The 1,153,433-nt window shown below is 36.5% G+C and overlaps 2 protein-coding genes and 3 pseudogenes across 7 annotated transcripts; 2 read left to right on the top strand and 3 right to left on the bottom strand.

Annotated features, from left to right (window-relative positions):
* The first annotated feature begins 106,123 nt into the window (after window positions 1-106,123).
* On the top strand, window positions 106,124-106,526 carry LOC123808951 (annotated as a pseudogene).
* A 173,066-nt stretch (window positions 106,527-279,592) lies between these two features.
* UNC13C (unc-13 homolog C) lies at window positions 279,593-784,619 on the bottom strand. 5 transcript variants are annotated; one of them, XM_045822765.1, is made up of 36 exons: window positions 784,083-784,619; window positions 774,200-774,328; window positions 770,201-770,297; window positions 769,726-769,862; window positions 750,629-753,873; window positions 654,555-654,577; window positions 653,902-653,966; window positions 588,543-588,621; window positions 587,522-587,527; window positions 586,336-586,407; window positions 577,079-577,298; window positions 564,853-565,080; window positions 563,708-563,849; window positions 528,257-528,426; window positions 525,162-525,277; window positions 523,141-523,304; window positions 513,498-513,654; window positions 503,531-503,599; window positions 501,919-502,008; window positions 495,792-495,920; window positions 466,031-466,164; window positions 436,866-436,951; window positions 391,944-392,070; window positions 388,008-388,104; window positions 387,189-387,332; window positions 377,419-377,496; window positions 372,802-372,879; window positions 363,369-363,457; window positions 356,992-357,141; window positions 352,174-352,297; window positions 349,592-349,648; window positions 344,125-344,205; window positions 330,696-330,843; window positions 285,742-285,834; window positions 284,041-284,200; window positions 279,593-281,407 (listed from the first exon to the last, which is right to left on the bottom strand). In XM_045822765.1, exons 5-36 carry the CDS (start codon window positions 753,618-753,620, stop codon window positions 281,122-281,124), a joined length of 6,654 nt encoding a protein of 2,217 aa, XP_045678721.1. In that variant the 5' UTR covers window positions 753,621-753,873; window positions 769,726-769,862; window positions 770,201-770,297; window positions 774,200-774,328; window positions 784,083-784,619; the 3' UTR covers window positions 279,593-281,121. The 5 variants fall into 5 exon arrangements, with proteins under 5 accessions (XP_045678721.1, XP_045678718.1, XP_045678720.1 ...); XM_045822762.1 differs by lacking the exon at window positions 769,726-769,862; XM_045822764.1 differs by lacking the exon at window positions 769,726-769,862 and having other exon boundaries at window positions 774,216-774,328.
* Window positions 536,046-536,178, bottom strand: LOC123808243 (annotated as a pseudogene).
* On the bottom strand, window positions 627,682-627,794 carry LOC123809093 (annotated as a pseudogene).
* A 166,598-nt stretch (window positions 784,620-951,217) lies between the features above and the next one.
* WDR72 (WD repeat domain 72) lies at window positions 951,218-1,152,909 on the top strand. Of its 2 annotated transcripts, XM_045822909.1 has the most exons (20): window positions 951,218-951,388; window positions 974,769-974,933; window positions 980,859-980,965; window positions 987,396-987,474; window positions 988,521-988,695; window positions 989,402-989,478; window positions 990,492-990,611; window positions 991,563-991,708; window positions 992,092-992,188; window positions 996,706-996,847; window positions 998,755-999,000; window positions 1,001,093-1,001,313; window positions 1,003,691-1,003,886; window positions 1,026,265-1,026,467; window positions 1,063,426-1,064,243; window positions 1,066,812-1,066,903; window positions 1,069,853-1,069,932; window positions 1,075,184-1,075,379; window positions 1,145,773-1,145,877; window positions 1,151,322-1,152,909. In XM_045822909.1, exons 2-20 carry the CDS (start codon window positions 974,781-974,783, stop codon window positions 1,151,375-1,151,377), a joined length of 3,309 nt encoding a protein of 1,102 aa, XP_045678865.1. In that variant the 5' UTR covers window positions 951,218-951,388; window positions 974,769-974,780; the 3' UTR covers window positions 1,151,378-1,152,909. The 2 variants fall into 2 exon arrangements, with proteins under 2 accessions (XP_045678865.1, XP_045678866.1); XM_045822910.1 differs by lacking the exon at window positions 1,145,773-1,145,877.
* Window positions 1,152,910-1,153,433: the final 524 nt, after the last annotated feature.

Below are 1,153,433 nucleotides of genomic sequence, written 5' to 3'. Positions count from 1 at the left end.
GGAATTGGAGAATATTATGCTAAGTGAAGCAAGCCAGTCAGTGAAAGACAAATACCATGTGATCTTACTTATAAGAGGAATCTAATGAACAAAATAAGCTAATGAACAAAATAGAACCACAGGCATGGAAACATGAAACAGACTGACAGTGACCAGAAGGGATGGGGGACAGGGATAATGGTGGAAAGAAGGAGAAGAGACTAGTCAAAGAACATGTATAAATAACTCATGGATGTAGACAACAGTGTGGGAATTGACTGTGGGAGTGGGGAGTGGGATGGGTGCAGGAGGGTAAAGGGGGACAAATTGAGGCAACTAATAGAATAACAATAAAAATGATTAAAAAACAATTTTAAATGCTTGGTTAGTCAAAGAATTGTTTTTAAAAATTTTTTGGAATATTTCATTCTCTGAAGCAACACATTTCCTGACAACACTGTGAATAAGTTGGGAATTATTGTAGTTGCCAGTTTTCACTTTTTCGGAGATTTCTGTGTCATTGAAATAAGCATACCTTTGGTTGTTGAAGAGTTACCACATGAACTGTCTGTAGCCGTCAAAGTCGGCACATGGGTTACCCCTGAGAAAGATGTCCTTCAGGTGGGTATTGTGCTGAAGGGCTTCAATGCTGCTCAGCTCTCCAATGAAATTTACAGTCAAGTTTTATCAGCCCCTCACATCCTGTTGAGAGAAATGAAAACAAAGAAAAAAATCACATTGGTAATAAAATGTGTGCAATAGCATATAACAGAAGTAAAAAAAAAACTTCAACATTTCAGAAAACAAACTCTGAGTTTCTTTAACCATGCGCAGTTACCTTTGATTAGAAAGGTTTGAAGTTGTTTCCAAAGAATTGCATTGATTCAGTAGAATCAATGTATGGTTAGCAATTATTTTCTGGATTTGCAGCATTCTTGAGACTCATAGAATATCAGTTAATTTTATTTTATTGCAATTACTTTTTAATTTTACTCAGATAATGCAATAGAAGTTGACATTGATTTTGAAACCCTTTGGAAACTATAAAAAACTATGCTAATGTTTGTAGTTATTATAATTATGGTTACTATTTTTCTGCAGGTTAACTTGGGGAAGGGAGTAAGGGGTCTGGCAAAACAAACCTTTTTTTCAATGGAATTGACTGGCTTATCTTAGCCTCATGCCTGACTGAAGAACATGGTTGGTTCCTGGATCAGTGGAGGCTGACCCTAGGATTAACACTGAAGTGATTCCTGCAGAGCCTCGGGACTAGAAGCTGTCACAACACCATGGATGACAACCAGGCTGCTGAATCCATTTCAAAGTGACTCTGTGGGGCAGAGAATTATTAATATATTTATCACTGCAGGTATTAGTCACATGTCATTATTGAGAAATTGCTGTGGAGCGTTATTTTTGTTCATTTAACCATATATTACCTATTTTAAAAAATTTTATTTGGACTTATGTGGTTGTATTTTCCATAGGTGCACACTTGCAGCATTTCTGAGATTCCTTCAAATTTATCCAGCTTGTAAAATAGGCAGTAAAATAAACCATTTAGAAAATGGGCAAAAGGCATAAGGAAACATTTCCCCAAAGAGGACACACAGGTGGAACTAAGCAAGTGTGAAGTTGTTTAACATCATTAGCCATTAGGAAAGTGCAAATTAAAGGCATAAGGAGATGTCACTACACACCTATCAGAGTGGCTAAAATGAAAAATAGTGACCACTCCAAAATGCCAGAGAAAATGCATAGAAACTGGATCAGTCTTTGCTGTGGGGATGTAAAATTGTGACAACAATTCTGGAAAATGATTTGGCAGTTTCTTTAAAAAGTAAACATACAGCTACCATATGACTTAACAATGGTACTCGTGGATATTTATCCCAAAGAACTTATATCCATGCAAAAAGCTGTACAGGATATTTATAGCACCAATTGATCAAAACATTTAAAACACTTAAAAATTGTGAGAAAATACATATAAAAATTTATTCTCTGCAATATTGGGATTTATAAGAAATATATTTCTTGTGTATATTTGGTCTTTATCCACAATTCCTGGCTCACAGCTCCAAAAACTCTTGAAATTTCCAAAGTACTGAGTGTGAAAAAAAGTGTCTTTTGTTATTCATGCTTTTTGAAAAGCATCTAGAGATAGGGGCTGGTTGACAGGAGAACCAACTTTGTCATTAGAGGTGTGGAACTTTCAGTTCCATGCCCCTACTCTCACCTATGGGGAGGGGAAATGGGTTGAAGGGTTGAATTAACTGCCAATGGCCAATGATTTAATCTATCATGGTTGTGTAGTGAAGCCTCCATAAAAACCTCCAAAGGACAGGTTTGGAGAGCTTCGGGGTTTATGAACAAGTAGATGCATGGGGAGTGGTGTACCAGTGGAGAGCACGGAAGCTCTTACCCCATTCCCATGTACCTTGTCCTACTCATCTCTTTCCTCGGGCCATTTCTGAGTTATATCCTTTTATAGTAAACCAGTATGTAATATATTTCTCTGAGTTCTGTGAGCCATTTTAGCAAATTAATAAAACCCAAAAAGGAGGACTGGGGGAAGCTCTGATTTATAGCCAGTAGGTGAAAAGTACAAGTGACATTCTGAGTTAAAGAGGGTCATTGGAACCTCCAATCTGTAGCCAGTCAGGAGCACAGGTAGCCTGGGCTTGTGGCTAGCATTGGAAGTGTGTGTGTGTGTGTGTGTGTGTGTTGTAGAACCTTGGGTGGAATCTGATGCTAACTCCGGGTAGACTGTTGAATTTTCAGATACCCTGCTGGTGTCTCAGAATTATTTGTTGGTATGGGACTAACTACCACCCACTCCCCACTCCAACATACATACACACATTGGAATTAGTCTGGGAACCCTTTCTATCATTTTTACCATGTTGTAGTGTGCGGTTCAGTAGTAAGTACACACAATTGTTGTACTACCAGAGTTCTCTAGAACTCTTTTTATCTCACAAGACTGAAACTTTATACCCATTAAATAATAACTTCCCCTTTCCCTTCTGTCCTCGTACTCGGCAAAAACCATTCTACTTTCTGTCTCTATGAATCTGAGTGTTCAAGATACCTCATCTAAGCAGATTCACACAATATTTTCTTTTTTCTGATTGGCTGATTTCATTTAGCATAATGTCCTCAAGGTTCACCCATGTTGTAGCATGTATCAGAGTTTATTTTCTTTTTGAGGCTAAATATATTACATTGTATGTATGTACCACATCTGTTTATTCATTCATCTATTAATGCACACTTGGGTTGCTTCTTCCTTTTAGATGTTATGAATAATACAGCTTTGAACATAAGTGTAGAAATATCTCTCTGAGACTCAGTTGCTAGATCATATGGTAATACTTTTTAATTTTTTGAAGAATTGCCATTCTGATTTCCATAGCAGCTTAACCATTTTCCATTCCCACCAAGAGTGTAGAGTGTTCCATTCTCTACATCTTTGCCAACACTCATTTTCTGAGCTTTTTTTTTGATAGTCATTTTTGTGGTTTTGATTTTAATTTCCTTAATGATTGGTAATATTGAGCCTCTTTTCATGTACTTGTTGGTTATTTGTGTATTATTGAGGAGAAATGAGTAGTCAAATCCTTTGACTGATTTTGAATCTAGTTTTTTCTTTGTTTTGTTGAGTAGGAGGAGTTCTTTATATATTCTGAATATTAGCAGCTTTCACTATATATTTACTAATGTATAATTTACTATACATTTACTAATGTATAATTTACTGTTTTCTCCCATTTTGTAGGTTGCCTTTTTGCTCTGTTGATTGTGTCCTTGATGCACAAAAAGCTTTTAGTTTTGATGTAGTACAACTTACATCAAAGGTACTAGGTAGTACAACTTACCTAGTATCACTTTTGTTGCCTGTGTTTTAGTGCCAGATCCAAGAAATCATTGCCAAATCCAATGTCATGAAGATTTCCCCCTGTGATTTCTTCCATGAGTTTTATAGTCTTAGCATTTTATGTTTAGGTCTTTAACTCATTTTGAGTTAATTTTTATACGTGACATTTTAAAAATTCTTTATTGTGTCTATTTTTTATTTTTTATTGTTGTTCAAGTACAGTTGTCTCCATTTGTATCCATCATGGACTCCCTGCCCCACCCATTCCTACCTCTCACCCTTGAGTCTACCTCTTTTGGCTTTGTCCATGTGTCTTTTATATATGCTCCTTGATTTGGCTCTTCCTCTATTTTTCCTCATTATCCCTCTCACCCCTCCCCTCTGATTACTGTCAGTTTATTTTTTTTTATTTCAATGTCTCTGGTTATATTTTGCTTATTTGTTTGTTTTATTGATTAGCTTCCACTTACAGGTGAGATCTATGGTATTTGCCTTTCACTACCTGGCTTCACTTAGCATAATGCTCTCCAGTTCCATCCATGCTGTTGCAAAGGGTGGGAACTCCTTCTTTCTTTCTGCTGCATAGTATTTTGCTGTGTAAATGTATCATAGGTTTTTGATCTATTTATTTGCTGATGGACACTTAGGTTGCTTCCAGCACTTGTCTATTGTAAATTGTGCTGCTATGAACATTGGGAGCATAGGTTCTTTTGAATTGGTGTTTCAGGATTCTTAGGGTATAATCCCAGCAGTGGTATAGCTGGGTCAAAAGGCAGTTCCATTCTTAGTTTTCTGAGGAAATTCCATACTGTTTTCCACAGTGGCTGCATCAGTCTGCATTCCCACCAACAGTGCTCTAGGCTTCCCTTTTCTCCATATCCTTACCAGCACTTGTTATTTGTTGATTTGTTTATGGTGACCATTCTGACAGGTGTGAAGTGGTATGTCATTGTGGTTTTAATTTGCATCTTTCTGATGGCTAGCCTATTTTTAACAAACAAGAGGATATCTATAAAAGAGTACTTATGTCAATAAAACATTAATACTTGTTTTTCATAAGTAAATTCAAAGAAAGCAATGACAAGATATATGTTGACACCAACATGACAAGTAAGTGGAAATACATTACATTTTCAAAAATAGAAGTGAAAAATGACAATCTAAATTCAAATTAAACAAAGTTATTTCTTGGGATGGGTTGAGGCTCCCAGCTCAAAGAAACGATGCAATTGTCTTCTCAGAAAGCTTGATTTCAGATGGAGAGACTGTGACTGACAAAGGTATGACAGTTGGTAAGCATGGAAATCAATCAAGGATAACTCCACCATAGATTTTGTTCTTTTTTCACTTTTTTGAGGTCTTTGTTAGGGAATTTATTTTATGTAATAGATTGAACCATATAAAATTGCTTGATATTTGGTTTTCTTAAAAAAACTCACAAAATGGTAAGTTTGAATGAAGAAGCCAATTCTTTTGTAGGTGGATATCCAATTTTCCCAAGACCATTTGTGAACTTTCCTTTATTTCTTAAATGGCATTGTTTGCCTATGTTATCTACATGATTTTAAAATAAAAACAACTTAATATGCATTAAAATTCATGAACCAGTAAGCTGCATCTGTAAAACAAATAAGTTTCTTTGGACGCAAAAAGGCTATGGCCAGCCTGTGAGGCAAAAGTACTAAGCAGAAATTGGAACCAGAAAAGGTCAGTTTTTAGGAAAAGTTGCTTGGAACATATTTCAATGACACAGTAGCCTCTCTCTCTATAATATACCATATACTATTCATGTACATTGAAGGTACTATATATGTAACCCTAGAAAGATTGACCTACTAGCTAAATACAGACAAGAAAAAACACACCTTAATAACTAATTACCCTTCAGGACCCCTATGATTCTGAAACCCAGTGAAACATGTCAGGTTAATGTTGGCATAATTTGGTTTTGGCTATAATACTGGGTGCTCCAGTCCCATTGAGTCATTATAATCTGTTACATAATTAAATGGATATCTACTTACAGCTTCTTTTAAAACTGTAGTGAAGTTATCCTCTAAGATTATCTCTAGGATTAAAATTCAGTATGCTTTTAGTTTCATTTGTTTCTACAACATCAACTCTACCTGCATCATAATTGATGTCTCTAACAGAAAATATTAAATTATGCTCAGAATACCATTCAATAAAATAAAATATATTATGCAAAATTTTTAGGAAGGTTTATTTTGAAATTTTACAATAAATATTCAGATACTCAAAAGATTAAACTGCAGTTCTTTAGACATTTTATCATTCCTGAAAACAGCTGAATGAAAGGTCTTAGAATGGATTGGAGCATATACAAACATATACAAACAGACATTATGACTCAGAATACAAGTGAACAGAAATCTATGAATTTGGTTAGCAGACTAGAAAGTTACTAGCTGACCTAATATGCTAACAGTTCATGAAATTAAAATGAATGCTCTATGCAGCCACAATAAAGTGCCGGTCTTTAGGTTATTCTAACATAGACATATAACTAATATCAAAGAAAAATTTTGATCAAGCAAGAGGAGTTTAAGTGTAGAAAATACATGATCAACCCAGTTTCTTCCTTCCTGCACCACAGGGCATAGCTACATGCCATCTGGTGGTTATTAAGCAAGAAAGCTGCCATCTGCCACTTCTGCTAATACATGGGAAAGGGTAGCTCTCCCCATCCTGCAAGCCTCAGAGATGTCCTTATGGCTGTTAGATGCCCCAGCCCATCTCACAGGGCTGCTAGGGAAACCTATAAGACACCCAATGGGAATGGAGCCATGTGCATAAACAAAAGTATTAAATGCTTATCAGCAAGCTGCATAGAATAAGTTGATAAACAAAATAAGGTTTTACCGGGCAATATTTACACAACTTTGCATAAGATGGCAGAGAAGAACTTCTACTTCCAACCAATATAGAGTAACAAGATTGGATTTATGCTATTACCTGGATAACTGAAAAGCTGTACAAAATGTATAAAACAACTCTCAAGACATTGATAATCAGAAAACAAAACAAAACACACAAAATGATCCCAAAGAGACAGAAAACAAATGTGTTAAGATCTAATATTGTCCCATTTATTGCCTAGGGAAAGTTTCTAGGCCAAGACACAAGAAGGGGGAAATCACTCAGAGCCCAGAGGTCTCTTTTAACAAGATATTAGCCAATAGAATTCAGTCACATTTAGAAAAATGTATACATCATGACCAAGTAAAGTTTTTCAAGGGATGCAGGAAGTTGTTCAGTATTTGAAAATTAACCACTGTTATCTACCATATTACCAAGCTAAAGAAAAACTAAATGACCATATCAACATAAAAAAAGAATTTGACAAAACTCAACTCCCATATATGACTAAACTTTTTTTCCCAGAAAAGTAAGAACAGAAAGAACGTCCTCTACTTCATATGAAACAGTGACAGAAAACCTCCAGCTAATATTATACTGAATGGTTAAACACGTCTGTTTTTTTCCTAAGATTGGGAACAAGGACAGGATGCCAGCTCATACTCCTCTTATTGAGTACAGTGTTGAGAGATCTAACTGGAGCAATAAGTCAAGAAAAGGAAGTAAAAGGCACATACCTCAGAAGGGAAGAAATATAACTGTTTCTATTTTCAGGTGATGTGATTTTATAAAAAATGCCAAGGAATCTACAAAAAAACAACAACGAAAATCTCACAGAATTAGTAAATGAGTTTAGCAAGGTTACAAGATAAAAGGTAAACATACAAAAGTTGATTGTATTCTAGAATCTCAAAGGGCCCTGAATAGCCAACATAATATTGAAACCCCCCCCCCAAAACAGTTAAAAGCCTCACAGTACTTAATTTTAAAACTTATTACAAAGCTTCAGTAATTAAGACAATGTAGTACTGATGATTGAAGATGATTTGTAAAAAATAATTAAAAAAATAATGAGACTTCCAGTCAAGATGCGGCATAGGTAAACATGGCTCATCTCCTTGTACAACCACATCAAAATTACAACTAAATTATAGAACAATCATCATTCAGAGCCTGCAGAAATTGAGTTGAATGGGAGTCTGAAAACTACAGAATTAAAGAAACCACATCCATCCAGACTGGTAGGAGGGATGGAGACAAAGAAGGGCTGGTCCCACATCCACATGTGGTGGATAAAAATTTGGTAGGGATATCCTGGGAGTGAGGAATCCCATCCCCACACCAGATCCTCCAGCCCCGTGTGCCAGTGCCAGGAAGACAAGTTCCCATAACTTCTGGCTGCAAAACCCAGCAGGGACTGAGTCAGTGGAAGAAACTTCTAGAGTCCCAAGCAGCTCCTCTTGAAGGACCCACACATGAACTTACTCAGATTCACTCCCTCTGAACTCCAGCAACAGGATAGCACTTCGAAAGGCACCAGTGGCATACAGGGAGAAACTGAAGTGTCTGGCATCAAGGTGAGAGCTGGGGGTGAGCTTTCTCCCAGACAGAAGGGTGGGCAGAGCCACAGAGCTGGCAGGTGGGTGCGTATCTGAGGCTCCACTAACTTGGCTAACATTGTTTGCTTTACCCTGGATATCCCCTGAGGCTTTGTCCCACCCAACTTACTACTGTTAACAGTAGCTTTTCCATATAAATGACTGATCTTGGCTCAAGCTTCAAACTTCCTAAATCCTTTCAAACAAGCAACAGCTGGCCTCAGTGAGCACCCTGGTCTTTACCCCCATACTTCTTGCTAAATGGTCCCAGGCACAAGCACTAGCAGCAGCCAGCCTAGATTCACAGCTTGGTTTGGCCTGGGAATCTCCAAGCCCAGCACGAGTAGCAGCCATCTCAGGTTGCTCTATAGCTCTGGCAGGGTGGTCCAGGGCAAAGCAAAGATGGGGGCTGACCTTGGGCTGTACCACCCAGGAAACCCTAGGGCCTGCACACCCAGTGGACAGCTACAGACCACATCTGAGCACTACCACCTTGCTCCTGCACAGCTGATCCTCCATAGAGGGCAGAAGTTCATGGCCAATGATCATAGCCAATCCTTGAAACTGACTGGCCTGGGTAAATCCCTCCCATTTACCTGACAACAGCAATCAAGGCTCAACTACAAGAGGAGTGTGTACTCAGCACATACAAAGGACATACCTCAAGTACCCAGCTTGGGTGATAGGGGAGTCTGTGCTAAAGGACACCTGCAACATTAGGCTACTCTACCAAGACAGGGAGTCATAGCAGCTCTACTTAATACATAGAAACAAACACAGGGAGGCTGCTAAAATAAGGAGACAAAGAAACATGGCTCAAATGAAAGAACAGATCAAAATTCAAGAAAAAGAACTAAACAAAATGGAGATAAGCAATCTATCCCGTTGCTTATATATAACCTTATTCTTTATGAGGATGCTCAAGGTACTTAATGAGGACCTCAGCAGCATAGAAAAGATCCATCCAGAAATGAAGAATTCATTAATTGAAATAAAGAACAACTTATGGGGAAACAACAATAGAATGGATGAAGCTGAGAATCAAATCAATGATTTGGAACATAAGGCAGCAGAAAACAACCAATCAGAACAACAAGAAGATAAAAGAATCTAAAAAAGTGAGAATAGTATGAACAGCCTCTAGGACAACTTTAAGCATTCCAATATTTGCATTCTAAGGGTGCCATAAGTAGAAGAGGAAGAGTAAGAAATTGGAAATCTATTTTAAAAAGTAACGAAAGAAAACTTCCCTGGTTTGGTGAAGGAAATAGACATGCAAGTCCAAGAAGCACTGAGACTCCCAAACAAGATGGATGCAAAGAGGCCCACTCTAAGACACATCATAATTACAGTGTCAAAGATTAAAGATAAAGATAGACTCTTAAAAGCAGCAAGGAAAAAGAAATTAGTTACTTACAGGAAGTCCCCATAAGACTGTCAACTGATTTCTCAGAAGAAACTTTGCAGACTTAGAAAGGACTGGAAAGAATAATTAAAAATTATGAAAAATGGGGACCTACAGCCAAGATTGCCATACCCAGCAAACTTATCATTTAACATTGAAGGGCAGATAAACAGCTTCCCAGACAAGTAAAAACTAAAGGAGTTCATCATCACCAAAGCATTACATGAAATGTTAAAGGGACTTATTTAAGAAAAGAAGATCAAATCTTTGAACAATAAAATAGCAAAAAATATGAATCTATCAATAATGAATCTAAAAAATAAACTAAGCAAACATGAAGAACAGAGACAGAATCATGGATATGGAGAGCTTTGTGATGTTTGCCAGATTGCAGGTGGCTGTGGAGGAATAGATGAATAAGTGAGGGGATTAAGAAGTACAAATAGGTAGTTACAGAATTGCCATGGGGATGTAAAGTACAGTATAGGACATTCCATAGCCTAAGAACTTATATTCATGACCCATGGACATGATCAATGGGTGGGAATTGTCTAAGAGAGTGGGGGGGGTGTGTTGCTGGGTAGAGGGAGGCAAAGTGGGAAAAACTGGGACAATGGTAATAGCATAATCAATAAAACATAATTTAAAAATAAAATTAAAAAATAGGGGAAATCCCATTTACCAACAAACTGCCTGATATTGTATTAGTTGGGAATTGGATTAACTTTTACCCTTGTGAAGACTAAGGCAAGAGCAGGAGGTGAGGTGGGGGAGGCACATAGTAGATTTAATGACAGAAGTGCAGAGTCCAATGGGAACAAGGGAAAAAAACCTATGCCTGGAGGCATCTGATAGGCCATCATAGACAAGATATTAACATCTGAATTGCTTTAAAGGATGAATGGGAGTGTTACAGGTGGAAAAAGGACAAGAGAGAATAATAGTTGAACAAGGGGACAGAATGAGTACATGGGGTTGTGGAAGACCATGGTTGGGTTGGGGAATGATGGTGGTTAGATCACACCTGTATATTAATACTGGTCATATTCTCATTGACCCAGGGCTAAAGTCCATTAGATGTGCAAATTAATTTTCTCTTCACAATCCATTTTAGATTCTGTATTAGTTTCCTATTGCTACCAGAACAAATCACAACACAGGTAGAGGCTTACAACAACAAAAAATTATGTTATAGTTTCAGAGGTCAGAAATTCAAGGTGTCTGCAGAGCTGTGCTCATTTTAAAGGCTCTATGGCAGAATCCCCATCCCCCACCTTTTTTTTTTTTTTTTTGCTTCTTCCAGCTTCTACAGGATGCCTGAATTTTTTGTCTTTTGACCCCTTCTTCTCCTCATTTTGATCTTTTCCATCATCACATCCTTTCTCTCACGCCGACCCTCCTACCTCTCTTCCATAAGGAGTCTTGTGATGACATTGGGCCTGTCTGGGAAAGCCAGGATAATCTTCCTATCTCAATGTTCCTAATATAATCACATGTACAAAGTCCCTTTTGCCATGTAAGGTAAAATATTTGTAGGTTTTAGGGATTGGACATAAGCATCTTTGGGGTTCCATTATTCTGTCTTCTACAGAGTCTATAGGAGCTACTTCTTAGGTCTCAAAAGGTAAAGGCTGAATAAATTTGTAGATCTAAAGAGTGCATAACCAAATGGTATCTATCTTGCTATTTAAAAATGTTGATTTTCTGCAACACATTATATGAGGTGAGACTCTATGACACCAATTATTGCCATGTCATATGGATTATTTAAAGAGTTCCTATAGCCTTCTTTCCTTTCACCACCAGACTATTTAAAAGAGGAATTGACACTCACTGCTTCTCTGTTTGGTTCCCAATCACACTTCCACCCAGGAAAACTGAGCACCTCTTTGGGCTTCGGTTTCCTCACCTGATCCAGGTATCTTATTATTGAGATGCTCCTCTCCAGCTTTACCTTCTGTGACTCTAGGCTACTTCTTATTCTCAATCATACAGCATCAGGAATGGGCTGGTTCCCCTCAAGTCTCTTAGTCCCTATTCAATTATATTTCTCTCAGGATCTCAAGCTAAGCTGTCAGTCTAATCAGTGTGTTGTGATGAGATTCAGTTCAGAATTCAGCAAAACTTTTTTTGGCATTGTAGATTCCATTAAGAAACAATTCAAGCTGGAAATTAGGCTGCTCCTGCATCCCTGGGTGGCTGCTCTCTCCCGTGCTGGCCACATACTGATGCCTTTCTGGCTAGAGGCTTCTCTGTAAGAAAGGAAAAATAACATCATCTCAAGAAGGAGATAGAAATCCCAGCACAGATGTTCTCAAGGAAGGCTGGCTTCTGAGGGATCCGAGTTACTAACAACTTTCACTTTTAGTTATACATTTACTTTTTACAAAATCAGCTACCTCATTTGGACTGAAGAAAGATAACATAGCATCAAACCAGGAAAAGAGAGTAGTTTCCCTTTGAGAAGAGCTCAGTATTAAATATTTTAAATTGCTTTGTCAGATATATCAAGCCTGGATTTTCTATAATTGAGTTTTTAATGTCACTGAAGATCTGACAAGGGTTGATTAGGCTCCAAAAGCTTCTCTTGATTGTCTTTAGAAAGACCTGATTATCTTCCTGCTTCCAGGGGAAACAGTCTATTGGGAAATTGTCGTAAAACATGTTTTAAAGTGTGAATGAGGAAGGGTTACCTTGAATATTGTGTTAATTTGTAGTAAGTGAAGAGCTAATACAACTTCATTCCTTTGCTCATTCAATGTATTTACTGAAACTTTACCATGTGCTAAGGTTTATGCTGGGCAGTGATATAGATATGAGTTAGACACAAGTTTTCAGGAACTTCCAGACTAGTCAGATAGATAGATAGATATGTAAATATCATATAAACTAAGTGTAACAAAATGTCAAGAATGCCATTGAAGCATTCATACAGTATACAATGAGGCTGAAATGGAGATGGATCCATGATCTTATTATCAGAAAATGGGGGAGCATCACTCCATGTCCCTGGAAGTTCTTGACCAAAGTAGCAGGTATGAGAATGAAAAGACATTCCAAAAGAGGCTTAGAATTTTCCATATATTGACTCAAAACCCTCTAAATATTTATGGCATATCCACCTTAAGCTAAGAACTCCTGATGGTCAAGAATGTATTTGACTGAATGATCAAGTAAAAAGGAAGCTCATATAGGAAATTTGAAGAAGAAGGAGAATCTTTTTTTTTTTGCCAAAAAAATGGGGAACAAGGAAACAAAGAGGTAGTGAAAATTCCAGGGAGTCTACTTGAGTATTAAATATTTACCTGATAAGGGCTGTAAGTTTTTCCATATTCTGGTCAAGCTTATCAAATTTGAAATGGTAACCACATAAATGTAAAAGTAGGAGATTTCTTTTGTGGCCTTCTGGCAGTGGTAAAAACAATATGCTACTTAAAAAAATCATGTAGGCTTTATGAATTCATGAGGAAAATCTTAAACTCTCAAGTGATTCCTATATTCCTTGAGAAAGAAAAGATAGTTTCTCTAATAGCCATTTCAAACCAAAGCAGCACTAGAAGATTTAATAAGAGAAAAAAACCAGGAGGGGTCTCCTGTGACTGTTTAAAAGTCACTTCAGTAGAAATATAGGCAAAGAATAGAAATAGGCAGTTGTTGGGGGAGAACCCCAATATTCTAAATTCAGGAGTGATTCTAAAGAACTGCGAAGTAGCCTTACTCAAATTCATAACAGCTTTAATAGGAGAAATTTACACACACTGACAAAGCAGCTGCACTCCCAGTGGTGGCCACCGGAATTATCCTCACCCCTCCCAGGACAGGGTGTCTTTTTATAAGGGGTAATAGTAAAACAATATGGTGAGCAGTCATGTAGACCACCAGAAAGAACAATGCATTTCTAAGTTAACAGATAACATCAGGCAGTTATCCACACTCTATAAACTCACAACCTCCTTCCTGTGGGCATGACATTTATGGGGCTGAATTCTGGTTTTCTGGCTAGTCAGCCAAGCCTGAGGCTACAGAATTAAACATTCAGAGGTTAAACAGAGTCCAATATTTCCCAGATGCTTGTGCTGCTGGAGCCATGTGGCATCTCTGAGTTCCCTGACAACAGTTCATAGAGAAGGAAATTAGAATTGATTGTATAAATATAATAAAAAATACTCATCTTTCCTTATGAAGACCTGCAAATCAAAACAAGGAGATACCTGATTGCTACCATTTAGATGTTTGGTAATATACAGGGTTGGAGAGTGAAGAAATTGAACCTTGAACATTGTGGGTGACAGAAAAGTAGGTGCAACCATTTTGGATACTATCTAATGAAACTGAAAATGTATGCATATCCCTTGACCTAGTAACTCCACACGTAGAAATTTATCCTAAGATAAGTGCCTGAAATAGTTGTATATGAAAAATGTTGGGGTACCAGTTGTATGGTCCAAACCCTCTGCTTCTCAGGGGGAAGCTGGGAGCTGGGGGAGGAGTTTATGGCAAGAGAATATCTCAGCATCTTTAATATTTCTAATAGCAATGCCAATATATTGATCCATTGGGGGTTGATTAAGTGATGGTTGATTAATAAGTATATTTGTGCTAACATAGAATATCTCTATCATTAAAAAGCAAGATGTAGAGCAGTGTGTATGATGTCGTTAAATAAATGTTTTTAAAATATTTTTTATTTTTTAATTATAGTTGACATACAATATTATACTAGTTTCAGGTGTACAACATAGTGATTAGACATTTATATATCTTGCAAAGTAATTCCCCTGAAAAGTCAAGTACCACCTACCCCCGTACATAGTTATTACAGTATTATTGACTATATTCCCTATGCTGTACTTTACATCCCTGTGACTATTTTTATAACTGGGAAGTTGTACTAACTAGAAGCTGTCTTAATGAGCATACAGGAAACTGCTAACAGTTAATTGGGGCAGTGGACTCGAGATGATTTGGAGTAGGAAGGAGATTTAATTTTTATTGTATACACTGGATTCTGTTTCACTTGTTTTCTTATGTATAACTGTTATTTTGTTTCAATTAAAAGCAAAACCTAGATTAACTAGTAGATAGAGAGTTTAGTGATGGAATGCTATTGTCAGAAGACCATTTGTAGTGCTGAAATAGAGGAAAATTCCTCAGCTTTGTCATCCTGATCTCCAACATCACTTCTAGCTTTTTTTTTTTTTGAGCTTCCAGTGAACCAGGAGGAGTTCAGCAGTTTCTCCTTGATTCTTTGCGTTGGTTTCTGCACATCACATAAAACTGTCCCCTTTTCCAGTCTTGACAAAACTGTCTCATGTGGAGGGTGAACTTTGTCCATTAGCCTAGCCCAATTTCCTGGGTGCCAGAGTGATTGATTGTCTTTGTTCTTAGTGGCTCCCATAGTAGATGAGTGTAGCTCATTAGGGTCTCAAAGAGGGGGACTGTGGTGAGCCTGGCCCTCTGGCAACAGCTGGGAAAATATTCAGTTAAACCCCTGCCAGGGAGAAACTGGAGATGAGCATTTTTGCCTGCTCCCTCTGTGCTGAACCCGTGTCTATCTATAGCTGTAGGGGGTGCTCTGTGCCTGTTTAAAATCTGCTCCTTTGTTTGCTATAGTCTCGTGAAACTCATGAATGCAAGCCCCATTGCTTATCAGAGTTAGGTGATTGGGGGGCTTGTCCCTTGAATGGCAGCTGTAAAAGTTAGAATGCTCGATATGTGGACACGTGCATTCCAGGAAGGTGCTAGTAATTTGATTTTACTGTTGGAAGAAGATGGAGGAAAAAAAGCAGGGAAGCACTACTTCCTTGGGCTTCTGGGAGGACCACAGTGCAGCTGCACCTAGATGTGTGCTAATTAGAGGCCTGATGCTCAGGCAGCAGCTTGCAAAGTATGCAGTCAGACTGGGAGATGGGTGTTTTTGCTTGCGTCCTGCTTCCTCTGTGCTGAACCCTAGGGACATAGGTAAGGCTAGTTCTGTGTACCTGTTAAGAACTGCTTTTTTTTGTTTGCTATATTGCTGTGGACTCATGAATACAAGCCCTTTTGTCTTTCAGAACTTCGTGAGTTGGGGGCCTATCCCTTTGGTGGGTGGGGCACCAGTTGTGTGGACCAAACCCTTTGCCTCTGGGGAGAAACTGGGAGCTGGGGCTTCCCTGCTGACTGTAGGGCACTTGGCTGGGAGAGGAGTTTGTGGTGAGAGTGTGTCTCAGCCTTTTCAATGTTAGTATTTTCTCAGTCGCTCAAAGAGTCAGATTACTTAGCTAGTTTCTGGATTTCTCTCGGAGGGAGTTGCTTCATGTGTAGCTGTTCATTAGGTGCAATCATGGGGAGTGGAAAATTCAGGAGAATCCTATGTTGCCAACCTGGTCCCTGAATCTCAGTTCATCTGAGTCTTTTTGAGATGCCTGTGGGTTCACTAAATTTTTGTGATTGATGAAGTTGTGAATGCCTGTGACTTATATAGCTTTTGTCTTTAACTGATGAGATACTTTGTCAATCTTGCTGGTACTCAATAGCTCTTTTGAGCTATGTGAGCAGTATACACAACTGAGTTTAGAGATTCTTAACATGGGGAGAGGGCCTTCCTGATTCTCTGGGCATAATTCATGCTCCAAAATCTCTATCATCTATCTATCCATCTATCCATCTATCTGTCATCTCATCATCATCATCATCATCATCATCATCATCATCATCATCTATCTACCGTTACTGAACTAAAGGGGTGCATTCACCTGCATTCATCAAAGCCCAATCAAATGTGAATAGGAGTTTGCAGCAAAGAAAGTAAAAGTTTATTAAGGAAAAGGTAACCATGCCTGGAGTCACAGGTGAGCTCATGCTCAAAAACCTGGCTCCCTAATGGCTTCAGGGGATGGGTTACCTAGGGAGAAAATAATTAATCCTGGTGAATTAATGAATTAGGGTTGTGGTCTCTGTTGATATGTTGGTGCTAAGGTAGGGGACAGTTCATCATTGCATCTGGCCCTAATGCCAGTCATGGTGTTATTCTGTCTGGTTTCACAAGGATTTGGTCGGTGGGATTGTTTAGCTTTCCTGGGTCTGGAGCTGAAATGCAACTGAGGCCTAGATGTTATCTTTCTCTGTGGTCCATAGACCCAAGGCTTTGCTTCTAAGTTTAATGCTGACCAGGGATTCATTGTCCTGATTGTTAGTGATCAAGAAGGGGAGGCAGATAAGTCAGGATACTCTTCAGGCTGAATGAGCTAGTCTGACTCAAAAGGAAAGAAGAGAAAAGGTCAAATTAAAGAAACTGAATTTTCTGTGAGGGGTCACTGTCTATCTATCTATCTATCTATCTATCTATCTATTATCTATCTATCTATCTATCTATCTATCTATCTATCTATCTATCTATCTATCTAATCTATCTACCTACCTATGTATCATAAGGTAATATGTTAGCCACCCTGATAATTTTGAATGAATCAAATTTCTGAAATCAGTAAGATCATTTGCCTTTGTTAACTATGAAAAACAGATTTTTAGCTAGTTAGAATTGTTATTTATCAAGTACAGGCATCTCTGATGTTGAATGAGATAATAAATATTAGATGTGCAGCATGGTGCACAGAGGCACTGGGTAAATTCTATTTTTTTCCTTTTTTTATTGTTGTTCAAGTACATTTGTCTCCATTTCTCCCCTAAATTCTAATTTTTTGAAGGGTATTTATAAATAGGGGTTTTAGGAAGACTACAAAATAATTTTTCAAAATTAATAAATTAATATTGTGAAGTGAAAACTTAAAAGTGACAATATGTACAGATATTCAAAAATTAAAATGGATATATAGTGAGTTCTGGTATTAATTTTTAGTCTCTCCTCCTACAAAACTGGAAATAAACTATAAAGAAAAACTAAGGCAATAGTTCTGATTAGGCCTGCATTATTCTTCCTCTATGCTCTCACCACACCATCAGGCAGTATAATACTGTTTTTCTTTTCTTAATAACTTATGCATAATGGCCTGTTTACCACTGAGTAGGAATGACCATTAAGAAGCATAGGTGTGACCCACAGCAGTTTTGGACTGCTGAAAAGATGTTCTGTTGATTTCAAAATAGGAAAATAAAATCACAGCATTGAAATCAATATATATTTGACTACATGTTTACAAAATATAACTTTTGTCAGCTAGTCAATAGCAATGCAACCCAATATTATAAGTGACATACATATTATCTTCAATGAGGGGTATGAGTACACTTTAATATAGTCTATTTACCACGGGTTGAGACTTTTCCAAGTATAGGTAAGAATATACAAATGGCCAATAAGCACATAAAAAGATGCTCAATATCATTAACATTATTAAAATGCAAATGAAAACCACTATGAGATATTACTTCACACCCACTAAAAGGGCCAAGATAAAAAAGATTACAACAGGGGTTGGTGAGGTTGTGGAGAAATCCTACTCTATTTATACATTGCTGGTAAGGTTGAAAGAGGGAGCATTCACTTTGGGAAACTAAGTCTGACAGTTCCTCAAAAAGTTAAACATAAAATTATCATACGAACCAGCAATTTTACTCATAGACATATACTTAAGAGAAATGAAAACTTAAGTCTATGCAAAAGTTGTATACAATTGTTCATAACAGTTTTATTAATAATGGCTCCAAAGTAGAAACCCATATGTCCATTAACTGATCAATCAATAAATAAAATCTAGTATATCCCGTATAACAAAGTATTACTTGGCAGGTGAAAAACAATACTGATATATGCTACAGCATGGATGAGCCTGGAAAATATTAATAAGTGAAAGAAGCCAGTCACAGGGGACTGCATATTTTATGATTTCATTTATATAAAATATCCAGAATAAGCAAATCTATGAAGGAAGAAGGTAGATTAGTGGTTGCCTCAGTTTGGGGAGAGGGGCTTGGGAGATGACTGTTAAGGGGTATGGGTTTCTTTTTGGGGTAATAAATGTGTCAAAAAATTGATTGTGGTGAAGTTTGTACACCTCTGTTAATATACAAAAGGTTGTTGGATTATACACTTTAGTTTTAATTTTTTGAATTGTATGTTATAAATGGGTGAATTGTATGGTATGTGAAGTATATTTCACTGAATCTATATAAAAAAGTAAAGGTGGGGAGAACCTATGGAGGACTGAAGCTGACTCTGGAATGTCCATGTGATGTCTGTCTTTCTCCAGTGTGTTTGTCAATGTGACTGTTCTCTTTTTATCCTTGTTTCCTGGCTTTTTAAATTTATTCTTTCACAAATATTTATTAAACACCCACTCTGTACCAGACACTATGTTGAACATTGGTTATATAGCTGTGAAGAAAATAGAAGTAGGCCTTGCCCACATGGAGCTTATAGTCGACTGGGGGAGAAAGGTGTTAAGTAGATATTTACACAAATGCATATCTGATTATATACTCTGCTTTGTACTATGAAAATAAAAAAGGCCAGGATGCTGGGAGAGTTGTAGAGAAGATAGAATTCAGATTTGTGAGTTATTAAATACTCCTTTCAAAATGAGGTTTAAATTGAGCTCTGAAGGATACATAGGAATTAACTGGATGGTGCTTGGGTAGAAGAGCATTCTGGGTAGTTGGAACTGTCTGTGTAAAAGCTCTGGGGTGTGAACTGGCTTGGTGCTTTTACGGAAGGGCAAGCAGGTCGGAGCATGGTGAGCAAGGGAGGCATGCATTACACATTTGATGAGCAGGGAGAGAAAATATCCTGCAGTATTATAGGTCATATCAAAGATTTTTGAGTATATGAAAGCAATAGGAGCCACTGAGGATTTTATAGTGGAATGATGGCATGATATTTATAATAAAAAATATAGTTTTGGTTGATGAGCTGAGAATCATTCAAAGGGCAGCATAGATGTGGAAGTACAAAAATCAAATTTGGAAGCATTTGCTGTGGTCCAGACAAGATACCGTGATGGCTGGTTGTATCCTGGTAATAATAGAGGTGGCCAGAAGCAGATATATTTTGAAGGTGCAATCACTAAGACTTGATGGATTAGACAAAGGTGATGATGTAGGTGTCAAGGGTGACTCCCAGCTTTAGTGGTCTTCCCAGGGCCCATAGGATGAAAGGCCCTTATGGTAGAGATGTGCCCCATCTTTTAGCTTCATGTTTCACTGATTTCAGTTTCTTAAATATTTCATATTATTTTCTGCTTCAGGTCCTTGCAAATGGTATTGCCTCTGCCTTGAATTTTCTCCTTCATCTAGTTCTTTTAGAGAATTCTTAGCCATCCTTCAGGACTCACCTGACTTCAGATATCCACTTGGAAATTTTCTCTCCCCTTCTCCCACAAACATAATTAAATGTTCCTCCTGTGAGATCCCACAGATCCTGAAATTATTTCTATCATAGCATTTATGAAATTATATTGCATTGTCTGTGTATACCCATTTTCTTTGGCAGACTTTGAAGGCAGGACCTCTGCCTTGCTCATCTCTGGGCTCACTTAACTTCTTACAAGGCATCCAGGAGATGCTCACTGACTATATGCTTAATGAATGAATTGTGGAAATCTGTATTGAACAGGAAATATATACAGTACATTTTCAAACATAGTGGAGGTAATGACTGCTTCTATGTAGTAGGCATCTTCCCAACCTGTCACCTGGGTCCAAGGCTTGGCGCTTTTTTGTTTCATATTAAAAGTAATCTAGATATGTCAGGAGAAGGAGGGGACAGTAAAGGGCAAGTGCTCCTTATATAAAAGAACCAAGATCTGCATATGGTGTGGTCTGGTCAAATCCTTTCAAAAGGAAACAACACATAAATACATAACCAGACTTTTCCTACATGCAGAGGTGTGGGGAGACACCAGAAAGAAATTCACCTTCAGAATTTCATGTACTTTTTGGGTTGTACGTGACTTTGCAGACAAAGTGGTATGATTTTGAACTGTTCTCTGCTACATAGAAACAGCTTTGTTGTGCAGAAATATTGTAATGGGATTTTAGCAGTGTCTCTAAAAAATTGATGAGTGGATTAAAAAATCATTTGTGGCTGTAAAGAAGTTCGTAATGCCGACTGTGGGAGACAGCATGAAGAGAAGGCTCCTAGCTCAGCCTCTGACTAGATTTGTGACCTTAGGTAAGACTCTGAACCTCAGTTTCACTATGCATATGTAATAAATGAATTGGAGTAGACAATCTAAGACATTCCATATAAGCACAAGCAATTGGTGCCTGTATCTATTGGCTATTTTTTTTGAGTTCTCTTCCTTTTAATCTTTCTTTTTTTAACTTTATTTTTTATTGTTGACACTACTGTAGATGTCCTCCTTTTCCCCTCCTGTGCTCACCTCCTCCTAGCTCCTGTCTCCCCCACACTGACCATCACCACCCTGTTATCTGTGTCTATGGGTTATGCATATATGTTCTCTCACTAGTCCCTTCACCTTCTTTCATTCACTCTCCCTCTCTCCCCTCCCCTCTGACAGCTGTCAGTCTGTTCCATGTATCCCTGCCTCTTTTTCTGTTTTGTATGTCAGGTTGTTTTGTTCATTAGATTCCACTTATAAGTAAGATCATATGGTATTTGTCTTTCTCTGACTACCTTATTTTACTTAGCAATAGTGTATTTCACAGATATAGAACAAATATTCCAAAAATGTATATAGAACCAAAAAAGACCTTGAATAGCCTCAGTAATCTTGAGAAAGAAAAACAAAGAGGTATCACAATACTTGATACATTGTAATCAAAACAGCCTGATACTGGCATAAGAATAGGCATATAGATCAATGGATAAAACAGAGAGCCCATAAATCAACCCATACCTTTATGGTCAATTAATATTTGACAAAAGAGGCAAGAGCATACAATGGAGTAAAGACAGTCCCTTCAATAAATGGTGTTGGGAAAACTGGACAGATACATGCAAAAAAGTGAACCTAGACCACCAACTCACACCATACACAAGAATAAACTCAAAATGGATAAAGGACTTAAACGTGAGTCATGAAGCCATGAAAATCCTAGAAGGAAACATAGGTAGTAAAATCTCAGACATCTCTCATAGCAGTTATTGCCAATACTCCTCTTAGGGCAAGAGAAACAAAGGAAAAAAATAAACTAATGGTACTACATCAAACTAAAAAGCTTTCACACAGCAAAAGAAACTATCAATAAAGTGTAAAGGGAACACACTGTATTCAGCCATGTAACATGAAAAAATGGAGACATTTATTGAAGAAGATATGAGATATAAGAAACATCATACATAGGACAATGATGCCTCAGTCCCCATTCAAAGTAGGCACCTTGGGACCTCACACAGCTCTCCCAATTGCCATCAGTTGCCTTTTTGTATTTTCCTGAATGTCACTGATGGTCTGAAATCTCTTCCCTTTCAAAGGTGATTTTAGTTTTGGGAAAACCAGAAGTCACAGGGTATGAAATCTGGGCTGTAGGGTGGCTGAGTTGATTTGATGTTCCGCCAACAAACTCTGCATGAGATATGATGCATGAATGGGTGCATTGTCATGATGAAGTTGCCAATCACCAGTTGACCATAACTCAGCTTTCCGAATCATCCAAATAGTTTCTGTGGAGGAATGTTCAAGCTTAACGCAAAATTTGAGGCAGATTTGTTGCTATACTCACTCAGTCATTTTGAATGTGATGGCTACATAGTACACGCACACTCAACAGTGTCTACTGCCCCCACTGACTAGTACAGTGAAGTTGTCATTGTTCACACATGCACATTCTAGTCCACTCTTTGGGCTGCCAGGTTACATTGATGTTGTACAAACTATTCTTGTTTTATTTACAATGGCTGTACTTTTTTGGGACAGACCTTGTGTTTGCCAATGATACATCTGATAAGGGGTTAATTTCCAAAATATATGGACAAAACGCCAGGAAGACAAAAAATCCAATTGAAAAATGGGCAAAGGACCTGAATAGACACTTTTCCAAAGAGAGCATACAGACGGCCAATAGACATATGAAAAAAAAAGCTCGTTGTTACTAATCATCAGAAAGATGCAAATTAAAACCACAATGAGATATAACCTCATGCCTTTCAGAATGGCTACCATCAATAAGTCAACAAACAATAAGTACTGGTAAAGAAGTGGAGAAAGGGGAACCCTTTGTGCTGTTGGTAGAAATGCAGATGGTTGTAGACGCTATGGAAAGCAGTATGGAATTTCCTCAAAAAATTACAAATGGGTCTGCCTTTTGACCCAGCTATCCCGCTTCTAGGAATATATCCTAAGAATCCTGAAACACTAATTCAAAAGAATATACATATTGCTGTGTTTATTGCAATATTGTTATTTACAATAGCCATGATCTGGAAACAGCCCAAATGCCATCAGTAGATGAGTGGATAAAAAAGCTTTGGCACATTTATGTAACAGAATACCATACAGCTATAAAAAAAGAGGGAAATCTAATGGCCACTTTGATTCTCTGTGAGTGTGTGTGTTTCTGTAATGGAAAATGATCTCTGTAAGGCTCACAGGATTAAGTTTCTGTAAAAACAAAATAGAGTCATAACATATTGATTCAAAACCCAATATTCAAATTCTTAATAATGTGAGCATGGGCAGTACTCAGCAGAACATTTACTTATTTTAGTTTGTAAACATGAAGAGAAATAAAACAATATAGGGGTCTGGAATCAGCTAAATATGGTTTGAACCTGTTGTGCCACTTGCGGGGCCATTTTGGGAGTCTTATTTCATCTCTTTGAATCTAATTCTTCATTTGTAAATATTGTCAATAATAGTATCTGTCTTTGTAGGGACTCAGAAATTAATTGTGACATAATATTTTAAAATACTTAGCATAGTGGCTGGCCTATTGAAAGTGCTAAATAATAATCATATTTCAACTTGGTCTTGTACATATAAACTATGGTTGTAATTGGTCTGCATGACCAAAACCAACATGATTGTGACTGGTTTATATTACTAGAATTTGGGCCAGGAGGGAGTCTTTAGAGGGCACATGAGGAAAGAGCAGCTGCAGAGGGACTGCCAGTCTTCAGACTAAGAGTAAGTAAAATTTTTATTTTTGCAAATGAGGAAGTAATATCCCAGAGTAGCTTTGAAACACCCTAGGTCATATAGGCCAAGTTATAGGAAAAAGCAACAGGGAAGAAAACCATGAGATGATGTTATATGAGGCCACTAATGTTATGTTTAATGACATCACAATAGTTATAGAAAATATCTATGTGGCTGAATTATACACCTGAATACAGTGGGCGTGAGTTTGGGATCTGGGCTGATTTCCATACATGCCTGGTTTGGGAATCTTTAGTTCAAGAGCAGCAGCTGCCAAGAAGTTTCTAGATTATGTTGCTGTTTAGAAGTGGGACCCCAAATGATTGTACCCACCTCATGCTTTGAGGCTATAGCTATATGAAATATTCTTGAACTATGGGGATGTAAAGTACAGCATAGGGAATATAGGTAATAATGCTCTAATAACTCTGTATAGGGTCAGATGAGGTAATCACTTTGTAAGGTATATAAATGTCTAATCACTATGTCATATATCTGAAACATATATTATTATATGCCAACTATAATTGAAAATAAAAAAAATAAAATTAAAAAAGTTATTGAACTAGATGGGCATCAGTATTGCCTGGGAGATTTTAAAAAATATCTGGGTGATTTGGTCCCTGTATAGGCCTTGGATAAGGCCTCTATCTGGGCACTGATGTGTGTGGGACTTCCACCCTGGTGGGCGATAAGAGCTCAGAGTTCAGATCATACAAGCTCGAGCTTGGCTGTACCATGGGTCATGCTCAGAGTCCTGCTGAACTTGCACTCCTCTGGACATGTGCTGTCATTGTAGCCATCTGGTTTGAGACCAACGCCCACCTCTCCATTTACAGACACTGCCAGTGACTGGGACTGCATGCTGGATGACTGCCCTGCTGGTTTCTGTCCTGTAAGCTCCCCCTCTCTGTGTGTAACCTGTGTGTGACTCTATTGACTTACTGGGGAGGTCTCTGCTATTAAACCCAGCATTGTAGACAGACACAAACATGTGTGAAGAACTCCTTTCTGGGATGTCCCCTTGCTCACAACAGCCTTATTACCAGAACTTCTGATGTTGAGGTCTGGAGAGGGGACTGTTTCAGTGTCTATATTTTTTGTCTGATTTTTTCTTAAAAATTTACAAATAATTCCAAATGTAGAAGAATACAAATTAAATAATAGAAGTGCTCTGCTGCTAGAGATAATTTTTAAGATGAGAATTTTCACATACAGTGCATCATGTTGTTTATATTGGACCCATATGTTCTTTTTTTAAATTTTTATTTTAATTGTTGTTCAAGTACAGTTTCTGTCTTTTACTCCCATCCCAGCCCACTCACCCAGCCCTCCCTATCTCCCTCCCATGTCCACTCCCCCTAGTTTTTGTCCATGTGTCCTTTATACTTGTTCCTGTAAACCCTTCCCCTTTTCCCTGAAATTCCCTCCCTTCTCCCCTCTGGTCACTGTCAGTCTGTCTCTAGTTCAGTGTCCTTGGTTATATTTTGCATGTTTGTTTGCATATGTTCTTTTTTATAGTTATTTTATTTCACTTTTTAATTGAAGGCATTCACCTTACATTGGTCAATAAAATTATGCAGAGTTAAGGTGTACAATTCCACAATACAGCATCTGTATATTGTATTGTGTGTTCACCACTCCAGGTCATATCTCTTCCCATCACCATTTATCCTCCCTTTTTCCTCTCTTGCCTCCCCCTCCCCCCATTTCCCTCTGGTAATGACCATACCATTGTCTGTATATGAGATTTTTTTCTTAATCCTTTTACCTTTTCCACCTGCCCCCCACTGACAGCTCTGATTCTACTTTTATTTTGTTTGTTAGTTTATATTCTTCATGAGATTCCTCATATAAGTGAAAAGGAGTTGACAGCCTGGCCTGGGGTGTAGAGGTCTGGGCAGACTCAAGGGGTGTCAGTGACTACAGATTGTGATAACAATGTTGTTCATATTTTAGAGTTATTTTCCCCAGTTGGACAAGACAATGATTGATAAAAACAAAACAAAATAAATCAAAACAAAGATAATGCATTCTTATGTCTTCAGGGATGCTTATATGGTGTAAAATCCCCCAATTTGGAGAATGAACTGTCCTTTATTCCAGCCCCTGTGTTTAACAAATGTCAGTGAGTGACTGGCCAGGGGATGTGATGTAGCATAAAGGGAAGAACTTTAAGTCTGGAGCCTGGAGGTCAGAAGCCCAAGGATGTGGTTCTAAATTTGCTGCCTAATGAGCTCTATGATCTTTGCAAGTTATTTCACCTTCTAGAGTTTTTTTCTGTTATCTCATCAGCAATTGAGGGGCACTTAAACTAGATTATTTCTAAGATCAATCTACCTCCAAATTTCATGGTTTATTTAATAATAAGTTTTAGAAGTTAAAATTGAAAGCTAAGTTCTCAATTTTGCATTTTAGAATAAAGCTCCTGAGTACTTGAGAATAAAAGCTGATCAAATTGATTTAGGGCATGGTGAATCAAGGCAACAAGCATGCTAATTGTGTCAGTCTTGGAACTGACCATGCCCATGGGGTCCAGGATAAGTAGGATAGGTTGTGAATCTAGGAGTTGGTGAGTAGTTGAGGGAAAAAAAACAAACCAGGTAGCTCAAGGCATTAAAGATAGTGGCAAAGTAAAAAAGAAAAAGGTGTGTTGGGGAATAAGGTGGTGAGAGATCTGTAGAGTAGAGGTTTTGGTTAGAAAATGGAATAATAGAGTCTGATTTTGGAGGTAGAACAATTCTACGTGCTGACCAGGAAGGTACGGGCTTGGCGATGGGACTGAGTTCTGTTATGGAGATGAGGTGAAGGTCACTGGTACTGAGGAAGTCAAGGACCTATGTGACCAAGATCTATGTAAGTCGTCTTTACCAATATTGGGATTTACCAGAATGATGGTAGTATCAGGAGTAGTATTAGGAAGAGAGGAAAACTAACCAACTGTCTTAGTGAAGTTAAAGCCATAGTCAGGAGGGTGGTGGATAACTAGGACAGTGATGTTCATTAGGGGAAGAAATGGATGGTTTGAGGGACTTTTGCGTGACAGTAGAAGGGGAAAGTTCTGGAAGTAATAGTGGAAATAAGAGTAATGCTTAAATTATATTCTCACTGGGTGGCAGTTTGGGAGAATAAGCAGCTCCTATTTGAGGGACCATATCAGGCTGTGATGCTGTTCTACCTAGAGATCATCACTTCTAGTTAGGAGGTCTGCCCTTGCAGAAGAAATGGCACTTGAACCTTTCAACAAACTTGGTTGCCCTACTTTTAAGAGTTTTCTTTTTCTCTGTCTAATTTGCCCAACTTTGACTTTCTTTGGGACTTGAATATTCTCCCCAGTCACCAAACTTGTATTGAAAAGTGGTAGACATTTGGTTCCTCAGCCAAAATTGAAACTGATTTCTTTGAATGGAAAATTCAGCAAATCATTGCAGTAGTGTGTATTGATTCCCCCTGCTCTAGCAGCCGGATCAATGTGAGGAGTGAATGTCACTATTTCCTGTGCTGTTTGTAATCTCAAATGTATTCACAGAGAGGCCAGTGGTAAAGACTCTGAGGTTTTATTTGGTGTAATTGTGAAATAGTCTTCTTACCTCAGGAAAATTTAGGGCAGTAATCTGGTTATACCTGCTTGTGACCCAGACATTGTTAAAGGTCAGAAAGTCTAGAATCTTTGATTGTACTTTGGGATCCAGACATGATGACTTTCAGTTCATGTTTCTTCATGCTATAGAATTATGGGACAAACTCCTAGAAATCTAGATCTTGTTGAACTGCTTATCTATGAATATACAGATACATATAGATATCAATACCTATTAATACCAGATAATCAATACCTATTCTTTATCTGAAATTAATATAGCCATTTATCTTCGATTTGGATAGAGGTAAATACAAAGAAAATGCAGTTTTGTGGTAAATATATGATAAAAACTTAATTCTTAGTTTAATTTCCTTATTTTACAACTGAGCAACCAGAGTTCAGACCATAAAGAGACTTTTCCCTAAATTACCATCCACTTAGAGCAGGGCTGGCCTAGGCCCCAGGTAAACAGATCTTTGGTTAATGATTCTCAAAGCGGGCAGTTGTATGTGAATGGAAACTGTAGAGTTTGAAGACCAAACAGTACTTACTTAGTCTCATGTCGGTATCAAATCTATTTTGAATTTTAAATAATATTTAAAGGAGGATAGAAACTGTGTAGAAGACACTGAGTTTTTCTGGGAAAACTTCAACCTACTTCAGTGATTCTGAGCGTGGTCATGGTGTATGTGTAGAAAATGGGGTTGACATGAACGTCAAGGACAAGTCGAGTATTGGTAGGTCACTCGGGAGGCTGTAGTCTGGGGAGCAAAGCAAACATAACCATCTATGGTTATGGTGTTTCCAGGAAAACACTGGAAGATGACATCCAAATAATGCTACACTGAGGGATTAGACCCAGTGTGGGTGAAGGGAATCTTAAGGAGTGGGGTTTCCAAAGTGTCTTGGGCTTTCTTGACATGATGATGGTGTAAAGTCACAAAATTTCCAAATAGTTCTAGAAACTAACAAATGGTACTTTCTTTTTGAGATAGTTTTGGTTCTCAGTGTGGGGAAATGTAATCAGTAGGGCTTAGGCTGTTTTACAGATTTACTGAGCATTTACTGTTCCAGGAACTGTGTGAAATACTTGCCATACAATATCTCATTTAACTCTTACTACAATTCTATGATGTATGGTATATACTATTATCATCATCTCCATTTTACAGATCAGGAAACTGAGTCTCAGAGAGAATGGGTTTAGTCACAGGTGTGTAAGTGACAGATGCAGAACTCGACTTAAAGTCTATCTGATGCTATAGTTGGTACCCTTAACTACTGTGTATGATACACTGTGAAGCTCTTGGAACTCTGTTCACACAAAGGGCTGGTCAGCTCTTGAGTGTATACTGAAGCCCTCAGAATGGTGTTTGGTTCCAGTGAAGACAAGACTCCAATCTGCCCAGCATCTGTGATTTTGTTTATGTGTAAAGGATCAACTTCTTCTTTGACCTTTCCTGTGACTTGATTCTGACTTAGGTTTGTTCTTTTCCCTCTTCCAACTTTTCTTTCTTTCTTTTTTTTCTGACCCATTTTGGTTCCTGTTTTGGGTAAAAATATTCATAATCACATTTCACTCATTTTTGACCTTAGGTATCCTGGGACTTCACTCTTGAAGCAAGTACCAGTACACAATGATTCCATGGCCCTTAAAAACTGAATAAGTGAATGCAGAACCTTTTCTAGTCATAGGAAACATTGTTTACTTCATTGCTTCAAGGACACCATGCTATCCTCTTCTTCCAACTCTATCACTTCTTCCTCAAGGAACGATGAATGCCCTTTTGATTCTATCTCTTCTATGCTCTTACCTTTGGAAAGGAAATCTTATCTATTCCAAGGGCTTCAGCCAGCCCACATGCTGAAGATTTCCAAATCAAGACTTTATTTCAACCTTTTCTCAGCCTCTATTTATATGTTTCCAGTTGGTAAGTAGGTATCTGTTTTCATAACTCTCACTCATAGCATGGCCAGGACAAAACTCTTCATCTTTTCTTTCTTGTCTCATTCCTCCTTTTCTAATTTACTTACAACTATATCCAATATTAGAACTACTAGTGTTGCTATTGGTATCTTAGGAACAGATATTTAAACTTGGATGGTTCATTTCTTTTTCATAAAAAACATAAATTTTTATTTAATAAGATGTATTTCCATCCATCTTTTCTGAACTTCAGTTAACAAGGAAGGTTCACAGTCATGGGTAGTGTTTATCTTGGACACTCAAAGGTTGGTGAAATCAGAAGGTTTGAACCAATAAAACACAACAGAGTGGAACAACCAGGCAACTGGAAAGGCAAAATATTATTATTATTATTATTAATTATTATTTAAGATGTGCTGCTGATATGGGCCCCCTGAAGTGACATCTGGCCAGTGGATTTAGTTCACTTTCATCATCCATGTGAGTAAAGCAGCAGCCTCTTCTTTGGTGTCCCTGGTTCTATTCTTTCATTCTAACACACATTGCATTCTAACAGTAAATAGGATTTTTTTGGGGGAGGGAGGAGGTTGTAGTAGAGGTTATATCAACTTGTTAGCTATAAAAGCTACTGGATTGATCGTTACATTTTAAATGCATTTGTCATCCACCTTGGCAGATTCAAAAGCAGATTTTATGACTTGCCTCAAAATAAAGTTTAACTTAATACTTCATTATATCCCATGGGACTTTTGAATTATTTAGGTCTTGATAACAATCCCATGACATATTATCCCTCAGCGGTGATGGATTGAGACAGGATAGATCTGCTGTTACTGCTGAAGTATCCCCAAGGCACCACTTCAAATCTAGTTTATGAATTATTGTCTCTTCTTTGAGTCTGTCATATTATTAATTACAGTCAAGAATAATTTATATCTACTCTGAAATATGAGTTCCCTTAGTGTTGAGAAGTTATGACATATATATCAAATTACCACATTACATGATATAGGGCTGTAATGCTTATGGTAATACAAATAGCTGGGGACACATTTGTGGTGTTTAGAGCTGGCCAAATTTCTGAAGATACTTGCTAAGTCTAGAAAAGAGTGTTCCCAGTTATCCTTATAGGTAAAAATATATGGGATGCCATATACTTATATGTAATCTAGATGTCTCCTGATATGACGGCAAAATGAGCTCACATTTATATTATAGGTACATAATATAAAATATAATTATTTTTAATTAATTTAAATACACATTTATAATAATCTCCAAATCAAAATGATTTTTGAAAACTTTCCTAGCATTAACTTAGCTCCTTAAAGTTTTCATGGACATTTCTGTGAACCTCCAAGATGTGTCTCTCATGTGTGTACAAACTAGTGTATCAAATGTGGTGACTACCACTATTATTTTTAGTTATTTTTTTATTGTGGTAAAACTACATAACGTAAAATCACCATGATAACTGTTTTTAAGTAAAAGTTCAGTAGTGTTAAAGTATCTTCACATGTTTGTGAAACAGATCTCCAGAAATTTCTTGTATTGCATATCTAAAACTCTACCCCCCTTAAACAACTTCCCTCCCTGCTCTCCCCACTCCCCAGCTTCTGGTAACCATCATTATATTTTGCTTCTATTGATTTGACTGCTGTAGATACCTCATATAAGTGGAATCATGCAGTATTTGTCTTTTTGTGATTGGCTTATTTTTCTTAGCATGTCTTCATGGTTCATCCATGTTATAACTGTGGTAGCATTTCCTTCCTTTTATAAGGCTGAACAATGTTCCATTTATATATATAACACACTTTGTTTATCCAGTCATTCATCCATGGGCATTTGGGTTGCTTCCACCTATGGATTATTGTGAAAAGTGTTGCTATGAATATGGGTGTGCAAATATCTATATGAGATCCTGCTTTTAATTACTTTGGATATACATTCAGAAGTGAGATTTCTGAATCATACAGTTTATTTTTAAATTTTTGTGAAGTTCCATACTGTTTTCCATAATAGTTTCACCATTTTATAATCCCACCAGTAGTTCACAAGGGTTCCATTTCTCTACATCCTCACCAGTACTTATTATTCTGTTATTATTACTGTTTTTGATAACAAAATCTTGACAGGTGTGAGGTGATATCTCATTGGGGTTTTAGTTCTTATTTCTTTAATGATTTGTGATGTTGAGTATCTTTTCATATGCTCATTGGCCATTTGTATGCCATCTTTGGAGAAATATCTATTCAAGTCTTTTGTTCATTTTTAAATAGGATTATTTAATTTTCTTTTTTTTGAGTTGTAATAATTCTTTATGTCTTCTGGATATTAGTCCTTTTTCTGATATATGATTTGCAAATATTTTTTAGGTTGCCTTATTACTTTGTTGATTATGTTCTTTGTTATACAATTTTTTAAAGTTGGGTATAGTTTTGTGTATTTTTGCTATTGTTGCCTGCACTTCTTATGTCCTATACAACATAATTACCAAGTCCAATGTCATGAAACTTGTCCCCTCTGTTTTCTTCTAGAAGTTTTACAGTTTTAGGTCTTTGTATTTTGGGTCATTAATTCATTTGAGTTGATTTTGGTATAGGGTATAAAATATGGTTTCTACTTTATTTTCTTTACATGTGGACATCTAGTTTCATGGTCCTCTTTGTTGAGAGACTATCCTTTCCCCACTGAATTGTCTTAGCATCCTTTTTGAAGATCGTGTGACCCCACAGGCAAGGGCTTATTTTGGGGCTGTCTATTCTATTCCATTAATCTATTTGCCTATTTGCTGCCATCACATTGTTTTGGTTATCATAGCTTAGTAAGATGCATATATTTTGAAATCAGAAAGTGTGAGCCTTCAATTTTGTTCTTTTTCAAAATTGTTTTAGCTATTTGGGGACCCTTGAAGTTTAATTTTTCTATTTCTGCAAAAAATGCCATTGGGATTTTTTTGATAGGGATTACATTGAGTCTGTAGATTGCTTTGGGTAGCATGGACATCTTAACAACATTAAATTTTTCAGTCATGGATGCAGGATGCCTTTCCATTTATTTGTGTCTTCTTTAATTTCTTTCAGCAATGTTTTGTAGTGCTATGTTTATAAGTCTTTCCTCTCCTTGGTTAGGTTATTCCTAAGTATTTTATTCTTTTTGATGCTATTGTTAATGAAATTATTTTGACCACCAGTGTTTACTCCAGTGCTCTCTCCTGACCACACACGCAAAGATGCTTGAGGAAGGCTTCCCACTCTCTGCTGCAAGCACCCATTGTGGACATGCCATTGTCCACTCCAAGGATGTTGTCTCCTTATGTTCCCCCAAATAATATTGCTCAGGGCACCAGCATGTTGGCAGAAGTCAAGTAAATGATAACCTCTCCACAGTGTCCCTTAAGCCCTCAGGCTGATCTGCTTATGTCTCATCTCTCAAAGTCCATTTGATTTTGTTCATCAGCCCTTGCTCACACTTTTATATAGAGTTTTATATATATATATATATATATATGTAATTGATAGCTGCTGGGAAAAGTTTAATTATTTCCAAATTTAAAAATTTCATTGTGGATATTGGTTTGGTACATGTGATTTATATCCCCTATCATTGCCTCAAACACAATTGATTTTGGAAAGAAGATAAAGTAACCATGAATATACAATTATGTGTACATATATTTGCAGTCTCAGTATAACTTGGGTGGACAGGGTGATATTGGGCAGAGGAGAAGGAACCCAAGAAGACTAGCAAGTCCTACTATCTGCCCCAGAGAAGTCCTGAGCCTGAATAAAGTCACTTTAATAGATCCTCAGAGATAACTTCAGCCTCTTGACTGAAAAATTTCTGATGTCTAAGTGTTGAAGATGTTTGTTTGCAGATTTCACTTATCTCTTGGGCAATAAGAGAGTCTAGCATAGGTTGAAATGATCATGCATTTTTCCTTAGTGGCTTTCTACTTCAAATAGAAAGATGAAATCCTACAGGGTCCATGAACTAAGGAGTTCTCATTGGAAACAATATGGCCACTGCATTGGAAGAAAAGCTGGCACTGCAAGAATCAAGACTCCCTCTTTCCCTATGTCCTAGGCATTTCTGATATTCCTCTGGTGGATAGGAAGGAGGCTTGATAGGAAATATGTAGGCTGGAACCAAGGAATGCCAGTGCCTAGACATGCTCCCTGTGTAGGCAATATGGGTCCCAGCAGGGTGAACAAGTGTTTGTTTCTGAAGTTAATGCAGTTAGAGATGACTTGACTTTGCTGACTTGTACCATTTTGTAGCTCCCTTTCTCCTGCCACACACACACTTAGGAAGTAATCCAGACTGTTTTTAGGATAAATAAATATGTGTAACTTCATTGACAAGTGTCGAGATATATAGTTTTTGCCTTTTGTGTAGGTGTGAGACTACATTTTTGGCTGGGAAGCTAGCTTCGATTTTTAATGCATCTAAATATAATGTGGTCTCTAGATGAGTCATGTCCAAAACATTTTTTCTTCCTGAATAACTTATCAAGACTACTTCACATAATTTAATTGAGACAGAAGGGCAATACATTCATTTCAGCAGAAAATTGACACAGTTGGAAGCATGATATATTGCATCTTAGGTCATAAACATGATAGGTATTAGAAAAAGAGATTTAATTCTTCCCAAATTAAAAAAATGTCCCTGTGGATATTGGTTTTGTATATGTGATTCGTTTCCCCTATCATTGGCTCAAGCACAATTGATTTTGAAAAAAGATGAAGTAACCATAAGTATATAACTACTTACCTGATAGAAATAAAGTCTCCAAACTTTATTGCAATTCAGTAAAGCAAAGATTGTTCAGACAGGCTGCAGTGAACCAATATAAAATAAATGATTTCTTTTCCTCTTGAGGATGAGTTCTGAGAATTGTTTTGCATGCTTTCCTTGTACACCATAGATTGGGTGTACCTCAATTATTCTGGATGATTTCACCAGCAATGACTACAGCACCCAACTGACAACACCAGTGAGAGACAGAGCAACTAAAGGTTTAGTTCAAGGTGAATAAGCTTGGAAATGTCAAAGTCAGCATCACGCCCCAGCTTTGGGCATGGCAGTTCCCACTGTCCTGAGAGAACTTAATTCAATGGACATTTTTTAATTTCTGTTGTATGCTACATCCTGTGTCAGGCATTGGGGAAATTAAATAATTGAGACATTGCCCTTGAGAAACACTGAGGCTGATAGGCAAGACTTACACACAAACAATAATAATGCATTAACATTGCTAACTATAATGATAGTTAACATTTATATAATGTTTACCATAGGTATGGCACAAGCAGCATAAGTTAAAAAACTTTGTATATATTAACCAATTTAAATAATAAAATAAAATTCAGTGAGATAAATGGGACATATGATAATAGGAAAATATGTAAACTGCTGTGGGAGTAAAAATGAAAGATAAATTCCTTCTGTCTGTGAAGATGAGAAGATGAGAGAAAGCTACAGAGAAGAGATAATATTTAAGCTGGGACTTGATGAGTGAATAGGAGTTCACCCGGTTGCTAAGAGGTGAAATGGGAGGGAAGGGTTTCCTAAACAGAAGGAAATGCTTAAGCAAAGGCATGAAAGTATACAGTGGGTTCAGGACACAGTGGAAATGTCCTCCAGTACTATAAATGACTGTCAGAAAACCTAGAGGGAGGTTCCATGCATGCCTTATGACACTGGGACTAGGAGTGGGTTGAGAGAACAAGGGAAAGAATGGATCTTTTCCCACCACCCAGTAATACAATAAATATTGATAAGTTGTGGGTCCTGAACAATGTTTCAGAAAGTTAGTTCTCCTTCCCCTACATAAGCCATTCAATGAACAGAGTTTTGGTAGAGAGGGGTTCCCATTTTAGTGTTCCCTTTCTCCTTCCCTCAATTAATGGGTAACATTTAATCTTTTTGTGTAAGAAGCAGGCTGTCTTGCAGCTCTATTTCTTCTGCTCTCTGTAGGTTAATATAGCTTGAAAGACCAAGTCTTTAGAATAGTCTCCCATTTGCTTATTTGCTTTTGTGAGTCAGAACACAGAATGCTGATATATATAATAATTCCACCTGACAATATTAGAACAGAGGGCATAATATCAGATGGTAGGATTTTCCTCAAAGAGGGTGTACATTTGCATCAAAGAGCATACACTCTGCCACACCCTTAGTTTCTCTTAACTGACTAGAAAATAATTTTCCTAACTTATTTATAGTTCCACATATTACCATTTCTTAGAGATAATGAGTTTTCTTAGTTTATCAGACATGTAAAAAGCACTTTAGAGATATATGTTCTTAAGTAAAATTATTTTTGGTGCCCTAGGTGATGCTTTTTAAATCCTATCTTTCAACTCTGATCAAAGGACATCAAGAAGAGCCAAATAATTGGGAAAACAGCATATTTAATGGTTCAATATCTTAACATTATAAAATAACATTATAAAATTCTCATTTTCCACAAAGTAATATACAAATCAAGTTTAATCCTAACATAAAATTTCAGCAGAACTATAGAGAACACAAAAAGCTTATTCTAAAGCTTGCATGTCAATGAACTTGTATACAGTCAATCCTAAAGACTACACCAAAAAAAAAACTGTTAAGTCTAATAAATGATTTTAGTAAAGTTTTAGGGTATAAAATCAACATACAAAAGTCAGTTGCACTTTTATACACTAAAAATGAACTATCCAAAAGAGAAAAAAAGAAAAGAAACCCATTTACAATAGCATCAAAAACAATAAAATACTTAGGAATAAATTCAACCAAAGGTTTATATACCAAAAACTATAAAATACTAGTGAAAGATATTAAAAAAGTCACAAATAAAGGGAACGATATTTCATGCTCATGGATTAGAAGAGTTAATATTGTTAAAATGTTTATTTAACATTACCCAAAGCTATCTATTGATTTGATGCAATTCCTATCAAAATTCCAATGGCACTTTTCAAAGAAATAGGAAAAAATGAGTCTAAAATTTATATGAAATCACAAAAGACACTGAATAGCCAAAGCAATGTTGAGCAATCTTAAGAAAGAGAAAAGCTAGAAGCATCACACTTCCTGGTTTCAAACTATATTACAAAGTTATAGTAATCAAAATGGTATGTAACTGACATGAAAATAGATGTGTAGATCAATGGACCAGAACTGAAAACCTAGAAATAAACCCACGCTTATACAGTCAATTAATAATACTTGACAAGGGAACCAAGAATACTCAGTGGGGAAAGGAGAGTCTTTCTAATAAGTGGTGTTTGGAAAATTGGATATCTACAGGAAAACTGCCTCCCAGAAATCAGATCCCTATCTTATACCACTCACAAGAATGAACTTGAAATGGATTAAAAACTTAAATATAAGACTTAAAACCATAAAACTCCTAAAAGAAAACATTGGGAGAAAGCTCCTTTATATTGGTCTTGATGATAACTTTTTAATAATTTTTTGGTACTTTTGTACCAAAAGTACAGGCAACAAAAGCAAAATTAAAAAGTGGGACTATATCAGACTAAAAAGCTTCAGTATAACAAAAGAAACAATCAACCCAATGAAAAGGTAATCTATGAAATGGGAAAAATTATTTGCATGTCATATATCTGATAAGGGGTTAATTTCCAAAATATATAAGGAACTCATACAAATCAATAACAACACACACACACACACAATTAAAAAATAAGCAGAGGACTTGAATAGATTATTTTTTTCCATATAAGATATACAAATGACCAACATGAAAATGTGTTAAATATCACAAATCATCAGAGAAATGTTAATGAGAACCATAATGAGATATACTTGCTAGAATGACTATTTTAAAAAGAACAAGAGACAAATGTTGGCAAGGATGTGAAGAAAAGGGAGCCTTGGTGCACTGTTGGTGGAAGTACAAATTGGCACAACCACCATGAAAACCAGTATGAAGGTTTCTCAAAAAATTAAAAATGTAACTACTATATAATCAACCAATCCCACTTCTGAGTACCTGTGTGAAGGAGATGAAATCTCTATGTCAAAAAGGTCTCTGAAACCCCATGTTGACTGCAGCATTACTCACAATAGCCAAGACATGGGACAATGTAAATATCCATCAAAGGATGAATAAATAAGAAAAATATGGTATGTGTACATACAATGGAGTATTTCAATCTTAAAAAAGTAGGAAATTCTGCCATTAGTGACAACATGGATGGAACTTGAGGGTACTATGTTAAGTGAAATAAATCGGATAGTGAAAGACAAATACTGTATGATCTCTCACCTATGTGTGAAACCTCACTTATAGGTCTCCCATTCCATTGGTTGCCTTTTTATTTTGTTAATCATTTCCTTCGTTGTACAGAAAATTTTTAGTAGTTGTAGTTACACTTGTTATTTTTGATTTTGTTGTCTTCTTTTGGTGTCATGTCCAAAAAAATCATTGGCAAAGCCGATTTTTTTTTTGTTTTCTTCTAGGAGTTTTACTCTTTTTAAACATTTTTTAAAAATAAAGAATCTTTTTGCCCTGGCTGGTGTGGCTCAGTGGATTGAGTGCGGGCTGTGAACCAAAAGTCACTGGTTTGATTCCCAGTCAGGGCACATGCCTGGGTTGTGGGCCAGCTCCCTAGTACCGGGTGCATGAGAGGCAACCACACATTAAAATTTCTCTCCCTCTCTTCCTGGCTCCCTTCCCATCTCTCTAAAAATATATAAATAAAATCTTTCAAAAAATAAAGATTATTTTTTTATTAGAATTGACTTCATTTCTTCTTTTTTTCTCCCATCAGCATTTATCCCCACTATGCTTTTGGCCTGGCATTTTGTTACCTGGAAGAATGTAATATCTTCTGCAATTTGGCTGTACTATTGCACATTGCCTTTCTAGATCTCTTTTAAAAGTGCTAAATAGAAAGGTCTATAGGGAACTCCACTGTTAATTTTTTTCCTGAGAGAAGTGTTTATACATTTTAAAAAATGTTTTGCTGTAACAGTTTTAGTTGATTAAAAAATATGCCTCCCTTTATCCTGCCTAGTTTCATTATGTTGTTGTTTTAAACACTCTTTGCCAAGGACACCTTTCAGATATTTCTTTAAAACTAAATGTTATACCTTTTGCTTCCTTTGGTGCATATATATATGCTATTCATTCTATACATACATAGTTTTTACAAATAACTATGTTAGTTCTCACCCATCTGCTCCACCATATAGTTTGTATTTGGTTAATAAGCTAATGCTCCATTTCACTTAGCACTAATCAAAATTTCCAATTTAATTTGCTTGTGAAATAGTCTATTTTAAGGACCATGGTCACTTTCACAAATTTCCATATTGCCAGGGCTGATATTTAGACAGTTTACATATATGTTACATCATGACCAGTGTCAGTTCTGGCTGGTCAGTGCCCAAGCCATACTTATTGTTAAATATTTTAAGTATTGCTCAGGAATAATAATAGGTATATATTAATATTAGAAAAACAATAATAATAATATCTAATGTCTAGTGAGTGTTATGTGCCAATCAAGGTATTATGTGCTTTACCAAGCAGTACCTCCTTGAGTCCTCAGAACAACACTTGATCATACCCATTATATAGAATAATGAAGGCAGGGAGGATGGGAGAGTTTCCCAACATCATATAGTTAATAAGTGGTGAAGACTAGAGTTGAATTCAGTCTATTTGGCTCCCAAGTCTGTGCTCCTAAATTATGTGTCATACAGCCATTTATCAAGTTAAGCTCCAGCTAAAGAAATAAAGATGTTAAACAGATGGGATGTGAATGTTCCCTGCCTTTCTTAGAGAGACTAGAACAGGAAAATTCATTCATCTTTGGCTGAGTGGAAAGTCGTATTCTGATTTTCCCCCCAGAAGACAAAACAAAGGGAGAAGAGCTGTGGCCTTAGCCTCTCTTTCAACACATTTCCCACTGCCCAGGGTGCAGTCTGATGTGTCAGCTGAATTGATCTTTTATGTTCCCCATCCACATTCTGTGATTTTCTTCTTATGCACTGTTGCTGATGACTTCTGTCTAGAATTCCCTTTCTGATCTATCAGAATCCTTAATCATCCTTTAAGGTCTAGGTCAAGAGTCTCTTCTGCTATGAGAAGATTTTACATTGCATTGCCCAGCCAGAAGTAATCTGTTCCTTTATTTAACTGCAGCAGAATTTTAGTAGAGCCTCTATTAGTACACATCATTTTTTACCTTGGATCATTGCAATGGATGCTATTTCATGGTCAATGCAACTAAACTACTTATGTTCAAGTCTCAAACCTGCTACTTGCTACCCAGTGACCTTGTAAAAGTTACTTGACCTTTCTGTGCCTCAGTTTGCTTATCTTGAAAATTGCTACATACCTCACAGGCTTGCTGAGAGGATTAAATATGTTTAATACACTGGTATTTAAAGTTCTTAGAGTATTTTCTTGCACATAGTACATTGTCACTGTTGTCATTGTTATTGTATCTTCCTACTAAGTTTTAAGCTCCTTTGGGGGAAGGACCATGCCTGATTTAATTTCGTATCCTCATTTTGCTTAGAACAATGTACAACATGTAAGAAGCATTTGGTAAAATTTTGTTGACTGAAGAGGCAGAGAATACTTTGATTAGAAGCATGGGCTATTGAGCTGCCTTTGAGTCCTGGTGTTACCTTTATTATACTGCGTTACTTTGGGGCACTTAATACCTATGAACCTCAGATTCTTTACTTAGGAAATGGGGAAAATAATAGTATCTAACTTATAGGGTTGTTATGAAGAGTAAATTAAATTTTATATATACTTGCTCAGTAAACTTGTGTGATGAGCATTTAATGCAGTTAGCTAATGTTTTTTACTAAGCTTTTAGTTGAAAGGTAGTGTCAAGAGGGCAGAAGCACGCCTTTCCATTGGTCAGCTTGGACCGGTACAAGCAGCACATTCAAGCCTGCACAGAGAAACGGGCAGACCAGCAGTCTGAAATGTTGGAAGCTGATGGAAAGGATAAGCAAGTCTCTGACCCAAAATCAAGATTCAGTGTGATTTATGAAGTTTAACTTTCTTAATTTCTAAGTATTAGGTCTAGAAAAGTGAAGAAATCTATGTGCTGTGTCTTACATTGTGCTCTGCTGAGATCTGTTTTGATATCTTCTAAAGTTTGGTTACTTTAAAAACATTTCCAGCACAGTATATGCTGAGACACAATGTTGTACCTCATTGGGGTCTTCAGGAAGCAGCACCATCTTAAATCTGAGGGGAAGAGAAATTATATCCATTGGACACCTGCCCCATGCTTTCCATACCTCCTCTTGTTTCATCCTCACAAGCTCTTTTACATACGTTTTACAGACAAGAAAAGTGAACCCAGCCAAAGCCTCAGGGCTGTTAAGAGTGGGAAGGATTTGAACACCATTCATCTCCCTCTCTTTGCTTTACTACATGATTCCTGTGGTACCTGCTCCACAGGACCTGGGCATGTGTTTTATATCTTTGATGCTTCTATTTCTGTCTTCAGAGTCACTTTAGGACCAGGAGGAAGAACCCCCAGATCCTCCTCTGACCTCTTGCTGTGATAATGTGGTTGGGTGTTCTTGCAAAGTCCTTCTTCACCATTGGTCATCTGCCTCTGACCTCTCCTTTCTTTTCCCTGGTTACCAACCTGTCGCACTTGAGTGTCCTTACTACTGTGTGGAGGAAGTGTCATTTCCCATCAAGAAATGATTTAGAAAAACAAACTGGGTTTATCACTGAAAGCAAAATAATCTGGAAGTTTCTAAGTATTAGTGAGCAGACGGGTTGCATGGGAATCACATAGGGAGAGTTCCTTAAATACAATATCCCAGATCTCTTCCCTGGATAGATTAAAAAAGGAGGCCCGTGGTGAGGCCAGAGAATCTAAATTTTTTTAAACATTCATCTCCCCTGATGACTCTCCCACACAGCCAGATATATGACCTTCTGGTCTAAATAAACCTCAAAGATGAAATTTGGGGAGAAACAGATTTTCCCATCCCAGATGCAGAGCAAAAGGACCAGTGTTTCTCCTTAGAATAGACAGCAAGTTGTCTTACACCGGGAGCCAGAGCGTCAGACCTTGAGCCGACAATGTCTGTGGCTGGCTAATGTGGTGGCAGGAGGTATTGTGAGAGCCCCTCTGCATGACCCAGGCTTCGCTCTGAGTAACATAGAGGAATAAATCATGGGCTGTGTCTTGAATGAGTTTGCAATCTCACTACAGGAATATGCCCAGCACACATGATAAAACTGGTGATTTGTAAATCATTTTAAGTCAAACATTACGAAGCCCAGACAGTAGGAGTAGGAGTTCAGAGGACCAAAAGTGATTTAGATTAAATAGTGGAATCCTTGAGACAGCAAAACAGGCTTTGACATTGGTACAGTTTTGGACACACTCTGGATGTCCCACTTTGAGTGGGATAATTTCCAGGGGAGAGCTATAAGGTGAAGGAGTTTGAGGCCTTGTGACTGGAATGTTCAGCATGAAAAGGCAACTGTCGTCTGGGTGGTCATGGGAAGAGGAGTTTACACTTGTTAACTGTGGACCCAGAAGGCTGAGAACTGTACACTCTAGGTAAAGATTCAGGAAGACATGGGTTGGCTTATAAAAGGGAAGGGATTTCTAACCACTGAGGCTGGACACTCAGTTGGAGGAAATTTTACAGAGGGATTCGAAGGTCAGAGAGAGCTTAGGTTAGGTTTCAACTCTGATTCCATGATTCTAAGAAGGAGGTGATGAAAACGACAGAAGGGAGGGAATGAGAGAATGTGGAATAAAAGGGAGATAGCGAACAAAAGACAGAGATGAAGGAGGGATTAAGCAAAAACAAAACAAAACAAAACAAAACATAAACCCCAAAACAAACAGACAAAAACAACTCACAGACACAGACAACAGTATGGTGATTACCAGATGGGGAGGTAGAAGAGGGTAAAGGGGGGATAAATAGTGATGGAAGGAGACTTGACTTTGTGTGGTGAACACACGGTACAACCTACAGATGATATATTATGGACTTGTACACTTGAAATGTGGATAATTTCATTAACCAATGTCACCTAAATAAATTCAATGAAAATTAAAAAACAAGGCAGATGGAAGTACGGAGACTACAGGAGGGAAATGTGCGATTGAGAAGGAAGAGGATTTGTAAGGGACACAGTAAAAGAGAGCAAAGGGAGAGACGGGGAAGTGTTTGGGCAGCTTTGCAGCGGCCATGGGGGTTTAGGTTGAACAATGGAGTTTCAGCTGGAGTGGAATCTTGTGTATCAAAACGTGGGCCCATTGATCAGGGATGTGGGAGGTGCTGCTCCTCTGTGAGAATTTCCTTGAGTGTCAGATTGTATGTTTGTGCTGTCTTCCCTGACCTTGTAATCACAGCTGCTCTTTGTGTCACAAAAGGAATCAATGGCAGAATTTAAATTGGCTGTTTTGGAAAAAAAAAACAACAGCAACAACAGGAAGCACTAACCTAATGGAAGAGAGAATAAGGAGAAAGATTTACAATGAATTGGCCTTTTTTTTCTGTCAACCAGGAGCATTCTTAAGCAAAACCTGAGGGCAGATGAATGTGAGATGTTATTTCAAATGACCAGACATTTAAACACAATTTTTCCCTTAAGTAGAACTGGTGAAAGGGTAAAGTATTGTAAGGTATTTGTGTTGTTAGGTATTTGATTGTGAAAGAGCAGCATGTGATGTAAGTTGCCAGGAATTAACTTCTCAGGTAATGGCTTTGGAGGCTTTCTTCTTTAATTATAGATTAAAGTAGACCCTGGCAGAGTCCTTTTGAATCAATACAAAATACAGAGTATAAATCAATACTCAGTAAAAATAAAATGAAAATTACAAATTGTCTTAAAGAAAAAATGGTATCTACTTGACAATTAATCCATTTTTAAAATAAAAAATTATGCTGTGTGGATTCATCTGTATTTAAGTTCCTATTTGTTCATCAGGTATACTCATTTCTTTCTTTGCTAAAAAGACCCAGGATCAGAAATCACTGTTCAATTCCAGTTCTGCAGTTAATTAGTGGAAAATTACTTTCATTTTGCAGGTCCTGGGTTTCTTACCTTTAAGAAGGTTGGACTAGATGGCCATGAAGAAGACCCCCAGTTTCTCAAATGTATACATTCGAACCTTTGAAATTTACTGATTCCAAAGAGTTTCAGGAAATATTAGCATATGTAAAACCATTGACAAAAGAGTGAAATACTTTTTTTGGTAAAAAAGAGTAAAAGTATTTATTTGCCTAGAGCAGAGGGGAAAAACTAGTGTGGAAGAAAATATCAACTCCATTGTTAATGTTGAATCTTCTACTTATACTGGATTTCATACCATGCAAAATAGTTTTTAGTGTATTGTGTTTGAGAGCCTTGATAAGCAATTTCCAGTTTGAGAGGCACTTGGAAGCACTGCAGTTTTCTGAGGAGGACGCTATGTTTGAAATGCTGCTGCAGCAATGGGTGACTTCTTAAGGTAGAATTTGTTAATCAGTTAGACCAGTACCTGGCAAATCACAAGTGTTGGTGAAACCAAAATGGGTATTTTAGTAGGAATAGAGGAAGGCTGGTCGGGGAGCCACTGCCAATGCCGTCTTTGTGCTGAGACCAAACACTTGACAAATATATACTGAATGAATAAATAGACTTTAAGTTACATAACATACAAAGATATATGTACCAATTTAAAAATAAAGTTTATTATTAATTTAACAGATTCCCTATTACTTGGAGATTCCTGTAGTAGAAGAGCATCTAGGTTTCTACTGTTTCATTCTACCTGCTGCCAGATGCCTGACTTCAGAATGGTGTGAGATACAAGCTTCTATGTAAAATTGCCAGCTGCCTGAAGCAAAATGATAGTAACCAAGCACTAATCTGGAAACAAGAGGAGACAATTAGCTTTGGGAGAAAGGACAGGAGAAAGTAAGTGGAATTTGAGGGTGAAATAGAGTTGCTTGAATTTGAGTCTTGACTCATCCATGCTTTCTTGCTATGGGACGTTAGGCAATCCCTTAAACCTGCATGGTTAGAGTTTCTCACAAACTCTAAGTAATATCTACCTTATATAAGATAATAGTAATATCTACCTTAGTGTCTGTATGATATAAAGTACTTAGCAAAATATAGGATGTCTAGTAAAGGTTCAGTAAATGGTAGATATTTTTATTATTCAAAGGAAGGATAAGCATTGTTATAGACTCAAGATAACAGAATAAAGATGGCTTAGTACCTGTAATTTGAAAGAGGTAGACAAGGAAGGGCTGATCATGGATACCTAAGATGGGGACATTCTAAGTTTGGGGCATGTATATATCTGGAGATGCTTAAGTAGGAGGAGAAGAGTTTAGATTATACAATCAATGAATGATCTGTTTCATATTTTGGGCCTTATTAAATATAGCATAGCTTTGCTCCATAAATCAGCAAACCGATATGGAGAGAACAAAGAGAATGGCATTGGATATGAAATTTTGGATCCTTTTGCATATTGGGATGGTTCAATAGGGGAGATGATTATGAAAGGAAAGCCTGTGAAGAATTAATTATTTTTATTTTTAATTTTGTTCAGTTTAGGGCATGAATGAGACCTAAAGAGCAGCCATGTGACAGAATTTTAAAGCTCTCTTTGTGGGCTATTCTTTCCAATCTTGTCTCAACCCCTAGGAATAAGTAAATATCTTTATCTCATTTATAAATAACATGTTCACTCATTCAACCATTATTAATTAACCAAGTACTATTTATATTGACATTTGGGATATATCAGTAAAAAAACTGTCAAAGATCACTCTTCTTTTAAAGTTAACATTTTAGTGCAGTAGGGAAGACATGGGAGGACAGGCAATAAATAATATCATAATAAAAAGTAAATTATATAGTGTGTTAGAAAATGGTAAGTACTATTGAACAGAGAAATAAACAAAGTAGGGGGGATTGAAAATGTAGAGGCTAATTTTCAGCTTTAATAGGATGGTCAGGGTAGACTTCATTGAGCCATTGACATAATAGAAAAGTCTTCAGGTTATTGAGTTAGCTGTTTGTATATTTGAAAGAAAACCGTTCTAGACAGAGGGAATAGCCAATGCAAAGACGCTGGGGGTGGAGCATGCCTGGTAGGTTTGAGGTAGTCAAAGTGACCAGAGTAGCTGGAGCAGAATTAGTGAGAGGAAGAGTAATAAGCAATAAGGTCAAAGAGTAAAGGGAGGAGGTATTGATCATGGAGAGGCTTGTAAGAATTGGAAGGATTTTAGCTTTAAAACAAGCTAAAATAGGGAGGAATATGATTTGATTTAGGTTACAAAAGGGTACCTCCGGCTGCTCCGTTGTAATAAGTAGTCAAAAAGACAAACAGAAGCAGGTGCTACTATGTGATTTAGGAAAGAGATGATAATGGTATGAAGGGCATCAGCAGTTGGAGGTGGTAAGAAATAGTTGTATTTTAAATATGTTTTGGAGGTACAATCAATAAGATTTCCTGATAGATTAGATGTGGTGTGTAAGAGTGAGGGGCCAAGTATGATTTCAGTTTCTGACCTGAGAAACTGAGGTGGGAAAAATGGAGAATGAAGTGCATTTTGTGGCAGAATGGCAGGAATTCAGTTTTGAACATGCTGAGTTTGAAATGTCAATTAGATAATGTAGTTTATAGAATTCTAAAACTATTCTCCTCCTCTAGATTTCCCACCCCAATTTCTAGGACTATAAAGATAATGAGATATCTTGCTTGTGAATATGGTAAATTACATGGCAAAGAGATTTCACAAGTATAATTAAGGCTACTAATCAGTTAAACTTGAAATAGGGAGATTATCCTGGATTATCTCCCAATGTAATCATATGAGCTCTTGAAAATGAGAGTTTTTTTCTGGCTGATGGTAGAAGAAGAAAGCAGAAGGGGACAGTCAGAAAGATTTGAAGCCTGAAAAGTTTTCTCCATGCTGGTGCTGGCTTGAAGATGGAGGGGGGCCCGCTGATAAGAAATGTTAGTACCCTCTAGAAGCTGAGAGCAGCCCCTGGCTAACAGCCATCAAGGAAACCAGGACATCTGTCCTAAAGCTTCAGGGACTGAAAATTCTGTCAATCACATGAATGAGCTGGAATTCAATCCTACACCAGAATTTAAAAAAAATATTTAATTTATTTATTTACTTTTAGAGAGAGGGAAAGGAAGGGAGCAAGAGAGAGTGAGAGAGAGAAACACGAATGTGTGGCTGTCTTTCTTGCACCCCCTACTGGGAACCTGTCCTGCACCCAGCAACCCAGGCATGTGACCTGACTGGGAATCAAACAGGCAACCTTTTGGTTCACAGGTTGGAGCTCAATCCACTGAGCTACACCAGCCAGGGTTTCACCAGAATCTTTAGATAAGAGTTCAGCCTAGCCAACATTTTGATTTTGGCTTTGTCAGATCCAAAGCAGAGGCCAGTTTAGCCCACCTAGACTTCTGACCTACAGAACTGTGCTATAATAAATGGCTGTTGTTTAATGCTATCAGGGTTGGTAATTTGTTTTACAGCAACAGAAAACTAAGGCAGACATACATAGGAAGGTGTCAAGTAAGCAGCTGGATATATAAAACTGGAGTTCAGGAGAAAGATTTGAATTATAGATATCTATTTGAGTACCACTGGCATAAAGATGGTATTCAAAACCGTATCACTTTAATGATCACCAAAGGAATGAGTAGGGATGGAGTAGACCTGATCAGAGAGTGAGTCTTGGGGCCTCCAGTATATATTTTAAATTTTTTAATTTGTATTTTATTATAGTAGGAACACTTACCATGAGATCTCCCCTCTTAACAAATGATTAAGAATGCAATTTAATATTGTTAACTGTAGGTCCAATGTTGTACAGCATATCTCTTTTAGAGCTTATTCATCCTACATTGCTGAAACTTTAAACCCATTGATTAGCAACTCCCATCTTCCCTTCCATGAAACCCTGGCAGCCACTGTTTTGCTGTCTGGTTTTATGAGTTTGACTATATTAGATACCTCATATAATTGGAATCATACAATATTTGTCCTGTGACTTGCTTATTTCACTTAGCATAATGCCTTAAGATTCATTCATGTTGTTGCATATTGCAGGATTTCCTTCTTTATTAAGGTTGAATAACATTCCCTTGTATATATATGCCACATTTTCTGTATCCATTTATTCATCAATGGACATTTAGATTATTTGTGCATCTTGGTATAGTGCTGTAATAAATATGGGAATGCTAATATCTCTTTGAGATAAGATTTCAATATTTTTTGATAAATATCTAAAAGTGTGATTATTGAATAATATGGTAGTTCTATTAATTCTTTTGGGAGCCGCCATACTGTTTCCCATAGTGACTGTATCAATTTGCATCCCTACCAATAGTGTACGAAGGTTTCAACCTTTTCATATCCTCACCAACATTTTTTTTTTTTTGATAACAGGTACCCTATTATATGTGAGGTGATATCTCATTGTGGTTTTGGTTTGCATTTTCCTGATGATTAATAGTGTTAAATATTTTCTTAATATACTGTTGGCCATTTATATGTCTTCTTTGAAGAAAAATATCTACTCAAGTACTTAGCTCATTTTTAAACCAGTTTTCCTTTTTTCAAGTTGAGTTCCTTATTTGTTAACAAAAAGCAAAGTAATAAAAACAGTAAAAATAAATTAGAAAGCTTCATACTGGCATAAAGGCAGATACATAGACCAATGAAACAGAATAGAAAGCCTGGAAATAAATCCATGCATATATGGTCAACTGATCTTTGGTAAGAGTACCAAGAATACACGATGGGAAAGAATAGTCTCTTCAGTAAATGGTGTTGGGATATCTACATGGAAAAGAATGAAGTTGGATCCTTATCTTACACCAAGTACAAGAATCAACACAAAAATGGATTAAAGACTGAAATTGTATAAGTCCTAGAAGAAAATATAAGGGAAAAGCTTTATGACATAGTCTTGGCAAAGATTTCATGGAATATGGCATAAAAAGTGCAGAAAAAATACCAAAAATAGGCAAGTGGGACTATGTCAAACTAAAAGCTCCTGCCCAACAAAAGAAACAATCAACAGAGTGAAAGTACAACCTATGGAAGAGGAGAAAATACTTTCAAACCATTTATCTGAGTCCCCTTCAATATTAAGAAGTAAGGGAGAAAGGGAGGAGCAAGGAAAGGAGAGTAAGAAGGAGAGAACATTAAGGTAGGAAGGAAATCAAGACATTATGGTGGCCTGGAAGTCATGTGAAGAGAGTATAAAGGAAGACAGAGGGATGAACTGTGTCAAATGCTGGTAAGTCAAGTAAAATGAATTGACCATTAGATTTAGCAGCTTGGAGGTTTTGGTGACTTCTTTAAGAGCAATTCTGGTGGAGTGGTATAGACAAAGAAGAGCTGATTGGAGTGGATTGAAGAGAGAATGGAAGGACAGATAAAATTACAGAGCATTTTTTGGAGGAGATTTACTGCAAAAGGGTGCAAAGAAATTAAGTGATAACTTATGGGGAAAGTGAGTCAATATGGAGCTTTTCTCTTTTCAAGGTAGGAAAAAAATGTCACGTTTGTGTTTTGTTTGGAAAGATTCAATAGAGGTGGAAAATTGATGAGAGAGAAATGTTTGGAGAAGTCTTTGAATAGGTAAAAGGGGTGTAGTTTAGTGTAAAATTGGAGGGGAGAGATTTGCATAGGAATATGTTTGTCTAACTTAACAGATAGAAAGGCAGACTATGCCAGTTGATGCTATTAGGTGGATTGATAAGTTAGTTGTAGCCTGAGTATCCTAGTAGTTGGTAATGACCAGGTTCAGCATATGACCATGGAAATCAGTGGTTGAGGTAGGATGAAGGCTGAGGATGAGGAAGAGGAAGTTGAGGAACATAGTAGCCAGGCTATTAGAAGGATCACTTATATGTGTATTAAGATTGCCAAAAAGTAAAACAGGAGTGGTATTAGGATGATACTGAACCAAGGGCTAAAATCAGTGATAAATGAGGTGAAGTTAGTCTGGGGTTGCTCTACAATAGTAGCAATGAGTGGGGATGAGATGGTATAGTCTGATGAGTTAAATGTCAAAGCTGCAAGTTTTTTTTAGGGAAGAGGGAAGGATAATTAACATGGCAATGGAGAGCATGGATGATGTCCACTGAACCCTTATGAGGATTAAAATGTGGGTAATGAGAGATGATCTTGGAATCTGGGGATTCCTAAAATGACTGACATAATCAGTTATAAAGGGCTTACTTATATTAGTGCTAATGGATTCAAGCAAAGAGCAGCAAGGCCATGAGTGTTGGGGAGTAGGAATGCAGTTATTAACATATTTCTATCCATATTGATATGTCCTATAGTCAAGTTGAACATGATCTAATTTACAATGAACAAGCAACCCTCACTTGCATGTTGGAAATGCCGGCTCCCCAGTGGAGTGTCACTAGTGGCTCAGCTCTCAAGCAAAATGTCAAACACTTGGCCTAATTTTAACTGGGAAAAAAGCAGGACACCAGAGTTTTCTCTCAAGCCATTCATTCCTCAGCCAGGTTATCATTGCCTGTGATGCTTAGGCAAGAGGTGACAGGAGAAAAATAGCTCTTTTGGGTGTGAGTGACACTTCACTTCCTGGGAGGAAGAGGATCATCTCCAAGCAGTGACACCCAGCCATGTGTGAGGGTTCCATAATGAACCCAAATGGATATGTGTATAATTTGCTGAGAAACCTTCAAATTTAATGGTCTTAGGTACCTCCATGAGAAACTTGTAATTACCTCATAGCAAAACCTGAACGTAGAAAACTTTCTTGGGTGTTACACTAAAGAAATGTTGCTGGAAGCACCAAGTATTAGAACTAAGAAGGGTCTTTGAGATCACCAGAGATCATCTACTGGTTTCATGGCTTTTAAAGTTTTACATTTTGCAGGAGAAGCTTTACTATATTTTATTTTTTAGAAATCTTGAGGAACCACAGTACACACAAAACAGTTGAAAATAAAACCGAATTGGGTGATTCTTGAGATGTTTCTAAATTCCTAGTGTTTGGTCTCTACCACTTTATGAGAGCTCATGCATCCTTTGGGGAAACTTAAGGGATTGTGTAACACAAAATTTTTACAAGCATTGATCCAAATGCCTTGTCTTAGCTTGGATTCCCTCTCAAAAGCATGCTCTGTGACAAGGATTTGAAAACAAATTGTTTATTCAGAAGATGATTCTAGGGACCACCAGTAGGGGAGTAGGGGGTCACATGGGAAAGGGAGGCAGCCAATGTGGGATGTATTACTGTGTAGGTTATCACCATGAGCAACTGGGAAGACAGTGTATAACATAAGTCAGAGTCACTCTGCCTGAGGGAAAAAGAAAAACTAGTTTCATTTTTCTGTCAATCATCATGTGACAATGGTCAAGAATTGCTCCTGGGTGTTAACTCCTTGGCACATCTTATCCACTTAGTGTGTGGCAGAGTTCACCCTGTGGCCAGGGAAAACCTTCAGGCTGAGAGTTACATGTGCTTGCAGTAAGGAACAATAGGTGTGCACTGAATGATGAATATGAAGGACAGACGGGGGTGGGGGTGCACCAACAGTGTCTGCTACATCCTTCTTTTGAAAGGCAGAGGAGAGGATATCCTGAAGAGGTAGAGAAATGATGGTAGAGCATGACCTTGGATCTTTGTTCTCTCATGGCTTATGCTATAAGACACAATCCTGTCTGTTGAAAAAGCACACAAGTTAAAATGTATATGAAGTTGTTAAAAATATCCATTAAGCACTTAGGTTATGCCAGGCACTATTTTAGGCACTTGACATATATCAGTGAACAAAACACTCCTGGTCTAATTATGAATGTATTCTCATAAGGAAAATCAGGAAGTAAACAATAAATGTAAGATAAGTGCAACAAGTCATTGAAAAGAGGGAAAAGAGCCAGATTCTGGATGTAGTTGGAAGGTAGAGCCAACAGGGGTTGGAAGTAGGAGGTGGATGAGGGGAGGATTATAATTTTAAACAGGGTTGGTCAAGGGAGACCTCACTCATGGGCACCGTTCATGAAAGGTGACAGAAGTAGGCATGAGGGTTTCTGCAGGAAGAGTATTCCGAGCAGAGGGAGCAGTCAGCACAAAGACTTTAATGAATGGGATCATTTTAGATACAGTGAGGCAATCAGAGTACCTGGAGCAGAGTGAGTGAGCAGAGTGAGGCAAGAAGTAGCATATCAGGTCAGAGATAAAGAAGGAGGCCAGAAAAAGTGAGGCTTTATAAGATTCTAGGTTTACTCTGAGTTGGATCAGAACCCTGGAGAATTTGAGCACAGGAGTAAAATAATATGGTTTTTGTCTTTTTACATGTGACTTAGCAAATCATGGATGGATCTTGAGGGTATTCACTTAGCATAATACCCTCAAGCTCCACTGATGATGTTGCAAACAGCAATATTTCATCTTTTTTAATTGGCTGAGTAGTGTGTTCCAATGCGTAGTGTGTGTGTGTGTGTGTGTGTGTGTGTGTGTGTGTGTATTCATTATCCATGCATCTGTCAATGGACACAGATTTCCATAATGTGGCTATTGTAAATAATACTGCAATGAACATGGGGGCACATATCTTTTTGAGTTAGTGTTTTCATATTCTTCAGAATACCCAGCAGAGGAATTTCTGGATCATATGGTAGTTTTATTCTTAATTTTTTGAGTAATCGCCATACTATTTTTCATAGTGGCTGGACCAATTTACAATCCCACCAACAGGGTACAAGGGTTTCCCTTTCTCCACATGTTCTCCAAAATTTGTTATTTATTGTCTTTTTGATGCTAGCCATTCTAACAGGTGTGAAGCAATATCTAATTGTGGTTTCAATTTGTATTTCCCAGATGACTAATGATGATGAACATCTTTTTATGTGCCTGTTGGCCATTGGTATATCTTCCTTGGAAAATGCCTGTTCAGATCTGAAGATTTTATTAGTGAAGCAGGAATCAAGGTCATAGGTTGAGAATATTTATTGGGGCTATAATATTTAGAGGTTAAAGAGAGGTGGAGGTGTGAAATAATCACCTTGGTTTATATAAGAGCAAATAGACTACGAAATAAAGTATGATTATTGGGCAGCAAGCATTAAGAGCCTATACGAAGTTCTTGCTTATGGCTTTAACGTGAGACCAGTTATCATAGATTGCATGTTTTTCTTCAGTCACATTCAGCTGCACAGAGGCAGCCATAGTGTAGGTAGCAAGTTGTATTTAATTAGAATTGTGGTATTGCCATAGTAAATGTGATGAAGTAAGAGAGAGGTAAGGGAGATGAGAGAATACAAAGGAGTGAATTGATTATAATTATTTACCATAGGATAGGCTGGGTAAGAAGGGAAAAGGAAATATCAGTGGGTGAGGAAGAATGAGAATTTGGTAGGACCAATGAATTGGAGGTCTTATCAGGAGTCTCAGCATTGATGGATTCTGTGTACCAGAGTGTATGAGCTGGAAAGGTGGATGGTGGTCAGGGAGTGAGATGCATAAAAATGAGTTCATGGACAGGTTGCAGTTTTGGGTACTGACAAGGTTTTTATGAACATGGCCACGGAAGTAAGTGACTGAGTTATGGTGGAGAAAAAGATCATATGAGGAGAGGAGCTCCAGAAACTGAAAAGCTAGGATTTTGGAATCATCTACGTGTAAATTGAAATCTCCATGTGTTTGGACTGGAAGAGTGTTGTATAGGAAACAGAGTAGAATAAAATATATCGATATAGGGGAATATCTGGGTGGTGGGTTATAGCTTTAAATTTATTTCTTACACTTTTATATTGCTTTTATACTCAGAAGTAAATGGTTTAAAATGGTAAATTGTTCCAGCTGGGGTTCAGTCAGAAAAATAAGAATTTTATATAATTTTATTCAGATATTGGGGTGTCTAACAAACCACTGGAAAGCCTTAAGGAGTGAAAATAGGGGATCAGACATCAGTTTTCAATTTGCCATTTTTCTGTGGTCCAGAGTTAGATTGCTGTCGCCTGAGAGTCAGGAACCTGCAGGAAATAGCTGCTGCCTCCACAGCTTCTTCACATCCTGAGTGAATGGTGGGAGAATGCAGAGGCTATTGAAAACCTTCTTTGCATAAAACTCATGGGTCAAGGTCCACTGCTGGAGGAGGAAAAAATGGATTCTGTCTCCTTTATTTCTTTCCAATCACGTATGAATTCATCTCACTGGCAAACATAAGTTACATGCATCCCTCTGTAGGCAAGGGATTCTTCAAAATGTAATTCTAGGTATCAGGACCCTGGATACAGGGTAGAGTGTAGGAGAGGAATGTGAATGAATGCTGATTGTAGAACGAAACAAAACAAAAGAAAATAAAGCAAAATAAAACAAAAGTAATATCCAGACTAGCAGACACTGCTTCATAGAGTAAAAATGCTTTTCATGGTTCAGTTTCTACTGAACCCTCTTACGCTTGGGACTATGCCTTCTTAACTTAAATTCTCCCTGTCTTGTATTGTAATGAGCCCAGGAGTGAGGGACCTTTCTCTTTCTAGCACTCATTTTTGAGACTGTAAGATCCAGCATCAATGGAGAGGTCTCTTTAAAACTGTGACCATCCCTGTGATCATCCATTTTTATGAGGTAAACAGGTATATTTACCTCATAAAAATTCCCTACATTTAAAGGAGGGAAGGTTTTGGGCTTCCTTTGAGGACAGCCACCAGTGTTTCCAGATATAGTTTAAGAGCATCAGAGAAGTGAAATACAGGGAGAAGGGCAATGGGCTAGAATAATCAGGGATAGTTTTGTGAAGAAGTTAGGCTTCACCTAGGGCTTGAAGGACAAGGAAATAGAAAAACACATAAACAGGGTGTTGGAAGACTGGAATTCTTGGCTTTGCACTTAACTAGCTCTGCGACTCTGGTTGTCATAGGGCTATTCACAAACATTGCCTCCCTCTTCCTTTTGGCTAGATACTGAAATTACACTTCTTTAGCCCCCTGAAGTCAGGTGTGGCATGTGACCTCCACTGGTACTGAAATGTGAGTGGAAGAGACGTGCCACTTGTGGGTAGAAGCATTGACTTTCTACTGCCTGATGCCAACTGTCTTCCTTGCTAAGGTGATTATGTAACCACATGTGAAGATGGACCCTCTGTCAGTCTGGGTCCTTGAGGAGGGAATAGGAAGGGTTGTGTGGGGCATGCAGCATGAGTAAGAAACAAGCTTTTGCTGTGTTTAGCCATGAGGATTTTTGGAGTTCTTGTCACCATCTCGGCTAGGAGACTGACCTTGATCAAGCCCCTGCATATGTGGCTTGGGGATCTTACCCAGATCTCTATGGGTAAAAGGAAAGATTTAGAATCAGTAGACTGTTTTCAAGAATTTTTCTTTTCCAGCATCATATTTTAAAAGATCTCCTCCAGGAAACCTAAAATGTAGATGGATGCAGAGGGAGCTGGGTGTCTTCTAGGTGAAAAACGTGGGGATAGACAACTAATGTTGTATCCAGCCTAGCACATTAGCGGTCTCTTAGCTAACTCAGAGTCTGGGTCAGCTTGGCTGGCTTCTGTCTCATTGGAGCAAATCTGACCAGTGTGAATTTCCATAGCACAAACCAACACAAATCTGGGATTTCCACACCCGGGTAAGGTGAACATTGTTATTCTGGCTTACAGAACAATCTGTGAGGTCTGACTTCAGTGATCTTCTGGTTTCCCTTTGACACACTGTGACAGAGGCAGCTAAGGTGACCTACCCACTCCTTGCCAGGATGTCAGGCATGTGACTACAGATCATGCTGAATTCCATTACTGGTGCCAGCATAGACTTAGGTGACCTTTGCAGGGGAGATACTGAGGGTCTTGTCAGTGAGCACAAAGGTGTGTCAGAAGCTTGGAAAAGAACTGCTAACATGGACATAATGTGGTCTTTTGAGCTACCAGTGGTTTAATGGGGTGAGGTGGACAATGGATTTGAAGTTTTTCTAAAAGAATGGACCTGTATGACTCCTGATCTCTCTCTCTCCTGGTTCTTCTAGTGGTAAAATAATCGCCAGATTCAGAAAGGTCTGGGTTTGAATCCTTGCTCATCTACTAGTTAACCCTGGGCATATACCCTAAAGACTCTGGGCTTCGATTTCTTCTATTGTAAAATATAATAATAATAACTATTTACTATGTGATCTTGAGGATTAAATGGGACAATACATGCAAAACACTTGACACATACTTCTTTCTCACCTCCATTCTCTTCATCTTTTGTTCTCTGTAGTTTCCCTTTATTTGAAAGTTCTGATGGTGCATCTTTCCTGTTTAACACATTTGTTGTATCTTCAGAAGTGTTAAATGTTTATTTGAAGTTCTGTAAGCATAACTTTTCACTCTTAGGTTCAGAGGCCTTTGGAAAATTCTATCTCTCAATATTTTATGAGGATATGTGTCCAAGATCCATCTTAGCTGTCGCCCAGTGCCTATTTGCATGGCAGAGATGACTAGTTGCATTTTTTAACTAGAAGCAGGTCTTGGAGCACAGTCAAGTGTATTTATCTTAGAAAGGGCTCTTAAAACTCTCTGTGAACTGGACATGTAGGGAAGATGAATGACAGGGCATTCTCAGCCAGGGGGAGAAAAACTTCCAGAGTGTCCTGATTCAATGTTATTCACCCTTTATTTGCTGCATGGGATAAAAATGGCAGCCAGGAATTGGGCACAGAGATCATAAGAGGTCCTAAGTGTGTGCCTTGGAGAGGTCACTTTGATTTAGAGTGGGAGCTGCATCAAATAAGAGGACCTGGAGGTTTGACAAGTAGGATGGATGTCAATGCACTGAAAACAGAACAAGATTTAGAATGAGGGGACCTGGGCTTGGTCCTTGACTCAGTACTGAGTTTGAGGAAATTTTATCATGTTGGCAATCCTTAGTTTACTCATCTGTAAAAGGGATATAACATTGCTTAAAAGCAATGCTGTGTGCAATAAAAAAGATAACATATGTGAAAAATACTGTGACTCTAAACTATTGTATAATGGTTAGGAATTATGATGATCATTCTCACATCTGTTATAGGGTGAACACCTTCATAGGGCAATACCTTACAGGGGGCCCAAGGGCCACAACAAGCAAGAGGCCTCAGGGGCAATGTCTCTGAGGCAGGGCTGTTAACTATGGCTGTGCCACTGTCTAATATACTTGACATGACTCCTGTCTGGTGACTGTGAGACCCAAAGTACAGTTGTGATTAAGTCACTTGATGAATGTTTTGTAGAAAATTGGTAATAGAGTTGAGACTAGAATTTCCACATTAGAATTCATACGGAGTGCATCCTTGTATCCTGGTTAGTCAGCCAGTGATAAGAGAGTGGATTTGAGATTATAGTTGGCATAAACATGCAATAACTCTGTAAGAACATTCATGTGGATTTTTACATGTCTAGATAGTGGCTTTCCAGAGAACATGTACCAGATAAAATACAGTTCACTCACAATGAATATTGACAAGACTCGGAAAATGAATCAGAAGTTATCATTTTTAAAAATCAGGTCTTGTATCATATACCCATTGTTTCAATGCTATTGGGATTTGTGCTATTTCCATATTGGAAATTGTCACCTGTAACTGTATTTTCACCCATTTCTAATCCAACAACCATATACTGAGCATTTCTGTGCTTTTACTGCATTGTTAGGGAGCCATGGATGATTTTTTTCCCTTAGCATCTCATTATGAAAATTTTCAATCATGGAATAAAATTAGAAGAATTTTACAAACAGCAACTTGGCTTATCCAATTTCATATCTAAATACATCTATTCTCTCATTTCATCAAACTGATTCATTGTTCCCCTTAAATACCTGAGCATACATTTCAGAAACCACAGAAGGTTTTTGAGCAGGGGTTTAATAAGACTCAAGCTGCATATTATGCAAATGTCTCCTAAGAAAACATGGATGTGATGATTGGTGCTAGGGATTGGTCCTGGGCACTGTGCCCTTCTCACTGCCTCTGTCCTTTCTTCTTTAATTTTTTGGAGAATTATTCACTGACTAATGTGGTGGGAAGGGCAGAGAGTTTACATAAGGTGAATGGGAGAGTTCAGGATTGTGCTGATCTAAATAGGCATGCTTTCATACTATGACTGGAATGATGACATTGGGATGTGATCATGTGGCATAGGGTTCCTTAAAAAGTTTGTAGGTTTAATTTATCCAGATCTTCATTTTTGAAGGTGGACAGCTACTGTGGTAGTTTTATCTGTATTATCTTTGTCATCTTTGCAACAGCTCTTTGAGTTGTCATTAATATTCCCATCTTTCTGATGCGTATATTAAGTATCAGAAAGCCTAAGTAACTTGCTTGAATTGCTTGGCTGGGTGGTGGTATAACTGGACTCAGCCTCTGTTCTTTCCCTTTCATTGGCTGTTGTCCATTGCTGGCACTAATTTTACTACTTGCAAGTCATAGTGCTTCAGGAGAAAGTGTTTTAAAAGCAAAGGAAATCAGCAAAAATTGTGTTTCTTCTAATACACAAATTGCAGGATCCAACAGTCCCATGGTAGCAATTATCCAATGTTCCTTTCAATCTGTGGACATTGGTTAGGAAAAATTTTCCTCTTGGGCAGTCTGCAGATCTGTTATTGCTGGCAGTGATATGCAGTTCTCTTACGACCTGGCCTCTGCTGATCTAGTTGGCCTGTATTCACCAACAGTATTTTTTCCCACCCATCTAAAGCTCTCACTGCCCTTCCTGACCTAACCTTGAAGATTTTCCAACCTCATCAGAGATTATAGTTCTTTCTCAATGCTCATTTCCTAGTAATATGAGGTCAGATTAGGGACTAGGCTTTTGGGTCCAATGTTCTCAATTTATGAGTCAACTTTATTTGTTTGATGGTAAGAGGTGGCCAGAAATAAAGGGAGCTCATTACACCTGAAAAATTTACATCAGCCTCCTTTTAAAAAAATAGTGATAAAAACCATGTAGCATAAAACTTACCATGTAAACCATTTCAAGTGTATTGTTCAATAAGATTATGTATATATACATTGTTGTTCAACAGATCTCCAGATGTTTTTCACTTTGCAAAACTAAAACTACATACCCCTTAAACAACAGCTCTCTATTTTTCCCTCCCTCTGCCCCCTGGCAGCCTATTCTATGAGTGTGACTGACCTAGATACCTCAGATAAATGGATTCATACAGTATTTGATTTTTTTGTGACTGGCTGATTTTACTTAACATAATGTCTTCACAGTTTGGCCATACAACATATGACAGCATTTTCTTCCTTTTTATGGCTGAATACAGTTCCTAGCAGTGTTATTTACAACAGCAAAGATTTGGAAACAGCTCAAGTGCCCATCAGTAGATGAGTGGATTAAAAAACTGTGGTACTCAGGGTCCTAGAACATACTCAAATCCACCCACTCAGGAATCAGTACAGAAGGTGTAGTGAGGGAAGTGACTGAAAACTGGCAGAGAGTGGAGCAAGCCACATTGTTCTCTCTTGGACCCCTTCCTCACATACAGCATCACAATGCAGCCATGTGGGTTGTCCTGCCCTGGTGAACACCTAAGGTTCTGCCCCTTACTATATAACAGGTGTGCTAAGACAAAAAAAAAGGTTCAAATGAAAGAACAGTTCAAAGCTCCAGAAAAAAATGCAACTAAGCAACAAAAAGATAGCCAATGAGATCCACAGTTCAAAACACTGGTTGTCAAGATGCTCCAGGAACTCACTGGGTACTTCAGCAGCATAAAAGAGATCCAGACAGCAATGAAGGTTGCATTATGTGAAGTTAAGAAAAATCTACAGGGAACCAACAGTGATGGGAAAGAAACCAAGACTCAAATCAATGGTTTGGAGCAGAAGGAAGAAAAAAACATTCAACCAGAACAGAATGAAGAAACAAAAATTAAAAAAAAAATGAGGAGAGGCTTAGGAACCTCCAGGATATCTTTAAATGTCTCAACATCTGAATCATAGGGGTGCCAGAAGGAGAAGAGGAAGACCAAGAAACTGAAAACTTATTTGAACAAATAGTGGAGAACTTCCCCAATCTGGCAAAGGAAATAGACTTTTAGGGAGTCCAGGAAGCTCAGAGAGTACCAAAGAAGTTGGCCCCAAGGAGGAACACACACCAAGGCACATCATAATTACATTAGCCAAGATGAAAGATAAGGAAAGAATCTTAAAAGCAGCAAGAGAAAAGGAGAAAGTTACCTACAAAGGAGTGCCAATAAGACTTTCAGCTGATTTCTCAAAAGAAACCTTGCAGGCAAGAAGGGGCTGGAAAGAAGTATTCCAAGTCATGAAAGGCAAGGACCTACACTCAAGATTACTCTATCCAGCAAAGCTATCATTTAGAATGGAAGGGCAGATAAAGTGCTTCCCAGATAGGGTCAAGTTTAAGGAGTTCATCATCACCAAGCCCTTATTTTATGAAATGTTAAAGGGACTTATCTAAGAAAAAGAAGATCAAAACTATGAATAGTAAAATGACAACAACTGAACCTAAAAACAAAACAAAAATGAACTAAGCAAACAACTAGAACAGGAACAGAGTGACAGAAATGGAGATCATATGGAGGGATATCAAAGGGGCAGTAGGAGGGGGAGTTGGGGGAAAAGTACAGAGAATAGGTAGCATAAGCGGTAGGTAGAGAGTAGACAGGGAGAGGTTAAGAATAGTACAGGAAATGTAGAAGCCAAAGAACTTATATGTATGACCCATGGACATGAACTAAAGGGGGGCTATGCAGGTAGGAGCGGGTGTGCAGGGTGGAGGGGAATGAAGGGAGGGAAATGGGACAACTGTAATAGCATAATCAATAAAATATATTAAAAAACAAAAAAGGAAACTGTGGTACATTTATACAATTGAATACTACAAAGCAGAAAAAGGAAGTAATTCCTACCTTTTGAGACAACATGGATGGAACTGGAGAGTATTATGCTAAGTGGGATAAGCCAGTCAGTGAAAGACAAATACCATATGAGCTCACTTATAAGAGGACTCCAATGAACAAAATAAACTAATTAGTAAAACAGAACCATAGGCATGGAATCATGGAATAGGTGGACAGGTATAAGAGGAGAAGAGGTAGGTGGGGACTGTTTGAGAGAAGATGAAGGCATCAGTCAGAGAACATATGGACTTGGACAACGGTGTGGGGATTGACTATGGAAGTGGAGGATGAGCTGGGTGTAGAGGGGCAAAGGGAGGAAATGTTGGGACGACTATAATAGCATGAACAATAAAATATTAAACATACAAAAATGCTAGTTTCAAAGTAAAAAGGAAGAATAGTATTCCATTGTATGTACATACCACATTTTGTTTATTCACTCATTTGTAAATAGACACTGTGTTTCCTCCATCTCTTGGCAGTTGTGAATAATGATAGTGTAAATATGGGTGTGCAAATATCTTTTTGAGATCCTGGGTAATTCTTGTGATTACCCAGAAGCAGGATTGCTGTATCATATGATATTCTATTTTTAATTTTTTGAGGAACCTCCATACTGTTTTCCACAGTGGCTGTACCATTTTACCATTTTCTCCAACAATACACAAATGTTCTAATTTCTCCACATCCTCTGCACACTTGCTATTTTCTGTTTTCTCTTCCTATGGTAGCCATCCTAATGGGTCTGAGGTGATATCGCATTGTGGCTTTGGTTTGTATTTCTCTAATGATTATTGATATTAAGTATCTCTTCATGTGCTCATTGATTATTTGTATACCAGCTTTGGAGAGGTGTTTACTCAAGTTCTTTGTCCACTTTTACAGGGTTATTTGTTGCTGTTGAGTTGTAGGAGTTCTTTACATATTGTGAACATTAATCCCTTATCAGGTATATGTTTACAAATATTTTCTCCCTTTCCATAAGCTGCCTTTTCACTCCCTTGATTGTGTCCTTTGGTCACATCTGCCTCTATTTTGAAGATCAACTTCTATGCTCATTATCAGAAAAGCTTCTCAGATTAGGATTTATTACCTACCTCTAATACAGCACCTGATACATTTAAGTTTTTATCATTTAATTAAGATCCTTAAAGGCAGGTACTATGTTCTATTAAACTTTGTACTATTTAGTGCCTAGACCAAGAAATGTTTAGAATGAAAATGAGATGAAATTAGTCTCCCCATTACTTCTCACCCATATACTAGGACTTCCTTCACCCAGAGTCAACTCCCTCCGCATGCTGGAGCTATCAGAGCAGGCTAGTCTTTTAGGCCTAAAGTGCTAGAGTTTCAGCAAGGAGGACTCCTAGAAACAGGAACCATCTAGTTTCATTGGGGAAGCAGTTTTCGAAGTCTACAGATTCTGCTGGTTTGACTTCAGCTCCTCATGGAGAATAAGGTGGTCATAGTCTTTCTCTATCTCAGGATAGCCATACTAGCAAGAGTTCTAGTACATTTCTGGTTGGCCATTATTGGGTTTTCATTTTTATGGTTTCTGTAGCACCTAGCATATAGGTCCAGACATAAAACAGCACCAAGATAGTCCAGGAAGTATAAAAAATGTTGGGTAAGAAGTCAAAAGATTTGGATTAATTGAAGAGATGCCGCTCATAAGAGGTAGGACCTTGGGCAAGTCATTCACCTCTCAGAGGATTCATTTCCTTATCTATAAAAGGAGAGTTTTGAGCTCAGGTCTCTTTCAGGTTTCCTGATTAGTCTGTGATACTCACAGGCATTTCCTGATTATTATGCAGTCGAAGTGCAGACTTGCTTTTTCATTTGATTTGGCATTCTTGTAATTCCTAAACTTGTCTGTAATAGCTTTTATGTTTGTTTGTTTGTTTTTACATTTCTGAAGAGGAAATAGATAAAGTTGCTAGGGCAACAAATATCTTAATAATCTTGACATGAATTCTTATAATATCTGTGACAAGCATTCTTTTATAAAGAACACTAATATTACTTAGCAGCTACCTGCCCTATAGCTTTACAGCGGGCCTAGAGACTATTAAATTCATACTAACTACAACACCATTGTCTTTTCTTTATTGCCTCCAGAAAATGCTAATCATGATTTTGCCCTAGGTTGGCATTTGTAGATTTTAAGGTGACTAGAGTGACTGATTCAAAGTTCCCACATAGTGTTTGTGTCAATATATTGAATCACTTCTTCTTTTGCCCCTTAAATTTTGGAAAACGTTATGTAGTATTTGAAATGTCTCAGAAGTATAGAAATACTTTGTGATTTGTTCAAAAGGATTATGGGATGGTGTGATCTGGAAAGCGGAGAGTCCTCAGCTGCAGTTGCTGTTCCCAATGGGATCCTGCTGCTGTCAATTATATTAGGCAAGAGTGCAAAGTCATGGCGTGTCATTGCTAAAAATAGTCCAGGTGCTGGATCATCTCCAAGTCACTGCTTATGCTGCAGCTGCTTACTCGGGCTTGCTTTGCTCAACCTAATCCAGGGATTCTGTCACCCCTTCCCCACCCCCAAACTTACCCAACACACACACACCATACCATACCACACTACACCACCCACACATATGCTTGTATACCACACATACCACACACACACACACACACACACACACACACACACACACACACCACACATACAGAGGAAGATGTGATGCCTCACAGCATCTGTGTGTGAAATAGAAGGTCAATGAGCAAAGGCAGCTAATTAAGACAGCCAAGTTGCTGCCAGGGACCTGTAGGCTTCCTTTTCTCCACCTTTCAGTGTGTACTCTTGCATGTGCTCTCTTTTCAAGGTCTTTGTCTCCTCAGTGGTCAGAGTCTGTGACTGAAGAATTAAAGGCTGGTTGTGCTGTAAAACACTCCACTACAGCCTGGATTCAGTGTGAATTACGATGTGTTCAGGGGCAGCCAGAGGCTAAATAAGTTCACTGCCCTGGGATCCTCTTTGAATGTTGCATCAGGCTATAGCAGTTGCTGCCTGACAAACTATTTAGTTTTTCTTGAGTGGCTGACACTTCTGGTAGTTTCATCACCTGAGTCCTTTTCCTGTATTTGAGGGCAATGTTTTTAGAAGCCTTACATCAGTGGAACCCTTCCTAGAAATTTCAACTCCTTGTTATTTTGATCCAGTGCCCTAGTAATCCATCTTTGTGGGCTTTGCGCTGGCTGTACAGGAGGCACGTGAGAAATTACATATCATCTAGGGCATAAAGAGAATTTTCTTCAGCATCAATTTATTCACCAGACTTTAAGTGAGAGGAGGTGGGGGTGAGACTCAGAGCCCATTGGAAAAATTCTGTAATTTTCTATTTCAACATTTCTGTATCCTGAAGGCAGGGAGGAAGTGTTGGTCTGAAACAGTTTTGGCTGATTTTTCACAGTCCAGCATATATAGTATATTGGTTTCCTAGGGCTTCTGTAACAAATTACCATAAACTGGGTGTCTTAAAGCAGTAGAAACTTATTTTCTCACAGTTATGGGGGCCAGCATTCCAAAATCATGGTATTAGCAGGTCTATGCTCTCTCTGAAGGCTCTAAGGGAGGTTCTGTTCCTTGACGTTCTCTTCGTCTCTGGCATGGCCAGCTATTGTTGGAGTTACTTGGCTTGTATATCCTACACTCCAATTTCTGTTTCTGTCATTACCTGGCATTCTTTTGTGGATCTCTGTCTGAGTTTTTGTTTTATCTTCCTTCTTACAAGAATGCCAGTATTATTGGATCAGGGCCTACCCTAACTGAGTATGACTTCGTTTAAACTTGATTAAATCTGAAAGACCCTATTTCCAAATAAAGGTCATATTCATAGATACTAAGTGTTGGGGCTTCAATATATCTTTTGGGGTGGGGCATAATTCAACTCAAGACAGGTATGGTATCCATAGTCTTGAAGCTTCTCTCAAAACCTATATAGAAATGGTTGCATTTTCTTCATACTGAGATTTATCAAATTTCTTGGATCTGTGGGTTTATAGCTTTCATCAAACATGGAAAAATTTTGGCCTTTCTCTCTTAAAATATTTTTTCTATCCACCCTCCCTCTTCTGTTCTTCAGCTATTCTAGTTACATGCATATTAGGCCACTTGAGTTCCACAGATCACTGATGCTGTGTTGATTATTTTCTGTTTTTTCCTCTGTATTTCATTGTGGATATTCTATTACTATACTTTCTAGTTCATTAATCTTTTGTTTTGCAATAGCTAATCCACTGTTAATATCACACAGTGTATTTTTCATCTTAGATATTATAGTTTTCACATCTAGAAATTCTGTTTGGGTCTTCTTATATTTCTATATCTTCATTTAACACGCTCAATCTTTCTCCTAGTTTCATGAACATATAGAATACAGCTATAATAACTTTTAATATCCTTGTCTATTAAGTTTATTATCTGTTTAATTTCTCCATTGATTTAAATTGACTGATTTTTCTTTCCTTATGGATTCCATTTCCCTGGTTTCTTGCATCCCTTATAATTTTCAATTGGATGCCAGACATGAATTTTAAATGGTTGGATGCTGGATATTTCTGTATTTCTATAAATATTCTGGAGTTTTGTTGGGGAATGCAGCTGTTACTTAGAAATGATGTGATCCTTTCAGGTCTTGCTTTTAAACTTTGTTAGGTGAGACCAGAGCAGCATTTAGTCTAGGGCAGGGTTTCTTAACCTTGTCTCTATTGATATTTTGGATTGGAAAATTTTTGCTTTGTGGAGTGCTGTCCTATATATTATAGGGTGTTTAGCAAAATCACCAGCCTCTATCTCTACTCATTATTTGCCAATAACATCTCCCTAAGATGATGACCAAAAATGTTTGTAGACGTTACCAAATGTCCCTGGGGAGGCAAAAATTGCCTCCAATTGAGAAGTATTGGGCTAGGGCTAATATTTTTTCTACTACCAAGGCCAATCTTTTTTTGAGGTGGCAAATATTATATTTTATTTTTTCTATGGGAATATTTCTTATTCAAGTAGCTACATGTTTTAATCTTTAATACATACATGCAACAGAAATGTTTTAATCTTTTTAATCTTCATCAACTATCAGATACATTTTCTACCCTTTTCTCTTTCTCATTTTCCCTTTATTTTTCATTATACTTTGTTTGAATGATTAACATACACTTTTTTTTAAGATACTTTCAGGTATACTACAAGTGATATCAGAAATAAGTAAAGGAATAGCTTAATTTCTCCCCAGTGTTTGTTAACATAAAAATATGATAATGTATATTTTTTCAGCCTATTTCATGACTTATTTTCCTTAAAATAAATAAATTAAGATGCAAATATGTTTTATTTAGAAAAATATCTGGTGCTAAATCTATTCTGGGGGAAAACTAAAAGTCAGTAAAACCCTATTATTTTTATTTTTTTAATAATTTATTTTATTGTGTTTTTTGCAGTACCATTTATCCCTGTTATACTACCTTCCACCTCCACCAACCCCCACCCCCTACAATCACCACACTGTTGTCTGTGTCCTAGAGTTCTTTTTCTTATTCTCCTCTATCTCTCCACCCCCCAACCCCCCTGCCCCTGCTGGGAGCCTGCTCTGTATCTATGAGTCTGTGTCTATTGTGCTTGTTAGTTCAGTTTGTTCATTGAATTCCACATATGAGTGAAATCATATGGTGTTTGTTTTTCTCTGACAGGCTTATTTCACTTAGCATAATGTTCTCAGGTCCATCCATGCTTAGGCCAATCTTTTCTGAGTACTTAATCCAATGCTCTGGGAATTAGGAGTTTTTTTCACTACGGTGAACAGGAACTATTTCTGGCTCTGTGTGGTCCCAAAGGATTGTTCCCTCTACTCCTTTAGGGTTTTTTTTATCCTGGATTCAGGTGGTTTCTTCACATGCATGTGCTTATTTAAAACCCAATGGGGGCATTTTGCAGGTCTTCAGAGCACTCTTACCCTGTGTCTCTGACTTTGTCTCTTTGAGCAGTTCTGTCCATTCTGGTATTTTGCCCTGTCGATTTTAGGTGCCTTGGCTTTCTGGCTCCCAACTCTGTTTCAGTAACTAAGAGAAGCAGCCCCGGGGCTGCCTGTTTCCCTCTTTTTGCATCATAGCCTGGAGATTTTCTGTAAGCAAAAAGTTTGGGCAATCATAACACTTAACTCGTTTGTTTCTCAGGGCATTTCTGTCCTTTCACTGTTTGAGGTCTAATGTCTTGAAAAGTGTTTTATGTATTCTGTCTTTTTTAGTTGTTACAAGTGGGAGGGTAAATTTGGTATCTGTTACTGCATGTTGGCTGGGGGCAGAAGTTGAAACTCTTCCATTTTAACACAAACGTGTACCCAGAGTACATATATGTGTGTGTACATATGTGTATGTACATATGTGTGTGTACAAGCAATGTATGCTTGACAATGTTTTTTGAGACTACAATCTTGGCTCATTTCTCTTTTCACTTGAGAGCTGTGCTATCCAATATGGGAGCCACTGATTTTTTAAAATTGAATAAATCAAAATTAAACAAGGTGAAAAATTCTGTTTCTTAGTTACACCAACCATATTTCAAGTGCTCAATAGCCACATATGTCTACTGTATTGGACTGGGCAGATACAGAGCTTTTCTGTTACCACAGAAATTCATATTGGATATTGTTGCTCTAGAACCTCTCTGTGAAAGAACTAATTTAAGCTTATGACTTTTATTATTATTTATTCTCTAAGTAACCCCAAATCTTTCTTTTTACTGTAGATTTCTTTCCAGCATTCCAGACTTGTAGATTCAACTTCTGAACATCTCCACATAGTACCTCAGACACATTTTATCTCATATTAAACTCACAAGGTCCTTCTTTGGCTCAATTATGCTCCTCTTAGGTATCTCAGTGAGTGGAATTGTGTCCTCCCACCCAATTACACAGGTCAGAAACTGGACACTTGCTCTTTCTCAATGTCTCATTCCCACAGCACTGAGTTCTATCATCTTATATCTCTAGTAGCCACATGACCTTCTATAGCATCCCTACTTCTTCCTTAGTTAAAGCCCTCTTTGCTTTATGCCTTGATTCCTGGGTAGTCCTGTTGCATGGTCTCCTACTTTCCAGTTTCCTAGGTCCAGTGAAAATGCCAAAGTTCTACCTACATTCAAGAATGTGCAAGAGTGCACTTCTACCAAGCTCCTGGAAGGCAGAGAACCACAGTTGTCGCTAAATATAGCTAATGACATTAAAGAGTTTAAGAAGATACCTACTGATTATTTTTGTTTGTTTGTTTTACCCTGGAATTTGAGTTGATTTTCTTTTTAGATGTGGAGAATGACTTTATTTATCAGTCTTCCTTGTGCCTAATGTCACCCATCCTTGGCCTGACTAGCTAGTTTGTGCAATCAAACTGCCATCACTTTATTAAGTGTGGTGGGACTATTTAACTACCCTGTGAAAAGAAAGAACTGATATTATCTGATATTCACGTATCTGCCTAGAGAATTTTTAGTTGATTTTCAGCACGTAGCACAGTGCTCAAAACACAAAAGTATTCAGATTATTTCTCAAGTGATTGAACATGCTCTGCATATTAAATATTAAGTACTTTATCTTTTAATTATATTATAATAATAGAGTTTTAAAAATAGTCACCCCTGGAGAAAAGTGTGGAAGGACTGACATACTAATACCAATTATTTCAAGTGGTAGGATGTAGTAAGGAGGAGAATCTTAACTTTTTCTTTAAAAAGAGTTTCCTCTGTATTTTTTGATTTGTTACCAAAAGCAATGTTTTTAGTTTAGCAAATCCAATGAAATGAAAATAGTAACAATAAAAATTCTCCAAGCTTCAAAACAAAACTAAATGAATCACTAGTGGTAGCTGGGTTCTGGATTGCCTGGATAGATGGGGATCTGGACATTTTCTGGAGTTAAGATTATGGCTGGATAATAGCCTGAAAAAGGAAAGAAGGGAAGACAAAGAGGAGAAAGGATGTGAGTGATGGAGAAATTGTACTGATGATTGCAACTACTTTACTCTGCCATTATAGTGAGAAAGTAGCCACAGATGATGTGTAGACAAATGGATGTGGCTGTGTTCCAATAAAGCTTTATTTATAAAATCAATAGTTGACTAAATTTGACCTACAGGCCACCATAGTTTGCTGACCAGTTTTAGAGAAAGGGAAGGGTTAAGGTAAAATTGGCAGCACCCTGGGACTCTACTACCAATCGGGCCTGCCCCAAGGCAAGACTTCTCTGCATTCATGTGTTTCCAGTGATATGCTCTCCGGTTTCCTGTGGTGGCTCTAGATACATGGGTGTAAGGTGCTGAGACCAGAGATGTGGGTTTCCATTAGCCATATTAGCAATTATACCTTTTCTTTGGGGAGATGTATGACTAACACATTCAAACAGTTAAATATTTCAGCTAATATACCTTACTTTGGACATGTTATGTACAAAGGTGAATTTATTGTTACCAACATAACCTTCTTATACAGAGAGTTGGTGAGGAGCTGGGGCCAGGCCAGACCAGTGTCAGTCTAGCTGCTTTGGTGTCTACTCATTTGTCACTTTCCAGTGGGTCTTGCAAGAGGTTTATAGTATTCCTTTGTAATGTCTTTGTGTCTCAGTGTTTGAACTTTGTGTTTCAGAAGCAGCTGGCTTCCTTGAAAATACAATCTCTGATTTGATACTCTTGATTATTTCTGGTGATTCTTATGTGTACTGTGCATTTCTAGGAATTCAAAGAGTAAATTCTCCAGGGTCCATACGAGTTTGAACTGGTCCTCGATATGTTCTTTTCTTCTGGGCAGTTTCTTGCCTGCTCTATCTTCACTTGGGGCATTGTCTCTCTTTCTAGCTCACTTTGTCCGTCCTCCTGCTATTGTGACTTTAAGTTGTCAGCCTGTAAATGGCTCTTATCATCCATGCTCTTGATGCTCTTTCTGTTGTTTGGCTGCTTTCTCATGGCAGGTAATCTTTCTGTTCTGCTTCCTAGGACAAGGTAGGTATATGGTGGATGGTCCTGGGGCCTGTTCTTAACAAACTCTACAAAAAAGCAAATGGCCATTTATTTTACTCAGTATAACCCATAATCTTGGAGTAAAATATCTGGATTCCTATTTATGGGCTTTAAGGGAAAAAGGAAGACTTTCTGTATTGTCCTGATCTCTAGGATATTTTTGTGTTTGTATTTCAAAGCAATGTTGAAAGATGAGAAGATCAAAGAGTTCATTAATCCTCTGGTTATGAGCAGTTGCAGAAGAGTTGTTCACTTATAATTCTTTACTACAGTTTCTACAGCAGCTTCTTCTTTCTGAAGCTTCCTTACAGGAGTGGACCTTAGAGATGTTTGACACTGTCATGATGAAGCCTGGTAGAGGGCCCATAGGGCCTTGGTTTGTTTTATCCTAGAATATGTCCTGCTGTTGATTCTGGCTCTGTTAGGGCCCTGAGAGAAGCTTATAACAGAGGCAACAAAAACGTGGTTGTCTGGAATGATGTATCACAAGTTCTTAAAAATGTTCACCTTCCAGGAGAGTTCCCACTGCTGATATTTATGTGGTTATTGGTGTCTTTGTATGCACTGATATCACATGGCATCCTAGTTGCCAACATAAACTAAGAAGAAATAATGGAATATTAACCAACCTTTCCATGCTCGTGTTCTGGATTGTTCTATATTTGGGCAATGTGATAAAAGTCCATGTCATAGTGTTTTAGATTAAACTTAGAGAATATGTTACAAATGGAAAGCATCAGAATATTTAGGAAATGGTCTCTTTGGTACTGTTCCCAGAACATAACCAAAGAGAAGAGTGGCCTAAACTGGAGTCATTCTCTCATCCTAAATGAGCCCCCAAACACCAAGTCCCAGGAGCCCTCAGTCTACTAAGCAGCTAAAATTGTTAAAGAAGAGTGTGAAACTGCCCAAAAGCATTTTCCTCAGTCTTGGGGAAAAAGTAAGTCTATTTCAGGTTTGCAGAGTTGACCATTGAACTCTATGTCACAGGTCTTGACTTTAAAAACTTGAGCACCATGGCAGGAATGTTTAATTTAGTTAGCTTCATTAAGAGTAAAGGTAAAACTAGAAGTCATAGCAGATATTAACAGTGCTACATTTTCTCTGTGCAGGAGCAGCCAGCAATAGGAGGTGAGGACCCATGGGGCCATATAGTTGAGGATTTGGTGAACTAATACTCTCAGGGAATGGAGAGGACCCTTGAGTGGTGGTGGTGGTGGAGGTGGTGGTGGTGGTGGGAAACAAGCTTCTGTTTGTGGGCTTGGATCTACATGAGAGGTGTAGGATGGAGCCTTTTCTCAGAACAGCAGCCTAATCCAACTTTCTGATGGAACTCTGAACATCTACAAAACAGACTAGGTGGAGGGTCTCCACCTAGTGGAGGGAAACAGACCAAATTCTTATAAGAATCATAGGTGAAGCCCATGAGGTTCAGCTACATAGTTCCATATGCTCAAATCTGTCCACTTAAGACATGCCACCAAGTCTAGGTGCAGGACCCAGGGTATGTGTGGAGAGATTCCATGAGGTGAGAGTTTGCCTGAGAAAAGAGCTCCAGGATAAGTTAGTTAAGAAGGGAAGGTCAGTCTCATAGGAGAGTGGAGTGAAAAGAGCGCTGGGCTCTTCTGGTCCTAGCACTTTTAGGGTTGGTTCTGGGACTTAGCAGCTGTGTGACAGTAAACAATTTACCTTTCTGAGGCTCACTTTCCTTCCTTTCCTAGAAAATGAGGCAATTGTATTCCTTAAATTCCAAGATTCCTTTTAGGCCAATAAATACAGAGAATTGGGATTTGAAGGAAAGTTAAAAAACAACCATTAAGGAGGATGGCTTCTTTAGAAATGCCCCAGATGATCACTCGTTAGCATGACTCCTTTGCTTTCTTGGAAGTTGGTTGAATTATGTTTTTTTTTTCTTTGTCTAAGCGAAGCCCTTCAGCTCTTAAAATTGGGAGAATTGATGAACAGAGATGTCTCCTCCCCAGTTTCCCCAAATTATGTTTTTGGGTGAGTTGGGTTCTTACAGTAAAAACTTACCGCTCATCCGTCATGCTACAACCCATGTCAGGATTTGTCATCTAACCAGTGGCAGTCATTTCTTGGCTCCCTGTTGTAGGCCTGGACAGCCTATACTCTGCCAATAGTTCTAACCAAGACATAGAGTCAAAAAGGAGATTTTATATTAGGGATAGTAAATATGCACCCATGTGCTGCTGCTCCCAGCTTCTACACTCATAATAGACACAACCTCAGAACCTTCCTCAGCACAGTGTTCCCATCAATCATTCCCAATTAAAACTGGCTTATAAAGTGAAACTCATGTGTAACTATGTTCTTTATCTTAGAATGGCAATGACATCTCTGACAATTTTGTTTAACTCTGTATTCCTAAAACATACTGGCCACTGACCACAGGGAATTTAGTCCTCTATAATTCTCAGTAGGATTTGCTGTTGTCTCTGTGTGAGAATGGTGCCCAGCCAGTATTCAGTCTGACTGTGAGTCCCTGACACAAGTGGAAACACAATACTCTCACCAGCAAATATCTGTCAAAGTTCAATTAGCACTATTGGTACATAGCTGGTAAAAAAAAAAGAATGTGTTGTTAAATAATTTCTGTGGTATCATGACCCCGAAGGAAATGTTTTATTGTAGAAGATGGTGATTTAAGTCAAACACAGTAACTCTTCTGTTATGCAGTCTGACAATGTTTAGTATTCAGATATACCAATGAAAATGCCTAAAATACTATCTTCCATTTGGGAAAATGTTCAAGTGTCATTTCAATATTATTAAATGGGTCACATCTTTTTTTTCCAAAACACAAATTCAACTTAATGTCAATTCTGACCTTTATTTAGAAACAAGAAAAATAAAAAGCTATTTTAAGAAATTTGAGTCCAATAATAATGAATATAGCATTAAAAATGCTGAGATTGAATAAAGCAGCATTCCCAAACTAAATGTATTACAAGTCTACCTTCTTCCCTATAGACATAAACATTTTAGAATGCCTTTTGCATCCTATCACAAAGTATGTCTGCATGCTAATTTTCAATGACCTATCAGGAAAAGAGTGACTGGTACCTGTTGGAGGAATAGAATAAAAACAGTCTCCCAACCCCAGAAACCTCTTCACAAAAGGGGTAAAGAAAGAAAACACTTTTATTATTAAATTAGAATTAAGACACAATGTGCTACACATCACAGGCAATCCACTAATAGAATGCAGAGATACGAAGGAATCACACCTTATAAAAATTATTATTTTTTTAGAGAGAGGGAGGTGGAGGAGAGAGAGATGCATCCCTAGGTTGCCTCTTATATGCCCTCAACTGGGGACCTAGTCTGCAACCCAGGCATGTGCTCTGGCCAGTAATCAAACCCGCAACCTTTTGGTTCATAGGCTGGTAATCAGTTCACTGAGCCACAACAGCCATGGCTTTCTTATGTAGCCAAGCAAATGCAACCTATCACATACATGTTTTCAGAATAAACAATAACTGGTCCTCAAGTAAGAGGAGCTGACAACACCTTTCATCACACATAATTAATCCTAAACTCACCTGGTAATTGGAGTGACCGTCCATGTTAGCTAAATTGCTTCATTCAGAGGAAAAACAACTTCTCATCTCTTTAGGACAGGAGGTAGTTTTACAAATGGGAGCAAGATGCCAACTAAAATTAGGCTTCTGTCCTTCAATAAAAACCAGGAGATAGGGGTGCTATCTCCTTTGATGTTTGCATTTCAAACAGAGGGCTCCTAGGTCATAAAATAGACAAAAGGCCAGCTGACAAAAGGCCCATCTGGTCTTCAAAAGTATTAATATACATTTCAAAGAGATGAGAAAGTACTGAAATTTTTTTTTAAGGTGAATGCTAAAAAAAAAAGGGGGGAAGAGAAATCTTTTCTATTTTCAACAGGGAAAATTGTCTTATTTTTAATTTGTATTTGTCCTTATTCACCTAAACACTCTAGATTAAGAGGACTCTCAGAAGGTTGAAGAGCTGTAGGAGCTAGAATATAAAAGAGAAGACTCCATCTAAAAAATTGAGAAGGAAGTAGACCATGTGGCTCAACCTTGTACAGATCCAAGTAAACTCTCTGACATAAAGAGCTCTGTAGGACCGAGAAGAAATGGAAACTCAAGAAAGTAAAGGTGCTGCTGTTGGGGATGAGAACCAATTACTGAAGCCCCATACACCCCCTTTCCATTTTCATTCCCTTGCCTATGGGCTGCATTTGATTTATTTAATTTCTTCCTTTTGATATTGAGATTTCATTATGTAGTTTCCTTCTATTCTTTCTATGTTTATTCTTTTTTGTCCCAATTTTTCTTCAAACCTTAGCTTACTATAGTTTTTAGCCAACTTTGCACTATTTTTCTAATTCTAGGACTTCTTTTATATTCATATCTGATTATACATCTTATTTCCAACATTTGTACACTTTAGAAATTCTGAGCTTACCAGAGACCCTTCTGAACATCTATACTAGTCTCTCCTTCTATAGCCATCTCTCTCACCTATTTCCATTTTGGAAAAAATCCCATATAACACCTATTTGATTCTATTTCTTATTTTTTAAATCAGGACTTCATGCTATGTAATAAAAATTATTTTAAAAATTTTCCAAATTTGTGAGTCATTTTTTTTTTTTTTAGGGGGACCAGGGTAAAGAATCAATCATGACTTACTTCTAATGTCTTAGACTTTGTTTCCCAAATAATGTATATGAAGTCTTCCCAGAAGGTAACCAGCCATGTAATATTAAAAATGGAGACATTTATTGAAGAAGATACAAGATACAAGAAACATTGTACATAGAACAATGATGCCTCAGTTCCCTTCAAAGTAGACACCTTGGGACCTCACACAGTTCTCCCAGTCACCATCAGCTGCCCCCACAGTCTAATATCTCTTCCCTTTCAAAGGTGACTTTAGTTTTGGAAAAAAACAGAAGTAGCAGAGTGCCAAGTCTTGGTCGTAGGGGGGCTGAGTCACCTGGGTGATTTGATATTTCGCCAAAGAACTCTGCATGAGATGAGATGCATGAACAGGCATATTGTTGTGATGAAGCTGCTAATCACCAGTTGCCCATAGCTGCAGCTTTCTGAGTCATCCAAGTAGTTTCTGTAGAGTAATGTTCGAGCTTAATGCAAAACTTGATGAAAATTCATTGCTCCACTTGCTCAGTCATTTTGAATGTGATGGCCACACAGTACACATGCTTACTCAAAGGCATCTACCACCCCCACTGACTAGTACAGTGAAGTCGTCATTGTTCATGCATGTGCATTCCAGTCCACTCTCCTTGGCTGACAAGTTAGATTGATGTCACACAAATTGTTCTACTTATATTAACAACGGCTCAACTTTTTTCTGAACAGACCTCGTACTCTTACCTGGGCCAATTCCTACTTTCTCCAGCTACTGCAAAACACAGAGTTATATGGTTACTTTTCCCCAAGGTTTTTGGCATTTTTATTTAACCAACTCTTTATTCTCTGTTAGAGAAGCCATTTCCACAAGTTACTTTCTATACTTTCAGAGAGAAGCATATTTTGGAAGCAAAGTCCAGAATTTCTCAGATAGGATTTGACCCAATGAGATGTCTTGATTGTTGATCTCCTATGTCACTTGTATAATTTGTGCCTATGAAGTTTATAATCTGTATCAAAGCTTAATCAATCATATGGTTTCTCAGTCTGATATGTGCTCGGCTGTACAATTTAGATATCACTCATTTTTCCCTCCAGCCCTGTTTTTCCTAAAATTAAGTGCTCTGCAGGTCCTTGACATTCATGTTCCTTGTAGGTATATATTTTCTTGATGAAATTCACTACATCATCTTTCCTAATGAGCTTTTCCTATTTAATCTGGTCTCTATTTCCTCTGTTGTTTTCTAGATATGTCCCCCAACCAAATGCTAGTGAAATACATGGGGCAGACTTATCATTTTCTACCTCAGATATCACTTGTTTTAATATAGTTCTTACCATTCTGCAACTGACATAATGAGTGAAATCTGTTTTTATTTAAATTTTTCTGTATGGTGCCTAACATAAGGTTTGATACATGGGTGGTTGATTATTATAAATAAACAAGAGAAGGCACAGGTTGTTAGTCCTAATTATAAATTAACATAAGACTAATATTTGAAAATATTCTCTTATTAAGTCATGATACAGTTATCAGGCAAATAAGGAAACAGAATAATTATTCCAGTAGCAAAAAAAGGGCAAGCAGACCAAAATCACTTGACATATCAGAAACAAAGAGGAAACAGGACTAATGTAGGAATGTTTATAGGAATCAGGAGCAAATAAAAAATGGAAGAAAATTCAGGGCCGAATCATTAAAAACCAAACCTAGTTTAGAAAACCTTTTGTAATTGGTTACTTTGTCTATGAATCCATGTTTGAGTAATATATGCAGCAGTAGTGAGTAGAACTTTTATCCTCCACACTCACAATTTTGAAAAGAATGATGTCTAATAGCCTGATACTTTGGGCTCTCTAGTTTCTCAGACTTCAAACACATGTTGTGGATCATTTGGATGGTACACTGGGAAAAGTCCGAAGGTGCTTTTCTGCCTTCTAGAGAAGGAGGAAGTAAAGACATTCCCTGGACTTAAAAGGTAATTTTTAGAAACAACAAAGCCAAACAATTCTTCTTCTGAATATTCCTTTAGTTTAAGGCCTAGATAGTATACCATGTTGACTTTAAACTTCTTACAAGCATGAAAGTCATTGAATAGGGAAGATTTGATAATATATCTTCCAGTAATGGATATGCTTCTCCAGGAACTTGTGCTTGCCTCTTTATTAAAATAATTACTAAAATATTTTAAATTCAACAAGACATGTAAAGAGAGTTATAGAGCATGAACACAACGTAAAGTAAGAATTGGCCACTTTTAAAAGATTTTGTCTTTATTAGGTGAAGATCAATCATGGGCAGTGACTAGGGAAGTATTCTGGGAGTCAAAGGAATTACTTGTCAATGATACATCTTACCTCCTCAGTAGCTGCTGATTCTGCTTACCCATCAGGCCAGCCTGGCCTTGAAAAAGAGGATTTTCCAATTGCAAACATAGGATCAAGCAGAATAAGGGGAGAATCAACTTGTCTGACCCCTGTGATGATGTCCCAGAAGGAGGCAGGGAAGGTGCTTCCTGTAAATTAGTTTAGGGTAGACAATTAATCCAGAGAACAGGGAACTTGCAGGTGCTAGAGGAAGAAACAAATTATCCCACCACCCTGCTGTAGATGCTCCCGAGGGTGCCCTTTGGATGCAGCTGCTTGCTGAAGAACAGTGAGAAGCATGCTTTTCAATACAACCTGGTCCATCTTCCTTTCCCTCTTTCCAGAAACTGACCTAACTTTCTGGGCCAGGTTAAGAGAGTGCTAGTACTTTCCCAACCCTCATTGTGAAACATACAGCACTATTTTAAAAAAATACAAACATGAATTAATCTTTTATCTTGTTAATTACAGGAAGCTCTGTGGGTTGGACACAAGGTTATTTTCTCTGCCCTTGGTAACCTTGACTTTGAAAAGTTGCCACCCTTTCTTTTGTTGACAATGCTGAAGTCTGCTGCATGACTCTATTGGTACTGTGTTTGTGCACCATTATGCATCATTGTGCATCAAGTAACAGTGGCTCTTGATCTCTTACTCAGAATCTAGGTGTATTACATGTAGGTGCAATCAATACATGGTTGTCTTCATGGAGTACTTTCTTTTTCTTTTTTGTTTTTCTTTATTTTTTAATTTTTATTGTATTTTTTCCATTACCATTTATTGTACTTATACTCTCCTTTCCCCCACAGTTGCTGTTCAATATTATATTAATTTCAGGTGTACAACCCTGTGATTAGACATTTATATAACTTATGAATTGATTATCCCAATAAATCTAGTACCTACCTGACACCATACATAGTTAATACAACATTATTGACTATATTCCCTATGCCGTACTTTATATCTTTATTTCTATTCTGTAACTACTAATTGGCACTTTTAAACCCCTTCACCTTTTTCACCCATCCTCACAACACTTTTCTCATCTGGCAACTGTCAAAATGTTCTCTGTATGTATGTATTTATGAGTCTGCTTCTGTTATGCTTTTTTGTTGTTGTTGTTTTGTTTTGTTTTTTCGATTCCACACGTATCTGGCATTTGTCTTTTACTTAGTGTAATACCCTCTAGGTCCAACCATATTGTTGCAGATGGCAAGATTTCATTCTTTTCTTATGGCTGAATCATTTTCCATTGTACATATACACTGCTTTTTCTTTATCCATTCATCTGCTGATGGACACTAAGGTTGCTTCCATCTCTTGGCTATTATAAATAATGCTGCCAGGAACATATGGCTATATTGTCTTTTTATTTAGTATTTTGAGTTTCTTTTAATATATACCCAGAAGTGGAATTTCTGCGTCCTTCTTTGTCTCTTACTATAGCCTTTGTTTTAGAGTCTATTTTGTCTCATCTAAGTATTGCTACCCTGGCTTTGTCTGTTTCCATTTTCAGCAAATATCTTTTTCCATAACTTTGCTTTTAGACGTAGTGTATCTTTTGATCTGAAGTGAGCCTCTTGCAGACAGTGTAAGGGTCTTGTTTTGTTATCCATTCAGCCTCTATATGTCTTTTAATTGGAGCATTTAAAGTAATTGTTGCTAGATATGTACTTATTGCCATTCTATTATTCATATCTTTTATCTTTTTTTTTCAGCTTTTTCTTGTTTGGGGAGTTTTTTTTTTTAAATTTATCTTTCAATTCTAAATGATAGCTTTGCTGGGTAGATTAATCTTGGTTTTAGGTCCTTGCTTTTCATTACTTTGACTATTTCTTTCCAATTCCTTCTGCCCTGCAAAGTTTCTGTTGGGAAATCAGTTGACAGTCTTATAGGAGCTGCCTTGTAAATAACTGCTTTTCTCTTGCTGCTGTTAAATTTTTCTCATTGTATTTATCCTTTGGCACTTTAATTATGATGTATCTTGGTGTGGGCCTTTTTGAGTTCATCTTGTTTGGGACTTTCTGTGCTTCCTGGAGTTGTATATCTATTTTCTTCACCAAGTTATGGAAGTTATCCAGCATTATTCTTTCATATATGTTTTCAGTTTCTTGCTCTCTCTGTTCTGCTTTGGCACCCCCATGGTGGGAATGTTGATACACTTGAAGTTGTCCCAGAGGCTCCTTACACTACTCTCATTTTTAAAGTTCTTTTCATTTTTATTTTGGTGTTCTGATTGAGTGTTTTTGCTTTCTTAAATTCCAAATCATTAATTTTATTCTCAGCTACACCTACTCTACTGTTGATTCCCTTTAATTTATTCTTCATTTCAGTTAGTGTATTTTTCATTTCTGACTTGTTTTGTTTTATAGTTTCCATGTCCTTTAAAAAATTTGTTTAAATTGAATTTATTCAATTTAATAATTTGTTAATAAAATTGTATAGGTTTTGCCCTGGCTGGTGTGGCTCAGTGGATTGAGTGCCAGTCTGCAAACTGAAAGATCACTGAGATGATTCCCAGTCAAGGCACATGCCTGGGGTGTGGGCTGGGTCTCCATTTGGGGACATGTGAGAGGCAATTGATTGATGTATCTCTTGTACATTAATGTTTCTCTCCCTCTCTTTCTCCCTCCCTTCCCCCTCTCTAAAAAGAAATAAAATTCTTTAAAAAGGTTATATAGGTTTCAGTTGTATAATTCTATAATACATCATCTATATATTGTATCTGTGTTTACCACCCCAAGTCAAGTCTCCTTCCACCACAATTTATTACCTCCTATTCTCTTTTACCTCTCCCAACCACCCTTTCCCTCTGGTAATCACCAGGGTGTTGTCTTTGTCTATGAGGTTTTCTTTTTTCTTAGTCCCTTCACCTTTTTTTTTTACCCTCCATGTCCTTTTGTATGCTATTGAAGTTGTCACTAAGTTCATCTACTCTTCCCTTAAGTTCATTGCACAACATTATAACCACTGTTTTCAACTCTGCACCTAGTAGATTACTTATCTCCATTTTGATTAGGTTTTTTTTGGAGTTTTGTTCTTTTCTTGCCTTTGTATTTTCTTTATTTCCTCATTTTGGCAGCCTCCCTGGTTTGTTTCTATGTATTAGGGAGAGCTGGTACATTTCCTGGGTTTGGTAGAGAGGCCTAATGTAGTAGATGTCCTGTGGGGTCTAGTGGCACAGCCTCCCCATTCACCCAAGCAGAGCTCTGCAGGTATACACTCTGATGTAGGCTGTGTCTACCCTCCTGTTGTAGGTAAGCTTTGATTGCTGTTGTCATGTCAATGGGAGGGATTTACCCCCAGGCCAATCACTTGTGAGAAGTGGCTGTGATCACTGTGAAGGATCAGCTGTGCAGAGGCCCACCCCATGGAGAGGAACTTACTTCAGCAGAGTTCTGGTGCCTTCTCAGTTCACTCTTTGAATGTGTCACTTGTGGAGGTGGTTGGGTGGTTTTTTGAATGTGGTCAGGTATGGTTTGAAGCTGTCCACATGGTGTCTGACTCTGGGGCTTCCCTGGAGGTGCAGGCCAAGGTTAGCTACCACCTGTTCTGCCTGCAGCCACCTGGCATGAGCTACAAAGTGATGTGCAGATGGCTGCTACTTGCACTGGGCTTTGAGGTGCCCAGGAGAGGCCAAGCTATGAGCCAAGGTTCTCTGCCACTAAGAGGAACTGCCTGGACTCTAAAAGTCCTTTGTCTCAGTCAGCCACAATACCAACTGGATTTTACAGCAGAAGTTATGGAGACTTCTCTTCCTGGCACTGGAGCCTTGGGATGGGTGCCTAGTGTGGAGCAGGGATCTCTCATTACTCAGGGGGGAACCTCCAAGGCTGAGATATCTCTTCCAATTTTTAACTGTCATATGTGGGTGTGGAAACAGCCTGTTCTGCACCTCTGCCTCTCCAACCAGTCTCAATGTAGCTTTTTCTTTATATTCTTCATTATGGGACTTCTGTTCAGCTAGGTTTCACATATTTCTGAATGATGGTTGCTCTGTACTATAGTGTATTTTTGGTGTGGTTGTGGGAGGATGTGTGTACCATATTTACCTACACCGCCATCTTAACTGGAAGCTCCAAGCCTATAAGTCTGCACATGTCTTAAACTGCAGGGTTATACAAGGATGAGTGTGCTGAAAACATGCAAAAGAAACACAAATGAAATTTAGTTAAATTAAAAACCATCCTGGCTAATGAACTTACTAAGGGACATTACAGAGATTAACCACAACAAAATAGCAGAGCAGCATAAACAAGAAAAGAGATATATTTAAAAAAATCAAGTGACAATTGTAATTGGCTTCTGAAGGAGAGATAACTTGGATGAAATTGAAAGACAGAAAGGGTAGAAGGTTAATTGAAAATGGTTATTTATAGGTTTGTATCTCTTACACTCCTTAGTCTATGAAAATAGAGAATGTGTTAGGTTTGTATATGAAAAAATATACACATTCTGGTGATTTTCCAAAAACACACTGACAGTGCCACTTTTGAACAATTGCACTGTGGCCTTCTAGGACAGGACTGAAAGGTCTATGATGGACAACTTGGACTGAGGGAAGAAAAAGAGCAGGGCAATTACCAGGATGCCACACACATCACTAAAGATATTACACTTCCCCTCCTAATACCTCAGTTCCACCCTGTATGCACACCAGTATTTGTCTTTTAGGACAAGGAAGAGGAAACTATTTTATAGAGGGGTAGTATGGGATGATTGATAATTTGGGCTTTGGGGTTAGATAACCTGTGTTTGAATCTCAGCTTTATTACTCATTACTTAATCTCTTTTCAGTTTTCTCAGCTGTCAAACTACAGGGTGGGGGCTTCCCCGTAGTAGAGGCTTCCTCCACTAGGTGAGTGTTCTGGGTACCCATCTGTATCAGTGTAACAGGTGGCATTGTTGTGAGAGGCTGCGTTCAGCTTCAGTGCATTTTTTAAAAGATTCTTTCAACACATTTGTCCATTTTATGATGGGCGATTTACAGGCACACCAGCCCACACCATGCTGAGTGTTTAGCATTGTTTGACCAAAAACATCATGACTCCTGTGTGTCACCCTCCCTTTTCATTTGATCTTTCCCTAGTGACTTTCTTTTTGTTTCCCAAGATGAAAACACGTCCTCAAAAGGAACCATTTTGCTGCTGTGGAAGAGGTGAAACAAAAATTGTCAGAAGCACTGAAAGGAATCAATATTGTTGAATTCAAAACTGTTTTAAGCAGTGGAAAAATGTCTTGATAGGTGTATTGCATCAAATAGAGAATACTTTGAAGGTGACTGAAGTTTAAACATGTAAGAATAAATACACAATATTTTATAAGTAAATTCCTACCCTATGGGCTTGGTGGTAGGTTTATATCCATAATATCCAGAATTACACTTTTATAAAGAAAATGTGCCCCGCTACCTAAAGAGGAAGCAAATACTATTTAATTACTTACAATGTCTAATGTGCTGTATGTATGCTGCAAAATTTATTGTTCTTATAACTGTTTGAGTTAGTTGGTTTTATTCTCATTTTATGGATGAGGAAACTGAAAATTTTTAAGATTAAGAACTTGTCCCAATACACTCAGCTACTGGGTTAAGCCCAGGTCTGTCTGAATCAAAATCTATGTTACTTCCATTACCTGCTGCTTCAATTCACTCAATTGAATTTAGATTGAAGTAAAAAATGAATTACATATTCATGACTTTAGGGCGAATGTAATTGAGATTTATATTTATTTTAGAATACTATTTATGTAGATGTGTCTACTGCTATGGTCACTACTTATTTTAGAAGTGGTTTACAGTGTTGGCTACAAACTGGGATCATCTGGGCAGATTAACAAACTATTGTTGTGTGGATTCAACCTAGAGATTGAATGAATTGTTCTGTAGGGTTTAGGCACTGAGAATTTTTAAACCTCCCAGATTATTCTAATGTCAGCCAAGATCAAGAAGCACTGCACCAAAGGAAACTACATTCCCCATAGCCTTTCTGAGCAGCAGAAGTTATGCATTGGATCATATAATTCCTCAATACTTACCCTTCCCCCCACAATTGATTGGTTTCAGATTAGTCCATTTATAGAATGATTAAAAGCTCACAGCAGCTTTTGTATAAAAAGATAAAACAGGTAAGTCAAATTATTTTGTTTTGAAATTTAATTGGGAAATACCAAAAACAGAAGGTTGTAAACTAGTAGTTCTCAAACTATTGGCCATTAGAATCACCTGGAACTTTACAAACTTCCAATGGCCTGTGTTGCCTCATACACATCAAGTCAGAATGTCTAGGGTGAGAGCTAGCATTAGTATTTTTTTAAAGATCCCAGGTAGTTACAAGGTACATAAAAATTTGGGGACCACTGCAGTAAGAGGTGGGAGCTTAAGAGGATGTAGATCAGCATTTCTATAACTAAATGATGATTCTCATTCAGTAGGTCTGGGTGGATGAATTTCTGATGGACTTGGAGGTGAAATTGCTGATGTCAGTACATAGACTTTTAGAAGTAATGGGAGAGTCTGAGAAACCCTGGGGAGAGGCTCAAACCAGAACATGGGAATGGAGGTTATGAGATGAATGACAACAAAAGACGGAGAATAGAGGGTGAGAAGGGTGGTCAAAAGGAAGAGGAGAATGGAACAGACCACTTTGTTGTGTTAGTCTATGAAGCAGCACTACAGTAAAGATCCCTGAACTCCTGAGGCTGAGATTCCTGTGGGTTTCTTGGATACTGAAAGTCCTTTAAGTCCCTCTTTTTAAAATCCATTTTGGATTCCCTGAGTTTCTAGGCATATGTGTTTTTATAGTAAACTTTTGCTAACTGAAAAAAGCTGCACTGAGACCGTTAATTACTCAAGATAGCTTCTATTTTTCCTCCTTCCAATTTTATCCACTTATTCTATTAGTTACCTATTGCTGCATAGAAAATTACTTTCAAAATTTAGTGGCTTAAAACAACACACATTTATATGTTTCTGTGGATTAAGAATTCAGGAGCAGCTAATTTGGGGGTTCTGGCTCAGGAAATCTCACCAGTTTGCAGCCAGGATAATGGCAAGGACTACAGTCATCTCATCACTGGAGCTGGAGGGTTTACTTCCAAGAGGGCTCGCTCCCACAGCTGTGGGCAGCAGGCCTCTGCCCTTTACCACGTGTGATTCTCCTCAGTGTCCTCACCACATGGCCATTTGTTTCCTTCAGAGAGAATGATTCAAGAGAGAGGTTGATCAAGATGGAAGCCGCAGTGTCTTTTATGACCTGTCGAAGTCATACACCATCTCTTCTACTTTATTCCCTTTGTTAGAAGTTAAGTCTAACTAAGCTACTAAGTCCAGTCTGCAGTGAGGGGAGCCTACCTTTAGAAAGGAATTTTAGAAAATCTGTGAATCTGTTTTAATGACCTCAGGCATTTACTCTTTCACATAGCCCATGTGCTTTAGGGAGAGCAGTTTACATTCTCAGCAGGTGGTTCTCAAAGTGCATCAAAATCACCATCGATTGGCAACTGAGTGTGTAAATACTTAAGCCTTGCCTTAGAAATACTGAATAAGAGACTCTGGGGATAGGCCTCAGTGATCTGTGGTTTAACAAACTCTGCAGGTGATTCTAATGCATAGTCAAGTTGAGAACTATCAACCTCTTCCAATTCTGGTAATTCAGTTACCATTGGCAGCTTGGAACCCTGTTGTGGCCTATTAGTTGTGAGTGGTTTTATGCTGGGGGCTTCTGGGAAAGACTTAATTTCTGTAAAAAAGCAGCTATTGGCTGTGCTGGGATTATGTGGTGTTGAAATTGTTGCCAACCATCTTGTCACCAGCCTAAAGTGGAAGGCCTCAGTTAGAGCGGAAGTGGTAGAGTTTGCAGGTGTGTGGTTGCAACCTGGATGCACCTTCATGGAAGTCTGTCTGCGTTATGGGCTTGTGACTGGGTGAGCTGACAAATTCCTCTACTGTGTTTGCTAATTTGAGGCAATATTTTCTGTTACTTGCCTTTGATATCCTGATTGACACTCTGAGTGTTTGTACCTTAAAGTGGTCAGCTTAGTGATTTCTCTCAGTACTCCCTGCACATTTGGGTTATATGAGAAGTTTTAAAAAATACCACTCCTGGGTTCACTTCTAAAGATCCAGGGTTAGGTAGCCAGCATGGAGCCTGACATTGGAGATTTTTGATGATCTATTTTGAAACACAGGCAGCATTGAGAACCATTGGTGACTACAACTGCTGAGGATCTTTTTGTCTAAATATTGAAAACAAGTTTTTCCTCTAACATTCCCACGCTGTCCTAGAATGAAAACTACATAAACTAAGAAGTAGGTAGCAGTGTCCATCTGGTAAGTGGGATAAGGCTTTCTTTTTCTTATACAATTGCTAATAAAATAAAATTTACTAGCTTAACATGAACACTTTTCTAAATTTATAAATTAATCCCTTCTAATTCAGTGGCTTGCCCTGAACTGTCTGATGCTTCTAGTTTCTTCTTAGCTCATGGGTTCTCGGTGGGTGCTCACCATAAAAAGGCAATTCCAGCAATAGGTCCTTGAACATTATCTAGAAGTTACTTTCTGCATTTGTTTTGATTTTTTCTGTTTTTTTTTTCCACCTACTATCACTTCTTACTTTGTAGTTATTATCCCAGTGTGAAATACCCATAAGGACATATGTTTCAGAATTTTAATTATAACATTGCTGGAGGTTATTGGGCATTGGTGATAACCTAAGTATCCATCACTTGAGGAATGGAAAAACAAAATATGGTAGATGCACTCCATGGATATTTGGTTGCAGGTAGGAATAATGAACTAGATGCACATTCATTTGCATTGCTAGAGTTTAAAACTATAGCATTGAGTGAAAAAAAGTCTACAGAATAATAATGCAATTTATGGAAGTTAAAAAACACATTGACCTTGAAATAACATGAATACATAAACTTTGAAGGATTATATATAGTTTTTGTATGTTTCTGTAACAGGGTGTAGCCAAGAGGGGAGCTCCAAATAGGGATTTCTAATAGGATCCAGAAGAGCTTGGAGATAATTGGCTCCATACCCCACGGCACACCTGCCCAGAATGCTGGCAGCTGTAGCCAGTTGTGGGAGGAACCGGAAATGGGGCTGCAGAAGAACATTGGTATTGGAATTTAAACCCAGTGAGGCAGCCATTTGACGTCTCTCTTTTTGAGACCATGCATCTGTTTAGGACCCTGCAGCTTTGGTGTCTTGGTTGGGATCATGAAACGTGGGTGAGAGTCAGGACCACGAGGCTTTGGAAGTGCTCCTTTTTGCCACATGCTGGGAGGGTGCTGGGAGGACTGTGTGCATTTGTGGGGAACTTTAGTTTGTGTTATTTTGAATGAATAACAAATTCCTTTCCTTTCATTGAATCTCTGGTATTAAGAGACATCTTTCCTCTGGCGGTGGACATAACGAACCTGGAGGGTTCCTTTCGGGGAATAGTATATTGCCTCGGTTGCCTTTGAGGCCCCCCTTGTTGCTCTGTAACATTTCTTTTCTTTTTTTTTTAAAAGATATAATTTTTGTATTTATTTATTTTATTCATTTATTTTTAGAGAGGGAAGGGAGGGAGATAGAGAGAAACATCAATGTGCGGTTGCTGGGGGTTATGGCCTGCAACCCAGGCATGTACCCTGGCTGGGAATCGAACCTGTGACACCTTGGTTCGCAGCCCGCGCTCTACCCACTGAGCTATGCCAGCCAGGGCTTGTAACATTTCTATAACATACATGTTGGGCTGGCCAAAATGTCTGTTATGTTTTTCCATAAAATAAGACACATTTTTCATTTTTACCAATAACTTTATTGATTTGGGTATTGTGAGTATGTCAGCTATCTCCCACTATTGGCTTCAAGTGGGTAGAGGCCAGGGGTGCTGCTAAACATCTTCCAATGTGTAAGACAGCCCCGCACCAAAGAATTGTTTGGCCAAAATGTCAATAGCATTAAGAAATTTTGCAAACCACTTTTGACATATTCCATCAATCACAGCACATTCTCCATATGCCGCGTAAATCTTTTTTATGTGTTTCAGTTGTGTTTTTATCTTTCTTGAAATAATAAAGCATAATACACCAAAAATGTTGTATATCTTCTTTCATCTTCAATATTAAAATGGCTGCACAAAAATTCACCAGTTTTGATAAGTTTTTAAAAAAATGCATGCTGATATGACATCTGTCACAATACAATCTAACAATATTGTTTTGAATGAAGTTAAAGATAACTAAGCACTACTGGAGCCACCATACAGAAAAAATGTATTGGACTTTTTTGCCAACCCAATGCTTTCTGGGGTTGATGCTTCCCACACTTGTAACAAAAGTCTGGTGGGTTTTAGGAATGTTCTCCAACTTTGCAAGAGTGTTATTGGCATGGAAAACTGGAAGTCCAGTTTCTTTAAGTGGAATATTCAATATCACCTTGATGAATCCTGTTAAAGACTTTCTTCATATATACGCATATAAATGAAATGCATTTTTGGTAGGAAAGATAAACAACTTCATTTTAGTATGCTAGGCAGCATGTTGTAGCAGTCAGGGATTTGGATCCTGTACATGAGCAGGAATAATTTGGACCACCACCACCATAATCACCAGCACCTGGGAACTTGCTACAAGAGTGCTTCTTGGGGTGTTACCCAGGGATATTAAATCAGAACTCTGAAGGTGGGCCCCAGCAATCTGTGATTTAACAGGCTCTCCAGTTGATTCTGATACAGGCTAATGTTTGAGAACTACTAGTTTGAATCATTTATTATGTGTTTTATTCTCTCCACCTCTTCTGCTCCTTTGGTACCTATGCTTTTATTTTAAATTTGTTTGGGGACCAAAGATAATTGCTATATTCTGACTGCAGCTGTTTTTCCATTTGCAGTTAATAGCTAGATAAAAAGTCTTCTGGCATATCATATTGAGGTTGGTTTTGGATTCAGTGGGGGCTGACTATATGCACTGTTCAGTTTGCATCTCAGAGCAGCACATATATGGCCTTGAGACTAAAAGACATATTAGAAAGTGTAATAAGACATATTGCAAAGTGAAATAAAAATTTCAACTTTTCTTTGTAATAGTTTTTTCTACTCTTTTATCTTAGTAGTGTTGTTCAAGTTGGCTATGTGTTTTAAAATGTGTGAAAGTTGGACAAAAACAAGGGTGGTGTGAAAATGGGAGGGAGGTGGGGACAGTTGGGAGGATGGGCTAGGATGGGAGTAAAATGCAGAAAACTACTTGAACAACAATTAAAATAAAAAATAAAATATGTGAAAGTTGAGTTAGAGAGGGAAAATATTTTAATCTAAGGTCTGAAAATCATAATGAGAGGGGAAAAAATAAGCCAATTGCTTGGAATTAAGTAATTATTAAACAGTAATAATAGTAAATCAATAGTGAAATATATGCCAAAGAAGTTACTTGGAGAATAATCTTGTTAAGGAGGGTCATGGTATTGAATTGATTTTTGAGTAAGGAGCGTTGTTTCATCTTAGTTTGCTTTGATAAATGAAAGCAATGACTACAAATTAATGGGCAACAGTTGCCTTTTATTGCTACAGACCTAGAAACTTCTCTGAATTAAAAAATTAATGGTAATGTACCAGTTAACAAGAGATATTATGCATATATTATCACTGGCCCACATAAGACCTTTGTTAGTTTTCCTTTTATATCTCTTCCCTACTCCTCCCTTCTACTTCCCAGGTAACAATTCTGATATATTTATATTCTTTATTTTAAGGGTAAAATTTGTATTTTGTGTAATGCATTTAAGAATTCTTACATAAAAATTTAAGTACACAGAAGCAGAGAGAAAATTAGAAGAAACTTTCTGTACTCATTAATTACTTCAATAATTATAAGCTCATGGCCCAAATTATTTTCCTTTCCTGACTCTCCATCTTGCCCCCACCCTATGTGGATTATTTTGCAGCAAATATCAGATTTTATTTTTATATAATCTCTGTATTTTAAACATGTAAATGATATTTTCATAGTATATTTATTCCTTAACATCCTTTGTTGTTTGTGGGTAGATCTAGTCTAACTCCTTCGTGGTACCCTGTGGTGCATCATATATATATATATAGTGTTCCTTTTTCCCAAGGGAGGCAGGAAGAGATACCTGGATTGCCTTCATCTCTGTCCTATCAGAAACAGAACTGCAATGAACATATTTAAACATGCCCCCTCATGAACCTGTGTGAGAATTTCTTTGTGATAAATGCTCATGAGTAAAATTTTGAGGTCAAAAGTATGCAATTACTTCATTTGATGATTTTTTCACTGGAGTTTTTTTCTTAGTGATTTACAGGGATGCCTTCATGTAGAAAAATATGTTAGGCCCTTTTTAAGTTTGAACATCGGTGAGTTGCATTTCTGATGTGAAGCATCTTTTCATGTATTTGTTCACCATTTGTACGTTGTCTTTGAAGAAATGTCCATTCCTTTGTCCATTTTAAAAGGGAGTTTATTTTCTTTTTTTTTCTGCTAATGAGTTGTGAGAATTCCTTGCATTTTGTATATTAACTCCTTATCACACACATGCATACCTTCTTTCACTGTGCTTAACCTTACTGTGCTTCACAGTGCTTCACAGGTGCTAGTGTTTTACAAGCTGAAGGCAAGACTCTCCACCAGCAACTGGAATAACTGCGACTTTCTTTATTGCAATACCACTTCATTGTTGTGGTCTGGAACAGAGATCTTGTGCAGTATCTCTGAGGTACCTGTGTATAGTTTGCAAATATTTTCTTCTCAGTTGCCTTTCCCATCTGTTCCCCCCACCTGCTGTGCAGAGCTCTTTTGTTCCACTTGTTTATTTTTGCTTTTTGTTCTTTGAGCTTCAGGTGTCATATTGAAGAATCATTACCTAGCCCAATGTCATGAAGCTTTGCCCACATGTTTTCTTTTCTTTTAGGGATTTTATAGATTTTTAACATTACATCTGAATCTTTAATCCATTTTGAGTAGTTTTTGTGTGTGGAGTAAGACAGCAGCCCAATTTTAGTTTTGCATGTAGAAATCCAGTTTTCTAGCAACATTTGTAGGTTTAGTTGTGAAATCCTTATTCTGTTTCACAGGTTTATATGTCTTGTCTTTTTGCCAATACCAGTGTTTTATAATATTGTTTGATATTAGAAAGTCTGATGCCTCCAGCTTTGTTTTCTTTTCTCAATATTTCTTTGGCTATTCAGGGTCTTCTGTGGTTCTGTGTGAATTTTAGGATTGTTTTTTCTATTGCTGTAAAAATGTCACTGGAATTTTGTTAAGAACTGCATTGGATCTGTAGAGCTTATTGGGTAGTATGGACGTTTTAACAATCTTCATGTAATATATATCTGTATCATCTTAAGCAAATTTATCATGCCTATTTGAAATAATCTATAAGATTCAGTAATTCTGTTTCAGTTGGTATATATTTGTCTTAAAGTTCTTTTATCCTCTTTAGTTACATATATAGGCAAAAGTAGGTTTACAATTGTGAGTACATGAACAACAATTTATTATTGTATTAATAATTTATTAATTACTGGATTATTTAGTTTTATTATTTGTCTTCTTGTCCTCCTTTTGTCTTCCTTCTCCTTTTACTTGTTATTATTGTGCCCTTACTTATAATTTATCTTTTAGGTAATGGTTGCTTTTTGTCACCCCTTATTTTTTCACTTAAGTTCTCTTTACCTCCTGTGATTATTAGCTATTATGCATAATCATGTATATGTACTATAGAAGGATCAAAGCCCAGGTTCTTATCTGCATCTCTTCTTTGAATTTAAAGGAGAAAAGAGGGGAGAGGATGAGGTTGAGAATCTAGACAGAGAGCCTGAAGCCTCACAAAACAACTGTTTTCTACCATCCCCATCCAGGCAAAGCTCTGGCCAGACTTTTACCTTTAAACTCAAGACGTTGAAATTAGGATATGGGGGACTGGGATATGACTTGACCCTCTTGGGGTTTTAGAGAAATACTGAGTGATAAATGAATGCTCATGGATGGCTGACCTAGCTCCTTTCATTAATCCCTCATTTCAGGAGGGCTTTACGCTGCTGTAATTGTATTCTGTCCATGCTGGTCCCTGTGACCTAATAACTTTTATGATGAAGAGTCTGGCAATTCTTTTCCTAATGCAATTTGGGGAGAGAAATGAGCAGAATTTAATTTCAATCCATCCTTTCACTGCCACTCTCACCCAAGACACTCATCCTGCAGAGAATTTGGTCCTACAAGTGCACAGCCATTGGAGGGAAAGAAGGGAAGAGTAAGTTCATGATAGTCCAAGGGGAGCAACTTTTTACATGAGGCCAACAGTGCAAATTCAATGTGGCTATGAGTTACCTTTAAAATGAAAAGTATACTTGTTTCCTCACATAATTGTATTTCTATCAGTAATAGACCTTACACATAATTATGGCTTATTTTGGGGGCAAAAAATCAGGAGCAGTATATTTAGAAAACTCTGCAGGATTTGTCCTAATGTTCTGACTGTGAACAGATTTTGGGTGACATAGAATTTGGTAGAATTAATTTGAGGACTGTGATTTATGGATGAGGAAGAGAATTGCCAGGAAGGCTAAATCTTGGACTAGGTAGGAGTCAGCCCGGGGAAATTGCAGGCTGGGGGAGCAGTGTGGGGCACACCTAGTTAGAAGGCCACATGCAATCTAAGAAGAGAACGTGGTTGTGTGAGAAATGACATTGGGGAATGAAGTTGGGGTCAAATCAGGATAGGCTTTGTATAACATGTTAAGGACCAGAGCTTTATCTTAGAGACAATAAAGAATCTTTGTATAATTGATTAAAAGTGAAATATACTATGACAAAGGGCATTTATTTGGTTAATATACATGGGTAATATGTCTTGTAGGCCCTTTAGACTTATAAAAAGACACAATTATTTGTATTGTATTTTTTCTGCAAGTGGGCTATTTTTTTAGTAGGTAGGTATGTTTCAGATATTGCATGGTGTATATTTATATTTAAATATTATTATTTATCTGAAAGGCATATTTAACCTGACATTCTGTTTTTATTTGATCTGGAAATGCTATGAATAGGATGTATTAAATCAATAGAATTGGTGAACATGGGTAAATCAGTAAGAAACATCTTAATCAGGAAGATAGGAGAGATCCTTGTTAAAGAAATGGTTCTAGATATTTTAGACCACAACAGAGGGATGTGCTGGCTTGGAGTTTGGGATGAATTTGTGCAGAAGACAGTGACCAAGTGCCTATGGTGAGGGTGCATTGAAACTGTTGCATTACCTAGCCAGGGAGAATAAAAAAAGCGTTACCTAGTGGATAGTACTGGTTGCAGAGTCTGCACAGGGCTTGAATTTTCAGGTAGGATTTAGATGATACAAACCTCAGATCTAGCACACAAAACTGTGCACATCACTCCAGAGGTGGCTCACCTGCTTATGAATACATTATACCTTTATTAAAGTTATCCAGCAAGACAATATAGCTCCATTAGAAAATTATACCTTTGTTAGCCTAAGTTTGTGTTAGCTTTTTTTAAGCTATTCAACACATGGAGTTATGGAGTTTGTCCTTTTTTGTTTTTTTTGCATCAACTACTATCAAACTTGACTTCATTGAACATTCTTGTATATTTTATTCCCTTGGTCATAAAATCTAGGTTCTTATCTGTTTACTAACTTTGGGAGATTGTTAAAACTCGAATCTTTTGTATAACAAACTATTCCTCTTAGCTTATTTTATTTGCAGAGTTAATAAACATACTTTTCATCTTACCTTTTATATCTTTTCTCAGGATGTTAATAAAATACTACGCTATTGGATTTCCCTACCATCTATGCATTAACTGGCCCTCTCTGGTCTTGTTTTCTGCCAGTCCACATTTCTCCATCTTACCCACAGATGATGTCTGTAACATGTCTACTGTCGATCAATGCCACTAACCTGTGTTTTAGGTAAAGTCATTCATTTGACAGGGTTTGTTCTTAACGAATTTGTACTGCTTTATCGTGGCGACTGCTTTCTGTGCTCACAAATCATGCTTGGTACCCTATTAACAGAATTTCATAGAAACATGAAGTAAACATACTGATATACTGCTCTAAGAAAACATACTGGGCATTTTCTTTAATCTTTTAAAACTGTTTTCATTTTCTGTGATTCACAAGGAACAAAATTAGTATTGGGAACCCACAGGCAAGATCTTGTATTATGAATTAGTAATACAGATTTTTCTGGTGCTGGAAACACAAGAGGTAGTCTTTCCATGTACAGCTTCTTTCTTTAAGTTCAGAAAAAATATAAAGCATAAGGAATAAAGTCACATACAATTTTATTGTATCAGATAATAACTACATTCAGTGGGGAGTCCCAGGAACCTGAAAACCTATGGCTGAAATGTGGACTTTTATGTACTTGGTACAACCTTAAGATGGGCAATCAGAGCAGGAGTGACGTTCCACGAGGCCGTCAGACCCAAGCCGCTTCTATCGTTCTCCTCACTTCGGAGTGGCCAGGTGGCTGCTCTGCCTTCAGCCTTGGGTGCCTGTGGAGGGAATAAATATGAATGGTTTCACCTTGCCCCAGGATTGCATACAACATCACCTCTAGTTCATGAATGAGACAGTGGAGACCCAGACTCCCAAACTACACAACTAGCGAAGCAGAAAGCCGGAGCACACATTTATCTATCTCCCAGGTACATGCTCTTTCTCATATATTTTATTACCATTTTACTATCAATGGCTTCAGTTGTTTTTTAACTTTTAAAATATATCAAAGTTCTTATTTTTGTTATATATTTCATCCAAGAACCAATGTAAACCCTCCCCTCCCACATTCATAACTAGAATTACTAGAATAGTCTCTTCCTGGGAGACAGTGATGCAGTGTGGTGTGGGAGTCATCTCCACTAACTAGGTTGGCCTGGAGCTGGCTGGTTAACACCACTGAGTGCCGGACCCTATCCCAGATTTAGCATATCACATTTTGGGAGCTGGGTCCTCTGAAAATGCATTTTTAATAAGCTGGACAAGCGAATGTCATGACCATTAAACTTTCAGAACCACTGTACTGGAGGATAATTTTTGCTGAACAAATTTATTCTCTGAGTTGCAGCTGCTTCCAGGTCACATAGTACTTTGGGGTAAAATTAAGCTAGAGTATCATTCTGATTTATAGCAAAGGGTTTCTACCTCTGTTCTGGGAAGTGGTCCCACCTCCTAGATGTTATGAGAAAAAGATTTATGCTAGAAAAATATAATTGGTAAGACTGTTGTGTGTGTGTTTTAGGTTGCATAGCATCCTGGTTGAAATTTTAGACTCTGGAGCTAGAATGACCAGGTTCAAATCCTGACTCTACCTCTGAACTAGCTGTAAAAAACTTTGGGCAAATAGCTTCCCTCACTGTGTCTCACTTTCTTTATCTGTAAGGTGGCAGTAATAGTCATACCTACCTCATGATTGCTGTAAGGCTTATGAGAATCAATATATGCAAAGCACTTAGAGCAGTGTCTTGTAGAAATTCTCACTAGGTGTTAGCTGTTAATAATGCTTTTATGTCATAGTCAGAATTTCATTACCTGTGTGGATGGCACATCTTTGCCTTATGTGAGGTCTTTTATCACCCTTGTATCTGATAATCTATTGTTTTTCTAAAAAGAGTATGTGTGTATGCATGTGAGATTAGAAGAGATAGGATGGATCTGCATAATTACATTTATTACTGGCAAACAGCTTATCACAAAGAAACTGTTAATGGCAAAGAACAGAGCTCACTGAGGTTTTCATGTAGAGCCTTCTGTAGCAGAGTTCTATTGAGATCAGTTGGCTGATTCTTTAGCTGACTCCTCAGAGGAAGCAGAGGGTTGGAAGGTAGGTCACGACTTCTCTGAACCTCAACTCTTAACTGAGCAACACTTGAGATAGCATCCCTCATACTTGGAGGAAAGCTGAGACTAATTAAGCTATTTCTGTGGCTCAGCATTTTAGGCTCTTAAGAGAATAAACTATGTTAAAACATTACCATTGCAGCCTGTGATTTATGTAATGATGATGCTTAAAACTCCTACTGCTTCCAGGTTGGAACCTGTATAGTTGTCCAAAATGCATGAAAGAGGGTTCATCATCAGATAGTAAGCCACCTTTGTGCATGGGCAGAAACATGCACTCTAAAATTTGGTTCCAGTGATTTGATTGGCAGATGATGGAATTAGGGGGCTTAGTTCTGAGATTTGTTAAAAGGAGACTTTGTTCTTGGTGTGATTCTGAAGACAGGTGAAGACAAAATGAATGTCGTGATAGCATAGTTACCTTTTTGTGAGGTGGAAAACACCTTTTCAGGTGTTCACCCACTTCATCTATTCTGTACATTAATTCTATAACACCTTCACTCATCATATAGCAGCTGAATAATCCTTCTTGGAATGAATTGCTCTTAATGATTGATTATATATAAACTGTGCTGCTACAAGGGTTATTATCAGAAGCATTATATTGTGATGTGTTGCCCTTAGTGGTGGCTTCCTATTTATTTCCTGTCATACCTCACATATTCTTGGCTTGGAAGTGAGGTGGGTGTTTTGCTTTTTCATTATTGTTGTTTTCCACCCAGAGTTCATCTATCACCTACCTTCCCCCCTTCTCAGGGCTTTTGAAGTATCTTATTGCCCATCACTCCTTGTAGTAATTTATGACTGTAACTTTCCCTTGTATTTTAATGACTTCAGCACCTGAATGATGGTCTCTTACCACCACTTCTGTTATAATTTTTGAATATTAATATCCACAGGGATGACTCATCCTTGTCCTGCCACCTCAGTTCCTTGAAGTCCTCACCTCTGTTACCTCTGTCTTCTGCCCTGCCTCCACCCCTGCTGTCATTGCCATGTCAGTTTACTGAATCCCTCTCTAGCACATGCATTTGGGTATAGCACAGGGTATGTTTGTAAGACAGCAAAAGCTGAGCTAGAAGTCCAGCTGGGGGACAGATGTCAAGTGTGAAGAGCCTTGAATAGCATTCTAAAGGGCCTGGACTTTTCCTCAGACCATTAATTCACTGGCTTATTCATTCATACACTTAAATATTTATGAAACTCCTAACATGTCCTAGATGGGTTAGAACTTGTTTATATAGATATAATAATTTTTTCCTAAAGATCTGGTAGAAGGAACACTTATTTTTGGTAAGTGTTTGAAGGAGTATGAACAGAGTAGTATGGGAGAATGTGGACAAGCTAATTAGTACAAATGGAATCTGGCAAGGTTTCCAAGAGGAGGTGATATGATTTTTTTGGAAGGATGAGTAAACATTAGACAAAGGAAGAGTATGAGTGGATGGTTAGTAGAGAAGCCAGACCAGGCAGAGAGATCAGCATGTAGAAACGCATGGAGTCATGAGCAAAAGCAAGAGCAGCATGTACAAAGATTGGGTGCACTGTCAGTCACTGATCTTTGTTGATTGCAGCCCATACACGTTCAGCATTCTCAGGTGTTCTGCTTGTTGCAGGCCTTCCAGAACATGGATTCCTTTAACAGATTCTTGACCATCTTTGATACATTTGTGTCACACTTTCATTTGCTCTTCACTCTTTGCATTGTCCCCGAAAGCCTTCTGAGTCATCCAAATACTTTCCATGGAGCAATGTTCAAGCTTAACACAAAATCTGATAGATTTATTGCTCTACTTGCTCAGTCATTTTGAATGTGACAGACACACAGTACATACGCTCACTCAATTGTGGCTACTGCCCACCTCCTACTAGTGCAGTAAAGTTGTCATTGTTTATGCATACACATGCCAGTCCACTCTCCTTGGCTGCCAAGATTACCTGTATGTCATGCAACCGTTCTACTTATATTAACAATGGCTGGACTTTTTCTGGACAATGTATACCCTTAACCTTGCAGTTTGGTAACCTCTGGATAGATACTATAATAGAAGCTCTGTAAAGAGACATAAAAGTTTTAATTAATGCAAAGATAATAAAATGGAGAGAAGAGAATGGATTCAAGAGATATATTTAAGGATGGAAAACATAATTTGGCAACTGATTAGGTGTGTGATTATGTGGAGATACAGCTTGGGGTATAAAAGGGAGTTCCATTGTTCAGAATATGTCTTATTGACAGTTGAAGATGTTCTTGTGTCTCTCATTAAGAAATAAAAAGCAACAAAAGCCTTCCCTTGAAACCATATCACCTCCCCGCAATTGTCCTTTATGTCTGTGCTTTGTCTTAGCCTCTCTAATGAGAGTTGTCTATTATCACCCTCGTTTTCCATTTTCAGTCACTCTTCAAGTCAGTCCAGCCTGGATTGCACTCTCAACACTTTACCTAGCTGCCTTTGCTAAAGTCAGAAATTACTTTTGTCGGGCGTTATGAAAAATGTTGAGTCCTTTTCTTAGAGATCTGAAATTTCCAATCTCCTTTTCCTTATTGACACATTGGAGTCAGTCATTTGACTATTACTTTGGATTCTCTACTTTTCATCTTTCTTCTTCCTTGTATTCTATCATTATCTCATTCATCAGTTCTAACTCTCAAATCATCCCTGTTTTCTATTTTCACTGTGACTACCTCTGCAAGCCATGGCATATCCTGCTGACTGCTAAAATGGTCTCCAGGTGGGTCTTGTGGTTTCTACTTTCTCCCCAAGTTCCAACCCATTCTCCCCATACTGTCCAGAGGAATTGAAATGTAAACATCTTTGCATTATGTAAAAACCTCAAGGGCATTGAGGTTTACTGCCTTTAGAAGATAATCCAAAATATTGAACATTGTCTCTAAGACCTGAATAACCTGGCCCTGGTCCTGAACACTTCCCCACTTTCATTCCTGAGTACTTCCCCCGCATTGCTCACTCTGCCATACACTTCTGGTGTTCTTTCCATTCTGCAAATGAATCAATGTCTTTATTGCGTCAAAGCTTTTGGATTTGCTATTCTCTTTGTTGGGCGTACTCTCCACACCTCTGTGTGTGTCTAATGGTGCCATTTTTTTTGACTATGACTCTTGGCAACTCTATGAAAGTGATGTTCACAATGTCCTGTCCTCAACAGCCCTGCTTAGTTCCTGTAGAATCATGTTTATGGCTTCTCTTATAGAGTCAGTTTCATATTTGAACTTCTGTCTTCCTGCTTCCTCTTTTCCCCAGCATTATTCTCTGATCCAAAGAACCCTGCCTTCTCATGATGTGCCCCAAATAGAACACCTTCAGATTTGTTTTTTCCCCTCTTTTTTTGCCTGTGGGTCTAGTCCAGATGTTTCAGGCTTAATTTGCTCTGTGAACCACTTGTTTATCTTTCTGGTGGTCCAGTGTGTCCACAGAGTTTTCTGCGAACACATTTCTTTTTTAATCCTCACCCAAGGATATTATGTTTGTTGATTTTAGAGAGAGAGGAAAAGGGAAGGGGGAGGGGGGAGGGGGGAGGGGGAGAGGGGAGGGAGGGGGAGAGGGGGAGATGGGGAGAGAAACATTGATCAGTTGCCTCCTGTATGTGCCCCAACCAGGATCGAAACTGCAATCTAGGTATGTGCCCTGACAGTGAATTGAACCCATAACCTTTTCATGTACAGGACAATGCTCCAACCAACTGAGCCACCCAGTGAGGACCCAACATCATGTTTGAAATGAATTAATTTTTTCCCTATCAGCTTTCTTCACTGTTCAACTTCTGCATCTATATGTAGTAACCAGAAATATGAGGGTATGTATGATCTTAGCCTTGGTCTCTAATGACACATCTTTGCTCTTGGTGATCTTTTCTAATCCTTCTATTGCTGCGTTTCTCTTGATTTCTTGGCTGCTATCTCCATTTGAATTACTGAACTAAGGGAAGTAAAATCTTTAACAATTTTGATGTCTTCATTGTTTCTGTTAAAGATGTATATTTCTTCTGTAATCATGATTTTTGTCTTCTTGATGTTCAAAGTCAGTCCTACTTTGACATTTTTTTCTTTTACTTTCATCAAAAGTTGTTTTAAATCAGTGCCAATTTCTGCCAGTAAGGTGGCTTTATCTATATATCTTAAGTTATTGATAATTCTTCCACTGATTTTTAATCCTTCTTCCTCTGAGTCTAGCCCAGCCTTTCATGTGATGTGTTTTGCATACAAATTAAATAGGGAGATTAAGTGCACCCTTCTCTGACACCTTTGCCTATAGGAAACCATTCTGTTTCTCTGTATTGTGTTGTGACAGTGGCTTCCTATTCACAATACAGGTTGTACATCAGGACAATGAAGTGCTGAGGCATGCCCATTTCTATCAGAACAACATAACTTTTCATAATTCTCACAGTCAAAGGTCTTAATGCAATCTATAAAATGTACACTAACCTGAATTTTTCTTCCAAAACTTTTACTCTATGTCCCATTTCTTTTAGGTCTGGCCATAAAAGCCTTTCTATAATTACTCTGTTAGTTAGATTAGACTAGATTATGTTATTTTAACAACACTGAGATGTCAGTAACTTAGAACAAAGAATTATTATTTTTTTACATTATGTCCAGGGTGAGTTGGCAAGGGACCTCTTCTTATCTATTACTCAGAAATTGATTCAAAAGAGGCTTCACCATTGACTGTTGCTCCAATTTCAACATGAGGCCTCTTCTTGCTGAGGTGAGGAAGAGCACATGGAGGACCAGTGAACTGATTTTTAAATGCTCCTGCTTAAATATGAAGCTCCTACCCTTTGCAACAGCATGCATGGAACTGGAGAGCATTATGCTAAGTGAAAAAAGCCAGGTAGTGAAAGACAAATACCATATGATCTCACCTATAAGTGGAACCTAATCTACAAAACAAAAACAAGCAATCTATAACCAGAGACATTCAAATAAAGAACAAACTGACAGTAACCAGAGGGGAGGTGGGAGAGGAATAATGGGGAAAGTAGGGGAAGGATCATCAAGGATAATCCTGTACCTTGTATAAATAACACATAGACAAAGCCAAAGGGGGTAGGATTGAGGGTGGAAAGTGGGAGTGGGTAGGGCAGGGGAAAGTGGTTGTGGGGAAATGGAGACAATTGTATTTGAGAACAATCACAAAAAAGATAAATGCTCCTGCTTAGAAATGATGCATCATTTCTGCCTGTATTTCACTGGCCAAAGCACTAGCACATGTACTTTTAAGGAATAGGGAAGTAAAATTCTCCCACAGACCTAGGAGGAGAGCTCTGATATTGTCTACTACTTTTGTTCTTTATATCTCATAGCATCCTGTTGTTTGATTTCTAATTGCATTTATCAGAATTTGAAATTATATTTATTTGTAAGCATTTTCAATGTCTGTCTTCCCATTGGATTCTGAGCTCCATGAAGGTGATGTCCATGCCTGTTTTATTCATCACTATTTACCTAGTGCCTGACACAATGTCTATAACACAGTAGATATTCATTAAATACTTGACAATGTTGATAAATATTCTGAATATGCAGAGCATCTTTTGGTACACAGTAGGAAATTGGAATTTTGGATCTATAGCAAGTGAGAGAGCTTCTTTTCTTACATCTTTGGAGAAATTCAAGGTTTTTTAGTATTCCATTTCTATCTTTAATATTAATGTTTTTTTTGTTTTTAGTTATATCTCTAAGTGGTGGTTCTAAAGAATACAATATACTCCATGAACTTAATCTGCCTTCAAATAGTTCACAATGTGAGAACTTTGTAAAAGTGAAATTCTATTTATTCCAACTTATGATCCTTAGTGCTTATTGTCATATATTTGGCTCAATGTGGTTTATACCTGCTGTGTGGTGTATTTATTTTAGCAGAACTCAAGATAGTGTGGTATTAGTGAAAAGCTAGATATATGGATTGTTGGAACAGAATAGAAAATTCAGAAAATAAGGACCACACAAACATGGTCAATTTTTTTTATCTGACAAAGATGACAAAGTAACTTAATAGGAAAAGGATAGTCTTTTTTAAAAATGGTGCCAGAAAATTTGGACATCTATATGTAAAAGATTAAACTTGATCCATACCTCATGTACAATAATTAACATTAAATGTATTATAGATCTAAATGTAAAACCTAAAACTACAAAACACTGAAAGCAAAGAAGAAAAAAATCTTTGTGGTCTTTAATTAGGCAAAGATTCTTAGAAAGCATAAAGGTTAAGCTATAAACAAAAATAGTGTGAAGTAGAGTCCATCAAAATTAAACATTGTGTTCCTTGGTAGGCACTGGAATAAAAACACAAACTCAAGAAAAATTTTGCAAAACATGTATTTGACCCAAAGAGATCTATCTAGGATATGTATAGAATCCACACAATTCAGTAAAAAGACAGAAACCCCCATAAAAATCACAAAATCTTAACAGACACTTCAGAAGAGATATGGATGACAAATTAAAGGATGCCTAACATCACCAGTCATCAGGGTTTTGCAAATTATCAATAAAACCATAATGAGATGCCACTACATATCTATTATAATAGTTAAAATGCCAAGTGCCAAGAGGATATGGAACAACTGGAAGTCTCAGAGCTCTTGGATTTTGCTGATGGGAATTCAAAATAGCACAGTCACTTTGTAAAACAGTTTGGCAGTGTCTCATAACATCAAACATGCACTTACATAATCCAACAATTTGATTCCTGGATATTTATTCAATATAAATGAAAACGTGTCACTAGAAGGACTTGGCATGCAAATGTTTATAGCAGTCTGATCCATAATTAACAAAAACTAGAAGCAATCTAAATTCTCATCAGCCAGTAAGTGAATAAGTAAATTGTGGTTCATCTATTTAATGAAATACTAGTCAATAATAATTAGTGATATATGCCACAACATGTATGAATATCATATGTGTTATGCTAAAAAGGAACCTGAAAACAAAAGACTACATATTATAAGATTCCATTTACAGGACATTCTGGAAATCAGATCAGATCAGAGCTGGGGTGGGGGTGGGAGTAGTAAATGACTGCAGAGGGGAAAGACGGAATTGGTTACACAAGTATATACGCTTGTCAGTCATCATTTTACACCTAAAATGATGAACTGGTGAGTTTTATTGCATGTAAGAGTTATGCCTTAATAAGTTTAACATTTAAAAGAAACTTTGTGTGCTGATACATAGACTGCATACACATACATATCTGTGTATGCATGTGCATATATGTATATACATATTTTTATTTGGAATGTTTTTCCATTTATTATGCTTCCATTGCTTTCTGGCCTCCATTGTGTCTGATGAAAAGGTAACTTTTGTTCTTAATAATTGTGTCTCTCTATCTCTTTGTCTCTCTATCTATCTATGTATTTTTTAATCCTGTGAATATTTTTGAGAATTTATTTTTCAGCTATTTGACTATTATTTCCAGGTGTAGTTTTCTTTGTACTTAATTAGCTTTGGACTTATGAGCCTTGTTTATTCCCCATCAATCATTTTATCCCTTTGCTTCAATTTGGGTAACTTCTATTGGCCTATAGTAAATCAGCTGATCCATTCTCCTGCTGTGTGTTATCTATTATTGTTATAAATCACCACAAAACTTAGTGACTTAAAACAATAGCAAGTTATTATTTGTCACAGGTATATGCATTTGCAGCATAGTCCTTTACTAGGTGAACGTAAGTTCACATGTGCAGCTGCATTCAGCAGGGAGAGCTGAGATGGTTCATCTCTCCACATGGTGTTTAATCCCAGACTTCTTCATGGCACAGCAGTCTCAAGGTAGCATGCTAAGAGGTTCAATGTCTATTTAGACCTAGCCTTAGAAAAAAAATGCTAACATCACTGCTGATGCATATATATATTTTTTTAGTCAAAGAAAGTTGCAAAGCCAATTTATATTTTAAGATTTTTTTAATTTAGTATTTTTAGAGAGGGAAGGGAGGGAGAAAGAGAGTGAGAGAGCAACATCAATGTGCAGTTGCTGGGGGTTGTGGCCTGCAACCTAGGCATGTGCCCAGACTGGGAATAGAACCTGTGACACTTTGGTTCGTAGCCCACGCTCGATCCACTGAGCTACGCCAGCCAGGCGCCAATTTATATTTAATGGGTAAGGAAATACTCTCTACCTCTGAATGAGAAGAATGGCAAAGTCATATAAAAGGGGGGCATGACTATTGGGTTTGGATTAACTTTTGGCCATTAACATTATACATGCAGTGGTCAACCTAAGTTATCCAATGAGTGTTTTATTTCAGATACTCTATATTTTTAAACTCTAGAATTTCCATTTTTTCAGTTTATATTTCTCTTCTGAAATACCCTCTTTTCATGTGTTATATTTATCTTTTCATATAAATTCTTTAACATTTTAATGATAGTTGATTTAAAGTCCTTGGCTCCTAATTCCAATGACTGGGTCATTGTGGTTTTTACTAATTGTGTTTTTCTGTAACTATGGGTCACATTTATCTATTTCTTTCCATGTCTCCACTTTTTATATTATACATAATATTCAATAGATAACAGTGGAGACTGAATTATAGTGTTTTGGTTTTATTTCCAGAGGATGATGCCCTCTACTCTGTAAAGTATGATGGGTAAAGGACTAATCACTCTGATGCTCCTATTATCTAGATTGAACTGGGGAGGCAGCATCTTGAACTAGACTGAACTCATCTTTTTAACCAAAACCAGAGTTTCCTGTACCACCACCGCTTCTTTGATCTCGCCAGTAGTTCATCTGGGAAGGGTTTGGGCTGTAATACCAGGTATGATTGTTCCATCTTTATATTCCAATCTGGAAGGGGCCTAGAATTGAAGCTCTATGAGAATGTATAGGATTCTAGTTTCTGATTCATAGCTCTCCATCCACCATTGCTTCTCGGATGCAGAGTTACTGGGTAAACTAATTTGTTTTCGCACTTTGGGCTCTTTCAGATTCCAACTCGTACTGCCATCCAGTGCTGTATTTATCTCTCCAACATCTCCCAGTCCACAGCAGGCCTGCTCTCTGATTGCTCCTACCCAACCAGGTATGGAAGCTGCTACAGCTCTCTGCTCACTTATGAAGATATCTTTTCTCTCTATAACTTAGTTCTTCAGTATTTTATTGATCTCACTGCTCTTTGTTGCCCTATACAAAAATAAACAATTTTTTCTATTTTTTCTGGGTTTGTTATCACAGGAGTGAGGTTCTTTGTTATCCTTTTCTATAACTGGAAATAAAAACCAACATTGAGTGATTTTGACATGACTTTATGGGTAGAAATAGCTGCTGAACTACAGAGGCATTGAGATATATCTTAGAGCTTCTCTAGTTTCAGTATTAGTGGCTACTGGATTCATTTCCTGTAGTTTAATGTTGCAACATGTTTGGGTAAAGTTAATAAGGAGATGTTTTTGCTACAACACAGGTTATTTTTTCCTTTATGTGGCCTGTAAAAATCAAAAGGATAATCTGAGAAAGTAAAAGAGATGGGGGAAAAAGAAAGTGAAAATTTATGAATACCTCTGGCTAAATGCCATAGCAACTAAATACCACTTTTTTTTTTTTTGTAAAATTTCCAGGCAGGTAAGTCTAGACAGTGAGTTACAGCTGTGTATTATACCAATGTAAAGTAGTCCCTAATGTTCTCAGAACAGATTTCTTGCCTTTGACATTAGGAGGTAACTCTGAAAGGTATCCTTGTCTAATAAATAAAGATGGGGTCTTTATTTCTATACCTAACACAAGCACTAGACTGCGGGGTCTCCTACTTCTCCATGGTGGCTGTGGGAGTAAAGTACATGTGCACAACTACAAGGGGTGTCTGGAGGAAGAGGGCACTGGGTACCAAAGACTCCATGTGGCAAGATGCTAGCATTGTTACCCAAGTTGTCTTTGGCAATACAGCCTGGAATAAATACTTCCAGAATGTGCAGAGATAATCTTTTAAGCATACATAACAGCTCAATGATGACCTTGAGATTTTTTTTCTCCTAGAGATGTGCTGGGTTCTACAATATATTAGATAAAATGGGCTTAAGTGTGGCTATGCTTAAGCATGCTCTTCTGCAAACAGCATGGCTGCTTTTTCCTTCCAACTCCTTGTTATTACTTGCCATTTACTTATGAAAATGAAGCCTTAATAATATTAGCATTTTTTCTTTCCTATCAGTGGAACATCTCAGATGTTCCTAGTTTTGAGAGGTCCTGTTCTAGGTCTCTTCCTCTTTCTTAAGCAGCAATATTGCTTTTTACCTTTAGAGCAGGGCCAGGTATTTTCTTTTTCTTCCTTGACACCCTTGTAAAGGAAGTGTCACTGTCTAAGGGCTGTTACTGGCCTTTTGTTATGTTAATCATGCCCATAGGTAGAGAGGGTCAGAAACTTGGCCTAAAGCAAGATATTTCAAGCAAGAGGAAGAGCCTCAAAGTGAAAGGGACCAGGAATCAACATTTTAGGAACATTTTTTTATTTGGATCGAGTTAGAGAATTTTGCGGGAAGCCTTATCATCAAAGGAGACTGAGAATGGCTGAGATGGACAAAACATTTTAAAAAAATGTTTGCTGTATATTAAGTAGATAGTACGGGGGAGGAAGAAACTTTCCTCTACCCTCATGGCTCTCCTGGCTGGTTTAATAAGCAAATAAATTCGAGGCCAATTAACAAAAGAAAATAACCAAATTTAATTACATACACATATATGGGAACACAACATAATGAGTTCTGTCCAGAAGGTATCCAGTCATGTAATATGAAAAACAGACATTTATTGAAGGAGATACAAGATACAAGAAACAATTGTACACAGGACAATGTTGCCTCAGTCCCCTTCAAAGTAGTCATACAGTTGTCCCAGTTGCCATTAGCTGCTCTCTGTCATATTTTCCTGAATCTCATAGACAGTCTGAAATCTCTTCCCTTTCAGAGGTGACTTCAATTTTGGGAAAAGACAGAAGTCACAGGGTGCCAAATCTGGGCTATTGGGGGGCTGAGTCACCTGGATGATTTGATGTTTCCCCAAAAAACTCTGCATGAAATGTGATGGATGAGTGGATGCATTGTTGTGATGAAGCTGACAGTCACTGGTTGCCCATAGCTGTGGCCTTTGGAATCATCTGAATAGTTTCTGTAGAGGAATATTCAAGTTTAATGCAAAATTTGGTGGAGATTTGTTGCTCTACTCAGTCATTTTGAATGCAATGGCTGTACAGTACACATGCTCACTCAACAGTGTCTACTGGGCCTACTGACTAATACAGTGAAGTCGTCATTGTTCACACATGCACATTCCAGTCCACCCTCCTTAACTGCCAGGTTATACTGATATTACACTAACCATTCTTGCTATATTAACAATGGTTGGACTTTTTCTGGACAGACCTTGTACATGATAGAAAGATATCACATATGTGAAAGATTCAAAGACAAGAGAGAAAATGAAGTATATATAAAATTGTAAACTAAGGGTCTCTTTGGGGCTTCAGCAGGGAGGAAGGTTGTGTCAGAACAATAAGCAGAGCAGATGTTCAGTAATTGCAAGTTTTCCCTGCCCTATAGATAGCTCAAAAAGTGTTGTTTCTGACAATCTCTTATTACTGGCATAGCCTCTAATTCAAACTCTATGTAGTTGAGTGGGGACAGAGTTTTCTCTTGAGCCCTCAGGGTCTTTGTTGCCTTTAACTCGAAACAACTGGCATACCACAGAGCATATCTCAGGGTGACTGGTTCTAAACCCCTACAGTAGTTACCCCTCTCACCACAGCTTTAAATTTTTCATGTTTTAAAATTATGAGAATCAAAATATTTTTTGACATTGTTACTTAAGGATAACTTTTCAACTGGTACTCTACCTGTGTGCTATAACCAATGAGAAATGATTTATAACTTCTTTTCCATATCTCTCTTTGATAAAACCAAAACCATAACTCCTATAGCCCTTCACCCACGGACAACTGGATTTCCACTATAAGAACTTAATGCCCAGCCGCCCGCTTTCCCTGTAGCCAACGTCTCCGCTATGGCCGACGTGGAAGACAGTGAGGAGCCCTGCGCCCAGTCCTCTCACTCTGGGAGCGCAGGTTCCAAGTCAGGAGGCGGCGAGGAGCCCTGCGCCCAGTCCTCTCACTCTGGGAGCTCAGGTTCCAAGTCGGGAGGCAGCGAGGAGCCTTGTGCCCAGTCCTCTTACTCTGGGAGCGCAGGCTCCAAGGCAGGAGAGGACAAAATGTTCTCTCTCAAGAAGTGGAACGCGGTGGCCTTGTGGAGCTGGGATGTGGAGTGCGATACATGCGCCGTCTGCAGGGTCCGGGTGATAGATGCCTGTCTTAGATGTCAAGCTGAAAAGAAACAAGAGGACTGTGTTGTGGTCTGGGGAGAATGTAATCATTCCTTCCACAACTGCTGCATGTCCCTGTGGGTGAAACAGAACAGTTTCTGCCCTCTCTGTCATCAAGACTGGGTAGTCAAACGAATCGGCAAATGAGAGTGGTGGAAGGCCTTCCAAGTGCAGTTGACCAGAGCCCTGGGGGGGGGGGGGTGGTCCCCTTATCAAGTGCCCTGCAAAGGCGAGGACACTCTGGGGGCTGATTCTTCCAACAGAAGGCGATGGATCTTTGGTCTCTGAGGACTCAACAGAGGCATGAGTTAGCATTTTGTCTGTTTTATTTTCAGAAAGTCTCTACAATTAAGAATTTATTAAAGATGGTTTTTCCTGTCTCTGTGGTGTGTCACACTGCTTTGAAGTGCTATAAAGGAGAGAACTACAAATTGAATGATCTTTATAATTTACTTATTGATATCCAGGGGGTGTGGAAGCGGTTCCCTTCAGAAGAGAACTTTTTGCATGCTTGTGCTTGATCAGTTAAAAAAAGAGACAATTTCAGGGGGGAATGGGTAGGGTTTACAGGAACAAATTTAAAGGACACATGGACAAAAACTAGGGGTTGGGGGTTAATGGAAGGGAAGTAGGGAGGGTTGGGTGGGTGGGCTGAAATGGGAGTAAAAGGGAGAAAACTACTTGAACAATGATTAAAAGAAAAAAAGACAATGTTACAGTAACAAAGTACAGTTTACCGCCCCCCCCCAAAGAACTTAATGCCTTTATTTTAAAGCTTTGTTCTATTTGAAAATGTAGCCCTCACAGAGCTTAAAACTAATATGACATATTTATTCTTCAGAGTGAGGGATGTAATTTATACTGGTGGCTACACAATGCCAGGAAAAAAGGGTCAGAAAAGAGAAGCCAGAAAAAAAATGAGAAATGTGGCCAATTTCACAGCTTTGCCAAGAGCTGGTTATATTGCCTACAGTGTAGATTCTGGCTCTAAGGCCCTGAAGGCTCATTCTATTTTATTTATTTTAGGAAGGACATTTAAGGGCATACAGGAAGTGGAAAGGGAGGGAATGCTTAGGATAGGACAAGGAAAGGAGTTTTCTATCAGGAGTTTGGCCTTTTTGGGGGGAGTCAGTTAGGGAAGAAAACTAACATTGGGCTAATAACAAATAACACCATCAATAACAAATAGTAATTACTATAACTTATAGTAATTTATGTGCCAGGCACTGTGCTTCCCTACAACGAAGTTCAATTGTTTAAAATAAATAGGTTTCTCTGCAGTGCTGGAGAGTGAGTTTAAATGATATGCCTCCTACATTTATATCTCCTCTGCCTTACTGTTTTTCCTCTTAAAAGTTTATTTAAACTTGCTATATTGTGTGAGTCTTTGTAAACTGCCTTAAACCCTTCTTCTGGGTGGGGGTAAGACAAGATATAAATAAACCACCTATATACAAACTAGGGAAGCTACAGTTGGGGATATTTCAGCCACTTGCTATTCTTTCTAATTCCTTTCACTGGCTCTGACCAGAGGTTGCCATGTAGTTAGTTAGGAAGTGGTCTTTCAGTGTGGCCTCCAGGCCAGATTCCTCACTCACACCCATATCCTGAATCACCAGCTGCTATTCTCATGTGAAATGTTCCTTTGGTTATTTTTCATGATTTCTTGATCTCTACTGTCTTTGACTTTAATATCCTATAATTGATTTTCTGAGGCTCTGATAGTGTACTATTGATCCTTTGTGGGCAAGATCTTCTCAATAGTCTTAGGTATTCACTGATCCTAAGATACCTAGGAAGATGGGGATAAAGGGTCAAATGAAAACTGAGTCAAGAATATCTTCTTTTTAACTCTCTACTCTTTTGCAAGAATTCTTATTAGAGTCAACTCCCTGACTTCATCTTTATACTCATCAGTTTTTACAAATTTATAAAATATACACCAAATTTCCATTTGCTTGCATTTTCAGATAGTCAGTGGAAGAGGGCAGTGAAGCACTGAGAAGCAATAGAATTCTTCATGGGATGTGAAAAGTTAGTTACATAGAAATGATCAAGGAAAGTCTCTGCACTTTTAGATAAGTGAACTGACCACTTTGGCATATGATGGGGCCTCAAAGTTCTATGAGGGGCAGGAAACCTGGGATGACCTTGGCCCTGAGTTTTTGCCTTTGCTTTAAGTCATCGCAGTATGTAGTCTTAGGTGGGCCATGTCCTCTTTTGTGAGATCACCAGAGGTAGCCTCTTGGAGTTGTTCTGAAGTCATAAAATTGGTGATAAAGTTTATAATGTGTTTTCCAGCAAACATAACTTCTGCACGAGTGCAGAACATCGTTATTGTGACTCAAGGTACTTGGTAGCACACATGACTGCTCACAAATGCAACCTAAAAATACTCCAGTATGGGGGATGTAACTTTGTAGGTGTCTGTGACAATAAATGCAGAAACAGAAATAAAACTGGAGGTACAGGGTGTTGCTTAGCAATACAAATGAAAATGGGATGAAAATAGAGTTCTTCAGCAGAGAAAAACTTGTTTACTAGAAATAAAGACACAGTGGGGGCTGATTTCTCAATTTTATCTGCAGTCATGTGTATGATATTGGTTCCCTGGAGTTCTGGGTTTATCACTGACACTAGCAAAACCAGAAGAAATCTTTCATCCTTTTATTTTTTTTCTGAGCGAGATACGTATGTGTGGATGGAGTTGGCTATAGGTGATTTGGAAATTTTAGGAGGTTGTTTCCTTTCTTAATGGATGTTTTCATCTAGGGAAGAAGAACAGAGCCAAAATAAATAACACACAAAATTAATGAGATGCGGACTCTTCAGTGACATGAGTGAACACATAAAGAAAATTGAAGTTATAAAAATCTTTATGCTGGTTACATGATCATGTTAATGTTTGTCTCATCATAATTTCACATGCTAAACATTATCTTGCCAGTTTTGCAGATGAGGATACTGAGGCTGAGAGAAACTAATTGGCTTTCCAGCGTTACAAGCTTAGTGGGGGCAGAACCAGGATTCTGATTTATTTATACAAAGCTTTGGCTTTTTGCACTTGACCAAATCACCTCAAGAGGAGTTTTCTGGGCACTGTATTCTGGGGTGCACTGGGAAAGCTTCCTGGAGAAAGTTGTTCTTCAATTGGTTCTTAAAGGACTGCAGAGAAGAGGGAGGGGGCAAAGTTTTTAGACAAAAATTGTGTTTAATGTTCAATCACTTTCTTATTGTCATTAAGGTTTTCAAAAACCACTTAAGTTATAAGCACCTTGGATGTAATGATCTCATCTCAAAATTTTCAGTGTTTACCAAGTGTTCTCCTAGTAGATGCTTGATTTATATTTGTTGACAGAACTTGAGCTGCCATCCAGAATTTTAGGTGAAGGCTGAACACGAATTTGCAGTGATCAATCCTATAGTCAGGAAATGAGTTTGACATAGAGTAAAAGTGGTAGGAATAGCCTTTCATGATCCAGAATGATATGATGTTACAGTGGTAAAAAGGCACATGTCAAAAGTCAGAAGAAAATATTCAAGGGAGAATGAGAGATTCCACTGTGGAAGGTCACTCCTTTGACACTGAAGACAGTATCATCTACAAGTCGTGAGTAAAGTTGTTATTCCCCGGAAACTTGCTCAGGACTCTAACTTTCTATATGGTTTAGAGATGGGTTTATTAGAAAATTTGTTCAGTCTTTCAACTAATAAGTAACACCTGAGTGTCAGCCACTATAGCTATAGAAAAGAGTAAAACATATAGTACACTTCTCAACATACATGTCTTATAAACAACTGGGTGTTGATAGTGTCAGGTGTGCAGTGCAGGATTGGAAGTATGTAGGACATAAAATTAGTTCAGATGTTTCCAGAAGATCCATAGACTATTTTGGTGTTGGGCTGAGAGTCTTTGGGATTTTGTGATTGATAATTTTCCTTCTCTTTGGAAAATTTAAACTATAGTTCCTGAAATGTGGATGACAATGTTCTAAACACTCCATGTCAAGAGAAAATGTGTATTTGTTACTCTAAGTGTAAGGAACTAAAAAGGATGTTGTGTTCTGACATATGCTTAAATGATTATCTCTCTGCTTACAAGTTATGCATGCTTGCCATATTAACATTTTTTCTTATAGAAAACAAGAAAAATACCTCTTAGAGCCTTGCATGAGAAAAAAATCTTACAATTAGATGTCATCTTTATAGATAACTTCTACTCTGGGATAAATAATGAGAATAGATCAGAATGCCTATCCCTTTTGCAATAGACTTTTAGTCAAACCCTTAAATGTTGGCCTTGGGGAAATCTTTCTTGTTTCTGTTCTTGCCAGCTATCCAAAACTGCTTGGACTTTAAAAAAAATGTTATTTATTTTTAGAGAGAAGGGAAGGGAAGGGATGAAGAAAGGGAGAGAAACATTGATTGGGTGCCTCTCACATGCTCCCAGCCAGGGATGTGGCCTGCAACCCAGGCATGTGCCCTACAACCCAGGCATGTGCCCTGACTGGGACTTGAACCAGTGATCCTTTGGTTCTCAGGCCTATATTCAATCCACTGAGCTACACCAGCCAGGGAATTTTGTTGTAGTTCTTGAACTAATACAATTTTATGTTCTTAATCTCAATAAAATAAGAAGGGGGGAAAACACCAGAGAGGAGAGGTGGGACCAAAATGAATGGCTACTGGTAAGCACTAAATATCAATTTAGTTTGGAAAACAAAATAAAGTCCTCAGAAAATGGGTCCTCGTTCCTGGTAGCAGATGGCAACGAATGTCCCAGATTCACATCTTTCTCAAAACCTTTCAATTGGTGAGTTTTTACATTGCAAGATGTGTATTTTTATTTCTAACCTCCCACAAAAGTACTTTTCTCATTAGTTCATCATCATCTCTCCATTATTCACCCTCTATAAATGTTTATTTTCACATCTGTGAATTACAAGAGTTTCAAACTTCACTCATCTCTGTGTCTCTTTGGATTTTATACCCAGCTCTTTACCTAGAGATCTTTAGCCTCATCTGCAACTTTCATGCAGGTTAGTGTGTCCTGATTGTTTTGGTGATACGTGAATTCTGGTAACTCTAAGAACTGGTTTGAAAGAATGTCAGTTTTCCTTTAAGTTCATTATTGGTGTCTGAACTGTTCCAAATAGTTAATTTCCTTTGGATAACCTTTTACTTTCTTAGAATCACCATACACCTTATTAATGGAACTTTGGAAAAAATTTAATGTTTCTTTTCCTGAAGTGAGATGCAGCCTGAGGAAGACTACAAGAGAAGGGCCAGACTTCAAAGATGAACTTGATCCCTCATGCCACTGGAAGGTCTGAAAAAGCAGCAAGAAATCTCTCTTCTAGGAGTGCTTTAATCTTCTTGCCCATTGCTGAGATTGGTGATGTTTTGATACCTTAAATTTCTGGAACCACTTGCATCTCTCACAGTCTGTTTTCAATCATCATTGTTATTCAGCACTGAGAGAAGGCAAAGTCAAGGATCTGCATAATCTCTCTGCTTTGTTTGGGCTCTTCTCCTGGTGTTGCCATAACAGATACAAAGCTAATGAAGCTCTGAAACTTCATTTTTTTGGTTTGGTTTGCTTTGCTTTTTTAATTTTTTAAAAATGTTTACTAGTGATGGGTCAAGAGCACTAGTCACAAATGACTTTTAGAGCTTCCGTGTAGAATCCAAACTGTCCCAGTCATTTGTCTTTTGATCATTCTGTAAGAATACAGAAGATTCATCCTGCTGGAGTTTTTTTCCCCGTGGTATCAACAGAAATCTTTGTGGAAATTCACATTTAAATTTTTACATTAGGTTTAGAAATATATTGCTTTTTAGAAATATATAAAGTTTTTCTTTACCTGGAAGCATTATGCTTATTTTCTAGTTCATGAGAAATAGATGTTTTCTTTCATCATCCTGACATAAGTGGTCACTCTTTGAATCACCCCTTTATCAAGTAAGATGCTGGTGTCTGCCCTGTTTTAGTGAAAACAATGCTGGTCATGTCCTTCTTGTTTCAGTGGCTTTTCAGAGTGGCAGGTTTCTCTAAGGGGTCAATTGCCAGGGGTTTATCCTGGGATGGATAATGATTAATCTGTACCTCGTTTGTGTCATATAACACTCTGAGGACTAGTGTTCAGGATAATTTACTCATTTTTCAAGTCAGTCTTTAGTAAATCCCTTGAAATAATGGAATTCAGTTTGGAGACACTGTTTTAAGTATTACTTTTGGAGGCTACAACAGCAAAATTTTTCTTAAGGACAAAGCTTTGGCATTGAATCCTTCCTTTGACCTTAGGATTCTTCCTACAAAAGACCTTTCTGTGTCCTTGAGTGCAGTATTGCTTTTGTGAGTTTTGCCTGCTTTGGTCTTAACACTTGACTATCCATGGCAATATTCCTTAAAAAATTAAAGCACTTGTTTTTTTTTTTTTCTCATAAAGTCCATATTTCAGGGTGGCTGCTTCACAAATACAGCAAACCAGAGCTTACACATCAGACTGATGATAATATACATTATTTGGGGGAAGTTTCATAAATGATTTCTGCTTAGATTTTCCAGTTTGGAAGATGGCACTGCAGCTGTCTCCCTGTGATGTTGAAGGGCTTCTAGGTCAGCCTGATGCCAACCTAAACACCCTAGAACTGCGGGCTTCCAGAGACCCACATAGATCAATGTCCTGGTTTGGCAGCCACTCTTGTCAAGCTTCAGGTTGCTTGGGGACATCTGGCTTGAAGATGAGCAGATCAGCTCTACATAGCAGCTTTTTACAGGAATCTTTCTTCTTGCACACTAATACAGAACAGCAAGCAGGATAGTAGTTTGGAAGCCAGTGTTCTAGTAGTTTGAATGATCTGTGTTCTGACAGCTTCAGTAAATTGTGCAATCTCTCTAGGCCTCAGCGTAGTTCTTTTAATGAAAGAGTTGTGCTCTATTATTATTTATGGCTGTGAAATTCTGTGAATCTATCATGCCTTTGATATAACATGGAACTGAAGGAATTTGAAGTTGCTTCTGCTCCATTACTTGAATTTTGAAAAAAAGTCCTACCCTTTAGCAAGTTACTAGAGGCTCATTATAGATTTTCACATTGACTGGTTAGTTCAAACTGACCTATAGAGGTCTTGCTTTCACCAAAGCATTTAAGGAGAGTCTGATGAGAAAGGGATACATAATATGCCTTTTGAAGTGTCAAGAGGTAAGCAAGGTGAGTGATATTTTAGATAAAGAATGCACAAAGGATGAGACAGAACAAAGGATTAGTACTGATTCTACTGAAAAGTCTTTTCAGATATAATGTAAGAAACGGTTTTAAAAGTAACTGAATCTTGCCTTTGGGACCTAAAGGAATACCTCTCTCAAGTAATAAGTTGTCAAGACCTGAATTGTCTTATAGACAATGATACCAAAGCTGCCAATTTCTAAAGAAGTCAGAATTTTTTCAGTCCCTGATCTATGTTCCAAAGGTGTCAAAACAATGCTGATTAAGGTCTCTGTCTTAAAGTTGGGTTTTAGGTAGAGAGCACGGGCCTGTGAAAATACATGCTGATGTAACAAATATAGGGTTACCTGTGTGGGGGGAAGGACTGGACTAGGGAAGAAGAGAGTCACTTGTCAATCCATTTCCTCCTCTCATCATTCTACAACAAAACATCTGATATAACAGAACACTGAGCATGGAGCCCAAAAGCGGGTTTATGAGTACAGGGCAGTGCTGATTAGAAGAAAATATGTATCTATTGTGCTGTAAGATCAACATAATTTAGATTTAGGTTTAGAAAGTGATCCAACTTTGAGTAACTTAATAATTATTTCATAACCCCTAGGAGGATTTTATTGTTATTATCCCCATTTTATTGTTATTATCTCCATTTTGCAGATGAGGAAACTGATGCATAAAGAGGTTAAGTAATTTAAAGTTAAACTGCTTCTAAACTGCCAAGTTAGGATTTGAATTCAAGCAGTTTTGCCTCCAGAGCCCCTGATCTTAAGCTCTCTGCTTTTATTTCCTTAACATAAATCCCTGTAGGTGAAGTTGAGGTCACAAAGAGGACATTTCGTTTTAGTAAAGAAGAAAGCACTCCTTATAACTATTTACTAGGCACCTAAGAAGGGAAATGTTAGTGGTGATGTAATCTGAGGTTCTGAGTTTCACAATGAAAATTCCAAAGACTGGCTCAAGAATGGCTCAGAGGGATTCTTGGGGTAAAGAACCCAGCTTTGAGAGTTGAAAGAATCCTATCCACTTATAATTCTGCTGTGGAAAATTGCATTCTCGGCTACTAAAAGTTGATTTTTATCATCTGTGCCCTGTAGGGAGCTTTCTGGTGTCCTGTTTATTTTCTAAAGAGGGAGGGAAAAAATCAGAATAGAAATGAGTTTAGCTGTGGTCTTGCAATTGTACCATGATGAATGGAGCATTTCAAGCACCTTATCAGAGCTCTTACTTGTACATGCCACTTTAAAAGTATAATCTACAGTTTATATGGCTTTGTTAAAAAGTACTAATGTGTTTAGGGAAGTAGAATCCAAGGAAGGGGAAGGGATATTAATGTATAAAAGCCAAAGAGCTGTCAGAACAACCTCACAGCCAACTGATATTTATACCAACATTTTATGGCCATTCAAAGAAGGTTTATTGCTGAAGAGCTGAATTTGCCTTTTTTTATTTTTTAAAAAAGGAGAATGAAGGAGGTTTTGAATAGCTCTTATTTATTCATTAGTTTTTGCTGCCAGCCTTCTGCCTGCCAAGAGGTGAAACTTTCAGAAGCTGATGCTACAAAGAATGTGACAATTATTAAAAATGTTTGCTGCATCTCTTTATTTGACATCATCCAACTGGTAGCAGTAAGAGATTACTAAGGTTGAAGGATAAAGGAGTAGTCATTATAGTGTAGGTAATGAAATAGCCATTTAAAAGTGTTAATGTTTAAAAAAATGTGCAAACAAAGATGCCCAAGAAAACGTATTTCAAAAGAAGTAATCATGACCTAGAATACCATTACTAGTCCCAATTTTTTTCTTAGTTGCTGAGTTTTGTGGGGGCAAAAGATAGTTTTCTGACTACCCTTCTAAATTTTTCTGGCTGGACTAATACTCAAACTAATATGAGACAGATCAACAGGGGAAAATGATCAAATTTATTATATATGTATATGCAGAGGTTCCATAGGGTTATGGGACCCCAGGGCATATTTGGCAGTTGAAGCTTAAATGCCTTTCTGGACAAAGGAGAGGGAGGCAGTGGTCTAGGATTTCAAAGGGGGATTAGGCAATTCACAGGTGTATGAGAAAGAATGAACATTTAAAAAAAATTTGCTGGGACACCCGGAAACAATGGGACACAGAAAGGACACAATGTCCAACAAACAGATTTTGCTAGATTTAAATCTCCCTGTCTGCTACACTTAATTCATGGTGCTAAGGTAAATATACTAAGGTTTTCTCCCTGAAGTGGGATGGGTTCTTTTTTTTTTTTTAAGTTCTTGAGTTTGTTGGGCTTTAATTGTTTTCAGCTGGAAATATCTGTATGTCAGGGTGACATACTTTGGGGAGACTCATTCTGGACATACACGATTTCAACTCAGGTGCATTTTGTATACTAGGTCTGGCACAAATAACACCCATTTTTATTACATAAAAATCTGTTATTACAAAATTGTAAGCATATAATTCAGTAACATAATATCACACTCAAGCATACCATATGACATTTTAGGTGAAATGTTTAAATTGCTGTCCATCTTGTGCGAGACATTCATGTTGCCTACTAACCACACTCCATGGTGTTACTTTTGCTGGACCCTGTATATTGAGCAAAGTTTTTGTTTTGTGATAGTCTTTTCAGAGATGTGTGTAGGAATAGGAGAAGAATGAATTAGGTGTTCATAGAGAATGGTAAAATGGGGATATGCTGTATTCTGCAGGGCCAGACTTATCAAAGTAATTATGAGGGGACAAGGACTATGGACATTCTCAGTATTTTTTCCTTTTAGTGAACTCCTACCTCCATTTCCACTTGTACACACAGTATACTGTTCTCTACCAAAATAATGTCTGATAGAATCATGTTCCCCTCAGTGGTGAAACAAACTTCAATGTATTCTTTCCTTGGGCTATTTTAAACACAGTCACAAAGTATTAATCATGAAACAGTTAAAGACAAGAACACTTTTTGGGGTGAATGGGAGACCTTGTCTACTAGATGTCAAGATTTGTCTATTGTAACTTTATACTGTGGTATTGGTGTAGATAGAGAAAAATAGATCCATGGGATAGAATAAATTAATGAACAGACCTGCACACACAGAAATTTGATATATAACATGATTTGCCAAAGACATGTATACCAAACACAAGAATTAATACATTAAATTTGGAGAATAGAGTTTAGAATAGACCGTCTTTGTGACTTTCGGATAGAGAAGGGTTTTTTTTTATTTTTTTATTTTTAAAGACTTTATTTTTAGAGAGAGGGGAAGGGAGGGGGATAGAGATGGAGAGAAATGTCAATGTGCAGTTATCTCTCGCACACCCCCTACTGGAGACCTGACCCGCAACCCAGGTATGTGCCCTGACTGAGAATCAAACCAGTGACCCTTTGGTTCTCAGGCTGGTGCTCAGTCCACTAAGCCACAACAGCTAGGGTGGGAAGGGTTTCTTAACACACAAAGAAATATGATTCAGAGATAAAAGTATTAGATAACACTAGCTACATTAAAATGAAAAATGACTTTTTATCAGTGTTGTCTTCTTCATGTTATAAAGAAAATCAAAAGACCAGACACAAACTGAGATATGTAATGCATATAATTGAGAAAAGAATAGTATCCAGAGTATGTAAGTAACTCTTACAAATCATTAAGACTTACAATTCAGTAGGAAAGTGGGCAAAAGGTATGAGCAGGTGGTTCTCAGAATCAAAAAACTGAATGACCAATAACTTCTGACCAAAACATTCTCCTCAGCTTGACTAAATTTCAGGTAGACCAGATATCCCTTTCTTAGAGTGTTTACTTAAGAAAACTTCAAGTTATAAATTCTTCTGCACCTTTGAGATGTAAATCTTTTTAAAAGCCTCCTGTCAGTTTTATAAACTAAAATGTCTTAAGAACCTGGGAGCCTGTCTCCCAGGCTCTGTTGGAGGGAAAGCATAAGTAGCCTAGTCACAGAGAAAAATCATTGCCAACTCCAGAACTACTGAATGGGTTTGGCACATGCATTTGATTGACTTCCTAATGTCCTACTAATGTCCTCCAGTATGCTTCTGCTATCTCAACACAGCATTAAAAACTCCTGCTGGCCTTTGTTGCAGCAGATTTAAATTCAAACTGCAGCTTGGTCACTCTCTACCATTGCATACCCCTGAGTGAAGTCACCCTACCTGTTTAAATTTGTTCATGAAACGTTTTCTTGAATACCTCTCAGGAAAATACAAAATTAAAACTGCTAATACATACCATTTACCAGAATGGCAAATGTTAATGAGAATGAAGAGCAATCCCAGAGTAGATATAAATTGGCATAATACTATTGGGTTACAATCTGGCAATCTCAAGAAAAGCTGAAGCTGTGCCAGTCCTCTGACCCAGCAATACCATTTCTAGACACGTACCCTAGAGAAACTCTCCCTTAGGTGCACAGAATGATATATAGAATAGTACTTAGAGCAACTAAGTCTATAATTTAAAAACCTGGAAACAATCTAATTGTCTATCAGTGGCTAAGTGGATAAAAATTATGGTATAAACAAAAACAGGAGACTGTGTAGCCATGTGTAAAAGTCACAAATATAAAGTTGACCAAAGAAATAAACTGCAGAATATCACATCTTGAATGTGAGATTTAAAAACATCAGAAATCATCCTATATTGCCCAGCAATCTGGACATATTACCATGTAATTAAAAGTTTTTTTTTTTTTTGCTATGTGATAAACTTCAAATTCTGAGAGTGGTTACCCCTAAAGACAGGAGTGAGGAGGGAGAGGGTGAAGAACCAGGGAGGAACACACAAAGATTTCACATGGGTTGATAGTGGTTTATTTTTTGAGCTGAGTGTAGAAACACAGAAGATAAAATAGCATTTTATATTTAATATATAACATGTTATAATTACAAAAAAGTGATTTTGGGAAAAACAGTTGGATGCTTCTACTTCATTATGTCAATATCCATATGTCACTTGAATTTTTTTACTGTGTCCTTGAGGTTGAGCACTCTTTGACCTGTAAATGGGATTCAGCCAAGTTTGGGGCAGTGATCGGATGTAATTCTGATCCCACCTCTGACTCTGGAACACTGTGATCTCTGAGTCATCAAAGTATTTTCCAGACAAGCAAGCATTCTTTAGGAAGAGAAGGAAATGCTAATACTTGGCACACACATCTTGGGAATAATATTTGACTCTGTGAGGCCATTAGGCTTCTTGTGCCTCAAAGGCAGGATGGTCAGAGACAATCACTGAAGGTCACTGTGACTGAGATAAGAAGGTAGGCAGAGGCTTAGAGTCCAAGATTTTTAAAATCCCCTTATCCTTCCTCCCCAGCTCAGTTTTCATGATGAGGAACCACTTTTACTGTAAGTTGAGAAGTTCCTGGGATCACAGGTGGGCTTTGGAAACATTACTACTGAAATGTCTGGCTTTTACTAGTCCCTAGGAGTAAGGGACTAGGAAGGGGGCACCTGTGTTAAAGCTCCTGAGTGGAGGTGGGGGGAAATGCCACTGCTGTTTGTTTTCTACTCAGAGCTACAAGATGCAGACAAACCATATAGTGGTATTTGGGAGGAAGAGTGAGACACAGCATCATTACCTAGATGGGAGGCCTATCAGAATGCTTTCAGATATGTAATAAGATCCTAATATAAGGATCTTCATTTTAGGAAAGCCATATAAGTTCCCAAACAAAAAGAAGTACACTGTCATCTGAGTGATCTTAGTTTGTGCCACTTTTCATTTTGTTTTAAATTTGTCTTAGAGAATGGCTTTGGATTTTCAAGAGAAACTCAAGAATGGCTTTCCAAGTCCTCGCTAGCTCACTCATAACCTGAAACTGAATTGAGCAAAACAGCAAGCACTAAATTAGAGACAGCGGCTTACTGGGGGGAGTTTGTGGATGCAGTAGGCAAATGTAAAAGTGGCACCGATTATCCATCTTTGTGTAGTTGGACTGGTGGTCCCACAGCAGAACACTGTTTTGTGTAGTTGTAACAGGTCTTCTTGCACGACACCTTGGATGATTGTTACAGGAGAAGTTGAAGAAATAGGCTTATTCTCCAAGGTCATCTAAGTAAGTTAAGGTGTGCCCTCTAGGAAACATCTTCTGAATGACCTACTAATAGAAGATAGAACTAAAATGAAAAAGAGTGAGACCAGCTTTTTAATGTTTTCATTTGCATGAAATATCTTTTTCTATCTCTTTACTTTCAGTCTGTGTGTGTCTTTTAATCTGAGGTGGGTCTGTTGGAGACAGTATATGTAGCTTTTGTTTTCTATTTCCTTCAGCTACTTGTCTTTTGATTAAAGCATTTAATCAGTTTACATTTAAAGTGATTATTGATAGGTATTTATTTATTGCCATTTTATTCTTTTTTTATAATTCTCTGTTTCTGTATTTCTACTCTTTTTTTAAAGATATTATTTATTTATTTTTAGAGACGGAAGGGAGGGAGAAAGAGAGAGAAACATCAATGTGCAGTTGCTGGGGGCCATGGCCTGCAACCCAGGCATGTGGCCTGATTGGGAATCGAACCTGTGATGCTTTGGTTTGCAGCCCGAGCTCAATCCACTGAGCTACGCCAGCCAGAGCTCCATTTTATTCTTTATAACTATGTATGTTCCAGTTTTTCCCTTCTTAAAGAATATCCTTTAACATTTATTTTAATACTGGTTTGGTGGTGATGATCTTCTTTGGCTTTTCGTTGCCTGTGAAGGTCTTTATTTGCCCTTTGATTCTAAATGATAGCTTTGCTGGGTAGATTGCTCTGGGTAGATTGGCTGTAGTTGCCTGCTTTTCATGACTTTGAATATTTCTTGCCAATCCCTTCTAGCCTGCAAAATTTTTTTTTGAGAAATAAGCTGACAGTCTTATGGGAATTTCCCTGTAGGTAACTGCTTTTTTTTTTTTCCTGCTTTTAAGAGTCTATTTTTATTTTTAACCTCTGGCATTTTAATTATGATGTGTCTTGGAGGGGACCTCTTTGCCTCCATCTTGTTTGGGACTTTCTGCTTCCTGGAATTGCATATTATTTCCTTCACCAAATTAGGGAAGTTTCTTTTCATTATTTTTTCAAATAGATTTCCAATTTCTTTCTCTTTTTCTTCTCCTTCTGGCTTCTCTATGATGCAAATTTTGGAACACTTGAAGTTATCCCAGAGGTTGCTTATACTGTTGTTTCTCTGTAAATTGTTCTATATTTAAATTAGTGTGTCTTTTGTTACTGACTGGATCTTTTTTATGCTGTTGAGGTCTTCACTAAGTTTCTTGAGCATCCTTATAACTAGTATTTTGGACTCTGCATCTGAGAGAGTGCTTATCTCCATTTCATTTAGTTCTTTTTCTGGAGTTTTGATCTGTTCTTTCATCTGGGCCATGTTACTTTGTCTCCTTATTTGGGAAGACTTCCTGTGTTTGTTTCTATTAAGTAGGGCTGCTTTGACTCTGTCTTGGTAGTGTAGTAGGCCTAATCTAGTAGGTGTCCTGTAGAGTCCAGTGGCACAGCCACCCCTATTATTTAAGCTGGGCACTAGAGTTTTGACCTTCATGTTGGCTGAGTATACCCTCCTCTTGCAGTTGAGGCTTGCTTGCTGTTGGTGATCAGTGGGAGGGATTTACCTGACTAGTCAACTGCAATGACTGACTATGACCACTGACTACCAGGATCAGCTATGTAGAGTAGGGTGGTAGTACTGTGATATGGTCTGTAGCTGTCCATGGGGTGCATAGGCTCTGAGGTTTCTTAGGGTGTACAGGCCAAGGTCAGCCCCCACCAGTGTTTTGCCCTGGCTCACCCTGCCTGAGCTGTAAAGCAGTCTGAGAAGCGTGCTGCTTGTGTGGGCTTGGAGATTCCCAGGTGAAGATAAACTGTGAATCTAGGATGCCTGCTGCTAGTGCCAGGCCTGGGGCCACCTAGCAAGTGGAACAGTTTCTTGTGGCTCACTGAGGCTGGCAGTTGCTTGTTTGAGAAGATTTAGGAAGTTGTGAAGCATGAGCCATGACCAGCCATTCATATAGGAAAACACCTTGGATGGGCCCATAAATTGGGTGGGATGGAGACTCTGGGGATCTCCAGGGCAGGTTGATGGAACCTCAGATGTGGTACCAGCCTGCTGGCCCTTTGGTTCTGTGGATGGAGGGTTCACCCACAAAGTGTATGGGAAAAGGGACAGTAGCTTTTGTCCACCTTTCTGTCTGGGAGAAAGCTGTCCTCCAGCTCTTGCCTTGGTGCCAGACACATAAGTTTCTTCCTGTATGCCACTGGTGCCTTCCAAGCTCCTCCTCCAGTACTGGAGCTTAGAGGGAGTGAGTCTGAATAAGTCCTTGTGTGGGTTCTTGAAGAGGAACTGCTCAGGACTTCTCAGTTTCTTCTGCCAACTCAGTCCCTGCTGATTTTTGCAGGCAGATATTATGGGTACCTATCTTTGTGCCACTGGAACCCTGAGCTGGGGGGCCTGGTGTGGGGCTGGGACTCCTGCTCCTGAGATTTCCCACCTGCATTTTTATTCACCACACATGCATGTGGGACTAGTGCTTTCTGCATCTCTGCCCCTCCTACCAGTCTGAATGGATGTGATTTCTTTAACTCCGTAGTTGTTAGACTTCCATTCAACTCCATTTCTGATGGTTCTAGTGATGGTTGTTCTATATTTTAGCTGTAATTTTGATGTGATTGTGTGAGGAGGCAACCTGTGTTTACTTATGCTCCCATGTTGATGGGCAGTGTTCTCTTCCTTTAACCTTTGGTATTTTAATTACGATGTACCTTGGAGTGGGCCTCTCTGAATTGATCTTATTTGGGACTCTCTGTGCTTCCTGGACTTGCGTAATTTTTTTTTTTCCTTCACCAAGTTAGGTTTTCAGGAGAGACAGAGTGAGAAAGGGAGGAAAAATGTGGCATTATGTTAACTTCTGAATCTAAATAGTAGGTACATTTTGGATGTTCATCTTATTATTCCTTCCATATGACTTTATGTATTTTTCTTATTAAAACAATAACAATGTACAAAAAGAAAATAGGTGACAGCACAGTGCTGGCAAGGATGTGGAGCAATTGAAATTCTCATAGCTTGCTGGTGGGAGGGCAAAGTTGGTATAGCCCTTTATAAAAATTTGGTAGTTTTTATAAAATTAAATATACTTTAACCAAATGGCCCAGCACTTTCACTCCCAAAGGAATTGACAATCTATATGCACACAAAGAATTGTATAAAAATATTCTTAGCAGCTCTATTTATAATTACTATTCTACTATTCTTTATTTACCCAAGAGAAATGAAAATGGGTATTCACACTAATACTTGTAAGCAAATGTTAATGGCAGCTTTATTGGGGCAGTTACCCCAAACTGTAAACAACAAGAATGACCATCAATTAGTGAGTAATCACATTGTTGTACAGGGTTGGGCAAAGTATGTTTGCAGTTATTATTATGGAAACAATATAATTATTAATGAATAACACTACAAGAATAAACTGTTTCACATATTCAAAACTGTAAACCTACTTTTGCCCCTTGCTGTATATTTATACCATGGCATATACTATTCAGAAATTTAAAAAATCAATTTATGCAATAATGTAGATGAACATCAGTGACATGATGGGGGAAAGAAACCAGACATAAAGGACAATGTACCACATAATTCCATTAATATTTTTGAGTTGTAATATGTGATTGATAATAAAAAAATACATAATTGGTCTTTGTTATGTTTCTGGCACAGAGCTGAACCCGCTCTGTGCCAGAAACATAACAAAGCCGCTCCCCAAACCCGCTGAAATTTCCTAAGTGGTGAGAATAATAAAGGTGTCTTTTGTCATGTTAATGAGGTGACTTTTAGAAACCACCTATGGATGCAGACTGGATACCAGGAGAACCAAGCACATGATTAGAGGACTTTCAGTTTTATATCCTGACCTCTGTAGGGAAGAGACTCTGGAAGTTGAATCAATGACCAATGGCCAATGATTTAATCAATCATGCCTTTGTAATGATACCTCCATAAAACCCCAAAAGGTTGAGGTTCAGAGAGCTTCTGGATTGGTGAGCTTCTGGATTGGTGAACACATTAAGATTTGGGGAGAATAGTATGTTTTGAGAGGGTATGGAAGCTCTTTGCCCATTCCTTCCTTCCTGCCTTATCCTATGCATCTCTTCCATCTGCCTGTTTCCAAATTATGCCCTTTCATAGTAAAGTGGTGATTTAGAAGTGAAATCTTTCTCTAGAAGTGAGTTCTGTGAGCTGACCTAGCAAATTAATTGAACCCAAGAAGGGGTCTTGGGAACCTCTAATTTATAGCCAGTTGATCAGAGTTCAGATAACAACATGGACCAGTGACTTGTGCCTGAAGTCTAAGGGGTTGTGAGGACCTCCAATCTGTCATTTGTAGAGCCCATTCATCTTGTGTAACTGAAACTTGATATCCATTGATTAGCAACTTCCTATTTCCCCCTCCTTCTGACTCCTGGTAGCCATCATTCTACTCTATTTCTATCAGTGTGACAGTTTAGATAACTCATGGGATCGTGTAAAATTTGCCTTTTGGTAACTGGCTTATGTCACTTAGTATAATGTCCTTTTGTTACAGAACAGACCTGGGGTGGGGGGTGAACCATATACTATTACCAAAAGGACCCCCCCTTTTTCTCCGGGGGTTCCTCCCCTGTACTAAGTTCGCTTTGCCTGCTGCCAGAGGAAAGATGTCTCTCAATGCCAGATAGGTGAAAAGGAAAGGAATTATTTATTTAAAAGTTATACAGACTTAGAATAATGACTTAATGTCTTCATTAAAATACTAAAGTTCTTTAGAATACCCACAAATGCACACAGTCCTTCCTTCTTCCCTTTGCCCAGTCCGGAGTACCGTATCTCAGGAAAAAGAAGTAGAAGTCAGTGGTTCAGGCAGCCCCTTGGTTCCGGCACCATCCATTGTGTTGCTGCAGTGATCTCTGTGTGGTCCCAACCTCTGCCAAAGACACGTGGTTCTTTCCTTGATGGCTGTGGTGTCTGGGTTTAAATTCCCTTGCCAGTCTTCCTCTGCAGCCCCATTTTTGACTCTTCCCACAATCAGCTACACCTGCCAGCATTCCTGTATCTCTCCAGCTTTACTAGGCTGCAGGCATGGCCCCATGGCATGGAGCCAATCATCTCCAAGCTCTCATGCAGGCGCTGTCACCAGGGGGAGTTGCTTTTCAGTTACATCCTAGGTTGAAGTCACTCCCATCCCCCTGGCTTAAAGCATGGCCACAGCTATTTAACATATCAAGGAAACCAGTTAAAGGTTATAAATATGTTAAATGACCATGCCTGAGGTTAGTTGCAAAGCCTTTGCTATGCAAAACAGCTCTCAATGGCTGTTCCATGTGTCCCATCTCCCAGCTCAGACTGGTGGGGGTGAGGACATCATATATATTTTTTTTCTGTAATATTTTCTGGACACTCTGAGTTCTGGACCCCATTACAAATCCCCATTTGCCACCCCAACCCTTGTTATACTTGCACCCTGTTATACTTTAGGGCCTTAACTAATAACTTCCTGAAAAAAATTGAGTGTTTTCCATGTTTTTCTATTATATGAGTATAGGCATAAATAAATTAGAAAAAGATTTTGATGTGATCACAAATACTCATGAAAAACTCTTAAGAGGAAAAGGCAAGGTCGTGAGTAATATGGGAAATATGATTCTATTTTGGTTAAAAAGAGAATCATAAATTTTATAAATTTTATAAATATGTAAATATTTGAGCAACAATAAAGCATTGAAGGACGTACTAGATTGTTACTGTTGGTTACCTCAGAATGTGGGCTAGAATGGGAGAAATAGGATTAGAATTTCCTTTATATGTTTTTCTGATGTTTCATATTATAATACAGATCTTTTGAAAATCAAAGTAAAAAGCCTTAAAAATATTAAATGATGTAATGGATGTAAAGTAGTCAGATTTCTGTTTCATAGATTGTTTGCCCTCATTCTGTATTTTTTATCCTCTGGTGAAATTTTCAGCACTGTCCTTGCACCTTTTCATTCAGCACTGCAGGGCTCTGCAGACTGTGGAGGGATGTGAAGTAGCTCTGTTATAGGGGTTAGGGATCCTTGAACAGCCCCAGCCTGAGGTTTGAGGTTTCATCCTTGTCTGTAGTATGTATGTACATATTTTCCATCCCAGAATTTATTCCACAAATATCTGTGTCCTAGATTCTCTGCTAGGTCCTGGTGGTATAACAGGGGAATAAGCCAGGCCCAGTTTCTGCCCTTAAGCGGCTCGCATTCTGGTGGGTGTACCCAGGAGGGACAGGAACAGTTTCAAGCAGAGACATACAAGGTATTGTGTAACACCTTTGAAGTTCTGAAAATATAATAAAACCAGTCATTGTACAGATGCCTTTATGCTAAGAAAGAACAAAATTCAGTCTTACTGCATTTAGTGCTTGGGTTTAATTTGGTGAGAATGAGGTTAATATTCTATCTATCCTTGGCAATGAATGGCAACCATCATCAGTCAGCTTTGGCACTTAATTGCAGCTTGAAACACCATGAGCTGTGCGTATGGGGTTTTTGCTTCAGCTGAGCAGTATGCAATACAGCATATGCAGTCTCTCTGGGACTCCCTGAACCTGCAAAGGAAGTGACACTTGCTTAAGGAAATCTCCCCCTTCTTGGCAAGTGTGTTGCACAGCAAAAACTTCATTCAGCTTCATGTTAGATCTTCTGCTTCAGCAGAAGTAGTCCCCAAATTACTTCCCTGTTTAATGCTTCCATTAAAAGTCTCTTGTGACCACATACAGTAGTAATCTCCCAATTACTAGAAACACTTCAGGGGCATCTGGTACAATATGCAAATTGGGAACATGTTGAGATGTTAATCTATCTGAAGTTACCCTGCTATTTCAGAGGACTTCAGAAAATAGTCATTTGGGGACAAAAGCAAAACTGAAGCTCAGAGAAACAAGATCTGAGTATGAGTTGGTACTATGCCGTATTTTTAAGAAGGTAAGATGAGGATCTCATCTGCTTTATGTAAGTAAGCCACTCAGAAAGTATGGAAACAATCTGCTCAGATTGAATGATTTGAAGATGATTATAGCCTCCTGTATACTCTTTCCTACTGCCTATTTGTGTTTCCTTCTTTTTGCTTTCCAGAAGTTCTGGATTGGAGAGAAAAATGTCAGGAAAAGTTGTGGAAGATGTTGAACTGGGCAAAGAAAGACAAGTGGGTGTCTTGCCTACCTCATCCATCTCAGGTATTGCTGTCTTTCCTTGTTTTGAGTTACTTTACAACCCTGAAAACTGTAGCAAACTGATAAAATATAAATTATTCTTGTTTGTAGAATTGCAAATTAATTGTGTCCTTTGAATGCAGTTATATATTGCTTCATGGATGGTCCATTTTGCATTATTTGCAAATTCATTTCAGAGTTCCTTATTTTCTGCGTGTGTGTCTGCTTTTTTCAGTGTGCTTTGGAGTTATTGTATCATTTTATAGGCTCCCTCATTAACTAATGATTTAAATACAGCCTATGATGCCTGTTTATTTGATATTTATATGGAAGTCATAATGTAAACTTTAAAAAATAATCTTTTAATACATTTCTGAGAAAGATAAATCATTATGTCCAGCATATCTCAAATTATGTTCTACAAAGTGTTAGTTCCACTGGATGCTAAGAGGGATTATGTGTGAGGATGAGTCAGTGACCTGTGCTATAATCAACTATATTTGAGAAATGTAAGATTGGCAAAATCTTCATTGTAGCATTTCCCAGTCTTAAATATGCCAGAGTTCAATATTAATTTCCAGGAAGAGGATGTAGTTTTCTGAGTTTCATCAAATCATTTGGCCAAGGAATATTCTGGAAAAGGCACTTTTGAGAAATCCTGCAAAGGGAGTTTGCATTGCCAAACCCAGCTTAGCTCTGGTTGGGGAAGATACAGAAAGTACAAAATTGAAAAAAACAAACCAAACAAGCCTTAAAGGTAAGGTAGCAATGAGCTAAAGTAAACCTTACAATTGTGGAATCTTGTGTAGGATTGGCTCGATCAATGTTTAGTCCCAAATGATGTGCCCAACTCTCTGAGACTTTTATGGTCAGAGAAATGTGTGTGTCCTTTAGCACATATCTTAGTACAGGGACTATGGCCAGCCCAGTATCATGAGAGGTTTTTCTTTAGCATTCAAGACAGCTGAAGTCATGCCCAAAGGTTGGATTGGTTTAGAACAGACCTATACAGCTTACAACCAGGTTGGACTGGTGAGGGTATTTGGAGGCGTGAGGAATCTGGTGTAGTTAGCGGAAAGGCAGATCTTTGTCTTTAGCTCTCCTGGTCTTTCCAGAATATCTGGAAGGTTTCCAGGTTCATCAGTTCATCATGCATCTCTGACTGGATTTGGTATCTAGAATTGCTGGGGTGGAACTTGGGGCTAGGGATTCAGGGATTTGAGCTGAGGAGTTCTTTTTTCAAAACCACCTGAAAGGGCTTCCCTAGCCTGTGATTTCATGGCTGTAACATGAGTCCCTAGCATCAGTCTAGGCTAGTGCAGACTTCCTGGCAGGATAGAGATTTATATTCCTAAGCACTTCTCTCTCACCCTGGATTGGGCCAAGAACACATAAATCTAATTGAAGAGTTGTAAGGTAGTTTTCACTGGCGACTTTGTTTGGAACCAGAAATGTATCTTGTGATGCTAGGTGAATACTTATCATCTCTATACTCTTTCTTTGACAATGGAAATGGAAGGTTTGTGTATCACTATTGAATTCTGTTGTTGTGTATGATTATGGATCATTCAAAAAAGGATAAATGCTTAATGCTGTAATGTTCACAGAAGTCTCCTGGAGAATTTATGGATTCCATCAAGCTCTGGTTGATAAAAGAGCTGATGCACACTGGGTTCCATGGTGGGAGGTACTGGTGATATAACCAACATCAGTCACAGCAGCACAGAGTTGGTGAAGCCTTGCTAGGGTAGCTCTTGATGAACTACTTTCCCTTTGTCCCAGCTTTGGGTTTCCCCTTCAAATTCAGAAGAATATGCTGTCTAGGCTCTCAATATACAAACATTGTAGAGAACACAGGACATTTTGGGCTCTGATATTTTTGATTAACATTTTCTTAATTTCTTAAAGTTATTTTTCTATTTAGCTAATGAATATATATTGAAGAGATATACATCTATATTTAAATAAATAAATATATAAGTGTGCCAGCTGTTATTATGCACATACATATACATATATTCAAATAAATATGTATGAATGTGCCACCATATAAATGAATATAAATATGCAAGCTATTATTCATGTTCATTTAAAATGTTTTGGAAAATACTGCAGCTTCTGGACAAGATAGAGGCATAGGTAGATATGCTTCACTTCCTTATACAACCAAAAGGACAATAGCCAATTTAAAAACAAAGTACAACCACAACTGCCAGAAAATCCAACTGTATAGAAGTCCAATAACCCAGGAGTTAAAGAAGAAACATTTATCCAGACTAGAAGGAAGAGCAGAGAAGGGAAGCTGGGGTGGAGAGGATGTGAAGCAAGGTGGCAGCTGGTGGACCAGACAGTCCCCCATTTGTGTGAGGATAAATTGGGAGAAACAACTGGGGAGCTAGACAGACTGTGCAACCCAGGTTTCCAGCACAGGGAAAGAAAGCCTCAAAACATTTGGCTGTAAAAACCTGTGGAGTTTGTGGTGGTTAGAGGAATTCCCAGCCTCACAGGAGAGTCCTTTGGAGGGGCCCATGGGGTCCTAGATCATGCATAGACCCATCCACCCAGGAATCAGCACCAGAGGGCCTAATTTGATTGTGGGTAGCAGGAGAAGTGACTGAAAGTTGGGGGGAAAGTGGACAAGTGACATTGTTTCCTCTGTGACCTCCACTTACAGTGCCATAATACAGCAAAGTGGGTTGTCCCACCATGGTGAATACCTAAGGCTCTTCCCCTTACAATGTAATGGGTGCAGTGAGACAAAGAAATATGGTCCAAATGGAGGAACAGACCAAGACTCTCCCCCCACCCCAAATCTAAGTGATGAGGAGATAGCCAACCTATCAGGTGCAGAGTTCAAAACACTGGTAATCAGGATGCTTACAGAAATGATGAGTATGGATACAAAGTAAAGGAAGAAGTAAAAGCTATGCAAAGAGAAATAAATAAAAATATAGGGAGCCAGCAGTAAAGGGAAATAAACCAGGACTCAAATCAATGATTTGGAACAAAAGGAAGAAAGTAACTTTCAACCAGAACAAAATGAAGAAATAAGAATTCAAGAAAATGAGGAGAGGCTGAGGAACCTCTGGGGCAACTTTAAACATTCCAACATCTGAATTATAGGAGTCCCAGAAGGAGAAAAGGAAGAGCAAAAAATTGAAAACTTATTTAAAAAAATAACGAAGGAAAACTTCCCCAATCTGGTGAAGGAAATAGACTTCTAGGAAGTTCAGGAAGCCCAGAATTCCAAAGAAGTTGGATCCAAGGAGGAACACACCAAGACACATCATAATTAAATCACCCAAGATTGAAGATAAGGAGAGAATCTTAAAAGCTGCAAGAGAAAAGGAGACAGTTACCTACAAAGGAGTTCCCATAAGACTTTCAGCTGATTTCTCAAAAGAAACCTTACAGACAAGAAGGGGCTGAAAAGGAGTATTCAAAGTCATGAAAGGCAAAGACCTACATCCTAGATTACATTGTCCAACAAAGCTATCTTTTAGAATGGAAGGACAGATAAAGTGCTTCCCAGATAAGGTAAGGTTAAAGAAGTTCATCATTACCAAGCCCTTATTATATGAAATGTTAAAGGGACTTATCTAAGGAATAGAAGAAGATCAAAATTATGAAAAGTAAAATAATACAACAAACTCACAACTATCAACAACTGAATCTAAAAAACAAAAACAAAAAACTAAGCAAACAACTAGAACAGGAACAGAATCACAGAAATGGAGATCACATGGAGGGTTATTAGTGGTGGGGGGAGGAGGAAGAATGGGGGAAAAGGTATAGGGAATAAGAAGCATAAGTGGTAGGTACAGAATAGACAGGGGGAGGGTAAGAATAGTATAGGAAATGGAGAAGTCAGGGAACTTATGTGTATGACCCATGGACATGAACTAAGATGGGAGAACGCTGGAGGGAGAGGGGTACAGGGTGGAGAGGGATAACGGGAAGAATGAAAATAGGACAACTGTAATGGCATAATCAATAAAATATACTTAAAAAATAAAATGTTTTGGAAAATATTATAAAAAGCCATAAAACATTGATTAATGCAAAAGTGAAGAATACAAAAAATTTTGTTTCTTCTAGTCTCTTCCTTATGTACACATGCATTTTATATGTGTTTCTTAAAGAATTAATTATACAATATATTGAATTTTTGTATGCTGATTTTTTCATTTGAGTTATGAACATTTCCCCATGAGATTAACTACTGTTCAGAAGTATATTTTGTCATGCTTATTGATACTTAATTTTGTTGATCTAGTACAATGTATTTAATTAAATTACTATTTTGTTTCCAAGTCTTTGCTCTTATAAAAAATAATCCAGTTATCACTCTTCTGCATAGGGCTTAGATCAAATCTCTGTTGATTGCTGAATGATAAATTTCTTACTGTGGAATTACTAAGTTAAAGCTCATGCATCTCCTTCATCTTCTTCAAAAGCTGGGCCAAATAACAGCCCAGTATGAAAAAGCCTTATTCACTGTTACTAATGTTTTCACAGCCCAGTGTAAGAATGTGATTGCAGTATTGGGAAAGCTGAGCATGGAGGCAGAGAGGGCCTTGATAAGCTATTTGTCCTTTTTCTCTGAAATGGGGGTCAGGCCTCTCAGGGAACATGAGAAAGCGCAGCTCTGTCCTACTGTTCTCTGCAGCCTGTCCCCACTGGCTAACAGACAACTGATTCTGGAAGGCATCTGGTGAATGGGAGGCTGTGAGCTGTAGGACACTCTGCGTGTGGGTAACTGAAGCTGGTCACTCTCCGGCCAAACCCTGGGGATTCAGATCAGCACCACTCTGTCCCTGCACTGCTGCTGTAGTTGCTGAGGCCAGATTCCCATTGGCCTCTGGTATTCAAACTGCCTTCTAATCACCACTGTCATAACTCCTTGAGGTGCACTGAGCCTCCAGAAATTCAGGAAAGATGAAGAACCCACAACCAGAAACAGAGCAAAATTAGCCAGTGGAGTGAGGAGGGCCCAGGGCAGATGAAAAATGTGGTTTTCCGTGTCAGCTTGGTTTTAGTTTTTAGATGTGAAACTTTAGCTATGCATTTGTCACCTCTTTGATTCTGAAGCTTTTGAACATGAAATGTTGTAGCATTCCTTTGTGTTCAAGTGTTGGTAATTGGTGTCACTTCTACATTACATTGTTTGGTGCAGATGCCTAAGTAAGCATAAAACCTGGTACAGTACTAAGCATTTAGCAGAAACCCATGAGAATCTTATTTGGCAGATTTGATACAATGTTTCTCTGCATTCTTTTATTAGGAATTTTTTTATAGCCCACTGTTTTGACAAGCTACTGGTACAAATGTTTTGCTAGCAAAGTTCACCTTATAATTGAAATGTTCCACACAGGGAATAGTGTGTGTGTGTGTGTGTGTGTGTGCGCGCGTGCACGCGCTCCTTTTAAAAATAAACTTTTAGGCTCAATTTCTTCAAAATGTTTTTTGAGTCACAAGATTAATTTTATGTTAATTTAGGAAAATTGCCTAATCATCATGTGCAAATATGTGTATAATTTACTAATTCAGTAATTTACCAAATAATCTACTAAAAAACTGCTGTATATTTTATAAATTTGTCAAAATAAAAACCATTTACTCCCCAAATACAGCAAGAGCTTTCATTTTTACTCCTCCTCTCCTTCCCTTCCCCACTGGCCATAAATTCATAATTCTAGGTCCATTTGATAGAAATAAACCAAGGAGAACCAAACAGGTGTTACTGTCACTTTTATTTTCTTCAATATACTTCAAGAGCATTTTCTAATAAAATTAGAAACAAAAACAAAACTTGATTAATTAAGCTTCAATTGTGGTCCCCAACCATAATTGAATTTATTTCTAGTTTTAAATAACTTCAAAAAATTATAGATATAGAATAGTGCATAAATAGACTTATAGAACCAAAGAAAATTTGAGGGGCCTCAGGAATTACCTAGTTTAAATGTTTTTGTTTTGTAGATGTGGGAACTGAGTCATACTGTTATTTTAAAGATGGTATTTGGATAAAGATCGACAGACATTATTTTTTTTCCTCACCTGAGGACAATCCATCACTGCTTCTAGAGAGGAGGAGGAAAGAGAAACATCAACACTAGGAAACATGGATCAACTGATCCATGCTCGGTTGCCTGCTCCTATGTGCCCTGATTGGAAATCAAACCCACAAACTTTTGGTTTACAGGACGATGCTCCAACCAACTGAACCACACCTCAAGTTCTGTTTTTTGGAACATTTCACACAGAAGATCAAAGATTCTTGGTCCTGGCCAGGTAGCTCATTTGGATAGAGTGTTGTCCCGATAGGCTTAGGTTGTGGATTAGATCTCTGGTCAGGGCTCATATAAGAATCAACAAATACATGCATGAGTAAGTGGAACAGCAAATCAATGTTTCTCTCTTTCTCCCTCTCTCTCACTCAGTCTCTCAAATCAATAAATAAAAATTAAAAAGATTCCTTTTCTACTGCACAAAACAAATACCACAGATTTGTTTTGACTCAAACACTCTACAAAGCACTCTCAGTATGTGCATGATGAACTTTGAATGCTTTGTTTTCCCATTAAGTGTCTTTGGGTTATCATTAGCCAGCTCGGTTTCATGCATTTAAAACTCTGAGCATTTGTTCTGGGACTGAAATACGGTATACACAATCAACTGAAGTGACTTCGTTTTTTAAAAATCTATAGTTTTAAATATATACATATGCTAAGCATAGTCATTTAGAGAAAGGTTTTAAAAGACCTTTATTCCTCACGTAGCACAGATCATACCAGTCCCACAAATTCTTGCAGCAGACTGTAGAGATTAGGCACTAGTATCCCAAAGGGCTCCCCTGAAATAGAAGCTTTATAGGTGGACTTTCTTTGATAGAGGTTAGAAATTGATTCTTTTCCCTTTTATTCCAGACCTAGCAGAGAGAAAATGATAGGTCAATTTAGGAGAAGTACTTTTACAGAAAAGCCAAAGCTTTTATCAAAGAATTACTTGTACCTAAATCCCCTTTAGAGTCTCTTCCTGACACAAGCATAAGTTTTTACAGAAGGGAGTTGCATTTTTAAGGAACATGTTAGTATACTTTATTTCCTATAATAGTGATTTTATAAAAGTCATTATCACAGTTCATTACGTAGCTATTTTTAAGTTATGCTTTGTGAAAAGGGATCATAAGACCTTTCAATATATACTGTATGGACTTGTTGATGAGTTAGGGATGGTGGTTAATGAAAGTCTGCGTTTTCCAATAACTGGTCATTAAATAACCATGGAGACATGATTAGTGAAAAAACATTAGAGTTTGAGAGTGTGAAGTATTGGGAGCCACATTCTAATAATGAGGGAAGTAGATGTTGGATTTATAAGTTCTCCAGTTGAGTCTAATGATTAGCGAAATTTAAGAACTTCTGCCTCCTGTACCTGCCCCATCATCTTCCTCTTTTTCAGGTAGTCAATGGAAGAAAAGATGCAGAACTTTTTTGGATTCAGGGAACTAGAAAAAAAAACCCAAAAACAAATTAACCCCCCTTCCCACCCCAAAGTGTTTAGAATGTCAAACCATGGCTTTCTCTAACAAAATCCAAGAAAAGACAGAAAAAAAACTGCTGAGAGTCTAAATGCAAAATATCCATTAATGAAGAACTAGGAAGAAATTCAATTTATGCTTGGAGAAAGAAGTAAGAAAATAATTTAAAGTATGTAACAATTGATATACTCATTAAGAATGAAAAAGGTATGAAAATTAGGTTTTCATATTTTATTTTTACATGTATATCAGCTTTGGCAGGATTGCAAGGAAGTTCATGCTAATTGTTCAGTTAACCTCATCTGATTTTTTTCAGACACAAGCTGATATTGAGGTAGTTGCAATGGCTTCCTCTCTGCAGCATTCTTTCTCTATCCTATCACTGTCCTTCTGAGAGCACCACCTCCCTTCTTTTGAGGAAGTGGTCAGACCTGCTCCAATCACACTACAGCTGTGGCTCCCTCCTCCTTAGACTGAGCTCTTACTATGAGACTTCAGAGTTGTCAGTAGCTTTGTTCTCTGCCTGAGGGAGGGAGACCAGCACACAGAGAAGATGAGGGGGGACATGGAGCCCTAATGCCCTTAGAATCCTTGGACGCAACTGATCTTGCAGCTGATGTTACTGTGTCCTTAGGATTTGATTATGTGAACTATGGTGCTTAAGTTACTTTTAATAACTTTTTGTCCTCTGCAAAAAGAATTCTGATTAATAGCCAGGGATAGCTTATTCTATTTGCACTATTAGAACTAAAACTCTGAATGAAACTTTCAGTATTAGAAGGTGGAATGTGTGCTTATTTCAGGCCAACTCAGCTGTTCCTGTGAACTCTGTGTTGTACATAGAGGTAGGTTTTGGGAAACGTGACTTGACAAACGTACATTTGAATCAGTGCAGTAAATGGGTTATATTTTAAGTAAGTGGCTAGACTAGTCAGGGAACAGAAGGTTGATGACAGAAATACGTGATTTCAAGTGTATGAGAACTCTTTATTTGAGGCAATAGACCAGTTACTTTCAATCTCTTGTTCTTGATTTGTTTTATTTGTCCGTGGCCTACACAACTAGCTGGGACAGCTCTGTTTCACCTCAATTCTTTTTGTCGTTAAGGGAAACGTTCTCTGTATGGCTAACATTGTTTAGGTAAAATTTTCACAAAAGGAAGGGGATACCTTAGACCATAGGTAAAAATGGAGGCTCCAAAGACATTAGTATCTGAGAGCTACTTCTAAAAATCCTAAGGCTAATATATCATAAAGTCAGTATGTCTGATCCTCCACTAAAAAGTCCTCTAGACATGAGGGGAGATAATAAAAGGAATTAGGTGAAAAGTTCAGAAATTACAACCAAATGACCTTCAGTGACATATTCTTCCCCAGTAAGCTGATTTGATTAAAGCCAGAAAATTTTCAGGCAGTCTGAACTTTGCATGGAGTTTAAAAAAAAGTTTCTTCTTGGCACAAAGGTTGATGAAGTAGATTAAAACTTATCTTTGCATTTAAAACCATTCACCCAGGCTTGTGCACTGATGGACTTCGGTTTGTACCTATGGGTTAATGATGAACAGAATTGTATTGACCAATCCGAAGTTAGCAATTGTCCTGTATTACTTCTCTTGATATCAGCTTGAAGACACCTCACACCTGCTGCTCTGCATGCACATCTATTTAACAAACTTGTTCTTTCTGCTTTCAGGAGGCCAACTTGATGTGTTCTGTCCTTGGGGTCTCTGGCCAGGCTGATAACCTGAGGATGCCATTCTATGTGGGTGGTTATGGCAGAAATGGGTTGGAGGGAATTAAATTAGTTACATGAGCATAGAAGTAGAGTAGGATTTAGAAATGCTGAGTAGACTTGAGAGCATGATTGGTTGGTTGCTGGCCATGGCCTTGAGCATCCAGAAAATTATGTGGGCATGGGGTGGGGAAGCTGACTCACAGGGAAACTGATTTGGATGATGAAGTTTGGTACATGTGGAAAAAGTAAGAGAGCCACTGAGCAGCTGGTACAGGGAGTGAAGGAAGATGAGTTAGTAGAGACAGGAAGTTAGGTAGACTTAGGTTGCCTTTGTGGGTGGTGAGGATCATTTAATTTATCAACTAACCTGAATATTTAAAAACAGTAACCTGAGGTCATGAGTGAAGACTTTTGCAGTTTTTGGTAGTGACTGAATGATTTTGTTGCCCACCTCCCTTGGATGTGATAGTGCTTGATTTTATGTTTGGATCACACATATAGTAGGATAGATATTATTAAGCAAATCTTTTAATTCTCAAATTGTATTTATTCCCCATAGTCAATTACTGTTTTATTTGCTTCTTAGTACAACTTGGGCATTTTATGGTCAATATGTATTAGCAAGACACAACTTGCTGGGAGCTGTAACAACTTTAATGGTGCTTTGTAGAAGAAGCTGGTAGAACTACTCCACTCAGGGATAACTGATATGGTATAGGGAATACATAAAATGCAGTGTTTCTCAAAGTGAGCCTCCAACTGCCTACATAAGAATCACCTGTTTAGGTTTATAAAAATGCACAATGTATCTGGGCTTCAACCCAGATGAGGACATATTTGGAGATATAACTTTTGAACAGTATCTACAGGTAAATATGATTCATGTTATAGTTTAAACATCACCAATCTGGAAAATTAATGTATTCTCAATAAAAGAGGGCTCTTTATTAGCATAACATATGCTACTATTTGTGTTGACTCTTCCTACCATAAAAACCTAGAAAAAGAAATATACAATTTTGTTTTTCATGGAGAAATTCCTTCATTATATCTTGTACTACAGTATGAGGTATGTCTAGAATGTATCGAGCCATGTAATATGAAAAAGAGACATTTATTGAAGAAGATTTAAGATTCAAGAAACATCCTACATAGGACAATGATGCCTGAGTCCCTTTCAAAGTGGGCACCTTGGGAGCTCACACAGTTCTCCCAATTGCCATCAGCTGCCCCATTGTATTTTCCTGAATTTCATTGACAGACTGAATCTCTTCCCTTTCAAAGGTGATTTTAGTTTTGGGAAAAGACAGAAGTAGCAGGGTGCCAAACCTGGGCTGTAGAGATGCTGAGTCACCTGGGTGATCTGATGTTTTGCCAAAGATCTCTGCATGAGATGTGATACATGAGCAGGCCAGTTGTCATGATGAAGCTGCCAATCACCGGTTGCCCATAGCTGTGGTCTTCTGAATCATCCAAATAGTTTCTGTGAAGGAATGTTAGAGTTTAATGCAAAATCTGATGCAGATTCATTGCTCTACTTGCTCAGTCATTTTGAGTGCAGCAGCCACACAGTACACATGCTCACTCAATGCAACTACCACCCCCACTGACTAGAACAATGAAGTTGTCATTGTTCATACATGCACATTCCAGCCTACTCTCCTGGTTGCCAGGTTATATTGATGTTGCACAAACTGTTCTCATTAATTAAGAATGGTTGGACTTTTTTCGGACAGACCTTGTATGCTGTGAAAAATTTTCTGCATCTTATTTGTCTGAAAAAGCTTTATTTTGCTTTCATTTAAAAAGAATATTATTGAATTCCAGTCAAAATGGCAATGTAGGTAAACATGGCTTGCCTCCTCACACAACGACTTCAAAATTACAACTAAACTGTAGAACAACCATCATTTAGAAAAGTCAGAAGTTGAGCTGAATGGAAGTACTACAACTATGGAATTAAAAAAGAAACTACATCAAGACTGGTAGGAGAGGCAGAGACTTAGAACAGGCTGATCCCACACCCACGTGTGGTGAATAAAAATTGGGAGGGATATTTTAGGAGCAAAGGGTCCCAGACCCACACCAGGCCTCACAGCCCGGAGTTCAGTGCCAAGAAGAGAAGTCACTATAACTTTTGTCTGTAGAAACCAGTGGGGATTAAGGCTGTGGAAGACAGAAACTGTTGAACGCCCTGGCAGTTGCTCATAAAGGGCCCATGCAGACTTATTCAGAGTCATTCCCTCAGAACTACAGCATGGGGGAAGCAGATTGAAAAGTACCAGAGACATAAGAGGAGGAAATGAATTGTTTGGCATCAGGGTGAGAGCTAGGGGGTAGCTTTCTCCCAGATAGAAGTGCTGGCAGAGGTCACTGTTCCTTTTCTGAGCCCTCCCCTAACAGAGCCAACAGGCAGACCCCATATCTGAGACTCCATCAGTCTGGCTCAGACTGTTTGGCCCACCCTAGTGATTCCCTGAAGCTTCACTCCACCCAACTTTTGGGACCACCCAAGATGTTACCAGTGGCCTTTCCATACAAATGGTTCCATAGGTCTGGCCTATGCTTTTGATTTTCCTAAATTCTCTCAAACAAGCAGCATCTTGTTTCAGTGAGCCCTATACCATTCACTCAGTAGCTTCAGGCTGGCATTAGCAGCAGCTGGCCTTAGTTCACAGCTTGGCCTTGCCTGGGCACCTTCAAGTCCAACACAAGTAGCAGCCATCTGCAGATTGCTTTGTAGCTTATGCTCTGTGACCCTGGACAGAACACAGGTAGTGGCTGACTTTCAACATGTCAATAGCTATCAAGGCTCAACAACAACAGGAGGGTGTACATAGCCCATCTCTAGTACCCAGCTTGGGTAATAGGGGAGACGGTGCTATTGGACTGCATAGGACACCTACTACATTAGGCAACACTACCAAGCCTGAAAGACATAGCAGCTCTACCTGATACATAGAAACAAACAGGGAGGCTGCCAGAATGAGGAGACAAAGAAACATGTCCCAAATGAAAGACCAGAATAAAATTCCAGAAAAAGAACTAAACAAAATGGAGGCAACAAGCTAATAGATGTAGAGTTCAAAACACTGGTGATAAGGATGCTCACAGAACTTAGTGAGAACCTCAATAGCCTAAAAGAGATCCAGTCAGAAACAAAGGATGTACTAATTAAAATAAAGAATAGTTATAGGAAATCAACAGTAGAATGGATGAAGCTGAGAATCTAATCGGACATTTGGAATATAAGGAAACAAAAAAGAAAAATCAACAACCAGTCAGAACAATAAGAAGAGAAAAGAATCCAAAAAAATAAGGATAATGTAAGGAGCCCCTGGGAAAACGTCAAGCATTTCAACATTCCCATCATGGGAGTGCTGGAAGGAGAAGAGAGAGTAAGAAGTTGGAAACATATTTGAAAAAAATAATGAAAGAAAACTTCCCTAATTTGGTGAAGGAACTAGACATACAAGTCCAGGAAGCACAGAGAGTCCCAAACAACATGAACCCAAAGAGGCCCACACCAAGACACATCATAATTAAAATGCCAAAGGTTAAAAACAAAGAGAGAATCTTAAGAGCAGCAAGAGAAAAGCAGTTAGTTATCTACAAGAGAGTTTCCATAAGGCTGTCAGTTGATTTCTCAAAACAGGGACCTACAGCCAAGTTTGCTTTACCCAGCAAAGCTGTCATTTAGAATCAAAGGGCAGATCAAGAGCTTCTCAGACAATAAAAAGCTAAAGGAGTTCATCACCACTAAACCAGTATTACAAGAAATATTATAAGGTCATCTTTAAGAAGAAGGAGAAGATAAAAAATATGAACAACAAAATGACAACAAATACATATCCATCAATAATTGAATTTAAAAAACAAAATAAATAAGCAGAACAGAAACAGAATCATAGATACAGAAAATGTTTTGATGGTTGCCAGATGGGAGAGGGTCAGGAGGATGAGCAAAAGAGGTGATGAAAAAATTAAAAAGTACAAATTGATAGTTACAGAATAGTCGTGGGGATGTAAAGTATACATAGAAAACAGAGTAGCCAAAGAACATATGAACATATGCATGACCCATGGACATGGACAATGGTGGGGGGATTGCCTGAGGGAGTGGGGGGCAATGGGTGCAGGAGGGCAAAAGAGGAAAAACTGGGACAACTGTAATGGCATAATCTATGAAATATAATTTAGAGAAAGAATATTTTTTGTTCAATATAAAAATCTAAGTGTATAATTGTACATTTTCCTTTTAGCACCTTAATGATATTTCATTATGTTCTGGCTTGAATAGGTTTTATTTTGAAATATTTAATATTTCGCTTAGTTTTCATAGTGTGTTCCACCCTATCTGCTTTTATGCTTTTGTCTTTGATTGTGATATGCCTTTGTATTGTGTGTATATGTTGTATGTGTGTCCTACCTGAGTTTCAGTGAGCTTCCTGGATCTGTGGTTTACAGTTTTATAAACATTAGAAATAATAGGCTATTGAAAACTTTTTGTTGCCCTTACCTTTCTTTCCCTTCATTTTCTTCTGCAATCTTTAATATGTTGTTATTCCAATCTGATAAAAATTCATTTTAAGAATTGTAATTTTCATCTCTAGAAATTCATTTTGGGTCTTTTGTATAATTTCCATTTCTTTTCTTGCCATGTTTGTTTTCCACTACATTCTTGATTATCTTTCACTTACATACACCCTTGGTATTTCCTACTTCCCTTTTTATAATATCTAGTACAATTTAATTACTCTTTTTATAAACCTTGTATTTATTAATTTTTAGCATCATGAGGACAGTAACCAAGTCTGTCTTGTTCACCAAGACACCCTCAGATTGTAGCAAGTGTAGCACAGAGTAAATAGGAAGATACAAAATCAACGAATTAGTGAATAAGTGGCTTTAAGAAGTCTTATTTTCTATTTCTCGAATTCTAACAGCACTCACACAGAAAGTGCTATCACATAAAGCTGTAAGAGAATCCGAGAAAGAAGGGCCAAGAGTGGATAAATGATTCATCATAATTATTCAAGTGAAACATTATTTTCTTAGCAGTTGGGGCATAAACTGATACTCTTTGGAAACAGGCTAACAGGAGATAAGGCTGCAAAGGAAGGGCAAATTTTCCTGTGCAGACATGAACTGGAATCTAGCAAGAGTGTAGGGGAAAGGACAGAGACAGAATACAACCAAGCAGCACTTCTGTTGTCTGGAGCTTGGACTGTAAAAAAAGGGAATTTTTACAAACAAAGGTGGCTGATACAGATTTTTTTAAAGTTGTGCAGTTTGCTACAATGTAAATTCCATCTGTTATTCAAACATGAATGACTTGTATAAGTGATCTGTGCACCCAGTCTGTGTGTGTGTGAGTGTGTGGGGAGAGAGAGGGAATGTGAATGACAATAGTACAAATCAATAGAAGGAACTGAGCTTCATGTCTGGCAAGTGCAGGTGGGAGTAGGAATTACATAGGTGGGAGAGAGCAAGACAATTCGTAAACTAAACTAGTTGAGTGATAACTTGGGGCCCAAGATACCAAGAATATAAGCTCTTCCTGCCTTCCTAGGAGTTCTCAGAAATATTGGGAAGTCATAAAGCTTTCTACTAAGAAGTGGGTGTTCGTGCCAATTTTACCTAGATCTTAAGAGACCTGGTAACTCCAGGCAGCACCTGAGTCACATATAATAATAGTTGTCATTAATTGGAAACTTATTACATACCAGGTTAAGTGCTTTATAAATATGTTATCTTTTAATATTTGACCCCCCCCCCCCAGAAAGATGCTATTAAAATCCAATGTTAATGAGGAAGGGATATAGCTTAGGGAGACTGTCACTTATTCAGGTCATACAACTTGATAGAAGGAAATATACTGGCAGGTGAAATCAAGGTCAGATAGTGAAAGGAGTAGAAAAAAGAGGGTAAAATGCAAAATTATAATTTCTTTCTCAGGGGAAAGACCCACTAAGGGGGACTATTTAACAAGCCAATTTTAAAAAACCTTTTAGATATATTCACAGAAGAGTCCCAAGGTTGCTGTCATTTTATTGCACCTGCCGGGCCCCAGTGCAGCTGTCTCAGTCAGGGGGATGGAGTGGGGACTAAGAAGAACAGGTGCTGGAGTTGGAGAGTCTTTGGTTTGATTCTTGGCTCTGACATGTACAGCTATGTAACCTTGTCCCAGCTGTTTAACTTTTGAGCCTCAGGCTCCTTATCTGTAAAACAGAGGACACTAGTACAATGTTGACCCTTCTTGTGAAGATGAAACAAGGTAATGAGTGTAAAGAGCTTAGTATTGTGCCTAGCACCTAGTCAGCATTTAATATCACATAGTTGTTTTCTCCCTATGCTACATTCCTACTTGACTGAGGGATAAAAAAGGTTGGTAAGGGAACAGTACTTAGTCAGGACTTGAATGAGCCAGACATCTTTGTAGACACTTAGTTACATTATTTTATTTGATATTCTCAGAAGCTCTGTGCTACGCTCCCTATAAACCACATTGTGCAGGGAAGAACACTTGAGACTAAAAGAGGTAAAGTAACTTATCTTAAATGACCCATCCATGTGAAGTTGACTATTAACCCAATTTTCAGAGGAGAAAACTAAGATTAAGAGAAGTGAAATGGATGTATTTATGTTGCATTTACATTCATATACTCACTCAACAAGGATATGTTGAGTGTATGTTTGTGCCAGAAGTCCCCTAACTTCAAAGCTAATCCTGTCCCATTTTTGTTTGCCAGTTCCTCTAGGCTGTGTTCATGTTTGAGTGCAGGCAAGTCTGAGCACTTTTGGAAGATTAGCAGGAGGCTAAATAAAAGTTTTCATGAGATATTTTACATGAATGCTTTGTGTTTGAAGGTGGAGGGAGTTCAAACATGCTTTCTTGGGAGGCATGCTTAGGGGAACCATATGCTGTCTGCTTGAAAGCGTAACCCAGGTTGAATCCCCAAGGAAAGACCACCTGTGGGAATGCAGGTACTTCAGTTTCCAGTTGACAAAGCACAACCCAGGGTTGGGGAGAGAACCTACTTGCTATACCTGTGTGTGGAGTACAGGGAAATTTAGATGTAAAGATGACTAAAGAGAGTATAGACTATACCTACTTTAGCAGAATTCTTCTGGAGGATATTGGCAGCTATGGCATTGATGCTGTATTACACATCAGGGCTTTTTGTGCACAGTGAGCTTTAAGAGGAGAGGGCAAGAATCTGGTGAGTCTGGAGGAAATCTTGTTCACCAGCTCCAGGCAGAATGCCCAAGTGTGCAAGAGGGTAGCTGGATGGGTGTAACAGCCATTGTGGTTGATGCCCTAATAGCATTTCCACCTCTTCCCAAATCTCTTCCTGGACATTTGTGCTTAGTGCTAGTGGTGGGCTTGATTGACCTAAAACTGTTTCCATCCCTCTTATCAATGATTGGCTCAGAAAAGGACATGTGACTTAATGAGATGCAAGGAAAAGTACACCAAGATTTCTGGGAAAGTTTTCTTCAGAGAGTCTCATGGGAAACTGGTCTTTATTCCCAAGTTTCTTCTTTATTTATAAATGAGAAACCTCTAATCTTAGCTTGTTACTGACTTATAACTGCAAGGAGAACCAGCATTAAGATGAAGCTGTACATAGCAGTGGAGAAATAGAAAGCATATAGGTTTTAGATGATGTGGTTGAAATGTTAGATGAAGCAGTTTTAAACCTATTCTATTTCTCCTTTTGTGAAAAAAATTTTTTTTGTTGTTGTGCAAGCTGATTTGAGTTGACTTTTTGTTTCAGCTGAAAGCATCCTGATTTGGATCATGAAATCTGACAAAGATTTCCAACCTTGTTTTTTTCAATTTAGCCAGCTTGTGGTCAACCATTGACCTAAAAGTAGAGAAAAATAGTTAAAATATTTCTAGTAGAGGAGTTGAGCTTGGAACTGATTAAAGAAATCTTATTTTCAGACAGAAGTAAAAGGGAAAATTATGCTTGGAATTAAGACTGGAGGCTGAGGGGATGACAACTGATTAAGTTAATGCCTTGGTGAATTTTGAGACTTGGTTATTCACTGAGAATGATGAATGAGGTTTGGAGGACTTTAGGGAGATTGTAAATGTTTTAATAGCTGATATTTGAAATAGGAAAGAAATCAATGAAATGTAGGTATTGAGAAGCATGGAGGCCCGAACCCAGCTGAGGTTGGAGATCATAAATTTATAATATATCTAACCAGTCTCTTTGTGAACTTCTCTCCAGCAGGGCTGTGCAAGTGAGAGGCAGAAGCTGAGGGAGAGTAGAAGGACAGTGGTCTCCATAGTTGGGAACTGGAAGAGCAGGTCTAGTGGAAGGACTGGGGCCAGGAGAAATGAAGGTTGTAAAAATAAAGAAGCATCATCTTTTAAAAATGAACTAACATTCTTTGGCATTTTAACTTTCAACAGTATTGAAAAATATAATCTTATTTGGTTGTTACAATGATAATTGTGAGGCAAGTTATTACCTTATTTTTAGGACTGTAAGATGCACTTTCATCCCACATTTGGGAGGAATAATGGTTGTTAATGCTACTGTTGAGTTCTGTTTACATTTACATTGGTGAAATATTATGTTACTTATGTTATTAAATATTTTACCACATTTTTTGCTTCAAAAATTATTTTCCTATTATCTTCCTCTAAAACCTAGGTGTGTCTTATGTTCCGAAAATATAGTAATTTAAATTTATTGATAAAGATTTGGAGTGTTGAATGTCAAATGCAGTCATTCATCTTACTCATTTTTGAAAAAAATGAGTTAAGTCTGGAAATGCAGGTAGAAGCTGGCTCACAGTCATACCAAGGAGTATGGATTTTATCCTAAAGACACCTCGGGTCCTCTGAAGGACTTTAGGAAGAGCGTGATCATATTTGGTAGTGATGTAAAGGATGAAATGTAGGTGTTATGGATGAGATAGAAAAATCAATTATTAGCTAATTATGTCTGGAAAAAATAATAAATGGTGTTTACAAGACCAGGAGGCCTGAGAGCCATTAAAAAACAACTGACTAAATATGATTAGATGTAGATGGTAAGAGAGGGAGGAGTCTAGTATGACTCTGGAGTTATAGGTGAAGTATAGTGCTTACAAGTCAAGAGGAATTTGGGGGCTGATAATTAATTTGCATGTTCTCTCCATGATACCACACTTGATATCTTAAAGGCATACTTATTGTGTGGTTCTCTCCAAAGAAGCTGCACCAATGTAATTAAAAATGAAGGCAAGACCAACTTTTATAAAGCCTGATATTATAAATGATGATATATTAGTGTCTTTAAGCCATCTGATCATGTGGGACCTTCAGTCCCTGAAAAGTTATTTTGAGGCTTCTGGTAATACCTCTCACAACAGCCTGTCAGCACTAATACCACAGAGACCTTGTATTCTTGCCTTAGCATCCATGTGTCTGCTACCCTCTAATCCAATTGAAGGGGCTTTAGCACTGCCTTACTGAACATAAAGATGCCATTGACTGACTCCAGGGTGCTTTCTCTCGGCTTACTGAGAGCCACTGTCCTTTGCAGGTGGTGGGAGGTCGGGTCTGCATGAAGATAGCTATGTTCTCTGCTCTGTCTCACTTTGTCATCTGGCTCCTGAGCAGCAACAGTGAGTGCAAGTGACTACTCAGTCCTTCAGTCTCTAGTCCTAAACTCTCTTTTTCTTTATGCTTAAAACTGGGCCTGAGAGCTGGATGGGGGAGCATCTCCCTTTCCTGTTCTACCCTAACTTTCCAAATTAGACCACAACCCCAAAGAGCCTTTAAGCATATCAATCCATGTCATGCAAAGAGATCCAAGAAGAGTCTTTAAGTCTTCACTAGTTTAAAAAAGGTACAGATTGTGTTTGGCTTCACTGAGACATCTTGGTACATATCTTTTTCCTTTTTTTAAATCTCCAGCTACCACCCCTTCATGTTTCTTCCCATCCACACTCTTCCACTTGTGTCTTCTCCTTTAGAATGTACTTTTGTACTGCTTGCTGTTATTCCCTGAGGGGGCATGCCTTCTCCACTGCAGATTGGTAGGGAGGGGGAGAGTGTCCTTTGTCGCAGTCTCTTCCAAAGCCTCTCAGAATTATTCTGTAAAGATATTCTTTCTACCTTTTGCCTCCTGGGCATCTGATAAGAAACCATCAGTGGTTTTCTGACATGCTGCTGTTTCTTCATTCTCCATAGTATGGCTGTATTATTATCAGTATGTCTCACTCACTTGTAGTCTATAGAGTATTCATGCTATAAGGAACCCCAGAGAGGGTACCCTATTTACCCCTCCTCTTTATCCTCTCTCAGTTGGGGCCAGAACCAGGATTGGTTTGAACTTTTCTGACCTACCCCCCTTACCAGTGTACTTCCAATACCTGAGAATGTGGTGATGTGAATTAAGCTGGATCCTTATAACAGCACTGTATGTGAGGAGGTTCTTTTTCTGTTTGTAAGCACAAGTACTAAAGATATATGCATTGAGTTTTTGCTTTAGGTTTTTACTTTTATTATTTTGAAATGATTTCAAACTTGAAGTTTCAAGAATCCAAAGAATTTTTATTTACCATTCGCTGAGTCTCCATTGTTAACATTTTACTGCCTTTACTTCTCTCCCTCTCCATATTTTTCTGACCTATGAGAATAAATTGCAGACATGAAGTCCTTGTCCATAAATGCATCATAATGCATTTCCTAAATATCTAACTCACTCATTTTATTAATTTTTAATTTTTTCCTTCCCTTGGCACTTTTTGCAAGAATGAGTAGATATACATATATTTTCCACTTCACCTTCGGTCTTACACAAAAGTTGGCACACTAGAGAAACTCTTTTCACTTTGTTTCACCTAACATCTTGGAAATTGGTCTACATGAGTTCATAGGAATATTCCTCATTCTTTGTATACTCCTGTGATACTCCATTATGTTAATGTACTAGAGATTATGTAATTACCTTCCTATGTGTAGGGGGGATTCAGATTGTTTGTAATATTTTTGATTACACCTAATGCTGTAATGAATGTACTTGGTGCATATGCATTGTACATATATTGCTGTAGGAATATCTTTGGAATGTTTTCCATAAGCAAACTTTCTATATCAAATGTCACATATATAGTTTTCTTAAATGTTATCAAATTGTGCCTCACTAGAGTAGTATAAATTTTTTATTCCCATCAGCCATGTATTAGAGTGCTTGTTTTCCCAGCTCTTTTTCTGTAGTTTGACATTTGAGAGACTAAATATAAAATCTATTGTTTACAGTTTTCTCACTTCCTGAAAATGCTGCTCCATTATTCCCTTGCTTTATTTATTACTTCTGGGAAGTCTACTGTGAATATAATTCTCCTGGCGTTTTGTATTACTTAATCTTCTCTTGCCCTGAACTTTTTTTCCAGGCTCTCCTCAATTTTCTCCAAACCTTATTCTCCCAAAATTCTTCAGCCTCTTTTCTTGTTTTCTACCTCTGTCGGCCTCTTAAGTTTTAAAGCTTACTTCCCAATATGAATCTTATTTATATTTTATTCTGCCTACATACAGGGGGAAAAGAAAGCAAGATAGGAAAAACTTAGAAAAAGGACAAACTTAAATTACAATAAACCACATTCTTGCTAAGTATAAGACTCAAAACTTTTCAAAAATCAAAAATTCAATCTAGGACCTCCAGGTAGCTGAAGACAATGACAACTACTTATCTACCAGTTTCTCAGTATTTCCTCAAAAAAAAAAACCAACAAAACAAAACAAGGAGGGGGAAATACAAGGTCAACACAAATAATGCCCATTTTTTATTATAAAATCTTTTATTACAAAATCATAAGCATATAATTCTATAAATAACAATATCTCACTCAACCACACCATATGACATTTTAGGTGAAATGTTCAAATTAAAACTATAAATTATTATACCCATATTATTACCCTACCAACCACACTCAAGCAGGTCTCACTACTGGTTGACCCTGTATATATCTACAAAAAGCCACTCACTCGGCTTAATTTAAAGAAAGACAATGCTGATATTCAAAGTAACAGAAAAGAGAAATAAATCAATAAATTACAACAATAAAATAAATAATTATAATATTGGATTATATCCCATGGAAAAAATAAATATCCATGAATCCATACCTACATAAATAACTAGTTGAAAAGATAAGTGCGGGAGGGGTGCAGCGACTCCCTACTGAGGAATTCTGATTAGTATATGTAAGCAATGATGGAAACAGATGATCACCGTTAAGCAAACACTACAGTAATAACTATTGCAGGTGAGAACCACCAATGGATATTTATAAAATTAGTAGGCAAACCCCCCACATTTAACCGAAAGTGCTTATACTGATGGAGGAGGACATTCTTGAATCTGGGCATCTTGTAAACCACTCTGAATCTTAGCTCTGTTTATGCAATGCTGGGATGTAAACAATCTTATCTCTACAAACCTATCTAAAACAAAACAAAACACCAGAAAATAATCAAAATTTTTGAGCTGATGAAATAGAAAAGTACCACAATATTCCAAACTGAATTAAATTCCCTCAAATAAACACATGTGAAGTAACAGTTCAAATAAGAAATTCAAAATTAGTAACATAAATGGGTAATGAATAAAAAGAAATGAAATGATTGATTGGGCTCACTAAAGAAGGTAATACAAAATGTCATATGGCTAAATTATAAGTGCCCAAGAGAAAATTGGTATAAATTAAAATTGAACAAGAGGTATTGAATAAAGCCAGCAAAAATAGCAAACAGAATAAAAATGAGATAAAGAAGTAAAATTTATTAGAAAGAAAGTGGTTGAAATGCAAGTTGGGCAAAAGAGATCAAACTTATGTATACTTGGAATCCATAAAGCTGAAAAAAAAGCAAAATAACAAAACAATAAGACTACAAATCAAAGAAACTTCCCAGAAATAATAGACTTGCATCTGAATATTATAAGGACCTATAAGAAACCTTAGAAAATTCATTATGAACAATCAACTCTAAGATATATCTTAGTAAAGCCACTAAACTTTAAAGACTCAGAAAAATTTTCAGGGTCCCCAGAACAAAAGATTAAGTAAGGAACTTATGAATCCATTTTATAAGTGAGAAAATGAAAACTCAGAGATTTCCCTTCTCCAAGTTCATGCAGACAGTTAGCAATAAAGCCATTTGGGATCCATCTTCTTCATAGTGGTTCTCTCTGATTTTATGAAAAATTGATAAACTGTGATTTTTAAATTAAACTCGTAACCTGAGGTTCATGTCATCTAAGCATGTTGTGACAGATACACACATATATATATAAAACCACATTCTTTTTGACCAGTGCATTTCCTGATATTTGAAGCTTTTTCTGTGAATCGGTTGAAAGAGAAGTGAACTGTTAATTTATCTTCAAGCCTCAAAAAATGTCATTGGAGGAAAACCTTATTAAAAATCCATCAACTTGACAGGAGGATATTTTATTTCTGAAAGCTCACTTGTCTGTGCTGGATGAACTTTGAGAATAGACACACTGAAAATATTTAAAGTTTGCCTTTTCTTTCCAAAGATGGCAGGTTTCCTCTCATTTGGTCTGGTTATATCTTCTGTGATAGGCTGATTGACATGCCTACTTATAAGTAAGAATTTTTATAGTTTTTCATTTTCAAGGGAAATTGGACCTGTTCCTCAGAGTGTGGGAATGTGCAAACATTTCCATCAGCCTCTCATATGGTTAGACAATCCAACTAGAATAAGGATCCTGCAAATTTAATCCTGTCTAATGGGAAGGAGAACCTTGACCTTATGCAAATACTGTTTTGCAATAGAATTGACCTCCTTACACCATTAGCTAGGTGTGTGACCTTGGGTGAGCTTGAGGCTCTTAGGGCCTCTGTTTTCTGTTCTCAGAAACTAGGTCAGCTCTGAGTCTCTTTCTGCTGCAGGATATTAAGTCCCTTGCCTTTCTGTGGTGTCACCTGACTGTGAACTCAGAGTAGGTCTATCTTGCCTAGTTAGGAACTGCATAGTTGTTTATTTATTTATTAAATACCTGCATAGTTATTTATTTTGTTATAAAGAATAAATAAGAGAATGGATAAAAAAGCCCCTAGAAAAGCAAAAATCATGCAACAAATGATAGGTATAATTATTACTTAAGGACCCAGACTATTTTAAATTTTTTTCTAAGTAGCTAGTTGTTTAAGCTAGTTCTTCTTTTCTAAGAAGACTTGATATGAAATGTAATTTTCTTCTCTTTTAGGAGAAAAAGCAGTTGTATTCTAATTGGTCTATAAAACTCTAAAGTTTTACTTAAAAATGATTCAGATTATATAATGCACACAAATGAATCCCCCCTTCTACCTATGGGGGGCAGTGTGTTCACTTTTGCCAGTGGTATGAAAATTCAACAAGGCTACATCAGAGACAATATTCCTGTTTTATCAGATAAGATTATTGTTAAGTGAAAGATAACTTCCCTCTGCTTGGAAAAAATAATGACCATTTTCAGTTATGATAATCTTAAATAACTTAAATTGATATGGTGTTTTCTCTATATGTAATCTTAGAAGCCTAAAATGTGTCCATGAATTAGATAGACAGCAATAGAGAATATAGCAGTATCTACATTACATATCTAGTTATAAATTATCAGTTGAATAACCTGTGGGTTGCTTTCTTCTGCCTTACAGGATTATTGATCAATTTTCAATGGTTGTTAAACAGAGTCAAAATTAAACAAAACCAGCATTTCATCTATTTGCATATGTGCTATCCAGTGCAAAAAGATAACTCTGAACTTTATACTTTCAAATGAGAGAAAGAAGATTGGTATGTGTTATTTTAGCCAGTAGATTAATTGCAGCTTATTTCCTTTATTCTCCAGTTTTGTTTTTACTATTATTATTTTATACATTCCACATTTTAATTTACTGATATGTTTACAATATTTTTGCTCATCATTTCTTTTTCTATTTCAGTTCTTCTTTTGAAATTAAATAATTTTATATTTCCTGAAATCTATATTTAATAATTTTTTAAGAGTAAAGATTTATTATTGTTAAACATTTTTAAAGCTTTTGCTTGTCTGAAAAATCTTAATTTTGTTATTATTTATTACCTGTCAACATAGTTACAGAATTTGTGCTTAATAATAATTTTCTCTCAACATTTTGAAGGTGCCATTTTTTCATCATTTTGAAGATCTTATCTAGTATCCTTCTATATTTTATTGCTATCAGTATAATTATGACTTTTTTTGTAGGTCAGTTCTGTTTACCTCTGCTCACTATAATGCTATTCTCTGTCTTTGGTGTTCTGCATTTTCAGTGCGATGCATCCAAATATTGATTTCTTGTTATTTGCTTTAGATTTGCAAATTTTACCAGAACTTTCATGTTTCAACAAATTTTGAAAAGTTTTCAGGGAAAAATTTCTCTTGATATGCTCTGTATGACTGCATTCTCTCTTTCAGGAACACTAACTAGAGGTAAGGAGTCTGTCTCATTCTGTCCATCATTGTCTTTGATGTTTCACGGAGCTATATCTCTGTGCTACATTCTTCAGCTGTGTGTAAACTGGATAATCCAAGTGTGGTCTGCAGACAAGAAGTGGTTCAAGAATTGTTTGTACATGAGATAAATACAGAAAACAAGAGTATGCAATTAGAAATCTTCATGGCCATTTGACATTGTATAACATTACTGTTATTTTAAGTAAAAGTATCATCCTGAAATAGTTTGGAGAATTAAAAAGTGCTGCTTTACCACCTTTTGAAGTCCATAGCTGCTTATACATTTACATTTTTCTTGAAGTGTCATTGCAATTATCTTCTTCAGGGAAGAGATTTAGGTATTGGGTCTTCATTGTATTTATATCTGGTATTTTCTCTATTTTTAACTCTCCCTTCCCATTGCACTTTGTTTATTTTTCTCATTTCTCTTGCCCTGTTTTTAATAATTAATGTCTGCTCGTCCCTCTTTTGTTTGTAATGTGATATTCATCTCGATAATGGTTTTTAGTTTACCCTCCCATACTATTTGTGTTTTTTTTTTCAGAAGAATTTATTTATTTATTTTAGAGAGAGGGGAAGAAATGGAGAAAGAGAGGGAGAGAACCATCAATGCATGATAGAAACATTTATTGGTTGCCTCTTGCACTCCTCACTTGGGACCTGGCCCACAACTCAGGTATGTGCCCTGACGGGGAATTGAGCTGGTGACCTTTTAGTTCACAGGCCAGTGCTCAGTCCATTGAGCCACACCAGCTAGGGTCTTCCCACATTATATCTGACTTCAGCATGTGTTTTTTCTCTTGTTGTTGTCTTTATCACTTATTTCCATAACTGTTATGAATCTTTTGAGCTATTTTCAAGGAGGTAATTATTTCAATACTTTCAATTCAGTTGCTTTGTTGACTTTCATTTTCTCTATGGCAGTATTCTTTTTTTAAAAAAGATTTTATTATTTATTTTTAGAGAGGGAAGGGAGGAAGAGAGAGAGAGAGAGAGAGAGAGAGAAACATCAATGTGCGGTTGCTGGGGGTCATGGCCTGCAACCCAGGCAGGTACCCTGACTGGGAACTGAACCTGCGACACTTTGGTTCGCAACCTGTGCTCAGTCCACTGAGCTACGCAAGCCAGGGATGGCAGTATTCTTTATCATAACTTTTCTTCTACTATTCACTTATTCTTTACCTCCAACATTAAAAAATGTTGTGACAAACTTATATAACTTTAGTTTTGTTTTTTTCCCACTTACTACTCATCTGTGAATGAGGTGAATTTTTTCTGTGTTGTCTATTTACAGGAGGTTCATATAGGGAAAGAACCAAAGTTATGTTTTGGGCTGGCCATCAGAAGTCTTCTTTGTTCACAAAGAAGTCAGTTCTTTTGGTTTTCTCCCTGATTGTCAGGAATCAGAGGCTGTGGAGTCTGCCAGACATTGCACAGATCAGATTTCAATGATTAAACTCCAGATATTGTTGTTTTTGCCTTTGGAGTGTCACCTGTTTGAAGACTTCATCCCCATCCTCTTCCTCTGCACCTGAAGCCTTTAATGTGCTCACAGTATCCTTGTGCATGCTTGTTTGACCTTGGGGCATTTGGAAACTCTTTCATGTATTTTGTTGTTTGAGGCTGACTTACAATCTAGATTGATTAAAGATTGTTTCCATTTGTGTTTTTTGTTACACTTATTTTGGGGTGATTGTTGAAAGGAAATTGACATTATTTTACAATTAGAATCTGGTATTTATTCTGTTTTAAATGTGATTTTTATGATACTTCAGATAAATAACTAGAAACATTCATCTTGTAAAAATGTAAAATATACCACATTTATTAACACCTCAGTTAATACAGCACATGTATTGCTTTTTATTTTTATTTCATTTTTTTTTTATAACTGCCTCTAGGTAGAAGTGGTATCTCTGTAACCTTTTCAGGGATGCTTCATCTCCTAGACAGCTAGAAAAGTGTGTCATTTTCATTATCAAAAGAATTGCACTTACCAGAGAGATTGTAACAAAAAATTTGATTGGTTTGAATGTCTCCCCACTATTGTTAGTTCAGTGTATTAAGTATCAAAGTTCTGTCCGTTTTCCCTTCAATATTTTTATATATTTTCTTCATGTATCAAAATCCTACTTGTGCTGCAGGCATTATGCTAGTGAAGGGCTATGGAAATTACAAAGGAATGAGACTCTGGTTCTCACCTAGTTGTCAACTGGCATAATTACCGCACAGACCAGTGAGGCTTGTCAAGTGAGAAAACGTGGGGTGTGTAAGGGTCCTCCAGAAGGAGTGACACCTTCTTAGGATAACATTCTGTTACTAGAGGGATGACAGGTATCTGACCCTTATATCAATACTAGATTTCACCAAAAGGCTATATCCAGATTCCTAGACATTTATGGGGGTTTTATTATATTCTTGGAGATTTCACATCAATAACCTTATTTAATTCCTATATAACTTTCAAGGTAAATAGTGTTACTCTCACTTTTCAAATATGGCAAATGAAAGTCAGAGAAGTCATATAATTTTCACAAAGTCACACAGGTCAATTCTTGGCAGGACTGGGCCTGAATCCAAATTTTCAGATGTTTATTCCAGAGCTTCTTTCCCTTTCTCGTCCTGATTCTGGGTGCCTGGTTCCCTGCTACATGATTCATACACCAAATGTACTTTCTTGACTTAGTTCAGCTTCCATTAATTTTACATTAAACTTTAATTTTCTGACTCTCAGCTTTTGTCTGATCCTCAGTGGTGGCAGAAACCTCAACACCATGATGAAGTTAAGTGATTGAACCTCACCCAAAGAAGCTATATGGGGCTGGGAAATGACACTTTTTCCCTATTTAATCTTGATGTGCCTGAGGCTGCCTAGATTCTTGTTCTTTTCTCCGGTCCCTTAATATCTTGGAAATTCTGTGCATGAACAAAGAAATCTTTGAGGTACTCAGGTCATTTTTGAGATAAGTGTGAGGCTGTCAAATTTTGAACAGGTAACACGCAGGTCTGAAAGAATGACGACCACTCCGGGGGGCGGGGTGCAGTTGGGACGAATGCACGATTCTTGTTAATAAAGCCCAGGGAAGAAGACCCTGTTGAAGTAAAACCCACAAGTGATAGAGCTTTTGCTCTTTTTTCCCTCTAGTTTTGTAATTTCATAGGCGACTTTTAATTTTAATTGTGTGTATAAGGATGATAGCGCTTTATTACTGTCTCCCGTTTTATTAGCCTATGTGGTTTTTGATATAAAAGGTTGGAAGCACAATATACGGATGTTAAATGTGTAGTGACAGAACACTGCTTTTCCTCCAGGTTCCTGCAAAGGGGTCACTGCCTCACCATGTTCACCTTCCATGAGTCATCAGTGTTTGGGGAGTATGTTTGTGAGTTTGGGTGGCAGTTGTGAGTAGTGAGAAGAAAAGCACATTGCTTTGCTGATTATATTGCACTACACCCTCTTTATCCCAGATGCTTCTATCTGCGCACAGGCAACCAACATCTTCTCCAGCTTCACTTTGAAAAAACAAGCCCTCTAAGAGATTGGAGGTCTCTCATAATTTTTTTTTTTTTGAGACCTAAGAGTTACCAACAAGGAGACATGTTTATAAACAGAAGGCCATGACTTCCATATAACTTCTCTAGGGGAAGGAAAGGATGTTATGGGAGAAAGCAGAGGGGACCTCAGGAGTTGACCTGCCTGCAACAAAGGATTCTGAGACCATGCAGGATGCTTCTCAGGTTTGCACTGCATTTTGTTCTTTGCTTTCTTTTTTTATAGTAAGCCCTTAACTTGGGCCTTTCTATGGCTGCTAAACTGCTTTTTAGGATATTCCTTCTATGGGATGAGGATCACTTATAATTTTTTAAAATTAAACTTTGAGTTATTTACTTTCTACATCACTGATCATGGTTTATTAAGAGTGAATCATCTTGATTTTGAAGGGCCACATCTCTTCAGGAAAACTATTGAGTGACTATGGCATCCTATGGAGAACTTCAGTCTTTGGTCACAGACTTAAGAACTCCTGGTTTTACAGTTCTACAGGTCCTCTTGGAAATGACTTTTATTTATATTTAATTGAAGCCTGTATAAGGCTCTTGGTAAAATCCTTGAACTCTCATGCCAGATGATAATAAGACACAAGACAAATGGCATCCTGGCATCCTTTTCCTGGTATCCTGCTTCGGACTGCTAGTATTGCTCTTTCCTTAACTAGTTGAATAGAGTGGCCCAAAGCCCCCATTCCACACATTGTAAGAAATCCAGTTTCTTCCCAATATCCCTGAAGGGGGTTTGTTTTTTCTGACCACCTTTTGCTCTGGTCTCCATCCAGGGAATCCTTGATCTTTGCTATTTTCTTTCTGCCCTGTCTTGGTTAAGCATTGTGTCTAAATCTTCATTTCTTTACAATACCATGTATCATGAGGCTGCCATGTATGGCTAACTTTCAATAAAACTTTGGGGAATGAGATCACTGATTAATGCACAACACTGATTAATGCATTATCAGATAATATGCTTATTGCCTGGCTGATAGACAACAAGTTAAAATTGGATTAGACAATCCATCACTCCTGGATCTGGAAGGGAGCCCTTGCCCTTCTTAGGTGCTGGGGCTACCCATCATCATTTAGATGCTTCTCTATCTCTCTTTTTTTTAAAGTCACAAAACTTATTACTTTCAGATCCCAGATTTGAGGGAAGGGGAGGGAGAGGAACACGAAGTGCTGGGGGAAAGGCAGCCCTTCATCCCAGATCACAGGCCGACAAGATATATAGAGCAGGGTAGTAAGTATGTATTGCTTCAAAGGTGGTTGGGTGAAGGACATTCACTTTTCTAGGGCTCAACTTTAAGTGGTTATTTTAAAAGGTGCTCCTGGAAAATCAAAGCAAGAACTTGGGGTGGGAATCTTAACCCCAGGTCCTTATCTCACATTCAGACTCTGGGTATGAGCAGGGATGTCATACTGCAAATCACCTAGGCAGCAAGTCCAAAGAGCTATTTCTCATTGCAGGAGTTACATAGCCTTCCTCTCCTGAATCCACAGACGAGGGGATCTCCATAGTGGCGCTTTCCCCTTTTTGGGTTCTGGTTCTGGAGTCAATACATCTTTTACCTGGAATTCTAAAATGGTCTTCAAGGAAAAGGAAGTAGAATGCAATGTAATATATTATTATGGTAAGTAGTGAGGAAAGGGAGCATCAAATATTAAGTATTCCATGCTACACTCACCATGTTACTACAGGCATTCTTTGCTGTGGTTAAGCTCTATTTTTTTACATTAAATTTATTGCGGTCACATTGATTAATAAGATCATATAGGTTTCAAGTGTACATTTTTGTGATACATGATCTGTACATTGCATTGTGTGCCAACCACCCACAATCAAATTGTTTTCTGTCACCATGGATTTGGTCTCCTTTACCAGCCCCACATCTCCTTCCCTCTGGTAACTACCATTCTGTTGTCTGTGTCTGAGTTTCAGTTTTATATCTCACATCTGAGTGAAATAATGTGGTTCTTAGCTTTTCCTTATTGGCTGATATCGCTTAGCATAATCTCAAGGACCATCCATGTTGTCACAAATGGCAGTATTTCATCTTTTATGGCTGAGTAGTATTCCATAGTATATAATACATGTGCCACATCATCTTTATCCAACTCTCTGTTGAAAGACACTTTGGTTGTTTCCATGTCTTGGCTGCCGTGAATAATGCTGCAGTGAAGGTAGGGGGTGCATACATGTATATCTTTGCAAACAAACATTTTCAAGTTTTTTTGGGTAGATACCCAGAAGGATTGCTGGGTCATATGGAAACTCTATTCTTAATTTTTTGAGGAACTTCTATACTGTTTTCCATAGTGACTGTATCAGTTTACATTCCCACCAGCAGTGAGTGAAAGTTCCTTTTTCTCTGTAATCCCTCCAACAGTAGTTATTGCCTATCTTGTTGATAATAGCCATTCTAACAGGTATGAGGTGGTGTCTCATGGTAGTTTTGATTTGCATTTCCCTAATAGCTAGTGAAGTTGAACATCTTTTCATATATGTTGGCCATTTTATTTGTATGTCGTCTTGAGAGAGGTGTCTGTTCAGGTGCTCTGCCCATTTTTTAATTGGATTATTAGTTTGGTATTGAGTTGTATGAATGCTTTATGTATTTTGGATATTAGCCCCTTGTGTGCAAATATCTTCCATTTGGTTGTTGCCTTTTTTTGTTGTTGATGGGTTCTTTTGCTGTTCAGAAGCTTTTTAGTTTAATATAGTTCCATTCATTTATTTTTGCCTTTACTTTCCTTGCCTTTGGGATCATAAGATGTTCTTTAAGACCAAGGTCCATAAGTTTAGTATCTGCACTTTCTTCTATGTAATATATTGTTGCAGATCTCATATTTAGGTGTTTGATTCTCTTTTTCTCTTGATACCATCTTCCTTATCTCATAAGCTGCCAGCTCACTTCCCTGAATTGCTGTTGTTCTTTTGTTTAGAGAAATTTAGATCTTTATACCTCTTTCTCTCCAAACTATGTCCAAAGTTTGCTTTCAAAAATTGCTTATGCTGCTTTGTTTACCAAATGAAAATTTCTCTTATTTTATAAAACTTAGACATTAAGACTTTAATATATGTCCCTCCAAAATTTTTAGAGCTCACACACACTCAATCAGGCAGAGTCCATCTGAGGAACTGGTGTGCAGAGCTCTCATTCAGACAAGATTGGGCACATTCAGGGCGGTATGGCTATAGATGAATAACTATCATTTATTCAATGTCTTGCTTGGCATTGTACATGCTGCTCCATTTATTCTTCTTTTTAACCTTTTCATTGTGAAATAAGACATACACTTAAAATTGCATAAAACTTAAGTGCACAGTCTAATGAATTATTATAAAGTAAGCACCTATGTAATTACTGCTCTGGCCAAGAAATAAAAGTGTCAGCTCCCTCAGTCCTGAATCCTGCTATGTACCAATTTCTAGTCATTTTCTAATTCACTTCTTCATGATCCTGACAGATATGTACAATCTTAAATGTTATACATTAGTTTCAACTGTTTTTGAACTTTATAGAAATAGAATTTCTATTGTATGAAAAATGGATTCTCATACAGTCTCCTCTTTGTGTAGTCTTATTTCTCTAAACATAAATTTTTTTGAGATCTATCCATGTAGTTGAATGGAGCTGCATCTTGTATATTTTCTGACTATAGAGTTGCAATGTGTGAATATACCACAATTGTTCATTCTATTGTTAATTTGTGTGTCATAGTTAATACAGCTGAAGGAATTCTTAGCATATTTTCTGAAATACACAAGCACTAAATTTTATTTTTGTACATGCTAAGAGTAAAATTTCTGTTCATCCAGTTTAGTCTTCTCAATATCTCTGTGAAGTGGGTGAGAAATAGGGCGATATTGTTAAAATACAGATTCTGACTCAGTAGTTCTGGGGTGGACCTGAGATTCTGCATTTGTATGAAGATCACAGGTGATGCTGATGCTGCCTGTCAAAAGATCAGTCTTTCAGTAGGAAGGATTAACACAGTACCATTAACATAAATTAAAAAAAAAACATGAGACAATGGTGATGCATGTTTTTTTGGAACCCTTATGTCATGGTTAACTTTGTGTTAACTTGGCAATGGTATTAAGTTGCTTAGTCAAACACTGGTCTAGATGTTTCTGTGAAGATATTTGTGGATGTTATTGACACAATCAGTTAATTGGAACTGAAGTAGTTTACCCTCCGTAATGTGGGTGGGCACATCCAATCAGTTGAAGGCCTAAGGACAAAGACTGAGGTCTCCTGAAGAAGAAGCTATTCTCCCTCAAGACTGAAATATAGAAACCTTGCCTGAGCTTCCATGTAGATTTTGGATTAAGAATACCTCAACTCTTACCTGAATTCCCAGCTTGCTGGCCTACCTGATTTCAGTCTTGCCAGCTGCCAGAATTGCTTAAGCCAATCCTATAAAATCAATTTCAATGTCTATCTACCTACTACCTACCTACCTATCTATCATCACCTCCTATTGGTTCTGTTTTCCTGAAGAGCTTTGACTAATACAACATAAAAACACAAAGAACATTAAAAATGCAATATTTGCCTGTGGGGTGAGGGGTGGGAAATGGGAATGTGATAAAAGGAGACAGAAAAATTAGGGATTGTGCATAGTCAGTGATGAAATTGTACCATAAACTGGGAGTCATAAAGACAACCTCTAAACCTGAAGGTTTAGCAAAAGAGAGAATCAATAGTGAATGTGTACTCAGAAGCCAAGGGAGATTGAGCCTAAAGCACAGACAGACAGGAGATTGGCTTTAGGTCAAAGTGATTGCTCATCTGTTCTAACAGAAGGCAGAACAGGACAGATGATGCCTCACTTCACTCCCATGGCTCCCATTTTCAGAGTTTCTATAAGATGGAATTTGGAAGCCCATTATTGCCTGGAGACCTGAATTGCCATAAAGAGGGTGAAGAAAGCCGTTACTTGCTGCTGTGCAGTTCCAGATGATATTATAAACAGGAAATAGTGAACAGAAAGAAACGAGACTGGATATAGAGTGACTGATATTCTTTTATGTGCTGAGACAGAACATTGGTGAGGAAAATAAGACAGGGTGCAGGCCAAAAGGCTACCTACCAGGTATCAAAGGAGTGAGGCTCAAGAAGAACCCTTATTTAGACAATTGGTATTTATGCAGTGGTGCTAGAACCAAACCAATGACCTCTATTATTAGGACAAAGAACATATGTCAAGTGCTTTTGATCCAAATGTGAGAGGTGTAAGTGAATTTCTCAGCTTTTCCCTAATTGAGCTAGACAGTTTTATCCAAATTTTATAGGTAAAGATTTTCCAGTTTTATAGAACCAGTGAGAAAACTAGTATTTGACATTATTTCAGCTAATGCCAAGACTTGTTCTCTTAAGAGTGTGAATGGTGAGGTTAAGCAAAGTCTCACCAAGTCCAAGGTTCAAACTCTTGGCCTTGACCCTTACTAGGAATGATCTTGAACAATCTTTCTATGCTTTAGTTTCTTTATAATTGTACATAGAAATAGTTTCTTCCTCATAAAATTGTTGTTTGAGAATTAAATAAGTTAACCCATACAAACTGCATAGCTTTGCTTAGCAGAATGGCTAGCACATAGTAACTGCTTAACATATGCTATTTTTTAATGTTAGATGTTAGAAACAGTGATCACAATATTAAGAAATGTGGAAATTAGTTTCTTTAAGTGTGACCCTTGTGTTCTTGCCTAGTCTTCTAGGGACCAATGGTGAGATTTAGTTTAGTGAGACAAGTAACCCACAATAACAGTTCAGTAAGAACAAAGCTCTTGCAAGATCCAAGATGGCAGAGGGTAAGTACAAGCTTCGGTAACCTCTTCTCAGGACCAATCTGGAATTACAACTAAATCGTAGAGAAATTATCCTGAATAGCCAACTGAACATTAGCTAGAGAGAAGCCTTATAACCAAGGACAGACAGAAGAAAACACCTTACCAACGTGAGACAGAGGAGGCACAAGAGTGTTGGCTGGGCTCCCACAGAAGGCAGCTGAAGTTCCAGAGGGATATTTCATCACTAGAAATCCAATGCACTATCCACCGTACCACAGAGCCCACTTCAGAGGCATATTTTAATGGCCAGAATTCCTCCTGAGGAGTATGGGGTCTAAACCCTATGCTAGGCTCCCCAGTCTACAGCCCAAGAGCCAGAAAGGAACCCAGATAACATCCAGCTGTGAAAAAGTAGGAGGGTTTCTGTCTGCCAGGGAGACACAACTGGAGATGCAGAGAGCCTCTTAAAGTGCCAATGCACAAAATTTTGTCTGTAGACACCAACCCTGGGTCCCCACAGAGGGATGGCAGACAGAGTGGACTAGAGATGCTTGAGGAGATTCTGGGATTGGTGGCTCTGGGGAGAGAACTGAAGGAACAGCCACCAGGATCCCTGTGCTGAGTCATTCCCCATACTGCAGAGAATATCTTTCTCAGGCAGAGCACTCCTCTTCAAGTCACATCAGCCTGAGGGGTAGTAGCAATAGCCCCACCTGTAGGGAGCTGTTCTGCCTGGCATGGGAATGTAGCCCAGTCCCTGCTCCGAAAGGCCAGTGGGGAGGGAGGTCTGGCACACAGGAGCCATGCCCATGGATAGGTTCTTCCGTGGGGAATCAGGCCTGCATTGTACCTAGGCTGCTATGAGACTTGCTTTTGCTAAAACTCCCTCACTCTGGATTGAGGCAGCAAATGCTTACTGCATATCTCTATAGTAACTTCCTAAAGTCTGTGCTAAACCTCCCAAGAATGGAGTGTAATCAGCCAGTTCAATCACTGTTCCCCTTGATCTGTAACATCCTTCTCTTTGAAGTAATTAGCAATATTCTTTCCTTTGTTTTCTGTAAAAGGTAATCACCTACAGCGAACCTGTGTACAGTACATGAGGGCCATCCTTGATGTAATGTGCCCAGAAAAGCAATAAAAGCTTGTCCAGGCAGGGGTTGGGGCCGTCTCTCACTTAGAGAGTGGCCATGCTGTCCCTTTTTCTCCAGAAGACTTCTGTAGTTCATGTGAATTTGTTCAGTGCAGCCCCAACATATGGATCTTTTTCTTTTCTTGTATGTGTTTACTGATGTGATCATATTCTCATTCCAACAGTAAAGTGGGAAATAATATGGATAGTTCAACCTATTTTCAAAGCTGTAGAATTCTGATGAATTCCTATTAGCACTTATAAAAATAAAATAGAATGTGAAGGACGAGAACATAAGGAGAGTTAACAACTGTACATTATCCATCTGTTTCTAAGGACTAATGAAACATTTTTATATTAATGAGTTGAATTGATGAATCTCAATGTTGATTTAACCTAATTTTAAATAACTGTCAAATAAAAGAAAATTCCAGAGAGAGACACAAGAATTTCATATTACTTTCAATATTAGTGGCTGTGAACTCCCTTCTTTTCAATACTAATCTTCAAAATCTTGGTTTTCTATTTACCTATTGATCAGTAGAGAAGATAGATCATTTTCAGATTTTCAAAGACAGGTTTGGCTTCCAACTTCAGGCGCCAATGTTGAACTGACTCCAGCCTTTCCTGAAAGCTACTTAACTGCAGTAATATTTCCCACCCCATCCTTTCACTATGAATGAGAACAAAACCTAACTAGACTTGAGCTAAAGTGTTTTAAAAATGAATTCAAAGACTGTTAAACCCCTTAGACACTTCCTATCCTCAAAGCTTGTTATTTAAAAGTGAGCAGACTGACAGCTGTTGAAGGGGATGGCAGGGGATTGGGTGAAAAATAGAGGAGGGAGAAGCTGAAGAACTATGATGCACATGTGACCTATGGACGCAGACAAAAAGATAAGGGGAGTGACTAAGGAGGGGCGGGGGTGAGGCTGGGTGAAGGTGGGCAAAGGGAGAAAAAGCAGGGACAACTGTAAGAGCATAAACACTACACTAAAAAAAGTGAGTGGAAGGAAAGTGGAGAAAGCAGTCTCCTTAATCATCCACTACACTTTATTTCCTCCAGAATTCTCCCAGATTAAGTGTTTTTTCATCCCTCTTTAGCCTGTTTAGTTTTTTTTTTGGGGGGGAGGACACACAATATTTCATTTATCTAATGTCCTCTACTTGTCCCATGTACTAGGTTTAATGTTTTCTATTTAATGTAGAGAAAATTCTATTAAAGGAAAGTAGAGTTGGGGGAAGATTGAGAACTTGCATGGGCTCACACAGCTCACAAAAGTAGATCTAAGATTTGGGCTCATATATCAGACACCAAGTCCAGCCTTCTTTCTAACAAGACAAGGCTGCTTTCCTGGTGTAAAAACCCTGGAATTGGAACTGGGACCAAGGGTAAATTGGAAGAAGCTCTAGTGTATTTTCTTATACTTTATTCCTCAAGAAGAGCAGCAGAAACAGTGTTCCTGGGGTGACCTCCTGGAAGTCCTTTGTCTATAGAATTAAAATAAATTAAAACAATAATCTAAAAAACAAACAAAAAAGATTAAAAACTTTAATGCATTAGATGTAATTTAGAAACTTTATCTTCAAAATCTAAGTTTAGCCATTCCCTATCCATGAAGGTTGTTTTAAAACTCTTTTTGGTAGGAGGAAATATGGCTAGAAAAACATTGGAATTTATGAGAAAAATAGGGTCAGACCCAAGTCGTAAATAAGCTTACAAAAAAACCTTATCATATGGTTTCATGTGTTTACTAAATTAAAACAATTAGGACAGCAAAGTAAAATGAATATTGCTTCGTGCATCTTAATTTAGTGATAATAAGTTATGTGCATTAAATTCTTCCTACATTTCATTACTTGCTTGCATTGTTTTGGATTCCAGTGTGTTGTTCTGTACATTCGCTGAGTGTTGCTGCAGATTCAATGCAACTCAAATGTTTACAGAATGGAGTCTATTTTGTCTCACTGGGCAAACACTTTTTTATTCTGTGGCAGTTGATCTGTCTCCTGGGTCCCACCTTGACCACAGAAACCAAAGCATTTTTGATGTTTGAGATGGAAAAGGTTTTAGAGACTCTTGTTTTATTTACTCGTTATAGCTATTTCTCAATTTTATTTTTCTTAAAAACAAACCTAAAATGCTTTGAGCATTTATTCTTACTGCATACTGGCATTCAACCCTTTGCAGTAGGTGTTGTCATTATGCCCATTTTGCAGGTGAGGAAAGAGGCACAAAGAGATTAGATGTCTCACCAAAGCTCACACACCCAGTGAAGAGCTGACCCAGGATTCCCTTCTCTGGCCCTTTGACATAAGAGATCGTGCTTCTAAGCATTGCTCATGGAGCCTCTGTGTATTCTGGGCTGTGCTATCTCAGCACTGCCGGGGGGCTTCATGCCTGAATCCAGGCCTCTCACTTTATACTGTTCTGATGGAAGAGGAGGGGCACCTAGACCTGACTGGACAGTCTCTTAGCTTTCTGTCCCTCTCTTAAAGTTTCCTTGCACAAACTCTACTTTTGTCCTCTTTTCTATTTCTAAATTTTAGTTTATTCCTGCCTCCCCACACTCATTTTTTCTAAATATTTTTTTATAGAACTGATCCTTGGATCCTATGCACTATGAATGGAATTGTATTTCATGAAAAGTCTTAGAGGTAAAGCCTCTCTATTAAAGAATTTTATATAAGAGATATTCAAAATTAGAGAGGAATTACTGCCTCCACAATTTTTGCCCACTCAGAGATAACATCCCTAGCCCCATACTCTCATAATACTTAATTTTAAAATAAATATAAACAGCTTCTTATCACATTATAAAATAATGTGTGACTGTATGTAATTTAAAAATAACATGACTGTATTATGAAAATTCAGGCAAGGCATAAAAGTATAAAAAAGATTATTAAAATTGCCCCACATTACTAACCCCCAAAGATAACCAGTGTTATCACCTTTGTATGGAGTCACAGGAAGTACGAATGACGACTGACCCAGCAGCCTCCCTGAGCGCACACTTCTGGTGACAGGCAAACCACATTCCAGGGTATCCCGCACTCTATTTGAATAGCTTTAGTAGTTAGAATTCTCCCTTTGGAAGACAGATGGACACACCTGATAGGCATGCACCTGTCCTTACTCCCACACCTTGGCAGACATCACTAATTGATCACAGCACTTTATTACTGAACCTCTAGACAGCCACTAGCAAGCCTTGGAGATGGAATTCAAGAAGAAACCTCTGGCATTCTTGCTCTATGCTGACATTGGCCCATTAATCTGTCTTGAGGACTTTTATTCAATTTTCTGCTGTTATCTAAGAGTTCTGGGAAAGTACTCCTAAGTTTATAATTTGCTTTGTATCTTTTTATAGCAGAATGGTGACTTACAGGCTTTTTTATAGCAAGATTCATTATATAGAATTTTATCTTTCTTTGTCTTTTGATAACAATGAAAGCCAGCACTTAATAGAACACCTTGGTGAGATAAAGGACTGTTTCTCAATCAGCTATGGCTTTTCTGAGGCGTGTAGACTTTGTGCCTCTGTTAGATGCACTTCAGCTCTGCACGGTGGGAGAATGCTGGGTCCTGCTCTCAGAGCTGACAGTCAAGCCTTTTGAATATAGAGTTCTGCAATGATAGGTGCCCTTGGCAATGAAACTGAATCCCTTGCTAAAGTGGGAAGCTGGTGTGCCCTTTGCTAGATGTCTAGTTTACTTAGAGTTCTCTCTTTTGCTCACAAAGGAAAGGTTAAACAACTGACAGCTGTAACATGGTAGGCGTGTTTTCTTGGGGGCATATCACCCCAAAATAGTATTTGTAGAAATAAGACCAGCATGATTGGAAGAATTGGAGTCATTTATGAATGCTCTTTCATTCCTACATCTAACCCAACAGCGAGCTCAGTTAAACCTACCTGCAAAGTTTACCCTGATTGTGGGCATTTCTCACCACACTCACACTGCCCCTGTTGATATCTTAGCTCTTTCACTCACCAGCTGTGTAACCTTGGGCAAGTTCCTTAAACTCTCTCTGCCTTACTTTTCTATAACATGGAGGTAATAAAGTACAAACTTTGTAAAGTTGTGTGAAGATTAAATGAGTTAAGACAAGTGCTAAAAAATGTTGCTGGCTTATAGTGTAATTATTTCTATAACCCTAGTTCAAACTGCTACTGTTTCTTACCTTTACTCATAGCCTCCTAGCTCATCAACTCCTTCCACTCTCCCCACCTGCAGCCCCCACCTTCTCTCTGAACCAGTCACACCAGCCTTGAATATTCCAAGTATTGTCTCAACCTCCTGATATTTGCACATGTAATTCTCTCTTCTCAGAATGACCTTCCACAAATCTTTACGTAGTTGATTCTCTCACTTTATTCACATTTCTGCTGATGTTATTTTTGCAAAATGTCCTCTTCTGGTTCACTGAAACTAATATAACTACTACCTTTCCCTATTTTACTTTTCTTCATGGCATTTGTCATTACCTGGCATTACATCATTCATGTAATGATTTGTTTTCTGCTTTTCCGACTGGAATAAGAGCTCCATGAGAGCAAGGTCTTTGCCTGTTTTGTTCATTGCTGTGTCATCTGTGTTTAGATTTTCAGAGCAGACTCCTCAAGTGCATTCCTGACATGACTTTTCACGTTCTTACACACACACGTATCAAGTATGGATCATAGCATATCAATGTTAGAAGGGACCTCAGGGATGCACTAGCCTAAACCTCTGGTTTTCAGAAGAGCAACCTGAGGTCCATAGATGTGAAATATCCTTGAGTTAATGCAATGACTTAGGAGGAGTTTGGATTCGGATGAAGGTCTCCATGATATATCGAGAAGGACACTGACTAAGAATCACAAGTCTCCTGTCTGTCTAACGTGCTGTGCTTCTGTAATCACCAGTCCAGGCAAGGTGTTGGCTTGTCCAGCAAGTTTCCTGACCTTCAGTTGTCTGGGAGGTTTTTTGAGCATTTCCCAGGCCTGCACAACTTCACAAGAGCCTGCTCCATTCACATGTCCTGTGGGTGCTTTGGGGCTCACTGTCACACATTTTCTCTTGACAGATAAACTCCTGATCCGATGGACTTTCCACCTCATTTTCTCTATTGCTTTGGTGACAGACCATATTTATACTTCCCTATTATTTTGATTCCCAACTAGGCCCAGAACTTGGAGCCCCTCCACACCTTCAATCACCCAGGACTCTGTTCCTTAGCGTGGCGTGCCTAGCCAGCTTATTCCCAAAATACAGGTAATCTCCTAAGTGTGCCTAGTATTGTGCTAGATGCTGGTAGAGATGAAAAGACCCAGGAAATTTTATCAGTTGACTCAGAAGAAAAGAGCTAAGTTTTTAGCATGGTTTAGAAGGCCCTCTTCCATGCTCTGGGTCTGACCTTAAAGGAACAGTTCATGGTGTTCCCTGGACAAGCTGTTGTCCCTCCAGTTCTAATACCATGATCGTAACTTCCTCTTCCAATAGTAGGAAACTTAGCTCTTTTAATAATTTTTTAAAAACCTTTTGATTTCAAAATACCTTTAGGTATTTTAGAAGTATTTTTAAAAATTGCAGAGATAGTATGGAGAGTTCCTATATACTTCTAATCCTGTTTCCCCTAACATTATCATCTTGAATAGCCCTGGTACATCAGTCAGAATTTTTAAAAATTAACATTGTATGTTACTAGTAACTTAAGTTCAGACTTCCTTCCTATTTTACTGCTTCTCCACTGATGTTCTTTTTCTGTTCTAAAATCAAATCCAGGGTCCTGCCTGGCATTTAGTCCTCAATGTTTTAAAGGTTCTAGTCAAATAGTGCTGGTTCTGCAGTCTGAAAGTGAGGTGTGGGCCTATTTTCTGTGTCCTGTGATATATACAATTGAACCCTGTGGCCTTTCTGAATAAGACTGAATTTTTATCTTAATTTGAAGTAGAGCTATTTAGAGATGTTGAGACACAGTACAAGGAAAAGTCAATGTGAAATAGGCACTTTTTCCCCCCACCAGCAGAAAAACTTTAAGATCACAATATTATTTTCATGAACAATGTGAATGGTGGTTTTATTGTCACTGGGTGTTTTGGGGGCACTCTTCTGAGTCAATTCATGTTTTAAAATTCTAGACACAGAGGAAGTGGGGTTGGCTAAGACTGGCAAAGAGAACTCAGCTCCCAGTAAATTGTAGCTGGCCCTTTACCTTAAAATGAGCCGGAAATCATAGTGGAATTTTTTTTAATTTTATTTTTTACTTACAGTTTACATCTAATATTATTTTGTATTAAAAATTTTATATATAGTACAATAATTGTGAAAAACATGATATAGTTAAATACTTCACTTTTAGAAATGAGAAAATTTAACCGTGAAGTATTTAAGTTCTTCCAACATTACATAACAGGCCAACATCAGAGAGGAGAGACATCAAACCCAGATTTCCCTGATCCCAGAGCTGTGTCCTTCCCACTCTGTCACTTGGTCACTTCCCACAGTGGGACCCACGAGAGCAGCACGTGTGTATGTAAAAAGTACATAGAACTTTCAAAGTGAAACAAAAAATTAGAATTACAGTTATTGCAAGTGTTAATAATTTTTGGATTTATTCTAAAAACCTTCTGAGAGTCTTGCATTTGTGAACTTTAAGTATCAGTAAACCACACTTGATATCATACTTTGAAGAGGTTTTAGGCACATACTCTGTCCTAAACATAAACTTCATTGCCTTGCGTGTAAGCAAAACAGAAAGCCTCTATTTTTAAGTATTATAGATTTGTAGGAGCTTCTGGTAAAAATTTAACAACAAACTTAATATATGAATATTTCTGTTCCCAGAATGCCAAAAATACGAAAATCTCTTACTAATATTTTAACTTTTAGATATCAGAGAATATCATAATAATTTTAATAGCTTTAATTTTGTTTTTTTCTCTGACGAGTGAGTACACAACTAATTGCTTAAATTTGATGAGCCTCCAGGTGAGGATAAAGATACTGGGCTTCCAGCATATTGACTAACATACCTCTTTAATAAATTAGATTTAATGTAATAGGTTGTAACCTATTATCTTCAGGAAGATATCAAACCTCTCTGGCTCTAATGTACTCATCAGGAAAATGGGATATTAATAATCATATCTACTTGATCAGGTTGCTATGGTGATTCAGTACAATAATATTTGTAAAGCTTCTTAAATAGTGCTTGGTATAGAGAGAGGACTACATAAATAATTTGTTAAATAATTCAAAAAGATTAGAGCTACACCAATGGTAATACATTTTCACTGATTTCTTACTACATGCCATATTTTGCCTGAGTACAGTGGAGAAAGTAACTTGTCTCAGCTGTGTAAATAGTGAGTGCTGGAGCTGGGATTTACATCAAGACACTGAATTTTAAACCTCCTCTCCCTCCCTATAAACCTTACACTTGCCTGAGAAGGTAAAACAATTTGACATGCCTCTTCAATTTTTTCTTCTGTCTACCTCAGAATGTTTCTGCAGGTCACTTTCCTTTTCACCTCCGTGTTCCTTTCTCTTGTCTTGGGGGTGCCATATCCCCTTTCCTGTCTGAAGTGAACTGCTTCTCTTTGTAGATAATTCCCTTTTCTGAGACTGTTTTGCCAATCTCTCGTTTGGTCTCTCTGTGTTTTCACCTGCACCTTCACCTTTTCCTTTGTGTCAGGTACCCCATCCTCAGCTTTCTGAGTTCAGCATGGCATAGGAGTCATGTTCTAATTCCAGGTCTGCCCCTGGCCATGTTCGTTTAGACACAGAGGGTCAGAGGTTCTAAAATCTCTCACTTGGACAGCAAAAGACAACTCGAAGTTTGTACTTTATTTTTTGTGTTAAATAGTTTAACTTATGGCAAATCTCTCCCATGTGAGCTATGCCTAATGGTAGGGGCCCCATCATTTGTAACCAAGCAATCCTCCTGCTGTAGTTACCTAGGTGAAGCAGAGGTCCTCTCCCTAAGAGAATTCTGCCCTCCTTCTTTCCTTCCTGGCTGGTTCAAACTGCAACCATCTTATCACTGATTATTTTTTCTTTCTACACATTTTGGGGACACAAAATTACATCACTTGGTGCCTCAAAGTACACATCAGAACATTATTAGATTTAGAATACTATAAAGAAATATGTTCTCTCTTGTTCAAATTAGCATTTCCTGAATGCTTTTTCCACTGATTTTTTTTTTTTGCATTAAACTAGTACAGGGGTGGACAAAAGTAGGTTTACAGTTGTGAGTATGTGAAACAGAGTTTATTCTTGTATTATTATTTATTAATTATTGTATTATTTATTGGTATTACAACTGTAAAACTACTTTTGCCCACCCTTGTATATTAATTAGAGTTGTCAAGAGAAAACAACAACAAAAAACAATGGATTGGGGAGGTAGCCAGAGAGCCAGAGAGAAAGAGAGCTTTTAAGGCACTGGCTCATACAATTAATTGTAAATGTTGTCAAGTTCAAAACCTACAGGGTAGGCTGGCAGGGGAAGAGCTGGTGCTGTAGGTTTAAAGGTAGTCTACTGGAAGAATTCCTTCTTATGCAAAAGATTTGGTCTTTTTTCCCTTAAGGCCTTCAACTGATTGAATGCAACCAACCCATATTATGAAGGATAATCTGCTTCACACAGCCTACTGATTTAAGTGTTAATGTTTGACCAAATATCTGGCTACTGTGACCTAGCCCAATTGATAAAAAAAATTAACCCCAAATTAATTAATCCAAATTAGTATTTTATGGATAACACATTTTAGAAATACAGGGTGTTTTAGTGCTAGGCCAAGAGGATTTGGACTTTATTCTGTAGGTAAAAAATAATTCTAAGTTTTCAGTAGAGCTGCGGCTTGTACCTGGGATGATTATTCCAAAGATATTTAACATGGTTTGGAGAAAGGAGAAACTAAGCAGGGAGAGAAAAATGATCTGTTTTAATGGTCTAGGCAAGATGTGTCACAGAGGAAGTAGAGGAGTGATAGCAGAAGTGGAGAAGTAGAGGAACTTTTGAAAACATTTTGGAGGTGCAGCTAAGAGACTGGGTTAAATAACTAAATTCAGATCCTAGAGAAGGGAAAATTCAACAGTAATGCTAAGGCTTTAAGCCTTGGTCATTGAGAGGATGGCAGTGACATTGAAAGAAGCAGGAACATTAGAGGAAGAACAGGATTTGTAGATGTTGGTGGTACTTCATATCTGGATAAGTAAAGAACATTTTCACTTCTTAATGATTTAACATCATTTTGGTAGTTTATAAGAGAGTTAAGACCTGAGATTAATATAGAACTTCATGGGAACTCCATGAGAAGAGTACAGCTGTGCATATCACTTGATTATGTGTCAGGCCAAACTTTTAAAAAATTTATTCCTAGAGATGAGGAACAGAAAAGAAATTGTCAAGAAAACCAACTGCTCCACTGCTATCAGATTTCTGTTCACAAGTTGTGAATACCGACTACCCAGGTTCTCAGTGATCAGGTGGGGCTTCCTAATTCATCACAGTAAACATCTCAGAGACTGGGAGAATTGGGGTCGAGAGGCTTGTCAGAATGTGATAAAGAAAGCCAGTGGCCCGTAGTAATAATAGTTCTACTTTTCTTTTCAATTTATTTTGCCTCCATTTGTTTTCTTTCTTTGTTGCAATGAGTAATTCCTCGTTATTGGCTTAATCTTTTGGCTGCATCAAAGATACTCATCTTCTCATCTTTGATACTGTTTTTAGTTATTTTATTTTTATAAACTATGACCAACTAAAAATCCTACTAGCGAATTTTCACAAAGGAACTCTACTACTCCTATTTCTAAGACGAGAATCAGAAAGTTATTTGTATAAGCCTGTTACTATCAATGAGCATGGGTGGAAGGAAGTCAGGAGAGCACAAATTCTGAGTTGAAGAGGGCATCTAGGACATTCCCTCCATGCCACAGATGAGTAAGCAGAGGCTGGGAGAAGTTGAAAGGCAGGCCTTAGGGTAAATGCAAGACTTGGAGCAGGAAGTGTGTTGTCTGACTTGGAGTCCAAGAGTCTTTCACTGTGCCGTGACCTAGGCACCAGAATTGCTAGATCCTATGGAGGATGAGAGAAGTACAGGCATGATCTTTTCCCTCTTACAATAATATATTTGAACCAAAGCCAAACAAACAAACTTTCTCTAATGAAATAAAAGGCACTGGCCCTTGTAATACTTCTTTAGATTCATTTTTGCCAGATCATCTCAGTCTAAATTTTTTTACCAAGCTTACAAAACATCATGATCATTTAAAAATCCCTTTCTTATGAAATCCCTAGATTAGGGCCACAGATAGCAACTTCTATTACTTATCTAGCAAAAAAATGAATCACTACATTGACATATGCTTTCTCCAATTTATCACATAAGATGTTGGCAAATCTTTTGACATCTGTGCTGCCTGGGATGTATTGGGTCAAGAATTATATTAACTAGGCAAAGAGTATTGATTCCCCTCTCCTACCATGAATTGTGGCATGTTTTTTGATTCTAGGGCTTGTTTATAGTTGTTGACTTCTATTGACACCTGCTGTTGACCTGGGGGCATGTCTGTAGAATACAGGTGATGAGATGTGTTGTGGGCTGCAGGGAGTTGCTGTGACTGATTACACATGTACATGTGTCCTAGAAACTAGCACAGAAACCCATTTAGATGGGAAGAATATGATCAGAAATGTTTTATTATTTTGATTGGGATTGAAATGTGAATTATTTTCATAGGAAAACATATTGAATGATTAAAATATATCACAGAGGAGTAGATTTGTGTAAGAGCCCACTATGCACATGTATGCATGAAAAAGTTGTATGAAATTTGGAAGTGAAAGGATGCTGAATTCTTTGCAAAGTGTAGTATTTGAAGCTTTAGGCCACCAGGGAAATCACTGCCAGGAGTGAGAGGGGAGGGATCAGTTTTGATGTCTCCTGAGAAGGGTGAAAAACAAAGTCTCAGGAACCAAGGAGAACTTCTAAGATGTCAAAGCATAGATTAGATGAGCAGTGAAGGCTATGCAATTGGCATGAGCAAGACCAAAAGGAGCTGTCCAGGCTGCTGGACCAGCAGGAAGCACACCTGGAGAGAGTAATTTGATGCCTGTGGCTTCATCCCTGACAGAGGAGGGTTTAAAGTGGGATACTAAGGGTATCAACCTGACTGTAATAGTGGGAGCCAAGGTTTTTGGGTTCGAGTAATAGCTCTACTGTGTATAATTTTGTAACTTCAATTTAAAATAAATACAATTCACAGAAATATTTTAATTTCTCTGAAACAGTATTCTCATTGTTAAAAATGAGTATAATGATGCTATTCTAAGTTGTTAATAGAATTAAATGAGATTATGTATGTCAAAGCCCTTTGTGACTAGACAGACTATATGAATGAAAAACATTTCATTTATTATACAGTAAAGGTGAATGATAGCTTTAGGCTACATGTGGCCATTTCATCTTAATTAGACTATTAGAAAATAATTGTAAATTTATGTATGTCCATTTCAAGGTGAGAAAGTGGTATGAGAGACTGGTTACTTGTCCAAAGTCTTCTTACCTAATCAGAAAATAGCTTCTAAATTTTGGAGACCAGCAATCCTCTTGTAACATATTTATTTTACTACCTAAATCAAGAAGACATAGGTATATGATGACAATTCAAAAGGCAGAATTTGCATATTTCTTTAGTGCAGAAATCATCGTACCCCCAAAGCCTCAGTAGTATCTATCATCTATGCATTTTTTATAGACTCATTTGGAAAATGTCATGATTTATCAGAGCCACATAAATCAGAGTTTGCAGGATTTAATTTAACCTTTAAATGTCGCCTGGAGATGAGAGAATAATATTGAGTCAATTTTTTATGTGAGAATAAATAAAAGCAATAAAAGCAGGTAGAGAAATGAACAAAATTTGGAGAAAAAATTACTTGAATGAAGGATGGATATCACTGGCTATAAGAACTTGCAAATTTTTTTTTAAACATAGGCTTCACTTTCTTTTTATATACCTCAAGCCAGTGATTTTCAATTGGTGTGCTTCAAGAGTTGTTAAAACATTCAATACCTGTTTTGTCAGGGACATTGACCTCTTTTCCCTTAGATTGTCAAGTAAAAAAATGACAGTAGCTAACATAGCAATAGATGTCCCATGTGAATGAATCAAAAGTATACCTATTTTTTGGGTCAGATTGGTAAAAATACATTTTTTAGTGTGCCACAGAATTTTAGTAATTAGTTTATGTGTGCCATGTTCCACTAGATTGAAAAGGTAGACAATTGCTGCCTTAAGTGGTAATACTTTTGAATGATTGTTCTTTTTCATAAATGTTTCCAGAGTTCCAGAATTCTCTCCATTTATCTGCCGCCTCTCATTTGACACATCGAAATCCTGCTGAATGAGGCAGGGTAGAGTCAAGTATGCAGCCATCATCAACTGTCTCCAAGTCTCAGTGGTTTGTAACAACAAAGGTTTGTGTCTCCACTGGTATCACACGTTATCCATTATCTTAGCTAGTGAGCAGGAGCCCCCTTCGTTGCAGATTAGGTCTAGGGTCTGCATAGGGCCCAAACTTGGCAAACCCAGTCCTGACAGGAGAAAAATCCTGGCCAATGTGGTCAGCAAACATGAGCTGCTAATGAAGGCAATGAAAACGAGGAGGAAAATTGCTTTATGTGGCCTTGGGAAACCCTCTCTTCATGGGCTGATGACCTTGGCAGAAAGGAGAAGCCAGAAGGGAAGAGGAGAGTCCTCAGTGGATGTCACTCTGATGTGACAGGGGAGCCACCATTTGGACATCTGTAGGTCCCAACCACAATGGGGAAAGAGCCCAAACAAACAGCACACACACTTCCACTTCCAGTAGTGGCAGAGCAAGCCACAGAGAGACTTCTGAATTCAAAATGGCAGGGACATATAATTCTTCCTGTGTGGGAAATTGAGAACAGTTTTAATTGTGGACAATACCCTGATCTGTTCTTCAAGTATTTTCTCAAGTGGCATTGAATCCCTGAAATATTTCCTGGGCCTCAACAAAACTTTACCCTCTTTTCCCTAGACACTTGTAATATTTTCTCCCCCCTTTCATGGCACATGTCATTCTTCATCTTGTGTTATGATTATTTGTAAATGTCTCCTATTTTCCCTGATAGGTGGTGGGTGAGCTATTGAGGGGTATAGATTGTACCTTATTTATTGACCTGTGTCTAGTAATAGACACTGTACTTAGAACAGGGCAGTCTTTAATCTTTTGGTGAATTAATGGGTCTGGGTAAGAAAATAATCTCTTTTGTGTCTCTAAATGTGTATAAGAGAAGGAATCTTAGGTGCATCTCCCCCAGGTATTCTGAATGGGTAAGAGGGTACTTGTTCTAAGAAAGTTGCAAAAAATCACTTCCTCACCCAAAAGCTTTACCTACTGATATATATTTAAGATATATATACTATATAATATAGTATAGTTATATAACTGAAAAATGAAATTATAACATATTTAAAATATACAAAATGATGATATATTTGTATGTATTGTGAAGATTCCCACCATCCAGTTAATTAACATATATATTACTTCACATAACTACTTTCTTTTGTGTGAAAATACTTAACATCTATTTTCTTAAGAAGTTACAATTATATTGTACAGTACAGTTTTATCATCTGTAGTAACCATGCTATACATTGGATACTCAGAACTTGTTCATCTTATAGCTGAGAGCTTGTACCCCTACAAACCTCTCCCCATTTCCTCCACCTCCTAGCCCCTGGCAACCATCATTCTACTCTGCATCTATGAGTTCAACTTTTTTTCAAATGTTTCACATTAAAGTTATACCATGTAGTATTTGTCTCTCTCTACCCGGCTTATATCATTCAGCTTAATGTCCACCAAATTCATCCATTTTAATGTGAATGGCAAGACCTCCTATTTAAAGGCTGAATAATATTTCATCCTATATATGTAGTACATTTTCTTTATCTATCTACCTGTAGAAACTTAGGTTGTTTCCATATCTTGGCTAGTATGAATAATGCTGAAATGAATGTGGAAGTACAGAAATCTCTTTGAGCTAGTGAATTTGTTTCCTTTTGGATGTATTCCTAGAAATGGGATTGCTGGATCATATGGTATTTTCATTATTAATTTCTTGAGGAGACTGTATATTGTTTTTCATAGTGGCTATATCAGTTTATATTCCAAACCAACAGTATATAAGGGTTTCCCTTTCTCCACATTACTGCTAACATGTTATTTCTTGGCTTTTTGATAACAGGTACCCTAACACAGGGGTATCCAACCTTTTGGAGTCTCTGGACCACACTTGAAGAAGAGGAGTTGTCTTGAGGAACACATTAAATACACAAACACTAATGAAAACTGGTGAGGAAAAAAAGTTCCACGCATAATTTTCATTATATCTGCCACCACAATTAATTAAAAAAGTCCTCACATAGTTACCCTAATTATTATTCAGCAGCCCTTTTGATAATCTTTTAAAATAATCAAGCAGGTCCCTAGTTTGTAATCACTAATATAGTAAATGTACATATCTAAGTAATAAAATGTCACTGATTTTTTGAATGTTTTTTTAATATAAAAGAAAATAGGGCAATTTAAACTAGTGGGATGTTTGACTTTGTATTTGAGAAACTAATGCATCCATACCTGGTTTGATAGAAGTAGTTGCATTCTCAGTGAGTTTTCAAAGTGCTCATCAGATATTTTGGTTCTAATTTTACTTTTAATGTGTTTCATTCTTGAAGATAGTTGCTTGCAAATGTAGGTGCTGCCAAATAGTGATGCCATGAATAAGGCGTGATTTGAAGCAAGAGATATTTGTCTGTGAATATAGGGCCTATAAAGTCCAGTAAAGAGACATGATCAAATTTTCCTTTAAGTTGAATATCAGATTGCAACTGTATGCATTCCCTTTGAAAATTGGCAGGTAATATATTTATGTAAAATGAAAATGGAGTCACAAATGTAGCAAAATATTGATTATTTTCCCAGAAATCTTGAAATCTGTTTTCAAATTCTTGTATCAAATTGAAAAGCAAGGTTGCATAGTTTTAGCTGTTCACAGGACTTTGTTTAGCCAATGTGTTGAAATACATAAAATTGTTTGCCTAAATTGGAATGCTGTTATGGTTTTAAATATAGTATTGATAAATTGGTTTTCACTTTGAAGATGTATGTATAACTCATTTAAATGAACATTTAAATCCACTAAAAATGCTAAATCTGTAAGCCAGTTTTCATGGTGAAGTTCTGGCATAAATTTGTTTTTTAGTACCATAAATGACTTGATAACATGTCACAAATCATAAAATCTTTTCAAAATTTGGCCTTGACTTGGACTTCTGATGCTGACTATTTGGCAACATTAAACTTTGATGTTTGGAATTGCTGGAATTAGTGCTGATGGAATCCCTTGGCTCTTATGAAATTCAGTCTTGATAATGATTTGCATGATATTAAACATTTTTAAAGCTTTTGTGTACAAATTTTCTTGATGAACTATGCAATGATACTTCATCAAATGTGAGTTTTGGTCAGCAATTGCATTGTATTCTATTAATTTTACAAGTCCCTCTCTTTTACCTACCATCACTGGGGCACCATCAGTAACTCTGCCAGATATGTGGACAATGGATAAAGAAAATCACTTTAACATATTTTTTACTGTTTCTTGACTTAGTTATGTCTTTTTAAAAATTTTTAAAGATTTTATTTATTTACTTTTAGAAGGGAAGGGAAGGAGAAAGAGGGAGAGAGACATCAATGTGTGGTTGCCTCTTGCATGCCCCCTACTGGGAACCTGGCTCACAATCCTGTACCCTAACTGGGAATCCAATTGGCAACCCTTGGGTTTGCAAGCTGGCACTCAATCCACTTAGCCACACCAGCCAGAGCTAGCTGGGTCTTTTAATGGCACTAAAGAAGCCATTTCTTCAGTGACATTATATTCATCATCAATACCTCTAATAAAAAACAGGAAGTTGAACTATACCTGTAGCATCAGTGCTATCATCCTTTGCCAAAGCATAAAATTTAAAATTAGCAGCTTTACTCTTCAAACTTCTTTTGATAGATTTCCAGTTTCTTCAGTTTGCCTGGCTATAGCCTGGTGAGACAAAGTGATTTCAGAAATATCCCCCCTTTTTCAGAATATTTCTGAATGAAGCATATTCAGAAATATCCAGAGTAAATTATATCTGCCATGCTTTCTATACATTGCTTAATAAACTCATCATCAGTAAGTGCTTTTGATTTTTTTGCTATTAAATATGCTACCACATAACTACCTTTTACAATGGAATCCACCTGAGTTGTAACTTTTTGAAACAATTTTTGTTGAGAAGACAGTTTTTTTTCAGGTCCACCATTTTGTCCTTATGGCACAATTCTTCATATGCACTGAACCTGGCAGCATGTTTTTACATATAATGTCTTTTCAAAGTATAGACTTTGAAAACTTGCACAAATTCCCTGCAAATTAAGCACAGTGCCTTACACTTTGCCTCAACAAAAAAAGTAGTCATCTGTCCACTTTTCACTGGACAATCTTCCTTCATCAGTGATTTTTCTTTTGGGTTCTTTTTTCTTTTGAGACGTTGTAGAAGCCATGCTAGGATTAAAAAAAATAATAATAGATAGGGACTTTATTTACTTTTATTATGAAAATTAATTGACAAAAAAATAGAAAGCAAGGTTTGGGCCCTTCCACAGCCCTCTTGGCTGCCAATGCAGGGTAACACAGAGGGCTGATTGCAAAGTGCAGCAGGAGATGTGTGAAGCATTGCTGAGGTGTGGAAGTACCTTTAATAATCAAATAAGAATGCTTACCCGACTTCTAGATGACATTAAATGCCTAATGTTGCAATGGTAGGTTGAAATATTATTGATAATAACTGCCTCGCCAAGTCACCATAGCGCAGGTAACATCTGATGGTGTTGGTTCTACTGTCTGTGCTTGGAAGGTCACACACTGGAAGCTGCACTCCACCGTAAAACTGAAGCCACACATACACAAATAGTGACAGCATATGTACATTTATTTTACATGACATGGTGACATGTAATCACAAAACAATCTCATAATATTTTAAGCAAATTTACAATTTTGTGTTGGGCTGCATTCATGGCCATCCAGGGCTGCATGTAGCTTGTGGGCTGCTGATTTGACACCCTGCCCTAATGGATAGGAAGGGGAAACTCATTGTGATTTTGATTCACATTTTCCTGATGATTATTGATGTTCTGCATCTTTTCATGTACATATTGATCATTTGTATGTTTTCTTTTGAGAGATGTCTGTTCAGATCCTGTGCCCATTTTTAAATTGAACTCTTTTTTTGTGCCATTGAGTTGTATGAGCTCTTTGCATAATTTGATATTAATCTTCTTTTGGATGTGTGGTTTGAAAATATTGTTTGCCATTCCATAGGTTGTCTTTTTATTTGTGGCTTACTTTGCTGCACAGAAACTTTTTAGTTTAATGTAGTCCCACTGCTTATTTTTGCTTTTATTGTCTTTGTTTTTTGTGTCAAAGTAAAAAAAATTATTGTAAAGATTGATGTCAAATAGCTTATCCTCTGTTTTCTTCTAGTTTTATAGTTTCAGGTCTTATTTAAAGTCCTTAATCCATTTCAAGTTGATTTTTGTATATGTTGTAAGATAGGGGTCCAGTTTTATTCTTTTGTGTGTGAATATACAGTTTTCCCATTACCATTTATTGAAAAGCCTATCCTATCCTTATTTTGTATTTTTTGGTGATTTTGTTGAAAAGTAATTGAACATATAGCATGGATTTATTTCTGGGCTCTCAATTCTGTCCCATTGATTTGTGTGTCTATTTTTATGTCAATGCCATACAGTTTTGATTAGTTTTATAATACAGTTTAAAATCAGAAAGTGTGGTTGCTCCAGGCTGGCTCTTTTTGCTCCAGATTGCTTTGAATATTTGAGGTCTTGTGTGGTTCCAAACAGATTTTAGGATTAATGGCATTTTGACAGGGACCACATTGAATCTATAGATTGTTTTGTGTAGTATGGAAATTTTAATAATATTCACTCTTCTAATCCATAAACATAGGAGATCTTTTGATTTATGTATCTTAAATTTCTCTCATCAATGCCTTAGAGTTTTCAGTGTATAGATCTTATACCTCATTGGTTAAGTTTATTCCTAAGTATTTTATTCTTTTTTGATGCTGTTGTAAATGGATTTGTTTCCTTAAATTATCATTTAGATGGTTGTTTGTATGTGTACTATGTTGAGTGGAAGTGGTGAGAGTGAACATCCTTGTCTTGTGTCCACCTTCAGACTATGTATGATAACTGTGAAATGAATTGTCATATACGGCCTTATTATTCTGAGGTACATTTTATCTATACCTAATTTTTGAGAGTTTTTATAACCATGAAAAGATCTTGAATTTGTCCATTGCTTTTTCTGCATCTGTTAAGATGATCATGTTATTTTTATTCTTCATTTTGTTAATTTGATGTATCACATTGATTGATTTGTATATGTTAAATCATCCAGAATCCCAGGAATAAACCCCAGTTGATCCTTATAATGTGCTGTTGAATTTAGTTTGGCAATATTTTATTGAAAAATTTTGCATAAATCTCAAGGATATTGGCCTACAAGTTTCTTTTTGGTTGTGTCCTTATCTGCTTTTGGTATCAGCATAATTCTGGCTTCATAAAATGAGTTCAGAAGTATTCTCTGCACTTCAGTTTTTTGGAAGAGTTTGAGAAGTACTGGTGTTCATTTTTCTTTAAATATTTGGCAAACATATTTACCAGTGCAGCTTTCTAGTCATGGATTTTATTTTTCTGGGGAGGTTTTTAATTACTAATTCAATTTCTTTACTCAGAATTGGTCTGTTCAGAATTTCTGTATCTTTCTGTGATTTAGTCTTGGTAGGTTGTATGTTTTTAGGAATCTATTAATTTCTTCTAGATTGTCCAGTTTGTTGGCATATAATTGTTCATAAATGTTTCTTACAATCCTTAGTATTTCTTTGTTATTCATTATATGTCTTCTTTATTTTATTTTTATTGTTTATTCTATTATAATTATCCCAGTGTTTTTCCTTTCACCCACAGTCAATCCCCTCTCTGTTGTCCATGTCCATGTGTCACTTATACTTCTTTTTTGACTAGTCCTTTCCCCTTCTGTAGGAGACTGTTCTGCATGGCGTGGGCCCAGCTCCCACTCAGAGATGCACAGGACCCACACCCATGGATAGGTTCTCCTGTGGGGAATCAGGCCCGCAATGTACCTAGGCCACTTTGAGACTTTCTTTTGCTAAAACTCCCTCACCCTGAATTGAGACAGCAAGTGCTTACTGTAACTTCCTAAAATCCAAGCTAAAACTCCTCAGTATGGAGTGTAACTGGTTCAACTACTTTTCCCTTTTCATTTGCAAATATTCTTCTTCTGTGATGTGATTAGCAGCATTGGCTCCTTTGTTTTCTGTAAAAGGTAACCACCTAAAGCAAACCTGTGCATAGTAAATGAGGACCATCATGTAATGTGCTGCATATATAGAAATAAAGGCCTGTCATGGCGGAGGCCACAGCTTTTGGCTCTTCTTGAGGGCAAAGCCGCCTGCCCTTTTCCTCCACAGGACTTGGTAATCCGTATGAATGTCTCATGTCACATCCACAATATGGCGGACCCCACAAGCTGGGGTCTGCATCACCCTTCCTTCCAGCATTCTCCTCCCTCCCCTCCTACAGCTATCAGTCTGTTCCACATTTCCATGTTTCTGGTTCTATTTTTCTCATTAGTTTATTTTGTTCATTAGATTCCAGTTATAAGTGAGGTCATATGATATCTATCTTTGCCGACTGGCTTATTTCACTTATCGTAATATTATTCAGTTCCATCTGTTTCATCACAAAAGGCAGGACTTCTTTCTTTCTGCTTCATGGTATTCCATTATGTAAATGTACCAGAGTTTTTTAATCCACCCATTTACTAATGGGCACTTGGGCTGTTTCCAACACTTAGCTATTATAAATAGTGCTTCTATGAACACAGACATGCATACGTTCTTTTGAATTGGTGTTTCAGGATTCTTAGGGTATATTCCCAGCAGTGGAATCTTTGGGTCATAAAATGGTTCCATTTTTAATTTTTTGAGGAAATTCCATACTGTTTTCCACAGTGGCAGCACCAGTCTGCATTCTCAACAGTGTGCTAGAGTTCCCTTTTCTCCACACCCTTGCCAGCTCTTGTTGTTTGTTGATTTATTAATGATAGCCATTCTGACAGGTGTGAAGTGATATCTCATTGAGGTTTTAATTTGCATCTCTCTGATGGCTAGTGATGTTGAGCATCTTTTCATATGTGAATGGGCCATCTATATGTCCTCCTTGGAGAAGTGTCTATTCAGGTCCTTTGCCCATTTTTTAATTGGATTGTTTGTCTTTCTGATGTGGAGTTGTGTGAGTTCTTTATATATTTTGGAGATCAAACCCTTTTCTGAGTTATTATTGGCAAATATGTTTTTCCATATAGTTGGTTCCCTTTTCATTTTGATGATGCTTTCTTTAGCCATGGAGAAGCTTTTCAGTTTGATGTAGTCCCATTTGTTTATTCTTTCCTTTGTATCCTTTCCGCTAGGAAGTATATCATCAAAAATATCACTGAATGGGATTTCTGAAATCTTCCTGCCTGTTTTCCTCTAGGATTTTTATGGTATCATGACTTAAATTTAAGTCCTTTTTCCATTTTAAATTTATTCTAGTGTATGGTGTAAGTTGGTGGTCTAGTTTCATTTTTTTTTCATGTTCCAGTCCAGTTCTCCCAACACCATTTATCAAAGAGGCTGTTTTTACTCCATTTTATTTATGTTTGTGCCCTCTTTGTTGAATATTACTTGACCATAGAGACTGGGGTTTATTTCTAGGCTCCCTAGTCTGTTCCATTGAGTCTATGTGTCTGTTCTTATGTCAGTACCAGACTGTCTTGATTACAGTGGCATGTAGTATAGTTTAATGTCAGGTATTGTGATCCCTCCAACTTGGTTCTTCTTTCTCAGGATTGCTAAGGCTATTGAGGGTCTTTTTTGGTTCTATATGAATTTTTGAAATATTTGCCTTAGATCTGTGAAGTATGCCATTGATATTTTTGTAGAAATTGTATTTAATCTGTAGGTTGCTTTTGGTAGTATGCACATTTTAATGATGTTATTTTTTTGAATCCATGAACATGATATATACTTCCATTTGTTTGTGTCTTCCTTAATTTCTTTCTTCAGTGGTCTATAGTTTTCCAAGTACAGGTCTTTTGCATTCTTGGTTAAATTTATTCCTAGGTACTTTATTTTCTTGTTTCTATAGTAAATGGGATTTTTTGTCTTAGTTTCTCTTTCTGATAATTCATTGTTGGTGTGCAAGAATGCCATTGATTTCTGAATATTGACTTTGTATTCCACTACTTTGCTGAATTCACTTACTAAGTTAAGTAGTTTTCTGGTGGAAACTATAGGGTTTTCTATGTATACTAACATGTTGTCTGCAAATAATGACAGTTTTACCTCCTCCTTTCCAATCTGGATATTTTTATTTCTTTTTCTTATCTAATTGCTATGGCTTGAACTTCCATACTGTGTTGAATAAGAGTGGTGAAAGTGGGCTCGCTTGTCTTGATCCTGATCTTACAGGAAACACTTTTAGTTTTTGCCCATTAAGTATGATGTTGGCAGTAGGTTTCCCTTGTAAGGCCTTTATTATGTTGAGGTATGCTCCCTCTATTCCCACTTTGCTGAGTGTTTTTATCATAAATGCGTGCTGGACTTTATCAAATGCTGTTTCAGCATCTATTGATATGATCATATGATTGTTGTCTTTCTTTTTGTTTATGTGATGTATTATGTTTATTGATTTGAGAGTGTTATACCATCCTTGCATCCCTGAGATAAATACCACTTGATTGTGTTGTATGATCTGTTTAATGTATTGATAGATCTGGATTGCCAATGTTTTGTTGAAGATTTTAGCACCTATGTTCATCAGAGACATTGGCCTGTAATTTCTTTCTTTGCTGTGTCTTTACCTGGTTTTTGGAATTAGGATGGTATTGGCCATATAAAGAGTTTGAGAGCGTTTCCTCCTCTTGAATTTTTTGAAATAGTTTGAGAAGGATAGGTATTAGTTCTTCTTTCCACGTTTGGTAAAGTTTTCCTATAAAGCCATCTGCTCCAGGGCTTTTGTGTGCTAGGAGTTTTTTTTGATTTCTGCTTCAGTTTTGCTAGTTGTTATTGGAATTGCAGGCTTTCTGCTTCCTCTTGATTCAATTTTCAGAGACTGTATGTTTCCAAAAATTTGTTCATTTTTGCCTAGGTTGTCCAGTTTTTTGACATATAATTGTTCATAGTTATTTCTTACATTCCATTGTATTTATATGGTATCAGTTGTTACTTTTCCTCTTTCATTTCTGATTTTATTTACATGGGTTTTCTCTTTTTCTTGATGAGTCTGGTTAAATGTTTGTCAATTTTGTTTATCTTTTCAAAGAACTGGCTCCTGGATTCATTGATTCTTTGGATTGTTTTTTAGTCTCTGTGTCATTTAATTATGCTCTGATTTTGATTCTTCTTTATCTCTGATTTTGAGTGTTGTTTTATTTTTGTTAATCTAGCTAAAGACTTGTTAGTTTCATTAACATTTTCTATTGTATATTTCTGGTTTCTATTTCAATTTTTCTGCTCTGATATTTATTTCCCTTTTTCTATCTAATTTTGAACTTAGTTTGCTCTTCTCTGTCTAGTTCTTTAAGGTATGAAGTTAAATTGTTTATCTGACACCTTTGTTTTTTCTTCATGTAGGTGTTTTCACTGTAAGCTTCCCTGTAGAACTGCTTTTGCTGCACCCCATAAAATTTCAGTATATTGTGCTTCCATTTTCATTTGTCTCAAGATACTTTTGACTTCCTTTAAAAATTCCTTTTAACCCATTGGTCTTTCAGAATCACCTGATATTCCTGACTTTATATATTAAATGGAAATCAAAGAGTGGGAGAAAATATTGTAAATGAGGAGTCATTAGGGAGGAGAGAAGATGTGTTGTATTTTGTCATATCTTGGCATTGAAGCTATGTAGGGGCTCTGTACTTACAGCAAGTTAGGCACTTCTCATGACCACAGTTAGCAAAGAATCTTCCATTAATTAGGGTCTGAGCAAGTGAAGTTCTCCTTACTTGCTATTACTTTCAGAGTTATTGCTATATTGAGTCCTAATAACTTTTTAGTAGTTTTTTTAGCAGTTTTAGTTTCATAGCAATATTGATTGAGTGGAAAGTACTGCAGTTTCCATATATTCTCCTTTACCATCTTACTAACTTTTACCCTCAGGCTTCTTCACACATATACACTGAACAGGCTGATCCCTTCACAGCAGGTTGGGTCTGAGTTTGGGTTAGGCCTTTACCTGGCTGGCCAAATCTTGACAGAAGAAACACAAAAAAGGATTTGTTAGTAAACATTGCCTACTTGTCAGACAATAAAAACAGGTAGGCAAAATGTCTACTGAGAGAAGAAACTACTAGGCAGAGCTGTGAACAAATTAACTCCACCTTGGCAGTGGGTTTAAGGAAATAGGGATGTGGCAGGGGGAGTGATAGGGGACTCAAGAGTTGGAAGATTTTAGTTTAAGATAAAAAGTTATAAGCCTAGCAAGTAATGTGTATGTTAAAGCTTTTGTTTCAGAAACTACAGATAAGGCCTGTCCTGGCTCCTGGGAAAACAGCTGGGACACTGCTAAAGATTACCACCTGGGGACAAGTAGAGGCATCCAGGCCATTGTTTCAGGGAGAGACAGATGACCACCCATCCCTGGGAATAGCTAGCTAACTGCCCAGGACAGGAATGTTGCAGCTTCTTTTACCTAATCCTCCCTGAATCTCAAAGCCCTCACTGTACCTTGTTTATTCCCTGGTATAAAAATGTTGGCCTGGAAAGAAAAGAAGATGGTCTGTTAGGCTATGAACCCGCCATCTTCTCAGATTGCCAGCCATCTGAATAAAGCCCCCATAAAGGTTTAATTACTGTCATTGCTTATTGGGTTTGGTAGTGACAGGCAGCCCAAAAGCCCATGTCTTTTCCGGTTTCAGGAGTGGGCTGGGAGAGGGCTTAAGTAACCTTAATAAGACTAGAAGTTTTTAAACACTCAATTATAGAACTTTCTTTTTTAGTTATCATATTTGTCTTCATCTTTGCCCTAATCCTTTCTTTGTACCTAGATTTCTTGTCTTGTTTTTCTTTTTGGAAGCCATAATCCCTCTTCATTAAATGAATACGAAAGCTAAATTTGTCATTTGAGACTTTCTCTGCTCTTATGCAGTCTGTCTGTGGACTCTCACTCCATTGGAAACGGTTGACACTTTCTCAAATGTCAAGTCCTCCTTGAGGCCAATGGTCATACTTTAACAATATTGTGCACATTTCTTTTGACTCAGTATAATTATGTGTGTAAAAGCTCAGAATCATTAATTAAAATTGACTTAAAACATATATCATGGAGACCTTAAATGTCTTCCTTCTATATACCTCTTAACATTCTATTAATTTGTCCATATTTTGAAATTGTACTTCCAGTTTCTGAATGCCCATAAACATAGGTTTTTAACTTTTATATATCAGCTCCATGGGAGTCTATATCCAGTACACTTAACACAGAAGTATTTTTGTAGGCTGAGAGGATTTGAAATAATTTAAAAAGTAAAATTATTACAGTTTTGAATGTATATTTATATATATATAAACAAACACTGAATTTGGGAACAGAAAACAATAGTCAGAAGGCACAGTCAAAATTAGTATCTTTGAAAAAAAATGTTCAAAGTGTCTACTGAAAAACAGAAGCTGTTTTAAGACTTCAAAAGACCATTCTGGAAGAGAGTGGATAGAATTAGTGATCACCTATCATAGATGGCTAGTTCAACATATGCCAACTGAAAATCAGCATTAGCACTGTTAATAATTTTTAAAATAAGTTTATTTATATGGCATTTGCCCTCTCCTTATGGTTTTGCTTTAGACTTCAGAATGAAGATACCAATTCTATTTTCACTAAACAGACTGTAGAGCTTTGAAGTACAACAAAGGGCTCTTCCTTTTTGCCTGCAGACATATCTTGCTTTATTGTGTTTCATTTTATTGCATTTTACAAATGTTGTGTTTTTTACAAGGCAACACCTCCGCCAGCAAAAAGACTCACTTTATTGAGGTGCTTACTTCATTGCAGTGGTCTGGAACCGAACTGCAATATCTGTGAGGTGTACCTTTATTGTACCTTTATTCTCCTCCAGTAAGTAGTTGCATCTGATACAGGAATAAATACAGATCTATCTTGGTTACTTGCAAGGGAAAATTTCTTATTTCTTCATTTTTTAACTTTAAAAATGATGTAATCAAATCTGATTTGCTATCTTACAAGTTTTCCATTTGCAAGGGTTCATAGCCTTTGAAATTCTTATTTCAGTGGAGAATGATATATCAGGACAGGTAGCCCTAAATATTGCAACTGTGCATTTGAATGTGTTTGGACACTAGGGCAGAAAGTAAAGCAGGGGAATGAAGGTCCCGGAGATTTCTCTAGAAGCGCAAGGGAAAATATTATTGAGCAGTTCTTTGTTCAAAGCACTGTCCATATACTTTGCAGAAAATATCTTATTTGCTCCTCGTGCAACTTTTTGCATTTTAGAGGAGAGAATGCTGAAGTTGGGTGAGATTAGGAAACTTGATTAACATCATGTAATCAAACAGATCCAAGATACATTCAAAATTCTACTTCTCCTGTAAAGGTGGGCTGTAGGATAGGGGAGGAGATAGGGGATGGGTGCCTTCATTCAGAACCAAACTTTGGGGCTTGTACAGGAAAGGAAAAGATAGTGATAAAATGCCAGGTTAGAGTAGAAATATTCTGAATGTCATATACTGGGAACCCTGTTGAAATAAAACTTATTTAATGAGAGAAGAAGTCTTGGTTAATTGGCCCCATCGATCCAGTTACCTATTAGAAGTCTCAGCATCGTTACCTAATTTTCCCTTTTTCCTCAAGAATAGACTTGGAAAATCATATGAGTTTGTCAAACAATAGATCCTAAAAGTAATTGTTATCAAAAACAATACTAAATATTTTGTTTTTTTTCTAATAAAGTGGCTTTGTAATCAGAAAGCAATTTTATAATACTGACTTTGAAATTTCTTCCTTTATGGTCTTACCACATGATCTATACTTATTAGTATTCTGTGCATCCTTATAAAGAATATGCATCTTCTAGTTATTAAATGTGCCCCAAAATAAAAATGTTAACTATTGCTTATTCTTTAATATTTTTATATTTGATCTTTCAGTTATGGAGAGGTGTTAAGTTGCACACAGTGAAGGTAGATTTATCAGTTTCAGCTATAGTTCTTTACTAAGATGGCTTCAGTTTCACTAGATTTTAGACAGACTCCCCGCCCTCACCCTACTCTAGGTCCCAGGCCACTTTTTTTTCTTAGAGCATTTACTTTAGAAAAGTTGTAACTGTAAATCCTTTCTGTCCCATGACATGTGAATATTTAAAAAGTCTCTTGCCAGTTTTACAATGCAGGGTGTCTTTCTCAAATGACTGGCAGCCCTCCCTTTGAAACGTGATCATCAAGGAAGATGGCTCCCTGTGGGAGGGTAGGAAACCAACTTTGGTGGATGCCTTGCTCCAAGTTGCAAAACTGTCTGAAGATTCAGGAAATTTTACCCAAAGGAAGTACTTTTCCTTTGGGTAAAGCCAGTTAGCAAGCAGAGAGAGTCTACATTCCTCTCACTCTCCTTCCCTGCCCCCACTCCTAAAATTCTCCCATTGTTTGTTTCAATAGAGTAGAATTCAGAATGCATTCTATTCTGTGTCCCCAATTGCAATAGTCTTGAATAAAATCTTATTTATTTAACTTTTTGCATTACAATTCTTGCTCCTGTGAGGTTTGCAGTTAATCTAATTGTAGTTCCTTGTTTGTTATCTGGCTTTTCTATCTAATAGCTTTTAAGACCTTCTCAGGACCACTTTAAGTTTTGAATCAGACATTTCCCTACTGTGCAGATAATGTAAATTCAGACTGCATATCCATTTGAGAGAAGGGTTATGTTCACAGATTCTCAGGGGAGACTATCACTATTGCTGCTATTTCCCCACACAGTGTTAGAGATAAACAGGTTTCCCATTACTGCAGGCAGGTCGCCTTTTTCTAACCTTAATAATGTGGCCCCTTTCAGAGTTTTGCCTGTAGGTGCTAGTCTCAGATTTAGCATCTTTCCCTCACATGTATAATCAACACTTTGGCAAACCCAGATCTAGTTTTCTGTTTTCTTATAAGTGATAAATCCCTAGAGCTCTAGTTTCCAGCATCAGGGTTTTTTCAAGATAGCCCTAGAGTCTGAGATCACTTATTGTTCTTATTTCAGCCCCCTACTTTCCAGTCTTTGCTATTTTTGTCTTTTTGGGAAATTTTCTTTTTCAGGGATTGGCAATGCATTTACAGTCCATTTGATATAATCTATTTACAGACATATATTGGAGATATTGCAGGTTCAGTTCCAGGCCCCTGCCATAAAGTGAATATAGCAATAAAGGGAGTTGTGATCTTTTTGTAAAAAAGTGCAACATTTGTGGAGTGCAATAAAGCAATATATAACCTGAATTACCTATGTACTGAACACAAAATTCCCAAAGTACAAAGAATGGGCATAATGAATGAAAAATTTTGATTTGATCCTATAGATTTTAGAAATTTTATGAATGACTTTCTATGGGGAATGAAATATTTTGGACAAGACTGTGGCCTGGAAAGAGGTTTATAAGAATTTGGGGGTAACAAAAGTTGTAGTGATTCAGCTTTCCTCTGACTATAAAAGAAAGCACATTGGATGAAGGTTTCATGAGGTACTTGGTCCTGTATGCCAGGAGAATGCATGGTGACACCCTCCCAGGGAAAACAGGGCAATTGGTTCCTTTATAATTCGACATTTAGTTAGTAAGAATAATCTATTTATTTTCATTATATTAGCACTAGAATCAAACCCAAAACTGTTCTGCTGTCAAAACACAAAGGAGAAACAGAAGGCCCTTGCACTATTTTACCCCAATTGAGGCACAAACCATTGTGGAGGAGTGAAGTGGTCATTTTAAGACCCATCTTCCCTTTTGGGGGTAATAATGGTCTTGCAGTTCCCATGAACACTGACACAGACTCAGTTAACTGGTAAATGCTTGACTGAAAGGATGTTTCTTCTTCAATCTGAGTGCTACCCCAGAATATTATTTATCAGTGAATAGCATTTCTTAATATTTCTTACAACTAATCAAAACTGGATGATGGAAAAAAATAATTCTAGAGTCTCAAGAGTTATAAAGGACAGAGGTATGAGGCATATTAATTATGTAATTAGTTTAAAATTTTTTGATGTGTACTCATATGATAGGACCTTAGACATTTAGAAATCTAATTGGATTGCTGTAGAATGAAGATAACAGGTAAGTCGATAAAACAAGACTAAAATAAGTCTCGCATGGGTTCACTTTTCTGTAGAAGACTGGCAGCGGCATATATGAATTATTAGTTCAAAGAGTGTATTGCCTTGTTCTCTCTCAGTTGATTGCTTTCTGTGGCTTCATAGAGACACCCAGATTGACATTTTGACCAGTGTTTATATTCGGAGACAGTAAGAGTCCTTTCAGTGCTGGATTGACAACAGTTTGTAAGTGGCTAGAAATGACCATGATTAAAGCATTACTAAGAGCCTTTAGTACATGACAGCTACAAAAATTCTTTGTTATGTAATGAAATAATTCAGGCAAAGCCTGTGATTTTCTTACTAGTCAGTGAGAAACACCACACTAGTCCCTGGTGTTTCCAGGGTATCAAGGGGAGAGGGCCCTTGGCTGTCAACAGCAGGGGCAGTGGCCATGGTGGGGTTGCGGGAATGCCAGGGGCTTGTTCTAAAGCTGCATTTGTTGCACAAGCAGACTCTTTTTTTTAAGATTTTATTTATTTATTTTTAGAGAGGGAGGGGAAGGAGAAAGAGAGAGAAACATCAATGTGCAGTTGCTGGGGGCCATGGCCTGCAACCCAGGCATGTGCCCTGACTGGGAATCGAACCTGCGATGCTTTGGTTCACAGCCCGTGCTCAATCCACTGAGCTATGCCAGCCAGTGCACAAGCAGACTCTTTTAATGTGTTACAGATCAATGTGAATAATAAACATCTAAAGGTATTTTTATTCATGCTTAGCACAAGATGAAACTTTGTTCTATATCAATGTGTTATTTTAATTTGGGAGTCTTGGGGAGATTGGTGGAAATAATGAAGGTGTTGACTCCCAAAATATTCACTGTTATCAACACTGGCTTAGTCATATCATTAACATTAAGAAACTATCTTTAAATGTTCTTCTAAAATACTGGTTTACCCTTCACTCTTACCCATATTTTCTTCTTCTTTTTATGGTGGAACCCTTTGAAATACAAATTTTGGGGGTTAAGATAATTAAAAAATGGTAAGCTAAAGGTATCAAGTTTGGTTTTAGTCATCCAAAACACAATTATTTTCACAATATTAAATAAATAGGGAAGAATTGCAAGGGACCTTAGAGAACTCCTGGTCCAAGCTCTTCATGCTGTAATAAACTGATAGAGAAGTGACTGTGTTGGTATCTGATAGTTTAGGGGCAGAGTCTGCTGAATGCTCCTAACATGCGTTCACTGATTTTATCTCTAGTGATACAACCAAGAATGATAAACACTTGAGGATATGTGGTCACGTCACTAAGTCTTAACCAATAAGCTTAAGTGCCATGTAGCATTTCCAAGATGTCATCCTAAGAGAAATTTGTCCTTCATCCTCTTTTTCCAGTCTACTGCTGAAATATGATAAAATATCAAAGTGATGGCTGGAGCAGTAACTTCCATTTTAAACCATAAGGACAAGAGTGACATTGTAGGGATGATATAGCTGAGAGCTTGAAGGGACTGGAGTTCTAATGACGATGACTGTAGAGCTGCCACATTGGGACCTGGCCCCCTAGCCCTGGACATCTATCTTAAGAGAGAGAAACACTTCTGATTTGTTTAAACCACTGTCATTTTGGGTTTTCTATCATATAAAATTGCACTTATTTTTATATTTTCCTAGCAATTTTTATCACAGCTTCTCTAAAGTAGATTTAATCTATGAAATTATGAGTCATTTTATAATATACTATATTTTGTTCTGTCACTAATTCAATATTTCCTTATTTGATGTTAGGCTCTATGCTATGTATTAGCAGTGCAGAGATAAATTAGGATTAGTACCTACCTTCAAGCAGCTTATGGTCTAGCCATGTCTAGACCACATGTCATGTGGTCTAGAGATTGACATGTGAGCAAATAACTGTGAAATGGAGTTTTAATAGTTCAAGGCATCTACAGGTACTTTGGTGGAATGAAATGAAAAGTGAGCAATTCTGCTTTTTAGGTGATGGAGATGGTCACAGAGGAGGAAGTAGTGGAACTGGTTCTTGAAAGATTGGTAAGAGTTCTATAGTTAAGATAGGGCAGGAAGTAAGTTTTCATAAAAAAACTTTGATAAAGACTTGAAGTTATGGCACAGATTGACACATTAGGGGAACTCTGAGTTTTTTGGGATTGATAAAAATTAGAATTACTGGAAAAGTGACAGTAGATTATGTTATAGTACGTAGGTGGCAAACACAAGGCCTGTGGGCTGAATCTGGCCTTCCACCTTGTTTTATCTGGCCTGGCACCTTGTTGCTACCTGGTGCAGCACTGAGCTGTTGCTTAACTGTTAAGTAGTAGTTATATTTATATGGTCCTAAAATTATGTTTGGCCCTTTGAAGGCAACCTCGAGGCTGACATGGCCCCTGGTAAAAATGAGTTTGATACCCTGTATAGTAGCTAGACCAATTTATATATCTAATGAAAATATTTGTCAGCCTATCAGCACTTCTTCAGTGGTCCATGGAAGGAAAAGAGTGTCATCTGTGTCCTGAGCAACATACATTTTCATAAAGATTTGTATTTTGGAACATTTGATACTGTTTAAAAAGATTTTATTTATTATTTTTTAGAGAGAGGATAAGGTAAGGAAGGGAGAAAAAGAGGGAGAGGAACATTGATATGCGAGATAAACATGAATCAGTTGCCTCTTGCATGGCCCTAACAGGTATGTGCCCTGACCAGGCAAGTGCTCTGACTGAGAATTGAACCAGGGACCTTTTGGTTTGCAGCACGTTGCTGGACCCACTGAGCCACACCAGTCAGGTTGCAATATTTTATACTTTTGATTAAATTAAGGATTTAACCTTTACTGAGCACTTACTATGTGCCAGAATTATGTACTTAATATGCATATCTCATTTAATACAGCACCTTTTGGAGGTATTATTATTATTGTGCTCACTTCACAGATGGGGATGTTAAAGCTTTGAAACAGCAAGTTATTTGTCCAACATTACATGTTTAGCAAGTAACAGAGCAGATTCAAGTTCAAGTCTTGTCTATTTTCAGAGGCCATGCTCTTACCTATTAAAATTTAATCCACTTGTCTTGCTGTTCATCTAATCACATCTATCATCTGTCTCTAATCATCACTCTACTTCAATACAAGGAAATCTTTTATTTTAGTATCAGATACATTCATTATGGATGGTGTTCCTGATATTGAAGTTATTATAAAGAATTCAAATATTTTAGAAGTAGATGATTATTTATATGTTGGTCATTGAGATAGCAATTTTAGAAATAATATTAAACCAAATTTGATTGTTTATGAAGACACATCTGTGTGTGTGTGTATCTATCTAATCACAGAAACCTAGATCTGGAAGGAACCTTAGAAACCAATATAGTAAATGTCTAAAAGCTTCAGAAAAGCAAGTCTTCCAAAACTATTTGAATTTCTGAATTTTTGTCTCTTTGGCAAATGGCTTGCCATTCATAAACACCTGCAGAAATTTTCTGAGTTATAGACATGATTTATTAATTTATTGATGAAGGTAACTCAGAGTCATTTGCAAGAGTAGGAAGCATTTATAAAGGCATAAATAATGCAATTTAATAAAGATGCCAACTAGATGATAATGATTGTTCTAAGGATTGAAGAGCCACTGCCCATAAAATGGCAATTTGGTTTCTTTAGGAGACTTAACTCCTAAACATACTCATTGGGAAATTGTAAGTGGACAGACTGCTTCTGAAAAATGTTAAAATTATTTTGCAAAGGAAATGGGTCTGTAATAAAGAGGCAGACAACCGAAATTCTGAATGTTACAGAATCCTACAGTCAACGGACTCCTGTACTTTTACATTTATATCATTGTAAAATATGTAGCTTTACATTAAATACTGTTTTTTAGTCTTCTCTAGTTATTGTGACATAACTCCTAAAGGATCATAACTTCCTTTAGGGCATAACTTCCTTGATTATGTTGTTTTGTTTGTTCTGTTTTGTCTCTTTATTATTACCTTTTGTATTACCATGTTAGAGCCAAGGTAAGTATTTGTTAAATATTTCTGAATTCAACTACAGAAAACTTGAAACTATCAAGCCTATATACCCCACAGGAAAAAAAAAATCGCACAACAAGGAGATTAAGAGAAAAATGGTGTTGTTTGATTCCCTACTATTGTTTTCATTCATTCATTTCACAAACACATATTGAGAATGTGGTATTGATGTATAAAAGGCACCGTGTTAGGCCCTGAACGAGTTGCAGAGAGCCTCTTCTGAGGAAGCATGAGGCCCAGTAGTAGAAATAAGACATGTATGTTAAAAACTTTAATGCCAGGTAAACAGAGAAATGTGCCGTGACAGCCTATTTAGTGTACCCAGATTGGGTTGTACCAGTTTCAAAATAGTAGAATAGAGTAGTTTCTGTTTCTCTATTTTCTTGAAAATCATCCCAAACAGTAAGCAGAATAAGAAAGCACAAAAAATTTTATTCCAATAGAAAGGCTGATATCTATAAACTTACACTATAATATGTGAAGACAGAGATGAGGAAAGTTAAATGTGAATACCTGTAGCAATTAATCATAGTGTTGTTATCAATGAATGTTCTGACCAGAAGACTGTTCACCCTCAGAAATATGGAGATATGAAAATCTGTATAAGGAGTAGTTATGACCCCACCCTCCAGCCTATGCAGTTATCTATCCCTTCTCCCACTTCCACAGGAGACTGGAGACTTATTTTCTGAGGAGCAGAGCTAGAAAGACTCTGCGTATCAGGAACAGAGGACAGGCAGGTAGATGCCATGCTGAAAAAAAATGGGATTAGGTCTGCATACTGAATGGGAAACCCTGGGCCATTTCTTCCACTCATCTCTGGAATTCCAACAGTCATGTTTATTTAGAGTCTCTCCACTGGTTGTTCAGCTGAAGTACACGGCTAAGGCCTTACTTCCCTGCCTTGCTGACATGACCCCTTTCTTGCCCTTGGCAATTAAAGGGTTGGCAGCTGGCACAGCAGTGGGCATAGCAGCGATCTCTGCTCCAGCTCTTCTGGCTATACCAGTGGCTACATGTTTTGAATATCTCTCTTCCCTCTTCACCCCAACCTCCTAAAGGCTACAGGAGGGATTCTTCTTTGGAGATTCATTTCTATAGAAAATAGTTATAGACATTGTGTGTGTATAGACACACACATAGACATATTTGTGTGTATATATCCCCAGCAACAAGACCAGATGGTCACACAGTCACCCTGTAATAAAGACTGGTCTAAAAGTTCCACCCACCACAACACAGAACTTCTGATTAGCTTTTTAGTCCATAGCACATTAGACAGCTCTCTATTCTGAAAGAAAAACATCACGTCAAACAATCAGTAGAAGATAACAGTGGGGAAGAAAAGAAGAGCTGAAAAAAATTTAAGTCTTATAATTAATATCTATTGAAGGAGAATAGAATTTATTTCTTTAATAAAATATTAAGAGTATTTTATATTAAAGGAATAATTAGAAAATCGGAGGGGACTCCTGGAAATTAAAAATATAAGCTATAAATCATAAAAATTTAGAGGATGTGTTAGAAAACTTTTAGTATTTATACTAGCTAAATGAACATAAAAAGATGTGGTTGATAGATTAAAACAATAAGAATTTTCCTATGAATTCAGGCAGTCAGACATCTACCTAATGAGAGTTTCAGAAAAAGAGATCAGAGAAATTGTTGGGGAGGAAATTATCAAAGAAATAATGGTAGCAATTTTCTAGAACCAGCAAATTCCCAGCCCAGTGTCTCCTCTTATTTGTGAAATTTGAAATATCTAGGATAAAGAAACATTTTTTCCAGTTTTACTGAGATGTAATTGACATACAGTGCTGTGTAAGTTTAGGTTTGTACAGCATAATGGTTTATCTTATATATATGAAATAATGACCACAATAAGTTAACATCCATCTCATGTAGATACAAAAAATTTATATATATGTATTTTTCCTTGTGATTATAACTCATATATATACATATATATGACACAGAAGTGTTAATTATAGATACTATGTTGTGCATTATCAGATATCTTCTCAATATAGTGTTTTTGTTTCTTTTGGATATATTCCCAGAAATGGAATTATTGGGTCCTATTGTGTTTCTATTTTTAATTTTTTGAGTAAGGTTCATACTATATTTCAGTAGTACTTATTTGTCTTATAACTGGATATTTGTGCAATTTTGACCACTTTCCTCTAATTCTCCCTACCCTTTGCCACACCACTAGTAACCACAAATCTGACCCCTATTTCTATGCACTAGATTGGCTGTTGTCATTTTTCATATTCCACATATAAAAGAGATCATCAGTACTTGTCTCTCTCTGACTTACACACTTTGTCAGGGAGAGAAAAGGAGGGCAGTGAGGTTAGGCGAAGGAAAGAGGGATGGGGAAGGGGGAGAAATTGAGTGTTACTCAATGTAGAGTAATTAGGAGAGAGAATATTGGCGGAACATATTTTAGGTACAGGACCCTTTTTTGATAGTTAATGTTGGTAACTCTGGTTTCCACTTTACATGAGATGGGAAGACTTTTATGCTGGTTGTCTGCATTTATGCATCTGGAAATAACCTTTCTCAAATTTTTGATAAAAATTACTCAAGTTCATCAATAGTATGTTAGAAATACCAACGTCAAATGACAGCAGTATGAGAGTGTTAAAATAACTTTTATAATTTGGTATAGTTTTGAATGTATAGCAACAAAGTTATGTATTAACTTTCTATTTTATTTAACTTCTGTTTTAATATCTAAGTCCAAAGTAATGATTTTTTTTTTTGCCTGAAAGAATTCTTGGGTGTTTCAATTAACACCTTAAATTGTGATTAAACATTTACAAATTAAATGTCTCTCCAGGGAGTCTTAACATCTAGGGGACATATCTCTTCTACAGACACCTGTTGTCATATAAACATATTTTATTATTCAAATGAAACAGGATTTTTAAAACCATAATTCTCAAGAAGAAAAACAAGCTATAGAAAAGTTTATTGACTTTTTGTTATGTATTTTAAGTTGCTGAACTGATAAATATAATAATGTAAATATTTGATAAATTCTTCTGGATAATAATATCAGAGGTTTAGCTTAACATGGCTACATAAATCTGAAAAAACAAACAAACAAACTCCAACCTTCCTTAAGCAATAAATGGCAATGGGAAGTTAACTGGAGTAATTGCCATCAGGTTGATATCTGGGGTAAATGAATTAACATATATAAAGTGTTTAGAATAGTACCAGCCACATAGTATGTGTTTAATGAATTTTAGTTACTGTTGTTACTTAAGTTATGTTCAGCTTGCATCACATATTACTTTCATAGGATACATTTTCCTTCATACCACAAAGCTGAAGGATTTTAGATTTCCCAGCAAATGATATAGATACAAAATGATTTATAAATTCAGTTGTATATACATAAAATTAATACTTTTGGTGAGTAGAGATACAGTGTAGTTGAGAAAAATTTCAGGCAAGTCAGGAAACAAACTGGGTTGACCATCAACAAATTACTTTTAAACTTAGTTACCTATTCTCAGAAATGGAAAAATTAACATCAAATTCACATGTTACCTGTGAGAACTGAATAGAGTAACATGTAAAATATTTTATATTTCCAGTTTTCCAGTGCAAGTGGAATTGTTTCATTTTCTTCTGTGATTGTTACAGGGTGCAGCCAAGAGGGGGGACCCAAAATAGGCATTTGAAATGGGGTCCAGAACTCAAGGTGTCCAGGAGATTTTAAGGTGTCTTCACCCCTTCTTCCACAGGTGTGAGTTGGGGGAAGGGGCACACAGAGCAAGAGCATGCAGGGCAGCTTTGCAGCTAATCCATGGCATGGTCATTTAGCATACCTATAGCCTTTGGCTGGTCACTTAGATATGCTAAATAGCTATGGCCATGCTCAAGGCCAGGGGGATGGAAAGGGATCTCCCCCCAAGATGAGACTGGGGAGCAGGTCCCCTGAGTTACAGCGCCTGCGTGGGAGCTGGGAGAAGATTGGCTCCATGACATGGGGTGACACCTGCCCAGACCCACGATGGTGACCAGAAAAGCTGGAGAAGACAGCAGATTGAGGGCAAGTGTGCCCAAGTGTAGGAAGAGTCAGAAATGGGGCTGCAGAAGAAGATTGGCACGGGGGATTTAAACCCAGACACGGCAGCCCTGAGAGGGAGGGAACCACGCGGCCTGGACAGAGTGGGGACTCTCCCTTCCTGCAGCCCTGAGAGAGAGAGAACCATGCGGCCTGGACAGAGTGGGGACTCTCCCTTCCTGCAACCCTGAGAGAGAGAACCACGTGGCCTGGACAGAGTGGAGATTCCTGCAGCCCTGAGAGAAGGAGAACTATGTGGCCTGGACAGAGTGGGGACTCCCGTGGCCCTGGGAGGGAGGACCACATGCCTTTGCCAGAGTGGGGACCCCCGCAGCTTTAGAAGGGAGAACCACCACCTGGTTTTAGCAGAGATCCCAGCGACTCAGCTGAGGGTGCCGGGAACCCAGTCGAGATCGAGTACTAACTGGGAAGAACCAGAAGACTGCCTGAGCCATGGACTTCTATTTCCTTTCCTGAGATACAGTACTCTGGACTGGGCAAAGGGGGAAGGAAGGAAGGACTGTGTCTGTTTGTGGGTGTTTTTAGGGACTTTAGGATTTTTGATAAAGACATTAGGTCACTACTTTAACTTTGTATAGCATTAAATAAACATTTCCTTTTCACAAATCTCTGGCATTAAGAGATGTCTTTCCTCTGGCGGAGGACATAATGGACCTGGGGCCTCCTTTCAATAATAGTATATCGATCCAGGCCCCCCTTGTTTGTTCTGTACCATGATCACGCATCAATGATTTGCCTGTGTATTAGTTTTCTATTGCTGTCATAGCAAATCACCACAAACTCGGTGGCTTCAACTAACAAACATAATCATCTAGTTCTGTAGGTCAAAAGACTAGAATGATCTTATGGGCTAAAATCAAGATGTCAGCAGGTTGGGTTTGTTTCTGGAGGTTCTAAGGGGGACTCCATTTTCCACTCATTTTGTTGTTGGTAGAATCCTGGCTGTTGCAGGACTAAGATCCCATTTCCTTGTTGGGCATCATCTGGAGGCTGTCCCCAGTTGCTTCTAGCAGCCACCTGCACTTTTGGCTCTTGGCCCCCTTCCTCTATCTTCAAAGCCGGAAACGGTAGTTTAATTTCCCTTTATGCTCTGAAACTCTCTCCTACCTCCATATGACTTAACTTTTCCTCCTCTGCTTTTAATGACTTCTGATTAGATTTAGCCCATCTGGATAATGCAAAGTAATCTCCCGAACTGAAGGTCTGTGACAGTGATTACATCTGCAGTGTCCCTTTGTTACAGGGTGCAGCCAAGAGGGGGGACCCCAAATAGACATTTGAAATGGGGTCCAGAACTCAAGGTGTCCAGGGGATTTTTGGATGTCCTCACTCCCACTCCCCAGGTGTGGGTTGGGGGAAGGGACAAATGGAGCAGGGCCATTGAGAGCTGTTTTGCATAGCAACAGCCTTGCAGCTAACCTCTGGTGTGGTCATTTAACATATCTATAGCCTTTGGCTGGTCGCTTAGATATGTTAAATAGCTGTGGCCAGGCTCTGAGCCAGGGGAATGGAAGTAACTTCCCCACCAAAGATGTGACTGGGGGCAGGTCCCCCCCGAGCTACAGCGCCTGCGTGGGAGCTTGGAGATGATTGGCTCCAGGACTTGGGGCCACACCTGCCCAGACTCATGATGGCAGTCCAGTAAAGCTAGAAGGGTATGAGTTCTGGCATGTGAAGCCAAGTGTGGGAGGAGTCGGAAATGGGGCTGCAGGGGAAGATTGGCGTGGGGATTTAAACCCAGATGCAGCAGCCATTGGAGGGAGAACCATGTGGCTGTGGAGGTGCAGAGAGGATCACAGCCATTGTGCAGAGAGGGAGAACCACACAGCTTTAGCAGAGTGAAGACTCCCTCGGCCCTGAGAGGGAGAACCACGCGGCTCTGGCAGAGTGGGGACTCCTGTGGCCTGGGGAGAGAGGACCACCTGCCTTTGCCAGAGTGGAGACTCCCGCAGCTTTAGAAGGGGAACCACCACCTGGTTTTAGCAGAGATCCTGGCGACTCAGCTGAGGGTGCCGGGAACCCAGGGAGGTCTCCCAGTCGAGATTGAGTACTAACTGGGAATAACCAGAGGACTGCCTGAGCCATGGACTTCTATTTCCTTTCCTGAGATATGGTACTCTGGACTGGGCAAAGGGGGAAGGAAGGAAGGACTGTGTCTGTTTGTGGGTGTTTTTAGGGACTTTGGGATTTTGGTGAAGACATTAGGTCACTACTTTAAGTCTGTATAGCATTAAATAAACATTTCCTTTCCTTTTCACAAATTCTCTGGCATTGAGAGACGTCTTTCCTCTGGCGGCGGACATAACAGACCTGGGGGCTTCTTTCAAGAATAGTGTATCATCCCAGGCCCCCCTTTTGTGTTCTGTAACACCTTCTGTCATATAAAGTAACATATACACAGGTTCCTGGAATTAGGGGCCACTATGCTAGCATTACTAGGTATTGCGCTAAGCAATGTGCAAAATAACAATAATGTAATAATAATAATAATAATAATATTTAACAAGCCCTTTGCTAAGGATTCTACATATAAATTTAACAAATCAACCCAATGAGGTAGGTACTAGTATGGGCCTTATTTTGCAATGAGGAAACTGAAGAATAGAAGCACAAATCACTTGCCCAAAGTCACCAAATAAATAATGTTGGGAACCACCCTGTCTGGTTTCAGAAGCTGTAAACCCCCCATAGCTAAGGCTGATAAAGGACCTTGGGACCATAAGCCACTTAGGAGACAAAGCTTATCTTCCTGGTAGAGGTGCCACCTCTGCTACCTTTTACTTTACCCTGCTTGGCCCTGGGCAGATGACTGGTTAGCCAATGACAGGTAAGATGCCTCAAAGGACGGACGACCTACGACAGGCATGGTCATGAAGGGCTCTCAGGGAAGGACTTGGGGGGCTATAGAAAAAGGAAGTGATAGACCCTTGCCCCTCAGCTTTGACATAGCCTGAGTCCTCATTCTGTCTTTGAGAAGTCTCCTAATCTCTTGGTTGCCTTACTTCCCCTGCCTGACTTAAGCCTGAAACAATGCCAGAGGTGGGTGCGGCCTTTCCTGCTGGAAAGGGCAGGTTCCAGAAAGAGATCAGGCTTAAGAAAGAATGCATAAAATCCTGTGAAACCTGCTTTGCTAAGAATACCCTCAATTTAAATGATAAGGGTTCAAACATAGAATGAGTTTGTTTCCCCAAAGTTTTATGGCCCTTTAGCTATCTGACCCTGACTCAGGATAAGCCCTCATAGTTCTTTGAATGGTATCTATTGTTTGATCATTACTGCCTGACAATGATTGATGAACTTTACATATATACCCTGTATTCCTATGCAAATTAAGCCCAATAAAAGCCCATTGAGGAATAGGCTCCTGGCCCCTCCCCTTGGAGAGATTGGCCACCTTTCCTCCCTAAGCAAATCATGTCTTGGTAGACTTATTCTTATCTGTGGCAGATGAGTGGGGGTAGTTCTGTGGGTGGAGCCTGCCCACAAAATAAGGTAGGATTTGAACACAGGCGATCTCATCTTAGAATGAGAAAATAATGTCCCATCCCCACTGAAGTCATTGTCAAATGGGTGCTGGGAAGATGGAGAAAACAATAATGAAATCTCACACATAAAGGTGATGTTATAACTGTGGTAAGTTCTAGAAAGATTGTGCATGGTACTAAAGAAAGTCTAAAGATGAGAGATTGACCTAGCTAGAAAAATGCTTGGATGTGGTGGTTGCCTGTGTTCCTAAGAAGAAAGCACAAGAATTACCTAGGTAAAGTCAGGGTGGAGGCATGTTCTCGTTAGAGGATTTAGTATCTGCCAATGGCCTGTGGCAAGAGGGCACTTAGCCAGAATGGAAAGACCAATAGAGGGCTGTTATGGCCAGATGGGCGAGAATAAAGGGGAGTGGGAGCCTAAAATAAAGCCAGAAAAGAAGGTGGGAGATGTGTTTCAATGCGTTTGAGACTGTGGTAAAGGTTCCTTTTTATTGTAAAAGCTCTGGGAAATATTTCAAGTCCTGAGTGACATGATCAGGTTGATGCTCCAAATGATCATGTTGGCTCTAATGGGGAGAGCAGGCCAGAGGAAGACAAGGGTATTAGGTGGAAAACCCATGGGATGATATCTTACAGTAGTGCTGATACTTGAAGATGTTAGGAGCTTGGCCTACAGTGGCGATGACAGGCCATGGATATAAATAGAGGTATTTAAAAGATTTTCCAGGTCCAATTTAAAAAAAATGGTGATGCGTTGTATGTGGCTGGATGATGAATTAGGAGATTCAAAGGCTCAAAAGTGTATTTATTTCCCTTTTCCTTTCTCATCCTTTTTGGGATCCATTGTAATGTTCTTGCAGTCTTGTGAAGTAGTGTTTCTCAGTCTGAGCCTCTCAATCTTTCTTCCTTCACTGAAACTTCTGTTTCAGGACACTTGGCTTGAAACTCTTGAATTTGGGAATAAAGAGGTTTTTAAAAATGGACTTTATTTTTAGGACAGTTTTAGATTCCCAGCAAACTGCATGGAAGATGCAGATTTCCCATGTTCCCCTTGCCCCAACACACACATAGCCTCCCCCATTGTCAGCATCCCCCGCTGGAATGCTGTATTTGTTACAGTTGATGAACCTACGTGAATATTTCCCAACTACCCAAGGTCCATAGTTTACATTAGGGTTCACTCTGGGTGTTGGACATCCTATGGATTTTGACAAATGTATAATGACATATATCTATCAGTATAGTATCACGCAGATTAGTGTCACTGTCCTAAAACTCCTCTGTGCTTCACCTATTTATCTGTCTCTATTCACTAACTCTTGGCAAACCCCAAACTTTTTATTGTCTCCATAGTTTTGCCTTTTCCAGAGTGTTACACAGTTGGAATAATACAGTATGTAGCCTTTTTAGATTGGCATTTTTCATGTAGCAATCTGCTTTCAAGCTTCCTCCATGTCTTTACATGACTTGATAGCTATGTTCTTTTTTAGTGCTGACTATTCCATTGTACCACTGGATGTACCACTGTTGATTTATCCACTTACCCCCTGAAGGACATCTTGGTTGCTTGCAAGCTTTGGCAATTATGAGTAAAGCTGCTATAAACATCTGTGTGCAAGTTTTTGTGTATATGTAAGTTTTCAGCTCCTTTGGGTGGATACCAAGGACTGTAACTGCTGGATCATATGGTAAGAGTATGTTTAGTTTTATAAGAAATGGCCAAATGATCCTTCATGGTGGTTGTACTATTTTGCCTTCTCATTAGCAGTAAATGAATGAAAGTTCCTTGTTGTTCCATGTCCCAGCATTTTGTATTTAGAGAGTTCGGGATTTTGGCTACTCTAATAGGTTTGTGGTGGTATTTCATTATTGTTTTAATTTGCATTTCCCTGTTGACATTATTATGTGGAACATTTTTCTGTATGCTTGCTTGCTACCTATATATCTTCTCTGGAATGTAGTCTGCTAAGGTTTTTGGCACATTTTCAGATAGAGTTTTTGTTTTCTTATTATTGAATTTAAAGAGTTTTAAAAAATATTTTAGATAAAAGTTACCTATCAGATATGAGGTTTGCAAATATTTTCTCCCAGCCCATGGCTTGTTTCCTCCTTCCCTTGACTGTGTCTTTTTTTTTTTAAGTATCTCATTTGGACATTCTTACATCAAACAAGTTTGAGAAACACAGACATTGAAAGTGTCTGAAGTCAGTGGTTCTTAGCATTGTCTGCACATGAGAATCACTTGAGGGTGTCTTAGAAAATAATTTACCTGAGAAATTAAGTCAGAATCTTTGTGAGTTGGGTCTCGTGTTTTAATAGGTAATTGGACTGTGTAGCCATGCCACACTCTGCATTATACAAGAATTCTAGAGAGCATCTAAAACATAAACCTGGGTAATGTAAAAACAGAAGCAAGCATACTAGGCATATGGTAAAGATAATTTATAACTCCAAATAAAGATAAATTATTTAAAATGAAAACTGCAAAGTAGTAAAGGAACTGATTTATGCTGCATCCACTGGGATGTTTTCAGTCTTTTCCAAATGAGTGTATAAAAATTATATTTGCTTCTTCCAGCAGAATGATTAACTAGTCTATCAAATACTATATACCTGTGTTTTGTTTAAACCAGACACAAAACAAATACTTTAAATTTAGAGTACCTCTTTATCAAAGGAATGAGATCATTCAGACATAGGAAGAGTAACTTGATGTGATCATGGGCACACTCTGAGATCATCTACCAGCTAAGGTAGAACCAGCAGTTCTGGCTTATAAATTTTATATTTTGACTTCCCAAAGTTTATTTTATTTTATTTTTATTTTTTGACCTGAGATGAATTAGTTTATTTCAACTTCATTTTCTTTCTTAAAATTCTTTTTTTTAAAAAATTGTTGTTCAAGTACAGTTGTCTCAACTTTCACTCCACCATGGCCCCCTACTTCACCCATCCCACCTCCCACCCTCGATCCTACCCTCTTTGACTTTGTTCATGTGTCCTTTATAGATGTTCCTTGATGGGCCTTCCCCTATTTTAAAAGGCATTAAAAAACTTGCAGTTTGTTACTGCATATTGGTGTCCAATGTTGAGGAAGTTTTACATTAAAGCCAAAGCATAAATAACTAATAACTAAAAAATGATTTCTGTAATAATTAAATTAAAAAATGGCAATGCCAAACACCTAGAGATTATCATCTCATTCATTAGTGACTTACAGAGGACAAGCTAGGTCTGTGATGATTCAAAATACCAATCTGGATTTTAGAGAGGAGAAGGTCTGGAGAGGATCCTGGCTTTCTACTGTAATCGTTTACTCCATGTTCCCTCCGCCCCCCTAATGTACTCCTCTTCTGTGTAGCATTTTTTCCACTCAGCACCATTATTTTAAGATTCATTCATGTTGCTGCATGCAGCATTAGTACATTTCTTATTGTTGTTGAGTGGTAGTCCATTGACAGATATACCATAGTTTGTTTTTTCTTGATGAAAATCCAGGGTGATTTTAGGTTTTGGCTATTACAAATAAAGCTTCTAGTGAACAATATGCACAAGTTTTTGTTTGGCCATATGCTGCTTTTCTTTTGGGACCCAGGAGCAGAGTGCCTGGACCAAATAAAAGTGTGTGTCTGAGTTTTAAGAGTTGTGACAAACTCTTTCACAAAGTATTTACACATTTGACATTCTGACTAACATTTTGTCCAGAGAGACTAACCCTTCCAAGGCCTAAGTCACAATACTCTAGAATTTGGGTGAGGGGAGGGGACCATATCTAGTACTTTTACTAGATCTTCCTGTTTGTAGCGTGGCACCTCACCTTTAAACCGACTGTGTCTCATTTACCCTGGAATCTGAGACTGTTGGACTCAGTTTCTCCAGAAAACATATGTCATCTCCTGGGGGATTAAAGAAGGGAGAAATCACTTGGTTGCATGAGTCAGGGAAAAGACAGAGAGTCTAACTGCTCCTATGCAGACTGCCAGGCCATCCCTCATTTCCAGTGTTGGGCCTTACGCTCTCCTCCCCAACCCCACGTACCTTCAGAGAGACACAGATGTCTCTAATACTTGACATTTTCCTGGCTTGTAAAAGGTGAGTCAGTATAGTTGTCATTGGCATTTTCCTTAACATTCTCTTAGGCTACACTAATCTTTTCTACAAAGTTAGCTCTCTCTCTGATCATAACTCTATGGTTACAACATCTCATACTATGCTATGTTCATAATATACTATATTAAATAATTGTAATATCAGCCCTGAATGGAGGAACGCTAAACCTACATCATCTGAGAAGGAGTTGAAAGAAATGAAGTATTAGTTTGAAGTAAAACAGATTCAGGAAGAACATTTTAATTATTTTCAAGTACAGTAAGGACTTATTGCCTTGTTTGAGATAAACAACAGATTTAGATCTAAGGCAGCTTTAATCTCAATATAAACATGTTAAACCTTTCCAAATGTTGAGTGAGCTGTTTTATTTATTCTCTAACCTTGGGAACAATTATATATAAATTTATCATCTATAATGTGTTTATATATTGTAATATAGACATATGATTTTAAGTATGTGACATATGTGTTATAGTTATTATAAAAAACTGAAAGATAAATGTTGGTGAGAATGTGGAGAAAAGGAACCCTGTACACTGTTAATAGGATGCAGATACTTTGGAAAACCATGTGGAAATTCCTCAAAAAATTAAAATTAGAACTACCATAACCCTCTTCCAGCAGTCCATCCGCTGGGTATATGCCCAAAGGAAGTGAAATAAATACCTGAAGAGTAACTAAGTGTCTATCCATAAAAAATTGTGATATAAATATATATATGTGTGTGTGTATATAGAGATACACACACACAATGAAATATTATTCAGCCTTTGAAAAGGAGATCCTGCCATTTGTGACAAAATAAGTGATCTTGAAGACACTGTGCTAAGTGAAATAAACTAGACACAGAAAGAACAATACTGCATAATCTCTTTTACATGTGGAATCTAAGGTGAAATACATAGAGGCAGAAAGTAGAACAGTGGTTACCAGGTGCAGGAACATGGGGGAAATGGAAAGATAGTGGCCAAAAAATACAAAGTAGCAGTTATGAGGGATGAATAAGTCTACAGATCTAATGTGTAGCATGGTGACTATCCTTAATAATTCTGTATTATATACTGGAAATTTTCTGAGAGAGTAGGTTTGTACCCTTTATACACACACAAAATGTAACTATGTGAGGAGATGGGTATGTTAATTACCTTGACTATAGTAATCATTTTACTATGTATATGTATGTCCAACATCATGTTGTACACCATATACATATGCACTTTAAAAATAGTATATTTTATGAATATAAGAGCAATATATACTTTTATAGAAATTCATGCTGGAAAACTTGGAAAGCATAGAAAAGTATGAATAAAAAGCTAAAAAATCTATTTTTTAAAAAGATTTTTATTTATCTATTTTTAAACAGAGAGGGGAGGGGAGAGAAAGAGAGAGAGAGAAACACCAATGTGTGGTTGCCTCTCACTCGCCCCCTACTGGGGACCTGGCTGGAAACCCAGGCATATGCCCTGATTGGGAATTGAACTGGTGACCCTTTGGTTGCAGTGCAGCTTTCAATCCACTGAGCCACACCAGCCAGAGCTGAAAACCCTATTTTAAATTCTAGATATAGTAGATATTTTGGTATTATTTCTGTGTGGATTTTTTTCCTAAGGAAGTAAATTTGTCTCTCTGGGCCTTTCTGTGTTATAACTAGCATTTGACCACATCTTTTAAGTTTTTTTAAAGATAATTTATTGTTAAATGAGGGAGTCACAAAGCAAAATGGGATGGGAAAGAGATGCCAAAGATAAATTTAAGAAGTAGTTTTTGTCAAATACTATTCTGGGTTTCCTAAGGTTAGAAACAGGAAAAGTGTCAAATGAAAAGGTAATCATTCTTTTTTAAAAGGTCTGGATTTGAAAACAACATTTTTTTTCAGAAACTACAAATCATCCTCATTATATGAAAGCCATAATTTAAGAGCCTGAGAAAAAGGACTTTTAATTCATAAGTGAACTGTACCTCACAGACACACTTAGGGATGTCTGGTTTTAGTGAGTTTTAAAAATCATTGCTTCCTCCTTGCAAACCAACATGAACCCAGTGTTTGATCACTTCTTTTAAGTATCTATGTTACAGTGGTTTCAGACCCTTTCCTTTGTTTTTATCTCTATTATTGTGTATTGAGGTACATTAACATATTACTTTCAGGTATATGACATAATGATTCGATATTTGTATATATTACAAAATGATCATCACAGTAAGTCTAGTTAAACATCTAGTACCTCATTTTTTCCACTACTCCCACCCACCCCAGCCATCTCAGCCATCCCATGTCCCACCTTTGATCATACCCCTCTTTAGCTTTGTCCATGGGTCCTTTATACATGTTCCTTGACAAACCTTCTCCCTTTCTCCCCCCATTATTCCCTCCCACCTCCCCTTTGGTTACTGTCAGTTTGTTCTTTATTTCAATGTCACTGGTTATATTTTGCTTGCTTGTTTATTTTGTTGATTAGGTTCCACTTATAGGTGAGATCTATGGTATTTGTCTTTTACTGCCTGGCTTATTTCACTTAGCATAATGCTCTCCAACTGTTACGAAGGGTAGGCGCTCCGTCTTTCTTTCTGCTGCATAGTATTCCATTGTGTAAATGTACCATAGTTTTTGATTCACTCATTTACTGATGGGCACTTAGGTTGCTTCCAGTACTTGGCTATTGTAAATTTTATTGCTATTAATGTTGGGGTGCATAAGTTCTTATAAATTGATGATTCAGGATTCTAAGGATATAGTTCCAGCAGTGGAATTGCTGGGTCAAAAGGCACTTCCATTTTTAGTTTTCTGAGGAAATTCCATACTGTTTTCCACAGTGGCTGCACCAGTCTGCATTCCTACCAATAGTGTACTAGGGTTCCCTTTTCTCCGCAACCTCACCAGCACTTGTTTGTTGATTTGTTAATGATGGCCATTCTTACCAGTGTGAAGTGGTATCTCATTGTGGTTTTAATTTGCATCTCTCTGATGGCTAGTGATGCAGAACATCCTTTCATATGTCTCTGAGCCCTCTGTATGTCCTCCTTTGAGAAGTGTCTGTCCAGGTCCTTTGCATATTTTTTAATTGGGTTGTTTGTCTTCCTAGAGTGGAGTCATGTGAGTTCTTTATATATTTTGAAGACCAAACCCTTGTCCAAGGTATCATTTGCAAACATATTTTCCCATATGGTTGGTTCCCTATTCATTTTGCTGATGTTTTCTTTAGCCATGCAGAAGCTTTTTATTTTGACCAAGTCCCACTGGTTTATTCTTTCCTTTATGTCCTTTGCTCTAGGAGACATATTGGTGAAAATATTGCTGTGTGGAATAGCTGAGATTTTCTTATCTCAGGAAAATCCTTTTAAAATTTAACCAGAACTTTTAAAAATGTTCTGTTAGGGTGGCAAAAGTAGACTTGCAGTTGTGAGTACATGAAATTTATTATTGTATTATTATTTATTAATTATTATATATTTTCCATGTGAACAACTGTAAGCCTGCTTTTGCCTAACCCTGTGTATTAAGACTCATGTATGAAATCTGTCCTGAAAGTATCCAGCCACACTATATGGAAAATAGAGACATTTATTGAAGAAGATACAAGAAAATTGTACATAGGGCAATGACACCTCAGTCCACTTCAAAGTAGGCACAGTGGAACTTCACACAGTTCTCCTAGCATTTCTTCTACTGTTCAAAACACTCTGCAAAACACTTGGTTGGGGTCACCATCAGCTGCCTTGTCATATTTTCCTGAATCTCATTGATGGTCTGAAATCTCTTCCCTTTCAAAGGTTATTTCAGTTTCGGGAAAAGCTAGAAGTTGCAGGGTGCCAAATCTGTGCTGTATGGAGGTTGAGTTCAACATTCTCAGGTGTTCTACTTACAGGCTTTCCAAAATGTGGATCCCTTTCAACAGAGTCTTGGCCATCTTTGAAGCAGTTGTGCCACTGTTTTATTTATGCTGCAATCATCGCATGGTCCCTGAAAGCCTTCCAAATCTTCTGAATAGTTTCTGCAGAGGGATGTTCAAGCTTTAATGCAAAATTTGATGTGGATTCGTTGCTCTACTTGCTCAGTCATTTTGACCTTGATGGCCTCACAGTACAGTGAAGTCATCATTGTTCACACATTTTAGTCTACTCTCCTTGGCTGTCAGGCTACATAAAAATTGTACAAACCCTTCTCATAGTAACAATGGCTGAACTTTTTCCAGACAGACCTCATATATGTCTATATATCTATATCTAATCTATATCTATATTTATAATCTATCTCACATCTTCCTGAGCACCTAAAGTTTCTCAAAGCTATAGACATGTGTCACTGCCAAACATGTCACTGCCAGAATCATTCAATCTTTGTTAAAGAGTGGCTGTGTCATCCCTCACCTATGGAGTCCGACAGTCTGCGGGCACTGGGCCATCTCTAGTCACTCATTCTGCAAACATACATTAAACTGCTAGGTATTTGGCACTGTTCTGTGCCCTGTGAGGTAAATGTGAACAAAGCATATTCTCCTCATTTTAGCTGCAGCAAAGATGTGATGGTATCAAAGCTGACAATGATGATAATGACCCAGGATATTTTCCAGCATGAGAACCTCATGACCTTGGGAAGTCTAAACCTCTCTAATATTAGTTTCTTCAAATATTAGAGATGATAATAATATCTGTCTTGATTAACTTGCCTTCAAATGACCAGATAGGCTAATGCATGTGGAATACATTATAATGGGCAGTAGAAATGTAAGATTAAAAACAAAACAAAACACAGCAGCCTAGTGGTCTGTAAAAATGACAGGTGTTCCCCCTCAAGTGTCCAAATTGCTAGAGAACCAGGGTAATTTTTGTTGTCATTGGATTGAATGTGTCTGTGAATTTTAAGCTAGATCCTTCATTAGAACTGTCGTAAAAAAAAAAAGCTCATGGAAAAAATAGACTTCAAGCCTGTCAGAAAAGTATCAGAAAAAATAACTCCTTTTGAATCTTTAATACTACTAGGAACTTTAGTTTTATTTTAAATGTAACATGGTTTTGCATCTTCAGAACTATATAACTTTTAAAGTTATTCAATGTACTCCTGATTTTCACATGATTTGAATTTTCAGGCTGTTCTCGAGTTTTCCATCTATTGCCGGTTTAGAGAAAATATAGAATTCATGAACACAGAGTAATGCTTTCAGATATCCACTTGTTTACTGAGTAACTTTTTCTCTTATTGGTATCATATTGAACTAATGTGATTTAAACTCACACAGCTTTGTAAATTTAGAGGTCATGAATAGATCTGAACCTATGAGATATTTTTACAAATGTCCAAAAAGATAGCCAAAAAAAAAATATTGCTGAGAGGAAAGGATGCTACTGTCATGTATTTGATTATAATTTATTAAAATCATCTTGCCCAGATTAATTACTGAGTGAACAAATTTTAAAATATCATACAAGTAATATGTCAGAATGAACACATATAATTAAAATGTGGTTTACCAATTCTGTTCCTCATGATATACTGAGATTATTGACATTGTGATTGCATTAGTGCAGTTGTATTAATTTCTCTCAGGTTTAAAGTCTGCCCACAGGGATACATTTGCTTAAAACATTAATGAACCAAGAGAAGGATTTTGAGACTTCACCGACAGGTTTGATCTGATTTCTAAAAAGGTAATATGTTTATATAAATTCAGTGTTGTGTTTATTTTTCTCTTCTTCATAATAATCCAGTTGCTAAACAAATCTGAGCCCCTTTGGGGGTTGATACCCATATGGAATAGCAAAGTTGGAAACTGGTCACAGGCTGAGGTTACATTGGAACGGGTGAAATTAAGTACATGGGTAAAAATTAGTGCATGGGAATCTGTACATTGAAATAATCTCAAAGAATTGAATATGTAAACTGAAGCAACCTGAAACAGGTAAAACCAGTTTGGGGACAGGGTGCAGCAAGATGCTGCATTTGCACCAGTGAGATCCTGACAGGGTCTGAGTGAGTTGATCTCCTGGCTATCATCCTCCACATGCTGAACCCATTGGGTCACCTTGTATGTATGCATTTCATTTACAGGAGTCAAATATTTATAATGATCAAAAAAAATGAGCCAACAAAGTGAAAAAAAGGAAGGAAAAATAATCACTTACATTGTGCAGGTGATCACACACCAGTAATTTCTCTTTATGGTGGCAAATGGCCTTTCCTGCAGTGGGTCTGAGGTCTCACCCTTGTAGTGTCTGCATCTTGCCCAGCTTAGTGGAACTTTATTATTTAAACATGATGCTGTTTTAAGGGGATAATGTATCCTTTTAAATGAAAGCCAAACACTTCAAAGAGATTGCTTCAAATGCTGGAATTAAAAACAGCACTGATGCATTTCTTAAGATGGGTATTTTTTCTGTTTTTACTGGATTTTCAAGGGTAATATTGATGATACATTTTTGCCTTGTAGATCAATGTTAGCACCTAACCTCACAGTAAGCTATGACTCCTCTATATTATAGTTAAGAAAAAATATAGTTGGCCAGGAGAAGGTGTCTAATTAAGGCAGGTATTGGACACTGCTGGATATTGCAGATCTAGGCGGTAGGCACTGCAGGTCAGCAGACAGCTATTGGAAGAAGTCTGGCAGGTCCAGGGTGGTTTCAGGGATAAACAGCAGGTTCTTGGGATTCAGGCTTGAAATAGATTTCAGAGATGGGGAGATGAGCAAAGACCAGAAAGAGAAAAACAAGAAAAAAGGGCTAGCAAATGGTATTACAGTGTGATGCTAGTGCAAAAGTCATGTGATTTCTGATATACTGGATCAATTTAATGTCATGTACTAATAATGTACACTAAATATTTTAGCATTTTTTTTTGCCACAAAGACACAAATCTTCTATTCCATAGTTAGATTCTTTTGTTGTATTTGTCTTGGTTCTTTACCTTAGTTAAATATGTGACTGTATTGGAATCAAGGATTATTTAAAAAATAATCTCGTGTAGTCCAGCTCTTTGAAATAGTTTAAGAGGACAGAGAAACAATACTGCAATAATAAAGAAAAAATATGGCCTAAAAGAGTGAGATTAAGTTTTCTTCTTTTAAGTGGGCAGGGGGTACTTAAGGATTTCCTTAAAGGAAGTTTATGGCTGCAGATTGTTTACCCCAGGAAGCAGACTCTGCAATGGAAATGAGTGTGCAGGATGTTTTTTTTTTAGGGCATGGACTTGGGATCACACCCAAGGGAAGCTCGAGGGAAGGGGAGGAAGCAGGTTTAGGCCCAGGAAAGATTGGGGCTGTGATGCTGTCACAAGGATTTGGCTCTGAAGCTGGAATAGCCCCTTCAGGGTTGATTCTTTTGAGGAGAGGCATTGGAATTTCTGTCTCCATGTCAACCAGTCATTGAGTAGGGGCTAACGGGGGAGGAGGGAATCCCCTTCACTGAGGCCATGCTCACCAGGGGCAGCTCTAAAGGGGGTGTGGGGAGATCTGGGCAGTGCAGCATCACAACAATCCATCTCTTGCCCTCAGATCCACTTGCTTCATGTAAATTCTGGAAGCATTTCGTTCAGAACTCTCGAGGGTCTCTTTTGTGGGAAAAACTTAGACAAGAAAAGTTAATGGGGAAAAAGGTAACCTCCGTTGCTAGAGCTGGGCTCATGGCTAAATTCCTTTATGATCCATTACTCTTGGTTAGTTCCTCTGCTGGTTGAGGAGCCTTTTTTTTGTGAGTGACTCAGACCTTCATCCATCTCTGAGGGGACCCAGTTCCTGTTTACCATGCATTTCTCAGGCTGTGGCCGTGGCAATTGTAAATTTATCACCAAAACTAGGTAATGCCAGTCACCTGAATGTCAAACATGTTCCTCCTTACCTTAGTATGTAACAGCAGCTCTGCCTCCTCCTGATCACTAGGGAATTAATTACCCTTGCCAGGATGGCAATCCTTCCTCCTCCTCTCCTTCCTTCCCTCCCCACTCCCTTCCTTTAATTTTTGCTACCCCTGTATGCAAGGTACCCAAAGTGCCCATGTGTTAGCCATATTTTATGTCCAGTAGGATGTTTGCTATATTTGCTGGCAGCAGGGTTCTCTTTAAATCTGAAAAACCTGGAATTTTGGCAATGGGAAGCACACATTCCCCAAGTAAGTCACTGGTGGTGATGGTAAAGGGGGCCATTATCCATTCTGTGCCTTGATTCTGAAACACATATATTCTTTCTTTAGGGGATAATGCAGCATATAATGGTCACTGATTTGGCACACTGGGAGATGGTGTCTCATGCTGGCAGGGTATTGTCTCTAATTTGAGACCTCAGCGGCACTCTTAATAGGCCTTTCCAACACGCTGTTAGACCAGCATCTTCTAGGTAATGAAATAAGTAAGGACCAGTGGATTTCATGCCCATGTGCCCATTGCCTTATTTTCTTTGGTGTACAGTGAGTTTCTTGGTCTGGTGTGAGGATATGCAGGGTGTCCTGCCAGTGGATCAAATGCTCTGTAAGCCCTTGGGTAGTGGTGCTTACTGAAGACATATCTGGAATGTGTGATGATTTTTCCCAAAATACTTGCTGTGCCTTTTGAGGTAGAAAGAGTCCTCTGCAGCCAGCTGAACACCAAGTGGCCAATTGGTCTCCAAGCAATAGTCAAGTATCAGGACTCATTATTGATCTTTGTCACATTTTGACAGGGCCTGTAGCTAGATGATCCTTGGTGAGTGAGATTTTATGCTATTTGGTTCTTTTATGGCTCCATTCCTGCCACAATACCAGAGTGCTTATCTTGAGCATATGGGATTAAAAAAATGTATTTTTAGAGAGTGGGTAAGGGAGAGAGAAACATTGATGTGTGGTTGCCTTTCACATGCCCCCCCAAAGGGAACCTGGCCCTCAACCCAGGCATATGCCCTGACTGGGAATTGAACCAGCAACCCTTTGCTTTGCAGGCCCGTGCTCAATCCATCAAGCTACACCAGCCAGGGTGAGATTTTTTAAAAAAGAAAGTTAAAGTCTTGTGCTGTGGTTCAGTTGGTTCAGCAACTGTCCGCAAAGCTGAAGGTCACCAGTTTGATTCCTCATCAGGGCACATGCCTAGGTTGGGTGTGGTCCCAGGTGGGGCATGTGTGAGAGGCAACCAGTCAATGTTTCTCTCTCACATTGGTGTTTTTCTCCCTCTCTTTCTCCCTTCCTTCCCCTTCTCTAAATATAAATAAATAAAATCTTAAAAAAAATAAAGAGAGATAAAAGCTTAAAATTCTGTTAATTGCATTAGGACATAACCTTGAACATTTTGCAGCATCTTCCTGCCTTAACCTCTGTCCCAAATCCCTGGGGGTAGTGCTTCTGTGAACCATCCCAGGGATACTAGTCTGTTCTTACCAGTTTTCTGTTCATGTGCCATTTCCATTTTTTAAATAAAGAATTTGAGCAAGTTTGTATTTTACTTTCAAGGAAAGAGTAAAAATCAGATAAAAATTCAGAGGCAAATTATCCTTAGCCTGATATTGTGTACATGTTTAGTAATTTTTTTGTTTGCATTACTAGAAATTGATGTCAATGGCATTCAGAGTTTGTGGACACTGCTCTGTGTACACAAAATCCAGGCGAGGAATGCTAGGAGGACCCACCAGACACATGAATGATTTAAACAGAATTTGCCATTGTGTATTAAAAACTCTGTTGATGGATATAACTTCCCAGGGCAAACAATACACTTTATTTGTCCTAAATTTTTCAATCTAAGTTTCCTCCAAATAGAATTAGAATTTACAACACTGTGCCTGGCAATTCAAGGAAGTTAAATTGTGAGTAGAATTTTTCCCAGATTCTTATACTTAAAAAAAATGACTTGTCAGTTGTAAGCTTCAGAAACTTCCTTGAGAATGTGTGGGCAAAGAAATATTGCTCAAATTGCTTTTTTGAAAGAGTGCAGTCATTGCAGGTGATGTGGATGAATATTGATTCACTAGATTTAAAGCAAAATACAGTAAAGTTTTGATTAAATCAAAATTCTCAATTAACTGATTTTTTTGGGGGGGGCACATTCAAATTTCATGAGGAGGCAAAGAGTAAGAAATAATTCACATTCAAGATTTATCTCCTTCCTAAACAGCTTGTTCCAGAGGTGCAGGATCTCTATGTAGATTCAGTCCAATCTCTTTGATCCCTGTGCAGAGGTGTGGATGTCTCAGATAATGACTTGGAAGTACTGCAGGACCTTAAATGATCAAAGGAAGATTCAATAATGTTCAGGGGACTGTTCTTGTTCAGGAAAGAAAACTTGTCTGTGTGCTTTTTCTCTTTTTTAAATACACTTTGAATAGTGAAGAGTTGAGAGACTGATGTTTTCCAAATGAACTGGCAGGGAATCAGATAATCCATTTCTCAGGCATTCTATTTACTTATGGTCTTACTGTTATTGAGTAAACTCGTATCTCACCCAGGGGTATCCATGTCATCAGAAGTTCAGGCAAATTTTCCTTAGAACCCGAATTGCACAGTTTTTGGGCATTTCAGACTTTACTTATTCAGGGTTTACTCTTTTCCCCTTTGTGGGAATTTTGAAAATTTCTGTTGCTTCTTGGTTGCAAAATGTTATTTCTGGAATACATAATAAAAGAAAAATAGCACAGATATAAGGATTTGTGTGGCCCCAGGTAGAGAGGTTATATCAGACAACAAACAGTCAGTGGCCATCTTTCTGGTCCAATCTAATTTCCACCTTCCTCTGGGGCCTTCCGTCAGCCGGAATTTTCGCAGGCTGACTCTCTGGCTAGGTGATCCTAGCCAGGCCCTGGTCTAGAAGGGAGTGACTCCCTCAGACTAATCAGTTTTATGTACATCCTGGCCTCTTCCCCTCTTGACCCATTGGGTTCTAATGGACAATATCTGTATCAGGTTAGATTTTTATTTCTTATAAAATAATCATTTAAAATTGCCTCCTCCTCTCCCATTCCTTGAAAAATAAACAGCCCTTGATTCTGTAGTTTGAACCATCTTAACTCAGTTTATGTGCCTCATTGTACAAACGAAACTGAAGCTCAGAGAAAGGAAGTGCTTTGCCAAAGAATATTGAGCCATTTAGAAGCAGAGCTAAAAGCCAAAACCTCGTTTGTCTGCCAGTGCCCCTTTCTACATGTGTTATTTTTTGTTTTTTGCTCCATTTGAGATTGGGATGATTGTAATGATGATGGATTATAGGATTGCTTATATACCCTGTATACTTGTCTATTGAAAATATCAGCGTGAATGTATGCTTCCTGCAATATTTAATCATGTAATGGAAGGGGATAATGTGATTTCCTGTCCTGTAAATCATGAAAAAATACCTTCTGTATCTTCTTTTATTAATATTTGACATATTGTTATTCTCAGAGTATAAAACATTTCTTACAGTGTCATTGGGCACAAATTCTTCCTGTTTCTCTCTCCCTGTTAGTAGATGCTGACATGGAGCTGTAATGTTGCATTAGGAGAATAGCAAGTTATGGGAATATCACTTGCTAATAAATTTAATGTTGAGTTTTTTTTTCTATTCAGTGGAATACTTGTTTGGCTTCTGCACTGATACCAATACCTTAGTTTTCCTTTTGTGGCTGGGTTTATTGGAGTCATTAGATAGTCAGGTGCTCTAAGCACTAAAGCACAGCAGAAAACCAGAACTAGCAGATAAAGTGAAGACCAGGTTTACTCTGAATAAACAAGTGCCTTTTAAAATCTCCAACTTTTAATACAATTTGAACACAGAAAAGGTGAAATAGTACAATAAGGGTACATGCACCCTTTACCTGTGTAGAATATTCTGGCACTTGCTTTTTCCATCACTCTCTCTGCATACAGACGTGCATGTTGTGGGGGTTTGTACTACTTGAAAGTAAGCTGCAGACATCAAGGCATTTCACCCCCAAGTATTTCAGCTGTTTTTCCTAAGAACTAAGAGGCTGTAGCTACAAAATAATAACAGAAAAGACATTCACCACTGATAATATTATGTAAGGTACAGTCTAAATTTAAATTTTCCCATTTGTTCCCAAATAGTATTTATATTAGTCAGGGATCACACATAGAATTTTTTTGCCGTGTTTCTAATCCCTTTGATTGAAAACATAGCTCACCCCTGCCATTTTTTCCTTTTGTCTTCCAAACATTAACATTTTAGAATCCAGACCACTTGTCTTATGGAACATTTCTCAAACCAGATTTGTCTAATTGTTTTCACTCAGTTAGATTATGGTTAAAATGTCTTGGCAAAATATTATGTATTTCCCATTGCATCATTAGGAAGTTCATAATGACATTTTATCCCCATATTGGTCAAGTTATATGCAATCTCTTAATTCTAAATATAGCTTTTTACCTTTGTCATTAATGTAACTGATGAATAATACTAGGTGAATCTATGAATATCCTCTTTTTTTTTTAGCAATTTTTTAGTCTATGATTTTAGGATTAAATTCTTGCCTGCATCTTGTATTACATTGGTGGTTGCAAAGTGGTGATTAGTTAGCCCCAGCTGGTGTGGCTCAGTGGACTGAGTGCTGGCCTGTGAATCAAAGGGTCACCAGTTCTATTCCCAGTTGAGGGCACATGCCTGGGTTGTGGGCCAGGTCCCCAGTAGGCAGTTCAAGAGAGGCAACCACACATTGATAGTTCTCTCTCTCTCTCTCTCTCCCTCCCTTCCCCTCTCTAAAAATAAATAAATAATTTTAAAAAGTGTTTTAAAAAAATGGTGATTACTTAATACCATCATTTTCTACATCAGAGGTCTGCAATTTTTTTTTAGCAATAAACCAAATAATAAATATTGTAGCTTTGTGGCCCGTATATGGTCTCTCTTGCACATTACCTAAATTTTTTTTTTTAATGTAAAAAACTATACTTAGCTCATGGTCTGCACAAAAACAAGTTGCAGGAGGACTTAGGTAATGGGCAGTAACTTGTAGACATCTGTTCTAGATTATAAAGAAGAGCTTTCCCTTCCCTGTAGCATGTGTGTGTTTGTGTGTGATTGTAGACTCACAGAGTCCTTTTTCATTTAGTGTGATACAATCTGCTATGGCCAGTATTTCTTTTGATGCTCAACTTGTCCCAGTTTTTCCAGTAGGAACAGCAGCTCATGTGATTATGACAGACCTACTGTAGTCTTTGGTCTCCTCCTTCTTTTTTTGAGTAATATATATTTTTTCTATTCAGACTTGGAACAAAACATTTCTTTAAGAAACCCACTTTCATTTTAGTGATGCATGGTATTTAGAAAACCAACTCTAGGAGCCATGTGTGCTCATTTTTACTGAAGTGCCAGTGTCTCTGTGTACTTTCAGTGAACAGAGCTAGGAAGGGTGTGTGTGTACCTTTCTCATTTTTGTTTCTCCATATTGGAAATTTAGGTTCTCAACACCATCATATTTGCTCTCTCCTAAGTACATGCAAAATAGTTTCAGGATTACTACCTCCAGTAATAACAAAACTGCTAAGTAAGTTTCAAGATTTATTTATACCTCTTTTCTTATTATTAAATACAGTACTTAAGGTGTGTAATCAGAGTACATCTTATTTGAATTATTTTTCTGTGGTTGTCAAATTAATGTATAGCAAAGTTAAAGTTATTTCTATTTCTTTTTAATTTTAGTGTTTGTTTTGCTTCATTCTTCTTTTGCTTAATTTTATTTTGGATATGAAAACTATATAGATACAGATTTGGTAGTGCAAATGAGAACTTTAGAGTTTTGAAAGGTGTCATTGCTTCTTTATATATTTAAGATCAAAGGTCAAGATCAAAACAAAAAAATAGTATACTAATGTCCTCTTCTTGAAATATTCTTTGGGTTCCAGGACTCTGAACTTTCCTGATTTTCCTTTTATCTCTCAAACTACTTCTTGACTTCTCTTGCTGGATCATCATTACTTCTCATTGCTAGGCATTCTTTTCTTTTCTCTTTAAACTTTCTGTCTACATGACTTCATCTATGTCAGTGGCTTTAAATGTCATTTACCTGCTGTTCTAATGACTTCTATTCACTCTGCTGGTGAAGGAGGGATCCCAGGTCCTGTACAGTATGAGAGACCTGGACGCATGATACTCAGTAGCAGAGAAGTAATGATCAGTGCAAGTGGGTTCTATTCCAAGTTTTAAACCCAACACAGAATATTACACATGCCTATCTGATAAACTCCTATGGGCCTTAGTTTCTTTCTCTGTATAATGGAGATAATGGCACCTTCCTAAATTCCTCTGTGCTACTGAGACATGTGATATGGCAGAGGTAAAGTACCTGAAAGAAAAATTGGCAGAGGCAGACAATGGAAGAGGTTACTTGCTTCTCACCACTGTCCCCTTTCACCAGCTGTGCCTCACAAAATGAACAGCAGATGCAGGATTTTTTCTTCCTGTTACTTCTTTTCTGGTGCATTTAGTTTTTCATTATGCCCTCAGGGCCTGAGGAAAAGTATTGGACTGAATAATGGTTTGCAATGGACTCTATTTTGATTGGACAGTGGGGAAATAGTTGGGAGAAATCCTGCTGTTTTTTGGAAAATCTATTTTCCATGAAATTCAATTATTTATGTAATGCAAAAAAGTCAGTTTCACCCTATTACATATTGATTCTCTATTCACTGGGAAAAAAAAAGATTAAGTGGCTGTTTCAGCAATTTAACTGCCCTAGCAACAGCTCTTGGCATCAGGAACATCTTTCTAACAAGGTGTTCTCTATACAGAATCAGAAATTAATGTCAGGACAATTTTCTCATCTTACAGTCCCACAATGTTACTGTCCTGTTTTACACAGTCTTGCTTCTGATAAAATGGAAAGGCTTGTGATATGCAGCACACCTGTAAGTCACCAGATTTGGTAGTGCAAATGAGAACTTTAGAGTTTCAAAAGGTAAGTGATGTTGCTTCTTTAGATATTTAATAGACTAGAAAATAAGGACAACAGTTGTGCTAATGTCCCAATCTTCACAATGGTCAGATTATAAACTGGACTTGTTTCCAAACTGTTGGACTTGCAGCAGTCATCAGTGAGTTGTGAAGTTAATAATAATACTGGAGGTCTTTATGATGAGGGAGGGAGATTAGTCAGTGATACCCTCCTGTATCCACACACCCTGACCCACCTAACTGTTCCTTCACATGTGCACACATAGTCATATTAGAGAATTTAAAGAACCTAGAATAATAAGCAGTTATCCTGCCCTTTATTACCCTCTCAAATAATCTGATACTTCATCTCCATTAACTAAAAAATTTTAACTTTATTTTTATTGTTGACACTATGACAGATAGGTGTCTCCCCTTTCCCCACCTTTGCCTGTCCCCAAACCCTCTTCCCTCTAGCTGTCCCATATTGTTGTTTGTGTCTATAGGTCATGCATATATGATCTTTGGCTAATCCCTTCACCTTTCATCCAGTCCTCCCCTCCATGCTCCCCTCTGACAGCTGTTAGCCTGTTTTATATAAACATGGGTTCTCAAAACTTGAGTGTGCCTCAGAATCACTTGTAGGGCTTGTTAAAACAGAGATTGCTAAACACCACCCCGAGAGGGTGGGGTGGATTTGGGGTGGGGGCCAAGAATTTGCATTTCTTACAAATTCACAGGTCCAGGACTGTACTTTGAGAAGTGCATACTAGAGGAGCCTAATAGAACTCATGTTTTCAGATAGGGCTCTCAGCTCAGACACACTATATTTCAAAAACTCACTATATGACCTAAGATAGTTTTATTTCTCTATGCCTCATTTTTTTCCCCTCTAAAAAGCTGGAAAGAACACATTACAAGGCTATTGCAAGCATTACATGAGATAAGGATTTAAGCATGGTGCCTGGACTGGTGAATGTTCTGTTGTTCTTACTGCTTTTAAGAATTGTCTTCAATTCAAAGTTGAATTCTCTCTGTGTCTGCATGTGGATTTTTATGTTGATGATGTAAAATACATAGATAAGATTTAGGTATCAGCCAACAGGTAGGGAGTCTGACCAAGCAATAATAATTGAGACTGGTTTATTTTCTCAGTGCCAGAAATGGCAAACTACCTATTGCATCTTTGTATTTTTCAACCAAAATGATAATGTTAGATTTCCACACACCCTACAATATTTTGGTTCAAAATGAACTGCATAAGTGTCTTAGCAGTTACTGGTTGGATCAAATTTTTTCTGTCTACAGGTATGTGTTTTGTATTACCTCATCAAGTGTGGTCTCTCCCCTAGCCTTTGTGGGGTTGTCAGTAGGAGTGCAGAGGGAATCCCAGGGCTTTACATTCTTGCTAAGAACCTCTCCTCCCTTCTCACCAATGTCCGCTGCCTCATGACTGCATCCCATTTAAAGATCTGAGACTAATTAGATTGTGCCCTTCATTCTTGTTTGACCACTACTCTGTCAGAACTCCAACATTTCCAAGTCGTCCTCCATCATCCAGTTTCATCCCTCATTCCCATAAATCTATTTACTTTTTGTAAAATCTTTCTTAACTCCCCAAACCTTCCAATGAGTACTCTGGGACTGTGTCTATTACTGGCAAAACCTTCTGAATTCTTAACCTAATTGCCTCCACTGTTTTTATGTCCTTGCTCTCTGAAACCTGACCTTCTCTGCAGACACAGCTTCCCATGATATCTCTTAAGGAGGGAATATTTTTCCTTCTGAATTCTTTTGCCACTGGACCTGGAGATATGTAGATATTCCCTGGGTATCTTTTGGACCATTCTCTTTATCCATCTGAAAAAGATCCAGGTTTGAAGTTCAAGCTATCAGATTACGCCAATCCTTACTCCATCTTGTTGCAAGCATCTACAGACCTCTGGTCTCTCTCTTTCCCCACATTTCTTCAAATTCTTAGTATCTAGCAAATTCATTTTCATTCTCTTTCTTTTTATCTCTGGATTATAAACTGGGTTTGTGTATGCAGACAGAAAATAAATATGTTATGTATATATAAAATATGTATAATTATATATTTTTAAAAATATGTATTTTATATATGTCAAAAGACATTGAATTTGCTATATATACATAAAATTTTTAGCTATTTCATTATCCACATATCTGCCATCTAAGGTCCTTGACCTCTTATCCTCCAGTGATCATGCTCCTTACACTGTTTCTGGCCCTCACTTCTATGATTGAAACCTAGACTATAACATTACCAGTAATTGCACTCCTCCATAATTTTCATTTCAAGCATTATACTCTCTAAACGCCACTCCTTTTTTTCTACTCACTTCCAGTGTCTAGTGCTCTGACCCCAAGAATTTAAACCTTCTAGGATCTACAGTTAATTGATTTTATTACTTTTGCAATATTTCCAAACATAACATGTTCTTACTTCACTTTCACACTGAGTTCATGGTCCATCATTATAATTACCCCTTTGCACATGTTTCATGGCCTCTTTATAACTACATTGTATGTTTTCAGAAAATTATCAACCCTAGTTAAACCCAGTTCTCTTCCTACTTCACAGAGCTAAAACAATGCTGACTACTCTTGTACCTATATACAGTGCGTTTGCTCTTGTTATTGGTGAAATGCCTGTGCCTTTATTGAAGGTTAGCCCCCTTGCCTTTACGCTGGATCTCATCCTCTCTCAAGGACATGACCAGTAATTGTCCTGCCTCTCTAGCATCATCAATTTACCCTCTTGCTGGTTTATTCAAATGAGCAGCAATATTCTCAATTAAAACTAAAACTTGCTCAACCTTCTATTTCTTCCCAGTTCTCATTCTATTTCTCTGAGGTTCTGTTAGCAACACCTCTAGAGTTGCCTCAACATGTCATCATCTTTTCCTCATTCATGCTTAAACTCACATGTATCAGGCCTTATATCTACCATGCTGTAGAAGTTTGAAGTTATTACCTAAGTTGGTAAACACAGGGGTCAATTTCTGGTCTTTGTCTTACCTCTACCAAGCACCATTTGGTCACTTTGTTTTCCTTTAAAATTCTTTTTTTTTTTAACTTGGCTTTCTGGAAACCCACCTCTGATCTTCTACTTTACCGGCAGTTAATTTTCAATTTGCTTTTTTTGTCTTTCATTAGACTTCTGAATATTGAGATATTCCAAGGTTCTGTCATCAGACCTCTACTGTTCTGTTTCCATACTTGCTAACTAACTAGGAAATCTTATCCAGTGTAAAGACTTTACATGCTATTAAAAAGCTGGTGACTTTCCTGGCTATTGTGGCTCAGTGGATTGAGTGCTGGCCTACAAACCAAAGGGTTGCTGGTTTGATTCCCAGTCAGGGCACATGCCTAGGTTGTGGACCAGGTCAGGTCCCCAGTAGGGGCTGCATGAGAGGCAACTACACATTGATATTTCTCTCCCTCTCTTTCTCCCTCCCTTCTGCTCTGTCTAAAATAAATAAATAAAATCTTTAAAAAAAGCCCAGTAACTTCAAATTCGTATCTCTACTTTTTATAGAATATAGAATTATACATTTTATGATATGTTCAACATCTCCCTGAAGATGTCTAAAAGCTATTAAAATTTATTATGTCTATAAATGAACCTAGCCACATCACACCTAGCTTTATTCTGCCTTGTCTTTCATATCTCAGTTGATAACATTTTCAACCTTCCACTTGCCTAAGCCCAAAACTATGAAGACATCCATCATCCGCATGTTTCATTTGTCAGCAGATGCTGTCAGCTCTATCTTCAAAAAACACTTAGAATCTGACCACATCTCTCCATTATTTTGCCAACACCCTAATTCAAGCACCATCATCTCTTAGCTGGGCTGATGCAATAACCCCGTATCTGGTCACCTGGCTTTTGCCCACCCCTCACCCTGCTGTTTATTTTCAATATATAAATCTGAGTTGTCCTTTAACAATGTAAGTCAAATCATGTCATTTCTCCGCTTAAAATTTCTTAGTGGCGTCTTATATTTCAGGATAAGGGTCCAAGTTTTTATAATAATCCCCAGGGCCCTAAACAGTGTAACTGCATTCTTCCTACTCTAACCTCATTTATGGCACATGTGTTCTGGCTTCTATGTCTGATCGTACAAACATGCTTCTACTTCACAGGACCTGTGCACTTGGTTTTTCTCTGCCTCCCAGGTATTAGTATAGCTCACTTTCTCAGTCCCTTAAGGTATTTTTAAATGTCACTCTATCATCCTCACAATAAAATAGCATGCTTCCTTGCCCATTCCTGTGCATTCTTTTTACCTTACTTTTCTCCATAGCCTTTGTCACCATTTAAAAATGTGTTTTTTATTGTATTTACTTTTGTGTTTATTTACTGACTGCCTCTCTTAACAAGAATATAAAATCCTTGAGGGTTGAAACTTTAAATTTACTTTTTATCCTCAGTACATTGAGCTGTCCTTCACAGATAAGTGGGTACCTAATAACTGTGGAATGAATTCAATGAAATGGGCAATAGATATAAATAGACAACTCACAAAAAGAAAAATTGGTCTTTAAACTTATAAAAAGATGGTCTATTTCACTCCTACTAAGAGAAATGCTAATTCTAGGGAGAACTTTAGTTGATAAAAAACAGCATATTTGCTTAGTGTTTTTTTAAAAAGATTTTATTCATTTATTTTTAGACAGAGGGAAAGGGAGGTAGAAAGAGAGGGAGAGAAACATCAGTGTGTGGTTGCCTCTCTCATGCCCCTTACCAGGGACTTGGCCTGCAACCCAGGCATGTGCTCTGACTGGGAATCGAACCGATGAGCCTTTGGGTCACAGGCCCATGCTCAATCCATTGAGTCATATCAGCCAGGGTATGCTTATTCTTAAAGTGTCTCCCCCAGAGAATGGTTATTGGTTCCAAGGGAAAAGAGTGATCATACGGTGGTGAATTGGGCCATCACCTTGATTAGGTGATCAATAATCAGTATCACTAATAAACGTGTAGATGGACAGATACAACATCACCTATGTCATACTCTGAGTTAGAATACACTCATGGAGATAAATCAGCCAAAGCAATCATTAGGAACTTGTTATTAAAAGAGGAGGGTACTGTATTTATTTAAAAAGTCAACATTAGAAAAAAGAATCCATGGAAATGTTTCATGTAAATGGAGGTTAACTGAGCCATGAAAATTAGATGCAATTTCTGATCATAGGCTGCATCCTGTATTGGAGGGAAAAATAAGTTGATGGACACAACTGTACTTTGGATGATAAATTATACTACATTTACCAAGGTTGAAAACTGTGTGGTGGTCATTTATTATCTCTCTTTTTAGGGAATGCATGCTTAGCTATTTAGGAGTAAAGGGCCATGATACATGTAACTTATCCTAAAGTGGTCCAGAAAAAAAATACATTTGCCCAGAGCACAAATGCACAAATAGAAAAGCAAATGGAGTAAAATGTTATCAATAGGTAAATTTGCGTAAAAGGTATGCAGGAGTTGTTTCTTATTCTTTCAACTTTTCTGCATTTTGAAATTATTTCTGTATTTGAAATTATTTCCCAATACAGTATTAAAGCATAAAAGTAATTGAATAAATTGAATTATAAGGATATGAGAAAGGACAGTTTTGGTCAATGTTTTCATTTATTCATTCATCCAGTTCCAAATATTTGTTGAGTGATCACTAGAGGTTGGCAATGAGCTTAGGTAGTGAACAAAAGAAGGAATATGATCCCTGTCCTTTGGGAAATGGCATAGTGAGAGGCAGGCATTAAACAGATATTGTAGAAACAGTAAGAACTGGGATAATACTGTAGGGAACAAGTGCAGAATGTTTCAAAAGCATTCTCGAGTCGCTCTTTACTGATTTAACCTCTTGGTCATTACTGATTGAATGGGGAAGAAAGAGGGATCCAAGCCAGTAAATCACTTTGAGTGTGTGCTGGTCACTCTTCTTTTGTCTCTCGCCTATCTCCTGTCCCTGCAGCCTGCATACCTGTTCCTTCTTCATCCTCTGTCCTACTCTGTGCCCATGTGACTGGCTCCTGTATTCTGTATTGCTGAAGATCTCTTGCTCTCTGGCTTCCAGTTGCATTCAGAGTATGAAAGACAGAGGTCTGGATATTTCATTTCTTGGTCTGTTTCAGCCTCATTACTATGGTTCTTACAGTGGTTGTGTCTTTGTTTAACTATACCTTTGCTGAGAAACCCCTGCTCCAAGGCTCCCTCTCCTTCCAGTGTAGCGGTGATAAAGACCTATTGCTAGATCTTGGGTGCCTCAATCTCCCTGATTCATTCCTTTCATTTGTCCTCCATCACTGTGAATACACCCTTCATTAAATTCTGCTGAGAAATAATGGCTAAATCTTCATTTTCTTTCAGGACCTTGATTAATGCAGAGTGCTTCTCCATTAGTTTGAAATTGGAACTAAGGTTCAAGCCTCAGTCCTACATCTGATTTCTTAAATAGAGGTTATATGAACATTTCAATGTTCTGGAGTCACCTTACACTATGTGAATGGAACTAGAAAAAGAAAGTTGGCGTGTAAAAGAGAAATGAAACAAATATCCAGAGACAAGAGACAGAAGGTGAAGACTGTCTGGGTTCTTATGCCTTTTCAGGTGCTGAACCAGTCCTTCTGAGGCCCTGCACATTCCTGCACTTGTGTCCACCAAGACACACCAGCATTATTATCAATAGTTACTCCCCTTTATGTCCTCAGGATAGCCCAAACTGGTTTTATTTTTAGAGCTATACAAATTTTATTTTTGCTTGAACTTTTTCTTCAAAAATTGTCAAAACTATGATATAGCTCTCAATGTTCTTCTATTAATAGTTTCATTTGGAGTAAAAGAGTAAAAATCATAAAGAGTAAATCATAAAGAGTAAAGTAATTTAAGAATAGTTTGGGAGGATATATAACAGCTTTTAACAATATTTTATCTCTGTATATAGGACTAGAACAGAATTTATTTTTCCTTGCATTGTCTTAATTTATTGATAAGAATCCACAGTAGCAGAAAATTAGTATATTTTCATTTTAAAGTTCATTCAGATAATAAACTATAACCATTTGTAGACATACTTTAAATTTTGTTCAAGGATGATTATACAAAATAATATTAGACATAACTTTATTTCATCTGCTAAATTTGCAGATAAGAAACAAGCAGATAGGAGCAAAAATAAGGAATATATTTTACATTTCAAAATGAATAATTCATTATATTGAATTACATTAATTTATTATATTATATTACCAATTAGTATGTAAAATACATATATTCTCCACTTGAAATTTTCCCATAGCTTCAATATTGATGAGAATTTCTTATTGCTAATGATGTGTTTTAAAGCATTTTCTACCTAAACGGTCAGCCCACAGCAAGCCTCATGAATCATAACTTAAATGAGCCTGGGAGTAAGTTTCATCTATTGTAATTATGGAAAGAGAGTTTAGCAAATGCATTTTTAACCTATGCACACTTATGAAGGTTTGTAATAGGTTGTTATAAATCCTCAGATAACCAGCTATAAAATGTGGTGGAAGTTAGAGTGGTGGTGGGAGATGTTGTACTAGGATCAGAGAACTGCCTTCTCTGTGTTTCTGCCAGCAGCTTACAGCTTCAGCTCTCCATCAGGATATTTGGGAGTAGTGACTCCCTTACCTGTCTCATCCAGGAATTTTGAGGCTGTTTGTAATTGCTGGCTGTGTAAGTAAATTAACATGTGTAAAGTTTGCTGTAGCCAAGTTGTTATAATTATAATTGTTCTGTCAGATTACAGTGTATAAACAATCAACCAGGGAGATTTAGATTTATGCAGTCTATTAATATCTCATATTTATATGAGTTTTACTATGTTTAAGATGCCTTCATATGTCCAATTTTATTTGATTCTTGCTAAAGTTCTGGTAAGTGGTGCAACAGAAATTGTTTTTTGCCCTTTTTCCCCAATATGGTGAAACTGAGGTTTGGAGTTTTTTCCTTTTTTATTACTATGGCAGTAATACTGCAAACAGGTAGTATTTCTTGACCTTTACCAAAGGTGGGGCATTGCAGTGTGGTAGATGGTTTGATTGCGGTCATGCAGTCATCCCGTGGGGATAGCTGGACAGTCAACAGGATCTTGTGACAAGTCTCGTGTATTTTCCACTAAGCCATTGTGGATTTGGGGTTTATGCTCAATATTTGATTATTTGTTAGATCTATTCATCGAGATATATTCAGATTCATATTTTAATTCAATAAGTATTTTCTTCTTAGATCCCATTGGAGAAGCAAGAGTTGTTTGTGTTGGGCAGCTGAAGATTGTGGAGGGAGAGATGGAGAAACTGACCTCCAAACAGTAGCTGTGGAGTGGGGAGGATGTTACTGTTTTTCTCGTGCCTCGTCCGGCTGTGAGTAATGGGACACCTGACTGAAAACCACAAGACTTCCACCATCCTTACCTGCTTTCTGTGCTGACTTCTTTGATCAAGGGAAATAAATGATAGTGTAATTCCTGGGAATAAATACTTGTTTTCCAACTTTTCAGGCAAAAGTAGTAGCTATGAAGTCTTGAGGTGTCTCATGGTATTGGGAGACACAGTGAACCCAATGTAAGATGACAAGGGCAATCTATCAATATCCATATTTGTATCGGACTTTACTATGTGAACAGTTCTTTCATATTTGTAATAGTATTTGATTCTTGCAAAAGTTCAAGATCTAAGTATGGTGCAAATAATTCTTATTTGTATGGTGAAAATGAGGCAGATGTTACTACTACTATGTCAGTAGTAATAGTAATAGCTAATATAAATACTAATAACATTTAATGAAACGGAAGTACAAAGCAGGCAGGTAAACTGAGTGCAGTGACTGGTCATCTTAAGGAAGGAAGAGGTAGAAAGAGAGAATTTTTCATTTGTTCTTATAGGTCAGCAGTCTTCAAAATTCTCATTGCACACTCAGATAGAAAGAACGCTTCGACCATGGGCCTCCATATTTCAATGTTAAGTACCAAGTATGCAATTTTTAAAAAAATTATATATAATGGGAAGTTTCCATCTTCCCTTTTGTCAGTTACTGGTTCTCACAAAGTAACCAGAAGTTGCTGCCTTTTTACATTTTTTAACAAGTGAGCCCAGAATCCTCTGAAACTTTTTGAAAGTTATTGAAATCAGAGTCTGTTTTTAAATTTTTTTAACTGAATAGGTATTATGTTTTAAAATGCTCAGCACACTTAGATTATGATTTGAACCTAGAAAAATTTCCAGATATCAGTACTCAAAATATTCTTGTTGAAGTATGACTTTTTTTAAAAAACTACCTTTTCTCATTCATTGTTAAAGCATTACCTTGTCTTCAAAGGATAAAAATAAATGTGTACATATTTTAAAAAATCTGCTTAGGAGCACTGATCATAAAAAAAGATGAAGGCTATTCTCTGAATGAAGAACGTGTGACTCATCTCTCAGGTTTGCAGCTCTCTTCACTGCTTTGCTAGGAGCAATACTCCACGTGGGCAAAACTTTAATGTTTTATTCACATCTCATTGTTAGGTATTTTAAATACTTTACTATATTTTAAAATTCTATTTTTTACACAATTAGCCACAGCATGACAGCCTTTAGTACTTTGAACATTTTTGGGTTCCAACCTTTCTGCTGCAATTGCTTTCTTACACAGTAAAATAATATACTGTTAGCTTGGAATAAACGATTAGATGAAAAACTGAATCTTAATTATGTATTCTTTTTTCTATATCTATATTTAGCATTTATAGATCTGAAAGTACAACTCTATCAGTGGTTCTACTTGTGAGTTTTGTCAAAATCCTTGTATGTTTTTAAATTATAGAATATATCTACTGTTGAGAATGTGTGTGTGTGTGTGTGTGTACTCTAATTTGGTGTTTCACAACAAAATAGTCCATCTGTTCTTTTATTCAACTGTATAACAAACCTCCCATACTCTTTCAGAATTTCAGCAATGCATTATCTGCTGGAAATGCATATTAGTCACTATACTGTGTTCCGTGTGCTATTTCAGCCACTTTTATTGCTTCATTCAGATAGACCAACTGCTGCCCCGCCAAAGCTGTGCTCCTTTCTTGGCTTGCACTGTGAAATGAGAAATGAGAAATCTCAAAAAAGGACTTTTGTGTTTTTTTATATTTCATGAAATATTGCTGTATCTTGAATTAAATATCACATGTCTAACTGTAACATTATAGAGATTTGTCTTCAGATTCTGGATAATTACTCAGTGTGGTGATGGCTTCATTCATCATTAGCTATTATCTCAAGGCACAGTGTGTACTTAGGAAAAGGTTCGCTTGTAACAAGAGTGAATATAGACATAGATCTATACTTAAAATAATCTTGATAAATCTAAGTTTTTGGAGCCTACCTTTTGTCAGATGTGATTAGATTTGTCTTATTATTATTATTATTATTATTTTTTACCTCAAAGCTTACAAAGAGCTTATACTTAGAGATGGAAAAGTGTCAGCTCTGCTTTTATTTGTTGCTCACTTGTGCTTTCTTTCATTAGTTTTATATATATCCAAATTGGGTTTTTTAGCAATTTTAAAAAGTTGTTTTTCTCTTTGTGAGTGTTTGGCCAAATATTCACAACACAAAGTAAAAATTTATTTAACCAGCTCTACATAAAATGAAATATGTTGTGTTATATTAAAAGTAAGCCCATGAGTGGGGGTGCCTCTCTCATCTGCTCTGTGTGGGGGAACTTCCCGTCCTACTTTAGGGAGGGCAATGCTGGGTATGGCACACCTGACACAGCGATGTGGTGTAGATTCATATTAAGTGGAACTTTGTTCTGTGTTCACTTTATACAAGTGTAACTATACCTGTATAAATAAAAGTTCTGATGTTTTACCATGTCCAGTGAATCATCTCCTCATCCTTTAGGATGTGAGATAACCCAATTTTGGACATGGCTGGTCTAGACAGCTTGGTGAGGGAGAGACCGACACTACGTGCATTTCACTGCAGTGAGTCTGCGTCTGAATTTTGAGGTTCCTAAGGCCATTTGGTTTGTCCCCCACTTCTTCCCTCCCTCCCTTCCTCCCTTCCTTCCTTCTTTCCTTTCATCCTTTCTTTTTAGGTAATAATTTTTTAATATTTTTATTGTGATATAATTGGCATATAATAGCATATAAGTTTAAGGTATGCAACACAATGATCTGATATATGTATATATTGTGATCACCACAATAAGTTCACATCCATCACCTCACACAGTTACACTCTTTTGTGTATGATGAGAACTTTTAAGACCTACTCTCTTATCAACCTTCAAATATACAATGTAGTGTTATTAACTGTAGTCACCACCATGCTATATACATTAGATCCTTAGAATTTAGGTTATAACTGGAAGTTTGTACCTTTTGACCACCTTCACCCATTACCCAATCCCTCACCTCCTGCCTCTGGCAACTACTAATCTGTTCTCTGTATGAGTTTGGTGTTTTTTTTTGCGTCCACATGTAAGTGAGAGCACACAGTCTTTTAAGGCACTGTGTATTCCTCAAGGAACAGAGTCCTCTGAAGACAAATAACTGCATCCTTGTTTCAGTTATGAGTATTCTCTGACAGGGGTACGTGCGATTGTGATTTGTAGAAAGTGTCTTACCCCCAAACCTGTCATTCTGGTTTTGACTTTATGGGAGATTCACTCCATGGCCCCAGCAGGAGGCAGGTGTCCCCCAGGGCATAGGAATCACCCCCAACACAAAAACAAACTTATTTTTCTGAATCTATTCTTTTATCAATTTTCATGCATGGATATTTTTCTTTATCTTTTGTTATTTATACCACACCAGTCAGGATATGAAAATAAAGCCACCTATAGCTAATATAAAACCATGTATTTCCTGCTTGGGTCTACCTACTCATCATGAGATTGAGTCTTCTCTCAAAATATTCTGGTAGCCTCTAGACACTGAAGCATCATGACTACTTTTAACCATTGCTATTTTCATTATTTCCTGCTTTCTTAGCTCTAATGGTAACTACTCCTCCATACCACTTATGCTCTTCAGATGCACTCACTGCCATCAGGCCTGAGATTGTTTCTCTGCAGTCTACCAGCCAAGGTGGTCTGTGCCCAGCGTCCAGAGAGCTGATATCTGAAACTTGGGCACTGAAGCTGCAGATTCTCACTGCAGAGGGCTCTGCCTCTGTGGCTATCCCCACCTGCTGGTATCATTAGTGAGGCTGTAGAGACTGATGAGGAGAGGGTGGGGCCCTGTCCATGTTTAAGAAGCTTTGTATTTCAGTTCCCCTGAGGACTATTGCAGTACAATGTCTGAACCCAAGTAGACAACCACAAAGTATTTTTTTGAGCACACAAATGAATCTGTAATGAAATATTACTCCATAGGTTTTAATGGCCCCCATGCTTCTACTTGTAAAATTTATCAAAATTATAATTGGTTGCTATGAAATTGTTTAACCCTTGATTCTAAAATTACCCCTCTTCCAAGTAAGCTTCATGAGCCTAGACACCAAAGCCTATTGTACTAGTGTCACCTGATCTCTCTTCACACAGGCATTTCTTCTAATAAAACCCTTACACATTTAGTCCCGTTGCTGTAGTTTCTTCTTGGAAGGTCATGATTAAAAACTATAGAGTTATCAGAATCTTTCTTCTCAATCTAGTCCACCGTATTTGATCAAATGTGTGTGTCTCAGATTTTTCTTAGGCTGGAATTTTTTTCCCCTTCAGGATGCTGGGTCCTTATGTATGTAAACTCCACAAGTGCCTGCTCCCAAATTTCTTCATACATGCCTTGGCACCCTACATCCATGGCCTGGGTATGCACTAGGACCATAAATGTGAAAGCACAAACTTCTGTGAATACTAATGAGACAGTGAAAGAAGACAGATAATTTATCTTGTACCACTCTGAAAGTAAAGGGGTGAGATACACAAAGCCTGTGCTAAGTGCTAGATGATAATATAGAACTGGAAGGTTGGAGAAATCACGGATTTAAACTTTTCCATAAATTATGAGTAGTAAGGGTGATGTGCTTTCTGTAACCCTTTGCATTTTCTCATCTACTGCTTTGAATAGACATAGGTAGTTTCTTAAGAAGGAAAGGGCAAGACAAATGTGCTGTGTGAGCAGCAAAGTGACAAAACATTAGTGGGTAAAATGAGAATATATGGCAGAGCCAAGGGCAAAGTTATTATGATGGAAAAATCCCGAGTACTGAGGATTTGTGCTGATAATTTTGTTCTGTGAATTAGAACTGTGTGGGATGGTTTTCTAATTTATATTGATTACTGGCCTACAGTGGCCTATTAGAAGTATCTGCTGATGTCATATAAATTGAATTTTGCCATTGAGACCTTATTTCAAAATAAAACTGTAGCATAATAAATTCCAGTTGGATTGGGTGAGAGAGAAATTTAGTCAAGGATCAACACAGAAAATCATGAGTGACAGAACATGGGAATTTAGACAAGGTGAACAACTAGCTTGCAAAACTGTCACTCACTGCCTGAAAATGAAAGTAACCTTACTTAATGAGGCTGAATGATCTGTGTTATAATGCATTTCGAAAATTCTTCAGAAGTGCCCAGATAGGATCAGTGGCTTTCAATGTATTTGTTATTTTGTGTGCTTTGAATGGATGTTCAACAGATGGTGAAACCTTAGACTGTGGAGAGACAGACAGTCTCAGTAGAGATATTGGGAGGATATCCTCTTCAGGCCCAGGAGAAAAGGACTAAGCTATTTTCTGAGCAGAAATAAACCTATCTGGGAGTGATCTGAAGGAACCGAGCCTCACTGGCATTGCAAGAGCTGTGTGTTGCCACAATGTCACTAATCACTTTCTAGATCTAGAAGGGAGCTCTAGCTGGTAAATACTATGTAATTTCTTTGGGAAACCATAGCATCATGCTATGACTGGGACATTTTAACAAGCTCTGCGTGAAGTAAAATGTGGGCACATAATAGGAGATATGGTGATGCCCAGGACCTGAACTCAAAGAACCATGAGCAGGACCAGAAGCTGAGATGTGTGAGTTATAAAATGATGTAATAACTGAGGAACACTAAGTTTTTGTTTGTTCCCTTGTTTTCTGTTAGCCTCCTGGGTTCATCTATTTTCTTTTAGCTAAGTCTAGGTCTTTATTCTTGCAGTCTGAGTGAATGGATCAAGCCAATAGATATATGACCTTTTTGAAAGACCCACTTGTTTCTTAAGGCCATAAAATCCCTACAAAAAGATTAACTTGCAAGTGAAAGCACCTTTTTTTCCCCTGTTGTGTCTGATATGCATTGCTGTGGCTGTAAGAAACAGAGAACTTGACTACTGGTACTGGTACTTGGAGAGTCAAGAGGGCAGTTTTTATTCAGGATCTGCCAGTAATCCAAATGGATGGTTGATTTTTCAAGATAGTAAAAGCTAGAGAAAAAAGAAAAATAGGAAAGAAGAAGAAACAAAAGGAAGGAAAGAAAAGAGAACACAGAGAAAATGAAATAAAAAAGGAGTGGGGGAGGAAAAAAGATCATGTATTCCCTTTAACCCTTAAAAATTTAATTTGTCTTTTACCTTTGAGGATAATTTTTAGTCTTTCTCATAATAAGGATCTGTGTTAAGAAGGTTTTTGTCTACTAAATGCACATAGTTTATGTGACACTATTTCTGTTAGGCTTTTTGAAATATTGAATATAAACCAGCGTCTATCATTTTTACTCAGAAACTCTAGGTGCTAACTGCTATGTTAATATTGGGAAGTTAAGCCTGTTAACTCGGACACCATAGGGCAGGGTGTAGCACTGCCGAAGAGTTCTCTGGACCTGACCGAGTAGCTTGTTGGCCTTTGGGCACTGCCTCACCCTATTGCTCACATGAATTTGCTGATTTGTCTGGTGCGAAGACCCTTCTGGTTCCCTTATCCAAGGAGGTCTGAGGCAGCAATTCTGTCTTCTTTCTCCCCTTTGATTCCCTGAGAGCCTAATTATACTCTCTCTTACTCTTAGAAATTTTCTTTTTAGCATTCAACATTGTGAAAGTAGGATTTAAAAATAGATAGCTATACTATTGTATTATACTCTAAGTAATTATTTTTGGTAAGCCATGAAAGAAAAATGGATATTTGACTTTAAAAACCACATTTTAAAGTTTTATAGTCTCTGAAACACATGACCTATTCTAATTTATGTAGTCCGTCCTGTGTCTGCATGAGATTATTCAGCCTAGTGATCATAGTCCTGTGCGAGGTATAAAGTGGATGCTACTGCATTTTATCACAGGTCTCCAGAATAAAGAGAAAAATGGCCTGAAGTAATTTTCTTCAGGAAAACTATGAACTGTCTTCTCTCTTTAAACTTATTTGATTTTGAAATAAATATTACTTGACCCTCTTTTCCACAGTACAAAATAATGCCTTATATTTAAAAAATCATTTGTGCTTACAAATTTCTTAGAGTAAGATATTGTTTTATTACTTTATTTCAATAGCAAATTGATTTTATTGGTGAAATTGAGCTTATGTAACATTTAAACAAAATATAAAAATTTTTGGCTAAAATTCAGATATTTTCAAATATTTTGATGTTTATTTTTTAGGGAAAAAGTTCTGTATGATAAAAATAATTTTTAACCTATTTCATAATGTTACTTTTCCTATAATTACCTTGAAATTCAGAGGAGTCCTAGTCCAGAGTTTTTGGTAGCTATAATGATGAAGTTGCAAAAAGAATTAAATATTCTTATACCAGCTCTCTGTGGAATATTTTGCTACAGTATTTTCCAGCTCAGCAAGTCTTCTTCCTGTCAACACCAAATGTTTCATGTTGATCCAAGGAGTGATTAACTTCACTTTTATGAATCTGGTCACATGTAGTTCAGGAATAAAGCCAGATGCTGCAGAAATACCATTTAAAGTACAAGGTAAAAACTTTTATAGGTGAAAAACTTCAGTGAAAATTCAGAGATATAGTAGGTGGTGATTGGTTAATAGCCATAGTTCCTCATACAATTTTATAAAAGACAAATTGGTAATTCACATCACAAAAATAACAGAAAATAAACAGAAGTAGAACTTTGAGCAGAAAAGAGAGAAGAAAAGATAGTCACCTGCTATCAGACGAAGTGAGTGTACCTGAGCTCCAGACACTTCATGTGTGTATCAGTCATTCTGGAGATAGAGGCCAGATTTTATTCTCTTTGCTAATTACATTGTATATTAATTTATGAAAGAACTAACAAACATTTTATTTGATTTGCAAAGAAAAATAAACTTCCTTAATTTTATCTCAATCCAAAATTTAAGGACTCCTGTAGGTTTGGAATTACAGAACTGTAGGATTTTGAAAGATTTTACAATAATCTTGCATGGCCATTTCACATTTGAGGAAACCAGGGGCCAGACACCTGATGTGACTCTTCTGATTAAGTTGACATGAATCAAGAACAATTTAGTTCTGACTCTGTTGACAGACATTTTTTGTTTCAGTTATAGATGTCCCAGTGCTCTATAGATTCCAGATCAAATCCCCCTCCCCGTGAAGTGTATGAGAGCTACTGTGAATACAAGTACTAAATTACAAAGATCACAGCCACCATTTATTGGGTATCTTGTATATACTACCCACTTGAAGATATTATTTATAATTTTAACAACTTGTGAGCTGGTAATTATTATGTGTATCATTTTACTAATGAGAAAATTAGAGCCTAGAAGGGCAAATTACCTTGTTCAAATTCACATACACAATAAATAGCTGAGCCAAGGTCTGGTCTGACTATTCCTAGCAGTCTCAGGGGGAGGAGTTGGGAGGGAGAGGAGATATGAGCCTTTCTGTAAATATATAAAATATCACGAGAGTGAGAGTTCACCTAATGCAGACTTAGTGTGACTGAGATAAACACCAATCAGACAAAATGTGCTGGCTTTTGTTTTTTTTAATCTTTATTTTCTCATGATCATTCTTTTTTATTTTTATTATATTTTATTATACTATTACAGTTATCCTGATTTTTCCCCCTTTGCTCCCTTCCACCCAGCACACCCCAACTCCCTCAGGCAATCCCCACACCATTGTTCATGTCCATGGGTCATGCATGTAAGTCCTTTGGCTACTCTATTTCCTATACTGTACATCCCTGTGGCTACTCTGTAACTACCTATTTGTACTTAATCCCCTCACCTTTTCAACCATTCCCCACACACCCTACCACCTGACAGTCATCAAAATATTCTGTATACCCAATGATTCTGTCTCTGTTCTTCTCATTTGCTTAGTTTGCTTTTTAGATTCAATGATTGTTAGATATGTATTTTTGCCATTTTATTATTCATAGTTTTGATCTTCTTTATCTTAAGTCTCTTTAACATTTCATATAATAATGGTTTGGTGATGATGAACTCTTAGTTTTTTCTTGTCTGGGAAGCTCTTTATGTACCCTTTGATTCTAAATGATAGCTTTGTTGGGTAGAGCAATCTTTGTTGTAGGTCTTTGCTTTTCATGACTTTGAATATTTCTTGCCAGTCCCTTCTAACCTGCAAAGTTTCCTTTGAGAAATCAGCTGACAGTCTTATGGGAACTCCCCTGTAGGTAATTAACTTCTTTTCTCTTGCTGCTTTTAAGATTCTCTCTTTATCTTTAACCTTTGGCATTTTAATTATGATGTGTCTTGGAGTGGACCTTTTTGTATGCATTCTCATTGGGACTCTCTGTGCTTCCTGGACTTGCAAGTCTGTTTCCTTCACCAAATTAGGAAGATTTATTTTTTTCATTATTTTTTTCAAACAAATTTCCAATTTCTTGCTCTTTATTTTCTCCTTCTGGCACCCCTGTGATGCTAATGTTGGACCTCTTAAAGTTGTCCCAAAGGGTGCTTACATTATCCTTGTTTTTTTGGATTCTTTTTTCTTGTTGTTGTTCTCATTGGTTGTTTTTTGCTTCCTTATGTACCAAATCATTGATTTGATTCTTGGCTTTATTCACATTCACTCTTCTGTTGTCTCCCTGTAAATTATTCTTTATTTCAAATAGTGTATCCTTTGTTTGTGAGTGGATCTTTTTAATGCTATTGAGATCCTTCCTAAATTCCTTGAGCATCCTTATAACCAGTGTTTTGAACTCTGCATTTGATAGACTGCTTTTCTCCATTTTGTTTAGTTCTTTTTCTGGAGTTTTGATCTGTTCTTTCATTTGGGCCGTGTTTCTTTGTCTTCTCATTTTGTCAGCCTCCCTGTGTCTGTTTCTATATATTAGGTAGAGCTGCTATGACTCCCTGTCTGGGCAGCACGGTCTAATGTAGTACCTCTCCTATAAGGTCAAGTAGCACAATTCTCCTATTACCCAAGCTGGGTGCTCAAGGTGTGCCCTTTGTGTGGGCTGAGTACACCCACTCCTTGTAGTTGAGCCTTGGTTGCTGTTGGCAGGTCAATGGGAAGCATTTACCCAGGTCTGTGAGTTACAAGGATTGGCTGTGGCACTGACCACCAATCTCTGCTCTTTGTGATCTGCCCTCAGCTATTTTCTGCCCCTTTATGGAACCTACCACTCCCCTCCTTGTCATAATAAAGTTTGATAAGAAAAGCGTATATTTTTTGTCCAATCAATTTTTTCTTTACTCACCACAACTTTATTCATTAAGTATGGTCTAACCCATATTCTCTAATTTTCTAGTTTTGTTTGTTCTGTATGTGTAATCTCTTAAATAGGTAGAGAGACTTGTAACATTAATTTTGCCCATGAAGCCTTTGGATTTTCTCCTTTAATTTAGTTTCCCTTAGATTTTTATTCTTGATGTTTTAAATTTTTCTCAAGTCACAGTAATTTGTTTCCTCTGTACACTATAACTCTTTGTGAAATTTCTCATCTTTTGGAAAGAGAAGTCATTGCCATTTCATGGTCAGAAAAGCAATATTTTTCTCACAATCTATTTTTTCCCTACCCATGCTTATTTTCAGTATTACTGGGCCACTTCGCTTTTGAGTAAACATGTTCTGTTTTTGGATTGATATACATATTTGTCTTACTTGGGTCCTTGTATAGTTACTGCTGTTTTCCTTTTTTTTTGAACTTTCTATACCCCAACAACACTTCTTGTTCTAGATGGGAATATCTTATATGCATAAATCATTTTGGGGAGATTAGACACATAATAACCTTCTAATCTAGGTATCATTTATTTATTATTTATTTGTTAAAAATCCACACTGTGTAGAAAATGAGAAGTACCACCACAGCCTGGGATTCTGTGGGTGGGTGTAAAGTGTCCCGATGGCCTGCTATATTTGCCCATTGATGGGTAGCACTGCCCATGTACTAGAATAGCAGGACATTTTTGGTAGAAAAGAGAAAAATTACATTGCCTATTTGTTTTCCTCCTTTGTGATTGCTTTAATCCTTCAAGGTTTTTTACAAGTCCTTTTTCTAGCTACCTTATCTCTTTCTTGATTTCTTCTAAGTCTTTGTAGAAGTCACCCTTCCTATGAATCTTGCAGCTGCAATGGTCTGTTTTTCTCATGCTTATAGAATTTCCTGTCTCTGAATATTTCCTGTCTCTGCCAACTTTCTTTAATTTCTAATTAATTTTAAAGCTAGCTTTCTAGAGGTATAATTTACACATATGAAAATTCTCTAATTTTGAGTGGACAACTTGATGTTTGACAAATATACAGTCCTAGAGCTGCCACAGTGATCACGATAAAACAAAAACATTTCATCACTCACAAAAATTTCTCTTGTATTGCCAGTATTTGATTGAGACCTTTTTTCCTTACCAAAGTATTGGTTCCTCTTTTCCTTTGACATCTACTCTCTTTCTTTTCCAAATGATCTTCATCTTGCTTGTGAAAATGTGTTCCTTTTCCTCATCCCAATGCCATAAACTCATTACTATTTTTAATTCCTTCCATTTCTTTCTGAATTCACCTCTTGAGATTTTCCTTTAGCATAGGACACTATCCTGCATTCATTTGGGAAAATTATACCTACTGTTTTTTATCTCCTCCTGAAGTCTAAGGCCCAAACAGCTATGCCCTCTTGCCTGTATTGTTCCATGGGCTTTACAACTTGGACAGTTTAATACTTTTCTAAAACACAAGTTATACAAGATTTTGCCCCACATTTTCCAGCAACAAAGACAGTGGTAAAGTTGTTTTAAAAAAAGCTGTGATGTTTTCATTTACTACATATTATATTCAGTGTATTTCTAGATCCACAAAACATGGTTTTTTTAATCCTTACATGAGCATAAGTGAAAAGAACCTGTGCAATCTCTCCCATTACCACAATTTTACTTCATCTTTGATTTCCTAGATTCAAAACCTGACAACTTTTCTCAAATTTTTTCTTACACAATAATGTTTCTATTGCCCTTACAACAAACTTTTTCTTCCAAAGAGAATGAAAAAAAAATCTCCTTGACCCCTTTATTTCTATTGCTGTAGTTTCTAAAATTCTCTGTGTGTTTATCACTGACCCAATGCTGTGTCAAAGATTTGATTTCTAAGCATATTCTTGGTGCTATGGTAAGACATTAGATATTAGAGGTAAACAGAAAACAATTCAGATAACTTCTGGGTTCTGATCTGTAAGGCCTTGACACCTAGCTCCTCAAGCTTTAATATCTTTTTTTTTGTAAAATGCAAACAATACCTTTCAAACACTGAAATAATAAAAGTTAGAGACTATATATAAAAGTTGTTTATAAACACATACCCATATAGAGCTGATGTATGTAAAACATCTAACACAAAATCTGGCCTATAGAAAGTATTTATTAAATGATCAGTATTATTATTTTGGTAATAATTATTATTACTGAAATGGTTTACATGCATTACTATTTAAAAAATAACAATGGTTACATAATATCATTTACCTAATATCACAGCTAATTTTTCTCCTCTCTCAGATGTTTTATTAAATTTCCTTTAACCTTGTTTCTGGTGTTATGCTCTTCAATGGAAATTCTAGGATTCTAAAAATCTAAACAGGAAAACCAGATCTTTGCTTCAGATTTTCTTTCTTTTTTTCATTTTTTTTTATTGTTGTCGAAGTACAGTTGTCTCCATTTTCACCTCACCCCATCCATCCCCACCTCCCACCCTTGAACCTACCCCCTTTGGCTTTGTCTGTGTGTCCTTTATACATGTTCCTAGATGGTGCTTTCTCTATTTCCTCCATTGTCTATGGCCATACCACCCTGAATGTGCCAGATTTTCTCTCCTGTGCCTCCCTTGACTTCTTTTTCCTCTTTCCTTTTTACTGTTTTGCTTTGTTTCCAGTGTTCATCTCTATCCTCTTACTGAGTTTCCATCTTTAAGTGACTCTGATCCCTTGCCTTTCACTAACTGGGTTCTGAGAGGACAGGAGAGAGGGACAGACAACGTGAGGTCTGAGTGTAATGCATCCTCACCAATTTGCACCAATTTTTCTATCTCCTTAAGGAAGAAAATCCATAAGCCTCTCTTCCAGCACTGAGGTCTCCCAATCTTCCTCCTCTCATTGATCACATTGGCTTTTCTCAGGTAAAACTCCTTGGTGTAAAAAACTTATACCCTACAAGAGTCAATGTTACCATCTTAAAAATTAGGAAATTAGGACCCACACAAGGTATCTGCAACTGGCAAGTAGAACTGTCAAGCATATCTCAGTCTCAACTGGTTGCATAATATTATAGGACATTTTTCTACCTGGCCAATGCATCTCTCTAATTCAATATTTCTGAAACCTGGCTAAACCTGAGAATCATGTGGGGAGACTTTAAACAGTGCTAAATGCCTGAGATTCACCAGGATTGATTCAGAATTACTGAGGGTAGGGCTCAGGTGTCTCTATTTTTTAAAACCTCCTCACTTGGTTCTGACAGACAGGCAGGGTTGAGAAACATGCTATAATGCATTATCTACTCTCCAAGTTCACTTTTATTTTTAAATTCAATTTCAATGGTTTTAGAATCAAAGAAGTAATTTTCCAAATACTTTTTTTTTAGTGGAATTTTTTCTTTAATAAAACAAGAAGTAGAGCAACTCTGGGATGACTGTGTGGAGGTCTATGTAACCTGGATCCCTCAGTCTTCATGTCAGAACTCATAAGGCCACTCACAGAACTGAGTGAAAACCTTCAGTCTAGCAATAGTGCGTAGCAGCACGAGGTGTGTAGTGAATACATTACAGGGACAGCGAGGTCAACTGGGCAGAATCTGGACAGCAGCACTTCCTGGCCAATTACCTCCAGTAGTCAAGGGCTGTGCAAACATCCCCATTTTCTAGGTATGTTATGAGGTGAAAAATATTGGTAAGCACTGGTATATGAAATTGTCTTTAAGTCAGTTTTGTCACCATCGATATGGCTACAGATTTACTGCACAAGCACCACAACAGCTTACAGTGCAATGAACAATTTTTAGTGTCTTTAAAATTTTTTTGGAAGTTTATCTATTTGCTGCTTTTGCATTCTTTTCTTTTGCTTTCTTTTCAGTGCTTATCAGTAACACTTTTAGAAAAAGTAGGTACTGTAATTAAAAACTAATCCACAACTGGTTATAACAGGTGAAACTAAAACCATAAATCATTTTCCATCCCTGTTTCTCAGGATTTCTCAGGGAGTACTAGCCTGCTTATATGTTGTTTTTTTTTCCTTTTTTTTTTTTTACAATAGAAATCTTTCTACCCAGTGTAGAATAGATTTTTGCTTCTGGCTTGCCGCCTGATTATTGCAGGAGATTCCCAGCAGGCACGCACACTCTGGGTCATTGATTCTCATCTCATTTCATGCATATAATAAATTGCTGTTGGGTATAGTTTGGGGGTATGCACGAATTTCAGCTGTCATCTCTAGGACAGTTCACCCAGAATTAGATCCTGCCATTTCAACTGCTATTTGTCTTCATTAATCTTCACTCTTGCCCCATTTGTCCTCTGTAGGTAATGTGACCTGAATAGCTTAATGGTGTCTGTGTGCAGGCAGGCTGGCCAGGACCGAAACACAGACAGAGCCTCTGGACACTTACCTGGAAATCTAATAATATCAAATCTATTCTTTTTGTAGACTTGGTGTTGTTGTTAACTTAGCTTTTCTTTTATATTATCTTTTTGGTAATTTGGTACCGGGGTTGCTACTGTCCTCTTTTATTTTGTAGCACAAGAAGCATGGCAGACTCTTGAATCTAAACCAGTCTAAAAATTTCCATTTAACTCAATGGATATTTAATGAGTCTCAGCTATCTTGTGGGTGGTTGTTTTTCTAGATCAAAAGTGCTCTGAGGTCAGGGAGCAAAGTCTTAATGTCCTTCATATTTCACCTCTAACATAGTGAATGATACATAGTAGGCCCTTGGGTAAAATTTAATGATAAACTGATGAACTGGGGAATATAAAACAAGTACATATTAATTGCACTTAAGGAGTAGAAAAATTCCTTTGGAGAGCAGATAATCCCCTGAACTAGAAGCTTTACATATATTATCTATTTCAATGCTCTTTAATGGCATTATGAGGTAGGCATTATTATCTTCATTTAAGATGGATAACAAGAGTCAGAGGGGAAGAAATTTATGCAGGTCACATAATGTATTAGTGGAAGATATATTTGTTTGAGCTATAGTTCATACAGAAAGGCAGGGTCAATGTTTGGTTCCTTAACTCTCTGGCTTTCAGATGAATATGTTGACATCCTGGCAGTCTCCAAAGGGGACTAATTGTTTTAATTTTAAAAATATCACTGTTAATTCATAAATTTTAACTAATGTATTTGTTGTTTCAATCAACCATAGTCATTATTCTTTTTGATGCTTAATTTTTGTACTTTTAGCCACAGTGTTTCTGCAAACGGCTTTGGTGTCCTTTTGATATTAGCCCAGTGAGTACTCTGATATTTTTCTTTCTTCCTTTTACAAAAATATGCACCAGGTTCATTTTGTATATTTCCTAAGACCTGGAATTACCTATTTCTCCAAGGAGCCCTGGTTGTTGTTGTTTGGTTTTTGGATACCATTATTTGGGCAGTTATGATGTTTAGCTACTGGATTTTTATTACTTCTCGGCTGTTGCAATGGGAAGAACTAGAAAACACATTTGTTTTTTTAAGAAAGAAGGAAATTATGAGTTAGCATTGATACAAAATTCAGGATTAAAGAATGCAGGTTTAATTCATTAATAATGTTTGCATTTTTCTCTTTCAACTTAATATCTTAGTTCCTAATAATATTGGTATAATTACTTAATTCCCTTATTTTTCATTGTACATAAATAATTGCAAAATAACTTTATTACCAATAATAGGTACACTGTTCCTATACCTTGGTTTTCACTTAACTATATCCTGAAGATGACTCCATATCTATATATGGAGATAGTCCTCATTGCTTTTTGCATAATTTACAATATTTAAACTTTTTCAAACTACATTAAATTTGCAATAATAGTAAAAAGCAAAACAAAAAACCTTTATATTCCATTATTTCCTTCACATAGATACCTTGATTATTGATATTTTACCATTATGCTTCATCACTCATATTCCCTTTCTCTCTTTTTACATGTATTTGCACATATATATACTATACATTTTATGCTTATTATCATTATTCTTGACTGAACCACCTGAGAGCAGATTGCAGGCATGATGCCTAATCATCCCTAAATAGTCCAGTCTATTTCTCCTTTTATCTCATGAGGATAATATAATTATCTGAAGAGGAAATCAGCATTAGCACACTGCCACCATCCAACTCACCAACCCTATTTACATCACTCCAACTATCCCAACAATGTATCTTGTTTTCTGTCTGATCCTGGATCCAGTCCAGCATTATGCACAGATTTTAGGTGTGATGTGCCTTAAATATCTTTTGAATTGTTCCTTGGTCCTTTTTCCTGACTCATGAATTTTATAAATTACAGGCCTCTCAATCTATTAGATGTCATTCAACCTAGGTTTTTTTTTTTTTTTTTTTTTCCCACTGTGTCCTCATGACCATTCTCAGGTCATGCAGTGTTGGCAGGAATGTGATAAGAGTCATGCTATGTTCTTCTCAACTATAACAGGCCAATAGATGCTCTCTTGTCTTTGTAGTTAGATTTTTCATTCTTTTCATTAATTTTGTCTGGGTTGTTGTTTCCTAGTGCAAAAGTCTTTTTCTACACATAGGTATTAGAAAAATTCACCTGTGTTTCTTTTAGTATTTGTAACATTTTATTTTTATTTTTTTAAAAAAAGATTTTATTTATTTATCTTGGAGGGGGAAGGGAGGAGAAAGAGAGGGAAAGAAACATCAATGTGTGGTTGCCACTAGCGCACATACCACTGGGGACCTTGCCCGAAACCCAGGCATGTGCCCTGACTGGGTATCAGACTGGTGACCCTTTGATTTGCAGGCTGGTACTCAATCCACTGAGCCATACCAGCCAGGGCATAACACTTTATTTTAGATTAAAATCCATATCCATTTGGGGTTTATTTTTATGCATAGTGTAAACTGTGGATCTAAGTTTACTTTCTTCCAAATACTAACCAGTTGCCTCAGTGTCATGGATACTGGCCCACAGTACCCACAGCGCTGTGGATGGTTGAGATACGAGAGACATACACACAGCCTACCAAGTCCTATGAAGGAATAGGGATGGCACAGCTACCCTCTCAAGGGAAGGGTGCCTCGGAGTGGCCTGGTCACTCTCTCAAAGGAGAGTGCCCCATGCCACTGCCTGAGCAGGCTTTTATTAGGTAGTTTTGGGTAGAAATACAGATACAGCTTATTAACCATTGTCTGGCAGTGAGGATCAAACAAATATCGTTCAAGGAGCTAAAAAGGGCTCATACTGAGTTGGGGTCTTATCACCTACAAAACTACAGAACTTAAGGGGCTAAATACATTTCCTGCCTGTGTCTTCATAATCTAATTAAGAGCATCCTTAGCAAAGCAGGTTTCACAGGATTTTACATATCCTGTCTCAGGCCTAATTATCCTGGAAAGTCTGCTGTTCCCAGTGTAGGGTTGCACCGTCCCTTGTCATTGTATACAGGCTTGAGTCTGACAGAGGAGACAAGGCAGCTGAGAGGTTTGAGACTTCTCACAGTCAGAATGAGGAATCAGGCTTTGTCAAAGCCAAGGGGCGAGGGTCGATTACTCCCATTTTCCACAGCCCCCAAGTCCTTCCCTGAGGGCCTTCCCATGTGATTGTGCCTGTCTTAGATCCATCCTCCTCTGAGGAATCTTACGTGTCATTGGCTAACCAACCAAGCAATGGGGGCCAGAAGCGGCAGTCCTGTCAGGGAGATAAGCTTGTCTCCTAAGTGTCACCTGGTCCGGAGGTCTCTCATTCAGTCTTAGCCATGGGGGATTACAGCTTCCTGAAACCAGGCAGGGCGGTTCCCAACACCCCAGCTTCATTTATTTAAAAGTCTACCTTTCTCCCAGTGGTATGAGATGGCTTCTTTATTATATTATTTTATTATATACTATTTTATACTAAAATCATGTGTTGAAACTTTTCTTTGTGCTTGATATGTCATCTACTAATAAGTAAATGTTAAAAATCTCTGGCTATGTTAATGTTTTCATTTACTTGTTATTGTATTTCTTTTTTTTTTAAAAGCTGTATTATTAGGAGAAAACAGCTTTAAAATTGTTATAATTTTCTGGTTTGTTAAAGTTTTTTATTATCATCTAATACATCTTTTGATGGGTAATAATGCCTTTTGCTTTAAAGTATGTATGCACTAATATTAACATCAGTTTTTAAGCTTGTTTTCATAGTATTTGCGTGGTGTGCCTTTAACCATACTTTTATTGTTACTCTTTTATGTAGTTATATTTTAGGTGTGTGGCTAGATGACTTTTAAAAATCTAGTCTGATAATCACTATCTTTTTTAAAGTATATTTTATTGATTACACTATTATAGTTGTCCCAATATTTTCTTCCTTTTATGCCCTTCTACCCTGCACCCACCACCTCCAGCATTCCCCTCCTCCTCTCCCACCCTCCTTAGTTCATGTCCATGGATCATACATATAACTTCTTTGGCTTCTCCATTTCCTATACTATTCTTAACCTATTCCTATCTATTTTGTGCCTATTAATTATTGCTTCTTTTCTCCCCATTCTCACCCTCCATCTCCCCACTGATAACCCTCCATGTGATCTCTATTTCTGTGATTCTGTTCCTGTTCTAGTTGTTTGCTTAGTTTTTGTTCTTGTTTTTTTTTTTTAGGTTCAATTGTTGATAGTTGTGAGTTTGTTGTCATTTTACTGTTCATAGTTTTGATCTTGTATTTCTTAGATAAGTCCCTTTAACATTTCATATAATAAGGGCTTGGTAATGATGAACTCCTTTAACTTGACCTTATCTGGGAAGCATTTTATCTGCCCTTCCATTCTAAATGATAGCTTTGCTGGACAGAGTAATAATCTTGGATGTAAGTCCTTGCCTTTCATGACTTTGAATATTTCTTTCTAGCCCCTTCTTGCCTTCAAGATTTCTTCTCAGAAATCAGCTGATAGTCTTATGAACATACCTTTGTAGGTAACTGTCTCATTTTCTATTGCTGCTTTTAAGATTCTCTCCTTATCTTTAATCTTGGGTAACTTAATTATGATGTGTGTTTCTTTTTGGATCCAATTTCTTTCTCTGAGCTTCCTGGACTTCCTGGAAGTCTATTTTCTTCACCAGATTGAGGGAGTTTTTCTTCATTATTTGTTCAAATAAGCTTTCAATTTCTTGCTCTTCCTCTTCTCCTTCTGGCACCCCTATGATTCAGATGTTGGAGTGTTTAAAGTTGTCTCAAAGTTTCCTTAGTCTCTTCTCGTTGTTTTGAATTCTTGTTTCCTCATTCTGTTCTGGTTGGATATTTATTTCTTCCTTTTGTTCCAAATCATTGATTTGAGTCCTGGTTTCCTTCCCTCTGCTGTTGGTTCCCTGTATATTTTTCTTTATTTCATTTTGCATAGCTTTCATTTCTTCCTTCATTTTGCAGACCAAACTCAATCATTTCTTGAGCATCCTGATGATCAGTGTTTTGAACTCTGCATCTGATAGGTTGACTATCTCCTTGCCACTTAGTTCTTTTTCTGCACTTTTGATCTGTTTTTTTTCATTTAGGCCATGTTTCTTTGTCTCAGTCCACCAGCCTAGATGAATATTTCTTTAACTCCTTGGTTGTCAGATTTGTATGCAGTTTGATTTTCCAGCAGTTTCTGTTGTTTTTTGTTTTTAAATTGGTTGTTGTCCTTCTTTTGGTTGTGCAAGGAAGTGAAGCATTTCTGTCTACACCTCCATTTTGGCTGGAACTCCCTGATAATTGCTGTCTTTTAATGGAAAAACTTAAACTGCTTATTTTTATTGTAATTACTAGTACAGTTAGATCCTTTCCTATCAGATGCCAGGTAATGCTATCACCTCAGGACCACTTAAAATTAGTTTATCAAAAATAAGAACATTTACAAGAATGAAACAGTAGCATTTTTTTATGATATGAGTTAATCTAACCTTGCATGAGAGCTTGCCTTTGATTGTAAATGATTTGAGAGCCTTTTTCTCCCCTCCACCCAGAGTCCAGGTGAAGTCAGATAATTTCTCTATCTCTTTCTATTGTAGATTTTCCTAACTGTCTTCCCAACTACTGAGTGCATATCCCCTTCAGGATTTGGATTTATGAAAGGGACTCTGCTAGATCTTGACCAGACATAAGGTTTATTCTTTTCCTCTTCGGTAGTCATGAAAACTTAAGATCCTGTGTTACTCTCATTTAGACTTTCCTCTGAACACCAAGTCCCATGTGGAATCATCTAGTTGTTTCCACTGGAATATCTCACAAATATTTGAAACTGAATGTTTCTTAAACTGAAATTTGCTTTGCTGTCTCACCCTGGACCTTCCTCAGTCTTGCCAGTCTCCATCTCAGTTACTGACACTGCCATATATCCAGTTACTGGAGCTGGCAACTGAGAATTAATCTTGCCCTTCTCCATTTCCATTTCTGCATCCAACCCATCAGCCAGTTGTATTGATTTTACATCCAAGTATATCTCAAATCTAATTCTCTGCATCAGTCAAGACAAAAATCATCATCATTTTCCATAGACTATTTTAATAGCTACCTGATGGGTCTTCTGGGGAGCTCATCTAGTCTATCTATTCCACACACACAGCATACAGGGAGATATTAAAAAAAATCTGATCATGTTACTCCTTTTCAGTGATTTACCATCATAACAAAAATAAAATAGGTCATCAAAGAACATGTATAAAGGACCCATGGACAAAGCCAAAGGGGTGTAGGATTAAGGGTGGGAGGTGGAGATGGCAGGGGATGAGTGGTGGGGGGAGATAAGGAGACAACTATACTTGAACAATAATAAAAAAAAATTGTTGAAAGAAGTTTACCACAGCCTTATATAAAAAACTAAAACCTGTTAACATTTAAATGTTCATCTTCTATAAATATATAAATGCATTATAGTCTGAATAAAAGGAGCCAATTATATTAACTTAAAAAATTAAAACCTAATTTCTATATCCTACATAGCTCTATTATTACCAGTCTCCTACCAACCAAACTCCCTTTCCTACAAACTCCAAAAAATAGACTTTTCCTTCATGTTGTCTTGAGTGCTCTTCTCACAACTCTTCCCATTAGAAAAAAATACCCTAAACAGCTGTGCTAGGAAGGCTATATATTTCTTGTATTTCAGCTTAAATGCTTTATCCAATTTATGAAGTTTTCTTCTCTGATCATCTTATCTAAATTATATTTAGGTCTCTCCCTCTGACTTAACTGTTTATTCTTTCTCATTAATCTTGTTTGTTTTCTTTGTAGCACTTGTATTTTCAAGTTATATGTTGTTTGGGGAGTTTATTTTTTAATTTAAAAATTATTTTAAGCTGTTTTACTCCTCATTAGAGTGTTAACACCACGAGGGCAAAGATTACTGTGTTTTGTTCACTCATGTTCCCAGTATCTAGGATTGTGCCTTGTACATAGTAGTTGTTCAATAAATATTTCTTAAAGAAATTATTGTGACTTCAGATTTCTCTGAATTTTCCTAGACCTCTTTTTAGAAAGATACAGCTTGTGCATTTAATTCAGAATTCATTGTTATGGATTTGAGTCCTATTTCTGCAACCAGCAGCATATAGGATTCCCAACTTTGTCTGTAAACAACAGGCTTGGGTTCTCCATGCACCAGGACTATTCTCCCATTAAACACTGTTTGTAGGGCTTTGGGGTACCACAAAGAGAGAGAAAAATTAAAGTATCTTGTTTTTTTGTCTACATGACCCCAACCACGTAGTAGGAATCAGACTATGTCTTGATTGATCTAAGCCTGTCTTAGAAAGGAGAAATTCCATGATTATTTTATAAGTTCAGTAATATAGTCTTTCTTGTTTCTCATCCAGGTCCCTTTTCTATTTTCATTTAAACCCATATAATGAAGGGTAGAGAAGAGGATCCTGTCTATTTTTTCCTAGAGGCTTGTCTTCTTTGATATTCTATGTTTATGACTTAACTTAGCAGGTCATGAAGAGAGTACTGTGTCTTTATGCCAGGCATCAAAAATCCTAACTTACTTGTACTTTACATGTCATATAGGGCATTGTTCTGTCCATACCTCTGTTCACAGAGCACTGTAATTGGCTCCAGGGGCCACTGGTCACCATGGTATTTGGTAGTAATTAACAGACACTACTGAAAACCTTTCAGCAAATATATGCCCTTTCAACTCTCTAATGATTTGAAGACATAAAATCAAATACCAAGTAGAGACTGGGCCAAGGGTCAGTTTAAAAATTTTTGTGTTTGAGTACACTCCTATTTTATTTTAATACTTGAATTCATAATTAATATTTGGACTTTTCAGTAAGAGGCCTATAAAATTTTTAATTGTTGATACATCTTTAACTTTGAGAGATGTGGCTTTTGATCTAATATTCTTTTATTCTACTTTAAGATATACATATCAATTTTTGCTGAAAATTTATTTTTTGTAATTCTTTAGAATATAAGTTAGGGAATAACCAATTTGTTTATATGCTGACTTGTCAGCTAAACATTTTAGAAACAAGTCAAATTAATGACTTATTATTATTAATAATTATAGAACAGCTCTAGCTGGGTAGTTCAGTTGGTGAGAGTGTTGTTCTGATATGCCAAGGTTGTGGGTTCCACACACACAAGAATCAACCAATGAATGCATAAATAAGTGGAACAACAAATCAATGTCTCTCTCTCTCTCTCCCTCTCTCTCCCCTTCCCTCTCCCTTCCTTACTCTCTCTAATATCAGTAAGTAAAAAAATTTAAGAAAGAATTATAGACAAATATAGGGTACTGTGTTATAGAGTGTAGCAATACATATTTATATTGTGTTATGGTGAAAATATAATTGAAGTAAGAAAAAACTTACATTTCAATGACATTTGTAATATTTATTCACTAAGTGACCTTGAGATACCTAAGTGATATATTGTCTCTACTCCCAGATTTCTAGAGACCTTCCCATTTTATTTTCTCCTGAAAATAAGTACTGATTGCTTTTAGCCCAGGACCAATAATCGTAATAGTCATATACTTAAGGGTTAATGAACAGGTTTTTATCATTCCTTTCATTGTTTGAAAGACTTTGTTAAATGCAGTTCAAATACTCCTGTTAATTTGGAGAAATATTTCCCAAATATATATTGAGTCTGTTAGATTTCCATAAATTGACATTTTAAAGGGGCATTATGAATGGGAACAGGGGTAGAAAACTGCAATTTATATCAAAGATGTACATTTTAGTAACAGCAACACTAATTTGCTTTTAGTTAGTGAAAGCAGCAGAGCATGGATGGCCCTTGGTAGTTGAAGCTGTGCTGTGAATTCCAGCCCTGCCATTTGCTGGTTTATGTATTTGTCTCGGATGAACTTTAGGATATGTAGGATCATGCCAGTGTAGTCTATAAGCTTAACAAGACCATGGTTGTCAACGGCTGCTCTATTATTTTGCTCACACATTAGGTCCTAAGATCTCTGAGAATCTCAGGGCTAATTATCTGTAGCTGAAACCAGTAGTTTCTTATTATCATTGTAAATAGTCCTGCTCTTAAATTATCATTTCAATTTAACTCCATTTTGAAGTCCATGCTTACTCTGCAAGGGTTTGGTCTGATACCCAAAGGTTGACTTTTCTTGTACTTAAGCAGTATTTCTTACTAAACAGAAATGCATTGAGAGAAACATGCTTTGGCATCATCTCTCTGCACACTAACACCCCCTAGGCTGTCCTTTGCAGTTGAGTGGCTGCCAACTGTTTGGGACATCCCTGGTGATGAATTACTGTATCTAAACTGGCCAAAGAAAACCCAAGGAATACCTGGAAGAGAGACACAAAAAACTCAGTTCTCTCATGAGCTCATGTCTCTTATGGAGTTCAGGAATCATGAAAAGTTACTTAAAGCTTTGTCATAAAGAGAGAATAACAATGCCTAATACTTGGCTGCTGTGTTACCACCTGTGTGCATAGTTATACTCTATGTACATGGCTAATCCAGTCCTGTGAATCTAAGAGATTGGTGCTCTGATAGTTTGTTGGGCAAATATGAGGGGGGTGGGAATATGGGCATCAGAATCAGATTAACCTGCATTCTAATCCAGTAGCGTGTACCACTGACTGGATGCTTGACTTTGCTTCTCAGAGTCTCAGCTGATGAAGGATGATAACGCTGTTTATTTGATATATCTGTCATGAGATTTCCCAAGTTCTATGTTTGTTGTAGCTTGCAAAGTAATCAGAGACAATCTTCCATACCAAAAAATTGTTGAAGGAACTCAAAGAAATAAATTCCTTTGCTAGAAATAAATGAGAGATTTATTCAAGGATCTTAGAGTTTGCAGACTGAAAGCACAGCCAGGCAAAAAACCAGAAGTGTTCTAAAGGAAAAAAAACTTGAGTTCTTAGGGTAAAAAGTGCATTTCTGAGAATAATCAGTCCTGCATTCTTAGCCCTTCTATGGGTCCAGGATGATTGTCAGTCAGATGTTAGGCAGTCAGGTGGTCTGGAAGATGGGAGCTAGAAGGTGTGGTCATTTCTAGGGCTCTGGATAATGGATAGCAGGTGGATGTATATAAGTGCTTCAGGGGGCAATCAGTTAGCCTGGATACATGAATCTTTTAGGGGATAGAGGGTTACCAGATGTAAACCCAGGTATTGATGCTAGACTGGAAAGTTTAAAAAAATATGTACATTCCCAGGCTAATTAAAACAAGAATGGAGTCTTTCCTCATGCCTCAGCCTTCATAATGTTAATAATTTTAGTAGCTTGGTTAAAGTGACTTATATATTCCTTATCTTCACTTTTTCTTTCAAATGATGGTTATAGCTATTTTAAAAAACTCACTTTTCAAGACCCAAATATTTATTTTTTCAAAATTACTTAAGTCAGTTGGAGTAGTAAAAATTTTGAAAAGGGACTACCCTAAATATATAGCTGGAGTTGATTCCTGGTGGTCAATTAAGGCCCTTTCTTCTTAAAGAAGAACCAGGATTGATCGACACCATCACTGGACAAGCAATTTACAGCAGCTACAAATAGATCCCTTCTAATTGCAGTTACCCAGTGATTCCCAGAAAGGAATGAACTTATCAGTAGTCAGAATGGATTAGACTAAATACTAGAGCAGTCACTGGTTGAATGATCCTAAAGTAAGTGGTGGGACAGACCACAGACCATATGTGCTGGGTGTGTGCTGGCAGCTGCCTGAGAATTCTTCTCCATTTGGAACACACAAAAGATATAGCGAAGGCCAAATGTTCACTGACATATTCAGTCATGGTTTCCTGGTGTCCTGAAAAACACCTGGATCATTTTCTGGCCTTTTTTTCCCTGAAGTGAGTCGAGAGTGAACTAGTAGCCTTATAGACCAGAGCTAAGCAGCTTTTGAAGGAAGAGTAAATGTCATTTCAGATGACATTTCAGATCCCTGTGTCAATCAGTTTGGCTTAATAGGACCCTAGGAAGAAAGTCAAGCAGGAAAAATAGATGTTATTAGTGCTAGTGGAAAGAGAATATCTTTTTTTCCAAGTACAGTTTATTTTCCATGTTATTTTGTATTGGTTTCAGGTATACAGCACAGTGATTGGACAGTCATATACTTTAGAAACAGAATATCCTTTGTTCGTGGCTTGCATCTTAATGAAAAAGATGCGTTTGTGGAAATTATCTCATCCTGTTCTTTTGAAACTAGCAATTTCAATAATAATGTTTGGAACTTGATGCATAGAAATCGATGACACAGTCTTTGCTGAATATTCTCAATCTGCCTTTTGGGCTTCACTCTCTAGCTTTATTTTGCTCCATGTTTCATGAGGTTGACCTCTGTGAATTGTATAAACCAGGCTCCATTGCCTTTCAGCTTTTGGTTAGAGAGAGGATGGGAATAAAAAGAGGTTGCAGTGTTTATTTCTTTGGCCCTCTCTCTGTGTGTCTTTCTGTCTGAGGCCACAGCCCCTATTTATGACTGTTTCTTGGGACTTTCAGTGCTTTCCAGTAACCATTCTTTCCACTTGCTTCCTGCTGTTGCTTGCCCCAGGGTACCTCACTGTCCTTTGTGATTTCCCTTAACTATGCCCGCCTTTGGTGAACAGTTCCTTTATTTAATAATCTTCATCCATCCCTTTTGAGTGGGCTGTTTCCTGATTTGCTATTATTTCTAAAGGAGCCAAAGATAGAAGAAAGGATGGCTGAGTGTAATCAGGGATTTCTAGCAGCTTTCATTCAATGTCTGTTAGGGAATTCAGCAACATCAGCCTCTATATATTCCTGACTGTTGACTCACAGCCAGAGAGGATTTGAGCAATAAAGTATTTAGCAGTGTGGTGCTGTGAGCAAAATGCAGATAAGGAAAATAATATATATTTGGCAATTAATACATTTTAAATAAACCATAAGACAAAAAGAAAATCATGAAAGATAACTCCATTAAAATGAAAATAAAACAAAATTTATGGCACTAATATTTTTGCAGAACACATTTATTATGTAAAAGATCAATTATATAGTCTAACAAAGAACAATTGAAAAATAAAATAACCATATAAAGTGACATCAAAAAACAAGAAATAATTAGGGAAAATTTTAACAAAATGTATACTTGACCCGTACACTGAAAAGTATAAAACATTGCCGAGAGAAATCAAAGACTTACATACATGTTCATGGGTCAGAAGATTCAAAACTGTTGAGATGTCAGTTTTCCTAAAACTGTTCTACAGATTCACCGCAATGCTAGTTAGAACACTTGTAGTCTTTTTTTGTAAATAAAAATTTAGTGCTTCTAAAATGTACATTGAAAATAGAAGGAAAAAAGAAAATATAAGATAATTAGAATATGCTAAATTATCTCTAAAAGGAAAAACAAACTTGGAAAATATATACTACCAAGGACTTCAATGATTTCTATTATTATGCTAATCAAGACAGTGTATTGTTGATATGGAATAAACATAGATTAAGGAAACAGAAGATCCAGAAATAGACACACACATTATGTGTATGTGTGTATAAACTAAGTGTATACATATGTGTGCATATATACATATTCCAAATTTATTTTTAAAAAGTACCTCAACTTAAACTACACACAAAAATTAATTTAAAATATATCAAAGACTTAAACATAAAAGTTAAAACTGTAAAACTTCTCAAAGAATAGACTAAAAAGGATAACATATTCTTGACCTTGGTATAGAAGATTTGTACGTTATGATACAAAATCATGAACTAAAAGGAAAAATTGATCATAGGACTTGGTTGAATTAAAAACTTTTACTTGTCAAGAAATACTCTTGAGAAAATAGTATTGACACATAAGACTAGGATAAACTTGTATGTATGTGTGTGTTTGCATATATTTTCAACCCATTTGTAAGCTAAATAACACAATTAAAAATGTGCAAAGATTTGAACAGATATTTCACATAAGGAAATATACAAATGGCTAATGTGCACATGTAAATATGCTTACCATCACTGACCATTGGGAAATGCAAATTAAATCTTCAATAAGATATGACTGCACACCCATTAAAATGATTGAAATTAAAAATGCTGATAATAGTGTTGACAAGGATATCGAGCAAATAATATTCTCATACCTCATTTTTAAAAATGTCAAATGATACAATCGCTTTGGAAAACACTCTCAAAACTTTTTATACAATTAAAAAAATGAACATTCATCATAAACTTCAGTAATTCTACTTTTATGGATTTATGCAGGAGAAAGGGAAAAATACACAAAATTGAATCCTAATACTCATAGCAGTGTGATTTATAGTAGCCAAATACTGGAAATAATTTAAGTGTATATCACCAGGAACACAAACAAACCAATTAAAAAATGGGCAAAGACTTGAATAGACCTTCTCCAAGGAGGGCAAACAGAGGACACATAGACATATGAAAGGATGCTCAACATCACTAGCCATTAGAGAGATGCAAATCAAAACCACAATAAGATGCCACTTTATACTGGACAGAATGGCCATCATTAACAAATCAACAAACAAGTGCTGGTGAGGTTGTGGAGAAAAGGGAACCCTAGTATGCTATTGGTGGGAATGCAGACTGGTATAGCCACTGTGGAAAACAGTAAGTAAGGAATTTCCTAAAAAAAACCCCCCTAAAACTGGAACTGCCTTTTGACCTGGCAATTCCACTGCTGGGATTATACCCTAAGAATCCTGAAACACCAGTTCATAAGAACCTATGCACCCCAATGTTCATAGCAGCACAATTTATAACAGCCAAGTGTTGGAAGCAACCTAAGTTCCCATCAGTAAATGAGTGGATCGAAAAACTGTGGTACATTTACGCAATGGAATACTACACAGCAGAAAGAAAGAAGGAGCTCTTTCCTTTCACAATAGCATGGGTGGATCTGGAGAGCATTATGATAAGTGAAATAAGCCAGGCAATGAAAGACAAATACCATATGATCTCACCTATAAGTGGAACCTAATGAACAAAACAAACAATTAGCAAAATAGAACCAGAAACATGCAAATAAGGAACTAACATTTTTTTGAACTGAGAAATAATTTACCCTTCCAAGAAAAATAAAATCTCTTTCCAGCCATGATAGACTTTGCTAATTAATTGAGTTTGCCTTAAAATTTAATTTTTAGTGTTGGGACAGGGATTGAATAGTCAAAAAACAAGGATGTATTTTCTTTTTTTTTTAAGTTTTTTCTTTTAAGATTTTATTTATTTAGCTTTAGAAAGAGGGGAAGAGAAAGGGAAAGAGAGGGAAAGAAACATCAATATGTGTTTGCCTCTCGCGTGCCCCTAAATGGGGACCTGGCCTGCAACCTAGGCATGTGCCCTGACAGGGAATTGAACCAGAGACCCTTTGGTTCAATCAGTGGACTGAGGCCTGTACTCAATCCACTGAGCCACACCAGCTAGGGCAGGGTATATTTTCATGATGTGAAGTTATACCAATAAGTTTAAATAACTAGCTGGTGTTCCTCCATAAGATTTCTGTGGACATTACAACCAGTTATTTAGCCTTATTTTTCTCATATCTTTCTGACACCTAAAATCTTTTGCTTGGCATTTATGTCTCTCACTTGTGATTTAAGACTTTCTCTATAATTATCTGTGTCACTCAAAACTTTCCCTCCTACTAATGCATCATTTTCTCATGAAATAGTTGTTTTTGCATCTATACTTTAAGCACTTTTCTTTGTAAAACCATTCTTTACCTGTTTTATTATAAAATTATGGGGTCTATTATTACAATAAAAAGTAAATACATACAAATTTAAAAGTGATAGTTTTCTCCTTCCTCTTTTTCTTGGTTAGGCAGTTTGCTGTGTACTCTTTGTATGCTTATGGAAATGAACACATATATGAGTTGTACACATAGTAGGCTAATAAGCAATCATACTTTATCTAGTATTCTGAAACTTTTTAAATTTAACGGCATAAGTGAGCATCTCTAATCTGTATGTGTTTATTATGGCTGCAGAGTATTTACAGTGTGTATGAACCACAATTTATTCAATCATTTATTTGCCTGTTAATGAACATTTGGTTTATTTTGTTGTTTTGTCTTCTATTCTCTTATAAACAATTCTGCTTTAAACCTCTTTTGACATATATGGTATATACTCATGCTTTTGTTTCTTTGAGATAGAAATCTAGACAGGCATTGAGTATGAACCTAAACACTTTCAGTTGTTTGCTCATGGCTTTCAACAAGCTCTGTGCATAAGGAAATAGAAATTCTTTTTAAAAATGCAAATTCCTGGATCTTACCCATATTCCATGATTCTGAGATGGAATCCAGTTCTTTCTACCTTTAAACCAGCATCTTTAGTGACTTTAACGCATGTATACCTGGAACCAGACTATAGGAAACACTGTTCTTAATTATCCTGGGTGAGTTGTGTAGTGTTGTTGAGTTTCAGTTTCCTCATTTTCCCACACTGAAATGTGAAACCCACCAGGTTGAGTAATTTTTATCTGTTTAGATTACTAATGTATAGCCTAGACCAATACCTGGCACATCAAACACACACAAGCATTTACTAAGTAAAAACGAATAAATGAATGATGAATTCTGTGAAAAGGAATAATACCTACTGCATAGGGTTACTTAGGTTTCAGTGCAATAATGCATTTCTCAATATCATATACTGTAGCACTTAATAAATATAAACTCTCTTTTTTTCCCTTCAAATTTCAGTCATCTTGTTTCATAAAATGCCAGCTACAATACAACAGTAATTATTATAAAACAAGGAAAATGAACTTGCCAGTTCAATGGCACAAACACGATATGTTTCATTTTTTAATGGAAGGGCTATAGAGATCAATCCGTACTGTGCTTGTTCTTCACCAAATAATCCATCAAGATGAGGATATTAACTTACTTCAATAGCTGTAGGAAAATATGAAAAATGAGTCACAGAGCACTATACTAATGTTGCTACCCATTATAAATCAAACTGAGTATGTGTTTATAGAATGCAGAGGGAAATTACTGAGAGCGCTAAAAGATCTATTTAGTTTTTAGAATTATCTTAACTAGTCAAAATTTAAGGATAAAACATACTCCATATAAACTAATATAAAGGAAATTACCCAGATCTTAGTTGACATTATTTTTGTCCAGGCTGTCAAGACTTCCCACATCATTATTTACTTTGGAAATGTGTTGGTTCATGAAGTAGACAAAACTTTGCAGAATTTTAGGTCTTTTAGGTTTGACCCAGAACTTGCACTTCTCATTAATATCAACTTACAGTTTAATTGGGCATTACACTTCGCACTCGTGTTCTTCAAGAAGTTGTGAATACAATTATACTGCTGGAAAATTACTGGAATGCAAAGTTCCACAAAGAGAAAGTTGAGATGGAGCTTTAAGAGCTTGGAGACAAGATAAACACAGAATTTCAGTGTACCCTATAGCATTGTACTGAAAAGAGTAAAAGAAACTCGTAAGGCCTTTTTATGTTTGTGGGAGTGGAGGGAGGCCAATATGTATTATGTTTTATCGTAAAAATAAAAGACAGTACTTTCAACATGTCAGTTATTTCTTATAAAAATTAGACAAAGGGGACTTAGTTTGCACATGAACATACTGTTAAGATCAGGTTTTTATAAGTAAGATAAAGTGGAATATTATGGAATATCTTCACTAGCCAGACTAGTTAACTCCAGGTAATTGAGGGGGTCTTTTGGGAAGGTGACATGTGGGGAGCTTTCATCATGACTTAGTAAAGATGAGACTTCATAGAGCTGAAGTATAACAGTCTAGTATAACAATATAAAATAAGAGGGAATAAGCAGCATTTTTGCCCCCAAGGGGGCTATCACCATGTTTCATCTCAGAGGTGAAAGTAAAATAGTGCAGAGAAAAGGTAAATAATTTGTCCAAAGTATATAACTTCTAAGACACTGCCAGCACCATAAAAATGTCACTGACAAAAAAAAATCCAAGCCCTGGCTGGTGTAGTTCAGTGGATTGAGCGTGGGCTGCGAACCAAAGTATCGCAGGTTCAATTCCCAGTCAGGGAACATGCCTGGGTTGCAGGCCACGGCTCCCAGCAACCGCGCATTGATGTTTCTCTCTCTCTCTCTTTCTCCCTCCCTTCCCTCTCTAAAAATAAAAAATAAATAAATCTTTAAAAACATCCTTGAAATTTATAACTCCTATTAGATTTATACATGAAAATGGCTGCCACATAATCTCATATTATTCCTTGGGTGGAGAATGTCATGTTGGTCAGCTGGATGTGGTCTCCTGGACACCCTTCCATGGGGAAGGTGGGCTAATCTGAACTTGATCTGACTCCACAGATGGTGATTGCCAGTTCACACAAGTAGGGCTGCCTGGTATATGTGTGGGACCCAGCTGCCCTGACCACACTGCCTCTTCTAAAACCCATTTATGTCAAGCTAACTGTCTACGTCTGCAAACTCTCTTCTGCATTTGTTTTAGACATCCAGTGTTTTGCTCTTTGGAATGGATTGTGACTGTTAGATAAGAATGCCATGTATAGTTTGAAACTGCTATGTAGGAAAGTAAGTTTGATTTCCTCATTTGAAGACTGAAATGAATTCCCACACTCATGCCAGACAAGCCTGTGTGCAGGCAGAATGTTCTCTGGGCCCCGATACATCTTCTCAGAATGTTCTAACTCTAATCTAGTTACCAGTACTATGGAATCTGTACACTCAGTTTAAACATGAGTGGGCCATGCTGAGCCACATGGATGGGAACTTGAACCAGATAAATAGGGTGAGATGATGTTGCCAGCTGAGATAGCACTTTGAACAGATGCTCACAGGTAGTGATCTAAGTATAACTAGGTGTTATATGAGTTACAGGTGGTGGAGAGAAAGTGGGCAGTACAAGGAGGAGGTTAGCCTGGTTAAAGCAAACAATAAATGTAGGAAAGTGGACTTCTGACCATGGTGGTAGCAAATTTCTGTCAGTATTAAATTCTAGGCAAGGACTTCCAGTATGGAGTTGTAGGTAATCCTTCAGAATGAATTGGAAATTCATAGAATATACAGAATATATAGAGAAATTTGGAAATTTCTGGAATTATGGAGATTCAACAGAATATATAGAGACCAATATAATACTTCTATCACATTCTAGGCTGGAAGCAGTGAGAAGAAAAAGCAAATTTCAAAGCCTTCATTAATAAAAATAATGGTTAGTAGTTCACATATTATAAAACTTGTAGTCAGTATGTACTGTGTACCTCAATGTATTCATTGGGTCAGATTAGCCCATCAGTAAAATAGTTACTATTGTGATTTAGAGATTAAAACAACATAAGGAAGCTGTTATTGGAGCAATGGCTAGTCTATGGAGGATGTATTATTTTATCTAATGCAGACCACAGACAGGGTAGCCAACAATAACTTTGGGGAAAAAAAGGGCACATCAGCTTTTCTTTCTGTTCCAGTTTCCTCATTCACCCCAGCTGGACTTCAGGTGCCAAAGGCCTCCTTAGCTGTCATGCTTCTTATCCTGGTGAGAATCATCCTGAAGGTCGCATACTTGGAATCAAATGTTACTACATTGACAACTGAGGATTTAAAAGGATGTGCCTAAAGAACTATGAAAATAATGAGGTAAAACTCTTGAAACATATGACTCATATTAGAGTTTCATATAGCTGGCTGCCAGAGAGTGAGTCTTAGGATGTTTCTCAGAGAAAGGACATTGGTCAGGTCACCTGTGGATACTGGACTTAGATAAGGGAAATTGCAAATATTTGGGGCTTTCTTAGTCTTGTCCTCTGTGCAGATAGATGAGTCTAAGGGGAGCTTCTCATTTGTTAATGTGATATTTGTTTGCTCATACATTCAAGAAGCTTTGAGAGTTATTCCAAGCCCTCAAGATGCAGAAATGAAGTTTTAATGGTGAAAGTGGATAAACAGGTGCACAGGACAGATAAGAGGCAGGTGGATACGTGTGTGTGTGCACAGCCGTGTGTGTAGGGGGAGGACACTAAGGTTCCTACAAACATGTGGGTTCTGGAAGGAACATGTGGGTTCTGGATTAAGTTGAAGGAAGGTCAGTAGGAGCTAGCTTGGTGAGAAAGGAAGAAAGCAAAGACATTCTAGACTGAGGACAGACCTTGTAGTCAGTTCCTACTTGGGCATTTTGTTTTATGAATTCAGAGAGATATTTACAATGTCATCAGTGCAGTTGAAAGGCATTTTGTTTCCTGAAAGCTTGCACTTTCTCTCATTCAGAAACAAATGAGCTGTGGCTCCCTGTGAAAGCCGACAGTGTCAGAAACTGTCTGAAAGAGAAGAGCTCAAAACACCTGGTGTCACAGATCATAGGGTGATGCCTCAAAGAAACTGGAGGAAGTGATGAGCTTGAAGTGTCAGTGGGTTTCCTAATCCTGATGGGAGACTTTCTTGAAGGGGAAGGAAGGGTTTAAAAAGTGCCCCCCTCTTTAGATTTCTTAAACCAACCTGGGTCTATCTGTTTCAAAGGAGACAGCATGTGTTTGGTGAGGATTTGTGGCAGTCCTCACCCAGCAGGGCAGCACGTCTGACACGGAGTTGCTGTCCAGTGGGAAATACACGTGTGTGGATCTATCTCCTAAACAAAGTGTCTTCACTGAGCCCTTACAGAGTCCAGGAAAATAATCTTTGATAAAACAGACATCTATCTCAGGACTTTGGATTCTCTTCCTTCTACGGTGGCAGATATCAGTACATCTTCTCCTCTGAGGAATGCTTACATATGAAAGATCTTTTCAGTCATACAATGACTGGCATTAGGAGCCATTAAAAGTCAAGAAAAAAGAACTTAATATTTCCAGTATGAGGAAACAGGTATATGTTGTATTTATTCAATAAATAGCTTATGAGCAAATTAATTAACTCTAATTAATTCATAGCCATTAATAACATAATTAGCTATTAAAGTTTTGTTAGATTTTGTCCCTGTTTGTTCAATAGTAGAAGACAATAAAACTTTGACGGCAATTGTCTGCATGGTATTATACGAAAGGCCATGACCTTTAGCAAGTGTCATGCTCTGTTCTTTAGAAGTTGTAGCTCTCATTACATCCTTCACACACCCCCAACATCAAACTTCTTATGTTATTTGTGACATATTCCCAATCACAGAATGTTCTTTAAACAATGCTGCTATTCTAACATTTCTATCTTGACATCTCCTGTTACATTTTAACCTACACATTTTTTTCATAAAACAACAGAGTTATTTAAATCTGTATTAAAACACCTTATAAAATCCTTTATATAAATGCTACCCAAAATGTAATGTAGTTTTCTGAAAAGGGGGAAGGGAGCTAATATTTGAGTGCCTACTCTGTGCCAGCGGTATGACTTGTATGTGTCTAATCAATTCTCAAAACAAACTCATGAGGTGGGTATTGTTATTCTCTCTTTCCACTGACTTGTTGTAAGTGGAATTTGAAACTGGAAGGTAAACCAGTTGTTTAAGATCACACAGCTAGTTAATTTTGAGCAAGGATCTGAGTTCAAGTCTACATGGCTCCAGAGTTCATCCTTATTTTCTTACACACTTTCTATCTATAGGAAAAATCCCCAAACTATAGGGTGCATGGACTCTCCAACTGCAAAGAAAAGTGTTACCATATATTTCTGTTTCAGGAAACAACTTGGTACTTAGCATCTCAAAAAACTGACATCAAACAACAACACAAAGCAGCCAACCAAAATAACTCACACCTAACATAAATCCTCATTCCTTCTGACAAAGTAAGAGATGTTTTCTGTACATAGAACTTTTGGTTGGCTTTAAAATACTTGAACTTATCTAATTTCAGAAAAAATTAAAAAATCAAATTATTAAAACAAATAAATTATATTCCCACACAATAGTCAAAGAAGGGAGAGATTTGTTTGAATCAATTAGGTTTTCTCCACCAAGATTCATATAATTATTTTGGATTTTGGTAACATTTTAGTAACTCATATTATGTCAATAATAAGAACCATAAATGCTAAAAAATCTCTATGTAGTTACGGACACACAAGAAACCTAGGCACTGCTGTGGGAAGCTTTTATAATGGATGATAATTAAATATCGTTATATTAAGCACTGAAAAACATTCACTGTGTATCTGACATAGATGCTTTTTTATGGCAAGACTACACTGCAGTTAGTACAAGCAAGAAGGATTAGAACAGAAAAGCAAAGGTCAAAATCAGCAACACAATCTTATCACAAGACTCCCTTATATGGGGAAAAAAACAAGCTATTTGACTTTAAAAGCAAGCTCCCTGGGGAAGGGTTAGGTAAGGGGGTTATTTAAACGGTGTGTATTCAAACAGGATCTCAAAATCCCACTAAGCTGAGGAAGGTTTTGTTTTTCGCAATGATGTTGGATAATGATGTGTGGGACCTGTGCAGACCCTGAAGGTCTTGCTTGAGAATCATTAGAGTTCTCTTATTTCTAGCTCAGGACTAAGCTAACAAATGTTTATTGCCCTGGTAAGAATAAGTTTTCGTGGACTTTTCTGGTCATTCAGTGTTTCTGTGAATGCCTTAACCTTTGCCTCCGCTATCAAGCAAGAAGGGGTAGTGCTATTGGTTCAGTTACAACTTCTTACCTACCTGACAGAATTCAGTTGCCCGTGTTTTTCAAGATTAAAAAAAGATCTTTAAAAATGACTATTAATACTAACTATAGGAAATACAAAACACAGAAGAGTACAATAAAGAAAATATCATCCATAACCCTATCACTTACCAATATTTTAGAATATTTATTCAGTCATTTATTTATTTAACCAATCTATATCTCTACACATACATCTATGTCAGTACCTACTTTGTGCCAAGTACTACATAAAAATGCAATAATAGGCAAAACAGATATAATTTTTGCTCTCAGAGCACCTACTCTGTCTTGGGAGAGAGCATAGATAAATATTAACCAAATAATCATACAAGTAAATAATTGCCACTGGACTTTAGCGCTATGGAGAAAAGCTATGCAAAGACTCTGAGGGGAGTGCAGAAGGTACATTTGATGAACATAAAGAAGATCAGAGAGCCTGGAGCATAGAATATGATGTTGAAGAGGTACCAGGGGCCAGATCATAGATTTTCTTTTAGCTTGTATTATTAATTTTATCTTCATTGTAAAGACAATGGACAACCATTATGTTTTAATCAAAGGACACAATGAGGAGAGCAGCTTTTTAAAAAGTCATACTGGTTGTTAAGTTGCAGAAGAGACTGGAGGAGAGACCAAATGAAATTCTGTAGAAAGGCTTGGAGGTTTTGGTACTAGGATACAAAAGCTATGGCAGTCATGTAGAACTGGGTTGTAATGGAGAGAAAAAAGGGTGGGCAGGTTTGAAAGCTATGTTGGAGCTTAAACAGATGGTACTGGGTCATGGATTGGGTATGGGAGGTTAAGGAACTCACCTTAAACTGACCCCTAAGTTACTGGTTGGCTTAACTCCACAGAAGATAATTACTGGGATAGGAAAAAGTTAAGGTAGTCAGATTTGAAGGGGAGTTTATAATTTCTGCTTTGGGCCTGCTAAGATTGGTGCTTCAAACTTTTATGTTGAAAGATAAGTAAGCAATTGGGTATGCGGAAGTAGTCTATGATAATAAAGTGTTTTTGGGGTCCTGGGGCCAGATAGTAATTGAAAATACAGGTATGGTTAAATGTACACTGCTGGGAATTTACTTTTACCCAGCCCTTTCCCTTCCTCTCCCCCTCCTTCTGCTCTTTCAAAGTCAATTTCTCACTTTAAGTGATGATGCTAAAGATTGTCTAATAAGTTTGTGATCAGATGTGATTTTTAAATATTCTAAAATATTTCTGCCCTATGCTTACACTAACTTACACTAACATCTGATCACCTCACCTATGGTATAGAAGAAATAGCACATATCAGTTAGAATTAGGTCCTATATAACACATATCAGTTATCATTAGATTTTATATAACAGTGACTTTAACACACATGGGATTATTTTTATTTATGTAAATGAAGTCTAGAGATTGCTTTCTGGGGCCAGTGTTGCTGACTCCACAGTCATCAGGGTTTTAACCTTAGAACATGACTTAAGGTTGCCTCATGTTTTAAGATGACTGCTGCACCTCTGGCCATTACCTCCGCATTCCTGGAAGCAAATATAAAACAGAAGAAAAGGGCACTGTCCACTCATAGCTACAAGAGAAGCTGAGAAATGCCATCTTTTCACAGAGCACTTTGCCACATGAAATAATGCTATTCTCCTCTTCTTTTACTGAGAAAGAAGGAGAGAAAGAATATGAGTAGGCAACTAGACTATTCAATCTCTTTGCCGCAGAACACGTGGAGATTAAGTTTAATTCCAGGACTTGCTGTTAATGGGCTTTAAAAACCTGTTTGTAACCTCTTTAAAAACCCCTTGGTGAAGAACAAACACCAGTAAATGAGTGGATAAAAAAATTATGGTACATTTACACAATGAAATGCTACACAGCAAAAAGAAAGAAGCTCCCACCCTTCAAGATGGCATGGCTTAAGTGAAATAAGCTAGGCAGTGAAAGAAAGATGCCATATGATTTCACCTATAAGTGGAACCTAATCAACAAGACAAACAAGTAAGCAAAATATAACCAGAAACATCGAAATAAAGAACAGACTGTTGATAACCAGAGAAGTAGGGGAGAGGGTTAATGGGGGAAAATAGGAGAAGGCCCATCAATGAACATGTATAGAGGACACATGGACAAAACCAAAGTGGTTAGGTTCGAGGGTGAGAGGCAGGGATGGGTAGGGTGGGGTCCATGGTGGGGTAAAAATGGAGACAACTGTACTTGAACAACAATAAAAATAATAAGATATACAGAAAAAATAAATTTCAATCTGATATATGGTATTTAAGGAATTTTGTTCTATAACAATCTTACCTCAGGGCATAACTTTTTGGTTGTGGCCAGTACTACATTGAGTTTTATTTGTTATATAGCAGGGCTTTACAAACTATGGACTGTTCTTTTTTTGTAAATAAAGTTTCATCAGCACACACACACATACACACACAAAGAATAAATGGCATAATACATGTGAAAATGGTGTTTTGTGTCATACAATGTTAGCTATTATTTATTTCCCAAGTGATAAGCTCTGTGGATACTTGAAAAGTAGCTCAGTTTTTGTTATAAATATTGAAAGGTCACTTGGATTTCAAAATTATTGCCCTAGAAATAAGTTATTCTTTTAAATGTGTATTACTTTTTCATAGCTATACTGAAATGTAAGTTTATAAATTATATTCTAGGCCTTGTCCCATGCTTTCACATCATACAGCCATCAATTTTACTAGTGGCTGTATAAAACAACAAAGTCATTATTTTATAAATCTGCTATTCAGTACTTTTTATGAGTTAAGCAGGGAGCGACCTTTTTTTCTTTGATATATGCATTAATGCATTCTTTTAAGATTACAGAAAAGTAATGAATATTGCTGAAAGAAAATTTTGTCTTTTTTCTTATTTAAAAGGAGGCAGTTTCTTATGTTGGGAGCTACTGATTTTCTTATTTTCTGTAAATTTTTAACTAGCATATTTGTGAAATCTCATAGTTTGTATCACATAATAAGATGATCAATTTATTTTATATATCAATGTGTTGCATTTTAATGGATTTTCTAATATTTTATGTTTGTATTTCTAGAAGACATTTACTCTGGTAGATAATTTTCTTACAATGCTATTGAGTACAGTTTGAAACAATTTTACTTAAAATTAAAATTTTTTAAAATTATGATGAGCCTGTTATCTACTTATGGCATGATGATAATTTTAGAAATATATATATATTATTTACCATGTAGCATTCATTATTTAAGAACTTTATAAATTCATTTAATTCTCTCAATAACTCCAAGACTGGGAATATTGTTATCCTCATTTTGCACATGAGATAGCTGAGACATTATTTCTAGTACTGTGGAAATCAGTGTTAAAATAAACTTTAACACTAAGTAGTTTCCTTTTCAAATATTCTGTAACATTTTATAGGGTATGGAGATGAAATCCTTCTTGAATATTTGAATGAACTCACTAATAATGAACTCACCATTTTCAAATGGTCTGTCACAAGAATTTTTAAAACATGCAATACCTATTTAATCAGGGGCACTGACCACTTTTCCCTTAGACTGTTAAATTAAAAAAATGACAACAGCCAACAGAACAAGAGTCTCCTGGTGTGAATGAATCAAAATTATATCTATTATTTTTGTCAGACTATCAAAAATATATTTTTTGGTGTGCTGCAGAATTTTAGTAATTAGCTTTTTGTGCCATTAAATGAAAAGGTTTCAACCTGCTGAATTAAACCAGATTCCTCCAGAACTTTTGGGCACAAGATTCTTTTATAAGAATTTCAGTGTCATTCATAGTAACATGCTTCATCATGGGTCCATTCTGATGCAGCAGAAATTGGCTGCTTGCTCAGTAACACTGAGTTCCTTTCAGGGAGCACAGGACACTGGTTTTGTCAGCCTCCCGTGCGTACTGTGAGGTGGTCTTGCAAGGAGGGCAGCGGAAAGTGGTGGATAATGATCTATGCTACTCCCATGGCTACCTCAGAACAGTCCATATGACTTCCATGGTTATCCTTAATCTTGTCTAGGTGGCTGCAAGTGAAGGAAGGATACTAAAGTTGTTGCTTAAAGAAAAGCTGCCCAGGAGTCAGCCAACCCACATTGGGTTTGTGGTACTTTTACTGTTCATAGTTTTGATCTTCTTTTTCTTAGGTAAGTTCCTTTAACATTTCATATAATAAGGCCTTGGTGATGATGAAAACTTTAGCTTGACCTTTTCTGGGAAGCATTTTATCTGCCCTTCTATTCTAAATGATAGATTTGCTGTATAGAGTAATCTTGGATGTAGGTCCTTGCCTTTTATGACTTGGAATATGTCTTTTCTGCCCCTTCTTGCCTGTAAGGTCTCTTGAGAAATCAGCTGACAGTCTTATGGGAACTCCTTTGTAGGTAACTGTTTCCTTTTCTCTTGCTGCTTTTAAGATTCTCTCCTTCTCTTTAATCTTGGGTAATATAATTATGATGTGTCTTGGTGTGTGCTTCCTTGGGTCCAAGTTCTTTGGGATTCTCTGAGCTTCCTGGACTTCCTGGAAGTCTATTTCCTTTTCCAGATTGGGGAAGTTCTCCTTCAATGTTTTTTCAAATAAGCTTTCAATTTCTTGATATTCTTCTGAGCAAACTGATTACCAGTGTTTTAAACTCTGCATCCGATAAGTTGGCTCTCTCTTCATTGCTTGTTGTTTTTCTGGAGTTTTGGTCTGTTCTTTCACTTGGGCCATATTTCTTTGTTTTGGCACACCTGTTAAGTTGAAATGGGTGGAGCCTTAGGTATTTGCCAGGATGGGACAACTCGCTTTGCTGCCTTTTGGTGCTATATATGGGGGAGGGCTTAGGGATGGGAACAATGCCACTTGCTCAACTCTTGGCTGGGTTTCAGTCACTTTCTTCACTACCAACAAGCAAATTTGGCCCTTCTGGTGCTGATTCCAAGGATGGGTGGGATTGTGTACACTCTAGGACCCTGTGGTTCTCTCCATGGACTCTCTTGTGAGGCTGGGAGTTTCTCCAATTGCCACAATGTCCACAGGTATTTTACAGCCAGAGGCTTTGAGGCTTTCTTTTCCAATGCTAGAACCCTAGGTTGTGTGGTCTGTCTCACTCCCCAGTTGTTCCTCCTGGCTTATCTGCATGTGATTGTGGGATCATCCAGTCTGTCAGCTGCCACCTAACCCACCTTGTCTGTCAGCTACTGCCTTGTCATGCATCCTCAACACCCCATCTTCCTGTCTCCACCCCACCTGCCCAGTCTGGATGAATATTTCTTCTTTAACTCCTTGTTTGTTGGATTTCCATACAGTTTGATTTTCTGGTAGTTCTGGTTCATTTTGTTAAATTGGTTGTTATCCTTCTTTTTGGTTGTGTGAGGAAGTGAAGCATATCTACCTAGGCATCTATCTTGGCCAGAACTCAGAGTCTGTTCTTAATTTTCAAGGAATCTCCGTACTCTTTTCCATCACAGCTGTACCAATTTACATTCCCACTAGCAGTGCACAAAAGTTCCTTTTTGTCTCCACATCTTCTCCAATACTTGTTATTTCTTTTTGATAGTACAAAATTCTAACACAGGGATCCCCAGGATCCTGATTGGGACTGTTAGGAACTAGGCCGCACAGCAGGAGGTGAGCTTTCTGAATGTAATGTGCTCAAATCATCCTGAAACTATCCTCACAACCCTGGCCCATGGAAAAGTTGTCTGCACAAAAAGAGCCAGTGGTGCCAGATAAGTTGGAGACTGCTGTTCTAACAGATGTGAGGTGGTATCTCATTGGGGTTTTGATTTGCATTTCCCTTATAGCTAGTAAAGTTGGGTGTGTTTTCATATATTAGTTGTCCACTTATTTGTCTTTGGGAAAAGTGTTTAGGTCCTCTTCCCATTTTTTTGGTTTTTGTTGTTGGTTAGTTGTATGAGTTCTTTATATATGTTGGATATTAGCCTTTCATCTTACGTATCATTTGAAAATACCCATCTTTTCTCATTCAGTTGGTTGACTTTTTGTTTTGTTCATGGATTACTTTGCTGTGTAGTTTTTTAGTTTGATGTAGTCTTATTTATTTACTTTTGCTTTAACTTCTCTTGCCTTTGGGAACAAGTTCACAAAAAACCCTTTGAGGCTAAGGTCTACGAGGCTAGTATCTATGTTTTCTGCTTTGTATTTTGTTGTTTCAGTTTTTATATTTAATTCTAATCCACTTGAGTTAATTTTTGTGTATGGTTTAGATAACAGGCTGGTTTTATTCTTTTGCATGTGGCTTTCCAATTTTCCCAATACCATTTATTGAAGAGGCTTCCCATTTCCATTGTATGTTTTTGGCTTCCTTGTTGAAAATTAGTTGCACATATATGTGTGGGTTTATTTCTGGGCTCTAAATTCTGTTCCATTGGTCTGCATGTCTTTTCCTGCTGACACTGTACTGTTTTGATTATTGTAGTATAATTCGATACTTTTTTTTTCTTGTTTCTCAGGATTGCTTTGGCTATTTGGGGTCTTTTGTGGTTCCATACAAATTTGATTATTATTTTTTGGTTCTATTTCTTTGAAAAATGCCCTTGGGATTTTGTTGGAGATTATGTTCAATCTGCATATTGCTTTAGGTAACATGGCCATATTAACTATGTTGATTCTTTTAATCCATGTACACCAATATCTTTTCATTTCTTTGTGTCTTTAGTTTCTTTTAACAATGTCTTGCAATTTTCAGTGTATGGGTCCTACACTTCTTTTTTTCCTATGTATTTTACCTTTTCTTTTGCATTTGCAAATAGAATTATTTCATTCACTTTTTCTGATATTTCATCGTTACTATATAGGAATGCAATGGATTTTTCTATGTTGCTTTTGTATCCTGCAGCTTTACAATATTTATAGTTCCTAATGGTCTTTTTGTGGAGTCTACATATACAAGGTTTTCTACATATACAAACACGTCATCTGCAAAAAGTGGCTATTTTACTTCTTCGTTCTCTAGTTTCTGGTAGCTCATTGTGAGTTCATTGAGCTTCCTGATAATCATTGTTTTGAACTCAATATCTGATAGTTGAGTTGCCTCTACTTCATTTAGCATTTTTTCTGAGGCTTCCTCCTTTCCCTTCAATTGGGGATTGTTTCTTTGTTTTCTCATTGTTTGTGGGATTCTTCTTGTTAGCCTCTGTTTCTTAAATTGATCTGTACTGGTTCCCTGTGATTATGGTGTGAACTTCTGTAGTAGAATACCTGTGAGATTCAGTGGTGCAGTCTCCTTCGTGTATACTGGTGTTCAGAACCTCCCCCTACTCTTTTTTGTGATCAGTTGGAGGAGTAAGGCAAAATGGTTTAAGACAGTAAGACAGTATACTATGATATTTACATTAGCAGCCAGTACAGAAGAGATGGGAGATCCTTTGGCTCCTTATAGTGTTAACTGTGATCCTCCACCTCACTATCCACGTTTTAGAAAGGATGGAAAGAAGGTAAGACTCTTATTGGGGACAAAAGGATTGTTGGATTTAGAAAGCTGTGGGGCTGTGGGAGGTCAGATTCTGAGGTAGGGTGGGGATAAAGAATAGTAAATAGGAGTAGTGTGTAAAAGAATAGAGACAACCCCCACAATAATATAGTTCAGGAAATTGCCAAGTGGGCTGAGATCAGGTAGGGGTGTTGAGTAGTATTTACAATAGTATGAACTAGGTATTATTTACAGTAATATTAAAGCAACAATCTTGTGGCAGAATTGATGAGATCTAGATAACAAGAATAAGGAGTATAGAACCTTGAGAGGTGTACTAATGGAACAGAGATGAAGGATAGTAAATTATCAACACACTGTGACTGAGATAACAGGGGGAACCTATCAAATGACAGTATAACTAGCTAAGCAAAGAAGATTATACAGAAAGAAAAAGAATACCAAAATACTATTAAAATTAAAAATTCAGAAAAATGAGAAAAAGATAATACAAATTAGCAGTAACTTGCAAGCTCAAAAAAAAAGGGAAATAAAAGCAGAAGATGTAGTGCAGGAGAGATAGATTTGGAGTGAAAGGAATAATACTAGGATGAATGGAAGCGAAACATAAGGGATTGAGAGATATAAAAATAGTAAGAATTGAAAAATAAAGTCATTTAAAACACAAGATAAAATCAATCAACCAACAACAGCCAAAACAAAACAAAACAAAACAAAACAAAACAAAAAAACCTCTTGTTGGTTTCTAACTGGCCAGACCAGTTTTTCGGGTCTTGCTGGCTTCAGCAGGCTGAGGGGTGTTTGAAATGCTTATCATTCTTCCCAGTCAAATCTCAGTAAGTCTCTCAGGTACTCTCCCCAGGGCCAGCAGGGCGCTCTCCCCAGAGCCAATCTGACTTTCCCCTACAGGACCCTGGGCACTCCCGAGCAGGCTCTCCGGAGCTCACTACCCCAGTCTCCCACGCTCCGGGGCCCCACAGGGCTCCTGTGTCTTTTCGGTTTCATGATGCAAGCTCTGGGGATTGCAAGGAGATGTTCCCTTCCCCCAAATTCCACCGTGGCAGGCACTATGTTCTCAGGAAGCACCCGTGATTTTTTTGGATTCACAGTGCAATCTCTGGGGATTGTAAAAGGGCACGCCTATCCACCAAATTTTTGAGTTTCCGGCTCTAGGAATGCACTAAGCACCGTGTCCCTTCCAGGTTCACAGCATGAGAGTCAGGGTTCCCGAGGCGGTGTGGGCTTGCTTCCACAGTTCAGCACCTAAGGCTCCAGAAACCCAAGAACGCCCGAGCCCTTTCCTTGATCAGGGCTGCGAGGTCTGGGTTTTCCACTCATCCACACACCCACCGGGCTGGGGGTGCGGGAGCACTTCCAGGCTGCCCCTGGTCTTGCCGGCTGGAGGCACTCACTTCTCCCAGGGCTATGGGTGGGTGCTCCCAGCCCCTGGGCGATTGTCTCCCAGTCCGACTGCCCTCTCTGTGCCTTCAAGCCACAAGTTCTCCCCTGGTGTTGTTCAACCACCGTAGTCCAGGGAAGGAGCAGTGACTCGGCTCTCCTGGGTGCCCTGAGGCAGACCCGGGAGCACCAGGCCTGGGGACTGCAACCCCCTGGTCCCCACGATGATCCCTGGGTCCCTGTTGTCCTGAAGTAGTCTCCTTACCATCTGGTTTTTCGATGATCGCTATAATTTTTGATGTCCTGTTTTCAAAAATGTTTCGGTGACCTAGGCCACTTGCTCTGTTCCTCCACCGATCCAAGAGTTTTCCTCCTCACATAAGCCAAGAATCACGCTGTCTGGAGCAAAGCCGCCATCTTTCACCCCTACTTCTTCGTTCTCAATTTGGATGCTTTTTATTTCTTTCTTTTTGCCTGATTACTCTGGAGAGGACTTCCAGTACTATGTTGAAAAACAGTGGCAAGAGTGGACATCCTTGTCTTGTCCTTGATCTTAGAAGAAATAGTTTTTCACCACTGAGTATGACGTTAGCTGAGGGTTTGTGATACATGGCCATCATTATGCTGCAGTACTTTTCTTCTATACCCACTTTATTAAGTGCTCTAATCATAAATGAATGTTATATCTTAGTAAATGCTTTTCCTGCATCTCTTGATATGTTTTTTTAGCCTTTGTTTTGTTAATGTGGTGTATCTGATTGATTTGTGCACAGTAAACCATCCTTGTGTCCTTGGAATGAACACCACTTGATCATGATGTATTATTGTATTTGATTTGCTAGTATTTTGTTTAGCATTTTTGCATCTATGTTCATCAGAGAAATTAGCCAGTAATTTTCTTTTTTTATGTTTTCCCTGTAAGTTTTTGGTATCAAGGTAATGTTGACCTCACAAAATGAGATAGGAAGTTTCTCTTCTTCAGTTTTGGGGGGGAATTTTAAGAAGTATAAGGTTAAATTCCCTTTAACCTTTATGTTCTATTTAAGTGTTTAATACCCCATTTTGAACAAGAGTTGCAATTTCCTGCTTCTGTCTGTTATCTTACAGCTTTGCATACTTTGTTTGTTTCACATAGATAGGCTCCTTTCAACATTTCTTGTCATGCTGGTCTTCTAGAAGTAATTTAGCTCAGCTTTTGTTTGTCTGGAAAAGCCTTTATTTCTTCTTCCTATCTACAGGATGACTTTGCCGGGCATATTACTCTTGGTTGGTAATTTATCTCTATCCATATTTCAAATATTTGATTCTACTCTTTCCTAGCTTGTAAGGTTTCTGCTGAAAATTCTGATGGTAATTTAGAAGATTTCCTTTATAGACTATAATCTTCTTTTCCCTATTTGCCTTGAGAATTCTTTCTTTTTTAAACTTTTGACAGCTTTTATATAGCATGCCTTGGAGAAGTTCTTTGTGAATTGAGATAATTAGGTATTCTCTTAGTTTCTTGGTTTCCAAGGCCCAGATCTTTCCATACACTTGGGAAGTTCTCATCTATTGTTTGTCTAAATAACCTGTTTCCTTTCCTCTCTTCTCTTTCTGGTTTTTGCAATGGAGCCTCATAGTTCTCACAGAGTTCTTTATTTTTTTCACCTCTCAATTCTCTCTCTTCTTCTACGTGTATCATTTCGAGATTTCTACCTTCAATTTCACTAATTCTGTCTTTCACCTTGTTTGGTCTATTTCTTAAAGTCTTTAGTTCACTTCATTTATTGTGTTCCTCAGCTCTAGAATGCTTGTTTCTTTTTTTAGTTTTAATTTCTTGTAAAGTGCTCTTTTTGTTCATTGATTTTATGCCTAAGCTCGCTGACTTTGAGTTTTCTTGTATCTCATTAAATTTTTTCAGAACTGCAATCTTGAGTTTTTGTTATTTAAATCATAATCTTCCATATCTTTGGGGTTATTTTCTGAAGATTTTTCATTTGCTTTTTGAACTACTTTGTTACTTTGGTTGTCCATGGCACTTGATGTAGTATTTCTCTGTTTGGGCATTCAAGGGATTGAAAATTTTTTAAGCACTCGCTGTCTTTAATTGTTTAGTGGGTTGGTGAGTAGAGGTCTTTTTTTTTGTTTTGCAGTACATGGTGCTATAGTGTAAATCTTTGTTTACCTGCACTACTGGGACTTTTGGAATCTTGTAGAGGGGCATGGTATTGCCTATGATGTGGAAAATGACCTATATTCCCTGAAGAGGTGGGTATTTTTTCTATGGCCTAGTCACCTGAGTCTTACAGCACCACCCTCTTGGTGGGGTGTGGTAGGCAAGGGGATCATGGTTTGTGAGTTCCTGCCGTTGTTTTCCTGTAACCAGAAGCTGCCAGCTGTGCTGTGCTATCTAGGTGTCCCAGCTGCCTTTACCTGGCTCTTCCCTGATGGGTGAGAATGGAGTAGGTAAGTGGGGGAATGATGGTTCATGTGTCTATGGCTTTGCTTTTTCCACTGGGTTTAGCTTCAATGAGTATAGGCCACTTAGGCTGAAATGTTGCTTATGCTGTTTTGTGACCTTCCTCCATTACTGCCAGGTCTGCTGTAGCCAGGTGGGCTCTGGGATGGTGAGGGGGGTGGATTCATGTGTCTGCAGGTTTGTTTTTTTTCCCAGGTGATGGCAGCTGCTTGATCCTAGCCACTACCCTTTGCACTGCTTCTCTGCCCCTATCCCTGGGCTCAGCCTGAATGTGTACCAGCCACACAGGCCAGAATGCTGCCTCTGCCCCTTTGATCTTTCTAGGGGGATTGTAACCTAGACCTTCCACTGCTACCATGACCACTGGGGCATGTTAGTGCCAGACTGTGTCTGTGGCTCCTGTCTCTGTCCTTCCCCTGTCCTGCCTGCTCTGTTTACTCTGATACACCCAGCTTCATATGTCTCAGTGCACCAACCTTTCAGACTTGGTTGTGTGTTACACAAGGAATCCTTTGTTGAATTATTGTTGTCCAAATTGTAACTTTAAAGGAAGAGACCACATTGTTTTCTCATGACACCATGATGCTGATGTCCTTTTTCATGAGCAGTTTTGTTTCTAAACTCTTAGGAAGAACCAACACTAGAGGGACATAACCTCCTTGGGTTGTAATTTTTTTAGTACTGAGGGTTTAGAAGGGCGGGAGACAGAGGATTGTTATGCAGTCAACCTGTTTATACCTGGTTTACCAGCACTTTCACAGTGCTGGGAGTTCTTGCCAACTTCTAAGGTGAAAGCCATGATTATCTGGACCCAGGGAAGAGGCCAGTGATGCTGCTAAACATCCTATGATGAATGGGACAGATTCCCACAACAAAGAAATATTCTGCTACAAAGGTAATGATTTCATTATTTACTTCTGTTTGATGTCATCATCATTACAATGTATGCCATTTATTACAGCCAAAACATGTTTTCTTTAGCTTTTGGCTCTCACAGTTTGTGGATGCTATGTGTATTTAATTTTGTTAATGGCTTTGATAAGAAATTGTTCAAAATAGTATGTGGATTTTTGAATTAACTTTTTAACATTTTTGCCAATTTTATGAGAGATATATTTTGAATTTTTATTTCCATTGAGATCTCTAAATATATTTATTGTCATTAGTTTTTAATTTCTGTGAATTGCTTTTCCCTATGTGTCCAATAATTCTGCCCAGTGGTAATGGGGAAATAGGGTACCATTCAAAGATATTTTCTGATTTCTGTATAATTATAATTATTTTTAATTATTTGAGTACAAAAATTAAAGCTACTATATTAGTTCATTAAAGTACTAGTCTAATCATATCTTTATATAATTTAGAGAAATTAAAAGGAGAAACTAAAGCTCACTTCAAATGTTGTTTTAAAAGACCCAATGAAAAACAGTAAGTATAAATTGTCATTTATAAATATGCCTCATTTAAGGGAAATTAAAAATATGAATTATCCTAGAAATAGATTAATTGGAGCAGGTTATGATGGGGACATCTGATTACTTATCTTAAATAATCATTCATTAGGATTCCTTCAAATAGTAAATGTCTCACTATGGCTTTAAATACTTCATTTTACCCATATTTGATTTTTACTTGTTTCTTTAAGGGCCTCTAATGGGAGGTTCATCTGTAGATGAGTAACAGGGCTTTGTCTTTCAGCATTGTCTCTAGAATAAAGTGCCCAACACTTTAATGGAGCCCATAGTTGACAGAGATTTCTGTGAGCCTCACAGTGATTACTAATTAGAGTCTGTAAACACAGCAGGCTTTACTCTGGAGTCAACAGAAGTACTTGTCTGGGGAGAAAAGATGTAGAATTTGTAACTACTCCAGTGTTAGTACCTGTACTTCGTGATATTCATAATTAGACTTAATTCATACTATCATTAGATATGTATTTTTTACAAAAAAGAGAATAAATAGAGATAATTAAATACCAGACAAAATCCTTAGCTTAACATTTTTAAATGATCAGGGCAAATCCAAAATGTCATTTATTGAAGTGTATCATGTTTATGACATTTATGTGCTACTAAAGAGCTCGTCAGTGTTCTGTAGAATCATTATGACATAAATCTAGAGTGAATCCTTTACTAAAATAATGAAACATTTGGTAATGTTGCTTATTTATATGTTGAATGTTGAGTTTTCTCACTAGGCTCAACTGTATTCAGAGACTTATTGTAAGATACATCAGTTCTTATTTTCAGTGTCATTGATTGGTAATATGTAGCTCTTCCCATGAATACAACTCCTGGAAATTTTTTTTCAAATTTTAATAAGCTATTAGAATCAAACAATGTAAAGATTGTTCTAGCCAGTAAAAAACAAAAAACACACAAGGAAACACTTGGAATTTTTATTCCTAAATAATGAAATGATGTTGCATAAATTAAATTAGATGGCAGAAAATACAATATGGTGTTGCATGTGCTCAATATACATCCATTTTTTAATGCATATGCCAGAGGATCACATTGTACTATGCATTTGGATAATTCATTAACAAAGCAATTGCCTAACAATTTAACATGAATTAGTGGATTTCACTGGTCTGTGTTTTCACACCAGTAGTAGAATGGTTTTAAGAATCATGATAATATTAATTTTTGTTCTTAACATACCAGACCAGTTTGTTTGCAAAACACAGTCATTGTAACTAGTTTGTATTTCTGCTTGTTTATGTTGTCCACTAACAGTTATGAGCATACATTTCAAGGAATTGTTCCACAGCCAAGTATTTAGATAGACTCTAAAAAGTCAAACCATAAAAATACAGAAAATGCAAATATTCACAAACTATTTCATATTCAAAATCCAACCTGGTTATGCACCACGCTGCATTTCCTATTTCATTAGATGTATCTTGGTCTTATAAATAACGAATTACAAAATTTTAAGCAATTTCTTCAGACTTTGTTTTACAATTTTCATTAAATAGATGAAGACATGACTTTTTGCTCCAGTGCATTATATTGTAATGTTGTAGTCAGTACAAATCACTGAATATTTTTAAAAGAAAAAAGTATTTAACTAATTATAGCACTAAATAATTAAGCAGTTAATTAAGTAACTGTCAGAGGGAAAACACTCAAAGTATAGTTAGTTACTTATCATAGGTACTTAAAAAAAATCCTTCCATTGCATGACTTTCTAAAGAATAAAGTTTGATGAAGCCAAGACATAATGCTGGATGGAAAATGCATCAAGTTACGTTTTCAACAAATGTAATGTGACCTTGGCAGTTTTGAAGAACAAAGTTTTGTCAATATATCAAACATTGTTAACAAACTCTGTTTAGCCTTGCTTTGTATAAGTTTGCTTTAATAGCATTTCTTCACAGTGTTATTTCAGAAAGGTTGGAAACTGGTCAGCATAAAATATTTCCCACCTTTTCTATTTTAATTTGTATGCAAAACTCTTCACAATATATCTGCAACTATAAAATTACAAATACTCTCTAGTGGTGACTGCATTTCTAATTATGTTATAAAAGGGTATTTGTAAGACATCTACAATGAGGTAAGTCTAAATAAAACAATTTAACAAATCCTTTCTGATCCATGGGCAATATAAACTAATTTAACAACTAATTGACAAACTAAAAGACTAATTGTTTTTCAGTATGCCTTATGGTTGAGAAATTACTAATGAAATTAAATGAACATTGTAAAGGATCTTCTGAATGTTTCCCTTTACATCATGATTTTGGCACTTCATGGAACATTTATTTCCCAAAGACCATAAATGGTATAAAAGTTCAACAGGTTTTCCACATACCTTGTAGACATTGTATGTGAGGACTGGCAAACACCAAAACGTAGTAAAATAAACATTCCCATATATTTGCACACACATGCAGTAGTCAAACAATTATAGTTTATGAATTCTGGAGGATGGAATCTTCGGTATTCTTTTCAAGCACTCTCTTCAGCAGATCTTGTTTCGGATTTAAGTCTTACAAATTCTTTAGCTACATCATCGTTGGTCCTCTGAGAGAGTATTCTGAGAATAGTCAAACCAGTTTCATCCATAGAGACATTTTTCAAAAGGGGATACCATGCCCCATAGCTTCCCTTTTCTGCTATGTTCTGTAGCTGAATCACCGTCATTCCGATAATTCGATCTTCTCGGGCAAAGCAGTAATCTTTAACTGAGAGATGAAGCTCATAGGCCCCTGGGTGGTTTTCATTACTCAGAATGCTGTGTGGATTAAAATGAGGAATTTTAAGCAAAAAGTTTTATTTTACTTAGGGATCAATACAGTTCTAAAAATACTGTTAAAATGTTATAAATTGCTCAGACTAATACATTGACAAATAGTATCATTGTATTTTATTTCTGATGCATGTTTTTTAAATTTTACTTACATTGCCTTTACATAGATATTATGTGCAATCTAACTTTAAAACTCCTTCCTTCCCTAGATAGGAATAGGAAATCCATCTAAACGTGCTTTACTGCCTTGATGTTAAGCCTATCAATAGAATCTGGAATTAGAATATTATGTTGTACTTAATCATTGGAGGCAGGGTTTCCCCTGTGATATAGGGGTAGGGTAGGGTTGCTAGGGATCATGGGAGCTAGCTAGGGGAAGGAGTATGTCTGGGAAGAATTTCTGTGCCATTTCAACATCAGTTATTATAACTTCTTTTCTTTACCTCGGGCTCCTTGGACATGCTGTTATAGGCAGGAGCCTTTTCTCAGGGGAATACACTGCACAGACTATCAAATGCTATTTACAAGATGCTAAATTGGATACAAATGTCCAGGGAAAATTAGTTCCAGTAGAGCCTGGTGCCTCAATACCAATTCTTATGGAAACCAGCTTGTCAAGTGTGGGGCTGAGGATGGCCTTTACTACTAATAACCCAAGACAACTTGTCAGTGCACAACTGAGCATAATGCAGAAGGCTGAGTGGTGATATGTGGAGAATAATTCTCCCTGTCTTTACTTTAAATTTATCCTCAGATATTCCTGACTTTCTGATAAATGCACACCTATTCCTCAGAACAAGCTTCCACATTCCTTCCTTTTCCAAGTGACTTTTTCTAATCAAACATTTTGCAGACTCAGACTTTCATGAGCTTGGTCTTGAGTCTCCCTCTATCTGTGCCTAGATCAGCTCATCTAGATTTATGGAATTAATTACATCTGTATCTGTTTGATATTTCCTCTTGGGTTCCCAATACACATTTCCAAATCAATAGATTTGAAACAAAATCTTTGATCTCCGTATCTCTACTCCCCCATCTCAGTAAATCAGTATCTATCCAAATGATACTGCCCCCAAACCTACGGAGCATCCTTGATTTCATTCAGTGTAGATAACTTCCATTTGCCCCAGCTGAATCTATTTTCCTTGCAAGGACAATAGAGTTTCTCTGTGTTCTGGCTTCCAGTAAGGTCAGAGTCTTTGATGGCTCCTTGCCTGTGCGGCTGCCTCACGTAGGCTATTTCCCTCCATGGAAGGGCACTGCTCCTTTGAGGTGACCAACTGCACATGAAGTTTTTACTCCCCAAATCTTAGTAATAGCTCATTCTCTCCTTCCTCAGGTGTGGCAGGAGCAACAGCCTGGCTACTACTGGCCCCAGATTATATCACTATTTCTTGTTGTCCCTCTACTCTCACATCTTTGTAAATTCCTTTGTAAATAGGTCCATCTTGAAATATCCTACATTTAATGTTCTTGGGAACCTAATTACATACTCTTTCTTTCATGTTCTACCTCCAGTCCGCTGCAAGTTCTATAGAATCTACTTCCAACACATATCCAGAGTCTTTCTACTACTTACTTCTATTTCTCTGTTTCCCTCTAGTCAGTCACCATTACCTCTTACCTGGACTATTGCAGTAGCCTTCTAACCTACCTTTACATATTTGGCCTGGTCTCCCTGTAAGTATTTCCCTCTATAGCAAGCAGGCATTTAAGGATGTAAATCGGATGTAAGGATGTAAGGTCTTCTATTGGACTGAGAATGCAACCTGGTCTCCTTTGCCCTGTCTGCAAAGCCCTGTACCCTGACCACCTCTTCAAATTCAGTTCATCTTACTCTCTTGCCCACTATATATTTCTTAAATATTACCAGGCAGGCTCCTACTGTAGGGTCTCCTTGCACTAGCAATTTTGCTTGGTTTGAAATGCTCTCAACACCCTTCTCTGCATGACTTTTTTTTTAAAAGTTTTTCAGGCTCCTCTTTCAAAGTCACATGCTCAGAGAGGCTTCCATGAATACCCAATCTAAGTAGCTAAATAATCAGTCTACTACACTGCCTTGCTTTAATTCTCTGCATAATGCTATCATGATGCATTTTTGTTTTGTTTGGAATTTTGTTTATAATATGTTCCTCATCTCTAGAAAATAACTTCCATAAGAGATGAGAAATCCTATTCCCAAGGGTCCAGCAGAAGGAATGCTTGCTTAAGTGTGGTTGGTAGAGTAATTACATCGGTGTAATAATTTATAGTTTTAATTTGAACATTTCACCTAAAATATCTTAGGGTGTGCTTGAGTATAATATTGTTATGTTATGGAATTACATACTTATGATTTTGTAATAAAAAAGGGATGTTATTTGTGCCAGACCCTTTATATCTTTAATGCTTATAACAATGACTGACACATGGTAGACATTGAACAGATACTGAGTGAATAGAAGAAAAACATAGCCTACTTCATCTGCTCAAGATCAGTGATGAACAAGGACACTTAAACATAAAGGTTTTGCTTTCCTTAGCAAATCCCGGTGCCATTCCTACCCTGAATCCCTCAGTAGGTTTAGTTTCACAGTGGCTATTGGCTGGTTGGATAAATGAGTTGGGTCATGACTTACAAATGGAACGTTTCATTGTACTTGGGTGACCAGGTGTTGCTTTTTGTCTTTGTGCCCTGTTTTCTCTTCTTGTCTCCAAGGTTGGGCCCCAGCATGCAAACTTCCACGAAGGGGCGGAACATCGCAGTGGTCTGCCAGTTTAGGTTATTAATAGCCATCACTAAAAACCAAAAAAAAGAAGGGACACATAGGGTTAGCAAATGACTGTGTGGAATCTTTGCCTCTCTCTGGTCTTTAGAATAAATATTTATTTTAAAAAATGATGTACGAAGCCATAACTTGCATTTGCTAGTGTCCTAACCCCAATGACAAGAAAATATGCTTGAAGAAAAACAATGAACTCTCTGCAATGCACACTCGATAGGGCCATCAGCCCTTAGCTGTGTGGCATTGGAGTGGCAAAAAGTCAGGTGTAATTGAAATGACATTTGTCATTAACAAAAATTATCATTCCTTTTGTATAGGTAAAAACATGTTTCTCATATTAAAATTATGATTATGTTCACCATGAAGTATTAAGAAAATATACAGAAAATTTAAAATTTATAATTTTAATATTTTAATATAATACTATTTTATTGTATATGCTTTCAATATTTAATATTGAATAATAAAAATATTAAAGTACTTTATATAAAGAACGGGACCATAATATATCACAGTCTTCTAAGTAGCTGTATTTTCTAAGTTCATCATGGATAGTTTTCTAATTCACTATATATTTTCCAACTGCAAATATTCCACTATATGGATATTTCATTCTATATTGAACCAATCCCCTATTGTTAAACACAGTTGTTTCCTAATTTCAGGCATCATAAATAATTCTTAAATGTATCTTTTCATATGTATACTTTGCTCATTCCTTAATGAAGATATCCTTAAGCAATTGTCTTATAACTAAAATTGCTAATGCAAAAGTTTCATAAAACTTTGGGTATTTGCTATACAGTGACAAAATACTTTAGGATACTGACATGTATAGGCCTGCACATTTACCTATATGCTTACCTATATTGCTCCAAATCTATTATAGACTATAGCAGTGTTATTTTTTATGACACAAAGGTGTGTAATGTGATTTAAAAATATATTACAAGGCCATGGTTTTAATTAAAGTAAATATTATTTAAAATGACTAAACCTTTAATATAAAAACAGAGTATGGTTCTGTTGAGCAAAACATTGACCATTAAACTTCATCTTTGAAATGACCCCTGCATTCAGGTGGTGTTTTTACAATGTAAAACCAATAGACTAAAACACTCATTAAAAAAAAAATCAAACCAGTTGTTGGAAATCACATAGTCACACAGAAAAAAAAGAAGGTAGATTATGTGACTATTTAGAACACACTGACTTAACATTTAAAATTTGATTGACAAGTTATAGAGCCAACCACAGCACTAATATTCAATATATATCATAGCATTAATCACAGAGAAAATACTCAATATATAGTTTTGAAATGTAATCACCAATACATTTAAACCATTTAGATATGTCAAATTATATAGGTTATCTTTGCAATTTATTTGTTTTTAAATAAAATCTGGTTCAGGAAGAAATTACTAACCATGCCCTAAAATAATTTAATATACATATTTAAAAATGGATCTAAGAAAAAATTATATCTTAATATTATTTTTGCAGAAATTGAAGTCTAATGAGCTGTTGGATCTATCTGGACCCGAAGTATACCTTTCACAGTGACTTTATGCTCTCCAGTTCCTGGGGTGGTGGTGATGTCCACGTGGACAGATATCTGACCCACTGAATCTTTGGAGGAACGACCTGAAAATAAGCAGAAGTTTACTGCCCAAACTTTCAGGCTACTTAGTAATGGACATGTACGTTCTCTGCATAAGGGACTTTAAAGTGTCCCTTCCTGGAAATAAGTGGTTCTTTTCACTAACAGCACATAATAGATATTGACAAATGTTCACTAAATTAAATTTGCTGTACAGGTTTGAGAGTTGGACACAATCCTATTTTGCCCATTGATTTAAAATTTCATATGGTCCTCAGAAACTGTGTTATTATTGTTAAAAGAACTTGCAGTTGCCTTTCTAGGCACTTAATAAAGCTCTATCCATTGCTTATGTACAAAGATTCATCATTGCCTACCATTCCTTTGTCAAGAGTTTTGCTATGATGTGTCATAGCAGAGCACTGTGGGCATGAAGAAGGCTCTCTAGAGCACCTGTCCTTGTGAAGCTCACAGTAGGCCAGGAGAGACCAACATATAAACATATTGCTATAATACAGTGTGATAATTCCATGATATATTTATAAGGTCTACTGATGGCATAAAAAGTAGTCATTTCTACCCTGGTAAAAGTTAATCTTGTAAAGCATGTTGTATTGGAAAGTACCTATGATTTGGGGTCAGATAAACTTGAATCAAAATTATAGTTATGTTATAAGCCACTTAGTGAAAGACAATTACCATATGATCTCATAAGTGGAATCAAATGAACAAAATAAGCTAAAAAGCAAAAAGTAGAATCAGAGTCATAGGAACATGAAACAGACTGACAGCTGTAAGAGGGGAGGAGGGACTGTTAGAAGGAAGTGAAGGGATTAGTCAAGGAACAGTATATGTATCAGTATATGCATGACCCATGGACATGAGCTATGGTGCCTGAGGTAGTGGGGGTTGGGCTGGGTGGAGGGGGCAAAGGGAGAAAAATTGGGACAACGGTAATAGCAGAAACAATGAAATATTGAAAAAAAACATTTAAAAACACCTTTCACGTTACAAACAAACAAACAAACAAAGAAAACCCCAAACAAATCATAGTTATGCCACTGCTGATTCTGTGATAAGAATTTGCTGTTCTCAAGTCTCCATGTTCTCACTTGTAAAGTAAGGAAAATAACACCAATCCCTTAGTGTTTGTTTATACATAAATGAATAAACATACACACATATCTACTAATGTATCATCTATGAACATATACATTTTTCCCACAATCAGAAGAACATTAACTATCCTTTACCTTACCTTAGTTTTTTTACCTAAAAATATATTATGAAGATTATTCCATTTCAGTATATATAAAGATCTCCCTCATTCTTTAACACAGTCTGGAATATCACAGTACTGACTACAAAGTAAATGTTCAATGAGTATTTGCTTAAAAATAAATTACGGATCTTTTTACAAGTACTTAAAACAGTAAAATATTTAAAACATTTAAAATAACATCTGGCCTTTATTCCATTATATGACTATACAGTAATTTAACCATACTTCAGTTGTTTCCAATCTCTTGCTATTATGAATGAACTATAATGAAAAATTAGTTTTATATTTACACATTTATCTATAGTATAATTTCTAGAAGTAAAATTTGTCAGTTTAGAATTTTAATTTTGCCTGAAAGAGATTTTAACAATTATACTTTTATATGCAACATATGACGTTAACAAGAGTCATACTTTTCTAAAATGGCTAATGACAAAATCTGAAAACAGAAGGTTCCAAGAGACTTTTCATTTTTAACCTCAGAGGATCACTGGATTTGGGCCTGAACCTCTCAGTAGGATCTGCTGAGAAGAGCCAGTTCACTACAAAGATCTCTCTCCCTCCAACCCGGCCACTGGATAGTAAAATGATTGAAAGATAGAAAGTGGTCACTCTGAGCATCAATGAAGGGGCTAGTCTTTGCACCTGAGGAAGGGAAGAGGGGAAATGTTCCCTTTTTTTGAGGTGAAGAAAAGAAAACTCCAAAAGAAATACTCCTACACTCTGGAAGTGCCAGCAAAACGGGCATTTCATTTTTGAATTAGCCACTTACTTAGACAATATGACCTGAGCATGGCCAAGTGGGGGACAACTAGCCACAGAGTGTGCTGGGACTGCCTCCTAAAATTTATGACTGCTGAGAAGTGTGGGGGACGATTTCTAAATGGGCTTGAAGGGCCAGAGGTGGGTTTTGTGACAACATGGATACATCCGGAGAATGTTATGCTAAGTGAAATAAGCTAGGCAATGCAAGACAAATACCATATGATCTCACCTATAAATGGAACCTAATCAACAGAACAAGCAAACAAGCAAAATATAACCAGAGACAATGCAATTAAGAACACATTGACAGTAACCAGAGGGAGGTGGGAGGGGATAATTGGGGGATAAGAGGAAAGGATTTTCAGGAACAACTATAAAGGACACGTGGATAAAACCAAGTGGAGTGGGGTCAGGGGAGGGAGGTGTGGATGGCTGGGGTTGGCAGGGGGGATGGAGACAACTGTACTGGAACAACAATACAAAAATTGAAAAATTAAATAAAAATAAAAAAAAAGTGCCAGAAGTGGGGACAAGAGAGGGAAGATGTGATCATGGACTGTGGTCTTGTCAGGCATTGTGACAGATGGGGCAAAGAGGCAGGCACCTCAGAGACATGGAGCATGCCAGCACCAGCTGAAGTGCAGCAGGAATAAGTGGCCAAGTGCTGCGCCTTGGAAGAGTCCATTGATGTTCCAAGTTGCCATTTGGAAATGAGTCGCACACTAGCAGCTTTACAAGCTTCTACTTCCCCCAAAGACAATAAACTGGAAGAGCCTTAACAATACCCAATGACCCTTAAATAATGCCACTAATGGTCACCACTGACAATTAAATGAAGAGTCATTTGCCTTTTTCCTCTCTTTTCTTCCTTCTCAACACCAGGGAAACCTCCACCAGAAGGAACAGGAAAAGTTCACATGAGAGAAGCCCATGACCTCTTCTTCCTCCTCCTACTGCTTACACTCACCATTTTGCCTGCTTATGGAAAGAGAAGGGCCCTGTGCATCCAGGAAGTGATTACAGATTTAATGTTAACAGGATGAAGTTTTAAAAACTGGAATATCTTTCTCATAGTGCAAGCCACTAATCTGGTATGGGCCTGGATAGTGGTATCAGTGAGGGAGGAGTCTGGGCAGCAGAAAGTGGGTTTCTGCCTAGGTGACAGTGTCTCTTATGGTCTAGTAGCTTTTGCTTCCCCTCACTGCTGTTGCTTAAGGGAGGCTGTTCACTATTCCTTCTGTCTTTTTTTCTAACCTCTCTATTCCTTTGAATATGTTTCTTGTTAAATCCTTATCAAAAAACCTTAATTCGAGTGTTGCCATTTGGTTTCTGCTGGGACCTGGGACATCTTTGATTTGCTCATAACTTGAATGGAAATGCTTCTAGAATTTTCCCAATGCTCATAGGTTTTGTGAAACAATCTGTCATTTGAGGGGAAGTATAAAATATAGATACTACTTCTATCACTATAGATTTCAGAAAGGAGAACATGCTTAAGGAGGATCTTGAGAACTGAGTTAGAATTCATGTTTTAAACAAAGGATGCAGAAGAAACAGCCGGGGCACACGTGTGGATGCATAAAACAGAATACTGAAAACTGCATGTCCTTCAGTGTGGATGGAGCATAGATGAGGGAGTAGCAAAGAGTAAACCTTAGAGAAAATGATGGTACCTTGAATACCATTTAAAAATCTCTAGGCATTATCCTAGTGCTGCTGAAAAGTCTAAGTTTTTGGCAATGAGTGGCATAGTCAGATTTATTTTTAGGAAAAAAATCCTTTCATTTGTATAAAATATGGGTTGCTCCACTCTGTTCCAAGAAGCCTAATATTTGCATCTCATTATACTATGAATCAATTCCTAAAATCCAGCCCTTTACTAGGATGCTTCTGATTACTTGTTACTTCATCTGCACTGCTGGTCCATGCTGTTATCTTTAGCCTGATTCTTCAAAACTTATTTCATATTTTCACTAAGACAAACCACACATTCAGAAGCTTCTTTGTCCATTAGCCTATGAAGCCTTGTCCAAATACCTTTTATTTTACGAAATTCTATACATAATCTGCAATTATGTTCTTGATTTCCTCAATATTACTCAATATAGTATAAAAACCCTAGCAATGGAATTGAACTGCTTTGATTTTGAATATGGTCTCAGTCACTTATTAAGAGATAATTAAAACTCTGAACTTTCATTTCTTTATTGTTACAGCACCTACCTGGTAGCATTGTGGTGAGAATAAAAATAGATACTTTTTAAAAATGTAGAATATTTTGTGCCTTCTTATATAACAGCTGTTATAAAGCATATATAATAGCTGTCTAGCAAATGGATCCAAGTTTATTATAATAAATTATCAAAGTTATTAAATTCCTTCAATATTCATGTGTAATGCCCACATATAAAAAGTATTTAAAAATCTATGGATGTTGTGGTTATTTAGATCAAAGAGTGTGATTAGAAAACCCTGGAGTGACTGGAGTTTTTCCTAACAAATTCAAAATTCCTCCTTTGTTCCCCAAGACTCTTCTAGTCCAATAGAATAGTGATGGCAGATTTTTAGAGCTCTCAACTATTTAAAAGCAAAAACTGTTTCCCTCCCTTAAAAACTTTCATTAACCAATAATCTGGTAAAATGACTTTTCTCAATTAATAAAGGTCTCTGTTTATTTGTTTCATTATTTCTGAAGTCACAGTTTATGAGAAAAGGCTTCTCAGCATCCCTGAAAATGCATCCAGTTTGCATAATTGCCTCTGGTGTTATACTAAGATACAGAAACTGCTTAGTGTCTGGGTTTGTAGTTGAAACTTTCATGGGTGATTTGAATGTATTATTACAAGCACTAGTGTAGCAATAGCTGGTTTCTGCTAGTGTAAACATTAAAAAATGATGGTCAAGCTAGTTCTTTATATACTTTTAAATGAGAAAAGCCTCCAGCAAAGCACACACCAGTTGTCATTTCTTCAGCTGAGTTTCTAATGGTTAAGGCAACTTAAAGGCTTTAGCTGTGTTGTTATAGAATTTGAGAGATTTCTATGGTAGAAAATATGACATTCTAATTGGGAAAATATGTGAGTTTCTGTTTGGTGTCAGTTATGGAGAAAAAATCGTATGTTGTTTTAAACAACTAACTGCTAAAGGAACGTGCCTAAAACCTTTTAGAAGGTCCTCTTTAAATGCACAGATGCAAGTTTTCTCTCCCCTTTCACAAAATGCTTCTTTGTAGTCTTCCACTTCTACATCCTGTGTGTGTATTCTAAAGAGATATGGACAGAGTTTCTAAAGAGTTGCACTGTGAAGAAAAAAAACATTAAAAATTGCACTGATGTGCTCAGCAGTGTCAGAACACTTTGGTGAAACCTGCTGAGTGGAAACATTTACTAGACTCTCAAAATGCACATCTTTTCTAACACAAAGTGTGAAATTCACTGCCCAATCAAGTCAAACATAGTCTTGAGAACTGACTGCTTAGTGTGGCATACCCTAAAAATGTGGAATTAGGAAAGTAATAGAGTAGAAACAACTAGTTTCAAAGGGTTTATCATTATTGCACTTACTGCTTAATAGCCATGCTATCCATAATTATCCCTTTAGAATGCCAGGTTTGTGCTTTTGTGGCTTGGAGTTTATACCACCCCCTAGCACCATGCTATGCCTTATTTTGCATTTAATTATACAGATTATTTCTTCCTCACTACATTCCATAAAAGCAGAAAACCTCTCTTAATATCAATAATCCACACTTCTTATCACTAGTTCATACAATAAACTTGTAATATTCTTTTGACATATATTGAATGCCCGATTTATATTTATTGATTGATTATATATGCAGGCAGTCCTTACTTTGCACGGTGCTGTTATGCCTGTATTCCAGTTCCCGCAGTTTAGTTCAGTAATGCCTGCCTCCCAGTCAGATGTTCAAATTTCAGTTATCATGGTACATTAAATGTCTATCATCACAAAAAGTAAACACTTTGCTGCTAGTATTTTAGTCCACAAATCACTATGTAGATGGCAGAGATGCATCATCAGTTACCAATAACATCACTTCTTTCAAAGTCTGTTGGTGATTGGTCACTGCATCTGTTTAGTTCACATACAACAGAGGATAAAAGGGCCACATTAAGGTACATAGGAAAGGCAGAGAAAAAAACTAAACAAAAACCCATGCCAAACCACCAAACAAAAACAAACAAACAAAACCCCAGAACTTCCTACTTCCCGAGGAGCAAGGTGTCCCCTATATCAGGCACTCCAAACCTCTGGGCTTGCACTAGAAAGACAAGTCCCCCAAACATCTGACCCTAAAGACCAATAGGCCAATGGAACTTACCTCCAGGAGAACCATAGGACTGTAGAAAACATAGATTCTCCTCCTCAAGGGCTCACACACAAACTCATTTACCTGGGACTCAGCACAAAAGCAACAGTTTGAAAAGAACCTAGATCATAGGTGAAAAAGATTTATTTGCTAACCTTAAAGCTTCTTCCAGAAGGACAGGAATCTTTTGAGGTTCTTTCCAAGGATGTAGGTATTGGCGGGAGCCATTTCTACCAAGTAGCCCTACTCCAAGGAACTCTACAGGGACAGTGGGAGTTCTCTGGGGTCCCAGGGGGAGGTGAGCACCATTGATTACATCTTCCCCCACCTCCACAGGCTGGGTGGGAGCTCTATCCAGGTGTGCTGGCCTACCTGCAGGACTACTGCAGCATGTGCTTGGACACATGCCTCAGCCAATTTTGACCTGAACAAAGAGAGCAGTCAGGGTCAACAGGGCATAAATTACTATACAGACTTGGCCTGCCCATCTGGTGCTTCTCTGGCTTGGTAGGCCAGTTCCCCAGGTGCTTAAAGCACCCATTTGGCTTCTATTGGGCCTGCCTAAACCAGACTACACAGAACTTACTTACATATAAGGCTCTTCCAAAACTGGAAGAGAGAGCTCTTTGTCTAACTAATATAAACAAACATAGAAAGTCAAACCAAATGAAAAGACAGAAGACTATCTCTCAAGCGAAGGAAGAAAAATCCTCAGGGGGAAAAAAACAACTAAGGAATTGGAAATAAGCAATTTTCCTGATAAAGAATTCAAAGAACCAGTTATAAGAATATTTAAGAAACTTGAGAATAGAATACAGAAATTTAGGGAGAACTTCAAGAAAGAGTTAGAAAGTACAAGAAAGAAACAAGCAGACATGAAGAATAAAATAACTGAAATGAAAAATGCATTAGAAGGAATCAAAAGTAGATTAACTAACATAGAAAAACAGATTAAACTTGGAATACAGACTAGTGGAAATCAACTTATTAGAGCAGCAAAAATAAAAAAAATAATAATAAAGAAGGGGGAATGGTTAAAGGACCTGTGGTATAAGATCAAGCACTCAAACATTTGTATTATAAGACTATCAGAAGTACAGGAAAGAGGGAAAGGAATGGAAATTTTATTCAATAAAATAATGGCAGGAAACTTTTTTAACCTGGGAAAGGAAACAGACATCTAGGTCCAGGAAACACAGAGTGCTCCAAACAAGATGACCCTGAAGACACCAAGACTTCTTGTAGTTAAAATGGCAAAAGTTAAAGATAAAGAGACAATCTGGAAGAAAGTGAGAGAAAAACAAATTACATACAAAAGAAACCCTTTAATGCTATCAGCTGATTTCTCATTGGCAACTTTACAGGCCTGGAACAAGTGGCAGAACACCTGTAAAAGCATGGAAGGAAAGAAATGTATGATCTAAAATAATTCACCAGAATGTTTATCATTCAGAATTAAAGGAGAAATGAAGTTTCCAAGACAAGCAAAAATTAAAGGACTTCACATCACCATTAAGCTTACAAGAAATGTAAAAAAAATCTTTGTTAAGTAGAAAAGAAAAAGCCATTACCAGAAATAAGAAAACATCATAAATGGAAAAAATCTCATGGGTGAAGCCAAATATTAAGTAAATAAAGAAAATCAGACATTTAAAAAGCTACTATAAAGGTTTAAAAAAATCTAACTCAACTCAAACTACAATAATTAGGAGATATACAACACAAAAATATTTAAAATTTGACATCTATAACACAAAGCTCAGAGGGGAGAATAAAATTGTAGGCCCTGTAGAATTTACTGGAACTTAAATGTCTATCAGTATAAAATAGACTGCATAGAAAAAGAACGAAATACATAAACTTCAAAAACCTACAAATGGTATGAAAAGAACAAAGAGAAAGGAACAAAGGACTATAGAAACAACCTAAAAAATAACGTGACAATAAGTACATACTTGTTAATAACTACTTTAAATGTAAATGGATTAAATGCTCCAATAAAAAGACATAGGGTGGCTGAATGGATTAAAAAACATGACCCACCTATATGCTGTTTACAAGAGACTCACTTTAGAGGAAAAGACATGAAATAGACTGAAAGTGAAAGAATGGAAAAAGAAATTCCATGCAAATAGAAATAAAAAGAAAGCTGGTCTAGTAATACTTATATCAGACAAAATAGACTTTAAAACAAAAGTGTAAAAAAAAGACAAAAAGTCATATTAAATAATTATACAGGAGCCAACCAAGAAGAGAATATAACAATCATAATGTCTACATACCCAATATAGGTAAGTAGATAAAGCAATCATTAATGGACATAAGAGAGAAATCCACAGTAATACAATAATAATAATAAGGGATTTTTAATACCCCACTAACATCAATGGATGAGTTATCCAGACAGAAAATTAATAAATAATGGTTTTACATATCACATTATGTAGAATGGAATATTATTAAGCAATACAAAAGAATGAAATCCTGACAGTTGTTACAACATGGATGGACCTAGAAAACATAATAAGTGAAATAAGACAGAAAAATAAGGTATGATCTTAGTTACATGTAGAATCTAAAACATCTAAATAAATGAATTAACAAAACAAAATAGAAACAGACTCATAAACATAGAGAACAAGCTGATGGTTGCTTAGGTAAAGGGTGGGGAGAGAGAAATGGGAATTTTAAAATTTAAAAACAAAGAATACATACAATACAATTGTATTTATATCAATTTGAAGAACAGGAAAAAGCTAATCTATGGTTTTAGAGGTGAGATTAATTGTTCCTTGGAAGTACTGACTGGGAAAGGCACAGTGATTTTTTTCATGGTGTCAGGAATATATGATATAGTCATAGATGTAAATACAATAACTGAACTAAAAAATACACTGGAGGAATTTAACAGCAGGCTAAAGCCAAAGAAAAAACTAATGATCTAGCAGACAGGAGAAACTCATCAGAGCAGAAAAAGAAATTAAAAAAGTGAAGATAGCTTAAGTGATCTATCAGTTAACATCAAATGAAATAACATTTACATGATAGGGTTCTTAGAGGAGAAGAGAGAAAAAAGGTACAGAGACCTTATTTGAAAAAAGTAATGGCTGGAAACTTCTTTAACCTGGGAAATGAAAGAGACATTCAGATCTAGGAAGCTCAGAGAATTCCAAATAAGATAAAACAAAGTGACCTACACCAAAACACATTATAATTAAAAAATTTTAAGATAAAGAGAGAATCTTAAAAGCAACAAGAGAAAAACAACTTATTACATAAAAGGAAGCACCCATAAGCCTGCAACAGATTTCTTAGCACTAACTTTGCAAGCCATCCCTGGCTAGGTGGCTCAGCTGGTTGGAGCATTGTTCCACACACCACAAAATTGTGAGTTTGATCTCCATTCAGGGCACATATGGGAGTCAACCAATTGATGCTTCTCTCTCATACTGATGTCTGTCTGTCTGTCTCTCTCTTCCTCTATCTCTAAAGTCAATAAATACATCCTCAGGTGAAGATTAAAAAAAAATGAAACTGCAAGCCAGAAGTAACTAAAGAGATAAAACAAACAAAACAACTTTCTACCAAGAATGCTTTATCTAGCGAGGCCAACATTCACATCTTTTTTTTGCCAGTTTTAAAACTTTTTATTGAATTCAGTGGGGTGACATTGGTTAATAAAACTATACAGGTTTCAGGTGTACAAATCTATAATATGCCATTTGTATATTGTATTGTGTTTGCTCTACCCCTAGTCAAGTCTGCTTCTATCACCATTTACACCCATTTACCCTCTTCTAACTTTCCCACCCCCCTTTTCCCTCTGGGAATCACTGTACTGCTGTCTGTGTCTATGGGTTTCTTTGTTTTGCTTAATCCCTTCACCTTCTTCAACCAGACCCCAACCTCTGTCCCCTCTTCCAGCTGTCAAACATTTAGAATTAGTGAGAGATAAAGAGTTTTCCAATCAAGCAAAAGCTAAAGATGTTTATTACCATGAACTGGCATTATAAGAAATGTTAAAGACTTCTTTAAGCTGAAAATAAAGTAAGAATTTATTATAGAGTAACTTACTAGTTAGTTACTCTAACTAGTAAGAATAAATCATATGAAAGTAAAAATCTCATTGATAAAGACACATAATAAACAATATGGAGTACTCACCTATAAAGCTACAATGATGGTGAAAAGACTAAAATAGTAAAAATAAGTATAACTACAATAATTAGTTAAGGGATACACAGAACTAAAGATGTAAAGTGTGACATCAGAAATGTAAAGTGTGGGCTGGAGGAATACAACTGCAGAGTTTTGGAGTACTTCTAAACATAATCTGCTATCAACTTGGACTAGGATATACATATATGTATATGTATATGTATACATGCATATGCACATATACCAGTATACATGACCTTCATGGTAGGCAAAAGGCAAAAACCTATAAGAGTTGCACAAAAGGTAATGAGAAAGGAGCCTATGTGTAACATTATAGAAAGTCATCAAACTACAAGAAAGCAAGAGAAAAAGAAAAGAACAGAGAAAAACTACAAAACAGCCAGAAAATAATGAACAAAATGGCAATAAGTTCATATCCATCAATAATTACTTTAAATGTATATGGAGTAATAATCCAATGAAAAAACATAGAGTGGCTGAATGGATAAAAAACAAAATTCATCTATATGCTGCCTACAAGAGACTCACATCACTCACAGACTGAAAATGAAGGGTTGTAAAAATATGTTTCATGCAAATAGGAATAAAAAGAAAAAAGACAGGGTTCAAATAAGTAAAATCAGAAATGAAAGGAACAATGACAACTGATACCAAAGAAATACAAAACATCACAAGAAACTACTATGAACAATTATAAGCCAACAAATTGGACAACCTAGAGGAAATGGATAAATTACTAGAAATATACAATCTTCCAAGACTGAATCATGAAATAAAATCTGAATAGACCAATTACTAGTAAGGAGATTGAATAAGTAACAAACCCCATCCTCCACCCCCTAAATGGCAGTGAAGCCATTTGGTCCTGGACTTCTACCAGACATTTTACCAGACATTTAAATGAGGCTTAAGACCTGTACTGCTTAAACTCTTCCCAAAAACCGAGGAGGCAATGCTTCCAACCTTATTTTGTGAGGTCAGCATTACCCTGATACAAAAATCAGACAAAGATGAAAAAAAAAAAGAGAGTATATTACAGACCAAAATTTCTGATGGATATATATGCAGAAATATTCAACAAAATATTAACAAATCAAATTAAATAATACATTGAGAGGTTAATATACACAATTAAGTGGGATTTATTCCAGGCATGCAAAGATAGTTAAATGTCTGCAAATGATCAATGTGATGCACCACATTAAAATAGTAAAGGATAGACTGTGGGAGCCAGGGATGGGGGCAAGGGGAGAGCAGAGAAAGGGGAAGAGGAAAATTGGGATAACTGTAGTAGAACAACAATGAAAAAATAAGGGATAAAAATCATATGATCATGTCAATAGATATATAAAAAGCATTGGGTAAAATTCAACATCCATTTATGATAAAAACTCTCAACAGAGTCTGTATAGACAGAGGATACCTCAACATAGTAAAGGCCATATAAGGTACTAAGAAGCACAAATTGGTAGTTACAAAATAGTCATGGGAAAGTAAGTAAAGCATAGGAAATATAGTCAATAATATTGTGATAACTTGTGTATGGCACCAGTTGGAGTACTAGAAATATTGAGGGGAACACTATGTGAAGTGTAGGATTGTCTGACCACTAAGCCATACACCTGAAACAAGCACATAATAAAAAAGAGTCAACTCTTTAAAAATAAAACAAATAAAAATAAATGAGTCCTTATATTAAAATAAAAAAGGCTATATAAGACAAGTCTGCCGCTAAGATCATACTTAATGGTGAAAAGCTGAAAGATTTTCCTTAAGGTCAGAAACAGAACAAGGATGCCCACTTTTATTTAACATAGAAATGTTAAATGTTTTCTTTATTTATGCAGAAAAAAGAAATAAGAGGCACACAAATTAGAAAGTAAGAAATAAAACTGTTACTATTTTCAGGTGACATAATCTATATAGAGAACCTTCAGGCTTCTACAAAAAAATCTATTAAGACTAGTGAATGAATTCAGCAAAGTGGCAGGATACATAATTAGTATTCAGAAATTGATTGCATGTTTATATACCAATAACAAGCTATCAGAAAGAGAAATGAAGAAAACATTCTACTTAATGCTGAAAAGTTTAAAGCTTTTCCCTTAAGATCAGGAACAAGACAAGGAAGCTTATTCTAGCTACTTTGATCCAACATGATATTGAAAGTCCTGGAGCAATGAAGCAGTAAAAAGAAATAAGAAGCATCCAAATTGGAAAGGACAAAGTAAAGCTGTCATAGTTGTGGATGACATGATTTTATATATAGAAAACCCTAGAGGCTCCTCCAAAAAAATTGTTAGAACTAATAAAAAAATTCAGTAAAGTTGCAGAGTACGAAGTCTGTATATAAAAATTAGTCATCTTTCTACGTACTAACAACAAACTCACAGAAAGAGAAATTAAGAAAACAATCTTGAGGACTTTCAGCCAAGATGGAGGTGTAGGTAGATATGGCGTGCTTCCTCGCACAACCAAAAGAAGGACAACAACAAATTTAAAAACAAAAAACAACCAGAACTGACAGAAAGTTGAACTGTATGGAAGTCTGACAACCAAGTAGTTAAAGAGGAAACATTCATCCAGACAGGTAGGAGGGGAGGAGATGGGCAGCCCGATTGGAGAGGACTCAAAGCAAGGTGGTGGCTGGTGGACCGGGAAGCCCAACATTTGATGCAGATAAACCAGAAGGAACAACTAGGGAGTGAGACAGACCATGTAACCCAGTGTTCCACTGCAGTGAAATAAAGCCTCAAAACTTCTGATTGAAAAAACCTGTGAGGGTTGAGGTGGTGAGAGAAACTCCCAGCTTCACAGGAGAGTTCATTGGAGAGATCCACAGGGTTCTAGAACATGCAGAAACCCACCCACCCCAGGAATCAGCACCAGAAGGGCCGAATTTGCTTGTGAGTAGTGGAGGAAGAAATAAACAACCAAAACAGAATGAAGAAATAAGAATTCAAAAAAAAATGAGGAGAGGCTTAGGAACCTCCAGGACAACTTTAAATGTTCCAACATCTGAATCATAGGGGTACTGGAAGGGGAAGAGGAAGAGCAAGAAATTGAAAACATACTTGAAAAAATAATGAAGGAGAACTTCCCCAATCTGGCAAAGGAAATAGACTTCCAGGAAGTCCAGGAAGCTCAGAGAGTCCCAAAGAAGTTGGACCCAAGGAAGCAGACACCAAGACACATCATAATTATATTACCCAAGATTAAAGAGAAGGAAAGAACCTTAAAAGCAGCAAGAGAAAAGTGACAGTTACCTACAAAGGAGTTCCCATAAGACTATCAGCTGATTTCTCAAAAGAAACCTTACAGACAAGAAGGGGCTGGAAAGAAGTATTCTAAGTCATGAAAAGCAAGGACTTCCATCCAAGATGACTCTATCCAGCAAAGCTGTCATTTAGAATGGAAGGCAGGTAAAGTGCTTCCCAGATAAGGTCAAGTTAAAGGAGTTCATCATCACCAAGCCCTTATTATATGAAATGTTAAAGGGACTTACCTAAGAAAAAGAAGAAGATCAAAACTATGAACAGTAAAATGACACCAAACTTACAACTATTAATGATCAAAACATAAAAAAAAAAACAACTAAGCAAACAACTAGAACAGGAGCAGAATTACAGAAATGGAGATCACATGGAGGATTATCAGCAGGGGAGTGGCGGGGGTAGGGGAGAGGGGAAAAAGTTACAGGGAATAAGTAGCATAATGGTAGGTAGAAAATAGACAGGGGGAGGTTAAGAATAGTATGGAAAATGGAGAAGCCAAAGAACTTAATACGTACGACCCATGGACATGAACTAAGATGGGGAATGCAGGGTGGAGCGGGGGACAACTATAATAGCATAATCAATAAAATATATATATTTTAAAAATCCCATTTACAATGCATCAAAGAGAATAAAATACTTAGTGATAAATTTAATCAGGTGAAAAATCTGTACACTGAAAACTAAAAGACATTGATGAAAGAAACTGAAGATAAGACAAATAAATGGAAGGATATGCATTCATAAATAGGAAGAATTAATATGTAAAAATGTCAATATTACCTAAAACAGTCTACAGATTTAATACAATCCCTAACAAAATTTCAATGGCAGTTTAACCAAATCAGGTCCCAAAATTAACTTCTGGTGTTCTCAAACCTCCTCCAGTTTTCAACTTCCCCACTTCCAACCTTGTTCATACCGTTCTGCTATCCAAGCTCAAATCATTGAAAACTTCATGGAACTTTTCCTCTGCTTTATCTGTTGATCCCAAGCAAAGAATAAATCTTGCCTATTACTCTTTACATAGCTAATTTGATGCACTCTCTACTTCAACATTCTACTCTTTTAGTTTAGGATCTTGTCATATGTGGATGTCTATGTTACATTCCAAGAGGTCACTTTGCTTTCATACACTTTTATTACATTTTATATAACGTAGCAGGACTGAGCTTCCCAAGATACAGATGCCATGCTTACTTTTCTCCTCTTAAAGCTTGTTGCTTTGAGGGAAAATTTTAAATTCCCTAAGTAACTCTTGGCTTTAAAAATTCTGCCTCCATTAACTATAATAAAATTTCTCTCTCATGCATTCATCAACATTCTTTTTCACTGGCTTCTTTCCATGTATTCAAATAGTCCCACCTTCCAAGCTCTGCCATCTTTACATGGCTTCCCCAGTCACTCCAGTCTCCCCTCTTCACTGCCACTTGGAGCCACTTCTGTGTTCTTATTCCTACCACCCATTTTGGCACTTAATGATATTCTGCCTCATTATACATTGCTGTGCTTTTTTTCTATTGATCCAAGTTCATTGCATCATGAGGTCACACCAACATTAAAATAGTTACAATGTTAAATTTAGAAAACAATATCCACAAATGACAAAGCTGGTGAGATAGCTAATGTAAAAAATGTCAACTGGGAACTAATTGCAACATAATCACAAGGCAGTAGCATGGAAGGTTAGACCTCAGTCTCTAAGCCATATTGTCTGGATTTGAATTCAGGCTCCACCACATAGTAGCTGAGTGACCTTGGGCAAGTGACTTTGTCTCTCTGTGCTTTAATTCCACCATTTGTAAGACAGGCATTATAGTAGTACCTGACTCATTTAAGTGTTGTAAAGACTAAATGAGTTATAACTTGCAAGGGACTTATTAAAAGTACCTGGCACAGAGACAGTCTTTCATATTATTGTTGTTATTAAAATATTAAACTCTTCATCTCCTTTGACCTATCAGTTTTTCTATGAGTCTATCATACAAAAATACTTGCATAAATATATGAAGGCATATATAATTAAAGATGTAATGGCAACATTTTTAAGTGGTTCACATATTAGCTATAACCTATATATTTGTCAGTAGTAAAATAGTGAGTATGTCATCATATGTTATGAAATATTATAAATCACACTAAAAGAGTGAAGGAAATCTGTATACAAGATTTGAAATGATGTGTATGAAAGATCAAATAGGCCAAAGTATGCACATTATCCAATATTGGAAGGGGAGAAGAATGTAAGTTTTATATGCATATGGTTGAAGGTCGGGGAGAATAAACTTGAAAGTGCACACAGTGGGGGTGGAATCAGCTGAATGTATTAGCTTTTCCATCATACACTTTCATATTATCTGATTTGTTTTTAGTGAGCATCAATGACTTGTTAATTAAAATGTTTAAATACACAAAAAGAACCAGAAGATTAGAGTAGGATAATACAGATTACAAGTTCAGTTCACTGATGTAAAGCCCTGTGCTTTCCCTGTCTCTGAGAATACATAGTGCACTATGTGGCTGTCATTCTGACCAGGATGTTATCCACCCTGCCAAACAGAGACCATGGACAAATTGCTGAATGCAGCATGTGAGCAAGTAATTGAACAGCATTGAGAGGAAACTTGGTAACGTGCACTGATGGGTAGTTGGAGCAGTATCCACGGTGATCTGGTAATAGATACCTAGGTGACAGCAGAACACAGAACTGACTCCCTTAAATAATGAGTCAAGAATGCTCACCCAGCAGAATATTCTCAAGGAGCAGCTAAATGCCCCTTACAAAATTAGCTGTGTTATGGACAACAATGCAAACAGATCCAAGAAACGAATGCAGTTATCAAGAGCAGGAACCGGGGTCAGAGCATATTGCAGAGAGATCATTTAATCCAAAGACTTTATTTCAGGTCAAAAACTGAAGAACTAGAGGCTAGTGTAGAAACAGTCAAATGTAATTCTCACCATCACTTTGAGGCAGCTGCTCTGCAGGGGGCAGATGTACACAAATTAACTCCTCTACAGAAAAGGCCGCAGAACTCAGTAATAATGTATTGCTTTGACCTTTTAATCAAGGATTGGTCTAATCTAAGGTAATTTAGCAAGAACAACATAACAAGATAGAATGGACTGTTGTGGACAGAATGAATAACATTTGTCAGAAGAGAAACAGAGAGTAGAATGCTTTCACTTTCCAGCAGATTTGGGGAACACAGGAGATGTACTGCAAGCAACTCTGCGTTTCCTTTCTTCTTTTCTTGTCTTTTTTTTTAGTCTATTTTGCTTATCGATCATTACACAGTACTGAATAAGACTTTGAAATTTGGAATATGTAAATACTGAGTTACTGTATAGGTTTAAAAATAAATGAAATAAACATAATTTCTTCACTTGGTTATTAATATGTTTAACTTGCCACTTTGCCAGTTGTGGGGGAAAACCCATAAAATGAGTGCTTTGCAATCCGACCTTCAGAAATGTGGAATTATATATATATATATATACACACACACACACACACACAGGGTTCAGTGCAAATAATGCCTCTTTTTTATGACAAAATCATAAGCATATAATTCTTTAACATAGCAACATCACACCCAAACATACCATATGACATTTTAGGTGAATGTTCAAATTAGAACTATAAATTATTACACTCATATCATTATCCTGCCAACCACATTCAAACAGATGTTACTTCTGCTGGACACTATCTACTTGAATATATATTGTTTTGTAATCAGAATCATTTAGGTTGGAATCCCAGCTCTGCCATTTACTAGCTGAGGCCTGGACAATCACTTCACCGTCTCTGAGACCCAACTTCTTTATCTGTGCAACTAAGAAAATCACATGTCCTTTATGATATTATGAAGTCAGAATGAGGTGACACTGGCTGCACTAACTCTCTAACATGTATCAGATCCTTATAAGTGTTAATTCCTTTCTTTATGTCCTTTTACTTTAATTCGGGTAACATGATCTATTAATTTTTGTTTAAAAACTCATTTTATATAGCAAAAACAAATGTTATTTTAAATAAAAATATCTGAAGTATGTTGATTTGTTTTTAGTTTTGATTTAATCTAAGCTTTACATTTGAGTAAGCAGAATAATTTAAATGTCTGCTCATTGGTAATGTTTATTTTCTTCCAACAACCTTGAGTTCTATTTCACAAGAGAAGAGAAATTTGCACATTTTTCTTGAAGAATGAAAATATACTATTCAGGAGACTTTATGTTTTGAAGTAAACACACATAAAAATACAAAATCCACTGTTTGTCTGAAATCTTCAGGAAAAATATCCAAAAGCATCAGAAATAATTCCCAAAGACCATGATTTTTACAACTACTATCACTCTAAGAACTTCATAAGCTCAGACTATGCTGAGGAACTCCTAGGTAGGGTATAACAAAATTATTTTGTTTCTAAAGAAAACATTGAATCTGACTCTGAAAAAGGGGGAAAAACATGCATGGAGGAATACAGATAAAAGTCAGTGTTCTGAAGGGATTTAAATATTGGCTTCTAGTAATTTCCATGGCCAATATAGCCTTTGGCCTTTTGGTCTAAATTGGAGGCTTGCCATTATTCTTACAATTCATTTTCCTCTTCATTGAAACTGGTTAGTATTAGACCTCTGTCAGAGCCAACTGCTGGTTACATTCATGAAACTGGACACCACCTCCCTAAAAAAGGTAAAATTTAATATATGATAATTTTTTAAATAAAGGAAATTTAGGATTTGATGCTGAGTTCAAATGCCATCTTCTACACAAAATCTTCTTTAACTGATCCTTCAGCCAGAAAATGTCCCTCCTTGGATGTAACTTCATTTATTATTTTCTACTTTGATTGTATTTATTTATATTAAACAATGGATGTGTTTCCAACTCAGGAAGTTATTAAGCAAAACAGGGACTTTGATAGATTCCTCTTGTGTAAGCATTACACCCACCCTGGCACCGTGAATTCGGCACGGCCTTAGTAATGGAGCACAGCAGAAGGAACCCAGGCTCTGCAATCAGATGCCTGAGTCTGGAATCCAGCTACTAACTCAGGGTATGACTTTGAGTATTTTCTTAATCTCTTTAACCTTTGGTTATTCGTCTTAGAAATGGGATAATAATGGTGTTTACCTCATACTGTATTGTGAAGACTGAACGATGTAAAGCATAGTATAGTGCCTGATACATAATAAATGCTCAATAAATGCCAGTGGCAAACATTATCTCTAAAGCATGCTCTCTCCAGAAGCAGGTGCATTTGGAACTCTGGTCTGGGACAGGCGCTTATACAACTAAAATTTACCTTTTTAAAAACTAAAGGAACCAAAATAACAAAGAAATAAAATTTAACCCCTAGGATTCCTTAATTTTAATGTGTGATAATTTAATAACTTAAGAAATCCATAAGTGATTCATAGCAGTCACATGGTAATACCTTTCAGTGACATATAACCTTTAGAAATGTTTACTGACCAAATAGGAAGCACATGCATTCTTAAATTTGTTTCTACACAAGGTCTTTCAAATTAGAAATGTTTCTTGTGAAAGACTTGCAAAGCTTATTAAATTCCTCATATCATATTCTCAGTCATTCTGAATAAAACTTCAAGCCTTAAATCCTTGCCCAAATCTGTGCTGGAAATCCAGAAGATTATTCAACCAGACAAAGTGTGTTAAAAAGAGGGAGAATCAGAGAAACATAATCTATGGTTTAGGAAGACCACAATTTCTGTTACAATAACAAATAATGATGTGATATATTTGCTTCATAAATGTACTATTCTTCCAAAATTTAAGAAAATAACAAGCCATTGCCAAAGACAGATTTTTGTTTTATCTACTGAAGTCTTTCTCACAGGGGAGGGCACAGGAAACTCGGCAACAACATGCAGGGTTTCGTGGGCAGATGCCCTTTGCCCCACAAAGAAGGCAGAGACCACACCCTGCCAGGGGTATGGCAACCAGCGTGCTTCATTCCCCTTGTCTGCAAAGACACATTATTGACAGTCATAGGCAACACCAGCCCAGTGTCCATAAATAATGTTTACACTGAGTAGAAATGTTCTTGAATTTTGCCCATTACAAGGAGAAAGAGAAAGAACACATTGCTAGCAAAGCACTGCAGCCATGGGATTACATAAGCCTGACCAGTTCCTGCTCTGTTCTAGCTGAATCCTAGTTGACTGAAACTACCATTGAGTAATTCATTTATTCATTTATTCATTCACTCAGGCATCCATCAACCACTCACTGGGCTCCTATGTCTCAGGCACTAAAAGTGGTTTAAGTCAGTGTTTTCTGCCCTTTGGGTTGTATATTAGAAACACCTGAGGACTTTTAACACCATGTAGATAGGAGCTTTGTTCTAGGTCAATTAAATTAGACTCTGGGGTGGAGCTCCAGCATGTGGACTTTTTAAAGTTCTGCAGGTGTTTGGATATGCTGCCAAGGATAGGAGCTACAAGTATAGTGTCTCTCAGGTAAGACACACACACCTTTGTAGAAGCTCAAAGGCTGATGGAGAGGTAGAGAGGTAGACAGGCACTCACAATCCCAGGGGATCTGTGCTATGATGGGGAAGATAGGGAGCATGGAGAGCACATAGGAGGAACACATGAGGAAGACCAGGGGTGGACTTACTCAGCGTGTCAGGGACAGCTTCCTCTGGGGCCTGGTGCTGGAACTAATCCTCCAAGTCCAATTTCAGTGATCCCATTCTGCATTGCTGAAGCTGCCCTGTTCCTAACAGTACTGCCTCTTGTCAAGCTCTTGCCTCTCAGCCACCTGATCCCATCTAGTATGCTGCTTTGCTGACACGCACTGGATGTGGGTTTTCTGTCGCTTCCCTGGGGCCACTGTGGACCTGTGTGTCTTTTGCTTGCTGACTGCTTCTCCTGATCTAGAAGGTCCTGTGGGCTGTGTCTCAGGCAGTGACTCCCAACCCACAGCTGGGAACAAACCCCTGACAAGTTCCCCTTTTGACACAGCATTCTTTGGAAAGGAGAGGATTACTCATCTTAACATAGAGAACAAAGCTCTTTAAAGTAGGCCTGGGTTCAGATCATTTATTAGGCTTTAGCCTCTACTTTTTCTTAAGCATGTGGAGGACTCCATTTTCTTTGATTTTTCTCATGCCATCTATTATAATGATAGTTCTCTTCAATGACCTTTCAAGATAATAACATCTGTGAGCAACTCAGTGTCTTCCAGGACACAGCTGCCAGAGGGCTGCCCTGTGTGGGCCCTGGAAGATGTTGAATAGAAAGATTATCCCACCAGAAATACCATGGTCTTAAGAGGAATTGCTGACTTCAGAAAGAACACAGAGGAGTCCACCCCCCACAGGAATGACCTCTTATTTTCTGGAATCAGGATTTATAACGGGAGAAGTGTGGAGTCAGGGGAAGCAGAATGCTTTAAGGATAGAGATATCAGTGATCCCCCCAAACTGACACCATCCCAATCAAAATAATGTGTCTGCAAGCAAATCTGCAGCTACACCTGAAGGCATTGCCATTGTGACTTTTTCTGGTTTAAGAAATAAATGCAATTTCAAGCTTTTAGTTGTTTTTTTTTTTAATGAAAATAACCTAGAAGTGTTAGATGCATGGTGAATTACAGTTTAACCCATCTATATGATGAGATTACACATTCTTTAAAGCTCATACTTGCAGAGATTTTTAAAAATGACACATGAAGGTCTTATGCTATATCATGTTATTGGAAAAACTCAGGCCACACTCTGATGGACAATATGGCATACACAACGCCAGGACAGGGATGACAATGGGGCAGCTGGTTTGGTGTAGGATTAAGAAGCTGACTTCATAAAGGGGAGGGCAGGGGTCCAGGTCTGAGATCAACAAGCTAAGAATTAAAGCATCAGAAGCAGATCAAATGCCTGGAATCCTAGGTGTCAGGCATCTTTGGCCAGAGGAGGTCTAAGGACCTGTGAATAGGTGAGAATTAACACAGATTCTGGTAATGAAGACAGTGGAAGTGTTGTGTTCAGGAAGGCAGGTAGAGAAAACTCATGCTTAGGACTGAGCTTTCAACAAGGTCTATTTAAAGAAAGAAGTTCCCTGTATCCCTACAATCTGTATGTGAAAAGGATCGGGGTGGAAATGGTTACAGATCTGGATGGAAATATTAGCAAATGGCTAAGAATGAACACATTACTACAAACAGGGCTCTAACAGCAATTTAACTATAGAATGATAAACAACCAGACAAATCTCTCAATATATAGAGTAAGCATGTTCTCCCAGAGTTGCCTGAATATCAAATAGGTTTCTCATTAAAAATTCAAGAATCTATTCCTTCAAAAATACATATAATATGATAATATAAATCACACAGAATTCTGCAAAAATGGCTGAGGTAGTGGCAGCCTAATTTTTGGATCTTCCTAAATCTACATAAAGGCATGCAGAGCAACTACTTAGTGAAATAAAAAACCTAAGGGAAACATTTACCATGTGTAAAATGTGCCAAGGCAAAAACAGGTGCCAAGGTAGCCCCATGAACCCCTAAATATGAGAATGCAGGCGGTACCACCAACTGCCACAAGGCTTCTGTGTAACTGCTGTCTGTGGGAAAGAGAGCATGGAGACATCTGACAGACTTGAGAACCACAGAACCCCAAGCTAGCCAATGAGAAGGTACTGAGGGCCAGTGTGAGATAACAGCTGGGAACTGGAAGGATCTGCCCAATCAGGAGTAGCCTAGTGAACATGGAACAGAGTGAGGACTGAAGGGGAAGGAGCAACCCAGCCCCTCTGCACTCTCCACACTGACCCTTCCTATTGCTTTCCTAAGGCAGGGTACTTGAGTCCAGTCTGAGAATTTCCAGAAACACAGAAGGACAAGTTGAATCGCACTCTCCATCCTCAATCAGGAAAATCCAGGCTGTGGGAGATTCTCCAATAAAGCAATCCATGTTCTTCAAAAGATAAATTGTAAAGAAGAGAAAGAGATGGAGGAAGAACTTGTAAAAGAGATTTTAAAAACATCAGATTATAAAGACTGAGCAAGATGAAACTCAGGTATAAAACTACAAAGAGGTACAAGGGAGTGATCACTATCAAAGTCAGGACAGTGGTTCTACTGAAGGGAGGGCGAGGGTGTGACTGGGGCAGGGCATGGGGAACAGCTTCTGGGGTGGCTGGCCAAGTTCCACCTGTTGACCTTTGTGAGCCTTGTCTTTGTTTTATGTGTTTCTCTATATCTATTTTACTGAATGTAAAAAATATCAAAAACATAAAATCTGTTGATAATATAATATAAAAATAAAAATATTAAAATATCCTACCTATGTGATATTCCGATGGCGGTAACCACTTAAAGGGCATGCCTATGTCTTGTTTCTATAGAGTTGGCTGGGGTGGGAGGATTCTCTTACTATTAACTTGCTTTCACTCTGTCTCACTTTTGGCCCAGTGGAATTAATCTATTGTTCTTATTGAAAACTAGAAATAATTGTGATTATTACTCTCAGTAGTATGTTAAGAGGCTATTATGGTAATTAAGGTATTTCAGAAATAAAGTTATCCCTTTTGCCTCTAGGCTGCAAAGCTCCATGGAAACCACCAAGAGCTTTGTTTCCTTTGGATGCTTTCTTGGTCCTCTGAGACCAGTAAGGAACTAATCTCTTTCCAATAGCTGTTAATTGATGGAGAAAATGTTGCCTGTTAAGTGTAAGCCAGGCAGAACCAGCCAAGCAAGGAGCTGGTGGGGAAGGCCAGGAAGAGAGGACTAGGGAGCTGGCTGTGGGATTGCAGGAGTGAAGCAGGCAGTTCTCATCTTCACTATTTCCTTATCTTTGTCCGCTTCTTCGTTGTGAGGGGGAACAGGATTTTAGCTAAACAGTGGCAGCCCTAGGTTTGCACCTGGATAATTTTATTTCCTTCTGCCTGTTAAATTCAACAGCAGACAAAACTCATTTAGGATGGGGTGATGGGGAAGTGAGATCATTCAACCATGCCCCGAAAATGAAAGAGAACACAGGTTATAATCAGAGGAAGTCTGTGATCAGCAAAAACTTTTATACTTTTTCCTGATGACAAAGTCAATGAAAGTCAAATTTTATTAGCTGCCTATAAAAGAAATGGATACAAATAAGGCAATTGCTACACCATCTTTTATGTCTACATTTTCTTCCCTGCTTGCTGATAACTATCCAAATCCTACCCATCCTTCAATGCCAAGTTACATCTTGCTCCTGCTATGCCTTCGCAGCTCATTCTCGCCATCAAGTCCTCTTGCCATTCTCTAAACCCATAGCACTGTCTATGATGCTCTTCTAGGTTTAGCTTGGATTATCAAATAATTTGGTTTATGGCCTATTCCCCCAGGACATTATCTCTTTCCTTGATGCTATTATAAACCCTATTACACAGCCCTCTAAATTCCCTGTAGTATCTAGCAGAGTTACTGGCATATAGATTGTCAAAATGTGTTTGTTTCTTGGTTTATTTTACTCATAGCCATTACATGTATGCCACATGTTCTTTGAGACTAAAGAATTGCGAGGAAGAATGCAATAGTTCACTCTAATATGACTTAATCCCTTAGATTGCAGAATACCTGAGAGTAGGCACAGAAGTATTCAATGCTGTGTCACCAATGTGTGGAATAGTGAGTGGTTCATGATAGACACTTAGCTAACTTTAGTACAATGAATGAATAATTGGTCAATCAATCTCTGAAATTCTCTTAAGGTATGTAGGAACTGAGGTGTTTTTTTTTTTTGAAAGAAATAAATACTTCTCTTCCATTAGAAAAAAAAAACTCTGATATAGTGAGAAGGATGCTCCATAATTCAGAAATGTTGTTTATCAATAAACAGCATTTATTGGTGTTTAAAAACCTCTGAAAAAATAAGGCACCAACAAAATACACTATAATGAGTATTCAGGTGTTACAATTATTAAGCATTTGGTCTTATGAAAGTACTATATGCACAAAGAAACCTAATAAGCCTCCTGTTATCTAACTTTATCTACTTGATCTCATCTTGTTTTGAACTAGACCTTCTGTTGCAGCTAATCCGACCCACTGTCCATGGCCTCAGCACAGCCTGCCTATTCCTACCTCTTTGTCTTGGGTGATACCATTCGATGCCCACAAAATCCCTTCTCCTCTAAATCATATGCCTCCTTGAAGACTCTTCCCTGGACTCCTCTTTCCCACCTAGTGTTCCTTGGATAACAATTCTTTTCTTCTGGGGTTTATGGAGGCCTCACTCTAATAATATCAAGGAACAGACTATTTCAGGTTTGTTTTTTGCAGTAGCACAATTGCTGATTTTTTATTCAATAAATGTTTATTGAGCATTAGGCATCAGGAGTACAGAAATGAACAAAGCACAAATAAATTTGCCACCATTTTTGAAGAAAAAGAAACTTTTCAAATTCATAAGTGTGTATATGGGTCTTAGTTTAGTTAATATTTATAAGTGGCGTTATAAATCATCTATACCAGCTAGGTTTTAAATAAGAGATTTCCATGAACAAATATATAGTATGTGGAAATATTGCATACTATGTCCATTAGCAAATTAAAGATTAGGAAAAACTGTTTAACTTTTAATTTTTAGTCAGAGTTCCCAAAATAAATTTGATTATATAACCTATATTTTTGTTTCTCTATTTTTTCATTATATCCCGTGTAATCATTCTAAAGAACAACTAGGAAACACTGAGCTATTTTTTACCTGGTAGCTCTTAAGCAGAGTGATTCAAATAGCCATTTGATTCAGCCTAACAGCCTAATTAAGGACCTGCGTGTCCTCTTAGAGGCCAGCCTCTCTAATACAGCAAACATCCACTGAGTACCTGCTTGTAACAAATGCCTTATGAATGTTGTCATGTAGAATTTAGGATCTGAATTTTTATGCTTAAAGTAGTTATCTGATAGGGGAACAACCAAATTTTTCTAAAAATAGAAGAAAAAGTTTAGGAAATTTAGTAAAAATTATAACATCAAGTCAACCGAAGTGCACTTCATTTTCAGAAGTTAAACTTTATAGTGCCTACACTAAATCAGGATACATTCACTAAATTGTTTTAGGAGAACTTTCATAAACCTTTCCTAGGGCTGCTTCCTCTAGCTTGATTCAAGAGAAGGTAAACCCACCTAAATCACACATCGTGTGCATGGGCATGTCTTTGGAGAGAATAAAGTTGTAGGACTGTACTCAGGACCTGCACAGGTTTTTTTACTCTGAGTTTTTAAAATCCCAAAGCAATCTCATAGAATCTTAGAATTAAAAAAGATCTTAGAGTTTAAAATCTTCCACTCAAGAAAATGAAACTAGAACTACCATATAACCCAGTAGTTCTACTTCTGGATATTTCTTTGAAGAAACCTAAAACAGTAATTCAAAAAGATATGTGAACCTCTATATGCATGACTCCTTTCTACAACATTCCTGGAAAGTTTCGACCAGGTCTATCTTGGCTATAGTCTATCATGTAGATATCACTATCTAAAAAGGTACCTCATTCCTTTACAGGATAGCTTCAATGGTTAGTACTTTTTTCCCTAATGTTAAGCCAAACTCTATCTTGCTGAAATACATCTACTACCTTAATTTAAAAAATCATTCTTGTGCTCCATAAAAGTTAGATATAATTGGAAAATGGCTTACATTATGGCCAGATGTAGCAGTATTTATATAGAGTTAGAGTAAAAATTTTATATAATGTATCTGGTGTCCTAACACCTGATATCATTAATGTTAGCAGTCTCCCGTGAGATTTCTGGTACAATGTATTAATCCATTGTCCACTAGATTATTTACTCAAATAATATCTTGAGTTATCATGTGTCACACAATAGGTTGCCAGAATCTCAGAAGATAAAAATCCAGTTCTTTGTTACAATTATTGTATTTCACACAGCTGGAGCTCTCTTGCCTCCTTCTGCAGTGTTTTAGGACTGAGATAATATATCTGCATACCTAATAGTTTTCTTCCTCCTCCATGTTTTCACCCAGACATGTCCGTGGGATTTATAAGCAGAGCCTTAAACTAAGCCTTGAACTCCAAGCCTTAAACTAAGATAGAACCCCTGCATGGAGGGCCTGAAGCAGCAGGAACTTGGACCTGGAGGTGCTGGGGAATGAATGTCTTTCTTGCAGAGGACCCCGGTCCTAAAGGTGAAGGGCTTTCCTCTAGCCCTTACCTCCTGATGAACTTGGGAGGATTCTCTGGCGCACTGCCTGGGCCCTCGGCTCTCGCCTCTCTCCTGCCTGTGCCACACCTCACAGACGACCACACCACTGACTTCACTCAGCAGGCCTCCTGAGTCACTGTTGTGTTTGTGCACATGCATAGCAGAGGGTGGCTCCTCAGAGAGAGTCTGGGACCTAATGCCATTTGATGTAATCTTTATTTGAATTCCAGTTCTTAAGCGAAAAATAAAGCCCCTCACAAATCTAAACAACAATAAAATTGACTGGTGTCTTGTAGTCACCTTCTTCATGGGGACAAGTGAACTAAAGGTCACAGAGCAGCATGTTTGGCATGTGATAGAGAAAAAAATCTTTTAAATGTAACACTTCTGGTAGAAAGAATGACCATAGTTGGAATTAGCATATTTATAAACCATAAAAATGCAACTTTTCAGTAAATGTTATCTCTAACATAGAAGGTACACATATTTCTGGCTTGAAATTTTAGACCAAGTACCTCGAACCCTGTTCAGTTCAGCTGGACTCAGTCATGTGGGATGTTTGACCAAAAATACCAGGTAGTTCAGTCAAAACACTCAAACCAAACCCTCAATATGCAGTTATAACTGCTATTGAATACATTTCCTTCACTGAAAATTCTTAAAGTCATTTTCATATTTAACATTTGTTTGCTGTGAGGAAATCTATTAGATCCTTCATTTAATTACTTTTAAGAGATTGGGTGATTAATAAAATGAATAGAGGATTATTTTTTAATTTCTACACAATATCAAGTACAAGTCATATGAAAATTGAGTCTGTTTGAATGAGCCAAAGGATAAAACAAATAGAGGCTAGTTAAGAATTTTAAATTATTTCTGGAGAAGATTGTTATGCATTTGCATCACCCAAAGCACTCTTAGCATGAGTACTAAAAGTCTATTTCTGTGTAGTTTTCATGGCAAAATAATAAATAAAAATAGTTGCCCTAATTAATTTAAACAAAAACAATTAAATACCACTAATGTCATAATTAAGAATCCAGTCATAAAGTACCAATGCGTCCTAGTTACTAGACATTGTTCTAAGAACTTTACATTTACTGATTCATTTAATCTTCTCAACAGCCACACTCTGGGGATACGATTATTACCATTTTACGGATGAAGACATCCATGTACAGAGAAAGAAATAAGTGGCAGAGCCAAGATTTGAAGAAATTAGTAATATGACCATATTTGTAAAGGAAAGTTCACTTTACTTGAGAAAATACACAAATTTAAAATATATTAGCATTTTCTTTGTATATCAGCAGGTAATGCTTTGGGGTCTAGGGCTATTAGATGAAACATCTTATCTAGATTATCTCCAATATCTACCCTATAATTTTGCCTGATCCAGCAATTAAAACAAAACCCATCTCCCTGAGACTAAGGACTAAAATGTTCCACCCATGGTGGTCAGTGATCAGGACCAACTGTATTGTCTTCTGACACTTGATACAAATGCACGATGAATCATCATCTTTTTTTTTTCTTAAGAAAAATGACAGTCATTAAAACATGTCCAGCTGGACTCTTCTTCAAATATTTTATTATTGAGTATTGAAGTCATACATGAAGAGGTCTACTTTTTTTTTCTGACTGAAAAAAGATACTTCCATTTGCGTCTAGAGAAGGTGAGCAGGGCAGAGAGGTGGAAGGTGGGGAGCTGGGTGGAGGAGCCTCAGTGCCATCTCGCCTTCATGCACTACTCCCCGCCCCCCTCTCCCTCGCTTGGCTGTCTGAGGAGAGGGGCAGAGTAACATCTGCCTGGTGGGTGAACTCTGCCCAACCAAAAATTCCTGAAAAGGTGGGGGTGGATACAGAGGCCTTGAGGACGAATGCCAAAATACTTGATTGTCAAGTTACAACTTAAATATGGAGGTTATAAAACTATATAATATTTTTAAATATTATAAATCCATACTCTGTCCAGACTGCCTTTTACACTAGTCATTCTGGGTAAGTTGTAGTGTATGTATTGGTTGGTGGTTGTATTTAAGAACTGAGAAAGAAAGTAGAAAGCTTTGTTTTTCAAGATAAATTCTGAGTACCTAGGAAACCTTAGGCCACATAAATGTTTCATGGGCTTTCTGAATCATACTGGTAGGAGTATCTTCTAGCTATGCAGGTGTGTAAAATGAATCTATGAATGATTAAATGGGGAGTGAATAAATAAATGAATTAATGAATGAGTGACTGGGAGGCTGATAAGTTATTATTGTTTGATGGTTTTAACAATCTTAGTTATATCACTGAGTATCTAGATAACTCTGCTTCTACACATTCATCTACTCAGCTCCTTTCTGCCCAAGATTGGAGAAAACACTGTTTTATACTCCCCTATGCCAGGGAAAATATTAGGTATCATATAATCATATGTTGAATTATTATCTGTAGTTCCCCATCTCTGTTACTTTTGTATCCACACAAATAATAAGAGGTTCTATTAGATTTTATTACATCTTAATTCTGCTGCTCACATGAGATAACCAATGGCAGGCTGACAACAACAAACTGTGACTATAGAGCAAAGTTGGCTTTACTCAGGTTTCCATAGCATCACTCTCAATGTTTGGAAAAATAGCTTTCTGATAAAAGCATTGGTTGGTTGGCTGGCTAGTGGAAAGGCCCTGTGTTTGTAGTGGAAGAATTTGGATTTGAGCCCATTTCCACCACTTAATGTCTATGTGGCTCTTGCGAATCATCTAGTCTCACCCTGAAAATGGGTGTAGTCTGGTCTTCCTTAAAGGGTCACTGAGAAGATCAAGTGGAATGCACTGGTGTGCTTTGTACAATAATGTTTGACTATGATTCACTAATCTTGCTGTCTAAATAAGTGTATAAGTAGTACATGCAGCACAATTTAGAGCTAGAATAGATTTAATGTGTTCTAATTCTATCATAAAATTTTTACATTATAAACATATATGTAAAGAGCCAAGCTTTCTACAGAAACTGTCTTTTAAGTCCTTTATGTAATATTATTCACGAAGAAAAAGTAAAGTGAAAGTAATTTAAAATAACCCCTTTTGTTTGGAATAAGAGATAAGAATAAAATTTCTGGGTTCTTCTATTCCAGGTAGAAAAGCAATGTTTTTTAAGGGAAGCTAAAATATGAGGAAGATTGTAGGCCTGAATGTTAACCTTGGCAAGCACAAAGTTGTTTTTGTTTTTCTTTTATATAAGCCTTATTTTATTTTAGCTTTCAGATTTTTTATTGTTTTGTTTTATTTTTGGTGTAGTCTACATGAAGATCTTTCTTTGAGGCTGTAAAAGACAGGCTTTTATTTGGAAAAGAACACTTTTATTGACTCCATATGCTGTTCGAGTGCTCCTTTTATCTAGGTCTTAGCCTGGAAACACATTGCTTAAAAAATGCCTGCAGTTACAGTTTGCAGCCAACAAGCCACCCTGAATTAGCTACTGGTGGCCCTCACAACAGGGAGTACCTCTGTGTAAGAGTCAGCAATGGTTCTCAGAAAGTGGTTCCTGCCCCAGCAGCACCTGGGCTCCTGGGACCTTGTTACAAATGCAAATTCTGACTCCACACGAGACCTAATGAATCCAGAAATGGGTTCTGCAATCTGTATTAACAAACCCTCCAGGTAATTCTGATGTGTACTAAAGTTTGAGGACCAAAAAGTTACTGTTACAGAAACCCAAAATGAGGTGACACATTTCTAAAATACATAATAAATGGCCAACATCCTTGGGTCCTTCAGACGGTGCTGAAGGGCATCATCCTGTCTAACAGTGGGTCAGGCTAATAGCAGTGACGGTCAAAATTCACATCTTTTCTGGGTGGCCCTACTCACAAGCACAATGGTTTATTTAAGAACTCATAATGAGTTACAAATATGTCCCTTCTGAAGTGCTCAGGCTCAATTAGAGACCTTTTGAGGTGCTAGCAGCAAAATGTTTAATTTGCACTGATGTTTACCTTCTATTTCTGGGCAACTCCTTTCTTTTGAATGGTGGCTTGCTCCACAACTTTGCTTTTCCTCCCTTGCTGGGTGCCCCCTCTTAGCGCTTGCACCTACTCCCCAGGATTCAAACTCACCTCCTGAAGGTAGTTTCAGAACCAACTGCTCTCTAACTACATCTCCCATCTGCCCAGGGGACATAGTCACTTGGATGTCCTGCCATTACCACGGACTGAAATAAACAAAACTGAATGCATTATTTGCCTCAAACTCCTTCTCATTTATATGTCCACGTATTGGTTGATGGTAATTTGCACAGATCTACAAGACCAACCTGTGTTCTTTTCTTGCTTTGCTTGTAATGGCCGGTAGGTTATTTCTTCATGATATTTCTCATATTCATCCCTTCTTGTCTGTTCTTGCTATTACTGTATTTAGACAGTAAGTAATTAAACTGTAAAACTGTTTTCCAAAAGGTTTTCCTTCCCCATCCTCCCTCCCTTCCTATGCTAAAGTACACAGCATAGTGCGAGTGCTTCATGCTAACCTGTTTGGCTTCCTCTTTTTTGGGCCTCCTCCTCCTCACTACAGATCAATCTCCACACTCCTGGGCTTGACAGTGAAGCTGTCCATGTTCTGATCACAGCCTACTTCTTTCATCTCCCCACCATGCATTCCTCCTTACAGCTTTTTTACTCTGGTGGTTCTTAAACTTGAGTCACCAGGAGGCCTGGTTAAAACACTGATTTCTGGGCCCTGCTGCTGGAGTTTCTAACTCAGTAAGTCTGAGGGTGAGGCCCCAAATTTTGCATTCCCAAAAATTTCTCAGGTATTAATGGACCAAATGCTTGTGTCCTCCCGAACTCCCAATTCATATATTGCAGCTCTAACTTCCAGTGTGACTATATGTGGAGATGGGGCCTTTAAGGAAGTAAAGTTAAATGAGATAAAAAAGTGGGGTCCAGGCCCAATAGGGTTAGTGTTCTTATAAGAACAGATGCTAGAGAGCTCACTCTCCCTCCCCACCATGCGAGGACACCATGACATGGCAGCCATCTATAACCCAGAAAGAGGACTCTTGTTAGAAGTTGAATCAGCCAGTACCTACAGCCTCCAGAACTGTGGGAAAATAAATTTCTGTTCTCAAAGCCCTCTAGCCTGTGGTATTCCATCATGGCGGTCTGAGTTGACTGACACACTGGGAGATCCTGATGCTGCTGCTCCCAGGACTGCACTGAGAAGCACTTCTCTAGTCGTCCCTAATGGGTCAACTTGGCCTCTCTGCCTTGCTGACATGCCTTCCCCTTCTCCCAGTACTTAAAGCTCATACACCTTTCTAAGCCCACCTTGAGCCATGCTTCTCTGAAGCTTCCCAACTCTCCTATCTGCCATAATTTCTCCCTCTTCTCAAAGCCCTTGGTACTTGTCTTTAGATTTGTCTGGTATTTAGTGTAAGCTGCTTTGTATGATTCTTTTTCCCTTCATATACTTGTTTTCGCTTCATTGTAAGGTGCTTGGAGCAGAAAACTTTCCTGTGTGTCACACTTCATGTAATGCTTTCTGCACAGCAAGAGTTCAATAAATATATGATATGATCATGTGGCAACCATGGCATGCATGGAGTAGTTCATAGGAACTGTGGGGTGAGTTCTTCAGGTGTCAGTGTCATAGCTTTCTCACTTATTTGGAGACACTCTGGGTAGCGTGGAGGGATGCCTCACAGGGGCATGGGATTATCATCTTCCTTGCTTAGTTGCATCCTAAAAGAATTTCTCTTTTTTCATGTTTGGAGAAGAAAGGTCTTTTTTAAGACAGTGCATCTAATAATAATGATGATGATGCAGTAAGAATTAACATGTATTGAGAGATTGCTGTGTTCTAGGTGTTTCATGTATATTCCCACTTGTGATCCTCCAAGCAACCTGTAGGCTTAGGGATTATGGGCTATCATTTTACAGATGAAAAAATTGAGGCTTAGAGAGGTTAAGTGACTTATCCCAAGGTCATATAGCCAGGCAAACTAGAGCAGGTGCCGGGCCACGCCTGCATGGTTCCCCAGTCTTTTGTCTTAGTCAACACACCAGTTTCTTGCCCCCTCTTCTCTTTAAATAAGCAGAAACCTTTATGTCAGAGGTTTATACAAGCTTGATTTTCAACCTTTAAGATTTACTATTTCCTTGTCACTTAATCAAATTCATATTTCTTTTTAAAAGATAAACCAAACACTTGAAAAACAAGCCTTCATTTCTAGTGCTGAAGGATAGCTAAAGGAGAAAACATCCATATCTGTTCTTGGGAGTTAGTTTAAAGGGCATATGGAGGTTGTGATGCAACAGTCTGCAGTTTTCAATTAATGTCACTGACCCCATTGGTCACAAAACCTGTTCTCAGTGAATAAAATAGAAGTTATGGCTCAGTGGGCCCAGAGAATTTGTATTGCATCTTGCTTGCTTGACTCAGTGATTTAGAGAATGTGTTTCTGACATCTCAGTTGGTCAGCATTTCCAAAAAATTCCCACACAACTGATTCTAACCCCATTTTACTTTCCAATAAAATCTAAAGCAAAATTACAGCAATAATAAAATCTTAGAAGAGTACCTGTTACCCATAAGAAAATATTATGCAATTTTGAAAGCAACTGGTTTATCATTGACTTAGCTTTTGCTTAAATTTTATCAATGCATTATAGAATTACTCAACTGGTTAAATGTCTTAAAAATAATATTGATAAATTATTAAATTATATTTATACATATAATGTATATATCTGTGAAAATATAATGTATGTAGATCCCACTCTAGACAATTCTCTTAACCACAGAGCAATTTGGGGATCCTTTGAGTCCTAAGGAAAAAATTTAATTTGGGGTGTTTATTCCACCTCACAAATTTAAATCCAAGGCCTCAAAAGAACTCAAAATCTACCACTTTTAATTAATTATACCTTTGTATTCATTTAAACAAATTTACCTTGCATTGCAAAGTGTGTTCTTCATATTTCTTTTCAAAGGAAAATATGATTTAAAAAGAAATACCTAGATGTTCTTGAATAATTAGAAAGTGCAGAACATAAATGGGCAGGAAAAAAAGCACCATAATTTCACCACACAGAGGTAAATGTTGCTTTATTTTGGAATCTAAAAGAAATTTAGTATCTGAAATCTTGATTAATGGAACAATATTTATTTTACCAGTCTTCATCTATCCTACTGCTCAGCTACATCTAGAATCTGTCCACATCACTCCATCACTATTCCCACCAGCCCAGCCTGCAACCTGTCTGCCCACTTCTGTCTTATGTCTTTTCCCACATTGCCCCTTGCTCAAATCACTTCAATGGCATCTATTGCTCTTAGGTGAAATGAACATCTCCAAAAAGCACCCAGAGGCAGTGTGGAATATCAGATCAATAATCCAAAGACCTTTGAATGACCTTGCTGGGTTGTTCTGAGATTCAAATGAGAAAAAAGTATTTGAAGATGCCTAGAAACTCTAGTAAGCTGTGAGCGTGAATGGTTATTGTTTAGGTCTTTGAATGCAATGCCAAATGTAAGGTGTTTTTTGGTTTTGATTTTAATTTTATTTTTTTTGCTATGTTAAATTTTAGAAATATACACATATAATTTTCAGAATTGTTAGAAACAATGTTAGCCTTTGAGAGGCAACTACAGAGAACAACACTGCAAGTCAGAAAACAGGGTTCCAACACCACTGATACTCTTCCCGGCCTTGGAATGAGATCTAGTTCTTGCCCAGTTGGGATGTACCTCATACACACACAGATGATGATTTAATATGGGCAGTACTATGAAGAAGTTAATCTTTCAACTCTTCATGCAAAAAAATAAACAATAAAAGTATACCTGTTCTGACCTAGATACATACTTAGATTGGTGCACTAAGAATGACAATTTCTCCATTGTATGAGCTATAGCAAACACCTGCTTATTATGTGGTGTGAGGACTCTTAAATTTTGCAAATGATATCACCAATGACTGCCAGTTGTCTCAGCTTGACTCAGTTTTCCAGAGACAATGAGATGCTGTGCAAAGAAAACTTCATTATGAAAAAGTGAGATCTGGGGTTTTGATGCCCTGGTCAGAATGTAATGGAAATATTCCTGTAAGTGAAAAGCTAATATACTCTTTTATTCATTCTAGACAGCTTGGCCATCAAAATATGATATTTTCCCTTACTCCAAACAGAATTATTCTATTGCTTGACTGGATTATTTGAACATGTTAACTTTTGATGACCAAAATGAAAGAGTCAGCATGGAAGAAAAACCCAACAAAAACATGAAGATTTACCTTTATAGCAGTCAGGGCGTCAATAGCAAATAGGTTAAGACTCAAGTAAGGATAATTTGAGGTAAGTTTAAGAAAGAGACAGTTTATGAAGACTTTTGGAGGGGGGTTAGGAAAAACACAAGGGGTAGTGGTGACACCCTTGTCCATAAAATGTGAGGAGCACGATTAGCTACTGGGATCCAGAAAGAGAGAGTTCTCTAAAGAAGGCAGGGTAGAAAGTTCGAGTCAAAGGGCACAGCCTGAATGGACCATCTCAGAGGGAGCCTGCAGAATCGATGCCTGATCTCATTCTCTCCTCCCACAGAGCGCTGGCGGGGCACCCTACTGGCTGAACCCAAATGGGAAACAGGGAGCAAGAGAGCCCATGATTTTTATCCATACAGTCTAGCCTCCTGGGGGAAGAATAGGGTAGTTTAGGAGGGACAAACGAAAGATATTCAGCATAGCCTTTCTTTGTAGTTTACCCAGCATCTAGCACAAAGGCTGACACTTGGTAATGTTCCTAAAAATTAATCCAATAAAAGGATATATGAAATCTGTCAGAAATTACACTGAACACAGTGGCATAAATTATTTTTTCCTTGTTCCTATTGAGTTTCATGTTTTAGATGGACTACAACACCATGATTTCATGAGCTTGAAAAGTTAGTAATTTTTTTCCCCCAGCTAACTTTACATACCCCTTTGTATTTCTCTAGTGGCACTTACAGTTTTCTACTTTGTGTGAAAACTACTGAATAGTATCAGTGAGAAAAATGTAAGCTCTTTTTGTGCCTGGGGGTTCTCTATCTCTCACTCACTCACACATATGCACACTTGGCGTCCTCTAGAGTGTGTAGCACAGGGCTGTGAAAATACTTTCAATAAAGGTTTGTTGAAAGGTTTGTAATTGTGTCAGTTCAAATATGAAGGTTATGTCAAATCACAATTTTTAGTTTTCTGTATTTAATTTTGTTGTATTCATTTGTTCTAAAATTTACTAAGCACCTACTTCCTATCTAGCACTGTACTAAGCACTTAGATTTCAAGGATGAGTAAGGTCCCTGTCCTTGTAGGGCTTACATTGGAGAAGACAGACATACAAATTAGCAATCCTGATATGACTCAGTGTGCTAGGGCAGTGTTACCAAATGACACTTCTGCTGGTGGGGAGTAGGGGGGACAGGGAGGGAAAAACAAGGCAGCAATATCCTATACACAAACACAGGAGACTCTAGAAGAATGAAATCAAACTATGTTAGAAAGAGTTTTCTAAAAGCAGGATGCATTTTCTTGTTTCCAACTTGTATTCCTACAATGTAAATACTTCATTAATATTTGAAAGGTGTCCTGACCACTGACCTTGCCCAGTAACTGGGGCACAGCAAGAAGAAACTAGGAAGCAAAGGATGAAGACAGAAATTTGCAGATGGAGTTTGTTGCAGACATAGAAAAAAAAATAAAAGATGATCTTCTGAACAAAAGGGAGACTTAGCCATAGTAAAATGAAAAGTAAGAAGGATAAAGTGAAACAAGTTATTCAGAACTAAGGAGAGGAAAGCATTAGATGAAGAAAGTAATAATTATACATTGTGATCTCTTTGCTGATTAAAATAAGTGTGAAATTGTAGGGAAGACACTGTCTTTGTCACTTATCTACATGACTTAGAAAATTTCTTAATCTATTTGTGACTCAACTTGAGAAGTACAGGTTTTTAGGAAAAATAGCATGGTGGTAGACAACTCACTTGGATCATGCACAGTATTGCTCAGCATTACTGTAACCTTATCTAACACTCGCCACTTCTCCTTCGGGAAAGAATTCAATGTACTCAGATCCATATCGCATCACCACTCCTATTAGTTATCTGCGCACAGCTTTCTGACAGCACTGAAGAACCTCATCCAGCTTTGAATGTCACCAGACTGACTGCAACACTGAAAGAGCAAAACCTCATAAATTCTCCTCCATTCTTCCACTTGGGCCTCTAAGAAATGTTCACCTCTCATCTTGGAAGGCAATGTTACCTAGTTGCATTCTACCATTCCCAGGGATAAGACAGTGGCATAGATTTGTTGCCAGGAATTCTGGATCTCTGGTTATCTCTGAAAGGCTTGTCAGCTAAAGTGAGAAACTATTTCTGACTGTGCTTTCAAATCAGTAATAAATTGAAGATGGCCAAGTGAATTTTAATATTACTTCCCCATGTAAGCTGAAGATAGTCCTGAGCATTTTTTTCCATAGGTAGCATCCAGTTGAAGTTGTAGCTGTATGTAGACCTTGGCCCCAAAGCTCATTTCTTTATTTTCATGCCAGTTCTCCTGCCACCCAAATATCATTAAGTTCTACATTTCTGGTAACAAGATACCCTTTCCACAGTGAACCATTTCCAATCAGAGATTCTTTTCTACTTGCAGACATAGTTTCTACAGTTTGAGGAACATAATTAGAAATAATGAATGCTTTTGCTTTATATATAATTAATGAATTGAAGTATAATAATAGATTTCAAAATGTGAATCAGTATCTGATTTCCATTTCAAATTAAAATACATTATACTTCACTTCAAAAGAAAACATGTTATTAAAATGACCAAAAGATATGACTTAAATTTTAAACAACTTTAAATAAGCAGGGATTCAAAGATATTACTATATTACTCCTAAAAAGTTAAAAAGAAGATAGATTATAGAATTAAAAAATAATCTCATACATTTTAGTTTTTATAGCCATTAAGTATATATTTTTTCTCTGTGAGCCAATTGAAAATTAGACATAAAATATCCCTTTAGTGCATAAAACTTCTGAGATTTGAGATTTGAGATTTTGAGATTTGAGATAAAACTTTCCTCCACTGTAATAAAAGCTCAGATAAGGCAACAATATGACACGGGATAGCTCAGCAATTAATCATTCTGTGCCTCATTCCAAATTGTGTTATCCGTTGGAAAAAAACTCTACTTAATATGTTTTAGTTTTATACATTTTCCTGTCTACAACTGTATGAAATATTCAAAGAGCTCTTGGTATAATGAAATAGCTGTCAGAAAAGCTTTTTTTATGATGAATATTGTAATCAAGATGCAAGAAATGGATTTTGTACCAGCCTCTAAAACTATAAGTAACACATTCTTGATAAACAACAAAAAAGTGTAATTTTCAAGCTACCCACCCACTTTAAACCATTGAATCAACTTTAAAAGGAATATGTGATAATTATTATAAATATTAAAATAATTTCTACTCATATTACACAAAACTTATGACAATATTTCTGTATATTTCAATGACATTGGGAAACCTAGGTACTTTTAATTATATCTTTTGATCCAAAATAGGAATTGATATGGTGAGTTTTATTTTAAAAGCAAAATAGACCTTTTTCCCTAATGTAAATATACTATGAATATATTTTAACATACTGAAATTTTGAAATTAGGAGTGCAGGCATATACTTTCTTGGACAGTTTGTTCATTCAGAACACCTTTCTCTTTCTACCTCCTCACGACCCAGTTTACCCACTGATCCTCTGCCTTCTCAGGCCAAAACTCCCCCTCTTCTAACATGACCTTTGTTACATAACTTCTTCCTTTTCAGTCAAGTATTATAGCAGGATGTCCCAACCGCAGCACTACTGTCATTTGGAGCAAGATAAACTTTTGTCCTCAGGAGCTGTCCTGTACACCAGACAGGGTTTAGCAGCTTCCCTGGTCTCCACTTACTAGAAGCCAATGACATAGCTCCCACTCCCAGACGTGAGAACAAAAGCTCCTATGGTATTACCAAATGTCCCTGGGTGGGTAAAAGGACCCTGCACTGATTGAGCAACTAGTGCATACAACTTCATGTTCATTTTTGAATATATGCCTCATTGTGTGGGGCAATTTTCATTTTTACTTATATATATATTTTATATATTTTTATTGATTGATTTGAGAGAGAGAATGAAAGAGAAACATTGATTTGTTTTTCCACTTATTTACACATTCATTGGTTGATTCTTGCATGTGTCCTGACCAGGTATCAAACCCACAACCTTGGCATATTAGGATGATGCTCCAACAATCTGAGCAACCCAGCTAGGGTCTGGGATTTTTTCAGAGGTGATGCTCAGTAAATACTAGTTAAGAGAATGCAGAGTAAGATGGTGTCTTACTACTATGGTATGTTGCCAAAATAATAAACATGGTACTCATAAATTGAACTCAGTTTCACTTAAGAACTTAAGCTTCTATATCCATTTTGGACTTGTTTATATTCCAATAACTAGAATAGAAAGAGGAGAGAAGACAGTGTTTTCCATATTGAGAGATTCAATTGGCACATAAATTTCTAATGGGAATCAATCCCTTACAGTTTTTTTCAACTACTAGAAAAAGATGACAATGGGGGAACACTTTTGGACTGTTGGTGGGAATACAGATTGGTGCAGCCACTATGAAAGTAGTATGCAGTTACCTCAAAAAATTAAAGATAAATCTATCTTATGACCCAGTAATTCCTCTTCTGGGAATTATCTGAAGAAACCCAAAACTCTAATTTGAAAGAACAGAAGCACCCCTATGTTCATTGTATCAGTATTTACCATTACCAAGATTTGGTAGCAGCCCAAGTGTCCATCAGTAGATGAGTGAACAACTATGGAACATTTACACAATGAAATACTTTTCAGCTACATAAAAGGAAGAAATTTTACCCTTTGTGACAGCAGGATACACCTAGAGAGTATTATGCTAACTGAAATAAGCCAGTCAGAGAAAGAAAAGTACCATATATTTTACCCATACATGGACTCTAATGAATAAACTGAACTAACAAGCAGAATAGAGGCAGATTCATAGATATAGAGAAGGCTGACAGCTCAGGGTCAGGGGTTAGGGGGTGGAGGGAGTGAGTAAAAAAAAAGGACTCATGGTCATGGACAACAGTGTAGTGACTGTGGTGGGGGAAGGGATGGGTGGAGGTGGAAGAGGGTATAAGGCGCATAAAAGTAATAGAAGCCCTGGCTGGTATAGCTCAGTGGGTTGAGCACAGGCCTGGGAACCAAAGGGTTGCTGGTTCAATTCCCAGGCAGGGCACATACCTGGGTTGCAGGCCAGGTCCCTGGTAGGGGGCGTGTGAGAGGCAACCACACACTGATATTTCTCTCTCTCTCTTTCCCCTTTTCTTCTCCTCTCTCTAAAAATAAATAAAATCTTTAAAAAAAGGTAATGGAAAAATACAGTAAAAATAAATTTAAAAAGAAAAAGATGACATCAATATCTATTGAAAAAGAGAGAAGCTATAAAAGCAAGGTAAGAAGTAGAAAAGATAAAATGAATGAATGAGTGAATAAAATAAATGGAGAAGAAAAAGTGAGCAAGATACAGCAGGTGTTTCTATACTTATTACTCACTTTTAAAATGGGTTTATAAATATGAACTGAAAAAGCTGAATATACCTTTCAATTTAAAAATAGCAAAAAATTACAACAGTAGTTGGTTTAAAAAATTTAATATTATAGTTAATTTTCTAACATAGACATACAAGGGATAAAACAGAACAGAGAAAGAGATGAAAAGAAAATGTAGATGAAAGGTAGACCAAAAAAAATGAAATATAGAAAATTTTATGAGAATAAAAGAAGTAAAATATGAATGCTTTAAAGAGCACGCTTTGATTTCTAATGGATCCCAAAGTCTTTTACATAACATTGAGATCCATTAAATAAGACTTAACTAATGGTTTAATGTAGTTTTGAAAAATTATTTCCCTGTAGAGTATTAGAAATTACAAGAACTAAAACTACTTTGTTTTACTGATCATGAGGTAAATGAAAACATGTAAAATTTTTCCGAATAATGTTTACTTATTTATAGGTTGAATTTCATTTACTTTTATATTTCTGACTTGAGAAATTATGGGGGAAAAATTCAAGTCAGGGAGAAAGATTCATTCAGAGTATTTTCCTTTTATACTTATCATCAAGAAGATGTATGTACAATGGTTAAGAGCATTCAATCTAGAGATCTAGTCTAGTTGAATTAAAATCTAACTCCCCACTTTCTAGTGGTGAGACTTTGGATTTGCATTCCCCCAGAAGCAGATCTGAAACAAGCATTTGATGGTACATGGTCTCTCTGGAAAGGGACCCTAGGACACACTGACAAGGGACTGAGGAAGTGAGAAAAAGTAAGGAAGCCAAAAACGAATATGGCATCAAGCCAGCCTCCAAGGGAGAACAGAGCTCCAAATAGGGGGGAACTCGGGAGTCTATGCAAAACACATATCAGAGTTGTCTCAACAAAATTAGAAGCTGAATTTTAGCTTTTGGTTTTTTAATCTGCCAATTTCTGTCTTTCACTGATGAGGGCTGCTCCCTGGGGTACTAACATTGTGGCACTCCAGTGTATCCTGAATGGGGCGGAGTGTGTCCCTGGGGCCCCTCAGACAGAAAGTGGCAGGGTTGGCAGTCTACAGCACTAGCTTTTACCTCAAATTACTTCAAATGTTGTAATTGAAAATTACCATAACACCAGTATGATCTTCCTAAATAAAATTAATGAAATATGTCTTTAGATTAACAAGCACTAAATATAATAAATATTAGAATAAATATTCGCTCATGGGTACTTGGTACTGTGCTAAGCACTTGAAAATTATTTGCATAATTGCAACAATATTTACACTGTATCTTCATGCTACCAGGATATCAGGTGTAAAAAGGGGATAACTGACCCTGCTGTTAACTGGACATGCTCATCTGCAGGGTGAATACCAAAGGAATGCAGAGACTGGAACCCAAGTTCATCTATTTCAACATGTCCAGTGTCAAATGTCTATAAAAGAGTATAGAAACCCATATAAAGAAGACCCTCGAGAATTCAACTTTTTACATTTTTAAGTCAACAATCCTAGAAACTGAGGTTCCTTTGAAGTCAAAGGGAATATGATCTGAACAGGGGCATTTGGAAATCATAAGTATAAACCATGACTTTAGGGTCAGTTATAGAAATAAAGATTGTATCCTCTACTATATTTTATTTTCAGTTATACTATAAATAATTCTAATATTTGGCAAATATTTATCTTACCTCTCCCATTCCTTACTCTTTTATAAAGGATGTGGTGTTGTTGACCAACTTTATTATTCAATCTATGGTAATAAGTATTGAAATAGGACTGTGATAGAAGAGAGAGTATGAATATAAACTCAGAAATCCTGCATCCATTAATGTATAAGACTGGCTTGCCTCCATTTTTGATTGAACAATGGTTATGTTTATTAGGCAGTAGTATTCTACCCTCCAACCTCCCCCAGTTCGGAAATATAAACATGTTTGAGCAGTGGAGAACTGAAGAGAGGTGGCAGGTGACAGTGGAGAATCCCACATCATCACCAAAGATGTGGAAAGAATGTTGGAATTTTCTATGGCTCAAGTGGACTCCACAGGAGGAAACTGGGCCTCAGCCTTCCTGCTGGAACCCAATTCCAGAAGGCAGGCCACTAGGAGCAGATATTCAAGGAGCAAGGAGCTACCCTATGTGCTGTATGAGACTGTCACTGAGGGGTCCCTGAAGGGAGCTGAAATAAGTTTCCGTCACCAAGGAGCTGAACAAATACAATGGATCCAAACACGACCCCTCAGAAAACCAACATTTGGATGCAACCACACAGAAAACATTGAGGCATTTCCTTCCTCCCCTTCAGTTTCTGCCCCCAAAACTGCTATAGCAGAAAGAGCTCCAGAATAGGGGAGAGGTAGGAAGCAAAGGGCACATCAGGTTCTTTACACTCCAGGTCCTTTGGGTCTGATCATGCCTGGCTGGGGACAGTTGTGGGGTTGATGAGGTAGGTAGGGATAAGTTTCCACAGAGCAGGGCTGAAGGTCTCTATTGGACAAAATGCAAAGCTGTTTCATATCCATGTTTTGCCAATTTCAATTATGCAAAAAAAAAAAAGCATATTCAACAGAGCCAGAAAAGGAGAGTAAAAAAGAAAAAGGAAGACCAAGTCTGAAATAAAGTTATGTTAAATCAAGTGGTTACTGGGATTGGAAATACTTTCATCTGCCACCATATGTTTTTAATGTTGCCATACAATATGGCAACATTATTATATATACTATATACTATACTATATACTATATACTATACTATATAGTATACTATTATATGTACTAATATACTATATACTATAGTATATTAATATATACTATAAAAATTAAATGCATGTACCAAATTCCATATGCCAAAATTGATATATATATGTAGTTTTGTGGTGTGAATCTATGCTAAAATATGGGCTGTATGCATGTATGTGCACATATAAATGTATACCTATAAAAGCAAAACAAAAATGTTATATACTTACATTACCTGGGAATAAAGCTACAACACTATATGATGTGTTAGAATTGAACTGATATTTATGAAGTTCAGGAAACTTTGAAAGTCAAGGATTTAGGGAGTAATGTTCTGAATATTTCTGTATTTCTTGATAGCCCCTCATGGGTTCAGCTTATTTCTCCTTTCTAGAACCATCCCAAGATGTAAGCTGGGTTTGCATATTATATTTTAAAAACTATTTGTAGCATTTAATTGGGCTGGGGTGGCAGGAAAAGGCAGAAAACTGTACTTGAACAACAATTTAAATACATACATACATACATACATACATACATAATAAATAAAGTGATATAGAACAATTAAAAAAGGAAGCTCAAAGTGTTAAAGTTAGGCCAAGCACCTACATAGCACTTACCTTGGTATCATATTTGATGTAGTTAGAAAAGTTAAATATCCATGAAGAAACACAAATACCTAAGTCTCAAGCATTTTCATCACAGGAAAAACAGGAAAAATAATCCCTGTTCTTTCTTTTCTGAGGCTCTCTCATGAATGAAGACCATATCCTCCTATTTATATGTATGATTTCTATGCTTTGATTTATTATGTTTTAAAGTTTGAGCCTGCACTTGGCTCTTTTTGACTCATGCTGACATTTTCAATAATCTCTCAGAAATGGCAGATCATAAATACATATAATTACCAAATTATAACAAATCACAAAGCCACCTGAAAGAAAGGTTATTTAACAATGATATCCTGGAAGCTTATGAGGGGGGAACATTGCCATGTGAAAAAGACCTGAGTTTTAAATAAAATATCTTTTGGCTCACTTCAAAGTAAAAGTTAAAATTTTTTCTCATATAAAATTAGAATAAAATGAGATTTCCCTTAAAAAAAACCCCAAAGCAGGAGATCTTACATTTGAAATCAGGATTTGGGGAATTATTACCACTTTTTTGTAAGTTACCAAGACTAGCAAACAATAAATCTTTTGTACTAAGTTGAAAAGAATATCATAGTCATAGATATTCAAAACTAGGTCTTGCTAAATTTTATGAATTTACAATCACCAATAAGAGTCACCCATTCTATACAGGTTTAATGCTAAACTTCCCCTAGTGTTATTGACATTATAAAATTAAAGTTTATGAATGCTAAAAGTAGATAATTTTCTGTTAACCATACCCTCCCTTATTGCTTTAATGTATAATAGTAAAAATAATAAATACAATTTACAATAATTATGTTGAATTTTAGTTAGGTGTTCAGTTTATTATCACATCCAATGTGTTACTTACTCTGTGAGGTCTGAGTGTCTATGAACTTCTTTATCAAGGCATCAGTTGTTTGGGTATAAAGACTGAGAGCATATCTCAGAGATTGAAGATCTGGGCTTTTCTCCAAGAAATTCTTTTTGAGGCCATTTCCTCCCGCATGAAAGTATTGCTAAAAGGAAAATAAATAATGTAAGCAGAGGCATTTGGAAGTAATACTGGAGGATGGGTTTTATTGCTATAATAGTAAAGCTCAAATGGAATAATACAGTATAGTCAATGTAAGGTTGGTACAAAGAAAGTGCTACCACACGCCCATTGCTAAGTCATCACCATCCAGTTCAGGTTCCCTCAATATCTCTGAAATTATGCTCTGCACCATGGACCTGAGATCCTTGGGGCTTAAGACTTTTTCTCTAATTTAAAACTTTAGTTAAGAATATGAGATTATGAAGATGCAGTAGTAGGCATCCTTTGGAATGACACATTTAGATAATAGTCAACTTGGTTATTGACTTCTATTTCTAGAGGATAAGAAAAGTAGTGTTCATGGCTAGCAAAATTTCACAAAGAAGGGAAATTATGTTTCCAGACACAAGTTGGTGATTTGAGGCCAGATCCCTGCCGGTCCAACTTCCCCATCCTGTGATCACACAATGGTGCAGAAAGGGGACAACCTAAAATCAGAGAGTGGTCCTTAGGAAGTCAGCATCCCCTGAACTTCGTGTCTGATACATGTGATAAATCATATAGGTTTTATTTTTTGCTAATGTCAATCAACAAACTCAAAGCATTATAATAGTTATAGGTAAGATAATAGAGAAGATGTGAACTCTTTGAGAATAAATATAGTCATTGAAGAATGCTAGTATTTTACATGCTGCAAGAATTATGCATGACATCCCTTTGGAAAGTAGAATATGTAGAGATATATGATAGAACAAAATGTTTTCTCCCCCAATCATTTATAGATGATACTATATACTCTTGGTAACATTCTGTTAATGTTCTCTCACTCTCTCTCTGCACCAACAATGCTAAACACTCATTGTGACATGGCTCTCTATGACCCGTGAGCCCACAAAATAACATATTTTGAAAAAGCTCAACAAATAATTTTGATACACGCTCTTAAGTGGGTATGTGTCATTGCTCTATCCCACTCCTTTAAAAATTATGAGCTAAAATAATTCAATGAACTGAGAAATCATAATTACCTCAATTTTCTCCCTTGTTCAAGGGGAGATGTAGAAAGATATCCTGCACATTTGTAGGCATCTCAGTGCACTTTTAAATAGTGTAATGTAGGGAAGATTCAGGGCAGTGGGGATCTAATCAGGAGAAAGATTGCTCCAATTAAAGACACCCTCTCCAAGGGGAAGAAACTGGCCACTTAAAATTCCAATAGAAAAATGGAAAAAGCCTTTTCTTATTTTTTTTTAAAAGAGGACAAAGATACAGCATTTGAAATTGTTTTACACTTTGATCTTCTTGTAAAAATGTTAAAATATTTTCACAGGTAGAAAATGTTTATTGAGAACCATGAGTCCAGAATTGTTTCAGGTATGTTGGTAAATAAAAAAAAAATATGATCATCCCTTTCTTCATGAAACATGATATAATATTTAAGGTGGAAAAATATTAAATAGGTGTACTGAAAGGGAAAGGTTTAGCTTGGTCTTGCCATTTCTCCTAGAGGTGTGGTGGGTGCTCTCTGGAGGTCTGTTTACATAAGAGCCAAGGAGCCATCAGATGCAAAAACCTACACTAACAGGAAAGAGAGTGGGGTGAGTTGAACCAAACATAGGCAGGATCTCTGAAAGAAACATTTTCTCTCTCAGTGTTTCTCAGACAAGCTCCAATCTTATGACACCTAAGTATAAGTGCTAGAGGATTATAATAAAAAGAAGTACAAGAGGAATAAGCAGCAGCTATAATGGTATTTTGCCATGTCTTGGGACTAATGAGAGTTGTCTGGGATGCCTGTGACTTGGAAATGGGCAAAAAAGATTAGTGGGTTATTTTTGCTTTTCATTGTCTTTAAGATATTTTAAACTCTGTAAATTGTAGGAATTGGGTAATAATGTAAATGGCACTCATCCATATAAATGCAAATTAATTATTTCTGGTAGGATAGCACTGATTATTGTTCTGTGGGTAGATCTGTTTTGCCCATATTTGGAAATTTACTTCAAATTTCTTTACTGCTTATCCTTATGTGTGGCTCTTGAAATTCTCCTTCGAGCCTGTTGTAAGAGCTTAGTAGTTCCCTCATAAACAGATGAGGTAAATAATATTTTGGCTTGTTTAATAATGGCACCAATGTCACAATTATACTATGCCCTCTTTTAAAAAGTGTTCCTTAACAGTGTACATACAGCAGCATGGGTGACAGCATTCATACGGTGACCAAAATTTCGCTGTCTGATTTGTGAGAACAGGGCCACGGGCCCATGGCTCACCCTGCAGCATCAGTGTCTGGGTCTGCCTTTCTGCCTGTTCTCTCTCCCTCTGCCCCTTAGCAGATACTTCTTAAAGCTACACCATGAGCCAGACCTTTTGCTGGCTGCCAAAAATATGAAGCTAGAGAGGTCCAGAGGTTGCTGTCAGAGTGATTATAATCTATTAGGAAATGTAACCGAAATGCCAACGTGACTTCAATAATACGTTGCAGGTGTAAGAAAAATGATTTGAAATACAGACAATGGGGAGGCAAACCATTCTGCTGGGGAAGGAGTCAGTAGAGGTTTCTAAAGAGGTGACATCTTTGATGTTTATCATTTTATCAGCATCGCCATTATAAATTCCAGCAGTGCCTAGCTAAGTCACTGTAATTGGACTAGAGAAAGAAGACAATCCCCCTGGGTAACCAACAACACTTAAGAAGAATTGAGGTACTTAAAATTCTCAGAATATATTTCTTTGGTATAGTTTGAACTCTGTTGATTTTCTAATATTATTCTACTCTCACCACTGAAGTTGTGCTGCTTAGAAGATTTAAGTTGCCTCTAGGCAGTGGTGGACCTAGGAAAGTTTAGAGATGGCATTGCAGGTTTTTTTTTAATTGTTGTTCAAGTCCAGTTGTCTGCATTTTCCTCCCACCACTCCCCCACCACCCCACCCCAGGCATTTCCACCTCCCTCCCCTGATTCCACCCTGCCTTGGTTTTGTCCAAGGAGGACATACGGAGGGCCCCGAAGGCCCGGAGACATATGAAAGGATGTTCAGCATTAGTAGCTTTCAGAGAGATGCAAATTAAAACCACAATGAGATACCACTTCACACTGGTCTGAATGGCCAAGATGTGGAGAGATGGCATTGTAGTCTTAAGGATTCATAATGTTTATTAACATATGAAAGGTTCTGTGACCCACTGTGGTAAAGAAATCTGTTTAATCTTTCATTAACACACAGTAGTCCCCCTTACCTGCAGGGGGTATGTTCCAAGACCCCCTGTGAATGCCTGAAGCCAGAATAGCAACAAACCCTGTAGAAACTATTTTTCCCTGTACACACATGCCTATGAGATAATTTACCTTATAAATTAGGTACATAGAGGATTAATGGCAATAACTAGTAATAAAAGGGAGCACTTAATGATAATATAGTGTAACAAAAGTTATGTGAATGTGGCATTATTAAATAAAATAGGGTTACTTGAACATAAGCATTGTGATACCATGACAGTTGATCTGATACCCAAGTTGGCTACTAAGTGGCTAAATGGGCAGGGGGTGTACACAGAGTGGAGACATTGGATGAGAGGATGATTTATATCTGAGGCAAGATGAAGTGAGACGGCTAAGATATCACTATGCTACTAAAAGCAGTGTCCAAGTTAAAATGTATGCATTGTTTATTCCTAAGAATTCCCCTGTAATGTTTTTGTACTGTGGTTGACTGCTGTTAACTGAAACCATAGGAAGTAAAACCTCATTCTTAAAATTATTTGGTTACAGGACACATATCATGTAAGACATTTATTAACACTTGGGGGCACAAATATTCCATGGGATATCATTTAGGAAATCCTTGGAACGTGACTGGATTTCATGTAATGGCGATAGTTTTGAGGGTCTAGAGACTTCCTGAAAGAAGGAAGCTAGAGTTAGGCTATGAAGACACAAACTACGTATTTCTTCTTGAACTCCTTATAATAATTTTATAGGATGACATGTTTTTACTAGGAGGGCATTATTTTGTAGGCTCTGTACATGGGGGACTAATCATGAGAAGAAAACATAAGATATGAGTGTTCCTGAGGAACATCTAAGGGTCTCCCAAGAGTTTTGAGTTGACACTGAACTGACTTCTGCCAAAGGCACTAGCAGGATAGTGAGTGAATGGAAGATTTGTAAGGGCAGAATTTGTGATGATGCTTTTGTCTTTTGGGTGCATTATATAACAGGAGATGTTGCAAGACACACCAGGCACAGAAGGTAGCAATGTTAAAAGAGAAAACAAGAAAGCAAGATGCTGTGAATAAAAGTCTTTGTTCAGTGAACGCAGACAAATAAAACATGGTATTGGCTCATTACTCAAAGAGCAAAGGAAATGACTTCTGTGGTTATGCAAATGAAACCTTGATGGAATGCTGCTTATGGGAAGCCTTTCACATGGTGTTCAGAACCTTGGCCATGGCTCCTAAGAGCAGGGGTCTGTTTATCTCACCAGCACAGATAGGACAAAGGAAGATGCACTCACTGCATGCACGTCACTCAGAGATTTCAATTTAGTTCTGACTCTTTGCAAGAGCCCTGGCTTAAGGGATATAAACGTGAAGCTGATGTGTGGGAGTGAATGTCTTAGCCATGAAAATCCAATATCCACAGCTCAGTGAGGCTGAGCTGCTCTCCATTCATTAATTAAGTATTTTGGAGGGGAACTATGTCCTAGAGGGGAGTTTTCGAATGTGGGATTTTAAGCCTTCTCCAAGTTTCCCTTTTATGTATGTGGAAAAGTGGATTCTTCTTCATTGGTTCTAAATAAAAACAAACAAACAACAACAAAACCCCTATGACTCAGTTTCTTATTGTTCCTCTGCAACCTGCAGCATAATCCCTGAACTGTTTTGATTTGTTTGGATGTTTTACTTAGACAGGTGCAAATTTGCAGAAAATAGTTGGCAAAATAACACATTGGGACAGACCATTTTCTTCTCATTCAAGAAAGGGATTTTCAATCAGAGTGAAACAGGATACTAAGAAGCTAGGAAAATTCCTTGGCAAGTGGCATAGGGAAACTGAGACAGAAAGCTGAAGACAATGGCAGAGCAATTTACAGCCAGGGGCAGATGGTCACCTCCCTAGGGATAGCATCTAGGCCTTAGTTGTATTTCAGCTCCAGGCCCAGAAAAGCAGCAAAACCAGGTGGGCAACACCAGAACCAACTGTAATGACTAAATACCCCTGCCCTACAGATGACCAATCAGTGGAGCCCATGACCCTGAAAAAGCACAACCTGGACAACTTGTGAATATTCTGCTGAAACCCTCCCCTGAGACCTCCCCTAAAATTCCCTCTGGCAAGAGAGAGATAAAAGCCTCCAGACAATGGACCTAGTGTCGGCTCTCACTCTGGCACCATTCCCCTCTTCTTCGCCTAACTTCTTTCTGCATAGGCACAAGTCTCCTAAACTCTAAGGCAATGGGAAGCTGGCAACTTGTCCCAGACTAGTCCCCTGAACCTGTCTCCAAACCCCCCTTTTCTCTGACTTCCCAGTGAGGTAAGGCGGCCCAGCCTAGGTTCTCCTGTTGCTTCTTCCACGCTAAGCCCTTCCTTGTTTCACTGTGTCCAGCTTTAATAAATGGATCTTCATAATGACCTGGAGTCGTGTTGTGAAATCTTTCCTCATGAAGTCAAGAACGCACACACTACAGCTGGCTCTAGGCAGATCCACTCAGGGCCAGGCCCCTATCTGGTAACAAGAGGGCCATAGAGAAGTTGGCTGTTCAGTGCTATGAAGGACAAGGATGTCAGCTGGATGACATTCTTCCTACCCTTGGCTCTTGCCTGGCTGAGGTTTTCACCACAGACTTGGAGAGGCAAAGACAGAAAGCTTGTTTTACAAATGTGTGCAATGGAGCTATAGCTTGAAGTTATTACATTGGATGACGGAATCTGGCTTCAAAGGTCTTGGCAGTCTGGAATGATGGCTCAGCCTATATACTGGATCAGATAACAAAGACAAAAGGGGTCTTTATTTATGACAAAATGTTTTCTGCAGACAACAGAATAGGGATGAGTTAGTGTAAATCAGCAATATTTAAAAGCCATAAAACTTTATTTGCTTTCAAGTTCAACATGATTTTGTAAGTGATGGGGCAGTTATCAAAGCTAATATAATCTTGTCATGTATTAATATAGGTAATCAGGTTGAGAGCAGCAACACTCTCTGCTGGTTAGAACAAACCTGGAATATTAGAGTCATTCCTAATTCATTTCTAGGCTTCATGGTTTATGAGAAATAGGAAAAAGTGAAGAGCATCCGAAGCTGGACAAGCAGGGCTGTGTAAAGTCTGGGGACATGTTGTCTAGTAAACAGCTGCAACAACTTCAGGCAGCATTGACAGTTACTTCTGTCTGAAGGGGCATCATAAGCAAAACAAAATATAAGTTGTCATAATGGTTTCAAAGGACAGAAAGAAGACCAATGCATAGCTACGAGTATCAGGGAAGCAGATTTTTGGTTCAATTTAAAAACCTTTGCAATAATAAGTGCATCTTAAAAATCGGGGCTGTTGCTTATGAGTTAGTGAGGTCCCGTTAACTGGCCATTAGGTGGTGGGCAGTGGCCACAGGCCAACAATGCTGCAGGTGGTGTCTCCCTGTATGAGCAGGAGAAGGGAGATGTTGGTTATGGGCCTGATTCTGAGATTTTAGAATCCTCTTCACCTTTTTGATTCTCTGCCTTTTACTTTAAAATGTGCTAGAAAATCCAATTTTTAAAATCTTTCCTATGTGCAATATGATTTTTGCATAGATTACTTAACCTCACAGAATATCAGTTCATTTATTTGTAGAATGGAAACAGAAATATCCTCTGTGCCTGACTATAGTGTGGTAAAGATGGAATTAATTACTCCATCTGTAGCAGCTTTGTGAACTGTAAAGATCATTTTACTTGTGAGAAAATATACTTAATTGGTAGAATAACTCCCTAAACTCTAGCCCTATTTTCTATCCTGGGCACCAGTCCCTGCCTCCAGCAGTTACCAGGTACTTGTTTTCACATTCCTGCTTCCATATCTTACTCCAAAGTGGCAACAGGAAGATGACCCTCCTGCCTAATTTGCTATTTTTCTCAGTGGAACCATGGTTTCCCAGCCACTCAGTTGAAAACCTCTGAGTCACCCTGGGCTCCTCCCTTACTCTTGCCCCAGTTTCAGTCTCCAGGTTCCAGTGACTCTCCCTCTCTTGTGCCTCGTTCATCTTTCCCTTTCTACTCCTACTGCTACCTCCACGGTGATAGCCCTCATCATCTTATTCATTAAATAACTGTAACTGGTCTTTGTGACTATAATCTTGAGTCATTCAATCCCTTTTGCACATTGCTGTAAAATTTCCATTGCTGAAGTGGTACTTCCGGCGTGCCATATATTTTCAAAATCATCAATGGCTCCTCATTTATAGAATCCACTGAGGGTACAAAAGGACCTCTGTACTTTTAACTTAAACCTAATTTTATAGTTTTTTACTATGCAAATCTCCTGTTAGTCCAGTCTGGTGGGTGGAACAGTCTAGTCACTGACTCCTAACCCTCTGGTCTTGTGTGTTTCTCTGGTGAAATCCTTTCTCCCTGACTATGTTCAAGTCATGAGTCTTCTCCCAAAGAAAACTTGTCTTTCCTATCAAGACTTTTAGTTCCCTTCCATCCCATTAAGACCTCTGCTTCAGCTTTTCCTGATCCCTTCAATTCATAGCAGTTGCCTACTCCTCTAAACCCTCACCACTTTTATCTGTGCCCCTCAACTAGTGTCTGGATCACCCTGTTTCATCTCTTACACTGTCATCTTATAAGTTAACATGTATTACTATCTAATTTTTAATGTGCCTTTTCCATATATCTAGAGTAAAAACTCCTTGAGAGGAGCCGCACTGCTTCCCAGAGGGGTGTCTCAGTAAATAATGAAGAATGTTAGGGGGTTGGTGTCCTGTATAGTGAGAAGTTGCTGTGCAAAGGCAAGGCCTTCAGGACTTGAACTATTGTGTGGGGCAAAGAATCACATTCACTAGGTAGCTTCACTGTGAGAGAATGAAGGGTTTATTACGAAAGGGGGTGAGCAACCTGGCTGCATTAGAGTACGTGGGATCTTGTGTTGAACAGCAGGGAGGGGCTCCTCCAAATTAAACCAGTTCTCAGGCAATATGGTAGTTACATTTACAGAGCTTCTTAAATGATAGGGACTATTTTACTTATTTTACATAAGATAACTTATTTAATCTCTGACAATAATCCCATCAAGCCTATTTTCATTCCCACAGGAAAGGAAAGGAAATTGCACACTGGAGTTTCTCTCTCTTAACCACCCACTATCCTGCTACTCTAATTGCCAGTGGTGTAATTCCCCACATGGTTTTAAATATTTTATTTACATTTAGATTTTTATTCATCTTCTGATAATTGTCAAAGCTTCCATCCTTTATAGTCATAAATTGGCTTCCTTAATGTAAGAGTGCCTGGTGAACAGCACTATTATTACATCTGAAAAAGGAGGTGTCGAAAGAACTATAAAGAAAATATCATTTTCTTTAACTTGAAAAATATCTAGAGATATTTTTTCTGTTTTCTTTTTGTATTCTTCATGAAACTGCAAAAAATAAAGCACTTCAGACCTGATTAAAGTTTGTGAGGGGAAAAAAAGTAATACTACTAAATAAAAAAAAGTCAAGATAAAGATTGCCTGCATGCTTAGCAAGATATTCCTTTTATAATCCCATTTAAAAGCTTTCTAAATTCTTCAACTCTTCATAGTTGTCATATATTTGAAGATCTTGCATAATCTATTTTTACTGACTGATGGGAACATGCTAATGTTTCTTCCTGAATTTGCAGGAAGAATTTACTTTTTGGTTATGTATACTATTTTGGTAGTGATTCTCCACCATCATTTTTTCCTTTCAATATTTGAATCATAATTTTGGTAAATTCATGCAGATAATGTACTTTGAAAACTTAGATATAATAATAACCTGCCTCAAGCAACTGAGATATACTTTAAGAAAATTATTTGGTAGATATTTAAAAAATTATTTTCTACTACACCTGAAGTCCTCTTTTCCATTATCATATCAGATTAAGCAACTCCCTGCCTCTTGTCAACAAACTGAAGTTCAGACTCTTGATCTTGATGTTTAAGCCTCAGCATTTTGGCTCCAATCCAATGTTCCTCTTTTATTCTCTGTAACACATACCAGTCATGATCTGTTCCTCACACTAGACTACGTGAAGATGTCAGGCTGACCCACACCTTCTGGCACTTCATTCCTGCTTTTCTCTAGGCCTGCAACAGCTCTCCCCCTTGCTTTTCTTTAATGTATTCTTTAAATTCCCAATTTTCTTCTCTAGGAAGCTGTTCCCTGGGAACCCACAGAGAAATTTCCACCCTTGCTGCAGTCCCCACAGCTTTGCCCACATCTCTTTTATTTGATCAGTTATAGATGTTTTTGTTCATAAGTTAAGAGCAAAGTCTCTCTCATCTCCAGCCACCTCTTCATTCCTTACCATATTTTCTGTATACAGTAAACCTTCACATAATTTTTGAATTATAATATCCAAACTTGATAAGGTACTGTGTTCTTCCCATGAAAAGCTGAATTTTAAATAATGCAAAACTGATACTTATAATGATAAGAAAAGAGGATGCTGAGAAGCAGCCACCAAAAGTGCCTTGTGAATAATGAATAACAGGATGAAGTTAGACCTTAGTCAGGAGGAGAACCTCAGACATAACATCACATTGTATATCCTGCTCTTTGGAATCCTGAGTACCAGAAATGGTGTTATCTAGAATTAAATTAAAAAGCAATAAGTACATGTCAAATTCTTTCTTGTATACCAAGAAATGTAGATTGCTAGAGGGCCCTGAGCCATATGCTTATTACTTTTAACCCCCTGTGTTCCCACGAAGTTAAACATGCTTGCAGCATACAGTGCAGGGCGTCGTGTTCAGATCTAAAGGATGGGTGTTCCAGGGGAACTGGAAGAGTGGGGCAAACAAAACCAGCCAGCATTTTTTCTAGGTATTTAACACTTCATCGCAAAATAATGAGCACTGTTCAAGATTTAAGAATATTCTTAAGTCTGGGATTCATGTTCAGGTCAAGAGTACTTACTTGCTTTTGGAAAAATGTCTCCTGTTCTTTGAAAGAACCCTCATTGCAGGGAATCCAGCAGTCCTGAGTCTTCCTGGCATGTGGTCTGAGACTTAAAAGCACAACTAGGACCCTTCAAACTAGGGTTTCCCAATTGGCCTCTCTGTTAGTTTTCACAGAATGATTAAGTTGTCAGCTATCTGACTCACTGCTGTTGTCTTTTCTACATTTATTTTCAAGTACTACTGACTTGGCTATGTTGGCAGGTGAATGGAATATCTTGAAGCAACCATGACAGCTGCAGCATATCACTGTAACTGCTGTTCCTTGTACCATATTCCAACCTCATGGCTTATAATTAAAGCTACATGTGACTGGGATAAGAAAATATCCAGTAAAATTTTTATTATTAAGAGAGTCAATATTTTTTATCAATACTTGCATAGAGGTTAAAAGATTTTAAATTACTTTTAAATAATTAGAAAATAATCTAAAAAATTGAAATATAGAATTTTAATTTAAAAAGAATTAATCACTCTGAAGAAATAGTGTCTATTTTGTCATGCCACATTTCATCTACATTTGTTTTTAACATTTAGCGAAGTAATATGACATAGAAGTAAGGGCATTGACTATAGAGTTTGGAGTTTTTTCTCAGTTCTGCCAAGTACTAGCAGGTCTGTGGCCTTAGACAAAGAATTTAACCCCCCTTAGCCTCTGTTTTCTTGTCTAAAAATATGAATAATCATTCTCAATCTATGTAACACCCAGGATATTGATAAGGACCAGGTGAAACAATGTATATACCTGGATGGTATTTAAAAAAATTAAAACAGTATTTCAGCCTATATTCTACAAACTCGTTAGCACTCTCTTTCTCCTTTTCTTACTCTTGTCTTATTTGCTTAAATTGTGCTAACCAGAAATTAAGTCTCATCTCTTTTGCAGCCTTTGGGTGTTAGTATGGTTAGCATCTGCTGCTTCTAAGAACATCTTCCTCATGAGGTCTCTGCTTGTCTTCTAGTGTTCCCTTGCTGGGCTCCAGGCAGACATCCAATATTTCAATTATTTTCAGTAGTATTCTTCTTTCTCTAAATTCCTTTGTAGTCAACATGAGAATTAGTGCTTGGTAAGACAGCCAGTAGGAGCAAATATCAGCCTCAGACAAGATATAGGGAGTCCTAGCTTTGGTAATTGAGGACAGGCCCATTGAAAGCAAATACCAGGAGAATGCCTTGGCAGAAGGGCAGGCCACAGGAACAAGAGAGTCTAATAGCAGGCTGAGCATGGAGACCTCTGAGAAAGAGTTGGCGTCACAGAAGTTAGGAAATAGGGAGCTTGGAGACCCAACCTCAGGCTCTGAGGCTCGTGAGTACCAGGGTCAGGCTCCAGTACTAGAATAATAAGATAATGACAAAGAACCATTTATTGAAGTTTGGACATCAGATAAATTCTAAAGAGCAAGGTGAGTGATTGGTGCCTGAGGCTAAGTTAAAAGATCATCACAGAGGACCCAGACAGGAAGATGGGTTAGTTGAGCTGTCAAGATGTAGATTTGTTTGGAGGTCAGGACTGTCCCAGAGTTTGGGCAGAACTCAGCCTACAGGTGTTGGCCGTGTGTCTTGACCAGGAAGAATTAGAGAAATATTGTGACTGCGGACAGGAGCCAGGTCTGTCACTACTTTGAATGTCATTCCTTATTTTCACAGAACACATTTTTCTTTCTCTCTTATGGTCATACATTCATCTAATAAAATCCATGAAGAGCTGAATTTAGATTTTAAAAATTTTACTTTTTTTCCTCTTCATGCTGCACTTTAGAGTTCTTATTTTTTCTACTAGCATTTCCCTATATTTTGGTCATTTCTTAGTCACATTTTTGAAAGTCATTTTTAAAAATAGCTGTTTTTTTCATTTTCTCCCTATATTTATTTTTCACATTTTTTCATTTTCCCCCTGAAAATTATTTTGTGAAATTTCCATACTTCCAGACAATACTCTTTCAAAAAGTTTTATTCAGATAATAGTCTTGCTGCATATTTTAGCAATTCTATTTCTGTAATCTCACAGCCTAAATTCACACTTCCCATTTCCACTAGGTGTTACAAAACTTATACCTCACAGATTTCATTTTGCAGCTTTTGACACTGAAGAAGTAAAAGATAGCCTCTTATTAAATGCTAACATTGCAAAACAAAAGCCACAAGGCGGTAGTTTCGTGAAGGTGTCCAGTTGTTACACAGGTACAGCTCTGTTCTAATGAATACCATACAAGGTCTGCTTCCATCCAGCAAGACTATTCCTTGCTCTGAAAACTGCTCCTGGTAGCTGATACTTTTTGCTGCACTGTTCACACATCCTGAATAATAGATGCTTCCCATACTGAAGTGTGGAGGCATTGGGCACAGTGTGCATTTAGAAGATAAATTAATTTTTCACTCTTTAATAAACTTTAACATATAAGTACACAACATATATATAGAAAATAAGGCATCTATGAAAACAAAGAAATGCTAAGTTAAATTATGAGATCTGCCCACATTTAGCCCACACTACAACTTTTGTCAACCATTGGCTATGAAAAATCGATGCGCACAACACAATGCCTTTGAGCTTTGTGCAGAAAATCAAATTATTGCACTTAATATGAAAGAGGACAAGACTGATCTTTTGAAAACCATTTCAGGAGGGGGGTTAGTAGAGGTGAAAGGGGGTATAAGGGGGATAAACAGTAATGGGGAAAGTACAGTAAAAGCGAACTGTTAAAACACAAAAATAATAAATAAAAATAAAAACTATTTCAGTAAGCATAGAACATAAAAAGAAATTGTTAATCTCTAATCTCCTGCAGCATCTGTTTAACTGGGCTCTGCGGATAGTACATGTCTTTCTTTGAAAACAGATGTTACAACATTGATTTCGCACATGTTTTCTAGAGATAGACAAAGGAGGCAAGTAAAAGGGCAGAGTAATGTGGATGGAATAAGAAGATAGTATGGGATAAGTTCGGACACACTTCTGGAATGTATCTATGCAACTGTCCATGGATGGCACAGCTCCATGGGTATGCATCTGGGGTACCTTTCTCTGAGGCTGCACGGAGGACTCTGGATGCATATCCAGAGGCACTGGAGCCTTACCTTGATGGTAGCCAGGACCACCTCCATTATAGTGCACTGTCTTAGCGTCAGGCCCTTGGCATCCTCTCGAATCATGTGCTCCTGTTAAACAAATGAACAGTTGCTCATAAAATAACCAGTTCATTTATTTAACAACTAGTTTCAAACAAAATCAATATAATTCCCATGTGCAAACATTTCTATTTGAAACATCTTCTTATCAACACACTTTAGATGATTATTTTGTCATATATTTAATAAAAATCCACTTTGCCAAAAGAAGAAATGCTAAATGCTTACTTAAAGAGTAATGCTTTCATTCATATGTGGCTTTTTTTTCACTCACAAGTTAATATTAAGATAAAAGTGAGAAACCTGAAAAATGTGAGGCAAAGCTTTTTTCACCTCAATTCCTTGCTTTATGTTCTGTAAGCTCAAGAAGGTCAATTATGGGAGGGATTTAAGAAGTGAATTTTAGCTTTTCAATTGCTACTGATAAAGACTACCTTAATTGTAATGCCTCCAATGTATTTTCTGTCTTGTAGCCCCTTAATGCTTAGTCATTACTAGGAAAGTGTTAATTGAATTTAGGTCTAGATATTTTCAATGTTTCAAAATCATTTTCAATATTTTAGAACTGATTTCCATATTTTACAATAGATTTTCCTCATTGTTCAGTGTGAGCTGTCTCAACCCATCATTCAAAGCTTCTTTAGGGAAATGAAGACAATAGTAAAGAAAATAGAAATTTGTCTAAGAGAAAAGCTTAAAAAATCCTGATCTCCTAAATTAATACAGTCTCTCCCAGGCCACCACTATTCTAGTCAGTAAGATCCAACAAATATTGATTGAGTGCTCCTTATGTACCAGTACTGGTCAGGATAATTGAGATATGTTGTTCCATAAAACAAGACTTTTGCCCTCCTGGGACTTACATTCTAACTTCTGTAGGTGCATTTGTGTGAATTAGAGGGAAAACCCACAGCTCTGAGAATGCATGGCTTGATTACAGGATCATTGCCTTTGGTCAGTAATAAAAGGTGCCTCTTTTTCTACGGGGCACAGCTCCATATCAGCACACATCACTTGCCAAGTGGAGCGTGGACTTCATGTTGACCATCATTCGCTACCTTAGCCAGGCATTCCATGCAATTCACAAATTGTGCAATCACAACTACTGGCTTGTGTTTCTGTTCCAGCCCTTACACTGTTACTTAGTGGATGACACAACTTCCAGAAGGTGGTGTCTACGTCTTTTGCAGCCATTCAGTGTCTATTTTGGCAATTATCACCTGCTGGGCACCCAATATAGTTTTGGTAATTGAATTGTACTTCTTTTATCTTATCTTGTAATGTTCGATGTGCTTAAATAGAATCATACTCCTTTGAATATTGTTGAAACCATGGTATAATACTTCATGGATTGGTAGTATACATGTCTGCATCTTGCTGCATCTTTCTCATACAGGGATTTCTGCTCAAACATATGAATCCATTTAATATTTTTAAACAGAATATTAAATGCCCATTGAGACTCAAAGAATAATGGAAAATGTTTGCTGAAATATAGGGGAAATGCTTTAGGACAAGTAAATACAAATATTTTATATTAAACAAATCTCTGGCTTCATCAGTCTTGACTAGCTTTATGAGGTGATCACATTTTTAAAATAGATGCTGATAAATAATATATGTGGTACTGTAGAAAAATATAATTCTTACCAGAAATAATTTCCTGGGAGTTAACATTAGCTCATTCAAATAAAGGAGTCTCTGAAAGAGGCTGACAATGAGTAACTGCCCAGTGAGTTACTGCTTGCTGGTGGTAAATGCATAGTCTCAGACATATTTTTATTAATTGGTTTGATATTGTACCACCTCTGTCCATAAGATGTATTCATTTAAAAAATTATGACAAATCTCATCCTATTAAATAACAAAAACTTGGGTATACACAATATCTATACATTATGAAGTTCCAGAAACATGAGGTAATAAATATATATCAAACTGCTGAATAGATATTTGTTTCATGAATCTATTCAAAATCATAGTTCCCTCATTGTTCTATTTTTCTTGATCATTTGTTCTTTTAAGTAATATTGTTATTTGTTCATATTTCTATATAGGATTTCTAAATTTAGCTACTGGTGAATTACTCTAGATAGCACTTTTCCAGTGGATCAAGTCTGTTTTCAAACTAATGTATAAAAAATATAAATGCCCATAATTAAAAAAATATATACTCGTATATTGGTAGTGATAGGCTAGCAGAATAAATAAGGGAAGTATCTTTGAAAACTTCAAGTTCTTTATTATGGCTAGATTTTAAGTTTTTGTGTATTATTATTGAGGCTTTATTGCTCTGTAATTCAAATAAAAAGTGCACTAGTAATTTAAAAATTAAAAAAATCAAGGGTCAGTAATTGAAAAATATGAAGTTAAGTTATTTTTCATGGACATCCATGGGTACCAAGATTGTATTTTTAGTTCTTCAGATTATTTCGGTGTTGATGAAATAACCCTTTTATGACATATTATTATAATTTGCTATTCAGTTATTATAATCAGAAGAGAATTAATTGAATTGATGAAATTTTGGGACCTTACCTATATTTTCAGTGGACTAGGATTTTATTTTCACCTAACATGTGTATGTTTTCTGGGGAGCCAGTCTCCACCCCCCAAAAAATTTACAAGATTTGGACAGGCGTGACTGCACTGGCAGCTCAGGGGCAGGCATGTGGGTTAAGCCAGATGGCAGGTCACTCCCCAGGCCACAGTGGTTGGCTTGGGAATGTTGATAACACTCCATCAGAGCTGATGATGTGCCTGCCAGTGGATTTTGCTGGAATTCCTTGCATCAGTATGGGTGTTCTTCTCTACAAGATGTCAAGTTCAAAGATGTTGGGTTCAGAACAGAGACAACTATTTTACAAAGAGGGAGGGAGTTTTGTTACAAGCAATATATCAAATAAGGAAAAAGCAGAGCTGAAAGACAGCGACTGATTTCTGTAACATTGTTTGAGTTCCTAATCAAGCAGTGATGGAAGCCGGAGTTATCCTAGGACCACATAGTTTCATGTAGAAATAAAATTCCTCCTTGCTTACGTTAGTATGGCTTTTCATCGCCTGAAACAGAAACATTTCTACCTGATACAATGATTCATTCAGGAAAGTGAAGCTCAGAGAAGTGGAGCAGGTTTTCTAACATCACACAGGTGCTAGAAGCATGGCCTGGGCCGTTTCCTTTATAATGAGACACTATGCTGTTTCCCCTTCCTGGCTGTATCTGAGAAGCTTCAACACCATATGGATCCATTTCATATGGATTTATTAACACCATATAAGTCTATAAGGTAGAAAGTAGAAATCCCAGGAAAGTGATAACAGAGATGAAGAAAGATAGAGATCCAAGGTACAAAATGATAGTTTGGCAGTGACATCTACCTTCCCTTTGAAGCATCAAAATCACTGAATACCTGTAAGAAACAATTTTAGGTGACAGTTACACCTTCTCAATGAATTACTGGCTTTTTTTCTGGGGAAGGGGATAATGTAGGTGATAAAATAGGATTCTGAAATTATAGGGCAGCTATTTTATCACAGTAAGTAATTACACAGTCAAATGGATTATCCTCCTCCATGTTTAACACACAAAACAACCCTGGTGATGCCTAACTTGGAGCTGCCAGCTGGGGGAGGAGGCAAATAGCGCTTTCTGTGAGTGGGAGGTGGCATTCTCTCTGCAGTTACTATGCAAAGATAGTGTATATGTTATCTTACTTATTCCACAACAATCCTATGAACAAAGTGTTAAAATTTTCTGCACTTTACAAATGCCACATCTGAGGGCTAAAAAGATTAAATACTTTGGCTACTGTCACTGAAGGTTACAAAGGTTAGATACTTTGGCTAGTGTCACCATGGTAGGAAGCAGCTGAGATAGAATTGGAGCCAAGGTGGTCTGTGTCTGGAACCCATCCCTGTGCTGCACTATATGCTAATCCACAAAACTGAAACAAAACAACATGCTTTCTGACTATGGGAATCATGTTGTTCTGTATGGTCCACTGACAAATAAATGAATAGATGAAGGAAATGTGGTACATACATACAATGGAATATTATTTGCCCTTTAAAAAGATGGAAATCCTACTATATATGACAACATGGATGAACCCAGAGGGCATTAGGTTAAATGAAATAAGCCAGTCACAGAAGAAAAATATGCATTTTAACCAGTTAAGTTCCTCTTCTGACTAGTCAAGTAACTATCACATCTGCAGTAAGTATTGTAAATCTCAAGCAATAATAAAGGGCAAGGTTATTTAGTCAGCAAATTCTCATTTATAATGGTGTTGAATATACTGACAAGTTTAATGTTTACTTTGATGAGTTTCATTTTCCCAACTAGGTGTTTTGGTATAAGACTTCTTTAGTCTTTACTGGATTTCATTGAAACATTCCAGTTTGCTTTTATTTATACAAAACCAGTTTAGTATATGAAAGGAAATACAAGGTCTGTCCAGCAAAAGTCCAACCATTGTTAATATAACCAGAACAGTTTGTGTGACATTGATATAACCTGGCAGCCAAGGAGAATGGACTGGAATGAGCATGCATGAACAGTGACAAGTTCACTGTACTAGTCAGTGGGAGCAGTTAATGTCAATGAATGAGCATGTGTACTGTGTGGCTATCACATTTAAAATGACTGAATGAGGAAAGCAATCAATCTGCATCCAATTTTGTGTTAAGCCTGAACATTCCTCTGCAGAAACTATTTGGATTCAGAAGGCCACAGCTACGGGCAACTGGTGATGGGCAGCTTTATCATGACAATGCACCCACGTATACATCATGACTGGTGCAGAATTTTTTGGTGAAATATCAAATGACCCAGGTGATTCAGCCCCCCTACAGCCCATATTTGACACCTTGAAACTTCTGGCTTTTCCTGAAACTAGAATCACCTTTGAAAGGGAAAAGATCTCAGATCATCAATGAGATTCAGGAAAATATAATGGGGCAGCTAGTGGCGATTGGAAGAACTGTGTGAGGTCCCAAGGTGCCTACTTCGAAGGGGACTGAGGCATTATTGTCCTAAGTACATTGTTTCTTGAATCTTGTATCTTTAATAAATGTCTCTATTTTTCATATTACATGCCTGGATACCTTTTGGACAGACCACATATGTTCTCTAATTTGCTCCAAAAGTAGTAACATTGAATGCTACAACAGAAAGTCAAAAATTTCCATTTGTTCTACCAACTGGAAAATCTGAGAAACATGGCAGGGAAAACAAAACTCAGTCCCTACATTTTGATCTGACTCATCTCTAAAGCAGACTGTGGGATCCCAGACGCACGCACTCTTGGTCCGGCCATGGTAGATGCCATTGCTGGCAGAAGAGTGGGTCCTTGCTGACCTGTAGTTAGCTCAGAACTTTTCACAGGCAATCCATCATTTTTTAAATTCATATTACCTTCAGTTTGGATAATTGTCCAAGATCTTTAGCAGCAATAAAAATCATCTGGGGTCCCTAGAGATACACATAAAAAAAAGACAGAGAGAGAGAGAAGATTCAGTCTAAGAACCTTAGTAATAGTCACTGTAGCAATGTGGTCAATAGAGAATTTGCTTTATTTCTTTATAATATTTGTGACTTTGATGCCAGATGCCCTTAATAGGTCCATTTTGCAGACAGGGTCAAAGATATTCAGTACTGCCAGCATCGTAACTATCCTCAGAGGGGTCCCACTTCAGGAGGTTTTATGACTGAGCTACTGATTGGGTTGCTGCTTATATAGCCAGTTTAATATACCACATGGATTAAATCTGTGATCTTTAAGTTTCATTAATTTATTTTCAGTAGAGGAAACCCCTTTACTCCATCCTTTCCCCAAATAAATCTACGTGGAATTTTCAGAGGCAGAGCTCAAGAAGGTGGACCTGTTCCTTCTGAATTTTTGTTCAATCTATCAGAGCCATGCCTGTGTAAGTTCTCCCTCAGCTACAGCCTTTTCCTGGAGCCCCAAGGTCCTGGGGAGAGTTTGAAAAACACTGGAATAAACAACCCAACACATTATTAGGATGAAGGAATTTAGTACTTTTCCTGCCACATTTACCAACAGATATACCTGTTGGTAAATTCATTAGTAGCCTAAAACGTTTTCACAGTAAGGAAAGTCAACCACTCAGGAGTAACATTTTACATTTTTTAGTAGAGCCTGTATACTCATTAGGAAATTAAAGAATACAACAATCACAAGAATAGCAACCATGTCTAATTATGCTCATATTTTATCTCCAGCACCCAACACATTGCCTAGTACATAGTAGAAGCTCAATGAGCATGTTTGAATGAATAAATAGGTGATATAGCATCATACTTAGAGATCTCAATGCTACAGAAAGTTGAGGTGATGGTAAGCTTTCCTAGGGAAGGCCTATATCAAAACTGAAATGTAATACAACATGATATAAGTCTTCTGGGTAAACCTCATGCTCTACAAACTTCTGCACTATAAGTAGTAAGGCTCGTGGGAAAAATAGCAGTGGGCAGCACCAGTAAAGCTCATGCAAGTTTGTTACCAAGGAACTGTCAAGAGCAATAAATGCTACTTTAGGAGATAGCTGGAAGGTTGCTCAGTGAGGCTGGTGGCTGCTTCACGGAATATCAAAATTGAAAAAAAAACCCCAACAACAACAACAAAAAACAAACAACAACAAAACCATAGAGTACCATCACGGGCTGAGACAGTACAGGGGAGCACAGGGGAGGGGAGCCTGTTGTGAGCCGTGCAAGGTGCACCTTTCTGGACAGAAGGTCCATGATCAAGTGGACTTTCCCTTGCTTAAAAGTTTTACTTTAATTGGGGATGAAAGGGCTTCTGCCTATGTAGCCAAGCTCAGTGCTTTTCTTTTCTGAAGTTTATAGTTCTTCTATTGTATTCCAGAGCCTCTCCCCTAGGACAATTTTCATATAAACCAACCTAACTTCCAGACTATACAGACATCATTCCTCTTTTGACCAAGTACATGATCACTAACTGGTGTTAAAGAAATGCCTTATGTACCGTGGCAGAACGGGGTATGTGTGGGGCTTGGTGTGTGTGTGTTTATACATATTTGGTTTGGCTACCAATATATGTAAAATGATTATGCTTCACATTAATTGCATGAAGCAAGATTTAAAAGAATTTATATCTTATCACGTACCGTTGGCAGTAAATAAACAAAAACATATGTATCTTCACATCTCAGAACACTTTACAAGAAAACTTTTTCTGTACAATTTCACTGGATAAACCTAGACTGAGTGCACATAATTAATGGCTCAATATTTTAGTTTAATGTATAGTTACTCATTATTTGCATCAACTTGTCTTTCTCATAGAAAAAATACTTCATAACAGATGCATGTTAGGATTTTTTTTCCCCTTACTTGGCTCAAAATATAGGAACCGAGATACCTGGAACTGTGTGTCCATTTGGCCATTGTCTAACTTTGATGTTAACTGATCTTTCTGGCTCTCTTTTTATTTCACTGTGCATGACACAATCATGTACTTCAAATCCTCTGAATGGCATCTTTTCTATTAACCTCCATGTGGGAAGGTAACAGATGAGAGCAAAAGTAAAGATGAAAAAAATCCCATATGGCAGTGCTGGATTTACCTTCTTAAACTGTAAGATTTCAGAAAGAAGCACAGTGGGGATGTTCTATCCTAAATCTATTTCTCTGGAGGTTCACAGTAAAATTCAATTTAAGAACTTATTTTTAATATCTGTAGACCAGATAACCACATAAGTTGAGCTTTGATACATTTTTTCAAGAGATGAAGTTTGACTGCTACTGTTACTATATAAAACTGATTTGTACGGAGTGTATAAAACTGTAGGAAAATGTTACTTGAATGATCATTATTAAGATACTGTATACCAAAAACATTTTCTTGAAATGGATTTAATTAATATTTCATCTGGATCAAATCCATTCACTTAAATGAAAAAAGACTACACAGGTTATTGAAAGTATAATCAAATCTTAGTTTAAATACTTACTGTTTGATCTGTCAGAGGAGGAAGAACAATTTGTTTTTCTATTTTGTTGAGAACTAACTTCCATAGCTCTTTCAAAACTCGCTTCAGAACTGTTTTCTCACAGATTTTTGCTGAGAGACTTAATCTGAAGTAAAATAACACATATAACCACTTATGTATGAATCTCCTATCCAGCTATCATCTTTTATTGATCAGAGGTTCACATTTTTCAATATCGAGGTTAAAATACCCAAGTAGGCCTTTATGGTTTTTAAATGCTAAATTTCAAATGAAAAAATACATGTATCAAAAATCTATTTCATCATACTATACAATAGATAATTCACTAATTGGTAGAAAATGAATTCAGACTATTTCTTTCCTAAACTGACACCAAGGATCCCAGAGTACAAGATTTCCATCCTCATCCCCGACTCGTGTTGACAACACACTCCATGTTCACGGTTCAGGCCAAACACCAAGGGAACATTTTCATCGCTACCTGGCACTGAGCCAGCAGAATACGATGGCAGAGATGCATAGAATTTCACTCAAGAGCCAATCTTTACCAACATTTATTGATTACTTTTTCAGTTTTATTGATGTATCATTGACATATAACACTGTGTAAGTTTCAGGTGTACAGCATGATGATTTGATAAATGTATTATATACTGTGAAATGATGACCACAATAAGTTTAGTTAACATCCATCACCTCACATGGTTATAATTTTTTTCTAGTGACAAGAACTTTTATGATCTACTCTCCTCACAATCCCAAATATGCAACACCGTGTTATTAACTGCAGTCACCACACTGTCCATCACACCCCCAGGACTTATGTCTCTTGCAATTGGAAGCTTGTGCCTTTTCACCCCCTTCACCCCTTCCCTCACTCCCCCATCTCTGGCAACCACCACAGTTGTTCTCTGTTTCTCTGAGTTCAGTTTTTTTTGTTTTGTTTTGTTTTTAAGATTCCAAATCTACCAACTTTAATAGGCTTAAGGTATCTGTTACAAGTTATTCTTTTATTGGTGAGATAATGATGGTGACATCCTCTAGCATTTATGTAACACCTTAGTGTAGTAACCTCTTCTGCAGATAATTCTAATCTATTAGTACACACATACATTTTAGAAGTCAAAGACAGGCTCAGAGAGGTCAGGGAACTTGTCCAAAGAAGCTAAGCTAGTGAGTAAGGGCTGAGAGGCAAAGTCAGGTCCTCTTTCTCTAAATCCACATGCTGTCCCATGTGCCACATTGTCCTTGATACATGTGTTTGTGCATGAAGGCCCAGCAGTGTATGAAGACACACTGCTGCAGAAATATTTACCATATGTACCAAAATATGACAGTGAACTCTGAGACTTTCCTAAGAGCTAACCACACTTGTTTCATAGAAGGCTAGAGGTGGGTCATACATATCACCAAAGCTTCATTGACTCTATGGTGCTGTTAAGAACTCTATATACTTTTGGACTAAGAAATTATAACCCAGGTTCTGGTTCTGAGAGAGACAGAACTGTTTTAAATACTTAAATATATAATTAGTATTTATATAATAAAATTAATAATGAACACTTAAAGGCATGTGACATATGAGAGGCAAAGGGAGAAATTTCAAAAATACATTTTTTTATGTAGAGCATTTCTCCTAACACTATAGTATGTGAATACTTAATATATAAAAATACATTAGAACCACCTCCCCTGGGTAAAGGGAGAGCTGGAGATCTCTGAGGCAAACCCCTGGAACTCTGGGGCCCCAGTAGTTTAGAAACCGTTGTGTAAGGGTTACATTTCTAGCCGGCCAGTGGCTGTTCATTATCTGGCCATGGGGTAGAAGCCAGCAGATGTATCACGGCAGAACAACAGAATTTCCCTACCCTCAGAGAAATTCCGAGGATGATGTGAGGCACAACAAATCTACCATTTTTGCAGATGTGTAAATTCCACTTTCAAAGGGTCTGGGTTTAAGAATTGATCTTGTTTTTCTGGGCAGCTCAGGAGAGCTAAGTAACTCTGCTTAGACTGGAACTGAATGAATGGGTATAAAATCATTGACATGTTTGCAGCTTTGCATGGAATTCCTGCCAGCTGGAAGTTTACAGCTCATTTTACAGAGTGGTGAGGTCGGTCGTGGTGGAGAAAATGAAACATAAAGAAGTAAGATATATTACTTAGAGAGGCTGCACAAAGACAAAGAGAGCGTGTACATTTATAATAGAACACAATTTCTAAGGGGACATTCTCAAAGCTACCTTGAAGAATTTCAGCCCACTCTTGTCAATTTTAAATAACAGGAAACAAAGAGGGGTATCTAGCAACCAATTCCTTAATTTAGTTAGAGATAATCAACTTGATAATGCAAGCCGAAAAGCAGTATTCCGAATCTGAGCTATCTAGTTTCACTGATCACAGAACCAATTAGCCAGAAAAATTTTAAATGTCCTATGTACTTGCTGACCAGGATTTTCATGATAATTTTTCCAGCTTTTCTCTCTGTCACTGGAAATGTCCGTCCCTCATTTTTCTGTGTTCAAACCCACTCTGCTCTTAAAAACCTAACCCAAATTGAATTTATACTGATTGTCTGAACAGAAGAACATTACTTTATTCTTGATTGTATTTATTTATATTTCTTATTTTTATTTGCTAAACTTGAGAACAGAATTAACATCTGACTTAAAACTCTCCCATAACAAGTGGCTTTATGGTTATGCATTCTGAATCAGCTCTGGGAATTTCTGCAACTATTCATGACTCATATAATAATGCTTTCCAAATATTTTAAATCTCTTTCACAAATTTTAAAAGCTCATAGGTGTTTTTCTATCTTTATACACTGTCTCTACCAAGAATTAGAATAAATTATATATATGATGATAAAACAACATATAATTCTAAGTAAAAAATTAAAAGTGAATAAAATAAGAATCTAAATATACTAAAAAGAAGGGCCCACCAATTTATATATTAGCCCCATTTTATAGATGGTGAAGTGATCGAAGATCCTTCAGCTACTAGCTGACAGTATCAGGATACCTCAAAACTTTCTGTATGTTCCACAAGTTTTGGTTAAAGTATATACAAAAGTACATAGTTGGGCTAATGATCAATGACACATCTCCACACTGCTGGTTAGAATTCTGAAAACAGAAGGCATTCCAGCAGGAGTTTTGAGGGGATCAGAATGGCTTTGTTCTGCTTTCCATTCACATCACATACACAACCAACTGGTACTGTGTTCGTGGGATTTAACCCTGTGTTGTCCAAAGAAGAGAACCATACAGTAAGATAAAAATTTTAGGAGTTTTATAAAAAACTAGATGATAAGAGTTAAAGTCTACATTAAGAAACTAAAGAAATGAAAAATCTTTCTCCCTCTCTTTTGTCCCTTTTCTTCCTACTTTCCTTCCTCCCTTCCTCTCTTCTTTCTGCCACCTCTTTCTTCTACACCCATTGGCCTGCCTACCTCCTGCTAAACCATCTAGTCACCCACTCACCTACCTTGTAGATATTTCCTCACAGAGAACAGAAAATAACACTTAATTTGTCTACCAAATATTGAAATTAACTGATGACAATACCAGATTTACTTATGCAGTAAGATTATAAGCAAAGGGAAATGGAATTAAAATGGAAGTTGTAAATATATAGAAGAGTTTTCCCTAGTTTTTCCTTTGTGTAACTTATCTTTAAAGTATTGCAACTATCTTGGTCCCTTTGGTATTAATTAATTTGCTGCAAATAATATTAAATGAAGTAACATATGTAAATTGCCAGATGTAACACTGGTCCCTTGGCAGGCATTCAAATTTATTATTATTATTATTATTATTATTATTTTTGCTTTTCTCTTCTACTTTCAATTCTGATTTCAAGTATCATTGTTTAAGAAATCATGTCTCTTGTTGCTTTAGATTGCTGGTTCCCAAATTTGGACACATTAAAACAAAGGAGCCTTGACCCTACTCTAAACTTATGAAATTAGAACTTTGAAGAATATGGACTGAACAGAAACATTAAAAAAACAGGTAAACAAACAAACACCTTTTTGGTTAAGAACACTATCTTAGCTGGCCTTAAAGGCCTCCATTCCCACCCACTCCTACCAACTAGCCTGTAATCTCTATGAAGGTGGGGACTTTGCTTCTCTTTTTCATCACTACGTAATGTCTAACAGGGGTGTCCAACCTTTTGGCATCTCCGGGGCACAGTGGAAGAAGAAGAGTTGTTTTGTGCCACACACTAAGTACATTGCAACATGTAATCACAAAAGAACCCCTCATAATGTGTTAAGTAACTTTACAATTTTTTGTTGGGCCACGCTGACAGCCATCCTGGGCTGCATGTGGCTCATGGGCCGCAGGTTGGAAACTCCTGGTAGGAGAGGATTTGGTACAGATGGGCACTCAAGACTCTGAGCTGAATTAATTCTAGTCACATTTGTGTTATTCTCTTTCTCAGTAGATTTCTGACACAAAATCAGATATTCTGGGCTCAATTCAGTCTTTTTTTTTTTATGTCCAATAGGTTCCAAAACAATATGCTATCTGAGGAGCATGCAATCACAAAGATCTTTCCCTTCAGCCTAGCAATCTTTCTAGTTACCAATATTTATTTCCTTTCCATTATTCATTTTCTGTAGGAAGTCACCTCTGCTTTTTTGCCATTTGGTAATGGACTAAAAGTGTTTTGCTTTTTAATAAATTAATGTATTTCTATAGAAAAGTTTTAAAGCTGTCCTACATAGAAGAAAACAATTTTCTCCTTAAACTCATATCAGTAAAATTTATGTCAATAAATAAAAAGAAAACTGGGTAGAAAACTTACGTTTTGTCCAAGAAGTCCATGAGAGGCCTTAATACAATCTCTGCATCCATTGCTGCACTGTTTTTATTTGATGCAGTATTTCCGTTTGTTCTCATTTGATTTAGTTCAAAACCCATCTGCTTTATACACTCTTCAATGATAAGCTGGAAACTAAAAATAAGGAATATAAATACTAGAATAAAAGCATTTATACTTTTCTTTGCTCATTTAAAAAAAAAATTCAACCCACAGTAGTTTGATCTGTTTTGATTGGTATGAATTCCCTTGCTCATTAGCTTTCAAACATAATTGTTCGGCTAGAAAAATTTTTGTTGCAATGATATCTTACTTGGAGCTCACATATGTACTGCAGAGAAAAGTAATGCTTTCACGATGAATTAACTTGAGTGGGGGTCCATTTGGCCCCTATCTCTCACCGTATTAACTGAGGTGTTCCTCTGAGAATTGCTTGGGAAAATGACTGTTTTTGGGAGATATTTGCTGTCTGGGTACACATTCTTCTCTCGGCTTTTTGGATTCCACACCTTCTTGTCTTTCCTAACCTCCCTGTTCCTTCTCAATGACCTGACGTTCAACCACTGGAAGAGGGTTCCAGACTTAGCAAATAAAACGCAGGATGCCAAGGTAATTGGAATTTCATATAGTGAGTATTTTTTAGTATAAGTATGTCCCACACAATATTTGGGATTATCTGAAATTCAAATTTAATTGGGCATAGTCTGTATTTTATCTGGCAACCCTACACCGTAATCCTCTAGGCTCAATCCTTGGACCACTCAGTTTCTTCATAAAAAGTCATTTTCTTGGCAATAAAAAGTAGTCTCATGGTTTCATGCCATCAGTATACTGGTAATTCCCAACTATATATCTGTAGACATAACCTCCAATCTGAAATACAGACTGTTTTTTATTAAACTACGTATGTAATGTTTTCACTTAGAAGTCTAAGCTTGAGCAAAAAAGAAAAAAGAGAGAAAGAACTCATGGACATGGATAGCAGTGTGTGGTGACTGTGGTAGGAAGGAGGGGTGGAGGTGGAAGAGGGTTTTGGGGGAAAATGGAAAATACAATAAATAATGTAAAAAATAAAAATAAATAAATTTAAAAAAGAAGTCTGATCCATCTGCAAATCTTCATAAAGTATCCTATATCTGAGAATCCATGACTACTTCCACATAGCTACTATACACCAATCCATCATTATCTTACATTTGAACTTGTGTAATAATTTCCTAAATTGTCCCTCTGTTCACTCTCTACAGACATTCTTTTAAACTAGAAACCAGATCATGTTCCTTTCTTGCTAAAAATCTTCTGTGGCTTCCAGATCCACTTAAAACAAAACCTATAATGTATATTATGACTTAAAGCCAAACATAATCTGGCCATGGAAACCTCTCTGATCTCATTTCTGGAGACTCTTCTCTCTGCTTCATTGCAGGCCAGCCACAAAGGCCTTCTCAGGGTTCTTAGACATCACCGAGGACACTTATATCTTATGTTTCCTCCTCTATCATTTTTCTCATCAGTCTCTTGGTCTCTCATTTATTTCAGGCATATGCCAAATATCATGTTCTTAGGGAAGTCTTCTTTTTTTTAAAAAAAAGTATTTATTTATTTTTAGAGAGAAGGGAAGAGAAGGAGAAAGAGTGGGAGGAAAACATCAATCAGTTGCCTCTCACATGCACCCTATTCAGGGACCAAACCTGCTACCCAGGCATGTGCTCTGACTGAGACCAGTGACCTTTTGCTTTGTGGGCTGACATCCAACAAACTGAGACATAGCAGTCAGGGCTAGGGAAGTCTTCCTGAACTTAATGTGAAATGACATTTCTATTATTCTCCATTCTCTTATAAATCTTTTTTTCTTAAATGTACTCATTATTTGATGTACTGCATATTTTTCATTTATTTATTTATTGTCAGTTGCTCCACCTAAAATGTAAGCTCAGTGAGGGCAGGGATTTTTTTCCCAGTGCTAGATATGCACACTATGGAATAAACTATCACATGTGGTACAAAGAATCTGCTCAAGAAGTAATATGAATATATCATTGGACCCTCTCTTTCCACTCACCCTTACTACTTCACCACTCTAAGAATTTAAATAAGTCTGTGAAGAGTAATTCTTAGCATTATTTTTTGACTCTTTATATCCCTAATACCAGTCTTGGTGGTTCTTGAAAAAGGAACAGCAAATGAGAGATTTAAGTAGTAGGACTTAGCATCACCACCATTCCTCTTGCAAGTCTGTTACCTTCGCATTTTGAACAATAGGAGTAATTATAATGCAAGTGCAGGCAGGCAAGAAAAAAAAACATTTAGGAGGATGTGGATAAATTCAAGCTTGGGAAATGGCCACATCTCTGGAACAGTAATGATTAGAAGGAAAGAGTTCATGTTAGTATAGCAGCCAGGTCAGTCCCATTCCTCTTCTCCCTCATGCAAAATGATCATGGAGTTCATGCTATTTGAGAAGTATCCAAATGCACCAATTCCTCAATTTTGTACAGATGTTTAGGAAATTTAACTATATAATGCTTCCATTATTAAATAGAAAGCATGTAAATATTTATCAATACATGCATGCATTTTACAAATATTTAATAAATACATGTGCCAGTCTAAGTTACTAAGTGCTGCAGATATATCAATGAACAGATAAAATTTGTTTTTGTGGCACATGAGAAATTTTATTTTAAAATTTTTAGTATGAAAATATTTTAGTTAGCCTGATATCAACTATTTCATTTTTCTAGTTTTTGGTTTTGCTACCTAATATTAAAAATCTTTGATAGATTTGAAATGATTTTTACTTGGGTTTTTTCTGTCTCGTGCACATTTCATAGCAGGTTTATAAATACTGGTCCATAATTTTGAGCATATGACCAATGTTTGATTCTACATCTACCATCATGGCGGCCAGCTTCCATCTTTGGCTCCTGACTTCTCTTTGACTTTTTTTACTATTGACAACATTTTCGCCCTCCTGGACTTGGCAATTGTATTTGTTTCTTTGATCCTTGGATGTCAGCCTGGCCCTATGGAAGTTGTCCATTTTTGGCTGTCTGTATATTTATCTAGTTCAAAGGACCACCCTCTTTCAGGCTCAGGTCCAAAGCAATCAAACACATGACCATTTAGCTTTTACCTGGCTAGACCTGCCTTTGTATTTTTATGGGATTCGTGGTTATTGGGGAGCTGGATGGAATGGTGAAGGAGGTGATAAAATGTGTGGCAGTGTGTTTATTTAGTGAGGGTAAAGGTGGAAGCTATTTGGGGTAATGAAAATAGAAGGTAAATAAATGTCGGACATTTTGAACTGTTGATTTACCACTGGGTCATCAGTGCTCTTGCTGAATGTAGTGATGGTCACCTTTGAAATAGTTACTTGCTTTTGCACTGATTCCCAGATCAGTAGGGGACAGACTGAGCAGAGGGCATGATACATTCCTAAAATGTGTAAATAGGTTTCCACAACAGACCCATATGGTCACCCCCACCAGAAACAAGCTCTGTGGGTGGGATCGGGCACATGGAAGAAGGACTAACAGGGTATGAGAGATAATGGCATTCTATTTGGCATTAGTTCAGGGTGAACTAACACCTGCATTTCATTTAAAAATCTTTTGTCTTTATTACTTTGGGGTAAATGCACCTGAAAATCTTTTTTCTATCCATTTATTTGGTTAAAAAGTCTTTATGAAACAGCTTGAATTATTACCAGTTAATAATAATAGACTCTGTATGCACCTAGAAGCCAAACACTCAGTTTATAGAAGAATTCCTATAAAATGTTCATGAATTCTTTACTTAATGCAGCCAGCTATGGGTACCAAATATATCATTAAAAATGTAGTAATTCACACCAAAACCTCCCTGTAAAATATATGTGTAAGCAAAATCTAAGTGGCACAAGTTGTGCCGATCCCTAGGATAGCACTGACATGGTATTACGGACCCTCAGTTCCCAGGGGGGTGCTCTGGGACCCTCTCAGAAACCCAGGAACCCAGGCTTCAGATGTGTGGTTCGGCTCCCCTTGTTTTAGTGCAAAATCATTCCATTAGGTACACACAGTACAACAGAATTATTTAATTGTGGGTTTTAATAACACCAGCTGAAATGGAGTTGGGCAATTAATTATGCACTTAATTTTGAAACTCTAGACCACTAATTTAGACTCTAAGATCCACACTAAAATTATCCAGTTTGACTTCACAACATGATCTCACTGATCATTACGGGCTTCCCACTCACCCTGTGCATGTGTTATAGACTTGGTTACTCGTGTGGGAAACAGAACCATAGCAACAAGGACAGAAGAATTATTCTTTTTGTAAGGAAATTATGATGTCAGTTATTTGTTGCAATATTCTAGCCCAAATTAAGCAAAGTATTAGATTTTTTCCTATATTTCTTCATTAAGAAACAGATACTGGGTAATCAGGAGTTTCAGTATCTAGGTGTTAAAATAGCTGGCTTCATGTGAATGAGTACTTCAAGTGGCTTCCTAAGGACACCACTCCTATCACTGAAGTTTGCTCCAACTTTTTCAAATCGTAATTCACATTTTATCCTTTATAACCTGAATATTCCCTCTATCAAACAAAATAAAACAGCCCAAAACAAAATAAAAAGTACCTGCTCATAAAGATGACTTAGATATATTACAGAAAGTAATTTAAATATACTTTTTCTATTTATAGTCTAGTTTATATTACATTTAGTCATCTTACTTCAGACAAAGTTCCAAATGCTCCTAGCTATTCCTGACCACTTTTTTTCCCCTTAGCTTTGCTAAATAATCTCTATTTTTGCCTTCCTAGCTGAAGGCAACCATCTTTTTGCTAACCATGTATTAATTCACAACTGGAATAAAGAGATATAAGCCTAAGATAGCTAACTGAAGGCACCATTTCTAGGTGTCACCCCAAGTCAGAGCCAGTGAGCCCCTAAACATCTTGGACTATGTCTCTTCGACTCCAGGTAAACAAACTTTAAATTCCTTATTAACATCTAGGTCAAGTAAGCAGGATCATCAAGGCCAGCTAATAACACAAAACAATGCAGAGCAACTACTGTAAGCTCAGTAGAACAAGGCTGCACCTCACTCAGCATCTGAACAGTGAAGACGGGCTCCACAAAGACCGTGAACACACCTCTAGTCCTGATGAGCAGGCCAAGGATGGGATTTTTCTTTGCCTCATTTCTATGTTTGAGTGACAATATGATGCTTTTAGTGTCTTTTACATTTTAATCTCTGATTTTAAAGTAGCATAACAAATCCATAAGCATTTATTAAATAATGTACCTTTCCAAGACCCAGTAATAAATAATGACTGGAGTTCAGAGAGTAAATTTTAGTATCATTTGAAAAGTGAATGTACAGTTTAAAATAGTAAGTCAACATTTATTGAGCTAACATTTAAACCAAATTCTGTATGAAATTAATGAACCTCTTCGAAGACGTGTTTGGTTTCTTATCTATTTTAACGTTTCATGATGAGGTGATAGCTTTTTTTCTAGAGGACCAAAATGAATTTTATATAGGATGAACTTCTTCCTCTTTAGAACAACATCATAGACAAGCAAAGTTAACTTTTTAAAAACAAAGAAAATATGAATGTGTCAGTAATTTCCCACAGAGGAGTTTTATTAAGATTTCTAAGCCTCTAAACCTAGAGCTCTGACTTGATTCAGTCATGGGTTGAAGTTCAGTTATTTGGAAGTACAACCACATTGACATGTATGGCATGAATGCCTCGCATACTTCTTTTTTTAAAAAGATTTTTTAAATGAATTTTTCAACACAAGGGAAAGGAGGAAGAAAGAGAGGGAAACTTCAGTGTGTGGTTGCCTATCACATGCCCCCTACTGGGGACTTGGCCTGCAACCCAGGCATGTGCCCTGACTGAGAATCAACTGACAACCCTTTCTTTGGTTTGCAGGCTGGCACTCAATCCACTGAGCCACACCGGCCAGGGCTGCAACTCATAATTCTTATGTATGTAAAGGTTTTCTTCCTTCTCCCTCCCCCCCTCCATTCTTTCAACAGCCAATTGGTAAAACTCTAAACACTAGAATTGCAAATAGGAATGAGATATGGTTTCTGTCCTTATGAAGCAAAGTGAGGGAATGAAGCAATTAAGCCACCATTCAGTGTTGTAAGTGCCACCCTACTGAAGGATATACAGTTCTGGGGAGACATCACTATAAGACCACTGGGTTATGGAAACTTTACAGAGGAAATGATACTTAGATTATGTCTTGAAGTTAAATGGATTCAGCCAGTTAGAGGAGAGAGACAGCACTGAAAACATAATTATTATTAACTGAAACCTAAAGCACTTGAATAATAACTACTTAGGCCACTTACCTCTCACCGTAAGTGATGCTGAGCTCATCTAGAACCCCATTGAGTTTTACTTGAAGTTCTTTTAGAATATTACTAGCTTCAGGATCTAGCTGCAGAGAGACCATAAACAATATTACTTTGGAATTCTAAGGAAATACATTTTTTCTCTTGCAAGTATTTGGCTTGTTATAAGGCGATGTTAAATAATAAAACACTTTTGTATTTTTTCTTTCCTTTTTATCTTTGAAATCAAATGCAAAAATTTAAAAAATTCTAAATAAATCAGAGGAGTTTTACAGATAAAAAAGAGTTTTATGCATGATCAAAATGCATAGCATGCATATGAAGAAGAGCTGGAGAGCAAGGCCTTCACTGGTCTCAGCAATGGGATGCAAGGCATAACAACACGACTCCATAACTTAGAAAAACTAACAATACCTTCCTTAAATACATGTTTGCTCCAAAATATATGTTCATCTTTAATATTTCTGGAAGTGAATAAGCCCATCGAAAACTTAAAAATGGTGCAAATTAATTTTTAAGTACTCCATTGTGCCTCTCTTAAAGGTGTTTTCATGTATCAAAAGTAAATGTAATAGGATAAACAGATTATACAACCTCTCTAATATTTCTCTGAAAGCAATAGGTCTGACTCCTGTTTTGGGGTATCAGTCTACAACTGAGTGTTCAAAATTCAAAGTTTTACACTGATATAAAGTTTTTCTTTTAATATTTAAGTATTTATAGCTTGGAGCTAAGCTATTGAACAAATTTCGGGGGTAAAAGAAAAGAATAATTAAATAAAATAGCTTTTTAAATGTTTGTTCTTATAGTGCAAACTTTAAAAGCCAACTTTTCTTTTTATTTGGTTTTAGTTCTTAAAATAATGTTAATATTACAAAATATTACACTATAAACAAACACAAACAAATAAACATCAATCTATCAACTTGGCAGAATATTTTTGTCATTAAAGATCAACACAACCTTTGTCAGCATTTAGAAAATTTTATCCTGTTTGTTAGTTATGTCTGAAAATGAGTTGTAAATAGAATGCTAATAGAAATTCATGTAAAGAGAAATCTAGACTGGTCTCTGACATATAAGCCAATTTTCTTTTGAAATTCAGTTTCCTAATATTAGTACCTATGGTTCTTATAGAGGCTGGTCTACTATTGAAAAGAAGAGAATGGGATAAAGACAACTTTGGGGAATTGAACAAATTAAAGTAGGACTTACACCAGTGGAAACTAAGAAGGACACCAAATAGACATGGGACACAACAGCAGCTTAAATTCCTGGAGCCAGACCAGGAACAAAAAGTAGTATACACTGATCCTGTAATACTTCGAGAGCACTTTCTAACATTAAATAACTGTGAGGGAGGAGTTTTATCTATACCCTGCTTGCTGGGTAGCTTTAGGTTGTATCGATGTGCTGAAAACATTGGAATAGAAATAAAAAGTTGCATTTGACATTTGATGCTTTATTGATTATATAAAACTAATCCTTGATGTCATTTTTTTCTGCCTCTTTATTAGAGCCAGGATGATTCATCTGGAGTCTGTGTCTTTTTCCTTTCTCATCGGATAGACTCATAGCTCTTACCTATAGATGCACAGGCCGCCACAACAGATGCAGACTTTTCAAGGAGTAGGAATATTAGCATATCCTTGATCTCATACTTTTTGAGAGTTCCATTCAACAACTAGTTGCAAGTCAATGATTCGGAAAGACAATTGGACACCACCTATTTAAAAAACCGTCACACTAAAGTGCATCTAAGCATAATGAATCTAATAAGCCATAACTTCCCAATCTTTTACCAAAAAATCATTGTCCAACCCAATCCTAAGGAACCATGTAAGCTGAATGTTGTTTATTATATTTTGATGTTGTCCTAAGACCAATTTTAACCCAATTTAATTTAGATGAAAATGCTACGGAATAGGGAATGGGAGAAAAGCCCTTCCATCTTGTTGTCTTCAGGTTCCAAACACCTTGAGTGATAGCTCCCCCCCACACATTTGCCACCTTCAAGGAAATGGCTCAGATAGTAGGGTTCTCTTCAGGAAATGCGGTTGTTTCTTATTTAAATTCTGTATTTTGTTTTCATATTAGTTTTATATATAAATGGGGGTAGTTTGTTCATTTGTTGAGATAATGACTTCAAAATCATACAAAAAGGGTTAGATAGTTTAGTTGGATAAAATTATGCTCATTTCCTAGAAATTATTTATTCCACCTTAGGCATTTCATGAATGGAGATTTCTTATCAAATAATTGGCTGTTACTTGAAAATATACAACTGTCAAACTTTAGCAATTTTAATATCGGTAGACAGTGTTTATTTCCTGATAGAAGCATGGCTGTCTCTGTAGGTGCAAACAGAATACTTGTGACCAGCTTTCACAGTATACCTGCTGCATCATGTCGGCATTCCCCTGTGTCTGCTTTTCCACTTTGATGACTTCAAGCTCAACATATCCAAGAGTCATCTTACTATCTTTAACTTATCTTTATCTGCCTATCTTTAACTTATTTCTCTTCTTATTGTCTCTGATTTGATTGATAGGATACAATTGTTTAAAGCAGAATGTGAGAGTCACCTTTTATTCCTCTTTCTCTTCTTCCTTTCACATTCACTTAGATACCGAGTACAATTGGTAGTGTCTCTGAAGTGTTTTCTCCCTCTGTCCTACCCTTTTCATTTTCCTTCCTAGGGTATTTCTTATTCAGATTATATTGCAGTCATCTCTGGGTCCTTGTTCCTGTTTTCTCTCTTCTATTTCATCCTTACTGCTCCTAGAGTTGTTTTAATAAAGCCCAAATCTCATCATGGCACCTGCTGACCTCAGTAGTGGCTTTTAACCAGGGAACTACTTCAAGAAATTTCGTATAAACATATCTGAGCTCTTGCTATTTCTTTTGTTTTCAAAAAATCACTTCTCTTTAACCCCCCTATTTGATAAAAAATTTATTCATTCTAAAGTGCCTGGCTCACCTTAAAATAGATGACTGAGGAATTGGTAAAAATTCCCTGTGAATCCAGCAGGAAGAGACTTTTTTTGAAATGCCTAAATCACTTTGTAGATCTGTGGTGTTCAGCATGGATCATGTGGTACATTGCTAGAAATAAGGTAATACATGTTTCTTTCTACTGCAGGCAAACATGCCCCAGCTCTACCAAAGTTACCCTGTATTTTTGTTTCTCTCTCTTTTTTTTTTATTATTTGAAGAGAGACCCTCCCAAAGAACTGAGAGATAGACTTTGGCATTTTCCTTATTCAGATTTGAGTTAATTGTTACAGGAGAGGTATCAGTTCTATAAATTCATGCTTCTAACTTCTTGGTTTCAGTAGTTGAAACATATCACTAGCTGTCTCTCGTCCTAATTAAAGAGAGAGTATGCAGTAATTCCAACTGTTGTGCTTCAGATCAACCAAATGCCTTGAGATAGAAGTCCAAATTGTTAACTCTAGTTGGAGGTGGGTGGGAGAAAAGAAACCAGGCCATATCTGCATACTGCTAAGATAAAAGCCAGCACGTCAAACATTTAGTCTTCCTTGTTGTCCACTGCCATGAAACTAACATAACTGTCATTCAGCCAAAGGATATCTCACCTTTGAGCTTTATTTATACAGTGAAAGTTTAAGTTTAAGTTTATAGTTTAAGTTTATTCTTTAAATGACTACAGAATAAGAAGTAACAACTAGGTCTTTCCTTTGGACTTTATTTTTAAATTTAGAAAGTGTTGGGAGTCCTTCCCCCACAAACCTTACCTCTTTAATTGTTCTGACTTCCCATTAACCAACTTGGAGTTCTTTGAGGGTGTGGCCTACATTTTAGTAATTATTGCATCTCTGGTGCCTAGTAAAACCTACAGTTCATAAACATGTGTTGAATGAACTAATAAATTCTGTCTTCATGTTTCATGTGCTGTAACCTCTGTTTTTCATGAGACAATCAGTACCAAGGGGAAGGGATGCTTAAAGTGGTTCTGGCAGAACAGGGAGTCATTTTAAATATCTCTTTCAATGGGTGCTAACAGGGATATCTGCTCTAATTGTTGTTTTACAAGGTCTTACTCTTTGTAAGTTCCTTGAGGCTAATGAATTTGTTTTTAAATCTTTTCATTTCTTATCTCAACTCCTGCCCCACCCCCAATAAATACAGTAAATAAGTAGGTAATAATAAGCACTTCAATAAAATAAGAGGAACTTGGCAAATTGTTTTAGGAGACATTTGAGAACTAAAAGGAAGACAATGCAACTAAAAATTGTCTATTTTATTATCATGTGACATCTAAGACATACTAATTTTATTTTGTAATTGCTATAAAATAGATTAAAACAGACTGATTCTGTTTAATGTATTAATTCTAATGTATTAATTCTAATTAATGTAGTAATGTAATAAAGATTGATTCTCATTAATGTATTAACCAGGAAATTATAATCTCTATTTACATTAAGGAGAAAAGGTGAGCCAGATCAGAAACCCTTACCAGAAACCTGAGCTAAAGCTTAGCCTCTTTACAACAATACCACATCTTATAATAAGATTAAATATAAAATGTAAGTATCCCACATGCTTAAAAAATGCTGGATATTTGTATATGACTGCAAATTGGCCATCTGTATTTTTAGAATATTACATTTTTAATCCAAATATTTGCCTACACTATTGCAAACTGTATCAAATTCCATTCAAACAACTGAATCCCAGGTGTTTTCAAGATTCATTCAAAGCATATTAAATAGGGCAGTCAGGATAAGACTAAGAGGTATTATTCTAAGCCATTTCCTAAATACCTGCCTGGTTGCTGTTCTAAAATCAAAGAGAAGTAATTCTCAAAATGTGGTCCCCCGACCAGTACCATCAGCATCACTGGAAATGTGTTACAAATGCAAACCATCAGGCCCCATGCCAGATCTACTGAATCAAATACTCTGGGGATGGAATTCTGCAGTGTGTGTTTTAATAAGCTCTTCAGGTAGTTCTGATGCATGCTGAAGTTCAAGAACTACTGACATGGAGTGTTATTTCCTTTAAAGCCGTGATCTTCAATCCCCTATTGCCCAGCAAATATTAAGTTGAGAGGACAGTGCTAAGTAAAATATGACAGAAGTTAATTTTTGACTTTTCTGGTCAGGTGTTGCTTTAGCTGAAGACTGAGTCTGTATGGCCAAATATTTTATGATGAATTTCAATCAGCTACATGTACAAGCTTTTGGCCAACCAGATGCAGTTTCTAACCAATACATCAAATTCATCATTAAAAAATATAGATAGATATACATCTCTGAAACAAAAAATAATTAAGTTGCTGTTATTAAAATATACACATTTTTAGAATAGGTGGGGTTTTGTTATAGATTCCTTGGTCCTGTTCAGGAAAGATTCTCACAATGAGATGAGAAAAAAGATTCAATCTCTTCTGAGACATACCAATCAAAATAACATTATTGTTGTACCTAATTGGTTTTCTTTGTGGTCAGCAGAATGAGAGAATTTAGCTAAGCGAACAACCCCCCTTTCTTCCCTTAAATGTCTCAATAATGGCTAACTTCTAGAATTTGAATTGCTATCAATAGGTTAGCAGGCCTAAGGCTAATTATGGATTCTACCATCCAGAAGATTGCACCAGCAAAATATTGTGAAGGAGTAATGCATCTTCTGCTTACACAGCACAGTTATAACTCTTCTAAATCAATTTCTACAAGTTCTGTAGAGTTTAATAACGAATATATTATGACTTCCTAAAATTAAGTTTTGGATTATATGATTTTCTTTTTCATGTACTTATACAAATGAGATTGCAGATCAAGGAAATACAACTAAGCTCTCTCATAGGCTGTAACAGTATGCATGTATGAAAAAATGAACACAGACAGACTAGGTATTTATTTGCACTTGATAAGTACTGAAGTTACACTCATCAAATAATGAAGCTTTTACAACAGTATAAGCCAAAATGTATCTGGTTTATGTTTGAGCTATTTGAGCTTTTATAGGATAATAACACAACCATTCACCAATGAATGAAAATGATTACCTAGCATCCTGATAATCTTTTTATTGTTATTATGTGATAAAGGGACAGGTAATAAAGCTTGGGGATTGTGGTATGAACAATGTAACTTCTACCTCAAGTCAGTCCATATTTCGGGTTGTCTACTTTATCTGTTTTAGTATAGCAATTCCCAAAACTTGTATGCACATAAAGATCACATGAGATGCTTTTTGAAAAAAAGACTCTGGGTCTCATGCTTAGAGGTTACTTTGTTTCAGTGTTTCTGTGACATTTTAAAAAATTCTTTAAAGTAATCAGAGAGTTGTTATGCCAAAACATGCTATTAATTTTAATATTAATTTGTATTAATATTAATTTGTATGCAGAGAAGCATGTTGGGACATCACAATAGGAGAAGAAATTTAGTGGGGTTTTTTTCTTATTTTTTTTTCTAAATAGAGCATTTGAAAGGATGTGTCACAATGGCTGCAGGACACCACTTGCAGTTGCTCATGTGCCTGCTTTGGGAGTCACTGGCAATGGCATCAGCCCAAGACCTTCATCCCGATAGGCAATGTTGTTATTGTGAACTCCATACAGAGAATAACTCTTTCCACCCCAAAAAGTGTTTTAAACATTCTTCCTGTTTGTGGAGGGAAGAGATTCATCCTGCAAAGAAAGAGCAGCTGTCCCAGCCACTCTTGGGGAGAGCGGCCGAGAGCTGCAGCATCATGCAGCCAGCAAGCGGCCAGCACTGCGCAGACAGTATGGGAGGCAAGCAACACTGCTGTTAGAAGCCAACAAATTAATGCATGACACTGAAAACTATTTTGAGCAAGTATGCAAGCAATCATTTGCTAATTAGATTTTTATAGAAAGAAGTACACATCCTCGCACAGATGGTAGGGGACAAAAATAAGAAGAAACTTCTATAAAAGAAGAATGAGATCTAGGTTGCAAAGTTTCTCTTAGTCAAGGTTTTATAACCAGTTCCACTGTGAGGAAAAACTGGGAATTAGCACTAGAACACACTGCATCACACTGAAGGGCTTGAATAAGCCCTTTATAAGTGCTGCACGTACTTTTCATATCAAAGGGTGAATTCTGTCATTCTCAATAAAATCCTTTATTTCATCTTGATCAAAACCATGAGTTAAGGAGCCCACTTGGACACTGCAGTTTATAGGTAACTGCATTGGGGGGGCTCTGCCTATTATTTTGAGATTCTGGTACCTAGAGGAGGCTAGGCATAGCGATGGGCAATTCTAACATAATTCTGTATTCATAATAAAGCTTGTTTCCGTCTGGGAGGCTGCATGTTACACTCAGACTTGGGTTCAGGTCTTGCTTCCTCCTGGCATTTTATCAACCCTTGTGCAATGCTGACTGGGTCTGCTGACAGCTTTTTCTTAGCAGCAGAGATAAGAGATAAAAATGGAAGAGAATGAGAAAAAAGAAACTGCATAGACTGGAGAATATAGAAGAGGGTGAAGAAAAGGAAAGAAGAGATGAACACTATTTAAATGTTGGAAAGAAAGAAGCTAGGGCCCCTGCTGTCCCTCTAACAAATTATATTCTTAGAAGCTAGACATTCATTTATTCAATTTTATTTTTCCTTTAAATTATGTAGGAAGAGTTTAGTAGTTGACATTGCCAGAGTTATGAAAGGAGAAGGCACCAAGCTTAGTATTTCTGTCATTATTTTCTCTAGTAAGAAGGGTTCTGTGATGTAGCCAAAGATTCGCAACTAAGTTTATATGGTGAAACTTGCACAGTTCAAGCTGCAGATTTTACCTGAACAAGCAATCCTTTTTTGGTTAGTGAACAAGCCACTCCATGACTATTCTGATTAGTGAGTGGCTTGGCCCACACAGTTGTTTTTCTAGTACAGGTATGATTTGTCTGGTTAATATGCAGCTTAGCAATATGTCACTCACATTAGAGTTCAACCACAAAGAGTAATAAAATAGTAGTAGTAGCATTAGGAGAAATTTCTAGAAATATGGCATTTTAAATACAACTTCATCCATAAGTGATTTGTGGTCTTTAACATTCACTAAAAGGAGATAGAATTTCCCAGAAAAAAATCAGTAATTTCTTCACTGCTTTTCTAAATAGTAAGTGGACTTAAAATCCGAATATAAAATGTCACTAAAATTACAAAGGGAATCCTCATTTATGGTCCCCAGTTGCTTGTGCTCTTCTAATTCAGCAATGAGATCGATGCTCTCAAACTGTGCAAAACCAGTAGCACACGTTGGGGCACAGAGCTTCATTTCATACAGGTCAGACTGAGTCTGCAGTGGCAGCAAGCGCGACGCATCCGAATTCGATTTTGAAGCATCCTCACACATGTATCGGAGTGCTTCTTGTCTGCAGGATGCTAAATAGCGAGCTTATTTTTTAAAAGAGTGAGGTTCACGGAGGACAAAAAAGACACTGGAGGAGGGGAAATGTAGAAATGTCTCTTTGGAAGGGACAACCTCCCAAGAGGCCCAATCTTAAAAGAAGCATTTTGGGCCTTATAAACTTAGATATAGAAGAGATCTCTGCTTTGAAATCGAACTTAGTTTTATGTAGCTCTCATATACTTACCACAATAAGGAGCGATGTAAATAAAATCTTAACCAGAAATACTCCCACATTCTAACCACCCTTGGGGTATTCTGACAGAGGGGGTGGTGGTGGGAGGAAGCCAGTGGCCCCAACTCCAGCCCTCATTCCCCACATGCTCATTGGTTTGTGAAAGGAAAGACTGCAGCAGCAGGAAGAGGCAGGGGCACAGCTCGTGTTCCACTGTCTGCCTGATCTGAACACGAAAATGAGAGTAAGTAGGAAGTGCAATGGTCTTCAGGCTTAGGGGGTGGATCAGCCAGGTAAAGGGTAAGATGCTTACTATATCACAAACCTCATAAAAGAATCTCTCTCCTTCCTTCTTCTGCTCATGAGGTTGCCAGTCAAAGATGTTGGACAAAGACAGGACATGTTACAACAGCACACAACACATTTCTGACAGAGACTCTTAGATGTGAACAATAAACCACAGATACATCAAAGACACCAGCACCACAAAACACAGTTCAGAATGAACATTGATATCAAGTTGACAAGGCACAACACAGAGAAAACATCTGTGCTTTGTAGAACTTTACAGGTCATTGGCATATGTATTTAATTGTGTATGTGTAGGACGATATACATGTATATTATATATACACATACATATACACTTATCACACTGCTAATATATTTACTAACATATTCTGTTGTGGGCATAATAATCACCTCAGCTATTAATGGAGTTTTAGATTATTATCATTTCCATTCCTTAGCTAAACCATGTAAAATTTTATTATGAATCTTTAAATGGTGAAGAGATATGCTGTTAATGATCTCTAAGTAGGTCTTTGGCAAATGCAGCTATAAAAATGTACTCACCTCTTTTCCTCCCATGGATTCAAACATTTTTTCCAACTGGACCCGCAATTGTTGAATATTGTTCATCAGTATGCAGGGCTTTAAATAAAGCAAATAAAAAAGTAGTGTGAGAATCCTTTATGCACTAAATTAATTGAATGAGGTTACCTTAAATGTAAGAGTATACAACTATCACTGAAGTCCTACCATATTTGGCAAATAATTCTGCTACTTTAAGATTATGCTTTTTAATACTTAAATGGAAGGGAGAAATATAATGACCACTTTAAAGCATGAAATTTGGTAATATGGTTTGATAATAAAGCATTGAAGACTTTCTACTAAAGTGTCTTTTATTGTTAATATCAATGGCGTTTTATAGAGATTAACCAAATTCTGTTTTTAAAAATTTATTTTAAGAAAAACAGATTAGTTTAAGATTTTCTTTTATTTCACTAAAAAAAAGCCCATCTGAATTTTAAAAATTAAAAAAACAAAACAAAACACCACCAACAAAAAACCTTAAATGGATTCCTTTTGGCTACAAAGCCCACACATTGGTGTTCAGGGCCCTTCATTATCTGGCTGTAAAGTATCTTTCCTTCTCATCTCTGTCTACTGCAGCACGATTATCTCCAACTCTCTGCAATCTACTCCCCACAAAACACCTGCACTTTCCAGATGCTGTAACATTGCTTAGCATGCCGCCTCTTCACTTAGTCTCTTTGCCTCGTTGAATCATACACATCATTTAGGTTATAGCCTTCTCTGTCTTAGATTGTATCCCTTTGTCACTTACTTAACATTTGTGTTAATTTACTTTACATTTGAGTTGCTTTTCACTCATAAGCTGACCTTAAATGTACTGTATGTGCCGCTGTGTCTTTTTCTGCCTTTTTTTTTACACGGAGTATTGCACAGAAGCTTACGCTTGCTTACAGCATGTTTCTTAACCTGTTATTTCTGAGAAGGCAGAAATAAAACAATAACACCAAGATGCAAAGCTTTGTGACAGGGCTAGATGTAACCTTTGAATAGTAGGAATTAGTTTATAATTGGAAAAGAGAATTCAGAATAGTTCTAGAGTAATTTAATATTTGCTGCATACTCATCCCCAAAAGCCAGTAGATCAAGGGAAAGAAAGGAAAATGGATGTATCTTCCAAGTTGCTGGGAAATAAGCCAATAATGAATCAGAGAGAGGCATGCAAAGGATTTACAGGACATCAGAGAGGTGTTAGCTCTCTTAAGTGGAAAGATTTTATTATTGCTTTAACCACAGTACTGACCTTTGAAAACTTTCTACTTTACTCTCAAGTGACCACATCCTAACTTCGATTTATGAAAACAATTTTAAACTTCTATTCTGTTCCCTTGATTACAATCACATAAATATTTGATTTTTTGAACACAGATACCTATCTTCCATAGGTGCTGTGCAGTAAACTGAACCACATGTACCACAATTGATTCTGATCTCCTGCCACGATTGAGAGACACTTGGTTTAAGCTTAGTTCTTTCGATAGCCTGGGTGGTCATACTTTCAGGGATTTCAGCATCTGACCCAAACTCAACAAACTGAGACAACAGACTTTTTTTACACTAAGGAGTAAGGTTATTGAGATTTTTATTTTCATTGCAGAGGGTGAAGATTTGACTTGGATTTGGGAAATCCCACCAGGGAGAAAACTAAGATCAAAGTAAGACCATTGCTGTTAACAAGAAGCATGAAGACTACACGGGAGAAACATTTTATCACTCTGCTCCCCATGCGTCTAAGTTAGCGGTGTAGGCTCTTCTATGAATATTTGTTGTTAACCTTCAAACTTATCTTATTTTTTTTTTTGGCACATATAAACAGTACTCTAGTACTGGTTTTATAAATAAAAATTTAACCTCCGAACCATTTTCATATGATTGTTTCTGATGGAACAGAGCTACTAAGAAATGAAATAAACATACACTTGGGCTCACCTGGCATGGATTCTAACGACGGGGGTAAGGTAACAGAGAAAAAGAGATGCAATTATCCAGAGGGGGAGAAAAACAAATATGAGACTTTCCCCTTGGATTCAGCTTTCCCTGACCTTGAAATGTTCAAATGTCGATTTTATTGAGTCAATTTATTAAATCGCTACTAAGAATTTAATTGCTCAGATCTACCTTACACTGAATCATGAAACAGCTTTTACTTTAAAACATCTCCATAGCAAATGGAAAGAACAAAAACAAAGAGCAAAAAATACCTCCCATAGTAAAGGGAACATTAACCTCCTCCGGACGTACCATTTGTTGATGTTTTTAGTAAGATAAAATAACCCATGTTTGAAGTCATATTGTAATCTTTTTATTGGCATAGCTTGGGTTTCCCCCTGAAAATACCATAATGCAATGCATTTATCTAAATCTGGAACAAAGTTAGGAATTTAAGATACAATGACAATGAAAGTTAGTTTTGTTCAGACTATGGCTATTTCTATGTGATTGAAGTGAGGTTTTAAGTTGAAAAAGATTTTTAAAAGGATTCAAAGTCAAGTAATTCTGACATAGATAATGTTGCTTTGCTACATTTTGGAATATGGGAAAAATTGATTAAAAAATGTCTAATTTCCAATTTAAAATGTCACAGTAGAGAAAAAGTTATTCTGCCACATACATTTTATATACCTACTGTCTTTTTAATTCTGACCCCTAAAAAAGCCAATGTTCTGGTTATCTCTTAAAAGATGTCTCTCCTTAAAAGTGTCTAGATCAATTGCGATGATATAGGTATGTTATCACATATATATAATATATATGGTTATATAACCAAATATGTTAGGTATGTTACCATATATATGTGTGGTTAGGTATATATAATCACATATATATGTTAGGCATGTTACCATACATATATATATGGTTACATAAACAGCATCAAAACAGCATCTATATGTTAGGTATGTTACCATATATATGTTAGCTATGTTACCATATATATGTGGTTATATAACCATATATATAACCATATATGGTTATATATATATACTGAGAAAAGAAAAAGTAATAAATTTCAATGTTCTTGATACTGAAAGACATCTGTGATAATAGTTATATGTAAACACACAAATATATCAAAGTACTTCTTCAATCTGCCTCAGCTGAAAGCATAAACTAAGCAGCTAATTGATATTCTTTCATGGAAAAGCTAAAATAATACTTGGCATTTGAGTGAGACTTTCAGATTGATCAGGATACCAGTAACTAAGGGGGGAAAAGCATTGAAGAAAAGAAAAAGTTAAGTTCCTGTGCTATAATGTTTGCAGTGTTGTTTTTTACTTCTTTATAAAAATTTGATTTTGAAAATTATAAAATACTCAGGAACAAACCAGAAAATAATGTAACGAACATTGATATATTATTTTTTCTCAGTTTTTTTAAAAAATAAAATATACTCTGAAATGTTAATACATAAAGTGGAAATCTGCAAGGGCCTTTAAAAAGTAATTTTTCTTTCTGAATGACAGGAATTAGCCTTGGTAATTTCTAGACACATTTCAAAGTCTTCAATTTGTCTATCCTAATAAAATCAGAATTTTTTCTAAAATTATCTGATGCTGTTTTGATTTTGAGCATGTTACTTTTCAAATGTATTATCTTTTAATTAGAAGATATGTACATTCAGTAAATAAATAATCTTTCTTACCCATTAGAGTATTTATAATCAATGGCAATTAGAGATAGCTGCTAAGATACCTAAGTTTGGATAACATTCCTGGACAGCATATTAACTGAAAAGAAAAAAGAACCTTATGGGACCTTCAAGAACAATTAGAACTAACTTACCTTAATGAGCTGTCAGCAAGAGGTCAAGGAATTTTCAGGGAGAAGACTAGAAGCCGTCTTAAAGAATTCTCTTTTAGATATGCCCGACAGTACTGATTTTTTGAAGGGGGGAAATGGCTTTCCTCTTTAAAATGATTGTATTGTTTTTTTTAAATATTTTTTCAGTGCTGATTTTTTATTTCTATAATGCTACCAAAATTTTTCTCCTAATATTACATGTACTGAACAAGAAAGATTCATCTTCCACCACAGAAAACACATTATATTCCAAATCACTTTAGTTTGTCTTACTTCTCTTTATATCTTTTATTAAGCTGCAATATTGGTTTGGTTTTTATAAACATTCTCAATCATCCAAAAAATAAAAAGCTAAATTAATAATTCAGAGTGGAAATCAGCATCATTCTTTACATTAACCATCCTCAATATATTTGAAACTGAAAGAATAAACTATAGTCATTTTAGTAGTGGTATAAAACTAAACTGGTTTGTGCCAACATGGAGTTTTTTAACTCCCCGGCTCTCAGCTTCACTGCCTTACAACAATGTGGGTTTTCAATTCTTTGTCTTGCTTCTTATCATCATGGAACACTGCAAGGCGCCTGGCACTGAGATGCTCCCAACCATCCCCTGAATTCTGTATTGTAACCAGTTCATGATCACTAGGGAAGCTTTCAAACAACTTCTTGGGCTACCTCTTTACTCTCATCCTGTGTGAAAACCCAAAGAAATCAATTTCTCTTGCTTATTGATCAGTTGTAATAAGTGGATCTCAGCTGAGGAATACTTGAGAGTGGAGACATTTTTACTTACCACATTTTCCTTATCACAGTAGGAAGGAAAATCACTTGATACAATTGCAGCATACTGAAGCAGTACTTTATTGATAGTCTAGGAAAAAATAACAAAAATATTGTCAAGTGTATCCAGGTAAGTACATAGTTTTATATATACATGGTAGAGGTTGATGATAACCAGGCAAACTTTTCATGTTTTTTTCAATGTTTTGTAAGCGATGAGTAATTCTACCTCTGGCCAAAAAAAAAAAGGATTTCATTTAACCTATTATATTTAGATGAAAATTTGTTATATTTCTTAGTATATTTGGAAGATATTCCACATGGATTCATTCCATTTTAATACAATATACTCCATCACAAAATTCTTTACTTCTAACTTTACTAACTACTCTGAATATATACTAATGAATTTTGTGGCAAATCTTGAATCTCTGTGCTTGACAACCAGTGACTCCTATTGCTCTCTCTTTTTTTTTTTTGGACTAAATGACACCTTATGCTTTGAATGATCTCTTAGGATTTCTAGTTACCACCCTTGTGCACACATATACCATGCCAAGATTCTTTGGGGTGGTCATTTTCTCAAATTTCTCCACTGTTCCTAAATATCGTATTTTGCCATGTATAATGAGCACTTTTTTTGACCAATTTTTTGAGGGAAAAGTAAGGATGCACATTATACATAGGTAGTACTCATTCTGTATCTATATAAATGTTCTTAATTATTTTATTTATGCTTATGCATTAAAAGTGTAACCCTGGCCCTGGCTGGCATAGCTCAGTGGATTGAGCGCGGGCTGCGAACCAAAGAGTCGCAGGTTCGATTCCCAGTCAGGGTACATTCCTGGGCTGCAGGCCACAGCCCCCAGCACATTGATGTTTCTCTCTCTCTCTCTTTCTCCCTCCCTTCCCTCTCTAAAAATAAAGAAATAAAATCTTTAAAAAAAAGTGTAACTCTAGAACACATTGATGTTTCTCTCTCTCTCTCTTTCTCCCTCCCTTCCCTCTCTAAAAATAAAGAAATAAAATCTTTTAAAAAAAGTGTAACTCTAGAAAGCAATAATGATATCCACATGCAAAATAATACCCTAGAATACAACAATTGGTTTTGTTGAACCTATTTGTATCTAAATGTGAATAAATAAACACTTGAATTAAAAATTTAAGTGAAAGATTCTTTTCCTGAAGGTTTGGGCTGAAAATGTGGGTGCACATTATACATGGCAGAGCATTACTTATGGTAAGATATGGTATCTCATTCTAAGTGGGGTCAGAGTATTCTCATACATGCCACTTAGCAATAAATATTTTCAATAATTTTCTATGATAAGGAGCCTTACTGATTAAAGCAAAGACTACCTCTTAAAACATAAAACTTCGGCTTTTGTTGTATCACAGTATCTCTGTACATTTTCCTTAACTTTCTATGTTATTTATTGATGCATTATTTGCTAAAAATATTGCCTAATCTTTCCACTCTTTCTGTGCTTTTCATCCTAATTCCACATTTTCCTTCTCCATCTAATAACTATTTCTGAGTCTAAGGATGCCCTCTGCTCCTATTAATTATGCAAAGCAAGGGAAACAAACAAACTCTGTTACATTTTATTTTAATTACTTAAAATGTATTAATGAGCTTGCAAGCTACTGCTTTTAATTAAATAGCTTGAATTTACCATAAGTCAAATGTAGATGTGATTTTTCTTAGGAGAGAGAATAACAGTAGATATATGCCATCTCTCTTCATAGAAAAACAAGGACACAAAACACTTTTATCTTCTTTTTGTGAAATATAATCATCTTAATTTTCTTTGTTGCTTAAAATCAACTCAGGGAGACACTCCAAGGAGTTAAACTGAAGGAGACAGGGTGAATCTCCAAAATGAATTCACCATCTGTGTCTATGAACTTGTTTTATAGACTTTTAAGATTAGGATAAAAACCTGAAATTAGGCATAACATGCAGAAGAAAATCAATACTCTGTGGAAGTACAAACTAAAATGATAATATGTGTCAATTTAAACAGAAGATCAGCCATGGAAAATATAAAATCTTATCAAGCGGCAGACAAATAAATCTAGGAAAACAGATGGTTGATCAGACTTGAGTAGCTTTCAAATGCAGCTGTTCAAATTTTACTTTAGACATTATGCTAAACCTTACTTTGTGACTTACCTAAGGAGTGCTAATTTGCACATACATGTGAACACTACTCTCAATTTACAGATTCTAATGACAGTATAAACGGTAGGAATCATTTCACTAAATTGCAAAAACAGAAACAAACAAAAGCCTAACTTTAGGAGCTTATTGCGACAAAGATATTATGAGTTGTTCAAGATGAACTTTGGGCAGGGAATCCAAACCCCCATTTCTGATCATCACCAAGGTATCCCCACAGGGTCTAATGCGAGACTTTACTTCATAGAAAAACCCCAGTCTTTCAGGTTCCTGCTGGGGGAAAACTGAGCCTAAGATCTCACACCTGCTGGCCTACAAATGCCAGTGGTTAGCAAGTCAGAATGGGTTGGGAGTGAGGAAAAGTGCTCAGCCAGGTAGGTTGTGCCCTTGAGAGTTGTGTGTGCACTGGCTGTAATAACATTCATTTCTTTACTGACATACAAAGTAAACCTGAATGAAAACTCACATACACATTTTAGGAGCAACCTCAGATTCATTATAATTTATTCAATAATGTAAATCGCTATATTAGTTCTTTAGTTCATACTAGTGAGTATTTAATATTAGTAAGACATTAATTCTTTAATTAACACTAGTAAGTAGTTAGTTACTTAAGACATGTCTGCCTAAGACATGTCTCCAGCAGCAACACTAGCATTACCTGCAACTTATTGCAAATGCAAATTCTCTGATTTTATTGTAGATTATAGAGTCAGCAATTCTGGGGTTTTGTCTCAGCAATCTATTTTTTAAGAAGTCTCTAGGTGATACTGATGCAAGCTGGTGCTTGAGCACCATTGTCCTAACTAATCATGGCAGGGTGGGGACAACTCTTCAGAGAGAACCTGTTGATGGAAGGGGTACTTAGTAAAGCCCGGAAGGTAGGCCTTCTGAATGTGTGGATTTAAGTCATTATTTCATCTTTAGGAGACTGTTGGGATTCAGAAGTGGTGACAACACAGAGAGAGAGGCAACAGGTAGTCTACTAGGGGCTGTTTGCTTCATGTTCTATAATAAAACAGAGTTTATATGAAGAGATAGTTATGAGGTGGGGACAGTTCTTTTCTGGATGCAGCAAAGGAGCTGCCGTTCAAAGAGCTCCAGATTAAATGAGCTGAAGTATTCTAATAGGATGGTGGCAATGAAGAGAGGGCTTCTGCTGAACTTAAAGGATTAGGTAGAGTGAGTCAGATATCTCCAAGCTTCAATATATCTGATTCGACATGCAGGTTCTGGTACTTTTGAGTTGGATGGCCATCAATTACACAATTGGGAGACTTACACAGTCTCCTAAGCTAATACCACACTAGTAGGAATAAATTAAATAGCCTGTCAACACTCCCAGTAAGTTTATGTAGGGATTTACTCCTATAATCAGTAAGATAAAAGCCCTGGTCCAAAATCCATTTTTGCAGTCACATTTTAGGCATGGAACATCATAGTATTAGAGCAACACAGAGAAGACAAGAATACTCTGTTTGATCTGTTAAGTGACATTACAAATGTCACTTCAGTGCTTTATAACAGTAGATTTTAATGCATCCAACAAAGGTAAACCCCCATAGATACATAGGTTTGGCCCAAAGGGTAAAAATAAAGGGTGAGATTTTGCTGTTTGACTTACCAGTTGATTTCTGATGACACAAGAATGTGAAGGTAGAATAGCTTAGTGGTTAAAAGCATCCCATAGGTACCATTTCTAGGTGGGTGGGTGCCTTGTTGGAGTTATTTAAACTTTCTGAGCATTTTGTGTCATTTGAAAAATTATGGAAAATAACAGTATCTATCCCATGGAGTTGTTGTAAAGAATTAGGGAGATACTGTAGGTAAAGTAAATTAGTACATAGTGGTGCTCAATAAACTATCATTATTTTTTAAAATTAGGATTAGGTTCCTAGAAAATAAGGAATGTGTGTACCTCATTCACCAACGTATCTCCAGCACCTGGCAAACAGCCAGACTTATAGCCAGGAGTCAATTAATAGTTGATTTGTTTTTAAGTAGTACTGAAAATATCGTTATTTCATTTCTCTCTCCTTTTTTAGATTAAACTACCCATACTCATCAAGAGCAACAATACGGCCATAGGAATGTTCACTTCCCATGTGCTATTTCATAACTCATGAATCATAGTTCCTGAAGAACCTGCTATGAAATTTAAAGCATTTGTTTGGTACCTTATTTGGTCTTACATATGCTTCAGTAAGAATGAATCTTCCCTTTAAGTTCCATTTTAGAATGCTAAAAATGTTCTAAAATTTCTTAAGATATATATTATTAATATGTCTTCTCTACAAGGGATGGTTTAGATTGTATAAGTCTAAGATAATATAATTTCAGTATATTTTGATATAAGGAACTCAATCCTAAGAAAGACAGGGTTTTAAAACCATGGTCATATCTAAACTCCGGTTATCTGAAGTTATTGAAAAATACAATGAGGGGTATACAGAAAAAGTCCAGCCACTGTTAATATAACAAGAACAGTTTGCATGACATCAATATACCCTGGCAGCCAAAAGAGTGGACTGGAATGCCCATGTGTGAACAGTGATGACTTCACTGTACTAGTCAGTGGGGTGTTAGATGCCATTGAGTGCACATGTGTACTGTGTGGTCATGGCATTCAAAATGACTGAGTGAGTAAAGCAATGAATCTGCACCAAATTTTATGTTAACCTTGAACATTCCTCCATGGAAAGTATTCAGTTGATTGAGAAGGCCACAGCTACAGGCAACTGGTGATCGGCAGCTTCATCATGACAACATGCCTGCTCAAGTGCAGAGTTTTTCGGTGAAGCATCAGATCACCCAGGTGACTCAGCTCCGCTACAGCCCAGACTTCGCTCCCTGCAACTTCTGTCTTTTCCCAAAACTAAAATCACCTTTGAAAGACAAGAGATTTCAGACCATTGATGAGGTTTAGGAGAATATCATGGGGCAACTGATATCTACTGGAAGAACTGTGTGAGGTCCCAAGATGCCTACTTTGAAGAGGACTGAGTTGTCATTGTCCTATGTACAATGTTTCTTGTATCTTGCTCAATAAATGTTTCTGTTTTTCATATTACATGGCTTGATACTTTCTAGACAGACCTCATAGCTATTTAGATTAACTACAGTCTCATTTTTATGATTATGATTTAAAAAATCATTCCAGTAAAACAGAAGTTATTTTTCAATGAAATTTTCCAATTTCTACTTTCCCAGAAAATGTTCTTCATTATTCTTACATTATTTCCTAGTGACAATGATTGGGTATTATTGAATTCCCATGGATTACAAATATTTTACTTAATCAAAATTATTTTTTTGCATCAATAAAATCTCACATGTCCTCAGTGACATGTGGAGCCTAGTTATTTTCTTTTTGCTTTAGAGAATGAGTTTTCCTGAATGCAATTCTAATACAGCCCTCTTTGCGACCTCCCACTCCTTTTTACTTTCCTCCAGTCCATTTGATTACATCCCCAGAGGTCTCAAATGGCTGCATTCAGCTTTATAGCCAGAGAAAAGTCAGAGCTACCCAGAGGTGGAGGATGGGCTGGAGCCCAGGGCCTAAGAGTCCCACTTCAGCCTTCTTCCTTCTCTCTCTCAGTGCTTCCATGTCTACACCTTACATAACCCACTACCTGAGGGTGAATTACATTTACTTTTCTAATAGCATGTGCAATTATAATAGTAGTTACTAAATATATTAACTCTGAGATTATTAAATTCTCATATGATCCTGCTTCCACTATAAATCCTGCAGTTCCAAGAATAGATGTGACATACTTTATAAGGCAGTATCCCTAATGACCTCATTTTGTCCTTTTCTTGGCAGTCACCCAAAACTTGGCTGCTAATCAAGAAAATTGTTACTTAATTTTTTAGAGTAAGTCTCTTGCAGAATGCTTGCAGATTTCAACATATTGGGAAATTAAAATCAGCTACTACCAAGAAAACTATCATTTTTAAAAGTGGGAGGTTCCTTTAATCTTTATAACTAACAGACATAAAGACTAGAGTTCTACATATTTCATGGCAGATAAATAATGTAATACTGTTTTGACTGACAGATTGTCTCTCTAAAAGTCTTCATTGGCTATTCATTTTCTACTAAAGAAATTTAGCAACTTTGCCTGCTCTTCAAGACTCTTTACAAATGTGGGCCTGACTTTTCGATTATAGTTCCATCTGCCCTCTGTGAATCCTATGCTCTGTTTTCTGTGCGACTTTTCAGGCCAGAACCCCTTAGCCACAAAACCGTAAGGGTGGGGGAGGTGACAAATGTCCTTTCCTTGACCAAACTCTGGCCAGGTTCTTACATGCCCTCTTGTCACCTAGACCTCAACCTTGGCCTGTAAAGACTTGAACGTACACTAACATAAATAGAGGCTGCAACTCCAGGTTGACACTAGCACTCTTCAAGTGTCTGCCTGCAAAGCCCCAAGGCTACCAAAAGAATTGATTGTTTGTTAGAGCCAAGACCTGAAGATAGTCACTGTCTCCCCACCACTGTGGGAAGGATGGGACTTAACTTATGTAACCATCAGGGAGTAAACCTGGATGGGTTTAACATGAACTGACCTGCTTGTTTTTTCGAAATTTTTCCCTACCCTGATTCTGCTGAGCCCCGACTTGTCCCTACTTTTTCTTTCTTCCTTTAAAATGCCCAGTGACCTCTGTATGAAGCAAAATTGAGTCACCAGTTCATTCTGGACTATTCTCTATTATAATAGTATATTATTGATTAAAATCTGTCCTTCCCACTTTAACTAGTATCTGGCATTGCTCATCTTTGATAAAGACTCTTCTACAGGGTCACCCACCCCATATCTGGTATTGTGTGAGCTGAAAGGAAATCTTCGTTTTAAATCACAGAGTTTCTTGGTTGACTTATTACCTCAGCATCAATTGTCCTTCCATAGTTGGTAAAGATATTGTCTTCCACAAGAAACCTTTCTCAATTCATCTATTAGTGAACCAGGTTTAAAGAGCCAGAGCCAAAGACAGAGTCAAGATCAAATCTCCCACTCATAAAAGACTTCAAATTTAGACTTTTTGTGATAATGCAAGATGAAGTTACATCTTGTATTTGTGTTTGTGCTTAAAAGTATATTAAATGTATATCTCTTTTATAGAATGAATTGTGTCCCTTCAAAATTCATATGTTGAAACCCTAACCCCCAGTACCTCAGAATGTGACTGTATTTGGAGACGGAGCCTGTACAGAGGTGACTCTTAAAGCCATCAGTGTGGGCTGTAATCCAATCTGACTAGTATCTTCATAGGGAGAGAAAATTTGGACACACATATAAACACATGGGGTTTATGTGCACAGGGAAAAGACCATGTGAGGACACAGTGAGAGGGCTGCCATCTGTGAGCCTAGAGAAGACTCAGGAAAACAAACCTTGAAATATACATACAGATATAGATATTCTGGGCCTTTTCAACCTCTGAGCTACACTGATTACAGTGTTTAACTTTGTCATAGTTGTTTACTGGTTTGGCCCTCCCACTATAAGTTTTTTCTGAGGTCAGAGATTATGCTTGCTCCTGACTAGTCTCTCAAAGTGGCTTGTAGAGTGTGCAAGTAAGGCAGTGAGTAAGCACCAACTTGAAAGAAAGTCAAGACCTCCACTACCATCGACCCATAGAGCCGGATTTATCCTTAGGGTAGTCAGACACAGGGCTGTAGGTCATTCCCCTACATTATTCTATATGTCATAACACCACTTGCTTAAAAATCTCCAAATGTTCAGTGTTTCTTAAATTGTTTAAAAGTCTAAACTTCTCAACCTGGGAAGCAAAGCTCTTCAAGATCTGAACCCATCTTCACTTCCCCAACCTTTCCCACTGCTTTTCCCATAACAGATGTTTTTGCTCTTTATGTTAATCTCAGCTTTACCTCTTCCTTCATTCTTACTGTTCCCTTAGCTTGGAACACTTTCATAACCTCATCTTTGTAGGCTGAATGAGCCCCATTTTTTCCCATGAAACCTCTGCCTATTTCAGCTCTTATTTTTCTGTCCCTTCAACTTACTGTAAATCCCATTATACTTAAGATCAAATTGCGTCCCTCTTTACGTGAATTTCCAATTAGTTTGTCATGTGGTCCTAATTTTATATGTATGAGGGGGGAACTCCTAAAAAACAGTTGTCTTCTGGAGGGCAGTTCCCTTGTAATGCAGGCTTCCTGAGCTAGGTGATTATTCTAGGAACCCATCTGTATCAGTGTACCTGCTGACATTGAGGCTGCTTTCAGCTTCAGTGAATTTCCTTTGAGGACCCATTCAATGCATGGGCTTTTTTCATGATGGATGATTATGAGCACACCTGCCCATACTGTGCTGAGTGTTCAGCAGTTTTTGACCAAAACAGCAGGACCCTCATGCCCCACACTCCCTATTCACCTGATCTCCCCGCAAACAACTTTTTTTTTGTTTCCTCAGATGAAAAAAGTCCTCAGAGGGAAACATTTCACTGATGTGGAAGAGGTGAAACAAACAAACAAACAAACAAAAAAACATCAGAAACACTAAAAGGCATCAAAATCGATGAGTTCAAAAACTGTTTTGAGCAGTGGAAAAAATGCCTCAATTGATATATTGCATTAAATGGAGAGTACTTTGAAGGTTCCTGAAGTTTAAACATGTAAGAATAAATACACAATTTTGTATGCATAAATTTTTTGGGGGGGGTCCCCTCTGGTATACACGTATATATGTGATTTGAAAGGCATAGATTACGTCTTTTATTCCTTATATTTCTCCTGAAGCTCTTGGCAAAATAGTAAGCAGTTTGTAAGTCTTCTTAAACTCTAAGGAGAGGAAGTGGTCTGAAGAGGAATCTGGTTGACCTAGATCAGTCTGTGAAGTAAGAAAACTAAGTTTTTAAAAACCAGGGGAACTGCTCAGACTTACACCACAGTTACTGGATGATTTGAAATCAGGGCTTTGCTGTCAAGACTCCAAGTTCAATATATTCAATATGCTGAATGTATTGGAGGGTCCAGCATAAATCATGTCCTTTTTATTACAAAATCTTTTATTACAAAATCATAAGCATGTAATTCTGTAACATAATATCACACTTAAGCACACCATATGACACTTCAGGTGAAATGTTCAAATTGCTGTCCATTTCATGATCTCATTCAAGACACTTGTGTACCTTACCAACCACCCTCAGGCAGGCGACACTTCTGCCGCACCATGTACTTTTCACTGCACTGCAGCATTGGCTAGACAATACTTGCAATTTGAATGTGGAATGCCAAGGCTTATTTTCAGCTATAAAGCACTACATTTGAAATGAAAGTAATTTGGCCACCCATGGTAGCATCTTCAGTTAAAAAGGACTGGGTCATTAATGCAAATTAACACATAGATTTTTTAAAGATGATAAATCCATATTTAAAAAACAGGAAGTGAAGAAAGAAAAATGACAAACCTGAAAGAACTGACTCACTTCATACTAGCATTAGAAATCAAATCGGGGCATGTCTGTCAGAGAAGACACACTACAAAACAGCAGCATTATTCAGGTTCTATGCAGGCAAATAATGACATGGTGCAATCCCAGCAAAGAAAGATTCATTTCATTTAACCTACCTTTGCAAATCTTCTCATTAAGTGAGATAATGCTTCAGGGTTAGGGCATTCCAGTTTCTTAATAATCTCAAAGCTCTGATTAAGCTGAGCAAAGACATCAACCACGGAACAAGAGAAGAGGGCATGATCAGATGTCTGCTGGAACTGAAAGGAGAAGGTGAAACCATCCCATTAAACACTTTAGCAGGACTGTAGAAACAGTCTTCATTATTTCACATCAACAACTGAATCTTCTATATCATGGACTTGCATATCATGCGCCTTCATTTTTCAGTAATAAAGTGTCTATTCATTTTAAAATCATTTATCTTCTTTCCTGGAAGATGTAGTGGAACTAATGTCATGGGGCAGGCTGCTATTAATGGTTTCTCCATTGCTGAGTCAGGGAACTGTTTCTGTTTGTTTGCTTCTCATTCCCTGTAGGTATTAGGATAATTTAGCCAGCAGATTGTGGCTCAAGACTTTTGAGTTGCTTCAGAGGCCCTGGGAGTGTGTCTGCTCCTAAGCTTGGCATGCTGGAAAGGTTACAGGGCCACAGAGGAGTTTTATATAAGGCTGCTAAACTTGTAGTTCTGATTAATTGGATGAGTAAAGAATCTTGGGGCAAAATGGTGATTTTTTTTAAATTTATTTTTTGTTTAAGCAATTCCCTAGGGTTCCTATCAGCCCTTTAAAGTTGTGTTTCAAATTTTTTTGATCATTAGAGGATTAAAATAAACCTTAATAAATAACAATGAGCCTAATAATTCCCATTAACTTAAAGGTGAGAAAGGTGAATAAATCTCGGCAACAAATGATCTTAAAGTAATTTAAACTCACTCCGTCTTTTTTGTCTCTTTCCAGTGCTCCGTGAAGAAACTCCATTGACACATCTTCATTTTCATCTAGCCACTGCATGACAAAAGGTTCAAACCACCTAAAAAATTAATGTTACAGACTATAAAAGATGTCATATGCACATAATTAACAGTGAACACAGCTCTATTCTTAAATGGGAGTCATTTAATACCCCCAGTCTCTTCTCATTCACTTTGTCCAAGTCTGTTTTCTCAGAGACTTTTAGCTTACTTTAGTAAATATATCCCCCTTTCTTTAATATCATTCTTTATCTCTTTCTATGTGTATTTTATTCAACAAAATAAATGCTTTATATTCTTTACTACATTACTCCAGTTTTACTTTATGTTATTTTCCTTCATTTGGAAGCATGATTCATAGTATATATTTTTACTAAGGGTCAGCAGGAAATGGGTTCTTTCATCTTCTGAGGTCAATTCTTAATTTTGCTTTATTTTTGAAGGATATTTTTAATACTTGTAGAATTCTAAGTTGATAGCTTTTTTCCCCAGCACTTACAAAAATCAGTGCATTATATTCTGGTTCTGCTCATATTTCTTTTAGTATATTTTGTTGATTATGCTATTATAGTTGTCCCATTTTTCTTCTCCCCTGTAATCCCTTCCCTCTAGTATTCCCCTCCTTAGTTCATGTCCATGGGTCGTACATATAAGTTCTTTGGCTTCTACGTTTCTTGTGTACTATTCTTAACCTAGCCCTGTTTTGTACCTACCAACTATGTTTCTTATTCCCTGTACCATTTCTCCCATCCCCTCCCTCCTCCTCCCTACTGATAACCCTCCATGTGATCTCCATTTCTGTGATTCTGTTCCTGTTCTAGTTGTTTGCTTAGTTTGTTTTTCCTTTTTGTTTTTTGGGGGGAGAAGTTTCAGTTGTTAATAGTTGTGAGTTTGTTTTCATTTTATTGTTCATAGTTTTGGTCTTTTTCTTAGATAAGTCCTTTAACATTTCATATAATAAGGGCTTAGTGATGAGGAGCTCCTTTAACTTGACCTTATCTGGGAAGCACATTATCTGCACTTCCATTTTAAATGATAGGTTTGCTGGAGAGAGTAATCTTGAATGTAGGTCCTTGTCTTTCATGACTTTGAATATTTCTTTCCAGCTCTTTCTTGCCTGCAAGATTGCTTTTGAGAAATCAGTTGATAGTCTTATGGGAACTCCTTTGTAGGTAATTGTCTCCTTTTCTCTTGCTGTTTTTAAGATTCTTTCCTTCTCTTTAATCTTGGGTAATGTAATTATGATGTGCCTTGGCATGTTCCTCTTTGGGTCCAATTTGTTTGGGACTCTCTGAGCTTCCTGGATTTGCACGGCTATTTCCTTCTCCACATTGAGGAAGTTTTTCTTCATTGTTTTTTCAAATAAGTTTTCAATTTCTGGGTCTTCCTCTTCTCCTTTTGGCACCCCTATGACACAGATGTTGGTGTATTTAGAGTTGTCCCAGAGGTTCCTAAGCCTCTTCTCATTTTCTTGAATTCTTGTTTCTTCATTCTGTTCCTATTGAATGTTGATTTCTTCCTTTTGTTCCAAATTGTTTTGAGTCCCAGTTTCCTTACCTTCACTGTTGGTTCCATGTATATTTTGCTTTATTTCACTTTGTATAGCCTTCACTTCTTCCTTTATTTTGTGGCCAGACTCAATAACTTCTGTGAGCATCCTGATTATCAGTGTTTTGAACTCTGCATCTGATAGGTTGTCTATCTCCTTGTTACTTAGCTGTTTTTCTGGAGTTTTGACCTGTTCCTTCATTTAGACCATATTTCTTTGTCTCAGCTCACTTGTTACATTGTAAGGGGTGGAGCTTTAAGTATTTGCCAGAGTGGGGCAACCCACTTTGCTGCATTGTGGTGCTGCCTGAGCGGGAGGGGTCTGAGAGGGAACAGTGTTGCTTGCTCAGCTCTCATCCTGCTTTTGGTCACTTCCCCTTCTACCTATGAGCAAATTGTGCATTTTTGGTGCTGATTCCAAGGTTGGTGGGCTTGTGTAAGTTCTAGGCCCCCATTGGCCCCTCCAACAGGCTTTGCTGGTGAGGCTGGCAATTTTTTCTGCTGCCACAACCCCCATGGTTTTATAGCCTGAGGCTCTGAGGCTTTATTTTCCCATGCTGGAAACTTGGGTTGTGCTGCTTATCTTGTTCCTCAGTTGTTCCTCCTGGTTTACTCACATGCAAACGTGGGAACACCTGATCTACCAGCTGCTCCCTTCCCTGCCTGGTCTGCTAGCAGGTACCTTGTCATGTGTGCTCTCCACTCCAGCTGCACATCTCTGCCTCTCATATCAGTCTGGATGAATGTTTCTTTTTAACTCCATGGTTGTCAGAATTCCATTCAGTTCAATTTTCTGGCAGTTCTGTTTTGTTTTTTTTTTTTAACTTGGTTGTTATACTTCTTTTGGTTGTGGGAGGAAGTGAAGCATATCTACCTATCCCCCCATTTGGACAGAAGTTGATTTTGGTCACTTTTATTGAACAGCCAGCCAATAGTATTGTAGCTCTGGTAGTTTTTTTCACTTTCTTGACCCAATACATTTAAAGGTTTTTGTTCTTTTTGGTTTTAAGCAGTTTTCTATGATGTACCTACAGATAGTTTTCCTTGTGTTTATCCTGCTTAGGATTTATTGAAATTTTTGAACAACTTCATGTTTTTTTATCAGTGTTACAAAATTCATACCTAATATCTTTTAAAACATTGCTCTGGTATTATTTTTCTCTTTTTAGGGAGATCCAATTTTTTTTTGTATGTTGTACTTGTATAATTTATTTTACATATGCCTTGCACTAAACTACTTATACCAAGTTGTTCACTGAAATCACTAAGTTGGGCTACATCCATCTTTCAAGGGACCACATCCTCTTGTACATGTAATTATAGTACATGGTATATGCCATATGGTTACATGTCATCCTTTCTCCTGAAGCTCTGTGTTCATGGGTCCTTCATTTTATACCCCCAGTACATGACCTGGCACAAGATACATGCTCAATAGACATTTTTAGTATTTGATAGAACTGAGTTATCCTTTCCTTCAGGACTCAGTTAATGTTGTACAAACACTCTTGGAAGAGGTAACACAGTAAGCTGAGCTCATCCCTAACATTTTCAAAGGCAAAAACATAAGCAGAGGCCCTTGTGTCATAGACCTAACTATATATGATTTCTAACCAAGCTAATAAACTGTTATACCAAATGTTTTCTGTATTCTATCTCAACCAATAAACGTATTATACTTTGTACAGTGCCTGGTATATGGAAAATCCCACCACCCTCAACAGAATAAAATAGAATTCTGATAAATATCAATGCAGAGTATTAGAAGATTGTGTAATATATTTGATAGAGATATGTTTATAAAAATGTTACTTGTTTAATAATGACTTCAATTTTAGAAATATAATTTCTAAGACTTTTTTTCAGTTTGAATTAGAGAAAAAATCTGATTGTATGGGTCAATATACAGGGTGGGACAAAAGTAGGTTTACAGTTGTGATATGCAAAACACAGTTTATTCTTGAATTATTATTTATTAATTATTGTATTATTTTCTATACAAACAACTGTAAACCTATTTTTGTCCCACCCTGTAAAAATACCCTCATTTTACCAAAAAAATCTGAGTTCAAGCACTTTTACAGAGAATCTCATCCTTTTATCCACTTTCTATCATATATTTTCTCCTTTTTGAGTTGAATATTCAAGTAAGACATACTTGAAAAATGCAACACAATTCTATTAAATATGGTTCCCAAAGAGATGCAAATCATTTAATGTTAATTTTAAAATAGACATGTCTGCATTCAAATGAAGACTACATGGAGCAATTTTAGGGCTGCATAATTCAGGTGTAATTTTATCGGACTTATAATTGAGAATAAACTTGGGGTTGAAAATCACTACTTACAAGGAGTATTCAGGAATGGCATCCTTGAAGGCAGGAAGTTCTCTCACGTATTCATTATAAAACCATTTCACTTTGAAATGCAAATTCATATAATCAGTGCTCTTGCATAACCGCTGCTTTTCATGTTCTATAAGAGATAAAATCAAACATTTAATAAAATTTGGTTTGCCAACAATGTCGTGGTCCAATCTACTTTATCAGTAGAATTTCAACAAGGAAGATAGTAGTGTATTTGCTATAAAGATGAAGGGAATTGCTAAAGACAAACATGAAATTTTATAAAATGTAAAAATCATAAATCCTATGTGGAATAGGTCAACCAATAATGAGAAATAACTTGAATGTCTAATGTGCCATCCTGAAAAAGGTGAGAATTCTGACACATCTTTTTCTATTTATCTGCAAGCTCTCATAGTTTGGCCACTTTTGGCCTGATGAAAGTGCCAGGAAGAATAAAAGCTCCAAGCATGAATAAAATATGAATTAAACTAGGAAACATAATCCCTGATTAATACTGGAAATGTGAATGAGTAGATCACATTTTGACATGAATATTTAACACTTAAAACATTAAGATGGTTGAAAAGGAAAGGAAATATATCTAATTTCTAATCCAGATTATTTCTTCTTCGCCTTTTAAGTTCAGCTAAAATTATTTTATACCCTGTGGCTTTTTAGATATTCTGTTAGCAGAATTTCCTAATATGTGACTTTTTTTCTCTCTTGCTCAAAAAGTGTAGTTTAAAAGTGTTATTTTGATCTGTAAATACAGCATTGGGGATAGAGATATCATATTACTGAACATATTTATCTCTACTTCCTTCTCTCCCCAACCAAACTTAAAATATCCCTAACTATATTCAGGTTGAAAGTGCCCTCTGAGAAGCTCTGGTAGCTAACAACTTTGATTTATAGAAGAAACAACCTATACTTTATATACCAGGCTAAAAATGCTAAATGAAGAAATTAGATTATTATAAACAAATTGAGAATATTCTTGCTTCTCAAAACCTGACTACAGAGACTTAAATTCAAATGATAAACACAAGAAGAAACACAACCCCAAATAGAATATCTTCAGTTTATCTAAACAATGATTATTTCAAAACAACTTATAGAACTAAGAGAGAAAGAGAGAGAACCCATGCAGGAATAAGAGTAATAAACTAGTACTTCTAGAACAAACTCCACGCAAAATTATGAACTGGGTACTGTTTTGCTTTGACTGCCTTCAGATTCATTTTTATCTTTCCGCCTTTCAGTGTTGGCTTTCCCCCTGCCCTTTCCCCTTCTGATGTCTAATGTCTTTCCTTCCACACCTTAACAGGAAACGTTTATCTGATAAACTCACAGGTAAGAATTTAATGCAATACAACACTGAAACCCAGACAAGGGAAGACTCTTGCTTTGGAAACTACACATTAAGAAGGCTCTCTACTTAGCACAAATACAGATTCAAAAAATTAAATAGCTTCTGGGATCCTCTGTCACTCAGGACCCCATACCTAGTGCTGGCACAGAGCAAACCAGAACTTGACACATCTGGTCTTGTAACTCTACCTGCTCTTCTAATTAAAGCTCTCTAAGTCCAGGAGAAGCACTTTGGACTGTCTTTTGTTCTCTGTCCTAGAATCAAAGGGTGACTCTGACCAAATGAGATCAAGGTTTGCAGATTGCCATTGCTGACAACAGAAACAGATACTGCTTTGGATTATGGAAGGAATTTGAACCATGGAAGTAATTAAGTAAGAAAAAGGAAAACTAACTCATCAGGTTCTTTCTCTGAATAGCATACATGAAATAGATTATTGCATATTAATGTATTATATTATAATACCAATATATTGTATTTCAAGTATTTACAACCCCCATTTTGTTTGGCTCTAATTAGTGCATTTGAAGGTACTCATGAATCAATTCAGCATGCAAAACAGGTAGACATGCTGCCTGAGGAATATTTTAAATATTAAATGATTTATATTACTCTCATAGTTTGTATGTACATGATTAGCTCTAGATACAACATACTTGAAGCCTGACATTGATTCTTTCCCAACTAGATGGCAATTGGATGCTAGAATTGCCAATAGTTTTATTTTGAAATTTAGATTAATGAAATTTGACTCATTAGACTTTAACTTTATTCAAAAAATTTACATATGCATTTAAATAAAATATTACTTGCATTTTGTTCTCACTTTAATAACTATTTTTTAATATATTAGAAGGCAATAGCTTTCTGGAAACTATTTATGAAATATACCAGAAAGCACATGGAAGTAATTTAAAAGTTTAATTTTTGCATTTATAGTTTTTTAAAATTACATTTAAAAAATAAAACACATATTCAAATCATGTCCATTTTAAATACAATAACTTTTTTAATCCTTTAAATGTTAAAGATGTATATAAGCTGGGATTGGAAAGAAAAAATAAGTTGTCCTCAGCAAAAAATTTAAAATAGAAAAAAAGTTCAATGACAGGGTGCCCTTACATTTTTTAAAATGAAAAAGATAAAATAGAATAGACATCATGTGACTTGGAAAAGTCTGTATTATTTGTCACACTGTCAGTAGAACACAAAATATTTAGAATGTTTCATTATTATAGCATAATAAGTAATTTTGCTGAAATACAGTTGAAAATATATATTTTCTGAAAAAATATCACATCATATAAAAATAATTTTTCTGTTGTGATAGAACATAGAACACATTTTATATAAGTTTATTAGATTGATTTAGAAATCATATATAGTAAGGTCTATGGCACATGGGCCTCTGCTTGTGTTTTTACCTTTGCAAATGTTAGGGGTGAGCCCAACTTACTGTGTCACCTCTTCCAAGAGTGTTTGTACAACATTAACTGAATCCTGAAGGAAAGGGTAACCCAGTTCCATTGAATACCAAAAATGTTTATTGAGCATGTACTTTGTGCTAGGTCATATGTGAGATAATGGGGCTATAAAAATGAAGCACCCATGTGCATAGAGCTTTAGGAGGAAGAATAATATGTAACTATATGACATGTGCCATGCGCCATGATTTTACAGGTACAGGAGGATGTAGTCCCTCAAAGGAGATGGATGTAGTCCAACTTTGTGCTTTCAGTGAACAGTTCAATATAGAAATGGTTTGCTGTTAGTGGCTTAGTGCATAAGTAGAATTTGAGTAAGAGGACACATGTTACATAAAGTGATACTTAAAATTTATAAGGAATACTACTTAAATATGTATGTATCACTTCATGAAATTGTGTAATTGTGTTTTGATAGTGGGTTTGAAAGAACCTTCACTTGATGCTGTGCCATAAAACAAAAGGTTGGCCAATCTCTGCCCCTTACAGTGAAGGTGCCTCGATACTTTGGGAAGCAAGGAAAAGCCAACTTCAAGCAGTTTTTTAGGCAACACCTGAAGTTTATTTGCTTAACCCATTTCCATTTCACTTTTCCATTATTGCAGATGTCTTTCCTTTTTCTTTATTCAGGCACTCTACTCAGAACATAGACGTCCCCAAACCCATTCTTGAGAACTCTGCAAGATCTCCGCATGTCCACAGTCCAGGAAAGAAACACTTGTAAATACCTAGTGTTCTGTAGCCACACATAGGCCAGGCCACACCGCCTTTCCCCCCAAATCCCAAGTCTCTCCATTGTGGAATGATATGGGGAAGGACATAGGAAGGATGCCAATTATATTCTTAATACACAAAATCTGATTTTGGTTTAATCTAGAGACCATCCATTCTAGTTCCAAAGAATACACCCAATAATGATAACTCAGCAATTTTCAACCAGTGTGCTGCAAGAATTTTTAAGGCATGCCATACCTGACTATTTAGTCAGGGGAACTGACCTCTTCTCCCTTAGAATGTCAAATAAAAAAATGATAACACCCAATACAACCTTAGCACAACAATCCAGTGTAAATGAATAAAAATTATATCTATTTTTGTCAGGTCAACAAAAAATATATATTTTGGTGTGCTGCAGAATTTTAGTAATTACTTTATGTGTGCCATGAGATAAGGTTGAAAATTGCTGTGATAAGTCAAACTATCAGGATTTTACCAGTCCCTTTGATGAGAAAAAAAAATGCTTGGAAGAATCACTAATAGCTTTCTCCTTACAGAATTGCTTTTGCACCCATAGCAATTACTTTCTACCCCATTCAAATCACGTATCTCTCATGCATTGTCAACTGACATTTACTGCTCTATGAAGACAGAAACACTGGAATAGTATCATCTGTTTTCATATTCTGCCAATTCAACAATAGAGTAATTGACACCTTTACATGCATTATGCACTACCGCTGATACAGCAGAGTTTTCAGTTTGTTTAGTTGGTGATGTAGCTTTAATTTTAGGGGAAATGAAAACAAAAATGAAAAGTCTATACTCCTATAATGCTTGTTCTTAAGTAGCAAGTATTAACTATAATTTAAACATTTTTCAGTAGTAATTTGTAATCATCACAAACCTCAGTATTTGTGGCAGGCTAAACTAATGACCAAGTAATGTCCTTTTCCTCCCAGGCACACAACCAGACTACATTTCCCAACCTTCCTAGCAACAGGTATATCCTGTGTGACTGCATTTTGGGCCAAAGTAATGTATGTCACTCCCAGCCTTGCCCTGAAACACCTCTTGTAAATCCTCGGTTTTCCCTCATTTACTGGCCACCTTCCAAAGATCCAGCTGAGGACTGCAAGGAACAAGGGGCTCACAGAGCTACTGGAGGGTAGAAGTCTGGGTCTCTGAGCCACTTCTCAGAGAACAGGTGCCTAATCAGAAATACAGTAATCCTCCCACCTCCAAATCTGCAGTTTTACTTTCCATCAATTCAGTTACCCATAGCCTGAAAATATTAAACATAAAATTCTAGAAATAAACAATTCATACCTTTTAAATTGCATGCAGTTCTGCATAGCTTGATGCCTCACTCTGTCCTGCTCTGTCCCCCCCAGGATGTGGGTCATCCCTTTGGTCCTGCATATTCACACAATATACACTCCCTGCACTAGTTGAAGAGCAGTCAGCTCTGCTATGGGGTCACTGTCAGTGGTATCACAGTGTCAGAGTTTAAGTAACCGTTACTTTACTTACTGTCCCCCAAGTGCCAGAGTGGTGATGCAGACAATTCAAACATGCTAAAGATAAGCTGTGAAGTGCTTCATTTAAGTAAAAAAGTATGTTTAAAAATATATGCTTAAGAAAAAACATAGCATGTATAGGGCTTGGTATTATTTGGGGTTTCAGGTATACACCAAGGGTATTAGAACATATCTCTAGTGGATAAGGGGGAGAGACCAGTGTGCCTACTTTACTTGTACAAATAAGAAATAAACAAAGTGGTACTGTGCTAAATTGTATGGAGTTAGGCTACATGGGATTATATTCTATTACATCACAAAAATATTTTCACATATTGGGACCCACTTATTAATTGATTAATTAACCTCCAAACTACTCTTTCTAATTTTCATATACACACACATTTCCATATATACACACAAAGCAAGGTTGTCCTCTTGCTTTGTGGTACTATATTAGCATAAGTACCTCTGGCAGACCACACTGCGAATTAATTCATCGTCATAGAGAAAATCAGTTAACCAAACTTAAGTTCATGTTAAGAAAATACTATATAGGCTCTGAGAGAAGAAAAACCATAAGAGTAAAATATATACGTGTTGTGGACAGACTAATATAACTTTTCGTCTTCCTGTCAGCTTTGTTTCATACTTGTGGGCTCTCAGCTATATCCTGAATAGTTATTATTATCATTTAAATGATTCTATAAAAAGTGAGCTGTTACTGTTTCAAATCCATATGTCTGCTTTTCTCATGTCCTCATATATCCCTCTCATAATGTATAATTATATAAGGCCACCACTCAAATAAACTACAGTTATATCCTAACTACTGCCTACCAAATATCGATGTAGGAGATTATAATATCAAACTCAAAACTATACTCTAAGTTATCTTTAATTCTACCTAAATTATCTCCTGCTTGGGGCTAGACTACATAGATAAAACTGTGGTTACCTCATAGCATGTGAATGACTCCTGGAGTTTATTCAGCCATTAATTCTCCTACATTTTTAATTTGGCAACAAATTTTTAACTAGTTCATTACTTTTACAAAATAAAGCATTTAATTACTTTTCCAAACAGAAGTATGACAATTTTGTGCAAAATTTAATCTGAAGTTAAATGAGAAATATGAACATTTTACTATCAGAATAAAATGCTTCATTAAAATTGTACAAGAGTCTGTCCTAAGCACTGTTCCTATCTCCAAGTTGTTTAGAAGGGCAGCTAAGGTAACTCCTTATATAATTCTAATACTGTGTAGAAATAATGATGTTTTTTTTCCTTTTGCCTAATTGCTCTGACTAGAACTCTTAATACTATGTTGAACAGAAGTGTTAAAAACAAGCATCCTTATCTTGTTCCCAATCTTAGAAGAAAATCTTTCTGTTTTCACCATTAAGTAAGATATTAGCTTTGGGTTTGTTATATATGACTTTTATTATGATTAGGTAAACTCCTTCTATACCTAGTTTGTTGAGAGATTATATCATAAATCTTAAATTTTGTTAAATGTTTTTATGTATCTATTGAAGTGATCATAGATTTTTATTTTTTATTCTCTTAATTTCGTGTATCGCATTAATTAATTTGTGTATATTCAACCAATTTTGTGTCACTAGAATAAATCCAACTTGACTGTGGAAAAAAAAAAACAAAACCAAATCAGCTGCCATAAATCATCACAGTGTCATTTTCTAGTTCTTAGTTTGTGGCTTCATTTTATTGCATAACCACTAACTATGGGACTCTGTGTTGTCCTATAGTTAGCAGCACACAGTTTGGTAGGACTATCTCAGACATCTGTCTGAGTGTTTGATAGACTATCTCTAAGGGGCAGTGATCTGGAAATTCTGGAAGGAATATCAAATAAAAAAAAAACAGTATTAGAGGCCCAATGCATTGATGATTTGTGAGATATATGCTCACAAACATAAAACTTTATTGCCTAGAACTTTTGGTTCTAAAAATAAATATGCATCAGGCTTTTATATATAATATATACATATAAACAGCTATCAAAGGTAACATAAATTCATATTAACAATATATTGATGAAGCTCATGGGCTTTTTCTAATACACTGAGAATGCTGAGCCATGTAACTAGAAGTAAAAAAAAAAAGAATAAACTATGATTTTCCATTTTAGAGCAACTCTATAAAGGTCTTATATTACCAGCACATCTTTAGAGTGAGAAATCACCTAAAATTCTGGCAGCCAAACTAAGCTATGGCATTAACAAGGTATAAAGCTTGGAGAAATGAAATAAAAATTTAAAGAATAAATGACTATACATAACATGTCAGCAAAAAGGAATTTGGACCAATGTGAAACTTACAGAAAGAAAAATCAGCAAACAAGAAAAAAAACCTATCCATAATATTACACTATTGTACGCAACTTTCTTAAGAATTAATGACTATGAAGGAACAAATACCATGAATTTTTGTAGGGTAAGAAAGGCAATGTTGAAGTTTCTTTTATGACACATTTTTGATAACTAAGTCCTAGCAAAAAACTAGAAAAAAAAGCCAAGAAAATTAATAAAATATTGCCTTACTCCATGACCACTGAATCTGATGCCAGAGCAGCTTTACCCTTGAGAGGAGTAGCTGGCAGTCCTACTCGGAATTACAACTACTCTGTCAGCAGAATCCCAGAATGAATCCAGGCTTCCCAACTTCATTAAACTGGGAGAGAGGGGTCAGGCATACTTCATAGACATACTCCCTGATGTATCTGCTCAGGATTCTGGTGCAGATCTGTAACCCACAAACCTAGGCTGGTGGGTTTAGAGTAAGACCATTTTTTCCCATTGGAACCAAAACTCTCTGAATCCCTTTTTGTGTCACCCAAAACTTAAACTTCTATTTTTGGGTAAAAATATTCATCCACAAATGGGCTGTGCAATTCAATTCTGTTTTATGACTTCAAATGTTTCTTTGCCAAAATTAAACAGTACAATATGAACATTTCCCTGTAATCTTCATCCATGACACCAACTCTTCCATCTGTGAAGGATTTTCTGGCCAAACAAAAAACTGGAGCTACCCTTCCATAACACTCAGAAGACAGAATATACCATTTCATGGTATGACTTGGAAGAATGCTACATAACTTGTCTGAGCCATAGACCTCAGAAAATTAGGAAGCAGTATGGAGGCAGACCCACATAATCTAGTTCTAGAAAACTAGAGATGGATAGTTAATAATGTTTAAAAAAGTGGGATGAAATGGGAACAAATGTTCAACAAGACAGAATGGCCAACAGTCTGGAATATAATGGTGCAATGTAAGTATCCAAAGAAGCTATGGTTATGAACTGACAAGTCCTGAAGCAAAGGTATAAAGAAAGCAATAAAAAACATGATTTACTCACACTGTGTTTTTACCCAGAGTCCTAGCAATAGATGTACTACAGTGTATTTTTGTGAGTGCTAGAACAAAGGACTGAAATGTGGATTTCATTTATTTAGGCAACATATCTATTGACTATCTACTATGAACCAGGCACTATTTTATATAATGAGAGTACAGCAAAGAAGAAAACAGTGTTCCTGTCATGTTGGAATTTATTTGTAGTAAGAACAGGCAGACAATAAAAATCACTTAATATAATATGAGGTAGTAATAAGTGTTAAAGTGGAAAGTAGGAAGAAAAATTAATGCAGAGTAAGGGATTAGATGAGCTGAGAATGCCTTTTTCTATAGGGCATTCAGGAAAGATCTCCAGTGAAGTGACAGGAAACAGAACTGAGTGAAGTTAGAGAGTCAAACATGCAGACAACTCCTGGAAGAGCATTTTGTGAAGAAGATACAGCACGTGAAGTAGCCCTCAAACAACACAGTACGCTTAACAAGTTCAAAGTGATGCAAGGAAGAGAATGAGGCTAAAGCAGAGTCAGTGAGCAAGAGTGGTGAGAATAACTTCAGAGAGAAACCAAGGCCAGGTCACAAATGATCTTGTAGTCTATGATAAGGACTGTTCCCACTAAGAGTTATGATATACCACTGGAGGATTTTGGCCTAATATTCATTATAAAACATCACTTTGGTTGCTGTCTGAAGGAGAGATTATAGGGATGCAAAAGTGGAAGCAGGAGGTACATAGAGGAAGCTACTGCAGAAGAACAAGCAATGGATGGATAGGACAGGTTGGACTTGAGTGGTAATGTGATGACTGTGGTAGAAGTGATGAGGCATGGGCTTTAACCTTGGCTCTGTGTCCTAACATTCCATAACTGTGCCTCTCATTTCTTCCCTGTGTAGATAAGCTCTGTAAGAACAGATGTAACAATTTAATAAAATCTTGATTTCGCACACTACCTTGTTTGGTTAGAACCATAGATGGATAGCAGGATGGATAGACAGATGGATAAGAGAATGTAAACAACTCTTTTGTCATGCTTATTCCTTTATTTTTGCTCACTCTCACTGAAAATAGAGCCAGCCATCAGACAGGTAGAGGACCTGTTCAACACTGGGTTTGGTCTACAAGATCAGACAGGTAGAGGACCTGTTCAACACTGGGTTTGGTCTACAAGTTTGCAGATTTACAGCTTCACATGGAGAAAAGTCCCTGCTGTGTCTTAAAAGATAAGCCTAATTTTCTGCATTAAAATAAATGGCCCTGTTTATGTCAATAAAATCTTTATTAAGTATTATCAATAAAATATAAACATAATTTCCAAGCCCTGGCTGGTGTAGCTCAGTGGATTGAGCGTGGCTGCAACCAAAGTGTCGCAGGTTTGATTCCCAGTCAGTGTACATGCCTGGGTTGCAGGCCATGACCCCCCCAGCAACTGCACATTGATGTTACTATCTCCCTCCCTTCCCTCTCTAAAAATAAATAAGTAAAATCTTTAAAATATATAAATATAAACATAATTTCCTTCCATATACACATAACTCATATAAGCCACTCTCAAGTAATCAGTTTCACATATTTCTCAGAAGTATGTTGTTTTTATGGCTTGTAGCTTTTCCTTAAAAGACTCAAAATTTCATGTCTTATATTTTCCTGTACATTATCTCATTACTTATTTAAATGTAACCAGTAGTTTATATTCTTTTTTTAGATAAAATTGATTTCCATCAATTATTCACAACATACAAAAATAAAACGTAGGGGTTTCTCTTTTTGGTAGATGTGAGCTAAACTTCTTTCCTCAGCTTCCTGAGTTACTATCATCTCTTCATTACTTATGAAGTAAATGGGAAATAATTGATGTCATGAACTAATGTGAAAAAATTGCTTTACTTAATTTTTATTTTAGGTGGAAGTGATCAAAACATCGTAAAGATTTAATTACTTTTAATTTTATTATTGCTGATAATTTTTTTACTTTATTGATAATTTCTTTGGGAATGCTCCTTAATAAAAAGACAATAGTCCTTATACATGTGAAAATGCACATTTTCATTCATAGTGAAAGAAATAAAAATTTAATGAGATGGTATTTATCTATCAGATTGAAAAAATAGAAACTATAACATTTTTCATTTTAGAGAAAATTGGCAAAGTATTTCAAAATTTTAAATGCCAAATCTTTTGATAATTTTACTTCTAAGAATTCCACTTCTAAGTATATGTACACATGAAAACAAAAAGTGTATGTTCAGAGTTATTTATCTTAGCAAAATTCTAAAGATAATTGAATTATTTATTGATATGGAAATAAATGTTTTATATATTAATTCCTTTGAAAATAATAAATTATTCCCTGGCTGGTGCAGCTCTGAGGATTGAGCATGGGCTGAGAACCAAAGGGTTGGCGGTCCGATTCCCAGTCAGGGCACATGCCTGAGTTGTGGGCCAGGTCCCCAGTGGGGGCCACATAAGAAGCAACCGCACATTGATGTTTCTCTTCCTCTCTTTTTCCCTCCTTTTCCCTCTGTTTAAAAATAAATAAATAAAATCCTTAAAAAATAAAATAATAAAATTACAACAAAGAATGAGGTAGGTTTAAATGTTTATGGTTTATGTAGCATGAGCCCCAAATTACACTGTTAAGTAAAATAGCAAGGTACATTGGAGTAGAGATGATACATTACCACTTGTGTAAAAAAAAGATATGTACATATACACATGTGTATGCTTGGAGCATGTATGAAAATACACAAGAACCTGGAAACAGTGATCATATTTGGGGAGGATGATTCATCAGGTATCAATTAAAAATCTACACATAATATTTTTTTGTACTGATTGTTTTAATGATACATATCTATTATGCTTTCAAAAACCAATACCTCATTTTAAAAAATACTGGAAACAGCAAAGAACAAAATAGAAAATTTAGGAAAACAAACCACTAATTTGAAGAATAGCTTAAACATGAAAAAACAAACATATACAATTACAAGAGGCTGGCCTGTGACTTTTCTATTCACTAGAAGCTATGGAATAATGAAACAACACATACAGAGCCATGAGAGAAAAATTTGCTGAGGACTGGTGAATTGTCATATTCAGGCATATTTTGACAGGAAGGCAAGGTACATAAGCCAACTGACTGGCTTCAATAATAAATATGCAAAAATGTGGAGGTATTGGTTCATTCTTTTGTAACAGCATGGAGATAAAGCTTAAAAGCCATACAGTTTATCAGGAATCACTATTCTTCCTCACAGCAATAAATCTATTTATAGGACACAAGGCAGTCCTAGGTTAAAGCCTCTCTCTCCCTCAGATCAGACTTATACTAGATTCAGAAGTCTCATTAAATAGGAACTACAGTTTTTATTAAGGGATGAAACAGTCATGTATATATGCCAAGAAAAAAGATTGAATGAAAAAATCCAAGAGATTGTTGTGGTTATCTCTGGATGACCTTTTTCTTCTATGTATTTGCTTGTATTTTAATATGATTTTTTCATATTTATTTTGAAATTTTCATTACAAAATCTTCATTGGAAAATTCAAACAATATAGAAAAGTTCAAAGAACAAATAAAGATTACTAGAAATTCCACAGTTCACAGATATGCTGTGACTGAATACCCTTTAAGATAACACCCTAAATTTATCTATTTATAAATGTGTGTGTATACAATTTGTGTAAATACTTTATGTTGTATAGCCCGCTCCTTTCACTCAACATTTTTTCAGGTCAACAAAACTAGATTTACATCGCCATTTAAAATTAGATTTACACTATCACTGTTTCTAAGAAACAATGCTCTGTGTATCCTTGGGCATGCACTTTCACATGTGTTATTATATTCTTTAGATCTGTCTGACTTTAGGATCTAAGCTCTTTTTTTACATCATACAACTTCCTCAATGATGGTTTGGTACACAAAAAGTAAGTTTTAGGGGGAATTATAGCCCTAAAATTGAAAGGTAAAACAATAAAGCTGTGGAAAAACATGGGAGACTATTTTCATAATCTTGGGTATACAAAGATCACATAAATAGGACAAAAACATCACTAAAAAGGAAGTTATCAATAAATTACACTGTTAGAATTATAATTAAGAAATTCTATGTATTGAAAGACATTAAGAGAGTAAAACAGCAAGCAATAGATTGAGAGAACATTTCCAATAGAAGTATTCAACAAAAGGGTAACATTTACAATACAGAAAGAATTTTAAAATATTAAGAGAATGTCAGACAACAACTCAATGAAAAATGGGCAAAAGATTGAAAATGCAGTTCTCAAAAGAAATCCAGATGGCCAACAAGCTAATGAAAAGATTCTTCACTTTATTAGCCACAAGGAAAGTAACAACTAAACCACAATTTTATTCAAATCACTATTACATACTGACCAAAATGTCCAGAATAAAAAAGAGACAATATTGAGTTGGTGAAGATGTGGAGTTATTGTAACTTTTATACACTATTGGTGGGGAACGGAATTGGTGTAACTGCTTTGGAAGACTATTTTGCCAGTACCTACTGTACTGAACATATGCATCCCTGGTAAGTCCACTCTTTGAGAATATCCGTCACAGATATATTTACATATCTCACTTAAAGTTGTATATAAGAACATTCAGAGCAGCACTATTCATAATAGCCTAAAAGCAGAAATTACCTAAATAAATCTCAACAGTAAAATCATAAATGCATCATATTTGTGCATTGGAACACAATAGTAACAATAAACAAAATATAATTTGATGCAACAATATGCACCAAACATTTTTGTGTAAAATAATAAAAATAATGCTGAATGTACAAAACAGAATATACCCTACAATTTGATTAGTATAAAGTTTCAGAACAAGCAAAACAATTATACGGCTCAGAATTTGAAGTAGCAAGAGCCTTTATCAGCAAGATTTAGGTAATGACTGGAGAAGAGCATGGCAGGGGCTTCTGTGTTCTCTTAACAGGTAAGTTTAGTGTGTGAAAGTTTATCCAGCTGGATACCTATGACATGCACACTGTTCAAAAATTTTATTTTTATTGTTTATGCTTTTACAGTTGTTCCCACTTATTTTCCCTTTCCTCACCTCTAGCCAGCCCTACCCTCTCCCCTCCCCAAGCCAGTCCCCATATTGTACATGTCCATGGGCTGTGCACAAATGTTTTTTGGTTAATCCCTTCACCATCTTTAATCCCATACTCCTCTCCCACCTCCTTTCCAGCAGCTGTCAGTCTGTCTTATGTATCTAAGCTTCTGTTACTATTTTGTTTATTAGTTTATTGTGCTCATTAGATATCACTTATATTGAGATCATGTGGGATTTGTCTTTCACTGACTGGCTTAATACACTTAGCATATTTTTCTCCAGATCCATCCAAGCTGTTGCAAAATATGAGTTTCTTTTCTTTTTCTTTTTAACTAATGCATACTATTCTGTTGTGTAAATGCAGCACTCATCTGCTGATGAGCACTTGAGCTGAATCCAAATCTTGGCTATTGTAAATAGTGCTGCTATAAACAGAGGTGCATATATTTTTTGTATTGGTGCTTTGGGATCCTTGGGGTATATACCCAGAAATGGTATCACTGGGTCAAAAGGGAGTTTCATTTTTCATTTTTTAGGGATACTTCACATCATTTTCCAGTGGCTGCACCAGCCCGCAGTCCCATCAACAGTGCACTAGGGTTCCCTTTTCTCCACATCCTTGCCAACACTTGTTGGTTGTTGACTTGTTGATGGTAGCCATTCAGACAGATGTAAAGTGATATCTCACTGAGGATTTAATTTGCATTTCTCTAATGATTTGTGATGTTGAACATTTTTTCACATGTCTACAGGTCCTCTGCATGCTTCTGTACAACTAAAGCAACCATCAGCAAGACAAATGTTCTCTATTGTGTGGGAGACCATTTTTTGCCAATGATACATCTGACATAGGTTTGATATACAAAATATATACAAAACTTATACAACTCAATGCCAGGAAGACAAACAACCCAATTAAGAAAAGGGCAAAAGACCTGAATAGACACTTCTCCAAAGAGGACGTACAGAGGGCATGTAGAAATATGAAAAATGCACACTTCATGTATACTATAGTTAATAAAATGTTTGCTTAGTGAAAATTAACCTCATCCTGTAAGCAATAGTCAGCAACTGACAGTACTTTATGTACTTGAAGATTTATGACCAAAAAGTTACATGATGTTAATTAACTACACTGTGTCTAGATAAACATTTATCAAAACAGACTGTAAAAGACATAATAAGCTCCTTGGCATATTTACCCTATTTAGAATTTACCATCAATAGAATTCCCACCTAAAAAAGTAAAAAGCTAGTAATTTTGCATCTTTTAATTACATTTTAAATACTACCTTTGTATAATCAATCTTTTGCACATATTCATTTATCTAACTTTTTCATTGTGTTAGCTAATAAATTTTACTGTTTAGGCAAAAGTTCAGACAAATAGAATCAATACATCCAGAGAACTAATTCAGTGCAGACTATTACTCTTTCTCTTTCCCCATTTATTCACACTACATTGTAATATAACCCAATTCAATAGTCTTGTTGCTTATTATGTGCAAACCAGTATTCCATGTGCTATAGGGATACAAAAGCAGCCTTGGTCATTGTTCCCACATTTAAATAAAAGTATACCAAAAGAATAATCTGTTTTCTGGGTTAAATGGCTACATTGGAGGACAGACTCCAGAAAGCAAGAGAGTCAGAAGACATGGCCTTCAGTCATGGCTGTACCACTTAGAGCAGTCTTGTCACCTTCAAAAAGCCATTTTGTCCTCAGCTGGCTCAGTTTCCTCCAACACAAAATGAGAATGTAACTCCACTTTCCTTCCAGGTTTTGTTTTGTTGGAAAATCCAGTGACATAATAGTATATAAATGCCATCACTGAAATATACCTCATAAACGGCAGTAACAGAGATTGTGTGTGGTTGTTACGAGAACCAGTATGTAAGAACACTAGTACAATAATGTGGTTAAAAAGGATCAAAGGCTTGGACTAGATAACAGCAGTAGAAAATGACATTGTATTCCATCCTTATCTCTATTATTCAGAAATAATAAATTTTATAAGATTTATTATAATGTAAAAATGAAAGTTGTAAGAATAGTATGAAAAACACTCAGACTTTACTCAGACTCAACAATGGTTAAGATTTGCCAGATTTGTAGTATGTCTCTGTTTCATATATATCATATTTCATGTATATACACTTACATATATAGACAAACATAATTCTTTTTATGAAATATGTTAAGGAAATATCCATCAACTTCCACTTTCCTGAATGTTTTTTTTAAGCAATGTGTTTTGAATTTTGTCATATCCTTTTCCCATATCTATGGAGATTATTATATTCTTTTCCTTCTTATACCTATTAATATGTTATATGATATTATTGGATTTCCTAATATTAAATTAGCCTTTTGTCTTAGTCTGTTTGGGCTGCTATAACAAAGTTCCATATAGACTGGGTGACTTGTAAACAACAAACATTTATTTCTCACAGTTCTGCATGATAAGAAGTTCAACATCTAAGCCCTTTCTTGTTTGCAGGCTGGTACCTTGCATTTTCTTGTTGTTGTTTTTTTTTTTTTTTTAAATAAGGGCAATAATCCCATTCATGTGGGGCTTTGCCCTTATGACATAATCACCTTCCAAAAGCCCCATTTCCCAGCACCATCCCATTGAATATTAGCTTTCAACATGTAGAATTTGAGGCAGAAAAATAACCAACACTAAGACCATAGTACCTTTCAACCTTGAACTAAATTCCATTTGACCATGATGAATTAGTTTTTAATATGGGTTTGGATTCTGTCTGCTAATATTTAATTTAATGCCTTTGCATAAATATGTCAAATTTGCCCACTACACAGATAAAGTTTAAACAGATCTATTTCCACAAAGAAATAAAGTTGGCTTATTGTACTTTTCTAGAAAATTATCAATTTTATTTAGTTTTCAAATTTATTTGCATATAGTTTTACATAATAGTCTCATACATTTTAAAAATTCCTTTGTTCCAGTGGCTATTTTTCACTTTTCATTTGGTATTTGATATATTTGTGCTTTCTCCTTTTTTTATTGGTTAAATTAGCTGATAATTTGTCTAATTTATTTATATTTCTCAAAAACTAGGATTTTGACTTTAGTGTCTTTCTATTTTTATTCTTCCTCATTTACTTATGTTTTTATGTTTATGTCTTTGCATTTATTTGGCTTACTTATTTTTTTCTAGATCTTTAAGTTGAGAATACAATTTATTTATTTTCATTTATATATTTTATTGATATAAATGTTTAAAGCTATATATTAATATTTTCCTCTGTTCTGTGCTTAAAATATAATGTATAATATAGGCTGTATTTTTATTATTTTTATAAAATTTTACACTTTGAGTTTTTATTTTTTTTCTTTTATTCAAGAATAAAGGGTTTCTGTTCATTTTATCAGGTAGGATTCATTTAAAAAATAATTTCTATTTCAGTGCATTTTGGTCAGAATATTTTTTACATTTTTGCCTCATGGGATTTACTAATGCTTTTATTGTGATCTGATGAGTGACCACATATATAAGTCGTATATTTTTCTTTGTCAGAACGTATAACATTTATATATATTTTTCTTTTGTCCCCATCTTTATCACCTTTGTTTGTTTTTTTTTAAAGATTTTATTTACCTATTTTTAGAGAGGGAAGGAAGAGAGAAAGAGAGAGAGAGAGAAACATCAATGTGCGGTTGTGGGGGGCCGTGGCCTGCAACCTAGACATGTGCCCTGACTGGGAATCGAACCTGCGACACTTTGGTTTGCAGCCCGCGCTCAATCTACTGAGCTATGGCAGCCAGGGCTATCACCTTTGTTTTAGTCTTAGATTTACAATTAAATTGATTATGTGCTCAGCATAAGTTCTTCAGCTGAGTTTCCTCAGTCATCTCTTGATGGATAAAGTCCTTTTGCTAGTAGTGTCCTCATGAAGGGCTTGTGAATATAAAATCCTTGGTTTACACTTTTCTCTTGAGTTTCTTCGAAATACTACTTTACTAACATTGCCTTGATATATTTCTTGAGAAATCTCAGGAAACATATTTTTTCCCCTTTGTTCTTTATGTCCAAAGACCTTAGGATGTTTTCTTTATCTTTAAAATCTAATAATTTTACTAGGATCAGTTTTAGAGTTAACAATTCCAGGTTGATTTTTCCAATATCAAGTGGTCCTGAGGACTTTTTCTTTGGTGTTCATAAAGTTTTCCTTTATTATTGTTTTAAATATAAGTTCTATTTTTTGTTTTGTTTTCTTCCCTCAGAGACTCCACCTACATATATATTAGATTTCTCTCCCTCCTTTCAATTTCAGCAACGGTGTTTGACCATCTGCACTTCTTCAGAGACCTCAATTACACATACTAGGTGGGGGAAAGGTATGTTTAGAGCTGTTCATATGGCAAATAATACAATAATTAATAAACAACAAAATAAGAGTAAACTGTTTTGTGTACTCACAACTGTAAACCTACTTTTGCCCCACTGTATTAGAAGTTATCACTTGCTAGTTCTGTTTCGTACCAACCTCTTACTCAGCTGGGGAGTCATGCTAATGAGTCTTTGTATTTCCCTATTAACTCTTACCCTAAACAAGCAATAATACTGAGACGCCTCCTTTTATTATCAACCTTAGTGTTTTATATTAGAGCTGAAATTCACCATTCAAAGGCCAAAAGAATTGGCTAAACAAACTACCAATACCACAATATATGATTAATTATCTTCTCATGTATTTTTGGTGACTCAATATGCATATGTTAATTTGAAGATGAGTGGTGCCATGAAATAGTACAATTCTTCGGAAATCTAGGAATTCACCCTATTCTCTTTACTGTCTCATTAGTTGTCTCCTATTGGTTCATTTATTTCTTCCTTCAAAACAAAGTACCACACAGTATTTTCCAAAAGCAGATAGCAATAGCATCAATGCATATTTAAATTTCATGATACTGAATGCTGCCACCAGATAAGTATTATTAATTTAATATACAAAAATTCTGTTGTGTTATATAGCAACTTAGCATCCATTATCCTTGAAGAAAGACAATAAATAAAAATTTTAGCAAAGCATGTTATCATAGAAGTTCTAACACAGGAAAAAATCAATGCACAGATACCTCCTAAATTATTTTTCCCTTAAAAGCATTTCACTTGTGAATCTTTAATATCTTTTTGTCAGTCCAGAAAATAGTCAATAAATTTCCATTTCTCTTAGCATTATATTATTTACTCTCGTTTTCTACTAAAAAAACAACAAATTTATCTGAAGTAGTACTATCTGTAATATGTAAGTGGCTGCTACTGAGAACCTAAGATATTCAAATGAAATTTTTATTAAAAGACTTCTGTACTTAAAAAGTAGAACCTAATCAGCTAAACAAACAAATGAGCAAAATAGAACCAGAGATAATAAAGAACAAACTGACAGTGACCAGAGGGGAGGGAGAAATAGGATAATAGGGGAAAGAAAGGGAAGGGGCAAGCAAAGGGACATGAATGGCAGACTCATGGGCATGGACAATGCAGGGGATTGACTATGGGAGTGGGGGGAAACAAGGTAGGGGGAAATAATGGGAAAAAGGCAGGACAACTGTAACTGAACAACAATTTTTAAAAAAGACTTTTATATTTAAGATACATTTTTTTCTTGAGCTAACTACAGCCACTATAGAATTTTCAAAAATATATTTAACTCATCTATGATGAGTTTTTATCCATTGTGGAAAAGAAAGATTTACTCCAAATAAATATATCAATCTGATGCTTAATTTATAATTAATTAATAAATAACTACATTAAATGTAATGTTTATTTTCAAAAATGGAAAAATTTATTAATACTTCACTAAAATGTCAATATAAAAATAATTGGAAAATACTTGCAAGATAGTTGATAGTTCAGAAAATAGTTCAGAAATAGGAAAATCTCTCTATTCCAGGAGGATTTCTTTCAAATAGCTAATAAAAGGTGAACACATGAGCAGAAAAATGGGCAGGTAATTAATGGAAAAGGAATATTATGTAGGAAAAAATGAACAATTGTATTCATATTATAAAATGAAAATTCAATCCCAAAATATTGTTTTTCACAAAGGAAACAGGTAAAGATTAGGCATGCTGATAATACTTGATATTGGTAAGATATGAAGAAGCAGCCGCTATCAAATAAGCTTAAGGGGAACCTTCTAAAACACAGGCTTACTGGAATGACTATTGATATTTGATTCCACAAAACATTGCTTTTTTTCTCCTTACCATCACTCCAGTCATCATTTCGTGTGTGTCTGTATGACCCTAATAACTATATAGTGGACCCGTTTAGTGCCCTGGATCTCAACCTCTGACCTGCACTTCTCATTTGGACTTGTCCTACATCCCATCACAGCCTTTCCATGGTCTTAGTCTAGATCATGTCATTACCAACAAGGACATTCCCTCCAAAATCTCAGTTTCAAGAATTATGCTCTTTGAAAAGCATCCTACTCTCTGGGTACTACCTTATCTCACTCCCTCTTGTATCCATTGAGATGTACAGTTTCTCTGTAAATGAACTCCATGGCTTTATTCCTCCTTACCTAACTGAGAGACTATGGCCCATGAGTGTGTGTCTTTTACACACACCCTTTATGTAGCCTCTATTTGTCTTGGTCACACTCACCTTGCAAAAGCCAGGCTGGGTAACTCCAATTCCTTATCTATTCTATGCCTGTATCCCAGTGCCTCAGCCTGACTGAAAAAAATACAAGCATGATGACTGTTATGTGAAGTGATGGTCACAAAGCTCAAAAGGGCCCTCAGTCCTGACAGCAATTTTCTACATTTTGCATTTCTACATTTCGCTGAACACTTTGTCCCCTATGCCAAGATTATTATTATTTCATACTAGTGTCCTTTCCTTTCTATGAATATCCAAGAACCTCTCTCCTCTTTTCACTCTTTATGGATCACTTAGATTCCATTTCTCTTACTACCACATTTGTCAACCTGCCTTCTTCTATCCCATGTGCTTTGTTTCCCCTCCTGCTACTATGGCTGAATTATTCATACTACTATCTAAAGCTACCCAGTCCACATGTATGCTGAATAATACCAGATTTCTCCCACTCAAAGACTAAGTCATTGAAATTGTGTGCTATACTTTCTGCCTTACCAATTTTATTCTGTCCAACAGAATTATTCCCAAAGCCATAAAAACATATGACATTTTCTATTATCAAATTAATTTTAATCCTAAAATGAAGACCAAAGGAATAAAAATTAACAGTATACATACAAAAATCAAATAAGAGACCAAGAAAATATTTTGCAGGATAACACTGAAGCTAAAACAAACAGCAAAGTTAGATTATGGTTATATGTATAATAAATCCTTAAAATAAAAATAATGTAACTTAAAGGGAAAATACCTTGAGAAAAACATACACAGCAATCAAAATAAAAAATAAAAGCTATTTTCTAAAAAGAAGCCAGAGATTAAAAGTTAAAACAGTGTTCATTAAATTGAAGAATAATATTTAAAGGGGAGGGACATAAATTAAAAAATATAAGAGGTAGTAAAATTAGCAACAAATAAAAAATGTTTGACTTCTTAGTTATAAAAGAAAATTGAGGTATAGACAAACAATGAGGTAATACTTTATGACTGTTATGACAACAAACTTAAAATCATTGTAGCATTCTGTTCTGTCAATAGCATGCTGAAATGAGAATACTCATCCAGCTTCAGTGACGTGCACAATATTGAAAACAGGCACATAACAGCAATGCATTTGAAGAAATATACAGTGTTAATCATCTTTGACTCAGTAATTCTACTGAAAATTTGCCTCAAGGACATAAAGGAGATAAAGAAAAGCATAACACAATAACATTTTCATTGTAGCATTATTCATAATGTTTTAAAGAATGGTAACAGCCTGATTATCCAAAAGTACAGGGTTGGTTAAAAAATTGAAGTTTACGGATTTGGTGGGACATTATGCAACCATTGAAATGACACAATCTCTGTATCAATATGCCAACCCCCCCACTGGTGAGAAAATACAGAAGTGCATTTATGCTATTATTACAATTATATAAAATTTGTATGCATATGTAGCAGTAGAGAATGGAGTAGTATGATTATGGCTAATTTAAAATTTTATTTCTGTTATAACAATTGAATAAAACTAAGTTAAATAAATTCAAAATTCAAAATTATCAACAAAGGAACCAGTTTTCATGTACCCTGAAACAGAGAAATTCTGTTTCTATTTTATATGTTTTAATTCAAACTTTAGATTACCTAGGCTAATGAAAAGTGGCAAAGGTACTGGGTTCTTAGTCCTATTTCAGGAATAGTAATATACATACTCATAAATGGTGTTTTCATGAAGAGTTAGGTATCTATTCAATGCAAAGTTATGGACTTAGTAAAGTTGTTTATAAAGTCCCACCAAAATGGTTTATATTTATAAGAATTGTAGTTATTGTGGGGGAGGGAAAGGGGGAGGGGCAGGAGAGAGATGTTTTGAGTTTAGACAGATCTCATGTAGCAAGAGAGGCAATTTGAGAAGCCTGGTACCCAGGAAGAGATCCATGGGAAAAAATGTCTGAACAAGTGCAGTCTACTCATACCCTGAGTTCTACTTAACTGCAGGGTGTGAGTAGAAGGGAAAAGAAGATACTTAAATGTGAGAATTGATAGAGCTTAGACTCTGCAATTGAAGAGTAAGGAAAGGGGGAGAACTTAGTTGTATCTGAGGATGTGACTTGGGTTACTGGGCTCAGAGTGAGGCTGTCATGCACAATGAGGAAGGTAGGAAGAAAAAAACAGCTTTGAAAAAAAGATGGGTGGGCTGGAATGGGAGTAAAAGGGAGAAAACTGTACTTGAACAAAGATTAAAATAAAAAAAGAAAAAAGAAAAAAGATAAATTCTTGATTTGGGAATCTAGATATAGTTCCCCACTATCAATCCTCTAGAACAGCTAATTGCAACTCACAGACACATAGATCAAAGCAATTGAAAAAACTTAAAAATTATACCTAGATATTAAATCAGAGATTATGTGCCTTTATGGCAAGGGTATCAACATTAAGGTATATTGTATATATCATTTTAGAGTTGAGAAGAAAAATCTGATTATATGAATCCAGGACCTTAGAAAGAGGACTCCTCATGTTGACTAGAGTAGAGGGATCAACCACACTTAAATCTACATTTTAAAAATAGGCATGCTTACAATCGATGAGCATGAAGCCTTGGAAACAATGGAACTGTTTGTTTAAAGTATACCTCCTCTGTAGACATTCCATTTTCTGCCAGAAGAAAAACAAAGAGATGTGTGTTTGTGTGTCATGTGATCCCTTTCTATCCTTTAGTAGGAGAATTGGGGACATTAGGAGACACACTTTGGGGAATTATAGAATTTGTAAGGATTTAGTTGCTAACTTTACACAGTTTAGCATTTACTGTGGGATCACAGCTGCTCATTGGGTAAGTTAGCCTAAAAAGCTGATCTGAGCTGGCCCAGCAATGGGGCAATTTTTGGGGGGGGTGATGGTGGTGGGGGTGTCTATAGACTTTCTTTAAGAGTAAGCTCCATCAAATATTTTGTTAAAGGACTAAGCTGTTGATTGAGTAAAATTTCCTTTAACCTATGTCCACTTATAAACCTACTCACCTCTTGCTTACTAGAGACATTTATGAATTTTAGACAAAGAACATAAGATAGAATATGTAAGGGCATAAGTGTAATCGCTTTTATCATATACCCACAATGTTACAATGCCTTGAGCAGCTTTGAAGTATCTGTCAAAAACTGTTTTTCACTTCATAAGATTCAAAAGTTGGTTTTAATCAGTGTACTATAACACATACAATATGATCTACACTGGACAGATTCTGGATCAGGAGGGTCATACTTCACAGCTGTGTTCTAACCACCTGTGTGACTTTGAGCCATTTAATGTTCTTTGTCACCAGTGTTCTTGTTGACAATAGACAGAATTGGACTACCTTGTCTCCCTCTGATGTTCCTGAATTTTAACTGGCAATATTCTCCTCATAAAAGCTTCTCTATCACTGAATTTCACCACTGCCTGACTTCTGGGCAAATGGCCCATCTCTGGTGAAATGAAACATATGGAAGCCCAGAAAATACATGAACTATACAGATCCAGGGAGGGAAGGGCTGTAATGTGAACAATCAAATCAATCATCGAGAGACCCAGACTTTATAATAAAAACACCAAATGTTTTGAGAATTACGAGTTTTATAAAATTTGGAGCATCTGAGTGAGTTTCTTTGCAGCTTATGTAATAGATGCAACAACAATATTTAGATGCTGTTGAATATGTATGTCAAGCTTGACAGCTGGGAATTATTTCGTGACTAAAATATCATGAACGTAATCGAATAGCTAAAGATGTACATGAATTTCCTCTTTTGGAACTTTCCGGGGACTTGCCAACACAAAAAATAGTTGAGGCTAAGGGGTAACCAGGGACAGCAATTATCTGAGTGGAAGCTAATTTTACAATGGGGTGGAGGGAAAGCAGGTGGATGCATATGCACATAAACCTAATGCTGTCTTTGCAGGCAGCCAAGAGGGAAATGTAAATTCTACATTACACAAGCTATTGACATAAAGGTTAGTGTAGGTATTTATAATTAGTAGTTTAAAGAAAAAAATTTTGCCATACATTTATTGGTTTTAAAGCTTTTCATTGAAACAGATCTTCCCATCCCTTTTCAACTGGTTAACTCCTGCTTGTTCTTGATATCTCAGCTCAAAAATCACCTCCTTGAGGAACACTTTTCTGAACTGTTTAATAAAAATAAAATGCCCCTCTCAAATATTTTTAAAACACAACATACTCATCTTTAGAGCAGGTATCATAGTCATTTTTACCTAAATATGCATGAATATTTGATCAATACCTGACTCTGAGCTCCAAAAGAGCAGCAATTTCCTCTTTTTGGCCCCAAGTACCTACCACAATGGCTGATGCAGAATAGATATTTAAACATAAATAGCTTATTAAATGGTCAAACAAATGAGTAACTTTTTGTGAATTAAGGAATGCATTTTAATACAAATTTTAGAGCAAATTGCATCTTAAGAATATTTTTGTAGTAGACTTATAAACATGATTTTACAGAATGACTATTTGGTACTTCCTAGTATTATAGCTATGGAGACCATATGGTGTGGATACTTTGAGAGTGTTTCCATTTCAAATATGTTGTTCTACTTTATATAGAAGTATTCTCTTACTTGACAGACCATGTGTCCTGTTATTGTGGTTTGAAGATATAGTCAACAACATAACTATAAGATACTTTGAAGCTCCAGAATGCTACTTTGCTAAAAAAAAGGAATTTGCATAATATAAAATCAACAGTTTTCAAAACTACTTCCTTAGTTGCAATCAACTCATATTATTGAATACCTAGATTGCAGCACATATTTTAACTAGATGTTTTAGGAATAAGAATCTTAAAAAAATGGTGAAACAACAAAATTCATTTTATCAAACTTTAAATAAATAAAACCAGATGGATGTACATTTTAAAGTAGTGGTATGCACTGACAAGATGAGATATTGCATATTTGACAATACATTAGACACTTTAAACATTATAGAAAGAGGAGATAAGTTCTGAAAACTATTCTATAAAGAGAGAGGATAAGTATCGAACTCCAGGTAGGAAAAAAAATTCTTGTGATTCAGAAAAGTAAAACTGGCAAAGGTGGTCCCTCATTATGGTGACACAACATTCAAGGAGATCTGAGACTTACACATTGTAATTATTCCAGGAAATTTGCTCATGTTATGAACCTGAATGGAAATAGCTTTATACGTTACTTTTCTTAAGCATATAAGTTAATAAAATCAAACATTCATCAAAATAAATCCCCAAATTTGGCATTCTGTTTGCAATAATTCTGAATGTTCCTCTGTGAATAGTGAGTTAACAAATCACTTTGCAAAGACAGCGGGAAGTAAAAATGCTAATGTTACTACTTTGGGTGTTGTGTTATCATCTCCTGTGCAGGTTTTCTCTAAAGAGAATTTGCCACATGGTTCATGATATGTGAAATTTCCCATGGGAAGAATTGAATCACTAAGTAGGCAAAATCTGTCCCAGCCCATGCTGCAACTGTTCCCTCAGTTACATTAACTATTGAATATAGTTGCCAAACTCCAGAGCCTCTCAGTGGAATAAATAAATGAAAGACTTCCATTACCCAGCAGGCTCATTTCATTCTGTTTCTTAAAATTCCTGGGATAGTAATTAGTGTAGTTATCAATCTCATAGGCTCCCTCTTCCATGTGGTAGAAAGAAGATGTGATTTAAGTTCACATGCAAACAGTTTTTATTCAGGTAGTACACATTTAAGCAAAATAACTCTTTTAAAAGCAATAGCAGAAGAAATATGGTTTGACAAGTCACATAACCTTTGTGTATTTTAATATCTATTAATAATATTTCATGCTGATTTACTTCATAAGATACTGAGAAGCTTGATAGGCTAATTGAGTCTAAAAATCTGTAAACATACATGAAAGGCATAATTCAATATGAAAACATGCAAAGACTACTAATAATACAATTTTAAGATCTCTTTACATTTTATCACAAGTGACCTAAGAAAATTTTGTAGCTGATTCGAGTTGGGTTTGGTTATCAAATCCTAGCCAAACTATGTAAGATATTATCCTAACATGAACAATAAAAAACTGAATGTAATAATATTTTTCACCCTAAGTGGAATAAGAGTTGATAAATCATAATTTAAAGTATAGAGATAGTTTATTTATTTCTAGTTCACAGAATAAGTGAATATGAAACCTGAAACTTTCACTCATTGAATCTTTTAACATACTGTTAGATTAGACACAGTTTTATGGTTAAATTAATGAAATGTCTAAGGATGAACTATGCTATGAAAGTTGAAGTGACAATCAAGCATGCAATTATTCCTAGGTTTACTCTCTAAAATTGCCTTATTGTTTTAGGGGTAAAAGTGTTTTAGTAATTAGTGTACATTTCAGTATTTCATTTCTTTCTTTAACTATAAGAGATAAAATACTATTAAAATTTATTTTTTATAATCTAAATCAAATCTTTTTCAATTTATCCAGGACAATATTATTCTTTATTTTCTGACACTTATAAAATTACTTGACATATTTCTCTTTAGGCAAATAGAAATAAATTACAGAACAGCAAAACAGTAGCACTGCCAATATACTGACTTCAAAGTTTCAATGTTAATTTCCCATATAAAGAATAAAAATTAGTGGATGATGAAATCTGAAGTTAATGAATTTGTTTTGAATTCAACTGAAGAAATAAATTTCTTATAGTTACAAGTGAATAAATATTCACTACCAGTATTGGTACCTATTTACAATGGAAATTATCCACCTATATTATGCTCTATATGAACAAATTAGATAAGGAGAAACAATGGCAAAATTACATGTTATAGTTCTAATTTGAAGCCTAAATGTAACTACATGCTTCCATATTTACTTACATGAACCATATTTTATGATTCATGAAAAATAACTTACGTTTTGAAATAATGGACAATGTGCTAAAATTATAAATCATTGCATTTTTTTTAGAATTTTTTAAAAAGACTTTATTTATTTTTAGAGAGGGGAAGGGAGGGAGAAAGAGAGAGAGAGAATCAATGTGTGGTTGCCTCTCACATGGCCCCCACTGGGGACCTGGCCTGCAACCCAGGCATGTGCCCTGGACTGGGAATCGAACCTGTGATGCTTTGGTTCACAGCCCATCCTCAGTCCACTGAGCTACACCAGCCAGGGCCAAATCATTGCATTTTTTAAAATATAAAGGTAAAGAGATAGAAATATGGAAGTTTATAAAAGAATCTCCAAGATTTTTCTATTTCTCATTTTATCATAAAAATTAAAAGTATCTATATAACATTGTTATAAATCACTTTGTAAAGCAGCTTTATTGAGATGTAATTTATATAGGATAAAGTTCACCAACTTAATGTGCACAATTCAATGGAGGTAGGGGTACAGGGAGTGGCTGCAAATGGGTATAAAATTTTGCAATGATGAAAATATTTTAGATGATGATAACAGTTGCACAGCCCTGTAAATATACTCAAGCACTTTAAATGTCATCTTCTTTCATGCTTACAAAAGCTCTTACAAACCTAGACTACAGGGAAGAATGGCATTCATATGTAAGAAACTCTAAGAGATTTTAAGACTTGGGATACATGCAGCCAAACAAGAGGAAGGAAGCCTATGACTGAAGAACTGTTAACTGTTACCCACTGAGGACCAGTCAAAATTAACAATGAAAACAATCCTTTGACATTATTTTCAATCTTTGAAATATATTTAAAAATCTAATATGCATCTAGGCTAAAAAACAACATATTGTGTACAAAGAAGAAAAAGCATTCTGGTCTTACATTCCTCTGTTATAATCCTGAATACCACAAGCCAATAGAGAAGTTCTGAAAATAAGTATGACCCTCAAATTATATACATAGCCAAGTTGTCATTCAAGTGCAACAGAGAGATATTTTCAGGCATATTTGGGCTTAGATTATATAACCATGTATACCAAAGTAGTTCCAGAATTTTAATCTCGTGTTCCATAGGGCACCACACAAAGGCAACTGATCCAGACCAACTTCTCAGGTAACGTGGAAATTCTGAATGGTATCTTTAAGAGGGACTACAATTTTTGAGGAAAGAATAACCAAATGTTCTAGGTCTCATTTGTATTTGGGCCTACTGGGATATCTCATACTTGGTTGTACCTGTATGTTTTTCTTATGAGCACAAGATGATACGATACTTCTTCAGTCCTATACCTGAGTTGTGATTCTCCTATACTTGGAATTTTCTTGCTTGCAAATGTCTAACTATTAGTTGCCTCTTCTTGCCTCTGTGGAATCTTCACACATACCTCCACCCCATCACCCTATACCCAGTTTTCATTCTTTTTACTTTCTGCCCTTGGGTTCCTCTGAGCCAGCAGTGATCCTTGGCCTTGGTGTTGTGGACCCTTGCCACCCACACAGTGAGTTGTGTGGAGTGCCACAATGAAGTTTGCAGTCATCATAGTGATGGTACTGATTCTGTAGATGACTTACTTTCTCCTTTTAAAGGAATAAACTGTATGGTAATGCCACCCATACTCTCTCACATGCTGCAGTGATTTCTGCTGGGAAAGAAAGAACTGGGATTTCCTGCAGCTTATCATCCTCTGTTCTAGTTGGACCCATTGCAGTATCAGGATTAGCATTTTGAAGCATCCTTAGAGAACTCTTCCAACGACAAGTAATGCACAGTGCACTGAAGTTTCTTGGGGAAGTGAAGCTTCAGTGAGGGCTGACCGCCCAAAGCACAGCACAATGTACTCAACTTCCCCATTAAAGATTTCTGTTTTCTTTCTTAAGTGTCCCCCAAGCTTCAACATGCTCTGTTCTGTCTGGCAACTGAGAGTCATTAGGTATAATCTCTGTCTTTGTCTTCCATTAAGCTTCTAAAAATTTACACTTCTTATGACTTAATTCAGCTCTTTTTGCTGTCTCAAATATCCCATTGTTATAGGATTGTTATGAGTCTCAGGTTTCACAACAACCCACTCACCGGCAGTTTCTTAATAGGGTAAAGCATATGTGCGTGTTGTCTACCATGCTCACAGTGCTCTGGTCTAAAGCAGAAAAGGATGTTAGATAGTGCCTTTCCCCTTCTCCTCTGGTTATAACCAGGCCACATTTCTACATATCATTCATAGGCTACATGATTGACAGTTACCCTCAAAAGAACCATCTAGAGTCATTCTTTCAGTGCTTTCCTTGGAGGTCTCAAAAAACAAACAAACAAACAAATAAACAAAATGGCAAAAGTATGGTTAACTGGATTCCTTATTAGTAGAAAGTTTCTAGAAAGCTGATTTTATACCAATTGCATCTCCTTCCCAGAGCCCAGAGTTCCTTTGTTGTCAAAACAATTCCACTGGCTGGATATTGACATTCTTCAAAGACAAAGATTCTTGACCAAAATATTGCCCCACCTCAAAAAAGTGATAATATTTGTATTCTTTGGTTCCAACTCTATATCTGCATGCATTGCTGCACTTGTGATTGATTTAATTTGATATAATGAAACTGAATTTACAAGTTCCACAATTAAAGTCAAGTAGTTTAGATAATGTTCATGTACTCAATTAATTCATTTTGTTTTCTTTAATATCTACCAGGGGCAGTGTAGCAATTAGCACCTGAAACCATGATATTTAAATATTTTTATTTCCTGTTTAAATTGAGTTTCTCTAAGCATATTTTAGCAATTACTTTCAATTTGTTATTTTTCAAAACTTTTCCCCAAAAACTCTAATAAGGAAGAAAAATCTAAATAGGGTTTTATAACTTCTTTTTTTTCTTTTCATTTCTTCTTCTATGTTTTCCCAGATGAGACATGGCTGAAAGATTAATACCAGTAAGCCAATAGAGGAAAAAAGAAGAGCTTTGTACTTTTCATGTAAGTGATAATTTACTATGTCATTATATTGATATATGCATAGTCATTTCTTTGTCTTCAGCAAATGCAACTTTATTTTTAATTGCATTCTTACTACCTTTTTTTTTCCTGGCAATTATGACCTACTACAGATTTCCATGTCAAATGCCCCCTTTTAATACCTTGCCCAAGAGATATGATAGTTGGCCAGGAATGTCTTAATTAGTCTTAAGAGAAAAAAATTTATGCTTAAATATAACATTTCCATTATAGCTACTTAAAAATTAAGCACTAGGTATATAAAAACAGTCCCCAAATTGGGTCTAATTTCCAAATATTATTATAGAAATTACATGTATGGTCTGTAGTTATTGGCAAATTTATGAATGTAGAAATACGTCTGTATATTCTTTTGGGTGGTGCCTGAGAATTTGCATTTCTGACACCTTCCCAGTTGATGCTGCTCCAGGAAAAACCAGTTCTCTAGAAAGCCAAGATTGTCAAATCGTAGTTCATGGATCCCTGGGAAAAAATCTAAAATGGGCTCCAGGGTATTTATATATGCATCCCCGGAAGGATATACACAAATGTTTTACACACACTCACACACACACACACACACACACACACACACAAACACATATGCATTTTTCTGGTAATAAAGCTTGCATATTTCATCAGATTCTCAAAAGAAGGCCTTCAAAATTTAATTAAAATTAAGGGTGGTGATACTCAACTATGGATATATATTAGAATTCCCTGGAGATGTGGCTCTTCCACTCATTGTTGTATGATTTTGGGGAATGGTTTCTCAATTTCACCTGTGCCTTAAATTTCATCTATGAAATGGGGATACTAGTAGTACCTGCCTCACAGACTTGTTTTAAGGTTTAAGTAAGTTAATGTTTTCATATCATTTAGAGCAGTACTTAATAAATGCTAATTAGGTGGTGATGAAACAAGATTAAAAGCCTGAAAATGTTTTTTTTTTTTAAAAGTTTAGGTTCTGACCCTGGTGATTCTAATGGACAGCTGGGGTTGAAAACCACTGCTCTGCCATGAAGAGAGAGAGATGAATGATTTTCCTGAGTGGGTGGGGCTAGTTTCCTCCCAGGGAATCAGACTTCCTTTCCCAGAGTGGCTTTGGTAGGAAATGAGGAACAGCTAACAAGAGCTCTAGCATACTATGAATAAAGGTTTCATAAAATTTCAAGAGTTGTTTCATGTTGAACTTCTTTTTTTGTAGTACTGGGAGGGGCTTAAAGAAAGGAATAGAAGGAAGAACATTGGTTTTATCCATGTTGACTGTCACTTTTATTTAAAATCAACACAAACACTAAAAGCCTGTCCTAATATAAAAGTACACTATTATAAAGAAATGACCAGAGAGGTAAATATGGTGTTAGCCAGACTTCAAGATGACACCTGTGATCCTTCCCTCTTGGATTCCATATCCTCTGATACTGCTCATAATGTCCTACTCTGATATACTCATTTCTATCAAAGAAACACAATATATTAGTCAGATTGACATATTATCATTATATACTCCCTTAGACCCTGTATAAGCTGGACTGCATGACCAAGAAGATATTGAAGAAGTGAGAGAGTGTAACTTCCCAGGCTGGGTCATAAAAGACATTGCAGCTTTTGCCTTTTTCTCTTGCATTGCTAACTCTGGAAGAAGCTAGGTACCACATCATGAGGACGGTCAAGCAGTTTGTGGACACGACCACACTGGGAAGAACTGGAGCCTCCCCCACACAGTCCACAAGGATTTGACAGCCTTGTGAGTGAGTCACCTGGGAAGCAGGTCCTCCATCCCTACAATTGCAGCCTCACAAGAGACCCCAACCCAGAACCTGCTATCCATAGAAATACTATATATTTATTTAGGTTTTAATTCATGAAGTTTGGGGATAATTTGTTACACAGTGATAGATAACTAATGCACTATAACCCTAAACCTTACATTTTTTAGAGACCTGAGTTGACAGTTTCCTGTTGCTATCTTAGTGCTACTGCAAATGATCTGCTCATTTTATTCTCTCCTAACCCTTTGAGACTACCTAAAACACAAATAAATCGAGTAGTTTTTATGATGGCCATTCTCTGTGAGGGAGAAAGAAAGAGAACCTAGTGTCCTGCCTTGCATTTTCACAGAGAGAAAAAATGTCACAAGACTCTTAAGCTGTACTAAGCTCAACAGTTAGAGGCCAGCTATGTTCATGACAACAGGCCCCCTGACTGAGTCAACAAAGAATTTAAATTCTGATACTATCTAAGAAAAATGGGAGAAAGCTCAGTGTTTTTAGGGACATGGTTGGCCAGGTTGCCTATCTAAACCCTTGAATAGTCAGGGTCCATTGTTGTCCTTTATTTTAAAACCAAATAAATAACAGACTTATGTGAGATACAACTCGTATTTTTTGTTCAAGCCTGAGTATGGGCAAAGAGAAAATGACCATGAAGACTTTGATGTGCTACTTATGTACTGGTCATACAAAAATTTAAAACGTGTGAATGGACAATACTCCATCTCCTGGTTCTAATTACACTTGTCACTGGCCTTTTAAGAAAATTATTTTCATTTACCTGATATTTTGCTAAAATACATTACTGTGGGAAGAGAGCATTAAGAACCATTGAACTTAACTTTAGAACACACATGGGGTGTGTTTGGCGAATGGATTTGCTTATAGTGCTAGAGAGACCACATTTATAGTCGGAGTTAGCTTAGGCCTGTGTTTGCCAAGCAATTGCTTTGAGTTGGAAATTGGAGGACCCACAGAAAGTGGCTGACCAGTTAATTACATCCTGCTTTAATATACTAATTTCTATCAAAGGAACACAATATATTAGTAGGGTCAACATATTTTAATTGTCTTTTACTGAAATAGATTATAAGGTGAGTTAATGGATGGTTAAGTGTTAAGATGAATAATAACATTACAAACAATCCTAAATGCCCATTTTTCTTTCCTGTTATTTAGAAGCCAAATATTTTAGTTGCCCTGTTCTAGATTAATTGTACACACAACTTATCTTCTCTGTCTGTTCCAAAAACACAAAACAAGTAGTTTCAGGCTAACTCTCCAACTGTGGGAGGGGACAGCCAAAAAAGGAGGAAACAGATACGCATTTATTGCAGGTGTGAAAGGGCTCCTTGCTTCCCATTTAGGTCGTTTAAATTAACACTGATGCTTTCCTTCCGAGTAAAGATGAAAGGAGGTAGGAGTCCCTTAATGTCTGCAAAACAGCATGTTTAGTGGCGGATAATAAGCTTCCTTTTAGTTTCACTTTGTTTCCTTTTATGTTTGTGCCTACATGGCCACTTCCAGCTCACCAGTGTAAACAGGATTAATTTGCCATCCCCACCCCTCTGATTTTTAATTTTAATACTTTTTCTTCCTTATTTTGATTGTAGATATAATCAAAGATATTTGATTATATCTTTTGGATGTAACCAAGATGTCCCAATCACCTTAGTGTGTGCAATCTGCTGTGAAGTCCTGAGAATACCTGGGGTTTAAGAGGATGATAAAGAAGAGAGGGGGAAGGCTAGGAAGCAGGAAGAAAAAAGCAGAACAAGCAGAGGAAAGTGGGGCCAGAACACATCTGTCTGCTTGGTCTTGCCCTGGTTTTCATGATTTACTCTCACTGATCTCTAATTCCCCATTAAATGCTATGGGGGATTTAGGAGAATGTCTTTAGACTTCAGATTATATAGATTGACAAGTTTTGTTTGTTTGTTTGTTTGTTTAACCAGTTTGGAAATTTGTTTGATGGCTAAAATTTGTCACTGTCTTATAAAAGTAGAGTTTCACCATGTGTTTTGTGTGCTGTGCCTGCTAATATAAAATAGGTTGTTACATATTTGGAAGCTTTTGGCTAAGATTGAATCACAGAGGTTTATCTGAGGAAAGGCATCTGATAAACTGAAGCTTTACATGCTGTTATCCAGGTATCAACACAGACAAACTGATGAACAATGTACTGTTGTATAGAATGTACTGGAAAACCTAGAGAAGGTATGCACAGTGTGCAATGCCTGGCTCTCATCAAGATAAGAATCATTCTGAATTGTATAGGTAACCCACACATGTGCATTTATATATGCATTTTTTGTGAGCTTGGATGTTCGTTCAATGATTATTTACTGAGCAACTACACACACCAGGCTTATCTTAAAGAATGAACATGGTCAATGTGGTCAACTCCTGCAAAGAGCCCATGTCATAAAACTGAGCTTGTCACCAGTATGACCATCCATCTTACTTAAAAGGAACAAAAGCTTTCACTTCATAAAACACAGAGTAAGCCAAAGTAGGCTTACAATTGTTCACATGGAGAGTAATACAGTACAAAGCATGCTGAGTAGTTAAATATGGAAAACATTGTTATGCAAAGTTTTACCAAAATCCCCAATTAATGTCACACTGATAAGATCAATAAAACATAAGTAAATGATAAAGCTAATTACCCAACTACTATAATATTTGGCTTCTGTAACACCATGATACAAAAAAAAACATTAACTGTTTCAAAATGCATTGGCTTTTGTTCTATTGAAAATAATAAAGACAATGAAAGATGTGAACATTAGAGGAAATTTATATGCCCCTGTTGGAATTTGACTCCAAGGCAAAAAATGAAAAATGGCTTGACATAAATGCAGTATGTGATTCTATTTTTCTTTTAAATAAAAGATTAAACAAAATAAGCAATTTTTTCATTCTTTTGGAATGGAGGTTTATTTTCCTCTGTGTTAGTGAGTACTCCATGAACTTTTATAATATAAGGCTGGCAATGCCTGCCTGGCTGAGCCATTAACATCTTTCTTGTCATTTTTCTCCCATTGAGTTTCATGTTAATAAACTTAGCCTAGTTCATTCCCTTCCTCTTTATTTTTCCTTGAGAATTATTTTTAATTCCTCTTCTTTTTCTGTATTATTATTTTAATTCTTTGCTTATCCTCTTAACTTTTTAAAAAATTGATAGTCATGATTGATTTGCATCCTTAACTCATTTTTCTTTCATGATTTTATTCCTTTCCTGGGTTGTTCTTACATGGTTAATGCATCCATACCAGCTCCTCCACTTTAACTTTCATTGTAAGGGACATATTTCTGACACTTAAATGTCTTCAAAAATCATTGTATGTCTCAAACAACAATGGAAGAAGGCGCTATTCTGATTACATAGTCTCCAGATTAGTAGTTCTCACACTTCAGCATGTGTTAGAATCACCTGCAGGTCATGTTAAAAAGGATTGCTGGGCTCCAATCTGAGTCAGTAGTTTTGGGGTGAGACCCAAGTATTTCCATTTCTAACACCTTCACAGATGATCTGATGCCACTGGTCTGGGAACCACATTTTGAGAACCATGGGCCTAGTGAATCAGGAAAACTTAAGAAGTACCAGTAAATACATTTTGTTATTGCCTTTATGTGTGGGGAGGGAGCACTAATATAACACACAATTTCTGAAATAAACAGTCTTATCTAAATTGATATATTAATCCAGAGATCATATTTCAGTTTGTGGGTTGATTCATGTGACCCTGCCACTAAACATTTAAATGCATAGAACTGCTTTTCTGGCAGTAATAAGCATTAAGAATTAGTAACCATTGGTTTTAGTTTTGTTTTCTATTGCTGCCCATTGATCTAGACTTGGAATTTTGTGTAAAGATATGTTAATAAAAATTAATGGAATGTTACAAAAAAGAAGGTAGGGGCTGATGAACAGGGTATACCTGGAAGAGCTGTTGCACAGTTTCCCAAGGAAGTATGTGGCTGGCACATCATTGTCAACCTACCGTCTTTTGTTATAGCACCCCAGCAATACACACACAAGTTTCTGTGAGTAAATAAAAGGTGCTTAGGTTTTTTCACATGCATGATTATTAAACACGTCTTAGAGCTGCTACAACCACAACATAATTGTTAAAACTACATACTTAGACTAATTTTCTCTTTTGTATGAATGATTGCCTCAGTTTTCTGTGCTTCTGCTTAATTGTGACTGGAAATTAGAATTTTGGAATGGAACCTATATTTACACTTTTTCTTATTTGTATATATAGGCTTATATTCATGCAGGCAATCATTGCTTTATAACATTTTCTTTTTAAGTGTTGGAAAAAGGGAAGAGAGTAGGGAGATTCATACAAAGATAAGGTATTGTGAGAAATGCATTTTTATTTATGAAGTACAATATTAAAAAATGTCAAAATAGGAAATATTATGGGAGAATAGGGAAGAAATGCTCATTTCTCTCTTTGAAAATCGAAGGAGAAACAACAAATAAGTTACATCTGAATTGGACTCTGAAGAACACATGTCTTTGCTAGGAATGACAAGTAAGGAAAAGTTTGGATGGGGTGGAGGGGATAATGCACAATTTCCTGAGGCAGAAACTTATGTAAGGATTTCAGGGAAATGTTAAATAGCTGGGTGTAGCTAGGACATATTGTATGTGTATGGGAACAGTATTAGCACTAAAATGAGGTACAGAAAGGAGAGTAGGGTACTAGTCCAGGCTGTGCTAAGAAGTTGGGACTCCATTCAGTGGTTAGGGAGACATTGCCAAAGAAAGAACTATGTCACTGAAGATAGAAGAGGAACGGGGACATGTCTGACCAAGGACAACCATAAGAAACGTAGAAAGAAAATTATTTCAAAAAGTTTCAGATACAGATCTTATAGTACAGGTTTGCTAATTGGATGCTGAAGAGAGAAAGAAGTCAACCATGACTTCTTAACTTTTAGCTTAGGCCATTGAATTGATTATGATGCTATTTTATAATATCAGGGATGTGGAAGTTTACTGAAGTCATGTTTAACTATTTCTGTGGTATTCTAATAGTCAAGGCAAAAATACCTAAATCTTAGCAAATAACCTTAAGACTAGGAAAATGACTTTATTATTAATCATGTAACATATAAAATAGTATTTTTTTCAGGTATAAGACATTATTCATTAAAGCTAATATTTCATATATAAGTGTGTTATTTCTTTGAGTCTTTCAATAGTATTTTGTTTTTGGACTAGAGTAATACTGATGATTCTCAACAGGATAAGGGAAAGCCATCTGCCCTCTCTCTTGATTAAGAAACACCAACATCCTTGTTACTCATGGGAGTCTCTGTACCTCTGAAGTGTGTTGAAACAGGGGAGAAACATGAGCAGGTTGAGAAATGCTGCTGTAAGAAAAGGAGGCCAGACAGGTCCACAACACAGTGCTATGAATCTCTGTTCCATCCACCATCTCTGAAGTGAACAGAGGTGTAATTTTAGTATCTATCATTCTGATAAAATGAAAAAAGATTGAACGTAAGAAACAGTAGAAAAGAAATTCATTGTTCCCAGGGAGCTTTTACTCATTATAGATACTAATCAGAATCTGATCTTTTCTACCAAATTATGAGGATCTAGATAAATGACAACCAGTAGTTTATGAGGGTAGACTTAAGTCAGCAGAAAATCACTGATAGGTAGACCAAAAAGAAGAGAGGTGTGAGGTGGAGCAAATATGAAGTAGGCCAGAAAGATGTTAAGTATAAGAGTATGCTAAGTGAGGCTAGAGAAACTCAGGGGACAAAAAGTCAGGTCTTTTGGCACAGCCAAGGCAGTCAGCAAGATCCGGAGAGATGTGATGTGACCATGACTTTGTGTTCCCATTGTCTTTGGGGCTACAAGTCAAGGGCAATGATCTTAAATGCACAGGGTGGCCTGAGACCTGTCTGGGTGAAGGACAATAGAAAGAGAGCACACTGCTTTGAAACAAGTGCCTAAAAATACGTATGAGGAGAGTAATAACTTTCTGAAGGTATTTGATACGTAAATATTCAAATTTGTAAGTCAAGAGAAGATAGTGCATAAAAACTGTGAGGGCAACGTTAATGGCAACAGTCATGCTTATTGGGATGATGAGACGAGGGAATATTACAGGCAGTCTGAGAATCTTCACATACCGGTGAGGTCCAACATCACTAAGCAACAGATGGCAATTTGTGATAAAAAGATAGAATGTCCAGAACTAATACATTGCTTTAACAACAGTGTTAAAGCCTTGCTGCTACTTAGTGTGTAATATGCCAACCAGCTGCCTGAGCATCATCTCATAGTTCCACAGACATGAAGACAGTCATCCCCCTGTACACACACACACACACACACACACACACACACACACACACACACACACACAGATGTACTCATTCAGAATCCGCCTTCTAAGGAGATTCCTGGGTGACCAGTGCACCCACTGAAGTTTCAGGTGCACTGACCTGGGAGACTTTACTGATACCAGGTTTAATATGATTGTGTTTTACATATTATAATTAATTCTATCTCTGCCTAAGTTACTTAAGCAAAATGATTTTTATGTGACTTTTGTTTATGTCTTCAAAATGTATCTGAGAACTTGGAAAATGCCTCAGACACCCCTCTCCCATCACACCTACCCCTGAAGGTAGATGCAATTTCAGAACATGACTTGAAACTCTACCACAAACCCCAAATTAAAAATCAGTGTTTTAAGGATTCTCAAGCACTCTTTTACAGAATTATTAATTAGAAACCATCTGAATCTTTGTGGGTCCAATTCATCATCTGGCTGAAATCTTGAGGCCTAGCAAGGTTTGCTCCTAATAAAGACTGTGAAGACAGTTGTATGTTACACAAGGAGCGCCCTGAACAGGAATGGCCTGATTTAAGAATTGTCAGGCAATGAAGTTCTGTGGATGCCAAGGTGACAAATGTAATACCTGCAGTCAACTGGAATTGACAATTAAATATTTCGGTCACTTATTGGCATCTAGACATCTTGATGGTATTGTAAGTTGCCTCCAAGTTCTTGTTTACTAAATTATAATCCTCAAAATTGCTATAATAAAGGCTCAACAAATACTAGCTACTGTGTGCTAGGAAACTATCTACCCTCACCCTCATATCTGTCTGTCTGTGTCTTTCTCCCTATAATGACTGTGTAGAGTAGGTATTTTTGCACCTCTTTTGCCAATGTTGAAATTGAGGCTTATTGATTATTTCATAAATTCTCCAAAATCATAGCTAAAATGTAAATGGAAATCATCAGAGTCTGAACTTAAACCTAAGTCTAAATTACAGGAGGCCCATGTTTGTACCTGCCAGAGCAGACAATGAAGTCCTGAGAATAAATTTTTCAAAAAAAAACTCTGGAAAACCAACTTTATTTCACTATAAAACATTTTATGTGGGCCTTTTAAAAATTTTTATATTCCCCTTTTCCATATAGTGTACATCTTTAAAAAAATCTATAAAATAATTTATTCTGGTTTCATTCAAGAAGTTTTAACCATAGTGTTCAGATCAATTACTGTTTATTAAACTTGCAAGGTGATTCATGGGAAAAGTGTAAACAAAACAAGCTGTCTCATACAGACAGTGAAGTTGGGGAAATGGTGTTTCATTCTTCAAATTAGATTATTTCTGTTGTAGCAGCTGTTGAGTTTATGAAATAAAGCAAAGAGCTGCATCACGCATCTGCAAGTCCATAAATCCTATCTGGCTGTTGTCCATTGACTTGACTTCATCAGACACTTTAATAACAAGATGAACTTTGTAGCTCAAACTATGGAAAAACACAGGGTCTTTCTAGGTCAATAGCCTGAAGCCCTACTCCACCATCCAGTAATTTTAAGAACATGCTCGAAAACAAATAGAGAGTAAAAACATCACTATTAATGTGCAAAAGAGCCTGCCAGAGGAGTGTTTTTAAGTATACGCCCTCCACTCTGAGGTACTCTCAGTCTTCATTTTCTTTAATAATTATTCATGCCACATTTTTAAAAAGGGTACAGTACATTTACTGAAGCGAACTATTAGATCGAAATGGTGAAAGAGAAGGAGGGAGAAGTAGTGAACAGATTCACATGAATTTGTGAACAGTCTCCTAGGGGGTTAAACTTCAAATGACCTCGAAAGGAGACTGTTTTGAAACTGACAGAATGTTCTTCCCTTACTTAACAATAAAAATGTTCTCCTTCCATTTAGCATAGTGCTTTAGAGTTTGCAAAGTGCAGTAAACATGTGAGGTGATCCTCACACCAACCTGGGAACTTTAGCACTTTTTTATAGGAAAGAAAACCAAAGTTTGCAGAGGTTACACATTCAGTGTCCAAGGCTGTGCACCTCACAGTGACAAAGCTTTCTGAAAGTGGGTTTTCCCCGAGTCAGATCTCTTGCTGCCTCCCAACCTGCAATATTACACATCTTACGTTTGAGCATGACAAGTGTTCAGGCCTTGTCTCCGAGGTTCTTTGTATTGGGTTGTCACATTTGCAATTTGATTCATATAAACAAGCACATACTGAGTTTCTACTAAGAATCGATGAATACAAAGATGACAAATGTAATCCTTGCACTCAAAAGCCCTCTCATCTGTGAAAGAAGATCCATAAACCATGAGCTGCAATCCAAGTTACTCCCTGACATGCCTTCCTGAAAATCTGTGTGAATATGCACAGGTAGGTGAATTGTATGGTATATGAATGAAATATGAAAACTGCTATTAGAAAGTCAAAATAATAAAAAAGTTCTTGTTAAGGAGGAGATTCTTGTCTCCAAAAAAGCTAAGATAGTAACAAAATTATTAATTACCATTGATCTTAGACCAGATTTTTGATGACACAATCTCAGTATTTTGGATGAAATTATATTGCACACAATTATTAATCTATAATCAATAAGCATCTCATCTGTTATAGATTCTTTACGTATAGCATTTCTAATTTCATTGTTTCAAACAAATACTAAATATCTGAGATTTATATTTCTTAACATAAACATTACACTTACATTAATACCTATTTTTACAAGTAAAGGTAGCATAAAATATCCAGTATTTGCATACATGTTACTGTGTAAGCAAAGCTATAGGTCCTGCTCAGACAAAATGAGCACTGGCAAGCAGACCACCTTGCAATAGTTCCAAACAATCAGTTTTCTCAGAATTGTGGGCAGAGCCTAGTCCAATGACACAATGTGAACCTTTAAATTTACAGGTGAGGACAATGACTTCTTGGAAGATTCCCAAGATCACATAACAAAAGAAGACCAAAGCAAAGTCTTCTCCATTGCCTGTTTCACTACTCCACTGAGTTGGAATTACCTGGTAAACTTTTTATTCAACAAATAGTTACTGAGTAGCTTCTGTTTTTTAGGCATCTTTCTAGTCAATATAGATATGGTGGGAAAAATCATAGGCAAAATTTTACATTGTGGTGAGGAAGACAGATTAGAAATATTCAATAAGTAAACATACAAAAGTAAATAAAAATAGTAATCAGTTGCTAAGGATTCAAATAAGGTTATGCTTGGGAATAGCTTTAGATCCTAAGAAGGTGACATGAAGCTGAGCCCTACACAGCTGCTTGTGAAGACTGTTGGGAAGAGAAGTCCAGGCAGTGGACCACCTGGTGTAAAGCTCAGAACTGGAATAAACTTAGTGTGCTGGGGAAAATAAAGGAATCCATAACCCTACATGTTTGACTTAAGTAACTGCATGAATCAGGGTGTCAATAATTGCAAGAGGGAAATGTGGCAGGCAGAGGGAAGAAGCAGGTATTGACAGGGGAGATTTAGACTTCTGTATTGACCCTATAAATTATGAGATGCCTGATAGACATTTGAGGAGGGCAAGGGAGTGTGCTGGGGATAGGACTAAGGGAATAAATGTTCTCTGAAGAAATTCATGGGCTTGGTTGTTCCTATCTGGCTTAAGAGACTTGTTGGATTCTGAAGAAAAAATCAGAGTACAGTGGAATAAAAGGATGTGGTTGGTAGGAGGCCAAGATAGAGATAGAGAAAAAGCAGGACTGGTTCAAACAACAGAAAAGGAACACTTCATTGCAGAATGTGGTGTTTGCCCCTCTGAGAAGTTCTGGTAAAATCTTAAGGATCAGACAAACTTCTCTGTTTGTGGGATGGTAGACTCAGATTTTACCAGAACAGTAGGTATTATAATCTATTGTGTACCTTTCTTTTCAAATAAGGAAAACTTCTGTATGTTCCTTCTGTGTGCCCTAGCAACAAGCTCACATTTTAGCAATGCTAAAAAACAGTGACACGAGGAGCATGAAGTCTGAACCAGTCTCACCCCATTAATCTTTTTTCCATACTGCAGTCAAAATGCTTTTCCGAAATTGCCAATCTGAAAAGACATGTCTCTGATGAAGTCCCTTTATAGTCCCTCATTTCTCTAAGCAGAGACTCACATTCTTCACCGCAGACCACAAGGCCCTGCAATATTGGTCCCTGTCAACTTCCCCAGGATCACCCCTTGCTGCTTCTGGCTGGTCAGGCCTGCCAAGTTCTCTATTTTCAAATTCACCTTTCACTCACTTTAATTGCTAAAGCTCTGTCCTTTACTAGGACAAGACAGAAAGGTTTCTTGCTTATCTCTTCCCCAAACTCACTACTACTTATACTTCAGGTCTTTGTCAAGATAACACTTCCTCAGAGGAAGTTCCTCTTGAAAGCTGCCTTGTCCCCTTGTGTCGAGTCTGATTCAGGTGCCTCTCCTCCAGACATGCCTTTGCTATCAGCTTACTCACCCCCTATTGCAACTGTCTGCATACCTGTGGCTGTTCTCCATAATCTTGTGGCCAGGGACCACGGCTTTCTTGTTTGTTGTTGTATCCTCCACACTGAGTGTAGTTATGTGAATTTAGCTTCTTGGGGCTCAATATATACTGAATAAGTGCAAAGACAATTTTCTACTAGACTATAAGTTCCTAGAGGACAGAAACCATACACTGGTTTATGGTTCTATCTTTAACTGTAAATATGTGAGTGCTCATAGAATATTTATAGACTTTTTAAATTCAGAGCTGTATCTCCTTTGCCTTACAGTATATGATTTGGATTCATTCGAAGTGAAGTTTCTGGTGGAGAGCCTTGCTATTGTCCTTGTGCAAGCTTCAGACAGATTTTAACCTGCCTAGCCTGGGATACCATTTCCAAAGTCATGTGGATGAATATCTGGACTCATAGTCCTCATCCAAACTCTCAATATGACCTGCTTTAGTAAATAAACTACCATAATGTAAACTACCATAAAGTAGTCCTACATTTGAGCATTATCCTACAAGTGAAATATTCCCTGTGATCCTATAACTTTGACCATTTGACACATCTTATTGTTTTTAAATACTTTGAGAAATTTATCTTCCAACAATGTGGAAATGCATTTTAGAACTAAATTGTTCACAACAGTATTTTTCTTTTTTTCTTATGATGATACATCCAATAAAGGCTAAACACCCAAAATACATAAGGAACTTACAGAACTTATTACCAAAAATTTTTGACTTAAAAATGGCCAGAAAATGTGAATAGAAATTTCTTCAATAAGGACACATAGATGGCCAAAAGACGTATGAAAAGATGCTCAGTATCACTAATGGTCAGGAAAACACAAAATAAAACCACACTGAGACACCACCGCATGCCTGTCAGAATGTCTATCATCAATAAGCCCATGAGTGCTGGGCAGCACACGGAGGAGAGGGAGCTCTTATGATGGCTGTTGGGACTGTACACAGGCACAGCTGTTACAGGGTACAGCCAAGAGAGGGGACCCCAAATAGGCATTTGAAATGGGGTCCAGAACTCAAGGTGTCCAGGAGATTTTAGGATGTCCTCACCGCCCCCCCCCCCACCTCCAGAGTGTGGGTTGGGGGAAGGGACAAATGGAGCAGGGCCTTTGAGAGCTATTTAGAATAGCAACAGCCTTGTAGCTAACCTCTGGTGTGGTCATTTAACATATCTATAGCCTTTGGCTGGTCGCTTAGATATGTTAAATAGCTGTGGCCATGCTCTGAGCCAGGGGAATGGAAGTAACTACCCCACCAAGACTTGACTGCGGGAAGGTCCTCCGAGTTAACAGCACCTGTGTGGGAGGTCGGAGAAGATTGGCTCCATGACACGGGGCCACACCTGCCCAGACTCATGATGGGCAGTCCAGTAAAGCTGGAAAGATATGAGTTCTAGCATGTGAAGCCAAGTGTGGGAGGAGTCAGAAATGGGGCTGCAGAGGAAGACTGGCGTGGGGATTTAAACCCAGACACGGCAGCCATTGAGAGGGATAACCATGCGGCTGTGGAAGTGCAGAGAAGATCACAGCTATTGGAGAGAGAGAACCACGTGGCCTTGGCAGAGTGGGGACTCCCGTGGCCCTGGGAGAAAGGACCATGTGCCTTTGCCAGAGTGGGGACCCCCGCAGCTTTAGAAGGGGGAGCTACCACCTGATTTTAGCAGAGATCCCGGCGACTCAGCTGAGGGTGCCGGGAACCCAGGGAGGTCTCCCAGTCGAGATGGAGGACTAACTGGGAATAACCAGAGGACTGCCTGAGCCATGGACTTCTATTTCCTTTCCTGAGATACTGTACTCTGGACTGGGCAAAGGGGGAAGGAAGGAAGGACTGTGTCTGTTTGTGGGTGTTTTAAGGGACTTGAGGATTTTGATAAAGACATTAGGCCACTACTTTAAGTTTGCATCGCATTAAATAAACATTTCCTTTCCTTTTCATGAATCTCTAGCATTGAGAGACGTCTTTCTTCTGGAGGTGGACATAACACACCTGGGGGCTTCCTTTAGTAATAGTATATCGTCCCCCCACTTTTTTGTTCTGTAACACAGCCATTACGGAAAACACTATGAGGGCTCATCACCAAATGAAAAATAGAGATATCATGTGAAACAATAAATGTTTTAATTAATCAATTCCTTACATTTAAAACCAAGAACATGAAATCATTATTTAACTAAAATGGGTGGTCTAGTAAGAACAGGTATTTGTAATTACCTTCTAGTGCATATTTCATGTCCTGAGCAAAAAGGGTCCACATAATTTCAGCACTTATTTTCCCCATGTTCAGTTCTTGAGGAAACCTAAAAACAAACACATATGTATTAGTGTGCCAAAAAGAAGACTGTACCTAACCACCTCCCAAATACCTCACATTACATATATACCCTGTAGTTATTATGTAGATCATAAATATTTTTATTTATGTGATGTCTCTTTATGAACTTTCCTAGGTAGAGAAAAAATGCACACTAAAGCCTGGTTGGCGTAGCTCAGTGGATTGAGCTCAGGCTGTGAACCAAAGTGTCCCAGGTTCGATTCCCAGCCAGGGTACATTCCTGGGTTGCAGGCCATAACCCCCAGCAACTGCACATTGATGTTTCTCTCTCTCTCTCTCTCTATCTCCCTCCCTTCCCTCTCTAAAAATAAATAAATAAAATATTAAAAAAAAAAGAAAAAGAAAAAAATCCACACTAGCATGTGGTGATGTAATGTATTGGGTGTCAGGAAAATAGACTCCAGTAGATCAGATTGGTGCCAACGTCATGAGGCCCATAGCTCCCAATGGATGCCCTAGAACGTGTTTGTTTGTTTGTTTGTGCCTGAAGAGCCTCTCCAGTTTTATTATATGCTCTATCTCCTATGTCTCTATTTTGAAGGCATATCAGACGAATCTGAGTAGGAGATACCATACATTACCAAAAACCACACCTCACACTCATCTGTTAGCAATTTTCTTTGAAGCAAACTTGAGTGCTTTCATTCTCTATTAATGGTACACCACTAATCAGGACTACAGATGCTAGACAGGTCTGTGTTTTAGATTAAACAAGCTTTGGCTAAAGACAAGATTCCTACTGCTGCTGAGTATGTGCACTGCTTATATGTGTTTTAATCTTATAGTAAGGCTCCTTGTAATATGAGGCCAGTGAATATAACAACCAAGTCTTTTCATTGTCAATATGTAAGACTGACAGCATTTTCTTTTCTAACAAATATATACTCTTTATATAATACATGCATATATATATATATACACACACACACACACACACACACACACACACACACATGCACGCACACACACACACTATATATATATAAAGAAAAAAACAGCTCTCAGATTCATTTATATTTTTGGGTACAAAATAGAAAAAGAGTAATACAATTTTGAATGGGATAGAAAGTGTTACCTAAGGAAATATAACCTCAATATGACCTCAAATAAGAAAAGACCATGGACACTGCATGAAACATTCTACTCCAATTTTCTACCAAACACAAGAGATATTTCATCAAATATCCCTACCTGCTATCAATTTATCTAATAATGTTGGTTGATATTTTAAAACTTAATTGAAGATGTACTTTTATCAAGTATTTGCACTCAAATGTTCTATGATCAAAAATTAATATAACCTGAATTATATAAAATTAGTTTCAACAATAAATTCTACTCTGATATAAAAATAACCTTAGGTGAGTGATTAATTTCAAACATTTTATTTGTGGATGGCTACTTATATCACACAATTTATAGTACATTAATTTTTTGTAATATATATGCAATAACAGAATTGTAAGTGAAATGAGAAGAGTTTAAGCTCATAAAATGTATAAATTTATTAATTTAAATTTTTTGAATCAAGAATAAAGTGTGAACATATTCATTCACTTTACAGCTCCCCAATACAAAAAAAAATACAAAAAGAAAAATTAAATGGCAAATTCAATCCTGTAATATATAAAAGAGGATAATATTGGGTTGGCCTAAATGTTCATTTAGTTTTTTCCATATTATGGCTCTAGTAGTGCTTTGTTGTCTTTAACTTCATTTCAAACAATTTTGCTACATTATATAGTAAAAGTTGTCATATCAGCATGCATTTTTTAAAAACTTATCAAAATTGGTGAATTTTTGTGCAGTCATTTTAATACTGCAGATGGAAGAAGATGCACAGCATTTTTGGCGTATTATGCTTTATTATTTCAAGAAAGGTGAAAATGCAACTGAAATGCAAATAAAGATTCATGCAGTGTATGTAGTAGGTGCTATGACTGATTGAGCATGTCAAAAGTGGTTTGTGAAGTTTCTTGGTATCATTGACATTTTGGTCAAATAATTCTTTGCTATGGGGCAGTCTTATGCATCAAAAGATGTTTAGTAGCACCCCTGGCCTCTATCCACTAGAAACCAATAGCGGGAGATAGCCAACATACTCGAAATACCCAAATCAATAAAGTTATTAGTGAAAATAAAAAAGTATGTCTTTTATTTTATGGACAAAACATAAAAGACTTTTTGGTCAGCTCAGTACATCATGACAAAGAGAGTTTTATCACAAAAATGTAATTTTGGTTCAACATTCAAAGTAAATCCATGTCATTTATCATATTGAAAGACTAAAGAGAAAAACTTTACCAGATCAATAGATGCAGAAAGGTATTTTACAAACTTCAACATGCACTTATGATTTTTTTAAAAAGCCCTAAAAATTAGGGACTAAAAGGAAATCTTTTAATCTTACAAAGAGAATTTATAAAAACCTACAGTTTAATTAAAGAAGATACAAATAATGGAAGCATATACCATGCTCATGGACTGGAAGAATTAATATCAAAATGTCCATACTAACCAAAGCAATTTATAGATTCAATGCAATCCCTATTAAGATATGAATGACATATTTCACAGATGTAGGACAAACATTTCAAAAATTTATATGGAGCCATAAACAACCCTGAATAGCCACAGCAATTTTGAGAAAGAAGAACAAAGTAGGAGGGATCACAATATCTGATACCAAACTATATTACAAGGCCATTGTAATCAAAACACTCTGGTACTGGCATAAGCATAGACACATAGATCAATGAACAGAATGGAGAGCCCAGAAATAAACCCAAATCTCTACAGTCAGTGAATATTCAACAAAGGGGGTAGAAGCATAAAATGTAGTAAAAATAACCTCTTCAACAAATGGTGTTGGGACATCTGGAGAGATACATTAAAAAAAAAAAAAAGAAACTCGACCACCAAATTACACCACACAGAAAATAAACTCAAGATGGATAAAAGACTTAGCCCTGGCTGGTGTGGCTCATTGGATTGAGTGCTGGCCTGTGAATCAAAGGGTCACAGGTTGGATTCCCAATCATGGCACATGCCTTGGTTGTGGGCCAGGTCCCCAGTAGGGGACAGGAGGGAGGCAACCACACATTGATGTTTCTCTCCCTCTAAAATAAATAAATAAATAAAATCTTAAAAAGAAAAAGATGGATAAAAGACTTGAATATAAGTTGCAACACCATAGGAGTCCTAGAGGAGAACATAGGCAGGTAAATCTTAGATATTCCACGCAACAATATTTTCACCAATATGTTCCCAAGAGCAAGGGACATAAAGGAAAGAATAAACAAATGGGATCTCATCAAAATAAAAAGCTTCTGCATGGCTAAAGAAAACATCAGCAAAATGAAAAGGGAATCAACTGTATGGGAAAATATATTTGCCAATGATAGCTTGACAAGGTTATGATCTCCAAAATATATAAAGAACTCACATGACTCCACTCCAGGAAGAAAAAGAACCCAATTAAAAAATGGGCAAAGGACCTCAACAGATACTTCTCTAAGGAGGACATAAAGAGGGCTCAGAGACATATGAAAAGATGCTCAGCATCACTAGCCATCAGAGATACAAATTAAAACCACAATGAGATACCACTTTACACCGGTCAGAATGGCCATAATAAACAAATCAACAAACAACAAGTGCTGACGTGGTTGTGGAGAAAAGGGAACCCTAGTACAATGTTGCTGGGAACTCAGACTGATACAGCCACTGTGGCAAACAGTATGGAACTTCCTCAAAAAAACTAAAAATGGAGCTGCCTTTTGATCCTGGAAATTCCACTGCTGAGATTATACCCTTAGAATCTTGAAACACTAGTTCAAAAGAACCTATGCACCCCAATGTTCATAGCAGCACAGTTTACAACAGCCAAGTGCTAGAAGAAACCTAAGTGTCGATCAGTAAATGAATGGATCAAAAAACTGTGGTATAAGACAAACTGACAGTAACCAGAGGGGAAATGGGAGGGGATAATGTGGGGGAAAGGGGAAAGGATTGTCAAAGAACATATATAAAGTACACAAGGACAAAGCCAAAGGGAGGTAGGATTGAGGGTGGGAGGTGGGGATGGCTGGGGTGGGGTGGAATGGTGGGGGGAAAATGGAGAAAACTATACTTGAACATCAATTAAAAAATAAATAAATAAAAAATTTGACATTAAAAAAAAACTGTGGTACATTTACACAATGGAATACTACACAGCAGAAAGAAAGAAGGAGCTCCTATCCTTTGCAACAGCATGGATGGAGCTGGAAAGCTTTATGTTACGTGAAATAAGCCAGGCAGTGAAAGACAAATACCATATGATCTCACCTATAAGTGGAACCTAATCAACAAAACAAATAAGCAAGCAAAATATAACCAGAGACATTGAAATGAAGAACAAACTGACAGTAACCAGAGGGAGGGAGGAAGGGAAAATGGGGCAAAGGAGGAGAAGAGTCATCAAGGAACATGTATAAAGGACCCATGGACAAAGCCAAAGGGTGGTAGGATTGAGGGTGGGAGGTGCAGGTGGGTGGGGCAGAGTGGTAAGGGGAAAATGGAGACAACTGTAGTTGAACAACAATAAAAAACCCTATAGTTTATATCATACTTAATTATCTTATATAAGGACATGATCATGGCAATAATATTTATTCTCCCTATGTCTATTAAACATTGTACTAGAGATCCAAAAGACTGCAAAAGGGCAAGAAAAGGCATATAGATAGCAAAGAAACAAATAACTCTTTTGCAGACAATGTGATAGTCCACAAAGAAAATCTCTAAAAACTCCAAAAAGTACTGAATAAGTTCAAAATTATCACAGACTACAAAGCCAAAAGTAAAAATCCTTGTATTTTGATATATTGGCAATGAACCATTAAAAATTGAAATTAAAATAATAGTATTATTTACAATAGTGCTAAAAGCTATAAAATACTTAGGTATAAATCTAAGAAAATATGTTCAAGATTTACATTAAGAAAACTATAAAATATTAAGGACAGATATCAAATGAAGCCTAAATAAATGTTGAAATAGATTGTATTTCTGCATTGGCATGCTCACTATTGTTAGAATGCCAGTTTCTCCCAAGCTGATTTACACAGGTGGGGCAAAAGTAGGTTTGTAATTATTTTTATGGAAAATAATATAATAATTAGTAAATAATACTACAAGAATAAACTGTTTTGTGTACTCACAACTATAAACCTTTTGCTCTACCCTGTAGATACAACACAAACTCCATCAGAATTCCAGCAGGATTTTGTTTTTGTAGAAATTGACAAACTGATTCTAAAATTTCCATGAGAAAGCAAAGTAACTGGAACAGCAAAGTGATGTTTTATAAAGTTGGAAGATTCACATCATTTGTCTTCATAGATTACTATGAAACTACAGTAATTAAGATGGTGCATCTCCAAATACAAGGTCAATTAACTTAGAATAAGATGTTATAGTAATTCAATGGAGAAAAGATAGTTCTTTCAACAAACTGTGCTAGAGTAATTGGAGATACATGCAAAAAACCAAATAAACCTTGAACCATACTTCACAACATATACAATTTTTACTCAAAATGGATCACAGACCTAAACACAAAACCTAAAACTATAAAACTTCTAAAATAAAACATAGAAAATCTTTACGACCTTGCATTGGGCAATGATTGCCTAAAAGTACAAGCCATGAAATAAACTATTAATAAATTAGAATTTGCTTCTAATAAATACTGTTGAAAAAATAGAAAATAAGCAATAGGCTAATAGAAAACAATTTGTAAAACACATATATGATAAAGGACTTGTATCAAGGATATACAAACTATTCTCTGGGCAAGTGATTTGAATGATCTTTAGCAAAGAAGATAATTAGAAAATATGCACATGAAAATATGTTCAACATTAATTATTAGATACTTTCAAATTTAAATTACAATCTGATACCACTTCATGTCTACTAGAAAAGCTTAAAAACAAAGCAAAGCCTTACTATACCAAGGGCTGAGAGAATGTGAGGATGCAGAGTTGTAATTCTGAAACATTGCTGCTGAGACTGTAATGTGTTACAGTCTCACTGGAAAACATTTTGGTAATTTCTTATAAAGTTATATAAGAAACATTTGGACATTGGACATTTACTAGCAGTCCAACTCTAGGAATTTATCCAATATAAATGAAACTAATATTTATACCAAAAGCTGTTCATGCTGCTTAACTTGTTTTTATTGTTGTTCAATTACAGTTGTCTCTATTTTCCCCCATTACTCTGCCCTGCTCTGCCCACCCCCCACCTCCCACATTGAATTGTTCCCCACAAGTCCCTCCCCCACCCTGCTGTTTTTGTCCATGGGTCCTTGACTTGACCCTTCCCCTTGTTTCCCCCATTATCCCTCTCCCTCCTCCCCTCTGGTTACAGTTGGTTTGTTCTTTATTTCCATGCCTCTGGTTCTATTTTGCTTGCTTGTTTATGTCACTGGAAACTACAATTAATGTCTTTCAGCTGATGAATAAATTAAAAAACTGTAGTAGATTCATGAAATGTAATCTACTAAGCCATTAAAAGGCAGAATATCAATACATGTAACAACGTGAAAGACCATCGAGTGAACTATGCTAAATGAAAAAAAAGCTGATCTCAAAAACCTCTATACCTTATGCTTCCATTTATAAATCATTATTAAAAAGGTAAAAATATGGGAACATAAAACATATAGCAATTGCTAGGACCTTGGGGTTGGGGGAGGGATTGACTATACAGGAGCATGAAGAAACTTTGGGGATAATACAATTTTTTGTATCTTAATTTTGGTGGTAGTTACATTACTATGTTTTCTATTTTATCATTTTTTGCTCTCCTATTTTGTACCTTCTACTTTTTTGAGTTCAATATGTTCCTCCTTTTCTATCTACTCATGCAAGGTATTTAATTTTTTACCTGTTTTCCTTTCTACCACGTATATGTAAGATACAAATTTCTTTAGAAATTGCATTTAGAGGCATCCTAAAATTCATATGTTGTATTTTCATATTTAGCCAGTCAAAATATTTTACATTTTAATGTTGATTTTTTGTAACTTCCAACTATTTGGGGATTTCCTAAGTTGTTCTTTCATGCTTTAGTTAAACAAAGATCAAAAAAATCCTTAAAAAATATCATCTTTTGAAATTTGTTAAGATTTGCTTTACATCCCAGCATATAGTTATTTTGGTAAATAGTCTTTATTTTCAATCTGTTTCCTTGAAGTTCATTCTGCATATTTTTTTCTGGACTCTCCCCATGTTTACTAATTGTCTTTACAGTTGTGTCTAGCATGTGGTTAAATCTATGTACTGGGCCATTAATTCCATTGGTGTAGTTTTCATTTTTAGAATTCCTATTTGGTCCTTTCAGTAGCTTTGAGTTCACTGCTGAACCTTTCCACTTCGCTATTTCATTTCTTAAATATATTAATCATAGCTATTTAACATCTGTTTCTAAATTCCACTACACGTATTAATCTCTTATAACACCTGCTTATTTTTTGATTAAATAAAGAACGTTTTGTATGTGAAAAAATGTGCATATAATTTGAGTGTTTGGATTATGTTAGTATTCTTTCAGAAAAGTGCATTGGGGTTCGGAGAGATGACCTTAATCCATGTAGGGGCGGAGCTCATTCAGAACATTTGGTCCTACTTACTCCTAGGATGTACTCCTTTCACAGCCTCAAATTATGCCTAGGGTCCCATTACTCTAGAAAATGAATTTTAATTATTCAACTATTGTTCTACTATTCAGCTTTCTCAGTTTTTTAGCCTCTACTGTCTGTCTAGCTTCTCACATTCTCCCATTTTGTCTCTAGGCAAATCAGTCAGTGCCTCTAGGGGAGGGAGTTGCCACATATCTAACATGTTTTTCTAGTAAGTACATGCAAATATCATAAAGATGTGAAGAAATTCATGGGAATAAAAAATGTCGAGTCTATTCTAATTATGCTTGGGCAAGAAGTAAAGGGAATTGGATTCAGGGAGACATATGTACACATAAAGCTTCAAATGAATTTGTGATGCTTTATTTAAGGAAAAAATCTAAAAACTATAAATTTGGCTGCTAATGCATTTAGCATTTAATAAATGGCATTCTTTAATAAGTAGCTATTAATTGAAAGCCTAAGATATGTTGTGTACTGTGCTAAGAACCAATTACATACTACTGAATAAAATAGGCCTGGTCCTTGCCTTTCTGAAGTTTACAATGTCACTGTGTATACATGTGTGTGTGTTAGTGTGTATGAACTGTGGTAAGTCCCCTGAAGAAAACCACAGGGTGAAAAGATAGGTATGGTTGTAGGAAACAAAGTTTTTTTGTAAATATTAAGTGTTTGGGATAAACAACTACTCATGCTTGGTTCTCAGGAGCTGTGACAGCTACTTAGTTTCAATGGAGGATCACTTCTGCAACTCTACAGAAATGCAAAGAAGTAACAGGAGCAAGTTTGACACCTGGGGATTCAGAATTTTGGTATCAGGCACCAGCACTGGTAGAAACTTGGTTTTTGCTGTAAGTGACAGTGAGTGCTCTGATATCCCAGGGAAACAGAAAAAGAGCAACATGGGTAACAGCACCAGGGAGAACACATAGAAAAGAAAAATGAAGAAGATTAACTGTGGCTGAGAGGATACCAAGGAACTAGATCAAAACAGGAGCAAAAAGAACCAAAAATAATGACTAAGTGGATATTGTTTTCCTATTTGATTTTTCACCTTAGGGTTGATATTACTTCAAGAAACATGGGTTAAATTAAAAGGAAAATATTACAGTAGTAATTGTAAATTACAGAACATAATAATGATAAGAGGATATGATGCAGAAAAATATACTGGTGCAGTCATTCCTAGAAATTACTTGAAGAAAGTAAGAGTTGTGTGTACCTGTAAAGGAGGATGAAGATTAATTGGTGGAAGAGATAAACCATGCAGCTCAAGTAACTGTTGTAATCTCCATAAAAAAAGACTCAAGGTGACTTCTAAAGTATTGTTTTCTTTAATCTAGAAGCTTCAGTCAGGTAACTTCAAAACCAGGAATCTGAAAGGAAGCTTTTAACCTCAGGATTCTCTCACTTGCATAAGCAATGTCAAGTCTGAGTTTCATTTTTGAAAAACTGGTTTAAGAGTTCTCATTAGTGCTATTAAATCCTCAACATGGCAAAACATAAACCAAAACCAAACTACCATTTAAAATAAAAAATGAGCCCTGGCTGGTGTGGCTCATGGTTGAATGCCAGCCTGTGAACCAAAGGGTCACAGATTCGATTTCTAGTCAGGGCACATGCCTGGGTTGCAGGCCAGGTCCCCAGTAGGGGGCGCATGAGAGGCAGCCACATATTGATGTTTCTCCCTTCCTTTCCCTCTCTCTAAACATAAATAAATAAAATATTTTTTAAAATAACACACTAGAAAAAATACACAAAATATAAATGACAATGAGATAATATTATTCATGTGAAAAGAACTGTTACAAACCTATAGGAAAAAGATGAATATTAGAAAAAATGGTTAATGAGATCAATGGACAGGTTAAAAGAAAAAACACAAAAGCCTAATAACAATAGAAAAAGACATGTTCAACTTCCTTAATAGTCAAAGAAATTGATTATTTTGATTAAAATAGCAGTGAACATTTTTTACTGAAAAGAATTCAAATGAGAAAGCACTAAAAAATTTAGGAGTTGGTTGAACATGATTTCTAAAAGGAGTTGGTTGAACATGATATCTAATGACTATAGGCTCCTGGTGCTCATGCTCTTCAAATACCTGTGTTACTCCCATGCCCACCTCTTCTGCACTCCAGGAGTCCCCTCTATGGGCTGCATCATCCTAATGCTATATAAAAACCACAGAAATAACATACAACTACTAAAAAGAATAAGGCAGATATGTTTGGACTGACATGAAAAGATGTCTACCAGGCAGTATTAATGGAACAAAGCAAATATAGATTAATAGCATGTATAATACTTTCCAATAATTTGCAAAATATATATAAAATAAACATTATTAACTGCATATCTATACTTAATATGTGTGGAAAATATTAGCTGAATTCCTGAAAATTTGTAAGGCTTGGGGGAGGAGAATCAGATTTGCTTTCTGTTTATTTTCTTCATAAAAGTAAAAACCTAAACATTAAAACTTATTTTTTATCCATATAGTCCTATGAAGCTAAATAAGATTATTTTTGTGATAATTTTTTAAAAAATAATATCCCTTTTGAAATAAAATCAATGGGAATTTTACTATATAAGTTTTTTTTGAAAGATAAATTAACCTTCATGTATTTCTCATAAAATTCTTATTTGTTATTATTCTTATTTTACGAATAAAAAATCGGAGGTCAGGATTTGAGCCTTGAACTGTTTTTCAAGCTCATGATCTCAACAATAAAGAATTATATATATATATATAATATGTATACTATACATATTAGATACTTAGAAGAAACAAAGATAACTTTGGTTATCTTTGTTTTAGACTCAGGATATTAGAGATTAAGAAATGTGTCCTAAAACACAAAACAAATCAATGGCAGAATCAGAGATAGAGCTTATGTGACTTGACCATATTTCTTTTTTATAATTTTTAATGACACTAACAATAATTCCCAAGCATTAAAAATATCTTCATAGCCTATGTATTTGTCTTAAAATATTTAGAGCTCAAAATACTAGCTTTGTATTATATTTAATAGTTTTTATTTAAATTTAAATCTCAATCTCTACTACTTGCTAAACTCTATGCTGAGACAATCTTTGTGGTCTGAGATATTTTCTGATAGCTATTTTAGAAGAAGTTTTGCTTATTGCACATTATGACACCCTGGTTTCATATTTGGTTGTGCTTACCATTACCTATGGAGATAACAAATATTCTCTGCTAGAAAAATAGAACTCAATGCTTTTTTATTTGCTTAATAGTTGCACAGGTTCTCCTGAAGTCTGTATTTTTATTTTACTTTGCTACCGTTTTATGGTATTTTTGGGCCATTTGGAAAGACTCTTCTAACTCTTTCTTACATATGTTCTAGTTAAATTTAAAAAAGACAAAAACAAAAATACCATTTTAACTCTAAATGTAAACAGCAAACTGAGTCATCAACTCTGCCACAATCCACAGCATCTTCTCTTTTCTACTCTCTTGTGGATTCCTCCTTTGACATACCTGTGGCATTTACCTGTCCCTGCCCTATTCCTGTTGTCACATTCCTAATTCAAGCCTTTACCTTCAGTTGCCTCAGAACAGCACTAGCCTGTTAGTTTATCTATTTGCCTTCATCTCTACCTCTTCTATTACATCCTCCTTATTACCACCTAATTTACCTTTTAAAAACACAGGTCATAGTACAATATTTTCAGTGAGCCTCAGCTTTAAAACCATCAATTATCACACATTCAGTTACACAGAGAAGTGATTCATTGATGTGTCTTTCCTGGCCAGTGATGATCAGACATTAGCTATATCTTCTATCTCCACTTTCCATCACTTTCAACATTCTAGCTGCACAGATTAATGATAAATTCTCAATATACCAGTGTTCCATGTCTTATGATTGTTTTTCCCTGTCCTCTCTCCTCAATTTTTACTGTGATAGTTAATCACAGATCAACTATCACCTCCCTCTAAAGTCTTCCATTACACTCAAGGCAGAATTGAAAATGATTAATTAGCTGTGAAGGATAAGTGCAAAGAAAAGTTTATAATAATTATAAACTGAGACATATCTCTCTTAATATTAAGAGTTAGTGATGGTATTAGAGCTTTTTCACTATAATTTTTCTGTGACACAAGGTTTAACTTACCTAGTATAATTTTATTGACATTTGTTTTATAGTTCAAAACTGAAGAAAATATTATTGCCTTTAACCAATTTTGTCTAACATTAGAAAAAACTTTTTCTCCTCTTAGTATCTCTTTACCACCAAATAATATGAATTATGCTTACAGAGTCATACACATGAGGGCAGACCCCAAAAAACAGAATTGACTTCTGGAGAGCAGGCCCCTTGTGGTATAGGCTTCCCTCACTAGGTGAGTGTTCTAGGAACCCATCTGCCTTAGTGTACCATCTGGCATTGTTGTGAGAGGCTGTGTTCAGCTTCAGTGAATATTTTTTGAAGACTCTTTCAACACATTTACCAATTTCTTGATGGGTGATTTACAAGTGCACCTTCCCACACCACATTGTGCTGAGTGTTTAGCAGTTTTTTAACAAAAGTGGCATGAACTCCAGGCCCTACCCTTCCTATTCAACCAATCTTGCCTCAAGCAACTTTTCTTAATTTCCTTTGGATGAAAAAAGTCCTCAAAGGGAAATATTTTGCTGATGTGGAAGAGGTGAAACAAAAAACAGCAGAAACACTAAAGGGCATCAAAATCAATGAGTTCAAAAACTGTTTTGAGCAGTGGAAAAAAGTCACAATAGGTGTATTGCATCACATGGAGAGTATTTTGAAGGTGACTGAAATTTAAACATGTAGGAATAAATACACAATTTTATAAATAAATTCTGTTTTTTGGGGGGAGGGGGAGGGTAGGTATCATATATGCTCCCTACAAGGTTTAGACATTTCCAGAATCTAGAGTACAACCTGGAGACATCAGCAAAACTAACACTTTTTAAACAATTTCTTTGCTTCTACCTACTTACTGAAAATAGAGGAGAAAAAATTTACAACTCTAAGCAAAATAATACAAATGAAAGAAGCAAATCAGTACTCGGAGTGAGAGGAAAGGCATCTAATATTTTTTACTATGGATTTTATGAAGCTGGTTAGATTTTGTTCTCAAGTTTTAATGAACCACAAATAACTGTATTTGAAGAAGAGTGTGTTTTGCACTGTGTCTAACTTTCCTTTGTAGATTTGCATACACAATCTCACTTTCACATGAAATTTTATATGTTTTATCTGTGTTGTATATCAATACCAAATTATGATTCAAAAGGCAGAGTTGTTTTTTTCCAACACACTGTATAGTCGAATACTTCTGCTTTTTTAGGGGGGCTGACTAAGAAGTCTATGCCATCTGCATGTTTGCTATAGGCTTATTTGCTGCAGTTTCACACAGTCCTGGCTATATCCTCTGTACAGTCCTCACTAGTATAATGTAGTAGTTAAGCCTCAGTCCAATCCAAATGATAGTGATTTGATTTCTCCTCTGGTATTTACTTAATTTACCCAGTGGAACAGTGAGTAGTCTCTTTAAAACTCTATTTCTTCATCTGTCAAATGGGGACCATAATACAATAATTGTGCAATTTGAGATTATTTCTAGGGCTGTGGCGAGGGTTCAATTAGATTTTACATGTAAATACTTTGTGCAGCCACTGACAAACAGTGAACACCCGATGAATGTTTACTGATAATGATGATAAAACTCTGCCTATAATGTAATATACAGGAAAATATTTAAATTCCACTGGTTTAGAATTTGAAAACTATTATCACAGCAACTGAATGGAAATTTATGCTTGTATTTGCTTGTTTTTTAGTTTCTAGAAAAAAGAAAGTTGCTAATAAAATTAATGGTAATAAACTGATTACAGAGGGAAATTTTATGTACTCACAGGAATAAAGTGGTTTCCGAAACTTCAGAAATCTCTAGCTACACACTAACAATTTATATGCTAATTTCAAAAAAAATTCCAAACTGTGATATATGAGCAGGACAGAAAGAGGTTTTAGCTTTCCACAAGTGTTTCCTAACCTTGTAGAAACTACTATCTATACTTAAACATTAAACAAGTACATATACAGGATCTATCCAGAAGGTATCCAGCCATGTAATATGAGCAAGACATTTATTGAAGAAGACACAAGATATAAGACACACTACATATAGGACAATGACAATTTAGTCCCCTCAAAGTAGGCACTTTGGGACCTCACACAGTTCTCCCAATTGCCATCAGCTGCCCCATTGCATTTTCCTGAATTTCATTGGCAGCCTGGAATCTCTTCTCTTTCAAAGATGAGTTTAGTTTTGGGAAAAGCTGGAAGTCACAGGGCATGAAATCTGTGCTTTTAGGGGGCTGAGTCACCTGGGTGATTTGATGCTTTACCAAGAAACAGCACATGAGCATGCGTATTGTTGTGATAAAGCTGCCAACTACCAGTTGCCCATAGCTGTGGCTTTCTGAATCATCTGAGTATTTTCCACAGAAGAATATTCAAGCTTAATGTAAAATTTGGTGCAGTCACTCTACTCAGTCATTTTGAAGGACACACAGTACATATGCTCACTCAACAGCGTCTACCACCCCCACTGATTAGTACAGTGAACTTGTCCTTGTTCAAGCATGTCCTTCCAATCCACTCTCCTTGGCTGCCACATTACATCAATGTTGTGCAAACCATTCTCATTATATTAACAATGGCTGAACTTTATCCATCTAAATGTGAGCTTCAATGCTGACATCTGATACCTCCTGTAACATGTATACTAATTATTCATACTTTAAAAATAAAACTGACCTCTCCTCATACTGGTCTCAGTTTGTGAGGTTTTGCTACACAGAAATTAAATTTTTTAAAAAGATTTTATTTATTTATTTTTAGAGAGAGAAGGGAGGTAGAAAGAGAGAGAGAGAGAGAAACATGAATGTGCGGTGGCTGGGGGTTATGGCCTGCAACCCAGACATGTACCCTGACTGGGAATTGAACTTGTGACACTTTGGTTCATAGCCCATGCTCAATCCACTGAGCTATACCAGCCAGGGCCAGAAATTAAATTTTTTAATGTATAGTCCCACTTCTTCATTTTCAATGCAGCTGTAACTTAATCTATCATTTATAAAAGGAGGCTTAATGAAATAATTGACCCATTTCAACATTATTTGAATGTCTCCTGTTTTTAATTTGCAGCTATTAATAAAAAGCATTAACATTTTAAACCTTGAATCAACTTAATAACCCAATTTATTGGCTTACAAATCTCTTAGTGAAATAAGGAAAACAATTTACCATTGTCAAAGTTTGATAGTACTGATTAATTATTCACAACATAGATAATCAGAACCCATTAAATTTGAAGTATTATTTTGATATGCAAAGTTTGTCTTTGGAGAAAAGTGTGCTCACTGTTACAATTGGGTAAGCAGTGGTTCTGTTATAGCATCCTCCGTGTCCCACCATGTAGTCTGTCTGTGAAAATGATCCATGTGCATTTGAGAAGAATGTACATTTTGCTTCTTTGGGGTGAAATGTTCTGTAAATATCAAGTCAATTTGATCTGGAATGTTGTTCAATGCTGCAATATCCTTGTTGATTTTTTTGTTTGAAAGAGCTATGCATTTTTGACAATGGGGTGTTCAAATCCCCTACAATCCCTATATTGCTGTCTATCTCTTTCGGAAGTCCTCCAAGATTTTCTTTATACATTTAGGTACTCCTATATAGGTGCATATATGTTTACACAGGTTATATCCTTCTGTTGGACTACTCCATTAAATATTATATAGTGACCTTCTTTGTGTCTTAACATGGCCTTTGTTTTGAAGTCTATTTTCTCTGATAGAAGTATTTCTACCCCAGATTTTTATTTCATGTCCATTTGCATGGAATATTATTTCCATCCCTTCACTTTCAGCCTATGTATACCTTTTGTTCTGAGATTCGGGCACTTGTAGACAGCATATATAAGGGTCATGTTTGTTGTAGTATCTGTACAGCTGAAGGTTCATTATCATAGCCACAATTCAAGAGACATTTAGTTTGTTGGACTCTTTTCACATTATTAAAACAAAAATTAATAACCTTTTGTTATTATGTTCTCCATTTAAGAATACTTGACATACATTTGTGCAATTAACTATCAGTATTATAAAGAGAACAGCTGAGAATAAAGTTTAAGTTAGGACTCTACTAGTAAAGTATCAACTAGCCTTTCAAGTTACAGCTATGTACAAAAGGAAAACTAAAACATATCATAACACTGTGGTTAAGGATGAAAGTCAGCTTAAGCATCTGGAGCATGAACTCATCTAATTGGACATTTTCTGTGGTGATAATTTTTCCTTTTGTGCTTAAGTTTTCTTGTACCCAAACCAAGTGGATCACCAATGCCATTTAAACCCAATTACTGTTTCACCCCCTCACTCTTTTCTTTACGTACATTTACAACCTAAGGAATTATTTTAATGAACTCAGACCTTTCAGAACATATTTAACTTAAATGTAAAAAATAAAATTGGGGATAGATCAAGTTAACTATTAAAATCAGCATTTTGTAAGACAATGAAAATGTCACCTGGCAGTGGCAAGGGACGGGGAGATGGCCAGAAATAGACTACAAGTCTTGGGTGATGTACCTAGAAAGAATAATAATAGGAATTTACTGAATTCCGATAATTATTTCTCAGGTGACTCAAGCACTTCCAGGTTAAAGACCTGGGGAGAACCAGTCCTCAGATTCACATTGCTGGGCAGGAAGGCTGGGCCAGTAGAAGAGAGAAGAGCATGACATCTTCAGGGCTTGTACACAAAGCCAGGCACTGGGCTAGGGGCTTTTACATTTATCACCTCCTCAAATCCTGACAATGATCCCATGTGTCACATTTTTACTTTCCAATTTGTTAAATGTTGAAAACAATCTTAAAGTTGTAAAACTTTTCTAAGGTCTGATGGCTCAGCAGACTGATCTCACTCGGAAATGTTAGATCACTAAGCTACTCAAGCTACCCTTTTCTTTGCATACTTAAAATACAGTCCTCTTTCTTTATTTGTACTTTTTACCTACATGCAATAGTCTCTCCTTATTCATAAGAGAAATGCTCCAAGGCCCCCATTGGATGTCTGAAACTGCAGATAGTACCTAACCCTTTATACACTGTTTCTTTCCTATACATGCATACCTGTGATAAAGTTTAAAATAAATTAGGCACAGTAAGAAACCAAGAAGAATAACCAATAATAAACTAGATGTGATCCCTCAGCAGCTGGACTGATAACCTAAATGTCTACGAAGTGACTAACGGGCAGGTGGCGTAGACAGTGGGGATACTCTGAAGAAGGACAGGGTTCATGTCCAGGGCAGGACTGAATGGGGCACTGTGAGATTTTGCCACACTACTCAAAATGGTGCACAGTCTAAAACTTATACTTTTAAAAAAAATTTTTGGACCTTTCCATTTATGGTTGGACCAGAGGTTACTGCAGGTAACAAACTACCAGTAAAAAGCAACACTGTGGTTAAGGGGAGAGTACTGCATTCATCTCATTAAATATTTTTTAAAATTACTATAATAAAATAAGAATTTGTCTTTAGAAGTAGAGAAATGAAAGGAAAATAAGGATATAAAAATAAGTGAGGGTAGACATAGAAATGCACGCTGCTGAACTCTACAGAGTTATTACATGTAGGTCTCAATGCTGACATCTGGTAACTAATCCACAAAAGAAAACTAATCATTTTTATGTATCCCAATTGCTTGGGAGGCAAAGTTCTTTAAAGAAGTGAATTCTGAGAAAAAAATTATTTCATGGTTTTCCTTAAGGGTGTTAGTGAGTTCACTCTATATATTAACATTTTTCTGCAACAAATAAATTGCATACATATTTTTCTATTGGTTTATATACAACTGCACCCGCTACTATATGATGCACTTGGTACTTGTAACTTCTTGTAGTTATTGGTAAAGATTTATCACGACCAGATCCAGATTAATATTAAAGTGTCAGAAGCCTTTCAGTGGACTACAGGATTGGTGCCTGTCATCTTTCACACGGGGTTTTTTCTTTACAATTAGTCCTTTTTGTTAATTCAAAGGGTTGCTTAGATTTTGATTCTGCCACTTGCTGGATGTGCAACCTTGGGAAAGTGACCTACCCCCACTGTGCTTCAGTTTCGTCATCTGGATTTGGGAATAACAGTACTGATGTCATTAAAATTACATTTAGCGTTAACTTAAGCTTTAAATTGTAAGAATGCTTAGTATAGTGCCTGGCTCCAGTGAATTCCCTATAATTCTCTATAGGGTGATGATAATATTTATAACATATAGACATCTAGGTGTGCCTAAATCATCTTGCAAGCATAATAAATTTCGAAAATCCAAGATGAATCTTTTCTTTCCTCCATGATGTACAATGAAGGAGGTAGAAAACTGAAATCCTCAGAAGTGGTTGACTTATTATAATTCTTAGAAAGCATTCTGTGTTCTTGCACTCTTAGAAAAATATTCTTGTTCTTTCCAGGTAATGTGTTGTTTGGGGAATTTGTAGAGAAAAATTTTATCTGTTTTAAAAATCAAAAATGTTTGTAATTAACATTAAAAACACTTTCAAAATGACTTATCTTCTCTTTTTTTGTACCTTTAGTTAGGTAGTTTTAGCCCATATTTTAGATTTTTAAAGATTTTTTAATTGCTCATTTTCCCCACTATAAACCTGACCTCTGCAGGCTGATTGCTTGTAAAAAATAAGTTTATTCAAATTAAAGCACCCCTTACACTTCAACAGCAACCTGCTGCAGTGGAACACATGCGTTGTTCCATTAATATCATACTGGGTTAGTCATGCTACTCTGGTCACAGGGGTCACAGACTCAAATAACTATGAACAATTAAAAAGTAATTTTTGTAAGCATTACAAAAATTTTTACAGAAATTTTTGTTTCCCCATTACACTAGGACCCATATTTAATTTTGCACATATCTCTTTCCTAATTAAATTTTTGTGGCAATGACTTTGCGTAGTGCCTGACATATATAGAATATTCAATATGAATTTGTTAAATTTGAATGATAATGTTGATGAAAAATAATAAAAATAAATAGAGCAGGAGAAAATATGGAGTAAAAATCTTTAAGAAAGAATTAAATATTTGCCCTATTTTTCCTGTATTAATCCTGCTGCAGGGTAAACAAATAAGTATCCCTAGTAGATAAAGGAAGTTTTTAATAGAAAAAGACTAACAGATAAATTTTGAAGGAATAACATTACAAAACCACAATTTTGCAGTCCCTGATGGAAATAACTGATTCTGGAATGATTTTTAAACAAATAAATGGATTAGAAAAGAGATCAATAGGAAACTTGGGAGTGGAGGGATCAAGCTGCCATAGCTGGTCAATCTTAGCATCACTATAGTGGAAACGATCAGACTTAATGGTGACACTTGATGTGATGAAATATGAAGTATAGAACCACCTGTGACCTATTCTTGAAAAAAACAAAAAGAACTGAAAGTTAGCCTCTAGAGCTAATAATGTTCAACTATGGCAAATATCAAGTGTGGAGAAACAACTTATACATAAAGAGGCAAGCAGAATGATCCAGAAAGCAGAACATTCTAAAGGGCAATGAACATGGCTTCTTTAAGATGTCTGTGGCATGGATCAAAGAAAAGGGACAGGAGCTGAAGTAGAATGAAAGAGACTTATGACACATAACAACCATATGTACTGTGTAGACCTTATTTGAATCCTGATTAAAAGAAACCAACTGTAAAAAGGTAGTTTTAAAGAAAAATACAGGCATTTGACTATGGGACAGGGAGTACACGATACCAAGGAATCAATGTTACTGTCGTTAGCTGTAATAATGACATGGTGATATGCAAGAGAATAGCCACCATTCCTTAGAGATGAATACTGAAGTACATAGGAATAAAATGATAGAATGCCTGAGATTTGCTTAAGACAATACAGCAAAGAAAAGAAAAAGAAAGCTCAAGAGTATAGATGACAAAACTATGACAAAATCTTGGTAATTGTTAAATAACCAATTGCAATGGCATCATTGCATTGTCTTGATAAATTTTAGTGTATGAACACTTTCGTAAAAATTTTTAAATATAAAAATAATTTATGGAAGCCACAATACAAGCAAATAAGTCAATAGCTTTAATACTTTGAACACTGTTAGTTTCAAGACAGAAAGAATAAAATGTAAATTCCCTGATCAAAGTAGTTTCAACCCAATCTCCTCGCTGCAGCAAATGAAACATACTGTCTTCTAAGACATCCATTTCAAAAATAATGTCCTGGTTCATCCTAGAGTCTTGAGAAAATGAATGCATAATATATTATTTTTGCAAATAATATAGCATATTTTGGAAAGTTGGACCCTTTTCTACACAACACATTGGGTCCTCTAATATGTACTCTTAATGGAGAGAGAAAATAAATTCAGCCTTAACTCTATATGTGCCTTTGGAAGAAACTAAAAGAAATCATAGACAATAATAAAACACATGCAAACTCACAAGATCAGAAAATTGATGAAACATATTTCTGCTTATAAATTGGTTAGCATTAGAAAACAGTAATTTACAGTCACTATAATTTAAATAACTTGCCAGTAAAATTTTCAGAATATTAAAAAAATAAGATTTCTTATTTTCAATCATTTATAATGAACCTCCCCTACATTTCATTATATGTTGGGTTGATGCTAGTCTAAAGAACTTTTGCATATAATTATATAATTTCCTACTGTGTGTAAAGAATTCATGAAAGTCACCCAGATAGCCAAATCTCTATATGTCCGAATATAACTCACTATGTACTTCCTTTTTCAAAATTACATACTTTCTTCAACTGATACTTCTTTCTGAATTTATAGTCCCACTTAATAGTGCCCCTATAACTACAGCATCTTCACTGTCTCTACCTTCTCCCTCAATGCTCTATTCGATGCAGTCAGTAAAAAGGAAAACAAACTCCATTTATCTTCTTGATATTTCTGAAATGTGATCTTCTCCATTATTTTTATACAAAGTCCTCATACCTTCCCACTGGATTACCACTGCAGCCTTTTAACAGTTATTTCCACTTCTAAATAAAAAAGCATAGAAAAGAAGACAGTTTAATTTAAAAACAAAAAAACCCCATAGAGTTTTAATGAAAGTAAAATGTTTAATTTTCAGAAGACAAAAAATGTCTAGCCAGTTGGACAGGAAAAAAACAGAGAAGATATAAAATATCAAAGATGAGAAAGGGGAAATGAATTCAGACTTTACAGACATTCAAGGATAATAAGGAACGCCACGATTAACCATATGAGAGCGAATTTGACCACTTAAGTTAAATGGAAAAATTCCATGAAAGACACACATAAAAAAAAAAAACCTCAATTAAGAACAAGTAGGTTTTGGGAAAACCAAAATGGTGACACAGGAAGCTCCTGAACTTCCTTTCATCCATGGATGTACTAAATGCATGATTTTACATGCAGCATTTATCCTTGGAGAGAAATCCAGACACTAGCTGAATGACTCCTACATATTGGCTTAATGAGAACATTTCCACATCAAAATGAGGAGATAAGACTGAGATACAGTCTTGCTATTAATCCCACCCCCCTGCACATTGCCATACAGTTGGGAGGGAAGTCCCAATGGCCAGCTTCTCCCTGAGTAGTGAATTTGTACTGTACACCTAGTACCCCAACTTTTAAGGCTCCCATATGAGGGATGAACTTTTGAAACACCTAGTTCTGAGAGCCAACATGTCTTGTGTGCATAAGACTCACAGGGCCATACGAAAAAAGAAGAAGAAGTAATTGTTAATGTGTGCATGAGCATTCTCTGTGGCTGCCCCCTCAAGGCTCAGCCTAGAAAGAATAGGCAAAAATGCCCATCTTCTATTCTTTCCCTGGAAGGGGTTGGACTGCATATTTTACAAGCTGATGCATGGAAGCCTGGCTTCTAATTTGCACGCATCCAGGGGATGGCTGAAATCCTCCTCAGAGCCCAGTGGAGCAAATGGGCACTTCTGTGTTCTCCCCTTTAGTTGTTCTAACAAGAAAGCTAAACTGTCAGTATCTGCTAAAAGGAGCTTGTTCATACCTTTAATGCTCCAAATTTTATAGCTACTACCAGAGGGACAGGTCCTCAAATCACCTAGCTCTGACACTAAACAGAGCTTGTATTCATAAGTCCCATAGGACTATAGCAAACAAAGAAGCAGCTTTGCAACAGGTGCAGGAGTGTCCCTTTTCCCACCTCCCATCCCTGTGGCTATATACCTGGGCTCAGTGTAGAGGGAACAAACAAAAATGCTCATTTTCCAGTTTCTCTCTGGAAGGAGCTTAATTACATCCTTTTCCAGCTGTTGCTTAAGGGTCTGGCTCTAATTAGCCTCTATCTAGGTGCTGGCTGCATTCCTCCCCTTTGGGACATTGACAGGTCTTGGCATACCCTCAACAATGGAAGCCACTAAGAACAAAGACAGAAGCTTGGACTACCAAAAAATTTAAGAGACAACCAGGAGCTCAGGCTATGCTGATTCATGAGACCATTCTTTTAAGCCTAAGCTGTTTCATCTAAGGTGGAGAAACCAACATAGAGAGTCAAGGAAAATAAAGCAAGGGAATATGTCCTAACAAAAGAACAAGATAATTCATCAGAAAATGATCTTAATGATGGAGACTTCAATATAATACTCATAAAAATGTTCACTGATGTCAGGTAATCATTGCACGAATAGCATGAGAACTTTAACAAAAAGATAGAATATATAAAAGACAATGAGAGACTTTTAAAAGCAGTAAGAGGAAAGCAACTTGTTACAGACAAGAAAATCCCCATAAGGCTATCAGTGGGATTTTCAGCAGAAAATCTGCAGGCAAGAAGTGAGCAAACTGATATATTAAAATTATTGAAAGAAAAAACTCTGCCAACCAAGAATACTCTACTTACCAAAACTGTCCTCCAGAATTGGAGAGATAATGAGATTTCCAGACTAAAACTGAAAATGTTTTTTACTAGCAGACCTAAAGATATGTGAATCAATAGGTTAATGGAACAAAGTACAGAAATATACTCTTACCCACATACTTAAAGTTATTTTTGACAAAGTTGCCACAGTAATTTAAAGGGGAAAGGACAATTTTTCTAACAAGCACAGTTGAAAAGATTAGATAAATATATGAAAAAATCCTAAATACTTAAACTCTATTATCATAGCATATACAAAAAATAACTTGAAATGAATCATAGACTTCAGTGTAAGACATTTAGAAGAAAACTGTGGTGTTACCAGTTGACTTTGGGTGTGGCAAGCATTTCTTAAATAAGACACAAAAAATCCCAAATTATAAAGTAAAACCAGCAATAAATTAGATTACTTCATCCAAAAAATAGCTCTTCAAAGGATACTAAAGAAAGAAAATAGTAAAAGGTCACAAACTAAGAGAAATACCATCAAATTTATATTTGGCAATATAACTTTAGTATACATAAAGAATCATTACAACTCAATAATAAGAAAATAAATATTTCATTTGTGAAATGGCAAAAATATTTGAACAGACACTTTCCCAAAGCAGATATAAGGATTGCAAATAAGCAGATAAAAGATCATCAATATCAGTATTTAGAAAAATGCAAATGAAAACCACAGTGAGCTATCACTTTGCACCTGTTTGAATGACTACAATGAAAAGTCCAATTATACCAAGTGTTGACAAAGTACAACCACTTTGTAAAACACTTTGGCAGTTTTAAGAAATATTACACATGGACCTACCATATGACCCAAGGGAAATAAGAGAATTTGTCAGCCCTGGCTCGTGTAGCTCAGTGGATTGAGCGTGGGCTGCGACCCAAAGCATCGCAGGTTCAGTTCCCAGTCAGGGCACATGCCTGGGTTGCAGGCCACAGCCCCCAGCAACTGCACATTGATGTTTCTCTCTCTCTCTCTTTCTCCCTCTCTTCCCTCTCTAAAAATAAATAAATAAAGTCTTTAAAAAAAGAATGTGTATATGTAAAACTTTGTAAACAAATATTCATAGCAATCTAATTTGGAAAAAAATCCCAGTGGTATGGCCCTAAACCCTACTCTAGCCCTAAACCCTACTCTAGCCTTAAACCCTACTCTAACTAACAGTTGAATGGATACGCATTTTGCGGTATATCTGTATAGTGGAATATCATTCAAAAATAAAAGGAGATGTAGTATTGATATACATACTTGAATGAATCTCTTTTTTTTTGAGATTTTTTTTTATTGTTGTTCAAGTACAGTTGCCTCTATTTTCCTCCCAGAACTCCCTCTCCCACCTCAGCCATCCTCACCTCCCACCCTGGATCCTACCCCACTTTGGCTTTGTCCATGTGTCCTTTATATGTGTTCCTTGACAATCCTCCTCCCTTTCCTCCCTATCATCCCTAAAAATAGTTGTAATGAGTAAAAGAAGACCGAAAGAATAATATATATAAAATAAGATTCCTTTGCAAGAAGGACAAAGTCTCTAAATCTCTAAACTGATTTATAGTGTCATAAAGCAGACCAGTGGTTATCTGGAATGGGTTGCATATGGCACATGGAAACATATTGGCATGATGAATATCTTCAGTATCGTAACTGTGGTGAGGGTTTCACGGCTAGATACATAATGTCAAAATGAATCAAATTGTGTACTTTAGACATATTCAGCTTATTACATTCAGTTTTACCTCAACAAATCTGTTTAAAAGGCAGAGACACTGACACTAAAAGCTCTAAAACCACTCTGCTTAATAGTTTTTAATTTCAGTGATAGAGAAATTTCTGCAAGCATCTAGAAAGCCACTTCATAAATACGAATTCTTAAAAAGTGAATAAATGTTGCTTAAAGAAATACTCTAGTACATCAATTAATCAATGGAGTAGCAACAGAGAGAACAGATACTGACTACACATATAGATTTACTTTAATTTATTCATTAGTTCAACCACAATATAATCCTGGTTATACACTAGTGTACAAATTAAAAGAAATTTCTCTCCTAATGTTTACATTCCACAATTATAAATTTTTATCAACTTTGAATAAGCAAAAAGTTATAATGATTTTTCAAAGTCATGGTTCATTCAATAAATTAGTTCAATATTTATATCAATAACACTGGAGCACTCTGAAAGATAAAAATGAGCCTGATACACTTAAATAATTCATCCACATCTCATTGCCTCCAAAATAAAACTAAAACTTGTTTTAACCTGACATGTCCTTCACAAATTGGGCTGTGCTTTCATCTTTTAGTTTAATAGAATACATGATGGATGCTTCCTTAATAATGCACACTTCTGTTGCCATCTTCAGATTGTGATTCCACAGATTTGGAGCAGGGCTCAGAATCTGTAAACTCAGCTGGCAACCCATGCAACCCTGACTTCATTGGCCTGTATTTTCTAATTTGTGAAACACTGTGCTAGTCTAACTAGCCAATAATGTAATTAGGGAAGCCTAAATTTGATGACACGTTGTGCAAATAAAGGCACAGGTGTGAATGAAAGTCACAAATTCAATATTGGTAACCAAGACCATATCTCACTTTCCAAATGAGTTCACTTAAAACATTGATTCAATTAAATAAGAAACAAAATAAAGTGATCCTTAATAAGCAAAAACATCTTTAGAATGTTCTCAAAATCTAAGCATGTACGATCATAAAATGTGGACTCCAAATAGAGGAAAGGCTTTTAGGTTTTTTAGGACTAAGTTTCACAGAAAAAAGAGTGACTCTAAACTATAACATTAAAATCAATAATAAAAAGTTAAATAAAGACATTTTTCTTCTTTATGTGTGCCATAGCTCATTTTTATACTTAGTAGACATAATTCAAAATTTATTATTGCCATAATTAATGTATCTCCTTAAATACAGCTATAAAATCTCTAAATATTTATATGTCTATCATACTATATGATTAAAAATAAATCTAGGAAAGATTAATGGTTCCATGATTTTTTAAGTATATTTCATTGATTATGCTATTACAGTTGTCCTAAGTTATGCTTTTATGCTATACAGTTATGCTTTTTATTGTCTGTAAATCCCCCCATTCGCCCCCTCCCTCTCCCCACTGATAACCCATCATGTGATCTCCATTTCTGTGATTCTGTTTCTGTTCTAGTTGTTTGTTTAGTTTTTGTTTTTGTTTTTTAGGTTCAGTTGCTGATAGTTATGAGTTTGTTGTCATTTTACTATTCATAGTTTTTTATCTTATATTTGTTAGATAACGTCATATCTTTAACATTTCATATAATAACATTTAACATTTCAATAATAAGGGCTTGGTGATAACGAACTCCTTTAACTTTACCCTATCTGGGAAGCACTTTATCTGCCTTTCCATCCATTCTAACTGATACCTTTGCTGGAGAGAGTAATCTTAGATGTAGGTCCTTCCCTTTCATGACTTTGAATACTTCTTTCTAGCCCCTTCTTGCCGGCAAGATTTCTTTTGAGAAATCAGCTGATGGTCTTATGGGCGCTCCTTTGTAGATAACTCTCCCCTTTTCCTTTTGCTGTTTTTAAGTTTCTCTCATCATCTTTAGTATTGAGTAACTTAATTATGATGTGCCTTTGTGTGTTCCTCCTTGAGTCCAACTTCTTTGGGACTCTTTGAGCTTCCTGGCTTCCTGGGAGTCTATTTCCTTTGCCATGCTAGGGATGTTTTCCTTCATTATTTTTTTAAATAAGTTTTCAGTTTCTTGCTCTTCCTCTTCCCCTCTCGCATCCCATGATTTGGATGTTGGAATGTTTAAAGTTGTACCAGAGGTTCCTCAGCTGCTCATCATTTTTTTGAATTCTTGTTTCTTCATTCTGTTCTGGTTGAATGTTTATTTCTTCCTTTTGTTCCAAATGGTTGATTTCAGTCCTGGTTTCCTTCCCTTCATTGTTGGCTCCCTGTATAGTTTGCTTTATTTCACCTTGTGTAGCCTTCATTTCTTCCTTCATTATGTGACCACACTCAATTAATTCTGTGAGCATCCTGATTACCAGTGGTTTGAACTCTGCATCAGATAGGTTGTCTATCTCCTCATTGCTTAGCTCTTTTTCTACATTTTTGACCTGTTCTTTAATTTGGGTCATATTTCTTTGTCTTGGCACACCTGTTGTGTTGTAAGGGGGTAAGCCTCAGGTATTTGCCAGGGCAGGGCAACCCTCTTTGCTGCATTTTGGCGCTGTCTGTGGGGGAGGGGTCAGTGAGAGAAAAATGCTGCTTGCTTGCTCGGCTGTAGCCCCACTTTCCAACAAACTCTCCTGTGAGACCGAGAGTTTTTCCTGCCTTCACAAACCCCACAGTATCTTACAAGCAGAGGTTCTGAGTCTTTAACATCAGCCACCCCTCTTTGCCCACGTGGTCTGCAGCCTTGACATTGGTCTATTCATCCTCAGCTGCCCATCTCCAGCCCTCCTACTGATCTGGATGAATGTTTCTTTAACCCCTTGGTTGTCAGAATTCCTTACAGTTTGATATTCTGGCAGTTATGGTTTTTTATTATTTTTGAATTAGTTTTTATTCTTCTTTTGGTTGTGTAAGGAAGCAAAGTGTTTCTACTTACACCTCCATCTTCACTAGAAGGAGCTGATTCCATGCTTTTTTAATGGAAATTTTTCTAGTCACATCCTGATTTCTGATATTTGGTAAATGTAAAAATTTCTTTGATTAAAATTAAAATCCTTTCAAACAACTTAGCATTTTTGAGGAGATTTTTGCTTGCTTTCAATGGTCATTTATCAAATGGCCTGTCTAACCCCAAGGGTACAACCTTGAAACATGTATTGATCTTTCTATCTCTAGGAAATCTACTCTATCTATAGGAGAGCTCTAAAGGATGATTGAGAAAACATATATTTCACAAAGCTACCTAGGATGAGCTGAGGACATGTGATATATTAAAAAAGAAAATCAAGTCCTGCATCATGAGAAAAGAATAAAAGGTTAAAGTCTTTACAGATGATTATGAGGAGACACTCTGGATATCAGGCAGAAAAGGTGGACTATAAGGGTAAAAGGGAGCAGAAATTATGGTTACATATCCAAGAGTAGACCAGTTTCTCCACAAAGAAGAAGAATTTGGAGCAGGTAAAAATGGACATTAGGGGTAGAGGGGTAGAGCAAAAAGGAAAAAGGACTCATGGACCTGGACAACAGTGTGATGATCATAGGGGGAAAGGGAGAATAAATAGGAAAAATGGTAATGGAAAAAAATACAATAGAAAAAAGAATGAAGAAGCAGAAAAGAATAAAAACTTGGATACTTAAATTTACTTCTATCATTGGAATTTCAATTGAGTTCACACATAAGCAAAATGCCCCAAACTGTCTTGACCAGTAGGGTCATAGAGAATGAGAAATAAGAAAACCAGTTCTCCATTGTAAGTCTGAATTTCCTTCATGTTATACTCAACAGTTTGTATATTTCTGCTATCCCTGTTGTCCATAACATGCCAGGTATTACCAATATGTCAGGATGCCCTCTCCATTAACCATACTGCAAGGGCTTGGTTGGCGGAGGCAGCTGCTATTTTGCTTGTATAGTCCTCAGTATTGGGAACAAAGTAAATACTAAATGTGCAACATTAAAGGTGTATTGGATCTTGGAAATTACCTAGTAATATGTCCTTATTTTCCATATGAGGACACTGAGACCTAGGGAAGTGAAATAATTTGCCTGAGGTCTCATAGCTAGTGGTATTTTGATAAGTTGATGACTTTAGACAATTCTAGAGTTTGGTCTTCTGTAACAGCCATGAATTTTAATTCATCTGCCTTGGCTACTTGCTCATATTTGTAATTTCTATGCATAGGGATTAATTTGAGAAAATGGAATTGTTCTATTAAATATTGCATTATATTTGTTAAATCCAGGATACACAACTATTTTGAAATCAGTTTCTTTTATAGATCATTATTATTAAAAAGTTATATGTTTAATAGTAGTTTTTAACATGTCTTTAGTTTGGAATGGTGCATTTTTTCTTCTTTTGAGACAATGAATAGTTACAAAAGAAACCAGAGGAAATAAACCACTTTTCTACATCAAGTAAAAATAACCCTTGGGAAATATTGGTCTTCACATCCAAAGAATCACACTCTATGGGGCTTGAACTACAAATTTATATCATCAAACTGATATTTTCTGATAAAATAGAAAAATATTGGTTTGTACTATAGCTTAATTTTTTAAAAATTGTCATTGTTGTGAGAAGATAAGCCATGTTTAAAATATTTCGTTCTTTAGCTTTAGTTAAATAAAGTCTATTTGTTTATAAAACAGTGTACTTACTGATTCAGGACAGGTGTGTAGGCAGTCTTATCCTCATCAATAATAGTGACCATCAGGGTAATAAGCTGGGGCCAAAAATCCAAATTCTTGGTAGTTGGTCCCTGCTCTTCCCGAGGAATGTCCTGTTTCTTACTCTGCTCACAAGGTCACATAACATGCAAAAGAAAAGGTTAAATGGTATAACTTTAGTTAGAGTCATTGTCAAACAGGAGGATCAGAGAAAATTGTTATGAACAAATTAGCTCATGGGAGCCAAAGCTATTAAATTCAGATTTCCTTTCTTCATTGACTGGAACACCAAAGGATAAAGCCACAGTGGCCAGGCTTTAATTTCTAAATGCTTTGATTTTGGAATGAATGCTTCTCTTCTGACTATAATCTTAGGAATTACTACTGTAGAAATTATTTCTTTTTGAATTCCTTCTGTATAAAAGTATGTATGTGTGCACATGTGTGTGTGTGAAAAATTTATCCTGCCTAAATATTTTATTCAAAGTCACATTGGTGGCAAGTGGGAAGAACTCAAGGCCGCATGTTTACAAAGTCAGTGCTATCAAACCACAATAATACACACGTTACATGAATGGCCTGTTAACTCTCCCATTCCATCTACAAATGTATCTAACTAACTAAAACTTTGGAAGCTTATTTTGTGTGTGTCTGTGTGTAAGCCATGTTTGAATTCTTCTCCATTTATCACACTGAATGAATTCTCCATCAAGATTAACAAAGTACAGTAACACTTGTGAATGTTTCACATATAAACTTCACATTCAACACATAATTCTTTCAAACCTACCAATAAATTATTATGGTTATTCTGTTTGGTTTGTATTATTTTTAGAGTGCTTCTGTTACATTTACTTTGTAAAATCAGGCAACAAATATAAAGTCAAGACGATTTTTACTCAAGTATACAAATAGGTGGGAAGTATATGCCTTCCTTGACTATTTTTACTAAGTTATTTACATGCTGACAGGTCCAGAATATCTGAGAACTTAAATTTGTGGCTCAGAAAATTCATGGGCTCTCTGATATAAAAGGTAGGTTAGATTATAATTGGCCCAACCAGTTGCCATATTTAACTGCTGTGTCTTATCTGAAAATCAGCTACCCTTTGGTATGCATGGAATGTTGTATGCATGTCTTCTAATGCTGCCCAAGACAGGTAACCAGATTTAGATGAGTCATCACCCAATTACTTTCACTTAAGTTAGAGCACAGCCCAATGTTGAATCCACTTACTATTAAAGATCTCCACACACAGACTGTAATGTACCCTTAAAGGCATGTAATTTCCCTAAGGTGCTATCAAGTGCTGTTCATTTATTTTCATGCTCAAAATGCAGCAGATATTAAAAGTTGGAAAGCAAAATTTAAATAGTAAAAAAATTGGTGGCTGGCACAAATTACTTTGAAATTGCCAAAATGAACTATAAGCAGACTTCATAGGATCTTAAGAACCTTGCATGTCTGGTCCCCAAGAACCATTTGAAAGTCCTTGGCAGCCTTCCCTTCTTCATTTCTGGGGTACCCCAAGGCATATCAGCAGATCTTTAAGAAGCAAAAGGCAGGAATGCAGTCTTACAAATATTCAGCCTTACCTACTTTTAAGTTATATTTTCTATTACAATGTATCTTTCTTTTGTGAACAGGACTTTATTATTGCCACAGTAATGTAATAATTTACCCATTACATGAGTTCAATGAAATTTCCTTTCTATGATGTGTTTAGATTTCGAGAGTCTGGTGAGTCATAAAGGTTGTAAATAAAATCAGTTCTGATGGTCACAGTGGACTACATTAGAATACTATCATTAATCATCATGATGTGCACATAGCAAACTATATGTTTAACTTATTTCAAGTAATGTAATTAAATGAGAGAAAATGACTATAGATATATATTTAACATCATAGTCACTTATCATTCTGCAAAGAGTGATATGGAAAGGAGGAAAGACTAAAGTATAAGGTTGAATATGCATTAATCCCAAAGTCCCTCAGCTGTCATATGTTATACGTCCATTGCTCTTTTTTTATGGAATTAGAGGACTATAGATAGCACCACTTTTTTTGCATCACATTCTCTATGTTGCATCACAATAAACCAAATGTAATGCTGAATCATTAAATTTTTACATATCACACAGCACTGTCATAAATCAATTTTCCTGTTTTATTAGTGGATTTCAACAGACTGTATGTTTGAAATAATGGGGTACAATGATGTCTATTAAAATATATACCTGGTTGATTAAGAATTAAATTTTTCTAAGTAAAACTTTATTAATCTCCTAGAAGTTGACTTGGGCATTTAACCTTACAGCTAAAAAATTAAGATAATGGTAGTACTAGTTGTAAAAGCTAATAAATATGTTAATATGTACTGGAACCTTTTTAATTAATACTCATAATAAAACTATATTTTATGATATATTTACATAATATACAAATATAACATAATTATAAATGTAATAAAAAACAAAATCCAATAAACCTACAAAACTATGACTTAGTAGATCATTAATTATAGTCATCACTATTATAGTGACTAAAATATACTTTATTAATAGATTATTGAGGAAAGAAAGTTGAAAGAAAGTTACAGTGTCCACGACACTGTAATGAGGAGAGGATTTTTTTAAAAGATTTTATTTATTTATTTTTTTTAGAGAGGGAAGGGAGGGAGAAAGAAAGAGAGAGATAAACATCATTGTGTGGTTGCTGGGGGTTATAGCCTGCAACCCAGGCATGTAACCTGGCTGGGAATCGAACCTGCGACACTTTGGTTCACAGCCTGAGCTCAATTCACTGAGCTATACCAGCCAGGGCAGGATTTTTTGAAAGTAGAAAGTTGTCAGAGTCAGCTGAATAAAACATCCAATAGGCATGTTTACAAAAAATACTTTCCTACAAAAAAGAGTTTGTACAGACATGCTGATAAAATGCACACTCTACCTTCATAATTTCAAATGAGAAAATATGAAGATATTTCATCAAGAAGAGCTCAACATATAGAGAGAACTATTATGAGCAAAAAAACACAAAAGAGTTGAAATAATAGACAATATCTTCATGGTAGTGAGACTTATGCCACTCCTAGGATTCCTATACATCCATGACATTGCATATGTAATTCCGAAACTGTCCTCTAAAGAGCTGGCCAGCCAAAGTTTGTGGGGAGATATTTGGTAAAGGAATACAAAGATGCTCATTTAAATGTGAAAGCACATGACATACATACTTGGGGATTTGCTAATAATATGAGGCTACAAGCTCTTGATAAGGCAAAGTTAAATAAATTATTTCCAGACTTCTTTGAATAATATGTTTGTATGCATAGTAATTCTCTAAGATGGTACTTCTCAGGCTTCAGTGTGTATCAGTATCACTGGGAAGGCTTGCTAAATTACAGATTGGTAAACCCAATCAGCAGAGGTCCTGATGTAGTAGGTCTAGCATGAGGCTTAAGAATATGCATGTACAATGATGTCTCAAGTAATTCTGCTGCTGCTAGTTCAGGGACTAGACTGAGGACCACTGCTCTGAGGGCTAACATTAGAACACTAGTTCTCAAATGCATTTGCTCTTGATAAACCCTCCCCTCCCCTCCTCTTTTAGACAACCCCACCTTGTAAAATTTTCCACAGAATAAATGCACCTCTGAAAATACTTTGGGGAAAAAGGCTCTGGAGATAGATGCTATCAAACCCTAAAGTAACTTTTGTTTCATGTTAAGGAATTTGCATTTAAATCAAACTTAATAAGGCCCATAAAGTGATTTTAAACATGGAAGTTTTTAATTACATTTGTTTTTTTTAATGACTTGGCAGTAGCAGTAAGTTCAATAAAATCAAATTTATAAAAACATCAAGTAAAATTGATACAACTCATTGCCTAGTTGGTGAGAAAGAAGAGAGAGAAACCAAGTGGAACTATCCAGAATATAATTAGGTAGGTTGGTCTTGAGTTCAAAAGCATTCTGAATTATTGATATAGATTAAAAAAAATTCCAGGGTATAAATGGTAGCTGAAATTATGGAGTAAATAAGATTACTCAAAGAGAGGCCAGAGGCAAAAGCTTGGGGAAAATTCTAACAAGGAGAAAGAATACAATTTTATTAAAAAGAGGCATAGATGGGGGAATTAAGCTTTTGTTGAAAGGGAGAGAATAGGATCTAGTGTGTATGTGGGAGGATTAGCCTGAAATATAAATGAAAAACATGTTTTCCTTGGAGTCAGATGATAAAAATGCTAGGAATTTCTATCCAGAGAGAAGAGCAGGGGTAAGTAGTAAAGATTTGAAATAGGTCCTTCCAGCAATAGGAGAGAGCCTTGAGTTGCACACACAGTGGTACTGCCAGGTAGCTTTGGGGGTTTTGCTGAGAGTGGCTCCCTGAATGTCTGGTGACACTGCTCGGGATCACCATGAGTTCCCTCCATCACTGGATTTAAATGTCAAGAAAACAGAGTGTGGATTTGCTACTGGAGTGCAATGAAAGTAGGGGAGGAGACAGATTTGAGTGTTTGACAAGAAGCGTTGAAGTGTTGGAACAAATTAATTTTGGTCCGGAGGAAGAAAGATGAAAAATGGAAGGGAAGTGGAGAAATGGATCTAGACAGGGTAGGGAGTAAGAAAGCAGAAAGACAGAAACTGTTCAGGTTTTTGGACTATGGGAGTGGGAGGCAGGAATGGAGATTAGGGGAAGGCCTCTAGAGCCAAGGTCTAGAAGAGCCAGGGAAAATGATTCCTTAGGTAAGATAATGAAGCTGTTGTTATCTCTGAAAATAACTTACGGAATTCATGCATATGTAAGTAGATGACTGCTACAATGTTCATAGGAAGATAACAAGGCAGGCAAGCAATGATTGAAGTTTTGACAACAAAGTTTATAGATGCTAGAAATTTGGAAAATCAGGACACTGTGGCTCTAAAGACAAAATAAAATAAAAAGACATGTGCCTGAATATTTAACAAGAAATAAGCTTAAAATATAACAAAAAAGGCTGGGAAGACAATATTAGTTATTAACTAGGTATCTCATATATGTTTGTAGCTTCCTTTGACTCTGAGTTGGATGTATACCTCCTCACATTTCTGAGACAAGGAAATCTTAGCCCTGGCAGTCCAACAGGTTAGAAAAATGGAAAGTCTGTCAATAGTTTTAGAAGCAGATCATAAAGTTTCAGTTGCTCAGCAGATCTGAGATCTCTGCGAAGAGTGATACAGACAGTTTTTCAGCTAGGAGAAGAATGGATATTTATACTGCCCTATACCTAGATGGGATCAGACAGAAAATCCCTAGGTGTCCTTCCTGTAGCCCAGGGCAACTGGTGGGAACTTCAATGATGTCAGTGGAGCTATCCTGCTTTCTGCTCTCTCCCAGACACTGCTGCCTTTCTATAACAGTCTAATAATACTTCTACCACCTCCAAAGCAGCAACAGAGGCATCTTTTCAACTTGTTTTGTATTCAGTCCTCACAACAAGACTAGCCTTGAAGACTAGATATACAAACGATGGTGGACAGACCATGTATGACAGAAATCTGACCCACAATCTTTGCAACAACTAGTTCAAGATGCCAAACCACAGATTCTACAGGAGTCAGTGGGGAATGGTCAGCAACTGGTTAATCCAACAGTTTCCTCAGATTTTGTCCTCACTTTCAACTTGCTATCAACCAGAGCAAGCCAAATATGCTCCTCAATCCAACCACATAGAATGTCCTTCTCATGCACTGACTCCCAGTTTCCCCATGCAAAGAAGGTCCAATCATTTCAGGCCTGATACCTTCCTGCTTTCTACCATAAAGCTTTCCCACTTTTCTGCCTTTGAGTCTGCCAAATAAAAGTAATGTTGGCTGCCTTCCTTGTTATAGCAAGACCTGGACAATTAGCTTGTTTGCTCTGATTTGGGTGGTCTTCATTCATCTCCAAATATCAAAGCCAAATATTAAAACCCTTATTTCAGAGATAAACTGAGTTACCTTAATTCCCAGCCATCTTCTTCACTGAAAACAAGCATGTAGACCACACTTAAAAACACTTTTTTTATTGTTTATATTCTCAACTCTAAGACTTGGTTATATAGGTTATAGACACATTACAACCATTACTTCCCACTAACAATATTGAGCTGATTTTTATTCTGAGTTAGATCTTGAATGGGAAGAAAAGCTTTCAGAGAATAAAGTTATTGATACTTATATAAAGTCTCTACAGATTTCCTAAATTCTTGAGACTAACACAACTTCTCTGCACATACTGGCAGTTTGAGAGCTATAGGCACAATCAGTGTGTTCTCCCACCCCCAGTTTTAGAACTTTCCTAATCGACATTGTAACCTGTTGTCCCAAAAGTTCCTACTAAAATTATGAGTTAATCCTTACAATTCATCTCACCACAGCCCCTTCATCTGTTCTTTCAACTAGTGTTGGTTTAATTCCGCTCAATTTTAGCCAGTGTGAAGATCTAGAGAATGCAGCTCTGAGCTCTTCACAGACTCCTTAGTCTGCTTGCCCAAATACAAATCCATCAGGATATTATAGTGTCCATAATGACTTTACTAAAATTGCTTATTTGGTAATTTCAGAGGCCAAATTTTGTTTGACTGATTACACTTAAGCAAAATGGTATGAGTCTCTGATTTGAAGGTGTAGACAGAAAGTAAAAAAGAAGCAAGATATGGAAGAATTTTACAGAAGCTTCCAAAAAGAAGAGGAAGAAAATAACAGAGGAGAAACAGGATTTTTTAAAGCTGTATTAAGTTTTTGTGAGCAACTTGATCTCCATGCCAGGGAGTTCTACAAATCAGAAAAAGACTGTTGGGAGGCAAGATAGAGAAAAGTTAGGGAAAACTCTTGACAGGGTGGAATGAGGAAGCAAAAGAGTACATCTCGGACCAATAAGCTGCTAGGTCCTCTCACCACAGCCCCCACCTCCATGCCTGAGCAAAAGGAAACACTTATGGCAGGAGACTCTGTGGTAGTCCCAGAAGCCAATGACAACAACATGGACTGGCTAAAAGCACATCAATCCAAATTGGAGAAAAAATTGACACCAGAGACCAACTCCAAAGTTCATTATACCATCATTAAATGAAAACTGACAGCACAAGGAGAAGGGGGTAGGGGGCAAGGAGGGGTGGAGAAACACCAGGCCACTGCTGGAGCAGATCCCATTAGGAAGAAGATCCCCTCCCAACCAGGAGGCAAAGACTGAATTCAGTGCTGCAAAGTTCAGGAGCAACCTACCTTTAGAAGCACATAAAGCCACAAGAACTTACTGACCCAAGGTGCACCTCACTTGCTAGTGAGCCCATGTCCACTTCAACGTGTACATTTTCCTCTAGCACAGCAGCACATCCTAGCGTCTTCATCTCTACCTGAATAAAACTTACTTCAGACTCTCACTCAGACTCATTCTAGTATTCTTTCCTGTGCAAGTCAAGAGCCTGCAGTTCCCTGACCTTGCAGGGACAGGGCTGGCCCAAGGCACAGTACCTATCTGGTGACAACTGGGCCCAATTCCAGGGCCTGGCATGAGGAGACTATCCACAGGCAGGACGAGAGGAAGAACTATGGAAGTTAAAATCAAATTATAAGTAAATGCAAGTCTTTATGTCTTTCTTCTTCTCAACTTTTGCCAGGAGCTTATAGACCTACCCACAATGCTATACTTCTTTTCTTTGCTTTTTAATCATGATGTAAGACTGAAAAGACTACAGACAATGCTTATTACAATTTATGCATCCTATCAATGAGGAAAATGAGGCTAATGAGTGATCCATCCAAGTTTATGTATAGTCATAAAGGTCAGACCTTGAAATGTTAATGTCAATTTATTTTGTTTTAAACCCTATTTCATTTTACCTCCTCCTTTCACCTAAAGAAAAAAAATACTTCAGGTAAATAGAAGAATACAGAGTTGGATTTCATTTGCAAGACATACACAAGAAAATTAAGTTACAGATCAATAGGGTTTAAGACCCCTCCTCCTAAAGAGTTTGAGAGCTGTTGCTAAATGGAATCATTTGCATTTTTCATCAATGACCAAAGAAATCTCCTTATATATCTTAATGCCTTGTATAAATAAGGTACCTTTTTTAAGGTGGTGCCAATATTTCCTGTTACTTCTTTTTTCAATATTTTGCCTCTGGCAGTGTTCAGTCCACAGCTTACTTGGACCACTGCACATTTAACACCTTTGATTTAGCTACAAAGAAAGGTGTTTTTCACTATTCATCTTTTTTTCCCATTATTAATCTTTAATGCCACAGTCAAAGATGCCTTATTCACCCACCAAATTTTACTGACATATAGTGAGTCATTTAACCTTTAGGGAGAGATTTGGGGAAGGTTGGCTGAATGAGACTGATGCCTGGATTTGCTAATGAACTTGAACTTCATTAATAGCCCTTAGTATTCTGGGTATGCCATGCATACTTTTGAGTTTAATTTCATCACAGATAAAGTTGTGCTACCTTTGCCTTTTCAGGGTACTGGGACAGTCTATACTCTGATTGCCACGATTATTGTATAGCCGGCATTTAAAATCCATACATTAGAATATTTCACTTTTATTACAATAGCAAAGTATTTAAAGAATCTTTACTCAACCTTTTCAGCTTCAATAAGTGAGGTATCTGGACAATGCCCAAGTGCGTTTTAAAGTGTGTGGACACTATACCAGGGGTGTCTAACTTGTGGCCAACAAGCTGCATGTGGCCCGGGATGGCTGTGAATGTGGCCCAACACAAAATGGTAAATTTACTTAAAACATTATGAGATTTTTATGTGATTATGTGTTGCAATATATTTAATGTGCAGCCCAAGACAATTCTTCTTCCATTGTGGTGCAGAGATGCCAAAAGGTTGGACACCCCTGCTCTAAATAGTTTTAGCAGCACTAAATGGTTCCTTGAATATGAAGAGACTGTCAATGGTTAAGTGATGTATGTGTACATACATATATATGTATATATACACACACATATACATATATATATATCTCCACAACTATAAATTGTCATAACTCTGAATGTGGAGATTTAAATATAAAAATTACTTAACAACATAGTATAATAGAAAAAATAATAATTAAACATAGAATCAGAAACAACATTCTGTTTTCAGCTTACCATTAACTTGAAGGAATTGATTTCTTCAGCTTTGGATACCTAATATTGAAATAGAAATATACCCACCTAGTCCTATGTTTCTGATAATTCTTGTAAAGCATATAAGTTGAATATCTTAAATAAGAGACATTTATTATCATATTATCATAGTAGGTGAATCCTTACCTTTTATAAAATTTATAGCATATGCTCTGTAATTTGCAAGGTTTTTGCTAGATTCCAAAGAGAGATGCATAAGAAAGTTTTTTGAATATAAAACATTACTATTTTAATGGATCAACTAATAGTTTTGACCTTTTCTTTTTACATCTAGCAGTCATTTATATCCATTTAAGATATCACATCTTTAAAAGAACTAATAGTCCTTAGATGGAACTCAGGAGTATCATGATAGCTGATTTAAATACATAATGGGTGTGGTAGAGAAAGATTAGAAGATAAATTGGATTTATCTTGTGTGGTCAAGAAAATAAAGTCTATATTTGTGAATAAAATTTTGAAGAGAAGACTTTAGCACAACATAAGAAAAAAATTTAAATATCAGATCTGACTAAATGTTACAAATCTCCAAACATTTAGAGGTGTACATGATTTCCTTTGCCTATACTATATCTAAAAAATGACCACATGTCCTGAGTTTCTTTTTCATATGCTTTCTATGAGTATATGCCCATAACTAAATCAGTAGAGATAAAAACACAATCCATAAGTTTTGAGCACCTGACAGGATATTGATTAAAAACTATGATTATTGTTTTTTTAATAACTTTATTGAGGTACAATTGATACACAAAACCCTGTATATATTTAGTGTATATAGTTTGATGAGACTGGGGATATGCATACATCTATGGTGCCACCAGCAAAACCAGGTAATAAACCTATCCATCACACCCCAAAGCTTCCTTGCGTCCCTTTGCTTTCCTACTGTGCCTCCCCACCCCTGTGGTAAGAATTTAATACAAGATATACTCTCTTAACAAATTTTTAAGTATGTAACACAACACTGTTAACTATAAGCACTATGCTGCACAGCAGATCTCTAGAACTTATTTATGTTGCATAACTGTAACTTTATGCATGTGGGTGCTCCTTTAAAAGGCTAAAACACATTGTGGCAGAAACCAGACAGCTGTTCAACCAAATCTGTTTTCACTTTTCCTGGAGTATATAGCTAGAATATTGTGGAGGACTAAAGATGGCTACAAATTCTTTGGTGATCCTTCCATTAAGAGGTATGTCTATATTTTCTTCCCTTGAATATGGGTGACTTTGATCAATAAAATATGGTAGAAGTGACATATGTCTCTTTCTAGGCTGAGGATTTAAGAAAATGGCACTCTCAATGCCTGTCACTTGTATCATTTGCCCTTAAAATTCAGCCACTAAGCTGTGAGGATGTCCAAGTAGCCCTGTGGAGAGGTCTGTGTGGAGAAGAACAGACAGATCAGGTGCCATTCTCACCAACAAGTCTGATTTCACCAACCATCTCCTTGAAGCCCTTATAGATTTTTGCCTACCACCACTTGATCCCAAATATGTTACATGTTTATCACATGATACTAGATAACAAAAACAACTGTATTACCTTTAAATGCTTGACAATCAGTATAAGAAGAAAAATGAGGATAGTGAAATTATATATTTTAACAGAGATTGATATTTTAATTTTTAAGCTTATGTCAGTGTTTTTTTCAAATTTTATATTTTTTGTACCTATTAAAAATTTAGATGCTTATACCTTATCCACATGCTAAGGTGGTGGAGACTCTTATTAAAAACCAAAAGCCAGAAAGTTGTAAATAGTCTTTGGGATGCCTTCTTAGTATCTGAAGTCTATAAATAAAAACATGACAAGATGTCAGCTCATGAATCAAAATGATCAACTAGAAAACAGAATTCCTGTATTGTCCAAAGTAGACAGAAAGTCAAGATGCAGTCAGGGGAAATTTGTGGAGGATTAGCATTGAGGAAAGCACGTTGGATGTTGTCATGATGCCATATAACTGTCAGGTTGTTCAGAGTCAGAGAGCTTAAGAGTTAAAAGAAGCTGTAAAGATTTCAAGTCCTATTCTTCTCTAGACTTAATGATAAGCAAGCAACTTTATCTGTATGCCTAAATGTTTCATTATAAGTAATTTATTGATTTTTATGTAGTGAACTAAATCGCTTGAGAGTCATTAAGGCTCCACAATTTATATCAGACTTTGCAAACACAGTCACTAGGGCCTTGCTTTTCTAAAACTGACTGTTTCTCAATGTTCACCAGCCATGTTAAATGTGGTCAGTAAACAGAATGGAATTCGCTTCCATCACTCACTAAATAGGTGCAGCAAGCCACCATACATTTTCTTTGTTTGTTTTGTTTTTGCTGTTTTAATCTGTATGTAGAGAAAGATAAAACTACTTAATGTGGCACCAAGCAAATACTAAGAGTTATAGAAATGCCAAGTGTTAGCTCGCAGCAGTGGCACAACCCGTCAGCGATCGTGGCGCAGAAACACTCAACAACTGGTAGTAGGTACAACCAATGAGCTCATAAGAAACAGTGTTGCCTATTATTTCTCACCTACCACACAAAAAAAACCACCCATGAAGACAGAACATAGCCAGCACCAAGTGAGACTCTCTGACTAACCGAAAGATTCCAATACAATCAACACTCATTTTGCTGAAAAGTGGTCAGAAACGGTTAGACGTATAACTAACTAGAAGACACAGGTGGGTCCTCACCTCCTTTTGTTCTCTTTATGTCCCCTTTTAGGCATGTGAATCAACTAATCTGAGTGCCACTTTTCATCATCATTTATCTCCTCATTAGTAAAATAATAAATCAGTAAAATTGTCATAAACAAAAGAAATAGAACAGGGGAATCTAAGGATCTTTCCAAACAGATTACTAATTTGCAAATAACCAAAAAGAAGCTTTGCTTTCTTCATCCTCTATCTTAAATTTTACAGATGATAGTACTTATATAGAACTTCCCTCTGGATTTATCAATTTATTGGGTAAACATAAAATTCGTGGTGCAATTTTAAAAATTGTATGGCTTCTGATTAATGCCTGAATCACAACTTATGAGTTTAGTATGGCATTAATGCCTGAATCACAACTTATGAGTTTAGTCAATTACCAGTTTAGTTGTAAACGTGGCTGTTATCCTAGATGGCAATTAGCAAGCAGGGAAAGAACAAGGTTTTGGTAAAGGCAATATTTTGTTGAGGGAGGAAAATTTCCAAATTAACCTTACATCAAATAATGGCAGCCTAAAACTACCAACATTAAAATAAAAATATCATACCTTACAATTTAACTAGACACCAGCATTGAAAATTCAACTTTTCTCTGGCTAATGATCCTTTAATGCACAAAATCTATTTCTGTAATTTACTTGTGGATATAAAAACACAGAGTTGTTCAACTTTATTAATAGTGGTGACCAGACAAAATTTGTTATTTTTTCTCCATTTACAGTGCTGGGAGGTCTTTATAAGGTATTTTTAAACAAATCATTTCTTTATGGAAGAGATGATTCTAATGGTTCTTCCTTTATTAACTATAAAACTATATAAACTATACATATAGTTTATAAAAATTATATAAACTATATACATACTTTTACTATGTAGTAAAACTATATATAAACTAGATACATCAACTATAGTGAAATGAATCTACAGTTGTTCAACATAGTATTTAAAGTTATACTGATTTATTCATTCTCTATAGACTCCTCAGCCTTATATGACAATTCTCAAAGCAGCACTTAGTAAGCACATACTCTGTTTCAGTTACAAAAACCAGCACTTTGCAGCATATTTTATACACTTATGACAATTTCTCGCTTAATTATTGACCTAGATAGATCTACTATGTGTAACAAAAGGCCAAATCTTTCTTGCAGGATATGTTATCTTCATTTGGTGTAAATTCTAGGCATACAGAAGGCACTTATTAAGTAATTATTAAGAAAATAAACATGAATTAGGTGTTATATCACCATGTGTGGAGCAAAGAGAACAGGAGCTTAGAAAACATAAATACTAACTAATTCAGTCATACTGCTTATTCACTATTTAAACCCAGTTTTATCAGAAGTAAAAATACAAAGAAAGCACTAGGAGTCACTTCAAACAGTAGATATCATTAATTATAGAAAGAAGGTCTGATATTTAAGAAATTACAAACAAAAGTGAGGAAGGGATGGGGTAAGAAAAAACATGTCTTGCTTCCCATTATAGCAGAAAGGCCATTTCTTAGATCTGTGAAAAATCCATTCTATAGATGACATGGTTCTTAAATGTAAAGTAATGGTGCCCCAGTGCCAACTGTGCCTTATGAGGGGCCTGGCAACATGAGGCAAAGTGTCATGGTGAGAAACTCTTGTTAATAGCCACTGAAATGCAGGGCTGGGACTTGGTTAAAGCAAGTGAGATGCCATAAGTGTAAATTTTAAGAGACAACCTTATACTTGCACAATTCAGGGGTTTAATTCTAGTGAACCCTGGTCCTTGCCCAACTATAGTATTATAGCACAGTGTGAATTTCAACAGCTGTTTTGAATTCCAGAGCTATTTTCCAATATGGTAGCCACCAGCCAAATGTACCCAGTTAAATTTAAATACAATTTTGTTCCTCTATTGTTCTAGCCACAATAGCTATAATTTGTTGAACCATTTGCATTTTCCCTCTAGCAACTTTTAAATATTGATTTTGAGTTGATGGGTTATATTAGTATTTGTTAAGCAGATATCCCATGTAGGGCACTGAGTATAAGTGAGGGAAGAGGAAGAAAGGAGTTCTTATGTATGTAATAGCTTCAATCTTTTCTCTAAAGGGCCTTGGTGTAATAGGTGAGCTAAGACTTGCAAAAATAACAGTAGGAAGTGGAACAAATTTCCAAACAGGAGTTAAGAGTGGGGAGAAATTATTTACTATTAGAGCTATCAGGAAAGAAGTCTTTATTAAAAAGGTGGTATTTAAATTGAGCCTTTAGGGATAGGTAGAATTTGGAAAAGTGAATACAGTAGTAGGAGAGCTATATAAAAAAAGGCAAGGCAGGAGGAAAATGAGAGCTGTATTTGGGAGGAATTCTTGGGTTTGCTTGGACTATAAGGTATGTGAGAGCTGGCATACATCGTGTTTTGTTGGTACCTTCTGTTCTGATAACTTTTAAGAAAAAGTTTTATTATAAATAGACTTTTAATATAAATAGATTAAATTAATAACCTTCATGTCATTAACAGCTGATCTTATGTGTAAATTCTATGAATTATAAAGTCATTTTCACTTCTGAGGTTTGATGACATGAGAAGACAGCAGTATTAGAACCCAATAATTCCTACCTGATTGTACTTTTGGGAATAGTGTCCTGCTTTGTTTTATGGGGATGTTAGTATCTTACAGCCCTTCATGACTGGATGTACAAGGTCCGTCTGGAAGAAGTCCAGCCATTGTTAATATAACATGAATAGTTTATGTGACAGTGATGTAACCTGGCAGCCAAGGAGAGTGGACTGGAATGTGCATGCATGAACAATGATGACTTCACTGTACTAGTCAGTAGGAGTGGTAGATGCATTGAGTGAGCATGTGTACTGTGTGCCCATCATATTCAAAATGACTGAGAGAGTAGAGCAATCAATCTGCATCAAATTTTGTATTAAGCTTGAACATACCTCCTTGGAAACTATTTGGATGATTCAGAAGGCCCTAGCTATGGGCAACTGGTAAATGGCAGCTTCACCGTGACAATGAGCCTATTCATTCATCACATCTCATGAAGAATTTTTTGGCAAAACATCAAATGATCCAGGTGACTCACTCCCTTACACCACACATTTGGCACTCTGTGACTTCTGGCTTTTCCCAAAATTAAAATCACCTTTGAAAGGGAAGAGATTTCAGACCATTGATGAGATTCAGGAAAATAGATGGGACAGGTGATGGCTATTGGGAGAACTGTGTGAGGTCCCAAGGTGCCTACTTTGAAGGGGACTGAAGCATCATTGTCCTATGTACAATGTTTCTTGTGTCATAGCTTCTTTAGTAAATGCCTCTATTTTTCATAGTACATGACTAGATACTTTTTGGACAGAGCTCATATTATATGCATATAATCAAGGGCTATCCAAATATGCTTTACAGACAGGTTAGCCATGTTTTAGAAAAATGAAGAAAAATAACTTCTATGGATTTTCTTCAAAGTATGTTTGAGAGCTCAGGCCCATTGCTATAGTGAAGCACCATCTGTTTTCAAGATGATGTTTAATAGAAATTTCACAGAGATTTCTTCTGTTCATCATTGTCAGACCTGTTTCTTTTAGCAAGATTGAATTGCAATTATTGCCAGAATTCTGGGTCAAACAGTTAAACATTTTCAAAACAATTAAGAGAGAATGTTTATAACATTAGTACGGAAACCTCATAGAACCAAGATATCAAAACAGCAATAAACTACAGTTACCAGTGTGGATATGTCTGTGTCTGTGTGCATGTTAATAAAATATAATGTTTTCAGATAAGAATGATTTTTATCCCATGAATCTGGTTTTGGGCTGGAAAATGAATCTCAGGAAAAATACAAAGCATGATTAAAATCCACATCTGCAAAGCCATAAGTAAATCTGGAAGGGCTAAACAAAAGTACTCTAAGCTGCCAGCTTCTTTATTGTATTTTGCCATATTATAAAGTAAAATCTGTTATATAGCAGGTAGCTGCATCAATAAAATTATATGTAGATGAAACATCAGTAATTAATTCTGAATAATAGAATAATAATAAAGTATTATTATCATAATATGACCTCATAAAAATGATTTTAAAATAAAAATAAGGTCTTTGTATCTGAGGAGATATGCTTGATTTTAAAGGGAGCCATCAATAACAACAGCAAATAAATTAACACATGTAGGCAATGTCCCAAATTGCTTTTCTTCAATGGAACAACTTAACAAATTCTCCTAAACACTTTTACTTAAAGTTCTAAAAAGGTAAAAAATGTTAACATAATTCTAAATATCTTCAAAATGTGGAACTGAAACTGATATATTTTCTATTTCCTTAAAAAACACATGAAATTTTTATAACTGAAGAAGATGGATAGGTTGGGGAGACATACAGTTCTAATATGTTTCTGTAATGTTTACAAAAATGGGGCTGCTTCTGGGGGGCAAGTGTTAGGGAGGCACAGCACAAGCAGGGAGCCTATAATGGGGGAGGTCAAGAGTTGGAAAATTTTAGTTTAAGGTAATAGTTAATAAGCCTAGTAATTAATGCATATGAAAAGCTATTGTTTCAGGAGCTGAAGGTATGGCCCACCCTGACTTGAGGAGACCACAAGTGATTGACCTTTGTGCTCCAGAAGAGACCATAGCAATCAAGGTGGTGTCCCCGCCACTGTGTTCCAGGGAGAGACAGTCCACCACCCAGGACACAGATGAAGAAAATTGCCCAGGAAACAGGACACATGACACACATAAAGAAAATGACCAGTCAGTGGACGAAAGGATGTTAGGGAAATTGCCAGACTGAAGTTTATATCTAATTAACCTCTTCCCTGAATTGCAGGCCCCTTACCTACCTGCTTGCCCCCTCATAAAAAAGGCTGGCTTGGAAGGAGATGTAGGACGGTGTGTTAGGGCACAGACCCACTCTCTTCTCAGATCTCCGGCCTTCTGAATAAAACACCCATGAAGATTGAACCCCTGTCTCTGCTTATTGGATCTGGTTGGTGACAGGCAGCACAAATGCTGGTTTTTCCAGTTTCACTAGGAATGTTGTCATATGAGCACTGACCAGAAAGACTCAGATTCCTCTACCATAAGGCTGAAGTTTCTCAGGATGCATAGCTGACTCATGTAATTTCATAAATCAACTGGACTTCCATGCTATCAAAAATTCCTAAGTAATACAAAGGCTATCTTGCAAATATAAAATAAATTTGAGCAAATAAAAAGAAAGATTTACTTCAGTGCAGGGCCTGTGGGCAGTAACAAGAGACTTGCTGTTCCCCAAGGAACTGTGAAGATGATAGGAGACTTCCAGTGAACAGTGGTGAGCTTAGCTCTTGCAGGTTAGCTGGCCAGAGGGGAAGAATGCAGATGGGACAACCCCAGTGACATCACTGCATCCAGTGAAATCAGGAGCAGAATGGAGACAGGTGAGGAATGAGAGGAACATTAAAATAGCCCAGGGTTCTGGGCAGTTCTGCAGCTCTGCTAGTCTGACAGAGACTACTTTAACTCTCTGGATAAGGTTTCCTCTGCTAGGCAGGAGGAAAAGCTGTCAAATTAGAATGACTGTGGGGCTGCACTATCTCAGTGGCTAGATCCTCTGCAATTCAATGAGACTGTTGTTCCAGACACAGTGCTGGAGTCAGCATCAGATATGGAAATGTAGCTGCCTGCCTAGCAGTTACGACTCAGTCGGATTGTTCTAATGTCCAGCCAAAAGTCCTTCCAGCATGTCACAATTTGACTCATTCATGGTTTTCTAGTTTACACACTAATGATCAGTGAGAATCAATCGCTAGATAAGTGTGTTGTCAGCACTTTCTAGACACAAATTCTATTGAATAAGGTCCATTAAGTCATTTAACGAGGAACACAACAAGTACAATCAGTGGCATATTACACTGCTAGTGTTGAGGTGAACCTTAGATAGGATACCTCTTTTTCCATAAAGGTTTTAGACTTTCTATTTATATTCATATGAGTTTGTTTCCATAAAAAATAATCACTAAACTAAATTCTTTCAGTCTCTCACTAAAAATACAAACTGTCATCAGCTCAATCAAATTGCAAAAGCATATGCTACTCAAAAGACAAGAGGAATTGAATTTCAGTATGAACACAATGGCATTAAGCCTGAGTAGGCTCCTCGCCCTTAAGAAAAAATAAACATTGAATAGGGGCGCAGCTCAAATACCAAGAAGGTGGGCCTTTCCTGGATGCTGATGCCCTCCAACTCACAGCAGCCCTGCATGTAATCACTTACAAATAATATACATTCTTTATCTCAAAAATGAACTGTTTTCATGTAATTTAATTTTTCTTTTCATTTCAGGTCAGTTTTGTGTGTAATGCTCCAGTAGCCATCAAATTCACTTGGATCCAGCAACATCACATAATAGAAAATGCGTCATGGTTTGTAATCTTTAAACATCAAGTACACATATTTAGTTTTCTCTCATGAATCATATTTTATTTTCTTCCATACTACATTAGTTAAGCAAAAGCTAATTTTCTCACATTTTTGTTCTTCTGTGACATGTAAAGGTCAAACTGTTTCTATCAGTTTCTAATCAGCATCAAATCACAAGTGTATCTATACTGAGTTGACCTAACTTTAGCCAAAATGAAAGAAACATGAATTTTCAATTTGCTTTTAAACAAATGTATGATTCTTGTTGGACCTTTTAATATACTGAAAATAGCTTGTGATTTTCTCTTAGTTTCTACACACATATACAGTTGTCCAGAATCCTCAAATTGAAACCTATTACTGAAGAGATAAGACTTTAATTTTTCTGTATGCATTATTGTTACTCAACATACACTGAGGACCTAGAGCAAATTTTTGTAAATAAATTATTTTAGCAAGAACATGTTAAGTTCTATTATAAAATATAACTCAGCCAGATTACCCAAATAGTCTTTTAGCTGCTCTTCTCCTGCAATTAATTCTCTGTTCTGCAGCCAGATCCACCTTTATAAAACACAAATCTGACCATGCCATGCTCCTACTTAAAATTCTCAGTGGCTTTATGTTTTCTTCAGAATAAATTCAAACTCCTTAGCTTGGCTTGCAAAGCATTGCTTTCCTCTTTAGCCATATCTATCACCAGTGAATGGAAACTATTTGTAGTCCCTACTGCTCTCACTATTATTAATAGCAAATGATTTGTGACACGTCTCACCCTTAATTAAGCCTCACAATCAGCTCAGCACTGAGGCTGGCCTGTCACAGTTGCTGCAGCCTCCAGTTCTGAGAGGTCTCAAACCCTCTACACCTCTGAGTTGTGCATATGCGGAATACTGCTTCATTGGTAACACTCTTTTGTCTTTGTCCCTCACCATGCCCTGTCTTTCTTTTTCCTAATATTCCTCGCATGCTTTACTCTTACTTATCCTTTACATCTTCTTAAAAGTCACTTCTTTCTGAAAGCCTTCCTTGATCCCTGACCCCCGACAGGGCATTGCTTGAGCCTCCTATGTGCTCACACAACACACTATCCCCTTCTCTCTCAGAGCACTTTCCACACTGTATTGTAATTGCCCCTTTACTTGTCTGAGTTATGCAGTAGATCAATGATTTTCAAACACAAGTGTGCATTAGAATCACCTGTAGGGTTTGCTAAAACACAGATTGCTAGACCCTACCCTCAGAGTTTCCGATTCAGTAACTCCTTGGGGGTAAGGGGAGCCTCTGATGTGCATTTTTAGCAAGTTCCCAGATGGTGTTGTTGCTACAGTCTGAATGTACTTTGAAACCCTTTGAAAGCAAGGCTTTGAGTTATTCGTTCTGGTATACCTAGCATCTAGCTTAATGCCTCATATGCAAGAGGAAACATACAAGTACTAATTGCATGGATTGGCAAATTTAGGGGGCTTAAAATCTCCCTACATGTAGAGATAATAGTGTGGTAAAGAAAAATTTATCCTTGGTGCTTCCCTAGCTCAGTAATTGCTATATTTCCTAGTATACCAATATCTACCACCACTACCACTACATTTTCACATAATCAGATATCGTATATTTAAACTGATTAAGAAAATAATCTAGTTGCATACTGATTAAATACAGAATCCCTTTAGTCCTTTTTAACATGAATAGAGTCAGATGTCTTTAGTCAACACTGTAATTAGCATAGTCAGGCCTACATGGCTTTTGATGATAATCAAGGAAAGACAAACATTTTTTTTAATGGAAAAATGTATTTTGTAAGAAAATGCTATTCCAAGAACAAAGGGACTTTATATGTTAAGCACAGAATAGTTTACCAAAAGGAGGAGAGCATTTGTTTGCCTGTCAGTGTGCACTCTCACCCTTCCTGCTTTCTCAGTGACTCTCTCTCCAAGTCTCTCCTAAGAAGTTTACATCTGCAATTTATCTATTTTTGGGGTCTTGAAGTTTGTTTTGTTTTGTTTTGTTTTAAAGTATAGGGGCTTGATAAAACCTCTTAACTCTGCTTTCTCTCTTCAAAATATTTATTAGTGTACAAAGCTATGTAAAAATATGTAGTACTAAAAATTAACTCTTTTTTTTAGGATTTCAGATAATGAGGTTAAAATAGAAAATATGGTAAATCATTTTATTCCTAAAGCTGAACTTGACAACTATTTTGAAATTTAATATTTTATGAAAACAACTTATAAATAGACTTATTACATACTGTAAAAAACAAGTTTTTTTAGATAGTTCTTTAGGCTTTATTTCAGAAAGAAAAGGGAAACAAAGCAAAAATGTTATTGGTTGATTTAATTATATGCTATAATTCATACTTAACTTTTATTTCTAAACTTGCAGTAAATCGTTCTTGAATACAATATTTCCATCACATATCATATCAAAATAAATTACTTGTGATAAATAAGTATTAATATCTACTTGTTCAGGAGCTTTGGCCTGAGAGGGGGCTTCCTGTTTGTCACACTTCTGGAGGGCCACCAAATGCTCTCGGAGAACTTAGGCCAGGGGAGGCCATCTGTGTGCTCACTCCCACTTCAAGTATCTCAGAAAGCAACTTATACACTTGTCTGCAGCTCACTGTTCACAGTTGTCCCTGGGGGGCACCTCCAGATCACCTAGTTTGGAGGCCAGCAGGGCTTGTGACTGTGGCCCCACAGGACTGTATATTACTTGCATACTTTAAAGCTTCTGCCTGGGGGCCTGGCTTCCAATCAGCCTGAGACTGGCTGCTGAGTGAGATTCCCACATTTGGGACACTGACAGGTCTTGTCACACCCTTGACAACTGGAAAATATTAAAAATAAAATAGGCTGCTTGGATTATCTCAAATGTTTGAGAGACAAACCAGAGCTCTCTAGGTTTGAAAGACATCTTAGCGAACAAAGTTGCACAATAAGGTTCATCTTCTGCATGAGGACACTCCTCCAAGACATTTGATCTGCACAGACATTTTCCCAAAGACATACCAAAGGCCAACAGGTACAGGAAAAGATGTTCAATATCATAATATCACTAATCATTAGGGAAATCACAGTGGCACATGACTTCACACCTGTCTGGATGGCTATTACCAAAAAGACAAGAATAAGTATTGGCGAGAATGTAAAGATAAGGAACCCTTTTACACTTTTGGTGGGAATGCAAATTGGTGCAGCTGTTAGGTAGGATAGATAGTAAACCAAGGCAGGGAGGAGGAAGGAGACATGTTTCACACACTAACTCAGCAGTCCTGAGCCTGGTCTGATAATATTGTCAGGTGTTTCAACATCATGAGAAACACCATGCTAGCACTGGAAGGAGGGAAGCCCTTGAAATTCTGTATGTATCATTTCTACAATCTGGAAAAGAAAGCCTTTGAAACTACATTAATTGAGGGGGTCCACAGTACCCAAAGAAGAAGTCCATAAAACAACTTTGCTTAATTGCCTACTTCTGGTCACTGTTTTATGAGGGAATCCCTAGTGGTTGCAGAAAGAGCCCATAAATAACTTTGGATAGCTGCCTCAACTTCATTTAACTGCCTCTTGTCACATACCTGTTTTACAAGATGAACAAATGGGGTCTGGAGCAAGATAAGGATTCAGGCTGATAGATCCCCACACATACCTGCGTTTGGGTAGTCATGTGCCCCCCAAGGGGAAGCTGGTGCCACGTTTACTCATCAATCAATATGTAACTTCTTCACCCCCAACCCATCAACTATATAAGTCCTCAAGACAAAGGACCTGATGTTCTTGCCTTATACCTCCACCTTGGCAAGGCCCGTTTTCTTTCATGAGAACATATCACCAATTAACCCTGTTTCCATACTAGTAGACTTACTGATTTGTAATTCTTCACTGAGTCAGGAAGAAGAACCAAGTTTCTCCCATAGTATAGCCACTATTAAAAAAACCATATGGAGGTTTCCAAAACATAAAAAATAAAACCACTGTGTGATTAAGAATTCTACTTCTTGGTATTTATTTGAAAAAATCTAAAACACTAATTAGAAAAGATATATGCACCTCCATGTTCATTACACTATTATTTATAGTAGCCAAGATATGAAAGCAACCTGTTCCCAATGATAGATGAATAAATAAGATGTAGTACATATATACAATGGAATATTAGTCATAAAAATAATGAAATCTTACCATTTGAGGCAACATGGATCCATTACATTAGATAAACTAAGTCAGAGACAAACACCATATGATTTCACTTACCTGTGAAATCTAAAAAAAACAAAATAAATGAACAAACAAAATAGAAATAAACTCATAGATACAGAGAACAAAGTAATGGTTATTAGATGAGAGGGGGGTTGGGGTGATGGATGAAAAAGGTGAAGAGATTAAGAAGTAAAAATTGCCAGCTATAAAAATAGTTACAGAAATGTAAAGTACTGAATAGAGATTATAGTCAATAATATGTAATAACTATGGATGGTGCCAACGGATAATTGGACTTCTTGAGGTGGTCACTTTGTAAGGTATATAAATGTTTAACCACCATGTTATATACCTGAAACTAACACAATATTGTATGTTGATATTGAAAGTATATCTAAGAAGACATGTTTTTATATCAAAGTTCCATTAAGTAAGCAAGTATTTATTGATTTCTATTACTGTATGTGAGGCACACTGTTTTATGCTGTAAATTCAATACTAAAACAAATAGAGTTTCTGCTCTCATCATACTCAGTGTTTGCTGTGGGAATTACACAAGTAAAAGGACATTCTAACACACATACAAAAATAGAGGGTGCTTTTGACTACATGATACCAGATGGCAAGTTTATATTATTTCTGGTAGAAATGGAAGAGTAGAGGAAGGGAGAGCATTCTTCTGTTTTTTTAAGAGCCCGGACCAGAAGTTGCACATATCACTTCCACCTCAAACATATCCACTGTGCTATTATTTGTAAAAGTGAGACATTGGAGCTGATATGTAAATTGTGGTGTAATAATGTGATACATAGCTATAAAAAATAATACCCCTCCCCATACCTAACTGTATCAGCATAGGTTCTCAAAAAGGAATATTGAGCTTTAAAAATTTCAAACCTCCCAAATAGCATTTAGGCAGTCTGGTTCTAGAGTTAGCACATGTAACCACACCACTGTACTACTTGTTTCTATAATGTAGTACATGAGAGATTTATGGAGATACAGACAGTACCACAAATGGATAATAGACATATATAATAAATGTACATACAGATGAACCAGAAAGCTAATATCAAATTCATAATAGAGATTGCCTCAGAAGTAAGAGACAAGGAAATTTGATTTGGGAAGGGAAAAAAGAGACTCTAAACAAAATATGTGATTTACCATGGATGGATGAATGGATAAATGAAAAGATGGATGGATTGACAGGTGAACAGACAGATGGACAGATAGACAGATATTCAGTGCTATTTATGCTAGGCATTAGTGTAGGTTCTGAGGACACATTAAGGTAAAAATGATAGTTTTTTTTTAAATAAAAACAAGCAAAATAGACTTTAAATTATTTTGTTTTATCCTCTTCTAGAAGATTATATAAAAAGAAAACTTGAAATCTGAAGGTTGTTTTAAGGACATGAAATAACACCAAGGAAAATTAGTTGGCTTTAACTAATAGTGATTATTACTAAGCTAGAACACACCCATTTCATTAAGTCTACATAAAGAGACCCTCTATTTGTGGGATGGGGAGGAAAGACTGTTTAAAATGCCAAAGCACAAATTTTAAATTAAATAAATTGATCAATTTGATTACATTAAAATTGAGATTTTCTCATGAACGTATACTGTGACAAAAATATAGAATGATGATGGGTTGTATAGTATCTTTGCTATTTCAAAAACTGACAAAGGACTAAGAAATGCCAGAATATTAACTAGAAAAAAGGTAATATTTTTTAAAAATTGGCATAAGAAGAGGCAATTTATAAAATGGACACACAAAAAGTAATAAACTTATGAGAAGATTTTAGACTGAATATTAGTGAACAAAATATAATCATAACAACATTAGTCTAGTTTATAGTTTGATTTCTTAGGTATCTTCCTGCAAGAGGTCCATCACATACATCTGCATTGAGACAGTAAATGCTCCTCCACGAGTAGGCAGCCAGCCTCTAGAGACCACATGTCTATCCTGTTCTTCTAACTGCGATTATTTTGACTTCTCTGTCAGACCTAATTTCCATTTATATTCCAAGCACTAATTTCATCTGGCTCTTCAAAACCCCTTTGGGGAAAGTATGCTTCCCCATTTGAATAATCAGAATTATGCTGTGTCTAACAACCCTAAAATTCTTCTTATTTTATTTATTTATTTTTCTGGTTTCAGGCATTAAATAATCTAGAAAAAACTCAGATAAAACAGGAGTAGCATAAATATAAAAATATGTCCTAATAAAGAAAATGATGCATGAAGAGGTCAAGTAGCTCATCCAATGCCACAAAACTAATAAGCCATGGAACTAGATTTTAAACTCAAGAGTTATGATATCAGAGATCAAGTTCTAGAGTAGTCTTGGAAGTGGGGTTGTTGAAGAAGACTAAATGAATAAGTAACATAATGCTGTTTTTATAAACTTTGTTTTTAATTAATTATATTATCAATTTAATTCTGTGTTAGGCACAGCATTGAACATTGGGGATACAGAGCTGAAACTGACAGCCTACCAGGAAAGATAGGCCAAATAGATAATATATTATGTGCCTCATAAACTCAGCATGATAAGTGCATTTGGTGATGACATATCAGAGTATTAGGATCACTGAGAGCCAAAACACTTAATTCAGATAGGGGAGGCCCTTGAGGCTTTCTCAAGAACAGTTCAGAAAAGTTAGAGCTAGCCCTGAAGGGGACTGGGGAGTTGAAGCAACTTTAGGCAGCTAAAGACAATGCAGACAAAGACATCAGCAAGTTTAATGTTCTGAATCATAGGGTATAAGGTGAAAATGAGGTTGAAATGAGAAAAGATAATCAGAGCTCAGGTCTTGGAGGACTTTTGGATAATGGCAGAGTTTGGACTTAATCCCATGAATGAATGGAGTTATAGATAGGATAGTCATATAAACATAAATACATATTAACTAGATATAATTAAGGTGGCAGTCTGGAAATGGATTTAGAGGTCTACTAGTCAAAATAAGCCAAATTATTCTGTGGTAAAAAATTTCCATATCTCAGTGAATTAATGCAGTAATGGATTATTTCTTAAATATCCAAAATCTAGAACTGGCTGGATAGCCCTCTTCCATCTGGGAGCTATATCATTTGGAATGTGTGTCCTTCCAGGTAACTGAAGCAGAAGAGAGCTGAGGATGTTTTGACAGGTTGAGACCCGATGAGGCTTTCATCAACTCCTCCCACACGGCATCTTCCTGAACCCTGCAGCATGACCCAGTACAACTGCAAGAGGCTTTAGGCAAGGACTGAGAGTCTACCACAGAACAGAGTACTTCTTTCAGTCTTGTTTACAACAGGCCAATTATACCTATATGCTTACGGTTTGAGAAAATTATTGTTTATTCATTTATTCACTTCACTCAACAAATACTGTTTTGACCATCTACTGTGATGCAGTTACTGTCATAGTACCAGGAGCACAGCACTGTTCATGCTACTTTCCTGTGGGTAAACTCTTGCATGGCTCTCTACTCTCAGGTTGACATATGCAAAGGGTAGAGTAAGAGAGTAAATGGGGTGGAAGGTATAATGTGGGGCAAGTCCTGTTTCTTACAGGCCATTGTAAAGACTTTAAATTTAACTGAAATGAAAGGATTTTAGTACATTTTGTGACATGGTCTGACGTACCAATTTTTTAAATTACTGATTTGAGAGAGAGAGAGAGAGAAAGAGAGAGAGAGAGAAACATTGAGTTGTTCCACTTACATATGCATTCATTGGTTAACTCTTGTGTGTGCCCTGACTGGGGATTAAACCACAACTTTGGTGATTTGGGATGCTGCTCTGACCAACTCAGCTACCTGGCCAGGGCTGACTTTTTAAATTGTTCATTCTTGCTGCTCTGTTGAGAACAGATATAAGGTGGTAGGCTGGAAGCACTGAGATCTCTTGGGAAGTTATGTAGTAATCCAAGTGAGCAATAAAGGTGGCTCATACCATACTGAAAGCATGGAGCTAGTGAAAAGTGGTCATATTTTTAATGTATTGTGAAGATACTTAATTTTGTAAAGGTATTTAATTTTGAAGATACCATCATCAGAATTTGAGGGCAATTCCAATATATGGTGTGAGGTAAAAAAAGGCATTTGCTTCAGCTCCCAGGAGAATGAAGTTGGAGTAAGCTGAGGAGAAATGAGCCTTAATCATTAAAATTATTCTGAGATGGTTTCAGCAGGGCTTTTGGAAGTATTAGTTTCCTAAACTATTCAGAACCAATGGGTGTTCCTTTAAAATCTCAAATAATAACAATTTTTATGGAAAAATCTTTTTCTTAAATATAAAGCTTAGCTCCAAATAGTCCCAGAACTGTCAACATTTCATATAAAATCTATAGATCTTTCTACCTATAAAGAATACAAGTTGGTTAGCAAAATATGTATCTTTTTTTGAAAGCCAAGTCAGCAAATATTAAAATTATATTAGATTCATTTTGATGTAACAGTTCATTTACTTTTTGTCAAGGGCATGTTCATTTTATGGGAACTCCCATATTTTTATATCTCTTACATAAATAAAACCATTATTATTATTTGTTGGGAACTGCCCTGCCTGGTTTCAGGAGCTATAAACCACTCCCCTTCCCCCATGGCTAAGGCTGAGTGAGAGACCTTGAGACCCTAAGCCACTAAGGAGACAAAGCTTATCTCCCAGGCAGGGGTGCCACCTCTGCTCCTTTTACTTCACCCTCCCTGGTCTCCAATGCTTGATCGTTTAGCCAATGATGGGTAAGATTCCTCAAGGGAGGGATGACCTAAGACAGGCGTGATCATGGGGTCCCCAGGGAAGGACTTGGGGGCTACAGAAAAGGGGTGATGGACCCTTGCCCCTTGGCTTTGATATAGCCTGAGTCCTTATTCTGTCTGTGAGAAGTCTAATCTCTTGGCTGCCTTACTTCCCCTGCCTGACTTAAGCTTGAAACAATGCCTTAAGTCTGAAACAATGCTGGTGGTGGGTATAGCCCTATGCTGGAAAGGGCAGGTTCCCTAGGGCGGTCAGGCCTAAGAAAGAATGTGTAAAATCCTGTGAAACCTGCTTTGTTTAGAGTGCTCTCAATTGAATTATAAGGGACCAAGCAGGAAGTGAGTTTGTTCCCCAAAGTTTTATGGCCATTTAACTATCTGACCCTGACTCAAAATAGGCCCCCAGAGTTCTTTATATATTATCTATTGTTTAATCCTTACTGCCTGATAATTATTAATGAGCTTTATGTATACACCCTGTATTCCTATGCAAATTGAATCTAATAAAAGCTTCTCCAAGCAGGGGTCTAGGCCCTCTCCTCTTGATGGGGTGGCCGAGGCGCTCCGAGGCTTGCTCTCCCCTTGAGAGAGACGTCGTACCATCCCTTTTCCTCCACAGGACTTGGTAGTCTGTGTGAATTTATTTGGTCTCATCCATAATGCTGAGGACACTGAGGGCTGTGTCCATGTTAATTATTAATAATTATTATATTAGAAAGACACTAAATAAGATATGTTACTTTACTTTGATTTACCTTCATTCACTGGGTGTGCATTAGCAGAATGAGGTTATATTTAAGCTTGATTTTGATGAAGGCAGAGATCAGGAGAACATTTTAGGAATATAGAACAGGACATATAAATGCATGATGTAAAAGGATGGTCGATTCAAGGAAACAATAGACTTTAGGGCCCATGAGAGGGATCATTTTGGGTTTGGAGTTGCAAGGAGCAGGAAACTGGGACTGGTAAGGTCTGGCAAAATGGATAATAAAGTTAAGTATGGGTAAATTATATGGTATAATGAAAGTTTCAATTTTATATTTTAGGTAAGATAAAGATGATGTACAAATGCAAAACCATTTAAAAGTCTTTTTTGGGAGGAAGATGGAGAGTAGAAAACAGATGAAGAAAAGCCACTAGAAAGCCATCCAATAGGAGAGTATAAGTGAGAGACAATTTAATCCCTAGAAATCTCAGAGAACTAAGTTTCTAAGCTAGCGCACATCTAGGAGGAATGACAAGCTGAAGTTACGAATAATTATGTGGTTATATATTGCTTTGCCTCTGCAATGACAATTATCAGGCCTTAATTTTTTCTCCTATTAGGCTTAGGAATCAGTGACCACAGAAAGATTTAATACCATAAGAAACCTATCTTGAAACCCAGCTTGAAAGAGTCCTATTCACCTTCATCTTACATAGGCTTTATAGAATGTGCCCCATTCAATTAACCTGGTAATTGACAATTCCACAGGTAACCTGACAATTCCACAGGGAAAACTACATTCTTCAGGGAAGTAGGCAATAGATACATGTTAAAAAGCCACCCCCCAAGCAGCAATTTTATAGAATAGCAATGTATAAATCATAGCATGCATTAGAAAACTTCTATGCAACCAAAAGACAACTCATATAAAGAGGGAAATAATATATGAAATAACATAACCAACAAACAATTAATATTCAGAATATATTTTAGAATTTTCTACAAATTCATAAGTAAAATACAAGGAAGCCAAGAGAAAAATCAGTAAATGATTAATAGGCAATTCACAAAAAATAAAACTGAAGTATTCATTGAGCATATGTGAAAAGATGTTCAGACACCAACATTAAATAGTGTTCATCTCTGAAGGAGGAAGAAGAGAGGGGAATAAAGTCTGAAGAAGTACAAAGTGAAGTGCTGTTTTATATGTAACACTTAATACTTTTAAATAACAAAAAGCAGAGCAAATATTGCTAAATATTAAAATTTGGCTACCTAAGTGGTAAATATATGCATGTTTGATTTACTTTCTATATTTTTTAACTATTTCTTAATAAATTATTTCTTAATAATTAATAAATTTTGAAATATTTCTTAATAACAAATTTACCACTTTATAAAACTTTCTCCAACTATCACTTTTATGAGGTAAATTGATAAGGGAGGCAGTATGAATTAGGGGAAGAACATAGGAGCAGGAGTTAGAATCCTAAATCTATTCCCAAATCTGCCACTTGCCCACTATGTGACCTTGAGCAAATCACTTAATTCTTCTAAAACTGACTTCTTATCTGAAAAATTTAAATAATAATTCCACCTTTACAACATAACATTATTGTGAGGAGTGAATTATTTCAAGAATATAAAAGTGACATCCAAATGTAAAGAAAATATACAAAAAAATCTCAAAACCTCCAGTTACTGTGAAATTAAGTGAAAATACTTTCCCATTTACTATCACTCTGAACTAATGTAAATGGACATTAGAAATAGAAAAACACATGTTTCTTCTTACCGGGTCTATTAGCTGGGAATAGAGTTCATGGCAATTGTCAAAAATATACTTGTACGTAGAATCCAGGCAAGCTCTGACACAGTCCTTTACCACCATGCTGGCCTTTGGGGGGTTTTGCAGCTCCAGAACCTGACAGAAAAATTATTTTCTTAACTTGAAATGTAGAATATTGTGATCCAGTATAAACAACTCAAATAATTTCAATAAATGCTTTTAGTTGGTTTTTCTATGTTCAGAAAAATGTGGTCTTAGAAATGTTTTAAATGTATAAGTGTCCACTCTCACTTTCTGATGTGACTACTCAGTGATAAAGTTCATAGTCATAAATATTCAAATAGTAATATAACACTTAAACTGACTAATTGTATTATTCATTCATTTATTTTATTCAATTATTTGACAAACATTTATCATCTGTTATATGACAGATAATGGTTATATTGCAATGAACAAAAGAAACAAAAATCCCTTTCCTTATGGAGCTAAATTCTAGTAAATAAATAGCAAAATAAATCATAAAATATATTATATGATGATGCATGTTGAAAATAAAAATAAAGCAGAGAAAAGAGGATAGAAGGTATTTCAGTGGAATAGAATTAATACAGAGGACAGCAAGAGTACCTGAACTCAGAGGAGTAAGAGGATGGAACCAGCAAAGAACCCCACATATATCCTGCTGGAAGAACCTTAATTTTGACCAAGGTGGGAAGAAATTAGGCTGTTTGGGTAGAAGAGCAAAATGACCTTACTTATCTTTTTAAAAGTTCACTTATGCTGCCTTAAGGCGGGCTATGGAAAAAGTAAATTGACCAGTGATATGAATAGTGCCATAATCAAGTCAAGAGAAGATAGTGCTTAGACTATAGTGGTAAGCTAGGAGTTGTTACAAGAAGCCATATTTGGGTTAATTTTGGAAGGAAAAACAGATTTGCTTACACTGTATAACTTATGTGAGAGAAAAAGAGGAGTCAAGACCCCGAGGTTTTAAGCTGAGTAACTGGTACAGTGGAGGTGGCCTCAAATTAGACAGGCAAAGCTGTGCTTGGGAGATTGGGAACTCAGTTTCAGACAGGTTAAGACTTAGAAGCAAGCTTGTTATGCATACAAGTAGAGATCAAGGAGATGTCTGAATAAATGAGTCTGGAGAGTAGAGATGCCTGGGTAATTTTCGTCCTATGACATCAGGCAAATGAGATAGAATGAAGCAGTGAAGACAGGAAAAGCAGCGAAAACCAGAAAAGAGCAGCCAATGAGCTAGGAGGGAAACTAAGCAACAGGAAATCTAGAAAATAAAGAGTTTCCTGGAGGAAGAATTGATACTGAACACTGTAGCATGAGGATCAAAATTTACAATTAGATTTAGCAAAATAATGCTCACTGGTGATTTGAGAAGATCATTTGGTGAAGTGATGGGATAAATGTCTGATTGAAGAGGGTTCAAAAAATAAGGGTTATTTGAAAATCTAATATTGTTAAAATTTCAGTTCTCTCCAAATTGATGTATAGATTTAATGGACTCCAAATCAAAATTCCAACAAGAACTAATATCACCTAAACAATTCTGAAAAAGAAGGAAAAAAGGTGGAAGACTCGCAGTACATGATTTGTAATAAAGCTACAGTAATCAAGCCAGTATGCTAATGGTAAAAATGCAGACAACTGACAGTACACAGAGTCCACAAATATATCCAAATAAATATGGACAATCACTAGAAAAAAATGACAAAGTAGATTTCATCAAAATTAAAAACTTTGTTTAAAAATGAAAAGACAAAGGACAGGCAGAAAATATTAGCAAATAATGTACCTGACAACAGACTTGTATCTAGAGTATATAAAGAATTCTTAATACTCAAGAGTAAGATAAAATATAATGTAAACTAGGCAAAAATATTTCAATAGACTGTTTATAAAATAAACTCAGATGGCAAATCAGACCAAGAAAGAATTATCAGTAACATTAACTGAGAAAATGAAGACCACAATAAGATACTTTACTGCTATTAGAATCACTAAAAAAAGAAAAAAGAAAAAATCAAAGCCATGGAAAATACCAAGAGAGAAGAGCTTCACTATCACATTCAGAGCAACTGGAAGTGGAATTCTCACACATTGCTGCTGGGAATGCAGAACTGTACAACTGCTTTGAAAAACAATTTGCCATTTCTTGTAAAGTTAAACATACATTTATCAAGTATGTTTACTTGATAACTATAACTTATTTACCCAAGGAAAGTGAACACTGGTGTTTATAATAAAATATATCTTCAGTCCATTGCATGTGCCTGCATCCTCTGTTGAATATTAATTGACTATAAAGGTGTGGATTTATTTCTGGGATCTCTTTTCTGTTCCATTGATCTATTTGTCTGTTTATATGACAGTACCACACTGTTTTGATTACTATGGTTTTATGGTATAGTTTGATATTAGGTGGTATGATTCCTCCAACTTTGTCCTTCTTTCTCAGGATCACTGTTCTATATGGGGCCTTCTGTGGGTTCATATAAATTTTTGAAATATTTGTTCTAGTTCTGTGAAATACATCATTGGAATCTTGATAGGAATTGCATTGAATATATAGATTGCTTTGTGTATTATGGACATTTTAATGATGTTAACTTTTCCATCCATGAACATGGTATGTGCTTCCACTTATTTGCATCTTCTTTATTTCTTTCTTCAGTGTCTTATAATTTTCCAAGTATACATCTTTTACAACCTTGGTTAGATTTATTCCTAGGTATTTTATTCTTTATGAAGCAATTGTGAATGGAATTCTTTCTTAATTTCCATTTATGATAGTTCATCATTGGTACATAAAAATGCAATGGGTTTCTGTTATTCAATAAATGGTGTAGGAGAAATTGGACAGATATGTGCAAAACAATGAAGCTTGACCACCTTCTTCTACCACACACAAGGCTAAATTCAAAATGAATTAAAGACTTAACTGTTAAAACCAAAACCATACAAATCCTAAAAGAAAACATAGGCAGTAAAATTTTGGACATTGCTGATAGCAATATTTTATCTGATACATCTCCTCAGGCAAGGGAAACAAATAACAAATGGGACTACATCAAACTAAAAATTTTTTCACAGTAAAGAAAACCATCAACAAAATAAAAAGACAACCTACCTATTGGCCAATACATCTGATAAGGGGTTAATATCTAAAATTTATAAAGAACTTACAAAACTTAACACCAAAAACCAAACAATTCAATTTTAAAAATGGGCAAAGGACCTGAATAGACACATCTCCAAAGAATACATACAGATGGTTAATAGACATATGAAAAGGTGCTCAACGTCACTAATCAGAGAAATGTAAATTAAAACCACATGAGATATCATCTCACACCTGTCAGAATGGTTATCATCAATAAATCAAAAACAAGTGATGGCCAGAATGTGAAGAACGGGGAACCCTGTGCACTGTTGGTGGGAATGCAGATTGGTGCAGTCACTGTGAAAGCAGTATAGAGAAACCTCTGAAAATTGAAAATAGATCTATCTTTTGACCCAGTGATCCCACTTCTGGGCATATATTTGAAAGAACCCAAAACACTAATTCAAAGAACATAAGCACTCCTAGGTTCATTGAAGTGTTATTTACAATTGCTAAGATATGGAAGCAGCCTAAGTGTCCATCAGTAGATAAGTGGATAAAAAAACTATGGGACATTTACATAATGGAATACTACTCAGCAGTAAGAACAAAATTTTACTCTTTGCTAGAGCATGGATGGACCTGGAGAACATTATGCTAAGTGAAATAAGTCAGTCAGAGAAAGACAAATACCATATGATTTCACTCATATGAGGAATCTAATGAACAAACTTAACTAATAAGTAAAACAGAGATAGACTCATAGATGGAAAGAAGATGACAACCAGCTGGGTGGGGAGGAGATTAGGGGGTGGAGGAATTAAGGACAAAAGAAAAAGGAGTCATGGACATGGACAGTGTGGTGATTATGGGGGGAAGGGTGTATAAGGGAGATAAATGATAATGGAAAAATACAATAAAAATAATAAAGTTGGGTCTCACCATCAGTCTCTACACACTGTTTAAGCAGCTGCTGTCAGAAGATCAGAACTGACATAAATTCTATTTATTCCAGTCATCTAATGTAACTGATTTTAAACCAAATGAATTTTAATTAAACTTTAGAAGATATAAGGGATTGTTGATATATATAGTTATGTTTTCTGCTTCTCATATTATAAATTACTATTTTTAGTGCTTCTAGTGAAAAAATTATGGGCAACTAAAAAGAAAAACTTATTTCTATTTTCTGTTTTTTCCATGCAGGAATTTTCTGAATAAACATCATCAAACTGTCTTTCTAAGAGTAAAAATTTTAGCCCAAGACTTGCTAAGTAGTTTTGGGAAAATTTTACATGAATTGTCCTGCTAACCACATTATGATTGTGGAGAACTTGCTGTTAAAGCAGAGGAGATATATCTAAAAAGAAATGCCTGCATAGCTTGGTAGCTAATAGTTAAATACTGTATATTAATAGTTTAAGCAATCAAATATACTCTTATGTAGACACTGCCAATACTGAAAATGAAAGTGACCAATTGGGGTAAACTTAAAGAGTCAGCTATTTCCTTTCCAAGAAAAAGTCAGCAACACATCTGAGTTAAAAATAAACTAAGAAGTAAATGCCATTTCCATTTCACACTTTCAGGGATTTTTTTTTTTTTTGTAAGTGCCATGTCCACTTACTAGAGAGTTTTATTTCAAATAGGTTTAATTTAAAACTACATTTGAGCCAAATGTTTCAGAATATCTTGTGTCTAGGATAATTCCTTTTCAACATATCTTCTATTGGAAGACTCATTTAACTCAGATGAAGACGCTGCAGATCAATTGCTGAGGCTGAACAGTACTGATCAAGAGATGGGTAAAGTCTAAAAAGTTTTTGAACACCAAAGGAAACCATCAACAAAACAAAAAGGCAATTTACTGAATGAGAGATGATATTTGCAAAACATTGATATGATATGGTGTTAATATTAAAATATATACAAACTCATACAACTCAATATAAAAAATAAACAATCTAACTAGAAAATAGGGAGAGCACCTGAGTAGACAGTTTTCTGGTGAAGATGCACAGACAGCCAACAGGCACATGAAAAGGGGCTTGGCCCCGCTAAGTATCAGGGAGATGCAATTTGGAACACAATGAGGTGCCACCTCCCACCTGTCAGAATGGCTATTGTTGAAAAGACAAAACATAACAAGTACTGACATACAGAAAAGGAATGGTTATGCACTGTTGGTAGAAATGTAAACTGGTGTAGCCATTATGAAAAATAGTATGGAGTTTCCTTAATAACATTAAAAATAGAACTACTGTATGACCCAGCAATCCCACTTCTGGAAATTTATCTAAAGGAACAAAACCCACTAATCTGATAAGAATATGCATGTCTGTGCTCATTATGGCATTGTTTATAGTAGCCAAGATATTGAAGCAACCTATGTTTCCAGAGACAGATGAATAAAGAAGATGTAATACATACACACATAATGAAGTATTACTCCACCATAAAAAGGAATAAAATCTTGCCATTTTTAAAAACATGGGTGGAACTTGATGGTATTATATGAAGTGAAATAAGACATAGAAAGAAAAATACCATGTGATTTCACTTATGTGTGAAATAAAAAACAAAAACAAAAACAAATGAACAACCAAAACAAAACGGGAGCAGACTCATAGATACAGAGAAATGACTGATGGTTGCCAGAGACAGGTGTGGGAAAATGGGTGAAAGGGGTAAAGAGGTTTAAAGAGTACAAATTTCTAGCTACAAAATCAATAATCACAGGGAAGTAATAATCAGTATAGAGAATACAATAAAAATACTGTAGTAACTGTATGGTGACCAAAGGAAATTAGACTTATCATCATGATCACTTCATAATGTATGCAAATATCAAAACTATTATAATATTATAATAAGCTGTTCCTCTGAAACTATTATAATACTATAAATCAATTATACTTCAATTAAAAAGAAAGAAAGGTAAAACTAGTTTTACCAGGACATAAAAGTGTTATATCACACTAAGTCAGTGACAGAGATAAAATAAGTTACCTTCATCCTAAAAAAGGTGATACTTGTTAGCAGATCCACAGTTGATTTCAGGTCTTGCAGCCGCTCAGCATTGCTGGCAGGAAAGTTCTCCTGATCAATTAGGAAACAAAAGGATGTATAAATTATCAGCATTAAGGCTTTGGGGGGAAAATAAACTAAAACTAGTTTTCTGTGAACAAGAATGAAAAGTAAGCAGTGTAAAAATTTTAAAATATCCCTATAGTAGTCTTAAAATATTTTTATGATAAAACATTACAGAAAGTAAAAAATTCAAAAATATTATCTTCTTAGTCTTAGGAAATACCCTTCTATTTATTCCCATAATGCAACAAAGTATACAAAGCAATATTATTAATGCCTTGTTATTGTTATTCTTCTTTGTTATAAAGTAGCTTTGCCACTAAAAAGGAAAGATGACGTATATTTGAAAATACTTTTTATAATTTTCTCAAGACAGGTAACTTTTTTCAAAAATACTTTGGGAACTTTTCCATGAGCTCATTTACTTTTAATCAGGAGTAAATTTGATAAAGTTACAAAAATAAGACTGTACTGCATAGTATCTCCTTTAAGTACTGTGGATTTTAATGAAAAGTTTCTCTTAGTGTGATTTGGTGAGACATGTCGTATAAAAATGGAGATGTCCTCAGACTGGTTTCTTAAATGGATGTCTGGAACATCACAGGTAACTTTTTGCTGCACACGAACTAGAGGAGAGTTGGGGGTCTAAGTGATGGCGGACGAGTGAACTCAAGGCCCTTGTGCCCCCAGATATTTTTATTGCCTGGCACACCAGTTCTCTCCTACTAGTGTTGGCCCCAGTGCAAACGTAAAAGGTGAGTGTGACAAAATTTGGTATTTAAAATTTTCAGAAATATGCAATTAAGATAGCCATCAATAAAAGACTAAAAAATGAATCCAGGGGAAATACATGTGTGCAGGTATAAAAAGATGTTTAGGGTAAACTGTTAAGAATGGAATCATTATTATGATAGATTTTTTTGATAAAATCTATCAAATCTTTGCCACTAAAAAGGAAAGATGACAGGAAAGTATTTGAAAATACTTTTTATAATTTTATCAAAATTATACAATTTGTAACTAAAATTTGCAACTAAAATTATATGTGTGGATTTGCACACACATGCATGGATATATTTGTGTGTGTTTCACCTGGAAGTGAAGTGTTAAATTATTGACAATGAACTCTGAACAGCTTTAAGAAAGTATGCTTACTGATCTAGGGGTGTGTTAATTAGTGAGACTCCATATGCAAAAAGCTGGGGAAATATCAGCAGGACCTCTCAGTAGTAAGGGGTGAGCTTTCAAGATGAGGACTGGGCTACATGTGTACTTCATAAATTAGCTGAGAGCCACTCAATCTGACAGTTATTAAAAATTATAAAATTAAGCTACATACATGCACATGTATTATAGGCTTATGTGGGACAAGGTGCCTGAACATGGGACATAGGCTTGCTGATTTGGTGGACAATTCCAGTGTGACAGGAAAGGAGACCCCATACTCAGAATTTTTATTTTCTATTATGTAATGAATACTTCTACAATGAGAAGAAATTATCTGAGCCAAGCACAATAATTTTGTACATACCCTATACTTCGACAGGTCAATTCTTAAAGAGTTGTGCAACTGGTCTAGTAGTTTTATGAATTTTTCCCTCTGTACAAAGAAAACACAAAATAAGAAAATGAAAATAAGTGGTCACTCTAAATGTAGTTCATACAACAATTCTATCAGTTATTGTCCCCATTTTATAGAAAGCAAGGTTCAGAAATATCAATGATTTCTCCAAGATTGTAGAGCTGCTATGTGACACAGCAGTGATTCAAACTAAAGTCTTTGACATCAAACTCACATTCTTTCCAATAAATCACACTGCCTCTCAGTATGAATGAGAGAGTATCCAGAGAATTATGTACTGTTGAAAGAGTCCAGGCAACTGAATTGCCACTGTACTGATTCATGGCAGAGAAAATATAACTGTGTCTCTTCCCCCGCATACCAGCCCACCTGCCCAGAAATAAATTACAGTTTTTAAAATGTTTCTCCCTCCTATAGAAGTGTGAACAGCTGTTGTTTTTCCACAACAATTTTGAAAAGCATTTTCATTTTGGTAACGAGTACAGATTTCATAATCTGAAAGGATCTATTGCCTTTAACTTATGTTTACAATTTAGTGCTAGAAGGTATAAAATATCAAGCAAAAAAAATACTGATGCTTCCTCTGATGCTTATCAGTCTAGGACTGACCTCTTCATAGAGGAATTTAAGATGATAAGAATAAGATAAGTTTTGCTAATAAACATAAGGATAAAGTTCTATGAATGAAATAAATTGGATAAAGTAAAAATATCAAAGTCACACACAAACTTTATAGCTAGATAGTTTCACCATCCTGAGTCTCAGATTACTAATCCAAAGTGTGTAAATGATAGTAAATGATAGTAAATGTCTCTGCCTACATTAATATTCTGCATATACCAAACTGCACTTTAAAGATACTGGCAAAAGTGGAAACTTTTCCTAGTATTTTCACATACAAGGTGGGTTAATGGGTTATATAATTCTTATCCCTTGAAGTCACTGATCTTGATGAAGTGAGTTGAATATTGACTGAGTTGATGAATTGTTCCTAAGTTGAAACTTCAATTTTCTAAACAAACTGCCTTCATCAGGTTCACACATCAGTGAACAAAGTTTGAATATTGCCTCTGTGTTAACCCTTACAGAGGCAATAAATGTTTCTAAGAAATGAACCTTGCTTTCCAGAAATTTTCCACTTGTTAGGCACATTAGACTCTCTAGTAAAGCTACTGAAAAATATAGATGAGTGGATCCTCTTAGATTTTTCCTTACCATTTCCATCATACCTTCTCAGGGAGGGCATGACCTATGCTGTCCTTTTTTGATCTATTCTCCCATGCATGTGGCTCAGTGGCTCTCAATCAAATTTAAAAAGAAAATGAAAGAGCTGCTATAATCATCAGGTTAGGCCATAGTGAAGTTAGTCATTCAAAGATCGTAAAAGAAAATGTACATGTCATATCTCTGACCTCTTTATCTGACTTCGGTCATTGGTATAAGTAATTAAGATAGCTGACGTGACCCTAGTCAACCATGTGCTGGCCCATGTCACAGACCCTGTTATATACACTGGGACCAATTATTCTGGTTGCCTGTCCGATATCCATTCTTCCACCCTCCTTATAATGGGACTGCATGAGTCAAGTCTATCTGATACAAAATGCCCACCTTCCCAGACCTCTTTTCCTCTAGAAATGGCCATGTAGCTATAGTTTAGGCCAATGAGATATATACATCTTATTAAAGGGCATGGACTGAGTTAGCATATTATCAATGAATTACTACTTGGAAAGATTCTAAAATAGTGCTTGGCAGACAGTATTTGTTGTATTATTTTTTGGTACATAATTCTTTGTCAGGCTTTTTTTTTCCATAAGCTCTTTGCATTTTTCTCCTTTTTCCCACCTTAAACTCAGACTAGATCCTAGAAGGTAAAACAGTCATCCTGTGACTATAAGATGAAAAGCTAAATAAATGGTAAGAATGGTGGAGCAAAAAGATAGGAGTCCCCACACCTCCTCACCCTAGCCATGTGTGCCCACGCTTTTAAAAAATTACAATCCTGCTATAATAGCCCTGACTCCTTATTACGTCTGTATTTAGATTACATGGGAAAAATCTTATAAAGTTTGTTTGAGTCTCTGTTTCATGCAGCTAAACAGAATCCTGACCAATACAGATCACACATTTGGTTCCTACCTAGATCCTCAGTAACTGGCTGGAAAATTTACATTCAAGGAAAATAGAAAACTAGAGAAAACTGCCACACTTGTCATGGAATCTCAAACAGTACCAGATAATGTGAAATTAAAACTGTGCTGCTGATTGAATTTTCATAGAGATCCTTTAAACAGCAGGACAGTTTGAAATTTAATTTTATCTTCCATATTTCAATTTAATTACAGCGAGGTTGCCTTTGCAAGAGCAGAGGAGGCCTACTGTCTGCATGGTGTGATTTGTAGAATAAAAGACTGGGTGATTACAGAATGTTTCCCCTAAGGGGCATGCCATGACATCAGAAACTAAGTATTAGCAACTATCAGAAATTTAGGTTTAATTAGTTGGTTAGCATAACTAGACCAGGGAACAGGAAACTGTCTAAAAAGAGACAGATAATAAATATTTTCAGCTTTCTGGCCTTTGTCACAACTACTGAACTCTGGGTTGTAGCATAGTAGCTCCCATAGACAATACATAAACAGATAGGCATGTTTTTTTCCAATAAAATTTTATTTATGAACACAAATTTGAATTTCATATAATTTTTCTGACAAAAATAGTCTTATTTTGATTGTTTTAATAATTTCAAAGTCTGAAAACCAGTCTTAGCTCATGAGCGATATAAAATCAGTTGGTGCACCAATTTTGGCACCTGGGCAGAGGGGAGATTTTGAGTGGGGAGAAGCTGTTGTGACCCCACAAATGCACTTTTACTAGTTCTCCTTAGAATCTTGGGAACTGTGGAAGGAATAGCTCTTTTAAGGAAGGGGTGTAAAAATTTCTGTACCATTCGTGGCTTCTCTCTTGTATCCTTTTCTTTCTCAGTATCTCAGTCTAAAAGCAGGGCAGATTTAACCTGAAACCAATAATGCTTAAGCTTTAGGGGCCCTTACTTGGTCCAGCTTTCCTGGGAGGAACCCGGGCCATGTGCTCACATGATCTTAGGTTTTTGTAACAGTTGCATGAAAAGGATGGGGATTATTCTGACCTGGACTGGCAAATTGTGAAGACTATGTTTTTTGTATCATATCAAAAGTAATCATTGAATAAGAAGAACAGAAGCATTTCAAATAGAAGTAATGCAGAGGCTATTTTAATAATTTTTGATAATCTTGTTAATGTTGATCATATTCTTGTTGATTTTTAGATTAATATTGATACCAACAGAAATATCATAACATCATAAAACTCTACTACAATGATGCTATCAATAGTAAACAGATTAATACATTAATAAATGTCATCAATTCAAAGAGCATATAAGGAATCACTTCATAGGCAAACTTGAAAAACCTGAGATGTTATCATTCACTGACCACAAGAGCTTGGTGTTTCCCTCAGTCTGACTAAACCCTAGACAGGCTTCTTCTTAACTACAGGTCCTGACCTCTTTTTTTATTTCTAGAGTATTTTCTTTAGAAAACCATTAAGTTTTTTCTCCATCCATTTGGGATGTAGATCTTTTAAAACGCTTCTTCCCAGTTTTATAAACCACTAATGGGGGTTCATTCTCAAGTACTACTTGAGAACCATCCTTTTCAAATGTAATTATTAAAGAGAAAGCACCCCTATCTCCCAGCCTCTGTGGGGAGGGTAGGCAACTAATTTTGATGAGTGTCAATTAGCAAACACAGATGGCCTAACCACTGAAAAAGACATTTACAAACTGAACTCAATACGTTGGACATGCCCATTGATAAACCTTCCCCCTAATATCTTTAGATTCTTTACCTCTCTCTCATTCTAACCCTTGTTTCAGTGGAGTGGAGCTCAGATGGGCCACTTTCCCTACTGCAATAGCCCTACATAAAGTCTTCTTTGACTGTTTGACTTCGTTGGGTGCAACTTTTGCTTTGACATCACACATGAAAAAACATAATAAATGTTTTCCCAAATTTGATGAGTCATTAAAAAAAGTATGTGGTATTATCAAATGAACTGTGAAAAGGAAAAAAAAAACTTTCCTAAAGTATCAATTTAAAAAATTTGGTCAACTGTGCTAGATAAGAGTGAATTATCTTTTAACAAAAATGTTATTCCAGAATATTTGTTATATGAAGAAGTGACCCAGCAACTGCAGTAAAAAACTGTAGAAAAAACTCTTATAGAGGTGTGTCAATTAATAAACATATTATATTCCTTTTCTGGACTTGGTAATATTTGTGAAATTTGTCTTATAATAACTTGTAATTCATTGTGATTTATTTTTATTAGAAATAAATATTAATTTTATATAAAATTTTCTATTGACAATTTTATATAGTTCTTATTAAAGAGAGTCTGTACTTGAAAAAATAGAGAGTCTCATCAAATTATATAAGGTTTAGGCAGCACAAAAACTAGACCTACCTCTGTCCAGAACTAATTACTTGGCAAGTCATAAAGAAACAATCTCTTCTAAAATGTTTTCCACATTCATTCCCTCCTTTACCACATCACTCCATTTTCTCTAAACCAACATCTAGATGCAGCATCACTGTCTCACCAGGGCTAGTTCACAGTCTTCTCACTAATTTCCATCTACTCCTTCGGTGTTCAATGCCAGGAACTGGTTTACTCTTTCTTCTTTTCTCCAGTGTGGCTCCCTGTAGTTTTGAGATTAGAAAACTAAAAGCCATGTTTCTCAAACTCCTTTGCAGATACATTTCTGCAGTTATCTTAGTTTCTGCCTGTTAGATGCATGTGTACTGCCACCTTTGGAAAGCCCAGGTGAGAGGCAGCCATGTTCTGCTTTGTAGTTTAATTCTGCTGCTAAGTAAAGTCCTGGAGATACTCACTTCTCAGTCCTTGGCTACTAGCTTTGTGGTTATAAAATAACAGTTGCATTGGAAATAGAAGCCGCCTTCTGATTCTTCCTTCTGACTGTTAGAAAGCTCATAGCTTCTCTTGCAAATCAGTTTCACTGTGATATTTTAAGTATTACAAAAGGATCCTCCTCCAGTCCTTCAGATGATATTGTAAGCATCTAATTCCCTGTGCCAAACAATTTTCTATTTAAAGTTGCAAGGATAGTTTCTATTACTACAACTGAACTCTGTCTGATATACATTCTATCTTTCCCTCTGTAATAGTTCCTCTACAGAGTGATCTTTGTAAGTCAAAAGTTCTGTCAAATTATACCCTATTCCTCAAGATGAAGTCCAAATGTTTTAGCGGGCAATTTAATATCAACCCAATAACACAGTGTCCTCTTATACTTCCATCTTTTATTCTATCTGCCATACTCAAGAGGCAGGCTACCTTACACAAACTTACTTTAACTTATTTTGAATCTTTACTTCTTGTTTTAACTCAAATGTCCATCCAGCTTGAGGTAGTTTTTCTACTATTTCTTGGACATTGAAAGTATTATTCATCTCTAAATGCCTTGTTCCTTTGTCAAGCTTTTATGAACCCCTGAAGAGAACCAATCAGTTGCTTTTTGATTAATCTCAAAGCAAATTTATCAGTATAAACTCCTTTGCACTTATCACACGTTAGGAGTAATTTATGGTCATTCTTACATGTGGTTATGTGAACATCCTATTAGAATAGAATTCCCAGACAGTAGAGGTCAACATTTTTCAGTCCCTCTGCTACTTGCTATGAATAGTGCCTTGATAAGACATCACATATATATGTATTAAATGCACAAGTGAACAAAAAACATATAGAATGACAAAAATATTAGTATATTTGTTTTGCCCTATATTGTTTATATCAAAGAGGGTTTTATGTTAAAAAATTGAGTGAGATAAACATCACTTTTACTAATAATATATTTACTATTTTTGACTTAAGGAAACTCAATACATTTCTCAAAGACTTTTCTTTGAGATTTTCTTTGAGATTTGACAAAATTGTTGTTGACTTGTTGACAAAATTGTTCTTGTACTTGTTGACAAAATTGAATTATTGACCCCCAATTTATGGAGTTTTTATTCTTTTCCAACCTTTGAACTACCCATCATGTTTTCAACACCCATGGAGATATTCTATCCAAAAAAGTTCTTTCATCTTCTTTACTCCAAGCAACCTTTATACTTAGAGGTGTGCTGCTAAATCTTTCCAAAAGAAAAAAGTCTTGGTATTTAGCATTTTCCAATTTCCATGATGTAAATACTCTCAATATTTGTACTTTTAAGGATGGCTATGTTCAATGACCAGTTTGCAGTATTTCTGAAAATGCAGGAATCATTGCCTTTGAGCAGGTATAAACTAGCTCCAGTATATTGCTGCCTTTACACTCAATTTTCAGCAATCTGCTCCCAGAGCTACATCTTGGATTTGAGAATGCCTGTTTAAAATCTTATGAAAATGAATGAATGAATGAATGAATGAATGAATAGATAGATAGATAAAATATTATGAAATAAATTACATTACTGCCCAAACCCTTTGTTTCTTTCTCTGCAATGGTGCCACTTAACAAACCTAGATGCATTGATGAATCACTTCTACTTTTCTCTTGAAAGAATCATCTCTATTCTCTTTTCATTTCCTATTTTCTGCAAAATTTCAACCTAGAGTCAATCCAATCAGGTGATGAATCTGATACTGCATCAGAATGCTGAGAAAATCGGACAGTCACACGAATTGTGACAACAAATTTATGTGTGCCAACATCAAATCAGACTGTCAGTTTTATGAGGAATTCCTCTGACAAAGTCCTGAAACATTCCTCTTTTTATTCCCTTCAGTAGCTTATCGAAACCTTTACCATCCTCCTTCATCTCATGCATCTGTATCTTACTTAGCTCTTGTCTTGAGAAGGAGCACTTCTTGTACTTGTTGACAACCATGGGGAAGGTTAGGGAAATGGGGTATGACTCCCTCCGTTTTTCATTCCCATATCAAAAGCTTAGTGTTCTTTGCAAATACTCCTCCACTATTTTGTCGAATTTAGAGTAGACCTTGTCCTTTCTTCCAAATGTTCCTCCTTCTATCCTCTTAACTGTATGCACTTCCTTCTTTCTCCTTGGGGATGTTAGAACATCACTCATTCTCCATCTGATAAATGTGCAACTTCACTTTTGCAACTAGTTTCTTTCCTAACAATTTAAATTTATTCAAATTTATCTTATTAAATTAAAAAAATCTCTGCCCAAACCAGACAGTACAAATAAAATCTTTTATGATGAAACTATCTCACTATTGTCAACCATTTTCTTTTCCCCTTCTTAACAAATTCCTTAAGCAGTCTGTTTCCTCACCAACTTTTACACTTTTTTAATTTTTTTGATTATAAAATTTATCAAATACAATATAGAAATGTATAATTTTAATATAAAATTAGGCTCATTTCTTTCCCCATCTTTTTTGAACTTTGTAACACCTGGCAATGTTATATACTCTCCTTTTCTCAAAATGGTTTACTTTGCCTTTCATAAGGCACAAGTAAACTATCACATTTTATTATCATTTTAATTTAATTTCTTTAACCATTTTCCTCAGCAAATTTTGCTTACTGCTTTTCTCCACCTCCAAGGTTCCATCTGGTTCACTTTATTATTGAACATTTTCATCTAAACCATGACTTCAAATAATGCTTGTGCACAAAAAAGTCTGAATTTTTAAGAGTAATGGTTTTCTTTTCTTGAATATTTGTTCTACAATCGTCATAGGTAAAGAAACTTGGCCACTAGTTTAATTTTTGAAGACTCAAAATGTCTGGGTTACACCTTTAAAAAGGATAAAGAAGGTCCAATATAATGGTGTTTCTAAGTTACAAGTGACAGTATCAGCTTCAGAAATCAGACAAATAAGAACTTTAAGCCTTAATGTGGACATAGGGCACATGATATTTACATATATTTGACTGTGCAAATAGCATTATTTTCAATAGGTAGAGAAAAATATGGTTACATTTGCATTCCAACTCACCAAATTATCAAGATGGTTTTGAGAAAGATTTCTTTTTGGCTCTCTTCTGTAATAAGTCATTTGATTTATAAAATGAAGTTTGTTATAACCATGTTGCCACTGAAACACTGAAAAGTACTGAAATCAATTTGGTTTATCTTCTTTGGGTCAGTGTGAAGTAAAAAAAGTATGCTATCTCACTTTCTTCCAGGTAGCTTTTATGGCAGATATTAATCATATAAACACATTTTTTTTCTCAGTGGTAGAAAGACTTAGTATTCCACAAGGTTGGTTTATTTTGTATGATGCACCGAGGCAGAATATTAAAAGCAAAACAAATTCATAACACTGAATGCTGTTACCAAGATGATGCTTGCACAACAAAACTATTCTGGATCTGGTACTGGCCATGATAGTATTTTCTCGAGCTGACCAGGAAATGTTCTTCAGCCCCAACTCTTACAAGAGTTAATCTGTCTAACAAAAGTAGCTACTGGGTGTACTGTTTGTACTACTGGTGTACTGTTTGTACTACAGGTAGAGCAGGAGAGATTGAATCCTCATAGATTATATTACAGAGCCCTTTAAATGTTTATAGAGTGGCTTATCATCTTTTACCTCATTTTAATTTGACAAACATGCTAGAGAAATAATTCTCATCCTTATTGAGCAGATTGAGAAACTGGAGCTTGAATGACTCACAACTGACTTGCTAATTTTGAGTAGGAACTCACGCCCCATGACTGCTGACCAAGACAGTGTTTCCTCTACTAGTATTTATTTTGATTTGCCATTAAATAACAATTACTTTTTCTTTTTATTCATTCTAATTCATCTTACCCACCTCATATGTATTTTCTTTTTAATAAAAAGACAAGAAAAGAGTAAACACAGCAGCACATATATATATATTTTCCCCCCTACTGGTTTTGCACACTTTCATTTGCTGGATTTCATTTATTTCTACTCTATGACATATACTGCCCTCAGTTTGATTTATAACAACATTATCAATCAAAAAAATCTATTCAGTGAACCAGTTCAGAAGTTCAGTGGGAAATGTAACTGTGGTGGCGTGGAAAAGCACCTGTCCCACAGGGATACTGAATAGAGCTTCTGGCCTGCACAGTTGCCCTGACCAAACCTTGGGAATCTGTCCAGGCAGTACTATTGAGGTTATACACGGAACGCTCTGAAATTTGTCTTTCCTTCTTTATCTCCACTAAATCTTGGTTTAGATCTTCACTCCTTTACTGGGATTACTATTAATTTATTTCCTATTTTCAGAATTGTCAATTTCAATGTCATTACACTTACAGAGAATGGGTTCCAGTGATAGGGAAATAAATAATACTTGAGACTCCACAGGATTCCTGAAGTTTTAATTTTTAATGCCTTTTTGATACATTTGAGTACTTCAGGAGGACAGTCTTAATTAGATATAGATTGTTCTCTTAGACTCTTTACACACCTATTATTTTCTTTATATGATGTGCTGTTTGTTATCCACCAGTACCAGTAGGAACCAACAGAAAGTACAAATGGAACCGAATAGTCTGCAGAAGTCAAGCAATCTCACATTTGTGTCTACAGTGGTGAATTCCAAATTTGCATACGTGAAGAACTTCTTATGAAATACCAGTACTCTCACAACATGTATGTTTTTTCCTACTGAAAAAGGTCATTCCAAATATGGACATTTAATCTAATAAAGGTGTCTCTTGACTGGTAAAATTATTTCACTACATATATTTCAAATAAACTTCTAGCTTTAGTCCAACTATACTAAGAGATATTCCCTAAGATATACCTTCTACAATAGGATCCCAAAAGTATCTGGAATCCAATGCTCCTTTAAAATATAACTCCCATAAGCTACTGGAAATTTTACATTTAACAGAACAATACTTACACCAAAGTTGGTAGCTGCAAATCGATCTGAAGCAGAAAGCTGTACGTTTGCTGAGACTGTTGCATGAGCATAGAAAGCATTTATATTTGCCAGCAAGGTACTCATGATGGCAGGGACACCCGGGCACATGTATTTGGAAGACAGACAAGAGAAGTGCCTGCAAGACAAAAACATCAAGAACTTTAAAACAGGAGTGAATTAATTCACATAACAACATAACCTCTAATGTCAGTAATTAAAGAATTCCTTGACTGCATCTCTGAAAAGGAGAAAAAATTCCCTTAATCTGTAAGTGAAGGAGAAAGTGATTTCAGCCTTTTAAAAATTTCTCACTTACAAATATGAAGTGGTTAAATCAGAATGTGTTTTGCCACAGGGGTGGGTGCATAAACCCTTTCAACTGCGAGAGTGTTGTGTTCACACAGCAAAAGCACAATTTTCAGCGGATCCTAGCACTGTTGAGAAGCTGTTACACAGAAGTCTCCTCTCCTCCAGCAGCTGTGTCCCTACTTATATCAGTCCTTGAAATATTGTAGTTCAATCAGAATGTTCTTTCACACTCATGTTCCCCTCGCAGGGAGAAAGCAAGAGGCCCTCCTTGCACTGTGTATTGATTGAACAAATAAACGTAACATCCGCCTTGAGTCCAGATTGTGAGCTTTTGTCATATAAAGGCATATCTTTCACAAGCAGCTCTGTTTTCCAAGCATTTTGCTAAAACCAGGATTTAATTAAGCAGATGACTACTGAGGGCAGATTGAATTATGCCAGCTTTATACTTAAAGATCATTTCTTTTAAACCTTGAATAATAGTATCATATACAGACATCAGAAGCAATAAGTGTTCAATTTTGTTATTTCTCTCAGGAAAACTTGTTTCATTTGAACTATAACAAAAGACTTGAAAATTGATAGCACAGCTTAGAGATAAAAGTGAAAAGATAAAATACACGCAGAGGAAACAAATTTTCCGTACATAATCTGAACCTATGTTGCTGTCATATCTTAGTAATTTATCCTCCACCTAAGCATCAGTGAATTTTGTATTGCTGAACACAAATGCAGGGCACATACATAAGTAAATGCCCTGAGTTGTACCTCAAAAGAAGTAATGGTGGTCCTGCAGATGGTGACTTCTCTTCCATTGCAGCCAGACCTCTCTCCTAGAGTTTGTCAGATAATAGCCAATAAAAGTAGGTTACAGTTTTAAACATGGATCTTTGAGGATCATGAATAAAAGTATATACCATGAGAGTTACATAATTTGTGCAATTTAACCCTGGAATTAGATTATCACTGACTGCTTTTTTAGGTCAACAATATATATTTTGACTTCATTATTCTCTAAATTAATTATAATTAATATTGTTACAGAACAGGGCCAATGGGGGTATGATATACTATTACTGAAAGGACCCCACACTAGGTTTGCATTGTCTGCCACCAGAGGAAAGATGTCTCAATGCCAGGGATTTGTGAAAAGGAAAGGAAATGTTTATTTAAAGCTATACAGACTTAAAGTAGTGACCTAGTGTCTTCATTAAAATATCAAAGTCCTTTAGGGTACCCACAGCTGCACACAGTCCTTCCTTCTCCCTCTGACCTAATTTGGGATATCGCATCTCAGGAAAACAAGTAGATTCAGGATCCCGGCACCATCAGCTGTGTTGCCATCAGAATCTCCAGCTTTGGACCCCAGTTAATCCAAAGTCATGTGGCACCTTCTCATGACCTATTGGCAAGAGTCCTTTCATCTCTCTTCCTGGCAAAATCTCTCCTGCTTCCTAGGCCACATGGCCAAAGGGAGCACCCCAAAGCCACGTGGCCCTCTTCTACAAAAGTTATGGGGGTCCCCACTCTGGCCAAAACCTCATGGTTCGCTGTACTGCCACAGCCGCATGATCCTCCTCAATGGCTGCCGTGTCTGGGTTTAAATCCCCGTATCAATCTTCCTCTCCACCCCCATTTCCAACTCCTCCTATAATCAGTTACACCTGTCATCATTCCTGTATTATTCCAAATTTACTGGGCTGCCATAGTGAGTCTGGGCAGGTGTGGCCCCATGTCATGGAGCCAATCTTCTCCAAACTCTCACATAGGCACTGTAACCAGGGGAACCTGTCCCCCAGTTATATCTTGGGTAGAAGTCACTTTCTTGCCCCTGGCTCAAAATATGGCCACAGCTATTTAACATATCTATGAATCAGTTAAAGGTTATAGATATGTTAAATGACCACGTCAGAGATTAGCTGCAAAGCTGTTGCTATACAAAACAGCTCTGCATGTTCCTGCTCCTTGTGTCCCTTCCCCCAACTCATACTTGTGAAGGAAGGGGTGAGGACATCCTATACATCTTTTTAATATTTCCTGGACATCCTGAGTTCTGGACCCCATTCCAAATCCTTATTTGGGCCCCCCCCTCTTAGCTGCACCCTATAACAATACTTATTAAGAATACTACAAATAAAATAAAGATATTAAAAACAGAAATTAAAAATCCACTAGTGCTATGCTTTCACATTCCTTTTTTTCCTTAACAAGTCATAAGTAATCATATTTGTTGGATGCAAGTTAGAGGTCAAGAGTTGCAGAATATTCAATGCCTAAGGCATCTTTTACTTTTTGAGAGTTTTCAGCTAACAGGATTCTACATGGTCTTCAATTTGGCAAAGTGTCTGCCTCTGAGTTTGTGTGCCCTTTCTTTATGTGTGGTGACTGCCAAGGCAAACTTTCTCGCTTCTAAAGATCTTGAAAATCATTTCTGTTTAAAGGCTGCAGTTTCAATACTACTTAAATTATCCTAGAGGGAAAAGAGGAAACAGGATTAAAAGTACATTAGCAATTTAAATGACTGAGTGTATCCCTGCAGCAAACCACCCCTTCAAAAAGCACACCTTCAAATAAAATAGGTCAAAAAGTACTACTGTAATTTCTAGAAATGCTTAATTCCTTGCAAGGACTTGATTAAAAGCACTTAATTAATAATGTTAAAATCACTTGACTTCATTTTTACAAGAAAACGGGGTTAGTGTCAAATCAATTTAGCAAATAACAATTGGAGTAACAAACTCCGAAAAGATGATACTTAAATTGCCAATAATGAGATTGTTCCTGGCAGGTTTTTAGATGAAGCAGCTGCTACAACATTATCAACCACAATTCTCTAAATATTACTGGAAAAATACTGGGAAAGTCATATGTACTTCAAATAACACATCTGGATTCAGCTCACTTGCTAATATTTTGTAGGCATCATAATGGAAAAAAATCATCCAACTCACCTGCCTTTTCATGAATAATTATCCCAAATAATACCCATCTTGTGGTTTTCAATGAATGGAAATGCCTTTGATTAAGTAGATTTAGAAGTCAATTATTTTTTAGTGAAAATAGGAGCAGGGTGATTAGAAAGAAGAAACAAAAGACAATGATTCTTAGATCCTTTTAAGGGTTTTCAGAGAAACAATACAAGATGAGAGAAAAAACCATCTGTATTTCTGATGTTTGAAATATGAGAGTAAAACAATATTTATCACATTTGCTCCTGAGAATTCAGATTAGCATGCAATTTAATGATAAGTAAATTATTTTATCCATCCTTGTCACCAAAGAGGGGCTCAAACATTTAAGGATCACTTCTCTTTTGGCCAAAAGCATCACAGCTTTTCATAGATGCCATAGATTGCTGAAGCTCAATTATTGAGGTTGTTGAGGGCAGTGGCATCAGACAGAAAATGCATAGTGTTTACAGAAATGAAGGAACTTAAGGTAAGGATGGGACCCACAAGCTGCCCATTGGCTTTCTCTGACACTTCTCTTCTATGCCTGGATTTGGTCCCATGAGTATGCTTTTACAGCACCCATGCATAGCTCTATTATGCTGCCTTGTTATTATTCAATTTCTGCTTCTTGTTCTCCCTAGATTAGGAGTTCACTGGGTACAGAAGCCATCTTTTATTGCTGAATCCCCATTGCCCTTTATAAGTCCTCTTACTTAGATACATAGAAAGTGTCTGTTGCCTAAACTGTGTCTTCTGAAATGTGGGCTCCATAAGAACCTGGACCTTGTCTTCTTCTTCAGTGATGTATTGTCAGTGCCCAGAGAACTTCCTGGAACATGGTATGCACTCAATAAATAGTTCTTAAGGGAATGAACGACTTCATTGAGCAGCATTTTACTTAGAAAGCAGTCTCATGGATCAGGCAACTAAAATAGACTAGTGGCTTTAGGTAAACTATACCCCAACTATTCTGGTTCAAATACAAATTAGGTTAAGATGAGCAGTACCAAAGTATAGGTTGTTAAGTACACCAAAGTAAAAACAAAAACAAAAACAAAATAAAACAAAACAACCCTTTGACTTAATGCTTTTCTCTTATATGGTATTGTGGAGGCATGGCTATATAGTCTAATAGAATCTCAGATTTTGTAAGACAGCTTGGGCTTCATTTTACAATAAAAGAAAGAATCATTAAGTACTCAGTTAAAATGTATTTGCTTGACAGAGATCATCTCCAGAGGACAATTTAATCCTTAAACTTGCCATGTGTTCAGGAGTAAAGAGTTGATCTGTTAGAACATTGTTAAGAACATATATGTTTGCATACATAAATGAAAAGCATCAAGGATTCTTTAATTCTCATGATGGAAACATGATCTATACCCAACCTCATAAGGCTAAATACATGGAATAGCATGCTGCTTTGAAAAATAAAACTCGTTCTCCTAGTTACTGTCAGCAATTGGAAAACCAACTTTATTTTAGATAGATGGTTGCCTTTGCCATATGAAAGCAAATCCTCCTGGTCCCTGATAGATCACTTGTCCAAATAGGAAAATTGTAAGCTGTTTACTTTTTCTCATGAATCCTCCAAAACAAAAGATGCATTTTAATGCAACAAATAAATTGTGCGCTCATAGAAAATGTTCTGTGGTAAAAGGAGAGAGCATTTCCAGTAAGAAGGAGGTACCTTGGAGAACTGGGCAGTTCAGTATTAATGGTCAGGTTATTTACTAGAAAAATAGATCCAGCCTTTTTCTTATGATGAGAAATACAGAAGAGAAAAGTTTAATAATGTATGACCAGACTCTCTGACTTAATATATATATTCATTTATGCTCCAAATTCATCTTCAAAGATATGGGAGTATGCCTAAAGAAACCAAGCGATCTCTAATATATGAGGAAGATTATGAAGTTTCCTGGGCATTTAGCTAAGTATAGGAGGACTTTCCCCAAGTCTGTGTTTTTAAAAATTAAGAGGAAATTCTTCTTTTTATTTTTTAATTTATTAATTTTAGGGAGAGAAGGAGAGGCAGAGAGAGAGAGAGAGAGAAAGAGAGAGAGAGAGAGATGTGTTGTTCCACTTATTTATTCACTATCTTGTTGATTCTTGATATATTCCCTGACTGGGTATTGAACCTGCAACCTTGGCTTATCTGGATGACATTCCAACCAACTGAACTACCCACCCAGAGCCAAGAGGAAATTCTTCTAAGATAAGCTTGCTATATCTAGTTGTGTGTTGTTGGTTGGTTGGTTGGTATTCTGTATGTTTTTTTGGTTCCCTGAAGCAAGGTTTCAAAACAACAGAAAAATACTGACTCAGTAAGCAGCCAGTTTAAATTCAAAGATATGGTTGGTTATTCAAAGACTAGTTTTTGTTTTGTTGAGTTACTCACTGGCTAACAGTAGATTAGGACTCAAGTTACAGATCAATTACAAAAGTATTATTTGGAAAATATGGTCAAAAGCAGCTCTGAAAGTTATATTTTGCACCTGACAGAAGAATATCAGTCCTCTGAAACTTGTTCAAATTACTAGAAATGATTAATCAATGTGATATGCTGTAAAACACTTAAATGGTAAAAAAAATACCTACATCAACCTAATTAAAATTTTCAGTTCCACTTTGCTTGCTCTTGGCAATTAAAAATGTCTGACATGAAGAGACATGCCAGAAGTTGAGAATAAATGTAATTTTATAAACATGATTATACATATAATTATAATATTAACATATCAACATAAAACATGTTTTTCTATAAAACAATTAATTTTCAACTAATGATCACCAATGAATAATAAATGAAGAGATCATATCCATGACCTTTATGTTGATAGTAAAAATTTTAAAGAGTTATGAGATTTCCTCAAAATTTAAACACCGAACTACTATATGACACAGTGATTCCACTTCTGGGTATTTATCTGAAGAAAACAAAACAGTAATTTGAAAGGATATATGCACCCTTATGTTCACTACAGCATTATTTACAATACCCAAGATAGGGAAGCAACCTAAGTATCCACTGATAGATGAATGGATAAGGAAGAAATGGTACATATAGACAGTGGAGTATTATCCATAAACAGAATAAAATCTCCATTTGCAACAACAGAAATGGACCTATAGAGTATTATGCTGAGTGAAATAAGTCAAACAAGAGAAAGACAAATACCATATGATTGCATTTACATGTGGAATCAAAAAAACCCAAAAAACAAATCAATAAAACATAAACAAACTCATAGTTACAGAGAAAAACCTGATAGTCATCAGATGGAAGGAAGGTTGGGAGGCTGGTTAAAACAGGTGAAAGGATGAAGAAGTACAAATTCCCAGTCATAGAAACAGTCACAGGGATGTATAGTACAGCATGGGGAGTATAGTTAATATTGTAATAACCATGCATGGTGTCAGGTGGTTATCATTTCAGAAGTTGAAGTGATCATTTCATAAGTTATATAAATGTTTGATCACTATTGCTGAGGTGATCATTTCATAAGTTATATAAATGTTTGATCATTATTTTGTATACCAAAAACTAATGTGTCAACTGTAATTGAAAAATAAGTTATTTAATAAAGAGTTATCAGATTGTCAGAAAATAGGACTTAAAAGAAAAAAATTCTGCTGAGACACTAAATTTTGTACTTTCAAAGAAAAAATTATAGTGGACAGAGTTAAGAAAGAAAAATTTTATTCAAGACTATGCTATACATAAGAGAAACCAGAATTTAGTTTGAAGTCAACTTGACTGAAATAAAAAATGGGAAAGATTTTAAGACCCAAGGTAGGCTATGGAAAGTAGAGATTCTAAGAGTTGAAGTGGTGGAATCCTAATCATCTGTATTTGCTAATTGGCCTTGCCCAGAAGAAAAACATACTTTTTCTTAGCCTTAAGACAGCAGGCAGTGTTACAAGTTAGACAAGGCCCCTACCCAAGTAAGAATTCTACCCTCCCATGGAGACTGGGAGATGGGGGCCTATCTTCTTTGATGATTCCATTAGAAAGGGATGGCTCTCCCATGTCTTTGAGAAAGCCAGTCCTGGGTTGTAAAACTGGCAAAAGTCTTTTTAAAAAGTCTACATCCTAACAGGCCAGAGAATGAATTTACAAATCTAAGTTTTCTAAAGTAGATGCTCTAAGAAAAGAGAGGTTAGAGGCCTTTGGGGTTAGGTCTCTGGACTCTGTATGACCAAGGTGAGAGGGAGATCAGAGGCCAAGAGGCAGAGACAAGCTTGTCTAAGATTTTGTCCAGCTGAGGGAAATGTTAAGGCCATCTTGGTTTATACTTAATGCTAAAAGAAATATTTAATAAATAAAAATATCAATATCAAGTCAAATGTATAATCACAAGTAGATATAATCTACCACATTTTGTTACCATCAAAGTGTAATTGCCAATTCATCACACATGAAAATAAGCCTTTTCCTCATGCCTATCTGCCTCGCTTTCTGCTCCTTAGCCCAGCATCATTGGTGATCTGAGGCTCACCACCAAACCCAGTCTGTAGTCCGGTTTTTAAAATTAAGTTTTATCAGGACACAATCATACTGCCTTGTTAATTTCATGTCTATGGCTGGTTTTGCTGTGGAAGTACAGAACTGAGCAGTTGTGGCAGCAATTTTAGGACTCACAAAGCAGAAAATATTTACTATGTGGCTGTTTATAGAAAAAAAATGCCAATCCCTGTTTTAGACTAGTTTCTAGAGTGAGCAGGGGCAGAGTCTTAAAAATATGATAAAACCCTATTCATCTGTAGGTCACTTGGTACCAATATGTATTTAAATTATTGTTTGTTGTTATTTATATGTTAAAAGGTAAGAAAAATACAAGTAATAAAATGGAAAGATGATTCCCCTCTTTTAAACTAGCATACACTTACCATTTTTCTATATTGTTATGCTTCTCTGAATATAAGAAACATGAAATTGAAAAAAATTGGAATCAGTTCACAGAGATATTTTGCAATAAATGTAAACATAGCTCTCCTTCAGCAGAACACACTTCATTCACTGTATATTGTTAATAATGATTTCATTTTAATTGCACTTAAGTTTATATTGGGTGTTTTACTGAATTATTATAGCCCTTGACATGGGACAGAGCAGATGGCAAAGTCCCAGACTCCACTACGGCTACTCAATTACAAAATATGTTTCCCAAAAGGAGTGAGCTCTCTGTTAGTGGACATGAGCAAGCAGAGGGATAATGACCACTAGTCAGGAATGCAGTACTAGGGTTTCCTGATTTGGAGGGAGGTTCAATTGTATGAATTTTCAGTTTGCTTTTGTGTCTAAGAATCTGTAGATCTTTATTATTTAACATTAAGACATTCTGTAAACTGAAAAAGCATATACTTTATCAGAAATTTGAAAGAAATGTACACATGCTGTTCTAGAATTATGGCAGGTGACTAAATGCTAAAAACAGTAAACTTTGAAGAAGAACACTGATTTTGGTCCAGTACATATCCATCATTAAGGTGCTTGAAAATGACTGATTATCTGGGCCAGTATCTACTCAGCTCATGTGAAAATACATCTTATTATTAATGTGAAAAAACAGTCCTCATATATGTACATAAATAGTTTACCTATTTTATATAGTATATATCTGAACAAAATGCATTTACAAACTTAGACTAGGTTTCAAAATGTAAACTATAGGCAAGTATTAACCCAATTCTAAATCCTAACTGAAACTCCTCAGTAAAGGTTATGTGTCTGAATGGCTCACTGCTGTAGTTCCGTATTTATTGCAGTGTTTGGGTTCTATGGTTGCTCAATAAATCTTGGTTTTACTGAATTAGCAGCGATGACATAAATATAGGAAGGAATGATATAATGTAATGTTAAGGTCAAGGCATTGTAATGGCTCTAGTTGTGTCCTGGACACTAATAGGCTTTGTAACCTTAGACAAGGCACTTCAATCATCAGCCTTTAGCTTTGTCAGATATCAAATAAGGCATTGGTTCCCAAACTTAAGAGTGTATGAGAATTACTTGTAGGGCTTGTTCAAACAGAGATCATTGGGCCCCGCCCTCAGAGTCTGATTCTGTAGGTCTGGGGTAGACTGGTTAATTTGCATTTCTAAGTTCCCAAGTGCTGCTAATTGTGCTAGTCACAGGACTGACCACATTTTGAGAACACAATAAGGCATGGGAAGTAGTTGTAGTGAATTATCAAACCCTTCATACTTTATAGCTGTGAAAAAAAGGGTAGCTGGCACATTAAAATATAATTTTCTATTTAATCAAAATTATAATTAAATTAGAAGAAGGGATATGAATGCTTTTAAAAAATGATTTCAAAAGAGATTTTTTGAACATATTAATGGTTTATGGTACTTACGTCATAGCTTGATAAATCGATTCAATTCCATAACGCATAGCAAACTCATCAACTATTTCTTGGGACGCATCATCAAAGAAAACCTTCCAGGCTTCATCCCCTTTAACCTCTGGGATTTTCACTGCACCATTAGATTTCACTTCAGTCAAGTAATGGAACAGATTCTAAAAGCAAGTGGTTTTCAATTGTTCAGTAATTTCTTAGAATAGGCCAGAAATATTTAACTGTAACTTTCAGTAAATTATATTTACATTGTGATTGAGTCTTTTGTTTCACTGCATCTATAATCAGTATGAGTAGCTTGGATATTTATTGTAACTGACCTCATCTTTACACAAATACTGATTTTATTTCTGACTGGGTCTATATATAATCAATCATTTAAATGTTTCATACATACCAAATCATTTAAGAGGAAAATAAAAGTTTTTGCATGAAAACATTTCTAAATGCTAGAACATGTTTTGCATTCATGGGCTCTGATTAAATTTTAGAGCCCTGTGTGAATAATATAATTTTGACTGTTAATACGGTTGTAGGTATGTAAATGATAATAAAGGACTTTGGCTGAAAATGCTAGAATCAGGGCAATGAACTGAGGTTGAAAATTCATGTTTGAGAGCTCTATAATAGAAAAACTCACTACATACAATCCCTTTCTAACAAGTTAACAAGTTTAGGAACTGCTGTATGGATGTAGCCTGGATCACTGGGTCTTGAACTTAAGTTGTTTTTGTTTTTTTGGTTCTTTGAACAAAAGAAAAGAGTCTGAAAAGCCAAACATAATGCTGCTTCCCTTATCCAAGTCTTCCCTGCCCACACTTTAAGGCTTTCCATCTTTCCAGTTCAAGAAATTTTTTTTATTGGTCTGAAAACTTAACCACCTGTTTTGAAGGAATAATATTCAATAACACTTGACAGATTGTAGTCAGGGAATTAAGCCTACGCCCTATATCTAATTACTATATAACATGTAAAAGACTTAATACTATTGCTCATTCCTTCTCTAGTAAAATGGAGGTGCAAATGATTACACATAAATTTATATATATATATTTAGAAAAAATTATATGCAAAGATCCTCAGCATTTTTTTTTCTATCTTAGGTAGGTACTTACCTCTTTGAACACAGGGAGAGGTGTATTCCTTAGCTTCTCCTCATATTTTTTGAAACATGGGACGAGTGTCATTTGTATTAGAGAAAGGTTTTTTAACACCTCTAAGTTCTCAGATACAAGCATCCAACAGAAGCCCATGATTAGCTGTCTGTGTATCTACACTGAGGTAAAGAGGAACTGGTGATTCTGGCTGTTAGAATCAAACTGGGTGGTCTCTCCCTCTCTCTAACCCAGCCAGGCTCTGCCTTTTGGGTGGGTACACTGTCTGCTGTGCCTGGGTAACTGCACTCTGACACTCTGCATACCCAGATATGGTTGTGAAAGCAGAGATAAAGTGGAGGAGGACTCAATGTGCATGAAGCCCTTTGTTCTCAGAAAAAAGAAGAAAAAATTACTGCTTATTACATTGGCTCCCAAAAGCCATTGATACAACATCAGAATTTTTATATTTCTAGTTGTAAATACTCTTCTTTATATCTCCAATAAAACCTCAACACTAACTCAGAGTTCTCAAAAATACTTGTGATTTGGATCCTCTCTTGAATTATGGAAGTAATACCATACCTTTGATGTTTCCAAAATATTTGTCATGACTTCTTATATCTTCAATACATTCTTTTTAAGATTCTTTGTTCTCTTGGAAGAGTAGTCATTTCATTTGGTCTACTAATTCATTATCTCATTGCCTTGTTTATTAATACTTGCCTCGCGTGTTTGCTCTGAACTCACATTGAAGGACACCACCTAGGTCATTACTGCTGTGGTATAGAGTAAGAACTCCAGAAACAACTCCACAGAGCTAACTCAATTCTGTATTCTAAATCAAACATTTTGTTTTATGTTTCATGATCAAGACCAATTTATTTTCTAGGTTTTATTATTAATAAAATTCACTTTACTTACCTCATGTAAACATGTATATTGTATGTGATATGGAGCAACCTTCTCCTCTCCTTTTATTTCCACATTGATTTTTAATCGAATGGCCCCAGAGACAGCTGACTTATCTGTCCGTTTCTCTGATAAAGCAAAAAGTAATTGGTCAGTCATTTTCGACAATACCATATTTTTCATACAAGTTCTCAAAAGGTTTAAAAGCGGCTTACATGGCTAAAAGCCATTTTTCTAGATCTGGCATGATTATTGTCTAACCAGAATGATTCTGCTAAATACAATTTAAAATAATGTGCCTACTGTGCACTCTGATTATCAAACTACATTATGGAAGCTTCAGGAAAAGCTAATCAGAAGACCTTGGCATTTTGATATAAATTTCTGTGTACTTGATTAGTTTATACAATAATATCAAATTATTTAGGCAAATAAAAGCAGTATAACTTAAAGATAAAATTAACCAGGAAAGTAATTTATCTGAAGGCTTCTACTTCTCTTTCTGTGCCTGAAAAGATGAGTCAAAACTCTGGCTAACAACAAATTACATATATATACTATGTAATACATTTACAAGGTCTGGCAGAAGTAATGCCTGACACTTGCTTGAGTGTGGTTAGTAGGGTAATAGTATGGGTGTAATAATTTATAGTTTTAATTTGAACATTTCACCTAACATGTCATATGTGTGCTGAGTATTATATCACTGTATTAGAGAATTGCATGCTTATGATTTTGCAATAAAAGATTCTGTAATAAAAAAAAGGGGTGTTATTTGTGCCAGATCCTGTATATAACAAACTACGTGTGTGTGTGTGTGTGGAGAGAGAGTATTTTCTTCATTAGTGATTTATAAAGACCTACAATTTATAGCCTGTATTTACGCATGACTGGTGGATTAACTGTTTATTTAAATGGAATCAATATGTAGTTAATTCAGTCAAAATACTGTGTATGCACACAGACACGTCAAGTATGAACTGATCAGTAGCTTTGACAAAAATAGAGTGTGGATTCCAAGAGTGTGAAAGCAGGGGACCTATGCTGGATACCCACTTCACAGATGAAACTTAGACAAGCTGACCCATTTCACAAATGAAATGTCAGGGGTCAGAGTGCCACAAAGTCAGTGGGAAGACTTCCCTAATTGACCTTCTTTCTAAGTATAGCTATTTTTAGGTATGGGATAAAGTTAATTCATGAAGTCTGCTTTTTCTAGTGAAATGTCTGCTGACTTTTTATTGTTAATATTTAGTCACTGTGTGAAGATTCTTCCCTTAGGAGTTTCTCTTACTGGCTGGGAGATTGTGGATTCTCAATAAATACCCGTATTAAACTTCCCTGCTGGGGCTAAGTGATATTCAAGTCCTGGGGCTTTTAAAAAATTTTTATTTTATTTTTATTTTTTAATCACAGACCACTCTTTTCCCCAGAGCCCCAGGAGAGCATTACTGGATCTTTGATTTTGATTGTCATTATCCCAGTGTATCCAGGGGACACAGGCTCTGCTTGGATGCCAAGGATCTCAGCCAAGCTCTCTTCTGCACAGTAGACTGAATTCTAAGTGATGAGGAGTGACAAACTTTGTACCAAGAATGAAAATATGGTAATTATGTAGATTGAACCACTGAAGGATTTGACACAAAGCTAAAATGTGCTCAATTCCTCCCTATTTTAAAAGGTTGGACAGAAACAAGGAGGGAATAAAGTGCAAAGTGTGGGTGAGCAGGCAAAGTCCACCATGCTGTGTTACATTTGTATTTCCTCTCCAGAGTGTGAAGGGCAGTTTCAGCATGAGAGCTGTGTAGCAGATTTTACTAACAGCACATTCAAATTCCTTGGTAAACTTAATACTCTACATGTATGTTTTGTCAAAGGAACAATTTGAGAAAAAATCTGTTCTGAGTTCTAATTGCTTCAATTCAAGGACGTGCTAACTTATTATAGGAAAAAGTCCATGTATAGGCAAATCTCTTTAATTAAAACACAATTTGTGAGTTTGCCCTTGCTTTACATCTCTATTTTCATTTATAAAGCTATTTTATAGTATAAACAAAACATGAAAAGATGACTATTATAACAATGGTAAAAATTTTATGCTGATAATGTAGATGCACCAATTCCTTTTAAGGAAGACTTCTTTAGGTTTTATTTTTATAATGAACTCTTAGTCTAGCTTGAATTTTGTGTACAGGTAAGTTATATATTGCACCTTCTTTAAATTATTACATAATTTAGTGTTTTATTAATTCTGTGACCCTATCCCTTTACCTTGTCAAATATTATATTACTTAAAATATGTACATTTAAAAAGACTCAGAAACACTGTTCAATTTACTAAAATATATTGATATCCTAAATGGAAAAGAAGATTCTTTGTAATCTTGGAACTATGTAGCCCTGCTTTGATTCACCAGCAGCACTTAAAACTTTAATGAAAACATTTAAAAATACCATGATTAAGAAATTTTGGATCATGTCCTATACAGAAATAAAGGTTATCCACATTTTCACTATTATTAAATCAGAACTAAAGTTTCTAGGTTATTATTCTAGTAAAAGTTGAATTAAAATTTATCTTTATTTAATTATTGGTTACATAATAAAATTTCATTAATCTTAGCAATTAAACACATTTTCAATGTCATCATTAGAGTAAGCATGAGTGAGTTGACATTTATATCACCACTTGAGAGATATCCAAAGTAAACTTTTCCATTATTGCTAAAATTTATTAAGGGACCAGAAGGAAGTAAGTCAAACAGTATTAAGTCATAGGTTGATTATTACTTCGTTGATACATTTGTCAAAGGTTTTTGGAGCTACATTTTCTGATTTAAAAGTTAAGAATGGGTTATAGTTTTCTCCTAAAAGATACCAGTTGATTGTTCGAAAAGATTTTTCTATTTTCATCTCAAACTTACCAATCTCTTTCAATAATACCAAATTTGAATGAATAGTTATCACCTTTTGTTTCTAATGAAACTAAACCATATCAAGTCCAACAGAATTTTCTAGAAAGGCATTGGTTATTTTTATCTTTTTGGGAATAGAATACATGCCACACATATCCTGGCATTTTATTTAACTTTTTATCAGATAGTCACCTAAGTTGTACCAGACATCCATTTCTCCACTCAGGGTCCTCACTTCTACAATTGTTTGTCCCAGAAAATCATCTGACTCCTTTTTGAAATGTTGCTTGACTCTGGATTTGATGTCATCATCTTCATCCCACACTCTGACTTTGATTCGATCTGTGGAGTTATGGCACTCACTGAAAGTAAATATGGATAAGTTAACAACCACTGATAACTGCCCTAAATGGCATTGATGTTAGCAACTTATTTGACATCTATCTAATTCAGAAAGTCATAGTATATATTACATAATAAATTAGATTTCTCACTGATGCATTCAACCCATGGCATGTTGTAGGTGTCAGGGATGTTGAAGAAAAGTTGTATTAGTTAAATAATGTTAATTAGAAGAAATCATATCCCACTCAATCCTGTTTTTTTTTTTAACTGAACTAGCTATAATCAAATTTTGATCAGAAACATTTGTTTGGGTATTTTCTCTATGACATATATCTTATTCAGAACAGTTATCTGCAACAACATATCTATGCACAGAAAATTCTGCACTATAAATATAAAATAATTTTATTAGACTGGGTATTGAAAAAGCAAACATCAGTCTCCTTGATAAATCAAAAATCCCATTAAGCATATAATATATTGTTAAATCAAATAGAATTAGAGTGAAATCCTTTTGTTTTTAACAATAAGCTGCCCATTTTAGTCCATTCCTCATTTACAGGATTCCTCTACCTTATCTTGTTGAAGCAAACTATTAGCACTTAGTATTGGCCATACACATGATGGTCTTTTTTAACACTATGGCTTTTGTATATACTCTTATGATTTTCTGCCTGCGAACTAAACATTCTCTAAGAATCAACCAGTCACCTGATCTTTAAAATGTTTTCTGTAGCTTTTTGAGCCCAGTATGGATCAATACTGAGCTTCTAATTTACTTTGTACACACATTCACTTTATTGCAGGGGTTTTTAATCTGGGGTTGGTGAATGAGTTCTGAGCATCACTGAAATTGGATTTTAAAAAATTAAAAATACCATCTTCATCTTTATTTTTCTTCAATTATGAATATAGGCACCAAACCACAGCAGTTTTATTAGTATCTACATGATTTTCTCACCAATATATTTACTTAAAATTACATGTGTTATGGAACTAGAAATGTTATTGTTAACCATCTTTACTGTACTAAAACTATACCAATATAGTTGATTTTATTTTTAATTCTGTGTATTTTATCTTATGCATTTAAAAATATACTTTTGAAAAAAGGGTCTATAGCCTACACCAGATTGCCAAATGAGCTCATGACAAAGAAATTATTTAAGAACTTCTGACAGTTTACTGTCTCTCTCATTAACCTATGAGGCAAAAAATAATACAGCACATACATGAATGAGATTTCAGGTCTGACAAGCCAATGTGCAAAATCACAGCTCCACGATTTTGCTTAATGTGGGAGTTTCCAACACAGAACATTCTGGCAATTTCTAGGACATTTTTTGGTCCCTTCCACAAATGTTGAAGGCCACTATTGTCATTCAATGGACTACGAAAGGGATCAAGACACCCTACACCTGAAGGACAGTTCACATTATTTAAAATGACAAGAAGACATTGATGAAGATGCAAAACTCAAACCTCAGCTCAGAACTTAACTCTGTATATAAAAACACCAACATTTGGGTATGTTTTACTAGATACTGAAATTTCCTGGCAAAAAAACTAGTAGGTAAATCACTAATCAAAGTAAGATTTTATTATTATTGTTCAGAACTTTAAGAGTTGTTTTCCATTTTGACAAACCACATTACCAATGTCAAAACTACTCTAAGTATTTGAATCAAAAAAATATATCAGTTTGCATTTGAGTATGGTCACATTCCTGCTAACTTTAACTACAGATGAAGGTAAATTATCTACTAAACTATGTATTCTAGGGTAGTTTTGTCTACCTTCAGATATTAAAATATATATTAGAATACTTTTATTTTCCTTTATATTATGGCTAGTATATAATACTGATTTTTAAATTATATTTCTAGGATAAATTATATATTTTGTTTCAGAAAATATAAAATTATTTTATATAAAAAGGTCATCATGTCTAATAGGGTTGAGAATTGCTAATTATTTCTGATTAACTATGACTCTCATTTTCTTTATCTATAAAATAGGGATAATAATATGTATCTTATAAGATGTTTATGGAAAATAAGTGAAATAATGTCTTACAGCAGTTGGCATAGTGATAGGCACATACAATATTTTTCAGACCATAAGATGCACCTAGGTTTTAGAGGAAGATAGGAAAAATATTTGAAGCAAAAAATGTGGTAAAATATTTAATAACATAAATAACATAATATTTCACTGATGTAAATGTAAACAGAACTCAACAGCAGCATTAACAACCATTATTCCTCCCAAATTTGGGGGGAAAACTTCTTCTTATAGTCTGAAAAATACAGTAGTGTTTGATCTATGTTAGTCATATTATTATAATGTTGTTATTCTATGAGTTCTTTTTGAAGGTAGAGCCCATTTTAATATCTATATCCTTGACACAATTTGTAGAATATATCTTTCATTAAAGAAGTCTGCAAAGTTTTGCCAAAATAAAATCCCCTTTATTATATTTGAAGAAAAATAATTTTTTTATTCTTAGAAATATCACACCTATCAAATAAATTCTCCAATTCTAATAGTTATTTTATTGTTAAAATGTTGTAGTAGTGTGGAGGGAGGAAGAATGGATTCATGATACTATATCCCTGGAAGCTAACTAAGCCCACTTTTCACCAAGGAGAGACGTTAGAAAAGATAACAGCAGAGCTGTCTCCCATCTTCTCAGAATTCCAAGGATAACTATAAAAAACACACATTTGAAATCATGCTAGTAAGAATATTTAGATAATTAAATCTTTGGCAATTTACCCCAAATTTATATTAGAAATGACAATGGTTTTAATTTCTTTGCTATAAATAAATTCTATGTAGAAACAAAAACCCAGCTACTGGTTCATTTGCCTCTTACTTGTCTTAGAAAAAGAATGAAAGAAAACTTAGGGTATCAGGAAAAATAGTTACCTTTGTCATAAACTTAAAACTCAAAATATATAAAAGCAGAAAGAAGTCCCTTATCACTTTTTGATAATTCATCACAGTTCACATAAGTTCTAGGAGACAAAGATCTATTATTTTTGTTTACTTGCAAATAACAGGTACAATAAATAGCAAGCTCTAGATAATAAAGATTGGTAACTATTTCTAGAAGCTATTTTTTAACACAATAAAATAGCCTGTCTTAGTTTGAAGAAAAATTTCCTTTTGGAGGTCTAGTTTATGTTATAAATTTAAGGTAAAAAATTTTAGCTAAATATATACACAACTAGTAATTTACATAAAACAGTAATAACATATATGTATATGTGTACATATCTCTATACAAATATGTACACATACATACATTGTTACCTCTCCCTCTTTGTACATAATTGTGTATGAGGTCTATCTGGAAAAAGTCCTAGCATTGTTAAGATAATGAGAATGGTTTGCATAACATTGATGTATACTGGCAGCCAAGGAGAGTGGACTGGAGTGCACATGTGTGAACAACGACGACTTCACTGTACTAGTCAGTGGGGGCAGTAGACACTATTGAATGAGCATGTGTATTGTATGGCCATCACATTCAAAATGACTGAGAGAGTACAGCAATGAATCTACATCAGATTTTGTGTTAAGTTTGAACATTCCTCCATGAAAACTATTCAGATGACTCAGAAGGCCATAGCTATGGGCAACTGGTGATTGGCAGCTTCATCATGGCAATGTTCCTGCTTGTGCATCACATCTCATGCAGAAATTTTTGGTGAAACATTTAATCACCCAGGTGACTAAGCCCCCTCTACAACCCAGATTTGGCACCCTGTGCCTTCTGGCTTTTCCCAAACCTAAAATCACCTTTGAAAGGGGATAGATTTCAGACTGTATTTGAGATTCAGGAAAATGCAATGGGGCAGTTGATGGCAATTGGGAAAACTGTGTGAGGTCCCAAAGTGCCTACTTAGAAGGGGACTGAGGCATCATTGTCCTATGTACAATGTTTCTTGTATCATCTATCTTCTTCAGTACATGTCTCTATTTTTCATGTTATGTGACTGGATACCTTCTAGACAGATGTCATATGTATGCTATATACCGAAAGGAAGGAGAGACAATACTACTTTCCTTTCTGAGTTTCTATGAGAAATAGCTTCTTATTTTTGAACACCTTCCAAATGCGCCCTCATTTTTTATTAAGTTTCTGCATTAATTTGGTTTGTATTTTTTGTTTCTATTATGATATAAAAAGTTCACTATGCCCTTATCCATTGATTCATCTATTTATTCAGCCACCCATTAAGCAGTTATTTACTGAATATCCTCTTATGTGCTGGGCACAGTGAAGGTTTACCAAGGTTACATAATTCAACCAACCAAACTCTTCATTTTTTGAGGTCAAAATAAAATGTATTTGAAATTAATGGATTCAGGAAAAATATAAATAATTAATGATCTGCCCTTATAAATATACTTGTAATTTTGACAAAGGAAATTTCTATCCCTCTGCATTTCTCATTGAAACTATGTTTTTCATTTTTAAATTAAGAAAAATTTAAAATTTAGAATAATTTTAGATTTACAGAAAGTTGTAAATAGTGCACAAAGTCTTCTTGCACACCAAGATTCCCAATTGTTAATGTCTTTCATTAACAGCACTGGTTCTACCTGTTTCTCAAAAAGCCTTGCTAGTTCCTACTTTCTTTATATTTTCCAAAGAGCTATTTTTGAGGAATATTAAAAATAAACTATTTGAGGTTTAAGTCATCAGAAACTTATATTTTGATCTGCACAGAGTAAATAAAACAGTCAGGCTGTTGTTTCTAATACTGGAAGTTACATAAGGATTTTGCAATGGGTATAAAACCAGAGATGTAGTCTAACTATGGTGGAAAGGCACAGTGTATGAATGCCCAGTGTCTCTAAACATTCTCCTTCCACGTGGCTGTATCCCTCATCTACTCAGGACTGAAGTTAGATAACTCATGTTGCTAGATTCATTTGTAGCTACGGTCTAGATACCTGACCTGCATTCAAGCAAGATCTGAACTCAAAATTTAGCAAAGTGAGGCAATATTCTGAGGTTTTATTTTTTAGGTAATGTAGTAGTAGAGGATTTAGAACTTTGATGTAGAGTTTCTGGAATTTGGTTCTGAGAGGCAAAAAGTATTGATCAATAGTTGCAGGGGGATTTTCTCTGAAGAAACCCCATGATATAATTGGACATTGTTTCTGCACAGTAGCTTCAGAGGCAAATACTCTGACCTCTGTAAAAATTCTTGAGTGACCTAAAAGTTATGAAATAATATTTTTCTGCATAAGCTAACTAGAGTAAACTATGTTATTTGCATTGAAGAATACTGACTAATGTAACAATTTTAAAAGAATTAAGAGAGTTACAATAACAGAACTTAAAATGTAGAATTTACTCTGTGAGGTGTATCAGAAGACAGTAAAGATTTAATCACTTTAGGCTGCAAAGCCAATGCATTTTTATTTCATTTTATTTCAGTTTTGTTTAGTGGAGGTATTTTTAAAATTTCTTTTTTTGTTGAATTTATTGGGGTGACATTGGTTAATAAAATTATATAGGTTTTAGGTATAATAATACTTCATCTGTATATTGTAGTGCATGTTTATCAGCCCAAATCAAGCATTTTAAAATGCTATAGCAAGACAGCTGGTTAAAATGTTGCTTGCTATACCTTGGAACCCCAACTACATGCCAAATGAAGCTTTTTTATTAGTATGATGGTAGAAATAAAATCCAGGATGTTGGCATATGCTCATTAAATCTTGCTGCTTTCAAAAGTGTACTACAGCAGAGGTACACTTAAAGTAGAGCTAGACAGTCTGTAAGCAGAGATACAAGGGAGCACAGCTGTGCCAAAGAGGCTCACTCTGCTTGTGTCCTGCAATGTAAATTGACTGAGAAGACCATAATCTGGAACCCTGCAGGGCTGAGAAAAGCCAGCTGCCTCTATACACAAAAATGTACCTGTACAAGGTACAACTTCAGAAAGAGATAAAATGTACTAAGTGCATTAGTACCTGTACTAAGTGCAACTTCAAAAAGAAATAAAATGATTGCCCCTGAGCTTTCTAAACATCTTCCTTTAGGAAGTTCCTGAGTGACAATAAAGGAGAAATTGGTGGCAAAGATCAAATTAATGGCATTGCAGTCTCATGCTGGCATACTATTTTGCAGGGCCTGGGATAGTGTGCATTAGATTAAGAGAGACATTGGTCAGAACAGAAGAGCCAGTAGGAAAGAGTTACATTTTTTTTTTTGCTTATGTGGTTAATCATGAAATTGACTTGAAAGCCATCTTCTTGAAGCTTGAAAATTTCCAGGGAATGGTACATATTCCTGAATGTGCCACTAGTTTGTCTGGCTACAGCTGTACTTAAAGTAATGTCTAAGTTCTTGAGGTCACAGCAATAAAAGTGAGGTCCAAGCGGAGTCCCTTTCTGAATAGGAAGACTATATGCAGGACCCTGTATTTGCTATCTACCAATAATAGTCATATATTTCCCACTTTCCCTCTCACCAAATGAGACTTTTATTAATAAAATTGCTGTTATCCTATCATCTTCTAATAACACATCAGTATTTTTGGAGGAAGATGCTTTGTTTTTAACTTATAGGTGCATGGATCACAAAGTGAAACCTGTGATCCTTAGAGAGACTACCCAAAGAGTATGGACTTCAAAACTAAATGCAGTAAATTTATATAATTTTTGAATTACCTACCATGGAAGGAAGAGGATGACTTCATTTGAATTAAATATGTAGGTAGAAAGTTTGATAAATTTTAGTCAAAAGTAGCAGATACTATAAGTTCACTCATAGACCAACTTCCCAATCCTGCTTTTACCATTCCTATTTTGATACAATATCCCAGCCTTCCTTGCAACTGGAGATGACCACTTGACCTAGTTCTGCCAATGAGGTACAATCAAAAGTCTTCTAGTCCTGTTTCTTCTATTTTATTTTTTATTACCCTTGAACATGGATATAAAATAGCCTTCACTAAAGATATTGCAACAAGAAGATAGAGTAAGCTTTGTTCTTTAATGGAACAATTAAGTTACCATACTAGCCCTCAAATGGCTATACCTGCAATTCTTGTTGAATAAAGTAAATGTCTTTTTGACTAAGCCACAATTGTGGCTTAATGTGAAGCAGAATGAAATTCTAGTAGAATCAAGTGGGAAAATAATTTTGAAAAACCTACTCATTTTAAAAGTATATGAAATAATTTTAAATGAATTCAATTTATAAACTGTTACTATTTTTTAGGTTTTAAACTTTTTGTTCACATACTGAAAATTGTGCATTTTAATAATTAAAATCATTTGAACAAAAAATACACTCTAATTACACTGCATTTTACAGCCTGCAGAATACCTTGCACCAGCTTGGATTTTACTCTAGATTTCATTGTTGTCCTATACAGATTCTTCCTTCACCAACATGCAAGTTCTTTTCCTTCCCTGCCAGCCAGACTAGCAGATGGGGGAGGCAGGTGCACCTTTGTTGTCAGCAGTTCCCTGATGTGAAAAGAGGCAGCATAGTCATTTAAATTGATCCGACCTCTTTGCATCTACAAAGTTAAACAGCTAAAAGAAGTAAAATAAGAAGGCAATGCTGTGGAATGTACAGTACAAATTGGCGGTGTATGCCTCATTATGATTTGCCTGCTTGCTTCTCCTGCTCAATTGTTTCATTTGAAGGCAGTGAATTTTCTCTTGCATTCTGTCTTTTTCAATTTTGTCTTATTGAATTTCTCAATCTCAGCCATATTGGGTTTGTCACACATGGTTATAATGTTGTATATTCTTGCCACGTTTTATGTTCTTGCCATGTTATTCCTTAACTATTTACCACATATTTCACAAAACTTGACTTTTATTAAAATAGGAAGGTTTACATTTCAAACGAGAAATAATAGGCTCATTTACTAAGCAAAAGTTGACAAGAGAAATACCTTTACACACAAGAGAAAAATCTATCACATAGAATATAGAGAGAAAAAGCATAGTCCCATTAAATCTTAATTTATTAGACCATTTCCAAACTGATTAATTAGGTAATCAAGACTCCTGGTTTAGTTTATCAGTTTGAGAACTTGCCCTTTTTATGAGTAGAAAATAATGTATTTTATTGTACAAATTCTTGATAAATACAATAAGTAAAATAAGTACTGTTGGAACCATTTGCTTTATAGTTTTCCTTTAATTAAAAATAATTCCATGCAAATAGAATGGTTCATGTCTAACTTCATGTTTTTTTCATTATTAAAGAGAAGACTGGTTTTGTTTTCTTGAGAATAAGATATTTTATTTCTGCCAATATTAAAGGAAAACATTTCACTTTTCAGGGCTCAGGATTAGTGTGTGTGTGTGTGTGTGTGTGTGTTTTAAGTTTTGTTTTTAACTCATATCTCTGTAGAGCCAATCACTATTTTTCCAATTTTATTTTGGTGGCCATTCCACTAATTTCTTTATAATTATTTATTTCAACTTTGCCCATGGTCTTGTTGCTAATATTTTTAGATTTAGAGTTTCCTAGATATGGCCCAAATACATAGGCCTCTGATGATTAAATCAAAAATTGAAAATCAAAGTAAGCAAAAACCCAGAGGTTCTCTTTTAATACAGCAGTGCAGAAAGTTCTGAACTCCACTTCTCTCATGAACATATTGAGTCTACAGCTACAAATGGGATAATTTCCTTGGATAAAACCTAAAGGCTGGCTGCACAACAACTACACATCAGGCAAACAAGAGCACATAAATATATAAAGAAAATATTAATGAACCTAAAGTGACAAATAGTAGTGTAATTGTAGTAGGAGATATTAATTCCCTGATTATATAAATGGATAGAGTGCCTAGACAGAAAATCAATAGGAAACATAGTAGTCCAAATACATGTAGATACATATAGAACATTCCATCCAAAAGCAATAGAATATACATTCTTCTCATATGTACATAAAACATTCTGTAAATAGATCATATGTTAAGCCACAAAACAAATCTTAATAGATCTAAAAAGTTTAAAATCATATCAGCATCATTTATAACCATGAGAGTATGAAACCAGAAGTCAATTACAAAAAATTTGGAAATTCACAAATATGTGGAGATTAAACAACATGTTTCTGAACAACCAATGGGTCAGAGAAAATCAAAAGGGAAATTTTAAAAAAAGACCTTAAGACAAACCGAAATGGAAATATAACATATCAAAATGTATGGGATGCAACAAAAGCATTTTTAAGAGGAAAGTTATATCAAGTTTATATGAATACTTACCACAAGAAACAAACAAAAAAATCTCAAAATCTTAACTTTATACCTCAAGGAACTAAATGAGAAAAAAATGAAGCCTATGTAAGTAGAAGAAAGAAAATATAAAATATAGGAGAAGAAATAAAAAAAATAGAGACTAAAAAGGCAATAGCAAAGACCAGTGAAACTAAGAACTGGTTCTTTGAAAACATTAAATTCACAAACCTTCATCTAGACCCACCATGAAAAAAGAGGAAGATACGATAAATAAAATCAGAAATTAAAGAAACTAATACCACAGAACTGCACAGAATAATTTGAGACTATTAAACAATTGTATGCCAACAAATTTATCAATCTAGAAAAAATAGATAAATTTCTAGAAACATACAACTTACCAAGCCTGAATAATAAATAGAAAATCTGAATAGACTGATTACTAGAAAAGAGATTGAATCAATAATCAAAAAACTCCTAATGAACAAAAGAGTCTAGGACTAGAGAACTTTACTGGTGAATTCTTCTAAACTTTCCACTAAGAATTAAAACCTGCAGCCATTGTGGAAAGCAGTATAGAGATACCTCAAAAAATAAAAAATGTAACTGCCTTTTGATCCAGCTATCCCACTTCTGGGAATGTATTTGAAGAAACCCAAAACACTAATTCAAAGCACTAATTCAAAGAACATAAGCACCTCTATGTTCATTGCAGCATTATTTATAATCACCAAGATATGGAAGCAGCCTAAGTGTCCACCAGCAGATGAGTGAATAAAACCACTATGGGATATTTACACAATGGAATACTACTTGGCTATAAAAAAAGAAGAAACTTTTACCCTTTGCAACAGCTTGGATGGACCTGGAGAACATTATGCTAAATGAAATAAGGCAGTCAGAGAAAGACAAATATATGATTTCAGTCATATGTGGAATCTAATGAACAAACTGAACAAGGAAAATGGGGCAAGATCCATAGAAAGCAGGCTGACAGCTATGGGAGGGGTGAGGGGAAAAAGGGGTGAAGCAAAAAGGCAAAAGGACTCACGGACTTGGACAACAGTGTGGTATTGTGGGGGATGGGGTGTATAAGGGGGATAAATGGCAATGATATAAACAACAATAAAAATTAAAAATAACAACTAAAAAAGATTTAATGGGGAAAATAGTTAATTCCAATCTTTCTCAAACTCTTACAAAAAATAGAAGAAGGAATACTTCCAAACTTATTTTATGAGGCCAGTATTACCTTGATACCAAAATCAGACAGGGATGCCATAAGAAAATTACTTGCCAATATCCCCAATGAAAAATAGATGCAAAATCCTTAACAAACCTTACCATATACAATTCAACAATACAGTAAAAGTATGATACATCATGATCAAGAGCAAGTTGTTCCAAGGGATGCAAATATAGTTCGACCTTCACCATCAGTCAGTGAGATGTACCACATTCACAAAATGAAGGATAAAAGTCAACAAAATCGATAGGCAACATACTGAACAGGAGAAAATATTTGCAAATCATATATCTGATGAGGAGCTAATATACAAAATATATTTAAAAATTATATAACTCAACAGAAAAAAATCTGAATAAAAATGGTCAGAAGATACGAATACCTATTGTCCAAAGAGTACATATAGATAGCCAATAGGTACATGAGCAATGATGAACGTGACTAATCATCGGGGAGATGCAAACCAAAACCACAATGAGATATCTAACACCTGTTAGAATGGCAATTATTAAAAAAAGACAAAAAGATAACAATCGTTGGTGAGTATGCAGAGGAAAGGGAATGCTTGTGCACTGTTGGTAGGAATATTAATTGGCTCAGCTATTGTGGAATACAGTATAAAAATTCCTCAAGATAATATAAATAGAAATACCACATGATCTGGAATTTCCACTTTTAGGCATTTACCTAAAGAAAACAAAAACACTAACTTCAAAAGATATGCACCCCGAGGTCGCTGCAGCATTATTTACAATAGCTAAAATATAGCAACAATCTAAGTGTTCATCAATGGATTAATGGATTAAGAAGATGTAAGATATATATGTATATGAAGATGTAAGATATATGACTGATACAGACATCAGTCATATATGTGTTATATATATCTAAATATATATTTTATAAATTTAAATATATATATTATATATAAAGGAATGTATAATATTCAGCTATAAAAAGAATGAAATCTTCCTATTTGTGACAACATGGTTGGACCCCAAGGGCATTATGCCAGGGCATTATGCCAAGGGCATTATTTTTTTTCTATTTCAGAATTAAAGCTGAAAGTAAGTGATGTTGTCATTTAAAATTATATTCTTTAAGAATGGTTAAAATTCTAGCTATACATTTTAAGTAAAGCAAATAAAAATTTGTAATATTTTAAATCATGTTGTACCAGGTTTTGTTATTAGGCAAATTAGTAAAAGAGCTACTGAATATATGCACGTACATACACACGCACACACACACATTCTGAAATAAGCTGTAGGGGTATATATCAAAATATGTCATATGATTAGTAAAAAGTTTGATTTTAAAAAATATTTGTCTATTACAATAAACAAAACTATATTTTTTAAATATCTGCTGTTTGTAAATAATCTTATTTTAACTCAGGCTGGAAGGCAGGGCACTGATTAAGAAAATCATCAGCCAGAAACCTGCAAGAGCCATCCTGAGGCAAAGCAGCAGCAGTCTTTCAAACAGTAATTAAATTCTCTAGTTACAGCTTAATTCCTTAAACTCTGACCCACCAAATGGAAATATTGTTAGATAAGCAACATTCACATTTCCTCTTAGAGATTTATTATGAATTATGTAACCCACTTCCATTACAATAGTAGTGTCTGATTTGTTATTGAATCAAGATTCCCAGCCCTATTATCTTTGAATTCTATTACAGGAGATGGACAAACTCTAAGTTCAAAACTCAGTGACAATGCAGAGCAACTTTTCCCACCTGCATTTACCAAGAACAATTAAATTATGGGAGTTAGGATAAAAAAAAGACAGTACCCAATTTTACTTTTGCTTAAGTTTTCTTGGGGTTTTTCTTTGTAGAATTTGGGCATTGTATATCCATTCTACAAATCAGTGATATAAAAGATGATTAAAAATAAGAACAAAAATGATTTCTGTTATTAGTAGCACCTTTGAAAAAATAAAGGAAGTGAAGAAGAATTTACACATGGGCATGTAGGGTTAGCTAAAGCAAGTCTTTGTACTGTAATAGAACATAGAACCAAAGGGCAAATATGACCTTATAATACATGTATATATCCATTTCCCTGCCCCACCTTCTAGCTCCACAATTAGATCAGAATACTTGGAAGTTTTGTATTCTATTTTTATACCTAATATTTATCTACCCAGATACTAATGTTGTAAAATAAACTTATATTACCAGCTGCTTTAGAGTTATTAAATATTAAAACAATGTTAGTATCAATATTTATTAATATTTAGGAAATGAAGGTAAGGAACATGTTTGTTTACAAAAATACTTTAGTGTACATTTTGCTATGAAAGAAGAAAAAACTTAGGGAAAGAGATGTCAGAGAATAGGAAGACCTATGATATCACTCATATGTGGAATCTAAAAGTCCAAACTCATAAAAACAAAGAGTAGAATGATAGTTACCAGGGGCTGAGGGGTAGGGGGAAAGGAGAAATGCTGTTAAAGAGTACATACTTGGAACTAGTAGATAAGTAAGTCCTGGAGATACAATGTACAGTATAGTGAATGTAGACAATACTGTATTTTAATTATCAAAACTACAAGGAAATAGACCTTAATTATTCCCAACAAAAAAATAAATGATGATATGTGCTACAGTAGCAACTGTATCTATATCTACAATGTCAATCATATTGAAATTTTTAAATGTATCAAAACCACATGTTATACATCTTAAATTTCCCCAGTGCTATATGTCAAATATATTTCAATTATAAAAAACATGGCAACAGGAAGATTAAATTGCTCTCTCTCTCTCTCAAAAAGGAGAATGTGTGTGTATGTAATAGGGGTGGTTTCTGGTCATCATTTCTTCATTTCACCATATATTTTTCTTTCTCAGACCCTTTGATCATTGTGTTTCTTAGGGTATGCATGTCTTTTTCCTATCTGTCTTTCAAGACCCTTAAATATCATCTCTGTGAAACTTCCCTGGGAGTTTTTCCCCCTAATCTCTAGTACTCGAAGCAAGTAGATACTCAGAAACTGTTTATAGAATAAATAAGAGAATATCACAGGTAAAAACAATCATATTCTTTTTTGTTGTTCATTAACTATTACAAATATGCACATTTGACTTTTCTTTAAGTGCTGATGCATTTTTTCTTAATTTGCTTGCCCACAGAGCAAAGACCTCTATGTCAATGATCTCTAAAGCAAAAACTAATGTAACTGTAAAGGTCCTCAAACAGTGTTAATGTTGCTGTCATTTTGTGGTTGTCCTATTCTAGCTCTAATATTCCAAAGCCTGTGGTTCATGGCATGTCATGCCTTTTTTCATTTTACTTTCAAGGTCAATGTTCATTAGGCATGATGGAGTAATATAATGAGCTTGATTAAAATTCCATTTGATGTACTCCGGTTCCCTTCAAAATGAATAAATCTTTTGCCTTCTACTAAAATTCCATTTGAGCCACTTACTAGCAATATGATTTCAGGCAAGATACATAACCCCACTGAGCCTCTATGCTCAATCTGTTGAAAAAGAATACAGTGGTATGTAGGTACTCATCATTAATTCATTTCAATGAATGGTGAGCAAGTGACGATTGTTGAAGCATTTTCTCTTGTGGAGTGAAATGCTTGGGGAGCCTGAGTGCCAAAACATTTTGTCCTCATGAAAATGTGACAAGTACTGAGTTCTGAAGCCAATGAGACTGAGGTACCATCATCATATCAATAATATAATTATAAATGACTTTCTACACACACACACTTAGAATAGTGCTAACCACCCAGTAGGGTTTTTAAAAATATTTATTTATTTTTAGAGAGAGGGGAGGGGAGGGAGAAAGAGGAGAGAAATATTGATATGTGAGAGAAGCATCTGATTGGTTGCCTTTTGTACACCACCAACTGGGACCTGGCCCTCAACCCAGGCATGTGTCCTGACTGGGAATCCAACCAGCAAGTTAGTGGGAGGACACCTCACCTATACTGAGCCACACCAGCCGGGGCCCCAGTAGGTGTTTAATTACTTCTAGCTAATCAAAGTAGATAATTACATCATTCAAACATATAAATGTATTTTGCCTTTAACAGCAAAGAACAAATTCCTACAATACATACAATAGGAAAAAATTTTTAGTAGCTAATTATCAAAACAGGAAATTGATTAGATTATTGATTTATACTGATACAGTAAAATCTTACTCTGCTATTAAAGAGTGATAGTGTTTGGGGGCTTCTTATTCTGTTCCACTGGTCTATATGTCTGTCTGTCTGTATGACAGCACCATACTGTTTTGGGTACTGTAGCTCTATACATTTTTAAGTATTTAGTACAATGGTATTGATTGTAGGTATGATGTTGTGCAGCAGATATCTAGAACTTATTTCTCTTGGTTAATTGAAACATTTTGCCTATTTATTAGTAACTCCTTATTTCCCCCTCTCCTCAACCCCTGGAAACTACAATTCCAGTCTTTGATGAATACTCTATGAATCTGATTATTTTAGATATGGCAAAGAAGTGTAATCATGCAGCATTTGTATTTCTGTCACTGGTTTATTTCACTTAGCACAGTCTTTAAGGTTCATCCATGTTGTTACATATTGCAGAACTTCCTTCTTTGTATGGCTGAATAATATTCCATTGTATGTTCATACAAAATTTTTTGATTCATTCATCTGTCAATGGACATTTAGGCACATCTTTATTTTTTTAAAGATTTTATTTATTTATTTATTTATTTTTTAGAGAAGGAAGGGAGGGAGAAAGAGAGAGAGAGAATCATCAATGTGCGGTTGCTGGGGGTCATGACCTGCAACCCAGGCATGTACCCTGACTGGGAATCGAACCTGCGACACTTTGGTTCGCAGCCCGCACTCAGTCCACTGAGCTCTGCCAGCCAGGGGGCACATCCTGGATATTAATAATGTTGTAATAAACATGGGAGTCGAAATGTCTCTTTAAGATTGTAATTTACACTATTTTTGGATAGATACTCAGAAGTAGGACTGCTAGATCATACTGTAGTCCTATTTTTATTTTTTTGAGGAAACCCTAAAGTGTTTCCTACAGTGGCTCCACCAATTTGCATTCCCACCAATATGGCACAATACAAAAATTCATTGACAAGGGTGCCAAGACTAAGTGGGAAAAGACAGAAGAGAACTAGGACATAGAGGGGTTCCCTTCCAATGGGAGCTTAAATCATGGAGGAGACCCATACATTGTTCCAGGTTCTGTCCAAGTCAGAGAGACAAAGGGAGAAATGCTCTGGCTACTCCCATCTTTTCATTTTTAATTTCACTGCAGTGCTTCCTCATGTCTAAACCTAGTGGGCAAGGAAGTCTGGAGAAGTAGCCTTCAGTACTCAGGTTCCTGAGACACAGGACACAGCAAAGAAACTTCAGGGGATAAATAACAGAGCAAATAGACAAATGACCAATACCTGTGTATATACCAAACTCAAAATAGAAAATGCCATAGAGAGATACATGAAACTATACACTTAGCTTAGTTATTTCTTTGTTTCCCTCTTTTATTCCTTTCAGTGTTTCTTTTTCCTTCCCTGAAAGGTCTGAGAATTTGCATCTAGATTGATAAAGCTCTGTAACTCTAAAAGTTTTTCTAGAGTATATCATCCAAATTCCTTAATTCAGGAAAGGAAAGTGACAAATAAAGAATGGTAAACATTTCAGCACTAGGTAACACAGTGATTGACTTACAAAGAAATTATGGGCATAAAGATATTTTGGAAAAATAATAGTGTTTTATAAATATGAACCATTTTATTACTATTTTATACTTATATAGTTACTGTATATGAATGCTTTAAAGACCTTTAACATAATATGGAGTGTTTTTAGAAAGATGGACCATCTCCATATTGATTTCCATCTGCAATAAGCACAACTCAAAGTGTTACATATTGGTATTCAGTGAATTACTTACTCACTGAATGTTATGTCAATATTTTAATCAAAAAATATTGTTTAGTATTAATATTTACCTTAAACATTTGATGTACTGTTTTCTCTCTGTGTATATCTTTATGAACTTGTGGAAATAGTTTAACTAATTACTAAAAGTGGATTTTCCAGTTTGAAAGGAATGTATACTGATTACATATACATCTGTATACAGATAGACATACATTCACATATCCACATATTACTACTGAACATTATCACTTATCAATCTTTGCCAATCAGATAGTAGAAATCTACCTTTTTATATTATATTGACTTTTAGAGAGCATATCTATTATACATTAAATGAAATATGTATACACAATATTTGTGCAATACTTTCACTGTTACTATACCAATTCACTTGAAAAATAGAAAAAAGTGTGAAAAGTACCCTTGCCACCCTTCCTGCATATGAAAGAGAACTTTAAAGAACTTATGCCTATTTCTTGACAGCAAGAAAGAATTAAACTAAATAGCTAGAATTTATCCCTGGCAAGAAGACAGAATTGTCAGCATTCATTTCTATAGCCATCTAGCTTGCCTTTCTCTCAGATTCCCCCCTTCATTTTTTGCTAGAAAAGAGCTACTATTCTCCCAAGAACAATGAGCTTCTATTCTCCCAAGAAACTCGAAAGCAATGATGGAAATGTCAGCAGCAGGTGGCAGTTGCATCAGATGCCTGTCCAGACTTGATCTGAACACACTTGAATCAGAAGCAGCAATCATAAAGGCAAATACAATTTATATAACATTCCAAATATCAGCAACACAGCATAGGCTTCTGGAAAACTGCTGTAATCACCAAAGAATGGCTAACAAAGAGAAGAAATGTTAGGAAGCCTTACATTCCAATGAACTTTTCTACTTAAATCAAGCTTCAACCAATTACCTAGAATGGAACAACTGTGCTTAAGAACTCATAAAGAGTAACATCAGTTATATTTTAGCTGTCTCTGGATTCTTTTGCTGAATGTCATGAAAAAGGAAAAGAGGCAGAATCCAAAAAGAAAAATATACTAAGCTGCAGTGTAAACACAACCAACTGCTTGATAGCACCTGTGGTATTTTGGCATTTGGTCACAATTTATCATTAATATTCAAACTCAAGTGTCTGGAAAACTAAAGTTGACTCTATATAATTATAAGCATTTATCCAAAAACTTATATGGAAAAATGTAGCCAAATATCTACTGGAAGGTTTTCAAACTTCCAAAAGTTTGTGTAATAAAAATGAAGTGATCTTTACAAAGCAATTTGATCAAGTATAAACACTGGTAGGTTTTAAAAAGAGCAAAAAATACTATCTTCCAGATGATGATAAGGTAATATTTTATTTTCATAGAAGACATTACTGTAAGAGGATACCATTTTAAGAGAGTAGAGTATCAGCATAAAAAAAAAAAGGCACAGTAAAAGCTAGGCAAAACAGCCAAAGATCTTAGGTCAGGGCCAGCTGGTCATGGTAAGTTGGTGAGGTGAGTGTGCAGCATTTATGTAAGAGGACTTTTACCTTCCATGCTGCACTGATCCCCTTTATATGAACAGAAAGTCCTCTAAGGGGACTGACTCTAATTGTCAACAAGCTTCCACCTGTGCTTAAAATATGCCTCACTCTAAAATGGTCCTCAATTCTGAGACAAGCCAGTGCATAAATGTATGAGCGACTTAATTCTCCCCTAAGCTACCATTATCTCCACAACTTTATTCCTATATTACAAGATAGTTTGGGTTTGAAACTTGTATTTTCATTTCAAATCTTGCAACTGAATATACAACCAAAAAATAAAACTGGATTAGTCATTTCAATTCCTCCTTGGAACAAAGAAAGGTTTACATAACCATTGACTCAAAACTAAATATTTAATTAAGTATGCTTTGTTTTTAAAATGTTTTCAATATGGCCCTTATTTAGCAATATTAAAAATGTAGTGTCTCCTTTTTTGATGGAATTTTCCTAACACTTATATGTACTTAATTATCTGCCAACAATAAAGTTTCATAAACTAATAAACCTTTTATGTCAGAAAGAACCCTTGATATCATCTTGAGGTCAAAAGACATTCTAAATTTCTACCAGAGTAGGTAGTAGTTTTCCATTTGTGTTTTCTTGACTTTATCTTTAGTTCTGTGAGGACAAGAGTAAAAGAGGATGACAAGACCTTGTCACAGTAATGGCTCAAGTGGTTACTTCCTATTGCTTATATCAGTGCTTTATAACTAAGCCAAAATACGTGTTGTTCCTTTTATTGTCCCTTCAAGTCCAGTCTAATCAAAAGCAGCATCCAAGTTTATTAGGGAGAAACATAACTGAAAGAAAATAATAAACATATCATGAAGACTAAAGACTTTTCATTAAGCAGGAAAACATATACTGGAGAAGCTAATAAAAAATTAAATATCGAGTTGACCAAATAATGCTCAAGTAGAATACAGAGAGAAGAAACATATACCTTTCAAATTTCTTGGGGAGTAAATAAAAAAATTCTCTTCAAATACAATTAAAGGAAAAGTGAGAAGGCAAAAATAAGGGTAAAAGAATAACAGTGTGAAACAAAAAAATAAAAGAGAATGTTTATAAGACAGTTTTATCGCTAAGAAATTATCATTTGAAAATAATCATTAATGAGATTTTTTAGGCTCACTTTATACCCAACATTATTTTAGGAGGTTTTCACCCTCAAGAAGCTCAAAATCATTAAGGAACATATTAAAAATGCTTTAAAATGTTGTATAACTAATGGAATGGTAAATGCCAGTGGATATGCCTAAAATAGCACATTCTTTTAATATTGAGTAATGACTTTCTACATAGAAATTAATAAGGAAGCTATAATAAATTTACATTATGTGCAAATAAGCCACTCCAGAAACCTCAAGTGAGAGACTCAAGTACTTGGGGGAAAAAGGCAAAGGCTATGGCTCTACTACGTCTAATTTCAGAAAAGTCTGAAACTCATTTTTCTCAAAATGGGGAGAAATTTTTCTTAAAATGGGAGGTTACAAGTGCATGACACTGAGTTTCTTCTAGGATTTAAATGATAGTAGAAATGTAGAAGAACATTGTAAACTACCAACTGCTAAATGGCAGTGGTGATGGGGTCATTGACATCATCATTGTTGGGGTTATCATCATCATCATAATCACAGAAGCAGCAATTCTATACCATCTTGAACTGGTAGAATGTAAATAATTAATGGAGTACTGACTCTGTTAACAGAGGGATAAAATTAATTTTAAACAATGGTTTATTTAATAGTTTGTTGAGGTATAATTACCATAAGATTAACAACATATATTTTTAAAATGCATACTTTGATAGGTCTTGTTATATGTATTTATTCACGTAACCATCACAATCAATATAATTAACCTACTTGTCACTTCCAAAAGTTGCCTTGGACTCTTTGCAATCACTTCCTCTTATCCTTTCCCATTCTCACTCCCCAGGCAACCAGTGATCTGCTGTATTACTAGGTTAGTTTGCACTTTGCATTTCCTATAATTTTATATAAATAGTATTATGCTGTATGCCCTTTTTTCTTTTTTTTACTTTAAGTTCCAACTTTATTTTTTCAATTACAGCTTACTTTTAATATTATTTTGTGTTAGTTTCACGTGTACAGTGTAGTGGTTAGACAATCGTATACTTTACAGTGATAGTTCCAGTGCCCACCTGGCACAATACACAGTTATTACAATATTATTGACTATTATTTCCTATGCTGTATTTTACATCCTCATAACTGTTTTGTAACTACCAGTCTGTACTTCTCAATCCCTTCACCTTTTTCACACAGTCCCCAGCTCCTCTCCCTTCTAACAACCATCAGTCTGTTCTCTGTGTCTATGAGTCTGTTTCTGTTTTGTTTTTGTTTGTATTGTTCTTTAGATTCCACATATAAATGAAATCATATGGTATTTATCTTTCTCTGACTGACTTATTTTACTTCACATAATACTTTCTAGGCCCACCCATGTTATTGCAAATGGTAGAACTTTCTTCTTTTTTATGGTTGATTAATACTGCATTGTATACATGTACCACCACTTTAAAAAAATCCACTTGTCTATTGATGAGCACTTGGGCTGCTTTCATAGCTTGGCTATTGTAAATGACATTGCAATGAACATAGGGGTGCATCTGTTCTTTCGAATCAGTGATTTGGTTTCTTCAGATATATACCCAAAAGTGGAATCACTGTGTCATAAGGAAGATCCACTTTTAGTTTTTTGAGGAACCTCCGCACTGTTTTCCACAGTGGCTGCACTAATCTCCATTCCTACCAACAGTGCACAAGGGTTCCCTTTTCACCACATCTTCACCAGCATTTGTTGATTGTTGTTTCATTAATGAAAGCTATCCTGAGAGGTATGAGGTGATACTCCATTGTGGTTTTAAATTGCATTTCTCTGATGATTAGTGATGTTGAGCATTTTTTTTATATGTCTATTGGCCATGTATATGTCCTCTTTGGAGAAGTGTCCATTCAGGTCCTTTGTCCATTTTTTTATTGGATTGTTTGTGTACTATGTATGAAATCATATAACTAACAGGTTGACTATGATGATTTGAAGATACATACCATAAATTCTAAAAGCAGTCACTAAAATAACAACAAAATGAGATAAAAATAACTCAGGAAACATCAAATATAATTATAAAAAACAGTAAAATGATTAAAAAAAGCAAAAAAGAGAGAAAAAAGATAAAATGCACCATTCTACCAGTTATTAAATTATTTTATTGTGGTTTTAATTTCTCTTCCTTATTAATGATATCCAGGATATTTTCATGTGTTTATTTGCTACACAGGCACATGTTCTGTGTGCACTGAAAATTAAAGTGCATTCTGCTGTTGTTGGGTGATATGTTTTCAGTTGCAGACATATTTGTCTTTATAGATTTAAAAAGTATTTCTTAGCCCTGGCTGGCATAGCTCAGTGGATTGAGCATGGGCTGTGAACCAAAGCATCTCAGGTTTGATTCCCAGTCAGGGTACATGCCTGGGTTGCAGGCCACGGCCCCCAGCAACTGCATATTGATGTTTCTCTCTCTCTCTCTCTTTCTCCCTCCCTTCCCTCTCTAAAAATAAATAAATAAAATCTTTTAAAAAATAAAAAATAAAAGCATATTAAAAAAAAGTATTTCTTATAGGCAGGGTATTATCGGGCCCTGCTTTTGTATTCACTATGACAACCCCTGCCAATTAATTGCAGTGTTTTATATTGAATGTGATCTTGAACATGTTTAGATTTTAGTCTATCATGTTGCTGTTCATTTTCTATTTTCCTCATTTGATTTTTTACTGCTTTTCCCTTTTATTCTACTTTTTTGGATTTATACATTTTTTTTACTGATTGAATTTTATTTACTTTGTTGGTGTATTAGCCATTACATATTTGTTTTATTATTTTAGTGGTTACTTTAGAATTTATTATACATATCTTTAAATTATCACAGTAAATCTATAAATATTTCATACTCCATGTACAGTATGAGAACCTTACAATGGTGTATTTCCAGTTCTGTCCTCCACACTTTTACTTAATCATATTCTAGTAGCTATATAACCCAGGAAATTATAGTTTTGTTTAAATGTTGAATAATCTTTTAAATAAACCTAAATAACAACATAATCATTAGACTTGCATTATGTTAAAACATAATATTAGATTTGTCAACGTAGTTAGCATTCCCAGTGTTCTTCATTCTTTTTCAAGCCTCTCTGTAGATCCACATTTTCATCTGGTATCACTTTTTTCCTGCCTGAAGGATTTCCTTTAACATTTCTTATGGTGCAGCTCATAATTAAAGAAATTCTTTCACCTTTTATTTTTACCTTTTAAAAAAGACTGTTGTGTTGCTTTTTTTCCTTTTCTTTTTGTTTTAATTTTTATTCAAGTACAGTTTTCTGTCTTTTACTCTCATTCCAGTCCTCCCCACCTCCCTCCCATTTCCATCCCCCCTAGTTTTTGTCCATGTGTCCTTTATACTTGTTTCTGTAAACCCTTCCCATTTTCCCCTGAAATTCCCTCTCCCCTCCCCTGTGGTCACTGTCAGCCTGTTCTCTATTTCAGTGTCTTTAGTTATATTTTGCTTGTTTGTTTATTTTGTTGTTTAGGTTCCTGTTAAAGGTGAGATCATATGCATCCCAATGTTCACAGCAGCACAATTTACAATAGCCAAGTGTTGGAAGCAACCTAGGTGCCCATCAGTAAATGAATGGATCAAAAAACTATGGTACATTTACACAATGGAATTCTATGCAGCAGAAAGAAAGAAGGAGCTCCTACCCTTTGCGACAGCATGGATGGAACTGGAAAGCATTATGCTAAGTGACATAAGCCAGGTGGTGAAAGACAAATACCATATGCTTTGTTTTTAAAATATATTTTCTCTGGGTAAAGAATTTCAGTTGGACAGTGTTTGTTTCATTAATTTAAAGATGTTTCTCCCCTGTACTATTGCTAACATTAGTTGTTACAAGAAGTTTGCTGCTATCTTTGTTTTTCTTATTATGTATGTACTGTGTCTTTTTTTCTCTGGAAGCTTTCAAGATTTTCTCTTATTCACTGATTTTGAACAATTTGGCTATAATGTGTCTTGGTGTGATTTTAATTTTCTTGTGCTTGAGGTTCATTGAGCTTGAGTCTATGAGTTTATAATTTTGATCAAATGTGAAAAAATAATGGCCATTATTTTCTTAAATTATTTTATACCCAAATTTTCTACTTTAGATAATTCCAATTAATATGATTTTTGGCTGTTTTAAGTATTTTCACTTGTTTTTTCATTTTTAACAAGTTTTTCTCGTTTCCTTGTACACTTTTTAAATATTAGGGCTTTAAGTTCCCTGTTTTTTGTTTGTTTGTTTGTTTGTTTGTTTTTATTCAGCAGAGTCTAACCTGCTGTCATTCCTATTTAGTGTGCTTTTTTTATTATACATATTTTTTTTATTTCTACAAGTTCAATTTCTGTTTTTCTTTAAGTAGCTTCCATTATCTAAAAGTCCCTCCAAAGATAGATTGACTTTTTCATGGCTTTCTTAGTGTGGTTGTTTTGAATGATTGGTACTGGTGAGGGAATGAGATAGTGTCGAACAAACATTTAGTGTGGTAACCAAAGGTAAGGATATCTTACTTTACTTCTTAGATGAGTTTTTATTGCAATGGTCTATTGACTTCCCTGAGCCTTAGCTTCCTCATTTGTAAGATGGCAACAGAAACAGAAGCAATGACATCAATGTTTTATAAGTTGTGAAGTGTAATATGTGTGACAGAAGTTTAGATACAGTAGTAAATAGCTACATAAATATCAGTGCCTATAACTGTGATGATACTTGCAATGACTTGGGTTTTGGATTTTTTTTCCTAAACATTAACATTTCTTCAATAAGGTGCTTACCTACCTAGAACTTCTTTTGCTCAGCCTTCTAATATTATCATGCTTTAAACTCCATTTATTTAGAGATAAGTCATCAAGCCCAGTGAAGATAGCAGCACCAAGCAGAACTGCCCATTCTCTCCTGATGGCCTAGGATGGACTCTCCCTAGATGAAGACATTAGCCTCGGCACCATCTCTATTCCAATTAAAATGAAAACTCTGTAAGAAGAATCAATTGTTTTATATTTACCTCAGTGTCTGTAGCACTTAGGAGAGTGCTCATACATAAATATTTATTGAATGAATTATTTCCCTAAAGACTGGTGGAGCTGGTATTAGGAAAAAAATCACCCAGGATTCAGATCTTACATTTTATAGTTCTGAGTCAGTAGAGATCTGCAAACTTTAAGTTTGGCTAGGAATAGTATTATCATGTTGTTCTCCTTTTTCTGACTTGAAAATGGTCAGTCCACACATGCAGTACATCCAAAAGCTAGAGGAATGAACCAAATAGAAGCTGATTGGTATTATGCATTTGGGTCTTGAAAATGCTTGATAGGTCAAGAGGGTTATAGCACCCATGCTAGATATATTCCACTCAGGGGAAATTGCTTCAATCTATAGGCCCAAATGAGTCACCTGAGACCACCACAACCTCCCTCTTGTCCCTTCCTCACACAAAGCAAGGTTGGGTTTAAGATGTTTTGATCACAATTTGACCAATAACACAAAACTTGAGTGGTTTGCTCTGTAAAGATGGATTGGATTGTTTGTCTAAAAGTGCAAAGATACTTCCTGGAAGGAAACTGAATTAATAGAGTTGGGAGACATATGGCCACAGAGCCAAGACTATTGTGAACCACATGGAAACTGATGTGTATTGAGCTATTGAGTAGTGATTAGGAATCAGACCAGAGTTCAGAGGGAAAAGGAAAAAAGGGGGAGAAGGCAGAGAGGGGAAAGAGGGGCAGAGTGACAGATAAAAGACATAGAGACAGAAACAGAGGGAGAAAGAAGATATAATGGAAAGGTAGAGACAGAGATTAACAGATGAAGTTGAGCAGTCAGAGAAAAATAAAGAAATGAATGAAAGGGCATAATAATTTCTGCCTTTGGAGTTCTTGTTGTTTGAATATTTCTGGACTCCTACAAGGGCTTTCTGTGTCCACATAATAAAATTTGTTGCATCCTAATCCCTTTTCCTGGACCATTTTAAATGTGGAGGTTCTCTTTCTTCCTAACAAGAGAACATCTATCCTACAAGTTAGTCCTCATTGCCCTAAGAGGTTGCTGTTATAATCAAACTGCTCCCTAAAGATTTTGTTTGAACTCTATTTCATCCTCAGTTTAAAACTAAGTTAAATACATGTCCCTCACATCTTGGCCTATAGATAATCACAGTGTTGTCTCCAAGGATTTGTTCTCATCTGAAATTTTACGGTTTGTTACCCACGAATCAGTTCACTTTGGTAACACCAAGTTCATACTTCATGGAATTTAGTCCATGTCTCTTTTCACATCACCTTTCTTTCCTTATTACAAGCCTTCTAGTTCTGGTATGACACAGCCATGAAGTAAACGCTGTATGGCACTGCTTTATGTATTGGTCATGACTCAACCCAGTTGACTTAAGTGAAAGGTAGTATTGCTTATGATATCCCCCTATTATCAGGCATATTTACAAGGTAGACAATGATTAGCTTAAAAAATTATGATCCAATAAAGTGTTACTAAACTCTATGTTGCTTTAGACAATTGTGGGAACTTCTTGACAAATGACTCCCTAATTCTGATACCATCATTGTAAGCTAGCTCAGACAACTGAGGAAATGTTCCCTTCCAATGTAGCTCAGGAAAAGCCTATGTTAGTGATATAGGCAATAAATCATATCCTTGATTACATTCAGGCTGTCATTTAAAAATATTAATTGGCTGCACTGTGAAGATGCTTTAGTTTAATTGTAGTATTTGAGTAAGCTATCTGCTATGAAGCTTAGTTTATGCTTAATTTATACTCAGCCTTGGGCTAAGCAGCACATGGTGTGGTGCAGAGCCATGGGCCCAGGGTGCTCTAGGCGCTGCCACATCTGGGTAGCTGTGAATTGAACGTGGTCACAATATGCTTCAAAGGGCTGAGGCAATGAGGACTCTGCAAATAACAACATTGAGTTTCTGATGCTTATATGTTGAAAATGCTTCCATGGGCACTGCCTCTTAACAACACTGCCATTGAGTCAAAGGGGACAATATTTTGTTTTGCACAGTGACCACTGTAAAAATGAGATTCCAGTAAGTTAAGGGGTTTTCTGGAGTCAAAAAGCATCATTGACCCTGAACAGTCTGAAACTTGGGTTTATAAACTCATAGGCCAGATAGCTTTTCGGAATAACATGAAGGCATTCTTCAAGTCAGTACTTTCTATGGACCTAGTACAGTGCTTTGTATATAATGGACACTCAGAAAATGTGGGATTTAACTGATATTCCACTAAGCAAGTGGAGTTGGTTGTCTAGTCAATTATATAAGTAGAATGTATAAGTGCCATTGTAATGCCTATTTAATACCACCATGAACAAGGGCATGTTTGCACTCATACCATAGGCATTGTGCTAACAAGGCTTTCTGTTTTTAGAATAATTCTTTACTTCAATGCCTAATACCAATTTAAAAAGTAAGCAACACACGCCTGCTGTTGCCATCATGACCCACATCCCCTCTAGGAGGGAGTTAGCATGCACTTCTGTTTTTATTTCAGAAATCAGCAAAAATAATGCATTGAGAATCAACTATAGAGTCCCCAGAAAACACACCATCAATCAATATATACATAAATTGTAAGTCTCCTAACACAAAATTCTTATTAAAATGGGCAGATTACATTGCCATTTGTTTCTCTGGAACCAACTGGGAAAACTTACTTCCTTTTCTCATGAGGGAATGAATGATTTATGATACACATAAAACATTTCATTAACTGTAGCATAGGAAAATAAAATCAAACATAATTATGAAATGATCAAATACACAACTTACTAGGATCAAAGAGCAAGATAATAAGCACCTTAGATTTCTGTAATACTAAGCACTTTCATATACATTATCCTAATTAATCCTAGTGATATTTTTTAAATTACATGTGTTTACAATCCCTCCTAACCCATGTTTCTGCAAAGGCTTAATTGATCATGCCTCCATTCTCTGCAAACACTGTCCAGAGTGCCCCATTTTAGAATTGCGTAACATCCGTAGTTTTTAGAAGATTAAAATTTCAAGCTACTTTTTTTAACCCATGGTGGGTGGGGTAAAATTAAAATGGAAATTACTTAGCATTAATCTCTTGAGGGCCTCAAAGTGCAATTAATGGAGGACAATTAAGCTTTCGAACAAAAAAATACTTTATTTGCATATTCATTACTAGGTTTTTGATTGCCTACCTTGTTTAAGTCAAAGGCACTTTTTCCAAGAGAAGAGTTTGGATGTGGGAAAAAATAAACTTTATTTCTACTTGCATCTTATTTGTGGCTTCACATCAGGCACCTGCTTTGAAGTCTTGGCTGTTGTATAACTTGTCTGAGTTTTGATTTTCTCATCAGTAAAATGAGGGAGTTGGATTAAACAATCTCTCAGATGCTTTGCCCATTCTCAGTTCTCTACATCTTATTTCAGCAGCACTTTCTTTTTATAGCACCTTGTTCACTGGTCCTTCCTCAGCCTCACTATTCAGGTTGGAACTTTTTGACACAAAAGTCCTACTGCCAGGTTGGCTTTAAAGTGCTGAATCTCAGCACAAAGGATAGAATTGTATGTTAATGCTAATAATGATAATAACATAACTGTCAGGTTTAATGCTTAAAAAGTACCATGAGATCTGTAGATATTATCTCAAAAATACAATGATCTTGTAAGCTATACATTATCTCACTTTTTCATATTAGCTAAAGCTCAGAATTTATTAATGAGTAAACCGCCCCAAATGCAAACTAAAGTCATATTATTAATAAAACATTCTATATTCAGAATGTTGGGAGACACTTTACACTCCAGTTCACAGGGCAGAATTGTCAAGACAGTAGGAGGCATGAATGAGTTCATCTGTGACATGTATGCATTTTTATAAATCTGCACATAAATTTTCCATGACCTCATTGCCTCCTGCAAAAGGAAACTTCTTACAAAGGAAGATAAGTTGGCAATTTTCATGCCATTTTTATAGTAAAATGGGTAGGTTCAAAATAGTGTTACTGGATCCACAGTGATATAAAACCTCAATAATACAAATGGAATCCTGGAGTCCAAAAAACTAGCAACAAAAAGAATTGCTTTGAGAATTTAGGCATTAATTTCTGATATTTTAGAAAGAGGCAAACAGAAGATAATTGTGATTTCCCTTAAAGATAATAAATATTTTGTCAGTATAGTGAAAAGTATTTGAAAAATAGGCCATATATATATATATAGCCTATTTTTTATATCCATTATATGTATATTCATTATATACACAGATACATATGTATACACACATATGATATATATCATGCACAGTAGAGTACAATGGATTTAAATTTGAATTTCTTCTTCTTTGAAAGTAATGCTGTTTAAAAACTAGATATATTGTTATTGACAATGTAGATGATGTCTCCTATAAAAAGGAAAACAGAATACAATATAATGTTATATACAAACTGCCAATTAGAATATAGATAATCCATCTTTCACTCTCCTTCTCAGTATACTCCCCTGTGTTCTGGCCTCCGGGAATCATGAGGCTTTCTAGACTGTCTGGTAGGAACAAACACTATTCTTGCCCTGAAATGAGTGCTGGACGCTGTCATATCCAATTGCTTTCAGTAGACCTTACCTTGGTATTACCTCACATGCACTCATTCAGCTGATTTTTCAAGGGGTATTGCAGTATTAAAAAATTAGAATAAATACTTGTACTACTGCATTTCTTTGGATGGATGCTTTATTTCATAGTTTCAACTGGCAATCTATGGATTAAATAGCTCCAGGAGTTGTACATTGTTTTCATATACCTAATGTTGGCTCTCATACTATTTTTTGCTTATTAGTTAAATTCATATTTCAAGACTTTCTATTCTAGTAAAGAGGTAATAATAAGGATTAGAGACTTCTCCCATATAAAATATCAATCAAAATGTGAACTGAGGATATAAAATAATGGTTTTCAATATACTGGAGATCTGTCAATGAGGGACAGTGATAACAAGGAGACAAAACTAATGAGGTGAGCCTTACTATTCATTATTTCAGCTTACTGCCTTGAGAGTTTCTAGGCCACTGTGCGAGGGTTGAGAACCCAGCTAGAATCTACTGGACTCTGAATTACAAAGACAGGACTGAAAATCTGAGAAGGCAAAGGCAGCTAGAGGTCACAGGAAATATTACTAAAAAGAGGAGAGCTGAAGGGAAGAAAAACTCCAACAATTTGCAGAGGGTTCCTCTTGAACAATCAATCATCTGAGTAATGATAAATTCATGCATGACAATAAATAAGCCAAGACCAGGTTTAGAGCCACTGAAAGGAATTTCATTAGCATTGCTTAGCACTCACTAAGGTTGGAAGTAGTGCTTGTTTCTACTGTGCAGACTAGAAAATGTCATTAATGAGTCAGTAGACTCAGAAGGGTTTTGGTTCAGTACTGAAGAATAATCAGTATTTAATCAAGCAATATTTCATTTGCACTTAATAGATTTTCAAAGATCAAAGAACCAAACTATTTCCATGTAGTCCCAGAATGAAGCTCAAGAATATGTACAGAATGCCAAAAATATCCAGCCAACAAGGTAACATTTGCAATGTCTGTCATCTAATATAAAATAACCAGGCATGGGAAGTAGCATAAAAATATGACATATAATGAGAAGAAAAACTTACCAATCAAAACTGACCAAGAATGGATATATACATTAGAATTGGTAGTCAAGGACAACAAAACAGTAATTAAAAGTTGTGCATGTGTTTAAAGAGTCAGGTAGAGAAAGACAATGTCAAGGGAATGAGAAGACAAGCCACAAATGGGGAGTAAACATTTTCAAAAGCCACACAAGATAAAAGACTCTTATCCAAAATATTCAAAGAAATCTTAGAACTCAGCAATAAAAACAAACAACCTGACTGAAAATGGGTGAAAACCTTAAAAGACACCTCACCAAAGGAGATACACAGATAGTAAATAAGCATATGGAAAGATGCTCCACATCACATGTCATCAGGAAAATGTGAATTAAAATAGCAATAAGCTATGACTACACCACTATTAAAATGGGGAAAATCCAGAACACTGTCAACACTTAATACTAGAGAAGATATGAAACAACATATTTTGCTGGTAAGAAAGCAAGATGGTACAGCCACTTTGGAAGACAATTTGGCAGTTTCTATAAAACTAAACATACTCTTACCATATGATTTAGCAATTGTGCTTCGTGGTTTATGCAAAGGAGTTAAAAACAGGTCCACACAAAAACCTGCATATGGATGCTATAGTAGCTTCACTCATAACTGCCAGAACTTGGAAGCAACCAAGATATCCTTTGGTAGGAGAATGGATAAATAGTCAACACAATGGGATATTATTTACTGCTAAAAAGAAATGAGCTATCAAGCCATGAAAAGACATGGAGGGATCTTAAATGCATATTACTGAGTGAAATAAACGAATTGGAAAAGTCTACATACTGTATGAGTCCAACTGCAGTTGCTTTTGAACAGCATGGGTTTCAAGTGCCAGGGTTCACTTATAAACAGATTTTTTTCAATAAACACAACTGACCCTTCAAATCAGTGGGTTTCACATCTGCTGATTGAACTAACCATGGATCAAAATAAGCACTTTTTAATTCTTTAAAAAAATATTTTATTTATTTATTTATTTTTAAAGAGGGGAAGAGAGGGAGAGAAACATCAATGCGTGGCTGCCTTTTGTGCACTGATCACCATCCCCCCGCCATGCCCCCAGCAGTGGGGACCTGGCCTAACCCAGGCATGTGCCCTAACTGGGAGTTAAACTGGTGACACTTTGGTTAACAGGATGGCACTCAATACACTGAGCCACAACAGCCAGGGATATTTTTTCATTCTTAGCTATGGTTTCCCAACTGCGAATTCCCAACTACGGATCCCCCCTGCCCCCCCCCAAAATACTGTTTGTTGCTTGAATCTGCTGAGGCAAAGGGCAAACTGTAGAGTCAATAATTATAGTCAGGTTTTCAATTGTGCAGGTTCAGTGCTCCTAATCCCCAGGCCATTCATGGGGGCAACTGTATATGACATTCTGGAAAAGGTAAAATTATGGGGACAGTAAAACAATCAGTGGTTGCCACACCTTTGGGAGGGAGAAGGGGTGAACATTTGAAGCACAGAGGATGTTTAAGGCAGCTAAAATGCCCTGTATACTACCATAATAATGAATACATGTCATTACATGTTTGTCCAAATCCATAGAATGGACAACACCAAGAGTGAACTGTAATGCAAACTGCAGACTTTGGGTGATCGTGATGTGTCAATGTATGTGCATCAATTGTAATAGATGCACCTCTGGTGGAGAATGTTGGTAATAGGAAGACTATGCAGATGGGGTAGGAGGCATATTGGAAATAACTACACCTTCTTATCAATTTTTCTGTGAACTTTCTCATAAAATAAATAGTCTTAATTTTTAAAAAATGTGTTAAGTGGAGACATAGAAGATGCTAAGATTCAATTTGAACTTTCTGAGATAGAAACTAAGATATATAAGATAAAAAATACAGTGGCTTGAATTAATAGGTTAGATATTACAAAATAAAAAAGTTATTTAATTTAAATACATAGCAATAAAAATAGTCCAAAGTGAATTACAGAGAAAAAGAGAGGAAGGGAAAGGGAGAGAAAGCCAGAGTATCAGTGGGATGTGGGACAACCTCAAGAGGCTTATTATTATAGATACACATGTGGAATCTCCAAAAGGTAGGAGCAGAAAGAATATTTAAAGAAATAATGGTAAAAAGTTTTCCAAATTTGAAGAAAACTGCAAACCTACAGTTTTAAGTAGCTCAACAAAAAATGAGCACCAAAAACATAAAGAAAACTATACCATGGCACATGATAATCGAGTTGTACAAATGATAAAGAAAACAAAGTATTAGACAAGAGGTAGTAAAGGGTAGAGGGGGCCAAACATATGGTGATGGAACAAGATTTGACTTTGGGAAGACAATGCAATATACAGATGATATATCATAGAATTATATACTTTAAATTTATATAAATCTATTAACCAATGTCACCCCAATAAATTTAATTTAAAAAACACAGGTAGAAGGGAAAATAAAGATAGGTACAGAGGAACACAAATGAGGATAACAGATCTTTCACTGAAAACAAGATTAACAATCAAAACACAAAGATAATAAAGCAATACCTTCAAAGTAAATTTTTGAAAACGGCATTCAGAATCATATGATCTTTTCAATAGATGCAGTAAAAGCATTAGACAAAATACAACATCCATTTCTGATCAGAACTCTTGGTGTACTGGGAATAAAAGATGGTTGTCTTAGCTGGATAAATGGCATCTATTATACATCTACAGCTAATATCATAGTTCATCAAGAACGTTTTCCATCTATGGTTGGAAACAAGGCCAGCATGTCTGCTCTTATCACGTCCATTTATCATCATACTGGAAATCTCAGTCAGGGCAATAAGGCAATCAAAATTGTATCACACTGTTTTTATGTGTGTGAAAAATAATAAACTGATTATAAAATTCATGTGGATATAACCCAAAGGTTCTAAACAGCTAAAATAACTTTGAAAAAGAGAAAAAGTTGGAAGACTAACACAACCTGATTTTGAGGCTTATAAAGTAAAGTGTAGTAATCAAGACCATGTGGTATTGGCTCCCAGATGGATAAACAACTCAGTAGAAGAGAACAGGTAATTCAGAAACAGATCCATGTATATACAGAAAGCTGACTTTCTTTAAAAGTGCAAAAGCAATTTAGTATGGGAAGACAGTACTTTCTGATATTTATATGCAAAATAATAAAGTTGAATCTATAACTTATACTATTTTCATAAATTACATCAAAATGTATCATAGGCCTAAATGTAAAATGTAAAACTATGAATCTTATACAATGCAGACGCTTAATTAAATAAGATAAAGAATAGCACATAAGCACATGGATAGGTGCTTGAAGTCATTAAGTCATTAGAGAAATGCAAGATAAAATCATTATAAGAGATAACTACACACATATTAGAATGGTAAAATTTAAAAGACCGGCCTTATCAAGTGTTGGAAGGATGTATATGAACTAGAATTCCCATATAGTGGTAGTGGAAATGTACAATGGCATAAGCACTTGGGAAAGTGTCTTAAAAATTAAACATATTCCCAGAAATTCTACTCCTAGGTATATATTGAAGAGAAATATATATACATGTCCATACAAATAAGTATGCACAAATGTTTCTAATCACTTTATTTTTAATAGCTAAAAACTAGAAACAATCCAAATATCCACCAAAAGTTGAATGCATACATTGGGACATTTTGATACAATGAAACACTACCTAGTAATAAAAAGAAACTTGCTAAACCTTACAACATGGATGGATCTCAAAATAACTGCTGAGTGGAACCACACAAGAATGCATCCTGAATTATCTATTTGTATGAAATTCTAGAGAATGAAAAATGAAAAGTAGTCTATAGCATCATAAAGCAAATCAGTGCTTGCCTTGGTTTGGGGGCAGTTAGGTGTGGCTTCAATAGGGCATGAAGAAACTTTGTGGGTCAATAAGTCCATTCATTATCTTGTCTGTGGTGATGATTTCATGAAGGCATACATATATCAAAATTTAAAGTTGTATGCTTTACATATGTAGACTTTATGCTTTGCCAATTATACCTTAATAAAGCTATTTTTAAACTTTTAAATTTCCAGCTTCTCCTGAGATACCGGAAGCTCTAGCTACATTGCATTTACATGACTGCGTGGCGGCAGAAGCTGCCTCTTTTTTCTCAGTCACTTGGTGTCAGCTCTGCCACTGTCTCTGTCCCTCTCCTTTGTTATCATTTTCCTGTTTTATTCATTTACTTCACTGCCTTAGGAATTTGAATTCATGACCATTGATTAATTTCTTGTCTTCTGTTAAAAAAACAAACACTATACTAAGTGAAATAAGCCAGTCAGAGAAATGCAAGTACCATATGATCTCACTCATATGTGGAATCTAATGAACAAAATAAACTAAGAAACAAATAGAAACAGACTCATAGACACAGAGGAGAGACTGACAGCTGTTACAGGAGAGGAGGGTTGCACAGCTCAGGGTGGAATAGGTGAAATAATTAAGAAAAAAACTCACAGACACAGACAATAGCATGGTGATTATCAGAGGGAAAGGGGTGTGGGGGAGGTAGAAGAAGGTATGGGGGTTAAATGACTTGGGATGGTGAATACAAAAATACGACATACAGATGATGTATTATTATAGAATTTTATATGTGAAACCTATGTAATTTTATTAACCAATGTCACTCCAATGAATTCAACAAAAAGGATAAAGAAAAAAATAGAAATATTAAAATTGTTTCTTCCATCAGCCTGAAGGGAGAAACTGTCCAAATCCCTTAACTTATTCCATGGTATCCTCTGTTATTTAGTCCCAACTGATTTTCCAAACCTAGGTCTTAATATGCCCATTGTCAGTCATAAACACAAGAAGCTCTGTATTTCTTACATGTTATTGCCCACATTCCCATTCAAGCTCCACTTGTGTGGGCTTTGCTTACTTAGCATGTCAATGAGATCCGTGTTTAAATATCAGAAAGAAGGAAGGAAAAAAAAGACAGCTTTTAAATTCATAGTTAGGGATTTTCTTTTCTACCAAATGATATTTGGACATCATTTTATGCCTTTCCAAGAAAAAGTCAGAGAAAGAAAAGAATCCCTGACAGAAAAGTGATTTCTTGCTGTTTGGTACAAGATATTAGAGGTGTAAAAATAAATGACCTCGGAAAATGAGAGGCTGTAAAAGTTATGACCAACCATCAGCATAGGCTGGTCTAGATGTGATGGGACAAGTGCTACCCAAAGTCTTTAGTCATAAACTCTCAGGTGTCAAGGTGTTGCTAAATCAAGCCTGGAAATTCCTAGCTATGCTAGGCCAACCTGTTATAGATAAGGTTGTAACATTTTTGGTTTGCTTTCCTGCAAAGTCATCCAAATCATGTCACCTTCTCTTGTTTGAAGTATTCTTTTTATCATTTGCTTCCAAAGTTGAAGAATAAATAATAAATGTTATGAGAGTATTAAGGAAGTTCATAACATTAGTTTTATTCTCTTTGTAATTTGCCTAAACATTATTAAAATGAAATAATAATTGCCTGTATATTTTACATTCCTGTCTTAAATTTATACTCAAACATTTTACTATTTATAATAGTTTCACATTATGTACTCACAAATAAAACTTCTCATCCCATACTGGATTCAAGTTTCCAAAAATGGTTTTGGTCCTTCTTTTGTTCTTTCCAACTTGAACTGTAACATATGGGTCACTTGATCCTGTTTTGTCTTTTGCCTGCAAGCCTTGTGCAGAAACCACTAAAATAACAAAATTAAACAGTTTAATATAAAGGTTTCCCCAAAGACAAGAAATAATAAGGAAGTAAACATGTTCTATCTCTTTGTCCCTGGGTTTGAAGATGTATCTCCATTGCTTTCATTCTTATGAGCAACAGGACTTTAGAAAAAAAGTTTAATAAAGTAATAAGTACACTGAACATTAAAACCTTCCTTTGGACTAACATGCTTTTTTGCCTGTAGTGAATAGCAGCTATATACATACACATACTTAAACATATCAGCTATATACTCACATATACATTACTGTATACATGTACAGAGAAATAAGCATATACATACAATATGCAAAAAAGTCATCCAACATAATGTCAAAGGCCTGTAGTTTAAAGTTTATTTATTTATGAGATTGCCGTCAGTACTGATCAACTCAACCTGATAAAATCAGCATCTTTATTTTACTTTGTAAATATTCTATCAGTAAGTTAAGAGGCTTGGTAAATCTTAACGTGATAAATACATACTTCCAGTTAATATTATCCTATGAGCAACTTCAGAAGTTCAAATCACTAGACTTCACTAAACTCAAATTGTTTTGACTCAAGGGACAAATAGATGAGGGGTATTGATCCTGGAGTAAGTAAGAGGATATTTGTTTTCTTATTAAGGAAAACTGACTGAAGAGATTATTGGCTACTCTTATAATTTATCAGTGACAGGCAGCAACAAAACTAATCTCTTGTAAACAGCAGAATATTAATGAGTATATTGTAAAACAACCTTTTCCACTGGAAGAGGTTTTAATTGGACTAAGATACAGCTTTTGATCAAAACAAGACATTGATAGGACAAGAAATTACTTCAGTTATCTAGTAAATATTTTAGAAATTTGAAGTACCACCTAGGCTTCTTGTTAATATTGATTAAATTGAAAATTCTACTATTTTAACTATAATTATTATAGTAGTGATTTCTACAACATAATAACTCAATGAGGGATAAAAATTGTAAGACTTATTTTTACCTGTAATGGTTATTTTTGCTGACCACTTAGATGTCCCGTCCAATACACTCTGTTTGGCTGCCTTTGTGTACTGAACAAAATCTTCTTTAGAAATCTGAAACATTTCTTGAATTACTTCAAACACCTCTGGCCTATTTTTTTCCCTGATCTTCATTCTTTCTTTCATAGCTGTAATAATAGTCTGAGTCTTGTCTTCAGCACCATGCTTAGAACTCTTTTCTGCTGCTCCTAGAGTGAGAAAAATCAAGGGTGGTATGAATGTCTGTACTTTTTCATGGCCCAAGAGAGAAAGAAAAAGGAGAAATATGAGAATGAATGAATGCTTTTATTCTGAGTATTCAGAGTGGCTTTTTTGGGGAAAATATCAGAACAAATCACAATGCTGAGATTCAGAACAACTTGTATTTTGGCAAGTGAATGGACCTCAGTAATCCCTAGCTGTCTCACTTCTATTATTGGACTAAATTAGGGGTTGTGCAAATATTTGGTTTGAATTTTTAAAAACAAATTTCAACCCCCCCAAAGAATATACACAATCAAATTATATACCACAGATATTTACTCAATGGATAATCAAATCAAATTGGGAAATAGATTGGATATATATGTCAAATGTCACTCAGAATCAATCTCTCAAACACTTATGTTCATCCAAAATATCTAATTATTTTTACTGATGGAATTTATCATAAATAGATGATTAATTTTTCTCATAAAATAAATACCACCTCAATTTGCTTTATTCTGAAATACAGAATAAGATTTTACCCAGTAAAAGTGATTCTGCTGTTTAAAAAAGGTTTGAAAACCACTGGGATAGGTGACTTCTGAAGTTTCTAACAGACCATCAAACCTGAATTATCATTCTAGAATATGGCCATAGTTTTGAACAGTCTGAGCTCTCACTTTCTACTCAAACTCTTTTTGATTTCTAGGACCTTGTTTTTTATGAGTGGTTGTAATTTTCTGAGCAATTTGTTAATAATACAAATTCTCTAGAAGTGAGGTTTCTGATAGCGCTTTCTTGGATCCTGCACCTTTTTTAGCAATCAGCCAGATATTCTCAATGCTCTGTCTGGCATCTGGGTTGCTCAATATTACAGAACAGGTAAATAGTGAACCATGATTTCAACCTTCATAATTCCTTAGTGAGTTTGAAGTGAGAAAGCAAAAACCTATGCACCAAGGTCTACAGGAACTGCCACTGCTGAAAGCAAACACTTTTTTTTTTTTTGGCACAGAAGCAACTGAGATGCAGTAAAATGATCAGAAAGTTGTGTTCATAGCTAGTAATTGTTCCAGTATTAATCTACATGACTAAGTACTGCCCAATTGCTGTGTCAATTTTTTGAAATATTATATTTATGAAAATAGGTATACTCATAAATATTTCATAAAATGTTAAGAGATTAAATGGGATAAATTGTCTGCTCAATTCCTGCCAGAAGGATGGTTTCAGTAATGTTCTTTGAATCTCATACTGTGAACCTTAAGCCAGCTTCAGGATAGAAGCTAAGACAAAGGAGAAAAGGTCAACTACCAACTTTCCTTTTTATAAATTCATATATAATTTGACAGTAGTAATTTAGTAAAACATCTTTATTTATTTGAAAGTATAGCATTTTTTTACTAAAGAGGAAAAATACATTCATAATAATCAAGATGTAATTAGAGGAAGTAAACAGAGATGAATGTTCTAATGGTAGAAAGAGCAGATTCCCTTTATCTTTTTTTTAAACCTTTAAAGACAAATGACATTTTTAAAAAGAATACTAAAAATTAATACATTTCATTTAAGGTAATCTGCCATTCTAAATGCCCTAAACATCTGTTAAAACATGCCATAGAACAGTACATATTTGTACATTATCTACCACTAAGCAATTAAGCACATTCATAGTTTATCAAAAATAACTTCACAGTACATAATTCTTACACAGAAAAATTAGCTTAGGCTAGACTAAATACCAGTTGCAACTGTTCAATAGACAGATTTTATTACAAGTACTGGAATAGTCATTAAATGGACATAACAGGGATAGCTTGAAAAAGTTACCTGCAAGATTCAAAATTTGCCAAATGTTTGGTCTGTAAAGGTCATTCTAAGAATATTCAAAAGGTTCTAAGTGTCATAAAAATTTTGACTACCTCCAAAACTTCACAACTATTATCTTTGTGATAATGAGTGCTCCCAAAGGTTCTAGGAAAGAGCATTAAAGTCCTCAAGAGATAAACATATTTTGGATTTTTTCCCCTAAATTTAGGAAGAGCCAGAAGACCACCACCCACATGATACAGGCTCATTCAAGTAAAAACCACTAAATTCAAGGCTGGAATGTCAAGAGATATTTTTTTTTTCATTTAAAATAATCAAATCTCTATACTTAACATCTGTGTCTTGAATTCTGTAAAAAATTAATTACAAAAGTATGATTATTTGCTTTGGAATCTTTCACAAATACTCTTGATACTGGAGTAGATGATCTCTAACTTGAACAGACAACAAATCAATAAACTGTAAAATCACCAGTCTAAAAGAGTAGGTTAGTGGAAACTTATGTTTGTGATTTTTATCTGTTGTTTCTAGAAAAGATATAGAACTTTTTAAAAGTTCTTCTTTTATATATTTAATGACATTTTTTATTGTTGTCCAAGTTCAGTTGTCTCCATTTTCCCCCCACCATGGCCCCCTGCCCCCATTCTCACCTCCTACCCTTGGTCTTACCCCCTCTTGGCTTTGTCCACGTGTCCTCTATAAACATGCCTTGATGACTCCTCCCCTTACTTTTATATCTTTTGACTGAAGAAAATGATTTAACTTAGATCTTTTTAGTTCAGAGATATAGAGACAATTCATAATTAATGTTGTCACTGATCTGTAAATATTTTCTATTGCCCTATTGTGCATCAAACCCACATAGCATTTTTAAAATAAAACTATTTCTTAAACAGGCGCCATATGTCACCAATTTCTAGCCCTTTGGGTTTTTTTAAAATTGTTGTTCAAGTATAGTTATCTCCATTTTCCCTCCATCTCTTTCCCCAACCCCAGCCATCCCCACTTCCCACCCTTTATCTTACCCCCTTTGGTTTTGTCCATGCATCCTCATAGATGTTCCTGAAAACCCTTCCAGCCCTTTGGGTTTATTACTTTCCTTCAAGTTTATTCTTTTTATCTCAAAGTCATCAGATATAAACTAAATTTGCATTTATATGAGTCTTCCTTCAAAATGTCTGGTAGAAGATCCAGTAGCATAATTGAAATATAGTAATATGTCAACCAGAGAGCAAAAATGAATGAAATCAAAAGAAATAATGTACAGTCAAAGCACTTTGTAAAGTATAATACATTACACAAATGAAACACATCACTGATATTTTTAAAAAACACTTAATTGACAGATCAGTCAATACAATTATGCACAGCAAAACTACAAGGAAATTTAACCTTAAACAGAAGCAAACTTATCCAACATGGTTCTCCTTCACATAATTTAATAAGACAGTGAATTAATTGGAACTCTTACTTTTTCTTTAATTTTTATTTGTTACTCATAACATGAATTTCACATGAAATTCACAATCTCACCACAATTATATGGTTATTTACAATTTTAGTGTATCTTCCAAATAATTATTTGTATATACCTAAAAGCTACAATATTCTCACTTGGTCTCAGTCTCTTCCCTTTCCTATTTTTTCAACAATTGTTCCAAACATTTCTACTCTCTTCATCTATCATGCTGCCATTACCTTTTATTCTCAGCATATGATCTTACTGTGTGGTAGGCAGTTAGACAGGAGCAGAACAAGGATGATGGTCCAGTCACAGAAGGTCACCACGGTGGAAAGCCCCAGGTGCCTAGCAATGGGCAAAACTGGGAAAACAAGGACCTGGTCCCCAGGGTGACCTCTCCTCCCCTTGCATATTGCTGGTCATTTGGTGTAGACCCCCTGATCTTTCATATTACTTGTCATGCGGTTTGGATCCTCTTCTTACCTTTCCTGACCTGACATGTTGCTTGTCATGCAGGTTAGACTCCCTTAGAAGGGAAATGAGCAAGGGGGCTGGAGAATAGCCCTTAAGCATTAAGCCCCTAGGACAAGGAGGTTCTGACCTGCATAAAATACATCTAGGCCTCAGTGGTGTTTCAGCTCTAGGCCCAGAAAAACAGCAAAACCAGACAAGTGACATGGCTGCCTGAGGACCAGCTTTATTGACTAATGACCCCCTTGCCCTGGCTTTGACTAATCAGTGGAGATCACAATGCTGAAAGGATGCACCTAGAAAGCTGATGAATATCCTATTAAGATCTTTCCCTGGGACCCTACCTAAAACCTCCATTCTTAAAAACCCTTGGATGGAGGACCCAACACACTCTTTAGAAAACAAGCCTGAGCCTTTCCCCTCCTCCTCTTCTTCCCCCCACAGAAGCTTTTTCCTTGTCTCTCTGTCCTAAATTCTAATGGATCCCCTTCCTTTGCCTCTGTAATTTGTTTCCTGATTTTATTTATTCTACCACTCACTTCTTTTACCTCTGTGACTTTCTAAATAAACTTTCTCTTGTATTTTGAGTCTTGGCATTCACTTCTTTTACCTCTGTGACTCTCTAAATAAACTTTTTCTTATATTTTGAGTCTTGACTCTGAATTCTTTCCTAGCCAGAACTCAAGTACCCAGGTTGCTGAACCAATGTCAGGTATGACTCTCCTGTCTAACACCTGGTGCTGTTGTCACCAGCGCCGACATTATCTCTTTCTTAATAGACGAAGGTGCTTTCTAAACTCAGTGGTCCCACCCCACACCCCATTCCCCACTATAGAAAACAACAGAAACATGAAACATGATTTGTAGCATTAACAGATTTTTGTGGTGTAAATATGCCTTACATGGCTGATTTCAAGCAACTGCTTCACAAGGTATTTGAGTATTTATCAATCACTACTGTCATATCTATCTGAATGTCCATATATCCTACAGACTAGCCTATAAGCACAACCTTAATTAATTGTGCTTTCCAAGTATGTAGCACACTATTTGGAACATAGGATACACTCAGTAAATAAAGAAGACAAAATATTTCTTAGGGGAACCTAAAATAAAATGATTACTGTATGTGACTAATTTGGCTCTGGGTTTAATGTTTTGTGTTAGGAACTTCTTATACACTCTGATAACAGGGCCATCATTCTGGGATAAACAAAAATAAATATACTATAAAATGGTAAACATGCTGTGGAATGATAAACATGCTGTGGAAAAGACACCTGACTCTCTTCTTTGGATTTGGAATTTTCTGAAAACAAAGGCTCTGTGCCCCTCATTAAAAAGCAGAATTTGGTTGGCCTATATATCTCATGCACTTAATAATCAGCATAAAACAAGGGCATAAATCCAAAAATAAATGGAAGAAATAATTCCAGAAAATCACTTGTAAATAAGGCCAAAAATTATAGTGGCTCTTGATGCTTTTCTATGGAAGGATAAAGTCTTGGGTGTGCATCCTGGTTTGTCACTTAGTACCCATTTGAAATTGGACTAGTTACTTGATCTTTGTAAGCCTTAATCTTTTCATCTGAAAAACAAGAAGAAATACTAATGTCTTCCTTAACAGAGTCCCTGTTAGAATTCAATGAGGTAATGAATATAGTTTCAATAGTAATAATTGAACACATACAGGGATTTCAGAATGTCAACAAGGTGAAGATATAAGCAATTAAGAAATTTCATATTGACAAGAAATTTTATAGTTCTGAGCTTCACGATGACTTGACTATGAAACAACTCCTTGAAAAATCTCCCAAGGACAGTGTCACACCCAACATCTGCCATATGATAAAGGCTCTGTAACTATTTGCTAACTAGGAGCCAACAAATTGCTTAAAGATAAAAGAAAATAGAGTTCCAACAAACTAGAAGTAATAATAAATATTCATTATAATATTAAGTGTTACTTATACTATAAATAGTATTTATTATAAATATTATGAAGAAAATAATGATAATAAATATAATAAATTATTATTTTAAATTCATAAATCCTTACCTGCATTTGAGGCTGGTGAACCCAGAGGAGGTTCATATTAACAAGCATACAGAAAGCACACAGAAGGCTGACACTAAAGCACTTCTCTCCCTAGGAATCTCTAGTATGAAAAACTTTGTTGCTTTTCTTTTCTTTCCTAGTAAAATCACGTAGGTGGGCCTGCTTTTGGTGCCTATTTGTTTTCTTTCCCATGAAATCATGTAGGTGGACAGGTAGTTAATATTTCCTAACCTTTCCCTTTAGTTATTTTACATCCAAGGTAATTTTAACCCTCCTCTTTTAACATGTCTTCATTCTTTTCAAGGAACCTGCCTGCCACTCCCCCAGTCTACAAGTCAGCCACCTCCGTCTACTTACACAATCAAAGCCATGCACTCCACATGATTTCTGACAAACCAGCGAAGGACTGCTATTTAACAGAAAGATAATTGGAGGAACAGAGATCTAGCAGATCATCATCTCCCTGGCCCATGGGAGGCCCTATCCCTGACCTGGGGAAATGTGGGCAGGTAGCCCTCTTTCAAGAAAACTGCCCCTTTCTAAGAAGTGACTTCCCTGTCAAGGAGCTTGGGTCCAAAAACAAACAAACAGCAACATTTCCTCCCCCTTCCCCTGTACCATCCCCACCATGTTCAGTTGTCCCATTAATGACAAATACAAACATTTAGAACAAGTTTGGAAATACGTGCATGTTTAAAGGAGACAAAATCTGGAATGCACTCTCACAATTTTATGTCAAAGCTACTGCATCTCACAAGCATTTTCTAGATACTAACTTTCTTAAGATTTCCTCATCATTTCAGAGTCCAAAACTATCTATATGAATTAGGAGAAGAAATTAATTGTAAAGAAAAAAGTGAAAATTGTTCAAAATAATTTTGCTGTGTAAGGAAAAAAAATAAAGAAAGCAAGAAGGAAGGAGAAAAGTCCATTCTGTTCTTATTTTTAGTTACATAGGTTTCTTCATGTCTTCTTCAAAAAACATAAAAAAGATAAAACAAAGAAAAATTTAAACACTAGTTTCTTTCTTTTTCTCTTTTCTTGAATAGGCTCTGACATCCAGGAACTTGGCTGACACAAGTTCACAGTGTCATCGGAAGCTGGTCTAGTATTCACAGCTGGGCCATGTTGTTCTCCTGTTGGATGTAAGCATGCTCACAGGACGTGCAACGCACACACAGCCACTCTGTGACAGGGTTGAAGTGACACAAACATGGCCACTTTATATTTTTCATCTAAGCACAAATGAAAGCAAGGTTACTGTGTAAACTGCAAATACCAAACACCCCTTTTTCTAAGTGACTGCTGTTTCTTTACTGAGTACAGCTATTAGCTTTGCTCTAGTCTGATCCTTGTAGGAAAGGTCTGTTAACCTGCAGAATCACAGAGTTGTTCTCACTTTCACACAACACCCAATCTAGGACAAAATTCTACTGTTTAATACCCTATTGTTCACCCTACCCTGCATCCTCCCTTCAGCAATGCATATTAACTAAACTTTTAGAAGTGCAGTTGTGTTTCTGGTGGTCTTTAGCTGGAGGGCATTGACAGGTATTATAACTCTTTTCACACATGTGGACAGTGATGCTCTGAGAGGTTTTAAAATATTGTAGTAGCAGCAGAATGAGAAACTATATTTTTTCAAGTAGCTCAGGACTATGAAACATACATACATACACACACACACATATTTCTTATGTTTATGTTGAATACCTCTGTGACATTATATAAGGTATACTTACCCTTCTATCCCCCTATAATACCCCAGCACCTGAAAATGCTCCATTGTTAGTTTATTCCTTTGGGTTAAGAAATTGACCATTGTATTAAAGTAACTTAACTACTGATTCTACTGTTACCCAAATTAACTTATCAGATTATTTCCTCTTTAGTATTGTTGAAAAGAGCATGCAATAAGTATGTTGTGATAGGGTTATACCCCATGTTTTGTGGGCTGGCCATAGAGGACAGGCCTTGAAACGTCATCCTGATGGGAAGTTCTGTGGAACCAGGGGCTGGTGGGCACAGGATATCTTACAAGCAGGGGTGCTCTGTGGGAGCCTGGAAAAGCACTACAAATAAAGTTAAATAATTTTCATTTTTCTCTTACGGTCAACTTTGTATATCTCTTTATAAATTAGGCAAGAACACTAGGCTTGGAGTTCATAGACCTGGGTTCTAACTCTACCTACAATATCCACTTGATTTCTTTTGACAAGATACTAAATTCTGTGAACTCAGTAAAATTGGTAGATTGGGTTCTCCAATATGCTTATTTCAAAGGCTCTTCTAAAAATCAATGGTTCTATAAAAGAATGATTTTTAAACCATTACATACTCTTTCTAACGATAGTTCTTTTGTTTTCACTTGTTCCTTAAATGACATTTATTTATCAGAAAACTGTGCTTAAATGTGTGCTAAGTTCTGGAGAAATAAAGACTATGGTCTTCCTCTGTAGCAGTGGATACACAAAACCTTACTTCTAAGCTTTCTGAGTATTCATTACATAAGCATATTTTGTATAACTGCTGTTGAAAGAGTGGATGTCAAAAGCTTCCAAGATAGATTGGTGTTCACATGTATTCATCTGAATTAAGTTTTAGAAAATAGGTCTGAGTTGAGGGACAACATCAATTATTTTCTTTTGAGCTCTGAAAACCCAGAATCAAACTCCTACCCACAGAAACTATTCCATACAAATAATAGACTGTCTTAAGAGATCACGATTGCAAAATGTGGTAATGTGATACAAAGAAAGAATCAGTATCTCGTTTGCAGACAGGAGTATACCAGCCAGATTTTCTAATGTTAGGAATTTGCAATGGGTAATAATTAGGATGCATAAGCTTTATATAATATCAGTGGGGAACATGTAGAACAAAAGAATGCACTCCCAAGATGCTGCTGTCCTGAATTTTTGAAGAAATACTTTCTGTCCTTATTAGGCTGAAGGGCTTATACAGTGACTCTGGGATTCCCTCTTTGGAAATGTGTGAGGAAGTAAAAGCCTGTTGGGTTAGGTACCACGGTATTTGTGTTTCTATAATATTGAAGTTGTCTCTTTTCTACTTTGAAACAATAAATAAAATATTTTACATATGATTTCACCCATGTATGCTTCACTCTGAACACATCTTCATCCCAGCCAACATGTACTTTCCCCCTTCTCTTTTAGTTTAAAACTACCACCATTACTGCTACAGCAAGTTCCTTACAGGTTATATTAACATCATGCAGGGTCACAAACTTTTCCTCCATTATCTATGATTCAATTTTTCAACCACCAAATGCTCTTTCAAAAATAAAAAAGAAATAAAGAAAGGTCATTTTAGATAGCAGAACTCAAATGAGTTAATTAAAGGGAAAAAATGCAGTCAGACTCTGGCTACTCCCACTGGCCTCGGACTGAGAGGGGGAGGAAAGTCAGTTTTCTTTTCTCAAGGGCTGATCTTTCTGTTTCTCTTTGGTCTCCTCTGTTCTTACCTATAACTACAAAGCTGTCAGCTTTGGGCCAGGAAGATAGCAAAGTGCAGGAACCACTACCGAGTAAAATTAGCTAAGAGGCTGAGATGAGACTGAAGAACTTATTTAACATTTTTGTGTTTCTCTGAACCTTTAAAGAGGTATTGAAGCAGTGTGTGGGATTTTGTAATCATCTGATTTAATCCCACTTGACTGCAAGTGTATAAGTCACTTGAGTTTTGGAATGAAATACCAAACTCAAACCAATTAGAAGTGAATTTAAATACTCTCTATTTCATATGGGTCATTGTTCAGACCGTGTGTAGAGTATTTCTTTTTCTACACACACACACACACACACACACACACACACACACACACACAGAATGAATATGTGTCTAAATTGACAGACAGCAGAAAAGGATTAGCAAAATAATAAGGGTCCTAGAAACCTGAAGAAAACTATTATTTTCATGTATTTGAAAAACTGTTATATGCAACAGAAGTCAATTTATTAAATGTTTTCTCCAGAGGTAAGATTTGGCTTAAAGAATACAAGGTAAAGAAGGCTGGAAGGACTTAGTTCAAATTTTAATTTATAAGCTAGAATTTTCTAATAATGAATTCAGCTGTTCACTAAAGTATCAGATTTTCCCTGGAGGTGTTTGAACAGAGACTGAATGGCCATTTTGTGAAGGAAATTGGGGAACCTTCTAACAGAAGGCTGCATCAGCTATACTTTCCAACCCTGATTTCCCTAAATTTTTTATTTGTTCTTTCTTTTCAGAGATGGCATACATGGAACTATTTTGTACAAGGTGTTCCTACTGCAAGTGTCTGGCTTAGAGCAATGATCAAGAGAAATTTCTTAAGGAAATGTCACTTATTTCATAGGGATGATTTTAAATTTTATTGATATTTATTGTGGAAAGAAGTGAAGCTAAATTCATATCCTTGCAAAACCTCTATCTGTTCAATGTGAGTGTAGGTTTTAGCAAAAAGGGAGGTATTATTAAAAAATGCCCCTTGCTACAACATATATAACCACTCTCATTTTCCTGAACTCTTGTTGATTCTTCCAATTTATATGTACATTTTAATGAATAACTTCAATGACAAATTTGCCTAATTTATTGGACAATATCCAATGATATATGCTGTCTTAAAAATGGAAATAGATTATGAAAATGTTTCTAAAGTTTAATAAATAGGTGGCATTTTTCTACTCTAAGGTACTGAAAGAAGAATGAGTTCATTTCTCAGGTATAATCTACATCATTTTTTTAAGGGACTTAAGCCATTTGTTTCTAGAAGGCAATAATTTTCCTGTCTGTTTTCTCAACTATCACTCACCTAATAAGCTTATTTCTTAAAATGCCTATTTTACAGTTAATTTTATAAACAAGTAGACTGAATTTTAATTGAATTATGAGACTTGGCAAAAAAGTTGGCTGAGCAATACTGAATTAATCCCCCTTCCTCTTAAACCGTCATTCATATATTTCAAAGGGATACTACTTCTTTTGCTTTAAAAAATGCACTTATTACCATTAATAGCCTCACTCTGATCAGACTGTGTAGGGAGAATACTAATCAGGTAGAGAAAACTGTAGAATATATGTTTCTATTACTACAAAAGTCAGCTGTGAAAGCATTTATTTAATCTTTACCTTGACATTTTCCTCTGTCCCTTCTCAATTATAGCAACCCATGAACCTTACATTGATTGCATTTATATATAAATAACAAACAGAGGGGACAATGTTTAGAAGTGAAAAAAAAACATTATTTGCCAATGAAACTCCATTTTTGAATATATCTCTTTGGCAATGCTTTTTTATTATTTAAGGTCAGCACATGCAACCAAGTAAATGAGGCAGTAAAAAGTCAGTAATATATATCTTGTAGTGTGATGTTTTGGCATTTCTGGACCTAAAGTATCAGTATAAAACATTTTTGGAAATAGAAAATTTAAGATACGTTGTGAAGGTCAGCATACAATGTACCTATCTGGAAGCATGAAAGTTTGGAAGGGCCATTCAGATTCATTGAGCATTTACTGTGTGCCAGACTATTAGCAGAGACTATTTCATTCAGTCTTCCGAATGATCATCTAAAGTAAATTTTATTATTATTCCTGTTCATTTGGTAGAAGAAAAGAAAGCCCTGAGAAGCTAAAATTCTTGACCAATGTCCCATATATGGTAACTCAGATTTGTCTCTCATGTTCAAACAAAAGATCCCCCATTTCCAAGGCCTGTGCATGGGATGGAGAAGAACATGGCATCTAGAGTCAGACACCCAATAGTCTTGGCAGAGAATTCCAGTTGCTATAATCACAGGTGTGTGCCTTAACCCCTATTTGAGGAACTTGATTCTACATATTCCCACTTACCACATGAGGCTATTTTGAGGTAACATGAGAAAATAGATTGGGAGTCACTTCGAAGTTTTCTGCTTGATGTGAGTGCCATAGTACTCTATGTACTCACTCTGAGGAATCTAATTTTGCTGAGTTAGTTCAACAACTAGGAATTATGCCAAGTTCAACTATATGACTGAATATGACTGAATATGTGTTTCTTTGCATAAGTGATAGAAGAAGAAAGACGAGATTTTTTGAAAACCAGCAAGAGCTAAAGAGAACTAATCTGAAAACACATAGGATAAGGTAGGCTCTGCAAACCCACTTCCTCAGTCTAACCAAGTACTCACTCTGCAAACAGTCAGCGTTTAGGAGGTCCTGACACTTCTCATGGCACTTCACTCCACACTCCAAGCACTTCATGCCTTGCCGGGCAATGCCCCACAGGAGTCCCTCACACTCGTAACAGTAGGTAGGTGTCGTAGCGGTCCAGACTTCAAAATTGTGTGGAGTAGTAGAAGACATGGGGTAGATCAATGCCTGCAAGGTCTTTTTGAAGACATGCATTTTCTGTGAAGAGACAAGTTACCAATGCAAGCCAAATCAGTGGGTTTGGAACTTTTCAACATAATGCAAACCATTGTATCACTTTTTCCTGAAAATGCTATTTTGAAAGAGTCCCTTGATTATTAATTTAAATTATGACAGTAAGCACAATAACTCTGCTCACTTATTCTTCCCCCAGGAATCTAGGGCCTAATTCAATTATATGAACTCAAGAACTCCCTAATTTTCCAGATTGGACTGGCCTCCACTATTGTAAAAGCTTTCTTCATAGCACTGTAGAGCTCAAATTACTTGACAATGTTTATGTCCTGGGTATACTGTAAACTCCATGAGGACAATGGTGAGACACATCTTGTTCAAAGCTACATCAATCCTCAGAGCCTAATGCAGCCTTTGGCTTGAAGTAGGTGCTCAGGGAACATTAATTTAAAAATAAGAATTTATATTACTATTCTTAGTCTAAGTTGGTTTTTGGTAAAATTGTGAAGTAGATGAAACATATTCTCAATGATTATCATTGTCCCTGGCACATACCAGGGGTACGACACACTTTCTTGTGAAATAAGTGAATGTTCAGCTAAGAATCTTGTAATCTACCAAGAGATTTAAGGTCTCTAAGATTCACTTTCCTCTCTCCTGACTATCTAAGGTATTATTTGAGGATCTAATTGTATGATGGTAACAAATGTATATTCTACAGCCTTCAAAACACTAAATAAATGCTAAGTATTAATATTGTAATGGATTTTCAATCAACAAATGTCAGCCAATAAAAGACGACTTGTTAGAGACCTTCCCTAGGTTTCCCATATCCCACTTTGCAGCTGACTTCCTGAGAAAAAGACTAGCATGCTCTGAAGTTACATTTAGATAATTTCATACAACTGCCTGATGCATAAAAATGGATATTTACATAAATCTTATAAAAGCCTATTTGATAAGTAATGCTAGAAAGAGGCATTTCTATTTTGCATTTATCATCCTTAAAACTCATTTCAGAGCATCTTCCTACAGTGTTGAAATGACCAAGTTTCCATTACTTTTCAATTCCACAGTATGGTAACAGCATATTTCCCTTTATTATTACATTTTCTTCATTATGTGTTTTCTGAGAATATGTTTGGTAATGGTACTGGGAGATTCCCTGCTAGGGAGTTAAGCTTTACTAACAAATTTTCTAACTTTGAAGAGCAAGATCCGGCATTGTTACTCCTGGGGGTCTGGTCAAACCTCTTTACGCTTCAAGCAAGTCTACAGAGCAGCAGTATGGTCAAATAGGGGAATAACTTAAGTGGGAGACCCTGCATTAGAATTTATACAGACAGAACAACTGTATCCACAACTTTTTAAGGGTAGCCTACACCCAGTCAATCTCTTGGATTCACTTTATAATGAAGATGTCTTGCAAAGAAATGTTAAGAGTTCTTTTAGAATTACAAGTATGTATTGTTTATCTTTGCTTCCCCTTTACTGCCTAGAAAAGTGAGTATCTTCAATATTCAGTCAAGTAAATTGAATGATTCTTGGCATAAGAGATTTTCCCTGAACTATCTATACACAGTTCCTTGTTCTAGTTGGGTTGATTGGATAAAGAGGTGTGTGTGTGTGTGTGTGTGTGTGTGTGTGTGTGTGTGTGTGTGTGTTTAATGTAGTATTTTTAGTTTAGCTAAAAAAAAATTAGGAGGGAATTTAGTTTTATCTAAAATCATATCAGGTAATTTGTTGTTTGTCTTAGTAGGGAAAAAAATAATATAGTCAAACCTCAGTTCTATACATTCTGTGTCCTTGAACAATATGAGTCTTGACCAAGTTGTCTGAGGAAAAAATTGTCTCAGTTGTATAACAGACCTTGGGGTCTCAATTCTCTACCCAACAACCCTTTTGTGTTGATATCTGTATGGCCAGTCTTGTGCCTCTCAGGTGACAAAGAAAGGAGATTGTGTTTTTGAACATATTGCTTCTCAAACAGTTTTTGTGGAATTAAGTTTGAGAACCTGGATTTCACTGTAATTCTAACTTTAAGGAACACTGGGTGGAAATATAAGAGATTCTGTTATTGAACACTGAAAAGTAGGAAATGCATGTGAACTTACAACATAGATTTGAGCAAGAAGTTATTTTTAAACATGAATTTATATTTTAAGATTAAAATATAAATTTTAAGTATATGATTAATACATTTTATCTAATCTCAATGTTCATTTTCTTTTCATTGAATTCAAGTGATATGTGGTCAGTCTTTTAAATCTGTGGGCAATGGTAGGAGTAATATACATAAGGAACACTTGCTAAAAATTTAAACAAACTGGAAGAAAACAAAATAATTCTAGATAGAGAACTGAGAAGATTTCATTGAAATGTTTTGTTGTGATTTGTTTGGTTTGGTTTGGTTAAGTAGCCATGATCCATTTTATGAAAAGAAGAGTGAAGCTAATTAAAAAAATAAGAAATATGGAAAATTTACTATACAGTACTTTAAAAATCAATTGAATGGGGCATTAAAATAAATGCCAACATTTAAAAGCTATAGAAGCTGGATAGAAATATTCAATAATTGACTAGAGAATACATTTTCATAGTTGTAAGAAAATGATAATATGAATCTTTTTCATTCTTGATTTTTGAGATAGGGGCATATTGAAAATTACTTTAAAATAAATGACATATGAAAACATTTCTTACTCCAGCAAAGCATAAGATGCAATTATAGTCAGTTTAGAAAGATGTTAAATGAATAGTTAAGGAAAACATGTAAAAATAAATCTCATGGAAGGGGATTCTTATACCTCCAAAGCATACCGCATCTTTGCAGGAAACAAGGCTCTTTCTTAGCAGCAAAATAAGAGCAGATCAAACAAGAGGATAAGAGGAACTGAGAGTATGGGATTTTTTGGAATAAGGCAAAAAAAAGTGTAAGGGGTATGACAAAAAAAGGGAAATCATTGAATTAGCTATGAACCACAGGAAATGGAAGTCTCTAACTCACCATTAGCAGCTGGATTAAAGGGAATAAATTTTTTTTTTAATGTAGCATTTTGGACAGGCAGAAAGGCAGGCAGGTAGGTAGGTACAGCTAATAGGATCCTAGCTGAAATGAAAGGACAGGAGTAGGTATGCTAGCAGGGGAGGGTTTCTGGCCTAGGTAAACCAGGAACCAAACATATGGAAAGGATAGTCTCAAAACCAAGTAGAGCCCTAATTACTGGAACTAGGTCCTCAGGACAAAGTGAATTCAGAAAGTTGAGAGACTCATTGCTAATCTCTTTTGAATGTTTCTAAAGTTTTAAAATCTTCTATAAAATATTATTTTCTAAAATGTATGTATTTTCTGATTATAATAAAATATATGCTCATTGTAAAAAATGTATAAAACTCAAAGTACAAAAATTTTTTAATAAACTTTTCAATTTCATTTTTTGAAGTTAGGAAGAGTCTGTATCTTTTCTTTTTCTGTTTATAGATAGAAGTCTTTGCAATCAGGAAAAAAAAAATTTTAACATTAAGAAAGTGATTCCAGAAAAGAAGAGAATTTTTATTGTGTGTAGACACTATTTTAATCTGTAGAAATGAGGGTAAGAAATGCTTTGACCCTGATAAGCCTTTGTAGCTAAGACTACAAAGTGGAGGGTGCTCATATTCTAGATAAATATTTTGTTAAAAACTCCTGACCCAAGAAGTTGGAATTTAAGGTGTGCAACCTTAATATATCACTTTTAGAACAAGTAGGACATTGGAAGGAAATGAATTTTTTCCTATATGAGGAAATTAAAATGAGTCTGAGAAACAAAGCAATCAGGCTTCCTGCCAAGAGCAGTGACTAGTGTTCTTAGACCATCAATATTCCAATCTACCAACTGTTAGTACCTAAAACAGGAACAAAGCTTATCTACCTCTATTTGCCATAAGGCTGTTTTCTTTTTCCTCTACAATTTTAACCATTAGTGACTTTACTAATGAAGGTCTATTTTACTCTTCATCCTGTGGGTTTCCCTCATGGGATTATGGAAATCATCTCTATATCCCCTCCCCCAAAATCACATTTTGATAATTCTAAGAAAAAAAATGTGCTTCTTACTGTGAAGCTATTTTGTGTGTATGCCTTTTAGAAAAAATTACCGCTGCAGTATACCCCTGCAGTATAAACACATATGTTAGAAAAGAGAAAAAGAAAATTATACTAAAATAGACAAATGTGGTAAAAAATAGACATAAAATCTTTGAAGGCATGAATAAAAAAGAAAATGAGGAAGAAATACACAGGGATGGAAATAATCTAAAACTGAGTCATGGATATCTAGGTGTATATATTATTATTATTTATTCCCTTCACTTATGTTGTGAATACTCTTTTGTATATATGCAATAGTTGATAACAATCAAAATTAAACTATATACTCAACTTAATAAGTTACAAAAGTAGCATCAAGATAAATGCATAGAGAGGATTAATTTACACAAGACAAGAGCAGAAATAAAATGATAAAGAAATGCTTGGAGTCAACAAACAAATGCCAGAGAAATCTCTCACAGTACTGACTTCACAAAAGAGAGAAAATAGAAGTAAATGATAATAAGATAAAAATAACACTAATGTTTATACATCAAAATATGATTATATGAATAATTTCGTGGTATTAAATTTGAAAAGTTAGAAAGAAGGACAACTTTCTGGAAAAGATGATCAAAATTGACTCAAAATGAATTGTTTAAAGAACATGGATAGAATTAATACATTAAATGAACTGATTTAGTAGTCAAATAGCTCCCCTAAAAAATAAAAGATGATTTTAGTGGCAGGTTTTGCTAATCTTTGAAGATATAGCAACACTTACTTCATGTAAACCATCCCAGGTAGGTGACAAAAAGGAAAGCTCCCCAGCTGATTTTATGAGGCTAATTTGTTGTTGATGTCAAAATTGTTCAAGTACACAGTAAATTATAGGCTATTTGACCAATGAACATACATGTAAAATATATAATTCTCAAACATATGAGAAAAGCAAGGCCAAGAGAGTTCCTGTAACTTGCTCACAGGTCCACAACCAGTGGTGAAGCTGGACCAATATCTACATCAAGCCAAAGACTGTGCTCTTTTGAAAAAGCACAAAAGCCAGATAGCAATACTTGTAAATGAGATAATCTTTAATATTCCCAATAGCAATACTTGTAAATGAGATAATCTTTATTTGATGTCATTACTGCTGATTCCCAAGTCAGTACTCCTTGGAATCTGACCCTCAGCTGCAAAGGTGACAGGGAGGCATTGAAGGTAGCATATATTCTGGATACCTCAACATGAGTCCCTGCCCCTGCTTTGCCTGGAAAGACAACTTTTTTTAATTCTCACAAATTGGGAGATAGGTATTATTACTTTCATGTTAAGGATAAGGTGAACAAATCTCAGGGAATCAAGAAGAATTGATAAGAGTTTCCAGAGGTAGTAAGGGGTGGAGCTGAAATTCTAATTCAGGCCGATGACAGTTCAACACCTGTGCATGTGGCTTGAAGGGGCTACTGTTTCTGAGCACTAGTCCAGAAAACCTGAGTGTCTGTGAGACTACACTTACAGATTGAACCCCAGACCAGACAGGTGTTCTGACCTACTTCAACTTCCATGTTATCCCTCTAGTGTCACGCTAGGAATAAAGCCCTAGTCTGATCTTCTACTTACTTCCATGCCTAGTTCTTTTTTTTTAATTGTTGTTCAAGTATAGTTGCCTGCATTTCCCCCCACCCCCACCCCAGCCATCCCCACCTCCCTTCCCTGATTCTACCACCCATGGTTTTGTCTATGTGTCTACAAGGGAGGAAGGGATTCCACACCTAGTTCCCTAAGTCCCTTTAACTGGGCATGAATCCTGTTCCTGGAAGAAGGACCTGCAGTCTCCTAGACAACCCAGCCCTTACTTAGAACTAACAAATTCTGGAAGCATGCCAAAAGATCGGACTCATAAACAAGGTCATAAACCCACATAGAAAAAAAACAGGGTTCTAGAATCCCTTTAATGCTTGGTGAATATATTCCTCACTCTACTTGAGTTTCCATGACCCTCATCTGAGTCTGTCTTATTTTAAATACTCCTGCCTGTTAGATGCTTCCATCATGACCTATAGCAACAGTGGGTACAAAACAGTATCTCACCTGCCCTAACACAATATATTTTTAAATTTTATTTTTCAATTACAGGTTACATTGAATACTATTTTGTATTAGTTTTAGGTGTACAGCATAGGGTTTAGACAATTGTATATTTTACAAAGTAACCCCCCAATATTTTAAGTATCCCACATATTATTGACCACACTCCCTATGCTGTACTTTACATTTCATGTCTATGTTGTGACTACCAATCTGTACTTCTTAATCCTTACACTTTTTTTACCCAGCCCCCCAACCTCCTCCCCTCTGGCAACCATCAGTCTGTTCTCTGTCAGCTCCCCTCCTGCTGTATTAAAGTCTCGTGACAGCAGGGATTTTTAGCTGAATTGTTCACTGCCCTTTTTCCAGAATCTGAAACAATGTTTGACAAACAGTAGTCAATTAATATTTAATTTTGAATGGACCTACTTGGATTGCTCCACCATTAGGTCCACACCTAGCACAAAGCTGGGCAGCATAGTGCCAGGCAGACTATTGTTGAGGCACTTGGGTACTAGATTGTTATCCCTTCTTGCGTTAGTTATTAAGCCAGATGGAAATGCTCAGAAACCATAGTGCTTCAGGGCTTATTAGACTGAGATTCCCAGTCAGCTCCCACAGCTCCTCATGGGTGTGTGGGAACTGGCAATGGAGGGGCACCTGGCAGAGCTTCTCCCACTGCCAACAGCATTATGGGGGCTGTGCCACTGACCTGCTGTCGCCTTACATGACTTTACAGCCCTTTCCTTCTTTGGAATAGATGCCTGAGCTTTTTACCATACATTCACTAATGAAAATAGAAGTGCTAACCTTTGATATTTTCTACATGGCCAAGCCATTTTCCTTTGTGTAAAGGCAAGTATTTTATGCTTTCACATTGAGGGTGCCTACGAACACTTTCAGCACCAAGAAGTGGAAATTAGGCTCTTCAGCATTTATGTTAGCTGCCCATGTAATGAATTAATGTGACAGCTTGTCAAAAGTGACATTTAATATGCCTGTTGTACAGAAGTCATATTTCATTTACTTTTTGAGACATGAGCCCCAGGGAAACGGGCTTTATGAGTTTGAAAGAGAGATGATGGATGCTACTTATCCACCCAACACCCACACAGAAAAAATTGTTTTACACCAGCCTTCTGAAACTAAAGGAATGAAATGATAACTAAGTTGATGAAAAGTAGATCAATAGTTAATTTAACCATGAAGTAAGTGTATCCTCCCTGTCAGAGCTTCAGAAAATATAGCAATAATCCTACCCTCTGATTTATATTGGTTTTCTCTTAGCTTTTCATTGAAATGAGTATTTGTGCTACAGAAATATAAGAAAGGTATAGTGTAAGAGTATATCAATAAAAATCCTTGACCTTGATTATTTCCTCAAAAGCAAAAGACCAGATACTTGGAAATTCAGCAAGCAAAATGGGGCTTTCTCATATACCAGAGGATATTTACTTTCTCCTGAATCCAAACTATACTCAAAATATCAGATGACATCATATGACCCTGGGAAAGCAGTCACATTATTTTTATCCTGTGGCACAATCAAAATGTTTTAATTTGCTGTAGCACCCAGATACTCAAATGAACATGTATTGTTTTGCTGATGTATATTGGGATTGGGGAGTTTGCTGATAGCACCTAGGGCATGTTCACTTTTGAAAGGTGACAATGACAGGAAGAAGAGAATGAGCAATATAAATGTAAACAATGGTGTTTAAATGTCAAGTATATAGAAGTTTATAACAAGTAAAGTAATATTTTTGGCAAAAAGAATTATTTGGTAGGAATGACAAAGTTACTAAAACTGAGAGCGGTAGAATATATTAATTTCCATGAAAAAGTGACACATATAAAATGTCTTGAGTAAAAGCCTCAGCAGTACCGATGCAGGATGGAGCTAAATATCAAAACATCCACTGCACATTAGAATCACCTGAAAGTTTTAAAAGGCAAACCCTCTACGTAGGCTATACCTGAAGTCAATTAAATCAGAATCAACTGGAATGAGACCCAGACATAGGTATGTTTTAAAGCTCCCCCTAGGAATCTGATAAGCCAAATTTAAGAATCCCTGACCTAGATATTTGCAGTTTACTTGTATCTTATAATTGGTTCTTTAATTCAGCAATAATTACAAAGCTTCTACCTCATGCAAGACAGTGTACTAAGCAATATAAATGAAAATATTTGACAAGAACAACAAACAAAATACTATGTTACCTTCATGGATATCAGTCTTAAAGGGAAGGTTTATGCAAAATAATCAAATTAATTGTAATAACAAAAAATAATAAAAACAGCAGATTGTATTTATTGTTTAATATGTCCTAGGCTATGCTAGGTGTTAAACATGTATCCACCCCCTTGATCCTCTTCCTTATTACCTTCTATAGAGATGAGAGCACCCAGGTTTAGAGAGGTTACATAGTGTCCCAGATACAACAATGATTAATTTGTGGTACAGATGGGACTCAGCCCAAACAGCCCTCACTCTTAACTCTACTACTTTATGGAGGTAGTGATTATGTGCTAAAAAAGACAAGAGGAGGAAACAGCCAGAAGGGGGGGGGGGATGTTTGGGAAAGCTTCACAAACTAGGCAAAATTTGAATGTAAAAATTTAGCAGGATTTTTTTTTTCAGGGAAAGAATAAAAGCTAAATCATGTTAGGATGGACTGGCATTTTGAAAGATGGGGCAGCTCATGCACATTTGAGCTGTAGAGGATGACTTGTATGATAGCAGCGGAGGCTCAGAGGAAATTTGTTTTAGGGTCAGACTCCTCTCATGCTCCCAGTTATTCCTGGAACAGTGGAACAAGTATTACAAATACATGGATCAAACGGAATGGCTTTCCCACTGGACTACAATGGATACAGAGTAATTGACTTTGCACTTACCAGTTCCTCATTGTTTAGTGATGTCCTAATCACCATAGCCAGGGAGAGTCCAGATTTCCGGGCAGCCAGGGTCTATAATAAACAGAATTATGAGTTATTGGTACCTGAGGTAATTGCTCAGCAGAATGTACAAATGTAAGTGCATAGACTATTGTTCATGTTTTAGTCAATAAGGACCTGCCATTTTTAGTAGTCAGTCAGTTAATCCAGAATGCAGAATCCTGGGACATTAAAGCCAAAAGAGGCCTCTTAGACTTTCAAGCTGAACCTCTACATTTTACAGATGAGGAAACTGAAGTCCAGCAAGGCAGGGTAATCCGCCCATGGTTTACAGGCCAGAAGAGGCTTTTAGATTTTTCCCCCAAGGTTGTCATGATGACATTTGTTCATAAAACATGACCTTTGCTACAGAGGCAACTGATGTGTGTGACGACCATGAATCACCACTAGAGCTAGATAGGTTCTTGAACTGTTCACAGTTCCTGTAATATTCTTCCACATCTAGCCATGATATTTTCTTCTGATGGTCCACTTTAGAAACATTTTACCCAGGTTTGTTTTCTTCACTCAAGGCCAGAAACTTAGGTGATTTTAAGTAAGAGCAAGTCCCTTTTAGTTTCTCCTGTAAAGTAGAACCACTATACTGCTCCTACCCAAGACATATGCAATATAATAAACTCAACAGGACTATAGAAAACTTTGGAAATCAGAAGATCCATATGGGAATATTAAATCTATTCCCCCATTAGGAGTGAAAGCAAGTCATAGTGTAATGATGCATCTGGTCATAAATGTATCTCCTTGTAGCTAATACAAAGCCATTCACCCAGCTCAAGTTCAGCACATGCCGAAGTGCAGAAGTTGTTCCCCACCCATCTACACCCCTACTGTGTAAACCTATATAGGGCCCACATCCTAGGGTTTATCCAAGATGATCTTCCATCTCTGTCAACAGCTGTCCCTAAAATAATGTTTTGTTTTATTTTAGTCTGTTTTTGTACCTGTTTACCTAAGTTGGTCTGTCTCTCATAATTGAAGTAGATGTTAAGTTCTTGGAGAACCAAAACTTATTATATTTGCATGTCTCTTTTTATTCTCCATTTTGTCCCCTTTTATCTCATGAATAATTGTATTTTACATTTGAGAAAATTGGTAAATTGAATTAAATAAATAAAAAATCACTTACCATGGCCTGAAGATTCCATGTGTCAGAGAAAACAAAGTGTGAATAAGTAGACATAAGAAAGGTGAGAACATAGTATAATGACATTAAATACGCCTAACATGTTAAAAGAACATCCACACTATAATGACAAGATTCTGAGCTAATGGAAAAGACACATCATGCTTCTCAGTATAAGATCTTTCCGGTTATGACTGTATCTTTCCTACTTTAAAACTAAAGTGATGGCTTTCAGATGCAGGTTTTTATAACAAAATTAAAAATTACTGATATCAAGAAATTTTGGTTCCTCTGGGAGGAAATATAATTTCATGTCATAAAGTATTAAGAATTTGCCTCCACAAAAAAATGTGAAGACATTCTGGATGAGATAAAGTACTCTTTTTCATGCTGATGGACTTTTTGTCTTTATAATATAATACAGACCATTATTAATTCTTTGCACCTCTAGCTGTTCCCCAGCACATCTCATTAGGACAGCTTGAGTTATTCAGAGTTATGTTCAAGGCTAATAAAAGTTATGACTTGGGAGCCATGGTTTTCTTTAGACAGTGGAAGAACTTCTTAATTTGGCTAGACTTTATCTTAATATAGAATAAAATAAGTAATATTATATAATGCTTTATAAGTGTTAACGTCTACTGAGTTAAGGTGAAGCAGATTAAATCAAGCCTTGAACTGCACACTAAACTTGCAGTCATTCATAACACCAAACACATGAAGGCCTGGTTGCCGCCGCTTGCTCGGCTGACTGTAGGACTGCTTTTTGCTCAATTATAGGGTCATTTTAACTCCATTTGTGACTTTAGCTAATGTCTAGAGCTATCAAAAGGGTAAGGTTATTTTCTCCATCTAATAGATTTTAAAGAATACTAAATAGAACTCTTGCTAGAATCCAGCTTCTTATATGTTCTATTCTATGAAATGCTTCCAGGCCATGTACTTAATGAGGAGGATAATATGACATCTAACAAAGGCATGGACAACACATGCAATTAAAAAGTGTTCAACAGAAGTGACTTACCACATCTCGTACAATAGGCAAAGTTTTTTTCCTGCGGAGATCTGGCATACTGTCAATACCATAAAGTCCCCGGCCAGCCCTGAAGGAGGGAAAAAGGAATGACTTCAGTGAGTACATTGAAACTTTAAAATATACGTGGCCTGGTTTGACACACTGTTTTATTGTCAATATCACAGAGAGGATAATCAAAATTGTCAGATATATAGAACTTTGTACCAAACCATTTGGTGCAAGTTTTGTCTGCCTACAATGGTGAAAAAATACTTTTATTATAAAACTATCATTGTGTGTGCACATAATCTTCATAGATTAAACTGCAAAATGTCACTCCAAAGATACAGATCCATTGAAAATACTAGTGATTACCCTTATACAAGAATTGCTACTTATCTGACTTTATCCACAGATAAATATACAATATTAAAATAATTTATTATAGAATAATATTCACTGTACCTTTTTTATAATAGCAACAAAAGCTCTATAACCTAAACATGCAGCAATAAAACATTGACTAAATTAGTTACAGCATATCCTAATGGGAAGAACACAATAATTAAAATGAATGTGGTAAATCTTTGTGTCTATATGAAAAAATATTCGTAGTATATTAGATGAAAACAACAAGTTTGCATATTAGTGAATTTAGTATGATCTCATATGTGTGTGTTTATATAGGCACAGAAAATATCTAGAAAGATATTTACCAAATTGATAACCATAGGTACCTCTGCGGAGTGAAATTAGGTGAGAAAAAAAGAAGACTCTTACAATGCTATGTTTGGTAATGTTCAATATTTTAAGTATGTTGTTTTTGAAATTTAAAATAATTTTAGAATATATTAACATTTATATTTATTACAATAAATTTAATACGCTGAATTTGATTTTTATTGCATCAGAGCTAGTCTTTTTATACAACCAACACAGTGCTAAAATCACAGATGATAGCTTCTCTGCATGCTCCCACTAAACTACAGAACCCTTGCTAACCTACAGCTTAGAGTCAGCCTTTTCATGAGGAACAACACAGTTCATACCTCTGGTTATTGCTTGGGCAGCTCTGCCTTTGGAACAAGCTGCTACACCATTTTAGAGTCCAATTTTCCACTGAAAGACATGGCCTCTTTGTTCTTGCTGCTTTGCTTAATTAATAAAAGGAGACCTTTGTCTTACTGGATTTTTCTTAGTAGCCATGGTCTTAACTCCAATACTCTGGTTGTATTAACTATTAGCTTGGTGGTCTTGGACAATTTTTAAATGCATCATATAAATCATGTAAAATATTAATAAAAGAAGAATATTGACAAAGATAAAATGGGAACAATGCCATAACTTATATGTTTTAAAACAAGGATCAAATGCAGTGATAAATGTGAAATATTGAAACCATTCAATGTGAGTAAGAAAGATATCAATATGAACAAATTATGCTTAAGGTTATGTACTCCAACTAAGAGTTACTTTTAGTTTAGATCATGGAATTCAGGGAAAAAAGTATTGTGGGGCAGAGATCAAGGAAGAGGCAAAAAAGAAGAGAGAGAAGGAGGAAAGATAGACTGGAAGACAATGTGTGTTGTAGGGGGACATGACTTTAAGATACTGCCTGCCACTGATCCTATAAGAAAGGAGTTAATGCAGTTTCCGCCATGCCAGAATAATGCCAATTAATTTTCTCTAGGCCAAGTGCTGTAAAGGTCATGTGACAGTTAAAGGCCAAGAATTGGTGTCACAGAAAAAGAATCATTGGCATCATGCTCTTGTAAACTGCAAGAAACGGTAGAATGGAGATGGGGGAAAGAGCCATGAACTTTTGTTTTGGGTTCTCAACACCCATTTTCAGATAATGAACCAAAACCACTCGAGAGTAACTTCTTGCTTCTCTCTTAGCCTCTTCCCATATTCTTCCCCTCCCCCTGACAGTTCATGCTTAACCTCACACATTCCACAAATCGAATAAAGGGGAAAAGGATTATGTGAGTGGGCTTCTGTTCATGGAAGGAAAGGATTTTTCCAGTTTTATTTGCTCTAATCTAAGGTTCTGATTCCAAGCAGTTTCTACTTTCTCTGCTCAAGTGAACAGAATTAATAATAACATAAAGTGTGCATTAATAAATGTCCTTCCGCCACATTACACTGAAATCATACTAACTGCCTTCAAATGTTTTGAAATGTTTTGATTCCTAAATAATGTGACTTTAATAATTATGTAAAGAAATAATGAACTGTGATAACAGTTGAAAAAGTGATTTATAAACTGCAAAATATTATCTGAATTGTATGTTGTCATGTTATCTATAATGATTTATTTTCTTTATGTTTTTCTTCTTATGGAACTTAATTCAAATTCACAAGTATACCCAGAATCTTGAGAAACCCTATAGACCCATAAATTCAGCAATCAGTTGAACCTATATTTTGTAATTCATAAAACTGCAATGTAGGAAAACATTCTCTTAACTTTCCAATATCTTTAAAAGTGTTCTTTATCAAACCCACATGACTCCAAACCAGGAAGATGAGCAATACAATTAAAAAATGGGCAAAGGACTTGAACAGACACTTTTCCAAGGAGGCCATACAGAGGGCCCATAGACACATGAAAAAATGCTCAACATCACTAGCCATTAGAGAGATGCAAATTAAAACCGCAATAAGATACCACTTCACACCTGTCAGAAAGGCCATCATAAACAAACCAACAAACAAGTGCTGGTGAGGATGCAGTGAAAAGGAAATCCTAGTGCACTGTTGGTGGGAATGCAGACTGGCACAGCACTGCACTGTGGAGAACAGTATGGAATTTCCTCAAAAAACTAAAGATGGAACTGCCTTTCAATCCAGTGATTCCAGTGCTGGGACTGTATCTTAAGAATCCTGAACACCAAATCAAAAGACCCTATGCATCCCAATGTTCACAGCAGCATTATTTACAATAGCCAAGTGCTGGAAACAACCTAAGTGCCCATCAGTAAATGAGTGGATCAAAAAACTATGGTACATTTACACAATGGAATACTACCCAGCGGAAAGAAAGAAGGAGCTCCTACCCTTCGTAACAGCATGGATGGAACTTGAGAGCATTATGCTAAGTGAAATAAGCTAGGTGGTGAAAGACAAGTACCATATAATCTCACCTATAAGTGGAACCTAATAAAAAAAACAAACAAATAAGAAAAAAAATAAAATAGAACCAGAGATTTGGCTGACAGTGACCAGAAGGGAGAGGGGAGGAGGATAATGGGGGAAAGAAGGGGAAGGAGCAAGCAGAAGGATGTGAATAGAGGACTCATGGGCATGGACAATGGGGGGGGCGGTTGACTGGGTGTGGGGGAAGGTACAGTGAGCAATGGGGAAAAAGGAGGGGCAACTGCAAGTGAACAATAATTTTTTTGTGAAAGTGTTCTTTATCAGGTTGTGTTTTCTTAAAATTTTACATTTTCATCGTTACTATGAGAACATTGTCTAATTGTGCTTTCATGAGCTTATATATCAAGTAATAATTAAGCAAACTGAAACTTAAAAAAAAAGTCTGCCCATTTCATGAGTAGAGAAGAGCTTGCGAAATACTGCGAGGCTCTACACAAATATAAAATATTTGTGTAATATTTATTGAAAGGCTTCCTAATCAGGAGAGATCTTAGACAGACTGAATAACAACACATGGTGAAGACTGAAAATATCAGTAGATAAGTATGTGTCAATCACTGATCTTTCAGGCAAGAGGCCAAGTTTGTGGATATCAATTAAAATCCAGAGGAAATTACCTAGGCTTGATGATGAGAAGGTGAGAAGAAGTCATCCACATAGGCAATAGCAGACAAGTAACTGTGAGGGTAAGATCTGATTCTGTGAAGGCCATTTGTGCAGCCCCTTTTGGTCTAGCTGATTGGATTAAGCTGTCACTACCTGTAGGCAGCCAACTAGGCAAGAATAGCTAGTCTGTATGTGATGCTTACCTGGAGCCAAATATAATGCTAGCTCTTATAGCCAACCTTTACATGTGTCAGCTCATTTAATTCTCAAAAAATCCAATGAGATATAAGTAAAATTATTTCTCATTTTATAAATGAGGAAATAGAGGCATAGAATAGTTTTGTATCATCCCCAAGGTCATTATCTAAGTCAGAGATAGCAGTGGCAGCATTAGAACCCAAGCTCTATGGCTCATCATAACCACTGTTTACATGATTGGATCAGTTCACGTTACAAAAATAAGATGAATTGAGGCTTACAGTTAACCCATTTTACTTTTAATGAAACTAAAAAGTTAAGTACTTCACCCAGGCCTAGAACAATATGGCAGAGTTTAATTTCCATCACAGCACTGTTTTACCTCAAGACTCATATTCTTAAAAACTAAAAAATTTTTTGTTAGGAGGAAAGAAGAGGCCTGCCGCAGTTGATCTAGAAGTTAATTATTCAAAAAATGTCAATTTATTCCCGAAATAGTGTTATCACTGTGTAAAATACTCCCAATCCTTTCCAAATAGCTCTTTCCCAGCTATTAAGGTATAATCCCTAAGAAAAAACAGGAGTCTTTTAGGCTATATGGATTACAAATGGGATAAAAAGACAAGAGATCTATATATGTGGAAAGTCAATGATCACATAAATTGACAATATGGATACAATTTCATAGGCTAAATTAAGATGTATTCTAATTCAACATTTATCCTATTACTTAGTCTTTATATTTTTCATGGTTTTATTTCTCAGTTCTTTGCATAATTATATTAAAAGGAGTTCACTAGTTTAATAAAATCTGAGATATAAAAGTACATTGCTATATATCTTGGCTCAAGTTCAGTTAATCATCTTGTTATAGAACAAATACAATACAAATGATCTAAAGGACATATATTCTGTACATTTGAAGGTATTTGATATTTAGGTAGATGGGATGGAAGCTGAGTTTACTAAGTACATAGCATTATTTTCATCTGACATTGATCTGACAAGGTACTGGATGTATATATCGGAAAAGAATTCTCAGGGGCACCAGGGGAGTTTTGTGTGAAAACTACCAAGCAAATTTTCCAAAGTTACATCTTTCTGATTATGGGACAAAAGTGTGCTATTTCCATAAGTGGGCGGTTGATGGTTAATCAGTAGTATTCTTAGATCAGCTAATTTTCATTAGAAATCAGAAAATTGGTAAACTGTTTAAACCCAAAGAAGACTGAAGACTATAACCCTAAAAGAAAACAGATCATCATTTTTCTGTTTATTTCTATGTCTACAAGACAATTATTGGGCACAGCTATGTAACTAATCTTTTTTCTTCTTCTTTTTTAAGGCCTGTGGAACATTAAGTCATAGTAAAAGATTAATAATAAGTTATTCTAAATCCCTTTCCTATAATCCTTCAGCTGTGCTCTCCTTCAGACTTTTAAAAATAGCTCTATATTTATTTAGTTAATGGTAAAACACAATACTCTGCTTTTTTGCTTAACATTATATATTCCACATACATTTTAATACAATTTTCCTGATGATCATTATATACTTAATTATTTACCTACTGCACATTACATCATGTTATTTAGGAGATGTTCTTTTCCTCTTGTTTTACCTTTTTTAGATTTATTTTTGTCAACAATGAATATTTGTGTTTGTGTAACTGAAGACTCATTCCTGACATAACTAAAGATTTTTTAATTCCATATTTTGTTACAACTAAGACACCATCTGTTGTAGAATACAGCTAAACCATTATGAAAAAAATCAATCTCCTGATACTATGCCTTCTTAGCAATTGGAATTTAAATTTTATCCTTATTTAAGGGCCCTCTTAAACTGATTTCATCTATGACATAGATTTCTGATATATATCAATCATATGTTTCTACACATAAGATGATATATATAAACAGAATACTCATTCCTTAAACTTCTCATCCAGAGTCCAACTTTTTAGAAATATTCTTCAAGTCAGATTGTCGATGTTTGGAACTTTTTTCAAGTTATTGTTCTTTAAGCCATCAAAAGCACTGGTGATTTAAATTATGTGAGTTCCCTTTTTGGCTCTTTTGTTCCAAGAAACAGACAGCTCTGCTGCAGATTTTGATGCTGGTGGGCTGTCAATCTTAGCAAAAAGAGGAGAGGGGAGAATCATGGCTCTCCCCTCAAAGATGGGCTCCTCTGCAGCTGTGTGGGTTAAACGGTATATGTTACTGACAGGAGGATGTGCTACTTTTTGTTTGAACTGGGGCAGAAAAGTGAGAACAGTTTTTCTAAGTCTTCCACCATAACCCCTGTAAAACTGCATTCTGTTCATGTGTTTACATGGCTGTCCCCACTAGAATATACTTCCAAAAAATGAGACATAAATATTACTCAACTTTATTTCCCTAGAGCCAACTCTTGTGTGTAGCAGCAGAGAATGAAAAGTAGAGGTTGTAGTATACAGGCCTTGATGCAAGAGATTAGAGATTAAAGAAACTGTGGTCTTGTTTCTTCTTTTTTAAGATTGTTGTCTTTAAAATAATATCTGGGAAGAATATGACATGCTAAAGTGACTTATCTAAATAAAATAAGATCAAAATTGTGAACAGTAAAATGACAACAAATTCACAATTATCAACAATGGAATCTAAAGAAAACAAAAACAAAAACAAACTAAGCAAATGACTAGAACAGGAACGGTATCACAGAAATGAAGATCACATGGAGGGTTATCAGCCAGGGAAGGGGAGAAAGGAAGAACAGGTACAGGGAATAAGAAGCACAAATGGTAGGTAGAAAATAAGAGGAGGTTAAGAAAAGTATAAGAAATATAGAAGCCAAAAAGCCCATGGACATGAAATAAAAGTGGGGGGAATGTGGGTGAGAGGGGGTGTGCAGGGTGGAGGGGAATAAAGGGGGGGAATGGGACAACTGTAATAGCATAATCAATAAAATATATTAAAAATAAAAAAGATATCTGGGGAGAGAAAGACAGAAGCCTGAGGACCAGGGAAAAAGTCAAGGAGCTCACACTAAAGTGGCTAGTAGGCAAAGACTTAGTCGCAGGAAGAAGATGAGATCTAGTTATTAGACACAGTAAATATTTTTTAACCTTTATGAATCTCTGTTATCTAAAATGGAAAATGGAAAACTGCCTTCCCTACAGTATTGTTGGGAGCATTGATTGAGATAATATATGTAAGTAGATTATAAACTATTGGTAGCAATTATTTTAGTATAAATTTGTTTGGACAGGAACATTTTTTTGAAATTGAGTGCTGACCCACTGCTGTCCTAGGGTTAATCACATTTATCCAAACTAAGGAATGGATTAATAACAAAGTTTCTGGCAGATGTGAATATGTAGGTAACTACCTATTAAAGAATGAAAAAGAAGGGCAGAAAGGCAAACATGTGATTGCTTCCTCTGTTGTACTCTGAGTTAACCTTCTCTCCTGACTCACCTTTGCTCTAGACTTCTCTCTACTGATCCAATTTTGGTAAGCACCGCAGCCTGGATAATACATCTTGGCTAAGTTCATGATTCCTTGTTTAAGTCTTATCTACAGTCTTGTTCCCAGTTATTTAACTTAATGTCTGACAAGGGCCTCACAGATGTCCCAACCAAGTCTATTTTTTTCTGTTAACCCCACTCTCTGAAAAACAGTACTTTTATCTTTTCAAGTAATTTTCCAGAAATTCAAAGATAAATCTCCTCTCCAGCACTAATCATTCCAGACTCCTCCATCTTCTCTCCATTTCCTCCTGGATTCTCTTAACTATGGCCATGAAGGTTATGCTTGTTCTTATTGGAATGACATGTAGTCCTCTAAATTTCCTTGATGACCTATTTGGGGGGAACTACATTAGAAACCAACATGCCATTTCTTAATAAAACCAGTACAGCCATGGGTCCTCTTGCCTTGGAGTGATCACTAGTCTCTTTGTTGAACATAAGGTGAAACAATGGGCTTGAGTGGAGTTGTCATACATGGTTATAGGAAAAATGTATAAAATTATGTGCAGTGGGACAATAGTGTTCATGTCTGAGAGGCAAGAAGAAAAGGAAACTTAAATAGGGTACAGAATATTTGTATGTTCCATTTCTTGTTCATTCTGGGCATGCACTAATAAAATAGTGAACTAGGATATTGAGTTGCCCACCCTTTTTATATAGTCTCCATTCTCTTTCTCTGTCTTGCTTTTACTCATTCTTTTTCTAGTTCACACAATAAATTTGTGTATGAAGTGACTCCACTTAAGTAGGCTGGGAGAATTTTTATCCTGAGTGCCTGGAACACAGTGAGCATCAAAAATAGTTTTTAAATATTCTTGTCTACTTCCACAAACCTGTCAGCACTTTCAAACCAAGATATCCATTTTAGGATCAATTTTTAGAACCAAAATTTTCCCTGACATTTTTTTTGATATCTCCTTTTGATTTATCTGTTTTTTATACTCTCATTACTTTCCCAGTTGCAGAGGTTTAAAATCCTAAATAAGAACTAATTCTAGTTGCAAAACTTAAGCAACCTAAGAAATTATATACCCAACATTCTTGTATTTTACAAATGTGGAAACTGAACTGCAAAGAATCTAAATGCTTGCCCAAGACACCCAGATTATTTACAGCAAGCCACAAATAATCAGGGCTCTGGCCCATCACTGCAGTCTTTTTCTGCTTTGCTTCTACTATGCAAGCCATATCAAGCCTTTTCCATTTTCCTTCTCTTCTCTGTCTCTCATTCTTACATCATCTCTCATTTGCAATATTTCTTTATATTTGAATCACCACAATTTTGGTGTGGGTTCTATTGTGTTATGCCTGGAATGCTCTTCACTGACCATTTAATTACCAATTTCCCTATCTCCCGTTCCTCCCCATCTTCAGTTCATCCTAACATAACTGCTGTATCCTTATTTCTGTAGGTACATAGCCATGAGACTAATGTGATGAAGGTGATGTTTTAAGAAGGCCAGTCTGGCAGTACTGTTCATGACAGATTGGAGGATGAGTAAAGGAGAAAGAGAGATGGTCTGAAAAATTGTTGAAGTGATCCTGCATTCTGTAATGGATTCCTTAATAAGGGTCTTGACTGATGTGACTTCACTACTTTATTTTTCCACCCCTTCCTTCTACTTTATGAACTGGGGTAGAATTCCCAATTCAAGCTGCTCTAATATATTAAAGAGTAAATGGCCTTGTATCAGAGCCTTGGTATTCTACTAAATTACTTTCTCCTTTTCTAGGCATTTTACCTCTTAACACTCTATAATGCTCCTTAACACTTAAAGCAGGTTTTTCTTTCAAACACTGGTTTCTTTGAAACATGGTTTTGAAAGTGCTGAATACTTCGTTATTCATCTTTACATTGTTTTTTAAAGCTAATGCTGTTTTTAAAGAGATAAAGAGGTGAAAGTTTCACTATCCTGTAGTAGAGGGGATTTCAAGCTATATTTTCAGTGATTACAAATAATTTTCATAAGAAAACAACCAAATTGTCCTAGGTGTTATTACAAGGAGTTACTCAAGCAAAACCTTAAAATGCAACTGTTAAATACTCCTCTGAAGTTTTTCTCAATGTTCAGCTCGAGGGGATAATGTCAGGTATCAGGGATTAACTTCTAACAACTCAATTACAGTATGTACCTTCTGGGGTTCATTCCTTTAACAGGTATGTTATCAAGTAGACAAAATAGCCTTTTCTAGGGCTTGTAATTTCCAATGCTCAAAACCTTCCTTACCCCTCCCAAAACATTATCTGCATCTAAGTCAACCTCAGACACTATCACATACTACAGAACAGAACACAAATTTAAAATGCAGCCCCAAAACTTGCTCATAATTAAGCACTCACCATTGTTTGAAAAAAAGTGTCCCTTTAATTAAAATTCATGCTACACAGGATCTCAATTTACAGTGTAGTTGGAAAATCATAAACCATGCTTCTGTGGCTCTAAGCTGTAGTAAGTATGAAATTGTGTGTATTAATGTTCCTTGGTTTGAAGTTAATTTTCTTAGTACTTCCTCTCTGGAAAAATCTCAACATCCATTTATACATAGTTTATAAAATATAATTATTCATATGTTAATTAAACACCAGCTTCTTAATATGCTTTACTTAAATACCATTAAATACCATCACATATTCAATAGCAAAGAAACTGCATTTCTCAAGGTAAACCTCAGATTCCTTTTAATTATACCATTCTTTACATGCTGCACATTTAATCCCCTAAATTTTTAACAATCCCTCTCCAATCACTAATGAAAATTAGTACAATAGTAACCAACCTCAGAGACTAAACCCTTTAGGTGGTTGCCAGACTTTCACAACACAAGTCTCTCTTATTCTTAGACAATGTTTCTTGAATCCTTTTTTTATAGGTTGTCTGCTCCATACAGGCAACAGAAACACAAAACGTGATCCAGAATTTACCTCAGAATAAAGGTACATTCAACCCAGTGTTCTAGCTTTGATACGTAGTACCAAGAAAGGTAAAAAGAAAAATGAAGGAGAATAAGAAAGAAAGAAAGAGAAAGAAAGAAAGAAAGAAAGAAAGAAAGAAAGAAAGAAAGAAAGAAAGAAAGAAAGAAAAAAGAAAAACTCATGCTATGTGTATCTCAGGAAGCTCCTCATTCATGGGTAAGGCAACCAACTCAAGCTCATGGTTGTCTTATTATTTTAAGGGATATTACAGAATTCTTGGAGTAGAATTAAAATTTAATTTTAGAAAAGTAATAAATATGTACTAGTTACTGTGTCAGTGAATTGTGTACCAGAGGGTGGGTGTTGAAAGGATCCAAATGAACCAAACATGCAGAGACAGAGTATAATAATATTGTATTACCAATCATATATTTTTATCACCATAGCTTTAAAATTTTTAAGTTTATTTATTATTTATTCTATTACAGTTGTCCCAGTTTTCTCCCTTTCCCCCCTCCACCTATCCCATCCCTCTAGTCCACAGTCAAAGCCCTCTCCATTGTCCATGTCCATGAATCATTCATACATGTTCTTTGACTAGGAAGACTAGTCTCTTCCTCTTCCTTCTACCATTCCCTTCTTCCCTTCTACAGTTATGAGTCTGCTCCATGTTTCCATATCTCTGCTATTTTTCTCAATAGTTTACTTTGTTCATTAGATACCAGTTGTAAGTGAGGTTGTATGGTACTTGTCTTTTACCAAGTGGCTTATTTAACTTAGCATAATATTCTCCAGTTCCAGCCATGCTGTTGTGAAAGGTAGGACTTCTTTCTCTCTGCTGCATAGTATTCCTTTGTGTAAATGTATCATAGTTTTTTGATCTACTCATCTACTGATGGGCACCTGGGCTGTTTCCAATACTTAACTATTGTAAATAGTGCCGCTGTGGACATAGGGGTGCATAAGTTCTTTTGAACTGGTGTTTCAGGATTCTTAGTGTATATTCCCAGCAGTGAAATTGCTGCATCAAAAGGCAGTTCCAATATTTAGTTTTTTGAGGAAATTCTATACTGTTTTCCACAGAGACAGCCCACCAACAGTGTACTGAGGTTCCCTTTTTTCCACAACTTCTCCAGCACTTCTTTGTTGATTTATTAATGGTGGCCCTTCTGACTGGTGTGAGGTGATATCTCATTGTGGTTTTAATTTGCATCTCTCTGATAGCTAGTGATGTAGAGCATCTTTTCATGGGCCATCTGCATGCCCCTTGGAGATGTATCTATTCAGGTCCTTTGCCTATTTTTTAATTGGGTTGTCTTCCTGGAGTTGAGTCATATAAGTTATTTATATGCTTTTGAGACTAAACCCTTGTCTGATATATCACTAGCAAATATGTTCTCCCATACAATCAGTTCCCATTTCATTTTAATGATGGTTTCTTTGGCCATGTAGAAACTTTTTAATTTGATGTAGTCTAATTTGTTTCTTTCTTTCTTTTATTTCCCTTGCCCTAGGAGATACATCAGCAAAAATATTGCTAGGTGGGATGTCTGAAATTTTACTGCCTATGTTTTTTGCTAGGAATTTTAAATCATATTTTTAATAAAATGTTTTGCTCTCCCCTGATTCCCAGTCTGTTACTTCTCTGTCTTATTAGCTCTGTCTGTGTTCTGAGCCCCTGAATGTATGATCTCAAGTTCTGTGGCTAGCAGACTCCCAGCAACATCAAACTAAGAGAATATCCTAACACCTCTGGAAGTTTTAAGCATAACTACCTGTTATGTTTGGCAAGTTAAGAAGTGGCTTCCTTAACCTATCCAGTTGTTCCAAAATCATTGCTCTGTAAACCATGCATGTACTCAGAAGAATGACTGCCTAGGGTTGTGCAAGTGATTAAAAGCTTATAAAGTTGTAGTAAGTACATTTACATATAGAATACTCTAGGCCATTAAGAACATAGAAATCCCCAATTCCGACCAAGATGGAGGCGTAGGTAGAAACCCTTTGTTTCCTCACACCACCAAAAGGAGGATAACAGCCAATCTAAAATGAATAAACAACCAGAAGTGCCAGAAAATCAAACTGCATGGAGCTCCAACAACCAAGGAATTAAAGAAATAGTCAAACAGAAAACCAGACTGGTAAGAACCTGAGGCAAGGCAGTGGACCGAGCAGGCAGGGCTGGCTGAACAGGAAACTGAGAATCAGAGCTCATTGTGGACTGTGGCAGTTGCCAAGGTGGGAGGAAACTCCATCTCACAGGAGGGTTCATTGGAAAGTGGGCTAGAGATGAGCAGGTGGACTGCATTGTTCCCTCTCTGCCCCCCCCCCCCCCACAGAGGCAGCACTGCAGCATTGCAAGGAGGGTTGCCCTGCCCCAGTGAATACCTAAGGCCCCACCCCCTTACAACTTAACAGATATACTGAGACAAAGGCATAGGCCCCAAATGAAAGAACAGAGCAAAACTTCAGAAAGAGAGCTAAGGGATGAGGAGATAGCCAACCTATCTGATGGACAATTTAAAGCCCTGATAATCAAAATGCTCACAGAACTGATTGAGTTTGGTCAAAAAATGAAAAAAACAAATGAAAGACCCAAAATGAAATAAAGCAAAATATTCAGGGGGCCAACAGTGACAGGAAGAAACTAGGACGCAAAGCAATGATTTGGAACATAAGGAAGAAATAAATGTCCAATCAGAACAGAATTAAGAAACAAGAATTCAAAAACATGAAGAGAGGCTGAGGAATCTCTGGGACAATGTGAAACATCCCAATATCAGAACTATAGGGGTGCCAGAAGGAGAAGAACAACAGCAAGAAATTGAAAACTTGTTTGAACAAATAATAAAAGAAAGCTTCCCCAATATGGCGAAGGAAATAGATTTTCAGGAAGTCCAGGAAGCCCAGAGAATCCCAGAGAAGTTGGACCCAAAGAGGAACACACCAAGGCACACAATCATTATTAAAGATAAGGAGAGAATCTTAAAAGCAGCAACAAGAAAGGAGACAGTTACCTACAAAGGAGTTCCCATAAGGCTATCAGCTGATTACTCAAAAGAAACCTTGCAGGCAAGAAGGAGCTGGAAAGGAGTATTTGAAGTCATGAAAGGCAAGGACCTGTATCCAAGATTACTCTATCCAGCAAAGCTATCATTTAGAATGGAAGGGCAGATAAAGTGCTTCACAGGTAAAGCCAAGTTAAAGGAGTTCATTATTACCAAGCCATTATTATATGAAATGTTAAAGAGACTTATCTAAGAAAAGAAGATTAAAAATATGAACAGTAAAATGACAACAAACTCAGTTATTAACAATCGAACCTGAAAGAAAAGAAAAACAATGAAAACAAAAACTAAGCAAACAACCAGAACAGGAACAGAATCAGAGAAATGGACATCACTCAGAGGGAGATCAGCAGGGAAGGGGAAGGGAGAAAAAGGTGGAAAAGGTACAGGGAAGAAGAAGCATAATTGGTAGGCATAAAATAGACAGAGAGAGATCAAAAATGGTAAAGGAAACAGAGAACTCAAAGAACTTATATATACAACCCATGGACATGAAGTAAGGAGGGGAATGCTGGGATGTTGCAGCTGCAGGGTGGTGGGGGAATAAAGGGGGAGAAATTGGGAAAATTGTAATAGCATAATCAATAAAATGAGTAAAAACAAAACAAAACAAAACAAAGAAACCCTACCCTTTGTGATAGCATGGGTGGGTGAAAAAGGTGAAAGGATTAAGGGAAAATAAATTCATAGACATAGACAACAGTATGGTGATTACCAGAGAGAAAGGGAGGTGGGGGGAGGTAGAAGAGGGTATAGAGGGAGAAATGATGATAGAAGGAGACTTAACATTGGGTGGTGAACACACAATACCATACACATGTATTATAGAATTGTACACATGAAACATATATAATTTTATTAACCAAAGTCCCTCAATAAGTTCAATAAAAAAGAAAAAAAATTAAAAACCTTATAAAGCTAACACAACTCAACTGCATGATTTTAACTTTAGTTAATAACCAAAACCAATTTGACCATATTATAATTAAACTCAACTTATTCCTTTTATAATGCACATTAAGCATTGTGCTATAATTATTTATATGAATCTAATATCTTCCCAGGTCACATTCTCCTCTAAAATAGACACTGTACACAATTTATTTTTTATTTCTAGTGTTTATTATAGGATTTTACATGTATTAGTATTAGTACACATATTATTTAGTAAGTAAGTAACAATACAATTAATGATTGGAAGAACTTTTATTTTTTAAGCACTCCTTTCTGAGGCAAATAAACATATACATTTAAAGTCTTGAGTAATTAGAAATTTAAAAATTGCCCCAGTTTTCTTTCCTGCCTCAGGATTTAGAACAAAGATTATTATCCTAACAGATATGCTTCTCTGAAAATTGAAAAACAAATCATTATTGTTTTAAACCAAAATACTGTTCCTATGGTTCTTAGCATAGAAGCACTTAACTTACTCAATGCAATCAGGGGTTAAATAGGGAATTAGTGGGGCTTTTTTATCCTCATCCGAGTATATATTTTATTGATTTTAGAGAGGAAGGGAGAGAAGGTGAGTAGAAGGGAGGGAGGGAAGGAGGGGGAGAGAGGGAGAGAGAGAGATGGGGAAGAGAAACATTGATTAGTTGCCTCCTGTGTGTGCCCCAGCTATGGGTCAAAACCTCAACCAGGGATTGAATTTGCAATCTTTTGGTATATGGGACAACACTTCAACCAACTGGGCTACCCAGCCAGGTGAGAATTAGTGGTTTTTTCTGTTATTAATGGATATGCTTTTTATTTTCAGGTACAGTTACTGGAACTGAAATGAAGCTTTAAAAAACACACACCCAACCCACAGGTAATTATAGTTATTTAAACTAAGGCAAATCCATCTATGTTTAGCATAATGTGTAATGAACTCTGCTAACAGACTGTCAAACTAGTAGTCTAGAAACACTTTTTAATCCCAGCATTTAAAACAAACAAACATAGATCTAATTAGAATGGAAAGGAGAGGGAGTGACCAAACTATAGAGATTAGGGGGATTTGGCTGTGGGGACTGAAGAAGCAGAAAGAGGGGAGACCTTGCTTATTCTGCTCAGCTCCTCTGAGGAGCTGCTTATTATGTGCATAATTGGCAGTGTCCTTTCAATAGGCGTTGCTTTGGGAATTGTTTTTTAATGAATGTGCGAGTCTCTGGATTTGGGCAAGAATCACCTGGCCAGAGGTTTATGAGTATAGTTATTTGAAAATGGGCATGTTTCTTAATATTGAAATTAATGCAAAAATGTTAACATCTACCTGAATTTTTCCTTTGGATGCATGTCTGCTTGGCATTTGTCCATCGTATGCATCTCTCCTTGGCAGTTGAGTACAGTGAGAGCTTAGTTACTTAGCTTTTTGTGATTTTTTTCACCATAGGAGATGAGGTAAAGAGAATACATATCAAATTTGTTTATAAATTCTAAGCAATATGATAATGGAATGAAGGTGACAAATGATAGTCGCAGAATATATTAGTGTCTGGAATCATAACTTATTCATTTGCCTCCTTATGCAAGCTAAAACATTTGAGCCAGTGACAATTAGGACCCCATAAAAAATAATGAGTCCTAAGAGTGAATTAGCCAATGAGAAGTAATCTACTTGTTCTCACCTTACAACCCGGGGGCAATGCATCAGGGATGAGCAGGCTTTTGCCTCTGATCATAATAAGAATGTCACAAAGAATGGGAGCAAAGTTTGCATCTGAACTGAATTTCACCCAAGGCAAGAAGGCTGTCATGCAAACACATTCTCTTTGATTTTTCTCAAAAACAACAACAACAACAACTAAGACTAGATCTATCTGATATAGTATATCCCCCAAATCCTAAAATCACTGAACTCATTACCCTTATTATACTGAGGGGGAATATTGAAATAAAGAGTGGGAGTTGGAAAAGTGAGTATTTGGTACTATTCCTTCTGTTTTGTCCAAGGCAGCCAGTGGTGCACTGAATCTGGACTCATAACTCTGAAGAACAAATTGTGGACATCATTCCCCAACTCCACCTTCAGGGACTTCACATTGATGTCTTAAAATTGTCGATTGCAGAATAACTTAGACCAGGAAAATAGGTAAATACTACAAATTTAGGGTTTTTTAAATTTCTTGTCTTATCTTTTTTTTACACTGGACGGCCAGTTGTAAAACATTTACCAGTATACCACTAGCTACAAGTCTTGCTAACATTCCTGATAAGGAGTTCCTATAATCGAATTCCTACAATTCCTTGTCACTTCACTAACTGAAATAACTTTGTTGTTCCCATTCATCTCTATCTTTGATGTGGTACTTAGTATCTTTCTGCATCATCTTTTGTACAAATATTTGATTTCTTAATCGGTATCTTCTTCAGAAACTCAATTGAAAGTCAGCATGAAGCACACATAAATAGTCATGTAATTTACAGCAATGATTTCATGATTCTCTGGTCAAATTTATTCACTTCAACATCTACTGAGTTCTTGCTGTGTGGTCTAGTGTGTTGGGAAACAATTCTTCATGTGTCTCTTGAGTTTCTGTACACCTTTAAATGAGGCACTGGCTTTTGTTCTAGACTAACTTTTCACAGATGTTTGTACAGAACACATAGAGATAGTGTCCTCCTCTGGAGTAGAGGGCAGATTGTATGCTGACCAGTGTAGTTGATGTGATGTCTCCCTCTGAAGCAAAATTTGGCTTGTTTTGCTTTAAAAGATTAGGGTTTCCTAACTGGAAAACTGACACAAATGCAGTATGTACCTTGCATCTACCTAGGTCTGCCTAGGGGGCTTAGGAGGAGAGAGAAACTTGTGCAGATGTGAAGCTCATGCTAGCCACGAGCTGTACTTTGAGTAATGAAGGCCTTTGTCTCTGACCCAGCAGTCTCATGTTTTCTGCCAGCAGCTCTGAAACTGGTAGGCAGGGGTAAAATATCAGCCCCTTCGCAGTTCCTGACATGGAGAACACAAACTAAGTTTATTTTTGGCCTTAAAGAGACATATAAACTTGTTGAGAAGACATGTGATGATGTATAAATGAATATAATTATAAAGCATTGAACTGCATGTGATGAAAATATGTAAAGCTATTATCAAGTAGTTCAAAAAGGGAAAGATTTGTATCATTAATTATTGGATCACTCATCATAAAAAAATTTATGGCACAGCATTGCATTTCACTACCAAAATAAGTATTTTATGCTGCACAAACTTTTTCATGATCATGCTTATTAGGCAGGAGCATTAATTATTTAATTAGTGACAAAGCAACTAATTTAAAGAACCAAGATACAAATGATTTTCAACAAAATTACTGATTTGGAAAATTAGCACTTGTTTTGCTGTAGAAGAGAAAATTATGGTTTAGAGAAGCTAAATAATTCGTTCAAAATTAATACAGCTACTAAATGGCAGAAAATTGATTCAAGTAATACTAGATAAGTAATTATGAAACAGTGTCTTATACATACTTTTCATAAAATAAGTATATATTGATCAACATGTGCCAGACTCTTCACTCAGTCTCTGGACTATTTAGGGTAGTTGATAATTGGAACATAAAATTGAGGATCCAGGCTGCCCACAGTCCCCTTTCAGATATCAAATACACATAAAAAGAACTTCAAATGAGAGAGCTAGTCATACATTTTGTTCTCTCTTTGGGTTTCTAGGACATTTCCCTCACTATGCTTCTACTGTATCCTGAAACCCTCCCTCCTCAGGCACTTAAGTCTCCATACAGCTAAACATTCAGAGTGGAGTAACACAGAGGAGACAGGGCTGAGGACAAGGGTTGAATACTGGTGGGTAGTATCTCAGGGACACTTGCTTCCAGTTCAAGAAACCTGAACCATGAGGAGGGCAAGGGAAGGTGCTCAAGGTTCAGGGAACTTGCCTTGTCAGTGCTCTTGGCTGCCCTACATCACACAGAGCAGAAATCCGTGTTCTGTTGTGGTTTGACTATGCAGACAAATGCTGGTAAGCATAAATGTATTGGGCCCAAAATAATGCACAGAGAACCAGAAAGCAATTTTACTTTTTTCTTGAAAAGCAAATATAAGGACTCAAAAATATTATAGTTTAGGGCTATTTATTGTACATGGTATATACATTTTTGTTTAAATCTCATCTTTTCAGTAAAACTTACTTAACCTTGCTATTCTAATGGGGCAACCTGTGGTCTGCCTCTCCTTCCCCTCCAAAACTCAGTCCCACCTGAGTGCTCCCTATTTCCTTTATCCTGCTTTACTTGTTTCTATTTCTATAGTTGTGATGACTATATTACACATTACATAATTTACTTGTTTATTTTTTATCTGTCACACTACTAGAATTCCAGTTCAACAAGAAGCAGGGATCTGCCCTGGCAGGTGTGGCTCAGTGGATTGTGTGCCAGCCTGAAAATCAAAGGGTCGCTAGTTCAATTCCCAGTTAGGACACATGCCTGGGTTGTGGGCCAGGTCCCCAGTAAGGTGTGTGTGAGAGGCAACAACACATTACTGTTTCTGTCCCTCTCTTTCTCCCTCCCTTCTCCTCTCTAAAATAAATAAATAGAATCTTAAAAAAAAAGAAGCGGGGATCTTTGTTTTATTTCCAAATGCCTTGAATAATGCTGGTACCTAGTTGTCCTATAAATATTATGGGAATGAATGAGTCAGTAAACAACCTTTAGCTGGTCAATAATAATAATAATTTACTGGCTTTTACTATGTGCCAGGTACTATTATAGCTGCTTTACAAGCATATTAACGTATTTAATCCTTACAATAAGTCTATGAGATGTAACTACTCTTATCCTTATTTTATAGGTTAGCACACTGATGTCCAGAGATGTTATGTATCTTGCTCTAAAATTACACAACTAGTAATTACAGAGATGAGTTTTAAAACCAGGGAGTACAGAGGCTGATTAAAACTTATCCTTCTAACTATTATATCAGTGATTAATATTCACAATGGTGACCTGAGACATTTCAAGAAAATACAAACATTATGTTTTGAATATTTTAAGAAGTCAGAGATATATGTAATACTTATTTGAAAGATACTTGATCAAAATTATTCTAATAAAATATTAATTATTTAGGTACCTTTAATGGCACTTTAGTTATCTGGATAATTAGATAATATGGATTATCCCATTCCCTCAAATACTTGGTTAATTGTAGAATTACAGTGGGCATATTTTTGTTTCCATAATTCCTTCTTTTCCTCCCCTAATCATTCTTCCTTTCTTGCTCTATTCCTATCTTTTCTGTTCTCTAATTCTTGATCATCACCATCAGCATCATAACTATCATCACCTTAACAAGATAATCACTGCTACCTTAAACTGGCTCACTGCATTGTATGAGCATGTTTCCTCCCTGACACTGTGAGATCCAAAATTTTAGTTATAACATTTATTTAGGTCCCAAATTATTCTTGCTACTTCAGATAATGTTAGGTTTCATTTTTCATTAGAAGTGGGTTGTGTATTAAGAACCCCAGTGCAGATATACGTAGCCAAGGTCACCACATTGTATACTTCTAACATTCATGAGTTGTGTTCTTGCCAGAGCAATTTCATAAGTGAAGTGCCTTTGCCTTGCCATTTCACTTTGCTGTAATTTTCCAGATCTTATTGTTTGACCACACTAAGATTTGAGTCCTTATATTCATTATCTCTATTAGAAAGAAACACCATGAAACTCTCATATTTACATTACACTTGCTGACAAGTGCCACAAGTCTGGTCTAAATTGAATCATATCTGACAGGCATTCCCTCCACCTGATCCTGGTTTGCTGCCCAACTGTGAGGACAATCTGCTTTAACTTAGGAAGTAAAACCCAAGGTGATGCAGTGATTAAATGCTGTGAACCCTGACTTGTGGACCATGCTCCCATAACTAACCTCCAACCATTTGAATGTCAGAGACAATATGATATTTTAATTGCCATTTTCTTTTAGGCATACTATGCTACATCAAACTGCTCAAGTAGGTAGAGCTGAGTTCAGAATAATTTCAATGGAAAAACAGCCTAATCTTTGCTACCGTGGACAAGAACTTCTATTCATGTAAATGAACTCTTAATTTGATTGGAGGATGAGGGGTTGGGAGTCTTAGAAGATTGATTTAGGCAGAGCAAGTCAATGAATAGCACAAAGGGAAGAAGAAATAATATTAGAGGACCCCCTCCAAAAAACATAGGAAGATAATCTATAAATATTTTTAGGAAGGTAATTTTTGAGATCATAACATCACAATATTGGTACCTTTAAAAGTTTGGCTGTACTACAAATCCAATCTGTTATGCATTAATACTGTATCATTGATTTCATTATACTCTGTTAGATGATAGTAAGTTCTTGATCTAATTCTGCATGAGGAATATAGTCAATAATATTGCAATAACTATGTAAGGTGCCAGGTAGGTACTTGAAGTGTTGGGGGGAGGGCCCTCTTAAAAGTAAGATTGCCTAACCACTATTCTATACACCTGAAACTAATACAAAATAATAATGTAAACTGTAACTGAAAACTAAAATTTAAAAATAAATATATAATTAAGTTATGCCCTGATCCCTCAAAGAACTTAATAGTTCAGCTAGAGAAATTCTTCTTTAGATATGCCTAGCTTAACCCTATAGCAGTTATAAATTCTCAGAAGCACAGCTGTAATTTCAACTGATTTAATTATTGCCTTGTCACCTCATTGGTGACCTGATTTTGGAGGGCTACCACAATACACTCTGTTCCTATGTTGTGGGGCCCTGCAATAGGTGAGGGGTATGCTCTAAATGGTTGTTAAGAGTCTTTTTAGACCTGACCTAGGGCAATGATGAAGGCTTTTTTTATGCAGGGATGCAGGAGGTCTCATGGGGCTTTTTGTTTTGTTTTGTTTTGTTTAAAGATATTATTTATTTATTTTTAAAGAGAGTGGAAGGGAGGGAGAAAGAGAAGGAGACACACATTGATCGGTTGCCTTTAGCATGCCCCTGACCGGGGACCTGGCTGGTAACCCAGGTATGTTTCCTAACTGGGAATCCAACCTGCAAAATGTGGGGTCTCATGCTGGTGCTCACTTAACCTTATCAGCCAGGACTATTCAGCTATTCTTGGTAATTGACAGTTCAGCTCTCTCTTTCCCTAGCTCAGCTGAGCTCTGACAGTAAGAACTACTGATATGTTGCAAAAAGTAGAGGAAATTCAGAGGTGACATCACAAGGCTCTTTAAATGTTTAAAGAACAAGTTTTGTAGCAGAGAAAAGAGACCTGTTCTCTATAGCTCCACAAAGCAGAACTAGGACTGACTGGGAAATCATAGGAAATTAGAAATTGAACCTTCACCAGTCACTATAATTATAATAAACATGGGAATAGACAATATTTCCAGAGCCTGTACTATATGCCAGGCATGAGGCATGATCCTAAGAGCTATACAAAAAGTATCTCTCTTTTTTGTCATTGCTAATACCTTTTGAAAAATAAGAACCTAATGCGAGTAAAAGAATTGCTTAATGAGCTTCTTACCATGGAAATATACAAGCTGAGGCAGATGACCGCCTTTTATGATCATGCAGAAATAAAACTCTCACATTTCAGGAGAGGACAAATTAGAAAAGCAATGGTTCCCTTAATTGACTGATCATCAGGATCACATAAAGAATTTTTTTACAATAATACAGGAAAATGGATGTTTGGTTTTTAAAACAGAATACTACACTATCCATCATCATTCCCTTTACCTTAGTCCCCTGGCTTAAGGTCTGTTGTAGGAAAATGCTGATTAAAAACATCTAGAGAGAGATCTATGACATCTGTATTAAAAAAAAAAAACCTTTGGGTACTCTGATTCTGAATCAGGACTAGGAAACATTAATTCTAATGTCTCTCCTAATTCTAAGACAAGAAGTCTCAGAACCAATATTAAATAATAATAAAAGGATAAAGCAGAATTTAGGATTAAAATTATTTTAACATGGAATTTAAGCAGTTTTATTATTATATGATTCATATGTTACAATGTAGGTAACATATTTAATATAAATAAAAATAAATGCTCTTGTATTTACTACTCAGTTAAAATATTATTTCCAGTTTATTGACTGTCTTCCATCTTCTTCTTCTCCTTCTGCAGAAGTTCCTACTATCCTGAATTTTCTGATAAGTCCTTTGAACTCCCAAATGCTACTTTATTTTATTTACTATAGTTCTAAAATAATTCATTTTTCTGGTAGGGTAAATACCTCTATCCTATTCATTTTCTTAAAGACTACTTACCTATTTTCTCTTTTGTCTTCCATAAAAATTTTACAATTATTTTGAACAAATAGATCAATTTAGAGATAATTGATATGTTTACATTGGGTCACCCTATTCATGAACATGGTATATAATTCCATTTGCTTATTCCCTAAGTGCTTCAAATTAAGTGTTGTATTTTTCCTTAAATTGCACAACTACATGCTAATAGATTAGTCCTATAGTTTTTATGCTCTTATCAATATTCTTGATTCTTCCTTTTTACTGAATTACATGTATAATTCTTATTGCCAATATATAGAAATGCAATTGAGTTTTGTATCTTAAACATGTCCAGTATTCTTTCTAAACAGACTTTTAAAACCTAATAACTTGTTTAAAATTTCTTTTGAGATTTCTATATAGACCTGTGTGTCATCTGCAAATACTGAAAGTTTTGTTTTATATTTTTCAAACATTAATAGCTTTTATTTCTTTTTGTCCATGTTATGGTGCTGTGCAGATTCTTGAAAACAATACTGAATATAATAGAGATATCTTTTTATTAATGGACTTAATGTGAATTTTTTACTGTTAAGCATGATATTTTCTCTAGGTTTTTGTTATACATATTGGGTTGGCAAAAAGTTGTTTTTTGTTTTTCCATAAGATGGCTCTAGTAGCACTTAGTTGTCTTTAATTTCATTCGAGACAATTTTGTTAGATTGTATTGTGACAGCTGTCATATCAGTGTGCATTTTTAAAAAACTTATCAAAATTGGTGAATTTTTGTGTAGCCATTTTAATATTGAAGGTGGAATAAAATATGCAACATTTTCACCATATTATGTTTATTATTTGAAGGAAGGGGAAAATTCAACTGAAACACACAAAAAAGATTTATGCAGTATATGGTGAAGTTTCTGTGACTGACTGTGTCAAAAGTGGTTTGTGAAGTTTCATGCTGGAGATTTCTTGCTAGATGACTCTCCATGGATGGGTAGATCAGTTGGAGTTGATAATGATCAAATTGAGACATTAATGGAGAGCAATCAATGTTATATACCACACAGGAAACAGTGCCATACTCAAAATATACAAATCAATAAAGTTATTGGTAAAAATGAAAAATGTATCTTTTATTTTATGGAAAAAACTAGTGGACTTTTTAGCTAATCTAATAAATTTATCAAGTTAATTTTCTTTCTGGTGCACTAGGGATTTTTTTTTCAAAAATCACTAATGCATTTTACTTTTATTAAGTGATTTTTTAATTTATTGAAATGATTATATAATTTTGTCCTTTTTTTTCTTCCAATATAGATTAGCTGCTGTTAAATCAAACTTTGCCTTCCCGGAATAAACCTTACTTGGTCATAATATATCATCTTTTAATACACAGTGTGTTTAGTAATTTTCTACTTACACACATGAGTGAGCATGGCCTGTGACTTCCCTTCTTATTACATTCCTGTTCTGATTTGAATGCTGAGGTTATACCAGTTCCACAAAATGAGTTGGAGAATGTTCCCTCTTTTTATACTATATGCAGAAATGAACGTAGGATGGGTCTTTCTAGGGTCCTACTTTTTGCAGAAACCTGTACTACCAAGTGTTATTTTTGGAGGTCCCAGACTTTTCTCCTGTGACCTGCATACTGCTAACACTAAAAATCTAGGCTTCTGAGATCAGCAGATAAAGAATCCCAGGCAGGGATTCTTTACTCTAGTTTCTCCCTGTATTTGTGATCCCACAGCATGTGGGACATGAGGATTTTCCTTACTTTCTTGAAAGCTCAGCCATACATGTAAGAGGATGATATTTTTATTTTGTTTAGGAAATGAGAGTGTGGCATGTTTTTAGTAGAGAAAAAGAGGAATAATATCTCCTGTTCCTAAGAAAGCTTTTCTTCCACAGTGAAATAGAGTCTGCTTGAATGGGTACAGGGAAGGATGCCTAGCCCTGGGAGCTGGGGGTGAAACGAAGATGGCAGTAAGTGTGCAGGACTCTGAGAAGCAAAAGAGCGTGTGCATTTGCGAGGTGGCAGTAGGGACAAAATGAGATGCAGCTCTGATACTGCAAGCTGTGTCACTTAAGTTAAATTAATTCAGCTATAATGTACAATAAAACAACAAGTTAATTTCAACAATTCTATCAACTGCAACAAGATGCTCCCTCTGCAGTCATCAGCACTATTTCCTTTGGTTTTGCTTCCCTGAAACCTTCTCATGCTTTGCCACTTAAAACAAAACATTAGTAAGCATCCCTGAAAAGAAAGTACAAATAGGTTGGTAATGAGATTGGTTCACTAAGGGTATGGAGACTGAAGAGCAAGCTGAGGATTTTTATAGCTATCTGAATTATGTGAAGTTTGACTTGCTTTGTACCTGTGAACCTTTCTGATATTAATGTTTGTATTTATTGGTCCATCTGGGGTATGCAAGGGGCCACATCTCTCCCCGTCCAACAACTTTACCTTGTGGTCAGAAAGTGGCCACTTAACAATATTCACTGAACGAATAAAGGAAAGATTGGCATATTCATGGCTCTCTTCAAAACTACTGTCATTTATTTTATGTTGGTTCCACATGAAAGCTACAATGAAATGGTAACTTTAAAAGGTGGTGTTTGCATTGATAAATTATCAAATAACTAGTCTCTTAGCCAGGATTATACTGAGACTGTCATGTAGGACACAGACCTACCTCCTACTGCGGGCACAGGCTTTTTGTCCCTATGTTTACGGAGTGGTTACCCACTGGGGAAATCAAGATTAAAATATTACCTTCCTTATATGTGTAATATTAGAGATTTTGAAGAAGAACAAAAAAACCCATAAACGTATATACACAAAATTCTCTTATCCCAAAAGGCTAACTAAATTCAATATCCTCGTGAAATAATAGGGAAAGGCAATATTTTTTTAGTATATGTACTGCTGAAGTAAGCACTGGGAAATGTAATTTTTTGTTAAGTATGACAAATGACATGGAAGAACTTAATGGATTCTATCATCATTTCCTATTTGTGTTTATTAAACATTTTTGAGTAGTTTCTTCTTTGATGCTCTTTCACAACAAACCTGTTTAGTGTTTAATATTGTTTTAAAATTATATCTATTTTTTATAACTTTGTACCTAATCTCAAGAGCAGAGCCCCACTCAGCTGAACCTGTGGGGACAAGCATACCTGCATGGCTGATTTAGGGCTCACTAAGCAGGAAATGTTTCTTGTCCAGCCCGTGGGAGGGTATGAATGTCTTCTGCTTCTAGACAGTATCCCGCTCCATTTCACCTCTGCATCCCACACTGGACTCCTGATACAGTGGTAAATGCACCTTGTAGCATTTTACCCAGGTTGCACATTTAAATTTTAGACTAGCTTTGAAGCAATTTGGATTCGAGGAAGATTTGCATAATTTTTAATCCACAGAATCAAGCAACATTATAAAATTCTTAGATGTCAATGTATAGTATAGAAGTATGTTAAGCCTCAGTCTTCATGACAAATATTAATCTAAAAGCTTCTTTTATTTAACATTAAAAATATTGTATCATTAAATTATGGATTAGTAATTATTGTCACAAAATGTCCAAGAACTTTGAAAAAAAATTTTTAAGTCAGACAAATGGAACATGTTATCATTATCATAAGCATAAAATCATTTGACTAAAGACTTTAAAGGAAATTAAAAATATAACCAACTATATCCATCACTGCTCTAGACTAAACCACCATTCTTTCTAGTCTGGATTATTGCATAGTCCCCTAACTGGTCTACACAGAACTGCCAGAGTGATCTCTATACCTGTATGTCATATTCCCTAATTAAAATCCCCACATTGCTTCCCACTAAATGTTGAATAAAGGCCACAGACTGTATGAAGGTCCCCCTGGCCTTCAATGTTCTAGCCTTTGCCTCACTCCAAACTCATACTCAACCACTCCTCCTCCCAGTTTACTGTATATGAACTACACTTCCTGTTCTGCTGTTTGGCTAGGCTCAGTCTCGCCCTTGTTCCCTTGGCTACATAAAGCCTTTTTGGCTCCAGGTCTCATTATAAAGGTGTTAATTCAAATATTATCTCAAAAAACATCCAAAAAGCGACCCTGGTACTCTGTAGCTCACTGTCTTGTTTTATTTTCTACTTAGAGCTTAACATTGTCTGATAATTCCTAGTTTGTTTGTTTATATTTATAAATTAGAATTCAAGTTCCATAAGAGACTTGTTTGTCTTGTTTGAGACAGTTGCACAAGAGCCTAAAACAGAGCCTGAAATGTTACAGAAGGTAATAACCACTTGTTGAATGGGCGAGTTGAAGAATATTCTCCAGTAATCAAGAGTGAATGACAGTAGTTTCTGAGCAAGGGAGTGATTTGATATATTGTTTGCAAACCCATAGCAGTTGTGTGGAAAAAGATTTGGAAGAGATTAAAAATAGAGTAGCTAGCAGAAATTCATGATGAATTACTTTATTAAATTGAATTTAAATGAAGAAGACTGCTCAAAGAATTTGTATTGTCAGGGAAAAAGATGGAAGCGTATAGTAGTACCAGCAGGGGCTTAACCCTTAGGAAGCAGGTAAGTGGGTTGCAACGGACAGAGTGTAACTGTAAACAATTGTTTTCTGAAGAAGATTTGACTTTAGGTGGTGAGCAAACAATGTGATATACAGATGATATACGTTATCATAGAATTGTGTACTGGAAACCTATATAATTTTATTAACCATGTCACCTCAATAAATTTCATTTATAAATGATAATAATCATACAAATTATTTTATTCATATGGAAATAAAGAAAACATTTAAAATAAATATTTAATATTTTATTTGTAGAATAAACTCATTTTTAATTCATTAAAAACAAAGGAGACCTAAGTGGAAATAAAAATCAAGTCCAGATATGTACATTTAAGAATCAGTGTTATATAGATGATAGAGAAATCTTCACAGAAAGATGAATGTCCCATAAGAGAAGGCCTACTATTAAAGTAAGGCTGGGTCCCTTTACTCCGTACTGCCTCAGTTCCCTTCTCAGTGAAAGGGTGGTAATGATAGACCCCAGCAGGCTGCCTAGCTCCACCTGTTCATTTGCAAATGGTAAAGCAGAAATGGCAGAGCAGCTTGAAGAACCAGAGGATGTGAGTGAGAGGTGTTTTGGTGCGGGGGAAGAGAGGAAACATTGGAAAGGAGTAAGGCCAGTGGTGGAACAAATCAGATGGAAGCTTCAAGGAGAGAGGTGGATGAAGAAGACGGAGAGAGGGAAAGGAAGTGCTGGGAAGTGATGGACTTTAGGGAAAAAAGCAAAAAGTGTTAGACTTTGAGAGAAAGAAGTTATTTCTTCAGTGAGGAGGTGTCAACATATACTGGGTGATGGTAGGAAATTGTGCCCTACACACTCAGGATTCTTGGAGAAGTGAGTCGTGTGGTCATCATTAGTGATGAATGGTGACTGAAACCAAATTCCCGATTCCTAGGAGACCCAGGGAGACTGTAATCAGAACTAAAACAAACAAACAAACAAACAATTGTTTCTAAAAGTTCAAGTCTTTAATTTTTTTTCTTGTTTGCCACATGTTAATTATCACCTCACTTAGTACTTTATAAAGTAAGAGAAAATAACAACTTTGTAAACACCTGGAGTCCTAGTTGGTAACGATTATGAATCCAACATGATAGATTGTTTAGAAAAATAATAGTGGGACACTGAAATGTAGTGCAGTAGTGAAGTGGAGTAATTGATAATATGATCTTTGAGTTGCTTAGTTTTCTATTTTGAAAACAGAAAAAAAAACAGCACTTCCCCCTTTCTCCTTTTATATGGAATTAATGAGAGAGAAAAAGAGAAGTAAATTTGATCTCAGATAAAACCAGGAGATAGCTATAATTCAAACCACAGTATATGAGAAAGGACGTGCCAAATTTGACAGTGAAGGTGGAATAAGGTACAGGGAGAAGATGAGCGAGTAGTCATACAGCTACAGCTCTCAGACGAAACAAAACACAATGATCAAAATTAGGTATCCCACTCTGAGCAATAAGGCCAAAAATCCTTTATAAAGGTGAAAAAGATATGCCCTGGACACTGTACGATGGTAAAGTAAATCAAGAGTGAAGCAACAAAAGAAGAATTACCCAGACTTAATAATTTGAGGAGTAAAATGTGATCGGTCTGGCAGCTGTAAATCTCAGTTGTCTGGAGAGAGGTAAAAGCTAAAAGAATTCATGGATACACAACCCTGTGTCATCAAGTATGTTGTGAATCATGGAAAAGCTATTTTTGCCTGGGGCACTTCTGAATAACAATAACAATAACAACAACAACAACAACAGTAGAGGGAAACTAATACAAGATTAACACAATGACACTGCAAAAATAACAGTAAAAAGGAACAGAAAAGCAAATGACAAGAAAGAAGTCTACCAAGATATAAAAAATTTCCCTTGATGAAATAAAATGAAATAGTGTGACAAGCAGACTATTTTGTAGTCAAGAAATAATTCAAGAAATATAATAAAACAGTTCCCTCTGTAAAATAAGCTTGCACAGGAAATATACAAAAGCTCAGGGAATACATCCTAACTAGCATTTGGATGCTAGTTAAATAGCATCCAAAGATAAATCATTAGAACTAAAGAAGAAAAGAAGCAAAGGAAAACAAAACAGAAATGAAGAACTGGAATGAAAGGAAACAGACACTATTGAAAATAAAGAAAGAGACAAAAAGGGTAGGATTGAGAAAAGTGAGAAAATTATGGTGAAAATAAATTCAACATATAGAGGAATAACAAATAAAACATTGATATGGAAGTCCAGCAAAAAAAAAATTCCATCTATGCATATTTAATACTTATAAGGTAAAGAACTAGAATAATAATATTATTATTATTATATTTTAAGATTAATTATTGGGTTGGCCAAAAGTCTGTATGATCTTTTATAATATAAAAGACATTTTTCATTTTCACCAATAACTGTATTGATTTGGGTATTTTGAGTATGTTGGCTATCTCCCCCATGGTAGAATGTTGATTGTTTTCAATTATATCTTGATTTGATCTCTATCAACTTCAACTGGTCTACCTGGCCATGGAGCATCATCCAGTGAAAAATCTCCAGCACAAAATTTCCCAAACAACTTTTGACATATTTGATCAGTCACAGCACCTTCTCCATATATTGCACATCTTTTCATGTTTTCCGGTTGTGTTTTTACATATCTTGAAATAATAAAGCATAATGTAGTGGAAATGTTATATATTTTCTTCCACCTTCAATATATTAAAATGGCTACACAAAAATTCACCAATTTTGATAAATTCTTTTTAAAATGCAAACTGATATGACAGCTCTCAAAATACAATGTAACAAAATTGTTTCAAATGAAGTTAAGAAAACTAAGTGTTACTAGAGCCATCTTATGATTCAGAAAAAAACAACAAATGGACCTTTTGGTCAACCCAATGTAACATTCCAGGGATAAAGGAAGGTTTAAAAATATGTTGAAGATATATTATGTTCCAGAATAAAAAAAAGACTCAGAATGACCAAAATCAAGGTATATCTTATTAACACTACAGAACTACTAGTAAGTAAGCAAAGATATTAAGTTACCAATAAAGGGGGAAAAGAAATTATCCCTAAATTCCTTTATAGCAACATTCAGAATGTAGAAATGCTTGTAAATTACTCAAGAAGAGAAAAAATATGACATAATTCTTTTGCCCAGTAATTGGGTACTGGTGAGTTGGTTAGCTTGATTTCCATACCATCTTACTTTTAATATGTATTCCAGGACTATAGATGAGGAAAAGTTAAAAACAAAAACAAAAACAAAACTCCTCTTCCCAGACTTGTTTACAGATACGGCTATTATTTTGAATTAAGATCCACCAAATAAATGCCTGCAAGTGAGACTTGGAAGGCAGAGGGACTGGGAGTTCATCTTTCTGCCTCTTTTTAGTAAGTGTGGTATTAGGTTTTTGTTTGTTTGCTTTTTTAATTTTATTGTTGTTCAAGTACGGTTGTCTGCATTTCCCCCCCACTAATTCCCCACAACCCCAGTCATCCCCACTTCCCTTTCCTGCTTCCATGCCCTCTTGGTTTTGTCCATGTGTCCTTTACAGTTGTTCCTGAACACCCTTCCTCTTTCCCCCCCATCATTCCCTCCCACCTCTCCTCTAGTTACTGTCAGATTGTTCTTAATTTCAATGTCTCTGGCTATATTTTGTGTGCTCGTTTGTTTTATTGATTAGGTTCCACTTAAAGGTGAAATCCTATGGTATTTGTCTTTCACTACCTGGCTTATTTCACTGAGCATAATGCTTTCCAGTTCCATCCATGCTGTTGCAAAGGGTAGGGGCTCCTTTCTGCTGCATAGTATTCCATTGTGTAAATGTACCATGGTGTTTTGATCCATTCACTTATTGATGGGCACTTAGGCTATTTCCAGCACTTAGTTATTGTAAATTGTGCTATGAACATTGGGGTGCATAGGTTCTTATCAAGTGGTGTTTCAGGGTTCTTAAGATCTAATCCCAAGCAGTAGAATTGTTGGGTCAAAAGATACTTCCATTTTTAGTTTTCTGAGGAAACTCCATACTGTTTTCCACAGTGGCTGCACCAGTCTGCATTCCCACCAACAGTGCACTAGGGTTCCCTTTTCACCACATCCTCTCCAACACTTGTTGTTTGTTGATTTGTTTATGATGGCCATTTTGACAGGTGCAAAGCGGTATCTTATTGTGGTTTTAATTTGCATCTCTCTGATAATTAGTGATGTTGAGCACCCTTTCATACGTCTCTGGGCCCTCTGTATGTCTTCCTTGGAGAAGTGTCTGTTCGGGTCTTTTGCCTATTTTTTAATTGGGTTGTTTGTCTTCTGGAGTAGAGTCATGTGAGTTCTTTATATATTTTGGAGATCAAACCCTAGTCTGAGGTATCATTGGCAAAAAAGTTTTCCCATGTGGTCGGTTCTCTTTTCAGTATTAGGCTTTTCTGCAGCAACACTCCATTGTTTTTTCTCCTGGTTTCTGGGTTCAAAGGCAGGTGTGATGATAGCAGTAGCAGAGGCAACTTGTTAATTCTGGTTTCCTATACTCTAAATTATAGCAATGGGTTTATGGATCAAATTCAACACTTTCAGTAGTTACCTGAGAAGTAATAACTCTGCTGTTGGATGGGTTCTTTATTGTTCTGTAAGGCATTTCTGAAAGCATTGTAAAATATAGTAGCTTTTGTTTTCTGTGTTGGGCTCTGATTAATAAACCAGTTAAAGTATGATTCAATTATGAAGACAATAGGCAAACATTTTTCAAGTGTTGAGAATTCAGAGAATATAGTTACATAAGCCTTTTATGGAAACGGTAGCAAGGATGAATATCAACTAACCAAGGAGTAAAATGGAGAAACTATGGCAAAATGAATAGGAGGGAACATTAAATCACTTTAACTGCCATGGAAACACAACAATGAGTATAAACATTTTTATGTATATAAATGTTTACTTATATATGTATATCACCCACATATAAATATATATAGTACTATAGGCATATTGTAAAAGAAATCATAAGTTATAAAAATAAAAATCACAAAATAAAAAATGATAGAACTAGCCTAGTATGTCAATAAAGGTAAACAGGTTAAATATGATAACATTAAGTTGAAAAGCACTATTTAGCCCTATGATATATAGAAAGATATAGCTGGAACAAAATTACTAAATGGTATATGTAAAAGTCATATTTTTTGCAGTAGTGTTAGAAATAAAATAAGACTGGAAACAACCTAAATGCTCTCATGGATACTGTGATATCCATTTTACAATGAAATACTACATAGCTTCCAGAAAATGAAGAACCTCTATGACATGTAAAGTTAGAAAAACACACAGAATAGTATACTCATATATGGCATTCTACAATATTTTTTTACACACATATGTAAAAATGCTTGTAGTAGGTGGAACACCACTACAAGGATGCATAAGTAAGTAGCTAGCAGTGGTTGTCTCTAAGGAAAATGAACAGGTGGTTAGAAGTGGGGAATTGGGAGAAGTAACTATCACTATGCATTTTGCTGCCTTTTAAATTTTTGCACATAGAGGGTGGGACAAAGGTAGGTTTAAAGTTGTGAGTACATGAAACACAGTTTATTTCTGTATTATTATTTAATTATTGTATTATTTTCCTTACAAGCAACCACAAACCTATTTTTGTTCCACCCTGTATGTATTGCCTATTTTTTACATGAACTTTCTTTTAATCCTCACTGAGAATATGTTTACTGATTTTAGAGAGAAGGGGAGGGAATGGGTGAGAGAGAAACCAAAGAGGGAGAGGCAGACAGACAGAAAGACAGACATTGATGTGACACAGAAACATTGATCGGTGGCCTCTGAGACATGCCCTTACTGGGGATAGAACCCGGATTTGATGTAGAGGACAATGCTGCAACCAACTTACCAACCAACCAATCAACCAACCTACCAACCAACCAAGCAACCCGGCCAGAGCCTATCTTTTTAAATAATAACTTTCCAGTTAGTAGGTCTTGGCTTTGAGTCTTGATTCTGCCACTTTTTCATGCAGCAGTTTATCATAAAAGAATGGAGGTGTCTTATTGAGACTGGGCTGCTATTAAACTGTCAGAGACTGGGTGGCTTATAAAACAACAGAAATTTATTCCTCATAGGTCTGAAGGCTGGGAAGTCTAACATCAAGACCCCAGCAGGTACTGGATTTGCAGACAGCCATCTTTTTCTATAATTTTACATGGTAAATATTCTACCATTTTACATGGTAAATGTTCTCTTAGGGGTCTCTTTTATAAGGACACTAATCATAGGTTATATGGACACTAATCATGTTGTTAAGTATCTCTATATTTTTCTATATAGATATAGATTCATAAATGTAGTTGTTTTAGCCACCTGCAGGACCAGAATGCTGGGCACTTTGACCTTACTCACCTTCACATTACCCTATAACCCTCACAAGTAAGGCATTGCTACACTGGACATTTTCACAGAATTTTTTAGAATCAGTCTGGCCCTGAAGCCTTCTTACAAATGCAAAACCATTAACTAAAAAGAACAGCATTTATCTGAAGTGTTACATCACATTTAAATACATTTATATTCCAAATGACCTAAGTAAATGTTCTTTATAATATTATTTCCAAAATGAGATTTTTTTTTACTGAAGTGGGTATCTAGTGGCAGCAAATGCCATAACAAATTTTCAGTGGATGCCACTGAAAATGTGATCTGCACATGGCCTTACACATTTTTCTGTAACTAATATTGACTCATGACTAGGAAACATCTTAAGTTAAATAATTTGATTTTTCCCTTAACAATCTTGCTTCTATTTGCCAAAAACATCTAGAAAACTGCCCCTAATGCCTTCTTCATTCTGTCTCTGTGGACATAGCTCCACATCCTAATACATTCTTAAAATTTCCTATAACTTCAATTGAAGTAGTTACTACTTGCAGAGCTCATTTTCCTAATAGTTATAAAAGATTCAAAGGCAACTGGTGCTATGAAGGTACTGTTTTTCTTGAAAGTGCTATTAAAATAAATTGGAGTTTTTAAAATGGTAACATCAAAGAGTTCCCTTTTTAAGGAAAGAAATTCTAAATAGAATATGAACTGGCAAGCTGAACACTCACATCCTCCAACTCATTTTTCCTCTGCATGCTGAAAAAATGTTTATTTTCTGGATTAGGAGAAGAGAGAACCTCCTGTGTCATGTGTATACATTCTATCCTGATTCCAGACACTGACTTGTAGGACAAGGAAAATGAGCTTCTCATATCTAAAGAGCAGATGATCAGCACTCATAATAGCCAGTGGGATACTCCTGATATTCTATTTATATTTTATTGATGTAGAAATCTGTAACTTTTCTACTAATTGATGTTTGGGAATATCATTTAGCCAAAATCAGCTTTCAAATCACTAATAGTCCTGATCTTTAGTGCAGTTTTATCAAAGGAGTAATATGTAATCCTATGTATTGTTGCTTGAGAATTTGTAAATTATAAAAATGGAAGAATGAGCTAGCATTACTTTCTGAGAAAAAACCCCTATTTAGAAAAGATAATAAATATTTAAGCATTGTTGATTTCCCCTATTTGTGATAATACATTTTAAATTTCTAAAATGTGAAAATACATGAAGTTGGTATCTAATAAATAGGAATAATCTAACAATGAGGTCAAGTGAGATCATGTACATAAAGCCCTTAGCAGAGTGCCTGGCACATAACAGATGGTTACCAAATGATGGTTAATATAATATCCATATAATTGCTACAGCAAAGCAGTAGCATAATTAAGAGCTTAGCCTCTGGAGTCAGGCAAACTGGATTCGAATCCCATTCATAGTTGCACATAGGAAGATTAAACTAATATTGGCAAATTGCTTAGCAAATACCAATCATGTAATGAATTAAAATAGTTTGCTGTAATCCATAAAATCTTTTTATCAAATTATTTTATTTAAATCACATAAATGGTCACAATGATAAATAAAAATCCTCCTTAGAGTAATTACTATTTGCCTGTTTCCAGTATACAAGTAAGATAAAAGTTCAACAAGTATTTTACTTTTATATACATCACAACTGGAAAATTAACAAATTTGGGTTTATCCAAAACAAGGTCAGTTTATGCCTTCTTATTCTTTTGGAATAAACTTCAATTGTAATATATTTCTCCTTAATTTAAATGATGTAAGATTAAATATTTTTTACTGAGTGCTATGCAATGACTTTCTACTGAGTTATCAGAAGGTTAAACATTGTTTATTGAGTGCTGCTATGTACCAGGCACACTCAGCCAGAGCCCAGGGAGCTGACAGGAAGTATAAACACACAGTCTGCATCCCGGTGGCCCTTGTTGTCTGCAGGAGAGAGGAGACACCCATCAAATTATTATACTGACAGAGAGGTATAAGTATACAGGTGGCTGAGTGGCATATAAGATACATACCTAGTGGTGTGAAAACTTATAAATCATTTTGTTACAGGTGTCAACAAAGGCTTTTCTTAAGCACACGCTGACTGGATTTGATGGATGAATAGGAGTTAAATATATAAAGAAAATAGTAGATAAACTATTCTGGGCAGACAAGGTATTAGGACACAGGACTACTGGTAGAAAGAGCTAGACACATTTTAGAAGCTTAAAATTCAGTGTAACTGAAATACAAAGAGCAGGACTACAGAGTTATATAGATGTGCCAGGCCATTTTATGGATGGTTTTGATATTTACTTTAGGAGCCATGGGAAGTCATTAAGGAATTTTGATCAGGAGGATGACAAGCCATGTCTACAATCGCATTCCGAAATAGCCCATGCTGGCTGCGGTCGGGAGAACATCTTGATGTGGGGCAAAAATAAACCTAGATGTGCTGCTTAGAATGCAGTGGAAATCCAGGTCACAGCCAGGGAATAGTGATGGAGAGGAACAGAGAGACATAGGAGATATTTAGAAATTTGCTTTAATTTGAAAATTACTCTCAGGAATAAATATGTACCCATTTTCATAAATACTTTATATAAATATATAAATACCAGATCAACTTTATATGTGTAAAAATGATACCAACTCTGGTGGGGTTTTTGTGTGTGTGTGTGTACTGCAGATCATAATATTTTGGTGATTAAGGGCAATGTATATTAATTTTTAAGTCAAAGATCCACTCTTTTCTCAAGCATATCATAGAGATTTTCTCCAAAAGCCTAAAGGTATTTAGTGATTTTCATATGGATATGGTATTGATTCATCCTTACTACCAACCCACAATTATTATTTTTTTACTACAGTAGTATGAATTTATTTTGTTATAATATAAAAATTATAACAAAATATTCACCTTGGGAAAAGTTATTAAGACAAATCTGTTTTTAGAATCCCAAAGTATACTGTATAACTTAGGAGAAAATATTTTAGTATAGTCATGCACTACTTAAAGACAGGCACACATTCTGAGAAACGCATTGTTAGGTGATTTCACCACTGTGGGGAAGTCACACAGCACACATAGGCAAACCTAGGTGGTACAGCCCACTGCACACCCACACCTAGATCATGTGGTAGAGCCTATGGCTCATAGGCTACAGGCCTGTATAGCATGTTGTTGGACAGAACAACATGAGATTAAATCAAGCACAAACAAGCAATATAACATTGTCATTACATGTATAAATATTCAGGCGAGACAAATAATAGTACTCATTTCCTCAGAAAATAACTGAAGAATTATATATGTATTAAAGAAAACTTAAAATGATCTTGTTTTGTCAAGACAAGTTTCTCTTACCTGGTGATATAAATAGTTCATAGCAGAGCCATCACTATCGTATGCAGTTGCGTAAATTCAGAAAGTATTTTCTCTGCTCCCCTGAAATATTTAGTCGTGGTGTTTTCCAAATTTCTATCATCTGTGTACAATCAGTATCACTTTTTATTTGATATTTTTCTTTAAATCAACTTTGTAAGTTTAAATAGTATATTTATAAAAAATCTATATCTATTAATATTTTTATTGATTGCCACATCTTTTTGTTCCTTTATTCCATTTTTCTTTCCTTCTTTTGGTGAGTCAAATGTTTATTATTATTCCCTTTTTCTTCATTTGCTTTTTTGCAAAATTTTAGTACCCTGTTTGTTCTAGATATTAAAACTGCATCCTTGCTTATTAAAATTGACCTCAAAGTAATCCTTTTATCCTTCCTTGAACAATGAATGGAATATAATATTTTAACTCCATTTACACCATATTGTGGGCATTTATTTTATTGCCACATATGTTATAGACCACACATGACATTTTGTTCGCTTTATGTAGTCAATACTATTACATAACTACATGCATTTTTTCTTTCTGGTGGTCTTCAGGCTTTCCTAAAGTTTCATGCTTCTATTTGGAATTATTTTTCTTCAACCTAAAGAACTTTTAGTATTTCTTGTAGTAAAGTTATGCTGCTGAATTATTTCAGTTTTGTTAAAGAATTATTTTCTCTGGTTATACTGGTATACAGAAAAAAAATTCTAAGTGTACTTTCTAAAAATTGTTAGCAATTTAAGATGCCATTTTATCCTCCAGCTTCCATAATTTATTGAAAATCAGCTGTGAATATCTTATTGTTTCATTTTCAGAATAATATACATAAAATACTTATATATTTAAAAATATATAAAATATATGAAATCTGAGATTTTATCCTTTTCTTTGATATTCAACAATTAGACTATAATGTATTACCTTGGTGAGACTTTATTTTTATTTATCTTGTTTTGGATCTGCTGGGTTTTTGTATCTGTGATTTGATGCCATTAATCATTTTTGGAAAATTTGTGGTTATTTTATTTTTAAATATTAATTTTCCACCTATTCAATGTCTCTCTCTTCTGGGATCCCAATTGCACATATATTTGAACTTCTCATGATAACTCATATTTTTTCTTATGATTTTCCTCATTTCTTTAATTATTCATTTCCCTCAGTTTCATTTAGACATTTTTAATGGGTTTGTCTTAAAAAAATTTATATTATTTTCTCCATCTCGCTCCGCTTGTTAAATCCACCCAATGAGTTCTTAATGTATATGTTGTATAGATCTAAATGCCAACTTTTATATTTTAATTCTTTGGTGAAATTTTCTATTTACATATTTAGTGTACCTTCTGTTCTGTAATATATTAATAATGCTTATTTTGAAGTCTACAGCTACTAAATCTAATATCGGATTATTTATCTGCTTATTTTGTTTGTTCCTTGTGATTATTGGTCATGCTTTCCTGCCTATCCATGTGTCTAGTAATTTTTTGTTACATGTGCACATTGTGTACGAGTAAACATAAAGGCTCTGATTTATTTTCCTAGACACAGTCTCCCTTTCTTTCTGTAAGGGACACAGAGTGGAGGTGGTTAATCATTTCCACACAGTCATGGATTGAGATTGTCATTGGCTGGGTTAATGTGTGAGTGCTTATGAAATCCTGAATTGTAAAGGACTTCTTCAGGTTTTAAGGGAGAACTCAATGAATGAATGCAGTCATCATCCCAGTCTACATACATAGTACCTCTGGTAACTGTTAGAATAACCCACTATTTTTTTTATTATTGATGGTAAAGCCAGAAGTATCAGTATTGTATAGAACAGTACCTATATAGAATTATTTTTCTTTAACTGTGTTAAGCCTGACCCATGTGCATGGTGTGATTCTAAAATGTGCCATACTGTTAAGTCTAGCTGATCTTTTAAAGATCATTCTTCAGATTGCCTTTGAACAACTTTAGGTTTTTAGATTTTTTAGGCCATAACCAGAGAAATATATTCACTTAGGATGTTAGAGTTAGGCAACCCAATCATATATCCAGCCAGTCAGTTTAAAGACAGTTTAGTAATATCAGTCTCAATACTACAGGTCTTCACTTGATAAAGAATATTATACACTCTCCACCTTAACCTGATGATTTTTTTCATCATTAGCATTGGTGCTTCTTTGGTAGCACTGTAAGACATCTTTTATAGTAGCAAACTATAGAAATGATCCCTGAAAGTATAGTCTTGTAAGACATCTTTTATAAACCATTAATTTTTTTGCTCCATAGAACAAGGTAGAAATCGTGACTGCATGGTGAACCAAAAATTGAATTGTAGATCTGATATCTTAATCTTCAAATATTAAACCCATATCATATTTGTACTCTTAAAGTACTATTTGGTAATATTAAATCCATTCCTCAATGTCAAACTTTTATGAAAGATAGCTCAATAAGCTTAAGTATTTTATTTTTCACTCTCTTGATCTTCGTGTGGATATGTTATTAGAATTACAATTTTCTCCTTAAAAACTCTTTCATAAAGGGCTTAAGTCTTTCAACAATTGTTTCAACCTCATTATTTGATATTTATTTGTAGAAATATTATAATAAAAGGTGAATAGGGATTAAAGGAGATATTACAAAAGGAGATGGTAGGTTACAGGGACAAGGTAAACCAGATCTCACAATTAAAAAAGACTAAGGCAGAAATACAATACATAACTAAAGTCAAAAGACATGTAGTTTCTTTGGTGGGAGATAATAATCCCAGATCCTTCACTGGACTTGGCTCTTACCTTCCCAAAGCTACTGATGGATAGTCTGATTTGGAGCTGCTACTATAAAGTGGGAAACACTTTCTCATCCATCACTGAAAACACCTATCATAAAACTTAACAGAATAAGGGTAAGCAGTCCTTTCTCTCTGATGCATAGAATTCCATTGTGTAAATGTACCATAGTTTTTAGATCCACTCATTTACTGATTGGCACTTAAGTTACCCTTTGTGACAGCATGGATGGAATGGAAAGCATTATGCTAAGTGAAATAAGCCAGGCAGTGAGGGACAAATGCCATATGATCTCACCTTTAACTGGAACATAATCAACAAAAGAAAAAAGCAAACAAAATATAACCAGAGACATTGAAATTAGGAACAATCTAACAATAGCCAGAGGGGAGGGGAGAGGGAACTGTGCGGAGAAGGGTTTTTGGGAACTACTATAAAGGACACAGGAGCAAAACCTAGAGGGAGGGTGGAAGCAAGGGAGGGAGGTGGGTTTGGCTAGGCTGTGGGGGGAGTGGTGGGGAGAAAATGCAGACAACTGTAATTGAACAACAATAAAGTAATTTATGGGGGAAAAAGTTAACAGAATAAAAAATCTACAACTTTGATGATTATGAGTTTAAAAAAGAATGTTGGACTACCTATTCCTTCAAAGATTCTTTTCAGGATGATTCAATCTATGGTTTCACAAAGTTGAAATAAAGAAGGATAATATAAAATCATAAGCAAAGAAAAGAGTGGACATCTACATTGAGTCTAAAGGGCAGAAAATATGCTTAAGGATATGGGTAAAAGAAACTCTATATTTGACAGGTATTATTTTAGGCACTAAAATATCTTCTACAGTACTGCCTCTCAAACAAATGATGGTGATGGTTGATATTTGGTTTATTTTTCATCTTTCTGTCTATGCAGAACACTGTGTGGCCTTACTGATCATAGATAGTTTATAGCTTACACCATATAATTCATATACCACTTTAATAACTAGTCCATTGATCATGAAGTTGAATGTTGGAGCAATGACAAATCACTATACCATTTTTTAAATCCTTACTCTCAGCTTCTGTATATCTCCTTGCAAAATGGCAAGGATTTCTGGACCACAACAGGGTTTGGGGAGACAAGGCACCCCTTTTCCTTTGGCTTTTCAGTTCAACTCCATCCTCATTTCTTCATAAGAGGACAAAATGTATCTTATTTTGGTTGGCCAAGTTCATGATGTTAGGTTGCTTTCTTTATACAGCCTAGGATAATTTTGCATTAAAATCTGCCCTCCATATCATGGTTATACACTCAGGTAATTTTATTTTTCCTCCCCTTCTCCATTTCCTTCTGTCTTCTACTGCCCCCTTTCCAATTTCCACTCCACAAAAGTTGGTGGTTTGATGGACTCAAGTTCTATCCAGCTGGTGCTATTGCCCTCTATTCACTCAAAGGCCCAAGTTGACTGTCCACTGAAGCCAACAAACAATCATATGATTCCAAGATTTACATTCTTACTTCACTGGGAGGTTGAGATACACTTTGGTCTCTAGTTTAAGCTATGTACTCTATATCAGCTTTGCAGAGAATCCTACATTAAGGCATCAAACACTGGTCTATGTATTAAGAAAGTAATACTTTGCATTGGCAACTTGGAATTCCACATGAAGAAGAGCTGATGGAGAGATGGGATTTAAGAATTTCAAATCTTACTAGTTATCATGCCATCAAATATAATTTAAAGTTAAATAACATAAAGGCATTCGGACAGCTTAGTTGATGAAGTAGCCTTTGAGAGCAAATTTTCTGATTGATAAAACCAGGTTCTAAGTTAAGCAACTTATGACTACAGCTGATATTAGGTACACAAGAAGGAGAATTCTTTTGGCACTAGGGGAGACTTAAATTACAGATCTTTGATCAACTATTTTTGGGGGGTTCTGGTAGGGAGAGTAAGACACTGCTATTGATGCTAAATTAGCTACCATGGATTCTGCTCCTCTTCTGCTTGTTTTGAACATTTTACCCCCTTTCATCTGTTTCTCAGCCAGTCCTGATGAATAGTTTGCTTTTTCTTGGAAAATTAGTTTGTGTTGCAGCAAGAAAGTGCATTGTGGAAAATAAATATTTTTGGCCCAATTAAAGTAATGAAGGTTCACTAGCAAAGGCCTGGGGAACAAAAGGGCTGAGCAAAGAGAAGGAAACAGACCGCTTTGCTTCTCAAGTTTGGGATCACAATAATGAGAAGTATAAGTAGACACACGTGAGGTTAATAGGCTTGAGGGTGGCCCAAGGATTTAGGAGCAATTAACAAAACCAAAGTTTAATTTTATATGTGATTTTCTCTAAATAAACAAATTCAGAGTTTGTGAACTTTGGACAATTAGCATCTTTGTGAGATTGACATCAAGAATACTATCACTATTCTCACATGCTCTATTTGTGTGTACACCCAAATTATTCATGACTACAAAAGGCAGCATGAGACTATAAACTTGATCATGAAATGCTGTTACTTCAGAGGAAATAATGGGTTTTGAATTGTGTGGGTTAGGCACTGTATACTGTTAGGCACAGTATAATTTCCTTATGTGCAGTGTTGACCAGTGGTTTGGGCAAGTGGGACTCAGGACAGACTGAGTCCCGATTTAATTAAATGCTGGAGATGGTAAAGAAGCCAGTCTATTCCAATGAACAATATTCTTGGCTACTGATCCTAAAGAAGGAACTAAAACTGCACTCGAGCCTCTGAGGCTGAATATTAAGTAACCAAAACAATAAAATATAGGAAATTAAAAATCAAAGAGTTCTGTATTTTAATAATTTGGAGACTTTAGTTTCTACAGAGAAAATTAGATAATTTGATTTTCATTTTTCAGAAAGAATTTAATAACAAGAGTTTATATAGTTCGACTGTGGAACATTTTTATATTTCTTGACTTTTCATGTTTTGATTAGGTTTCCCGAATCCCATGGTATAAGAATGGATATGTCCTGAGTAGTTTAATTTTAGTAAGTATATACTCTATGTTTCTAGAATAAATGAGTCTCAAATGAATTTGTACACAGTGATCCAGTTATCATAGGAGCTAAACTTCCCTATAAAAGCTTGCCTTAAAGGATACAATCTTAGAATGGAGAGAACAATTCTGCATAATTAAATTCCCTTAAAATCGCAGCACTATCTGACATCTAGCCCCACACGGCCAAATTTAGAAAAATGAATGCTTGTTAGAAGGAAGTTATTAAAAGTAATCTAAGTTCCATCCTATAGTCTAAAGAGATAGATTTATTAACTTTAATCCATTCAATAATTTAGTTGTACCACAGTAGGAAGTTTATTAACAGTGAAATATAAATATAGAAAATGACATCTTAAATTTGGGGGCTAGGCTGACATGACTTAAGATTCAAACTACTCTAAAGAAATCTGTGTTAAATCTCTTGCTATAATTCACATTACTAAACAGAGATGGGCAACCAAATTTCTAAGACTTGGAGCCAAAATTTTAGAATTAAAAATATAGCACCTAAGTTGAAGACTTTTCTGAGAATAAATATGGTATGTTATTAGTAATAATGTATAAATTATACTAGTTAATAATGTCTCAAAACTGATATATGTAGCCATCTTGTAAATTTTGATATACATCATGCTGTTGCACAAATGTTTCTATGAGAGTAAAGATAACCTTTAAGAATTACAGTTTATACTATTGTTTCTTAATAAGGTTCTAAATCCAGTTTGGAGTAATGAATTATACTCATAGAAAATAGATGACAGAACAAGAAGTCAGGTGATCTTACGGCATCCTTTTTTCCACATTTTTCCTTCCACTAAATTCTGATATTACCTTTTTGAATCCCATAAATTACATGGATTTCAGCAGTGCTCATATTTTGCTCCCACTACTTACTAGTGAGTAATTTGGAAGAAATAATCTCCCTGAGAAGTTCCTTTTAGATGTGGGTGATGATGCTTGTGTGACAGGTCTGATGTGTTAGTCACAGGGCATCAAGTATCCTGCAGGCATTCTAGTCTGTGGTATATACTGACAGCAGTAGGTGGCCAGCTGTCTTTCCCATTATTATAAAGATCTCTGTTTTTAAATCCTTATTTTTTCACACCATCCTTGAGTGATGCACTGAGTTCTAGGGTATTTGATTTTGACATCAGTGGCTGATGCTCTTCCAAACAGGTGTTAATTGTTCTCCTTTTCTGCCACCAAAACTATGTGACATTAAACTTAGGCTGCCTCTCCCTGTTTCAATGCCAGGTACCTCCAACATATCTAACTGGTCACAAGTCCTATAAAGTTTACCACCCAAATAACTAGAAAATTTATCATCTCCTCTTCATTCTCACTGCTGCTTCCTTGTATAGACCTTTGTTTTTCATTCAGATTTTTACAATAGTCTTCTAACTGGTCTCCCTCTCTTCGTTCTCACAAGCTAATGATTCATTCTACACAGTGCACAGGTTGACTTTCCTAAAATCTAGATCTATGTTGTTAATTCTACTAATTAAAATACCACAAGATTTTTAAAGCTTTCTGTAAAAAGCAAAACAACCACCACCTATGCTCCTCAACATGGCATACTCTTCACGGTACAGATTTGCCTCCATCTGTACCCTATCTTTGTGCAAATTCATCTTACCTTATTTTCTCCATGTGGACATTCTTATAGTTTCCTAGATTCACTGTGCTGGTTTATAATTTGTTGCCCTTGAAAATCTGTGTTCCTGCATTTGAAAGTTTTTTCCCCTATAGTCTGTATGGCAATCCCTCCACACCTACCTGGCTTGAGAGATCACACTTTTGTTATTACTTTCCCAATGTAGCCCCTTTTCTCTTGTTTTTAGTCCACTCCTCTAATAAGGCTTTTATTGATTATTATATTCATTTGTGTATGATTTGATATCCCCTATTCATTTTTTAGCTTGAGAGCAAAACCATAAAATAATTATGGAATTAATGTATGGTCCAGGCTTCATTTTGCTTTGTTTAATAATTTGAGCCTAAGAGGCATTGATTATTTACACTGATTACAAAAAGTTGATATGTTGTAAGTACAAGATGGTTTAAAGCTTAGGTTTTATTTTTATTTTTTGATGTTATTCTATGTTATAGTTGAGATTATAATAGTTAAATAATACTTGAACTGAACAATTTTCTGTATTTTGGTGTGAATTAAAACAGCAAAAGTATTAAAAATTAAGAGCAAAAATTTTTACAAATAATTTCTTCAGAAATAAATGAAAGTTATTCTTTCACTAGCCAGCTCACTAGTAGAAATGTCCATATTCTTGGAGATGTAATTTGTATAAAAGCAAATTCTCTTTTGTTTTCCATTTATTTCCCTTTCCATCATTTTTTTAAACACTTTATTTATTTTTAGAGAGAGGGGAGGTGAGAGAGTAAGAGATGGAGAAACATCAGTTTGCAGTTGCCTCTCATGTGCCCCTCACTGAAGACCTGGCCTGCAACCCAGGCATGTACCCTGACTGGGAATCAAACTGGTGACCTTCTGGTTCGCAGGCCAGCACTCAATCCATTGAGCCACACCAGTGAGGGTCCATCACTTATTTTTTAAAAAATGATAATCCAAATATAAAAAATAAAGTCACAGAAATATAGGTAGTATTTCCCTATCCTCTATGCAACAACATCACCTTATGTTATTTCTAGAAAATAGGATAAGATTATCATAAGTATGGCTGTATATCTCTTATTAGTAATTTTAATAACATTTTGGAATAAACACAGAAGTATCAAGATTCATATAACATGACATTAAGACCATGAAATCACAGAAATCAGTAAGAAGTTAACACATTTTAAATATATATGACACACACTTTGATGCAGCCATTTGTATAAATTGACTCTTTAAAGATACTTTACTCCGTGCCACTAAAGCCGTGTTTCTCCTTCTAACATGTATTTTGACACAGTGGTCAGGTGCACTTTTTCAAACAGTTGCGAGAATGAATGCAGTCACCTTGCTCTACTGAAAAACTTCAAGAAGTATCCACCAAACACTTTTGTAACTTACCATCTACAACTGCCACATTTAAGAATTAAACAACAACAAAAAAGTCTTTCTAAAAGCTTGCAATGGACTAAATGTCAATCTACTCCAAGCCCAGATGACTTCACTGGAGATGTCTATCAAACATTAAAAGAGAAAAATATTCCACTCTAATGCAAAATTTTCCAGAAAATTGAAGAAGAAAGAATTATTTCCTAAGTATATTGTGATAATAATATGACCCTAATACTAAACCCAAAAAGGTATCAGTGGAAAACAAAACTAGAGATGAATTTTCCTCATGAACATAGATAAAGAAATTCTTCACATGTTATTATGAATTCAAGTGGATGTCATCAATAGATTTGTACAAATAGGAGAATACATTATGACCAAGTGGAGTTGTCCTAGAAATGAAATACTGATGCTACCTTTGATAATCAATTTAATTCACCACATAACTGAATTTAGGGAAAATCCCATATGATAACTTAAATATAGGCAGAAAAGGCATTTGACAAAATTTAACACAAATTTAAAGATAAAAACTCATAAGAATAAAAGTAAACTTAATAAAGGGCCACTATGAGAAACCTACCGCTAATACGTGTAGTGGTGGAAAACTTGAATGCTCCCCTTTTGTCGGGGCACAGAAAGAATGTGTGTGCTATCGTTTCTACTTAGATTTGTACTGGAGCTCCTAATAAGTGCAATAAGAGAAATAAATAAAGTCCATATACAGAAAGGAAGTAATAAAACTATATATGTAGACAAACAAGGTTGTCTAGATGGAAAATCCTAAGCAAGTTGCAAAAATAAAAATTAGTGAGTTTAGCATGATTGCAGAATAGAGATCAATATTAAAAAAAAAAATTCCATCTCTAATTCTGAGAAACAAAAATCTGGAAAGTAAAATTTTACAATTTGCAATAGCATCCAAAACCATGAAATATTTAGAGATAAATTCAACAAATACTCAAACTGTACACTGCGAATTAAGTTCAAAGAGAAACTGAGTAAAACCTAAATAAATAAAGTGACAGCCTATGTGCTTGGATCAAAGCACTTATTTTTAAGATGACAGTAAACCCTCAATTGATCAAGATTTAATGTTACCAAACAAAATCCCAGCAGGCCCTTTTGGTAAAATTTTTAGAATTGATATGGAAATTAAAAAAAAAAACTTTAAATAGCTAAGAAAGAAGAGTGAAATTGGAGAAATACACTGCTGGTTTTCAAGGCTCACTATAAAGCTATAGAAATCATGGTGATGTGATATTGGCATAAAAAGTACAAATAGATCAGTGATCAGGATAGAGTATTTGGAAATTGACTCATCCATGTAAGATCAACTCATTCTCAACAAAAGTACCAAGGTAATTTCATGGGGAAGTTCTAGAATTTTCAACAAATAATGTTGGAACAGCTATATGTTAATGTGGATGAAATAATTTTCCCTTATCTTTACAGTATATATAAATATTAACTATAAATGGATCGCAGATATAAATGTAAAAGTTAAAACTACAAAAACTTTAACAGACACATAGAAGGAATTCTTTATAACTTTGGGGTGGGGAAATATTTCTTAGGTTCCAAAATGTCCTAAACAGAAAATAAAAAATTATATAAATTGGACTTTGTCAAAACTAAAACTTGTATGAGAATATTTACAGATGCTTTATTAAAAATAGTCCAAAATATAACCCAAACCTGGAAACATGCTAGGTGTGTTTCAGTCAAGGATTAACAACCCATGATATATTCATATAGTGGAACATTACTCAGCAATAAACAAGGAATGACTATTGATATAATCAACATTATGGTGAGCTAAAGAAGCTGGAATCACAGAGTACTTACTGTATCTCCATTTATGTAAAATTCAAGATCAGGTACGATTAATCCTTATTGGTTGAAAGTTGCTCAGTGATTTCCCACAATCTAGTATTGGGGGATGATTATAAAGGGACACGAGAGAATCTTTTACAATGATAAAAATATTCTGAATTTTTATTCTGTTGCTGGTTACACAAGTGTGTGTCCATTTGATGAAACTCATTGAATTGTACACTTAAACTGAAATTGCTTTACTGTATATGATGTACATGCCCATCTGTATGGTTTTCCTATACCCACACTATGGAAAGAGTCCCTTCGTAAACAAATCTCAATTCTGCTTTGCCACACCATCTGTCTTCTGTTCAGACTCCAACTGAAGCAGCTTATACCTTTAGACATAAATTCTTCAAGTTTCCTCTCAGATTTTTTACATAACACTAGGCTAGTTTTCTCATTAAGTATTTGTGAAAGAATGAAGATTCTGGAAAGGAAATGTCTTTGTTGTTATATTAAAAAAATACCTGGTGAAAGGGGATTGTCCATGGATAATTAATCATAGAACTTTCTTTAGCTTAGTATTGCACCTTTTTCCCCAATAATATCATTAGAATGTAAGTCCATTTATAATTTTTTTAGTTGTCACACATGGGGATTTTTTAGTAGCTCTTCAGAACAGAGTTTCCTACATGCTTGAACTCATTGGAATACAGAGTTTTTGTTGGTTTGCAGACTGTAATAAGAAAATGATGTTAGAACTTGTTTTCATTAGAAACAACTATGAATTTCTACTCTTCATGCTATTCTACCAATACCAGCCTTAATACAGAACACTAAACAAAACATTAGAGCCAAATGTAACCATTATCAATGCCCTAACATGTTTTTCACAAAAATATTCATCCCAATATTTACTTCCACTCAAACTGAACCATCAGCTTACAGATAACTGCACTTCTGATGTGATTCAGGAAATTTCTCACGTAACGTCCTGTGAGCTTCAAGTACAGAATGCATAACAGATAAAATTCTATAACCTGTTCAAATGAAATGATGGTATCTCAGAAAAATGAGATATTTTAAAAAAAAGGCAATTTAAAAATCCTTACCATATGTTTAGTCTATTAAAACTTCACAGTCTCTCAGTGCCACATATAATAATAATGGCATTTTTTGAAATCCCAAGTACATAGATCATCTCCTTTTATGTACATATGTATACTCCCTCTACAGTAGTTATAGTAATAGATCTTTCCCTCTGTCAAATGTGGAACTTGGAATTGATAGTCAGCTATGTGTCTATAAGCTAAATGATACTGTTTTTCCCATTTTTCTCCTTAGCACCCTGTAGTTTTATGTCTAGAAATTCTATCATCAGAGGAGTTCCCTATTCTATTAACACATTATGTATTTCTTGATGACCAATGCTTCTCAAGTGGAAATCTATTAAATCACTATCAGATACGAATATCATGATAGAGACAAGCTTTATTTTTCCCTTCTAAACAGACAGGTGAAAGCAAGGACTTGTTTGAAAGAAACAGGAACAGATTTTGATAGCATTTCATTTTTAAAGAAATACTAATGGAGCTCCTACTATATAATACACACTGTGCTAGATGTACCAAAATAGTAACTGATGAACAGAAAAAGATATCCTTACTGATGTGAAGCTTACAGCCTTGGGAGAGCAGATGGATATCAAACACATTATTGCATTAAAGATATAGATTCACAAACTGTGAAATGTTCTTTGGGAAAAAAAAAGCACTAGCTACAAAGAGAGAGAACAGGAGAACCTAATATAAACTACAGAACCAGAGAAAGCTTCTTGTAAGAAGGGTCCCATAAGCAGAAATCTAAGACATGGACTACATAGAGTTGGTAAAGAGGAGTGAAAAGTGTCAAGGAGCACTCCAGACAAGGAGAGCAAGTTCAAAGTCCTAATGCTGTAAAGTGCCATTCTCATATTTGAGGAAACAAAACAGACCAGAATAGGCATTGCAGTGAGGGAAGAAAAGAGAGGCACAAGGTAGGACTGGGGATTTGGCCTGGGCCTTTCAGATTGTGTTAGGTGTATTGATTCTAAGTTCAATGGAATGCCATTATTTAAAGAGAATGCCCCCTAACACCAGCTGTCAATTGAATAACTATTGGTATTGACAAGAACTTAGTAAGGTGGCCAGTAATGTGCAAAATACTTTAAAAAATCAATAGTCTTTCTACATAAAGAAAATTGATATTTAGGAGGAGATTCTGAAAAGCTGTTCATAGTTCCATTAGTGGAGGATTTCAATATGACTAGGATAAATTGAAATTGAAGCTTAGCAGATTCATTTCCACCGAATAATCTTGTGAATTAGTTCATCAAAGATGTTTTAACTAGATATAGTCTTCTAAACATTCTCTTAGTCTTCTTTGAAAGGACCATTTTCATCTATATTGAAAAATTTTTAAGCAAAATGTCCATCCCTTTTGATAATCTTTGCTGTTTTATTTCTTCAAGAGCTGGGTTACCTGCCAAAGTTTTCTTGCCATCTGTTTTGACATTGTGCCTATTTGGATGGCCCTTTAGCCTCTTCAACCTGTGGCAAAGTTTCATTAGCAGGATTTGATTACATTTATCCTTCTTCTGAATTAACATTAATAGGTGACCAAACTGCTATAGATGTCCCAGTCACACCCTTAGTATTTTTCCATTAATCCCTTTTATAGATTCTTGCTGATCATTGTTGATTGCATAAACACATCTTGTGTGTTGCAAGGTTCATTCACGTCCTTCCAAGTGTTTAGCTTGTCAAAAAAAATTTATCTTATATGCACATATATTTTAACTTTTTCTTTGATTTTTCTCTACCTTTATTCCAATTTAATGCTATAACTCTGCTTTCAAAAGCACTAAAACACCAAAAAGTGCATTCCATTGATATACTTTCATTTTTATGATAATTCCTACTGTTTATTTTGCTAAATTCTACTAATGAAATTTGGCTAAATCATGGTATATAATTATTTTTTGGTATGCAATATTATATAAAAAGTATAAACATTTATTGGCATGAGAATAAGTTTGCAATACCAAAGTTCTGAAATAAGGCAGGGCTAAAATCAGAGCACAGTTCTACCATTTACTCACTGTATGACCTTGGACTTAATGTCTGCCTCTCAACTTCCTCATCTGTAAAGTGGAATAATGAAAACCACCTACATAGTTGTGAGAATTGAATGAAATAATGGGAAATAAATACCAGTACCCAGTACAAAATTAGGTTTTATAACAGATTCTTTTTTGCATTCTTCCAAAAATAGTCTAAATGTATGATTATAACAATTATTTATCATTATTACTAAATATTAAATAAAAATAGATTTCACCATTGTGGGATTCTTCTTGAGAAGAGTTGAAGGACTGGCAAAGAAGGACACAGGCCACAACAGGCTGTTTCTTGCAGCCCCGTCTTAATTGAAGATCACCCTGTAGGGCTGCGGTGCCCTTGCCACATACACATAGCTAGGAGTGAAGCCATAGGGCTCCCAGAATCTGTCCTTGAGCTTCAATTAGGTTCCATGAAGAGATCTTTGGACCTACACACTGTGGCCCTGAAACATAAAGGTGTATACCAGGTGGCATTGGCCTGGGGCCAGCCTCATTTGCATGCATCATTTCCTTTGTTGCCACCCATAGATCATTTCCAGCTCATCGTTCCTCAGCTTAAGCCTACTTGTGCCTGCTCACTTGGAAACACCTCAGAAATCCAGACAGCTCCCACTTGGGAAAATTCTTCTGACCTGGGGGCTGTGAGTTGAGAACATGATACAAGCATTGACAGAACACATGTCAGGGGCACATTTCCTTTGGCTACAATAATCCCAGCTGCTGCGTACTTATCAGATGGACTTGCTCAGTTAATAACTTAAATATCGGCTGACTGGGGATGGAGAAACAAATGGCTCCAGAGTTTCTGTTTCATTTTGAAGTGACAAAAATGTTCAATATTTGTGGTTCTGATGTACCATATCTGTCAATACACTAAAAACCACTGAATTGTACTCATTAAAGAAATGCATTGTATGGTATGTGTATTCCATCTCAATAAAGCTATTCAACTCAAAATAGATTTCTAAATATTATACTAAATATAATTCCATTTTTGTTAAAAATCATATACACACACACACAAACACTGCAGGAAAGAAAGGGGATTATTTCTGGAACACTATGAAGGGAATTGGACTTGGGCTTTTTATTTCACCTGTGGGACTCTTTGAGATCTTGAAATGAGCATGGTTTATTTTAAAACACACACACATACACATACACCACAGTGTTCACTGTAGTTATCTCTGGATGGTAGGGTTCTGCAGGTGATTTTAATTTATTCTTTTTTATATTTTCCATTGTTTAATAAAAATATTTTAATAATTACAGGAGATACACAAAAAACTAAAGGTAAACATATTTTACCTTATTAGTTAAAACATCAAATTATAAAATATCACAGTGAAACCATTCCAAACTAGAGCTACCTGTTATTTTTTTCTGCTTGAAAATCATAAAATCATAAAATTCTCATTGCTTCTAGTCCTTCAGTGGCAATGAGATTGGTTGCTAAGTAAATCCAAAATAGTTTTCAGCAATCCAGAGCACTTGCCACTGTACTTCCAATTTGGTAACAGACATACAAGAAAGTAGTCATTAGTGAAAGTGACCTCTCAAGCAGGCCAGTGGTTCTGAAAGCCCTGTTGAGTTGACAAAATAAAAGCTTCTTCCATTTGTAGTGCCAGTTCTCATTTAGGAGTCATTGGCCGTGTGCTTTCATGCTTTTCAGGTTAGCACTGTCCTCCTGACATTGTAAAGAGGCAAATAACTTTATGAGTAATAACTTCCAAAATAAAGTGGTCTTAAAATTTACATTTGAGAACATAATTCCCCAGGTAGAAAAATAAATGTTTTTCTATGCCAGCTAATGGAAACGATAACTGCTTTTTCAGGTTGCAAGTAATTTTACTCTCCAAGTTTATTTCTCAACTCATGATTAGAAAACAGATTATGACCTCTTAAAAAAGAAACATTACAACAACACATAGCACAACACTGAGCACCTAACAGATTCTAGATAAATAGCTTGCTAGACTGATGATAGATGCAATTCTAACTCTCATGAAGTGATAGTAGTGAATTTGCACAAGAGCCTCTGGCTGTAATGAACAGCATCCTATATCGTACAGGAGACGGGGAACCGATAAGAACAGGTGTTCCAGAAGATTCACCGTGCTTTGCTGGTAGAGTTTATAGATGACTTTCACTCATTGAAAAAAAGTAGAGGGATAGTATATCTGTTTCTGATTGCCGCTAAATAAAGTGCCACAAATTTAGTGGCTTAAAAATAACACAAATTTATTATCTTACATTTCGGACAACTTACAGAAGTCCTAAAATCAAGGTATCAGTAGGACTGTATTTCTTCTGGTAGCTTTAGGGGAGAACCTTTTTTTCCTTTCCTTTTCCAGCTTCTAGAGGCAGAAGCTGCCTGCAGTCCTGATAATTTTCCTATTTCAAAATCTTAAATTTAATCACATCTGAAAATTTCATTTTGCCAAGTAAGGTAAAGCATTCACAGGTTTCAAGGATTAGGATGTGGATGTTTTTCCAGGGCATCATTCTGTTGACCACAGGGAAAAAAAAGAAAGAGAATACACTAAAATGGCTTGACTTTATCTAGAGTTGGCGGCCTGCTCGGGGAACACAAGTTGAAAAGATAAAATTAAACACAGTGACCTTGCATCATTCAACATTGATAGATCTTTTCATCATGCTCACATTAGTTGAGTTTGAATAAGGTATGTTAACTAAAATGTAAAACAGTTTTCATTGGATGCAATGGAGGGAGATGGGGGGAAGATTCCTAAAGCAAAAGATCCCAGGAAAAACTTTCTCACTAAAAGCCAGAGAAAGTCTGTTTTCTAGAACTGGTATAAAAGGACAGAAGATGTAATAAGATAAATTGATTTAAAAGCATGGCTGTGGTTTGGATAAAAAGAATCTTCATCAGAGAGTGAAGGTGATATAATATCTGAATTTATTTTAAAGGGAAAGAGGCTTTGAAATCTCCTTTTTGGGAGATTGTCTAGCATAAGACCACAAGAGCTCAAATGTTGTCTCTCTAGGTGCAAAGGCTGACCCGCCCAGGTGCTGTGTTCTGAATGCCTTTTGGTTTGTGCATCATGATTTCATAATGGCCCAAGCCTAGGAGGTTGGGGCTATAGATTCTGCAGTCACAGGAATGAGCTCTACAGTGAACCAAACAGGCAAATGGATGAGTCCCTATCTTTTCAATGAAATCACCAAGGATTATATCCTAGTCACTTACCTAGGCTCATTTTAGCCCATCTGAAGATATAGGTTGTTATTTGCCAAAAGAAAGAAAGAAAGAAGGAAAGAAAGAAAGAAGGAAAGAAAGAAAGAAAGGAAGGAAGGAAGGAAGGAAGGAAGAAAGGAAGGAAGAAAGGAAGGAAGAAAGGAAGAAAGGAAGGAAGAAAGGAAGGAAGAAAGGAAGAAAGGAAGAAAGGAAGGAAGAAAGGAAGGAAGGAAGAAAGGAAGAAAGAAAACAAAAACAAAACAAAACCTTGAACAGCAGGCACTGGTCCTACACAGAGAATTACAAACAACAATGTAACTCTATCATATGTAACTTACTAATGGCTAGAGAGCAAGGCAGCATGAAAATGGGAATCTTGGAGCACAACAGAAGATCTGTGCTTTAGCAAAATCACAGACTCCTCTATGACACAGACATGGAATTGCTTGGAAGAAGTCAAACAAAATAATTGGCCTACTGTATCCAATCTAAAAGAAAACAAATACACCAATCAGAAAGAATTCAATCCTGAACTTACAAAGTAATATTACTAATAGAGTAATAAGAGAAATTGTGGCAGTGTGATTTTTAATTCTCCCAATTCATTAAAATGTTATTAAACTGACAAATACTTAAATTGGCCATCTTGTTGGACAAAACCATTGGCCTCAGGAAGTCTTATACCACTAAGCACGTGTGCCTGGCAGCAAGTTACTTCATTGTAACTAATGCTAGCCTAAGACTTCCATCCTCTCTATGCCCAAATTGGCCAATTTAATTTTTCTGTATATTAAATTTATATAAAATAACCTTGAAATTAAAGATGGATCAAAGAGTTATTTATGGAAATCCACTTGGTGGTGGACCAGCTGAGCTCCTTTGTTTAGCTGTAGGACTGTTCTGTTATTCACATTGGTTTTCCTTAGCCCAGCCCATTTAGAATGATGTGCTCTGTGCATCACATAGTCGAACACATCATGTGGTTGAACGCATAACATAGAATGATATGCTAGACTACACATGGTCTAACCTGAAAGTGCAAGTATGAGGATTTTTTTACATTATAAAAGGTATTTACCATTGTGAACACTTAAGTTCTCATTAAAATATAGTTTGATCTTTAAAATTTAAACTTACTATAGAAATATACATATTAAAGCATGTTTGAAACAATTATTAATGCCCAGCTTATAATGAACATTTGTTTTCTATGTGATATAACATTGTGTGAAATGTTGACATATGTAGACTCATGTAACACTCATAGCAGTGGAATAAGGTAGAAATTGTAGTTATTCCTAAATAACAACAAAATAATAATTTTAAAATAATAATAATAATTTTATAGTTATTTAAAAAATAATTTCAGAGAAATTAGGAAACTTGTCTATGGTTATACTGTTGAATAGAATTTAGCTAGAATTTAAGACCATGCAACAGAATCTTACACCAGATTTAAAGTTCATGAATTTCATTTCTATATCAAAAAAAGATGAATATCTAGATTTTTATCAGTTAGCATTGTAACACAAGCAAGTCAAAGATACCCTGGGGTAAACAACAGCTTATTACAGCCCCTCTGGCACAGCGTGTGTCCTAACTTCCTGGTACTTGACTGGGAAAGAAGGAAGTAGTGTGCATTGTTATGAGAGTTTAGCAACATCTTTTTTTCTTAGTCATTCAGCCCACATTTTTCATCCCTCACTGCTAGGGATTTCTATTTGAGTATCCAGTTCACATTTTTTCCAAGTCAAAGATCTTTAGAGTTTAGGTCATTATTTATTCCGATAATTGTTCCTTTGCTCCCTTTTTGTTGATAATATTCCAAGTCTTCTAATTGTCTCCTTTCTAATATATATTATATACAACTTTTACCTCAGTCTTCATAGATCAGAGATTTAATTTTTTAATTCACTGTTCAAATCTCTTCCCTGCCTCCTGATTGCCTCAAGATGGTGTTTTATGAAGAAAGAACAGGATATGTAGGTGATAAAATATCTAAAGGATGAGGAAGGTACCCATGACTTTTCCCCTGCCTTCACAAGATTCTGGTATTTTCTTTAGTACACCCCTGCCACAATAGTAAACCAACACATTCTTTGGGTAGTTGCTATTAGAAAAGTGGGTTAGGAAACAAATAAAATCCCCATGTCTCTCAGCTGATAGGCCAGTGCTACATTGGAAAGGGCCCTGGAATGTCTTTAAAATCCTCATGTCCCAATAACACCCCTTATGAACCATATTCATCTGCCAAAATCAAATGACTAAGTCCATGTCCAACTCATTTTTCATGCCAGAAGCAGTATTTATTGTGAATACCATCTAAGCTAGATAAGAGATCAGTAAGGCATATTTTGGGTACAAGGCTACCTGGTCTTTCTTTGTTTCCTATGGTCCTTTATAATTTACATGACTATCTCATCTTCTCAACAATCTTCTCTGCTAGGTGCAACGTGCACAGGAGAGAGATGACCTACTGCTTCTGAATCCTCTAAAAAAAAATGACCCATAGGCTGAAGGATGCTTTTCCACTGGTTTACCCTCAATGATTGTGTTGACTTGACCTTAAATGAAATTATACAGTTCCCTTCCAAGTTTTCTTTCTCTCTACTCAAATCCATTGATATTTATATTATGTCAGATTTTAAGTGTTTATTCTGCCTGCCCACATGGTCTCAATAAAATTTGGATGCCAGAGAAACTTGGAAATTACTGTATCAGCATTTTTACCTGACATTTCAATTGTAGCATGCACAATAGTGAGCATGATGTGGCTAAAGTATAATAAAAAAGACAGGTTTCCATTAGGGAAATGTTTAATGGTGTAATGCAGAAAATATCAAGTTTCTGAGCAGTGGTAAGGTCTGGTTTCAGATTTGGCTCCAAGAAGTTGGCCCTTCCTCCCAAAGATAGTGAAATAAAACCCTCCCAGGCCCTGACTTGCAGTAACAGGAAGGGAAAGGCTCATCTCAGTTGAGATAATTAAGCTAATATCTAGCAACTAAAAGCCGACAACAGAATTGTAACACACACTAAAAGGAAAGATGTTTGTCAGTATCTGCAACATCTTCACTGGCACATCAAAGATTTTAGAAAAAACACAAAGCCGTGCTAATTTCTATTTAGTAAGCCTTCCTCAAAGGGGAAATAAAAACAGATTTCTGTCCTACCCAAAATTCTTCTCACTACAAAAACAGTTCAGAAATGGACTCTATTCTACCTGTTAAGGCTCCTGTCTTCCGTGTTTTATTTTTTTTTTCTTTCTTGAGATATGACTCTTGTATTTTCAAGGGCAAACAGACATATCTAATGAAATATACCAAATAGGGAAGTGTTGGAGGCAATTACTTTTCTAAACTTGGATCCATGAATTTTCTCAGGCAGAAGCCTAGAGAGGCAAAGCTGCACAGACAGTAATATAGCTCCTAGTTTAATTCCATCAGAGCTTCTAGTGAGCTATATGTGTTAATGAAATGCTAATCCTCCCAGAGAAACCCTCTCAGTGGCCAGCCGGGGTGGCCAGAGTCCCTCAGATCCCTGGGTTAGTAGGGTGGCCAACTAACCTTGGATTGCTCAGGACTTTGCCATTTTTAGAATTGGATGTCCTGTGTTGTACAAAACCTATCTCTGGCCACCATGACCAAAGCTTTTAATTTTTCTATAATGTATCACAAAACCATTGTTTTTGTATGTTCCAGGAGAAAAGGCTCAGATGCATTAAATGACCTAGTGAGCTAATTTGTTATAATCTGCATTTTTCAAGTTAGGCATTATGACTCAAAGTTAAATGACTTGTCCAGCTAGTAAATGGTAGAGTCAAGACTTAACTAGGCCTTCTAATCCCAAATTCTGTATATTTACCATTTCACCAATTTTTTGTCTGTCTTTTGGTCAAAAATTATGTAAGATTTACCCTCCTTAGGTCCCAATGACCAAATAGGAGAAGTGAAGATATTATTTGCCTTCACATAGTATTTTTTCTGTAATTTGTTTACTTTGAATTGCTCACATCCAGTTGGCAATGTTAAGGGTGGAACACTTAGAAGTTTTGCTTGGTTCCCAGAGAAATAGTACAAATTCACATATACTTCTTTTTCTCCTTAAAAGTTACTTACATAACCAGAGTATCTGGGTGTGATAGCTTGAAACATAACACGGTAACCAGAAACCCTCCACCTGATGCTCAGGTCTTACCGTAGAGACTCAATTGCCATGTCAGACTATTTGTTCCCTTATGATAAGACCTTACAGGAACCCCACTGCCACTCTGAATTCTGCTGCCCATCAATTTGATTACTCTAATCCATTCTACTATCACACATGTTTAAGTCTGAATCCCAACTGGGATGGTGCTGTCCAAGTACTCTCCTCAGTCTCTGAATAAATCGATGGAGGCCAGTAGATACATTAGGAAGAGTTTTCACAGATTTCATCACATTGGTCAAAACTGAGCATCAGCTCTGACCCAGATAGGATAGTCTGTTGCATGCATTCTGCTGCTTTATTCACTCCTACTTTATAGCTTTGGTTTTTCTACACTTGCATCTCATCATTAATCTTGGGGAATCTTCTGAAACAAGAGATTCTATAGCTGTTACTCTGGAACAACTATTTCAAGTATTGTTTCCAGGAGGCATCTTTATACGCAAAGTGTATGTGGCAGAAGGTGTCATCTTGTGTGAAAAGAGTTATCCTCTGAGCATTCTGAGCAGTGATGGCTTCTGCCAATCTCATCCTTTGGCCTTCCCTGCCTAGAACCTTAGAGTCTAAACATCAGGCTAATGAGCAGGAATTACAGTGATGCTCATCATGGTTGACAGAGTTACATAAAAGTACCCAAAGCAAAAGAGATGCCTGCTGTGCCTGAGTACACTTGCTTCTGAAGATGAATTTCTTTCTGAAAATTAAGATTCTTGTACTTTTGGCAGGTAAATCTTCTCTGGTTAATGAAAACCATATACAATATTGTGAAAACAAACTTACAGCTTCTTCCTGTCATTGCCATCATCCAATAGCTACTGTTTGGCAACTATGTTCCAGAACACCTGAGTCATTTTCACAGGATGAAGGTATTCAAAGTTATAGATATATTACTCAAAAGATTAATATATTTAATATCTTATTTCACTTCACATAATAATCTCCAGTGAAATAAGATATTAAGTATATTAATCTTTTGAATATATAAAAATAAAGAAAAAATATACTATTTTTGGTCATGCATTCATAGTTTCAACTTACTTACCTGTACAAACACATTTTCCACTTTTCTCCTTCATATAGTTTGACACATTATTGTCCAAAATATTGTCCAATATTTTCTTGCCCATGACACTATGATGCTATTCAAATGTACTACTTTTGTTTCTGTCTTTTCTTTTTCATATCTACATACCAAAATTCTAACACAACTTCAAATCCCAATTCAATGCCATCTTCTCCATAAAGTCTACCCTGACAGCTCCATCTCAGAAATATCTTCCTTGCTTAAAAATTTCAGAGCATTTTATCCCATGGAAAGTAAATCACCCTGTACCTTGTACTGTAACTGAGCTCACTGGGAAATATCAAAAATGAGATTCTGATATTTTCATATAATTTCTTTTTTTAAATAATTCTAAGTACTGAAAATATATATTCTAATTAAAGTTGAATATATGTAATAACATTATTTTCAAGTTATGAAAAATACATAATTTTGAAGATTATTTAATTATAGGTATACATGACTATATTAGATCATTTAAAAATGGCCTCAGTTCACTCCTCCCATAAATAGGCAGGGCCTATTTCTATGTTGTTTTTTTTTGACTGAGCTGAATTTATAACTTGTTTGGGATAATAAAATGCACCAGAAGTGATGGCTGTCAGCTCCAGCCTTGGCTTCAAGTGGCCTTATATGCTTCCCCTTGTTTCTTTAGAATCCTGCCACTGCCAATGTGAACAAGCTCGGTCTGGCCAGCTGGATGATGAGTAAATCCTGTCTGCTGCCCAGAAAATAGCCAGACACCCACAGACATGTGAGAACCAGCCCCTGTCCCATAGATCATACATGTGTATGTGAATGCAGACAAGATCAATGGACTCATCAGTTCTAAGCAACTGAGTTTTAGGGTGGTTTGTCACATAGCAACATCTATATGACACGGTGATTATATTACAATAGGATATGATATTAGGTAGGATATAATAAAATCTTAAGATGCAAGGGACTTTAAATTATCAAGCAACTAATAGTTAAATTTCTTTTGCAACATTTTTAACAAGCAGATACTTAAATATCTCCAGAAATGGTCAAATAGGTTTTTACATAGGTAGATCTTATTGAGTTTCTCCTCATGTTGAGAAGTCTGTTTACCCACAACTTCTCTACTGATCCATGTTCTGCTCTTTTGGAAGATCAGGACAATGTGGAGGGAGGAATGGAAGAAGAAATATCAGTTCACAATTGTGTAGGTAAAAGGTATTGGGAACTAAAACTAAACTGATGGCAATATAAATAAAAATAAGTAAAAAATTATGAGTGTGAAAACTGAATTGCTATACAATAATGAATTGTGGAAGTACACCCTGTTTGTATCTGATAGCCTTTATAATAATGAACAATCCTTAAACTTAATTGACTCTTACTTAAATCTATAGTGAAGTCCTTCTGTGCCAAATCCCCTGGAAGAAAAATATCTCTCCCACTAAAACAAGGGACTGAAAAGTCAGAGGAAAACAAGGGACTGAAAAGTCAGAGGAAAACAAAGGCTTCACTTTTTCTTCAAAGAGTAAACTCTCACTGAAATGGACGCAAACTCTTAGGTTGGAGGGAGGGGGCTGCCATTTTCTTAATATTTCACACACTTATTCAAGCATGCAAGGATGTTTGTGTATGATAAACCACTAATGCAGGGAAGGAATTATAGCAGTGGCAACAGGCATTGTCTGTGCTTAGGAGACTCTCCGATCTTTTCCTTAAGAAATAAGGAAGTTACCTGAGAGGATAGAGAATAACTTGATTTATAAACTATATAAGAAAAAAAATGAAAGAAAAAGTTCCCAACTTCTAAAGAGAAGACTGGCTATCAGAAAAGATGTGCTAATAGCCCCTGGAGAGTAAGAACAACCTTAGCTTCCCAGTTAAATGGGTGATTTTAGGCCCTGGCTAGCATGAAAGCCAAGACTAAGTGCAGAGGAGGGGGCATGAGGACAGCATGTAACCTCCTAAACTTTATAAAGCAATATAAAAGCAAAGTCATAACTATGACAGAACTATCAAGGGTATATTAAATCAGCAATATCCATATATTGTACAACCTAACTCATGTCAGGTTTTACCACAGTAAGGGAAAAATCACTGCTTTAATCAAGGTAAACCTTAAAACAAAGGAATGTTCAAAGCTTTGACTAGTAATTAGATTATTTATCTTTATCAAATTATTTATTCATGGCAATAATTGAACAACCTTGGAAATCTCAGAAAATGTATCTATTTGAAAATAAAGTCAAAATGGAACATTTTAACATTTTCTTTTTCTATGTGGCAGTCTCTCACTGTTCTGCCCTCCAACAATATCTCTCCATGTTTCTCCAGCTCCAATTTTTCTTACTTCACTTCTTGACATCACTTCTTTCTTGACAAGGTTCAGTAATTCTGTTGGTTGTTGAAAGCAATGAACAGATTCCTGAGGTTAAGGGAAGCAGCTATTGCCTAGTTTAGAACCCGGGCAGAAGATAAAGACATAGAGAAGATAAAGACATAAAGAAGATAAAGACATGGACATAAGCTCAAGGACTTAGGCCCATGAGAACTATTCTGCAGAGATCAGAATGACTAAAAAAGAAGGGGAACAAAGATGACAAATATTTCTTCTTTCAAACTATCTGTCTTTCCCCTTACACCCACCAATGTTTTATAGTCTCTCCTTGGTTCTGGTGCAGACAAGGCCAGGACCCTGAGACTAAAAAGAGAAAATACATATAGTGAATGGCCTTGAAAAGCTCATCATACAACCCCTGGAAACTTTATAACAAATGACCAGGGAAGGGTGATCTTATGTCATATGCAATGAAACCAGGAAGGAGTATCGTTTTTATTAATAAAGTGGTTCATATTTGGAGAAGGTATTTGTGTGACTTTCATCAAATTGACTTTTCAGATTCTTGGTAGCTATGGGCATGTATCACACAGACATCTCTCAGAAAAAAATCTTAGAGAGGTGTAGCTGGGTGATAGCCTTCAGCTAGCACACCTATAGACTATACTGCAGCATAACCCCAAGGCCACATTCCTCAGCTGAGCATGGTGGGGCTAATAAAAATGTTCAACGTGGGTCTCCCCTAATAGGAAACCTTTTTTTCTGGGATTCCTCATTGGTCTGACACTTTCTTGTAACCTCATCAGTTTAAGGCTTTTCATAGCCAGTCCTTCCTTCCTTCCCCTTTTCTTGTCACTTTCGCAGATGTGAGACCCATGGCATGGTCCAAAAGCTCTTGCTTACTGCCACTGTCTCTCTGCTTTATCTCTGAGATGTTTTCTTCAAAAAAAGTTCTTTTACTTTTCCAATATCATCTTGGTGGGTGCTTCTGGTATGATTCTTAGCTTACATATTTAATAAAAGTTACCAAGTTCCTGTAAAACCACAAGGAGACATAAAATGTTAAATTTAATAATTTCACTGAAACACTCATCCTTCCAGTCTTCTGTCCCTTTAATTGTCCTGTTCATTTTCTTTTCTCTATACAGCTCCCAATTCATTTTCCAGAGCACATTTAAAATTATTGTGACACGGGAAAATAGATCAAAGTTTGGCATGTCTTTTACAGCAACATGTACAAGAAATGTACAGAGAGAGGGGCAGAAATCGGAGAAGAGCATAATGGTTACCTCTTGTTTCAGTGTGCACAGACTGTTCTGCCATTGACATTTGAGAAAGGGTAGTGAATGGGGAAAGTGGTTTGGCTCTGAATTAATTGATCAGGGGTGCTGAAGGTACAGGAGTGAAGAATGAGATAGTATGGTTAAGAAGAAGCAATGACTCCCTATTTTGAAAATCTGCTCCACTCTGTTTCCCAGGAAAATAGAGGTTATAATATCTAGAATGATTATATTTCATTTTATTAGAAATAATTTTAAAATATATATAGGAAAAGTGAAACAAGAATCAAATCTTCCTGAAAGAGGTTGTTATTGAAGGCTTTATTTAAGGGTGTCTTCAAGATTCTTCAAGAGGAAATAAGCATGCAGAGAATGGCAAATTCTCTTGATGACTGAAAATTATCCCTTTCCCATACCATCATAATTCCAAACTCCTTTGGAAAGTCCTTAAAATAGGCAGTCTCTGGAAAATATGATGTGGAAAGGATCTACTCAAAATGCAAACATGACTTTTTTAGCTAGGCATTAACACAGCTTGCCCTTAAGAAAAATGAATGTTGATTAACTCTGTTGCTTTGACTATACTATGAAAGTCCATATTCAGACATGAGTCAGGAAAGCAAGTTGTTAGGGAGTGATGAATACCACAGGCAAGGAGGAGTTGAAGATAAGGTCAAAAACTCAAGGTTATGACATACAGCATTTTTTCATAACTAGATTGGAATTCAATGTAATTATTTCCTAAAGTAAGCTTTCATTTGCTTTATCAAGTTATTTTCCAGTAAACTTAAAGAAAGAGACGGTGTGTGTGAGGTAGGGACAAGAGAGTAATCCAGTTGTTACCTGAATTATCTGTAGATAATCTGTGGTGATCTTTCACTGAAGCTGTTTTTCTTAAATTTAAATCATTATGACACTGCAATAGGAATGTGAGTAAATTATTTATGTGCTTAGAGATACTGAGAAATTTAAGACATAATAACATTTTAATTATTTTTATTTGAGAAAAATAAAAATAAAAATGCTGTATGTTATTTTCCAGGAGGTTTAAACTTGAAATTTTACATATTTCATTTTAAAAAAGTAGTGGATATATTTAACAATATATTCATTTTTGAAAAATGAGAGTATTATAAAACATAACTGAAACTATTTGTTTGCCTAAAACCCCCCTAAAACATGTATCTAAATCTTGCTTCTATTTATATTGTATGCAAATGTGTTCAAATGTCAACACCAATAAAACAACTAATCTCTAATCTACCTGCCTGTCTGTCTATACTATGCATAAGCTTTGGTTCTCCCATTACAAATTAAAAATTTGTTATATGTTTGCTACAGAATCATTTAAATAATGACACCTAGAAATAGTCTTGAAAATCAATTAACAGAAACATGAACAAATAAATATTGCATAAATATTTAAAAATATTTGCATCACTTAGCAATAATGAAGTGGGAAGTTCTCCAATGCATGTTAGAAGGAAAAAAGAGAAAGACGGGGAGAGGAAACCATGAGTTGCAGGTGCAGTGCAGCACAGTGGCTAATGCTCTGGAACTGGATTAACGGGGTTTGAATACAGATTTTGTCACTTAATAGCTGAATGAAGGGAAAGTTTGTTTTTTAAAAATTATTTTATACATAGGTTCCCTCATTTGTAAACATGGGAGTCAAACACAGTACTTACTTCACAGGGCCATTGTTAGGATCAAACATATCATCATGCATAAAATAACCGTAACCCTGCCTGCTGCAAAGTCAGCACTAAACTAGTGCTTATTTATATACGTGCAGAATGGCCTAATTTATGTTAAATGTACAGAGACATACAACATAAAACTATTTTTCTGTGAACATAGATATGTATGCAAACACATAGAAAAAAGTCTAGGAACACACATGTCAAACTGATACTGATGTGTAATTATGAGCATTAAAGGCAATCTTTTGCTTTTTGCTGGAGTACTTTACATAAAGAAGATAATTCATACATTATTTTGTGAGTAAAGTTTAAATACTTTTATCTACCCATTAAGTGCCCCTATGAAAAATGATAATGGAAATAAATGATACTGGAGATTACATTCATTAATTCAGTGACATAGAAAAATGTTTATACACATATCATCAAGAACAAACAAGTAGATCAAAAGATAGTATTGACTCTGTTAATATGAACTCATTTATATAAAATTACATGTTTGTATTTATGTATGCAATGATAATGTTAACAGCTAATCTGGTCAGGTGATTTTGACTTCTTTGCATATAGATGCATGTATCCACAAATACACATGTATACATCTATAGGTATTTTTAAAAACACTATAGGGGCTACTTTGTTGTGAAAAAAGAAAGCAACAGTGAGGCTATCTCATTAGACCATCAGGCCACATCCTACATCCAAAATACAAATGTTGAGAGCACAGAAAAGTACATACCACTGATGAAGGGAATAAATTAGAAAGGTTATGAATGTACTTACCCACCAAATGCCTGGAGTGCAGAGAATTTGGAAGCATCCACATCATTGCCACTTACTATTCGAGCCTTAAATAAAACATGAGAAAAACAAAACAAAAGAAAACAAACAGACTTTTAGCAACCATTGCTGTGTACAGGGGAGTTGGGGGCAGGGGTCAACTGCACTAGACACGTAACACCTAGTATGACAGATGCTAAGCAGGGTCAGCTCCAAGTCAAAGCTACTGTGTTTTTGTGAGTGGAGGTTTTCAAATTAGCTGTCAGCATTTAAACAAAAGCACTGGCAGAGTCCAGAGAAATATATCATATTCCAAATACCATTGGCCCTTAAAACTTGTTATGTGCAGTGAAGATCATGAATTAGTCAAGGAGATCATGATTAGCCAGACTTAAAAACAGATGCTGAGTTTGACCGTAGCAGACCCCTAGGTAGGCAAGAGTAAGCTAAAATAAGCGCAGCTGGCAAGGTGTGACCTCTTTATAAATGCAACAAATCAGGGGCACACTTAAAGGACAACCAAAGAATGGAAAGCTGGCATAACATGCACATTTCACAGCTAAAACAGAGGAACCAAAATAGGTCTAATATGTCACAAACAAACATGTACAAAAGACAAGATCCCTCAGGAGGGAAGAAAAAGTATGATTTAAAACCTTTTCATCCACAGAACTGCTATCTGAAAGAGAATCAGGAAAAGAAGGGATAAATGTTAGATGGAGTACTTTTCAAGAAATCATTTATTTAAACATACACAAGACCGAAGTGTTACTATGTTACATTATTTAAAATCATAAATGAACCGAATTTCAAGGTTGGACTCCAAGGGAAGAGAGATAATAGGTCCTCATAATTTAAGGAGTTGAAAAATGTACCAGAATGCTTGAAAAGTATCAAACAAAGGGTGATCACAGGATTTAATGAAAGACAATGTGTTGTACAAAGAAAAGAACACAGTTGAAGAATCAGAAGTCCTAGGCTCCAGCTGAGGCTCTGCCACTTACTAAGCACATTGGGCGAACTCCCAAATTCTATACCTAACTGCAGTAAGGTCACTAATATTTTTCCTGTTTTCCTCTAAATCAATGTATGTAAAAGTAAACCTCAGACAACTACATACATTGAGGATGTTTTATTAAGGGATTATTTATTCATGGCTTCTCCTATCATAGAATTTAAGAGTAAAAAGAGTAATTAAATATACTCCATTTTGTAAATGAGAAAACTAATGCCTGAAGGGGTTAAGTGACTTGATTAAGATCACCAAGCTAGTAAATGGCAGATGTGGAACACAAATCCAGGGCTCCTGATCCCCATGTGCTGCCCTTTAGGGCCAATGTTTCAGGTGAGAACATTGAAACAAATAGAACAGAGAGGGGTGGCTGGTCCACAGTTCTCCAGTGCAATTTCAGATAAATCACAGGGTCCACATTTTTCAGTTTCAACTTCTCAAGGGCCCAAGTAGAAGAACAATGGACTGATACATTTTATTTTTTAGAACTCAAATCCAAATCTGCCAGGGTCATCATGGCATGGTCCATTTCCACCTTGCATATTATTATTGCTTTTAAACTTATTAATTCAGCTTTGCTTATATGTTACAGCTGAAGCTACTTCTCTAAGAATACAAGTTGACAGAAAACTAGAGTTAGAGTGACCTTAGGTTCATAGAGTCCAAACCCCTCACTTGTACAGATGAGCTGCAGAGAGATAAATATTTGCCCAAGGTCATGTAGCTCAATAATGACTTCTGTTGATGAAAATCTGAAATGTATTTGTTTTCTGGAATCATTAAGTAAAGATTAATTACTGTAACTAAATATTTTTCTATAATATTTTAGAGATCTTATAATATCTCAGGGTTATGTCTTTGAATATACAATGAGGTAAAGCACAATATAAAATAATAAAAGACCACTCTTATTTATGGCCATAAATATTTAAAAATACCCAAAATATAATGTATAATTGTACCAGAAAAATAATTATCATGCCCATATATATTTCACTCCAAGCATGATTTAAAATCATGGAGTAACTAATTTTATATGACATATTAACTGGTCAAAAAATACATATCTGCATTTCAACAGATCTTGGAAAATCATTTTTTTGATGAAAATTTCATGTTTTTGATGAAATTTCAAAATCTTCTAATTTTTAAAGAATATTATTGAAATGAGTCTTCCCTAAGATTAATATGTTTAAAAATCTTATTTTCAGAGTCTTTAACTTAAGTGTGAAATATTAGGGTATCCCATTATTAAAAACAAAACAAAAATACTTACTACCATTAATTTATTTTTGGACATTCTGACCAGTATATTAAAACATGAAATAGAATAAAAAAATAATACAAGTGCTATAAGACAGGATACAATGTCATTTTCAGGAATTATAATTTTAAACCCAGAAAACAAACAAACAAAAACCCTAGTCAACTATTAGGATTAATGAAATAACTATCAAAGTTGATATCAATATCAATATCAATACCAATAGTTATCAAATAGTTACCAATAGTGATGTCAAAGTGTATACACACACACACACACACATATATATATACACACCCAATATATAAATGAAGTAATAACAATATTAGTAAGTTATTTCCAACATACTAGCAACAATTGGCTTGCAAAGCAATGATGTGAAATCTGATTTCAAATATTCAAGACTTAACATTTCCCACTGAGAGTGGCTTCTGTATCAACCATCCCACTAAATAAAGGTAATCTTAACAAAGTCATTAGTTATTTTTCAGCTGCTAAATCTAATCACACATTTCAGTTCTTTCATTCAATGACTCATTCAAAGTTTCATTCATTCATTGAACATGTTTTTATTACCAAAAAACCCTTTTTGTTTATTTCCCTTCTTTTCTTGTCTGCCCTCAATATTTTCCCCCTTGGAACCATCTAAAATACAGCTACAATCACATCCCTTCCCTTTCTAAAACAGAGCAATGTCACCCAATACCCACGTGAGAAAAAAATCAATATGTGTGCACTGCTGCCTCATGGCCCATTGTGCCTCATTCACATCTTCCTTTAGTCTCAGTAAATTCTTGCCCTTTCATCTCTTTGCCATACTCTTTGATACCTGTGGCCTTTCCACCTCCAGTTTCCTTTGCTAAAACAAATGCTCCCATTTTTCATCTGGTCAATTGCCTGTCAGTGCCCCAACACAGTTGAAGCATAACCCCTCTCCTGGAAACTGGTCACTTCCCAGGGGTCTGTGGCCTTTGTATACAAACACCATACACCAGGGGGGCCATTATAATTTGATGGGGGGCCATCAAAGGGCTAAAATAATTTTAGGACTGTATAAATGTAACTACTCCTTAACTGTTAAGGAGCTGAAATTACATTCAGCCCTTTGAAGGCAACTGCGAAGCTGTTGTGGCCCCCAGTGAAACGTGTTTGACACCCCTGCACACGTGTCCATTCCGCTTGGATAATTATCACCCTCTGCCAGTTTTCTTACCACAGTCCTCCTAAATACAAGCTCCTTGGTAATATTGACCACATTTTCTTAACATCTACTGCATTTTTGAAATATAGATAGCCTACAAATATTTGCTGAATATTGAATGAACAATGTTAAATAAGCTACATCAACTTATGTGTATCTAAAAATCTGAATCAAGTAAACATTTCATCCTTTCTGTATAGGAAGGATGAAATTTTTTTCTAATGGATTTGTAGATTTAAAAGTTAAAATCATAATGACAATTTGTAACTTGAAATTACTCTAATTACTCTAATTTCAAGTGTGACCGAATTAATAAAAACATCTAAGACATTTTAAAGTTATGTATACAAATGTAAAAAAATCCATAAAAGCTAAAACTATATAGACCTGGGAAAATAATAGATTAAAAGCTCAAGAAAACATAAAATATAGCTAAGTAATAAACCCTATATATTTACACAATGGAATACAACACAGTAGAAAAAAAGAAGGAGCTCCTACCCTTTGCAACAGCATGGATGGATCTGGAGAGCATTATGCTAAGTGAAATAAGCCAGGTGATAAAAGACAAATACCATATGATCTCACCTATAAGTGGAACTTGATCAACAAAACAAATAAGCAAGCAAAACATAAACAGAGACATTGAAATAAAGAATAAACTGATGGTAACCAAAGGGGATAGGGGATAGGGGGTAGGAGATAATGGGAAAAATAGGGAGAGGGTCATGGAGGGAACATGTATAAAGGACATATGGACAAAGCCAAAGGGGGTAGGATCAAGGGGGGGAGGCAGGGATGGGTGTGGCAGGGGGGAGTGGAGAAGGGAAATGGAGACAACTGTACTTGAAAAACAATTTGTAAAAAAGGAAAAAAAAAGAATTCAATGAATAAGAAAGGACATATGTTACTACAGACAAAGAGAAGCGCTATCCAATAAAAGATGCTTAGACCATCGTTCAGTGTCTGTAATAGCCATTTGTACCTTTATCTCATACCTATTTCATGAAGTTCCAGGTGTATTAAATAGTTAAATATAAAATAAAGTAAAAAAGGCAAATAAAAGTAGGAGAGAATATTAACTCTATAGGATGAGAAGATATGTTGAAACAGCAGTAAAAAAAAGATACCAAAGAAAAGTCTGATAAATTTATGTCTATTTAGTACTTCTGTATATAAAAACAATAAAAAATAAAATAAATTTGCTAACATGTTCAGTACATAAAAAGAACTTACGCATCTATAAAAAATGACTCTAAGCCCTGGCTGCTCTGGTTGAGTGGGCTGAGCACTGGCCTGTGAACTGTAGTGTCACTGGTTCAATTCCTGGTCAGAGTACATGCCTGTGTTGCAGGCCAGATCCCCAGTTGGAGGTGTGCAGGAGGCAACCAATTGATGTTTCTCTATCTTTCTCCTTTCCTCCCCCTCTCTCTCAAAAACAAGTACTTTTTTTAAAGTGACCTTAATACCCCAATAAATAAATGTTCAAGAATGTGACTAGATAATTCACAAGTTAGAATGCAACAATGTTAAATATAAGCATGAAAAGTGATTCAATTTATTAAAACTATACTAATCATGATTATAAAGTTAGCACAGATAGAATAATATTTTAATATTACAATAATTCCTGAGGCTGTTGATGATGTCATGAATCAGACACTGTGATATGTGGTTGATGACAAAGAAAATAATAAAATAGAAACATTTAGTGAGGTCTAGCAATTGTTTTCATGAGGAAATTCCTTTTTTAGAAGTTGATACAAAATAAATTATTTTTGTTATAAATTGGATTGTGTCCCCCAAAATATATATGTTGAAGGCCTAACCCACTGTACCTCTGAATGTGGCTTTCCTTGGAAATAGAGTTGTTGCAGATAATTAGTTAGGATGAAATCTTACTGGAGTAGGGTGATCCCCAATCCATTATGACAGATATCCTTATAAAAAGGAGAAAATTGCAGACAGATGTACACACAAGAAGAATATTATATAAAGCCAAGGAACTATCTACCAGAAACTAAGAGAAAGGCCTGAACAGGTCCTTCCCTAACATTCTCAGAGAGAGCATTGCACTGTTGACACGCCTTGATCTCAGATGTCTAGGCTCCAGAACTGTTAGACAATAAATTTCTCTTGTTCAAGGTCATTCAATTTGTGGTACTTTGTTATATCAGCCCTAGAAAACTAATACAATTTTTACAAGATTTTATTTATTTATTTGTAGAGAGGGGGAAGAGAGGAAGAAACACATCGATGTGCGAGAGAAACATCAATCAGTTGCCTCTTGTACGCACTCTGATTGAGGACCAAACCTTCAACCCAGGCATGTGCCCCAGCCGGGAATTGAACCCATGACCTTTCATTTTGCAGGATGATGTCCAACCAACTGAGCCACACAGGTGAGGGCTAGAAAACAAATATAATTTTAAGTACTGAAAATAAATCAATATGTAAAGATCTGTATTATTTCATAATTTAAAATAAATAATTAAAAAAAGATATACATGAATTAGTATAAAAATATGGGTTGAAAATTATGTTCTATGACCTTCATGCAATAATTTGCAACCATTAAAATAAATGGCCTTAAAATACTATCTAAAAATAAACATTTTCATTTTACACACATATAACATATATGTATACATATTTTATACATGGCACACACATGTAACCAACACACATAATGGTTTTGTTCCTTAATGAATTGCCTTTTGTTCTACATATAGTTGTTTTGTTTAGTCAAGTTCTGGTTAAACCTCTGTAATGACATGCTGGATACTTCCTACAATCTATTCCCAATGTTCTTTGTTTTAAAAGTTATATCATCTCACAAGGTCATTTTGAGTTTCAATTACTTAGTGTCATTAATGTAGGACCATGGCAATCTATCTACTTTATAGTGAAATCTCATCTATAAGTAGAATTAAAGATAAGTTACAGTGACTGTAAATTCTTCAATGTCTCAAAACTGGTTATTAAATTTTTTTTGTATTTAGAAAGTATTTAGGAGGTGAACATTGCTATTCAACCATGTTGCACAAGAGCCTAGAAAGCTAAAACCCTAGACTTATAAAAATGCACACAATATACATATGTCTCCTGAGTATTAAAGCTTTCAAAAGTTCTTGTGTGAGCATCCCTGAGAAGGAAATTTAAATGTGATTCAGGGCAGCATGTAACATCCTTAGTCCTGCTCTCCCTCATATAAAGCGAAATAAGAAGATTTGAGCAGCATGTATCTAAAGCTCCTAGCTCTAAATGCTATGATTCTGTATTTATAATATCACTCTACCAAGGAATATTTACTGATTACTACAAAAATAATTTTAAAGTAATACCTAATGCCCAAATTTGAGATAGTTCACAATTTTGTAATATAAAAGTAAAAATTACATTTCTTCTTTTGATTTTTACCCTTAAACGTACCTTTTGAAGGAAATTTGGATGGAGGAATCTCAAAGTTTGTAAACAATATGAGTTCTGTATTCTTATGTAGTTTAGCAATTTTCTTAAACACTTTTCTCTAATGTCCTTCAATGGTAACATAAATCTCACACAGGGGATAACATTGTTCACTGACTGCTTTGGAGATAGGTCTGGTTCATTTACCACTGTATAATAATACACATGACATGTAAAGCTTGTATAGCATACCTAAATGTCGGGAGATGGGAGCTGAAAATAGTTCAAAGCTTATAATGTAATTAGAGGGTCATTGATTTGCTATTACTCTTTAGAGATTACCTACTATGTGCAAAGCCCTTTATCTGTTCTTATACTGAATCATCTCAACTGTCTTGAGAGGTATCAATCTTTGCTACATGCTGCCAGGCAGAGAAAGCACTTTGACATTGCTCACCTCCTAGTCATGATTATGGATGCAACTGGAGGGTGCTGAATGAGAGGTTAAGGCTAATGTAACTCATATTTCACTCACTTTCTTGTTCACTTATAGGCGGAGGGTAAATTGAAAAAATGAGTCACAATGACAACACAATATGATATGAATATATGAAAGATATGAACATGGTGATATGTGAGCACAGAGAAAAGATTTCCTAATTCTGCAGCCAGAAAGGATGTTGGTTTTGAGGAACATTCATGGGAAAGATGATTTATGAGTAGGTGTTTGTCAGATAAATGAAAGCATTCTTGGCTGAGGGAAAGGAATTTGTATAAGCATTGAAGCTTGAAAGAACATAGAGTGTTAGGAACTGAAACATGGAAGTGAGCTAGTAAAGAATTTTAAGACATGGAAGGGAGATGAATAGGGTTCATAGCATTCAAATCTCTATATAATCTATTAAGGAACTTAAATACACCACATTGCAGTGTGTAATCAGAACTGTTTTCAAGCAACACAGTGACATGTAACAGTCAGAATTTTATTTCATAGTTTTAAAATCCAGGCCAGTCATCTGGGTAATAAAGCAGGATAAGAGGATATAAAGTATTCTGAATTATGGCTCACCTATACCACAATTCCATACACATGCACAAATGCCAGGTAACAAAACTTAAAAACATATCCAAGCTCATAAAGAAAAGCAAATGTAATTCCCCAATCACTACAATGAAGTGGCAACTGAAAACTAATAGTGAATGAAATAAAAGCCAAAAATGATCACAGAGGTATTGAAAAAATTCATTCATTCATTCATTCATTCATTCTTTCATTCAGCAAACATTAATCATGTCCCTTAAGTGCTAGGGGTTAAAGATACAACACTTGAAAGTAAAGGTAAATATCATTTTTCACAGAACTTAAATAGTAAGTCCATACCACAAAATCTGTGCACAAAGAAAGATAAAACTTTTCCTGGACCTACCTGGATAAACCAGTGAGTCAGTACAGTGTAAATATACAATAAAAATTCATGAGATAAAAATTACCTATGAGAATGGAAAACAACAAGAAAATTTTCCATCTACCTAGGGAAATAATGAAAAAAGTTTATCCATGAAAAATGGCACTTCAGGCCTATACCAAGTATGGGTTCAGAATCCACATCAAACTGAAATACATTTATTCTTTTAATGTAAAATACTATTAAAATTGATTATGCAGGAAGCAGGCCCAAGGTGATAACATAGAAAAACCCTGAACCCATCCTGTCCCAGACACATTAAAAATATATTTACATATAAAACAATTCCTCCTGAAGAACAACTGAGAGCTGATTGAACAGCTTCTGCACAACAAATGAAAGAGCCACATAAAGAAGGGTAGGAGAGACAGAGAAGCAGTAACCATGGGAGCCCTTCCTCACGGGAGCAATCAGCAGTAGAAAGGAATATCACTGAGGGGCTAAGTGCAGATTCAATTGTCCTAGAGCACAGTAACAGAAGAATGATGGAAAGAGTACCTAGACTATATATGGGGAAAAATCTATTTATTAACTCTAAGACCCTTGCCAAGCAGATGGGGAACTGCAGGAACTCAGAATTTATGGGAACTCTTCAGGATCAGAGGTCCCAGGAAGCACCATTGTTTATATTCCCCCTCTATCTAGAGAACATGATTGGAGCTCAACCCAGGAGCTCTAGCAACCTGCAAGTCTACCACAGTGCACCCTGGGCCACCTTACCTAGTGTCTGTACCAGCCCCGGCCAGGTGGACCACCAGGCTGCCACAGGAGCCATGTTTCCTAGGCTAGCAAACCCTGTGCTCACTCTAGATCAGGCAAACCCCAAGCTATGTGCCCTGAGAATCCCTGGCAGATGCCTACCCAGCTTCAGCCAGCCAGCCTGCCAGGACACCCTGGGTGCTTCATGTTCCTGCTTTGGTACCAGCCAGCCTGCCAAAGCAACTCAACCTGTGCAGCCTACAGAGAGTTGATCCTATACAGGGCCAATCCTTCAAGATTAGGAGAGGTAGCTTTTTGGCTAATTCATAGAACTAACAAAGTAAAAAAAATGAGGAAATAAAGGAAAGTATTCCAAATGAAAGATAAAAAATACCCAGGAGAAAAAAAAAACATAATGAAATAAATGTAATTTGCCTGATAAAGAATTCAAAGTAATGGTCATAAGGATGATCAAGAAGCTTAGAGATGAATAGAGGTACAGAGTGAGAACTTCAAGAACCAATCAGAGCTGAAGAATACAATAACTTACACAATAGGAAATCAATTAAATAATACAGAATAGCACATTAAGTAATACAGAAAAGTAATCAGTGGCCTAAAAGATAGTTTAGTGGAAACTACCCAATAAGAACAGCAAAAATAAAAATGAAATTTTAAAAAAGTTTAAAGGACCTTTGAGATAACATCTGGCATACTAACATTTGCATTATAAAAGCCCGAGAAGGAGAAGAGACAGAGAAAGTGAAAGAAAACATGTTTGAAGAAAAATGGCCAAAAACTGTTTCTAACTTGGAAAAGGAAACAGACATTCAGCTCCAAGAAGCAGAGTCCCCAAAAAAGATAAACCCAAAGAGATCTACATCAAGACATATAACTAAAATGGCAAAACTTAAAGATAAAGAGAGATTCTCGAAGGCTGCAAGAGGGAAACAACTAGTCACATATAAAGGCTATTTTATAAGGCACTCAGCTGATTTATTAGCAGAAATTTGTGGACCAGAAGGGGGTGTCAGGATCTACTTAAAAGTGCTGAAATAAAGGAATCTACAGTCTAAAATACTCTGCTTGGCATGGTTTCATTCAGAACAGAAAAGGAGACAAAATGTTTCCCAAACAAATAAAAGCTAAGATTTAAACACAACTAAAACAGCTTTACAAGAAATATTAGCATGTCTTTTTAAAACATATGTTTATTGATTTTAAAGAAAGAGGAAGGGAAGGAGAGAGAGAGAGATGGAGAGAAAAAGAAATGTCAATATGAGAGAGAAACATTGGTGGTTTGAACCTGCAACCTAGGTATGTGCCCTGACCAGAAATCATCCCCCAACATCCTGGTATATGGGATGATATTCCAACCAGCTGAACCACACTGTCCAGGACTTAACATGTCTTTTTTTCAATTGGAAAAGAAAGATCATAACCAGTAATAAAAAAACACATGAAAGAAAAAATCTGTAGTAAAGGCAAATATATAGTAAAGGCAGTAAATCTGCCACTTAAAAGCTAGTATGAAAGTTAAAGGACAAAAGTAGCAAATCAACACTAACTACTTAAGTAGTTAGGGGATACAAAACAAAAAGATATAAAATATAATGTCAAAAACAAAGTGGGGAGGGAGTGAATAAAAATGTAATGTTATTAGAATGCAGTCAAACTTAAAAGCCTATCAGTTTAAAATGGACTACTATACATATGGGTTGATATATAGGAACTCCATGGTAACCACAGAGGAAAAACTAACAAAAGATACGCAAGAAATAAGGACAAAGGGACCTAAACATAACACTAAAGAAAGTCATCAATGTATAAGAAAAGAGAGCAAAAGAAGAAACAGAATTACAAAAACAGTCCAAAAATAATTAGCAAAATGGCAATAGATACATACATATTAATAATTTCTTTAAATGTAAATGGACTTAATGTTCAAATAAGAAGATATTGGGTGGCTAAATGAATAAAAAACCAAGAACCTTCTATATGCTGCCTACAAGAGTCTCATTTTTATATAGAAAGACACACACAGGCTGAAAGTAAACAGATCAAAAAAATATTCCCTGAAAATAAACATGAAAAAAAAAGTTGGGGTAGCAATACTCATATCATTAAAAAACTTCTTTTTTAGTGTATATATTTTTTAATGTTGTTCAAGTACAGTTGTCTCCATTTTTCCCCATCCCCACTCCCCTGCCCTTAGCTTTGTCCATGGGTCCTTTTACATTTTCCTTGATGACCCTTAACCTCTCTTCCCCCGTTATCATCCTATCAGTCTGTTCTTTATTCCTGTCATCCTGATTACTGTCAGTCTGTTCTTTATTCCAGTGTCTTTGTTTATATTTTGCTTGCTTGTTTGTTTTGTTAATCAGGTTCCACTTATAGGTGAGATCATATGGTATTTGTCTTTCACCGCCTGGCTTATTTCACTGAGCATAATGCTCTCCAGATCCATCCATGCTGTTGCAAAGGGAAGGAGCTCCATCTTTCTTTCTGCTGTGTAGTATTCCATTGTGTAAATGTACCATAGTTTTTTGATCCATCCATTTACAGATGGGCATTTAGAATGCTTCTAACACTTGGCTATTGTAAATTGTGCTGCTATGAACATTATGGTGCATAGGTTCTTTTGAATTGGCATTTCAGGGTTCTTTGGTTATATTCCCAGCAGTGGAATTGCTGGGTCAAAAGGCAGATCCATTTTTAGTTTTCTGAGGAAATTCCATACTGTTTTCCACAGTGGCTGTAAGGACCCGAACAGACACTTCTCCAAGGTGGACATGTAGAAGGCCCAGAGACATATGAAAGGACGCTAAGCATCACTAGCCATCAGAGAGATACAAATTAAAACCACAATGAGATATCACTTCACAGCAGTCAGAATGGCCATCATAAACAAATCAGCAAATGAGAAGTGCCGGTGAGGTTATGGAGAAAAGGGAACCCTAGTGCACTGTTGGTGACCAAAAAGACCTTAAAACAAAGACTGTAAAAAGAGACAAAAAAGAGACAAAGGAGAGCATTACAGAATAACAAAGGGCTGGATCCAAGAAGAGGATATAACATTTATAAATGTCTGTGCACCCATCATAGGAGCACCTGAATATATAAAGCAAATGCAAATGGACAAAGAAGTAAACTGACAACAGTTATATATAGTAGTAAGGAATTTGAATAACTGACTTAGGTCAACCAGAAAGAAAATTAATAAGGGAAGAATGCTTTATATTGACACATTAGATCAGGTAGACTTAATGGATATACAGAGAACATTTCATCTAAAACCTGCAAAATATACATTCAAGTGTACATGGAACATTCTCCAAGATAAACCAGGTTAGACCATAGAAAATTCTCAAATTAAGATTAAAATTATATTTAAGCATCTTTACAACCATGATGGTGTAAACATAGAATTCCATTATATGAAGAAAAGTGGAAAAACAAAAACACTAAACAACGCGCTACTAAACAAACAATGGGTAAACAAAGAAATCAGAAATAAATCAAAAAGTACCTTGAGACAAATGAATATGGAAATTCAACTGTGCAAGATCTATGGGATGGAGCAAATGCAGTTCCCAGGGAAGTTCACAGTAGTATAAATCTATCTTGAGATATAAGAAAAAATCCCAAATAAACAATCTAACTTTACAACTAAAGTACTAGAAAAAGAGGAACAAAAAAACCCAAAATAAGTAAAAGGAATGGGATAGTAAAGAACATACTGGAAATAAAATAAAGACTAAGGTCAATGAAACTAAAACCTGTTTTTTTGAAAAACAAAACTGATAAAATTTTAACCAGATCCATCAAGAAAAGAACAAGAGCCCTAGTAATTGTTAGGTGGAAAGGGAGGTGGGGACAACTAGAAGAAAGTAAAATGGGAGTACATGGTGATGAAAAGACACTTGACTTTGGGTAATGAACACACAATACAATATACAGATGATGTATTATAAAATTGTACACTTGAAATCTACATAGTTTTATTAACCAATGCCACCCCCAAAAACTCAATTAATAAATGAATGAGAAGTTACAACAGACACTGCAAAAATACAAAGAATAAAAGAATACTATAAACAATATATGTCAGATCCACAGACACATGAAAAGATGGTCAATATTGCTAGCTATCAGGGAGATGCAAATTAAAACCACAATGAGATACCATTTCACACCAGTCAGAATGGCCATCATAAAGAAAGCAACAAACAACAAGTGTTGGAGAGGTCGTGGAGAAAAGGGGACCCTAGTGCACTGTTGGTGGGATTGCAGACTGGTACAACCACTATGGAAAACAGTATGGAATTTTCTCAGAAAACTAAAAGTGGATCTGCCTTTTGACCCAGCAATTTCACTGCTAGGATTATATCCTAAGAAACCTGAAACACCAATCCAAAAAAACCTATGGAACCCAAGGTTCATAGCAGCACAACTTACAATAGCCCAATGCTGGAAGCAACCTAAGTGCCCATCAGTAAATGAATGGATCAAAAAACAATAGTACATTTACACAATGGAATTCCATGCAGCAGAAAGAAAGAAGGAGCTCCTACCCTTTGCAACAGCATGGATGCAACTGGAAAGCATTATGCTAAGCGAAATAAGCTAGGCGGTGAAAGACAAATACCACATGATCTCACCTTTAACAGGAACCTAAACAACAAAACAAAGAACCAAGTAAAATATAACCAAAGACAATGAAATAGAGAACAAGCTAACAGTGTCCAGAGAGGAGAGGGGAGGGAATTTCAGGGGAAAAGGGGAAGGGTTTACAGGAACAAGTATAAAGGACACATGGACAAAAACTAGGGGGGTGGTGGAAATAGGAGGGAGGTGGGGAGGACTGGGTGGGTGGGCTGGGATGGGAGTAAAAGATAGAAAAATGTACTTGAACAACAATTAAAATAAAATTAAAACAAATATATATGTCAACAAATTGAACAATCTAAAAGAAATGAATAAATTTATAGATATATTCCATCTTCCAAAACTGAACCAGAAAGAATAAAAAAATTTGAATAGACTGATTACTAATTAACTAATTGAAACAGTAATTAAAAACCCCAAACAAACAAAAGTCTAAGACCAGACATGTCATGGATGAATTCTACTGAACATTCAAGAATTAATATATATCCTTTCAAGCTATTCAAAAAAGTTATAAAGGAAAGAATGCTTCCAAACTCATTCTACGAGACTGAGCCAAATCCAAAGACACTACAAAATAACAAAATTATAGACCAATATCTCTGATAACCAAAGGAACAAAAATTCTCAACAAAATGTTAACAGACCAAATTCAACAACACATTAAAACAATCATACACCATAATCAAGTAGGACTTATTCCAGGGATACAAGGATGTTTCAGTATCTGCAAATCAATCAATTGTTGGGAACCGCCCTGACTGGTATCAGAGGCTGAAACCCCCGCCTAGCTAAGGCTAAGGGAACGCCCTTGGAACTGTAAGCCAACAAGGAGACAAAAGCTTATCTTCCTGGCAGGAATGCTGTTTCTGCTGCTTTATTCATGACTGAACCCCAAAAAGCTTGGTCGGTTAGCCAAAGACGGGTAAGATTCCCCACGGGGGTAATGACCTAAGCCAGCACGATCACTTTGGGAGGCCCCCCAAAAGAAGGACTTGGGGGGCTGCAGCAAAAGGGGGTGATGGACCCTCGCTCCTTGGCTTTGACATAGCCTGAGTTCTCAGCGTCTGGGAAAAAATCTCCTTATCTCTTGGTTACCTAGTTCCCTTGCTCCACCTAAGCCTGAAACAATGACAGGGTGGTGCAGCTCTGTACTGAGAAGCTCAGATTCCCCGGGGGTGATCAGGCCTAAGAAAGAACATGTAAATTACTGTGAAAACTTCTTTGTTTAGAATGCTCTCAGTTGAATGAGAAGGGTCTTAGGAGGAGGTTATTTTGTTCCTCAGTCTTACAGCTCTTTGACCCCCAACTCAATAGACCGGCAGAGTTCTTTGTTTTCCATAGTTCCTTACTTCCCCCTAATGAGTACTGTACTTTACCTGAACTATTATGCAAAATGAGCCTAATAAAAGCAGGTATGGACTGTAAATCGGCGCGCTCCCCACTAGGGGGGGTGGCCATTTTGTCCCTACTTCTCCACAGAAACTAGTTTGTCTCTGTGCATGTTTTTTCTCGCGTGTTTATCGTCGAGCCATCCACAGCGTTCCGTGGTCACTGCTGGCCGGTGACCCACGCGCAACAATCAATGTTATATACCATATCAACAAAACCAGGAATAAAATTCAAATAATCATTTCAATAGATGAAGAAAAGGCATAGTAAGGTATTTAATATCCATTTACAAAGAAAACTTTCAACAAAATAGGTGTAGAGGGAATATGACTCAACATAATAAAGGCTTTATATAACAAACCCATGGATAACATCATGTTCAAGGGTGGAAAGTGAAAGCTTTCCTTACAAGATCAGGAACAAGACAAGGATACTCCTTCTCACCATTTTTTATTCAATAGCATATTGGAAGTCTTAGCCACAAAAATCAGACAAGAAAAAGAAAGAAAAGGCATTCTAACTAGAAAGGAAGTACTGAAATTTATTTCACTCTGAGAGACTCAATAAAGAAATTAAAGATATAAAAAAGAAACAAGTAATATTTTAGAGTAAAAAATACAACAGCTGAAATAAAATATAAAATGGATAGGATCAACATCCACTTGAGAGAAAAACAAATCAGTGAACTTGAAGAGAGAATAGAAGTTATACAATCTGAACTCCATAGAGGTGGGAAAAAAAGACAGCCTCAGGAACATGTGGAATTAGGTAAAAAACCAGAACGTCCTTCAATAGGTGAGTAGTTAAATTGTGATACATTCTTATCATGGAACACCACAATACAAATAAATAAACTATTGATTAATCTCAAGATCATTATGCTAAGCAAAAAGCCAATATCCAGAGGTCAGGTATAATTCCACTTATATAACATTCTTGAAATCACAAAGTTATAGATACAGATTTCCAGGGATTACAAATGGTTAAGGGGTAGTATGTATGGATAGTAAAATTATGACAACATAGACTGGGGGGATAATCATGGAATGTTTTTTGGTGATGTTCCTAGGAAAGGTAGGGCGTGAGACTAGAGAGCCAAATCATCTTCAGGAAAGAGTAATACCTCTTCACATCTCACTAACACCAAAAACAACACTCCCCTCTGCCTCCCACACTGGCCCCCACACTCCCTCAAATATTTTTTTGGCTTTCCATTTTCCCATCAAAGGATGGCTCCTTTGATGCCAGGGACCTCTTCTGTCAATTTCCCATGGGGTATAGCAGAGTAGAGAATAAATAACATGGACTTAGCCAGTAATTACTTGTTGGAATTATAGTATCTTCTAACCAAAAGGCTTTTAGAGGTTATATTGCCTAGTGGTTTTCAAATTGTGTCATTAAGAAGTCCTACTCTTCCCCAAAGTTTTCACAGACAAAGGGGTGTGGCAGCTGGGGCTCTGTAGCCACCACCCCTCATTCACGCACAAGCAGTTCTGATTTTATCTGCTTTACAACTTGGGGAGCAAATAAGACTTTGTTTACTAAAACACTTTCTCTCTTAAAAAGGATAATTAAAACCACTAAGTTTAGACATTAACTTTCTTTTCTAAAAGGAAATAAAAAGGTTAAAGTCATTTTCTAACAAGGTCACATGGTTCTTCTATGTTTTACTGATTTGATGTTTACTGAATTCTTGGCACAATGGGAAGCTGTTAAGAAAATTAGCTGGAGCCTTTGGCTTCTAATGTCCATCTTACCGTATCAGGTAAACAGGAGGATATTCCTCCAAGTATCAAGTCAGAAGTGAAAAGATTATTATGTTTAATTTACCAACCCAGCAATTCTGGTATAAATTCAGGGAGGAAAGGGAAGGCAGAATTTGCTCTCTCAAGTTCTGCAGTGCACATCACACCTAGCTCTAACAATCAGAAGAATTAGAGTTGTTATCAACTGCTGTGAGCATTACTTTTGGATTCATTTAACCTAGGAATGACCCTGTAAATAAGCATTATGCATTAAAGAAAGTGCAGTGGTGTGTGAGTTTTTGGAAAGTAGTTGTTTACTACTGTCTGAAGTTGCAGGAGGAAGAACTAAGTCAAGTTTCATTCCTGCCTCTGTTAGCTTGGTAATTTCTAATGGAAGTCATTCATGAGTCTAATCAGTTATCTTCAAGGAAATCACTAAATACGGGGATAATTATATTAGGCACCAAACCTTGTGAGGAAGAAAATTTACAAAAATCAACTTTGATCTTTACTCCAGGCTCTGCTTAATGGTGTAGAAAACTAATAATCATTAATTTTCACAAAAGATGTCATATGGCTAGAGCTATAGTGTTCAAATAACATTCAATTATATTTTTTTCTAATGAGTGGACGCCTCTTTTAATTATTTTGAAACCAACTACCACAAAATGCATCATTTTATTCCTGTACTACCTTCACCACAAGTCTTTGAAACACAGAATGCAATCCCACTTCTCAGGTTAAATACTGAAGACACAGAAGTTGATCTTGCATTCAGATCCCATTTGACCCAATAAATAGAATAATGACAATATTTTTTTCTTCTCTTCCTGGGATATAATCTTTGAAAAGTAATGTGTATCTTTTATAAAATTCCCAGGTTAGGTATTACCTATTAATGTTTCTTCTTTAAACAGAAGGAACTACCAACATACTGGGTTGGCGAAAAAGTTGGTATTTTTTTTTCATAAGATAAAAAACATTTTTCATTTTCACGAACAATTTTACTTAGATATTTCTACTATTTTGGCTTTCTTTTATTATGGACTTCTTGCGAATAGAGGCTGCGGTGCTGCTAAACATCTTCCAATGCATAAAACAACCCCACAGCCAAGAATTATTTGGCCAAAATGTCAATAGTACCAAGAAACTTTGCAAACCACTTTTGACATGTTCAATCAGTCACAGCACCTTCTCCAGTTGTGTTTTTACCTTTCTTGAAATAATAAAGCATACTATGCCAAAAATGTTGCATATTTTCTTCCATCTTCAATATTAAAATTGCTACACAAAAATTCACCAATTTAAGTTATTTTCTTAATGCATGCTGGTATGACGGCTGTCACAATACAATCTAACAAAATTGTTTCAAATTAACTTAAAGACAACTTAGCACTACCAGGGCCATCATACAGCAAAAACTAAGCAAAATTTTTGTCCAACCCAATACTTGGAGATGTTTAGAATAGCCTCTTCTTCCTTGCTAGAGCCCAAGGAAGGTGGTGTAGTTACAAAATAGTGACAATGGTGGGTAAATGATTGTCAAAGTCTGTCTGGACAGATTTTGTAAGGGGAGGAAAAATATATCTCCTAACATTTGTCCCAAAAATGTATCCAGTAGTATCCACTATACACTCATAATTCCCAACCCCTGCAACTTGGTGTTTCCTAATAATTCCACCTCTTATCAAGGAGTACTTTCCACAAAGAGTTTGCTGTATCTGGATTACTCTGAAAGGAAATGATGAGTTACAAAATTATTTGTATTTGTCAGAAAATATAGTTTATAAAAAGTTTGTCATTGCTGGCAGAGAGTTTGCTAGCCGTTTTTAGCTTTCAGTTTTTTAAAGCTTTTGTTGGAGGCTGAGACAGCCACAGATGAAACCATTTTTAATCCCACAGAGGAACCATCTCTCAATGTAGGCATTGCAGCAGAGAGAGAAGGTGGGTAGAGTTTCCCCATGGGCAGGTGAAGAGTACAGGAACTCCAGTCTAGGTAAAGGAGCTGAAAGTTTGCACCCATGTTCCAGGTTCTGACTCTCACTCCATATATCAAATATCTTTCCAGATCAACATATAAGATCAAACCATCCAAAGATGGAACAGCTACACGGAATGCTTCTCTCTCTCAGTTTGTTGAGGAGGACCTCTGTCAGGAGAGTTGCTTGTACCTCCATCATCCTCCTTCCCTTGTTATCACTAAATCAACCAATGGAGAGAAATTCAGATGACTCCATACATTTTCCTCTTTTACATATACTACTCCTATTTTTTAAAGACAAAATAATAAAATTAGAGAGAAAATGTCCAGTTACAGCTTAGAAAAGGACAAGCCCCTTCCTTTGATCATAAGTTCTTATCTAGCTTTGTAAGTAAATCTATATGCTATAGGGGAAATTAAGGTAACCTGGTATAATATGAGACTTGAAATCAAATCTAATACAATCCTATGATTATACTAGATAATTTTTTCTTGACCTATATTGTTTGGAATTTTCAATAAAACATAATTTAGTAAACTACATTTTTTTTTGTTGAAATAACAGAAAAACTACTATCAAACAATTATCTCCAAAAAATTGCTACAGAACTAAAAAGAAAAAAAATTCTTACAAAACAGAATAAAAACCAAATAATTCTTGTATTTTGTTAGACACTTGAGATTTCCTCTGAAATATGCTTTTGTCCTGCTTTACAATGTGTGGTATCAAAGTGACAGAAACCTTCATTCTCTTCTCTGCTTACACCAATTTTCACTGACATTTAGTAAAAAAGATTAAAATTGCAATCCTCTCAATACTAAATTCAACTCTTCTAACAGAAAGTTTCATTTTAAAGGATGCTTCTGCCTCTTTTTATGCTATCCTAGAATGACAATAAAGAGAACTTTAGAGATGATTTAATCAATTGTCACATTTCCTTAAAAGTGAATAGGAAAACCATCCCAACCAAAGTAATGGGAATAATGTTATTTAATATAGAAGCTTGAGTGTAGACTCTATTCCCCTTAAGGGTTCTAGAGCGTACTAATTCCCTTTAAACTAACAGCTGAGTTTTTATTCTGTAGGGAAAAATCTAGTGCCATTGAAGGCAATTGTTCTGATCCATCCATGTTTTCAGCTGGATTTCAAAGTTCAATTAATAGCATGGAGTTTAAGGACTGCCTTATTTTACTGCTTGTCCTGCATATTGCAAGCTCCTCCAAAAAGGAGAAACCAGGTGGCCATTTTTACAACAGACTGCACATTCTAACTCAGTGCCTGGTACATACTTGTGTATATCAAGCAATAGCACATAAAAGTACTACAAGTGTATCAGAATCTACATTAAGTTACAGGCCTGGAAATGTTTATACTAATATTTAAATCACAGTTTAACACACAAGTAAGATCTCTTCTTTGTTATAACCTTTATACAGACGTACTTAGGTAGTCCTTCAGCTTCATTCTATTCAAGTATTTGTATATTAAAAGTTAAAAATTCAGACAATGGATCTGGCAGGCACCTAACTGCAACATGGAAATAAGATTTAAAGTAAAAAACAACCTGTCAAAAACATCAATCACAACTTTCTCTTCACATCAATTAAAATATGTGTTGTAATAATGTGTTTTCTAACTCTGATATTTTTCTACACAAATACATATTTAACTTCAACATGGTCAGATGATGCCTACTGTATACTAAGCTGTGAAACAAACTAATTTGGAGAATTTATGTTTTCAGGAATGCAACATCACTCAAAAAGCATCTTTCATTGCACACAGTAGGGGAACATATACGAGCAAGAGTATTCCCTTAGCCGTATTGTACAATGTGAAGCTTAGTCCAAAAAAATAATCAAAAAACAAGGCAAGTGCTTTTTCTGTCTTGTCAGACTGCCAACTGCTAGTACCACTCTTGATTCAACTTTCACTATTGTCCAATTGCCATTAAATGCAGGCTGATTTAATATCCTGGCCAGTTGAAGTCTGAGTCCTATGGTGAATATTGATTAGAAGTTTTTATTGGAGGAGGAATGGAAGAGGAGAATGGTTGGAGAAAGACACTTGGTGGGGAAAATGATATGAAAAGATAGTCCATGGAACAAAATTTAAAGAATTAATTTAATTTGAAAAAAAAAGGAATGATTTTCCTTTTGAAAGTAAAGAAGAAAATAAGAGTAAAAATGTGGGTGAAATAATTATATGCTACTTTTTATTCTGAGCAAGTCTATCTGAAGTCACTCTGTGTAAACTATCAAATCTGAATCACTTTTTCACAGAAAACCTGAGAATATCTTTATTTAATGCTTTTTTTAAGGTTTAAAAAAGTTTGGGTGACCACTGGAATATGTCAACTTCTTGTTTTAATATTTGTTCTCTTCAAGATGACTTGAGGATCAGTAATGATTCAGGTTTTTAAGAATAGAAATCACCAACTCTGACAAACCTAAACTCTGGGCCTCAGATCCTGCTCCATATATACCATCTCTTATTTCTATAAGCATTAGTGTCAGAGATCTTATAGATCTTATTTCAAAAAAACACAGAAGCTTCTGAAATGGAATTGCTGTACTACTTAAACCTGCTGCTGAATGAATCAAGGTATCTAGAAATTGTTACACTAACAAAATAGAATTCCTAGAACTCAGTACAACTATAACGTTGAGGATGACTAGCAAATGTGGAAGTCATTACCTTTCAAACTTCAAGAGCAAAGTATTTACCTAGTGTCCCTCTCCATTTAGGTGAGCCTCAAACATCTCAAATTCAGTAAGTCTAAAGTAGAGCTGATCTATTCCTCTGCCAATCTTCTTCCTGTATTGTCTTTGTTTAGAAGATGGGGATAGCTTCCACCCAGTTATGAAGTCAAAAGCCTTAAAGTCATCCTTGACTTTTCATCACATGTTCGGCCAGTCACTAAGTCTGCCACATGAACTGCTAGAGTTCACATTTCCATGATTTCTGCAATAGTCAGTATTTCTTTGCTTTTGAGTTTTCATCACAAGTTGCAGGGAACCAGATGTTTTCCACATAAACCTTAACATTTCTTGAGAAAGATAAACAGCTTCTCCCTTCTTGAAGATGGGGAGAGGGAGGCTGACATAGCCAATGGAGTCAATGAGCTGAGACCAAAAAAATCTGTCAGATTAGAGGAAAAAAAGAAAGTAAGTGTGTAAGGGTTTGTAGCCAGGACAGCAAACCCGATGTAATAGAATAGCCAGGCACTGGTATGTTGCACAGAATCCACACTTACACACCCACCCTTTCCACCCTCACACACACCCACAGAGGACGGAGCATGACAGAAGAATTGATCGTGACACAAAGGTCTGAGAACACAGACCCTGACTCAGCCACCCGGCCGGAGAAGTTAGAACAAGCCTCTCTGTGAGTGAGACGGGGTGTTTGAAACCAAAAGCAATTTGTAATCACTTGTAAAGTTTAACTATTTAGAAAATTTTATCCATTTTGACACTTGTTATTCTGAGAATATTGTTTACTACAATTCCAGTTTAAGAATCTAATAAGGTTATGTGAAAAATTCAAATCTTGTTAGCTCCTACTACCCATTAGTCCCTGGATCAGGGATGGACGGCCTGCATTTAGCTTGTCCACACCCTCTTTCTGGGGAGAGGAAGGGTCCTGGTTCTATGACTGATACTCCCAGTGGAGGGGTTGCATCTGGGCCTCACCTGCAGGTCAGGCATAGTGAGACTCAGGTGAGTTCGTTAGGCCCGATACACAGTCCTGAGGCTGTATAAAGCCTGGGTCAGGAGACCACCCACAGAGGCTGACCTCCCTTCTAGGTCCAGGTCTGCTCCTGATTTCCTCTGTGACCAAAGCGAACCCTTGCTGGGTCTCGTTTTACCTTTCTGATCTGTCAAATGAGAGTAATGGTACGTGCCCTACCTACTTCACTGGCACTGAGTAAAATGAGACAATAAATGTGAAGACACATTAAAAAGAATGAGAAGGGCTCTCCAAGGGAGGGATGTGCTAGAGTGGTCCAGTGAGCTCCGTGTCCCAGGACCTTGTAGGGTCCTGACTAGGAAGACCAGGAACAGTGAGGTGGCTTGCAAACATATTTGTCATGGATTTAAAAAATACCTACTCAGGTCCTGGATTATAATAAGAAGGAAGAAAAACCTACAAGCTATGTTTTGGCTAAAAAAACCCACAAAAACACTACCAGTTATATTGTTTACAATCTTCCCCTAATCACCATGTATTCTATCAAATACAAAGTATGATAAAATTTACTTATAAAAATGGTTCTTTAGTACCAGTGTTTAACTGTTTGCTTATCATGTGCCTTGATGTTTTCTATATATTTCTTATACTTTGCCAAAAAGGGAAAACCCATGGCAGATTTGAAAATTGTTTAATTCTTTGCCTTTTTACAAAAGATTATGAAAACATGCCCATGTCTCTTTTTTGAATGTCTTTGGACAGTGCTTTGTCATTCACAATTATCCAATTTAACACTCAGGAGATCCAGAATCTCTTCTGCTTTCTTCTCTGCCAATATACTGCCAGACTTAAAAGGATTTTATCAATGATTTACTCACTAATCTTTGCAGGTATCCTGACAGGATTATGATTTGGCAACAAATATGCATCTGACAATATTAAAGGGGATTAACAAACATCAATCTTCTCTTACTCCACTCACCCTGTGTGCATATACTGGTGGGTGACTCTGTGAAAGGTACCATGAAAAACTTCAGGTATTAAGGCTCAATTTATTAAAGAGAGAAGAATGAGTTATTGTTTATCAACATATTTCAATGACATTGTTCCCAAGTAGGGAAAGAGATTTAGAAGTTCCTTCTCTGATTATGCCAATGCATTTGAAAGCTCAGTCCTATTAAGTGCTAAAAATAGCAGGTACTAATTATTAAGCACAACTCTGCAGCAGGCACTGCAGTGGGAAGTTTGAATCTACTTTCTCTAATTTTTATAAAGACCTTAAAGGAATTGTCTCCATATCAACAATGCAAACACTGACTTTTCCAGATCACAAAGCTAGTGTACAGGAAGACCAAGATTCTAAGAAAGGAATCTTGTTCCAAAGACTGTCATAAGTAACTTAAAATTTTTGCAGAATATAAGAGAAATCATACTCTTTTAGCCACTTAAAATTAATTGAGCCATTACTGTCATTACTTTAATGATTAGTTAAATCACCTGCAAACAATGTTTCTTTTAGCCACTTGGCAAAGATTTGAGCAAGAAATGAAATTTGTTCCTGTAAAGAGGAAGGAAATTAATGTTTTAATTTACATCTATAACATAGAAGATAGTGTGCTAGATTATTTCACATTTATTATCTCATTTATTTTTACCAAAATAAATTGTAAGCTCTATATTATTATCTTCATTTACTTATGAGAAAACTCAAGCCCAAATAAATGGTTCCCCAACAACCATAATTTGCAAAGTTTAAGTCTGAGTAGAGGCCAGTGATTTTTAAAGTCTGAGTTCTTTCAACTGTATCCACTTTGTGGTACTGTAGCAAAGAAAGAGCCTGACTGAGGTAAGAGGATGATAGCTCTTAAGGTGTAATTTGCCAGCCAAGTCTCCTGACATCATTGAAGTAAAATAATGTCTTTGGTTCTTCAGTGATTCTAAAGCGCTGATAGGAATGGTCATTTTTTGTTACCTGAATTCTGAACAGATACCTTAGGGCAGTTATCGGGCTTACCACTTAGTGGATACATTAAAAAAAAAAATAAAACAAAACAAGACAAAACAAAAAAACAAACATAAATCCAGATCCAAAGTGGACCTACTTAAGGTGACCAAAGTAATATATTCATAAATATTAAAAAAATAAAGTGAATGAAGTTTCATTTTACAAAAAAGAAAATATAGAGTGATAAAAATAATGTAACAATCAAAATATCCATAGAGTTTTTATCAAATTTGAGAAGATTCTTAAATTTCTGTGAAAAAGGGCTGAAAACATCCAACAAAACAATAAAAGCTATAATAAACATCACTTTATGTAATTCTTAATATATACAAAAAGTTATTAAGATTGTGGGTTTGGTGTAGAGACAAATGTACCAATGGAAAAGAAGAGAGAGCCTCCAATTGACCCTGCATCCATCCATATACCTACCTACTTACCTTCCTACCTACCTACCTAATACCTAGTACCTAGTACTAGGTATAAGACAGAGGTAGCCATAAGGAAAGAATGGAAGATCAAATAAATTATACTGGGATAATTATATACACATGTGAAAAAATAAAATTGGATTTCTATCTTTGTTATTCCTTTTAAAATGTAGATAAATTATAGATCTATAAAAATTAAAATTCTAAAAATGTTAGAAGAAAATTTAAGAAAGTGTATGACCACAGGTTTAGGAAAAAATGTCTTCATCTAAAACTCCCCAAAAACATATCTCATAAAGGCAGAAACTGTTATTTTTTATTACATTAAGTATAAAACTTATAAAAAGTCTCCCTAATAGGGTGAAACAAAAGTCACAGAATGTAAGAAGATGTAATTAGACAATTTAAATGACAAAAGAGTATATATAACCTAAGGCATGTGAAGGATTCCTAAAAAATCCATACTTAAGATGATTACACACAAAAAAAGACAGAATACAAATCAGCAATATCAGGAGTGAAAGAAGAGTCATTACAGATTTTATAGCCATTAAAGTAGGTTACTATAAAAACTTTATACTAAAAAATTCAGTAATTTAGATGAAATGACAAATTCTTTGAACAAGTCACTTTAAATTGACAAAGATGAAACAAAATTTGAATAGCTTCATATTTTAATAAATGAAATTTATTCTTTGAAAAACTTCCCATGCAGAAGGATTCAGGCCTATATAATTTCACTGGTGAAATACAACATTTCTGGAAGAAATAGCACTGATTTTATGCAAACTTCTTTAAGAATTATAGGGGGAGGAAATTCTGAACTTGTTCCAGGAGGTAAGAATAACCCTAATAACAAAATCTAAAAAAATACATAACAAGAAATAATGTTATAGAACATTGTCTCTCCTAAAAATAGACACATAAAAATACAAGTCATTTGAATTCAGCAATATATAATTGTAATCCATAATGACCACTACCATTTATCCTAGTAATGCAATGTTTATTTAACGTTCAAAAAGCAAGAACAACCAATTCACTTAATCATATTAATAGAATAAAAGAGAATGCCCCTATAACCAGTCTCATAAATGGAGACAAAGCACTTGATGAGATTAAACATCCATTTATGATTTTTAAAAAGGAAACTCAGAAAACTAACAACATAAAAAAGACCTTTCACAATTTTATTTAAGGAACTTACCAAAAAAGCAGCCCATGTCATATTTAATCATTAAATATTGAACACGTTTCATTTAAAACAGGAAACATACAGCGAGACAGGTAGGTGACACTGCCATCGTCATAAACCACACCTGGCACAGCAACATCCAGATAGGAGGGCTCTCCTAACTCCCACCTTGTCTTTGGGGAACAAAGAATTTGAACTCAACATCTAGTGCTCCAACTTTTAAGACTCCCACCTCAAGGAGTTTTGCTATGCATATTTATGTTCATGATCAGGCATTACTTTCTAATTTACATTCAGTTTTCTTCTTTAACTCATTATCAATTTATGTACCCTATAGTGAGAGGACATGGTCTGTATTATTTCAGTCCTTTGGAAATTGTTGTGTTAACTACGGTCCTATATAAGGTGTATTCTCATAAATGTTCCATTGACATTTGAAACAAATGTGAATTACTTATATTCTATGTATTCCAATTTGGTCAAATTTCTTAGTTGTAACATGCAACTCTTCTGTACCACTAGTGATTTTTTCTGTTTGACTCCTCTGTCCATAACTGAGAGTTATATTTAATCTATATCTCTACTCTAAATGTATGCATAATCTTTTCAATTATGTTAATGTTTGCTTTATATATTTGAATTTTGTTACTAGGTACTTGTATCTTCTGGTGGAATTGACATAAAGGATTATGAAATATTCAAAATGTATTCCATCTTATATTAATAAAAATATATTAGCCTTTAAAAAAAAAGAATTCCTCCAACTGAAGTTGAAGATGTATATTTCCATGACAGGGCAATTTAAATCCTTCTAAATATTCCTTAAAGGCTCTCTTCCATGGTGTCATGTATAAGAATGTTTACAGCAACATTATTTTAGATGGGTAAGATGTGCCAAAAATCCTAATGTAATTAACATAAGAGGTGGCCTACTTAGAAAGTAGAGGAAATGAATAAACTAGGACAGGTATCAAGCTGGGTAAATCTCATAAACATACAGTCTAGTGAAAAAATAAGTGGTAGAAAAATACATGAGTATTTTAAAACTTTTACTTAACAAAATCTTACTCTATGTCAAATATTATGTTTTAACATTCATGCTCTTAACAACTTAATATAGTAGACACTATTATTTACATTTTATAAATGACAAACAGACAAAAGGTTATGGAACTTGTCAGAAGATGCACTAGACAATTTTAAGAAATCCAAACCTATGTAACAAAATTTAAAAAGTGAGAAAATAATAAATACCAGATACAGAATAGTGTTTGCTTATCAGGAACAGAGAGATAAAAGTGGACTGAGAGATATACATAGGGGTCAATTCTATTTACAATATTTTTAAAAAGACTTTATTCATTTTATTTTTAGAGAGTGAGGAAGGAAAGGAGAAAGAGAGGGAGAGAAACATCAGAGTGTGGCTGCCTCTCACACGCCCCCAACTGGAGACCTGGCCTGCAACCCAGGCATGTGCCCTGACTGGGAATCAAACCAGCGACCCTTTGGTTCACAGGTCGGTATTCGCACTGAACCGCACCAGTCAGGGCCTACAATATTTTATTTCTTACACTGAGTGGTGTGTGCATGAGTACTCATTACATTATTTTTCTTTATATTTTATGCCTGATTAATTCTTATGTTCCAATAATTTATAATACTTTTAAAATAAAATACTGTAAATTGGGGGAAGTATAAGAAATGGAGAGAGAGGTTTGTCATATAAAACAGTGTTATCTTGGGCATGTGCCTTAATGTCCTTGACCTTTGTTTTTGTTTTAATCTATAAAAAAGAATATAATACTGTTGGGTTTTCAAATCAAATAATTAAGTTGAATACACCTTGTAAATTATAAAATGTTTTATAAACACTGACAGGTATGGCTTTTACTTGGATGAAATATTATTTATTTGTGTTGGAAAATGAGGTAGTCTTCATGTCTAAGAAGGTAAGATTTCAACTCTCAAAGCAATAAATATTAAGGTGATAAAGGCAGGCTGTGCTCGGTCACCCTTGGCAAACCCTCAAGGAAAAGTATGAGTGTAGGTGTGAATGTGTTATGACAGTGTGTGCCTGTGTGTGTGAGAGCGAGTCATCAAATAGCCATAAGGGGTGGTCCCTGATGGGCACAAAACATGGCTGCTGAACAAACACTGTGGAAAGGTCTCTCTCAAGTTTGCACCCTGAGAAAATGCCAGGCTATGAACTTCAGTCACAGGGGACAGAATCTGCCTTCCTTCCAGAACAATGCTGATTTGCTAAAGCCATCAACAGGCTTCCAGCAAGGGACAGGCACTGCCTCTGGCCAAGGGATCCTGATTTTCCTTGTAACACCAGTACCGTGACAACCACATGGCAGAGAATGCTGCTCTCTAGGAGGATTAATCACATTTCCTTTTTTTGTTTTCTCCCGTGAAGTAAGGGTCACTGGGACTGATTGAACACCACCAGAGTTCTTGTTCTTGGCATATGAGGAGAGTGCATGTAAAAAGAGATGCAGAGGAGAAAAGACAGACATTTTCTCAACAGGACAATGGGTACTTAGAACCATTTAATTTAAACATTTAAGAGAATGTGGTTTTTAAAAACCATTCCAAGCTAAGAAGTAGAAATATTAGATATATCCAAAAAGGTGTTTATTATAATTTTAAAATATTTGTTTGGCTCTTGCACTCCCCCAAAATGAAATAGAATCTCTCTTCATGGACAACCCATTTACTGGTGTGCAGACACGCCGCAAGAGGGAAGATGGAAACAACTGTGCTTGAATAACAATAAAAAGAATGTTTAAAAAAAGATTGAAGGGGAAGCAGGCCACTGAGCAATGGCTCTGAGAAACAGCACCATAAGAGTGATGCACAAATGCAAGTTTTGCAGCAGCAGTGAGGTATTCAACTTGGAAATCCTTTAGCAAGAATGTGAGGCTCTTAAGGTACTTCTGGCCATACTTTGACATCTTCTTTGAAAGTGAAAACATGACTTTTAATAAAAACACTATAGAATAATACAAATCCTCTCAGGTTAGGCTGGCCTCCAGTTCCCTGGTAATTATGTTAGGAAGGATTCTTAAAAGGTTATATGCAGTGCACTTAAATGCAGAGGAAAGAATACTGGACTGCAAGCCATAGTACTTTGGTTTCACTTCATTCATTTCTTTATTTTTACAATTTATAGAGATTTGCTTAGCCTAAGTCTTGGTTTTCTCAGTTATAATATGGGTATGTTAAAACTCCATGCCTTAGATACCTCACACAGGATGCAGTGGGCATCAAATGAGATAATAGATGCTCAAAAACTCTGCAAAGCAAAAAGCACTAAACAAAGATAGGTGGTTTCATAATTTGAATTGACTCAGTCTACCAGTTTTTTTTTTCATTCTTTCTTTGGTTTTCTCAGTTACTAGGGAGGGGTGTAATAGTGAGGAGGAGAATGAGGAGCGGCAACAGGTATGAACTCCACAACTCACCTGCACTTGATCTGAAGTACACTTTTACCTTGTTCATACATTAGCATTATGAATAAGATTTTATTAGTAAACATATATGTTTTCTGCTTTAAAAGTACCAAACATAAACATAAACAAGAGAGGAAAAGGTGGGAGGCTCTCCCTAGTGAACAGACCAAAGGGGCACATCTTTAATCTAATATAATTCACCATGGCAAAGAGAAGCAGTAAGAATGATAGTGGGTTGTAAATCAGGAAGCTTGGATTATACTCTGTACCAGCCAAGTGTATGACCTTAAATAAGTCACTTGATTTGTGCAAAACTCTTTCCAGATATGTAACATGAAGGCAGTGTTCTCTAGTTACAAAATTATAAAATTCACTTCTGCAAACATTTGATTTAAGGATTTCCAACATGCCTATAAATTTCGCTTTTACTAATCATTGACTGATGATGAAAAGTACTAGAAGAAAAGGGAGGAGGTGAGAAAAAAGAGGGAAATCATGTGTCTGTGTGTGTGTGTGAGAGAGAGAGCACATGAGGTTGAGATTTAAATCACTACTAAATATAGGGTTAAATCCACATAGTCCAAAGGCTTCTGAATAATTTTGGTAGTGAAACAAACTTTGAGGATATAATGGAAAAGTTTCATTAATATTGGAGGTCTCCTATTATGAAGGTGCTGTGGCAGTTACTAGGAACACAAATATCACACAATTAAGTCCTCTATGTTTCCATGTCTAGTGATTTTGCTCACCAGTTTCATAATGTCTCAGTTTCATTATTCATAAAATAGGAATAGTAGTAAGAGATTTTGGTTAAGTAAAAGTTTTAAAACATTAACTCTGTAATCTGATAGGAAATCAGAAAGTAAGATGTCCCCAGTTTTGTTCTTCTTGCTGAAGATTACTTTAGCTATTCAGAATCTTTTGTGGTGCTATATAAATTTTAGAATTATTTTCCTATTTCTGTGAAAAATGTCACTTTGATACAGATTGCTTTGATTCTGTAGATCATTGTAAATAGTATGAACCTTTTACCAATATGAATTCTTCTAGTCCATCAACATGAAGTATCTTTACAGTTAGTTGTTTCTTCTTCAATTTATTTCATCCACATTTTATAGTTTTCAGTGTACAGATCCTTCACTTCCTTAATTAAGTGTATTCCTAAGTGAGTCCTTCCTTCCTTCCTTCCTTCCTTCCTTCCTTCCTTCCTTCCTTCCTTCCTTCCTTCCTTTCTTTCTTTCTTTCTTTCTTTTTCTTTTTCTTTCTTTCTTCTATTGAAAAATAAATTGCTTTCTTAACTTATTTTTAGGTAGTTTCCTGTTAGCATATAAAAATGCAACTGATTTTATGTATTTATTTTGTAGCCTACAATTTTATTTAATTCATTTATTAGTTCTAATAGGGTTTCGGTGGAGTATTTAGTGTTGTTTATATAAAGATCATGCCATCTGCAAACAGACACAATTTTACTTCTTTATTTTCTGATTTATTTCAAATTGCTCTGACTAGGACTTCTGGTATTATAGTGAAGAAAAGTGGCAGGAATGGACATCCTTGTCTTGTTCCTGATGTTAGAGGAACTCTTTCAGCTTTTTACTCTTGAGTATGATATTAGTTGTGGGCTTGTCATATTATAATGAGGTACATTTCTTAATTAAAAATAGAACTATCATATGATCCAGCAACTCTACTTCTGGGTATTTATCTGAAGGAATTAAAATCAGAATCTAAAAAATGATAACTGTACCATGTTTATTGCAGAATTATTCACAATAGCCAAGAGGTGGAAGCAACCTAAATTCCCATGGACAGGTGGATGAAGATATGTGGCAGATACATGCAAAGGAATATTATTCAGTTATTCTTTTAAAAGAAGGAAACCCTGCCACTTGCAACATCACAGGTGGACTCAGGGGACATTGTGCAAAGGGAAGTAAACCAAACACAGAAAGACAAATACTGTATGATATCATTTAAATGTGGAATATAAAATAGCCAAACTCATAGTAGCAGAGATTAGAATAGTGTTTCTCAGAGACTGGGCAGAAGGGGGATGACAATTAAAGGACACACTTTTTCAGTTATGCAAAATAAATACATTCTGGAGGCTTATGATGCAGCATAGTGCCTGTAACTCACAATACTGTATCACATACTTAAAATGTGGTAGTAATGGGAGGGAAGTAGGGAGGGTTGGGTGGGTGGGCTGGAATGGGAGTAAAAGGGAGAAAACTGTACTTGAACAATGATTAAAATAAAATTTTTAAAAAATGTCCTTAAGAGAGTAGATCTTATTTTGCATTCATACTACACACACAAAATATAATGAAGAGAGTGAAGGGAAACTTGGAGAAATAATGGACATGTTTACTCATTGAATTGTATACATTAAACATGTAGATTTTTATATGTCAATCACACCTCAATAAAGTGACCTAATTTTTGTTTAACAATTTATTAATTTAAAAAGAGAACACTGAAAAGGAGTGACCAGTGAAGCAGATGAAAAGCCAGGTGAATGCTGTGTCAAAGAGGCCAAGAGTGTAGAACATGTTAGTAAGAAAATAGTGGTCAATGATATTTAATTTTAATGAGACATTGGGTAAGATACAGGCTGATATTTGACTAAATGGAGTTCCCTGTTGACCTTGATGAGACATTTTCAGTGAGTCGTGGTGGCTAAAAGCAGTAAGTCAAATTGAAAATAAAAGATGAGAAAGTAGACAAAGCCAACTGAGACAATCCTCTTATAACATGAAAGGGAGAAAAGAAATTAGGTAGTAGTTGCAGGAGTATAAGAATACTTTGTTTTGCTTTTTTTGGTATGAGCTGTATTAAAGCCTGTTTCTACTTAATTAAAACAAACTGAAAAAATCAGTAGATGAGTGAAGATTGTAAGTTGAGGGGAGAGAAGGGCTCTTCCTTCATCTTAATCAGAAGGGAAATTCAGTGATGGAAAATGGTGGGTTTTTCATATAAATGTTGCTATTTTCTCATTAAAGTTTGAAAGTTTTCATCATTGTGGGGCATGAATATTTAAAGAAAGAAGTTGTAAAGTGGTTGTCTTGGGGAATTGGGATGGGGATTTTTTAAGAGATGAAACAAAGATGTTGGAAAGGGCTCCTTTGAGATGAATGGCCATAGATTTACAGAGATGCCACTTTACTGGGTTTTGCTCTCTCCTCAAATGAAGCTTAGTGGCATAGGCATGGGACAGGGTATGGGAGTGGGGGAATGTTAGATCGAGCCATGGCTTTGTTTATTTTTTTCTGTAGAAGGCATGTGAAAGAAAGGGGGCATTTTGTACTTTTAGATGTTACAGCCTTTTACACTGAAATACCCCAGAAAGTTCTATCGGCCAATGCACAAAGAAGCCAGGGGTGGGAAATGTGGATTTGCTGTCACTTATCATGGCTCTACTCTGACAAACTGCCCTTTTCCAAGTAAACAGTGATATGCACCCATCAAGCAGTATTAAATTCTTTGAACATCTTTGGTAAAATCAAAGAGACTGACTGCTGAGCTTTGATAAGTCTTCTCTCAGAAGTTATTTAGGTCTATCAAATACATAAGGCAGTCACAAATTGCAAAGTTACACAAATGACAATTTATTTTCTAGCCCTGAGTGAAAGAGACTGTTGTGGTCACATCAAAATCCTCAACAATTTCATACTCTTCTGATCCACTTTAGCAGTGTATTGCCAAATAAAACTGTCTTTTAGGAATTCAGTGACTTTTGATAAAGATAGAAATATCTATTAGGAAGATTATTATTTATAAATTATCATAAGTAAAATATTGACTTTCTTGGTTAAAATATTTTCTGATAAGGTTTTTAAAAAATGTGTCTATGGAAAAATTAAATAGAAGATATCACCTGCCTGCTGTGATATGACTTGGAAAAGTGTAATTCTTTGTTACATACATATCTATTTTTGCCTGGGGTGGCATTCTTTTCTTTAAAAATCCATTTAAAAAACCATGTAAAGTGGAAACATGATATCTTTATTCTTGCAAAGAATGTGGGGCATGTGTATAAATAAAGATCGGGATCTGGTGTTTGCAGTTCCAGGAAGTTGGGAAAAAGGAAAGGAGTCTGAAAGGGAGTCACTCTGTCTGCTTGAGGCTATCTGCCATGACTGAGTACTGACCTCTGTCCTGGTAAAAACTGTATTCTTTTCTAACAGTTAGTGCAAATTTAAACCAGTATGGCAGAGAAACTTTCATAATCACTTAGCATATATGAACTGCGACTCCATCGAAGGGATATTTACTTTTTTCTTTTTTTAAAGGATGGTGTTATTAGAAATTCATACCAGTGTGTCTCACTCCAGAATCCAAGCTTCCTTTTTTTAATTTTTAAAAATATTTTATTCATTTATATTTAGAGAGAGGGGAAGGGAGGGAGAAAGAGAAGAAGAGAAACATCAACATGTGGTTGCCTCTCACCTGGCCCCCACTAGGTATCTGGCCCACAACCCAGGCATGTGCCCTGACTGGTAATTGAACCTGCAACTCCTTGATTTGCAGCCTGCGCTCAATCCACTGAACTGCACCAGCCAAGGCTACCTTTTTCTTCAAATGCCAGTCTATACATGCAAATAAGTGTTATTGCCTTCACAATATGCATTTTGCAATCAAGATAATCCAACAATGATCTTAATGATTTTTTAACAAGTACCTCTTAGAAGTAGTTTATCAGTCACTAAGAATATCAGTCTCATTACTAGATCCAATTAATCATTTTAAATCCTTTGTGGACAAAGAGGGATGGATGAGTGAAACAGATAGATGAACCACTAGATAAATTACAGATAGACTTGAGGCCATAGGTCCCTCTGGGTCTTTTAAACCAATAAACCAATATGGTTTCTTCCTAAAATTTGCTACAAAGATGAGTTATTTGAACTTCAGAGTTTCTGAGGTTTTCTGCTTAGAAAACAATTCACTATTCTGGGCCTGAGATTCCTTTAGAAGTTAAAAAGAATAAACAAAAAAAGTGTCTGAAAATCATCAAACTATGCAGAATACCAGGCATAGTAATTTATCCTAAGCCTTTTTAAAAATCTGACTTAAAAATTGCCAAAGGATACATGAACTTATTTTTTATCCTCATTTGAGGATGTGCTTATTGATTTTTAGAGAGAGGGGACGGAAGTCAAAGAGAGAGGGAGAAAAATATCAATGTGAGAAACATCAATCAGTTGTTTCTCATATGTGCCCCAACTGGGCATGGAACTGCAACCTAGGTATGTGCCCTGACCAGGAATTGAACCCATGACCTCTCGGTTTACAGAACGACACTCTAACCAACTAAGCCACACTGGCCAGGGCTACATGAATTTATTTTCAAGGGGGTATGAAATAATAAGATATATATACATTTCTTCCTGGTTTCTGGCACAGAACTCCTAAAACCCTTATAATTTCATAATTGGTAAGAGCTCTAAGAACATCTTTTGTTCTAACAGAACATTATGTTTGACCCCAGTTTCTGACAGAGTTTCTAAATCCCTTGAAATTTCCTGGGTGATAGAAGTGTCTTTTCTGATGAGATGATTCTCGGTGGGCTCCTGGGCAGCTTTGGGATCATGGCTGGTCACCAGAAAGACAAAGACATACATAATTAGACATTTGGAGCTTTCAGCTCTAGGAAGAGGAAAGGAGCTATAGATTGGGTTAATGATCAATCATGCCTAAGTCATGAAAACTCCATTAAAACCCTAATAGTACAGGCTTCAGATAGCATCTGGGTTGAACCATGTTTATATGTCAGGAGAGAGGTGCCGCCCAGCTTCATGAGGATAGAAGCTCCTGTGCTCAGGACACGTCTGGAACTGTCCCCATATATTTCTTCATCTAGCTGTTTATTCACATCCTTTATAATAAACCAGTAAGTGTATTTCCCTGAGTTCTGTTAGCCATTCTAGCAAATTGTTGACACCAAGGAGTGGGTCATGGTAACCCTTACTTATAGCGGGTTTGTCAGAAGCTCAAGTGGCATTTGCAATTGGTGTCTGAAATGAGGTCAGTCTTGCAGGACTGAGCCCTAAACTTGTGGGATCTGATGCTAAATAATTCCAGCTAATGTCAGAACTGACTTGAATCATAGGACACTCAAATTGTGTTGAAGAGAATTACTTGATGTGTGAAAAAAAATACTCTATAAATTTGATGATTGGATATGAAGTGTAGTAGTGTGAGAATAAAGGAGAAACATGGAAGTGTGTTTTTCCTGTACAGGTAGAGAATTGGATTCAAATATTACAGACATAATACATAAAATATTACAGATAAAATAGATAAAAAAATTTTCTTTCTCAATCTCAATCTCTACTCCACCCCTAAAATAGCCACAATTATTGATTTATCATATACCCTTCTAGATAATAAAAACGTATTTACATAATGCATGTATATACAGAGACATACAGGATTTTCTTTTCCCTTTAGCCTAGATCTCTCTTACTGTGAGTTTTATTCTGCCTCTGGCCTCAGAGACTAGAATTGAGTGAATAAGAGATGGAAAATATGAGGTAAGCCTGGAGAGGAAGGCAGGAACAAGACCATGTTAAATTTTAGGCAATGATAAGAAATCTGTGTTTGTTCTATGTTGTTTTTAAATGCTTGAAGCAGAAAACTGTCATAATCACACTATGTCGAAAGGACATTCTGGCAGCTGAATGGAGACTATCAGATTGGGGCTGGATCCATACTGAATAGGGAATGAGAGCTGGCAGACTGGAGATAGTAAATATAGAAAACAAGAGAAGTTTTGTTATGGAGGGGAGCAGAAAATTGGCATTTCTCCAAAGCAGGCTCCTAAACACTGTATTCAGCATGTTTCTGCTTTTAAATTCCCCCAGGAGCCCTTGAGACCATGGTTCTTAACGTATCATGGATGATTATTTTTTTTAAATAGAGAAATGAGTGTCATCAGAAGATGGTAGGATCAGCCCTGGGTGGTATGGCTCAGTGGATTGAGTGCCACCCTGCGAACCAAAGGGTCATGAGTTCAATTCCCAGTCAGGGCACATGCCTGGGTTGCGGGCCAGGTCTCCAGTAGTGGGTGCATGACAGGCAACCACACATTGATATTTCTCTTCCTCTCTTTCTCCCTCCATTCCTCTCTGTCTAAAAATAAATAAAATCTTTTTTAAGAAAAATGGTGGGATCAACCTTGAGATCACTGACCTAGCACAATCCAACCCTCATCTCCAGATTTATACTTTTTCTGTTCCAGATTTTAACTTCAAAACTGAAATAAAGTCTCAAGCTATTTTTCTTTTTCTTTCTTTCTTTCTTTCTTTTTTTTTCCAAATCAGGCTCGTTACTTTTGGATTGTCCCCAAAAGTCACTGGATTTCAGGCACATTGTGGAATGTCAGAGGAAAAGTGGGTAAGAGACAAGAAGAAATGCTGTGTGGACCATTTCCTTAAGGGGAGGAGAATAGGCCACACAATAGAGCACCATTAGTTTTGCTGTACTGAATAAGGAAAAGGAAGGGGTGGTCAGCAAGCAATTTTTTCTGAAACACTAGTATTTCCTGAAGAGTAGCAGCTAAGGAGAATCTTCCATGCATCACCAGAGTAACCATGCATCACCCCTTCTTTTCCATTCTAAATGAAATATAAGCTCTGACTCAGCATTCAATGCTCTGATGTATTTTCCTGTTGGCTTCAGTATCACCTCCACATTCCCTTTCTTCCAGCCAAATACAGCTACTCTCTGTCCATGTATCTATGGTTTTCTCCCTTGTGCCTTTATTTACCTTAATCCCTCCACATAAAATGATCAGTTCATCACCTGTACATGGCCAGGTGCTATGTGTTTTTCAATGCTTAATTCAAATAATTTCTTTTCTGAATTTTCTGTCATATCCTCCCCCCAAAATATTTCCTACTCCAAAATCCTACAGAACTGTATTATCTCTTAGTATTTTAACTTTATTCTTTGCATTTTGTTTAAGTATGAGGTTGTTCAAGCACCCCTCCAAGACCATAATTAAGGCTTTTGAATGTCATGATCTAACAGTAGTCAATACATATTTATTGAGTAAATATTAAGTACAGTGGTAACATAATGTTAAAATAAAATAAAATACTTTATTTTAACCCCTGTTTCAGATCTGTCCTCTAGGCTAGTGCTTTCAAAAGTTTCTGTGAATACAAATCACTGGGGACCAGGTTAAAATGCCATTTCTGATTCAGCATTTCTGGGATGGTGTCTGAGATGCAACATTTGTACAAGCTCCCCAGTGAGGATGCTCCTGGTACTTGGAACTACACTTTGAATATCAATGTATTGAATAGGTGCCAGCTATTCCCCCATTTCAAAGTGGGGCCACAAGGGTGGGGAAGCTTGTTTAACACTAGTTACATGGAACATAAAATGCACCCCTAGCTTGCAAGAATGGTTAGAGTGCGCTAAAGAGAGGCTTGAAGTTTGGAGTAATTTTGGATAAAAAGTTGCATACTACGGGTTCTGCCCATCCCACCACACCCCAACTTATAAGAAATAGAAAAAAGGCATTCTTTCTCCTTCAAGCCTTGGAAAAGATCTAGAATTGTACTAAAAAGAGTTTAATTTTACCCCCTTGAGTGTAAGAGATAAGGCCTGAGAAAGCCAAAGGAAAAGACTGTGGCAGTCTATTTGCTGAAGTAGACAGGATTCTTCAGTGAACTGCTATGTGGAGGCAACTTGTGTGCCCAGAGTTTGCTGCACAAAGGATCTGTATTTCCTATGAAGCAGATGTAGGCACAACTGTGAAAGTCAATGTGGGGTTGTCTTAGTTGTTGCTCAAGAGGGCCATCAGAAGGCATTCATGGACCTCACCAGAAATCTATTGTAATTGCTTGGATAGATCCCTCAGGGATGAAAGAGAATTTAAATTCTCTTTCATGCATTTGGTCCTATAAAGAAAATAGGAATGACAGGTTGCCCCAATAATAATAGAGAGAAAAAGACTCAGCTTTAAACACTAGCTAAAACTCAAAGATGGCTCCGTAGGTCTAAGTTGAAGGTGAGGAAGAACATTAATAAAACTCTAATAGACCTTTTGATTATTACATGGGAGTGGGCACTTCGAATGATGCACTGAGACAGTTTGATAAACTAAAATGTTCAAAGGACTTTTTTGTTATCTGAGGATAATGTAGATGACAATGACATCTGACCAAGTTTACTCTAAGAGGGTGGGAAGGAAAAGCTCTGAAAACAGGTTTGAAAGGACAGCAGGAGACAAAAGTAAAGTTACTTTAAAGCTTCATCTTATGAGGTTAGCTTGTTTCAAGATATAATTACATAGTGACTTCAAAACATCATATAAAATGCGCAAATTTATGAGCTCCATTTGGCCTTAAAATTAAGCCAGTAGTACTATTGATACTTTAGCCTGAAAAGTGATGGTGTTAGACCACATCTTCCAAGAAACAAATGTCTAGATGGGATTAAGTAGCTGCACAAAAATATGTTAGGAAAAATAGAGAAGGGGACAGAAGAGGCTAGAAGAGCTGTCAGAGAGGCAGAATTGACCCTGGGTGAAGGAGAAAAAGACAGAAGTTTCGGTGGAAGTATCTTAGACAGCAGTACCGTTCTAAATGAATTTGGCAAAGCCTTCGGAGAATTCTTACATCAAAGTCATTTGTTGGAGGAGCCTCGTGGGCCCCTGCAAGCAGGTCTGCCTTTGCATTTCTGCCCCATCTGTCACTGACTGACACCACCCATGGGGAAGCATGGCCTCGGTGGACACGCAGTAGTGGGTTTCAGAGCACAGCAGCTGAGCCTGTAGGTGAATCATGCTCCTCATGAGACCCCTTGGATCTCATAGTCAGAGATCCAAGAGGTCCATTTTCAAAATTTCTACAGTGGTTATGTAGATTTCCCATTTAGTTACCTACTTATTTTGGCCCTGGGGCCTTGAGCTGAGAAAATAGCATTTTCAGGATGAATCGAGGCTTGTGTGGTCATATTTTGAGAAGGTATTATTGAATTACTCTTGGACAATGTATTTCATAAAGCTAAGTGTGCCTATTTCTCTTTATCAGAACTGAAAAGGTGTTATTAATATATGCATACACTCAACAGCAACAAGAGGCAGTCACATTGAGCACAGAATATTTCTAAATTGAAGTAGGAAGAATCTGAATATGGCTTTCCCAGGACTTTGATAACATTCTAAATCAGATCATTGTGGCACCTTCTATAGGACTTGTTATTATCCACTGATATAAACAAGATCTTTAAATACAAACTAATTCAAAAATTTAAAAAAATGTTCTCAATAAACTGTTCATTTCAAGAGAATAAAATTAATATCCAGTTTAACAAAAGCTACAATCTGTGCTTTTTGTTAATTTTTAACCAACAAATTACACCTTTACTAGAAGTAAAGGACAATTTAAGAAGTAAGACTAATGCAAAGCAAATATATCTAGTTTTACTCTTTAGCTATCACTAGATAAATGTTTATAAAACTAAAGGGCCTGAGGAAAGTGAAAAAGTAATTCTGTAATTTTATTTATGCAATAAGAAATAAGTAGGTTAAACATATTTAACTGGTTCAACTATTTGTTGAACACAGTCTTTGACTGCATTCTCAAAATAGTCAGGTTAATATATATTTTAAAAACATTTTACCCATAATTGTTAGTATTCTGTAAGCATAGCCTTAGGGATGAATAATAGCCATGTAAATATAAGTCGGAGTGGGACTGGCAATCAGGAAGAGATGCCAAGTAAGGACAGAATTTTGAAGGCACCTAGAATTATGGGGCATGAGAGAGTAAGGACTAAAGGAAACTGAAATACTCTAATCTGAAAGCCAGGGAATTCTTCAAGATCATTTCATTTTCTCTGAGAGGAAGATATTGTCAGATCCTTATTTTCTAAGCAAAGAAAAAATGTTTCCTATCTTGGTCATAAAATAACTGGAAACTTAAAAACCACTGTTCCTCAAGCTCTCCAGTGAGGCACATAGTCCCTTGAGCAGCATGAGTCTGACCTGCATGGCTGCACTCACAGGCAGATTTTATTTTATTTTTTAATTTGCAGTATCAATAAACATAGTATACTCTTGTAAGTATTTTCTTGTCCTCTAATTTTCCTACTAACATCTTTTTTCTAGCTTACTTTATTGTAAAATACAGTATACAATACATGTAACATATAAAATATGTGTTAATTGAATGTTTATGTTATCAGTAAGGTTTCCAGTCAACAGTAGGTTACTGCACAGGAGCTTGGTGCTCCTAACCCCCACTTTGTTCCAGAGTCAATTGTGAAAAAATGTGTCCTTCAAAACAAATCTGTGATGATATTACAGGTAACTATAACGTCACTATACCTGTATATACTTCCATACGCGGTATATTTACATGTGACCTACTAATACAAAAATGTCCATGTCCTCAATATACTTCCAAATGTATCGAAGGCATTGAGTGCATCTTTACGTCACCAGCAATGAGAAGTGTTCTCGGAAATTAAGAAGAAGAATCTTTCCAAACTCGAATTTTGACTCCAACATGAAATGTGTTTTCTTGAACAATTTAGAAACGTCTTCAAGACACAGTTTAAACGTGGGATTATAATACTATCAGCTATATTTACTATAAAATGTCAATAGTTTATCACTATACTATGATTTTTAAATTATAGCAGGTAGTCTGTTAATATTGGCTGAATTAATAGATATTGTGACCCTCACTATCAGCCCAATAATGACTTCTGATTTTGAAGATTATGGAAGTTCATGATAAAAATAAACCATGTTAAATACCTGACTCCATAGCAGCATACCCTGTCATTCTTGAGATATTTTTGCAGGTAACATCCTAAATCAGGCAAATCATAGTCAAGGTCTCAAGGGTGGCAATGTGAGAGGAAGAAATTAAAAAGACACAACAGTTTGTAAGACAGAGGATCCATGTCCAGTTCTGAAGTCTAAGAGGTATAATAAATTTGAATTTCATACAGGCCAGTACTGATATTGAATGACTGATATCTTAGGAAAGAAACATGGTTGGATTCATAATGAGCAGAGCTTTTCAATGATCAGAACACTAAAAATTAAGGACTACCATATTTTTCAAACTATAAGATGTACTTTTTAACCACATTTTTTGCTTCAAAATATTTTCCCCTATTTTCCTCCTCTAAAACCTAGGTGTGTCTTATAAATCTCAACAGGAAAATTCTGGTAGCAGAAATCATGCTCTAAATGGAAAATTTTAAGTCCTGTGTAATATAAACTCAATGATGTAATGTCTCCTAAAAAGCCTATCAAAAGAAAAACTTTGAGATCTAATAAAGATTTCAGAAAAGAACAAATCACAAAATAAATATTCAGACACTGATAGTTTCTCTATATACTAGCAATATGCAGTTAGAAAAGATAATGAAAAAATACCTCATTCAAAGGAGTAATAAAAATATAAAACCTATAGAAATACATATACTGATTCATATACAGAAAGTACATTTAAAACCTATAAAAATTTACAGAGAGAGAGAAAATCTTGAATAAATGTAGAAAGTCAGAATAATAGGGATGAGAGGATTCACCATTATAAATATATCAACTCTTTCCAAATTAATTCACAAGTTTAAAGCAGCTCCAATATTGATTTCAATGAATGATTTAGAACCTATGAAAACACTCTAAAATCCATCCAGAAAAATAAATGGGGAAAACAGTCAAGAAAAAAAATGGATTGAGGTTCTACAAGGACAACTGCAGGAGGGACAAGTGAAGGATGGACAAGCGCACAGTCTAAGCTGAAAGTCAGAGAGGTAGGATCAAATCAGCATCACAAAGTGAGTTCAGAGTGAATCAGAGGAAGTCAGTGAGGAGGGCAGGGGAGGCTGCTGGAGCAACCCCTGCCTGCCTGAGGGTGTATGAATCTTGGGCATTGGGGGGTGACCTTTAGAGATTAAAGTAACAAAGCCAAGTAGGCACCAATAGCATTCTCACCCCTCTGAACAAAGGCTCCACATTCTTCTAATGCTTCTTGGTCTATTGCTATCATGTCCCTACCAACATGTACCAGTCCCATCATGCACTCTGCACCACAGGAGGACAGAACCAAGCTGATGCTTCCCAGAGTTAATGCACCTGCCTAAATCTCAGGCATTGTATCCCAGCCAGGGGAATGGCAGCTGACAGTCTCTCCACCGGGAGCTATGACAAATGTCTTGTCATCCACCATCTCTATAGTGTATCAACATTCAGATGGAAAAAGGAGGAGGATAACTCCTGTCCTTCAGATTTTTTCAAACATTTCAATGTTAATATTTGGTAGTGTGCAGAATAAACTTCTTAATGACTGACTACATGTAACATACTTGATTAAGAACATGAACTTGAGCCAGCAAGTGTGGGTTTGAATCCTGACTCTGTCACTTACTTTCTGAATGTGGATAATCACTTAATTTCTGTAGGCCAAGCTTGGGTTAACTGGGGTTACTATCTTTGTAAGCTTATTGTGAAGATTAAAAGCAAATATAAAAAGCATTAAGAAGTGTGTTTTTTCATTGTGTTATACAAGCATTTGTTCTTATTTTAAATAGGACATTCAGTACTGGGTAGACAGAGTTTCTTGTTCCTTCATCCTTAAGCCTTTTTGCCAACACTGTATTTTTCTACAGAAATGGAAGAGCTCTAACTGACAAATCTTCAAACAAACAAAATACAATATCTGAAGGAAACCTTCCAAATGGCCTGCAAAGACTCAGGAGAAGTTCTGTACAAAATTTGCTCTCCCCATGCAGTCCTAAAGTGGTTCCATTTTCAGTGAGCTGATGCCCTTTGCTCAGCACAAAATTGCCCCTTGACATTTGCAGATGATACACATCCTCAGAGAAGAACTGTAACCAATATCAGAGTTCTCTGGTACAATAGCAAAGAAAACACACAGGAGCCCTGGGGCTTTTTGTATCAGGGCCAAAGTCCTTCCTAGGAATATGGGTCAGAGCTCAGCTGTGATCTGCACTCTCTCTCATACTTCCCACCCGGGACTGAATCATTGCATTTAGAAGTCCTACTGCCTGTCATGACTCCATGTCCACAGGAGCAGGAAGGAGGTGGCAAAGGGAGGCGTTTTGATGATGCACAGGAGGAAGGTAGAACAACGCTTCTGACAATGTTGAAGAGCATGGATGTGTGGTCAAAGGTGGAACCGTGATACCACCACCAAGGCCAGCATCAAGTTTCTGGAACTTCTGCAGATGATTTTCTCTCTAGCCCCAAAGTTGCTTGGGGTCAATCCTCAAATTTTTTTATGTTTCACTTGTATGGAACTAGCTCTTTCTTATCCTCCCCCAGCATTAGAAGGAAGAATAAATTAATTATGAAAAGAACCCCAGAAAATGTTTAAGTCTTCATTTATTGCTTATAATATGAGTGCTGAGTCAAACTATGCATGACATTACCTCCACTCTCTATATACTTTGAAATAAAAGACTTAAAAATAGACTGAGAGTATTCATTCTCTTCTTAACCCACTATCCTTAACTCCTGTACCAAATTTAACCTTAAGGGAATGTTTTGGAGAAAGGAAGTGGCATGCACTGTTAAGAGATACAGTCCAGGAGTAGGTAAGCCTGTTTGCAGCTGAGCTCTGATTTAAACGACAATATCAACAACAATAATAATGGTTTGTGAGAATTAAAATTCCTATAAGTCAGCACAACATCTACCATCACATTTTGACTACTGCTGGCTAAGAATGCTACTGTTCCTTCAGAATAACATGTCAGAATAACATGTCTTCCTTCTGCCCAACTTTTCCTACGAGTGAAAGACTGACTTGCCTCACACGGCGGGCCAGTGGTATAGGCAAGAATGAAGCAGGGGGAGGTGGAGAGAAATGATCCCTGGGAACTGGATCCTAAGAATTAGGGTGGTTAAAAGAAAGGATTTGGGTAATTAAATAAAAAAAAAAGGAGTTTACATCACCTTCTACATCTCTGCCTAATATGTTTTTAAAAAAAGAACAACTCAGTTGATACAAACACTGTAGGAGCCCATTTTAAAGCCATTTTATAATCAACAGATGCATATAATTTTCTAGATTCCTGAGATAACTGGGTATCATTTGTATACATTTCAATAATGTCTTTAGAACAGATGGATGTGTTTTTAAATACTGGATGTAATTTTGAGTAAATGACATTACATTCTTTCTATTTACTCTACATTTTAACTGGTTATCTCTAAGTTCCTTCCTTCTCAATATCCAAGTTAACCAGAATTGATGATAGTAGTTTAAAATGATTTGAGAATTTCCCCAGACAGGAAAGTCCCTGGTAGAAATGAAAGCTTTGGTCACTAGGAAAAAATGAGTTAGAAGAATATGAAACAGAAAGTTGTTTTTAATATAGGAAGCTAATCTATAATAATTCTCCTCTAGGCCTAGACAAGGCTCTGCCTAAAGCAACTGCTGTGTAGGCATCTGCCAGTGGTAACTGAAGTAGTTTTGGCACAGGAAATCCACCTGTGGTGGCAACATCCATCAAACTAATTTGTCTGTAATCTGCACAGCTGTGGACTTTAGGGAATCTTTGACAATCTCTGTACACTAGTTACCATATGTCATCACTGAGAAAAAAAATAAAAATGATCACAAATATTATAATATGGATAGAAAAAAGGGAGTAAAAATGAGTAGAAACCCTGTATTTCACTTAATACAGAAGATAAGTTTCTCATAAATAGAACTTTGCAAAAATGCAGTGAGGAAAAGAGAGAGAGAGTTTTATAACTTAATGAGCTCCCTAATATCAAAGGTTTTCAAGTACATGTCAGAAATTCACCTGTCACATTTGATGAACTAGAGGCTTTCCATGGACTCTCTATAATTCAACATTCTTTGATTCTATAAAAAATTTTAATTGATGTCTTGCTCTCTCCCAAAAGCATAGCTTATGCAAAGACAAATGATACACCTCAAGAAGTTAAAATTAACATTACAATATTCAACACAGAGAAAACCAGACTTTAAGCCTGTTCCATTGCCTAGAATAAAATTTATAAAACTAGGGCTTGAAATGGTAACAATAAAAAAAATGTATCAGGGGAGGCAAATGATGCTTGTCTGAATCAGGTACGTTCAATTTATGTTGCTAAGAGACAAGTAAACAGTGCTTCCAGCAATAGAAATGCGCTGGGGTAGAAAATTAGTAGGACATATGGTACATGTGAAGTCAATGGTAATGTCTGAAACCTACAACAAATAAGACAATTTCCATGGCAGCATACCGCTGAATTTCAACAAATTTATGATTCATTGTTAACCACCCTATTCTCCCTCTTAAGAACTCTCATTTTAGGGAGTTTACAAAACAAATCCAACAGCTAGAATGAGATTTATGTTCTTCCTTTGTTAGGGGAAAATCAAACCCATCTAATCTCCAGGCACTTTGATTAACATTTTATTTTCAGTGGCTTAGCAGCCTTGATTTTTTTCATTTTGTTGATAAAGTTTTGGTTATGCCATGTAATCTCTAAGGAGATAGAAAACATAATTTCTGAGAATCTTAGAATAGATCTCCTCGAAAAGATTTTTTGGATGCTCCATACCATCTACATGTATTTCTCCATGTAAATTCTCTTAAAGCATGGCATTCCATTTGGGATTAAAAAAAAAAAGGAAAAGCTAAATAAATCTCCAGAGCTCTCCAACAATAGTTTCATTTTTTAAAATTTTACTTTGTTTTTAAGCAATTTTAATTGCACAGACAGAAAAGTGCATTGAACAAAATAGAGTTAAAAATTATCACCATGTTAATACCTGTGTAACCCCTTTCCCCACACAAATGCACACAGGTGAAGAAATAGAATATTAACAAAACCCTTGAAATTCATCGTGTGCCTCATCCAATTACTATCTCCTCCCACACCCCCAATGGTAACTACAATCTAGACTTCTGTGCTTATCACTTCCTTGCTTTCCTTTCTAGTTTTACTACATGAGCTAAAATCCTTAATGATTTAATTTGATTTTTGACCTCATGTAAATGGAATCATACAGTTAGGCATTCTTTTCAGATCCTTTTTTCCTCATCAAATTATGTTTGTGAGATTCATCCAAATTTTTTGTGCAGCTGTTCTTCATTCATTTTTATTATTATAGAACAAGTTTTCTGAAATTTGGCAGCATTGACACTTTGAGCCAGACAATTCTTTGTTAAGAAAGGCTGTTCTGTATGTGTAGGGTATTTAGCAGCATCCCTGGCTTCTACTCATTAGATGCCAGTAACACCCTCTCTACTTAGTTATGACAACAAAAAATATCTTCAGAAATTGCCAAATACCCTCTAGAGTTCCCAATTGCCCCCGATTGAGAACAACTGTTGTAGAGTATTTCACTGTATGACTATACTATAATTCCACTATTGGACAACATTGGATTGTTTGCCATTTGAGGTTATCACAAACAATACTATTCTGAATATTTGTATTCATATATAAGTCTTTTCAATGTTCTTAAGCATACCTAGGAGCAGACTCACAAGATCATAGGGTATGGTCCTCTTTAACCTTGATAAGTGAAGCCAAACTTTTTCTAAAGTGTTTGAACCTATTGACACTCTTATCAATAGTCCATGAACTTTCCCACTGCTCCATACCATCCTACATGACATTGGTGATCATTTTCATTTTAACTCTCCTGGTGGCATACAAATATATTTAATTTGCAGTTTTAATTAGTATATCACTGATTACTAATGAGACTGAGCACTTTCATTTGTATGTTTATTGGTGAACTGTGATTTTTGTGCAATGCCTACTCATATCTCCTGCCCATTTTTCTATTGAGTTGCCTGATTTGTAGAATTCATTATATAGTGTGAATACATGCTCTTTGTCACTTGGTCATATGTGGTTTCATATGAGGATTTCATACAAGATACCACAGACTGGATGGATTAAACAGCAGCAATATATTTCCTTATAGTTCTGGTGGCTGAAAGTCCAAGATCAAAGAGCTAGCAAGGTTGGTTTCTGGTGAGACCTCTCTTCTTGATTTTCAGACAGATGCCTACATGGTCTTTATCTATGTGTGGGTACCTCCAGTGCCTCCTCTTCTTCCTGTACGGGCAGCAGTCCTATTGCATGAGGGCCCACCTTTATGACCTTTCTAAGTTTTAATTCCTCCTAACAGGCTCTATCTTCAGACACAGTCACATTGGGGATTAGGGCTTCAACATATGGATTTGGGGGGGACACTATTCAGTTCGTAATGCATGCAGGACAAACATTTTCTATCACTTTGTGATTTCCTCTTTCACCCTCCTAATGCTATTTTTTGTTGAATAGAATATTTTCATTTTCAATAGTGGCAGTCATCCATCAGTCTTTTTTTTATTATTAGTGTTTCTTTTCATAACCAAAAGTCGTAAAGATAATTTTCTGAATTATCTTTCAGAGCTTTATGGTTTTGCTCCTTACATTTAGATCTATAGTCTACTAAAATCAATTTATATGTGTGATGTGAGGAGGAAATTTGAGGTTTATTTTTACCATAACGATATCCAATTTAACCAGCAGCATTTATTGAGAATGTTGTCCTTTCCCCATCGGCTTTGTAGGGCCTACTTTGTTGTTCATCAGGTGTCCATAGTATTGCTCAATTTCTGGATTATACAGACACACCCACTGTTCTATATTTTATGCTATGATCCACTCTGACTTTACTGGTATATCTTTATCATGTCTTAATTTTCAGAAGACAAATCTCACTTTGTTCTTCATCAAGAATGCCTTGAAATTCTTTATTAGAGTTACAAACTCCTTTGAAAGTGAAATTATCTGATGCCTGATAACTGCTTTAAAATATATCACCAAAATAATAGGGGGATAAATAAAATAAAATTGGTACAGTGTTAAAAATGTTTGAATATAGGAAATAGGTACATGGGGGTATCATTATATAATTTTTCTACCTTTGTGCATCCTTGAAATTTTTATAATAAAAAATTATAATTAAAAATCTCATGTATCTCCAAAAGAATTATTAAATATTCTTTGCCCTTGTATTTAAATACAAGAACATTGTTAACTAAATACAAGAGATTGTTAACTAAAAGTCATCTACTTGCATACTTGAAACAGGTGAATTGTATGGTAGGTTTTATATTTTTTACATATTTAACTATATCTCCTGTGAACAATAGTATATTGTAATTATATGTATTTTTAAATTTTCTGATATATTTTATTTCTTTCTTTCTTGCCTTACTTCATGGTCCAAGAGTTTTAAAACAATGTCCATTTAGAGTGGGGATAACAGGCATCCTTGACTTGTTCCTGTTCTAGGAAGGTTTTCACCATTTCACCCCTACTCATGACACTTGCTGTATCATTTTGTAGACATCCTTCAGGGTGAGGAAGTTCATGTTGTAGGTGATTTGAAAGGATTAGGTGATTTTTCTCTTTATTCTGGCAATTTTAAATTCCATGGCTTGCTATTTAAGTGTTAATCAAATTTGTGTTCTTAGAAGAAATTCAACTTACTTATGAAACATTATCCTTATTATATATTATTATACTTGACTTGGTGACATGTACTTAGAATGTTTGTGTTTATGATCACGAATGCTATTATTCTATAAATTTATTTTCTCATAATGCCCTTGCTGGGTTTTAGTAACAAAGGTGTGCTGTCCTTATAAAATTAGCTGAATTGTTCCCTCTTTTTCATAATCCAGGGTTTGTAAAAATTGGCATTATTTGCTCTTTGAAAATTAGGTATAATTTTCCAGTGATACCATCAGGCCTGATGGGTGAAAACCTTTTAAATTAAATATTTAATTGCTTTCATTGTTACTGGATTATTAAGATTTCCTATTTCTTATGTGTTAGTTATAGCAACTGTATTTCTCTAAGTATTTTGCCTATTTTAGTTAAATTTTCAAGTTTATTGTTGTAAGTTTCATAACATCCTACTATGATCTTTTAAATGTCTTGAAAAGCTTGTGGTAATGCCTTTTTAATTCCTCACTTCAATTGTTTTATTCTCTCTTTTGTTCTTGATCAGTTTCACCAAGTGGTTAGCAACTTTTTTAGTCTTTTCACAGGACCAATCCTTAGCTTTGTTAATCCTGCTTTTATATGTGTTCTCTTGCCATTAATTTTTATTCTTATCTCTTTTCTTTCTTTGTATTTTCTTTGTGTTTTTCCTAATATCTTAGAATGAATGTTTATGTTTGTGATTTAAATAATTCTTCTTTTCTAATATATCCATTAAAGACTATAAACTTTTCTCCAAACCTGGCTTTACTTCATTCCACAATTTTTATATAGCATTTTAAATTATCCTTCATTTTAAAATATTTCATAATTTTCATTGAAATTTCTTCTTTGATTGAGGGCTTATTTCTAAATGCCTTCTTTTTGAAATTTTTATTATGGAAAATTTCAACATATAAAAATTGAGATTATAGTTTAATTAATCCACCTTGAGCTCATAATCCAGATTCAACAGTTTTCAACTCATGAGCATTTTGTTTTCATCTTTATCTCACATCTGCTGTTCTGCTCTCAGGACTACTTTGAAGCAAATCATTAGTAAATATCTCATTAGTAAATAGCTTAAGAGTATAAGAGTATAAGAACTCTTAAAAATATAACCACAATAATTCCCTAATGTAATCCAATATCGAGCTGGTTTAAATCTTCCTAATTTTCATAAATTAAATTTTACAGAGTAATAACCAACTAAGCCACAATATTTGTATTTCACCATTGATTGGTATATCAGGAGTATATTTCTTAATTTTCAGAAATGAGGATTTTTAAGGGGTATTTATTTTTTTGCTAAATTTCATGTTGTTTGAGAACATACTCTTATTTCTTTGGAATTTGATGAGCTTTGTCCTTTATTTGGTCAAATTGAAAATTATCCATTGGGTAATTAATTCTAGTGTGTTGACTGTGTTTTTCAAACCTTTAATGTCCTTACTAACTTCTTTTCTGCTAGTTCTACCAGTTACTGAGAGACATATTCAACATAGGCCATTCTGACTGTAGCTGTTTTATTTTTTGTATTTCTATCAATTTTTGAATTGTATATTTTAAAACTAAGTTACTAAGTACATATAAACTTAAAATTGTTTACCTGGTCAATGGAAATTATATCATTATGAAGTTCTCTCATTATCTTTAATAATCCTTTTTGCCTGAGTGTCTTCTTTATCTTGAAATTAAGATAGACACAATAGCTTTCTTTTCATCAGTATTTGTAGGATGTATTTTTCCATCTTTTACTCTCAAAGTTTATGAGTCACCAGGTTTTGTATGTGTCTCTTTATATATCTAAAATGTCAATGGCAGTAGAGAGGACAGGTTCAGACCCAGAACCCCTAAATTTTGAATGTTAGGTAGAAAATAATCCAGATGTGAGGCTGGGAAGTTGTAAAGCCAGAAATTGACATTTAAATAAAACTTACTAATTTGAGAAGAAAAGAAGATGGATATGCCTCCACATTCATTACTCCTGAGTTATAAAGACAACTGATTAAGCCACAAAATGTGACCAGAAAATGAGAACTTTGAGAGAATCATATCCCACCCATCTGTTACACATGAGGAACTTGGACCCAACTGACTAAAAGAAATAAAATAATGGAAGAGATGGAGTACAGAAACAAAGAAAAAGATGATGAGGAAAGAAAATCACACCTTTTTTTGTTTAGGTAGTGATTTCTTATTTAGCAAATTGGTTTATAATTATTTTTAATAAATTTAATTAGATGTTATAAGAATAATAAAGCAGCAACTGTTTGTGCCAGTTACTAAATTAGCTGTTTTAAGAATTAGTCTTGTTGAAGAAATACTATCTGCATGTAAGATACATTAAAATATACCATAAGAAGTAAAATGTTTAATTATCTGTATTAAGAATGCACACTTAACAGTGAAGAGATTCAGTGAGAAATAGTGTATTCATGCTGGGTAGTCTTTCCTCTTTTTGTTTTCCCCTTACTTCCTAGGCTATTTGAGACCCTCACTTAGGGAGGAAAGAAATCTCACGATCTTCACAGAAGAACCCTGAACTTGCTGCTTAAAGATCAAAATTTGAAACCCAATTTAACCAGTGACTACATATGTGACCTAGATAAAGCACTTGTCTCTCATATGCTGTTTTTTTTAATCACAAATATGGGGATACAATGACCTGTCTACAGATTAGAGAAATATAATATATTAAAATAATTTGTAAATACCACTGTACAAAGTGAAGGTTTATAACCATTTATCTAAATTACATGAATATTGTCAAATTCAACTTTCTTGGAAAAAAAGCAGGTAGAAGTATTAATTCAGCTACATCCATCTCTTTCCTCTTCATCTCTCTTTCATAGCAAATAATATTCTCACATAATTTGACCTAAAACAAAACATGGTAGTGAAGTGAATGGTGTGTGTGCATTTGTGAATGTGTTTGGGTGGGTGGTAATGATTGCAATTCCAAGTCCTCATTTCTTTATATTGAAGAAAACTCATAATGAGTTAAAAATAGAGATTTTTTCTCCATTGCTGGCAGCCTTCTGGGCACCTGATAGAGAATGGAACTACGTCTATTTCAACCCATTCAGTAAATATGGTGTTTCCCAGAGAATCATAAGCATTTAAAAAATAATATGTCTAAATGGTTTCTACAATTACCAAATGAAAGAAAGGGAATCATTTAAAAGGGGATTAAATGCAAGAATCTAAGTGAAGATGTAGAAAGAGATGGTCTAGACATCTAGAAGATTCTGCCATAAACTATCTGTGTGACTTTGAGAAAATTACTGGACACCCTCATCTATACAATATAAAAGCAATTTACTAGATGTTCTCTAAGATCCTCTTTAGTTTTTAGCTTAAAAATAAATATTATTTATATGTTTATGGGACATATTTGAAAATTATTCTCTGGCAATATGTATGTATCTGGAGATACATAGAGAATAATTTTAAATATATTCCACATGAAATCATGAATGGAACACACACTGATGCTTCTTTTAACTGATCTAAATTACCCATGAATTATTTAAAATAATAAATTGCAGTACAGTTGGCCAGACTGATATGATACAATGGCTGCTCAATATGTACCTCTTATACTACTAACAACCATCATTCATAGAAAGCTCACAAAGTCTTAGATGCTGAGTGGAGCAGTTTATTTATACCTTCTTTCTTAATCTTTTCACTACTCTGTGAGAAGACATTTACAGGTGAGAAAACTGAGGTTCAGGCTACTAGTAAATGTTAGAGCACAGGGTCTGCCCAACTCCGCTTATATAATATTGGTGACACTGAAAACGTACATAACCAATAAGTCAGTACTCTAAAGTAATCAATTCCTAAAGAACTGTGATTCAGAAGAGGCTGTGGACACACCGCAGTTTAAATTGTTGGCTAGCTCTTAACGTTTGGTTAGTAAAGTCATTATTCAGTTACATAATTACATCTAGAAGTAGTAGAATGTTCTTTTATGCAGATCAGCCTGAAGGACTCAAAAGTGCACATTACCTAAGAGAAATGAGGACAAATCCCTTTCTCAATTTACCTCTGCCTATCCCAAGATGAACTTCCCATTAAAATCACTGCTGTATGAAAAAGAAAATGTAGTTCTTGAGAGAAAAGGGGGATAAAAAGGCTTCTGTTGTCTATGTAAATCAAGACCCAGGTAATAATGAAATGGCCAACTCCCAAACTGTTCAGGTGAGGTGCACAATTTTCCCTTTCTCATGCCCCATTGGCTCCATTTAGTAAGAAATGGATGTAAACACAGCCTCAACCATTACCAGTGCTTTCTCTAGACACTCTGATGGAGAATTCAGGTTGCCCTAGATTTGTGTTTATCATCACTTTTTTCTGCAGATAAGCTAGCTACAAAATACCTATAATATGGAAAGTAAAGATCTTCAAAATGAGATCTAGCAGCCTTATTTTGGACTGGAATTTTGACATTCTTGAAATAACAACTGAGACTGCAGACTGCATTATCCCAGAATAAATGCCCCTCTGCTCCCCACCCTCTGCTTCCACAGAAGAGTCAAGATGAGCCACTGATAGGGCTTCTGATTTCCTGGCACTGGAAACACAGGGGGATGGAAAGGCCATGATCAAAGTGATGAGGGAAGAAAGGTGAAGGTCAAATTATGCAATGGAGAAGGAGGTCAAATTCTGCAATGGAGAAGAAGGATACCCAGAATTGTAATAGAAGCAAACCCAGGGAATGGGTTTAGTTGGCAAAGCAAGACATGGGAGGACAAGGGCTACCAAGTCAGGAGCCAGAAAATCTGGGAGCATCAGGAACTGTGTGACCAGGAACAGGTCAGGGCAGGGGTTGGCAAACTTCTGTAAGGGGCAAGCTTATAAATACTTTGGGATTTGCAGGACATATGATCTCTGCTGCAATTATGTAACTGCCATTAAAACAGCTATAGAAATCATGAAAATAAGTAAGTATGGCTGCATTTCTATTAAACTTTATGTATAGACAGTGAAATTTGAATTTAATATAATTTTCACAAGACCAAAATATTGGTCTTTAGATTATTCTTTGCATCCATTTTAAAATGTAAAGAACATGCTTAGGTTATGAGTCCTAAGAGGCAGCAGGCCACTTCTGGCCATGGGTCATTGTTTCCTGTCCCCTGGGTCACAGTAAGCCATTCAGAACTGATTGTGTAGAGTACCTGCTGAACACTAGACACTTACAGGGTGGTTTCAGAAAAACAAATCAAGAGCAAAAAGGAAAAAGGACTCATGGACATGGACAACAGTGTAGTGATTATGGGGGCAGTGGAGGGTAAAAGGGGACTAAATGGTAATGGGAAAAATACAATAAAATTTTTTAAAAAATGAACCTTACTTATGAATAAATCTTTTAAACAAAAATAACAATAACAGAAAATAACAATGACTATTACTTACATAGATCTTACTATGTTCTAGGCACTGGTCTTTACATACATTAAATTTTTTATAAAGTAAGAACTATTATTATTCCCATTTTATAGATAAGAAAACTGAGCCAATAAATAAAGAGTATTAATAGTTATAGCTATCCATAAGCTTTTATGTGTTATTCTGAAATCTAAAAGTTTAGTAATAGAAAAAAATTATTGCAAAACCTGGCCTAACCTGAATTGATTTGGTAACAAAAACTGACCTGAATTGACATGTAGTTTGGCATAATCTTCATTTCTCCCACTTAGGGTTCACATTCAGACATTTCACAGTAGAAATATGAACTTGTTTTATTTAGGATGCTGCCCTGAACCCTGATGGATTTTTTCCATAATAGTTGATACATGAATACTATTTTCTTCCTAAGATTTAAAAAATTCTGACTCTCCAAAAGTATCTGGTCCCACAAATGTCAAATAACAAATTACACACCTGCTTTAAGTCCATATTATCTACAAAAGTATAAAATGATTTTGATCGATGATAATATCTTATAAAAAGAAAAGTAGATTAATGGCCATGAGTCTTTGAGTCTGATCCATCCCGTTACTAATTGGTTGGGATATTGGAAAATTTATTGAATACTTCACCCTCTCTGGGTCTCACTTTCCTCACTTTATCAGGGATTAAAAACTCAAATAGCCTTCAGACCAGGCAGAAGAGAAACGGGAGAAGCAGAGCAGCGTCGGGGAGGCCAGAGGCCTCTGCAAACTGGAAACACAGGATCTGACTTTTGCTATGTGAACATGCATGGCTTAAATCTAAAAATGTATTCTGAGATAAAGCAGAACCAGATTTTTATGTAAGTTGACCTAAAGTTAGAAAAAAAAAGAAACAAATTACACAGGCCAACAAAACAGGTCTTTAGGCTAAATGTGATGTCAAGTGGCTGATGAGCTCTAATAATGTCGTGTACTACATTCAGACTGCACTTCTTTTCCCTGTGGTGTCACCTGCAACTGGAAGAGACGTGTCCTTCCTTAACCTCAGTATCCCTTACATATTCCACTGAGTCAGCTCTTGGAATGGATTGCTTTCAGTTCTCAGTTCTTTTTTCATATTGTCATGTATTTTCTCCTTAATTAGATTATAAAATCCTTGAGGGTCCTTGAGGGTGACAATGTATCTGAATTCCATAACAATTGGCATAGTGCCTTAAACACAGCAAGGGCTTAATGAAAACATTTGGATTAACGTTAAAACAGGCTATAAATAACTGAGGCAAAATCAGAACAGCCCCAAGTCTGAGTAACTTAGATTCCTCCTTGCAAGGGGGAGACATTGGGGTAAAATCACCTGGTAGGGACTTTGGAATCCAGCAGACCTCAGCCAAAAAGCCAGCTCCTGTGCTTTAAGCAATCTGTCCTTGAGTTTATCACATAATTTCCCTTAGAATCAACTTCATCATTTGTCAATTGAAAAATTAACAATACTTAAGTCATTCTGTGAAATAAAAAATAATGTACAAATTATTCAGCAAAGAAAAGGTATGAGTACCACCTTATGTAGCCTAGGAAAGAAAAAAATCCATAGAATATTAAACACTACTCCTCTTACGGCTTTTCATCATCTACAGAAAATCGGGTCCAAAATATCTGGTAAAATCTCCAAGGGCTAGGTATATCTTACAATAGCTTGAGAAATGATCTAACTTTGCATTGTATCTTGTGTGATTTTTAAATCAGCTATAATGTTCTGAATTGTCTTGAAAAATCATTATTTTCTATCAAAGCAATCAAAATACCTCTCCACGTTTAAGTGGCCTGCAGCCACAAGTTATTTGTAGCTTAAAAAAATAAGTTTGAGGCAAACTTGGCAAAGCATAACACCATGTGTAATTTTCAACATATGCATCAAAGAACTGAGTCAAGGACATGGATCCTAAAGTAATAAACATAAAATAAACAGTCTCATTAGGAAAACATGTGCAGTGGTTCAGTATTCATAGACACACTTGGGATGTTATTAATGTCTATCCAAATGGGCTGCATGAACAGAAGATTGCCAAAGACTGTGATAAAAAGGAGACTATAAACAGGAGTTATAAAATGTCACAGGCTGTTAATCATAGAATCTCAGCATAGGAAGGGACTTTAATAGCCACCTCATCTAGCTCTTATCTCTACAACTTCCTGACAGTGGTCCTGGAGCTGCTTCAACACTTTCAACCTTCAACTTGCTCTTTCCCGTGATAACCTTTATGATATTGAGAGGAATAAAACTGAGACGAGACCAGCTTCCTTAGAGGTGATTCCTACTGTCCCTTAGTCTGGTCTCTGCTTTAATGTGTAAGCATCCATATTTATATGCATGTATAATACATACCTTATTGTGTTCCTGGAATTATGTATAATGTGATAGATTACACAAAATAAATCTAGTGAGTTTTTATATGCTTCATCTTGATGGCAAAGCCCATGCAGTGTTCCTTAGTGTAGAATGCCTAAAACACACATAACTCTCTGTGCACAGTTACCTATCAGTAAAGCTTACTCACTAATCATGTAGTTTACACTCATTAAGGGATCAAACATGCAAAGGAAAAAAATCAGTCCTGACAATTCTAGTGCACCTTAGTGAAATTAAATATCTACTACAGTTATAGTAATTCATGTATTCATTCATGACTAAGTGTAGCTTATGCTTTGTCATTTTTGAAAAGGAAATTATACATTTAGTATGGTCTGCCTGCAATAATTAAAGTACAAATTCAGTTATAGCTTTACAACAATGGAGTGAAGACATCCTTTTCAACTTCAGCATCATTCAACAGACTGTTTTTGTAAAAAGTCAGATAATAAATATTATAGCTTTTCCTGGCAATACAATCTCTGTTGTAACTACTCAGCTCTGCCGTTGTAGAGTGAAAGCAGCCACAGACAATACGTAAATGAGTCATGGCTGTGTTCCAAATAAAACTTTATTTATAAAAGCAGATGATTGTCTGGAGTTACACACAGCACAGTAGAGTGGAAAGAACAATGTCCTTCTAACTGTGGTCCTTTCTCTTGCTATCTGTATGATGGCAAACTTTTATTTCACAACTTTGAGCTTCAGTCTTCATCTCTAAATGGAGCAAATATATATCGATGAATAATTTTTAACAAAGGGGCCAAAACCATACAATGGAGAAAAGAAAGCCTCTTCAATAAATGTTGCTGAGAAAATTGAAAGGCCACGTGTAAAAGAATGAAACAAGACTGCTATTTGTCATGTATATAAACATTAATTCAAAATAGATGAAGGACCTGAATATAAGACATGAAACAATAAATTACTTAGAAGAAGACAGGTACTAAATTTATGAACCTTAGTCTCAGATAACATTTTATGAGTTTGAACTCAAGGGCAAGAAAAATAAAGGCAAAAATAAATGAATGGGACTATATCAAACTAAAAAGCTCTGTACAGCAAAAGAAACCTTCAACAAAACTATAACATTGGAAAATTGCAATGGTGGAAAACTCTAACCTGCCCCTCCATCCTTCTGACATTGTTTCTATCAGTGCTGACTCTGACTAACATGTAGCTTGTAGATGAACAGCATGTTTGTGTAAGAATCCTAGGGTCTACAAAAGATACTGACCCTGACCTTTAAGCATCCCAATTCTGGGAGATTTGCTGACCTTCATCCATGGAGCCAGGATGACATGAAGTCAGAATGACATGAATCCATGATGGCTAAAACCAAGATGATGCACACCAAGGCATCACTTGCCTCATTGGAATGGACTATGCTCGCCTGCATGTAGAGAACTTTTCGACCCCCTCCCTTGACCTCTTTGTTTTGTTCCCCTCTCTCTCCTTATAATAAACCTCTGCCTCCAATGAGAGGTGGAGATGGGCTTTGAGACATGAGTCCCCCATCTTCCATATGGCTGGCATCTGCAAATAAGCCACTTTCTTTTATATCAGCATCTGCCTCTCAAATATTGACTTTTGAAGAGGCAGGCAGTGGGACTTGCTTTCAGTTACAAAAGGAAAAGGCAACCAACTGAACAGGACAAGATATTTGCAAACACCTCCAATAAAGGGTTAATATTCAAAACATATAAAGAAATGATACAACTAACAACAACAACCAAAACACAATCCAATTAAAAAATAAGCAGAGGACCTGAACAGGTACTTCTTCTAAGAAGACATACTTCTAAGAAGACATGGCCAAAAGATATATAAAAAGATTCTCAACTTCATTAGTTATTAGGGAAATGCAAATCAAAACTACAATGATATACCACCTCACATGTTAGAATGGCTATTACCAACAGGACTAGTAATAACAAGTGTTGCAGGGATTGTGGAGAGAAAGGAACCCTCATTTACTGCTGGTGGAATGTAAACTGGTGTAGCCATTATGGAAAACAGCATGGAAGTTCTTCAAAATATTAAGAATAATCATATGACCCAGGAATCCCTCTTTTGGGTATCTACCTGAAAAATTTGAAAACATTCTCAAAGATATATGTACCCCTAGGTTCACTGCAGCATTGTGGTATATATACACAGTGGCCAAGACATGGAAACAACTGAAGTGTCCTTCAATAGATGATTGGCTAAAGAAGATATGGTAGGTACATATATGCATATAATGAAATACTGCTCAGCTATCGGTAAAAAATGAAACACTGCCATTTGTAGCAGTATGGATGGATCTTGAGAATATCATACTAAGCAAAATCCATCAGACAGAAAAAGTCAAGAACCATATCATTTCACCCATATGTAGGATATAAAATGGAAAGCAAGAAGTGAACAAACAAGGCAAAAAAAACCACCAAAAACTCATAGACACACACAGTCTGGAAGATACCAGAGGAAAAGGGGAGAGGGGAGGAGGTAGTAAAGAATAAATGGGTCAAAGATATGGTGACAGGAGGAGATTTGACTTTGGGTGGTAAACACACAATGGAATATACAGAAAATGTATTATGGAACTGTACCCTTGAAACCTATGTAATTTTAGAACTGATGTCACCCCAATATATTTCATTTAAAAATATAATAAATGGAGTAAATTAGGTTATTTTTAATTGAACTTCAGTTTCAAAATATCTATGATGCATTCCTCAAAATCTCTCAAACACTTGTGGCTACTGAATCATTCAGGTTGCACTGCAGCTACATTCAAAATGGTTTATCAATATTTTCCTTAAGACTGTCTAAAGAAAGGGATTCCTGAAGGGCCCCCCAGAACATCAATGACCAATGTAGGTGACAGGAAGGACAGGAAATTTCCTTTCTAAAGTGACAGAGAATGGCCTATTTGGCTTCTCAATAATCCTATTCTAAAGTTACCAGATTTAGCAAGTATAAATTCTTTGCTGTTTACCTAAAATTTACATTTAACTGGACATCTTGTATTTCATCTGGCAACATTACTTCAACTCTTTAATCTGAGAAAGGACTCAGACGATAGAAACTTTACAGATGTATTTTTATATGGATGATCTCATTATGTTTCACAGAACTCTACCTGTTTGGCACAGGAAACATTATCTTTATTCTAATCAGAGAAAAGCTAAGGTACAAGGACTTAGGAATTATTGAAGGTCAAAGAGTTAGTGACAAATAAGTCTGAATAACCCACAGTAACTCCAGACAGATACGAACATTTAATTCATAATGGAATTACCATCTACTTTGTACAATAGGCACTCATAAAGATACACCTACCCAAAGCATAAAACCTCAGTTTCCTTTTATTTTGTTCTGTCTACACAGTGCCAACGTTCATAGTTATTTCCTAAAATAATGTTTATATCACTTGTCACCAGGACAACCTTTACATCGAAGCATGGCTTACTAACTGAAACAATGAATTGTCCTTCTCTGGAAGAAAGGACAATTTTTTTAATCAATTGAAGAAAGTCAAATATTTAACAACTTTATAACACATTAATTAAATCTAATAGAGAATCCGAAATTAGGTGTGGAGTGTGTTGCCCTAAAAGACAACATAATAGATATGCCTGGTCTCTCAGAAGATAAAACAAATGATTGGAAGTCATTTTAAATGTGACATTGATCTAAATATTCAATAATGTTCATATGAAGACAACCTTGAGGTAAAAGTAATAACTTGAGACAACATCACTTTCAGAAATAGTCAACTATGGTTAAGAAAACAGTCAACCATCAAATTGAACTAAATAGGAATACGGCACAAAGTTACTATCCTAATAATCATAGAAATTCATTTACCTTGAGAAATATCAGCACCACCCAGGACTATAAGCTAAAAGACTGTCAAAACAAACAAGCATTATGTAGAGTGTGGTAACAACTTGAATTAGCATGGCAAAATCTATTCTGCCTAGATTTAAAACAACTAAATGCAAATTTTTATATTTTCCTTCAATATTAATGTTTATATTTCAGTGAATTTATGTATTCTGTTGAAGAAGCTCTGTCTTCTGGAATACTGTGCTGAAAAATATCTGGTGGACGTGCTGACCCTAAGATGTCTAGGACTTTTTTTTTCCTTTTCTCAATAGTAGGTGCTCAAACACCCCCATTTCTGGTTTCCACTTCTCACAGGAAAAAAACAGTCAGTTTGGTCATTAACTTGTGAAAATGCTCATCAGAAGGTACAGAGTGTGCCCTCCTCCCAGAATCACAGCTTTCGTGGCAGTGGGCCTATTTCCTCAAGGGGGAGTGCTCTGGGTGGGGAGCCCTTGCATCCACCTTGGGGTGGGGCTTAAGGCTGAATAAAATCCTTGGCTCACAGCATCTTTCTCTGTGTCTATTTAGCATAGCAACTGTGAAGATAACATTACTTCTGAACATGAACTTCCAAATCTAGAAAAATTTTTGAAAACAGCAGGGACAAGATGGCTAGCTCTAAATAAACATACTAGGAAAGGATTTCAAAAGACTACCTCAGATGCATTGAAAAAATTAGTCATCAGAGAAGGAGGAAATAAATTAACTTTTTTCAAGTATCTGTTCTGTACTGAGCTGCTGACCATCATGACAGAAAGCAGGAAGAGGCTTGGATAAAACCTTAATAAATCTATAGTTACTTATTAAATGATCCATGAGCATTTTTTATTGACACTAACTATAACAGTGACATCAACTATTCCCAGAAGCTCTTCTGGGCTTACTTTGCTGACTGGGTTAAGGGTTCTTGTTTGTTGGTTGGTTAGTTAGTTCTGTTTTTTTGGATTTTTTTTTCCATTTGCTTAACACTAGCTCAAGTAGCATGAAAGTCATAAACAAAGGTAAGGTAATTTCAGATTTCCAGAACTTTATATGGAATGCTCATGCAAATAGTAAAATTTGTAGGTATGGCTAATTAATGATTCAAGAAAAAATAATTAAATTCAAATTGCTTGTTTTTTTCAGCACTTATTGTAATCACTTATTACTTCTCTTATTGGCGGTTAATAAGTCAGTGACAGACATGGTCGAGAGTAGCTAGATGTTCACCAATAGCATTTCCTCTTTCCAGGCATGTGGGAAGAGTACATCCCCAGTCTCACTTGCTATTAGTTTAGGATCATAGGACTGTCTCTGGCTAATGGACTGGCCTGGCTCCTGAATGTTCCTATCAAGCTCTGGACTTTCTCTCACTGACTGGAAGTAAAAGACTCCAAGATGATAAATCTACCCTAAAGAAACTGCCTAGATGCCTGTGTCCCATTTGGAAGATAGTCTCCTAATCTGCATTGAACTGCATGTCAACAAGAAAGAAATTCTTACTTTGTTGAGCCACTGAGATTTTGACATTATCTCTTACAACAATTTACGAGCACTACCCTGACACCCAGGAAGAGGCCCACTTAGACCCAGCATTCTCAGTCATCTCAGCATGGCTTATCATCATAAAAAAATACTCACAGATCCAGAAGAGAGTTGTAAGAAAATGGTAAATAGTAAGGGTTGGCAGCAGAGATCATGTAATTCAGAAAAGCAAAGGGAAGGGTGGAGTTGGGAACCTAGGAAAGCTAAGACTGTTGGGAAATCAAAGGCAGAAATAGCAGGGATTGAGACAGCTGGAGAATATATCCTGAAGCTGGCTCCCTTGTTAGGATTGGGGAGGTAGGCTACCAACAGAGAGGAAAAGACCCTGAGGATTTTCCTGACCATATTTGGTATTTATTTCTCTGATCCAGGCTAGAAGGTGAGATTCTGTGTGACCAAACCAATTGACACACATACTTCAGTCCAGATCTTGGAGAAAGACACTGTGGTTTACATATCTAAGCCCCAGATATTAGCTCGGAATTCCAAAGGTGCCATGAAATTAGAATAAATAGTTCTTAAACCCAGGCAGTGTTCTAAAATAAAAGTAATATTAGTCAGCTGGAAACCCTTATTGGGTGCATTTATTTATTTACATATTTTACTTCTCAAAGACTCTCAACCCTCTCCAATTTTGAAAACTTTCCTCAGTGAAAGCTTCTCTGCTGGTGGTGGTGCACAACAGCAAATTCAAACCTCTAAGGCACATCCAAAATGATGGAAACTTTTCAATTAAAGACTATTTCCTGAAGGTAAATTAAACACTATCTCTACTAGTTGTCCCTACTTGACTGCTCTTGACGAGGTCTTAGGTGGTGGATCCCGCTGACAGACTGAGTGCAGAGGAGCAAGAAGCACAGAGAACAAGGGAGGGAAGTGATGGATGTGAGTAAATACATATTTGGAAGATTTCCATTTAATTCTTCTGAATAAGCTTACGGTTCACCTTAGCCTCATCTCTTTGGAAATCAGTCACATTGCATGCATTTCACAGCCTCCTGCTATAAATTCTGAAGAGAGGAGAGACCTCACTACAGCCTCTTCTTTTCCTCCTTAGTAAACTATTTTCTCAAGCTTCAAGATGTGATCATTTCTTTATAATTTTTTAGCAACAAATTAATCTGAGTTATGTAGAGTGAGTAGGTCCACTTATAGGCAGAAATTGTAACAGATAAAATCATGGCAAGTTCATCAGAGCCATGGATGTCTGTGTCACCACAAGGGAGCCCAAGGACTTTAAGGCAGTATCTCTGAATACTTTCCTGTCTCTTACCTTTGTAAGCTAAGCATCTTTTATGTGAACAATTTCAAAAAAATTAGACACAAAAGCTCATATATCTTAGGAATCTAAAAAAAGGAGAGGAAGCTGAAGCAGGGAGATGCTGAGAAGTCAGAAACAGAGAGGGAGGCAATCAAGCCTTCTCCATCTGGCTCCTTCTGTGCCTGGCTAAAGATCAGATTTCAGAAATTCATGGGTGGCAACAAATGGCAATTGTTCTCTCTGTGAGACTCCTGTTGCCCTTTGTTCCCCTTAAAATGCCCCATTTCCAGGTTGTAGGACAGTTATTTATATACTGCTTTTTTCCCTCATCCTCAATGATAGCTATCTCAGGGAAGCCCTGTGTCTCCCAACTTGGTATCCCCTCAATTATCTGTGGTGGATAACATCAGCGTTTTTCTGCACACACACATTTGTGGAACTCAGTGGAAACATTTTAAAGGGCAAGTTATTCTTAGAGCATTTACTGGGTACTTTGAATTTATTCATGAGAGAATCCCTTTACATTTTTCCCTCCATGCCACTTCCAGGAAAATACTCCTTTGCTTTCATAGACTTCCATCTTCTGAATTCAGAAAAATAAAAACAAATGACAAGAAAGTAAGTAGGGATGGTAAAAACAACAAGAACAAATGAGAGCTATCCTTGACTGAGAGCTGATGGTGTTTTAGAAGAATCTAAAAAAAGGGAAGAACAGTACAGCATATTGTTTGTTATTTGGTTTGTTGTTTCATTATAACATTGATGAGAAAAATAAAAATTGACTCTCTGCTGGGGCCACTGTCTGTCTGGAGTTTGCACACTCTCCCTATGTCTGGGTGGGTTTTCTCTAGCTTCCTCCCACATTCCAGAAATGTGCAAATTCAGTTAAGTGGCATGTCTGAACTGTCCCAATCTGGGTGAGTGTGCCCGTGGATGGATAGGGGCCTCCTGTTTAGAGCTGGGTCCCACCTCATGCCCTGAGTTGCCAGTAGAGGCTCTAGCACACATGACCCTGAATTGAAATAAGCATGGTGGAAAATAATTATCTTACTTGGTTTTATTAATCTTTCTTAAACATATGTATAGCTCACATTTTTCTCAATGTTTAATATCAGAAGTGTTTGGGGTCTTTATTGGAAGTTTATTGACATTCTTGTAACAAGAAATATGCCAGAACTTAATTCTTTTTTATATCAATTAGCCTATGGTAAAACAGGTTTTGCTATATGTTGGTTTCACTGCTTAAAGTCAGAGTTTCCAAGAACCTATTGACAATGTTAAGTGAGGACTTGCTGTATTTGCTTCAGCATATACTTTCAGTACCTCCCCTTCCCCTTGGTGCCCTGTGCAAGCTCACTGAGGCCTCTAAATGATGAAATCCTTCCCCACCATTCCTCTCCTGCCCCCCTTGAAATCCCACACATCCTGCTCAACCTTATGTATGTCTTGCTTTGGAATTTCTTTTTCCCTGAATCAAAACTCTCATTTTCTTTTAGACATCTCAGCCAGGTTAGAATGAGAGCTAATTAAACTAATTCACCTTTAGTTTATGACTAATCATCTGCCCATGTACTCTTTAACCTACTCAAGAATGTCTTATTAACTCTAATTGGTGATATTTTAGTTCATGTGGAGGAGATATTTTGGAATAGGAAGGAGAAAATCCAAAACCCAAAATCACAGATTTTTTCTGAATTTATTCCCACCCCAATTCTCAGGGCTACCCCTGATAGGGATGAGGAAGCCCTTTTTTTCCCCCTTTCACCAACTTCCTGACTCTAGATCAATGAGCCTCCCTAATGACAATCTTGTCTCTAGGTGAAAGGGCTGGGGTTGGAACAACTGGGATACTCAGCCGTGTTCTTAGCTACAGCAAGCCCTCCTTGTCTGGGTTCTCAATATCTGCAGCTGTCAATCGTTGTACAAGTAGTTCTCAAAACTTATGGTGGGTCATAATGACCTTAAGGGCTCATTAAAACAGATTACCAGGCTCTGTCTCCAAAGTTTCTAATTCAGTGTGTTTAGGTGGAGCCAAATGTTGTATTTTTTTTAGTTTATATTTATTTTTTATTATTTTTATTTTTTATTGTTCTTCAAGTACAGTTGTCTCCTTTCTCCTGCCACCACTTTCCTTGCCCCTTCCCCAAATTTTGTATTTCTAATAAGCTCTCTGGTGATACTGAGGACAACATGTTAAGCACACTGCCTTGGTGCTTCCCTTCCATGTGGAAGAAAAAAAAACATTCTGAAAGGCAGGAGGGTATACTCAACAACAGAGTGGTGTGAATGAACATGAGGTGTTTAGTGAGTGGCATTTTGTTTTCCCTGGAGATTGAAAATTTGTGGAAAGTGGGGGAAGGAAAATGAAGTTGAGGGAGTTTGCAGCAAGGGGTGAATAACTGTATCAGTTTAGAATATGGTGCTGGGATCACCCTCTCAAGAAGCAGTGACCCCTCTAACTTGTTAGGAGAATAACAGATGGCAACTGTTAAAAGATGTCTGGAGTCATCTTGAGTCATTGCCCATCTTGGCATCAACTAAAAATTCAAGTTACGGGTATGTAATACAGCCAACCTAAATTCTGAGATGTATTTTTAAATTTATAAACATCCATGACCTTGATTTAACTGACATACCTCTGGTAAGAGCAAAGGATGAGAAGGTATTTGCCTTATTGGATTCCCACTCCTTTCCCTTTCCTTTCTCCTGATTCATCCAGGGTCTAAGGCATTCTCAAAACTTAATTGCATCATATTTATACTGAGCAAGGCCATTGTGCATGAAAAAATTTTGTGGAATGAGATTATCCTCTACGTTCTCTTGTTCCCATGTTCGCTCACTCATACACCCTCTTTTTTCACTATCTTGCTCTTTGTTCTCTCCCGCTAATATATGCTAATAGGCTTCTTGTACCATTTTGCTAATAAGGGAGGCAAGATTCCAAAATTGGGACTTGTACATGTGGGGTGTATACTACTTCCTCAGAAGCCTTTAGGCTGGTCTTTTTGTTCCAACCCATCATTGCCAGAGAGAGATCTGCCTGGTATTAAGGAAAATTAGGTGATGGTCCAATTAATAAAAAAAGTTGTCTGGTCTAGGGCAAAAAGCAGGCAAGTTTCCTAGAGCAAAGAGAAAGTGTTTCTTTTGTTTGTATAACCAAAATATGCTTAGTAGTGTACTTTTTCTTCTTCCAGCAACCTGGATTTTGAGGGACCAGTGTCATTGTTCACCAACTCAGATTGGGTTCTCCCAGAATCAGACCCTGAAGTAATTTAGTTGGGAGACAATTCTGGGAAGCAATGACAAGAGAAGGGAAGTGAGGAAGGAAAAAGGAGGAGGTTAATACAGGAAAGTTAGCCTCGTGTGGAACTGAGGCTCATTCCTGTTGTAAACTCTAGAAAAATGGTATAGAACACACCCCAGAGTTGTCTTACCTAAGTGTGAGGAAGTTGGGATGTGTATCTACCTCTAATCATTAGTTAAGGAGGGCTCCTAAAATGTGACCTCCATGACATATCTGGCTTGTCTCTGATAGGCCGTGCATGCTCCTGAAGCCAAAGAAACTACTGAAACGCAGAGAAGCTAAAGAAGATTGTGTGGTGGAGGCGGGGAAAGCATCCACAGCTCTGTTATAGTCATTTTGGAATTTATTCTTCCATCATTCAGTTGTCCTAAAATATCTTGGTGTCAGTTATAAATTGTACCCATTGGAAGCAAAGCATTTATTTCAGTTTTATGACACTTTAGTTTATATTAGTATCACATTAATTTTGTTTGATTCTGTTATTTGATTGACTCTATCAGCATTTTCTCAGAACAATTTATGTAGGAAAAATCTATCCTGAAAAATCAAACACTACCTATGTCAAGATGTCTTAAAAGCCTTAAAAATTACTTCTATGAAACAATCAACCCAGACAAGTATGCTCAACATTTTCCAAGTGCATACTGACAGTAAGAAAAAGAAATAAAATACCCACATTTGCATTTTGTCTAGACATGGTTACAGACTAAAATCCCTCAGTTGATCAGACTAAAGTACCAAATATAATCTCTGTCAATACAAGAGTATTTACTCGTGTGTTTTATAGCAGTACATCTAAAAATAAGAATATTAAAAATGAATCTCAAGAAATATATTTCCCCAAGATAAACACTCACAAAAGTATAATTGAATGGTTAGATTGGTATAATTTTCCTAGAGAAATGACAAAAAAGAAGACAGGACAAACTTGGCAAGGACTGACTCCTAAGCAGATAATTTGGTATTCAGGGAAATCCAAATATATAGAAATGTAATTTTTCAATTTATATCTTGGTCACATACCACCACTGAGTTGTTTAAACCAATTTAAATGTGAGCTGTATTTTGTTATAACAAATTAATCATATGGTATCACATTTTAATAAATTTAACCAAATCAGTTTGCTTTTGTAGACAAAGAGTGATTCTTGTAATGCACATGCAGCGTAACTGAGATTAACCTCTGAAATAATGCCTGTTTATCTGTAGATTATAATTATTAAACAAGAAAATAAATAAAACAATCTAGCAAACTTGATTGAACATGTAAAAGTCAATTGAGTTTATGCCTAGCTTTCAGCAAGAGACAACAAGATAAAATTAAAAACAAAATATAAGTATCTTGGTGAAAATCTTATATGGGTTGTCTTCTAGATGGCAGGGTATACAGAATATACACATTTGAGGTATATGTTGTGATATACCTTATGATTGAAAATATTTGACTTAGTACCTTTTGAAACTGGCAGATAAAATGGAAAGCTACTAAGAAGTGAAGAAAGTCTAGCAAATTTGGACCACACATCTGTATTTGAATTACAAAATGTAAGTAGATGTTGAACATCCAGTTTAAGGACACTAGGTTCCTGATTCTGCAAAAGTATCAAAATTCTTAAAGTAGAAAGTCCTTGATTCATAACATTTAAATCTATTCACAAAATTCTGTTTCTACTTAGTTATTCAATAAGTGTTTAACAGGGTCTAGCCCTCAGACAAAGACCCATCAGTCGTGGTCAGTTGCCTTCCAGGAGCTTAGAGCTAAGAGGGAGAGACTGACAGGAGCAAGGGAATGAATGGGCACCTGATAGCAGTATCTATGGGGTAAGTGGAGGTCCAGAGAAGGGAGCTATAAAATCACAGGTGGGCAGGGAAGCATGTGTCTCAGAAAGCTTTACAAAAATCATGATGTTTGAGCTAAATGTTCATTGTGGAGTTTATATTTGTATTTAAATACCAATCAGTCCAAAATTCCTACAACACAATTCAGGTTAAAGGTGAGAGAGTTTGAGTTGGTTGGATTTCTAAATTTTTTTTTCTATACCCTTTTATTTGCATAGTAATCACGTCACTGAGCACCTTTTTCTGTCATTGGATAAGTATAAACTCAAATAAACCATTATAGAAGACATTGTGTTAGATAGTAAGTGGAAGCAAACCAAAAAGAAAAGCAGGGGAATGGTGGATGGTAAAGTACAACTTTTATAGTTCAAGAAGGAAAATAACCCATAAAATAAACCTTAGCATGTAAAGAGTTAATATGAAAATTTAAAGTAGAGCTTCACAAATAAAAAGGCATCTCTTGTAAATTGTGATGCTACAGACATTGAGGTGCATAGGTGCTTTTGAATTGGTGTTTCAGGGTTCTTAAGGTATAATCCCAGCAGTGGAATTGCCAAAACAACAATTAAAAAGTGTGAAAAAAGAGGCATCTCTTTTTCTTGGATAGTATTTCTCAATACCATAAACATATCATTTATCATCATATATTGCAATCTCTATGGAAATATCAACAATATTTTTGAGGTCAACAAGATGAATTTAAAGTTTATGTAAATAAACAACTCAGAAATAGATAGAAAGCCAAAAAAGAAAAACCATGAAGTACACACCTATCTGGTCAGCAATAGGCTTTTCCAGATTGTAAAATATGTTCCCAAACCTCTATAATTGAAAGATAACGATATAGCATGTGAAGAGAGAGACAAACCAGTGGTAAAATATAGAAAGTCCAGGGGAAAAATGCCCAAGTACATATAAAATTTAGTATATGATATTACAAAGGTTCAACTTAATCCACTAGGTAAAAATAAATATATATTTTAAATAATTAGTATTGGGATACTGAATAGTGATTTGAAAAATGGTGAATTAAATCCATTCCTTATACTGTATGCCAGAATAAACTCCAAATGAATGGATATAGTGAAATAAACAAATTCATAAAACTAATAGAAGAAAGCATGGGTCCATGCCTTCAGAACCTTGGTGTGGAAGAAAACAACTTTCCAATTTTGACTAAAGTCCAGATGCAATGAAAGATTGGTCAATAAGACTATATAGTGTGAAATTTTGGCAAAAGTCACAATAAGCAAAATAAAGAAAAGTTAAATGAGGAAAAACACTTGCAATATATGTCACAGGTAAAGAACTAACAATCAGCATAAAAATACCCACAAAAGTTAAAGGGAAAAGCCATTATAAAAATGGACCAAAAAAGTGTGAATGGGTAGTTTACAAAAACAGATGTACAAATAACTTTAATTTTAAAAAATTTATTGTATGTTTTTCATTACAATTTAGTCTTCCTTATACTTCCCTCCCCCCAGCAATCACCACACTGTTGTCCATGTCCATGAGTCCTTTTTCCTTTTTGCTCTATCCCTCTACCATCCAACTTGCCCCACCCACTAGCTGTCATCCTCTCTCCATCTATGAATCTGTCTCTATTTTCCTTGCCAGTTCAGTTTGTTCATTAGATTCCACATATGGGTGAAATCATATGGTATTTGTCTTTCTCTGACTGGCTTGTTTCACTTAGCATAATGTTCTCCAGGTCCATCAATAACTGTCACAAAGGATAAAACTTTCTTCTATTTTGATGGCTGAGTAGTACTCCATTGGGTAAATGTCCCATTGTTGTTTCATCCACTCTATTGATGGACACTTAGGCTGCTTCCATACCTTTGTGATAGTAAATAATGCTGGAATGAACATAGGTGGTTATGTTCTTTTGAATTAGTGTTTTGGGTTCCTTCAGATATATTCCCAGAAGTGGGATCACAGGGTCAAAAGGCAGATCCATTTTTAGTTTTTGGAGGTACTGTTTTCCACAGTGGCTGCACCAGTCTGCATGCCCACCAACAGTGCAAAATGTTCTTCTTTCTCCACATCCTTGCCAGCACTTGTTTGTTGACTTAATGATGATAGCCATTCTGACAAGTGTGAGATGGTATCTCATAGTTGTTTTAATTTGCATTTCTCTGATGATTAGTGATGTTGAGCATCTTGTTATATGTCTGTTGGCCATCTGTATGTCCTCTTTGGAGAAGTGTCCATTCAGGTCCTTTGCCCACTTTTTAATTGAGTTTTATTTTGGTATTGAATTTTTAAGTACTTTAGAAATTTTGGATATTAACCCCTTATCAGATGTACCGGTGAATATGTGCTCCCATTCTGTGGGTTGTCTTTTATTTGGCTCATGATTTTTTTTTGCCATGTAAAAACTTTTTAGTTTAATGTAGTTCCATTAGTTTATTTTTTCTTTTGTTTCCCTTGCCTGGGGAGATATATCTGATAAAATATTGCTACAAGCACTGTCCGAGATTTTGCTGCCTATGATTTCTCCTAGGATTTTATGGTTTTGAGTCTATTATTTAAATCTTTGATCCATTTTGAATTTACTCTTGTATGTGGTGTAAGAAAGTGTTCTAGTTTCATTTTTCTGCATGTATCTGTCCAGTTTTTCCAACACCATTTATTGAATAAACTATCCTCAGCCCATTATATGTGCTTGCTTCCTCTGCAGAATGTTAATTGACTATAAAGGTGTGGGTTTATTTCTGAGGTCCCTATTCTATTCCATTCATCTATGTGTCTGTTTTGCCAGTACCATGCTGTTTTTATTACTATGGCCTTATGGGATAGTTATATGTTAGGTAGTGTGATTCCACCAACTTTGTTCTACTCATGTTTGCTATTGCTTGTGGGGGTGTTTCGTGGTTCCATATAAATTTTTGAAGTATTTGCTTCAGTTCTGTGAAATATGTCACTGGAATCTTGATAGCAATTGTACTGAATCTGTAGATTGCTTTGGGTAGCATGGACATTTTAATGATGTTAGTCTTTCCTATCCATGAACATGGTATGTGCTTCCACTTATTTGTATCTCCTTCACACTCTTTTTACAGTGTTTTACAATTTTCTGAGTACAAGTCTTTTTTATCCTTGATTAAGTTTATTCCTAGGTATTTTATTCTCTGTGAAGCAGTTGTGAATGGGATTGTTTCCCCTTTCTGTCAGTTCATCATTGGCATATAAAAATGCAACTGATTCCTGGATATTAATTTTTTATCTTGCTACTTTGCTGGATTCATTTATCAGTTCTAGTACTTTCTTAGTGGAATCTTCTAGGTTCTCTATGTATAATGTTATGTCATCTGCAAATAAAGACAGCTTTAATATTTCCAAATTGGATGCCTTTTGTTTCTTTTTATTGTCTGATTGATTTCTGGTACTATATTGGATAAAAGAGGTGAAAGTGGATGTCTCTTTCTTGTACCCTATCTTAAGGGGAATGTTTTTATTTTTTTCTCATTGAGTATGATGCTGGCAGTGGGGTTGTCATATATGGCCTTTGTTATGTTTAGATGTATTTGCTCTATTCCCATTTTGCTGAGAATTTTTATCATAAATGGATGGATTTTATCAAATGCTTTTTCTGCATCCTTTGATATGATCATGTGGTTTTATCTACATGCCTACAAACTGGAGAACCTGGATGAAATGGATAAATTCCTAGAAACATACAACATTCCAAAACTAAGTCAGGAAGAATCATAGAATCTGAATAAAGAGATTATACCCACTGAAATTAAAGCAGTAATCAAAAAACTCCCAACAAACAAAAGCCCTGGACCAGAGGGCTTCACATGTGAACTTTACCAAACATTCTGAGAAGAGCTAACACTTCTCCTTCTCAAACTATTTTATAAAATTCAAGAGGAGGGAAGTCTTTCAAACTCATTTTAAGAGGCCAGCATTTCCTAATTCCAAAGTCAGATAAAGACACTAGAAAGAATGGAAATTATAGACCAATATCCATGATGAACATAGATGCTAAAATCTTCAACAAAATATTAGCAAACCAAATATAGAATGCATCAAAAAGATCAGAGACTATAATCAAGTGGGATTGATGCTAGGGATGCAAAGTTGATTTAACATTTGCAGATCACTAAATGTGATTCACCACATGAACAAATAACTTTTAAGTATGTGAAAAGATGTTAATTTTGTTCAAAATAAGAGAAATGTTCATTAAATTTAAACTATGTCATACCTATTGATTGGCAAAATATATATTTGACAACACACACTGTGGTGAGGCTGTAACAAAACAATCACACTCATGTATTACTGATAAAAAAATCATGGTTAAGGTTACACCCCCACACTTACTCTTTCAATTAAACATTCACAATTTATCAATGATAAGTTCCAACATGTTTTCATTTGAGTATGTCAAATATAAAATTTTTAGAAAATAGGGGGGAAATTCTGGCAATTATTTGTATTGAGAGCTCTAACACCTGACTCTGTTATATTTTGATTTCTTATATTACCAGGTCCCAACTCTATAATGCTAAATTGGAAAGTATAAGACCAGGTTTCAAAACATTATAGTCTTCATAAATTTTAACAAATAATCCCCTTCACCACTGACAGCAATATACCCCAGGGCAGACAAGATTCAATAAGGATAAAGTGACAGAAATATTCCATCACCTGGAATTGTGTCCAGCAATAGCCTCTTTCAACAGATGACATAACATGATTCATATGAAGGCAGGTGTTTGGCATGCACATGAGAATTCTCATTCCATAGCTTCTCCTAGAACCTATCCTTGAGTTAAAATTCTCTGTGTACCACTGTCTCAACTATGAGAAAGTTAATCCCTCTGCCAATTCGAAATATCATGGGTAGTTTTACACTGCAGCTATGAAGAGCAGCATGTAGTGCTTGCAAACATGTTGAAACAAAGTTCTCCTATGAAAGTTCAAGTCATCATAGCTCCTGATGCCTAGGAGTTAGAGAATTAGTCCAATTTCCCCTCTATGTTGATTTTAATATCCTCAGGAACAATAGGCTAACTTTAAAATTAAAAACCAAGTTAGAACAATATACTAAAGCATACTAAATACACTGAAATACACTTTAGAGAGAGAAAATAAAGAAGTAAGCCAGTAACAATAAAAGTAAATCTAGAATACAAGTATATATTTCTGGATTTCTGAGTGAGAAAAATCTTCTAAAGTTAAAAAATATATGATAAAGGAAAATAGTGATATATTACCACATAGCATATACAGCTTATGGATATCAACAATTAAACAGCAGACATTTAGTTAGGAAAGTATTTGTCCCAAACATAACAGATTAATATCCTTACTATATAAACCAATAAAAAATAGAGGAATATAAAGTTCTCAAAAGAAAAAATGTAAATGCCAAATGTAAAGAGAAGTGCTCAACGTCTTTAAGATGAAACTTCAACATGCACATTAGGGAAAAAGGACTCATGGACATGGACAACAGTGTGGTGACTGCTGGAGGGAGGGCAATATAAGGTGACTAAATGACAGTGGAAAAATATATGCTAAAGATTAAAAAATGTAAATAAGCCAAAAGAAAAGTACCACTTGTTTGCTTAGCATTTTAAAAGGTCTCAGTATAATAACAGCTACTAGGTATGTAGTGTTTAGCACATATCAGTTACTCATATAAGTGCTTTAAACATATTAAATAATGTAATCTATACAACAACCCTATTAGGTAAGCAGTATTATTCTCATCATTCCCATGTGACAGATGAAAAAAGAGAGGCAAATACATGAAGTAATTTGCCCAAAGTCACACAACTCACAAACAAGAACTAGCCAATCCAAGTCAGTTTATTGCCAGACTCATGCTTTTAATCACTATGCTTTGCTGCCTCAGGTCAATGAAAATGGTATGGTGAATCAGGTATATCTATTCATTGCTGCTTAGAGGAATGTGAGGACAAAATTTCTGGAAGACAATTTCATATTTATCTATCAAGAGTCTTGACAGTAATTTTTCACCTGTCTTAATAGTTTGACTTCCAGAAATCCATTCTAATGAAACAATATTTAAAAGGAAACAGATTTATACACAGAGAAGCCCATGACAGCATTAATTATAAACAACAAAAAAAGAAAATCTAAATGCCAAAACTTTTAAGAATGTTTAAAATAATTATAACTTATAGAGACAATAGAATATTTGAGAGCCAATAAAAATACATTAGGAGTGTTCATAGGTATGGAAACTATTAATAATACAATGCTAAGCAAAATACACACTACATAATTTTATGTATATTACTATCTTATTTATGTTTTAAAATACAGAAATTTATTTATTCAAATAAGTAAGCAAAACAGACAAAGTTTCTGCTCTGATGGAGCTTTTTAGAGGAAAGGCAAACAATTAGCATATTAAGTAAATGGATTATAAAGTGAATTAGAAGGATAAGCACAACTGAAAAAAAGGGGAAGAATAGGATGATGAGAATTGGGAATTCTGGTTTGGTGCATGCAGTTTGCAAAAGTAAACAAAGGAAAGCCTCAATGAGCAGAGATTCAGAGGAAGTGGAGGATTTAGCCATGTGCACACCTGGGAGGAAGAGCATTTCAAGCTGAAAGAACAGCTAGAACAAAAGTTTAGTAGCAGATGCTGTTGGTGCCCTACTCATGTTCTGGGTGTGCACCTCTACACATCTGGAGACATTTTACTGCAAACATCTGTGGCTCACTTTCTGCAAGGCCCCTATTTTCAGGTCATGGAGCATGCTCAGTCAGTATGTGAGGCAATCTGGAAATTAAGGACTTTGAAATTAGGACTTGACCAATGACGTCCACGGAGTTGATAAATATATATACCCTCAGAGACCCTGCCCTTGGGTGGGATAACTCAGGGGCATATTCTACATTATCTCCTAGAGTAATATTTCTCAAGTATCAATCGGGACACAAAAATCACTCACTCAGAGTCCTTATTAAAATGCAGATTTTAATTCAGTGAGTCTGGGGTGAGGCCTGAGATTCTTCTTTTAACAAACTCCGAGGTAATACCAATGTCAGCAGAATTCACAGACCGTACCTAAAGAGCTAGGTCATAGAGTTATAAAGCAGGCTTGGGCCCACCTGACCACAATAATAGCAAACTCTTTATCAGCTTCCTTCCTATGCCTGGCATTTCTTCTCTCCTACACAGAGTTAGCCTGGCATTACCTTTACAATAAACTAGCTGCATTCACCTATCTTAGGGTCTGCTGAGACAAGCCTGTGGCATATGCTAAGGCTCCTGGTGAACTAGAGGAACTCTAGTCTTAGGAGTATTGGAAGTCAGTATGCTCAAAGTCAACAGTAGCCTGTCTGTGTGGAGGAATTCTGGGTGGTAGTTATTTTTCCTCACTGTCATTAGATTGCCTTCAGTGTTATCTCTGTGGAGCCAAAGGCCAGAGGGACGTACAATGTCCAGGGCCATGCCTTTTTATCTCATTGTGGCTCTGCCAGTTAGGAACAATATGAAAAGAATACAGAGTTTCAACAGTATAGTCAATAAAGTTAAATAAGATTTCAAAAGTATTCCACATATGTGTGAAATATCCAATGGCAAAAAAGAAAATGTGTTTTGAGCCAGATAGGAAACATGAAAATGTATTAAGAGAATCAAATAAATATAAAATCTAAGCAGGCCATGAAGAGAATTACAATCTCCATGGGAGTGGACAGAAATGTCACATAACAATGACAACGTCTTCTATAGGGCGTGGAGTCCCTGTTATAGCAACTATAGAAAGCAGGTCAGTTTGTAGGTAAGTGACATGTGGAAATCAAATACTGCATCTCAACCTAAAGTCATTCACTGATTTGTAACCCAACTGCTCTTAAACAGGCAGCCTGAGAGTGTAGTAGAAAAGTGATAAATGAAACCCATATTAGAATATTGTGTTAAGTTCAAGAAACTGGTTTCTGTAAAAATGGATTCAATCTGTCTGCATTTAGTAGTTAAACTATTAGAAATATTTAAGATTATTAAGCTTATAAGATTATAAGCTTCAGGATTCTAAATTTAAATATAATTGATTTTGGAATGGTGATTTTCATTATTCAAAGAGAATTTAGTTAAGTTTCTAAATGGTGTCAGGATGTTTACAAGAACTTGATATTCACTGTAGTTATAAGTTTAATGTATTATATTTTAAATCATTCACTTGGGAAGGTTCTGTTTATCAGTCAATTATAGTGCTCAGAAAGAAAACCAAACCAAGTATTTGAATGTTTAAGTGCAGTTTATAAAGTTTAAAATTGTTTAGCTAACCTCACTTGTAAATGAAACAATATTAATTAAAGCCTCCTAAGTGACTTAAAATTTATTACATCTATAAACATAATAAGATATATAAGCTGAACTTAAAAACACAAGGAAATTTGTCTTTAAAATTTTTGTAACTATATCATTGCATATTAGTTTTAAAACAGTATATGTACATGTAAATATTTTTTTGTTCAAAAGATGTTCTCAAAGACATCAAACAATTGGGTTACTTTTCTACTTCCCACTTTTGGGTAACATAATACAGATTCACTTTATTTGTCATATTTCATACAATAAGCATTTATGAGTTTGATTCAGAAACACATGTAACAGGACATTAAAAAATGAGTTAACCAAAATGCTAAATGTACTCATCCAAATACTTTTACAAGTGGCAATAAACCTCACCATTCTGACTCTAACTGCTAAGTGAATAGCAGTTACCAAAGAATTCAGGAGAAAATCTGATATGAAGTAGACAATTATTTTTTTAAACTAAACATTACATCCAAAAACAGTCTAATCTAATCTCTAGTATTAGAAGTTAGGTTAGTAGTTATGCTATCAAATAAATATCTGCTATTATATTTGAAATGTATAAAGATGCTAGTATAATTAGTACATTATAAACTGACTTCAAAGTATAAGTATATGCAAAATTGCCTTGCATAATCAATAGATGCTAAAATAGCAAACTAATTATTGACATTTTCTGATCACTTAGCCATTGATAAGCATTATGCTAAGCATTTTAGATGTAGTTTTATTTCTACACAATGATCCAGTGAGGAAAGTAATATTAATACCCCGTTTTATAGCTGAGGAAGGCAGTGAATGGAGAGTTTAAACAATTTCTCCAGGGCACACTATGAGCAAACTCAGAGTTGAAGACCTAGATCTTTCTTACTACAAGGCACTTACTTTGAACCACTACACTGTGGGGCTGAAAAGAACAACTACTGTCGAAGGGAAGACCTAGAATATTGTGTAAAGTCTGAAAAGGGTAGGTAGTACTCAAAAGAGCTGGAAGCAGTGAGGCAGCCATTTCTCTTTCATGAAGCCTTCCAGAGTTAGGAACATTGTTCTAACTGCAAAGCACAGAGAGTACGCAGAACTTTTCCTCTTAATGTTAGCCCTTTGGTAGCCTAAACAATATGAAATAAATAGAATTCCGCCTTCCACCAGGCTCAGTTTCTTGGCAGCTCTGCCCTTCATGTGGGCAGAGTGACCTGTTTCTGGTAATTAAGTAAAGTAAGGACAGAAGGTTTATTAGCTTAGTAATTCTCCTTGCTGTATCCAGGAGCCTCTCAACTGAGTCGCTGGCAGGTTTCCAAGTTCAAAGAGCCAGAGAAATTGAGAGGTAAAAGAAGTTTGGAAGTTCTCCATTTGTTTTTGTTTTTTTTTAAATCTTTTAACACCTCAAATTAGGTTACAATTAAGCAAACTGCCACAACTCCCTAGTAGGAATGCCAGATTAGTCTGGGTGGGAAGGAGAGAAGAAAGAGAATGTTATTCCATCTTGGCTGCTAAGGAGGGCCCTAGTGCAGGAATACAGAAACCTGATTTGTCTGGACAGGCCCAAACCAAGGCAGAAATTACTTAGGCTCTGTCCTGCCCCTCTTTCTATGTATGGGGAAACTGAAGTAAAGAGTGGGTTCATTATGGCTAAAAAGGTTATTACAGGTAAATTGAAATGTGATCCTAAAGAAGCATCTAAAAAACTGGTGGAAAAAAGGATTTTGGAATGTGCTAAATGGCAGATACAATTCTTAATGCCTATGGGCCTTAGTTTCCCTCTAGGTAAGTTCAAGGATTTGGGCTAGATCAAGCTTCCTCCACCTGGGCCAGATCCTTCTTCACTGTGGGTCTGTCGCATGCTCTGTAGAACGACTAGCAGCCATCCTGACCTCTGCCCAGCAGCACCAGCAGCAATCAGTCCAGTTGATCACAGAGGCCCCTTCAGCTTTAAAATATTGGGATTCTGGGAATACTTTCAAGTTTTATCAGTGATAACATTTGACTAGTTTATCAAATCCTGGAATTCTAAGTCTCTTTGGGAATTAACACAATACTAAAGGTGCTGATATGTAGAGCATCCCTGGAAAGGTAAGGAGTTGTGCTCTGGTCATGAAGCTTTCAGCCTGGCTTGCAAGCCCCCAGCATTCCTTGTAACCCCAAGTCCCAGAGGGCCAGCCTACAAAATTGCTGAAGTATCACTACCAGAACTGCCTTTTAAGGCAGAGAAATTTACGAACACATCTTTATCTTTTCTATCTCTTTTCCAACAGCTAATGACTTTATCTGAAAACATAAACCCTCCTGTCTGATTTAACTGCTCCCTCTGAGTGAAACCTCTGTGAGTTCCTCAAGTTTCTGGAGTCTTGTTCTGGATTCTCTCTCTGCTTCCTGGCATCAGGCCCCTCGCCACTCTCATTTATGTCATTGACATCTTGGACGATGAAAACCTCATCACCTGAAGAAATCAGCTTTCACATTCCCTCTGAGTGATGGTGCACACAGGTATTTGCAAGTAAATAAAGTCAGAGTTCAAGTCATCACCCTAGTGACAAAGGTGCCTGCATCCAGCAATAGAATGGGTTTTAGATTTAAAGTGGTTGTAATGCAGGCAGGGAGACTGCAAGGGAACTCCCCATACAGAGGTGTCTCAGTGGGAGACAATGAGTTCCTATGGAGTTAGTTTATTAGCAGTAAGTGTTTGCTGGGTGCGTCTAAGTTCTCATTGACATCATTGGGGCATTGCGGTGTGTGTGTTTTTTATTATGAAAATAATGCATGCTTATGATTTTTAAAAAAGAAAAATGTAGGGATATGCCTCTCAGATAGGATTATATATAATACACTGTTCTACAGCTTGGGTTTTTTCAACTTATATCTCAAGCATCTACATAGCTCTAATTCTTTTTAATGGGCAACAGAGTAATCCACTGGAAATATTACAGATTTTTAACAAGTCTCTTTTGATGGATATTGAAGTTGTATACCGTGTTTCATATGACAGTGCTGAGATGAACAGCCTTACATGTATATTTGAAGCATCATCATTCATAAAAGAAGAAATGATGGAAGAAAGGACATGTCTATTTAAAACTTTGGTAGATATTGCCAAATCATCCTTGAAAGTTGTTGCAACAATTTATACTCTTCTGGGGTACATTTTGAAGGGTTTTGTTTCAGACTTCTAGGACAAAGTAAATTGCAGGTTATGACAGAAATTGCATTTCTTTTATCCTGATACTTTCATTCTATGGTCTCTGTCCAGCTTTAATACTTTTTATAATACATATAGCGAAGTTGCACTTAACCACAAAAGGAAGTTCTGAAGTCAGTGTCTAAGGAGGAAAATCTATGTAGTGAAAGTTACCTTCAAAAACATCTTAAATCGCTCACAAAGTACATAGTGTATAGTTTTGTGTTAACCAGTTTGTACATTAATTATATATTCAAAGATGATCAGTGTACAGTAATGTCCAGTGCAAATCAAGAAAATATATGCAAAGTAGAATTTTATATCACTATAGTCTTAAAGATAAATCATTTTCAGTTCAAAGAGTTACTGGCGCTATGAAGGAACTCAAGAATTTAGAATTACTGAGGTAAGCAAATAATTCTATTTCCCATCTTGAATTAACCTAGCCACCTGCAGAAAACAAAATTAATGCCAGCAATTCAAATGAATGATTTTAAGGCAGGAACACATTGTAGAGGTGTGAGCTGGCTTAAGGGAATAACATAGGAATAGTAACATCCCCAGAGACTAGATGTAGTGGGGAGTGGTTACAGTGCCTGGGGCTTCAGGAAAGAGGGGAGGAAACAGTACGCCTCGTACCCAGTGCTGGTGAGAGCTACAGTGGAAGCCAACAGGAGCTGTGAACCAGACAGACAGCTACATGCACTGAAGCAAGGAGTAGGAATAGATATCCTGCTTGACCTCCTTTCCCTTCTGCCAGTTGACCTCCCAAAAACTGAACCAGAAGCCAAAGGAAGCAAAAGAAACCAGATGCAGTAGCAGAGGTCAGCCCCCTGGGGCAGAGAGCAAGCTAGAGAAGTTTGGTCAGGAGCAAAAGCTCATTGAATAAAGTGGCAAAAGAAATCACTCACACTATTTAAATCTTTCTTCTCTTTTCTCCTTTTCTTCTTGCTGTCTTTCTGTCTCTCTCTCTCACTCTTTTTCTCCCCTCCACCAAACCCCCCAGTGTAGTTGAACTAATTCAATGACTGTATAATGAGACTTCACTATATATAATAGGGTTTTACTAAAGAGTTCATTTTCCTAGCCCACAAAAATGAATCGTAAAAGGACATATAGGTTATATGTACTCAAGAAGGTCAGTAGGAGAACGTACATTAAGTTGTTCAAAACAAAAAATGATCCAGGCATATAATGTCTGTTTCAACTTCTTTTATCTGTAAAACAAGGAAATGGGATTAGGTTGGATGTTCACCAACCCAGCTGGTCTTCAGAAACTTAGAGAATTCTATTAACAATACATATTCCAGATCCTTCTGTGGGCCCATTAAATTAGAATTCTCAGGAGTAAGATCCCAGAACCTTTGTATATAAAACTTACCCAGGTGATGTTGGCATGCATCCAGGCTTGCGAATAACTCTGCCCAATGATCTACAAGATCAATTCCAGCTCCAAATTTCCAGAACAATAAGATATACCATATTTTACCATGTATAATCTGTACCTACATTTTGGCCCAAACTTTCAAGAAAAAATATCTTTAATTTTAATTTTTTAATTCAATGTTTTATTTATTTATATTTAAAAACAAAACCAATGATCATATTCCAGGGTATTTTTTTGCATACAAATATAGTCTTTGCTTTCTAGAGTTACACTTTAATGCATAAGCATTAATAAAAGAATTAAAAACATTTATATATAGAATTAGTACTACCTATATATAATGAGTATCCTTATTTTTCCTTCAAACATTTGGGCAAAAAGAGGTGCTCATTATACACAACAAAATATGGTAGTTAGAAAGATGATCTAAAGAATCATTTTCCATATCACTCAACAGAGAAAATCAGCATTAAAATATAACTGAAGTAACTAACCTCAATCAAAAATGTTTTAACAGTTACTTCTTTTTTATTTTTGCATTTTCAGATTTTCATTCTAATATTGGTAAACAGATGTTTGTTGAGTATTTTATATCTGTAAATTAGGTGATGAGCTCTGAGGCTGTCTTATTATTAATTGCATCTATGCCATTGTTAAAGAAGAACTATTTTATCAGCAGCATCTTTTTATCACAACCCAGAATGTAGTTTTACACCTGACTACATGAAGAGGGACAGTTTCTAGTAAGTTCTTCAGCACAATTACTGTGTCATCTTGGACAAAATATTTAACCTCCAGGCCCTTACTTCCCTTAACAGAACTGGCCTAAATAATTTAGAAAGGCCCTTTTAGCCTAAAAAACCATGAGTCTAAGAAATGTCACATTAAATCTATGTTTTCCTTTGTTTTCTGCTGTTGGACTTTAAAAAATGAGTCTGGTTTTTCAAAATATCTCTTGTGCAAAAGGGAGTATAACAAACTAGTTTCCAATAGTGATTTGCATTTCAAACTCAAGGCATCATTCCCCAATGCAATGGGGAAGCCCAATAGGGTGGGCAGAGTTTCTTTGAAGCATCAGCTCCTAGGCTTGTCCAAGCATCCCTGATATTTATTATCTTATAATCAAAGGAGCATTTTCTTATCAATCTGATTTTATTCACTCTGACATGGAAATGACTTCCTTCCCCACAAACAGCTGAATCACTTATACACACGTGAGAAATCAAACCCACCCAAAGAATCAAATTACAGTCATAAATGAATACTTGTAACTTAATACTACACAGCACAAAGCAATTGTCTGACCCTGAGCTGTAAATTAGATATGTTTCCTCCTTCCATAATCTTCCTTGGTCTTTAAGACATATAGAGTCTTTTCCAAAAGGAAAGATAATCCTTCTAATTAATGTTCCACTAAATGTTTAAGTTGTGTGCAGAACAGTAAGTGAGCTAAGCAAAAGACAATAAGGATCGAGCAACCATGGAATTCAGTGTTGCAACAAACAGCATTCATGACAAAGTTCATTAGTGATATGCAGAAATTGGTTTTGCTTAATAATTTGTTTTAATAATAATGAGACCATGTTAACATACTTGATAATGTACTTGACTATGATCATGGTTAATTTTATGCAGCCAGATCAAAGGTTTACTGTATATGATCCTTATTTCTATAGTGTCTATAAAAGGAATCAATGAAATCCACTTGCCCAGTGACCTGTACTGTTAGGTCAGTATGCACATATGCACATTCATGCAGCAAACACGTGCACATGCCCCTTCCCAAACATTGGACATAAATAATTCTCTGGTTCTTTCCATCTGTCTCTATCAATCCTTCCAACTCCACCTCAGAATGTAGACACTCCAAATTGTTCAAAAATGATTTTATTTAAAAGACTAGCCTTATGTATGCTCAGTTGCTAAAATGGTGTGATTTTCAGGATATCTGGGCAAGGTTTGCTATCCAAAAACTATACCCCACCTTCTTGCCAATGCCTAATATGCCTCTATCAGCAGGAAAACTTGGCATTGTATAATGGAAGAGAAAAAGCATAAAAATGCAAACATCCCCAGGAGATGAAGTTTATTAACTGAAAATCAATTACAATACATATCAAAGTCAGTCTACAAAGCAATGTCAGAAAGGGCAGGAAGGGATGAAGCCAAGAATAGGTGGCTACAGGGTGTTTAATCAGAAGACACAGCACTGCCAGTCAGGGAAGCTGGGGTGGGGGTGGAGCCTGGGGGGAAGGAGAGGGCGATGGAACCCTCAATTACTTCTACACAAACTTGTAAAGACAAGACAAGTTTGTCTTTACGCTTTTCAACATATACAGAACTGTTTTTGCTCACTTACTACTGTCATTTACAATAATTTCTAACCAATTCACCTCTCTGTCTGAGATCATTTCTAAGGCCTCTTAAACCTAGACACTCTGATGGCAAATAGTTAGACTTTTTTCACTAGTACTGTCATATTAGTCACAAGAGGTTGTACAGTAATTAAGAACAGGGGAAGGTATTTCAACCCTGGTTTTGATTAAGGTGAGTCAGCTAGGTAAGTAAGGTTCAGCTTCATGGGCTCAGGTTCTGTTATTTCATCTGGAAAACAACTATTAATAATCATGACCTCGGGTCTTATTTGGGGCTCTCCCAAAAGTAGAGGCTGGACAAAGACATGAGGGCAAGTAGTTTTGGGGAGAGGTGGTCCCTGGAAGTAAGAATGAGGAACAAGAAGAATAAGACAGAGGAGAAAAAGCCAACTGAGAGGTTCATTGAGGAGTCTGCTGCTGCAGACAATGGAGGCTTTACTTAGCTGGAACCTCCTGGGTGGGGAAGCAGCACATTGATCTAATAATAACTGCTGAATGAATGCCCCTGGCTGAGAGTTGCTGAGGGGAATCCCTAAATGTGAGGGGGACTAGGAGGTAGAAATCTGAAAGAATGAAGTTACTCAATTGACATGGGTGGCTGTTAGTGCAAGAGGAGGCTGAGCTCACACTGTGGCCAGAGGAAGGCCCAGAGGGTGACACAGAGCTCCAAAGACATGTGCTGCACCTCTTGAGGTTGTGTGGAGACTTAAGTTGAAAAATGCAAGCAAAGTACTCACTGTGTCATGTAGTTTGGGTTGAATAAATGTTAGTTATTATTTTTAATGTTATGCTCCTTTTTATCTTCTAACCTTATTGGTCATAATAATTATAGCTATGAATTAAACAATAATAATTAAATAGTAATTGTTGCTAGTCATCTAGTTATAAGTTATCTTTTCTGTGTCTTCTATTTATAACTGTGATGTCCTTTATAGGACTAGTAAATTTAGGTAAGTGCTAGTAAATAGTTTTGAATGAATAATCAAATAACAATATTGAATTATAAGCCACAATGCCTTGCACAATACTTTGTTGGGAACCGCCCTGCCTGGTTTCAGAAGCTGTAACATCCCCATGACTAAGCCTGGGTGAGCGACCTTGGGACCATAAGCCACTGAGGATACAAAGCTTACCTCCCTGGCGGGAGCACTGTTTCTGCTCCTTTTACTTCATCCATAACTGGCCCCCAATGCTTGGTCAGTTAGCCAATGACGGGTAAGATTCCCCAAAGGGGGGGATGACCTAAGCCATGCACAATCATGTGGGAGGCCCCCAAGGAAGGACTTGGGAGGCTACAGCAAAAGGGGGTGATAGACCCTTGCCCCTCAGCTTTGACAAATCCTAAGTCCTCATTCTGTCTGCAAGAAGTCTCCTAATCTCTTGGCTGCCTTACTTTTCCTGCCTGACTTAAGCCAGAAACAATGACAGAGGGTGGTGCAGCCCTGTGCTGGAAAGAGCAGGTTCCCTGGGCAATCAGGCCTAAGAAAGAATATCTAAAATCCTGTGAAACCTGCTTTGTTTAGAATGCTCTCAATTAAATGATAAGGGTCCAAGCAAGAAGTGAGTTTGTTCCTCAAAGTTTTATAGCTCTTTGGCTATCTGACCCTGACTCAAAATAGGCCCTCAGAGTTCTTTGTTATCTATTGTTTGATCCTTACTGCCTGGCAATGATTAATGAGCTTTACTTGTATTCTTGTGCAAAGGAACCCAATAAAAGACCATTGAGGAAAAGGCTCTTGGCCCTTCTCCTTTGAGAAATTGGCCACCTTTCCTCCCCAAGCAGATCATGTCTTGGTAGACTTATTCTCATCATGGCAGCCAGTGGGTGGGGGGCGGGGGGACCCTGTAGGCAGAGCCCCCCTACAATACTTAGCTCAAAAAATAATTCTGAATTGAACCAGACTGTAACACTATCAATGAAGTAATTCATATCTTACATCTTTTGTTTTCTCCCTTTCCATGGCCCTAATCTTGAGTCTATCACACTTCTAGCAATCAGTAAATGTTGATGGGCTAACTTGGGTCTTTATATTGAAACTGCCCCAAGGCAAAGTAGTTAACAAGCCAGGAAGCTCAGGCAGTTGCAAGTTTTTGTGTTTCATGAAAACATCAATAACTGTAGCTATTAATACTGTGTGGAGCAGCTTATGCCAAACTGCCTGTGCCCAAAGTCTTTCAAGGATTCAAACCACAAAAATAATCACATAATTGTTCACTTCCCAAAATGCATTCTAGATGGTTATTTTAGTTAAGTTAATATATAGCAAGGTAATTGTAGCATTTGCCTTCTGGCTCATATTTTTCAAAAATAATTTAAGATTGAAGGGAGAAGTCTGTATGCTTTTTAGGTAGGTTGACTTCCTACATACTGGTTTAGCTAAAAGGCTATTTTTGTTTTTATTTTATCATATAGACATACTATTATTATTTGCATTTTGTTGGTGATGACACTGAGCCACAGAGAAATTAAACAAGATGCTTAAGATGTTACAAATTGTAGGTCAACTCCAGAGCCCATGCTCTTAACCACTTATGCTCAGCTGCCTTGTTACTGGTCACTGGTGGGCACCAAGAGAGATGTCCAGGGTATAAGACACAGACCTCGGTACTGACTACCAGGAGCTTACAGCCTAGCGAGGAAGGCTGCCAGCAAACAAGCATTTTCAACACAAGACTCTCTGCTTGGTTGGACCTTACCCTAAAAGTACTATAAAGGGATTTTTTAAAACAGTTTTGCATATTTGTTCAATCACTGGATACAGAGAAATGACAGACTGGGGAAAGAGCAGTGGGGGAGCAGGGCAAAGAGAGATGAAGACTAGTTAGGAAGTTCTAGCAATAGCCCAAGCAAGAAACAGTGGTTACTAGAACCATGGTAGAGACAATGGAGAGTAAGGGAATTTGTTGTATTTGAGATATAACTAGGAAATGAAATTGTAAGGTCTTGTTAAATGACTGATACAAATTCAAAGTCTTGGGCAGAAGCTTCCAGTGAGCCAAGTGTACGTCATGTGCTCAAGCCATGTCTGCCAGGGCTGAGTGGAAGGAACTCCCAGCTCCCTCTGGCTTCTGCAGCAGGACTCAGGGCACTACATCCCTTCAAGGGCTCATGCACTTAGGACCACCAGTAAGCAAAAAAGGGATTCAGATGCTGGGCAACAAAGAAAAAAGACAAATGTCCACTACAGTGTGACCAGGAAGGAGCCAAGAAGAATGACTCTCTGACCTGAGCAAACAGGTGGATGGTGTGCCACTTACGGAGATAGGAAATCAAGGAGAAGAAGCAGGACTAGGAAGTAGAGGAAGAACAGAGGTCAATGTTAGACATGATGAGTTGGAGACCTGAGGGATATCCTACTTGATTCATGCCCTCCAATTCCATATGACAATCTCTTCCAATGGCTTCCCATGGTTACTAGGAGGGGAAAAATACCCCCAGTGATCCACAAGATTCAGACAAATCTGGCCTCTGAATATTGCCCCAAATTTGTCTTGCACCTTTCTGTCTTACTTAATGTACTCCAGCTATGTCAGGCTTTAAGTTTCTCAAATATATCATGTTATTTTTCTGACTTAAGACCCTGGTCCATGTCATTTCCTCTGCTTAAAATGCACCTTTCCTTTCTCTTTGCTTCAGTGTATTCATTTTTCAGGTCTCAGATCAAATGTCATTCATGTCCTCAGGGAAATTGTTTCTAACCTCCAGACCATAATATGCTTTCTTTTCTTTTCCTTTTTATTGAATTTATTGGGGTGACACTGGTTAAAAAAATTATACAGGTTTCAGGTGCACAATTCCATAATACACTATAATATACTTTCTTAACATTTTGTATTTACTTCTATAATAGTTATGAAAGTTCAAAATATTTGTGTAATTTTTATTTTTTAATTCACCTCAACCACTTAACAAAGACAATAATCAAGTAAGATTTGTCACTATAATATGCCAGATGTCCAGCCAAGCAATTAGATATTTATTGAAGAACGGGTGAACTAGTGAGTGAATTAATGACTGAAGAATAAATGTACATAATAGACTAACTTTGAGGAAGTCAGCCCAAAGACACTGATTTGAGAAAATCAGTATGCAAATGGTAACCCAAGCCAATCAAGCAAATGAAATTAATCCAGAAACAGTGAAAGGAAAAGAGGACTCAGGATCTATTAACTATTAAGCTTTTCTTAATGTGATCCATGGATCATCCTGCATTGGAATCAACTGGAGATTGGATTGTGGAATTCATATTTTTTACAAGTACTCCCCGGTGATTATCACACATTCTAAAATCTGAGAACCACTAACTTTAGAAATCAGTAGAGATATACTATTGACACAACTCCAAAAGTCTGTATTACATGTCAGGTATTTGAACATCCAGAAGAAAGAAGCATAAATGTGAGCAAGTAGCTAAGACATGTGGATGTGCAAAGACCACCACAGCAGGATTTAGAAGTCCTTGGGCTGATACCTGGTCCTATCACTTGCTAGTTTTACAACCTCCATAACTACTAGTATTTTAAGAAACAGAGACTTAAGGAAGTTGGCAATAGTCTATCTCATTGACGTTTTATGAGAATTAAGTATATGTAAAAGTTAACTTTTAAAAATATTAAAATTGCTTTATGTGTTTAGAAAATGCCAGGAGAATGTGGATCAACATGGTAATTTCCTACTGGCTTCCCTCATCTAGTAAATTACCACTCTGTTAATCCTTAAGTGAATTCACATTTTCTGTGCAAGTGACTGTCCAGGAGATTGTGTATATCTTTAACTGTAATCACTGGAAAACAGAAATAGAAAACTAAAATCAAGAGCTTTGCATAAGACATCACTAAGCATTAGAAAAGGCATTAAGAAAAGGAGAAGCTTAACCTACATCTCTAGAAAATAAGATCATTTTTAATCTGTCGTTTCTTATCACCACTATTATATATAGTCATGATTTCTTTTTATCTCAAGTTACACAGCAATGATACCTGGATAATCATGTTGCCTGTAAAAATATCATGCAAAATGAGAGAATGGTCTGTTAGCTTGAGTGCTGGTTTAGAGTTTTGGAGAATAGCTTGTAACTGTAGTTCTGCTGACAAATTGGTGCTGTCAGGTAAACATTTTGCCAAGTCAGGTCTCCATTTCATAGGCTGAATATCAATATTTAATTTCTGAAATCTTACACTAGGCTGCAGTGAGTAAGCACATAGAATCTGGGAATAAAAAACCTAATTCTAAATCCTGATTCTGCCACTTCCTGCCTTTTTTTTTTTTTTGTCTGCTATAAGTAAGTTACAGTGTCTCTGTTTCTCATTTGGATAACAGAGATAAAAATAGGGTGAAAATTGTTACATGAGAATTATATAACTTATAGTTGTCAAATATTTAAAATAGTTCCTGGTACATAGCAAAAGGCTCAATAAATGTTGCTCATTAATCAGCTACCTACCTTACAGGGTTCTGAAGAAAAAGTAAGTGTATGTGTGTGTCAATACTACATTAAAAATGCTCACACAAACTTTAAATTTTATACTCCAAAATAAGGACTATCCTTTTTAAAGAAGCAATCATCGTTGAATTGGGGAAGAAGTGATGAATACGTTGAAGGCAGTGATGATAGCTAAAGGATGTAGGGAGAGATGCATTTATTCAAAGAAAGTGGTATTGCTCAAAGTATCTTTGGGAGCCTTTAGGGTTGCCTACGGTCACATCGAAGCTGTTTGAATCTGCTGAATGTTAGTCATTTTTATTCTCTGAGGGTTTTTTTTTTATTTTTGGAAGTAGCTGAGAGCCAGAATGAACTGAGTTTGATGAATGAGGTAGTTGACAACATTCCATAACACACTTTCCTTAAAAAAGAGGAGGTGGAGGAGGAGGAGAAAAAGTTTACCATAGGTTAAAATAAGCCATGGGAAAGAAGTCCATTAAGGCATTTATTCCTTTCTGGTATTGTTAGCTATGGAAACAGCCTAAGCCAACAATCCTCAGCTGGTGTGTTATAAGAATTTTTAAAACATGCAATACCTAACTATTTGGTCAGGGGCACTGACCTCTTTTCCCTTAGATTGTTAAATTAAAAGATGACAACAGTTAACGCAATAGCTATCCAGTATGAATGAATAAAAATTATACCTATCTTTTGTCAGATCAGCAAAAAATGTATTTTTTGGTGTGTCACAGAATTGCAATAATTAGTTTATTTGTGCCTTAAGATGAAAAAGGTTGAAAATCTTGGGCCTAAGCTAATACCATTAGCATGGGGAACAATTCTATTTATGGTCAGATTATTCCAACAAACTGGGACTCAACATCAAGCCATTACGCCTGCATATCAGGCTCAGTCCTTAGATGCCAGTGGAACAATCAGACTTTTGTACCTGTCCTAGAGACTCATTCCTGACTTTGAACTCCAGTTCAGGTAACTAGGTCAGTCACTCTCTTGATGACATGTCTAGTACCTCATTCCCTCAGGGATTTGCTTTTTTCCTAACAATTCTCATTCTGGAATGTTTAGACACTTCCCTAGTCCCTAGCCAGGTAACCATGGCCCTATCAGCAAAAATCCTTCCTGGAAGAAATGTCCCTCTCACCTGTAGTCTGAGGCATACTCTCAAGTATAGCCCAAACTATTATCACTTTGTGTTAAAAGTAATCAATATTTCTACAGCTGCTGACACCAAATTGGCTGACTTTGAAAGCACAATTTATTCCTGTGCTTAAATGCATGAGCCATGCCCTCTCATGGCAAGCCTGGCTACCCTTCAATGGAATGTCATAGAGGCAGCATCAGACTCTGGACTCTGTCAGATGTTTATCAGATTCCATCAACACTCTTGTCTCTCTGAGCTTCATTTGTGATGTGGAGCTAATATTACCTTCTTCCCAAGATTATAGTGAGCTTTAAATATGCACTTAAATTTTCTAGACCTAGATCTGATAGGAAAGCATTAAATATGTGTTGATTTCTCTTCCTTACTCTTAGTTGTATTTCACACCAGAGTATACCTTAAGATCTTCGGCTCCACTTGGAAATAATCTTCTATACAAACCACCATTACTTATCTCCCCTCTCAAATGATTTATAAACACACATGTGCTTTGGGTCTTGGTCCTTTCCCCTAGAAGAATTACACCCTTGGGCCTTTTGGGCTTTATGCCTAGCAAAAAACAGAGATCCTAGAGATGTTGCTGCTTCTAAGGGCCCTCAGCTACTTTAGCCCTCACAGGTCCCCTCTCTAGATCATAGCCTCTTTTAAATATAAAAATAAATATGACTATAAAATATCAAGACAATATTTTACAGGCAATTCTAGAGTATATAGAAACAAACAAGACTAAGCCAAGAGTTTATGGCTGTGTGCTGCATTTGAATAGAACATTTTACAAATTGGTTGCCTTCTACTGTTACTAGTAGTGTTCTACTTGTTTTGAAAAAATATGTAATAATAATAATATAATAATAAACCTCAAACTTTCAAAAACAGATAAAACTTGGAATATGGGGGATGAGGAGGATTTATTTATGAGTGAAATAATGCACTGAGTGGTTCATACGGCAGAATCTCCAAGAACTTTTGAAATAGGTGCTTTCTAAAATTTCCAAATTACAAACACCTTTTAGGGGAGAAGGTACACACCCCATCACTCCTGACCTAGGCTCTCTGCAGGTGAGACCCAGATACACTGTGAGGTTTGAGAAGAAATTCTTGATAGATTTGGGCCATCAAGGTCTAAACAGTTAAAATATTTATTCTTCTTAAACATTAAGCCTGGAATTTAAGTAAATTCAACTAGGTTCTTAAAGATGTGTAAGTTGTATCATTATAGAAAGAATAGCTAGCCTTCTTAAAGATGTGAGACAAAGGGGGCAGGGGAAGTCATGTTTTCACTGCCAATTATGTTTTACTTATTGTATTATAATTTATAATAAAAATATCCTTTTAATTGAAAGAAATAAAACTAAAGTTTATTTAATTCTAAATGTTTTCTGCCTTATATGGAACTAGATAGCCCAGCAACTTTACAGAGGAATCTAGCATTTATTTATCTATTTGACAACTATTTAACAAAGAATTACTCTATAACAGGTACTGGGGCAGGCTCTGGCATTATAATAGCAGCAGAATGAAAAATTCACTCATTGATGTAGCAATCTAGCCTAGTGAGATCTATAATAATCAAATAATCATATACCTAAATGTAAATTTACAACCATGAAAGGTGCTGTGAGCAAAAAGGACTTGGAATTGACCTAGAATTCATGAGTTCCTAACTCTCCTAAACTGGATTGAATACATTGGTCCAGTAATTCTATATCAAGGAATTTATCTTACATACATGCTATCTTATTTTATCAAAGTTAGATGATGGGGTTGCATTGTCTGTGAGTTTGTAAGAAATTTAACTGTTTGACAATAGGAAACCAAGCCAAAAAAATTATGCAGTAACTATATAGAACAAATATTTGCATCATTAAAAATGTAGTAGATAATAAAATGAAATATTTAACTATTTATTACATAAAAAACTCATATTGCAAAACAACATGAATAGGTGACAGGTTAATACCTCTTACATGTTAAAAGGAAAAAATAAAGGAGTAGGTATGTATTTATGTATACATAAATACATGTATTTATGTATTTCTGTATACACAGAGTTTGGAATAAATTATCTTTCTCTGAATAATAAAAAGAGCTATCTATTTTATTTTTCACTTTGGAATTTTTAGCATTTTGTTTTGTTATATTTTTATTTATATATGTGTAGCAGTGGTGGTGATTGTTTTATTCACAAAGGCAACTATAATTCATCAATAACATAAAATTTTGGATACATATCCCTGGGCTCCATTACATGACAATTATAAAATCAAAATGGTCAGTGATGGAATCCTAATATTTGTAACTTTACACTACTGCTATGGGAACAGAAATCACTGTACTATCAAGAGTTCCTTAGATGATGTAGCAACCTCTCAGATTGGGAACCACCAGAATAAGTTTTCACATTCAAGTTCATATTCTAATTAGGAACCAAAATATTTCCACAAGTTCTCTAACTATTCGGAAAAAAAAATGTACACCATGGTAAAAATACTACTAGTTATGCTAATTGCAGATGTCACAGTCTTTTTTGGAATCTACAGAAGCCTGGAAATGACATTTGAAGAGAAAACAAGGTTTTTGTTCTTCTGCTAGAAAAATTCACTTCAAATACATCATCCTTCAAGCAGCTAATTGTATAGTATTAATCAGGCTCTACAGGTCTTAATTTATAAGAACAAGATTTGAAATAGAAAAACTGAGAATTAACTATTTCATATCAAAACTTCCTCAGTGCTTTTCATATTATTAATAATTTCATGAAAATCCTTTAGTTGAAATAAACCCCATGGTCAATTCCTCTTCCACATTATGTTTCCCTACCATAGAATATGAGTAAAACAATATTTGAAGTAGGTAAGCATATGGCTGCTTGAAATAACCAAAATAACCATTCATTTGATTTAGATCCACACTTTACTAGCTGTATGACATTAAGTTACATAAATTTTGGGTGTCTCAGTTTACTTCCCTATAAAATGAGATAGTGAATGGAATCAAATTCATAGTGGTTTTGTAAGAAGTGAAGGAATAAAACAGATAAACTGTTTGGAGAATTCCTGGTATATAGTAGTGATCAATAATATGATTTTATTTCTAATCTCACTTCTGAACTCTCAATATATAAAGTCATAGTCTTAACAATTAAGGCCACAGTTTAGATTCATCTTTGACTTCAGAGCTTGGACCTTTTATTTAGTATCCTGCTTCCCTTGATTCAGACATTCATCCAACACATATTATCTCTGTGCTAACTCTGGATGAAGCATCAGTCTAGGCATGAGGCATCTGAAAGGATGAAAAAGACAAGACCACTTTCCTCTAGATTAGAGTTGTGTAGAGAAAAAAAAAGTGCATAAATTCTCATTACATAAGATAGAAGACCATGCCATCAGAGGCAGGTATATGGGAATTCAGAAGAGACAATAGTTCATTTCAGTTGATAGGAGGTACAGGGCTGGAGGTGGGAGTCAGACAGTCACCACCATGGTGTGGGGTTCAGGCCAGCTATACAAAAGGTACCATTAGGCAGGGTCCAGTAACAAGGGAGGAATATGACTTCATGGGGTTTCTGGCTACACACACTCTAAGTCTCTGTCCCTAAAGGCATGCTGTTCAAGGGAACAAATCTCTCTGTACATAAACATCTGGGTCTTTAAAATTCCTCTTTACCATGCCCCTGAAGATAAAAGTTGAAATAAATAATTTAAATATCTGATCTTATAATTCCATAAGCTATGTCAGCATCCCATGCTGTTTACAGCAAGAGCTCTGTGGTCCGACTTGCAAGGTTAGGAATGGAGAAAAGACAGCACTGCTCCCAAATAGTGACTGGAGAGTCATGGCGAGAAAACTATGTTGGCACTTACCCAAATCCCAGTAAGCAGATGGCCATGAGCACAAAATCTATCATGACAATTGGCGCCTCATTGGGATGCAATGAGCAAAGAAGGGGACTGAAAATGCCCTTTTTTGGCTGCCCTTCCTCCTGAGGCATATTGGTGGCACAGGAGGGGGACAACTGCTTCACTGCTGCCAAGGGGAGAAAAGATGGCCTTTAAAATCTAGGCTACTGCAGCCTCCTGGGTAGTCAATCTGGTGCCTTTCAAGCAACCATAGAACTTCTTAAAGATGTGTGTCTGATTTCCTCCAGGATAGATGGTATCCAACAGATTCCATTCAAAGCTGGCTCACAAGATAACAAGCCAAGTTTCAAGACAGTGGATGAGTCTGAGTTTTCTGTAGCCAGGCCTAGTGTGTCAAATAAATGGTACAAGATTGTTTTACTCATTTTAGAATTCTTAAGCTGCTGATATATGGATAACCAGTGCATTGTGTTTTCTAAGGATAAGCGGCAGTGGGATAACTAGGGCTGTTACCTGGTTTGAAGGGTCTTTGCCAGCAAAGAAACCTACTTTCCGGATGTTTGCTAATTTGGAATTTTAAGAAAGCTGATGAAGATCATTTTTTTTCTGAATCATATAGTCTTTTTGTGTTTATAATATTGGCTAACACTTCATATATCTTAACCAATTGGCATTAAAACTTGTATAGGTTACATCACAACAGACACATGCACACACTGCTTAGTCTTCATATGCCTTTGAGTAGACTTTTCTGAATCCACAGTAAATAAAATACAATGTTAAACTGCTGGCCTAGAAACTATGCCAAGAAACTATCAACTAAGTTTTAGTAATAGGATATCTATTAAAAGTCACTCTCAAATAAAGTAGCCATTATTCCAATATGAACTTTACATAAAATTTTCACTACTTTGCATTTTGAAACAAGTTTTAAAAATAGTTTGAACTCAACCTTGAAAAAATAAACACAGCCAACACACCCAACATCCCCTTGACTTATATTGTTCTTTAAACAGGTTACATAGAACGTGCTGTTTTACATAGACGGATTTTTAGAGCAGAGAACCCTGATTGTCATTTCAATTCTCTTAGTGCCTACAACAGTTTAACAATAAAGATATCTGATTATTCACCCAAATTAACCAGAAAATGGCCAGTTTTGAGAAGTATCTAATCACAACTTTGGTCAAAACAAAGAAGCTATAATCAGTTACTGGCTGAAGAAATTATGACACTATTTCATGATAGCAAATAACACTTGGTTACATAAATATATACCTTTATGAAATATTATGTAGGGTAAATATTTTAATTAAAGATGAAAAGGTCTTAATCAAGGAAAAAGTAATAATATATAATTCATTAAAATTGAGATTATATCAAACTATCTCAAAGATATAAGGTGTATGCATGCAAATAAAATAATTGGTAAGGGATTAAGGTAAATGCAGATGAATTTTGATTAAGAAATGAAAAGTCAACATAGTTTGTAATTATATGCAGCTACATTTCAAAAGAGTGTGATCAGAGATTGTTCACACTCAAGACATCAAGTAAAATTTTAGGTAAGGTACTCCTTTCATTTCCATAATGGCAAGAGACATCTACTCTACTCCTTAGGAGGAAATCTCTCAACTCTACCACCTTACTGAGTAATAGAGTTAACTGTGGTTTCTCAGGCATGGCCTAGAGTTGGGTCTATTATACTCCCTCAGCTGCATTAGTAGAATGTAAGGGAGGCTATGGTTCTCCATAGGACTGGTTAAGGTTGGCTGTGAAGATCCAGCTCTTTACATTGGCATGCCCTAAAGTGTGGGTTTGATGGGACAAGGAATGGTAAACTTAGGGGTCTATCTTTCCCAATTCTTAAGATTATCTATACCATTCTCCCCAATGCTGTAAACATAAGAGCACCAACAAAAGGACCCCAGGATGTTCTTTGATTTCAATCATCCTTTCCTTGATAACTGATGCCACAAAGCTGTTAATATGAAATGGGGCTTATGTATAATCCTGGCAAAGAAATTTTGATCCACAGAGTGTACAGTTCATTTCAGTATGACCTGTTTGAAAACACTTTGATTTTAAATCATCAATCCCAATTCATTAGGAGAGCTCTCTGAGTAAAATAATATCCTTCTCAATATAAACATGCATATTCCTTGCCAATAAATTCTTCTTCCCACTTATAAACACAAATCATGCTCTAAAGAATCACTACCCAATGTTAAAACACAGTTAGCTCATAAGGTATCATTTAAACATGAGTACCTCCAGCCAGGATCTTCTCTTCCAATTCTGCCATTTGCTTCTTGTAGGCTTTAAAAGCTGCTTCTTTGAAAGAGGGACGGACCCTCTTTGGCTTTGTGATTTCCATGGGCTGTTCAGGGATATTTTGGTTTTCATCCTCTTTTATTTCCATTTCATGTAATGTTTCATTTAAAGGTTCCAATCCTCCTTCACTAACCACGTCATCTGCCTGCCCATCATAACCCTCATCTTGTGGGGTTTCATAAGGTGTTTCATAAGGAGAGTGATCGTATTCCTGCATTGGCTCATCTGTTTCCGTAATACTAGTCCTGTTTTCTAGCTTAGCGAGAACTTGTTCCATCACTTCAACATAATCTGTTTCATTATCTGCCACTGGTTCACTATAGTCCTCTTCATCTTCCGCTTTGTAGTAATAAGGTTCTGTGTAAACATCAGAGTCCAGGGTGGTACTTGATTCATTTGCAGTTGATTGGGATAATGTCCGAAATCTCCCCATTAAGGAAGAGCCACTGTCCTCATAGCCACTGAGACTCTGTGTGCTTTTGTTCCACACCACTTCTAAGGCAGATTTAGCCCGCTGTAGTGTAGATCCAAATTTTGGGAAGCTGAAAGCCTTATCAGAAAGGTCAATGCTTAATCGACTATGCCAAGATTTCGGTGGGGCATCCTCTGAATCATCACTTTGCAATTCACTTTGACTTCGATACATAATGGACAATTGGTTTTGATTTTGGCACAACTCATTAGAATTAGCTTCCTGATAAGAGCCATACTGGCCAACCCACTGGCCTTGTGGTTCGTTATCCAACCCAGGGCACGGAGATGAGTTGTCATCTTGGGTTAAATCACAGCTCTCAGAGTCATCCTGAAGGTCACTGTGGCACTTTCCCAACTCTTCCTGTTCTTTATTGTAAACATCTAGTTGTTGATCAGATAGACTGTTTGTGTCATAGTCAAAAGCTTCCTGAGTGGATGAATCCAAACCTAAATCAGCTCCTTGTTCTACTTGATTCCATTCCTTCCATGGAGAAAGATCCTCATGTAAAGAGAGCTGAGAATCACTGTAATGACTTTGGTCTCCAGATGCACAGACCATGCCATTACTCATCCCACTATCCACAGTTTCCGTGTTCCCAATTTCACTCTGCCCTTGGACATCCTGAACAGCCCCATCCAAAAGTAAATCCTGGGGACTGTCATACAGCGTAGGCATGCCCTCCTGCCTCCTCTGCCAAAGTTCCCGGTCTGAAGATGACAGGAGGGAGCTTCCATTAGTTCTAGTGAAAAACTGATTTTCTGAAAAATCCTCCGAGTAAGATTGACATAGTTTGGAAAAATCTGATTCAGAACGGCTAAGTTTTGCTGTAAAAAAATCACTCTGTGAATGCCAGAGGGGTGTTGCATCTCCATAATGGGTTGTGGTTTGTTTATCCAAGGTATCTGATTCTGGCAATCGTGAGGAAATTTTATCATCATCTGATTTATTTGAAATCCGGCTGCTACTAGCAGTTTTATTTTTGGCTCTAGCATTGTGTGATTTTGAACTTGACTTGGAAATACTTCCCTTTGTTGGAAACTCTGACTTGGAAAGCATAGCGTAACTGTTTTGATTGAGGTCAGATTCCAGCTCTCCATCACTGTCATCGGGTAACTGCCAATTGTTCTTCTTGATTTTGGGCTCTGGAGTAGACAGCTTTATATCCATGCTCTCATATGTCTGGGAGGACGGTATCCCTCTCTCTTTTTTTTCTCTGATGTCATGAGTGAGAATATCTGTCGATATTCCAATACCTGTTCCTTTGAGTTTATATGATTTTTTTAAGACAGAATCCCTTTGCTTAGGGGTTTCAAAGTACACCAGTATGGGTCGAGGCTTTGCATTTGGGCAGTCCCTTTGGTGCCCTATTCTCTGAGCAAATTCAATTTTAATAGCACTTGGTGCATCTGAAAAGCCCATTTTATCTATTAGAATTTGATACACCACAATTTCAACATATTCAAATCTTTCTTCAGGCACATTTAAAAATCTCAAGCTTGCCTTGCTACCCATATGACCTAAGTGTTTAATATAATCATGGATGTCTCTGGTTTCCCTCCGAGACTGGACAAACCCTGTACGTAGCTGTTCAATTTCACTTTGTACAACCTCCACACTGCTGGAGATCTCATCAATGGAATGCTTGAGAGCATTGACATGCCCTCGAAGCTCAGAAAGTTCTGTCTCAATCTGACTTATTCCCTGAAGTTCCTTAAAGATCATTTCCATGACATCGTGTGTTTGGCTAATACAGCCAGAAGAACTGAATCCTGGCTCCAGGGAATTTGTCTTCGGGTTTCGGGCAGTTCTGTCCAAAGATTTGCTTCTTATTCCCCAGGTTTTCTTCATTGTGCTCAACTCTGAATCTGAGGAGACACAGTCTTGACTCTTTTTCCATTTCCTCAGTTTACGTAAAGCTCCTAGTTTTAAGCTATGCAGAGTGCGTTCCCCATCAGAGCTGCCCTCAGAAGGAGCCAGGCTGCTTGAACTCTTTCGATTGCGTCTAACCGGCATTGCGTGTGTTGGCTGCGCCTGGTTTTCTGCACTACTCCTTAGTTCACTGAGTGATTCTGAGTAGGAACTCTCAATTGAAGATAACTCTTGAGCAAGATCTTCATTATCACTGCTGGTTACATTAACAGTTTTCTGCAGGCCATTGGCAATAGCTACTCGGTAACTGAATGTTGGTGAGAGGGAAAACTCTTTGTTAGCTTCGTCTTCTTCAGTGGGTAAGTTGCGAATGGATGAACACTTAGCAATTTTCTTTACAGTACTTTTCAAGGTATTAGAAAATTTGGGGGTTTTGGTCTGGCCAAGGGTAGGAAAGTCTTGATCCTTTTTCTGCTGACGATTCTCTTTTTTTTTGGTTGTATTTCCCAATTTCTTTGTAAACATTCCTTTGCAAAGCTTATGTATGTAAGGTAAAATCAGCCTCTTGAAAAGATTAGCCACCATGGAGAGCAATTAGTACAAGATTCTCTACTCCAAAAACATAAACCAGCTATCAGGATGAAAACTGGTAAATCCAAGGCAAGCATCACTGTTCAGATGTTCTGAATAATTGAAAATAGCAGGAAGGGCAGCCGTGGCTCTGCCGGTGTTACTGTCCTGTGAACACCAGAAGCAAAGCTCCATTTATGAAAGACATTCTCTCTTGCAGGAGTGATTTTATGAATTTCTCTCATTTCCACATGACTTCATGTAGTGTCTACAAAAAAGCAATGTTAAAATGAATTATCAGAATTTATTCTAAATTTATCCCATTTCTAACATTTCCAAACTATTCACAATAAACAGTGTGTGAAAAATTGCAGAGGGGCAGGGGAATATGTGAATTTCAATACACAGTTACTTTTGAAACAACTATAGAGCAAATCAGCACCAATAACTATGTTTAAATTATAATTTTTTAAAAATTATTTATGGGTGGATACAATTGAAATGGAAATAAAAGATAATAATGATTATTTTCTAAATAGTCATTTAGAAAAGGTTGTGTAAGATTACAAATTCTAAAAGCTAAATTAACTTTATGATGCTATCATTCCTCCATTATTTTATTTCCTTAGTTGTATTTACTTAGAAACACATAAGCATTTAAATTTAAATGTATTCCTCCAACCCCAGACATTTAAAATTTATCAAATTAATCTTATCCATGTAAGTAAGACCTTTTCTTATTCAAGTAATCTTTTACTTTTCTAGGTATTCAATGATTGGAAATTTCCTAAGTAATGATTAAAGTAATCCAAGTAAGACATATTTCATATGATGAAGTAAATACCAAGAGAAAATACATCTTTTACAGCTATCAAATTTGTCAATAGAGTATAGTGGGTTGAAAATCAAATAGATGGTTATATCAAATTAGGTATTACAACAAGAATAAATCCAATAGGAACATATATTTGAAAATGCAGATAATATATTGAAGTTCTGAGAGGACATGACTTGAGAGAGCAGAACCATCCTAATAAAGCAAGGCAGGTTTGTTATAGATGGCAGAAAACTCATCCCCAGGGTTAGGACTGTGAGTAGACTTAGAGTATTAAATCACACACACACAAACACACACACAAAACTGTGCCACACCCTGGCCAGGTAGCTTGGGTGGTTAGAGCATTGTTCCAATATTTCTAGGTCATGGGTTAAATTCCTGGTCAGGGAATGTACAAGAATAAATGCATAAATAAGTGGAATAACTAATTGATGTTTTTCTCTCCCTGAAGAAAGAAAGAAAGAAAGAAAGAAAGAAAGAAAGAAAGAAAAGAAATGGTACCACAAATAAAATGCTTCTACAGAGAATCAAGAATTAGTTAGATATAATTTATTTCATGATAGAAACAGAAGTAGAGAAGGAGGAGGACAAAGAAGAAGAAGTTTATATTAATTTTCCTGGTTCACTAGTACTCTGTGACTTTATGTGGTTTTATTGAAATAAAATCTTGTTAAATTTAACTTACTATTTTACTGTTGAACTATATCACAGAATAATGATAAGAGCCAAAAAACTTTGTTGACATTGGACAATATATTTGAGTAGATAAATAATCTACTTAATTCTTTAAAGATACATCATAAACTGCATGTTGTTTTAGGAGCCTACTAACTCTTTTATCAGCTCCCTTCACTTGAAAATCTGCTTGCCACTTCCCTTCAGTCAGGTTCTGCAGGGACTTTGGGACCACATGCTCTGGCCAGGAGCCAAGCTTCAGGACAGACAGGGCAATGTAAATGAGAAAGGGAAGAAAAAGATAAAGGAGAGAAAGAGACTGACTGCAAAGAAGTCCATGTCTTCTGGTTTCATAAACTGTCAGAGACCAGTTCCTCTTGTGTGAAACAATTTGGTGTTCATTCACACCTACAAGTTTGGACCTGTTTTCTACTAATTTAAGTGTCAAGGAATTGACTCCTGATTAAAATTAAAAAAATATTTACTGTACCCCTACATGACCTCTCCTTGTGAAGAAAAGACTTTAGAAGCTTAAGTAGCAATAGGGTAAATAAATTACTTTAAAACCAACTTTGGTTGTTTAAACTGTTCTAATTACAAATCACTTAATCCACAATCTGGGGCCTCCCAAATCTAAAAACAAGTATCTTTTTGTTTAAATGAAAGCAAGTTTGTCAATGCCTCTGATATTTTTATGAAATTATGTCTAGACTTTCTGACTTTTATTACTAGTTCAAAACTATTGTTTATGCAATAATTGTTGAAAAATTTTTTGAGCAAAATAATTTAACCTGAACTTAAGTCTTGCCTCAAAAAACACAAGCCCAAGGGCATACATCCACTGTTGCACATACTAATTCACTTGCTCTATATTCCACTCACATAAAATGATTTGTTATTCACTAAGGGCTCCATGCTCTTTCACAGCTCAGTAACTTTTCTGTTCTCTCTACCTAAAATATCATTCATATCCAGCACTCCTTGTCTGTAAAAGTTGTGTTTAAATTCCAAAATCATTTGCCCTGTGAAGATTTCACCAACCACCCAAACTGATCCTTTCTCCTTGTCTACCACACTCTCCCACAACCTAGTTCACAGGCAATTCAAATTCTGTATTATAATCTCATTTCTGTCTCCGTCTGCTGGACTATGTCCCCTTACAGGTAAAAACTATAACTTGCCCAGTTTTAAACATCCTTTCCAGCATAAATAATAAACACTCAAGAAATATTTACAGAAGAATTGGTCCAAAGGGTACAAAGTTACAGTTATGCAAGATGCATAAATCTGAGCAATCTACTTTATATCTTAGTGCCTATAGTTAATAATAACAACACTGTATTATAGACTTAAAGATTTTGCTAAAAGGGTAGATTTTATGTTAAGTATTCATATCACAAGATAATAAAGCAAGAAGGAAAGGCAGGAGGACTTTGGGGATAATGGATATATTTATGGCATAGACTATAGTGATGGTTTCACTGATGTATACTTATCTCCAAAATAATTTTTTAAAAGTTAAAAGAATTGGCCCATAGCCACTTACTAAATATCTTCACCGGGTTGACCTATTAAACTCCATCTAAAACCTAGTCATTTTCCTTAATTAATCTCAATTAACATCATAATAATTATCTGTTTACCCAAGACATATACCCAGGAATGATTCCTGGGTTACTCTAGATTGATATCATTCTAGATTCATATGGTCCCTCCCATATCCACACTCAATGTATGTCACCTCATCCTACTGGTTCATAACTCCATAATTCTCATCTGGACCATTATAGTTGCATCTTATCTGGTCTCCCTAACCCTTAACTCTAATTTGGCCCCTCTCCAAAATCTTAAAATCTTCCTCTCTGAAATTAGTATATTCTTAAAGAGATATAAATTCTCCTACTTAAAACACTGCCTATCTCAGCAGGCTAATTTCCCACCATTCCTGCGAGGACATCTGCCCCAACCATGTTGAGGTGGCAACAGTTCCCTGATGACCATATCGTTGCCTCACCAACCTGTCTTTTTTCATGCTGTTCCTTCTGCCTCCATTCCCTTCATGAATATCTCTAGGACACTTATATACATATTTCTTAGGTGAGATTTCAGGCTTTTGAAAAGAGATATTTGAGAGAGATTAAAATATGAGACTCTTATTATAGGAAACCTTAGTAATAACATGTATTATTTACTATGTGCCAAGCACTGTGTATATAATTTTTTTAAATTTACCTGATTTATTTCACTCCCATAATAGTTGTGTGAAATAAGTATTATTATTTTCCAGATAAGGAAACTGAGGTTTCAAGGTTTTTGTAAACTTGATTTAGATCATGCAATTAACAAACAATGTAACCTTGATTCCAAGCCCCAGATTTGAATTGCCAGTATATAAACCCTGAAACTATTATTCATGCTGAATGGAGAAGAAAATATTTTTGCAGGCATATTAGCAAATTTATTTTGTTAGAGAGCTACTTAATGTAACTGTAAAAGTACCCTGCTAAAAGAAATGATGAACTTTTAAGCAATCAGCAATTTATTGTTTAAATCATCACCAGAATTAAGGTAAAGCATTTTCAAATCAATAAACAAGTTTAGCTTTTTACCAAATATAGGAAAGTAGGTAAACTGGGTATTTATGTGTACATTTGCAAGAAAGAGACAGAAGACAAGGAGATGTGATTTTGTGTAGTCCTACTAGGTCACGGCCCCTAGGCCTGCCCTCTCTATTTAAGCCTGGTGCTTACCTTACAGTCTATGACACTGATTTACTTGATTCCCACCTTTGACCTATGAATCTCATGTATATTATCTGATTTTATGACATTATATTTATTATTGTGTTTAATCCCTACCCTGACCTCATAAGGTAATCTCACTCTTAACTGCTCCTTATTTGAGTTTGTACTAAGAATCCTGGACTATGTTAGGATGATAATTAATCCCCCACCAGAACATAGCAAGAAAGTCTCTACTTTTCATTAACACAGCATCTCAGCAGTACATAACTTATACTAAATAACTGATGGTTTATTTTTTCCCCCCAAATAAATAAAAGAGCCTTAGTCAGTGTGGTTCCGTTGATTGGAGCATCAGCCTATGAACCAAAGGGTCATGGGCTCAATCCCAGTCAGGGAAAAATAAATGAAATACATAAACATGGTTCCCTAAATATCTGTTCAATGGTAAATTCCTGGTGATTTGGGAAGCAGCTGACAGAAACTCCCCATCAGGCAGGAAGGAAGAGCTGTCTCGGCAGAGAGGAAGCAAACCTAACAAAGTGCAAGGACAGTTCCTCTGAGCAAGAATGCCCTCGTGGAAAACACTGGTCATGTTATCTCATAAGCAGGATTTTTAATGAACAACAAGGGAGAAAACCAGGGTAGCTGGAGATGGAACCAAAAGCTACTGAGGAGCCTTAAGGACTGACAAGAGGGAGGAGCAGAGAAGGTGGAACAAAGCAGGTGATGAAAACATAAAGTGATGTTAAAGATGAAGTTTTAAAAAGTATCTTCTAGAATTTCATATTGGGTAAATTCAGATTTATACCTGTGTTATATCTTGTTTTCATATGAAAGAGTAAAAGGACAGTATATATAATAAAACTGATGGTCACAGGGACGACTGTGACAATGAAAATTGCTGGAACACAGTAACATGAAATGATGTTCTTGTGAACTATTGATTTTTTGCCTTATGTTTAGGCAAAAATAATAAACCAATACATATTATTTTTCCAATAAAAATGATCAAACCAGAAAGTGATTTAAGAAGTTTATCCTAAGCTAAAAAATTATTTTAAAAAATAATGACCCATTTTCTCAAGAATGAAAGCCATATGATGTATGTCCTTTTTATTCTAGCTAATCACTTAATTTGTGAATTCCTTCATTCAGCTACAGCCCATCTATATTTTTTACTCACTGCCATTGCTGCTCTTTGGTTTGGGAATAAACAATGGCATCTAGTACTAATATTGCTACAAGCACTTTGAAATCTACAGAGTATTTTTTGTGTATTTAGTCATAGGATCTTCACGGTAAGCTTGTAAGTGTATTATCTCCAGTTGTGGTTATGGACAGTGAGTCTCATAGATGCTAATATAGTTGCCAGGGTCTCCTGACTGCAAAGCTTGGTTCTCCTGACTCCAAACTTTGGTTCCTTCACTATAATATTTTACATTCTCCTTACTCTAGACCTCTAATGTTGCAATAGTGTACTGGTTCCCTAATGTAATGTTTTCTATCATTCCAAACCATCCCATGAACTGATTTCCATTTAATCTTCCTTAAATGTCGTTTTTCTCTTATTGATCTCCTACTAAAGGCTATTGCACACCCTTTCCTCTGAGCCACTTCATGGTTCCATGGATCTACTAAGCTTATTTTTTCATGTTTTTTTCTGTACTTGTTCTTCACTCTGCCTATAATGTTCCCTATTAATCTGGTCTCAATCATTATGAACAGACCAATACTAATCTTTTCCACAAAATCTTCTTTAACTACTCAGTCATCATTTTTTCTATAGTTCTTATACTTAGGATAATGATATTTATCCTTTAATTATTACTCTAAACTATAAAATAGTCTTTGCACATGTTATTCCATTTTTTAATGTCTATTATATGCCAGACATTTTCTTGAGTGTTCTCTATAGATTAATACATTAATGTTTGATAGTAATCTCTATGGTAGGTACTGTTATTAATCCTTTACAGATGAAGAAACAGAACCTAAGTAACTAGCCCAAAGCTGCACAGCTGGGAAGAGATGCAGCTAGAATTGTTACCCAAAGTAACTGGCTTCAGAGTCCATTACACTAAATAAATCTATAACAAAAATTATGAATATTGCTGGCAAATTGGTACATTGATTAGATATCCAAACATCTAATTAATAAAATCTAAAGAGCTCTGAACCTTCAGTGTCTCAATAAAAATGTGTTCACAGAGTTTTTTTTTATATAGGTGATTAGGTACTGATAACTCATTTTGCTCAGTTTTATTACTTCTACCTGTCCAAAAATTAACTCTAACACTAAGAGCACATCCTTAAAAGCAATACAGTGGGTTAATAATTAGTGACAATTTCAGACTAACTTCTAACTCACAATAAACACATGAAAATGTGTTCTACAGTATTAATTTAATTATTGGGAAAATGCAAATTAAAAAACAAAATGAGGTAACATTTCATATAGATAAAAATAGCTAAGATGTAAAAAGACTGACTAAACCAAATGCTGGAGAGGCTGTGGAACAACTAGAATTTCATACATTACAGAGGACAATGCAAAAGAATATACTCACTTGAGAAACTTTTGACACTTTCATAGGGAGTTAAACCTACAATTACACTATGACCTAGCAATTATATTCCTAAGTATTTACCCAAGAAAAATCAAGGCATATTTTCTCAAACAAACTTGTATAAGGATTTCTATGATGCTTTATTAATCATATACCCCAAATGGGGAAGTATCCATCAGGAAAAAAGTGCATACACAAATTACAGTATATTAAAATAATGGAACATTAATCAGAAATATAAAAAACAATGGAACACTATTACACATGAATCTCAAAAACATTATGGAGAGCAAAAGAAGTCAGAAACAAATGAGTAAATAGTTTATGATTCCATTTATATGAATTTCAAATACAAATCTGAAAAGTTGTTGTATATGAAGGGTGGGGACTGACTTGAAGGAGACATGAGAAAAATTTCTGGGGTGATAGAAATGTTCCAGATCTTAATTGGGGTAGTAGATATGTTTAACTTTGAAATTCTTCAAATTGTAAATCTAAGACCTGTCCATTTCACTGTTTATAATCTTATTTCAATCAAATAATATATAAATAAAAATGTAACATGGACTTTGATAATGGAATTAGCACATGAGAAGCAATTTCCTGGGATGGTGGGAACTGGTTTACTTGGTTGTCATACAGAAATTAGGTCTTCTTTTAATTGCCTATTTAGTGCAATTTCAGAGTTTTAGTGCAGCACACAGAGTTAAGTGCTGACCAATACACTCAAAATCACAGAGGTCTAATCAGAAAGATAATATAGTTAGGGAATAAAGGTTCCTTTGATATTCAACCTCATCACAAAGGCCCGGCCTCAATTCTCATATCCATTTGGAAACCCTCTAGCTGACACAGAACAGCCCGTTTGATTAAGGACAGAATGAAGTTGTTCAGAGGTTCCCTGACATCCAACTGGAACAATTACAATAGTATTCAGAAAGATACTTGTTTCAGTGCTGTATGTTCACTAAGACACAAGAATCTCTTCTTTCCAGGGCCACATATCCTCCTGTGCTCTTATTGAATCACAACCTCTAAGGTAATGCTCCACAAATTATCTCTTATCTTGATCACATCTTAAGTCTCTTTCTTTCCACAGGGTCCATCCAACCTAAGCAACAAGCATGTTCACATCTTACCTTATTATAAATGAAAAGCAAACAAACAAGACAGCATTCGGTTTTCCTTCAATGTTGTCAGCTTCTCCGGCTCTGTACCTTTCATCTAACTCTTCTGAAGCATAGAGAAAACTTCTGTCCGTATTATCTCATGAGCCTTTTCATGTTCAACTGCTTGGTGTCTGGTTCCAAGTCCAGGAGTGTACTAAAATTTCTCTTATTTGACGTATGAATAATACTTGTATAAAACTGTAATCTTCCCCAACATACCTGCTTTATCTGAAACTATTAACCATGTTTCCATTCTTTAAGTCATTCTGTATACCTCCATGCCAACATGGCCTACCCAAGCCTCTCTCTGGACACAGCTATTTTGACTCTAGTGGTCATGTGATAGAAACTGGGCCAATCAAGTTTTCTTTCTTGGGAATTAGAAGTTGGAATGTGGAGACTGTCAGATCTTTTTAGACATTTCAACAAGAAACCAACACAAAGTTCTGACATGAACAATCAACTTTGAACTTTGTAAAAATTTAGCAGTGAAAAGATATTTTCAAAAAATAAAAAGAGTGCAACTTCCGGCCAATGTGGAGGCATAGGTAGATATGCTTTGCCTCCTTGCACAACCAATAAAAGGACAACAACAAATTTAAAAACAAAAAACAACTAGAACCGCCAGAAAATTGAACCACATGGAAGTCCAACAACCAAGGAGTTAAAGAAGAAACATTCATCCAGACTAGTAGGAGGGCAGCTGGGGAGGAAGGGCCTGATTGGGTGAGGTGGTACTGGTGGAGTAGGCGGTCCCACATTTGTGTGCAGATAAACCGGAAGGAACAGATGAGGAGCCAGACAGACAACAAAACGTAGGGTTCCAGTGCAGGGAAAGAAAGTCTCAAAACATCTAGCTGTAAAAATCTGTGGTGGTTGTGGAGCAGGAGAAACTCCCAACCTCATAACAGAGTTTGTTAGAGAGACCCACAGAGTCCTAGAATGTACAAAAGCCCACCCACCCAGGAATCAACACTAGCAGGGCCCAATTTGCTGTGGGTAGTGGGAGAAGTGACTGAAAGCCTGCCAAGAGCCGAGCAAGAGGTATTGTTCCCTCTCAGACCCCTCCCCCACATATAGCACCACAACACAGTAACATGGGTTGCCCTGCCCTGGCAAATACCTAAGGCTGTACCCCTTACAACATAACAGGCATGCAGAGACAAAAAAAAAAAAATGGACCAAATGAAAGATTAGATCAAAGCTTCAAAAAATAGAACTAAGCAATGAAGAGACAGCCAACCTATCAGATGCAGGGTTCAAAACACTGGTAATTGGGATGCTCACAGGAATGATTGAGTCTGGTTACAAAATAAAGGAAGAAATGAAGGCTATGCAAAGTGAAATAAAGGAAAATATACAGGGAGCCAACAGTGAAGGTAAGGAAACCAGGACTCAAATAAATGATTTGGAGCAGAAGGAAGAAATAAAATTTCAATCAGAACAGAATGCAGAAATAAGAGTTCCAAAAAATGGGGAGAGGTTTAGGAACCTCTGGGACAACTTTAAATGTTCCATCATCTGAATTATGGGAATGCCAGAAGGAGAAGAGGAAGAGCAAGAAATTGAAAACTTATTTGAAAATATAAAGAAGGAGAACTTCCCCAACCTGGCAAAGGAAATAGACTTCCAGGAAGTCAGGAAGCTCAGAAAGTCCCAAAGAAGTTGGACCCAAGGAAGCACACACTAAGGTACATCATAATTATATTACCACATTACCCAAGACTAAAGGTAAGGAGAGAATCTTAAAAGCAGCAAGAGAAAAAGAGAAAAGGAGACAGTTACCTACAAAGGATTTCCCATAAGACTATTAGCTGAGTCTCAAAGGAAACCTTGCCCCCCTGGCTGGCATAGCTCAGTGGATTGAGCACAGGCTGCAAACCAAAGTGTCACAGGTTCGATTCCCAGTCAGGGTACAAGACTGGGTTGCAGGCAATGACCCCCAGCAACCGCACATTGATGTTTCTCTCTCTCTCTCTCTTTCTCCCTCCATTCCTTCTCTAAAAATAAATAAAAATAATAAAAATTATTTTAAAAAAAGAAAGAAAACTTGCAGGCAAGGAAGGATGGAAAGAAGTATTCAAAGTCATGAAAGGCAAGGACCTACATCCAAGATTACTCTATCTATCAAAGCTATCATTTAAAATGGAAGGGTAGATAAAGTACCTCCCAGACAAGGTCAAGTTAAGGGAGTTTGTCATCACCAAGACCTTATTATATGAAATGTTAAAGGGATTTTTCTAAGAAAAAGAAGATCAAAAACTGTGAAGAGTAAAATGACAACAAACTCACAACTATCAATAACTGAACCTAAAAAAAGAAAAAAACTAAGCAAACAACTAGAACGGGAACAGAATCACAGAAATGGAGATCACATGGAGGGTTGTCAGTGGGGAGGGGGCAAGAATGGGGAAAAGGTACAGGGAATAAAAAGCATAAATGGTAGGTACAAAATAGACAGGGGGAGGTTAAGAATAGTATAGGAAATGTAGAAGCCAAAGAACTTATATGTATGACCCATGGACATGAACTAAGGAGGGGGGTGGGTAATGCATGTGGGAGGGGAGTGCAGGGAATTGGGGAATAAAGAGGAGAAAATAAATGGGACAACTGTAGTAGTAGGATAATCAATAAAATATATTTTTAAAAAATTAAATTAAATTAATTTAAAAAATAAAAAGAGTACAGACATGGGGTCAAAAACAGAAATAAAACACATGGGCACTGAGGGAGTAGATAACTTAGTTTCTAATTGCTCTCTAGGCCTAGGCCTGGGGCCATCATTACTTTTGTCTAATTACGGTGAGATATCAGGTTAAGTAAGTGTTCTTTAGAAACAAGTCCTAACAAGATCTTTCACTGGCCTTTATTCTTTTCAGACTTTGTTTTCTCCCTTTTCTTCTAACTGCCAAATATATATATCCTCATCTGGCTCCTTTTCTTTCTGCTAATTCTTATTTGTGTTTTGACCAGCTTTGTCAGAATGGCCATTATCATTGCAAATTTAATATTTCAAGTTCATGTTCACTGAGTTTCTTATGCAGTATTTATTAACAAAACAAACATTCTCTTATTTATACAGACTAGAACTCCAGGTACACCACTGATTCCTCTATTGCTTTGTCCCAAATTTATCTTATTTATCTTTATTTAACTTTACAATTTCTCTCACTTTCTATTCCAGAGCTAACATGTTTCTTCAGACCCTCATCAAGGTTCACTTGAGGTCATTATCTTCTTGTAGAAAAGAAAATTTACAAAAAATTAAACATTTTTATGTAGGTACTAAAATATACCAATCATTTTATTTTATATATGAAAGAAATATTACTTAATCCTTGGCACTGACTTTTACACTTTATTGTTGATATGACTTCCTAGCTGTCCTCACCTCACGGGGTATGCATCACTCTAGATGGGTCTTTGTTCTGTAGTCAAAGTGAGAATTCAAAATTTTAATGAATTTTGTGCAGCATGGCAACAGACCAAAACTTAGATGCTTACATAATTAGTATCCTCCCTCCCCTTTTTTTTAGAGTATTAGATCTAGCACAATTCTTCTCACACAATGGAACTTCATGTGATTCTAACTCTTGGGTGAAAGTCAATTACTTATGCTTTGAAGCATGCAAGCAAAATTGGAGTGATGCTTATTACTAAAATTATAATTAATGTCTCACTAAACAGAGTTGCAATTTCATCCTTTTCCTGTATCACAAGGTGCTTTTAAAGAAATTATTTTAAAATGCCTAAGAGCAAGACATATTTTAACTTTTTCAGTGAAGATGGAACACATTCTATATAATGATAAGTAATACATGCTCCCTGCAAAAGATTCAAATATTGAGGTTAGTTATTTAAAGAATTCTGGTATTTTTATTATGGAATACTAAATTATATATGTAAAGCCTCTTTCCCTAACAACTAAACATGCTTAATGTCAGCCAGTTCTTACCTCAAAGGGCATCTGGGAATAAAGAATCATAACAAATGCATTTGTAACTTGATCTAGGGTAAGTCTAGGTGCTGTTGTAATTGAAATAAAACAGAAAGTAATTAAGAAAACTATATAAAATGTTTATATCTCTAATAATCACAGAGGCAAAAATATCTATGTATCTAAATTCAACTTTTCCAAAGCCCCTTCTCACAGAAGAAAACCTCTACCTCCCTCCCCCCTCAAAAAAAACACATTAAGATTCAGGCTCTGGTTGCACCTGTGTTTGTTACCCACCGTCCCAACTTAGCCCAGACCCTTTACTTAGGCTCTGAATTACAGCTAGAAAATAAAGACCCAGAAGAGTGCCGTGGGGCACTAGAAAGACTATTTTTGATACCCAGGAACCACAATCTGTTCATTAAAAAAATTTTTTTTAAATAATTTTTAAAAAGTAATGAGTGAATAAGCCCTCTAAATATACTTCTGTGCCTTAGAAAGAAGAAGGACATAAAAGGAGTATCCCAGAGAGCACACCCATTCTGTATACCCTTAATTAGGACCAATGTAATTTCAATGATAATATTTACATTTCAGCCTCCCATCCAAGTCTATCCTCAGAATCAATGCAAAATATCGTGTGGCATAGCTATGGTGTGCCACACAGATGCCCCCTTCAGGACTAAGTCACTCATCCCTCCAACTGCTGAGAGTGTTATATTTATTGCCAAAAACACATAGTTAAGTCACTCTGAGAACAACCCCAACGGGGTTATTTCCCTCCTCTGGAACAGCCCACATTCAATGACTAATTCATGTAGGTGTTCCAATGCCTAGCACTGTTGATTTAATACAGGGCCATCCCAGCACCAGAGCTTCCTGTAAGATTGGCTGTGGCTTCTGTTTCAAATGCATTGCACTTCAGCTTCCTCCTCTACCCAATCCAAGAGAAGTTCTGTACATATATTTGTTTTATAGTCTGTTTCCCAGGAAATGGACTTAAGAAAGTTGGTATCAAGAGAGCCCTGAGGAAGTGACTCTCAGCTGAGATATTTTATCTGGATTCTCTCTGTTGGACTAGCTATGAGAACATAATCACTGATTCTAGATGGAAACTGATTTCCTGTGGTATGCTATAGCAGTCCAACTGTTAAAATATTCACTAAGGCAGAATGGGGTGGGATACCAGTAGAAGTGAATTAATTCATGCATATAATGCCTCGTGGTATTTGATAGGTTTAGAAGAGGAAGGGATTAGCTGGGGCCTCTTGAGGCAGTGCACAAAGACAATGAAAAACTAAGACTGATTAATCTTCAATTTATGGATAAGTATGAAGACAAAAGAGATCCATGTCATCGGAAAAACAAATTCTCACCTCTTATAGCAAATGCAGAAAAAGCTGAGCACCACACCCAGGAATTAAGTATAAGAGTGGCAGATCTCCAAAGAAGATTTCTCAATTTAGATAGGTTGACTATGCCAAGATCAGGCCTTAACAGGGAAAAATATGGGATTGTGAGTCATGGGATGAAGACTTGTGGGTTAATTTTCTTAGAACTCTTGAACCCTCAGATTGTCTGAATCCCCCCAACTTCAGAAGTGACCTGCTCAGCTGGTGCACCATTGTTGCTTGAAGACAACATGGAAATCTCTGACTTTCATGAAAATCTGTGCATCTTCCATCAATATCTACCACAAACATCCCTGTGGACTTCCAAAACAATAACTAGGGCAAAGTCACAACATAAGCTGGCTGAGTAAATGTATGGTCTGTTAAGGAAGGAAAGATACTATATGTTAAAGAAACTAAAGGACCCCACTAACATATACACCAACCAGAACTGAGAGAGTTCTGTGATTGAACTGGATTCTGTGAACACTAGATAAATGGGGAGGTATATAAACTTAATTAGGGGATAATTTATTGCTATATAAGTACTCTCCCATGACATTGAGTTTAACACCTGACAAGGGCCATGGGAGAAAGTATTAATACAAAGCTATATTGTTTTTTTGAAGCTTGGAGAAAACAATGGCCCACACTAAGTAGAAACAGTATGACAAATAATAGAGCAAGATATCATAAGCCTGAGAGAAGTAGATGTGCTAGCATGTATATACTACATAAAAACCATAATGCTCACCAGCAAAAAAGGCTCATTGGGAGGACACACCATTTTCCGGTGTGGCAAGTAATGGTAAGTTCCTCAATGGCATCACTGAGCATCTCAGGGGTGGCTATTTCTGTAGGCTAGGGATGTCACAGAACTGGGTTATAATAACAATGGCAATAATAGGGTACCAGAACAATTGAGGTTAGGTAGTAGCATTTAACTATCAAAAACAAGGCAGGTCCAATTATGATAAACTCTGATGTTGGAGTGGCAGCCATGAAGCAACTTGGAGTACTGGAGATGGATACTAGAAGGCAGCTCCTAGAGGTTACATAGAAATGCACTCTCTTCAACAGGTAACGTTTAATTTATCTAAGCAAAAGACATCATGGATAGAGAATCAGGATATTGAGAATAGCCTCCCCAATAAGGATAAATCTCTTGCCCAGTTTCTGAACCTGAGTCAATGCTCAAATCCAGGGCCTAGTGACTAAAGGAAAGACCAGGTCTTCATGAGGTTTAGACCCCACTACATTTGCCAAATGAATATGTTGATGATTCCAATAGACTTTCACCAAAGGGACCTAGCTGGGACCATGGATTCGCCCAGGGATATTTTTTCCTGTCTTTAAATGTATAATTGGAATGAACCTATGTGGTGGTTGGCAAAACCTCAACATTTATCCTTTAGCCTGATAAGAACTATTATAGTAGGTAAGGCCAAGAAAGTAAATTTAAAAAATTACCACATCTTGGGAAATTCAGAGATTAGCACTACTCTTAAAATTGTAAATGGTGTAAGAGTAGTAGTCCATATCTGATTCATCTCATTTACTTCACCAGGTTTGTGCCTACAAAAGCCAGAGAGGTCCTAGTGGGTGACAATAGACTACCACAGACTCAAAAAAGTAGTCATCCCAATCGCAGCTGGTGTACAGGTGTGGTATCTTTGCTAGAGCAATTTAACACAGCCTTAGATACATGGCACAGAGCCACTGAACTAGCAAATTTATTCTTCTCTGTCCTTATCAGGAAGATAGTTCAGAAGCAGTTTACATTCAGATGGGGCAGACAAGAATACACAGTCTTGCTCCAGGGTTGTGTTCATTCTCTCACCATACACTGGTAAATCTACACCATCTGAGTTCTCTGAAGAACATCACATTAGTCCACTGTATTGATGATAGCATGTTAATTGAATCCAGTGAGCTTTTGGCAAGAAGGTAAACAAGAAGGCCTTGATAAGATGTATGAACTCCAGAAAATACTAACCCTGGGATGATTCAGAGGCCCACATCAGTGTTTCAGAGGTAACTAGCCTAGCGGATACTCTGATATCCCCTATGAGTAAAAAATAAATCATTGCCTCTTGCATCCAAAGAGTGGTTACCTCTTCAGGTTTTGGAAGTCACATAATCCATACATGATAATGCTATTCTGACCCATATGCTGGTGATACAAAAGGCTGACAAGGTTCAGACTCTGTGGACAGAAATCTGTGGTGAGAAAGTCACTTTGTGGAATTTATGGTGAGCTGCAATAGAAGAGTCAAATGTTGGACCACAGGATTCTGGAGAAAGTTTATGCTATCTGAAATAGAAACCTAGTATCTATTTAAAAAAATATTTCCCAATCTGCAATTGGGTTCAAATAGATACAAAAAAAACTTGAACATGCAGTAGCAACTGACCATACTGCCAGAACTACCTATTGTGAGCTGAGTTCTGTCCAACTCATCAAATCATGAGACTGGGTAAACACAATAGCAATCCACTGTAAAATGGAAATGGTATATCTGGGATTATCAGGCATGAACAGGGTCACAGGGCACAAGTGATCATGCAAGAGTCTTGCATGAGTCTGGAGTTCAAAGGCCTAGACCTTTGTCATCTATTATTACAGCAGCAGTGTTTCTCCTCAGTGTGAATGTGTGTATGTGTGTATATGAAAGAGAGAGAGCTTGGGAGAGAGAGACAGGGAAGGAGGGTGAGGGGGGAGAGAGAAAGAGAGAGAATATACAGTTGACCTTTGAACTGCATGGGTCCACTTATATGTGGATATTCTTCAATAAATACCTGTACTGTTTTTTGATCCATGGTTGGAAGGTTATGGATGTAGAGGGAAAACTGCATGCATTGTGCTATGCCATTTTATTCAGGGGACTTGAGCATCCACAGACTTTGTTATCTGCTGGGAGTCCTGAAACCATTCCCTGCAGATACCAAAGAACAATGAGGTTTGGGGAGAAACAAATGTTATACACAGATTTTCAACTCTATGAGGAGTCAGTGCCCCAACCCCTGTCTTATTCAAGAGTCACCTGTGTGTGTGTATAACCTCACTGGAAGATATCCCTTATACACAGCTAAGGGAAGAAGGAAAAAATATAAACTTAGAGATTTAGTGTATGGACCAGTTATCTCAGTATATGGTTGTCACAATATCTGAGAGTCCATGATAGTGGGCTACAATACACAGTCCCACTCAACATGGCATTGAAACATGCAGTGAAGGAAAACTCTCCAATGAGCAGAATTTGAGACAGTTTACCTGGTCATCAGCTTTGTGTGGAAGAGAAGTGATCCATGGGAAGAATACATGTGGACCCATGAACAGTGGCGAACTGCTCAGCTAATTTCTCAAGAGCCTGTAAAAGGAAAAATTGGAAGATTGATGTCAAACAGAGCTAGATAAGGGGCATGTGGATGGCTTTGAGGGAAAGGGCTCAAAGTATGAAATTTTCTTCCTTGCATGTTGAAGCTCACCAGAAAGTATCCACATGGAAGTAGCAATAAATAACCAAGTAAACAGAATGATTTGACCAATTGAGGATGACATAGAGATTATGTATTAACTCAACAGCATGGGCTTCTATTCACCATGCTTGATCTATGTCCAAGCTGCCAGCAACACAGACTAATGCTGAGTACTCAATACAACATCTTTCAAAAAGATCGACGAGCCACTTGGTAGCAATTGATTACAAGGAACTTTTACTCTGGAAAGGGCAGTACTTCATTTTAACTGAACAAACACAATTCCAGATATAAATTTGCTTTCCTCACCCACATAATTTCATCTTAGACCAAGGGCACTACTTCACAGTGGTGGATGTGCAACAGTGGGCTCATGACCTCTGGTTCCCATAGAGGGACTACTTCTGTGAGGACACAGAGTGAAAGGATCATGAAGTCTTAAGATATCATTGTTATCTGGCCACTTTAGACTTATGGCAGGAGAAACTGACTCTGATTATTAGGAGAATCTAGGACTGAAATTGTACTACAGGGATAAGGTGTAATATATTTGGGACCCTGGTAAGCCACTGAGAAAATTCTTCACAATCCTTTTCCTGATTTGATGGTAAATGAATAAGAACAGCAAAAGGACCAAGGGCTCAGGCCACTTAGGAAAGATAACCTGGGTCACTCAGCCATGGGTAGGAGATAACTAAAATGGGAGGTCTAGCAGGAGGATGAGGTGTGTAGTCTTGAGAGCATCTACAAACACAAGGGCTTTAGTCCATTCCAATAACCTTCTTCATGTAAGCTTCCCCTGGAAAAGAGACCATCCAGATGGTGCTAACTTGACATATAAAACAAGAGGACTTGAGTGGCACAGGGAGCAGACTGCAATGGATGCCATGGTATGATATCTTCAGGACCAATGTCCTCATTCCCGAGTCAGCCTCTGAAAGTGACCCTCAGCTGAAGGTAGTCTTGGTTCCAGGCCTCCCACAAATACTAGTTCACAGCCTTTCTATACTCTCTCTGAATGTGCTCTGGTTTTGATCTTCAGATCATGTTAACTCCAGAGCTACAAAATGTATTACCTTTACTTTCACAGTATATCACAAGTAGCAGAAACAGCCAATGGTAACAAAAAAATTAAGTATAATTGCCATTTAATATTTGCTTGCTCTGTTTCAAGCATCATGCTGAGTATTTTAAAATCTTATTTAGTTATGATAACAATCCTCTAAAAATATACTCTAATATTTCTGTTGTAGAGAGAAAAAAACTGTGGCCTAGCATCTGGTGTTCTAGAAAATCGTGGTATCTACATCTGAATGCAAGATACAACACTCCAAAGCCTTCACCTTATATCACTACATTCTACAGATAACTTGAAAAATAGAAAAAAATACTTACTTATGTCAGAGAGAAAATAATTTTATTTTAAACTGCCTGATTATGCATTTAAATATACTATTGAATACACTAAATATAAATGTAGTAAATATTCTACTGGAAAGACCCTACATTGCTCTATTGTACAGAATTTCTTGATGGTCTTTATCAGAAATTGCATCTCCAAGGCAGATTCCCCATCTGCCAGTTGTTTTCAAATACGGAACACTACTCTAAATCAAACATTTTCCTAGCATGTAAAGGAGCTCTCAGTCAGTTGGTCTGAGCCTGTGACCTGAGAAGCACAGAAATACCCAGCCCGGAAAATACAGAGTTTGTGAAGTAAATAAATTTTGTTCCCAACAATCTGCACTTCCCCTTGCTCACATTTTCTCTCTCAATGATTCTTTTCTCTGCCTCAAGTATCCGATCACTCAGGTTTTACCTAACCCACCACAATTTTCAGGAGAGAATCTGTTGACTAGAGATATCAATAACAGAAGCAACCTAATTATTTACTTTTCTGGAATATTTGAAAGAATTTTAGAGTAACAAAGCGTCAGACTTCTGGGGGGATAGGAGGATGAGTTGTTTTTTGTTTTGTTTTCCAAACATGAGACCTTCATGACCCTGAAATCTTACCAAATAAAAAATAACCACTTTGCTACTCTTAACATATGTTGTTTATTTTATTCCAACTACTTTTTCATTCTCTGCAGGTTTAAACTTTACTAAGAGTGAAATTTAGATCTATCTACATAATAAAAGGGAAAATAGGGAGAAAATTGATCATTTTTGGAAGGTACTATAAGGTAAGAAATATACGTACAACTAACCACTACTGAGAAAAATTTTAATAAAAAAATTTAACAATTTAACCATATTACATGGGTGTGATTCCAATGTCCTTTATGCACAAGTCTGAACAGAGCAATTGAAACTTGAGTTGTGTCACCAATTTCTTGGCCAGGAGAGGGCAAGACAGTCCCCTGTGCTCTGTCCTTCATTTAGACTTCCTAATCTTTTGTTGGATACTCTTGAAAACTCTGTATTCTTTATTTATTCTTTACTCATGATTTCTCTTTTATAGATGGCCCCATGTATACATGAAATAATTATCTGCATGTTTGGAATAATTTATTGTTTCAAATAAGTAAGAGAAAAAGACACAAAACAGGGATGTTTTAACATGGAGAGCAATAAAAAAATAGAATGGAAAATTGAATTAAGGTGAGGAGACAGAGATACTCATAGTTTTCTTGGCTTGATTACCTTTTGGACAAGCTAGTCTGTTCTTCCTTTATGAGTTCTTCCCAAATTAAGTAATCCCTATCCCATTACCCTATATAGGATTACTGAAATAAACATGAATATAGTCTTGTTAGACTCTTCATCCCAATTCTCACTCTGTTTTCTATATTGTCACAGTGCAGAGATTTCCATCAAAACTGAGATGCAGAGCTCTTGCCCTGTTATGTATTAGCACCTAGGACAGCTTCTTTTTTAAACTAAGGACAGAATGACCATGCTATCTGTACTTTTCAAAAAAAGGTCTAATTATGCATCAGTATAACCAGGTTCATACTTACAAAACAGGTAAATCAGTGGATTGATAAGTGCTCTACAAAGGTATTTAGCACACCTTTCTAGAAAACAAAAAGTCAGCTCCCTAGAGAATTTAACATTAATATTAGCTCACAGGAATTTTGGAAACCCACATTGAATATAAAGTAAGAAACAACTGAATATACAATCATAAATAATCCTCCCTTTGGTTTGTGTTTGGATGTATTTGTATTCAACAGTAAAAAAGAAAAAAAAGAAGGAAGGAAGGAAGGAAGGAAGGAAGGAGGGGAGGAAGGGAGGAAAGGAAGGAGGGAGGAAGGAAGGAAAAGAAAGAAAGAGAGAGAGAGATTTTATACGGCATAATAAATAAAATACAAAATCCTGTGTTTGTCAAAGAAGAAATTTATAGATTGTTTTTATCTTCACCTGAGGATACCTTTTCATTGCTTTTAGAGAGAGAGGAAGGGGACTGGGAGAGAGAGAGAGAGAGAGAGAAAGGATGTGAGAGAGAAATACCTAGTTTTAAGGCCATTGTTCTGCCTTAGTGTCTTTAGGAATTGTTTGGACTAATGATTTTTTCTATTTTTACCTCTGAATTCCTACTATTTTAGGAAGAAACCAAGAAAAATTCACTAGTTTTTTCAGCCATCAAGCAGTACTTATTAATCACAATTTTTGATAATTCTCCAAGATTGTAATTGAGGTTGCAAACCTTGCCTTCATTGATAAATGCAAACTGAGGCATAGTGTTCAGGTGAGAAGTGTGTCATTACAATTTTAAGGGGAGCTATTAATTTAACAAATTCCAAAATATTGAACAATATGCTGACATTAGGGAAGCAACTCAGCTTACTCTGTATTATCCTCACCAAGCATGGCATCTGTCTTACTTCTCTCCCCAGTGAGGCTGTGAGCACCTGCTTTGAAAGACAATTCTTTGTCATCCTCATACCCTCATGGTGTTCTACACAGTGTAGGTTACCTGTGAAGATGAAGAAGTGAAAGATACATTCAAGAAAAATCGAACTAGTTCAAAATTTAGATTTGAGCTCTAAAGTTTTTAAAAATAATTATTGTATAGAGATAGCAACACTTTGCCCACTCATGCAACAAATATTTATTGAGCACCAGCTAAGTGTTGTGACCTGTACTAGGTTTGGGAGAATACAATTGTGAGCAAAACAGCATTAGTCTAAAAAAATAGCACTAGTATCTGCCATCTGTAAAATCAGAATGAACAAGTAGAGTTTTTAAGCAAGCCATTTCAATAAATGATAGTATTTTCTTCCCAACTATTTCCACCAAAAAATGACTCTTTGGTGTTTACTCCATGAAATTCAGACCTACCCACAACACTAAGCCTCACCATGTAATCTCTGCTCTAACCCAAGACACCTCTTTACCTCTTTGCTTGAGTAGGATATACTTTTATTATCTCCTTACCAGTGATGTCTTATCACTGTTGCAATATAAATCTTATAATTCATTTCCTTTATTTGTAGTTCATATTTAGCTCATGGTTGCTTCCTTGGCAAGCCCTCACCTTAATTCACTCCTTGTATAGTCATTTGTGTTCATGTTCCCCTTCCCCACTAGATATAAAAGCTTTTGATGTCAGGTCCTCATTTTATTCATTTTCAAATTCCTTTTGTAGAACCTAGCAAAGGACCTGAAGTTATCTTAAACATCAGCAAAAGCAGTTCCTTGCTTTCCACTCACAAAATCTTTGTTATTTCCTTTTACCCACAAGCTTTTCCTCTGCCTGTGATAGTCTCTTTGGCCAATCATCATAATCTATGTTATCCCCTTTCCTTTAAAATATCAGGAAAAACTCTTTTAAGCACTATATTTTATAATTAATAATATCAAACACAGCAAATTGTTGAATGTAACCCATCAGATTCATGTTAATTCTTACAGGTTTTTTTTCTTACTCTGCAACTAATGAACTACCAGTTTTGCAGTATAGAGAGCAGCATACAAGCCTTGCCCTCAAGGAGCTGACAATGTAGTGAGGAATAGAAGAGAAGGCAGGTACAGGCTCTGGAAATTCAGACCAGACTAGATGGTGAAGGAGAGAGGCATCAGAAAAGCCCAGGCTTTTGGCCTCTGCACAGGTAACCACACATTAAACCACACCGACACATCTTGTCTGAAATTGAACTTGCTTTACTTCTCCTGCAAAGCTACCCACAGTCCTGTAATTAACCCAGAAGCAATCCCTAGACTCCTCGTGTTTTATAGCTAGTCTAATTAGGACAAAGGCAGCAGCTCAAAAGGCAGGATATACACCTCTCAATCAGAAAAGAGATGTCCCTCAGGTAGTCTAAGGCAGACAGCAAAACAGAACATGTAAACACAGTCAACTTGGGGTGCTGGGATTTCTGAGATGTGAATTTTGTGGACATGTTTTGAGCCCAAGCTTGGCTTTCTTTTGTGGTCTGTGACACTCCTGCCCCACCTTCTTCCACAGCCACCTGCTGAGTCACCAGAACACTCAGACTACTATCAGTAGTAATCTAAGCAAAATGTAATTAAAATCAGCATGCTAGTACTCACAAATATAAAATTGTACCATCTTTCATGCATAGGGTTAATGTTCTAGTCTCCCTTCATTAGATGTGACTTTAAATTTCTTTTCTGGGAAAAGTGGTGAATTTGGCAAAACAGTAACTGCTTTTCTATTCCTCTTTATGACCAATTGTTTTCCTTTTGCAAAATGATGTGTTGGGACCCAGGACTATGATCTTGGGTCTGAATATTTCCCTCAGTGCTAACAATCAATCCATACAGGAGTTAACTTACTTTCAAAAGGTCATTTCTACTACCTCCCACACCAAATCGACAGAATTCTAATTATCCCAACAGACAATTCTCATCACTAACATTGTTATTTAACTAAATAAGAAATGCCTAGTTTTCCAAAATATCTACTTATCAATTTCAAATAACTAGAAAGTATTAAGTAATTACCAATTATACCAAACATAATTTAATACTTTATAATGTAGAAAGCACTAAACAGAAACCTTGAGAATCTACCATGCCATCATAAAATACATTGTAAAATATTGCAGATATAAAATTGCATCTTACTTAATCTGTAAGTAGAATCATCACCTGTAAATATCTATTATGTTTATCTTTGTTCTAAAGTTATTGCCACAAATTAGTTCTCTACTAATTTTTGAATTCTTGATAAATAGGATTTCACAGTGTCTCTCCATTCGATTTCACATTGCTTGATTTTATCACTCATTAATATTCACAAACATAGAACACCAAATTTTTGCACTAAAATATGGACAAGCCTTACTTTTGGGTATATTTTCATCTGATATTGAGCAAGTACAGTCAATCATCTGTCTTCTCGGAGTTTTAGATAACTGAATTAAGAGATTGGGTTCACAATAAAATGTGAATTAACTGGGAAATAATTGAATAATAGACATCCAGAAACTGTAGGTACTTTAACAAGTACTTTCTCGGTGCCTCTATAATTTTTTTTTAGAATTCTAATTAAATTCGACATTTGAAATGTGTGTCACATATTGTGGACTTCTAAATTTTTTTGCATTCTAAGCAACATCTATCTGTTCTCATGGGAGGAAGTTTTATATTCCAAACACAATAATCAGCAAATAATATCTTATGCATAGGGCCTAAAGGGCAGACAACTAGAACCAAATATGAGAGAAATTAATGAAGCCTTATAGTGTCAACTGTTTTAAGAGGAAGGTAATACACAATCTAGAAACTCACAAGGAAAACTTAAAGGCCAAGCTCAAGTTTTCTCTCAATAGATTCTAGAGTTGATCATATATTGCCCCAACTAATTGTTATTCCTTCCTTTTAACGTCATTATTTGGGAATTTAGAGACTTCCAGCTTAACCAAGGAACTTAAGGAAGATTTTGCTGATTCACCCTTTTTGAGGAAATTTTTCTCCAAAAGAGAATACTGCAGGTGAAAACACCTCTCTAATCAGCCACACTGCCTCCTAACTCAGAATAAGCAGATATCCTAAGAATTCCTTTTAGGAAACTACAAAAAAAAAAAAAAAACACTAGAAATTCCCTGGATTTCATTCCACAATTGTGGCTACTGCTGAATCAATTGGGCGCTAGATGCCATAAAGCAGGAGCCAAGATGATAGAAAACTACAATGTGGACACAAGTTGGATAAGCTACAGGACTCAATAAGAGAGGTAAACCATGTTCTAGACTATCCACTACAGTTGAAAGGGGAAGACTTAGATCAAAAAAAGTGAGGAAGGATATGGGACACACAGCTAGTGAGGTTAAGTATTGTTTCTAGATACACCAAACTTAAAGGATAGTACTTAGTTTCAAAACCCTCCAACAAGTACAGAAAATTGACACAGACCTCTAATGTGATGTGGTTCTGACCCATATAAAGTCAGGTAGACAGCTCCTCTGTTATTGCTCATCTTCTGCCCCTCTTGAAACTACACTTCTGCCTGTCAGTAGAGGTTTGGCTTTTTCCCTTTTATTTTTTCTTTTTGTTATTTCCTACTTTGTGTTCCAGTCTCTTTCTTTCCCTTGCTAGTCTTTTCCTCTAATAACTGATATGATAGAATTCAAATTAAAAATAGAAGTAAACAAATTTATTGAGCATCTACATTCTATATGCAAGATAGTGAGGAGTACTAACATAACCACAATTAGTAATAGCCAGCATTCTTTGGATACTTAATCTTTTTAATGCTCTTAAAAATTCTGTGAAGCATGCTTTTTATGGTGTCATTTTTCTCTAGTTGAAAAGTTAAGATAAAGAAATTTTAAGTAACTTGCCAAAGTTCACACAGATATTGTACTTAATGGCTTTATAGCCTTGCTAAGAATTTTTTAAAGTCACTTGCAACAGTAAAGGTTTAAACTATAGGTCAAGACCGAAGGAGAAATCTCACAAGATAATATATAGTGTATTAGTAAATGAATTGTGTAATTTGTTATTATAAAATTGTACAAAATTTCTTAGTATTTTGAAACTAAGGAATCTGTTTAATTGGGGCAGAGATTGGATACAAAACTAGAATAATAGAAAGCTACAAAGGCAATCTGGGATCTGTTCATAAAAGATGTTTTTTTCCCCCACATGAAATAGCTTTGTATTTGTTTCACTTACAATGTGATATCCTTGAAAGTTTTTGAGCAAAAAGTGACATGTGCCACAATCAGAGCATTTTTAGGACAATAGATCTGGCAGTGCTATGCAGAACAGATGCTCAGAGGAGAAGCTCATAACAGATGACAATTGGAAGATTAGAGCAGTATCACAGTCATAAAGTGATACGAATTTGAACTAAGGTGGTGCCAATAGGAGTAGGAAAGAAGGAATGGATGGAAAAGATATATAAAAGAGGAAACAGGATTTGGTGAGTGATCGAGGAGGGATCATGAGAGAGTAAGACAGGATGATAGGATTTGAGACTGAATGACTGAGGAAATAAGAAAAAGGAGCTGTTTGGGGGAAACTAAAGGGGTTAAATCTCTTGACTTTGGTGAGACCTGTAACATAAATCCTCTCAATGGGAGTAGATAGAGAGTATAAAGAGAATGCTCCCACTCAGTGCTAAATGGAGGAAGAAGGAAACCGACATATGTATTCATTGTAATTTATTGTGTTTATTGATCAAGATCTATCTTGATAGCCTTATTTACTTATCATTTACTATTTTTATAAAAATACACCTTATCATTTACTGTTTTTTAAATATTCACTGTTGTGGCATTTTATTTGGGACTTAGCATAATTTTCTAATCCTGTGAATTACTTTCTAAGAAGTAACTAGAATGAAATTTTAATTTTTACATACATAAAATTGATCTAGATATTTTGCCGCCTGCCAATCTACTCTCTTTGAAATTAAAAAGGAAATAAAAATTTGTCTTAGGTTTTAGAAGCTTCCCTATTTAAATTTGCTCCTTCCATTAGGAGAGAGCCCTGCAATCCCCTTCTTTCTAGCATGTTCTCATGTGTATGCCTGTTCAGAAGGAAAGACAGCTGGAAGGAGAAAGTAAATCTATTCAAATTACTAAGTAGGGTATGTACATATACTTTATTTTTAAAAGCTCTCATTAAAACTACTCTATGGAATAACTCTAATAAAGTGAGTGGCTAAGCACCCAAACACCATTTGTTTCTTGTAACAAAATGGCAGCATTTCAGCATCTATCAAAGCTGCAGCAAATATTTTATAACTCACAAATACAGGGCCGTATACAAAATATGTAATTAAAGTGTGATATTACTAAGTCACTACTTATCATTGCATAGTTGTGCAAAGGAAAGCAAGTTTACAGGCTTCTTAAAAGTTATAAAGTGATTAATAATATTACTTCTTCAGCTTCTCAGCCAGAAACATGATCTTTATAAACCATTAGCCTCAGGAGAAGCAAATTAGAATCAGATAATTCTGTAGCGACATTTCAAATGGAGTCAATCCTGTAGAGTTTGCATCATGTAGATTTCATAGAATTTCTGAGTCTAAGAACTAGAAGTCGTCTTTATGATCATCAAACAAATAGCCTTTCTTTACAGATGAGAAAACCAATGCTTAGAAAGTGATAGCCCAAGTGTACGCAGCTGGTTGGAGACTGAGCCAGGATTTGACTAATTTCAGTATTTTCTACTAGACAGAAAAAAGCACTAGACTCTTGTTGAATTGTGTGCATTAATTCTCTACTTTTATCTCACTGGAAATGTATGTATGTATGTATATAAAGAGGGGAAGGGTGGGAGAAGGAGAGGGAGAGGAAAATTTGATCAGTTGTCTCCCATATGCACCTGGAGGGGGACTGAACCTGCAACCCAGGCATGTGCCCTGACCAGGAATTGAACCCGGTGAACTTATGCTTTGTGGGATAATGCTCAACCAACTGGGCCACACTGGTCAGGGTGGCAATTTTTACTAAATAGTTCGCATTGATAAACAAAGCAATTGTTTAGGTTTTCTCAGCTATGTGCCACTTAACAATGACATGATTCAAACACATTTGTTCTTTCCACAGATTTTCTACAATCAGATCAACAATGCTCTCTCTCTCAGAAACTGGCCTCAGTGATTGTGCATAAGTCATCATCTTCCAAATAGAAATAGTCATCCTGTCTGATAGCTACTTTTTTCCCCCTTTTTCTTTCTTTTCCCTTAGGTTAAATACATCTGGGGAAAGAAAACTACTTCTACAGTACATCACTGCAACTAATAAAATACATGAAGCAAAAAATTTTCACACATAGTCCTTTTTGTCTATCAAAAAAAAAAAACCATATTGCATCCAGATTCTCAGGATCCAGAACGCTCAGAGCCAGCGCATGTTTCCCCCTTAACATCGGAGCTGGGACAGTGCAGGCTGGCTATTGGGAATGGAGACAGGCTAATGGCAAGGCTGTAAAATCTAAGAAAGACAAGAAAGTATTTGAGAGGGAAAGACATCTTCTCTGATTATTTTTTTATACTTGAAAAACTTTGAGTAAAATTTATAATATTGAGTTTCTATCTTGCTAACGAGCATTTATCTTCACATAATATTTTCTTAACTTTTTATGTAGGAAAAAGAAAATCTCCATATCAAGGTTATAATATTTTCTATATGCTGAGGCTAACCTGTATAATCTAAGTAGGATATGTAAGAGGCAGGAAACGTTTATATCTCTTGGATCACAACCATTTTCACAAGAGAAAGAGAACTGATTGTCTTCACTTCTACTTCTCTTCTGGAGGACTTTTAATATAGAGATTACAATAACATCCATCCACCTAACTATGCTTTGCTTTAAAAGACTACGAATGGAGCATCCATTATCTCCATAGAGATTGTAGAACTGGGTGCTCATTCTTCCACAAGCTCAAAAGCTACAGACTGAGAGCTATTAATAACCACTCCCCCTTTTGTTAATCTGGAGGAAATGGGAGCCTAATCATTCAAGCAGAGACAACTTGAGATCCAGAAAGGGTTTGTAACAACAGCAACAATAAAGGATACAAATATAGTTCCTTAAATTTGCAATTATTGCTTGAGTAATATTAATTTAAGTGTATGTTATTAAAGAAGTTGACATTAGATATAAACCAAAATATAGTTAGAAAGTAGATTTCCTCCTTTAATAGTGCATTTTAGAAACAAATTTGGCATGTATTTAATATTTCTAAAGTTTCCAGTCAAAAAGCAGCAATATTTTTTTCTCAGATGAGAAGTGATTCCCATTTTTCAAACGTTCTAGAGAAACTCTTTCTGTAATAAAGACTATGGGATGGAAAAAATGAATAAGAAGCTAATAGTATTAAACGGGAAGATAATGTACAGGTGGCATAATGTCTCAGAGAACTCATGAAAGTGCATTGCATTAGCTGGAATGGTCAATAGAAATGAAAGTGCCTGGAGCACTGAGAAAAAGCTATTATCATGCCAAAACTATACTGATATTCAAAATTACAGATTTGCCCTGAATCAACAAAGACATGCAGAACATTCCCTTCTAAGCTTTTAAATTTGTCAGACAGTAAAATTTGTCTTTGAAGGGAATCACCACAGTTGTCACCTGTTTTTAGTGATTGGTGGGTCCTTACACAAGTAGTTCTGTGTGCCACATGCAGGGTGGGGCAAATGTAGGGTTACAGTTGTTCATATGGAAAATAATACAATCACCAATCATAATAACACAAGAATAAACTATGTCTCACATATTCACAACTATAAACCTACCTTTGCCCCACTCTGTGTTTCACTGCTTCGTGTTTAAAGACTAGCAACTAGAGAAAGGTGTTAGTTAGATGGCCTAGAAAGAAAAATAGTGTACTTTGTCAATAATAAACCCATGGAAAGTGACTTTTTTAGGCCTAACATATTTACTTCATATTTCACCTGGACATAGATTTGTCCAAGCGCATGATGATGACAATTTCTGGAAGAAAATTCTAAATTCTATGTTGGAAGTCCAACAACAAATAATCAAATGCTAGCAAATAAACATATACCTGCTTATCCACCTTCTAATCCAAGTTCATAATTCTTTTGGAATTACTTTCTCAACAGAATTCCACTGTGGTTTGAAAAGGCAAGTTTGGATGTGAGAGTTTCTGATATTCTTTAAAACAATCTTAGCTCAATTTGTTCATTAGTTTGAAAAAATCATTTAATGGATTCAGTAAAATTACTGTTGTATTACTGCTATAGTGATTCATCTACAGATATTAAAGCCCTTCTTATACAAGATGTCAACATCAAGAAAAATATATAGTGCTTTCCACACTTACTAATGAATGTAAGCTCAACTCTTTGCCTATTTTCCAAATCACTCTTCTGGTCCAGGAATTGCTTGCAGTTACTTACAATATTGTGTTTCTGTTGTTATTACAGTAATATACGAAATTTTGAAATGACCAACTTCCTCATTTTGTTGTATGGCCCAACTCAGTGCTCTATATTGCTACCATTTGATAAAAATAAAGTTTTAGTTTTAAAAGAGCAGGGTGATGATTTACTTTACAGTATGCACAAATTATAAATTAAATCTTATTTACCTCTACTGCAATTTGAACTTTTAATCTTAAGCAAGTAGGTCCAATAATGATCAAAAGTCAGGGTCCTGGAGCTTTGGCATTACCTGTTTTTTATTACTGAGACACCTAAAATGTCTATAAAATATTTTGATATATAAAAAAATGTAGCAAACTTTTTCATTCTCTTGTTTACCCTTCCATAAAGCTCATTTAGTTTTAATACATGTATGTTCAATGTAGTGCCAATTTTACCCACTTTGTGAAAATAATGTATTGAAGTGTAAAAGATAGCATTATTTTTAAAGTACTACATTTATTTTATTCAAAAATGAGAAAACTCATCTTCTTGGCTTTTTAGAGAAATATAGAATATTTCTAAAAATTCATTTTTATGTATTATCCACACACTTCATTCCTTTTTCCCTTTAAACTCCTAATAAGGAAAACTGACTTTACGCTTTGTCATCTCAGCCTAGGTCCTAAAGGCAGCCAACATTACTATTGTTGCCCTATCTGTCTTTCTCTTTATTATACAAGTATATCGATGATGTAATTGCAGAAGTTAGGGTTCACTCAAGCTGTTGGAGCAAGGGATTTTTTCAGACTGCTTCCTCTGGCACTCCAGAACAATTGTAAAACAGAACCAAGTATACAATTTAAGCAATTTATTTCCTGAAAGCAAATCTGCAGGATCTTCCTCCTAAAGCACTGATCAAAAGGTTGAAATGCAGAACCACTGGAAAAGCTCAGTTTGCTCTAGACTCAGTGCTGAGCTGGAACAACCCTTGGGTGACACACTGAAAGTCTATGACATCTTGGCTTTTAACCCCTTCCTAGAAGCCCTTAACTTTACTTTTTCTGTTTGGCTCTAATTTTCCCCCTACCCCAAATCCCAAGAGATTAGGAAATATCCCCGCCTTTCATCCCAGCCCTGTTTTTCTCTACACAGATATTCCCCTGAAAGTTGAGCAGGAACTAAGCAATCATTTACCACCTTGCATTTAAAATAAAGCAGTGTCTGAGGAGTCCGTGATCCTTAATAGAACCATTCTTGTATAAACACGGGATAACTGAACATTTACAAATGCATCAACTACATTAGGAGAATCCATGATTCAAAGTGCCAACAAAAAGAAAGAATCAACAAGATAAGACAGACACAAAAATCACATGCAGATAAAGCAGCACATCCCGGGGAAAGAGAACATACCTGAGGGATTCTCCTTTAAAATAAAAAAAAAAAATGTATACACCAGCTGGGTTGTTCCTCCCCTCCTTTTGAAGTGTATGTGTTTTCCTTTCAGGAATACCACTTGCGATTCGTGTTTCTAGTCTCGTTTCCTTTATTCAACCACAAAGAGTTAGAGCAGGATCGGAGGCTGTGTCCCAACGATCCGACTCAAGTGCAGTCAGGCATGCCTTTGGTCTGCAACGGTGTCTGTTCTTGTCAATTCTATCGTGTTCCCCTGGCAGCCTCCGAAGCAATTTTACAACTTAGCTGCTGGCACGAAACTACCTTTCCCTCTTCTCGTTTCCAAATTCCTCCGGTAGCTCATTTCTCATCCCTATCTCTAAGAAAGCAAAATGGGTTGTCTCCCGTGCCTTGACGAGCACCAAGGCTCATCCACAATTGAGGGTGAGGAGCAGCGCTGCTGAGTGCGGGCGGGGAAGTTCCCAGAGCGCGGTCGTGGCCACGGCTTTGGCGAATGCAGTACCAACGCTGTTATCGCTGGCCCCTTCTGCCCAGAGCGCCTCGGCTCCCTCTGCTGCCACCGCTGCTGCTGCCACACAGAGCAGCTCCTCCAGGCTCAGCCACAGCCCTTGCTCACAGGAGAGGCACTGTGGCCGCTGCCAGGTGTGGCCGTCACTACCGCACTGACAACTAACTGTGGCGCGCAACCTCATCACTGGGGAAAAGGCTTGGATGCTAGAACTTCCTCAGCCTAATTTTCCCTTTATCACTGAGTGATAGACCTAGGAAACAATCTTACAACCCATTTTGCCAGCCGCATTTGCAGCCTCTTTGATAACACGGATAATTTAATAATTACTGGTTTAGGTGTAGTTGGTTGTGCTTTGAATCGTGAAAAGAACACTGTACACAGTGTAATTCCCAATTAGCCATGGATAGCCAGCTAACAAGACGCAGTATTTAGACAGGGGCAATGCTGGTATCTCATCCCAGGTGGTTTGCTTTTTCTTCTTTGTAATGTGTGCAAAGCCATTTGAAGGTGATTCCTCAAATTTCTGAATTAAAGATACACACACAATCAAAGTGGGAAATGGTGGAAAACTTATAGTGATGCAAAAGGTTTGCTTCTCACTTTGAATAACATCTTCCCTTTTGATGTTAGCATTTTAAAGAGCTGGCTAGGAATGGAATGGGCTTGCTTTCTTTTTTTAGTTTTACTGAGTAGAGGAGGTGAGGGGAGTAACAGCTCCCACTTTACATCAATAAAGCATGTTCTATCCTCTAACCCTCCATCGAAACAAACAAACAAAAAAAAAAGTATTCGATCTTAAAATAGAGCCTTCGAGAAGCTCAAGCCCTGGAATAATGTGTAGGTTTTTAGCTGCATCTGGTCTGCCGGCTTACTTCAATTCACTTTTCTTTGCTTTTAACAACAGCCGATTATCAACTGAGACAGAACAGTCAAAGAAGCATATACATAGGTTTGTGTGGTATTTTCCTGTACATTAAGGATGCACATGTCTTGACCAACTTTAGAAATGACTCCACCTAAATATTTAATCTGTAAGAGTTGTCAGTAAAATGAACAGTTAAGCCTGATAGAACATTTTTGACAAATCTTGAGGCAAAACACATTCCACCTACTGTATGTGACAACCAAAAATAATATCTCTATGATTAAAAGTTGTCACCAAATTTAACACAATATATGTGCCAGATGCTGGTAGCTGAAGCCTCTGGTTCCCAGCTCTCAACCCTACCTACTGCTCATAAGAGCACAGCTTCCTCAACCTGCTGCCTTAGTAACTGTTAATGGACTTGAAGAGCTGTTCCAGGTCTAAAAAGCCTCCTCAGCAGGCAAACACTGGGGCAGTGTGATCCCCACCTTCAGCTGCCACCAGAGCGGCAGATCAGACAGAGCTCTGTTGACCCTGGCTGTAAGCACTCAACAATACCAAAGAAAAACTGGTTCAACCTCATAGTAGATAATATACAAAACTTGACTCTTTTATACAGGAAAATTTAGGCTAGGCAATAAACTGTTTTGAATTCTCTTCAATACATAAGAGGAAGAACCCTCATTCACAGAGTCTTTCTTCTTTTTCTTTTTTTTTTGGTGAGCTATACCCAGAACAAAATGCTAAAGCTATGCTCAGCTAAGAGCCCCCAGCACTCAGAATAGTGCATGTATATAAGTTCTCAGTACTTTTGGGATATAATGCCATTGCTCTAAATGTTTAAACCTATAGAAGGAAATACAAGTAAAATAATCCTAACCCTGAGCACTCTTCAGAATATGTATAGAATGTAATGAAAAGAAGTATGAAAATACTGGTCCAATTCAAATACTCTCAGAGAAGTAACAACAAGGGGTGGTGATCACCAGTCTTTGCTTTTAAGAAAAAATGTTTCATGAATGCTCCAGAGAAGTGTGTGTGCTGATAAATGCACTGCTCAGATCTAATGATCAGGGTTCTGGTTACATATTTCAAAATGGAAATTGTCTGTACCTATGAAAGTGGCAGGAATCATGTATCTGAGGGACACCAGCTGCCAATAAAATATGTCCCTACTAGAGACAGTGACAGAGCATTATGACTTTATTGATGTGCGGGGACACCAAAATCCCTAACAGAACTTTCTTGTCTCTTGATGGGTAGTTTTCACCTGCTGAGTACCTGATTTGAATAATGTATAATCACAATGATACGCACATAACAATCAGAATTCTACAGATTCTTAAAATAAATCACATTCTATTTCTGCAAAGGGCTTTTCAAATTCTTGGATTGTAACATTAACAGCATAGGATGGGAAATGAATACACTTATATGCTCCCCACACACAAGTATATGCCCCAAAACTTACAGAATGATTGATTAAGACAGTAAGATTATTTCTCCTCTACATCTTTCAGCAGCAATTTTAAGAGGAATAAAACCTCTAGGGTACCATTCACCTCCCATATCCCAAGACATAAATTGGGGCAGATCATTTATTTCATTTATGGTGCAGGTGGGAGAATAGCAAAGTGCCTGGGTCATTGGTCATTTTTTATTGGTAATAAAGCTTGACTAAAGCAAAAGGATCAAGTAAAGGGGCCTTTCTTGAATAATTCTGTTACTGCCTGTGTGCTTGGCTTTAAGCAACAGAGAATTCTTGAGAGCGCATAAATCAAGCTTGTGTTCATTGACTTGTATTTTCAGCATTGTAGAAGAAGACCTTACTCTTCATTTCAGGAAAAGGGCAACCAATCACCTGACCTCACTATTTTTAAAAAACTGTGACCAGCATTGGCTCTCTGCATTACTTCAAATAAAGTGGTGAAAGGATTAATCTTCAAGATAATAGAGGATGAAAACATAAATCTAAAATAGCACATTGGTGTTTCTAGCTCTGTGTAACTGAATAATGTATAGGACAAATATTTGTGAGTAAACCGTCCAATGCAACTTGGAAAGGCTTACAAAATGTTGATTTTGTGATAGCAAAAAAATCATACTAATTTCTGTCCTTAAAGCTTTCCATTAAATTATGGGTAACTTAAAAACTGAATTGTTTTTTAAGGGGAAGTAACCATGCATGACTTTGGAGACTAAATTAGACAAGGCACTACAGGTTTCTTTTTGCCCACTCTCTCTTGGTTTGCTTACACTGGGGAAAGGTATTCCCATGTCACGAGAATACTCAAGCAGTCTAAGAGGAAGCCCACAAGGCAAGGAACAAAGGTCTCCTGCCAAGATCAAATAGGAACCGAGACTCCATGCCAACAGTCATGTGTGTGCATGAGCCATTTTGGAAGTGGAACTTCTAGCCACATTCCAGCTTTGAAATGACTGCATCCCCTGCTGATGTGCTGAATGAAACCACCAGAGCTATCCCCAAGTTTATAACCCATAGAAACTGGGAAATAATAAGTATTCATTGTTGAAGTATTAAAAAATTAAAAATCAAAAGAAGAAAAGAAAAATATGTATCTTTGAAAATTCCAATGAGGAATTAGATGAACTATGATTTAACATGTATTTTTAAGTGCACCTAAGTGTTAAAAACCTTAGGTTCAACAAATTCAGTACCACATTGAGAATACTATACTTCCCTGTCTAGTATCAGCAGTTCTCTGTGCCCTCTTAGCACTTTTATAAAACTCTACTGTAGCATTCACTTAGTATAAAGTATATTAACTATTAATTTACTCATCGACCTGCTTTCCCTGCTAAACTATGATCTCCTTGAAGACAGAGACCATGGTTCATTCCTCTTTATATCACCAATGCCCAGCTGATGGCCAGACTCATGAAAGGTAGGCTAAGTGAGTTAGTGAATAACAATGTGCTTACTTAGTAGAGCACAGGGTTAATGAGGCTAAGGACATGGGTTGTATCCCTGTGCAGCCAATTAGCTTTGTTCTATTTCTTGGCTCAAATGGCACGTTTAGTTCTCACCAGCTGTCTCATAAATGTATGCCAGAACAATCCTTCTAACTACATATTCCAACAGTGGTGAGTCAGTAACACCATAATAGTGGCTAAAGTTTAACACCGCTACAAACTGTTTCTATATACACATTCTCATTAAAATTTAAATTTTAAAAATGGGATATTATAGTACTCTTGTTATTGTCCCCATAGTGAAATGTTAAAACAGAGAGAGACTCAGAGAACCTACATGACTTACCTGATTGTACAGAACTAGTAAGTGGTGGGTCTAGATCAGAAATCACACATTCAACTTCTACTTCAAAACTGATTCCACCATAAATTTAGCTAGTAATAAGGAATACGTCAAACTTCTTACCAGATGTTTTTGTCATTATTTTCTACCATTACTATCCTGTCCTCCATTCATTGTACTGAAGTTTTCAGGAGTAAATATTTTTTAATTTTAGTAACAAATTTTTAATCAGAGCTTTAGAGTGCTGAAGGGCATATCTCTGATTTGGAGCTCGGCTGCTTTCTCCCTACATGGTCTCACACCAGCTGTGCAACAACCTCCCTGAGCCTGTTGCCTGGGTCTCCATGTACTATGTGCTCAATGTGCCCAATTCCTTTTCTATTTTTCCATGCCCTAAGGATTTCTAAATGCAAATTTCATCTTGGTTTTACAAAAATAAAAATGATCATTTTAATGATTTAGATTTGCTTGCTAAATGTTTTATGTTCACTAGACATACTTGACACCAGTTAAAGTTCATATATAAATTGAGATATATTATTCAATTTCAGAAGAAATAAATGTCTCTAATAAAATATTTATGTGCACAGGGATAAATAAATGATTTTGAATTTTTCTTTCTTCCAGAAAAACAACAATGATCTCTTTTCTCTTGAGAAAATTCAGGGTGCAATTTTGAATCATATGACTTGCCAATATGTCAGGAGTTATTCAATATGTGCCGATGATTCCAAGAGAAGTGAAAATGACCTCAACAAAAACTCCATGCTGATGAAGTGAGAATCATTATTGACCAGAAACTGCATAGATGTAAACCCTGTGAAGAAGATATACATAATCTATCAGGTTTTAAAAACTGTATTTGGTACTAAAGACATTTTAATTGCCTGGTTTGGTTATAAGCAATGGTTCATGTCTCATACTCAAAGTCCTTTTCACCTAACTTATAAAACTATCTAGAACACATACAAATCATGAAGAAAGTCAAGAACATACTTCTTTAAATTTGTCTAAAATACTAGGTTCAAAGTTGGCAGCTTTAGTCTAGGGAGCATGATTTTTTTGCTCCTGTGCAGGGGAGAAAAACTCACGGATCAGCGGAGGAACAGAGCAACTGGCCTAGGTTACCAAAACATTTTTGAAAACAGGACATCAAAAATTATAGTAGACATTGAAAATCCAGATGGTAAGGAGACTGCTTCAGGACAACAGGGACCCAGGGATCAGCGCGGGGACCAGGGGTGTTGCAGCCCCCAGGCCTGGTGCTCCTGGGTCTGCTTCAGGGCACCTGGGAGAGCAGAGTCGCTGCTCCCTCCCCGGACAACGGGGGTTGAGAAACACCAGGGGAGACCTTGTGGCTTGAAGGCACAGAGAGGGGAGTTGGACTGGGAGACAATCACGCAGGGGCTGGGAGCACCCACCCATAGCCCTGGGAGAAGTGAGTGCCTCCAGCTGGCACGACCAGGGCTATGCATGGGTGTGCCTGCACCCCCAGCCCAGTGGGAGTGTGGATGGGTGGAAAACCCAGACCTCGCAGCCCTGAACAAGGAAAGGGCGCTGGCATTCTCAGATTTCTGGAGCCTGTGGTGGTGAACTGTGGAAGCGTGCACCTCCTCGGGAATCCTGACTCTTGAGCTGTGAACCCGGAAGGGACATGGCACTTAGAACGTTCCTAGAGCCTGAAACTGGAACATTTGGTGGATGGGCGCGCCACTTAACAATACCCAGAGATTGCACCATGAATCCAGAAAATATGCGGGTGCTTCCCAAGAACATAGCGCCCACCGCAGTGAAATTGGGGGGAAGGGTGTGTCTTCTTGCGATCCCCGGAGCTTGCATTGTGAAACCAGACAAGACGCAGGAGCCCTGAGGGGCCCCAGAGCTCGGGAGACCACAGCAGTGAGCTCGGGAGAGCCTGCTCAGGAGTGCCCAGGGTCCTGTAGGGGAAAGTCAGATTGGCTCTGGGGAGAGTGCCCTGCTGGCCCTGGAGAGAGTACCCCAGAGACTTACTGAGTTTCGACTGGGAAGAGTGATAAGCATTTCAAACACCCTTCAGCCTGCTGAAGCCAGCAAGACCCAAAAAACTGGTCTGGCCAGTTAGAAACCAACAAGAGGTTTTTTTGGGGGGGTAGGGGGGTTGTTTGTTTGTTTGTTTGCTTTTTGGCTGTTGTTGGTTGATTGATTTTATCTTGTGTTTTAAATGACTTTTTATTTTTCAATTATTATTTTTATATCTCTCAATCCCTTATGTTTCTCTTCCATTCATCCTAGTATTATTCCTTTCACTCCAAATTTATCTCTCCTGCACTCCATCTTCTGCTTTTTTTCCCCTTTTTGGGGGGCTTGCAAGTTACTGCAAATTTGTATTATCTTTTTCTCATTTTTCTGACATTTCTTATTTTAATAGTATTTTGGTATTCTTTTTCTTTCTGTATAATCTTCTTTGCTTGGCTGGTTATACTGTCATTTGATAGGTTCCCCCTGTTATCTCAGTCACAGTGTGTTGATAATTTACTATCCTTCATTTGTGTTCCATTAGTACACCTCTCAAGGTTCTATACTCCTAATTCTTGTTATCTAGATCTCATTGATTCTGCCACATGGTTGTTGCTTTAATATTACTGTAAATAAGACCTAGTTCATACAATTGTAAATACTACTCAACACCCTTACCTGATCACAGCCCAGTTCGCAATTTCCTGAACTATATTATTGTGCTGATTGTCTCTATCCTTTTACACACTACTCCTATTTATTAATCTTTATTCCAACCCTACATCAGAATCTGACCTCCCACAGCTTCACAGCTTTCTAGACCCAACTAAAAATCCTTTCATCCCCAATAAGAGTCTTACCTTCTTTCCATCCTTTCTAAAAGTGGCTAGTGGGGTGGAGGATCACAGTTAACACTATAAGGAGCCAAAGGATAACCCATCTCTTCTCTACTGGCTGCTAAAGTAAATATCACAGAATACTGTCTTGCTGTCTTAAACTATTTTGCCTTACTCCTCCAACTGATCACAAAAAAGAGTAGGGGGAAGTTGTGAACACCAGGGTACACGAAGGGGACTACACCACTGAATCTCACAGGTATTCTACCACAGAAGTTCACACCATAATCACAAGGAACCAGAACAGATCAATTTAAGAAAGAGAAGCTAACAAGAAGAATCCCATGAACAATGAGAAAACAAAGAAACAATCCCCAAATGAAGGGAAAGGAGAAGCCACAGAAAACATGCTAAATGAAATAGAGGCAACTCAACTGTCAGATAGTGAGTTCAAAACAATGATTATCAGGAAGCTCAATGAACTCACAATGAGCTACCAGAAACTAGAGGGAAAATATAGTGATCTCACTGTAAACTATATAAAAATGAAAAAGGAAATAGAAACTATCAACAAGAGCCAAGAGGAAATGAAGAATGCCATTTCTGAACTGAAGAACACAGTAGAAGGAATAAAAAAGCAGGATCGATGAAGCAGAAGATCAGATTAGCGAGCTAGGGGACAAAGTAGAAAAGAACACCCAGAAAGAGCAAGAAAAGGAAAAGAGGCTCAGAAAGAATGAAGAGGGACTATGAGAAATGCAAGACAATATGAAACGTAATAATATCCATATAATAGGGATACCAGAAGGAGAAGAAGAAGAGCAAGGGATAGAAAATCTATTTGAAAAAGTAATGATGGAAAACTTCCCTAATTTGATGAGAGAAAAAGTCACACAAATCCAGAAAACACAGAGAGTCCCAATCAAGAGGAACCCAAAGAGACCCACCTCAAGACACATCATAATTAAAATGGCAAAATTTCAAGACAAAGAGAGAATATTAAAGGCAGCAAGGGAAAAAACAGGAAATAACATACAAGGGAGCCCCAATAAGGCTAACAGCCGACTTCTCAATGGAAACACTACAAGCCAGAAGAGAATGGCAAGAAATATTCCAAGTAATGAGAACCAGAGGTCTGCAACCAAGGCTACTTTACCCAGCAAGCCTCTCAATCAAGATAGAAGGCCAAACAAGAAGGTTCCCAGACAAAAAAAAGTCTAAAAAAATACACCTCCACCAAACCAGCTCTGCAAGAGATTCTAAAGGGACTGCTTTAAGGAAAGGAAGGAAAAGGGGTGGGGGGAACACACATACATAAAAGACAATGAATAAGTACCTATTAATAATAACCTTAAATGTAAATGGATTAAATGCTCCAATCAAAAGACATAGAATAGCTGAATGGATAGGAAAAAATGACCCACACATATGCTGCCTACAAGAGACCCACCTCAGGATAAAAGACCTGCACAGGCTAAAAGTAAGGGCTGGAAACAAACCTTCCAAGCAAATGGACAGGAAAAAAAAGCTGGGGTAGCAATACTCATATCAGACAAAACAGACTTCCAAAAAAGGTCCATAAAGAGAGACCCAGAAGGTCACTTCATAATACTCAAGGGAAGAATCCATCAAGACATAAATATTGTAAATATATATGCACCCAACATAGGAGCACCCAAATACATAAAGAAAATCTTAGAGGACTTCAAGAAAGATATGGACAGCAACACAATTATAGTGGGGGATTTTAACACCCCACTATCAAAAATGGACAGATCTCCCAAACAAAATATCAACAAAGATATTGTGGCAATGAACAATACCCTAGATGAAATGGACTTTACTGATATATACAGAGTCCTCCATCCCAAAGAAGCTAAATACACATTCTTTTCAAATGTACACCGAATATTCTCAAAGATAGACCAAATGATAGGACACAAAACAAGCCTCAACAATTTCAAAAAAATTGAAATCATACCAAGCATTTTCTCGGATCACAAGGGACTGAAGCTAGAAACCAACCCGAAGGAAAAAAACCAAAAACACTCAAAATCATGGAGATTAAATAGCATGCTATTAAACAATGAAGGGGTCAAGAATGATATTAGGGAAGAAATCAAAAGGTTTCTGGAAACAAATGAAAATGAACTCACAACAACCCAAAACTTATGGGAAGCAGCCAAGGCAGTCCTGACAGGGAAGTTCATAGCGATACAGGCCCACCTAAAAAAGTTAGAAACATTTCAAACAAACAACCTAACCCTACATCTACAAGAACTCGAGGAACAACAACAAAGACAGCCTAGAGCAAGCAAAAGGAAGGAAATAACCAAGATCAGAGCAGAATTAAATGACATAGAGACTAAAAGCACAATTCTAAGGATCAATGAATCCAAGAGCTGGTTCTTGGAAAAGATAAACAAAATCGACAAGCCTTTAAGAAGACTCATCAAGAACAAAAGAGAGAAGACCCAAATAAACACAATCAGAAATGAAAGAGGAGAGATTACAATGGATACCACAGAACTACAAAGGATTGTAGGATTGAAAGAAATGACTACGAAGAACTTTATGCCAAGAAATTTGAAAATCTAGGTGAAATGGACAAACTTCTAGAAAAATATAATCTTCCAAAACTCAATGAAAAAGCAGCAGGAGGCCTGAACAAACCAATAACACCAAAAGAAATTGAAGCAGTAATCAAGAAACTCCCAACACACAAAATCCCTGGACCAGATGGTTTCACAGGAGAATTCTACAGAGCATTTAAGGAAGAGCTAACCCTTATCCTTCACAGACTATTTCAAAAAATCCAAAAAGATGGAAGACTCCCAAACTCTTTTTATGAGGCCAACATCATCCTAATTCCAAAACCAGATAAAGACACAACAAAGAAGGAAAACTTCAGGCCAATATCGCTGATGAACATTGACGCTAAAATCCTCAACAAAATACTGGCGAACCGCATCCAACAGTACATTAAAAAGATCATACACCATGACCAAGTGGGATTCATTCCAGGGATGCAAGGATGGTACAATATTCACAAGTCAGTAAATGTAATACATCACATAAACAAAAGCAAAGACAAAAACCACATGATCATATCAATAGATGCAGAAAAAGCATTTGATAAGGTACAGCACCCATTTATGATAAAAACACTCAGCAAAGTGGGAATAGAGGGAGCATTCCTCAACATAATGAAGGCCATATATGAGAGACCTACAGCCAACATCATACACAATGGCAAAAATTAAAATCTTTTCCACTAAGATCAGGAACAAAACAAGGATGTCCACTTTCACCACTTCTATTCAATATAGTACTGGAAGTTTTAGCCACAGAGATCAGACAAGAAAAAAGAAATAAAAGGAATCCAAATCGGAAAGGAGGAAACAAAACTGTCACTGTTTGCAGATGACATGATAGTGTACATAGAAAATCCTATAGATTCCACCAAAAAACTGCTTGACCTAATAAATGAATTTGGCAAAACAGTGGGATACAAAGTCGATATCCAGAAATCAAAGTCATTTCTGTACACCAACAATGAAACAGCAGAAGCAGAAATCAAGAAAAAAATCCCATTTGAAATAGCAAAAAGAAAAATAAAATATCTAGGAATAAACCTAACCAAAGAGGTACAAGACCTGTATTCAGAAAACTACATGACACTCAGGAAAGAAATCAAGGAAGACACAAACAAATGGAAATATATACCGTGTTCATGGATTGGAAGAATTACTATCATCAAAATGACCATACTACCCAAAGCAATTTACACATTCAATGCAATTCCTATTAAAGTACCAATGGGTTATTTCACAGACATAGAACAAACACTTCAAAAATTTATATGGAATCATAAATGACTCCGAACAGCTGCTGCAATCTTGAGAAAGAAGAGTGAAGTAGAAGGCGTCACAATACCTGACACTAAACTATACTACAAGGACACTGTAATCAAAACAGCCTCGTACTGGCATAAAAACAGGCACATGGACCAATGGAACAGAACAGAGAGCCCAGAAATAAGTCCAAGTCTCTATGGTCAATTAATATTTGACAAAGGAGGCAGCAACATAAAATAGAGTAAAAGTAGCCTCTTCAACAAATGGTGTTGGGAGAACTGGACAGCTATGTGCAAAAAAATGAAACTTGAGCACTAACTTACACCTTATACAAAAATAAATTCAAGGTGGATAAAAGACTTAAATATAAAACGTGACACCATTAAAGTCCTAGAGGAGAATGTACATAGGAAAATGTCAGATATTTCATGCAGAAACTTTTTTACTGACATGTCCCCTAGAGCAAGGGACATAAAGGAAAGAATAAACAAATGGGACCTCATCAAAATAAAAAGCTTCTGCACAGCTAAAGAAAACAGTATCAAAATTAAAAGAGAACCAACTGTATGGGAAAACATATTTGCCAATGATACCTCAGACAAGGGTTTAATCTCCAAAATATATAAAGAACTTACATGACTACACTCTAAGAAGACAAGGAATCCAATTAAAAAATGGGCAAAGGACTTGAACAGACACTTCTCCAAGGAGGACATACAGAAGATCCAAAGACACATGAAACAATGTTCAATATCGCTAGCTATCAGAGAGATGCAAATTAAAACCACAATGAGATACCACTTCACACCAGTCAGAATGGCCATCATAAACAAAGCAACAAACAACAAGTGCTGGAGAGGTTGTGGAGAAAAGGGGACCCTAGTGCACTGTTGGTGGGACTGCAGACTGGTACAACCACTATGGAAAGCAGTATGGAACTTCCTCAGAAAACTAAAAATGGATCTGCCTTTTGACCCTGCAATTCTACTGCTGGGACCATATCCTAAGAACACTAAAACACCAATCCAAAAGAACCTATTCACCCCAATGTTCATAGCAGCACAATTTACAATAGCTAGGTACTAGAAGCAACCTAGATGCCCATCAGTAAATGAATGGATCAAAAAACTATGGTACATTTACACAATGGAATTCTATGCAGCAGAAAGAAAGAAGGAGCTCCTACCCTTTGCAACAGCTTGGATGGAGCTGGAAAGCATTATGCTAAGCAAAATAAACAGGCAGTGAAAGACAAGTACCAATCACCTTTGGTATGATCTCACCTTTAACAGGAACCTAAACAACAAAACAAAGAAACAACCAAAATATAACCAAAGACACTGAAATAGAGGACAGGCTGTCTGTCAGTGACCAGAGGGGAGAGAAGAGGGAATTTCAGGGGGGAATGGGTAGGGTTTACAGGAACAAATTTAAAGGACACATGGACAAAAACTAGGGGGAGGGTGGTAATGGGAGGGAAGTGGGGAGGGTTGGGTGGGTGGGCTAGACTGGGAGTAAAAGGGAGAAAACTGTACTTGAACAATGATTAAAATAAAATTTAAAAAACTGTCTAAAATACTTATATCAAGAATAGGTCTACTGAGAGCACGTTATTTAATATGATTAGACATCCAACCCTTCTCCATGGCGTTTCATGTTCTGCTCAGTTTCTGGGTTGTTTTCTCCAGAGAACACATCCACAAACTCTGCAGAGCCTGTAAGCAAAAAAGCAAAACCAAAAATCCTCCCTGGTTCCTATCAAAAGGATTGGCTCCAGGTCAACTGTGAACTAAACAAAGCTCATCTTCAGAGCCCTTCACTTTCCAGGTCTTTGCCCTTTTTTATTTCTCCTTCATCAGCTCTTTGGTTACTTTGGCTGTCCTATTCAGAAAGGGCCATATAAGAAAGCAACGTTTTGTTGAGAATTTGTAAAGTATATCACATGAAAGTGCCGCGGCCAGCGAGGCAGTGGGTTCGAGACGCGCAGTGACGGACTGAAAAGAGAGAGCGACCAGTTGCTCTGGTGGCAAAAGGCAAGTTTATTGAAAACTCCTGTCATTATATAGTGAGATGTTCTAAAAATAGAATGCTTGCTACACGAAGAGAGTCTTTGTTCAAGAAAGCTTTACACACCCCTTCAGGTCACGTACAGAACATCCTGGTTTAGATTAACTCCAAGGACACGACGCATCGCCCCAAGGCTCCGGCACCTCCCCGTCCTTCTCTTGGGAACAATCCGATAACACACAAGGCCGGGGGTAGTGTCAGGTCACCTCCCCGAGGCCAAGGAACAGGCCCAAGCATCATTCTCACAATGCAGGACCCTAACTCTTGACCCCTTCCTGGGGGGCTTGGTTCCCCCACATCTCCCCCTTTCTTGTTTAGGACAATTAAGGCAGATATTCCTGCAATGAGCATTCCTACGAACCGTTTTGTGCGGGCCAACATTAAGTCATTAACCTTTTTGGATGATAGCAAAACCAGGGTCCTCATACCAAGGGGTGGAAAGGTTAACAGGTACAAAGGCAAAAGAAGGTTGTTTCAATACAGCAAATGAACTAACATTCATAGATAAATTAAGGCAGTTAGTTAGATAGCACTGATCACAGGTTAGGTTATATACAGTATTATGAGAGACCTGCAAGTCTCCAGCGATGAACGCGAAAGGGTCGGGTACACAAGCTATCACAGAAACATTCTTCTGATTTCCAGACCAAGAGATGGCGTCCTGAGCTCCTATGTGCATCCACTGGACCGCTCTCTTTGCTACGGTAATATACTGAAGAGAGGCCACAGCTTTCCACAACATAGTCTGATAGGTTCTATTGTTTTTGGTCCAAATTCCGTAGAGAAGATTTTTGAGGCCGCAACGAGCCGCTACGAAAGTCACTCCAGTCACAAACCCCTTGGTCGCAAACTGTTTGATTGAGATGGCAAATCCTCCAGGCCGGTCCCCATTGGCTGGGCGATGGGGTCCGACTTCTGCAAGTTGGAATGTCGGCAGGGGGAGTTCCTACGCCAATCGTGGCGGAGGTATTGTTGCGTTTCAAATACAGCATATCAACACCCCAGTGAGTCCCATTACTAAAGTCACTGTCCCAGTCCCCATACCTCTGAATAAGAGTACAGTTTGCCAGAGAGGTGGAGAAGCAAAGCGGCTGCGTCGTAGATATGCCTGAATAATTGACCATCGCACTCACTGGTATCACGTGTCTGACGGAAGGGGTGCCCAGTACTTGGGTGTTGTTGACATAAACTGGAATGAACTCGTTGTCTCCCCAAGTGACTGGGTGCATGACGAACACAGCGTTCAGGCAGCCAACGAGGAGTCTCAGCGTCTGTAGGAAAAACACACACATACCCTCTTCCCCATATTAATACTGGGTCTGGGCCATGGCGTGACCCGTCAATGGGATCTCTCCAATAAACTTGTGGGTATTGACTCATACGTGGGCTCCAATGGCGGTCAGCTGCAGAGCGCCCTCGGTATCTAGAGTGAGGAAATTTAAAACGAAAAGAGAATGGGCTAACAGTCACTTCGGGGACCGAGGATCATACCATCTCCCCCCTTTTAATTTAGTAAGCTGGTGTTTCAAAGTAAGATGGGCACGTTCAACAAGTCCTTGGCCCTGTGGATTATAAGGGATACCGGTTTTGTGAATAATTCGAAAAGAGAGACAAAAATTGTGAAAAGTACGGCTGGCATAGGCGGGAGCATTATCAGTTTTCAGTACACGAGGGGTTCCTAAAATGGCAAAACAGGAAAGGAGGTGAAGAATAACGTTACGGGTATTTTCGCGGGAAGAGCTGTAGCGCATAAAAAATGAGAACAGGTGTCAATCGTAACATGCAAATATTGAAGTTTTCCGAAGGAGGGAAGGTGGGTTACGTCCATCTGCCAGAGATCATTAGGGCGAAGGCCCCTAGGGTTGACGCCAAAATGAGGAACAGGGGATAAAGGAGCACAGGAAGAGCATGACTTGACAATCTGTCGTGCGGCATCCCTGGTCAAGCGGAATTGATATCGTAACGAGCGGGCTGACTGATGGTGAAGGGCATGAGAATCCGTAGCTTGCTGTACCTGTGACAGATAGACTTGTGTATGAAGATCAGCAAAATGATTACCTTGCGCAAGAGGACCAGGGAGTCGGGAGTGACCTCGAATATGTCCGACAAAACAAGGGGAAGAACGAGATTGAAGGAGGGATTGAATTGTAAGGAATAATTGGAAAATAGTAGGGTTGTGAGTATGGATCAGAGGGACTGTTTCAAGGACAGATAAGGCACGAACGATATATTGACTGTCAGTGTAAAGATTGATTGCCTGCTGAAAAAAGCTCTAACGCGCGGGACACTGCATAGAGCTCAACTTCCTGTGCAGATGAAAAGGAGGTGGACCATACATAAGTTTTATCAGGAGTAACTAAAGATGCTCTGCCATTAGAGGAGCCGTCAGTGAAGAGAGAAATGGCTCCTGCGATGGGGTCACTGATGACAACCTTAGGAAAAATGAAAGAGGCAACGTGCGCGAACTGTAGAACCTTGTCATGCGGGAGGTGATGAGCTATTTCACCTGCAAACCCTTCAAAGGCAAGAGCAAAGGAGTCATTAAAATTCATCAACCAAGAATATTGCTCTGCAGTATAGGGGGATAATAATTGTGGGAGGATCCCTGCCTAGGACTTGTATAGATAATTTACGGCCTTGCTGAACGCGCTCCGCCACCAGGGTAGGGTAGGAAAGAAGGGCTTTCCGCGGGGTGGCAGAGCCATGGAGCCATTGCAAAACACCCTGTTGGTAGAGAACGCCTGTTGGTGTCAGCGAGGTGGGAATGATAATTAACTGCCAGGGCCGAGCGCGGCGACGGTCTCGGCTTCCTCGGCCCCGGGATGCGGCGAGCGCTGCTGCCAGGGGGGGCTGTAACACTCGGGAGGGCGGGCCCCCGCCCGACCTCCCCGCGAGGGGGGGGGGAACGAGACGGGGCCCCCCGAGCCACCTTCCCCGCCGGCCTTCCCAGCCGTCCCGGAGCCGGGTCGCAGCGCACCGCCGCGGCGGAAATGCGCCCGGCGGCGGCTGGTCGCCGGCCGGGGCGGTCCCCGGCGACCCCCCCCCCGGCCCCGCCCGCCCGGCCCCACGCACCCGCCGGGTGGCGGGGGAGGGGAAGGGCGGGGGGAGGGACCGGGAGGCACGGGGAAGCGGGAAAGATCCGCCGGGCCGCCGGCACGGCGGGACCCGCCGCCGGGTTGAATCCTCCGTGCGGACTGCGCGGACCGCACCCGTTTACTTCTTAACGGTTTCACGCCCTCTTGAACTCGCTCATCCCTTAATTCTTTAAGCACAGACAATAATTCTTTCAGGGTTGGATCCGCCTCGCCAGCCGGCTTCTTATCCTCAGCCGAGGCGAGGAACACCTCCTGAGGGGGGTGATACGATGCTGTCTGCTCAGCAAGGTCCCCCCAATCAGCTTCTGCTGGACCGGGAACCCGCGATTTCTCCGATAAGTTCACTTCTGACTGATCATACTTCGGCGGTTCCCATTTTAGGGGGGGTGCGGTCGGGCGGAGGTGGTGGGGAATATAGATTCTCCGCCGAGCGAGCAGCACGGAGACTGCCCCGCGTGCTGCGCTCCCACTTGGCAAGCTCAGAATCCCCCCCTTAAGCAGTCTCGAACAAGAGACCAAAGAGAGAACGCATCTACAGGTGTCTTCTCAGGACCATTAGTTTGATAATGCTCTTTGATGCGCTCCCCCACTTTCTTCCACGTATCTATATTTATAGTCCCTTCTTCCGGAAACCACGGGCAGATCTGCTGAATGAAATCTACAAAGTGATGGATTTGCCCTTTCGACGTGGAAATTCCCCGTCCCCTCAATAGGGAACATAATACTTGCTCAAAAAGTTCCCTCTCAGTAGAAAGTGAAACCCCCATTTTTATTAGCTCTCTTCGTCTGCTCCCTGCTACTTTCGTTTTTCTTTTTGTTTCGTATACTTACTGGGCCCCTGTAGCAGCGGTCCTGTCAGGCTCTGCTGTCGTCAATCTCAGGACTCTGGTGGTCCCCCGAAGACCTCTGGTTCCGGTCCCTTGTTCGGGCGCCACTTGCCGCGGCCAGCGAGGCAGTGGGTTCGAGACGCGCAGTGACGGACTGAAAAGAGAGAGCGACCAGTTGCTCTGGTGGCAAAAGGCAAGTTTATTGAAAACTCCTGTCATTATATAGTGAGATGTTCTAAAAATAGAATGCTTGCTACACGAAGAGAGTCTTTGTTCAAGAAAGCTTTACACACCCCTTCAGGTCACGTACAGAACATCCTGGTTTAGATTAACTCCAAGGACACGACGCATCGCCCCCAAGGCTCCGGCACCTCCCCGTCCTTCTCTTGGGAACAATCCGATAACACACAAGGCCGGGGTAGTGTCAGGTCACCTCCCCCGAGGCCAAGGAACAGGCCCAAGCATCATTCTCACAATGCAGGACCCTAACTCTTGACCCCTTCCTGGGGGCTTGGTTCCCCACATGAAAGGAAAAGGAAGTTAAAGCAACTTCCACAGACTTTTTAGAATAATTCTGATAGCACATAAATTCAGTTGGTAATTTCTATTTATGGAACATTTATAAAATGAGGGACAATAAAGGGCCACTACCCATTCGTGTGTTTGTTGTGAGAAATAAACATGTGAAAATATAAAGAGCTTGACAGACTTTCAGCCACTATGGTTGTTACAGAACAGAACAAGGGGGGGCCTGGGACGATATACTATTATTTAAAGGCCCCCAGGTCCGTCATGTCCGCCGCCCGAGGAAAGACATCTCTCAATGCCAGAGATTCGTGAAAAGGAAAGGAAATGTTTATTTAATGCTATACAAACTTCAAGTAGTGACCTAATGTCTTTATCAAAAACCCCAAAGTCCCCCCAAAACACCCACAAACAGACACAGTCCTTCCTTCCTTCCCCCCTTTGCCCAGTCCAGAGTACCGTATTTCAGGGAAGGAAAACGAAGTCCATGGCTCAGACAGTCCTCTGGTTCTTAGTCCGCCTTCTCGACTGGGAGACCTCCCTGGGTTCCCGGCACCCTCGGCTGAGTCGCCAGGATCTCTGCTAAAACCAGGTGGTGGTTCCCCTTCTAAAGCTGCGCGGGTCCCCACTCTGTCCAGGCTTCGTGGTTCTCCCTTTCAGGGCTGCGGGAGTCTCCACTCTGTCAAGGCCGCGTGGTTCTCCTCCTCAGGGCTGAGGGAAGGGGAGAGTCCCCACTCTGACAAAGCTGCGTGGTTCTCTCTCAGGGCTGCGGGAAGGGGAGAGCCCCCACTCTCCCAAAGCCGCGTGGTTCTCCCCTCTAATGGCCACCAAGTCTGGGTTTTAAATCCCCTCAGCCAATCTTCCTCTGCAGCCTCATTTCTGACTCCTCCCACACTCGGCTTCACATGCCAGAACTCATATCCTTCCAGCTTTACTGGGCTGCCATCATGAGTCTGGACAGGTGTGGCCCCATGTCCTGGAGCCAATCTTCTCCGAGCTCCCACTCAGGCGCTGTAGCCTGGGGGATCTGCCCCCAGTCACGTGTTGGTGGGGAAGTTACTTCCATTCCCCCCCCCCCAGAGATGATCACAGCTATTTAACATATCTAAGCGACCAGCCAAAGGCTATAGATATGTTAAATGACCACACCAGAGCTTAGCTGCAAAACGGCTCTCAATGGTCCTGCTCCATTTGTCCCTTCCCCCAACCCACACCCTGGGTGGGGGGGGGGGGGGCTTTGGAGACATCTTAAAATCTCCTGGACACCTTAAGTTCTGGACCCCATTTCAAATGCCCATTTGGGGTCCCCCCTCTTGGCTGCACCCTGTAACATGGTTATTACCAGTCTTCATTGTCATTTTTGATGCTATACCTCTGGGAGTGGTGGGAGGAAGTATCTGATTGCGTCATATAAGAAATAATGGAAAATAATAAGTCTTCCTCATGTAGATGAATTTTGAACCAGTTTCCAAATATACGCTTTGAAAGAATGTAAGTATAGATTTTAAAATTCCAATAGTTTTAACCAGAGATTTATGGAATATATAAGTCATAGACTGTGTGAGCTATACCTCAAGGATCTGATCAACAAAATCCAGAATAAGCAACTGTATAAAACAACTAACCTGTCAAGGATTTCTTAAACAAGTATGTTTTCAGATGGAAAAAAAAAGATGAAAAAAAAGAGATAGAGAACCTATAATTAAAATGCACTTAAATGATAAGACAAATAAATTTAATATTTAGATATTATTTGGATTCTGATTAAAAGGGAGAAGGAGGAGAAGAAGAAAAGACGAGGAGGAAGCAGAAGGTGAGAGAAAATCTTTGTGGGATAATTGGAAATTTAAACATTCAAATACATATTTAAATATATTAGAGAATCATTGTTAATTTATAAAGCACTGACATAGAAGGTTGTGTTTTAAAAAGTTCAATTATTTTTAAAGTATATACTGAAATATTTAAGGGTAAAATGATGTAAAGTCTGAGATTTGCTTCAAATTAGGCTGAAGAGGCATGGTATACATGAAAGATTCGTCTTGAATTCCTAATCATTGAAGCCAGTGATTAGGAATTCGTTTTGCGTTTTGCATAATAAAACACAGTTCAAGTCATTTTATGCCTAGTGATTATATTGTAAATGAACCAGGTTTTTTAAGGCAATATTGCCCTTTAACAGCAAATAAAAATTATTTGGGGTTTATTAGCATAGTCAGAAGATAACATGTAAGATGATTAACATTACATCCTGTACAATGAATTTTCTTGCTTATAAGAGGTACAACTGGGAGCAGAACATAGCCCAAACTATCCCAGCCTTATAAAGATCAGAAAACATTTTAAACACTATTCAACATGACTGTGCAGGGTCCTAATGCAGTTGTTACACAAGCTGCACAGAGAAAAATCTTGATGTCAACCATACCATGATAACAGTACTGTAAATGACAAATGCACCTCCTCCACTGGAGGGAAAAGCCTTTGCTAAATTGTCACCTTTAGAAAGCGTGGAAATTCAGAAATCGTCTTAGCATGGAATACACGTGCATGGCTGGCTGACAGCATGGCTTTAAACTGTGCTCCGTCTCCCTCCAGTGACAGTGGTTGCTGTCAGACTTTTGAGGAGCCAAAGAGCTTGTCTGATCTTCACCTGATGCTGACTCTAGATGAAACGCTATTCTAAAACACTGCTTGGAGTTTTAGAAAAGTATGGCATTTCGTGTATCATGTTTAATAATAGAAGTGAAGTCTTGATTTAATGTGGTAGATTTCCGGCTCACATAAGTATGCGTGCCTCTTTTATTTAGATGTGGATTTGTCTACCTCTGCAGAATACCTGAGCATCACTTCAGAATTTATTTTGCCTGATTGAGATGCATTATATGTCCTCAGAGTGCTTAGAAATATAGACTACTCAGTTATTATTTGAAGAAAGATCATTTTTTTCTGCTTTTCACAGATACCCATAGGGATAGTTCTGTACAAATAACTATAAAAATATAGTGTTTGTACTAAATGTAATTCTTAGACTTGAAATACTACTTCCACAGAGTGTTCAGGACTTATGGAGACAGACCAACCATTTTAACTCTTTTCAGTAATTAGTCGAAATCCCCACAGGTGCAAATTTACTCTCAAACCCTTTTGATCAAGCTCCGTGATTTGGTGGTCCCCTGAATACACAGTGCAGGATGAAGCGGTAGTTACGGTCTTTTCCATGAGCTGTCTCAGCGTTCATTCTACTCTGAAAACACGTTGGTCCTTTCTGATTTTATTTCCTGTTCTTGTAACCCATTTTCTCTCCACAAAACTCACATCTTTCATCTGCCAAGCCTCCAATTGGTAAAAGAGCAATGGGGAAAGCCTATTTCCTTTTAGAACAGATGGGCCTCTTTGTGACTTGCCAAAACTCTAAAAGACATGTTCTTCCTCAAATCCTGCCAGAAAGAACTTGGGTGCTAAACTAGATGCAGAAAATCCCTGTCCTGACACAATGCTTGAGTGTAAATTATGTTCCTGGATATAAAACCATCTAGCCTGTTTTATTTCCATCTGCATGTGCAGCACTCAATTCCCCTGACAATTGTTTAGTCATTTCAGGTTTGTGAACCGTGAACATTGCCTCGGTACTCCTATAGAGTCACCGCTGCTCACTGAAATAGGCAGCAGACTTCCTGGAGCCCCTGGTTCGTCCTTCAGTTCTGCAGATTCATCCTGTAATGAGCCTTCCCAAATCTACTATTAGCAGGGATTCTCTAACAAGTATTATTACTATTTTTGTGTATCTAATCTTTCCCAGGATCTGTACTCATTTCTAGTGATATATAACTCCAGGATTCTACCACGTGATTGATAGAGCTAAATCCTTTACATGTCATATCTGACTCAAGTAGCTTGACAACACAATGAGATGGATACACTCATCATCCCAGTTTCACCAGCGAGGAAACTAAAGCTCAGAGAAGTCACAAAATTTACATCAGGTCACACAGCTCCTAGGGGTTTACAAACTTGTACTCTCTCCTAGATGTACTCACATACTTATGTTAAGTTATATTGTGGACCTTATTTTAAAAGGTTTCACGTTTTAAATTATTATACTTCCTCCATTATAAGAACACCTTCAACTCTGTCTTCCTGATTCACCAAACTTTTGCTGTAAAAAAAAATCCTTTCAGTTTGGAGGAAAACAGCTTGGCATAACAGAATGCACAAAACTTTGAGTTAAATCAAGCATGCCTGAGTTTAAACTTCTGGGAGCTGTGTGACCTGAAGCTGATTTTGTGACTTCTCTGAGCTTTTAGTTCCCTCACTGGTGAAATGGGGATGATAAAACAATCCAATAAAACAAGGGGCAAAATGATTTGAACAGACACTTCACAAAAGAAGATGTATGAATGACCAATAAACACATGAAAGATGCTTCATATTGTTTTCAGGGTAGGGCAAAGTAAAACCACAGTGAGTCACCACTGCACAACCACTGGAAAGGCTAAAATAAAAAAGATTAAAATACCAACTGTTGGAAAGAAAAATAAGCAACAAGAGCTGGCTGCATTGCTGGTGGGGACATAAAATGCCACAACTGCTTTGAAAAATAATCGGACAGTTTCTTACAAAGCCAAACATACACTTAGCACATAACTTACCAATTCCATTCATAGGTATTTACCCAAAATAAATGAAAATATGGTCAGTATATATCTGTGCACAAATGTTTGCAGCAGCTTTATTCATAGCAGCCAAAATTGCAAAGTGTTCATCAACAGATGAATTGATAAACAAATGATGAAACACTCACACAATGAAATATTACTCAGCTACTAAAATGAACTACCAATATAAGCCACAGTGGCAATAATCTCAAACAGTGTGCTGAGCAAAAGAAACTAGATGTAAGTACTGCATGATTCTACTTAGATGAAATTCTAATAGGAAAAATGTAATCATAGTTATAGGAAGCACGTTAATAGTTGCCTAAGCCTAGAGGTTGTGGGTCAGGGAACATGAACAGCAAAAGGATACAAGGGAACATTTAAGAGTGACAGAAATGTGCTATTTCTTGACTGTGATTATAGCATGGTTGTACTTATTTGTTACAACTCATTAAACCATAACTTAAATTGAGTGCATTTTATTTCATGGAAATGATGCCTCAATAAAATGTATCTGTTAAAAATAGTTACAAATAGTGCTTTAAGGGCACACACTATGAACCTGTCAGCCTGGGTTGGAAACCAAGTTCCGACTCTTATTAGTCATGTGACGTTGGACAAGTTACTTAATCTCCCTTTGTCTGTTTCATTACCTGCAGCATCAGGATAGTAGTTATAGTACCTTCCTTGTAGGGCTGTTGTAGGGATTAAAAAAATTAACACACCTAAAGCTCTTAAATCAGATAGCAAGTATTAATATTATTACTGATGTTTGGGCTGGTCACCTGGACATTCACAGAAAGGCACAAATGTTCAAATACGGCCACCCTATTCTCTCTTGCTCATCACTAGTGTTGATCACAGGATAATATATGTGGTGGGTCCTTGATAAATATGTTTTTAGTAGATGAACTATTTATTTAATGAATAAACACTTATGCAACAGGTTGCCTAAGATATACCTACTGATACAGAGTTTCTGTTTGAGGTGATGGAAAAGTTTTGGTAATACAGTGATCCCTCACCTATCATGGGAGCTACATTCCAGACACCCCCGCAATAGGTGAAAATCCACAAAGTAGTGGTGTTATATTTATTTTATTATTTATATATATTTTAAGGCTTTATAAATCCTTCCCATGCTTCTATAAACCTTTCCCACTCTCTTACCAACCTTTCCCACACTCTTACAAACACTTCATATGTTCTTAAACACTTTCTACACTCTTAAACCTATGTAATTTTAACAATATATAAAATTCTATATGAGTACTCACCAGTGAAGTATACAGTCGTCCCCTGCTCTATCGTGGTTCACACATTGCAGCTTCACCATATGCAGGTTTTTTAAGATCCGCGATCCAGTGAAGCCTCAATGACTGATCCATAATATAGTGAGGGACAACTGTAGTGCTGATGGTTGGACAACATTATGAATGTAGTTAATGCCATGTTTTGGTTAAATAGCATATTTTATGTTATGTATATTTTACCACATTAAAACAAAATTTATACATATATTATATATGCAATTTATTTTTTGTGTGTGTGTATATATATATATATATATATATATATATATATATATATATAATGGAATGTCAACTGAGACTTTCTTGTGGCTAATGGTTGCTGCCCTGCTGGTGAATCTAATTTATGTTTCTAAAGCATTCTCTGCAAATCAGAACTCTTCTGTATGGTCTTTAAACATAACCTATCTTTTCTCAGTTTAGAATTAGGACTGCAAAATCAGCTTTCTGACTTCCACAAGCCAATGTGGAAAACTATGAAATTGAAAGAACTACACAAATATGTTCTATTATGATTTCTTTGCAGGTGGGGATACTTATTGCCTCCAATCTGGAGGTGATCTGAATTATGTCATGTACAAAAGATGGCAGATGAATTCTTATTAGTTATTCCCTTCAGGTAGTTCCAATGAGGGCAGCAGAACAGGCTAATATTCTAACTAAGGAAAGACTTAATTAGGGCAGAAGCTCGCCTCTGTGATTTCATTTTATGGCTGAAGGAAAAAAGACACTAAAAACCTTGGTATTTGTTCCAATCTATTCCTCTCTTTTCTTTACTAATGCAGTATTGCGTTTTGCACCCAATGACCTGATGAATGCTGCAACACTGAAATGAAATAGTCGGCATCTTACAGGGTTGTCTGCTTCTTGAGACAGATAAGTTTCACTAAGTTTGCAAAAGTCTCCATTGGAGCTGAAGGAATCAGTCAGACACATGTTCTCCAAGAAACAGGGGTAGGCCCAGAGTATAACAAACTCACACTCAAACACACATGCACTTGAAAAGAAAATTAAAAATATTAAATCATTCTTAAAAAATCACATATTTATAATGACACAGCAAATATATCAAAATATTAATTTACTCAAATATCATCAGCATTTTGAAAGGACAGTATTTAAAAATAGTTAGCAAATTAGTAGCTTTCTATCTGTGCTTCATGTTCTATTTCTCATCTACTGTTCTGTGCATTTATTCATCTGATCCGCTTATTAAATTTGTTAGTGTGGAAAATGATATCCCTTAATCCAGCAAAATGCTTAGCATTGTAAGATATTAACTCATAGAGTTTAGGCAAAATACAAGAAAGAATCTAAGATTACTCCTAAAGTTTGATAATATAAATATTACAGAATATAAAAGGCATTAAAATAAGAAAGAGGAATAAACAAAAAGTAGGAAGATGGTTTTGTCTTCTAATACCTTGACAGAGTGAGGCTGGTCTCTAGACTCCTCATGCTGACTCATCATTCAAAATACAATTCGTCCTGCTACAGTGCATATTTGTATAAGTAACATTGTGTCATATGTTTGTGGTAAATAGCACTAGTTATACATTACCCAATGATCAAAACAATGTTTTATGCTAGGCACTTGCATACACTAACCATACTTCATCATCTGGGGTGCTCCAAGAGCTCCTGGAATTGTTCGCTGTGAGCTGCAGCAAAACCTCAGGAAAGGGTGAGGCCAGGAGACCTGGAGGCCACCAAAAAAATGGACAGTCTCTCAAAAGGTAATTTTTCCCATGTACACATTTTAGGTGAAGAGATACACACACACACACACACACACACACACACACACACACACACAGAAACTTTTGAACTTTTAAAAATAATTTTGTAACTTACCCATCACTAAGGAAAATTTAAAATACCTGCATCATAGTTTTGCCTGTTATATACTATGCAAAACTAGGAAATCTTACTCCTATGTAAAATCTAGAACAGCTGAACTTGTAGAAATGCAGAGTAGAACATTGGTTGCCAGAGGTCGGGGCGCTGAAGAAAATGGGGGGATGTTAGTCAAAGGGTACAGACTTCCAGCTCTGGGTAAGTTTGGGGGGTCTAATACACAGCATGGTTACTATAATTAAAATATTGTATCATATGCTTGAAGTTTTTAAAAGAGTAGATCTTAAATGTTACCAGCATGCACAAAAAATACAATCATGTGAGGGGAAAAGGTGTTAACTAGCCTTATTGGGGTAATCTTTTTGCAGTATATATGTGTATCAAATCAATACATAATATACTTTAAACTTACAGTAAGTCATGTGTCAATAATATATCAATGAGCTGGGGGAATAATGCAACAGAACAAACAACTAGGGAAGATGGGACAGTGAGAAATTGATTGCAGAAATGATGAGAATATCTGTGGTATGTAACTCACTGGACAAACTTAACATCGGCATTAAAATGTTAACATGGATATGAAAGGGTTGACTATTAAAAGGATAAATTTGGCAAATTATGCTCTACCTTCTAAAATAATCTACTTTGGGATCTAATTGTATGGGGGGTTAATTACTATTGAACTAGTAATCTGAGTCATTTCTAGACCACATCTTTATTTCACATTGTGCTGATACATGGCCATGGTAATCTCAAATAAGTATTTTTGTCAGTTTCTGTGTACATTCCTGTATATAGCTCTTGGGCCTCTTATCTAGAAAGGCTTTCTTTAAATGGTACACTAATGGCCTAAGAAGTTTCTTTGGCTATTAACAAGGCAGAGTATAAAATAATCTTTCAAAGAATGAGACACTTCAGTTTCATTCCTATGATCCTGTAAAACCCAAGCCACCATTTAGAGGGGAGAGATGTAATGTGGTGGGCTCCATACTTGGAAGTCTGCTGTAGGATTCTATATAGTGTTCACAAAACCCTCTGATGTAATTGGTAGCTCATTACGAAGATAAAGAAACCAATACTTAAGTTATTATTTGTTTGAAATGACATTGACAGTGTGAGGATCTCAACCCACATTGATTCTACTCAGTTGCAAATGGCTCTTTAGTGACTGCACGAAATGGGTGAAAATGGCACAGCTACTTAGCAATAGTACATTATCATAGCAACTACAGTCAGCCAGGGTAAGAGGGTGATTTCAATGTTCTCTATAAGTATAAACTATTTTTAAAATGGAAAAACAATGTTTATTCAGGGAGTTCTAAATGTCACCTTCTAGACACTTCATTACATTTATTTAAAATGTCATATATTTTTCTATTTTAAAATGTGATCTGTAAAGATTTATTTACTTTTATTTTTCAATCACAGTTTACATTCAATATGATTCTGTAATAGTTTCAGATGTGCTGCATAGTGGCTAGACAATCACATACTTTATAGAGTAGTCCCCCCAATATTTCCTATACCCACCTGTCACCAAACAGTTATTATATTATTTACTATATTTCCTATGCTATAATGTATATCTTCGTGACTATTCTGTAAGAATTTGTTTCTTCGATTTAATTTTATTATGGTGATACCTAGCTCAGATTTTGTAAGTCCATGGCAAAATAGAAATGAAAATGCACTTAGCTGTAAGATTTATTCCCATTAACATGTACTATCTATATCATATTGAATTTCCATTTTAATATTCTAGCTTGGATCTGTTTTCTGTTTGAGACTTAATATACAAAATATTGCCAACAAACTTCTTTCAAGTAACACTGCATACAATAATTTATCAAGCTGGGTTAGAAAGCCTTTGTTTGAGTCCTGAAATCCAGAGAGAGCACCCTCAGCCTTACAAAGCTGTGGGGAAGCTACTAGGTATGGGTGGAAAATCAACAGTGAGAATTAAACAAAGATGGCTACCAGCCCAAACACGAGCAAAGGTAAGAAAGAAGAGAGGAGGTGTGGGCAGCAGGAGGAGGCTATGATGGGGATCAGAGAACTAAAGTCTTATCATAACTCATCAAAAGACTGGAAAACTCCTGGCAAGCCAAGAACTCTGTTTCCTCATCAATAACTTGAGATATCTATATTAGATGCATTTTCATTTCCCTCAGAGTATGATCTCTGTCTCTGAAAGAAAGGCACATGAAGGATCCTAGACCAGGTAAAAAGGCAGCAATGGTAAGCAGAGGCATTCATTTCACTCTGATCTTGGCAGTATAGGAAATGAGAAGAATAAGAATCTCTGATTTATCAGTCATTATGGATAACTGGGGCTGAGTCCTTTTGAAATTTAGAGTGAACTTTGGGAGAAAAAGAAGGGCACTGTGATGGCCCCCTAGAGCTGTCCAAGGTTGAGGTGATTCTGATTAGATTTCTAGAAACCTAACCCCAATCTGTTAAGCACTGGTATAGCTAGGGTGAAGAAATAGGACTGAATGGCAGACCTTCTCTGAAATTCTCTATAGCTCATCAGTTCTCTTTAAGCAATCGTTCTATAGATTTTCATGCTCCTACTAATTTATATGGAAAACATAACTTGGCAGTGTTTTACTACCTCTTTAAAAATGCTCTGAAAATAAGGAACAAGGCCTCAGCCTTAGCCTTCCCCACTCACCAAAACACACTGCTTAAGATCATGTTGGAATCTTTAACCTTAGTTTGCTTCCCAAGAGATCTGCTATCAATGCCTCTTTCTTCCCCACTAGTCTGTGAGTGCCTAGGGGGCAGGTAATGTGGTCTTTCCTACTGCCTTCTACACAAGCTTAGCACTGTTCCTGGCATCTCCTGGGGAGTTCAATAATTGTGTGCTCAATTGAACCAAATTTAAAATAAGGCCAAATTCCTCTCTTTCTCTTATTCATTAATTATGGTGGTATGCCATTATTTAATGTTAAACAATAACCGTAGATAGAAAATAGTGTTTATACCAAGCTAGTTAGACTCCCTGGGATATAAAATAAAATGACGGAATGGGGAGGCTCTTTTTTGTGTGTGGTACAATACACAGAGCAAAATTTACTATTAACTTTATTTAGTACATCTACAGTATTTTGAGGATTTTTTAAGATCACATTTAAAGTCTATTAAACAAATAAAGTATTTACAAAGATACAAACCACCACTTTTAAAAACACCACTTTGAGAACATTTCCATTTCTGTAAATTCTCACTTTGCATATGTTAGAATTTCAGAGTAAGGATTGGAATAATTAATATACATGTAGTAATAGCATATATTCTTCAACATTTATTTTAGTGATAATATATTTTTATAAAGGCAATATCAGAGTATCTTAAGCCTTATGGGCAGCACTCAGAGTCACTAAACTACTTTAGAACCTGGGGATGCAGGGCGTCCATGTCTTATACACATGCATAGGTACATAAGCGCCCTCTGCCCCGTAACTTTATGAGCCCCACCTCAAACAGCCCAGCCAAAAATGCTGCCTTGCAGTTTCATGACCTCCTTAACTCTGATGATTGTTTCCCCCAATCTGCACCCACCATCTTTTCCCTGGACCATACAACGACATAGTCATCATCCATAATTCCTCCAATTACACAATGGTTGTCTGCTCACAGTTTCCTTTGATTCAGCTGCTCCCACTGTTATCAATCTGAAAACTCAATGAGCTATCCATCTCTTTGAGCCCCACACTTTATCTCAGTCCATAAGCTTGTTCCCCTTCCTATTTCCCTAGCCAACTCATGCAGTTTATATTCCAAGACCCATCATGCCTTGCTAATATCCTGAATATTTTGTCCCTATGTTTTGTTTTGTATACAAACATAACCTAAGATACATAACAGTTAAGAACAGGGGTCTGGAGCAAAATGGTGTGTCTGTTTTTGATTGATGAGCAATCTGAACAGTTAGCATAGTGCCTACATGTTATAGGCAGTAAATAAATATTTGTTGTGTGAACAGCTCCACCTTTCACATTCTTAAATGCGTGAAATATTTTAAAAATGACTAGCATGAGGATGTATCAGGATGGGCAAGTAGGTGGCTGTGGGATTGCCATACCATCCAGCTGACTGTGAGTGTACAAAGCACTGGGAATTTTAGTAGCAACTGCTTCACTCTCTCTATGCACTCTGCCTTCCATGTATTCTTGAGCTGCTGCCACCAGCCACTTACACCCCATCACGTTACAACTACCCTAGATTTCTATAGAGAATTCTCTTAACTGTATTTAAGTGTTTGGGAGATGGACTTTCAATAGTCCTGTCACTTTGATTGTGTTTCAGCCAAATGTAGATTTCTCTAATTACCCTCATCATTTTGGCTGGAGCGGTTTCAATTTTTCTCATTTCCTAGCTCCTTTCATTCTAATAGAAATAACAGGAATACAGCAACTGAAAAATTATGCCTCTTACTACCTATGTTTCTTATAATTTTGTATTTCTTGATTCAGAAGGTTCAATATTAAATATTATTTCTAGGTTGCTTTTTTCTCATTATGACTGTTGCCTTGCTGATTTTAATATAAATGTTTGAAAAAAAATCACAACTCTGATTCCATTTTATGCAAAGATGTAGAAATCTTCACAGAGCAGTCCAGCATCTATATCTACACAGGAGAAATACTGTGGATAATTGAAGATATTATCAAGATAATTCATGCTCAAAATATATATTTGCCTGAAATTGCCTTGTGCTTAATGGCACTGATATTTTGTTGTTTCTGTGGTTGCATGTACATACTCCAATTCTCTTCTTATATCTTCCAAAATAACAGGAGAACCAATAAGTTGAATTTCAGATGCTCTAAGCAGCTCACCTTACATTATAACTGAACTGTGCTGTGACAATATAATGATTTCTTACTCATTTTGACCTTTCATTTTGACTTTATTATTGTAAATTATAAGAATCTTACATCCCCAAAGCTTCTGCATGGCTAAAGAAAACAGCAAAATGACAATGGAACCAAGCATATGGGAAAATATATTTGCAAATGATACCTTGGACAAGGGTTTGATCTCCAAAATATATAAAGAACTCATACGACTCCACTCCAGGAAGACAAATAACCCAATTAAAAGATGGGCAAAGGACCTGAACAGACACTTCTCTAAGGAGGGCATGCAAAGGGCCCAGAGACATATGAAAAGATTCTCAGCATCACTAGTCATCAGAGGGATGCAAATTAAAACCACAATGAGATACCACTTCACACGGGTCAGTATGGCAACAACATAAACAAATCAACAAACAAGTGCTGGCGAGCTTGTGGAGAAAAGGGAATCTTAGTACACTGTTGGTAGGGATGCAGACTGGTACAGCCACTGTGGCAAACAGTATGGAATTTCCTCAGAAAACTAAAAATGGATCTGCCTTTTGACCCAGCAATTCCACTGCTGGCATTATACCCTAAGAATCCTGAAACACAAATTTAAAAGAACCTATGTACCCCAATGTTCATAGAAGCATTATTTACAATAGCCAAGTGCTGGAAGAAACCTATGTGCTCAACAGTAAATGAGCAAATCAAAAAATTATGGTACATTTACATGATAGAATATTACACAGCAAAAAGAAAGAAGGAGCTCCTACCCTTTCCAACAGCATGGATGGATCTGGACAGCATTATGCTAAGTGAAATAAGCCAGGTGGTGAAAGACAAATACCATATGATCTCACCTATAAGTGGAACCTAATCAACAAAACAAATAAGGAGCAAAATATAACCAGAGACATTGAAATTAAGAACAAACTGACAGTAACCAGAGGGAAGGTTGCTGGGGGGAAAGGGGGAAGTGTTTTCAGGAACATGTACAAAGGACACAGGGACAAAACCAAAGTGGGGTAGGATTGAGGGTGGAAGGTGGGGATCACTGGGGTAGGGGAGAGTGGTGGGGGGAAAATGGAGACAACTGTACTGGAACAACAATAAAAAAAGAAAAAAGAAGAATATTAAAGTAGTAAAATAGCAGTGCCATGACTTTCCATATAAGACTAGGCACATATCATTTATTTAATTTTTGAAATATAAACTTACCCATAGCATTTTGTAAGTTTCTCCCTTAAGTTGGAGAGAGTGAAAATATCCTATCCTTAAATATAAACCAAACCATCTAGGACATATCTTACTATTCCTTCATAAGCTAGCCTTGGGAGCCATTTAAATTTACACTTCAGCAACAGACAACTTTAACTCATGAATACTATTTGAAGCCTATAGTATAAAGACAAAATTTAGAAAGCTCACTCAACAGCAGTTTGTGAAAATGTGCAGTAACATATAAATTTGGATTTCATCTTCATCAAAATAGACCATGTGATAGCTGGAAAAGCCCTGAGACCTGAACCTGAAGCTCTGGGGTCTGAATCCAGGTTGATCAATTCATAGCTGTGTGTAACCTTGAACAAATTACTTTGAAATTTCCTGGTCTTTAGTTTTCTTTATTCATTTGATTAACATCAGTCACTGAAATGTATAATTAAAATAAATTTAAATTATATTAAATATCTATAATGTGAAATTTCAATGCTAAACAGAAATAGTTCACAGGGCAACATTGTCTCTACCCTCGGGAAGCACACAGTCTAGTGAGAAAAATAGACAACTGAAATGTTGTGCTGATATAGATTTAGATATGGAGTATGCTATGAGAATGCAGCAGAGACACCTGGCCCAGACATTGGCTGAGGAGGTGAGGATAATAGCTAATGACAGGCTGAGTTAAATGAGATGGCATATGTAAAACTGACAGGCATTTAATAGTCATTCCTTCTACAAACCATCACCATAAGAAGTCCAGGCTCTTTGAACAATGAGTAGGAAGTTACAAACGAGAAAGAAAGGAGACAATGGTGGTCAAGGAGGTCCAGGCTTGCTGTGCTGCCCTGATGCTCCTTCCACTTGAAGCTTAGAGCCATGCACACTTCCCTGGCTGCTGTGTGTCCCTCCATAGTCACAGAGAATGTCTGTTCACACCCAATGGTTCTAGTGAACTTGAAGCCCTGGATTCTGCTCTGACATTGTTCCAGGGATGTAAGAGCAAGGAGAGATTTGTGTTGAGAAAATCTAAATGACTTAGTGGCAATTTAACAAGAAAACAGAAAGTTCTAAGATTTTTTTATGTCCATTTCAATCCTATGATTTCACAAGTGAAATTAATATCTACTGTGTTGACAAGTAAAATCACAAATGCTATGGGACATGTAGGTTATATCTAAATATCTGTTCTTCGTCTGAGTCACTGCCTCCAGTCCCTGCCACACAGCAACTGCCCTAAGTTTGTAATGCATCCATTTTTAGAGCAAACTTGTTTAAGCTTTAGCCAAGTCCAAAAAGGACAATGTTAATTTTGCTTGTCTTAGATAATGTCATAATATTGCTATTCCAGAAATAACCCTGGTTCTAAAGATTCCTCAGGGTTGAGATGGACAGAAGCTGGAGATTCATTGCTAATGTGCCTTGACTTTTGGGTCCATCCTAAGGGGAAGCACCACATAGGAGCCACCTGTTGGCACAGCCTATCTTGCTGCCTACCTGTCATGCTCTTAGAAGGAAAGCCATCAATTTCTCATTCCCTCGGGATTCAAGAGTGCCTGCATTGTATCAAATTAATGGAGGTTTTCCACATTGAAATAAAATGTGACCGCTGATCACTTAACCATGTGAACCTGGGGAAGAGAATTCTCAAAGTGCATTTCAAAATTTTTTATCCCATCAAAGTCTGAAGCATGATTATAAAAAGGAGACTAAATTACCCCCTGAGAGCAGCTGTTTTGAGGTGCCAATTCAGTAACAATTTGCTCTACTCACTCTACTATTGTACTTTATGTTTTGAACAGAGGAAAGACATATATTTCACATTTTATACTTCACATAACCAGAAGGAACTTCAGCAATCTTATTTTTATTTTCTATGTTCTTTGCCAAACCTCTCTCAAAGGAAAAATCAGACATTTTAAAAGATTGTAAAATTTTGCAATTTTTATTATATATGCCCTGAATGTTACAAATATCATTGGTCCCTGTGCTGCAATGGTCTCTCTGTACACTTGAGGTATAAAGGATAGGTTTTAAATCCCCAATTTCACTGCACAATTTTTAATGGTATCAGTTTGCCTAGGTCATCTTTTATTCCCAGCTTCTAACTAAGTTCCTAGTACAATGGATTCCTAATATAGTTATAACTGTAGAATCATTTGGGAAGCTTTTAACAATCCTAATTCCCAGAACACACCCTGTCAATTAAATCAGAAAATCTAGGTTTGCAGCCAAGCAGGAACCAGGATTTTAAAAGATCCCACCATGTTTCAAATAGGCATCTATATTTGGAACCATGGGCCTAGCTATAAAGTTGGTACTCAGTAAATGTTTAATAATAACTGGTGATATAAATTAACTGGTAACTGACACAGACACTGGCCTGCAGTGTCTGCAGCGTTATGGATGAGATGAAATAAATTCACACAGACTACTAAGTCCTGTGGAGGAAAAGGGACAGTGCAATTTCTCTCTCAAGAGGAGAGGAAGCCTCAGAGCACCCGGCTACCCTCTCAAGAGGAGAGGGCCTGGACCCTTGCCTTGAGAAGCTTTTATTGGATTCAATGTGCATAGGAATACAGGGTGTATACGTAAAGCTCATTAATCATTATCAAGCAGTAAGGATCAAACTATAGATAATATACAAAGAATTCTGAGGGCCTATTTTGAGTCAGGGTCAGATAGCTACAGGGCCATAAAACTTTGAGGAACGAACTCACTTCCTGCTTGGACCCTTATCATTTAATTGAGAGCACTCTAAACAAAGCAGGTTTCACAGGATTTTACATATTCTTTCTTACCCTAATTACCCTAGGAAACCTGCCCTTTCCAGCATATGGCTATACTCCCCACCAGCATTGTTTCAGACTTAAGACATTGTTTCCAGCTTAAGTCAGGCAGGGAAAGTAAGGCAGCCAAGAGATTAGACTTCTCACAGACAGAATGAGGACTCAGGCTTTGTCAAAGCCAAGGGGCAAGGGCCCATCACCCCTTTCCTGTAGCCCCCAAGTCCTTCCCTAGGGGTCCCCATGATCATGCCTGTCTTAGATCATCCCTCCCTTGAGGAGTCTTACCCATCATTGGCTAACCGATCAAGCATTGGAGACCAGGGAGGGTGAAGTAAAAGGAGCAGAGGCAGTGACCCTGCCAGGGAGATAAGCTTTGTCTCCTTAGTGGCTTATGGTCCGAAGGTCACTCACTCAGCCTCAGCCATGGGGGGTTATAGCTCCTGAAACAAGGCAGGTCAGTCCCCTACATGTCCCCCATTTTTGTTTTTGAATTCAATTGTAGCTGTTAAGCCTGTGAAACCTACTATTTGGTATTCCTGAATGCAATCTTAAGAAAACAACTTCCATATATGTTGTAAAGCACAAATAAGGATTAAGACAAGGAGGTGGCATCCTAGGGCTGCTAGGACCCAAACTTGTAAATTCAGCCCACTGAAAAATGTTGCAAATGCAAGGGAACAATAAGAGTAATGGGTCTGGTTACACTTCACTCCTTGGGAGAATTAGCACAGACTTAAGGAAATTAAAGATAATGCAGCCTGAACTCAGGGTGAGAGAGTTTTAGCAAGAGCAAGTCACAAATCAGCCTAGGTATAATGTGGACCTGAATTCCCATGGGAAAACTTCTTCACAGGTGTGGTCCTGTGTGCTGACTCACCCCCCACTGGTTTTCCACGTGGGTGATGAGCTACATTTTCATGTACTGTGAAGCGGTTCCCTACAGGTAACTGGAAATGTAGGTTGATGAGAAAAGAGAGAGTGAATGGCAAGATGATTTAGAGTTAGAAGCTGTGAGTTCAAGATCTGACTTATTTATTTCTAATGTTGGGCACACAAGTCATAAGTTGTATGAATCTATTTCCTTTTTCATGTAATTGAAATAATAATGTTGTCCTAAAAATAACTCCATCATCATACTAACTACTATTATACCATTTACTTCTTAACTGCCTTATGAAGCTCCCACTTCCATTCAAATATGCACAATTTTAGGGCAATGACCATGCTTTTCCAGGCCATGTGTCCAAACCTTAAGTATCTAGAAAATATTTCTTTTTTCTTTTCAGAACAATGGCTGCTTAAGGAATAATTTACTTCATTATTTGCCTTCAAAATATCACTTTAATTCACCACTCCAAGCCTTAACACTGTCTACTCTCCCACACAACTCTGTAGCAGGTATGAGAACCAAAGAGGCATATAATGTGGTGCAACCTCTATCTTTTGTTCTTTGCAGCCAAAGTCTTCCACTTACTGAGGCTTAAGAGATAAATACTCCTTGAACACAGATAAAATACTCGTGATGTGACCAGCTAGCTGGTCTCTAGTTCTGCTGTCAGAGCCACAGGAATCATTTGACTTTCAACAAGATTGATTTGAGTTTAACATAAGGAACATTGTGAAAGGAGTGAAAGTTATTTGTATCTAAGATAATTAAAACAAAGGATGTAATGCCCTTTTTTGTGTTACCTTTTAAGTGACTTTATTCCGCATTTGGTACTAAAGGGAATCCTTGAAAAGCAATAGTTAAGAACATTGGTTTTAGCATGAGACAGAACCAATTTTCACCTTGGCTTCTCCACTTGCCAGGTTAAGCAAGTTGCTTAACTTCTCAAAGCTAGCTACTATGTCCTGATCTGTGAAATTAGGAGACCAAGACATACTTTAAAAAAGGTATTATAAGAAATAGGGTAATCAGCCCTGGCTGGTGTGGCTCAGTGGATTGAGTGTGAACCTGCAAAGCAAAGGGGTCACGGGTTCAATTCCCAGTCAGGGCACATGCTGGAGTTGGGAGCCAGGTCCCCAGTAGTGGGTGCATGAGAAGCAACCAAACGTTGATGTTTCTCTCCCTCTCTTTCTCCCTCCCTCCCACTCTGTATAAAAATAAATAAATAAAATCTGTAAACAAAAGAAATAGCATAATCATATAATTTTTCACTCAAATCATATATTTTTGAGAGTGAAAAGGGGTCATAAATAATGTGTTTTAATTAATCTATAATAGAAATAATCAAGGTGTCTGTCCCTGGCAAACTTGGGTATATATGCAACCTGTCAAACCCTGGTGGGCATCCCAAACATGTTTTGGTAATTTGTATTACTATAAAGTACCATAAAAAGGCCTTTACAGATGTGACATGTGAAATCAGGATAAAATGTTGAAATGAGTCAAGTTGGAATTCAGTCCTTCAAATTCAGCTCATATGTCACCCCTGACAAGGCTCCTATTATGTGTCCCATCACCCATCGATGCAGTTTGACTGAGTTATGTTGAGTTGAATCACAATAAAGAGAAAAGATTTTCACATTTACTACAGACATATGTAAATAATTGAAGAAATACTTACAAAAGGAACCTTAGAAATTATCCGGTCTATTTCTCATATTTTACAGTACAGGAAAGAGATATGGGGAAAGTATAGTCTTTCCATATTCCTCTCTAAGTGATTATCAGAGAATGGAGATTACACCAGGGTTCTTTTATCAGAAATACTATATTAAATTTCTCTTTGTAATATATTAAAAAATATTGTTAAATAAAGACCTAAAACTTTGGGGAATATGTTTATGAAGACAATGCACTTGCCCCAGCTGGTTTCCTAAAAGCCTGTTTGAGCACAAATGTATCCTAACTAAGCATACAGTGTCGTAGTCCAGTGCCAACCCAAAACTTGCTCTCTCAACTAAGTGAAAAATACACAATCACGGGCTGCTGCTCACTCTTCCTGTGTCTTATTTCCTGAATCCAGAATCAGATACAGCTCTCTCCAGTCAGATTCCTGTCTCACAGAAGCAATTCACGTTTTTCGGTATGGATGGATGCTAGAAGCAGTCCTATTGTGTGTGATCCAAATTTAAATATAGAAAACTTGGAGTGTTGGTTGAACCTTTGGTTTACCAACTGTGGTCTTCTGTTGTCAAAGATGAGACAGTATTACAAAATAAGGGTACTACACAATGATATCAGAAAAGACTACCATCAAATGAGCTACTAAACATCCAGTCCTACAGAGGCAAAAGTCTTTGTTGTCATCTGTGTCTGTTGTGGCTGGAACTTTTATAAACAGGCAAAGAAAAAAAGGAAAAGGAGAAAATGACAATGTATATTTTTAAAAAAGAGAGACAGAGACCTTCTCTGGGCAAATTACTTGACCTCTCCAAGTTTAAATTTTCTTTTTAAAACATGGACAGAAAATTGACTACTTTACATGACTGTCAAAAACAAGTTCACAGATATAAAGTGTGTGCCATATGGTGGTCTCTCAATGCCTGACCATCTTCACCTAGGCCCTTCTTTGTATTTTAAGTTTAGAAGTTGTCATCGAGATGACTTTCAGCTTCCTGATTGGGGTTAATGTGGCTATTTTTCCCCAATGTGTGCTGATATAATATACTGAGGTAAGAGTGTCACAGATGTTTTTCTAGATACATTTTTGTGTATTGACATTTCTATCTTCTTCCTGCTTCTGTTTGTGACATTGAGGATAGTGGTGCCAAAAATATGAAAGGAACAAAAATAGATAGTAGGAATTCTTAAGGTCAAATATAATTTTAGCTAAACCTGAATTTATTATAAGATACTTTCTCCACTCAAAAAGAGTAAGTTTTTTAATATTAGTTTAACAACCAACGTTTTATTGAGTCTTTATTCAATGCTTCTCTGACTTTAGTGTACATAACAATCTTTTGAGAACTATATTTGAAATGCAAATTCCCAAGGCCTCCTATTAAAATCTGATTCAGTACTCTGGAGCAAGACTCCAAGAACTCTAAGAACCCACATTTTTGCAAGCCCCTCAGGTAGTCCTGGTATGATGCTTGAGGAACAATATCTCTTTGACATCCTGACATCCATCCTGCTCACCGTACTCCAACCCTGGACGTATAATCAGAGATTACAGAACTGTAATAAATACTAATGGAGATCTACACAGGGTGTTACAGGGATATAGAAGAAAAAGAGGACTAAGTCTTCTAGAATTTAATTAAACAAATCTATGAAAAATAATTCTATACAAATTATTTTAGTTCACTTTTAGTTTTCTTTCCTTTTTTTTTTGTCTTAAAACAACAGACAAATAAGCACAAAAGAAACCAGTATGTATTTCCTGGATTACCTCCATGAAAAATTCCTAGTCAAGTTAATTTTTTTAAACATCTGCCAATTTCCCTCAGAAGACATAAAGGGTGTCTAGGATTTAGGACATTAACTAAGTACATGATATGTAGCAGCAGATTCTTTACTTAAATAACATTAGCAACTCATGCATGTCACATTTGCCGCCCTGTAGCCATCTTTAAACTGTACCAAGAGGGAGCAATCTAAAACACCCATAACTCCTTAAAAGGTGCCAAGTCTCTTCACTGCAGATGATAAGGCATTTATTATATTTTAATTGTCTATTCATTTCTCCATACCCGTCAGTAGAATATAAGTCCCTTGAGGAAAGGCACTGTGTCTTGTCTTCTGTTGTAACTCTAATACCTAGAACAATATTTAGCACAATAAATAGTTATGAATGAATAAATGGGAAATACCTTTATTGGTTTAATAAAACATAAACTTCAAGCTGTTAAGCATATCTAAGGCTCTGAATTCATTTCTAGTTTTACTTCATATCATCCCACAGCCTTTCACTTCAGCCTAAGGTCTCTCTATACATCGCACTCTGTATCAGCTATATAACTTCACTCTCCCAATTTCTTCTGTTTCAAAAATGATTTCCTCACCTGACTAGTTCTTACACATCCTTCTAAAGTCATTTTAGCCCCTCCCCTGTTTTTTAAGTCTAAGAGCTCAAGAGAGAAAAGGACCCTGGTCCTAGGTTGCTAGAATATAATAAATACATTTCAGACTGTCTTGAGTACCTATGCTAGTTTTTTATTAGGTAGTTTTCTCAACAGAGTACATTCTCATGAAAGTGGTATCATTTTTGTCTGTCTTTAAAATTTCCATGAGAAACAACTTCAGAAAATGACATTCAATAAACTAGCACTTTAAACAATTAAAACTAAAAAGAGTAAGAAAACTAGATTATTATATTAAAAAGTCTAAGTAGTCGTACCTGGGGAGCTTTAGAGATGGGAATTGCTTTTAAATCAAGACTTTGAATTTAGTTGTAACTCAGTCTTTTTGTTGCTTTCAGTTCTTGCTCATTTATCTTTAGGATATATCTACCTAGTTTCACTACTGAATTACATAGCAAACCAATTCTGCTGACAAAGTTAAAAATGCAGCTGACTTTCTATTCAGGAGATACTGTCACTTTGCAAACTTTATGTCACATTATAGTTCTGAAGACAAAGTCATTGTGATACCATTGGCAAGTTTTGGTTTTAGATGTTTTTCTGACCATCTGTTCTTTGCATTAAAACCTGAAGGGTCATCTTCTAACCTTGTCAATCGTTCACCATTATCATGGAAAAATTCCCAGACAATAACAACATCTACCTCAAGCAGTCACAATTTTTGGCATTAGATATTCAAAACCAGCCTCAGATGGGTACAGACCACTGTATCAAGGGCTGTGATGACAAGAGAAATGGGTGGTTGTTTCAGGAACCAAAGAGAGCTGCAGGGTTATAATAAGACACGCATAAATATTGCCAACAAGAGGACAAAACTGATTTAAGATTTTAGAAAAGGGAGAAACTACTTTCAGTTGGAAGAAGATGCAGAAAATGTGAGGAACTTGAAGTTGGAACTATGTCTTGGAGGTTCAGGGGCTGAATATGGACAGGAGAAGATGCAATGGCACTCTAACAATTGAGGACAGTCTTATGCTGAGGGCTAATAAATCAGTTCTCTGCTTCATTGCTTCATTCAGTCACTCAACTATTAAATGTTTTCCATGGGCCACACTATACTATACTTTAAATATACTGTGCTTTAACTATAAAGTGGAAAATAAAAGTGACACAGCTCATGCCCTAATGGAGTTTAGAGTTTAAAGTCCTCTATCCGTCTCATCTCATCAATTTTACCTTGAAGGGCTGGGGCCATGTACAGCACTGGAAGTCATCAGAGTGTGGATTAAAGCATCCAGAGCAGGTTGAATAGATTGTTGATGATTGCACATCAGTCATCACTGCAGGTTTGAGACCAAGTTTTGCACTTACATTTGGAAAGATAGAAAACAAAAGAAAAAAGATTGCATATTTCATGTGTTTGTTCACATACAAAGCATGAAAAGCTAGAACCTTTATTACAACTTACTAGGCTTTGTGCTGACAGTTTAAACATTGAACCAAACAAATTAAATATCAAAATAATGAAACAACTAATTATTTATTTTTAAGTATATTTTATTGATTATGCTATTGCAGTTGTCCCATTTTTTTCTCTGCATTATTCCCTTCTACCACCACCCCACCCTCCAGCATTTGCTCCCTTAGTTCATGTCCATGGGTCATACATATAAGTTCTTTGGCTTCTCCATTTCCAGTATTATTCTTAACCTTCCCCTGTCTATTTTTTGCCTACCATTTATGCTTCTTATTCCCTGTACATTTTCCCCCAATTCTTCCCTCTCCCTTCCCCACTGATAACCCTCCATGTGATCCCCATTTCTGTGATTATGTTCCCGCTCCAGATATTTGCTTAGTTTTTGTTTTTGTTTTTCAGGTTCAGTTGTTGATAGTTGTGAGTTTGTTGTCATTTTACTCTTCATAGTTTTTTATCTTCTTCTTTTTCTCAGATAAGTCCCTTTAGCATTTCATATAATAGGGGCTTGGTGATGATGAACTCCTTTAACTTGACCTTATCTGGTAAGCACTTTATGTGCCCTTCCATTCTAAATGACAGCTTTGCTGAATATAGGTCCAGCAAATCTTGGATCTAGGTCCTTTCTCAACTTTGAACTTTTTTCCAGCCCCTTCTTGCTTGTAAGTTTTCTTTTGAGAAATCAGCTGATTGTCTTATGGGAACTCCTTTGTAGGTAATGGTCTCCTTTTCTCTTGCTGCTTTTAAGATCCTTTCTTTGTCTTTACTCTTGGGTGATATAATTATGATGTGTCTTGGTGTGTTTCTTCTTGCATCCAACTTCTTTGGGACTCTCTGAGTATCCTGGACTTGCATGTCTAGTTTCTTCACCATATTGGGGAAGTTTTCCTTCATTATTTATTCAAATAAGTTTTCAATTTCTTGTTCTTCCTCTTTTCCTTTTGGCACCCCTATAACTTAGATTTTAGAACATTTAAAGTTGTCCCAGAGGTTCCTAAGCCTCTTCTCATTTTTTTGAATTCTTGTTTTTGCATTCTGTTCTGGTTGAATGTTTATATCTTCCTTCTGCTCCAAATTGTTGATTTCAGTCCTGGTTTCCTTCCCTTCACTGTTGGTTTCCTGTATATTTTCCTTTATTTCACTTTGTATAACTTGTATTTCTCCCTTTATTTTGCTACCATAGGTAATACTTCTTGTGAGCAATATGATTACCAGTGTTTTGAACTCTGCATCTGATAGGGTGGTTATCTCCTTGTTACTTAGTTCTTTTTCTGGAGTTTTGATCTGTTATTTCATTTGGGGAATATCTCTTTGTCTGGGCATACCTGTTATGTTGTAAGGCATTCATCAGGATGGGACAACCCACTGCATTGTGGCATTGTATGGGGGGCATGTGTCAGAGAGGGAACAATGCTGCTTGCTTGGCTCTCACACCACTCTCTGTCACTTCCCTCACTTCCCACAAACAGATTGTGCCCTTTCAAGGTGCTGATTCCCAGTGAGTGGGCCTCTCCAGCGGACTCTCCTGTGAGATTGGGAATTTCTCCTACTGCTGCAGGCCCCACAGGATTTTACAGCCAGAAGATTTGAAGCTTTATTTTCCCATGCTGGGATCCTGGGTTGTGTTATCTGCACGTGAATGTGGGATACCCTGTCCATCGGCCGCTACCTTCCCCGCTCCATCTGCCAGCCTCCACTTTGCTATATGTCCTCTCTGCCTGGCTTCCCATTTCCATCCCTCAAACCAGTGTGGATGAATGTTTCTTCTTTAACTCCTTGGTTGTTGGGCTTCCGTGCATTTTGACTTTCTGGCAGTTCTGGTTGATTTTTTGTTTATTAATTGGTTTTTATCTTTCTTTTGGTTGTGTGAGGAAGTGAAGTCTTCTACCTACACCTCTGTCTTGGCTGAAACCTCTAATTATTTAATTTTTTGAGCTTTAAGAGACAACAGCAATCAGGAAGACTGGAGTCATCTTAGGGTGGTAGACATAGCCATTTTATATTTAAATATAAATTTATATTTATATTAAATGTCTCTTTTTATAAATATATAAATATATTTATATTACTTATAAATATATATTTACATTTATATTAAATTTATATATATTTAATATAAATTTAGTAAATGTAAGTCACCTAAATGTATCTGTGAGACAGATATTGACAGAGTAGATTTAAAAATGTGACCCCATTATACGCCATTTACAAGAAACTCACTTCAAATATAGGACTGTAGGAACATCAAAAGTAAAAGAATAGACAAAAATATTGTGTAAACATTAATCAAGAATGGCTACATTAATATCAAATAAAATAGAGACTTCAAAGCAAAGGAAATTGTCAGGCATTTAAGGGAGACATTATATAAAGATAATAAGGGTCATTCAAACAAAAAGACGAAGCAATCCTAAACGTGCACATGCCGAATACAGATCTGTAAAATATATGGATATCAAGCAAAAACTGATAGAATGAAAAGAAGAAGTAGACAAATCCGCATAGTTGTAGACTTTACCCTCTATCAAAGCAGATAGAGCAACCAGACAAAAAGTCAGCAAGGATACAGAAGAATGCAACAACAGTGTCAGCCCCAGAACCTAACTGACATTTGTGAGCAATCCCCCTAAAAACAATAGAATACATCTTCCTTTCAAGAACTCACAGAACTTGTAAAAACTGTCTATATAGTGGTTGTAGAGTTAATCTCAGCAAATTTAAAAGAATTGAAGTCATAAATAGTATATTTTCCACCCACAATAAAATCACTAGAAACCAACACCAGAAAGATAACAGAAAAATCTCCAAACACTTGGGAGATTAACCAACACACTTTCAGTCAATGGGTCAAAGAAGCAATCTCAGAGGCAATTTTCAAAAGTAGATTGAACTGAACAAAAATAAAATGCAATCTATAAAAAATTGTGGGAAATAGCTAAAGCAGAATTAAAAGATAAATTGATATCACTAAATGCATACAACACTAAAGTCTCTGATCAATAATCCAATTTTCTACCTCATAAACCTGGAAAAAAAAGAAAAAAATAAGCCCAAAGCTAGAAGAAATATGGAAACAATATCAAGCAAAACAGGAAAAAAAGCAGAAATTAATAAAATTGAAAATAGAAAAACAATAGAGAAAATCAATGAAACAAAGTGTTTGCTCTTTGGAAATGCCAATAAAATTACAAATCTGGTAATACTAAGAAAAAGAGAGAAGACATAAATTAAAAATATCAGGAATGAAACAGGATATCACTACAGACTCTACAGACATCAAAGAATAATTAAAGTATACTATGAACAACTTTTCACCATAAATTTGACAACTTTGATGAAATACATCAATTACTCAAAATATATAAACTGCCACAACTCTTCTGGCACTGAATAAATAATTGTAACAACCCCATACTATTAAGAAAATTGAATTCATGTATAAAAAACTAACAAAAAAAGTTAATATCCATATGATCTCACTGGAGAATTCTACCATGTCTTTAAAAAAGAATTAACACCAATTCTCCATGATCTCTGCAAGAGATAGAATAAGGGACACTTCTTAATTCATTTCACAGATTTAGTATTAGCTTGAAACCGAAATCAGACAAAGACAATACAAAAAAACAAAAAACAAAACAAACAAACACAACCACAGACCAATATGCCTCAGAAATTTAGATGCAAAAATTATTAACAAAATATAAGGAAATAGAATTTAGCAACAAATTAGAAGAAGTATGTACCATGAATAACTGGACTTTATTTCAGGACTCCAAGGCTGGTTCAGTATTTGAAAGCTAACTAATGCAATCCACTACATCAGCAGCATAAGAAAGAAAAATTACATTTTCATAGCAACAATGTAGAAAAAAGTATTTGAAAAAAAATTTCACATTCATTCATAATAAAAACTCAGAAAATAGAAGTGGAGGGTAATTTCCTCAACCTAATAAATACCATCTACAGAAAACTTAGAGCATATATTATACTTAGAATTAAAAAAAAAGGATTTTTTTCCCCTATAATTGGGAACCAGGCAAGGATATTTGCTCTTACTACTTCACCATTCTTATTCAACATGGTATTGGTCCAATTTACATATGTATTATATGTAAATTATATATATTACATTATATATGTATCTGTTTTATACACACACACACATATATAGAGAGAGAGAAGTTTATCCAAATAGGTAAAAGACCTATATATTGAAAACTACAAGACATTAATGAAAAAAATGAAGCACAATTAAGTGGAAAGATATTTCATACTCATGTATTAAAAGAATCAAAATTCTTAAATGCCCATACTACCTAAAGCAACATACACATTCAATGTAATCTCTATCAAAATTCCCATTGCATTTTTCACAGAAATAGAAAAATAATCCTAAAATTTGTGTGAAACCATAAGAGATTCTGAATGGCCACAATAATCTTGAGAAAGAAGAGCAAAGCCACAGGCATCATACTCCCTGATTTCAAACTATGTTACAAAGCTACCATAATTAAAACAATATGGTATTGGCATAAAAACAGAAACATATATCAATAGAACTGAATAAAGCCCAAAATTAAACCCATGCATATATGATCAATTAATTTATGACAAATAAGTCAACAATACACAATGGGGGAACAACAGTCTCTTCAAATGGCACTGGGAAGCCACAAATAAAAGAATGAAACTGGACCAATGTCCACAAAAATTAATTAAAAATAGATGAAAGACTTGAACATATGACCTAAAGCCATAAATCTCCTAGAAGAAAACATAGGCAGTAAATTCCTTGACAAAGGTCTTGGTGATGATTTTTTAAAATCTGAAACCAAAAGCAAAAGCAACAAGAGCAAAAATAAACAAGTGGGACTACATCAAATTAAAAGTTTCTACACAGCAAAAGAAACCATCATCAAAATTAAAGCACAGCTTACTCAATGGGAGAAAATATTTGCAATAATTTTTGGCTAATACTCAAATAATTGGCTAATATCCAAAATATATAAAGAATTTATACAACTCAGTATCAAAATCAATTTGTTTTTAAAATGGGCAGGTGAGATGAATAGACATTTTTTCTAAAGATGACATACAGATAATGAACAAAAAATGCAAATCAAAACCAAATGATGCAGCCATTCTACTGCTGGGATTATACTCTAAGAATCCTGAAACACCAATTCAAAAGAACTATGTACCCCAATGTTCATAGCAGCACAATTTACATCAGCCAAGTGTTGGAAACAGCCTAAATGCCCATCAGTAGATGAGTGGATCAAAAAACTATGATACATTTACACAATGAAATACTATTCAGCAGAAAAAAAGAAGGAACTCCTACCCTTTGGGACAGCATGGATGGATCTGGAAAGCATTATGCTAAGGGAAATAATCCAGGTGGTGAAAGACAAATACCATATGATCTCACTATAAGTGGAACCTAATCAACAAAACAAACATGTAAGGAAAATATAACCAGAGACATTGAAATTAAGAACAAACTGACAGTAATCAGAGAGGAGGTAGGAGGGGATAATGGGGGGAAAATGGAGAATGGTTGTCAGAAACATATACAAAGGACACATGGACAAAGACAAAGAAGGATAGGATCGAGGGTGGGAGGTGGGAATGGCTGGGGTGTGGGGGAGTGGTGAGGGGACAGTGGAGACAACTGTACTTGAACAACAATAAAAAAATAAAATAAACAAATGAGACATCACCTTGTAGCTGTTAGAATGACTATTACAGTCTATGGCCATACCACCCTAAATGCTCCTGATCTTGTCTGATCTCGAAAGCTAAGCGGGGTCAGGCCTGGTTAGTACTCGATGGGAGAAGGACTATTATAAAAAAGACTAAAGATCATGAGAGTTGGAAAGGATGTGGAGAAAAGGGAATCTTCATGCACCATTGGTGGGAATTTTGCAGGCTCTATGAAAAACAGTATGAATGTTCCTCAAAAAATTACAAATGAACTACTATATAATCCAACAATTCCACTTCTGGGTATATATTTGATGAAAACAAAAGCAGTAATTTAAAATAAATATATGCACCCTGTATGTTCATTGCAGCAATATTTACAATAGCCAAGATATGCAAACAATCTAAGTGTCCATCCAGGAACTTATGTTAAGTGAAAACTCAAAGTGTTAACTATTATATGATTCTATTTATTTAACATTCTTGAACTGAAAATTTATAGAAATATAAAATATATTAGTGATTACCAGGGATTAAGAAGTAGATAAAATAGAAATAAAGTAGGTGTGGTTATAAAGGCATATCATGTTATGAAAGAAAAATACTCTATATCTTGACTGCATGCTTGTCAATATCCTGGTCATGATATTGTACTATAGTTTCGTAAGATGTTAAGGGTACATAAGATTTCTTGTCTTACAACTTCATGTTAATCTCAAAATGGAAGCACAATTTAAAATTATACACAGACCCTTTAAGGACAAAACTATAAATATTTATTAAAAATAGAGACATGTGCTTATATAGAAAATAAATTAATTCTCTCAAAATTATTATATGGCTTCAAAGCAATTCCTATCAAAATTTCAACAGTCTTTGTTGTTACTGTTGTTTAGGAACAAGAAAGAGCCAAGAATAGGAAAGACACTCATAGAAAAGAAAAATGAAATGGTTGAACTTATCTCATTAGGTAGCAAAACTTATGGGAGAGTATGAACCCTGGCTGGTGTAGCTCAGTGGATTGAGTGTGGGCCTGAAAACCAAAGGAGATTATGATTTTGGCCTAAGCATGGATAAATTAACCTAATGGAATGGAAAGGCAAGTTCAGAAAGCTACCCACTGAAATTTGTTATATGAAGAATTATCACTTCCAATTAGCAGGAGAAGGTGACACAATTCAATAAATTATGTCATGGCTAGTGACCATTCAAATGGGGGGTGGAGGATAAATATACTTAGATCTCCAATACCTATACCAAATCAATTAAAGATGGATTAAAGACTTATGTAAATGAAAAACTTTAAATTTTATGATAAAATATAGACTAATATGTTTGTGCTCTCAGGAAAAATAAATCTTTTATAAATACATTATCAAGCAAAATTTCAGGATAATAAATACTTGGAAAGGAGGCATGCAAATGGACCAGGAGAAAAATACAGATTCAAACGCATTGGTAATGTACCATTCTTAAATTGAGTATTTGGTTCATAAACAGTCTTTATTATTATTATTTCCTTTTGTGTCTTACCTAATCTATATTACATTTATTATTTTATGATTATATGTTATATATGTTTTTATGAATCCAGAAGCAGACATAAAAAAATAAAAACAAGTAAAAGCCTACTTTCCTTAGCATGTAATAAAAGTCATTTAATATCCCTTACATAAATGAAAGGAAGAATATAGGTAACAGCTGAAATTACCCCTCAATGTATTGAATATTATGGTTTTCTGACCTGGAAAAAAAAGCAGTACCCTCATTTATAAGCAAAGTTCATAATGGGTAGTCCCTTCCTTCAAATCAGGAAACATTGAAAAAGCCTAAACCAATGAGAAGGATATAAATAAAATTCATTTAAAAGAGAAAAAATAAGGATAATCGTGCTGATCACCACCCGCAGCAACAGATGCAGTTGAACTTCCTGGGTAGGGTTGAGAAAGTGCTTCCCATGTGCGTATCTCAGCTCCCCCACATGTAGGATGACTTTCCAAGACTATTTCAGGGATTGGAGAGAACCCCAATTTCAAATGTAGGCCAATTTCTGGACAGAACTGAAACAGAAACAGAAAGAAGCAGAAACTCAGAAGAAAAGCATAGGTTGCAAAGAACTTCATGAGAAGAGATGGGAGTCACGGAAGTCCAGGCAGGGCAGAGTTTTTCGAAGAAAACTGATTTGTCTAATTACCCCGGGGAAACAGAATCCCGTTGTTTATTTTACTTTAATGTTGTCAAATACTCGTTGCACCCCTGCAGTTAAAAAAAAAAAAAACTGCACACAGTATTATGGACACACTACCATTAAAACAGAATATCTGTGAACAGTGGTCTCAACATTAAGTATTTTTGTCTGTCATTTAACTGTCTGAGGTCATCATTGTTAACTTAGCACCTAGTATATGGTAAATTAAGAGCGACGTGTGGTGCATGACATAAATAGTTAAAAACCCTGACTCTGCTGGTGGTCCAGATGTTAGCAAATGACCGAGTTAATGGTCTCCATTTTGGTAAATGACTTCATTCCTACTACACGGATCACTGGCAGCATCGTAACACTGGGTTCTGGCTCTACTTGTAGCATATGTGCTGTATGTGGCACTAGGCATACTTCCTCCTAGCAAAATAGGCAATGATTTTAACCAAAACAAAACTCAACTGACTTCATCCTTCCTAAAAAATGAGTCCCATAATTGTTAACAAAACTCAATCTACTGTCTGTTTTGGTTTATTTGTCTTAACGTGTTTTAAAGTTTAGGTTAGAGACATAAACCAGAGGTCAAGTGCCCTGTAAATCAAACCCTCACTCTCAGTCATACAGGAAAGCATGTCTGATTAGGAACAAAATAATCAAAGATGATTTATACACACATACATACACATATATACTTTGTAATACAAAGGTCATGATTAATAATTTTAAGAAAGAAACACACCTTCATGCCTGAGATGGCAAACTCATCTTCTCACCTAAGCAGAAGTCACTGTCATTAAAGGGCAGGAGACAGTTGTCACCTGCTGTTTCTTTCCCTGGGAAACCTCTTGATTAAATGCCTTTTCCAGTTAGGCACATTCAATTTAGGAAGAATCCATTAGACAATGACTAGATAGCATATTTTCATTTGACATAATGAAGTGTTATCAGCAAAGGCTGATGATAACTTTATTTGGGTTTAAATCTTTTTTTAACCCTCTCCCAAGGATACATGTATTGATTTTAGAGAGAGAGGAAAGGAGAGAGAGCAAACATTGATGTGACAAACATCAATCAGTTGCCTCCCATATATGCACCAACTGCAGATCAAACCCACAACCCATGTATGTACCCTCACCAGGAGTCGAACCTGCAAACTTTGGTGCATGAGGTAATGCTCCAACCAACTGAGTCACCCGAACAGAGCTTGGGTTTAAATCTTACTTTCTGTTCCTTGCTGGGGAAATTTTGACAGATCTCAGAAGTAAAATGTGTGAGGGCAGCAACTATACCTACATTGTTCATGGATGTTTCCCCAACACTGACCTAATGTTAAACAGGCCCTCAGTAATTGCCAAACAAAGAAATTAGAGTGCAAGCTTAAATCTGTACATTATATTGATCCTGTCAAATACTGAGTATAACACGTGAAGACAGAGGGCAAAGATACAAATAAAATTCAGCAAAGATGTCTGAGAAGCAGTTCCCTCCAGTACAGGTGGACCAATATGGCTTTTTTAATCTTTATATTCTCTGTATTCCATGCATCACTGCCCTAGAAGAAGCCTCAGCAGCCCTCTTTCCATAAAATCTATTTTTTAATGATGTGATCGATTGTCTCCAAAACTGGCCACCAACAATTTTGTCACTCTTTACACACAGGCTACTCCTCCTATCAAGAGGTAGAGATTATTCTCCCTCTCTTTGAATTTAGCCTTGTGATATCCTTTGATGAAGAGAATCCAATGGCAGCAACATGTGTGGGTTCAGGGTCTCGTCATTAGGATGACTGGTAGCACCCACTTTTGCTCTCTTGAGCTCAACCCCCGTGCTATAATGAAGTCCATGCTCCCCTGCTGGATAAAGTAGTCGTGTAAAGAAACCATGGAAGATAAGATAGCATGTGGGGAGAGAGGCCAAACAAAACCGTGAATGAGAACTGAGGTGGCCCAGCTGACAGTTGGCTTTAAGGCACAGACACAAGAGAGAGGCTATTGCGGAGGCTTCAGCCCAGCCCAGATGCCAAGTGAACACACGCACCTGAGTGACTACCTGGAGCAGAAGGACCACCAGGCAACCCACAGACTGGTGAGAAATAATCAACCATTGCCGTTGTAAGCCCCTATGTTTTAGGTGGCTGTTACACAGTAATAGATAACTAAAACAGATGACATCACAGTCCTCCACTTCTATGTCACCATTAGTGACTCATTTTTTAAATACTTTTCTCATAGAAATTGTAACTGGTAGTGTTGAAAACAGTTTCTAGAACTAAGAGCCATGCTTAGAAAATGCCGATTTCTAAAACTTTGTAATGGGTGCAATGCCAGATAATATGACTTTTATTTTAATGGACACTATCTCTAATTCACTGTACTTGAAATATTCAAATGGATAGGAGTTTTACTCTTAATATTCTGCTGATATTTGACAGTTCAAAAAGAACAAAGCCCAGTTTAGTATAGTATGTCCCTACCATGTGCACCTAAAAACAAATCTTTCAGGTCTAAGCTGATCCATTATTATGTGGTTAACTAGATATCTAAATATTAAATTTTTTTCCCATCAGAATTTTTTTCCTCTGTCATTCTAAATTTCAGTATGAGACACTTTAAAGTTACTTAGGGTAGATACATTCATCCAAAAAAGTCTCATACAACATCATTTTTACTTATGGCATTTCAAAATAAAGTGGCACAATGAGATAAACTCTCTGTAAAACCTCCTGGTGAACACTAAGTAAAATCCACTTATTTCAGTGACTCATGTCATGATGTAATAATCTTCTCCCCTTTCTTTCAGGCTGAATTCCAGTGTGGAGTCTTCCTGAACAGAACATAAAGGGCATGAGCCGTTTCTGAAATTGTTTGTTCTTCTACTGACATAAAGAATCCTTTGTACATTAAGCTTACTTATATAACAGGTGAAATACTAAGTTACACCTCCCAGGACTGCGTGAAGCAGCAGTGCCATGGGAAAGCATCCTTGCCTGTCCCTAGAAAGCTATTCACTGTTAACCACACTATATTATAAATCCCAGCTGCAAAAGCCTGCAGTGACACTTTCTCATAACAAAGCTAAAAGCAGATATAATCAAGTGTTTTCCCAGGGGAGTCTAAAGAGAACTTACCTTTTGAATAGTCGATATTCTATTTCTGTACTAAAGTTCTCAACATGTAGACATGCTTTATCCCTTCTTTTTATAAACTATTATTTCTACAGTTGTCAAACTCTAATTGAACAGTTTCATATGCCTTTTTCAACTAATTACTGCAGAATACACTGATAATGATTTTGCCAATTTTATCATTCTTGAAGACATCAAAATGTCTGGCTCCCCCTAGAATTCTATTCCAAGTCCTCTGCTCTTCAGTGAATGCCAAATATCTACCTCTCCAAATATCTACCTCTCCAAAGCCAGATCAACTCAGTAATGATACTTTCTAATTTCCTGGGTGATCACATATAAACCCACAGCTTTCAGTGATGACTCCCAAATCTGACTTTCAAACTTAGACTGCGCCTTTGCATTCCAGCTCTGTATAACTGTCTGTCTTCTGTACATGACCATATGCACATTCCACTGCTGCTTCAAAGTCCTGGTAACTGATTGCCATTCTCTTTCCATTCTTGGTCTGATACTTTGTCTTGTTAATGAAATTACCACCTATCCCCCAAACCTAAGCTCTTTAACTCCTCCTTTACATCTCACAGTTAGCCCACAGTAACGACTAACAATTCTAGCCGAAACACGTCCTTTTAACCCACCAATTCCCTCTCTCTTACCTCACTAATGCATCATTCTTTTGTCTGGACTCTTGCACATGTATCCCTATTGGTCTCCCTGACTATAGCCTTGCCTCCTCAGTCCATTCCCTGAATAGTGATCAGGGTGATGCTTCTAAGACATGGAACTAATCCCACATGGCAGCATAGTGGAATGGGACAGCATGTAGGCTCCAGAGCTAATGTTGCATAGTGTGTGTCACTTAACCTATCTATGCTTTATTCTCCTCTGAAGTTAACTGGGAATAAACATAATATCTACTTCCCATGATTGTTATGGAGACAAAAGGAATTAACATCTATAAAGCTCTTAGAACACTGCCTGGCATATAGAAAGTGCAATACAAGCATTTGTTAAATAAATGGATGCTGTTTGTCCACTTAAAACCTTTCTCTAGAGGAAAGTGCTTACTTAGGGAAAGGGACCCTCCATAAACTAACCTGCTTGCCTGTCTAGCCTCAATTTACTCTGGTTATTCCACAGAAGAACAGAGTGCCAGGCAGAGATGACTACTGGCCAGTCCCTAACCTGCCCTGCCATCTCCTTCCTCTGTGCCCTTCTCTCTGGAGTGCCCTCTTCCCCACAGAAGCTGGGTGAACTTCTACCAATCCTTCAGGCTCTGAAGGATTAGGTGTCTTCTTCCTTTGAAAGCCTTTCGAGACTCACTCAAACCAAACTACTCCCTTGCTTTTTAGTCCTGTTCTAGGGCCCAGTAGATATCTCTATTATTTCATGTACCACATCATCTTTCAACTATATTTTTGACAAGCCTATTCCCCTACCAGGTGTGCTCTCTGAGGTCAGGGACTGTGTCATGTGCCTTTATATCTTTAATGGGTAACATAGTATCTAGTACAGAATGTAGGATACAACAAAAGTTTGTATTTATGTATTCTCTATGTTTTCTTCTCTCCCAATAGTATCATTAGTAATAATTAATAATAATATCTTACTGTGTTAATATTTATAAAACACTTTGAAACCACATTATATTATGTTATTATGATTCATAGAATAAAATACACAAAAACATTATCTCTACTTTACTAGTGAGAAAACCAAGATCTTAAGAGTTATATAGTTTCCTGGTTACCCTGGGGTCATGTGGCCATTATTCAAATCCAGGGCATGCAACTCCAACTCTTCTGTTTTTGTTTGCTTATTTTTCCACAATCATTCCTTCAAGATGACCATTTTCTTCTAGTTACACCCTGGGAAATTAATGATACTGCCCCCTCCACCTCTTTAAAAAAAAAAGCTCTGCTTTAATGTCTGTAAGATTCATACTTCATCATCCAGAAAGGTAACTCCCTTGATTTAATCAATAAGAATAGTATTGTTCCTTGTCAAATGCATTCATTTCTTACAGATATGTCTTGTAAACTTTCAGATGGCTGTCATTTTAAAATACATTGTGTCCCCATGGGGGGTGATATTAAAATCCATGGTTCCATTCCAAGGGTACCATGTCCTTGGAGCCAGATAAGGAAGCCTGGTCTGTGATGTCCTCTCACACATTATACACCAGGTAGGGAAGTTCAAAACACACTCACACATACACACACACAAAGAATCTGATCAGGCATGGAGATTTTTTATAAAATCTATAAAAAGAAATTCTTCCTTTAAAAACAGTGTTTGGAGACACCTGAAGATTATTAGGCTCAGGGCCAGTGTCGCTGGTAAATAATAGTCTAGTGTTTACATTTTCACTGGGGATTGTTTCTCCTGACATCATAAATTAAATGAGGCAGCCAGATTCTCAGAGCCTTCAATTTTATGGGGAGAACTGTAAGTTTGAAACATAAACAAAAGGGCTAGCCTGTCATTCCAGTAAAGGGAGTTTAATAAAAACCAGAATTTTTAATGTATAACTGCTTCTATCCTTGTACCAAATCTCTAAAATGAGTTTTCCCCCTCACCTCAGAAGTCCTTCCAAACCCAGGTGTGTGACAAAGGCTGGTTGCCACAGAGAAAACAAGCCCGTCCCAGGGGGTGAGCGCTGTACTGCCAAACACACACCCTGCGGGTTTGCAGTCTTGTCAGGCCCCAAACAAAAGCCTCTTGTTTTTGTCTTCTCTTTATATAGATTGCAGTCTTTAACTTTTTGTAACATTATGATATATATTACATGTTTTACTTAATCTCTGTTTTAGGAAAGTTTCTACCCTATGAGAGACTATCTGAACTAACCTAATGTACTTGCTGTAAAAGTCCATGAATAGGCAACAACCACTGGGTGAAATTTATCCCCTCCATTGAAAAAAGCAGGATAACGCAAGCAAATTCCAGTTGTTCTGGACATTCCCCATGAAACTAAATGCCATTTTCTCTTTATAAAAACCACTGACTGAAACAATACTCTGATTCAATATTTGGCCCCCAAACAGCTGTGAAAGGACAACTTTCCATTGATAGCTTAATTCCTGTCTCTCCTTGGGATTCTTAGTTATAAGCAGGCTTGTGAACACATATAACCATATGTGTTTATAATCAACATTCCATCTTAAAAGGAAAAACATTATTTTTAAAAATCAACAGAGATTATTTACTGGTGCTTAAAGTAGCCAAATTTTGATTGTGATCATAGATTCAGTGTTCAAAAGTCTATGATTTAGTCAAATGAAACACAGGCTTATTTTTGTCTCTTGCTTTTGGATTTTCTGATTAAAAGCCAGTATATATGGCACATCAAGTCTTCTAAATTCACAGTGAAAAGTGAGTAATTATTTAGGGTTAACTAAGCACAAGATTGTAAACCAGTGTTACCATCTAAATTATCCCAAACTAAAATTACACTTAACCATAAGCAAAAATATAGTACAGCCTGTCACTACTTTCCTTAATTCATGAAAGTAAAATATAAATGGAAGAAGTAAGTAATAACATCTCACATTTTCTAAACACTAACCTACTGATTTTATAAATAGAGCCTCACAACAATTCTATGAAAGAGGAGAGAAGGGATCATTCCTTTCTTTTGAGGAGCTGAGTGTCAGAAAGACGGCATGGCTCCCACAAGGTCATCCAGCTGGCAAAAGGCAGAACTGGGAACACCTCTAGTCCATCTGCACTGATGTACACCACACTTCCTCTCCTGAACAGACCTAGCTATTACCAGAAGAATCCACCTACCAGCCAAATGGCTATTAGTCACCAATCTGCTCTAAATTAACTCTAGCAACAGTCCTACAAATTTGGTAAATGTGAAAGAAAGGTTTCTGAGAAGCAGCTGTGGAACAGTTACAAACCAACAAATTTCAGGGTGACAGTACCATTCCAAGGAGGAACCACAGTCTCACTCAATATGCCCCAGGCTCCCTGTGCAGTCATCTGGTTCCAACCGAATCCTGCTCTCCACAGCACTACAGTGTAATAGTTTCCACCAGAAAACAAACAGTGTGACCTCTGTAGTGACAGCTAACACTAGAGGACTGGGTAATGCATTATGTTGCAGAGTTGCTCTTTCTGTATCCACCAAGGGTCATGGGGGCAGTTTCCTGTAGGTCATCAGGGTTGCTGTTTACGGGTCATCACAACCCTCTTTATTTTTGTTTTTCCCACAAACACCAGATAGTGCAATATATGCAATGAAGACAATCCTAAAATGATCTGAAAATTGCTCTGTTTAGTACATTCAGTGACATACATGGAGGCTTACCAATTTTTCCCGAGTTTTCATTCATTCAGTAAATAATTACTGAACAGCCATTATGTGCCATACTCTGGAACAGATCCTGAGAATACATAAGTCTTGCATAGGAGACAGACATAAACAATCACACCACCACATGCTTCTAGGTGGACAATATGACAAATTGCTTTGGGTGTGATTGTTTCTGACTGGTGAATGGGAAGGTAGAAATTGTCATTTTATCTAGTTCTTATCAATTAAATAGTAGATAAGTAAATGAAGAGTAGGAAGGCTAGTATTTTATCCCTGCTGTAGTACACAAACATACAGATACAAATTAATGCATCAGTTCCCATGGGAAATCTCTACAAACCTAACACTGAAATATTTTAATAAAAAGAAAAACCTCCAAAACAACGTACTGACTGTATTAGTATTGTAAACAATAACTACAGAAATGCAGCTCATGCATTTTACTGTATTACCACATCTGTGCATAGATGCTCAAAATATTAAGAATAGAAAAGTTTTTAACTATAATCCAATTTAATAATATTTTTGATGTTAAAGAAAGGCTAAGTGTCTTATTTTAAATCACACAGTTAATCACTGAGATTAAAACAACTAAAACTTAGATTTCCTGTTGTCCAATTTAATTTCTTCCTGCAACATGCTCTATTGGTGTAAGTCAATAGTTTATGTTTAGAGATGGCTTTTGGAAAACATAAGAATGGTAGTTTGAAGTCAGAGGCTCATGTAAATAAAACTCATAGATGTTATTTATTTTGTAGTTAATACAAAAAGGAATACCTCCTGGAAGAAGAGAGCATGAGGTAGGGAAAGGAATTTCAAAGGTGAAGGACCAAAATGGAGATCAATATTAAAAACCAAGAATCAGGAGACCAGGGTGTTATTGTGACTCATTCTTGCTAAGTGGTCTTTTACAGTGGTTGCCCCCCATTCTTTTCTATTTTAACACCTGTAAAATTGAGCCAATTCCTGGCTGGAAACCATATATATATATATCCTGTCTTTGTGTATGAACATGTATTGCATTTCTAAACATATTTATATAGATTAAACATCTGCTGGGAACCTTTTTTATATATGCTCACAATGATCTCCCCAGCCAGCCTCACACATCCCACACCAGTCAGCCCCACTGCAGAAAGGCGCAGGCTGTGTTACGGAGGGCTGATGGGACTCACCCAGAACCACTTACTTAGCAGGTTACAGAGCTTCAATTTGAACATGGTTTTTAAGCTCATTGACTTTTCTGTTAAAAGCATCTTTAGACCAAATAGCCCTTAAAGTCTTTTCTGGTTCTAAAACTTGACTTTTAATATAATATAAAAAATAAAAAGTGCTTTAGAGAAGTTAAAGAGCCGTGGAAATATGAGGTATCTGTAAAACCCCCATTAATCTATCTATCCATCTGTACGGACTCAAAGTTTGACAAATTTCTCATATCTCTGTCTATATGCCAGAGTGAGAGGGTGGGCTTTTTGAGTCCTTTGCAGTCCTGAGAAGATTAAATCATAAATAGCCATAATTTGTCTTGACATCTAGAAAGTAGATATCACACTGAATAAGTTATTAGAATGGAGAACTCTGAATATAATAGATGTTCAAGTAATTTGACTTCCTTTCATAGGCAATATATAATCTCTACAGTTTGGCCAACTTTCCTGTCAACCAGAATATTCATATTTTCTTTGGTCAGTACAGAAGTCATCCTGAAAGAGGAATGCCTTTTATTGACATATTCCAGAGCAAAATGCCATTCTGTCACAGAAAACAGAGGATGCCTCAACATCTGCTCTAGCTCCCTTAGCACAGCTGTCTTTTCCCCAATGAACCTTGCCCCTCCTGCCACAGAACAAATGTAAATGTTCTCCCCATTGCTTAGAAAATACCCTGGCCCCTTGTTTAATTTCTGTTCATCCTTCACAACTAAGCTCAAATATCACCCCCTCAGAATATTATTACCCTGAGCCTCCTGCCTTAGTTATTCCCCATAGTTAAAGCCTCATGGCATATACACATTTATTTTATTGTTGCAGCTATTGCTAGCAGTTGTGACTCATTACTTATTTGTGTAATTATTTGATTAAAAGTGATTTTCTCACTAGATTCAAACTCTAAGAGGACAGAGACCATATCTTTTTGTTTACCATCATATCCTCAGGGCCTAGCAGATGCCTGAGACAGGCAAAATATTCAGGTTTTGTTATTGTTGTCGTTGTTTGTTTGTTTGTATGTATGTTTGAGAGAGAGAATAAATTGTTCTCTTCTGGAGAAAACTCCATCCACTCTCAGGGGTTAGGGTTGGGATTAGGGTTAGGGTTGGGGTTAGGATCTAAACCTCAGTTGGCTTGCTTCATATGCTCCTGCAAATTCTATTTCTGGGGTCTACTTCTAAAGAGCCTCATATACCAAGGAGGTAGTGCTTTATAACAATAAGACAATCTAGTTAAAGATAATATAATATTAATTTTCAAAATATCCTCACCCAAGTTTATGTTTATTGATTTGGGAGAAAGAGAGAGAGACAAAGAGACAGAGAGAAACAAAGGAATCGATAGGAGAGGGAAACATCCATTGGTTGCCTCCCATACATGCCTGACCCAGGATCAAACTGCAACCTAGGTATGTGCCCTGACTGGGAATCAAACCTGCAACCTTTTGGTGCATGAGATGATGCTCCAACCAACTGAGTCACCCAGCCATGGCAATATAACATTATTTTTTCAACTGATGCTTACAGAAAGAATCCAAGAGAAAGGAGAAAATGTTATGAACAAATATGTTGTAATTAATATAAGAGTAATGTGAAAATGACCTTAGTACCCATAAAGAAGCAAGTAGTTAAACATAATACATATATTCAGTAGAATGCTATGTATCCATTAAAATGAATATTATGAAGTTATGTTATAAAAAGAAAAATTCTCAAGTAAATAAGGCTAAGTGAATAAAAATAAAGTATAAAACTACATATTATCTTCTAATATACAAAGACTATATTTATATAGAGATTGAAAAATAGTATGAAAAAGAAAATCAACTTGATATTGGAGTGTCATATAATCATATAATCTTGCAATAAGATTACAAATGTGGTAAGACTATAATTTTTTAAATCAAGTTAATCATTTAAAAGCATACGTAGAACAATGCTCAGAGACTGTATAATTTTTCATCAAAATTTTAGTATTTATCTTGAGAACACAGTATCGTGTTACATGTGGCATATTTTCCAGTGTAAAGAACAACTGGATTATACATTTTAATGAAGACTAAGTACCGATAAACTCCTCATCTTCATTCTTGGAAACTATGATTTACAACTACTGAACATATTTGGCTAGAATCTAAAATCAACATTGTTTCAACAAAAGACTATGTCAGTTTCTCGAGCTACTACAGCGTGCTTCCAGTCATGTGACGATACTGGGATGCACGTGTGTTGGACTGGAATGTGCAGTAAATAAACTCAATTGCTTTCTGTTTAGAAATCAGCACCCAAGCAGCCACAAGGATCTATCTGCTGAGAAGCCATCTTTGATTCCAGCCAGGGAGCTAATTTATTATCCAGCCAGGGAATGTCTACCCTAAGAACACTGATCCATGCAGTCTCCTAGGAAGACAAGCAGGCCCTTCTGAAATTCATACCAAAGTCTAGTATATTTGTTCATTATGAGCCAAATACATCTCTGAGCATGCCAACCATGTTATTCCAATTTATCCTCACTACAGCTTCACAGATCAGGCATTATTATTTACCCCCACTCTTTAACAAAAGGAATTCAGACACCATAATGGTTATACAGCCTATGCAAAATCACAGCGCCCGCACTTGTCTGAGTCAGGAACTGAATCCAGGGCCCATTTAACCCTTTAACTATTACATTGTGCTGCCACGAAAATGTGAGATTTGCAAAACTTTAGGGAAAAAATGGTAAGTTAGAAAATACCTGCTTCAACTCTATATTATTAAATTTAAATGAATTACAGAGCTTCTTATACCTCCACATATGATTGAAAAAAAGAAAAGGATGGGAGAAGAAAAGAAATCCCAGGGTTCAAATCTCCCTCCTGCAGAGTCAGGGAAGCACATAGACTGTGACTATAGAGAAGTCCCTCATGTTCCCATCTTTCTAAGTACCCTAAATTAAAGTGCTATGCAATTCCCCACACAAATTTGCAAGCGCGTCCTGTGTGCGATAGAGGCTCTCTGATGACAGGCACTTGCAGACAGAAGCATCCGCCTTCAAGATCTTTACCTTATCACTAGTCTTTGTCTTGGAAAACAACCAGTTGCAGTGTCCCTGTGTGGCCCAGCAGTCACCAGGCAAGGGGTGTGTGCAGTCTCCAGTAGTCCCAACAAAGTATATCAGCTACACAAGGCCTGCGCTGGGACAGTCCCTGAGCCTGGCATTTACTTGGCTGCCAAAGCAGGGAAAAGGCCTAAACAAGACTCACTAGTAGAGACAACAATGTCAATGTTGTAAGCTGATGCTCCTCTGAGGGAAAGGGGGATACTGCACAAGCTCTGAAAGGTTGAAGGTTACAATATTATTTTCACCTCTGCCTTAACCAAAAACAAACTGTTAGAAACTTGTCAATAAATATGACTTGTGATAAGAGGGTGAGAAGAAGAATCTTACCAGGGAAATAAAGGGTTGTTAACAGTGGAAGGAAGGCCACTGGGCCTGAGGTCAAATACCTGCTCATCTCTCTGAAGCTGCAGCTTAGCCTGTGAGAGAAGCTCAAACAGGGCAAATCTGCACAATGGAATGCTACTCAGCCCTAAAACAGAAGGAAATCTTACCTTTTGTGGTAGCGTGAATGGACCTGGAGAGTATTATACTAAGTGCAATAAGCCAGTCAGAGAAAGACAAATACCATATGATTTCACTTATAATGTGGAATCGAAGGAACAAAATAAACTAACTAACAAAATAGTAATGGCTGCCCGAGGAGGGCAGTAGGGGTCTGGGCAAAAAAGGTGAAGGAATTAAGCAGCAAAGCAAAACAAAACCAAAAACTCCTCATAGACAGACTACAGTCATTACTAAAGGGAAATGGGGGTGAAGGGAGGTAGGAGAGGGGAAAGGGGGAATAAGTGGTGATGGAAAGAGACATGGCTTGAGGTGGTGAACACACAATAAGATATTAAGGTGTAGAATTGTACACCTTAAACCTATATATTAACCAATGTAACCCCAGTAAATTCAATAACTAAAACAAACAGGGCAAACAAGGCTCAATACACCAGTGACTGATTTGAGCATCTGTCGCTTCTGCAATTGAGTGGCTTTCATAAGCAAAAACAAAACAAGCAAAAAAAAAAAAAAACACAACAACTTAAGTCAGACTAGAAGTAAATAATCATCCTTATTAAAACAGAATTTAAAAACCATTCATGATTTCAGCAGGTAATATTCCGGCAGGAGACTTGTAGGGGCAGAGGGAGAACTTGTTGTATGCACACAGTACCAACAGTGTCTCCCAGAGTCTCACTCCCCGTTCTGAATTTTCTTCACTCGAACCACCACACCTAGCCCCTGGAATGTCTTACTCTCCTCAAAACATGCTAGCCTAAAGAATTTTGAAAAATCCTTTCATTCCTTCCTCTCAGCCAAGACAGGTGACCATATCTTAAGTTACAGAAAAATTTAGGAATGGCAAAAAAGAAAATAGTAACTGAATAATAAAAATCAAATACTATTTCTCAAACAAAATCCAAGAAAGTAGCCAAGAACTTTAAATAGCCTCCAACCCTGCGGTGTGAGGCCAAAAAGTTGGTCGCATGTTGTACATATCTTGCCTGTTCTAACAGTGGGACTAAAATATGTCTGAGTGAGTATGCGGGGGCCACGAAGAAGGAGGGAGGGAAGAGGAAAGGCGATGGAGAAGAGTCCCTCCCTATGTGTCACACTTCTCCCCACAGTCGGAATTACCACTGAGTTAGAACTGGTATACTCACTCATGCAGGTTCCCTCCTGGGGCCACTAAAAGAACTAATTTTTTTTGTTATCTTTTCTTCTTTTTTTGTATTTTCTTTATTAAAATCTCTGAAAGTGCTGTGCCTTCCTACAGTTTTTTATTTTTATTTTTTTCCATTCTTAAAGGCATAGCCAGCTGGGGGCAGGGTGTCCGACACCACGGGGCTAGCCGCTTTCTGACTCGCATTAACTGCAGCCACCTGTTAGAGAATTCTTGGAGTCTTAATTGGGTAAAATCATTTCTCACATTCAAGAAGTGAGCTCATAAAAATAGCTGCTTTGGAACCTACATGATAGCCAGTAATGTGGGTGTGAAAATAGGAAAGGACAGATTCTCTTACAAAGTTCTTATATTATGTTTATTTAAAAAATAAATTTACCTGGGTAGACTATTAGATAGATGATGGATGGATGGATGGATGGATGGATAGATAGATGGATGATAGGCAATTAGGATGCCGTTCTTTGCTTTTTTCCTGCCAACTTTTAACTTTATTCAAAGAACTTATAACATTGTTTCTGTAAGTGTAACTTGCGAACCACCTGCCTCAAAGCCCCAAGGTGCTTGCTAAAAATGCAGGTTGCTTGACAGCACCCCAGCTGCAGTGTGTCGGAATCTCCAGTGAGAGAACTCAGGAGTACATAGGTTTTAAAAGGTTCCTGGTGATTAAGTATGCAGACATTTGATTGTTCTCCCACTTTAAAGTGCATGAGAATTACTTTGAGAAAATGTATGAAATGCATGTCCTCAGGACTGGGATTGGGCTCAACAACATGCCATTTTAGAAAAACTATTAATCCTGACAGAGAAGCCCACTTTTCACAATACTGCATAGAGTTTATAAGAATTTCACAACGTGTTCAGTTCTACTTCCTGATTCTTAGATGACTGACAGATCTCATTTTTCTTTTGCCTGGCACGCTCTAGTCTTTCCCATTCTTCCTCTGGTTCCTCCCCCAGTGCTACTTTTGCCCCATCCTCTCTATTCCAGAACAGCCTACTCTTTGATTCAAATGCAAAAGGAAATTTCGTGAGAGAATGAAGTTATTTCAGGGAATATGCAGCTGTAATAGAGACAAATCACAAAGAGGTTTCTCATTGTTCAGGATGTCCTCCCAGGAATCACGTTGTATCACCCTCACCTGACCTGAATGCCTTGCTACCAGGCTGTAATTTGAGTTAGATTCTTAAAGCACTGCCCCCTCCCCACCCTCCTGGATAGCCAGCCAGCTCTTCTACTACCATTCCCGTAACTGGGAGGAGCCCTGATCTCAGACTTCCCTGCTTTACTGTTCCTCTTACAATAATCTGTGTCCAATTTATATTTTTTAATTTTGAGTTCCTTATTTTTATAGATTTTTATTACAAAAGTTTAAGAAATATAATACTATACCAGAAATTTGGGAAAACAAATAAGAGGAAAAATGTTAAAAGCAATGCATTCCTTTTTTTCCATTTTACAGATAAGGGACCTGAAATAAAGAGCAATGAACATTGTTCCATCAGTATTTTCTCATAAATACATAACTTTACTCATATGTGTAGGTTTCAATCACAGTATAAAATAACTAGTATATTGTATTTCCCCTAATATTTACTAATCAATCTCCATTTATTTATTTGTTCAACAAATATTTATTTAATATACTACAGTGTGACATTATTGATTTGAAGTCTTTTATAATTTTTGCTGGTGTAATAAGCAAAATATGAATATTGTCATCAATTTGCATTACTTTGCTGGCTAGTAAAGCCAAATGTGGTTTTCAAATATTTGTTTATTAGTTGTGTACCCTCATTTATGAGATATCCACTTAAATCTTTTGTTCATTTGTCTTTTGAAGACTTTCTGATTATTTATGTGAACACTTTATAGATAAGAAATATAAATCCATTGTTGGTCATAGTTGCTACAATATTATCCCAGTTTATAGTTTATATTCTTATTTTGGTTGTTTGAAATTGTTCATATATGTAAATGAAACTTTAAAAATCACACTAAGTAGTTCCTTTACAAATGTTTTCATTTATGATTTGCACTTTTAACTTGACATATAAATGTATTTCCTATCCAAATGTTTGATAAATATACAATTCAGTTTTCTTCTAATTTTCATTTAAGCTACTAGAATTTGGGGTAAGGTTCACATTTGCCTCACCATTTTTCTTTTGCCTCCATAATACCTGAGACCCAGTCTTCTCTAAAGCACGGTTATTGTCCGCTCTTAAAACCCAGCAGGAATACACTACCTTCAAAGGTGTCCACTCTGTGTTATACCTAATCATACCTGGGTTGAACTTCTTGCTTAAATGTGACCTCCTTAGAGCAGAAACTGTATTATGTTAATCATTCACCCTGCCCAACCACCCTGCCTAACCTAATCTCAGCACAGAAACGTATACACCAACTTATGCACTCAAAATTATATTTAAATTAAAAATAATGGCAATAATGGAAGGATATACTGAGTAGCTCATATACTTGAAGAAAAAGTTCAGAAATAGGCTTTGAGTAAAGCAGAACAGCTCTGGGGTTCTCAGATGAAACACACACACACACACACACACACACACACACACACACACACACACACACACAGAGCCTCTTCTGAGTTCCAGGCACTGCCATCTGGAAGAATCAATAATAATCATTTTAGTCCTTGAATCAGTCCACTCAAGATTCAGTGTCCTGGAGTAAAAGTTTAATTGCCCTGGCTGATCCCTTAACTAGAGAAAAATGAGGCATCTTGATGGACCATTCCATCTACATGCCCTGCACAAAGGATGAGGAGGTCATTACTGGAAGAACGGAGAATAGTTGTCAGACAGAATCATCAGATGCAGCCTAAGCATGTGTTGCTAAAGTGGATGCTGCACACCAGAATTTTGTGGAAATTCAAAGGCATCAATGCAAATAGCCCATGTTGAATTGATCAACCTAGAGCAGTAGTAGGGCTGTTCCTATAACTACATTACAGAGACTCTTAATGGTTTCTCATGGTTTCCTCAGCTTCTAGCAAGAGCTTGGGACAGTGGGTATGTACAGGTTCACTAAGTTTGTATTGCAATGTTTACAATTTCCATCTGCCTAATGTGTCATGGGTAGACACATGCCCTCTGTGTTTAGTACCTCTACTCTAAAGCAGGGAGTCCATGTGTCATGCATTCATTGCCCAACAAAGAAGAATCAGTTCTGCTTGTGATATCTTCTCCATGCATGTCTCTGCTCCAAGGCCTGCAAAATACTTATTTCACTTAGAGAGATTTTTTTTGAAAAATCTAACATTTATTATATAGAGTTACTATTTTTATTTATATTTCTCTTTTTATTAAACTTCACAACAGCACTTAGAAGTTGTAACTACCTATTATAACTACGCTGCAGATGAACAACATGAGGCATCATAAAGGTTAAATAAATTGCCTGAGGTGTCATAACCATTAAGTGGTAGAGCCAGGGTATAAAGCCAGCAAGCTGACTCCAAAATTTATGCTTATGAACATGAACATTTAAAGTCTTCTCTCAATGATCTAATTTAAACTAGGTGAAGTTACTTATGATTTGTAAGATGTAGAAACAGCCCAAATGTCCGTCAGTAGATGAGTGGATAAAACAATTATGGGACATTTATATAATGGAATACTATTCAGCCATAAAAAGAATAAAATTTTACCCTTTGCAACAGTATGGATGGACCTGGAGAACATTATGCTAACTGAAATAAACAAGTCAGAGAAAGACAAATACCATACGATTTTATTCATATGTGGAAGCTATTGAACAAACTGAACTAACAAGGAAAATGGGGACAAACTTGGAGATGGAGATCAGAATGACAGCTAAGGGCAGGGGGAGGTTAGGGAGTGGAGGAATTGAGCAAAAAGGAAACAGGACTCATGGACATGGACAACAGCAAGGCGATTGCTGCAGGGAGGAGGTATAAGGGGATTACATGGTCATGGAAAAATAAAGATTAAATTTTCAAAAAAAAATTAAAAATTAAAAAATTGAGTACATGAAAAGAACATTTGATTTAAGATAAGAACCTGATGCCAGAGGGCAGAGGTTGTGGAAGGTCCGGCTGAATAATGTGAAGGGATTGAGAAGTACAGATTGGCAGTTACAAAACAGTCATGGGGATGTAAAGTATAGCAGAAGGAATATAGTCAATAATATTGTAATAACTCTGTATGGTGCCAGGTGGGTCTTGGAAATAGCAGGGTTAACACTTTGGAAAGTGTACCACTATGCTGTACACCTAAAGCAAATACAAAATAATATTGAATGTAAATGGTAAATGAAAACATATTTTAACTTTTTTTAAAAAATAAGAAATGTTCATTTCCCCCTAACCACAGGTCTCTTTATTGAAGCTTCAAGATTTTAAAATCACAATCCTAAGGCTTGTATTTGGCCAAATAAAGTAACCAATCAGCCAACCAACCAATTGACAATTATTAGGTATATAGATATTCATGTTAAAGGCCCACTGGGGTTTACATTTTTTATCTTATGTCCTGCACAGTGTAACCTCTATTTTATATTATCTTTTCTTTCTTATGTGCTTCCAAGGTGTAAAAACTAAGTATTCCCTATCTGAGAGGGAAACTGCATTATTTCCCTTTTCTTTCATTCTCCCACAATCACAGAAACAGTTCTCAGGGAGGTGTCCAGTCACTAAAGAGTTTCTCATTAACAACCAAGTAGACTGCCCACATGATTTCCTGCCGGTTTAAGTTTGAACACAGCCCTTCAATTTCCAGTTTCCCAATATCAGATTATGCCTACTGCCTGCTTTCCTATGCCTGCTCTCAGGCTAAGGAACATTTCTAGAAAAAGTCACTGAACAGCAGTGTACTTGGTCTGATCACCTGAACAGCTTGGAGATTAATAGGAACTGCCACTCTATTGATTTGACTGAGGGCAATGGGATTAAAGAGGGGCAAAATTATCTGGTCAGCCTCATGGCCATTCTGGAGATATCATCACAATCTTAAGTTAATGAAGAGGACTCTGATAAGATGTGTCTTGTTCTGGATAGATTTTAACTTCAGGAAACTTAATTAGAACAGAAATTATTTTCTCTTGAGAATTTATACTCTGAAGTATTTCAAATGACATTTGATGGATATGCTTCTGATTTATTTTGATAGGCTCCACCAAGAAATCTTGTGATGTGGAACAATATGTCTGGGACCTTTTATTTACACTAGGAAATTATAATGTGTTACATCTGTTGAGGTCAAGGGAATCTTGAAATCTGAGCTGATGTGCTGTTATGCAGTCTGCACTAGCTTCACAGTCCCAGAATGGAGATTGACATCTATATATCATCATAACTTATTTGAATATTTAGATAACCATCTACTTTATTTTTTAATTTAATTTTTTAAATTTATAGTTCATGTGCAATATTATTTTTGTGTTAGTTTCAGGTGTACAGCATAGTGGTGAGACAATCACATGCTTTACCAAGTGCTCCCCATGGTATTTCCAGTACCTACCTGGCATCATACACAGTTATTACAATATTATTGACTATATTTCCTATGCTGTACTTTACATCCCCATAACTACTTTACATACCCATTGACCAATCTGTATGTCTCTTTGTAAAAATTGGATACAATGTTTATTTTTAATATTTTAATTAGTTATATTTGAATTTTTATGAAGACCTTATCCCCTGTGTTAGAGAATACTTTTCAAGCAAATGATTGCATCGGCATTATTCTGTCTTTATCTCAAATAGAATAAAAGTTCACACTGACTATGTGATTTCCACTGGCATCTTCCAAAGGTACTTTCGTTAAGACCCATGAGCCGGCATTCCAGCCTCATCACTGCCACCTTTAAAGCTTCTACTGCTTCTGATTTTTCTCTCTTCTATAATCCCTTTTTACACCATTATTTCCTTTCTTTAAACCTCATATTGTTATTCCAAAATGAGTTTCAGTTGTCTTTTGTGCTGCTGTTAATACAAAGATCCACTCATGCTACAATCATTATGCATTCTTGTCCTCCTAAATCCCCCAAAGGCCCCTGACCAATCTGCTTTTGCACTGGCTTCTATAACTACAAGTTTCTGGATTCTGCTGATATTGCCAATGAATTATCTATCCCTTGAAATACTATATCTCCTGTGCTTAGCATGTATTGATAGGAAGTGTTTAATATGATTTGATTAAATAAGTGAATAAATAAATAAATCAGACTTGTTAGGCTCAACTATTTCCTGGTGTCCCATCCGTCATTACAGTTGGTCTCTTTCTGTACTCATTATTCTCCTGCTACTGTGTTCAGTTCCTGCTGCCCCAAATTACTCATGTTAGGTGCTCATGTTCCACAGTCACTAGCTGATAACACTGTTCCTTTCTTCAGTGCACCTTCTTACCATATCTGTCTTTTTTCTCTTCCATTACTGCCAGGTCTTGGCCATAACTAGCAACCCTTTTAAGGTAAAAAATTTGGCTGCACCCTCTCTCAATCTGTCTGTTGGCTATCTCTAGAAAAGCATACCTAGATAGGATTAGGGTCAGGATGTATTAAAGAATCACAGCAGACAACAAGAGAGTCCTAAAAAGAGCTCAGCAGTTTACACATAGCAGATCACTGGGGACCTGCACAGACACTGGTGCCCAGGAGAATGGTGGAAGAGGGGAAAGTAAAAGTAAGGCGTTAAGACTACTTTTTCAAATAAGCTTGCCATAAAAGGAAACAGAGAAATAAGAAAGCAACTAGAAGGGGAAACTAAAATGAAGAAAGAAAGGATTTACGGATAAAACAAGTACTGGTATGGAAGAACCATAAGAGAGGAAGATATTGAAAATACTGAAGACAGAGGTATGGCCATATACCTCTGGAAAGAGCATAACCTTAGAAAATCTAGAAAGAAATGAGAGCTAAACCACAAGTGAAAGTATTAGCCTAAAACAAAAAGAGAATTTCTTTTATTGAGGCAAGTGGAAAGGAAGAATGAGTGTGGCCACGGGTAACTTTGTAGATGAAGGGGTAGGAATCCTCACTTTAGGAATAAAGGCCATCTGCTAAGTCAGTGATAAGAGAGAAAAGTTGAGGAGAGGATAGAAAAATGGAATCATAAATTACTTTTTAAAATTTTCTAAATGACAATATCCAAATGTTTTGGATGCAGGAAAATATATACTGAAATTGCTGATAGCACTGTAAATTGGCAAAATGCTTTTAGAAATCAATTTGGTTTCAAAAATATTAATATATTTGAATCTATTGACTTCATTTCTGAGAAAATAATTTAAAATATAGATGAAAGTTTATGTATAAGAGTATTCACTACAACATTATTTATTATGGGGAAAAATTCTGGAAACAACCTAATTGCCCAACAATAGAGAAGGGACTAAATAAATTATGATAAATCCAAGCAATACAAAGCTATGCAGATATTAAAATAATGCTTGCCAAAAATTTTAATTGTATAGAGAATTTCTTTTATGAAAAATAAATCCAGTAACTTTATTATGCTAGTTAAATATGCCATAGACTAGATAGAAAATTTTTATGTGTAAAAGAATTATTTTTACATCCTTATAAGTACTTCTCAGTTTATACAAGTTTTTTACACAGTGTATATTACTTTTGTCATTAGAAAATATATATAATGTTTAAAAATTATGTGGTAGATTATTAAGACTACTGTTGGAAAATAGAAAAAAAAGGAATATTTACTAAGCGCAAATAAAATTAAGTAGGGAGCATAAAGTGCTGATTCCTGGAAGTCAATTAATGACATAGGACATGGTCTGAGTCAGCATTGCAAAGGTACAAAATAAGGTTGCCGATTTTGGCCTCAGATATGTGGACTATTTAAAACATATGATATGAATTTCTGATCTTCCTTGAAACAAACCAGAAGTTCAGGAACACTGGGCCTCCATTTTTATACAGTAACAACCCGAGCATGTCCTGTGGCTGCCCTCCCTAGGTGAGTTATGTAATTACAGTTATCCATCATCCTCATCACTGTACCCTATTATTTTCCTGGCAATAGTATCAAATATCAGTTGTCTTTTGTTGTCGCCCTTGCTTTCTTATATTTTTAAGTAAATAAGTGTTTAAAGTAAATAAGTGTTTTTCTGTAACCCTGTCTAGTAAAATGGAAATTAACTAGATGCACTATTTGTGGAACATTATGCTAGGAGATTAGTTGACATTTTAATAGTTTCAATTTGCTCTTTCATGGGGATTACTTACAGATTAATAAAACAGACTAAGAATATATTACACCCTCCTAATGAAAATATAAAAAAATAAGATACATGTAGCAGAAAATGAAGAGCTTTGCACAGGCTGGGGTAGTACTTTGTGGGGAAGGGAATACTGACCTATGTGGAATGGGGTAATAATTCCTAGTTGGAGAGAAAGAGCAAAGATGAGAGACTAGAAAGGGACTTTCTCTGGGACAGGGAAATCAGTCTTCTAGCCCTTCAAGGATTCATTTTGGGGAATGGTAGCTAAAATGTGTATATATGAAGAGCTGGTTAAGAAAATTAGTATCTTGGAACTTTATTGTTTGAGGAGACCATTGTGTGCTCTTGTACACAAGAAGTTAATGTTTCAAGAAGTTTAATTGTGAGGAAAATAATTTGAAGGAAGAAATTAGAAACAAAGATAACAATAAAGTGTTCATAATGATCCACATTTATTCAGACAGTGAACAAGTTTTTACAGAGTACGTCTTATGAGAAGCTCTCTACCAGGCACTGGGAATACTAAGTAATCAAATTCCTTGATCTTGAAGATATAGTCCAGTGGACATAGACAGATAACAAGTGAATGCATAAGCAAAGCAGTGCAACAGAATAAAGTGACTTGTGTGCACAGGATCCTCCTGGAGTTAACAAGACTAGAGGAGACCTCTCTGAGAAGTGACACTGATCCCAGTCTTCAGTGATAAAAATGAGACTGCTACATAAAAACACATCAGAAGAACATTCCAAGCAGTAGAAGTAACAAACACAAAGGCCCAAGAGGAAATGAGATTTTGTGTTTAAGGGACCAAAAAAGAACAAAGTAAAAGTATCAGAAATATAGTAAGTAATGGGAAGAGAGGTAGGACATGTGGTCAGAGAGACAAGAAAAATCAGATTTTGTAGGGGCTTGTAGCCATGGTAAATACTTGGGCATTATTCTCCTTGACCTGTGAAGCCAATGAAGAGTTTTAGGCAGGACAGTGGTATTATGCAACTTTCTCTCTGAAGACAATATGTTGGCTACATAGAGAATGGACCATGAAAAGACAAGAATGAACCCAAGAGATCCATAAGGAGGCTGTTGCAATTGTCCAGAGAAGAAGTAAAAGTGACTTAGATCAGGTGCATATGGTTTCAGGATTTCATATTTAAATGTATTTTGGAGGAAGTACTGATAGAACTTATTAATGGATTGGATATGAAATATAATGAGAAAAGGAAATTCAAAAATTTAATTCGCTAGGGTCCTGAGCAATTGGGTTTTGCCAATCCAGAAATGGTCAAAACTAGGGATAACAGTGATGGGCAGCACATAGAAATTAAGATTTCTATTTAGAAAATGTTAGGCTTGACATATCTGTTAAAGTTTCAAAGAGAGGTACATGTGCAAGCAGGTACTTGGATGTCTCAGTCAAGGTCAAGACTCAAGATGTACACAGAGGAGTAACCAAGTGATATTTAAAGCCATGTTTCTGGGGAAAGATCACCAGAACAAAAGAAAGCCAAGAATAGAGCTTTGAGGTAACTCAACATTTTTTTGACAAGGTGATTCTAAAATGTATCTGGAACTGCAAAGGACAAAAAAAAAAACTTGGATGAAGTGATAAAACAAACTTGGATAAATTTTCTACCAGATGTCAAGACTTACTTTAATGGTACAATAACTAAGGCAGTGAGGCATTGGTATAATGATAGACAATAGATCAAAAGGAAAGAAATGAAAGTCCATAAACAGATTCTCAGGTAATGGACACTGGATTTATGAGAAAGGTAGTGCTGCAAAGCATTAGGTACAGGACAGTGTTGTTGGCAGGTGCCCAGGGAACAGACTCACAAAAGGAGATTGATGTACAGGTGATTTATATGGGAGTGCTTTCAGGAAAAACGCCTGTAAAGATGTAAAAAAAGCCCCACAAACAAGCAGAGGGACAGGTTTAACTGTAATACAGTGGCGACAGAGGCCAATTCCATAAGGAGTTCTGATGCTAGGATAGTCCCTTAGAAATGTCACAGGTTGAGGCAAGGGGTCCAAGCCTGCCCTCTGTACTCATACAATGCCCAGTCATTTGATGTAGCTATGCCCAAAGAGTGAATCTAAGCTTGGGTAAGGCAGCTTCCTTGTGCCAAGGAAAATTGCTGGGGAGAGACAGTTGTCAGCTCCCTAGCAGTTGGAGGAATGAATATCTTGGTGGGATCTGGACAGTGCACCACAGCAATTTATTCACCCCTTGCACACCTTGGATCTATTTATTTATATACATTTAATCCTCCTAGGAACCATTCCTCTAGGATTCTGATTGATTCTTTTTTCTTTTTTTTTTAGTTTAATTGTTACTGTATTTTTTCCATTACCATTTAGCCCTCTTATATTTCTCTCCCTTCAGTAATCATTACACTGTTGTCCATGTCCATAAGTCCATTTGCCTTTTTGCTCAACCCTTCCATTTATTCAGTCCTTAACATTTGTTGCAGTACTGGTTTGGTATCAAAAACTCCTTTAGCTTTTTTTTTTTTTTGTCTGGGAAGCTCCTTATTTCTCCTTCAATGATAAATGATAGCCTTGCTGGGTAAAGTAGCCTTGTTTGTAGGTCTTTGCTTTCCATCACCTTGAATATTTCATGCCACTCCCTTCTGGCCTGAAATGTTTCTGTTGAGAAATCAGATGACAATCTAATTGGTTCTCCCTTATAGGTAACTAACTGCTTTTCTCTTGCAGCTTTCAGGATTTTCTCCTTGTCTCTAAATCTTGCCTTTAAACCATTTTAATGACATTGTGTCTTGGTGTAGGGCTGTTTGGAACCAACTTGTTTGGGACTCTCTGAGCTTCCTGGATTTGTGTGTCTTTTTCCTTCACCAGATTAGGGAAGTTTTTGGTTATTATTTCTTCAAATAGGTTCTTGATCCCTTACTTACTCTCTTCTCTTTCTGGTATTCCCATGATGTGGATGTTGTTACACTTCATGTTATCCAAAATGTTTCTTAAGCTTTCCTCTTTTTAAAGAATTCTTTTTTATTTTTCCTGCTCTGCCAGAGGGATGTTTCAGCCTTGTCTTCAAAATCACTGATTCAGTCCTTCATCCAACTTACTGTTTATTCCTTCCAGTGTATTACTTATTTCAGATATTGCATTCTTAATTTCTGACTAGTCCTTTTTATAGTTTCTATGTCTTTTTTCATGCTGTTGAGTCTCCTTATAATCATTACTTTAAACTCTCTATCTGATAAATTGCTTGCCTCCATTTCATCTAGTTCTTCTTCTGGAGAATTCTCTTGTTCTTTCATTGGGGTCTGTTTCTTTGACTTCCCATTTTGGCTGCTTCTTTGTATTTGTTTCTAAGTATTAGGTAGATCTGCACAGATTCTGGTGTAGACCTTTGTCAGATGCTGCTTGTTGACTGGCCCTTGTCAACCTGTTTGTAGCTATCAGCAATCCACAGTACTGGGCTCCCTCTGATGAACTGGTTTATGTGTAGAAAGGTTGGCATTTTGAATTTAGGTGACTGGTACGTTAAAATTTAGATGTGTCTGATTAAATCAGAGCCTTTTAATGATATCCTAGAAAATGAATCTCTGGAGATTCTTACCTAAAGATAAACAATATTCTCTGACAATTCATTATTGGCCTAAAAATCAAACACTACTATGTTCTCTTAAAATATATTGACTATCTATTTCACAAAATCTATTAACTTAAAAATGGCCCAGTCAAAAAACTCTTTCCTGGGTAGGCTGGTGACTTTTGATTCTTCTGTCATTTAGTAAGTAATCAAAGAGGCCATGGTGACCTCCTTCTTTCGGCTGCCATGGAGAAAATCAGTTAAGAAAAAGTTTGATATTTTGAAGAATACATATAGTTTATAGGGGAATTAAAGCATGGAGGAGGATGGGAAGTTTAAATAAACTTAGAATCAGTTAGGTGAAGAAAAACTGCACTTGAATAACAGTACAATCTCACCCTTGATCATTTAAAAAATTTTGGGACCATGTTTAAAAGATAAATGTGACTTTTTCAAAGATATAATAGTCTAGTTCTACTTTTATACAAGAAGAAGGAGGAGGAGAAAGGGGGTAGGTAGAGGAGGAGGAGAGGAAGGGAAAGTAAAAATGATAATAATGATGATGTCTATCAATTTTATGTAAAAAGAGAAAAGGAGAATAGGCTGGATTGTAAGCAGCAATCAGGAGGAAGTGATCAAGAATTCTGATATATTGAACTGATCAGCGTCAATCTCACAGCTGGAAGAGCTGGCCCAATAAGACAACAGGGTTTTTATCATCAGACAACAATGCTCATCAAGACTTTTATCATAAAAAAATTGAAGGACACAAAACACCCAACTAGAACTACATGGTCAAGACCCAAGGTTTTTCAAAGCATAATATTAATTTGTCAGGATTTTTAGAAGGGGTTAGCCACAAAATGAAGATAAGGCAGGGCATTCTTAGAGAAAATAAATTTAGAAAGTATTAAACTAATGTCAAATAGACCTTTTAATTATACTACATATCAGCATCTTCAATATGTTTATGCATTTTGTGATTTTCCAAGGAACAGACCCATGTATAAAGCACTTTAACGGACAATTTCCAGCCATGCAATTCCATAAAAGTGGCAAAAATAGCATTACATGAGGAACACTCTGAAGAGATATTGTTACAAGAGTTTGATGACATAGTGAGTAGTTTCAGTTGCATTGTAATATGTTGTTATTTAAATGTGTGCATAGAATAATCACTACTATCCAAGGACTTGAAAGAACCTCAGAGCCTCAAGTAGTATAATGAAGGATTACTGTGCTGGTTGTCAGGAGATTGGATTTTCACTCCTATTTTACCATTTTGTTGGTCTAGTCACTGGACCTTTCTGAGGGCTCACTGATTTATTCATTTATTAAATGAACAACGAGATTCTTTGCTGTAGGAGACACTATTCAAGATGCTAGGTACATGGCAATGAATGAGAAAGATCTAGTCTTGAACCTCACGGAACTCATAGTAAATGAAAACAGTAGATAAATAAATGTATAATTTCACTAATTTATGATGGGCACTTAGGCTGTTCCCAGCACTTGGCTATTATAAATAACACTGCTATGAACACTGGGGTGCACAGGTTCTTTTGAATTGGTGTTTCAGGATTCTTAGGGTATAATCCCAGCAGTAGGATCACCCAGTCAAAAGGCAGTTTTATTTCTAGTTTTTTTAGGAAATTCCATACTGTTTTCCACAGTAGTTGCACCAGTCTGCTTTCCCACCAACAGTGTACTAGGGTTCCCTTTTCTCCACAACTTTGCCAGCACTTACTGTTTGTTGATTTGTTTATGATGGCCATTCTGACCAGTATGAATAGTATTTCATGTGGTTTCAATTTGCATCTCTCTGATGGCTAGTGATGCTGAGCATCCTTTCATGTGTCTATGGACCCTCTGTCCTCCTTGAAGAAATGTCTATTCAGGTCCTTGGACTATTTTTTAATAGTTCTTTGTTCTTCTTTTTCAAAACTGCTGAAGCTATTTAGGGTCATTTATGGTTCCATATAAATTTTTGAAATGTTTGTTCTATATCTGTGAAATATGTCATTGGTATTTTAGTAGGACTGTGGTTCATTTACACAATGGAATACTACACAGTAGAAAGAAAGAAGTAATTATTACCCTTCATGACAGCATGGATGGAATTGGAGAGCATTATGCTAAGTGAAATAAGCCAGGTGCTGAAAGATAAATACCATATAATCTCACCTTAAGTGGAACCTAATCAAAACAAACAAGCAAGCAAAATAGAACCAGAGACATAGAAATAGAGAACAAACTGACAGTAACCAGAGGGGTGGAGGGAGGAGGATAATGAGGTGAAGAAGGGAAGGGTCAAGTTGAGGAACATGTGTAAAGGATCCATGGACAAAGACAACTGTGGGGAGGATTGAATGTGAGAGGTTGGGGGGAGTAGTACAGGGGAGAGCAATGGGAGAAAAGTGGGGACAACTGTAACTGAACAACAAAAAATTTTTAAGGTAAAAAAACAATGTATAATTTCAGCTGATTTTAGGCACTTTGAAAATAATAAAATTGGAAAAGGTGTTACAAAGTGAAAGATGAGAGTAAGGTTCAGTTTCTGTACAAAAGAAGATGGTTGAACTCCATCACTAATTTCCACAGTCTTCAAGTCATTACATTAATGAAAACCCAAACAAATTAGCTATTTGCCTTTCCAAAATAAATTTATTTTCTTCTCATTTAACAAGAAAGTTAAGAGGCAGGAAGTCTAGGACTTATAGAATAGTTTCATGATGTCACTAGTATCCTGGGTGCCTTCAGAGTTTCTACTCACTGTCCTTAGAGTATGGTTTTTATACTTATGGCCATCATGCCTGAGAGCTGTCTTACATTAGCATTACAAGCATGGCAAAGGAAGTTGTGCCAAGGATTACAGGATAGTGTCTGCATTAGTAAAGCCAAATTGCCCTTGAAATCCTGAGCAGACACCCCTTACATGTTTAGGGAGACTGGGAAACAAGTAATTTTCAGCTGATGGAGCATCTCTGCAAAAAACAAAAAAAAAAACAAAAAAACAAAAAAACAAAACATTCAGTTGCCCTAAACCTGGTTTATTTGAGGACGAAGGATAAAGTGGAAACTGAGTAAGCAATTAGTCTGTCATAATCTAAGAATTAGGGGTACAAATGTTTATCTACCTCAGCACCCAAACTATTATTATAATAATGTTGAATATTAAAATAATAATATTATATGGGTACCCAGGATGAAAAAAAATCCTGATTTATATACAAGTTAGTACAAGTGATATCTTTGAAAAACAAACAGTCTATGAAAACTCAGAGAAATCTACCAAAATGAACCAGAAGTGCAAAGTGGCATAATGTAAGAGTAAGTGCTAAAATGACAAGGAAAAGTTAAGGTACAATTTACTATTAGATTTAGACTTACTGCCACTGAGTTGGGTTTGGCACACATGGCCTCTAGTAGTACATTTCAAACATTTATCACAAGTAAGTTAAAGAAAAAGCAAACACCAAATGAAACGATGATAATGACATGCCCTTAAATCAAAAACATGTTTGTAAGATAGTCAAATATCTTCCTGTATATGATGAGAGAAATGTTGAAACTCCCCAAATGTTATTACTTAAGCAACTCAAATCAACTTGATGAAAGTTGCTAAATGCCATATACTTAGATCCATGTGTTTCTTTTATTTACTTATTATAATTTTAATTTGGTAAATTTTAAGTAAAAATCAAATAAAATGTTTGCAGAGCTCTGAAGAGCCTTGGAGAAGTGCTAAAAGGAAAAACACTGGACTAAATGGACTCAACTTCACCTTCAGACTCAGACATTATTTTCTTTTTTTTTTTACAGCTTACAAGAAACCCATCTTTGTTCAAGACATTAAGATTAAACAATGGATTAACATTCATCTTTGTTCATGCTTTCAATCCTCATCAAAAGGCAGTGATTTCTCAAACCTTTGAAGAATTTAGACTAGATATTATAAAGCTGGTAGAAATATTAATGATATAATGAATTCAGATATGGATAAATCCTCATCTATAATTCCCAAGAAACACAGAAAACAGTGTTTCTTCTTCAGCTACCTGTGCACATTCTAATCTCACCGACAGTTGGGGAACACGAAACTCATCTATAAGGGATTATATGTATTATTAGTTAAAGATATGCATACTTAAGCTACAATATAATTCAATTAGGTTTATAGAAGCATTCTGAAATATGTTTTACAGAAGAATGCTTTTATTGTATTTGTCAATTTATGAACACTTAATTATCTCAACTAAAATTTATACAGTATCAGATAATGCCTAAATCTTCAACAACATATCTTTCAAAAGACAAAAACTTATTGCCCCAAAATTTCATTGGACAAAAACTTTATTGCCCAAAAACTTATTGCCCAAAGGAATTTCTAAGGAAATTCCTTTAAGAAATAATCCTAACAACAAAAAAAATTTATTCATGAAAGTTTTTGCTGGGTAATGATACATAATATTTAAATTTGGAAGCATTATTATTATCAACATAATATTGCCAGAGCAGAGTAAAAAAAAATTAACATTAAGTAATAAAGTATTATAAGGGTGTAATGATAATAGACATTTTTAGAAAATATTTTGTTAGATTTATGTCTAAATATATATCTTTTTGTGCTATACCAATATAAATGGTATTATGGTTTTAATTTAAAATGGCAATTATGCATTGCTGGCAGGTAAAAAAGCATTTCACTCTTGTATATCAACCTTATATCCTGTGATATTGCAATACTTACTGTTTAATTCAAGGAGGTTTGGTTTTATTTTTGTCAATTGTGCTGTTTTCTTCATAGACGATCTTCTCATCTGCAAACAAAGACAATTTTATTTTCCTAATTCTGTATATATTTTAATAATATTTGATTTATATATTTTGGTCTTTGTCTACATTTTCTGCCTCACCGCTCCCCAAACCCTTGAATTTCCTCAGCAATAAGAATAATGAGAGCATCTTTTGTTATAATATTTGTTCTTTTGTGCTCAGTTCTTGAATACTCTCTTTCAGGCATTTCTTTTCTCTTTGCATTTTAGCTGTGTAAATTTCTGTTGACTTATCTTTAATCTCATCTGTTCTTTCCTTTACCTTATACACCTGACTGATGAGCCCATCAAAAGCATTCTTTGATTTTTAGAATTTCCTTTTGTTTTTTTTCTCTGAATTTCCATTATCCAACTATTGTTCCATATTTACTTTTCTATTAGAATATTTAGCATATTAATAATAGCTATTTTAAGTTTTCTATCTGATAATTCCAAAATCTGTACCATTTCTGACTCTGGTTTTGATGCTTGCTTTGTCTCTTCAGTCTGCACAGTTTCTTGCCTATTAACAAGCTTAGTAATTTTGTGGTAAATATCAGACATAATGCCTTGGGTAATAAAACAAACATAAATGTGCTATAAACTGAATTGTGCCCCCTCCAACAAAATTGTATAGTAAAACTCTAAACTTCAATGGACTGTATATGGGAATATAACTTTAGGGAGATAATTAAAGTTGAGTGTGGTCATAAGGGTAGGATTCTAACCCAACAGGAATGAGGATTGGTGTCCTTATAAAAAGAGGAATATATATATATATATATATATAGGCTATCTGGAACCAGAAAGTATCCAGCCATGGAATATGAAAAATAGAGACATTTATTGAAGAAGATACAAAATACAAGAAATATTGTATCTGGGACAATTGTTATGGGAGTAACTCCCAGAAACTCTATTCTTCTTGCCAACACAGTAATGAATTACAGGTCAGTGAGTCTATTAGCATGCAAGCAAAGTTTATTAATACTAAGTTCTAATAGAAAAGTAATAGCAAAGGTGGCTAGAACAAGGGTGGCCAGAGGCTGGGTGGCCAGCATCTGAGTGGTAGAGGCCAGGTGGCTAGAAACCAGGTGGCCAAAAGAGGTGTCCAGGGGCCCCATAGCCAGAGGCTGGCTGGCCAGGGATCCCTCATGTTGAAAGAGACCCACAAGGCCAAGAGAAGAGGCCAAAAGAGTGAGTCCTTTGTTCTGAGGACTTAAATAGTTGGTGGAGTAGGGGTGAAGAAGTTACATTTTGATTGGCAGGTAAAGGTGGTGTCAGCTTTCCCTGGGGAGATGTGACTATGCAAACATAGGTATATGTGGATGTCTGTTAGCCCAAATCCTTATCTTGTTCCAGACTTTATATGTACATTTTGCATATGTGACAGGGGGCAGGCAGTTCACCAAAAAATTTTATGGGCCCTTCCTTTGGGCACTGTAGTACCCCTCCCCTTCTACCTTCTAGGCCTTGGAGACTGTGAATGCACAGTCTTAAGGTTTTCCTTTTCCCAGCTAGTGGAGATGATACAAACAGACTTTCAGGGGCTTCCCCTGCTTCACTATCTTTGTTTACTTGTGTTATTTGGAATGCCTGGCAGCCTTATCAGACCAGGTACAGAGTTTTTGGGTCAATAGGTTAGACATGTCTTCTTTTGCTTTTAGCCTCCTGTATTGTTTTTGTTAGATTACAATGGTGAAGTCCCTGCCTTTATTACCCTTCTGGCTCCTCATTCCCCTGTAACACAGTAATGCCTCAGTCTCATTCAAAGAAAGTACCTAGGGACATCACACAGTTCTCCCGACCACCATCGGCAGTCCTGTTGTATTTTTCTGAATCTCACTGACGGTCTGAAATCTCTTCCCTCTTAAAGGTGATTTTAGTCTTGGGAAAACCAGGAGTCTCAGGGTGCCAAGTATGGGCTATAGCGGGGCTGAATCACCTGAGTGATTTGATGTTTCACCAAAAAACTGCATGAGCAGGTGCATTGAACATGAGCAGGTGCATGAGCAGGTGCATTGCTGTGATAAAGCTGCCAATCACTTGTTGCCCATATCTATGGCCTTCCAAATCATCTGAATAGTTTCTGCAGAGGAATGTTCAAGCTTAAAGCAAAATTTGATGCAGAGTTTTGCTCTACTTGCTCAGTCATTTTGAATGTGATGACTACACAGTATACTCGTTCACTCAATGGTGTCTACCACCCCCACTGACAAGTACAGTGAAATCGTCATTGTTCACACATGTACATTCCAGTTCACCCTCCTTAACTGCCAGGTTACACCAGTGTTGCACAAACCATTCTCATTATATTAACAATGGCAGAACATTTTCTGGGTAGATTATGTGTGTGCATGTGTATGCATATATGCACATATGTACACACATACACATGTATGTAAACATATACATGCACACATGTGTACACACGCATATCACTCTCTCTCTTTCTCACCTCTCTTTCCCTCTCAACACCCTCCATCCCAGCCTCTCACGCACAGAGGAAAGGCATATGAAGGTATAGTAAGAAGGCAGCCATCTGCCGGCCAGGCAGAAAATTCTCACCAGAAACTTACCATGAACATTCTGATCTTGGATTTCCCAGTCTCCAGAACTGAGGGAATAAAGTGTTGTTGATTAAGCTACTCAGCCTAAGGTATTTCACTGTGGCCATCCAAACAGACTAAGACAATGATATTCCACATTAATCTGGATAGAAGTTTGTCTTTGTTTAATGTTTCTGTAGGTACCAGAGGCATCTGTTTCCTCTGATAATTTTGTTTTTGTCTCTTCTGTTGTTTTTGGTTTCTCTAAGGTCTCCTTCTTAAATAGTGTATGCATCTTGCAGCTCTCAGATGTAATCCCTGCTATTATACTGAAGCCCTATTGATGTCATGGTAAGGTCTGGGCAAGGGAAAATTTTCTATAGTCTTACAATTAAATCTGTCTGAGTGGGCCTATGTCTTTAGGCTGTGACCTTCAGAAGTGTTTCTAGCTCTGGATATATTTTGAAGTGGTTACTTTCCCCCTCATTCTACCAGACATGAAAGGATTTTTCTTGGACCTTCACCATAACAACCTGGTGGGATTCAAGTTTACGGGTCCAGTTGATTATGCTCCGGATAAGCTGGTTACATCTGTAATTTTACATTCACCCATACCTACAGGTTTCAGGGTGTGGTTTGCCCTGTGAAATAAATTATCTCATCGGTCCAAGAATAGTCATTTATTTTCAGTTTGTTCAGCATTTTTATTGCTGGGAGCATGGAAGTGATGACTTCCAATTTTTATTTGTCACAGCTAAAACCAGAAGCTGATCATGTACCTTTGATAAAGAGCATTGTAGTATGTGAGCTTTATAAAAAATTCATATTTTTCTCAACAAAATTCAAGAGTAAGATTCTGAAACCGTATTTTGGATGTATTTAAATGAATACACCTTTTTTTGTAATTTTAGAATCTTGGTATGTATGACATACACTTTAATAAGATTAATGCCTATATTTTAAGTTTTCTAAAAAATTAGTAGATTCTCAGTTTCCTGAAGCCTACAAATACCAATGACTCTAAAAAAACAGCAACATGTAGAATGATATATCTTTACTGTTGAGTTTTATTAATAACTTCAATAATTGTTTACCAAATATTTTAGTCACTAGAAATATTGCTAATGTAGGTAAAGGAATCTTGTTCAAGCCTAATAGGGACCCTGCTTTAAAAAAATTCAGGCTGTAAGTGAAAACTTTCAGGCTGTAAATGAAAACTTCTAATCAAAGATGAATTTGTTCACTTTAATTGAAAGACACACTTGTGATTAAAACATAGTTATCATAAACAAATTATTGGTCAATAATACAAAAATTTAAATGCAATGCATTCCTGCATATTATCCACATTTCCCCCAGGGAGCACCAATGCCATAAATTAAGAAGTCCAATGCTTCATATAAAGTACTTCAAGCAAAAATAAACAGAGATTCTTACACTGGCCATCACAGAAGCCAAGATGATATGGTGCTTTATACTTCCTTTTGAAAAAAATAAAACTACTTGTTATTTCTATGAAATATCATCAAATAAACTTAGTAAACCTTTCACAAATTTTTATAGATGGTATTATAATTTATTTTTCATTGCTCAAATAAAAGGTATTAACATTCAGACTGCTTGCCAATATTATCACATGTTTTAATAAGCTGCAAAAATCAAAACTTGTAGCTATGAATTTATCTAACAATCTATTTCGCTCTCTACTACATTTAAGTTAGGCAGGTGGTATCCTTGAGAAAATTGTAAATAAATCCACCCTTTTAAATCTCTAATTTTATCATGAGCAATTATAGAAATCATTTCATAGAATTAAAAAAGCTCTCCTACTTTGGTCAATTCTCTAAACAACATGATTATTTGTAATTCTAATAATTAAGATACTTACAAAGTTCCAAATTTTATTTATCTTTCAAAATATACCATGGAAGTTCTCCCTAGCCCACATTACCAACTGGGGCAGGGGGGAATATTTGAAAGAGGAAAATAACTTGTGTATTAGAGGGATGCTACAAGATACAACTCAAACAAAAAACAGTAAGCCCCTCCCCAAAAATAAAGTCCTAAATCTCATTATAATGGCTACCAGCTGTATGCTAACTTCAATTTAATTCAACACATATTTATCGAGCACTTGCTTATATGCAACACACTTGTTCGGATTTTTGCCCTCAGTGAGACAGTGTCTCGCATGTTCATGTGATGGCAATAAGGCTGAGGGGCTGAAAAAGTCTGAGTGAGGGGAAGAAGTCAGAGAAGTGATAGGGCAGGGTTGAGGGGTGGTCGTGAGGGAAGGAGGTACCATTTAGAGCCTTGTAAATCACAGTAAGGACTGTGTCTTTCACTTTGAGTGAAATTGAGAGCCATTGTAAAGTTTTGAATAGACTCATGTTTTAAAAGTATTACTTTGGCCCTGACTGGTGTGGCTCAGTGGATTGAGCACCAGCCTTTTGTGAACCAAAGAGTCTCTGGTTTGGTTCACAAAACCCAGTCAGGGCACATGCCTGGGTTGTGGGCCAGGTGCCCAGTGCAGGGCGTGCAAGAGGCAACCACACATTGATGTTTCTCTCCCTTTCTTTCTCCCTCCTTTCCCTCTCTAAAAAAGATAAATAAAATCTTTTCTTTTAAAAAAGTGTTACTTTGACTACTTGTTTAGAATAAAAAATAAATGAATAAGAAGGTGGCAGATTTATTTTCAGGTTATTGTGGTAATACACATAAAAAGTAATGATTGTCTGAGCCAGGGTGGAGGACCCTGTGATGACTCCATGCTTTTTGTCCTGGTCAGTTGGAATGATGAGGTTGTCATTAGCAGAGATGAGGAAGTATTTGTAGAGAAGTGGATCAGTGGTTTACTTTTTGATATGTGAAACTTAAGATTGCTAAAAGAGATTGAATGTCATACTAGATAGGCACAAAAATCCAATATGCATACAATGTTTTCCAAATGAATCTCTAATGGAGGCAAAATGAGAAAAAAAAACCATCATGACAACAAATTCATTCTTTCCATATACACTTATTAATTAAAAATGAATAAAATCAAAATAAAGATCACTCACTTTGAAACTCTTTGAAATGTTTCTATAGACATAAAATTCCCTATGGTTTTGAAATTTTTGAGGATTACTTAACTTTGCCACTATAAAGAGATAGAGTTTGTTTGAAAAAAAACTAAAGATAAAAGTATAGACTATTCAAATACAACGGCTTGAATTTTCACAAATCAAATTTAATACTATAAAATCCTCCTCAGAATCTGAAAAATTAATAGTTTTTCTGAATGTCTAAAAGTTTTGCAAATGTCTATAAAACATTGAAAAAACATTTTAATAATGACATAACTATATGAAATTGTCAGTATTTTCAACTTTTGTTAATTTTTGAATTATAAAAATAACAGTCTAATATGGCTCAATCTAATCTATTATGAAATGAAAAAGAAATAGCCATGTGATTAGACAAAGGGCATGATGTGGTCATTCTTTTCTGAACAAAAAATACTGACTTTCCCTTGCTAACACACTGGCACCAAACAGTAACTCAATAATTCATTTCAGCAAATGTTTGTTGAGTAGCCACTGTCTTCAAGGTCCCTGATACACATGCTACCGAGTAAATAAAGACAAGGGAACACAGTGCTTGGAAAGCTCAGTGTGTAATGAAGAGGAATAGGACAGCTATCGAAGTAATTGCACCAGAAGTTTGAGTGAGATGAATGGGATTCCGAAAAGAGAATTAATTCCCAAATTCAAAGGGGTAGTTCAAGAATGTTTTCATACAAGAAGTGATAGTCACCTGGAGGGGGGAGGGTGCCGTAAAGATGCCAGTGAGACATTAGAGAAAGCTGAGGGACAGTAACCCTGAGCTTTAAAACTGTAGTTAAAAGTCTTTTAGGGAAGAAGAAAGAGGGATCTGATGAAAGAAATGCTTCTAGAATGTGTTTTGACTAACACGGTCATAAACAAAATTAACAGTGAATATCAGGGCTGAGAAACACTTATTTGGGTTTGCTAAAGAATTCCCAGTGCTTTCTTTACTTGTTTCTTCTTAGTCATTAATTGCTCTGTGTTTCTGGAATCACAGTGGGACCTAGAAGGCAAGAAAAACAATTCCATTCTATTGCTTTCGGAACAATACCAAGTCCATAAGATAATCCCACAAAGTACACAACAGGCTAATTAAATTAATAAGTATCTCATTAAAAACTGGAGGACTAAAATACTAAAATGGGTTTCTTTGAGCAAAGAATGATATATTCCCCATTACTACTAATTTAAGATATATAAACTATTTTTTACTTTCTCTTCATTTAATAGGCTGCCTTTATGGTATTATTTTAATGAATATGAAATATATTAATAACTACTTTCATAATTCTGAGCAATCTCAATTATTTAACTCTATTTTTCCCCATAACATCAACTTTTTAAAAACACAGAATGGGAGCTTTTAGAATACTAAACTGCATGACTAGAACTGGATACTTTTGAGAACAATATATGCAATGTAAACCTCAGTAGGTAACTTCTAAATATTATTTCTTCCTTTGGGAAATCTTAAGCTATATAAGTAACTTGTCATATATATGTTTTCTTATTAAAATATGTATTAATATATAACAAAGATTCCTTTTTAAATGATATACTTTTGGATAGTAAGAAAAACAAAAGTGTCCTTCAAAGGGGAAGAAAGATTAATAAGATCATCCCAGGCTTCTCTTCCTACAAACTTTCATCCTGGATGAGGTTGTATCACTAGAGTGGAAAGAGCAGCCATCATGGGCTTTCACATGGTTGGCACTGAACAGACACTTGTTGAACTGGGTGCGGCCTGGTGAAATCTGTAACAGGCTGGGAGAGACCAGCCTCAGTAGGCAAACTGGGGACAGAAGCCCCTGGGGGCAGAGGCAGAGAGAACCAGTGTGTGACTAAGGAAAGAATAAAGGAACTAGAGAGAGAATGGGAGGCCCACAAAGAAGAAGTAGCAAGCAGGCTTTGCTTGAATTGAACCCATGAGAAAGGACAACAGATCCCTGCCCCACAGCCCTGGACAGAAGTGTCACTTTGTGGCTGATGAGACCACTGCTAAAATTTTGTGCGGGGTAAAGAATAAAAATTGCTCATGAAGGTTCATTTATTTTTAACTGTTTGAGAAATATATTGAATTCTGAAATATCTTCACCTTAAACCTTCCTGTTTTTCAGGAAAAGAAATTCAAATTTAGAAAGGTGACATGAATTGTAAAAAATAAAATAAATAATCTATGTTCAACTTCATAAAAAGGAATGTCTTTTAAAAGAAGACTCGATGCATAGTGGCTGTGGCAGGGGTGGGGCTGGGGTGCAGGGGTTCAGGCGTCCCTGAGTTGGGTAGAGCCTGTCATAGGGGATGAAACTAAGAGTGGGTCAGAGGGGAAGAGAAGCCGAGAAAGAGTACAGTGATTAGGAATAGAGTCTTCCTTCTTTTCAAGTTCAGGTGTGGAGCTAGCAATCCAGAGAAAGAATTAGTCAGCTACTCTAGTCAGCAGAAATTTTTCCCTTGGGATTCAACATACAGACAAAAGACATACGACCTTGGTTTTTCATCAAACCACCAGATGGAAGGATCCACTGGGTCTTTGCCGGAGAAGAGTCACCCTCCCAAGCCTACAAGGGGTGTCTGCAACAAGGAGTATCATTCTTTAGGGCAAATTCGTCCTGTGACTGAGCGGGGTGTGGAAAATGGAAACTATAGGAAGTTATAGATTTCTGATTTAGTCAGCATGTTGCAGAGTAAATCATCATTCTTTAATAAACAGTAATGAACCTTTCAAAGATTTGTGAAGATCCGTATTAGGATTTATGAAGTGAGGGTCCCTGTCTAACACTCCTAGGGTGAGAACAATGACGGACAGGATGACAGGCACTGGGGCCCCAGCTCCCTGGCATGTTCGCCAGTAGCCTAGTCATATATATAGTCAGTCTCACCTGGATTCAAATGCCAGCAGTACCCATTTCTACTTGTGTGACCTGGAATAAGCCATTTAATGTCTAACATGAGAATAAAATTCCATATTTCTTACAATTACTGTGGAGATGAATTGAGATAATCTAAGTGAAAATTTCTAGTATATTTCTATGCACATAATAGGTACTCAATGAATATCTTCTCCTTTTTCCACTCATGCAATGAATTACCCTATCAGAAATTATTTATGGAAGGCTGTCATATGAGAGTCTTCTAAGTGCCTTTAACTCTAAAGTATGGAAAAGTAGCCCCAGCTGGTGTGGCTCAGTGGACTGAACATCAGCCTGCAAACCAAAGGGTCATTGGTTCCATTCCCTGTCAGGGCACATGCCTAGGTTTCAGGCCAAGTCCCCAGTGTGAGGTATGTGAGAGACAACCATACACTGATGTTTCTCTCCCTCTCTTCCTCCCTTCTCCTCTCTCTATAAATAAATAAATAAATAAATAAATAAATAAATAAATAAATATTTTTTAAAAGTATGGAAAAGTAGGTAGATGCAACCTGCTTTAGCTAAGAAAGCAGTAGATGTCCTTTGGCAGCTGTTAGAATAAAGGCCACCACAGACCCCTTCTGACTATGACGCTTTCATGATAGTGAATGTGAACTGGTTAAAAAAGAATTTATCTCTTGAGCTATAGACATGGAGAGCAGGAAAGAAAGTGAAAAGCAGGAAAGAACTTGTAAATCAATTGTGCTACATCAAATACTCCCGTGTATCAGGGCATTCTATAATCTGGCCATTTGGAGGTTCTGTTTTCAGCAGGAGTTTCAATTAAGAAGTTATTGTTTCTGCTAAAAGGAGTTAACTGTTTTTGTTCAGCCAATAGGGTGGCATGTAACTGTCACATTATCATATCACAGGGCAGGATAGGGAGCACAGAGCACTAAGAGCAGAATGTTGGGAAGTGCCAGCACCAGACAAGCTTGAGGAGGGGAGCCTCGTGCATTCATATATAACTAAAGATATTTTCGAAAGCAGCTTAATGGGAACCAGAGTCCCCTAAGCAGTGCAACTTGCCATGGTTTGTTACTCAAAAACTGAGTTTTAGCAATTCAAATCAAGATTGGGGTTGGGGGATGGGGGGGTGGAAAGGGAACGGGATTGGGACTTTCCTGGGTTTTGATCACAGCTCACCTTCACCACTGTAAATTGATGGGAACACATTGTAACCTTTCTGAGTTGTGATTTCCTCAACTGCAAGGTGGTAAATTACCCACCTTAAAAGAACTCTTGCATGAAGTTATGAGCTTGTTTTCACAAAGTGTCAAGCAGGATCTCTGACAAAGGAGAAACTGAACAGATTGTGGTGGTGGTGGTGTGAACAGAAACAGCAGCAGCAGTCGTAGTAAAAGCCAACAGTGAAGAGGAGGCCTTCTCAAGGTCATCAGGGGCTGACACCCCCAGAGGCGTTAAGTTCAACACAAGCCACTCAGAAAATGCCAAGGAAAACCCACTGAGTCAGTATATCCAAAGGTCAGGACTGAAGCCAAAACAGTAGCCTGGTCAAGATCAGGGACCACCTGGAAGGGAACAGGATGAAAGCAAGTCAAGAGTGAGATAAAAAGGACACTGGGAAATTACTGAGAAAATCACTAAACAGAGTCAGTCCGTCTGGGTCACAACTCTGACGCTTAGTGCTAACACGGACCTAACAGGGCCCTTCATCTCCCTCTGTCTCAGTTTCCTATTTGAAAAGTGACAGAATAGTATATTTGATTTGGATAATCCCTTCCAGCCTCAGTCACTCTGTGAATCTCTTTTATTAAACTCTGTTAACAGCAGCAAGCCTCAAGCCTCCGGGACAAGGACTCTGCTTTGCAGGGGACCTGAGGCCCCTTCCCCGACTTCTGCAATGAGGCAACTCTGAATGCAGGGAATAGTTGAGAGAAAATGGAAGAAATTTTCTCTCATACTTTCCTTAGGATTTTTTTAAAAAACATTGGTAGCAGTGCCTGAAATATTTTATGTGCCTGTTCCAAATGTTATAATGCTTTGTGGTGTGGGTCTGAGCTTGCAAAGTCAAAACAGAACCTACTCTTCAGGTTTATATACTTCTTAAAAGTAAAATGGAGCCTGGGAATTTTTCCACTGAGATTTCTGCAACAGCCAAAAACAAACATTACTTTTTTTGACAAATAACAGTTCTGTATTATGACTTAAAAATTCTTGTCATAAAATTTTAATTTTGGGAAAACACATACTCTGTCTGCATAAAATAGCAATAATGGAACCAAAATCTGTCATTTCTGTCATTTATGAACTTAATCACTTTACCAACAGCTCTGTGAAAAAGCATCTGACAAACTGGAACTGGTATTTGCTTCTCTCCTTTTAGGTTAAGAAAAGTAAAGTAACTCTTGAATCTGATGCCAAAAAAGAGACAATGATCTTTTAAGAGTTATCGTTTGCTTGTGACTCCACCCACAAAACAAAGAAGTACACTTTATTTGTCAACCCTTGCAGGCGATGACTGATACCAAGAGGAATTATTTCAAAGCAAACAGCAATAATATTTAATATCAGAGTGAAAAGAAACAAATTCTCCATTTCTGAGACTCCCAAAGTTACAGCTTGCAACCCATATTTACCACCAACTGCCTTGCCATTTTCTACGGTTGATATTCTACTATAAGAAGATAATAAATTTGTGTCATTTTAGTTTTAAAAAGTCAGTTGCTGGTTCTCCATTGTGCCTCTTCCTACAAGACTGGCTTTCTTAGGTGTGGTATCTATATAGCTCTTCCCAGATTCTGTGAGGATTACAAAAAGATGACCAGAAGCTCTCTACTGAAAAAAAAATATCATTATTAGAGGACAATAGCCTTTTTCCAAAGGCTGTCCAACTAATGCTTAGTAATCTCTGTAGAGGTTATGCCAATCCACAAACCAGAACCTCTGGAACATTACTCATCTTCCCACCAAAACTGTTTCTTGGAGGTATTGGTGGAACAAAGTTTTGGGAAGAAAGTGGGCCAAATCACCAAATTTATTTTCAATAAATGTAAATTATGCATCAATTACTTCTGTTATCCTATCAAATGGTAGAAAAGTATTGAAATGTGAAAAAATGTGTTCAAATGTCTTTTCTCAAAGGGCCACAGAAGCCATCAAGTCTTGCCAATACGAGTGATTCTGATTCCCTGTCACGAGACATATGTCAGATGTGTTATAAAGTTAATTTTACAGATATAGAAACACAAATAGAAATAATGAGTCTGGATTACAAGAAGTGTCACAAATAATGAATTACAATTTGATTATTGTAGGTATATACAAAAACTATTGTAAGAAAAGGTATTACAGAAAAAATAATTTCCAGATATGTAAATCCCAAAGATAAAACCATATTTTTAAATAGAACTGTACAACAAAAACTAAACAGTCATGAAATGATGGAGGATTTTGACATCGTTCACAAAGCAAAACCATATTCAACTATGTTAAGTATTTTAGTGTTTTTATTATTATAGCAATAGGTAACATTTGCTGAACATCAAATAAGAGCTAGACACCGTATTTAATACCTTAATATATATTGTTCCAATTAAAATTCAGACAACCCTCAGAGCTTAACTTTATTTATACCCACTTTATAAAGGTTAACTTCCCACAATTATGCACATTCTGGGCATCTTCAAACCAAAGATTTCTTATCCCTGGTTCCTCTGGTGCTTTTTCTGGCCTTTTCTTTCAAAACTAACCTATGCTGGCTTTTCTATCAAGACTCAAACATATTATTGATAACAGAAAGAAAATTAGTGTTAAAGTGATCACAGAGGTAAGAGACTTGGTGTACAGTCCTTCTCGATAACATTTGTATTTTAACAGGTCCCTTGTGGTTTGGTGTAACTAATATAGGACTATTCCATTTACTGGAAGCCATTGAGAGATTTTTGAGAACATAAGCCCTATAAATATCTCCCACATGAATAGATGCATGCCCAGGACTTTGATTGCAAGTGACAAAATCAACATTCAAACCTCACAATTTCCATGACAAGAGAAAACTGACTAAAGAACTTTCTAAACAGATGGTTAAGAGCTTTGATTGGCAGCTTAAGTCAGACACCCACAGCTGGATAATAGAACTGTAACCAGGGAAGAGGACTGAGAAGAAGCTGGCAGACCCTATTCATTCTATAAAGGACGCTGTTTAAGTAACTTCTCATTTGTGTCAGTGTGGCTTAACCTCACTAAAATGTATGTGTGGTTGAGCAAAATTTCTTTAAAATTTACATGATTTAGATTTCAAATGTTTTCAAGTTAAAAGTTATAGTCCCAGTACAAGGTGAAACTTTTTAACGTTAAGGTATTTAAAATGATTACTTTGACAATGGGATAGGGATAAAGTTCCCCAGACGTGGACACAATTTTCAACTCTAACATTCCCTAACTATGAAAATGGGTAAGCAGCAGTTTCTCCAACTGGCATGGCTACTTTGGGACTCAGAAGAACTTCGGTGCTTAATACATTCCATTTCTCTTCCTTCACAGAGCAAAACAAACAAAACCAATTAGGTTCAAATTGGCACACACATGCACACACACACACACAACTTCTCCAACTGACTGAGAGGAGTTAATGCAGCCCTGTAAGGATGGGCTTATTCCTTGCTGTGGCAGAGACACTGCTGAAAATTGACTCCAGTTGTGATGCATTTGACAAGGCCAAGGATTACTTAAGGGGATACAGAAAAAAGATTGATTCTTTCAAATTCTACTTCCAATTCAGTCCAAGTTTCCTTTTCTCTCTTGATATGTTTCTTTATTGCCTTCTGAATTCAGACTCTTATTCACAGGCTCCTTCTTTTATTCATGAACATTAAAACCAAGCCATTGTTATCCTAAACCCATTTGGGTATTCTCTAAGGGGAGTCGGAAGCAATGTCTGCATCTTATTCTGTCTTTTATCTGCTGTACCGTTTTAAGCAGAGCAACTCTCTGACTCTTGTGATGATTTCAGTAAAGGAAGGATGACAAAGCAGCTTGCTTTTTAAAGAGAAAAAGGTTAATTCCTCTTAGAAATCTCATTTCAGGAGCAGACTGGATTATCCCAGGAAAGCCCCAACTGACCTCACAGGAGCTTCCTGAAGCTGAAGGCTTTTTGTGCCGTCACCAAAATGCTGGCCTGTGGCTGAAGTCGAGCTCTGAAGCACACCATACACCATCCTCTCTGCAAACCCAACAGCACTGGGCTGTTTCTTCAGCACTTAACAAAACAGGCGCAAAGCTGCTCCAGCACAAATTAACTTCTTTCTAATGTAAGTGATTGGTCAATAAAGTTTGTTCTGAATGAGTATGGATTTGCCATCCAGTTTCATCAATTTTTATAACACAGTTTTTCAGCCAGCTTTCCTGTTCTCAGCTCTGGTGAAATTACTGTTTACCAAGAGCTTTCATTATGACATTTGCAGACTCTTTCTGTTTTGGCTTTGCTCCTGGTCCTCAACTTGGGTGGCTGTACCTAAAACTAAAAGAACAAGCAAAAAACAAACAAAAAAACTGTAGCACAAAGAACACTTGAAACAATAAATATAAATTCTAGCCTCACCTTTTTCTAGACATTTAGTGCAAGTTGGGGCAAAAGTAGGTTTACATTTGTTCCTATGGAAAATAATACAATATTTAATAAATAACAACACAAGAATAAGCTGTAATTTGCACACTCACAACTATAGACCTACCTTTGCCCCTCCCTGTGCTGCAGGGTCACTTTCCCAGAACTATAGAGTGCTCACAATACTTCACAGGGTTTTGCAGAGTAACTGCATGGTTTCAACAAAAATGCCAGTCATCCTTGATAAAATGTATTTCCTGAAAACAAACAAGAAATATTACTCACATATATACACACATGTAGAATAAGAAATTTATTTAAATTTAGCATACTGTATACATTATATTTAAGGACCCATATATAATATTTTATATTTAAAAAAGAATCAGGATTTATTTTTTTAAAAGTCACAGGTAGAAAACTAGATCGCCTTCTTACATTATATACAAAAATAAACTCAAAACAGATTAAAGACTTAAATGTAAGACTTGATAATATAAACATCCTAGAAGGAAACATAGACAGTAAAATCTCAAACATTTTTCTAGTATATTTTTCTGATATATCTCCTCAGTCAAGAGAAACAAGAAAAAATAAACAAATAAGACTACATCAAACTCAAAAGTTTGTTTTGTTTTGTTTTGTTTTGAAAATGAGATGTGTTTTTTAATGAATGGCAGAGCTGAGGATGAACTTTATACTGAATCTGTAATGTGGATCTATGCCGTTTTTCTTTTAGAGAAACATGGGAAGAACTTGAGGGGTTATGTTTTTTGAAATTAATGCCATGATGAATATCACCATAAACAGTTAAATCAAATTAGAAATGAGAAATAAACTTTACCCATTGTATTATTTGCCAATGATACCTCAGACAAGAGTTTAATCTCCAAAATATATAAAGAACTCACATGACTCCACTCTAAGAAGACAAGCAACCTGATTAAAAAATGGGCAAAGGACTTGAACTGACAGTTTTCCAAGGAGGACGTACAGAGGGTCTAGAGACATATGAAAAGATGTTCAGTATCACTAGCCATCAGAGAGATGCAAATTAAAACCACAATGAGATACCACATCATGGCGGCCAGAATGGCCATCATAAACAAACCAACAAACAACAAGTGTTAGAGAGGTTGTAGAGAAAAGAGAACCCTAGTGCACCGTTGGTGGGATTGCAGACTAGTACAACTGCTATGGAAAACAGCGTGGACTTTTCTCAGAAAACTAAAAATGGATCTGCCCTTTGACCCAGCAATTCCACTGTTAGGATTATATCCTAAGAACCCTGAAATACCAATCCAAAAGAACCCATGCACCCCAATGTTCATAGCAGCACAATATACAATAGCCAAGTGCTGGATTCAACCTAGGTGCCCATCAGCAAATGAGTGGATCAAAAACTATGGTACATTTACACAATGGAATTCTACACAGAAGAAACTCAAAAGTTTTTGCACAGCAAAGGAAACCATCAATGACATGAAAAGACAACCCACAAAATGGTAGAACATGTTCACCAATGATATATCTCATAAAGGGTTAATATCCAAAGTTTATTAAAAAATATATAACTCAACACCAAAAAAACAAACAACCCAATTTAAAAATGGGCAAAGAGAATTCCAGCCAAAATGAAGGTGTAGGTAGAGCCCTTCACTTCCTCACACAACCAAAAGGAGGATAACAACCAATCTAAAAACAATGAACAACCAGAAGTACTAGAAAATCAAACTGCATGGAACTCTGACAATGAAAGAATTAAAGACACAGTCAACCAGACCAGTGAGAAGGAGCCAGGCCACCAGGTGGGTGGAGAACACCCACAATGAGGCAGCAGACCCTGTGGGTGGGACTGAATGAATGGGAAACTGAAACTCAGAGCTGACTATGGACTACAACGGGGGTTGCTCTTGGGAGAAACTCCCAGTCTCACACAAGAGTTTGTTGAAAAGTATGCTAGAGATGAGCAGGTGAGCTGCAATGTTCCCTCTTTGGCCCCTCCCACACAGGCTGTGCCACAGTCCAGCAAAGAGTGTTGACCTGCCTGAGAGAATACCTAAGGCTCTGCCCCCTTACAACTTATCAGGTGCACCAAGACAAAGAAATATGGCCCAAATGAAAGAACAGAGCAAAACCTGGCCCAAATGAAAGAACAGAGCAAAACCTCAACAGAGAGCCAATAGATGTGGAGATAGCCAACCTATCTGATGGAAAGTTCAAAGACCTGGTAATCAAAATGCTCAGAGAACTGATTGAGCTTGGTCACAAAATGAAAGAACAAATGAAGAATACCCAAAATGAAATAAAGCAAAATATTCAGGGAACCAACAGTGACAGGAAGGAAACCAGAACTCAAATCAACAATTTGGAACAAAAGGAAAAAATAAACATCCAACTGGAACAGAATGAAGAAACAAAAATTTTTAAAAAATGAAGAGAGGCTGAGTACTTTCTGGGACAACTTTAAACATTCCAATATCTGAATTATAGGGATGCCAAAAAGAGAAGAATAAGAGCAAGAAATTGAAAACTTATTTGAACAAATAATGAAGGAAAACTTCCCTAATCTGGCAAAGGGAATAAACTTCAAGGAATTCCAGGAAGCGCAGAGAGTCCCAAAGAAGTTGGATTCAAAGAGGAACACGCCAAGGCACATCATCATTAAGTTACCCAAGATTAAATATAAAGAGAGAATCTAAAAAGCAGCAAGAGGCAAGGAGACAGTTACCTACAAAGGAGTTCTCATAAGACTATCAGCTGATTTCTCAAAAGAAATCTTAAAGGCAAAAAGGAGCTGGAAAGAAGTATTCCAAGTCATGAAAGGCAAGGACCTACATCCAAGATTACTCTATCCAGCAAAGCTATCATTTAGGATGGAAGAGCAGATATAGTGCTTCCCAGATTAGGTCAGGTTAAAGGAGTTCATCATCACCAAGCCCTTATTATATGAAATATTAAAGGGTCTTCTCTAAGAAATCAACAATCAAAAACTATGAATAGTAAAATGACAATAAACTCACAACTATCAACAACTGAACCTAAAAAAAGAGAAAAACAACAAAAACAAAACCTAAGCAAACAACTAGAACAGGACCAGAATCAGAGAAATGGACATCACATGGAGGGTTTTCAGTGGGGATAAATTTGGCAGGGGGGAAGGTACAGAGAATAAGAAGCATAATTGGTAGCCATAAAATAGATGAGGAGAGGTTACGAATGGTATAGGAAACAGAGAATTCAAAGAACTTATATGTACAACCCATGGGCATGAACTAAGGGGGGAATGCTGAAGAGCTGGGGGGTACAGGGAAAAGAGGAGATAAGGGGGAAAATGGAAAACTGTAATAGCATAATCAATAAATACACTTAAAAATTTTTTAAATAAAAATGGGCAAAGAACCTGAATAGATACTCCTCCAAAGAGGACACACAGATGGCCAATAGACACATGAAAAGATGCTCAGTGCCACTAATCATCATAGAAGTGCAAATTAGAACCACAATGAGATATCGCCTCCCATCTGTCAGAATGGCTACCATCAAAAAGTCAACAAACAACAAGTGCTGGCAAGGATGTCGAGAAAGAGGGACCCTTTTGCACTGTTGGGGGGAATGCAGACTGATGCAGCCACTGTGGAAAACTGTGGAGCAGCTTCCTCAAAAAATTAAAAATGAAACTGCCTTATGACCAAGTGATTTCACTTCTGGGAATGTATATGAAGAAACCCAAAACACTGATTCAAAAGAATATATGTAACCTTATGTTCATTGCAGCGTTACTTACAATCGCGAAGATCTGGAAGCCAGCAAGTGTCCATCAGTACATGAATGAATAAAAAAGCAGTGGTACATTTACATAGTGGAATACTACTTGGCTATAATAAGAAGGAAATCTTACCTTTTCCAAAAGCATGGATGAACCTGGAGAGTATTATGCTGAATAAAATAAGCCAGACAGAGAAAGACAAATACCATATGACTTCACTTACATGTGGAATCTGATGAACAAAGTAAACTGAAAACAAAATGGAGACCCTTAGATACAGAGAACAGACTGACAGCTGCCAGAGGGGAAATCAGTGGAGGGTCTAGTTGAAGGAAGGTGAAAGGATTAAGCAAAAAACAAAACCCATAGACACAGACAACAGTATGGTGATATCCAGAGAGAAAGGGGCATGGGTGAGGGCAGGTAGAAGAGGGTAAATGGGGAATAAATGGTGATAGAAGGGAACTTGACTTGGGGTGGTTAACACACAGTACAGTATACACATGATGTGTTATAGAATTATACACTTGAACCCTATTTTATTTTGTTAACCAATGTCACGCCAATAAATTCAATTTAAAAAGTCACAGGTATGTTTAATAGAACTACAAACACAAAACTCATTTCTTATAGAGTCTATAACCATAAACATAAATGTTATTTCCATACATACATGTGACAAAAATTGAACCTATTTAAAATCATGGAAGAATATTTTCTGTGGTAAACAAAATAAGTTTTTGTTTTTTAACATGCTACTTTTACAAGCCGACCAAAATTACAAGGCATCTCTTCTTTATAAAGTGTTTGGAGGCAACTCTCATTTCCAGGGGAACCATGAGCATATTTGACTTAATTGTTCTCATGCAAAAATTGTTTTAAAGCAGAAGTCTGAGAGCCCATAACAACGCAGCACATTTGCAAAGGCTATTCCCCCGCAGATACCGAGCTTCGTGCAGAGGCGCCCCCACTGCCGCAGAGGCTGGATATCTGCGGGCTGTGCTGTGCGAGCGCAGCAGTGCGGTCTTCCAGCAACACAACCTGACACTCGCGCAGAAGTCTCCTGTTTTCCTTACGGGATCTCAGAACCAGCTGGATGGAAAGTACCCTGATTTCAGGCAGTCAGCTCTTCCATTTCTTTAAGGAAAAATTCAAATATCCCTTACTTTTGAAAAGCAATGTGTCATAGAACACAGAGCTGCAGAGACAGACAGGAGCCACGTGGCTGCAAATAGGCCGCTCAGCAGGCAGTGGAGTCGGTGGCACTGCAACCCCGGCCAGGCCCTGGCGGCCACGCAGAGAATTCTCGCTTCCTATCACGCTCCCAAAGAAGTCTGGGCACCACATCACAAATTAGGATTTTGGGGAAGGGAACAGAAAGTCCCTATACCAGACTCTCCATTTCGAAATCTGGTCCCTAGTAACCCCCAGTGCTAATCAAGGTAAAAGAAAGTGCCGGACGTGAACATGCTTTGTGCGGTTGGAGTCCTGTGCACACGGGAACTCTGGTTCCCAAGGGCCGCGGGCGCGAGCTCTGGTTTGGCGGTGGGCAGTCAGAAAGTGACACTGGTGGGTGGTTCAGCAGTTTGCAGGTGGACGGCAGATTTTAAGCAGCACTCATTTCCAAATGATCTGGTCTCTTATTGTGTTCAATTTGAGTATCGATATGGAAACAACCAGAACACAATATAGAAAACTCAAATAGAACAGAAAGACAAGTTCCATGGGTAAAGAAATATGGTATGCTTATAGAGTGGAATCAAACTCAGCCCTTAAAAGGCCAGAATTATGATACAAATGACATAAATGAATTGTAGAATCAAAAAAGCCAGATACAAAAGACAATATACTGTATTATTCCGTTTATATGAAGCTCAAAAGCAGTCACAACGGGTCTATAGGGACAGGAGTCACCAGAGTGATAGGGAGGTGACAGAGACCTGAGCGGAGGGAGAGCGAAGAAACCGCCTGAGGTGAAGGGGATGTTCTGTGCCTTTACTGGACACTGTTTACACAGGTGTATATGCGCATCAAGCCTCATCCAGTTCTACTGTTAAAATGTGTACATCTCTCTGAAGGTAGATTTTTACCTCAGTATATTTTCCTTTTTTCTCTCTTCTTTTTCCTATTTCTCACCTGCCTCCCTTCCCTTCGCTTTCCCCTTCCCTTCTCCTTCACCTGTTTCGCTCTCCCTTGCTCCCTCTCTATCTCTCTCTGCAAAGACAGAAGCCTTTCCATTTAAACTAGTCTCTCCCCATCATCTCTCCTAGTCCCCAGGAAGTAGCCCTTTCTCCTCAATTTCTAGGAATATTGACCTGGGTTTTAAGCTCGGTTAACCCAAGGCAGTCATCTGAAATTTAGAGCAGAAACCTCCTGGAACTAGATTCTGTCTGCCCTAAGCCTGAGATTCTCAGACCTTCTGCCCACTCTCGGGGTGGGAGGGGGTGGCACCAATAGGGCGGGAGATGTTGGAGGGGTACAGTAAAGGAGCATGGGGCTCTTTTCCAGCTCTGCTACAAGCTACTCATAGGACACTAAAACATTTTTGCTCGATTCATCTAATCAAACTCAATAATTATCATAAAATGATTTTTTTTAACCTGGGCTTTATCATCCCAGAGGAAACATATCTTGCCAACTTCTAAATGATTCAGGGAGACCACTTTCAGAATCTTTCGGGCCAGGTAAGGTATCCACAAGGTTAACCCACTACTGATTTAAATTACTGCACAGCAGGATTTAACACCTGAAATCTCAACGCTGATCAGTGAGCAGTCCTTCAGCAGCCATGGAGTTAAGGAACATCCCTCCCCCATACCCCCCGAAGCTGTTGGATCTTAGACCAAAATAAAATCCAAATAGGAAATCAATTGAATGATTCTTGATCAATGCACCGTAGTTGGATTTACAGAAACACCTTATAGTTTTCTTTCGGTCAAAGCACCAAGAATCCCACTGCTCTGGCCCTCTGGCCCACTGGGCATCAGGCAGGGAAAGAGGTGACAGCAGCTATCTCTGGGGAAAGAAGTCATGAGAGGCCATCTCTGTCTTACTCACATCTGTATTCATCTATGGCTTTGGTTTTACAATCAGTACATTGTTTTTATAATCAGACACACAAAAAAACTAAAGATAAAACAAATACTTCTAGGAAGAGGAAGAGATGAATGGTTAATTGTAACAGTCAACTCCACACTCCATCGCCCATATTTTGTAAAAAAACATAACCCTAGACTGACTTGTCCAAAGATAATGTCAGAACAAATGATATTGAGGGCAGTGTCTGCTCTTTTCACTTAGTTTCAAAGACAAGGGATCGGCTGAGTGCTGTGGGACTGAAGGCTTTTATGGAAAAAATTAATCTGTGCACATGGCATTTTCTTATTATTTTACCATTTTAGTTACATTGTATAATGTGGTAGATAGCATCAGGCTGTTCAATTCCCAGGCCTATTCACTATTCCTACAAAGATCAACAATGCAACACTGAGTGAATTCTTCAAGTCTTTATTTTAAAATATAATATCAAACTAAAAAGACTCAGTGGAGAAGGTGCCTCCCTGAAACTCACTAGAAATTGGTACTTAAGCGTTTATACGTTGGAACTTTCCACTGAATTAGGAAAACAGACTCCAATGTATTAACGAGTAAATTTAGCACCACTTATGCCAAAATGTCTGTGCACGGTGGACTTCAAAATGCAACATGAGCAAAAGCTAAAAACAATCATGAATAATTCAGATCACATCATATATGTCAGACTATAAAGAAAGATATTTCATTTTAAACGAGAAAGACTATTCAGCATAAAAGGTCATTATGTGGGACCAGAACCAAACAAAAGCATTTTAGGACACATGCCTTGTGCTCAGTATCTGAGAAAACATGTTTAATAATGAAAAATAATATAACATGAATTAAAGTCCCTCCCTTTCCATCCCTTGTTACCACCAGAGAGTAACATTGAGTTTCCAGTCAGATGACTCTCGGTGGACTGCCTGCCAAGGGTCAGCATTGTATGATACACAAAAGATGCAAGGTGTGACTTGAGGTGTCTCGTGCCTGAGTGAAGAATACTACAACAGAAAACAGTCAGAGAGCATGGGACAGTGCTGAGTCATGCAATACAGAGCACAAGAACTATTGGAAATGTACAACCACCTGTGCCACAGGCTGCAAGGGAACAAAGGGTGCACTCAGTTCTTGATGCCCACTTCTCTCTGCTCAACCTAGAGAATGGGGGAAGGTATTGGCAGGGTAAGTGGAGCAAGATAAGGAAGTCGTAAAGATCTTTTAGGAGTCATATCATAAATAATGGTTTTGTAAAAAAAGGTCTTTGTAAAAGTATTTGACAAGGAATTCAAGGGCAACACACAGCAGTCAATTTTATTTTAGGAGCAAATAACTTTGGAAGTTAAATTGGAATGAATTAGAATTAGAGGAAACTATGACTGGCAGCTAGGAAACCAACTGGGAGAATGACAGTGGCTGATGGTGGTAGAGATGGGGAGAAAGGAATAAATGTCAACACTATTGTCAAGAGTGATTTGCAACTTGGACTTGATTATATGTGAGGAAGGAGGGAAGGGGTGGAGTCATCCCTGAGTAAAGTCGTGGGCTGGTGGCTCAGAGCAGAGGCTCTAGTGTTCCCACCAGTTAGCCATGGGGCCCTGGCCAAGCTTCTTACCTCTGTTGCTTGGTTTATTCATTGTAAAACGTAAATAACAATAAGACCTGCCTTATGGAGTGCTTATGAAGATTCACTGAGACAGTGCACATAAAGTGCTCAGCTATCACCAGGTGCATATTAGATGCGTGTGTTAGTTAGACGTGGGCTCACTTGCTGCAACAGAAGCCTTAAACTGAAGTGGCTTAAGTAAGATAGAGTGTATTTTCCTGATCTCCAGGGGGAAGAAATCTGTTGCTCTGCAGTCATTGAGTTGATACACTTATCTAATGGCCCAAGGCATCTCCATTCCAGCTGTGGGCAAAAGAAAAAGAAAAAGTAAACAAGAATGGAATTACAGCTAAAATGCAGGAGTTGTGTCATTATAGAAAAAGGGAGAATGCATATCAGAGGGACAGTGAATAGCTAGCAGTATTCGATACATGCCAATGTTCTATAAAGACATAAAATAACCACTTGAAGGAGAGAAGAAAAGTAGGACAAAGTATTTATTGTGGATGATACTTGGTGAACTTAAGATATAAAATACTTCCAATGTTTTACTGAAGGAGAAGGATTCAGAAAAAACTATGCTATAAACTTAAGAATCATGAGGAGCCAAAAGGATCTGATCTCTATGTAACAGAGTATTGCAAGAATTAAAGTATTTAAAACAAAACTACAGGAACACCCAAATATCATTAATAAATTGTTTTCAAAGAGGGAGAATATATCCTAATATTGAAAAAAACTCAGTAAGCTCACAATGGAATTTCTACTTATGATTTTCCTCTTCTGAAGAAATGTACAACATCAAGGAAATATTAATAATTTTATTCTCATGAAATGTCTTTGAAAGAAAACATAGCCTTAAATGTTTATGTCAGTGTATGAACATTTGCTTTTAGGTAGCTCATGAGGTACACAACAACTCATTTTAGAGTCACAACCTGGAAGCAAGTTGTCCCCGCCACTTTATGATTGCAAAGGTTTGCCGCTCCCTTGTGGCTGCCATCTGTGCCTGCAGGGACCATTGGCCTAAATCTTGACATGCTTTCAAGCCCAAGCTTGATCCAAGATCTCTACCTCTCATTCAATAGAGTGGATAATCAGTTAGCTTCCTGTATTTATGATTATTGTTTTAAAATCTGGCCCTAAGTGAAGTCTATAGAAAACCAATTTTTCCACATCCCTGAGTAATGGAATCAAATTTCTGGCTTAGAATTTAACTAATTTCCATCCCTCCAGACTATATGGGTTATTTTTAGCTCTTTATGGTTTAGCCAAAAGCAAAATCAACATTTCTAACTGCCTGTGGTTTCACAAGAGGAGATAGATGACTTTTTCTGCATGGGGCACTTTCCCAAGCAGGAATATCCTGTATGTGAGCCAAGGAAAGGGCCCTGTGGAGGCAGGCTGCACAGGCGATGAGGTCTCCCAAGGCGCCCCTCTTTCCACCTCCACAGCACAGTTAACACAAGCTCAGCATTCAGCCTCCAGGTGCAAGAAAGATAACCCACGGGCTGATCCTCAGATGGATCATTGTACCCACTTTCTCTAGACTACCAGTCCAAATAGCCCCTGGCTGCATTTTCTTGTTGTTGTTGTTGTTGTTGTTAGTCCAAGCAGGTAATACAATTGCTTCTCGGATCAGGAAGTGCACTGAAATGTCCTCCACCCCTCCTTGCCTGCTGCAAATCCAGTCAGGTGGTCTGTGGAGATATCTGGGGATCAGAGAGCAGCAGCTTGGCCACTTCCTATTCATGGATTAATGTGACAAAGGTTTGTAATATAACCTTGGAGAAGGAAGCAAAGATACTATTAGAAAATAATGTAAGGGTTATTCTTTTACAGGAAATTGATCTAAATCATATTAATGGACAGGAAGAAAATCAATCATTAAGGTGGAAAGGTGTGTTTATTCTTAGATACTTAGAAAAAAAAACCACCACCATCCACTGGATTGGAGCCCTTCTCATACCCTACCCCACCCCTCTCTCCCCTACTCAAAACTTTTCCATCTGCAGAGATTTTTCCAGAAGATAAAGTCATTGACTTTTAGTGGGTGTCTTGAGGCATATAAAAAGGACTTAAGTAATGGCAAAAATTGCATTAAAATCAAACATTGTGAATGTTTTATCTGATAAATAAAAATTGTACTTTATCGTAGATTTTGTCTTTGTTCCTGTTATTACCAAAGATGACCATGCTTTCTTATGTTTATTGTTTATTTTCACTTGTATTTCTCCCTCTGTAACTGCCCATTTGTATTCTTTGACTTCCAGTCTGACATTAAATAATAGTAATGAGAGTGAACATCCTTGTCTTTTATCTGAATTTATTGGAAATTCTTCTAGTGTTTCCCCATGACTATGATTTCTGCTGTTAAGGCTACTTTCTTTAGTTTCCAAGTTACTGAAGATATCCCTCAAAAATGATCTTGCTTCTGCAGAAGATGACACCCTCATCACCTGTTTCTAAATCTTTCATATCAGAACTAGTTTAATGTGCGCAGACAGGAGGGCATCAGGCTTGCAGGGAGGCCTCACCAGCTCCTGCCCTTCCTGGCAGCTGGCCCTGAAGAACAAAGCCACAGCCCAATGAAGCAGTCTGATGCTATTTAGGTTAAGGAGGAAGAGAGGAAAAACTTCTGAGACTTTCCTGAGCAGCAGGTGTACCCTGAGCATCATGCTGGGCACTATCTTACGTAGTTCTCTCTGAGGGTTGAGGAGATGGCTGATGCCCTTGAACTCTTTGGTCTCTTCAGCCCCATTAACCCACATCCACCCCAGTGGATTTTCAGCCAGTCCCATTAAGGCATCTTTTCAGAACCATCCCACATCATTTGCAGAGTAAAGTGAATATCAATAAAATTGTAACGAGTAAAAAAAATGGATGTTGAACTTCATCAAATGGCCTTTCTAGCATCTATCATATACTTTGTCTCCATATTGCTGATAAAGCGAGTTACTTCAATAGATCTCCAAATGCTGAGCCATCTTTGTATTTCTGAAATTTGGCATAGTGTTGTTTAATATTCTTCTAGATGGCTTTTTAAAATATTTCTGTTTCTATGTTCACAATGGATGTCTGCAAATTCCTTTTCTGGTGCTATCCTCCCAGCTCTGGAACTAGTGACATACCACTTTCATAGGGTGAATTGTTAATTTGTGTATCTTAGTCTATGTTTTGCAATAGCCTTAATATTTCAAATTTTTTTGTGCCTTGAAAGTTGAATTGTATTCACTGGTCAAGTATTTGTATCTGATGCCTATGGGTCAGGGGGGAGGTGGGAGAGAGAGCTCTTTGATTATATTTCTTTAATTAATTTTAAAATAATATTCATTTACAGTTTCTACCTATTCTTGAACCCCAATTGTTAGTGTTTTTCAGAAAAGTTAATTCATTTCAGCTATCTTTTCAAATTTGTAGGCATAAATCTAGTGTTCATTTAAAGTAGTTAAATCTTTCCGTTATTTGAGTAAATACTTCCTTGTTACTAATGTTGCATATTTGTGTTGTTTATATAGTCTTTTAAAAAAATAGGTTTAACAACAATACTTTTGCTTTCTATTTCATTAATTTCTGCTCTTAATTCCTTTATTCTTATTTCTTTTTAAGATTTTATTTATTTCTTTTTAGAGAGGGAAGGGAAGGAAATAGAAAGACAGAGAGAGAAACATCAATGTGCAGTTGCTGGGGGTCATGGCCTGCAACCCAGGCATGTACCCTGACTGGGAATCAAACCTGTGACATTTTGGTTTGCAGCCCGCGCTCAATCTACTGAGCTATGCCAGCCAGGGCTTATTCTTATTCTTTAGTATTGCAACTTATTTACCTTCTGGGTGAAATGTGTAGCTCACATATTTTGAATCTTTTTTATTTTGCTTTCAAAAAGAAATATAAAGTTTAATGTTCTCTTTTCACTATCATTTATGTATAAATTTTAATTCATTGTTATAACCATGATACAATAACATCTTAATTTCAGAATACTAAAGAGTAACAATTGAAAAGTTTTCTTTACTACCCCTTTCTACCACATAATTTTTACTTGCCTCTGTAACCTATTTTTAAGTTTCTTTTTAAAAATGATTTCTTCAAGATTATTTTACTGTCTTCCTTTGTTCTTTGCTTTACCATCTTTTAGTGGTTGATTTCTTGCCCTGTGGCTTTGTAGGTCCAGGATGTCTTCTTTGGGGGATTTATTGATACTTTTCTTTTGGCCTAATGTGTAATCAATCTTTGTGTGTGAATCTTTCATAGTCAACTTACTTTTAAGTGAAGCTAATTTTTAGCCAATTTCTATATTTACGGTTCAAAATAAAATAAAGGGATATCAAGAAAAACATAGCCTGAGTTTTGAGATAGATTTTGATGGCTCATTAAATTATGGAGTACAGTGGCCTCAAAACCTGAGCCTTTATCATTCTTCCTCCTTCACACTTGAGTCACTGTCAGTGGCTGAACTGTGTCCTCCAAACCTTGGAAACTGAAGTTCCAACCCCCAGTACTTTAGAATGTAACCTTCTTTGGACATAAGGTCTTTAAGTTAGGTGCTTAAGTTAAAATGAGTCCATTAAGATGGGATCTTAATTCAATAAAATGGGCTTCCTTCCACAGAGAGGAAGAGACCCCAGAGTGTGTGCACATGGACAAGGCCATAAGAGGTCGCAATGAGAAGGTGGTCATCTGTAAGACAAGGAGAGGGTTCCCAGGGGACACCACACAAGCTGAAGCCTTGACCTTGGACTTTCAGCCTGCAGAACTGGGGGAAAATGCTTTCTGTTTTTAAGTCAGCCAATCTGTAATATGGCAGCCCTGGATGACTAATAAAATCACTCATCGACCAGAGCTCCCACCACACCCTTCACAAGAGACCAAGTGCACTTACTATTTATCAGTCACACCTGCACTCAGTTGCTTTTCTTAGGGTAAAGAAATCTCTCAGTACCCATGGCTTAATCATGTGTAACAAAAATTGTACAAATTAGATCACTTTACTCATTATGTAACTCACCTGTTCCCAACAGACATTAACTCATCCCTTTAATCTGCTCATTCTTTTCTCTCTGCTTGAAGTTGACCACACCAGGAGCTTAGCAAACAGGTCAGCATCTGGTCTGAGGCCATGAATTCAGCTTTCAGACTCCTGCTCATTGCTCTTTTCCACTCACTATGCTACTCATTCCATAGGCTCAAAGATTTACTTTTCTCTCCATCCCTACAGATAGAATTGGGTGATAGTCAAACCACTACACTTCAAGCTTTTGTGAAAATAAACATTTCTGAAGCATATCATAAGGTTTAATACCTTTTCATCCAGAAAAATTCAGCTTCACTTTATAATAAAAGTATGATCTAGGACAGGGATATTCTTCAGGGATATCTGGATGTGCAATTCTGCAAACACTATTGGTTTATACAGGTCAGTCATCTTCTGGTGAAAAAGATAATTTTTTAGCTCTGAAATATTTAAAGAAGTAGCCAAGACAGAGAGAATATTGAAAGTTTAAAATTGAAATCCACTTGCTATGGAAACTGCTTAAGGCCTGTATCACCTTTAATATTTCTTTGACTGAAAGCCATTATATAATTATGCAATAAGTCTTTGCCCTTTAAATCAGTAAAACGCATATTAAGTAGTTTTCCTTTAAAGGGACTGAAATGATAATGGGCTTGAAAAAGAGTGGACGGGGGAAAGTACTTGTTGATTTTTCCTATATAAAATAATTTTCATTATTTTTCCATCTTCCATGTTCATTAAAGATAATGTAAACAAGTAAAAAAGAAGAAAATACCCATCTATAATCTCACCATCCTCAGTAGTAACAAATTTTGCTAATTTGATGTACATATTTCTAATCAGTTTTGTATAGACATAGTTACAATTTTTAGTGAAAAGTCTTTTTAAATTGGTGTTTTAGGTTGACTTGCCCTAGAACAGGGTGTCAAACTCATTTTCACTAGGGACCACATCAGCCTCACAGTTGCCTTCAAAGGGCCAAATGTAATTTCAACTCCTTAACAATTAAGGAGTAGTTACATTTATATAGCCCTAAAATTATTTCCTCCCTTTGAAGGCAACCACGAGGCTGATGTGGCCCCCAGTGAAAATGAGTTTGACTCCCCTGACCTAGAAGAAAGCCTTAAGACAAGGATTTGAGTGCAAGCAGTTCATTTGAGTGATGACATCAGGAAACACAGGTAGGAGAGTGGAGATGTGAGACAGCGAAGGGAAAGCAGCCAGTTAGCAGGTGTATTATCTGGGTATTTATCGCTATGGATAACTGGACTGATCCTAATGAGGAACTCTAGGAGTAAGTATGGAACATGGGCCTTGAAGTTATCTCAACCAAGGGGTGAATGACCTGTACTGTTTGTACATAAACTCCATCAGTTACTGGGTGAGGGGCATAATGCTTCAGCACTTTTGGTCTGGTAAGTACATGGACAAAAGTCAGGCAGACAGAAGTAGATGCTGGCTACAGGAAGTCCAGCAGGCAGACACTGAGATAGTGAGGGTGAAGGTGTGTGGCTGTGGCACACATAGCATCTTACACAACTGGAACATTGTTTGGTAACCTGTTTTATTCACTTATCATACTTTGGACTTTTGCATGATATTAAATAGTCTCAGTATAGTATTGCCACTTCTTTTGTTCACATACTAATCAATTGAATGACTATATTAATTTCTGATTATGGGCATTTGGGATTTCTACTTTTTTCATTATAATATGCAAATTGTGAAAAATATGCTTGTATTACAACATTTTGTGCAACTATAGTGATACCATTATTATACATAGCTCAAATTTGAATTACTGCATCAAAGGATATGCAAAATTTTATGGCTTTTGATTTGCCTTGCAAAGCTGCTCTCTAGAAAGATGGTACTGATTTACACAATTAACAATGTGTGTTTTTTTTTCTATTGTTTCCTGTTCAATATTGAGCCAAAAGAACATGGTTGACCCAAAGAGCCATGAGGGTAATGCTGCCACCCTGGTGGGCTTGAAGGTCAGAGCATCAAACCAACGGGTATTATCCTTGAACCTTAAGATCTAATGGCATTTGTTTTGCTGGTTTTGGACTTACTTGTACCTGTCACCTCACTCTTCCTTCCACTTTCTCCCTTTGTGATGAAAATGTCTAGCCAATGCCTGTCCACCATTGTATTTTGAAAGAACATAACTTGTCTGGTTTTACAGGTTTACAGTTGGAGAAGATTTTTGCCTCAAGGTGAACCATATCTTAAATCTTACTCATATCTGATTTAGATGACATTTAGGTGAGACTTTGGGCTTCACAGTTCAGAGTTGATGCTAGAAGGAGTAAAAAGTTTGAGGGTTACTAAAATGGAATGAACATATTTTTCAAAAGAGAATACTATAAACTTGGTGGGGAACAGTGGTAAATGCTATAGTATGAATTTTGTCCCTCCAAAAATTAATATGTTGAAGTTGTAACCACCAATGTGATAATAATTGGAGCTGTGGGATGTAATGAATTTTAGATGAGGTCAAGAGGGTGGATGAGACACGAGAGGTTCTCCCCTCCCTTCTCCTACCCTCTCCTCTCTTCTCTCTCTGCCATGTAAGACACACCAAAAAGGCAGTCATCTGCAATCCAGGCAGAGAGCTTACACCAGAATCCTAACATGCTGGCACTCTGATTTTGGACTTCCCAGCCTCCAGAACAATGAGAAATAAATTGCTGTTTTTTAAGCCACCCAGTCAACAGAATGTGGTATTTTATTTTGGCAGCCTGAGGTGACCACTACATCTGGTTTAATTCCAGGTTTGATATCTGATGTTCTCTAAACATGTACAGGCTGGTGCAAATGTACCAGATGAGAACTAAGTTAGAGAAACAAGATAGTTAAACTGGTAGGTATATGGGGAGTTAGTGCAGGTAAACCTTGACTAATGCAAACTAGGAGACAGAATAGAACTAGGCAAATATATTTCACCCTTTTAACTATCTTCCATGAACTACTCTGAGGTGTGATTCCCCCTTACAGTCCTCTGGGAAGTTCTGAATGCCAAGCAAACTTGCCCTTTGAGCAACCTGCTGGGTTGGTTTCCAGTTCACTGTGTTTCGTGTCTTTTTCACCTCACTTCTTTCTCTTTTTCCCTCTATCTTACCACGCACATGTTCCTCTTTAGGCAGCAACATGCAATTGCTGCCTCAGGCTCTGCTTTCTAGAGGACCCAGGACAAGAAATATGTTTTTTATAAAGACACTATATTTTATTATGATAGGAATAAAGTCCAATGAGCTTATAGAAAACATATATAATATGTGCAAAAATTATTGAATTGGGCCATTTTATGTTTGAGGTGGCTATTCAGATACCATTATCTTTTAAAGTGCAAGAAATTGAGTTCCAGTTATATCCTTGTATAAAAGCATGGTCTGAATTATATATTTCACTGGATTCATGACTTTTAGACAACTATACCCAAATAATGTGAATTTATAAACTATAAACTTGATGGGAGATCTCAAATATAGAGTCCTTAAAGAGATTTACTTTAATATTTATTAATCTTATAGATTTATTTTAAAAAGTAAATTGAATGTGCAAATAATAGAAAATTAAGGGGAATACATAACATTATAATAAAAAATTGAAATTCCAAAAGATCTCATTTTATGGTAGATGTTGAAATAAATGTATTGCCAAAGTTAATGTAAACAAAGATAAATCTGAAGCCCCAAATTTTGGTTCAAAAATTTAAACATATAAGAACTGTGTAGAAAGAACCTGTTTTAACTGAAGATTAATTTGAGGGATTTTAGTTGATTGCAAAATTCACGTGAACACCTTTAAGAATCTGACCCAGTCTTACACTGTATTAAGGAGCACTTTGTTCAGGTGACCCAGAAGGAATAATTCATTATTCTCTGTTCTGTAAAACTGTTCAGGAATGTTGTGTGCAGCTTTGGGAGTCAATGCAAATTGGAACATTGCTGAAGTAGTCACCATATGTAGGGTAATCAAGTCTGAAAGATTAAGAATCTGAGAAACAAGTCCTACGACAAGTAAAAGATCAAAGGGACTAGGATATTTTACCTGAAGAAGCAAAGACTCCTGGACTATTTGACAGCTATCTCAAAATTGTCAAAGGACTATTATTAGAAAAAAATGTAGACTTACACATTTCAAAAAATTCTGAGAGAAATTTCCAGTGATGATGACCAAACTTATGTAATGATGACTTCCCTATGACTAGAAGTTTGCAGCTAGAGATTGGATGACCATTTGATGCAGATGTTATGACTGTGCACTGTGGCTGAGATGGTGACACAGTGACCCCTATGGTCCTCTTCAACCCTGAGTTACCTGCTGGAACATCTGGATGGACCTGGAGAGCATTACACTAAGTGAAATAAGCTGGTCAGAAAAAGACAAATGCCATATGATTTCAGTCATATGTGGAATCTAATGAACAAACTGAACTAAAAAGGAAAATGGGGACAGACTCATAGGTGGAGATCACGATGACAGCTAGTGAGGGAGGGAGGTTAGGTGGTGGAGGGATTGAGCAAAAAGGAAAAAGGACTCATCAACATGGACAACAGTGTGGTGATTGATGGAAGGGTGGTATAAGGGGACTAAGAGGTAATGTAAAAAACATATAATAAAGATTAAATTTTTAAAAATAAATATAATAAAATAAAAATTAAAAGTTAAAAATCCTATTTCAATTGTAATATTTTGAAAATTTTACATCATAGAGAAAACCTATAAAATATCATTTAAAACATACCATCATGTGACTCTCACTTCAGAAAATTACTTTTTAAGTAATAAAAAGCCCCACACATCTTCAAAGCCTAGGACAACTAAACAGCTATATTTAAAAAGAAGCAAAATATACTCTTATTTTAAAAGTCATGGGCAACAAAGAAGCTTTAATATCTGGGAAGAAAATGTGCATTGTGCTAGTGTAACTAGCAGAGCTGAAATCTCAGTCGGAAGGAAACTATATGTCTGGCTTTGTCTGTTTTTTTAATCAAAGCTGGGGTTATTGCAGCAGGGTGGGGATCCCAAGGGGCAAGGGAATTGCACAGTGATTTCTCATCCTAAAGCAGGAGAGGATGACAAAGTCAAGGGGACTGCAGCATCCAAAACCCTCAACACAAACCTCAGTCACCAAAGCCAGGAGGGAACTCAGGAGAATTATGCGAAGACAACACAGGTACCAGAAATGAGGTGTGGAGACAAGAATCTGGCCAAGGAGATAAAAACAGAGTCTGGGTAACAGCCGAGAATTGTGTTCCCTTGATACACACTTAAAGTTTTCTGAACATGGGGTCGGAAGTTCATAGGATATAAAAATAAATATGAAAGAGATAATTCATTTCATAAACTGTTATAAAAAATTTCTTCTGTGCGATATTATAACCTCCCTTTTGGGGGAAGGGCGTGTATATATTCTTTCTTTTATGAAAAGTGGAAATTGCAAATTATTTGCTTTGTTTTGTTTAATGCTCCCACTGGCAATAGGAAGTACTAGCAAACCTGGGGCAGCCTCTTCGAGTGCTTTTCTTTTAGTTTCCCTAGTCTGTGAAACTTTAAAACCTGGAAAGGACTGGCTCAGAGCATCCACTGATGTTTGCGATTTGATTGTGTGAGGTAGTCAGAGTAATATGTTAACTATGGACTAAAGAAAGTTTGAAAAGAGTTGGTTTGTCTGGCAAATGCAGACAATAAATATAAAATTATTTTCTTCATACTACACAACTTTATTAATGTTCAAATATTCAAAAATGTTAAATAACATTAAAATATTATAAAAGCTACAGAGGGCTCTTTTTTTGTTTTGTTTTACTCTGCTTATTAACTGCTTTGATAAATACTTGGTAACTAGCTTTATTGTTCTGTGAGTAGTATGTACTCATTTACAAAATGCAAATAAGGAAAAAGAAAAAATCAAAGTTAATAATTTTCAGTACTTAAATTCAGCAGACTTCAAATACTAATCATCATTATCCAGAAATATTTCTAAATGTGTATAAGAACTTCTTAATAGTTCAACCTCAAATAATACATGTCTACTGCATAAAATTATAGGTGAATTATGAGTCTATGACTAGGTCCTGCTGGGTACTTATTCCAACTATTATATCAACCTTTGAAGATTAAAATAAATCATAAATATGAACTCTCTGCATATTTACGCTCCTAAAATTTAAGAGGCAATGTGTTAGCCATTAGACCACAGACAAGTATTATTTTTCTGAGCCTGTTTCCTAATTTCATTATGAGGAAAAAATGATACAATGTATGATACATAACTGCTAGTTACTTTACCACTGAAAATTGTATGTCATGTCACAATATTACAATGAAATCAAGCATACTTTAATTTAATAATAATTCTCAGCAAATGATTCAAAATGCATATTGAAACCTTAGAGTGTTTTACATTACCTTCAATTTTCACTGTGTTTAAATATGCTATAAAACAGGGTGTCAATTGGTAGAATACCAGCCAATATATTGCCTACTCTCATTTCTATCTCACCACCAATATTATAGATGCACATTCAAAAATGGAGTTAACCAAGACATACAACATTCAGATACTGCAGAAAATAGCATTTCTGCAAGGGCTCAATTAGAAGTCCCAGAATGAAAGGTTATTTTCTCATACTAATATGTTCCAAATTAGGAAAGCACCATGTTAAATGTAAATCTTAATTTATAAATTACCCTTGGGAAGAAATAAATTCTAGGTAACTAAGTTGTTTTAAAAATAACTTTGCACTCATTATTTTAAGTAATATTGAGGAAAATCTTCACACCCACTCACCACCGTACTTTCAACCTGATAAGGCAAGTGTCACCCAGTAAGAGCTGGCTCATCATATAACATTTATATTAAATCTTTCAATTTTTCACACAATTTTTCTCTTAATCCACTGCCCAAATCTGAGGAAGAAATGGAGACTTTCCTCTGCATCATCGCCCCCTGGCGGACTGCCATTGCCCACCGGCGCTGGGCTAACGACAGCTGCTGGGGGCACTGCCGGGGCTGGGCAGCGCAGAGCCTGGCTTAACACGGAGGCGCATAGGGTCATTCTGCTGAAGAGATCTGTGAAAATATTCTGCTAGAATTCTCTCTCATGCATTTTGAAAACGTTAGTGTCTTCTCTCAGATTTCTGAAAATTCTCAGAAGTTTATATTCCCGAATCCGACTCTGAGATTCTGTTCCCAAAGTTAGCTCAGTTCAGGGTACCCTTTCATCTGACACATGCTATTTCTGTTCTACCTGGTGCCACTCTTCCTTAATGTCTACAGATTGCACTTAGTTGTTTGTTTGTTTGTTTAATCCTCACCTGAGAATATATTTATTTACTGGAGGGAGAGAGAGAGAGAGGAAGGGAGAATGAGAGAATGAGAGAGAGAGATCCATTGGTTACCTCCCCTATGCACCCCAACCAGGAATTGAACAGAAATCTAGGCATGTGCTGTGATTGGGAATCAAACCCACAGCCTTTTGGTATACAGGGCGACGCTCCAACCAACTGAGCCACCCGACCAGGACCTCATTTATTTATCCAGCAAACTCTACTAAAGATATATTAGGCACTCTTTCTCAAAAGTCTGCCCCTTCTCCCCTTACTGTTCCTTCTTATTATTATTACTAATTCTTAGTGGTTAAAAATCTATAACCTGGGCTCCAGCTTCCCACCATGCTATTTTATCCTTCATTTGAGCTTCCCCTTTTCTTCCTGTCTCCCAAGGGATTAAAATGGAAATTGCTCATATTTTCTTTGTTTTGTTTTGTTTTTAAGATTTTTATTTACTGATTTTTTAGAGAGGGGAAAGGAGGGAGAAAGAGAGAGAGAGAAAAGCATCAATGTGTGGTTGCTTCTCATGTGGCCCCCACTGGGCACCCAGCCTGCAACCCAGGCATGTGCCCTGACTGGGAATTGAACCTGTGATGCTTTGGTTTGTAGCCCGCACTCAATCCACTAAGCTATGCCAGCCAGGGCAGAAATTGCTCATTTTTTAATGTAGTTGCAAATTTCTCTTAACAACACTGCCTATTGACAGTGACTATAAAAGCAACATCATAGGAATTCATTTAGGATTCAGAGGTGTTTCTTGGTTTAAAGGTTCCCATCTAAAACTCAAAGCTACTTAGAATAATAAAACCTTAAGTTATTGTGATTATAATGTCCCCTGCTGAATGACCATGATGGAGAATAAATTCTCTGTAGATGACTTCCTGCAAGTAGCTCCTTCCAAAGAATAAATGCATGTATCTCAAGGAGTTAGAGGCAAAAGCCAAGTCACAGCATATAGGCAAAAATCAAAGTTGATGAGCCCTGATGTGCTTGTATGTTCATCTGAATCAAATATTCTTCCCTTTCCCCTTATGTGCTCAACTATTTGGTTGCAGGGCAAATCAGTTATGAAGACTGTTCTTTAAAGATCCAATGAGCTCTCCAGCAATTTACTCAGATAGATAACACTCTTTTTTTTTTCTATTTCACCATTAACTACCCAAAAAGCATGTAAATTGATTTCCACTTTTAATCATGAAGGAGTACCAGAATCCAGAATTAACTAACTGTCATAAATAATGAGAAAACTAGAAGAAGTACAGAAAATTAAAGAAACTATTTCAGCTATTTGGCTGCAGGTAGCATGGGGATGTATTGCCAGAGAGAAATAAAACAAATGAGATAAACCTTGGAGCTGCCCGTACTTTCCACTTTGAGGCAATTTCCAGAAAACACAATTCAGTGAAGTGATCAAAAAAGAATCTGGAGAAAGAGCTCTGATTTCCAAGGCAGAGGTAGCTAAACTTTCCAGGAAAGTGTACCAGAGAGAAAAGAGCTATGCAAAGAAAGAGTTCTAGAAATTCATATTGTGGCCACGTTAAATCTCTGGCTGAGTATCAATCTGTACATATGTAGAGTGAAATCCCATGAGACCAAACTAGGAAAAACTTCTAGAAAGAAAAAAAAAACTTACAGAAAGCTGTAAAATGAAAAAATCCCAGAGCTCTCTTAGGGCCTGAAATCATTAAAACGGGGGCTAAAGTACAGACTATTCTGTACTCACTCTAAAGGAACTTTAAAACAAGCCTGAGGATGATCAAACTGGTAGAAATTAAACTTACTGTCTGCCAGAACAAAGTCAAGCACTGTTTATAGGAAAACAACAAAATCTAGGCATTCAGCAACATAAGATTTAAAATGTCTACAGATCTTAAAAGTTATCATAAAAAATATTTTGTAGCTATGTGAGGTGATGGGTGTTAACTAAACATATGGTTGTCATCACTTCACAATATATACAAATATCGAATCATCATGTTGTACACCTGAAACTAATATGTTATATATCTAGTCTATCTAAATAATAAATAAAATTTCTGGCATCCACCACAACTAAGTAGATATATGAAGAAGTAGGAAAAATGTAACTAATAAGTAGAAGAAAAATCAATCAATAGGAACACAGACATGACAAAGAGATTGTGAAATTAAATAGAGATATTTGAAGAGTTGATTTGAGTATTCTGTACATGCTCAAGGATGTAGAAGATAAATAAACATAATTCAAGAAATAGAAGACATAAATAAACAAATAATACTACAGAAGATACCTAAATAAAATTTCTGAAACAAAAACTTCATAAGATAACAACAATTAGACAATGCAGAAGATCACTGAGCTTGAAGACATAATAATAGAACTTCCCAAAATGAAGTGTAGAAAGAGAAGAAAGAAAAAAAAGACTGAAAAAATTATCAAAGTCTCAGTAGCATGTCAAAAATTTATACATGAGCAATTGAATCTCACAAAAGAGAAAATAAAGAACATAAAATAATAATAATAATAAGGAAGGGGAGGAGGAGAGTAAAGGCAAGAGGAGGAGAAATAATGGTCAATTTTTCCAAATTTTATGAAAATGATAAACCCCAAGATCAAATATGCTTAATAAATCCCAAGTAGAATAAATATTAAGAAAATCACCTGAGGGCTCATTATAATCAAATTGCTAAAACCTAGTGGTAAAGAGAAAAAAAAATTTTAAAAAGCCAGAAAAAGAAGTAAATTATTTTGTGTAACAAGGAATGATTGCAGATCCATAATTCTATATCCAGCAAAACATCTTCCCAAAGTGCAGGCACACAGAAAACTAAAACAGACCTGTACTACAACAAATACTGAAGGAGGATCCTCATGCAAAAGGAAAATGACACTAAGAAAAAACACAGCCAGAAAAGGAACAACTAATGCTGAAGGAGGTAAAAATTTGGACAAATATAAAAATGCATAGATTTACTCATTATTAACCTCTTTAAAACACGTAGCATGTCTTCTTCATTACCCCCACACAGCCACATTAGGGGCTGCACACAGGTTCACGCCTGTGTCTGGGCAGCATAATGCTTATTTCACTCAGTCTCATGCAGTGCCTGCATTGCTCACAGTACTGCCTGCTGCCAGTGTCTCAGAAGTCCCTGAAATGGCATCTTCCGGAAGTCAAGGAGTGCTGCTTAGAGAGAGTTGGTGGTTCCTGCTAATCAGAGTCCACTTTGTGAAAAACAATGGGAATCTTTTGACTGATCATCCAGTGACTCCTGTGAGTTAATTAAAGATGACCACATGTGATGAGAAATATGTGTGTACGCATGGCTGTTCAAAGGAGAAACAGTCACAATAGCAATGCATTGAGGAGCTCAAATTCTGCATAAATTTAAAATATGTGGCAACGTTGTTTAAAACAGGACAGATATGGAAGTATATTGCTGTAAAATTCATAGTTAATATATGAAGTTGTATGATATTATATGAAGGTAGACTATGAAAGATAAAATTTTCATATTATAAATCCTAGCATAATCACTAAAAAAATAAAACTAGGAAATGAGACAATACACTTATATATACTAGTAGTAGAGATAAATGTAATAATAAAAAACACCCATTTCAAAATAAGGCAGGAGATAAAAGAAAAGGGTACAGAAACAAATGGGGCAAATAGAAAATAAAGTTAATTCTACCTTATAGGTAATTATATTAATTTCATTTATTATTTTTATCCTCACCCAAGGACATGCGTATTGATTTTAGAGAGAGGGGAAGGGAGGGATAGAGAGAGGGAGAGAAACATTGAGGTGAGAGAAACATCAGTCAGTTGCCTTTCATGTACATCCTGACCGGGGCCCTAACCCACAGCCTAGGTACAAGCCCTGAATGAGAGCTGAACCTGAGACTTTTTGGTTTACGGGACAACTCTCCAGCCAAATGAGCCACATCAGCCAGGTCAATCACATTAATTTTAAATGTTCAGACTATGTCAATGAAAAGGCAGAAAATATCAAACCTGGTGAAAAGGCAAGACTTCCCAGCCTCCACATCTGTGAGAAATAAATTCTTGTTGTTTATAAGCCACCCAGTGTATAGTATTCTGTGATAGCAGTCCAAATGGACTAAGACATTTAATCTCACGGATTCATTCCTTATGTGTCCAAACCTTACCACATTCCATAATGCCATGTAAATGCAAAGATTTTCTGAAACCACCTGAGTGTATAGATTCTGCCCAATAAAGGGCAGATGTTGCTGCTTGCAAATGTTAGTTGGGTCTGCTCCGATTCAAACACATCTCATTGATAATTCCTAAAAGATCTCTATGAATTAAGGACATTATGAGAAATAAATACAGTTGTCCCTCGCTATATTGTGGTTCACTCATTGCAGCTTTACTGTATCGCAGGTTTTTGAAAAAATATATCTAATTCTGTATTGCAGAGTTTTCGCTATATCATGGCATTTTGTGGTATATAGGTATTTATATAATATTTATTATTTTAATTCTTTTTGCCTAAATAATTTAAAATATAAAAATGTTAATTCCAACATATTAAAAGAATATTAAAATAAAATACAGTATGTATTTCATCAGCAGATGAATACCATACTGTACACAATGGAAATGCAGTATGCCACTACCACTTGTGCAGGTTTGCTAGTGTGAGATTGTACAGGGCACACTATTGGCTGATGGAATGGAACTTGACCAACCAAAGCACTGTGTTCTGTATCCTGGGCGCTGATTGGCTCAGTGACTGTAGCATTGGTCTGTTTGTTCTCCCACACTGTGCCCATACTTTCAGCATCTCTCCTTGTCCACTTCACATCAACGTCTGATCATTGTGCATAGTATTGCTCTGTGGTGCTGTATTTTTGTGAAATTTTCGTAAAAGTTTGAATTTATTTCAAGCCCTACAATGCCACCAAAATGTTCTGCACCTTCTAAGGCTTCTGGTAGTGAACCCAAGCGCCAGAGGAATATGCTTACCATCAAAGAAAAGGTGGAACTTCTCAACATGTTAAAGGAAGGCAAAAGCTATGTGGCTGTAGGCCACCATTATGGGATCAACGAATCTAATGTTCACTACATAAAGAAAGACAAGAAGAATATTAGGTCTACAGCAACAATGACTTTCCACAAGACTGCAAAGAGGGTGGTCACTTCCTGCAATAAGGCCATTGTGAGGATGGAGTCTTCATTGGCCCTGTGGGTAAATGACTGCAGGAAGAAGAATATCTCACTGGATACCAACACCATTCAGATGAAGGCCAAGAAATTTTATGACAGTTTTTCGGAAAGCACGGATGTTCGCAACAGTGACAAGGATGAAGACAAGGATGACGATGCAGAAACAGGGCGATACAGAAGCAGAACTGTCAGTGCTTCTCGCACTAGACCAACTCCATTCAGTGCCAGCAAGGGCTGGTTTGACAAATTTCAGGGACACTTTGGACTCAGGAGCGTTTCTTTGCATGGAGAAGCTGCCTCTGCAGATAAAAAGCAGCACCAGCAACTCCCCATAACTATGTTCATTGCTCAGAGGAAAAGATCAGTTACACCTACACCTTTAGCGGAAATAGAAGGTATGGCCCAGGGCAAAGATACTGCACCACCTGATGAAGCACCTGATGAAGTGGTGCCTTCAGAAGAGTTGTAATGCTCTTCTTGGCTGTGCAGTACCTTCATCTCATTGTCATCATCTTCATCACCATCAGTACTGCACAGCTACATAACTCATGATCTTCATCATTCAAGTTGTACCCATATAGAATTTTATATGTTGTTAAAATTATATAAGTTTAAGAGTGTAGAAAATGTTTAAGAGCATGTGAAGTGTTTATAAGAGTATGGGAAAGGTTAATAAGAGAGTGGGAAAGGTTTATGGGAGTGTGGGAAGGGTTTATAAAGCCTTAAAATACATATAAATAATAAAATAAATATAACACTGCTACTTCGAGGATTTTCACCTACCACAGGGGTCTCTGGAACATAACTCCTGTGATAGGTGAGGTATCACTGTAGATCCATAAATAGAACCTCATCACCTTATGGACTGAGTCGAATACAATTTAAAGACAAATTAAGCATAAATATATATGGCACACAATTAATAAATAGTTACAATTATATTGAGTTTTTTATCCCAGACCAGTGCTTAGCATAGAGTAGGCATTCAATAAATCTTAGGAATGATGGAGCATTGACTGTGTCATGATGTAATGTTCTGTGGCATTAAACACCAACTCCATATTAGGAAAGTCTTTCACAAAGGCCTGAGGGCTATCTTTTTAAGATGCAATCAATTAGAGAGGGCCCCTGTCTCTCAATCTTTGTGCCAGGGCCTGGCTTTGATAGTAGCAGTTAGCAAACACAGCTGCCCTAAGGGCATTGACCATCTTCTCTCACCACAGATGACTTGAGTATTTTTTCTTTAGTACAAACAAACATTCAAAAAGTTTCTCACCTTTTTTGTTTCAGTAGAAATAAGTTCAGTTTATAGTAAAGTCTCTCCTTTATGGCAGGAGCCTAAATATATTGCCTTGCCACCTTTAATAAATGTCTGGCTTCTCTGTAAGAGTGGCCCAATTTCTTTCTTTTATATATAACCTTGCTGTGTTGCCAAAAATTCATTTATGATGATAGTTTATAACTGAAAAGTGCTTTTTAAAATCTTCTCAACAAAAGAAATTATTCACACTTTATGAATGAGCAAAACCAAATTCCAGAGAATAAATTCAAAGTCATGTATTAAAAAACAGAAATTTCTATTTTCCACTCTAAGGTCATTGTTTTTTCCACTATACAATGATTTCAATTCCCCTGCTCAATAGGAATAAGAGATACATTATTTTTAGAGTGAGAAAGAAAAACACTTTACTAAAACTAAAATTTATATAAATACAAATATATAGTTTGGTGTTCTAACTCGTGTTCAGAATACAACAATGGTTATCAGAATAGAAAGAGGTATAAAGACAGTGACAAAGTCAATCTTTTATTTTTATTGTGTGTTTTTTTTCATAGTCAATCTCTAAATGGACACCTCTCTACCTGTACTCTGGCTTCAATATATATATAAAATCAAATCTACAGGTAAGGAGCAGCAATCCTCTGTGCAAAGTTTGGCGTAACATCACCATGGCAATGACATCCCTGAAGAAAGGAGATGCAAATTTTGTCCTGAAAATTAATCAGCTATGGTGACAATTTATTTACTATCTCTGGCAAGTAGTGCAAATCCACATAAGATTTTTGACAATTTTCCAGTGCTCATTTCCATTAAATAAGAGCAAGGATCTTATTAAGAAAACATTTTTTCCTAACCCCAAATCACTAACCTATTTCTAGAGCATTTTGTGGTAGGTACCCATTTATCACACGTACTATAAACTTTTTGTAAATTGCTTACAGGAGTCAAAGCTAAAAACGAAGATACTGAAAGGGTGAGAAATAAAAGATGAAGGCTAGTGAAGCTCTATTTTATTACACAAAGTCATGTTTAAAACAAAAACATTCTTAGTAATAAAAAATTGTCACTAGATAATATAATAAACTAGTTCTAAAATTACCTTAGATGTCTTGTTGACTTGAAAAAGTAAGTAAATGTGGCGATTTGGGGAGCCACATTTCTCACAAGGGAAGAACACCCCCCCCCCATATACACACACGCAAATATATGTATGTACATGTCCATAGAGACCTGCATATACACATCTTATACATATTTTGGAAATCATCGGGAAAAGGAGAAGCACAAATATAAAGTACTTGGAATCAAAAAAGACATAGCAAGATAAAATCACATTTAGAAAATAAGAATATTTTGAATTACAGTGCTGATGACTGAAAACCTGGACAAAGTTTGTTTTCTGGAAAATTACTCGTCAAACATAACTTAATAAATTAAAAACTGTAATATACCTGAACCCAAACATTTACCTAATAATTAAAATTCTAACCAAGAATTTAGGGCCTGATCACAATTTATACTAAATGTTCAAATATTTTTACAAATTCTTCCAGAGAGCAAAATATTGTTACTAAATTGTTTCATGAAAACGGCAAAATCTTGACCTAAAATCAGAGAAGAATGTTATGAGAATGAAAATGAAGGGTAATCCCTCTGACTATAAAATATATAAAGTGCATATATCCTAAATAAAATGTCAAGACAAATTTAAAGACATAAAAATGCAGTTCATCGTAATCAAGTCAAATGTACATTAAAACGTGAGAATGGTTTAATGTTAGAAAATCAATCGGTGTCATTTTCCACATTAAGTTTAAAGAAGAAAACCGTATAGCTAGCTTAACGATGAGTTGAAGCATTCAGTAACATTTAACATCTACTCATAATGAACAGTGAGTCCAGAAGGAAACTTTCTTAACCTGATACGCAAACCTGAACCCTCAGAGGAAAGGCCAGAAGTAGGTCGCTGGCAGCCTGGCAGCCCAGAGGGTACAACCCCGGACTGTGTTTCTAGGACGAGAAGTCATGTAGTGAGCTCTTGGGAGCCACAACTCTGCACATAGGAGTACGTGCAGAAAAACTTAAACCTCACCTGTAATCCATGGATAACAGAATGGAAGCAAGCAAATTAAGTACCTATTTATTCCACTAACAGTCAGATTTATTACCTTCTTCCATAACCTTGAAAGATTATAGAAATAAATTTTCTAATTTGTTCATGTATGAATAAAATAATGAGGAATTTATTGATGATGTAAAGTTACAAAATCCTTATATATTCTAAAATAAACATGAAAACTAACCAAAAATTTTAAAGAATTAGCTGTATATTTCTCTGGTCTAAAGGCCCCTTTACCTTCAGACTTTGAAGATGTTATTAACTCTGTGACTATAAGGTCAGGAACAAGAATACCAGACCATAGAGGTTTTAGTTCCCTGGAGTTCAAGACCCTCAACTTTTGAAAGTTTAAGATTCTGGAGAATGTCAAGATCCTTAAGCATATGCATCACAACTGGGAGGATTTGTTTTGCTCTATGTTGGTTTGCTATCCTGTGAAATAATTAGCAATGCTTAAATTACATTTTTTAAAGATCTCTGCTCTTCTCCAGCCACTGTGTTTATTTAAATTTGTTTCTAGTATTAATGACAGAAAATATTTTATAACTCAGCTCCAACTACTTTCCCAATGTTATCTCCTATTTTTTCCACCTAATAGCCTTTGCCCAGCTCTTCCCTATTCCTGGAACAGACATACCTTCATACACCTATTGCAGGCAATATTGTTGCTCATACTTTCTTATGTATATACCTCATGTCTCCTTGACTGGAACCCCCTCCTTTTTCACTGAACCCTTTCTAGCAGCTACCCCTTGATATTTTCACTCTTTTTCATACTGAATTGCCACAGGGCTCTGGTATACTCAGGCACCAGAATATCTTGCTTCTTCCCCATACTTTCTTGGGCAGGGGTTGTCTGCTTTGCCCTAAAATGTTATATTAGCTTTTACTTGGCACATAGTGAGAAGCTATTTCGTGCCAGGTACGCTGCTAAGCTCTGATAATACAAAGATTGGCAGGGTGGCAGAGTAAAGAAGGTGGGAGACAACAGGCAGTTGGACAAAGAGTCATATTACAGCGGTCCCTCCTGGGGGCATGCGCAAAAACACAGTCCAAAAACACAGTGGACAGAAAAGGGTTAGAGACATCTCTGCCCGTCCCAGTCTACATCATAGAGATTCTGCTTATTTGGAAGAAAAGACAAAAAAAAAAAAGACAAAGAAAGACCTCAGGGCAAATAGTGTGCTTTCTGGAGCAATCTTCCTGCAACCCTCTCTTCTTTTCCAGATTCACAAGGCAAAGATTCATACCCCTTCTGAGAATGCAAGAGCCCCTCTGTGGCTTCCTTACATTGTCTACATTAGGTCTCATTGTGCCAGGTCTCTCTCATCCTGGGTCTTGGCATAGCTGTAATTTTGAATGTTTTAAAACATGGTTGCTAGGTGATTTTTTTATACAGCTGGACTGTAAAAGCCACAAGGCCAGGGCTGTGTTTATTTTTCTTATCTTTTGCACTTAACACGGTGCCTGCCAATTTAAAATGCCCAGGAAATATATCTCAAAGAAGAGCCAATAAATGATAATACTAATATCAACTGAATAGCTACATAAATTTGGATACACTGTCTTATTTAATCCTTACCAAATAACCCTATTTTATATATGAAATAGCTGATCTGGAAAATGGCAGGTTTAAGATTTGAAGCCTGGTCCTTCTGGCCTGGCTGCAGGCACACCCTGACCTATACCATCTCATACTAGTGCCTGTGCAGCTAGTGGGAACAGGGAGAAGGCCGATACAGCAACCTTCTAGGAACAGCAGGGCGTGAAAAAACAGAGAAAATGAAGAATCATTTTTAGCAGGTCCCTTGACACCAAGTACTAATTTTTTGCCACTTTTTTCTGTAATGACATATTGAAAACCACTTATATATCAAAATAAGAAAACTCTTAAGTCAGTTATGGCACACCTGTGTGATTTGATACTATTTAGTCATAAAATGTCATGTTTTATAAGAATATGAAAAAATATTCAAGACACATCATTAGGTAGAAAAGGCAAATTATAAAATAGGCTATATACTATAACTTGACTTTGTTAAAGTATATGTTGCAATATGTTTTAAAAAATGGTACATACATACCCACACACATTTTAGAAGAATATACACCAAAATGTTAATAGTGTTATTACGGGTAGTAAAATTATAGATGATTTTAATTTTATTTCTATTATTTATTTTTTATATTTTCTATAATTATCATACACTACTTTTAAATTCTTGCAAACACAATTTATGGTAAATATATGGATAAAATGAAAGAAACTAAACTAAAATATTAATAGTGATTTTTCTCTGAATGGCAAAATAATGGTTTATTTATTTACTAATAATCTCTCTGTATTTAAAAATTAAAGCAACAAAAAAGATCTAGGAAACTGAAATCAATTTAATTTTTTCTTCAATATGCTTTGACAAAACTCAAATTACAAATAGAATTATCCTCTGTTCCCTCCCGCTCCTTCCTATGTAATTCTGCTCCCCAAACTCATCTTCTTGGCAGTTACTTACAACATGTGTTCACAGTTGCATTAGTTTCAGGGCTCCAGTCATTTGTCTAACATATGGACCAAAAAACGTGAACCCTAAAATAAACCAAAGGTTTGCCCCCATAATATCGCCAATATCTCAGAGTCCCCGAGGAGGCACCAGGTGTAGTCTTACAGCCAACTTTTGCCTTTTGGCTGTTCTGGGTCCTGGCTTTATTCCCAGATGAGGGCTTGGCTCCTGCTAGGAGTCAATCAGCTGCTGAAAATGTAAAGACTCAGGAGCCAAAAGACTGGAAAGGAAGAGCATGAAGAATGAGCCGGTCACTCACATAGCTAACAAGCTTTACCCGGTGGCAGGAGGCAGAAAAGAGGCTCCTACCAACCATCAGAGGGACTCCAGTGTGGACCACAGAGCATCTGTGACATGCTGCAGGGAGTTCAGGGGTGGGACTGTTTCAAACCTAAATCCTGATGATAACCTAAGTAAAATCTGTCTCATTTAATTATGTTCCATGAGGACTTCCTTATTTTCCATCCCCTCTTCTTGTAGTTCTTTCCCCATTTTCACACCCTCCCATAGTTATTCACACTATTAGAGGGTAATAAAATCTATTTCTGCCTTTTTTACCTCCCCAGTATAAAATGAGTTAGCCTAGTTACCCAGAAGTCTATACACAGGGTAGAATGTATGCCTGAGAAGCTTATATGTCATATAAAGATTAGCAGGATGGTCTTCAACCCTCCACAAACTCTGTGGAAGTCAGGGCTCCTAGGTAGCCCAAGAGCTTTGCTAAAATATGAGGCTTATCTCAAGTCAGCTTTCCTATATGCACAGATGAAAAGTATCGAGCAATAAAGAACAAAAGGAAGGTTGAGTAAACGATACATAAATGTGGAGTACTGAGCAATAAGAACAGAGAAACAGTTGTCCCAGGGATCCGAGGCAGCAGTTTCAGGTGCAACCCTCCCACAATCTCCATGTCTAAATAAAATATATTTTATTCCTTAGTTTCTAAAATGTGCATCATAACTACCTAGAATTCCAGGTTCGTATTTAAGGAGTCTAACAAGGGCCTTTCTATCTCCTCACAGCTGTTGTAATTATGAACCAGATATACAAGTTGCCTTTCTCAGGATTTATATCATTCATTTAAATGGGGCAGATTAGTACTGAAATCGAGTTCAATTCAACAGGCATTCGTTGAGAACTCGTGCCATAGTTATTCAGACACTGATTATCATCTTCAGGGCTAGCTCATTAATCTTGATTAATTCATGTGCCAACTCTGCAACATAAAAAATAGATGCCAAATTTAAATAAATGCACGATGCGGTCAGCATTATAAATAACAATGCTTCAACAGACACTCCTGAGATACTTCTGTGCATTTTGCTCTATTTTTTTCATGGTTTCCAGAAATTTCTCTGAAGTTCTTAAAGAATAATTGATTAGATAGAATGGTACACAAAACCCACCTGCCCTCCCCTCACATGAGGAGATGGAAAAAGAGATACACAAAGTGGAAGGCAGACAGTGGAAAGACATGGAAGTAGAGGAGAATAACAGGAAGTTTAAAGTTAGAAATACTTTCTGTTTGTCAACAACAGCCCTCAGAGCAGTTCTCACTTCTGAACTGTTAAAAATGTCAGATATATCCTTGCTGCTTCTGGTTAGAATGTCCTAGTCTTTTCCTTCAGGTGTCCCCAATATTTGCTACTGATGGAGTGGTTTAGACATGTGGGAGGACTTCACCCTACATCATGCTGAATGAGCTGAACGGCCCATCATGCCAGCTGAGGAGAACAAATTCTTCTTCACACCCAGTTGGGTAATAAGTGGGATCCCCAGAGGCAAGAAAGGAAGGAAACTTCCTGCCACAGTGCACCATGGACATTTATCACATATCTCTTCTAACAGTCATTTGTGGAGATGAGGCTATACAAGGAAAACATGAACTTTAGGGCGTGGGTTGGGGGCATCTTTTCTGGCAGCGTAGGGGCATATTTCCATGGATTCTCTTCTATTTTTCACTGAGATAAGACCTTGAAGTCAGCAATCTTCAAGTAAGAAAAGTGTTACTTCAGTAAGATAGACTCATCAGCTTTAGGAAATCATTCTCAAAATAACAAATTTAGTCTGTAGAATCCATAAATGTTCAACTATTTAAAAGATGTGGAGAGAAGTCACCTGCAATATTTTCCCCAGTATCAAATACACTGGAAGTGAATGAAATCAGTCAGTGACATGAGCTTGATCTCAAAGGATTGAATAAATGAAGAGAGAAATGGAATGATGCTGAATAAGGGGACCAGAGCAGAGATGAGGGAGCGGCAATGTGCGTGACCCATAACTGAGGCAGAGACAGGTCGTGTAGACTGGACACCTGCTGTAGCTGAGAGCGCCTTCTGTCCCCACACTTGCCTGCTACCTCCTGTCTTAACACAGCCACCAAACACAGCCCTCTACTTGACACTCAAACACCATGCTTTCCAGCCTCACACAATCTGGCCCCTGCTGTCACTTCAACTACATTACCTGTCATTATTTCCCCGAGTTCATTCCTCTCCTCCACTTTGATTAGCTTGCTATTTAGCAAATAACTCAAACATGTTCCTACTTCCACAACTTTTCACTTACTTTCCTCTCTGCCCAGAAAGTTCTTTCCCTAAATAGTCAAACAACTCCCTCCTTTAATTATTCAAGTCCCTGTTCAAATGCCCCCAGAATACAAGAAAATTTCCTTAACCACCCTATTCAAAGTAGCACACATACTCTCTAAATTGCTCTCTCTCCTACTATCCCTCCTATTATTTCTTCACAATGAGGATCACTAACTGATAACACGTCAGTTTGTTTAAGGTTTGAACCCCATGCTGGCTCTAAAATCCATGAGAGCAGGGACTTCATTTAGATGGCTCTGTATCCGCGATGCCGACCACATGCCCAGCATGAGGGAAGTGCTCAGAAGCATTTGTAGAAAGCAGAAAGGAAGTAGGCTGAGTGGCTCATGCTGGAGTACTGTGTGAGAGATAAGTGTGGCCACATAGATGAGATAAAGTTATCAACAGACTTGAAACAGGATGAGTTTAGATACAGAGGCAACAAATTTTCTGTAGATCAGAGTTCAAGCCCCAGGACCCAGCACGGTTCCTAGCTCACAGTAAGATTTCAGGAAATGTTTTCATGATGATCTGTCCGATGTTAAACCAAATGGAAAAATTCCTTTTCCGTCTGCGGAGGAGAGACTGTTTCCAGACACAAGTGCTGCCTGAATCACCGGCTAGACCCAGGCTAAAAGAGGGAAATGGCTTCTCAAAAACCTCCTTGAAGACTCTCATAACTGATGTTCATTTTGCTATAAACCAGCAGCCGTCCCCTATCACACTACGTGCCGGCTCCTGGAGCAGGCCCTTGTTCAGACCTGGTCAAGCATAAAAGTAATTTCCTGCACCTGGTATAGCACTTCCATATTAGCGCCCATGACTATCCCCCGCTTTACCCCATATAATGTTTTGGTTCCTGCCAAGCTGGGATCCATTTCCTTTTGCAGCCCGCTCAGAGATGCCTGAGTGATTCCCAGACTGGAGCAGCCAGCTTTCCTTAGGTCTTTCCCTGACCTCCTACAGAGGGAGGGAGATTTTCAGTGCCACCTCCTTTCCCCGGGTCTTTGTGTACTGACACTGCCATAGAACAGAGCCGGAAGAATGCAATCATCCAAATAATAGGATTAACATTCCCTGGATTCCTCTTCACCTGTACAGAACAGGGAGCTGTTCTGGACTGAATTGTTGACCTATAAAAATCTGTATGTTGAAGCCCCAACCCCAATATGACTATATGTGGAGATAAGGTCTTTAGGAGGAAATCAAGGTTAAATGAGATCATAAGGATGGAACATTAATATGATAGGAATGTGGCCTTATAAGAAGAGAAAGAGATTTCTCTGTCTCTCCCTCTTTACCCTGTCAAGACACAGCGAGAATGTAGCCATCTGCCAGCCAGAAAGAGACCCAGCAAGAACCAAATCATCCAGCACCTCAGTGTTGAACTTCCGAGCCTCCAGAACTGTGAGAAATAAATTTCCTTTCTGTAAGTTACCCAGCCTGTGATATTTCATTACAGCAACCTGAGCTAGGACAGGAGCCTTCCAATATTTGTGTTCCACACAGCGCTAGAGCTTGTCTTCTGCTGAAGGACTCTCTGGGAACGGCATCCTGGGTGAGACAAAGTCTGCCCTGGCCATGGGTGGACAGCAGGACTGTTTCTCTTCAAGACACCAACTCTAAGTCACATATCCACCACGGAGTAGCCAGCATGAGGACCCTGTTACAAGTCCCCCTGGAGATGTGTCGTGGGGAATGATGTTTAATTTCCATTAGGACAAACATCCAATTTTCACAGCTAGACTGTGCTTTCTCACAGACGAGGAGGGCTGTCCTCAGCAGTTTATGCCAGTGTCTAAGGCACTCTAGAAAAAGCATTTTAAATACCTTCGATCATCAAAATAATATTTCTGAGCCAATGTGTTATCTGCATTTTTTACTACAAAGCGTAAGTAATGATTTTGTAGTCATAAAAATATTAAAATTTAATTTTAAAATAAAAGAGGGAGATATATATACCCACATTATTATTATAACAAATGTTAAAAACATATAAGAAAAAAGCATAACAGCAAATCATGAAGAATTATTGTCTTGGATGATGTGGCCTAATGCTTGCTGAACACTTTCCATGGCCAGATGGGCATCAGAGTGACCCATTTTATCTCACAGAAGCCCCAGGGGATAGTCACTATGAACATCATCTCCATTTATGAATGAAAAACTGAGGAACATACAAGAAAAGTGACACTTTCAAGGTCATAGGGTTAGTTGGTGGCACAGCTGGAAGTTGAACCTTAATTAGATCCTAAAAGCCACACACTGCCAAAGATATAGTGTTTTATTCCTTCTACTTTTTCTACTTTTTAATATGACAAGCATGTCTTACTTTTACAATAAAAATTTGAAGATTTTTCCATATTCATTATTTGTCACATACAAAAATAAAATAGTATTAAAGGGTCAGTATACCAAATATGAGGTGATTACAAAACATACCCTAAAATGGCAACCTGAACCTGTGGTATAGCAGTCTGCCTCGGGTGCGTGAAGCCCCAGGGCCCCATGCTCGCTGAGACGGTTCTTGTGGAGCAGGCCTGCACAGGGCCTGATGGAGCGGCCACGCCTTGGAGAGACAGCCCGCGGTGACTGCACCTGCAAGCTGACTCGCTATTTTCAAAAGAATTAAACTAGAAAGAGAGAACTATGTGACAGGGAGCAAGCATTTTGAAAAGAAAATTAATGGTGAAACTGTTTTATCTTTTTAAAAACATTATTCAATTCCAGTTTTCATTTTCAAGGAGAAATACATTACTTACAAAGTGTGGATTTTTAAATGTCATAATTTTCTGAAAGAGACATTAACCCTTTAATTAGGAAAAATTAAACAAGATACCATAATACTCATTAAAGCTCTCACTATAAGCAGTTTTAGAAAGAAGTCTAAAGAGAAAAGAGTCTATTGCAATTTATATATAATACATAGTCTAAGAATCAGTGACTGTAAGTTCCAAATTACATAAGACCCAGTTAGATACAGATCTGAGTAAGGCCATAATTTTCAGTGAGTGCTGGTAATCCAGTCAAAGTGATGTGCAAGGTCTGTTCATATAATTTGACATTCTCTGTATAATTTGTGACATTGTTTCACCATTTTGGGAACCCCTCAACGTCTAGCTTAATAGAAGACAACTACATTCTATGCAGCTTTGGCATACAATCTGTTCTAATGTGCTCTTTGGGTTGAAATATATAAAGAAAATCATTCCTCACACAGCTATGTACTATGTACTATGTACTTAGGGCAGTACCATTTTAATAGTCATTCATATAATTATAAATATTCTTCTTTAATACTATACCAAAACTCAACAGATGGCAGAGTTTTAAACTAGTTCCAACATGAAATATGAAGCCATACTCTATTATGCTAATATCCAGTGGTCTATATTCTACTTAAAATGGATTTTTTTACTCACACATGACTTTATAATATGATGCAATGATCTTGAGGACAGCTCTGAGATCTGTTCCAGTGTCCTTCTGTTTGGTTTAATGGGAAAGTAACCAGGGGGTTATTCCACTTTAGGGGTAAGGAACTAAAACATAATCTAGGTCAAGATGTGACCTTGAGCCTCTTAGAGGTATGGACCTCTGGCCATTAGTCAGGTCTGGGCTACTGCCTTCTGCTGCCTGAGGGGTTTCTGTGAACCAGGGTAAAGGCTAGGTCTGAGAGAGTGGGGAGAGAGAGAGATGAATTCTAGAGCTAGAGTTAGGATTAAACTAAATTTAATCAGTCAGAAGGACTGATTAAGTTTTTCTTTCCTTAAATCAGAGTTCAGAAATGGGTGGGGGTGGGAGAATCAGGTAATAATTTCTATAGTTTACCCAACTCCCTTAATATATGTTCAATTTTTTCAGTAATCAATTTCAGTTTTAAGCTTCACAAAAAACTTTTTTCTCACTTGAGGAAAGTAAAAACTTTTCACAAGTACTCTTTTGAATAAATAACTACCATTGTTTCATACAACTCAGACTCCTTTTCTGTTATCAATTTAAACAAGAATTCCAGTGCAATTTCTTTCTTTCCTTTTGTACAAATGAAGTCAATGGCCTTTAAAAACTAGGTTAATTTATCCGTTGAATTTCCAACATTTGAGGCCAAGTTTGAAAAGAAGACACCTACCTCGCACAGCCAAAATAGCAAAGCTTGTTTGTGTCCCTACTGGAGGGATTATTCTCCATGCCTTATAACCTTGATGTAGGACTAACCAGTCACAAGTATCAGTAAAGTAAGGTGGGGCAGAGAAAAGTTATGATGCTCTTTAGGGGTATTCTCTGGAAGCATCATAAAGAAATTACATTCTTATTCTTTTAAAAGTTAAAGTGTCATTAATGTGCATAAATTGAAAGTGAACAGCTCTTCTTTATAATTTGCACAATTGTGCTTTTTAAAAGAGTCCTTTAGTCTTTTGTAAGCTAGAATAGTTACCCAAGTTTTCCTTTCATGACCTTGTTTTAAAGTCCAAATCAATTGTTTGGCAAAAATTTGGTCAAAAGACCAAACCTCCATCAAAAAGGAAACATACAAGCCCTGGCTGGCATAGCTCAGTGGATTGAGCGCGGGCTGTGAACCAAAGTGTCGCAGGTTCGATTCCCAGTCAGGGTACATGCCTGGGTTGCAGGCCATGACCCCCAGCAACTGCACATTGATGTTTCTCTCTCTCTCTCTTTCTCCCTCCCTTCCCTCTCTAAAAATAAATAAATAAAATCTTAAAGAAAAAGTAAGTTTCATTCTTTAAAAAAAAAAAAGGAAACATACAAAGTTTCATTTTCGTCCTGATCCCATCCTTTCCATTTAGAAAACATTTCTGTGAATTCTTAGTTTATACTCCCAAATTTTTTCTAATAAAAATAGAGTATTTGTTTTTATTTCCCCTTCTTTCTTATACAAAACTTAGCATACAATATAAACTTGTTTATACTTCTTTATTCAATTTAATGATATGTGTGCAAACACTCCATGTCAGTTTCCAGAGAATGTCCTTATTTTAATTTTTGGCTGCAAATACCTTCATTGTGTGAACGTGCATAGTTTATCCAATCATTCCCCATGGAGGGGCATTAAAGGCATTTCAAATCTCTTGTGCTGATGAATAATGATAGAATGAATAACCATGCACATGTTCTGCTTTGTTTCATGTTAATAGAAGTGTGCCTCCAGGGAAGATGCCCAGAAGGAGGCTTGCTGAGTCAAAGGAGACATGGATGGGTGGCTTTACTGAACACTGCCATATTAAATATTTCATCAGGGTTCCACCGTTTTCCAGTTGCCATCAACAGTATGAGAGCGTCTGTTTCTCTACAGCTTTGCTAGCAAAATGTGTGGACAAACTTTTTATTTTTTGATTGAGGATAATGATATGTCATTGTTGTTTTAGTTTGCATTTCTCTTGTTAATATAAAGTTGAACATATTTTATATGTTTAAGGACCATTTGTAAATAGTTTTCTTTGAACTCTGTAATTACATCTTTTGCCCATCTTTCCACTGAATGTTTTCTCTTTTCCCTACTTTTAAAAGTTTACCATGCATTAACAAAATTATATATATAAACATATATAATGATTTTTTTATCTGTGGCAAACATTTTATCCAGTGTCATTTGCTATTTGACTTTGTCTATTATTTCTTTTTGACATGAGACACATATTTTAAAATCATATTTAACAATCTAGGGAAGATGGCGGCTTTACTCTAGGCAGCGTTTTTCTCGGCTTCTGTGAAGAGGGGGGAAACTCGCGGATCGGTGGAGAAGCAGAGCAAGTGGGCTGGGTTGCCGAATCACTTTTGAAAGCAGGACATCAGAAATTATTGCACTCACTGGAAAACCAGACGGTAAGGAGTCTGATACAGGACAAAAGGGGCCCAGGGATCAGCGCGGGGTCTGGGGGTGCACAGACCCCAGGCCCGCCCGGTGCTCCGGGCTCTGCCCTAGGGCTCCCGGGAGAGGGAAGCCGCTGCTCCCTCCCTCCCCCGAATACAGGGGTGAGCAACCCCAGGGGAGAACAGGTTGCTAGAAGGAACAGATTGGCCAGTTGGACTGAGAAAAAATCACCCAGGGAATATGAACACCCACCCAGAGACCGGGAAGAAGTGAGAGCCTCTAGCCGACAGAACCAGGGGCATCTCTAGCCCCATGGAAGTGCAGATTGGTGGAGAGCACAAGCTGGCCGGCTCGGCTCTCGCCCCATAGGGAGGCCAGAATCTCGCGCTGCGATAGCGTGCTGCGATCCCGATCCCGGAATCTTGCGCTGCAATCCCAGGAGGGATGTGGTGCTGGGTGCGTTCCCGTAGAGGTGGCTCAGAGATTTCCAGCCAGCCCTACCGGGGAAGCCGGGAAAGGTGCCAACACCCAGTCGGAGGGCGGTTCGGCAGAACACGGAGCTGGAAACAGCTGTGCTCGTGCACCGTCGTCGGGAAGACTGACTCTCGGGCGCCAGTGTGTTTGGGAGCTCTCAGGGTACCTGACACACTTGCTGAGATCTGGCTGGGAGAGAGAGAAGCATTTCAAAGGCCCCTCAGCCAGCTGAAGCCAGCAAGATCAGAAAAACTGGTCTGGCCAGTTAGAAACCAACAAGAGGCTTTGTTTGTTTGTTTGTTTGTTTTTGTTTTGTTTTGTTTTGGGTTTTTTTTGTTTTTGTTTGTTTGTTTTTTTTGGTTTTGTTTGGTTTTGTTTGGTTTCTCTGGCTGTTGTTGGTTCATTGATTTTATCTTGTGTTTTATGTGACTTTTTTTTCCAATTCTTATTATTTTTATCTCGCAATCCCTTATGTTTCTCTTCCATTCAACCTAATATTATTCTTTCCACTCCAAGTTTATCTCTCCTGCACTACATCTTCTGCTTTTCTTTCCTTTTTTTTTTAATCTTGCAAGTTACTGTAAACTTGTATTATCTTTTTCTCACTTTTCCGACATTTTTTATTTTAATAATATTTTGGTATTCTTTTTCTTTCTGTATAATCTTCTTTGCTTGGCTGGTTATACTGTCATTTGATCGGTTCCCCCGGTATCTCAGTCACAAGGTGTTGATAAGTTACTATCCTTCATCAGTGTTCCATTAATACACCTCTCAAGGTTCTATACTCTTTATTCTTGTTATCTAGACCTCATTGATTCTGGCACAAGACTGTCACTTTACTATTACTGCTAGCAAGACCTAGTCTATACAATTGTAAATGCTTCTCAATACCCCTACCTGATCTCAGCCCACTTTGCAATTTTTGGAACTATACTATTGTGGGGGTTGTCTCTATTCTTTTACTCACTACTCCTATATACTAATCTTTAGTCCAACCTTACATCAAAAGCTGACCTCCCACAGCCTCACAGCTTTCTAGATCCAACTAACAATCCTCTCAGGCCCAATAAGAGTCTTACCTTCTTTCCATCCTTTCTAAAACATGGAGGATCACGGTTAACACTATAAGGAGCCAAAGGATAACCCATCTCTTCTCTACTGGCTGCTAAAGTAAATATCATAGTACACTGTCTTGCTGTTTTAAACCATTTTGCCTTACTCCTCCAACTGATCCCAAAAAAGAGTAGGGGGAAGCTGTGAACACCAGGATACACGAAGGAGACTGCACCACTGAAACACACAAATATTCTACCACAGAAGTTCACACCATAATTACAGGGAATCAGAACAGTTCAAATTAACAAACAAGAAGAAAAAAGAAGAAATCCACGAACAATGAGAAAACAAAGAAACAACCCCCAACTGAAGGGAAATGAGGAAGCCTCAGGAAAAATGCTAAATGAAATAGAGGCAACTCAACTATCAGATAGTGAGCTCAAAACAATGATTACCAGGAAGTTCAATGAACTCACAATGAGCTTTCAGAAATTAGAGGGAAACTACATCATTCTCACTGCAAACTATATAAACATGAAAAAGGAAATAGAAACTCTCAACAAAGGTCAAGAGGAAATGAAGAATACAATTTCTGAACTGAAGAACACTGTAGAAGGAATGAAAAGCAGGATTGATGAAGCAGAAGATCAGATTAGCGAGCTGGAAGACAAAGTAGAAAACAGCATCCAGAAAGAGCAAGAAAACGAAAGAATGAAAAGGGATTAAGAGACCTGCAAGACAATATGAAACGTAATAATATCCATATAATAGGGATACCAGTAGAAGAAGAAGAGCAAGGGATCGAAAACCTAGTTGAACAAGTAATGAAGGAGAACTTCCCTAATTTGATGAGAGAAAAAGTCATACAAATCCAGGAAACACAGAGAGTCCCAATCAAGAGGAACCCAAAGAGACCCACCCCAAGGCACATCATAATTAAAATGACAAAATTTCAAGACAAAGAGAGAATATTAAAGGCAGCAAGGGAGAAAAAAGGAAGTAACATACAAGGGAGCCCCAATAAGGCTAACAGCTGACTTCTCAATGGAAACTCTTCAAGCCAGAAGAGAATGGCAAGAAATACTCCAGGTAATGAGAACCAGAGGTCTGCAACCAAGGCTGCTATATCCAGCAAGGCTCTCGATCAAGACAGAAGGCCAAATAAGAAGCTTCCCAGACAAAAGAAGTCTAAAAGAATACACCTCCACCAAACCAGCTCTGCAAGATATTCTAAAAGGACTACTTTAAGGAGGAGAGAAGAAAGACAGAGAGAGAGAGAGAGAGAGGAACACACCTACATAAAAGACAATGAATAAGTACCTATCAATAATAACCTTAAACGTAAATGGATTAAATGCTCCAATCAAAAGACATAGAATAGCTGATTGGATAAGAAAAAATGACCCACATATCTGCTGTCTTCAAGAGACCCACCTCAGGATAAAAGACCTGCACAGGCTGAAAGTGAAGGGCTGGAAACAAATCTTCCAAGCAAATGGACAGGAAAAAAAAAGCTGGGGTAGCAATACTCATATCAGACAAAATAGACTTCCAAAAAAGGTCCATAAAGAGAGACCCAGAAGGTCACTTCATAATACTCAAGGGAAGAATCCATCAAGAAGACATAAATATTGTGAATATATATGCACCCAACATAGGAGCACCCAAATACATAAAGAAAATCTTAGAGGACTTCAAGAAAGATATGGACAGCAACACAATTATAGTGGGGGGATTTTAACACCCCACTATCAAAAATGGACAGATCTTCTAAACAAAATATCAACAAAGATATTGTGGCATTGAACAATACCCTTGATGAAATGGACTTTACTGATATATACAGAGCCCTCCATCCAAAAGAAGCTAAATATACATTCTTTTCAAATGTACACCGAATATTCTCAAAGATAGACCACATGATAGGACACAAAACAAGCCTCAAGAATTTCAAGAAAACTGAAATCATACCAAGCATTTTCTCAGACCACAAGGGACTGAAGCTAGAAACCAACCCCAAGGAAAAAAACCAAAAACACTCAAAATCATGGAGATTAAATAGCATGCTATTAAACAATGAAGGGGTCAAGAATGATATTAGGGAAGAAATCAAAAGGTTTCTGGAAACAAATGAAAATGAACTCACAACAACCCAAAACTTATGGGAAGCAGCCAAGGCAGTCCTGACAGGGAAGTTTATAGTGATACAGGCCCACCTAAAAAGGTTAGAAACATTCCAAACAAACAACCTAACCCTATGTCTACAAGAACTCGAGGAACAACAACAAAGGCAGCCCAGAGCAAGCAGAAGGAAGGAAATAACCAAGATCAGAGCAGAATTAAATGACATAGAGACTAAAAGCACAATTCTAAGGATCAATGAATCCAAGAGCTGGTTCTTTGAAAAGATAAACAAAATCGACAAGCCTTTAAGCAGACTCATCAAGAAAAAAAGAGAGAAGACCTAAATAAACACAATCAGAAATGAAAGAGGAGAGATTACAACAGATACCACAGAAATACAAAGGATTGTAAGAAATTACTACAAAGAACTGTATGCCAAGAAATTTGAAAACCTAGATGAAATAGACAACTTTCTAGAAAAATATAATCTTCCAAAACTCAATGAAAAAGAAGCAGAAAGTCTGAACAGACCAATAACAACAAAAGAAATTGAAGCAGTAATCAAAAAACTCCCAACACACAAAAGCCCGGGACCAGATGGTTTCACAGGAGAATTCTACAAAGCATTTAGGGAAGAGCTAACCCCTATCCTTCACAGACTATTCCAAAAAATCCTAAAAGATGGGAGTCTCCCAAACTCTTTTTATGAGGCCAACATCATCCTAATTCCAAAACCAAATAAAGACACAACAAAGAAAGAAAACTTCAGGCCAATATCACTGATGAACATTGACGCTAAAATCCTCAACAAAATACTGGCAAACCGCATCCAACAATACATTAAAAAGATTATACACCATGACCAAGCGGGATTCATTCCAGGGTGCAAGGATGGTTCAATATTCGCAAGTCAATAAATGTAATACATCACATAAACAAAAGCAAAGACAAAAACCACATGATCATATCAATTGATGCAGAAAAAGCATTTGATAAGGTACAGCACCCATTCATGATAAAAACACTCGGCAAAGTGGGAATAGAGGGAGCATTCCTCAACATAATGAAGGCCATATATGAGAGACCTTCAGCCAACATCATTCTCAATGGGCAAAAAATTAAAACCTTTTCCATTAAGATCAGGAACAAGACAAGGCTGTCCACTTTCACCACTTCTATTCAATATAGTACTGGAAGTTTTAGCCACAGCAATCAGACAAGAAAAAGAAATAAAAGGCATTCAAATCAGAAAGGAGGAAACAAAACTGTCACTGTTTGCAGATGACATGATAGTATACATAGAAAATCCTATAGACTCTACCAAAAAACTGCTTGACCTAATAAATGGATTTGGCAAAACAGTGGGATACAAAGTCAATATCCAGAAATCAAAGGCATTTCTGTACACCAACAATGAAACAGCAGAAGCAGAGATCAAGGAAAAAATCCCATTTGAAATAGCAAAAAGAAAAATAAAATATCTAGGAATAAACCTAACCAAAGAGGTAAAATACCTGTATTCAGAAAACTACACAACACTGAAGAAAGAAATCAAGGAAGACACAAACAAATGGAAACATATACCGTGTTCATGGATTGGAAGAATTAATATCATCAAAATGTCCATACTACCCAAAGCAATTTACACATTCAATGCAATTCCTATTAAAGTACCAATGGCATATTTCACAGACATAGAACAAACACTTCAAAAATTTATATGGAATTATAAACGACCCCGAATAGCTGCTGCAATTTTGAGAAAGAAGAGTAAAGTAGGAGGGATCACAATACCTGATACTAAACTATACTACAAGGCTACTGTAATCAAAACAGCCTGGTACTGGCATAAAAAACAGGCACATAGACCAATGGAACAGAACAGAGAGCCCAGAAATAAGCCCAAGTCTCTATGGTCAATTAATATTTGACAAAGGAGGCAGCAACATAAAATGGAATAAAAATAGCCTCTTCAACAAATGGTGTTGGGAGAACTGGACAGCCATGTGCAAAAAAATGAAACTTGAGCACCAACTTACACCATATACAAAAATAAATTCAAGGTGGATAAAAGACTTAAATATAAAACATGACACCATTAAAGTCCTAGAGGAGAACGTAGGTAGGAAAATCTCAGATATTTCACGAAGAAACTTTTTTACTGACGTGTCCCCTAGAGCAAGGGACATAAAGGAAAGAATAAACAAATGGGACCTCATCAAAATTAAAAGCTTCTGCACAGCTAAAGAAAACAGTATCAAAATTAAAAGAGAACCAACTGTATGGGAAAACATATTTGCCAATGACACCTCAGACACGGGTTTAATCTCCAAAATATATAGAGAACTTACACGACTGCACTCTAAGAAGACAAGGAATCCAATTAAAAAGTGGGCAAAGGACTTGAACAGACACTTCTCCAAGGAGGACATACAGAAAATCCAAAGACACATGAAACTATGTTCAATAACGCAGCAGAAAGAAAGAAGGAGCTCTTACCCTTTGCAACAGTGTGGATGGAGCTGGAAAACATTATGCTAAGCAAAACAAGCCAGGCAGTGAAAGACAAATACCAGATGATCTCACCTTTAACAGGAACCTAAATAACAAAACAAAGAAACAAGCAAAATATAACCAAAGACACTGAAATAGAGGACAGGCTGATGGTGACCGGAGGGGAGAGAAGAGGGAATTTAAGGGGGACAGTGGGAAGGGTTCACAGGAACAAACTTAAAGGACACATGGTCATAGACTAAGGGGAGGGTGGTAATGGGAGGGAAGTGGGGAGGGTGGGAGGGGGGGACTGGATTGGGAGTAAAAAGGAGAAAACTGTATTTGAACAATGATTAGAAAATAATAATTAAAAAATTAAAAAAAATAAAAAATCATATTTAACTATTTTTTTATTTTATATTGATCTTTAACCACAGAAAATAATTCATAATTATAAAGTTATATAGGAGTTCATCTTATTTATAAAGTTTAAAGAAACTCACCATAGTTTTCTTTTAATTTGTATAATTTTTACACTGATACCTGTGATCCATTTGGAGTTCGTTCTTGTGCACGAGGCAGGCCATGGATCCAATGGTCCCTAAGTCATTCCAACACAGTTATTTCAAAAGTGCACCTTCCCCTAGAGATCTGAGTGGCCATATATGTTATATAATATACTTATATGCATATGTATATTTTGGTCTCTTTCTGGGATTTGATGTTTTCCTCATTAGCCTATTATTCCACAGTACTATGATGTTTAGTTACAGAGGCTTTATAGCATGTGTTAGTACCTGGGAGGGTTAAACTTCCTCATTGTTTCTTTTTTTTTTTAAACAGGACTTAAATAGCTACTCTTGCAAGTTCATTTTTTCATATAAAACTTTTGCTCTAGAAATATTTGTGCTATTTCAACGCAGATAGCACTGAATTCACCGTTGACGCGGAGGAATTCGTATGCCATTGACAAACCCTGTCCATAAAAAGGAAGTCTCTTCATTTGCTTAAGTATATTGTCGTGTCTTTCAGGACATATTGTAAACTTTTCCTCATGTGGGTTTTGCATATTCTTGTTTGGTCTTGGTGTATTGTTGTCCTTGTTGCTATTCTGAAAGAGAGTTTTCTTTTTCATTAAATCTGTTAGAAATAACCCTACTTTGAACACCAAAAGTTATCTATTATATTTCTCTTGGTAGTAAAATAATTTTATTTCAGCAAAATAATTTAAATCTTCCTCCAGGACAGTTGGATATGCAGGGCTGAGTGGGCACAAGTTTCTGGTATGGTAGTTGAGAAGGCAAAATCATGTTTCTACCTCACAAGTGAGCTCACTTTTCAAAGGGACTTTTTAGATAATTTTTGTGCTGTGGCGACATCTAGTGGCCTACTCTGGTATAATCATTGGTAGAGAAAGGTGATCCACTCTCTTTGAGAATTAAGTACTAATTACATAGTTACCTTGTACATATTTGAGTGTCAGATAACTTTAAATATAATTAACATTTACACAATCTGTGGTCACAATATCTCCAATTGATGGATATTGGTATAAGAGTCATTGCTCTAGCCTTGACTGGTGTGACTCAGTGGATTGGGCACTGGCCTGAGAACCAAAGGGTCGCCAGTTCGATTCCCAGTCTGGGGACATGCCTGGGTTGAGGTCCCCGGTAGTGGGTGCAGGAGAGGCAACCACACAGTGATGTTTCTTTCCTTCTCTTTCTTTCTCCCTCTCCCTCTCTAAAAAATAAACAAAAGCTGTTTGAAAACTCATTGCTCTAAATAATAAATATTTCCATTTGAAATAAAAATTTATAAATTTTCAGCATTTTAGATGTTCTATCATGTCACACTAAACCAATTTACTTAATTTGCTTTTTATCCGCCATATAAAGTTGGTAAATATTCCAAAAATAAAGGTGAATAAAATAGTTGTGGTTTTGGGGAAAAACAAAGTTAAGTTCCAGCTCTGTCACCATGTTCTCATAAGAAAATTACTTACATTTTCTGAATCTTTGTACAACCAGTGTTCGGAAGAATATAGAGAGGAAAGTTTTCTGTTCTACACTGAGTCCAAAGAGAGTACAGGGAAGTGCAATTATAGAAAAGATCTAAGTGAGATCGAGAATTCATGGCAAGGAGCCAGAGGCTATAAAAAGGCGTGAGAGCCATCAAGGACTCTCTCCCCACCGAGAACCATCAGACAGGCGGTTTTGCTTAATGTGCTTGGGATGGGGTTTTCTATCCATCTAGAGCAAATCTTAAAAAACCAAAGAGAATTTAAGAAATACCTAAATCACAAATCCAAAGGATCTGACATATGTTAGATGCCACAGAAATTTTGATTCATTTTCCATATTGACTTAATTTCTTCTAATGAATAAAATTTAATAAAGAAATTATTTTGTTATTTTGGGTATCATTTCACTTGAAAATACAGAAAATTCATGTAAAAATTTAAAATTTCAAAATATAAATTTTGGAAGATGGTGGAAAATCTCTAATAGAGAATGCCACCCTTAGAATTCTAGCCAAGTTGGAGGCATAGATAGATAAACTTTGCTTGCTTGCACAACCAAAAGAAGGACAACAACCAATTAAAAAATAAAAAACAACCAGAACTGCCAGAAAATAGAACTGTATGGAAGTCTGACAATCAAGGAGTTAAAGAAGAAACATTCATCCAAACTGTGCCACAACCACAGCAAAGTGGGTTGTCCCACCTAGTGAATGCCTAAAGCTCTGCCCCTTACAATGTAACAAGTATGTTGAGACAAAGAAATCTGGCCCAAATGAAAGAACAGATCAAAATTCCAGAAAAAGAACTGAACCATGAGGTGAGAGACAATCTATGAGATGCAGAGTTAAAAAACACTGGCAATCAGGATACTCACAGAAATGGTTGAGTATGGTCACAAAATAGAGGAAAAAGTGAAGGCTATGCAAAGTGAAATAAAGAAAAATAAGAAAATAGGAAAATATACAGGGAACCAACAGTGAAGGGAAGGACACAGTGAAATCAATGATTTGGAACAAAAGAAAGAAAATAACATTCAGCCAGAACAGAGTGAAGAAACAAGGACTCAGAAAAATGAGGAGAGGCCTAGTAACCACTGAGACAACTTTTAACATTTCAACATCTGAATCATAGGGGTGCCAGAGTAGAAGAGGAAGAACAAGAAATTGAAAACTTATTTGAAAAAATAATGAAGGAAAACTTCCCCAATCTGGTAAAGGAAACAGACGTGCAAGTCCAAGAAGCTCAGAGAGTTCCAAAGAAATCGCACCCAAAGAATAACACAGCAAGATACACTATAATTAAATTACCCAAAACTAAATATAAGGAGAGAATCTTAAACGCAGCAAAAGAAAAGGAGACAGTTACCTTCAAAGGTGTTCCCATAAGACTGTTAGCTGATTTCCCAAAAGAAATCTTGTAGGCAAGAAGGGGCTGGAAAGAAGTATTTGAAGTCATGAAAAGCAAGGACCTACAACCAAGATTGCTCTATCCAGCAAAGCTACCATTTAGAATAGAAGGACAGATAAAGTGTTTCCCAGACAAGGTCAACTTAAAGGAGTTCATCATCACCAAGCCCTTGTTATATGAAATGTTAAAGGGACTTACCTAAGAAAAAGAAGATAAAAACTATGAATCGTAAAATGACAACAAACTCACAATTATCAACAAGTGAACCTAAAAAACAAGAACAAACTAAAAAAACAACTAGGACAGGAACAGAATCACAGAAATGGAGATCACATGGAGGGTTATCAGCACAGAGGGGAAGAAGGGAGGAAAGGGAAAAAAGTACAGGGAATAAGAAGCATAAATGGTAGGTACAAAATAGACAGGGGGAGGTTAAGAATAGTGTAGGAAATGGAGGATTCAAAGAACTTATGTGTACAACCCATGGACATGAACGAAGGAGGGGGGATGCTCAAGGAGGGTACAGGGCAGAGGGGGATAAAGGGGAGAAAAAATCGGAACAACTGTAATAGCACAATCAATAAAATATACTAAAAAAAGGAATTCAAATCCTGGCTTGTCATTTTACAGCACACACACGCACACACACACACATCAGTTAAAGCTTATAATAGATTAATCCTTCAAAGAAGGAGAAATTGGAGTGAAAGGATACTGATTTTTGATAGTAGAAATACTGTCAATGACAGAGACTAACTAATGAAAAATACATTATGTTTTATTTATTTATTTGATTGTAAAATTATGTCTGTAATTGTTAAATTACAGTTTATATCTGTTCTAGCACAAACAACCCAATTATAAAAGGAAGGCTAGTCTATTTTCACCCATCCTAAGATGTCAGAGTGACATCTGGTGGACAAACAGGGAAAATACGTCCAGCAAGACAAAATTTCTACCTGACTCCCATTTCTCCAAAAGTTGGGAACATATTAAAATTTTCAAAAGGAAGAGGCACCTCAACTGGGCATAAAACATATGCTTAACCTCAAACACAAGCTTTTCAGGGTAGATTTTCATAATTGAATGATTAGGGCTAGAGATTCCACAAATACTGCCCATTTCTAGGAAGAGGTGGTATTGAAAGAAAAGTATTTTCATTTCATTAAAGGATAGTTTTTAAAAGAAGGGATAATTATTTATATGAACTATGTCAAAGATTTTGCTTAACTCACTAATAATGAGGGAACCAATACATTTTTACAACCTGTTCAAAGAAGAATTGAAAGAACACATGAACATAGACAAATAAGGAATGCTGAAATGAGATGGGTCAATAATCAATGGCTCTTCACCAGACATAGCTAATTTGCATTTCAACAGACAAAATCATTTCCACTATTTTTAATTTTCTCCAGTGTATTGACTTGTAAAATAGTCAATATATTGACAGCAGAAAGTGTGCTCATTTCAAGTTCTGTTACTTTTCTGACACTACTCAATCAATTAATGATTACTTATTAAACACTTATTTTACACACTGTCAGACTCACTTAAGGGTAAAGAAAAAAAGTTACATACACTTAAGGAACTTAATATACATTTGATAAAACAAGGTCAATGCCTTAAGCAGATCATTTATAATTTCAACATATCCTTTGTAATTTCTTTCTTACTTCCTTCCATACATAAATATTTATGGAGCACCTATTACTGATATGTGCTAAACACTTTTTATGTGCTTGGTATTCAGTGTGAAAGAAAGACCGAGTTCCCTTCTCCTTTGGTGTTTTCCTGCTACTGAGGAATGTAGGCAACTAATAGGTAATAAAAATACAAGTCAGTATTCCTCTTAACACTTTGACATTATAATTTCTCAAATTTTTCAAAACCAACAACCTTCATTTTCATGTCATGTAAGTTTTCCACCTATAGGATACTCCAAACTAGAATAATATGCAGGTTCCAGTGGCATTTGATGGTATTCAAATCTTACTCCACCTTTTGCTGGCCAGATTAATTTAAACAAGTTACTTAAACTGCCTCAGTTTTCTTTTCTGCTAAATGGGTATAGTAGTATCTACCTCCTAAAATTGTGGTAAGGATTAAAGGGATATTTTAATGTATCTTATTGCAAGAGTGCCTGATATAGTTAGTGTTCAATAAATGCTAGCTATTGTTACTAATAACATTAGTGATAATGTTACAATATTATTATTGTTAGTATTATTATAACCTCAGATTTTATTACCTTTGGAAATGCTTGAGTCTTGGAATTTCTCTCTCTGTATTCAATCTCAGAGAACATGTAAACATATGCTCTTTATTCATTTAGTCCATTAATAAATAACTAATATTTATTAGTTATTTATTATGTACAAAACCATGTACTAAGCACTGTCTGTGGATCTAAAGATAAAGAAGATATTGAAATGCACAAAAATAAAATGCATGGTCAGTTCATAAAATTGCCAGCAGTTAAATGTTACTTGAGCATGAGGTGTAAGGTGGGAAGGCTGAATGAAAGGTCTGGGCAGAATGACTAAAGTCATATCATGAAAAAAAAATCTTCCAAATCAACATCCAAAGAAAACGGAGAGCCATTGAGATTTTTAAGCAGAAGAGTGACATAATTTCATTTGTTCCACAGCAAATCAACCCGGCACCAGTGTGGAGAATGAACCGGAACTTGTAGAAAAACAGAAGGCAGCTTCCAGGTTTAAAAATTGGTGCAGTAGTCCAGGTGAGAGCAGGCAGTGGCCTGGGGAGGAGAGAGGAGGAGGCGGATCTAAGAGACATCTGTGGAAGGTGGATATCTCCAAACCTCACAACCCTGAGGGCAGGTTGATTCATACTAATGCTTCTAATCCTTGCCAGCTTCGAGACTCACCTGCTCAAGCAAGTCTTCCCTTTCTCTGTGTATGAGCTCTCCAAAATATTTGTGAGAGTTTACAATGGACTTTTTACAAGTGCTCACAGAGCAAAAAACACAAAAACTTCAGGGTGCCACTTCCCACCAGCATCTTCTGCTCTGAAACTCAGAAATTTGCTCACTTTCCCTGGCTACCAGTATGCTCAATCTCAAAGAGCAGCAGAATTTCAGCAATCTCTTAGGAAGTGGGAAGGAGTGTCTACTCTATAGCTCCCACCCCTACTGCATTTAAGTCCAGGATATCCAAAGTAGGGTAGATTGACCCAGGAGATGCAGTAAGGTTACTGAGGTCTTTAGGACACCTGCCATCCATTTTTCTCCAGAGAGCACACATGCCACCAGGGTAGCAGGATTGGCATCAGTTCACATACCAGTCATGACGTTGAATCTTGTACCACTCTGACCCTCTGTCCCTCTTGCTTCTCTGCTTTATTCTGTGTGTACTCTCTTCCTGGCTTTTTAGTTTGATGTAGTCCCATTTGTTTATTTTGTCTCCTTATTTCCTATGCCCTAGGAGACATATCAGGAAAAATTGCTCTAAAAGATGTCTGAGATTTTACTGCCTATTTTCTTCTAGCATTTTTATGATTTCACAACTTAAATTTAAGTTTTTAATACATTTTGAGTTTGTTCTTGCACATGGTGTAAGTTGGTGATCTAGTTTCTTTTTTTATGGCATGTACCTGTCCAATTTTTCCCGACACCTTTTATTAAAGGGACTGTCTTTACCCTATTATATGTTCCTGCTGATATGTCTGATATGTAATATACATCACATGTATATTAATTGACTATATAGGGGTGGGTTTTATTTCTGAGCTCTCTGTTCTGTTCTAATTATCTATATGTCTGTTCTTATGCCAGTACTAGGGTGTTTTGATTACAATGGTCTTGTAGTATATAGTTTCATACCAGTTATTATGATACCTCCAACTTTGTTCATCTTTCTCTAGATTGCTGAGGCTATTTGGGGTCTTTTTAGGGGGTTCTATGTGAATTTTTGGAATGTTTGTTCTAGATCTGTGAAATATGCCATTGGTATTTTAATAAGAATAATATTGAATCTATAGATTGCTTTGGGTAGTATGAACATTTTAATAATGTTAATTCTTTCTATCCAGGAACATAGTATATGTTCCCACTTATTTATATCTTCCTCAATTTCTTTTTTTAATATCTTATAGTTTTCTGAGTACAGGTGTTTTACTTCCTTGGTCAAATTTATTCCTAGGTACCTTTGTTGTTTGTTGTTGTTGTTGCAATAACACAGGGGATTATTTCCTTAGTTTCTTTTTCAGATAGTTCGTTGTTGGTGTACAGAAATGCCACTAGTTTCTGGATATTGACTTTGTAACCTGCTACTTTGCCAAAATCATTTACTAGGTATAGTAGCTTTTTGGTGGAGTCTCTAGGGTTTTCAATGTACAATATCATGTCATGTGCAAATAATGACAGTTTTACTTCCTCCTTTCCAAATTGAATGCCTTTTACTTTTTCTTCTTGTCTGATTTCTGTGGCTGGGACTGCCAGTGCTGTACTATGTTGCATAAGAGTGGTGAAAGCAGGAAACCCTTTCTTTTCCTGATCTTCAGGGAATTGCTTTTATGGTAGTTATTGCCCATTGAATATGATGTTGGCTGTGGGTTTGTCATATATGGCCTTGGTTACATTGAGGTATGTTCCCTCTATTCCCACTTTGCTGAAAACTTTTGTCATAATGAAACTGCCTTTAGACCCAGTGATCCTACTTCAGGAAATGTATCCTAAGAATTCTGAAAAGCCATTTGGAAAGAATATATGTACCCCTATGTTTATAGCAGTATTATTTGCAATAGTCAAGGTTTGGAAACAGCCTAAGTGCCTATCAGTAGATGAGAGGATAAAAAAGCTGTGGTACATTTACACAATGGAATACTGTGCAATAAAAAAAGAAAGAAATTTTACCTCTTGCAATAGCATGGACAGACCTGGAGATTATGATGCTAAATGAAATAGTAAGTCAAAGAAAGACAAATACCACATGACTTTACTTATGTGTGGATGAGACAGGAAAGCAGGTTTCTGAAGGTAAAAGTTCCAAAAGTATGGGGACCCTAAGCCTGGAACTTTGGCAGTTTCTCATTCACAAGCTATTCAACATTCAGACTTCAAAAATTCATCAAAACTACCATTTCTTACTGTAAGAAAAGGTAACTTTTCCTATCTGTTTATGGCTTCAGTGGTTTTGGCTCCATGTAAGCTGTAAACTCGGTTGAGATTCTCTGTATTCACCCATCTCTCCAGATTTTGGGGTGGCAGTTGCCCTGTGACCTCAGTTCTCTACTGGGTAAAAAAGAAACAGATTTTTCAGGGGGTTTTTAAGTGGGTTTTTTTCTTGCTGTAAGAATAGGAGTGATGCTTCCCTAGCTCTTCATATGTCAGAACTGAAACTTAAAGTCTTACATATCTTGTAATCTATATATTTCCCCTCACTGTTTCTCTCCCCTCACAATTTATTTGCTGAAGACAGTGGATTTCAACATTCTAACCTTTGCTGATTGTCTCCTTTATGGGAACTTTTCACAATGGGGACAACATAGGAAGTATTCTTCTACTGGAAAGCTAGAGGCTTGATCAGATTCAGCTGAGATTTATGACATGACTATTTTATAGGGGTGTTCTGTAGTTCCGTTAGGAGGCACATGATGTCTAGTTCTGTCTCCTTCTTGTGTGGGTAACATTAAGACTGGGCAGCAGGTCCACTGTTGTCAGCCTGATCCACCATTGTAAAGCTCCTCATCAGCAATTCACCTAATGGTTTTAATAGCCATTGATGATCATGGCCTAAATCCATTATATCATTAGGAGTTCAATGGTGATATTCCAAGTCAACTATTTCTTCAATATTTATTCACTGAAATATTTAAAAAGATTCCCAAATTAACCATTTGGCACCCTTACATATTATATGTACAAGAAATATGGTCCAAATGCTTGATTGTGTCACTTCATTTACTAGTTTTCAGAATAAAGTGTTGATTCTGTAGCATCTTCGAAAGGTGACTGAGAGACTTTGTGTGTTCCATTAAGAACTAATGGATTTTAACATATTTAATTTGTCTCAATCTATTAGTCATTATTATTCTTTTCTCTCTTTTTTGCTAATATTATCCCATCTTTGGCAAGTACAACCCCCTTCACTTTGACTGTGGTGTTTCTTTGACATGAACCCAGTTGTCTCTAATAGCTTTCTTGTCTTTCAGTATAAGATATTCTAGACATGTCTTATGCCTTTTCTGGTTCAGAATTGGTATTAGCCATTTCCCCAAGGATTCCTACACTCACCAAGCCCTACACTCTTAATAGAGACAACATATACAAGACATTTTTAAATATCAGTGATGATAGACTGCTGTTGCGCGTGGGTCACCGGCCAGCAGTGACCACGGAACGCTGTGGATGGCTCGACAATAAACACGCGAGAAATAACAACATGCACAGAGACAAACTAGTTTCTGTGGGGAAGTAGGGACAGAATGGCCACCCCCCCTAGTGGGGAGCGCGCCGATCCACCGTCCATACCTGCTTTTATTAGGCTCACCCTGCATAATAATTCAGGTAAAGTACAGCACTCACCAGGGGAAGTAAGGAACTATAGAAAACAAAGAACTCTGCCCGTCTATTGAGTTGGGGGTCAAAGAGCTGTAAGGCTGAGGAACAAACTAACTTCCTCCTAAGACCCTTCTCATTCAACTGAGAGCATTCCAAACAAAGAAGGTTTCACAGTAATTTACATGTTCTTTCTTAGGCCTGATCACCCCGGGAAATCCGCACTTCCCAGTACCGAGCTGTACTACCCTGTCATTGTTTCAGGCTTAGGTGGAGCGCGGGAACTAAGGCCACCGAGAGATAAGGAGATTTTCTTCTGGACGCTGAGAACTCAGACTTTGTCAAAGCCGAGGAGTGAGGGTCCATCACCCCCCTTTTGCTGCAACCCCCCAAGTCCTTCTTTTGGGGGGGCCTCCCAAAGTGATCGTGCCTGGCTTGGGTTGTTCCCCCCGTGGGGAATCTTACCCGTCTTTGGCTAACCGACCAAGCTTTTTGGGGTTCAGCAGCAGAAGCAGCATTCCTGCCAGGAAGATAAGCTTTTGTGGCCTTGCTGGCTCACGGTTCCAAGGGCGTTCCCTTAGCCTTAGCTAGGCGGGGGTTTCAGCTTCTGATACCAGTCAGGGCAGTTCCCAACAGACTGCTATTTGCTAATATTGTATACCATTCTGTTGGTTCTCTGCCCTTAACTATATATAGGGTGTTTATCAGGAACACAAATGCCATTACTGTGGATATGTCTGTAAAACAAAGTTAATGTCTCAATCAATTATCTACTTGCTTCAAGTAACATTTCATACAACACATTTCCAGTGGACCACAATAATATTACTTATTATTAATATTACTTAATATTACTTAATATTAATATTAAGTAATATTATAATATAGTATAATAATATTATATATACAATATAATATTAATTAATATATATTAATTATATTAATATAGATTGCTTAATATATAATACATATATTAATATAATATAATATATATTATATTAATATATAATACTTAATATAATATTAATAATATTAATATTATTACTTAATATTAATATTACTTATCTCTGAAAATTGACTTGGTGTTTTCCCTTTCTGTCTACGATTTATTTGGATACTATTGTTTGTACTTCTGCAATATCAGTTCTCCGGCCTTATTCCAACCTTTATCCTCCATAACTGCACCTTTTCTTCTCCATCACATTTAGATCTTATTCCCAATTCAATTTCACCCAAGTACCCAACACCCATCCTAGACACCCCTGTCAATGAATGCATGAAACTGTCAACCTTAGATGACTTCTACCACCTAGTAATTTCCTTATCCCATTTATATCCTGTTATTGTGCCATAAAGGAGGGCACACAGTCTACTCTTAGTATGTGCACAGCAATAATTTTTTAGCTCCTGTTACTTGACAATTTTATTCAACCTCTTATGGAGTGCTTTTCAAAACTTATTCTGTATAGGAATCCCCTGTGGTTTTGTTAAGATATAATTCTTATTTAGTAGATATGAGGTAAGTTCCAAGATTCTACATTTCTAACAAGCTCTCACTATACAGATGCTACTGGTCCTAGACCACACTTTGAGAAGCAAGGCTCTACTATACTGGGGATACATGCTCCTATGAGGAGACAGTTTAAACACACACCTTATCTGTTCATCTCCACTCTTATGCTTGATGATTTTCCCCTTACCTCATCTAAAACAAAAGATTAACAGCATCAGCTTGCATGATTGATACACTACCACCTTTTTGACAGTAAGAAATCTATCATATCATGCAGTAGTTTTAAAACATGTTACAGATTATTCAGCATTTTCTCTCTTCAAAAAGGAAAGTCTAATTTCTCTTTTCTTTGAAAACAGATCAGCCTTAGGGCTTCACTTCTAAAAAACTGCAGAGGAAGTGATGCTGAGTGATTTTCAACTCTAGGTCATAAAGGGAATAATATGACTTCTGCTCATCTCCCTTTAGACCACATACCTCTTCTGTTTATTAACTTTTTATTCCTGTGTTCTTTTATATAAGCTACCTCACATTCTTTTACAAAATGGGAAAGGTATAAGTAAGCAATGATTTTTTGTTTCTCAACCATTTGCCTTCACATTCTCATGTCTCATATTTTGTTTCATTCTTTTGTGTTGTCTCAAATAAAGAAAACATAATGTCATTTCATTTCCCTTCTCTAGCATTTTTATTCTCTTGGTACATGACTCATTGCCATCTGATTTAAATAAGTACAATGTTATATCTTGAGAAAACCTTTACTCTTTCATTACTACCATGTGTATTACTTATTTCACAGGCAATTTTCAGAAGAATGTTTTGTTCCTATTTTATTGAGGCTCAAACTGAGCTTTCACTTGTATATTACCATGCAAAATCAAACAGCTCCTCCAAATGAAACATGTGAGTGTCTCTGGTGCTTTAATAATGTGGAAGACCATCAGTAGAGTTGTAATATTGTTACACATAAAAATATTACTAGATCAGCACTTAGAAACCACTCTTCAGGGATTCAAGATGGCAGAGGGGTAAGTGGAAGCTACACTAACCTCCTCCTAGGACTATTCTGGAATTACAACTAAATTGTAGAGAAATAATACAAAACCACAGGGTAATATAGTAATAATATTAATAATATAATAATAATAATATAACAATAATAATAATAAGTCAACACTAGTTGCAGAGAAGCCTTATAATAAGGACCGACAGAAGGAACCACTTCACCACAATGAGATTGGTAGGGAGTGTGGAGGACGTGCAAGAGGACAGTCTGGGCTCCCATGGGTGGCAGCTAAAGCTCCAGAGAAATATTTCCAAGGCTAGGGGGTTCCCCCTGAGAAGCATGGAGAGTAAACCTCAAGCTGGGCTCTCCAGACAACAGCACCAGAGCAAGAAAGGAACCCAGATAACATCCAGCTGTGAAAAACAGCAGGGTTTCTGTCTGCTAAGCAGAGATGGCTGGAGATGCAGAGAGCCTCTTAGAATGCCAACTTACACAATTTGATTTGTAGCCACTTACCATGGGCTCTAGCAGTAGGGCAGGGTGGACTAGAGATGTTTGAGGAGAGACTGGGGTTGGTGGCTCTGGGGAGAGAACTGAAGGAATAGCCACAAGATCACTGTGCTGAGTCATTTCCCATACTTCAGAAGCCATCTTTCTCAGGCAGAGCAATGTTCTCCAAGTGGCATCAACCTGAGGATAAGCAATAGCCCTGCCCACACTCATATCTGGAATCTAATCTCCATAGAATGGGTGAAATCATGTGGTATTTGTCTTTCTCTGACTGGTTTATTTCACTTAGCGTAATACTCTCCAGGTCTATCCATACTGTTGCTAAGGGTGAAATTTTCTTCTTTTTTTACAGCTGAGTAATATTTCATTGTGTAAATGTCCCATAGTTGTTTAATCCACTCATCTACTGATGGACACTTGGGCTGCTTCCATATCTTGGTGATTGTTAATAATGCTACAGTGAACACAGGGGTGCTTATACTCTTTTGAATTAGTGTTTTGGGTTCCTTCGGCTATATTTCCAGAAGTGGGATCAGTGGGTCAAAAGGCAGATCTGTTTTTAATTTTTGAGGTATCTCCATACTGCTTTCCACTGTGGCTACACCAGTCTGAATTTCCACCAACAGTTAAAGAATTCCCCTTTTTCCACATCCTTGCCAGCACTTGTTGTTTGTTAATTTATTGATATTGATGATAGCCATTCTGACCAGTGTGAAGTGATTATCTCATTATTCTATTAATTTGCATTACTCTGATGATTAATGACATTGAGCATCTTTTCATGTGTCTATAAGCCATTTATATGTCTTCTTTGGAGAAATGTCTATCTAGGTCCTTTGTCCATTTTTTAAATTGGGTTATTTGTTTTTTTGGTGTTGAGTTTTGTAAGTTCTTTATAAATTTTGGATATTAACTCCTTATCAGATGTATCAGTAAATATGTTCTCCCATTCTTGGGTTGACTTTTTTATTTTGTTAATGATTTCCTTTGTTGTGAAAAAACTTTTTAGTTTGATGTAGTCCCTTTGTTTATTTTTTCTTTTGTTTCCCTTGTTTCTAATAAGATACTTCTACAAGCAATGTCCAAGATTTGCTGCCTTCGTTTTTTTCTATGCTTTTTATGGTTTGGGGCCTAATATTTAACTCTTTGATCCATTTTGAATTTATTCTTGAGTGTGGTGTAACAAGGAGGTCTAGTTTCATTCTTCTGTACACAACTGACCAATTTCCATCACCATTTACTAAATAAACTATCTTTATCCCATTGTATGTGCTTGCTCCTTCCATCAATTTACAATTGACTATAAAGATGTGGGTTTATTTCAGGGCTCTCTATTCTGTTCCATTGATATATGTGTCTGTTTTTATTCCAGTACCATGCTGTTTTGAGTACTATAAGTAGTATAGTTTGATAATAGGTAGCACAATTCCAACTTTGTTCTTCTTAGGATTGCTGATGCTATGTGGGGCTTTTGGTGGTTCCACATAAATTTTTGAAATATTTATCTAGTTCTGTGAAATATGTCATTGGAATCTTGATAGGGATTGTGTTGAATCTATAGATTGTTTTGGCTAGTTTGAACATTTTAATGATGTTAATTCCTCCTATCTTTGGACATAATATGTGCTTCTCCTTATTTGTATCTTCTTCAATTTCTTTCTTTGGTGTCTTATAATATTCCAAGTACAGGTCTTTTATATCTTTGGTTAGATTTATTCCTAGATATTTTATTCTTTTTGTAGTGATTGTAAATGGGGTTGTTTTCTTAATTTCCCTTTCTGTTGCTTCATTATTGGCATATAAAAATGCAACAGATTTCTGAATATTAATTTTTTATACTGCTACTTTGCTGAATTCATTTATCAGTTCTAGTAGTTTCTTGGTGGATACTTTGGGGTTCTCTAAGTGAAATATTATGTTATCTGCAAATAATGACAGTTTTACTTCTCCCTTTCCAGTTTGTAAGCTTTCTATTTCTTCTCCTTGTCTAATTGGTATGGCAAGGATTTCCAGTACTATGTTGAGTAAGAGAGAAGAAAGCAGACATCCCTGTGATGTGCCTTGGCTTAGGCTTCTTTGGGTCCAACTTGTGAGGGATTCTTGGAGCTTCCTGGACTTGTGTGTCTTTTTCCTTCACCAGATTAAGGAAGATTTCAGTCATTATTTCTTCAGATAGGTTGATCCCTTGCATGCTCTCTTCTCCTTCTGGTATTCCCATGATGCAGATGTTGTTACCCTTCATGTTGTCCAAAATGTTTATTAAGCTCTCCTTATTTTTTTAATATTTTATTTATTTATTTTTAGAGAGGGAAGGGAGAGAGAAAGAGAGAGAGAGAGAAACATCAATGTGCAGTTGCTGGGGGTCATGGCCTGCAACCCAGGCATATGCCCTGACTGGGAATCGAACCTGCGACACTTTGGTTCACAGCCCGAGCTCAATCCACTGAGCTATGCCAGCCAGGGCTGTTTTTTTTTAATTATTATTATTATAATATTTTGTTGCTGTGCCTGGGTGTTTTTTCTACTTTGTCTTTCAAATCACTGATTTGATCCTCTGCTTCATCTAAGGTACTGTTTATTCCTTCCAGTGTATTATTTATTTCAGATATTGCATTCTTTATTTCTAATTGGTACTTTTGCATGGTCTCTATGTCTTCTTTCATGCTGTTGAGTATTCTTATAATCATTACTTTAAACTCTCTGTGTGACAAATTGCTTGCCTTCATTTCACCTAGTTCTTCTGGAGAATTCTCTTGTTCTTTCATTGGGGTCTGTTTCTTTGTCTTCCCTTTTGGCTGCTTCTTTGTATTTTCTGCCTTAGTTGTTAAACTAATCAAGGATATAGCCTCAAGCTGTAATCAGCACCAGAGCTTAATCTCCATAGAATGGGGGAGAGTATTTCACTCATATCTGGAATCTAATGAACTGAACTAACAAGGAAAATGGGAACAGACTCATAGATGGAGAGCAGACTGACACCTAGTGGAAAGGAAGTGAGAGTGTGGAGGCACTGAGCATAAAGGATAAAGGACTCACGGACATGAACAACAGTGTGGTGATTGCTGGGGGGGAGGGGAGTATAAGGAGACTAAATAATAATGAAAAAACAGAATAGAGATTAAATCAAAGAAAGAAAGAAGAAAATGATAAACCACTCTTCAGACCTGGCTAATGTGGCTAGTTGTTTGGAGCACTGATCCAAGGACTGACAAGTCATGTGTTTGATTCCCTGCCAGGGCACATGCCCAGATTATGGGTTTGATCTCTGGTTGGGGCACCTTCCAAAATGCAACAAATTGATGTTTGTCTCTCACATTGATATTTCTGTCTCCCTCTCTTCCTCTCTTTTTTAAAGCAATGAAAATATACCCTCAGGTGAGGATTTAAAAAACAACAACAATCTTTTATTATTGCATGTGTCTCTAGTGAACACTTTTTGCCTATCTATCCTTTTGCAATTTGTGAAAGCACATCATTTTGCAAAACAGTGTAATCACAACTCAAACATTCACTCAGACAAAGATAACACTACAGACGAGGTCTGTCCGGAAAAAAACCAGCCATTGTTAATATAATGAGAATGGTTCTCATGACATTGATGTAACCTGGCAGCCAAGGAGAGTGGACTGGAGTGCACATGTGTGAACAATGACAACTTCACTGTACTACTCAGTGTCAGTGGTAGACTCCGTTGAGTGAACATGTGTACTGTGTGGCTATTGCATTCAACATGACTGAGTGAGTAGAGCAATGAATCTGCATCAAATTTTGTGTTAAGCTTGAACATTCCTCCTTGGAAACTATTTTGATGATTCAGAAGGCTGCAGCTGTGGGCAACTGGTGATTGGCAGCTTCCTTATGACAACACGCCCACATGCATCATGTCTCCTGCAGGGTTTTTTGGCCAAACGTCAAATCACCCAGGTGACTCAGCCCCGCTACAGCCCATATTTGGCACCCTGTGACTTCGGGCTTTTCCCAAAACTAAAATCACCTTTGAAAGGGAAGAGCTGTCAGACCGTCAATGAGATTCAGGAAAATGTTATGGGGCAGCTAACAGAGAACTGCGTGAGGTCCCAAGGTGCCTACTTTGAAGGAAACTGAGGTGTCATTGTCCTGTGTACAATGTTGCTTGTACCTTGTATCTTCTTCAATAAATGTCTCTATTTTTCATATTGCATTGCTGGATACCTTCTGGACAAATTATATATATATGGTATTATATATGAAATATTTCCTATATATGAACAAAGTTTAAATTTATATATGTGTATATAATGGTATAATGTATTTTCTATTATATATTACATAATAATTTAATAAAATGGGATCATATCAAACACATTATTATGTGACCTGTTTTTTCTTTTACTCAGAAACATATCAGGAACGTCTTTTCAACGTATCAAGCCCATAAATATAAATTTGCAACATCATATTTGCTACACCACAACTTAATTCATCTCCAGGAGTGAGAAAACCACAAATACATTTTTATTATAATAAAAAAGTGCTACATCGAGATCCTCTTTACAGCTAAACCAGTATAATTCTTATCTCCTCAGGAAAATGTTCTAAAAAGTACATCATTGGGACATGTGCATTTTTGAGACACTTAGTACATAGTACTAACTGCACTCCAAAAACATTTACCGATGTTCGCTCACACTAGTGAATGTAAGTGCATGTCTTCTTAGTATCATTTATTTTATTTTGGTCAGCCCATAAGCAAAACAAATACCCAGCCATGATACCATTTTAGCTTGCATTTCTTTGGCAATTAGTGGGATTGATTATGTGTTTATATAGGTACTAGATATTTGTGTTCTGGGTGAAATACCTGTGTATCACTTCGTACATTTTAAAATTAGTGTATTCATTTTACTTATGTAGAAGAGGCTATTTTTTTATTCAACATTTGTTTAGTGCCTACACCACTTTTTGAACACTGTGCTATGTCTTGGGGATACAGTCCAATTTGTAATCACACCAACTTTTATAATCTCTTTGAGGTGCTTCCAGTTTTGGCCTCTAATCCAATCCCCAAACTCATGACACATGTTTTAGAATTTTCATTACAGCCATACTTTTAGCTACTGCTCTGGACTGAACACCCATAACTCATATATTAAAGTCTAAAGGTCAAATCTATGTCTTTTTGAAGGCAATTAAGTCATAAGGATGGAGCTCATAAATGGGATTAGTGTTCTTATGAAAAGACGCCACAGATCTCCCTAACCCTTTCCACCATTTGAGGTTACACCTAGAGGGTGTAGTTTACAAACCAGGAAGTGGACACTAACCTAACATTGAATTTGCCAGCACCATGATCTTGGACCTTCCAACCTATATAACTGTGAGAAATAAATGTTTATTGTTTATAGTCCATCCAGACTATGGTATTTTTTAATAGAAGCCCAAATGGACTAAGACAGCTACCCAATTCCATTTCAGTTATTGATTGCTGCTTTGAATGTCAATCATTTTATTATGTTCCCAGTTCTGGGGTTTACTGGGTTCAGTAGGGTCCTTCTACTTTGCTTCAGATCTCTCACAAGGATATCATCAGATGTCATCTCAGGCTGAAGTCATTTGGCGTCTGGAATGGGATACTCTGATTCCTTGCCTCTTCATGTAGGATCAGGTCTGAGGGCCTCTTCTTTACAAATGGCTTCTTCATGTGGTCCCTTTGCATGTTCCCTTCAGAAAAGTTTTTGAATTTCTTGCATTGCAGCTCAAGATTCCCCAAAGGACAAAAGTGAAAGCTACCAGGGCTTCAAAAGGTTTGGGCCCCTCCACCCAAAACTTATAGTCATGGACAACAGCATGGTGACTGCAGGAGGAAAAGGGGGTTGGGGGATGTGGAAGAGGGCATAGAGGGGGTAATGCTAATGGAGGGAGATTTAACTTAGGGTGGTGGGCACATAATGTAATGTACAGATGATGTATTGTAGAGTTGTACTCCTGAAACCTGTGTAATTTTATTGAGAGAGAGAGAGAACAAAGAAAAGGAGAAGATAAAAAAATAGAAGAGGTAGAGGAGAAAGAAATATGATGAAGTAAAGCTCTTACTAGACCAACATTTTTAAATATTTACTAACATCTAACTCAGGAAGTTTTGTAGTTTCATTTTTTAACTTTTAAATTATTAATTCATTTAAAATTTATTTTTATAATTTGAGATAGGATCTATATGTAATATTATTTTACAAGTTGTTAACTGGTTATATAAATTTAGTTATTCATTTTATTATTTGACAAATTTTATTAAGCATCTATTATGTGCTAAACACTGGTGATCACTATAGCAGTGAAAGAAACTGAATCAGTAACTACCATCACAGAGATTGTAATTATCCAGTGGGGGAAACAAATAAAGAAATTAATATATAATCATAACTTTAATATGTGTCTTAAAGGGGAAAATGGGGGCTTTAATTATAAAATAGAGTGGTAAATCATGGGAATAGAAACTTCAGACCCAACAGGGCATAGGGTGGGAGCAGAGTAGATTGAAGACCCAGAGAACATGAGGATGATTATCAGAGGAGAGAGTGAACAAAGGGGAAGTGTTATAAATTATTTCTGAGAATGGAAAGTTGAGGACTGAAGGGAGTTTATATTATCAATGGAATGAGATGGATTCAGTTAAAAGGAGCAATGAATTGAAGATAATTCTACTCCCTAAAAAATTGCTTAAGATGACAACTAGGGCTCACCTCAAAATGACATCATGCAAATTGTCAAAAGCAATACAAAGTCAAAAGCAAATGATTTCTATGTAATGTTCTTTGTTCCCCCTGTGCATCTTTTCCTTTCATTGTATCAGCTAAAATGGTATGTATGAAAGTTTGTTGAAGAAGCACTATCTAAATGTCAGGCATTGTTGCTGTTATAAATTGGAGTTCAGTCCTAGTTTGTGAATTGATTTTCTCAGGATAACTTATATAGTACTGGGATGCTAACCATAGACTACTCTGTTCCTTGACCCTTTCTGGGATGTTAACATAATTAAGTTCTGGGAATTAACCTTCCTTTCATGTCAAAGTGTGCTGAAATCTATGGGACAGTTTTTCTTCTGGAAACTTCCATTTGCTGATGATTAAGTACACAGTGTTGCAATCACTTATATAGACAGCTGAGTAGAATTCACAAGGAGGCTGCAAAATCCAAACTGCATTTGGGTCATTCATTCTATAACATTGTCTCAGGTAATTACTGTGCTTCTTGCATGAAGCATTTCGAGCATGAAGAATAACTTGGTTTGGTCGCTGTTGTAGTGACAACTTCAAATTGCTTCAATATCTACCTTTTCTAAGATACAGAATTCTATCGTAAAAAAACATGTTTACTTGTCTTTTCTAATTTTGTTTCCAATGTGGACACTTCCAAACCATGAAGAAATATATTGACCTTGAAATCAAGTGCTAGAAAAATAACCTGTCTAACTGTTACTTTTCAGCTAAAATATTATATTGTGGGGCTGATCAACAACACCGCTATAATCAAGAATCTGCCATCATTTTTTTAAGCCCCTCGTTTCACAGACTTATAACTCCTTTAAAAGTCACCCAAGAATCTGCAATCTCACAGCCAGCTCAGGAAAGACACATGTGCTCACACCCAGACACAGACACAACTGGATATCTATTCAATTTCAACTTTTCAGCCTAAATGTTTTCCCAAATACATGTTTATAAAAACATTAAATCCTTGATTTAAGTAGTGAGTAAGCAGTTACTAGCATGATCTAAATTATCACAGTGATGTGGGGTGGTGAGAAGACCACTGGGCTGAAAGGTTAATATGTGAGCCCAGCTCTGTCATAACAAAATGCACAGCTTTTAGTGAATCCCTTTATTTCTTTTTTCTTCTCCAGAGGCATGAGAATCGAATTTTATTTTCAGTCAAGCAGCATGTACATTTTAGGCCAACTGAAAGCTCCATTTTACCTTCAAATACACACAACTACCATAATTTTCAGTGTATGTCAACATATGTAATTTCATAAATTACAGTGCACAAACAAAAGAAGAAAAGAAACTGTTAAGAGTGACCAAAAGGAATTTTGCAAAAGGTCCCTTAGCTTCTTAAGGCTTCTGTTTTCCTAGCTAAAATGTTGTATTGACTTGATAATGTTTAAATATTATCATTTTAATAGTTAGAAATTTAGTTGAATAGCACAAAAATTGAAAATTCCATACTTCCCTTGCCAATGACTAATCAGAGAGATATTTTTTCAGTCTCTATAAGTCTTTGTGGTTGTCAGCTATTTCTATAGTTTTTATACTATACAGTATTGGTTTAAGAGATTGTAATCTAGTGAAAGAATGCATGTGAAATGTCAACAGTAAAAGCGAAATTCTTATTATATACAGTTCCGGCTTAAGTTAGAAATGACAGAAATTCACTCTAGAAATTTCAGCAGAAAATTGATTTATTAAAGCATACTGTGAGCTCTGCCAAGGACAGCTAATGTTTTAGAACTGTTCTGTGGAGAGGTGAAGGCCATCGCTCTTGGGCACGGCCAGCAGAAATTTAATTGCTGCCGAGGGAACTAGATGCTACCATCCTTCCTTTTCATTGCTGAACAGTAATCCAATATATGAATAAAACAAAATTTGCCTATTTGCCAGCTGAAGGACGTTTGAGTTATTTCCATAAGAATTCGCATACAGGATTTTGTGTGAAAATAAATATTCGTTCATCTTGGCTAAATACCAGGGAGTAGGACTGTTAGATTATAAAGCAAGTGTTGGAAAGAAACTGCTACAGCATTTCGATGTGTCTCAACTGTTTCCCAGCCCCACCAATCATGTATATAAATTCCAGATTCTTCGCCAGCACTTATCCATGTCAGTTTTTTTAATTTTAGACATTTTAACAGTGGTCTAAATTTCACCTATTTAGTAACTAATCAAGGCTGAGCATGTGTTCCATGTATTCATTTTCTGTCTATGTTTTTTGGTGAAATAGTCCAATCTTTTGGCATTTTAAAATTTAGTTGTTAATTTACTCATTACTGAATTTGAAGAGTTCATTTTATATTTTAGTTGTGACTCCTTTAATAGATACATAATTTTTAACAAAAATTTCTCCTAATCTGTGGCTTTCTTTTTAAAACTTTCTCTTAACAGCGCTCTTCATAGACCCAGAAGTTGGTAATTTTAATGACATCTAATTTATCATTTTGCTTATGGATCATGCTTTTTGACATCACATCTAGAAACCTTTCAAGAAGATTTAGCATTATGATTTATATTTAGATCTGTGATTCATTTTGAATTAATATTTCTATAAGATGCAAGCTGTGGGTAAAGTTCATCCATTCATTCATTCAGCATATGGACGACAATAGTTCCAGCACCGTTTGTTGAAGAGACTATCCTTTTTCCATTTAATTGTCTTTGTATCTTTTTTAAAAAATATCCATTGACTATCTATGTGCAAATCTGTTTCTGGACTCTCTTTTAGTTCACTGACTAATGTCTGTTCTTTCACCACTATCGCTGAAAGTAGTGTGTTATTTTAGATTGAAATCAGAGAGTGTGAGTCCTCCAAATTTGTTCTTGTTTTTCAAAATTGTTCACTCATCTAGTTCCTTTGCTTTTTCATATAATTTTACAATCAGTTTGTCAATTTGGATAAAAATTTCTTACATAATTTTGATTTGGATTGCTTTGATTATATAGATTATTTGGGGAACACTTTTAAAATATTGAGTCTTCCCTATGGTGCACATCTGGATATGTTAGAGTTGTACACTCAGTAGTTGAAGAACATTTATTTCTGGTTATAAATAAAGCTGCAATGAACATTTGCCTACAAGGCTTCATTTGTATTTTCATTTGAGTGCTCAGCAGATTCTTTCCACCTAGTAATTCATGTCCTTTTTCTTTTTTATTAGATTTTCTTCTGTTATTTTTTTGGTTAGTCATTTACACTCTGCCTTTTTCTCTGTTCTCTTTTAGGGGAATGGTTGGTAAGGTGTCTGAACTCTAGGACTGATCTAGTTTTCTTTTCTTTCCACTGTTAATTTTTCATCTTTTTTACTTTCATACAGATGGCCTTGATTTCATTTCTTTAGTATTTCTATTGAAATGTATACATTTTAGCATTGTTTTAATTCAATAGTACTTTATCAGTCTTCGTTTATTTCTTTTTAAAACACATAGCGCCTTAATCTTATTTTACGGATTCAGCTTCTGTTATCCCTGTAATAAGGAATGCTTTCTTATTTCAGATTTTATTCTGCACCCTGAATTATCTGTTTTTTCCTTTTCCCTTTTCTAATTGATATGCTTCAATCTTTTTCACATGGAGGGTTTCCACATAATTCTGGTGATCCTTTATTTCTTACTAAACTGTGAACGTGAGGTACTAAAATTTGAATGGACACTGTTAGTGGAGGAGGACTGGACTTGTCAAGTAGTGACCTTGACAGTCAGATGGGTACTCACCCATTTACCTGAGAAACTTGAAAATGTCATTTTCTTAAGGACTTTTTCTAGAATCATTCTATTTTCTTTTCAGAAAATGTCTCCACTATGCTGCATAGACTTATATGCTTATTTTTCAGCATTCTTACAGTTGATGAAATTAAAGCCTGAGGTCCTTGTTCAAAAGTAAACTTCGTCTTAGCCCCTTAGTTTTTAGGACACCTTCCATTAGCCGGGCAGAGTCTGGAGTTTTTCTGTTTCTTTTGTTGGGATGAGGTGGGGTTGTCAAAACAGGTAAGCAAGCTTAGTAATTATCTTACCACAAATAGGAACTGAATACTAGGAGAGCATGAGGAGTGGGTGAGAATAATTTCTGAGGGCTCAGAGAAGCTGCAGAGAGAAGCTATCACTAAATCTTGGCTTTGAAGAAGGGCCAAATTGATTAAAATGGATAGGAGGCAGTGATGGGCAGAGGAAAGTTTCTGCAGGAAGGAGTATTTGTGCAAAATCAAGGTTGGAAGAGTGTGGTTCATCCTGAAACAGTAGGGGTTAAATGTCATAAGGTTGACATTTAATATGTGGGTCAGGGTAGAAAAATCAGCATTTCTTCTGGTTTAAAGAAAAACATAATTAATTTTTTAGAGTATGTAAACCCTTTGTTTTTTAAATGCTAAAGTTAAATGTTTTCTTAGCTCAATCTGAACTAACTGATGTATTCCAATTCTACCACTTGCTATTGTATCTAGTGACACATCATTTAACAACTTTGGTTCTCAGTGTTCTCACCTTTAAAATGGAGATAGTATCTGCCTCTTGCAGACAGAGTTTTTAGTTGTATGCAAAAGAAAGTAATATTTGCTAACCTAAATACAAAAGGATGTTTCATACAAGAATATTGGATCTCTCTATAGAAATGAAAAGCTAAGATAGGATGTTATGTAGTCAAGACAAAGTCCAAAGCCATGGAGGCATCACTCCACCAGCACTGGGCAGACACTGATACCCCTGCTGCTAGTGGTTGGAGGCAGCTGGTAGAAGCATTAGATTGCTGCCTCTGGAAACCAGATGTGGGTGTGGTGCTGCCACTTCCCTCACCAGACATTTTGTCTGGGGCTGTGACTCTGATTGGCACAACCTAGAACATGTCCCGAGTCCTGTGTGCACTGGAGTATCACATACTAAGCAATGGCACTGTTTTGCAGTTTCTCCAGGAAGACATAGGCTCTGTCTCATAAAAAGAGTGAGGATTTTATAAATATAAGAAACAAGGGCAAAGACTAGGTAATTCAGAAGAATGATAAATGTTCACATAGTTCAGGCTATCAGAAGGGTTTTGGAAGATATATAAAAAAAACATTACAATGCAGAAAATTCTAAAGATGCCTGATATTTTATTAGCATTATCATCTTTAACCCAACATCATCAGAGAAGTTTCTTAAATAAGCTTTGTGTTAGTTTTTTATTGCCGTGGGACAAATCACCACAACATTTATTACATAGCAGAGTATCTGTGGGTAAGGGATTCAAGAGTGGCTGAACTGTGTGGTGATGATATAGGGTCTCTTATGAGGTTACAGTGAAGGTGTCAGCTAGGATTGGGGGATCCATTTTCATAATGGTATCTTCACACAAGGTGGCCTCAGTTCCATAATAGCTATTGGCAACAGGCTTCAATTCCTAACCACATGGGCCACTCTATAGAGCTACTTCAGTGCTGTAACAACACATTAGTTGGCCTCCTCCAGGGAGAGTAATCCAAGAGTGAGTAAAATGGAAGTCACAATGTCATTCATGATGTAGGTGTGACTACCCATCTTTCCTAACATTTTATTTGTTAGAAGCCAGTTACTAAGAATAGCCCACACCCAAAAGGAGGGAAATTAGGCTTCACTAAAGGGAGGAGTGTCATGGAATTTTTGACATGTATCAAAACCATCCCAAGTTATTTTTAATTTGTTCCCAGAATTGACCAAATTCATTTCCTTACATATTGTTTTTCTATTCATTTTTGCATTATACTGTGTCAGAGAGTTGGAGTTAAATTACCACATGCACCACAGGGGTATTTATTTTATCTGGTAAAAATCTTTAATGCTTAAAGAGGAGAGAGGGTTACATTGGACAGCATCTTATCACCAAAGAAATGCATTTCAACTATAAATGAAATATTTGTCCATTTGTTCAAATACCGGAATCCTATTGTAAAGAGATTAACAGACATCATTGCCTGCCTATCCCTATTGAGGAGGTGGGAGGAAAGGAAGAAGGCACTTTTGCAATTCAAGGCACTTTTCTGAGAGCACAAGAGTATTCTTGGAACATAAACTAAATGCCTTCAGTGGCCAAACAGGCACTAAACATGGTGAAGACTATAAGGAGTGGTAAGGCCTGTAACAGTCAAATGCAACTCGAAAAACTAACAGCAACGACAATGCCAGGCTAGCTAAACAAAAACACCTGCAAGTGCCCTGTTTGGCTCTCAGCTGCCAGCTTGCTCTTCCTGTTGAGGTCTGTAACGTCTGACTTGCTTTTCTTTGGAAACTCTGCTTCAGAATTCATTAGTTTTGGAGCAAAAAAGACCTAGGCCTATCTAATCCAATTTCTCCACTTTACAGATAGGAATGAGACCACAGACTGGGGAGGGGGACTTGAAGGGTCTGTGTATAGTTTACCATAGATAAGCAAGGTGAGTCTTATCGGTAAGTCTTTTGTAAGTCATTTCAGGAAGGAGGATTCCTTGTAGTAAACCATTTTCCAAATACAAAGGAGTAGGAAGATTTCTTTAACTCTACTGTTTTCTAAGATTACAGGGTTTCAGTAAAGTTGAACATTGTCAAGAACTGCATTGGTATACAGACCAAATAATATTATATAACTTTCTTCAGCCTAAAGTTTTTTTGTCCTTTCTTTACATTTTTTGTGGGCCCTAAAAGTATCCAAGGCCATAATCTGAGATGCAGAGAGATTGAGGGCCTTTAAGACCACAGAGCTAGTTATTACAGAGTTCAGACAAGAGGAACCAAGTCCCAGGCTCTTACCATATCTGCACCTCTACAAAAAATGAAGACTGTGCTCAAGAGGTAGGATGAAGACTTGGGGATGAGGAGGAGATGGAAATATTAACTTTGGAATAACATCCTATAAACTTATAAGGTAAAGAGAGATGAGAGAAGTTCCTTAAAGAACTGGGGCCAGGAGGTGCCTTCATGGTCTGTCACATGCATGTTATCATTCAACAACGTTTAATATGTATTCACTACTTGATTGAGCTGACAGTCAAGCAGGGAAGCCAATGCCACCAACAATTTCACTGAGTTGTGGCTCGTGTTGTGGCAGGGGAAGTGAGGAATCTTGAGTCACCTGCAGGAGCACCTAACCTGGGGAAAGTGAAGGTCCAGATGAACCCCGAATAGGAGCTAATGGGTCACAGAGGATGGTGAGGGTGAGAGGAGTGTCCTAGTATGAGGGATTTCACACTAGAAGGAAGATCCAAGATATGTGAACTCTGACCTCAGAGCTGACCTAAAACTCGTGCGTGGCCAAATATCCTTAGAATTTGGGAAGCCAGGTATCTGTGAACATGGAGTAATTAAAAAGTCTCTCCCCATCTGCTTCAGGAATCCATGACTAAGTTGCCCAGAGGGTTTGAGGGTAAAGTAAAATAACTGAGAAACCTGAGGAAAAACAAATTGTCCCTCCCATTTCTCTTAACTACCCAGCCAGTTGTGGGTTTGGGGCCACTCGAAGCCCGTCAGGACGCTGGTTTCCATGTTGAATGTTCCACCCATTCTAGATAGTACCTCGAATCTCACTCTTCCCTGCAGGAGGATGCAGTTTTGAGGGGGGCACTCTTCTCATCCCTTATTGAAAATCTTGGGGGGACCAGTCTCTGCCACCTCACCTGGCCTACCATGAATTTTTTCATCTTAATTCGAACTCTCTCCAGCACTGGAAGGACAGGGCACCTTCAAGGCTGTGGGTGAGACTGTTCCAGCCTCGGCCAGTAACAGAGGGAGGGAGCAGCCGGACCACAGGGCGGGGCGCGGATCCGCAGGCAGGCGGCAGGGTGGGGACAGAGGGAGCCCGAGCCCGCCTGGAACAGGGGTTGGGAGGGGAGGATCCTTGGGGGGATGGGGTGTGGCCTGGGCGCGGCCGGCAGTCCAGAAGGGCAGTCCCACCGTCCACTGTCAGGCTGCTGGGCCTCGGCTGCTCGGCTGCACTGCAGGTGCCCCCGGTCTCGGCTAAGGCTTCTGGTCCCAAGCGGTGGGTCTTCCGGCTGGGCTGCCGCTCTCAGAGCCCCTGCTGGCGGGTGTTTGGATACTGGGGCGGGGAAAGAAGGTGAGAGTGCGTAGCAGTTAGTACATCCTCTTCTTTTGCTCCAAGTTTTTGCACGTGGAAAATGATCTCTTCAAACTGTTGTTCAGATGTCGCAGCAGTAGTGACCGAAGCCAAGGATCTGTCAAATCGGCCCTTTCGTGTGTGTGTGTGTGTGTGTGTGTGTGTGTGTGTGTTGGGGGCGGGGGTTGTTGGTGAAGGCCTCAGTATTCCTACCTGTAGTCCTGGGAGGAGCCGGTTCTCCGAGACTTTTAGAGACCTGCCATTCTCTTAGGACAGTTTGTGGAGACTCGGGAAATCGGACTGCTAAGGAACTGGCGTCCATTAAATTGACTCCAGTTGATTTCTGTAGCTAGGAAAGCATCCGGCGGCCGTGAGCAGAGTAGGTGTGACAGATTGGGGGCTGTCCGGGAAGAGGCATCAGGCAAAAACTTTTTTCCAACGCACCTGCAGTTGAGCCAGCAATAAAGAATGTGGATACAGGACTTTTATCACCTGTAAAGTTGGACAAGGGGCAGGAAAATAAAAGGGGAAGGGGATGTCTGCACTGACGAAAATATGGAAAAGGTGAAATACTAGGAATACTGCCTTTGCAACCCGTGCTTCCTTATTCTACCCTCATGCATTAGAGCTTTTCTGTGTGTGTGTGTGTGTGTGTGTGTGTGTGTGTGTGTGTGTGTGCGCGCGCGCGCGCACCTAAATATTTAAGATGTAAAGAGAAGGTTGCAGTACAGCAATCTTAACTTTTTCTTCCTGCCTCTCGGAGTTTTATGCTAAATGAGATCAAGGTCACCTACTGGAGACTAAGTTGCCTTTTGGGAATATTTTTACCTGAAGAAAGGGTTTAGAAAGGATTCCTTTTATCATCTTTCCTACCTCCCCCACTTCCTTCCCCAGCCCATCTTACACTGTGCTGTTACTCTGGACCTGGGGAGAAGAATGCAATCACTGTTGCCCTGAAAATACTTGTGGTTAATTTGGTGTTGTGACTTGTTCCTTAGCCTTCCTTTAGTTCCTTCAATATTAAAATGCACCAGTCGTATTTCCTGTAAGCAGAGTGAAGAATTGGAGGTGAAAGGGAAACTGCCCATGAAGTGGTCTGGTAGACTGCTTATTATTTTTTCAAACTGCAAAAGTTGGGACTCTGTTGAATTTCAATATTTTTGCATTTTGTGGGTAAAGATATGTTTAAATTATAGAATCAACAAAATATTAACAAAATATCAGCTGTTAGGCCTCTCCTTGTGTGAAATCTCTACCCAGTGGAGTGAATGCCTTAGAAATCTGAAGTTCTGGTTGACAGAGGCCAAATGTAATTGAAGTTCATGTAAGTTATAAAATAACTTCATGGAACCTTGATAATAATAGTATTAAGGTAGGAATATTTTAAGGTTTCAAGATTTCTGCATTCAGATGGCTTTTTGGCTTGAAAATTCATGTATTCATTTTGTTATGCCATAATGTTACAGTATGTGACATGTCTTATTAATTCTGTCAGTGCATTATAAAGGACATTTCTTTGGAGCCTTATTTTAAACGTATAGTTAATTTTTTCCCAGTTGGTAATATTTTTAGATTTAATTCTGCTCCAGACTGAATTGGAGGCAGTGAGAGAAGGTGGGGATCAGGACTGAAAGAATCTGTGCACTGAGTTCTAGCCCCAGATCAGCTTTGAAATCCTGGCAAATTTCCAAATTAATTCTGGGAACCTGGCAAGTCCCTTAATTTATGTATGCCATTTTTGTCTTCAAAATAAAGAGGTTGTTGTTGGTCTTACTCAAAGGACATTCAGATCCCTTGAACTCTTCTGTAAGAAGCAAATTCTTCTTTCTAGAGGTAGGCATCATTGCTCTAGAGAAGTATCTCTTCTACAGCTTTGCTGTCATTTCCAGAAGATGTCCCCACGTTCTGGCACCACCCCTCCCCCACTTAAGTAAGCAGTGTAGTGCTGTGGTTAAGAGCATAAGTTTTGGAGACTGATGGATCTCTCTCCATTTTCCAGCTCTGATCTTGGGCAAGCTACATATATTCTCCAAGCCTCATATTCAAATCTAGAATAAAGATAATAATAATGCCTAGGGCTATGAAGATCAAATGAAGTGATGCACATAATATAAGTAGCTATTTATAATTTAATAAATGGTGGTATTTAAAAAACAAAATTCAGCTAAGTAAATTTCAAGATCTGATTGGTTTTATTAAGAGATTCATGAGTCCTGGTGTGGCTCAGTGCACTGAGTGCCAGCCTGCAAACTGAAATATCCCAGGTTTGATTCCTAGCCAAGGCACATTCCTGGGTTGCTGCCAAGGTACCCAGTTGGGGGCATGAGAAAGGCAGCCAATTGATGTTTCTCTTGCACATTGATATTTCTCTTTCTCCCTCCCTTCACCCCTCTCTAAGAATAAATAAAATCTGAAAAAAAATATGGGTCATAGTCCCATCTAGACATTCAAAGTGCCCTTAAAGGTTGTATAAAGTGCAAGGTCTTTATGGGAGGTAGAATAGGTCAGGCGAGTCATTAACAAAAGAAAAAAAAAGATTATTCTTGGGCAAGGATAACTTTTCTTGGAGGAAGTGTTTTATCATGCAAATTGACTGTTTCTATAAGGTAGGGGAGAGGAGAGAGCCCACAGAACAGATTACTTCATTGGTGTTGACCAGAAAATTTCAGGCTGATTAAGATTACGTTTCTGGGAGTGTTGAAACTGCAATTAGATCAGGTATTAAATCTAGGTTGCTATCATGGGCTTTTCAGCAAGAGCGACGCCATTTTGGGCCTATGGTTTTCTTTTTAACAGTAGGAATTGTTTGTGTTCAACATTGACCTTCCTCCTCTTTTTCTTTAACAAGATGACATTTAACCTGAAAAAAAAATGTCAAGTCCTACATATGGGTATTTACAAAAATAAGCAAGTACAGAATGAATGAGGAAGCTGTAATTAATTTAATTAATCAACCTCATGGTTAATTGACTATATGTTTCCCCTGAGTCAGCAGTGAGTCGTGAGGGCACAGCAAACTGATAAGATTTTTGGCTGCTTTAGTAGAAATTAGAATGCACTTCTATAGCCAAGGATATTTTTTCTACATCTGTCTTTTGCTTTTTGTGCAGACTTCAGAACTACATTCAAGGTGATTGTTTACAAACTGACTTGTCTCAGGGATGAAAGGACAAGAGGCAATACTTGGAGCCATATCATATTTATTCAGAACTAAAACATTGTTTGACTTTCCTCTCAGCATTTTTGACCTTTCAGTATATGTTAAATTACCTGGCAGCAGAATGCAAAGGAAAAAAGGGCAAGTTCCTGCCCTCTAAGCATTCATAGTATAGTTCAGGTAACAGACAGGAGAGTGATAATTACAGCAGAGTGATAAGAGCTCTGATGAAAGTAGAAAAAGGAATGTTGGAAGTTGAGAAGTTTTAAATATCAACAAGGGAAGGCTCAGAGTGTCACTGGAAAGGGACCAGGACTGAGGCGAGTCTGCCCCTTGATGGTCTACGATGTGTAAACCATTTGCTTCTAAGTGTCCTTGGTTAGGGAAAGTAAGACCTTGTGATTTGTTGGATGGCTGAAAATTGGTTGGCCTTGTTTAACTGTCTTGGTTTCCCCATTCCATTTGCCAAGGAATTTTGCTAGCTTCTTACTATCCTGCCTCAAAAGAAGTTAAAATTTAGTTCCAGTTTTGAAGGTTCTGTTACCAGATTGAGCCGGGTCCAATGACTCAGTAGTTGCCAGCCAAAAGACAGCTCAGAAGATTTTAGAAGAAGGAAGAGTACTGTATTGTGACCTGACAGACAAGACGTGTGTGTGTGTGCGCGCGTGTGTGTGGCTTTCCCAAAATGGTTTGTCCCAAACAAAAGATCAGATTCATCTTTATTCAGGGGAATTCATGCATAAATATTGAGGTGAGCTTCCTCATCACATGTATAGGTGTAGACATTCCTGCACATGCTCAGTTAGAAAGCATGCAGGTACTCTCCCTCTTGGGAGCATGCCCTCTCCAGATGCATTACCTTTGTCTTTCCCTCTCTTAAGCTCCAAGGTAACTTGTTTCCTGAGCCTCTGCAGCCCAGCTGGCTCACTTCTACCACCTCTGCAACTTTCTAAATAAACTTTCTCTTATAACTGGAAAACAAAAAGAAGGAAAACATGCCTATACATATATCATTTGGTTAGCTATAGCCAATTGATAATTTCCCTACTTTGCTTCTGCCTTTTCTTTATAAAATCTCTCCTTGGGCTCATCCTATGGGTAGAGCAGTCCTAGCCTCTTCTAGTTTGGTGCTGCCTGATTCAAATCTACTTTTGCTCAAATAAACTACTTTTTAACAGTTCATTCCCACCTTCTTACATTGCAAAGTTTAATGGATGGATAATTTCAAGAATATGAAAATTAAAAGATTCTGTCTGTAGAGACCTGGTTAGAGACTGAGCTACCTTAAACATTTTTAACTGTGGATATAAATGACCAGTTGAATATTGCAGTAATTAAAGTTCTCTTTGAGAAGCCCTCCTTGATCCTCTGCCCAGACAGGGTTAAGTACAGCCTCCCATGTGTGTTCCACATACCTCGTGGGAACCGGCCTCAGCCCTTCTCACTGTGTGGTGACAGAGGTGCTATGGGCTGTCAGCATTGTGGACCAGGAACTGGGGCCTTCCTGTCAGCCTCAAGGTTGTCCAGAGTCAGGCACATAGTAGGTGCTTTGTAAATACTTGTTCAGCAAATTAACCACTACTTTTGAAACCACTGTTAAAACACAATTCATTATTTCCTGTAACACATTTTATAATTTTCTCCTCTTTTAAATGTGAAAAACTGTGCTAACTTTAGACTCTTGCTTTGGAAAATACAGTGTACTCAACTGTAGTCATTATTTAGAGATTGAACATGAAAATAAATTTTAATAGCATAATATATGCATTTTTTAATTAAGAGAAACAGTGACTGTGATTATTTATACCCCATCTTGTCACATGAGCACACAGACACATATCTCCTCTCCTTGAGGCCCTGGGAGGTGAGCATTTGAAACATCTCTTTCTGTGCATTTTGATTTCTTATTGAACAATAAATACAGAAAGGAACAGCTTTCTCATATTTTCGTGTGTGCGTGTGTGTGTGTGTGTGTGTGTGATATCACAGATGTAAACCAAGTCAGAGAAACTCCCTTGAATAGCTAATGTCTGTCTCCTGAAGAAAGAGAAAATTATTTTCTGCCCTCCATGTTCATGTGTATAGAACATGTGTTCTGAGTAGCTATTTTCACTGCCTCTTTTTCCAGTTGAAGTGCAACATAAACTATTTTAATTAATATTGTGTCACCAAAAGGGATTGAAATAGCCAATTGAATTCTACCAAGATAGAGTCTTTTGATGAAAACATATCTTTATTGATTGTGGATGAAGAAAATCATTCCTAAAATGAAATCCAGAGAAAAATCATATCCCTCAGAGAAAATTTCTGAGTGGCAGGCTGAGATTAACATCATAAAATTGAATTTGTGCTGCAAGCCTTTGATGTAATCAGCAGCTGGGAGATGGTGTTGCCCTCGCTGTGCTCCCTCTGATTGTGGTGAATTATTGTGTGGAATGAAATAAGTGTTTCTGGTGTCCCTCCTCCAAGAAATACAAACAAGGCATTACTAGGTAGTTTCTTGCTAGTTAAAATGGCTTGGATCGATTCTAGACCTTTCAGGCTCACATATACCCATGAACTATGGGAGTTGGGCATTTATTTATGCCCCAGGGACAGAATAGCTTGATATCACTGGATAGAGACTTCTTTGGTCAGTAGAAACAGAGCAGAGCAGAGACAAGAGAGGTCCCCTTTGCCAGGGACTTTTTATTCTTTAGAATAAGCAGAGGCCAGGACATATCACAAAGTGCTACATTTGCCTGGTTACTGTCGGCCTGTAGGTCCAGTCAAGTCCTCCCCTGCCACCCTTGGCTACCTCCATGATATTCACTGCACTGAAATCATTGCAGTGTGGAAATCTCCCTTTGTACTGTGAATCATGTTCCATGGCACCAGTGTTACTATGGGCTTTTTTGTTGTTTTGTATTAAGTCCTGCTGCTTTGAAAACACTCTTGCCCATGCATGCACCTTGACACATGTAATGAATAGGTACTGTAGATTAAGTACAGAAAATCTATTTATTCTTTACCCTCAGAGTAAAGAGTGATTTGGCATCTTAACCACCACTGTGGTTGAACCTCAGTTGTTTTTGTTTTGTTTTGAAAAATAGGTGGACTGGCTTGTCTGTAAACAAGAACTGTAAACCATGAACAGGTAGTAGTGTCATTATTGTATACTCCCACTCTCAGGCCCTTTGAGAACTGGGGTGGTCCTTGATGTCAGGCAGATCTAGGATGTTATCCAAGCCAAAGGATTTAGATTTACCAAGCCTCTTTTCCTAATCACACTCTGGTGGGTGTACAGGTTAAATGAGATAATATATGGGAAAGTTCCCAGCACAGCATCTGGAATTCCCCTGACTGTAGTTAGCATTCAGTAAAACACTTGTTGAATTGAATTTATAACACTATGACTTAAGACCGGGAAAAGGGGAAAGGACAATAAGGAGAAGGTGGGGGTGTATTCTAGGATAAGGCAAGTGGGAGGAACTAGGACCAGAAAAAAGGCTATAAAGCAATGAGGTAGGGAGTATCAAAAGGTGATAGGACTTACCTTTGATCATGACAGATAATCCACAAAAATGAGAAAAATGGTTGTAGCATCTTACCTCTTGTGTCTTGAGTTAATGTTTGAAAGGGCCAGAGGTCCCAGAATACATCTTTTTTAAAAATTGAATATTCCAGCAAAGCTAAAGTTCCATTGGATTATGACCATCAAGTCTTATCCCCCCTCTACTACCCTTTTTAAATTACCACGGGATTCTGCATCTTTAGTCTTCTTGATATAAATCTGTTTTGACCAAGCCTTTGCTAAGATCCTGAGTGTGAGAGGGTAGGTTTAAAGGCTTTCTTGCCAGAGGTATCCCTGTTTTGTGGACAGTCATAAAACACTAGAATCATGGACATTAGGGTGGCTTCTCCAAATAGTACTGTCTACGTAAATCCATATTCCTGCATGTGGGAGTGCCTTCTGTGTTTATTCTGGGAGGAAAGGGGAATTGTCATAATGGCAGTGTCAAGGAAGGAGACAAAGGCCCATGGAAAAACATAGAATATTTCTAAGAGAGAAGTCTGGGTGTAAGGGATTCAACATTGCCAACGTCAGGAATGCAGTGACCTTTGCTCTTGTACAGTGGGAATACTCATCCCAGCCTACTCTGCATCAGTTATTGACATATTTATGACTTGACATATAGGTTATGAATTCCTAGAAGTTAGAAATCTGTGTCTTTTCATCTTTTATTTACTAGTGCTTTTAATAATAACCTGTCAAACAAATAAATAAATATGTTCTTTTCACAGGGCACCTATAATGTGGATAGAAAGGAGATTTATTATTACACAAAAGAAATAGGGAACAGAATTTAGTATATGACCAGTAGTGTGATTCAGACTAAAATTGAAGTATATGTTTCAAGAATTGACATATGCACGAAGCCATACATTCTGACTAAAAAGAGACAAAATTTGTTGAACAGTATATTAGATTAGTAGGGCTTCCATAACAAAGGATCACAAGTTGAGTTACTTAAATGACAGAAATTTATTGCCTCGCAGTTTTAGAGGCAAGGTGTCTCTGAAGTCATGGTGACAGCGTTGTTGGTTCCCTGTGAGGGTTGTGGGAGGAATCTGTTCTATGACTGCTCTCTTGCTTCTGCTGGTTTGCTGGCAATATTTGGCACTGTTTGGCTATGGGAGTATTATCCCACCTCTGCCTTCATCTTCACATGGCTCCTTCCCCATGTGTGTCTTCAAATTTCCCTGTTTTATATGGACGCCAGCCATATTGGACTAAGAGTCACCCTAATCTAGTCTGACCTCATCTTCATTAAATTAGTTATATCTGTAATGACCCTATTTCCAAATAAAGTCACATTTTGTGATTCTGGCATTTTGGACTTCAACATAGGAATTTTGGAGTGGACTCAGTTCAACTCATAACATTTGGGAAGGTGGTAGATTTAGTTCTATTTTACTGATTTGGTACCTAGCTAGTTCTATCTTCATCTCCCCTGCTTAATTCACTAGTATATGGAATCTACTGTAAATTATGAATAATAAAATGAAGGATTATAAGTCACAATAGTTCCACTTATTGTACTACTCTTTACTTATCAGGATTTATACACAGATTTTGAGATTAAAAAACCTGCCAACAATAGCAGCTAACATTTATTGAATGCTTAATATCTAAAGATTTCTCTAGATTATCCTACTTGCACATCAACCCTATTAGATTGCTATTGTTATTTATTCACATTTTATTGATAAGTAACCCAGAATGCAGTTTTAAAGTAACCTCCCCAAGGACGTAGAGCAGTAGAGTTGGTGGGCATTCCAGCCCAGGCTGATGACCTCTAGGGCCTCACCACTCAGTCTTATTCCAGCCAAATAAGGTAGATGCTATTTCCATTTCATGGATGAGTAGAGTAAAGTTTAAAATAACTGGGAACTTTCTGGGTCACAAAACCAACAAGTGTATAGAGTTATCTCCCTGGGGAAATGCTTCCCATGTTTAATTGCTAACCCCACCTGTGTTCCCTCCCAAACACTCTTAAATTTACTTTACGTGGCACTGATCATATGTGTGGTGACTCAGGATGTGCCTGTCACCTTAGATGCTGCTGAACTCCTTGAAGTTTATGACTGTCCTTGTCTTTCAGGTCTATATCCCTAAAATTTACAAAGTCTCTGGCTCACAATAGATAATAAATATTTGTTAATCAAATGCATAAGAGTAAAAGCAAAGGGGCCAAGGAAAAGGGAGACCAGTTGAAGGTACAAGAAGTAGGGTTAATGAAAGGAGTAACTGAGGCGGCAGAAGGTGAAACTGGGGGGTAAAGGTAACAATGTTACTATGGAAGTTTAGTGTGGCTGTCTTAGAAAAATATGCTAAAAATAAGGAAAATATACAGAAGTGGAAATGATGAAAGTGTGTTTTCTCATATCTAAATGCCTGATTTTCTTGGTTAATCAGAAGGAGGAATGATCAACTAAGAGTGTTTGGGTGCAAGGAATTGTCTGGCTTGGGGTGATGTTTTGAAATGGTAGAGGAAAAGAATTCACTATGTGAATGGATTAGAGACATGTTTCCCAATGTGATGTTAGGTAGTACACAGCAAACATTTATCACAGATAAAATAAGCACTTAGGTAAGTAGTTACTTTAATTTGTATTTTGAAAAAATCTAACCAGCACATCATATTCCTTGGCTTAATGGGTGTTAATGATTTAAATAATTCTAAGGAGACTCTTAGATAGCTTAATTTATTCTTTTTTTTAAAGATTTTATTTATTTATTTTTAGAGAGGGAAGGGAGGGAGGGGGAGAGAGAGAGAGAGAGTGAGAGAGAGAGAGAGAGAGAGAGAGAGAGAGGGAGAGAAACATCAATGTGCGGTTGCTGGGGGTTATGGCCTGCAACCCAGGAATGTACCCTGGCTGGGAATTGAACCTGGGACACTTTGGTTCCCAGCCCGTGCTCAATTCACTGAGCTATGCCAGCCAGGGCTGCTTAATTTATTCTTAAATACAATGTTAATTTAATACTTAAAGTGAGTTAATTTAAAGTAATATATTAGGCAAATAGTTTTGCAGATTATACTTAGATACAGCAAAAAAATCACTCAAGGTTGAAAATAGGTTTACAGAATTTACACAAATGTTTTGTCTCACAGCAGAAATACTTGGTGAAAACTAATCATAAAATGACTCATTGTAAATACTTTGAGGTCAGGGACCATGTTTTCCATTGTTTGTGCTCTCTGCAGCCCAACCCGCCTCCTTCAATGCATTTGGTTCTCAGGAAATATTTGTTAGATTTATTTAAGGGTGGACTTACAATAGTGGGACTTTCATGTTAATTACCTCTAAGTTAAAAAACAATTTTGTAAAATTCAGCATGGTTAACATAGAATAAACTAAAAGAAAAAATAATTCGCTTCTCAAAACCTACACCTAAGGTTTTAGAAATGTATTGGAGATCCATAAAGTTGTTCACTGATCAAATAATAAACAAAGGAGCCGCCCAGACATGAGCTGTCCTTCTCTTACTTCTTTAACTACCCTAATGCTAGCGCTTTGACAGTGACGGTAAATGAAACACACTTGGTATTATTTAGCTGTGTGATCTCTGTTGCACTACAGATGAGTGAGCAAGGAGGTGAAATTTGAAGGTGATTCAGTACATGGAGAAAATCTTTCTCATGAGGCTGGAAGAGCTAACTGTGATGGAAACTTCACTATACAGTGAAAAGGACTGTAATTTCTTGGCTGTTTTGTTTTATACATGTTCCAGATGATGAGTGTTTGAAGTCAGAGATTAATTTGCATATATGTTTAATTCCTCCCTTGATCTCTCAGTTATTTTACCTGCCAATGTGTCCCTTACCTAAAATATATTATTTTCTAGTGATTCTTAAGTACAAGTTAATCAAATCACTCGATAACATTTTTGAAGGAATGTGGGTTTGATACTGGTGAAGGGTTAACTCTGAAAGAGTCATGCTCCACTGGGCAGGCCAGGTAGAATTTTATGTGCCTTGAGCAGCCTCTGCCTTTGTAGAAACTGTAATGGGTTTTTTTGTTTGTTTATTGATTGTTTGTTTGGTGGTTTTTTTGTTTTACTTTTTCTAAGGAATGATCTGAGTACAACCTGTTGATAAGTTCTTTTGCTTTCGGAGCCTCTGCAAAAAGACAGCTTTTGGGGAATAGAGATACCTTCTTCTGAGACCACACCCAGGTGTGTGTGTTGTGCATGGAACCCTGAGGCTACATGCTTCATAATCCCACGCGGTTAAAGTAGACCTTACTGTGACCTACCCTGAGACCCAGGCACTTCCTCTCCAGGTTACTTCTGCTCCTTGTTCTTTCAGAAAGCCCTTTGTCCTCTCCCAGTTTATTGCCACTTAGACTAGCTAATTCTGTGACATCATCCAGACTCTGATCTCTAGTCTCCTATTTGTTTTTTCAACTTTATTAAAGTATAATTTACATAATATAAACTACATCCATTTAAAGTGCTTTAACACTCCAAGCTCTTTTCACCTAAACTTTAAATTTAAAAATAAAACTCTCTCTGGGCTCTAGATAACCAAATTATCTTATATGAAGGAAAGAACATGAAGTGATTTACTTGTGCCCCTCACAGCAACCAGGTATGAGTTTTAAAGAAGTAGGTGGGATTTTTCTCCACTTAGGAGATGGATTCAGAGAGGTCACACAACTCTAAGTAGCAGAGCTGAGATTCAGACCCAAATCTGTTTTTATTTCAAAGCTTATATTATTAACTGCTAGGCTACTTTTACTTTCCTTTCTTTAAAACATTTTATTCACTTATTTTTAGAGAGAGGGAGAGGGAGGGAGAAAGAGAAGGACAGAAGCATTGATAAGTTGCCTCTCGAACACAGGAATCTGCAACCCAGGCATGTGCCCTGACCAGGAATCAAACCAGTGGCCTTCCCTTTGAGGGCGGCTGACCAACAAACTGAGCCACATGGAACAGGGCTGCTTTTACTTTCCTCACAGGTGTTACTTTGTTTAAGAAGCTATTGTTATGCATGGTAACTGAGGTCTTAATTCATTGTATTTTTTGTTTGGCCATCTTCAGTTGAGATGTTTGAAGTTGGTCTGTCTTTGATGTTGGTGAGGCAGAGACTCAGGCATGTCCCTGAGAAAGCTATTTATGACTAGGTAAACAATTTCAATGTCCAGTAGACACAGCCACAAAACCACATTTGCATCATCCTCGTTATTCTGTTAGCCTCACCTAAAGTCAGAGCGATAAAAACAAATTGTTACAGGGAAGAAGGTGAGTAGGAGAATAGGGCCTGTAATGAACAGTGTGTTGTCTTCTCTGGCACTTGCCAGGTGTTATATTTATGGAAAAGGACTAGACAGTGTTAGGCCAGTTTTAAAGGCAGTGGAGGCTAGATTGGAGCCTGAATACTTAAGAAGTTTTATTGTTGTTTTGCTTGATTTTTTATTTTTTGTATATTTTATTTCAAAATTTTTTTCAGAATTACCAAAGAATTAACAAGTAATTTTGGTTAGTGGATCACTAGGACTTTCTGGTGGAGAAGTCTGGGTTTACTTCGTCATGATGTACGGGTGAGAATTCTGGATGGGCTATTATAGACAACCTAGTTCTGGTTCTTGCTCATCTACTCTTCTCCTGGGTTTTGTGGTCAAGTGACTGACTTTCCTAGGCCTTCATTCCCTCATTTGTAAATGAGAGGAAGGGGTGATAATGATCCCCAAGTCTCTCTTTTGACTGTAGCCTGGGGTTGCTAGTGGCTCTAAGATGCCTACAGGAAGCCCACTTCAATTTGGATTTCAGATAAACAATAATTTTTTTATGAGCATGTCGCATAAAATAGACCATATTTTTTTTTGTGTGTGTATACACATGCCCCAAATATTTCTTAAGACATACTTATACTGAAAAAGTTATTTGCTAAATCTGGAAGCATGACTACATCACCAGGAGACATATTTCTTGGTTGCCAGAATGGTTTTTCCAACTTTGTTATGGTTTGGACTCTATAGCTTTAAATTATTTATGCTCCTAGACAAGTTTTACTTTAGCATTTCCCATTCTTGTTTACATCAGAACATAAGTACAGAAAATGACTTTGTGCACACTCTGGGTTGAGGGTGTCAGTTTCTCTCACCCTTTGTATCAATGACTCATGTTCCAGTGTGCCATGGCATCTGGCTGGGAAGCTCTGATTCATTTAATTTATACCATAGTCAACCACTGGCTGTAGAAAGGGAGCACAGAGAATTCCATTGTTGAAATTCTGTTGCAGTGAAAATGAAAACAGTTAAGTATTCTGCAGATTCACTACAAGAAGGACTTCCTTCACTCTGTAAACTTAATACATCCATCTGGTGAAGATCTTTGTATGGAACATCTAGCTTCCACTAGTACTGTAAAAATCAATGCTGAAATGGGAAAAATTATAATGATTTCATTGAATGTGACTTTGTCTAGAAAGGAGAAATATCCACACATTCAATGTATTTGGAATGACTAAAAATCATTCAAATACCAGTTGGCAAGTAAAAGTAGGAAACCTCTTATTTAGAAACAAAATGTGGAAATTAGAAAATTGAATGTTTGGGTTTATCAACCATAATAGAGAGTCTAAGCATTGTGGCACAAATGCAGTTTTGGTCTTGTTTTATATGTGCCTTAATTTCAATCTATATTTAAATATGTAATATTAAACTGATGTTTAAGTTTAATGTTATGCTTTTCTTTTATAAATAGTTATACATTGAATTTGTCTTTATATAAAGTTAAATTATCAAAATCAACTTTGTATACACATTAATAATACTAGATCTAAAATAATGTTTTTTCTTAAAACTATTTTTAATATACTATTAAGAAATAAGAAAATAAAAAAATATATATGAAAAGCGTTCTTGAGACACTATATATTATTGAAGAAGGGGATAAAAATCAAATGGATGGGAAAGTTGATGAGACACCAGATAGTCTCATAGGTCATGGCACACCCTTACCCGTGTTCCCATAGCACTGACCCAGGTCCAGAGCACAGCAGCATTGTACTGTGCTGTTACCCGGTATTAAAGCCACTGTGGGAAAATTGGTGTGGGGGGGAATGTATACATATATATACATATATATGTTGAAAAAACTGTTTTATGATTTTTAAGCTCTCTATTCCAAAAGGGAAGGAGTTGATTAAGAGTATGAACTTTAAGTCAGGTTAGAATTAAATGTGAGTCACCTAAGCCCTTTGAGCTTCAGTTTTCTCAGGGGTTGTCATGAGAATAATGACAACCCCTACTTCAGGGTACTGTGAGGGTGAAGTGGGAACACGCACGTAATGTAGAACACACAGTGATATTCAGTAAATCACTGATATTTTAACTTTAGCTCGCGTATATAATATGCAGTTATGCAGCTAGTGAGTAACTCTACTTACAGACTGTGAGCGTCTTCAAGGCCGTTTACCTTCTCGCTCTGAATCCACTGTAATAGTGGATAGGCTGCACTCAGAAGTTTGTGAGAATCACTAAAGAGTCCAGTTTGTGCATGTGTGTGTTTATGTAATTATTTCAATACCTAACTGATTATATGATAAAATATTGATTACATAATTTACAAAATGCAATTTATCAAAATCTGAAGTGTACTTGGTACTGTGACTTGGTACTGTGACTAGATTCACGTGAGGAAAATGTGACTTTTATAATACACTCTAACTTTATTCCTATCTGCAAAAGTTTTTTTTTCTAAATTTCCATTTCCCCCCACCAATGGAAGTGTTTGTTTTAAATTGCCTTTAAATAGACTAGATTTAGAAATCATTTAAGGGCCTGTAAACATGTACAGAGCATTGCACTATGGATTATATATATATATATATATATATATATATATATATATATATATATATACACACACACACACACATACATACATACATACACATATGTATTCCAAATTCTTGTTTAATTTTAAAAATATTTTTAAAGATTTTATTTATTTTTTAGAGAGATGGAAAGAGAGGGAGTAAGAGAGAGAGAGAGAGAGAAACATTGATATGAGAGAGAAACATCAATCAATTGCCCCTCATACATGCCCTGACCAGGGACTGAAGCCTCAACCCAGGCATGTGCCCTGACCAGGAATCAAGCCATCGACCTTTCGTTTTGCAGGACATTGCCCAAGTACCAGAGCCACACTGGTCAGGGCCATATTCTTGTTTTAGACATAGCAAAATATTATTCAGCTACTCAAATTTAATACACAGTAATTGCCATGCCCAGGTAGCTCAGCTGGAGCATCATTTTGATACTCCAAGTTCATGGGTTTGATCCCAGGTCAGGGCACATACAAGAACCAACCAATAAGTGTATAAATAAGGTGGGACAATAAGTCAACATTTCTCTCTCTCTCAAATCAATATTAAAAAGTGCATTTAGGTAACAATAATCATAAATTGAGGGCTATGATAGAAGTTTGTAACTTTTTCCCAAAGGTTTTATGACTCACCTAGATTCATAGTTATAGAAATGGGACAATATACTTCTGTCAGAGGCATAACTTACTCCTGTTCATCAGTTTCCCTCCATTTAGAGACTCTACAATAGACTGTTTTTTGCTTTGAGATTTATTTTTGATCACAGATTTCTGGGGAATTGTACAGGGTCTCAGAACACATTGATTTACTCTTTCTCTCCCATTGATAGCCGGCACTAAGTTTCTGGGGTGACTTTAAATTTTGCCGCAAGAAAAAAGAAAGACTCTAAAAAAGCGACTCCTGAGATGTGCATCCTTTTGACCAATTCTTATTCTCACTGTACATTTTGCTTAGTGTCTCAGAATCTCAAATGATCTTAAGAATTATCTAGAACACATTTTTTCATTGTCGGCTTTCTTATAAGTTAAGGGGATTAGATTTATGATTCCTAAGGCCACTTCTTACTCTAAATTCTAGATTATGGGAGTTTATGAGTAATATATGCAATGTATTAATAGCATACTGTGTATATTATACCCACAGTTTTGTTTGCACTATAAATGTATTCCTCATAAGAATACTGAGGTACAGACAACACAAGTAATGGCATCCTCATTTTACTACTTATTACCTTTATAATCTAGAAATAAAGGTAATAAGTGGTAATAGTCACCCTAGAACCAGGTATCTGAATTCCGGGTCTGTTCCCAGCACACTTAGGAATCCAGATTGTTCAGGATTAACTTCGGTTAAGATCTGATTTCTTATGGCTTTGGTCTTGGTGCTTTTTGTTTTCTGATTTGGATGTGTTAAGAATACTATTCAGGGTTTTCGTCTATGAAATGTTTTGACTTATTTGATTTTTGGAACTGCAGATGCCTTGTTCTTAAATATTTGCGTGGGTGGATGCATTACTGGATGGGAGTCTTTAGACTATAATGTATATTTTCATTCATTTATTCATTCATTCAACACATAGTTATTGAGTGTCTGCCTGTCCTAAACCCTTTTCTGGACTTTGAGAATATAGCAGTGGACAAATAACAAAGAAATCCCTGTGTTTGGAGAATTTAAAATCTAGCAAATTTGAAATGAATTTAGTATGAGTAAGGATAAAGCAAAAATATAATGGTGCAGAAGTTTGCTGTGGGTAACTGTTGCATTATCCCAAGGCATGGGAGCTAGAATTAAAAAGTAGTAATTACCTGAGTACCACTCTGTGTTCTACATTACGTGCATGCTCGTTTCACTCTCCTAATACCCGGAGGTAGGTATTGTTATTGTCATGTTATAGATGAGAAAACTGAAGCTCAGTGGGCCTAAGTAACTCACACTTAATCATAACCAGACCTAAAGTTCATACTCTTAATCAGTTCTCTCCCTTTTGAAATAGCTTAAAAATCATAAAGAAAAGAGTTTATTTAATCCATATTTATTATTTTTATATTCAAAGCACTGTGTTTCAGGTACTGTTTGGAATGTAATAATAATTAAGAAGTGATTCCCATCTTTCACAAAGTATATAAAAGGAAGAAGCATCAAGATCAGTTTGGTTAAAAGAATATTTATGAAGTGCCCACTGTGGGTCAGGCACTATGTACGTACTCCAGGCCTGGTCTCCATCCTGAGGGAGTTGTATCATTTCATTAAGTAGACATCAGTGTAAAGCAGATAATTTAAGGGAGATATAAAACCAGACTAATACAAAGTGGCTGGTTGTTGGGTAGACAATGTTGCAAAATTCCAGTAAGAGCAGCTAATTTTCCAGAGCACTAGGGATAAGGAACTCACCTCAGGAATTAGTTTTCTTTGGTATAATGTTAGTTAATTATTACAAATATATTAATTCCCTGGTAAATGTTCTCCAAATTTGTTTCTGTTACAGTTCTTCTTAGCAACCCAGACAAATTACCATGCCTACAGTTTCCTAGGTAAAGTTAAAAAGGTGACAGGCAAGTCCATGGGCATGAGCCGAGTACACATTGCCTGTAGATGAAAAATGCCCAGTGTGCTCTGGAAGAGTGTGGCCACAAGCACTCCCTTTTCCACCATTTCTTGGTTCTGAGAAGCACAGCTTAACCAAGCCAGGAGTGAAGGTAAAAATGCAGATACTTTTTGAACAGTGACTTATTTTCCTTGTAGTTCCAGAAGCTGTGGGGAAAAGACTGCTACAAAATTAGGAGGATGTCACAACACACCCATGCGAGTCCTTCTCACTCCCCCTTTGGGATCTTAACCTGTCACATTTATCTCATGTTCATGGAATGAGCTATTCCCCCAAAAGCATTTTTTTTAATAAATAAAACTTACTATTTAAATCTTTGCCTGAGAAATTGTTTAAACTACTGCTTTGTAATTTTTTGCCATCTTAAACAAAGTATGTTAGGCATCTTTTCATCTCTCATTCAGCCAGTCACTGACATGACAGGCAGAAGTCATTGTCGGCTAAAAGACAATGGAGCCCCCACAAGTGACAGGGGTTTGGGGTGATTTGCCCATTCATCAGGAGCCCCAAGGATGCCAGATTTTGTTGCTCTAGTGACAGGTTTTGTGGGTTTGGGGGTTTTCTTTTTCTTTGGTGTGATTCACTTTTCTTCCTGTGCTTGCTTCAGTTGGAAATCATGTTTCTTCTTTCTCCCTTGCTCTTTAATCTACTGGTTTGAATTCTAGTGAGCTGTTACATGAGCTGTTATTCTACTTAGAAAAATTATGTGGTCTGCCCTGTGTGTCTTCATATGTGAGAACGTACCTGCTAATTCCCCAAGATCACACCCATTCTACAGTTTTTGCTAAAAATGGTTGTGTGTGTCTGTCTGGTTTTATTCCCCACCACCGTTTTTAATGGTCACAGGTATATTTGTTTTATCTGTTTCACATGTATTTAGTTCTAATCACTTATATTTTTATAAAAATTGTTTCACTAACCCTTCCAAATTGTCAGCATACAGCTATTTATAACTTTCACATTTAAAATATTAATTTTAGTTACACTCATTTTCTCTGTATATTATTTTCTGGCATCTTTAATTTCTTCTTTATCAAACTTGCAGTAGATTTACTTGCATTATTTCTCTTTTCAATAAACTTCATTTTAGTTTTGTAGATTTTCAAAAAATATCATTATATCAATGTATGGCCTTATCTATTTGATTTTTTTCATTCTTTGGATTTACTCTACTCTTTTATAAAAGATTCCAATTTGGTTGTTTAGGTTATTAACTTTCCATCTTAATATGTGCATTTAAAGCTACAGTTTTCTTTCTAATACAATACCTACATCTGGAAAGTTTTATTATGTGAAGTTTTCATTGTCTTTGGGTTCTTAATAATATCTAAACTTCATTTTGTTTTCTCAGTAGTTCAAAGAACATTCAGTGTGTGTGTGTGTGTGTGTGTGTGTGTGTGTGTGTGTTAGTTTCCAAATATTTAAGAGGGAGAATTTTAAACATTTGTTTGTATGTTTTGGAGGATAAGTTTAGATTTTTATTCATTTTGGTTAGATAGTGTTGCCTGTATGATATTAATTCTTTGGGATTTGTTGAGGCTTTTCATGGTCAGTTTTATAAATGTTATACATATGACTTAACAGAATGTGTTTTTATTCAATACCTGGGTTAAGAAATATATATATATATATCCATATTATAATTGTAAATTTTGTGTTCAAGTGTTTTATATTTTCATTTTTGTCAGCTTGATCTATTTATCACTGACTGAGATATGTGAAATCTCCCTCTTTAATAGTAGGCTTATCCATTTTTCTTTGTAATTATGCAAGATTGTATTTTATGTATTTTGAGGATCTGCTCTTGAGTACCTAGAGATTGGGAACTATTATGCATTTCTGGTGAATGATTTATTTAATTATTATATAGTGATCTTTTTCCACCAATAATGCTTTTTCTTAAAGCCTACTTATTTTTCAATGTTACACCAGTTTGCTTTCATAACTATTTGCCTAACATATCCTGTCTACCCCTTTATTTTCAACATTTCTATATTGATAGTATTGAAACTTTTTATAAATAGGTTTTACTAAGATATATTCTAATTGAGAATCTTCATGTTTTTAACTAAGATTAATTCATCTATTTATTGTAAATTCTGATAGCTTTGGATGTGAATTTACCATTTGGTTTTGTGTTTTCAATTTTCTATGCTTTTTGCTTTTGTGATTTTTTCTTTTATTAATTGATAATTTTTTTAGTGGTTAGATAATCATATATTTTACAGTGTGTTCCCCTGATATTTTTCAGGACCCACCCAGCACTATATGTATTTATTATAATATTATATCATTGAATTTATTAAAGTGACATTGAGTATAAACTGTAGTTGAAAAATAAACAATTAAAATGTGAATCTGGTCACACCACTCTTGTGTCACACAGAAGGCTTCAGGGGTTACTGGCCACACCAGGCCAAAGTCTGGCCCAATACAGTGCAACATTTCTGCAGCCCCATCCTCTACTCTCTCCTCTCCTACCCAATAGCTACGTTCTCCTTTTAACACATACCGCCTTACCTCACCCCTTGCTTTTGCTCATGCAGTCCTTGTCTGCTGAGATGCACTCTCTTTTAAAACCCAACACATCCTTTAGGGTCCAGCTAATGCCTCCCCCCTTGAGCCTGCCTGGATTCCCACAGCTACTTGAGTGTGTTTTCTTCCTCAAATGCTCATAGCACTGCATGCACGTGTCCTGGTTTCTGGCATAGCCTGGCTCTGTGTGCTTATCTTAACTTCCCAATACAGTGACTTGCACATGTGTTCTTAACTTCCCATCAAATTATAGACTCACTGACAGCAATGACTTGATAGTTAATCTGTATGTCCTCTGCAGTATGAAGTACAGTGACTTACTAGTGATAGGTGCTTTGAATAAATAAGCGAAAATATTTTTTCAGTTGAATTAGAGAATTTAATTTCTAAATGATTTCATACTAAACTCAGGCCTTCTAATCATGCACCTGCAAAGAACTTTGTAAATCTGAGCATGAGAATAAATACACTTTGAGTTACCCCATTAGAAGCCTGGATGGCAATTTAGGTAGTTTCTCCAAGTGAGAAATTTCATATGAAATTAAGGAAATCTTCCCTGGTCTTTTCTGGGCTCTGGTTGTTGTTAGTACCATCTTCAAGTAACAATGCAACATGAAGCAAATGGAACAAATTGGCCTATGAAAATCAGAAAATGCCAAGTTTCTAGGTTGGTGAGCTCTTACAAAGTAGCTAAATGAATCCAGTAGCCTCTGCTGCATTTTCCAAACTAAGAATCATTGTCCCAGAATGCCACCTGTTATCCCCACTAAAACCATCTTCCGTATCACGATGAGGTTGATGGGAATTGTTCACCATTTTCAATAAAAAGATTTTTTCTTCCGAGAGCATGCCCCTTGGGTACCTGGACTCTTCTGAGATTTGGGTTCCATTGTGGCTGTGTGCTTTCACCAAGTGGCAGTTGTGTGGAGATGTCGCTAGGATGACGGAAGGCGCTGTCTCCCCTGGACTTCGCTCCTGCCCTGATGAAAGAACCCTGGAAGCCAGGAGGTCACTGGGTCAGTTCTCAGCAAAGTGCCCTCTCCTCGGTTTTGATAACTTTTTCTTATTTTTTTATTCTACCACCCTACTGTTTGAAAGCTAGACACTGTAGACACTGTTTTTTTTTTTCTTTTAGCATCTTGTCATGTAACTTTATGCTGGAAAAATATAAAGTTTAACATCCTCTCTGCTCTCTTCCTGTTCACACCAGGACATCAGAATGATTTAACGTAAATCCCACATTGTCTCCTTTCACGGTCTTATCTAGAATTTTAGTTTCTCTTTTAACCCCCCAATTATCCTAATCATTATTAATTTTATTATTTTACAAAAATGCTCATTTAGATGTACTTGTGTCTTTACTGATTCCCTTGCTAACCATTTTGTTCTACTTTCTTTCTTTCTTTTTGATTTAATGTATCTTTCATAAAATACATTCTTTCCTAATTCTTTCCCCAAGATTTCTAAATGCGTATTCTCTCAGGCCTTGTTTGTTGGAAAATGTCTTTGTATTGCCCTCGCTTTGAGTGATAGATAACTCTAAAAACCTAGGTTGGCATTCATCTTCCTTCAGCATTTTGCAGGGAATATTTCTATAGCTTCTGGCCATTATTTTGCTGTGGAGAAATCTGCTTTAAGCACACATGCTACTGTGCTGTTTATTTATTTTTTAGGCTGTTTCATTTCATTTCATTCATGTTTTGCCTTTAGTATACTACAGTTTCTCTAAGATGTGCTTTGGTGTCCATAATTTCCACTTTAAGTTCCCTTAATGCTTACTGGATTCTTGAATCTAAGTTTTCATATCTTACAAACATTCTGGGAATTGGTGCACTGATTAATTTTTTAATAATGTATTTTTAAAACAGTCTCAAACTTACAGATGAGTAGTAAATATAGCACACAGAACTATTTTCATGAAAACTATTTTATAGGAAGTTGCCAATCTGTTACCCAATCTTTCAGAATAATTTAGTGTATATAGAACAAAGATGTTATCCCTCAAAATCTCAATTAGTCCATCAAAATCCAAAAGTTAATTTTGAAATATTACTATCCTTCAATCCTTAGACTTCATTCAAGTTTTGCCAGTTATCCCAGTGAGTCTATTATAGCAAAAGAATCCAATCTAGAACCAGGTATCGCACTTAGTTGTCTTGAGTCTTCAGTCTCCTTTATGGACAGTTTCTTATTCTTTTTTTGATGTTCATGACCCTGGCACATTTGAAGATTACAGGCCAGTTATTTTGTAGGAGTCCTTCAATTTATGTTGTCATGATGAGATTCACGTCACACATCTTTGGTAGGGATATCACAGAGTTGATGTGTGTTCTTCCCATTGCATCGTATTGGGTGACACATTAATTTTTCTATGTACCATTACTGAAGTTGTTTACTTCCACTACTTGATTAAGTTAATTTCTGCCAGCCTTTTCCTATATATAGCTTTATTTCTCTGTGTTTGAAATGAATGAGTTTCAAATTGGGATTATAATGCCATTGAAACCAGAACTTAGAACTCTTTGGTTAGCTTAGTACTGTGATTAGTATGTGTGGTCCTGACATACTGAATTGCAAAACTGAGAGTATTTCCTATAAAAATGTTGTTTTCATGGCGCTTAGGTACTGTAGTAAGAATAGTACAGCTCTCTTGTAGGTGACATACACTTGTATACTGGCCTAAGAAGTGAGCCATGGGAAACTAGTTCCTGATTTCAAAATAACTGAACTGTAAGTATAATGTTGAAGGCAACTGGTTTGTGGGTTAAGCACTGCCTATGTTGAATTTATGTTCATGGTATTAATGCATACTCATGTGTCTATCTGTGTGTAATTGAACATTCTAAATAATATACATGACAAGTATTAACATTTTATATCGATACTCTTGTTTTGATTTAGTACCAGAAGTCCTGCAGGACAGATCTTCATTTTCTTAACTTTCTGAAGCCAAACATAGAAAGTAAGCTTGGTATCTTCCTCCTCTCTCATTTTTGACATTTTAATTGAGGTAAAATATACACTACTAAGCCAGAGAAGAAAACTTACAAATTTATTCTGAGGACATAAAGCATTATTTATTCCCAAATTATTTGTATTTCTGAAAAGAATGCCTATGGGGGGACTTTTAACTCACTGTTTCACAAAATGTAGTTTGTGTATCACTAGCTGAATATTTTGGGTGGTACATGGGTCATATGTAGTATAGATGGAACATGAATATGACAGAAATCATGACAGCCATGCATCAATCTTTGAAGCCCAGGAATAACTAATTTTATGGAAAAGATTTACTTTTTAATAAAGAATTTAAGATGTTTTTATTTAAGTGAGGTGACATTTCTGGGGAGAGGGAGTCTGCAAAGCTGTCTTCAAATTGTAGTATGTAGACAGCTCTATTCTTGAGAGGGCTAGCTGGGCTCTGGAGAGTGAGGATCACCCCAAGTCAAAGCTGGGTGTGAAGCGGGTAGACTATTTCTATCCTTCTCTTCATCAGGATCAGTGATCAAGAACTGGAATAGAGGTCATTCCTCTTTGACAAATTAACACTAAGTAGTCTCTTATGACTACCTTTCCCTCTAATGGAAGACTCTGGTAGAACATGTTCAAATTTGTGTCATCGTAAATCCACTCTGATATATGATCAGTTTCCCCAACTCTAAGAATGACTACTGTGTACACTTCTTCCCTTGTCTGTGCTTCCAGGATTCTCTCAACATGAGGTCCTCCCTGCAGGCAGTCGTGCTCTGGGGAAAGAAGGCCCCCTCCCACAGCATCACTGCCATCATGATCACTGATGACCAGGCAACAATTGTGACTGGAAGTCAAGAGGGTCAGCTCTGTCTCTGGAGTCTCTCACCTGAACTAAAGGTAAGTGAAAACTATTGTATTGAAACAAACAACACACAAAATAGGCATAGTTTGCTTCTTCCATCTGCAATGACAGTGGAAAGTTTGCTGGATTGTTAGGGAGATGCTTACTGAAGTCATAAATTGGTTTTACTTCTGGATTTGGAGAGAATGAAGTGTTACATGGTAGATCAAGACCATATTGGAAAATTATATTATCAGTATTGCTAATCTTAGCTACTACCTGTTATCGCCCTTTAAGCTATGCTGAATTTCACTATTTTATATCCTGAATTATATGTTTAAGTAACTGAACTACAGACATGTAAGTATAATTCTAAAAATTATGGCTCATTAATCTAAACAAAGGGCACCCTGGCAAACCACTATTAACTAAATGAGTAATATTTTAATTATCTGGGTGTTTCTGTCAGTTGGCCTTCTTGCTATTTTTTTAGTCTCTGCTTGCCAGTGATTTTTACAGATTGCATCACTAAACCCTAAATCCAATTTACTATTGTCATCCTCCTATTTCAGAACCTGACCTCATCTAGGATTTGGCCCATTGATTAGCAATTAATTGTCCCTGTCCCGAGTCATAAACATTTAACATATTGGAATAGATATTTGCTTAGCTCTAGCAGCCTGTAGACCCAATTTGAACATTCAGACTAATGATGTACTTAAAGTATACTGCCCTCATTAAGAAGCCTTTTAAAGATCAAAGACTATTTTTAGCCTTTAAAGTTTGTCACTTTAAAACCTAAATTAACAATTAATTGTAATTCTAGTTTATAGTGTAATTAATTAACATCTCCCATCACTGAACAATTGCACTGCAGGACTGCCAAGAACTGCAGAGCAGAGCAGCTCAGCTCAATGCTTATGAACATTCCTGAAAGGAGGAACCGGTATTATTTCAACAGATGAGCTTTGACAATGATGGCTCTCATACTTATTATCTCTTATAATATAAACCAGACCCCTAAATGACTAAAAATATCTTTCTATTCTTTTTAATGTTGAAATGTAATGTTTTCCAGCCAGAATATGTAGGTTGCTATAGCTTAAGAAAATTTGATTCCTCACTTCTCTATCTTTTTAGGTATATTCCTGGTATTTATTCAACATGCATTTATCAAGTAGATATTATAAGTTAAGCAGTATGCTGGGTATCTGAGTTCATACATGAATAATGAGACCTGGTGCTGCCTGCTCAGAGGTTATAGTAGGCTAATATGATGCAGTTATATTATAATACAAGGTATTCCTAGTAGGAAGAGGTCAGCACTGCATCTTCAGTGGGAGACATTATGCCATGCTTTTCTTAGGAGCAAGTATTTTGCCTGGGGTAGACCAATGGTTCTTAACAGAAACTGATTTTGCCCCCCCCACCCTCAAAGGCATTTGGTAATGTTGGCAGACACTTCTTTGTGGCATCAAGTGGGTAGAGACCAGGGATGCTATAAACATCCTACAACGCACATGACGACCCATTATGACAGCTCCTTACAATGAAGGATTATTCCATCCAACATGCCAATAGTGTTAATATTGAGAAATCCATGGTTACAGAGTGTTAGAGGGAATAGGCATCTGATCAGCAGGGGGAGAAGAAGTAAAGAGAACCAGTAAGAAGATTTAAGTTGGGGGTTGGAGCAGCTTTGTGTTTTAGAAATTTACTGTGAGGACATGATGAAAAAGTTAATAACACAAATACAATACTAATTAGTATGAATGTGAGATTTTCTGTGCTAACTACAGGCTCAGAAAGAATGAACATCTCTTATTTTTTCCCATGAATTTCAGCCTTACATGACAATGGATTAACTATTATCAGGGAAAACTCTAGGCTGTTCAAAAAGGGCATTTTTGACTTCTCAACAAATCCTGTTGCTATCTTTAAGGCAGTGAAGTGAGTGGTCCATCACTGATATTTTAATACATAGCAGTTGAACTTGATTTTTGTTTGAAAAATGTATATATGAAGGCATAATTTGGGCAGGGGAAGGAGAAGGGAGGCCTTAAGGACATGGGGGACTGGAAGAGGAAACATAAATATGTGGGCGACTGAGTGGCTATAGGACAGCTGGAGGCCTTAGGACCTATTGGGGTGAAGACAACAGGTAAGAGAGAAGGAAATTGTGGGGGAGGGGAGTAAAGTGATCCTGGAGCCATTTATTTTCTCTTTGTACTAAATTAGGGAAAGACTTTCCCCTCTCCAACACAATTTAGGTAAGAACACTCACTTGCCACCATACAAGTGGAAAAACAAACCAAGGACACTTACTTAAGCAGATGTTTTTGTTGTTGTTCTAGGCACAGATCCCTCCTTCAACTTTTGCTGAGTCTCATGTAGAAGACAGACTTGTTAATAGGAATTTGTAAAGCAGTAGGCTTTACTGTCTGTTTCTATGAATACTACTACATATATCTTTTAAGTGAAATCATACAATATTTATCCTTTGTGACTGGCTTATTACACTTGACATAATGTTCTTAGGTTCCATCCATGCAGTAGCATGTGTCAGAGTGTCCTTCACACCTAAGGCTAAAAAATATTCCATTGTTTGTATAGGCCACATTTTGTTTCTTCATTCACTCATCAATGAACACTTGGCTTGCTTCTCCCTTTTGACTAATGTGAATAACGCTGCTATGCATCTGGGGATACAACAATCTGTTTAAGTTGCTGCCTTCACTTCTTTGGGGTATATAGTCAGAGGTAGGTTTTCTGGGTCATATGGTAGTTCTATGTTCAATTTTTTGAGGAGTTGCCAAACTGGTTTACATAGAAGTTTACATTTTACATTCCCCACCAGCAGTGTGCAAAGTTTCCAATTTCTTAATATCCTCACCAACACTTGTTATTTTCTTTTTTGTTTGTTTTTTAATGGCCAGCCTAATCAGTGCAAAGTGCATCTCACTGTGGTTTTGGAGGAAAAGTTTTTCTGAGGGTGATGTTTGAATGGAGTTTTATGATGCACAGGATTTGAATAGGAAAAAAGATAGGAGGAGAATGTAGACAGAATAAGTGCATATAAAAAGCATGAATATTTTGCTTCTTGGGAACTGGTAAGAGTAATTGAGCAGGCCTGGAACAAAGAGTGATAGGCATGTCTGTGAGGGCTGTAGGGGATGGAGCAGACTCAATCTAGAATTTGATACACTGAGGGGGTTTAGATTTTTTTTAATTAGCAAGAGCTAACACTATGTCTTAATTAAAAGTGGTGCTGTTAAGGGATTTGAGGATGTTTTATGCAAGGAGATGATATAATACTACATTATTCTATCTGTGATTTAGAATACACTGAGTATTAATGTGAAGGGAATATTGAAGGGAGGGGGAGATAAGATAAGGGAAGGCATTATGGGTAGCAGGGTTCTATAGCACTATAGTCATGGAAGGTTTTGAGCATGAACCAAATCAGTGGCAATGGGAAAGAAGAGGAGATGAAACCTGGAAATCTATCAAGAACAGAGAATAGACAGAAATGAGCAACAGTTGGATGTGGGGTAAAGGAGCAGGAACAGTCAAGGAAAGGTTTCAGGTTTGCGGTTTAGGTGATGGGTGGGATTGGGGGGATAATGATATTGTATAAGGAATAGAGTGTGGGAATAGGGAGGGAAAGAAGGTGATTTAAGTTCTGGATATCTTGGAGTATCCAGATATTCATCAGTCTTTCCTTTGTCTATGGGTGGTGGTAGATGGCAGGATACTCAGGAGCAGGACACTAAGTCTCCCTGTCCTGGGTTCTCATCGTATGCCTAGATTATGCCTGCTACTTCCAGGCTCAGGGCCTGACTCACAGAGACTTCTAATTTCCCTGGAACTTTTGTATACTCATGAGAAGCCTCTCCAAGTATCATGTTAAAAACTTGCTCACTTGAGTTTCCTGGTATTGATTGCTAGTATTTATTATAACTTTAAGAATAAAAAGAGCCCTGGCTGGTGGAGCTCAGTGGATTGAGTGCTGGTCTGTGAACCAAAGGGTCACTGGTTGGGTTTCCAATCAGGGCACATGCCTGGGTTGCAGGCCAGGCTCCCGGTAGGGGGCACACCAGAGGCAACCACACATTGATGTCTCTCTCTCTCTCCTCCTCCCTCCCTTCCCCTCTCTAAAAATAAATAAATAAAATCTTTTTAAAATATTAAAAAAATAAATAACAAAAAAGATGAGTTGAACATCCTCTGAAATATATTCCCTTAGGATTGGAATGTTGTATTTTCTTTATGTTTAATAATCACAAGGAAACGTAACAACAAAAGAAGACTGTCAATGTTGCGTAGAAAGAATAGAGCTATCTGAGTGAAGTTCTAGCTCATACTTACCAACTCTGTATTATTGGACAAACGACTTATATTCTTTGAACTTCAATTGTATCACCTTTAAAAAGGGGATTAAACACTTTTCATAGTTGCACCAGTGCCTGGAACTCGGTAGATGCTAGTCAACCCATGTGTTCTTTTTCCTTTCTCATTTGCGCCATTGGAGTACCTGGTGGGGGTCTGGGTATGGGGGGACAGTGCTTCATAGAGGTAGAGCCAATGAATACAAGGAAAGGTCTCCTGGCTTTCATCATGAAAATGACTTGGTGTGATTGTAGAATTTTTTTTATTATTCTTCACAGCAGTCCTAAAATATGATAAAATTAGGAGACTAGTGAATTGTCACAGCTTACTCAACTACATGTGGGGATTTCATAGCAGAATGAGTTGAGTACAATATCAAAAGTAGTGGTGTTCTGTTCTGATGTTTTGTCCCTGGTGGATTTTCTCTGGAGGAGGCAATGTCCTTGATGTGCCCCAATTCATTGTTTAATTTAGCCTGCAATATGCTGGAAATGGGATCAAATTCCTAGGGGTGTGCTTTCCCAAGTGTGGTGATGGGGAAACATTATGTTGTTCTGAGATGGAACCTTCTGAATTTCCCAGGAATAAGGTAGGGAGTCAGAACTTGGGTTGTAAGGGATTCTAACCAACCACAAACCCTCCTTATAGCACTGGAAGTTTAGTCTGATAACAGGCTTTTTAAAGAAGTATTTCTGGCTATGACAGAAATAAGATGAAGGCAGGGAACAATTATGCTATGAAAAAACTTGTTTTCATTGATATGGTTGGGTTATCACCTGCATACACCTATGTTTGCATAGTTCAGAAAAAAACATAATGAATATTAACTCATTTAGAAATTAGATTTTTATTACTCATGAAACAAGTTGTATTAACTACAAATTTTCTAGTTATGTAAATTAGATTTTTAGTCCCTTAATGGCAAACCCTTCTCCATTTTAGGGGATCTGGTATGTTTTCCATTTTATGGTATAATTTTTATAATCATGTTTTACAAAATAGTGAGAAATAGACTTTTTTACACATGAAATAATTGAAGGATTAGTCCTTAGTGCCCTATTGTTAAATTCACAGATTGGAGAAAATACTGGCATTTTAAATAATAGCTCAGTTGCAATTTTATTTTTAACATAGAAAAGTAAAGTATTTCTGAAGCAAAAAGTCAAATAAGGTATTATAATGGTTACAAAAAGGGTTATCTTTTGTTTATGTTTTGTAAACTCATTTCTGAATTCTGAAATTTGCATATTAATATTCTACTATCATTTGAGGCACATTTGGTGCATAATAAACATCAACACTGGCTTATTTGTATTCAAAACCTAGATGTTGTAGAACCAGTCTGGCAATCTTCTGAGTTTTGTGATGGATACAAAACCAAAAACAAACAAAATGATTCGTGCAGCAAAGTATCTTATTTAGAAGTTTTGTCGATTTTGATATGCCACGTATCAGTTTTCCTGACTATGTATAGCAAAACATACTATAACAGGATTTACTTAGCAGAATTACGAATATATATGTAATGTCATGTTTATATTCTCAACCAAAAAGTTTACAGCTGTTTAAAAGCTTACCCTTATCATTTTCAGATTTCAGCAAAAGAAATTCTGTTTGGTCATTCAGCTTCAGTAACGTGTTTGGCCAGAGCGAGGGACTTCTCTAAACAACCCTATGTTGTTAGTGCTGCTGAAAATGGGTAGGTATGATGCGTGGAACTCTGCATCCATCTCTATTTCCTCTCCAGTCTTAACAGCTGATGGGGTATAGAATTCTAGGGCTGGAGGAATCTTAGTGATTACTGTGTTCCTTTTACATTTAGAAAAGTTTAGATTTTGAATGGCTGAGTAATTTATGTGATGGTCCCAAAGAATGTAATCTGTACTATGACTCCCAATATTTAAACATCCCAATGTGTGTATCAGGCTTTCTGGCAGCCTCACTGTGTAAATAGCACCTATTTTAGAATTGAAAATGGAAAAGTCTGGGTACTTGTCTTTTTTGCACATAGCAATTCACTTTGAGCTCTTAAGCAAAACCATCCATGCCTTCGTAGTTTTGTAAAACAGTTACGATCTTCACATTGTACACTTGTCTGAAATCATTATAAAGTGAACAGAGGAAAGGATTCAATTGTAAGTGGAGTTGAGGGAAAGAGAAGGGAAAGGAACATAGACAGTAATTTGGGCTCTGTTTCAAAGTGAGGTTTGTTTCAATGAAGTAGGACTCAGCTGTAGGAAAAGGCCCCATGGATGGAAGAGCTACCAGGAACTAGATTCCGCTTGTGAGTTATTTGCCAAAGTATACTCAAGAATGCAAAACTGATTTAGCATGGGTTTGTGAATGAGGGATAGGGTTACAGGTTGAAACAAGAGAACCCCTCCTTTTCTTGTCTTTAGCGAGAGGAGAAATTATATGGCTTTAAATTCTGAGAACCAAAAGAATGAGGAATCAAGTATCCAACTTGGAGAAACTATATAGTTTATAACAAAATGGCTAGTGGAACTGATATCAAAGAAGTACTTATTCCCATAGTTTATACCAGAGAAGTAGTTATTCCTCTAATTGTTATACTTAGACTGCATTTTGAATAAAGCTAACGTGGAATGGCCCAGTGCATTCTCTTTTAATGGTTGCTGGTAGCTCCTGTACAATAGTGCTGCCACAAAGCCTGCTACCCATGCTGGGATATTCGTTCACATTCTTGAGAACTTGGGGAGTGGTGGTGGACTTTTTCTGAGACTACTTGGAGAACTGAGAAAAGTAACAGCTCAGTGAGAAATAGATCTGAAAAGTAACTGAGTTCCAGATGGAGTTTTTTGCCCATAGTCTTCTAGCTCCAAAAAAAAATTTAGGGTTAATGAACAGATTATTGATGATTGATGAATTCAACTGTATGAATCCTGTAAATATGATTGTTACACAGCCAAAGAGTCTGGTTTGGTCTTCCTTTTCCTATATGACTTGAATTTTCTAGAACTCTGTTTGTTTGATGTCCAAAACTTACCCTGCATCTATAATATATTTCTTAGAGCTACTGCATACTTAGCATCTAATTCAATATGCTGAAAGTTATTAAAATTACTAGACTTGGACTATTATTACCCAAACAGCAATGTTGGGTGTTTTTTTGTTTGTTTGTTTTTAGTTTTCAGAAGTCCCAGCAAGTGGCTGGGGACGGGGCCTTTCTGCCTCCAAGATGATCAGAGGGGGATCAGAGTTGCCTCATGACTCAGTTTTTCTCTTTTTTCCCCCAAGGTACCACACCACGTGTGGGCATGAATTCTAAGGTTCAAGAATCCCAGTGAGTTCTAGGGTAAATGAAAGGAAATAAATGCTTGGAGACAGAATGAAAAGGCATTGTTTACAAAGGAATGTTAACTAAACTGAGAGCTGACTTCTCAACAGTAAAATAACACTAGATAGCAGTGAAGTATCTTTAAACAATTGAGAGAAAATAGCCATCAACATAGAAGTATATCTCTCACCAAAATATCTTCAAAATCTGAGGACAGAACAGTAACATTTAAATCAAATATTAATAACACTTTCAACTATCGCCAACAGACTCTCTATAAGTAACAAAACTCTAATTATATTTTTCAGTGAGGACAGTGATTTCAGAAGGGAAATCTGAGCTGGGAGAAGAATAATGAAAAAGACAGCAAATATTTTAAAAATTAAATAGATACTGATTATAAGACACAATATTATATATACTCCTCACCCCACCCCCACACAACCCTAACTCAAAATTGCACATAATAGTGTACTGATGAGCTCCCACGTGTTCTGGCATTTTGGAGGTAGGTAAAGATGCTGATTAACTTTAGACTTTAAGCCAGATGTCCATGGTGGCATTTCCAGATTAATTACTAAAAGAATAGACAAAAGAAATAAAAGCAAAATAAATAGAATGTATAGCTTTCAACTTTAAAAATGAACAATGTTGAAATAACTCCAAATAGAACAGCAATCTAAATTACATAAAGGCACTAAGTCTTTCGGTTAAATTATACAAATTGGCAGATACTTTTAAAGAAGAAACAGCATATCATTTTTTTAGCATATCATTTTTTAAAAGAAAGAAACAGCATAAGGACATGGAAAAGTTAAAAGTAAGTGGATGGAAAAAGATTTATCAGATAAATACTAACCAAAATAAAATCGATATAGCTATATTAATATTTCACATCAATAAATACATATAGTTAATAAAACTTTGAGGCAAAAAGTCCTGGCATTAATGGAGATGGTTTGTACATATTAATAAAACTTTTAATCACCAGCAAGTAATGAGACTAAAGAGATAAGCTGGCACCCAATCCTGGAGGCTTGTTGGAAAGTGCTTCTCAAACCAGAGTTTGCATCAGAATACCTGCAAAGTTTGTTTAGATACAAATTTCTGGGCCCCACTCCTGGAGGAATGGGTTCCTTAGGTCTGGGCTGAAGTTCAAGAACTTGTGCTTTGTAACACATTCCTGGACAATGCCCGAGCTGCTGGTTCAGAGACATGTTTGGAGTAGAGAGTCCAGAAACATTAGTATCACTGGTGGAGCATTTACTGATGCCCAGGCTTCAACCATGGAAAACATAATTAAGTCTGGCTTGATATCTGGGTTGGGTCCCAGATATTAGTATTTTTTAAAAGCTCCCTGATAATTCTACTATACAGCCTGAGTTTAGAACCACTAGTTTGGAGATAGAAACCTAAAAACAGGTTAACTAACCAGGAGCTTTTCAAAATTCCACGTGCCAGGATCCCAACATGGGGCTATGAAATTAGAATCTCAGAGGGTATTTTTAAAAAATATTCCCAGGGCCAAGATGGAGGTGTAGGTAAACATACACTGTCTCCTCACACAACCAAGAGAAGGACAACAACAAATTTAAAAACAAAACACAACCAGAACTGACAGAAAATTGAACTGCATGGAAGTTTAACAACCAAATATTTAAAGAAGAAACATTCATACAGACTGGTAGGAGGGGCAGGGATGGGCAGTCAAGCAGTGAGGGCTCGCAGCAAGGCAGTGGATTGCAGACTGGGTGGTCCAACATTTGTGTGTAGATAAACTGGGAGGAACAACTAGGGAGTGAGACAGACTGCACAACCCAGGGTTTCAGCATGGGGAAACAAAGCCTCAAACCTCTGATTGAAAACATCTGTGGGTGTTGAGGCGGTGGGAGAAATGCCCAGCCTCACAGGAGAGTTTGTTGGAGAGACCCACAGGATCCTAGAATGTACAAAAAACCACCCACCAGGAAATGAGCACGGAAGGGCCCAAAGTGCTTGTAGATAGCAGCGGAAGTGACTGCAATCTGGCAGAGAGCAAAACAAGTGGCTTTGTTCCCACAGTGACTTGAGCTGCCCCATCCTGGTGAACACCTAAGGCTCTGCCACTTACTATGTAACAGGCTCCTGAGACAAGAAAAAAAAAGAAAAGATAATATGGCCCAAATGAAAGAACAGATCAAAGCTCCAGAAAAAATATAACTAAGCAACGAAGAGATAGCCAACTTATCAGATGCACAGTTCAAAACACTGGTCATGAAGATGCTCACAGAAATGCTTGAGTATGGTCGTAAAACAGAGGGAAAAAATGAAGGCTATGAAGAGTGAAGTAAAGGAAAATGTACAGGGAACCAACAGTGATGTGAAGGAAACGGGGACTCAAATCAACCATTTGGACCAGAAGGAAGAAACAAACAGTCAGCCAGAACAGAACGAAGAAATAAGAATTCAAACAAATGAGGAGAGGCTTAGGAACCTCCAGGACAACTTTAAATGTTCCAATATCCAAATCATAAGGGTGCTGGAAGGAGAAGAGGAAGAGCAAGAAATTGAAAACTTATTTGAATAATGAAGGAGAACTTCCCCAATCTGAAAAAGGAAGCAGACTTCCAGGAAGCCCAGGAAGCTCAGAGAATCCCCAGAAGTTGGACCCAAGGAAGCACACACCAAGACACATTATAATTACATTACCCAAGATTAAAGATAAGGAGAGAATCTTGGAAGCAGCAAGAGAAAAGGAGACAGTTCCCTACAAAAAAGTTCCCATAAGACTATCAGCTGATTTTTCAAAAGAAACCTTGCAGGCAAGAAGGGGCTGGAAAGAATTATTCAAAGTCATGAAAGGCAAGGACCTACATCCAAGATTACTCTACCCAGCAAAGCTTTCACTTAGGATGGGAGGGCAGATAAAGTGCTTCCCAGATAACGTCAAGTTAATGGTCACCTTCACCAAGCCCTTATTATGTGAAATGTTAAAGGGAGAAAAAAAAGAGAAAAAGAAGATTGAAAATATGAACAGTAAAATGACAATACATTCACAACTATTAACAACTGAACCTAAAACAAACCAAGCAAACAAGTAGAACAGGAACAGAATCACAGAAATGGAGATCACATGGGGGAGTGAGAGGGGGACGTAAGGGGAAAAGTTACAGGGAATAAGTAGCATAAATGGTAGATAGAAAATATACAGGGGGAAATTAAGAACAGTATAGGAAATGGAGAAGCCAAAGAACTTATATGTATGACCCATGGACATGAACTAAAGGGGGGGAATGTGGGTGGGAGGTGGTGTGCAGGGTGAAGGGGAATAAAAGGGGGGAATGGGACAACTGTAATAGGATAACCAATAAAAATATATTTTTAAAAATAAAAATAAAAAACATTTCCAGGTGGCTGTTGATACACAGATAAATTGAGAACCATGCTGATGAACTCTAATTCCTTATAGAGATAATATTTTATATTGATGACTGCTTATGATTTGACTTTTTTTACCTTTGACATATATTTCTTTACCTACGAGATACATTATTTCAGATTCTACCATTCTTTCAGTCTTATATTTCAGACACACACAGATTTTTTTCCAATTATGAGTTACATGCCTCAAGTTATTTTTAGAATAAGGTTTGATATCAACACAAAGAAAAAAAACATGAATATTCTGTTTCTAGAACATGGTTGGTCCACCTCAGTACTAATGACATTTGGACCACTGAAGAATTCTTTGTTGTGGGGACCATCCTATGCATTATAGGTGTTTAGCAGCATCACTCGTCTTTCTCCACTAGATGCCAGTAGTGTGTCCCTAAATTGTGGCTGGTCCCTGAAATTTAGAGATATTTCAGGTTGAAATATCTCTAAACATTGTCAAACATCCTTTGTGGGGCAAAATAGCCCAGGTTGAAAATTGTTGATTCAAAGATTGAGTCCTGGTGTTTGGCTAGAAAAACAAAAACAAAAACAAAAACAAAAACAAAAACAAAAACATACAAGCCTACAAATTACTAAATGCAATTAAAAATATTAGTCCACATCTTATTTTCTTAATAGCAGCTTCTCCCTGAAAGCCAATAAAACTTTCATTTTGTCCATGGGAGATTTTGTTTATGTTTTGAAACTGTTAAAATTGAAGAATATTTTACCCACTAATTCTGAAACAGCCATTCTGGTTTTTGTGAACAGAAATCATAGAGATTCAAATTGCTTTCCCTAGACCTATTTTGCAGCTATTATTTCATAACTGTGTCTATCTCTTTGTAATATATAGGTAACCATGTAAGAGTTTTCTAAATAATGAGAATTTTTTAAACATTAAGTGGCAAGGCTCATTTCAGGATTTTAGAAGGAAAGAAACAAATCCCATCATTAATAGACCAAACGTGGCCTCTTGGTGGCACTGTTTATTTTTATAGAAGTGCTACCTCAGCTCCACAAAACACAGCACTTGATGCATTATGCTTTTCAGAATACGTAGTTTAAGTTCAGTGAAATAAACCATTTTCAAGAGGATGCAGCTTCCACGGAGGGAGTGTTGCACTGTCACTAACAGGCTGCGATAGCTGTATGTGTTGTAGGTCAGGTTGACACTAGGGTAAGATTTGTATGCTGGCTGCAAGTATAATTACCCACAAAAAAAGAGACACAGATACAGTGTGTCATCCCTGCTAATGACCACAACATTTCCTTGCCCAGTAATCTGTAACAAAAAGTCACATAAACAATCAGGCTGCTTTTAAGTGCGGGACTAAAGAAAAACTTGGTGGCACAAAAATTATTCCAGCCAATTGAGTGGAAATGACAGAGAATAATATGATGTTATCTCTGCTAGGGAGATGTGTGTTTGGAATGTCACCAACGGACAGTGCGTGGAGAAGGCCAGACTTCCTTACAGACACACTGCAATCTGTGTAAGTATGGCCCTTTCCTTCCGAACGTTGCTGGGTTCTGCAATCCCTTCAGGGCATTGCTGTGCACACATTTGAAGAAATGTCTTTCGAGGATACTCTTTCCTTGAATGTTTTATTTTGTCATTGGAGTATAATATGGTCAGTTATCTTTTATTTTGATGTTTTTCTTCCCCCAAAGCTATTATTCAGCCATTTTTCCTAATTCTTGTATTTTTGTAGATTTCAATATAGGTACATTTGAAAGATGATTTTCTTATTTTTCCTTAGGTACACTCACAAAAAACACACACAGAGATACAGACACAAACACAGAAAGATCCCATTTTAGTGATGTGTTATTTTTCATTAAAAAATGTGTTTTTTTCCTTGTCTCCAATTTTAATATTTTGGGGGTGGATAGATTCTCATTTTCTGAGTTATTCATGAAGAGATCAAGAGGCATAGTTATAATCTTTGTAATAATTTCCCAAAATTTAAAACCAATTTTGGCCTTTGCTAGATGGACTCCCAGCATATATGTACGGTAGCCGCAGGATTACAGTGGTGCTGACAGTTTTTCATGTTGCAGTTGTTGCTTTTAGCATTGCTGACTTGCACTGTGACACACACAGACTATCTTCTGGGGCCCAGACCCTGTGCAGGGAGAGAGTTTCAAGGGTAGACTGTATTACTTCATCTTTAATGAAAGCCATTCTCAAAACTTATTCAGCACCAGAATTCCTCAAATACTCTTCAAACACGTTTATTTCTTCTTAACATATAGCGAGGTTGCTAGAATAAAGAACCTGGTGTTCAGAATAAAACTCCTTCTTCACGAGTGAGTCCCCTTTCTCTAAAAAAAATTATGAAATACAAGTGAGGCTAAAGTGCAAAATCCACCACTTTAGAAGTACGGCAAAACTTAACTAAAAGAAAATTTAGTCGCTATTCATACCAATACCTTAATTGAATAGATGACAAAATTTAAATTCATAGTTTTCACCACAGCCAAAATTATGTTAATTGCCAGTGATAATTAATTTTTTGCTTCAATTCCATTTGCATAGTATTACCACTGCTCCTTCCGGATGACAGGAGAAGGCTGGCTTCTGTGCTGTGGAGAATATCAAGACATTGTTATAATTGACGCCAAAACCTTGGCTCTTGTTCACACCTTCACGTCATCTCAGTCTCCTGATTGGATCAACTGCATGTGCATTGTTCACTCCATGAGAATTCAAGGTAATGGGGCCCTATATAACACTAAGAGATTGCATGTAAAAATATGACTTTTGAACTATTTGTTAAGTTATTGGGCAAGAGTGTAGAATACCTCTTTATGTTCCCTTGTTAGTGAGGATAGCTTCCTAAGCCAGATCAAGAAAAACTGGGAACACTCACATGAGTGGTTCAAGTCTTTGGAAAGTGAACAAGAGGTTAAGATGATGAGGAAAGAGAAGCACCTATGTTTCCACCACCCAGTTTTGCTTGGTATATTTTTAAAAGTGACAAAAATGGGTTTCTTGTGGATGAGCAGGACTTGAGCAGCTTTCATCCTGCTGTATCTTCCAGATGTGCTAGTGAAGGGAACTTAGTGTCTGTGATGAGCAACTACACAGGACAAGGAAGGCTGGCTCCACACGGAGTTCTGAAACAGGAAGGTGTCACATTGCTGACGTGATGGTGTTTATGTGCTTCTGCTTTTAGTGCTGCTCTCCTTTTACATGGGGGCCTCTTTGAAATTTTAACCTGATCTAAATAGCTATTTAACAATTTGTTTATTAAATAAATTTAAAACCTGATCTAAAATGTTTATTTAAATAAACAGCAAAGCTGAATAATTTCATCTGCATAACCCTGCATAACCCTTAAGTGACAATGACACAATCTTTACATCAACCAATTACAGCAGTGGTCAGCTTATGTGCCACCTTTGCTGTTTTTACAGAAGATGCTCTCTTGGCGGTATCAGTGGCTGGTGAGCTCAAAGTGTGGGACCTCTCTTCATCTATCAACAGCATTCAGGTTAGCTTGTGAAACTCCTTTTTTCCCTCCATATTTATTGAAAGTGTTTTACACTTACAGGGATAGTACATGCTTATTTTAGAAGTTCAAATAACATAGACGAGTATGTGTACGCCCTCATGCACTTCCCCCATCCCTGTTCCTGCTCCCGGTGCCAGGGGTGAGCACTGGTAACAGCTAGATTGTGTTCTTCATCCTTTTCTCCATTTATGTACAACTCTTCTTATCTACACACACTGATTACATTTTAATTAACAATAAAAATTGTAGATAGATATCGTTTGTCCCTTACAGCAGAAGACCCTCTTTTTTCTGGGTGTGTGTGAGCAGTGGCTGGGAGATGACTATGAACAGCTGGAGGTCACATACACTGGGAGTCCAGTATATTCTCCTGCTGCTGGCTTTAGGCTACAGGTTGAGGTGATAGACAAAAGAACATAGTATTTGTTGTGCTGGTAACAAATCGTTTTGGCTGCCCCATTGTGCTCTAGGCTCTCCTTAGGAACATCTTGGTTGAGGAAGCTCAGAAATTGCATTGACATAATGAACCCAAGAAACACACCCCCAGCATTTTCAGAAACTGGTTGACAATATTCTATGCTGGCCACTCTTCTACTTTTTCAAAGCACTTTGTGTATTTTCTATTATAGCAATTAAGAGACTGCAGGGTTTTTTTAAAATTATTTTTCTTTCTTTCTTTTTTTCGGTATGTCTTTCTGCCAAGTCTAAATGTCAGTAACTTACACTCTCAGCACCCACCCTCCCCTCCCACAGGATGTTTGCTGAATGATTGTATTTACATAACGAATCCTTGAGTCCAAGTGGGTTTCCTGCTAATGGTGTCTTTTGCAAAGTTACTTCTTAGTTCAAAAAATTATAAAGGAAACTGGGGTACTTTTCATTTTATAATAATGGTGTGATCTACTTCAGGTGTTCAGAGAAGCAGATCTTCTGATACTGTCACGTATAAATTACCTGGAACTAGTACTAAAATGTTTTCGTTCCTTTTGAAGGAAAAGCAAGATGTCTATGAAAAGGAATCCAAATTTCTTGACTCCCTGAACTGCCGGACAATACGATTTTGCACATACACGGAGCGACTTCTATTGGTGGTATTTTCTAGGTGTTGGAAGGTATTATAAAATAATCTAACAAATAGCAGTAATATACAAATATAATTTTTAAATTTTTCTTGTTTAGTGCAACAGTTATAAGAATATGATTTAAAATGTGATACAAACTCTATATAATATTATTACCAGAGCATGGATGACCTGGCTTTTATGACTGACTTTTATTAATTTTCCACTCCTCACATTGAGCTGTTTTGCTTTTCAGGAGATTATATTTATAATAGAAAATGCTCATATTATTAATAATGACCATATTAATAATTAGCATTTATCTCTAGATTATTTCCAAAAGTTGATGTTTGTCCTGAATTAAAAAAAAAACTAGTACTTTTCACCTACATAAATTGGTCTTATTTATGGATATTTTTTCTTTTTCTGCTTTGTCACAACACTTGTTTTTTAGGAAATATACATTTCTTTCTCATAAATATACTTACTGATATTTCCAAGAAGATTTTTTTAAAAAGTTAAGTTACCATCACATGATAGCATCCTTTAATGTTTCATATACCTGGCTCAGTTAATAACATTATATTGTCTTACTTATATGCTGATATATTTTAAACAAAAAACACTAAGTATATGGTCTAGCAAAGGATTTAGACTATTTAAACTGTTTGTGCAATAAATTTTCAAATGTTTAAGTTGGACTATCCATATGGACAGAATAAAATTGTATAGAGATTTAGGGATTTCTAGTCTCTGTGCTTAATGGACATACTAGCCAAATAGTTAATCTACTGAAACCTACCTTAGGATAAATAAGAAAAAATAAGTACTAGTAGGATATCTTGATACATGAATCCAGTGTGGGCTGTCATTAATACTTAATGTGCTGTTGCATTAACACCACCATCTAAATAGTCTTGGTGAGCACAATTTATCTTCCATCTCAGTGGCAAATTAGATCGGCAGCTTTTGTTAATGTGTATCATTTATTTTGTGCTTTAGGTTTATGATTACTGTGATTTTTCCCTTCTGCGGATGGAGGTCAGTAGAACTGGGCAGTTCTTTGCTGGTGGAGAGGTGCTGGCTGCTCACAGAATCATCATCTGGACAGAAGACGGTCACAGTTACATCTATCAGCTGCTGAACAGGTGGGCTCAGATGGGAGCAGCATACAAAACATTCAGGTTGGAAATGAACTTTGGGAGGTTTATTATGGAAAAATCCCTGCATGCTGCCCATGATCAAACACCAGAACAAAACAACTTTGGCACTGGAAGATTTACTCTGAGCTTGGTAGGCTTCCGCCTTTGTATGAAACAGCGGGGGATGAAGGAATGAGATTAACCATGTATAACTTGTACAGCTGGTGCTGGGTTTTCAAAAAGTCACTTGTAATTATTAACCCAACAATTTCTAACTAGAGTTTAGAAACTTGAATGGTAGCGTCAGGCTTTTGAAAGTGGGAAGGAAAAAAAAACAAATAAAGAAACCCAAAGTTCTAAACTTTGCTATTTATTTTTTTGCCATGCAGTGGGCTTTCAAAAAGCACATACCCTGCTGATGGAAGAGTGCTTAAAGAGACCATTTATCCTCACTTACTGTGCTCTGCTTCTGTGCAGGAAAGTAAGGTAATGCCAGAAAAGAGGGGCTGCCTCAGTGCTGTTTCACTCCGTGTCTCAGAGGTGCTGCTTTGTCTGTAGCAGAGTCCGGACTGAAAAAATTGAATTGAAGAATGACATCAAGTTGTTAATGAGAAAATCAAATCTAACTGTTCATGGCCACTAAAGAGAAAACTGCCTTTAAAAAAAACTATTTTTTTCAAGTCAGATTAAATAGTACCTGTTTATTATAGAAAAATTATAAATGTTTAAAAAAGGGGGGGAATTAGAGTTTCAACTTGACCACTATAGATATTCACTGCAAATATTTTAATTGTGCATCTGCTTATTTTAATTGAAGGCTTTTAAAAAATATTTGAGAAGTTGAAAGATTAGTACAATCATCACTCATATATCTTTTACCTATATCCACCAATTGTCAAGATTTTGTCATATTTAATCTCTCTGTACACACACACATACACACACACATTTTTCAGTGACCTTTTTGATCAGTGCTTTGATACAACATTAACATTTTGATGTATCTACTCTGGTTTTTAACTTTATCAAATAGTTTATGTCTTCTTTAATTTTTTAATATTGGGATCATTTTCACATTTTTAGCTCTTCTTCTGAATATATTTTCTTGTTAAAGCAAATATAATTATGATTCCTGGAAGAAAATTGAGAGTGTAACTGTAAGCTTTTCCTTGGATGAATTATGTCTCTGACACTCTATGAAGCCTGAGAACTTAAGCAGTTATTTCATTACAATAGTGTTAAACACAGTGTTTTTTTAACCTATTGGACTTAGTCATCAGTTAATTATCCAAAAGGTATGTTGTAGAGAATGAAGGAATTTTGAATTATTGATGTACCAACCAAGGAAGCATGTTAATTTTTACTGAGTGATGGTTTGCTTCATTAGACAGCATAGCTGTTGGAAATCCTATAGTTCAGTGATTGTTCTGCTAACATATCTGTGAGGTTTTGTTGCAAAGAGTTAAGAAGCTGTCAGCCAAAAATTAGAGCTGCAAGTACCACTGGGGTATAGGCACACTTAAGAATTATGGCATTCAACAGTGTTTCTCAAGTCCTCTGTGGGCAGCTAGAGCTTCATGTTGCTGTTGATCACAAAAGCAGGATTGTGGCTTATTCAAAAAGGCGTTTTTAGTTATTTTGGAAGGATTTTCTCTTTTCTCTTTTTACCTCCAGAATGCATTTTTATAAAGCACACTTTCCCCTAAAAGCTAAATATAAGTAGTGTGCTGTAAGAACTTCTAGTCTACTGCAAATATCAACACTATACATAACTATGAAGAAAAAGAAAAGTAATATCTTAAAAATACTAATATTATGGGAAGCTACCTTGCTTTGCTTTAAAAGGTAAAGAAAAAGATTTATGGGTTTTCTGTCACTAATTTTTGTTTAGACAACCACTGACATTTCTGTATTTTATTTTATTTTTTTTAATCCACAAGCAATGTATTTTTTAAATTTACTTTATTGTACTTTTTCATTACCATTTACCCCCATTTCTATATTTTACAAGTAGGAAGTGCTTAGAAGCTAGCAATACAAATGGAATAATCTGAAACTGAAAGAACATTCTATACCTAGTCTTAGACCCTTTGCCTTTTATCCAGCCAAGAAAAGAAAGTCGAATATTATTCTCATTATTCAAAATGTCGCCGCTATTCACTAATTATTAGATTTTTTAGTCACTCTTTGCAGTTGGAAGGTAATGGAGGCATTTTGGTGGTGTGGGGAGATGGTGAGCCTAGGAAAGGGTGCTGTGTAAACATGCAGTATTGACTGGACTGGTTTTTTAGGTTTGTTTTTGAGGTAATAATCATAGAATTAAATTTCAAGGTTTGATAGTAAGATGCTCTCAGGGTTACCATTTGTGACGCAGAGGACATATCTGCAGATGGAGTTGTAGTAGCAAGAATGGGGACTCGCTCTTCCTTTCAGTAGCTTTATGATTCTTCCTAGTTTCAAGCCATAGCTGATGAGGCCTGTGACAGGGCTCCTGGCTGTGAGGATGAGGAGCTGGGCTTCCCAGGGTCTTAGCTGAGGAGTAAGACTATGTTGCTAAGGTGCAGTGGGGGGGTGGGTAACAGCAATAGAAACAACCAAGGGATTGCAAGTAAGAAATGCAAGTGCATGAACTAAGAGTATTGACAGCGATAATGATGCTAGTTCTCATTATTGTCAAACATACACACTGCTTAATTTATATCAGTTCTCACCATGTTCAGAGAGGTTCATTCCCAGGATTTGAACTCAGGCAGTTTGGCCTGAGAGTCTGGTAATGGGTCTTTGGAGTGAGTTTTTCAGTTGTTCTGAAAGTGGATAATGAGAATTGTTAGTATTCATTGAGTACCTACCAAGTGCCTGGCACCATTCTAAGTACCTTACCTTATCAACTCAGTCCAGACAGAAATCCCACATAGTAGGTGCCTTTATCAGCCTCCATGAAACATAAAGAAGTTAAGTACGTTGTCTAAATCAGGCAATCAGCTCCTTTAATAGGGTTTATGTGCTAAAACCAGTATCTGAATCCAAGCAGCTAGCCCAAGAAAATTCACTCTTAAGGACTATTTTATTACATCTTGGAGGATGGGACTAGTTCTTAGGATAAACAATGAGAATGCATATGGGAAGAGATTCTGAGAAGGTTTTTAGGTGACTTGCAGACTAGAAAGGGAACTACTGGCAAGGAGATGATCAAGGTGTCAAGGGGAGCGTGTGAGCAAGTGAGGACTGGCAGGGCAGGAGCTGAGGGCAGAGGGGACCAGAGCCGCAGGGGGAGCGTGGGCTGCAGGGGTAACACGGAGCTGGAAGGAGAGAGCTGTGCTGCCACCAACTCGAGCAACGCACCAGCCTCTCCGGAGCTTCATTTCTCATCAAAACCTTGAAGGAGTTGGACTAGTCGATTTTAAGGTTCCTAAAGGCTGAGAGAGTTTGAGAAACCATTTTATCAACACCATTCTAACACCAACAATGATGAGGGCTATGAGAACTCTAAGATCCCAAATTGCCATCTGAATCCTAAAAAAACAAAACAAAACAAAATTTATTCAGAGAACTGACTTTGTAGGAACTGTTTTCTCTTCTGCAATGTTCTCATCTCTTGGGACTGTAGAGGATTACATATCTTATCTGAATTGTCTTGAATTAGTTTCTTATTTTCTTTCTATTTTAGTTTTCATATCTACATAATAGGAATAATAACAATATTTACTTATTTTGTAGCTTTGTTATGAGTATTAAATGTAGCAGTATTTGGCCCTTAATATTCTCTAAAGATATATTATAAAAATTTTCCCATAATATATCTAAGTTTAGGCTTTCAAACATGTATTTTCTGACTAGAAACTGTCACTTTCTTACACTTAGTTTTTTATTTAAAAATTTTAATTACAGTTGACATTCAGTATTATATTACTTCCAGGTGTACAGCATAGTGGTTAGACATGTATATAATTTATGAAGTGATCATATCAATAAAGCTTTCTTAGACATCTTTAAGTCTAGCACCAGCAGTTGGCTTTTTTTTAAGTGTCCCTTTTATTTATAAATCAAAAGTAGTTTTTGTTTTTCTAATCACTTAGTCATTTTGATCCCTTGTGCATCATCTCCACATACACTCTACCTGAAGAACACATCTCTGCCATGCTGAGGCACTGGGAGAGCCTAGCCTCATTCACTGGTGAAAGCACATCTCTCAGAGCACTGGTGTCCGATACTCACACTCTGCCTCAGCGAACTTAGAACTCTATCTCTCTCAACACATAGCAATAACATAGACTACAACTCTATAACATATGATGTATATTTATTTATAGTAATAACATATAATAATACATATTTTAACAATTTATGGGCTCACTTTAATTTTTCTTTGTGGACACTTAGGAAATTTGAAATCAAGTATGTTGAATCTGAAAAATGGTCAACAGAAAGTGGAAAGTACTCTATTAAGTATACAAAAGTACCATCCAGATATCAGTTGTTGCTATTTCAACTGACAATTGGAACATAAAGAAATCAGGTCCTCTTGACAGTAGCGTAGTTATTATGACAAGTGCTCTTGAGTCAGAACTTCTGGACTCCGGACCACTACAGGCTACAGTGTGCATCGCCTTAGATCAGTCAGATCCTTCTCTGGCAGTGTAGGCATCTGTAGAGTGAAGACAGAGATAGCACTCACTTCACAGGGTTGTTGTGTGGATTACTCAACTGAATACATGCAGAGTCCCTGACAGTGTAGGTGAGATATACACAGAACATGTTCAATGAATGTTAGATATCCTTGTGAACTCTCTGGAGTCTAGTTAATGACATTTCTTTTTCTTTTATACAAAACTTTTTTGTTTGAATAAGAGATTATAAGAACTTGAAAATTTTTAAACAGTGGGAGATAAATGGAAACAATTTAGTTCATCTATGAAGTTTTGTTTCTCCCCTTAAAAACAATAACTATCATTTTAAAATTAGATATTTTCCTCCATAAAAACTAATTCTTTGTTTCAAACCAGAGCCTTCCCTTTGTTATGGGCTATATGAATGAAAGGAAAGAGCCTTTTTATAAGGTACTTTTCTCCGGAGAAGTATCAGGCAGAATTACTCTGTGGCACATACCAGATGTTCCTGTATCCAAGTTTGATGGCTCTCCTAGAGGTAAGATGGTCTTCATTGATAATCCCATGTGTCCTGAGAATTAGTTTATAATTAAATCCATGTTTTTCTAAGTTGAGTCATATGGGCTACAATGAAGAAAAAGTTCCTCGTGTACTACTATGCATTAGATACCAACATAAATTGCTTATAGATCTTATACAACAATACAACCAATATAATACAAAATAACATTAATTTAACATGAGTGATGTTTTATTGAAGTAAAATGAATGTTAGCAATAACAATATAGGGTAGGCTGACACATCATATACAAATTTTTGATTTTGTCATGTCCATATACTATACCATTTTTCTACCAATTTGTTGGGATTATCACAGCTGCTTGGAACACCAATCACAGATATACTGTATTTTGCTGTGTATAATGTGCACCTATATTTTTGGCCCAAACTTTCAGGAAGAAAATCTTTTGTTTTAATTTTTAATTCAATTTTTTATTTATCTATAACTAGATACTTGTTTTTGTATTATAAAGGAATTTTGCATTTATTATTGAACATATGGTACAAGAAACTTTATGTAACAAATAATTGCAAAACATAAGAACAGATACAAGGTGTTTCAGGTACTACCCATGAATAACGTGCACCCTTATTTTTCCCTAAAAAATGTGGGTAAAAAAGTTTGCATTATACATGGCAAAATATGGTAAACTTGGGCACTGAAACATTTGGCAATTTGAATGATTAGATGATTTAGCTTTTGCTTATTTTAATTTTTCTTAGAATAAAAAACTGAAATCATCAAAGTAAACATTGTTGTGGAAAACTTTCAAACTTCTGAGAGTATGTATTCTAGACTGGGGAACCCCATCTCACTCATTTCCCCTTATTCCAAAATCAGCGTGTCATCTCTGTGAACCATAGTGTGGGGCACAGCAGGATCAGGGTTCTTTATACTAAGCTCAAGTTTCCATTAGAAAGTCATTTCACTGGTAGCTCTTTTAGTGTCCTTGTCCAAAATGTTTTCAAAATGGTTCATTTAGACCTAGATTGATAAGAAATTGGTCAAGAAATAGACTTAGAGTTTGGTGTAGTATGTGGAAAATTCTCTTACAAGTCAGTCTTAAGAGTTAAAAAAAGTATACCATGCCCACTGCAAAGCCGCTCAATGGTTGGTGACTGTAGAATTTTCTCATATCTATTCTTGTTACAGTAGCAAGATTAAATGTCTAGTCAATCTTCTTTATAATTAGAACCAGAGACATTCATGACCACTCCTGCTAGTCAAAGCTTTTGGAGTCATGGTTTTCATAGTCACTGTAGCAGGTGTACTGTAAGGTCAAGGAGGCCCTTTCATAGAGAGGTCGGTTAGCTTTACTTTGCCTTCTATGCTCCTGGAGCCAAGCCTTTCTCACTTCATGAGCTGATCCTCTGAGGCCCAGTTCAAATGCTTGGGTGGTCAGCTATATAAAATGGTAACCAGTGCGTTTGGTAACCATAGATAGTTGCCTAGGGTTGTGGTATGATTCTGAGATATTCCTGTCCTTGACATTTAAAGAATAAATTTCTTCCATTTTACCTCAGACGATAAAAGAACCCAGTTTACCTTCTTAACATTGCTAAGGCAAGCAGAGAACTCATGAGAGTGGTCTAACATTTTACATCACTGCAAGAGTTTCTCAGATCTTGTCAGTTGACCTAAGTCTAAAATGAATGCATGAATACACATTGATTCTTTCAAGGCTCCTTGAAGGATGGAGAACCAATGAAGTTTCATTTTTGAGTGAGGATGGCGGATGATAGGAGAACTTTTCTGCCTATAGCCCACTATTAGGATGGCAAAAGTCTCTAGGTATCCTCCACGGATGGTGCCTTGATAATATTTTCCACATTTATAGTGACTGTATAAACCATTTTTTCATCTTTGTTTGTCTTCACTTCAGAGATACCAATAACTACCACCTGGACCCTTCAAGATAATTTTGATAAGCATCATATTATGTCACAAAGTATTATCGACTACTTCTCTGGGTTTAAAGACGGAGCTGGAGCTGCGGTAGTCACTTCATCAGAGTATGTTCCAAGTCTTGATAAACTAGTGTGTGGCTGCGAAGATGGGACGATTTTCATTACACAGGCTTTGAATGCTGCCAAAGCAGGACTTCTAGAGGGCGGCTCTTTGTTAAAAGGTGATTGAACTTTGTTTAACCCTATTTAATTCATCTAAGTTTCAACTTTAACAAGGTATATAAGAATATTTCTGAGGCTTAAAAATTGCTGGTATTTGCTAATAAATTATACTTGCTTTAACATAAAACAAGTATAACTTGTTTTTAAGTAAAAAAATTAAAATATGGTTAAAAAATCAAACAGAAGGTTATACAATGAGAAGTATGTTTCTCCCCTTCCTTGATTTTCCTGTGTGTCTACTAACAGCCTATGCAAATGCCTTGCTTCCCAAACTCTAGTCAACTTTATGTGCTATTAAACATTTTAATATTTGCCAATCAGTAGAAGAAGGTATCTTCCTGTTTAATTTTCATTTCTTTGTTAATGAAATATAAATATCTTTGTGCACTGCAATAGCAATTTATGTAGTAAATTGTCTTATGCAAAGGAAGGGAAAATGTAGGAGGTGACTGATTTGGAGATATGTAGATAAATTTTTGTCCTATTTTTTATTGTACAGAACCTACTTGACTGCAATATCCTTAACAGTAAAAACCAAATCTCAACAAACAAACAAACAAACAAACAACATCTTACCTTGCCTCCTATTGTTCTCAGCATACTTTGGCTCTTACTAAGTGTTATTAACTTGTGATTCAGTGATTGACCAGAATAGCTGGGTGAATAGCAATGAACTGAGGAGAAGTAATATACTGCTACACAGCTCAATGACTGCTGGTAAAAGTTAGTGCAAAAGCTTAAGACTTTAGGATTTTTTTTACCAGGGATGATTTGTCTTATCCAGAAAACAAGCAGAGGCCTACACTTGACTTGTAGTTTTTATTTTCACTAACTTTTTTTTAAGATTTTATTTATTTATTTTTAGACAGGGAAGGGAGGGAGAAAGAGAGAGAAAGAGAAACATCAATGTGCAGTTGCTGGAGGCCGTGGCCTGCAACCCAGGCATGTGCCCTGACTGGGAACTGAACCTGCGGCACTTTGGTTCACAGCCCGTGCTCAATCCGCTGAGCTACGCCAGCCAGGGCAATTTTCACTACCTTTTAATATGAATTACTATTTATCTTGGTTTGCTCAGGGGATATAAAGGGAGGGTATACCTGATAAAATAGAAGTAACTTATGATTCTTTAATAGAAGTAGTAATGACTCTTTGGGACTCATTTTTAATCTGAGTGGAGAGAGTTTGTGGTCTGTGGTCCTTTCCAACATTTTAGACCTGGCTAATGAAAAGAGAAACAGTGTGGAAACTGGGTGTCAGTAGCCCCAAGTTACAGTTCAACTATGGTACAAAATACCATTTCCTACCACGTGCCAGCACAAAGAAATAATGGACCTTATCTTACTTATTCCACACAACTACAGTCTTGTGTGAAGTAAAAGTGATAATCATCTCACTGTTTTCAGGGGCAGCACCTGTGGCTTAGGGGAATAAAGCTACTTGTCCATGGTGACACAGTCTGTTGAGTGATGGACCCAGGGAAATAAAACCAGATCCGTTTAACAGCAACCCTATGCTCTTAAACATTATGCTGTGCTTTTTCACTGGGATTCAAGTCACTTAACCCCTCTGAGCCTCAAATACTTTATCTGTGGAACAAAGAGGTGGAAGTAGGTGATTTCTAATATCTTTGAAAGCAAAAATACTCTGTGAAACTTTGCTTTTCTTTTACAATCTTGGTCATGCTAATTTAAAGTACAGCAGTAATGTTCTAAGGTTTCTTTGTAGAGACAAATGTTTGAAATCGTTTGTTCTTTTAGAATAGCATTTGCTATTTCATGGTACCATGAAATAGTACAACTTGCCAATAGTACAACTTTAGTAAAGTTGCCAATAGTACAACTTTATTGGCAACTTGCTAACATCCTTAAAAGAACTAGCACATTTTGACCAGCCAGCATGAGTGCTTCGTCAGTAATGATCTGGCTTATGAGGAGGCACTTGCCTTTGAGATGGTCCAAGGGTTGTTTACTAATTTGTTAGCCAACTGCCTAACTTTTGTAGTTTTCTTACCTTAAAAATTTATAGGCTGTCTCAGGACTATCTTTTGAACAAAAATAACTTTTATATTATTTGGTATTGGTTGTTTTTCAGATTCCATTCCTTACAAAGTTCTTAAAGGCCACCACCAAAGTGTTATTTCATTACTTTATCCACATGGTCTCTCCTCAAAATTAGACCAAAGTTGGCTGGTGTCTGGGGACCAGGACTCATGTGTCATCATGTGGGATATCTTTACTGAAAATATTTTGCATAAATTCTTTTTGGAAGCTGGTCCAGTAACAAGTCTTTTGATGTCACCAGAGAACATCAGGGTAAGTTAAGAGTAAAATGGATCACATAAATTTAAAAGTTATTTAACATTACAACTAGATGGCTTTATGCATTCCTCTCTAATCTTTTAATATGCATTTTATTTCACAGCTAATATAAATAATTTGGTTCTAAAGGAAAGGTTTTGTCAGTTCTTGGCTGTACATAAGCCAGTTAGTTCTCCTAAAGTATTTATATTCTTTTCTTTTTTCTCCTAGTTCTGTATCTTAATTTTTAATGGAATTATTTTTTCTTTCTTAATAAAATTATAAAAGTAATTATTCTCAATTTAAAAACAATTCAAATATTTACAAATTTACAAATTAGAAATTAACTTTTGCCTTCAACAATTCAATAATAATATTGATAGTTACATTTTATTTTTCTTAAATAGATTTTTGTTTGTTCTTTTATTTATTTAACAAATACAAGCTTTAACAAATTTATGAGCACCTACTTTGTGCTAGGCAAAAGGAAATACTTTCATATATAAATTTCTTATGCAATGTAAACTTAAATTTCATAGATCTTATATGTGTTAGAATATTAACAACAACTTTTTTAAGTTTGTAAGTTAGTTGACTGGTTTGTTAAAAGTATTTCTCCATAGTAATATTATTTAAAAAATTAGCTCTAAAGTAAGCTTAGACACAACTTAGACTGTGTTTTTGTAGGAAGACCCAAATAAAACAATGTATCAGCAATACAAACAACTTAATTAGTGAAATAAATATCACTGACTTAAAAAAAAACAAAACTTTCATGGGCTGATTTGGGATACCTTGATGTGTCTTTTATTCCTGAGGTTGCCCTCCTTTGTCTTTTTTTCTCTCAGCTCCAGGGTGGTAGTGCCAGTCTGTTTCACTCCCAATCCCTTTTACTTCTGCCTCAATCATAGACAATTTAACTCTAAGGAACAAGACCTATTCACACCAAGTCAGATCAAAAAGGGAGGCTTTTGAAAGGGCATAAGAGACCTTTTTATACATCCAATATAAAACACTATAGCAAGGACCCAGTGGAGCTTGAACTCAAATACAGAAATCAAGATAACTCTCAAGCCTTCCTACCCCAAAATTCTGTTTTCTATGATTTGTCTTTTCCTTCTGCCTATGACTTAATTTACCTTTACAACTTAAATACCTACAAAAAAGGTTCCAATTTTCCTTGTGTGGGTCTCTAGTGTATCTACTGATGGCCAGAAGGTCTGCGTTCATGTGTTATATGTGTGTTCACGTGTGTGTTGTAAGTCCCTTGAAGCACATTGGGCTATCCATTCTAGAGACTGTGGGTTGAGCAGTTTCTACAAGAGGTAACATTGAGAAGGCAGCACCATCTTCCCCATTCTACAAGTCCAGGCTTTCCCCATCTATTCACCTGCCATTTTGTGATTTTTTTCTTCAGGATTTCTGTAGTCTACTTAAAAATAATTAAGAAAAATAACATGCTCCTTAATGCCCCACAGAATATGGCTAATGATGGGCACTGGGAGATTCCCTAGGGGTCCTAACTGATGCTTTATTCATAACAGCTGAAACTCTAGTTGCTTTGTGAAAGTGGGAGCATCCCTATACCAAGGTGATTAGAAAAGAAAGAGAGAAGGTAGAAGAGCCACTATGTGCTCCCCTGCCCTACCCCACCCCCATTGTATCTACGAGCTGTTGCACAGAGCTGCCTTATAAACCTTTCCCAGATTAGCCTCTGCAGCACCCAGCATGGATGGTCTTTGTCCTAGACTGTGTTCAAGGTAACCACATACTGATTTTTTTCAAAGTATCTTTTGAGTCTTGTCCTATGAGCCTATTTTCGGACCTTGTGTCTTTGAGCCTGAACATTCATTGGGAACTATCTAGTGCTTCCCTCTTTTAGATTGTGTCTACACTGAGTTTCCTGTTTGGATTAGAATCTGTAGAGTTCTGGGAACAGCACCAAATCACATTTTGAGGCTTTAAGTGGAAAATACCAGCTGATGATACCCTTGGGCCTAAGCTTGTGTCTACAAATAGCTTTTTTGTGGCAACAAATTAATTCTGGGGTTTATTTTATTCTGCATTATTTCCAATGTCTGCCTCACTGCCTGACTTTGCTGAGTGATGGTCAAGTCCATCATTTATCTTGTAAGTAGGTCTGGCCTGGAATTCTCCTTTTTACTTGAATCTCTTAACCTTCCTCATGGGTTGCTGGGTTTAGAATCTACTTGGTGTTGAAAGCTCCTCTCTAGAGTGCTGTGCGGAGATGTGCTGTAGAAAGTGGAAATGCCACTTTATAAACGAGGCTTTAATAAACATTTTATATTAGTAGGGGGAAATCATCTGATTTAATTTTAAAGAAAGCATTCAACTATTTACTTACAAAGAATACTGTTTGTCTTTCCCACAGCTCAGAAGTAACCAGGTAATTTTCTGTGTGTGTGGTGACCATTCAGTGGCTCTCCTTCACCTTGAGGAGAAGAGGTTTCTCTTTTGTGCCCGGAAGCACCTTTTCCCCGTGAGGATAATAAGATGGCACCCTGTTGAGAATTTTTTAATAGTTGGGTGTGCAGATGAGTCTGTTTACATCTGGGAGACTGAAACAGGTAAGCTGAAAATTTACCCTTTTTTATACTTTATATATTTATGCATCGAAATGGTTGGCTAAGTGGAAAATTCCAGCCACTTGCAGATGACCTCACTTGCTTCAACTTTTGGTTGGGCTGCATTTAATGGCTTCAGTTGAGGGCTGATGTGGAAAATAAAACAGAAAGGCCCACGTCAGATCCTGACCAACTGATGATTAGCTGACAGGGCAGTGCACAGGAATGAGCCGGATATATCTGGAAGCTATAAATAAAAACATAAGTTATCTCCTTTAATTATTAACAAGAAAGAAATTTAGTGTCCTCCTAGTCTCAAATTATCATTAAATTCTGCCTTCTTCAGCATGCTCACCATCTCAGCAACATTTTGAGTTAATTGATAACCAGTTATAATGGAATATAATTAATTACAAAACTCCAAAAAGTTGAGCCAGGGGAACTGAAAATTGAGTGGTTCAATTGAACTTTTGATGTCATAGCAAATGTCTAGTTTGGACCTTGAAGTTTTAAAGAAAGTTTTGTTATATAACGTGAGAGTAGCACAGTTCAGGCAAATGCTGGGAACATATCAAATAAGATGAAGTAATTAATGAACGTGAGTCAGGGAAGTGCTCTGGAGAGTACATTTTACTGAAACCATTGCATGGCTTTTATTGATTAATCAGTGGTGATTTTATGTTGGGTGTTATTAACAGACTGGATAGTTTACTATATCATAGTTTAGAGCCATACTTCACCAAAATATTTGCTACTTTCTTTACATTCAACTTTTGTGTGTTAATGATGATGGCTAATATACCAGCGTATAGCAGGTACAACATAATCTGCCTTACAGATGTACCTTGCTTTATAGCTTTGACAGGATTTCATGCTTGTTTCCCATTAGATTGTCATAACCTCTAGGATAGGAGGGAAAGGTCTTATTTTCCATTTGTTTGATGAGGAATTTATAGCTCTGACTTGTAAATGTGCAACCAATATGAGGGCCCTGTGCATGATATACACGAAATTAGGAGAGTTTTAGAATTCTTAAGTAATCTATCAGCCTGAGTGACAGTCAAGTATAATGGGTAAAATAGGCTCTAAACGCTGGGCTTGCCTACGAGGCCTGATAACAGACGGGCTATAGGACCTTGGGCAAATTGCTGGGCTTCTCCACGAGTCAATTTCCCCATCTGTGTAATGGGAGTAATAGTACTGCTTTCCTTTTAGGATTAAATGAACTAATACCTGCAATGCTTATAACAGTGCCTATAGGTGCTGCCAAGCCCTTAGTGATGGTTAAATATTATTACTTTTATTATTGTCATTATCATCAAAGAATATGGCAGACTGGACCACTTGTGAAATCTGAGTCCATAAAACACATGCACTTATAAATACGAGCAGTTGCATTGTTTTTAATTGTGAATTCTTGCTAATCAAACATTCTTTGTAGAAAATAGAATTCAGCAAGAATACAGAGATACTCAGGCACTCACAAGTGTTCAGGGTTCTGCTGCTCCATCATGGTACTTTTTAGGCCATGCAACTTTTTTTAAACTTGTGTTTTGAAGGGTGGGCAGTAAAGGAGGAAAGCCAAACCACTAGTATTTCTTGAGACCATATTTATTACCATATTGCATTTTAATTTTATTATTTCTCTTTATACTCCTGAAATACATAATCAAATATTGTAGAACATTTGAAAGATACAGAGAAACATTAAAAAAAACCCAAAATCATATCTCACTGCCTAAAGGTAACTGCTATTAATATTTTGATCTTCTTTCTGTCAGACTTCTTTCTATATCAATAAAAAGATATCTGTATTGTGTTTCAGCCATGCTCCTACTGGGAAACTGAATTCAACGCAGGTGGGTCAAAGGAAGAGACTTTAATGAAAGGACTATTATCGGGTGTGGGTGGGGATTAGGGAACAGACAAGGGATGGAGAGTAAAGCCCCCATCACACAGACCCTGGCAGTCTTACCACCTCTAGGGCTAAAGTGGCAAGAGGAGCAAATAGTATTACTGGAACCCAGTGTGAGCTGAAGTGGGGGAGGAGTAGTCACTCCCTGAAGTAATGGAAGGGCAATAGCTCCCATCAGAGATGCAGGACTGAGACAGAGAGTTGAAAGAAATTTTCTTCTCTCTCCTTCTGCAGTTGTGTTTATGAGCTGAGTTCATCTGGAAGGCAGAGGAGAAGGGTATTGAGTTCTTGGCATCAGCCAGGGGCACGGAGCAGGACAAGAGGGCAAGGAAAGGGTGGAGGAAATGGTCAAATGGGCAATAACCAGCATAGTGGTCATTACAGATGCATCATATGATAACTAAGGAATCTCCTGCAGTTGGTTATTTGTATTGTTTTCTATTAAAAAGTTTGTTTTAGAATTGGTATAGCAAATCACATGTACTATGCACACATTTAGTGTGCATTATTTAATATTAATAGTTAATTAGTGTACCATATTAACTTATAGAATATTTGTTCCAAATGAGACAGGGAAGCTGTTTATGAACAACAATGATCCAACTGAAGATAGAGCTCATGATTTGTAACAATGTTATGAATAATTGCATCAATGCTTTCACATCTGCAATGGGCCTCTTCCATTTTCAAAGTGCCCTCTCATGCATGATCTCGTCCAAGCCCCACAGCTCTCCTCGGAGGTGGCTGGCAGCCTAACTTTCCTCAGCACATTCCTTCCTTTTAAATAAGTTTATGTTATTCCTTTTAGTCTTGTGTCTAGTATTAGCTTGGTTTTGGCTCCCTTTAAACTCTGAAATTCCAATTTCAGTTAAAATTTAATGATCTATTTTTTGTTCCCAAGCTGGATTTCAGCTAGCTAAGATACTTTCATCATGTTTATTGTACATGATTTCTATTTCATCCTCTTCCGTAGGTGGAAAGACCTATAAGCAGGAAGCTTTTCCATTTATAGTTTCATAAAGTTAGGGGGAAAAAACAAGAGCAAAGACCAAAACAGTTAGTCTGAAAAGGGGTCTATGAAGGCATAGAATGTGTTTGTTCACTGATGTGCCTGACACATGAGTGAATGAATGAATGAACGAACGAACTAAATAATCCACATGTTCTTGGGCCTCAGTAGATGGAGTACAAATGAGTTCATCTTAACATTGGCCAGTCACAGTGGCTCTTAGATCATGGCTGCTCAAGTGTAGGTATGTTCTCAGCTTTCTCCTCCAAGTCTCCCCTAGAGTTTCTGAAGTTCACAGCATATTTCACCTCCTCAGGTGTAAGTCTGTGTGTTTTCTACTCTGGACATTTTTTTCTGAGTCCTTTGCTAAAAGTTTCAAAATTAGTTCCACATATGAACAGACTTATGCTTTGCTTCATTTCTTCAGCACTCTGCCTCTTCTAAATACATGAAGAAGGGCTAAATTGACACTAAGGCATTTATCAGATCTTTCAGCACCAGTGAAACTCCAGAGCTCATAGAGAGAAAAATAGGAGATGTCAGTGGGATAAGGACTGGGGGGAAATGGGCCTGGAGAGAAAAGGCAGGGAGACAGGCTTGGAGCCAAAAGTAAGTAACTCTCAACTGTGCCCAAAGCCTGCCCTGGTGGAAGGTTGAGGGAGGGGGCAGGGGGGCATATATAGGCCAGATCCTGTGCCATATTTTTCTAGGTGTTGAGAATGGGATATAAGACTTTGGTTTTTCACAAGCACTTTTTAACAACCTATTCTTGCTTAATTCTGAGATTCTTTGGCAGAATGTACAAGTATATTGTGCAGCCATTTACCCCCATACACGTTTTATATTGAAATCACAAGAGGTGTTTCTTTCTGTGACAGGTGGCATGGTCAGGTGCATGCCAGCAAAGGGCCAGGGTCATAGATGGGCATGTCGTCTCATGGAAGAGGGAAACAACCAAAGTAGAGGAGTATTTATGTCACGATGAGGGCCCTCCTCTTCTGGTTCTACAAATGCAGCTCTGCCAGGTTGGGAGTGATGAGGGCATCTAGTTTTGCTTATTGATTTGCAGGATGTCCCATGATGGTTAGGCCTGATTAGGAAGGGAAATAATTGGAGATGTCATTTTGATTAATCTTTGAGCTCCCGCAGTGTGTTTGGCACTGGCAACTCCAGGCAGCTTTGTCGCCCTCGTTGCTGTGAGACATAATAGGGATAATGCAATACTGATTTTTTACGCCTAAAATACACACCAGAAATAAATCTCAGCTCTGAGCTCATCATTCTCTTAGGAATTAAATTTAAATAATTCTGAGGACTTTTTTGTTCACAGTAATGGATTTACATAGTAGAAAACTTTTGTAATGAATTTCTTGTGTGTTATTAATGTAACATTATTATTATTGAAAGTCTTCTGTTAAGCTTATGGCCTGTGTTGTGAAATACACCATATTAAGCAAATGGATGTTTTGTACAAAAAATGAAACCTGGCTTGCTTGAAAATAAAATACCTCTTAATAAGATAGGTCAGAAAAACTTTTTGTCAAGGGCTAGATAGTAAATATTTCCAGCTCTGTGGGCCATGTGATCTCTGGTGCAACTACAGAACACTGCCCTGGAAGCACAGGAAAAGCCACAGACAATCCACGAAGAAGTGGGTGACGCTGTGTTCCATCACATCTTTGTTTCTGAAAGCAGGCGGCAGGCTGGATTTGGCCTGTAGTTGTAGTTTGTAGAACCCTAAGACCAATGATAGTTCTTTTTAAAGATCATTAGTTTCATAATAAGTTATTTGAAAGCGGTTTACAATTTTTAATTGATTATACTTCGTTGACTATGTGATTATATTCATTTTGCTCGTGAGGAAGTGGAACAGAGAGAGATCGTTTGAGTCTGAAGGTTGCCAGGCTGTTGGTTCTGGCGTGTCCTCTACTGTGCCACACAACAGGAGCAGCTCTTGCAGCTGGAGGTCAGCTTTTTGAGGCTGTCAGGCATGGAATTGGTTAAGAAAAGCTCTGAGAAGAAAAGAAAAGGCTGCCAGGAAACCTGCTATGGGCTCTCCTGAAGGAGATGATCTCTGTCTATCTCTCAGAGCTTGGCTCTCAATTTACACAGAGTTCTAACGGCTTTGGTCATCTGATTTCTCAGATGACAGATTGGAAACAGCAAATTACAAGTGGGGAGACTGTTAGTGGCAGGCACTCTGACAGCAGAAACGACAGCTGATGGGAAGGGAGGAGAGGCAAAATTGTGAATCGCTGCTCGGGACAGTCTTTCCTGTGTGCGTGGAAATTGTTTCCCCTGTTCAGGAAGCTCTTAGATGTGCCCGCACACATGGAGCTTCCAGTCCACTTCCTATGATGCCTGCTGGAGGGCTGGACTTTCTCCTTTGTAGGCATTTCTGACTTAAATAAGTATGTTTAAATGTATTAATTATATCCACAGTGTATTCCAGACCTAAGGCAATCTCAGAAGGAGCTTGGGGCCTGGAGTTCAAGGGCACTGAAGTCTTTGGCCAGTGAGGAGGTAGAACCTAGGGTGAATGTGAGTCTATTTTTGTCCATTTCTTCCTGTTCTTGCTCAGGTAATGTGAGCTGTGTGACCGTGAGCAGGAAGCTTTACTCCTGTAACCTGGCCTGAGGGCCCAGTTTCTGCTTATGATATGGTTTCTGTGGGAGAACGCATTCTGAGTTTTCAAACAACCTTCTTATACACAGGCCCCTGGAACAAAGCCTATGCATATGAAATTGAGGAAGTAAGAAAGAAGATAATACATTTTGAGGTTATTTTCACCACAGGGGTTAAATTTTTGCTCTCTTAATTTATTTTTCTCAGTAATATTATTAGCAGTGAGCTACAAAATTATTCAATCTACTATGATGCCATATAAATGAAACATTTGTTCTTCTGTGGTTTAAAAGTACACAGTATTAAAAAGACAACTACAAAAATTAGAGCATTTAGAAAGATAACTTAAGGTGTGTTAATAGCTAATAGCCATATTTTTAGAAAATATCCATTGTTTAATCTTCTACTCTATATATCTGTTTGCTCTAATTGTTTAGGGTAAGAGATAGAGAGATATGCCAGACACAGTTTATCAGAAATATGCAGTTAGTTTTTTCCCAATAGTGTAGAGCCATGTGGTTAAACTCTCACTTCGCCACACACTGTCACTACACGGACAAGTAATTTTCCAGCCCACAACTTTTACTTGGTCTCCTTCTTTTATAGTATGTAGTGTGTAAAATAAAAAAATGTAAAAATTCCACCAGTAACTCACTCTTATTTTGAGGGGTGGTTTTTCTTGGTTTTCTCATCAAGGTCACTGTTTTGTACATACGAGGGTGAAGCTGTGTTGTGTTAACTGCCTTGTCAGCATCACCAGAGTGTGACTTTCATTCTGTGCATGTTCAAGGTCAGTTTTGGGTGTGTAGCATCTGGCAGTCCATAGTCTCTTCAGTGTGTCACCTTTCTCAAAGCCACATTACTTTGTGGTAAATTACAGATGGAATTCTCTTGGGATGATTCTTTTCAGAAAAGAAAAAACAGAATACACTAAAAGCACAGAGTGGGAGTTTACCTAAATCACCTTTTCTAAGATCTTTTCTTCTTTATTATAATAGTTATTATGTTATTAATAGTTATTAATAGTTATTATGTATTTTTTGTTTACTGCCTAAGTTTTAAATCTTTCTTTTTTCCTCTTGGCCCTCATTATCACAGTGATACTGTACTTTGGGGTTTTGACTCATGTAGTATTTTGTGTGTACATGTATGAGGACACACTTATATGTACACACATGTGAACTTTAGCTGCAATTTAGCTACTAAGTATTTGCACAGCTGTCAAAGTTTATGTCCTGAGTAGGAGTTAGTATACATTGGGCTCATGACCGTGAGCCTTGGGGTTCAGACTGCTGGGTCTCAATTCCTGTTCTGTACTTCCAGTCCAGATCACCCCAGTCAGCTTTTAACTCCTTGAAAAGTTGCCATCTTGTAATGGTAGTTAGACTGAATAAATGTTAACTATTATTTATTATAAATTCTTCATATATTACCATACCAATTTGTACTTAAAATTTTACTGTCCCTTCTCCCTTCTAGTCAAGCTCAAAATTTATTTTTTATTCTGATGAAATGTGAAGAATACCAGAATTATCACATATGGCCTTCTTCCTTAAAAGAGTTTTCAATATAATTGGGGAAAATGTGTACCTTCGAAACAACTTGAAAAAACCTGTAGGACAACATATAAAATTATATTATACATAATCTTATATTTTTATTGCCATAAACTTTTTGGCACACCACTAGCTCTTGTTACTTAACACATTAAGAAAAAGGCATGTAAGTTTGTTAAAATATTTTGAGGATTGTATTTCAACATAATTGATATCCTTTATGATCATATGTATTTTATTAGCAACATTTTAACCCAATACTGTGAAAAAGGGTTCATTGGTTTCCCCAAACTGCTGAAGAGGTATATGGCACAGAAAAGGTTAGGAACTCCTGTTAGTCTAAAAGATTTTTAGCACAGTATGCATCGAAATTACTCAGTGGCAGTATGGTTGGGGGGTGTAGGTCAACATCTGCCTTTTATTCCTGATACCAGAGAAAAATTACAATAAAAGAGTTCAACCTTATTTTCAGCCAAATTAAATCTAACAGTTAACACTGGGTCACTGAAAAGAGGCATGTAAGTCTTATTGTATAATTTTAAAGAATTCAACATAAAGTCTTGGTAGACACTTTTACGTGTGTGTATATACACATGTGCATGCAAACACACAAGTATGAACACATGCTCCCCCCTCTCCAACATAGTAGTCTTCTGCAACTCCATCTAGTGGATATGGATATCCACTTTGGTGAAAATATATAAATGTTCATATGATCTTATAATTTTACAAACTTTTCAAAGTGAGGGAACTTCAAGGATGTAGGAAAATTCAAGAAAATGAAAGATCTGCATGGGATGGTTTCTGCTGTGCTCTTTAAAATCCAGTTGCTACACCAAAAAGCTATTAACAAAAAAAGCACAAGTAATTTTCTTTTCTCTTAGTTGGATTTGCTTCTTGCTCAGTTCTTGTTAGTTTAATCATTTGAACAATTAACCTGAGCATGGTTATATATTATTTTTAGATACCCCTCACTTATTTTTAAAATTCTACATTATATGGTTAATTTGTATCTGGTAAAACACATATACTGTATGTGTATGTGTATTTTAATTAAGGGTTATTCAATTCCACCCTCCCTTTTTCTTAAATCTCTGGCATCTTAACATGCCTATATGTTAGGCATGTTATTGTGGTATTTCCAGCATGTCTTTGGAGCATTTTGTATGCTCAGAAACAAATAAGAAAAATCAGTATTATCTTATTCTAATGACACAAATAAATATTTTGCTACTCTTAAAATTACTTTCACCAATTAAGTTGCATCCTTCACTGCCTTTATTGTTTCCCTTGTCAGTTGCTATTTTCCTGGGTTTTACCTTAGTGGAGAAAATACTTGGTTGGCTATAATCAGATTTAGCTGACTCCTGCAGCCTGATTACCCTTCTGGACCCTGTGCTGGCTGGATACGTATCTGCATTTAATGTTCTTCAGGGCTTTTCCTACAGCAGGAGAAAGAGGAACACATTAGGATGGCTGCTCTGTGGCTCCTCCTTAGCTTGACACCCCACCTCCTTCTTCGAGCACTTTATAGGAACATTTGGAACGTTAGTGGGTTTCACAGCTGCCATGTTTGGCAAAACGAACCCAAAGGAGCCATCTGCCCCTCCCCATGCTGCTTCCATTCAATTCCCTTGCAACTTCCCAGTAACCAGCTGCCACAGAAACGATTGGAAAAGCAAGACTCAGTGGACTGTAATGATTGTTATTCTCTGGGAAAGCAGATTCTTTGATTTGTCTGCAAGATAAAGGATATTGGATACACTTGATTCATCTGAGTGTATCAATAATATCCAGCTTGTACTATTAACTTATTCGTTAGGATTTGATGGGAAAGATCTTTTGTGTTTCTAGGACTGAATCAGGCAAAAACGAACCCAAAGGTCAAGATATAGACTTGGGAGTGGTGAGCAGAGAATTTGACTGTGGGAATGTCATCCGATTTTATCTTGTTTGCTACAAAAAAATGTTGGTTGCTAACCTCAGACTTGTCAAAAAGTCCCAGGCATGGATTGGCCTGCTGTTTTCCCCAGTCACCTCTCACATTCAAGTGTAAGTAGACTCCATTCCACTCTAGGCTCACGTGCTGGGAAGATAAGGGGTTTTGCAGCCACCTGAAAGCATCGAGTACCAGAAGCTCCAATGAGGGACACAGGGTATCATCTAATAGAGAGTTCATTAGTTGGACAGAGTCCTACTTGCTTTTGTAAATTTAGTTAAATGAATTATACTTTATCCTGATAGATTAAAACTAAGAAACATTTATGGGTTGAGACCCCAAGAAAAGAACTGGAAAAAGATTTAATAAAAAAATCGGCTTTTAATCCATGATTTACCCTAGAGGTTAACCTTTGTTAGTTATCCCATTTTTTTCTTCTCTCCAGAAGTATCAGGTATAAGTCTGGTTTGAAAATCATATTGTTACCTGTTCCTTATGTTCTTGTCTTTATTTCTTACAATGATAACTATGATTGTTTTCTCAAGACAGGTCTTTTGGCAATGCTCTCTCTCATCAATGATTTTATAAAGCAACTTGTGCTTTTGTTCAAGCATTTGACCTAAAAGAATCTTTAGTAAATTACAATCTAACCATAAATGATATAGACAAAACAATCAGCAAAACTGGGGGTTTGGAACTAGATGACTTAGCTCACTTGTGTTGCTGCAAGGAGAAGTGAGAAGTCAAATGCATGAGCAGATAGGTTTCCTGTATCCAGAAAAGCTGAACAGTCCACCAACTTATCTCAGAAAATCTGCCTTTCAATAGTTCTGGCCTCCTAGCTACTAATTATTTTAAATACAGGTCTACATTTTTTAGCCACAATTTAAAATCTAAAAAGATTTATTTGTTTGTTTCTAGTAAAACCAAACCAAACCTCACATTGGGATGTTTATTTCACTATGTCTAAGTATTAGTTTTATTTTCTGCTGCAGATATATGACTTGCTTGATTGCTGCTGTCTGCTCTCCCAGACCCTGCTGTGGCTGTTGTAAAATATACATATGTGCATTGTCTTGTATATCCAAAATCTGAAAAATACTGAATTCTAAGACCCTATGGTCATATATGTTTTAGATATGGAATTGTGGGCTTCTATTATTTTTTCTCTGTCATTCTCCCCGAAGTAGTTGACAGTCTTCTACCAAATGCCATCTATACTCTGTGTCTTTGTTTTCTTGCCTCCCATTTAGTTAACACATTATAATCTGGCTCCTGCCTATACTATTCTAATGGAACTGTTCTTCTTAAGGTTACCTCACCTCCAAGTTCAGTTGTCATTCTCTGGGTTGCAGGTAGTTGACTTGTCTGAAATCACTCTGCCATCAATGTCCTTGTCTGTCTCTGCCCTCAGCCTTACTTGATACAGCCTCTCCTGATGGCCAACAGCCACTTTGTCTTGGGTTGTTTGACCTCTGCATGTACTCTCCATTTTTCACTGGGTTTATTCTCAGCGTACTTCTTTTTATTTGTATTTTCCTTGAGCTGCATTATCAACACAGATTGTGTGTGTGCATGATTGTGGGTAAAATATACATAACATTATACTTACCATTTTAACTATTTTAACATGCAGAGTTCAGTGACATTAATTGCATTCACATTGTTGGTCAACCATCATCACCACTCATCTCTGGAATTTTTTCAGCTTCCCAAAATGAAATTCTGTACCCATTAAACAATAAGTCCCTGTTCCTTTCTCCCCTCAGCCCTTTACAACCACCCCTCTATTTCTGACTCCATTAATTTGACTACTCTCAGTACCTCATATAAGTGATTTCATACAGTATTTGTCCTTTTGTGATTGATTTATTTCACTTAGTGTCATGTCCTCAGGGTTCATCCATGTTATGGCATGTGTCAGAAATTTCTTTGTAAGGCTGGACAATATCCCATTGTATGTACATATTACATTTTCTTTATCCACTTACTCATTGGTGGGCACTTGGGTTGCTTCCACCTTTTGTGTACCCTGAATAATGCTGCTATGAATGGAGATGTACAACTGTCTCTTTAAGACTCTGTTTTTGCACCCTGGCTGGCGTAGCTCAGTGGATTGAGCGCAGGCTGGGAACCAAAGTGTCCCAGGTTCGATTCCCAGCCAGGGTACATTCCTGGGTTGCAGGCCATAACCCCCAGCAACCACACATTGATGTTTCTCTCTCTCTCTCTCTCTATCTCCCTCCCTTCCCTCTCTAAAAAATAAATAAATAAAATATTTTTTAAAAAAAGACTCTGTTTTTGATTCTTTGGGGTACAAACCCAGAGGTCAACACAGGTCTTTTAATTACTACCTACACATCCTAAGAGATGTGTTATGGCACATTGTGGTGTAGGATGAGCAGTCACCGAGAATGGGATCCTTCCCTGACAAAGGGCCACAGCCCAGTGTGGAGAAAGAGCAGGTCATTTTCTAATTTAGAACTAGAAAAAACGCTGGTGCCAGAAAAACCTATCTATTCCATATGGCTCCTTCTATGACATAAGGTATATGCAACTACATACAAACCACCTACAGAAAGTTGCAGCAGATGATAAACTACAAGAACAGTGATGGTAGTGAGAAGAGTAGAATAAATACTCTGGCTAAAGAAGAAGAGGGAAATGGTTTTATAGGGTAAAGAACCCACCAAAGACCTCTGGAACCCATTCCATGAATATCCTAGTCTATAATTCCAGAGGGCATTACAGTTTCTTAGCACCAATGCTATCAACAATATCTAGTGATAAATTCGGATCAATTGAAAGATGAACTATGTGCTATGTTTTTTGTAAGCCTCCAGTAAAACACAGAATTGTGTAATATAGTTCAGCAGAACCAAAAACATTTAAAGTTAAAATGCTATGGGGCCAGATGATTGGGACCTTCATCATTTCTTACATTAACTATTGAAAATTTTCCTAACTGATTAACTTGCTAGTCAAATCCTTTCTTTCATTCTCTCTTCATTTTGCCAGATAAACATTTGCATTACACTCAGCCCTGAACATGCTCCTCCCCAAGGTGTGAGGTGGAAATGTAACTGCACTGGGGCATTGGCACCCTTTCCTAGTTTTTCAGTTAAAACACCTCCCATAACCACCCTGCCAACCAAACTATACACAAGTACCCTGAAACTTACCCTTTCTGAACTTCAGATTGTTTGTACCTTGCAGCATTGTTTCAAAAATTAAATGACCTATGTGAAATACTAAGCACAGCACTTTGCACTTGAAAGTACTCAATTAGTGGTAGCTAATGGCAATGTTGATGATGATAGAAGGATGAAAAGATACATGTCTTGCTGATAATTCCTAATGGAGTAATCAAGTGCTTAAAAGGCCATTTTTTGATGCAGTATATAATTGTTCAATCACCACTTATTTAGTGAATATCTTCATGGTTTCTACTATCCAGAAAATGAGGGTAGGAGAAGGGCTATAAAAAAGTATGAAATGTCTAACCAGGCTTCACACTTATTTGTTTTTATGATTTTATGCATTTATATATTTAGTCATTTTGTTTGTGGCAGGACTTTCACATAGAAAATAGTGAAAAAAGAATGTAAGAAGGGATCTAAATAAATCTGTGGTCCAGAGTAAAATTATTACCAGAAGTCCTGATTGCATTTCCTATCACTGTGTAAAACATTATACAAGTTTATCAGCTTAAAACAACACCCATTTGCCTCACAGCTCTGTCAGTTAGAAGTCCAGAACTCATGAGTTTCTCATAGGGTTAAAATCAAGGTGTCAGCTAACTGGGCTCTTATGTGGAAGCTCAGGGGAAGAATCTACTGCCAAACTCATTTGAGTCCTTGGGAGAATTTAGCCTTTATGGTTGTAGGTCTGAGATCTTTGCTGGATGTCAGCCAGCTGTCACTCTCAGCTCCTAGAGGCCACTCTGATCCTTATATATGGCCTCCTCCATCTTCAAAGCCAGCAGTGGTACTTTGAATTATTCTTATGCTTTAAATCCCTCTGATTTTCCTTTCTTCCACCAACTGGAGAAAACTCTACTTTTAAAGGGCTCACCTAATTAGGCCTGGTCCTCCTGAATAATGTCCTTATTTTAAGGTCAACACTCTTAGAAACCTTAATTACACCTGCAAAGTCCTTGAAGCCATATAATCACTGGGGTGCTATTTCATTGTTCCCACAGGGGCAGGAGTCACATAAGGATGAGAGTCATTAGGGATGACTTTTAGAATCCTGCTTATCATATTGGATCTTAGGTAGGATAATTGCTGGAGGCCCCTCTGGGTAAGTGAATCCACAGAACAGAGGAATAAAGAGAACCCTGGCTGGCGTAGCTCAGTGGACTGAGCACGGGCTGTGAATCAGTGTTGCAGGTTTGATTCCCAGTCAGGGTACATGCCTGGGTTGCAGGCCATGACCCCCAGCAACCACACATTGATGTTTCTCTCTCTCTCTCCTTCTCCCTCCCTTCCTTCTCTAAAAATAAATAAATAAAATCTTTAAAAAGGTAGTTACATTAAAAAAAAGAAGAGTAAAGAAATGGAAGAAGTCATTTTGGGTCATTGGGGGAAGAAACATGGTATGACATTTTACAAGTGGCACCAGGGAGTCAGGACTGTAGTGAGGGTGCACTGAGAGTTGGTGCTTTCAAAACAGAACACTGGCATGCCTTCTGGAACTTTGGTTGCTCTTTATTTGTCTGAAGAAAATCACTCCCTTGTCCCAAGGGGGCACCCATTGCGGTTAAAATGTATTTGTCCTTCCATCTCCACCATGTCCCCCCAAATCCCTGCAAAAAAGAGACTTTACATATGACTACACTCTTCATCCAACACTTTATTCAGGAGACTGTACCACAATTTTTTCCTTTTCAATTCTCTTTCTCTTTCCAGGCACAATTTCAGATCAACTCAGCAAGATATTTATCTAATTAAGTTAATTGACACCAGCCAGGTATCTAGGCTGGTTATAGCATCATCCCTTGCAACAAAAGGTGTGGGTTCAATCACTGGTCAGAGCACACACCTAGGTTGTTGCAGGTTTGATCCCCAGTCAGGGTGTGTCTGGGAGGCAACAGATTGATGTTTCTCTCCCTCTCTCTCTCCCTCTCTCTAAAAATTAATAAATATATCCTTGGGTGAATATTTTTAAAAAGCTAATTGACACCAGAATAAATAAAATGATAAAGTCAAATTTTTCCTAAGGAAATTAATCTTCAACCAAGAGCATGAAGAAAGAAAAGATCTGTTTTTGAAATATTTTAAAATTAAAAATGAGCATACCTGGTATAAAAATTCAAATAATAAAGTGAATGATATTTTCAATACTTTTTATGTTTTGTATTAATATGTACTTTAAAACTTTTTATGTTATTTTAATGTTTTATATATAAGTAATTACAAACAATTAAATATATACTTTACATCATAATACAAAAACTTTTCTGTTAACATTCACTTCTTAAATTGGTTGTAAATTATATTATATTAAGTTTTAGAGTGAGGTTAAAAATTAAAATTTAGTCAAAGTAGATTCTGTGGTGTTAGCAAAAATTTAAGAAGAAGTATTTTATAAGTAAATGCCTTATCCAGAAAACTCCACTTTTGAATTAATGTATTATTTGTATTCCTTCTATATCTCAACAACTTTAAACCTCTATGTGTTTTGATCTTTATTTTTTTCTTTTACCACACCTGCACTGTTCTGTTTTTCTGGAGGTCACTGGTGAGAACTAGATGTGGAAGTTGCGTGTGGTCCAGCTGATAAATCCCAGGGTTGCTCTGAATGTGCTGGAGGCAGTGGTGGAGCTGGGGTTAAGGTCGCAGTGTTCAAGGACTTTGTCAAGAGTATTCTACATACCATTAAGGGATGGGAGGTTGATGTAAAGCCTATCCTGGCTTTGTCGTAGGACCTTTATATGGAACAAAAATGAGCCATATCCTCCACAAATCTATGTTACAGATGATTATATTATTTTCAGTTATATTTAGGAATGAAGTATGTGCCTTTATGCCTAATTTAATATTTTCAGATTCATTTTCTACCCACCCCCTCACCATTATTTTCTACTTAGCTAAGTTTGGTACCTCTAGGATCCCCTGTACCTGCTCAGAACCCGCATCAGTTACACACTTTCTGGAGTAAGATGCAGAAACTATGAAACGATTTTGTTAGAAAGGAGGCACCAGGTTGATCATATATTTATGTGAGCAAGGCAATGAAGTGTGTGTAACGGAAAATAAATGATCTTACAGAAGACGCAGTGGTCAGACTCCTTGATATGTGGAATTTGATTACAGCTGTTAGTTGATATGTTGAAATCTGATTTTATGAATTTGACTACTAAATTTGGTAGATGAGGCCATTAGCCTATTCTGTTTTAAGAAGAATCATTTTCAAATATAACTGTCCTCTTAATTATTTTCCAATATTGTTGTGAATTCAGTTAGAAATGTCAACCTAATATAAAAAAAGACCTAAGTCTGTAATGTATCCAGTCAGGTGGTCTTGCTGTTAAGTTTGTTTATGTAAATACAATTTATACTCATTAATTCCTATCACATAATAGGAAATACATTTTTCATTGTTTTTTACAATGCCATAATAAGCAGAATATTTAATTGGAAGTGTTCTGTTTTTTTGTGAAACAAATTATTTAAAGTTTGCTGATTTACAATATATGTAATTTGAATGGGCTGGGAGGATTTTATGTTCCTGTAGCAGTGAAATTTCTATCATGTTCTTCTGAGGAAAAGCACCATGAGTTTTAGTAAGTTAATTACTGTCTCAAATTTATTTGTGTATATTTTCTTAGTTAATAAAATGTTTTTGTGCAATATGATAAAACATTAATTCATTTTGGAAGTGTTTTTGAATCTTAATTTACTCCTGATCATTTGTAGATGGATCAATTCATCAAGTAACTATGATTTCTTTTCTTTTTAACATTTTTTCCATTTTGGGATAGTAGCAATTGCTTTTTCTACAAACTTAGTGAATCTAGTTGTTAAGTTGTGAGATGGAGCTTGTCTGGCTAGGGCTTTTAAATACGTAATTTAAAGCTATTCATTAATTGATCATAGGTTGTGGTAATTTTATTGATTGTGAAAAATTTTTAGATTGAAGACAGCAAATATTAACTGTATACACAAGTTACCAGGGAGCAACTTCTGGCTGTTTGGGAGGGAATCAAAGTATAGGCTATTGTTATTTCTTCTTCACTTTCCCCATGTAGATAGCATGGTGTGGCATTTCCACACCATGGCATATTTTATCAACGACAAGTGTTCTCTTTACCCCTGCTTTGGTCTTCTATCACAACTGAAGGCAGCATTCTTCATTGTATATGTCATGCTTTAAGATAGCTGATACTTAAAAATCAGATTTCATAACAGGCACATCACAAAGTGATCATTTGCCCTCTTTAAAAACAAAACAAAGTTGTAAGTACCCTATAAATATTGACAACCTAATGCATTTAAAGTGCAGCTGTATTTTAGCAACATACTGATTTCCAGCAGTTTCTGAATCTTCCTTCTCTTCTTCCCCCTTTATGTACAGAAACTGGGAGAGGTTTTGTGCTGGTCTCTTGATAGATCTCACTCCAAATTCACCTAAAGATGGCATTCTTTCTTTGGGATTGAAACCCAGCCCATCTGCCGATAAAGCTTAAGCCTTTGTCTCTGTGCTCTGATCTCTACCTGGAGGTCTGCATGTCTGTTTGGACGTGTTCAAACTTGGCTTTTGCCACAGTAGAAACACCTTCTCTGTTCCCTGTTTATTAGGGCCCTTAAGGTAGCTAGCAAGCTATAGAAACACACAAAGTTGGTTTTATTGGAAATAGGTATGTGTTGTTGTAAAGAATTCAGGGTGTATTGCAGAGACCTTAGAGCTGCAGTAGTCCTTAGGAGGGAATTAAAAACAGAACTAGAAAGTTGAAGCTTTCTCCCCCTGCCTCTCTTCCTTCCTCCCTCTCCTCTTCCTTTTCACTCCCTACTCCTTCCCTCTCTCTCCCTCCCTCCCCATCTCTGCCTCTGCTGACTATCATATTCTACTCTTCAGTCCATGGGGTAAGAAATGGCTACTCCACACAGGTCAAGCTAACATGTCACATTCAGAGAATGACTTGTTTCTAATTCTAAATTCTTGGGGCCTCAGGAACAATCTGGCAGCATGACTATGAGCTGGGATGGATAAGAACGTGTGAGTGCTGCTTCCCCCAGTGTGGGCCCTCCTGGGCTCTAGGGCTCAGGTTTATAATGGACATAGTTTGATGTTAACACCTGCCACACTGAGACTTCAGTATGCTTGGAGGCAGCCTCCTTCTACTGCCACAGGGGAAGGATAAAATTTAATCTATTCATTCTGGGAACAGGTATTGAGCCCTGCTTTGTATGAAGCTCATAGAATATATACTTGCTGAAAAGAATTTAGCATCTGGTAGGGAGGCAGCCCTGAATTTAAGCAAGCAAATAAAAATATACCAATTATAAATGTGGTAAGTTCTTCAAAGTAAAGAAACTGAGATAGGAAACAATGCAAGCTAAGAGAAGGATTTACTTCAGAAAGGCCTCCCTGAGGAGGTGAGATTTTAAGCTAATACTAAAAGAGTGAGATGAAGTTAGCAGTAAGTGATTTATTTTCAGGGATCTTTAAAAGAAAATAAAAGATCTAAATTGTGAGCAAGGGGAGGATGATGTGGGAGAAAGCACGGGTGAGAATATGACTTGTAGGTCAAGGATTTTGGATTTAATCTCGTGTAGACACAGTAAAAAAAATCATTAGCCATGTTGCTAATGTCATATAATCCATTAAGAAGTATTTCTCTAGCCTTTAATTTATGCCAGACTTCAGTCTGGTTTACTGAGGAGGATTGAAAAATAAGTCAAACGTATAATCCTACCCAGATTTTGATTATAGCCTAGCCTGAGAAGCTACCCTGGTTGAGGAGGTTCGTCTCTGGTAGGAGGGAGGGAGGTGCCACATTGGGCCCCTTATCAGACGTTCCAAAGCCACAGGGACAAGGAGGTTTGTTAAATGGCTCACAGGGGGCTGAGGAAGAACCTGTCATGTGTGTCAGAGCCTTATCAACTCAACTGGATTCTCATAGCACACCTGTGGGGTAAGAATTATTATCCCCACTGCACAGATGAGGAAAGTAAGGCACAGGCATGTAAAATGGCTAGTCCAAGGCCACACAACAGGTTCGATCTGAGTGCAGGGCGGGCTGGTGCTTACTCTGCTCTTGCCCATCATGCAGTTATGTCTCTTGGCTGTCAGCCTTGACAGGTGGAGAGGGCAGCCACTGGGCACAGAGTGGTGAAGGGAGTCACCCTGGTTTTAAAAAATGTGATTAAGGACAACGGGCTGTGTTGAGTTGGCAGTGAAAGCAGGATATACAAGTGGAAATATTGTGGATAGGGGCCTGAAACCACGATCTTGGCTGCTCATTATGTTTCTGTGTGCTGACATTTGAAGACTAGGCAATTTTGGATCAGTGAAAACTACTTTGAATGCTGGCCAGTGCCATCATTTGGGAACAGAATCAGAGAAATGGACATCACATGGAGGGATTTCAGTGGGGAGGAAGAAGGGAAGAATGCAGGGGGAAGGTACAGGAAAGAAGAAGCATAATTAGTAGGCATAAAATAGACAGGGATAGATAAAAAAATGGTATAGGAAACAGAGGACTCAAAGAATTTATATGTACAATCCATGGACATGAACTTACTTTCATTCACTTTCTTTAAGGATGTTAATTGTAAGCTTTCCTCTAATTGGTTCCATCCTCTAATGTACGATTTGTAGGTTAGGACAAAACAGATGATCTCAAAACTCATGTTAATAAAATAATAGAAAAATGCAAGCTATTTACTGGAAAATATTTTATACAATGAAGAGTTAACTTGGGATAGATTGTGTGGTATTCATTTTTACAACATCAACTTTGAAGAAAGAAATACAATTGTCACTTTAATATATTTAACTCAAGTATGTCTCTATGTCTTTGCTTACCACGTTCAGATAGATCCAAATGGAGAATATGAGTAAATTCATCTTGATGTAGCATAGTGCAAAAGAAAAACAAGAGATATCTAATTATCAATGTGTGTACTTTGGAAAGCAAAAGATGTCCTTAAATGGGAAGTTGAATTAAGCAATTTTGTTAGTCTTTAGTTTCTGTTATTTCTTTGATATCAGAAAACAATGGGTATTCTGTCTCCATGAACAAACTGTCCAAAGGCAGTTCATTAGAGTTGCAAAGGCAAGCCTTGGACCTCCTTGGGATCATGCCCTCCGTCCTGGGTTATTGTTTTTACTGTTTACTCTATTTAACTATATCCCTGAAGCTATGTAAATTCCATAGTTTCAGGGATATATTTAAAGGAACATTCTGCATTGGAAGTAATTTATTATGTTGTATTGATGAGGGTCCAATCAGGAGAGAGGAATGACAGAATAATTTAAAGAGAAAAAAATTCAACATAAGGAATTACTAACTATCACAAATAATGTGAATGTCAGGGATTGGTTAATAAGAACCAGATACAGGAATAGCAGGTTAAGGAGCAACTGCTCACTCTGGAGCTGAGATGTGCTGCCTGGGGCACCAGTTCCCCTGGGGCTAAAATCCTGACCTTACTGAGAGCTCACAGCTGTGATCACTGGACAGCAGAGAAGCTGCTGTGATGTGGCGTGGTATGGTGTTGCTAAAAATATGCCCTCTATGGAACTAAGGAAAGCTGTTCATAGGGAGATGTCTTCCTGGAGGCACTCTGTTACAAACTATCCAAAGAATGTCTCAGGGGAAGCTGCTGTCTGCTGGGTGCTACTGGCCACCATGCGCTGCCCGAGTCTGGCGCTTGAGGAAGCCACCCACGCTGCTGCCATGGAGCATCCCAGAACTGAGAAGAAAAAGTCCTTTCTTCTGTAGGTCTTCCCAGCACCTTTTGTCTGCAAAGGTTAACATTGCAACAGCTGTTGAAAGAAAAATATTTAGAGACGAGCATATACATTTTCCAGAGCAGGCAGTGAGGAGTGGATCTGGAACTAAGAGACAATAAATTGATAACTGGCACACATGAGATTCTCTCCCTATTCACAGTCAGGGCTTTGACCAAGGGCTTTTAAAAGTTGTTGTCTTGAACTTATTAGAAAATCAACTTATTATTTTAAATATGAACTTATTTATTTGTCTATGGTAACTTTTAAAGTGTTTGACTCACTTGAACTATTCCTTATGTCACATTTGTGTCACAACCAGTTCTTTGGAACAAAATAATCTAAGTATTTTTCAAGTATTTTACAACTAAGCAGGATGGAAGCTATTGTTCACAAAACCGTGTTTCCAATATTTTGTTGATTAAGTGTTGGTTTGTAGTGAAAATAGCTTTTGTCTTACTTTAGATACAGCAAATTAGTTCCCAAATGTTTCTTGCCTCCTCACTACCATTGGATTTTACTTGAGCTCTAGGGGGACAAGGATGGAGTCACTTTTGTTTACTGTTTGTTGCCAGTACCTGGCTCAATGAAAGACACATTGTTGACACTCAGCTGATTAGTTAGATTAGTTAACTACACACAAAAATAGATTACAACTGTCCAAGTTTGTAGGTAAACTATTTTTATCACTAAAATATATAAGAAATAGAATAAATAGTTGTGTATAGAATAATATATATTAATACATAGAACTAATGTGTATTTCATGTGTATTATAGTATAACAAAGGATTTTCCAAGAATTCTTAAAATCTTTAAAAAATATGATAGTTTGAAGAACCACAGAAAACTTGTGAGAAGAAAATATCCATGGTGATACCATTATTCAAAGAGAGATTTCTCATAAAAACAGTGAATTTTACCAGATACTGTAGTTACAGGTTCTGGAATGTGGTCATTTTCAGGAAGTAATAATAACTATTATCTTTTGTTTGAGAAACTCTTCTTACTGTCATCCTTGAGAGAAAGGATTTTCTTGATGTTACTGTCAACTTCATTTGTTGAAGACATATTAATCTTGATGGAAAAAGAAACCTTGGAGAAATAATGTTTATTATGTTTTATGTGAAAGATGATAATTTATGAATGTAGAAAGGTTAAAATGAAAAATTGTTGCCCAGTAGCATAATAATTGCTACTGACTCAGAACCCAAAGCACCAAGCAATGGCACAGTTGCTGTAAGGGAAGATGGTGAGGAGAGGAGGAGAAATGAGGGTTGGAGTGTCATAATTGTTAAGTCCATCTACCTGTCTAAAGATGTATTGGTATGGTGTCATTATTTTTATTCTCTGGCAGTAATTACTTTAAATTGATATTTTTCTTAATACAGTAAGAATGATCTTTTTCCTTAGCAAATAGTACAACTACTTCTTCTTCATTGGTAGGAAAAGAATAATATGGAATAAAATCTGTATTTAGATGGCATGTCAAATTAATTTTCTTTAGCTTCTTAGTAGGTTATAGCTTATATATGTAACATGGTCTAATCCAAATGAACTCACAACTGATAGGAGACAATGGTCATGATTAATTGATATTTATTGATATTACACTGAGCATATGGCATTGTATTTCATAAAACCTCTAACACTTTGTGAATTGTTTTCTGATACTTTTGCTCTGTTTTATATTTGTTTCTTTCAACTTTAAATTGAACTTGCCTACACCCTGAAACTCTGAAACTGCAAGAATGGCAGAGATGAGGGCAAAGGAACTTATTCCTTCTAATAACATAAGACATAAAGGTCAAATGTTGTAACAGCTATAATACCAACAATAACAACAACAACACCCTAGTGTGGCCTGCTTTCCTGAAGCTATGAGAACGCTTTGGTGAGGAAGGTAGTAATACAAATCATGTGTGTTCTTACTTAACCTATTCACTCAATTACGCATCAACAATAGAAACCTTTTAAGATTAAGAAACTAAGCAAAGCACTGTGAATTCTCTGTTGTTTGTGATTGGAACACAAAGGGAAAACATGAAAATATTCCATATTTTTTTGTTATTGATCACTTGCATACTATATAATAAGTAAGAGATTTTACTGTTAAAGACTATTGAATGTCCTATTGATTTCAGTGGATGAAAAGCACAAAGAGGAAGATGAACTTTTCAAGTCCATAATTTCAGCCTTTGTAAAACCATGATTTGAGTAATTTAGAGAAAGCTTCCAGGCTGCTTTTTGATTGAAAGAAAATAGTAAGGCATGATAACTTAAAGAATTGTGATTTTTCTGTTAGAATTAGTTTGTTCTTTTCATTCTTTTGGGGGTAAATATTTTGCAAAAAATTTTATTTCTATTCTTATTTTCCAGGTACTTTGGAAAGACATGAGACAGGAGAAAGAGCAAGAATTATTCTTAATTCTTGTGATGGTTCACAGTTTCTAAAGCCCGAAGCTGTACTTTCAGTTGCCTCAGAAACCCATAAGCACAAAAGTGTGGAACAGAGATCCTCCAGCTCCTACCAGTTTGGGCCAATACCTTGCCCTCCTCTGCAGGTGGAGTCCTCATGTAAGGTAAGTTTAAACCAACTGCTGCTTTCAAAGAACATCATCAGCTTTGACTGAGAACTAAGGTGCTTCCATAAATACGTAGGAATTAAATATCAGTACAAAAACAAGAACTCAGGATGATTGCATCTACCATATCTACCAAGTGATCTCGAGTTAATCAGCATAACTTTCTGAGTGATTATTCCTCTTGGTATAGCATTTTCTTAAAAATAAGTTCTAGCTTATCAAAATTGAGTCTTATCAAAATTTGTTTCCATAAACCAAGTCAACCAGATTCACAGAACTTTGGATGGGCTTTATTAATTTTAGTTCCAAATATGATATAGAAATTCAATCAGATTTCTTTTTTGTATTTTCTTTCTTTCTTTATTGTTGTTCAGTTACGTTGTTCTAATTTTTGTCCCCATTGCCCTCTCTTGCCACATCTAACCCCTGCTCCCAAAGACAATTCCCACACCATTGCCCTTGTTTGTGGGTCTTCAGTACGTGTTCCTTGACTTGACCCTTCCCCCTCTTTCCCCCATCATCTCTGTCCTCCCTCCCCTCTGGTCAATGTCAGTTTGTTTATATTTCCATGTCCCTGGTTCTTTTTCACTCATTTGTTTCTCTTGTTGATTAGGTTCCATTTATAGATGAGATCATATGGTATTTGTTTTTCACTGCCTGGCTTATTTCACATAGCCTAATACTCTCTAGTCCCATCCATGCTGTTGTGAAGAGTAGGAGTTTCTTCTTTCTTTCCACTGTGTAGTATTCCATAGTGTAAATACACCATAGTTTTTTGATCCATTCATTTACTGATGGGCACTTAGGTTGCTTCCAGCACTTGGCTATTGTAAATTGTGATGCTATGAACATTAGCGTGAATAGGTTCTTTTGGACTTGTGATTCAGGATTCTTAAAGTATAATCCTAGCAGTGTAATAATTCCTGGATCCAAATTCTGAGGCAATTCCATACTGTTTTCCATAGTGGTTGCACCAGTCTGAAATTCCACCAAGAGTGCACTAGGGTTCCCTTTTCTCCATAACCTCACCAGCACTTGTTGTGTGTTGATTTGTTTATGATGGCCATCCTGACCGGTGTGAAGTGGTATCTCATTGTGGTTTTAATTTGCATCTCTCTGATGGCTAGTGATGCTGAGCATCTTTTTATATGTCTATGGGCTCTCTGTATGTCTTCCTTGGGGAAGAGTTTGTTCAGGCCCTTTGCCCATTTTTTAATTCGATTGTTTGTCTTCTTGGTGTGGAGCCATATGAGTTCTTTATATATTTTGGAGATTAAACCTGTGTCCAAAGTATCATTAGAAATTACATTTTTCCATATGGTTGCTTCCATTTTTATATTGCTGATGTTTTCTTTAGCTGTACAGAAGCTTTTTCTTTAAGGGACTCTTATTTTTTCATCATCCACACCTCTAAGTTATCTCCTCATCTTGTCATAACTATGCTATATATGTACATATATTTACTGTAGCATTTTCTCATGTAAAACTTTCTTATATCATTGCATATTTTTTAATGGCTGCATCATGGTCTATGTGCTGTATATGTCCTGTTGCTAATGTGAATTGTTTTTCTATGGCTTAATATTATGTTTTCTGTTTCACTTTTGTTTGTTTTGTTTTAATTATATTTTATTGATTATGCTATTACAATTGTCCCAATTTTTCTCCTTTGCCCACCTCTACTCCACATCCCCCAGTCCCTCAGACAAAGATACAGAGAGCATTTTGATGGTTGCCTGATGGAAGAGAGCTGTGGAGGAATAGGTGTTCCACTTTTATGAATAATGCACCTATAAGCCTAAAGCTTTTTTCATATTCAGTATTATCTAATAAAATATATTTCCAGAAATGGTATTTCTAAGTCAAATTTTAGCCAATGTTAAATTATATATTATTAACATTTTCCATTATTTTGGTGATATGAAGACTGTTAAACAACCATTAATAAGGACTTTAAATAAAACTTCATATCATTTCATGTGTACATATGTAGTGAGAGGCAAAAAGATGTGTCATCTTCAAGAAAGAGGGAACAATCGGCTGCCCACGTTCCGCCTTAGGGCTGCAGGTTTGGGTGGGGACACCAGCATGTTATCTTCAGTTTTTTAGGGTTAGAGACTTGATTTACATTTTGAAGCCAGGGTTTATCAATCTTTTGAGAACTGAGTCACATTAACCAAATGCCTAAGAAATAAAAATATAAGCTAGAATGATTATCATTTAATTTGCAATGATAAATGTAATTGCAATTCTGTTCATAACTCAGCACAATCTCACTGTAGTAAAGCTACAGGGAATGAGAAAGAGGAGGTGGTAGAATTATTTGTGTCATTGATGGACATGGAGTCTGGGGATGTTCACTCATTGAGCTCTAAGTGTCTAATGCAGTCATCCCTTTCAGCCCATTACGGTACTAGCTCTCTTGCTTAAGGTTGATATGCATTGAAAAATTCCTAAATTTTGGATTTCTGTTTTTAGGACTCCATTTAGGCCACCTACTGTTGTTTATACTTTCCTCCTTCAGATCTTGAAACCAGTGATTAGGCAACAGATTTTTTTTATTATTATTCAAATTGTTTTTAGATTTCCCAAAACTATTATTCATGTTCTCAATTTAAAAGAAGCCATGTTTTATAAGGGTAATTATATAAGTATGATAAAACATTTACATTCACAACTGAAAGAGGAAAGGCACAAGGTCTTAGTCTCCTAAGACAGAAAATTGAACCACACTTATACTGTGTATTTATTATAAGGTTGGAATACATAAAGCCCAGGGAGTCAGCCCAGCTGACTGCCAAGCATTCCCATTTTAATGTGGCTTTGGTGTTCTCTATTCCTAATAGAGTGTGCATTTTAGGGTGGGAATTATTCTACATTAGAATAGTACATGGGAACTTGAGAGATGTCTCTTGACTCATGCATGTCAGATATCTAAGGTCTGCAGGAGCAAACCTCATTCATCAAGTGCCCATTTTACTAGTTTAATACCCAGAAAGTAAACTGATTGCTATCTCTGTTAGTTTCTTGGAGGACCTCAGACCTAGCCTTTAGGTGATAATAGTATATATAGGTTTCATTTTATTCATATAATTTTGTTTCTTTCTTGACTCTAGGAAGCAGTAAAATGCCAGAGTCTTGTTTTCTTACTCTTAGACTGATTCTCACTTTATTTTTATCTGCTGCTCTTTACCTTAGATGACCACAGTTCCAAACCTTCCCTCTCTACAGAGTAAGAGAATTGAATAAAGGAAGGCTATTACCTCCTTTGTTTTATATATTATACCATTCTTCTAATATCATTGAGCTTATTGTTAACTAGACCTTTTTTATTTGTGCTTCTTCTAAGTTATATCTTCTCTACTGATGTCTTGCATCTCTTCATCTCATTCTCTTAGATCTGAACAATTGAGATGATTTTATCTTAATCTGATTTATAAAATTGATAAGCATGAAATTTCAAGAGTACTTCTAAATTCTCCATTCTCCTTACTGTTAATACAGTAAAATGAATATTTGCTTCATGAATTTTTACCAGGAAAAAAAACAGCTTTAAAGAAAGGATTTAAATAACCCTCATTTTAGAGATGGGGAAAATGAGAGACAATAAGCCTGTAAAATTTGGAACTGTCTAAGATTACTCTGTTTCAGGACTTTTTAGTGTGGATTTTAGTGAAGCAAGTGAAATATTTTCGAATGGTAGAGTATACTGTCTAACTGGAAGAATAGTGTGTCAGATCTCTGCTGTGAGCTTTGTGTTTGGCAATATTTAGAATTTATTGGCATGCTCTATTCATTTTTTCTTCTTGCATTTGAAGAGTGCACATAGAGTTGAGAACAACTACACAAAACATTTAAAAAATGGGTCTAATTTGAAATGTTAAAGGAGTTGAATTTGTGCAGCTAGATAAAGAAAAATCTTTGAGGTAAGGGAAGACCCAGGTCTTAGAGGATTTAAAGAAATACAGAATCATATTTGTGATGCAGAAATGATTTTCTCAGATTCTGCTGAGGATAAAACAAGAGAGAAACTGTTTACATTGCAGCAGAAGGAAATTAGCTTCAAAGTTGAAAATAAACAATCTAAAATCACCTCTTCATGGCAGAAATCTTTGTAGCTTCATTATATTCTAAGGAGAAAAGGTATGTTTTGTCTGTTGGCTTGTTTTAAATTCTTTTTCTGCATTTCTTGTCTGTAAAGTGAGTAAAAGGATAAATTGGATTATTTTAGTTGCTACAATTTGGAACCATTGTGCCATCCTGGGAATGTTTTTTTCTTTTTTAAAAAAAACTGATTTTCTATAGACTAGGTCCCCAGTAGCTACCCTTGGTTGCTTATTTAGAGCTACACTGTTTAGTATGGGAGATATTAACTGTATATGGCGATTGCACACTTAAAATTTGGCTAGCACCACATGTTAAAATGATACTTTGCATATATAGGATTGAATAGAATATATTACTAAAATATTTACTTTTAAAAAATATGGCTACTACACAATGTAAAATTACATATGTGGTTTACCTTTTACTTGTTTTGGACAATGTTGAACTAGACCAAGAAGGGATAAGCAGACTTAAAAGACCATATGGTAAATATTTTAGACTTTGAAGGATAGATTTTTTTGCTATTTAACTATTCAACTCTGCAGTTGGAGCATGGACACCACCACAGGCAATTCTTAAATGAGTAAGACTGTGTTCCAATAAAACTTTATTTACAGAAACAGGCAGTGGACCCAATTTGATGATTATTGACCATGGTTTCCACATTCTGATCTAGATAGTCCTTTCTGGATTTGGAGATCATGAGGCACTAGCAGGAACTGGCAAAATAGCCAACACCTCCTCTCTCCCTAGGTAACTGATTTTTTAATAAAACAACTCATCCCAATTTCTTCAGCACTATGTGGAATACAATTCAAAGGACCGTGTATCAAATCTATTCCCTGACAGAATTCATGAAATTCTTATGTCTGTAAATCTGCCCTTTGTAGAAAACAAATATGCCCATTATAGCTCCTAATCCACGCAAGATTTTTTAAATGGAATTTTTTAATTAATGCACTTATACCTGCATCTTTATGTAAACATACAATTGATTATAAATAAAGAATGCATTTAATTGCAGTTGAGCTTTCTAGAAATATGTTTGTGGTTTTTTTTAACCTTTAGTTGACCTTAGGGTGATGTCTATTTGGTGCCATTTGCTGCAAAATCTTATTAGAGCTTTATCCTGCCACCTCTCATAAAACACAGATGGTGCACTGGTAGCCACCAATAGAAAATTGGGTCACACTACTACTTGCTATTTTATCAGAACAAAACATTAATTATTTCATAATTTATGACACAAACACTTAATTGAAATAGAACTAGAGTAGTTTCAAAATAGTAGGATCTGAAAATATGATCTGCAAATTTATACATAAATATAAAATAATTTATGGTGACACATTACATGTTACAAATTAACTCTTTTTATTAAACTATATTTTACTATCAAAATTGAATCACTATAAAAAAGAATAAACAATACTTATTTAAAAACAATTAATTGTATTATATAAGGGTAAATCCTCAATATTGATCATTTTTATTTTCTAAATTAGTAATTTATTTTTGGTATATTCTTTTTAGTTAAATGAACTACATGTGAATATTTTTCTAACACAGAAAATATTTTGCATGTAGTTTGTATACATGTAAAAGAAAATGGATTTTTATTATTATAATGTAAGCCCTTCATGAAAACATAGGAATTTCTCTCTGTAAAAATTGGATTAAAATTTTTAAGTATTTTGATTTATGAATCTCATCTTAAAAACTTCAGTGCCTCGATGATAACATCCTTCCTAGAAAGATAGAATAGAGAAATATACAATAGTGAAGAAATATACAAGGGAATTATTTTTTAAATACATGTGAAGTGATGCAAATTTTTAACAGAGTATAACCATTTTTCATAAGTATTTTATAATACATATATATTTTAACTATTGTGAAGTTAAGTAAAAATTTTTGTAATACTTAATACTTTTTTTATTGCTGCTTAATGTAGAAGGTCCCTTTTCTCACTTTGTGGTATGAGTTTAAACATATTTTGGTACTAAGTTGCCTCGATATTGAGGAAAACTATGAAAAGCATATCACAGCTTTGTTTCAAAACTCATTTTGGAGGTCTCAGAGTCACTATGAAAAATAGGAAACACATGATTAAATGGCTCCAGCTGTCCTGTGCACACAGAAGCAACCTTGAATTTCCTCACAGCACTTCAAAGCCTTGCTCCTATCCAAACACTCGTTGGCCATGTAAATCAGAGGCACAAAGGGAGAATGCTCGTATTTCATGGTGCGTGGCTTGTTTAAGTCCTGCATTGTGCCGCACGTGCCAGTGGGAAGTGCCAGGAACAGAAGGGCACTGCTCTGACTTGTGTGACAAATGCAGTTAACACCAGATCCATATTAATGTTGTCAAGTTCCCTTGATGTATTTAAACAGATTTTAATTATTTTCAGTGCCTAAAGGCCTAAAATATATAGCCTAATGGTTCTATGAAGAAGGCTTACTTAATGTGTGAATGTAAAACCTCTCATAAAAATGAAACTTTTATATTGGCCTTAGTCATTGACATAGGGTATTCATCAAGTCAGCAATTTGTGTGGCAAAGTGCCATTTGAATAGTGTATTGTTAGGATACTTATGGTCCACTTGACAAAAGCTCTTGCTGTAAATAGTGCAATTTGACTCCAGCTGTTAAAGAGTGGCTTTGACAGCAGCCAGATAGAATGGAGATGCCTTACTGAACCACCAAAAAATCAATATTGGGTTCTTGTTCATCGTAACCTGTTCTTTTCTCTTCTGTAGATTTATAAACGACGATGAAAGGTTTATAAGTGGAAGTTTAAATATTTTTAATGTAATTTACTTTGAGTTTCAAATTAAGACTTGTAATAAAATGGTACAAGTGCAGAATTTTAGGATACTATTTCCACCCTCTGATTTGTGTTTTGTCACAATTACAGTTCAGTTGAATTTTGATCCTCCAGCTTCAGTAAAAAGCAATCAGTAAATAACATAAACTCAAAATCATGTGCGTATTCTATATCACCAGGACAAGTACTCTTCTTTTTGATTCCCTTTTTGAATTATGTTCTTGCCCCCCCCCGCCCATCTACTCTGTGTGTATATCTTTTTGTGGAAATGGCAGGGTTCTTTGTGGCTGTGCCCATAGCAACATCCACAGATGCTGGCAACAAGTAATGTCCTCAGTGCTGTTCAAGATTTCCCTAAAGCAGACTCCTGCTCATTTTGAAGGGTTTTCTAGCAGTTTTCAGCAATACAAGGTTGCTATGATACCTGACTGGCTATAATAGATATTGAATCTGTTAATTATAGTAACTACATGCAAGGGATCTTTTTATATTGGGTTTCTCTCCAGTTGTTATATGTATGATACAGTAGAAGAAGTAAAATTATATACTCAAGATGAGAAAAAAAATGTTTCAAGAGTTACCTTAAATCCTGATGTTGAATAAAAGATCTCCAGGTATAAAAACCTTTAGCTGACTATTGATTTCCCATAATTGCAGATATAATTTATTTAAATAATTTCTAGTTTTGACTGAATTTGATTTTGAATTCTATTGTTACTTACCTGAGATTTCATGAGTCTCTGTTTAAGGTGTGCTGAGTAGGATTTGAAAGAGCTGTCATTTTTAACAAGGAAAATGCTGGCAAGTTGTGTATTTTCTTAAAAGCCTTTTTTGATGAAAGCAGTTAAAAGAGTCATCTTCCTATTACTGACCAACTTTGCATTTATTGAATTTTTGGCTGAGATAGCAACTGAAAATTTATAAAGCTGATAATATAATTGTGTACAAAGACCTTTTACACTGATTCAAGGTCAGCATTATTGTTTTTATAATTACTGATAGGCACTTGTGATTTCTACCACAAACAGGATTTTTTCTGCCTTGGTTTTAGCTGGTTTTGAAAAATGTCATTTCTTCTGTTAATTCTAACATTAACCTTTTTTTACTAAATAAATGTTTGTCATTTTTAGTACTAAATTTAGCCTACATTTATCTCAGTTTCTCCCTCAACCCCACAATAGTTATTAATCCTTAAGAAACATGAGAATTTAAGATTATAATTTTCTTCTTGAATTAAATATCCTGATTATAGTCATCAGAACATGTGGGGTGGACTTGTGGGGTAGGCATTCTAGTATAGAAACATGAATAAAAGTTAAACATAAAGGGCATTATAATTTTGTAGTTAGCTTAATCTAGGGACAGTGTAGCATAATTTATTAAGCATATCTTTAAATTTGCATTAATAATTTTATACAGCTATTTTGGAAACTATGAATTCTGTGATTATGCCAGTCCTATATTACCCACTCATATTTCTTCTTTCCCTTATCTCTTCTTTCCTTTCCTACTTTTTTCTTCTCAGTCATAAATTGGTTTTGCTCTTTAAAACCAGTGACATTTCCAAGTATGTTAAGACCTGGCCTTTTGTAGGACACAAACATGGACCTACTTATCCTACTGAAAGAGGTCTGTGTCTACTGGGATAGAAATGCATCTCAGTAAACCTGGATATTCTGTTATTGTGCAACTTGCTGTTTCTGATTAAAAGGTGATGGTAAATGTTACCCCTTTGCAGAAACTTGGAGTTTTCTTGGTAACCAAGTTTTTTTCCTGTATCAGGAATATCTTATGCTTATATCCTATTTTTGATGACTACCACAATGGATGATATTGTCATGTGTAAAAAAATGAAGTTTGTAGAAATTCAGATATTGAGGTAACTAAAAGGTTTAGTGGCTTATAACAGGAAAGAAAAGAAGGAAAATGAAATCTTCCTTCTTGAAAACTGGTAATCTCACTTACGGACCCATGTGACAGAACCCCAACAGGAGCACTCCCTCTGTCCCAATGACTTATGTTGAAACTTGCCCTAAGAGAGCAGCAAATGCAAAAACGTAACAGGAAGCAGTTCTAAAAAAAAAGACATTTATTCTAATGAAATATTTTTCCTGCATGGGTAAAACCAAAATGCGTTAACACTTTACCTTTGTTCATTGGAGAGGATCATGAACTTATTGAAAAATATATCCAACTAACGTTCCCATCTATTTTTCTGAATTGCATTTAATAGTGACATCCTGGAAGCACGGCCCATTCTCTGCATCCATGAACAGCATTCATGCCATTCAATACAAATAATGACATAAGTGGCATTATTTATAATTTTCTACACACTATAAAACTTATAAAAATGGCTGTTTTAATCCTAAATTAAAATATCTTGCATAAACTTGTTATCTAAGAATGAATATTTCTACCAGGTATAAAAAATAGTCATAGGAGCCTGCTATGAGCAGCAGGATCTTCTTATACACATGTTTGATTCTGGGCACATCCCAGAGCACTGAAAATTTTAATGTTTTTTTTCTTCACATGTTGTTCAAGACCTGATGGTTTTTGAATGCCATTATGAAAGCTTACTGAATTCGGTCATACTCACATTTATCACTTTCTTCCCAGCTCCCACTAGAGATCTCTGGCCATTATACAGAGCTTGGCCTCCATTTACTCACTAGTAGCAAACATTTTGTTCTCCTTTTTGCTCCTTGAACTAAAATATGAATTTGGATGCATAAAGAGTAGTAATGGAGAGGTACAGGTTTACCAGAACCTTTACTTTTAGCTGTAGCATGTTAGAATGGCAAATGGTCAGGTCACCTATTCCCTCCTTTTCCTTTTTTTCCTGGATTTTGCAGCCCAGCCTTGACTGAATCATATGCAAATTGGTTCCTGTCTCTGTTCTCTTAGGTCCAGTGTAGCTGCATCCACTGATGCATGGTCCCTGTAGCCCATCTCCAACCTGGGAGATTTCTCTCACTGCTGGGTTCTGATGTTGCCCTGTCTTCACCTCCCCACCCCATCTTCTTGAACATTCATTGGCAGCTAAGCTTGGGGTCTGATGTACTAAAGTTTCACTGAGGTTTTTCTATAGTCCCAGAATTTCAGAATTCCTTGCACTTGCTGTGATTAGTTGATGAGATTTAACTTTTGCTTAAATCTTTGATTTTTCTTTTCTCTGTCTGATTACTTAGTATAGTATACCTCTTCCTTTCAGGTTGCCTCTCTAGGAACCAGAAGCCTCAACTCCTCTCTCCCCGATGACCACACTGGGTTCTTTGATGTGGTAAAGTTTTAGTGTTCTTTTGCTATGTAACAAATTACCATAAATGTAGGGGCTTAGAACAATACACACTTATTCTATCACCATTTCCCATGTTCCAATAGGCTAGCATAGCTGTCTGGGTTCTCTGTTAAGGGTCTCACATGGCTGAAATCCAGATGTGAGCTAGCTTGCTATATCATCCAAGGCTGAGGGTCCTTTTCCCTGCTTATTCTTGTTCTTGGCAGAACTGTTTCTCATGGTGGTAGGTCTGGAGTTCCTGTTTTTGGGTAGCTATTGACCAGAGGCCACATACTCCTTGCCACTTGGTCCTCTTTATCCTCAAGCCAGCGGTGGAGAATTTCGTGTTTATAAATTCCCCTTGTGTTTTGAATCTCTGACTTCTCTCTCTGCCACCAGCTGTAAAACATTCTGTTTTCAAAAACCCAACATGATTTGGTCAGGATCACGCAAATAATCTCCCTAATTTAATTTCAACGAATTTGGAACCTTAATTACATCAGCACAATCCCTTTAAAATAGTACCCAGTGTTTGGTTGAACAACTGGAAGAAGGTATACCTCAGGAGGGTCTGGGAATCTTGGGGCAATTTTATTATAATTCTACCTACGGATGGGAAGCCATTGTAACTCAGGGTGACTGCTGTTTAAGGACTATTACTCTTTCTGATTCTGGAACATATAACCTCTGCCTAAATGCTCTTATTAGCTGTCATGTATCAAGACTCTTGTTTCTCTCACTGGCTGGGTGGTTCAGTTGGTTGGAGCATCGTCCCATACATCAAAAAGTTGTGGGTTCGATCCCCATTCAGGGTGTATATCTAGGTTGTGGGTTTGATCTCCAGTCAGGGTGCATATGGGAGGCATCCAACTGATGTTTCTTTCTCACATTGATGTTTCTCTCTCTCCCCCTTCCCCTCTCTCTAAAATCAATGAACATATCGTTGGGTGAGAACTAAAAAAAAAAAAAGACTTCTTTGGGATCTCTTCACCCTGCTGGGAGCTGACCTGTATTATAGCAGATCTGTCTCTTTTGTCTCTCAGGCCAAATGCTATTTGCAAAAATCATGGTGTGGCATCAATCCTGTGTGTGTATGGCAGAGTATGAAAAGAATAACATGGGTCCTGTCTTGTTCTACATAATTATCATGAGTCTTAAATAAGAAAATAATTTTCTTATTTATTTATGATGTATTATGGCTCTCTAAATCTAAGTTACATGAATCCAGAATTTTCACAAAATTTGTTATATGGTTGGCAGTCCCACATTTTTAATTACCAAGGGCCTTTTATTGAACTTTGTCACTTACAGTTAAAATCAAATTTATAGATGGTAACAAATTGTTTTATCTTTAAGAACTCTTAAGCATAATTTCCTTTATGCCTTTAATGTTTAGTTATGCTAATGATCAGCTGAACCAATCTTTGAACATACTTTGACCTTAGGCATGAAATTTCTGGTGTTATCAAGGATGTCTGGAATTAGTATTAATAGTAGCAGAAAACTATAGGTGTTGAGGGTATTTTGTAAAAATTTTGTCTATTTATGATAATTACATTAATCATGATAAGTTATGTCACTGAGATACACATCTGACTTAAGTGATCTACCCTCCTATCTTATCCAGAGAACAGCTGGGATCAGACACAGCAGATCCAATGGGTGTTGCCAGGAGAAAGTGCCAAGATAATACAGGAGGCCAAGTGATGGTTCACTTGTCTGTTCCTGAGGCCCAGTTATGGGGTCACAGCATGATGGGGTTTTTTGCCTTAAACTGGCCTTAAACTGGTATTCTATGTTCACTGATTCTAGAACTAAGCTGTTATATTCTAAAACACTATATTATTATTCTTTACTAGAATTTAGTTTTGGAACAGGAATTATCAAAAATCTAAAGATTAAACCTGAGGCTTGTGGCCCTTATTTTATCTATTGGCAATAAGTAAATAAATAAATAAATAAATAAACCATTATAAGTGGTGCTTAATTCATAGGTAAATCATGAAGTATAGCAAAACTAAGCAATATAATCTATAAGATACTCAGTTTTCATTGGTACTTCATTATCTAAAATAATACAGCATATCCCTTAATTTTTTCCTGATGTCTTCTTGATAAATAATCTAATGTGGTTGCTTCTAATTCCCATTTTCAGGGTGTGCTGAATTTCATTCAGAGAAGACATGCAACACCATATTATAATTAAAAGTTTCCTCAGTTGACAATTAAAGCAGGTGTAGCCAGTAGTTAATGAATGATATCTGGGGAAAATTTCAATTGATTTTCACTATCCTCTCTTGACATTTTGTTTGCTTACAAATTCTGGACCCCTTGATTGATAATCAAAATCTATAAAATATCCTCTTTAGTATTTCAACCATTCATAAAATTCAAATGCTCACTATTATTATTATGTGATTTTTATTGTATCTCCTTAAACTGGGAACTGTATCTACTCTTTTCTTAGCAAGAATACCTTCTAAATTTTAAATTTGATTTTGACACTTATCTTGGGAGCATGTCCTGTAAAGATCACACTTACTCTTCAGCCACATGACTTTCCAATCTGTTGAACTCACATAATGGTTTACGAATTAGTCTTTCCAACTTCCACTGGCATGATCTAGATGAGAAGAAAAGAGGCTGGGAAATGGACATTAAATTATTATTAATCTGATTTATATTTGTCCTTGGAATACAATCCAAAATTATGAGGCATACATGAAAAATACATTGAAAAATGTGAACTATATATTTGACACCAATACCCAGCTATTTAATTCCCAGCTACCTGGCCTGATCAAGGAAACTCATATTCACCCTACTGCTAGTCTTCTGCCAGACTATTTTCCCTCTGATTCTTTATCTTGAAGTCTAAGTTCCAGTGTCACTTCCCTATAAAGTAAGTAGCAGCCCACTTTCCATTCTCTTTCTCAGCACCCTTTTTATTTTATTTTTTATCTTCCCCACCCTCTAAGACAACATAAGCTCAAGGTGGGCAGTGACCTGCTTTACCAGTTTATCACAGTATCCCCATTATCTAGCACATGTCTGACACAAGGCATGTATTCAGAAATATTTGTTGAATAAATGCATGAACTGAATACTACTAAAGTTTAGACATGAAAAATAAATGAATTGTAAGGGAAAAAATGAAAATGACTACCAGGAAAAATACATATTTAGCCAGTCAATTGCTTTAAGTCCAAATTGGGTTTACATGTGACTTGGTCTCACAGAGGAGAGTGACCTAGTAAAAAGAGTCAATAACAACAAAGAGGCTGTTAATACACAACAGCAACTCCACTGATATTTAGATACCAGTCCCAATTGATTTAAAACTTTATAAGGCATATTGATATTTAGACCAGTCCAAATCAATTCAAAAGTTTATAAGAAGAAATCTATTAAACGCTGGTGATGAAATTTAGGATGTTTAGCACATTAGGGGAGAAATGATTCACTATCGGTAAGATGGGCACAACAGTGAGCTGATATAGATTTATAAAGATAGATTAAAAGACAGTGTGGTTATATGGTTTGTTATGCCAACAAACTTTATATTATTGCCCTATTCACTTTTCCTTAAATCTCAGACTCCTTTTTCTAGTAACAAAATTAACTGAAATACTCAAAAATAGCCTGAGGATTATATTGTATATCACAGGCCCTCTGCTTCCCTTAAATAATTACTTTACTAAGATCTCCCCTCAATACAAAAACCCTGAAGCCAATAACAACCTAATCAACAGGTTTGTAATAACTTTCAAAAATGTAAGTATAATAAATATGAAGAGGCCTGATTTATGTTTCATTTCCCAGATGCAAAGTTTTTGGCATAATCCTGCATCCCTCAAGTGGTAAACATTGTTTCCTACTTTCCTAAGATCATTTGAAAACTGCTGAACTCTCCCTCTGATCAGAGGTTGGTGAGGAGAGGGCTGATCCCACTCTGTGATGCGTATGACAGCAAATGCTTGTACATAACTCCTTATTGTGGGAACTTAGAGTAACATGCTGGATTAGTAGTCCCAGGAGACACCAAGCCTCATAGGATTTGTTCTTCCTTGTGTGCTAGCCTCTAGGGAGGAGGTGTCTCAGTAGTTGTGGACAAACCAGTACTCCTTCCTATGGCTGCCCTGCTGACTTCTCTCTGTGCATCTCTTCCTGCCCAATCTTGTGAACAAGAGATGTTCTGCCCTCCACCTGTTTAAATCCCATCCATACTAAAGCATCTGCCTGCACTATTTTTTAAAGATTTTTATTTGTTTTTAGAGAGAGAGACAAAGGGAGAGAGAATGAGAGGGAGAGAAGCATTGTTGTAAGAGAGAAACATTGATTGGTTGCCTCTCATATGTGCCCCAACCCGATACTGAACCCACAATCCAGACATGTGCCTAGACCGAGAATAGAACCAGTGAGTTTTCACTCTGTGGCATGACTCCCAACCAACCAAGCCACACCAGTCAGGGCTACCTACACTATTTAACATGCAACTGCTAATTAACTATGGATTACCTGGTTGTTTTACAGGAATTTATTTGCCTTATCTTCTCAATTACCACTTAAGCTCCTTGAAAACAAAGAACTGCTATGTCTGTATGTTATGTAAATTTTGTAGCATGGAACAGAGAACAGAATGGTTTATTAATTCAGCAAATATTCAATGAATACCTAATATGTGCTGAACACGTTTCTTAATACTAGACTTTTCAACAAAGTTCTGGCACTCATGGCACTTGACATTTCTGGAGGAGAGGAGATAGACCATAATTTCTATAAAACAAAATGAAACAAAACAAAAACAATGCCAGATAGTGTTAAAGGTTCTATAGTGATTTAACAACAAGTAGTGTGATAGACATGGCAGGGGATTTACTCCAGTCTGAGTGGTCATAAGTCAGAGAAGGAGTTGGCATCTATACTGCCTGAATGAGGAGAGAGCCAGCTAACCATGTGATTAGCATAAAGGAGAATATTCTAGGCAACGCAAAAGGCCTAAAGTAGGAATGAGTTTAATGCAGGCCTTGAAGTCAAGGCCAGTGTGACTGGACAGAAGTGTATGTGGAGAGAATTAGAAGTCTATATTGGAGAGAGAGGTAGTGTAGACTATGCTGAGTGTGGTAATTCAAAGTATGGAGCTTGAGTTCTATTTTAAGGAGAGTCTTTTCATGGTTTTACTCAAAAGAAGTGATGGGATCTGATTTATTGTTTTTGAAAAGATGCCTTTGGTTCCTATGTGGGAAATAGTATTTGAGAATAGGGGTATGTCCAAAAGAAGAAGCTATTGCATAGTTGTATCAAGAGCAGGAAATTATTGGGAGAGGTAAAAGAGGGTAAAGGGGGGATAAATGGCAATGGAAAGAGACTTGAATTTGGGTGGTAAACACACAATACAATATACAGATGATGTATTATAGAACTATAACCCCAAAACCTATATAATTTTATTAACCAATGTCACCCTAATAGATTCAATAAATTTTTTTAAAGGGAGAGAAGGGAAATATTAGTTGGTATTGGGATTATGAATACCAAATTAGTAAAGGCCATGATGGAATATATGAGCTCTGGCAGACCTATATCCCCAAGTGCCAGCAGAACACCTGTGGACGGTAAGACTGATGCTGTCCACAGAATGCAGGAAATAATATTAGGTCTAAATCTTTATGGTTGCATTTCTGTACCCCACACTACAGTAGGGGATTGATGAGAAGTTGATATGACTGGAGACAGAATTTATGGTGGGAATGTCTATAGTCCTGTAGGAAAAGAAAGTCTTTGAACCTGGCCTTGGATATCTGAGAGCAACTTGTTTTTGTAGTGGAAAATCGCATAAGTGACATACAAACAGCCAATACAACCTCAAAATAGAGGCCTTTGTTAAAATATAACTTGCCTGAATCAAGGGGATTTAACATCTCAAATTACATGCTTTTTATTTATATTGTAGTTTTGGCTAGGAAAAATGTTATTGTATACTTTTAAAATTTCTGTTAAAATACCAAAAACAATCATGGATGATACATAAATAGATGTATATGTCTGTATTCCAATAATATTTTATTTACAGAAAAATATGTAACAACCAATATTTAGCTTGTAGGCCATGGTTTTCTAACCCCTGCAGTAGGTTAGACTGTGATTAGTTTCCTTTATAATTCAGTGCAATAAGCCATGAGAAGAGGAATAGAAGCTTTCACTGGAAAAATTATATTTGGTTCTTGTTATTAACAGATATTCTTATAATATCCCCTCTTTGTGAAATTTTATAAGTGTTTCACTCACTTTTGAGCCCTGGTTAGTAAAATCTATTTTGACTTTTTGGTCATTTTTATTTCCCCCACTCACACTTCTTGAAGGTAATTTACAAACTTGATCTTGTTGATCAATTACTGGATATGTGGCAATTTATTATCATATGGTCTTTTAAAAGAACTCATGTCCTTGAGCACTTCATTAACTTTAGTTTAAATTATACACTTTTCTGTTTTACATGACAGTATTCTGTAGGTATTGATTTCAATTTAATAAATATGTTTTAAATTGAATTGACTAAGATATCTGGTGACTACATAAAGACATATAGCCCAAATCATTGTTTGGCTGGTTATTCTTTATGCAAACACATGTAAGAATCATTTCAAAGAGAAGAAGCATTTGGGTTTTTTTTGTCCTTTGGTCTACTTTGTGATAAACCAATTCTAAGCTATTTTTTCTTCAACCTACATCATTTCTTGCCTTTTGGCCAATTATAAGCTTATTAGTATGATGTTTGGAAACCATCAACATGGTACTACTGACTCACATGTCATAGTTGGGAAGCAAAGGTGTTAGGAGTAAGTCAAATTAGCATATCTACAGCACATCTCTTTTAATTAGTTTTCATCTCTAGGGAGTGAGTGCAGAGTAATTTAGCAGCCTTACTTGTTATCTTAATTGACAATTATATACAGAGAGAAGTACAAAAATTGATGAAAATGGTTGCTATTTAAAGAGAGCATAGGGACAAGCATGTATTTGCCAGACAAAATTTAGCTTTTTAATGAAATTGCTTTCAAATTTGGTATTGAGTACTTTTTGTTATTAGTGTCACTGAATTTTTCATATGATGCAAAGCAAATCAAAGTTGAAGTAAGATATGTTTGTTCACTTATGACCATCTTTCAGAAATGGGGGAAAAGTGGTTTCAGTGTCTTCTAGCAATGTCTAAGAGAAAAATAAGGCAAATAAGCATGAGAGATCTCATTTTATATGGTGGAAAGAGCACTGGAGTGGAAGAGTCCATTTGTGTTCTAATTTAAACTGTGGCACTTAAGTTGTTGGGTTAATTAAATCAATGGCTGTATGACTTGGACTCAGTCACCAAGCCTTCTTTGCTATTGTGATAGTGTGATATAATGAGAAGTATATATTTTGGTTTTCATTTGTGGTTTCTGATACATAACTCCTAAAACCCTTGAAATTTCCTAAGTGGTGAGAGAAGCAAGAATGCCTTCTGTTATTCATATCAAACCTTTTCAACTGCATGGGAGTTTACATTCATGAGGTGATTTTTGGGAGGGCCCTGGATGGCCTCAGGATGGAGGCTTGCTGCCTTGTTCACTGAGGTTTAGAACTTTCAACCTCATACACTGACCTCCAGGGCAGGGAGAGGAGCAGGAGGTTGAATTAATCACCAGTAGCCAGTGGTTTCATCAATCATGCCTATGTAGTGAAGCCTCAATGAACACCTGAAAGGACAGAGTTCAGAGAGCTTCTGGGTTGTTGAACACATAGAGGTCCTGGGAGGGCAATGCACCTGTGATGTCGGAGGCCCACAGGGAAGCCAAAAGAGGCCTCAGCCCAGTAGAGGCTTCCAGGTCCTTGTCATCGCACAAGAATTCGAGTGAAACAGGAATATTCAGTGAAATGGAGATTTTATTGAAGTGAAAGTACACACTCAGATAAGGGAGTACAGACATACACGAGAAGCAAGTCACCTCAAAGGGTCTCAGGGCTAAGCTTATATTTTAGATAGTGAGCAAAAACTCAGGAAGGAGCAAATCTTGGGTGGTCCTGGATAGAGTTGGGCTGGGCTAGGTGAAGCTCCTCCTTCATAACAAGAAGGAGGATTTTTGTCTTTATTTGGTCCTCATAGAATCAGTGCATGATGGGTACTGGTATATGCGCAATTGGAATGATATTATAGTGGAAATTCAATTAGTTATATAGGTCACTCTTCAGTCAGGGTTCCTGGCCTGGCTGGATAGACCTGGTTTTTGTTTGTCTCCATGGCTTCTTACAAGCCTACTTCCTCTTGCAAGTCTGTTTCACTAAAGAGGGAAGAAGGAGAGGCCTGGTACCCTAATTTGGCTATTCTGCCTCACCTGGAAAGGGCATGGAAGCACCATGCTCCTTCCCACATACTTTGCTCTTTGTACAAGCATAGTTCGGGGATATTGCAGGTTCTGTTCCAGACCACATCAATAAAGTGATATCTCAATACAGTGAGTCACACACATTTTTTGGCTTTCCAGTGCATATAAAAGTTATGTTCATGCTATACCATAGTCTATTAGTATACAATAAGCATTACGCTAAAAAACAATGTATGTACCTTAATTAAAAAGTAACTTATTGCTCAAAATGCTAATAACCACCATCTTAGCCTTTAGCGTGCCATAATCTTTTTACCAGTGGAGGGTCTTGTCTTGATGTTATTGGCTGCTGACTGATCAGTGTGGAGGTTGCTACAGGCTGGGGTGGCTGTGGCAACTTTTTAACAAAAGACGACAGTGAAGGTTGCCTCATCAATAGACTCTTCTTTTCATGAATGATTTCTCTGTAGCATGAGAGCTGTTTGACAGCATTTTACTCAGAACTTCTTTCAAAATTGGAACCAATCCTCTTGAACCCTGAGGCTGCTTTATCAATATTCTAACTCTTTTGCTGCCATTTCAACAACTTCCACAGAATCTTCACAAGGAGTACATTTCATCTCAAAAACCACTTTCTTTGCTCATCCATAAGAAGCAACTCCTAATTTGTTGAATTTTTTATTATGAGAATGCAGCAATTTAGTCACATCTGCAGGATCCACTTCTAATTCTAGTTCTCTTGCTCTTTCCACCACATCTGTAGTTACTTCCTTCACTGAAGTCTTGACCTCCTCAGTCATCCATGAGGGTTAGCATAAGGTTCTTTCAATGTTGATATTTTTTCCTCTTTTCATGAATTGCATATGTTCTTAATGGCATCTACAATGGTAAGTCTAGAAGGTTTTCAAATTTGCTCAGATCCATCAGAAGAGTTACTGTCTATGGCAGCTGTAGCCTTACAAAATGTATTTTTTAATAAGAAGAATTGGAAGTAAAAGTGACTCCTTGATCCATGGACTGCAGAATGGAGGTTGTGTTAGCAGGCCTGAAGACATTAGTCTCGTTATACATGTTCATCAGATCTTGGGTGACCAGGGGCATTGTCAATGAGCAGTAATATTTTGAAAAACTCTTTTTCTGAGCAGTTGGTCTCACAGTGGGCTTAAAATATTTCATGAGCTCTTTTTTAAACATATGTGCTGTCATCCAGGCTTTGTTGTTCCATTTATATAGCACTGGCAGAGTAGATTTAGCATAATTCATAATGGCCCTAGGACGTTCAGAATGGTAAAGGAGCATTGGCTTCAAGTTTAAGTCATCAGCTGCATTAGTCCCTAACAAAAGAGTCACACTGTCCTTTGAAGCTTTGAAGCCTTAAAGTTAGGCATTGACTTTTCCTCTTTAGCTGTGAAAGTCCTAGATGGCATATGAAAGCTGTAGAAGACATCCTCTTCCAAAAAAAGGCTGTTTTCCTACATTCAAAATCTGTTATTTAGTGTAGCCACCTTTGTTAATTATCTTAGCTAGATCTGGCTAACTTCCTACAGCTTTTACATTCAGCATGTGCAGCTTCACCTCACACTTTTATATTTTGGAGATAGCTTCTTTCCATAAACCTCATGATTCAAAATTTTCCTTTGCAGCTTTCTCATCTCTCTCAGTCTTCATAGAATTTGAGAGAGTGAGGACCTTGTTCTGGATTAGGTTTTGGCTTAAGGGAATGTTGTGGCTGGACTAATCTATCCAGCCCACTATAACTTTCTTCATATCAGCAATAGGCTGTTTCCCTGTATTATCATTTGTGTCTTCACTGAATTTTCACTCTTAATTTCCTTCAAATTTTTCTTTGCATTTACAGCTTGGCTAACTGGCACAAGAGGCTTAGTTTTCAACCTGTCTTAGCTTTCAACATGCCTTCCTCATTAAGCTTAATCATTTTTAATTTTTTATTTAAAGTGAGATATATGACACTTCCTTTTACTTGGACAATAAGAGGCCTATGTAGGGTTATTAATTGGCTTAATTTTAATATTGTGTGTGTCAGGGAATAGGGAGGCCCCAGGATACAGAAAGAGATGCAACAGCCAGTCAGTGGAGCAATCAGAACACACACATTTACTGATTAAACTCACTGTCTTATATAGGCTTGGTTTGTGTGCTCCCAAAGAAATACAACAGTAACATCAAAGATCACAGATCACCATAACAAATATAATAATAATGAAAATTTGAAATATTGAGAGAATTACTAAAATAGGACACAGAGACAAGAAATGAGCAAATGCTGTTGGAAAATGGCACTGAGAGACTTTCTTGTCTCATCATTGTCATAGACCTTCAAATTGTAAAAACATAGTATCTGTGAAATGCAGTAAAACAAGGCATGCCTGTATCTCTTTATCAGGCAGTTTATTTGTAGGCTTTATCATCCTTTGTAATGAACTGGCAGTCTAGTAAGTACAGTGTTTTCCTGAAGTCTGTGAGCCATTCTAGCAAATGATAGAACAGAGGAGAGGGCTGTAGGAACCTCTGATTTGTAGTCATTTGGTCAGAAGCACAGGTAGCAACCTGAACTTCCAATTAATGTCTGAAGTAGGGAAGTCTTGTGGGGTTAAGCTCTTAACCTGTAGCATCTGATGCTACCTCTAGGTAGATAGTGTCAGAACTAATTGTAGGAATCCTACCTGGTTTCTGAGAATTGTTCAGTGTGGGGTAAAATTCCCACCCATGTGGGGTCAGAGTGTTGAGAAGACAAAAGTTGGAGCATGATGGTAGTAGAGAGGGGAAAAAAGAGGAAACACAGGAGTGTTCTTCATTTTCAGGTCTTCTGTCTGTCTCCCCATTCATTTTTTGAAGTCAAGTTGCATAATGTCTAGATTAGGATAGGCTAGCAAAAAAGAATATCCCAAATAAAGTAAAAGTAAAAATGACCCAAGTTTATGTTTTGCTCACTCTATGCACCAGTCTGAGGTCAGAAGGGGTCTGTGCTCCTGATAGTTACAGAGAACAAACAAATGAAGTTGAAGCCATGTGCTAGGAAAGATACAGAACTGGAAACATTTAGTAAATGTGTTAAGGATTATATAGATATTAATTTCTAAGACCCCATTATCTATTCAACTCTATGCAATTTTGTGGAAAAACCTGGCTTCTTTCCAGACTTCCAAATCAAAACTTAAGAATCTCTTAGATATTGTGATTATGGTTGATTTTAATTTTTCTTTGTTTATTTGTATTTTGGATATTATAGAAGTAGATATTATAGAAGTATAGTATTATTTACTATAAGAAAAACATAGCAAAAGCTATTTTTCTACATGTAAATATCCCATTCAAATGTCCCTTATTTATTTTACTAAGTTTAAAAAAAAATCTGAGTATATATAAATATCTTAAGTCTCTTAAAAAATTCAGAATTTGGTGCCTGAGTCAACATTTTATGTTCTATATTATTATGATTTTATAATAATAAAACATATCTTTTCAAGTTTCCAGACTGAGTCATATTATTTTTAGTTTTTCTGTGTACAGAAGTAAGTCCACCCCTGCACATTTTGTTTTTGAGATCTGGCCACATTTATCTAGCCTTCTGATGGAGTCCTCACCCTACTTATGTACCACGGTAAAATAATCCTTTCTATTTTGTCTTTTGTTCTGGTGGTGCCCTACATTTTGGAGGAATTTTTTGGCATCAGTAGAATGGTAAATAAGTTTATCAGCAAAGACCCTTAATTATTCCTGGATTATTTTTATCTTAGCTGGGGTTGCTATAACAAAATACTATGTAGACCGGGTGGCTTATATAAAAGAAATGTATTTCTCAGTTCTAGGGGCTGAAAAGTCCAAGATCCAGGTGCAGCTGATTTGGTGTTTGGTAAGGGCCCTCTTCATGGTTGCAGGACTTTTCATTGTATCCTCACATGGCAGAAGAGGAGCTAGCTTGCTCTCTGGCCTATTCTTATCAGGGTTCTAATCCCACTCATGCGGGCTCCATTCTCATAACTACTTCCCAAAGTCCCCACTTTCAAATACCATCACATTGAAATTAGGGTTTTAACATGGATTTGGGGGCAATACAAAGATTCGGTCTATAGCATTTGGTTATGTAAATTATTTCCCACAGTTTCTCTCTGGCCACGCCTCAACTTGCCTTTCTTTTTCTGAACTCTCTCAGAGCTTTTCCCTGGAGTTGATTTCTGTCACTTTTATATTTCATTGCATAGAAATAAGATTGTGTTGTGCATTTACTTTTCAGAATTACTGTAAAGACCCTGAAACTTTAAAGCTAGTATTTGGTATTTATCCCTTTTCAGAAGCTGGGGCACACTTCAGTTGTGTTTTTTTGTTGTTGTTGGGAAAAATGCATTCGTCCCTAATGGTTAGTGGACATTTGATCCTGTCCAAAATGTCCCCAGAGGTATTTGGTCCATTCCAAAAATATTGTCAGCTAGTCTGAGACATGAATGATTATTATTGTCAATGGCCACAACACAATTATTGGACCAGTAAAACACGCATTTTTGTGTATTAATCCTGTAATCCAAAGGTATGAACAAACATTATGAACTATTTGAACCTAAATATGGATGTTTCTAGCAGACCAAATATCAAGGACCATTTTTCATGGGCTGAATATGCTCATGGGTGTTTTTGATAGGACTACATTTGAAGGACCTTTCAGCATGGATCAAATGTCTCCATGGAGTTTTGGATAGGACCAGATGTCCTGAAAAGGTCCCTAACCTTGTTTCTAGTTTGTTAGCCAGTTCCCAATGCAAGAAACATTCCTTCTGAGCCCTTGGTAATTTTGTTCATCTCTTTCTCCCCTGAACTTGTAAGTTCTTCAAAAAATAGTGAGTGGTTTATTTAACTCTAAAACAATTATATGTTGTTTCTTACTTGCCTGCAACCAAATCTGTTTCCCTTATAGAAATCTACCTGATTGCTGAGAGAATATTTTGGAAATACCACAATAGGGTATTAGTTGCATGAACTTTATAAGCTCAAAATATAGAAATAAAAAGTATTAAATGATTTAGTAATAATCTGATTGGGGCTTTGTTTATTTTCTCATTGAGTACAAAAAAAAATTTTTAAGAATTGAAAATACATATTTTGAGCCTGAATGTTAAAGAAAAACTATATTTTTAAGTCATTTAAGAAAGAGACTATTTTCTTAAATAGTCAAATTTCAAGTGGTGCAAAAATATAGAGGTTTTTTTTAATAAGCATACTCTATGCCATATTTCTCTAAGCAGGGTTACCAAACATCCAGTTTCACTGGGACAATCACAGTATATGCCTGTTGTTTCAATGTAATTATTTCTTTTAAAGATTTAAAAGAAATGTTGTTTTTATTTATTTATTTTTAGAGAGAGAAGGGAAGGAGAGAAACACCAATTGGTTGCCTCTCACATACCCCCAACCAGGGGTCTGGCCCTCAACCCAGGCATGTGCAATGACCTGGAATAAAACTGGAGACCTTTTGGTTTGTGGGGTGATACCCAACTCACTGAGCCACACCAGCCAGGGCCCATGTAATTATTAATAGTGCACTATTTCCCTCCCAGAAGTGGCCTGGTTTGAACAATAAATTAAACTGTTACTTTATGTAAAGGAGCCTTTAGTTCAAGTAAAGAAAAATATATACATCTTCTACTATAGGTTAAATAAATAATTTTAAAATATTTAAATAAACATGATGATATACTAACATAAAAAATTAAGTAGAAAGCTGGTGCTTAAACATTTCCCTTTCACTTTCAGCTATGTAAACCACTAGAATCTCCTTCAAGCAAGTGAATAGCATAGTTTAAGAGAAAAATTTATGCATAAGCCAAATTAAAATCTTCATTTTTGCTTCATCCAAAACTTACAGTCTGAGTTTATCTGTGTAAGGTGTAACTTTTTTGATGCACCACTAATTTAAAAAAAAACCTATGCAATAATATCACTGCACAGTAATGAAAAGTAAATCTTGCACTTTAAATGAACTATTATAATAGTAATCAAGATGTAACCAAGTGACACATAGTTGTGCTTTACAAACTTGTGTTATCCCTCAGAATGAAAAAGCACAGCCTACAATTATAAAAGAAGCCAGCGGTTTTGTTCATCAGCCAGAGTCAGAATGTGCACATTAAAACTGGAGACTTCATAGGCCACACAAACAATATTTTACACCCATAAACCAGTTGGGAGCCTGAAACAATTTCATTTATCTTTATATTCTAAGCTTTATAGTGTCACAGAAAGTGTCCATCTGTTCAGCTGAGATTGCTTCAAATAGTGAGTGGTCAGAAGACTTAGATGAAAAAGGTCAAAGGAGCCTCTTGACCCTGTGATACTTGCCATAGCAGCTGGAGCATCGGAACTCATACACCGTTAGATACAGTTCTCTCAAGCAAGCTCTACTTTAATTGGTAATGATAGCAAGAATACACAGTCAAGTTATTGCTGGAAGAAAATAGAAGATATCCAATATAATAATTTATTGCCAGTCAGTGGGTTTCCCCCACTAGGTGTTGTACCCCTGCAGTGGTGAGAGAAAGCAAAAAGGTACTCTCACACTTAGCTGGAAATGGCTGCCCTGCTGGTGCCAGGGATGCGTGGTGGCCCCATGACTGCCCATGTCATTAGCTTCGGAATGTCATCTCTGTTGTATACTCAGCTCCCCGTGTTCTTCCCATGCATCAGCTGCAGATTGAAGGTTTTCCCTTTTGTCTTCTAGTTGTGCTGCCAATCACACTGCTTTCCAATGACCCTTTGAAGGGTGACAGTTTTTACCACCAACAACTATCTCCAGCAACCCTTGAGATTGGTGGGTCTAAAAATAAATGGCTGGCACTTTAATTTACACCTTGTTGTTTGATTTATTTGTTGTTGGGATATTTGTTCATTCCTGTCATTCACCAATGGTTTTTCATATCTTTGTAAAATATATGCTTTTTGTAACCAGTCTATCCCTACCTGCTTATGGTTTTCTATGAAATTAAGTCATTTGTTATGAATGTTGAAATGTATTTGATGCAATATAAGCAAAGCCCTTTGTAGGTCTTTTTCATTTAGTCAATCAATAAAAAAAAGTCTTTTTAAAAATAGTTACTGGTTTCTGTCAATGAAGATGAAATTCCCATGGAGAAATATAAATGAGCTTTTTTGAACATCAGCCTTTTTTCCACAAAAATATCTTAAGATAAAGTATGTAGTTCTGAGAAAAGATAGATTAAAGGAGAGAATTTCCTAATTGCAAGCACAGACATGGTCAAATAAATCTTATTTTTACATTTCCAATTATATATGGAACGTGCAGTTTTTGGTTTGTGTTTGTGTCTGCTCTGAAACTGCCCTATCCATACAGAATAAATGAAAATCAGTGAGCACATGGGTGCTTCCACCTTCCTCAGATATTTGTGTTTACTTCATCTGCTTCATTTCATGACTTAAATTTATTCCTGAAATAACAATATATAGAAAGCAATATTAACTTAGCATTTACAATTAAGCATAGTAAACTTGATTTTGTTTTCATAGCTGAGGGTCCAGATAGTATATTGCAAATTTGGTACTGTATGCATTTTTAATGGATCAAGTAGTCTTTCATACATTTAATTTGCATATTTAAAATTAAATGATGTGTTATCATGCATCATGGAAATGTCATTTTTAATTAAAATGTAGACATTTTAGTTTAAATCATGGAAATTAATAAATTGTTGAAAAGTGTTATTTTCTGTCTCATATACACAAACACACACATTTCAGCTTTTAATTTGTGCAAACATTATCTGTAACTAGATCTGTGAGGAGCTAGAAAGCTCCAGACCAGAGTCAGTCTCTTCTCAGCTATCTGCTTTTATTTCGACCAGGTCCTCAGGACTGTATTTGATTACTCCAAGGGCAGTTTGGGGCAAAGCATTTCCCAGGCTACTTCTAATCTACTTTAGAAATCATGGTGCTTTGCACTTCAAAACAACTGGAGGGGTGGGCTGTGATAGGGTTAAAAGGCAGAAAACTATACTTGAACAACAATTAAAATTAAAAAGTGGCAAAAAAAAGAGAAAGAAAAACAACTAGGGACTTCAGCTTTAAAGGCTACAGTGGAGCTTTATCATCCTCTGAAGGCTGGGTAGAGGAAGGCATTTCAGAAAGAAAAAATATACCAATAAACTGTTTCTACACTTTGAAGGATTGCTTCACTTCCTAAATTAAAATTTTATACTCAATAAACACTGAATTATTATTATTATGTTAATTCATTAATTAACTTCTGACATGGAGAATAGGCATCCATTAAGTCCCATGTCATAAATATTCATAAGCCAAAGAATTCTTAAGTCAATATCTGGTTTAGCTTTGAGTTCAAACTTTTAGACCAAATAGTTTAAAAGTGAAATTGTATTAAAGCTTTTAGCACTGGATAACTGTTAATTTGTAATTATGTTCACTAACAATTTTGAAACTTATAATTCTGCCCTAGAATCAGCCAAAGGGCAAAGCAGCAGACAAAGCAGGAGCTCGTTCATCAGGACTGCGTGTCTTGTTAGAAAAACGACTGGTGTCTACAGAGAGAGGGTAAACCAATGTGGGATTCTCCATCAGCTAATTGAAACGTGTATTTTAAGGGAGGTAGCAGACTTCCCAGAATAAGTTGAATCCCAATGGTAAACAGCCTTCAGAGAAGGTAGATAGGTAAAATAGCATTTAGGTTGTACTTTCCATGAAATTTTTATGTGGTTTTGTGTATTAAATCAGTTAAAGTAGATGGCATGTCTTGATATATTTGAGGGGGAAAATATAAAAGCATTTTCTTTTCCTGGACATCTTGTCAGTAATACATACAGTAATTTGACTTTTCAGATATTGTTTATGTTGTAATCTAAGGCTTTCCCAAATACAATGTAGCAGTATTGGTTTTCATGTATCACTAATGGATCAAGGCTGAATTTTAGGAAATGAGTGCTTGACAGTATAGAGAGGACCCTGACATTTATGGATAGTAAGCGAACCTCTCTTACTCTTCAAACCACTGCCCTTGTGTTAGTTCCATTATTCTGATCCCATTGATGTGTTCTTTTCTAGACTATAGAATAAGAACACATGTATAAGTCTGCGTGCGTGTATATAAATTTCTTTTTCATGTAGAAAGATTATATTATAGATGCTGTTCTACAAGTTGCTTTGTTAAGTGAGAAATATTTGGCAGACATTTTCCTATATCAGTACATGCAGATTACCCTGATTAGATTTTTTAAAAGATTTTATTTATTTATAGAGAGAGGGGAAAGGAGGGAGAAAAAGAGGGAGAGAAGCATCGATGTGTGAGATAAACATCTATTTGTTGCCTCTTGCGTGTCCCCCAACTGGGGACCTGCCCTGCAACCCAGGCATGTGCCCTGACTACGAATCCAAAGTGAGGCCTTTTGGTTTGCATGAGGACACCCAACCCACTTAGCCACACCAACCAGGGCTACCCTGGTTAGACTTTTAATTAAGCCTTCAATAAATACTGCTTTACTTTTTTCTTTCAGAAATCTTTGATGAGGGAAGCTATTTAGAATTGTGTGTTAATATGCAATCATTAATAGTTTATGCTGTCAAACTGGACCCATTCTTTTATTTACCTGATATTACTGTATAAACCTAATTTATATGACCAGGAATGAAATGGGTGTGGCTACTCACATACATGGAGTTAGGAAACTATTCCAACTTATCCAATATTAGGAAAAATGTATGAACCAAATAATTTTAAATTTAAAAACTACAATAATTATACAGATTTAATTTATAATAATATAGTATTCATACTATTTTTAACTTCTTTTTAATGTTTTAGCAAATGTCAAAGAAAAATAAATAAAAAGATAAAGAATGAAAAGAATGCAGCAAATAACTTTTATTTAAATATAATATTGGTGAATACTCTATAAAATTATGAATAGAACAGAAAACCTAATAAAACAAAAAATAAAGTTAAAGCATAATAGTGCTGAAAACAACTCGTATAATAATACAAAACCACTAGTTTGAAAATACAATAAATATAAAATTTTCTTGATAATAGCAATAAAAAATAAATAGGAATAACTTTAATAAGAAATATGCAACACCCATATGAAAATATGTATTAAAAATTACTAAAAGGCATGAAAAATTTCCTGATTTAATAATATAATGCAACCCCAGAGGGAAAGCACAGTCTTTTACAGATTAACATAGTTATAAATCCATACATTTAAGAACAATAACTTTCAAATTCTGGTTGGTTGGTTTTTGGAAATTGATTACAAAATATTTCTGGAAAAAATAAATGTATAGAATGAGCTAAGAAAATTAGATAAAGGAGGAATGATGGACATGGGATGTCCTTTGCACATGTCAAACATTATCTAAACATCCATCCACCCATCCATCCATTCACCTAATTCACCTATCTGCAGCAGAGTGCATCATAGTTCCAGAACAGAGAATTAGATAAATGAAAAAGGATAAAAGAGTCCAGGAAGGAGCATATATATAAATCAGAATTTGCTCTTAGAAAAAATGGCACTGAAAATTTTACAGAAAAGTTAATAAGTGGCTTTTGTATAATTGAGTATAATTTTTGGATAAAATATAATACCCTTTCTATCCTTAACAAAAATAAACTTCAGATGAATGAAAATTTTAAATATAGAAAGATTATTAGAAGGAAATATATAGTAATATTTTTACTAATTGGGTTGTAAAGAGCCTAAGAGTGGCAAAATTTCTAAAATAAAAATATATAATTTTTACTTTTTAAAAATGTTAACAATTATATTGTAAGCCCCCAATCTATAAATTTTAAGCCTAATAAGACTTGAAGATTATTTGTAATATGTCCAATACAGGATTAATATCTTTACATATAAAAGGGCTCTTAAAAGTTGATAAGAAAAAGATAAATAGGAAATTGGGGAAAGATTAATACTTATATCACAAAAAATACAAATAGTCCTTAAGGTTTTTTCACTAAAATACATCAATGCAAATTTTCTATTATCAGATTAATAAATATTTTAAAAAGCTGAACTCTCTAATGGTATAACAAAATAAGATACACATTTACTTTTGGTTGAAATGTATTTTGAAACAAATTTGGTGGTGCACAGTCTAACTATTTAACCAACATTTAAAAGTGTATAACTTTTTACCCTGAAATTCTTTTTTGAAGAATTTTTAAGAGAATCAGAAAAGTGTTCTGGTGTTCAGACAAGGAATAGAGAACAGTAGATTTCATTTATAACCTATGGAGAAATGACTGACTTATAGGACACATTTGCTCTTCTCCAAATTACCCCAAATTCTGCATCAAAAAAATTTTGAGGAGATATAGTTCAAAGTCAAGGCAATGGCATCCAAATATACCAGGAGCCAAGAGTGGGGGCACCCCAAGTGAAGCCCTGGGTAGATGGGAACCCACTGACAAAGGCAATCTGTTATAGAGCAGGATGACCCTGTAATTAGGTGCTTAAATAGGCTAGTGTTGTGAGACACTTATTTTTCATTTAGGCGACAGTTTTTTAAGTGAATTTCTCTGGTCACACAGAGGTTAGAGATGGGTTTACAGAAATGCACAGAACTAACAACCAAGGGCTCAATCCCAAATTACCATAAACAAAAGTCTACTTAATAATGATTTTTAAAAATGTGCTGACTTTTATTCATTATTTTTCAAAAAGACCTAGAGTAACATCTTCAATAGTTCAACTGAATAGTTAATAGAGAAAGCCATGAAATCAGTACATTTGTCCTCAATGGGTGTGTGACTCAGCTTACCCAGCACTTTTAAGCAAAATGAAGTCACACAAAAATCCCCATACTCTATGTAATGTTAACAGAACAAACTCTTGCTGGTGAAATGAATGGAGATTGAGATAGGCTCAGCTTTTAGAGACTGGAGTCAAAGAAAATAAGGATGCCAATACATATGATAATGAAAAAAGTAAATGTTGGGAAAAAATTGAGATGTCATGAAACATTCAAGAAAAGCAAGATTACAACTGGAAGGGCAAATTTGAGAAGGTTTATGAGGTTAAGTCTCTTGGAAATGAGCTCTCTTCAGGGGTAAAATTTCTGTTGATGGGTATCAGGGCATTCTCAGTCTGAGAAGAAAGACAGAGGCAAAGAAATCGAGAAAGGCTGAAAGGCCAAGATAAACTATTAACAGTGTAGTAATCAGGCAGCCATGCCAAGCACAGATTGCAGTTAGGAGAGGAGGGTGGGAAAGAATTCCAGTGAAAAGAACTAGCCTGTAAACTGCATGCTTCAGGGACTCTGTCTTGCTCACCATTGAGTCTTTCACATTCAGCACAGCAGGTGGCACAGAGGAGATGCTTAGTAAACATTTGATGGATAGATGGATGAGTGAATGATTAATAAAATGTGAAGGTGAGGACTTGGTATGAGAGACATTGAAGAAAATGAAGCAAAAAGTAATATCCAGAGTTAAGCCAGGTTCACTGGGAAAATGCTACCAGGGATGTCAGGAGACAAAGTAGACTTTCTTAGTGAGGAGGCTGGGGTTGCAATAACTGTGGTTAAATAAGCACGTTTTAGAGCACAAGTAATACCTTCTTGATATTTTAAAGTTAAATTTTGTTTTGACTTTTCAGCATGTTTTCCTGTAATTTTGGTGAAAAGCATTGGCTAACAAAGAATGTGATGATGAAACAATATGAAATTCTGATCACAGCCCTGGCTGGTGTAGCTCAGTGGATTGAGCACGGGCTGTGAACCAAAGTGTCGCAGGTTCAATTCCTAGTCAAGATACATGCCCGGGTTGCAGGCCATGACCCCCAGCAACCGCACATTGATGTTTCTCTCTCTCTCTCTTTCTCCCTCCCTTCCCTCTCTAAAAATAAATAAATAAAATCTTTAAAAAAAACCTCATGGCTAATACAGAACCTTATTAAAAAAATTCTGATCACAAATCTAGAAGGATATTTGTGGTACCTGTGACTAAATGTCACTTTTTCTGACTTCCAGGGCCACGTTTAAAATAAGCCTTTCCCATGTTGCCGTGGCGTAGAAATGTCATGGTTCCTTGCATCACTTTTCTGTTTTCAGGGTAGCCCTGTTTTGTCTGAATGGAAGGAAATGAAAGCCCTGCTAGACTGAAAATTAGACCTGAACATCTCTTCCTTTGCTCAGGCACTGAGAATGTTAGGTAGTGATGGATCTGCCTTTAGATAGCCGCCTTGTGGTGCTGAACTTTTGTCATCTTACCTCTAAACAAAGACTGTCTAATGTTACAGTAAGAGATTGGATGCACGTATCTTAAGAATTATTCCTAGCTTTTCTTTAGTGAAGTGGTGAAAGTAAAGCTGAAGTTTACTTTTATTCACTTTTTGTCTTAGAGGGAAACTGCTTTTGTTGGTTAGTCAGTACTGTTTTATGCATTTGTTTTTCTGGTTGTGTAGGAGCTATAAAAATCTTTCATGAATTTTCATAAATACTATTATTTGTAAAAGAATTGACTTGAGAAGTAGCCAAAAGAATCACGTATGAATCCTGCTCTCAAATAACTCACACCAGAAGATAGAGGATACAGTTCCTGGATTTAATTTGCTTCACCCCTTGGGGAAGGTTAAAGATTCACTAGGCTACAGGTAAATTGCTGAAGAGTTGAGAGAGGAGAGAGAGAATATGGGACTAGAGTGGGTAAGGATACAAACAATAGGAGCTTGGATTTGGGCTGGATCCTGAGGAGGGTGGCTGTTATGGCAACAAGTTAGAGGCAAAGGCTCATGTGTGGGAATAAATCAAACATGTAGGAGGATCAGTAAGAGAAATCTGACCAAATGAAGGAGCAGGAATAGTAAACGTATGCAAGAAAGGGAAAAAAGGACTTGACTGGACATCTGGGTGTGCAACTCACTGAAATTGGACTTCATTCTACAGGTATTTGGGGACTCTTGAGAATCTAAAAGTAATATGCTCAAAACACTTTTCTAAACCTAGATTACTCTGGCAGTGCTGTGCAGGTTGGGTTTGAAGCTGACAACCAGTAAAGATGTTCTGTTAAAGGCCACAGTGAAATGATCCATGACCCTAGACTCAAATGGTGAAAATGTGGAAGGAAAGAAATATGCAAAGGAAGTGTTTTCCCTAATATAAACAAGATCTCATTCAAATGGATGTTAGAAGTTTTTATTTCTCTTCAATTATGTGATCATTTGTCTAGTATAAAGCTAACAGGGATGCAGCAGTAAAAAGAATATAATATTGATACATACTACAACATGAGTCTCAAAAACAATGCTTAAGTAAAAGAAGCTAGATGCTAAAGTTCATATTGAATGATTTCATTTCTATAAAATGTCTAGAATAGTATAATTTATATAGACAGAAAGGAGAAGGGTTTGGTAATAATTCTATATGTACTCAGTTCATTAGTGAATATTTTCATGACTTTTTCCTCTTTATACATCTCAGTAATTACGATCTTTCATAAAATAAATGCTTGGCTATTGAGGACCCTTTGGATATCGTAGAAATGAGAAATAAGAAATATTATTCCAGTCTTTAAAAAATCTGAGTCGATAATATTATCTGAAGAAATGTCGGAAAAAAATAGACTTGGAATCCTTACTTGGCTATTTATAAAATGGGTAATTTTGAACAAGTTCTCTGTTCTTCATTTTCTGTTCGTTAAAGGGAAGGGGTCAGATTAGACAATTTCTAAGCTTTTCTAGCTCTAACATAACTAAATATCTAATGTTTTTGTGGCTATTTTCGATATATTTTCTCACTTAGTATTCAAGTATTTGTACCATATTATTTGCAAAAAGTCACAAAAGTGAGAAGATGAAGGTGGTTTTCAGCAACAGTTTCACCACGTGTATTTTGTGGTTGTGGTAGGTCGTCGGGCAGGTCAAACCCTTTACAATAAACTCAGCAAGGAACCCACTATGTTTTCAGAGAGAAGTTTTATCAGAACAAGTTGTTAGTGCATTTCTATCTTCAAAAGCAGAGGATAAAACCAGCCTTATTTGACCATTTTGTCTTTCTGAGTCAGAAAAGGAAGAAGCACACGTTGAACACAGGATGACACAAAAAAATGAATACTTTTTTAAAAAAATAATGGTGTTAGACTTATACCTTCAGACTTACTACATTTTTTCCTTCAAACTTTCAGGTCTTTTTGTTTTTTCTTGTTATATGTTTATTGACTTTGTGAGAATTTGAATTTTGTAAAAATTAGTTTTACTAATTTCTCCTCAACTCTTATGGGGAGTAGAGGAATAATGTCTGCCCGCTGGCCATCTGGGGTTCTGCTTGCCAACTTTCTGACTCAGTAGCGTTTCCTAAAGTCTGTGTGCCCCAGACAAAGAGCTCAGCTCTGTGTGCCTCTTCCTACTGTCCACCTGCTGTCCATAGCATTCACATGCAGATGTATCAGTGCCGTCTTACTCCCAGCCTCACCAAAGTTTAGAGGCTGGAATGGAAGGTTGTCCTTTCCTGCTACTCTCTCGCTGTCCAGATTGTAAACAACACCTCCTCTCTACCCTCTGAACCTAGGACTTCAGAGAGTAGGAGTACAAGTGGTGTGATTCCAGGGAAAAACCCAGCACCTTCTCTATGAATACAAAGCCTGGATGGAACACTCTTGGGTAATTATCTATCAGGCAATCATAGAGCATTCTATAAATAACATGTGAACTAATGAAATTTATATTTAACTCTTACATTAAAAAAATTTAATTTAATTTAATTTATTGGGATGACATTGGTTAATAAGATTATATGTCTCAAGTATTTGCAGTGACATATATTAAATGAAATACTTTTATATCTAATAGTTTGTTTTAGACTTTTTATTATAACAAGATTGGGAAATGTTTATGAAATATTTCTGTTATAATGGTTTACTTTATCATTCTAAAAGTAATATAATTATATTTATATTTTTTCAGAACATCATTCAGTCATGATTTACCAGGATATTTTCAATAGAATTCTTGTCCAAGGAATATATTATATATAAGTAACACAAATGTAAATAAACATAAGATTTACTATATTCTTTGTAAACATTACTACATATTGTGTATACCCAATCTATTATATATAAAAACTCAAAAATATTTTATTGTCATTCTTTGTTACTTATATCCAAATAATGGTAAATACTCTTTTTAAAATCCTTGATGACATGACTTTAACAATATACTCACTGTTTTTAAAAGAAAAAAATTCAGTGATGACTGGCTATAATTACAACATTTAATCACTTTAGTATATTAAAATATAATAATGGTTTATACTTATAATCTAAAAGAATTGTTTCCAAGAGGGAAACAACTTTGCAGTATGTTAAATAAATTTGGGATAGCATTGATGATTTGAAAAGGATCTAAAATGTCCAGTTTCCCCTGAGGCTTATGGTGACCATGTTTCAGGACAGATTTGTTTGCAGCGGTACAATGGGCCTATTGTGGCTACAGAGTTCACACAATAGAGAGATGAAACCTGACCAGGCAATGTGTCATAGTTCTAGAATCACTGTTATGATTTTTCACTGCCCCAGTAATTGGAGAGGTCTAGACACAATGGCCAGAGAAGATTATAACTTCAGGGAAGTTTCAGTGTATAGGAGGGCTTAATGCATGGTTTATTTATTATTTTGTATATATTAAACATTACATGATAAAATAAGTAATTCTTTTTAGTAAACTAATAGGTAATGAATGGTAATCTTGGTATTACTACCTTGGTTTCACTTCTTGATTATGATTGGTTGTAAATGTTTTTTCATATTTTAATTTGAATGTTATTCTTTGTATCTTGCTTTTAATGCTATTTGCCCATTTTCAATCTGTATAGTTTTATTTTTATTTCTGATGTGAAAAAATTATTTATTAATAATTATACTGCCCTGACTGGTGTGGTTCAGTGGGTTGGGCATTGTCCTGCAAACCAAGAGGTCACCAGTTTGATTCTAGTCAGGGCACATGCCTGGTTTGCGGACCACATCCCTGGTTGGTAGTGTGTGGGAGACAACCAATTGACTGATGTTTCTCTCCCTCTCTCTCTCTCCCTCCCTTCCCTTTTCTAAAAATAAATAAATAAATGAAATCTTTAAAAAAATTATACACTAGAAAAATGTGTTTTTTAAGTGTGTCCCATTTTGGTTTTATTGTAAAATTTTTAATTCTTTTAAATTTTCTTTTTTATGATTATAAAATATGTTATCACTGCAAAAAAAGTCCAAAAACTAAATTAAAAAAAAACAAGAAAACCCTAAAGTATAGAGATTATTTTAACATTCTCTTTCTAATTAATAGTTGTTAACATTTTAGTGCAAGTCTTTCATGAGCATATGTGTATATTCTATATATATTTATATATGCCAATATGTAAAAACATCTATAGATTCATACACACATAGTTTTATTAAAAGGGATTATTTTTCTGCCTTATAGAATACATTTTTCCAATAAATATAGTTACCATTATTTCAACATATTTGAATGGCAGTCTAATATATACACATGCTAACCATTCATTCAACAAATATTTATTGAACCCCTTAACAATGCTATATACCAGCATTATTTTATAGTCACTGGGAATGAAGCAATATACAAAATCCTGCAAAGGTTGAGTATGAATGCTATTGGGGAAGATATACAGTAAACAAATAAATATTTTACATAATATAAATACTAAGGAAAAAAACAAAGAAGAGGCTAGTGAGTAACAGGTTGACAGAGGGGGAGATGCTACTTTAGGAAAGCTTTATAAATGAGCAGGGACCGAACTGAAATATGAGAGTACACCACACCAATCTTTAGGACAAACTCATTTTCGGCAGAGAAAGTACCAATGCTAGTTTACAAGGTAAGCCTTTAATAAAAGAAGTTTGATATTGGTTAATGTTTAGTTTACTTCCAATTACTTAAAATTTTAAATAAAATTTTAAACAAATTTGAAGAGACCATTCTTGTTAAAGCTTTTCTAAATTCTTACAAGTGTTCTAACTGTTCTCCTTAAATTTTATATTTGCTTTTCCTGTGTTGCATGTCTTCATGGCTATACTGTTAGAAAGATATGAAAATGTATATGAAATGATGTCAATTTGATGCCATCTTACTCCATGTGTTCTAATTTGTATCTTTGGAGGAAAAACACAAGTTTTACAAAAGAAAAAAGGGTTTCAGTATATTAAAATATAAATGTAATTTAGAGGGAAATTTTTATGTTAAGACAATGAAATGGGAATGACTTGCTTTTAGTTTGTACTACTACCTAATACTTTCTGTTTATGCCATTTTAATATCATGGGATCTTTAATAAAATCATTTAAAAATAAGGACTTTGACAAATAAAGCTTTTTTTTTCTTTGTTAGGTTGCTGATGCCAAGTCTTTCTCAGGTCCTTTTAATGTCTTGTCTGTGAAGACAACAGGGAGTAACATTGGCTTTCATATTCTTCTATTTGACTTGGAAAATCTTGTTGAACTTCTGCTGTCAATGTCAATCTGTGATAGTGACCCTTCAAATTCATTTTATGGTAGTGAGATGCTGAGAAGAGCCAAAAGTACAGGGGAGAAGAAAACACTGACGCTGAAAAGAAATAAAACTGCCTGTGGTCCCCTCTCAGCAGAGGCACAAGCCAAGCCTGTTAGTGAAACCCCAGCCCAAGGAGATAATTCCATCATAGTTTTAGAAGAAAATGATGGCATTAAAAGGCAGAAGAAAATGAAGAGCTCCAAAAAGACACGCCCTACATCATCAAGAAAATTTGATGCCAACCTCATCATAGATGCAGCCAAATTGCTCCTCTCCTGCCTCTTGCCATGGGGAGTGGATAAAGAATTAGATAATCTCTGCATTAAGCATCTCAATATTTCGAAGCTTCAGGGTCCAGTTTCTTTAGGACTTGCCTCAAATGAAGATCACTTCTCGTTGATGCTGCCAGGCTGGGATTTATGCAATGTGGAAATGAAAAATGACTATTCAAAAGGAAATTTATTTTCCAGGAAAGTTTTGGACTTGTCAAATAAGTATGCATCCACTCTTTCAAGTCAGGCCCAGATGCCAAGAGGACTGGGAAATAATTGTGATTCTTTGCATGAGGCAAACACTATAGTCTATTTATTGAGAAGATTATTTTTAGTCAACAAATTAGTTAACATGCCTGTAGAATTGGAGTATGGAATTGATAGGTAAGGCATGCCTAGAGATTTTGACTATTCTTGGTTGGGACATAAAAAAGTATCATTATTTGCTATATTCAACTCTCTAGCTTCTCTCCTCTCCTTTCTTTCTTCCTTCACATGAAGAATAAATATGTAACAACTCTTTTAGCTCCAAACAAATTTTAGAAAATATTTTTTCAATTTTGGGGATTGGAGGATAATTTCAACAATAGGTCCATGTTTTAAAATTTATTAATGCAATAAATATCCATTGTTCTCAAAATATGTGCCAAGAAAATCAGAGTGCTGGATACTGAATGATTCAATATTTACATAAATACATACCACCTTGAAATCCATTGTAATTGCTGTGAATTAGTATGCACAAAGAACTCAAGTAAATGCCTATGCTGACATATTTTGTATATCATAAGGAAAGGAAAAGTTTAAAAATTTCATACCTCAAATCCCACCATTTAATTTATACTGTGGCATATTAAAATAGAAGAGACCATCAGTAATTAATTTGTAGAAAGTACAGTTTAGTAATAATAACTATTGCTTTTGAGTGTTTAATATCTACTGGTCACCATGTTAGCCCTTTAAATACATGATTTTATTTAATATGCACAGCAAAGCTGAGTTATAGGTACTATTATTTTGCTCATTGAAGAGGTGAGGATATTAAGGCTTATGGAGAGAAGATACCAAACTCAAGATTAATTCAGCTTCTTAGAGTCGGACTCAAGGCTGACCATCAGTCTAATTCTAGAGCCTGATTAATTACTAACCTTGATTCTGAGTATTAACCCTCTTTCACTGCTAAAATTCAGTATAATTTTTCATAGTCTGATATTAGAATATTTAATTCAATTCACCCAGTGCTTACTGAAGATGTCCTAGCTTACAGGGGAAATATAAATAAATTTCTCACTGGGATATGAGTGCATGTGAATGAGAAAGATGATGCACATGAAATATGTGGAAAACATTGAAGTAAGGTAAAGAAACTAGGAAAAACATTTATTGTATAGGTTATTATAAGTTGTCAGTGTAAAGAGAAGAGTTAGTATGAGGTAAAACATCTAGAAAGCCTTTATAGAAGAGACACTGTTTGAACTCCCCAATACCTGGTGATAAATGGTTCTTGACATTTCTGTTCTTTGATAGGAGTTTAATTCAACAAATATCTGTGCCAGGCACTATATAATACAGAGTTTCTGCCCTCAGTGTACCTACAGTCTGGCAGCAAAGCAAATCCATATGGATTAAATAAGAGTCAGTATTATGCTTCCTTCCATTATAATGCTTTGTGCCACTGGAGTGTCCCTTTTCTCTTTGTGGGCCTAATAATGAGAAAACAGACTGGTAAATTTCAGTACTTTATTATCCTCTATTTTATTCTATTTATTTTAATTTCTTTTCAATTTCAGATAGGCTTCTTTTACTTTTCTTTCGATTACACAGAAAATTACATAGCACCTACAGTATGGTTTAAAAAAAAATGCAGTCAGCCTGGAGCCTGAAAACCTAGGAATGAATCCTGATTTTTTTTGATTAACTAGCCATGTGGCTTTGGCCTAGTCACTCAGCCCTGTGGGCTTTGCTTTCCTCTTTTACAAAATGAGATGGGTGGGGTAGATGATCATTAAGGTTTCTTCAAATTTTTACAATCTTGGGCTGCTAACAAAATACATTTATTTGCCTAATTGTGATCCCACAGAGCAGGTGAAGAACTTCATTATTTTTTGCCAGAGGGGTTCATTCTGAGTTTGCTCCTGATTGCAAAGTACCAGAGCACAGGGTGTGTCTTTAGGGGAGATGACGGGCTTTCCATGCCTTCCCTGAAGTGGCCTTGAAATTGTTATTGCACTTTTGTTAATTCTTTGCAGAATTCTCCATTAAAACAAATTATTGAATAGAGGTGTCAGGATTAGAGACTGGTTCCCTAGATCAGTCACTTCAGATTTGATATGCTGTAAGAGACTTCATGTCCTTTTGCAGGAAATCAAAATAATGTGTATTAGATTTGTCACACCAAATCCTTCCAACAAATTGGACCATCTCAGTAGCACTTCACTGTGGCTGTGAAGGTTGAAAAAGCTTTGCTTGACAATCGGTGCATGGCATAACTGAAGTTCAAGGAAAGGGCTATCTGCCTCTGAGAATATCTTTGGACAGTATCTGAAAGTTGCTGCTGAGTCACTGGATTAGAGTAAAGGCTGCCTTCATCAGGTCCTGCCGGTACCCAGGGAGAATTCTTTGGCAGATATAAGCATATTAGGATTCAAAACGTATTGAAATAGCCACAAATTAATTGCATGGCCTAGAGTAGCAGGACCGCTTCTGCAGAAGTGGGTCACAAGATAATACTGGCAAACTGATCCACAGTTCAATTGGGATTAAGGTTTTAGGTAGGAGCAAAGTGGGGGAATAAGATTCATCACAGAGATTAATGTGGAAGACATTGCTAAAAAAAATCTGTGTTCACTTCCCAACTTTGTTAAATTCATCATGTGCTCATGTCCCCAATCTATTTTTCAAAATATTTTTCATACATCTTTAATAATATTCTTTAAATCTTTTTTTCAACAGCTCTTTCAAAATGGAATCCATGCACAACAAAGTGAAAAGTCCTGGGAATGATATTCTGCATATTTCAAGCTTCTACAGTTACTTACGGAATGGTAAAGAAGTCACAGATATAGCCTGTATTTTTTTTTCACTTCTACGATATAAAATAACTAGTGTTTCAATAACTGGATAGCACTCTACAGTTTAGAATGAGCAATGTGTCTATTTAATGTTTGACTTAGTCTGCATTTCTCACGGTTATATTATTGTATTCTTCCAATATTGAAATATGTATAAACATTTTTATTAAAATAAATAACATAAGATATGCAATGTAATGATTTCATCAAATGATCTTTGAAATGCCTGGCAGTCTGAAACTTGCTGAAAGTCTGAAATACTGTATATTAAATTAAGGTCTTATGGGGAAGCTTATTGCATCAGTATCTTTATTACCAAATGAGGGAATTACTATATTAGAGAATTTTAGAGTTATTTCAGAAGTCATATAAAGGTCCTTGAAATCTTCTGAATGACAACTTTGGTGTTTAGATTTTCTTTCAATGCCAAATGGCTAATTCATTCCCAAAACCTGCTTCTCCAAAATTTAGACATCTCAGTAAATGGCAATTCTATCTTTCCACTTGTTCAGGCCAAAAAACGTTCTTGTCATTTTGACTTTTCCCTTTCTCTCATATCCCAGATCCAGTCTTTCAGTAATCATGTTGACTCTACCTTCAGAATATACCCAGATTTTGACTGCTTCCCTCCACGACAGAACCGCCTTTCTTGACTCCTAATCATCTCTTGCCTTGATGTCTACAGAAGCCTCCTAAGAACCCCTCTGCTCCTATGGTTGGTTCCTGTGCCCCATTCTCAACCAAGCAACTAGAGTGATCTATCTGAAACTAAGTCAGAACCTCATGCTTTTGCTTAAAAACCTTTCAGAGGCTTCTGTGTCACTCCAAAGAAAAGCTGAGGTGCTTAAGTAGCTTACAAGACCCTATATGAGCTGGCTTTTCTACCTACATCACTGCACGCACACCCCACTCTGACCTCACCTCTTTGTATTCCCTTCTCTCTTCCAGTGGTCCAACTAGACTGGCCTTTTTATTCTGTTACCTAAACATGACAGGCAGGTCTCAGGGCCATCGCACTGTCTGTTTCCTCTGCCTGGAATTCTCTTTCCCCAGATTCCTTGGAGGTTGGTCTGTTGCCCTTCACCTCCATCCAACACCCTTCAGTTCTTGTTTAAATGCCATTTCATCAATGACGATGCCCTCCCTTCTCCCAGCACGCCCTACCCCTTTCCGTGTTTTGCTGTTTTCCACAATCCTTTTTACTATCTGACATATTATATATCTTTTTTTTAATTTGCCATCTTCCTCCTGCTAGTAAAAAGTAAGTTTTATGTTTAATAATTGGAAGATGGGAGGTAAAGGGGAGGGAGGGATTTATTTCATGTTATTAATTCTATAATCAAAGCCTGAAGAATAAAATGACACTGTGGTGCTCATTCTAAAGGGTGGACAGGACCCAGTGCCCACTGCTGTCAGCAGGAACGGTGACTAGGTAATATTGGGAAACTGGGATGCTTTCTTTTTCTCTTTCCCCTCTGATGTTGCAATGAATTTTTTTAACCGACATTGCCAAGAAAAGTTGGCTCTCATTTCTACCTCATATTAAAATTTTAACATCACATTAAAGTGCGTTGTAAAGTACCCCATGATGCCAGTAAGTAGTTACAGTTGAGACCAATACTTCGCTTTGATGGTAAAATCACAAGGTCAACAAAAAGACAGGGGAAGAAAGGAGAGAGATCAAAAAAAGTTCTCTTACCTGCTGTGCTCATGAAAAATAGAAAATATGATTTCAGAATTATAGTGCATGCTTGCATGCTTTATGCACTGATCTTGGTCATTTCAAATTCATATTATATGTTTCATCAGGAAGAAATAATGATATTAATAAGTTTCTTATATATATATTTCTTTCATGTTCTCAATTTACATTATATCTAATACCTTCTGACACATTTCCCCTGACCATTAATGTAATACACACAAATACCCTTATCTATTTAATATTTAATATTTAAAATGGTGATTTAATGAAATACAGATTGAACTATACTAATTTTAAAATTGATAGCAGGATTTCAAACATATATTAATACATTAATTTAAATAGACAATTATCGTCATTTCCCCCCCAGCACAAGCTCTCATTGTTTTTGTCTCACTCCCGGGATCTGTCACCTGGTTAATGCATTTTACCTATCAAAAAGCTAACTTAATTCATCGATTTTTCCACTTGGGTGATAATATGTACATTTTCAATTAATGCAAAGGCACTTATAAAGTGCATTTTTGTGTAGGAAACTGCTGGACACTCTATAGATCAACTTAAATAAACCAAACCTTAGCTCACTCTTAAAATTTCACACTGAACATTAAGGTAAATGGATAGAAAGAAGATTCAAGAGGGCAAACTTAAAAGAAACAATACATAACAAAATGAGGCAAATTGAAACAGAAGTGCTGTACCTATTGATCAGAGTAGTACAGCTGGTTAAAGACAAACCAAAGGAAGTCTTTTATATGATTTCTGTGTGAGATGCAATGTATAATTTTAGAAACTATTTGTATGAAAAAGGTATTATAAAATTTGGTGATCTGTTTGGGTGGAAAAAGCAATAGTCATTGCTTTTTGTTGGCAAAAGGGTACAATGATGGGTTTCAGGTGTACTTGTAAAGATGAATTCGATTTAATGTGAATTTGTATTAGTATAATTATTTAAAATACATATAAATTAATTAATGGTTCTTGACTGTGGCTATATCTGAAAATCTTCAGAGGTACCTTTACAAAGCATTAATGCCTACCCCACCCTCAGCCTGAGATCTATTAAATCAGAATCTCTGGTAGACTGACCCCGGGCATTGGTGTTTGTGAAAGCAAATCTACCCAGGTGATTCCAGTGTGCAGCTGGAGTTGAGGATCATTGGGATGCACCCATTTTTAATACTTTCAGGTTATAAACATGTTCTATATATTTCCAGGTAAGAATGAATCCCATATACCTGAAGCTGACAGTTCACTTTTGAAACTAATTTCCTGTTGGAGAGACCAGTCTGTGCAGGTATGACACAGCTCATGTTCTTGAAATTATGGAAGAGCTCCTTGCTGCTGTGTTTCATCCCTACCCTCCTCTACTCAAAAGCACAAGTCAGTTGGTACTCTTGTCCTCACAAAATTTCCTCCCAGGGCATTTCATTTAACAGAGCTAATACAGAGACTAACGATGAGGGAGGGGGAAAAGTGGAAGATAATTATGCAAGGATGCACCAAGTGAGGGGAAAGAATGAACAGAGCTAAGGAAGAGATGTTCATGTCATTAGCAACTTACTGCTCATTGAGTTTTCTGTTTGTGGCAGAATTGTCTATTATTTTATTTTAAAATGTGTCATGATGTAAAGGTTCCTAGGTTTAGGAATTTGGTAAGTGTAATTAGAAATCATTTTTCTATCCTGAGAGTACATCATCTATGAGTGGATTTAGAGAGGTGGTTTCAATGCCCAATTTAAGTTTTTTTCTCTTCCCAAGCTTTTTTTTGGGTCCTAAAAGCTCAGTGGATAGCTTTGTACATTGTACAAAAAATATCTGTGCATTGATTAGATAAATAATTATTGGAACATTATGATCTTATTGACTATCAAATTTGTATGACAAGAATAGCAATAACTCCAATTAAAAATTGTTACTTTTGGTGACAGGAAAACAGAAAATGAACTCAGAACAAGCTGAGGGGTTGACACTTTGAAGCCAAACAAACACAATCAGAATGGCTATTGAAGCTTATTACCATGGCCTACAAGTTTTTATATGATTTGCCCCGGCTTGACCTCTTTGCTCATCATTCTCTCTTCTATTCTTACTAACCACATTGATCTTCATTTCCTCCTCAGGACCTTACTGTTTTCTTAAGCTGGGATTCTCATTTTTCCATTCATCAATCGCTCAAAGCCAACTTCTCAGACAGGTCTTCTCTGATCACTCCACCTAATAGTGTCCCCTTCCCTCCCCCAGCCCATGCCTCTAGTCCCATCACATACCCAGTTTTGTTTTCTTTGTTGTGCTTGTTTTTAGTGGAAATTATACCGTGTGGGTTTTATTGTTGTTGTTTTGTTTTCTGTTTGTTTATCTTCTATCCCTCACTGTTACAATTTGCTGAGAGCAGGGACTAGGTCTCACTCGCCTTTCTTTGAGCAGTGGCCAGAAAACTGGTAGTGACAGTAGCCAGTCAATAAATATTTAATGAATGAATGAATGAATGAATAGCTATACAAAAAGACCCTGTGATAATCAAGTGAACATTAGTATATGTTGTCTTAATGAGCATACTAGCAATCACCCTAAAAGAGTCTATTAAAGGTGAGATTTCTTTTTCTTTAGTAGCCAAAGAATTCCACAATGGGGAAAAGTCCTTAAGGAAAAGAATTCAACAGTACATTTATCCTGAACCACTCCAACTAAAGATCTTTTGTAGTTGTTCATTTGACCTTCAGATAAGTTTTAATGTGATTTGGACACATTTAGACTAATGGATCTTTTAGGTTGTATGATTCTATGACCTTGTGCAAAATGCTGGGAGCAGGAAAAATATTACCAGAGCATTTATGACTCATACTATAGGAAGTCCAAGCTTTACAGTTTTTCTCTCTTCTCGGCCACTACCCTGATGAATGACCCTAGAAGATAGATTCAACTTTATTTATTTTCCTCCTGTGTGTAGTGGGAATGAGAATTCCTGGGTCCTTTAGGAAAAACAGACTTTTGCAAATATTCATTTAAATGCTTCATTAACCAGTCCTCAAATTACTAATAAAGCTGTTCATTTAAGAAGTTAGTTCAATCATTTTAATTTGAATCTACTTTTCAATGTATTTTAAGAGCACTAGGTGAGAACGGAATACTTTTATAAAATGGAGTAGAATCCTACTTCAGAAATCGAATGGGGGGATGCCTTTAAGGGAGGAGTGAGGAGTATGAATGAGTTCATACTCCAGATGAATGAGTTTGTCTGGGGATTCTCTTCTGTTTCTCACCTAAGAAACATACCCAACAAAGAAATAAATGCTGGAAAAGCAAAAGAAAGGTTTTGGATTTGCTATTTTGCATGTTTCTGAAGCTTCATTGGAGTTCTTGGGATTTTATAATCTCACTCCAGCAGGTGAAACATGAGATCCAAGCCCCCAAGGCAGAAGTGTTACTTTTTAGGAGATGCTGAAAAGGCATGAAAGGCCAGTGTGAGCTGACTGCTGGGGAAAAGCTTTTACACCAGAAAATCGGACATTGGACGACACACAGACCTCGGGGTCTCTTATGAGTCTTCGTAACATTTTGTGCTATTTCACTTTGCTGTTTCATGGTGTTAGTAGAAAACCATTAAAATTTTTAGCTTGCCTATGGCACTGTAGTACTTCTAGTAATAAGTATATGTCCCAGATTTGTGGCTGTCTCTTTCCAGCCAACGAATTGGTAAAGCTTATTTTAAATCCCTGCACATTCCCTCACAAGTGTATAATACTTTGCATATGATCTATTTTTAAGAAACTTGCATTTGGAAGACAGCTTTACAGACATAGTACTTTCAATTCTAGCTATTATTAAAATCAGAAAGTTTGTAAACCACTGTATAAATTTTATATTTTGTTGGGGTAAATTTTATCCCTACCACCTACAAATTTTTTTCTACTATATATACTATAGAAACTCAAGTATTGATAGTTAGACATTATCAACAAATTCTACTTTCCACAGTTTATATTTTTAAAGTGTACAGAATCTAATTTCAATTCCATTAGTATTCACTTAGTGCCCACTGTATACCAGATACTGTGATAATGTTATTACCTACTTATAAGCGCTGTCATTTCTCTGAATTGGAACCATGCTTTGTTGATTTCACACTGAGCATAAAGTGTGTATTTTGAGTTTGTTTCCAGCTGGGGGTGTGCCATTCAGTATTCGCTTTTAGGTTTTGTGGTTCTGAGTATCCTACTCATTATTTTTAACATGTTTTATCCTGCTATTTTTACTTCCCCTTGTTTTTTAATATTATTATTAATTCTTATATGTATCTGTAGTGACAAATATGTCAAAAACAAAATTCAATAGTTAAAAATGTGGTCATAATATAGAAATCCAATAGTTAGAAATGTTACATGAAATTACATAAATTCCCATATATTTTTAAGGAAGAATACTGACCCAAGTTGTTATAGACCATTCTACTCAGTGGGATAGAAAATATTCTAAATCACAGTTATGGGCACTCCTTAGAGATATAACAACCGCAGGGAGAGGGCAGCCAAGATTCCAGGAAGGAATATGGCCAAACTGCCCTTTTTGAGGGCTAGACCATAACTTAGATGTACCGTGGGTCTGAGACATCCTCCACTACTAGCCTTCCGAATTAGAGTTATAGACAGAAGAAAGTTCCACACAAGATTCTGTGGCTGGAAGCTCTCATTCCAGTGTCTCACAGTCTCACAGACTTTGTTTTGTGAGTGAGCACATGAAGACCCAGAGAAGGAAGTATCTGAACTTGCCCAAGGCAGCATTTGTAGTTACCACATCATAGATTCGGCAGAAACTTGGGCTTTCTCATTTCTGACTTGAAGCTCTTTAGACCACATCATCTACATCTTCTAATCAGTACTGTCAAATAAAATGTGTAACAAAATTAAAATGAAATTCAGTGATGTAAAATTATTTATGAATAATTTAGTCTATTCCATCATATGATATACATAAATAAGCATGGTTCACCCAATTGTGATGGAGTATATGTTAGTAAGCATTATTTTAATAGTTAATATAGTATCATATGTTATAACATGGTAGATATTGACAGGCATGATTCACCAGTATCATGATATGTAGAACATGATATGTAGTTAGATTCATGGCATGCAATAGCTGACAGAGTGTTGAGAATCTCATCATGTGATATGCATGAGGAAGCATTACATACCTGTACTGTGACAGGCAGTACTATGATGTTAGTAGACATGGTATGCAATGGTACAATCACTTCATTCTACCTAACCCAGAATTTGAGTGGACAAGAATAGAGGGATGATCAGTGATCAAGAAGCCACTCTGATACATTTGGGAAGCTTCCCATATTGAAGGTCAAGGGCCTGGCTCCTTCTCCCCCACTAGTTCAGTAAGTGTCTGCCATCAGCAACAGCTCTTTGAGTGTCCCTACAGTCTAAAAGTCTCCTATGCTGCTATGCCACATAAAAAAGACCAAATAAATATTTAGATGAATATATGTTCTGTTTTTGGCATCAGCCTCTCTCCATACCAGTCTCAGTTAGTGTCGTCCCAAAGCCCAAGCCCTAGAGATTGTCTGAGTAGATGGAGATAATGCAGAGGAGATGGTAGGGCATGAGTCATTGGAGAGCAGCCTTTGGAGGGGGAAAGGAGCAGCCATTGGGTTGTGGTCATATGAAAGGTCTAACTGTCAGCCAGAAAAGGATAATGGAAGGTGTCCCAAGTTCACCTAGATCAGTGGTGACCCTCCTTTTTTCTCACTGATTCAGCACATGATTTTCCTTGAACTTAACTCCTGGACCTTGTCTCATTCTCTCTGGAAAGAGGCTGAAGTACACTGGCTTTTTACTCAGGGGTAACAATATAGAACTTTGAAATGAGATATACAAAAGGACATAGAAGCAAAGCTCAGAAGGCCGATTCACAAAGTCTGAGTGGAACTTGGGATGTCTTGTCCCAGATTCTTCATTTTAAAAATGAAGATAGTGGAGAGATGCCCTCAGACAAGCATTCTCCCTCCCCCTCCACTGAACCACAGATCCTTGACTGGGTATATACAACAATCAGAAGTTGAATTTTGCAGTATTTTGAGCTATGTAAAGCCACATACACCAAGTTTAATGAGATTTGTTATTAAAGTTTTGTCTTCAACCTTCTGTATTAAACCTAGTTTAAATCAAATGTTTTAGGCAAATAGTGCTTTAGAGCTAGGCATTGTTTGAGGAGCTAAACTTGTCTTTAAGAGCATTATGATATACTCAAATTAATTTTATGTATTTTCTGGTAGAAATGAAAATGTCTTAGTAGAAAGAATTCAGAACTTCTTTGTTTTCCTCTGTAATCTCTTGCATTTACAAAAGAACAATGTGTGGTTTGGGTGCCAGTTCTCAGTATCTACCAATTGTTTCAGATACTAATCTGGGTGGAATGGAGCATTGCAATTTGTATGAAACCTTCTCATCAAAATTCCAGGCTTTGGGTTTTGTGCAAGACCCCAAATATTTGCAACAATACTAAATATAATTTTTATGGATACACAAACTTAACAGGTAACTGAAGCAATACAAGCTGTCCTTTTGGTGGAAGTTCAACAGCACATGAAGACCTTGAGAAAGACACCAATCAACAATCAACCTGGGTCCATGACTGAAACAGATAACTATCAGGTGATACAGACGCGGCCAAAGATGGAATGGACCGAGGAGCTGGAGTTACAGTGCATTACAGACAGTTTGCCACTGCACAGTGAGTACAAAATTTATTGGCGTGCTCTTTCATCAGAATTTTTCTACTACTTAGTACTTGCTGAGAATATGAGTTCACAATATATCATTTCTGCAAAAACCGAGCCAAGTGCCCTGTTTTTGACCTGTTCTGCTATCAATTTCCTCTTACAAGTGTCAGGTTTTTAAAGAACTTCTGAATTGTATTAACCACTAAATATTTTCCAAAACAAAAATTTATATCATTTATAAAAATGTTTTGACGTTACGTGATTAAAATTAAAAACAAGATTAACAGTTATAGCTTAATACATTCTAAGGATACCCTGATAATAATGGGTCCTAGGTTTGTTTTCATTTGATACCTTGATAATAGCCATATGCCAGATTATTTTCTTTTTTGGGGAATAAGAAATACAATACAAACTAATATTAAAGGGGCTTATAGTTGGACCACATTATTTTATAACACATTTTATCTTCATAATTTTATAATGATGATGCTTATGGTTTATGGCTAGCTAGTGAACCTAAATTTTTGTTATAAAACATTAACTAATTTTCAGCCATTACTGTGACTTTAGAAAAAGAAATAAGAACAGTGAAAAAATAAGTATAAATTTGATTTTCAAATAGTAAGCTTTTGATGAACAAATTTATTTATAATATGATTAAATGTATATTTTTGTCAGGGAAACATGTTAGAAATTTACATGTTCTGGGTTGTTAAGAATTGTTAGGTACACAAAAAGAACTTTATTTTTATTTATTTGGAACTCAGAGAAATGTTGCTGCTATTAAAATGTTTAAATCTTAGATGAGGTGTTATTCTTAAAAATGCATTATACTTATTTCTCCTTACTATTTTTATAAGATTACTGATTGGAGAGCACTATGTAATGATAGAAGACATATAGCAGGGGAAAAAAAGCACTTCTTCAGTGAAGGCGAAAAATCAAAATAGAATATTTCCCCATACCAAGACAGCTATTGAAGATGGAAAATTCAATAAGTAATTTGATAAAGCTCAATGGTGATTTCAGATCATTTATTTGTTTGTTGTCCAGAAATTAGCTTTAATTATCTGATAAATTCACTCACTTGAAGGAGCTCCTTTTTGATCATATCATGTAATTATAGTTGTATTACATATTTCAAGCAAGAAGCATAAACATCCCTTTTTAAATTAATTTTCAATGACTATATTTGAGTTCTTGATTCTTTGGGAGAGGCACCCTTAGTATCATTAGTAGGTTTCTCCCAACTCTCCAAAGACTGCTAGTGCTGTTCATCATTTGTTAATGTTCATTAGGTGGCATATCTGCGCCTTATCCCTAACCTTGACTGTCTAAATTAGCCATTGCCCCAAAGCCCTATTTTCTGGATAAGAAATTCATGGCAGGCTATCAAGGTGAAACTTTTGATGTTTTGCTATCACATGGGTTACCCACTATTTGAAGTTTCACTGAGGCCCTGCTCTGTCCCCAGTTAATTATTGGGTATAAGAACTATCAGTAGTAGGGAGTTTACTTACTATGTATGACTAAAGACATCCAGATTCCATGTTAGACATTAACTATCTTTTGATTATTACTGAATGATTCCTTGCCCATGTTAAAGGAAAATTTAGGATTAGTTTGTGATAAGAATTGAAGCACAAAAATACTACAGCTATGTAGTTAACATGTTTGTGTATAAAATTTAGAATATTTTATTTAAAAGAAATATGCTCACAAAAATCTGAGCAAATATATTTTGGAGAAATGCTGCCTGCAAGAAAACATTAACTGCAATTACAAGTAAATCAGAAACACATAACCTATACCGAAGAGAAAATTTTTCAAGTAATATTATATTGGAAATTAACATTGCCTTTTCCCTCCTTTTAGAAAAGATTTATTTTAAAAAAACTAGTCAGGGAAACTTAGAAAAAATATAGGAACCTTTATACCCTTATTACAATGGTATATACTATATACTTGATGGAATTAAAAAATTCAATCACTACAAAAAGCTATTTGTTACTTTTTAAAAAATTGGTTGGGTTAACATTGGTTTATAGGGTCGTATAGCTTTTAGGTATACATTTCTATGATACATGATCTGTATATTGCATTGTGTGCCCATCACCCAAAGTCAAATCATCTACCATCACCATATATTTGGCCTTCTTTGCCTTTTACTACCCTCCACCCCCTTCCCTCTGGTAACCACCATGCTGTTGTCTCTGTGTATCTGTGAGTTTTAGTTTTATATCCAAGATATGAGTGAAATATGTTCCTTAGTTTTTTCTGACTGACTTATTTCACTTAGCATAATATTCAAGATCCATTCATGTTGTTCCAAATGGCAGTATTTCATCTTTTCTTATGGCTGAGTAGTATTCCACAGTATATATGCACCACATCTTTATCCAATCCTCCATTGAAGGACACTTTGGTTGTCTTGGTCACTGTAAATAGTGCTGTAAGTAACATAAGGATGCATATATTTTGTGAATAAATGTTTTCTTTCTTAAAATTTTCATTTATTTATTTTTAGATAGAGGGAAAGGGAGGGAGATAGAGAAGGAGAGAAACATTGTTGTGTGAGAGAAACACTGATGAGTTGCCTCTTGCATGCGCCCAGTTGAAGACTTGGCTACAGGCATGTGCCCTCACTGGGAATGGAACCAGAGACCTTTTGGTTTGTGGGATGACGCCCAACCTACTGAGCCTCACCAGTCAGAGCTCAAGTAAATGTTTTCAAGTTTTCCAGGTAGACACCCAGAAGAGGGATTGCTGGGTCATATGGTAACTCTAATCTTATTTTTTTGAGGAACTGCTGTACTGTTTTCCATAGTGGATGTACCAAACATTCAAAGGAGATTTGATGACTGTTCTTCTCAAACTCTCCCAAAAAATTGAAGTAGAGGCAATCTTCTATTTATCTCACATGTCTTGATTCAAAGGTTAAAGAGATGGTATAGGTACTATTCAGTAATGTGATAATTCTTCAACTTTTGTAGGCAGATTTACTTAGTCAGAATGTCATTGCAACATATATTATTTTACCAAATATTCTTATAAGTGGTTTATTTAACTTAATTTTATCAGGTCCTTGCTCCTTTGTCCTCTGTTAGCTCTCTTCCACTATATATATTTATTCTTTTTATTCTTAATTTAATTTATTTAATTTTTTTCTTGCTTACTTGAGGCATTCTCTTTGCAAATCATTCTGAAAGTAACAGATGATGGTTTTATTATGCAAGAATACTAAAAAACTTCTTTAATGCCAGGGCATAGTATACAAATATTTGGTTTACTAATAATAATAGATCAAGAAAAGTAATAATAACAACAATTATCATGTCCTTAGTACACTCTAACATGATACTAAGCACTTTATGAATGTTATCTCATTTTTTTTCCTTTGATTCTTACGTAACTCACATGAACAAAGTCCCTGTTTTCAACAGTTGAGTCATCTATGTAAACAATTTTACAGTTCTTTTAAATGTTCATGGAAATGAAATTACAAATACAACTGAAAAAATTCTGTGAGAAAAAGAGATTCCTGATAAATTGCCTCTTTAATTTTTTATTTGACATAATTATATGTCTCCTTCATGTATATTAAATAATATTTTTAAAAAGTCCACCACCATACACAGCTATATTGAATGCCACCAGTTGTATGTATTTTGCACCTTGAGACACACTTTCTATTATTATTCCTTTTTTTTTTCCGTCTACAGTCAAAAAATTACTAAAAACAGGCATGCAACCTCAGATATTCTCTTAAACACTGTGTTCTTGTCCAGTAAACTGAATTTCCCATACTGGCAGCTTGAGGGCAATTTGCTCTAAATCAGCTTGATCTGAAAATTGAATAATTTATTGAGTGGTTTTCTTAGGTTTTTATTCCTCTTTCATAAATCATACTTTCTATTAACAAAGAGTGTTCAATCGTTGCCATATTAGCCCTTATGATAAAGAAAATCACGAGATTTCTTGAATTATTTGTGCATGAGATGAATTTAGAAAGCAGTGGAAATGAAATGAAATGAAAGTTGAAGCACAATGTGTTTGAACTTTATAATTTTGTATCTTATTTATTTTCACGGTTTTCATTTTTTACATTTCACAGCATGCATTTTATTTGAGATTTTAACATTTGTGTCTTGGTATTTTATGGGAGAGCGGTAGATTTTATCTGGGTTTACATTTTTATAATGACTACATTGCTATCTTCCTTAAATCTCTTTGATAAGAAATTGTATAATTAACACTCACATTTTTAGCTAAAATGACAGTATTTTCTATTATTAAAATACATTTGAAAGTTATTTTCCTTTATTTTTTGAATGGGATTTGGATCAGTTTAAACAAGTGTTCTAAATTATTCCATTAAATAAATTGGTTTAAATAGAAATGGAGGCTTTGTAGATAAAGCTGTCACCTGGAATTATAGGTTGAATTTAAATTCACATTAAAGTGTGTTTGTGAACATCATGCATCACATATAGGTATTACAAATAATCTGTATTAGATGCATTGCTTTCAAAGACTTATCTGCAAAATTAAATAATGAAAATGTGCTTTGTTTAAATAAAACCATGCACATGTAGTAAATCAAGGAAATAAACATTGATTCAACAGAAGAGTTTTGTGGCCCTGGTGGCCAATAGCAGAAGGACTGACTTGGGACAGGCCTCCTCTGCCTGCTGAATTCCTCAGAAGGAAATCTGTCTAGTTGTTGAAAGGCTTTGAAACATAGTTGACTACTTTACAGGGAAATGCTTTCTTGACTGTATTTGTAGCAAATGCATTTTCCACCACCCTCTGTGAGGTCTTCAGGCTAAGTGAGAAGGCCAATGTTCTTCTCTGTGGCCACGGAAGTCATTTAGGAAAGGTCTGTGTGATGTGAGTGAGCAAGGAGCAGAGAAGTGATGGGGGGAGGAGCATTTAATAGAAGGCCTTAGTTGTGATAGTGAGACCTTAGGTTCTCTGAGATTGAGTGGCAAACCATTTGAGCAGACAAATGGCACATATTTTGATGGAAACAACGTTGAGGTCCAGGGGCCAAGGACAGAATCAGGGAGACTGGTTGGGAGCCCATTATGCTAATCTTGATGATGACAGCTTGGATCAAATATGGTGGTCTGGATGAGGAAGTGAAAAGTGGTCAGATTCCAAATGTATTTTGAAGGTATAGCTGCTAGTATTTGCTGATGGATTGGGTATGGAGGAGTGAGATGAAAATCAATACTTACATAACTTCAAACAAAAAATATTTGATGCAAGGCTGACCCTGGTATTCTGGTTGATTTCTATGTTGGGCAGTGCATATGGTGTCTCAAGTGTGCGAAGGAAGGGTGGAAAGCCCACTCCGCACTCCCACCTGTCCCTGCTGTGTTCGGTTTCAAGTGTCCCTGCTTAGATGACTTCTAGTGTCAACTAAACTAACCCTCAGAAAATGGACAAGATTTTCCGGTCAAGAAACTGCAGATTGAAGATAATACTAATGATGCAAGCTTAAGCAAATAAGATGCAAATGGCATTGCAAAACTTAGCTTAAGCTAAATAGGTGTGTGTGTAATATTCTTTGGAAATTTCTACTTTTGGGTATATTTTATAGTGGACATAATGTTGATATACTAATAATGTGTGTGTTGTTTGCAAACAGACGTACTTATTGGTGGTGCATGCTTCAGAGCTCCTTTTTGTTTTGGTTTCTTTTTGCAAGAAAGTATTCCAACCATAGCCTTTGGGTAGATTGAGGTTAAATAGACAGATGTGGTAAGCTTTTGGTTACAGGGTGATGGTAACTCAATATTCTATATTGCACACTGTGCTAGCTCTAAAACTTTAAAAAAGTCTTCATGCATCACTCCTGTATATCACCCATCTCTGCCTCTGTGCACCAATCCAAGAGCTGGGGATACCACAGAGAACGAATTGGAGATCTTCAGTGGAAACACAAACCAGCATCAAAGTAATCATACAAGTGTGCCAGACAGTACAGAGGAGGCTGCAGGAGCACTTCAAATAGCCACCCTACTCAGTCTTCAGGATCAAGAAATCTTCTTAGGAAAAAAAAAAGTTGTGTAATTGAGGTCCTGAAACATGAATATGATTTAATGAAGCAAAAAGTCAGAGTGGGGAAAGGTAGCTCTTTGCTAAGCCCAGAAAAGCCACCTATGCTTGTTTCTTCCTCCCAAGAATCATCTGATTAACACGTGCATGAATGAGGAACTTGGGCATTAGAGAGAAACCCATATCTTGGATTTCTTCTCTGGAACACAGTTGTGCCCTCTTTGAATCTTACTGTGCCAACACCTGTCGTTCCCTAACCTTCTTCCTTCCAGAATAGTGACAATGATAATGGCAATGACAATAATAGCAGCTTACAATGATATGGCTTAATATAACTTAACACAACTTCACATAACTTAAATTATTTGTTCTAGGCAACAATTCTGTGGAGATAGGTAATATTGTTATACCCATTTTATTATGAGAAAATAGATAAAAGAAGTTAAGTAACTTACACAAGGTCTTATTAAAAAGGTAGCCAGGAATCAAACCCAGGAAGTCTGGTCTCAGTACCTGGATTCTTTGTCACTAGCTGCCATTGTGCCCCAATTAACCATGATTCTCCTTAACTACTTCTTAATTCAGCAGATATCACCAGTGTCTCCTATATGACAGTTACAGAGATAGGTATTACCTAAGCTGGGAATTATAAGGCAGCAAAAACTGAGATATTTGGCATAACAACAGAAGAAAAATTATCTTGAAGAAGTTGGTCAGAAAATATGGAATACCTAATTTCTACTAACCCCTGGTATGGCACTATAAGCTATTCCACCAAAGATGTGCTTAATACTAAAGATTTTTATTTGACATACAAATTTAGATAATTAAGTTCTAGTGGTTAAAAGATAGAATGTTTTATGACTGGGAACTGGAAATTTCTACTGGGTAGGTTGTAGAATGAAAAAGATTTGGCATACATACTAACTGAAGGGGCTAAGGATTAGCAGTGGGTGAGAAAGAGAAGAGGATATTTAAATTTTTATTTTTTTGATTAATTTGGATCATGTACTAGACAATCTTAAACAGTAAGATATTCCTATGTTAGATGAAGACAAATTTATATATAATCAAATAAATTATTTAGCACCTAGAATATATTGCACACCTTTCAAAAAACACTTTTGTCATTTGAGTTTAACATATGTCCTATCTCATTTTTAGCTCCTTTTGAAATTGATGGAGAAATTTCATCATTTCTCTTTTTCCTCATATAAATTCTTCTGAACTTCTCCACTGCCTCTGCCCTCTCTGTATCATCTTAAAGATTACATTGCCTTAGAAAGACTGATAGAGTTCACTGCTCTTTTTCCAAAAGTAGTTTCATCTTTCACGGAGATTGAGATTGATGATTTTCATCTTGGCATATGAAGAACTAGAGTATTTCATCGTCTTTTTTCCTCATGAGCAATCAGAATGCCAACCTGGCCTGATTGCACAGAGACTGCAGCATCAGGAATTGAGTTAAATATTTCCTTGGTAACAGTTGTGCAGGCACCGCTTATTGATTATTGTCTGCATACCCATTTAAATGTATTGACAAAGAAAAAGTGATCTAGACTCTGTCGCTGAAATCGATGTGTTTTGTACTATTGTTCTCCCGCACTGAGACCGGCCTCCCAATAGTGACCCCTCAAGGACAAGGGTCGGGTCTATTTATCTTTTTTCCTCCCATCACCTAGGATAGTCCTTCACCTAGTAGCTGGTAATAAGTGTTTATTGAGTGGATGGATGAATGGATGGACTGGGGGATGGCTTGTACTAAAGATTCAGTTAACTCCTAATTAGTAAGAGAAAGAGGAGACAAGGAAAATCAGCTGATTGCTTTTCTTTAGCAGCCAGATATAGTGTGGAATATAAACTAAAATTGTGCTTTCTAAGCATCATCACCCCAGGATCATGTGGTACACACACAGCAGGCTCACAAAAAAATTAAATATAGACACATGAATGAATCAAGTTTGTAATCAGCCAGAACACTTCTCTTTCCTGATGGCTGATTATTTGGCTCTTCACTACTCATTTTGTCATGATCTGACTTCAGTCTGATATTTTAGGGAGCCCCAAGCCTTGCCTTAAACTTGTCTTTGTGTTCCTCCTTTAGCTCCAGTTTTTCTATGGAAGTATTTAAGGCACTGTTATGTCAAACACTATTTCCTCAGCATTTGGATTCACATCCTGGGTTCTGACTCATCTGCCCCTCTCTGGACTTCTGGCTCATTCCTGATATATCGTAGCCAAGATCCCTTTGGCTGCAAACCTGGAGCTCTCTTCACAACCTGGCTCCTGAGTCAGCCTCCCCCCTGTGGACTCCTTTCCCACTCCTGAGCCTGGGACTTTGTGTGATGTTAGTTCCTTCATCAAATGCAATCCCATTAGCCAGTATGGGCATGCATCCCTCATTCTGGAAACAATTTTGGTATGACCAAATTCCTTGAGAGAAGAGCAGGGACTTAGTCAGCTCTGTATTCTCAATGTATAGTACAGTGTCTGTCACACAGCAAGGCGATTTCCAGAGAAATGGTGTTAATGGAAAGATGATCCACTTGCCCCCATGTGCTGGCAGTATCCTGTGCCATCAAAACTGTATTCGCCTTGTTGGCAGGAGCCTTATTTTCCCTTTTAACTTGTCAAAATAGCTGCCCAATTTGTAGCCCTGGAACAATTTGAATAACTTCAGAATGACTCTTATTAAGTGCTTACTATGTCTAAGGATCAATGCAAGGTGCTGAAATTTTTCATTACATTCCTTTCTACACTTGGTATATATCCTCCTAAAATAGTGTTTATCAACTTGACACTCTCATTGTTTGTTTCTTTGCCTTTTTTTCACCACCTCTCTGCACTCCTTCAGGGCAAAAGTTGGAACTTATTAATCTTGAGCTCCCAGCAGCTAATGAACCACGTGGCTCACGGTGGGTGCTCATTAAATGTTTGCTGCCTGAGTCAGCAGATGAATGATAAATGACAATGACAGACATGTATCAAAGCACTCTGATCTCAGGCAGAATGAAGGAAAGGCTGAATCATATGTTAATGGGCTGCAGGTAGGAAGAGAATGGGTAAAGGTCTTTGTAGGGATGTTGGTTTTCTTTCTAAACATGTTAATACAGAGATAGTACTTAGCATGTATCTGTTTTGTTCAGGAGCAATTTATCGGTCTAGAGAGCCACCAGGAAAAAATAATGCTGATGATTTAAGGCAAAGTACTTCATTTTCAACCTCTGAGAATCAACTACAAGAACTGAAGACCAAAGGAAAGTTGTTACTCTTTGTTTCCTTTTACCTGTTAGATGAACATATGCCCTTTCTATCTATGCAGGATCACCTGTTCTCCAGCCCAGCAGCCTGCTCATCAGGGTAAAAGCACACCTTAGTAGCTGACTAAACATAAACATAGTAATTGTGAACACTCGACCACCTTCTTAGGTTTCTTCTCATCAAAATGAGGTCAGCCTTGAAATTTTAGAAAACTTTAAGTGTAGTGGTTCCCAGCTCATCTCAATGCCAGCACCTTTAAAGTCAATATTTAGTAATTCACTTTCATAACCCTAAAATAAAGTTCCTAAGTAATACAACCTATCTACACACATACTGCATATAAAATGTAAAGGGGAAAAACAAAGAGTGGGTAATTTGTATTAGCGAGTGTCTCAGTAGGGAAAAGCTGGGGCATGGCTGGACTGAAGGACGGAAGGAATCCTGGCAGGGACACATCCCACTGCTGAGAAGACGGCAGTTACTAATGCAGGCCCTGCCCTTGTGTCGTGCTGCCGTCAGTGACATGGGTGTCCACATGGATTTTCTTCATAAAATTCTGGACAACAAAAGCGGCAAAATATGGCCATTCTTCGATATACAGGGTGATAGCCCTCCTAGAAAATTCAGGGTGTGTTCAACACCATGGAATATTCTTATGTGTAAAACAAAGTTAGATTCTGGGCTCAGGAAATTGCAAACAGAGCTTTCACCTCCACGAATGGCCAGTGAATATTTGGAAACCAGGTGAAATATCAAGCAGTTATTCATTGCCAAGGACTGTGCTGAACACTGCAGGACATCCGGCAATTCTGTTCTAAATGCCAGTAAGTGTCTCCACAATTTGGGGAAACCAAATGTCTCTCACCTCGGCAGTTTCCAAAGCCTTCCCCTAGGGGGCAGTACCAACCCTGCTGAAAACGGCTTCTTTCAGGAAAGGGATTCTATATGTTCTGAGGCCTTTCTTTGTTTCTGCCTCTCCCTTTTAAAAGTTCACAGGAAGATAAAACCAAATTAGTAACCCCCAACTAATTCAGGAAGGTCCTTCCTTAGCTCCCTGTTTCCACCCTCTTTGTTTATACTTTGGTCACAGTATTTCCTAGACTGTGTAGTAAAGCATGTATTGCGGTTCTGCCTCCCTTAGAAAAGAGCATCTTGTCCTGTTCTCTCACTTTTATCTTTGGCTCTGGGCCTAACATAGAGTCAATATTGTTGGCTGATCAAATAAACAGCGCATATTACTGAACTATTAAGCCTCCTCCAAGGAAGTCATCAAAGAAAACTCCAAAATTTACAGTTGAAATTAAACTATTTTATAATACAGAATAAACACAGTACATATCTTATAATTTAAAATTTAGATGATAAGCTATTTCCCAATTTGTGGACTGAAGAAACTGGAATAGAGAAAAACAGATGGAAAGTGTTACACAGGTAGGTTCATTAAATGATTGGGAACAGAATCAAAAGTTTGGCTTAGCACATACTAATTTTTGCTACATTTTATCCTTACAGTCCAATAGCCTATTAGTACTTAAAGTACATATATTAACATTATTTTTGAGAAGTTCATAGTACCCTTTGATTTATACAAGGTATACCCCGTAGTGTCTCTGCACCAGAGTAGGGAGGAACCAACCTGATGGATCACCCAGCTGGTAGGGCCACCCAACCATCTTCTTTGAATATGTTATGTGTCAGGTGTTCTTTTCCCAAGCTATCCACTAAGACTCTGAGAAGGGTATAGTGCAGTTCCTACTCTCTACAAGGTTGAGTCCTGTAAACATAATGAGGTCACAATTCAGTATGAGATACTGAAGTTCACATTGCTGGGGAAGCATGGAGAGCCACTAGTTGCCAGGGGATGATTTTTAGAGGCTCCGTACAGAAGTAGACATTCACATGCACTTGGAGAATAGCATTGTGGCAGACATGGAGTGATGCACTGCTAAGTTCACTCTACAAGAAAGGACTGCTTGCCCAGCTGTGAGGAGTATGACTGACAGCTTCCAGCTGTTGGCACCTCCAGAATCAATCCCTGCATTGGGAAAGGCCAGACTCTTCTTGGGACAATGACTGGGCAAGGCAGTGTTGCAAGGGCCTGGCTATTGCTGGTTTATACAAACCTCTTAACAGCCAATTTTGTTCTGGAGTTTTCATTGGGCTGATAGAGACTATCAGATATGCACAGTGAATAGAGAGCTTCCTACCCAATTCTGCTTTTGCCTTTTTCCTTTCTCAGGTTTATTCCCAATATACTTTTTACATTTCTAACTCCATCTTAACTCTGCTTCTGGGAGCACCGAGCTGACACCGATGGGAAAGAGCGTGGTGTGAGAAGCATATTTCAGGCAAAAGGAATAAATGAGGACAGACACAGGAACAGGCATATGTTCTGGTCAGGAAATGGGGCTAAATTTGGTATGGGCAGGTTATAGGAAGAGAGCATGCTCCAGTCTGGATCCAGAAGGTGAGACACCTAGAAAGTAAAGATTCTGGTCGGGGCTTTTTCCTGAAAAATAATGGGAGTCATTATAAATTCTTTTAAGAGGAAAAATGAGACATTCCTAGTGCAAAGTAGAGAATGAGTAAAGCAAGAAATACAAAGAAACACTTGTGTCTAAATTTGGTCTAAGTATTTCTCTGCTTAGTATTTCACTTGTAAAGCAGTACTTTTTTTCTTAACTTTTTAAACAATTAATGCAGGTCTTTTTTAAATAAAGATTTTATTTATTATTTTTTAGACAGAGGGGAAGGGAGGGAGAAAGAGAGGGAGAGAAACATCAATGTGTGGTTGCCTCTCACGTGCCCCCAGCTGGGGACCTGGCCCACAACCCAGGCATGTGCCAGACTGGGAATCGAACTGGTGACCCTTTGGCTCACAGGCCCATGCGCAATCCTCTGAGCTACACCAGATGGGGTTCTTCTTAATTTTGTATTGCTAGGTTATTCAGATGGATTATTAGTGCTTCACATCCCACATGGAGAAAGTTCCTTCATGTTACATATAGGAGAGAAATTTGCCTCCTTGCTTTCAGGCCAAACAACACTGAGTGTTCTTCAGAATCATCAGAGTTGCTGTGGTTCTTGGTGCTAATCTGAAGTATATTTGGCCATTATTTCAATCTCTTGAATCAGTTATAATTTTTTTCTCATTTTGTATACATTAATATTCGGTCTGATTTCTTATTTCCTTTGGACACATTTCTAACAGTTACAACTCCTTGATAAGTTTTGGTGTTACCACCCACTTTTTTCTTTTGCGTCCATGTGTGTATTTATGAAAACATTGACCTCCCTTTTCTCAGTCTTAACTGAAACATTAAGTAAGACCAGACTTATTAAGCATTTGCTATTAGATATTTTCCAGGCATAGAATATATTATCTCTTTACCACTTAAGAAAAATCTCTATTTAATAAAACTGTATTTTAGCAAAGTATGGTAACTTTGAAATGTGCTTTTATGTGTGTTTATATTAATATCAATGAATAATTTCAAAGGTTAAACTTTATGATCCATCTCTCCAGCCATCTATTTCAGTCTCGAGTTCTTACATCACCTGCTTTCCTTAGGCCATTGATTTATGTTTCCTCCAAATTACTGAGTTTGGGCAATATCATTTATTTTTTAATATAACATACCTGCACTTTGAAACAGTGTTTCAGAAGGTAATGGTAAAATACCTACAACAAGGTATAGAATTGTCTGCTCACCTGTGTGAATCAGTCATCTACCCATTAACATGTGTCTGGGGTTCTCATTGTACTGAAAAGGAATGAGATGTTTTAATCAGTCTCCTTTTCTGTAGTAAAGACATCAGGGGAGCCTTACTCAGACACCACAATGTGTCTGTGTTTAAAGTTCAGAGATGCAGAAGAGTTTTTAGAGTTTTTCTAGGGACATCATATTCCAGGCTCTCCAAAATAGCTAAAGACCATCGGAAATGTACTCTGAAGAAACGGCCATTCGGGGACCCTGAAAATGTCTGCTTGAACAGTATTTTCAGAAATTAAAAATAATTAGGTGGATTAAATTCAATGATCCTTTTCTGGTAGTTGCATAATGCATTTCTTTGTTCAAAAGGTTTGGGCATGTCTTTTTATTTCTCTTTGCAAATATTAAATGAAGTAGGTCTTTGCCAGTGTCATTGAGAGAAAAACTAGGGCACCATAGACTTAAGTGCCTTTACCACGTTGATATGACTTGTTACAAAATGGCCTTAGACTAAACTGCATGCTCCTATTTGCTAATCTCAGATTCTTTTATGTAAATCACACTATTTCATGCAGCATTATGTGGAGGATAGAATTTACAAAAGAATAAATGTATTTATTTATGAAAATTGATGCATTTCCTTCTAGCTAAATGCAGGCCTTTCCCTAGGAGGATATCACCATTTTTTTTTATTTTCAATGGCTCATTTTAAAGAAAATATATTACACATTTAAAAATGAGTTAAACTATGTCTACTGTTAATGGCAATCCACTCTTATGATATTCATATTATAAAAGCCAACTATTAGTCAAAAATATAGTTTGATGAATGTCCTATGTTTATAAATTGAAGATAGTCATTTGATTTCTTCCACAGTTAATTTGCTTTAAATATTAGTTTATTATATATGTTTGCTTATATTACAAGTATTTCCAGTAAGCAAACACAAATCATTTTTATATTTAGCATTTAAAATGTATCTTAACTTGACCATTAAATCATCTATTAAATATTCAATTAAAGTGGATTTTGATCCATTTTTTTAAATTAGTGGTCAGGTATTCGGGGAAACAAGCTTGCAAGATATTTCTAAAACGCAATTCACTTCATTTCTTGTTCTGTATATTTTGTCAGAGAATGCCTTAATGTAACAGAAATCGGATTTGGTGTGTATTTTTACACCAAATCAAATTGTGCAGGCGCCACCCTCAGCTTTCTCCAAAACACTATAAAGGATAAGATTCCACCATGGTATAGCTTAAGAAAACAGCACAGCCCTGGAAGAAGCCCATGCATGGAAAGCGAAGCTATAGGAATGTGTTTTACTGGAAAACCTTGTGTCTTATAACAGCATTACAGAACTGGATTTAAAAAAATAAGTTTACTTATCTGTATTCTGTCTGCTCCTGGAATCTGTATGTAAGACATATATGGCTTTTCCTAGTCATTCTGTAGGCATAAATCATAAGTATAAAAGGTACTGAAAAATGTAAGAATGAAACTGCGATATAGTAGTGACTAATGGTGGAAAGCACTTAGACGCTCCAGTTGTAACAACTGTATGAAGAGGGTGAAGGCATCATAAGTCATTTTATTTATGGCAATTGGCAGATTTCCCTTCCTAGTTGTATGAATATAGTCTTACTTTCCCTGTCCTTTTCTTGCCCAATCCTTACGTGTCCAAATTCACAAGGCATAATTATACATTTTAATATTTTTAATCTATTCTTTTAATGTATAGCAGTAATCCAAAATTATTCTTTTATCAAATCAGAAATGGAAAATGTCAAGTGTCCTCCATAGGCTTTGTCCAGTATAAGGTCCTGTTTCAGAACAAGTTATAAAATTTTCCATTATTGATCCTAGAGGAAAGAGCTGTGTGCTGTCCTCATATACACAGTTGCTTAAATATCTGAAAGTTCCTATAAAATAGTCCCTACACTATGAAGTGAATTAGGTTGTTTTCCTCTTTGTATGGGATCTTCTATGCAGTCAAAATTTAGAATTTGCAAAATATTACAAAAATAAAGCCAAGTTTCACCAATTACTTCTATCTCATATGTAAAACATAAACATTTCTAAAAATCTTTACCAATGACTAGCTTCCTTTTGTTATTTGAGAAATGATATAAATTGGTGTTTTAAAAGTTTGTAAGCATCTAAATCTTTGGTAAAAATGAACTAATCAATCAAATAAAACTACCTTATTAGCTTAATTGATAACATTTACATATTATAAGGTTAAAACACTGATATCAAGAATATTTCAATGAATTACGGGCTTTGAAATTAGGCAGATGGATGACAGTCATAGAAACTTTTGGTCTCAGCATCAAATTCATTTTGGTAGATTGCTTTGTATAAATTGTCATGAAAAAAATGAGTCACCCTGGGAAGCACAATGGCACTTCAATATCATTTGCTTGTATAATTTTACATGAGTGGAATATCTACTGCAAACATTAAAACACACAGACACAGCCTCTTAATCAATGATATATTTATAAATTTAAATATAGGCACAGATATTTATCTTGGATCTGCACAGAAAGAGTTATATGCCAGCATAAATCAATGTGTTTATGGTTTCCAAGTTTATTAAATATTAGTATAAAAATTTGCCTTTTATGATCACAGTTCTTTAACAATAGCAACATTACATACATCTCTAAAAGAAAATTTGAATCACGTGATTGTGTAATTCCCTCTGAGATATGCTGAGATTCCATGGAATGCAGTTTGTGAACACGGGACAGGTTCACGAGGAGACGACAGTCTATACCATCTCGGTACACCCCTTCACCTAGTACAAAACTGTGGCAGTGCAACAAATACTTGCCTAGTTACCCTAGTTGTCTGTTTTATTTTAAAAAAAGAAGAGGAGGAGGAGGAGAAAGAAGAAGAAGAAGGAGGCCGATCTCGTGGTATGAATAGTGTGAGCTGTTGTCTGGCTGCCATGTTTTAAGGCTCGAGTTATAAATCACATTCTGTATCAGCTCAGAATGTGGCCTTATGTTTCTCAGTGCCTCGGTTTAGTGCCCAGCTGGTGCCAGGCGAGCTGTTGACTTTCACAGAGAGGAATTCCAGGAAGTCATCAGAGTGGGCCATTTTCCAATAATGCTCCCTGGCGTGGACTCAGTTCAGGGCTCTTTTACAAATGGCTATTACACTGAGATCATGATGAGATTTCCTAGAAGTACCCGCAATGCTTTTCACTAAAATTTTCTAATTCAAAACTTTTTGTAAAGAACGGAGGTTTCTCCCTGCATTCTTAATGTCACATAACCATTTGTCAGTACATTTTAGTGCCCTCTTAAGGTACAAAAGTACTTAGATCTCTTGGAGACATGCTTTTTAAAATTAATGATTATTATTATTATTTTTACTTCACATCATTGTGTTTTAGATATTAGGCTTAAATTATACCAGACTTTTATGTCTTACTTCAAGATGGCTGAAGAACATGAGTACTAAATTATTAATTATTGCTATTAATCCTGTCAGTCATCAGCAGTCACTGAGAGTTTATGGTTGGCGGATGTTGCAGTAAGTTCTCTAGAGATGAGGGCGGCTATGTTGGGTGTGCTCAGCTTAGACTGGCCGAGCAGAACCTGCCATAGCCCCTGCCCCTAGAGGAATCTAAAGCACATAAAGTTCCTCAGGAACGGATCTGACCACCATGTTACCTAGGCTGAAATTTGAGTGTAGAGACATAATGGAGTCCTCAGTTCCACCTCAGACTAAGGAGTGACTCCATATATTGGATTCCATTCCTTGATCTTTCTGTTTTGGGCATTTGGAGTTTACTTGATTTTGAATGCCTTTATGGGGAGGCCGAGGGATGTTAAGATTAGTATAGTACTTATCAAATGAGTGGTACTCAGATAAAGACTTATATGACCTTTGAGTTGAGATCATTTGGGAGTCAATGAGTCTAAACCCTTTGTTTTTCTGGCTAGGAACCTGAAGCTCAGAGACTAAGTAGTGACTTAATTAAGGTCATACAGCTATATGAAGACAGAGATGGTAGACAAACCTAACCCTTGCTAATATTTTTGATTTTTAAAAGTGGCTTGGTGGTCCCCATTTAATAGTTCCTTCTTTTCTTCAGGCTTTTCTTATTTGCCAAGTTCTTATTGTTTTCCCCAGTAAGTGGTCGATGAACCACACACAAAAAGATATGGAAGCCAGGTTGCCTTCCTGTAAGTCCCACTTGTTGGTATTAATGCATCCAGATCTAGGTGAAACTTAAATAGAGGGCACTTTCCTCTCTTTTCCCCTTTCTTGTAGGCTTCTGTCTTGTTTCAACAAGGTTATTAACTAATTTTAGTTAATGTATTATTAGAGTAACTGGCCCTAGAGGCAGTTGTCTTTAATAGCTGAAGTGATCCTATAAAAACAAATCTGTTTATATTAACTTCCCTACTTAAAACCCTGTAGTGGTACAATGCCCACCAAGCATTCTTCTTTAGGTTCATCTAAACATTCAGACTCACGAGGTGATGCTGTACCACATCTGGCACCTGTCTACTTAGAAGGACAGAGATTAAGAACCACAGCTTGCTGCAGGGCAGCAGCAGGCCATCCTCATTGAGAGTCCTTGCAGCAGTCCAAAGTCATCTGTGGAAGTCACACTCCTTAAGTCTTACATCTTTTGCAACAATTCATAGGCATGGCTTGCTGGGTCTACTCACAGGGAAGACCAAAGCCACAATATCAAATGTTTAGGGTTCATTTATAGTTTATCCTAATCTAGATGCAGTCTACCGATGAGGGGTTATTTTTACTATTAGCAGTGTCACCTTGAGATGTAGCTGACATTGTACCTTGTCAAGTTACCAAAGAAATCCAACTAGAGTTAACCAAAGGTCAAGTTCCTATGCCTAAAGGAAAAAAATGATTGTTATTGTTTTTATTTATTTAAGCGCATGTGGCTTTCCTTTTCTCATAATAAAGTACATATATTTAAATAAATCACGAGAATCATTATCAACTGGCTGCTGGATGCCTCTCTAGTCTCATCTTGTCCCCTTGTATCCACCTTGAATCCTACAATTCAGCCAAACCAAACCCTTTCAGTTCCTCCAAAGGAGTTATCCCACTTGGCTTTCAGCCTTTGCATATACTGATCCATCTCTCATTTATTTATTTTAAACGTTTTGAGCCCTGAACCATGCAGCTTGTTGGAGCATTGTCCCATACACTGAAAAGTCATGGGTTCCATAGTTGGTCAGTGAACATACCTCTGAGGTACATACCCTCACTAAGGGGTTCAAAAACTCAGAAACAAACCCAGTATTCATATTCACACTTAACGTAGTTTCTGAAGTTTGGCCTGGAAACTAAAGAAAAGAAATGTTTTCCATTAAGGTATCATATACAGATGCATCTGCAAGGATAATCACCCTTTCCTGGAACTACTTTTCCTGGACTTTATCACATGAGTTCCAATATAATGTGGTAACAAGCCACACAGTAAAATATACCTCTGACCAGCTTTCTAAAAGGTACAAAAAGTACATTTAAATATGATACTTTTTATATCAACCATCTATAAAATCAAAGAACATGATATTGAGCCATAGCTCAGAAGCCATATCTTTGATTGACTAAGATAATGTGGTCCAAGACATTATTTTCTGATGGTCTGAGAGTGTAGGGACAGAATTTGGAATTGTGTAGGTAAATGGATAGTTAACATGCCCATTTAGGCCTTTTCTCTCAAATATCAAATATCTTAAATGAGCTTTGGAGAAGTGCTGGACCACATTCAATTCTCAATCAAACTCCCTTAATAAGATTTTACAGTGCAGAAATTCTTCCTTGCTGATTAAAATGAGAGCTATAATTTTATGAGTCAGGTACTGACCAAATTTGTTACATAAGGAAAGATAGCATGTTGGAACCCAGCCATGAATAGCCTGGTTGCTTTCAAGTAGCATCCTAGTCTTTTGGAAGGAGCAGTAGATCTTTTCATGCTCATATGCGTAGAAGTAATTTCTACACTGCCAAGGTATAGAGCTCTATAGCATAGGGTCAACCTGGTCCTCTGTATATGGATTCTACTTGATTTATTAAATAATACTTTATGGAAAAAAGAATTTACTTATCAATATTTAAAAACCAGGAGACTTCACAGGATGTTCTGGATTTCTGACTTCTCATAAACTATAGCAAGAAAGGACACACTTAATTGCCATTTGATGCAATAACATTTGGCTGGAGCTGTGTAGCAGATGGTTATGAGAGACAACCTTTTCAGAATGAGTGTGTGCTCTCCAGGCCTCCTCCACATCAACCAAACTGAGCTTTACTCAGTTTTCACTAGGTTCCTACAGGAATCTGAGTTTTTGACTTGCTCATCATCATAAAGCTGTAGCTTGAATAATTCTATGTGTATCTATTTGTAGGGTTGGGAGAGGAAGAGAAGAGGAAGGGAGTTAATATTTAATGAGCATATGAATTTCACCTAATAAGTAATAGGCACTGTACAGGTTTCCATGTATACAGAAAGGAATAAGACACAGGACTACTTTAAGGTGTATCCTTTGCTGAGGACAGAGGGAGTGGCTGCCCTGAACCCACCTGCTTCAGGAGGATGGGAGGCACTCTTTTTTACTTCTTTTTTCTGATTATCCTTAAATTTTAATTTCAAAATGTTCACCTGCTGGTACCTCAAGGGACCTGGGAAAGATGTTAACCACAGGGAATCCTTTCAAGTGTGATTATCTTGGGAGGTGTGGAGAGCATACCCTGGTTGACTTGTCCCTAGTCAAACTCTTGTATTTTGAGGCATAGCCCCCAGTACACAATCTGGAGAAGGTTAGGTATCTGAGGAACTAACAATAACACAACATCATATGGGCTATTTTAGAAGTGTAATTGGAGTAAATCTCACAGGTGCATAGAGCAGGCTTAGAATGGGATGGGGCCATTTATGAAAGGTTTTGTATGCAGTGCTGTAGGTACTGGGAAGTCTTCAGATTTATAATTTAGAGATTTCTCAGTATGGTAGATGGATCAAAGGAACTAAAGCAGGGAGAACAGTTGTTAAGTATCTGCACGGCATGGGCGTCGACAGCAGCTACTGAAATGAACAGATTAACACTAATGCAAACAGACATCAGTACTCAAATTCAGTTTTTATCATTCCCTAATTTTAGTAGCAGCTCAAAAGTTATGTGTGCTTTGCATATACCTAATTTAATTTTGGTAATGACTTTGTGAACTGACAACCATTGTCTCCATTTTACTGATGAGAAAACTGAGTTCAACCTCCCTTCCAAGATGTGTGGCCTTTTGCAAAAATATATATATAAAAAAAAAAAACAGACTCAGGTTGTGCCTTTCAAATATCAACATTTTAAGACTTTTAAACCCTAGGTTAATTGTTATGCCTGGTAATAAAGTTGTGCTAGAGGATACACAGGGTTACTACATTTCAAAACAGATATTCATGCTAGTAATTAAAACTTTATTTGTAGAGCAATCACAGTTTTATTTCAGTGACAGATCACGTAGCCAATAGTATTGATTATAGCCTAATACATAAAGTGTCAGTCCTCAGATAAAAAGCATCTCCTTGGCATACTGTGGAAACCGGCCATGAATCACTTCCCTTGAACATCAAAGATTAAATCCACATTTACACATGAAAGTGCATGCTCACTTGGCAGTTTTCAAATACAATTAGTAATGATTCTCCTGTTGCATTTGGAACATATGATATGTCAGTACTCACATGAAAAGAAATCTACTCATTTCCCTATATTGCCTTTTTGAAATCAAAACATATACACATATATACATTATATATACACATATATAAATTTAAATATATATATATTATTTCTAATTTTTAGCTGCCCATTTAAATGCATTTTAAGACAGTGTCTGTTGGAATTTTTCCATGCTTTAAAGTGCAAGCTGATGTGGGATTGTTTCAATTTTACCTACCGCCACCACCACAAACACGTATATGTTCCTTCTCCCCTCCTCACACGTACTTTTTCATATCTGTGTGCAGAGGAAATATATGGATTATAATGGATTATATCTGTTAATTTGTTTTATAAAAGTAAAAAAGGGGGAGAAGGAGAAGGTCTAGGTTTTTATGCCATTTGTTATATAAAACTGTAGTATTTTGCATCCGAAATTATAAAATGAAAGAAACATCTTCTCAAGGAAAATATTTGAATACTAAAGCAGTCTCTTTAGGAAAGTTTTAAAATAAAATTAAATGCATTAGAAACAGTTGAGTTAGAATATCTGTAAGACCCTATAGCTACATCATTTTTCCTTTATTCTGAGATGCATAATTTATATATTTCTGAAATCTGGATGCCTCATAAAGTTGAAGAACATTAGCTTAATGAGCATAAAGATTTTACCTATATTACTCATCCTCTTTTCTTAGTACCTAGGTCAATGCTTGTCAATATGAGGCTGCACAAAAATATTTGTGGTATGAATCTAAGTTAAAGACAGTTGCCAGTCACCCAAAGAGTGAGTGTCATTGCCTAAGCACGTACTTAGCAAGGGCAGAGGGCATCTCATCGTTCCATTTTACCTTGTTTGAATTATTTGCACTTGAAACATTACATATATTGCTAAACTATAAATTAAGTTTGGATTTTAATTGTCATATAATATCTTCAGAAGGATTACACTGTGATATAGAACTGAAATTAATAGTGCCTGCTATATAGAAGACTGCCTGTCGCACATGGAGAGATATGATTAAGGACAGTAGAAATGAGTCAGTCTTTCATAAGAGACCATCGGATTTTCAATCTGGACATATCCTTGTAACCTACTCATGCATCATAAAGGACTGACTAGTTTCCAGCTGACTTTTTTTTCTGTTAAATTTACTCTTATTATCTTTCAAATCTACACATTTCCCCAATCTCGTTGTTTAGGCCACAGTCATCTTTCACCTAGAATTCAATAATTATTTTCCAAATGATATCCCTTCACCCCTTCAATTACATTGCACAAAGAAGCCAGAATGTTCTTTCTAAATAAGAAAATCTGATCCTGCCCTCTGCCGGTTATATGCCTTTGGTGGCAATAATCTCCTCAGAGCTGGCAACTATTTCACTGTCTGCCATCTCTCATCATTCTCTGGCTCATGTTCTATGTCCTGACCACATTGAGAACACTTCCTCAAATATGTCACACTCTCCCTCACTTCCAACCTTGCACAAGGATCTGTTTAACATTCTAGGATGTATCCTTCAATAAAAGAAATAAAAGCAAATACAAAACTATGACATGAACAAATAGAAATGCAAATGAAATAGTGATGTTAAAAATTGTAAAAGAGTTAAAATTACAAGCAAGAGCTAGGAAAAGCAGTTTATCAGATGATATTGTATAAAAAGACTACAGCCAAAATGAATAAAAAATTCTAGCCACTGAATACACACAGGGTTATACCTCAAGATTATTAGGATATTGGAAAAGAAAGCAGCATGTATTGCATAAATAAATGTATTGTGAATTGATATAAAATATGAACAGTTCAGGTGGAATCTCCTTCAGCCTAACCACACATTTAAAATAGATGTTAATTTGGAATGAAGAGACACACACACTCACATACATATTTTGCGGGGTGGGGGTTGTCATTTGGACAAAACGAAGTACTTAGGAAAAAGGAATAAAGTTAATTCAGTTGGTATTTGAATGTTACAGAAAAAAAGATAGATATAACATTTGCTATCAGAGTTGGTTGCAGCCACTATTTGGAATCCATGACCATGGAAAAGAATCTCCTGATTGAAAATTTGCCCCCTCTTCCTTCTCCCAACTCCAACTCTAAGGTCACTAGTTTTCGATATAGCAGCATAATGGTGCTTTTCTTTAGCTGGATTTCCAATTAGTAAAAACCCAGTGACTGTGAAAAATTCGTATTTGTGGTGAAATAATAGAAAATGTGGTTCCCTGAAAAAGAGAGCCTTAATTACTACTGGATGCTGGAGAGGTGAGAAGTGTTTCCAGAACAGCGATACAGGAGCACAGCATGGATAGTGACCAAAGACCAGGGCTTTCCCCCCCAGTATCAGTTTGTCCCTGACTACAGGCCACCCCAGTAGGGTATGCGGCTTCCCTGGCATCTTTAGTCAAGTTGGAGCCCACCTGCTAAGGTCAATTTCCAGAGAAAGGTCAGAGTTTCCTGCAGCAGGGCCCCTACTCTCTCTGATAGGGAAAAGTAATTTTGCTGAATTCTAGTTTATCAATTTTTTACTTTTATGGGTTGTGCTTTTAGAGTCAAGTGTAACCCAGTAACTCTTTGCCTAGCTCTAGATCCTAAAAATTTTTTCTCCAATCTTTTATAATAATAAGCTTTTCAAAAATTTAAGCTTTCAGTGTGAAAAGGAGAATATGTACCTACAAAAGCATATTGTCCTGTGTGGAAGATCAGCTCAATTCTACTGAGTTGTTGAGTATGAATCATCTTTATACACCTTTCTTTAAAGACCACAAAGACTGTCTACTTTAAATGTTCATTGTTTTCATGGTTTATTTTTTCCTAATTCACTATTAATGCATGGATAAACAAATAAACCAAAACAAAAAATACATAAAACAATACAAACTATATTTACTCACATAATGGCATCCTAGAGGGGCATGATGAATGAGATCTTTACTCTTGTGAGAGCAAACCTGAGTACTCTGAGAGGAGGGGCTTAATTAAAGCTATAGCCACTGTACCTCTTTAAAGATGTCCAGGTAGCTCATATCTTGTGGTACCCACATTCTACATTTGTTCTTCTGCATGCCAATAAATGGCTTATAAGCCTATGCCAAGATACTAGGTGTAATTCCTGATATGTGAAATTCTCATGACTGGAATGGGTAATTTGGAGTGTATCTATTCTATGATGCTATCACTCTTGAATCTATATTTAATACTGTGTTTTAGCCAAATAGACACATTCTTTGATAGTATTACAGTAGACAACTCTCAGCATGCCTGTCTGGTTGATGCTTTCTCTTCCCACAGCCTTGTCTATGACCTCTCAGAGAACTGGGACCTGCAATGCAGATACATGAACTCCTGGCCACGTAACCTCATAACCCTAGTCATCTCTAATTGCACTGAGAATGGGTAAAGACTTGGGACAGATGAGATTTTCTGTCCCAGAAACTGGAGGGTGAGAATGTAGAGAGAATACAGCTTCTATTTGATGTAGATCAGAATGACCACATAAAGACAAGGATGGGTTGGCTATAGTACTTCAAAGCATTGATGGCCCATCTGCAGAGAAAGAGTAAGAATGAGCACATGTGCAGAAAGGAACAGACTGTAAGTTCTACAAAGAGGAAAGAAAACCTTGGACTTGCATGTATGTTTCAATAAACTCTCTATTATACTTAAATACTCTGAATTCTTCCAATTCTCCTAGTTACCCTTAAGACAAATTGGTAAATTAAGTATTATTTTACAATCTAAATATATCATAATTAAAGATTACCCCTATTTTTTATGCTACACTCCAAAAAGCAATGGAAGCTTGTGTGTGCCAACAGTGTGTTTGGGTTATATATGCTTGTATTATATGATACATGGATAGAAGCTAAATACCCAGAAATGCCCTACACATGGAGTTGTATGGTAGTTGAGTAAGATGGTCTATAGTCCTCCTAGACATGATCAGAAGTGCTTTTAGAGCAGATATTGTTGAGGAACTTTTAAAACCATAAGGTAGAAGAATGACTAAAGAAAATAGGAATGTTTTGCCTCAAAAAATAAAACCTTAACATGAGAAACATGGTTAGTGACCACTCTAGTGAAAAGGGGGAAGACTGTTCCTGTTGTTCCAGAAGCCAGAGTGAAGACCATTGCTAGATATATAGGGAGACTTGTGTGCAGTATTTAAGCAAAAATATTCAAACCCCTAGATGTGTGGAATGATGGAACAAGCAGAACACCTCATTAGGTGGTAAACTCCCTCTTAACTGTTCTAAGAGTGGTGATCAAGAAGTCAGAGGCACTGTTCTGAGTCTGACATGGGCTGAAAAATCCCCGTTTTCCACCCCATACAAATTGATTTCACTATTCTGAATATCTTAAGGATCTGCAAAATCAAAGACTTAACATCCTTAATAGGAACTGCTCTTTAAAGCTGCTGCTGTTGGTTCCAGGATTCAGCATCAAAGTAAAAAGTAATAATAATAAATAAAGCTGCTACTTCCATATGCATACACACATGTGTAATCGACACCTAAGTGACTCATATTCAATGGTGAAGAATTCTTTTGCATTTGATGTAAATGAGTCTACCTACTTAAAAATCACATATTTGTTAACAAATATTTATAAGTTAGGTAGACTTTATTACTTCAAGAAAATAAACTTAGGAAAAAATACCTAATGTCAAGATTTCATTTGAAACATCCTAAATAATCAATAGTTTTTCTTTTTTTGCTTAAGATGACAGTGTTTGCTATATTCAGGTTAGTGAGCAATTGATGACGAAGATAAAACTTTATAGAATGAAGGAATATTGATATTTAGATATTTCTAATAAAACAGAAATAATTATTTCAGTGTTTTTATCTATAAAATAGAAACTCTTGCTTAGTAATTTAAAAATATTTATTAAAAATTTAGATGTTAATTTGACTTAAATGTTAATGGTATGTATTAGGTATCTAATTGTTTTTTCAGAATATTTTAATAATATTACGATTTTATTTATACAATCATCACGGCTTCTGTCCCTATAAAGAGCAGTTTAAACACAAAAAATGCATGTATATTCTATATTTTAGTCCAATCATACATTTTTAGCATAGGTATATTCAGAAGTGGAATGTGATTTGCTAACTTAGGAGATATTATTTGTAATTTACAAGATGAATTCTGTAAACTGTTAAACAAGAAAAGCTCATAACCCTTCAGGCCATGCCATGCACTAGATATGGCAGAGATTGTGCCTCCACTTTCAGAGAATGCACCTCCCTTTAAAAAGAGGCCTTTTTTCCCCCCTGCAGAGGGAGCTGCAGAGAGTGGGCAGGTTGGAATTTCTTGAGACTGAATCCATCAATTGACTGACAATGCCTACATATTCTTCCCCCCCGAATATACTGTATGAACTGCATATTACACAGTCTAGGCAGCCTCAGAAAATCTATACTCATTTCTCGATTCCAAATGTGAAGGTCCCCCTTAAACCTAGAAAACTCCTGGAAGGATTTACAGGGAAAATATAACGAGACTGATTTTCTAACACGTGTTAGACACACAGCTCACATAAACCTTCAGGTAGCCCTCATAGATTTATATGAGGTGGTGCAGGAGAATTCTAGCCATTGAGTGCAACTCTCCTGCTTCTGAGTTATGTCATGTACATAGGAATCACTCCCAGACACTCTCCCGAGACTATAGCCGTTGCCTTTAAATCCTCAGTTTGACACTTTTCTGCATGGTTATTAGAGCTTTAAAGAAATGTATCAGGACTCTGACCCAGCTTAGGAAAGTGATTTTCTCCTAGACTATCACCTCTATAAGATAGTACTGGTGAGGGGGTGTTAGTAACCTTCTCTTTTCTTGCATTTGAGAATAGTTCGTGAATATTTTTTTCATAATATTTGAGAGATCTTAGAAATAAGGAAAAGAATTAATAATTCATTTGTGAAGTAATTAAAACATATTTTTGCTTTAGTTTGGTTTTATTTGGTTTTGGAAATAACATTTTCTTTTGGCTTTCATTCTTATCTCTTGGGGTAGTCTTAGTCTCAGCCATGTTCTTCTCATCTTTGGCCTGTTCCTGAAACATTGCTCCCTGGGTGAACTCATCCATTCTGGTGTCTTCCCAGCTACACACTGATGATGCCCCATCGACATCTCCAAACCAGATTGCCCTCCTGATTCTCAGTAGAAACATTCTCTGCTTTACCTCCCACTGGCACCTCAAACCAAAAATCAATTTACTTCCCCTTCCCATTCCTTGCTTTCGGATTTTAAGTCCTCATGGTTTCCCATTCTCACAGACAACATTGCCATGTCCCTTTTTCTTTACACCATGAGTCCAGTTGCCAAATTCTGTCCATTCTACCTCTTTGATAAACCTCAAATGCATCAGTTTTTCTCCATCCCAAACAGGATATTGCAGTGGTTAAAAGCACTTGCTCTGAACTAATACTTTCCTGGATTTGAATCCCACTTTTGCCATGAACAACCTGCATAAAATGCACAATTAATTAACCTATGAGTCTCAGCTTTGTTTTATTTATTTATGTATCTATTTATTTGTGGGAGACCACTGTGCGTGGTGTGGGCCCAGCTCCCACTAAGAGATGCACAGGACCCATCCATGCCACAGATAGGTTTTCCTGTGGAGAATCAGGCCTGCAATGTACTTAGGCCGCTGTGAGTCTTGCTATTTGCTAAAACTCCCTCACCCTGAATTGAGGGCATTTCCTGCAAAGCAACTTCCTAAAAACCATGCTAAACCTTCCAAGGATGAGTGTAACTAGTCCAACTACTTTTGCCTTTTCATTTGTAAATATCACTCTTCTGTGATGTCATTACCAGCATCCTCTCCTTTGTCTTCTGTAAATGTAACCACCTAAAGCGAGCCTGTGCATAGTTAATAAGGACCTTCTTATAATGTGCTCAGTAAGACAATAAAAGCTCATTGGAGCAAGGGCCAAGGTTTTTGCTCCCCTTGAGAGAAAAGCCATGCTGTCCTTTTTCCTCCACCGGATTCGGTAATCTGTGTGAATGTCTCATTTCATCCATAATGATGTGGACCCCACAAGCCGGGGTCCGCATCATTTATTTGGTTTGAAATCAGAAATAACAATCACTATGCATCAATGCTGTTGTAGATAATAAATGAGATAATGAGTTTACATGCTCAGCACAGATTCTGGCATATAATATATGCTTAATAAATATCCTTGCCTTTCCACATCATCCATACTGGGTTATTTCTTTTCATCTAGCTACTGCATAGCTTTCTAACTGCCCTTCTTGCTTCCTGTCTTATCTGCTCCCATCCATCTATTCTTCACATTGCAATGAGAGCACACCTTTCTAAAACATAAGCCTAATAAGGTCTTTCCTCCTCTAGAGACCCTTGATTTACTCCCCAGTGTTCTCAAGGTGAAAGTCAAACTCCTTTTTTGCAGAGTAAGGAAACAGTTTTCTCATACCTTGCAATTTAATACAGCCTCATGGAGAACAATTTGGCAAAATCTACCAATATGTTAAATGCTAATGCCTCTTGACTCCAAATTCTACTTTTTGGAATTTAACATATGCCCATATGTTTGAAATGACCTAGGTATAAGTTTATTTTTTACAGTATTGCTTATAAGAGCAAAAACTTGAAAATAAACTAATTGTCCTTTAGCAAGTGAATGGTAAAATAAACCATGATGTGTGTATATAATGGATACTATGAGGGTATTTACAAAAAATGAGATATGGCTCAGTCTCTAAAATATGCATATATTTTGTCAAAAAACCAAGGTGCAGAATTGTTCAAGTATACCATGTTCTTTAATATATTGGGATAGGGTACTAGGAATATATACTTATAATTCTTATATGTGCATTTAGTCTCTATGGAAAGACACATAAGAAACTGTTAATGGCATTTTCTCTCCAGAAAGAGAAATGGATAGCTAGGGAGAAGATAGAAGGAAAACTTTATTGCATACCCTTTTTCACATTTTTTGCACCCACACATGTTCAGAAATAAATTATTAAAGAAAAGAAGCAGATGTCTTTCATGATAGGTTCCTTCCATTTCCTTCAAATGCATGTCCTATCTTTGGCCTCTTAAGCTGCCATAGGCCCCCCAAGCTTTCTCCCATGCAGGCCCCTTGCTGGAAATGCCCTTCACTCTCTCCCCAGATTATGCCTGTGATGTTTCTATTTTTCTACCACCTTTTCCCCAAAACTTTTTGGGGCTTTTAGGATCAAGTGAAATGTTTTTCCGATATCCCACAGCACCCAGTATTTACTCTGTGCACTCAGGAAACTCTCTTGTAGAACCATACATTATCTGTCTTAGAGTCATCTGGAGCCTGTGTTAAAAAGGAAGGTGCCTGAGCCCAGTGCTAGACCCCCTGACTTAGAATCTGGGCCTTTGAGCCCCTTGAATTTACATTTTTCTTAAGCCCCTGGGTGGTTTATCTGTGCACTAAGCTTTGTATGGTACTTTCCTGTTTTCTTGTCTGTCTCTTCCCACTAGGCTGTGGGCCTTGCAACGTCTTCATCACTTTATTCACTTAGCAGTGTGGCTGAAAATAGGAGTGAATAATAGGGTAAAATAATTTATTATGCCCCTGGATAAGACTTTGGCTAAACCAGCAAATATAGTTTCTGTGTTACCAAACGTGGATGCTAATGATAAGAGCAGCCACGTAGTAAATTCAGACACAGACACTGGATCAAAGCCAGGTCTATTCTTTCCCATACCAACCTTCCTTTAAGGCTGTTTAATTGACCCGAAGATAATTTCTGTAAAGTTGAATCTCAAATTCTAGCTTCTTTAATCTTGAGAAAGGAAGCAAACAAGTAATATATAGTGTCTCTACTGGTGATTTACATATCTTTAAACAGTTCTGAGATATGAGATCATAGCACAGCACATAACTAGAAATTTTAGATAGACATTTGGAAAGATGTAAAACATTTTAAATGTAAAAATTTAAATTATGAGGAACAGTTGACATTTTTGGTTTATATTCCTAATACAATATAACTACTCCCATGTGAATTTGACACAAAAATATTAATTATAGTATTGGTTAATTCTAGCCATGCTGAGATGATAGCCGTTAGATACCTTGTTTATTAAATTCCATTGCAGATAAAGGTGCCAGCAATAAATTAATGACTCTTATAACAGCCGGTCTTTCTGGGTTACAAGAAAAATACCTTGACATATTTTTTGACTCTGTGATTGGTCTACATTTCAAGGGTATAAATTAATCTTCAGAAGATCCTGAAGAATATCTTCCCTAGACACTTCACTTATACATCAAGTTGGCCATGTTAGCAATCTAATCACAAACCTGTAATTCAGTGGACAACAATTTCTTATTGTGAACAGCATAGTGGCTTTTACTATCATTTAGGTCAGCCCAAGATTGCTGATGCACCGTATGTTTCAGGCCAGGGATGATGGATGGTGAGCTCCGATGCCCATCCCTAAGTGATTGGAAAGATTGAAGACACACAGTTCACTTAAGCTTGCTTACTATTACATCAAGTAATCAGTGTGATGGGCAAGCCTGTGCTCTTTATGTCGTCCCACCAACTCTCTGCAGGAACAGTATTTCACATTAAAAAAAAGTCTTAAGAATTGTGTTCTAGCTGACATTCCTATTACCAGATCAAACAGCTTCACCTCAAACCTGGGTGTTAATGGATATTTTAAAAACACCTTTGTTATAGCCAGCAGATCTCGCTTCTCTTTATTTTAACTGCTCAAGTAAAGTACATGTGTCATCGAAGTTGTGAGTGAAAGACGTAGCTTTGTTTCCTTTAAACTCTACTCAGGCCAGGAAAAGAAAGAAGCTGTTAAAATTTCATATTTTCTATGCCTAATTTTTCCCACCTAATAAATTAGTCTGCTTGTTAAGTCATAAAGTTGCAAAGATTTGTCTTTGCTGAAACAGATTTATATAAATATGCTATTCTCTGAATCTCATTTGACCAATATTCAGCACAATAATTAAGGGCCTGTTCCTAGTTACTATTCTGTTGTGTGGGAGATTTCTTTCCAAAAGTGATGAAGAAAAACCAAATGTATATCTTAAATTGTCAATTTTGCACTAAGAGCATAAATCACTGAGATGTACTCAACAAAATCCCCTCTCTTTTATTGTTTCAGACACTATAATTTATAACTTGAAGCAAAACATTTCATGGAATAATTAAATGTATTTTGATATGATTTGAGTAACTTAGGGAACACAAAGCAGAGAAGACCTTAAAATTGTTCATATTGCTCATTTATTTTCTAAACAATATCATAATGTAATTTTTTTTACTTCTAGAATACTTGCATTGCCTGCCATCCCACTCCAAGTCTAATTTTAGCTTTGTACAGAAAAGAATGTCGAACTCCATTTATCTCTTGGGAAGGGTTCGTAGCAGGAGATAGGAAATCACTTCTTAAAGTTTTATTTTATTATCAATTCTAACTAACATAGTTTATACATCACCAGCCCTCTGTCCCTTTTTTCTATTTTTCATTTATATGAACTTTTTCTATTTACATAAATGATTTGAGGATGCTCATAATGAAGACAGGTAACATAATAAGATAGATACATTACAATTAAATCAGCCCAGGGATTCTTAAAGCACGGACCAGCAGCATCAGGGTCCCCTGGGATCTCCTTAGAAATATAAATCCTTGGTGCCCCACCCAAGACCTGAATCAGCAATCTGTGGTTTAACAAACTCCCTAGTTTAATTCATAGTATAGTGTGAGAAAATTCACTTTCATTCTAGAGTCTAAACCAAAACTAGGAACTAAGGAGGGCACACACACACGTGTGTGTGTGTGTATTGCAAAGTGAGGTGGTAATTAAGAGAAAACCATTTTACAGATTTAGAAAAGCTGCAAGAATTGAATACTCAAAGAGTTTAGAGTGTAAATTCTGTAGTTAGACAGGGGATTTTGATTCCTGGACATTCTGCTATGAGGAGCTATCTGACCTTGATTATTCAACCCCACCTAGTTTCAATTTGATTATATGTAAAATGGGGAAAATAGCATTGCTTTGAGAGTTAAATAAAAAGAGTGTATGAAAGCTCACTGTAGTGATTAGCATGAGATATATGCATATTGCTTTTTAATTTATTGTTTGTTGCTCTTAATATAAAATAATTACTATTTTAATTTACCCCATTTAGGACAATATGGATGGACCTTGAGTGAAATAAGTCAGACAGAGAAAGATAAATACTACACAATATCACATATGTGGAATCTTTAAAAAAAAAACCCCAAAGTTAAACTTATACAAACAAAGTAGAAAAGTGATTGCCAGGGTTAGGGGTGGGAGGAAATAGGGAGAGGTTGGTGAAAGGGTACAAACTTTCAGTTGTAAATAAATAAGGTTTGAGGATCTAATGTAAAACATGGTGACTATAGTTCATAACGCTGTATTGTGTAATTGAAATTTGCTAAGAGAATAGAACTTAAATATTCTCACAAAACACAAAATAAATATGAGTTGGTGGATAGTTAACTAGATGGGGGAAATCCTTTCACAATTTGTACATCCATCAAATCACCAGGATGCATACTTTAAGTCTCTTACAATTTCATATGTTAATTATATTGCAATAAAGCTGAAACTTCACAATGTATTATAATTGACCTAAAAAGATTCAAGTTAGCAACTTGAGCTTCCTAGCAGCTGCTTCACGAAGGTAAACACAACAGATTATGTAGCTTTGATTGGAATGGTGGTCCCTTATCTCTAAATGCATGTTCAAATCACCTGGGGAGCTTTTAAAAAATGCCAGTGCATGGACCCTACTGTCAGACATTCTGATTTAATTGGTCTATAGTGGGTGGTGGTATCTCTATTGTTTAAGAGGTCCTCAGGTTAACCTAAAATGCAGGCAGGGTTGAAAACTACTGCATTAAGGAAGGGCTTTTCAAACTTGAAGTGCATATGAATCACCTAGGGAACTTGTTAAAATGCAGAGTTCTTACTTTTATGGGGTGAAGTCTTAGGATAGTCTGAATTCCCCAGGTGACAGGTACTTTGAATAACAAGGAATTCAGGTACTGGGAAATATGTGAGTTCCTAGAGAGAAACAAATTTTTTTCTTTTTAGCTGTAAGAGAAAATGCTAAAATACACACTTGTTTTCTGTAGAGGAATACTCTCATTGCTGATAGCTTTAAACAAAGTAAAGTGGTATTATACTTTGATTATATTTTAATAATTACTTTGCTTTATATTTATATTTTTATGTTTGTGATACAAATTTCAGCTCTAAACATATTAATAGCTTCCACTATCATTGTTTTATTTCTCAGGAAATTTTATAATATAGTACAATTCCTAATTTTCTTTAGAGAGAAGAGTTTTCATATTAGGTCTTTGTCACACACTTCAGTTGTAGAAATATATCCTTATCAGAATTAATTTCAGATGAAGTCCTTTTTGTCCAATGAACATGTGTAACAGTTCACTCATTTATTAAAGACAGATTTTCAATTGTTCTGAACAATGCAATTTATGATATTCAAAATCAAATAATACAACTCTACAATGCTAATAAAGGAATACAAGTTGAAAATTTATGATGTTCTAATCTCAAAGGACTATAGTAATCATATCTTTAGGGAGCGAATCTGTTGGGGAATGATGTATAAAGAGATAGTGTGGAAGAATATCGTCTATTTAAGTGATTTTAGAGCAAGTCTCCTTATTTTCTCTCTCTCTCTTTCTCTTTCTTTCTCTCTCTCTCAGACACGTAAATAAGAATCTCTCTAGGAGAATACAGAGTGGTTATTTTGAGATTAATAAATATAGTTGGCAAAATCAACCTAGAAATAAAGATCACAGCATTTTAATATTTCCTGTTAAACTCCTTAGCAGAACAAATTTCAGTCATTGAAACCTATTAAAAGCAATTGAAAAGTTGATGGCCTTTTCTTAAACAATCCTCCCAACGCTGTCCTTGCCCTATTTAAAACTCATTCCCTATTTTAAAGCATAAAATGAAAATAAGAATAAATACAGCATCCTCAAGACAGATGATAAGATAGATAGATAGATAGATAGATAGATAGATAGATAGATAGATAGGTATTGGGTTGGCCAAAAAGTTCATTTGGTTTTTTCCATAAGATGGCTCTAGTAGCACTTAGTTGTCTTTAACTTTATTTGAAACAATTTTGTTAGATCGTATTGTGATAGCTGTCATATCAGGGTGCATATGAAAAGAACTTATCAAAATTAGTGAATTTTTGTATAGCCATTTTAATATTCAAGATGGAAGAAAATACACATTTTTGGCATATTATGCTTTATTATTTCAAGAAAGGTAAAAATGCAACTGAAACACAAAAAAAGATTTGTGAAGTGTATGGAGAAGGTGCTGTGACTGATCGGACATGTCAGAAGTGGTTTTCAGAGGTCCATGCTACAGATTTCTTGCTTGATGATGTTCCAGCATCAGGTAGAGCAGTTGAAGTTGATAGGGATTAAATTGACACATTAATTGAAAACAATCAGCATTATACCACTTGCAAGATAGCCAACATACTCAAAATATCCAATTCAATACAGTTATCGGTGAAAATTTAAAAAAACGTGTTTTTTATTTAGGAAAAAACTAAGCAGACTTTTTGGCCAACCTGGTAGATGATAAATAGACAGATAGATACAAAGACAGATAAATGCAGCATCTTGATTCTTGAGGGAAAAAATCACCTTGCACATTGGGGCCATGGTACTGAAGAAAAACGTGGGTCTGTTCAGGAAAGCACACTGTAACACTCTTCTTTATACCACTACCATCACAAGAACTGTTGGTAAGGATGAGAATCACAGCTTTTAACCAGCGTGGCCTTCTGTCCTTTATAATAAACCTTTTTAAAAAAATTTGTGGAGATGGGAAACTCCCTTATGTTAAACACAATGGCTGGTTGGTCAAGTCAATGGTGTGCATCAGCAAATGGCAGAATATGGAGCAAGGTGCAACCTCAGTCTGGGCCATAATAAAGTAGCTGTTCATCTGTGGTCAGAGAGCACCACGAAAGACCTTGAGTTCTTTCATTTTATTTTGCAGAAAGCCATCGGACAGCTTTGCATCATCTAGCCCTATCAATCAAGGACCTCAACCACTGTTCACTGCTGAAAGCTTTCCTGTTTGGCTCTGTTTTTTCACAGACAGCTCAATAACTTGTCTGTGGAGCTGTGATAAATGTGCTGTGTGCTTCTAAACTGTCTCTTTAACACTGGACTGCATTTCCACTTGTAATGCTTGTGACTAATTGCTTGTATCAAAGGCTTTTTATTTATTTGTAATGATTATCCAATAGGCTTATCATTTATGTTTCTCACTTCTCTTCATGAAGTGGTTTTATTTTAAAGTTGCACACAGCAGACTGTCAAGGCACTATTAATGTAGCAGCTCTTGCTCAATGAATAAGCTGTCAAGTTAAGAGAACATAATTGGCAAACCCAAGTATATAACCAGAGCAAGTGCAAACTCCTAATGATTTTTCTTTCTCTTTTTGTGATCTCTGCACGTTAGCCATAGTTTTAAACACCAACTTCATGGCCACCTACTGTGGCTATCGCAACGGAAATTTCCTAGTGTTTTGTTCTCTTATGTAAGGACAGTAGCCAGGATCACAAAACCTTCTTATTTGGGCACAACTGCCAGTTTCTGCTAAAGAGGCTCAGAATAGAGCTATTATGGTAAATGAATAACTTCTCACTTTGAAAGAAGGTGGTTCCTTTAGATGAGGTTGGAGGTCAATGACAGGGCAAGGAAAGGAAGCTCATACTGCAGCTGTCTGCAAATGAGCTTTTCCTACAGATACTGTAAGGAAAAATAAGAGTCTGTTGGGGAGACTGATCCTCACCTAATCTTTTAAGAACATATTTTTAAAATAAAAGGAAATATGAATGCTTTTTTAAAGACTTTCTTTGTATTCTTGAAAAAATCCATACAATTACCTTCACTAAATGGTGTTTATATTGGGAATGAAAGGTACAACATTTCTGCTTTGTAGCCCATAGTTAAAAAGGAAATACTATGACAGTAGCAGAGTTCATGTCTTTTAATCCTAAAAAAAATAGTGCTAATAATCAAAGAGAAAAATATACTAGCAAATGATAAGTAAATACTCATTTAAGGTTGCTATTGCTTTTTAATTATATTTCTTTTGACTAAATGCTTGGTTTGGTTCATAGATTGGTAAATGAAACAGATAACTTTGTCTGCCTGGGATTCTAACTCACTAAAAAGTGAATTTAATAAAAAAAATTGTACACATTTTCAGTATGTAAATGGAACAAGTTAAATAGTAGGATGTCCTATTTTATTTGGAAGGCGAAAAATGTTTTATTAAGAAACTTTAATACTGAAACTGGTTTCTTGCTTTACTATAAAAAAAAACCCTATCACACAAATGAAATCAAAAGGCAAGTGCCATTTATTTCTGTGAATCAGAATAAGCCAGCCTCACTCATTACCTCAACTGGAAGAAAGAGGTTGCACATATAATCAAAATATCATCTGCATAAGGTTTTGGAATGCATTACACAGTCCTCTCTTACTCAACAACCTAGTTTGTGGACTTTAACTTTTTTGAATTTATAAATTAGGAAATCAATTCAACATTGCATTAAACATACTTTAATGGAATGTTGAATTGCTAAATCATCATTTTGAGGGGTAATCAAATAATCCTTGTTCCTCCTTTACTCCATCCCTAAGCCATTTCTCTAAAAATCAGAGATAGAGGGTAGTATGTATGCAATAATATTTAGTGATGTTTAAGTTGTCTAATGAAATTTGATATGTAGAATTTACTTTATAACCAATTTTTTCCAGGATTTGTTTTTGGTGTTCTCTTTCTCTCTCTCTCTCTCTCTCTGTCTTTATTTCTTTTCTTTCTAATAGCAGGGCTACCTTATGTTGCATTTCTAGTTTGGTTTGTCTCAAACAGTTAGTGTCGGCTAGAACAGTCCCCAAAAACTGCAAGGTGATAGGAAGCAGTAATCTGGAACTAATACGTTGTGGATGATGTTTAAAATGAGGATAATAAATGATATAATATTATAATCGTTTGCTATCAAGATTCAATAAAATATTCAAATAATGTTAGAGTTTATAAATTCCTATTATGAAAGAAGCAATAGATTTGAGGTTATGTTTACGGTACAAGTGGAGCTTTGTCAATCAGTGTCTATGGGAAGACAACAGACTGGGCTTTTGTCCCGAGCTCTCCCCACTATGCTGTGGTTCTACCATCACCACTATTTTATTATCAACAGGGAAGTCATTCCTACCCACTCTTCCACACAATCCAAATATAGTAGGAAGGCCCTGGAAGCACTTTCTTTCTTCATGTTCAGACACCAGGATTGTCTATTTTGTTCAAGATATTCTCAGCAAACATAACACACTGCTTCCTCTAATGTTTTCCAGTCACACCATTATGGCTCAGCACATTTGTTTTTATGACCCACAAAGTAGACAGCAGGACCTCAAGGAAGAAAACATCTGCTGCCTCACTCTCTTTTGGCACTCTAGGTTTGGGTCTGGCTGGAGATCTTCGTCATTATAGAAGAGGTCCGTGGGACTGGTCCCTACTGAGTAGGAGGCCCATCAATGAGTGGTGGCTCCAGTGCTAATGTACTGAGGAGTATCACTCTAGGTCTGGGCTAAGCAAGAAAGGCTGCCGTGATAGATTAGTGTTCCTTACCATAGACCAAGGATGGGAGCCCCAGCTGGGAAGATTTGGGGAAAACACTTGAAAATTTGGTGGTGCTAAAGTAGGAAATAGAGGTGATGTGTCTGCAGAAATATGCCTTTGTATATATATGAGATAGTGTGTTAGTTTGGATCAAAACTAAGTTTGAATCCCAAAACCACTTCTAAGTGTCTCACCTTGGTTAGTGTCCTTGAGCTTTAGTTTCTTTATCTATACATCAATAATAATAACACAAAAATTAATATATGTAAAATGTTTTTAATTATAACATTATTATATAAATATTAGGTACTAATAATTTATCTCAGGGCTAATAAAAAGCTTGAAAATTATCTAGTAGCATCCTCTTTATTAAAAGGTAAAGAAACTAACTTCACAATAGTCAATGGCCACTTTCTCAAGTTCATGGGGCTGGATATCTCTTGACCTCAGCCCAGATCCCATTATACAGGATCACTAAAGATGCCATATGAGCTTCCTATTCTCCATTGCTAGCTTGCAGCACATATTGTTCATTGATCAAGGCGCTGTTTCTTCTTAGGTCCAGATACGGCACTAGAAATCTTCCAGACATGTCCTTTCAAGCAGTTGCTATACTCTTTTTGAATGTGACACATGAGATGAAATTCTTAGCCATCTTAATGTCTAAGCAACCCGGAAGCTCACCCAAAATAAGTTTACATAAAGTGCTTCTTACTTTCAGTGCCCTTTTTATCATATTAAAGGGACAGTGAACTTGTTTCTCCAAGATTGTCTGACAGTTCAGGAAAATTTAATAAATGCTGAACACAACATGGCTCTTTCCACTTAGAAAAGAGAAAGGACTTCCTAACCTTAGAAAATTAAGTGTAATGACATTATAATTGTTCATTTTGTTCTCATTGCTGTGGCCCTGCCTCTTGGCATCTAAGTTCTCTGCATGGCCGAATATACTAAGAGCTAATAAAGTAAATTACTTTTCAAAGTGCAGTTTCTTATTCTGACTGAGATAACCTTGACAATATCCATCGTTTAATTGTTGAAGTCAGATTTCTACTGTCAATAACCTTTAATTCCTCTTTTCTTTTTTACCTATTTGGAGTGAAACTCTTTCATGGTTGCCCTTTTAACCTGAATTCTTCACTCAGGTTATTGTAGGTATGTGTGCAATATATGTGTATATATGTATTGTATGGCATGGGTGAGTAACTTTTTTACATGGACTCAGCATGATTTATACCAATTATTTACATTTTTATAAAGACCAGATTTATGATATATTTTGAACCAGGTATTATAGAATGCTTGTAATAGAATTCTATATTTTTTGTCTGATTTTAGATGGCTTGATTGGCCAGCTGTTGTGAATTGAATCCAGTCAAGATATTGCATTTTAAATCATCAGAAAGGATTCTCCACGATTTCCCAATGCAATTATATTTATTCTTTGAACTTTTATCAGTCCAGGCAGTTTACTAGGCTGGGTTCACCAGATAATTGCCAGCTCGGTGCCAAGTCAGCTTGCTTCACATGGATGATTTGGGTGATATAGGTGACAGGTGATAAGTCAGTTCCATCCATCCATGTACAGACACACTGCCGAATGTCACCCTGCTGATTTCCAGACCCTACGAGAAGCAGTGCTTCTTGAAACACTTAAGTGAATTCTGTGAACTCACAGATTAGAGAAAAAAGTGACTTCTTGTAACACAATGAAAACTAAAATGAAGGAGGGAAGATGAATCCTTAATTCTAAAAATAATATGCTACAGTTTTTTAATGCTGAAAAGTTTAAATGGTTTCATCATCATAACCCATATCCTGATGTTAATTTATTCAGTCTCATTATTCAACTGTTTTTAAAATGTTTTCTCCAAGAGATGCGTATTATATCGGCCCCATTTATATATTTGCCTCCTTATTATATCTCTATTAAACATTTACCATGGCAAGTAAAGGAAAGCATTATTATTTGTTTTGTCCATAGAGAAATGATGCAATATATTCTCACCCAAACATTTATCTTCAATGAAAAGGTATTTAAAAATTTAGTGTGTGTTTTGATTTTGAAATAGTGTACCATAGTGGAAAAAATCATAGAATAATAATTTAGAAATATGAGTTCAAGCATGAGTTCATTTTGCTATTTTTCAAAGAAAATCACCTTATTTCCTCTGTTTTCCTGAATTTTGCAAAATGAAAATATGTAATAGGCCTTTTTTCTGAAAGGGTGCTATAAGACTTTTTAGGTAATGAATATAAACCCCCTGTCTTCTTTGCAAAGTAATGCTAATCATGAAGGGCTGGAAAACATTTTACAGTTTTTGTTGTTAATTGTGAAACAGGGATCCAACAAATAATTAAATAAGTGGTCTGGTTATAAAACAAATAAACCAAACCTCATTTTAATTCACTTACAATGTGGGTGATAGGGTAGAAGAGTGGGGGAATGAAGCTTGTTGTTATACTAACAGGGATTCCACAATTGCAGAGAATACCACAAATAAGAAATATATTTATTAGAACATGAAGGAGAGGAGGAATAAAAATGGGAGAGGGAAATAAACCAAAAGAGAACAATTAATATATATCCAAAAAGAGAGATGAAAATTTTATGGAATGATAGCCTAAACTTGTGACATTTTAATATATTATAGCTGAAGACCTTTAACTACACTTTGCCTTTTACTAATTATAGAAATAAATCAGGATATTACCTTTAATCTCCTTATTGCCTTGATGAAATTAAGTCAAAGGCCAGGGGTGCCTCACCCCTGGTCTAGACTTTTAATGTGAAATTACTTTCACTGGTTTTCAAAATCTAGTAAATGAAGCTTTATTTAGTAGGTCAAAATCTATAAACAAAGCCATTTGGAACAGATTTGTCTTGCAGTTCTGCCAGATGAAAACAAACAATATTGTCGTGTTAAACTGGTTTCATTTTGCTTTGTTTTCCAGTAAGTGGATTGGACCATTCACCTCCCCCTCCCCAACATCCCCACTCAAAATAGTTTGATGAACAACCTCAAATGAACCTTATGGGAGAAAGAAAGAACTCCAGAAAAGAATAGACTCTATTCAAGGACATACCCTGTCATCTACCACTGGATGGCTAGGGGAATAAAAGTATATCATAAATGCAGAGAGACTGATGCATCCTGAGCACATGTCTTCCTATGAGTACCTGCTTAAATAAGGAAAGAAGGCAAATCTAGTCAAAAGGGTTTGGGACCAGAGGTTCTGAGGCAGCAGGCTTTGTTCGTATGAGACTTGCTGGTCTCTATGATGCTCTTTCTGTCTTGTTCTCTCTCTCTCTCTCTCTCTCTCTCTCTCTCTCTCTCTCTCTCTCTCTCTCTCTCTCTTTTGATAGATAGATAGATAGATACTAGATAGATATGGATAGAGATATCTATCTATATACATATAGATATAGTATCTCTATATCTATATATAATAGTCAATATATCTATATATAGCTATATATAATAGATATATGTATATAATAACTATTTCTCTGTTTCTCTCCCTACCTTCCTATCTCTGCCCAACTCTCTCTGCTGTTCTCTCCTCTGAGTATGTCTTCATCTCCCACTGTTTCTGTCTCATGTGTCTGTCTCTGCACCGAAGTCTCTATGTGTCTTGCCCTTCACCTCTCACCTCTATAGTGGGGGGAGGAGTTGTTCTTTCCCGCAGCAGTGTTCAATTTCCTTGCTTTTCTGGCACTTACGTGTCTTCCTTCATTTCTTTTGCCCTAAATGGTTTCTTCTAAGGAAAGAAAAGCTCAGAACCTGGTAGCAGAAGGTATCTAGGTTAACCCTATTATTCTTTACCTCTTCATCTCAGATAAGTCCTTTAATCTCTCCACATCAGTTTTCTCATCTCCAGAAAGAGGAGACTCCTATCCACCCCATATTCAGTGGTGTGGTGGAGTCAGCTAGCACCAGCCCAATTGTTACATGTCTTCCCAACATCATTGGCAGGTTGAAGCTGGTTAAGGTGGGAGTATCTGTACCCCACATATGAGTAAATGGTACAACTTAAGGTTTCTTTTAATTTTTTAGATCAGATTGCTAAGAATTTACTAGCACACAACTGCATATGTTCCACATGAGGCTGAAGTTTTAAAAAATGTGAAATGCTCTAATGGGTCAAAGAAATGCTCCACAATACCCATCAGGTGTCATTTTATTCTCCTCAAATCTGTAAAATCACTTCCTTTCTTCTCCTGTATCACAGTTCAGCTGGTGCATGTCTATGTAGCAGTAATATCCCATATTATTCATTAGAATGTAATGTCGCCATAAATCTAGGTCAAGCTTTTACTTGGAAAATTGGTTACTTTATAGAAAAGTTTTATATGCACAAGACAAAATGTTTTCACATAAGGCGATGATGCTTATCAATACCCTGCACACCAGAAATGTTCAATATGTGTTTATTCAGTTGAGTCAGGTTGAGTCAACTTGAAACAAATTGAACAACTACTAGCTTTGGCTGCCATTTTGTCTTTTTATTTTTCACAGATATTGAGAACTGTGATGAATATGTGATGAGGTTTTTCTCCAAATCCATCATTGTTAATTTTTTCTTCAATTTACAATAAACAACAAACTATTGGTTCAAAAATCTCCCTACTCTCCTTATACTATTGCAAGAAGAGATAATGTTATTTTACTAAGTGACTCTCCTGCAATTCACACATTGGCAAGAGTTTAATATGAAGAGTGGAAAAGAATATCATTTTCAGTTGAAAGCTGAAAGGAGAAATAGCAAGATAAATGCAATTAGTTGAACTAGAATTTGGCCAGACTCCTGACATTTTTTTTAAATTTAATAGAATACCAAGTAAACACAAATTAAATGCACTGTGCATGTTCTTAATAATAGATGTCAAATGAGATATATTAAAGTATATTCATTAAAATGTTATAAACAGTTACTAAGTTGACTTTGTAGTAGCTGTTTTTTCCCCAAAAGCAATAATGAAATTGTAAATGATTAAAATTATAAGGATGGAGAGTTGTTTCAAGCCATATTTGGGAGGGGTTGTTTAAAAAATTAAAATATCTAGATTAGATCACTGTGTCGTACAAATAAACTTAACATTTTAACTAATTACTGTATCAGAAATGATTATATAGCTTAACATTGTACATCTAAATATCTGCGTAGGAGGACTATATGCTGTATAACAAAGGGCAAGCATTACATCTCTAGAGATAAGTAGGCCCATTCCTACAACCAGAAAATTCTCATAAAATCACCTTGCTGATAATGTAAATGAAATAAATACAGTAAAAGGAGCTCTTATTTTTTGCATTGCTAAAATAATAAAACAAATTAGAGTTAGAAGATAAGCCTTGGCCAATGCTTAGGTTTGTACTAAATTTTACAGCTAGTAAAAGTGTTAGGAAGCAGGAAAGGATCCTCCTTTAAAGAACAATAGAAATATTTCTATAATATCTTTTTACATGCACAACAGCTTTAAAAAGCTATCCTCCCTTGTGCTACATAATACTGAAATACTGCAGCACCTACAACCTGGGCTGAGACAGCTCATTAGCTGAGCTGTCTGTGAGTGTGTGTCTGCCATCAGCATCTGGTGAAAGGGGAAACACTGACCCTGCCAGATTTGGGTCATGAGGTCAACAGGTCTCATTTATTATTCAAAATTGCTTTCTGACCTTTTATCTGCTAGGTCAAAGGATGTTGTATTCTAGTTGGTTGAATTTTTTAATGATGAAGCAACTATCTTGCCAGATAATAAAATTACTGCTCCCTTCTACTGGGCAATATGATTTTTCTCCTTCCCTACCTAACCATTTATTATTCTGAATCATTGGCTGAGGAAGGTCTTCAAAAGAATGTCATTAGTTTTAAGTTTTCTTTTTTTTAAATAAGATTTCTAGAGATTTACATGATATGGACTGTTGACTATTTTGGGGGGTTGTGATTTCAATCTTCTAACCCACATTAGGCATTCCACTACTTCCTGTAGGGCTTCTGCACTCCACAGGACCTAGGACTCCCTGTGCTGACTCTCCCTGAATTTGAGTGGCCATAGATTTCTGAAGCAAAGGAGGATACAACCAAATGCCTTAGGTATTTACTAGTTAATATTTGCTTTGGGAAGAGAAATAAGTGAGAGATAAATGCCTTAATATATCACCCAACACAGAATATATCTGGGAGCATTCTTCTATACAGGTTTTTCATCCAGGAAAGAGTTTTCTAAACCACTTTGTTATTTTCAATGTCTCATTTCATAAAACATAAGGAAATAGAAGCAGTTAAAAACCCACTCCAGTAGAGATTTGAAAATATTTTGATATCTCATCAATCCAAAAAATTAGCTATAAACATTTAACAAGCAATGTGATGTGCAGAAAACCAAGACTTTTTCAATAGTAGATTTGGTAACTGTGCAAATAGGCAATGTTCCAAAGGAACAATTTTACCTTTTGTGAACAAAAAAGTCAAAGGTCACATTGGCCCTGCCCTTGAAGCAGACATATGAGATGTGACCATGTGCTTTGTGACAGTGTATGATGAATAACTCTGACAAGCTAGTAAACAAATAATGGAGAATATTTGGCATTCATGAGCCAAGTGAGGCGTGTTAATATACTATACAGCTGAAGTTAAAACGCTAATCTTCAATGTATAGCTTTGTCACAAATATAAAATTAACTAGTACTGACTCTGTGTCTTTGTGTATTTATACATACAGGTGCACATACACAAATACACACAAAGGCAAAGAGAGATGTAGAAAAATTTATTTGGGGATAGCCTAAAAATATCAGGTGACACTTACGGGGCATTCGAAACAACCACACTGTGTCCTTTCTCTGAATTTGCTCGGCAGCAGATGGCAGAATGGCCACTTCCCTTCCTTCCTCACCCTCATCTCACAGGACCATGACACTAAATGGAGACCAACTGCCAGACAGGATCAGAAGCTTCCTGACCAGCAAATAGCATTTGAATGTCTGTGAGTGAGTGAATGAGGATATGTGTGTGAGTGTGTGTGTGTGTGTGTGAGAGAGAGTCTATTTTAAGTCTTCTTCTGTATCAGAAGTCTCACCCTACATCTGTTTTTACCACCCCTCATTAATAGCTTTTTTTTAAATAGCAGAATCCATGTCGAGAGTTTCCACCTCTAGTTCCTTGCTCTCCTGGCCCAGACCATCGAATGGCTGAATCTTAATTGTTCTATATGGTGATTCTATGATTCATAGATGGGATTTGTAAATAGCATTACCATTGTGTGTTTGCACAGGGAAGCAAATTTAAGTTAATAAATGTGTCCAATTATACCCTGGGGAGGGGAGATAAAACTTTTCCCTTTACTCATCTCCTTACTGTGTACATAGTTGCTTCAAGGCACCTTCTCCAAAGAAGGTACTAGAAAGAGGAAGGTGGACAGTAGGCTTGATCAATTTTTCCTTCTAAGCCAATTTCTACACAACAGTCAGAATTTTTTTAACATAAGTCTAATCATGCCATTCCCTGCATAAATTATTTCAATGCCTTTGCATTGAAATTAGGATACAATACAAACCCTTAATGAATTCTATTAGGCTTGTGGTTTGATCCTTCTAACTCCTCAGCCTCACTGCCTTGTCAGGTCTTTCCCTCTGTCTGGCTCCATTCACGCTGGCCTCACCCCAGTCCCCAGAGTGGGCCAGCTCCTTCCTGCCTCAGGACTTTCACAGATGTTTGCAAGGCACCCATTCATCCTGTGATTTTCCCATCACATAATCTTCACCTAATCTACCCATTTCCAGGCCTTACTTTAAAGTTTGCTTCCTTAGAGAGGCCTGACTCCAAGCTTCATTATGTTCACTCATTTTTCATTCTCACAGCTCCCTGCAACTTTCTTTCAGATCATTTATTTTCATGTATGATTAGTCATTATTTATACTTCTTAAATGTCTAGGTATTTACTGTGTGTCTCCTACTAAGATTCTAGTCTTTATAGATAATGGAGATCATGTCTGTTTCATTTGGCATTCCATCTCTAAGCGAATTCCAGGACTTGTGGTAGATGCTCAACAAGTATTCCTTAAGTCAATGGTGCTTTAATTCTTTCTCCTTCTTCTTCTCCTCCTTCTCCTCCTCCTTCTCCCCGCCTCTCCTCCTCCTCTTCCTCTTCCTTTCTCCTCCTCCTCCTCCTCCTCTTCTTCTTCTTCTTCTTCTTCTTCTTCTTCTTCTTCTTCTTCTTGATTTATAGCATTTCTAGAATAAAGTCTTAGTTCCTGATAAGATGATATGTGTATAGAATCTCTATCCATTTTCCTAACCATTCCCTATGGAGGAAGTCAAAATACATTCTTTTCTCTGCTGTACCAGGGTGGTGGTTACATGGGGCTTTGAAGGAGAAGAGAGTAAGTTGTATGTTTAATTTAATGCTTAATAAATACAGGTAGGAGGAGACTAGTATGTTATAATCCTAGGTTTAGAGGCTCTGGTGAGCTCTCAGTTAGTATTATCGCCATCACTGTGCTATGGAAGCTTGGCTCAGCTGGTGGTTTGATAAGCCAACCAGAAATGGTCAAGACCAGGAGTTTGCAAACTACAGCCTGTGGGTCAAACCCAACCTGCTATTTGTTTTTGAAAATGAAGTTTATTGGAACACAACCACCCCTGATTAGTTCATGGTTTTTTTTTGGCTGCTTTCGTGTTATAACTGCAGAGTTGTATAGTTACACAATAGGAACTGTATGGCCCACGAGTCTAAAATATTTACAGTCTGGCTTTTTAAGAAAAAAATTGCTGATCCTGGTGAGTCCCTTGAGAGGGGGAAGCAACTGTAAAACATGGATTACGTTTCACCATGCCTACTTCCTCAACACTTACTGTAGTACTTGCCACCAAACGGTGTTTAATAAATGATTGCATTGAATTAAATTTAGGTTTTCTTGTTTAATTGAAATTCTAATTTATGGAGCTTGTATGACTAATGAGGATACCAGCAATTCTCCCAGGAAGGTAACTATGTATCTTCATGAATGAAAATTACCAACATGAATGAAAAGGAAAGCAAATTATGGCAGACAGGACAGTTAACTCCGGGAAATCCTAGAGCCTGAATCTGGGGCCTAGAGGTTTGGGCATATATTATGGAGTTGGGCACAGAATAAGGCAGGAATCTAGGTAATAGATCATGATTTAGGCTTGAGTGTGTTCAGTAGGAACAAGCTCGTTCCGGGACCAGGAGCTCGGTGGCTACATGTTGTAGGCACTGCAAAGGGGGGAGACTGCAGAATGGTCAAGAACATCAGGTCCTGAAAGGAGGGGATTTTTAAATCTTTTCTAACAACTGACTCTCTGCTTTCAAGGAGTTTACATCTATGTCAAGAAAAACAACGTACAAGTAGGAGACATTTTTGCAATAAAATATGAAATATAATGAGCTGTGAAAACTTTGGCAAAGACTAAGTATTATGTAAGGTTAGAAAGTGGAGAGAGGTGCATGGCCTCTACCTGCTTAGAAAAAGGTGTTAATTAGTACTTTTCCTTTTCACAATGTTTTTATAGAGCAGGGAAAAGATTGAAGAAGGAACATTAATTACACACTTGCTGTATGCCTCGTACTAGGATAGGTGCTATAAACAGACTATCTAATGTAATCACCGTGGAGTTGCTAAGGTCAATAGTTTCCGGTGCTGGCTATTATTTGGCATCACCGGAGGTTTATACCCTTCTCCCTCCATCTGATTTAATTTATTATTAGTTGGGCCAATTATAGGTATTTGTAAATTGTTGCAGGTGATTCCAGTGTATGGTGGGTTTGCAGCCTATGTTTATGGTAATTTTCTCACCATTGCTCCTGTGGAAATAACAACAATTGCTGTGGAGGAGAGGCAGAAGCTGGGAGAAGAAGAGTATGTCTAGACTCCAAATCAGAATTCAAGTAGCCTTGTCAGGGTGGTTAGAACTGTCATTCAGGTATTAAATTACAGAAAAAGATCTTCCCATGATCTCTCTTAACCTCAGTCTCTAACTCCTCCTAACTCAGCGTTGTTTATGGTAAGACAGAAATGCAAATAACTTGATCCTTTAAATATTTCTAGGTGAAAAAAACAAATTTGCAAGCCAGTCTTTTCAGTGGTCTCTGCCTTTATATCTCTTTACACGTATATACAAAGCTACACAAGCACTTAAAAATATCTCAAAGCTAGAGTGGAGAGTTAGTCTGTGGTTGTCATATTCAAGAAGACTTGTTAAAACAGATTCCCAGGCCCACACCCAGAGCTGTTGATTCAGTAAGTCTGGGGTCAGGCCTGAGGTTGGCATGTCTAACAAGTTCCCAGGTGATGCTAATGCTGCTGGTCCAGAGACCACACTTTGAGGACCAGTACTGTGGTGCCTAAGAAGTCCTTGGAAGCAGTGAAGATTTGAGTGGATTTCCTTCCTCATCTCATCTTTTCCTGCTAACCACCTGATATACCTGCTTGTTCTGAAGTCTCCTGATTTCCAACTGGGCCATAGAACAGGAGCAGACACTTCCCACCCTGTAAGACAGGTGGGCTGTGTCACTTCCTATCTTCGAGGTTTGCATCACTAGGAGAACAAGTCTAATATGTTAATTACTGACAAGTTAATTCCTTTGGTTAAGAGAGGCCTCTCCATTCTTTGTCAGCCTATGGCTTCTATATCTTAATAATAATAATAAATAATAATAATAATAATAAACTTTTCAAATGAGCTTGTTTTTTAAACCAGTGCCCTTTTGACCACACTGGCATTGATTATGTGTTAGGGTATGTTACTTTGACCTCCTTAAGTTTTAATTTCCTCCTTGATAAATGGGGACACATGGACCTACTTGGCAGGGTTGTTTTAAGGATTAAAGGACATGATGCATATAAAGAATGTGTCTGTGTGTGTGTCAACAACCACGCTTTCTGAAAATTGACTTAATAATTTTTAAACAGAGTCTGCTACATCCTAGTTCCGTCGAGAAATGAAATGATCTAACACCCCCTAGCCACGTGCTCCAAAAGCACTCCGCAACCCCCCAGCACAACCTTCATCACATGTGCATGACTGCAATTCCTGTTCAATGTCTCCTCCCTGTTAAACTGTAAGATCTATAAGGGCATCAACCATGCCTGTCTAAATGTTGACTGAAATAAAAATCCCTAAGAATGAATAACGCACTGTTGCTCATACTTAATTGCCACAAACTTTTCTTTATGCTCAGGGCACAGCTATGGGTTCTCCTTCTTTGAGTTTCTCCAGCTTCTTTCAAGGGCTTCTTGCCTGTCATTCCCAGCCTGCTCTGTTAGGGAAGGAGATACTCACAAAAATGTAATCACTATTTGCATTGCTGACTATGCTAATCTCTCTCTATTGACTTTGAATTCTAAAAACATCTTCTGTGACCACTTATGATTAAGTCACTTCTAGCAAATGACTCTTCCATTTTCCAGTGGTCAGAACTTTTTTTAACCTCATATTCACTTACAAACTCCCAAATAATGTGAAATGTTTTACGATCAAGCTATGCATTGTTTTTCCCCAAAGCACGTTTGTGATGGGGTCAGAAAATCATTAGCATTCACTACTAATACTTCCCTCACAGCTTACTTTTTCACTTCATCCCAATTCCCATTGCCTTTATAAATTAGTAAATGGTACTTATCAAAGATTAATATCTTGCTTTCTCCTTTTGGTGACTAACTCTGTTTTCTCAAAATTGCTTTCTTTGAAGTCAGTCAAAATTCTGCACATGGTCTGGGGGCACAACAGGAATCCCAAGCCCAGTGTGAGATGAAAACTAACCACCTTGCATCTTAGAGTTCGAGTTCTCACACCAGGCCTGCTTTACAAGCGCTTGGTGGCCCTGGCCATATCTCTTCTTTTTGGGAAGTCTCACCTACGGTAGACACTATAACACAAGTACATTTAGAAGGAAGGGCAGGAATAAGGAACAATGCCAATATATACTATTTTATTTAAGGAAAGGAACATTTAGGTAGGAGGTGACCAACATATAGTTCTAAACTATTATAGGGAGTGAGCAGAGTTGATGAATGCCCTAGGACCAATTCTATGCTTGTGATTTTTCACTAGATAAGATTACTTCACGTTCAGTACAGACTTACACAGCAAACAATTTCAAGTGGTCAATTACAAAGGAGTCATGCAGCTTATCATATCAACCTTGGGAACTCAGTGGCTTCTGTCCATTTTTGCTGCCCAACATTCATTGTTGCCAGGAAAGCACTTCATTTTCTTTTGTGCATTTCTGCAGGGAGAATAAATTCATTTGTCCTTCCACTTCAGACACCATAGGCATGCCTGAAGCATCTACCACCAGATTAATTCATCTCTCATTACTACAGTATGGCTGAGGGGTGGCAGGTGCCTGTAGTTCAACCAATCAATTAATTTTCTGAGGCTCAGAACTGTATGCTGAGTAAGGCTAGGGAAGAACAAGTGGATGAAGTGCATTCATTCCAGGCGTGGCATCAAATAGGAACTAAGACAGTACTTTCCACAAGGAGATTTTGGATGTTCCCGGTTCCAGTCTGCCCTGGGCCTGGTTTTTCAGCCTGCCTGTTTACCCCGTGGTGAGCAGTCATCTTGAAAGTGGTCGTTTTTTAGTGCCTAGAACCACCAAAACCTGAAATACAGATAGGATCACTGAAATACAAAGATTTTCAGTGAAATGCAGATACTGGTCACCACTGTGTCCCTAATACCTCTCACAGCATCCACCAGCACTCATTGTTTATGGGATTCCTGACACACCAGCGATGCTGCAGCCACTCTGCCAAGTCAGAGCAAGAGACATCCACGCAACTCACTTCTAACAAATAGTTCCAGGTGTTTTGATAAAACTTCCTACTATGTTTAAATTGTATGTTTAAAAACTTTATAATAAAAACATTTTTGTCTGTTTTCTCACGTGATAATGACAATTCTGAGAAGACTGAGTATCCTTTATTGAACACGAAATCATGGATTCATATCTAAGGCCATGCTCTTCCTCTCCAGTGAAGTCTTTCACTTAACCCCTGTGAGCCTGTTTTTGTTTTGTTTGCATTGTTTTGTTTTCTAATGATACCAGGCCATAGGGCTAGATTCTGAGAGTTAAATAATTCATTTAGTTGCTCCAAGTTTTTCCTTTCAAGGGTAAGGTGTATCTTGCCAGTTGTTCAAATCCACTTTTGTTTCTTTTAAGAGTACTTTAGAATTTTCCTCATATAAGTCTTGTACATTTCTTATTATTTTTAAAATTACCGTAAATACAGCCTTATGTTTTATATCTTCTAATAGGTTTTGTTTGTATTTTTGAAGACTACTGATTTAAATGTATCATACTGTTACTAAGTTCTCTTTTTGCTCTACTTCTTTTCAGATTCTTTGGACTTTCAAGATACATAACTGTATCTTGTGATAAAAAATTCCTTATACTTTCATTTTCATTACCATGTCTCTAATTATAGTTGGAAATAGTAGGCATCCTGTTGTTTTTCATACTTTGGTGGGAAAGACATTGGTGTTTCTATATTAAGTAGGATGCTGTCTTTGGGTTGAGTCAGCATATATATCCTATCGTGTGAAAAAATACCTAACAACCCTATTGTATTATGTTTTTACATAAATGGGTGTTAAATTTTGTCAAATGAGTTTCTTTTCCCAATTCTGCTATGGTAATTGTTCATTTGCTCTTTTGAGCTCTACTAGTTTTTTCATAAAGTTACATTCAGACTAGATTTTCAGATAAATTTATGTAGATCTGAGCACTGTCCTCTCATGACTTTTTAAAACTTTTTCCCTATTGATAGCTATTTTCCTCTTTTTAAAAAATTTTGTGTATTTGTAAATTTTCCTTACTTCTTGATTAGAGTTTCTAGGGGCTTGTTGGTTTTATTGATTATTTTTTTAAAAATAGCTTTTGAATTTCTCTCTTTGTTCTTTTCTGTCTTACTATTTTCTAACTTATTATGTGTATTAATTTTTTCTCTTGGTTTCTTTTGGTTTAGTTTGTTTTTATTCTGCCTTTTTGAGCAATCTGATCATTTTTATTCTAATATGTTAATAAAGTCTATTGACATTCATTGATAACATTGTATATGTGCACAAATATATTAAAAATGTATGTCTTCTTTCACTGTATGGTCTATTGTACTTGATTTTCCTCAAAACCTCTGTCCTCTCCTCTGTCTTTTTTTGTGGGGAAGGACAGTTTGGAAAAGTTTATTTTTTGTTACAATGCTCACCTTTATGCTAATGTCTTTATGCAAAATCTTTTTTTTTTTTTTGCATTGCTGATTCATCCTCAACTATGAGCAATATTGGAAAAACTTTGCTAGTACCACTTCGGCTCCCTCTCTCCCAGCATCTACCTTGAAATATTATTTAATCCCAGGTAATACTTGTAACATAATCAGTGAGTTTATCTGGCTTCCTATGTGCTCTTCACATCCTTCCAATCCCTTCCACATTTTTCATGTTCAGCCCCTGCATTGTCAGAGCACGTAGTCATGTCTCTACAGACACAGTCTTAGTCCTACAGGTAAATGTATACAGAAATTGGCAAAGTAGGTGTATGATTGTGCGTATGCAAAACACTGAATTTATTCTTGTGTTATTAATTATTGTATTATTTAATTGTATGATGTAAACCTACTTTTGCCCACCCCTGTATTTAATGCTTACTTCTTGTTCTTAAACAGATGTTTCTTTAATCATGCTGCGTGTCTAAAATTCATTCTCTAGTAAACTCTTAGGAAAGGTTCATTGGAAACATTACTTAAGTTATTGCATGCTCATATCAGCTTGAAGCCTTTATAATTAAAGGTCAATTTTACTGGATACAAAACCTTAGGTCAAAATTTTTTTTGTACATTTTTAAAATATGTTACTCTTTCATTTTCTGGGGTGAACTGTTGTCATCACAATCTCATGACAATCTGCCCTGACCAATGTGGCTCAGCTGGCTGGGTATCCTCCTGCAAAACGACAGGGCACAGGTTGGATTCATGGTCAGGGCGCATGCCTGGGTTGCGGGTTCAGTTCCTGGTGGTGGTGTGTACCAGAGGGAACTGCTCTCGCATCGATATTTTCCTCCCTCTCTTTCTTCCTCCCTTCCCCTCTCTCTACAAAAAAAATAAAAATAAAAATAAAGTTTTAAAAGAAACTTATGGCAATTTAATTTTCTTTCCCTTATGAGTAACTTGACTCACTTCTTAGTTCTATTTTGAAACTTTGTTCAAATTTGTAGCATTGCAATCATCAGCAGCTCACCTTAATGAGATTTCCTGGAGTGTGTGTTGTAAAAGACCAAAAGCAAGCACAGCATAATACCTAACATACTTGCTGAGATCTTGCCAATCACCAAGCTCTGATCCAGTTCGGCTGCTGTTACAAAGGCATCAACCATGTAGTGATCTGATCAATTTTTTTATCTATTGTACATATAGGGGCAGGGGAAGCAGCAGTAAAACCTATCTGGATCAGACTAGGTTTGTTTTTCATTACGGCCAGAGTTGGATACACAACAATCTTAACTTATGATTTATGTTTATGGAACGTAATATTGAACTGAAGTAAATAAATAAGATTTTCAACTTTGTGCTTAATTAAGATGGATGTAAGCATGCTTTATTCATGGTTTAACTTGATGTTCAAGGGAAAGGTTTTATTGTTATTCTTTGACATGGTGCTATCTATCCTAGAAATAAGAGAGAAGGGGAATGTCAGTGACAAGTAAGCCGCTATTTCTGTGTTCAGTTTTGGACTCCATACAATGACAATCCTCATTAATGTTTTGGCCTTTGATGGGGCTGAGCTGGATCTGGACTTTCGATTTCAATACTGGCACCTAATATGTGCATGGAAACCAGTAAGAAAACTGGCGATCAAGGATCGTGCACAAGTGATGGTGTTCAATTGGCTTGCATTATCAGAAACCAGTAAGCATTACTTCTTTCTATATTCAGTGTGCTTGATAGGAAAAGGGAGAAATACAGATGACTTTGTGCAGGATTTTCTTTGGTTATAGAGATTATCAAGTGAATACAAACCCACCTGCCTCCTTAAACTATTTCTTTTTGAATGGGCACTACCTTTATCTTCTAGATTTCTAGCATTTTAAATAAAATTCAGGATTATATAACTATTTGAGATAGGTATTTTATTATAAGGTCAGAGACATTTTAAATATTACTATGTTGCTAGTAAAAAGAGTTTTGAGCTGAAGGCTGGACATCCTGCCATTTACATACATTTCTAGGCAAAGACATATCCACAAAAATAATAATATTGACTTTATTTAGGCTTTCTGCTGTCTAGACACTAGTCTAAGCACTATTATGTTTTAACTCATTTAATTCTAAAAACAATTCTATGCATCTGGGAGAATTATTACTATTAATCATTATTAGCATTATTATTTTGTAGATGCAGAAACTGAGACACAAAAATAATAAGTAACTTCTCAACTACTGGGTTTGTGGGTAAGCCAGGGTTTTGTTTGAATTGGCTGTTCAATGGGGATAGATTTCCATAACAATAAGCTACTTGTCTCTCAGTTGTGAAAGCTTTTTTCCAGTCTCTGTGAAAGAGTGAAGAGTGATCTTAAACAGTGTTTGTTAAAGGAAACACTTATAAGAAACTAGCCAATTACAAAAGAAAGGCAATGTATGTAATTCTTTCAACATCTAATCATACTGTATCTTTCAATTAAATCATCACCTTTAGAAGTAGAATCCGTGTATTGCCAAGTGCAATCCTTGCCAAATATCCAGACACAATCATGGGCTTTAAGGATTACAAGTCACATAATAAAGGATAATGACCTAAAATTAAGCACACCAATATAAAAAGCTGGGACTGCCACGGCTCTGTATAAATCAGCAATCTATTAGATTTAATGTGAGATTAAGGTGCTGTGTAACCTGCAATTACACTGTTTTTCATTAAGAAAAAAATGTGATGATGGTGTTCAGTAAAATTCTTCCTCCTGCTTACCCCTGTTTAATTGGATTGGGGCCTGCTTAAACATCTTTGAGTTGGAGCTTATAAGAAGATGATCCCAGCTGTTTTTCAAAGCTTAAGGCAGCAGGCAGACAACACAATCTTGTCAAGGCTCATGCAAAAGCCTTAATCCTACTTTTTCCCATTAACCAGCTACTACAGCCCAGCATTTAACCTTTTAAGTACTAAATGTGCTTTCTCGCTACTTTGGTATATTTGCCACTGAATTGTTATTGCATAGTTCTGTTAGTTTCACTGCCATTAAAAGATTTTCTCAATTCCTCCTGCCTTTGGATACCGACCGTATTATCATTAGAATTCTCAGTATTTTATGCCTTAATTTAAAAATAGTGAGTGGTTCGCCACACTTCTAAAATGCCAAATAGAGAAGAGCGACTTGCTTGTTTGTGCACTCATCCACCCATTTATGCATTCGACACAAATATTGAGCAATACTGCGTATTTCCCAAGCTCTATGGTAGAGACAGGAGACCAAGCATCAAGAAGGTAACCAACTAGCCCCACAAGCAGGTCATCTTAGCCGGCTCTTTGGACTTCACTGATGAAAGTAAATAAAATACTTTGGAGTTCACTTTCATTTATGTTTTCTAACTACATTCGCCTAGTCAAAATATCCAGCATCTTAACCTTAGCACTATTCATTGCAGTTATACCTAGATCAGCAGTATCATTGTATTTAGCAAGTCAAGGTTAAATGGTCAAATTAGCTTTCCCTACTGCTGCACATGCTGCTTGGATGGTGATGCGCTTTCTTTTCTCCTTTCCTTTGGAGGGTGGGTAGTAGAGGAAAGGGGGAGTGGCTCTCTGATTTGTCCCAATGGCAGTGAGCAGTCAGCAGAAAAGCAGACACAGTGAATGCTCAGCTGCTCCGACCAGTCAAGCAAGTTACCAAGTCCCAGCTGTGCCTCTTGATGTTTTCTGATTGCACCTACTCCTCAATCTGTGAACTGTTTTCTGGACTCAGATTCATCAAGCACTGCTGCTTCAAAAACGCATGCAGACAGGCATCCTAGGATATGCCATTATAAACTGCTGCCAGGGGATCTTCTAGGAGATAAATGGAATCCGTGTGAAGTAAATTAGTGTGAACCAGTTAATCTGAGTGTCAGCCTTGAGCCACTTCCATGGATAACTAGCTGGCTGACTGGAGGCCAGGGTCTTATGCCATATGTGGACTGGAAGCTCTGAGATTCTATCCTACAGAATGGGGGGAATGGTGGGGCCGTTTATTCTGGGAAGAATGCCAATCTGATCTGTGTTTCAGATTTGTCAATGAAATGGAAAGCATTGTTGTTTACCTCCTCTCTCTGGCTGTACTGAATGGCTCTAAGTTGGACAACTTCTTTCCTGGGGAAAAAATATGAGAGAAATGCCCTGGAAAGAACTGCTTCCTCTTGCGTAAACTGCCATTTTTCATATTCCAGCTGCTGTGTGCTTGGTCTGAGCCTCCTAAGATCTTTAGGGTTTTTTAAAAAAATTACCATCATTTGGCAAAACTAGTTCAACCAAATATCTCTATTTGGTTTTTTTTTAGAAATAAATCTGTGTGATCTTTAATTCATGATGGGATGGAGATTCTAAGCAAAGCCTGATAATTGTGGTTGCCTGTAGATATCCAGCTTGGAAAATCAAATTTTGGCTATTAGAGGATGGGGCAGGACAGGGGGAAGCCCCTCAATAGCAATAGAATAAGAAAACCTTTTAAAATCATGTAACTGATTCATGGAAAGGACTTAGAGACAAAAAGCATATGAACCAGGAGATATGTAAGAAGGATTATTTAATATGATTAAATGGTTAAGTGTAAATGGTTCTATGTAAAAATCACATTTCCATAACTCAGTATTCCTTTGGAGGACATAGTCTATTTTTACATTAAGATCACAAGAATGTTTTTTATCTAGTTAAATTATGACAAGTCATCTTTATTTCTTTTTTCCTTTATTACATTAATAAAAAAATTTTATCACCTCCCTTTCTGTAGAATGAAATATCAATGAGATGGTTAAACATAGAATAGAAATATATAAAATAGAATGAGGATAAATGTAGACATTATATTTGGGGGAAATTTATAAGAGCATTTTCACCCCCATCTCCACAGAAGCATTTTGCTTTTCATAAAAAGAAAAAAATCTACCTTGGAATAAGAACTTGGGTGAAACAAAAATTGTTTATGCAACAAATAAGCGTGTTTTCTTTTTCTTGTCTGCTTTCCGAGGCTCATGCGTCAGTGAGGTAGCTTTTGCGTACTTTATGTGAAGGTACAACCATTACAGGGTCCGTGGAGACACATTTTATATATAAGATACATTTCAGTATATAGTATGTCTATGGATGTTAGATGGCATGAATCATAGCAAAGATCAAACCAAATGCTTTAAAAATTGAGTGACCCTTTCCTTGAACTAATGAAACAAAAATGGGATGTCCTGTGAGAACAAAATTTGTTTTATGCCTGTACATTGAGTCAGGGAAATAAAATCCCTAGGGTAAATTTAACTTTATGATTTATGAGGGGAAGGAAAAGAAAGTGAAAATCAGTGAATTTTCCCTTCCATTGTAGGGCATAGCTATAATATTTTACAATGTATTTCTTATTTTACAAAATTCTTTGAAGGAAGGAAAAGTGAGTGTTGTATAAATGATGCTTTGACCTAGCTGGCTAGCAATTTTGCTCAACTTGGGTCACCCAATGTCTACATAATCTCATTCAGTACAGAGAAAGTAGACTTCCCTAGCCATCACTGTCCTGTCCGTAAGGAAGCTGTCCCATGAGCAGGAGCTCATCATGTTTACGGAACAAACATACTGTCTGTGCATTTCCAGCTGTCTAAGACAAGCTGAGGATAACAGAATTGACACATTTGGTCAGGCCTATGATTCTTCCAGCTCAGTCCTCTGATTGTAGCGCTAGAGGTTCCACTGTAGAGAAGTAAAATTATCCTCATGACATCAGCCTCGAAATTTTAAGATGCATCTAAAATATCTTTCTTCCTTATTAATGTGGCCCAGTGAAATAGACACAACAACCAAAGAATGGGATAAGAAGAATAACACAGGTCAAATAAAGTGCTAAGAAACACAGAAAGAGGGGGAAAAATTAATGTTAACTAGTAGACTGATGAAGACTTCAGGGAGAGGTGGCATTTGGGCTGGATCTTGAATGCAGAGGAGCATTTTGGCAAGCAGAGAATTGGAGATTGGGATAAAAGGATATATCAAGCTGGCGAATCTTCACAAAGACACTGGTGTGGAAAATAAATAGCGTACTGGGGAACAATGAGCAATCTCATGCAACTACAGTTTATGATATCAGAGTCTAAGATAAGGAGGAACAGGTGGGGGCAGCATCCAGCGGGAAACCTCTAGATATAAGTTGACACTATATTCCCAAAGTCCCTCAGCTCCAGGGCTCCAGAACCCCTCACTGCTGAAGATAGAAGTAATTGTAGGTTTTTCTGAATAGAAGCTATATGGTTAGACCTTGGTTTTTAGAGATATGATTTGTCTCAGTTTAAATAATCACTGGAGAGAAAAACATATCTTATCAGGCTATTAAAATAGAGGAGGTACTCTGGCAATGGAAAACAGCATGTAAGTACAATGATCTTGAGGGGTGGGAGGCAGTAAAGGTTAGAAAATGGCAGTCTTGGGTGTATGTAAGTTCTTGGCAATTTTACAAGTATCAGTCACATTCCTCTCTAAATTTACTTCTGTACTGGCATCTTGGTCTTCCTAATTTCTTCTTGATATGTTCTGATACTATACAAGGCCTGTCCAGAGTGTATCCAGCCATGTACTATGAAAAATAGAGACATTTACTGAAGAAGATACAAGATATAATAAACATTGTACACAGGACAATGATGCCTCAGTCCCCTTCAAAGCAAATACCTTGGGACCTCACACAGTTCTAATTGCCATCAACTGCCCCATCATATTTTCTTGAATCTCATCAAGAGTCTGAAATCTCTTCCCTTTCAAAAGTGATTTTAGTTTTGGGAAAAACCAGAATTTGCAGGGTGCCAAATCTGGGCTATAGGAGGGCTGAGTTACCTGGGTCATTTGATGTTTACCAAGAAACTGCATAAGATGTGTTGCATAGGTAGGCGCATTGTTGTGATGAGACTGCCAAGCACCAGTTGCCCATACCTACAACTTTCTGAATCATCTGAATAGTTTCCATGGCAGAATATTCAAGCTTAACCCAAAATTTGATGCAGATATGTTGCTCTACTTGCTTAGTCATTTTGAATGTAGCGGCCACACAGTACACATGCTTACTCAACAGCACCTACCACCATGACATCTTCACTGACTAATACAGTGAAGTTGTCACTGTTTACGCATGAGCATTCCAGTCCACTCTCCTTGGCTGCCAGGTTACCTGATGCCGTACAAACCATTCTTGTTATATTAACAATGGCTGGACTTTTTCTGGACAGACCTCACCTCACTAAAGTACCAGCCTTTTGTTAACCATTTGCCTACATTTTTACGTCAGCTCAGGTCACTGAGTCATATAGCAAATGGTAGCTAAGGGCCATGTTCTAGTTACATATATTGTGGATCACATTTTTTTAATGTTTCCCAAGATTTGCTATACTAGAATACATATATAGCCTGTATGCCCACTGATTCAGACTTAGATTTGTTTCTGTAGTTAATCTAATCAAGTTCTAACATTTCACATACCTTAGTGTTCTCTCAAATCCTACAGATTTTACCATGTATTATTCTAGAAGATTTGTAAAAATTTATTAAGAGGAGTATTTTATACTAATTTAGGACACTATTTTTTACTGTCATATCTAAAAATATGTTTGTCTCCTGCCTTTTGTTTTCTATTTCTTAGTTCCTTGATTATGATATCTTTCTTGTATTATACCTAGTTTTCTGAAAGTCTCATTAGATTATAGTTACTTGTTTCCCTTTGTCTACATATTTACTCTTTAAAACTTTGTTTTCTTTTTAAAATATATTGTATTGATTATGCTATTACAGTTGTCCCATTTTTTTCTCCCCTTTATCCCCCTCCATCCTGCACGTCCACATTCCCCCACCTTAATTCATCTCCATGGGTCATACATGTAAGTTCTTTGGCTTCTCCATTTCCCATACTATTCTTAACCTCCCTCTGTCTATTTTGTACCTACTATTTATGCTACTTATTCTCTGTATGTTTTCCCCATTCTCTCCCTACCCCTTCCCTGATGATAACCCTCCATGTGATCTCCAGTTTTGTGATTCTGTTCCTATTCTAGTTGTTTGCTTTAGTTTTTGTTTTTGTTTTAGGTTCAGTTGTTGATATTTTACTGTTCATATTTTTTATGAGCTTGTTGCTTTTTACTGTTCATATTTTTTATCTTCTTTTTCTTAGATAAGTTCCTTAACATTTCATATAATAAGGACTTGGTAATGATGAAATCCTTCAACTTTACCTTGTCTGGGTAGCACTTTATTTTCCCTCCCATTCTAAATGATAGCTTTGCTTGATAGAGTAAGCTTGGATGTAGATCCTTGCCTTTCATGACTCTGAATACTTCTTTCTTGCCTGCAAGGTTTCTTTTGAGAAGTCAGCTGTTAAACTCATGGAAACTCCTTTATAGGTAATTGTCTTTTTCCCTTGCTGCTTTTAAGATTCTCTCCTTATCTTTAGTCTTGGATAATGTAATTATGATGTGCCTTGGTGTGTGCTTTCTTGGGCCCAACTTTTTTTGGACTCTCTGAGCTTCCTGGACTTTCTGGAAGTCTCCTTTGCCAGATTGGGGAAGTTCTCCTTCATTATGTTTTCAAATAAGTTTTCAATTTCTTGTTCTTCGTCTTCTCCTTCTGGCACCCCTATGATTCAAATGTTGGAATGTTTAAACTTGTCTCAGGGTTTCCTAGCCTCAGGTTTTTGAATTCTTGCTTCTTCAGCCTATTCTGGTTGAATGTTTATTTCTTCCTTCCACTCCAAATCATTGATTTGAGTCCTGGTGCCCTTCTCATCATCGTTTGTTCCCTACAGATTTTCCTTTATTTCACTTTGCATAGTCTTCACTTGTTCTTCTACTTTGTGACCATATTCAACGATTTCCGTAAGCATCCTGATGACCAGTGTTTTGAACTCTGCATCTGATAGGTTGACTATCTCTTTATCACTTAGTTCTATTTTTGGAGCTTTGACCTGTTCTTTCATTTGGGCCATATTTTTTCTCGTCTTAGCATACCTGTTACATAGTAAGGGCTAGAGCCTTAGACATTCTCCAGTGCAGGGCAACCCACGTAGCTGGTTTGTGGCACTGTATGTAGGAGAGGGGTCAGAGAGGGAACAATGCTGCTTGCTTGGCTCTTGACTGGCTTTCAGTCACTTCCCCTACTATCCACAAGCAAATTGGGCCCTTCTGGTGCTGATTCCCAGATAGGTAGATTGTATACTTTCTAGGACCCTGTGGATCTCTCCCACAAACTCTCCTGTGAGTCTGGGAGTTTCTCCTGCCACCATAACCCCTACAGGTCCTTACAGTCAGAGGTTTTGAGGCTTTATTTCCCCATGCTGGAACCCAGGGTTGCACAGCCTGTCTCACTCCCCAGTTGTTCCATCTGCATGCAAATGTGGGACCACCTACTCTTCCATACTATCGGAACCACCTTGCCGCAAGTCCTCTCTGCCCTGGCTGACCCTCCTATCAGTGTGGATGAATGTTTCTTGTTTAACTCCTTGTCTGTCGGACTTCCATATAGTTCAGCTTTTTGGTAGTTCTGGTTATTTTTTGTTTTTAAATTTGTTGTTGTCCTTCTTCGGGTTGTGCAAGGAAGCAAAGTGTATCTACCTACACCTTCATCTTGGCCAGAAGTCTGAAACTTGGCTTTCTTTGTGTGTATTTTTGATATTCTTTATTTATAGCTGCTACTAGGTTGTCTGGTATCCAGATGAAACTCTACTACTTATCACAGCCATTTCTATAATTTTAGCCACCATCTCTTAGATGTATTAGTACAAATACTGACTCTTACACAGTGACACAGCTTAAGGATTTGAGAAGGCATCTTTTGATTATTCCCCCAGCAAAATTAGTATTTTAAAATGAGTAACTGCATTTTACATGACTGACCATAAGAAGCACAATTCTAACAGACCACCTATGCTTTCTGTGTTCAGTGTAGGTGCATATGTTGGGTGTATAGTACAAGAGAGTGATGCTTGCTGCTAATTACATTATAATACAGCTGTAAAGCACAGTATTAGCATCCAAACATGTCTTCCATTCAATTTCAGCAAGTACACTAACATACCATTTTGATGTTATGCAAATAAAAATAAATCACATTCAAAATAACCAAGCCTAATGATACAAAATATGGTAACTTAGACTTTTTCTTCCTTGCCTCCTTCTTAATGTAATGTGACAAAGAACTAGAAAACAAAGGCATAGTCTAGATAATTTGATTTTCTTATTCTCTATTTCCTATCTAGGAGATAAAAGAGCTCTGACACTTGACTAACCATCTGAGACAAAGGTTTTCCCCTGAGATAGAGACAGCTATCAGCTGGGAATTTGAGACTGCCTGCCAACCATTCGCTGATGGTGTGATCTTAGGTTTGGCCTATGGAAAAGTTGCTGCTTTTATGAATTCCAGTGGTATTCCCATATGACAGTTTCTTCTCCCTCTGATTCAAGAGGGAAATGTTTTTGGTTTTTTTTTTCTTTTCATATGAGTAACTGTAGACTTTGTTGTGGTTTAAATTTCCTTTGCAGTGAATCCTTATCTTAAGTTCATGTATAAATCATCTTTATCTCTAATCTTAAATGCTAGCTTGATGCTCTTTTGATTGAAGGATCTCTTGTTTTCTTTTCTTTTAACTTTTCAGATACAAACTGGGCAGTTTTCTATATATTCTTCTTAGGATTCTCCCTTTACTGACTGTTCTTCAATTTATTGATACATGAGGATCTATTTGTTTTTTCCTTTGAAATCTGTTTCTGCATACAACTTCTTGAACATTAAAATTAATGTATTTCTGTATTACCATAGGATTTGGTCCTTATGAAAAAAGTCAAATGCTTTTGCAGAAAACCTAAACTATATGAGGGGTATGGGAGTTCATTTCTGTACTTTGTGAGTTCATTGTGAGAATTCATTCATCACCAATACTTCCTTTTAGTGATGAAGGGGTCTTTTCAGGTAAGATGTTCCTGAGTCCCTTTGTCTTGATAATTCTCTCTATGACTTAAAATAGAAAGCAGGGATTGAGCTTGCTGATCTGACCAGTTTATTTCTTGCATCTAGAAATTCTCTACTAAATTATAGATAAGTATAAAAATGACATAAGTAATGGTTTCCTGAGATTTTTTTCCACTATAAATTTACTCAGAATAAATTCAAGGACTAATGTAGAAAATGCTCAGGTACTAAAGTCATAGAAATTATTTTGATTTGGTGTTTAAGTAAAGAGGGGACTTCTCATCTACTTATCACCTCTCCTTAGACCAGTCCTTGCAAAGGAAATTGTACCCTAAAAAAGCACATGTAGAAATTCAAGGAAACCTCTCACTGATGACTGACAATTACCCTTTTGGTGGGGGGAGGGGAGGTGGCGGGTGAGAACATGCAGCAGAAAGAGGAGAGTTGCATCATTCCTTGTTATTCTTCCTTTCTACTTCTCAAGTTACATATTTCCTTTGTCATACTCTCTATCCTTCATCTAATATGTCTCAGCAGTCTGTTTCAGTCTGAGGGTTTAAATAATTTGATTACTGTTAGTTGTCATGCCAGGCTTGACTAAGACAAATGACTTCATGGGCCTTATCCTTACATGTAAAAGGAATAGAAAGAGTTGGGACTCCACTGATTCTTTTTTTAAAAGATTTGACTCGAGGAAAATACAATTCCACAAGAACACCACACCTGTCCATAAACCTGTCCATTCATTTGATGAACAATAATTGAGAATTTCTTAAGCCTGGAGCCCTGAAGCCAAGATGGAGCCAGGCATGTATGGGCCACACTGGAAGAAGAAGTGTTGTCTTGGGCCACACATTAAATACAGAAACACTAATGAAAACTGATGAGCAAAAAAAAGGTTTCAAGTAAATTTATGATTTTGTATTGGGCCACATTCATAGCCATCCTGGGACGCACATGGCGTGTGGGCCACAGGTTAGACACCCCTGCATTAGACCATCCTACATCCAGACCATCCAACATCCAGGCCTGTGCTTTTTCACTGCAATTGTGTTTCTTGCAATTATTCCACGGACCAAATTAGTTTAGTTTAGGATGATGCCTCTTATGCTGAAATTTGTAGTTGCCAAATTGATTTTGAAGAGAGGGTTTGTTTAAAGGAATTAATAGCATAAATATGATTCTAAAAGAGGTAAGGTTTGGTTTTAAAGATTTTTTTTTGTTTTGCATCATTGGTAAACATGTAATGGATGCTTTTCCATGCCCAAGATTCACTTTGTTTGTTCTCAGGAGTAGCCATACTGTAGCTTCAGTCCTTACTTGGTCATCTATGCATAGGCCTGCCTCACCCTGGCATTGCAGCTACCCATGTATGTCTCTGAAACTGCCGTGATTTCCTCTGTTCCTCAGAGAGACTGGCTATTGCCACTTGTAGGGAAATAACAATTGTACTTAATTCAGAAAGGGCCTCAGGAGTCCTCATGATTTACAAGGCTAGTGTAGGAGCCACTTACCGTCTTGTTATCCTATTTAGTAATATCTGGAGTGGTTGGTTGATGTTGGATTCTGAACTGGCAGAATATCTGAGTCTCAGAACCAGAAGATGTCAAGAGGTTGTCCAGTCCAACCACCTCATTTTATTAATAAAATTCCAAGCAAATGAAATGACATGCTCAAGGTCACACTCTTAGGAGTACAGGTGGAACCAAAAAACACTCTTCTGGGTCCTATTGAGCTATTTTACAACCATCCACTTTCCCCTGGGAACTCAGAAATTTGTCTCTATCATAAAATTATTAATACTCACTTTTGTTTAAATTAATATATATATATTTGAATGCTTCACAATGAGGAATTTTATTTTTCATTCAGAAATAAGGCAAATAGAATCTCCCCCATTATGTATACTGTTGACATTAATAGTAGATCTTGGGGTTTTGGGGTATGTTTGAGCTATAAATGCTTGGCCTGACCTTAAGATTTCTCCCTTAAACTGCATTAAATTCTTAGAAATCCTTGCTGGCTGTTTTACTCAGTCATCTCGTAAGTACTCCATGTACCTGCCTTGTGATTCACATGAGGCAAGCGATGTATGGTGGTTGCTTGTTTATCGACTTTACCAAAGCAGCCCATTGCTCAGACATCCCAGATAACAAAGGGATTTCTATATCTGAGAGGAATGGAGCGGTGTTTTAAAAGATTTAGTAAACAATTAATACCTCTTTCTCATTCACAGTTATCTTCCGCTGAGTCAGTTGGGTGATCTAGCCATTCATCTCACCTGTAGAAGTTAGCCATAGACATATTTTTCCCTTAGGTTAGATAGTCAATAATTTGATCCTATGATATATATATATATATATCCCCCAAAATATTTAAATATAATAACTTTGATTCTATATATCTCAGAAGGATATCAAAATAATAGTGACTCTTCACAGCATTTTTTGGAAAGTTTATTTCTTTATCAATTAAAAATGTCATCCTTAAAGCAGTGTATACTAGAAAATGTCATCCAGAAAAAATATTCCATATCAGATTACAACTGCAGAAAGATTGCAAAAATATAAAAGTCTAATGTTAACCCATCATGATGAACTTGTTCATAAAATAACTCTTAGTTATAAAGAAGCATTAAATATTTTATTTAATTTTGGGCATGTCTACATGATATTTTTTCCCAGTTTCCAATCTATGCTGCAGGCAAAATAAGCCTGAAATCTGACACAGGATGTAGCTAATGCTATTCAAATAGAATCAAGAGGTCCTATTGCTTATCTCAGCATAGATATTTTTAAAGCAGGGATAGTATGTACATAGCTCCTTAGGTAGATATGTTTTCCTGATAAGACATCAGTCCAGAGAGAACCGTTTTGTAAACTGAATTTGAGGTCTGTTCAGTTCAAACAACATCTTCTTTGTTTACAAATTTGGTGTTATCATTTAGTCTTTTCATTGATTGTACCTCCTTCTAATTAAAATCTATTGCAGTCTTTTGTGATTTGTGAGGAATGAATGCATTAGTATTTACTTCGACTTGAGTTTAACATAGTTTTTTTTTTCTTTTATAAGCCTCTGGAAAGATTTTTTTAGCTGACTTCATACTAACTCCTTAAGTTTAGGGAGAAATATAAATTATCAACCAATATGGCCACTGCACTGAGCTAGTAGATTTGAACTCGGGACTTTGACTTCTTTTCCACTGCTCACTTCACAAATCTGAGCAGTCTTTTAGTCTTTCCTGACCTCTGCAAACTCTACGTTACTTTTAAGGTGTGACCAAGACATCTGAGTTTTATGTGCTACTACAATGATTTATTCTGTTCACTTGACCAATATTTCAAACTGTTATGTGCTTTTATTAATTATTTTCTTATCAATATCTACAATACCTCCAAAAAGGTCCTTTCATACGATGGATGGATGGCACCTATTTTTAAATCATATATGTCATCATATTGAAAACATTATTTGGACTGCAGATTTGGTTCACACTGCAAATGATGTGGATTTTTAACAAGGGCTCTCTATATACTACATATTGGCCTGACTTGAAAGGACAAATTGCTATTTGTGGAAGGAGATGGGGTTTTTGTCAGCAGTCACCCTCTTTGGGGGCGTTTGCTGCTCAGGCCTACCCACATTTAAGAGTTAACACCATCTATTTGTAACTGATTTGAAAAGGATGGGGAAAATTTTTAGAGGTTAACCAAAACCAAAATAGAGACCAGAGAGAGGTGAAGGGCTATAACCACTGATGACCCGTCATCACATTAATAGTAAATTGTTCTATCGAATCTTTATCATGCAATCTTCTGGGTTTCCTCATTAGATATTCTTAAATGTGGTTTAAAAATTACCAATGTCATACCGTCTACAGCTGAACCATTCATTTGTTTAGGATCTAGGAGAACTATGCTCATTAAACACACACCATAGTCAGACACATGCGTCCAAAGTGCATGGACTCCTCCCTCCACCTAGCTACCAGAGATATTACAAAGATATTTAGAACACTGGCCTTCCAGTTGTCAATATTTGGAGGTATGTGATGAGTAAATGGAAGAGCCCTACATCTTTCAGTGGTAGAACTGTCAAGAGGAGTTTGTCTTTTTTTGTCCCTCGCCCCCCAAATGCAGACTATTTCAGAATCCATTACAGAGGAAATAAACACTTGATTTTGACTTAAGAATGAGCCCAGCAACCGCTTACACTAAATTGACGTCAAAAGTATCTCTCTGCCAAGCTCTAAAATGCATCTTCAAAAACTACTGAAAATATCCAAGAACTTTAGTGATGAGCTACAAATGGACTTTGGTATTGATAAATAAAAGTCAATATGTATAGTGAAAGGACAACTTACTGTGATAAATGGGCCCACCATCAGTAAAGATCAAATTATTGACTATCCAGAGCTGGGAAAAACCTGTCTATAACCAACTTCTTCAGGTGAGAAGAATTAGCCACAACAGCAATTTCAGAAAAAGCTCAAAGAGACAAGTAAGGAAAATTCATTAAAAAGACATACAAAAAAATAGGCAGCAACATTCTGTTAACAAGTATGTTTGTGGAACTAAGCTAATATATATCTTTGGTCATATCTGGCCAGGTTCACAACTTTTTTTTTTTTTTTGCCTGAATGAGCTCCCTTTGAGCTGGCTGTTTTTCCTGTCAAGATTTAATTCAAAATTTACTTTTAGACTACCCTCTTGCAGGGGAATTACCTGTGCCTTCCTAAAAACCATGTCACTCTCTATATATTCTCTCTAATGCTCCTACTGGTTACTTTTAGTTATACCTCAACTGGATCACAAGTTGTAGGAGGGCACATTAAAAGCACCTTCGCATTTTTACCACGCACATAGTCTAGCACAAGCTCTACCCACAATAAGCACTAAATCAATATTTGTTGATTTCATCGTTTTTGAAATGATTCATTAGAGAAGCCTTGGTCACACATCATGTCAGAGATTAATGACAAAACATCATAGGGAACACCCAAAAGAACAACTGCAAAGATTTGCCTATCAAAAAAAAAAAATCAGTAGAATGGCAGTCATTAACCTTTTCAATGCTCATCCGTCCCGACTGACAGAATGCAGAATGTAGGCATTTCCTTTGCAATAAATTTTATTGGATACTCTATAAACTACTCAGTAAAAATGGCAACTCTTGTACCATCTCAAATTTGAAAGCTAACATATAATTAAGCAAAATATCTGAAGATTAGCCCTCTGCACTCTCCTGTGCCCACAAACCACGCCCTTGCCCATCAGTGGGAAGACATGAATGGCTGCATGGCTCCAGCTCCTGGGAGCTTAGTAGAAATCATGCAGCTAAAAACTACAGCTGACATCCTGGCTTTGTGGAATGGTTTGGGATGTCAGTATGCCCTGGGCCACTTCATTGCCACTAAAAGTGGTCACGGGTATTTATTTCTTGTTCTAATACCATGCTGTCTTCCTCTTTGAGGCCCCTCTGTCCAGAATAGAGTCTTGTTGGAGGACTGAATAAATGAATGGGTAGACATTTTAAATTATGAAAGAACAATCTGTGAGATAATAAGTGCAATGTATTTGCCCAAATAAACACAGGTTTTACCTTATTGGTTGTTAGGAATATATTTCACTATATGATTAATTCCCTATTATAAATACCAATATAATTATTTCAGGAAATTAACAAGTATATAGAGATAAAAATTATTAAAACAGGCCAAGACATCCTGACAAATAGTACACTGTTCTGCAATTTCAACACATTTAATTATCCCACTGAAACATTTCACACAAATCTTTGGATTAAAAAATAATCTGTAAGTATGCTCTAAATGAATAAAATTAAATTAAGTTATTAATTTATCACACCAATAACTATTTATGCCATATGGATCTTGTTTCTCCTATAAAGTCACTGGACAACCCATACCACCATTTTTCCAACAAGCACCCTTCATCTCAGGTGGTCCTGAATAAGAAACTGAACAGATCAATTAATGATACTTCAAAGCACGTATCATCTCAGATCAGGAGGACTTCTAGCATGGTACCTCTGCTTTGCTCAGTTTTTCATTCATTCATTCCACTAATCTTTTAAGAATACTGTATCTTCTACAGCTCAGGGCATACAGAGGTGAATAAAATAGACACAGTACCTACTTTCTTTCTTTTTTTTTCAGAAAATTCCAATGTACAACACGAAAAGTTGGGTTTATTTATTTAAAATCAGACTTTCATATATTCTTTTCTCATATTTTGTTTCCAAACAAAAGGTTTTAGCAATGTGGTGAATCCAAACCCTGTGCTCACCCTCCCACAGAGCAGACAGAATACTGTCTGTTCTGAGGCCGTTGGAAGAGAATATTTGGACCAGAAGTATGTTACTGGTTTCCTTGAAAGCATGCATATGTGCGCCTCAGGTTATGATCACCGATGCTATACACACTCCACTAAAATAAGATGCGGAGTGTGGGAGGTGTGAGCCTTACTGAAGTTGCTTTGGACCTGGGTAGCTCCCTTGTGTCACTGAAGGAATGTGTGAAGTGACCCAGGCTTCCACCTGTGCATTTGCTTTCTCATCTCCTGATGGGGGTTCAGGAATAGTGTTACAAGCCACTCCCCTGTGCCAACAAACACATTATTTCATGTATGACTTCTAAATATATTCTATATTTTTGCATTTTAGGCTTATAAATAATATGTTGCATGTATTATCAAGATCTGAGACGACAGTGGTAGTGTTAACCTCAGCAATTTGTGAAAGATAAAATTTCAATGCAGTCAATAATATACATATTTATATTATTTGGGTTCAGACAAGGAAGCATAACATAATTTATATTATTGCAGACTTGCTTTGTTTTATTATTCACTTTATTATGTTTTTTTATGAAGACAGTATCCACTTTTCCTGTGAAATAATTCCTTGAAATGAATTCCTTGAAATGATTCCATAATATGGAAATATGTTATAAATGGAGATAATTTAGACCAAATATTACAACTTGTGGGAAAATGTAGAAACTTGAGTCTATGTTTTCTCTAACAACTAGCGGTTGTAATGGGCTTAAAGGAAACTTTAGATTCCTGTGATAGCTTCTGTTTCTGTTTATACTCCCTACTCAGAAAATAACATCTCATGACAAGGGTTCTGGAGACCTACCATTGAAAATACCAGCCTCCTTTAGTATCATTTGCAGTGTATGCATTCTATATTTTAAAACTTATTTTTATAGGGCTTTTCAAAATGTAGCTGGTGCCATAGTTTTTCATTCAATGGAGGAGAACCAAAATGCTTGACGAGTGTTCATCAGCTGTGATTTGTGTGACAAAAGGACCCACTGCCCCAGTGTGGCACTGGTCTTTCTGAGTGACTAGCCTGAGGTTCTCCTCTCTGCGTCCTGCTGCCATTAATTGACTACATTGTTTTAGATTTATGCATTAAAAATACGGTTCCTATTTCGAAGGGATCACTTTGTTACTTTGTAGCTTTTAAGCTGATGCCATGAACTTATTTTTCTTCTAAGATAAAGTCTCATCTATAGATTTTTCAACTAATTACATGTCTGCCAATACATACTTAGAGGATACATTTTATTTCAATTTATTGTTTGTGTTTATATCATGTGTCCCTGGAAATAGCTGTAGAACTGAAAGGAAATGTTTCATGGTGTTTATTGCTATTTTTTCATCACTCTTTCTTTTCACTCTCTCTCTCTCTCTCTCTCTCTTTAATAGCTTCAGCCAGTCTGGTCAAGCATGACAGCAACTCAGACTCGGCAAACTTCCAAGACACTGAGGACATGCCTGACAGATGTGTCCTGAAAGAGTCTGAGAGTCCAGGTGAAAGCCATTTAAACATAGTCAAGTATAAAATGATAAATTTGACACAGCTTTGGGGTCCTTGGAAGGGGGTGGGGAGAGAGGACAGACATTGTAATGCTGTTTTCTCTTAGCAGCTGCACTGTCAAATTAATGGTCACCTCCAGGGGTCACAGTGTGGAGCTGTTATCTTTTCCTCTTTCATCAAGAATTCAGTTGGAGGAAGTACAAAGGCTTTATGACTGAAAAGGGAAGCTGACACTATTAGTTCATTATCATCAATTTGAGACTAACCTGGTTAATAGAGGTAGAGATTAGAAACTGAAGAAATGACAATGTTTTAAATAGGTCAAATAATGGGATCAAGCGGAAATGGAGAGTTAGAAAGAAAAGAGACACAAATTGTCATCATTACAATCTATTTACCTTTCTGAATACAAACAGGACCTAACCGGGATGAGAGGATTTTAGCAAAACAGTAATGGACTAATGGATGTTGTCAACTGTTTAGAAAACAAACAAACAAAAATAATAACCCTTCTTCTTGCAATAAAATTTACCCAAGGTCCAAGTTACCTATGTTTGTATTTTCTTCATAGAAAGAGTAGACAGAAATATACTGGAAAAATTTGACCAGGAATACTTAAACATGGATTTTTGCTTCTGTTTTTGTTGTGTTTTGACTCATGCCTATTCTTAACACCTAATTAGTTAAAAGAAAAAAATCTTGTGAAAGTCAAATGGCACATTCCTGGATCACTGCAAAGCCATGAGGTGCTAAAAGGTACCTTATTATCACGAATGAAAGAGTTAACATTTTTCTTTCCTATTTTCCCTGGCTGCTGTGTACCCTCTACTCTCTCGCATCCATGTATCAGATTTTTGATTCATCCTCTCTGTGGCCTGTCAGCTTAGTTAAGAGATTTCCAAATCTTGTAGCCTTTGCTGACAGGGGGCAGCTGCAAACAGTCCCCTGATCCTTCCCCGAGGAGAGCTACTGAGATTTAATTTTCAGTGAAAGGTGCAGCCTGCAATCTATGTCAGGTCCCCTAAGTCATCTCGGAACCCCAATAGGCCCAGTGGCGATGGCATTGTATTTCAGTCCCTCCACTGCACGAAGATTCCTCAAAAGATGGACCGCTGCCCTGTGTCTGTTCCCAGCCACACTTCTGCTCTCCTGCCGACCTGGGAAATGGCATCTTTAACAGTGACAGAAATTTTTAATCAGCACATTAAACCCATCCCCTGCCATAATAGCTAAAAGACAAATGTAGATCAGTTCCACTCTAAAAGGGAGAGGACAGTGGTAGCATAAAATTTCTAAAATAAAATTAATTTAAAATTACTTTTTGTTTCGACTTAAATTGCCTAATTTCAACTAAGTTCTTAAACTGTCTTAATGACCAGTTTTCTATCAACCACTTTGCCAGGCAGTTAAATCCACAAGTCATCTTTCTACCTAAGTGTTCACTGTTTGGGCGAGAATAGATCCACTTTATACCATTTCAAAAGTCGAATAAATTTTTATCATCCCTCAATATGAGTGGAATTGTACTGCAGTTCTACTATAACATAATCTATCTGATTGATATAAACAAAAGGATGGATCAGAACAGAAAGATTATTTAGAAAATATAGGCACTGATAGAGAAGCTTAACTTAAAAAGTGAGTACTGTTCTATACATCGGACATCATTAAACTGGTAATAAAGAATGAATTACTCTGGCTTTTTCCTCTGCCCATTTCTGCATTTTAAGACATCTTGCCTTATAGGCCTAGAAACCTCTGGAGAGTTCACTACTGGTCTCACTGCCTTCCACTGAGAATTTGTGGCTTGGTTGTCATGGAGACATCGTATTTCTCCAAGAATTTCTCATATTGATCCGTGGCCAGGCGTAAATGGCCAAGCGAGTGTGAGGAGTAAAGGGGGCTGGGCAGTCCTATAAAATGACCAGGGCTTGTGGGTTGGAAATAAGCTCATTGCAAACACTTAGGTAAAAAGAAAGAAGCAGTTTTATTTTGTTGCAGGATTTCTTTCTGCACTTTGGGCCATTGTCTTCTTTCACTATGAACTGAAAGAAACTTGTTAGTCACTTGTCATGTCAGATCTTTGGTGCTTGTCCTGACACAGCTGTCAGCCTTCCAGCGCTGCACAGCTCAGGGACACACAACAAAGAGGCAATGGCATGAATTATTTATTGCTCCTCGTGTGGATAAAATTCTGTGATAAGAAATTAAGACACTTCTGACAGAGGTGCTTGTTTAGTAAGAAAGATTTTGATAAGAGTGCATTTTTTTTTGAAGAATGAGCATTTGAGAAGCAAAATTCTTAAAACTGAACATGAAGGAAGGAGATACCTAGCACAGAGGGACTTTCTTGAACTGTGAAATATGACTGTCTACTTTTCAGTGTCTAAAAATTAATTTCAAAATATCAAGTCATTCAAGTGAAAGGGCTCCAAAACTAGAAACACTACTTGGTGGTTTAGTTACCTCTCTTTACCACCCAAGAGGGGTATTTCTCTGGAAAATAAGTTTAAACACTTTTGTTAGAAGAAAAAACAAAATTTGGGTTTTTTAAGGGACACGCTTTGGAAAGATGTCTTCAAACCAATAGAAGTACTTCCATAGCTAAGCTTATAATTGCATTAATGTATTTGTTATTCCTTGTAAAAAAAGGAATTTAAATCATGAATGCATCATTCTTACTATTTTCATCTAGAATATTGTTACTCATTTAAAATTCCTTTTAACATTTTCACATTGTGAAAAACATCAGTTACAAAGTTAAATGTGGTCAGCCTTCTACTCTAATGGATATTGGCCTTACATAGTTTTATCTCTGCCATTCTAAGTGACTAATATATATTAATTACATCATTTTTAATGAATAGATCTGTTGTTTGAATAGCATATAGAAAATGAAGACAAAAAATCATTTTCCCATTCAAGTACAGGTCAACAATATCATCTCATATATTATTCTTTTCAAATAAAGTCTTTTCTTTGTAAATCCCATAAATATCATTTTACTTTAGTTCTAACTTCACATTGATGATACCAAATCATTTGCATATGCAGAGTGCAAAGGGATCCGGAAGCCAGAAAAACTAAAATAGCGTTTTCAAAAGGTGAAGTTGAAGTTTTTAAAACATTGATAGAACATTTTAAAAATGTCATTATTCAAATCAAATTTTTAGAATTTATATAGACAGTAGATTGATTTGGTGAATTGATTATATCTGAATACAGTGGGTTTTGCACTTCATCAGTAGAGCGGTATTTTTCTGTTGACATCACTGCTCCATGCCACTGACCAGGGCAGGATGACCCATTTGTAAATGGGCTGGAGTGTGTATATAGGTCACAGTTTAGCGGCCTGGTGCAGTGGGTGTTCCCCGATCTCCAGAGCGCTCTACCTTATTCATCATGCCTTTGTGATCTCTTTATTGGTTCAAGTTGTATACCCAGGTGAGTGCCTGCAGTCCATTAAGGTTGGCAAAGTAATGTTAGACCTGAGTGATCTTGTTACTCTGACCTTGCTAGTGAACCTGGAGGTCTTGTCTGGTAGGTTAAGGTCTCCCTCAGCTGTGTCTTTTCTTTGGAATAATTCATTAGCAAAGAGTTTTGCCTCACAGGTGAATCCCAGGTTGGAGTTTCTGGCTTAGACTCTGTGGTCTACTTTCTTCTTCACTGGTGTTTATGCATTCCTGAAACCTGTGGGAATAACTTTGATGTCTAGTAATAGAAGCACTGAGACAACATTGTGAACTTGAGGCTCCATTTTTTTGAGATTTTAGGGCCATTAGACTTTCTTTCTGTCTCTTTAAGGCCTGGATGCTTCTGAATCCAAAAGATGTTATCACAAAAATAGTTCAGTTTAATCATTTGCTGGTTAACTTCTTGTTAACTGTTTCGTGCAGTGATTAAAGCTTGATTCCCATTCTCTACAATATAACAAAAAGTGTTTCTGACCCCTCATTTTTGCACTCATGATGATAAAAAATTTATGTGACATTCACAATTTTTATCCAAGTGTTAATGAGGGACCTTAAGCTTTTATCACCTTATTGGCTTGGAAAATTAAGAATATTACTTCTCAATGCACTAGGGACAGTACACATAAATATAGCTTCAGCTGAAAATAGCAGTGACAAGAGAGAACTTAAAAGTACAAAAGAAAGCATTCAGATAAGCATTTTCATGTCATTCTGAGGTAATTTATAATCAGTATGCATTCTGCTGTTAATAGAACATTTTAGTGGTTTTTATATAGCACATTATGTGTGTAGATCTATATACATCATTGTCAATCAATATTGCATTTGCATGAATCTGATGAACAAAATCAGATTTCTTAGTTTACAGGGGATACTACATTGTGAAAGCTAAGGTGGATTTTTTTTTTCTTTTACTATTCTGGCTCATGAATCACCAGCAAAAATCAGGTAAGAGAAAGTAGGACAGATTCAGGACTGGAGTGTTGGAGATGGCTGATGATGATGCATGAAGCAGAAAAAATGTGGAATGTGTGAGCAGCCCATCAATCATAGCCATCGAGAACACACTTTTTGTGGTTACTGCTAAAAAAGTGTTCTAGAAGGAGGAAGAACAATTTCAGTAGTAAAAATACTTTAACCTCTTTCTACTTGTGTTTAACAATATCAGTATATTTTTTTAATTACGCAAAGGGAAATATTTCAGCTTGAACCTAATAACTTTTAAATTATGTAAAGTTCTAGGCTAATGTGTTATTATATAATGTATATATATATAATACAATATTGACTATTGGTGTAACTAAACCGAATCAGGCTTTTGAGGTTTGGCCAGCAGGAGTGGGATTTACTATGCACCATCACATCACCAGTGCACATGCGCTTAGATGTTGTTAACTAAGGCACAATGCTCCAGTTAGTTTGATAATCAAATTAATTTAAAGCAAATGATAGTTTTTACACTGCAATAACAATCACCCAAGTTGTCTGAGAAATAAATTTTTATTCTATAATTGAAATCATATTTCAACTAACATTTAAAAATTTGACCCTAAAACCAACCCTAAATTGTGAGCTTCTCTAAAAATAATTCGGCTCCTGGAAATTTATGAAAATAGAGTGATTTCAAACCTAATTCATTTTGTTGAAAACTTTCAGTTTTCTTGGCAATAATATAAAACAGACTATATTAATAATGTATGCAGCTAAAATATATTTACCTGGGACCTGGTTTATAAGATAATAATATTTTATTGCATTAACATATTTTACTTCAGGATAGAAAAGAAATGCAGAAATTATATAGACTTTTCCTTCCTTCCTTTATTTCCTTTCTAATTCTTTCTTTCCTTTCACACTTCCCTCCCTCTTCCTCCCTTCTTCTATACCTTTTTTCCTCCTTCCCTTCTTTCTTTCTTTTTTCTTTATTTCATCATATGATGCAAGATAATCTGTTTTCTTTCTAGGTGAGCCAAGGCATCATTCATGGATAGCAAAGATGTGCTTCTGCAAGCTGTGCTAAAGGAAATCTCATCTATAGGAATTGGATTTGGGTGAATTAAGAAACACATCATTTGTTTATTGTGTGTATGCTGTGTGAGCATTGATCAAGATATTAGGTTGTAGTAGATTTGCTAATACTTTAACCAAAGTATATTGAAAGTGTAATTACTGATAGAAATTATCCAAATTTATCTAATTTTAGAAAATCATTGTATAAATCATCATATATTCATTCCTGTTTCTTACTTTTATTTTAATCTTTTCAACAAGGAATCCTAGCCCACAGACATAAATTTAATACCATTTTAGGTTTTCTTCCATCTTTTCAGTTCCTGAATTATATAATAAGCAGCATTAAAACCACATTGCTTTTAAACAGTGTAACACACAATGCTTTTAAAATGTAATGTTGCTTCAATGTATTTAATCTAAAACTTTACCAAATTTGTTTGATTTGTTAGGTTAAAACATTTGTTTTAGTAGATGCTTTAATTCAGATCAATCACCCTGCAGTAAATCTAATCCCTAAGGATGAAATGTTGTCAACAAATAGCCAGTTCCATTTAGTCATCAGTTAGCCCAAATAAGTGATACATAGTAAAATAGGGACTGATCTCATGCAGTTAAGTTTCAGATTTCTAACAACATAGAAGCTTGTGCCTTTAGCTAAAGGTTGATCTTGTTGGTCATATAGAGGTGAATTAGGGAAGAAGACTCTATTTCTAGCATATCATAATTGATCCTTATGAAGTATGCACTCTTATAGTTCTTTTCTCAGAAAGAAGCTTGACTAGCAGGAATTCTTAAACTAAAATATGCGAAGCAATGTAAATAGGAACAGACATAAAGTGCTCATCTATTATGGTCCTTAGTGAGCTGATGTATTTGCTGTGATTTATATTGTATATTATTCCCCTTTCAAAGAAGCATAAAAATAAGTTTAAACCATTGCCAAATTTAACACTTACTAAGGTCTAAGGAAACCAATACTGAAAACTCGATAAATATTTTATGATGTCACTAGTTATAGGAAATGATAACTGACATAATCCTGACATTACTAACTGAGATTTTAAAGATTTTTGGCATCATTTTGTAGTTGCTAATATCAATAATTAATATTACATGGCTAATTAAAACATTTTATCAATAGGAAGTTTGGAAGCCAACACCATTAATGATAAATAATTTTAATTCCTAAAACTGAGAATTTTAGAGATTCACATTTAAGATAATATTCCCTAATATCCATGTGTAATTTGTTTTTTAAACAAGTCTAGTTTCTTTAAAATGATTTTCTTATATTGACTTATGTTCAGCACTTCAGTAATTTCTGTTGTAAGAAAAACTTGAAATAGCAAGTTGTCAGACAATTAATTGGATCAACCACGTGGTGACCCTAACCACAACTAGACACTCACAACTTGATTACATGTCTGTGCTTTTGGATGGCCTGGCCTTCAGTAACATGTGGAGGAACTGTGTCAGTGAGCAAACATGTTTGTCTCCAGAGTCTTCCTTGTCATTGTAATAAATGATTCATTAAAAATAGTCCTGTGTTTCTTTTTTTGACAATAATCTTGGTAATATTTATGATTACATATTTCCCTCAAAGGAATATCGTATTTTCAAATTTGCAAGTGGGAATTCTGTTTTATTCATGGAGTTACACAATGGCTATATTGCAAGGAAAGAACCTGGACGAAGGTAGGTTTAAGGGCCGAGGTTCACTGCCATGTGTCTAGGCAGCCGGTCCTCACTGTGACTCCCAGAGCCTCGTCCCCCCATCCGTGGAGAGGGCTCCATCACAGGGCTTGTGCAAAGGCCCTCCACCACACGGTTTAGGGAAAGCAATCTGAACCTCGTCAGGCACTTGAAGTATAAGGTAAGCTGTATGGTATCACAAACACACAACTAGAGAGGTGGCTTTAGGTGGGAAACATTCTGTTGCTATTTTAGAAAGTAAATAAGGCTACTTTGAACATGTCACATTAGAATATTGATAAGAAAACACTTTGCTAAATATTAACATTCTATCAAGATGGTAGTATTTTGGGGTAATTTTTATTTCCATC

The sequence above is a fragment of the Phyllostomus hastatus genome, unplaced genomic scaffold (assembly GCF_019186645.2).
Source record: "Phyllostomus hastatus isolate PE091 unplaced genomic scaffold, TTU_PhHast_1.1 phas_scaffold_501, whole genome shotgun sequence".
NCBI classification, from domain to species: domain Eukaryota; kingdom Metazoa; phylum Chordata; class Mammalia; order Chiroptera; family Phyllostomidae; genus Phyllostomus; species Phyllostomus hastatus.
The sequence above is the reverse complement of the archived record's forward strand: the minus strand, read 5'-3'. Positions and strand labels throughout refer to the sequence as shown.

Excerpts from the sequence above, each read along its gene's own strand:
- WDR72 (XM_045822909.1), top strand. The coding sequence starts at position 974,781 with ATGAGGTCCTCCCTGCAGGCAGTCGTGCTCTGGGGAAAGAAGGCCCCC. Across the intron at positions 987,475-988,520 it reads ACAGACACACTGCAATCTGT|TATTACCACTGCTCCTTCCG; the intron begins GTAAGTATGGCC and ends CCATTTGCATAG. Across the intron at positions 1,069,933-1,075,183 it reads GGAGAGACCAGTCTGTGCAG|GTAACTGAAGCAATACAAGC; the intron begins GTATGACACAGC and ends CAAACTTAACAG.
- UNC13C (XM_045822765.1), bottom strand. The coding sequence starts at position 753,620 with ATGGTGGCTAATCTTTTCAAGAGGCTGATTTTACCTTACATACATAAG. Across the intron at positions 502,009-503,530 it reads TTGACCTGTCGAAGTATAGG|GAGAACTTTCCTGCCAGCAA; the intron begins GTATGTACAAAA and ends CTAATTGATCAG. Across the intron at positions 357,142-363,368 it reads AGCATCACTTACGGTGAGAG|TTTCCAGCTTATCATTGAAG; the intron begins GTAAGTGGCCTA and ends CCTTATTTTTAG.